At 43.2% G+C, this 874,235-nt stretch overlaps 1 protein-coding gene and 2 long non-coding RNA genes across 8 annotated transcripts; 2 read left to right on the top strand and 1 right to left on the bottom strand.

Moving 5' to 3' along the window:
• Positions 1–143,938: 143,938 nt before the first annotated feature.
• LOC115099293 lies at positions 143,939–312,740 on the top strand. The gene is made up of 3 exons (XR_003858731.1): positions 143,939–144,024; positions 291,019–291,124; positions 312,615–312,740. It is a non-coding gene; the product is annotated as an uncharacterized LOC115099293 (long non-coding RNA).
• Positions 312,741–343,788: 31,048 nt separating this feature from the next.
• Positions 343,789–849,090, bottom strand: TAFA2 (TAFA chemokine like family member 2). 5 transcript variants are annotated; one of them, XR_003858734.1, is made up of 9 exons: positions 725,854–725,980; positions 680,969–681,035; positions 585,771–585,947; positions 512,063–512,169; positions 460,886–460,915; positions 384,499–384,651; positions 378,407–378,531; positions 370,131–370,273; positions 343,789–347,571 (listed from the first exon to the last, which is right to left on the bottom strand). XR_003858734.1 is itself a non-coding variant. In XM_029616859.1 (7 exons), the coding sequence occupies exons 2-7, from the start codon at positions 681,007–681,009 to the stop codon at positions 347,560–347,562; spliced, it is 468 nt and encodes a 155-aa protein (XP_029472719.1). In that variant the 5' UTR covers positions 681,010–681,035; positions 847,743–849,088; the 3' UTR covers positions 343,789–347,559. The 5 variants fall into 5 exon arrangements, 1 of the variants encoding a protein (XP_029472719.1); XR_003858732.1 differs by lacking the exons at positions 585,771–585,947; positions 725,854–725,980 and adding an exon at positions 847,743–849,090; XR_003858733.1 differs by lacking the exon at positions 585,771–585,947.
• Positions 659,375–664,655, top strand: LOC115099295. 2 transcript variants are annotated; one of them, XR_003858736.1, is made up of 4 exons: positions 659,375–659,432; positions 662,826–662,894; positions 663,793–663,909; positions 664,536–664,655. It is a non-coding gene; the product is annotated as an uncharacterized LOC115099295 (long non-coding RNA). The 2 variants fall into 2 exon arrangements; XR_003858737.1 differs by lacking the exon at positions 663,793–663,909.
• Positions 849,091–874,235: the final 25,145 nt, after the last annotated feature.

Consider the following 874,235-nt stretch of genomic DNA (forward strand, 5'->3'; position numbering starts at 1 on the left):
GAATACAATACAAAATCCTATCTATCATTCACAACCTCATATACAAGAAATCTGATATCTGGTTATGTTCTTCCCTATGACTAAATCAGCCCTCATGTCATCTCTGCCCCAATGACAAGCGTCTCCTTGAGGTCCCCTCTGTTAAGGTAGCTGAACTGGACATCACTAGAAGGCATGCCTTTTCAGTCATTGCTCCCATTCTCTGGACTTCCATCCCTAATTCCCTCAGCTAATTAACAAATATTAACGAATTTAAGAAAAGTTTAAAAACCTACTTATGCACCATTGCATTTAAACAGTCCACAAGGATCTGAGTCCTAACATTTTCTATCCGGAGGCTTGATTTGTTTTTTGTTGCGCTGTTCTGTTTTGTTTTTATTGTTTTTAAGACTTGCTCAGTTTTACCTTATTTTGTGATTATGTTTTTTTGTGAATGTACATTTTGTAAACCGCTTCAATCTACCTCCATTGTAGAGGTGGTATATAAAAGATTTTAAACAAATAAATAAACATGAGTTTCTCTCTTCATACTTACTGAACATTCCTTTATGGCTGTCATAACAGCTCCAGGGGCTTTACACTAGTATCTCCAGCTACTCCATTAACTGTATAGAAAGCATTTCCATGGTTGAGAAATCTACATTTGATTCACTTGCAGGAATGACAGAGATAAATCTCACAAATTGGTGTGGCTCTTGACTGCTGGCCCTACAGCCTTGTGAACCATTTCATATTTCTAACAAGTAACATATGTCAGGCGGTGGCTGTTTTCTACTGCTTGGAATATATCCCAGCCCTTTACCAACAGCCTGTATTTGACTTTAGCAGGTCTGAGAGCCCCCAGCATAACATAAGACTCACTAGGGATGTGAATCGTTTTAGGACGATTAAAATTATCGTCCGATAATTTTAATATCGTCTTAAACCGTTATGGAACACAATACAATAGAGATTCTAACGATTTATCGTTATAAATCGTTAGAATCGTGAGCCGGCACACTAAAACCCCCCTAAAACCCACCCCCGACCCTTTAAATTAAATCCCCCACCCTCCCGAACCCCCCCCCCCAAATGACTTAAATAACCTGCGGGTCCAGCGGCGGTCCGGAATGGCAGCGGTCTGGAACGGGCTCCTGCTACTGAATCTTGTTGTCTTCGGCCGGCGCCATTTTCCAAAATGGCGCCGAAAAATGGCGGCGGCCATAGACGAACACGATTGGATGGCAGGAGGTCCTTCTGGACCCCCGCTGGACTTTTGGCAAGTCTTGTGGGGGTCAGGAGGCCCCCCCCAAGCTGGCCAAAAGTTCCTGGAGGTCCAGCGGGGGTCAGGGAGCGATTTCCCGCCGCAAATCGTTTTCGTACGGAAAATGGCGCCGGCAGGAGATCGACTCCAGGAGGTCGTTCAGCGAGGGTTCCGGCGCCTCGCTGAACGACCTCCTGCAGTCGATCTCCTGCCGGCGCCATTTTCCGTACGAAAACGATTCGCGGCGGGAAATCGCTCCCTGACCCCCGCTGGACCTCCAGGAACTTTTGGCCAGCTTGGGGGGGGCCTTCTGACCCCCCACAAGACTTGCCAAAAGTCCAGCGGGGGTCCGGAAGGACCTCCTGCCGTCCAATCGTGTTCGTCTATGGCCGCCGCCATTTTTCGGCGCCATTTTGGAAAATGGCGCCGGCCGAAGACAACAAGATTCAGTAGCAGGAGCCCGTTCCGGACCGCTGCCGTTCCGGACCGCCGCTGGACCCGCAGGTTATTTAAGTCATTTGGGGGGGGGGTTCGGGAGGGTGGGGGATTTAATTTAAAGGGTCGGGGGTGGGGTTTTTAGGGGTTTTTAATGTGCCGGTTTTGCGATTTTACGTTTTTTCGATTTTTTACGATTTTTCATGATTTTTCACGATATTTTACCCCCCCAAACGGCAACAATACGATTCCCTCCCCCTCCCAGCCGAAATCGATCTTTAAGACGATCGAGGACACGATTCACATCTCTAAGACTCACTATACCTAACTTATCAGATGTCAGCATAGTGTCAGTATGCAATAGAGGTACAGCACTCCCCAATGTGCAGGGTGTTTTCACTAAGTGGCAGCATAGGGCTGGTATCTCCACTGAGGAGGCTCAGAGAGATTAGAACAGAATTCTGGAGAATGCTGAAGAGTGAAGAGAAAAAGAGAGTCCAACAAGCTGGGAACTAGTATAGAGGTGCTAGAGGTAGAGCAACCTACTAGTGTCTCAGTTAGATTCCATTACAAGAATCATAAAACTGTATGGAGAAAGAACATAAACTAAGAGGTAAAGAATTTAGCTAACATCTAGTGGGGGCAGACGGACAGTTTTGAAAAGGTACATTTACTAATGATCTGACCAGTTTAGTGAGGCTGGAGATAACAAGAACGTGTAATATTGTACTTCCTTTATGGATAGAGATGCTGTGAGGACAGGACACTATACAGAAATGTTTCATGCTTGGATATTCATTTCCTAGTCATAAGTTAGTAAAACATTTTATGTTGTAAGAGAGCACAGGTATGCAGTGTGTCTTTTTGGAAATGTTGGCCAGTGAGTATGAAGAATCTCAGGGGTACATTTTATAAAAAAGCGCAAGCGCGTACTTTTGTTTGCACACCAGGCGCAAACAAAAGTACGCAGGCGCGCACAAGGGGGTGCACATTTGTGTATCTTGCGCACGCCGAGCCCTGCGCGCGCTGCCCGTTCCCTCTGAGGCCGCTCCGAAATTGGAGCGGCCTCAGAGGGAACTTTCCTTTCGCCTCCCCCCACCTTCCCCTCCCCTCCCTTCCCCTACCTAACCCACCCCCTAGCCCTATCTATACCCTCCCACCTTTATTCCCAAAGTTACGCCTGCTCGAGGCAGGTGTAACTCACGTGCGTGGGCCGGCTGCCAGCGCACCAGGTTCCGGTCCGGTGGCCGCGGCCACGCCCCCGGAACGCCTCTGGGCCAGAACCACGCTCGCAGCCGTGCCTCTGGAACGCCCCCCGGAAGATGCGCCGCTGCGACACGCCCCCGACATGCCCCCCCCCAGGAAAGCCCCGGGACTTACGCGCATTCCAGGGCTTGCGCGCGCCGCCGAGCCTATGCAAAATAGGCTCGGTGTGCGCAGGGGAGGTTTGGGGTAGGTTTTCGGGGGTTACGCACATAACGTACGCGCGTAACCCTTTGAAAATCTACCCCTCAGTGAGTAAAAATCATTAGGACTATGAAAATATTTGTTTTTATTTTTTACCACTGTGCAGGAACCTGTATATCCATGGCAATCCCTGTGTGCCCACATGCCCAGGATCTTAATTGGACAGGGGCTACTAATATAAATGTATGGAACTTTATGTGTATAGTCATTACATATAAGCACTTTATATGCCTTTCCTGTATAAATTGCTCACCTTGATGGCATTCAGAAAACAAGGTGTCCAGATCTCCCACACCTCTCACAGCTGCCTCTAAAATAGTGCTGTGGAGAAAAATACAAGATTCAGCATCAACAAAGATAAGAAATTCAATCTCCAAACCTGACTCCCCAGCCCCTTCTTTCATTGATGCCATAGAGAAACCAGCAGGATCACTAAAACCTCCTTCAGAGATTTTCTCTGGTTTTTCCCTGCCCAGATATAGTAAGTTCACATCTTTTGGCTACTAGATTAGACTTTCACCAACTGGCACATAAGGATCACTACAAACCATCTCCTGAGTTTTCTGTGCCTTAGGATCTTCATGCCATGGAGTGTGTTATTCTTGGAGGATATTTTTCAAATCACTTTGCATAGGTAAATGGCAATTTTAAACACTTAAATTGGCTTTCTGAAAATTGCAATTGTCTTAAAGTATATGTGGTGTACCATTATTATGTACTTTTAGCTCCATCTAAGGTTCTATTTACTAAAGCAATTTTAGAAAAACTCATCAAGAATTTCCATGATGCAGAAGATGCTATTTACATGATGAAATAAATCTTGGTCCCCTGACACAGAACTATGCTTCACTGCTTCTGCATCACGTAGGGCTTGCATCTACAAACAATTAATTATACAAAAATTGTAACTCAAAGACAGATGAATGTACCAGACATAGTAAAATAACAGCAGAATGGCAGCTTACTCACCATTAGCCAAGATTTATTTGTCCAAAATGAGGCAAAGGTTCAGCCTAACCTTAGGACAGCTAAGTTGAACTTCTGAACAGTGAAAGCCAATCAAAATAGGGACAGGAAACACAAAGTACAAGACAAAATAATAACACATATATAAGCATTTATTCAGGAATGAAACAGCATATCGGGGGGGGGGGCAGGAAGGGAAGGGGAAATAGAGGATTGGAGAAGAAAGAGGAGAAGAAGAGGGGAAGGAAAGGAGAGATGGAAAAAAAAAAACAAATGCAAAGAGTTTATGGCAAAGTAAGAACTAACAGCAGCCAGCTTATAAAGTAAGCTTATCACAAAATAACGTAGAAAAACAGCCCATCAATCTCATGGTTTAAGCCAGACAAATGAATAGAGTATAGAGTATATATCCAGTGCATCTTGCTGAAGTAAAAAATAAGAAAAGTCACCTCCATAGCAGAAGATTGGTAAAGTGCAATGGTTTAAAAAAATAAGAATGGAGATCTGTCTGGCTATGTGGGACAGATGTCCAATGTTTACTTCATCCTGTAAATAGCACCTTCTATATCATGGAAATAAAAGTTCTTGATGAATTTTTCTGAAATTGTTTTGGACATAACACATTTGCTACACACCTCTTCCATCTGGTTATGGTAGGCCGGTGTGCCTCTACTCACCCTAACTCCTCTAGCCCTAATTACTAAAGGATAGTTTTACTTAACATTGATATCCTGCCATGGACATAGTGAGGTAGATCTTTAAAAAGAACACGCGCGCGTACTTTTGTTTGTGCAACCGGCGCGAACAAAAGTACGCCGGATTTTATAAGATACATGCGCCGAGCCGCGCAGCCTGCCTCCATTCCCTCCGAGGCCGCTCCGAAATCGGAGCGGCCTCGGAGGGAACTTTAATTCCGCGTCCCCCCACCCCCCGGCCCTACCTAAATCCCCCCCTACCTTTGTTGGGCAAGTTACGCCTGCTTGAAGCAGGCATAACTTGTGCGCACCACCTCGCATCCCCTGGCACAGTTTGCAGTGCCGGGGAACTTGGGACCGCCCTCCCGGCCCGCCCCGAACCATTGCCACGCCCCCGGACCCTCCCCAGACCGCCCCCTGACCTTGGACATGCCCCAGACACACCCCCTCCTGCCCCTTTTACGAAGCCCCGGGACTTACGCGCATCCTGGGGCTTTGTGCGCGCCGGCGGCCTATGCAAAATAGGTGCGCGAGTGCCCTGCGCGCGTAAATCCGGAAGGATTTACACGCGCAGGCCTTTTATAATCTAGCCCAGTATTTACTAAACTATATTAAGCCCTATGGGGACCTGAGCTAGACCCCTAAGTTACATGGCCAAAGAAAAATTTGCTGAAAATAAACCCCAATACATTTAAGTGAGCAATTCTTATTAGGTCATATAGGGAGTCATTTTCTATCGATATCACACGCGAAAAGTTCCTTTTTGCGTGTGATAGTTAGATGGGGCGGGGTAGAGGGAGTCGGGACCGGAAGAGGAGCAGTCGGGGCGGCGTCGGGGCGGGCGTGGTGGTAACTTCACTGGCGGTGATAAGGTAAGACCTGTTATCGCTGCCAGTAGCGCACCCAATAGCGCCACCTTTCACGGTGGCGCTATTGGGTGCGAAAGCCGGCAGCGATAACACCGCGGTGGTGCGATCGCTGCTGGCTTTCACAGGCCCGCCCCCCGCTTCGATCCCCCCCCCCCCCCATTACCGCGAGATTCAAAGAGCTCTGCGACGTTAGAAAATCCAGGCCATAGTTTGCAGATCCACAGGTTTTTTTTTTACATCTACAGGTACTTTTATAAGCAAGGACCCACATGATAATTGACAGAAACTCCCTGGGATGCTTTCATCTGGAAAAGGTCCTAGAGAGGAAACTGGCCAACCTAACTCAGAAGCGCATCCATCATTCCCTCCAGTAGTACCCTCTTATAGTATAGGCACCATAAAGGCTAGCCCACACAGCTTGCTAGTCGCTCCGCACAGACAAAAGAGATCTGTGCTTTCATCCTAATCCAATTGGTGAGCTCATTGAAACTTTTTTTTATGATCTTGCCAGGTACTTGTGATCTGGATTGGCCACTATTAGAAACAGGATACTGGGCTTGATGGATACTTGATCTGACGCAGTACAATAATTCTTATGTTCTTAAGATAATAAACGGAAATAAAGCACTTTAAGTAAGTAAGTAAATAAATAAATAAATAGATAGATAGATAGATAGATAAATAGAGATGGTGAGCCAGCATGATTTTTGTAACACAGTTTACCATACACATCAAATCTGATAAGAGTAAATACAACTATTTGATTTTTTTCTTCCTCCAACGTTTTCTTTTTAAATGTTTTAATAGGAAGTTAAAATTAATTTCACTCAGAAAACTACCATAGGAGAAGTGATAACAATGGTACAACCACAGCTCTTCTTGGATTATATAAAAACTCCTCTAGAAGTGAAAGGATAGGAATTATGGATTTGTAATAAATGTTAAGCTTTACGCTATATCTATTAACAGATAAGAATACAATTTTTCCCCTGGGAAAGCTATCATTTAATATATGCCTGAAAGAAACAGTAGAAAGTGGTTGTAGAAAGGAGATCCATAAGGGAGGTAATAAATAAATTAAGTTACAATTCAGCATTAGTCATCAAGGTCTTAAATATGAATTTAAGCTATTCAAAGGTATATAATGCTTTCCAATTTCTGAAGCAAAGCAGCATTTATTGAAAATGGCATAGGGCCATGGTGTGGAAAGTGCTGTAGTTTTCATGCTGTCATCACTTTGCCAAATTGCAGCACTGGAAAGAATATTTCTCAGTTCACCGGTATTAAGACATATTTTTTTCACATAAAATATAGGAGGGTGTGAAAAGAAAAAGATTTATGAATCTCATGATAGGAAATACATTAACAGACCAACAGCCTTTAACTTGAAGCAGTAGAACTAGATGGAAAATATAATGTAGCCATATCTATAAACGTGAGCGAATACATGAATATTTTGAAAGATGATTGAATTGTGACTGTTTATGAAAAATGAATAAATGTTATAGCAGCTAAGGTTAAAACCGTGACATCTGATGCTACTTTTCACAATTATAAAACCACTCTCCCCTCTTTAAATCTCTCGATTCCTTTTCAAAATATAATATTGTTTTAAAATGTATCTTCAATTTTTATGTTTTTTTTCTCTATATTACTTTTCTAGGTAGTTAGGGACTACATCTGATTATCACTTTGTACCTTTTCCATACCTTCTTGCCTTCTCTCTCTTTTTTCCTTTTTTCTGCCCACTCATTATAAACTCATAAAGGAAGATACACTAAAGGTTGCTAACAGTTATTTTGCATGCTAAACTGGTTTAATGTGCATGAGAAACAGTATCCTATTCATTAAAGTCTTAATGTGCACATATAGATGTTAACTTTGAAACAGGAGTAAGAGCACATTTGTGTGCGTTTGCCAGCTTGCATCCAGAAACGCGTCCATTTTAAAACATATGCACATATATGCATGCATATTATAAAATAGCCTGGACATGCATACATGTGTGTGCAATCTGAAATAGATGCCCGCATGTATGTGCAAATGACACTTCTATTGCATAAGAGGGGAATTTTATAAGGGACGAACGCTGACACCATAGACAGTTTTCCCAGTTTGCCCAGTTAAGGAACAGTACTTCCCAACCCCTAGTTTAGTAGACTCCCTTTCCTCCTGTTAGTCCCAATCCTTAAAACCCTTCTGACTAGCCTAGATTTTTTTCATTTTCCTACACACTATCCATAGCAGTAGTAAAGTTATGAGGTAGGGGACCCTGTCGCATGTCGTGCATGAAAGTATTTACGCACACATCGCTTGGTCTTCCACTGACCTGCCCCGCCCTGACCAGGCCCCACCCATATCCCACCCATACCCTGCCCATTTTAAAAACTTTTGACTAGTGTGCATGGTGGGAGATATGCACATACACAGGCGGCTTATAAAATCCATTTGGCGCATGTCGGCCCAACTTGTACGCATTTCTCCCAACTTAGACATACACAGGGCTTTTAAATTCTGCCTTTAAGGTTCCTCACAAACATTTTAGCAAGCAAATGATAAATCATAGCATTGTAGTTCATGCTAATGAGCATAATGAATGCAAATGAAGCTAGAATAAGTGCCTATAAAGTATGACATTATTCACTGGGTCACACACTATGGTCAAAAATGTAGCGCCACATTAGGTACTGCTTCCACAAGCTATAAAAGCCACCTGATGTCTAAATCTGATTTGTGAGAGAAAATGGAGGCAGATTGGTGACAGAGATGGACAAAGGAGAGGAATAAGGAGAAGAGATAGTAAAGAAACAAAACGAATGGAGAGGGAGGTAACAGGAGAGAGTAACAAGGCAGCAATGGCTTTAGATTTTTGGAACACAGCAACCTGCTGCTAACAATATTGTCAACATCACCGATCTCCTTCTTGAATGCTATTCCTAACTATGTATCTAGCATTGGCCATTTCTAACTATTCAGGTCACTGAGGGTTGGAAGAAAAAGACAAAGGCCATACATCAAGTGGGAAGAATGGAAGCAGATACCGGATTGGGAGTATGGATATCATGGTTGGCAGGTGGCATGGGGCCTGACATACCATGACCTAACATGCAGCTGGTAACAAAATCCTAAGTAACCACAGAAAATGGGAAGAAAGAATGCAAGGTGAAGCAAAGAAGAGGCAAACTCCCCTCCTTTGCATCTCTCTGACTTTCACATCTTTCCCTTTTACCCATCCTTAGTCACTTCTGACAGTAAGAGCAGAGGCTATTTCCTAAGTCAACTTAATTAATAGCAGTAAATGGACTTCTCCAGAAAATTATCCAAATCTTGTTTAAACCCAGCCATACTAACTTCCCTAACCACATCCTCTGGCAAAAAATTCCAGAGCTGAATCGGTCATTTAGTGAAAAAGAATTTTCTCGAATTTGTTTTAAATGTGCTACTTGCTAACTTCATGGAGTGCCCCTAGTCCTTCAATTATTCAAAAGAGTAAATAGCCAATTCACATTTGCCCATTCTAGTCCTCTCATGATTTTATAGACCTCTATTATATCCCTCCTCCATGATGAACAGCCCTATCCTCTTTAGCCTTTCCGAATAGGATAGCTGTTCCATCCCCTTTATTAGTTTGGTCGGCCTTCTCTGTACCTTCTCCAGTGCAACTAAATGTTTTTTGAGATGTGACAACAGGAATTACACACTGAACTCAAGGTGCGGTCTCACCATGGAGTCATACAGAGGCATTAGGACATTTTCCATTTTATTTACCATTCCCTTCCTAATAATCCCTAACATTCTGTTTGCTTTTCTGACCACCGCAGCACACTGAGCCAATGATTTCAATGTATTATCCACTATGATGCCTAGCTCTTTTTCCTGAGTGGTAGCTTCTAATATGCAACCTAACATTGTGTAACTATAGCATGGATTATTTTACCCTATATGCATCACCTTGTATTTATCCACATAAAATTTCATCTGGCATTTGGATGCCCAATCTTTCAGTCTTGCAAGGTCCACCTACAATTTATCACAATCTGCATGTGATTTAACTACTCTGAATAATTTTGTATCATCTGAAAATTGGATCACCTCACTCATTATAGCCCTTTCTAAATCAATTATAAATATATTGAAAACACATCCAAGTACAGATCCCTGAGGCACTCCACTGTTTACCTTTTCCATTGAGAAAACTGACCATTTAATCCTACTCTCTGTTTCTTGTCTTTTAAACAGTTTGCAATAAAGAAAAGGAAATCGCCTCCTATCTAATCACAGTTTAGTTTTCTCAGAAATCTCTCATGAGGGACTTTGTAAAAGGCCTTCTGAAAATCCAAATATACTACATCTACCAGCTCTCCTTTATCCACATATTTATTAACCCCTTCAAAAAAAAGTAGCAGATTGATGAGGCAAGACTTCCCTTGGGTAAATGCATGCTGGCTGTGTTCCATTACACCATGTCTTTCCATATGTTCTGTGATTTTGATCTTAGGAAAAGTTTCCACTATTTTTTCCAGCACTGAAGTCAGGCTCACTGGTCTATAGTTTCCCAGATCTTACCTGGAGACCTTTTTAAATATTGGGGTTACACTGACCACCCTCCAGTCTTCTGATGCAATTTACAATTTTAATGATAGGCTACAAATTTTTACTAATAGAAATGAAATTTCATTTTTTATTACTTTAAAAACTCTGGGGTGAACATCATCCAGTCTATGTGATTTGCTACTCCTTAGTTTGTCAATCTGGCCTTTTATATTTTCCAAGTTCACTGTGATTTGGCCCAGGTCATCCGAATCATCACCCTTGAAAACTATCTCCAGAACTGATATCTCCCCAAAATCCTCATTATTAAACACAGAAGAAAATAATTCATTTAGCCTTTATGCAATGGCCTTATCTTCCCTAAAAGCCCCTTTGAACTCTCGAACATCAAATGGTTCAACCGACTTCCTTGCAGGTTTCCTAGTTTGGATATATTTAGAACGTTTTTATTATAAGTTTTTGCCTCAATAGCCAACTTCATTTCTTATTCTCTCTTAGCCTGCCTTATCAATGTTTTACATTTAACTTGACAATGCTTATGATTTTCCCTATTTTCTTCAAATGGATCCTTATTCCAATTTTTGAAGTTCTTTTTTTTTAGCTAAAATAGCCTCTTTCACCTCACCTTTTAACCATGCTGATAATTGTTTGGCCTTCCTTTCACCTTCCTTAATGTGTGGAATACACCTGGACTGCACTTCTAAGATGCTATTTTTAAACAATATCCACACCTGTTATATACTAACCTTTGCAGCTGTACCTTTCAGGTTTTTTTTTCTATTTTCCTCATTTTAGCAGTTACCTTTTTAAAAATGTAATGTTACAGCTATAGATTTACATGCTGTCCTCCTTTCTCGCATTAGTTCAAATTTGATCATATTTTGATCACTATTGCCAAGTGGCTCCACCACCATTACCTCTCTGACCAAATCCTGCATCCACTAAGAATTAGATCTAAAATAGCCCCTCTCTTGTCTGTAGTACTGCTTGAACTAGCCCAAGGTCCCTGCGGAAGAAAACATTTCATCTTCTTCTTTCATTGCCATGTCTGCCCTTTGATAGCAGAGTCACTATAGAATTAGCTTGGTTGTTATAGTATCACAATGTACATCTAGTAGAGTACACAGAATGCCGACCAGATATAGTCACTTTTTTTTTTTTTAGAAATAAAGCATACACTGCTATCTGCTTGCTGACTATATGTAGACTTACTCTAGTAATTAAGTGACACTTTATGCGAGAGTTTTACATATACTGTACAATACACTGACTCCTTACACAAATAGAAAAATAGAGAGATCAAAGGTTGATAGTCTGACTGTTAGAGTCATTGCTGTATACCACTGCTCACAATGAAGCACAGATATCTCTCTATTTTGTGCTACAGACACACTATATCAAAGTACCTGCAGCACTATTATTCCTTTATACTTGTAACACTCAACAGAGAGAAAAAGAGAGAAATTACATTGTGATATGACACAATAACAATGGACAATAGCCCATCTTGCTTTTTCCTAAATCTTTTTATAACTTTTTTCTTTTATGTTAACAAAGAGCTTCAGATTTTCTCTCCTCTCTATCTGAAATCCCACAGAGAAATAACTGAATAAATTGGTGAATGCTCAAAGTTTAATTTTCTTTTCCATTTCAAGTTTAAAAAAATGAAGTCATGCTGGGATAAACTGGTTGAAAAAGTGCATCACCTTGATTGATCCTGCTCCTTCCTTGTCAATTCCCATCCTGGCTCCGCTCTGTCTGCTTTGAAGAGAAAAAACATGACCATAGACTTTAATGTTTCTGAAAATGAATGACATGAAAACATTTGGATATTTTTGGATGCACTCTCCATTTGTTTTGGATGCAATGAACCAAACCAAAAATGGACTCATTGATTACATTTTACCCATTTGTTTAAAAAGAATGTATGTTACTACTGCTTTTAAGGCCAGCTTTGTGTTATGCAGTAACCTAATCATTTTTACCATCCTTTCTTATCCTGTAGATTTCAAATACTATTGAATCCTGTGTCTATACATTGATTGGTTCTTTGCACAATGTACAATATACATTTTTAACTATCCAGCTCCAAGGTATTCAAGAGCTTTTTCCTATGAACTTGGTCTTTCATTTTTTATATAATGTAGTGTAACAAAGGTCAAATTTATAGGCGGCAGTGATGACTTTACATTAATCCTATTATCCTCCTGCAACACTAATTTCATTTTATTCAGTTTAACAGTATAAGGGTTAAAGGGTAACTGCTTGCTTTTTTTCTACTACCCATGTAACCACTGTCTCCTGAGCATATCAATATGTTTAAGTACTGCAGCAATTACATTACTAATGAAAATATATTGCGCAAGTAATCATCACCTGCTTTTGCACTGTCTTTGTTCACATCAGTTAGGCCTAAGGAGATGTTTTATCACAGCAGACCTGCTCAAAACCATTGTGAGTAATCATTATTTTAACAAGGAATATATTAGGACACTTCCCATTGTGAATAATTGTAGGCTGTTAATTTTAAGAGATCATACAAAAATGAAAAGTTAAGAAAAATGGAAAGTTCCTAACAACAGTTGTCAAATTGCCAGTAGTGAACATTTCTATGTTTCTATATGTTTCTATGGATAGAACACTAGTTTTCTGAGCAACAGAAATGGAGGAAAATGAAAGGACATCTGTGAAAAATAGTGGGTGGGGGAGTCACAATTATGGATGAAGGCATGGAGACCAGGAAAGTTGCTGTATTGGGAATGGGCCTAGAGCCTATGAGAGTCATGGTACTGGTAGGCAACCCAGAGACCAGGACAGTTGCAGTACAAGGAGGTCTAGTCAGAGACTGGTAGACTTGTAGTGTGGGGAGGAAGGACCTGGAGACTTGGAATATTGTGTTGCATATGAGTGATATCCTTTCTGCAATGTTGTGCATGTCTCTGCTTGTGTCTACCAATTGCATTATTAAAAAAAAATGCATATTGTATGCCTAATAATACTAGTCTATGAAGATTTTTCCTTAGGTCTGTGTTTTCATGGCTTAAGAAAAACTCTGCCCTTTTATGCTGCATGTATACAGTGGTGCTTCTTCATGGTTTCTAACAACCGACTCCACTGCCAGGCTTCCTCAGTCCATTCCTCACTGCAGAATCATGAGGTCAGTGTATTTTATGTGTTTTTATTGAATTATGTGTATTAATTGTATGCTGCTTTGAGAGATTTGTTATTAAATCGGGAAAGTGGGTTATAAATAAAATAAATATATAAACGTAACAGTGAAACCTCTGCAAAACTCCAGTGCAGAGTTTAAGTGGCGTGACTTCCAACCCAAACTGAAGTAGTCTCTCAATTTATTCCGGTTCAGTCAGTTCTGACAGCAGTGCTTTACATAAACTTCAGAAGTGCCCTGACTTTTTTAGATCAGCCAGTTCAGACAGCAAGGCTTTAAACAAATTTCATAGTGCTATGGCTCCACAACCAACTATATCCTTTCATCCAACTATAAGTTGAACTGCTTCTACTCCAAACAAACAATTATTTGGAGTTAACTGCCACCTTCCACGTCTAGGAAAGGATTGGGTTTAAACCTCTCTATAATTCACCCAGCCTTATCGTGCAGCCACCCACTGGCAGTCTTTTTTGTTCCACATTACTCATTTAAATGTAAGGCTCTTTTATTGCCATATTACTTAGCTGTTGCTTTTATATCCCCAGTTTTCTTCCCAAGGCATCCTGTTTGCTTCCAGCTGCTCTAATTCTTCTAGTTATACCTCTTTCTTGATTACCCACCTGACATTAGGGCTTAAGAGGTTCCCACCCTCTGCTCTAGAAATCCTCCCCCCTCCAGAACCTCTTGGTTTCTGAAAGTTGAACTCTTTCGGACTCTGATGTTTCTTCTTTTGTACTGGAGAGTCTTTGATTCAGCTTAAACAAGCCTTTTTGTTTCCTTCCTTAGGAAAAAGAATAACCCTCCCCCTTTTTTGAAGTTTAACTTAATATTGTCTTCTTCCCATATGACATCTCTAGAAAGAAAATCCTTCTCTGCTCAGTGCTGTAGTATAAAACTAAAATGTTGTAATGCCATGAACCAATTGATAAATAAGCATCACAATTTTGCATTTGATGCAGCCACTTTAATGGTACATGATACGGTAGTAGAAAGACTAGGGGGCACTCCATGAAGTTAGCATGGGGCATATTTAAAACTAATCGGAGAAAGTTCTTTTTTACTCAACGCACAATTAAACTCTGGAATTTGTTGCCAGAGGATGTGGTTAGTGCAGTTAGTGTAGCTGTGTTTAAAAAAGGATTGGATAAGTTCTTGGAGAAGTCCATTACCTGCTATTAAGTTCACTTAGAGAATAGTCACTGCCATTAGCAATGGTAACATGGGATAGACTTAGTTTTTGAGTACTTGCTAGGTTCTTTTGGCCTGGATTGGCCACTGTTGGAAACAGGATGCTGAGCTTGATGGACCCTTGGGCTGACCCAGTATGGCATTTTCTTATGTTCTTATGTTCTTAAGTAATAAGAGGGAAATGCCTGCTTGACAAGTAATATTGATGGATTTCTACTGCCTACTTAGGGGTCGATTTAAAAAGAGCGTGGGTGCGTATCTGTGCAACACATGGATGCGCTGATTTTATAAATTGCGCGTGCCAGCACATGCATGTTATAAAACCCATGGGCCGCGCACACATGTGCACCGGATTTTATAATCTGCATGTGCATGTGCGGGCAACGCGCAGGGGGGCCAAATTTTGTAAGAGTATGCTCGGCAAAGCAATTGGGCCTCCCCAAGTTCCCTTCCCCCTACCTAACCTTCTTTCCCTTTAACCTTTCACCTCTCTACCCTGACCCTAACCCCTACCTATCTACTCCTAATTTTTTTTATTTTTTTACTTACTGCTCCTTGGAAGCAGAAGCAATTTACTTGCAATGGCCGGTTGCTGGCATGCACTTCCCCCGAACAGCGTACAATGGCACTGTCCTGGCTCCCCCCCACCCCGCCCCCTCCCTGCCCAGACCCCACCCACCAGACCACCCCTTTGAAGAAGCCTGGTACTTGTGCGCATACCGGGGTTTACCTGCGTAGCAGGCCTTCTTGAAAATTCACGAGGCATGCGCAAGGCCCCATCACGTGCATAAACCACATATTTTACACATGCAGGCCTTTTAAAATCCAGCTGATTCTGTTTTGTACATTTACCTGTATCTTTGAAATTTACTAAAGTTGTGATAAAAAAACGAAGAAGATTATTGTATGGAGTTGCATTTTTGAAGAACAGAGACTTTTTGGTAATAGATCACTTTAAAAAAATTTAATGGGTAACCAGTGCAACATATGCAAAATAGGGGATATATGTTCCCTGGGCCCCATTCCTATTAACAACCTCCTGCAGAATTTTTAACTAGTTGGTCTTCTTGAAGATCAGTTTGCTTTGCTGAGTTTCCCAGAATTTCCATGTGAGTGACAGCAGCACTGAAAGAACCAATAGACATAGATATAAAATGTAAAAACTGAAATATCATAGAAACAAAAGTCAATTAGTTGGTTTAATTGTCATATAAACCCATATTGTCATAAAACCCCATATTGCTCATTCCATTTCTAACATAGGGCCTTATTTTCTAAGGCTATCGCAGGCTTCCGCAAACAGCGCAAGCCTGCGATAGCTAGCGAAGGTAGCGCAAGCTTGCACTACCTAAATCGGGGCGGAGTCGGCCCCGGAAGAGGAGGAGTCGGGGAGTCACCGGGGCCGACTCTGCGAGGATGGAGCGGACAGCGAAAAAGTAAGGAGCCTTTTCGCTGCCTATTTCGCGCCCAATAACTACACCTTCTATGGTGTAGTATTGGGTGCGATGCCGGCAGCGATCGCACCATGGAGGTGCGATCGCTGCCAGCTAGCGCAGGACCGCCCCCCCCGTTTCGGCCCCCCGCCCCTCATTACCGCATTTTTCTAAAGTACCGCAGGCCTGCAATACTTTAGAAATGAGCCCCAGAGTCAATGCATCATTAACTCAAGGTAGTTGAAAACTGAAAAAAAACTGAAAACTGAAAAAAAAACCTGAAAAAAAAACTGAAAACCTGGCTGTTCTCTCAAGCCTTCCCCTGACAAATCACTCCCCAACTATTATCGAAAGGAACTGTTATGCTTGAACTACTCAGTTTAATTAGACCAAATTATTTGTCCATGCTAATCAATGGTTTACTAGTTCGCTTTACTCTTAGGAGAGCTTTGTTAAACTAATTCTTCCTCTTTCAATTGTCCTGTATTGTAATCCCTGTTCATTGTAACTTTCTTTCTTCTAGTTATCGGTTTCCCCTGGTTATACTGTAAACTGGTACGATAAGACTTTGTCTTGAGCATTGGTATATTAAAAGAATTTAAATAAATACATTTAAATAGTTTTCCAAAATCCCTCAAAAAACATCTATTTTACCAATACCCAAGAATAAAAACAAAGACCCACTAGATGTCTCAAACTACGGACCTATTGCTGCACTTCCAACAATAGCAAAAATCATTGAATCTGTGGTACTGTGTCAACTTTCGGATTACATTGAAGACAATAACATACTCCATGCTAATGAACATGGCTTTAGGAAAGGACATAGTACAGAAACTCTACTCATGTCATCATTTGATGCAGTTATCAGAGGCTTTGATTTTAACAAAGACTACATTATGGTATTCCTTGACATATCAGCAGCGTTTGACACTCTAAATCATGAGATACTATTATCTAATCTCAAACAAATAGGTATAACAGATACAGCACTAAAATGGTTTAAATAATTTATATCAGAACAACCTCAAAGAATCACGATTAGAAACCTTAAATCTGATAGGTACACCACCAAATCTGGTGTACCTCAAGGATCTGTGCTTTCAGCAATTCTTTTCAACATTTACCTTCTTCCACTATGCCATCTTTTATCTGGTCTAAATCTATCATTTAAAATCTACGCAGATGACATCCAATTCATAGTTCCCTACACTAACTCTTGGAAGCAAACTTTTTCATTACTACATCTATATCTAACTTCAATAAAAATCTGGATGTCACATAATAGATTAAAATTAAACACTTCAAAGACAGAACTAATTTTCCTATCATCTGTTCCAGACTCAATATTTCAACCTTCGAAGTACTTCATATTCGACGATCATGCAATAGAAATAAAATCCCACGCAAAAACCTTAGGTATCATCATTGACTCCAAACTATCTATGACATGCAACACATCAACACTAGTGAATAAATCATTCTTTAAGCTTCATATGCTGAAAAAACTAAAAGCATTACTGTTCCCATCTGACTTTCGATCAGTAGTTCAAGCATTAATCCTGACAAGTCTAGATTACTGCAATACATTATATTTAGGTCTACCGAATGTCACTACTCGTCCATTATAACTTATTCAAAATTCCACAGCTCGTATTTTATACAATTTATCTCACAGAGATCATATAACACAGACCTTACAACAGCTTCATTGGCTTCCCAAACCTTACCGTATTTCTTACAAAATCCTCACAATAATACATAATAGAGATGTGAATCGTGTGCCCGATCGTCTTAACGATTGGGTTCGGCTAGAGGGGGGAAAAAATTGATCGTGGGTGATGTGAATCGGAATTGGTTCCGATTCACATCGTTATTTTTTTTGTAGTGAGGCCCGACCCTTTAAAATTAACCCCTTACCTTCCCCCACCCTCCCGAACCCCCCCCCCCCAAAACTTTTTACGATTACCTGGTGGTCCAGTGGGGGCACGGGGACCAATCTCCCGCTCTCGGGCCATCGGCGCTATTTTGGCTGCCACTCAAAAATGGCGCCGATGGCCCGATAAAAAAAAACCCCACCCGACCCTTTAAAAACGACCCCTTAGCTTCCCCCACCCTCCCGAGCCCCCCAAAACATACCTGGTGGTCTAGTGGTGGTCCCGGGAGTGATCTCCCATTCTCAGGCCGTCGGCTGCCACTCATAAAGATGGCGCTGATGGCCCTTTGCCCTTACCATATGACAGGGTATCCGTGCCATTGGCCGGCTCCTGTCACATGGTAGGAGCACTGGATGGCCAGCACCATCTTTAAAGATGGTGGCGGCCATCTTTACGATGGCGACGGCCATCTTTAAATACGGCGGCGGCCATCTTTAAAGATGCGCCGGCCAGCCAGTGCTCCTTAGTTTTTGGGTACTTGCCAGGTTCTTATGGCCTGGATTGGCCACTGTTGGAGACAGGATGCTGGGCTTGAATGACCCTTGGTCTGACCCAGTATGGCATGTTCTTATGTTCTTAAACCACAACATACCTGCACAAAGGAAATCCTCTAATGCTGTGCCTGTCTGTCTAGGCCTTATGTCCCTATGTGGGCTTAACTTCTATCCTCGAATGCTGTGCCTGTCCATCCAGGTCTTATGTCACTACGTGGGCTTGACCTCTATCCTCAAATGTTGTGCCTGTCTGTCCAGGCCTTATGTCCCTACATGGGCTTGACCTCTATCCTCGAATGCTGTGCCTGTCCTTCCAGGCTTTATGTCCCTATGTGGGCTTGACTTCTATCCTCAAATGCTGTGCCTGTCCATCCAGGCCTTATTTCCCTATGTGGGCTTGACCTCGAAAGCTGTGCCTGTCCGTCCAGGCTTTATGTCCCTACATGGGCTTGACCTCTATCCTTGAGTGCTGTGCCTTTCCATCCAGGCTTTACATCTCTACAAGGGTTTGACCTCGAATGCTGTGCATGTCCGTCCAGGCCTTATGTCGCTATGTGGGCTTGACCATTATCCTCGAATGCTGTGCCTGTGCATCCAGGCCTTATGACCCTATGTGGGCTTGACCTCTATCCTCAAATGCTGTGCCTATCCGTCCAGGATTTATGTCCCTAAAAGGGTTTGACCTCTAATGCTGTGCCTGTCCATCCAGGCCTTATGTCCCTATGTGGGCTTGACCTCTATCCTCAAATGCTGTGCCTGTCCGTCCAGGACTCATGTCCCTACATGGGCTTGACCTCTATCCTTGAATGCTGTGCCTGTCTGTCCAGGCTTTATGTCCCTACGTGGGCTTGACCTCTATCCTCGATTGCTGTGCCTGTCCATCCAGGCCTTACAACCTTAAAAGGGCTTTACCGCTAACGCTGTGCCTGAGCATCCTGAGCCCTTTCCTGCTCAAAGGAAAGGGAAATTTCCCTGGGGTAGCCGGCCAGCCTATCTCTTAGTACCCATTGACCCATGTTGAACCAGACTGCTGTTCACATGGAAACCTCCTCCACGTCGACTTGCCATACTTTGAAGTCTCGTGCTCCACTCTAGGGGCAAACCCATTCTAAGTAGCCCTTTCCTGCACAAAGACAAGGGAACTCTCCCCAGGGCCAGCCTGTCTTACCTCTATCAAAACTACAGGGACCTGACTACCTCAGCTCTGCCAGCCTATCTTGCCCCTATGAAAACCACAGGGACCAGACTACCTCCGCTCTGCCAGCCTGTCTTGCCCCTATCAACTTTCTGCCACTCTGCCTTGTTGCCATACACCAGATGACTCACTCTTCTCCTTGTGGTGTTCTTACCACCTTCATGGTTCCTCAGTGTGTTGGTGCTAGTCTTTCTGCTTGCTATGTTCCCCCTTCATTGGGCTGTAGGATGTTGATGCCACTTGTCTTGCCACTTTGCCTGTCATGCTGCCTTTGAGGGTTCATGCATCTGTTATCGGTGCTCTCTTTTGAAGCTGTGGTGTGTTTTTTACACTCTCGCTGATGCTTTGTACCCCTGTTAAAGCACTCTTGCCACTCCTGGTACCCCTTTAAAGTGTCTTCGGCTATTCATACCACTTTGGTGCCACTTTGCCACAGTCTAAGTACCTTGGTGCTCTTTTCTCATTCTGATGATTGCTCCCCAGAAGTTTCATGAGAATTGATAAGAAAACTCCAATTCTGCAGCCAAAAATAGGCTGCAAATACTTCCCCCATTGACTTTAATGGGAAATCAGAAAACAAATAAAACATATCAATGAATAGGTTTTTCCCCCTATGCAACGAATGCAATGGATACAAGTCCCAGCGAAACAAATACCGAATAGCAACAGCTTTTTTCCTTCTGCACATCCCTACTAGGTAGAGAGTGCATCAAACTAGGTCAAGAGAACTATGTACAAATCTCATCTTTGTGTATCTTTCCTCACTCAAAATCACATCAAAATTTCACTGATGAGTATATTGCTGTTCATACATCTGACTGTGCATATAAAACTGTCCTCCAAACCCTAGACCACCACCAAAATCTCATCTCAAGTTACTAGTTGACCCTCCTACATTGATAAAATAGTTTACTTATTAAAGATTCTTATAAAGAGTCTCTCTCTCTCTCTCTCTCTGGTATCTAAAAAATGTTGCTAACCTTCCCCCTTTTTTATAGCAAAATGATGAATCTAGGTCTAACACGGCTATCCCTCTGAAGATAAATAGCTTCAGAGAGGTTTCTGACTTATTCCTCTTAATGATGGAAATTTGTGCATGCAAAACTTTCATTTGAGAATAATTACTTTTTTCCTTAAATAACTCAATATAATATTTTACTTTTTCTCTTTCTAGCTTCCATCAAACATCCACAGTCCTTTTCTGCTTTCAGAAATCTAATTTCTTAGGACTAATTTCAAGATAAATTTGTGGCTGTGGGCTCTGCTTTTTTCTCAACAATACAGTAAACTCAGCAAGTTCTGGGACAGCATTTCTTAGGGTTGTGAACCAGACAGTGTGTGGTCTTAATGGGTTTTGATCAAAGAATTTTTCCAGCTGGTAATTAGGGATTTGAAGAAGAAAACATAATTTATTATAGCTGCTGCCATGGTTCAATCCATCAAAGAATTAATATCCAATGAGGCCAATAATTGCAAGATCCGTAAGGGTAAAGAGTCATAATTATTAGCCTTACTGGATATTTATTCTTTGATGGATTGTACCATGGCAGCAGCTAAAAAAAATGATGCCTCTGCATCGCTCCATGGTGCAACCTCATCTTGAGTATTGAGTGCAGTTCTGGTCACCACAACTCAAAAAATATATAGCAGAATTAGAAAAGGTACAGAGAAGGGTGACCAAAATGATAAAGGGGTTGGATGATTTCCTTATGAGAAAAGGTTAAACAGATTAGGAATCTTCAGCTTGGAGAAGAGACGGCTGAAGGGAGATACGATAGAGGTTTATTAAATAATGAGTGGAATGGAATGAGTAAACGTTAATCAGTTGTTTTCACTTTCAAAAAGTTCAAAGACTAAGGGACACACAATAAAGTTACTAGATAATACATTTAAAACTAATAAGAGAAAATATTTGTTTACTCAATGCATAATTAAGCTCTGAAATTCTTTGCCAGAGGATATGGCGAAAGCTATTAGTGTAGTTATGTTTAAAATAGGTTTAGACAATTTAATGGAGGAAAAGTCCATAAACCATTATTAAGTGCAGTTGCAGATATTATCCACTGCTCATTCTTGGGCTAAGCAGTTTGAAATCTATCTACCCATTTGGGATCCTGCCAGGTACTTTTGACTTGGATTGGCCTCTGTCGGAAAAGTCTGTTGGAGACCTTTGGTCTGACCCAGTATGGCAAGTCAATCTCAAAAACTGACTGATCAAGAGACTATCTTTTAATTTCTTTGGATGAGAACTTGAATATCTTAATAATGGTTTTTCATCTGTTTCTTTTCTATGCAGTGTAGTAATCAAATGGTCCATATCTCTAGTAGTAGTAATGTCCAAGAATGATATAGAAACCTGATGAAAATGCATGACAAACTTCAAATGTGGATCCTGGCTAGTAGTAAAACCAGCAGATAAAGGTGGGGCTATCGTTTTACAAAATAGGTCTGATTACATAATGTAAATTTATCACCAAATGAATGATACTTTGTATTATTGCCCTTTAGATGAAGATCCGACGCCAATATTGAATGCATGCATTGAAATGATAATACAACAAGGGATAGATAAAGGGTGTCTTACTTCAAGAGAAGCTCGAGCCCTTAAAGTAACGGACCTTGTTACACTGGTCTTTTATACAGTGTCAAAAATTCATAAGCGTCACCATTGTCCACCAGGCTGCCCTATAGTGGCGGGCTGGGGCTTTATTTTAGAACCCTTGTCTAATTTTTTGGATTTTTTTCTGAAACCCTATGTCCAGCAATCAACATCATTTTTACTGGATACTTCCCATATGCTTTCCTTATTACAAGACTTAACTACTCTTCCTCATGACTGCTTTCTGGTTATGATAGATATTGAGGCATTATATGCAAACATCCCTCAGTCAGAGGCATTATCACTTATCGGGGACATCTTGGACAGAGTGTGCATGTGTGATTTCAATAAAGGGAGGGATGTATGTTTTTTATGAAAAAGTATAGTGTGGTAAGGTTCAAATATGTAAACAAAAAATATATTATTGAAGCAATGTAATGTGCAATTAGTGAAGAATAAAAAGGTGTTGTGTGACAATTGTTAATTGAAAACACAGACTGTTTCCTTGCAAGGGAGGTGGGGTATTTGATGTGTATTTGTAGACAGTCTGGGTAGCAGTTTGTTGTAACTTTTAAGTAGCCCAGGTACATTTTAACCCAGGTAAAATTTAGCTGGATAAACAGAGCATTCCAGGGCCTGGCTAAATATAGGCAGGTAACACAATTTTGAGCGCTAGTGTTTGGGTTAATCTAATCTCAGCAAACACTACCTAAGGTTAATCAAGTAAAGTTACCCAGCTGACTTTATCCAGGCATATTCAGCAAGACACCTACCTGGGTAAGTCTCGCTTAACATGCCATGGGTAACTTAACCCATGTAACTTCCCACTCGCTGCACCATTGAACTTTGACCTCTGTAAATATGGCCTCTTTTGATTCAAACATATTTCGTTTGAAAAGGTACAATTATTAACATTTATTAAATGCCTGAAATTAAAACAGTCAAAGAACCACAACACACAATATTGACATTGATTTTAAAGGTATGTTTTGTGCTTATTTCTCTTTTCTCACACTCTACAGGGCAATGGTAGACTAATTTCAAAAATAAAGTGTTAGCCTTTGGTCTCACTCTACTGATTTGTTGAAAGAAAGAAATTGGCCTTTGCACTCTTCCTAGGGTTTAATGAGCTGGTAACATTATAATTTGAAGAGAAAGGCATACAGAATGTACCTGGAAAGTTATATTAATGAGATATCAGCAATGTGAGAAAATTAGATGGAACACATCAATACTGAATCACTGCGGTGACACAAAGTGACAGAGCTTTTACAGACTATGAGAAGTAATTGACAAACTTAATTACTAATAAATTGCCTATTAATGTGCTATGGTATGTTTAACAAGTTTATTAGAGTGATCTGGTGAACAATATACAAAGGAACTAATGAGTATCAAAGGTATTTACATGATTGAAAATAGAGACAAGTCTGATGAAAGAGTACTTGGCTCTCAAGGCAAACCTTTTCTCCTAGCCCCCCCCCCCCCCCCCCCGCCAACCTATCTATTGGTGGCAGCTCCAGCACAGTGCTCCCTTCTTTGGCAGTATTGACTTTCCTCCTCTAGGCCTCGTGCCGGTGGGATTTTTTGCTGCCCCCCAATATTTTGGCACTAGGCGACTGCTTAGTTTGCCTAATGGAAGCACATGCCTTGCACATACAAAATATGTGTTTGTGTGCATCCACTTTGTAACCCTTCCCTCTTGAACTGTCCATTTCATATCTGTCTCCCCTTCCCACCAGTGACGGATTTAGGGTTTTGCAACTTCTAAGCACTGTTGGTGATATCTCCATCTCCACCCACCCGCAATAAGGTCAGACAAAAGGGAGAAGAATGTCCAAGGCATAGCCTCACAGTTTCCTGCAATAACTCAGGGATATATTCTGTAGAAAAAAAATGTTGAAAATTCTGAAGCACACTGGCAATCACTTTATGATATAAAAATGAAGTACTTTTCCAATCTTGTGCATGTCTGTTTTATTTATTTATTTTTTATTGGGTGAAGAAAAGAAATCTCAGGCAGCAGTAGAGTTGGGAGATCTCAGGGTTGGGGAGAGAAAGGAGGGGGGCAGGAATGGGGTGAAAAGAAGGAGAAAGGGTTGGGAAACGGAGGAAGAGAGAAAGAGAGGACTGGGGAAGGGGAGGATGAGAGTTGGAGAAGATCAAGAATCTGGGATAAGAATAGAAGGATTGCGTGAGGTTCTGGGATTGATGAAGGGGAGGAGGGAGAAGGAGTGGTTAGGGGGTGGGTTCCAGGACCTGGGGAGAAGAGAGAGGTAGAAAGGAAGGGAGGGAGATTCCAGGATTTGGGGGAAGGAATCCAAAGTCAAGGGAAAGAGGGTGTAAATTACATTGGTGGTGCTGGAGGAAGAGGTAAGTATCCCTACCATGCTTCGATATTGCTCTCCCTTGTATCCCCTCTCTAACCTCCTACCCAATCTAGCAAACACACACACACACACACACGCACACACACACACACACACACACACACACACACACACACGCAGCTAGCAGCAATCCCTTTTCTCTCATAGGAACACTGTCCCTTTCCTCATTGCCTTCACTCTCACACACACTTGGCAATAGACATATTGCCCCAGCTGATTCCTCTCTCACCCCCCAGTCTCTCTTCCTACCCCTCTCCCCACTGATCCCCACAGCCCCCTTTAACCTGCCCAAAATGATTCCCTTTTGCTCTGCTTATTCCAGGCTATCCCTCCCCTCCTTTTTCTGAATGACAGTAGGGGAAGGGCTGGATTAGAGAACAAAGTAGTTCTTCTTTGCTTGGCAATGTTTCCTCCAAGCTCAATTCCTTCCATCCTGTTCCTTGCTGGTTTCCAAGAAGGGGAGGGGGTGAATCAGGAAATAGAGGACTATTTTTTGCTGAGTGAGATTCAGCACAGCTGAAAGGCAGCAAATCTCCAGCTAGCCTGCTGCCCCCATGTTATTGGTGCAACAAGCACAGGCCGAGTGTGCCTATTGACAAATTCAGGCCTGACCTCTCCTCCCCTTCCCCTTTCCCATGTGCGTGTTTGAGTGTAGAAAGGTAGTGGTTGTAGGTGGATTTTGTTAGAGTGCATGTGTGTGTGAGAGGTGTTTGCATGTGTGTGTTCCCCTCACACTTTTCATAGGCTCCCCATCTCCCTTTCACACTTCTTACTTTGTTTCCTTCTCTCCATGTATGTGTGTGTGTGTGTGTGTGTGTGTGTGTATAGGTAGCACTGGGGTTGACAACTGGCTCCAGATTTTCAAGACAGGTTAATCCAGACATAGTTTTACTCCCTGAATGCAAGTACTTATAGTCTTGATTTTCTTGGGGAATGCAATAGGAAAATCAAACTAAATCCCAGAATGCAATGTGGTAAAACCAGGACTGGATCTACCTGTCCTGAAAATCTGACCCCAGTTGGATACCCTAATGAGTGGAGATACGCTTCCCCAATCTCCTTCCCTCTGTGTGGATGGTACCTGAGTTGTGTGAGTAGGGTAGGTGAGTAGTGATGTGAAGCAGGATGTGCATATTGTCTTTTTCCCTGAGCTTTGTATTTGCAGGTGGGGGAAGTGCTGTAGATGAGGTGTGTGTGTGTGTGTGTGGGATGAGGAACTGCATGGTGGCTGTGTATGGTTGGGGACACTTTTTCCACCTTTCACTCTCTCTTTGCCCACTCTCCTCGCCACTGTGTGTGTGTGTGTATGTGTGTGGGTTAGGGGCGAGCTGGTTCTGTAGGTGAGATATATGTGTGTGTGTGTGTCTGTGTGTGTGGCGTGTCTTGAGGGGTCTGGTAGTTTAGGTCAGTTGTGTAAGGGGGGATGTGTGTACCCTTGGTTCCATTCCACCTTTGTATTCTCCACTTTATAGGTACCTCCTCCCCTCCCCAATGTGCATGTCTGCGTGTGTAGAGATGGGAGGTAGTAATGTAGGTGTGGTAGATGTGAGATATGTGAATGTGTGTGTGTTTGCTTTGCACTCTCCTGGTCACCATCTCTCCCTCACATTCTCCACTTTATCTTCCCTCACCACCGGTGTTTGTGTGTGTGTGTGTCTGGAGGGGGGGGTACTCCTTCCCCCTCTCCTTGCCTCTTTGTGTAGGACGTGGGCAATGAATTGAGAGGTAGCTGGTGGTGGTGGTACAGTGAGGTGAGTGATAGTATGTGCACACACTCTTTCCTCCTTGAATTCTCTACTTTGTAGACCTTTTCTCCTTTCTGCACATATATGCAGGGGGTGAAGGAAGTGGTGAAAACAAGATGTATGTGTGAAGAGGCATGTAAGTATTTAGGGAGAGATTTGGCTGGTGGGGGTTCTTTCTACCTCTCACTATCCATTTTGTCCCCTCTTCTCACCCCTATTCGGGAGGGAGAGAAGGGAGCTTCTAGTATAGGTGGGATGTGTGTAGAGTGATGTGTGTGTGTGTGTGAGAGAGAGAGAGAGAGAGAAGGGAGAAATACATGTGTAAATGGGTGAGAGGAGTGTGTATGTGCCAGGGTGGGTAATATTGTAGGTGGGGGTGGTGTTGAGGGTATATGGTGGAATGCAGGGGTGCATGCACTCTTTCCCATCCTTTCCCTGTGAGTGTGTGTGTATGTGGGTGGCTTAGTGGTGTATGTGGCATTTGTTGGAGGTAGGGATGTGAATGGTGTAGGAGTGTTACATTGTATGACTGGGGGCACTCTTTGTACCTTGCACTCTCCAATGTCTTATCCTCTCCTCATCATTGGGCATGTGTTTGAAAGAGGAGGTGGGTGCAAGGGCTGCATGCACTCTTTCCCTCTCCTTTTTCTGAGTGTATGTGTGTGTGTGGGGGGGGGGGGGGGGAAGCATAGTGGTATGGATGTGATGTGTTGGGGGTAGGGATATGAATGGTACAGGAGAGGGTGCAAGTGTTTGTATGTATGGCTGGGGGCACTCTTTGTACCTTGTACTCTCCAATTTCTTCCCCTCCTCACCCAGGTGTATGTGTGTGTCAGAGATGGTGGTGGTGGTGGGTAGGGGTGTGGTAGGGGTGGGAGTGGTGATGTGTATGTGTGTAGGGGAGGGGGAGGGGAGGATGGCAGTAGAGTGTGTCAAATGTAGGTGTATGTGTGGGGAAATGTTGGTGGTAGGGGTATCGGTGTGTGTGAAGTGGGGTAGGGGTATGTGTAGCAGGGGTGGTGGTTATATGTTGGGGAAGACGGTAGTGTTGAGTGTGAGATGTGGATGTATATGTGGGAAAGTGTTGGCAGTAGTGTGTGTGTGTGTGGTGTGTATGAGGGTGGTAGTTGTGTGTGGGATGTGTTTGTATGGAGGATGGTAGAGTGTGTATGTGGAGGATGATGGCATATGTGGAATGGCTGGTGGAATGTGGAAGGAGGGTGGTGATGTTTGTTTGTGATGAATGAAGAGGAAGTGGGGGAAGGACTGTGAGGTGTGTGTGTGTGTGTGTGTGTGTGTGTGTGTGTGTGTATATGCTTGAACTTTCTACCTCTCCCTCCCCTTTGCAATCATGTCTTTTCTCTTTCCTCCTTTCTACACCCTCAGCCCTTCCTTTCCTTTCCATTTCCATCCCATTCCATCCCACCCCCACTTTGACAGTCCTTACTGTCCTCACCCCTCCCTTCCCTGGCTCACAACTCAATGCTTTTTCCTTCTCTCTCCCATTCTCTCTTCTCCCATCTTGGGCCCTTCTTTCTGCTGGTGAGGCCTGAAAAACTACACCAGCCTTTCCAAGGCTGGCCCTATGTATGATAATGTCTCCACACCTCCCCTCCCCTCAGTTTGGCTATTTCCTGCTGCTGGTGGAGGTCTGAGACACACCTCATTTTTTTCTTCCACTGGAGGGTCCTGGGAGATCCTGTAAGGAGATATCTCATGTTTACCACCGAATCACCAAATATGAATCATAATAGCCAAGAAATATACAGGCCAATTACTGACAGACCCCAAACACCGTCACAGCAAGAGAAAGACTTTTGCCCAGATGAGATTTACACTGAAGGATACTTTTTTAAGATGTAACTGTTTTTAACTGTCTATCTAAATAAAAAAAAGCAGACAGAGAGACAATATGACTTAAACTCATAAGGAGGTGTCAGGGACCAGCCAAAGCAGAGGCCATAGGTCACAAAGACCCCCTCTCTTGGAAGAGAGGGAGGGCAGTCTGGAACAGAGAAAAACACTGGCACACAGATTGGAATACAGATGTGGCAGTTCTTCCCCAAGGAAATGGGGAGGGGGAAGAAGACCTACAATATGGAAAAGACCCTCCACTCACCACATAATTATGCATGTGCTTATGCATATTTTATTTATCAGCTGGAAACTATAAGACAGGAAGGTAAAGAAGAAGGGGAATGAGACCCGGAAAGAGCGAACCCTGAGCATGGCCCTAAGAACATAAGAACATAAGAACATGCCATATACTGGGTCAGACCAAGGGTCCATCAAGCCCAGCATCCTGTCTCCAACAGTGGCCAATCCAGGCCACAAGAACCCGGCAAGTACCCAAAAACTAAATCCATTCCATGCTACCGCTGCCACTATCCAAGTCAACCTAATCAATAGCAGGTAATGGACTTCTCCTCCATGAAATTAGCTAATCCTTTTTTAAACACTGCCACACCAACTGCACCAACTTTTGGCCAGCTTGGGGGGGTCAGGAGGCCCCCCCCAAACTGGCCAAAAGTTCCGGTTGGGTCCAGGAGCGGAGGGTCCCGGAGCGGAGGCGCGGAGGAGCATGTGACGTCTGCATCACTCCGACGTGACGCCGACGTCACGTGCTCCTCCGCGCCTCCGCTCCCGGGGTCAGGAGGCCCCCCCAAGCTGGCCAAAAGTTCCGGTTGGGTCCAACGGGGGTCCCGGAGCGACCTCCTGCCACATGACCTACCTGTCACGTGGTAGGAGTACAAGATGGCGCCGGTGACCATGTGACAGGGGCTGACCAATGGCACGGCAGCCCCTGTGACACAGGCTATCGGCGCCATGAGGAAATCGCAGACGAGTGCAGGGATGGCTTCCTAACTCCCCGCTGGACCACCAGGGAGTTTTGGTAAGTCTTGGGGGGGGGGGGGGGGGTTAAGGAGGGTGAGGGGTTTAAATTCTTATTTAGGGAACCGGTGAATGTATGGACAGACCCTCAACTTATGGAATTCTCCATATGTCCATATTGAACGAAATCGACCCTCAACTTCAACTTATCAACTTATCAATGAAATCTTTTTGTCTGCACATCCTTAGCCAGTACCAAGCACAGGAAACAAGCCTCTCCCCTGCCTACATTCTCCAGACTTCCAATCAGCATCTGCTTCAGAGGTGAACAAAGGGATATCACCTGAAACTGGGATCAGGGGTAAATAAGTTAGCCATAAGTATTAATATATTAAGCAGGCTAAGATTTATTACGTGTGAAACCCCCCATGATACAGAAGTTTCTTTAGAGAAAACTGGTGCTTAGTGGCCAGGATGTTAGAGCAGGATTTGTTGCTATTTTCTAAATGCTATATCCTGCCAAATCTGATAAATAAAAGTCTGTTTCTGAGAAGAATACATATTCGGCCAGATTTTTTAAGCCCTACGCACACAAATTCCAGCCTTTACGTGCGCGCCGGGCAAATTTTAAAAGAGGCCCGGCCATGCGTGTAAAGGCCAGTATGCAAATAAGTGCAGGGCCTCTTTGAAGGTGCGGTCCGGGGGGGCATGTTCTGGGTGAGGAGGGGCAGGGCAGGGGGTAGGCCTGGACAGCCCCACTGATCACTGTCCCGAAGACTCAGCTGCCAGCATGCACAATGAAAAAACAAGAAAAAGGTAGGGTTTAGGGATGGGGAAGAGAGGAGAGGAGAGGGGAAGGGGAAGGGAGGTTAAGTAAGGGTGTAGGGAAGTTAAGGAGCGGACTGGGAGGGAACTGGGGAAGGCCGGAATGCGTGGAAATAGCACAGGTCATCCCCCCTTGCGCGTGCCACCCGCACATACACACGCGGATTATAAACGTGGACGCACATGTGCACGTTCGAAAGTCTGCCCCATTGTCTTTTCCTGACTTAGGATCATGAAGTAAGGTGGGAGGGCAATTGGAAGTGTCCTGTAGCAGACAGGTCCCTGCACCCCTAAACTTGCTTACAACCCCATCAGCCTTTTCACTGATGGCCCTATGATGCTGATCCCCATGCTCCTGTGGTCCGCATCAGTGTACCCAAAAAAAGCCATATGTGAAAAAAATTATATGTAAATAAACATAAAGGATCACATGTTATAAACCATTATATGTACTGAAATGGCCAAAAAAAGCAAAAAAATATAATAGATATGTTTAAAAAACAAAATTTAATGACCTTTGGTAGGCTCCTCATCTAACAGGGAGAGAAACCAAGAGTTGTATGGGCTAAAACTCCAATTGGTCTGTTAATTACAGATGAACTGAAAAAGATAAAATATTTAGGATATAAACTATTTTTAGTACAAAAAAAAGGAAAATGCTTTTTTCACATATGGCTTTTTTGGGTACACAGTTTCTATTAAGTAACTACAATAATGCTACATATTTTCCATATTTCCTGTTCTTTTATGACAGATCATCAGGTGTTCTTTATACCAGTGGTTCCCCCCTGAGGAAGCCGCTTTTGGCGAAACAAAGGCCTTGTCGGGGCAATTCACACCATACCCAGGAAGAACCCCATACCTATTTCTTTTCTGATTTATTACAAGCTCTTTTTAGATAATTCACTTCCTACTCATTTTTTGTACTTTCCAACATTGTCATTGTATTTATCAAGGTAAAGCATATCTCGTGTTTGAACGGTTTTCATGTTCATTATTGTTGTAACATACTTAGGTCTGCTTGAAAGCAATTGTGCCAGATGGCCAAGCGTTGACAACAAATGTATTAGCACTCACGCCATAGGAGTGCACAGTCTGCAGTTGATCCATGTTTAACTTATCAATACTTATTTGTATAAGGGTCACATGATTGTTTGCTTGTGCCGCATTTGTTAGCACTGAGGTGTTCATTTATTTTCATTTTTTTGTAAATGATTAATAAAGATTTCTGTTTTAATTAATACCATATCAACAATACTAGTGCTCTTTTGTCCATTCCTTTGGAATGATTTTCTGCTTGTTTATTGAGCACCTTATGTGATTACATATTCCCTGGTCTTTTGTCTCTGTAATCTGTATATCTATCTATTATCGATAGATAGATAGATAGATAGATAGATAGATAGATAGATAGATAGATAGTTATAAATGCAAAATAGAAAGGTGTGGGCAGCAGGAGTTAGTAGGGAAAATTTACCCAGCTGAACTTGCCTGGGATATTCCACAGGAAATGTAACTGCCCACTGAATATACCTGCTTAAAGCTACCCAGCTAAAACTTCAGCCCCAGCCTCCACCACAGAGAGATTTACCCAGCTGAACATAACTAGGTAAGAATGAGAATCAGCACTATCTGGCTAAACTTGAGCCCCATCCTGGAATGCCTCCAGGGGCCTCTTTTATATCTGGACAGGTTTTAGCCAGGTAGTGACTCACCTTGTTAAAACCTGCCCATTCAGGAGGATGAAAAATTAAATCCATGGAGGTTCTTCAGCTCAGTAGCAAACGTAACCTCTTTGTCTCTCTCAAATAATAAAAACAGTAGGACTTTCATCGTTAGCATACTCCAATATTATAGATATTTCAGAAAAATATTTGATGTTATTCTTTATTCCATTTATTGCAATATGTAAGAAAACTGTGTTGGGGAAGGGAAGTTACAAATGAAGTCAATATATGTATAGCTTTGATTGTTTAAATTCAATTTTCATGTTAATAAAAAATGCTATTCCTATTTATAATTATTCATAGTTACATACTGTGCTTTCTTTCTGAAAGAAGACAGAAATGCATACATATTTTGGTCGCATGGTGGTCACTATTTAAAGAAGTTTGTCCAGCTAAATCCTGAACAAACCTTGTGTTTTAATTTTCTCTCCTGTCAGAATGGCTATGTGTTGCAGGCAGAATGAGTGTGTTCTGGTGCAGTTTACATTTGCCCAGCTAGCGCAGAATATACGGCTAACTCAGCATGGCTAAAAAAGCAGTGCAACAGTTAGCTGGAGAACTGCCAACCCCCTTAAAATAAAATGCACAAATAAATAACACAAGTGACTGAACAGCCACCGTGGTGATCCCCTGCTGATCACCTGAAATTATGAAAAGTAGCTGGCAAACCCTCCTGCCTTACTTCCCTTCAAATCCACCCCTGCTTCTACCCTCAGCCCCCAAAAGAGAAATTGCAAGGTGGGGGAGATGGAGATTTGTTGTCGTTCCCTCCCCACCTTCTGCTGTCTTGAATAGTAAATGCTGGTACAGCTGAGGGCTGTACAGCCATTTAATATTCATTTATTCATTTCGCTTGCCTCTGATTGGTTCCTTCACTGATAGCTGTCAATGAAAGACGCAATCCTCATTCAGAACTTGGAGTTCTGGGTACAGATATAAAAATTCAAGTGTAAAATTAAAATCATGGAAAAGGGAGAGAAAGATTTATAAAAAAATCTTTTGAATCTGCAAATGTAATTGAATCAGAAACAGATGGATTAAGGTCTTAGTACAAGAATCTAGTGCTTTGAAAGATAAGCCTGGGATGACTGGCTTAATCAAATGTCATACTGACAGTGGCAGTAATGATCCTCCTGCTCAAATGCCTTATAGAGCTTCACTTGCCTGGAAAATAAAGTGAGACGATCAATGGAATAAAGTGCTAAAGAAGGAAATTATCTCTTCTTGTGGTTCGTGGGCATTTTTACTTGTAATAATAAATTTTCTCTGGTGAGTGGTTTTATATGGACTATGGGGAATGAAACAATGTCACCCCCACAAGATCAATAGACACTGCCTAGGGCTGATGACTGGCTAGATATCCTAAGTCAGACTATGAGCATTAGTACCTTAAACTTATCTTAGAGCTATCAGAAAGTGGTTCTAGACATTAAGTCCCCAAAAAAGAAATCTGGCCTTAGTATGGTACAAGTAATCCTACCATATTAAAGTCACGTCCTTCAATCTCACCGGCAAGGTTCCGGAGATTAATGACTAGTGTTATGGAAGCTTCAACAGACAGAAGCTGTGTTTTCCATTCAGATGACTGAAAATATAGTATCATTTGTTTTGAAACATCATCAGCTGCAGAGTCTGCAAGAGTTAGATGTAGTTGACAGAATGCTATATGAAGAGCAGGATTTATCCTGAAAATAAAGACATATAATATATATATTGTACCACATGATATAAACACCTTCCAAGAAAATTATAAGTACATTTCTATGATTGTTAAAACCCTTATAATAAAACTTATGATCATCTTTTTTATTCTTTATTCTGTAATTTATAGAGATTCACCATAAATCTTCTTTGAAAGGAAAACAAAAGAACATTACAGCAATGATAAGTAAATATACCAAATCAAAGCCTGGCTCACAACGTCAAGAGGGGAGAGGAGGCAATAATATCAGGAAAATAAACAAGAAATAAATATTCATCAGAATTGTCAGTCAAAGCACCTGAATCATCTATCTGATTCTACCTCAGGTGGACCTCATACTAGGAGGATAGAGGTTATTCATCTACATCTAATGTATCTTGAAGAAACTGTTCTAAATGTTAAAGCTCTAAAACAAATAAATTCCCTTTATAATTAACCACTCTCTTACAGGGAATTATAAGGAAATATGTGGCACCTAGGGTGATCACATGCTGAAACTGGAGAAGAAATACCTTCCTGTGAAGAGGCTCTGGTCACATCAGGAAACATTCTAACAGGATGACCACAAAATGTGACATTTCTAAACGTAAAAGTCTTAGCAGCCAGTTCTTATCAAATTCAAGACAAAAGGTAGCAAGAAGTTTGGCTCTTGTCACTAACTCTTTCACTGAGCTTTCCAAAAAAAAAAAAAAACCCAAACCTGATAAATCGGTGCTGTCAGGGGATGATACTATATTCATATTTCTTTTTTCAGCATTTTCCTCACATTTCCCTTTAGGCAAATGGAACATCTGGGAAATCCCCAGGAACCTTGCCTCTAGGTGTCATAAGTATCTCCTTCATATATTTCTTTAAAAGGTCCTGGGAACTGACAGCCTAGTATAAGCAATGTTCAGTAGTCTGTGATGCCTTGCTTTTATTTTATTATACAAAGCCAAATTGTCCAACATAAATGCCAGGCTAGCTTTCTGTAATCCAGTAATCTGATTCCCTGAACTAGAAACTAGAAATTGTCCCTTTTGTTATAGCCATTCTCTTGTCCTGACTATAACATTGGACAATATTTACATAAATCAGAAACAGGGTAAAAAAAAGTGATTTCAAGCCTTGTAATAACAGGCCTTATATCCTCTAAGTTGATCATCATTCACAGATCAAGAACATCTTTCTTTCCCATCCCTCCACACTGTAGGCATCAACACAACTGACAAACCCAGGGCACCCAAGGAGGGACTCTCTTGCTCCTCCATATGGCCAACAGCAGACATTCCCTGGAGGGGTGTCTACTCCTTCAGCACATTGCCATCTGAATTCTTATGTTCCAGTTCAGTGGCTAAAACAGAGTTGACATTCTGTCCCATCTATACCTCCATTTAACAAGGCACCTGAATCTTCTTTTATGCCAAGTCAAATCATCGGGAGAGAAAGTGAAAGCGCTGCAACCCCCAGAAGTAATGGTGAAGTCATGCCTCTAGAGCTCAACACCAACTCAAGCTCCCTGCTGGTTTCCTGACTAGCCATAATATCTTCTCCGGGGCACCGAGAAACCCTTGAAAAAAGAACATTGATCGACCGCCTTCACTAGCACTGGAGGCTGAACTGGGTGTGCTCTCAACTTGAATTTTCTTTTTCCAGGCATCTCTCCCATAAGTTAACTCCACTGAAGCTCAAAAAACATCATCCGGTCCAGGTGCCATATTGGCTCCTCCCCCAATAATAAGATAATCTTTAGACTTACAGTGTGTGAGGGAGAGTTATATATAGAAACGATGATATGTAACACTCGTCCTTCTGGGGATAACTTTGCACCATTACACATAGACAAACTCGGCAAATACATGCATAGGTTACACCAATATTCAGTGGATTTACACATGTAAATCCGCTTTAAAAATAATCCCATCAAATCTACCCAATCAAGTTACACCTACTAAAACATCTACACAAATATTCCATGAAAATTTATGCAGATGTTTTTACAATCCAAAATTATGCATGTAAGTCCAAACATCCCCCAACTCTGCCCCCAGGAACACCTGTACTCCATCCACATAAACTTGCATATGAACATGACATACATGATAAGTTTATTTGCATATTGGGCAGGGAATTTTGAAAAAAGCCATTTCTGCCCATAAAACATTCTTTTACCTATGAGTGTACAGTGATCCTGGAGGTTGATGAGGGTTTAGGAGAGTGCTGATTGAGGCGAGAAGTTTAGGGGTGGAGTGGAGGGCGAGGAGTGAAGAGAAGGGGGGCCAGAGATTTATTTATTTTTTTTACTAAATTAGGGGAGAGTGTAGGGAGAGGGATGGAAATTGGCCCCGTTCATTATGATCTTCTGCAAAATCTTTGTGGGCATTTGGGGAGGAGGGGGTTCAAGTCAGCAGGTCCCACATTTCTCTTACTGGAGTAGGGTTGGCTGATGCACTTGGCAACATTTTTAAAGAAGGTCACCACATTCCATGTTCTTGTTCATATCTATAACTGTTAGCTGGATAAGTTATTTGGATAACTCCACCCCAGAATGCCCCCAAACTGTCTCCCATTTATCTGGATATCTGTATATGTGGCGATGATATTCAAAACTTGTTTTTTCAATATTGATTTTTAAACTTCACTGTTTTCAAACTGGAGTTGAGATTTAAGTTTCTGGCTAAAGAAATGTGAAAACAAAAAAATACCCAAAACCCTGCTAACATTTACTAGAAGAATTTTAAAACAGTGTATCTTTTGAATAATAATTTCATTTGCTGCAACTTGAAGGGAGATTCTTGTGCAAGAAAGTCATGAGGTATTTGTCCAAAGATACAGTTCTTTGTCCAAACGTTAGCTTGCATGATTTTATTCAGTGAAATTTTTGTCACCTCCAGAAGTTGTGGGAAATTAAATCCTTGGACACAGGATGGTGTATTTCAAAATTATGCAAGAAAATTGATTTGCAAGCATTTTTACTTTATTTTTTCTATTTTATATGAAACTTCTGTTCCTTAGAGTGTAAGCTCTTTGGGCATAGGACTTTATAACAATATGAAGGATTTTTTATGGTGCTGTATAGACTTACCATGCAATAAAGAGCAAGTTTGCTCACCATAAACAGTGTTTTCTGTGGATAGCAAAATGAATTGGTTATTATATGTGGGTGACATCATCCGGCAGCACAGGATAGACCTTTCTCTTAGCTAGTGGAACTTTTGCTGTACTGACCATGTTCAGGAATTCCTGCCTGGGCATTGCCTCATCAGCAACTTCAGTCAACTCTCCAGGGAGGCAGGCATTTATTCCATGGATAATGCATCCTACTATCTACAGATAGCACCATTTACAGAGAGCATACTTGCTTTTACTGTCAATTAACAGGCTGAATTAGCCATTACATGAGAGGAGTCCCAAGCTGAGAGTGGCAGTGGTGTGACTTCTGAATGAGCAACCTGGACCCAATTATGGAGAGTAGACTCTTAGAATAACAGATTACACAATATTGCTCATCTGAAAAAATTGTCTCCCTTTGACAGATTGTGTGACAACAGTGGGATGTAAAGGTGTGAATCAATGGCCAAGTTGCAGCTTTGCAGAAACATTGAAAGGGTTCTGTTTGTAGATAAGTTTTTGATACAATTGTGTGCATCTAGTTGAGTGTTAATTATGTCTGCTATCTGTCTGGCTTCTAGTGAATAACAAAGAGCAATACGGTTGGATAATGTATCTCTGGACACTGCTATACCCATTCTGGTAGGATCATGAGAGATGAATAGTTGTGAAGACTGACAGAGTGGCTAAGACCTTTTCCTGCAGGATTCCAACAGTGCCTTACAATTGAAGGAGTTAAGGCCTGTCACACCTCCATGTGTATGGTGTCAGAAAGAAGACCGAAAATGGGATGTCTTGATTAAAATGGAAGATCAATACAACTTTAGGCAGAATCACAGCTGGGTGCATAACAGTATCCCATTGTGGGAGAATAGCAGAGAAGTTCCAAAATAGACAAAAAATTTGAAGTTTCCTGATCTTCTGACTAAAAATACTGCCACATGAAACAGTGTTTTCCAAAAGGAAAAATTTAAGAGACGCCAAATCTGGCAGATATCAGTGAATAAATTACAACTGGATTAATGTGAACTCTAATATAAACCATTATTTCATTGAACTGAATTCTTAGGGGTAGATTTTAAAAGCCCTGCGCACAGAAATCCTGCTGGATTTACGCGCGCAGGGCACTCGCGTGCTGGCGTGCCTATTTTGCTTAGGCCGCCAGCACGCGCAAAGCCCCGGGACACGCGTAAGTCTCGGGGCTTCGTAAAAGGGGCGGGAGGGGGCGTGTCCGGGTGCATGTCGGAAGTCGGGGGTGTGTCTGGGGGCGTGTCTGGGGTCAGGGGGCGGTCCGAGGTGGATCTGGGGGCGTGGCGATGGTTTGGGGGCAGGCCGGGAGGGCAGTCCCGAGACCCCCGGCACTGCGGCATGTGCCGGGGGATGGCGAGGTGGCACGCGCAAGTTACGCCTGCTTCGAGCAGGCGTAACTTGCACAACAAAGGTAGGGGGGGGGAATTTAGTTAGGGCTGGTGGGTGGATTAGATAGGGGAAGGGAGGGGAAGGTGGGGGGATGTGGAAGGAAAGTTCCCTCCAAGGCCACTCCGATTTCGGAGCGGCCTTGGAGGGAACGGAGGCAGGCTGCGTGGCTCAGCGAGTACAGGTTGCCGATTTTGCGCAGCCTTGCACGCGCCGACCCCGGATTTTATAAGATACGAAGGGCTACGCGCGTATCTTATAAAATCCGGCGTACTTTTGTTTGTGCCGGTTTCGCAAACAAAAGTACGCGCGTGCGTACCTTTTAAAGATCTACCTCTTAGTGAATAGGTGGCAAGACTTGAATCAATAGAGAGAAATAGTCCTACATATCTCTCGGTTTACATTTAAATGAACCCAAGGCAGAATGTAAACTGTATAAAGACAATTGCTTCCCATCTAAAATAGAAGGCTCTTCCAGTCAATGATTCTCTCACAGACAGCATCATGCCTATGAATTTCATGAGTGAAGATAAAAACTGCAAACTTTGAGAGGTCAATCTTTGAGGAAGAGGAGAGTCAGATAAAAAGGATGTTCCTTGCCCTGATTATAGGATGGGTCCAATTCTAGAGGAATAGGAGGACTGCAGAATAGCTGCAATCAGACATCCATAAGAAAATCATGTAGGACAAAAGGGAGCTGTTGGGACGATATAGGCCCAATTCTCAAGCAGATTATAAATTCAGTAATTTCAGCAGAATAAGGGGCGGATTTTAAAAGCCCTGCGTGCCGGCGCGCCTATTTTGCATAGGCCGCCGGTGCGCGTAAAGCCCCGGGACGCGCGTAAGTCCCGGGGCTTTCGAAAAGGGGTGGGAGGGGGCGTGTCCGGGCGCGTTCCTGAAACGACGCGGCATTTCGGGGGCGTACCCCGGCGTTTCGGGGGCGGGCCCGGGGGCGTGGCGCCAGCCCGGGGCGTGGTTGAGGCCTCCGGACCAGCCCCCGGGACCGGAGGATGGAGCGGGGCTGCCGGCCGGCGCACGCAAAGTTAGGGGGGTTTAGATAGGGCCGGGGGGGGTGGGTTAGGTAGGGGAAGGGAGGGGAAGGGAGGAGAAGGTGGGGGGAGGGCAAAGGAAAGTTCCCTCCCAGGCCGCTCCGAAATCGGAGCGGCCTGGGAGGGAACAGGCAGCGCGCGCTGGGCTCGGCGCGCGCAGGTTGCACAAATGTCCACCCCCTTGCGCGCGCCAACCCCGGATTTTATAAGATACGCGCGGCTACGCGCGTATCTTATAAAATCCAGCGTACTTTTGTTCGCGCCTGGTGCGCGAACAAAATTACGCGATCGCGTATTTTTTAAAGATCTACCTCTAAGTGAATTTGAGTATATGAGACTTGCATTTGTTTACCCAAAAAGCTGTCTGAGCTGAACAGACTTCATTGGAAAGAAAAAAGTGAAATTTCTCTAGTGTTCTGTGCTCTTCTGACAGGAAGAGGGTGATCACCAGTAGTGACAGAAAACCGAATAGTCTGTCTGCTGTTAATCATTGGAGTGACCACTTGAGAGGTCAGAAAATCCTGTTGAGAATTTTGTGAGCATGGACCCTTGGATCGAGGTAAAGTTGGTGTAACCAGCATGAGGAGTCCTGCAGGTCTCCATCATCAGCTGGCAGAGCTGGCTCTGGCAGAGGCACAACTGAAGCTTCACCGATACCAGCCCTCATTCGCCTTAGATTGAGCCCTCGGGTGCCAAGGCTGGCAGGACTTAGGTGTGGGGCTCTGTTGATGAGGTGGAGATCTGTGGAGATGGTCAAGTCATAGAGAAGGTGGAGTACCAGTCAGGGCAGGCAGCATTCAGGCTTTATCAAAGGTCAGGTGATGGTCAGAGACAGGTGGAGTTCAGTCATAGAAGAGTGTTAAGCAAGCTGATATCAGAACCAGAGATGCATTCGAGGGAAGACAGGATGGTAGGAAGACAGGGAGGTGAGGAACAGCACAGGTAAGCAGGAGAAGACACTGAAGAACTAAAAACTGACCAAAGGATGAAGACGAAGAACTCAGGAATGAAGATCAGCAGCTGCTAAGACAAAGACAAGGAATGCAGGAACAAAGACCAGGAACACAGGAAAGAAGACCAAGAGCAAAGGAACAAAGACCAAAACATGCTGAAGCAACTTGTTCTATCGAATGTAGTTGATTTATTGCCGAGGCATGGATTGCAGGAAAGAAGGCTCTTTTAAGGGCCAGAGGATGTGGGCACTGTGGGGGATTTCCTGCCATGGGCCCTTTAAATCAAGGGAAATTGGACACGTATACACCTAGAGCAGCACAGGAGAGTCAGATGCCTCCCGCCGCATGGTATTAGGCTGAGCATTGGCACCTTTCACACGATAGCCCATGGCATCCGGGACAGCATCTAGAAGTGGGAAACCTAGCTCAGGGCTGGAGGAAAGCATGGCAGTCTGTGGCCTTGTCCCACAGACCACAAAACGTAACAGAGGAGATCTGCCATCATGTTGGAGAACCCTGGAAGATATGTTGTATGCAGAATAGCTTGAGGTTTGCATTCCCCATCTGAGCTTCGTATCATTTCTTGGTAAAGAGTGAGAACACAATGGTTCTCTGCTTGCTTTTTTAAAGTGGTTAGAGCATACTTGATTGATCTTGGCTTTAGAGGGTGGACTAGAAATTGTGTCTCTATAAGAAACTGAGTTCTTTGGATCTGGAAGGGGCCTATTTGAGCCCCCTGCCCTTTCTTATTCTCTTTAGAAATGTGTGTTAGCAAGCATCAACACAGGTAACAAAAGAATTGAATTGAGGAAGAGCACTAGATGTGATTTACTTTAATTTCAGTGAAACCTTTGATACGGTCCTGCATAGGAGATTGGTAAACAAAATAAGAAGCATGGGAGTGGTCACCAAGTTATTGGCATAGATTGCAAACTGGTTGACTAAAGGGAGATAGTGTGTAATGGTAAACAGAACCTACTCTGAAGAAAGAACGGTGTTAAGCATAGTGCCACATGGACTGGTTGTGGGAATGGTTCTGTTCAATGTTTTTGTGAGTGACATTGCGAAAGAGATAGAAGGTAAAGTTTGCCTATTTGCAGATGATACTAAGATCTGCAATAGAGTGGACTCACCTGAAGGAGTAGAGAGAATGAAAAGTGATTTAAGAAAGCTTGAAGACTGGTCGAGGACTTGGCAGCTAGGATTGAATGCTATCAAGTACAGAGTCATGCATCTGGGGTGCAGTAATCCAAAAGAACTGTTTGTGATGGGGGAGGGGGGACGACTGATGTTCATGGACTGGAAGAGGGACCTTGAGGTGATAGTGTCTGCTGATCTGAAGGTGGCGAGGCAATGTGACAAGTTGATAGCTAAAGCCAGAGGAATGCTGGGCTGCATCAAGTGAGGAATAATCAGAAAGAAAAAGGAGGCAGTGATGCCCTTGTACAGGTCCTTCGTAAGGCCTCACCTGGAGTACTGTGCTCACTACTGGAGCCCATATCTTAAAAAGGATAGAGACAGGACAGAGACAGTCCAAAGAAGAGTGACCAAAATGATGTGGGATCTGTATAGGAACTGGAAGACTTATGAGGAGAGGCTGAAGAATATGAATATGTACACCCTGGAAGAGAGAGGGTACAGTGGGGATATGATACACACCATCAGATACCTAAAAGAATTTAATGAGGCACAAACCCGGAACTTTTTTTTTTTTGGAAAGGAAATAGTAGAACTAGGGGTCAGGAAATAAAAATCCAGGAGAAAAGACTCCAGAACCAACATAAGGAAATATTTATCACGGACAGGGTGGTGCATGCCTGGAATGCCCTTCCGGAAGAAGTGGTGAGGACAAAAACAGTAAACAAATTCAAAAGGCTATAGGATAAACTCTGTGCATCCTTAAAGTCTTGAGGGTGAAAATGAAGGGTGAATGGAGGTAACCTGCATAGAACAGCAGTTAGTACCCTTAACCAGAGGTCATGGGTGATTACTACCCTCAACCAATTAGCCTTGGTATTTTAGACAAAACTGCAACAACACTCTCTGGTTTGTCGGCAGGGAGGGCAAAAAAGGGCATTGGATTCTGAAGACATCCAACACTGGATCCTGACTTTTACAGTCTGGGGAACTGATAAACTGACATTAGGGATAAAGATTCTATGGCCAACTCCAAAAGGAAAGAACATTAAAGCAGCATTGTTTGAATTATCAGGAAGACTGTTCACCACGTAAAATGTTGCAGTAATTTTGTTATTGGTTTGCCAGTATATTATTCTTAACATAAGGCATGGGGTGGGGGGGGGGGGGGTAACCTGAACAGAGCAGCAATTACTGCCCTTGGCGGACACTTGAGGATAACCTGCATGGAGCAGAAGTTGCTGCCATGAGAAGCATGCTTGGCAGACTACATGGACCATTTGTTGTTTTCTGCCAACAATACTATGCTACTATAGTATGTATATACTGTAGTAGGTTATTAAAATGTAAATTGTCCTAAGAGTATTTTGTTTCAGCACACATCACTGGTTTGTCCCTGTAAGTTAGGAACATTCTGTGAATGAAAACCTGCAAAGAGCATTAGGCATGCTGCTATATGTATAAGGAATGTGCATAGAATTGTTTCCTTGCCTTTTTCTCTGACATTAATTCAGACAGTGTGAAAGATCTGGATTCGGAATGAAGATTAGATGCAAAATAATTGGTTCCACCAACCCTACAGAAATGTGACTACCCTATTATGAGTGAATTTCCCATTGGTATGATCTGAACCACATTAGATGTATAATATGCACAGCAGCAGCTACAGTGATTTAATTTCATACTATATTTCATGTACTTATAGTGGTTATGGGTCACACACACAGGAACAAAACAGCTGCAGTTATAACCTTGGATTCTTGAACAAGCATTAACTGACCAATATGAGGTTCATTGCTCTGTTAATAATCTCATTCTTTAATTCTTTTAAGACTAAATAATATTTCCTTAGTATTATTCTGATTCTTGCAGTCCTCATTGACTATGAGTTTAAATTACATTCCTTTTCAGTTCTAAGAAAATAAGAGTAAAAATGCTGCAAAATCAGGTGGAATGCATTTAAAAATCATTCTATAATGCAGAGTTTTAGTAAGAACATAAAAATTGCTGTGCTGGGTCAGACTCAGGTCCATCAAGTCTCGCACACTGGCCAATCCTGATCAAAAGTACTTGGCAGATCCCATAAACTAGATCTAATTTCTATTACTCTTAGGGATAGCAATAGTGTTATTTAATCTATCTGGCTGATAATGTGTTATTGACTTTTCTTCCAGAAACTTCTACAAACCTCTTTTAAACTCCACTATGATAATCCCCTTGATCACATCCACAACTTGATAGAACACTGAGTAAAAAGTATTTTCTACAATTTGTTTTGAATCTGATAGTTATTAGATTAATGGAGTATCCCCTTGTTTTTGGATTAATTGAAAGGGTAAATAACTGTGTTTTATTTACCCTTCCCACACCATGACTTAATACAGAGGAAATATGATATTTTCCACTGTATTCTTATTCATTTTTTCATTATTCATAATATTCTATTTAATTTTTAAACTGCACCTGCACACTGAGCCAAGGATTTCAACATATTGTCCAGAAGGATTTCAAGATACTTTTCCTGGACAATGAATGCCAACACAGAACCTAACATCATGTACCTGTAGTTGGGATAATTTTTCCCCTTTGTGCATCACGTCGCAATTTTCCACATTAAATTTCATCTGCTAGTTGCCTGACTCCTAGTCTCACAAGGTCCTTCTGAAGTTCCACACCTGCACCTAGGCATCAGGAAACTCCTGGCACTGAGTCCCAGCCTGCCTGCTTCAGTAAATAACTGATGGATCAGGTAAGTTTGTTTGGGAGGGGCCAGTGCCAGCAGCCCTTGTCACATGGTAGGAGCAAAGATCAGCCAGTGCCATTTTGTCAAATGGCAGTCACCAGCCTGGCAGTGGGAGTTCACTCCCAGGCCCTCCGCTAGACCTCCAGGAATTTTAGGTGAGTCCTAAGGGGGTCAGGAGGGTGGGCTAGGGTGAGTGGAGGGCTCTGCTGATAGGGGGGGCTCCATATCTTAATAAATGGGATGGGTTGGGGCAGGTTCCAGGGTTGCTTTTTAAATGTGCCTTTTTTTTTTTCTAAATCTCTCAAAAACAATAGGAGAAACAACATGAAATTTAATGAATTTTTCCTATTGTTTATTTTTTTAACTGAAATGCAATGAAATAGGGAGCATCATCTATTTTGTTGCATATGAATGCCCATCTCTAAAGTTTGATTAACTTTCTGTGATCTGCTAAACACTATGGTCATTTTTTACACACAGGGTTTGCCACAATAATCAGAGCAACACTGCATTGGTAGTTTTGCTTTGTTTATTGTCATCTCAGAAGTACCTGCACAAATGTATGTCTGCTCTTTGTGTGGGTACTTTTTATGCAAAACATTGCCCACACTGTTTGATTATTCCTCAGTCCAGAGGGATTGCTGACAGTGGAACCTTCATCTGCTGGTGATATGTTTGGGCTTGCTGGGAAGAAGCACTTATATTTTGAGATAAAAAATCATTTTTGGAGGGTTAAGCTATTACTGGCTGTTTATATTGTTTGCTAGTTTTAAGGTTAGTATTTGTTTTTCAGTTTTAGAATTGTCTGTGTAGTATCTTGATTCTCTGAGGCATTAAAAGATAGTATTTGTTTGCCAGAGTAGTTGTTTGTGTAGTGGGAAGATAGACTGATTCTCTGAGCTTGTAAATCATAGTAATTGGAGTGAATTTTCAAAACTTGATACATGTAAAAATATATTATTTCTTTTCATTTTTTTTTTCATTTTATTAAAATTTATTAAACACCCTACACAAACAAGGTCTGAGCGATTTACAAAAAACATACATAATATTTAAAAAAAAGCATAACAAGAATTAACTTGACAAACAACTGTCATTAACAAAAATCATTAGATTTCATAGAAACCATACCATTCATGTATGTTCAAAGAAATTCCATCAAAATGTTACAGGGATGGAAATATACCATATATCATTCCTTAGGACAGGACTCAATCTAGATGTTATAGGATTGGAACTAGGTTAATACATTAAACCTTACAATGAGCTTCTGAACTTAATAAAGTTATCGCATTTCTCAAAAAATACTGAAGGCATGATGGAGTAAAGAATCTTTCAACAGCCTTTTAAACTTTTTTTTATATTATATCTGCATATAAGTAACATCTACTAATCTATTCCATATTTTCTAAAAGTAAAAAATACACGCATATTTTCACTTTGACATGCATATATCCATGTAAAAAAGGGGTGGTCCGGGGCATTTCTAGGCAACGCCAACACACACATAGGTTGCTATTTTAAAAGACACTCATGTAAATTTGTCAACTTACTTGTGTATTTTTCCACCTGCTAAATTATCTATAATTATGTATAGCAATGACTGGATGGGGGATCTGAATAAACTAGGGGGAGTTCAGGCTGAAGAAACAGGAAGGTGTTGATGGCCTGGAGAAGGATTGGGTGAACTGCTGAACTAATTGGTAAAACAGGTAAATTCCTTGAAGTGCACATGTTTTAAAATTGATCAACTTACTTGCATAAATCTGGACTTACTTGAGTAAATCCCACTTTACTTTCATGCATAAAATATATGTACATAAATATAGATAGATAGAAAGATAGGAGAAGTAGCCTCACTCTGAGCATTGATATGCATGGTTTCAATGCATGTATTTGTGTGAATGCCTATATATGCATGTAATGTTGTGGGATAGAGATACATGTATTATATAAAACACACATATATCATTTACATGAGTTATGTAATACTTGCCAATATCTGCCCACAGCCATATACACATTTACTGTATATGCTGATATGTGCATTTATTTGAAAGTTATCCTCATTGTTTTCCAGTGTTAGAATTATTTGTGTGGTGAAAAAAATAGACTTTAATTATCTGAACTAGTTAAAGATAGTATTTGCTAGTGTTAGAATTGTGAGTTTGCGAAGGTCACTTACTTGGTCTAAGAAGGTGAGAGCACTACTTGGTGGTCAGTTACTAGATTGATTCCTACTCTCCCACCCATCCAGTCACATATTTTGATATATAAACCATCACCCTCACTGGGAGGAGTGTCTTCAAAATAAGTCAATGAATGATTTAGAATAGCATTCAATTAACCATTTGGACAAATAATTTACAAGTTATCCATCTAAATAACAAGTTTTGGTTAATTCAGCCCATTATCTGTGTAAATTATAGCTGGATTAAGTCGTTATCCAGCAATAATTTAGCTGTATATAAAAGGGACATTCTGGGGGTGTTTCAGGGCATATCACACTTATCTAGCTTACTTAGTTGAATTTCAATTATATCTGGAAAAGTTATCCAGCTTTGTGTGGTTAGATAACTTCCTAATTAACTGGATATCTTAGAACAATATCCGGTTAAATAGTACTCTGAATTTAAAAAAAATATAGGAGTAGTAAAGGGACTATGGCCTGTTTTTCATCCTTCCTACAAGATTTCCATAATGCTCTGTCAGGCCATGCACTCCCTATCCTAATCCCTTTAAATTTAGTAAAACATATGCCATGGTTCACTGGTGGTTAGTGGTTACCCCCAGCCCCCTCTCTGGATTTATCACAATTGGATGATACTGTGCTGCTGCCGGTTCCCCCCCCACCCCCAGTTTAAAGATGTGGTGTACCACACCTCCCACCCCAGACCCTCCACTCCTCTCCCCAAACCACAGAAATCCCTGCCTGAAGCGCGATATGCACTTACCTGCTCCCGCCTCACTCCAGCGCAGTTTCTGTCAAAAGCAGCACTTTCATCTAGTGCTAGAAGTGTAAGCCATGTGTAGTTTACTTGCTTTATGGAGATTCACTGGAAGAGATTTGTATCATATGTCATATTATATGTTTGATCTGCTTCATCAGCAAAATTGTATTGGAACACCAGGTTTCAGTGTAGCATAGTTAATAGCATTCATTAAAGGACATTGTGATAACCAGGGCTTACTATATCCTCCTCCTCCCTTCAGAGAATTCTCTAGATCCAGAGCTGAAGAAACTGAGGAATTTAGGAAGGATACTTATCCCTGGGTATTGAGTGTGTGCCTTTTGGACTCCAAGAACAGACCTTGGTCCAGGGATTACATTGTATTAGTACTTTTGCCTAGTGCTATCATTAGCCTTGAAGATGTATAATTCAGTTATTTGTGAACTAACTTAAGAAGGAAATATATTTCACAATATTTTGTGAGATTAGAAATTATTAGACACTGGTAGAGTGCTGGTTGCAATTATAAAGGCGAATTTTAAAAGCCTGGTGCCCGCATCAATTAGGGGATGCACCAACCATATTTTCAAAAGCACCTAGATACACGTGCAAATGCCGCTGAGCATAGATTTCAAAAGTTTCCAAAAAGGGGCGGAGCATAGGTGTAGTCTGGGCAGGGCATGGGCATTTCGAGACCTGGCCAAGAGATGTGTGAACAAATACTTATGCACACCTGTGTGTGCCAATGTCCCCTGCCAAGTAACTTTACCTCTGCTATGGATGACTTGTAAGTTATAAAGTAAAAAAATCGAGCCATTTCTGAGGTACTTAAAGGATCTGGGATAATTGGGGGGAGTGTAGGCTATAAAACCAGGGGGGTTGGAGGATCTAGTTATTAACTGGGTGTACTGGTGGGCAAACTGGTAAACTGGCAATGGCGTGGCATGCACCCTTTTTAGAAGTGGGATTTGTGCACCCACTTAAAATTAGGTGCACGCGCATGTAGCCAGGCTATTTTATAACATGCGCATATACTCGAGCAAGTTACAAAATGTCCACATCCCTGGGCACAAGCCGATGCACATGCACACATGTGCGCCTATGTACCAGTTTGAAAGTTACCGTCATAATGTGCTTGGGGCGGAAGGAGACAGTATAGGATGAAACCAAAATGTACATAATAAATTGATTTGGTTGCTTCTGCAACACATCTGGGGAGAGACAAAAGAAGGTCTATATTCAAAGCCATTAAGATGGATAACTTACAAGTTATCTATCTAAATGGCAGTTTTGCCATATTCAGCCACTTATCTGGCTAAGTTATAGCCGGATAAGTCATTATCTGGCTTTAATTTAGCTGGACAAAAAAGAGGCATTTCAGAAGTGTTTCTGGGAGGGGTTTAGTGATCTGGCTAACTTAGCCAATTTTGAACCATATCCATCAATGAATGTTAGCCAGATTAGTTTAGACCTGCAGCCATGGCTATAATTTGATAATTCTTGATGATTTCTGTAATTTGAAAGCCAGTTTTCCCATAGCAATGTGCAATAGGGATGTGAATCGTTTTTTGACGATTTAAAATATCGTCCGATATATTTTAAATCGTCAAAAATCATTAGGGCCACGATACAATACCAATTCCCCCAATTTATCGTCAAAAAATCGTAAATCGGGGGAAGGGGGAGGGCAGGAAAACCGGCACAGTAAAACACCCTAAAACCCACCCCCGACCCTTTAAATTAAATCCCCCACCATCCCGAACCCCCCCCCCCAAATGCCTTAAATTACCTGGGGGTCCAGCGGCGGTCCGTAGCTAAATCGGGGGAAGGGGGAGGGCAGGAAAACCGGCACACTAAAACACCCTAAATCCCTCCCCCGACCCTTTAAATTAAATCCCCCCCCTCCCGAACCCCCCCCCAAATGCCTTAAATTACCTGGGGGTCCAGCGGCGGTCCGAAATGGTCTCCTGCAATTGAATCATGTTGTCTTCAGCCGGCGCCATTCTGCGCCGCCATTTTGCAAAATGGTGGCGCAAAATGGCGGCGGCCATAGACCAACACGATTCGACTGCAGGAGGTCGTTCCGGACCCCTGCTGGACTTTTGGCAAGTCTTGTGGGGGTCAGGAGGCCCCCCCAAGGTGGCCAAAAGTCCCTGGGGGTCCAGCGGGGGTCCGGGAGCGATCTCCTGCCGCGAATCGTTTTCCGTACGGAAAATGGCGCCGGCAGGAGATCAACTGCAGGAGGTCGTTCAGCGGGGGTCCGGGGATTATTTTACATGGCGACTCAGATGAGGCGCCATGTTCTTATCCTTTCAGAGATGCTGAATGTGTATCCAGGATTTATAGAATATTTTGGCCTAGATGTATCTAAAATAATTCCCCTGAAGAAGACTGAGATTCAGTTGAAACATGATTCATGTTGGGAGCATCTGAAAACAGTACAGTTGGATGATTGAACAGATTTGTTGGCTAAGTATTCTTTTTATTATTTTTGATGGTTGAGAAAAAGTAGAACATATGGTTAATACAACAGTAGTAAGATACATAGAACATAATAGTACAGAGTTGATTCAATTTTAAAATTAATAAAGTAATTGTGGATAGATTCAAATGACAGTAAATGATTAAAAAGAAAATGCTCTAAAGGCTGAATACAGCCTGCGGCCCATTGCGTGGCGAGAGGCTGCAGATTAAAGCATTACAGAGCTTAAGATCTATGATATTGTCATTTGATGAGATTGTGTTAAAGTGTTTTGCGGAGTTATAGATTATAGTCTGTCTCCTCTCTCCTTGTATTTGGAAGTTTAGTATGCCATAACCTTTTCATGAATTTGAATACTAATGGATGAGTTGAGATAGGTTTGCCCTCAATTTGAACATGAAAAAACACTATGGCCCTGAGATGTACACCACTGATGAGTTACTGAGACCTGAATCAAAAGAATGATCAAATAATTCTGTAAATCATTAAGTTTGCATGCAAACATATACAAGGTATTGTGTTGACACCATGTAGAGAACCTTCTCCATTTAAAAAACAGGCTCTTCGATTGATGGCTCTCTGGCAGACACTAGAATGTCTTCAACTTCATTGGGTAAAGCAACTCAGTGATTATTGAGTATTCAACATCCAAGCTATCAATTTGAGGGAGGGAAGATTCGGATGAAATAAGCTTCCTTCTTCTCGAGTTAATAAGGATGGATCTGACAAGAAAAAATTGGAGGACAGCTGGATATCTGTACTAGATATAGGAAGCAAACTTGCCTGGGCCACTCTGGAGTTATGAAGATAAGATGGGCCAGGTCCTTGAGCACTTTTTGCACCATTCTGGCTATCAGTAGAATTGGTGGAAAAGTGAACATGAAATCTGTATTCCAACTGAGCAGAAAAGCAACCTCAGCTGATTTCAGTTTTCTGGGAAGAATGGATTTAAACTTTTAAAGTTTTCTGTTTTGCTCTGACACAAACAAGTTGATTCTGAAGACACCATTCATATGTCAAAAAACTCTACTGAGGCAATCTGCTAACATGTTGGAGATCCCTGGAAGGTAGGTGATTTGTAAGACAGCTTGATGTTTATATACCCATTCACATATTCTTTATCTGCAAAGAGTCCATGAGCCTGTGCATCCTTGTTTGTTCACAAAGAACATGGCTACTAGGCTGTCTGTTTGAATGAAAATACACTTTCCCTGTACAAAATGAGTAAATGGTGCTAGAGCATATTTGATCACTCTCAGTTCTAGGTAGTTGATTTGAAACCATCTTTCTATTAATGACTACATTCCTTGAGTTCAAAAGTGTCCTGTGTGGGCCCCCCAGCCTTTTGTGGAGGCATATGTTGCATAAGGAAGTAGACAGAATGGAGATCCCTCCTGAAGGATGTAGTGATCTAGCTAAGAGTGAAGATCCCATTTCATTTGCTGTAAAATTGTCACTCTGGGTCTGAAACCTTCTCATATGGCTTCTGCAGTGGGTCAAATGTGAAAGCAGATTATTTATTTATTTGATTTATATTCCACCTTTCAGATACTTCAAAGCAGATTATATTCAGGTACTGTAGGTATTTACTTTGCCCCAGATCAATCACAATCTTAAAGAGAGATTTACTAACTGTGATAAATTGACATAGCACATTAAACGTTTAACGTGTGATATCACTATATTGCAGTGATATCGCTCGATATCATGAATGTATTCCTCCCCCTAAGAAAATAATCCATTTTGCATGTATTTTCAATCATAAAATTGATTAATGCATGTAAATCAGCTTATAAATAGGCAATTCAATGTTGATAAAATAATGCGGCTGACTTAGAAAAAAGTATGGTGTATGGTGAAATGGGGAATCAAGGTAGGACAAAGAATAAACTGGCACTTGGAGGAAAATAGTGAGGGATATGTACAGGAAAAAAAGGCACAAGAGGGGACAAAACATTGATAGAGGTGAGACACAGGAAAAAATCCATGAGAGAACAGATTAAGAGGGAGAAGAACGTGAAGGAAGCATGAAAGTTGAGGAATGAAAGCTGATGGAAATATAAAGTCAGCACATAGATTTTCAAGAATATTTTAATATATTATCTAGAATTTTATATTTCTCATAATTCCCATTTTTTTGTTATTTGACATATCATAACAGTACAAAAGTCTGATTACTCAAGCAGCCATTTCAGAAATTCCTAAATCCTGTTCAATATTGTTACAAGCAAGCAACTTTTATTAGAAAGTAAATTATAATAGGGACTTTTTTTCAATATTTTATTTTTCTGGGAATTTTAATGTTATAACAAAAACAAAATCAAAGGAAAAAAAATACTTTTCCATTGCTTTTTCTCCTCTTTGTTATAACAAAGTCAATTTTCCACTTATTTGTTTAACAATGAAATTGAATGAAAGATTAAAATAACAACTAAAAACAAAGGTTTTTAAATTTAAAGAAAAGGGTAGGATATGATATTTGATGGTGATATATACATGAGTATATTAAGAAAACATTTCTTAATAGCAAAGATGATGTGAACAAGGAGCAGCCTCTTATTGGAGATGGTACAGGCAGAAACAGTATCAAATAGAATCTGTACTGCAATGGAGAGAGAACTAGAAGACTAGATGGACTTGTAATTTCTAACTATTTTAATAGTCTACCATTTGCTGTTTCTAGCTATAACAGATTTAACAGTTTTATTTAGAGTTGAAATTTGAATGCATCTCATGCAAACGTCTGTGAAATAGAATAATTAACAAATTCATTTAGTTTTGATTTATGTGTATTGTACCAATAAGATGAAATTGAAAGTAATTGACTGTTTTCTCACTGGATTGTAATCATATACTGCACTTATCCTATGCTTGCATAGCTCAGTGAAGTATGATCATTTAAGGGAATAAGAATCCATCTTGTCAAATTTAGAACTATTCTGAGCATTGAAATGGAACCATACCATAACAATATTATGTTCCTCTTTGAAGTGCCCTGAGTGCTCAGTATTATGCTGTGTGAAGTTATCACTTTGGAGTTTCAGCTGAGGAAATTAAATGTTTGTAATAATTTAATGGGAAACAGAAGTGTACTGAACTGAGTCTGTTCTGACATGACAGTTTAAAAACTGCCCTGGGTATCTAAAATTGATTATGTACTTTATCCAAATGCAAATAGATGAGGATTTTTCAAACATGTCTGTGTATCTATGAATTTACTGTGGACAAACTAGACAAGTTTAAGCCTATACGGTCTGGTTTTTTATATTGTATTATTTCTTGGTTGATAGGTATCAAAATTCTTGTAACTGTTGCATGATCTGGGAAACTCGTCAAGTATGCAGATGAAAGGCATTTTTTAAAGTAAGAAATACTCTGCTGTAAATTAATAGTGGAATGTTTGTGATTTGGGAAGGGGATATACAGGGCTTGTTTTGTAGTCCCTACGAACCAAATTTTATGAAAGGGTGTGGTCTGAGATCAATGGGCTGGAAATCAGAAAAACATGAGTTAAATTCAAACTTGACATTGATTCTTGCTTTGATCTTCTATAACTCCCTTTTTCTTGATCCCTTAGGCACTACTTAGATTGTGATTCATTGGTACCTGTATGAAATATGTATGGTGCCTATTTTGGAATCAGGTGGTTTATTATTTCTACATACTGTGATTTGTATAAATGGTGGTGTATACCTGTAAGAGTGATGTTTAGGTTTCGGTATTGTTATGTTAAAGTCTGGCAGTAATAGACGGTAGATTCAGAGAGAGGACATTTTTACTATCGGTTAAGGTGTTGCTCTGCAGCTAGTAGCCCGGGGTAAGTTCTGGGAACTTACCAGAAACTCTAGTTAATCAAAAGGCTCAGAGATAGAAGGAAATGCTTTTCACCTGCTTTTTGTCTACTTAGAGGTCAATATTCATCAGCAGCATGGCAAGCAAACAATTTATCTGGCTAAAGATATGCAGGATAAATTGTCATATATATTCAGTAGAGCACTGCCTATTAGGTGCTCTCCTGAATATAACCAAGTAAAGTCCTAGGTAGCCAGATACATTTATTCAGATAACCTCCAGCATAACCAGAGTTAGCCATAAAAGCTATCCAGCTAACGCTGAATATCGTAATCAGTCGGATTAGTTAGCTAACTTAATTCCACTCCAGAATGTCCACACAATGCCTCTAACTTATCTGGCTAACTTTTATCCGGCTAAACAGGAGGTAATTTTTAAACCAAAATGTAAATATAACATACTATCAAAGAAATGTTCATAAGCCCTTGAACCCGCATTAAGTACATTTAACACTGGTAAAACATATTGTCAATCGAGTGGCATATATAAAGTTGCATGCCAAAGTACATACATGGCAGTGTCTACATGTAAGAGTGAGTTCAGTAGGCTGTGTTATAAGGGCCAAGTCTCAGGGATTAGTATGATTCTAGCATGCAAAAGAAAGAGTCACACAGTTTTAAAATTAAAATAAAACCTATATCCAAACAATAACACTTTAAAACTTTATACAGTAGGAGATCCATATTCAGTCAATGTCTGGAAAGCAAAGTTAGCCAGATAAACTTATCTGGCTTAATTTGGAGGCATCAATAGTGCAGCATCACTGTTGAATATAGCCAGTAAACTTTAGCAAGCTAACTTTAGGGAAACTGTTTGGCCCAACCAGACTTAGCCAACGAAGTTATCTGGCTAACTCTGAATATCGAAGATAGCTAGATAACTTAGCCTGATAACTCACCTCCTCCCAGTTATGCCTCAGAATGCCCTGGAACACCACAGAATGCCCTTATTAGCCAGCTAGAATTTAGCTGGATAAGTACCTAAATCTTCATTTAGCTGGATAACTTCTGAGTTATTCTGCTCAATGTTTTTGAATATGGACCTCTAAAATAATATGCAGAGAAAGGGTAGGAAAACCTAGAGATAAAACAATTTAAATAACATAAAAAGGAAAAGGAACCCCTGGATGCCAGGTCCTGAATGGCCTAGTAGGCTGGGGGCTGTGGTGGTCGGCTCATGCTTACCAATTCAAGAGTGGCCGTGTGGCTTTCTGAAATTTGGACAAGATTCTCCACCACCTTCGCCAGCTCTTCAAGGACACCGCACAGGCTGCAGATATCCTCATCTTTCTCTGGACAGCTACCTCAATAGCTGCTAGATCCTAGAGGTCACAGCTAGGAGTGGGTGCTCCAGCCACAGAGCCAGCTTCTGCAATTGGAGGCCATGGGAGTTTTGCTCTGAATCTGGAGGAAGCTGCCCAGGGAGCTGTTTATATCTATTGCCCAATAAGAGCTGAGCAGCCATAAAACTCAGGATCCTGGGGTCCAATGGGAACAAGGCCCTAGTGGGAAGAGGAAAGGGATGTCTGTCTGGGCCCAGAGCATCCTGTGGTAGGGAGTAAATGCTGCTGTGCTGTTGCAAGGTCTACTTGTAGTTGTGATGTGGTGGTGGCGGCTGCTGCTTATCTGCAGTGAGCACAGCTGATGCAGCAGGAGGAGGGGCCAGTTGCTCTTCTTCCACCTCCTTCTATTTTTACTCCAAGCTAGTGGCATCTATGAACAAAGCAAAATGTATATGTCAAGCTATTAGATGGTGTGCTCCAGGCTGTGATGTAAAGCATCAAACTGTTAGAGGGCATCACCTTTCAGGGACAGGTGGAGGCAATGGGAAGATCTCCCAGTGGTAGACACCCATGCTCTATGGGGGATGGCAAGAAGGGAGACCAAAATGATAAGGGGAATAGAACGGCTCCCCTATCAGGAAAGGCTAAAGAGGTTAGGACTGTTCAGCTTGGAGAAGAGATAACTGAGGGGGGATTTGATAGAGGTCCAAAAGAATTATGAAAGGACTTAAACATAATGTATATCAGTTATTTATTCTCTCAGATAATAGAAGGACTAGGGGGCACGTCATGAAGTTAACAAGTATCTCATTAAAAAAAAAAATCAAAGACAATTCTTTTTTACTCAGTGCATATTTAAGCTCTAGAATTCATTGCCAGAGGATGTGACTTCAGCAATTAGTGTAACTGGGTTTAAAAAAGGTTTGGATATGTTTCTAGAGGAAAAATCCATAAACTGCTATTAATCAATAAGGAATAGTAGCTTGACATCTATTTAATGTGTGTGTACATGCCAGGTATTTGTGACTTGGATTGGCCACTGTTGGAAATAGGATGCTGGGCTTGCTGGACCCTTGGTCTGACCCAATATGGCATATCTTATGTTCTTATGTTCCCCAGAGATACATAGGCTTCTGTACAGCAGTCCATTACATCTTGGTGCCTATGTAGTGAAAGGGGCTCAGAGATAGCATCAGTGACTGGGTGATATATCTTAGGGTGTGCCCTAGATTCTAAGTCATCAATGGCCATCATGGAGCCCCAAATCTGTGGGTTTTTGTTGAATAGAAGACCTTGACATTCCCTGGAATAGGTTTTAGGAATAGGTTCTATTACCCTCTTTAATTCGGTATCTGGCCTGGGAGTGCATTGCAATTCACTCTTCATGACGGTGCTGCCCACGACTCAAGGAATCGACAAGGACAAAATTATTGTGCATGAGGGTTTCTTGACGCTCTAGGCAGAGAGAGGGTCATGTAAAGTGGAAGGGCAATAGTAAGACTATGTTGACATCACCCTGATGGGCATTTAATGAATTTACCATTGGCCTCCACCTGCCAAGTGAATAGCTGGTCCAGTCAATCTCCTTCTTTCTGGTGCAGCTCCTAGGCCTTCTCTTTGAGGTCCTTAATCTATACAGAAAAATAGGAATACAAAGTTCTTAGTTCAGTGTTGCTGGTTCTGTGACCTCCAGAATGGTATGTTTCCATTTTTTCAGCTGAAGCTTTGATTCTATTTCATGGCTTTTTATTCTCCCTTCCTGCAGCAATGTGTGGTATCCTGCCTCTTGATCAGAGAATACAGCAGAGCAGGGGCAATCCCTGAGCAACCAAAGTGCCCAGCTTCAAAAGTGAAATTGCAGATCAGTCTATGCTTTTGGACAACCCTAATCTGATGCATTATATACCCAGCAGCACTGATTTTAAAGGGAAGAATCTGGGGACTAAAGATACCCCACAGCTTTGAGGTTTAAGTTTACATCCAGCACTAACCCAAATTTCTACCTCTTGGAACTGGGACACTGGTCAGCTCTGCTGTAAGGGCCAGCATTAAAACCAGAAATGAAGATGTTCTTTCCATTATTTGGACCTTTACTTTACTTATGACCTCTTCCTAATTTACTTCCTTTTTTTCCTTCCCTTTTATATTACTCTTTCACCATAATACTTCAGCAGTACATAAAAATTTGTATATATATGTATACATATACCTACCCTCCCCACCTCTCAAATCTACCCAAATCCCCCAAACATACCACTTGCCTCTCCTACTCTCACCCACTATCCTCGTTCCCACATTGTACTTATCCAACAGGTCTGCCTCATCTGCCAGTTGTTCCTTCTGGCCTGATGGATTGGGAATAGGAGGCCTCATTTCTCACCACAATGACACTGGCCTAGATGCATCTTTGATGTCAAAATTTGGCAGCCTTGCCTGGAAGACTATCTTGGAATTAACATACCCTGGCAAAACAGGAAGTACATGTGTGCGCACAAAAGTAAATACTCATATACAAGTTTTTTGATACACATGAACATTTTAAAGTACATGCATATTTGTTTGGGAAAATAATATGTACACACATATTTTTGGGACCATTGATTTGCATATTTTGCTGTGCAAACGTATCTGCAGATTTTAAAATACAATATTAAATCTGCACAGACCCTTATACGCATGCATATGGAGTAGCTTGGCGTTGTTTGAAAGTTATCCTCCCTGCGTTTAGCTTTACTTTGAAAATCTATTGTAATGTTGGCCGGCTGCAGGATGGCTCTGCAACTAGGCGAACTGACCAATGCCACCATTGCATGCCCTCAATGTGGCCATCACACTGTCATGCTGCTCCTTCCTGTGTCCACCCCTAGGGGCATGCATGCACAGCGCACAAATAGATAAAAACTCCAAGGCTGGAACCTAGTCATGGCACCATCAGATGACATCAGTAGGATCAACCTAATTAAACCTGTCTCACCTCAGAATGGATGCATCAGCAACAGGTCCTCTTACCTTGTCTGCAGTGCATGTTACTTCCTGTGTGCCTCATTGTTACCTCTCCTGTTTTGCCTCATTGTTGCCTTGTCTGCCTCATCTCGTTGTTACCTTTCTTGCCTTGTTTCTCTGTTATCTTGCCTCCTTCTACTTTGCCCTGTCTACCCTACCTGTGTCCTGGTCCCCTGTGCCTTGTATTGTCTTGTCCATCCATTTTTGCCTGATTTTTGTTCCTGACTTCTGCTTGGATACTGACTTCTGTTCTAGACTGCCACCTGCCTTGACCCTAACTTGGACCAGATACTGTTTGCTCATGCCTGTTCCAACCTTGGCCTAGACCCAGATACTATTTTCTTGCTGTCAGTTATGACTTATGCCTCAGACTCAACTTTGCCTGACTGCTCCTACTGGACTCTCACTTCAGCCATGCCAGCCCCTGGAATCCAAAGGCTCAACCTAAGAAATTGCCATGCTGGGTCAGACCAAGGGTCCATCAAGCCCAGCATCCTGTTTCCAAACACTAAGAAGATCCCATGCTACTGATGCAATTAATAGCAGGGAACGTGGTTTGTATAGGTGAAGCCCTAGCTCCAGTCTAGCAGCATTGGCGTGGGCCCAGTAGGTTTGCCTTCTAGGCTGCATCAACCACACCACAGTCCAAGGGCTCACATCCATAACAGCTATCCACACATATTAGCAGATTTAAATGTATATGGTAGTTCTTTTGGGGTCATTTTCAAAGGGAAAATATGCCCATATATATAATGGCTGTGGATATAAAGTATACAAAAACCTTGTGATAGTACAGTTGGTTACAAAATTATCCTCAAAAAGTAATAAAACAAGTAAATGTGTTAGTTAAAATGGAGAAATTCACATTAAAATAAGGATTAGGATATATCATAGATGTGTACTGATGTTGAAAGACAAAATGACTCATCTTTAATTTTAAATTATTTAAAGGTTTGAACAATTCTATCAGAAACACTGAAAAAGCTGGGGATTGAAGAATGTTATGAGTTATTTAATGCCTTTTATTTGACCTTGAAGAACACAAACACATAGATGCCGCAGGCAATTCAATTCCATCCCACTGCTAGTGGGTACGATATGCAGTCAAGCACTTCAGTACACAGAAATATTTTAGTTTATGATGGACAGTGCTCTGTTATGAATAAAATACTTATGGGTCTTTATTTTCAGTTTTAATTTTATTTTTCCTGGGATTTATTCAGTGTTGATGACAATAAACATAATTTAGAGAAAATGAATACTAAAATAATGAGGCATTTGCTTCCACTGATTTTATCCCATTTATGATCCTTGTAATAAACACAAATAAATTCAAATTCCCTGGAAAAATAAAATAAAAAACTGAAAATGAAGATCACTATATATACTATATTATCTCTAAACAATGTTTTTAAATTATTATTTGTAATTGTTACAGCTTAACATCACTAAGGGGGTAATTTTCAGCTGGTATAAAATCTGTAAGTACTTTTACACTAGTTTTCAAAGCAAAAGTACACTCATACTTTCACTTTGAAAATTATCCTTACAAAGCTATGAGGGCAATTTTCAAATGATTTACATGCTTAAAACTGGGTGTTACATGTGTAAATGCACTGTATGGGGCAGATTTTAAAAGCCTACGCGCGTAAATCCAGGTAGATTTACGCGTGTAGGGGGGTTACGAGTGCCAGGCCTATTTTCTAAAGGCCCGGTAGTGCACGTAAAGCCCAGGGATGTGTGTAAGTCCCGGGGCTTGAAAAAATGGGCGGTCCGGGGGTGGGTCGTGGGTGGGGCGGGGTGGGGATGGGGGTGTGGCCGGAGGTCTCTCCACAGCCGCTGGGCCGGGGGATCACGCGCCAGCAGTTGGACGGCGCGTGCAAATTATAACTTCTGAAATAAACATACCAGGATTTTTTTTTTCAGGCTGGGGGCGGGACAGATAGGGAAAGGGAGGGGAAGGCGGGGGGGGGGGGGGGGGGGGAACGGGGAAAGCCAGCTGGTCTCTCTGAGGGTTCGGCGCGCGCAAGGTGCACTAGTGTGCACCCCTTGCGTGCGCCGACCCCTGATTTTATAACATGCGCATGGCTGCATGCGCATGTTATAAAATCGGGCATAGATTTGTGCGCGCTACCCAGCGCGCACAAATGTGCCCCTCGCGCATATGTTTTAAAATCCTGCCCTATGTGTGTAAGTGGGCTATTGAAAATTGCTACAATATATCCCATTGAATCGTAAATAGCTTTTAAACGTGTAAGTCAGGGCTTCCCAAACCTGTCCTGGGGACCCCACAGCCAGTCTGGTTTTCAGGATATCCACAATGAATATGCATGAGATACATTTGCATACCATGGTGACTCAGTATATGCAAATTTATCTCATGCATATTCATTGTGGACATCATGAAAACCCGACTGACTGTGGGGTCCCCAGGACAGGTTTGGGAAGCCTTGGTATAAGTGCACTTTAAGCATGTAAATGAGCTTTTGAAAATTGCTATGATAGTATGTTCCATTTACCACATAACGTCTTAGAAAATTACCACAATACATGCACACATTTACACCTGCAATTTGGTGTGCATAGATTTGCTGAGAGTATTTACATGCATACTTTTTAAAATCAATAAGTATGGATGTAAATCCGATCCAATGTTCCCTGTGAGCTGCACATCATGTGTGAGTATACAGGTCATGAAATAAGCACAAACCAGAAAACATAATATACACACGAAAAAGAAAATAATGATGGTTGTTGTAAGTGAGTTGCCCAACAATGATTTGATTAATCCCTGGAAATTCAAATCCAGATCACCGACAGTAGATGGACTTCCACCTAGACCAGCCACCTTCCCTTCTGATTGATCCCTCCAGTGTTGGTGGCCAGCAAGGGGGAAGCCCTGACACAGGCTAGGAATGAGAGGCCTGAAAAAGGGTAAGGAGCAGGAATGAACCAGAAATCCAGGAACTCAATAAGGAGAACAAACAGGAGTGCTGAATGTACAAGCTGAAGATAATACAGTCTTCAAGATACAGGAGTGGAGTCAGAGTATGTGGACCAGAATGTAGGACCAAGCTCTGCCAACTCACTGCTGAGACTACCTCAGTATGTGCATTAATTTTCTCTATACAGAAAACAAGATAGCCACTAGGTGAGGATGTGGGGAAGTAGCACAGATCTGGATGGTCTAGACAGATGGTTCAGGCAGCTCACAGTGCTGAAGGAGCACTCACCATTGCAATGGATCCACAAAGTACCCTGCCTTCAAGGACAGCCTCCAGATGGCCCCTTGTATTGCTTAGCAAGTAATTTCTTCAAATTCAGATTGGCCATTGACCAGAACTGGATCCGGAAGCATTCCTTGCCTGTATCATTTGCCATGATATATACTCAAAGGTGAAGTAAATAATAAGATATAAATACAAATATGGATGTAACATGACAAAAGCTAAAAAAAAAAAAAAGCTCCAAACAAAACATCCTAAATACTAAACCAAAAAACTAAAAATAATACATGCACAATAAACCTGATGGCCAGTAATGCCATCTATCATGGTTCGCTTTAACAAGGAGATGTGAAATGAAGATGATATCTTAAAGGTTTGGGAAGTGGAAGGCGCATGGTTACTGCTACAGGGCACATCCGCCAGCTGCTAGCATAGGCTTCGTAGGTTTGTCTATGAAGCTGCATCAACTATGCCACAGCACATGGGGCTCACATCCATGCCACTCTTCACAGACTGTTTCTGCAGGTGAAGTATTACTTTACCTGCAGAATTCCCTTTGAAAATGACTTTCCCTAAGTAATTAAATATAGGCATTTTATACTTTGTAGTAAGATTTGTTATTTATCTTGATGAATTTGGAATCCAGTTTATAGCCTCTGGACAGTGTTTTTAGCAGTGAGGTTTCTAGTAACTAACTCCTTCAAGTAAGTACCTGAGTGGTTTCTACTGAGGTGACCCCCCTGTGGTGCTTCTTCATCCTAGTGATTTATAAGAACACCTGTGATCTCAGATCTCTTTATTTGAGTTTAGTTCTTCTTCCTCTATTTTCTGAAATACCACTCAATTGCTATTAATAATAATATGAATGTTCACAAAAGGCTTTAGATGGCATATAAACCGAAAATAATAAATAAGAGTGCTGAACTACAGTGCAAATTTGAGAGGTAAATTTCAGAAGTGTCTCAAACTTGACACCCAGCGTAGCTACTGTTAGTTTAAGACATACCAGAACTCCAGCCTCTTTGGAGCAGGGAGATCAGAAATCTGTGCTTTCCTAGAAAACCATTAAGCTTCTGACTTATCAGTATTAACTTTTAATTTTACAGAGGAAAGCCATTCCGATACTTTATTTAAACAGGTATTGAATTTTGTAACAAATAGGAGGAACCTATGTCAAAACTACCAATAATCTGAACATCATCTACATTCAGATAACATCCAAATCCAAGGCTTTGAACTAAGGTAGCTAACAGGGACAGATAAATATTAAATATATCTTAAAGGTTTTAATAAATGCAATTTGTAAAATCCTACTTGCACAACCCTCTGAATATGGATCAAGTTAAAAACCTAAGCCCTGAACTGAGTCTGAAAAAGGACTTAATTGTAATTGTTTATTGACTGATAAGCCTGAACAAGACTCTAGTGGTGAAGAATAAGAGACGCACATTGCTTCAGAATCTTTCAACATTTAATACCATCTGATTTGCAGACAACCAATTTTTTATATGAAATAAACATCAAGTAATCAGCTGGAAGGTGGATGATATATTATCATTGATGTGGAACAATAATTGGATATCGTCTGTGTAGATTTTATAAAAAAGGAGCATGTTAACACAAGATAGCAGTGAGGGGACTCAGATATTATATAAAGTGGCTGAGAGCACAGACCATTGCAGGATACCTGCCCTCGGCCTGTGTTATGTAGAGTGTTTCTGATTACTACTAACTTGAAACTGTCTTCTAGATAGGTAAGATTCAAACCATTGATATTCTTGACCACAGGCTTTTACATGGAGATATTGTGATCATCCATACAAGCTTATCAAAATTAAATCATTTACATAAAGAATGAGAACATTTGGAGGAAAAGACCTGCTTAATACATAAGAACATGCCATACTGGTCGCCACATCTCAAAAAAGATATAATTGCGATGGAGAAGGTACAGAGAAGGGCTACCAAAATGATAAGGGGAATGGAACAACTCCCCTATGAGGAAAGACTAAAGAGGTTAGGACTTTTCAGCTTGGAGAAGAGACGACTGAGGGGGGATATGATAGAGGTGTTTAAAATCACGAGAGGTCTAGAACGGGTAGATGTGAATCGATTATTTACTCTTTCGGATAGTAGAAAGACTAGGGGGCACTCCATGAAGTTAGCATGGGGCACATTTAAAACTAATCGGAGAAAGTTCTTTTTTACTCAACGCACAATTAAACTCTGGAATTTGTTGCCAGAGGATATGGTTAGTGCAGTTAGTATAGCTGTGTTTAAAAAAGGATTGGATAAGTTCTTGGAGGAGAAGTCCATTACCTGCTATTAAGTTCACCTAGAGAATAGCCACTGCCATTAGCAATGGTTACATGGAATAGACTTAGTTTTTGGGTACTTGCCAGGTTCTTGTGGCTTGGATTGGCCACTGTTGGAAGCAGGATGCTGGGCTTGATGGATCCTTGATCTGACCCAGTATGGCATTTTCTTATGTTCTTATACTGGGTCAGACCAAGCATCCATCAAGCCTAGCATCCTATTTCCAACAGTGGCCAATCCAGACCATAAGAATCTGGCAAGTACCCAATAACTAAGTCTATTCCATGTTACTGTTGCTAGCAATAGCAGTGGCTAGTATTTTCTCAGTCAACTTAATTAATAGCAGGTAATGCACTTCTCCTCCAAGAACTTATCCAATCCTTTTTTAAACACAGCTACACTAACTGCACTAACCACATTCTCTGGCAACAAATTACAGAGTTTAATTATGCATTTAGTGAAAAAGAACTTTCCAGATTAGTTTTAAATGTGCCACATGCTAACTTCATGGAGTGTCCCTTAGTCTTTCTATTATCCAAAAGAGTAAATAACCGATTCACATTTACCTGTTCTAGACCTTTCATGATATTAAACACCTCTATCATATCCCCCCCTCAGCCATCTCTTCTTCAAGCTGAACAGCCCTAATCTCTTCAGCCTTTCCTCATAGGGGAGCTGTTCCATCCCCTTTATCATTTTGGTTGCCCTTCTCTGTACCTTCTCCATGGCAACTATGTCTTTCTTGAGATGCAGCGACCAGAATTGTACACAGTATTCAAGGTGCGGTCTCACAATGGAGCGATACAGAGGCATTATGACATTTTCCGTTTTATTCACCATTCCCTTTCTAATAATTCCCAACATTCTGTTTGCTTTTTTGACTGCCGCAGCACACTGAACCGACGATTTCAATGTGTTATCCACTATGACGCCTAAATCTCTTTCTTGGGTTGTAGCACCTAATATGGAACCCAACATTGTGTAACTATAGCATGGGTTATTTTTTCCTATATGCATCACCTTGCACTTATCCACATTAAATTTCATCTGCCATTTGGATGCCCAATTTTCCAGTCTCATAAGGTCTTCCTGCAATTTATCACAATCTGCTTGTGATTTAACTACTCTGAACAATTTTGTGTCATCTGCAAATTTGATTATCTCTCTCGTCATATTTCTTTCTAGATCATTTATAAATATATTGAAAAGTAAGGGTCCCAATACAGATCCCTGAGGCACTCCACTGTCCACTCCCTTCCACTGAGAAAATTGTCCATTTAATCCTACTCTCTGTTTCCTGTCTTTTAGCCAGTTTGTAATCCATGAAAGGACATTGCCACCTATCCCATGACTTTTTTCTTTTCCTAGAAGCCTCTCATGAGGAACTTTGTCAAACACCTTCTGAAAATCCAAGTACACTACATCTACCGGTTTACCTTTATCCACATGTTTATTAACTCCTTCAAAAAAGTGAAGCAGATTTGTGAGGCAAGACTTGCCTTGGGTAAAGCCATGCTGACTTTGTTCCATTAAACCATGTCTTTCTATATGTTCTGTGATTTTGATGTTTAGAACACTTTCCGCTATTTTTCCTGGCACTGAAGTCAGGTAAACTGGTCTGTAGTTTCCCGGATTGCCTCTGGAGCCCTTTTCAAATATTGGGGTTACATTAGCTATCCTCCAGTCTTCAGGTACAATGAATGATTTTAATGATAGGTTACAAATTGTTACTAATAGGTCTGACACTTCATTTTTTAGTTCTTTCAGAACTCTGGGGTGTATACCATCCGGTCCAGCTGATTTACTACTCTTCAGTTTGTCAATCAGGTCTACCACATCTTCTAGGTTCACCGTGATTTGGTTCAGTCCATCTGAATCATTACCCATGAAAACCTTCTCCAGTACGGGTACCTCCTCAACTTCCTCTTCAGTAAACACCGAAGCAAAGAAATCATTTAATCTTTCCACGATGGCCTTATCTTCCCTAAGTGCCCCTTTAACCCCTCGATCATCCAATGGTCCAACTGACTCCTTCACAGGCTTTCTGCTTCGGATATATTTATACATGTTTTTACTGTGAGTTTTGCCTCTACGGCCAACTTCTTTTCAAATTCTCTCTTGGCCTGTCTTATCAATGCCTTACATTTAACTTGCCAATGTTTATGCATTATCCTATTTTCTTCTGTTGGATCCTTCTTCCAATTTTTGAATGAAGATCTTTTGGCTAAAATAGCTTTTAACCATGCCGGTAATCGTTTTGCCTTCTTTCCACCTTTCTTAATGCGTGGAATACATCTGGAGTATGCTTCTAGGATGGTATTTTTTTAACAATAACCATGCCTCTTTCACATTTTTTACTTTTGTAGCTGCTCCTTTCAGTTTTTTTCTAACTATTTTCTCATTTTGTCAAAGTTTCCCTTTTGAAAGTTTAGCACAAGAGCTGTGGATTTGCTAACTATCCCCCTTCCAGTAATTAATTCAAATTTGATCGTATTATGATCACTATTGCCAAGCGGCCCCACCACTATTACCTCTCTCACCAAATCCTATGCTCCACTGAGAATTAGATCTAAAATTGCTCCCTCGCTCGTCGGTTCCTGAACCAATTGCTCCATAAAGCAATCATTTATTCCATCCAGGAACTGTATCTCTCTAGCGTGTCCCGGTGATACATTTACCCAGTCAATATTTGGGTAATTGAAGTCTCCCATTATTACCGCACTACCAATTTGGTTAGCTTCCCTAATTTCTCTTAGCATTTCACTGTCAGTCTCACTATCTTGACCAGGTGGACGGTAGTATACTCCTATCAGTATAGTCTTCCCCGACACTCAAGGAATTTCTACCCATAAAGCTTCAATTGTGCATTTAGTCTCATGCAGGATGTTTATCCTGTTGGAATCTATGCCATCCCAGACATAAAGCGCCACACTGCCTCCCGGGTGCTCCTCTCTGTCATTGCGATATCATTTGTACCCCGGTATAGCACTGTCCCATTGGTTGTCCTCCTTCCACCATGTCTCTGAGATGCCAATTAAGTCTATGTCATCATTCACTGCTATACATTCTAATTCCCCCATCTTACTTCTTACACTTCTGGCATTAGCATACAAACATTTCAAAGTTTGTTTTTTGTTTGTATTTTCATTCTGCTTTTTAATTGATAGGGATAAGTTAGAATTTTTTAGCTCAGGTGAGTTTTTAGTTACAGGAACTTGGACTACTTTTCTAATTATTGGAACCTCACTGTTGGGATGCCCTAATTCTAATGCATCATTAGTATCCTTTGAAGATACCTCTCTCCGAACCATGCGCTGCTGAGCGACTGTCAGCTTTCCGCTATGTTCTAGTTTAAAAGCTGCTTTATCTCCTTTTTTAAGGTTAGCGCTAGCAGTTTGGTTCCACCCTGATTAAGGTGGAGCCCATCCCTTCAGAAGAGACTCCCCCTTCCCTAAAAGGTTCCCCAGTTCCTAACAAAACTGAATCCCTCTTTCTTACCCCATCGTCTCATCCACGCATTGAGACTCTGGAGCTCTACATGCCTCTGGTGACCTGCACGTGGCACAGGGAGCATTTCAGAGAATGCTACCCTGGAGGTTATGGATTTAAGCTTTCTACCTAAGAGCCTAAATTTGGCTTCCAGAACATCCCTCCCACATTTTCCTATGTTGTTGGTGCCCACATGTACCATGACAACTGGCTCCTCCCCAGCACTATCTAAAATCCTATCTAGGTGACGCATGAGGTCTGCCACCTTTGCACCAGGTAGGCATGTTACCAGGTGATCCTCATGCCCACCAGCCACCCAGCTATCTACATTCCATTGAAAACCTTCTCCGGTATGGGTATCTCTCCAACATCCTCTTCAGTAAACACCGAAGCAAAGAAATCATTTAATCTTTCCACGATGGCCTTATCTTCTCTAAGTACCCTTTTAACCCCTCGATCATCTAACGGAACAACTGACTCCCTCACAGGCTTTCTGCTTTGGATACATTTTAAAAAGTTTTTACTGTGAGTTTTTGTCTCTACAGCTATCTTCTTTTCAAATTTTCTCTTAGCCTGTCTTATCAATGTCTTACATTTAACTTATGCATTATCCCATGCTTATGCATTATCCCATTTTCTTCTGTTGGATCCTTGCAATTTTTGAATGAAGATCTTTTGACTAAAATAGCTTCTTTCACCTCACCTTTTAACCATGTCGGTATTTGTTTTGCCTTCCTTCCACCTTTCTTAATTTATTTATTTATTTAACAGTTTTATATACCGACCTTCATAGTAAATAACCATATCGGATCGGTTTACATTTAACAAGGGTATAACTGGAGTAACAATTCAAGTGAACGAAGATAACAATAGGTAGGAATAAGTCAAAGTTACAATCAACGGGGGAAGAGAACTTGGAAGCTTGCAACAAGCTGGAAGGAAGATAAGGAATACATCTAGACTGTGCTTTTAGGATGGTATTTTAAACAAAATGGGCATCAAAATGGCAGATGAAATTTAATGTGGACAAATGCAAGGTGATGCATATAGGGAAAAATAACCCATGCTATAGTTACACAATGTTAAGTTCCATATTAGGTGCTACTACCCAAGAAAGAGATCTAGACGTCATAGTGGATAACACATTGAAATTGTCGGTTCAGTGTGCTGCGGCAGTCAAAAAAGCAAACAGAATGTTGGGAATTATTAGAAAGGGAATGTGAATAAAACGGAAAATGTCATAATGTCTCTGTATCGCTCCATGGTGAGACCGCACCTTGAATACTGTGTACAATTGTGGTCACCGCATTTCAAAAAAGATATAATTGTGATGGAGAAGGTACAGAGAAGGGCGACCAAAATGATAAAGGGGATGGAACAGCTCCCCTATGAGGAAAGACTAAAGAGGTTAGGACTTTTAGCTTGGAGAAGAGACGGCTGAGGGGGGATATGATAGAGGTGTTTAAAATCATGAGAGGTCTAGAACGGGTAGATGTGAATCGGTTTTTACTCTTTCGGATAATAGAAAGACTTTTCAAAGTCATAAGGGCACTCCATGAAGTTAGCATGTGGCACATTTAAAACTAATTGGAGAAAGATCTTTTTCACTCAATGCACAATTAAACTCTGGAATTTGTTGCCAGAAGATGTGGTTAGTTCAGTTAGTATAGCTGTGTTTAAAAAAGAATTGGATAAGTTCTTGGAGGAGAAGTCCATTACCTGCTATTAATTAAGTTGACTTAGATAATAACCACCACTATTACTAGCAATGATAACATGGAATAGACTTAGTTTTTGGGTACTTGCCAGGTTCTTATGGCCTGGATTGGCCACTGTTGGAAACAGAATGCTGGGCTTGATGGACCTTTGGTATGACCCAGTATGGCATGTTCTTATGTTAACACCTCTTGCGCACTTTTTACCTTTGTAGCCATTCCTTTCAGTTTTTTCCTATTTCTCTCATTTTCTCATAGTTTCCCTTATGACTTTGAAAATTGCCCCCAAATATACACTTTTTTTTGCACTAGAACCTGGTAACATAAGATTTAGTTCAAAATCAGTTTGATTTGAGTATGCATTCACTTATTTATGCTAAGTATGGAAAAGAGGATAGAGTGAAGTGCCACTGTGGTAAAGAAAACATTTCTGCAAGATTATTCTATTGTCCCAGCTTTATCAGTTCTGATTCTTTGGGTTCTTGTCATTGTCAGAGAAGGAATCAGCTTCTTGAACTTTTATCTTTTTGTTCATGGTTTTGTTACGATCCTGCTTGTGGGATAGGCCCACAACTTACCTCTCCGCTGCCTCCCCGACACTGTCTGCCTTCTTGTTTTGCGGCCAGAGTCGCTGTCTTCAGCCTTGCTGCCTGGAGGCCACCGCCAGTGTTCCCTTGCGGTCTGGAGACCGCATTCATCATCTTCAGGCATAGTGGGCTGAATCACTGTGCTCCCTTGCGGCCAGGAGGCCGCCGACGCTGCCTCTTTCATGGCCTGGAGCAGCCGTCATCATCCTTCCTTTGCGGCAGGAACCGCCAACGTCTCTCCTCCACCTCGCGGTCAGGAGGCCACAGATGCCATTCCCTTGCAACCTGGAGGTCGCTGACATTCTCCATTTCTTCCGCAGCCATGAGGCTGCCGCTAGCACCATCCCTTCTTTGGCCAGGAGGCCGTCCTGAAGCTCCTATTCTTGCAGCAGGAAGCCACAATCATTTTCAGGCTTCCTGCGGCAGGAGCCACCTCCGACGCCTCGGGCCTACTCTTGCTTCAGCTCCTCTTCACAGCATGGCTGCTGTCCCTGGTCCTGCCTCCTTAGGTGCTAGGCCACGCCTCATCTCCTCATTTAAAGGGCCAGCAGTAGGCTGTCCTCCTAGGCTCCTCCTGCTGACATCCTTAGGTGTTTCCTCTTCAGCCCTAAAAAGAGGGCCTTCCTTCACTCAGTCTTTGACTTCGCAAGGAGTTGGTCATAGAGTCGGACTGCTCCTGGATCTTCAGTTCCAGCTTTTTGTTCCAGGAGTCCTCCATGATCCTTCTTTACTTCTTCAAGGCACTCTGTTCCTCGTCGGTACTGCTTGTCTTCATCCATGGTTCCTGAAGCTTCATCTTGATCTTCGTTCCATGTCCTGGTCTCTTGTCGGATCCCGTCTCCGTGTTTCCTGATGTCCAGCTCTCCTTGTCTCCAGATGTTCAGACGTCTCCTCGTCTCTGGATATCCAGACGTCCCCTTATCTCTGGATGTCCAGACGTCTACGTTCTCTGATGTCTTCATCCGTCATGTTCCAGACATTCCTGTTGTCCTCCTCTCTAGAGGTCCCTGATGTCCAGATGTCCCAAGGTACCAGTGTTCTCTTGTATCTGATGCCTTACATTCCAGTCCTGATGTTCCAAGTCCCGAGTTCCAAGTCCTGATCTTGATGTCCTGAGTTCCAAGTTCCATGTCTCGATCCTGATGTCATTTGTCCAGTCCTGATCCTGAAGTACCGTCAGTCCCTAGCTCTGGGTTCAGCTTGGCTCACCCAAGATCTTGTCTCCAGCTGACCTTCCTGGGAGTAAATCCGTATCTTTACAGTGTCTGAGTTTGGTGGCTGGAGCCCTCTTCCGGTTGGATCTGTCTTCGAGCACTGCCCAGATTCCTCCTTCGTCCTGAGCCTCAGTCCTGCAAATGTCCCGCTCTCTGCATGGTCCACGAGCAGCCTCTTCAGGGTGTGTAAGGCACGCAGTGGGAAGGGTGGTCCGTGACCAGCCCACGTCGGCTGTATAGGGCACCCTGAGGGGCAGTGCCAGTCTAAGTCTCTGACTATCCTGAGTCCTTATCCTCATCTGAGTCATCCCAAGTTCCAAGTCCTCATCGGAGCATCCGGATCCTTGCCTGACTCTCTAGAATCCACCTTTGATCCTCATCCACATCTGAGCATCTTGCGTCTGAGCTCCAAGCCGCCTCATGTCCTTGTCTCATCTGAGTTCCAAGCTACCTTATGTCCTCATCTCATCTGAGTTCTAAGTTCTGAGTTCCAAGTTCCAAGTGTCCTCGTCTCATCCGAGTTCCAAGTTTCCTCATGTTCTCATCTCGTCTGAGCTCCAAGTTCCCTTTTGTCTTCGTCTCGGCTGAGTCCCAAGCTTCACACATCCTCATCTCGTCTGAGTCTCCAAGTACCAAGCGTCCTCGTCTCGCCTGAGTCTTCAAGTGTCCTCATCTTGTCTGAGTCCCAAGCTCCACATGTCTTCATCTCGTCTGAGCCTCCAAGCTCCCTTGTCTTGTTCAAGTCTTCATGCTTAGTCAAAGGCAGAGGTTCCATCTTGTTCAAGTTCCAGTACCATCACCTGTCCTCGACCTCTGTCCGTCCTGCCGCATCTGCCGCTCCCCAGTGGCAGGTCCGAAAGGGATATCGAGTTGCCGGAGTTGCCAGAGACCAGCATTGCATTGTTGGGTCGCTAGTATCAATTTGTGCAGGTTCGGCAGATGTTAGGGCTCGGTGGCCAGCCTGCTCCTCCCATGCTTGGACATGTCTTGCCTGCCGTGGCACTTCCACAGATCTCCTCTCTGCAGTCGTGTCGTGGTCCAAGGGCACACAACTCCCCGGAATCGGGAACGCTCCCTAGCACTCCCTCAACAGGTTTGAGGGGAAACACTTAGGAGTCAATTTTTAAAGTACTTTGTGTGCATAAAAATCTTGTTTTATGTGCATTAGACTGTTGAAAATCAACTTGCAGGTTTACGGAGGAAAATTATGTGTGAAACCTGACTTGTACTATTACTTTAATGTACTTTTATCCACAGTAAGATGAGGCATTCTGGGAGGCGGAGTTGAAGCACAGAAAGGATTTATGTGCATTCCTTCAGTTGTTGAAGTTATGAGCATAAAACCCCAGGAACAAGTAACTTTGTATACATATGTCAGTGCATATACTGGGGACATATAAGCATAATTCCACTTTTAAAATTAGAGTTAAAACCTGTGGGTAGAAACAGTACCCTCAGACTTTAGCCTGATGTGGGCTGCTATAAAATTACCCTTTGTTTGCTGAAATTTCCTTATCAATACCCAGACAAATAGGGATACTGAAGGAAATGCAATCTTTATATTAGTCTGCTAGCCTTTATTTTGGATACTCAAGTACCTTTTTTAAAGATTTATTCAAATGAAATCCAGCTGTGTTTTCCAGTGCATGACAATTTATCTTCTACTCCTTTGCATAGTACAGAATGCCTGGAGTATATTAAACACTGAATGTCATCTACTCATTTAGATTTGAATTGTTCCAATACTTAGGCCATATGGATTTCCCACTCTTTTCTACTTACATCAGGGTTGCTATTGGAAATTGCAGGTACTGCTCTTCCTTTTATAGATTCTACTCATAGTTTAGGTTTCTTTTTTTGATTCAGAACTTTCTGGTTTATTACATATTTGTAAGGTGACCAGAGCTGCTTTTTTCAAATTGCGTTTACTAAGACATCTAAATTATATTTTGTTTGTGTTGACTGTCATTCAAGCATTTTTGTTAACAATGATTGATTATAGTAATTCTTTGCTAATTGGTGTTCCTAAACCTTATCTAAAAGCAATTCAATTACCTCAGAATGCTGCTGTTCACTTAATTTTACCTGTGCAGCATGGCGCGCATATTACCATCTTTGATAAATTTGCATTGGCTACCAACATAGCAAAGAATTAAATTTAAAATACTGGTATTGGTTTAAAAGGATATCTATCCTATCTATCTGGGCTTTTGTCACGGTATAATCCATCCAGAATTTTAAGATCACAAGATGATTGCTTATTAAATATCCCTTCTGTAAAGGAATATAGGCTAGTAAGAACTCATTCATGGGCCTTTTTAATTGTTGGTGCTAGCCTGTGGAACTCTTTGCCTAAGCATTTGCATTTGGTTTCTGACATTGTAACTTTTAATAAGCAGATTTCATTTTTTAAGAAGCATTTGGTAACACTTAAGAGCAGTGGCTGAGAGTTTGCGAAATGTGTAAATTTTAGAATTTTATTTTCATTTTTATTAAATTTTATTGTTCTACATTATGTTTTAGTGTAATATGTTTTTGTTTTATTTATTTATTGGCTATTGTTTGAATAATTAGTTAATCCTATATTGAAGTCGTACAGTTATTCAACATCTAGCTCTCACGGTTAGCATTTGTTCTGTCGCTACTACATTCGTTTTCATATGTTCTTAAGTTCTTATGAGCAATGTTTAATGCTCTATTGTTTTCAGGTTTCTCCAATGTCTCCAATGTACTTTGCTCTAATTGTCTAAGGTTCTATGTAACGCTCTCCGGCGGCAGTTCTGTTTTTACTGTAAACCGGTGTGATCTGTATACTTTCTTACAGGAATGTCGGTATATAAAAATTCAAAATAAATAAATAAATAAATAAATAAATTGATAATTTATGTGCTTTTGTGAACCGCATAGTACAATGTATTTGGTATATAATTATATACCGCAAGGTATTTGCGGTATATAAGAAATTTTAAATAAATAAGAGGATTCTTGTTCTCAGTGGTGATGGAAGACATGGAAATGGAAGGGCTAGTCCTTGAACAGTCAGAACAGCGTGCCTCTTGGAAGTACATATGCCTCAATGGAAACAAAAAAACATAGTAAGTGAAAAGATTGAAGATTACTGTAAGTAAAACACATTTTAGTACACTGTACTTAAAACATCTATATTTTTATAGAAAAATTAAGATTGGTTTAAAAATAAATGTAATGTTATGATATTCATTTAAGATACATATAATACACATTGACTGTGATTCTCAGTTTAGATTACATTTAATTTTCCCTGTATCATGGGGCATTTTAGACCTCCTTTAATAAAAACTGGTTGAGAAATCTAGAAGCTAAAATATGATGAAATCAAGTCCCTTTTCTGTAAATGCTTTCCTCCTTGTCAAATAATAGTTTGCAGCTGAAATGGGAAATTGCAAAAGCACTGTAAGTAAGAGTGAATTTGTCGATTGCGTTACAGTTATGAACATATTTTTCACAGGACTTCAGTGAATTAATGTTTTGGTTCAAATTACAATATATATTGTCTATTAAATGCCATCCAGGAACTAGGAACTATGCATCAAGCAAGAGTTGTGATCGAATATGAATTCATGCTTGAATTCTTCTATAAATAAGCTTGAGTAGCTTGGGCCATTAAAGATCCCATTACTCATTCAGATATTAGAGAAATTCAATTGTAGTTTCATCTTGACCAATTGCAAAGCAAATGTTGTTGGTGGATTCATTTCCTAAGGACTGTTAGATGAATAATAAGGAACTATGAAGCTGGCCTTATTAGAAACATTACTGCAAATGATGGCTATATATTCTGAGAGTTAGGTCAGTTGCTTTAATAGATATCAGTTAATTTCTGCAATACTTTACTTAATGTTCTTTTACAAGTAATGGATGTTTGTGCATCTTACTTTTCTTGTAATATACAAATCACAGAAGTATGATATTTACTGATGATAAGTGTGCTGGGTGGCCAGTTTCTTATTATATTGGAGTGGAGGAGTAGCTTCGAGGTTAGATCAATAGGCTGCAAATCAGGGAAGCCAAGATTCAAATCCTGCTAGCACTCCTTATGACCTTGAGTAACTCATTTCACCTTCCATTGTCTCTGGTACAGATTTACCCCTAGATTTATCAAATCGCTATATTTATAGCAGAAATAGCACCTCAGATTAAAAAAAAGGGGCATCACTATGCTAATTTCCCTGCTTGCACATCACGCAGGTAATTTCCACAAGGTGCAATAATCCACCATGGAGACGTTACAGCTAAAAGGTTTTATCAAACATGCTGAGAGAGAGAAAGATAGAGACTTTGACTTTTTAAAATGCTTTCATTTCAATACAAAATCCAAAGTTATGAAATGTAACATTTAAAAATTACATATAGAAATCCAACAAAATACATATTTACAAATTCAATATCAAATCCCCATCAACAATTTTAGAGTGCATTATTAACAGCCCATCTTGCTTTAAATTTTGTAGTATTATGAACCATTTTATAATAATTGTATTCTAATTTAATTCTTGAAACAATTAAGAAAACAACAAGACATTCTCCAGTCCTGAACTGGCAAGTTTGTTTTTTCTAATTTTTTAAATAGCCAGTTTGCATTGTCCCAACAGAAAATTGGCAAGACACACAAGATCTCTTTTGATGTTTATAATTAATCCCAAATATAAAAACATTGAAGAAATCAATAGCAAACAAGGAAATAATGTTCTTCATACGATCAAATAGAGGTTTTAACCTAGGACACTGCTGGAACATGTGAAAAATTATTTCCTTATCTGAGCAAAAAGGACAAGTCTCTGACACCACAGCGTTTAGATCATGGGTGTCCAAGTCCAGTCCCTGAGGGCTGCAAACCGATCTGATTTTCAGAGTAACCATAATGAATATGCATGAGATAAATTTGCATGCACTGCCTCATTTGTGTGCAGATCTGTCTCATGTATATTCATTAGAGATATCCTAAAAACCAGACCGGTTTGTGGCCCTCGAGGACCGGAGTTGGACAACCCTGGTTTAGATGCTTCACAAACGCATTGGTAGTGATGATCCCATGTGGGACTTTCCACTGGAGATCACAGAGCGTTTTGGGATCGGAGGCTTATACAAGGTTCTCCAGGCAGGCTTCATAGACATATCTATCCTTAGTTCATCTCTCCAAATGGTATCTGAAGTACTCTTGAGCTGTTCATAGTATCTGATTTTTACAGCAAACATGCAGAGGTTCTTTTTTTCTACTATATCAAAAGAGAGCATATACATATCTTTAAAAACTATTAAATGGGCAGGTTTATTAGTAGCTGCTCTATTCCAGGTATTACTATCAGAGAAGGCACTTATGTTTGATAATGGCATCACTCGCTAGACAGACTCCAAGCATTTCAAAATATACTATATTCCAAAGTGAGAATATACATGTAAATTCACTTTCGAAATCCTAATTAATCTGCTTATCCAAAATACACAAGAGATACAAACAGCAGAGTTGACAATACTGAAGATTTTCTATTGTTTGAATCGATGAAAGGTACAAGAGAAGTTGATATGTAAAATGCACTCTCTACCTGGCTTCAAACAAGCTAGGTAGAGAGAGCAACAAGCTAGGTAGAGAGTGCATTGTACAAATCAACTCCTTTTGTACCTTTCAACGATTCACAGCAGAAACTTTTTCAGTGATATCAACTTTGCTGTTTAAAGCCCCTTCTGTATAAATAAAACCACCCCCCCCAAACCTACCCCAAACACCCCCCCCCCCAAACCCCCACACTGAGTTAAAAGTGTTCCCCTCTTACAGTGGTATAAATAGTAACTTGACATATTGGTCTCTCTCTCTCCTACAGCATGTGCAATAAAAAACTTTTTCCACAATTAACACCGCCAAAATGCACAAAAAACAGGTGTAGTTTACTATCATGTGGATAGATGGATTCAGGACCATTAGGTATACACCTCTACCAGCAGATAGAGATGGAGCAAACTGACCTCACAGTATATATAGTCCTGCAGTGACATCAGTCTGCCAGTGTTCTCTGTCTCCAGTAGATGGTGGGCATGTATCTCCCTACTGGGGATTGCTTCAGATTTTAGATGGAGAATTAAGAAAAAAAAAAAATCCCCGCTCTCCTGCAGTGATACCAAATGATCTCTCCCCCAGTTGAGAATTCCTGAGGTGATTTCTGTGGTCCCTCAGATGTGTGCCTTGGTCCAGTAGCTGGTTTATCAGCCAGTGTGGACTTAGCTGATATACAGCTTAAAGGTAGCAGATGCAGGATTCCAAGCACAACAGGGACAGCAGATGCCCTCTCCCTCCACAGCCAGAGACCATTTATGTACTCAGCCAGCAAGGGCTGAGCTCAGATAAGTTTTGAAAAAAAAAAGGTAAGATACCTTACAGAGACAGTGAATGAGAGTTGTTCATGGATTCCCCTTCCCATTCTCAGCACGCTATTTGAACACTCGTCCCACCCAGAGGGAGATTCAGGGACTGAGGCAGCTTGGCGGGCTGAGCAGCCTCTTTGGGCTAGGCCCTGATCTGAGGCTTTTCCACTGCATGCCTTGTGATAGGCCGCGACAGTGTTTTTGCGCGCTTTGGCATATGCATTTGGCTGCCCTGCGTTGCGGTGCATTTCAGTGTGCGTCCAGGTTATGTGTCCAGGTTTTGGATGCTTAGTTGAGAGTCAGCTGGGGCTTCCAGGTTAAGCAGCGTCCAGCTTGGACGCGTGCTTATCTTGTGTGCACAAATTGGGTGTACGTTTCTGTGTGCATAAGTTGAGAAACCTAGCCAAGTGGCACCTAGTTTTGAGATGCCCAGTTCTCGGATGCCTAATTTTTGAACGCTTAAATTTTGGATGTGTATAGCTAAGAAGCCTAAGTGCTTTGCCTTGTGCGCCACCTGTCATATTTGAGCATCTCAGCCTGGCATGCCCTCTAATTTGTGCCAGCGCTGTTTAGAGGTTCATGGAGAATTATCTTCCTCTGATTTTACTAAGCCTGATTCTTCCTAGCCTGAAGAGGTTATGGGTAAAGATGTGTCAAAAGAAATGCCTTCTACTGGAACTTCCTTGACTGGTTCCTCAGCAGGGGACAGCAGATCAGTGGGCATAGCACAAGTGTCTCCTGGTTTTGGCATGGATACTTCTGCTTTTTCTTGGGTAGAAATTTTTTTGGGGGATTCCAATCCTTTCTTCAGGTGCAGTCCCCAGCCCTGTCCAATCCTGTCAGGTCAGTCCCTCAGGTGGTGGCCTCTCCCTTTTCTGATACTTCATTTAAGCACCAAAATACTCAATGAGCTCAAGGTGTTCCTGAGAGGAATCTGGAAGGCACTGATGATGAGGCAGATCCTGACTCACTGGAGTTTGGGGAAATTCTTCTGGGATTAGAACCGTATAGGACTATTTTTCAGTTCTTTCATAGAGATGAAATGCCGGCCATGATTTCCTAGACACTGAAAATGCTGGGAGTTCCTGGGGCAAATTCCATGTCTTTGCATAAAGAATTGATTGATCTTGAATGAGACTCCCCGGAGGCAAATTTTAAAGGGAGCCTGACCTTGAAAGGCCTGAACTTCCTGGATCCAATGGTGAGATAGCATCTGCATTTTCAAAAAGTGGCTGCACTTGTCTGTGCTGTCTCTAAATAGATGACTATCCCTGTGGATGGAGGAGCGTCCTTGAAGGATGTGCATGATATTGTGGCCATCCTTAAGCAAGCATTTTAAGCAGTGGCAATGACTTTGCAGCTAGCTTCCTGTTGTTCCCTGGTGGCTTGCTCTTGTTTGTTTCTCTCTCAGAAGATTGATGACTCTGGAGTGTCTTTCAGAACAGTTATGGAACCCACCGCCACATTTTTAGCATATGCAGGCTGTGATTTGGTCTGCACCTTGGCCAGAGGAGTGGTTTTCATAATAGAGGCCAGACGCAGGTTATGGAAGACTGCAGGGTCAAGTGGTATGAATAATGTTGGACAACGCAACAATGGTGGCTTACATCAATTGGCAGGGAGGAGCCAAGAGCCAGCAGGTATCACAGGAGATAGACCAACTTATGGAATGGGCAGAAATGCAGGTGATTTCAGCATCACACATTTCAGGAAAGGATAATTTTTAGAGCAGACTTTCTCAGCAGGGAGAGTCTGGACCCAGGAAAATGGGTATTGTTAGACTAGGTGTTCCAGCTGTTAGTGGATCACTGTGGTCTTCTGTTTATAAACATGCTGGCAACTTCTCCCAATGTGAAAGTTCTTCAATTCTTCAGTCACAGGAGAGATCCAAAGTCCTTGGGTATCGATGATCTCGTGCAGGTCTGTCCAGAAGACAAGCTGATGTATGCCTTTTCCCCGTGGCCCATGTTTGACAGAATAGTTTGAAGGATTGAAGGCCATAGGGACATGGTGCTCCTGATGGCACCAGATTGACCCAGAAGACTATGTTATGCAGATCTGCAAAGACTCCTGGTAGAGACCCCGCTTTGTCTTCTACTGCACAGAAATCTGATGCAGCAGAGGCCTATCCTTCATGAAGCTCCGACTCAGTTTTGTCTTACGGTATGGCCCATGAGAGGGCTCGCTTGTTGAAGCATGGATATTCTTATGCAGTGATTGCCACCTTGCTATGAACGTGAACATTCTCCACTTCCTTAGCATATGTGTGGGTTTGGCAAGTGTTTGAAACTTGATGTGAGGATGAATATATTTTTTCTCATTCATTTAAGATCCTGCTCATTTTGGAATTTTTGTAGGATGGGTTAAGTAAAGAGTTGGCCCTTAATTCCTTGAAGGTACAGGTAGCTGCTCTTGCCTGTTTCAAAAGCCAGGTAAATGGTGAATCCTTATCATCACATCCTGATGTGGCCCGTTTCTTGAAGGGAGTGAAACATCTTCATCCTTACTTGTGGTTATCAGTTCATTTGTGGAGTCTTAACCGGGTGATGGATTTCTTGGTGGGCCCTATGTTCCGATCACTGCGTAGCCTTTCCTTGCAGTTACTGACCTTAAAAACAGTGTTTTATGGTGATGATTTGTTCTGTACATCAAATTTATGAGCTGTAGGCCTTGTCTTGCCAGGTGCCGTTCCTTCGGGTGACTCCAGGAATAATACAGCTGCATACTGTTCCTTCATTCTTGCCTAAAGTGGTCTCAGATTTTCACTTGAATCCATCTATTTCGTTGTCGTCCTTGGATAAGGAAAAAGATACAGAAGAATATCATCTGTTGCATCCCTTGGATGTCAAGAGACATGTCATGAGGAATCTGGAGGTTTCTAAACCTTTCCAAAAGACAGATGGCCTGTTTGTCCTTCATGGTGGAGGAAAACAGGGTGAACTAGCTTCACGGGCTACAAAAGCTTGCTGTACTAAGGAGGTGGTCATGGCTGCATATGTGGATGCTGAAAAGCCTTTGCTTACTCAGGTTAGGACTCATTATACTAGGGCTCAGGCAGTGTCATGGGTGGAGGTTAAATTGTCGTCTGTCGACATTTGCCGAGCTGCAACGTGGTCCTCCTTACACACTTTTTCCAGGTATTATCATTTGGATGTGGGAGGCCAGGGTGGACACAGCCTTTGCACGTGCGGGCAGCCTCCCACCCTATTTGGAAGTAGCTTGGGTATATCACACTGGTCCTGAATCCATCTATCCACATGCTAGGAAATGAGAAATTTCTAATTACCTTCCATTCGACTCTGAGGTCTTGCAAAATGCAGTGGAAAAAGAAAAGAGACCATATCACCCATATCCTGATAGAATTACACTGGTTAGCCATTGATTCATGGGTTAAATTCAAAACACTTTGCATTTTGCACAAACTCATTCATGGAGAGCAAGTAGACTGGTTAAATACAGCAATTAGACTGCACGTTCCTGAAAGAAACCTGTGCTCCTCAAACAAGGGTTTACTATCCTTTCCCTCTGTTCATTCTGCACATCTGAATCAAGTTAGGGAGCGAGCGTTGTCACTAGCAGGACCCAAACTATGGAACATGCTACCAACATTTCTGAAGCTCGAGAGTGATTTTAAAAAGTTTAAGTGAGAATTTAAAACCTGGTTTCTCAGCAAAGCATATACAGAGTGATTTAGAGAACTTTTATCTTTTATTTTTATGCCTTTTTAGTTTTTCTACTTTAGTATGAATGCATTTTTTTAGTGATTAATTCATTAATTATTTTATTATTTATTTGAATTATTATTGTATATTTTAGGGCTTAGCTTTTGTTTTATTGACATTTTAGTTATTTATAACTGTTGCTATTTTATATATAGGAGTTTTATAACTGCATTTGTTATTGTATCTGTGTGCTTTAATTTGTGAACCATTACGATGGCTTGTCTTAATGACAGTATATAAAACTGAATAAAGAAATAAAATTAATAAAGAAATAAATTACCTGATAATTTCCTTTTCCTTAACGTGGATAGATGGATTCAGCTTCCTGCCCTGGGCTGCCGAATGATTATGTGATGGTCCTCCTGTATGGCTACATGTTCCAGGGGATTACTGGTAAGGGTTCATCCAGTCCCTAGACTAGTATGATTATGTTCTTGCCTGAATTCAGAGTTTCTTGTTGATTAAGTACAGAAATGGTTGTCTGTTTTTAATCAAGTTTTTGCTAGTCTGCCACAGTTGCTTTTGAAGAGAATACTGGCAGGCTGATATCACTGAAGGAAAAAATATACAGTGACATCAGTTTGCTCTGTCTCCATCTGCTGGTAAAAGTGCATAACCCACTGGTCCTGAATTCATCTATCTACCTTAAGGAAATGGAAATTATCAGGTAAGTAGTAATTTCTCATTCTTTTTTAAACCCACGTTACTCTATTGCATTTGATGTTAAGAGCCATTCATTACCATTAACTCTGCCCAAACTCATCCCACTTGCATAGCAAATGTCACATTTGCATATTAGTGTGTGTTAAGGTGTTAAGGCCCTAATGCAAAATGATAAATGACCCAGTTAGGTTGAAAGCCCTCTGGTGATAGGGAAATACCTAAAGCATATGGGGACAGACTTAAAGATCCAAATATGTATACACTAGAAGATAGGGGAGATATTAGGGATGTACCATTATTTGAAACAAATGGGCTTTCCAAAACAAATGGGATCCTATCTATTTCGTTTGTGAATCCTCAAAATGAATGGAAGGATCCCACAAATAAAACAAATATTTTCCCATTTGTTTTCATTTCCCATTCATTTCTCTGTCCCATAGAAATGAATGGGGAACAGATGTAAATAATTATAACAACTAGCCCTTCCCTTTGACAACAATAACATACTCTTCCCATCACAACATGGCTTCAGAAAACACTATAGTACCGAAACGTTACTTATCTCTCTAACAGATACCGTACTTCGCAGATTTGACAGCGGAAAACACTATATCATGATACTGCTAGATCTGTCTGCAGCATTTGACACAGTAAACCATGACATACTATTGAAAAGACAGGAAGAAATTGGATTACAAAACAAAACAATTAAATGGTTCACATCCTACCTTAACAATAGATCTTATCAGGTACAGATAAAAAACTCAATATCAGACAAAATCACACTAGAGACAGGAGTCCCCCAGGGTTCGGCACTCTCGGCAACCCTATTTAACATTTACATGCTCCCCCTCTGCCACTTACACTACATAAATGCTAATGACATTCAATTAATTCTACCAGTTGAAGAATCAATTGAAAAAACACTAAACTTTGCAATGTTATACCTAGACATAATTAAACAACTATTAAACCAAATGGAACTAGTAATCAACATTGAAAAAAACAGAATTTATACATCTTGAACGAAAAAACTTCGAAAGAATTCAAAATCCCATTCAACTTAAAAATGACAAATCAGTAGAATTAACTGATAAAGCTAGAAACCTAGGAGTAATTATAGACACTGAACTGAGCCTTAAGCAACACATATCAATAAAAGCAAGAGAAGGCTACGCCAAACTAATGGTCCTTAGAAGACTAAAACCCTTATTAAATCAGGAACACTTTCGTACAGTACTACAAGCATTAATATTTGCCAGCACGGACTACTGTAACACACTTTTCCTAGGATTACCATACACCACTATCAGACCACTGCAGATACTACATAACTCGGCTGCCAGAATACTTACTGGTAAAGGCAGAAGAGATCATATCACCCAAACACTTGCAGATCTACACTGGCTCCCAATAGAACAGAGAGTTCAATTTAAAACACTATGCACAGTTCATAAGCTAATTAATGACGAAAATTCTGACTGGCTAAACACCGCATTACGATTACATGTCCCTCAAAGAAATCTCAGATCAGCCAATAAAGCTCTGCTAACCATACCCTCAGTCAAAACAGCAAAGTTGACCCAAGTTAGAGAGAGAGCACTATCTTTGGCAGGACCATTATTATGGAACACATTACCCCTGGAATTAAGACTAATGAAGGACTTAAAACTCTTTAAAAAATGCCTAAAAACATGGCTCTTCAAAAAAGCATTTCACAGTGAGGTAGCGGAATAACAACACATACACAAAGCAGGAAGTCAACAAGAGAAAAAAGCAGAATTGCTTATTTTTATTATTTTCTCACAATTAAGTATTAAATTAGAAAGACAGCTAATCATAAATGGTAACCACACCCATTCCCCATATAAAGTATATGATTGAACTATGTAACCGTATAATAATGGCACACTCTGGATAATTGAGAAACCACATATTTGTGCTTGACTGTAAACCGTTGTGATGGTGCTCTACTATACGACGGTATAGAAAAGTTTTAAATAAAAAATAAAAATAATAATAAATAAAACCTCACTGCCTTGACAGAGCCTAGGCAGGATATGTTGGCAAGGAGATTTCTGACATGACAAATTTCAGTGAAGCTTTTTCTAAATTAGCCTATCACTGCTCTCTGGATCTGGTGACTCTGATCCTGAAGTCTGAGCATGTGCTAGAAGAACTGCATTTCTTCTCCAGGCTTGATCTGAGTAGGCCATAGTATTTTGGTGCTCTCAAAGAGTTTAAAAAATAATCTTTGGCTGCTTATAACTCTATGCTGCACTGGTCTCTTTCTCATTGTGCCAGTCAGCACAAAAAGGTAGGCAATGGCACTTAAATTGCTGCTGATTTTTCTTTTCACTGAGAGAGGTACTGGGAGAATATGTGGAGAGTTGCAGTGATGCTACTAATATTTTTGTCTCTGTCTAATGGGCACCAGTGAGGTGAAGTGCACAGAGACTGAAGCATATGAGTCTATCACAAGTCTGTTTTGTGTGTGGAAGCTGTCAGCAGTCAGTGTGTGTGTGTATGACAGTTCTCCACACATATACATTAGAGTAGTATTATCAGAGAGGGTACAGTTATGGTGCTACTAATAAAAAAAATATTTTAATATCTAAACCCTCACTAGATAGTAACACATTTCATCATGTCAGGGAAAGGCAGAGGAGGGAAAAGGTACATTGGCAAGGTTGACAGCAATAAGAAAAGTACTAGTACTGCACCTTAGCTTGAAGCGAAACCTCTTCAAGGCCAAAATGGGATAAAGCAGCTCTACCCAGGAGAAATTGAAATATGTAGAGCATGTTCCTCCATCACCCTTCTTATTTGGAGGAGATGGAAAAGATAAGAGAGATGGAAAAGATAAGAGAGTAAACCAAGGCAAACAATAGCAGAGCAGCAAGGATAGGAGAATAGCACTGCTCATAACCAGTGGCACATTTGTCTGTACTTAGTACCACTGAGACTATGAAGGCAGTATTTTCAGCAAATGATTTGGAAGAAGAATCGTCTTGCATGGGATTTCCTGACTCATAAGATATTGAACTATGAGAAGAAGAGATTTGAGAGGATTAGGGAATAGCAGCATCCAGATCATTGATGGGGAAGTTAGAGAAAACTGAGGAAGGTGAGGAAGAGCAGGCAGCACAGGTGGAGAGCATGACAGACTTTCCTATAATTGTCCACTTTCTTCCTCAACTCCAGTGCCAGCATCTGCCCCAGGGATGTAGAGAATAGATTGTAGAAGAAATCCCTTATCCAGAGACACTTAAAATTGAGGAAGGATCCACGTTTCACTCAGTGTATTTACTACACAAATGATATAAGTCAAGGGAAGCAAATGGACCATCTTACAAACACTGGTATGCAGTATCACCTGAAGAAGCAGCATGCACTATCATTGGCATCACAGAAGGGTGCCAGTACAGGTTTGGTGTCCCCCTTCTGCCACTCCAGGTAAAAACCACAGAAAAGGGGTTGAAAAAGAGGAATACTTTTACCAAAGCTGTTCTCAAATCTTCTTCCACCAGCATCAGGTGGCAAACCAACAACCTCTGCCATATATCTGAAGTGGCAACCCACAATGGAAGAAATGGGGTGATGTTTGGTAGCACTGTTCCAGGGCAAGAGGCAAGCAGTATCAAAAGATGTAACGAAAAGTATCAGAGAAATGATTGCACTTGATGAGCAGCACCTGCAGACAGTAGGGAATGTGGGTTTTAAGTGACTGCTGCAGGTGTTGGCCCGGAATTACTATATTTATTAGGAAGGTCATCCCCAGCCTGTATAACCAGTAGGGATGTGCATTCGTTTGCAACGAAATAGGAAATAGAGATGATATTTCCTATTTTGTCATGTTTCGGGGGGGGGGGGGGGGGCGACGAAACGATAAGAAAACCCACAAAATTCTGTGCGATTTTCTTATCTTTTTTTGGGGGGGGGAGAAAGGGCACATTAAAAAAAAAAAATCCCTAATCCCACCCCAACCCTTCAAATTTAATTAATTGCAACCCCCCTCAACCCCCCCAAAACTTGCCGAAATTCCCTGATGGTCCAGCGGGGGTCCTGGGAGCGATCTCCCCCTCTCGGGCTGTCTGCTGCCACTAATCAAAATGACGCCGATGACCCTTTGCCCTTACCGTGTAACAGGGCTATCGGTGCCATTGGTCAGCCCCCTGTCACATGGTATGAGCAATGGATGGCGCATACCATTCTGATTAATGGCACCAATAGCCCCTATCATATGGTAAGGGCAAAGGGCCATCAGCGCCATTTTGAGTACTGGCAGCTGACGGCCTGAGAGCTGGAGATTGCTCCCGGGACCCCCGCTGGACCACTAGGGAATTTCAGCAAGTTTGGGGGGGGGGGGGTTGCAATTAATTAAATTTGAAGGGTTGGAGTGGGTTTGGCTTTTTTTTTTACTACCCCCTGTAGTAATTCAATTTGAAGGGTTGGGGGTGGGTTTTGGGGGGCAGCGGAAATAAAATCAGCCCGAACAGCGGGAAAATGACATTTCCCATGGCGGGCCAATAACGAAGGCACTCTTACTTCTCCCTGATGGCACACTGGTGAGACCTAGCTGAAGCAGGAGTAGGCAGCAGATCTAGCAGGGAGGGATCATCAGGGTGCTGTTTGGTTTGCTGCATGCTTAGTTGATGTATGACCCCCATACCTTGGTCAATATTCTATCAGATATATGAGAGATGCTGGAGGGTTGGCAGCTAGACTGGAGAGCCTGGAGTCTAAACCCAGGTTTCTTTGTCAGAGACAATGCTACAAATATGGTAAAGGCTATAGAAAGTGAGTCTTCCAGGGCATCCATTGTTTTACACATTTTTTGAACCTGGCAGTGAAGAATGCCCTTGCACTGGGATCCAGAGACCATGGAATTGATCCTTAAACCATCATGGGGGACTTGCTGCCACATGCCTATCTGCTGTGCCCCATATATTCCCATATGGGATTTGCTGCTACATGCCTACCTGCAATGCTCCTTATACCACCAAAGGGGACTTGTTGCCAAATGCCTACCTGCCATGTACCTTATAATGCTAAAAGGGTCTTGCTGCTATAGATTTGCCTACATGCCTTATCCCTTATATAAACATGGGGGTGTTGCTGTGACATGCCTACAATGGGGCTGCATAAGGAGAGGAATGATCAGCAGAAAAAGGGAGGTGATATTGTCCCTGTATAGGTCCCTGGTGAGACCTCACTTGGAATACTGTTTACAGTTCTGGAGACTGTACCTACAAAAGGATATAAACAGGATGGAGTTGGTCCAGAACATGGCTAATAAAATGGTCAGTGGTCTTCATTCTAAAGCATACGGGGATAGACTTAAAGTTGTAAACATGTATACCCTAGAGGAAAGGTGAACTAGGGGACATATGATAGAAGCATTCAATATTTCAAAGGATTCCATGCACAGGATGTGAACCTTTTTCAGTGGAAAGGAGGATCTAGAACGAGGAGTCATGCAATGAGGTTGAAAGGGGGTAGACTCAGGAGTAATCTTAGGAAATATTTATTTACAGAGAGGGTGGTGGATTCATGGAACACCCTCCCAGTGGAAGTGATGGAGACAACAGCAGTATCTGAATTCAAGAAAGCATGGGATAAATACAAGGGATCTCTTATACCAGATGCTTACCTGCCATACACTTCTACCATAATAGGGATCTTGTTTCTACTGTTCTACCTTTCTGCTTATCTCTTATGCCACCAGAGGGCTCCTGCTGCCACATGCCTATGCCATACTGTTTATATATTTATTTGATTTATATTACACATTTCCACACTTATACCAGCATAGAGGACTTGCTACTATTGATCTGCCTATCTGTCATATGTCTTATTCACCACAGTTTTACGGTGAGTGCTTTATCACTGTAAAATAGATAAACACAGTAACAAAGTGTTTGATAAGAAGAAACAGCAGAGCTAAAGCCCACTTCACTTTTCACCTTTTCTAGTCCCATTCTTTTCTCAATCTTTTGTCCTTTCTCAATTTTTCATCAACTCTAAGAGCTCAAAACCCAACTTCTCTCTTCTCTCACCCAAAGACAAATGAGCTCAAATGATGTTTGGCTCTTTCAATTTTTGATTAAAAAAAAAAAAAAAAAGAAAGTAACTGTCAATCAATGCAGATGCAAGCTAGGACAGAATGTTTAAAAAATGATTCACTTTGATTAGCCCTACTTCCTGGTTCCTTTCACCAGTTACCCCTTCTCCCCCACACACACTAGTCTGTCTCTCTCTCTCTCTCTCACCATTCACTACTTCAACATCTCTCTCTCTCTCTCTCTCTCACCAGTCAGCCCATATGGTCTCCCCAGTCACTTACCTTCTTACAAGTCACCCACACCAGGCTGTTTCTCTGTCATCAGCCACCATCCCAACCAGTCTCTCCCTCATCTGTCACCCTATACATTTACCCTAGTCACTTACCTTCTCACCAGTCACTACCCCCCCACCCCCCACCCCCCACACACATTCATCAGGCTGTCTTTCTTCTCACCAGTCACTGCCCCACTAGTCTCTCTCTATTATATATCACTCCATTCAGTCACACCAGTCACTCTCTAACCAGCCACCTCACTATCCCACATAAGGTTTTTTTCTCTTTCACCATGGCCAGTCACCACCCCAACCAGTATCTTCCTCACCTGTCACCCCATACTGTCATACCAAACTCTCTCACCAATCACACACCCCCATGCCACACACACACACACACACACACACACACAGCTGTTTCTCTCTCACCAGTCAATACCCCAACCAGTCTCTTCCTCATCTGCCACCCTATACTGTCACTCTAGTTACTCACCCTCTCACCTGTCACCACTACACATACACACCAGGCTGTCTCTCTCTCACCAGTCACCACCCCAACCAGCTTCTCTCTCACCAGTCTCAAATAACTTTCTTCTGATTATGGTTTGTTTTTTTTTATTTACAGTAATGTCATAAAAAAAGGAGGTGCCCTCATCTACATTCAGCTCATCAGCAAAGGGTCAGTCCAGGAAGCCCTGCTTCACTAAGGAGGATGTGGACCTCCTGGCTCGCCTATTCCTCTAGAAAGAGGAACTACTCTTCACCCCCCAGGGCTCCTGCCATGATTTAAATCAATATAATGTGAACCGGGGTTCCCCTCCTGGAGGAATTTAATAGGCATGCCTCCTCCCTTCAAGATCTTGAAAATCTAAGGAAAAAGGCAAGAGACATGTGCCTTCTTGAGAGGGAGTGGTTAGAGGAGGTCCTGAGTACTTTACATCCTCTCTTACCAGGTAGGCTAGTTTTTCTAACTACTCAAAGCTTGTGATAGTCAAAAGATTAAGAGAATGTCACTTGAAATTGAAAATGATTTAATCAATGTAGTATGTTGTTTATGAAATGCATGTGGATTCTCCTAATCTTATTTCCTCCCCTGTGCATTAGAAGTGACTAAAATAAATGTTATGTTATGTGTTTGAAACGTGTGACATGACCTATATGTTTGTTCATACAGCATGCTACTGGAGTCAGCAGTTGCATGCTTTATAACTAGCTATAAATAATAAATATGGATTGAATTGAATTTAAATATAATGTTCATCATTTTGTTACTTGCTGTTATCTCAGCATACAGTGATCTGATGTCTCTTACTTTTTATAGCAAGAATCACTAGTGGTAAGGTGGGGGCTTCTGGGGCCAAGCTCCAAATGTAGAACCAGCTGCAGAGGTTAGTTAAAATAGTAGCACTGTCATCATATGTCTCTGTCCAACCAAACCTGCCTTGTCCACTGTGTCTGGTCATTGTGGATAAGTATATGTGTGTATATGCTATATGTACTGTCATTGCTAGAAGTAGAATTTATTGCATTGGCCTGTAAGGGGTATGTATGTGGTCTTATGTAGAGGATGTTACTGGCATAGGGAAATAATTTTTATGTTAGAATTTAGTAGTGATTACATTATGACATGACTCGTTAAAAGCGGTTAGAGATAAATAAATATATTATTTTTAATTTGTGCTGCTGCTCTTGTTACATCAATCCATTTCCATTCCCGTATCATATCTGATCTGCTGTCTTGGTGTTAGCTGGTCTAGGGTCAATTATGAAATTACTGTTTGCTAACTGCCATCAGGAGAAAAAAAAACTGTAGTTTTACTTGTCTCATAAACTTTAATGGGAAAGAAAAAGAAATGCAAACACAAATTTTCATTGATTTTTTGGGCCATTCATTATCATATTTAATGAACTGAAATTAATGTACCTGTTTTGTTTGGATTCCTTATTCAGTTTAAGAAATGCTCATCCCTACTCTACATTACTTTGATCCCTAAATGGAATTGTGGTATATTTATTAATAAATCTAAACTATCCCACTTCTTGCCTCTCTATCTCTAGTTGGCTTTTCCTTTTAAAAACATCTCTTTTTATCTTGGGTGGTCAACTCCTGATCATTTCACTGCTAGTTGTGTTACTCATGCTTGTCCTATGTCCCTGTATAGGAACAGTCTTTTCTCCTCTTAGTCATTCTTGACTTTTCTTCCTTTTCATGCCACTGATAATGGATGTGATTTCAAAAAATATGGCACTGGAAGGGGTTTTAAGTGTTCCAGTACTCCCAGTAGTGTGGACACACACATATCAGTCATTTTTTTTAATGAAACAAAGCACATACTGCTGTGCTGTCATTGCTATGTGCTTGCTGACTTAGATTAAGTGACATACAAAAATGATGAAAGAGGAAAAGTTGCTGACTTTATATATCTTCCTGTCAGAATCACAGTGAACACAATACTCTCCTATGTGCTGCAGATTGTAGAACACGTTACACAAGCTGTCTCTGTCTGCACTGAATCCCTGTTTGCACTACACTATTACCCTTGTTGATTCAATGTTATACCAAAATAAACAAACAACCTCTATATTATCCCCCCTTCTTTCAAACAACCAAACCAATATCAGGGAATCTTGTATTTATTAGATGAACTCTGATGTCTGGTAGCTCTTTGCAGGGTGACAATAAAATGTAGGGGTTAAAGGGGCTCTTAGGGAAGATAAAGCCATTGTAGAAAGACTAAATGAATTCTTTGCTTCTGTGTTTACTAATGAGGATGTTGGGGAGAAACCAGTTCAGACGAACTGAACCAAATCACTGTGAACCGGAAAGATGTAGTAGGCCAGATTGACAAACTAAAGAGTAACAAATCATCTGGACTGGATGGTATGCATCCCAGGTACTGAAGGAACTAAAAAATGAAATTTCTGATCTACTAGTTAAAATTTGTAACCTATCATTAAAATCATCCATTATACCTGAAGACTGGAAGGTGGCCAATGTAACCCCAATATTTAAAAAGGGCTCCAGGGGTGATCCAGGTAACTATAGACCAGTGAGCCTGACTTCAGTGCCGGGAAAAATAGTGGAAACTATTCTAAAGATCAAATCGTAGAGCATATAGAAAGACATGGTTTAACGGAACACAGCCAACATGGATATACCCAAGGGAAATCTTGCCTAACAAATCTGCTTCATTTTTTTGAAGGGATTAATAAACATGTGGATAAAGGTGAACTGGTAGATGTAGTGTATTTGGATTTTCAGAAGGCATTTGACAAAGTCCCTCATGAGAGGCTTCTAAGAAAACTAAAAAGTCATAGGATAGGAGGCGATATTATTTCGTGGATTACAAACTGGTTAAAAGACAGGAAACAGAGAGTAGGATTAAAAGGTCAATTTTCTCAGTGGAAAACGGTAAACAGAGGAGTGCTTCAGGGATCTGTACTTGGACCGATGCTTTTTAATATATATATATATAGATGATCTAGAAAGGAATACGATGAGTGAGGTTATCAAATTTGCAGATGATACAAAATCATTCAGAGTAGTTTAATCACAAGCGGATTGTGATACATTACAGGAGGACCTTGCAAGACTGGAAGATTGGGCATCCAAATGGCAGATAAAATTTAATGTGGACAAGTGCAAGGTAATGCATATAGGGAAAATAACCCATGCTGTAGTTTCACGATGTTAGGTTCTATATTAGGAGCTACCACCCAGGAAAAAGATCTAGGCATCATAGTGGATAATACTTTAAAATTGTCGGCTCAGTATGCTGCAGCAGTCAAAAAAGCAAACAGAATGTTAGGAATTATTAGGAAGGGAAAGGTTAATCAAACGGAAAATGTCATAATGCCTCTGTATCGCTCCATGGTGAGACCGCACCTTGAATACTGTGTACAATTCTGGTCGCCGCATCTCAAAAAAGATATAGTTGCGATGGAGAAGGTACAGAGAAGGGCAACCAAAATGATAAAGGGGATGGAACAGTTCCCCTATGAAGAAAGGCTGAAGAGGTTAGGGCTGTTCAGCTTGGAGAAGTGACGGCTGAGGGGGGATATGATAGAGGTCTTTAAGATCATGAGAGGTCTTGCATGAGTAGATATGAATCAGTTATTTACACTTTCGGATAATAGAAGGACTAGGGGGCATTCCATGAAGTTAGCAAGTGGCACATTTAAGACTAATCGGCGAAAATTATTTTTCACTCAACGCACAATTAAGCTCTGGAATTTGTTGCCAAAGGATGAAGTTAGTGCAGTTAGTGTAGCTGGGTTCAAAAAGATTTGGATACGTTCTTGAAGGAGAAGTCCATTAACTGCTATCAATCAAGTTTACTTAGAGAATAGCCACTGCTATTAATTGCATCAGTAGCATGGGCTCTTCTTGGTGTTTGGGTAATTGCCAGGTTCTTGTGGCCTGGTTTGGCCTCAGTTGGAAACAGAATGCTGGGCTTGATGGACCCTTGGTCTGACCCAGCATGGCAATTTAGTATGTTCTTATGTTGTACCTCAACAGGAATGGATAGCATTTTTACTCTTAAACATGTGTACGTGCTATCATGTTACAATAGTGTACAGTCTCTATCTTTTAAGTAATAAACAAAATTAACAAAACAAACTGGTCACTGTTCCAAAGCTCTCCTCACACTGTTATAATCAGAGAGATTTTTGTAGTGCCTCTTATGACACATTCAGAAGAGGCAAGAGTTGCCAATAGCCCATCTTGATTTCTGATATCTCAGTATTTTTAGAAACGCTTTTCCTCTAATAATGAGCTTCAGAATCTCTCTCCTCTCTCTGCAATTCAACAGAGAAATGGCTCTGAACAAAATGGTGACTTTTCAAATTTCAGTTTTTCTTTCAGTTTCAGTTTATAAAAAATGAGAAAGCCATGCTGGGATAGGGCTGTTGAAAATGTGCTTCAGCTTGATTATTTTTGATCCTTCATTGTCCCTTCCCATACCATTTTCAGTCTATCTGGCTTGAGTATGAAAAAACTACAGTTTGTTGCCTCATAGACTTTAAGGAATCAAAAAATTAATGGAAATGAAAATGTTGTTATTTTTTTTATCATGTCTCTATGTTTTCCATTTACATTGAAACAAACTAAAAATTTGCATTTTCAGTTTGGATATCCATGCAAAGAAATGTATAACTATATTATCCCACCAAAGGCATGCTGTAAAATGTATTTTGGACACATCTCTAGTTCCCAGTGATAGAGATGATATGCATGCATGGGTTACAGAATGCAGATATGATAAAAGCACTGCTTTTTGTGAGCAGGGGTGGCTTGTGGGAAAATATCGGCCCAGGAGATTTTTATACTGGCCCATGGATATACAATTGCGCACCCCAAAAATTTATACAGTATGGGGTATATTTTAAAAAACTATGCCCGCGCGAACTCTTGTTCGCGCGACTGGCGCAAACAAAAGTACGCCGGATTTTAATAGATACGCGCGTAGCCGCGCGTATCTTTTAAAATCGGGGGTCAGCGCGAGCAAGGCTGCCCAAAATCGGCAGCCTGCGCATGCCGAGCTGCACAGCCTGCCAAAATCGGAGCGGCCTCGGAGGAAACTTTCCTTCCACCCAGCCCTATCTAAACCCCCCACACACACACACACACCTTTGTTCAAAAGGTTACGCCTGCTGGCCCGGGAGCAATTTCGGAGGCCTCGGTCACACCCCTGAAACACCCCCGGGCTGAAACCATGCCCGCGGCCCCGCCCCCGGATGACGCGCCGGCGTGACACGCCCCTCCGACATGCCCCTGACACGCCCCCCCCAGGAAAGCCCCGGGACTTACGTGCGTCCTGGGGCTTGTGCGCGCCGCCGAGCCTATTCAACATAGGCTCGGCGCGTGTAGGGGGAGCTTGGGGCAGGTTTTCGGGGGGTACATGCGTATCATATGCCCGTACCCCTTTGAAAACCTGCCCTTATATTTGTGTGTATATATATATATATATATTTTTATATACACACACACTTCTACACTTCTTGACCACTTAAGTATAACTAAATTATAGAATAAAAGACAAAAATATAGAAAGTTCCAACATTGTAATATAGTGCAATTTTTAAATACTTAATATATTATATAAAAAAAAATATAAAATATTTTAGTAAGCACTTTCTATCAATAAGAAACCTTCTGATTTGAAGAGCAGGTGGCAATACAACAATGCATCCACAGCTTGAGTTGACAGAGTTAGAAAAACTGCTGAACTAGGACATTTCCCCTTACCACTCACCATCAAAAATAAATATTTAAATGCTGATGTCACCTCATTAACAACAACAATTCCCTCCACTACTAGAAACATGGTATAATCCAAAATCCTGCAAAAAAGTTCTCCTGCCATACAATAACAGACTAACTGCCAGACTAACTGCCATACAATAACATACTAACATACTACCGTAACATCAGACCCCAAAGCACATACCTCCTTCTGCTATAAATCCATACACATGCAGAATTAAAAACAGTCAACCATACTAATAAAAAAAATAAATATTTCAATATAGCTGACATTTAGAATATCCAATAATATAAAAACTCATTAAAATGTTTAGAAATTTACCAAAAATAACAAAATATTTCAAAACTGCAGATTTCAAATACTACCCAATAATTAAAATTAATAGGGATGAAAAAAAATCCTCTGCCATCCATACCTGGGAACGTTTTGATTTCTAGTCACCCTGAAATTGTCATGGGTAAGAAGGGGAGGAGGAGGGAAAACATACTATCTTCTCACTCACATACAAACATGTTCATCCTCTCAAACACTCTCAATCGCTCTCATACGCACACACACAGGCTCTCTCCTTCTCATACAAAGACACACTAACTGTCACTGGCTCTCTCACTCCCTCATACACAGACACACTAACACTCACTGTCACTCTCTCTCTCATATACAGACACACTAACGCTCACTGGCTCTTTCTCTCCCTCATATAGAAACACACTAACGCTCACTGGCTCTTCCCCCCCTCATACACAGACATATTAACACTCACTGGCTATCTCACCTTCATACATAGACACACTAACACTCACTGGTTCTCTCTCTCCCTCATACACAGATGCACTAATACTCACTGGCTCTCTCTCTCTCCCTCATATACACACACACTAACACTCACTGGCTCTCTCCCCCATACACAGACACAGACACACACACACTCACTGGTTCTTTTCTTCTCATATAAATACACACTCTCACTTGCTCTCCCCCCTCATACATAAACTCTTCACTGGCTCTCACAATCCAGGCCTCCTCTTGTGCTGAAGGTGCTAGAGCAGGGGTGGGCAATTCCGGTCCTCGAGGGCTGCAAACCGGTTGGGTTTTCAGGATATCCCTAATGAATATGCATGAAAAAGATTTACATATGACTGAGGCAGAGTGCATGCAAATCTCTCTCGTGCATATTCATTAGGGATATCCTGAAAACCCGACCGGTTTGCGGCCCTCGAGGACTGGAATTGCCCATCCCTGTGCTAGAGGATCTGGGGGTCTTTGTATTAAGCTATGGCTGGGAGAGGTATGCTGGCTCTGACAGGCCTCTTCATTAACTGTGGGCAGGGGCAACAGTGTTGGAGGCAGGTCCTTTGGAGTTAAAATTCCTGTGGGAGGAATGTGCTGGCCCCATCTCACTAAGCTTCCTCTTCACCCAAGCTGGTTCCTTCTTTCTTCTGCCATGGGTGGGAAGGCTATTGCCAGCGGCCTTGTTGGTTTTTTTCATTGGTCGCTGGCATGAGAGTTAGTGTCGGTAGCCCCTCTGGGCCTTTTTCTCAGCTGTGGGTGGGAGGGTTGGTTCTGATCCTTTCTAGGCCTCGTCTATTACTTGTTTGCAGGCTGCAGGAGCTGGGGACACTTTCTGCCAGTGCTGCCTTGCAATTTTGCACCATGCCTGGCCCACGGTTCTTCAATTAGGCAGGGGTCAGGCATGGTGCAAAACTGTAAGGCAGCACTGGCAGAAAGTGTTGCCGGCACATGCAGTCCGCAAACAACACTGTGGTGCCTGCAGTCCAGCGGTTGTAAAAGTAGGCCAGGCAGGAGCTGTGGGAGACCAAGGGACCCGGCAGACCAGCCCTAATCCCCCTGTAGGCCAATCCACCCCTGTTTGTGAGGGCCCTAGTCTCTCATCGAAATTAATTCTATGCACATCATGTGTTGCATTTGGATTCTCTAGAGGGTTTGCACAGTGGAATGAAAACCTCACGAAACCAAAAGAGGGGCATAAAGCACCAATAGTGAGGGGCATGGCAGCAAGCACAGTAGTAAGAAGAGTGCAAGCTATAGAGAGAGAGATAAAGCAGAGAGAAGAGAGATACCAACATCGCAAGATATAGAGCTATGTGTATGACAGCAAGCACAGTCACATCAACACCTCAAGACAAAAAGGGGCAGATTTTCAAAGTCCTACGCACGTAAATCAATAGCACGTGTAAGTCCCGGGCCTTGAAAAAAAGGGGCAGGGCATGGGCGGGGAATGGGCAGGGCAGTCCAGGGGCAGGTCAGGGAAGGGGCCGGAGCCTCCAGGCACAGCACCCATTTGCTGATGTGCCCAGGATCGAGGGCCGGCCGTTGGCTGGCGTGCACAACCTACGCCTGCCCAGAGGCAGGCGCAACTTATAAAATAAAGGTATGGGGGGGTTAGGTAGGGCTGGGGGGCGGGTTAGGTAAGGGAAGGGAGGGGAAGCTTGGGGGTGGAAGGAAAGTTCCATCCGAGGGCGCTCCAATTTCAGAGCGGCTTTGGAGGGAACAGGGAAAGCCAGCAGGGCTCTCCAAGGACTCGGCACGTGCAAGATGCACTATTGTGTACCCCCTTGCGTGCGCCAACCCTGTATTTTATAATATGTGTGCGGCTGCGCGTGAATGTTATAAAATCGGGCATACAATTGTGCATGCTGGGTTGCATGCACAAATGTACGCCCACGTGTAGGTAGTAAAATCCGGCCCAAAGTGAGTTATAAGGCAGCAAGAAATGTAATAGAGATGTGATTCTGCCGAACCTTTTGGTTTGTCCTTCGTTATCGGCCCGCTACAGGAAATTTCGTTTTCCCACGATTCGGGCCGATTTTTTTCGGCCGCCTGAACCAGGACGAATTAGGCAATTTCATTGAAATTGCCCAATTCATTCTGGACGAATGCACATCCCTATATGGTAATAATACAGCAGGGCACTGAAGCAAGAGAACAGCGAGGCAGCAAAGTAGGTCTTGCAAGAGCAGTAAGAGTGGTAACAAGATCTTGAGGCATCCAGAGGAGGAGAAGGGCAGAGGAGGAAAGTGTTTTTTCTTTATTTTCAAGTTTCAATTTTTTATTCTTTATTTTTGTTTTGTTTTGGAGGCCAAAACACCCCAGTGGAACAAGTGAGAAGAATGGTAGTGGTTGCTGGCTGGCAACAGCAGTAGCAGCAGCAGCGGCAAGAATGGCAAGTGAACAGCAGGGCACCAAACCAGAAGAGAGGCAGGGCAACAGAAGCAGGTCAGGCAGCAGCAGCAAAAGTGGCAAGAGGCATCAATACAATAAGGTGCTGAGCTGAAAGTCAGAGCATGAGGAGCAAGCTAGGCTGAAGCAGAATAAGTGCCAAATGGCAACAACACAGCAAAATGCTGAAGCCAAAAAGTGTGGGCATTGCTTCAGTTTAGCTGTGCACTTAATCCTCCTGCCACTCAGATAGAAATTCAGGGAAATGCAGCAGTAGAGACGTGCATTCATCTTTTCTTCATTTCATTTCAATGAGTGCATTGTTTTTAGTATATACTAAATTAAAATAGTATACACTTAATTAGTGTGCTCTAAAAAATTAGAGTGTACTAATAACAAACAAAATGGAAAAATATTAATGGAAATGGAAAAAAATAAAAATGAAATGAAAAGTAAATGAAAAATATTTTGGTTGCATAGCCCTATCCAGAGGAAAGTTGATCTTAAGGAAGATCAACTTTTTCACAACTTTGGTGCCAGCTGTGAATGATGCAGACCCATGCTATCCATTTCCACTGAGAACACCCATTTACTAGGCACACTGGTTAGTGGGCAGAAAAGGAAATGCTGCATGATGTTGGCAAGGGCCAGCCAAACTGTGACCTTGTGTTCCCAGCATACCAATAGGTCTCTATCCATGACCTTGATTGGATCTCTAACATATCATATCATTGCAATTTGTATAGAGGGTCTCTTTTACTTTGAGAAGAAGCTACTGTTCTTTATTTCCAACCACTGAAGCTATAGCCTGTGGCAGGAGAACCCATTGTATGTTGGCCACAGAGGGGGCATAAAGGTGGAGGAGAAAATGATAGATTTCAGGATGCTGTTGATGCTGAGGTGCCCCTGCTTTCCTGCATTTAATTCCCACTGTCCCTCTGCCTCTGACACTCCAATTCGTGCACTCTAGCCACCAGCTTCTCCTTCCAGTAAGTCAGAGTTCTGGCCTGAAGGGTGATACTAATTTCACTCATGTGTCAAACAGTGTGACTTGTATGCAAGGATTAATCTAGTTGAGGGGTCTGAGCCTATTTTCTATTGGTTGCAGAAAGAAGCCCATGAGTACCAACACCTCTTGCACCAGTTCCTGCTCCTGTCAGAAATCCTGTAATTCTTCAGGATATTGATTATGAAGTGGCTGTCATTGAACTCAGATCTTTTGTGCCATCCTTGAAGGGATTCAGAACTCATGTCTCCTGCATCAGGTGTCACCAATCATGATGCCAGATCTCTTGAAAGGGAGACAGTTCATAAAGGGGTGTCTGTTGCTTCTCTACGACTGCACCATTAAATATGTGGAATTCCACTTGGTGCTTACTTTCTGATTAAGCTGGTGCACAGGTGTCCTGACTATTGCCTACTTCTTACAGAGCTGTTGTCTGCCCTTTGTGATCCAGTTTAAAAGCTCAGCTATTTTATTTATTTATTTATTTATTTATTTATTTATTTATTTAAAATCTTTTCTATACCGTCGTTTAGTAATGTACCATCACAACGGTTTACATAGAGGCACGTATATTTAGTTTGGTTAAAAAATGTATCTATGAAAGTGCCATTACAGTGTCGGTACATGCTTATATAATATGTTATAAGATAGTTGACATGGATCTAGTCCATTTATATGATTAATAGGGAAATCATACAAGAATGTGCTTAAACTGAAGTTCTCTAGCATTATCATTTAAGTATAAAAAAATAAAAATAAAAGAATGTGAAACCACTCATCTCAGTAACTTGTTCTGTGTTTCTTATTCTCCGTTCTCATTGTAAAATGCTTTTCTGAATTGCCATGTTTTTAAGCTTTTTTTGAAGAGTTTTGGATCACTCTGTAATCTTGTTTCTAGTGGCAATGTGTTCCATAATGTTGGACCAGCCAAGGATAGTGCTCGCTCTCTAACTTGTGTTAGTTTTGCTGTCTTTAAGGAGGGGATGGTTAGTAGAACTTTACTTTCTTGTACTTTTCTAGCAGGCCCTGCAGGATAGAACTGCCACTTAGCTTACACCTGAGCCCCAGTGCTTCCCCTTACTGCCAGGTTCAGCAAGTGTTCAAAACATTGGAATATCTGGAGCCCTCATTTCTTACTGCCACTTTGTTGCCACCGTAACAAAAAGAAATAGGAATAGCAATGTGTTTCTGGCCTAAGCCATCAGCCTCCATTATCCATCTTTTCACCAGTAAGATATGGGAAAAGTTTATGGCTCTTATCTATCATCTAGATGTGCAGCACAGCCCACCTCTACCCTGTTCACGCACCCCTGTTGTTTGCCCCTGCGAGAGCTGCTGTCTGCTCCTGCTTCATCAATCTGCCACCTATGTGCTTTCAGAGAGACATGGTCAGATGTAATATTCTAGATATCACTCAAAAATGGGTGCTGCTCCCCTTTGCCCTGAACAAATGTGCATGATACCAGGCATGGTACTGAATGTACAGGGTAAGGATGATCCTTCTATTAACTGTTGCCTAGACAGAACTTTGTAATCTGAGGCTAAGATGTGCAGCAGCCAGCTAAATCCCATGTTCTCTACAACCCGTAGGGTCTGGTCATCCCAGGCACTCATTTCCCTCATGGTCTATGTCACCACCTTCAATGTTGCATGCATCTAGCCCCAGACAAGGATAGGGAAAATTACTCCATCTGCTCCATAGTGGCTTGCCATTGACACAGTGGAGAGGCTGATAGCCTGCTGCCTGACTGGAGAAAGGGTTAGATGGTAAGCTTGGGAGGCAGTCTTTCCCTTTGCTATGGCTTTCTGCTGCTCCTTCTGCTGCTTTGCATGAAGGACAGGGTCTTTAGACAAGTACCAACCACTCCTGAAACTAATAAGTGTTGTTTTTGCAAATGATGGAACATACCACTGTTTAAAAAATGGTCCAGTGTCAGGAAGGACCCAAGATGGCCGACGAGCGAGGAACACTGTTAGAGGGCTCTCAACTCGATTAGCTTTTCCTTGATTTCCTTGCTTAAAATGCCTCATACCAACAGAACGGCTGGACTGAGAGAGATTATATTGAGCTCTCCCTCTCTGGAAACATCTCAGCCTCGGTTTGAGGGCTTTTTCACAGCAACTCCGACAGCAACGCTGGGAGTTTTGGTCACTACAGGGCTGGTGGGGGAATGAACACCATCCCCTTTCACCACCAACATCTCACTGAGTCCCGGCACTCTGAACATGCCTTCCCCACCCTACAATGTACTTTCTGGCAATCCGGTCCCTGCAATGTTCTCCTCTGAGATATGCTGAGGATATGCGGGAGCAGAGCAATGATAAGAGGTTTTCATGGGGGCTTATGTGATTCCAGCTGCGGAAGGTACTATACATGGGAGTCGAGATGGCAACGCGAGCCAAGGATTCCTTGGAGCAGTGGGCCCCTCGGATGTTGTTTTTCCATCTGTAAGAGGTATGGAGAATGGAGATTGGCTCAGGCACAATTTCGGGTGCAGGTGGTGCTTTTATAAATGCTCTGGATTTTGGAAATACTCTACAGTGTCCCTCTGAAATTATGCTTGATGGAAAATGGACTGCTTTAAAGTATCTAGATTCTTCAATTGCTACACTATCCCAAGTTACTTTGGCTACTAAGCATCAGATAATGGCTAATACTAATTTGATTACCTCCTTTAGCCTTAAAGTGGATGGCATTGAGACACAACTTTCAGCTGCTGAGAAAATACAACAAAACTTGGTCCAATCTGAGTTGATAAAGAACAAAAATCTGGAAAACATAGAATATTCACTGAGATCCCATAATTTAAGAATACCAAATTTTCCAGTGATAAATTTAATCTCCCCTCTGGATCTCTTTAAAACATATGGGTCGAAATTTAAGTCGTACGCGCGGGCGTACATTTGTGCACGTAACAGTTTGGTTATTTTTTTCAGTACTCCTGGTTCAATTGATAGACATTGGGGTTATTGCTTCCTATCTCTCTGGAAATTGTTTTCTCCTTGCTACTATTTTGGGTCTTGCTGAACATTTGGCAGCTAGAGTAGAGCTATTGTATTTGGTAGTGATTGACTGAACCAGGCACCCAGAAGATAGCCTCCCCCCTATCCAGACTTGAACCTGGACCCGTACCACCCCTGATTGATGCTTATAGCCCAAAAAGGGAATTAGCTACACTGGTTTCTGTGTATGCACTTAATCAGTACCTCAATGGAATTTTTACTACTTTGGTTTCATAAATTGTATTCCTGGGAGACTATCCAGTGATTTTAGGAGAGGATTTGAACTGAATAGTAGATCCTGACCTTGACAGGTGCCTCAAGGGAAGCAATGGTCCTTCACAGTTGCACAGAGGGATTCCTTTTCTATGTGAAAGTTTATCTCTGGTTGACATGTGGAGGGGGTTACATCCTACTATTAAAACTATATCCACTATGATAGAGCACACAACACTCAGACTCGCACTAATTCTTGATTTTTGAAAAGTTGTTTGGTTTAGTAGATACAGCCATTATTGAGGTTCTAGTGAGCTCAGATCACAGCCCAGTATTGTGTTATTTACATATTGTTGCGCCCCTGCCTGTGCTTCACGTGGACAGGGCCTTACCTCCGCGGCCTGTCCTGCTCCTGACGTTACTCCTTGTGATCCAGGGGCCGCAGCTGAAGCCAGGGCCTTGCCTGAGGCGGCCGATGCCGGGTGCTTCCGCAGCCCGGCCGCCATCTTGCCAGCATGGCCGGAACTGTGCCGGGTCCTTGCCTGGCCCGGAGGCTGACTCCCCCATCGGGGTCTGCCTGCAGCACAGTCCTCTTCTGTCCGATGCGACGGGACACCGCCGACATCATCAGGGCCTGCCCGGAGGCCCAGCTCCCTCCGCTGTCCAGGGTTCTGAACTTCCTGTTCCTGTTACTCCTAGGGGGCAGGCCCACGGCTCTTTTCCCTTCTTGTAGGGACAGAAAGGTGGGGTCCTCTTAGCAGCTCCTCCCAGGGAGTTGCTCTCTCAGCCCTATAAGAGGGCCCTGCTTCATTCCAGCTTTGTCTTCACATCAGTTCAGATGCCCCGGAAGAATTCTCTTCATCTGATGCCTGTTCCTGAGTCCGGATCCTGATGTCCGATTCCCGAGTGCAGATCTTGATGCCCGATTCCTGAGTTTGGATTGTGATGTCCTGTTCCTGAGTTTGGATCCTGATGTCTGTTCCAACTCTGGATGTCTGTGAGTCCAGCTCCCGTGGTCTCCTTGCCGGATGTCTGTGAGTCCAGCTCCTGATGTCTGCTCCAAGTTTGGGCTTCTGTGAGTCCAGATCCTGTGGTCCGATCCTGATCTGGATGTATGTTCCAAGAAGTTCCATGTTCCAAGTCCTGAAGTTCATTCCAAGTCCTGCAGTCCATTCCCAGAAGTTCCATGTTCCAAGTCCTGTAGTCCATTTCAAGTCCTGCAGTCCGTTCCAAGAAGCTTCCATGTTCCTAGGTTCTGTTTCAAGTCTTGTAGTCCGTTCCAAGAAGTTTCCATCTTCCAAGGTTCTGTTTCAAGTCCTACAGTCCATTTCAAGTCCTGAAATCCATTCCAAGAAGTTCCATGTTCCAAGATTCCATTCCAAGTCTGCAGTCCATTCAAGTCCTGCAGTCTGTTCCAAGATGTTCCTTGCTTGATGTCCTGATGTTCCTTGCTTGATGTCCTGATGTTCCTTGATGTCCCAAGTTTTGTCTTGTTCCCGGTCCTAATGCACCAGGATGTGGGACCCGTGCCTCAGGAGATTTCCTGATTTTACTCCGAGTTTCCATAAGAACATAAGAACATAAGAAAATGCCATACTGGGTCAGACCAAGGGTCCATCAAGCCCAGCATCCTGTTTCCAACAGTGGCCAATCCAGGCCATAAGAACATGGCAAGTACCCAAAAACTAAGTCTATTCCATGTAACCGTTGCTAATGGCAGTGGCTATTCTCTAAGTGAACTTAATAGCAGGTAATGGACTTCTCCTCTAAGAACTTATCCAATCCTTTTTTAAACACAGCTATACTAACTGCACGAACCACATTCTCTGGCAACAAATTCCAGAGTTTAATTGTGCGTTGAGTAAAAAAGAACTTTCTCCGATTAGTTTTAAATGTGCCCCATGCTAACTTCATGGAGTGTCCCCTAGTCTTTCTACTATCCGAAAGAGTAAATAACCAATTCACATCTACCCGTTCTAGACCTCTCATGATTTTAAACACCTCTATCATATCCCCCCTCAGTCGTCTCTTCTCCAAGCTGAAAAGTCCTAACCTCTTTAGTCTTTCCTCATAGGGGAGTTGTTCCATTCCCCTTATCATTTTGGTAGCCCTTCTCTGTACCTTCTCCATCGCAATTATATCTTTTTTGAGATGCGGCGACCAGAATTGTACACAGTATTCAAGGTGCGGTCTCACCATGGAGCGATACAGAGGCATTATGACATTTTCCATTTTATTCATCATTCCTTTTCTAATAATTCCCAAGCTCCCAATACTCCAAGCTTTTATCTGGTTCCCTAGTTCCGACTCCAGCAGATCCGAGGGGTTTCCACTAATCTGCACTATGAGACTGCCTGAGCTCACCCCAATCTCCTCATGGTCCACGACCAACCATCCAGCTGTGTAGGGCGTGAAGGGGACAGTGTGGTCCGTGACCAACTCTACGGGCTGTGTAGGATGCCTCAGCATCTTGCTCATCCCCACCTGTGTCCTGTTCCTCACCTGAGACTTCAGTGTGGTCCGCGACCAGCCCCATGTGCTGTGTAGGGCGCCTGAGGGACTCGCTTTTTTACCCAAGCTTTGTCCCAAGTCTCCAGCTCGACGTTCCACATTCCAAATCTTCAGCTCCACATTCCAAGTTTCCAGCTCCACGTTTGTCACGTTCCAAGTTTCCAGATCCATGACATACTCTTCATGAGTCCCAAGATCCATGTCACCCTCTGCGAGAATCCTAAATTTAAAGTTCATCTCTGACTCTTTGGGCTCTTGCTTTCCTTGAACTCTCCGATGTTCCAAGTTTCAAGTCCTAGCCAGAGACCTACATTGTAGCCTGTGTTCCTAGCTCCATCCAGCTCTGCTCCTGTGACGCCCATTCCCACACACACACCTCACCACAGGTGTGACTCATGTCCCGACCTGATCCGCCTGTGGCCCAAGGGTTTTGCTTTCCCAAGAGCCAAATGATGCGCACAGAGCCCATACCATCAGCCCCTGAAGGCTGTGCTTGCAACAGGATGCGAAGACAAGAACTCGGTGTGGTGTGCTGGGCTCAGTGTTGGACATTCGTCTTGATTCTGAAGTCTGGCTTAAAAAATGTTTTCTAACTTCCCTGGATGTTTCCGAGTTCCTGGTTTTGTCCCTAGTTCCTGGTCTTACTATGAACTGTTTTGTTAGCAATACTCCGTTTGCTACAAACAAATATTTTCTCGCTTGCCTTCTTCCACGTACCTGATTCCAACTCACAAGAGTTTTCAAATTATTCCAGTTCCTGTTTTCTTCCAGATCGGCAGTAGGGGTTCGGATGTCCCAACGACCTGCAGGAAGCGCCTGCAATCTGATCCTCTACCAGCCAGCTCATGTTCCAGAGCCTCCTACGACCTGTAGGAGGTGCCTGCTATCTGACTCTTCCTTCATCAGTCCCACAGTTTCCTTGATCTTCAGGAGGTACCTGCAAGCTGTTCCTATCAGTACAAGTCCTGAGGTTTGTCCAGCCAATGGAGGGAGTCTCTATGAATCTGAGACCTTCCCCACTCATCCGTAGAGAAGTGGTATTACCCCTGTGTTCCAACAACCTGTAGGAGGCGCCTGTACCCAGGTTCTTCTCTGATCCCTATTTGATTCAATGTTCTCCAGTCAAGAATTGAACCTTGAGTTCCTTACAGCACCCTAGGTCCTGGGTCTATTGACCAGCAGGAAGCGCCTGCATCCCAGGCCTGGCTTTCTTCCATCAGTGTTTCTCCAGCAAGAACCTACTCCTAGTAGGAGCCTTACATCAAGGGGTTTCATGCTTCTTCAGATTCTTGTTCCAAGATTCTTCTGCTCCAGTTCTGTTCCTATTTGCCTGTCCATCTCCCCAGGTAGTACCTCTGGACTGTTCATTGGTACTGACCTCGGCCTGATCCTTGACTATTCTGACCACCTTGGCATGTGGCACTTCCAAGAATTGATTCCAAGTTTGTGGGTCCCAGCCCACACATTCCTGAATCCAAGAACACTTGATTCCAAGTGTGTGGGTCTTAGCCCACACATCTATGATTCCACGAACATTGATGCTAGTTTGTGGGTCCCAGCTCCCACTTCAAGAATTCCAAGAACATTCCTGTACCATTCTATCTGGGTTTTTCTCCTCTTACATTGTATCTATGATAAGTCTAGCTCTAAATACCTCAAAAACAGAACTACTCATCATCTCCAATCAACCAGAACGCTTCACTCTCCCCATGCGACAGAACACTCCTCAAAAGACAACCACAACCCTCCCTCAGGCCCAGTTTGTAAGAGACCTGGGCGTCTTTATAGATCAGCACCTAAGTTTTAAACCCCACATCAAAACCCTTCTTAAGGGGGGTTTCTATAAACTTAACATCCTAAAAAAACTCAAAACCCTCCTCCACACCCATGATTTCCGCACAGTCGTACAGACCACCATGCTCGCGAAATTAGACTATTGTAACTCCCTGCTACTAGGACTCCCCAACACCACCATCAAACCCCTCCAGATTCTACAAAACTCCATGGCTAGAATCATAACCGGTACGCGTAAAAGGGACCACATCACCCCCATACTAAAAGACCTACATTGGTTGCCCATCTCCTTCCGCTCACAATACAAAACCCTCACCATCCTTCACAACACCCTACATAAACACAACCACAACTGGCTCGATGAAATGCCTCGCTACCCGCTCCTCCAACCGCCCCACAAGAACAACCCACACAGGCACTCTCCACATCCCATCCCTCAAAACAGCACACTCAACCCACACCAGAGGGAGAGCCTTCTCCGTCGCTGGCCCCACCCTCTGGAACTCCCTCCCCACCTTCCTACGCCAAGAGACATCCTTTCACAACTTTAAGAAAGGAGTCAAAACATGGCTATTCCGACAGGCCTACCCTGACACAAACCAAACTTAATATCTCCGCACCTTAGCCCCCCCTCTGCACGACCTGACCTCCTGCGCCCCCCCCCCCCCAGGTCCCCCCCGCCCGGCCTTTCACCCTCTCTCTCAGCCCGCCTGATCCCCTCCCCTCCTCCCCTGGCCACCTCCCTTTATCCTCGACACCCAGCCACCTCCCTACCCCCCCCTTTTTTCCCCTTTTCCCCTGCCCTCCACACCCCCTACCTACCCTTGAAGAAACCCTTCCCAGTAATTCCCTCCTGTTTCAATTGTTCCTTATTCCTATTTAATCAAATGTTTCCTGTACATTAGGCATCTGTACATAGCATTCCTCTTTTCCGCTTTATTCCCTCCCTTTTACCTCTTTTATCTATACCTCTCCCCCTTCCCCCCTTATCCCCCTTTCCCACCCACCCCCTACCCCTTCCCTTTCTCCCCCCCCCTACCCCCCTCAAATCTCTATTCCTTGGTTCCATTTATTGATTATTTTGTTGTATTTGGTTTTGGGTTTGTTTTTGCTCTTGCGTTAGTTTTTTCATACTGTTTTATTGTCATTTTGTTATACTGTATCTCCCACCTGAGTTCATTGTAAACCGGCATGATGTGCTTCACGAATGTCGGTAGATAAAAGTTAATAAATAAATAAATAAATAAAATAAGTCTATGACAAGCTATTCTTCTCATTTCAGCTCTTCAGCCTAGGAAGTGTGTCGAACCTCCAAGTTTCACAACACTCTCTACTTGCCTTCCTCCCAGAGTCAGTCAGAAGAGGCTTGGAGGGGGCCTTTGAAGAGGGGCTACTGTTGTGCCCCTGCCCACGCTTCACGCGGACAGGGCCTTACATCTGTGGCTGGTCCTGCTCCTGATGTTGCTCCTCATTGCCCGGAGGCCGCAGCTGAAGCCAGGGCCTTGCCTGAGGCGGCTAACGCCAGGTGCTTCCACAGCCCAGCCGCCATCTTGCTGGCACGGCAAGGTCCTTGCCTTGCCCGGAGGCCGACTCCCCTGTCGGAGCCTGCCTGCAGTCCAGTCCTCTTCTCTCCGATGCGGCGGGATGCCACCGACGTCATCGGGGCCTGCCGGAGGCACAGCTGTCTCCACTCCATCTCCTCCCTGCACAGCAGCGGAGATGCCGCTGTCCAGGATTCTGAACTTCCTGTTCCTGCTCCTCCTAGGGGGCAGGCCCGCGGCTCTCTTCCCTTCTTGTAGGGCTAGAGAGGTGGGGTCCTCTTAGCAGCTCCTCCCAGGGAGTTGCTCTCTCAGCCCTATAAGAGGGCCCTGCTTCATTCCAGCTTTGTCTTCGCATCAGCTCAGATGCCCCTGAAGTCACCTCTTCATCTGATGCCTGTTCCTGAGTCCGGATCATGATGTCCGATTCCTGAGTTCGGATCTTGATGTCCTGTTCCTGAGTTCGGATCCCGATGTCCTGTTCCAACTCTGGATGTCCGTGAGTCCAGCTCCTGTGGTCTGCTCCTCGCTGGATGTCCATGAGTCCAGCTACCGATGTCTGCTCCAAGTCCGGATGTCTGTGAGTCCAGATCCTGAGGTCTGTTCCTGATCCAGATGTCTGTTCCAAGAAGTTCCATGTTCCAAGTCCTGCAGTTCATTCCAAGTCCTGCAGTCTGTTCCCAGAAGTTCCATGTTCCAAGTCCTGTAGTCCATTTCAAGTCCTGCAGTCCATTCAAAGAAACTTACATGTTCCAAGGTTCTGTTTCAAGTCCTGAAGTCAATTTCAAGTCCTGCAGCCCTTTCCAAGAATCTTCCATGTTCCAAGGTCCCATTCCAAGTCCTGCAGTCCATTCCAGTCCTGCAGTCTGTTCCAAGATGTTCCTTGCTTGATGTCCTGATGTTCCTTGATGTCCTGATGACCCAAGTTCCATCTTGTTCCCGGTCCTAATGCACCAGGATGTGGGACCTGTGCCTCTGGAAATTTCCTGCTTTTACTCCGAGTTTCCATACTCCAAGATTTTATCTGGTTCCCTAGTTCTGACTCCAAAGGATCCGAGGGGTTTCCACTAACCTCCGCTATGAGATTGCCTGAGCTTGCCCCAATCTCCTCATGGTCCGCGACCAGCCATCCAGCTGTGTAGGGTGCAAAGGGGACAGTGTGGTCTGCGACCAGCCCCACGTGCTGTGTAGGGCGCATGAGGGTCTTGCTCATCCCCGCCTGTGTCCTGTTCCTCGCCTGAGTCTTCAGTGTGGTCCGTAACCAGCCCCATGTGCTATGTAGGGCACCTGAGGGACTCACTTTCCTTACTCAAGTCTTCATCCCAAGTCTTCAGCTCTACTTCCCAAGTCCCAAGTCTCCAGCTCTATATTCCCCATTCCAAGTTTCCAGCTCTACATTCCACCTTCCAAGTCTCCAGCTCTACGTTCCACCTTCCGAGTCTTCAGCTCTACATTGCACTTTCCAAGTCTCCAGCTCTACGTTCCACGTTCCAAGTCTTCAGCTCCATGAGCCACATTCCAAGTTTCCAGCTCAATGTTCCACATTCCAAGTTTCCAGCTCCACGACATACTCTTTGTGAGTCCCAAGCTCCATGTCGCCCTCTGCGAGAATCCTAGGTTCCAAGTTCTTCTCTGACTCTTTGTGTTCTCGCTTTCCTTGAACTCTCTGATGTTCCAAGTTCCTTGCCAGAGACTTACATTGTAGCTTGTGTTCCTAGCTCCGTCCAGCTCTGCTCCTGTGACGCCCATTCCCGCACACACACCTCACCATGGGTGAGACTCATGTCCCAACCTGAGCTGCCCTGTGGCCCAAGGGTTCCGCTCTCCCAAGAGCCAAGTGATGCTCACCGAGTCCATACCATCGGCCCCTGAAGGCTGAGATCGCAACACATATAGGGGATATGACTTATAAGCAATTAGTCTGGCATATGTTACCAAGTCTGATTCAGGATAAGAAGTTCCCAGATTTTTTAAATGCATGCTGGGTAGAATATGAGGTAGAAAAAAAGGCCCATAAAATTAATCCAGTTTTGTATGTGGAAGCAGCAAAGGCAGTCCTCTAGGGCCGAATCATAAGTTAGATAATTACCAAAAAGAAGAAACTTATTGCTGATATTATACAATTGGATACATGCTTGAAGATGTGTGACACTTTTTAGACACCCTTACACTGTAGCTTAAGCTAGAGTATTTGAAATTACAGCACTCTTTGAATGCTTTATTGCAGCAACAAGCAAGCCATTTACTTCAGTCTTTGAAACATAGATTTAATCTCTATAGTAATAAATCTAATAAGATGCTGGCGAATTTGACTAGAGTATAGGCTGCCTCTAAATTTATCCCTGCTGTATGTGATAGCAAGGGATGCCAATGTACTTTTGCAGAGGATATCTGTGAGGTGTTTAATAAATTCATGCAAATATGTATTTGGCGGATCCAGATCACACTCAAATTATTTTTTGGCAGATTTAACTTTTCCCTATGTACCACTCAATGAATTAGAAAAAAGGCAATTTTCTTGTGTTGAAATATAGCAAGTAGTAGCTTCCCTGCATAATTTTACCAGGAACTGAAAGGCTAGATGCTCATTTTTATAAAATCTTGCAAGATCAGGTTCCTGATGCTTTGAAAACTTTTTTTGATGCATTGTCTGAACTAGGCAGTATGCCAGATATGATGAGAAATGTGCATATTATATTCTTGTTTAAGTAAGGCCAAAATGCACTGAATCCATGTTCTTAAAGGCCCATCTCACTTCTAAATCAAGACATAAAAATGTATGTAAAATTCTTGTGAAAAGAATTTGTTATGTGACGCCGAAACTAATTCTGCCACATCAAGTTGGGCGGCAATCTAGTGTAAATGTTTGTAAGCTGCTGATTGCTCTGGAATGTTGTCATTTTGAATTGGTGCCAGACCTGCTATTTGTAGGATTTGATGCAGAAAAAGCATTTGACAGTCTGTCATGGGCATTTATGAAACATAAATTATCTCTGTATGACTTTCAATTTACTTTACTCTAACCCCCTTGCACAAACTTATGCAAATGATAACTTTTCAGACTTTATATTGCTTTCAAGGGGGACTAGACAAGGGTGCCCACTCTCCCCTTGGAGCCACTGGTACAATCGTTGGAAGAGTCTGCCAATGTCAATTGAGAGCAACTGTGGGGCAAAGATGTGTCAAAGCTCTGTTATTTGTGATGTCATTCTGATGCTGCTTTCCAATGCCAGGCAGTTCCCTCCTTCCAGATTAAATATATTTGCCTGTTATGACAGTTTTTCAGGGCTTAAATTAAATCTAACTAAATATGAAGCCCTGGATGTTTTGAACAATTTGGATCAAACATGGGAGAATTTTCCTCTAAAATGGGCTGGAAATTCTATTAAATATTTAGGGCTCTGCATGCAGAGAATGCAGAAACTTTATGTTGCACTGGAGGTCGATTCTTGGGCTGAGGTGGGATTGATGCTACCTGAGAGCAGGGGCCCACGGGTCCCCACCATCAGCAGGTGGAGTGCGCTGAAGCTAGAGGCCACTGGAGCTTCACCTATACCAGCCCACATTCCCCTCGGGTTGAGCCTTTGGGTGCCGGGGCCGGCAGGACTTAGATGGGCCTCGGGTTTGTATGACAATGGAGGATGGTTCAGCCCAGAGACAGCAGCCACAGATGGAGTGTGTGGCGTGCCTAATGTAACCCCAGTATTTAAAAAGGGCTCCAGGAGCGATCCTGGAATCTACAGACCAGTTAGCCTGACTTCAGGGCCAGGAAAAATAGTGGAAAGTGTTCTAAATATCAAAATCACAGAACATATGAAAAGACATGGTTTAATGGAACAAAGTCAGCATGACTTTACCCAAGGCAAATCTTGCCTCACAAATCTGCTTCACTTTTTTGAAGGAGTTAGAACTTAAGAACATAAGAAATTGTCATGCTGAGTCAGACCAAGGGTCCATCAAGCCCAGCATCCTGTTTCCAACAGAAGCCAAACCAGGCCACAAGAACCTGGCAATTACTAAAACACTAAGAAGATCCCATGCTACTGATTTGATTAATAGCAGTGGTTATTCCCTAACTAAACTTGATTAATAGCCGTTAATGGACTTCTCCTCCAAGGACTTATCCAAAACTTTTTTGAACCCAGCTAAACTAACTGCACTAACCACATCCTCTGGCAACAAATTCCAGAGCTTTATTGTGCATTGAGTGAATAAACATGTGGATAAAGGTGAACTGGTAGATGTGGGATATTTGGATTTTCAGAAGGCGTTTGACAAAGTTCCTCATGAGAGGTTTCTAGGAAAACTAAAGAGTCATGGAATAGGTGGCGATGACCTTTCGTGAATTACAAACTGGCTAAAAGACAGGAAACAGAGAGTAGGATTAAATGGACAATTTTCTCAGTGGAAGGGAGTGGGCAGTGGAGTGCCTCAGGGATCTGTATTGGGACCCATACTTTTCAATATATTTATAAATGATCTGGAAAGAAATACGACAAGTGAGGTAATCAAATTTGCAGATGATACAAAATTGTTCAGAGTAGTTAAATCACAAGCAGATTGTGATGAATTGCAGGAAGACCTTCTGAGATTGGAAAATTGGGCATCCAAATGGCAGATGAAATTTAATGTGGATAAGTGCAAGGTGATGCATATAGGGAAAAATAACCCATGCTATAGTTACACAATGTTGGGTTCCATATTAGGAGTTACCAACCAAGAAAGAGATCCGGGCGTCATAGTGGATAACACATTGAAATTGTCAGTTGAGTGTGCTGCGGCAGTCAAAAAAGCAAACAGAATGTTGGGAATTATTAGAAATTATTATTATTATTAGAAAGGGAATGGTGAACAAAACGGAAAATGTCATAATGCCTCTGTATCGCTCCATGATGAGACCGTACCTTGAATACTGTGTACAATTCTGGTCGCCGCATCTAAAAAAAGATATAGTTGTGATGGAGAAGGTACAGAGAAGAGCAACCAAAATAATAAAGGGAATGGAACAGCTCCCCTATGAGGAAAGACTAAAGAGGTTAGGACTTTTCAGCTTGGAGAAGAGACAGCTGAGGGAGGATATGATAGAGGTGTTTAAAATCATGAGAGGTCTAGAAAGGGTAGATGTGAATCAGTTATTTACTCTTTTGCATAATAGAAAGACTAGGGGGCACTACATGAAGTTAGCATGTGGCACATTTAAAACTAAACTCTGGAATTTGTTGCTAGAGGATGTGGTTAGTGCAGTTAGTGTAGCTGTGTTTAAAAAAGGATTGGATAAGTTCTTGGAGGAGAAGTCCATTACCTGTTATTAATTAAATTGACTTAGAAAATAGCCACTGCTATTACTAGCAACAGTAGCATAGAATAGACTTAATTTTTTGGGTACTTCCCAGGTTCTTATGGCCTGGATTTGCCACTGTTGGAAACAGGATGCTGGGCTTGATGGACCCTTGGTCTGACCCAATATGGCAAGTTCTTATGTTCTTATGTTACCCCGGACGGGTTATGGAACAGAAACTCAAGCACCAAGGAACAAGTGGTAGCTGGAGAAGCCTGAGCAGGGTTTGGATAAGTTCTTGGAGGAGAAGTCCATTAACGGCTATTAATCAAGTTTACTTAGGGAATAGCCACTGCTATTAATTGCATCAGTAGCAAGGGATCTTCTTAATGTTTGGGTAATTGCCAGGATCTTGTGGCCTGGTTTGGCCTCTGTTGGAAACAGGATGCTGGGCTTGATGGACCTTTGGTCTGACCCAGCAAGGCAATTTCTTATGTTCTTATGTTCTTATGTTCTTATGGCCGAAGCCTCAAGAGTCCATGTCTAGAGGATAGAGACAGGGGTGTCACTGTTGAGCTAGGATCGAAGCTGGCAGCCAGTGGAAGGTGTAGCAAGCAACGTAGGACTCTGGACAAAAGAGAGTCTATAACAATGTCATCCGTAGTAAGGGTCAGGGACAAAGAAAGCAGGCGAGGTCAGGCATAGCAATGGTCAAGGCTCAGAGAAGGCAGGCATGGTCAGGCGTAGCAATGGTCATGCCTCGGAAAAGGCAGGCATGGTCAGATGTAGCAATGGTCAAAGTTCAGAGAAGGCAGGCATGGTCAAGCGTAGTGGAGGTCAGGCTTGGAGAAGGCAGGCGAAGTCAAATGTAGCAGAGGTCGGGCTTGGAGAAGGCAGGTGAAGTCAAACATACCAGAGGTCAGGCTTGGAGAAGGCAGGCGGAGTCAAACGTAACAGAGGTCAGGCTTGGAGAAGGCAGGCAGAGTCAAACATAGCTGAGGTCAATACCAGGAAGTCAATCAATGCAAGAAGATGAGACGAACACAGGAACCAGGAACCAAAGACACAGGAACAGGATCAGGAAACACAAAGAGGCAACGAGCACTTAGAAACCAGGAACAGGCAAACCAAGGAGACCTGTTGGAAAGGCAAAGCTTCTGTGGAAAACCAGGTAATTTATATGATACAGGACATGACATCATTATCCGGGGTCTGCGGCCAGGTTCCCACTGTGGGCCCTTTAAAGGTCTCAGGGTGTCACACGCGCGCACCTAGTGGGAGACATGGCGCCACTGGAGCCATCTTTCCCTTGACCATGTGGAGAGACTCAGCAGACGGAGGTGTCCCGGCTGGAGGGCCAGGGAGGAAATGCAAGGCCGGAGGCACTGGTGGACACCCGACGTTGGAGCTGGCAGCCCACCGCTGCCAGGGAAGAGGAGTTGGGTCGCAAGATACGAGGGCTGCACCGCGGGGTTGCAGCTGGCAGCGAGCATAACACTTTGGTATACTTGTAATATTGGCCCTATAATTACTCGTTTTTGTACTAAATTAGACAGTTGGAATTTTTTCTCAGTATCTCTGAGGGGTAGAATCACGTTGATAAAATGATTTTAATCTCTAAATTGCTGTACATCCTGCAGATACCTGTGATTCGGCAGCAGAAAGACATCCGACAGTTAAATAGGCTATGTACTGCTTTTATTTGGAAGGGTAAGAGGGCATAGATGACATTAAAGAATTTAATGCTCCAATGGTAGAGGTAGGTTTAAACTTCCCTAGTTTTAAACTCTACAATTTGGCATGCATGCTTAGACCCTTGGGAGACTGTCTTTTGGACACATGTAATTATACAGATTTAACATTAGAATGACAGTTTCTCCTTTGAGCCTTTAATTTGTGTTAAATGCTCATCCAGACATATCAGAAAAGATCTTTGTCTGTAATGATATGATCTATGAGAGATTGGCGATTACTTCAGAAGTTCTTAAAGCTTTCTGTGTAATTTTCTCATTTTTTGTGACTTTCAAGGAATCCATATTTCACTCCGGAATATATGTACCCACAATACTTTGCACTGGCTCAAAAAAGAGGCAACCATTATGTCATCCTTTTTGCTTGGCAACCTATAACAACTTCAGATATTCACATATTGTAAAGCACACTTGGATTTAGTAATAAGGATTTTTGTCTTCATTTGCAGATAAGACATATCCATTTATTGAGCATATCAAGTACTCTAGGGTTTACATCCTTGGCTTTTCAAGAAAAACAAAAGGCATGAACTGCTTTATAGAAGTTTCTGCAATCGCATTCTTCATATTATCTGTTGACTATATTAGCTGAAATCTGGAGTAAAGTTCTGGGGACATCCCTGGAGAAGGATGTTTTGAGCTCTTGTATTTTATTAATTAACAAAGGCACTAAAAATATGACCCTCAGAGAGTTACGGTTTCATATACTTCACAGGAAAATTGTATCACCTGTGAAGGCTTTTAAGATAGGCTGTGCTAAATCTAGTAACCGAAATGTCTTCAGTTGGAAGCAACATTATTCCATTGCCTATAGGATTGCTCACTCATTCAAAAATGTTGGCAGGCAGGCAAAAAAGTAAGAACTGTCTCTCAAATCAGCTTTTTGCATGTTGTGGTATAGATAAAAAAAATTTCTGATATATATAATTTTGTTGAGCTTTGTTAGTGATTTTTCAATCAAGGTATATAGCTCCACATATTTTTATAAATACATCTCATAAGTTATTTTAAATAAAAGGTTGCCTCATGGCAAAACACTATGGGGTAGATTTTCAAACCAGCATGTGGGCGTACATGTGCGTGCGCTACCTGGCATGCGCATATGTACGCCCGATTTTATAACTTGAGCACGCAGGCACGCGCAAGTTAGAAAATCGGGGTCAGCGCACGCAAGGGGATGCACACTAGTGCACCTTGCACGCACCGAGGCCCGCAGGCGTCACCTGTTCCCTCCCAGGCCACTCCGAAATCGCAGTGGCCTGGAAGGGTACTTCCCTTCCCCCTAACCTCTTTCCCACCACTTCCCCTAACCTTTCCCCCCCCCCCAGCTCTACTCTAACCCCCCCAAAATTGTTGTCAAACCTTTTGCGCCTGCCTTGAGGCAGGCACAGGTTGCACACACTGGCAGCCTGCCCGCACGTGATCCTCCAACACAGCAGCAAATGGCCTCTGTGTTAGAGGTCTCTGGCCCCTCCCCCGCCCCACCCCCAGACCACCCCTTTTTTCAAGCCCCGGGACTTACACGCATCCTGGGACTTTATGCGCATCACTGGGCCTTTTGTAAATAGACCCGGCACACGTAATCCTTTGAAAATCTGCACCTATATTTTGATCAAATAGTTGGATAAGCATTCCCCTGGGGTAAATATGTGGAAAGATAAATTGTTTGAAATGGCGCAGTTGGAATTTCACACAGTCCTCCTCACTACACAAAAAGCAAGGGCATTGTTCTCTAGTACTTGGGCTCCATTTTGATCCACAATAAGCAGGGCAAAAACTGCGACTACTGGAGGAATCATGTATGTAAGGATACATGGATGTTTGGGGAGGCAACGGCTCTTGTTTTGAAGGGATAGGTTATTCTGTTGGTGGAGGTTCTAGGCCTTATGTTTTGTACTATGAGTGACTTATGCATCTCATGGTTTATGTTTTTGGAAATTCTGCAGTCTGCAATGTCTTCTTAGTATTTGTATACTATGGGGAGGGATGGGGGTTGGATGTTTAGAGGGGACTTAAGGGGAATGAAAGTAAGACATTGCAGACTGAAGAATTTCCAAAAACATGAATAATAAGATACATAAGTCAATCATAGTACAAAACTGTAGAGTTTAAAATTGTATTTATATTGTTATATTTCTTAATCTGTGGTTGGCAATAAAGAGATTTACACACAAAAAATGAGCCACTACCTTCCCTCTACTGATGACATTTTTACAGTTAATTCATTCTGCAAAATGCTGATCCTCCAAAATGGTAAAGTGCCTTCACATCTCAGTCTTACAGGATCCCTTCTCTAGATCCTTGAGTGCTCTTCTGAGGCTTTCATTGAAGATGGACGAGAAGGTAAAAGACCAGGGATGTATCTCATGCTCTGGATTGTCTGCTATTGCTGAGTAATCTTGGCATCAACATGATTGCTTATTACCTCTGTGGTAATGTTATCCCTCTACTGCTGCTCACACTAGTAATTAGGTAATGCAAACTCTACTCAGCTACTAGCTTTTCAATCTTTGACATCAGTAGCTTCTGCTAAGATCTGCCACAGATATTGGTCAAAACTGAACAGGAAATACTGTACTAGTTTCCGATGATACCCACTTTGTCTCCCCCCTGCTGCTGCTACCCTGCAATGATTCTGCCTTTTTCTTCCTCTACACAAGATTAAAATTAGAGATGGGAGCAGATGATGGTTGTTCCAGCTTCTCAACATATAATGATATGATCCTCCCAACCTCAATAAATATATAATGTCACCATCATAATAGACGTCATCAGTGAAATGCTTTCACATAATCTGTTCTCCACCTTATAATTAATCATAGGTCAGTACATTTTATTATTGAAAATATTTTTAGAAATAATTGTTGATGCAACTAAAATATGACCATTCAATGTATTTTAATATCATGATATCTTGATATATCACAAACATAACATCTTCGTATTTTAAATTTTAGTGAACGCCGCTGCTATCCCATAACCGGTAAACTCCTAAAATGCCAGTTCTAGCCCAACATGAGATTTTGTTTTAGACAACTCTGTCCTTTTTCAAGATACAGCCACCAATTGGCAGATCAGTTGAATTACCAAAGATTGGATGTTGATCCTACCTCAAGGTTACAAGAAAGAATAGCAGTGAAAGTTGAGCATGGCCACAGTGTAGGTTTTCTTATGCAGAAGGAGACAACTTTCCTTATGATTGATTTAACATCCTTGAATTCTTGTATTATATATGGTGCCTAAGATTCGCAATAACCTGGAGAAACCTCCAGGAAGACCAATAGTTGCAGATATTGGTTCGGTATGGAAATTATTATCCATTTTTGTGGACAAATTCTCATATCTATGGTTCCCCTGGAATGCTCTTATCTTAGGGACAGTAAGAATATGCTAAGGATTTTACAGTCCATAAGGAACCTCCAAGACATGTACTTAGTAACCCTGGATATAAAGCACTCTATACCAGTATCCCTCAAGATAAGGCACTGTGTGATCTTTGATGCTCTGGACACAAGATTGCAGCCACATAGAGTTCCCTCAGAATTCCTCTGTAACATGGCAGAAATAGCTTTCTGTGAGAATTATTTTTTGTTTCATAAGATTTTTTACAAATAGATACATGGCATAGCCATGGATGCCATTATGGCTCCAAACCTGGGCAATTTGTACATGGCAGCTTTTGAAGAACGATCTTTATATACAACATGAACATTTGCACATATACATCTATGGGTCCTGTATATAGATGATATATTTTTTTTATTGCGGAAATCCAATGAAGTATCCTTACAAATGGTTGAATAGGGAAGACAGAAATTTATCTTTCACTATGACTTACTATTTTTACACCATCATCTACTTGGATATTACCATCATTAAAGAAGGCACTGGATTACATACAGCCATATTTAGAAAAGCCAGGGAAATAAATACCTTGCTTCATTTTAGTAGTTTTCACCAGTACAGATTAAAATGCAATCTACTGGTAGATCAATTTCTGAGACTCCAGAGAATATGTTCAGATACAGGTGGAGGACTTATTTAGGAGATTGTTGGTTCAGGGTTACCCATTCAGTATTATAAAATGTGCCTTTTTAAAAGAGCAAAAAAATGTGGAGAGACAGTAGCTCTTCATTGACAACAGGGTAGTAGAAGAGGATGCAAGATCAGTGAGTTTATTGAAATACACCAATAAGTTAACTGCAGTGTCCTCTCTTATTTTAAAACATTGCACTTTTACAGTACTCTATTTTTTGCATATACCATTGATAGCTTATATCAGGGGGAGGAGTATATAAAGTATATAAATATATATAAATATATATAAAGTATATATATATATATATATATATATATATATATATATAAGTATATATAAGTATATAAAGTATATAAAGTATATCAGGGGGAGGAGTATATAAAGAAATTCAAGCAGAAACTTAAGACCTGGCTATTTAGACAGGCATATACTGACACTGGCTAAATACCTCCCTGATCCCCTCTCTAGCTCTCACCCCCCCCCCCCCTCCATCTCCTTCTCCCCCCCCCCCGGACCCCCCCTTGTTCAACCTGATCTTTGCTTCATCTACCTACCCCTCAGAAATCGCTCTTTGTATAAATCCTCTGTAAATACTGTAATTCAAGCTCACGTTAATCGCTTTAATTTAAGTTTCTGTGTTCGTATTTATTCTTTTGCAAGTTACATGTTTATATGACTAGTTCCCTGTAAAGCGCTACTATGCCAAGTTCATGTTTTATGTAAACCGATGTGATACTCAGAGTATATGTCGGTATATAAAAATCTTTAAATAAATAAATAAGTAAATATGCAATTGTGTGGTATGGTACGCTCTTTTCTGTCAATTCAACATCTCTGGTGGAAGAAGGTCCAAGGGGCTTTGGAAATGTGGAAGGTATTATTTATGTGCACAAGTGCTTATAGGCCCATCCTAGAGTGATGTGGATACTGGGAAGACATACGAAGTGAAATCTTACTTGGATTGTCAGACATTTGGTATTGTATAAATGATCATATCCCTATGTTTGAAGAAGTACATTGGCAGAACTCAGCATCAAGCATGTAAGTGCCTTTTTGAACATCAAAGAGGCATCCAAACAAAAATGTTGCAAGCTCCAGTAGCACAACACTGCATTCAACATTCACATCAATTAAATGATCTGAAATGGAGGGTAGTAGAGCGGATTAAAAGAATCTTTGTGGGGGGTACCCTATAAAATATCTAAATTACAGAGAGCAATACTGTATCTTTCATTTCAATACAGTCCACCTGAACAGACTGAATATTGAAATAGATTGGCATATGCTTCATTTAAATATAAAAGAGAAAGGGAGACGTTATCAGATGACATCATTTCCTGTGATATGCCATGATGGAGGACTGAAATAATGCTAAAATAATGTTTGCATTTTCCTGAGGGCTAACAATAAGTAGAACAACAAATAATAGGCTTTAACAATTACATGATTAACTTTATTTCCTGATATACGTTGGTGGCTGTACCCTGATGAATGACAAAGTTGTCCGAAACACGGTCCCATGTTGGGCTAGAACCAGTGTTTCAGTTTATCAGCTATGGGATAGTGGCAGGGTTCACTAAAATTTAAAAAAATGGAGATAAGTTATGCTTTTGATATATCAAGATATCGTGAAACCAAATGGCATTGAATTGTCATATTTTACTTACAACCAAAAACTATTTCAAAAAAATATTTTCAATAATAAAATATACCAACCCTTGATTAATTAAAAAGCAGAGAACAGATTTTGTGAAAACATTTCACCGATGATACCTGTTATGACAGTCATATTATATATTTATTTAAACTTGAGGTAGGGAGGAGCATATTATTATATGTTGAAAGTATATCCACCTATCTCCACAGGAAGTTCCAGCTTCTCAGACAGTCCTGCATCTCTAGTTGGTATTCTGTTCTTTAAAAAATTGTTATGGAAGTGCTAGGAGAGCAGTTTCCAATTTCCAGGGGATTGTGTGTCCTTGGGCCACAGCTCGACCCCAAAGGAACTCCGAAAAGGTGCCGAGGCAGGCGAAGCCTGCTCGAGCATGGGCTCGAGAGGAGCAAGGCTGGAGTGAAGACAGGCGATGGAATCCGGAGCTGGAACAAGGCTGTAGCAAAGATAAGCATGACTGAAGGAACTGACCCTCCACCGGACCTGTATGCTTCAGGAAGACCAACCACACAATGGTGGTCTTATGAACAGTCCTCCGACCGTTCCACGCCCTTTCAGACCTGCCGCTGGGTAACGGCAAGAAGCGGCAAGCCGGACAGAGGCCAGGGGCAAACGAAGACCGGAACATGAAGATTCAGACGAAGACTCAGGCAAAGATGTAGGTACTTGGACGAAGACTCAGGAGTGAGGTTCTGTAGACAAGGTATCAGGAGCGAGGTTCAAGAGCTGGGTTGAGACTGCGATGCAGCATGCCCTACACAGCCCACCCGCGGGGCTGGTTGCGGACCACGCTGGCGCAGACGTAGACTCTAGACGAGATAGTGGAGTAACTGAGAAAGGCATGTTGCAGAAACTGTAGAGGCCTGCACCGGGGCACGCCCTACACAGCTGCCAGTGGCTGGTCACGGAACACGCTGGATGGCGCAGGTTCTGGCAGAGTCTTTAGCATGAGCGGAGCAGGTGCAAGGAACTCCGTAGACCAGGGACAAGGATACAAGCAGATGTCTCACAGAGGCTTGAGCTGCGTTAATGAGGAAGGCACGGTGCCAGGAGGTGGCCTACTCAGCCCGCCCATGGGGCTGGTCGCGGACCATGACATGGCACACCAGGAAAGGTGTCAATGAGGAACCAGGGGTTCAGGACAACTGGACTGGATAACGGACATCAGGATCAGAGAGACGGACATCAGAACTGGATCACAGACATCAGGAACGGAGGACGGACAACAGGACTGGATAACGGACATCAGGAAATGGAAGACAGACATCAAGACTTACCGTGGACATCGGGAGCAGAAGATGGACATATAGACTGGATCAAGGACATCAGGACAAAACAAGGAGCTCCAATGAAGAACAGGAAACACAGGACCTTGAAGAAGCGATGGAACAGCGAGACTCCTGCAGCGAAGGACAGAAACATCCAGGAACAAGTAACTCCTTGAGAAGGCAAAGCTGGAATGAACACTGGGCCCTTTTGTAAGGCTGAAGAGGACTATGCCCAGGGAGGAACTAGCAGAGGGCCACACCTGATGGCCCTTGAAATACAGAAGAGAGGCGCGGGCCTGTGCCTAAGGAAATCTAGGAAGGGCAGGATTGTTGGTGGCTTCCTCCCAGCCACGTGGAAGGCCTGAAGAACAAGGCAGACAGCGGGAGCAGCCCTACCATGAAGATGGATGAAGGGCTGGCTGCAGGAATGGTTCCATGTCGCGAAGACTGAAGCAGAAGAAAGAGAAGGAAGGCTGCAGGCACTGGCAGGGACGGCTTCCCTGCCGGGAAAGGACCCCAGCATTGGCGAGGACAGCTCCCCGACATCTGAGTACCCCAGGAGCAGCTCCAGCTGCGTCGGAGCACACAGGAGCAGCAACAGCTGTCCCAGCCACGAGATAGGACTCCCAGTGGCTCAGCCCTGCCACGCAGGGCAGAAGAGGAACGTGGCCTCTGCACCGCAGAGGAACGTGGCCTCTGCACCGCAGAGGAACCAGCGACAGCGGCCCGATTGGCCGCGATCAGCTGAGCGGGGATGAACGGAGTCAGCGGCCCGACTGGCCGCGAAGGAAGGGGACCTGCCCATGCTCCTCGCGGGCAGGTTCACAACAAAAATGCCTTTTGAGCTTGGTAGGAGGTTCTAATCCTATACCTCACATCATTGCCACTGCTACTTGTGTTTGTCCCAAATCTCTCTGGAGGAAGAATATTATTCCTCCTTTCCCACTGCCACATTGGCTTCTTGATGCCAGTAACATGAAAGAATTTATTTAAATAAATAATTAGAAGGGCATGGCTTTTAATATTACAACCAATGTATACCCTAGTATACATTGGTTGTAAACACAGAAAACATTGGTTGGACAAACACAGAAAACCAGACAGTCACTTATGTTACAAATAAGCGTGAAATGTGATTCCTGCTCACTGATTGTACGTGCGATGGTCTGTGGGCCACCCCCAATTCCTGCCACCCTTACCCTTTCACCAGGCCCGGCTGCATTGTTTCACATTGCCACGCTCTTCCTGCCTGTGGTGGACCTGGAGTGGCTGTCTCTCCAGTGCACAGCGGTAGACTGAGCCATGCTCCTTGTTCGTTGCAGGGCGCCATCAGGGCTGCTGCATGGTTCGATGCTAGGCTGCCTCCTAGGTGCACACACAATTGATTCCCCCACATTTAAAGGGCCAGTGGTGGGAACGGTCAGTGGCGCCTCCTCTCTGATGTCAGAGAAGCCGGCCTATTTAAGGCCAGCTCTTTCCAGCACCTTGGCAACCAGGTTCCTTTCGTGGTTGCTAGGATCTTGCTTTGCTGGTCCCCTGGGATTTTGCTTTGCTGGGTTCCTGCCTCTGCTTCCTGCATCCTGCTTCCGATGTTCTGTGGCTTGATCCTCTGGCTGATCCATTGCCTAGTTCTTTGACTTCATCTGATCGCCGCCCATCCTGACCTTCTGCTTGGTTCCTTGATTTTGTCTGATCGCTGCCTGTCCTGACCTTCAGCCTGGTTCTTCAACTTTGTCTGATTGTCGCCTGTCCTGTCCTTTTGCTTGGTTTTTGAAACCATTGGATTGCTCCCTGTCCTGGCCTCAGCTGCACCTGTCACTGCGCTTCTTACTCCTGGTCTGCCCTCTTGAGCCACATAGGATTCATCCTCCCCGGGGGCCTGCACCTAAATCCAGCCGGCCCTGGCACCCGAGAGCTCAACCTAAGGGGAACGTGGGCTGCTAATGGTGAAGGTCCAGCTTTGCCTCTGCTCAGACTGACTTCACCTGCCAATGGTGGGACCTGGGAGCTCCTCCCTGCAGTTTGCGCCAACTCCCCCTCAGTCCAAGGGCCCACTTCGCAACACTGATTGTGTGCAAGAATCACACATAAAAGTATTAGCACAATGTCACATTGACACTGACTCTTTTACATAGAGAAAGCAAGCTGGCTCCTATCACTGGTCACTTTGAACATGCTTCAAGAGAAAATCTCTCTTACTCTCTCTTTGTAAATTTCTTAAAACAATTACATATGCCACCTGCCTTGCCCTGCCAATTTACAATTACACTGTAACCCTCTCTCAGAGATATTACACTTTTTCCTGCTGCTAGAAACATAGCTAAAACACAGTGATAGTGACAGTAATAGCATACCTTAATCCAACACAGAATGATTGAGAACAATATGGTCAATGGCTATTACTACTACTTAGCATTTCTATTGTGCTACTTGATGTATGCAGCCCAGTACAACGAACAACTCACAAGAGACATTCTCAATAGAGCTTGCAGTCCAATCAAGGAAAAACATACAGGCCAACAGACAATTGTTAAAATTAGTTAATGAGGCTGAAGGAAAACCAACAGGCTTAAGATTTAAAAGCAGCCTCAAAATGGAGGGTTTTTAGATGGGATTTAAACAAGGCAAGAGAGGGTGCATGACGCATCAGCTCAGGAAGTCTATTCCAAGCACATGGTAAAGTCAGGTGGAAAGCACAGAGTCAGGAATTGGCGGTAGGTGAAAAAGGCATAGATTGGAGTGATTTGTCTAAAAAGCAGAGTACACAAGGAGGGATGTAGAGAAAGATAAGAGAGGAGAGATAACGAGGAGCTGCAGAATGAAGGCACTTGTAGGTGATCAGGAGGAGCTTGAATTGTATGTGGGAACAGATAGGGAGCCAACACAGTGACTTCAGAAGAAGTATTACATGGGTGTAGCAACTTTGGCAAAAGATAAGTTGCGCAGCTCAAATTACAATGGATTATAGTAGAGAAAGATGCCTCACGGAGATCTGTGAAGAGCAGTTTACAGTAGTCTAAGCAGGAGGAGATAAGAGAGTGGATAAGAGTCTTGGTAGTATGCTCTCTTTATTTATTTTATTTATTTATTTATTTAGGGCTTTTTTATACCGACACTCATGATACCAATCATATCGTATCGGTTTACAATAAACATCTGTGCAGTAACATTAACATCAACATGAACAATAGGTGAAGAGAGAAAAAGTGAATGAAAGTTACAATAAAACAGGGGCACTTGAACTGGGAGGATAGGAATGCAGAATGTGTGATGAGAGAATGGACATTGGCGATAGCAATGTTGGACATTGGAGAAACATAAAACTCAATAGTACAATGGCAATTATTATGTAAGCAAAAAATGCCCTCTGCTAGGTTTACATCCCTTGGTAATTTTTGGAGTACAATGTTACAAGCTAATATTTAAATTCCTACCCTACGGAGGTGTCTAGTAATGCACACTGGTCTCACAGATGTGAAACTCTGAGAGACAGCATACCAGCTTCTGCAACACTCATTTATTGATGATGTTAAATAGTATCAATATGCAGCTGATTGATACTCCAATTCGCGGCAGATGTCAATAAGAACATGGGACCCTCCTGCCAAACTGCTTCATTGCTGCTTAGTACAGCCTTTTTGGGTGGAGGTGTCCTGGTGTTGCAGAAATGCACTGGAAAACACCTACTGCTGAATGGAGACTGTGACATTATGAAGTTTTGTCCACTCATCAGATGAACTGGATGGCACAGACAAATGTCATTGTCTTGTGCTGGTGGTGGCATGTAAATACCATATGACTTGAAGTACTGAACTTCTTGGTCCTGATATAACAATGTAGAAAAATATGATGACAGAATATATGCAACTGGACTGGATGGATGCTAGAATTAACAAGAGAAAATGGCCTACTTCATATTCACAGGCTTGGTGTTTTTTTCTTTGATATGTTGCCAGCAGAACGGCAGAAAAGTCTATTGGAAATGGGATATTCTACAGATTGGGGAGCTCTAAGACAACTGACTTGTACAAGAACTAAAATCATCTCATATGTTACTGAGTTGAACTGAAAAATAAAACACAGGACTTTCTATTTTCTTTTCTTTTACATTCATTTCCATACCATACTTATTTCATTTCAGTTTTCTTTTTTACTCTTACTTTTTGTATTGTTTGCCTTTTATAAAGGCACACACATTATTTTCAGCTTATTGCACTTCTTATATAAAGATGTTAAGAATGTTGGATATCTTGCCCAAATGTTAGAAATGGAAATAAGGATGTGGTTATTGGCCACCAATGGAAGATGATGGATCTATTGCATGATAGTAGGGGGGGAAGGAGGGAAATACTATCTAGGTTGGAAATGGAGAAGTAGAATGTATGCGGTGGGATATAAGGACAGAATGTGGGAAAAACACATGAAAATTATAGAATGATCTGCAATATGTCATCTTTGACAGCTGTTTGCCAACTCTCTGCTTATGTTTTCTCAATGGATATATGATGTTTGGGAGATTGGATAATGACACTGTTCCTGTATCATGGTTCATCTTACGCAATAAAGAAAGAGTTCTAGAAGTGGGTTCAGAAAGAAAGGGACATATCTTGGCAATATTATAGAGAAAGAAATGGCACATTTTTGCAGGATTTTGGATATTTGTAGAGAAGGTGAGGAAGGAGTTGAAGACTCCTAAGTTATGGGCTGAGGGGATGCGGTAGATGACAGTGTTATCCACAATAATAGAGAATGGAGGAAAAGGGGAGGTAGATTTAGGGGGAAAGATAAGAAACTCAATGTTAGCCATGCTGATTTTAAGGTGATGCTGGGACATCCAGGCAGCAATATCACAGACAAGTAGTCTGAGATCTGGGACTGGATTTCTGATGAAATGTCTGGTGTAGAGAGGTAGAGCTGAGAGTCATTAGTATGCTTTCATTCACGCAATAAAAATTGTATTTAAAAAAAAAAAATGAATTGAAAGCTATGAGAAATTTTGAGTTTCAAGAGAATTAGTATATAGGGAGAAGAGAAGGTGGCCCAGGAAAGAACCCTGAGACATGCTAGTTGAACGTGCGATGGCAGTAGAGGTGGATCTACCAGAGGAAACTCTTAATAGTACAATGGGAGAGTTAAGAAGAGAACCAAGACAGGACAAAGTCCCAAAATCCAAGTGAGGACAGAATATAAAGGAGTAGGTGGTGATCAACAATGTCAAAATCCAAAGACAGGTAAAGGATTATAAGGACCGAGCAAAAGCCTTTGACTTTACCCATAAAAAGGTAATTTGATACTTTGGCAAGGGCTGTTTCAGTTTAATGTAGAGTACAAAACCCAGACTGGAGTAGATCAAGCATGGCTTGAGATACAAGAAAATCAAGAGAGAGGGGATGAACACATTCAAGTAGTTTGGAGGCAAAGGAAGGAGGGAGATAGGATGATAGCAGAACAGGTAGGATCCAGTGAGGGTTATGGTCACAGCATGTTTGAAAGCAGCAGGAACAGTAGCAGTAGAGAGTATTAGATTGAGGATGTGACAAATGGAAGGGATGACTGCAGTGTGGAAAAAGATGAGAAACTGGGAGGGAATAGAGTCAGAGGAACAAGTATTGAGTTTGGAGGAAGAGAGAAGATTGGCAGTTTCCTCTACTGTGATTTCAGGAAAGGAGAATACAGTGGTGGAGGCTAAGGGAAGGATAGAGAAGAGAAGAGGGGGAAAGGGAGAAAAAGTGACCTGGTTGAGAACTCAAACTAATTTTGTGAAACTTGTTTTGGAAATAGTCAGCCATAGTCTGGGAAGAGAGTGAACGGGGGGAGGGAGGCAAGAGAAGTTTGAGGAGGGAATGAGTGTGCCAAAGAGACTATTCAAAGTGCTCTTGGGTTCAATTTCACCTAAAAAAATGTATGAAATTAATCCATGCACTGTCAGCTGGGGTAGGCTGGTTGAAAAAGTGCTAACACCAGAATAGTCCTTCCTTGTCTCATCCCCAAATGGCTCTGCTCTGTCTGGTTTTTCTTTCCCCATAGATCTTACTGGGACCAAACCAAATTAGGCGAAAAGGGTTCAAATATTTTTGGGCCCAAACCATTCAGTTTGGAATTGCTGAATTGAACCAAAAAGTAACTGATTTGTCATATTTTTCCATTCTGATTAATCTGAATGCTCACCTTCATAGCTAATGACTTTTTAAAAAAATATTTTTACTTACTGGCACTATCTATAAATGACCTGAGAGCTAAGTTGTAAAAATACCAACACTCTTTAAATATCCCAGATATTCTATTAGAATCACAACAAAAAAGGATGTAAAATGTGTACTCAAAACACTGTGTTTTGTTAAAAGGATATTGTAGATGTCATATTATAAGCTTTACATTTGTAGATTATTCAAAATGCAAGATTTAAACTAAATGAAAATACATTCTAATGAAACACACAAAGTTCTTGCTGTAACCTGATAATGAACAGCATTAAATTCCAACACAATTAAAATTCTGAATGCTGAAACAAGCATTTTAATATAGAGTCCATATTAAAGTTCTCATCTTTTTTATGAAAGACAGTTTAAATGCTTTTGCAGTTTGTAGTTTTCAAATTAAATTTTCCCTTCGTTTAGTATTCACTATTTTTTTTATTGATTTTTAATGTTAATATGATATCCCATTTATCTGTCTAAGACTTTTTAGATAGGGCAGTGAGCTTTTTAAATAACAAATAATAATTGAATCTATATCAGATGACATGTGAGAAGAAACTGTTTTTAAACTGGTATTATATGCTCCTTCTTCCTCCTAATGCTATTTTTCTGTTTTTATTTATATATTTTCTGAAATGAGCTTTTGGGTACAACTGCAAGCTCAGTTTAATTTTTTGCTGCTCAAAGCTCTGTATTCAGTTGATTCATCTTATTTTTCTAATATAATATGCCATTTCATATGAAAGGTAGTGTGCAAAATGTTTTCAATTATTTTTTTGTTTTATTTTTCCATTAACTTATGTACATCAACCACAGTTTACACATTTTATCATTGTAATGATATTGCATGAAAATCAACAGAGGAAACATTACCATATTGACCCAAATATAAGGCAGCCTCAACAATGAGATGATTCCTTGTTCCTGTAGAAGGCAAATCAGAATAACATGAATATTGGTTTAACATCATCATAGAGCAAAGGTGGTAAATGGTTCTTCTCACTGTTGCTTCTCTTTTTTTTTTTTTATTCTAGTGTTCTTTTGTGCTCACTCATCTGTACTAGTAGACCTGCTATACTGTTGAGGATCTATCGTGGGTTGTTTGTCCCACTAAGCATTGTTGAGTCCCATGCAAACCACTAGATCTACCTAGAGGTGATTGGTTATGCATAAACCTCTGGATCTTTTTTCTTTTCTGCAGCTTGGTCTTTCTTAAAGCCATAGTTTCTATTCTTTTTGGCCTAGATATATTGTTTTCATTTGCTATTCTTATCTTTGCCCTGCAAAGGCTTTTGCAATGAGGATTTTTTTCTCCACTTGACCCTTGTGAGGGAGTTTATAGGAAACTCCCTCAAACTACCTTAAGGGACTGGGCACAGCTGTCTTGCCCACTTTTCCTTAAGATCCAGACCCAAAAGAAATCCTGGGTGAAGGGAGGAGCCCCCTCACCAGAGTATAAGAACTCAGGGCCTAGAAGCCTGTGGAGCAGGTAGAGACCCACTATACGCCAAGACCTGTTATGGTTAAGGACTGTGTGTTATCTGAAGTTATGGTGAGTTGCACTGATTGTAAATAAACTTCACCTAAGGAACAGCTAGAATCTGCCTCCTTATTTCTCTGGCTGTTTCCAAATTGCTACCACCCAAGTTACCACATATGGTACTAGCAATGGGATCTTTTGCCTAAGCAGGAAGAACAGGCAAGAGCACATAGCCAAAGCAGCAGCTGCAGAAGCAAAAAAAACCAAAAACCCTGCAGTTTTTTCCTGGAGCCTCCCAGTTCCATTCACCCAGCCTTCACACCTACGTAGTCAGGTGTCAAGCAATGACTGAGGGCCAGATAGGCTAGCAAGTGGGTTTTGTCCCCCCCTCCCCCATCCTTTCCCTGGAAAGGTACGTAGTTTGGAGGCAGCTCAGAAAGCAGGGATGCTTGAGCAGGCAATAAAGGTCCTTTCTACAGGGCAGCAGCAATTACAGAACCTGTGCAAACACAAATTGATCAGCAGCAGTCACTGTGAGAGCAGGTGAAGCAACAGCATGTGTGCTAAGGCAGATAGCACAATCTGTACAAACCACTGTATATCGAACCACCAGAGGTGGCAGTAGTGAGCTGGAAGTGCCCAGCTGGACTGTAGTCCCTCAGATACTGGAACAGCGATCCTGGATAACTGAGCTGTAGAGAAACTGAATATAGTGAGTAGGCAGGGTATTCAGAGTTCAGGAACAGAACCTTGATGGTAACACTCACACAATAGTCTCTTAGAAGCAACTCAGGAGCTGGAATGAAGTAGGCCCTCGAGGAATGAGTACCTGGTTCCAGGGAACGATCTGAGAGAGAGATGGAAACTCACTGGTGTTGTAGGCAGCGATGACTTCCTGGCAGAAGTGGTATTCAGTAGCAAGTCCGGGAACGTGGGCCCTTGAGGAGCGAGTACCAATTCCAGACTGTGATCTGAAAAGCAAAAGAGAAAGCAAGGCCCCCAAGGAGCGGGTACCCCTGGTAAGTCCGAGGAGGTAGAGTAGCAAGGTATGCGGAGAGCGAATCCCATCCACCTATACCTGGAGGAAAGGCATTGCTAACTCGATTCATTAGCAATTACAGAGACCTTAAATATCCGGTGAGGATGACGTCACCTCAGGGGGACGCCCCTGAGGTTCGCGCCACTGCCGGTACTTAAGTCAGGCCACGCGCGCATGCGCCCTTAGGCTGCTTGGAAACATGGTGGAGTGCAGCGTCTAGCCAGTTCGGGGATGCCGGAGGAGAATGGCAAGATGACACCGTGGCAGCCAAACGTCCAACAGGCAAAGAGGGAGTCACCAAAGAGGTAAGGTGGGCGTAGTGGAGACATCGGGCAGCAACGGTCGCAACAGTACCCCCCTTCAAAGGGCGATTTTCTCTTCGGGTACCAGGCTTGGGTTCTGAAGGATGTGCGAGGTGGAACTGACGAAGCATCTCTTTGTCCAGAATATTGGTCTGAGGCTCCCAAGAGTTTTCTTCAGGGCCGAAACCTTCCCACTTTAGAAGGTATTCAAAAGTATTGCCTCTTTTACAAACATTCAGGACCTCTTCGACTTTGAACTCTAAGTCGTCTTCTGCATTGATGACAGGTGGATCTTGAGGTTTGGAAGAAAATTCGCTGAGTATGAGTGGTTTCAGAAGTGAAACGTGGAAAGCGTTATGAATGTTGAGCCCAGGCGGTAGCTTCAGACCATAGGTGACATTGCCAATACGTTGAAGGACTGGGAATGGTCCCACATAGCGAGGAGCAAACCGAGATGAAGGTAGTTTAAGTCTGAGGTGCTTTGTTGACAACCAGACCTTGCCTCCTGGTTTGAAGACTGGGGCTTGCGAATGGTGCACATTGTAGTATTTCTTAGCACGGTCACTCACTTTGATCAGCATGTCCTTTGTCTGAACCCACAGATTATGGATATCATCCGCAGTGGATTGAGCTGCTGGGGACATCATTGAGAGTTTCAGTGGAAGTGGCGGTGTTGGGGAACATCCATAAACCACTTCAAATGGTGACAATCCAGTAGATTTTGCTGGATGAGAGTTGATGGCGAATTCAGCCCATGGAAGCAATTCGGCCCATTTGTTCTGTTGTGACGTGACATAGGCTCGAATGAACTGCTTCATAGTAAAATTCATCCATTCCGTTTGGCCATTCGACTGTGGATGGTAGGCTGAAGTATAGTCTAGAGTGATGTCGAACAACTTGCACAAGGCCTTCCAGAATTGTGCCGTGAATTGGGACCCACAGTCAGATATGATGTGAGAAGGTAGTCTGTGGAGGCGGAATTTGTGCTTTATGAAGAGCTTTGCGAGCTCCAAGGCTGAAGGTATGCCAGGGAGCGCCACGAAATGTGCCATCTTGCTAAATTGATCCACTGTCACCCAGATGGTATTCATTCCTCCGGAAGTAGGTAAATTGACTACAAAGTCAGTAGCGATGTGCGACTAGGGCTGATCAGGAACTGGCAGTGGTTGCATCTGACCCTATGGTTGTCCAGAAGCAGGTTTGTTCTTAGCACAATTGGTTCAGGATGCCACATAGGAATAGGTATCCTTTTTGATAGTAGGCCACCAATATAGCTCCTGTATCTTGAGCAGGGTATGGCTTTGGCCAGGATGGCCAGCCAGCTTGGAATCGTGCACCCAAAAGTGCACTTTCTTCCTAAGTTTTTTCGGAACGATAGTTTTACCAGCAGGCACAGACTGGGTAGATGCCAAGAGGATTTTCTTTGTGTCAGTTATGTGCTGTGGCTCATCAGGCACATCCTCCGAGTGAAAAGAGCATGACAGAGCGTCTGCTCTGGTGTTTCTATCTCCAGGGAGAAACTTGAGCACAAAGTCGAACCTATTAAAAAATAGGGACCATCTGGCCTGTCTGTAATTCAGGTGTAGTGCATGACGGAGATACTCTAGATTTTTATGATCCATGAATACGGTCATTTGATGTTGAGCGCCTTTGAGCCAAGGCCGCCATTCTTCGAATGCAAGCTTTATTGCCAAGAGCTTTTTATCGCCATTCCCATAGTTTTTCTTGGCAGGAGAAAATCTTTGTGAGAAGAACGAACAGGGACGTAAGGCTTTCGAGTCTCCTGTTTGGCTTAACACAGCCCCTACACCCACATCTGAAGCATCAACTTCGACGATAAAGAGCTTGTTGGGGTCTGTATGCTGCAAGCACAGTTCTGTGGAGAAGGCAGTCTTCAATTTCTCGAACGCGGAAATGGCCTCTGCTGACCATTTTGAAGCGTTGGCACCCTTGCGTGTCATCGCAGTTAAGGGTACGGTTAAAGAAGAGTAGTTCTTTATGAAGCTTCGATAATAGTTGGTGAACCTCAGGAATCTCCTTAACGCCTTCAGGCTAGTAGGTTAGGACCAATTCTTGATACTTTCAAGTTTGTGAAGGTCCATTTGGAAGCCTTCTTTTGACACGATGAAGCCTAGAAAGGCACTGAGTCTTTGTGAAATTCACACTTAGGCGTACAGCTGGTGTTCACGAACACGGTGGAGTACTTGCTTGACGTCTGCAATGTGGGTGTGCAAATCCTGGGAGAAGATTAATATATCATCCAGGTAGACCACAACATTCTTATATAGCAGATCTCTCTCCTTTTTTAACATCCAATCAATAGGGAACAAAATTCCAGTTTTAATTGACCATTTAGAAGAATGTAGTCCTGATCTGTGTGCAATATCAGAAACATGGCTGAAGCCCTCTGATGTTGTAACTGTTAATCAGCTACCTCACACCAACTATGATATTTTTTCTATACCACGTATAGATAAAAGAGGTGGGGGCCTCTTGCTATTAGCTAAAAAAAAATTTCAGCTGATTCAACAAAACGTGAAATTCCCAACTAGATATGAAGTGGCATTCTTTAAGTCTCAAGTGATCCAGATAGTTCTGGTATATACACCTCCTGGTCTTTTAGATCATAATTGTTCTCCTATTTTGGGGTCCCAGCATAGTTCCGCTGCAAGAGTTTTGAACTTGATGGCAAATTCAGCCAATGATCTGCTGCCTTGCTTCAATTCCACCAAAGCAGAACCGGCTACAGCAGTTCGAGCAGGGTCATTGAAAATGGATTTAAACAAGTCTATAAATCCTTCTATGTCCTGCAAAATGGGGTCCTTGTGCTCCCACAATGTAAATGCCCAAGACAAGGCCCTACCATCCAGGTATGAAAGGATGTAGGTAGTCTTGGAAAGAGTCGTAGGAAATAATGATGGCTGTAAGGCAAAATGCATGCAGCACTGGTTTAAGAAGCCCCGGGCCTTCTGGATTTCACCGGAAAAGCGGATTGGAGCTGCCAGTGGTACAGCAGTTTTTAAAGTTACCTCCTGTAACTGACCTTCATGGTTGGAAGCTGTGCCTTGAACCTTCTGTGTGTATAGCTGATGAAACGCTGGTAAGTTTCTCCAAGGCGTCTTGCTGCTCCACAATGCGCTGGGCCAGGTCCGGTATGGCCTGCAAGGCATTGAATTGTGCCGGATCCATGTAGTTAGCAATCTGTTAGTGTTCGTGGTAGTTGTGGGTGGATCCTTGGGTGGGTTGCAGATGACCATGTCCCCGGGGGAAGATCCCGAGAGGGACCACCGGTCAGGCTCAGAGTATGGAGACAGACACACACTAGTTCTTTTATTAACCAGTATATCGAACCACCAGAGGTGGCAGTAGTGAGCTGGAAGTGCCCGGCTGGGCTGTAGTCCCTCAGATACTGAAACAGCGGTCCTGGATAACTGAGCTGTAGAGAAACTGAATATAGTGAGTAGGCAGGATATGCAGAGTTCAGGAACAGAACTTTGATGGTAACACTCACACAATAGTCTCTTAGAAGCAACCCAGGAGCTGGAATGAAGTACGCCCTCAAGGAGCGAGTACCTGGTTCCAGGGAACGCTCTGAGAGAGAGATGGTAACTCACTGATGTTGTAGGCAGCGATGACTTCCTGGCAGAAGTGGTATTCAGTAGCAAGTCCGGGAACGTGGGCCCTCGAGGAGCAAGTACTGGTTCTAGACTGCGACCTGAAAGGCAAAAGAGAAAGCGAGGCCCCCGAGGAGCGGGTACCCCTGGTGAAATCCGAGGAGGCAGAGTAGCAAGCTATGCAGAGAGCGAATCCCATCTACAGCGATTCCTGGAGAAAGCCCTTGCTAACTCAATTAGTTAGCGATTTCAGAGACCTTTAAATATCCGTGATGATGAGTCATCTCAGGGGGACGCCCCTAAAGTTCACGCCACTGCTGGTACTTGAGTCAGGGCCATGCCGCATGTGCGCCCTTAGGCTTCTGGGAAACATGGCGGAGTGCAGCGTCTAGCCAGTCCGGGGATACCGGAGGGGGTTGGCAAGATGACGCCGTGGCAGCCAAACATCCAGCAAGCAAAGAGGGAGTCGCCAAAGAGGTAAGGTGGGCGGAGTGGAGACGTCGGGCAGCGACGGTCGCAATACCACCTCTGAAGCTGCAAGAAGGACCTTGGCTGGATTGAGGATATATCGAGATGGATAAGGGTTATCCTCCATTTCAGTCATGTGAGAGAGGGCGTCAGCTCTAATATTTTTGGAGGCTGGCCTGTACCGGAGGAGGAAATTGAACTGGCTAAAGAAAAGCGAGCATCGGGCTTGTCGAGAATTGAGGCGTTGGGCTCGGCACAAGGATTCTAGGTTCTTGTGGTCCATGTAGATGATCACGGGGTTTGGGGCCCCCTCCAGCCACTGATGCCACTACTCCAGTGCGAGCTTGATGGCCAGGAGCTCCTTATCACCGATACTGTAATTTCTCTCCGCTGGAGAGAATTTTCGAGAAAAATAGGAACATGGTAGGGGTTTGCCCTTAGTGGATAACTGGCTCAGGACAGCCTCTACTGCAAGATCAGATGCGTCTACCTCTACGATAAACTGATGCTGTGGATCTGGATAGTGGAGACAGATATCAAGAAGAAAGGCTTCCTTCAGCCTCTGGAAGGCACTTATTACCGTTGGGGACCAGTTCTGTTACGCTTGGGCTGAGTTCAGGGGTAGTGAACACCACCCAAAAGGGTGGCTCCAGGTGGAGAGAGACAGGGATGGATGGAAACCGTGTCTGGGGCCCGGCTGGGTCAGGGCAGACAGCAAGTAGCAGGGTCTGGGTCCAGGCTGGGTCAGGGCAGGAGGCAGAGCAGTGTCTAGGTTCAGGCTGGGTCAGGGCAGGCGGCAGATAGCAGTGTCTAGGTTCAGGCTGGGTCAGGGCAGGAGGCAGAGCAAGGCAGGTCAGAAGGCCCGTAGGCCACACACACACAGAAGGCCCGTAGGCCAGACACCGTAAGCGGGGCAAGGCAGGTCAGAAGGCCCGTAGGCCACACACCGTAAGCGGGGCAAGGCAGGTCAGAAGGCCCGTAGGCCACACACACACAGAAGGCCCGTAGGCCACACACCGTAAGCGGGGCAAGGCAGGTCAGAAAGCCCGTAGGCCACACACACACAGAAGGCCCGTAGGCCACACACAGTAAGCAGGGCAGAGCCCGTAGGCCAAACACACACAGACAGTAGAGCAGAGGGCCCGTAGGACCGCACGCACAGTAAGCAAGGCAGGGCAGGGCAGAAGGTCCGAAGACCATACACAGCACAAGGTAGAAGGCCCGAAGGCCGCGCAAGGCAAGGCAAGACAAGACAAGGTAGAAGGCCCGAAGGCCGCGCAAGGCAAGACAGAAGGCCCGAAGGCCACGCAAGGCAAGGCAAGACAGAAGGCCCGAAGGCCACGCAAGGCAGGGCAAGGCAAGACAAGGTAGAAGGCCCGAAGGCCACGCAAGGCAAGGCAAGGCAAGACAAGGTAGAAGGCCCGAAGGCCACGCAAGGCAAGACAAGGTAGAAGGCCCGAAGGCCGCGCAAGGCAAGGCAAGGCAAGACAGAAGGCTCGAAGGCCACACAAGGCAAGGCAAGTCAAGACAGAAGGACCGAAGGCCACGCAAGGCAAGGCAAGGCAAGACAGAAGGCCCGAAGGCCACGCAAGGCAAGGCAAGGCAAGACAGAAGGCCCGAAGGCCACGCAAGGCAAGGCAAGGCAAGACAGAAGGCCCGAAGGCCACGCAAGGCAAGACAGAAGGCCCAAAGGCCGCGCAAGGCAAGGCAAGACAGAAGGCCCAAAGGCAAGGCTAGGCAAAGCAAGGTCAAAGGACCACACGCACAGCAAGCAAGGAAGGCTAGAGCAGGGAGCCCAGGCGAGCTCGATGTCAAAGCCCTGTGGGGACTGTCAGGCAGGGTTATAAGGGAAAGCCCAGAACATAGAGAGGAGAAGGGAGATAGACTGGGCCTGTCAGGAGAGCCAGCTCTAGAGGGACCCCTGGTGGTGAGGCGGTTGCACAGCACCCATAGCCGTAACAGTACCCCCCCCTCAAGGCCTCCCGCTCCTCCTGGATCCCATTTTTGCAGGAGGTACTCAATAATAACGTGAGACCACTCCGGGGGCGATGCTGCAGGTTCAACTCCCTCCCGAGGCAGCAAGGCAGTCCATAACCCTTCCTGGAGTAATAAGGCAGACGCAACCCCAACCTGGGGCAGCAACATAGTCCATAACCCCTCCTGGGACAAGGCGGCAGAGTTAGACCCCTCCTGGGGTAGCAGAGGCGGTGCAGATTTCCATAACCCCTCCTGGGGCGACAAGGGAAACATAAACCCCACCTGGGGCAGAGAAATAGTCCGTAATCCCTCCCGAGACGACAGCAGGACTGGTCCGGACCCCTTCAGGATCGGCATCAGGGCCGGCACAGACTCCTCCAGGGTCGGCGACCGTAGGACCAGTACGGGCCCCTCCCGAGTCGGCAGCTGGATCGGTACAGCAGGCTCAGATGGTTGAGCAACAAAGTCTGTTGGCAGGCCCGGTTTGGACCCCTCCGGGGACTGCAGCAGGGCCGGCTCAGCAGGCTCGGATGGCTGAGTCAGAAAGTCTGTCAGTAGGACCGGTTCGGACCCCTCCGGGGACGGCAGCAGGACCGGTTCAGCAGGCTCGGATGGCTGAGTCAGAAAGTCTGTCAGTAGGACCGGTTCGGACCCCTCCGGGGACGGCAGCAGGACCGGTTCAGTAGACTCAGATGGCTGAGTCAGAAAGTCTGTCAGTAGGACCGGTTCGGACCCCTCCGGGGACGGCAGCAGGGCCGGTTTGAGCCCCTCTGGGAGTGGCAGCAGGACCGGTTCGAGCCCCTCCGGGGGCGGCAGCAGGACTGGTTCAGTAGACTCAGATGGCTGAGTCAGAAAGTCTGTCAGTAGGACCGGTTCGGACCCCTCCGGGAACGACAGCAGGACCGGTTCGGACTCCTCCGAGGACGGCAGCAAGGCCGGTTCGAGCCCCTCCGGGTACGGCAGCAAGACCGGTTCGGCAGTTTCAGACGGCTGAGAGACACAGTCTGTCAGTAGGACCAGTTCAGATCCTTCCGGGGCCAGCAGCAGGACCGGTTCGAGCCCCTCCGGGGGTGAAGCAGTGGGCTCGGACCCCTCACGGGGTGATGCAACAGGTTCGGACCCCTCACGGGGTGATGCAACAGGTTCAGGCCCCTCTCGGTGTGATGAAACAGGCTTGGACCCCTCTCGGGGTGATGAAACAGGCTTGGACCCTTCTCGGGGTGATGCCACAGGTTCAGACCCCTCGCGGGGTGATGCCACAGACTTGGACCCCTTGCGGGGAGTTGCAGCAGACTTGGACCCCTCTTGGGGTAGTGCAGCAGGCTCAGGCCCCTCTTGGGGTAATGCAGCAGTCTTGGAACCCGCTCGGGATGATGCAACAGGTTCAGGCCCCTCATGGGGTAATGCAGCATGCTTGGATGGCAGAGCAACAAGGTTAGAATTAAGGCGCAGGGAGGACAAAGATTGTACTGCCGTGGGCTTGATGCCTTGAGTCAGAAGCTCCTGCTTTTGTTTCTGGAGGAGCTGCTTAGAGAGGGCACAGGCAGTTCTAGGACGTCTAGGGAAGGTGCTCGTTAGTGTCTTAACTGCAGCTGTGGGAAGCAGAGCTCTGCTAGAGTTAATTACTTCTCTCTGCTTTCGTTTCTGAGGCTCTAGCGTGGAAGTTATAGAAGGCTTCTTAACCCGGTGAGTTCTAAGATTTTCAGAATTAATACTTGTTTCCTGGTAGCAAGTTTTTTCCAAAGTGTCCAGAGATGAAGTGCTAGAATGCTTAATCCATAGACTGTTACATGAAATAATGTTGCTAACTGAGCCAGAAGCTGAACGCCCGGTAGTAGAACTAGCTGAGCTTTTGGGAGAAACAGATGGCCCGTTAGCTTTGCAGCGGGGGCAGGGTTCGCCTGGAGGCAAAAGGCACGGAAGACATGAACATTTCCACCATCCTGGCTGTGGAGTAGAACAGTTTAAACACTCTTGATAGACAGAGACATTTCTCTTATTGCAGGTACTGCATGACCAGTGTTCCTGACCAGCAAGTTGACAGGCTAGACAGTTCTGATAGCTTAGGTAATTCAAGGTCTGACAGGAATTGCAGGTATAAAACTTTGAAGGAGGCATCTTGTAATAGGGAAAAAAAAGTTGACTCACCGGATTAACACACAAACCTATCTCTTCCCCTGGAAATTTGATGGCTTCGGCATACTGTTACGCTTGGGCTGAGTTCAGGGGTAGTGAACACCACCCAAAAGGGTGGCTCCAGGTGGAGAGAGACAGGGATGGATGGAAACCGTGTCTGGGGCCCGGCTGGGTCAGGGCAGACAGCAAGTAGCAGGGTCTGGGTCCAGGCTGGGTCAGGGCAGGAGGCAGCGCAGTGTCTAGGTTCAGGCTGGGTCAGGGCAGGCGGCAGATAGCAGTGTCTAGGTTCAGGCTGGATCAGGGCAGGCGGCAGATAGCAGTGTCTAGGTTCAGGCTGGGTCAGGGCAGGAGGCAGAGCAAGGCAGGTCAGAAGGCCCGTAGGCCACACACACACAGAAGGCCCGTAGGCCAGACAACGTAAGCGGGGCAAGGCAGGTCAGAAGGCCCGTAGGCCACACACCGTAAGCGGGGCAAGGCAGGTCAGAAGGCCCGTAGGCCACACACACACAGAAGGCCCGTAGACCACACACCGTAAGCGGGGCAAGGCAGGTCAGAAGGCCCGTAGGCCACACACACACAGAAGGCCCGTAGGCCACACACCGTAAGCGGGGCAAGGCAGGTCAGGAAGCCCGTAGGCCACACACACACAGAAGGCCCGTAGGCCACACACAGTAAGCAGGGCAGAGCCCGTAGGCCAAACACACACAGACAGTAGAGTAGAGGGCCCGTAGGACCGCACGCACAGTAAGCAAGGCAGGGCAGGGCAGAAGGTCCGAAGACCATACACAGCACAAGGTAGAAGGCCCGAAGGCCGCGCAAGGCAAGGCAAGACAAGACAAGGTAGAAGGCCCGAAGGCCGCGCAAGGCAAGACAGAAGGCCCGAAGGCCACGCAAGGCAAGGCAAGGCAAGACAAGGTAGAAGGCCCGAAGGCCACGCAAGGCAAGGCAAGGCAAGACAAGGTAGAAGGCCCGAAGGCCGCGCAAGGCAAGGCAAGGCAAGACAGAAGGCCCGAAGGCCACGCAAGGCAAGGCAAGGCAAGACAGAAGGCCCGAAGGCCACGCAAGGCAAGACAGAAGGCCCAAAGGCCACGCAAGGCAAGACAGAAGGCCCAAAGGCCGCGCAAGGCAAGGCAAGACAGAAGGCCCGAAGGCCACGCAAGGCAAGGCAAGGCAAGACAGAAGGCCCGAAGGCAAGGCTAGGCAAAGCAAGGTCAAAGGACCACACACACAGCAAGCAAGGAAGGTTAGAGCAGGGAGCCCAGGCGAGCTCGATGCCGAAGCCCTGAGGGGACTGTCAGGCAGGGTTATAAGGGAAAGCCCAGAACATAGAGAGGAGAAGGGAGATAGACTGGGCCTGTCAGGAGAGCCAGCTCTAGAGGGACCCCTGGTGGTGAGGCGGTTGCACAGCAGCCATAGCCGTAACAAGTTCTTAGCATCGGCACCCTTCCTAGTAAGGGCCGTAAGCGGTGCCACCATCTGGGAGTAATGGGGCATAAACTGGCGATAGAAATTAGCGAAACCCAGGAAGCGTTGTAGGGCCTTGACCCCTACCGGCTGTGGCCAATCCTGAATGGCCGTCACCTTATCAGGGTCCATGTGAAAACCCGTGGACAAGACTATGTATCTGAGGAAAGGCAAGGATTCCTGCTCGAACTGGCACTTTTCTAACTTGGCAAAGAGATGATTGTCCCGAAGTTTCTGTAACACTTGCCGCACTTGTACGCAGTGCGTGGACAAGTCTTTCGAACACACCAATACATCGTCGAAGTACACTATGACAGAGGTATGCAACATATCCCTCAAGACCTCATTCATAAGGTTTTGAAAGACTACAGGGGCATTGCATAAGCCAAAGGGCATGACCAAATATTCGTAGTGCCCGTCTCTAGCATTGAATGCGGTCTTCTATTCGTTGCCGGGTCGTATCCGTACCAAATTATACGCACCCAGGAGGTCCAGCTTGGCAAAGACCTTAGCTCCTTGAAGCCGGTCTAGTAACTCAGGAACCAGAGGCAAATGGTACCTGTCCTGCCGTGTGATGGCATTGAGGTCGCGGTAGTCAATGCAGGGTCGGAGTACCCATCCTTCTTGGCCACAAAGAAGAACCCGGCTCTGGTGGGAGAATTAGAGGGCTGAATGAAGCCTCTCTCCAAATTCTCCTGAATGTATGAAGACATTGCTCGAGTTTCTGGGAGTGACAAGGGGTAAACCTGTCCCCTGGGAGGCGTAGTGCCAGGGTTCAGGTTTATGGCACAGTCAAAGGGCCGGTGTTCCGGGAGGAGTTCAGCTTTCTCCTTAGAGAAGACATCTTCATAATATTGATACTGTGGCAGGAGTGCCATGGGCATGGTCAGGAGAGGCACACTGGGATGAGGAATACCTGTCAGGCAGGATACAAAACAAGACGGACCCCAAGATGCGATCTGAAGAGTATCCCAGTGTATAACTGGGGAATGTTTCTGCAGCCAGGACAAGCCCAAAATGATAGGGTGAATTGACCTCTCCAGTATAAGGAAAGAGATTTCTTCCACATGTAGGAGACCAGTGCGAAGAATCAAGGGCTTGATGCAGGTAGAAATACTCCCCGGGAAGAGAGTACCATGAACAGAAGATACCCGGAATGGAGGAATTTGGGGTTGGACCCCAATATGCAACTGGTCTGCGAGGATGAAATTCCTAGGGATGTGCAGAGGGACGCCATACGTTGCATTCGGAATTTGGATTTGTCGGGGGGCGGGAGGGCGGATACGTTGCATTCGGCCGTATGGCACCCTGATCCATTAATACATCCATTTCGATTTGTTCCCCTGCTAAAATTAAATTAACTACAACCCCCCAACCTTCTGACCCCCCCAAGACTTACCAAAACTCCCTGGTGGTCCAGCGGGGGGTCCGGAAGCCATCCCCTGCACTCACACCCTCGGTGCTAGTTTCAAAATGTCGCCGATAGCCTTTGACCTACTATGTCACAGGGGCTACCGGTGCCATTGGTCAGCCCCTGTCACATGGCCATCAGCGCCATCTTGTGCTCCTACCATGTGACAGGGGCTGACCAATGGCATCGGTAGCCCCTGTGACATAGTATGGGCAAAGGCTATCGGTGCCATTTTGATTACTGGCAGCCGACAGTCCGAGTGCAGGAGGTCGCTCCCGGACCCCCGCTGGACCACCAGGGACTTTTGGCAATTCTTGGGGGACCCTTCTGACCCCCACAAGACTTGCCAAAATTCCAGCGGGGGTCCGGGAGCGACCTCCTGCACTCCGGCCGTCAGATGCCAATACTCAAAATGGCGCCGATCACCTTTGCCCTCACTATGTCACGGGGCCATTGCTAGTGTAAACTAGCAACAATGTTAGTTTACACTTCCAGAGCTGCTCTCAGAGCAACACTGGAAAAGCCAGGAATGAGAAAGAAAATACTTCACTCCCTGCTGGGGTTTTCGAGATCTGAGAGGAGAAGTCGAGGGGAGTGTGCCAAAGAAATTGCAGGTGAATAGGGGATGAGGTGCACAGGAGGGAGCCTGATTAAGAAAAAAATTGGGAAGGGGACTGACCTGTGGACCCTGCAATTTTTTTTAAGTACTTCAGAGAGGTTTGGAGGGTGGGGGCCATTTGTGAAATTCTGGGGAAAGAGGCAATCAGGCTGTAGACATGCACAGCACTTTTTTTTTTATCCAAACAGTTGCACTCAACTGTCTTAACTCTTGAATATATCCAATTAAGTCATAAGTTATCCAGCCACAACTGGTTATATTCAGACATAGCCGGTTAGATTTTAAAGCTATCCAGCTACATATTGCTGGCTAATTTTATGTGAGTATTTGAGAAGTTGCCAAGCCCAATCTTGGCTGCCTTAACATGGAGCTGAGCTGGCCCATACCTCCGGGCATATTTATAATGGGAAGTTTGGAAGAGAGGAGTGTGTCTCTGAGAAGGGGTGGTGGTTGAGAGTGGGAGATGATGCTGATTGGCAATAAGTTTTGAAAGATGAGGTTAGAGTTTCAAATTTTATTATATAAGTGTGGGATAGAAGTTGGGGAAGTCTCTTGCCAGGTCAACAGGCACAAGACAACCCACCCTCCATCCCTTTTTAGTTGGCTGGCACTGTATCTGCTGTATCTTCCCTTAGTTATGTTGTCATGGCGTGAGAGTGGGTGACCCAAACCAATTTGCTGGTTGGTACAGAGGGCATTTGCAGTGGAAGTTAATCTATAGATGTTGAGTTGGGGATAGCCACTGGCTTGCGGTGGGCTGCACATTGGTTATATGGCCAGGGGATGGCCTCGGACAGCTAGTTCCCATGGGGGCTCCTCGGATGCTAGGTCATGGCACAGGAGGGTCTCTATTAGTGACAGTGGTATGCCAGAAAAAATATCAGGTGGGTCATAGATTGTCCTCTGCTGGGACCTGGCATAAAAGACACCCAGGCTGCTAGGTCGGTGGAAAATCGTGTTTCTTGTTATGGATCGGGTCATGTATTACACAATAAAGCTGCAACCTTATTTATCCAAAATGCCATCTTGCTGTGTTATTAGATTGTAAGGGAAGTGAAGAGAGTGTGGATGGGCCAAGAGTCTCAGATACCCATGTTAATTCAGCAGGACGTTTATCCTGCTGAATATCTGAGACAATTTATCAGGCTAAATTTAGCCAGATTTGCCCACTTGCTAGCTTACTGAATATTGTCTTTCACACTCTTATGGTAAAATTGATTGATTTAGGTTGCTCACTGGTGTACAGTGGAGGAGGAGTGACCTCTTGAATCTTTAATTGAGGAATGGAATTCTAATTTGAGCAAGACATTGTTAGCTGCTGCTGCCCCCTGAAAAAAATTAGATCTCACCCTGAGAAAGAAGGTCGGTTTTCTAAGGAGTTGTGCTCTTCAAATTTCTATGTCTATTTATTTATTTTGAAAGTTTTATAGCCTGCTTATAACGAACCTGCCGAGCTTAACAGGTTACAACATATATCAAAATTACATAAGCGTCATTATGTACACTGTCTGGCAAGGCATTGATATTTATGCAATCAGTTCAGAATTAAGATAAGGGGAGCCACCACCAACTGCTACTCAATTGAATTATTAAAAACTAAAATATGTATAATTATGATGAACAGATTCAAGCAGCTAGTAATGATACTCATAAACGCTTTACAGTAGTTAAACAATTAGCTGGTATAGATGTCATGCCAAAAGTTTCTCATCTGGAGATGATGACTTTTGTTTTATTTTTTTGAAACTGAAATACCAGACCTCAAAACTAAATTGAGAGGAGATGATTCTATTATCAGATTGGGCTGGAAGCCTTCCAGTGATTCTATATCAACATTTGAAGGTAGATGATCAGACATAATCAGTTTTTGATAAAGTTTCTCTGCTTGAATGTAAATATTGCCTGGCTATAATGAAAGCTAAAACCTACTTAACTGATACATGTCTCTCCTTATTGATTATAAAATAAAACAAACCTTCCAGATAAACATTTTCTCCACATTTTGGAAATCATAAATATGCGTTTGGCTAAAGGTTTTGTGCCTTGGTTTTTGAAGCAGACTATTATCACTCCAATCCTAAAAAAAATCTCATTCAGAAAAAAACAAATTGCAGAAATTTTCATCCTATTGCCAACTTGCCCTTTTTTATCTAAGATTATCCAGAAACTGGTTAATCATCATATATCCAAACCAAAAATAAATGGCTAGGACAAATACACCATTCAATATAATAAGGAGCATCTTTTCTAATATCCTTAAATATATTGAGGTAAGTAAGCATATTCAGAACAGTAGCACAGATTTCATAGGTTCAAGTGAAATGTGTGCTTATGCCCAATACAGTGTAATCGGAGCTAACAAGTGTGATGAGGCACACTGTTTACCCAGAGAAGAAAACCTGGACTGGATTATCCCAGGAAGAGCCAGAGGCAGATCCAGGCAGCAAGGGCCTCAGAGAGACAACAGGGAACCTAGATTTCCCAGGCTTTTAGAGCCACGGACTGACCAATGAAAGAGAGAGAAAGTGCTGGTCATACACTAGGAGGCATGCACCTGGGGGGAAGCGACGCATGGTTAGGGAGGAGGAAGTTCAGGAGGAGGCTGGGAGTTTAAATCAGGGGCCAGCTCCACGACTGAGGAGGAGGAGGACATGGAAGTGGATTACCTATAGTCAGAAACAGAAACAGAGACAGAAATGGAAATAGAGTGAGTCTGGTTACTCTGATTATTTTTCTTTGTTTTGAGGATTGTGAGGTTGTTGCCTGGAGAATGAAATGTGGGGAGAAGGGGCGTGTTGTGCGAGAGCCTAGGAGGCCTACGAAAAGAGTCCTAGAGCAAAGTTTACTTTTGTTTGTTTTCTCCCTATGAACTGGGTGAACTTATAATTAGGTTTTGTTGGTGATAGGACTGGAAAAGGCAGCATGTGACCAGAACAGGACAGTAGAGAGACCTGCCATCCGGCAGTCCTGGGAGCTTTCCCTGAGGGGCCCTGCTGTCTAGTCATGGTTCCTTTGCAAGGGATGTCAAGAGGGAACAATCATTAATCTAGTACTTTGCTATTGTTGTGTTTGGTGACGTTCTATTCCTTGGAACTGAGCTCACGTGGAACTGTTACATGTAGCACTCTAGAAAACTGGACTATTTATGAAGCCACATGCTTACCTGCTGTGCCTTCAACAGGAAGACCAGGTCATGACAGAGTCCTGCAGAGTGGAACTACCTTCGAAAGTGCAGTCTTCCTCTAACCAAGCCTTAGAATCTACTCCGTCTGATACGTCTGGACACAAGCTTGTTAGTTACTGACTCTTTTTCTAATAAAACTGCTTTCAAAAGTTCAGGGACATCAACAGGAGAGCTGGTTAGAGAATTACATAATATTTAAAACTCACAGAGGGTATACCTGTCTTTAGAATTAAACATTGTCACTGCTTTATAAGATTTGTGCAACTGGTGGAGAGAGAATAAACAAATACTTGTAAACTCCATTTCAAACATGAGGATACATGCTAAATTTATTTACAAAGCTTTAATTAACCTCTGCAGTGGCTCAATTAAAATGAGCAGAAACTGTATTTCAAAAATTACTCAACACAAAGCTAAAATTACCTTAAATTGCACAGCAGTTCAAGCTATTAGTTTTATCACTGGCTTGATAATATAAATGAGAATGGTCAACTGCAAGAAGAAATTACACCCTTTATTGCAGGAACAGTTTAGAAAGAGATGAAAAATGCTAAGTAATAGAAGTCTTATTGCTAACAAGTAAGAGAATAATTCTGTTGGGACATGAGATGGTCCACTTACCAAACAGAGAGATATACAATATTGGAAATGTAGGCAGTTGTGCACTACTTTATTCTTAATCTTCTGGTGTTTTGTTTCTTGGTACTGAATTACTTGCAAATTATTCCTCTTTCTTCCAGTATATGGTGTGCTCTCTTTGTATACCCTCCTGATTTAAAAATAGGGCATATGGCTTAGAAAAAAGCAATGCATTATCTCATTTTTATCTTCGCAGTTTTTTAATTAAACTCTGTGAGCACGCAACTGCTCCAGCAGGGTCTATGAACAAGGTCACCATGGCCCATAGAGGTACCAGAATAATTTTATCTGAAGGGTCTGTACCGTCGTTACCACCATCATTAGTAGCCCTAGTGCTGAAGCTAAGAGTGAGCACCTCTTAATCCTGAGCATCTTGCAGCCAGTATGAATTTTTCTTTTTCTTTCCTGTCACACTTTACTGAGATTTACTTCAGATATTATAAGAGGTCACCATGTGAAGGTATTCCACAAGATTTGGTGAGAGAAATGTACTCCGAGTTTTCTCTCCCCTCAGGCTTGTATTTTCAGTAGAAGGTGGTGTTCAATGGATGTTTCCAAAATCATTTCCATTCATTTAATTTCAATATATGTACCATATTTTTCACTCCATAAAACGCACTTTTTTCCCCCCAAAAGTGGGGGGAAAATGTCTGTGTGTCTTATGGGGCGAATGTAGCGTCTCTCCCTCTCGCGCGCTGTCCCCTTCCTCCTCCTCCTAACTCAGCCCAGTCAGTATGGTGGCACAGGTCAAATGCATGCAACATTTCATCATAATATATATAGTATATTACCCTCATTATTTTCTAATATATCTAAACAAATGAGAAGGAAATGGCCTGTACTAAACAAACTTTGATGCCATGTATCATCTTCTGCCAGCAGAGTGTGAGCTCCCTGCTGGTCTGCTGTTCCTGGGGTGCATCTTACTGCGAAGCTCAATGTGGTGCAGGTCAAATATAAGCTGTTTGAACCATGTGCACTATGGAGGCCCCTCCAGTTCAAACAGCTCCCTGCTGGTCTGCTGTTCTCGGGGTGCCGCCGACCTTCACAATAAGATGCACCCTGCAACACCCCAGGAACAGCAGACTGACAGGGAGCTGTTTGAACTGGAGGGGCCTCTGTAGCACACGCAGTTCAAACAGCTGATGTTTGACCTGCACCACCCCGAGCTTCACAGTAAGATGCACCCCGGGAACAGCAGACCAGCAGGGAGCTCAAGCTCTGCCAGCAGAAGACGATACATGGCATCAAAGATGTTTAGTACAGGCCATTTCCTTCTCATTTGATAGATATATTAGAAAATCATGAGGGTAATATACTTCCTGGGTCAGAGGACACATGATACAAACCTTTACTTTTTTAGTTCATGGTATAGTTCAGTGACTTATGATAAAATGTTTCTTGCATATAAAGCAATGTGGATTTTCCGAAAAGATTAGCAGTTTTTGACAGCTGAAATTAATGAAAAGCAAATAGAATTACTGCCTGTGCTGATTAAGTGGCTACCTGTTGAAATATTAGGAGCAAATTGCTCTCCTAATCAATGTAATATAGCCCGGACTATTTATTACTGAACTTTGGAGCAGTCATGAAAGTTTAAAATAACTGGTGTGAGAGAGCTGTGTGTATGAGGGAGAGAGTCTGAGTGTGTGATTGTCTGTGGGTATGTGTATATGTGAGGGAGAGAAAACCAGTGAGTGTGAGTACCTGTGTTGATGTTCTCTGCCTTACTATAAAAAACAAAACCAAAAAAATATCCCAAAGACGGCCACCAGGAGGGAGCTCCATACAGAGCCTGTCATGGGGACAGAATTTTTTTTTATTATTATTTTCTAGGGATGTGAATCGTTTTTTGACGATTTAAAATATCGTCCGATATATTTTAAATCGTCAAAAAATCGTTAGGGCCACGATACAATACCAATTCCCCCGATTTATCGTAAAAAAATCGTAAATCGGGGGAAGGGGGAAGGGGGAGGGCAGGAAAACCGGCACACTAAAACCCCCTAAAACCCACCCCCGACCCTTTAAATTAAATCCCCCACCCTCCCGAACCCCCCCCCCAATGCTTTAAATTACCTGGAGATCCGGCGGTGGTCCAGAACGGCGGCGGTCCGGAACGGCCCCCTCAATAGAATCGTGTTGTCTTCAGCCGGCGGCATTTTTCAAAATGGCCGCCGCAAAATGGCGGCGGCCATAGACAAAAACGATTCGACGGAGGAGGTCGTTCCGGACCCCCGCTGGACTTTTGGCAAGTCTTGTGGGGGTCAGGAGGCCCCCCCAAGCTGGCCAAAAGTTTCCTGGGAGTCCAGCAGGGTTCCGGGAGCAATTTCTTGCCGCGAATCGTTTTCGTACGGAAAATGGCGCCGGCAGGAGATGAATGACCTCCTGCAGTCGATCTCCTGCCGGCGCCATTTTCCGTATGAAAACGATTCGCGGCAAGAAATCGCTCCCGGAACCCTGCTGGACTCCCAGGAAACTTTTGGCCAGCTTGGGGGGGCCTCCTGACCCCCACAAGACTTGCCAAAAGTCCAGCGGGGGTCCGGAACGACCTCCTCCGTCGAATCGTTTTTGTCTATGGCCACCGCCATTTTGTGGCGGCCATTTTGAAAAATGGCGCCGGCTGAAGACAACACGATTCTATTGAGGGGGCCGTTCCGGACCGCCGCCGTTCTGGACCACCGCCGGATCCCCAGGTAATTTAAAGCATTTGGGGGGGGTTCGGGAGGGTGGGGGATTTAATTTAAAGGGTCAGGGTGGGTTTTAGGGGGGTTTAGTGTGCCGGCTCACGATTTTAACGATTTTTCACGATAGTTTACACACCCAAACGGCAACAATACGATTCCCTCCCCCTCCCAGCCGAAATCGATCGTTAAGACGATCGAGGACACGATTCACATCTCTATTATTTTCCTCCTCTAAATCCTAGGTGCGTCTTATAGTGCGAAACATACAGTATTTAATGAGCAGAAAATAGATTTGATTCAAATGGATCTTGTCACCATTTAGCCCTTTAACTTGAATGGGAACTTTTTTTTGACATTCGTGTTTTCTTTATCTTTAACACGAGCCATCTTTCTTCCTGTAACACTCACTGACTGTTCTCTTTTTTTGTCATGAATGGTTGAAATGGATTTTAAGACCCATTTGATATTTCAAACTTTCCCTCTTCATCATGATTTTAAGTGCAAGTGCATGTGCAACTTTCAAATTATCTTTTAAGAACATTCTTAGGAACTTTTGGCCAGCTTGGGGGGGCCTCCTGACCCCCACAAGACTTGCCAAAAGTCCAGCGGAGGTCCGGGAGCGACCTCCTGCATGCCGGCCGTCCAATGCCAGGACTCAAAATGGCGCCAATCGCCTTTGCCCTCACTATGTCACAGGTACCGATGGTCGGCCCCTGTGACATAGTGAGGGCAAAGGCGATTGGCACCATTTTGAATACTGGCAGCAGATCGCCTTTGCCCTCACTATGTCACAGGGGCTGACTGTCGGTACCTGTGACATAGTGAGGGCAAAGGCGATCTGCGCCATTTTGAGTCCTGGCATCGGACGACCGGCATGCAGGAAGTCGCTCCTGGACCCCTGCTGGACTTTTGGCAAGTCTTGTGGGGGTCAGGAGGCCCTCCCAAGCTGGCCAAAAGTCCCTGGGGGTCCAACGGGGGTCCCGGAGCGACCTCCTTCACTCCGGCCGTCCGATGCCAGGACTCAAAATGGCGCCGATAGCCTTTGCCCATACTATGTCACAGGGGCTACTGGTGCCATCGGTCAGCCCCTGTCACATGGTAGGAGCACAAGATGGTGCCGGTGACCATGCAACAAGGGCTGACCAATGGCACCGGTAGCCCCTGTGACACAGGCTATCGGCACCATGATGAAACCAGCACAGAGGGTGTGAGAGAGCAGGGGATGGCTTCTGGACTCCCCGCTGGACCACCAGGGAGTTTTGGTAAGTCTTGGGGGGGTCAGGAGGGTAGGGGGTTGTAGTTAATTTTAATTTTAGCTGGGACACGAATATAAATAGCCATATTAACGCATTGGGGCGCCATACGGCCGAATGCAACTCATTTGCTCCCCGACAAATCCGAATCACGAATGCAATGTACGGCGTCCCTCTGCACATCCCTACTATTCACTATAGGACAACACTTTCCACTGAAAACTCTTCTCTGTATAGCAGGGTCTTAAGCCCCTTTTAAAAAAAATTTGTATCACTCTGTGTTCTTAGGCATTCTAGTAAGGTATTCCAGAGGACTAGACCAGCTATTGAAAAAGCTCTTTCTCTCTCCTCACCAATGTGTGCCATTTGAACTGTTGGGACTTCCAACATACCCTTGTTTTGAGATCTCAAAGCTCAACATGGGGTATAAATATAGAGTTTAGAACATACCCCTGGAGTATTTGTAGTATTTATCAATTTATGGATTAATATAAGTGTCTTATATTGAATTCTAGCTCTAATTGGGAGCCAGTATAAGTCAGCAAAAACAGATGTGATACGATCATATCTCTTTTTACCCGAAAGCAATCTTGCAGTGGAATCCTGTAGCAACTGGAGAAAATGCAAGGTTGAGGAAGGAGTGCTCAATAGCAATGAGTCACAATAATCTATTCCTGAGAAAATCAATGATTATAAAACTGTTCTAAAGTCTTCTATATGTAAGAGTGGTTTTAAATGATTCAACAACTGAAGTTTCATATAAGTGCATATTATGGTATTAATATTGTTATGCTCAGGCTTGTGAACCCTTGGACCGATGGGAGGATGGTATACCTGACGAGGTGGATCCATAGGTCTCTCATCAGGTGGCGAGGCAGAGCAGAAGATGCGACCAGCTGACCCTCGGCACTGGAGACTGAGGCTATGGAGGCAGCGAAGAGTCGTGACGTCGAGGAGCGGAACTGTGTCTTCGCCACTGGAAGTCCGCGGTCCCCCCAGGAGGAGCCCGTAGGGTCCTGGACTGCTGGGACTTAGTGAACCTTTGAGAGGTCAAGGAGTCGAGAGTTTGGTGCAAGGGCTAACTGGAGCTTCACCCCTGGAAGCCCGCGGTCCCCCCGGGAGGAGCCCATAGGGATCCGGGCCATTGGGACTTAGGTGGGCCCTTTGAGACGATGGTCCAGAAGAAGTCCGAGGTCAAGTGCCAGAGGGTCGTCGCTTACCAGTCCGAGGTCACACACCAAGGGATCGCCACTTGCCAGTCTGAAGTCACACACCAGGAATCACCGCTTGCCAGTCCGAAGTCACACACCAGGAATCACTGCTTGTCAATCCGAAGTTAGGAACCAGGAATCACTAAGATGAGACAGGAACCAAGGAGCAAGGATCCAAAGCACAAGAACTCACCGAAGTAAGCAGACCTGACCAATGGAGGACATTGCCAAGTCAAGGAATGAGCAGAGGAAGTTTCCTTATATACTTCCTCTGCTCTGGATCATTGAGAACCGCTGAACGTAGTTAAAGGGACGAGGTCCCTTTAAATCAAGCAAGGAGGCGCAGCCTCGTGCCTAAGATGGCGGCGGCCATCTTGGATCTCCTCCGCGGAGGAAAGGCTGCCTGATGCCGCGAGGGAGGAGCAGGGACGGCTCCCCACCTGGCGGCCATCCCGGGGTCCCACGCCGGAGCAACGGGCACGGACTCAGCAGCTTCCCTTGAAGCTGCCGCCGCAAGTTGCCACCGCGGGTGAGGTAGGAGGCCTCGGCCATGGGTGGCCACGGCCACAGAACACAACAAATATGGGTTTCCATGGAACGATTAGTTTCAAGAACAACCCCCAAATCATAAACTGGGGGTTTTTTTATGGGTATGGAATATTTCCTAAATTCAAATCTAATGTTGACTGGTATATATTTTTGTCTGGGACAACATAATAATTTCTGTCTTTTGAATATTTAATGACAGACAGTTATAAACATTCATTGCTCAATAACATTTAAATATATCTTCAGATAGTTCAGTGTGTCAATTATAGAATCTTTTAGCTATTATAGCCACTCTCACTTCACCCTTTAACCATGCTGGAAGTCATTTACCCTTCCTTCCAATTTTTCTAATGTGCACAATACATCTCATCTCGACTTCCAAAATGGTATTTTTAAACAACGTCCATGTCTGATCTAAACTCTTAAACTTTGTAGTTGCTCCTTTCATTTCTTTCCTAACCATTCTCCTCATTTTATCAGTCACTTTTTTGAAAGTTAAATCTGCCACCACCAGTTATTAAGTCAAATTTGATCATTTTCTGAGCACTATTGCCAAGTGACTCCAACACTGCTAATTTTCACACCAAATCCTGTGTTCCACTAAGGTCTAGGTAGAAAATAGTTTCCCCTCTTGTTGGTTCTTGTACCAGTTACTCCATGAAGAAGTCATTTATTTAATCTAGAAACTTTACCTCTCATGAATGTCCTGATGTAACATTCACCCAGTCAGTACTGGGGTAATTGGAATCAGCTTGTATTACTGTGCTGCTGATTTTGTTAGCTTCCTTAATTTCTTTTAGCAATTCATTGTCTATTTATTTATTATGGGTAAGTTGACGGTAATACACCCCCACTGTCATTTTATTCCCCTTTCTCCTGGAATTTCTATCCATAAAGATTCAACATTGATTTTTGTTTTCTGCAGAAATGTTATCTTGTTTGACTCAATACCCTCTTCCACATATAGTGCCACCCCCTCCACCAATTTGATCCATCCTATCATTTCAATATAATTCATACCCTGGCATCATACCCTGGTATCATGGTTTACCATTGGGTTATCCTCCTTCCACCAGTCTCTGAGATGCCAATTATATCTGCCTCTTCATCCAATGCTATACACTCTAACTCTCCCATCTTATTTTTTAGACATTCTAGCATTTGTATACAGACCTTTCAAATATGCTTTTTTTCTTTGTATTAACAACTTGCTCATTAGTTGACAAAGGTAATTTAGAATTTTTCTGCTCTTTACTTAGACACCTGGTTCACTTTGGCATTTATTGCAACCAGTGGCGTATCTAAAGTATTTGGCACCTGAAGTGGATACTTCCTTTGGCACCCCCCCCCCCCCAGATTTGCTTCTTTGTCCCCCCGCCCAGTGATCTCTGGTTCCCCTCTCCCTCACACAGGCTTTCTCTCTCTCTTTTGCACACACTTTCACACACCCCTTCACTCAGCTCCCTTCCTCACACACACAAGCATCCACCCTCACTCCCATACACCACACAGACATTCCCTAACAAACACACTCTCTCGCACTTCCTGTCCTGCTCCCCATCAAAGGCACAGCAGCAGTTTCCTCCTTCAGGCCCCATGACAGACGGAGACTCTTCATTTTTCTTGAGGCAGCATGGGGGTTAGTGTGGCTCTGCTTCCTGCATCTGCGGTGGGGAGGATGGAGGAAGCGCTGTTGCTCTTCCTCCTGCTTCGGGCACAACTGCATGATCTTCCTTCTTCCTGCCCACACAGACCCACCACATCCTCTTCTGGGCCACGGGGGGGAAGGAAGAAGAAAAGGCTATGCAGTTGCCGGCTCGAGAACTGTGGTGCTCTAGGCGGCTGCCCAGTGCTCCCACCGCTTGCGGAATGGAGGTCTCCCTCTTTTTTAGTGCGAGCGGGATGGGCTACACTCACGGCTGCTGACCTCCTGGCTGCCACCCGGGGCAGATCGCATCCACTGACACCCCCCCCCCCCCCCAGTATGCCACTGATTGCAGCATCTCTGCTGGGATGCCAGACTTTCCCTGTTCTCTTAGTATCCTTCAAAGATGCATCATTTCAAACCATGTGTTTCTGAGCAAATGTTGGCTTTCCCATATCATCCAGTTTAAAAGTTAAGTGACAGCAGCCTGTCCTCTCTATATTTAAGGTGAAGCCCATCCTTTCAGAAAAGGCCTTCTCTTCCCCAAAATGTTGCCCAGTTCCCAATAAACCTAAAACCCTATTGTCTCATCCATGCATTGAGACTTTGGAGCTCTGCCTGCCTCTGGGTCCTACACGTGGAATGAGGAGTACTTCTGAGAATACTATACTGGAGGATTTGGATTGCAACTTTCTACTTAAAAACCTAAATTTGGCTTCCAGAACCACCCTCCTACATTTTTCTATGTCATTGGTACCCACCTGTACCAAGAAAGCTGGCTCTTCCCCAGCACCATTTAAAATCCTATCTATGTGATGTGTGAGGTCCACCACCAATGTGATGTGTGAGGTCTCCCACCTTTGTACCAGGCAGACTAGTTACCAATCAATCTTCACATACATCAGCCATCCAGCTATCACCTTTCTTCTTAATAGTTGAATCACTAACTACAATGGCCATCCTAACCCTTCCCTCCTAGGCATTTGCCCCTGTGTGAGAGGATACTGCATTACCTTTAGGGCAGGTCCTAGCTACAGGATTGCTTCCTGCCTCATCAAGGTGATGCTTTCCTTCCAGGTGACCTTTCTCCTTCAATCTAGCACAGGGGCTGCCAGAGTGGCGGTGGGACCTCTCTACTATTCCCATGAAGATCTCCTCTATATATCTCTCAGACCTCCTTTACTCCTCCAGGTCTGACACTCTAGCCAGAGATAGGACTCATTCTTTGAGGGCTAGGAGCTCTTTGCACCTAGAGCACATATACAACCTCTCATCAGCTGAGAGATAATCATACATGTGACACAGTGCAAAAGAATGGAAATCATCCCTCTCTCTGCTGGACTACTTTCTGCATCTTAATTTAGTTGATTTGTTATCAAATTAAAATTTCTAAGGGAGTAGGGATGTAAAGCTAACCTAAAGTACTTTTAGTCTATTGATTAAATTTATTTTATTTTTTATTTATTTAATGGTTTTATATACCGACATTCATCAATGATATCACATCGGTTCACAGCGAAACAAGAAACTAGTGCCTGTGGCGGCGCTTTACATCGAACAAGTTTAACATAATACAATTAGAACATATTGAAACATAATAATTAGAGAGTAAGGAAAGGTAGGGGAAATAAAGCATTAATCTAAAATTAAAATAACATGAATACAAGAGGGTAAAAAGAGAAAAAAGGAGGAAAAGTGACAGAAGAATGAAATTAGATTAATAAATTAGTGTAGGCAAAGATTGCAGGTATATACAAAATGTACAATTATAGGGAATAACATGAAATATCAAATGTGAAGGGAAGGGGTGAGGAGAGGGGGGGAGAAGAAGGGGTAGGGAGGGGGTAGGGTAATACAGAAGGGAGTGAGAGGAGGAATGATGTATGCTTAGGGAGAAACCAGTTCGAGGGGGACTCATCTGCATTTAGTGAAAATCTGGGTCAAGGGGGACAGAGATGGGAGGGCATAGATGAGAGAAATGAGAATTTAAGTGTATGCTTTGGTGAAGAGCCAGGTCTTAAGCTTGCGCTTGAACGTTTTTGGGCATTCTTCTTGGCGAAGTTCAACTGGCATTGTATTCCAGAGAATGGGCCCTGCGATTGATAATGCACGTGCTCTCGTGGAGGTTAATTTGTAGAGTTTAGGTGAAGTGGTGGGCATGGTGGCGAGATGAATGTGTCTAGTGGGTTTATTGGCTTGGTGAAATCGGAGGGAGTCATTGAACCAATTCATTTCGGGGTTGTACAAGGCCTTATGAACGAGTGAGAGAGCCTTATATTGTATACGGGAGGCTATGGGAAGCCAATGTAGATCTTTTAGTACCGGTGTGATGTGATTGTGTCTGTGTGTGTTGGTCAAAATCCATGCTGTAGTATTTTGTAGTATTTGTCTGTGTCTCAAAACACTTTGAGGTAGATTTTAAAAGGTGTGCGAGTGCGTCCATGGGCACGTGCTTCCCAGCACGCGCACATGGACATGTCAATTTTATAACATGCACGCACCGGCACGCGCATGTTATATAATCCGTGGGCCACACGCACATGCATGCTGGATTTTATAATCCAAGCATGCATGTGCGGGAAGTGCGCACAAGGGGGCCTAATTGTATAAAAGTACGCACGGCGATGAGATTGGGCCTCTCCCAGTTTCCTCCCAGTCCGCTCTTTAATTGGAGCAGACTGGGAGGAAACTTTCCTACCCCGCTACCTATTCTCCCTCCCTCTTTCCCTCTCCTCCCCAACCCCTAAACCCTTTTGCCTACCTTTTCTTTTTTTTTCTTTTTTTGCTTATCCCATTGGAGCAGAAGCAACTTGTGTGTGCCAGCCATCTGCCAGCACTTCTGCATGCGCAAGGCCCGGCCACGCGCTTAACCACCGTTTATTACGTGCGTGGCCGTTTAAAAATTTGGCCATATATTTGTAGTGTCTCAAAATACTATATTTAATCAAAATATTAACTACTCAGTAATTCTATTTGAATTAAATTTCATCTGTATGAAATCTATAGTAAATTATAGAAAGGATTTGATTCCAGTAGACTCTGGTGAAGTGACTTTCCTAAGGTCACATGTAGCAACAGTGGGAATTGAAATCTGGTCTCCCTGGTTTGCAGTCTACTGCTTCAGGGAGGCTACTCCTCCACTTCAGCTGTCTTTCTCTATTCTTTAGCTAAATCCTTGGCCCCCCCCCATGTCAGGTATCCCAGCCCACAATGAGACAAATGATAGTGAACAGATGCTATCAAGTTAAAAAACAAATTGCCAAAACTATTAAATAGAACAGTTGCCAAAGTTGGCTGTGAAGTATTATAGAAATCACATAATACACAGTTAGCGAGAACAAATTGTTGACTATTGCAAAATTTGGTGCATGCATCCTATACACAATTACACAGGGAAGATAGATGAGAGAAGTGAGGTGCAGCAGAGTAAGTAAATAGCACCCAGTTGGGTGGCCTCCTTTTAAGGCCTGAATCTCTATCCTTCTTTCTCTCACCCATGTAGTTTTTAAATGGCCCAATAGATCTTCGGAGCTGCAAAGGAAGCATGCCTGTTCCTCACGATATGACCTGATGACTAATAATACTAGCATCCGACATGACCAGAGCAACCCTGTTTGTCTATCATGCCACCCAGCTGGCACTAACCCATAAACCTTCCCTTTCATCATACAGCACCAGACAAGAAGCTGCCACCAGCTGGCCCTTTAAGTCTGTCTGTAGGTATGTGAGGCATCATCTTCCCTCTCCTTCCCCCATACACTCAGATCATCTCCAGTCATGATAGTTTGTTTATGTAGCAAAATGATTAAGTATATACACGTGTACAGTAGGACAGCTGAAGTCTAGACTTCCTTATTATGCACATGGAAAATTCTGTTTTTGTAATACTCTTCCAATACACCTAAATCCATGACTTGCTGGAGGATAAACACTGTGCTAATGAATATGTCAACATATGTTTCAGCTGCACTTTGCAAAATACTATTATTATCCATGAATTACACACTTTTCATTTTACAATATGGCAACACATTTTAATTACAATACAAATTATATGGTATGCCATGCAGCAGTAAACAAAGAACTCATTTGTGATCCTTCTGTGCTCATCATATGTTGACTAATTAGTTTCTCCATGATACTCCAAGTGGCTCTTCCGAAGAAAAAGCTCCAGAGGATATAAAGGTTAATATTGAAGTGATTACACATATTTTGCTAACATAATAGTTACAGTTAACACAGCAATCTTCTTGATCCCAATAAATTGTCACTGTTAATTGGCTTTAAATGAAAACTTTGGTCAATAAGCCTTAATTTTTCACCATTCAGTCACGTGGGTTGTAAAGCTGAAAATACTATTTTAAAGCAGTTGAAGCACCTGGATTTTTTTGTAATGAGACAAATAATTCAGCTATCATAAAAATGAGAATGATAAAGATCTCCTTTGTACTTTTTACTGCATTTAATTCTTAAAAAGAAATGTGTTAAAATTTTGAATGCTCACCTGTCATAGTCACTCACCTTTAGAATGCAATAATAAATAACTGGATTTTTTTTTTTTTGTGCTGATCATCATTGGACACTGGTGCTGGTCCCACTCACATCTTTAAAGTATGAATGCAGTTAAACAAGGGACATAACCTCATGAGAGAGGATTTTCAAAGCCTAGATATGACCATTATAAAAGTTCATTACCATTTATTAAAATAAAATTATATGAATACAAATCTGACAAAATAGACAACCTCAAAATAATACTGAGAGAGGGATCAATAGCGCCATGAAAAGATAAGTTTGATTTAGAGACTGAAGATACTTCCACTTTAAATCACTGAACTTTGCATATATACTAATCTTTCTTTCCCTTTTATTCTTGCCTTTTAAAACAAACTGATGGCACTTAATTGATAAAGAACATTTATTAGAAACTATTTATAGTAATGTAGTGTACAGTAACTAAACAACATTACTACTAATTCCTTTGCAATGTTATTAATATGTATAGATTTTATTAAAGTATATAGTCATTATTTGAAAGCATATTAACTTTCTTTCCGTTCATTGTTTCCTGGAAAAAGGAAGCTGTAAAAAGGCATTTTAAATTCTATAAACAAACTAGTATTATTTTTAAAATGACATTTTTCAAATTAATCCGAAATACAAATGTCAATTAATGGATTTGAAATTGTGTGTTTCCATTAAATATTTGTGTATCCTGAATACTTGAAGGAAGCTGCCACGATATACATTATTTTTGAATAAATGATGCAGGTGAAATAATTATATATTTTCTGTTCAGTCTTTGTTACATTAATGACAAACATCTTGTTGTTCATAATGTTATCTTGGAAAATACCATTAATATTTAGAACTCTGAAAGTCATTATCCAATTTCTTTTTCTTTTCCTTGACGCATGCCTGGCTATCACTTCCTTGAAAATTCCTTTGCCTTTGGGTACAATGGTGGTTTTCCTGTTAGTATAGATGTACACTGTCAATATTTTGGTTTTAGTTTGTTTCTTTCATTTTATGGCTGTTTTTTTTTTTGCCTGAAATGTATTGGGGGGGGGGGGGGGTCATTTTGGATAATAGTTTGCACTATTATCTGAAACAAAAAACAATTCTTTTGATTTTTCAGGGCCATTTTTTATTTATGTTTTAGAGCCATTTGTTTTATTCATTTTGGATTAAACAAATTTGAACATTTGTTCAGAATGCCCATTTGTTTTCAACAAATGCATATCCCTAGTAAAAAGCAAAAACAAGCATCAAACAGTTTAACAATGAAACATCCAAAAAGCCTTACATAAAATAATATATGGACACTCATAAACATTAGGACTATGTCAGGTACAACCTTCCTAAGTTTTAATCAACAGATACTAGATAAATTACAAGCTGATAATATTTTTGGTTGCAGTTAAAGGTAGCCAAGAGAAACCCAAATCACTTTCTTGTATTTCAATATATACTTCTAAATGTAGATCAATATATGTTAAGATGCTGTACATCCTGAAGCTTGAACAACTCACTCAATACCTGCCATGTTTCAAGAGGCATGTCTCTGGATAAGGGATATAATAATCCCCAAATAAAGCAGCAATTCAATCCCCAAATAAAGCAGCAATTCAAAAAATAATGTACAAACTGTTTTACTGTTATAGCACTCAGTGGGGTCTGCATTTGTTTGGAACAAATGTATACTCCAAACAAAAAAAAAAGTTTGTTTTTTTCTCTTCTAAATGAAATGAATGAACAGAGGTTCTAAAAACATGAAATGTTTTGCTTGCATTTGTTTTCAAATCCATTAAAGTCTATGGAGCAAGCAAAATAGCAGGGGGTTTCTTGTTTTTTATAGACAGCAAGTCAGATAGGACAAAGATGGAATGGGAAGAGACAAGGAAGAAGGAGGACCGATCATAGCCAAACACCTTTTCAATCAGCCTTTCCCAACTGGCAGCTGCATGGATTCATAACGACCTGCTCATTTAACCTGAAACTTTGAATACAGTCATCATTTTGAACAATGTCTTTCCTGAAGTTCAGTGAGACAGGTGCTAATTTCTGCACATTGTTTTGCAGCATGAAAGAAAATGTCTAAAACATCGATGCAAAGACAAAAGTAGGTTTAGACTGTTGTTGCTTCTTGTCAGTATGTGATAAGAGGCACTTTGACCTCTATGACTGTTAGAGCAGAGGTTCCCAAACTTGTTCTGGGGTCCCCTAGCCAGTCAGGTTTTTAGGATATCTACAATAAATATGCATGAGATAAAATCTGCATGCTTGGGAGGCAGTACATGCAAATTTATCTCATGCATATTCATTGTGGATATCCTGAAAACCTGACTGATTCGGGGTCCTCCATGACAGATTTTGGAACCACTGGTTAGAGGATCAACAGGAGTTAGAGGGCTATAGAGAGAGACACTGTTTCATTGGTTCCAGCATTTAGGAGAGATCTGTATTTTATTTTTTTTACCCAAGCGGAAATACAGAACTGTCTCTATCTTAACATCTGTGTGTGTCATTTAGTGCAAGAACAGTGCATATAGAAGACAAGCCTACATTTTGTTTCACAATAATCATGATTGCTCTGTATGTGTGTGTGTGTGTGTGTGTGTGTGTCCACACTACTAGGTATACTGTAATGCTAAAGACCCCAGCCACTATCACTAGTCATCTGTATAAATTTAACCTTGCCATTGCCTGTGACAACAAAGGCATAGTGGCAAGAATGGGGGAGGAAGAGGTCTAAAGGGAAAATCTGAACTACTGGCAGTTACACTCCATTCAAATTCCTGCCTGGAGCAGTAGGTTTCCCCACAATGTTGTTCAAGGCAGCAAACCAATCTCTTATGCTCCCTTAATTCATTAGGGAATCAAGGAACATGCTGCCTTTGAATTCCTTCCTGCCTATCTCTGATGCCATAGAGTCTATTGCTCTATGAAAAGTCTCATTCCAAGGATTAACTAATAAGTATTTTGAGACAACTGTAAAATCCTCACTACTATTTCTGTAATGGTTTCCTGGAAAAACAATATAGTGTTCACACAGTTATTCCTTAACTAGTTGTTCATTTCCTATCTTACCTGCCTTTGTCCTACTGTTCAGAGGAAGGACTTGATCGTATATTCTTACTTACGCCTGAAAAAATAAAATTAATCAGTCCATGATCTGACTAAGGTACATCCAAAAAGCCCTGCATACTACATCCTCCTTGGAATCAGTTCTACTCAGAACCGGCTGCTCAGTCCTGGATTTAGGAGGTAGATATTTGCATGCCTACCTAACTAAAAAAAAAAATGTTAATGGATCAGTTTTCCAGAAATGTATCCAAACTTTTTTTTAATCCAAATATATTAGAAACTTTGACCATATCCTCTGGCAATACTTTTCACAGCTCAATTGTGCAGTGACTAAATAAAACCTTTCCAAATTTGTTTTAAATCAGCTACCAGTTGATTTTATAGAGTGTGCCTGTGAAGGGGTATATGGGAGGAAATCCCAGAACATCTTAAAAGACCGACTCCAAAGATTTGGTCCAGTCTACCTTAAACCTAATACAGCAGGGTTTGCTGGTCCTGGGCTGAGGTCCCTAGGAAAGGAGTATAACTAGCCAGGCCAGGAAGGGATAGAGGGCCTCAGATGAGACTAGGAGAAGGTAGAAACTTTGCTAAATGATGTATGAGTTCAAACTGATGATTTTCTGTTTCTAGCACTGCTGAGGTATGCAGCCTTGTGTTTTGTTTAATTTGCTTATACTAAATATAGAATTGCATAAGGATAACCAAGAATCCCAATTGAACCTGTCCTCTGGAAAACAAAGACCGCTCGTGGTGCCACAATACCCTAGTCTTTATACTATTTGAAAGGGTAGATAACTGTTCCATATTTATCTGTTCTACCCCATTGATGATATTATAAACCACCATCATATCCCTTCTCCAAGTGAAGAATGGAATGGATGTAGAAGAATAATTGTGAATTACTTTGGTTCATTACAGGAAATTGCACTTTCCTAAAGATAGGTTTTGCTAGAGAGAAAGGAGTATCATTTTTTGACTGCTGTCTGTGATTTGTCTAATCCTTTACTATTCACCTTACTTTAGGCTTATATTTGCTGTAGTGCTTAAATATGTGAAAGTGCATTTTGGTTTGTTGTAATTTAATTAGAGGGAAGTGTATGCCCCCTGCAAGGCTGAAGTATGAAAGAGGACAAATGTCTGTACATGAGCAAGAGTAGGCAACTTCCAGCCTTCAAGGACACCAATCCATTGAGGTTTTCAAGCTATATCTATAGAACATGCATGAGATTGATTTGTATGCAACTCCATCTCATGCATATTCATTAGAGATATCCCCCATAAAATGAGCAGATTGGTTTCCACTAAGACTGGAAGTTGCAAAAGCAGTGAAAGGGCTGAGGTGGGGAAGAGATGGTCTGGTTGAAGTAGAAAAGGAGAAAGGAACACATGAGTGAGCATGTGGAGGAGTTGATATAGGGAAGATGGACTAGGAAAGTGGAGTGGGGAAAGAGGAAGCAGCAGGAAAAGGTTTCCCCGCAGCAACCTGAAAAGCATTATATAAAAGTGGCATCACAGGCAGTGAGAAATCCAAGAAAAATCGATCACAGAACCAGGAAACAGACGCAAAAAACCAAGACTGGAAGAGGGCTGCCATAATCAATTCAACTTGGTACCATGGAGGAAAAGCTGAAGGTTGCCAGTGGCTATAATAGGATGAAGATCTCTAAAGTAACTGAGCCAGAGTCACAATCACAGCTGCAAATACAACATCTGAGTGTAAGCTCTATGTGACATCCTACTTCCATCTTACCATGGGGGAGGTGGAACATAGCCATCTCAGGAGATATCAGGCACACAGGCTTTCACATTGACTACCAATTTATAACTAATAATATCAATCAAGAAATACTTTATATATTGTATATACTCATATGTAAGCTTAGAATTGTATGCTTTAAAATATGCCTGAAAAATTGAGTTAGGCTAATCTGCAGATCACAGACATATTTTAGATTTTGCTGTGATGTTGCTACACATTGAGGCTGATATGGGCATGCCATGTGTAGCTACCTATTAGTATAATAGTAAAAATATAAACTAAGAATTGTGCTAATTATTTAAAATGGTAGATTTTTAATGCAATATTTATGCATTGTGTTCTGTTTTAAATCATTTTGTGAAATGTGAATTATCATGACTTGTTTGTCTATATTTGATGAAACTTCAACATCCAATTTGTATATGTTAGGAAAAGAGCATAATAAAACCTTACTACAATAGTGCATCAAGATGTTTGCAAAGCAAGTAAGTTACATCTGAAAGTTCTTAAAAATAAGGCAAATGTATGCCTATATCAGTAGGATGTTAAAAGGCAAAGATACATACCTGGCCTACTTCTGACAGTTTGGTGCAAGCACCACTGTAGACTATCACATTTTGAATCACGGCCTATAGGCAGGTTTTGCATTTTCCTGGTTTAAGAAGTTAAAAAATGATGGTCAGCTTATATATGGAAAGGCTTATAAGTGAGTATATATGGTACTAAATTCAAGGCCAAAATGTTTGGAAAATATTTCTTAAAGTAAGTCAAACATCCTTTCCTACACATTTACAACTCAGAGTCTATACCCTATATCATCACATATAAGCAATAGACTTACAAGGTAAATTGGCTTATGGCTACTGCTCAGCCAATGGGACTCTATTTTAAATCAATTTTTCAAAATGAGTAAGTTTTCAGAGGGGAGGATAGCAGGAAGTAAGGAAGGGAGCCCTTCAACAACCTGAATTGTTGGATGTAAAGTGGTGCTACAGGCAGTGAAGAGGTCAGAGACATCCCAACCCAAATCTTAGACCGTTAACATCTGATTAAGTGTAAATGAGAATGACCTTATAGTTAAGGTCATGAGGCATTACCAAGTACTTTTTGGGAAAATAGATCATGGTGGCAAAGAACAGCTTGTGGAAGGAGATCCTCATAACCATTAGTAATTTAGATGTGTACTGGTATAGTATGAACCACTACAAGAATAAATACAGGGACTGCAAAAGACTGCTCTAGGAGAATGTACCTAATATAAGGTCGCATCAAAAGAAGACCAAAGGAGGGAGGACATGTCCCTTCTAGTCCACTGCCTTGGAGAAAAGGCAGATCATTTTGAGATGTAAATAGGTCAAAGTCCTCTAGGGCAAATGAGACACAGACTGCAGAGAAGAGATAAAAAAACACTGTATAACCTTCTTGTCAATACGTCCAAGATAAAGGAACTTCTACATTATGCCAAGGTGTTGTCAAGGTAAACCTCAGCTATCTCAGAAGCCATTAAACATATGGGTCTTCACACAGAACAAAAATACATAACTAACCCCTGGATTCATCATTCCGCTATAAATATAGTGAAATGAGCCACAGCCAGAAAAAGAGCAGGGGGGGCTGATAGTGTGTAGCTGGCCGCATCCTAGCAGTGCCTTTTCACCTGCTGTGGTAGCAGCCATGCTGCACACTATCGCCCCCATAGCACCAATGAAATAGCTGTAGCTATTTCCAGCGGTACTGTGGGCGATAATGTGTGATACATTATCGCACTACAGCCCCCTACTTTGCCTAAACCCAAACTCCTCTCTTTTTCACAATTTGAATGTTGACATCGTGATGCAGTTGTTATTGCTTGCAATAATGGCCCATCGCGATTTGATGAATGAGCCTGTTAAATCAAGGCTTTAACTAGACAGTAAGCGCCTTATCACACTTTAGTATACCTATCCTTGGTTGCAGAAAAATTAAGACAAAACCAGGGTGATTATAATGCATGGAATGTGTACTCTCAAGTTTAGAAGGTGTCCCAGGACCTAGGAGATTAGCTTAGATATTCTTAAAGTTTGTTTCTATGTTGTAAAAGTACACCATTATTTCATGATATGCTATAAGGATTTCCTTCAGATTTTTGACTGTACAATATTTTTAAATCATTGAAATATCTTTCAATAGCTATGTACAGTATGTATATATGTAAATAGGACAATTTTTCAACTGACATGGCAAAAGTCTAAAGAAAAGCTTTAAGCTAATCTGCAGTTAATCATTTGTAAGATAAATTATAATTTAATGGAATACCTATTATTAAAATAATCTCATAGCAGACAACAAAATGCTTTATTGAACCTCATTATCTGATTTGAAGATGCATGTTGCATGTAACAATAGTCCAAAACATGCATTACATATTGATATTTTGTCTTCCAATAATCTTTTGAAGCTGTTATTTTTCACCCTTAACCAACTCATATAAAAAATATCTTCTGAGTTCTGAAATAATCATAAAAGGCAATTATTTATCTGCAGTCTTTTGAGTTTATTATGTTTTGAATTTGTATTATAAGATATCATTGTTTCCCTTTGAAAGCTAAAAGTGCAGAACATATCCTTCTTTCATGAAACCTGCTAATCTTTGTCACGTAGCAGGTAAGCATAGTCCTGTTAGTGTGGTTAAATATATTGTATCTGTCAGGAGCTCTGATCAATTCTTTCATTTTTAAGTTTGCTTGATGACAGCACCTTTTGTAACTCAGGCAGTTAATAAAGTAGTGGACCTTACAGTGGCATTTTCCACTGATTACTGATCAATAGTTTTCCACTATCCATAAACGTATATCATATAGAGGAATGTTTTTTACCTAGAGAAGTTATATAAATGATTCCCATTACTTGTAAAGTATAAGTACACAGTTTAATTGTTCAAACTGTTTTAATGACCAGGAATGATGATGAACTCCAAAACTTTTCTTTTTTTTTTTACATAAAACCTTTTAGATTTAATTAACTCAGTGAAATCATTAAAATACATATTTTTTTGTCACAGGTCATTGCTCTTATCAACTATGTCCTCCATGCTCTTATTTAATTCATATTGGTTTCCTTGTATGGTTTTCTTACTAAATTACCTTGAATCAAAGGCATATAAGTTTACCTGTCAACTCATGCATTGATCAGTTAATGGGTCCAAGTGACTGTCTTTGCAATATAATGTAATTATTAGAGATTTGTACCAATAGTATGAAGCTTGAAGAGTCTTGCTCTTCTTTACAAAAAAAAAAAAAAAAAAGTCTGTTATTTATCCAGTGACCCAATACTGTCCTTGCCTTGTACAATGCACAGTCTGGGAGATCTTTATTTGTTCATTTTTCATTGCTGTCACAATAATTAGCTACAATAGGTGGCTGCTATGTTAAAGCACCAGTTTGCTTTGAAAGTTATTTGAACTATATTTTAATGAATATTGGACAAACTAATAGCCTACACAGAATTAGTCAAGTTGTAGAAATGTGCATCAGAAGAAGACAGAGACTGTGCCAGGATCTGTGACAATTCAGGTTTCCTAACATGTTTTAAGTCTTCTCCCCAAACTTTTCATGTTGTTTTTGCAGCCATTATCCTCCCTGGGAATATAATTTCCCCCTTTACCTCCAACCTTATCTCTTTTCCAGATTGTAATAGTACCTGTTAAAATTCATATTCCTTAGAAAACAAAGTTCTGCCTTTAAATTGCCTTCCCTGGCTTCTTTCTCTGCCTTTATGCCTGTTTTGAAAGCAGGTGAGAATTGAGAGGGATGTCGATGCAATATTTATTAAATCTGCTTTGTGGACACTTTTAAGAGTTCAGGAGTCTGAGGTGAGGAAGATATTGGCCACAATTTTTTAAAGATAGGGAAAGGGGTTGGGGAATTATCACTGCTTGACCCCACAACCTTTTAATATATTGAGGGTGAGAAATGAGGAGGACTCAATATTTAATAAAGAGCATCTCATTCTGCCGGTCTACTTTGTGGAAATCTTTGAGGGTTCAGTGGTGTGAGGTGAGGAAGTTATTGGCCAAAGATTTTTAAAGATAGGGAAAGTGGTAGGGGGAATTACTCCGTGCCGGAGGTTCGCACACGGGCAGCCAGCCAGCATGCGCAAGTTACACCTCCCTCAGGTAGGCGTAACTCGCCGAAACAAGGTAGGGGGGATTAAAGTAGGGCTGGGGGTGGGTTAGATAGGGGAAGGGAGGGAAATGTGGGGGGAGGCGAAAAACATTCCCTCCAAAATTAGAGCGGCCTTGGAGGGAACGGGGAAAGCCATCAGGGCTCCCCTAGGGCTTGACGCATGCAAAGTGCACAAGTGTGCACCCCGTTGCACACGCCCACCCCGGATTTTATAACATGCGTGCGGCACAAATCTACGCCCGCGCATAAGTTTTAAAATCTGGCCCTAAAAGTTTAGCGTTTGGAACAAGACTGTGATTTTATCTGCAATATTTAATAATATATAAACAATTGGAGAGACCATGATGACTGTGTTTCCCCACAGCAATGTATGCTGTTGAGTATAAAGTTTGATATCTCTCCAAATCGTATTTATTTATTTATTTTTATTTAAAAACATTTCTATACCGTCTTTCACAAGCAGATAGCTGACCAAAATGGTTTACAATAAAATGTAAAAAATAAAACAGTAATTTTAAAATAAAATAGAATAAGATAAATAAAATAAAAATAAAATAAAAACGAAAATGAAAATGAAATAAAATAAGAAATAGCATCAACTAATTAAGTAAATAAAAATAAATATACTGAAAACAGTAAAAATAAAAGTAAAAATAAAAATGAAAAAAAATGAAAAAGCTATAAAGCAAAAATAGTAAAGTAGGAAAAAAATACAATGGATTCATTAAACCCCTAATTCTAATAATTATCTTTTGAAATTTAAATTAACTATACTAAATATTTACAAAAACAGAATAAAGTCAGAAATCAACAAAAATAAAAATCAAACTAATAAGAACAAGACTAATGTCCTCTAAAAAATTATCAGCTAATGTACATTGATGTTAACAACTGAAATAAAATAAAACAGTAAATGACGCTTCAAGGCTAATTATGAAATCATTTCCCTGAATCTCCAAACGCTTCTTTAAATAAATAAGTTTTAACTGATTTTTTGAATTCGGCATGATTGACAATTTGTTTCAACGTATTAGGAAGCAAGTTCCAAAGTAAGGGACCCGCTACCGAAAAAGCTCTTTCTCTGGTTAAATTCTATCTCGTTAACCTCACTGTGGGAACATCCAATACATTTTTACTGGCCGATCTAAGACTTCTCATTGGTTTGTATATCCTGAGTGTGGAACATAACCATGTTGAATCGGAGTAATATATCAATGAGTGAATTAGTGATAAAACTTTATATTTAACATGAAATTTAATTGAAAGCCAATGTAAATCAGATAAAATGGGTGTAATATGATGCCTCATTGGCAAGCCTGTTAATAAATGGGCTGCAGTATTTTGAATCTGTTGTAATGGTTTTAGAGTAGAATCAGACAAACCCAGGAAAAGACTGTTACAGTAATCTAATCCCGAAAATCAGGGCCGCCATCAGGAATTTTGAGGCCCCATACAGCCAAAATGTCTGGGCCACAAGCATTCAGTGGATAAAGTATATGCAACAATGTTTATACCTATGTGTAAACTCCACCATAGGTGTAAAAAAATAAAAACAAGTCAACAAACTCAAATCACTTAGATAAATGCACAGTATCTGAGAAATCCAGTGGGTTCTATCCAATAAAGCAGTTCAGTGTGAGTACTGAATTGTGTCCATCTCGACTCATAGTGGAAATAACAGCAAATTCAGGTTTATGAAGCAATCAGTCTCATGCACACACGCCAGTCACCTCCCTGACCAGTCTCTGTCTCATGCACAGTCACCTCCCTGACCAGTCTCTGTTCTCACACACCCACCGCGGCTCCTCGGCCTCCAGCTAGCAAGCAGACAGCGACGGCCCGCGCGCTTTGCCGGCGCATACTGTCTGACGCGGCGGTGACGTCACAGCCGCGTCAGACAGTGAACGCTGGCAGGACAGAGCGCGCGGACGAGTCTCTGTCTGCGGTGCTCTGTAAATCAATGCTATGTGTGTCTAAAAGACACGCATAGCATTGATTCTCTCCCTTCTCTGGGGCCCGCACCCAGGGCCGGCTCCAGGTTTCAGTAGGCCCCTGGGCGACAGACTGTCGGAGAGAGCCTCAGTGGGCCTCTTTGCCATGAACTAATACATCCCCCAAGCGCACCTGCCGCCTGGCGGCTGCGGGCCCCCATATGTGGCAGTAGATCCTGGGGCCCCATACTGCAGGCCCAAGAATACTGCCCTGATGGCGGCCCTGCCGAAAATATAAGGGATTGAAGAACTGTTTGGAAGTCAGATTTAAACAAAAGAGGTTTTAACCTTTTTAATGTATTCAATTTGAAAAACGAAGTTTTTACTAGGTGAGAAACATGATTTGTTAAAGATAACTTAGAGTCCAGTTGTATACCTAGGTTACGTGCAACTTTTTAAATTTCTATAACCTCATTTCCTAGCATGATTGAGGGCTGTGGGCTGTTTACTGGGTTTTCTATTGAACTTAGTAGTAGAAGTTCAGTTTTTTTGGTATTAAGTTTAAGTCTGCTATGACTTAACCATTGCTCAATTGTATTTATATATAATTTGCTTAAAGCGATGTTATCAACCCATGAGGATTTATTTGGGACAAAAAATTGAATATTGTCTGCATAGATCTTAAATTGGATATTTAATGCTGATAGAATCTGACACAAGGGCAAAAGATGGATGTTAAATAACACTGGGGATAAAGAGGACCCTTACGGAACACCTGTAGTTTGGATATAGATTTGCGATGATTTACCTTTAAATCTTACTTGATAATGGCAATCAGTTAAATAGCTGCTGAACCAATTAAATACTGTATTTTTCAATCCGATCATTTGAAGACTAGACAAAAGAATCTTATGATCCAGCATGTCAAATGCAGCAGATATATCCAACAGTATTAGCATGAAATCTGTATTCGAATCGAATCCTCTGATTATATGTATTAAATGAGGAGAGCAACAGGGTTTCTGTTGAGTAGTCTTTTCTAAAACTGTGCTGGTTTGGATGTAATATATCATGTTCTGTTAAATATTCATTCAGCTGGTATAAAATGCATGATTCTAACGTTTTAGACAAGGAAGTCAGCGAGGCAATTGGTCTAAGATTAGAAAAATTGAGGAACGATGCTGATTTTTTCTTTTGAATTGGAGTAATGGAAGCTTGTTTCAATTGATAAGGACAGATTCTGGATTCTAAAGATTGGTTTATTATTGAGCATATTATGTTAGGACAGTGTTCTCCTAAGCCTTTAAAAACAACACCAGAGCAGGGATTCAGAGAAGAGTAAGAAGGCTTTTGCTTATTTATTATTTTTTTGTACTATGTGTGATCCTGATCAGTGGGTTGATATTTGGTGAATTTCTTAGATAGCACATTCATAGGGATGTGCAATAATTTTTCCCGAATTAGGCAATGTTAACGAAATTGCCTAATTCGTAATGGTTCAGGAGAACCGAAAAACGATTTAATTTTTTCCGAAATTTCAGAAAAATTCATTTTTTAATTAGTGCACACTAATGGGAGCTAGCGCGAGCTAATTACCATTAGTGCGTGCTGACTCTCGATAGTGCACACTAACTTGAAAATTGGGGCCCCCGAAAAAAAAAACCCCGAACCACGGGAAAAACGAAATTGCCACGGGGGGCCCTGAAACGAAACCCTACATGAAATTTTTACCGAAGCACATCTCTACATACAACCATTAGGGATGTGCATTTCTTTTTATCAAATGTGAAAATTACAGTAAATTAGGCCATTTCCAGCCTCCTATAAAACTACTCAAAATTTTCAGGTATTTTTATATTCATGGCATTTTTTAAAAAAAAAACAGGTTTCCAGGGAAAATGGCAGGGACTTTCTCGCCAAAAAAACTTCCCATCCCTGATTCCGGATCCTAGCACTGAGCTGGGCCCAATGCCAGAGCCTAGACGCAGTTCCAAGGCTGGGCCTGGTGCTGAGGCCTAGGCTTAGGCCTGGTATGTTCCTGGTGACATGGCTGGGTCCAGAGTTGAGTCCTAGGATTGGGCTGGGCCCATTTCTGAGGCCAAGTCTGGCACCAAGTCATATGACTGGGTCAGGATCGGTGGGATCTGACCAATGCCAGGCCCAGGGCCTGAGCTTCTTCCATCTGTAATGCTGCTGAGGCTAAGGCACTCCCAATATAGCCACCACTAAACTCCTTGGATCCTGCTGTAAGAAGTCAGGAGCAAGGCCTAGTCTCTCCTGCCTGGGCCCCATCAATTTAAAAATTGTGCCATCTGCCTGGAGGTATCACTTCAGCACCTCTACCAGTTCATCTGGCTCGGTTTTGATGCATAGCTGCACATCAAAATAATGCTGGTTGCACTAGAGGAAGTTGCTAAAGTGACATCACTTCAGGCAGATAGGCCATTTTAAAAGTTCCTGGACTTGGGCAGGATTACCTGGGATTCATTCCTTTCCATTTATAACAGGATCCAGGAAGGGAGTTAGTGGTGGCTGGCAGCTTTATTAAAGGAAAGGCCCAATCTATGGCCTAGGTCTCAGTGCCAGGCCTGGCAAAGGCCTAGGCCTTGATGCTGGGTCCTAGTAGTATTTAAGCCTGGGAAGGCCCAGCCAGGGTTGCCAGAGGCTTGTTCATTTTTATTAGTTTGCTTTTTTCTGTTTTTTTGTTTTCTTCTTTAATATATTTTTTCAGTCTGGCAAATGAACTAAACTGAAAAAAAAAAATAATGACCCAAATAAAATGAAAAGACAAAAAAGAAAGAATCAAACAAAACCAAAAAGTTTGGGACTGCATATCCATAACAACCATATGAGAAACAAATAGGGATGTGCATTTGTCTAGGACGAATTAAATAATTTCAACGATATGAAATTTCAACAATTTCAACCCGAAAAATGAAGGGAATTTGACATTTCATTTTTCAGGGTTAGTGCGCGCTAACTCCCCATTATGCGTGCTAACATTGAAATGTTAGCGCGCACTAACCCGAAATTCGGGGCATCCGAAAAAAAAGGCCCGAACCGCAGGAAACAAAAATTTCCCGTGGCGGGCTGATAACGAAGGACGAACCAAAAGGTTTGGCTGAAGACATCCCTAGAAACAAACAAGCAAATTCACAATAAAAAAGCAAACTAAACAGCTCCCTTTACTTTTTCAAATTGCAAGAATAACACCATCCCAAAAGGACTTAAATAAAAAATCCTCTAGCAACAACATTTGACTATACAGAAATAAAAATGCACCATTCAGAAACCGAGGAGTGAACTGATGCACCATATATTCGAGAAGAAGAAGCAGGTAAAATAAAAATAGAATAAAATCACAACAAGCATACAGGAAAACATTCCCATTCTCAAAGATCTACTGGAGAAAAACCGTGAGGAATCAAGGCAAAGAAAATTATTTACACAGTTACCTTGATGGCTGAATGGTCTAAGGCACCTAACTTAAGTATTCTTTCTTCTCTGTGCTTTGCCTTCTGGTTGCCTGATGGAGTTGTGGGTTTGAGTCCCACTTCTTGAATTTGTCCTTGAATTTCATATCTTAATTCTTCAGGTTCTTATGACCTGGATTGGCCACTGTTGGAAACAGGATGCTGGGCTTGATGGACCCTTGGTCTGACCCAGTATGGCATTTTCTTATGTTCTTATGTTCTTAAACAAAGAAAGCTGGATACTGTTATCCAATCAAGCAAATAGCAACATCTCATCACAGACCACCAGAATAACACCTGATCAAATAACCCATCTATAGAATATGGATATTTAAACATAAAACGATGCCAGGAGACCATGACAAGCAGGTAATCTCTCATTAATCACATTGATGGAAGTGTAAATCAAAAGTCAGTAATAAACCTTTCAATTATCATAGACTGAAGTCTAAGTACTGTAAGAACATAAGACCTACAATACTGGATCAAACCAATGGTCCATCAAGTTCAGTATCTTTATTTCTTTAAAATTTTTATCATCCACCTATATAAGAATTGTACTAGACGAAGTACAATTAGAAGCATAAAATAGCATCCATTTCATTAAATACAATCTACAATAAATAATATAAAAATGAAATAGAAAAACTAAATCATACTAACTGTGCTGCAAGAATCTTGCTTCCAACAATGGCCAATCAAGGTCACAAGTACTGGCAGAATCCCAAATAGTAACTAGATTCCATGGTAATTATGCCCAGGGAGAAGTAGTGGCTTCCACAGATCTATTGATTAATATTAATGGTCTTTTCCTTTAGGAACATGTCCTCATTTTTTTAAATCCAGCTGTACTAACTGCCTTTACCAAATCCTCAGGCAATGAATTTCAGAGCTTAATTTTGCTTTGGCTGAAAAAAATAGATTCTCTGATTTGTTTTAAATATGCTACTTAGTCACTTCATGGAGCATCTGCAATGAAATATGGGGTGCATTTTAAAACGTATGCGCAGGCATCCATGGGTATGCAGTTCCCAGCATGCGCACATAACCCAGCTATTTTATAACATGCATGCGTCGGTGCACACATGTTATAAAATAGGATTCCCATGTGCACATGTGCGCTGGATTTTAATATCTGTGTGCACATGTGTGGGCAGGAGGTCTCTTCCATGCACAGGGGATGTTGATTTTTTTAAATTACATGCGGTGACACAAGTAGGGCGGATTGGGTGGGTACTTCCCTGCCCCTATCCCTACCGTTCCTCCCTCTTCCCCTCTCTTTCCCGACCCATAAACTAACCTTACCTTTCCTCAATTTTTTTATTTTGATATTTACTGCTCCCCTGGAAGAGAAGTAAACTCCACGCTCCAGCAGCTGGCCGGCATGTAATGGTATTGTCCAGGCCCACCCCTTTTTAATTACCCGGCCCTTCTGCGCATACCATGGGTTATGCGCATGGCTGGGCCCTTTAAAAAATGTGCTCGGTGCGCACAGGGCCCGCCCACTTGTGTAACTCCTGCTTTTACAGTGTGCAAGGCTTTTAAAATCCGCATGTATATTTTTTAAAGACTAAACAACCTATTCAAATTTACCTGTTTCAATCCACTCATGACTTTATAGACCTCTATCATATTTCCCCTTAGACATCTCTTCTCCAGGCTAAAGAGACCTAGCCTTTTCAGCTTTTAGTCATAGAGGTGCCTTTTCATCTCTTTTATCATTTTGGTCACCCTTTTCTGTAGCTTTTCTAGTACTACTATATCTTTTTTGAGATGCAGCACCCAGAATTGTACACAGTTTCTAGGTACAGTTGCTCTATGGAGCAATACAGAGGTATTATAATAGTCTCCTTTTTATTCTCCATTCCTTTCCTAATTATTACTAATAGGGATTTAAAATGAATGGGCATTCCTAAATAGATTGGGTCTAATTTATTTCTTTTGGGGGTCCCCAAAACAAATTGAGAGTGTCTCCCACCCCCGAAATTAAACAAATCCTATTCATTTCATTTGTTTTTTACCACATTTATTTCTATGGTCATTAAAGTCTAAGGAGAATAACAGGTGCAATACAGTCAGTTAGCAAATGTTACTGTGCTGATGTGGACCCTAGATCTGGAGTGAGGGGGTGGTGACTCACCGAGGAACAGCCCCGGTGAACTCAACTCCGGAAGGTGGTATGGGCGAAAGTCCTAAGGAGAATGCGTCCCTCAGCACTGCCCGCAGGCCCTCTGAGGAGCGGATAGCCAGGAAGCGTCAGGAAGGCCCCCGAGGAGCGGGTACCACAGAGCTCCAAGGCAGGTAGCAAGTGTGGAGTCTGAGTCCAGTCAGAAGGTTCGAGGATGGTGGCAGGAAGACGATGTCGGAGTCCAGGCCAAGGTCAAGGCAGGCAGCAAGAGGCAAGGTCGGGATCCAGGCAGAGATCAAGGCGGGTGGCAAGAGGAAAGGTCGGGATCCAGGCAGAGGTCAAGGGTAGGCAGCAAGAAGCAAGGTCGGAATCCAGGCAGAGGTCGAGGCAGGCAGCAAGAGGCAAGAAGAAACCCAAACACAGTCCAGAAGCAGCAAACACCGAACCTTGTTGCAAGGCATCTGCTGAGTCCCAGGGAGAGGTTTAAATCTCCCTGGGTGCTGACGTCATCTTCCGGGGCCAGCCTGGTCTTTGCGCCGCGGCCCCTTTAAGAGGCGGGGCCTCCACGCTCTCCTTGATGCTGGTTGGAGGAACGCCGGGGGAATCATGCCGCGGCCCGCGCGCCGTCCGCTGCATCGGGAGGGGGTCCCGCTCCGGTGCAAGAAAGAAGGTAGGGGTCCTGGCCGGGAGCTGCCACGGCCAGGAATCGCATCAGTTACAGTATAGCTATTGGCAGCTAGCTCAGTGAGTCATGTATGCCTTTTCAGACCTTGGCAAAACATGTTGTCAAGGAGACAATGTATCACAGTGAAGCATTTTTCTAAACAATCTATCACATCTGTGTGAATCCAGGGAAACTGATCTTGAAGACTGAGCATGTCTGAGATGTGCTATGCAAAGTGTGCATTCTTTTTTTAGTTATTGTCATGTTCTGCTGCTTGATGTCCAGCTGCCATACTCTAGTACTACCATAGGGGACTAGTTGATGCCTACCTGCCAAACCTCTTTAAAAATAAGTGGACAAAAACACTGATGAGACCTAAGATTAAAAATTCATCATAGCAAGAGAGCATTCAAAGTGACTATTAAGTAAAGCTACAATGCTTTCATTGGTCTGCTCTGCCATGTTTTTATGAAGGTCTCCTGTCCTCACTTTATCATATTATTTGTTCATTATTTGATATAATTATTATCTCTTTTATTTGGGCTCGTTTATTCTCTTGAGTGTGCTAGGATCACCATAGGAGATATGCTGCCTCATGTCTAGCTGCCATTTCCCTAATACCACCATGGGGGACTTGCTAGTTTGTGCTCAACTGCCATGCTACTAATTCCATCATAGGAGATTTGTTGGCACATGTCTACCTGCCATGTCCCTAATTCCACCATAAGAGACTTACTGGCACATGATTAACTGCCATATCCCTAATATTACCATAGAAAACTTGTTACCTGATATCTACCTGCCATTATCCCTACCTGCCATTATCCCTACCAACTGCAAATTTCAATTCTCACTGAATGTAATACACAACAGAAATTGTTAAGAAATGACCATCATAAGCATGCCGGTGGGCTGCATTAACATCTTAAATGACTTATTATCACAATGGATCTACCGTAATCATTAGTCAAACAAAGACATATAATGTCCTTGAAAGGATACCAATATAATATTTTTTTAGAGATTTTTAGAATGGATGTAAAATTATTTATAAAAGTGCTTATGGACCCAAATTGTTAAACCATTTATCTTGCAAAGCTGCAGACTTCAATTACAGGTCTAAATGCTGACTCAATTTCTTTGTCAGCAATGACTAGAATGTAGCTAGGAATAACATCTGATGTTGCAATGTTTCGAGAGGAACACACTCTTTGCTTCAGGAATAGTGATAAGTGTTCAAGGATAGTTCTTATGTCCATAAATCAATGAGTTTCAAAATCTAAATGAAAATAGAAAAAATAGAAAAAAAATAAAATGGAATCATGATTAGACACCTCACTGAAATAGTTATGAAATACTGTGTACAATTCACAAAAAGCACACAAATAGAGTGAAATTGCACAAAACATCATCACAAATTGTATAAAGCACAAAGGAATTTTTTAAATTGAACTTACTGAAAAATGGGCACCCACTAGTATTTAACTGACATGCCGGGTCCACTGAGCTAGCCACTATGTGCAAGCTCAAATAAAGTGAGCATTTAAAACAATGACAAGGCAGCAAAGAAAATGGCATGGCACAAGCCGCTCACTCACTCACAAACTGCCCAGGATCAACAGTAATCAATCTTTCTAGCTATATGCTGACACCTCGTCAAAAACTGGTGCTTAATAACTTCTTATCATTTGTACCAATGGTGATTCAAAATCCCTTTGAGAATTGGATTCAGTTTTATCATTTTTTTTAATGCTGCAAATCAAGATGTTTATTTTCTGAAAATCAAAGTGCCAGTACAAATATTTCATTGGTTAGACCTAGGTCTCAATGAATTCCACCAGGCCCAGTTGATCCTAACATTCAGTCATTTCAGAATTTAGTTTTAAAAGGACTAGAAGAGATTGAACGGCAATATTCTAGAACTTTCTTCAATTTCTCATCTGCAGAAAATGCAGTGCTTCGGTATCTTACAAACAATCAAGCAATTACCTTAAAACCTGTGGACAAAGGAGAAGCAATTATAGTCTTGGACACACAAGCATACATTTCAGAAATGTATAGGCAACTGGAGGATATGTTTTATTATTGAAGGTTACAGTCTGATCCCACTCTGACCCTTAAGGCACAAGTGGATAATATGTTAAACAATGCGTCCATATTGGGTTTTCTAACCAACAAGGAACTGTCCTTTTTGCATGTAGAGAAACCTCACATTCTTCTCCTTTATGGGGTACCCAAAATGCACAAATCTTTAGTTAATCCTCCTTGCTGACTCATAGTATCAGCTAATGGATCTCTTCTCCAGCCTTTGGCCAGTTTTCTTGATTTATTTTTGCAATCTTTTGCTCAGAGTGCCATTTCATACATACATGATTCATTTCACTTGCTGAGAAAACTTACAGAATATACAGTACCTTCAGGAAATATTATTTTGGTGAGTCTTGACGTGGAATTCATGTACACCAATATTCCTCTGCCAGCAGCCTTACAAATAGTGGAAGATACACTTAACCTGTTACCAAGGCCTCAATGTATACCTCAACATTTTTGATGGATAGTACTGAACTCATTTTGTGTCATAATTTATTCAAATTTGATTCCTATTTCTACCATCAAACCCATTGGGTGGCCATGGGTTCTACCATTGCACCAGACATAGCTAATTTGTATGTTACTTGCTTCAAGGAACAATATGTATAAGTTCCTCTTTCTTTTAATAAGTACAGTTGTGATGTCATTATATAGAAGTCATTTTTTTCATTTGGACTGATACGCAGGAAGAGCTTTTATTATTCCATCACTAGCTCAACTCTTTGGATGACATCCTATGATTTACCATCACTTATGTTAGGAGCGCGGAGGCACGGTCCTATATCAAGGGGAGATGTGAGCCCTTGGATCATGGCGCAGCTCAGGGAGGAGCCCTAAGACACACTGCAAGAGGTGAGCAGGTACGAGCATGGGCAGAGCAGGAACAAGGCTGGCTCAGCCCTCCACTGGACCTACATGCACTAGTGAGACCCAGCGATGCAATGCTGATCTTGAGAGTAGCCCTCCGGCCACTCAATAGCCCTTCCAGACCTGACGGAGGCTGAGGACAAGAACTAGATGAGACATGGATACTTGGAACTTGGAACTTGGATGAGATGAGGATACTTGGAACTTGGACAAGTCGAGGACACTTGGAACTTGGAAGATGAGGATACTTGGAACTTGGAACTTGGACGAGACAAGGATACTTGGAACTTGGACAAGACGAGGACACTTGGAACTAGGAACTCAGAAGGCACTGCCCCTCAGGTCGCCCTACACAGCCCACCATGGGCTGGTCACGGACCACTCTGTACCACTGCAAGCCCTACACAACCTAAAAAGGCTGGTCATGGACCACACGGAGAGCGGGACATGCACAGGACTGAGGCTCAGGATGAAGGGGAAACCCGGGAAGCGCTCGGAGAAGGATCCAGCTGGAAGAGGGCTCCAATAACTGGAAACAGACACCAGATCAATACGGATTTACCCACAGGGTGGTCAATTGGAGTCAAGGTCCGGCAGGCGAGTCTAGGCTTCAACCCAGAGCTAGGAACTAGTGGTTACATCAGGATCAGGACTCGGAACTTGGAACTCAGAACTTGGAAACATCAGGATCAGGACTCGGAACTCGGAACTTGGAACTCGGATTCATGAGGATCCAGATTGGAACATAGAACATTAGGAATATCAGGGCATCTGGACATTGAACATCAGATACCTCTGGACTAGGAAAAACCAGACTTGGAACATCAGGACTTGGAACTTACAATGACTAGTACTGTATTGTATTTTACCAATAAAAGAAGGATACATTCATGTATATGACAAGATACTGGTGGTCAGTTTGTCAGAGTGGAGTACCTCAGGGATCTGTATTGGGACCGGTGCTTTTCAATATATATATAAATGATCTGGAAAGGAATACGACGAGTGAGGTTATCAAATTTGCGGATGATACAAAATTATTCAGAGTAGTTAAATCACAGGCAGACTGTGATACATTACAGGAGGACCTTGCAAGACTGGAAGATTGGGCATCCAAATGGCAGATGAAATTTAATGTGGACAAGTGCAAGGTGATGCACATAGGGAAAAATAACCCTTGCTGTAGTTACACAATGTTAGGTTCCATGTTAGGAGCTACCACCCAGGAAAAAGATCTAGGCATCATAGTGGATAATACTTTAAAATCGTCGGCTCAGTGTGCTGCAGCAGTCAAAAAAGCAATAGAATGTTAGGAATTATTAGGAAGGGAATGGTTAATAGAACGGAAAATGTCATAATGCCTCTGTATCGCTCCATGGTGAGACCGCACCTTGAATACTGTGTACAATTCTGGTCGCTGCATCTCAAAAAAGATATAGTTGCGATGGAGAAGGTACAGAGAAGGGCAACCAAAATGATAAAGGGGATGGAACAGCTCCCCTATGAGGAAAGGCTGAAGAGGTTAGGGCTGTTCAGCTTGGAGAAGAGACGGCTGAGGGGGGATATGATAGAGGTCTTTAAGATCATGAGAGGTCTTGAACGAGTAGATGTGACTCGATTATTTACACTTTCGAATAATAGAAGGACTAGGGGGCATTCCATGAAGTTAGCAAGTAACACATTTAAGACTAAACGGAGAAAATTCTTTTTCACTCAACGTACAATAAAGCTCTGGAATTTGTTGCCAGAGAAGGTAGTTAGTGCAGTTAGTGTAGCTGGGTTCAAAAAAGGTTTGGATAAGTTCTTGGAGGAGAAGTCCATTAATGGCTATTAATCAATTATACTTGGGGAATGGCCACTGCTGTTAATTGCATCGGTAGCATGGGTTCTTCTTGGTGTTTGGGTAATTGCCAGGTTCTTGTGGCCTGGTTTTTGGCCTCTGTTGGAAACAGGATGCTGGGCTTGATGGACCCTTGGTCTGACCCAGCATGGCAATTTCTTATGTTCTTATGTTCTTATGTGCTTCAGTTGATGGGGTTTGAGGGTTTATTTCTCCGGGCGATTCACCTACTATATTCCAACCCGGAAGCGTTAATTTTGGCGAATGGATCACACTCGGAAGTTTTTTCAATCACCAGAGGCACGCGACAGGGTTGTCCGTTATCCCCATTGTTGTTTGTACTTCAATTAGAGCCATTACTCTTAGCCATCCAGCTTACCAAGGAAGTGAGGGGGGTACGCTTTCAATATACGCTTTTCACGTACGCGACGTTCGCAGACCACATGTTGATTTTTTTAACGGACCCACTATCTTCACTGAGGTGGCTCTTACAACTTATTTGGATATTTGGGACATTTTCTGGGTTGCGTCTAAATAAGAGTAAATCAAAGGCCCTGGCAAGTCCGGCGACTATGCAGCGGGAGTGGGTAGGAGAATTTCCATTGCAATGGGCAGCAGACTCTTTAAAGTACCTTGGTTTTACACTGCCCCGGGATATATCTAGGTTATATGCTCTGAACATCCTCCCCCTGATGCAAAGCACCATAGACAGACTGCGAGTCTGGGCGGGTCTCCCTCTGTCTTTAGGGGGTAGAATACAGTTGTTTAAGATGGTAATTCTGCCCAAATGGCTCTACCTTTTTCAAAATATGCCTATCATTTTGCGTCAGGTGGAGCTGACACAGTTGGATAAGATACAAAGGCGGTTTTTCTGGAGGGGGGGGAAAGCTCGCATTCCACTGGCGTGGCTGCGTGGACCTTGGGGGAGGGGTGGAATGGGAGTTCCGGATCTCGCACTATATAATCTTGCGGGGAACCTTCGGTTAATAAGAGATTGGATTTTGGGATCCTCCACATATGTAACTCTGCAGGTAGATCAAGCATGGGCGCATCCTTATGCATTGACCTTTGTATTACAGGCTCCTTCAGCTAGTTTAAATACCTTTTTGACCCAGAATGTACTGGCTAAATCTCTTCGCCTAACATGGGTTAAAGTGATGCGCTTGTTAAAGTTGGACAGGGTTTGCACCTATCTGTTGCCCATTCAAGGTAATCCTGACTTTATTCCCGGTCTGCACACCATTTCCTTTCAAAGGTGGGGCAAAATGGGAATTACGCATGTGGGACATGTGGTGAGTACAGAGGGTAAGCTCTTCTCTTTAGCTGAAATGCAGGACACTTACGGGGTCTCCATCAAGGAGGTGTTCCCATATTTGCAACTTAAACATTACATCGCTTCCCTACCACACAGAGGTGACCAAGCTGTTGCTTTAGATGCCATTAAGGTATATTTATTATTAGACCAGGTAAAATCTCCGTCTTTGTCTCAACACTATCGGTTGCTTAAGCAATTAACTTTAAAAGATACTTGCTCTATTCTGGTGGAAAGATGGAACAGGGATGGGATATTCGTGTTAACTACTGCTATTATTAACGCATGCTTTCGGCGCATCTCGCAACTCTCACCCAACATGTATTATCGCGAAATGCAGTATAAATTTATACGTCGAATCTATATAGCTGCACAAGAGGCGTTTTACTCTAAAGTAGCACCCTCACCTAATTGCCTACGATGTGGTGTAGAAAGAGGCTCATTATCTCATGTATTTTGGGCCTGCCCGCAGATACAGCCCTTTTGGCGGAAGGTGGTGAAGTACCTGGAGTCCGTGCTACAGTTACCCATACTTCTCTCTTATTATTGGTTGCTTTTTGGCTGTATTTCGCCCTTGAAGGTGAGAGTTCTGGGAGCTTGTTTGTTCATCCAAAAAGCGTGTTTAGTGGCAAAGAGGACTATACTTACATATTGGATGGACTCCACAAGTCCGTCTTATTGGGCGTGGCGAAATAGTCTACATCAGATGATGCAAATGGAAGCATCTATAGCACGCCTCAACCCTCAACAGAAGAAACAATTTCTGGAGATCTGGGATCTGTATTTGCAGAGACTTCCACATCGGGTACGCAGTTTGTTAGTGAATCAGTGACTGACTTCAAGATGATTCCCACGCAAAGACTTGAACACGCAGACCACAGACTTGGACTATAGATGACAAAGAGATTCCGGGGGGGGGGGGGGGGAAGGGGGGGACAAAAGAATGGGTTGGTTGTATTAATTGACATAATTGTTTGTTATTGCGGGGAAGTACCGTTTTGGGAATCCCTGGAGTAGGTTGAAGTTATAGATGGTCAATTAATAAAAATGTTGTCATCATGCGGAATGGGGGGGAGGGGGGAAGGAAGGGGGGAGCTGGGGATAAAAATCAGAAAGTGGTGTTTGATGCGCATATGCTTGAGGAGGGGACAGAAACCATCCCTCCTCGGGATTGTTAACGTTGTTATTGTTAAAACCAATAAAAACCGTTTAAACATAAAATCGTCGGCTCTGTGTGCTGCAGCAGTCAAAAAAGCAAACAGAATGTTAGGAATTATTAGGAAGGGAATGGTTAAAAAAACGGAAAATGTCATAATGCCTCTATATCGCTCCATGGTGAGACCGCACCTTGAATACTGTGTACAATTCTGGTCGCCGCATCTCAAAAAAGATATAATTGTGATAGAGAATGTACAGAGAAGGGCAACCAAAATGATAAAGGGGATAGAACAGCTTCCCTATGAGGAAAGGCTGAAGAGGTTAGGGCTGCTCAGCTTGGAGAAGAGATGGCTGAGGGGGGATATGATAGAGGTCTTTAAGATCATGAGAGGTCTTGAACAAGTAGATGTGAATCAGTTATTTATACTTTCGAATAATAGAAGGACTAGGGGGCATTCCATGAAGTTAGCAAGTAGCACATTTAAGACTAATTAGAGAAAATTCTTTTTCACTCAACGCACAATAAAGCTCTGGAATTTGTTGCCAGGGGATGTGGTTAGTGCAGTTAGTGTACCTGGGTTCAAAAAAGATTTGGATTAGTTCTTGGAGGAGAAGTCCATTAACTGCTATTCATCAAGTTTACTTAGTAGCCACTGCTATTAATTGCATCAGTAGCATGGGATCTTCTTAGTGTTTGGGTAATTGCCAGGTTCTTGTTGCCTGGTTTGGCCTCTGTTGGAAACAGGATGCTGGGCTTGATGGGCCCTTGGTCTCACCCAGCATGGCAATTTCTTATGTTCTTATGTTCTTATATTTGTGATACAACGTATTTTTGCTAAAGTTACTTAGGTTATTGTTCTGTGGACAAATAGACGTGTTGATTATTGGTAATTGAAATCTCCCATTATTATTGTATTACCAAATTTGTTAGCTCCCCTAATTTCTGTTAGCATTTCATTGTCTATTTGTTTTGGCCAAGTGGATGGTAGATACCCCCACCACTGTACTCTTCCATATAATACATGGAATTTCTGTCCTTAAAGATTCCATGGTCCATTTGGTCTTCTGCAGGATATTTAACCTGTTTAACTCTATGCCATCTTTGACATGTAGTGCTCCCCTATTACCATCAATTTGATCCACCCTGACATTGTGATATAATTTGTACCCTGGTATTGCACTGCCCTATTTGTTGCCCTTCTTCCACCAGGTCTCTGAAATGCCAAATATGTCTACCTTTTCATTCAGTGCTACATATTCTAATTCTCCCATCTTATGTACTTCTTGCATTTGCATACAGATGTCAAGATATGGGTTTTTTTTAATTTTATTTACAACCTTTTTAGCAGTTGACAGGATAATTTGTAATCTTTTAACTTAGTCTGTTCTTTATTTAAAGACACTTGGGCTACTTCTGCCTTTATTAGAACGTCTCTATCGGAATGCTCTACCTTTCCTGTTTGTTAGGAACCTTCGAAGATACCTGCTTCTGAACCATATGCTGTTGAGCAACTGTTGGCTTTCTGCCATGTTCTAGTTTAAAAGCAGCTCTATCTCTTTTTTGAACTGGATCTATCTGGTTAAGGTGGAGACCATCCTTTTGGAATAGGCTGTCCCTTCCCCCAAAGGTTGCCCATTTCCAAGCAAATCTAAGAGACTTTAACTTTTCCCTTCAATTAAACTAAAAGAAATTCAATGATATTCAGATCTAGAATTTTTCAGGAAACACTGCCTAAAGTTCTTTACTACAAAACAGAAAACACCTTCAACACATTGGATTATAATTTATAAAAAATAAACACTTATTTCTCCCCATGAAATGGAAAAAAAAAACCTAGTGAACTAGGCAACGACATAGAGAGTTTCAGACACAAGGGGAAATCACAGCTTTCCAGCAAACAGAAGCAAATCCTGCACAATCTTACTCCACTGGAAAGAACAGACACAAAAATCCTACCAAAAACAAAAAGGCCATCAAGCCAACAGACAAAGGAGGCTCTGAGGTAATTAGGGACACACAAAAGTACATAGAAGAAAGACATAGCTCTCAAACAATACAAACTACAGGAAACTGACTGTGGTATGTATATAAGAATGCACCAAACAACTGAAAAGTTGTATCAATACATTTCCAAAGCAAGTACAGTCTCATCTGAAAAACTGGATATCAACCCATCCTTCTGTTGGCATCTTCTAAATACTACCTAAAATCCACAAAACCAGGAACTCCTGCAGTCCAGTCATATCTGCTATTGGTACACACACACAGGAAATATCTGGGATTTTACATAGGACATTCTTAGACCTTTAGTGTGCCTCACAAACAGCTTCCTACAAGACACCACAGACTTGCTGAACAAGTTAAAGGACACTGAATGGTTACCACCTGACATTCTTCTTGTCAAAGTGGATATAGAATCTCTTGCTATTCTACAGCTTCAAATGGAAAAGGTCTTTGATAAGGCTGTGTTGTCTTCTGTTCTTCTGTGTTAAAAAGCTTTGATGTGGGAGAAAATTTTATTAAATGGGTGAAAGCACTACATGGGTGGATATTAGTCTCTGTCAGGTTCCCACCCTCTGGATACTTACAGATACAGAGCAGGGCCAAGGTTTGCTCAGACTGGGTCTAGGCAGGTTGCACACAGAGACAATAGTGAGCTTGAACAGCAAGCTGCAGTGCTGGCCAAGAACTAGAATCAGGAACAGTCCACACAGAAGCAGGCTTAACTCGGAAGCTGGCTTAGCAGGTCAGAAACTGGAATCAGAAACACAGCTTCTGCTTGTTGACAGACTTAAAAACACTGGACTTATAGGCTGGAAGCTGGGGTCAGTAACAAGTTCACAATGAAGCAGGCTTGCAAAGAAGCTTGATTTACGAATAAGTTGCATGTCCAAAAGTACCGTAGTAGGTTCTGCAGCAAAAGGCAGGTCAGCTTTCGTGTTGCTACAAATGGCTTCCTGTTTCCCAGCAAATAATTTTCATTGAGGTCCAGCCAATCCCTGCTGCCCAGGGATACAGCCTCCAGGGCTCTCTGATCCAGCCTTCTCCCTTGCCACTTCTGCTCTTTTCAGGTTTTCAGCTAGTCCTGAACATTAGAGCAATTGGGGATCCACAGTGTGACACAGCAATGGGAAGCTGCTGCTTTGTACTATTTTTAATGAGAAATGTTACTTTAAAAAAATTGTTAAAGGAAAAAAGAGATGTCAGTTCTGATTGGGAAGGGAACTATATGAATCAGTGAGTTGTCCCTGGTATTGTATTCTTTTTTTTTTATTGTGTGAAAGAGTAAGAGAAAGTTTATTTGCAGACTTTTTAAACATTTAAATTAAAGAGGATGTGTCCTTGAAAATCTGAATGCACTTAAATAAAAAGTAAGGAAATGTAGTGAGAAAGTGACTAAGGAGGAAATAAAAATGTAATTAAAAATGAGTAGCATCATGGGACTTTAATAAATAATGCTGGTCTAGATAAAAAAAAAAAAAAAAAAGCTTAAGAGAGTGATAAAAATGCTAAAGCTTCCTGGGTGAACATTGAAACAGGTTAAGGTTTAAAATCCTCAACTGTCTGAAGCAATTCGTCTGTTTTTGATATTTATTGCTCCTTCCTCCCTTTGGGATTTGCCATCACCATGTATAAAAATCTGCATTATGACCATGGAGGGTTGGTACATAAGAACAGCTGCAAACATGTGTATGAATAAGAACTTCTCAGCATTCTGAGGCTTACAGTTTAGCTTCACCTCCCGCAGCTCGCTGGTTGTCTTGCTGCAGGAGACAGAGCTAAGGCATAAGCTGCAGCATGCTGGGAAGAGCTATTTCACACTTTTGCAAACACTGCAGCCACCAACCCTGCCAGCCATTCTAATTTTAAACATATCATGTCCCAAAGAGAAGAAAAAGCATTGCATTTCAAAACAGATTTGCTGATTAGGCTGCCCTGCCAGCAGCCTTGACGACGGGTTAGAATTCACCATGCTGATGCTGCTGGTGGCCACCGAGCACCCCTCTCAATGTTGCCTGAGGCAGCATATCCTCCCCTCAGCCAGAATTGAGTCCCAGCATTGGGCAGCTGAGAGAAGAACATGCTGCATCGGGCCATGCAGAGAGGAGCCCCTGTGGCCACCAGCAGCACCATCCTGAATATCCAGCACTGGGTAGTTGAAAGGAGGTCATGCTATGTCAGGCCATACTGGTCCCTATGGTCATCAGCAGCAACATCTTGAATTATTCAAAATGGTGCAGCAGCTTCCCTGTTTAAACCTGGCACATCCCTGAGAGAGGATAAAGGAGTAGGCTACTGCTTCTTGTGTCCTGGGACAGAAGAGTGAGCGAGCCTGTATGTGTGTGTGTGTGTGTGTGTGTATGTGTATACATGTATGAAAACGTGGATGTGTATATGTGTGAGCATGTATGAAAGAGCATGTGTGTATGTATGAGAGAGCGAGAGGAGAAAGTATGTGCACAATAAATTCCACATCCCTCTGCTAATTCACAACAATCTCAGAACATCTGGAAATCAAAAGTTCCCAAATATGGAGAGCAGGGAATTTCTTTTAGTATTTTATTAGTTGTAATTATTGGGTGTTACTTGATATGTCTGCTATTTTGAAAAGTTGTATTGGTGTTTGGGAAATGTTAATGTTTCATGTTCTTAATAATTGGATGCTCTATTTGACAGCTTTTTAAAACATTCTTTTAATGAGTGTGATTCTAATATTATGATTTTATATTTCTTCATTTATTTGATATTTAATGAAGAATGGTGATATTTCTGTTTTTCCATTATTGCACTGCATAGAGAATCTCGCTTCTTGAGGTTTCCTATTCAATTTTTGTCTGCACATTTCTATTTATACTTCATGTTTCCTTTATTCTGTATTTGCTGACTATCTATATTCTGCATGTGTGACTGCGATGAAGTATTCTGAAAGCATGTAGATTCTGTGTATGGATCCGTAGCACCCTGACTGTTCTGTTTTCCTATTGGTGTTTAAGGGCCATGTGTAATATCTGCAGCATACCATTTTCAAAAGTAGGATCGTTACTGTTTAAGTGCTGGCAGTGGCAGTTGGTATTGTTCTAATATGAAAGGTTTACTATATTGTAATTTGGTTTACTCATGGCTTTCTGATGACCAAGTCTACACCCAACAAGTGTTACAATAGGTCAAATACCATATGGGTTCCAAGGGACTTTTTGCTTCTTTCTTTCTTTATATATATATATATATATATATATATATGAATTGCATCCCAAATTTTACAATAAAATCACTCAAAATGATGTATATTACAATTTTTGCTCAGTTTTCTGATTTGCACTATAGCAATGCATGTAAATATAGGGCCGGATTTTAAAAGCCCTGCGCGCGTAAATCCAGCCAGATTTACGCGCGCAGGGCACTTGCGCGCCGGCGTGCCTATTTTGCATAGGCCGCCGGCGCACGCACAGCCCCGGGATGTGCGTAAGTCCCGGGGCTTCGTAAAGGGGCGGGGGAGGGCGTGTCCGGGGTCAGGGGGCGGTTCGGGGCAGGACCGGGGGCGTGGCGCCGGCCCGGGGGCGTGGTAGAGACCTCCGGACCAGCCCCCGGGTCGGGTGATGGCACGCCATCACCCGACCCGGGTAGGGGGGGTTAGATAGGGCCGGGGGGGGGGGGGGGTTAGGTAGGGGAAGGGAGGGGAAGGTGCGGGGGGGGGGTGGAAAGTTCCCTCCGAGGCCGCTCCGATTTTGGAGCGGCCTCTGAGGGAACAGGCAGCGCGCGCCGGGCTCACCGCGCGCAAGTTGCACAAATGTGCACCCCCTTGCGCGCACCAACCCCAGATTTTATAAGATACGCATAGCTACACGCGCATCTTATAAAATTCAGCGTACTTTTGTTCGTGCCTGGTGCACGAACAAAAGTACGTGTTCGCACAAATTTATAAAATCTACCCCATAATATACATATTGTTCTATGTGATATTTTTACCTCAGAAGACAGCACCTTGAATATCCTTTTTCATGTAAAATCTGTTATTATAAACAATTTTTAATTGTGTGTGAAGAGGGCAGGACTGGCTTGGGGGGGGGGGGGGCAGGTGAGCACAAGGCTGTAAGGTTTGCCTATAGTGCTTAATACTCTTGCGACGGCCCTGGATGCAGGTAAGTAAGACTATTTACCCAATCATTATGGGTTTACTAGGTTACTGCTGCCTGACGTATGTGCTAGCTGGAGTTAATGGAGATGGATGAATCCAAAGAGGTGCTGCTATGCCTGGGTCCTGCAGCGTGTGAAAGGATTGGGCCCTATCTGAGCATATATATATTTCTTTCTCTGTGTCCATGCAGAAAATAATAGTGTAAAGCGTAAGATATGTTTGTAATGGTCCCTACATAACATTTTCTGGTAGTAGCCAGATTTCTGCAGAGCATAGCCAGCAACACTGCACCTCAGACTCCTTCCTCTTAATCAAGCCCATGCAATATCGGTGCACGCTAAATGGGCACTCAAGATGGAGCACCCACTCTCTTAACATGTGCCAATCCACCTTTTCCGGGCACCTGATGTAATATTTAAATGGGCACTGAGGTAAAAAGGAGCTAGGGAAAATTTTATGTCCCTAGTGCCTTTTCAGCATTTGACACCCAGGAGAGGTGGCTGTCAGCTGGTTAGTAAAACGGATGCTCAATTTTACGTGCACAGCTTTGAGTTAGGAAAATGGATGCTCATTAATTAAGCATAAGAACATAAGAACATGCCATACTGGGTCAGACCAAGGGTCCATCAAGCCCAGCATCCTGTTTCCAACAGTGGCCAATCCAGGCCATAAGAACCTGGCAAGTACCCAAAAACTAAATCTATTTCATGATACCGTTGCTAGTAATAGCAGTGGCTATTTTCTAAGTCAGCTTAATTAATAGCAGGTAATGGACTTTTCCTCCAAGAACTTATCCAATCCTTTTTTAAACACAGTTATACTAACTGCACTAACTACATTTTCTGGCAACAAATTCCAGAGTTTAATTGTGCGATGAGTAAAAAAGAACTTTCTCCGATTAGTTTTAAATGTGCCACACGCTAACTTCATGGAGTGCCCCCTAGTCTTTCTATTATCCAAAAGAGTAAAAAAACGATTCACATCTACCCGTTCTAAACTTCTCATGATTTTAAACACCTCTATCATATCCCCCCTCAGCGTTCTCTTCTCCAAGCTGAAAAGTCCTAACCTCTTTAGTCTTTCCTCATAGGGGAGTTGTTCCATTCCCCTTATCATTTTGGTAGCCCTTCTCTGTACCTTCTCCATCACAATTATATCTTTTTTGAGATGCGGCGACCAGAATTGTACACCAGAATTGTACACAGTATTGTACGACGGTGATGCGGCGACCAGAATTGTACACAGTATTCAAAATGCGGTCTCACCATAGAGCGATACAGAGGCATTATGACATTTTCCATTTTATTCATCATTCCCTTTCTAATAATTCCCAACATTCTGTTTGCTTTCTTTACTGCCGCAGCACACTGAACCGACGATTTCAATGTGTTATCCACTATGACGCCTAGATCTCTTTCTTGTGTAGTAGCACCTAATATGGAACCTAACATTGTGTAACTATAGCATGGGTTATTTTTCCCTATATGCATCACCTTGCACTTATCCACAACACTTTTTTTTTTGTCAATTCTCCTGTTTTCAAAGAATGGCAATATTAAGTCAGAGGAAGTAAAGAAAAGCAGTATTTTCTGCTTTTCTGTTTACTTTGCATGGCTTCTCAAGAATCAATGCCTGCTCCAGGGCTGGCGATAATTTTTGAGAGTAAAAATGTATACGTCGGGTGTTGCGGTCTCCGCCGCTTCCCCTTCGCTAGGTCTGAACAGTGCCTACCTCCACTGCTGGAAACGCCGTGTTCCGCATGGCTGGGACCCCGGAGGCGCCGCCTGCTCCACGTGGCGGCCTCCATTGCTTGCCCGTCTCTCCGCTGCCTCGTGCGCGCACGAGGACGCCCACTTTGTGCGCACAGCTCCCGGAAGTCTGGCCCCGCCTGCGCTGATGACGTCACGCCCTAAGCCCGATATAACCGGCGTCCGGACTCATTCTCTTTGCCTTGCAACGAGGTTCACTACTGCCTTGTAGTTCTGAGTTGCGCTTCGTCTGTTCTTCGTTCCTGCCTTGACCTTTGGACTGCCTTTGACTCGCTTCAGCCTGTCGCCTGCCTCTGACCTTGGTTCGTTCCTGACTTCGCTTCTGTCTGCTGCCTGCCTCCGACCCCGGCTTGTTCTCGACCTTGCTTCAGTCCACAGCCTGCTACAGACTCCATTCCAGTCTACAGCCTGCTTCAGTCCACAGCCTGCTACAGACTCCGTTCCAGTCTTCAGCCTGCTTCAGTCCACAGCCTGCTACAGACTCCGTTCCAGTCTTCAGCCTGCTTCAGTTCCAGCTTTCTACAGATTCTGCTTCAGTATCCAGTTAGCTACAGTTCCCGCTGCCACCCGCTGTCCTGTCATCAGCTGGCCCTCGGCCTGTACAGCCGGTCCTCGGACTATCTAATACTTTTGGACTTCCTATACTACAGTTCCGGCCTAGGCCATTCCTGCCACTGGACTTTGAGCCTATTCCCCAAGTCCCAAGGTTCCAGGACCCTACGGGCTCCTCCTGGGGGGCTCCTGGTTCCCGGGTGAACACCGCCAGCCTGTGGCTCCGCCTCCCGGCCTACCCTGTCATCCTAGGTGGGCCGGCCCAAGGGTCCACTACCTCGCCTGCAGTATCCGACTGCAACATCGGGTGCACATTTTTTTGTTTGCATTAGGGGTAATAGCTAATAGCCTCATCAACCTTGCGCTGCTTTGGACACATGTTTCAGACACTCTAATCTCCTTATTGCATGAGGGGTTTTGGATGTGAATTCAAAACGCGCATCCAAACGCATGTAAAGCTGTGCACTCACACTATACTGCATCGGCCTGAATGTGTACTCGAAGTGTCATGGCACTATTGTACCTCCCAGGGTTCAAAGCTCACACTCCAGTACCGGGCTAAATAAGCAGAGGAAGCTGTCTGAGGTACTGAGTTGCCTGCTGTGCTCTGAGAAATTCTGGATCAGCGCAAGGGGCGGTGGAAGGGAGCAGTGGGAAAGAGGATGAATGCGGGGGAATCAGCCATGGAGTGAGTGAGCAAAGGTATTGGAGAGGATGAGGGGATGTGGCGATGTGTGTGACGTGAGGGAGGGGATTGAAGGATGTGTTTGAGATTATGGGGATAGGGGATAGGGAATGGAGGGTGTGTATAGACAATAAGTGAGAGAGAAAAGTGATTTTCAGGAGCAGGTATGTGTGCATGAATCCATCCTTCTGCCTTTCTCCTCCCTCCCTTTCTCTGTCCCCTTCTTTGTGCCATCTTTCCTTTCCTTCTCTGGCCTTTGATGTTTGAAAATTTATGAATTTGAGTGTTTGAAAGGGGGCACAAAATGAAAAGGAGGGGGGGGGGGAGGGATCGGGCCCATGAATCAGAGATCAGGGCCCTGGCTTCTTATGGTCGGGGAGTTCCCTCACTGATCTTCCTGCAGAAACATCTGCTGCAGGTTGTCTCTTGTCAGGATTCCATTAACTGAGCTCCAGCTGCAGAAGAGCACCAGAAAGAGTCAAACACCACTGGGTTCAGGGAAGGAAAGAGAGGATATTGCCAGAAAAAATAAAAATGCTGGTCCCAAGGCACCAGAATTGGTTGAAAAATGTAGTATACTATTTTGATTTTTAAAAGGATTTATTAGTACCTTTTAGTATTACTTTGGAGGTAGGAGATATTCAGAATATTTATTTTCCTACTACTTCTGCTTCTTGAATTTGAAATACATACTCTCTCCTATAATTTGCTTATTCTGATAGAACAAGCCACGTAAATCATTTGTAGTAGTTCTTATCATTGGGTTTTATTCTTCTCAGTTTGTCAACTAAAGTAACAACTGTGGATTAAGGCAGCGGATTTGGGTTTTTTCCAACTGTTACTAGAATCAAGCACATTTCTCATGTGAACTGTACAGACTTTCAGAAAGAGTGTGATTTGTGGCCATTCATTATGTCAGTTTAAGTGCTGTGTTCTGCAAAACTCTTGGAAGGCTTGCATGAAATCTCTAGTCCAATATTAAATCTAGACTGCAATTGACTCTTCAGTTTGATATCTTTTTCCCTGAAGTAAACATATCAGTTTTTTATCATCTTCCCAATACTTTCAGCTTTCTTTTCACCATGCAATAAACTACATTATTCATTGTATCTAAAATTAAACTGTAAAAAACAATTGATAAAAATTATCCTACAATATATTAATTTATATAAGTTAAAAGTACTTTTTCTGACCTCCCACTGCAAATGTTTTCTTCTTTACTCTAAAAGAAATCACACCTATGCCTCCATTCTGCAGTTCAAGAGGTTTTATGCATAGTTTGCAGAACCAAAACATTCATTACTGAAGGAAACCATATCAATCTAAAATGCTCTGTTGTTAAATGCATCATTACGTTTGGCTCAAATCTTAGGGAAGTCTTGTTAGTTGTATCAAATCCACAATCGATTTGTAGAAAATTACTTAGCACATATATCCATTTGTGACCACATTCTTTCAATCATCAGTTAAGTCCTGCTACAGCTACATTCATGGAACAAGAACTTGGTTGATCTGGTGCTAGTCAGTACATTAACAAACCTGTGGAAGTTCTGAATCATGCTGCTCCATAAACTACAATTTTCACTTTGCAATCCTTTTCCTTTGCAATCCTAATTCTTTATAAGTGAATGACTACTGTCAATTTGGGGTTTTATCTAATCCATCTCAGTCTAAGAGAAAAACAAGCTATACGTAGCCCTGGACTGTGTTTAGTCCAGTTGTTTAGTATGTACAGACTTTGGGGCAGATTTTAAAAGGTACGCGCGTGGTGTACATTTGTGCAGAAATGTATGCCCGATTTTATAACAAGCGCGCGCAGCCGCGCTTGTTATAAAATCAGGGGTCGGCGCGCGCAAGGGGGTGCACATTAGTGCACCTTGCGTGCGCTGAGCCCTCGGGGAGAGCAGCTGGCTTTCCCCATTCCCTCCAAGGCCGCTCCAAAATCGGAGCGGCCTGGAGGGAACTTCCTTTCCCCCCCCCCCCCCCCTCCCCCCCCCCCCCCCCCCCCCACCCCATCTTCCCCTCCCTTCCCCTACCTGTCCCACTCCCAGCCCGAAAAAAAACCCCACCCGTACCTTTATCTCACAGAGGCAGGCGTAACTTGCGCGCGCTGGCCGATTGCCGGAGCACGATCCCCCGGCACAGTGGCTGTGTGGAGGCCTCTGGCCCCACCCCTTTTTGCAAGCCCCAGGACTCACACGTGTCCCGGAGCTTTAGGTGCATTGCCGGGCCTTTTGAAAATAGGCCCGGTGCTCATAACCCCCCTACGTGCATATATCCACCTGGATTTACGCGCATAAGCCTTTTAAAATCTGCCCCTTTATTTTAATGTGCTATATTGCCACCTAGTGTTTATATTTAAAAACTGCATGTTATATGAGCGGAAATTTGTAATCTTAGTTTAGATTGGTTAAATCCAGGGTGTTGATTATGTACTTTGGATTTCTAACTTCAATGTGTTAGAAAACCTTCTGTTTCAGGCAGCATCTCTCAGCTGAGCTTGCAGTTTCCAGCTATTTGTCTCTCTCAGATCCAAAAGGAAGCCTTGCCTTTTCTTCTGGGTCACCTAAGTGTAACCTCTTTGTTAGGAGTAGTAACTCCCTTCAGGGCACACAACTAATTTATATCTTCTGGGGCTGCTCCGGCTAGCATGTTGCATCCCATGCTGACTCTCAATCTCTGGGGGGTAGGGGGATTCTTTTTACAGGCGGAAGCTCTTGCTTATGTCTCAGACAATTTAAAAATAGCTAATAGCCTCATCAACTTTGCGCTGGTTTGGACGCGCATTTTGGATGCGCTAATCTCCTTATTGCATGAGGGGTTTTGGATGCGGATCCAAAGCACGCATCCAAACACATGTAAAGCTGTGTGCTGGGCTGAGCGCATTCTACTGCATCGGCCTGAATGTGCACTTGAAGTGTCATGGCACTGTTGTGCCTCCCAAAGTTCAAAGCTCACACTCCAGTCCTGGGCTGAATAAGAGGAGGAAGCTGTCCGAGGTACTGAATTGCCTGCTGTGCTCTGAGGAAGTCTAGATCAGTGCAAGGGGTGGTGGAACAGAGTTGTGAGAATGGTGTGTGTGTGTGTACTGTAATGGTGCTTCCCATGAGCTGACAGGCCCAGGTCTGGGTGTTAAATAAAAGTTTGCTGTTTGGGAATAATAAATTTCCAGAAGTGTCAGTTTTACATCTGATTTATGGTACATTGGATGTTTTCCTATGTAGGTAGGTGTCCTTAATTCAGACCGCATGGCGATTTTAATTGTGCATAACTCTCCCAGCAGCTGTGTGGGATTCCTAATGGCAGTATCCCAGGATTTACTGCAGAAACGTTTAGACATCTTTTTCTCCTTGGTGACCCAACTTGTCCTGATCCTTTGGGAGGAAATCCAGATGGGATCTCCTGGTTCTTGTTCTTCCTTCCTTTAGCGTTCCTTTCATCTTTGATTATTCTCTTTTCCTGAGGATTTTCTTGGGATCAGGCAAGCTCTCTGCTCTGAGATCTCAGTGGGGAAGGGGAATCCAAAAACCTCCCCACTCTGCTAAAGTCCAATAAAATACTTTAAATCTTAAACCGGATATCTCTTCTGCCTTCACTGTCTTTCGCAGCAGGATCCATCATTGGTGCTTGCCTACATAGGGTTAGAATAGACTATGGTCCCCTGGTGAGAGCCCTTTTACCCCTAAAGCAGGGGTGGGCAATTCCGGTCCTCGAGGGCTGCAAACCGGTTGGGTTTTCAGGATATCCTTAATGAATATGCATGAAAAAGATTTACATATGACTGAGGCAGAGTGCATGCAAATCTCTCTCGTGCATATTCATTAGGGATATCCTGAAAACCCGACCGGTTTGCGGCCCTCGAGGACTGGAATTGCCCATCCCTGCCCTAAAGGATATCAGGCTTACAAATCTATCTGTCTGTAAATTATAAGGACCCTCAGGCAGGGAGTGCACTGAGAGGTATCACTTCCAAATTAACTCATTTGGTGAAGATGGAAGGCCCCACCACAATGTGGAAAGAAATACATCTTTACCCTCTGACTGCTTCCTCAAACTGAAACACCACCCCCCCCCCCCCCCAACATTAGCATGACTGGGCTAATTGTCCAGGCGGGAGGGACTGAGAGGGATGGATGGCTGCATACTACAGGCCGATGCAATACGGGCCTGCAAAAAATGGGCGCTCTTGGTTGAGCACCCACTGTCCTTATGCGCACCCATCCACCTTTCTGGAGCACGTGATGCAGTGTGCTAATGAGCTGTTGCATACAAAGGAGGCGCTAGGGGAAATTGTACACCTCCTTGGCATCAGGCACCCAGACGTGGTTGAGTGAGGGTTAGGAAAATGGACACTCAATTTTATGAGCTGTGGCAAGACTTTTTTTTCTTCACATTGCTGCTTTCTGTGATTCCTCAGAAAAGCAATCATTTAGGGGCGGATTTTCAGCGCCCTGCTCGCCTAAATCCGCCCAAAACCGGGCGGATTTAGGCGAGCAGGGCCCTGCGCGCCGGTAGGCCTATTTTACATAGGCCTACCGGCGCGCGCAGACCCCGGGACTCGCGTACGTCCCGGGGTTTTCGGAGGGGGGCGTGTCGGGGAGCGGGCCCGGTCGACGCGGCGTTTCGGGGGCGTGTCGGCCGCGTTTTGGGGGCGGGTACGGGGCGTGGCTATGGCCCGGGGCGTGGCCGCGCCCTCCGTACCCGCCCCCAGGGTCGCGGCCCGGCGCGCAGCAGGCCCGCTGGCGCGCGGGGATTTACGTCTCCCTCCGGGAGGCGTAAATCCCCCGACAACGGTAAGAGGGGGGGGTGTAGACAGGGCCGGGTGGGTGGGTTAGGTAGGGGAAGGGAGGGTAAGGTGAGGGGAGGGGCAAAGGAAAGTTCCCTCCGAGGCCGCTCCGATTTCGGAGCGCCTTGGAGGGAACGGGGGGGAGGCAGCGCGGCTCGGCGCGCGCAGGCTATACAAAATCGATAGCCTGGCGCGCGCCGATCCAGGATTTTAGTGGATACGCGCGGCTCCGCGCGTATCTACTAAAATCCAGCGTACTTTTGCTTGAGTCTGATGCGCAAGCAAAAGTAGGCTGTTCGCGCGCCTCTTAAAATCTACCCCTTAATGTGGATTTTATTTTTGGTCTGGCAGTCCGAGATATAAGGTTTCAGAGACATATTTCAAACATAGGGCCTTATTTTCTAAGGCTATCGCAGGCTTGCGCTAACAGCTCAAGCCTGCGATAGCTAGCGAAGGTATCACACGCCTACGCTACCTACATCAGGGCGGAGTCAGCCCCGGAAGAGGAGGAGTTGGGGCGTCACCGGGGCCGACTCTGCGAGGACGGAGCGGACAGCGAAAAGGTAAGGAGCCTTTTTGCTGCCTATTTCGTCCCCCCCACCCCCCCCCCCGTTTTGCCCCTCCCCTGTTTTGCCCTCCCCCCGCCCCCTGTGACCATCAGATTTTCTAAATTCTGCGAACTTAGAAAATCCAGCCCATAATGTTTACTCCATAACTCCCTGTAGCATTGTAAGATCTATGTTGTCAATATTCCCTGAATGGGGATAAAGATAACTTTCACAGACTGTATTTCATAAATTGCGTTGGGATGGACCAAGTGTATAAAGGAAAGAATTCAATAATTCAATAGGGACATACAAAGTGGCCAACCAATGTATAATAGTATAATTAAATAGATTTTATATAAATGTAAACTCAGAAGAACCTCACCTTATAGACAGCAATTGAATCAAGTACTGAGCAGCATACCACAACTACAGTTTTGGTAACTAAAGTTAAATAGCAGGAAAGTGCACCAAAGAGCAGATCATGTGATTGAGTACTGCAAAGAACATAGCGTCAGGAGCGACTTAGCAATGTTACATGTGCTTGTAAATAAATTTTTTACTTTTTGGAGTTTCAGTAAACTTTAAGTTGGTAGAACCAAATGTTCTCTTCTTCCCATCCTCCATAGTTTATTTATTCATGTAAAATGAATATTTATTTATATATTTATTTATTTGTTCATGTCGAATATTTCTTACCTGCCCCTCCAGTAAGTTCAGGGCAGGTTACAATAAAACACACAAAATTAATTTGCAATACTAAAATGAGCATTCAGTCATGTTGCTGCAGTAAAACTAAGTACAAATTTTTAAATCAATGTTACAGAGACACAAATCTCTATGCTGTCAAGGGATTATGAAATAAAAAGATCTTGAACATTTTCTCAAACGTTTTTGTGTTCTGGATCTCAAAAGATAGGGAGTTCCATATCATGGAGCCACATGGAGTGAATATCAAGTAAGAATTGATTAGAGGTGCGGAGTGTATAGGTTCTTAAAGTTGAGGAGATCCAGGGTGATGTCACATTGTGTAAAAGGTTGTGTTTAATGATGGTTATTTTGAACTTTATTCATCAAGAAATGGGTATATAGTGTAAAGATTTTAATACTGGAGTAATGTGTCCATGCATTTTAGTACCAGTTAATATTTATTTATTTATTTGTTGAGTTTTATATACCGTTATTTGGTTGAGCCATCATAATGGTTTACAAAAGTATACATTTATCTTGTAACAGAAAAGCAATATGAACGTTAAACATATTCTTAGCAGTTGAGCAACAGTAAAAACCATTTAAACAATATCAGAAATAAGCATATCAAGTCCAGAGAGCATTATTAGGTTAGATGGGGAGGGTATGCAGGTTCAGGAAGAAGAGAGTGAATTAAGAGGTATACAATTGAGAGTTCAGTTGAGAGTTGGGATGATTAGAGGTCTGAAAGTCAGAGAGGAATTTGAGGAACATTAGTGTTTTTAGGTCCTTTTTGAATGTTTTTAGGTCAGGTTGAGTTCTCAGGAATTTAGGTAGGGTGTTCCACAGCTTAGGTGAGGCAATTGAAAAGGCTCTTTCTCTTGTGGTTGCCAGATGCGCATCTTTGATAGGGGGAATGTTTAAGTAACCTGAGTTATTGGAGCGTAGGTTTATTGAAGGATTTTGAGGGATTATGTTTAGGGAGTTAAGACCTTGATGATCATTGTTTAGGATTTTGTGGATTATGGTCATTGATTTGTAGGCAATACGTGCATTAATAGGGAGCCAGTGAAGTGAGGTCAAAATTGATGTGATGTGTTCACTTCTTTTTGTTCCAGTTAGGACTCTGGCAGCAGAGTTCTGCAGTATTTGGAGTTGTTTGAGGGATGAATGAGGTAATCCAATTAGTAAGGAGTTGCAATAGTCGAACGTGGAGAAGATAAGAAGTTGTAGTACAGTTCTGAAATCGTAGGGGTTGAGAAATGGTTTTAGGTGTTTAGAGTTACGAGTCTGTGGTATCCTTCCTTGGTTTTATTTGTTATGTGGTTCCTGTAAGAAAGTTCCTTATCAATGGTAACTCCGAGGTTCCTGGTGTGGTTAGTAGGGAGTATAGTTATGATTTGTTTGTCAAGTATTGTCAGGGGTGGCGAAGTTGGATTTGGTTTTTAGCCATGAATATTATTTCAATTTTGTCAAAGTTGATTATGAGTTTAAGGGAGTTTAGTAGATGTCTGATTGAGATAAGTAGTTCTGAGGTTTTCTTGTAGGTGTCATCAATCAAATTTTGTATGGGAATGAGGAGTTGAATGTCATCAGCATAGAGGAAGTGTGTGACTCCATATTCTTTTAGTAGACAAGCTGCTGCATTTTTGAACATTTTAAAGCTTCCCTTCCATGTGTTTGAGAAAGAGAATATTTAATCCAAAATTAATATGTGGCTAAATACAAAATCTCATATCTCCTACCTTCCAACTAGTTTCAGTCCAGGACTCCTTTTCTCCTCCTCATGTATGTTAAAAAATCTACCCCATAGTGAACTCTTTTGCTATAAATACTCAGACCACCATCTTTTATTGTGGAGCTTTCAGTTTCCTTTCCTAGAGGCAACATGCTATGGGCAGTCCCCAGTTTTGACTTGGTTGAAGGGTTAAGGCCTCTCTGTAGGGTTCTCAAACTGACATCTGGAACAGAGATGGACTCAGAGAGCCTATCTTTGGCCTGGATTCACCATTCTTTCAAGGAATGGTGAATCCTGCGAAAACGGGGGGTGGGGGGTGAAGGGGGGGGCGGGTCTGCGAAAGCCCACAGCCTTCGCACCACTGTGTTGCACCAGCTGCCAGCTTTTCCACCAAATAGCAACACCATAAAAGGTGTAGTTATTCGGTGTGCTACTGCCGGCGATAATGTTAGTAACATTATCGCCGGCGGCAAAAATACTGCCGACTCCGCCCCTCCCCATCCTGACTCCTTCCCTCCCTCTAATTTGCATCATATCACATGCGAAAAGGCCCTTTTCACATGCGATATGGCCTTATTTATTTATTTATTATTTATTTATTTAGTGGCTTTTCTATACCGACGTACGTTGTGAACATCTCGTCGGTTTACAAAGAACAAAACTAGCAACAGGCTTTACATGGAACAAGTACCAATAAGAACAAGGAATGAAGGGTAAAAGGGAGACAGTGAACGAATGAACTAGGGAGGGTAGGGGTGTAGGGAAGAGGTAGGAGGGGTAGAGAGGGGAGGAGAGGGGAGGCAGGCGGTTAGGTGTAGGAGTGGGTGAAGAGCCAGGTCTTCAGGTTCTGTTTGAATATTTTGGGGCAGGTTTGTTGGCGGAGTGAGGTGGGTAGCTTGTTCCAAAGGGAGGGGCCTGCAAGGGAGAAGGCTCTTTCCTTGGTAGAGCGCAGTTTAGTAAGTTTGGGAGACGGGGTGTGAAGAATGGCAAGATACTGTTTTCTAGTGGGTCTGTTGCTGTTATGAAAGGTGAAGTCTTCTTTGAACCAATGCATGTTTTGATTGTGAAGGGATTTGTGTATTAGGGTGAGGGTTTTGTATGTGAATCGAGCTGACATGGGCAGCCAATGCAGATGTTTGAGTACCGGAGTTATATGGTCATTTCTGTGTGTGTTGGTGAGGATGCGGGCAGCAGCATTTTGTAGGAGTTGCAGTGGTTGCAAAGTGTTTTTAGGTAGTCCCAGGAGCAAGGAATTGCAGTAATCAATTTTAGATAGTATAAGGGCTTGGAGTATAGTGCGAAAGTCGTTGAGATGTAGGAGGGGTTTGAGTTTTTTGAGTGTGTGTAATTTGAAATAGCAGTCTTTGATTGTGGTGTTGATGAATTTTTTGTAGTTGAACTGATTGTCAAGTGTAACGCCAAGGCTGCGGATGTGAGGGGGAAGGAGATATTGGTGGGGGGAGTGGAGTTCATTGGTAGGGGATTGTTGACGTTGGGGGGAGAGAGGAGGATGAGTTCTGTTTTAGCCGTGTTGAGAGTGAGAAAATTGTTGGATAGCAAGGTACTGATGGAGGAGAGGGCCGTATTCCAGGTTTGCATGGCTTTGTGTATTGTGTCAGTTACAGGTATCAGTATCTGAACATCATCAGCATAGATAAAGTGCTGAAAGCCTAGTTTGGATAGTAGATAGCAGAGGGGGAGGAGGTAAATATTAAAGAGTGTAGATGATAGGGATGAGCCTTGGGGTACTCCTTGTCCAAGGGCAAGGGGTTTGGAGATGGCGTTCCCAATTTGCATGCTAAACTGTCTGTCAGTGAGGTAGGATTGGAACCATTGAAAGGCCGAGTCTGAGATGCCAATGTCAGTGAGTCGCTGCAAGAGTATGTGATGGTTGACAGTGTCGAAAGCAGCGGATATATCAAGGAGAATTAGGATGTGCGAGAGGCCTTTATCCAGGCTTTTAAGGATACAGTCGGAGAGAGATAAAAGCAAGGTCTCAGTACTGTGGTGTTTGCGAAAGCCGTATTGTGAAGAAGTGAGTATATTGTGTTCGTCCATGTAATCTGAAAGTTGTCTGTTGCCCTAACGCACACAATAAGGGTTTAGAAGATAACCCCCTTTATTTTGAAGAATCAATTTTGAGAAAACTTGCTCTTCTGAGCTGGGAGTTGTTTCCACCCTTCTATGCTTTTCTTTTCACTACAAGGATTTTGCTTTGTTTTCTTGGATTCCCATTAATTAGGGGCTCAGCCTTTTTGTTTTGAATAATCTGAGGGAGAGGTCCCTTCAATGAGAAGGAATCTGAGGATCATCTGTATCCAGAGGAGGAATGAGTTACAGCCATCCAGAGGAACAGAAGAAGAAAGTGGAGAAAGGAGTTGAGATGGACTCCTAACAGGGTCCATGAATATCTGCTGAATATCTGCTGAAGAAGCGGAGTACAAACGTGCAAATGGATGTGCGATTTTATAACATGCACGTGCCAGCACGCGCATGTTATAATTCCAGAGTGGCGCACACAACGGGGGTGGAATAGTGGCATTCTTGCACAGTGACACATCACAGCCTTCCCCAGTTCCCTACCCCTACACTAACTTCCCTTCCCCTTCCCCTCTCCTGCCCGCCCCAATCCCTATCCTAGTTACACCTATTTTTTTTTATTTTACCTTTTGTTCCTCCAAAGGAGCAGTAGCAAGTTGCGCGTGCCAGCATAGCAGCAAATAGCCACTGTACTGGCTGCCTCCAGCCCCACCCCGCCCCTTTGCTGAGGCCTGGCTCTTGTGCACATAATGGGGGTTACGCGTGCAGCCAGGCCCTTTCTAAAATGTGCATAGTGCACGCAAGGCCAGGCCATGCACGTAACTCCTGTATTTTGCATGCAAGAGTGATTTAAAATTCGCTCATATGTGCACTCTCCTACCTGGGTGAGTTATCTGCACACATTTTTATTATGTTCCTCCCACACAAATGGAATGTTCTGTATGGTTCCTGATAGAGATCTAACAAGATCTCTACATTAATTTGCCAAAAGTTTTTTCGAGTTGACCAATTGTTTGATGTGAGTGCAGAGTTCATGTCTATGAACTTAGAAGCAGAAGCATTATGTAATGTACCTTTCCAATGTCTACACTACAGGGTGGTTAGAGAGCGCAATGGTCAGATGCTGGTGCCCTTTTTAATCAAGGTGGCTGGATTCCTCCCTGGATTTCACCCTTACACCTTCTATGCTCCCTTCTGTCGCAAACCACATCTTCTAACCTAGGTTTTTGAAGATCTTTACTGACATACAAGACACAATCATGCCAGTTTTCTAATCTCTTGAAACTCTCTTCTTTGACCTCCTCACCTGGAGTATACGAGCTTTACTACTTCTTCCCTCTGCACTGACAATCAAATCTCATGTACCAGGCTTAGTTGCATATCTCCTGGAGGCCAACAGGAGGAACCAAGAGGAAATGAGAACTCAGCATGCTCAGTTAGTTGTGCTCATACTATTTGTTTGGAATGTCCTCATAAATAACTTTAGGCCAATGTATTTAGTAGACTCCACCCTAGATTTTCGGGAATTCTTGGGGCTGATAGTAGAAACAACTGTATTGCATTATTTAGAGACAATGCCCTCTTATATGTTTTGAACTCTGTCTAGAATTTGAAGGTTGTGTTAAAGGTGATCATAGAATTTAGCAGGGTTTGGGGTTATAAGATTAATAATGCCAAAACAGAGATTCTAGAAATCTGGGCCTGTCTAGGAACAAAGGAATTTTTGGAGGAATTATATTCTTTTAGGTAGAGCAAGGAATTAATCAAATATTTGGTTGAATTGTTACCATGTAATCTGAGCAAATTGAATGAAATGAATTATTTACCTCAGCTGAGGAAGTTGAAGAATGACCTAATGTTATGGGCTCCTCTCGAAATATCATACAGGCCGATACAGTAAGGACGCGGTAGAAAGAGTGCGGTAGTGCCGGGCGCACCCTCGTTTGCCGCCTGCGTTTGCCGGCGTTTGGGCACTCAAGGGTCAGGGGTGACGTCACAAGCTGCAAGATGGCGCTGGGGAGGTAGTGAGCGGTGGAACGGATGGAGGCAGGCAGGCAGGTGAGCCAGAGCTGCCCCGCATGCAGGAAAGGTAGGGGAGCCGCTGCCCTACCCCCCTTCCGCGCACACACCCACCCCCCCAGCCCTGGCTCTGCCGCTCTGGCAATCTTCCAGTTGCCTGCTGGTGCAATTTTTTTGACATGATGAGCACGCACCGCCTGTACATCCCATTTGGGCGCTCAAGCCAGCGAATGTGCCTTGAGCGCCCAAATTGGAAGTACAGGCGTGCGTTCATACATCTTCGCCGGTGGGGGCTGCTGGAAGCTGCCTCGCTGTTACGGCTATGGCTGCTGCGCAACCGCCTCACCACCAGGGGTCCCTCTAGAGCTGGATCTCCTGACAGGCCCAGTCCATCTCCTTTCTCCTCTCTATGTTCTGGGCTGTCCCTTATAACCCTGCCTGACAGTTCCCTCAGGGCTTCGGCATCGAGCTCGCCTGGGCTCCCTGCTCTAGCCTTCCTTGCTTGCTGTGCATTTGGTCCCTGGACCTTCCCTTGTCTTGCGCGGCCTTCGGGCCTTATTCCTTGCCTTGCCTTCCCTTGCGCGGCCTTCGGGCCTTATTCCTTGCCTTGCCTTGCGCGGCTTTCGGGCCTTATTCCTTGCCTTGCCTTGCCTTGCGCGGCCTTCGGGCCTTATTCCTTGCCTTGTCTTGCCTTGCCTTGTGTGGCCTACAGGCCTTCTGTGTGTGTGTGCCTACGGGCCTTCTGACCTGCCTTGCCCTGCTTACTGTGTGTGGCCTACGGGCCTTCTGTGTGTGTGTGGCCTACGGGCCTTCTGACCTGCCTTGCCCTGCTTACTGTGTGTGGCCTATGGGCCTTCTGTGTGTGTGTGGCCTACGGGCCTTCTCTGCCTTGCCTTGCTTACGGTGTGTGGCCTACGGGCCTTCTGGGTGTGTGTGTGGCCTACGGGCCTTTTGTGTGTGTGTGTGGCCTTCGGGCCTTCTCTGCCTTGCCCTGCTTACGGTGTGTGGCCTACGGGCCTTCTGTGTGTGTGTGGCCTACGGGCCTTCTCTGCCTTGCCTTGCTTACGGTGTGTGGACTACGGGCCTTCTGTGTATGTGTGTGGCCTACGGGCCTTCTCTGCCTTGCCCTGCTTATGGTGTGTGGCCTATGGGCCTTCTGTGTGTGTGTGGCCTACGGGCCTTCTGACCTGCCTGGCCCTGCTTACTGTGTGTGGCCTACGGGCCTTCTGTGTGTGTGTGGCCTACGGGTTTTCTGACCTGCCTTGCCCTGCTTACTGTGTGTGGCCTATGGGCCTTCTGTGTGTGTGTGGCCTACGGGCCTTCTGACCTGCCTTGCCCTGCTTACTGTGTGTGGCCTACGGGCCTTCTGTGTGTGTGTGGCCTACGGGCCTTCTCTGCCTTGCCTTGCTTACGGTGTGTGGCCTACGGGCCTTCTGGGTTTGTGTGTGGCCTACGGGCCTTTTGTGTGTGTGTGTGGCCTTCGGGCCTTCTCTGCCTTGCCCTGCTTACGGTGTGTGGCCTACGGGCCTTCTGTGTATGTGTGTGGCCTACGGGCCTTCTCTGCCTTGCCCTGCTTATGGTGTGTGGCCTATGGGCCTTCTGTGTGTGTGTGGCCTACGGGCCTTCTGACCTGCCTGGCCCTGCTTACTGTGTGTGGCCTACGGGCCTTCTGTGTGTGTGTGGCCTACGGGTTTTCTGACCTGCCTTGCCCTGCTTACTGTGTGTGGCCTATGGGCCTTCTGTGTGTGTGTGGCCTACGGGCCTTCTGACCTGCCTTGCCCTGACCCAGCCTGAACCCAGACACTGCTACTTGCCGCCTGTCCTGACCCAGCCTGAACCCAGACACTGCTACTTGCTGCCTGCCCTGACCCAGCCTGGAACCAGACACTGTTTCTAGCTTCCTGTCTCTCTCCACCTGGAGCCACCCTGCTGGATGGTGTTCACGACTCCTGACCGGAGCCCAAGCGTAACAGTATGCCGAAGCCACCAAATTTCCAGGGGAAGAGATAGGTCTGTGTGCTAAACTGGTGAGTCAACTTTTTCACTATTACAAGATGCCTCCTTCAAAGTTTTATACCTGCAATTCCTGTCAGACCTTGAATTACCCAAGCTATCAGAACTGCCTAGCCTGTCAACTTGCTGGTCAGGAACACTGGACATGCAGTAACTGCAATAAGAGAAATGTCTCTGTCTACCAAGAGTGTTTAAACTGTTCTACTCCAAAGCCAGGATGGTGGAAATGTTCATGTATTCCCAGCCTATTACCACCAGGCAAACCGTGCTCCTGTTGTTCAGCTACAGGACCAGCTGCTTCATTAGGGAGAACAGTCAGCTCTACTACCGTGCGTTCAGCTTCTGGCCCAGTTAACAACATTATTTCATGTAACAGTTTATGGATTAAGCATTCTAGCACTTCATCTCTGGACACTTTGGAAAAAACTTGCTCTGAAAATCTCAGAACTCACTGGGTTAAGAAGCCTTCGATAACTTCCGCGCTAGAGCACCAGAAACAGAAGCAGAGGGAAGTAATTAACTCTAGCAGGGCTCTGCTTCCCACAGCTGTCAAGTGGACACTAACGAGCACCTTCCCTAGACGTCCTAGAACTGCCTGTGCCTTCTCTAAACTGTTCCTCCAGAAACAAAATCAGGAGCATCAGACTTTGGCTCGAGGTATCAAGCCCACGGCAGTACAATCTGTGTCTTCCATGCACACTACTTCTAACCTTGCTACTCTGCCATCTGAACCTGCTGCACAACCCCAAGAAGAGTCTGGGTCTGCTGTTTCACCCCAAGAGGGGTCCGAGTCTCCTGCACTACCCCGAGAAGAGCCTGAGTCTGCTGAACCGGTCCTGCTGTCATCCCCGGAGGGGTCCGAACCGGCCCTGCTGCCGCCCCTGGAGGGGCTCGAACCGGTCCTGCTGCCGCCCCTGGAGGGGTCCGAACCGGTCCTACTGACAGACTTTCTGACTCAGCCATCTGAGCCTGCTGAACCGGCCCTGCTGCCGTCCTCGGAGGGGTCCGAACCGGCCCTGCTGCCGTACTCGGAGGGGTCCGCACCGGTCCTGCTGACAGACTTTTTGACTCAGCCATCTGAGCCTGCTGATCCGGTCCTGCTGCCGCCCCTGGAGGGGCTCGAACCGGTCCTGCTGCCGCCCCTGGAGGGGTCCGAACCGGTCCTACTGACAGACTTTCTGACTCAGCCATCTGAGCCTGCTGATCCGGTTCTGCTGCTGCCCCTGGAGGGGCTCGAACCGGTCCTGCTGCCGCCCCTGGAGGGGCTCGAACCGGTCCTGCTGCTGCCCCTGGAGGGGTCCGAACCGGTCCTACTGACAGACTTTCTGACTCAGCCATTTGAGCCTGCTGAACCGGCCCTGCTGCCGTCCTCGGAGGGGTCCGAACCGGCCCTGCTGCCGTCCTCGGAGGGGTCCGCACCAGTCCTGCTGACAGACCTTCTGACTCAGCCATCTGAGCCTGCTGATCCGGTCCTGCTGCCGCCCCTGGAGGGGCTCGAACCGGTCCTGCTGACAGACTTTCTGACTCAGCCATCTGAGCCTGCCGAGCCGGTCCTGCTGCCGTCCTCGGAGGGGTCCGAGCCGGTCCTGGTGTCGCCCCCAGAAGGGCTCGAGCCGGCCCTGCTGCCGCCCCTGGAGGGGTCCGAACCGGGCCTGCCAACAGTATTTGTTACTCAACTATCTGAGCCTGCTGTACCGGTCCAGCTGCCGCCCCGGGAGGGGTCCATACCAGTCCAGCTGCCTCCCCGAGAGGGGTCCGTACCGGTCTTGCTGCTGCCCCCGGAGGGGTCCGAACCGGGCCTGCCAACTGACTTTGTTACTCAACTATCTGAGCCTGCTGTACCGGTCCAGCTGCCACCCCTGGAGGGGTCAGTACCGGTCCAGCTGCCTCCCCGAGAGGAGTCCGTACCGGTCCTGCTGCTGCCCCTGGAGGGGTCCGTACCGGTCCTGCTGCTGCCCCCGGAGGGGTCTGAACCGGGCCTGCCAACTGACTTTGTTACTCAACTATCTGAGCCTGCTGTACTGGTCCAGCTGCCGCCCTTGGAGGGGTCTGTACCGGTCCTGATGCCGACCTTGGAAGGGTCCGGACCGGCCCTACTGTCGCCTCAAGAAGGGTTACGGACTATTTCTCTGCCCCAGGTGGGGTTTGTGTTCCCCTTGTCACCCCAGGAGGGGTTATGGAAATCTGCACCGCCTCTGCTACCCCAGGAGGGGTCTAACCCTGCCGCCTTATCACCCCAGGTGGGGGTATGGACTGCCTTACTGCCTCGGGAAGGAGTTGAACCTGCCGCATCACCCCCGGAGTGGTCTCATGTTATTATTGATTACCTCCTGCACAGATGGGATCCAGGAGGAGGGGGAGGCCTTGAGGGGGGGGTACTGTTACGGCTATGGCTGCTGCACAACCACCTCACCACCAGGGGTCCCTCTAGAGCTGGATCTCCTGACAGGCCCAGTCCATCTCCCTTCTCCTCTCTATGTTCTGGGCTGTCCCTTATAACCCTGCCTGACAGTTCCCTCAGGGCTTCGGCATCGAGCTCGCCTGGGCTCCCTGCTCTAGCCTTCCTTGCTTGCTGTGCATTTGGTCCCTGGACCTTCCCTTGCCTTGCGCGGCCTTCGGGCCTTATTCCTTGCCTTGCCTTGCCTTGCGCGGCCTTCGGGCCTTATTCCTTGCCTTGTCTTGCCTTGCCTTGTGTGGCCTACAGGCCTTCTGTGTGTGTGTGGCCTACAGGCCTTCTGACCTGCCTTGCCCTGCTTACTGTGTGTGGCCTACGGGCCTTCTGTGTGTGTGTGGCCTACGGGCCTTCTGACCTGCCTTGCCCTGCTTACTGTGTGTGGCCTTCGGGCCTTTTGTGTGTGTGTGTGGCCTTCGGGCCTTCTCTGCCTTGCCCTGCTTACGGTATGTGGCCTACGGGCCTTCTGTGTGTGTGTGGCCTACGGGCCTTCTCTGCCTTGCCTTGCTTACAGTGTGTGGCCTACGGGCCTTCTCTGCCTTGCCCTGCTTACGGTGTGTGGCCTACGGGCCTTCTGTGTGTGTGTGGCCTACGGGCCTTCTGACCTGCCTGGCCCTGCTTACTGTGTGTGGCCTACGGGCCTTCTGTGTGTGTGTGGCCTACGGGCCTTCTGACCTGCCTTGCCCTGACCCAGCCTGAACCCAGACACTGCTACTTGCCGCCTGCCCTGACCCAGCCTGAACCCAGACACTGCTACTTGCTGCCTGCCCTGACCCAGCCTGGAACCAGACACTGTTTCTAGCTTCCTGTCTCTCTTCACCTGGAGCCACCCTGCTGGGTGGTGTTCACGACTCCTGACCGGAGCCCAAGCGTAACACTCGCGGAGAGCGCCTGATCCGCCCTGGGCTGCTGAACCAGGAGAAGGAATGCCTGAAAGAGAAAATGAAGGGACAACATGAGCCAAAGCGGAAGAAGGAATGCTGGAGGAGAGAGTGAAGGGTTGTGAGCCAAAGCGGGAGAAGGCATGCTGAAAAAGAAAGTGAAGGGACATTTGTGAGTCAATGTCCCTGTCCCTGTCAGCGCGGGCCCTTATGGGAGACCGGCACCCATGGACACGGCCAGGGCAGGTGAGGGACTGGGGGAAAGTTTGCCCGTGAAATTTCACGGGCAAACTTTACCGCCTACCCTCTAACGCAGGGGTAAGGGTAGGCGCTGATTTAGCAGGTTAAAGACGCGGCTAAACTGCAGGTTAAAAAGGCAATAGTCAGGGCGCACATTACTGTATGGGAGGGAATAGCTAATCGGAGCATTTACATATCATATACATGCCGCAGGCGGAAAGGGTTACCCGTTGATTTAAAGAAGCGGTAAGGATGGGTTAAAAGGGATAGTGAATCGCGGGTTGGACTTACGCGGCCAAATTGTGGGTACAAAGTGGGTTAGAAACGGGGTAATCGCGGCCGCGCTTTACTGTATCGGCCTGATAGTTTGGTAGAATAGCTACTATTAAAATGAATGTACTTTCTTTTCTTGCTTGATATGCTACCTATTCAGGTTTCTCCCAGCTTTTGTAAGAGACTCCAAATGGAAAATGTCAAAATGCCTCTGTATCGCTCAATGGTGAGACCGCACCTTGAATACTGTGTACAATTCTGGTCACCACATCTCAAAAAAGATATAGTTGAGTTGGAGAAGGTAAAGAGAAGGGCGACCAAAATGATAAAGGGAATGGAACAGCTCCCCTATGAGGAAAGGACTTTTCAGCTTGGAGAAGAGACAGCTGAGGGGGGATATGATAGAGGTGTTTAAAATCATGAGATGTCTAGAACAGGTAGAAGTGAATAGGTTATTTACTCTTTCGGATAATAGAAAGACTAGGGGGCACTCCATGAAGTTAGCATGTGACACATTTAAAACTAATCGAATAAAGTTATTTTCACTCAACACACAATTAAACTCTGGAATTTTTTGCCAGAGGATGTGGTTAGTGCAGTTAGTGTAGCTGTATTTAAAAAAGGATTGGATAAGTTCCTGGAGGAGAAGTCCATTACCTGCTATTAATTAAGTTGACTTAGAAAATAGCCACTGCTATTACAAGCAACAGTAGCATGAAATAGATTTAGTTTTTGGGTACTTGCCAGGTTCTTATGGCCTGGATTGGCCACTGTTGGAAACAGGATGCTGGGCTTGATGGACCCTTTGTCTGACCTAGTATAGCATGTTCTTATTTTCTTATGCCCTCAAGGCTATTTAAAATGGGATGTATGAAGGATCCTCTTTGCTGGGCAGGGTATGAAGAGCAGGGACATTTTTTCCATGTATGGTGGACTTGTCCAGTTATCTCCTTATTTTGGTCTGAAGTAATTTCACGGATTTATCAAATTACAAAGGTGAAACTCCCCTCAGATCCAGCATTAATACTGTTAGGGCATAATTTTAAAACTTATACTGTTAGTGCTGTTAAACATTCTTCTTTGGTGACTCACATATTATGTATTTATTTGTAGATTTTTATATATCGTTGTTTGGTACTGGCCTTCACAACAGTTTGCAGGTATAACAACAATATATATAAAGGTTTACAGGCAAAATGATAGCAGATAATAATCTATGATCAATACAGTGTTTTATAGATACAAAACATTGGAGTTTACAAATTGTGGAAATAGCAATAAAACAAACAGTAAATAAAGAAAAAGGTAATGTAGACTATGAAATGTTATGTAATGACTAAAGTGATATGATTGGTGTGAATGCAACAGGAAGGGTGAGGTGACATAGAAATTAAGCGGAGACTAGACTAATCTGCTTTCCTGGTTAATTAAGGGAAAAGGGGATCGGATCATCAAGAAACAAAAGATCAGTAATAGCTATAGAACTTATTTACAATATACATTAAATATACAAAATACAGTGTTGACCTGGTTTGTTCGAAGGACTGGGGTTGGAGAGTGTGTTAGGTGGTAATTGTGTTCATGCAGTTTATCCTATGCCTTCTTTGTATGCCTTCTTTGTTGGAACAGCCACATTTTTTGAGGTGTTTTCTAAACTGTTTTATATTGCTTTGCAGCCTTACGTTTTTGAGTAGTGTATTCCATAGGGTAAGGCCAGCCAGTGAGAGCGCTCTCTCCCATACCATCATGAGTTTGGCTGCTGCTATTGTGGGGATTGCTAATAAGGCCTTATTTGCTGATCTCGTGTCACGTCGTGGTGCATGTAACTGGATTACATCATTTAACCATTCGACTTCCTTCCCATATATTGTTTTGTGAATGGGAAGCCAGTGAAGTGCTTTTAGGATGGAGGTGATGTGTTCCGTTTTTTTATGACCAGTAAGGATTCTAGCTGCCGCGTTCTGTAAAATTTGGAGCGGACATATAGTTGATTTGGGTAGGCTTAAGAGCAGAGAGTTACAGTAGTCAAAGCTTGCAAATATCAGGGATTGTAGTTTGGTTCTAAAGTATTTTGGTTTAGCAGTGGTTTTAATAGTTTATTTATTTATTTATTTATTTATTTAAGGTTTTTTTATACCGGCATTCAAGAACTCGTTCTCATCATGTCGGTTTACAGAAAACAGGGGTGCAGAAATATAACCAAAAACATAACTAAACGTGGAGAAGAGAAGCAGTTACAATTAACAAGGGATCATGAACTGGGATTATAAGAAATAAAAGAGATAGAGGAGGATAATTATATACAAGTGTACAATGTAAATAAGGAGTTCTCTATAAATACAAGAGAACAAAATAAACATGGAGTCCATTATATACAGCTACTTAGCATAGGAGTCATTGATGGATCTTGTTAGGTGGAGTTCGGGAAGGCTTGCCTTCCCGAACTCCACCTAACAAGTATTAAAAGCTTGTTGAAGCCTTCTTTGATTCCGTGTTTACTAATGAGGATATTGGGGAGATACCAGTTCCAGAGATGGTTTTCAGGGTTGATGAGTCAGATGAACTGAATGAAATCACTGTGAACCTGGAAGATGTAGTAGGCCAGATTGACAAACTAAAGAGTAGCAAATCACCTAGACCAGATGGTATGCATCCTTGGGTACTGAAGGAACTAAAAAATGACATTTCTGATCTATTAGTTAAAATTTGTAACCTATCATTAAAATCATCCATTGTACCTGAAGACTGGAGGATGGCCAATGTAACCCCAATATTTAAAAAAGGCTCCAGGGGCGATCCGGGTAACTATAGACCAGTGACCCTGACTTCAGTGCCGGGAAAAATAGTGGAAACTATTCTCAAGATCAAAATCGTAGAGCATATAGAAAGACATGGTTTAATGGAACACAGTCAACATGGATTTACTCAAGAGAAGTCTTGCCTAACAAATCTGCTTCATTTTTTGAAGGGGTTAATAAACATGTGGATAAAGGTGAACAGGTAGATGTAGTGTATTTGGATTTTCAGAAGGTGTTTGACAAAGTCCCTCATGAGAGGCTTCTACGAAAACTAAAAAGTCATGGGATAGGAGGCGATGTCCTTTCGTGGATTACAAACTGGTTAAAAGACAGGAAATAGAGAGTAGGATTAAATGGTCAATTTTCTCAGTGGAAAAGGGTAAACAATGGAGTCCCTCAGGGATCTGTACTTGGACTGGGGCTTTTCAATATATATATAAATGATCTGGAATGGAATAAGACGAGTGAGGTTATCAAATTTGCAGATGATACACAATTATTCAGAGTAGTTAAATCACAAACGGACTGTGATACATTTCAGGAGGACCTTGCAAGACTGGAAGATTGGGCATCCAAATGGCATATGAAATTTAATGTGGACAGGTGCAAGGTGTTGCATATAGGGAAAAATAACCCTTGCTGTAGTTACACGATGTTAGTTTCCATATTAGGAGCTACCACCCAGGAAAAAGATCTAGGCATCATAGTGGATAATACTTAAAAATCATCGGCTCAGTGTGCTGCAACAGTCAAAAAAGCAAACAGAATGTTAGGAATTATTAGGAAGGGAATGGTTAATAAAACAGAAAATGCCATAATGCCTCTATATTGCTCCATGGTGAGACCGCACCTTGAATACTGTGTACAATTCTGGTTGCCGCATCTCAAAAAAGATATAGTTGCAATGGAGAAGGTACAGAGAAGGGCAACCAAAATGATAAAGGGGATGGAACAGCTCCCCTAAGAGGAAAGGCTGAAGAGGTTAGGGCTGTTCAGCTTGGAGAAGAGATGGCCGAGGGGGGATATGATAGAGGTCTTTAAGAGTAATGGGTGAGCCAATTTTGGTGACTTTCAAACGTTTTGCAATGGAAACCCTCAAGATTGAATCAGCAAAAGTTCCTACTGTGAAAAAACTCTTCTTTCTTAGGAGTAGTTTACAGATTTCCACGGGAGGAGAAAGAGAGGATTCCAACAATTTAACACAATATTTGGAGAATTCAGAAATGGAAATCACGGAAAGGGCCACCCTTTTTGTCCAATTTTATACAGAAATAGAGAAAAATTTCCTGATGAAAGCTTTTTTCCAGAATATAAATAATAATTTCATGGGAGGGGCAGTGAGGGTTTATCCTGACCTTTCGCGTCCAACCCAACAGCGTAGGAGGTTGTTCTTAGCTATGCGCCCGGAGGTTTTGGCCAAAGGGGCTAGCTTTGCCCTTCGTTTTCCATGTAGATGTATCGTAAAATACTCTAGAAATTTAAATGTTTTCTTTATGCCAGACCAACTGAGAAAGTTTTTAGATGGAAGGGCCATAAGCTGAGTATCAGAGGTTAAAAGATGTGAAAAGAGAGTATCAAGCCTGTTTAAAGTATATATGTTTGTTTCAATTATGTACTTCTCAAGTTTTCCTTTGGCTACCCTCCCCTCCTAATTTCCTATGAAAAACAAATGAATATTTTGTTATCCATCATATATGAATATATGTATTATGGAAATGTATATTTTCTTTTCTTAACATTTTCTGTAATTTCAGCCAAGGTATATTCTTGTAATTATTTTGAAAATCCATAAATAAATAATTAAAAAAAAAGAAAATGCCATAATGCCTCTATATTGCTCCATGGTGAGACCGCACCTTGAATACTGTGTACAATTCTGGTTGCCGCATCTCAAAAAAGATATAGTTGCAATGGAGAAGGTACAGAGAAGGGCAACCAAAATGATAAAGGGGATGGAACAGCTCCCCTAAGAGGAAAGGCTGAAGAGGTTAGGGCTGTTCAGCTTGGAGAAGAGATGGCCGAGGGGTGATATGATAGAGGTCTTTAAGATCATGAGAGGTCTTGAACGAGTAGATGTGACTCGGTTATTTACACTTTCGAATAATAGAAGGACTAGGGGGCATTCCATGAAGTTAGCAAGTAGCACATTTAAGACTAATCAGAGAAAATTAATTTTCACTCAATGCACAATAAAGCTCTGGAATTTGTTGCTAGAGGATGTGGTTAGTGCAGTTAGTGTAGCTGGGTTCAAAAAAGGTTGGGATACATTCTTGGAGGAGAAGTCCATTAACGGCTATTAATCAAGTTTACTTAGGGAATAGCCACTGCTATTAATTGCGTCAGTAGCATGGGATCTTCTTAGTGTTTGGCTAATTGCCAGGTTCTTGGCCTGGTTTGGCCTCTGTTGGAAACAGGATGCTCGGCTTGATGGACCTTTGGTCTGACCCAGCATGGCAATTTCTTATGTTCTTATGTTCTTAGGAGTCGCTGTTCCAGCGCCTGAGGGATACTAGCCCAGCCGGGCTACTTCTGCTGCTCACTACTTCCACCTCTGGTGGCTTCATCACATTGTCTAATAAAAGATCAATCTCTGTGTTTGTGTGTCCTAAGCTGAGCCTGACTTGTGGCCCCTCATGGGACTTCCCCCTGTGGGCGTGGTCAGCTGCCACAGTGTCCAAGGGTCCACCCAAACCTCACTAATTATAACACTCACTCAAAGATATTTGTGCAATGTTCTCTCAGCCTAGCTTGATGTTACCCAGTTAGAGAGTCCATCAAGCTAGGTTTAGAAAACATTGAACAAATATCATCTTTGAGTGAGTTTCCTCACTCTGTGGGTCATTAAATCTTCACAAGAGAGCACTGTTCTATTCATACGTCTCACTTTGAATGTCAAAGTGGCCCCTAACCCCTACACTAATCCCTAAGCCTCACCTCAAGTTACTAGGTGGGCCTCCATTAGAAATTATAAATACCTATCTAGTGTTAGGGCATTATGGCTAGGTGCTCTCTCTCTCTCTCTCTCCCCCCCCCCCCCCCTCCTCAATAGTTAACATGATCCCCCCAGTGGTTGGGGGAAATACCAAAATTCTGGCACAAATCTCAAAATGCAAAAATGTTATCATAATTTGCAGTAACTTAGTGCTTCACGTAGGTATTAGCACAAATTACAATAAACTGCCTAGTACCATAAAACATACCCCTTTTTCTATCGCATGCAATATTTAGTGCATTTTGATAAATCCAGGCCTTAGTTTGATGATAGTACTGTCAATTTGCATGATATTGTCTGTGTTGAATGTAGAAGTTTTTCTTTGAAGGAGTATGCATTCTGTCTTGTCCATGTTGAGACAGAGTCTCATTTGGTTTAGGAGGGGTTTTTTTATGTCATTGAGATATGTGGCTGCTAGTTTGAATGCTTTCTCTAGTGTGTCTGTTACCGGTATGATTAGTTGGATGTCATCGGCATAAATAAAGTATGTAATGCCGAGACCAGAGAGGAGCTGAAATAATGGGAGGAGATAGATATTAAACAGTGTGGCTGATAAAGCTGAGCCTTGTGGGACTTCAGTTTCTAGCAGTATTGACTCTGATTTGGAATTATTAATATGTACTTGAAATGATCTGTAATGGAGAAAGGATGTGAATCAGTCTAATGTTGTCCCAGCCAGGCCTATTTCAGCTAATCTATGTATCATACATTTATGGTCAACCATGTCATAGGCCACCGATAGATCTAGCAATATGTTGGCCATTATCGAAGCCTCTTATAATTGTATCTGATAGGGCGAGGAGTAAAGTTTCTGTGCTGAAGTGTTTCTGGAAACCATGTTGCGCTGGATATAGTATGTTATTCTGTTCTAAATGCTCATTGAGTTGCTTAAGTACTACCTTTTCGGTTATTTTGGCGAGAAGGGATAGATTTGAGATGGGTCAATAGTTATTAAGATCTGTGGGGTCTAGGTTCTTTTTTTTTTTTTAAATGGGTTTGATTATAGCGATTTTTAGACTGCCTGGTAGTGCGCCTTCTTCTAAGGATTTGTTTATGATGTTTGTGATAACTGGGGTGATGGTATGTAATATTTCTTGAGGCACATCATTGCTTTACAATGGAGCTCCCCTTCTAAAGCCTCATTATCCTTGTGGTTTCAAAATCCATGGTATGTTTTTGCCATGGACTGTTTGACACAGTAAGTTAGAAATTATAACTTGAATATTTAAAAAAAATAGAAGCCTTTTTTGGACATGATGGTAAAGAAGGGAGAGGCAAGCTTATAGGTAGTTTTGCCATCTCTTGTTCTGTGATTGTCTGTTGCTATGTTTTGTCCAAATAATACTCACCTAGATTATGTATTTGATCGCCATTATTTTTGGATTATATGGTTTTGGTCCTTCTCAGCAGGTCACATATTATTCTGTTCTTCGTTTGTTCTCTTTTTGTTCTTTTTCAAATTCTTAATGTATGTTTGTTTACTGTGGGGGTTGGATTTACAGATTTTTTTTATTTTATTGTTCATGGCTGACTTGACTCATCTTTGGGTTATATTTTATTCTGTTTTTTCATTGTTATATGCTTCTGGTTTTTGCCTCATATAATGTCCCCTTTTGTTCTAAAAAAAATTAATTTAAAAAAACAAGGCTTCTCAAGGACCCCCACATTTTCTTAGATGTGGGACATCCCTGAGACCTTCCACTTCCTCCCTAACCCCTGCCAAGATGGAGGCTGAGGCTTCTCTAGGTTGAGTAAGCCCAGCTGGGCCTCCTTGGACCCTTTGGCCCCTCTATCCCCAGCAAATAAGCTGGGGCTTCCCCTGGCACAGTACCTTTTCCAAGCGTTCCTTATCCAAGAAAGGGGCAAGAGTGATCCTTAGCTGTTTCTGCCCCACCTGCTCTTTAAAAATGGCCCTGGCTGGCCTGAGACTGGTGCCATGTTTGATGTCTACAAAATGGTGTCATCTTTGGTCATACAAAGATATGGCCATATAAAAAAATGGTACCAGCTGGTCCTGAGATCAGCACCATTTTGTTGATGTCAAACCTGGCACCAATCTCAAGCCAGCCAGCACCATTTTCACAGATGACGTGGCAGGGTAAGAGCAATGGGGAAATTTCTCCTATCCCTTTATGGCTTGAAGACCCCTACAGAAGGGTAAGTGGGGCCAGAAGAGACACAGACCCTGGCTTATTTGCAGGAGACAGAGGTCCTAGAGGCCAGGGAAGGCCCAGCTGCATTTTAACAACCCAGCCTAGGAGTCCCCAACTCTGGCCTCGAGTTATTGCCAGAGGTGGGGGGAGTAAAGTCATCTAGAAAGGCCTCTGGTTTTGTGAATTTTTAAATTTTTTTTGGAATGAACTGAAAATACTATAAAATTTAGGATATTTGTGGTAAGCCTATGTTCAGTTCATTCTTTTTGGAAAGAATTGAAAATAGACTTTCCCATTCCAAAAAATGCATTAGTTAAAAATGTACATCCTTAGTACATGGTAAAAGATTTCCCTCAAAAGCGTTGTCATGATATTATCATAAACTTTAAATGAGAAATACAATAGTTAAATAGTATGAGTAAGTCAAATACAACCATTTTTTAAAGAAGAAATGTTTATCATCCTGCCTTACTGACAGTGTGTTAACCACCATATTCAATAGATTTTTTAATGTCAGCAAAAAGGCAAAACAGGGACTATCCTCCGCTCAAAGCTCATACCCTGTTTTTATGAGCTTACAGGTTTTATGAAAAGAGAGTATGCCATCCCAAGACCAAAATGTCACCGGCAGCTTTTTATTTTATTTCAGCAAGAAAATTAATCCTCCTTTACTGGCAATGCTCATTACATCATCATCTTTTTGCTAAGATACTATCGATACTATCAAGGAAATCCCTTATGTTTAATGTGATCTGTGCTGTTTTAAGCATTAAACTCCAAATAGTAGTCCATAGTATTCTAATAATTAGTATGAAGGCCTTCTTTCCAGGAAAATTTTCTAGCATTGTGGTTCCCTAACCCCAGATTAGAGAGTCAGTAAAATGAATACATTTGTGAAGTCAACTATAATGTATCCTTTGCAAGCCTGAGGTTTGTGCTGTAGTGTGATGATGCATCTTATTGTAGGTGCAAATTAGCCCACGGGGTATAGGAGCATCCCGTTAATGGCATTGTACCTCCACAGCAGGCCTCATAATACATGAAACCCTAAGAGCTGTTTCTGTATATACAGAATCCTGTGCTTTATTTCAAATAGACTGAACAGAGGAAATTTCTTACTTACTTTCCTTGAAATGCATGACATCTGAGTTACCAGATATCAGAGGGAAATCATATAGCACTCAATCAACAATGCATCAGTCTTCAAGCCACACAAATTATATTGATTGCATTCAAGTTGTCCGTATGATTCTATTAACGTGTCTAGTAACCTATGCTTAGGAGGTCATCAGTTCTGAGGCAGCAAGAAATAAAATATAATAATTTGCACATAGTCATTTAGATGTAATATGCAGCAGAACTGCCTGCAGGCAAATATTGCCTCTGGGAACTCAGATTTCTACTGGAAAATGTGCAGTCTTTATAATCAAGAGTTAGGTAGAACCCCCCTCCCCCCCCCCTATTCAATTCAATGCATTTCAAGAAAGGAATGTCATATGCAAACTAGCGTAATGTGGAAATAACTTGTATATTGCAAAACATAATGATACAATGATAATCTCAAAAGAGTAACTGTAAAATACTTACTAGTACTAGTAGAAGTAAAAGCCCTTTACAGGCCGACAAGCTATGGAACTCTTTCTCCTGGCACATTAGGTCTGCCCCAGACTTCCTCACTTTCAGGAAAACATTGAAATCCTGGCTCTTTGAGAATTTATTAAGCACTTTCCACTCATAAATCCTCAACCACATAGACCTCTAATAACCCTGAACCTTATTGAAACCCCTGAGTTACCATCTGTCTCAGAAGACCCAACAAATCACACCATCAAACCAAACTCTCTCTAAGATCAAACTATCCCACCTACTCCTGATCCCACCACAACCATAATGTAAATATGGGTCTTTAAATTGTAATGTCCTGGTAGCCCAGTGTCTGTTTTTAAACCTGTTTTGGTGATCTACATCTAATTTGCAATTAGAGATGTGCATTCATTTTAAATGAATTAGGTAAAATGCAACAAATAAGAACATTTTGTTTCACTTGGGGGCCCTCACAAACAAATGGAGGCTGCCCACAAATTTGAACAAAGATTTTTGTTTCATTCATTTATGTTTCCCATTCAAGTCTATGACTCATTGAAAAGTGGCACAGTAAGACTAGTAACTATATCAAACAAACAATGTATGAGGTTGTAGCCTAGCTAGATCCGAGACAGGAGAAGTAGACAACACAGAAGACTAATCAAAGTGAAGCATTCTTTCAACTAGCCTATAGTTGGTATCTGAAGCAAGTGACTGACATCCTTCCATTCAAAAGTCTAAGCAGGAAAACTAGTGAGATGCTGAATTCCTTCTGCTGGCCTTACAGGAGGGACTCAATTAGTAGCCAATCATCACTAGTCCTTTGATGGAAGCATCCAAGATCATCTACTAGTGCTGGGTCCATCTCTATAAAGTGCAGCTCTCAGCAGTGGTTGCATCGGGAAGAATGTGAGAGGTTGAATTCCTTCTTCTGGCCTTACTAGAGAGACTGGATTGATAGCCAATTATCACTGGTCCTTATATGGAGACATCTGAGGCAGTTTCATATTCATGGGTGAACTTGATTTCTTGTAAATTGAGCCAGAAGGCAAAAACAAAACTTAAGTATTGAATCTTAACATACTTTTTGACCTTTTATATACTTTTTTACATTTTAGCAGCCTTAGATATTTTTAAAAGTCTAATCAGAGCTGCGATGATCTTTATTTCTTCACTGTCATCAAATTAATTTAACTTCATATGAAAACCTTTTCAAAGCACCCCTACAAGATAGTAAAAAAATGCCTGAATTTTAAAAGCCCTGTGCACATAAAAAATGGCATGTGGCTGGGCCCTGCACTCGCCAAGTGCATTTTCAAAAGGGCCTGGTCAAGCGCGTATTACCCAGTATGTGCTGAAGTGCCAGGCCAACAAAAAGGGGCAGACCAGTGGCGGGGTTTCAGTGGGGTGGGGCTTGGTGGGGCAGAGGCAGGCCAGGAAAGCGGCCATTAGGTCCTGTCCCGGGGAAGTGTGTGTAACTTACTTCTGCTCCAAAGAAGCAGGCAAGTTAAAAACAAAAAATAGGGTAGATAGGTAGGGTTAGGGGTCGGGGAGGAGAGGCGAGGAGAGGAGAGGAGAGGAGAGGAGAGGGGGGAAAGGTAGGAAGGTTAGGTAGGTGTATATGGAACTGGGGAAGGCCTACCCGCGTCACTTCGCATCGCTTTTTAAAATTCCCCCCCTACATGTGAGAGCCCCGACCCGCCTGCACAGTGCACATACGCATGTAGATTTTAAAATCCGGTACGTGTGTGCATGCAGGAAAATAATTTTACAACATGCGCGTTGCCGACGTGCGAATGTTATAAAATAGCTGTGACCCTGTGTGTGTGCCGGGAACCACATGCACATGGACTCATGTGTGGACATTTTAAAATCAACCCCAAAATGTCTAAGCATGTGCAAAGAAACTCCTTTTCCTGTTAGATTTAACAGGGAAACATTTTTTTTCAGAAGCTCTCTTAGAGTAAAAGAAAAGTTAAAAAAAAAAAAAAAGTAAGCGAAGAATTTTAGCATTGGCAATGGCAAAGTCCTTTTTGTTATCTTCACTGCTGTAGTCAGTGTTCTCACTGTGAGAGAGAAACAGAGGTGCTGCTGCATTCTTTCTCTTAACTGGAGCAAGGCAAATGGCAATGGAGATAGAGAATCAGTTCCAGTGAAAAAACAACATTGATTTTTTTTTTATCACTGTTTGAGTGGCAGAAAGAAATCAGATTTTCATCTCTGATAGTAGTGTCTGACAGTTAGATCTCACTATCAGATCGATCCAGTAAAGTGGGGCCGCGTTTACCCCGCTCCTAACTCGAGTTCTACTCACTTTCCGGCCGCGTTAGCCCTTCCTGCGATACACTATCCCCTTTAGCCTACTCCTACCACGACCTAAAATCCCCGGGCAACCCCTTCCGCACGCGGCATGTATATTTCATGTAAACGATCGAAATAGCTATTCCCTACCATCCAGTAACGCGCGCCCCGACTATCACTATTTTACCCTGCCGTTTTGCCGCGCGTTTAACCTGCTAACTTACCGCCTACCCTTACCCCTGCGTTAGAGGCAGGGGTAAGGGTAGGCGGCAAACTTTCCCCCAGCCCCCGCTCTCATGCCCTGGCCGCGTCCATGGGTGCCAGTCTCCGGGGCAGCCCCAGTCCTCTCCCCTCCTCCCGAAGCAAAAAAAAAAAAAAAGCGAAAAAAAAAGTAGCAAGAGAGCGAGGGGAGAGAGGACGGGCAATCCTACGCTCGGGATTGCCAGTCCCCCCTCCCCTCCTCCCGAAGCAGGGCGCGAAAAGCAGCCTTGCTCCGGGAGGAGGGGAGGGGGGTCTGGCAATGTAAAGCGACGAAGCGACTTACTTTTTGCAGCCCCCCCTCTGGACATCGGCGAGGATGACCGCGGCTCCCCTCTCCTGCCTCCAGCTGCTCGCGAAGATGGACGCCTGCATGGGCAAAAGCGGCCCCTGTTCGTGCAATTGGGCCGCTCAAGGCGTGACGTCACGTGCCGTGATGCCAAACGTCATGACAGAGGGGAGAAGTTAGCTATCTGTAATTCTATTAGTGAACTGCTGTTAGATGCTCCTATAAGGAAAGGAAGTAGCAAGCTGTATCACTCTGCTAAGAAGTAGCAATCTGTTATGGATCAACTCTCCAAGGGAGAGGAGTTGGCAATAGGTACATAGTACTTCGCTATTGAGATAGCAATCTATCATGCCCCCCACTACGGAGTAGCAATCTGTATATATATATATATATATATATATATATATAAGCTGCTGGCAAGTCTCAGAGAAAGAGGAGAAGCTGTCTATATAATACTTCCGTGAGCGAAGTCAGTGGTCTGTAATGGTTGGCTCCTCCAAGGTGACAATAGTGAAAGGAATGACCACTTGGAGGAAATGGTGAATCCCTGGGCCGATGGCAGATGACAGCGCCCCCAGGAGGAGATCCTGAGAGGAACCACCGGCTAGGCTAGAATATGAGATAAACACAATGGGGTAGATTTTAAAAGAAGCGCGATCAGCCTACTTTTGCTTGCGCATCAGACTCAAGCAAAAGTACGCTGGATTTTAGTAGATACGCGCGGAGCCGCGCGTATCCACTAAAATCCTGGATCGGCGCGCGCAAGGCTATCGATTTTGTATAGCCTGCGCGCGCCGAGCCGCGCTGCCTCCCCCCGTTCCCTCCAAGGCCGCTCCGAAATCGGAGCGGCCTCGGAGGGAACTTTCCTTTGCCCTCCCCTCACCTTCCCCTCCCTTCCCCTACCTAACCCACCCGCCCGGCCCTGTCTACACCCCCCCCTTACCTTTGTCGGGGGATTTACGCCTCCCGGAGGGAGACGTAAATCCCCGCGCGCCAGCGGGCCTGCTGCGCGCCGGGCCGCGACCTGGGGGCGGGTACGGAGGGCGCGGCCACGCCCCCGGGCCATAGCCACGCCCCCGTACCCGCCCCAAAACGCTGCCAACACGCCCCCGGAACGCCGCGACGACCGGGCCCGCCCCCCGACACGCCCCCCTCCGAGAACCCCGGGACTTACGCGAGTCCCGGGGCTCTGCGCGCGCCGGGAGGCCTATGTAAAATAGGCTTCCCGGCGCGCAGGGCCCTGCTCGCATAAATCCGCCCGGTTTTGGGCGGATTTACGCGAGCAGGGCTCTGAAAATCCGCCCCAATAGTTCTTTATTAGACTGGAAGTTGGACCACCAGAGGTGGCAGTAGTGAGTCACTGTGTCTGGCAAGGCTGAAGTCCTTCTGATACTGGAATGTAATCTCTGGGTTGCTGAGCTGTAGAGAGAGACTAGAAGTAGTGAGTAGACAGGGTATATTGAATACAAGATGGTACACTCACAATAGTAAATGTCTGCAATGGTCTTTATGCCGCAGAGAATCTTCAGTACATTTAGGAACAGGAGCCGTAGGTGAGCATTGGGACCCACGAACTGTCTGTAATAAGAACTCACAATTGCTGTATATGAAATGGCTTCTAAAGTAGAAGAGAGTCTGTAATAGATTCTAGGAATGTGGGCCCCGTGGAGCAAGTACCGGTTCCTATCTGTAATCTTGCCAATGTAACTCTTGATCTCTGTACCTGCAATAACGTCTTGGACGGAAGGGAGTCTTCAGAGCAATAGGAATATAAGCCCTTGTGGAGCGAGTACCAATTCCTAGATAATAGAACTCACTGTGTTCACGTCCGCGATCGCTTCCAGGAAACGAGGAGTCTTCCGAGTATTCTGGCAATCTGAAATCCAGAAGAGAGAGTGGAGCCCCCATGGAGCGGGTTCTCCTGGTAAGTTTGAAAAGGCCGAGCAGTGAGGACGGATTCCCCGGCTGACTTGGATTGTTGTTGCAAGTATCGTGGACTGCTGAAGCAAGTCCCATTGGAGTTCCTTGCTAACTCGTTAGCGGTCAGCAAACAAAGACCTTTTAAAGTGTAGATGGATGACGTCACTACGGGGGGACACCCCCGAGGTTCGCGCCCTTGTTGGTACAAAGTCTGAAGCGCGTGCGCCCTTACGTCATCGGGAACATGACAGATCTGTAGCGTCAGGCCAGCCCAGGGGAACCAGGACTAAGGAGGCGGAGAGAAGCCGTGGCTGCACTGTCCGTCAGAGCCGAAGGGAGTCGCATCCCAGGTAGAGAGAGTGTAGCGAGGGGCGAGAAGAGGCACGAACGCAACATGCCGATACAGTATGGACATGCTAAAAAAGTGCTTCTGTTTCAGCGCCTGCTCTCAGAACACGTGCACAACCATCTCTCCTAGGCACGCAATACACAATGTAAATGAGGGGTCACACAAAAAGGAGGCACTAGGGATGATTATGCAATCCTAGCAACTCCTTGGCCTCAGAGAGGTGGCTGTCAGAGGGTTTGGAAAATGGACGCTCAATTTTAAGAGCACAGCCATGGGTTAGCAAAATGGATGCTCCTAAAATTGAACATCCGTTTTCCTTACTTGACCTGCAGGCACATTTTTTTAAAAATAGTTTTAAATTTTTTTTTTACCTTTTGGTTTGAGGATGTGCAGAAAAGAAGTATTTTCTACTTTCCTGTACACTTTTTCAGGCTGCTCAGAAACTGATGCCTTGGGCAGGTGCTACTTTCTGAGCATAAAATGTGTGAATAGGACGCACATTTTTTTTTTCAGTATCCTGGGCAAATGACTAATAGCCTTATCAACATGCATTTGCTCTAAAAAGTTTGATGGGGCTTGGATGCGTGTTTTTGACATGCTAAACCCCTTACTGTATAAGGGGTAGTGGACGTACATTGAAAATGTGCATCCAACAGTGAGTTAAGCAGTCCACTCAGCTGAGCATACCTTACAGTATTGGCCTGAGTGTTCAGAACATGCCATACTGGGTCAGACCAAGGGTGCATCAAGTCCAGCATCCTGGTTCCAACAGTGGCTAATCCAGGCTATAAGAACCTGGCAAGTACCCAAAACCTAAGTGTTGCACCGGAGATGGACCCTTGGGCTGAGGTGGGGTTGGCGCAACCCATAGGAAGGGTCCTACGGGTCCCCACCATCGGCAGGCGAAGTGGGCTGATGGACGGTGGTTGGCTGGCACTTCACCAATACCAGCCCTTGTTCCCCATGGGTTGAGCCAGCTGGACTTAGGTGGGCCTTCATATGTCATCGTTGATGGGAGGATCGAGGTCAGCCCAGAGACAGCAACAGAGGAATAGTACAGTCTGTACTGGATGAGGTAAAGTACCGGAGACCCGGGTGCCAAAGGAACAAAGTCAGACAGGGGGGTGCCCAAGCAAGAACAGGCCGAAGCCTGAATAGGTCAAGTCCAGGACGTAGACTAAAGAGACTTTGTAAAGCAAGCTGGCGTTAGGGCTGGTGGCAATCTGGAAGTGGTGACAAGCAAGGCTGAGGTCTGAGCGAGGAGATAGTCAAACGTAGTCAGGCAATACGGAGGTCTGGGTCTGGAGAGAGGCAACGGAGTAGTCAGGCAATGCAGGGGTCCAGGTCTGGAGAGAGGCAACGGAATAGTCAGGCGATGCAGAGGTCTGGGTCTGGAGAGAGTCAACAGCATAGTCAGGCAAAGCAGAGGTCCGGGCTTGGAGAGAGTCAACGGTGTGGTCAGGCAAAGCAAAGATCCGGGCTTGGAGAGAGTCAATGGCATGGTCAGTAAAAGCAGAGGTCCGGGCTTGGAGAGAGTCTACAGTGAGGTCAGGCAAAGCAGAGGTCAAGATCTGAGGAGGCAATCGGAAGGTACGTTGGAAAATAGCAACACAGGAACGAGGAAACCAGGAACAGGAATCAGCGAGGATCAGGAACACAGGAACGAGGAGACTCCCTCAAGAGAAAACAAGTACTCGACCAGCGAAGAGACCTGTTGCAAAGGCAAAGCTAGGAAGTGAAGCCCGGGCTTATATATCAGAGTTCAGCTGATGTCATCATCCGGGGCCGTGGCTCGGTTCATGCTGCGGGCTCTACTTACATTTCAGTGACGCGCGCTCGCCTAGGGAGGGATGCAGCGCCGAGTAGAAGCGTCTCTCTGCAGGCCACATGGAGAGGCCTGACACGGAGTACCAGGAGCTGTAGCTGAACTGGAGGTACCAGGGTCTGTAGCTGAGCCGGAGGTATCAGGGGCGGCCTGAGGACAGAGCCAGCAGCCTACAGCTGCCAGAGATAAAGGACCAGGTGCTGGATTCACTTGAGAGAGGTGAGGGGGCTGAGTCGCAGGTCTGATGCAGCCGGCATGCGTAACACTGAGTGTGAGGGATAGCACTACTCAGACAGAGAATGAGTCTGTGCCACTAGCAAACTTCTAATTCTACTTGGCCAGTTTGCACTGTGCTTGCTTGTTTGAGTACCACTTTTTATCCTCATTTATTTGTTTTGTACATTACATTTACATTTATTGAATTTTATTGTTAATGTTTTCCACATTTTATGCTATAGATAGCAAAAAATGACCTTTCAGCCCATCTAGACTGCCTTTCTGCTCAATTAATCTAGCTTTATAATTCCAGTCACTTGCTTGGATATCCCCTGTAATTATTCCATGCTTTCTTGAATTCTGATACTGTTTTTATGTCTCTACCACCTCCACTGGGAGGCTGTCCCTTGTCTCTATAAAGAAATATTTCCTAAGATTACTCCTGAGACATTTTCTGGAACTCCTAGGAATTTTATATGCCTTGTTTGTACTCTCCTGAGGTTGAGTGTAAAGGCTAGGCACTATCTGAATTGTTACCTCCCCTCTAGTCTTTGCTTGATCATCACAGTTTCATAACCTTAAATCTATTTCCTCTTCCTCTTCTTTTGGAGCAGAGAGAAAAGGTGATAAAACCATCCAACCAGATGGTAGCAGGGATGGGGCATGGACTGGGGCAGCACAATTGCAACATCCAAAATTGGCCACAAGGTCCTCTACACTGGTTACTGCTTCTGAGGCAATGGAGGCATTATTTCAACAATTGTCTCTGAGGAAGGAATCTTGTCTGGGATTCCCAGAATCAGAACTTGAAGAGCTAATATCTGAAGGATATTTGGTAGGGACTAGTCAGTGCCATCTTAGCCTCCAGTTTAGTGACAGGTGAGATAAAATGAGTAAGTTTTCTTTTTTTAAGGGGGTGGGGGATCTCTGCCAAGACCCAGGCTTCAGCCCCTTACCTCCACCAAAAACATGGTGTCACATTCAGGCCTAGGCCATGGCCCCTGCTTTGGGCCTCAGCCTATGCCCTAGGCGAGGCCCCAGCTTTGAATCTAGACCTAGGCCCGATGCATTATTTTAAAATAAAATGAACACATAATGTTTGTTCATTTGGAGGCCCCTGATTCAGTTTGGGGCCCCCTAAGTAAAACAAATTAGAATTTTACACTTTCGTTTTAAGAAAATGCACATTCCTAGATATCATTTGAGGGAAGAAAGTTGGACTTCTGAAAAACCCTGGTATGCAGCATTACCTGGAAAAGCATAGTAGTAGTGCTAGCTGGATAACTTAACTCCTCCTTAAAAGACCCCGAGAATGCCTCTTTTATATCCGGCTAGATTTTATCCAGATAATGACTTAGATGGATAACGTTAAATTATCTATCTAAATGGCTTTTGAATATTGACCACTATATAGAAAAATGTGTTCTCAGAAGCACCTAAATAGAGCAGAAGTGGGAAAAGTCAGAACCTGCCAAAGACCTTTCTGGATATTTATGATTGTACCAGTACTCAGTTTGCATATTCCCTATATTACCATTGTAAGAGCATACTTTTACTATGAGTATCAGTGTCTGTTTCTGTACCTAATGACAACATACCACAAAAGAGTTGTTCTCCATTTACAGCATATGGTAAAGGAAGAATGATTGTCTAATGTGGTCTGTGACATTTCCTCTCTACAAGAATGCTGGCACCACCTCTTTCACTGGTATAGAATACACTGTATAAAAATATGATAGTCTACTAATTTGCTGCACACACAGTATCAGTAGCAACCCACACAGTTACAGTTACAAAAAAAATTACTAATTTCTCTAACCTGTAATTCTATTTCACCACAAGATGCATCCAGATATAGTATATGTGTGTGCTATTCTAGCTTCCAGAGCATTCCCTCACCTTTATCTGTCTTCATTTGCCTGCTTTCTTTTAAAATGTTATTTTAATTCTTTACTTACTTTTCCCACTGTCAATCCTGCTCTTTTGTGCTTTCCTGCCTGCTCTCCATTTTTCTCTCTTCTTAATTCCTGCTAACACAGAAATAGCTATTCAGACTGACCTTTGCAACTGAGACCTGCTCCAAATAATAAGGAAGGCCAAGCTGAACAGAATTACAGGAAGGCTGAAATACCAGGTCATTTCCATGGTGTTCCAGCAGGATTTACTGCTTGCATTTCTACCAAATCATCCTATATTGACCATTTGTGAATAATGAATACCTGACACCCTGATTGAACAGGGAACACATTAAAAAATGTGCACATCTCTAGGTTAAGATGCATATAATGAACATGGCATAAGATATAATATTGTGAAGAATGCAGAAGTTACTTTTGACCCAAATTCTTACAAAAGACAGACCTATCTTAATCACAAATGTTTGTAATGTATGGATCCTTCTTGTCTGCTGTATATTTAATTTTAAAGAAGAATTTAAGGCTAGCTATTACTATTTCTGTAATATCAGGAAATCTCACATCTTTCAGTCTTCTAACGATCATTGCCTAGTATCTATCTTCTTTTTTTTTTTCATTACAAGCTATTGTAATATGTTGCATCTTGATTTTATTTTAAATCTAGCATGGCAAATACAGTTTTTACAGGATATGCCAGCAACATCAAAGCCTAACACATAAAGATCTCTGTGCTGACCATCTCTTTTGTTGTTCTTGTGTATGGTTGATTAACTGAAATTGCATACATTTGAGATGTGTTCTGATTTTTTGTTGGTTCAAAGAGTAAGCATATTTTGCATATGCAACACTTCCGAAGACTATCACTGGTCACTTATTTTTTCTCAACAGTTTAAGGAGGCAGTTTTCAAATATCTGCAGGTAATTGCAGAGTCTGAGGGTGCTTTTCCCCATAGATTTTGCACAGTTTTCAAAGGGAAACTGTATGTAAACATTCATCTAAAAATTGCCTAAGGAAAAAGTACCCACTAGGGTTGTGCACAGATGATGTTTTATTTGTTTTCATTTCATTATTTTCAGTTTCTTTAATTTCCTTTTGTTTATTTAGAGCAGAATAAAAAAAACAAATAAAACAAATTTAAAAAATGCTAGATCCCTGCCATCACAAAAAAATAAAACACTCCCAGGTCCTTCCCCAATTTTCCCCTGATTCCTCCCAACCCATTGAATCCCTCTTACCCTTCATGGGGCAGAAGCAATCCTTGGTCACTCCGGCTCTGCTAGTGCAGTGATTACAAATGCCATCAGACTACCAAGGCCAGTGGGATTAGCAATTTCTTCTGAATAAAATAGTGCCGGCCTGCCCAGGCTGGTACTATTTTGTGTGGAAGAGATTACCAAGGGCAATAGCCTTGATCTTCTGACGGTTGGAACTGCATCACTGGCAGGGCAGGAGGGGCCAAGGATCACTCATAGCCCATGAAGATACCCACATTAGAGTAAGAGGAGCTGGAGGGAGATCAGGGGAGCGCCTGGGAGAGTTGTATTCTTGAGGGGGCTGATGGCAGACTTACTTAATTTTTTCAAATGAAACAAATGAAATTTCATTCATATTTCTTTCATTCTTGTTTTAAAAATTAATTGAAATGAAATGGGAAACATCCATAGTACTCACAGGGATTTGCACCTGCTTTTTCTATGGATATTTTTTCCATTTATAATAATGGGTATAGTTTTGAAATATGTGCATTTTTTGAATTCCCTACACTATCCTCGCCTTAAGGAACATCTCCACTGAATGCGAGCAAAAGTACATAAATGCCCAAATTATAGAAACCTAGTGAGCATAAAATCTGTGGGATACGCGCATGTGCGTGCCAAGCGCATTTTAAAAATGGCCCAGCCATGTGCACATCTCCCAATACATGCAGAAGTGTGGGGCTTGATGAAAGGGGCGGGGCAGGGTGGGGGCCGACCGAGACAGCGGACGTTAGGCCCTATCCCGAGAAGCGCGTGCTGGCAGCCGGCCAGCACGTACAACGTATGTCTGCTCCTTAGAGCACATAAATATTAAAACAAAAAATTTAGAGGAGTTAGGGTTAGTTTAGGGGTCGGGAAGGACAGGGGAAAAGGGAGGAAGGGTAGGTAGGGGTATAGGAAAATTCCCTCCCAGTCCACTCCTTAATTGAAGCAAACTGGGAGGGAACTGGGCAAAGGCCCGATTGCATCGCCTCGCATACTTTAAAAAATTCCCCCCTCCCCACCGCGCTCGCTAGTTGCAATCTGCCCACACATGCACGCGCCGATATTAAAATCAGGTGCACATGTGCGCACAGAAATCATATTTTATAACGTGTATGGCGACGCACGCAAGTCTTGACCATCCTGGTGGTTTTGCCCACATAAAAAAGCGGACAAAACCACCAGGATGGTCAAGACATGTATGATTGAGCACTGTTCAAATATTCGCAACCAGCGGGAAAATGAACCCTTGATTGATCATTGCTCTCAGGCATCACATTCCATCTCTGATCTTTTCTTCTTTGTGGTAGAAGTGGTCACACGCCCCTTCAGGGGAGGTGACTTCACAGAACACCTGGATCGAAGAAAACAGAGATGGATCCATACACTAGGTACTGTAAATCCATCAGGACTGAATAGAGAGATTGAATGGTATTTGTTTGTGTGATCGTGATTGGTCTGAAGTTTACTGTCTGTGGGTGTGATTGGTCCGTGTGAGTCTCGCGATGGATCCCTTTTCGCGCCTTTTCAGATTTAAATGTCTGTCTCCTATGAGGATGAATGCGCTCCCTGTTGACATTTGGAAAGTATTTATAAAGGTATGTTTCTTTAATTCATAACTAAATTGGTTGGGTAGCCTTTCCTTTATAGTTCCACATTGTATGTATTCCCTTTCAGATTTCTTTGATGCCTACTGTCCCTCCCGATGCAGCCACGGCGAAACACAGGTCCGTGTTGGGGGACTTTTATAAGATGTCTGCTGTTTGAAAGTGGAGTTGCCGTACGAAATTCTGCTGAATAAATATACACTCTCTAAAGAACTCCTTGTGGAACTCTGATGTTTCCTTGCACTATTGTGTTCTCTAGGGATGTGAATCATTTTTTGACGATTTAAAATATCGTCCGATATATTTTAAATCGTCAAAAATCGTTTAGAGCCGCGATACAATAACAATTCCCCCGATTTATCGTCAAAAAATCATAAATCGGGGGAAGGGGGAGGGGAAGGGGGGAGGGCGGGAAAACCGGCACACTAAAACAACCCTAAAACCCACCCTGACCCTTTAAAATAAATCCCCCACCCTCCCGAACCCCCCCAAAATGCCTTAAATTACCTGGGGTCCAGAGGAAGGGTCCCGGTGTGATCTTTTACTCTCGGACCTCCGTGCGTTGTAGAAATGGCGCCGGCGCTACCTTTGACCTGTGACAGGTCAAAGGTAGCGCCGGCGCCATTTTGTTTTTTTGTCCCCCGACGTCAGGAGCGTAGGAGATCGCTCCCAGACCCCCGCTGGACCCCCAGGGACTTTTGGCCAGCTTGGGGGGGCCCTCCTGACCCCCACAAGACTTGCCAAAAGTCCAGTGGGGGTCCGGAACAATCTCCTACCGCGAATCGTGGCGCCGGCCGTATGGCGTATGGCCGGCGCCATTTTCCGTACAGAAAAACGATTCGACTGCAGGAGGGTCGCTCCCGGACCCCTGCTGGACTTTGGCAAGTCTTGTGGGGGTCAGGAGGCCCCCCAAGCTGGACAAAAGTCCCTGGGGGTCCAGCGGGGGGTCCGGGAGCGATCTCCTACGCTCCTGACGTCGGGGGACAAAAAAACAAAATGGCGCCGGCGCTATTTCTACAACGCACGGAGGTCCGAGAGTAAAAGATCACACCGGGACCCTTCCTTTGGACCCCAGGTAATTTAAGGCATTTTGGGGGGGTTCGGGAGGGTGGGGGATTTATTTTAAAGGGTCGGGGTGGGTTTTAGGGATGTTTTAGTGTGCCGGTTTTCGATTTACACGATTTACATGATATTTAAAAAACCCAAACTGCGACGATCCGATTCCCTCCCCCTCCCAGCCGAAATCGATCGTTAAGACGATCAATCACACAATTCACATCTCTAGTGTTCTCTGTGACAGGCTACCCCCCACACTCACCCCCCACACTCTCTCTCTAGTCACCACCCCAACCAGACTCTTTTCCACCTGTCACCCCATACATTTACCCTAGTCACTTCCCCTCTCACTGGTCACCCCTCCCCCCACCCAAACACACAGGCTCACTCCAGGGGAATACAAAGTATTCATTTCCCAAAATGCCAGGTCCCCTTTCCTAAAATACAAAAGAATTTGTGACTTCTAAATAAGCATTTGTGTTACATGCTTTTGCTGACTAGAACTTGATGCTATAAAATTACATCTCTTGATTGTTTACACTAGTTACCCCTACAAACACCACCTTACAATGGGACCGATGCAAAAAACTCACGCTAAAAGCGGGGCATTGTGTTTTCAGCGCCTGCTTTCATAACACGCCCCCAGGCACCTCTCCTGGGCGCATGATGCAATATTTAAATTAGGGCTTGCGTTGTCGAGGAGGTGCTAGGGACAATTGCATGCCCCTAGCGCCTCATTGACAGTGCAGGCCAGAAAGAGGTCCACTGTGGTGGCTGTCTGCCGGATAAGAATTTATCAGCATCCCGTTTTCCTAACCAGCGCACATGCAGGGGTTAGGAAAATGGACGCTGACTCAGCGTCCATTCTCCCAACCTGACTACCGTCACCAGAAGGAATGTATAAAATCAGTATTAAAGTGTCGGGCACTTAATATTAATTTATTCACTCCTTCACTTATTGCGGATTGGTCCCTTTACTATCATTGTCACATGTCTTGAAAGGGGATTTGTCCTTTCACTGACATGTGAAAGTGAGCGGCCAATTGCTAATTGGTCCCATTACTGTCATATGTCAGTGAAAGGACCAATCACCTTTCAGAAGGCTGTCCTGACAGGGGATTGGTTCTTTCACTGACAAATGTCAGTGAAAAGGACCAATGGGCAATTAGTGAAGGATATTAAGTAGGTGGCAGTACAGAAAAGCAGTTTTTTTTCTACTTTTCTGTACTAGTTTTAGTAGCGCTCAGCAATTAACACCTGCTCTGAGCAGGCATCAATTTCTGATCGTTTAAAATGTGTGTCCTAGATGCACATTTTTTTTTTTACATAGGGAGTGAATAGCTAATAGCCTCATTCACATGCATTTGCATGTGATGAACATGCATTTGCAAGTGATGAGCATGTGATGAGCGCTGTTAGTTTCACTCCGCGTTGGACGTGTGTTGTAGAGGCATTGTAGCGCTTCTACAACCAGCGTCCAACTGCAGTTTATACAGTGCACTGGGCTCAGCACACTGTATTGCATCAGCCCCAATAATAGCAACATAAACAAGTACCGGTAACTAAGGAGGCAGCCAATGGAATGCAGAACCATACTTGTAGCTTATGGATTCGTCCCAAAGTGACACTTTTATCTGATTGGTAACATTTTCAGTTAGTGCGGCACTAAGTCCCGTTAGTGCGCACTAACTCAGAAAGTAGGAAAACACGAAATAAATACCTCCCGAACCATTTTAAAAATGAAATCTAACAGATAACGACCCAAAACAAAAATGACATGAAACAAAAATCAGTGCACATCTGTGCTTGTGTCACTTGGCCTTTAAAACGGCTTCTGTATATTAGGGTCTCTTTGTATAGCAATATCTTTATTAGGGATGTGAATCGTTTTTTGACGATTTAAAATATCGTCCGATATATTTTAAATCGTCAAAAATCGTTAGGGCCACGATACAATACCAATTCCCCCGATTTATCGTCAAAAAATCGTAAATCGGGGGAAGGGGGAGGGCAGGAAAACCGGCACACTAAAACCCCCTAAAACCCATGCCCGACCCTTTAAATTAAATCCCCCACCCCCCCGAACCCCCCCCCCCCCAAATGCTTTAAATTACCTGGGGATCTAGCGGCGGTCCGGAACGGCGGCAGTCCGGAACGGCCCCCTCAATTGAATCGTGTTGTCTTCAGCCGGCGCCATTTTCCAAAATGGCGGCGCAAAATGGCGGCGGCCATAGACCAACATGATTCGACTGCAGGAGGTCGTTCCGGACCCCCGCTGGACTTTTGGCAAGTCTTGTGGGGGTCAGGAGGCCCCCCCCAATCTGGCCAAAAGTTCCTGAGGGTCCAGCGGTGGTCCGGGAGCGATTTCCTGCCACGAATCGTTTTCCGTACGGAAAATGGCGCCGGCAGGAGATCGACTGCAGGAGGTCGTTCAGCGGCGGTCCGGAACCCCCGCTGAACGACGTCCTGCAGTCGATCTCCTGCCGGCGCCATTTTCCGGCAGGAGATCGACTGCAGGAGGTCGTTCAGCGGCGGTCCGGAACCCCCGCTGAACGACCTCCTGCAGTCGATCTCCTGCCGGCGCCATTTTCCGTACGGAAAACGATTTGCGGCAGGAAATCACTCCCGGACCCCCGCTGGACCCCCAGGAACTTTTGGCCAGCTTGGGGGGGCCTCCTGACCCCCACAAGACTTGCCAAAAGTCCAGCGGGGGTCCGGAATGACCTCCTGCAGTCGAATCGTGTTGGTCTATGGCCGCCGCCATTTTGCGCCGCCATTTTGGAAAATGGCGCCGGCTGAAGACAACACGATTCAATTGCAGGAGGCTGTTCTGGACCGCCGCCGTTCCGGACCGTCGCTGGATCCCCAGGTAATTTAAAGCACAGATGCAGCTTTGATTTCCTTAAGAAAAGCGGGACACGGGAGTTGGATAAACCTGTCTTACACAAACAGTGCAGTTAGCCACCTTTGGGCAAACTCAGCTGGAGCTAAGCTAATGAAATATATTAGGGAAAAAATTAAGTAGAGCAAGAAATAAGACCGCCGCCGTTCCGGACCGCCGCTGGATCCCCAGGTAATTTAAAGCATTTGGGGGGGGGGGGGGTTCGGGAGGGTGGGGGATTTAATTTAAAGGGTCGGGGGGGGGTTTTAGGGGGGTTTAGTGTGCCGGCTCACGATTTTAACGATTTTCACGATACTTTACACACCCAAACGGCAACAATACGATTCCCTCCCCCTCCCAGCCGAAATCAATCGTTAAGACGATCGAGGACACGATTCACATCTCTAATCTTTATATCTACTGCAATTTGGGATTGTTTAGCAAGTCATTTATTGCTTGTGTCATGTGTGTTTGCAATTCTGGTATGAGCTCAGTAGTTGCTTCAGCTCCCATCATATTTTTCTTTTCAGGCATTCCATAATAGTACTCTGTCTTTCATTTAGCACATCTTTCATAGATCTTCTGTTTTGGCATTCAGTGTTGCACATTTAAGCTGCCCCTTTAAAAGTTTTCCTTTTCCCCTTACAAAAATGCATTTCCTATCTGGTAGGCTCATGTTCTTTTATACTTTATTGTCCTATCTAATGACAGTGTTTCCAGGCCAGATTTTTTCCTCTTCATGTACCTCCTTCTCATTGTAGTGATATCATTGCCTGTGTTGTAACCAAGGTGACTTGTGGTTGATATATTTCCTTCAGTCCCTCATTTCAGCAGACAAACTCATGCATGAATATCTCCTCCACATAGTCCAATGTTAGTTCACATTCTGGTCTAGTTTCTAGTCTAGATATGAAGGCATCATGGAAATCAGAAATACTGCGAAGTAGTATTATAAATACATTACTACATTACCATGTATCAGATTTTACCCCTTGCATTTTTTGTTCAATATCATTTTATGTTTACCTAACACGACATTCGTATCTTCCTACATTTCCTGTGACTATCAAAGCCTTACATTCTATAATTTGTGAAAATGAAAATCTTTTCAAACTTTTCCACATTTCTCTTCTAATTGTATATCCTCAATAGGTAAAGATATGATTGATTTATTTACATCAATGTCTATGATTCCACTGCTCTGCATTTTCAATAGGTCTATCCTTGCACATCACAATATATTGTGACAATATCAAAACTTCCATATCTGATAATTTTGCTTTTACTTGGTTATAGATGTTCTTCTGTATGTACTAGAGGCCATGCTATCTCACTATTCCCCAGGATTTTTCCTACAGCTATTGCTGCTGACACTATCGAATCCACCTTCACCTGTGCATTTGATACCAGAAAACAGTTCAATCACCCTCACCAGTAATGGAACGAACCACAGCTGCTATGGAGGATATTACCATAAGACCCATATTTTAGCCTAGACCTGAGCCCCATGGCAGGGTGAGGTCATTATCAGTGACCACATTAGATACCACTACCATGGAACTGCAGGGTACAGCTGATATACGCCACTCATCTTCACCATTCTTATTGCTGTGATGCTTATGTAGCCATATTCAGCCATTTTCAGCAAGTGTATGAGTGTTAATTATCCCAAATTCAGACATCCCTGCTTGTTATTTCACCAAGAGCCATCCAACACCAGTCTCAAGTTTTGAAAACTGGGACCAACTGGAATCATTTTTTTTACCTTAGATAGTAGGCTAGCCCAAGCCACCAACAAGACCCACTGTTTGCTGACTCCCACTCCTCAGATGGTGCAAGATTATCTGGATATAGCCAAGAATCAAGATATACCTCCTCTTCAGGAATCAATGAGGAGAGCTGTAGTGGAACTCAGAGCTCCCAAGGAGGGTTTTTTTCCCTTCAGGGGAAGGTATCAAATCCAGTCCTCATTTGAGGGGATCATTTGCAGAATCAAGCGGGTTTTAATTATTCCTGAAGTTGACTTCTCAACTGTACCTCTACCAGAAGTCTGGAGGACAGGTCACTGGATAAGCCAAGAAATTTTACCTACCAACCGCAAAACTCACCTGCCTGTCTCAAGCAGACTGGTTAGTAGTAGATAAAGTATGTAAACTGTTTGGAGATCATTATCCATATGACCTCTTAACTTTATGGGACTTTGAGAAAATATTGAGGGGCAACTTCTAAAAGATAAGGTATATGCAGATTATACATGGAACCACTCCATGTTCCAGAAGACAGTTGAGATGAGAGTAAAAGAGATAAGGATAGGACAGAACATCCATAAAAACTGTATGATCTACATGCTTCCAAGTGATGTTCACCAGTATGCACATGAGGATGATATTATGCCAAATGGGACCACCATAAGAAAACTTCACCCAGAGCACTATCTGGCATACTGATATCTTATCCTACCTTTTCACAGGACTGGATGTTTGTTAACCAAGTTTCAATGTTTATTTTCTGTGCATCTTGTGTGTGTTTTCCTGTTTTACTATAGGTCCCTTTGTAAATGAGACCTGGCTGATTACTTGGACCAGTTTATCATCATGGGGTCCAGTTATATGGAAAAGTGGATATGAGTATCTATGTAGGACTGATTCATCTGAACTGGATTCAGATTATCGGATGACCTGGATGTTTGTTTGTGTCAGAAAAGCTGCAGATCACAATGACACTATGTAGTAGATGAGATTTTTCTCCATACACATGGACTTCAAGGTTATATAGCAAAAATAGCTTAATCTATTTTGTTCTTTACATTTTTTGTTACTAATCATTTGAAAATCTAATCTAATTTTTGTTTGAGGTGTAGGCCCATGGACTTTAACCGGGTTTATCAACCCAGGGGTTACATTTTGTTTTGAACAGCATATAATATAGAGTTCTTTCATATGTCCAGTGGGAAAATGGAGGGGAGCTGGGATGGGGGAGGAGGTGAATTATACCTGTCATGGTTTTGAAATTTCCTGTTTTGTTTCATTTGGAAAATAAAACAAAAAGAAAAATGTAGAAAACTTAATTCAGTTTTTGTTTGAATTTGTTTTCCTCACTGAGCAGCTATCAGCCCTGGCCCAGGCCCCCTGCTACTTCTTGTCCCCACCACAAAAATTTAAAAATTTCAGGCCACTTGGGCCTGCTTTCAGATTCCCTGATGACTCTTATATAATCATTGCTCCAAATGAGGCAAAAACTATTGCCAGCCATTCCTATGCCACTAAGCTGGTATTTTAAAATCTATGTATTTATTTAGATATTTTATATAACATCATTCTATGTAAATATCACAACGGTTTACAACAGTGACATTCATAGCTATGTATACTATCAACAAATAAAGACAGGTTACAGAGGTAATATTCATCATCAAACATTGAGTGTCGACTGACCCTGTGGCTGGTGCCATTTTATTGAACAACAAAACGTTTGTACAACAAAAAGGCCCCAACCTCAGGACCAGCCTGTGATCTTTTGAAAGGCTGATGGGGCAGGGGCATTTGGGGATTACTCCTGACTCTTTTGGACTTTAAAAATCAATGATGGATTAAAAGTTGGGCAGGCCCAATCAAAATATTTATGCACTGGATATATTTTCAGTGGGGAAGGGGGTCCTGTTTCCTTTTTTTTTTTTTTTTTTAATTTTGTTTTGGTTTTCATTTGCTCTGCTTATTCTTTATTCAGTTTTCACAAATAGAATGGAAAATTAAAAAGAAAAAATAATAATCTAAGTGCACTATCCCAGTAATTTTAGCATGGATATCATTGTGGCATGTAGTTTGAGACTTCCTATGATTTAAAGCTGATTAAACAAAAAGGTCCACAGTGCTAAATATTCTAACTCGTTGGAACATACAAGAACTGCTAACAATGCTCTCTCTGTAGGCTAACAAGTTAGGATCAATGTCAGCTGCTACCTGATTAATTATGTACATAAGGCAGTTGGCCAGGGGAATTTCAACTTTCTCCCTAAGTATTTCTCGGTATTCTTGATAATTAATCATAGTTATTCTAATTATATGATTAGGTCAGCAAAAAGATTTTTGGAGGCAACTAAATAAGGCCAAAAATTGTGCTTGCTCTAAACATAATAGATACCATGTTTTAATGCCTTTTTCATGGTAAGCTTAAAAAAGGTAATAAACATAAGTAATTTGATGATTTTTCTAAAATAGCTGCATCCCAAGGGACGGTTCTTTTTCTCACTATATACTGCCATAGTTCCATGTAAAAATCTGTTAAATCACGTATGAGTTCTATTTCAGTTGTGGCTGATTGGCACCAGTCAGGGTCACATCATGCTGACTAATGAAAATATGATGAGGATTAGCAATAACTTTCAACATGATGACTCGGGGGCTGATTTTCTTTTCAATTTCAAACTTTCTATTTATTAATTTTCCTAAAGTACAAAAACTTTGCTTACAGAAACTTAAGGAAATTCACATTGATCTAAGTCACAGACTACAAAACCTAACACAGATAGCTTATATTAACAATGCAGTCACCATAACCTACGCAGAAAAAGTGTCTTTGGTTGGGGGGGAGAGACCTAAAGAAAGCAACATCTTCGGAAATGGCTTACCATGATTTTCAAGATCTGCACTAATACTGTTGTTTCAGCTCCTCAAATGGAAGCCGGCAAAAATGGCAGTGTTCTTAAATCTAGAAAGTGTTTCAGTTGCTCTGAATGAATAAGATATACATATTTAATCACACATTTGCATGGGCATCTCAGCAAAAAAAAAAAAAAAAAAAAAAGAAACACCTAATGACATGGCCTTCTGCCTCAAAGGAAAAAATCCTTTCCTCCTCTTTTGTGTGATTTTAGATAATCTGGGAAAATTCTTAAAACCTGCCATGAAATAAGGAGCTTAAATTTCAAAAATACTGTGCAATGTCATTACTTTACTAACATCCTGTTCAGTAACAAAGGAGACCATCAGAACACCTTACTCTATAAAGTTCAGTCCCTGATTTTTCCAAAAAAAAATTGACCAAATTAAAAAGTTCAGAAGAAACCTATATTGACTTATTCTGTTGCAGATTTAAATATGTAGACTAGGGGGCAGCATTTTACAGCAACTTTATTTATGTGAACTTATCAATCTGGGAGAAATGTTACACTGCCTGCATAGGCACAAAGTGTGCGGGTACTTTTTACCCATGGCCTTTATGCTAATTTCCTAAGGGAAAGTAAGTGTATACATTCCTTTGAAAATTATCTCAGAAAACTTACTTGCAGACATTTACACCTAATAATCCATGTGGTTGTTTTTTCCAAGAAATAATATGCTCATACGTTTGAAAATTCAAAACGTATGCATGTAAGTGCAAACCTCTCCCCAACCCCATCCCCAGGAACACCTTCCCTTACTGCTGGTAAAATGTATGCCCTATGCATCTACGACAGGTGATTTTCTTAAAGCTCATTTTCATGGATAAAACATTGCTTTACCTAGGAGTATGGCTTTGAAAATTACACTCTTTATCATCTAAAATAAATCCTAAGGAGTTTGTCAGTCAAGATGCAATGCAAAAATGTGCACTGTAATGAATTTGGGGTTAAAAAATCCAAAGGAGCTGTGCGCAATAGGGGGGTAAGCAGTGGTGGACTAACAGCGATCTGGGCAATAAGGGTCATTTGCACTTAACCTCCCATCTGAGGCTAGGGAATGCTGTGGACCCTCAGGCACTGCCCTATTGCAAGAATGATCAGTCTGCCCCTGGGAGTAAGACACCGATGTGCACTAACCAAGAGGGTCCTTGAGGTGATAGTGCCTGATGATCTTTAGGTAGCTAAACAGCTTGATAAAGCAGTAGCCAGAGCCAAAGGGATGTTGCAGACCATAGGGAGAGGGATAACCATTAGGAGGCATTCATTCCTCTGCACAGGACATTGGTTAGGCCTCATCTAGAGAACTGGGTTCAGATATATTTTATTTTATTTTTATTAGCTTATATACAAAATTTCAAATACATATTTGATGGCAAAAAACTATATACAATGCAGACATAAAACTAAGAAAACCAACTAAAAGAAATACATACCACGTAGAATCACAATGAGACCACAAATAAGGTGGTTAAAGAGAAAAGAAGGCACCAAAGGGATTAAAACCTACCTATTTCATAAAGTATTTAATATTTCTCCTTCAAACTAAACACAAAGTTCCCTTCCCGGTCCTCCCAGTTTTTGCCTATCTCAAATGTCATTTTCACATCCCTTATTCCCTACCCCCCCCCCCCCCCTAATACCCAATTGAGATCAAAGCGAGTTGTGGCACTTTTCTAAAACTCCTATAAAGAGCCTCACTGTTTGTTGTAGATTAGACTGCAGAAATGTGTCTATTGTATTGTCTTTTATTGAAATTATGTATGTTTTTAACTGTAATCCATTTTGACTAAATCCTTATTTGTAAAAGTGGTATACAAACACTTTTAAATAAAGAAAGAAAGAAAGAAAGAAAGAAAGAGAAGAAAAAGCAAAAAGAAAACTGTCAAATGAACAGTAAATCACTGAATATGCATTAATATCAACCCTAGGCCATTAACAAACCTTCTTGAACAATATTTCTTGGAATCCAAAACATCTCTGTTGCAAAGAATATACTTAATAGAGGGAAATACAACTACAAGCTTGTAAGGAAAATGAATCCTGCATGTTCCACCAAGAGCCTGAACCTTAGAATACCATGAGAAGAAATGTTATCCTTTGATTTTGTATTACGTTAGTCAAATCTGGAAAAATTTGAATTTTTAAACCTTTAAACAATATAACCCCTTTCCAAAAATTCATATGCACAACAAAATTGTGATCTTGCAGAAAAACCAAAGGAATTAATAAAGTAGCATGTTTAGCTGTCTCTTTTATAGATATCTGTAGAAACATTTTCCACCACTTCTAAAGCAGAGGCCAAATCCGACATCTTCTCGGTAGGTAGATAAAAAGCCCTACTAATAGATGGCAACGTTTCCTCAGGTATCTGCAGAGTCTCTTTAAGTCTTGAAAAGTTCAAAGGGTAAAATAAGCAAAATAATAAGAAAGTTCAATGATCACAGGTTCAGGCTCCTGGCAGTATTTTTAAGATTCTCTAATCTTCTATTAGCAGTCTGATCTTGAACCAACTGGGATTGCACCGATCTTACTTGTATGATAGTAATATCCAATTCAACAACCTTCTTTTCCAAGGGAATAAGTTTACATGTTGAAATTGCATTCAGGAATGGATACCTATGGTTGAAGATACTAAAGAAGAAATTGTTTGTCAAGAGAAAAGAGCACATTCTATATTCTCTCAATCACCACAATAGGGGATCTAACCAAAGGAACTCTCCCCTTCAATAAGTTAATGGCAGCACATACCTCCATGGAGCCATGAATCTCTAACACTTCCACGAGCTCCAGAGATTCAGGTGCTGCGGTTCTAGGTCCCCTTTCTGAAACTCTCTCCTTCAAACCTAAAACACTCACTCCAGCTATTGCGAGGACAGATGCGGAGGCTCCCTCAGCAGATCCAGAGCTCATAGATACCTCTGTCTCAATTGTTTTCAGGCCAGTCTGTGCTACTTCCACACAAATCAGAGGTATGGGGGTTGAATGTTGGGACTAAGAGTACTCCATCTCCTGCTAGTTGGTGTCTCTAATCCAACAATGTATACTTGCAAAACCCTTCTAATGGCGAGACAGAGATGTGGTCCATTATAGTAGACTGTCACAGCAGTGGTCTAGGAGTTTGAGGGCTTCCTTCTGACCACTCCTTTGCACTTGCTCATATTTTTGCCAGGAAGAAATAATATAAATAATATTGGAGCAGACCATGCTGCCATATTGAACCTTCTGTGTTCAGTTCTGTAGGCAATTCCTCAGAAGGATAGAGAGAGATTAGAAAGAGTCCAGAAAAAGCAGCCAAAAGAGTCTGCACCAAACCCATATGAGATGATATTGAAGGATCTAAATATACTCTAGAGGAGAAGAGAGAGTGGGGTGATATGATAGAGAGACATTTAAATGCCATAAAGATATTAATAATGCACCAGAAGGAAATTGTTTTATTTTATTTATTTATTTATTTATTTATTTATTTAATTAACAGGTTTTATTGACCATCGTTTAGTTGCCACTTTCACAACGGTTTACAAACTTTAAGAAAATAAATACATCATTTTTTATAATAACATTAAAAGGCATAAAACAAAAAATGGAAAGATACCTGTAAAACTAGGAATTATGCTATAAAAATCCAGGGCAGTAGACTAAGAAATAGTAGCAGAAAATATTTCTTTTAAATTCAAAAAAATTATTTTTTTATTTTGTCTCCACCACCTCCTCTCAAAAAGGCATGGGAAAGACATAAAGGATCCCTACTGACAAAAGGATATTAATGAAGCACTAGGGTAACCTCAACAAAATGACAATTCAGCCAAAAACAGCAGTGAATGAGCTGCATTGTTCTTCCAAGAAGGCAAGGGAGTAACATGCACAGAATGGCTTGGGGGTAACACACAGAGTTACAACCCTAAAAACCTTGGTGTTGTGTTACGGTGGGCCGCCGCGGCAGCGTTGGGGGAGGTTGTCCTACTTATGTGCTCGGTGCCCCCGTGCATCAGCACAGGCCTCCGGGCTAGTCGCCAGGTCGGGAGCCGTTCCTGCTCCTCTCTCACGGCAGCTAGCGGCTCTCCTCCACGGCCCGAGATCCAAGATGGCCACCGCTATCTTAGGCGCGAGGCCGCGCCTCCTCACCAGAATTAAAGGGACCTTGACCCTTTAATTGTCTACAGCTGATTCCAATCCACTGAGCCAGAGGAAGTATAGAAGGAGACTTCCTCTGATCATTCCTTGACTTGGCAATGTCTTCCTACGCTGTCTAAGTCTGCTTGCTTCTGTGAGTCTTCTAGTGTCTTGTCTCCTTGTTCCTGGTTCCTGTCTCGTCTTGGTGTTCCTGGCTCCTGACTTCAGATTGGCAAGCGGTGATTCTCTGGTGTGCGCCTTCGGATTGGCAAGCGGTGATTCTCTGCTGTGTGACTTTGGACTGGAAAATGGTGATCCCTCGGTGTGTGACCTCGGACCGGTAAGCGACGACCCTCTGACACTTGACCTTGGACTTCTTCTTGACCATCGTCTCCAAGGGCCCACCTAAGTCCCAGCGGCCCAGGTCCCTACGGGCTCCTCCTGGGGGGACCGCAGGCTTCCAGGGGTGAAGCTCCAGTCAGCCCTTGCATCGAAAGCTCACCTCCTCAACCCCTCAAAGGTCCAACTAAGTCCCAGTGGTCCGGGTCCCTACGGGCTCCTCCTGGGGGGATCGCAGGCTTCCAGTAGCGAATAGAGATGTGCAATCGTTTATCACGAACTAGGCAATTACAACGAAATTGCCTAGTTTGTCGTGTTTCGGGGGCCCCGAAACCTGAAAAGGATTTTCACCGAACTTCGGGGAAAATCCGTTTTTCGGGTTTGCATGGGGAGAGAGGCAAATTTTTTTTTTCAATTTAAAAACAACCCCAAACCACCCCAAACATTAAGATTACCTATAATATTTTTATTTTATTTATTTATGTTCTTTTCTATACCGAAATATAGCAGGGTGCCTTCATTCCGGTTTACAGTGTAACAAATTCATTACATTGAACAGATATAAATTATAAATTATAATACAATGCAATACAAAACAATACAAAGAGCAAAATATATATATAACATCTCAGCAAGAGCAGAGTATAACGTGTTAGAATGTTACCATATAGGTTTAATTTTGCATAAACTTTGCATAAAAAATTTTGCATAAACTTATTGCACAGAAGTATTAGGGTTCAGGATGAAGGTTGAAATTGGTAAATATAGATCATATCATTCTGTGTATGATTGTCTAAACAACATGTGCGCCATTGTCAGCCTTGCTCCTCAAAATGGTGCCGAACAGCCTCTAAACTACTATGTCACAGGGGCTACCGGCGCCATTGGTCAGCCCCTGTCACATGGTAGGAGAACCGACCAATGGCGCCGAAAGCCCCTGTGACATAATTTTGGTAAAGGCTATCGGCGCCATTTTGATTTCTGCCAGGGATTATTGGCAAGCCTTGGGGGGTCAGGGGCCCCTTCCTGACCCCCCCCCCCAAGGCTTGCCAATAATCCCTGGGGGTCCAGCGGGGGTCCGGAAGCGATTTCATTGTCGGCTGCCAGAAATCAAAATGGCGCCGATAGCCTTTGCCAATACTATGTCACAGGGGCTACCGGCGCCATTGGTCGGTTCTCCTACTATGTGGGGCTGACCAATGGCGCCGGTAGCCCCTGTGACATAGTAGTTCAGAGGCTGTTCGGCACCATTTTGAGGAGCAAGGCTGACAATGGCACACGTGCATGGAGGAACAAATGGCACCCGGGACCCCGCTGGACCACCAGGGATGTTCATAAGTCTTGGGGAGGGATCGGGATGGGGGGGGGGAGTTTGTATGTATGCAGGAAAATGCTTTTAAATGCTTGGGGTGGGGGGTTTTTTAGCTTCGTTTCCCGCTTCATTTTTTGGCCCGGTTTCGGGTTTCCTCGTTTCGTTTTTCAAAAAAACTAAACGAGAAAACCCGAATTTTACCACGAAGTATCCGAGTCAAAAAACGACCCGGTAGGAAAAAACGAAGCACATCTCTAGTAGCGAAGACACAGTTCCTTTCCTCAACGTCACGACTCTTCGTCTGCCTCCTCAGTTGCCTCAGTCTCCAGTGCCAAGGGCCAGCTGGTCACGTCTCCTGTTCCTGCCTCACCACCTGACGGGAGAACCTACGGGTCTTCCTCCTAAGGTATACCATCCTCCCGTCGGCCCAAGGGTTCACAAGCCTGAGCATAACAGATTTGTATTACATATGCGTGTATATGCACACATGAAAATAAATAGGATGAAAGCCCATAGATGTGCACCCTATTTGAAATGTACATGCCAATATGTGCATAAATCCCTCTTCCATTACATAAGTGGGGGTATGTTAAGAATGGGATAGGGGGTCACGTGGATTTGTTCTGAGCTGCAAGGGGGCGTGTGAGAGGAAAGAAGAAGGTGAAAATGACAATTGTTTTTCTGATTTGCCTTTGAAATGCATAAGAGACACTGTACTCTGAAGGACTTCCAAATCCCCCTAGTTTATTTGTCTTCCTTCCCTCCTGTTAGCCCCAACCCATAATAGCCCACTGACTAGCCTAGAATTTTTCATTTATGATTTACATGCCATCCAGAGCAGTAGTAAAGTTAAGAGGCAGGGGACCCTGGCACGCACCTGTGCACCTAAGTATATACATGGACATCTATTAGCTTCCCCCCACATGCCTATGCCCCATCTTTTTTCGATACTTTTCACATGTGCATAGCAAGAGATATGCGTGTACTTAGTCGGCTTGGAAAAACCATTCTGCGCTTTCTGTGTATCTCCCGGTTTGAACGTGTGACGCAGTAATGCGTTGCACACTGCGATAGTGTCCCATGACCCAAAAAGTTATCGCGGGATACAATTTTTTACTATGTAATGTGCAAGGTCACTTTGCATAACCATGTCCCTTTTTTATCGAGGATGCTAACATGCCATATTTCCACAATAAATATAGCAATTTGATGAATCTAGGCCTACATTTTTACCTGAGGCAACGAAGGGTAAAATGATTTTCCCAAGGTCACAAGAAGTGGCAGTGCGATTCAAATCCTGATTTCCAGGTCACTGCTCTAACCCCTAATTGTAAAGTAGTTGCTAGTGTATACAATAAAGTGAGCTTCTCTGCATCTAATTGCCTCTGAGTGTCTGTTCAGAGATTGCTCAGCAGGTAGCACAGGACCCAGGCAGCAGTTTGTTACATCCAGTGTCAGTACAGATCCCGGAGGCACTCTACTGTTTACCTTTCTCCACTGGGAAACTGAACTGAAATTTTAACATGATCAAGTTTTAACTAATGACTGGAAGGAGGACAATATGTAAATCTACAGATCTAACACTAAATTTTCAAAAGGGAAACTTTGATAAAATGAGGAAAATAGAAAAAAATGAAAGGTGCAGCTGCAAAGGTTAAAAGTGTACAACAGGCATGGACATTATTTAAAAATACAATCTTAGAAACGTAGTCCAGATGTATTCCACACATTAAGAAAGGTGGAAGGAAGTTAAAAACGATTACTTGCGTGGTTAAAAGGTGAGGTGAAAGAGGCTATTTTATTAAAAAAAAAAAAAAATCCCTAAAAAATTGGAAGGATCCATCTGAAGAAAAAAGGAGAAAAGCATAAGCATTGTCAAGTTAAGTGTAAGACATCGATAAGGCAGGCTAAGAGAGAATTTGAATTAAAGTTGGCCATAGAGGCAAAAACTCATAATAAAAACTTTTATAAATGTATCCGAAGCAAGAAACCTGTGAGGGAGACGGTTGGACCGTTAGATGACTGACAAATCCACTCATACCATTCCTCCCCCCCTCCCCCGTAGGACCGTTGACGTGTTCCATGATAGAAGCGGTGCTTTAGCAACAATGGATTTTATAATTTTATTTGGAATAAAGAAAGCATATCAAAGTTCATGTAGAGACATTTTTATCATCTAAGAAGGTTTGAGTATGTCTTAAGTTTCCCCCTGAGGAAGCCCTGATATTTGAGGGTGAAACAAAGAATCTTTGCTGGGAATGTTAGAGAAAATGAGTAGAAGAAAGGAAGAAGTATTGAAGTCTGGGAGTTATAGTTGAAGTGACATCACTCTTTGAAGAGATTTACTTGCAATTTTATGAAGAACTGGTGATTGAAGTTCCTAAGAAATTATTATTCATGTTCATCTCTCCTGTATTTTCTGCCCTATTTTATTATTTTATATCGGCAGGTATGGTATGAGTGGCTTGGTGTGTATGTTGGTAATAGTGTGGTTTTTGAATATAGGAAATTGGGGGAGGGACTTTTTCTAGCAGAGGGTTTATGTCATTTGATATTTTTGTATAATGTTTATATGATTGGCACATGTTTATATTTCATGATGGATTAAAATTGTTGAAATTTATCTTAAAAAACTTGTTTGTCAAAATGTTCTCAGTTTTTTAGGGTAATGTTATTTATGTTTATATGAGGGAAGATATATTATCCTTCATTTGTTTGTATACCATGGAAAAGTTGGCTACCCTTGTCTGACCCAATATGGCAAATCTTATGGTCTTATATACTCTTTATTCTTATGACTGTTACCTCTCTGCCATGCCCCAGATATAGCACCATAGAGAACTGACTGTTTCCTCTCTGCCTTCCTGCCATACCCAGATGAGTTATAAGAAGTGGCAAGGCTTTTGATACATAGGCTTCTATGCAGTGGCCCTTTAGAGTATGGTACCTATCTAGTGATTGAAGCTCAGAGGTAGCCTCTGTGCCTGAATTCCAAGTTGTCAAGGCTGTAATGTAGCCATAAGTCAATGCATTAATGTTGTGTGGGAGGCCTTGATATTCCCAAGTACCAGTTTTAGGAATTGGTTCTAACACCCTCTTGATTTCAATAGTTGGCCTGTGAGTGTATTCTAAGTTGTGCTTAATGACAGGGCTGCCCATAACCCAGGGTATAGCCAAGGATGAAATAAAATGTGCATGAGGTTTTCTTAAAGCTCTAGGTAGAGACAGGATCTTGTAGAGTGGCAAGGCAATAGTGGGGCCGGTGATGGAAGTGGCATGGGGATAACTCGCACAAAATAGCAGTTACTACCCTTAATGGAACGCATAGGGGAAAACTGCACAGAGTGGCAGTTACTACCTTAAGCAAATTGTTAGGCAGACTGGATGGAACAATTGGTCTTTATCTGCCATCTTCTGCTATCTTTACTATGTTATGTTAATATGTATGTTACTTTGTTAGGCCAGGTCGATATCTCCATGATAAGACCTTTAATGAACTTATCTCCAGCCTCCTCCTGCATATATTCAGCTGGTCGACCCATTCCTCTTTTTTTCTGGTGTAACTTCAGGGCCTTTTTCTTGAGGTCCTCAATCTATGCCGAGAAATGAGAATATAAAAAGTTCAATATTAATAGTTCTGTGACCTCCTCAATGTTGTTTCCATTTTTTTCAAATGAGTGTTGACTCTGTTACATGGCTATTTACTCTCCATTCCTGTATCAATATGTGGTATCCTGCCACCTGGCCACAAAATATGCCAGAGTAGGTAATAGGGACAGTTTATGAGCAGCCGAGATACCCAGTTTCAAGAGGGAGATAGCAGGCCAGTCCATGCTTTCAGGCAACCCCATTCTGATGCATTTTGGGCCCAGCAGCACCAAGTTCAAAGGCAAGAATCTGGGACTAAAAATAGCTGTGATTAGGAGCCAGCCTCAAGGTGATTAATGGACTACTGGATGGCTTATAACGCTACTGTGGGCTTCAATTTTAGCTAACCTACAACAATGTAGATCAACAAGAATTAGAGGATTGACTTGGATGAAATGTGGGGATACCATCTTACCTTCATCTAGGGTGTTCTATTCCAACCTCCCTAGACCCTCTTTATATTAGGAGAGACCTCTGCCTACATCTGTCTGGCTCAGTGCTATAGTGCCCTCATGAAGTCTTGAAAGCTGAGGATGAATTAATTTGTTACCACAGAAAAATGTAATACCAGGACTCTGGGTTTACCTCAATAGACCCCTTTGTTGTTGGATTCTGGTTAAGCTTTCAGGGATGCCAGTAGCAGCAGCAGCAGCTATTATTCTTCTACCACTGTCAGAGTAAACCAGTCTCTTAACCACTAGGCCAGTTTGCAGTTCCACAAAGTCCCCAGTGGCAAAGACATTTCATGCAATAGCTTTTATTTTCAAAGTTGCAGGTATGCAATTTTTCATTCATCATGACAGATGGATTCTTCACTCAGAAACATCTTCCTTCACAACTCACTCTCAAAGAAAAACAATTGCCCTTTTCTCCACTCCAGGCTATGATATTTGGGTTAGTTAGCCCTAATAATAAAGCTTCTTTGCTACTATTAACATTGCTCCTAACAGATTCCCCAGTTGATACATATGCAGCAGAATTCTTTACTAGTCAGTGATTCTCTTCTTTTCCAGGATTCATTCATGGGGTCAGCGCATCTCATTCTGCCTTCATACTCTCACCAGGTAAATACCTCAACCACAGCATATAAGATCACCCTCTTTGATTGGCAGAACTTCCTTTTCTCTCAGTTATATCAGTTTAGTCCTTCTTCTACAGCTACCCTCCACTGAAACAAGAAAACAAGTCCTCTTCTATGAAGCCTGAATTCTTAATTAGTGAATATGCATGGTTTTAAGACTCGGTTTGCTTAAACCACCTTGCTGGCTGGACACCCAGGATTATCTTTCCCTGAACATTCAAGATTTCATTTTGTCAGTTCGAACAACAGCTTTTCAGCTTCTAGTTATCCTGTTCTTCTCTAGAAATCATTTTCCCCTTGCAGTTTGAATTGTAGAGCCTTCTGAACCAATTAAGCTTTACTGCAGTGCACATGGAGGTTTTAAGCAGGCTGCTTGAAAATAATCCTCACTTCTGTGAAGCTTTTCCCATTGTGATTTACAGAAATGCAAGCTTCATCTCTCTGTAAGTGCTTCCTGCTTTGGTATCTGTTCCAATTCTCTTCCCGTGCAGTTACCAGATAAGACTGGGGGATAATCAGAATTCTTAGCCCAAGCTCCCCGTTCCCACTCTGGCTTGCTAATTCAGGAAAAGTTTTACTCCGCTGCAAGCTCTCAACCTGCTTTGCATTTCCAGGAAATCAGAGCCCACCTAGGTCCTCACATCAGCTGTTTTCTTCAGCTTTTTAAACTAACAAAGCACTCACTCCCTAAGTTGCAGCAGCCCTCGTCCTAATGTTCTGTATTAAACTTCTGATTTCTGAAAGTAATGTCCCCGGAAGCTCCTCTGCTTTACAAGTCCTTTTCCCAAATCACCAGCAATGTAAAGGTTGTCCCTTGTTAAGGGGCACACAGTACTAGAATAATCTACTTAGCTAAATAACTACAGAGCCAGGAATTTCTCCGGTTAAGGTCTTCCTCCTTGGTTCCCTGCTCCATAACCAGTACCTCCCCGGATCGTGCTCTGCTTTGGAAACAACCACCAGTCCTCCTCATATCTCCCCAGGATTTTTTCTTCTACAGCAGATTTTTTTGTTTCCTTTTATACACTGAGTAAGCCACTAATGCTGCGCTGCTGGCTCCAGTTTATGAATGCTTCATTGGAAGAGGAGAGAGACTAGGATCTTTTGAAAATTGCCACTGTTAAAAAAAAAGATCATTTCAATCCATTTGATTATAAAAAGTGTCAACAAATCCCCTCCTTACTTTATTTTAGCAAACAATTTTTTAAATGTTTTAATACAAATGACTGAATTTATTGAAGAGCAAGTACTTTAAGTGATTATCCATACTGATTTAGAACTGCACATAATACAGGGACATTTGCTGCTGTCTTGCCTTTAATTTTTTCACCACGATTTTGACAGCAACATTAGCTCTTTTTTTTTTTCTTGCTGGATATATCCTCAACATTTGACACAGTAAATCATAATATTTACTGCAGCGCTTAAAGCAATCAGGTTTATCTGCAACAGTGTTCAACTGGTTTTCTTCATTTTTAGATAAGAGATTTCAGAGAGTGGTGATGGATGGATTGAGCTCTGTTTTATTTGTGTTGAAGACTAGGGTACCCCAAGGCTCAGTTCTTTGTCACCTTATTTAATAGTTACATGTTTTTTGATTTGTCAACTACTCGCTAATCTGGATGTTGGATTTGGGCTTTATGCCAACGACATCCAGGTTTTTGAGTCTATTCCGTCCCCTGTGGCTGATGCACTTTCTAAGATTTCCTATAGTTTGTATGCAGTTAAAGCTTCACTGATGGAAAATAAAATGGTCTTGAATATTAAAAGAATGAGTTTTTTATAATCTTTTGAGGTTTCCTGCTCCAGATGTCACTTTTCATCTGAGGTGTTATGATATTAATTTCAAATCAAGTCCAGAATTTAGTTTTTATGGTTGATTATTCATTATGTTTTTTGTTAACAAGCAAGAAATGTGGTGAAGAAAGTGCTTTCTATAAGCTCTATATCTTGTGGAGACAAACTTTTTGTTACCGTTGATGATTTAAAAACAGTGATACAGGCTTTAGTGGTCTCATCTTTTGATTATTGTAATTCCATATATATTGATCTGCATAGTCTACAATAAAAGTGCTGCAACAGGTACAAAATGCTGCTGCAACAGGTAAAAAATGCTGGAGTCCATATTTCTGAGCATATTACACCTATACTATACAGACTAGGTAGGAGACACTTTCACATAATTAAATAAATAAATAAATTAGTCAGCCTTTTAACTTAAACAATTGGTGCAATTGGTTCAGGAACAGACAAGTGAGGGAGCAATTTTAGTTCTAATTCTCAGTGAAGACCAGGATCTGGTGAGAGAGATAACGGTGGTAGGGCCGCTTAGCAATAGTGATCATAACATGATCAAATTTGAATTAATGACAGGAAAGGGACAGTAAGTAAATCCATGGTTCTAGCACTAAACATTCAAAAGGGAAACTGACAAAATGAAGATAATAATTAAAAAAAAGAAAACTGAAAGGTGCAGTTACAAAGGTAAAGAGTGTGCAAAAAGCATGGACATTGTTTAAAAATACAATCTTAGAAGTGCAATACAGATGTATTCCATGCATTAAGAAAGGTGGAAGGAAGATCAAATGATTGCCAGTATGGTTAAAAAGTGAGGTGAGAGAGGCTATTTTAGCCAAAAGATCTTCATTCAAAAATTGGAAGAAGGATCCATCAGAGGAAAATATGATAAAGCATAAGCATTGGCAAGTTAAATATAAGATATAGATAAGACAGGCTAAGAGAGAATTTGAAAAGAAGTTGGCCGTAGAGGCAAAAACTTTTTAAAATATATCCCTACAGAAAGCTTGCAAGGGAGTCAGTTGAATGATTAGATAATTGAAGGGTTAAAGGGACACTTAGGGAAGATAAGGATATTGTGGATAGACTAAACAAATTCTTTGCTTCAGTGTTTACTGAAGAGGATGTTGGGGAAATATCCATTCCAGAAGTGTTTTCAAGGGTGATTCAGATGAACTGAAACAAATTGGTGAACCTGGAAAATGTAGTAGGCCAGACTGACAAACTAAATAGTAAATCACCTGGACCAGATGGTATATACCACAGGGTTCTAAAAATTCAAAAATGAAATTTTAGACCTATCACTAAAAATGTGTAACCTATCATTAAAATTGTGCATTGTACCTGAAGATTGGAGGGTGGCCAATATAATCCCAATATTTAAAAAGTGCTCCAGGGGAGATCCAGGAAACTATAGACTGGTGAACCTGACTTCAGTGCTGGGAAAAATCATGGAAACTGTTATAAAGCATAAAATCACAGCATATTTAGATAGACATGGTTTAATAGGATACAGACAACATGGAGTTACCTAAGGGAAGTCTTGTCTCACAAATTGCCTACATTTTTATGAGGGGGTAAATAAACATGTGAACAAAGGTGAACCAGTAGATATGGTGTATTTGGATTTTCAGAAGGTGTTCAACAAAGTCTTTCATGAGAGGCTTCTAAGAAAACTAAAAAAAAGTCATGGGATAGGAAGAGATGTCCTTTGTGGATTATAAACTGGTTAAAAGATAGGAAACAGAGAGTAGGATTAAGTGGTCTGTTTTCATAGTGGAAAAAGGTAAACTGTGGAGTGCCTCAGGGATCTGTACTAGGAGCTGTGCTTTTTAATATATTTATACATATCTGGAAAGGGGCATGATGAGTGAGGTGCTTAAATTTGCGGATGACACAAAATTATGTAGAGTAGTATAATTTAAAGCAGATTGTGATAAATCGCAGGAGGACCTTATGATACTGGAAGATTGGGCATCCAAATGGCAGATGAAATTTAATGTGTACAAGTGCAAGGTGATGCATATAGGAAAAAATAACCCTTGCTGTCATTACATGATGTTAGGTTCCACATTAGTAGTTACCATCCAGGAAAGAGATCAAGGTATCATATTGGATTATACATTGAAGTTGTCAGCTCAGTATGCTGGGCAGCCAAAAAAGGAAACAGAATGTTAGGAATTATTAGGAAGGGCATGGCAAATAAAATGTTGGATGTCCTAATGCCTCTGTATTGCTCCATAGTGAAACCACACCGTGAATGGTTCTGATCACCATATCTCTAAAAAGATATAGTTGCACTAGAAAAAGTACAGAGGTTGACCAAAATGATAAAGAGGATGGAATGGCTCCCCTTACAGGAAAGGCTATAGAGGTTAGGGCTGTTCTGCTTGGAGATGAGATGACTGAGGAGGGATATGATAGAGGTCTACAAAATCACGAAAGGACTTGAACGGGTAAATGTGAATTGGTTATTTACTCTTTCAGATAATACAAGGACTAGTGAACACTCCATGAAATTATCAAGTAGCTCATTTAAAACAAATCAGAGAAAATTATTTTTCACGCAATGCATAATTAAGTTTTAGAATTCATTGCCGTATGATGTGGTTACCGCATTTAGTAAAGCTGGGTTTAAAAAAGATTTGGATAAGTTCCTAGAGCAGAATTCCATAAACTGCTATTAATCAATAAGGATTAGTAGCTTGGGATCAATTCATTTAATATTTGGGTACCTGCCCGGTACTTATGACTTGGTTAGCCTCTATTGGATCCAGGATACTGGGCTTGATGGACCCTTGGTCTGACACAGTATGGCATATCTTATGTTCTTGTGACTACACTGATTATCTATCCAGTGGTATGCCATAGTGTAGAGCAAGATTATGGAATATACAGCAGAGGAGCATTATATCTCCTACATTTCATGGGGCATACATTAAAGCTCTACCCATTTTGTCCAAACAGAGAAATCTACTTTTGAGAACTCTGAAGCTGCATGCTATGACACAGCAGGTAAACATAAGGCCTTGTTGAACCTTCTCTCCACCAGCGTGTTGGGAATAGCAATGATGGTGAGAAACCAGTACCACATCCTGCAACCTAATGCCGAATCTCCTGGGAAAAAGACAGAATGGGAGCATTATTCACACCACAGTCACAGAGATGATAAAGATAGTAACTGCTAAATTCTAGCTTAGCATGTGCCTTAAAAGCCTATTTCCTTAAAGAAAGAGCATGCCACCTTTTTATGTGATACTATATGACCAGTAACTGAATCAAGGTCAGATCTTCCAGAATAGTAAACTGCATCTGGGGATTCCACCAAATTGTGGCAGCCCCTCAGAACCTAACTAAGGCTACTCGTTCGTAGTGGTCATCAAACCCTGAAGCAGTATATCAGAGCTGCTACAGCTGTCTTAGCAGAAAAACTCAACCTTGTGGTCTGACTCTGCAAGTCCTTGGCTGCTCTGCAGTATATCCCTCAGAGATACCAATTTGTGAGGCCTGACACAGGGAATATGCTAGGCCCCAAAATGCACAGGCTGCTGCTTCTGGTTTACCTGTGTCATGGGCAAGACAAACTGTATTTGACATCCTGGCTGACCCATGCCCTTGCCATTTGCTGCTAACACATAGCAAGAGATGGAATAGAGAAAGAAGCTTCTTTCTTACCTATGAGCCAACCATCACCATAAAGGCTATCCTCAAAAGTTTCATACAGGCCCAATTGCCTAAATATAAAAGAATCATGCGCAGTTCACGGGTACCTGGCCACCACATTGATGATGTACATTCAAGCATCACAGACCACTTGCACATTGAGGGCGTGGAAGAGCTTTCTGTTGAGGAATATCTCCTCCCTGTCATGGGGTGGGATGATGGCTTTGTGAGTGCACTCGATAGCTCCCAGAATATTGGTAAAGTTAGCTATGGCATAAAAGCCTCTCTTCAATTCCATCAAATCCTGCCTGGCCCAAAAAAATGCTATGTAGTGATTAATGTGGTCAGATACAGCTGTTATTACCTGGTCCAGAAAGTGGGAAAAAGTTGTTTGGGACATTCCCCTTATGGCCCCTTCTGTAATTTGGAAAGAGCCAGTTGCCATGAAATGCAGGGTGACCAATAGTTTGGTGAGGTCCAGCACAGCATGGGACCTTTCCAAGATAAGATACAGATCCCCTCAGATTTCTTCATATAATTCTAGGATAGCCTGAAAGATGAGGCGATACCTGACAACCACATAATTCTCTGGCATACTGTTGTGTTCATGCCTCTTCTCACCCCTCACTCCAACCTCTCTACCTGGGATGCAACTCCCTTCGGCTCTGACGGACAGTGCAGCCGTGGCTTCTCTCCGCCTCTTGGTCCCGGTTTCCCCAGGCTGGCCTGACGCTACAGATCCGCCATGTTCCCGATGACGTAAGGGCGCGCACGTGTGCTCCAGACTTTGTACCAGCAAGGGCGCGAACCTCGGGGGTGTCCCCCTGTAGTGATGTCATCCATTTGCACTTTAAAAGGTCTTTGTTTGCTAACCTCTAATGAGTTAGCAAGGAACTCCAACGGGACTTGCTTCGGCAGTCCACGATACTTGCAACAGCGATCCGAGTCAGCCGGGGAACCCGTCCCCACTGCTCGGCCTTTACAAACTTACCAGGAGTACCCACTCCACAGGGGCCCCGCTTTCTCTTCTTGATTTCAGATTGCCAGAACACTCGGAAGACTCCTCATTTCCTGGAAGCGATCGCGGATGTGAACACAATGAGTTCTATTACATAGGAATCAGTACTCGCTCCACGAGGGCCTACATTCCTATTGCTCTGAAGACTCCCTTCCATCCAAGATGTTATCGCAGGTACAGAGATCAAGAGCTACATTGGCAAGATTACAGATACGAACCGGTGCTCGCTCCATGAGAGCCCATGTTCCTAGAATCTTATACAGTCTCTCTTCTACTCTAGAAGACCATTTCATATACAGCAATTGTGAGTTCTTATTACAGACTGTTTGTGGGAACCAGTGCTCATTTACGGCTCCTGTTCCTGAATGTACTGAAGACTCTCTGTGGCATAGAGACCATTGCAGACATCTACTATTGTGAGTGCACCATCTTGTATCCAATATACCCTGTCTACTCACTACTTCTAGTCTCTCTCTACAGTTCAGTGACCCAGAGATTATATTCCAGTATCAGAAGGACTTCAGCCTTGCTGGATACAGCGACGCACTACTGCCACCTCTGGTGGAGCAGCTTCCAGTCTAATACAGAACTATTGTGTATATCTCATATTCTAGCCTAGCCAGTAGTTCCTCTCAGGATCTCCTCCTGGGGGCGCTGTCATCTGCCATTGGCCCAGGGATTCACCATTTCCTCCAAGTGGTCATTCCTTTCACTATTGTCACCTTGTGGGAGCCAACCACTACAGACCACTGACTCCGCTCACGGAAGTATTATATAGAGAGCTACTCCTCTTTCTCTGAGACCTGCCAGCAGCTTATATATATACAGATTGCTACTCCATAGCGGGGGGCATGAATGATTGCTATCTCAGTAGCGAAATACTATATACCTATTGCCAACTCCTCTTCCTTGAAGAGTTGATCCTGGCCCCGGAATTTTTCCAGGTCTGTTCGAGGCCTTGGGAGGCCCCATTTTCATTTTTGTGGCCTGTTTTTAAATTTGTTTCATATTTTTTCATACAAATGAAATGGATCAAACATTCCACGAACCAATATTCATAGGAAAAATACCTCCTGAAAATGAACCAAGAAACAAAAATGAAACGTTTTCCCTTTCACATTCCTAATTTTTAGGTCTAATTTTAATGTGATAAATGAGTAGATTTATCACACATATTTTAGACGTGAGCTGGCTTTTCACTTGTAAGTTGGTATATTTTCTAACATGTATGTAGCAATGAAATTACCATTTTTCCAATTAGTCTACTAGTTTGCCCAGTCCATCAGCAGGTTATTGAATCCCTCCTGTTGCTTCAGCTTGAAGTCTCCCCACTTCACCCAGACCCTCCATCCAATCAGTATTTCACTTTTAAGACTTTTACAGATATTGAGGAGTATATATATATGTGAGCAAGCTGCCAAATTTACATGAATAAATTGTTTATAAAATAGCAACTTACTTACCTAAATGTTGGCTCCAATTCTGGAATGCCCCTGGACCACCCTTTTTTTACATATGCAAATTTACTCACAGACCTTGATTTAAGCATGTATGCTGAGGTTTCTGAAATAGCATATACTCATATATATATATATATATATGTTATTTTTTTTGAGTAACTGCTAATTTTTATGTGTGCAACTTTTGAAAATGTACCTTTAAGCATGTAAATGGGCTTTTGAAAAATTGCTACAATATATGCTACATTTACACGTTTTAATCCTTTTCATCATTAGCCCCTTTGATTTTAGAACTTGGTAGTACGGTTAAATAACTACTGTTTAGCATCTGAACATCTGAAGGAAAGTTTTAGACTGCATGTGGAAAGTGCTGGATTGACAGCATTAGATACCCGAAGTCTTCAAGGAACAGCAGCTTATTAATATGTGTTTAGCTTCTGCAAAAAGCTGAAGTAATGCAGTGTACTGGTCACATGCCAGAGACAGAAGATGAGACAATGAAATCTTACTAGCTCTGGTTATATAAAAACAGATAGCAGGTGTTCTGTTCTAACAACATCTATTCTCTAGTGACAAAGTATTTGGATACATTCAGGAAACATATGTGAACAGAAGAAATTGTCCTGTTTTGGGCCTTATAAAACATGTAGAATTGTCAAGGGGGCATTCTGTGATAATTTTGTTGCTATGTGCATGACGGAAAGGAAGAATATATCCTTACTTACCTTAAACAGCTTTTTTTTTTAGGACCTAATTCAACTACTAATAGTCGGATCATGAAATATCAGTTCAATTATGTTCTACTAAGCTAAATTATAACCAAAGGTCCATCAAGCCCTGCAGCCTGTTTCCAACAGTGGTTAGTACAGGTTACAAGTACCTGGAAAGTACCCAAAACATTAAGTAAATCCCATAAAAATGAGCACTCCAGAGGCAGTGGGATTCAAACCCACGTCCCCAAAGAAAATGGAGACTAAACACAGCCCTTGTAACCACTTAGCTACTCTACCATGAGAGAAAAATTACCCCACTCCTTTGGATCTGCCTGGGTAGCTAACAGGGGTGGATCCCTGACCCTTTAGCGTTTTGGACTGCTGTACTTCCAAGGGAAGTTGGGAGTTTGGTGTCCCTCTGCCTTGAGCTGATACAGACAGTGGTAAGGAGCTCAACTTGCTTGCAATGTAGAATTATTCAAACAGATTTCAGAGTACTTAGCTCTGCTCTGGAAGAACAAATGTCTGAGGGCCGTGGAGGAGATTCTGCATTGCTGTGCTCCTGGTGCTTCGGAGATGGTTTTTCTCTCTCCAGCTATGCTCTTTTGACACGCACTCAACTCCCTTACCAGTTTTCCACCATGGCTATAGCTGAGCCTCCTGTCTTGCTATTCAGACTACTTATCCCCTCCTCCTCTTCCCTTCTCCAACCATTCTTCTCTGGCATGGAAAGAAAAAATAGAGGAAAAAAAAACCTAGATTCAGTTTATATTTGTTTCAGCTTTCCTCATAAACTGAAAAATCCTGACGATATTAAAAGCTTTCTGCAAATTTAGCCACATAGGTCTGGTACAGGTGGGAGGCATATATCTGGCTAACTAGCTGATCCGCTCAGTGACTGATAATTGGCCTCTTCTAGTGAACCCCAGCTGCTGAAGGGGTTAACTGTATCAGGAAGTAACAGTACAGTCTATCCTCCAATTGGACAGAAGGTTGTCTGACATGTGTGGTCACTCAGGAGTGAGGTTAACATGGATGACAGGTCACCTGGAATACTGTAAGTCCTTATTTCTTGGTCTTCCCGCATGTCTCTTAAAACCATTACAAGTACTACAAATGCCTCAGCAAGACTTTTGTTAAGAACTAGGAAATTTGATCACATTATATCCTCGCTGATTTCACTGACCAGCTGCCAGTTCAATCCCAAATCTATTTAAAGTGTTAATGTTAATATTCAAAATCATTCATTCAAGTAACACTGGTGTGATAGGTGTGATATTACAACCATACACAACATAGCAAACACTAAGATCTTAAAGGCCTACTGACTGACCCTACAATATGAAGCTCACATCCATAGCAGGTCCAAAACTTTGGAATTCCTACCTGAGATGTTACGTTTGATACCAGAGAGAAAGAGATTTAAATGTGAGCTAAAAACATGGCTATTAAAAAATGCCTACAACCTAACTTAAAAACATCAGAATTCAGAGATCTCCAAAAACAAGACGGACAAGAGATACTAATTGATGCATGAGGAACAAATGTAATGAGATATTATAAAAAGCTCAACGTACTGACTAATATGTGAAGTTTATTATTCTACTTTATTTTTCGTACTTCATGCCTTATGTCCTAGATCTTCAGTTAATTTGTATTGGAGCATTTCATTTGATCGATGTTACTGTCTGTTCATGAATACCTCCTCTGTAACCCGTTATTTGCAGATTTATATCTATGAATGTTATTTTTGTAAACTGTTGTGATCTTAACATGGAACAATGGTATATAAATTGTCTAAATAAATAAATATATTGCTCATCAGTTAAAATATTTTGTTACTTACCAACTATTTGTAACAGGATGCAAAGCCATTTCATTGTGTCAGATTCATTGTTGAACTTTTGCATTGTAACACATCATTCATACATCTGAGTTCTACACTATTAGAAAAAGTACAGAGAAGGGCAACCAAAAGGATGGAAAAATTTTCCTGTGAAGAAAGGCTAAAGAGGTTAGGACTCTTTAGCTTGGAGAAGAGATGGCTGAGGGGAGATATGATAGAGGTCTATAAAATGAGTGGAATGGAAGGAGTAGACAATAATCACTTGTTTACACTTTTGAAAAGTACAAAGACCAGGTGACACACAATAAAGTTAATAGGTAATACATTTAAAACTAATAAGAGAAAATATTCTTTACTCAACACATAATTAAGCCCTGTAATTTGTTGCCAGAGGATGTGGTAAAAGCTATGGGGCGGATTTTAAATGCCCTGCGCGCGTAAATCCGGCTGGATTTACGCGCGCAGGGCCCTCGCGCGCCGGCGTGCCTATTTTGCTTAGGCCGCCGGCGCGCGCAGAGCCCCGGGACGTGCGTAAGTCCCGGGGCTTTGTAAAAGGGGCGTGTCGGGGGCGTGCCCGGAGTGACGCGACGTTTTGGGGGCGTGTCGCACGTGACACGGTGTTTTGGGGGCGGCGACGCGGGCGTGGTTTCAGCCCGAGGGTGTTCCGAGGGCGTGGCCGCGGCCTCCGGACCAGCCCCCGGGACTGGAACACGGAGCGGGGCTGCTTTGCCGACAAAGGTAGGGGGGAGTTTAGATAGGGCCGGGGGTGTGGGTTAGGTAGGGGAAGGGAAGGGAAGGTGCGGGGGGGTGGAAGGAAAGTTCCCTCCGAGGCCGCTCCAATTTCGGAGCGGCCTCAGAGGAAACGGAGGCAGGCTGCGCGGCTCGGCGCGCGCAGGCTGCCGATTTTGGGCAGCCTTGCACGCGCCGACCCTGGATTTTAAAAGATACACGCGTATCTTATAAAATCCAGCGTACTTTTGTTCACGCCTGGTGCGCGAACAAAAGTACGCGAACGCGCAAATTCTTAAAATCTACCCCTATTAGTATAGCTGCATTGAAAAAAGATTTGTATATTTTCCTGGAGGAAAAAATCTATTAACCAATAACATTATTAAGGAAGAGTTGCAGAAATCAACTCCTTATTCTTGGGATAAGCAGCTTGGAATGTATCTGCCCCTTGGCATCCTGCCAGATACTTGTGACTTGGATTGGCCACAAAATACTGGGCTTGATGGACCTTTGGTCCTGAAATAGTATGGAAAGTCTTATGTTCTTATGTATTCATCATTGCTATTTTTTGGCTGGGCTTCAACTTACAAATTCTGACAAGCCTCATCAAGGAGGAGTCATGGCTTCCTCTTTAGCACACATCCAAAAGATGCCCATTAAAGATAACTGCCAAGCTGCATCATTATCCCTTGATCCACACCATCACATCCCATTACTGTCTCAATAATGCATCAAGAACTGACAATATGTTTGGTCAAGCAGTTTTGTGAAATTTGTTCTTGCTGTAGTCCCCTCTCCAGAATGGAATCTGAGTTGCTTACTAAGTACTTGCTCTGCTGCAACTCTCAGCTTGGCCCTCCCCACATATAATGACTAATTCAAAATGCTTATCGATGGAAAAAGCATATTTGCTTACCATAAACTGTATTTTTCATAGACAGCAAGATAAGTTAGCCATGGAATACTTACCTATCCCCCTGTAGAATTGACTACACAGGGACAGGTTTAAGATTTTGCCCCTCTAGACACTTTTGGTTCTTTCTCCCCACCATCTCCTGAAAGAGGCTGTTACAGGGTAGTAGAGTGCTGTTCTTCACTGAATGAGATTCAGCAGAACTGGAAGGCAGCAAATCTTAGCCAGTTTGCTGCTCCTAAATGTTTACTGCCATAGAAACAGAAATAACAGGTGCCTATTGACAAATCCAAGGCTGTACACAACTAGATTAGCTCTATTACTGACTGAGGAGGCTCATGAGGCAATGCATGCTTGGGAAATCCTGCACATGCTCAGTAGAGATCAAAGCTCTACTGCTTAGAGAAACAAGCCAATTTGGTGTCACCAGATAATGCCACCCCACATGGCTAATTTATCCTGCTATCTATGGAAAACACCATTTACCGTAAGCAAATATTCTTTTCAGGTCTTTTTTGTGCTGCTACTTGAAAAATACTAAGTATTAGCTCCTCTTTTTTTCACTCTGTATTTGCCTCTGAAAGGAGGAAGGGTCTGAATTAGGGAGCAAAGTAGCTTGCCTCTGTCCTATTCTGTTTGCTCCAGTCTTACTCTTCCATCCAGATCTCTGCAAGCTGCAGAATTTTTTTTTTTTTTTTTTTTAAGGAAACAGCTACAGAAAGCTAGGAAGTCACTAAGGATTTGGTATGATCCTTTTTAGTACGTAATGAGATTGTTTTATGCTCTTTTTCACAGTTATTTGCTGTTTTAATTATTTTTTGTATTTCTGTTTTATGCTTAATTTCTTTAGTTTTATGTCCTTTTTACAAAGGAAGCTGCTATGGTTTTTAGATTTAGCAGGATATAAAATTTTAAAAACATAAAGGAGCTGAACAAAACAGGAAGCAGAAGGTTGCTATCTGCAGGGCACCGACCAATAGAGTTAGTGTATGCTGTTTCACCAGGGACAATACAGAACAACACCAGATCTATTCTGTACCCTGTAATTTTAATTACTGTTATTAACACTGTTATATATTTTTTCTTTTTTCTCTTTTTTAATAGTGTATATATTGCTATGGCAACACGTGCACACATTTTGTCATGACAAAACATTTCCTGAATTTAAATCTGAGCAAAGCACCAATAGGGAGGGAGAGGGGAGAGACAGAGAGGAAAACATCAGTAGTGCTTTTCTCTCTTTTAGCCTCTTTCCCAAACTGTTGCTTTTTCCATGCCATGAGAGTGGCATAAGAAGCACCAGCAGATAAAAGCTTTGCTATGTTATGCCTCTACCAGCAGGAGGGAAGAGGATAAGGGAGCAGGAACATGTGGTGACTGAATCCTGCTGCCAGTTGAATGGAGTGGTTTCCCAAATTTCCCCTCACCCTACCCCCCCCCCCCCCCCAACATCACCCCCAACCCCACGGATGGCTCTGCATCTAAGTACCTGCACTTTTATTTTCTGAAAAAAAAGCACAGATCTAGGGTTCTAGAAGAAGTCCTAATATATGGACCTGCCTGAGGCTGTCACTATGATGAGTGGCCTAGGTGAACTGGGAGAGAAAATAAAATAGAGTAAAAAATTTCAGGTAGTTAAGAATGAAGGTTTATGGTGCTACATCCCAGCACCAGCTACAATTGAGCTGGAAGCTAAAAGGCAGAGGAGGTAACTATGCCCCCTCTGCCTACAAAAAAAAAAAAGCTTTTTCTTTTTCAAATTACTAAAATTAGCTTACTCTCAATAGTGATTGTTTTTGATCACATAATTTTCTAGAAACATTTCATAATATTACATTTCTAATATAAGATTAATGTAGAACAGCAAAGTGGTTAGAGCAGTGAGTTGTTATCGATCCTATTCCTGTTCCTTGCAGCTTAGGGCAAGTAACAACTCTCTATTGCTTTAGGTAAAAACTTAAGAGGATATCTTTCAAACAAACGTGCATGATGGCAAATACATGCATACATGGCTGCAAGCAGATCTACACTAGTATTTTGTAAGCCGTGCATATGGGAGGGGTCACGTGATGCGGTGAAGTGAGGCAGACACACGTTTGCTGAGCTCCGGGTACAGCTCCCAACAATTAACAATTCTATTTTATTATTGTGTTCCCCCGCTAATAGAGTGGTACTGATTGGGTAATTAGAATATAAAGTCACTATTGATGCTGGTGGAAGAGAACAATGTCAACTAGACTTGTGAAAAAAGATAAAGAGAAGCCCAGGCTGCAGGAAGTGAAAATGGTGGAGGCACGAGATGATACAGAGGTGAATGGCTATAGTGAGCAAATGGTATCCGCTAGGGGTGTGCATTCGGATTGACCGCATTAGTAAAACGCAACTCATATTTTTTTTTTACTTAAAAAATTGATTCGACATAAACGATCGGATTTCCCACATATCGAACATAGATATGTTCGCGGCGCGAACTTGCCGGGAATCACGTGACGTCGCGTCTGAGTGACGCGGCGCCACGTGATTCCCGGCTCATTCGCGCCGGACGGCTCGTTCGGCCCAAAAAGAACTTTTGGCCAGCTTGAGGGGGTCAGGAGGCCCCCCAAGCTGGCCAAAAGTTCTTTTTGGGCCGAACGAGCCGTCCGGCGTGAACGAGCCGGGAATCACGTGACGCCGCGTCACTCGACGTGCCACCGACGTCACATGCTTCTCGCCAAGGATTGCAGAAATAACGTCCTCACTCCTCGCTCGATCACCAGGGAGTTGTGGTAAGTCTGGGGGGGGGGATTAAGGAGGGTGAGGGGGTTTAAATTTTTTTTTTGCACATATGTACATATACCCAACTCATTGGATTTTTTTTATGTCCATATTGGCCGCAAGTGGGACCCCCTTTCGGACATAAAAAATATGAACATAAAATTTTGCTCTGCACATCCCTAGTATCCGCGCTAACAAATGCCATTCTACAGGCTCTGGACCATAAACTAGAGAAAATATTGGGCCAAATACAGAAGTTACCAGATTCTGTCAATTCTTTTAACAGCCCCATGGACACGTGGAGGCTTGGCTGTGTAATAATGAAGACGAGCTTAATGTGTTACAGGCTAAAGTTTATATGCTTGAAAAATTAGTGAGGAGTAAAGTTAGAAGAAATGGTTAACAGGTCAAGAAGGAATAATATACATTTAGTGGGGTTTCCTGAAACTTTGCCAGAGAGAGATCTCTCATCGACGAATGAGAAATGGCCACCATCGGAATTAGGCTTTCAGAGTTGCAAGGCCTGTTAGTTGTGGAGAGAGCTCACTAGTTCTGAGACAAGAAAAATTGATCGCACCTGGCAGTTGGTCTGGACTTGGTTCGCTGGGTCAGGACTCATATGAGACCTCTTCAGCGTTCTCTTCTCTCTCAGCGGTGTCCTCAATCTCAGTTATGAGGTGCATCTGCCAATGTCAGCTGCAGTGAAACAAGATCTTGTGTGACAGACAATCCCTCAGAAACTTTTGTGGAGTGTCAATTTGGGGACTCTATCCTGGGTTCTGGTCACAACAGATGTGATTCTGTCTACCTAGGGGCCTCATTGTCTGGACCAGGTATTACAGGGATTCTAGTCTCCATAGGAAGCAGCATGACCCATCAACAGGTTAAAACCAGGACCATAAAGCAGTTGGATCTGCTTCATTTTCTTCCCTTGATACAAGGGAAAGCAGTGTGGGTACTTTTACAATACTACAGCAGAGTGGTACCAGAAGTCAAGGATAATCAAAAGAGACAAATCTCCTTTTTCCCTAGGCAGAAGAAAACATGCAATTTCTGTAAACAGCTCATATTTCCAGACAAGAAAATATGTTAGTGGATTTTCTATGCAGGAATCTTATGGATCTCGGTGAATGGGAACTCAGCAAGGACCCTTTAACATCACATCTTCCTCAGGTGGGACAACTCAGAATAAAGCCAAGGTTCCATGGTTCTTTATTCACTGCAGAGAGTTGGGCTTCCGAGGCATAGAAGCTTTGGTTCAGCTGGAAGGAGAGCATCCTCCTTGGCCTTTGATCAGAAGAGGTCTCCAACAGATAGAAATGGAGGGTATTTGTGTGATTTTTAGCAGTTCCAGATTAGCCTTAGACTGTGATAAGAGTATCTGATAAGGCTTCGGGTAGACAATCCTCTATACCTTCTGATTGCCAGGTATCTTCTGATTCAAGGCCCTTCTCAATTTTATCTTATGGCTCAGCACTTGAAAGGGTGCATTTGAAAAGAAGGGGCTACACTTCTTCTGTATTTTCCATTGTGTTCAAGGCTTGGAAGTCTTCTATATCTTTAGTTTATATTTGGTTCTGACTTGTCTGAATCATTCTGCAGGATATCATTTGATGTCTCTTTGGCATTTTGATGTTCCATATATTTTGGCCTTTCTTCAGAATGCTTAGAGAAAGGTCTAGTTTATAATTCCCTGAAGGCTCAGGATGCTGTTATTTTCTGTTCCAAGGAAGAGTCATGGGGTCTCTGCTGTTCAATTGGATGTTTCCAATTTTCATTGGGGTGTTAAGAAACTTCAGCCTCCATTTTGACCTTTGGTCCTTCAATAGGATCTCAGTTTAGTCCTCAAAGTATTGGTTCATCCTCCCTTAAAAACCTACTAATGCTACTACTACTACTGCTTAACATTTCTATAGCACTACATGATATACACAACACTGTACAAACATATAAAAAGACAGTCCTTTCTCAATAGAGCGTACAATCTAATAAGACAAACATACAGGAGAAGAGACTTGGTTAAAAGAAAAGAAAGTTAAAGTTATTCAAGACTAAAAGCAGACAATCGTGCATAAGATTTAAAAGTGGTTTCAAAAAATGGGTTTTTAGATGGGATTTAAACATGGGAAGAGAAGCAGATTTCCTTGAAAGATCTTACCTTGAAAGCTGTTCCATCTTGTGGCCATTTGTTCAGGTCTGCATATTTCAGAAATCCAGTCATTGTTAGGAGTTCTGTTAGGAGTTAGCAATCTGTTAGGGAGTTAGCAAACAGATAGGGATATTTGTGGGTGGATCCTTGGGCCGGTGGCAGATGTCCATGCCCCCGGGGGAAGATCCCAAGAGGGACCACTGGTCAGGCTCAGAATTTGGAGACAGACACACACTAGATCTTTTATTAAACCATATAAGAAACCACCAGAGGTGGCAGTAGTGAGCTGGAGTGCCCGGCAGGGCCGTAGTCCCTCAGGTACTGGAACAGAGATCCCTGGATGGCTGAGCTGTTGAGAAACTGAATATAGTGAGTAGGCAGGGTATGCAGAGTTCAGGTAAGGAACCTTGATAGAACACTCACACAATGGTCTCATAGAAGCTCAGGAGCTGGAATGAATAGGCCCTCGAATAGCGAGTACCTGGTTCCAGGGAAAGCTCTGAGAGAGCAATGGTAACTCACTGATGTAGTTGGCAGTGATGACTTCCAGGCAGAAGAGAATAAAGAGCAAGTCTGGGAACAACGGCCCTCGAGGAGCGAGTACCGGTTCCAGACTGTCACCTGAAAAACAAAGGAGAGAGCGAGGCCCCCGAGGAGCGGGTACCCCTGGTAAGTCCGAGGAGGCAGAATAACTTGGAATCTGAAGCAAGTCCGTTCCATTCCATTCCTTGCTAACTCGCTGTGTTAGCAAATTCTAAGACCTTATATATCCGTCACGGGTGACGTCATCTCAGGGGGACGACCCTGAAGTTCGCGCCATCGCCGGTATTTACGTCGGGGCTGCGTTGCACGCGCGCCCCTAGGCCTCCAGGAAACATGGTGGGTTGCAGTGTCTAGCCGGTCCAGGGACGCCGGAGGACTTCAGCAGAAGGACGCCGCGGCAGCCAATCTTCCCGCAGTCGAAGAGGGAGTTGCCAAAGAGGTAAGGAGGGCGGAGAGAGGGCGTCGGGAACCGACGGACACAACAGTCATTATCTTGAAGGGACCTCTTTCTCATTATAGGGGGCTGATTCTCTCTCTTTTTATCCCCTGCCCTCTTTTCTTCCTAAAGTTATGTTGACATTGTTGTGGGTCCCGGCCGCGGCAGACCACGGCTGGCCCCCCCTACCTTCCTGCTGCGAGCCGGCACGCCTCCCAGTTGGCACGGCATCCCCCGACACGAAGCTGACCGATTGCGGCCTCCCACGTGGCTCAAACGCCGTCGCCCTGCTTCCTATGGAGCTCTCCCTAGCCGTGCAAGTGCAGGAGGCTCCGCCTCTTAAAGGGCCCAGTGCGGGAAACTCTGGTCCAGCCCCTTCTGATGACGTCTAAAGCTGAGGACTAGTTAAACCCAGCCTCAGTCTTCAGTCCTTTGCATTAGCAACAGGTTGTCTCCTCGGAGTGCTAGTTGCTGCGTTCTTTCGTCTTCTGCTTCCTGCCTGAAGTTCCTGATCCAGTTCCTGATCCTGCTCCTTACCCTGTTCTACTTCGTTCCTCATTCCGTCCTTCATACGCCAGTTCCTGTGTTCCTCTTCGGCTTCATCTCCTGGTACCGACCCTTGGCTTGCTTCTTATCTTCGCTCGTCTGCTGCCCGTCTCGACCCCTGGCCTAGTTTCCTCATCTCTGCCTGTCTGCTGCCTGCCTCGGATCCTTGGATCGGACTCTTGTTCTGCATCTCTGCTGCTAGCCCTGAACCAGACTTCTGACCTTGTCTTCGTCTCACCGCTTCTGTTCTGCCAAGGCAACCCGGACCTAAGTCCTGCCGGCTCCGGTACCCAAGGGCTCAATCTGCAGGGAACGAGGGCTGGTATAGGTGAAGCTCCAGCTGGGTTGACCACTTCGAGGGCCTCGCTCTCTCCTTTGTTTTTCAGGTGACAGTTCCATAAGGTGTCTGGATGTTCATCAAGGACTCATCAGATATCTGGAAGTATCTAATTCTTTTTGTAGGACAGACATATTTGATTTTTCTCTTTGGAGGGCCAGATAAGGGAGAAGCAGCCACTGACACTATTGCTAGATGGATTAAAGACAGTATAACTTTAGTGAATTTGCTCAAAGGTTGAAGAGTCCCTGAAAATATTCAAGGTCATTCTACTAGAGCTCAATCTACTTCTGCATTTTTATCTATTCGTTTTCTTCTATAAGTTCTTCTACAGCAGTCCAAGACCCTCCAGGAAGTAGGTCCTCTTTGGAATTGTGTATACAATTCAGGTCTTTTTCTTTTTTGCAGATATCAGTACTTCTGTGTCTTCCTATCTTTCTTCTTTAACTGTATTACTCCTGAGCAGGAAAGTGGAATTATGGGTATTTTCTCTTTTTTCATTATGAAAATTTTTGATTAATGTTATATCATGTTTTTCATTTTATTGGTATTCGCTGCTTGTCATAGATATATGGAGTATTCACTGTGCTACACCACCTATACATAGTGGGGTAGATTTTCAAAGGGTTACGCGCATAACCCCCGAAAACCTACCCCAAACCACCCCTGACCACACCGAGACTATCTTGCATAGGCTGCCGGCGTGCGCAAAGCCCCGGGACGCGCGTAAGTCCAGGGGCGTGTCGGGGGCGTATCAGGGGGCATGTCGCAGCCGCCACGTCATCAGGGCATGTCGGGGGTGTGTTTGGGGGCGTGTCATGGCTGGCGCATCATCGGGGGCGTTCCGGGGGTGCATATCAATTGAAATCCGGCGTACTTTTGTTTGTGCCTGGTGCGCGAACAAAAGTTCATGTGTGCGTAGTTTTATAAAATCTGCCCCAGTGGCATTAATGTCACTGGAGAAATAAGTGCACTCTACCTGTATCTGCCAGTAGGGGGACATAACCTGACTGGAATGGATTGATCTAACAGGACTTATGGAAAGAAAATTAATAAGTAAAAATTTCTCCTTAGATTGTAAACCCTGTGGAGACAGGGAAATGCCTATAATACTTGAATGTAAGCCACTTCAAAATGGCTGACCATTCACAAAATGTGGAATATAAATTGTAAAACAATGTGAGTGGTTAGAGTTTATTTCTTTTTCTAGATTTTTTACTAGATTGACCATAGAAGAATACTTTATTTGAGGAGTTATATATATTTGTAGTAAATAGTTAAGAAGGAAAATGAGTGTTCTAAAGCAACATACGCATGTCTTCCCCTTCACACTTTGGGACATCACCTTCCTGTTTCTCCTAGTGAAGACAAGCTGGATGCCATTGAATAATAGTGAGAGAAGAGGTTACAATTTAATTTTGTCACATACAAGTAAATGCTGTTACAATTCATTAATTTATGGATTGGCAGTACTTTTTTCTAGAAAGAAATGTCATGGTACTCAGGACATCCTATGGAGTGGAGGGATGGGAGGAAATCTCAGCAGCCACCCCACTTCCAAATACCAGTGGCAGAGTACCATCATCGCTTGATCCTTCCCTCTTTCCATTTTCCTTCCCTGTAGCAGGAGGCATGGGAGAGCAATGCTTTTACCCACTAATGTCTCCTGTTCTCCAGCATGGTTTAAATCTAGGAAATTTTATCATCATGACAAAACTACAGATGAGTTGTTAAACTGATATATAAACAGGTTAAAAAGAGAAAAAAGAAGAAAAAATAATAACAGTGCTAATAATAGTAATTAAAATTACAGCGTACAGAATGGTTAATAGTATGGACAATTACCAGATTCTGGTGCTGGCTTGTATTGTCCCTGGTCGTGGCATTCAGGACTGGTGCCCCAATTCTATCGGTTGGGGCACTGCAGAGAAAAACCCCTGCTTCATTCAGTACCTTTTCTCCAAAGCATACTGCAAAGATCAGAATGGGATCGTGAGACTGGAACAGACAAAATAGAGCAGAAACAAGCTACTCTTCTTCCTATCTCCCTAATCCAGCCTCCCCCCTCTTGTCACTTCCCAGAGGCTTATTCAAAGGGGAAAAAAAAAGTTGCCCATACTTGGTACTTTCCACACTGGACAGAAAGAGAGCCCTGCCTACAATCATGGGTCCAAAATCTAGCCGCTCCATGCCACTGTTGTACAGCACTGTTGCTGCAGAGGCAGCATCCCCATCATCCAGTGAGTCTGGGAAACCATAAACCTGACCCTAATCAAACCAAGTTTCTCTGCTTGTTAATGTGTCACCAAGCCAGACCTGAAAAATAAGCCTTACCTAATAAATCAGCATTTATTGTTACTTGTTCAATGCAGGAGACTTTATCTTGCAGTGTGTCCATTCAGAGCCACCTAAGATTGCATTCAACATATTTACAAAATATTTTTTCCCACTGTGAGGACATTTCTATCAAGCTGTGTATATTCTATTCTCTGATTCTATTCTCCTGTGGTTTGCCAATTTACCTATTGCAGAATTCTTTATTTTTTCCTGCAAAGCTAAGTGTGTCTTATTGGAGGTGAGGAGGGGCTTTCAGCTTCTTATTGGTGATTCTAAAACAAGCTGATGAAAACTAACCTGGCAGCAGGTGTTTTCTTGTTGGGTTACTGCTATCATTGTTCCATTTTAAATGTTTTTCCTGAAAGAAGATTGAAGCTTTGATTGCGGACTATTGTTCCTTAGCTACTGGAGCTTAAACTGGCAATTAACAAGTTTCACGCAATAAAAGCCATCAAATCTGCCTATCAAAATGCATTCCCCCCTAACAACATCATTTACACTGGAAGTAGCTGTGATTATTCCTTTGTGATGCCAAACAGTACTTTTCTTTAATATTTTTTTCCTTACCCCTTTTCCCTTGATATATTTCCTGACTAGGAAAGGCCCCTTATAGCATATTCCTGTATGCTCTAATTTTTTTAACTTATTATTTATTCAATGTAAAATTTACATTCAGCAAGCATATAGTTGCCAAAAGAAACATGGTAATCCCTATAAAAATCAAAGATAAGAAGGAAAAACAAAAAGTAAATGGGAGAGAAATGGAAAAAAATCCAGGGAATCAGTATAGGAATAGGCAATAGTCTATCCTGATGTATACCTCAAGATGTTCTCAAATCTTCACATTCGATGCCATTAACTTGGGGAAGATTTCATAATCTTCTTAGAATCAAGAAGAAATCTAAGTTGCTTGGGAACAAAAAACATATGTAATTTTACAATAATGTAAAATGCATTTACAAGGATAATGCAAAAAAAAAAATGTCCAAGATAAGATGTCCTCTAGTACTTATCTAGGAATACTTTTCTTCTCTCTTGCCTCATTTAGGTCATATCAGGAAATATTTACTTTCTCTCTCTTAGAAATAGCAGTTGTACTTTTCTATAATATAAATGTATAACCAGGCTCAGATCTTGCTCCAAGACCAAAGAAACATGTAGCATGGCTCTCTCCTCCTCTTCTAAGTTTGATGTCTCCAAGATATCTGTAATGTTCAGACTAGGTAATTTGACTCTCCAACTAAGCCCCTTGAGTCTTCGTAGAATGAAAATGGAAGATTTTATTCACAAAAGGGGCTGATTCAACAGATATACCTAGAATCTCAGTCAAATATTTCTTAAACAAATCCCTGGGGAAGAGCTATAAATCTAATGGAAATTCAGAAGCTTTGCAAAATTTTCAAATTGCTCCATTTATCTATGAACAATATTTGTCCTGGATCAATTTGATATTCACCCCTTTCAAATCTTTAGTCTCTTTCTCCAAAGCTTCAATTCTCCTCATGAATTCCTTAGAACTAGAATCATGCTTCTGGATTACATTTTCCACTTTTTTAAGCAAGAAAATAACCTCCAAAGAAAACTTCCAAATAGGAGAGTCCATCTATACCTGTGCCTCTCAAATAGCATCTACAGCAGATTTTTCAGTGTTCCAAAGGCCAATTCATCTTCTGCAGGACTCCACATTTCTCCCAAGGGCTTCAGGACACCCTTCACAGCCTCTCTTTCCTTCAACTCTGCATCATCTCCTGCTTCCATCACTAAGGTCCTTAATCAGAGTTACCAAATGCCCAGTTTTGAACTGCACAGTCCAGTTTTCTGTTGACCTATACAGTGTCCTGTCAGAAGTATTGACCGGACACTAAAAATCCGGCTACTGCAGCAGCCAGCTCTTTTCCCCTATGTAGGGTATCTAACTGCCTGGTTTTCGACTGTACAGCCCAATTTTGCAGCCTGTTCTACAGTGACAGTTACAAGGGTAACCAGGCACTGTAAAACCTGGTCAGGCAAGGATAGGGGCCAATCAGTGGTGGCAGCCTGGCAGCGCTCCAATTTCCTGCCTGTTTTCGGGGCTCGGTTGACTCTCCTCCTCCTCTTCTGCCTCTCCAACAGCTGTGCGGCACTTATTTCTACTTCACGCTGTCCTCCTGGGAGTCGCAGAGGAAGAGGACGAGGAGAGTCGAACTGAGCCCCAAAGACAGGCAGTAAGAATCTGCCTAGGAAAAAAATCTATGCTCGATTCAAAAGGGATAAAAGGGGAGGGCAACTGCGGCCAGCCTCCTGCTCCCACCCACCGCCCCCCACCCCCCAAGTGTCCGGTCCTGTCTAAGTAGGAATCTTCCTGATCCCAGTGAATGGAAGCTCAATAAAGACTCTTTTCAGCACATTGTTCTCAAGTGGGGGTCTACCTCACATGGATCTGCTAGGTTGAGAGAACATTGTACAAATCTCATCTTTGACTGAGTTTCCTCACTCCAAATTTTTTTTTTTTTAACAGCGACTGAACATTTAATAGGAGCAGAGTAAAGATTAAGCTGGAGGAGACAGTGAAAGAGTTATTACTTAATACTTATCGAGGACCAAATTTGTGATCTTTCTTTGGGCATTCCTTAGATCTCCATACCAACCCTGGCCTATCATAGGCTCAATGAAGCACATCTGATCCATGGTTGTAACTGTGGCTGTAATAGAAAAAGCTCTTTGGGCTGCACTTCTGGTCTTCATGAAGTGGCACACAAAGGATTGGGATGTAAGTGCAACATCAAATATACTTACTCATTTGTTCTCTTGTTTAAACCGGTGCTAGTGAGGTTCAGAGGGCAAGGATTGCTCAACTCCAGACTAGGGCCCCAGAAACTCAGCAGAATTATGGCTACTGCTCATGATGATCCCTCCGAAGGAGAGGTGGAGTCACACTTCCTAGAATCTCTGTAACTAACATTTCTATTTAGTGACCTGTACCCGGAGGAGCCAAAGATCACAGAAAGTCATCAAGCAGAAGTCTTGCTGTCATCAAAAGCATACTACACCAGTCTTCTTATTCCATTCACAACTGGACAGAATGTTCCACAACTTCTTGTAGAAAGGTTACAGCATCCCATCCTCCTCACTTGTTGATCACCCCATATCTCTGAAAGCTAAGCAATAAGACAACTTAGACCAGGAACTATTAAATTAGTATGAATAGAACTGAGGTAGAATGAGTGATGCCATTGCCTTTCATGGCTTCTTGTTAACTTTGCTTTCCTCTGGAGTATATGAGGATCCAGTGAAATCTGCATCCAGGTATTTTCAAATTATTATTTGAGATTATTATCACTGAGATATTTTAAAATATGGTTCATAGGAAAAGATCAGATTTAAAAGACTATTTCTGGACCACTGAAAAAGATTTGGATCCAGCCACATATCACTCTGACAGTGAGTAAGATGGTGCCTTCTTGGATGACAGCAATTATAGGAATACATATATAAACTCCACTCAAGAAGATATGAGAAAGTAGATGATAGAGCTAGAAATGGAGATTAATTCAGTGAGAAGTGACATTCTAAAATACCATAGCAGAAATTGGGTTCTGATATATTTGAGTTAGGTAATAGGATTTAGGACACAGAACTAAAAGTGAATGAAATGTATTAAACAAAAGTTATCTGAATCCAAGTAACTTAATGAAAATCTGCAATTGAAAGTTGATAACCTGGAAAATAGGTCAAGGAGGAATAATGACCACATTAAACATCTCCCTGAACTACCAGAATACTGAGCCTTAATGGAGATAGTCCAAAGATTTTTCAAATTCTGGAGCAGAATTTATTAGATTAAAAGGTAGCACAGAGCATTCAGGGATCCAGGGAACGAGAAGCCCAGGGACATTTTTATCTGTTTACATTGTTTTACAGATAAAGAAAACAATAATTTTAAAGTCAGAAAGCTTCAACAAATATTCTTTGAAGGAAATGGCATTCAGATATATAATAACGTCTTTACTTTTACTCTTGCTAAATCAGTGGTAACTTTCAAAATAAAAAAAAAAAAAAAAAGGAACCAGGTTGGGCCATTGGCAGCTTGCACCTTCCACTTTTTCCCAATAGGGAAAGGGAAATAAGTAAAAAAAATAGGTTCCAAATTGGTGATCTGACCAAACGTTACTGTTGTGCTAAATGGTGTGATCCCAGAAATGCTGAGTATTATAAACAAAACTGTAGAATGTCCCCGGTTTGGTGGGTTAATCTGCATGCAGGGATGCTTCTGAGGCCGAGATTCTGATGAGCTTCCTGGGCCCCTGGCACAGTTTGCAAATCCAAATCTGGGAACATGCTGAATTGTGCAGTGCAACAGATAGGGGGTGGGAAAAGGAAGCACAAAAAGACCCAAGAGAGACAAAGCACTAAAGTCCAGTAAAAATAATTGTCCATTCATCAAAGGAAAAACAGCAGGAAAAAATTCCAGAGGATAAATAAAGCAAAGAGAGTCCAATTGTTGTTCAAAATAAAAGTTTACTAAAGTTTAAAGATGAGCCAGCAAATATAAAAACCAGCAGCAACAATATTTTAAAAAGCCCCAAAATAGCATGGTCTTTCTGTCAATTTTGTTCTCCCTAGATATAGTCTTCCCCTTTCTGCATCACCATCCATACTCCAAAGTCTTTCACCAGTGTGGGTAGGATAACTGGAGTGTAGCTCCAGCATCAATTGGGAAATATGATGGATATCACAAAAGTACAAAGATAAAAAAAAACAATTCTTCAGACTCCCAACCAGCTCCAGTACAGTCTTCACTGAGTTAGCAAGAATCCTTCTCACCCTTGCTTCTCTCTTGTAGCTTGGGCAAAGAGATCTCTGACCCAGCCCTTCTCGGGATTTGACTTTCTGAGAGGTCTGTGGGCTGTAATAGCCTGCAGGCCAAGGTAATGCAGGCCCAGGCGCACTCGGGAGCTGGCCACGCCTGGGAAGGGCGTCCTGAGGAGGGAGGGGGTCCTAGAGGTGAGCGAGGTCAGGCAAGGGTGAGAGGTTCGAGAGGAGTCGGAGAGAGGGGGGGGCAGCTGGTAGAGGAGGAGAGGGGGATTGGTTGTGAGCTGGAGTCCTCTTGGTGCTGGATGGCCAGGATTGGTCGGCAGCAGCTAATGGGGGCTGGGCTAACGGCTGGGGGGTTCGAACAGTGAGGCGCGATAGGGACTGTGGCTCGCTGTTCCGTGGAGAGAGGCAGCAGTTTCCCTCCCACCCGCCCTTAATTTGGTTATTGTTGTGTGTGATGTGTTTCGTCGCAGCGGATGGCCCGAGCCAGTGCTGCTTATACACTGGTTACCTGTTGGTATGGAGTTACCTGGCTATTGGGGAATACTGGACAACGTGGAGTTGTTGGTGGCAGACTCCTTGCTGGCAGGCGGCGGGGGTCAGCCGGCAGGCCTGGCTACTTGCTGGTGGCGGCGGTGACCCACTGGGTTGGCTCCTTTGCTGGCAGGTGGTGGGAGTCTGAACTTGGTGCGGGGGCCACATTGGTCGAGCCGCGTGGCTGGAAAGGACCGTCTTGCTGGTGAAACGGCGGACGGTTAAAATGGAGGTGCAAAAAGTTATAATGTTAATTTATTGAGGCTCGGGCCTCCAGGTTGTAATAAAGCTGCGGCCCTGTTAACCCAATAGTAGTTGTCGTGTTATAATTTGAATGTGAAAGGGCGGATGAGAGTGAGTGACGTCCTGGATGCCTGTATTACTTCCAGACTGGGCAAGAAACTCTCAGCAGAAAAAATACTTTAAAAACATAAGGTTTGCCATACTGGTCAGACTAAGGATACATCAAGCCCAATATCCTGTTTCCAACCGTGGCCATTCCAGGCCACACATCCCTGGCAGGATCCCAAAAGGTAGATAGATGCCAAGCTGCTTACCCCAAGAATACACAGTGGTTGTCTGCAACTCCACTTTAATAATGGTTTTTGGACTTTTTCTACAGGAACTTGTCCAAACCATTTTTAAATGCAGCTATACTAATAACTTTTGCCACATCCTCTGGCAATTATGCTTAATTATGCATTGAGTAAAAATACATTTTCTCTTATTAGTTTTAAATGTACCTAGTAACTTTATTGTGTGTCCCCTGGTCTTTGCACTTTTTGAAAGAGTAAACAACTGATTACCTTTACTCATTCCATTCCATTCATTATTGTATAGACTTCTGTCATATCCCCCCTCAGCTGCTTCTTCTCCAAGTTGAAGAGTCCTAAACTCTTTAGCTTTTCCTCAAAGGGGAATTTTTCCATTCCCATTATTATTTTGTTCACCCTTCTCGCTACCTTTTCAAATTCTCCTATATCATTTTTGAGATGATGTGACCAGAACACAATACTCAACGGGGCCAATGTAAGGTATGGTGAAGCTGCCACAGGTTTGTGCGCACATGAAAATGTGTTTTCTTGTGCAAAGCCCCATGGGCCAGATTTTTAAAGGAGCACGTGCAGGGTACATATGTGCGTGCTACCTGGCGCGCTCAAATGTACACCCGATTTTATAACATGCGTGCACGCACCATGGTCGCACCATGGAGTGAAACACAGGCATTATGATATTCTTTGCTTTATTCTCCATTCCTTTCCTAATAATCCCTAACATTCTATTTGCTTTCTTAGCTGCTGCTGCACACTGAGCAGAAGAATTCAACATATTGTCAATGATGATGCCTAGATCCTTTTCCTGAACAGTGGCATCTAATGTGGGACCTTGCATTGTGTAGCTATAATTTAGGTTACGCTGCCCTAAGTACATCACCTTTGCATTTGTCCACATTAAGTTTCATTTTCCATTTGCATACCCAGTTGTACAGTTTTTCAAGGTCCTCTTGCAGTTTCTCACAATGCTCTTGTGATGTAACAACTTTGAATAATGTTGTTGTCATAAGCAAATCTGATCACCTCGCCTGTTGTTCCCATTTCCAGGTCATTTATAAATATACTGAAAAGCAGCGGTCCCAGAACAGATCCCTGAGGTACTTCACTATTCACCTTTCTCCATTGGGAAAATTTACCATTTATCCCTACTCTTTGTTTTCTATCTATTAACCAGTTGGCAGTCCACAATAGGACACTTCCCACATCCCATGACATTTTAATTTCCTAGAAGTCTTTCATGGGGGTCTTTGATAAATGCTTTCTGGAAATCCGGATACACCATATCAACAAGCTCACCTTTAGCTACCTGTTTATTTATGCCCTCAAAAATATGTAGCAGATTTGTGAGGCAAGACTTCCCTTCATTAAATCCATCTTGGCTTTGTCCCTTTAAACTAGGACTATCTGTATGTTCAGCAATTCTACTTTCTTCTTCTTGACCTAATCCCAAATTTCAGGATAGTTAATATCAGCACCAAAACTCTTAAACCTCTCTCTTCTTTGGTCAATCCATCAGGCATGAAGCAACGACCTTTCCGTAGAAGCTTCTACTTCAATCTCCTTCCCTCTGAATCACTGAGCATGCTCTAGGGGATTTTATATCCCACTGAAGCGCCCCACAGAAAGATGGGGACAAAGAGGAATCACAAAAGCCAAAACACCCACTCCCACTGCCAAAAGATGGAGAAATACAAGGGCAAAAGTTAATAACAGGCAAAGCGCCCTCCCATGTAAGTACAACTGGGCTTTTCTCTATAGACTGTTTCTCTCTAAATGGGATTTCTATGCAAGTCCAAAATAAAAGGAGGAGGAGGTCTGGTTATAGCAGAACAAGTTGTTAGTAATGCTACTCAACTTAAAAGATTGTCCTAAAGTGGTAGAGTGATGACTGGAGATAATACAATAAACACTTTTTTTTTCCATTGATAAGCAGACTGAATTAGCCATTATATGTAGATGACATCATCTAGCCATACCAAACAGACTTGTCTCTTCAAGCTGTAGAGATTTGAGCTCTACTGAGCATGTTCAGGAGTTCCTGTGTGGGAGTTGCCTCATGAGTCTCCACTGTCATTTTTTGTCTGAGCTGAAGCACGGACAGGTAACTTCATCTCTCCTCTATTTTTTACTTCAAACTTTCTGTTTTGATCAGAAACCTTTTTTTCTGCTTTGCCTCACTGTTTCTGCAGTACCACAACAGCACTTTTGAGTGATACTAAAAAAAAAAAAAAAAAAAAAAAGAAGAGTGAAATAATTTTTCTCACACAAAATATTGGGCCAGAAGAATAAAAGCTACTATGGTAAGTGAGTTTAAGAATTGTTCTTGAGGGAAAATGACATCTATCACTAGTGACCACAAATTTTGCTATTGCTGTCTGGGACTGGATCATGACCAGAAAAACTGTAAACATCGCAGACTGATGTCTACATACTCACAGTGCTCCAGGCACTTTGCCAGTGAAAGAACTGCATACATTTTTCAGTCATCATAGTAGATTTCCTCCTGCAGTGAAACATGGTTTGCCTCCTTGGGGAAAACATTGAGATGCAGTTGCTCAAAAACTCCCCCATCCACTCAGGTTGAAACTGTGGTGTTGAGTTCAGCTAACTGTGCAGCATCAGAGCAAAAATGGCATCTTTCCCTACAGCCAGCCCTACCTGTGTCAAAGAAACATAAACATTGGAAAAATAGTGCATTGGCACTAGCACCATCAGAGCATCCCTGTTTGCCACTACTGATGCAAACATCGGCTAATTCAAAGCATGGTCCATTGACGCACCAGGTGAACAAAGCATTAAAGTTCATAAAGCAAGGTACATTGTTGTGTCAGAAGCATGGTGCAGTGATGTCCCCAAAGTATGCTGCACCGAATCATACAATATAGAATGCATCAATGTGGCTGATGCAGAGTGCACCAAGTGTCAGTTCAAATGCTTCTGACACTTGGTGCACCGATGTACCATTCACCGATGCATCTCTGGAACTCAATACATTGATACAAGCTGTACTGATGCACTCGATGCACACTGCTGTGATGCATCTCAGTACAATGTTGCTTTCTGAACAGAATGCACTTGTGCACCCGAAGCAAGCCACAGTGCACTCAATGTATGTTTCACTCCAGGATATAACTGGACCATCCTTGAGCTTGCAAACAGAACAACATTAAAAGAAAAGTTCATAATAGCATAGAACACTCAAACATTGCACCTCTTCTTCCTGGGACCCAGCTGGGTTGTCCATCAACAATATACTAATCATCCGAGATCTGCAGGGAAGGTGTTAAATTACCCTTCTTCAATAATTAGAACATAAGAAGTTGCCATACTGGGTCAGGCTGTGGGTCCATCAAGCCCATCATCCTGTTTCCAACTGTGGTCAATCCAGGTTACAAGTACCTGGCAAGTACCCAAATATTAAATAGATCCCATGCTGCTAATGCAAGTAACAACAGTGTCTATTCCCTAAGTCAACTTGATTAATAGCAGTTTATGGGTTTCTCCTCCAGGAATGTATCCAAACATGTTTTTAAAGCCAGCTACACTAACTGCCCTAACAACATCTTCTGGCAATGAATTCGAGTTTAATTGTGTGTTAAGTGAAAAATAATTTTCTCTGATTTGTTTTAATGTGCTACTTGCTAACTTCATGGAGTTCCCCCTAGTCTTTCTATTATCTGAAAGAGTAAATAACCAATTCACATTTACCCATTCTAGCCCTCTCATGATTTTAGAGACCTCTATAATATCCCCTCTCAGATGCCTTTTCTCCAAGCTGAACAGCCCTAATACTACACCCCCTAGGTTGGTAGCGGAAGGGCTTTGCCTAGAAACAGCAAATCCCATCTGTTCAATAGTTCCACTCTCTTTCAATAAACCAACAATTACAATGCTACAACATGTACTAGTCTTCAAAGAAGATGTCCCTTCACCTACCCCAGGGCAAAGGACACAACAGTCTTATGACTAAATTGTGGGGCTTGTGAGGAATTTCTTTACCTCTCTCACAAAAGAAGCAGATGGAATACTCCAGCGTTTCTTTTCAAATCTTACTTCAGCAGTTCTGCAAAAGGAAATCACACATTTTCTTCATCATCAGAACCCCATAACAGAGACACTTCATCGGCACTTTCAATTGTGGCAGAGTCTAATCAATCAGACATAAGTGGCGAGGTTGCTACTCTGAAACCTGAACCAGAAGAGCCTCCTTTTTCTCCTTCTTTGTCATTGAAATCCTAGCTAAGTGAGCCTGTGCCCCTAAGATCAGATGAGGAATTCATTAGAATCCCATCATATTCCTTGCCAGATCTTCTGAAGTACTATTCTACTCTGAAAGATCTCATCTATTCCAAATTTATTGAAAAATTGGGGGCAGCCCTGGGGCTTCTGTTATGAATGAGCGGTGTTTGGGTGGATCCTTGGGCACTGTGGCAGATGACCACACTCATGGGGAGGATCCCCATGAGGAGCCACAATACTAGTCTAGACTCAGAATGCACAAACACAGTTCTTTATTATACAGCTTTGAGTGTACCACCGGAGGTGGCAGTAGTGAGGCAGTCTGGTAGTTGCAGTCTCAGGAACCTCGGCAGAAGGAGCCTTTCTCACCCCGTTGGTATTGAGAGGTTCCGAAGCAGGTCTCCCAGCAAGGAAGTTCTGTGGATGAGATAGACTGAGAGTTAGAATACTCACTAGGTGTTTGCTATAGATAGGCGATTCCACCAGGTTGTAGAAGTAAGTGCAGGCACCGAGGCAGGGAGAGCAGGCCCTCGAGGAGCAAGTACCTGTTCCCAGTAAGGCACCTGAAATAAAGCAGAGGGCCCCCGAGGAGCGGGTACCCAGGTTAGCAGTTACCCCAAGGGCAGAGAGAGAGCTTCAAGCGGCAGCACGGAAGCGGCAGAGTAGCGTAGACAGGAACGGAACGTATCTGGAATAAAGTCCATGCTAACTCAACGAGCTAGCAAAATAGAAGATGTTATATACTTGGATGGCGTGACGTCAGTAAGGGGGAACGCCCCCGAGGTTCGTGCCAAGGGCTGCATAAAGATGTGGGTGGTGCGCGGACCATAGTAGGTACCTGGGAGGAGCATGGCGGGAGGCAGCACCATAGCTGTTCCGGGGACGCCGGAGAGGTCGGCTTGTAGATGTGGCAGTAGCCTTCTTTCCTAGGTAAGCAGGAGGAGCCGTGAATAAGATGAGGCAAACGGGGTGAAGCTGTCTAGCACCGACGGTCGCAACAGCTTCATATATATAAGGATAAAAACCAATGTACACAACTATTTAGTCCACTCACAAGTCTGGAGACACTGGCTAAAACCACCATCTTAGCAGTTCATGACATTCTCAAAGTACTGCTTATGAAATTGTGGGAAACACTGATGCTATATTCCCCTACATCTAGGAAGTTGGATCTCAGGTTTTGAGTCCAACAGTCTCCTAGATTTGGAGTAGTTCACCTAACTGCACCAGTTGTAAACTACTGAGGATACACACATACCATCAGGCAGAGAATAAATAAGAAAGAACCCAAGTTTTATTACAGAGGTATCCTGCCAATAACAGAATATAACCATTTTCCTATGTAATTATTACTGCACAAGTAAAAAGAGCTAGTAGTGTCACTCACTGAACATAGCAGAAGCTGCACTTCCTTTCGCTCACTGAACAAAAGATACACATTATAAATATTATTTTGTGAGTTTAATAACTTGTATATCCTTCTCTTACTTTATGTGTGTAAAAACTGTTATCTCCTTCCTCAGTTGTTTATTAGAAGGGGCTCTTTATCATTAGTTTCCCAGTTGTTGTTCATTAATTTTCCCTTCTTTGCTAGACAAAAATTGAAAACATGCCATTCTAAACTTAAAATCGACTATATGTACGGAATGTAAATCACAAGATTAACTAAAACTCTTGGATTCCTATTGTTATGGTTGAGTGGTGTTTGGGTGGATCCTTGAGTACTGTGGCAGATGACCACACCCACAGGGAGGAGCCCCATGAGGAGCCACCGTACTAGGCTAGACTCAGAAAGCACGAACACAGTTAGTTCTTTATTATACAGCTTGAAGAGTACCACCAGAGGTGGCAGTAGTGAGGTAGTCTGGTAGTTACAGTCTCAGGGACCTCGGCAGAGGAAGCCCTTCTCACCCTGTTCATATCGGAAGGTTCCAAAGCAGTTTTCCCAGCAAGGAAGTACTGTGGATGAGATAGACTGAGAGTTAGAGTACTCACTAGGTGTTTGCTGTAGGTATGCGATTCCACCAGGTTGTAGAAGGAAGTGCAGGCACCGAGGCAGGGAGAGCAGGCCCTCGAGGAACCTGTTCCCTGTAAGGCACCTGAAATAAAGCAGAGGGCCCCCAAGGAGCGGATACCCAGGTTAGCAGTTACCCCGAAGGGCAGAGAGAGAGCTTCCAGCGGCAGCACGGAAGCGGTAGAGTAGCGTAGACAGGAACAGATGCAAGTCAAATCGTAGTCCTTGCTAACTCACGGGCCGATACAGTAAAAACGTGGGAGAGCAGACGAGTGCCCGCTCTCCCGGCATGCGCACAGGCCACTCTCCTGTGCGCACGACACCCTAGCGCCTCTTTTTTGACTGAAGCGGCAGCTGTCAGCGGGTTTGACAGCCGATGCTCAATTTTGCAGGCGTCGGTTCTCAAGCCCGCTGACAGCCACGGGTTCAGAAACCGGACGCCGGCAAAATTGAGCGTCCGGTTTTCGACCACCAGCCGCGGGCCCATGTTAAATTTTTTTTTTATTATTGTTTACTTTTTTAAACTTTCGGGACCTCCGACTTAATATCACCATGATATTAAGTCGGAGGGTGCACAGAGAAGCAGTTTTTACTGCTTTTCTGTGCACTTTCCCGGTGCCCGGAGAAATTAGCGCCTACCTTTGGGTAGGCGCTAATTTCTGAAAGCAAAATGTGCGGCTTGGCTGCACATTTTGCTTTCTGAATCGTGCGGGAATACCTAATAGGACCATCAGCATGCATTTGCATGTTGCGGGTGCTATTAGGTTCGGGGGGGGGGTTGGACGTGCATTTTGGACGTGCTATTACCCCTTACTGAATAAGGGATTAAGCTAGCGCGTGCAGAACGCGCGTCCAAATGCCGGCTAACAGTGTGCTCCGTCGGAGATTTTTCATTGGTTAGCCAGTTCATAGATTTCTGAATTATTGGCCTTCCAGATATCTCATGAGCCTTATAACAATCAGATGGATACTCTGCAATATCAGCAAATTTTTACCATTTGGCTATGGTTCATTTCAAATATGATTGAATGGCAAGGCTACCCTGAATTGTAATCATGGTTTGTTTAACCAAATGTCCATAGTACATTCCCGAGTTTTATATCTGGTGTTACATGTTTGGACATTTTCTAGTGCTGTGTTAAAATCTTGCACAGATCCAAGGTCTCTCTGTCTGCTTCATGCTGGCAAACTATATTCTACTATAATATAATCTTTATATCTGGAGCAGTTAAACTCAGATTCATCTTACTGAACCATTCTACCCCTCCCTTCAGTTTCCTGCCTTTGTTTCTAACTTCTGAACTAGGAGGAGATGACTCTGGGAATTTGTGTCTTTATTTCACTGGATACATCTGTAGGAGGAGCTAATTGTCTCTATGAAATGGATTCAGTTTTTGTTTAAGTTTAGAAAGACAAAATAAAATATAATAGAAATAAAAGTATATATCTTGTGAAGGATCCTTATTCATATACTTTACATAGTGGGGGACTCGGGAGTGATCTCCTGCTCTTGGGCCATTGGCTGACAGTAATCAAAATAGCACCGGCGGCCCTTTGCCCTTTGCCCAACCAACGGACTCTCATTCAATACGCAGCTATTTTTACCTTTTATTTATTTATTTATTTGATGAGTTTTATATACCGTTATTCGGTAGAGCCTTCATAACGGTTTACAAAGTGAACATTTTTCTTAACAGTATTGAAACATAATAGCAGAATAAGCATATATAGAGATAAACAAGTCAGGTCAAATAATTATTCTTAGGTTGGATGAGGAGGGAAGCAAGTTTGGTTGGAGATTAGAGTTGAGAATTCATTTGATGGTTGGTATGGTCAGCTGACAGTGTGTCAGTGAAGAATTTGCAGAAGAAAAAAGTTTTTAGGTCTTTTTTGAATGTTTTTATGTTGGCTGTGTTCTCAGGTCTTCAGGTAGTGTGTTCCAGAGTTTGGGGGAGACGATGGAGAAGGCTCTTTCTCTTGTTGTTGCCAGATGTGCATCTTTTATGGTAGGGATGTTTAAGTAACTTGAGTTATTGGAGCGTAGGTTTCTTGAGGGGTTTTGATGAGTTATGTTGAGTGTGTTTAGACCTTGATTATCGTTGTTTAAAATTTTGTGAATGATGGTCATTGCTTTGTAGGCAATACGTGCAGTAATAGGAAGCCAGTGAAGCGATGTTAATATGGGCATTATGTGGTCATTTCTTTTTGTTCCTGGTAGGACTCTGGCAGCTGAGTTCTGCAATATTTGTAGAGGTTTGAGGATTGAAAAGGGTATTCCTATTAGTAAGGAGTTGCAATAGTCGAATGTGGAGAAAATGAGTAGTTGCAGGACTACTCTGAAATTGTCAGGGTTGAGAAATGGTTTCAGATGTCTTAGGGTTAAGAGTCTGTGGTATCCTTCTTTGGTTTTATTTGATATGTGGTTCTTAAATGAGAGATCTTTATCAATGATGACTCCGAGGTTCCTGGTGTGGGTGGTAGGGATTATAGAAATAATGTGTTTGTCAAGAATTGTCAGGGGTAGTGGCGCTGGATTCTGTTTTTTGTCCATGAGAATTATTTCAGTTTTGTCAAAATTGATTATTAGTTTCAAAGAATTTAGGAGATGTTTGATTGAAACCATTAGATCTGAGGTTTTCCTGTAGGTGTCTTTGATAGAGTTTTGTATGGGAATTAGAAGCTGAATGTCATCAGCATATAGGAAATGTGTGATTTTGCGTTCTTCAAGTAGTTGGCAGATGGGGAGAAGGTATATGTTGAAAAGGGTGGCAGATAAAGCAGATCCTTGAGGGACTCCAGTGTTAAGGTTGATCATTTTTGATGGCTTGTTTTTGATTAATACTTGGTATGTACAGTCAGATAGATAGGAGGAGAACCATTGTAAGGTGGTCCCAGTTAAACCAATTTGTGCTAGTTGTTCCAACAGTAACTTGTGGTTTACTATGTCGAAGGCAGCCGAGAGGTCAAGTAGTATGAGGAGGTATTTTTGTCCCTTGTCAAAGCCTCTTATAATAATGTCATTTAGGGAGATAAGGAGAGATTCTGTGTTTAGGTTTTTTCTAAATCCATATTGGGATGGGGGAAGGATTTTGTTCGATTCAAGATAGTCGTCAAGTTGAGTGTGTACGACTTTTTCAATGGTTTTGGCAATGAACGAGAGGTTTGATATGGGGCGGTAGTTGGAGAGTATTTCAGGATCAAGGTTGCTTTTTTTAGGATTGGTTTTATGACAGCCGATTTGAGGCATATGGGGTAATTACCTTCAGTTAGGGAAAGGTTAACAATTTTGGTGATGGTTTTTGATATGGTGGTTTCTATTGATTTAAGGCTTGTTATTGGGATGCTATCTATTGGATGGCTGGTGGGGTTCATTTTATTTATAATAGATTGAATTTCAAGTGTGGATGTGGTATCAAAGTTGGACCATGATGAAGTTAATTTGGCGTTAAGTTTGGTGTTTTGGTTGTTGTCTGTTATGTTGGATTGGATTAAGTGAGATATTTTGGTGTTTAAGAAATCAGCGAAGTTGTCACTTCCATGTTGGTAGATGTGAAGTCTTGGGTGGTTTTGGTAAGTTTCTGAACTATGTGAACAACATTCTGGGGTTATGATGAAATTTGGAGATTTTTTTGGAGAAGAATTCCTTTTTTGCATTGTTGATGATGTTTTTGTATTCAGTTAGGCTGTTCCGATAATTATTTAGTGTGGTACTGTTTTTGTTTTTTCTCCATTCCCTTTCTTTTTTCCTGAGTAGGCATTTGGCGATCCTTATGTTTTCATTATACCATTGGTTCTTGTGTTTGGATTGTTGTATAGACTTAGTGATGATGGGGTTAATGGAGTCTGCTACTTTTTTTGTAATATTTATCCATGATGAAGTTGCAGTCTCAGAATTTGTTAGGTTTATGTTGTTAAGTTCTCCTTGAAGGGATTTTTGAAGGAGATCTGTGTTGAATGGTGGATGGTAGGAGATTATATTTGGAGATGTTTTGGGAGGTTTAAAGCTGGAGTTGGATGAGGTGGTGGTCAAACCAGGGTATTTCTTTGGTTTGGATAGAGTTTGAGTGCTAGAAATCAGTGTTGATGAAGATGAGGTCGATAGTGTGGCCAGCTTTATGAGTTGGTGATTGGATTATTTGGTTTAGATTTAGAGTTGAGAGGGCATCAGTGATAGTTTGGCAGGTTTTGGATTGCGAGGGTGCGTTGATGTGAATGTTGAAGTCTCCAAGGATTATGATGGGTTTGTTGAGGGAGATGTTGTTCATGATATATTCAATGAATGGTGAGCAGTTTTTTTCAAGGGTTCCAGCGGGACAGTAAGCAAGGCAGATCTGTAGTTTAGGTGAATCGAATAACGCAATTTCAAATGATGGAGATATGTTTGATGGGCGAAGTTTTAGTTGAAGGTTTTTTTTTTGAGATAAGCATTAAGCCACCTCCTTTTTTGTTTTTTCTGGGAATTGAGGTGGTGTTGTAGTCTTGGTTGGATAGTTGGTTAATTAGAATGGCATCAGTTTTTTTGAGCCAGGTTTCAGTTATTGCAATGAAATCAGGTTTGGAGTCGAAGAGTAGGTCATTGATTAGAGGAATTTTTTTTATAATTGAGCGGGTGTTGATAAGTATGAAAGAGAGTAGTAAGTAGTTTGAGAGTTGGATATTTGAGTTGCTTTTGTTTGTTGGTTGTTTTAGTTTGTTGAGGGGTTTGGTTGTATGTTTCATATGTGTTGAGTGGTTGTTTGGGAGGGGTGTGGGTTGTTTGCTTGAAGGTGGAATTTTTATAATCATCTTTATTTTTTGCTTGTAGGTGGTAATAAGTTGGGGGTGCACTGAATGGGCTGCGCGAAGGGGCGCGCAAGGGGCCTGCTCCTTTGGACGCACTCCTTCGGCGCGCGGCGCCTGGGGTGAGTGTAGATTTAAAATCACTCACCCGGCCCCTTCTGTGACATCAGGGGGCTGTCCTTGCAGTGAGTCAGCGAGTCAGGTGGTAGCGAGGAAGAAACAGAGAGGCCTTTCTGAGGCCTGTGAGTAGGTTAGAGACGTCGGGTGCAGGTGCGCTCGGGGGGGTTGCCTCGCTGGGTTCTTCAGTCGGCGAGATGGTTGTGCTGCGGGGAAAGCCCCTGCAGAGAAGAGAACAACAAGAGAAGCAACAAGAGAAGCAAGACACAAGGCCACCCAATCCCCATCTTACACCACAGTCTCCGCACCACTGGGAAATTCCCCTCGCATTCCAGTTCACGCTCAAACAGAACCCTCATCCCAATCATGATCTCCCCTCTCACCCAACTCCTAGGTCTTACACTATTCTCATTGACTCTCTTCAATGCACAATCTCTCACAAAGAAATCGCATATTCTTAATGATTATCTCCTTGACTCAAAGCCAGTCATCTGCGCCATCACGGAAACTTGGCTCAAACCCATGGATATTGCCTTGATAAATCAGCTACCCACTCATCTTTACGATTTCATCTCACTTCCTAGACAAAAAAAAGAGATGGAGGCCTTCTTTTAGCAGCCAAAAAAGAGCTGAGGCTAACCCTTCAACCTACCAAAGCCACCCCTAAGCTAGAAGTTGGCCTTTTCAAATCAAAGTTACTTCAAATCCTCCTCATATATGCTCCGCCAGGACGTCTAGAATCAGACGCCTCACCTCTAGTAGAAACCATAGCTAAATATCTAAACTTGGACTCCCCAGCTATGATCTTAGGGGATTTCAACCTTCACGTTGATTCTACCCCACTCTCTACCAACTGCAAAGCTTTCCTCACCTTCCTCACGGCCATGGGCTTTAAGCAAATTATTAACAAGCCCACTCATAAAGCTGGCCATATGCTTGACCTTATTTTCATTAACTCTGATTTCACAATTTCCACCACCCCCCCAAATGCATCCCCAAATGTGTCCCAGTTCCTTGGTCTGACCACTCACTGATCTCCACCTCCCTCACAATGAAAGAGAGTCTTATCCCTCACCCCCTCCAATCTACATTTCACTACAGGAGATCGTGCACCTCTGACATCCTCAGTGAATCCCTAGCCAAAGAACTTCCTAACCTGGATATCACAAACCCCAACTCGGCCCTACTCTCGTGGCACAGTATCACGCAAGCGGTAGCTAACAAATTATGCCCTCTGTTGACCAAAAAAATAAGCCCGGCTTTAAAAAATAAACAACCTTGGCTCTCCAATGAACTCCGAAAACTGAAGCAAGACCTTAGACAGAAAGAAAATAAATGGCGTAAGGCCCCATGCCGCAGCACTCTAGCTGCATTCAAATCCACCCTCTGCTTCAACAGAAATTCAACACAACGAACAAAAAGAGATTTTTACACTCTTAGAATTCACGATCTCGTATTTGATGCGAAGGCCCTATTCTCATACGTATCTGATCTAACAAAAACCTCCACCCCGTCCATCCCAGATGACCAAGCACAATCTAAAGCCAATGAACTTGCCTCCTTTTTCCAAAGCAAAATAACCAATCTTCTAACACGCCTACCCCCCAGCTCCACATCTCCTCCTATCTCCTTCTCCTCTCTTTCTTACAAAGGAGCATCGCTTGAATCTTTTGAACCCACATCCACCATGGAGATTGAAACTATACTAAAGAGAATGAAGCCTTCCACCCATCTGTCTGACCAAATTCCGACCAAGCTACTCCTATTGGTACTGCTCACTATCTCCAAGTACCTGGCAGATATTATAAACTGCTCTCTATCACAAGGAATCTTCCCTGACGCACTAAAACTCGCCACCCTCAAACCACTTCCTAAAAAACCAAACCTTGACCCTAGGGACCCCAACAACTTCTGCCCTATCTCCAATCTGCCTTTCATCACCAAGATCATGGAAAAATTGGTCAACACCCAACTCTCAGACTATCTTGAAGACCATAAAATACTTCACCCAACGCAATACGGATTCCGCAAATCGCTAAGCACCGAAACTCTCCTCATCTCCCTCACAGACCACCTCATCATGGGATTGGACAAAGGACACTCCTTCTTGCTAGTGCTCCTCGACATCTCGGCGGCTTTCAACACGGTGAACCACTCCATCCTCCTAAATCATCTATCCAACATTGGGATAACAGGAACGGCCTTCAGATGGTTCAAATCCTTTCTCAGTAGCAGAGGTTATAAAGTCAAAATCAATAACAAAGAGTCCCCACACATTAATTCTTCTCTAGGAGTACCCCAGGGCTCCTCCCTGTCTCCCACCCTCTTCAACATCTACCTCCTTCCCCTCTGCCAGCTAATAAACAAGCCTAAAACTAAAACACTATCTTTACGCCGATGATGTACAAATCCTTATCCCTATAACTGAATCCATTATGAAAACACTCAAGTTCTGGGACAACTGCCTCCAAGCCATCAACCTCCTACTCACAGCCTAAACCTGGTACTTAACTCCGCCAAAACGGAACTCTTTCTCATATCCCCCGAACACAGTGATACCCCCCAGCTGACCCACCCCAACATGCTGATCACACAAGCAAGAGATCTCAGAGTAATAGTTGACAACCATCTAAACTTAAAGAAGTTCATCAACCACACAACCAAGGACTGCTTCTATAAACTACAGGTGCTAAAAAGACTTAAACCCCTTCTACACCTTCACGACTTCAGATCTGTCCTCCAGGCCATCATATTCTCCAAGATAGACCATTGCAATTCCATTCTACTAGGTCTCCCTGCCTCCTCCACCAAACCTCTTCAGATGCTCCAAAACTCAGCTGCCAGAATCCTAACAAACACCAACAGAAGAGAGCACATTACGCCCATCCTTAGAGATCTACACTGGCTACCAATAAGCTTCAGAATCCTTCACAAATTCCTTACCATCATTCATAAAACCATTCACCACCAGGTACCCATCGACTTGCAACTCCCACTCAGACTACACACCTCTTTAAGACCTATCAGGGAAGCCTACAAAGGATCCCTGCACGCCCACCCTACCAAAGCCACCCATATATCAACCACTAGAGAAAAGGCCTTCTCAACGGCGGGACCAACCATATGGAACACTATCCCCCCCAATCTCAGACAGGAACCCTGCTTGTTGTCATTCAGAAAAAAATTTAAGACCTGGCTCTTTCAACAAGCCTTCCCCTAACCCAGACATACATCAGCTATGCCACTTCAGCTATGCCTCAGATCATGTACTAAGGCCTTCTATTTAATGCAAGCCATCTCAGACATTGTAACTGATTTGCTATAGTTACCTAGTTTCCTATCTACTACAGCTTCTTCATCTTCCGAGTTCCATTACCCTTGTTTTATTGTAACTTTTTGCCTCTTCGTTGTGATTAATGTTATGGTAAATGTTCCTTGTAAACTGATATGATATTATCTGTATCATGAATGTCGGTATAAAAAAGTACTAAATAAATAAATAATAAATAAATCATGTGACAGGGGCTACCGGTGCCATTGACTGGCCTCTATCACATGGTAGGAGCAATGACTTGGATATCTATGTTTCTGCCCCAGTATCTCACACTGCATGATGCTTTGTCTGCACTGCCTGTCAGATTCTGACTCCGTCACACTACTGTAACTTTCTAAAATTTAAGTTATGAGATTGCTCAAACTGCTGTGCTACTAACCCTGCCTCTGCTAATGTCTGTAGCAGCTGTGCTACAGTCCAACCTGATCTCAACTTAAGAATACCCCTTGCCTGAAGATACACTTTCTCTTCAGAACCCAGTAGATTGGAAATGCAATAAATGCATGGAAAATATGCTCTGCTTTTTTCCTGATTATTTGGAGTGTGGTTTCATTAACCCAACCTGGTGGAAGTGTAACCCTTGGTATCTTCCTCCAGATACAGCCTGTTTAATTTGCTCTACCTCCAAGCCAGCTTCCAGAAGAATCACAGAGCACCCAGACACCAGAAAATGCAGCCAGAAAAAGCCTGCTCCCAGATCCAGGTCTGTTTAAATCCCCACTTGCTAATCCAGTGCCTGCTATCCATATTCTAAAGTCTGTTCACACTGGAGTGGTCTCTCCAAAATTATCCAGTATTGTTTTCTTGAAAAATGCCATTAAGAATTTCCATATTGAGTTGAAACCTGTGTTTAAAAAAGGCCAAATAAGCTCCAAACACAGTTCCTGTTTCTACATCCTGTACTGCCTCTCTGAATAACACTTACAATTTAAACATATCTTGTCAATCCATTACAGATTTCTTACCAGCAAAGACAAGTTCAGGTCCTGATCATAGTAATCCTGCCAAGAGAAGAAGCAGAAAATGTCTGAGTGATATCCCTTATCCCAGTGAGAGTAGCTTTAAACTTAAAGTTTTAAAACTATTTCTCAAGCCAATTACAGCAGTATCTGCCTGCTTGCAGGCTGCTAAAGAACCTCCCAGTAGAGAAGTTTTGAAAATCACAGATTCCCTCAAAACTTCAGTTTGCCAAACTAAGTTAAATCCCTTACTTGGAAAGGCAGAATTTCCTCCTGAGTCCAGTTCAGATAACCACAGGCAAACAACTGCACTAAACAGTTCTACTTTATCTCTGTCTGCAGAGGTTCTAGCTCAGAGGGACTTAATTAAACCTGACAGTGGATTTCAGTTCCTGCCAGGTGCTCTGGAAAAAACAGTTAATTCCAGTCAGCCTGCAGTCATTAAGGAAATATTCCCAGTCTCATAGAAAAACGGCATGTACGTTTTCCAAGTCTGCCTGCTTTGGGTCCTTTCTGAATAACCAAGGCTCTGAGACCAACTCCAGGTCAGATTATTGTCTCCTCTTCATCCCTGATTTTGTCTCCTGTTGAACCCAGGCTCTTGACACAGTCATTATGTAAGATAAAGCCTCAGTGGTGCCTGCTGAACCACTCTTAGAGGTGCAGCCCTGCCCAGATGTCTTACTCCAGAAGGAGTTCATTCCGGCTGTTCCAGCCAGCCTGTGCCTAAAAGACTCTGGCCCAGCTACCCAGAGAGAGCCTGCAACCACTGTCTTGCTCCAGTGGGAGTTTGCCTTGCCAGTTGCACCTTTGATGGACTCCAGTCCTCTAGTGCAGTGTCCAGAGGAAGGCGCTATCCTCAACTCCCAGCATCCAGAGATAGGCACTGTCCACGGCTCCCAGCATCCAGAGGGATGCCCTGCTCCAGCCATCGTCCCATAGACCAGATGTTGTTCTTGACACCCAACCTCAAGAAAACCATGAACCGGAGGTCCAGCCTTCAAAGGATGTGGAGCCAGTGGGTTCACTGTCAGATGCCCTGAACTGGGGTCCAGCCATCCAGATGCAAGGTGATGCATATAGGGAAAAATAACCTATGCTGTAGTTACACAATGTTATGTTCCATATTAGGAGCTACCTCCCAGAAAAAAGATCTAGGTGTCATAGTGGATAATATATTGAAATTTGAAATAGTCAGCTCAGTGTGCTATGGCAGTCAAAAAAGCAAATAGAATGTTAGGAATTATTAGGAAGGGAATGGTGAATAAAATGGAAAAATTCTTGATGCCTCTGTATCGCTCCATAGTGAGACCGCACCTTGGGCACTGTATACAATTCTGGTCACCACAGCTGAAAAAATATATAGTTGCACTGGAGAAGATACAGAGAAGGGCGATCAAAATGATAAAGAGTAGAGATATGAATCGTGTCCTCGATCGTCTTAACGATCGATTTCGGCTGGGAGGGGGAGGGAATCGTATTGTTGCCGTTTGGGTGTTTAAAATATTGTGAAAATCGTTAAAATCGTGAGCCGGCACACTAAAACCCCCTAAAACCCACCCCCGACCCTTTAAATTAAATCCCCCACCCCAAATGCCTTAATACTTCATCAACTTTGGGAGGGAAGTACTTACTTGCCCAAAAACAATGGCAGGAAAACCGGCACACTAAAACCCCCTAAAACCCACCCCGACCCTTTAAATTAAATCCCCCACCCTCCCAAACCCCCCCTCAAATGCCTTAAATTACCTGGGGGTCCAGCGGCGGTCCGGAACGGGCTCCTGCAATTGAATTGTGTTGTTTTCAGCCGGCGCCATTTTGCAAAATGGCGGCCGCAAAATGGCGGCGGCCATAGACCAACATGATTCGACTGCAGGAGGTCGTTCCGGACCCCCGCTGGACTTTTGGCAAGTCTTGTGGGGGTCAGGAGGCCCCCCCCCAAGCTGGCCAAAAGTCCCTGGGGGTCCAGCGGGGGTCCGGGAGCGATCTCCTGCCGTGAATCGTTTTCCGTACGGAAAATGGCGCCGGCAGGAGATTGACTGCAGGAGGTCGTTCAGCCGGGGTCCGGAACCCCCGCTGAATGACCTCCTGCAGTCGATCTCCTGCCGGCGCCATTTTCCGTACGGAAAACGATTTGCGGCAGGAGATCGCTCCCGGTCCCCCGCTGGACCCCCAGGGACTTTTGGCCAGCTTGGGGGGGCCTCCTGACCCCCACAAGACTTGCCAAAAGTCCAGCGGGGGTCCGGAACGACCTCCTGCAGTCGAATCGTGTTGGTCTATGGCCGCCGCCATTTTGCACCGCCATTTTGCAAAATGGCGGCGCAGAATGGCGCCGGCTGAAGACAACACGATTCAATTGCAGGAGACCATTCCGAACCGCTGCTGGACCCCCAGGTAATTTAAGGCATTTGGGGGGGGGTTCGGGAGGGTGGGGGATTTAATTTAAAGGGTCGGGGGTGGGTTTTAGGGTGTTTTAGTGTGCCGGTTTTCCTGCCCTCCCCCTTCCCCCGATTTAGCTACGGACCGCTGCTGGACCCCCAGGTAATTTAAGGCATTTGGGGGGGGGGGGTTCGGGAGGGTGGGGGATTTAATTTAAAGGGTCGGGGGTGGGTTTTAGGGGGTTTTAGTGTGCCGGTTCACGATTTTAACGATTTTCACGATACTCTAAACACCCAAACGGCGACGATACGATTCCCTCCCCCTCCCAGCCGAAATCGATCGTTAAGACGATCGAGGACACGATTCACATCTCTACTCTGTAGCTGCTGTCCCCTACGGGTTTGCTGTCCAAATCAATTTCACAATTTTCACACCTGGTGGCTCAGGCCTACTGATAAATGTTTAATGTTTGCATGTCCATGCTCCAAAATAGCAATCCATATGTTGATAAAACTAAGGCAGTTCATTTACCTGTTATTTACATGGTATTTTTGTTATTTAAAAGCATGCCAATACTTGCAAATGCATACTAAAGCTATTTCAAATGTGCTCAGTTTTTAAAGGGCAATTTTCATATAGCCTGCACAGTTGAAAAGCAGACAGGAATTTTTAGTGAGGATAATTTTTCTGTTAATAAGCAGGCTGAATTAGCCATTATATGTGGGTGATGACATCCAGTAATATTGCACAGACTTGTATCTCCAAGATATTAGATCTTTGAGCTCTACTAAGCATGTGCAGAAATTTCTGCATGGGTGTTGCCTCCTGAGCTTCCTCAGTCATTTTTTGTCCAAGCTAAAGCATGGACATATACTCTGTCTTGCCTTACAATTTGTCTGAATTCTTCATTTTTTCTCAGAAAGTTTCTTCATTCTCTGCCTCAGCAGTCCCACAAAATCACTTTGTAAATGCTAACTAAAAAAAAAAAAAAAGGGGGGGGGGGGAAGGACTGTGCTTCCTCTCTTCTAAGATGTCTTCCTTCCTCGAGATGTCACAGAAAGAAACTACAATCAGTGGTGTCAAACAATGCATTTGTGCTAATGTCTAATACTGATGGCCATGAGTTCTGCTATATCTCCTTGAACGTGGATCATGACCAGCAAAATGTTTATACCAGTGGTCAGATGTCCCCATGCTTACAACGCTCCAGGATACACCGTATTGAACAGCTGTGTAAAGCTCAGGCCAAAACCTCAGGGTCAAGTTCTGGCAGTATTTCTGTGCCTGGAGTCCGCCTCAAAGAAACATAAGCATTCCAAGCACAGTGCCTCAGCACTGGTGCCATCTATGTGGCCAGCATCAGTGCAAACTGCATTGAAGTCTACAGCACACTCTGCATTGAAGCATTTGATAAAAGATGAATCAAAGCATGTGACACATGGACCTTCAAAGCAATCAAGGCCCTGCACATTACCTCACTTAACACTTGATGAATCAACAGACTTTATGCATGCTACATCAAAGAGCTTGATACATGGTGCATTGAAGCATCCAGAGCGTGAAGTATCAAAGTGATTGACATCATGGGACCAATCAATGCAGACAGGGTCGACTCATTCTGACTAAGGACACTTGATGCATGCACATCCATGAAAAAACACCACACCACACTGACACATTCTCAAGCCTCAGCTTTTCAATTGTTCGATGCACCTGAATTGATGTATTCGGGCACTGATATGGAGCTGAACGAAGCAACGATGATGCTACTGACACTTCCATAGGCATAGCAACAATGTGTTCCTACAGATTCCTTGATGTTCAACTAATATTCCTCTCATGACAAATCTAAAGTCTTTGAAGTCCTCAAAGCATTATATTCCATTCAAATTGCCAATCTTAGCAGCCACTCTACCAATGCAGTTAAACACAGCGCATCTGTAAAAGGTGGCTGACTGGTAGGTTACATGTCGCAGAATACACAACATACTTATTTACAAGAATAGAAGTTTACTTTTAAATCTGAGAAGAAGCAATAAAAACATACAAGATTAGAGTTTGCATTATATAATATACACAAAAATACTTTCCCTCACAGTTTCCAATGTGAGTCTGATATCTCTTTGGAAAGACGGAAACAGAGCACCAGGGAACCAGGAACAGTCATCAGGCACTTCATTAACCACTGTAATGTCCAAAAGTTTTTCCTATGATCTGTTCTTTCTCTGATATCAAACAGTTTGTCTCAAGTTGCTCTTTTTAATGACCTTTGCTCTAGTTTCTTCCCTGGGCTACTCACATGTGTTCTTGAGGCCCCAATTGTCTGTCCTTATCACATCAGCAAACAGTTAGGTATGGCCAAGTGGCTACTGTCCTGTTTTCCCTGATATCTGCACAGTTAGCCTCCTGAGTAACTGCTCTTTAATATATCTGTTTTCCTGACTTGTTTAATATAACAAGCAGGCTAAGAAAAATGGCATATTTATTCTCAGAACTTTTAGCCCTATATCAAATAATTACACTAGTAATATAAGTGATTCTCTGCTCCACTAATTTCTATCATGGTACAAAATTTTATGTAAACTAAATAGCTCCTTAAAATAATTGCTCACAGCATTCTAGATCTATAGGGGAGGACATAAGATTATCCCTTCCTCCTGCAATCATCAGAGCACTTTTCCAACCTCAGCTATTGGTGGAGGGATATTATCTGGAGGTGCAAGATCCTTTATGTTCTGTGCTACTACTCACATTGGACCTTCTCCTGGTATCAAAAGAAGATATAGTATCTCCTACAGTAGGCCAGAGGCTATATCAATCAGTGAATCTGCATTATCTAAGTAGTCTGGATCTTTGCTCTGCTCTTCAGAGTCTGGCTAAAGCAATTCCACTTAATGAAGTCCTGGTTTCACTTATTGAACTGCTCACATCCTTGGAACCCATTCTTTAGGCTTCTTCTTCATCCCACTCCATTGCAGAAAGGCTGGATTGCTTGGTGCCTCTTTACATAAGGGTGTCGCAAAGGACTTCAAGGGGTAGTGTACCCTGCTTTAACATAAATTTGTTCTCCGAGTGGGAGTGAAGGATTTTCTGCAGTAATACTTGAGAGTGTAACACTTGTGGTCATTGTTAAAAAATATCATTTTAGAAGCGCAGTCCATATGTATTCCACGCATTAAGAAATTTGGAAGGAAGGTCAAACAAATGCCAGCATGGCTAAAAGTGAGATGAAAGAGGCTATTTTGGCCAAAAGATATTCATTCAAAAATTGGAAGAAGGATACATCAGAAGAAAATAGGATAAAGCATAAGCATTGGCAAGTTAAATGTAAGAAATTGATAAGATTGGCTAAGAGAGAAATTGAAAAGAAGCTGGCCATAGAGGCAAAAACTCATAATAAAAATTTCAACTAGGCTGGAGCATGGACCCAGGCCCGAACTGTGGTCTGGCTCAGAGGCTTGGTCCAAAGGCTTTAACCTTGGCTGGAACCAGGCCCAGTGACTCACCTGACCTGGAGCCTGGATCCCAACACCAGAACCTCGACAAGAACCAGGCATGATGCCACAATCCGACCCAGAGGCCCAGGTCCTGATGCCAGAATCTCAGCCAGACCCAGGCCCGATGCTGTGCCCTGACGCGGCAATGCCATGGCCTCAGCCCAGACCCAGGCTCAATGCTGCGACACAACCCAGAGGCCATGTCCCAACACCGGGGCCTAGGCCCACGACCCAAGCTGGTTCTGGCTCTACCTTGGCTCTCTTTGAGGTTCTTTTCAGATTCCTTTCCTTTACAGTATTGCTTTCTATTGGTCTTGCCATGACAATATGATGCTTACACAGACCTTAACCTGTTCCCTTACCTGCTTCCAGTAAAAGTGACAAAACACACAGATCTCTCCTCTTATTTGCTGCAGATACTGAAATACTGTGTATCTCCACAGCCTGGCAATTCCTGATAATAGTGTAACCCTAACAGAAAGAGAAAGAGAGAACTATATCAATCAATGTCTCCTATTATATATTGAAAAACTACCTTCCTTTCTCCTAAGTCCTAAGTAAATCTTTTCAAAAACGTTTTCTTTCATTTTGAAATACAGGCTACAGAAATAAACTTATCTTTATCTGAAATCCAAAGAGATAAATGCTTCAAAATAAAGACTATACTCAAGGTCTAGATTCCTTAGAGTTTAAGGTTACAAAAAATGAGGAAGCCATTGTCAATCCATACAGCTGCTGGGTGACATAAATTGGTTGAAAATGTGTTTGACATTGATTGGTTCTGCTCCTTCTTTGTCACTTCCCATCCTTTAACTGCTCCTTCTTCAGTACAAAATTAGTTGCAGTTTTAATTGCCTCAAAGATTGTGATGCATCCAGAAACAAATAAATATAACGTGTTCTCATTATTTTCAATGCCCCATCCATTCTTTTCATTTCAAACTAAACCAACCAAAAATGGTCATTTTTGATTCAGATTATCCATTTCAAATGAAAGCATAGCATATCCCTTGCATTAACTGACCAAAGATAAATAGTAAAAGGGCCAGTTAGCAGAGGATTTCTTTTCACCTTCAAGTGATATCATCTACCTCTTATCCCATGTGGAAGCACACACTCTTAAGTGAAAACATTCACCCATGAAGCCCCTGACAATCTCCTCAACAGATAGTCCTGAGCTCTTAACCTCTCTACCACCCCTCTGGAATGAAGATCCAGAGGGTACCATTACTCATAGGTAGGAGGTACAACAAAACTCCCCTGTCTGTACAAATGCTAGCCATTCAATGATGCTACCAGTGATGCTTCACTCTCATGTGGTAGGAATACATTCAGACAGAGGACTATTTGTTGCATTAAGCCTAGCTTTACTGTATTTAAATAGCAATTTTCTTATGATTCAGTAGTGATTGATGGGCAAAACAACAGCCTAAGAAACTGGTAATGAGGCTTAGAAAGCTTAATGAATGCATTATCTTATACAATACATTTTCTGGGTTTGAATGTAATTTTATAGTGAATTGTATCGTGAGTTAAAATAACATAAAATAAAATTTTAAATAACTTGTGTTTACTTTAAAAAAAAAAGCCTTAGATGACCAGTTTTGGATCTGTGATCCAGCTTTCTACTCCAATGACTATTAGAGTTTCTTATATTCCCATAATTTCATTTCCTGTATGATCTTATATTTGTTATAAGTGAACAATGATGAGTTGTACTTTCTTTTGAAACAAATGGATAAAATGTGATAAATGAGGCCATTTTCATTTTATTCATGGTCACTCAAAATTAATGGAGGGCACCCACAAACATAACGACAATTTTTTAGCCCATTTGTTTTTATTTCTCAGTGTGTGTTATGGGTAACAGTAAAACTGCAGATGCCAGCACAGCATGTTTTTTTCTGTTAGAAGAGCAACCAAGCAGTGATGCCATGGTTTCCCAATCTACTTGGGCAGTAAGATACAGGGAAAAAGACTGAATGGGGGACCAATTAAGTGCAGGCAATATCTAACCAGCCTATAGCTGGCACCTATATCAAGTGACATTGACTTTATCCCACTGAAAGGTTTAAGCATGAATAAACACCATTTTAAGATCACTTCTGTATTGGATTTTACAGGGGAAGGTTGCATTTTCTGAAGCTATCTGAATGAAAGAAAAAAGTTTAAAAAGAGTTCTCTTCACCGCTGTAGTGCTCACTGTGTTTAAGAAACAGACATTGAAATTCTGTCTTTTTACTGGTGTAGAATAGGGGAGAGAAGCAGTGAATAGAGGTGATTTTCAATGTTCCTTTGTCTCATTCCAGTAGGGATGTGAATCGTTTTTTGACGATTTAAAATATCGTCCGATATATTTTAAATCATCAAAAATCGTTAGAGGCGATATTTAATAGGAATTCCCCCGATTTATCGTCAAAAATCGTAAATTGGGGGAAGGGGGAGGGCGGGAAAACCGGCACACTAAAACAACCCTAAAACCCACCCCGACCCTTTAAAATAAATCCCCCACCCTCCCGAACCCCCCCCCCAAAATGCCTTAAATTACCTGGGGTCCAGTGGGGGGAGGGTCCCGGTGTGATCTTTTACTCTCGGGCCTCCGGTGTGTTGTAGAAATGGCGCCGGCGCCATTTTGTTTTTTGTCCCCCGACGTCAGGAGCGTAGGAGATCGCTCCCGGACCCCCGCTGGACCTCCAGCCAGCCATACAGTGTATGGCCGGCGCCATTTTGTACGGCAAAACGATTCGAGTGCAGGAGGTCGCTCCTGGACCCCCGCTGGACTTTTGGCAAGTCTTGTGGGGGTCAGGAGGCCCCCCCAAGCTGGCCAAATGTCCCTGGAGGTCCAGCGGGGGTCCGGGAGCGATCTCCTATGCTCCTGATGTCGGGGGACAAAAAACAAAATGGCGCCGGAGCTACCTTTGCCCTGTCATATGACAGGGCAAAGGTAGCGCCAGCGCCATTTCTACAACACACCGGAGGCCCGAGAGTAAACGATCACACCAGGACCCCCCCCCTGGACCCCAGGTAATTTAAGGCATTTTGGGGGGGTTCGGGAGGGTGGGGGATTTATTTTAAAGGGTCGGGGTGGGTTTTAGGGATGTTTTAGTGTGCCGGTTTTCCCGCCCTCCCCCGATTTACGATTTGCACGATATTTAAAAAAACAAAACCGCGACGATCCGATTCCCTCCCCCCCCAGCCGAAATCAATCGTTAAGACGATCGATCACACGATTCACATCTCTACATTCCAGTGCTCTGCAGTCTAACTATGTAATCTGCAACTAATATTAGCTCCAGAGATTTCGGTGAACAAACGAACAGCCTGAGCCCTGAGCCTTGTATGTTTCTTATCTGAGAGGTATTGTGTATATGCAAAAGGAATAAACAGCACACATGTGTGTGTGTGTGTGTGTGGTGTGTCAGACATTTTTGCATACACTGTGATGGTTAGTGGGTCAATGTGTTGTAGGCAAAGCCAGCCAGCAAATAGTTTGTGTCACTGCCAAGCTGGTAACTCTGCTTGCTAAGCACTTCAGTTTACTTAGTCTGTCTGTTGACTTATTTGTGTGTGTGTTACAGATAGTATTGGAGAGGTACCAGTGAATATACTATAGTACATTAATAAATTACATTATGTCATCAAAAACCCCATTAGCCACTATTTATGCACATACAACGAGCGGTCTGTCTGTGGGCAGTGTTGCAGGCTCACATATATTGGGACAGGGGTGCTCTCTGAAGCCAAATCCCCAGTGGGACTCTTTTGTACTTACAAGCTTGGTGCCTGCTTGCACAAGCACATACAGTGAGCGGTCTGTCTGTGGGCAGTGTTGCAGACTCACATATACTGGGACAGGGGTGCTCTCTGAAGCTAAATCCCCAGTGGACCTCTTTTCTACTTACAAGCTTGGTGCCTGCCTGCACAAACACATAAAGTGAGCGGTCTGTCTGTGGGCAGTGTTGCATACTCACATATATTGGGACAGGGGTGCTCTCTGAAGCCAAATCCAGAGTGGGCCTTTTTTGGAAATAATTATTTTAATTGAAATACCTAGTAGGCATTGACATTAAATCCATAATGTCAGGGAAAGCTAGACATGGTCAAGTGATTGGGACTGGCAGAGAAGGCGCTTCAGAAGGCAGTGCCAGCCCCCCATTAAAGTTAAAAAAGGACCTGTTCCAATCTAAATGTTGCGTTCGTCGGACTCAGACAGCTTCATCCTACTTGCCTTACCTCTTTATTCACTTTCTCCACCAGCCTCACGAAGATAGCGACCGCCGCGTCTGCTAGCCGCACCCTCCGGCGTCCACGGAACGGCTTTAGCAAGGCATTCCGCCATGATGCTCCTGAGGGCCTCCTAGGGTGCGTGCACGCACGCTACCCTTGTCTTTATTCCAGCATTGGTGCGAACCTCGGGGGTGTCCCCCTCGATTGACGTCACGCCATCCGGATATTTAGCCTGCCCTATTTGCTGACTGACTTTGAGTTAGCAAGGATTGGATTCGTCTGATCTAAGCTGCTCTGCTGCTTCCTGCTGCCGCTGGAAGCTCTCCCTACCCTTTGGGGATTTGCTAACTTGGGTACCTGCTCCTCGGTAGCCCTATGCTTATTTCCAGGTACCTATCCAGTATCCAGGTATTCACTCCTCGAGAGCCTGTGTCATCTACCTTGGTGTCTGCTTATCATTTAATTCTATCTGTGTTGTAGTTTAACTGTTTAGTGGACCCTTGGGCCGGCCTGCCGGAGACTAGGGTAAGGTGGACTATTGTCTCCGTATGAGAGGGAGGAGGCCGGGAGGCGGACACCAGGCCAGGTGAAGGAGCTGGCCTTCACACAGGGAGCCCGAACTCCCCAGGAGGAGCCTGTGGGAGTCGAGGAATTATGGCTAGGAGAACAGAAGAGGTGTCTTCACCCTGGAAGCCGAGACTCCCCCGGGAGGAGCCTGTATGAGCCCGGCCGCTGGGACTTAGGCGAGTGAGGATGCTGTGAAGATGAACCAGGATCAAGCAGATATCTTGGCTGGAACTGAAACAAGACACAGAAGCAGGAACCAGGCTGGGACTGAAGCAGGGTACTGAGGCAAGAACCTGGCTGGAACTGATGCAAGACATAGAAGCAGAAACCAGGCTGGAACTGAAGCAAGACACAGAAACAGGAACCAGGCTGGAACTGGAGCAAGACACAGAAGCAGGAACCAGGCTGGAACGGAAGCAGGCTACAAGCGAGAAGTTAGCGAACTCCGAGGCACACAGCAACTAGGAACCGCAAGGTAACCTCGTTGCAAGGCGTCTGATAGAGGCAGGCGCCGACCTTACATACCCGCCAGCGTCTGACGTCACAGGAGCGGGTGGAGCATTGAGTGGCGGGAAAGGGCCTATATCTTCGGCCTCTTTGCGTGCGCGTGCGCCTAGGAGGAGGGCGGCTGGCTTGGGCGTCCCAATGGCGTCGCCCCCACGGGGATGCCACCGAACAGGCCCGGAACCCAGCGAAGCCCTCCAGCGAGACTGGACCCGATGCCAGGAGCCAAGAGGTAAGGCCCCGGTCGCGAGTGCCGCAACCGAGACCGCAACAATCTGCTGGGAACTCTACTATTGCAGCTACAAAGAGTTGTGAGTAATCTAATATCTATCAGTCTGTCTCATCTATAGCTCCGCATTGGAACCCGCTTCTCGAGGTCCTATGCTTATCTTCAGGTGCCTATCCAATATCCAGGTACTCGCTCCTCGAGGGCCTATGTCATCTACCTTGGTGCCTGCTAACAATTTACTTCTACCTGCTGGGAACTCCATTATTGCAGCTACAAGAATTGTGAGTAATCTAATATCTATCAGTCTGTCTTACCTACAGCTCCTCATTGGAAACCTGCATTGGAGCTCCCTACACCACCATTGTGGAATGGGTCTCCTCAACTGAGGACCCCAGACTGCTGCTGCAAGAATCTACTCACTACTGCCACCTCTGGTGACTCCTACAAGCTGCATAATAAAACTTATCTCTGTGTTTGTGCATTCTGAGTCTAGCCTGGTACTACAGTTCTTCCGGGGCTCCTCCCCATGGGAATGGCCATCACTGAGGTACCCAAGAATCCACCCAAACACCTCAAAACCATAACATTAAATTCTCTCAAAATGGTGCCGATGGCCATTTGCCCTTACCATGTGACAAGGTATCCGTGCCATTGGCCAGCCCCTGTCACATGGGGGGAGCACTGGATGGCCGGCGCCATCTTTAAAAATGGTACAGGCCATCCAATGCTCCTACCATGTGACAGGGGCTGGCCAATGGCACGGATACCCTGTCACATGGTAAGGGCAAAGGCCATTGGCGCCATTTTTATTAGTGGCAGCCAACGGCCCGAGAGCGGGAGATCGCTCCCGGGACCCCCACTGGACCACCAGGTACCTGTAAAAAGTTTTTTGGGGGGTCGGGAGGGTGGGGGAAGCTAAGGGATTAGTTTTAAAGGGTCGGGTGGGTTTTTTGTTTAACGGCTCGGGCGCAGCCGATAAAAAAAAAACCCGATCGGGCCGGACAAAAAAAAAATCACGATGTGAATCGGATTCTGGTTCCGATTCACATCTCTACCCAAAAAAACATGTAGGTCCAGCTCAGTATTTAATCCTAAAGGGTGGACAGTTAACTGTCCACCCTTTAGGATTAAATACTGAGCTGCTGTCCACCCTTTAGGATTAAATACTGAGCTGGACTTACATGTTTTTTTGGGTTGATTTCTGAACTGTTTTCTAATTCACGATCACTGACAGATGTTTTGATACCAAATCATGATTGATGGCTGACGTCATTAAAGATGGCGTATTTAAAGGGACGCTAGCCTCGGTTCGGGTTCCTCCATTTGTTTCTTTCCGATGGTTGAGACGTCTGGTCCAGTCTAACATGGTAGCTGTGGTGTCTTGAGATAAGTATTGTTTTCACCTTTTTTCATAAAATGTGCAATGCTTTCTCATTTATACTCCTTTTTAGATATGTGGCTCTGCATTGAAGTGCTTTTATACGCCCCTGAGGAAGCTAACTCAGCGAAACACCGGCCTGTGTAGGGCTCTCCTACCTACCAACTGTATATGAAAGAGTCATTTGGATAATAATAATGGAGGACATTTTTAATTAATTTTTGAAAAAAGAAAAGAAAAAATATGTTGTTGCATTAAAATTATGATGAAGGTGAATGATAGATAAGACCGGTTAGTGTCTGCTTGAAAGTGACACATAACGTCAAGGCTTGCTGACACCTTCTTAGGCTAACTCTTTGAATTACTATTTGGGTTCCACATTTTTGGTGATTTGATTATATGCTGTGGTTAACCGCTGACTCCCTTGCGTGAGTAAGGTAATTGAAATCTCCCATTATTATTGCTCAGCCAAATTTGTTTACTTCCCTGATTTCTCTTAGCATTTCATCATCTGTCTGACCATTTTGTCCAGGTGGACGGTAGTATACTCCTGTCACTATAGTCTTACCCAACACACATGGGATTTCTTTTCTATCCATATAGATTCTACTGAGCATTTAGTCTCTTGTATGATCTCTATCCTGTTGGACTCTATACCCTCCCAGACATAAAGTGCCACACCCCTGCCAAGTTGATCCTCCCTATCATTGCGATATAATTTGTACCCTGATATAGCACTGTCCCATTGGTTATCCTCCTTCCACCAAGTTTCTGTGATGCCAATTATGTCAATCTCATCATTTGCTGTTATACACTCTAACTCTCCCATCGTACTTCTTAGACTTCTGGCATTGGCATACAGATATTTCAAAGTATGTTTTTTGTTTGTTTTAGCAACCTGCTTTTCAATTGTTTGGGATAATTTGGAAATCATTAGCTTTGGTGATTTTTTACATATAAGCATATGGACTATGTTTGCTTTTAATGGAACCTCTCTGTTGGGATGCCCTAACTCTCCTGTTTCATTAGTATCCTTCAAGGATACATTTCTCCGAACCATGCACAGCTGAGTGACTGTCAGCTTTTCCCCTTGTTCTAGTTTAAAAGCTGCTCTATCTCCTTTTTGAAAGTTAGTGCCAGCAGCTTGGTTTGGATTGTATGTTAGTACATTGCATACACATAGCCAGCCAGTAGACAATGTGCGCCATTGCCAAGCATTCTAACTCTGCTTGTTAAGTAGTGCCTCTCTTCTTGCTGTATTGCATGCACCTACCATTTGTGATTGTAAATACCATTACTGCTGCTGGTCCAAGCCTCTCTTGGTATCTTTGTATGGTTCTGCCTCTGCTCTGGCTATCTTTAGAGATTCTTTCCAAATTCTTTTCCCTTATGGTACTTGCTGATTCTTGATCTTGCCATGGCAATCCAATACTTTGCACATTTGCTATACCAATCATGGACCTTTGGGCTATTCATGCTACTCTTGGCACCACTAGCCCCTATTTTAGTGCATTGAGCTTATGATGCCATTCTTCTTCCTGCCTCAGTCCTCACTGTATATATTGGGGCCTTGATATGAATTTCCTCCCATGTTGCTCTGCACCTACCATTTGTAATTGTATATACTATTGCTGCTTCTGCTCCAAGCCTCTCTTGACATCTTGAGTGGTTCACTCTCTGTTCTGGCTGGTTTCAAGGTTATTTTCAAATTCCCTTATGATACTTGCCAACTCTTGGTTTTGCTATGAAAATCCATTGCATTACCTAGTTATCTTTAATGGTTTCATGTCCTCTTGTACTTTTTTACTGTTCTTACTGAGTAACTATTGGTCTCATCTGGTATTTAGCTTTTGATATATTTTACCACAACAAAGGGGAAGACCTACTCAAAACCTGAATTCCCATCACCTTCCTCAAATGATTCCTCTCTGGATTCTCCCTGGTCAGGGTTTTCTTCCAATTGTGTTGGTGTCTTTTGTCTCTCATTTGGAGCCTTGGAATGCTATTGACACTGTAGATGGCTGCTATGTACCTCTCATGGTGTTTTGATGTGTTCATGACTCTTTTTGTGCTGCTTTGACCCTCCCTCAGTGTCTTGGCATTTTTCTGCCTTCTTTGCTGATTTGTTGCTCATTCATGGTGTCTTGGGCTGTTCATGCCACTTTTGGTGTTCATGCCACTTTTGGTGCAGCTTTGCCATTTTCTGCCTTCTTTGCTGATTTGTTGCTCATTCATGGTGTCTTGGGCTGTTCATGCCACTTTTGGTGCAGCTTTGCCTGTCCTATGCTGCTTTGGGGCATTCATGCCACTTTTATTGGTGCCTTTTACCCCTATTTTGGAGCCTTGAGGAGTTCCTGTCATTCTTGCTGCTGCTTTGCTCCTCTCACAGTGCCTTGGAGAACTCTTTCCACTGCTGATACCATTTTGTCCCTTTACAGTGACCTATGAAACAAATTAATGAATGAAATGAAAAATTTGCCCCTACACAACCCTAGAAAAAGACCATATGGCCCATCCAGTCTGCCCATCTGTCCAAGTAATTTAGCATTATAATTATCATCACTTCCTTAGAGTTCCCCTGTATTTATGCTATGCTTTCTTGAATTCAGATACTGTTTTTGTCTCTACCACTTCCACTGGGAGGCTGTTCCACACATCTACCATCTTATTTGTAAAGAATATACTCCCGAGTCTAAGAAAACAGCTGCATACGTAAAGGCATTCTACTCTTCATCATATTTTTATATATAGAATATATTTACAGGTTTGCAGTCTATTTTCTTAGCAGGGTCAGCATTCTTTAATTTTAGTCCTAACTCATTAATGTGTTTCCTTACATACTGACATGCTTATATTTCCTTTTCTATAAATTTCACCACTCATAAATAGCAATGTGACTGCTGTCCATCAATCTAATAGTTAAGTGATGCAATGCAATGTAATTGAAACAGCAAAAAAGGTCACCTTGATAAATCCAAGTCTTGAAAAAAGGTAATTTAAGGCACCAGAATTCTTTATTATAAATTACTATATATCTTGAAAAACATTTTGAAAGGGCTTTACCAAGTTCTGGTTGGAATATTATGTTCTATGTTTTTATGTAATGTAATGTAATGTAATAATGTTCCACCTCATCAAACAGACATGATTCTTTAAATATTAAATTGACCCATAATACTAGACGTCATTAGATAAAATGCTGACAATGTGTTATGGGTAGATTTTCAAAAAATATGCACGCGTGTCCAAGTGCGTGCACTACCCGGCGCACGCATGTTATAAAATTCTGAGTCGGCGCGCACAAAGGGTTATAATTTAGCAAATCCGTGTGGCAACGCATCGGGGTCTTCCCCAGTTTCCTCCCAGTCCACTCCAATTAAGGGAACTTCCCAACCCCCTACCCTAACCTCCCTTACACTTCCCCTATCCTACCTTCCCCCTATCCCTGTCCTAGCATCCCTCCCCCCCCCCCCCCCCCACCATTTTTGTAACTCACATTTGCTTCTGCAAAGGAGCATGAGCAAGTTGTGCATGCTGGCACTCTGCCGGCACGCGATCCCCTGGCACAGCAGCAAATGGCCGCTGTACCGTGCGCCTCGAGCCCCACCCCCCTGGACTGCCCCCTTTTAAGGCCCCCGGCACTTACACACCTCCCGGAGTTTACGCACGTAGCCGGGCCCGTTTGAAAATTGGCCTGGTGTGCTTAAGGCCCGGCCACGCGCATAAACCCCGGGATTTACGTGTGCCGGGGTTTTAAAATCCGCTCTTATGCTTTCTTCTGCCCTATATGTAATCATCAGTCTAACGCAGTGCACCGAATAATTTTTGCAAATAAAATATCACATGTAATAGAAAGATATAGTTGAAAGTTATAGTTCAAAACAATAGTTCAAAAACGTATCTTATAGTTTCACAACACGTAATGGAAGTAGAAATAAATGCCAAATAGCCACTGTGGAGGTATTTTTTCAAGAAACACCCATCTAGTCTCAGCTGTATGTCCATCCATACATCAAAGGCACTAGAGAAATAATCAAACAGAGTTCTGGGTAGTCTAACTTAAAATTAAATAACCAGTCCAGAATTAGAAAAAATATAAATAGATTCAAAGATATTAAAATAATGAAAAGCAATGTTTCCATATCCATTCCAGACCTTCATACTGGTCTCTTCTCTCCTGCACCATCATCCATGTTAAGCAACCCCTCCCCTTGAAGATTAGGGCAAATGGAGTTTATTTCCAGCATGCACTAATCAGAAGTTAGAAAAATATCCCCATGCTCAAAAATATGAACAATATCCAAATGGTTAAAAACTCACAAAACTGTAATCCAATTCTCAAGTCTTCTGGGTCTCTTGGGTTTTCTAGCCAAGAGCCCCAACTTCTCCTTCTCCTTAGCTCAGGCAAAAAGATCTTGGATGCTAGGGATGTGAATCGTTTTTCAACGATTAAAATTATCGTCCGATAATTTTAATATCGTCTTAAATCGTTATAGAACACAATACAATAGAAATTCTAACGATTTATCGTTAAAAATCGTTAAATCGTGTTAGTGCGCACTAACTCGAGTTAGTGCGCACTAACTGAAAATGATACAAATTGACACTTTCCAGGTCAGTAAAGGTCAGTTAGGAATGAATATGTGTTCCTATTGGCTGGCTGCCCTCTTATCTATTGATGTTAACCAGGTTCCCACTGAGGTGATGGTTGGGGGGATGGGAAATGGAAATGGAAACTCAGGAACACTAACAGAAAATGATACAAATTATTGACACTATCCAGGTCAGTAAAGGTCAGTTAGGAATGAATATGTATTCCTATTGGCTGGCTGCCCTCTTATCTATTGATGTTACCAAGGTTCCAACTGAGGTGATGGTTGGGGGATGGGAAATGAAAACTGTTGGTAGTTGACAAAAAAAGTAATGTGATCAGTCAATATGACTAGAACCTGTGCCCTATTCCTGATACCAGGGTGTTGTGATCTTCCTGCACTCAGTGCCCTATCCCTGATACCAGTCTGAGACAGCTCCCTCCCTGCATTACTAGTGAGAGGCTGGCTTCACAGACAGGGGGGAGCTGCCTGACCCTCACTCCTGAGTTCCCCCATGTCCAGCTAGTGAATGGTGTGTGGGTGAGGGGGGGGGGGGGAGGATGGTGAAGTCTGAGACAGCTCCCTCCCTGCATTACTAGTGAGAGGCTGGCTTCACAGACAGGGGGGAGCTGCGTGACCCTCACTCCTGACTTCCCCCATGTCCCAGCTAGTGAATGGTGTGTGGGTGAGGGGGGGGGGGAGGATGGTGAAGTCTGAGACAGCTCCCTCCCTGCATTACTAGTGAGAGGCTGGCTTCACAGAAAGGGGGGAGCTGCCTGACCCTCACTCCTGACTTTCCCCATATGTCCCAGCTAGTGAATGGTGTGTGGGTGAGGGGGGGGGGGGAGGATGGTGAAGTCTGAGACAGCTCCCTCCCTGCATTACTAGTGAGAGGCTGGCTTCACAGACAGGGGGGAGCTGCCTGACCCTCACTCCTGACTTCCCCCATGTCCCAGCTAGTGAATGTTGTGTGGGTGAGGGGGGGGGAGGATGGTGAAGTCTAAGACAGCTCCCTCCCTGCATTACTAGTGAGAGGCTGGCTTCACAGACAGGGGGGAGCTGCCTGACCCTCACTCCTGACATCCCCCATGTCCCAGCTAGTGAATGGTGTGTGGGTGAGGGGGGGGGGGAGGATGGTGAAGTCTGAGACAGCTTCCTCCCTGCATTACTAGTGAGAGGCTGGCTTCACAGACAGGGGGGAGCTGCCTGACCCTCACTCCTGACTTCCCCCATGTCCCAGCTAGTGAATGGTGTGTGGGTGAGGGGGGGGGGAGGATGGTGAAGTCTGAGACAGCTCCCTCCCTGCATTACTAGTGAGAGGCTGGCTTCACAGACAGGGGGGAGCTGCCTGACCCTCACTCCTGACTTCCCCCATGTCCCAGCTAGTGAATGGTGTGTGGGTGAGGGGGGGGGGAGGATGGTGAAGTCTGAGACAGCGTCCTCCCTGCAATTACTAGTGAGAGGCTGGCTTCACAGACAGGGGGGAGCTGCCTGACCCTCACTCCTGACTTCCACCATGTCCCAGCTAGTGAATGGTGTGTGGGTGAAGGGGGAGGGGGGGAGGATGGTGAAGTCTGAGACAGCTCCCTCCCTGCATTACTAGTGAGAGGCTGGCTTCATAGACAGGGGGGAGCTGCCCGACCCTCACTCCTGACTTCCCCCATGTCCCAGCTAGTGAATGGTGTGTGGGTGAGGGGGGGGGGGGGAGGATGGTGAAGTCTGAGACAGCTTCCTCCCTGCATTACTAGTGAGAGGCTGGCTTCACAGACAGGGGGGAGCTGCCTGACCCTCACTCCTGACTTCCACCATGTCCCAGAAGATCACAACACTCCTGGTATTAATAGGGATAGGGCACTGTGTGCAGGAAGATCACAACACCCCTGGTGCCAGGGTTAGGGCACTGTGTGCAGGAAGATCACAACACTCCTGGCATTAATAGGGATAGGGCACTGTGTGCAGGAAGATCGCAATACCCCTGGTATCAGGGTTAGGGCACAAGTTCTAGTCACAATTGACTGATCACATTACTTGTTTGTCAGCATACCAACTGTTTCCATTCCCATCCCCCATATACTGTCAGTGGGAAACCTTGGTAACATGAATAAATAAGAGGGCAGCCAATAGGAATACATATTCATTCCTAAACTGACCTTAACTGACCTGAAAAGAGTGTCAAATTGTATCATTTTCAGTTAGTGCGGCACTAACTCCCAGTTAGTGCGCACTCTAACTCCCTTAGTGCGCACTAACTCGAGTTAGTGCGCACTAATCGGAAAAAAACGATTTTTAACGATTTTTTAACTAAAAAATCGTGCCTAACACGATTTTCTTCCCCTGCCACACGTTTTCTATCATTAAGACGATATGGAAAACGATTCACATCCCTATTGGATGCAGCTTTTCAGGATCCTGGGGGATACCCTTCCCTCAAGACTGGATCAATCTTCTCCCAAAAATCTCTCCTCTCTCAACTCCATAAAAACTCAACTATTTATCAAGACCCCCAGGGTTAAGGAAAAGATCCAACAGTCAAGCTCCTATTCCTTCTCCTCTCCAGTCACCTTCCCACTGCTCTCCAACCCACTCCCTTGAGATCCAGGAATGATCTCTAGCGCCTTTTCTTCTTGTCAGCTCCTAACCCACTGAAAACTGAGCTCGCTCATGGGGATTTTTATAACCCACATAATCCTTCCCCAAAAATGGTGGGGCTTTGAGAGTGACTAGGTATGTGCAAATGTTTTTTTGAATGAGAAGCAGGTTATTTTGAGGGCCAGTATTAGTGTTGCATTTTTGTATATAACACAAAGGAAAATTTATATGAGCAACCATCTAAAACCTGTGAGCAATGCTCCAAAATGTATGAGCAATCGCTTATGCACTCAGCTTAGAGGGAACTATAGTTATTTCAAGGGGAGGAATCTCAAATATCAAAAACAAAAAACCTCCCACTGCCCATTGCTGGGAAAAGTAATTGACAGCAATTGCTAGTGACTGGCAAAGTCCCATTACACATGAGTTAAGTACCATAACGCTTGATACTTCATATAGATTTGAATTTCAAGTGACAAACTGTTTTCAGCATTACTGAAAAATACATCTATGGTTTAATCACCACATATTGCTAGATTAAGAGGTGGTTTTTAGAATATTAAGTCTCAGAAGTCCTTCATATTAAAAAAAAAAAGGATACAAAAAGGGGGCTATCATTATATGATAATTTGGTAAGGTACTAAGAGGAAGTTTGGTTCTACTCAATATGATTATACTGCATAATGCATATGTGATTGCCTTATGATATGGGAATAAAACATTCCAAAAGGAAAAGAGTTACAGGGGTCAGGTAATTGTTTCTCATACACTTCTGCATCTTTCTTTTAGTGTGTTCCACTGTTCTTCTATTATGTAAATTAATAGCCATGCACAAAGCATGTTAATATGCTATTTGAATGCCAATAGTGTTACCACCAGAGCCAAAATCTCTAGTGTGAAAACTGGAATTGTTGAGGGGACTGGAGCCGGAATCTCTGGTGTGGAAACTGGAGTTGTTGAGGTGCCTGCAGCTAGAATCTCTGTGTGGAAATTGTAGTTTGCAAAATATTAAACAAAGACTGACCACTCAACTTTTCTGTTAAGACCTCATGATTGAACAATCTGTAAATCCATTTTTGCTCCAGTCTCAAAAGAATGAGATCATAATTACCTCCTGATTGGATGTTGTTGGGATTATAGAAGTAAGGGGAGTCTCTGCCATTTTTTTTGACACTGTGTGCTATATAAGAGGGGTATGTTAAAGCTTATGTGAGAAGATATGTTTTATATTCTTATGTTTTATATTTTTGAAACTCTTTTTAATTTTTTTCAGATATACTTAGTGACCTCGGATGAAGACAACAAGATCATGAAAACATTGGCCATGTCAGGCATTTTTGAGTGGGATTATAAAGTTATTGTGATATTGGGAAGATAAGTATTGTTAATTCTTTTGGGCTTGAGTTATATTATAAAAAAGAACTCATAAATTATATCATTCACAGTACTACCTCCTGATTTTGTCTTACAGCACTAGCATTAAAATAGGTATTTACAGGTGAATTGTCAAAGTTGTTATACATGTAAAAGTAGCTAACATAGATATCTGAGACACTTAGCTAATCACACACACTCTTCACTTCACTTTCAGTCTAATAACAAGCCAAGTCATCATTTTGGGTAAATAAGGCCATAGCTTTATTCTGTAACATCCCATCAGTTGTTATCCACCTGGGTTTCAGACTTTTTCCAGTATACCACGGCAATCAATAGAGGTCCTCCCTTACCACAACCCAGCAAGAAAAGGGGGCTCACATGAAAATTAGTCACCCAAGGCCATCCCCCTGGCCATACTTTCAAAGTGCAGCTCCCAGCATGCCAGCGGCTACCCCCAACTCAATATCTACAGGTTAACATCGACTTTGGCAATGCCCACTGCACCAACCAACAAATTGGCTTGGGTCTTCCCCCACAGGCATGGACAACTGAAGGTAGTCCATGGCCCCCCCACCCAATAAAGCTACACAGGCCTCGGACTGGAGCAAAAGAAAATGGGAATGCTTCCCAGAAAACAACCCGCACCCCACCCCACCTAGAGTCAAAGGCCGCCAAGCAAGGCACCACATCTCAGATACCATGGCCAACCCTTCAACCCCTCCAGTCAGAACCCAGAGAATCATATCACCCATGTGCCCCATCACTGCACATAGCCCCACTTATAGACTGATCTAGGAAATAGGTCATGCTCTCTGCACACATTGATCTTCCTTACTGCCTCCTACATCAAAGCCTAAGTACTGCACTAATCAAAAAAGAGCCCTGCTCTGTTGTATACCCAGTCCCCACACTACAGAAACTTCCAACACCAAATGTCCCTATACTTGTAGAAACCCAAACTGACATTACCTGAAGTGCACATCACCAGATGTACCACACTCCAGCCCCACTGCACACAACTACCTATCCTGAAGAGACCATACTATCCCATTACCTTGTCCCAATACTAACTCACAGACCTGTTTCCCAAATGCAAGGACATGCAACTCTCCATCTCCAACCCCCCATCTCCAAAACTGCAATCCAGGCTGATATTCCCAGCTACCCAATACCCCTTCTGATCACCCCCCCCCCCCCCCATCCAATGGCCATCCACACAGCCACTCCCAGCTCCCCACATCACCAACAGCTCTAAAAATACTCCCATGCATTACACCACAAGACAAAGAAAAAAGCAAATTTGTGGCAAGAAAACTGAGCTACAAAGTGCCAAGAGTTGAAAAGCTCAAAAAGGACCATGCATTCATCAAATGACCTCTTCCTGGCCACCAGCAAAACCAAGTGCACAAGAACAAGTAAAAAAATACACACACACAAACACACCTCACCTACTATTCCCCACCACAGAAAGGACATCCACCCTTGGTAAGTGAGACTTGCCTTGTGCCTGTTGACCTGGCAAAAGGCATCCACAACTTCTATCCTGCCTTTATAGCAGGAAAATTCTAACCACTGGCCCTACCTCTCCCATGCTTATTGCCAATCAACATCCACCACCATTGTGTACAACCCTCCTCAATGAGGTATGCCTAGCTCTTCCCTCCTTTCTATCCACAAAAGTCCTACCTCAGGTTGTGAAAAGAGGGATATGGGCCCACTCGGCCCCATTTTAATTACACCAGCAATGAATGGGCTTGGCAGCCTCTTAAATACTATCATACGGGCCGATGCAGTAAAGTGCGCTCAGGCTGAGCGCACTGTTAGCCCCCGTTTGGCCGTGCGTTTTCGACACTCTATTTTTACCCCTTATACAGTAAGTGGTAATAGCACATGGAAAACGCACGGCCAACCCCCCCGAAACTAATAGCGCCCGCAACATGCAAATGTATGTTGATGGGCATATTAGTTAATTCCCGCGCGATTCAGAAAGTAAAATGTGCAGCCAAGCTGCACATTTTACTCTCAGAAATTAACGCCTGCTAAAGGCAGGCGTTAATTTCGGCCAGCACTGGGAAAGTGCACAGAAAAGCAGAAAAAAATGCTTTTCTGTACACCCTCTGACTTAATATCATAGCGATATTAAGTCGGAGGCCCCAAAATAAAAAAAATGAAAAATTAAAAAAATGAAAAATCTGCCCAAGGCCCGCGGGTTGGAAGATGGATGCTCAATTATGCCGGCGTCCGTTTTCCGAACCCGTGGCTATCAGCGGGTTCGAGAACCGGCACCGGTAAAATTGAGTGTCGGCTGTCAAACCCGCTGACAGCCACCGCTTCTGTCAAAAAGGAGGCGCTAGGGACGCGCTAGTCTCCCTAGCGCCTCCTTTTACCGCGGACCCTCATTTGATATTTTTTCTTTCTGAATCGCGCGCCCAGGAGAGTGGCCTGGGGCATTCCGGAAGAGCGAGCGCTCGCCGGCTCTCCCGTGGGTTTTTCTGTATTGGCCCAATAGTAATTTTCATAACCCATTCATCCACGTTAAAAGCACTTAATACAGGTAAAACTTACCGATAATTCAATGGCATATATTGTAGCAATTTTAAAAAGCCATTTACACGGGAAAGTGCGTTTACCATGCAAAACACAGCTTTAAGCATGTCCATGCTTTTGAAAATCAAGCCCATATTTTTTTATTTTTTTGTGCTTCATGTTTTCGATATTGTGTGCCCCCTGCCCCCTCCTATCTGGACTATGAATTTGGGTGGGAAGAGCCACATGGGAAATTAAGGGGATCATTTTCCAAGGAGTTACCGCAGGTGATAATTCCGCAAATCACGCTAACAGCCGTTAATGCGATTTGTGAATGCAAATTTTTAATTTTGTATTCAGGGGGCAGAGTTGGGACGGAGCAAATGTAGGGAGGATTTATCGTGTACCGCAAAACAGCCGCAGTGTTAGCGCGGCCAATAACTACACCTCTTTCATTTGCGTTACGTTGTGCTAGAGGCCGGTAAAGGTTTATCATGGTTCACGATGTTTCTGGACAGGCCTGTTTTGGGGGGGGGGGGGGGGGGAGAGAGAGAGAGAGAGAGAGAGAGAGAGAGAGAGAGAGAACTTTGCTATAGTGCCTCCTCCCTAGACAGGTATTTGTATCCCTATGGGAGGCCCACCTAGTAACTCGAGGTGAGGGTTAAGTATTAGTGTAGGGAGGTAGGGGCCACTTTGACATTCAACGTGAGATGTACGAACAGAACAGTGGTCTCTTGTGAAGATTTGCTGGCCTTCGGAGTGAGGAAACTCACTCCAAGATGAGATTTGGGAAAGATTCTCTCAACCTAGCTTGATGTTACCCAGGTAGAGAGTCCCTCAAGCTAGGTTGAGAGAACCTTGCCCAAATCTCATCTTGGAGTGAGTTTCCTCACTCCGAAGGCCAGCAAATCTTCACAAGAGACCACTGTTCTGTTCGTACATCTCACGTTGAATGTCAAAGTGGCCCCTATCCCCCTACACTAATACTTAACCCTCACCTCTCTCTCTCTCTCTTTCTCTCTCTCTCTCTCTCTCATATACTGGCAATGTAGCCCAAATGCAATATTGGAAAATGAGGCCCTAAATTTACTAATATGATTTATCTTCATATTTGTAGCCTGAGTGGGAGATGAGACAGGGTCCTGGTCACCACAATTCTGTGCCCTTCCCAAACAACCTCTCACTTGGGGCACCACAGACCAGATAAAATCATCACCAGAATAAAACAGTAGATAACCTTTTTTACTACTATTGTATAAGTAGACAGTAAATCCAACCAGAACATTAAATGGGAAAAGTACAGTAGTGAAGTATAATATAAACTTGCAGATTTCTTATCTTAAATGAAGCAATGCAGAAATAACACTGGGTGTGGCCTGTTAGCCATGGCAAATAACATACTCATATGGATAATAAAAAAATTATAAGGAATGCTAATAGAGGAAGGTTGGAGAAAAAAGCAGTGCAGTACATAGTTTTCAAAAATCATCTTTATTCCCGAGTACTCAAAAAGGGAGGGGGAGAATAGATTCACCCCAATATCATCAGTTTATAAAGGGTGTCCCCTGTTCCAAACACTAAATTGTGTGGGGAAAAAAAAGCAAGAAAAAGAAGTCCCTCTTGATGTTGGAGCAGGCTAGATGACAATCCAAACAGATGAGCACTGCAGTATATGAAAGGTCTCTCTCTTCTGAGAAGCTTCCCCAAATAGTTTATTTGGTATTAAACAGAAAGCGGGCCTGGTTTCAGTTTCTTACAGAAAGACCATGGTCCATCAGATTCTCATTCCCAGCCCTATCTCGTGTGTCTGTATCTGCCAGCAAGAGTTTATGCTTGACTTTGGCTGAAAGGCTGAAGCAGTTAAGATGAGATACTGAATTTGTGACAAAAGGCAAGGAAATATCCCTTCTCCTTCCTATACTAAAATACTGTCTGTACAAAGTTTAGATTTCTTAACTTAGTCTCTTAAGAGAGTGATCCAGCCATGTGCTCCTGGGCCTGGATATTAGGGATGTGAATCGGGTGCCTGATCGTTCCCACTTTCGGGTTCGTCTGGCCACAGGAAAATCTCGTTTTCCTGCAGATTGACTTTTTTTTTTTCGTGAAAATCGGTTTTCAGCTTAGTGCGCGCTACTCCTGTTAGCGCACACTAACAAAAATCCATTTATTTTTGTTATTTTTTGTTACTTTTTGCTATTTATTGTTAGTGCGCGCTAACTCCCATTAGCGCGCACTAACACAAAAAATGATTTTCACGAAAATTCGGGGGGAAAGTGTTTGTTCCTTGCTTTTAACTGATATATAACGAATTAAGAAATATCGTACAATTCACATCCCTACTGGATATCTCTGGAAAGGAGGTTCAGTTTCTCAGCTCCTGGCTCCTCTGACCCTTGTTGGTATTTTACATGTAGCTCAGCTATGAAGCAAAAATAGCTGTCTGTCTGTCTATTTCCTCAGCGCGCAGACTTCCATCTCTCCCTCTTGATGATTAGCTCTTCAGGAGAAGTACCAATTGCAGGACTGCCAGATGCTTGCTTCTCTTCCTGGCTCCAACTCCTGAATATTAAATGGGTAAAGTACAGTAGTGAAGTATAATATAAACTTGCAGTTTTCTTATTTTAAATCAAGCAATGCAGAAATAACACTGGGTATGACTGTCCTTGGCCTTTACACAGACAGAGCCAGCCAATTTGTACTTTTTTTTACCTTAAATGGTCTCCCAGCATTCCTTTGGCTTCCTCCTTTGCTGCTATGTAGTGCTGTTCTCTGGGCAGGTTAAACAGTGCAGCCCTTTTCCCAACTTAACTCTGTGAGTGCTAAACATTTGTCATTCACAGGAGAGCACACAGTGTTTTTTTTATGTATTGTTATATTCTTTCATCTTGGCTGCAGCGGCTTGCAGTCTCTGCAAGGTTGAAAACCCCTTTTTTCCAGATCCAAAATATATCACTCAGATCCAGGCACAGCTCAGTCTACAATGTAAGGCTCCAACACATGATAAGCTCAAGGGGCAGAACATGGTGTATAGTAGCTTCCCACAATTGTATTCTATAAGAGGTGTTCTGCTTATTTGTGTTAAAAATTATAACAAGTAATTAAAACATCTTACAACCAAACTCCCACCTCTTGCTAAGAAGGATAAATATTATTTCAAGAATTTGAAGGATAACATTTTTAAAATAGCATGGACAAAGAAAGACAGAGTAATGGTGTGATAAAGCACTGCAAGCAACTAATCAAGCTATCTGGTTGTTGAACTTGTTACAAGGAAAAATGGGTATAGATAATTGCAGAGTTTTTAATTTTACCAGCATCCAAAAATTTTAAAAGAAATATTGTGAAATCTTTAGAGGGATAGCAATGTTAGTCTGGTAAACCAAAATGACCAGAGGTACACTTTATAGACTAACCAATGTATTGAGGCATGAGAACTCTGCCCTCCAAAGCTCATGTATCAATAAATTGGTTAGGTGCTACCCGCCTCTTGTCATTTTTAGAGAAATGTTAGTTTCAGATGCAGTCAATAAAAATGCAGAGGTTACCCTTACAGACACTAATATAAATCACTGCAATGGTAATGTCAGTTGTTGTTTGAGGAAAAAGAAAATCAAGCATAAAATTCGTATTGCAACTGACACGTTGTCAGATATCAGTGGTATTGCTCAGTTCTTGGCAAACATCAGGTTCTTCAATAGAGATCTACATAAGAAAATGTGTTACTTTGCAAACGCTGCTATGTAAAACAACCAGAGTATTAGTGTATCTGCCACTCTGTGCAGGTTACAGATAACTCTAAGCAGTTGTCCAATAGCACGGGGCTTCCAAAAAGACAGAAGTAACCTGTATGGAGGAACAATAACTGAAACCCAAAATTCTATGAACATGGAGGAGACTGGTTTTTTTTTGTTTTTTTTTTATAGTCTCACTAACCATGGTGGCTATAAGGTTTACTACAAAACTTAGAATAAGACAAAGGAGAGGGCCTGGGTATTGCCTAAGTATGTGCATTTGTGGAGAAAAAAAACAGGAAATGTTAACTAAATATCATTTTTAAATGAAATGAAATGGAAGACAAATGAATAACATTTTGTTGATTTTAATTTGTTTCATTTTAAAAATGTTGGTTCTCCTCCACTCTACTCTACACCCAACACACACACACACACACACACGCAATTCCCTCCCAGGATCTCCTTCGATGCCCCCTCCCCCAATCTCCATGGATCATCTTACAACCAGATCTTTCTTCACAGGGCAAGAGGGATCCCCCCAGTCACTCCTGCCTCTTCTGTGTTACAATTGTAAATAGCCTTCCATACAAGAAAATGGCTCTGGCAGGGTGACGTGATATGTGTTGAACAGGAAGAGCTACACTGGAAAAACTTCCTGAGTATTACTATTTTCACAGACAGGGCTGCTTGAGTGACTGGGAAGTTGAAAGGATTTGGTAACAGGGTCATACAACCTGAAGGAGCTGAAGTAGACAGAGAGGTATATAGAAGAAACCTTCAGGGACCTTAAGAACAAATGAAGTGCCATGCTAGGTCAGACCAAAGGTCTATCGAGCCCAACATCTTGTCTCCGGCATTAGCCAGTCCCTAAAAGTGTATTCAATTTCTTGCTGCTCTCCCTGTGACAAGGTGAGGGTCTCCCTGAGTCACCTGGTTAATAACTATTTATAGACTTTTCTTCCATGAACTTGTCCAAACCGTTTTAAAAACAGCCACCCTAGTTAAACTGACCTCATCCTCCAACAATTCCACTGCTTGATTGTGCATTGAGTAAAAACAAATACTTTCTCCAATTTCTTTTAAATCTGCTGTTAGCTTAAAGGAGTGTCCCTTAGTCCTAGTTTTATTTGAAAAGGTAAAGAGCCATTTCGTATTTACCTGTTCTACTCCAATCATGACTTTGTAGATCTTAATCATAACCCTCTTTATTGTCTCGTCTTCAAGCTGAAGAGCTGTAACCTGTTTAGCCTTTCTTCATAAGGGTGCTGTTCCAATCTCTTAACCATGGCTGTTACCCTTCTGTATACCTTTTCTAACTTCACTATATTCTTTTTTGAAATGGGGCAACCACAATTGCACACAATACTCAAAAGGCAGCTGCACCATTGATCTAACTTTCTTGCCTCAGATAAGACAGATGGTAAAGAAGGGACTTTATAGACTCTAAATGCTCAGACCGTTAAAGTAATTAACAACAGTGTAGTTTAGATTGGTATTACAAGCAATATTGTTTGGGCAGCTTGACTACTGCAATAGTCTAAATTTTGGATTAGCAAAGAAGCATATTAGAGCCCTGCAATTGCTTCAAAATGCTGTGGCAGGTATATTAACAGGAATATTATCTATGGAGCATGTATCACAATACTCTGTGAGCTACATTGCTTGCCTGTTGCTTATAGGGCTTATTTTAAGTTGCTGGTGATAGCTTTTAAGTTATTATATACTGATACCTTATGTGTTTTAGGCAATATTGTGGCCTACAAGGATGCTTAGATCACAAGACCAGGGTTTATTATGTATAACATCTGTACAAAATTGTAAATTACAGACAACATGCAAGAGGTCATTTAGTTGTGTATCCCCCATACTATGGAATGCCTTGCCTGCGGATCTGCATGCCATAACAGGCATTAGGGTATTTAGAAAGCAGGAAAAGGCACACCTTTTCTTAATGTACATTGATATTTTATATTGTTTTATTAGATATTTTGTTGCAGTTCTATTGTAATTGTGGATACTATTTTGTGTGTAAATTATGAATGTGACTAATCTTATCACGGAGACAGTGCAATATAAAAGCTGCTAAATAAAAAAAATATATACAGAGACATTATGATGCTCTCTGTTTTATTCTACTTTCCTTTCTGAATAATTCCTAGTGTTCTGTTTGCTTTTTTTGGCTGCTACTGCAAGCTAACCTAAGGATTCAATGTACTGTGTCGACAATGACACCTAGATCCATTTCCTTGGTGGTTATTCCTAATGCGGAACCATCATTTATGTATCTAAAATTAGGGTATTTTTTCCCTTTGTATGTAACTCCAGACCGGTATCCCTTGTGAGGCACCAAGGACCACACTTCAAACACAGACTTAGATGTAGCTGTCCTTTCCTGAAGTTGATATACTCTGAGGGGTAGATTTTCAAAACTAGTGTGCATGCGTTCATGTGCGCACACTAACCGGCACGCACACATGGACACGTGATTTTATAACATGCGCATGCCGGTGAATATTGTGTCATTCTGTTAACCCTGCAAGTACTGGATGCTGGTTTTTGCAGAACGCTTATCCTTTACAGAAGAACACACTGGGGTTTGGAAGTATTTTTATATTTTTTCCACCCTGGCTGCAGCAACTTGCAGTCTATGTAGGGTTGAAACCCTGTTTTTGGCAAATCCAAAGCACATTAAAAATACAAACGTAGCCTGCTCTACACTGTAAGGTTCCAACACATAATAAGATCATGAGGGAAGGAACCTGAATTATATTAACCTGCCAGACAATATTGTATTCATTGCCTGCACCATGATTTTGAAGTTCATATCCTTTAGAACTTTAAGAATAACAAAAGGACAGGGATCCAGAACCGAAATAGTACACTTTAAGCTTACTAATTACTGGTTAATTCAAACCATTTACCCTTCTCAATTCACACCAGTTTTCTCTTTCAGGTGGGTCTATACAAGGTATCTGCTCTTCCATGCAAACCTTGCCAAATTGTGTCTGACATTTTTCAATTGTTTCACAAAAATAATGAGCTAGAGCTTCGCAATCTGGAAAACACAATACAGGTGAATCCTGTTTCCTCCAAAGCTTTTGTACTATAGCAAACAGCTCTAGGGGGTGATTCAGAGAGTCTGAAGATTTTTTAAACACAAAGTCCTTTTCTCTTCCTGGCAAAGCTTTCTATAAATTTGCAAGCCTGACAAATATTGGAGCCATCAGTTCCAATATTTTCTCCACCATCTCTCCAATTGTCTTAAAAGGCACTTTTGCCGCCACTGGTTCTGGGAAAACCACACTGCTTAGACAGCAAGAAGTAATTTCAGTAGCAGGAACTACTTTATCTTAAGCCTCCCACGAGGTATTATCCCACACTACACATAAATCTGCAGTAGTGTTAACAAAATATGCAGGTTATTCCCTTCATTTACAAATTTATCAGGATCAACTCTAGGTCTTATTATTTTTTTGGTATTTGAATTTCCACAACAACAATTGTCTTATTATCAACTATGAGACATCTTTTTTCACTGTGTTTTTTTTATTTTATTTAATTGATCTGATTTTATGTTCATATGATTTTTATTGTGTATATGAAATTGAACTATTCAGAAAGGTGCGGGCTATAAATAAGTTTAAATAAATAAATAGATAGATAAATAATAAACAATTCACCAAGGGGTAGATTTTTAAAGAAGCATGCGCGTGTCCATGTGCGCGCACTACCCGGCGCGCACACATGGATATGCTGATTTTATAACATGCGCGTGCCTGCGCGCATGTTATAAAATTGGCGAGCTGCGCGCACGTGCGTGCCGGATTTTGTAATCCGAGCGTGTATGTGCAGGCGGCACGGGCAAGGGGGGGTATACTTAAGCAAATTTCACACGGTGACTCATCATGGCCTTCCCCAGTTCCCTACCCCCTACTCTAACCTCTTTTCCCCTTCCCCTCTCCTCTCCTCCCCATCCCCTAAACCCTTTCTCCTACCTTTTTCTTATTTTATTTCATTGCTTTCTGCTCCATTAGAGCAATAGCAACTTGCGCACGCCGGCAGTCCCTTCCCCTGCAGCAAATGGAAGTTGTACCAGCCATCTCCAGCCCCGCCCCTCCCTGCCCCCAGACCATCCCTTTATCTGGGCCTGGCACTTCAGCATGTAACGGGGGTAACACGTATGGCCAGGCCCCTTTGAAGATGTGAGCAGTGTGCGGAAGGCCTGGCCACGCGCGTAATCCCTGTTTTTTACGCACTCAGGGGAATTAAAATTTGCCCGTTAATGATCTTTAACATGAAACTGAATGAAAAAATGATCCATCCATAATAACTCTGTAACACAGCACTGAGAACTGATATTATTCTATTTCTCAAGGTGGAAAAGAAGGTCTAGTATATCTCCTGCTCTATGTGTGGAAATATTAACCATCTGAACATATCCCGTAACAGACATTAATGTAGATAATTCTTGGGCAAGCCTAGAATTGTCATCATCCACAGGACATTAAAATCCACAAGGACATTAAAATCTCCAGTAATCAATATCATCAAGATCCAGTTGCAAGCCAGCTAATTAAAATAGTAACATAATAATAACTGCAGAAAAGGACCAAATGATCCATCCAGTCTTCCCAGCAAGCTTCTTAAGGTAGTAAATGCCACTCTTTGCAGGTTACTCCTATGTTTTTCTTAAGAGTAGTAACTGTGGCTCCATGCAGGTATCTCCAAGGCTTCTGATAACTCATAAAAATTGCAGCTTGCAACATTTTTTACTGGGTAATGAACTTTATTGAAAATTCATATAGTGCTGCTTGACATGCCTTGCTTTTGAACTTGGCCCTCTTAGTATCATACAACAAATGTCTGAATCTAAATCTCCTTTTCCCACTGCCATTGAAGCATGGAGCAATGTTACAGTTGCATTAAATACTGAGAAATATTCATACAACCCCCATATTTGTTCATACAAATACACTTATATGAGATCCCGATTTTTTTCTTTATTTTCTTCTGTGTTCAATTATATTTACCCCACCACTACGTGCATTCATTTTTTTCTAAAAACATTTTTAAAGATGGAGTCGAATGTCTCATTCAATGACTTACTTCATTAAATTTAAATATATTGAAGTTAATGTTGTCACAATCGTATGTTGTAATCATTGACATTGCACCCTACCATCCTCTTTTTTTATTCAAAAATCTAAAAATCCCATTTATTTGTTGTTACTGTTAGCTCAATCCAGCAAAAATGCTTAATTCAACTTCCTCCATTAGTTTCCCGTCATATACTTAGCTTAGTGCTGCATCATCTCTATTCAATATCCTCCCTACAAGGCCTTGTTTCGAAACATCCAAGTTTCTTCTTCAGGGGAGATGAATGATACGATGTTTCTCCTTCAAATGTTCTCTTTGCACTGCGACGGTGTTTCCATTTGTTCATTTGTTGCATTTGTTCATATTCCCACCCCTTTTATATTCCTCCTACTGCTCCAGAATGAACCAATCACATCCTACCATGTCACCACTTCACAACGATAACCAATTGAGATCTTCATTAAGCCCATAAGGAATTACTGAATTTAATCTAAAAATCCACCTTTGTTCCTGATAATTTAATCTAGCTGCCTGGTCCCCTCCCCTCACTGATTGCATCACTTGTTCAATCACAGTCCAATGAAGTTCGTCAAACTTATGTTGTATATCTAAACAATGTTGAACTATGGGTACCGATACAGTTCCTGTGTTCAAACGTGAACGATGTTCCACCAATCTCGTTCTCATCTGCCTGCTAGTTCTTCCAACGTACACCTTCGGGCATGGGCATATTATAGCATATGATATAGCATATGATAGATTGACATGTGTATTGGAACATAGCACAGCCACGGCAATGATAGCAGACTCTATACGACGACATTGGCATGTACTGACATTACATGATATATTTAAGGATACACCTTTAATTGTAACATCTCGGGGGTCGAATATTAGGGATAAAGTAGGACACACCCATATAGATAAACAAAATTCTACGTTGAAGGGTATACATCAAAAGTGCCATAGTTGTGATTTTTGTGAACAAACAATAGAGGGAGAAACATGGCAAGACCCGGTATTCAAAGTATATGTCAAAAGACGACAAACAAATTGTAGATCAATGAATGTAGTGTATGCTATAATATGCCCTGGAATAAAGTGCCAGTGCAAATTAGCAGCCCTCTAATTAGGAGATATATGACACAATTCCAAATAACCTCACCAGCCTCCTTTTTATGTTGGATCTGATGATATGACTAGCAGGTACATAATTTCCAAGGTAACAATGGCATCTTGCAGAGCAAGAACAGCAGGTAAAATGCCTGGAATAAAGTGCTAGTGTAAATTAGCAGTGATCTGACTCAGGAAGTGTAGGGCATAGACTCAAATGGCTTTACTGTCACCCTTTAGAAGATAGGTCTGATGACACCGATTAATGACATCATTAATCAGTCTGGACCTTCTGAGGCATCACAAGAGTCTTGCAGAGTAGGAACCACAGGTATCATGCCCAAAATAAAGTGCCAGTGCAAATTAGTAGCTGTCTGTATCAGGAAATGTATTAGATCTGCAATTTCATATTTTCATTCCATTAGAACTTTGGGGTGATTTGCTACTACTTGTCAGTTTCCTCTAGCACTTCTTCCAGATTCACGCTGATTTAGGAATATAGAACCATAAAAACATGACAGAAGAAAAAGACCATGTGGTCTGTCTAGTCTGCCATCCACACAAATAAATTAGCTTTACAATTCCCATCACCACCTTCAGAGATCCCCTGTATTTTTCCCATGCATTCTTGAATTCAGATACTAATTTTGTCTCTATCACATCTACTGGGAGGCCATTCTTTGCATCCACTACCCTTTCTGTAAAGAAAGATTTCCTAAGATTACTCCTGAGCCTCATGACCCTTCATTCTACAGCTTCCTTTCCATTGTCTCCTGTGCATGGAAACCTTTGAGTTATTTAAATGTCTCTATCATATTGCCCCTTACTCGCCTTTCCTCTAGGCAGCCTCCCTTGGCGTTCTCCCCGTGGCCTTGGCCAGGAAGACTCCTCCTCCTCCGGGTATGTTAAGAGCTGTGCACACGGCTGAAGATTTTATTTAAAGGGGCCATGACAGGAAGTTGTTGTGGCTCCTTCCTGAAACTCCTCCATCGACTCTAGTATTTAAGGCAAGGTCTGCTCCTCCGACCTTGCCTTGGTATTAAGGCTCCTTGTTGTTTGTATCCTGTGTCCATGCTCCTTCTTTTGTTCCTGCTCTTCATCCTGCTCCTGCTTCCCTCCTTTGTTGGACTGATTCTTGGCATCTGACTTTGGACTGGCTTCCGTTCTTCTCTTGGCTCGACCCTGGACCGGCTTCTAACCCTTCTCCTGGCTTACTCCTGGACTGGCTTCGGATCACTCTCCTGACTTGCTCCTGAACTGGCTCTTGGCCCCTCTTCTGGATTCGACCATTGGACTGGCTCCTAACCATTCTTTGGCTTTGACTCCGGGACTGACTATGAACTGCTGGAGGTACCAGCTGTCTGGAATCCACGACCTGCAGCAGGCGCCTGCATCCAGACCTATCTTCAGTCTTCAGTGAGTTTCCTAAGTCCCAGCGGCCCGGGTCCCTATGGGCTCCTCCTGGGGGGCCCACGATCTTCCAGGGCAAAGTCTTCATTCAGCTGCTGATTCACCAGGCCTTGCCCTCCGACGGTAGGGACCTTAGAGGGTTGATTCTCTCTTTGGTAGCACTAACCCTACCTCGAAACAGGGGTCCACCTTCTGATTCGTAACAGAATACCAAGGCCCTGGATCCGGCAGAGGCTTCAGCTCGCCAGGCCATTCCTGGACTAGCCCAGAAAGTCATGGAGCAGCAATGGGTATTAGAATCCATGGCGTCTTTCTTGGAGCAACTCAATGCCCATCTTGATTCTATAGCTGTGGCTCAGGCAGCTCCTCCACCATTACCACTATCATCCGTGATGCAGGGTAATACCCATTCCATGATTCCATTACCTATTCCTCCACATTACGCTGGCAAACCTCGCCTGTGTCAGGGATTCCTCAACCAATGCAGCATGCACTTCCATCTTCAAGCCTCCCTCTTTCCAAATGATCTTACAAAAACTACTTATATCTTGTCTCTGTTAGAGGGTAAGGCCCTGGCCTGGGCTTCTCCCTTCTGGCGACGGTCAGATCCAGTCCTATAAAATTTTCTTAAGTTCTTGGAATTGTTTCAAACTGTATTTGATGACCAAGGGAAACAAGTAGTTGCTGGCTCCAAGCTTCTACAACTTTGACAAGGAAGTCGTCCACTGGCTGATTACACCATTGAATTTAGAACCCTTGCATCTGAACTCCATTGGGAGGAGAGCTGTCTCCGGTCCATATTTTTGGAGGGCCTGTCATCCAGAATTAAGAATGAAATGGCAGCCTGGGAGTTACTTCAATCGCTGGACTCTATCATTGACTTGGTAACCCGGATCAACCGCCGACTACAGGAAAGTGCTTGTAAGGGATCGAGCATGAGAAGGCACATGGCTGTTACTACTCCTCCTCGCTCTTTTGCTTCTGTCTCTTGAACTGCATCTACCACAGAAGAGAATGTCGAAGAACCGATGCAATTGGGTCGTGGTCCTCTCTCTCCTGAGGAATGGCAAAGATGCCGTAAGGCAGGTCTCTGCCTATATTGTGGAGGATCAGGCCATCTCATTGCTCATTGCCCAATACGTCCAGGAAACTCCCAAGCCTAGGCTCCATCGTGGGAATAACCCTAGGCATCACTTCTCCAGCTCCCCCACTAACTCTGCATGTCACCCTGTGTTTCGGAGATCACCAGTTCTCCACCCTGTCTTTAGTAGATTCTGGAGCCAGAGGAAAGTTCATTCTGCAAGATGTGGTTGAACAACTGCACATTCCTACTCATCTGTGTCTAAAGCCGTTAATTATATCTTCCATCCACGGAGATCCCCTGTCAGGGAGAATAACTCATCACACAGTTCCGATGGAATGCCATATTGCACCTAACCACACTGAAAGTATATCCTTCTATGTCATCCAGAGAGCCATCCATCCTATAGTTCTTGGTATTCTGTGGTTGCAACATCACAATCCCCAGTTTGACTGGACATATTTAAAACTTATCAACTGGGATCCAGCATGACATAAGACCTGCACTAAAGAATCAAACTCCTCCTGTAGTTTCATCTGCACCTCCCGTCTTGAGGGACTGCTGTCACAATACAATCAGTTTGTGGACGTCTTCTCCAAGAAAGCTGCTGACACTTTGCCTCCACATCGAAAATTTGATTACAGCATTAATCTGATTCCTGGAGCTACCCCGCCTCATGGTAGGGTCTGTCTGTTATCTGCCCTGGAGACCCGGGCTATGACTGAATATATCCGAGACAATTTACAAAAGGGGTTTATTAGGCGCTCTAAATCTCCAGCCAGGGCTGGTTTCTTCTTTGTTGGAAAAAAAGACGGGACTATGGAAATCTATTGATTTCCATAGAAATGGAAATCAATAGAAATGACGGCAGAAGAAGACCAAATGGCCCATCTAGTCTGCCCAGCAAGCTACACACTTTATCCATTTTTTCCCCTTTTTTTCTCTCCCACCTGTTACTATTGGCTTCCAGTACCCTCCAGCCCCAATTCCCCTCCACCCCACCACCAATTTAGAGAGCAGCGCCATATCTGCATCCAAGTGAACGTCCAGCTCAATTAGGGGTAGCAACCGCTGTAACAAGCAGGCCACACCCTTACCCCATACTCTTACCCACCCCTGTTTTTATTTTTTTGGGGGGTTTTTTTTTGGAGATAGCAGCCCTCCATTCTTCTGCTTCGTGAAGGTGGAACAGCAACTACTGGCCACTGGCATCCCGCTCCGTGAATGCCTCTGTGGCTACTGCCGCAGAGGCATTCAGAGGCATTTCCGTGGTTTAAGCGCCATTACTATCAAAGACAGGTACCCATTGCTGCAAATAGCTGAACTCTTTGACCGTCTACAGGGAGCCAAGGTGTTCTCTAAGTTGGATCTTCGAGGAGCGTATAATCTTTGCAGGATTCGGGAGGGTGACGAATGGAAGACGGCTTTCAACACCAGAGATGGACATTATGAATATCTAGTTATGCCTTTCAGATTAACTAACGCTCCGGCAGTATTTCAACATCTCATCTAGGAGATATTCAGAGACTTGCTTTATGTCTGCGTGGTAGTCTATTTAGATGACATTTTGATTTTTTCTTCCAATTTACAGATGCATCGACAACATGTTACTCTGATTTTACAATGCCTTAGAGAAAATCATCTCTATGCTAAGATCGAAAAATGCATTTTTGAGCAAGAGTCACTACCATTTCTGGGGTATATCATCTCCAAACAAGGCTTCCAGATAGATTCCTCCAAATTGATATGTATTCAAGAATGGCCCCAACCTAACGGTTTATGTGCGCTCCAGCGCTTCCTTGGTTTTGCTAACTACTATCGAAGCTTTATTCAGAATTTCTCCAAATTGGCTGCACCTCTCATGGCTCTTACACATAAAGGGGCAAACATTAAGTCCTGGCCTGTATAGGCTGAAGAGGCATTCCGGGCGCTCAAGAATTTCTTCCTCAAAAAACCCTGTCTTCGGCATCCTGACCCCAGATGTCCATTTGTGGTAGAGGTGGATGCATCAGCTGAAGGGGTAGGAGCTGTCTTAAGCCAGAATGACCCCACAGGAGCTTCTCATGCTTGCTCATATTTTTCTAGGAAATTTTAGTCGGCTGAACGTAATTACTCCATCAGCGACAAAGACCTTCTTGCCATTAAACTGGCATTTGAGAGTGGCAGTAGTGGCTAGAGGGAGCCCAGCATCATATAACAGTCTATACCGACCATAAGAACCTGGTGTACCTCCAACAGGCCCAACGTTTGAACCCACGTCAAGCTCGGTGGCGCTCTTTTTCACACGTTTCAACTTTGAACTGAGATATTGTCCTGCTAACAAGAATATTAAGGCAAATGCCATATCCCAATCCTTCTCTGCGGAGGATATTGATGAGCCAATTTGACATATTATAGATCCGGCTTGCATCACCCTGTCTGCGACTTTTACCATTCCACCTGGTAAAATGGTGGCGCCTAAAAGACTGTGTAATAAAGGCCTGGGGGCATGACTCTCAGCTAGCCGGGCTCCCGGGAAGAGCTCAGACATAAACACTCCTACAACAATATTATTGGTGGCCTGAGATGCACAAAGATATTTGAGCATATGTGGGTTCTTGCCCAACCTGTGTGCAACACAAGATTCCTACTGTGAACACTTGGGGACTTTTACAGCCGTTACCTACCCCCAGGAGGCCTTGGACACATATTTCCACAGATTTTATTGTGGATCTTCCGCCATCAGAGGGCAACACTGTAATATGGGTAGTAGGGATGTGAATCGTGTCCTCGATCGTCTTAACGATCGATTTCGGCTGGGAGGGGGAGGGAATCGTATTGTTGCCGTTTGGGGGGGTAAAATATCGTGAAAAATCGTTAAAAATCGTTAAAAATCGAAAAATCGAAAAATTGAAAAACCGGCACATTAAAACCCCCTAAAACCCACCCCCGACCCTTTAAATTAAATCCCCCACCCTCCCGAACCCCCCCCCCAAATAACTTAAATAACCTGCGGGTCCAGCGGCGGTCCGGAACGGCAGCGGTCCGGAACGGGCTCCTGCTCTGAATCTTGTCGTCTTCAGCCGGCGCCATTTTCCAAAATGGCACCGAAAAATGGCGGCGGCCATAGACGAAAAAGATTGGACGGCAGGAGGTCCTTCCGGACCCCCGCTGGACTTTTGGCAAGTCTCGTGGGGGTCAGGAGGCCCCCCACAAGCTGGCCAAAAGTTCCTGGAGGTCCAGCGGGGGTCAGGGAGCGATTTCCCGCCGCGAATCATTTTCGTACGGAAAATGGCGCCGGCAGGAGATCGACTGCAGGAGGTCGTTCAGCGAGGCGCCGGAACCCTCGTTAGAATCTGTATTGTATTGTGTTCCATAACGGTTTAAGACGATATTAAAATTATCGGACGATAATTTTAATCGTCCTAAAACGATTCACATCCCTAATGGGTAGTAGTGGATCGATTTTAAAAAATGGCCCACTTCATCCCGCTACCCTCCCTCCCATCCGCTCCTCACTTGGCCCAACTGTTTATGCTTCATATCTTCCATCTCCATGGTTTTCCACAGCACATCGCATCTGATCACGGCCCTCAGTTCATGGCCCATTACTGGCTCAATCTCTGTAAGATGTTTTGCATTTCTCTTGACTATACCACTGCATTTCATCCCCAAACAAATGGTCAGGCAGAACGTACTAATCATACTTTAAAACAATTTCTTTGAATGTATGTTAACTCCCGACAGGATGATTGGGCAAACCTTCTCTCTTGGGCGGAGTTCTCCCACAACTCACATGCCTGTACCTCTATGGGGGCCTCTCCTTTCCAGATTGCATTTGGACAGCAACCCAGGCCGCCTTTGCCTTTGCCCTTGCTGGTGCCATCACCGACAGACCAGCTTACTGCAGTACAGTTGCGGCAGCTCTGGATTCATACCCAACACATGCTTCGTAAAGCAGCTCACACTGCCAAGACATTTGCCGACAAGCATCGGCGACCAGCTCCACGGTTCCATCCAGGAGAAAAGGTGTGGCTTAGCATCAGGCACATCCAGTTGAGAGTTACTTCCATGCGATTGGCTCCACGTTTTATTGGGCCTTTTCCGGTGCTGCAACAGCTTGGTCCTGTGACTTATCAACTTCGTTTGCCGGCCACATTGAGAATTCATAAATCCTTCCACATGTCTCTTTTAAGGCCATTGGTTCTCTCTTGGCCTACTCAGAAGGTTCCAGAAGTTCCCCAACCCAGGGCTGAGGCGGAGACTATATATCAAGTGCATGAAGTACTAGATGTCCATAAACGAGGCAACACATGAGAATACCTCCTAGCGTGGGAAGGATTCGGACCTGAGGAGAATTCTTGGGAGCCTGCTAAGAACATCCTGGATAAGACTCTTCTCAAGAACTTTCACACTGCTCACCCGGGAAAACCCAAGCCTTCTAGAGGGAGGCCTAAAGGAGGGGGTACTGTTATGGCCATCAGTTGCGGCGATCCATGACCGAGGCTGACTGTCATAGCCGCCGGCCACGGCGGTTCGAGACCAGGACCAAATAGTTACCCGCGGCGCCGGGATGTCTCGGAGGCTCTTGCTGGAGCAAGCAGCCTCCCTCGGCATTCTCCCCGCGGCCTTGGCCACCGCTGAAGACCGGCCACATGGCCCTGCTTGGCCAGGAAGACTCCTCCTCCTTCGGGTATGTTAAGAGCCGCACACGAGGCTGAAGATTTTATTTAAAGGGGCCACGACAGGAAGTTGTTGTGGCTCCTTCCTGAAATTCCTCCATTGACTCTAGTATTTAAGGCAAGGTCTGCTCCTTAGACCTTGCCTTGGTATTGAGGTTCCTTGTTGTTTGAATCCTGTGTCTGTGCTCCTGGTTCCACTCCTGGTTTTGTTCCTGCTCTTCGTCCTGCTCCTGCTCTCCTCCTTTGTTGGACTGATTCTTGGTATCTGACTTTGGACCGGCTTCCGTTCTTCTCTTGGCTCGACCCTGGACCGGCTTCTGACCCTTCTCCTGGCCTGCTCCTGGACTGGCTTCGGATCACTCTCCTGACTTGCTCCAGGACCGACTCTCGACCCCTCTCCTGGATTTGACCATTGGACCGGCTCCTGATCATTCTTCGGCTTCAACTCTGGGACTGACTATGATCTGCTGGAGGCGCCAGCTGTCTGGAATCCACGACCTGCAGGAGGTGCCTGCATCCAGACCTATCTTCAGTCTTCAGTGAGTCTCCTAAGTCCCAGTGGCTCAGGTCCCTAAGGGCTCCTCCTGGGGGGGGGGGGGGGGGGGCCACGAGCTTCCAGGGTGAAGTCTTCATTCAGCTGCTGATTCACCAGGCCTTGCCCTCCGATGGTAGGGACCTAAGAGGGTTGATTCTCTCTTTGGAAGCACTAACTCTACCTCGGAACAGGGGTCCACCTTCTGATTCGTAACAATATCTTTAAGTCACCCCCAGTTCCTATTCTTCTTTCATGCTTAGAATTTCACCTCTAATACAGTTCCTTTCCCTTGGGTTTTTATGTATTTATTTAGATTTTTATATTCTACTTTTCAGCACTTCAAAGTGCACATCAAAGCGGATTACATTCAGGTACTGTAGGTATTTCTCTACAATCTAATTTTGTACCTGAGGCAATGGAGGGTAAAGTGACTTTTGTAAGATCACAAGGAGCAGCCTAAATGCATTACTCTGCATGTTTTAGGATAACATTTTTGCTGTCAGACCCTAGATCATTCCCTGAGCTTTTCCAGATCTCTCCTCAGGTTTTCCACACATTCCAGGCTGTCTATACTATTACAGATTTTGGAATCATCGGCAAAATACAAACATTCCTGACAATTCTTCTTCTATGACTCTCATGAAAATGTTGAAAAGAACCAGTCCAAGGACTGATCCCTGAGGTACACCACTAGAATGTCCCTCTTCTCAAATTCCATTTACCACTGTCCTTTGTTATCTCCTACTCAGCCAGATTCTTAATCAGTCAGTCACTCTAGGGCTCATACTAAGGAAGTTCAATTTATTTATAAATCACCTATGTGGAACCATTTCAAAAGCCTTAATGAACTCCAGGTATACTAAGTCTAGACCTTTCCTTTGATGCAACTCTCTGGTTACCCAACCAAAGAAATTGATCTGATAAATTTGACAAGATCTACCTCTGGTAGATCTTGTCAAATCTTGGATTGCAAAATCTGCCTTAGATTTTGCAATCCATTAAATTCCATAAACTGCACTTTCATGTGTTTCAGCAGTGATTTCAATAATTTGCTCACCTCAGAGGTCAGACTAACTGGCCTTTTAATTCCCAGACTCTTCTTTACTTTCACTTGTATGAATAGGAACCACATTCGCCTATCTCTAGTCCTCCAGAGTTACTCCCAACTCTAAAGAAGCATTGAAAAAGTCAGTCAGAGGAGCCTCCAGGACTTCTCTAAGTACACACGGATGTAGCCCATCTGGCCCCATTGCCTTTTCTACTTTAAGTTTAGTTAGCTCCTCACAAACACACTCTTCTGAAAATTGAGGTTTATCTCATTTTCAGTTTTATTGAAAATGAGATAAACCTCAGTTCCTCTGAGCCATCCCCTAGAAAAACAGTTCCGGTGTGAGTATCTCTTCAACAGCTTCCTCTGGAAGACTGAAGCAAAGAATTCATCTAATTTTTCAACTTTGGCCTTATCTTCCCTTAGTACCCTTTTTATCTCTGGCCCAACTGACTCCCTTGCAAGTTTTTTGTTTATTATGTAATTGAAAAGATTGTTATCATTAGTTTTTCTCTGTTTTAAAGTCTCTTCTCAAATTCCCTCTTGTCCTGATTTATTAGCATTTTATATCTAATTTGGCAGTAATTATGTTCCTTTCTATTTTTATTAGGCCCTGTTTACCATTTTTTAAAGAATGCTTTTTTGTTTTTGATAGCCTCTTTTACAGAACCATTTAGCCATGCTGGTGGTACTTGACCTTACTTGCTTTGTCGAATGCATTATGTTTGGACTTCCAAAATAGTGTTTTTAAAATAGCTTCCATGCCTCAGTAGCTTTTAATCTCTGGTTTTTGCTCCCTTTCAGTTTTTTTCTAACTAGTTTCCTCATCTTATCATAGTCTCCTCTTTAAAGTTAAACATTACTGTGATAGTTTTATAACCCTGAATTTTCAAAGCAAACTTATGTGCATAATTTTTCCAGTACACTCACAGATTAACTTCAGAGGCATAACTTGTGCAACTAAATTTACATGCATATTTCTTGAAATCAGTTCATGTAAAAGTGCACAGATTCTTTGCATCCTTTTACACTCACAGAACTTCTGGGCTATTTCCTAAAGCCAATTATGCACATGAATATGGTTTTATGTATGGAAATGTCTTTTAAAATTCAATCCATACTTTATTATGGTTCAACGTTTTTTATTGAGCAAGAAAAAAGTAACATAATTCCTGGGGTGCATGGACACTTAAGCACTCCAGGGACATATAAATGCAACCTGCATAAACAAACTCATTTTCATTTTAACCTCTTCCGCACAGACTCAGTGGACCCTCCGCCCCAGAACACCCCCTCATCTTATCCTCCGAACGACACACGAAGCCGCTGTGTATCCAAAAACAGTCCAGGAAACTAGTTGGATGCCAAGCTGTCCTGTGGACCAACATGTCCAGGGAGTGGAAGAGCTGTCACAGTCAATCGTTTAAGATTAGACTCCTAGAATGGTGTGGCAGAGTTTGAATATATGTATTCTAGATCTTCAAGAATTTGCGGCGATGCAATAGGGAGGTTCTGGATGCCAAGCTTTCCATTTGCATCAACTTGTGAAAAGCTTTCCTCCACATCCGAAAAGACGGTACCTATTTGGTCCGCCAGTGCAACAAAATAAGCTTTTTCCCCACATAGCAGGCCTTCTGGATTAACACACGGATCTCCGGCCCCCGAATCATGGAAGAGGAAATACAGCCAAACAATAGGACCGGCGGAGAGAGAGGAACATCAAAAAGATCCGCTAAATAATTAGCAATGCAGGTCCAATAGCACCTGATTGGTGGGCATACCCGAAAGAAATGCAAAAGACTACAGGTGGTCACTGTGCATTTCTCGCACTGGTCTATAGCCCATAAATTGGCTTTAAACAGGAGATGTGGAGACAGGTATGCTCTCCAGAGAAATTTATACTCCATCTCCCGGTAGTACATATTACTTGTCACCCGTGAGATCTGCTTAAAGCAATTCCGGATCATCCCTGGGGAAACCGTGAGCACCCCATCTCTGTTCCATCTTTCCACCAGAGTCACACTAGTATCCACAAATATAGTTCTCTTTAACACCTTGTGAGCCAAAGCCAAGGTTAATTTCAATGATTTCTCCAGCTGCAACATTTGGTTCACAGCCCCAAAGACTGCCGGCCTTTTACAATCAGTTGATAAGGAACTAATGTAATGTTGCAACTGCAAGTAGGGAAAAACCTGGGTGGCTCGTAACTCATAAATGTCGCAGAGTTGAGAGAATGGAATGAGCGCCCCATCCCCATCCAGGACGTGCCCCAATTGAGTGATTCCCTGTTTTGCCCAAGCTGAAAGGTGGCCATTTGGGAGCCCAGCGTGAACTGTGTATTGCCCTGTATAGGAAGGAGATAATCACATTGGGACTGAATGTGTAAGACTCTGCTCAGCTGTTTCCAAGCCTGCCGCATTGGTTCTAATAAAATGTGTTGCCGCAGCGTCTCTGGTAGCTGAGCTGTCAGTGCCTTCAGGATAAATCTTAAATCAAGGGGCACCACCAAAGCTTGGTCAGCATGTATGTTTATGTAGGTGGAGGAACCCAAAAGCCATTCCCGTATTATGTGAAGATTACTAGCTAGATTGTGGAGTGCAAGATCTGGGACTCCCAGTCTCCCCCAGTCCCATCTCTCTCTTAGCCTTGTCAGAGAAATCTGTTAGGGATGTGAATCGTGTCCTCGATCGTCTTAACGATCGATTTCGGCTGGGAGGGGGAGGGAATCGTATTGTTGCCGTTTGGGGGGGTAAAATATCGTGAAAAACCGTGAAAAATCGTGAAAAATCGAAAAATCGAAAAATCGCAAAACCGGCACATTAAAACCCCCTAAAACCCACCCCCGACCCTTTAAATTAAATCCCCCACCCTCCCGAACCCCCCCCCAAATGACTTAAATAACCTGCGGGTCCAGCGGCGGTCCGGAACGGCAGCGGTCCGGAACGGGCTCCTGCTCCTGAATCTTGTTGTCTTCAGCCGGCGCCATTTTCCAAAATGGCGCCGAAAAATGGCGGCGGCCATAGACGAACACGATTGGACGGCAGGAGGTCCTTCCGGACCCCCGCTGGACTTTTGGCAAGTCTCGTGGGGGTCAGGAGGCCCCCCACAAGCTGGCCAAAAGTTCCTGGAGGTCCAGCGGGGGTCAGGGAGCGATTTCCCGCCGCGAATCGTTTTCGTACGGAAAATGGCGCCGGCAGGAGATCAACTGCAGGAGGTCGTTCAGCGAGGGTTCCGGGAGGGTGGGGGTGGGTTTTAGGGGGTTTTAGTGTGCCGGCTCACGATTCTAACGATTTATAACGATAAATCGTTAGAATCTCTATTGTATTGTGTTCCATAACGGTTTAAGACGATATTAAAATTATCGGACGATAATTTTAATCATCCTAAAACGATTCACATCCCTAAAATCTGTGGCTTCTTGCCTCGCCAGAGGAATCTATGAATGAGGGTGTCCAGAACATGCAGATCTCTCCTCTTAATATGGAGCAGTAGATTCTGAAGCACGTATAGCCATTTGGGGAGTATAATCATTTTAAAAATATTAATGCACCCCCCCCCCCCCGTGAGAAAATGGCAGCTCCCTCCAGACGTGGAGCCTGTCCCTTGTGTGTTGTAGGAGCAAGGATATATTGAGGGCATATAGCGAGGCAAGATCCTTAGACACCTATATCCCCAGGTATCGAATGGAATCGGGCGCCCATCTCAACGGAAAAGGTCCATCCCAGTTTTCCCTAATAGTGGGAGGATAGCTTAGGGCCTCAGATTTATCCCAACTTATCTTGAACCCAGAAAAGGTCCCAAAAGTGTTAAAGATCTGTAATAATGGGGGAAGCGACCGTTTGGGAGCGGTCAAGAACAGCAGGATGTCATCTGTGAAAGCCGCATATTTAAACACTTGCCCCTGTAGCAGTATGTCTTTTACCTCTGGGGCGGCCTGGATAGTCCTAAGCAGAAGTTCAAGGGTCAATAGGAATAACAGGGGAGACAGAGGGCACCCTTGCCGTGTTCACCGAAAAACTGAAAACTGTGGAGATTGTGAGTTATTCGCTATAATTGAGGCCGTGGGGTCGGTATATAACAAAAAAATACTATTTAGAAAGAACCCCTCAATACCCAAATGGTGTAGGAGAGAAAACATATAACTCCATTCCACCCGATCGAAAGCCTTTTCCGCATCCAGGCTGACAACAAGATAAGGGTCCTCCACCCTCCTACAGAGTGCCATAGCGGTCATCACCAAACAAATGTTGGTAAGGGCATAACGACCCCATACGAAGCCCATTTGCTCTGGTTGGATCAACTCAGGCAGAATAATGGCCAAATGCACCGCCAAAATCTTGGCCAGCAATTTCTGGTCAAAATTCAGGAGAGAAATGGGGCAATAGGATGCCGGGGACAGAGGATCTCTCCCCAGTTTGGGAATCAGCCTGATGTGGGCAGTATTGGTGAACGCCGGATAAGCCCCAGACTGCATCAAAGCATTAAATGTGGAGGTCAACAGGACCCCCAGTTCGTCGGACAGGGTTGTATAGAATTCTATCGTAAATCCATCTGGACCTGGGGTCTTTAAGCGAGGTGCTAACCTGATAGCCTGAGTGACCTCCTGTGCAGTGATGGGGCCGTTTAATCGAGCATGCTGTTCTGTGGTCAGGCTAGGGAGGTCCACGCGTGAAAAAAAAAAACGTTCCCCCCCCCCGCTGTGTTCTCCCCATCTGAGGAGTATATTTCCGAATAACACTGTTGGAAAATATTCAGAATTGTGGGGGTGTCATTAACTACTTGGCCCGCCGGGCTGCGCAATGCCACAATATGTCTCGAGTGATGGGCCATGCGAATTAAGTTGGCCATCATTTTCCCCACCTTGTTGCTATATTGGAATAACCGATATTGATAACAGAGCAGACTTTTTTTAGTCCTCTGATGGATCAGTGTGTTTAGTGCGGCTTGAACAGTCAACAACTGTTCCCGGTTGGAACGTGTATCGGAGTGTATGAAAATGTGTTTTGCTTTGTGGAATTGGGCCGTCAGTGATAGCAGGTGCTTATCCAACATTCTCCTGCGATGTGCTAGATAGGAGATAATGTTTCCACGAATCACTGCCATACCAGCATACCAGAAAAGAACTGGGTCCCCCACATGCTTCTGATTTAGTTGGGATCTTCTTAGTGTTTGGGTAATTGCCAGGTTCTTGTGGCCTGGTTTTGGCCTCTGTTGGAAACAGGATGCTGGGCTTGATGGACCCTTGGTCTGACCAAGCATGGCAATTTCTTATGTTCTTATGTTCTTAGTCTCGCCAATTAGACTGGAGAAACTCTCGAAAGTGGTTGCCCTCAGCTAGGAAATTGGGAAAATGCCACATTTTAAAAGAGGAGGGCAGAGAAGACCATGTGAGCTCAATCCAAATGGGAACATGATCGGAGACACTGATCTCCTCTATCTTAGCATCACTTACTTTAGAGAAGGCGTGAGCAGTAATGAAAAGATAGTCCAACATAGAAACATGGAAATGACGGCAGAAGAAGACCAAGTGGCCCATCCAATCTGCTCAGCAAGCTTTCATACTTATTTTTTTCATACTTATCTGTTACTCTGACCACTGAGGTCAGGGCCCTTATTGATAACTTTTTGGTTCTAATTTCCTTCCACCCCACCATTGATGTAGAGAGCAGTGCTGGAGCTGCATCAAAGTGAAGTATCAAGCCTAATTGGTTAGGGGTAGTAATCGCCGCAATAAGCAAGCTACTCCCATGCTTGTTTACCTAGACTATGCAATTCAGTCCTTGTTGGTAGTTGTCTGACTGTAAATCCTCTTATCTTCATTCCCCCCTGCCATTGAAGCAGAGAGCTACACTGGATATGCATTGAAAGTGAAGTATCAGGCTTATGTGGTTTGGAGTAGTAACCGCTGCACAAGCAAACTACTCCCATGCTTATTTGTGAATGCAAATCCTTTTTCCCACATTTCCTCTTGCCTTTGAAGCATAGAGCAATGTTGGAGTCGCATTAACCATGTGTATGTTTATTGAATAAGGGTATTAATCACCAGGTAGTAGCTGACATTCCGACAAGCCCCCCCCCCCCCCCCCCCCCTTGCCTCTTCTCTTCATTCATATCCTCAAGATTTTATGGATCCGTAGTGTTTATCCCACACCCCTTTGAAATCCTTCACAGTTGTGGTCTTCACCACTTCCTCTGGAAGGGCATTCCAGGCATCCACCACCCTCTCCATGAAGAAATACTTCCTGATATTGGTTCTGAGTCTTCCTCCCTGGAGTTTTAAATTGTGACCCCTGGTTCTGCTGATTTTTTTCCAATGGAAAAGATTTGTCATTGACTTTGGATCATTAAAACCTTTCAAATATCTGAAAGTCCGTATCATATCACCCCTGCTCCTCCTTTCCTCCAGGGTATACATATTTAGGCTCTTCAATCTCTCCTCATAAGTCATTTGATGAAAACCAACCACCTTTTTGGTCGCTCTTCTCTGGACCACCTCCATCCTGTCTCTGTGCCTTCGGAGATACAGTCCAATCACGAGGAGGAGGAGTGGGCCCGAGATAAATGGGTGAAATAAATATCCGTGGGATGAAGGGTCCTCCATGCATCCACCAAGTGTAGGGACTTTTCTAAAAATACAATGCCCTTACTGGGTTGTCCTCTTCTCATAAGAGGAATCTGAGCAAGGGTCTTTAACTGCATTGAAGTCCCCCCCCACACACACACACACACACAATTAAGGTATGAGCCAAATAGAGCAAAAGTAGGCCATAAATCTCCCGAAAAAAGGTGGGTGTGTAGCTGTTCGGTGCATATAAGTTACATAGTACCAAGGGATTCTGAAAGAGTTCTGTGATCAATATAATGTATCTCCCATGTGGGTCCTTCAGCTCTTGTTTGATGGTAATGGGTACCCTCTTGTGAATGAGAATGGCAACCCATGCTGATTTGGTAGAAGTGGGGGCATAGTGTACTACGCTCACCCAACCCTGTCTCAGCTTCATGTGTTCTTGGTCAGTGAGATGAGTCTCCTGTAGAAAAGCTATGTCAGCTAATCACCTCCTCAGGGCGATGTGAATCTTAGTTCGCTTGACCGGGGAGTGTATCCCACACACATTCCATGAAATGACACATGTCCCAAGGGACATCAATACTTGAGCCTAAAGATCATGACGTAAAACATGAAAATCCATATTAGTGGCAAGTGCGCCCTCCCAGCAGGAGCACCCCCACCCTTCACCTTGCTCAGGACTCTCCTCCCATGAGAAAATCTCCAACAGGGACAGCTTTGCATATCAGTATCAAACAAGAAGTCATAAAAGAACCCAAAGATGTCCCTCCCCACCAACCCCCTCCCCCCTTCCCCAACCCCCCCTCCCCCCTTGCCCCTCTATTCCCGTTCGGATATGCACCAATGGAGGATATCACCACCATGCATACAGGGCCCTCCCCCCCAACCCGCAACATATTGAGCCTAGTAGCTTGGAAAGGATATACAAAAGTCACCCCTCCTTGTTCTCTGTAATATGTTATCTATAAACCGACATGATGTACCCACGAATACCGGTATAGAAAATGTCTTAAACAAATAAATAAAAGTACCAGGTCCACTAAGGACCTTTTGTCCTTTTTGCTTTTGATGGCCATGACAGAAAACAAAGCAGGCTCCAGAAGCAGGGTCCGCTAGTGCTTACTGAATAACCACAATGAGACCAAGCGCTCTGGAGTATAAGGTGGCCGAAGGGCCATAGTCATCATGTTGCAAGGTTTGCCTATCTTCTGGATGATCTGTGCTAGTAATGATGGGCAGTATTGACAACGGTCTCTAGAGTAATCATAAGATGTCCCCATGGGGAGTAAAATCAATTCCTCATACCAGTGGTGGCCGCAGGGAAATGTGTTCTGGAGTAGTCACACAGGCAAATGGCCAAAATAAAGATCAGCCTATGCAGGAGTGCCAGGACATCATGCCACTACAACACGCTACTATCTAGAGCAGGTCAGGGATTGCCAGTCGTGTTGTTCCGGGTTGCTGAGGGTTTCCCTGCTGGCTGAATACTAAGACATTGCTGGATTGCAGGGGCATCTGTAAACCATCTGACCCCGTTTGCTGTCTGCACCCGGATTTTTGCAGGGTAAAGCATAACTGCCCGTAGGCCTAGATCGAACATCTGGGAGCAGTATGGAGCTAGTGCCCAGCATTGCGCCGACAGGGAGGCCAAAAAATCTTTGGAAGACCAGCATCTTTTTGCTAGCGTGCATCAGTGGTTCCCCCATACGAGTGGTGCGCAGGATTTTTGTTTTATGTGTGAAATTGAGAAGTTTCACAATTACCACTCGCGGTCTGTCTCCTGCTGATCTCTTGAGGCCAAAATTATGCGTGCGCTCCACCTGGAGCGGGCCATGTGCGCTAGACAGATTCAGCTCTTCCATAAGCCACCGTTCAAGGAAACAGGGTAAGTTATTTTCCTCCAGTGATTTGGGTAGCCCAACAAAACACAAGTTGGACCATCTGGAGAGGTTCTCCAGGTCCTCTAGCTTTTCAGCTTGTTTCACCAGTGTGGCCTTCAGGGCAGAAATGTCGGCCTGCCCGAGCGGAGGCCATCTTGATTCACTGAGATATGTGATTCCACTTCAGAAAACCTTTTTTCAAAACCGGCCATACCCGCTGAAATTGTGCTGAAATCTTTTTTAATTCCGGGGCTAGAGCGTTGACCACTGCGGCTGTCATTTTAGCCAGCGTTGCCAGCGACAGGGACGTGATGTCAGCCAGCCCAGCGTCCTCCTCGGCTGGCGGCTTTGTCACCCGGGCCTTGTCCCTGTCCTTGTCTTTTTTTGTGTTCCATGATGCCATCGGGCCACCAAAGTTTGCCAGCAAGCTGCTACTAGTCCTATTAACCGAACCCCCAACTTGAATTGTTGTTTTGGTTGGCGGGATGGGTTTGGATGAGGCGGTCAAGCCCCGAGAAAGGAGTTCACATCTACTCCCTTCAGTGCGTCACATGATCTCTCAGCCCATACTTTTTTTTTTGCTCCAGTGACTTGATTGACTTTTTTTGCTCCAGTCATTTGATTGACTTATGATCACTGTTACCAAGCAGCTCCATCACTGTTACCTTGTGCACCAGATCCCACATTCCAGTGAGAGCTAGATTTAAGGTAAAACACTCTCCTACTCACCCCTCTGCTTGCTGCTTTTAAGACCAGTTGCTCCATCAAGCAGTTATTTATGGTGTTTAGAAACTTAATCTCATTTTCATGCCCAGATGAGAAATTTACCCAATCAATGTTATGGTAATTGAAGTCTACCATTATTATTGAGTTTCCACACTTAGTAACCTGTCTAAACTCTCCTAGAATTTCATTGTCTGTTTTACCATCCTGGTCAGGTGGGCAATAGTAAACTCCAATGCTATATTCCTCCTTGTTGTGCATGGAATTTCTATCCACTTTCCTCGCTCCAAATGATGTCAGGTCTTCACTGAATTCTACTGTCCTGTTCGTACATCTCACTTTACATATAAAACTGGCCCCAAAAAACCCTACACCACCACCAAAACCTCACCTCAAGTTACTAGCTGGCCCTCCTGTAGTGATATCAATAGTTGACTACTATGAAAGCCTTATAAACAGTTTCTCTCTCTCTCTCTCTCTCTCCCTCTCTCTGTGTGAAGTACAAACATCGTGGTGTGGCAATTGTAAAATTATCATAGTCATGCCTCTTTTTGTTATCATGGGCGCTAACCATGTGAAAATTATAGCATTTTCATAAATCTCGGGAAAGACAGCTGAGATCAGCTGAGCAAAAGCTCCCTGTCATCAGTTCCTGCTTGGAGAAAGTAACTGTGTACTTTGAAACAAACACAGATTTCACATTGAAAATAAGTTTTGTTTATATAATATTATACTATTTTTTTCCAGCCTTCATAACCAGTCAGCCTCTTCAAAGCAGATTACAGTTAGGTACTATGGGTATTTCTCTGTCCCCAGAGGACTTACAATCTATCTAAGCTATTACAAAAAGCAATGGAGAAGAAATTGACTGGCTCAAGATCACAAGAAGCATCAATGGGATTCAAACCCTGGTTCTTCCAGTTTATAGTCTGCTGCTTTTACCACTATTTACTGTTCCTCACACTGTTCTGGGGCCAATAAGGTATGTAATGTGTTGGGGTAGAGGATGCATGTCTTTTTTTTTAATTATTATTTTGTAATTGTGCTGTGAGATAAAAAAAAAATCAGGGAAACACTGGCTTAACCTTAAGCTTTAGATTTCAAGAATGAGTGAATTAAATGGCAATAAAACCAAAGCAGTATCAGTATATTGCTTATTTTTATATATTGTCCAAGTAAAAACACATAAGAGATAACGATATGGGACTTATCAAAATAATATTGTTTACATCAGTTCAGCTTTTCAAGCATTACAATTAATGATATGCAAACAACTAGAAGTCAAACTCACACCAAGTGGCTTTCAGCCTCTTTCAAATTTTTTTCCAGATCTGCTTGGAAAATCTGTCAGATTTTTACTAGCAGAATTAGGGAAAATTCAAAAGAAATTTGTAAAATGAATTTCAGCTTTCCAAAAAATGTGAAGTAACTCCATCAGTTTGACAAAATTCAAAGCACATTTTTTAAAAACCAAAAGTAAGATTTTTTTAATTTGCTCTGGACTTTTTTCTAAATGGTTCTTCATATCAATTCAAAGTACAATTGAAATTTTCCAGGGTTGTAGAATTCATCAATGAACCTAATTTGAAGATATCTGCACATCTCTAATTATAATGGTGTCAGATTACACATGGAAGGTACAGAAAGCAGTCCAAAAATAGCTGCTCACTATCTCATCATTGTCGGTACATTAATTATAAAGAGGGCAATTTTGAAAGGCATTTCAGCAAGAGAAACATTACATTACTAGCAGAAATAGGGCCTTTGACAATTGTTTAGTCTATCTGCAGGTAAAAGTACACAAATAGCACCACTGCATGGGTACTTTTACCAGCAGATTGGGCAGGCATTCCTGGGGGTAGAGCCTGAAAAGATTTAGCACTTACAAGTGTATTTTTGATTTTAAAAACATCTGCCTATACATTTCTGAGGGAAAAGTACCTGCACAGTTAGCAGGTACATGTCTGTACACATACTTTTTGCCATCTCAGTTTTCAAAGGGAACATTTTCCTTTCGAAAATTGGCATAAAGTCTGCAGGTAAAAAGTACCTTCCATGCACAGTTTGAAATGTTTTGGTTGTGTGAAAACCATCATTTATGTACCCTTGCTAGTTTGAAAATAAGTATCGCAACAGTGGAGGGTACACTGGACTTAGAGCAGCAATTAATAGCAAAATTTCACTAATTCATAGAAGAAAAAAGTAAACAGACTTTTTAAGTGCATTTTCAGGAAAGTCCATTTTATATCATAATTTTATTCATTCTTATAATCACAACATTAATGTACTGGGGATAATCTAGTTATGTTTTAAAACCCATGTATTTATTTTCACATACTGTATGTATTACACTTGTATATAATACAGGTTTATGTATTCATTTTGGAAAAAATCTCCAAAGGAAATGAATGTTGAAAAGTCCAAAGCATATTCTACAGAATAACATATTTTTACATCTTTATTGTTCCAAACAAAGAAGTCATTATTTGAACAACCATATCCCTGCATAAGTATTAGCATATGTCCATACAGTAATAACCCATGTTACAATATTATGTAAGCTGGACCTACAAAACAGTTTATCCTAATTAAGATGTAATCAGGAAGAACTGCTTTCCCTAAGAACAATTTTTTTAAATTATTTTGCAGCAGACTGACAAAATATATATCTTCAAATTACTTCTAACAATCATTAATTTTTAGCTCTCTTGTGCAATAATACAGCACAGATAATGAAATAGTCTTAGATCGAGCTTGTATATTGTGACAACCCAAAGCACACTAGGGTGTTCATCCATCATAGAACCCAATTTATATCCAATTTGCTATGTCAATGAATTGAAAAAAATAATAAAAAAATCTTTTCCATAATGTATCGACATTCCAAGCAGACAGCATAGATCATTTGGGTAAGATTGTCCACATAATTATTTTCCATGGTCATGAACCTCTGTAGTCTTTATCTTAGCAAGTTAAACCAAAACATACACATTTCTATCATATACATTCTCTGCTATCAGCATGCTTATGCAGTGTCAGCACAGCACAGTACCGCAATGAGCTATCAACTTTCTTTTGACTTAATATTAGAGGTGATATAGATATATGCAGTATAAAATTAGACATTCTGTAATAACTTAGAAAAATGTTCCTAGAAGCTTAAGGCTCTTAAATATTAACAATATTTCTATGAAATAAATAGCAAATCACAGATCAAGGACTCCTACTGAGTTTGAAAAATAAAATGAAATATTGTCCAAATAAAAAAGTATGTTGAACAGATCAAGAGACTCAGACCAAATTAGTATATGCAAAGTATTCATGGTTTAAAGACTAGAAAAATGAAGCTCTTCTCTATCAACAGATTTAGCAGACATCTACATTAGCATTCATACTATACTGTTTTTGCAGAAGAGATACTTTAAGGAAAAAATGAATGAACACCACCTAGCCTTAGACTTAATTGTCACATGCATCCCTATCCATGGCTATAAAACCTTGACAGAAAGGGACTCAGGTCATTTACTGCTTTTTACTGTTGATTTATTTCAGTAAAAGGTAGGACTGAGTCCTATGAAACTCAAGTGTATATATAATATTCAGTTATTTTCTGGTGAAAAAAATGTATATTTCAACAGTATAAAATACTATGTAATGAAAATGGTAAACTTATTTTGACCACTACTTATTTAATTGTGAAAAAGCTGCAGTGCTTGGTTAACCTCAGGGAAACATGTCAAACAGACTAAACCTTCTTATATGATTGATGTATTCAGATAACTCTTACTTGTCAACAATAATTAATAACAATGGATATATAAATATATATATATGTGTGTGTGTGTGTAAATATATATATATATATTATTCCTATAACAAAAGTAACTTCAAGCTGTTGAAATTTGAAGCCTTTTGATGCTTCATGAATGGAATATAAATAAAAATGACTAAATCTGCACCAAGCCAGAGGACAGTTACTGTAAAAGAAATGTGATTAAATGTGTATGCAGTGAAGTCCCACTAGTCATTAAACAAAAGACCAGGGAACAGACCAGGGGGGAAGATTCAATACTTTTTAAAGACAATTTAAAGAATAGAAAAAAAAATGAAAATTTGCCTATTTAAAACATAAGAATATAAAGGACTTCCGCATGTTTTTCTTCTTCTACTTTGCACACTTCTTAACAATGCATCTGTAAATTGCTTGGGGAAGTGAAATCTCCCAAGAATCCACGCTTCAATCGGTTGACATCTTCTCATGAAAGAGGTCCATGTCTGGGATTATGGAACTTTTGCACTCAACCTTTTGCTTATTGCAAGCAAAGTTCTTCCAAAAGCAAGTCATCCTGAAGGGTACACTCCAGCAGAATACAATCTCATTTTGATGAGTGCCTTAGGTGTGAAATTCCTACACAGTATGTTCTAATCTTTTTAGTACAAGGATTGACTTTCAGTTTGTCTTCAGCTATCGTGTTACCTGTAAAGGAAAAGAAATGGAAATCAAATCCTGAAACTTAAAGAATGAAACTAAATAACTAGTTTTAATAAACTTAGGTAATGATACACCAGTAGAATGTGGGGTTAGGAATCTTATTCTTTTCCCTAGTTCCTGTGAGGACATTGTGTATTGGCAAATGCTTAATGTCACAAAACTGTATTTATGATTATTAAAAAGTTCTTTTATTTTAAAACATTACGAGAAAATGTAAGTTTTGATGAACAAAAAGCCTTTTCAGAACACTTGTACATTTTTAAATTACTTATTACTTGCCCAATAATTTGCCTGAATCTTCTAGATAAAGAGAGGCATCTTCAAAGGGGGTAACATATTATTCAGAAATATACATTATTTTAACCCCTTGCAGATAAAAGGTGTTTTACTATTTCATAAAGCCAGGAAAGGTCAAATAGTCCATTTTCAATGAGTGGTAACTCAGATGTTAAATTGTTAAATGTTTCTCTCATCTGTAGAACTGAATCGATTGGACCCAAATGTCACAGAGCAGGTATACCATTGATCCCCTCCTTCAGTCCTCATGAATATCAACTGTTATGGCCCACGATATTCAAAATATAAAAAATAACCTGTTTTATAGACCAAATGTATGCAAATGTGTCATGAGTATTCACTGAGGATGTCCTAGAAAATAGATGGATCGGTGGCTCATGACAATAGGTGATGGAGACAGTCATGTAGAGTCTGAGCTCTGATTCATTTGACTTTCATAAAATTAATTTTAAAGTAGCAGAGAGATGCTTTGGTGGCCCAAGGCTAAACATATTATCTATCATTAAAAATCCTTTCTTGGAATGACTATAACTCAGGAGCAACTTTCAAATTCTGCACAGAAATGTAAAGTCTGTGAGCACTTTTTACCCATAGACTTTATGTTAAATTTCAAAGGGAAAATGTTCCCTTTGTAAATTGGGTTGGAAAGTATACATCTGTAGACCTGCAACTGATATTTGTGTGGGTTCTTTTAGCAGTGAAATTACTCATGCACCCACAAATGTATAACTGCTAGCCCCTCCCTGACTCCTCCCCCAGTAATCCCTCTTCACATTTAACAGTATGTAAGTACTGGCTCTTTTTTTCCTACCCTTTCTGCATTTTTAAGTGCAGAAAAGGGTAGGACATTTTCAAAAAGTCCCTTTCTTTAGAGATGTGCATTCGTTTATCACGAATTAGGCAATTTCAATGAAATTGTCTAATTCATCGTGGTTTGAGGATTCGAACCACGAAACGGATTTTCCTCGAACTTCAAGGAAAATTCATTTTTCAGGTTTGTGCGGGGGGGGGGGAGGGGCACATTTATTAAAAAAAACAAAACCCCAGCCGAACCCTTCACATTTGCTATATTACAAACCCCCCCCCCCCCCATCCCGATCCCTCCCCAAGACTTACTAAAAACCTTGGTGGTCCAGCAGGGTCCCGCGAGCGATCTCTCCCTCCGGGCCGTCGGGCCTGCTATGAATCAAAATGGCACCAATGGCCCTTTGCCCTTACGATGTCACAGGGGATACCGGTGCCATTGGTTGGCCCCTGTCACATGGTAGGAGCAATGGATGGCCGGCGCCAACTTTTGCTCCTACCATGTGACAGGGGCCGACCAATGGCACCAGTAGCCCCTGTGACATAGTAAGGGCAAAGGCTATCGGCGCCATTTTGAATACTGGCAGCTGACGGCCCAAGTGCAGGAGATACTCCAGGACCCCCGCTGGTCCATCAGGGACTTTTTGCAAGTCTTGGGGGGGACTCCTGACCTCCTACGAAGCGCCCGAACTGAAACCCGACCCGAGCCAGAAAAACAAAGCTCATCACTACCTTTCTTTGCATTAAATACTGTTTTTCCTGTGGGAATGCCTTTGAAAATTGCCCTCCCTTTGATAAACCTATAATATACTAAGGAAAAAAATGTTGGTATGATTTCTGAGTTCTCATTTGTTGATATTGAAGCACTACAGAAGATGATGATCAATATAGGACCACCTTCACCTTCATTAGGAAAGAAATAATAGATGAAAATTTACTGTGCTTACAAATGTGAAGATCTTTATTATTATCACGTTCATCTGCTGTAAATCTTTTACAAGGATGCTTTCCACTGCTTAGCAAAAGTAAACTTTACATTCTCATGTCTCATTTTTAGAAATCTGTTATGCCAGAGACAGCAAGCTTCTAACTTTCCTAAAAGTGTTATTCAGGTTTTAAGGCACGTTATGGTATTATGACAAATTCTGGTATGGAGAAAGAGAACTGAAAAGAAAGTCATATTTCAGCAGTATTAATCTTTAACCATAAGTGAGATTAATTTTAAAATAAATAGTAAGCCCAGCTTCAGTGTATCACATTTAATAGCTAACACTGCTAGATATAATTCTTCTACATCATTAGACTTAAGGGCTAACAAGGTCATTTTTTATTCTGCGATGGGCCGTTATCGTGTGCGTTAGGGCTTTATCGTACGCAATAACGGCTGCATTGCAGCAGTGCCATACTAATTAGGAGAAGGGGCGGAGTGTGGGCGGGATTTGGGTGGGGTGATGGACCGGCAACACTGCCGGAGATAAAGGGGTAGATTTTAAAAGGAGCATGCAAGTTATAAAATCAGGGGTCGGCGCGCACAAATGTGCACCTTGCGCGCGCCGAGCCGTGCTGCCTTCCCCGTTCCCTTCCCCCTAACCTGACCTTCCCACCCCTTCCCCTAACCTTTCCCCCCTCTAGCCCTACTCTAACTCCCCCCAAAATGTTTATTTTACCTTTTGCGCCTGCCTGGAGGCAGGCGCAAGTTGCGAGCACCAGCAGCCTGCCAGCACGCGATCCTTCGACACAGCGGTAATGGCCGCTGTGTCGGAGGCCTCTGGCCCCACTCTCACCCCGCCCATGGACCGCCCTACCCTGCACCCAGACTGCCCCTTTAGTAAAGCCCCGGGACTTACAAGCGTTACGGGGCTTTACACACGTCGCTGGGCCTTTTTAAAATAGACCCGGCGCACGTAACCTTTTGAAAATCCGGCCCAATGTTTTCCACATTTTCGCCGGCAGCACCGCGGGAGATTTCAGCACCTTTTCCCTTGGCTCTATGAGAGCAATAGTGTGCGGCACGGCCACTCCACAATGGGTGAAACCGCACCGCCGCGTAGCAGCTGGCTGCCCACTATCTCCCCTTCCCCCCCTTTTTTTTTTGCAACTCATCATTCTGCTAGAATGATGACATGAATGATAATTTTCTCTTAAGCAAGAGGCAGACTTTAAAACTGAAATTGTACCATTAAACAAAACATGTTTACTTTCTTGGTGGAAGATTTTCTTGAACACGTTAACCCCCTGCATCATCTCATTATTTATAAGCAATCTGCACTGCAGTGGGCTTTTCATTGCCGATAGAGTTTAGGGTGCTACAGAGCCTTAAAAACTGCAATTTTTTATTATACTCATTTAAAATCAAATAAATAACATTGAAAATATATTCCCCTTCTACCTCTTTCTGTAGTAACAGATTGATCAGAAGAAAGGTGGTCTGGGTAAGAAGCCTTAGATTTTATGCAAAAATGTATGTGCATTCTTATAAGAAAAATGTATTATTTTATACATATACAGGGCAATTTAAAAAGCCCAGCACGTGCAAATACTGGGAGATACACGCGTGGCCAGGCCATGCACACGTTGAGCGCATTTTCAGATCAGCCCGGCCACGTGCGTATCTCCCGGTGTGTGCGGACGTGCCGGGTTTTTGAAAAGGGGTGGGCAGTGGAAGGGATGGGACGGGTTTGGGTGGACCGGGCCAGGACAGCACCATTAGATGCTTTCCCAGTGAAGCATACGCTGGCACGGAACGCACTTCAGCTCCTGAGAATAAGTAAGTTTAAAAACAAAAAAATTAGATTATGAAGTGGGGATTAGGGGTTGGGACAGAGAGCGGAAAAGGGTGGAAGGGTAGTTAGTGGGTTAAGGAAGTTCCTTCCCAGCCCGCTCCTTTACTGGAGCGCTCTGGGAGGGAACTGGGGAAGGCCCGATTGTGTCGCAGAGTGCTTTTAAAGAAAATTCCCCTTTGCGTGCAGGAGTGGGCACCCGCGAGTACATGCGCGCACCGATATAAAACCGGTCGCGCATGTGCACCCAGGGGTATCGGATTTTATAACATGCACATGATGACTTGCGTATGTTATAAAATCAGAGCATCCATGTGCGCGTACTGGGAACCGCGCACACATAGACGCCCGCACATACTTTTGAAAATTTACCCCTTAGGAAAGATAACTTTCTAAACTGCTCATGTACGCTTATATTCATGTCTATAATGATGCACAGTCATTTACTACTGTATTTTGTAACCTGTGCATATAGCCAGAAAAGGGTTTTTTTTTTTTTTAAAGAGGACTATTTATCTGGATAAGTTCAAATTTGTCCATCTTAAGTAGTGACAAAGGTGCTACTTAGCCAGTTGAGTCAGAATTTAGCTGGATAAGTGTGCACAAACGACATACCCACGTATTTATAATTTGAATTTTAAAGGGATATGTGAAAAGATTTTACTCTCATTATTTTAGACACAGTTACTCCTCTAAATGTGCTTTTACAAACTTAAATCGGGGGATTTTATAACATTGGCACAGCAATGAAATAACCAGTTTTACCAATTAGTCTACCAATTTACCCGGTCCACCTGCAGCTCGTGAAGATCCTCCTGGCTCTTCAGCCTGAAGTCCCCCCATTTCTCCCAGAACACACCCCCCCCCCCCCCCCCAGCCAGTCATTTTTTTTACTTTTGAGATGTTTGCGATCACTTACACCAGATATTGATCAGGAGTAAATATATACAAGTAAAAGACTTACGTGCGTCACTTTGGCAGGTTGTAAAATAGCAACTTACGTGCATGTAAATGTTGGTCCCTCCCCAGAATGCCCCGGTCTGCCCAGTTTGTACATATGGGGACTTTACTATTGGTCCCCAAAGTTTGTTGCAGTTTTTAAAAATACCATAGACATGTATAGGCCATTTTGCACTTGCACCTACTAATGTACACACAAATCTTTTGAAAATTCACCTTTATGTGTGACACAAATGACTTGTTCTGTTGTAATGACATCAGAAATCAGCAGCACGCACTGTGAGGTACATTTTAAGAGCCATGTGCGGGCGCACATGTGAGCGCATTTGCTGGCATGCGCACATGGATGCGGCAATTTTAAAACATACGTGCATATATATACACACTTGTGTTTTAAAATTGGCTATTTGTGCGTGCATGCACGCACAATTTCATACTGACATGCGCTTGTGTGCGTAAATGCCACCATGCTCAGGTAAGTGGGGGAATTTTACTAGACACGCGTGCCAACGCTAAAGCTCAATTTTCCAGTTGTTTCCCAGTTCGCCCAATTAACCAATCTGCCTTCCTAACCCCCCTGTTACTTTGCCTACCTTTTACCCTGTTAGGCCAGACCCCCTAAACCTCGCTAAGTAGTCTATTATTTTTATTTTATGACTTACATGCCATCCATACCAGAAATAAAGATACGCAGTAGGGGACCCTGGAGTGTGCTTGTTCACGGAAATAGGTACACATGGAAGTCATGCCTCAGCCCTGGCCCGCCCATGCCCTGCCCATGCCCTGCCAAGACCGCGCCCCCACCCTGCCCCGTTTGCTGAAAATTATTTTTGTGCATCTACTGGGAGCCACACACATATCTGCGCGGGTTTTAAAATTTGCATGGGTGTGCCCCACCAAGCCACACGCATATATCCCACTTTGGCACACATTGGGCTTTTAAAATCAACCAGTGTGGCAGCTTCCACTCCATAATTCAGCATGGTCATTATAAATTAATTCAACAAATCTGCTACCGAGGTGAGAATATTTAAATAAGCATGTATGCATTGTTCATCAGAAAGTTCTAGACAGGCAGATTTCAGCACAGTTTGAGTTTGCCAGAAAAAAAAAGAGAGATACCCATGAGGTCTACTGGGAAAATGCAATCACTAAAATCTGAAGCAGATTTGCAGATTCAAGGAAATTTGCAACAGATCTGCTGCAGATTGGTCATGAATCTGTGTGTATTTGTGGCTAATCAAGCTTTTAGGGTTATGAGTTTAGGATGAAAAAACACAAGGGAATGGTGTAAGGGATGAAATTCTATTATGCACAAAACAAGAGTGTGACCTGGGGGTGATCGTATCTGAAAATATTGGAGATGTGAATCGGAACCGGAATCGGTTCTGATTCCGGTTCCGATTCACATCGTGGGTTTTTTTTCCGTCCGACCTGATCACGGTTTTGTTTATCGGCTGCGCCCGAGTCGATAAACAAAAAACCCACCCCGACCCTTTAAAACTAATCCCTTAGCTTCCCCCACCCTCACGACCCCCCCAAAAACTTTTTATAGGTACCTGGTGGTCCAGTGGGGGTCCCGGGAGCGATCTCCCGCTCCCGGGCCATCGGCTGCCACTAATAAAAATGGCGCCGATGGCCTTTGCCCTTACCATGTGACAGGGTATCCGTGCCATTGGCCGGCCCCTGTCACATGGTAGGAGCACTGGATGGCCCACGCCATTTTTAAAGATGGCGCTGGCCATCCAGTGCTCCCTCCCTCCAGCTGGATTTACGCGCGCAGGGAGGTTACGAGCACTGAGCCTATTTTGCATAGGCCCGGCAATGCGTACAAGCCCCGGGACGCGCGTATGTCCCGGGGATTGAAAAAAGGGTGGGGTGTGGGCGGTCTGGGGTTGGGGCGTGGCCAAGGCCTTCGTAGGGCTGCTAGGCCGGGGGATCGCACGCGCATGTTATAAAATTGGGCGTAGATTTGTGTGCACCGGGTTGCTCGCACAAATCTACACCCGCGCATATGTACTAAAATCTGGCCCTCAGCCAGGTTATGTTTTCAGTGCATGAAAAAAATGGTTTATCATGCATTAAATGCTTAATGTGAGAATAAAGCGACCTATTTCAAATATTTCATGTTATTCCAGGCTTCACAATGCATGTTTTTAATTGAGCTCATTAAAATGTTAATGCATACTAATGAGCTTATTGCTACCCTAATCAATGCTAATCCAATAACACAGTTTGACAAAAATTTCATAAGTTGCATTATATGAGTAGAAATTAGCTACAACTCTGGAGCTGGAGCTAATTTCCTGTGGGTGTCTCAGGACATTAATGCATGTCCAGAGGCACATGCAGCTTAGCCTTGAAGAGGATGCTTGGCTCTGATAAACACCCCCCTCCTCATGTGATTTATAAAAAAAAAAAAAACCAAGGATCTGCTTAGACCCCCCCACCTGTCCCATCCCTCCCACTGCCAGTGCAGGTGGCTCCATAGTTCAGTAAAGGTTAAAAAATGCATTTTTAATGGGTGGCAGAAGCCACATCCAACCCCCCCTCCCAAACCTAGGCCTTCACAACCAACCCCTGCCCAACCTCTACCCCCAGACTCCCTCCCTGGTATTCAAGTAGTCCCAGACCCCAATCCACGGATCTCCCTTACTTGAAAAGAGGTCATCAGTGGTGCAGAGGCATCTGGAATGCTCCCTAATCTCCTGGCCCAGGCGGCAGCCATTTTCTACAAAGGACCTTTTCCCCATCATGTGAAGAGAATTAATCTATGCCCTGAGATATGCAAGATGAGTCTTTGAATGACCAAAATGACAAACAAGTCTTACACTGCAGGACTAAGGGGGGCAACATGTCCCTTTACTTGTGTCAGTACATCCAACAGTCAAGCAAGACAAGAAGGTGAGACAAAATTGCCATCAATTTCCAGTTTTGAAAAAACCTGTGGTGAATTGTCAGGGTAGTGATTATAATCTCACATTAATATAAGAACATAAGAACATAAGAAAATGCCATACTGGGTCAGACCAAGGGTCCATCAAGCCCAGCATCCTGTTTCCAACAGTGGCCAATCCAGGCCATAAGAACCTGGCAAGTACCCAAAAACTAAGTCTATTCCATGTAACCATTGCCAATGGCAGTGGCTATTCTCTAAGTGAACTTAATAGCAGGTAATGGACTTCTCCTCCAAGAACTTATCCAATCCTTTTTTAAACACAGCTATACTAACTGCACGAACCACATTCTCTGGCAACAAATTCCAGAGTTTAATTGTGCGTTGAGTAAAAAAGAACTTTCTCCGATTAGTTTTAAATGTGCCCCATGCTAACTTCATGGAGTGTCCCCTAGTCTTTCTACTATCCGAAAGAGTAAATAACCGATTCACATCTACCCGTTCTAGACCTCTCATGATTTTAAACACCTCTATCATATCCCCCCTCAGTCGTCTCTTCTCCAAGCTAAAAAGTCCTAACCTCTTTAGTCTTTCCTCATAGGGGAGTTGTTCCATTCCCCTTATCATTTTGGTAGCCCTTCTCTGTACCTTCTCCATCGCAATTATATCTTTTTTGAGATGCGGCGACCAGAATTGTACACAGTATTCAAGGTGCGGTCTCACCATGGAGCGATACAGAGGCATTATGACATTTTCCGTTTTATTCATCATTCCTTTTCTAATAATTCCCAACATTCTGTTTGCTTTTTTGACTGCCGCAGCACACTGAACCGACGATTTCAATGTGTTATCCACTATGACACCTAGATCTCTTTCTTGGGTTGGAACCCAACATCGTGTAATTATAGCATGGGTTATTTTTCCCTATATGCATCACCTTGCACTTATCCACATTAAATTTCATCTGCCATTTGGATGCCCAATTTTCCAGTCTCACAAGGTCTTCCTGCAATTTATCACAATCTGCTTGTGATTTAACTACTCTGAACAATTTTGTGTCATCTGCAAATTTGATTATCTCACTCGTCGTATTTCTTTCCAGATCATTTATAAATATGGTGCGAATAGACATGGATGTAAGCTCCAAATACAATTATGCCTACAGGTCTAAAAAAGAAAATTGAAGGGATCGTGTCTGATTATATCAGTTCAGACATATTTGAGCATTGCTAATGGCTGTACTGAAAAATCTTGGGCATTTCTCTGTTGGCTCAGTTCTAACGGAAGAGTTCTTTTAAACAGTGACTGAAATGGTCCGCCATTTTATTCTAAACTGATGAGATCGGTGTCTCATTTTGTGGTGTCAATTTTACAATATTATAAAGATATTTTAAGATTTGTATGTGTTTCTTCAGGTTAAAACCAGCCCCTGAAGAAGGCACTATTGTCAAAATATCCACGGTGTCAGGGACTGGTTACCGGTAGTCCTAAGGATAAAGTTTAAAATGTTGATGTTTGTGTTTAATGCCTTACAAGAAGGGGCACCACTATATGTGAGGGAACTGTGGAAGAACATTTTCCACTCATCATTCTCAGTTACAAGAGGAACAGATGCTCAGGGTTCCTTCGCTTGTTTTTTTATTTAAAATGTTTTCTTACGCATGCTTTTCATAATTCAAAGTGGGGTACATTATAAAAGCATTAGTAAAATATAAATATCTCACAGCAAGGATAACAAAAAGCATACATACAACATGCCTACTATGATGACATTTTTTCATTTTATTTTTATGTTATTGTAAGTAGGTTTAGTTCCCGTTTTAATAGTTTATTCACAAAATTAATATTTCATTTTTTTCTTTAAAAGTCCTGCTAGGGGGAATGAAATAAATTTGAACAAGAGTATTTATAGCTGTTTCCAAAAAGTGGTCACAAAAGTTATATTGGGGTAGATTTTAAAAGGTTGTGTGTGGGCGTACATGTGCAAGTTATAAAATCTGGGGTCAGCACGCGCAAGGGGGTGCACAATTGTGCACCTTGCGCGCGCCGAGCCACGCTGCCTTCCCCCGTTCCCTCCCCCTAACCTGACCTTCCCACCCCTTCGCCTAACCTTTCCTCCCCCTAGCCCTACTCTAACACCCCCCAAAATATTTTACCCTTTGCGCCTGCCTAAGTTGCACATGCCGGCAGCCGACACAGTGGCAATGGCTGCTCTGTTGGAGGTCTCTGGCCCCGCCCCCACCCCACCCCTTTATTTATTTATTTAACACTTTTCTATACCGACCTTCATGGTTGAGGACCATATCAGATCGGTTTACATCGAAAGGGGAAACTGAAACAGGAACCAAAGGTAAAAATAGGAAGAACAAAGTTACATTCAACAGGGGTAGTAAACTTGGAAGCAAGACTGCTAGAAAGCAAAAAATGGTCTAAGGAATGTAGTGATTAAGATATTAACAACCTTTTTTAAAACCCCGGGACTTACATGCATCCCGGGCTTTACACACGTCATCGGGCCTTTTTAAAATAGGCCTGGCATGCGTAACCTTTTTAAAATTTGGCCCATTATGCATAAATTCAAACAAGGATTTTCAATAGAGAGGGCCAGCGACTAATAGCACTTCATTTCCGCTGATAAGACTTGATTTGGGGTCCTGGTTAAGTGTGCTAATCAGACAGGAGGGTCTTCAAGATTTATTTATTTTTATTTATTTATTTAGGTTTTTATATACTGTCAATCCAAGTGAGAATCAGCAGATCACAACGGTGTATAATGTATAACAAATGGATAAGAAATAAAGTTTAAAGAAAGCCATATAAACTGGATAACAATACGGGATGTATCGGAGGATTAAGGGGAGCTTTAATTAAAGAGAAATAGAGAAGGCATTGTTGAAAAGCCAGGTTTTCAGATCTTGCTTGAATTTCTTGGCATCTGTAGATGTTCTTAGGTTTTCTGGTAGGGAGTTCCAGAGAGTGGGGCCAGCAATTGATCTAGCACTGTCTCTTGTATGTTTTAGGTGGTAGCTTTTTATAGTTGGGATTTTGAGTAATCTTTTGTTGAGAGATTGAAGAGAACATGCAGGAGTATGAGGATTAAAATTTATTCCTAGTAGTTCATCGCTAGAATCCAAATTGTTATGAATTATTGTTAGGACTTTGTAAATTATTCTGGATTGGGCGGGTAGCCAATGTAATGCAGAGTTGGGATCCTCCAGAGTCAGGACTTGGAAAGATGAAGATAAAACTTGGAACTTGGAAGCTCGGATCGAGCTGACCTTAGTGCTTGAGATGGATTGTAGATCTGCAGTGTAGCACAGATCTATGGTGAGGTGTTATTGCCCAACAAATTAAGATGAATTTTAAAAGCCTGACACAAATATGTGCTAATATGTTGAGCTCGCACATACCAAGCTGATTTTAAAAGCTGCCCGGATATGTGTATAAATGCCGCTGCACGCACATCTCAGAACTTCTCAAAAAAGGGTGGGGTGTGGGAGGGGTATGGGTGGGGCATGGGCAGTACATGGGTGTTTCAGGACTATAAACTGAAATTTGTATGGAAATACTTACCCAAACTGGTGTGCACCAAGGCCCCCTGATGCATAATTCTCCTTCTGCTATGCATGGCATTTAAGTATAAAATGATAAAAGAGCCAGTTTGGAGAGCTTTAAAGGTTCTAGGATAAGTGGAGGGGTGTACAATCTATCAAATCAGGGGGGGGGTGTTGCACTGACGTTGGAATGGAGCACAACTGGGAGCTCTCCAGCATGTGACGAGGAGAGTCTGTGTCCTTGCGATGTGTACGGTCCAAGTCTGAGAGTCAGGAGCCTCGAATCCTCCACCAACCTGCACGCCCTTGAGACCACCAATGCAATGGTGGACTCTGAGTGGTCCTCCGACTACTCCATGCCCTTTTGGACCTGCCACAGGGTGCAGCAGAGGTGGCAGGTCAGACAGAGGTCTCAGTGGAAGAAGGCCAAAGGCACTGGAGATTGGAATAAAGACTCAGATGTGGCTTGAGATAACAGGAAACAGAGAGAGATGAACAAGACCCTCAGGCGCCCTACACAGCACTTGGGGCTGGTTGCGGACCGCACTATCCCCTACACACCGGGCAGCTGGTCTCGGACCATGAGGGGAGCGGGACAGGCTCAGGAAGTCTCATAGCGCAGGATTGCAGCAACCCCTTGGATCCTCCAGAGTCGGGACTTGGAAAGATGAAGATAAAACTTGGAACTTGGAAGCTCGGATTAAAAGCAAGGAATCTCCAGAGGCACGGGTCCTACAAGACCTGTAGAATTAGGACCAGATACATAAGACTGGGGAGCACATGGAACTTGAAACATCAGGAACATCATTGGAACATCACGAAACATCAAGACATCAGAAAAGAGACCAGGTACAAACATGAAGATCCATGGATGAAGATCAGAGTTGCCTGAGTATGAGATGGAGACGAGGAGTCCATGGGAGGACTTAGCCCCTTGGATGAAGATCAGAGGTGCCAGGCACGGGCTGAAGAGTCCTTGGAAGGATCAAGCCCCTTGCTGAAGCAAGGACTGAATGGCAGAGAAGCTCTTTTATAGGGATGGAAGAAGGCAACTACCTGGGAGGAGTTCAGGAGAAGCCAGAGGGACTACTCCCTGCTGGCCCTTTAAGATAGAGAGGAGACATGGCCGCACCCCCTAGGCAGAGGGGGCAGGACCCTGGACAGCAGCCATGCTTGCCGCTGAGGAGATGGAGCAGGGTTGGGCCGAAGAAACAGGCCCCAATGTGTGAAGGCAGTGTCCTGCCGCAAAGACGAGATCAGCAGGTGACTCCATGCTGCACGAAAGCCCGGGGATGTGGCCTCCGGGCTGTGAGGCAAGATGGCAATGACAGCGGCTTCCGAGCCGCAAAGATGGCCAGGTCGGCGACGTCCCACCGCAAGAGAGCACAGCGGCAAGGCCCGCCATGCAGAAAGAACAATGGAAAGTCTCCTGACCACTTGGTGAGGAACAGCGGCGTTGGAGGGCTCAGGCCGGCACGTGGAGAAGGTAAGAGACCTCCCATGGCTCCGGCTGTGGGAGGGATCGCAGCAGGGGGGAAGTTGGAGGACCTATCTGTTAACTGGGTGAATTAGTAACGAACTGGTAAAACTGACTAATGGGTCAGCATGCATTCTTTTTAAAATCCCCCCACTTACGTGGTAGAAGTGAGATTTGTGCGCACAGATGTGCACCCACTTAAAATTAGCTTTACTCGTGTGTGCGGGTAGGCTATTTTATAAAATGTGTGCATATACGTGCGTAGTTATAAAATAGTTGTGTCCCTGGGTGTGGGCCGATGAACACATGCACATGTGTGCCCAAGCCCATGCGCTGGTTTAAAAGTTATCATCCCTATGAATAAGCAATGCTGTTTTAAATTTAATTCTCCAGAAAATTGGTAACCATGCAGAGAATATAGTACTGAGGTAGTATGATCTGTCAACTTAGTATTCGTTGAATTTTTGGCTGCAGAATTTGTACTATTTGTAAAACTCATACGATGTTATTCAGTATGCCATGTTTCAAGGAGTTACAATAATCTAAAGTTGAAAGTACTAGTGCTTGAAGCACTGTTTGAAAGTCCCCGGTATCAAGTAGTGGATTTAGTTTATTTAATATTTGTAGTTTAAAGAATGCTGCCTTTTCTACTGCTTTTGCAGGTGTTCTTTACTTTACTTGTGAGTGAATGGTGATGTTATGATCTTTTAGGACACATAAGTAGTAATCTCTGGAATGGTCTTCCATAGAAACATAGAAACATAGAAATGACGGCAGAAGAAGACCAAACCACCCATCCAGTCTGCCCAGCAAGCTTTGCACTTTTTTTTTCTCATACTTATCTGTTACTCTTGGCTCTTAGTAACCTTTTGGTTCTATTTCCCTTCCACCCCCACCATTAGGGGCGGATTTTCAGAGCCCTGCTCGCGTAAATCCGCCCAAAACTGGGCAGATTTACGTGCGCCGGGAAGCCTATTTTACATAGGCCTCCCGGCGCGCGCAGAGCCCCGGGACTCGCGTAAGTCCCGGGGTTCTCCGAGGGGGGCGTGTCGGGGGCGGGCCCGGTCGTCGCGGCGTTTCGGGGGCGTGTCGGCAGCGTTTTGGGGGCGGGTACGGAGGCGTGGCTACGGCCCGATTTTGGAGCGGCCTTGGAGGGAACGGGGTAGGCAGCGCGGCTCGGCGCGCGCCGGCTATACAAAATCCATAGCCTTGCGCGCGCCGATCCAGGGATTTTAGTGGATACGCGCGGCTCCGCGCGTATCTACTAAAATCAGGCGTACTTTTGCTTGAGTCTGATGCGCAAGAAAAAGTAGGCCTATTCGCGCTTTTTGAAAATCTACCCCTTAATGTAGAGAGCAGTGTTGGAGCTGCATCTAAGTGAAATGTCTAGCTTAATTAGTTAGGGGTAGTAACCGCCACAATAAGCAAGCTACACCCATGCTTATTTGTTTACCCAGACTATGTAATTCAGTACTTGTTGGTTGTTGTCTGTATATAGATTCTCTTTTCTTCATCCCCCCCTGCCGTTGAAGCAGAGAGTTATGCTGGATATGCATTGAAAGTGAAGTATCCGACTTTCTCCCTGCCATTGAAGCAGAGAGCAATGCTGAATGTGCACTGAAAGTGAAGTATCGGACTTTCTCCCCTGCCGTTGAAGCAGAGAGCTATGCTGGATATTTATTTATTTATTTATTTATTTGTTGATTTTTATATACCGACATTCGTCGGAACATCATGCCGGTTATGCAGGAAGTATCAGACTTTCTCCCCTGCCGTTGAAGCAGGGGAGAATTAAGATGAAATCTGATGAAAGAAAAATTAAGGAATCATCCCCACAAAACTAAAGACATTAGAAGATGAGGCAAAAAATTGGAAAAAGTGAGGATTTTTAGTTTTTATATGTAGACTTGATTTTATGATGTTCTGTTTGTCTAAATACTGTTGAATTTTTGTGAGCATTTAAAGTTGTTAGCTGCCTAGAAAACCAGATGTACAGGCAGGGTATATATTGTTTTAAATAAATTAAGATTATAAATGCAGTGAAGAGCACACATTTTATGTGTTATGTTCAAAAATGTGATATTAAATTCCATAGTGGAAAAGCTTTCACAAAATACCTAGTTTTCACCAGTTTGATGTATCTTAATCTTTTGGCAGGTGTTTTGTTAGCACTCTTGAATACTGCAAAAACAATGTATTCCCTGGGAACAAAAGGCTTGTCTCCAGAGAAAGAGCAGAAAAAGCTAGAGGATAACAAGACAGATAGGAATAACAAGTGAAAAAAAAAATTAGACTGAAGTTCAGACCTGGGAAGAAATCTCAAGAAGAGGAGAGAAAATATCTTAATGGAATAAAAAGTGAAACCATTAAATTAGTGGTACTATTTTGAAGAACAGCCATGGTAGAATCTAAAAGAATAATGCTTTCTTTCTTTAAAAAAGAGGTACTAGTTATTTTTGCATAGGAATGAATGACCCTTAACAAAATGCGGACATTTTATAATTTTAGGTACTATAAAATGCATATTTCACATCAATTAGGCAATGATTCATTATAAATAACTTTCTAACATTTGTTGTATCTCAGCTTTATTTTCTGGCTGTGCTTTTTTGATATCCTTTTATACCTTTTAGGTTTAAATTTCTGCTCGCTCTTCCTGTATTCATCTCTTATTTGACTCCCTAACTTCTCATTCACTTTTATCTGTCCCATGTTACCTTTGTCTTTTCTCCTGGAAGTTTATGGTTATATATGATAGTTAGTGGTTACTGAACCCACAAATTGTGCTGTGTTAAAGTAACCTTCCTATTGTAATGGCTGTACCAATACTTGGGTGATGCACTGTGATTTTCATTCACTTGGCATTTTGTATAAAAATGAACCCTTGTACTCTCATTGTCAGAGAGGATTAGTACAACAATCTTTCTTGGCCTGCCACATTTCAAAAGCACTAATTCAGTGGTTTTTTCAGATAGGTAAGAACACAAATTGAGCACATCATTTCAGTTCATGGCATTTTTTTGTCCTTGCCAAAAAAAAAAAAAATAGTTTGCACTTTTAAAATCCAACAGGCAAATTTTAAAAGGAGCGCATGTGTGCTCATAAATAGAGATGTGCATCGTTTTTTGTGTTCGTGTCGTTCTTCGTTTTTCGGCCGCCATGGAAAATGTCGTTATTTTTCGGTTCGGGACTTTTTTTTCGCGAAAAATCAATTTTTAGTTAGTGCGCGCTAACTCCCCGTTAGTGCGCGCTAACTCCTGTTAGCGCGCGCTAACAAAAACCGTTAGATTTTGTTAGTTTTTGTTACTTTTTGTTAGTTTTTGTTAGCGCGCACTAACAGGACTTAGCGCGCACTAACGGGGAGTTAGCGCGCACTAACTCCTGTTAGCGCGCACTAACAAAAACCGTTAGATTTTGTTAGTTTTTGTTACTTTTTGTTAGTTTTTGTTAGTGCGCACTAACAGGACTTAGCGCGCACTAACGGGGAGTTAGCGCGCACTAACTCCCGTTAGTGCGCACTAACCGGAAAAACGAATTTTTGCGAAAAAACAGGAAAATCCTGATTTTTTTCGGGCTCCCTGAAACATGCCGAATTGGACAATTTCGTTGCAATTTTCCAATTCGGCAAAAACGAATGCACATCTCTACTCATAAACGCACATAACGGGCACGCAAGCAAAAATATGCTTAATTTTATATCGTGTATGCAAGTACGTGTGTATCATTTAAAATATCTTGACCACACATATGTGTGGAGCCTTTACACATGTACTCACAAGTGACCATGGGGGGGGGGGGGGGAGAGAGATAGAATCTGACACTATCTCCCACTATAAGAGGGGCACTTTCAACTCAGGGTGGGGTATTTTTTTTGGGGGGAGGACAATGTTACAAGGCAGACCAGATTATCATTCTCTCTCTCTCTCTCTCTCCTGTTAAGTTGCGCCTCATCAGGAGCAGTAGTAAAGTCATGCAGGTAACATGGCGTGCGTTGCCATGTTCAGCCTTGCAAAATGTGGGGGCTATGCTCATAAGCCCCGCCCCAGAATGCCCATGCCCTGAACATTTTCGGCCTCCTTATTCTTGATACGTGCATACTTCCTGACTTCTTAAAATTCATTCGCGTGTATGGGGTCGTTTTTGCACAATTAACGCTTTTAAAATCTACCTGCAAGGTGGTATTCTAATACATGTTTAGCTAAGGTGGCCTCTGGAACAGGAAACCTCCCCAGAAATAGTTCCATTCATGCTATTTATTTAGGTTAAGCTTTCTAAGTATTGTGCTATTTATGCTATGCTGCTTTAAGTATTTTTATGCTTTTTAATATTCTCCACCTTGGGCTTAATTTGTAAAGGTGGATAATCATGTTTAAATAATGTATTTAATATTTATCTCATTAGGAAATTGAAATGAAGAAATTACATGTCTTTGAAGAAGAAAAATATAGCAGGAAGAAGAAGAGATGAGGAAATAGGTGAGATGGAAGGGAAAACAGCCTGTAAGAAATAGAAAGGTGGCAAGAAGGACTGTGAAGATAAGGACAGCTAGAGGACTTAGAAGAATGTGAAAGATAAAGAGGCAGGCAGCAGAAATAAAAACCCCATCAGACAGGAGACTTAAACCAATATCTCAATGCTATTCTAAGCTATGGGGGCTAGTCCCTGCTGATTTTGCTTTCTGTGCTACTAAATCTTGTGTTTGCCTCTTAGAAACAAGTCCGCCTCCATGGCTTAGCTCCCAATGTGACTCACCTAGTAAATTAGCTGGCTTTCCCACCTCTACTTATATCCAAGAAATGTTTCTGATTTTGAGGCTTGCAATCTCAGGATTTTTTAATCCTAGCTCATATGGGGCCTCCAAAGCAAGTGAAAAATTTCATTTTTATGGTATGTATTGATTTCCTTTTCTGGATATAATGTATTTAATATTCTAATCTATTTATGTCATTATTGAATTATGAAAATTAAACAAATTATATAAAAGGAATGCCTGGGGTATCACAATCCTCCCTGGAGTTTAACACACTCAAGGAGGAAATAGGAACATGTAATTTAACGTCTAATTTTTTTTTTTATGGCAAAAATTCAACCTGTACACATGATTTCCTTCATCCTGCCTCTTCTTTAAATGATAGAGGGGGCTTTGAAAAGGAAATGGCTGCTGAAAGTCATTTATTACTGTACATACCTGCAAAGTCTTGGAATTCATAACTTCAAAAGGTTTTATTTGTCATGAAGGCATTCATACTATGAATAATGGCATGCTTTATGGAACTCAAAATTTTAGCCATATGCGTTTGTGGTAGGGTTTCTTCTAATGTGATACAGAATAATGTTTCTTTAGCGCTGTGCAGTACAGTTTGTTCATTTTAAACTGCAATACATCTTTACAAAAGAAAAGACTTGACATTTATTTTCATTTTCAGTTTGCTAATTTTAGTGGGATATAAAAGATTTAAGGCTAGATTTTAAAAGGCCCACAAATGTAAAAACCAGGGTTTACGCGTGTGGCCGGGCCTTGCACGCACCACATACATTTTGAAACAGGCCTGGCCACGCGCGTAAACCCCGGTACGCACACAAGTGCGGGACTCTCCGAAGGGGCGGACCAGGGGGCAGGGTCTGGGCAGGGAAGGGTGGGGTGGGGGCAGGCAGCGCCATTCTATGTTGTCCCGGGGAAACGTGCGCCAGCAGCTGGCCGGTGTGTGCAGATTATTTCTGCTCCAGAGGAGCAGAAAGTAATAAAACAAACAAAAAAAAATGAGTAGAGAGAAAGGGTTTAGGGGGTGGAGAGGAGAGGGCAAGAGGGAGAAAGTTTAGATAGGGAGGTTCCCTCCCATTCCACTCCTTAATTGAAGTGGACTGGGGGAGCCCCAGTTGCGTCGCTGAACATATTAATGGAAAATTCGGCCCCCTGCGTGCACCACTTTCACATGCATGCACAGATTTTACAATCCGGTGCGCATGTGTGAACGGCCATCTGATTTTATAACATGCGAGTGCCGGCGCGCAGATGTTATAAAATAGGTGGGTCCATATGCACGCACCAGGAACCGCAAGCACATGGATGCACGCGTGCTCCTTTTAAAATCTACCCCTTAGTTTAAGAAATTTTGGACAACTAGGAATTTCATTATATATATGTACTTTTATTTTTTTTTTAATTAAAATTAATTATTTTTTACCCAAATCTTATTGATTTACATACCAAAACCCAGGGCCAAATTTAACACTGGGGCACCCATAGGCAAAGAGGGAGGTTCCCCGACTCCCCTCCCTGCCCTCAAAGTTATCAGAAACAGAGACCCAGAACACTCTCCACCTGGTCAGATCCTTCCCTCAACCAATGTCCCATCCTGACAAAAAAGTTGCAGGCTACAACCATTGCTGATCACATAGCAGCAACACCAAGAGAATTCAGTGCTGGGCCAGTAAGCTGCTCTCAGACAGGCCCTGCAGTGGCCCCACCCCTGGCATGGGTTTCCATGGTAGTTGGAAATCCATGTGAAGAAAGGGTACGGCTAACTCAGGATCTTTCAGTACAGGAGGATTTGCAGGTCCAGTGCTAAATTTTACTGGCATAGCTGCTGCTGTGCAGTCCAGGCAGGGAAGGTGATAGCCGCAGATGATGGCATGATAGCATTGGCTCTCTGGCACCTATAAAACTTTGACACTGGAAGCAGTCAACTATGTATAAATACAGATCTGGCAAAAGCACAGAGTTGTGTCTCATTTCAGAAGCAGCTCCTAAGAGGGATGGGGGAGGGAGGTAGGAATGAGAGAGATGCTAGAAGGGTTAAATGGAGGAGGAGAGTGGAGAGATGTTAGGGTAGGAGAAAGCAATGAAAAGAGAGACAAAGAAAGCTAGAAAGAAAGGAGATAAAGACTAGAATGGAAAGTGGATGAGTTAGGACAGCAATAATAGGGATGTGTATTCATTTTATATTGTTTTCAAAATGAATGATAGAAAAAAAATCACATTTTGTGTTTTTCCTTCTATCATTTTTAGTGCACACTATTTGGAAATAGTGCAGTATATCTGAAAACTAAAAATAATAATAATAATAATAATAATTTAGGGAAAAACTAAATGACAAGAAAATGTGTTGCCTAAACAACATGAAACAACATGAAAGGAAGACTAAACAACTTCCAACATGGTTGAAAGTTAAGGTAAGAAAAGCTATAATATCTAAATGAACATCTTTCAAGAAATAGAAAAGGGATATGAATAAAGAAAACTGGAAACAGCATAAGCACTGGCAAGTTAGATGCAAAGCATTCATAAGGAAGCCAAAGAGAGAATTTGAAAAGAAGCTTTCTGTTGAAGCAACAACTCATAATAAAATCCTTTTCAGATATATTAAAAAAAAAAAAACCTGCAGGGGGGTCAGCTGGACTATTAGATAGTAAAGGGATAAAAGGACCACAGTGGAGAGATTAAATGAATTCTTTGCTTCAGTTTTCTTTGAAAAAGATGTAAGAGAGATACCTATGCTAGAAATAATATTTAAAGGTGATGATTCAGAAGAACTGAAACAAATCTCAGTGTAACTGGAAGATGTAATAGGTCAAATTAACAAACTAAAGTGTAGCAAAGCACCTGGTCCAGACGGTGTACATCTCAGAGTGCTGAAAGAACTGAAAAATGACATTCTGGACCTGCTATTAGTAATTTCAAAAGCTATCTTTAAAATTGTCTATGGTAGCTAAAGTCTAGAGATTGCCAATGTAATGCCAATTTTTAACAAGAGATCCAGGGGTGATCCAAGAAACTACAGACCAGATAAGTCTGACATCTATGCCAGGGAAAAAGGTAAAAACTATCATAAAGAACAAAATTACTGAACAGATAGGCATAGTTTAATGGCACAAAGCCAACATGGATTTAACCAAGCAAATTCTTGCCTCTCCAATCTGCTATATTTTTTGAGGGTGTAAATAAAAATGTGAAGTGAGCCAGTTGATATAGTGCATCTGGATTTACAGAAAGCATTTTACAAAGTCCCTCATGAGAGACTTGTTAGGAAATTTAAATGTCATGGGATAGGGAACAGTGTCCTTTTGTGGATTGGAACAGGTTAAAAGACAGAAAACAGAGAATAGTGCTAAATAGTATATTTTATCAATGGAGAGAGGTGAATAGTGGAGTGCCCCAGGGATCTGTTTTAGGACCCTGGTTTTTTTTTAACATAGTTATAAACAGCTTGGAAATGGGAACAACTGTAGTGTTCAAATTTGCTAATGACATAATTATTCATAGTTGTTAAATCATAAGGGCATTGTGAAAAAATTACAAGAGATCCTTGCAAAACTGGGAGACAAGACATGAAAATGGCAAATTAAATTTAATAAGGACATGTGCAAAGTGATGCTTTTATGGAAGCGTAATCCAAATTATAGCTACACCATGCAAGGTTCCACATTAGGAGTCAGCATTCAGGAAAAAATCTAAACATCATCATTGATAATATGTTTAAATCATTTGCTAAATGTGCAGCAGCAACAGCCAAGAAAGCAAATAGAATGCTAGGAATTATTAGGATAATAAAACATGTATTATCATAATGACTCTGTATCACTCCATGGTGAGATCTCACTTTGAGTATTGTGTGCAGCTGTGGTCACCTCATCTCAAAAAAGATAAAGCAGAATTAGAAAAAAGTTACAAAGATGGGTGATCAAAATGATAAAAGGGATGGAACAATTTCCCTATGAGGAAAGTCTAAAGAGGTTAGGACTCTTCAGCTTGGAGAGAGACGGCTGAAGGGAGATATGATAGAAGTCTAAAAAATGAGTGGAATTGAATGAGTTAACATAAATCAGTTGTTTATTCTTTTGAAAAATAAAAAGACTAGGGAACATGCAATGAAGTTACTAAATTGTATATTTAAAACAAATAGAAATTTTTTTTTACTCAATGCATAATTAATATCTGGAATTCATTGCTAGAGGATGTGGTGAAAGCTGTTAGTGCAGTTGTATTTTAAAAACCTGTTTGGACAAGTTCCTGGAGGAAAAATCCATAAACCATTATTAAGGTGGAGCTTCAAAAATACACTGCTTATCCTTGGGATAAGCCTCATGGCATACATATACATATACGTTGGTTCCATTACCTCTCCTTAATACATACAAACATGCTGCCTCCATTCCCTCTAATTCACACACACACACACACACACTCACTCCACTCCCTTTCCTCCCTCTCCTCCACACAAACATACATGGGCAGGCTCTAGCTCCAGCTCCACCTTTGCCGCCAGACAGTATGGGCTCCCCCGGCAGCCGTAGACCTCCTCCTGCCACTAGGCATGATGGATGCTCCCAGTGGCCATAGGCCTCATCTTCTTCTGCTTTCAGGCAGGATAGGTGCCCCCGGCAGCCGTGGGCCTCCTCCACTTCTCCCACAAGGTGAAATAGGTGCCCCTGGCAACCATGGGACTCTTTCTCTTCTGCTGCCGGGCAGGATGGACTCCCCTGGTGGCCATAGGCCTCCTACTCTTTTGCTGCTGGGCGAAATAGGCACTCCCAGTGGCTGTGGGCCTCCTCCTCTTCTGCTGTCGGACGGGATAGGCGCCCCCAGTGGCCGTAGTCTTTTCTTCTTTGGGCAGGATGAGATCCCCTACTCCCTTGGCACCCCACACAGCATGGTGCCTGGGGTCTTGGCATTCCTGGCCCCCCTCACTGATTTTAGGGGCATTTTAGGGTGAGTCCAACATTTACACACGTAAGTTACTATTTTATAATACTTTCACATCCATTTGATAACTTACATGGGTAATTGTATCTGCTAATTATCCTGATATCAAACTTGTTAATGGTGTACTAATGGCTGGGTGGGAGGTCTGGGTGAAATGGGGGGAGTTCAGGCTGAAGAACCAGGAGGATCTCGATGACCTGAGAAGAACTGGGTGAACTGGTGAAGGAATAAGAAAATTGGTTATTTCAATTACATACACATGTTTTAAAATATACCGACTACTGTCTATAAATCAGGTTTATGGGGAGCAAGTCCTACTGTTTTTCCTCACCTAAAATATATGCATGTATATTTTTTAAATTGTTAGGAAAAGTATGCATGCTCAATACAATGAAGTACTTGTTTTCAATGCACTGCATGTATTCATGCGTAAACATACATATGTGCATATGTTCGGGGGCAGACAAATGCATATGTGATAGGTTTGGGTTATAAAACACTATCATAGATCTCTGCATGCCCATATATGTGTGTATATACAGCCATGCAGCATGATTTGAAAGTTATCTTCTCTCTGTCTATGATGCCATTTGCAATAAGGGATTATTAGTGGTATACGTATCCTCATTGTTCTGTATTGAAAAAAAGAGAGTTATCCTGCATAAATCAGATTTATGTAGGTAAGTGGATTTTCAGCCTGCTAAAACTATGCCCATACTTCCATAATGCACACAAACTTGTCTATACCTGTATATAAAAAAACGTCATTCCAGGGGACATTCTGGGGCATTTTTTAGATAAATGCACCTACATTTCCAAAAAGGTGCATATGCCTCAAACACACCTAACATTTTATACCCCCCATTTGATTCTCCTAAACATTTACCTGCATAGCAATCTGACTTAGAATTTCAGTGTATGTGGGTAACTTGTTTTGAAAACTGTCTTGCTCTCTAGGAGCTTTCAAAGCTCCACAAATATTTGCAGTTAGGCACCTTATCGGAAAATGTATCCCATAGTTTATATATTTTAATTATAAATAGGTTAGAAAATGTCTTGTGGGAAAAGTGAAAAAGCTGTCTAGTGATCTATGCATGGTGTTTATGGCATTTGGGGATCATTGAGAATGCACCATATAAATCATTGCCTATTCTTTGCTCAAGTGGGATGTTATATATCCATTAACCATGGAAACTGAGCTTGGTAAACAATTAAGCTCAGAAACATTAACGTTAGCAGCTGCCACTCACTCCTTCGTCCGTCGTCCAGTCTACTTCAGCAGATCCGTACCCTAATGCTGTCTGAGCCTTATCCCCTATAATAGTAATCACACTGAGACTGTCTTTGGTAGGAAAATGGCCGCAGCTTTTATTTTAAAACATAACATGTTAACTTTCTATGATACCCAAGCCGGCGGCTTTTTATATCGCTGCCCGCCGCCTGATCCAAGCAAGGCAGCCCGACTCTGTAGGCCCCCCGCCTTGTTCCCAAGCAAGGGGGCCATCGCCTTTTACGCCTCCTGGCACCATCGGCTACTGCACCATTATGTGATGACACCAGCACCACTCATAATCCTGCCCAACCCGCCACCTATCAGCTGCGACGAAAAGCCAAACAATGAAATACATTTTTTTTTTTTTGTATACGCTATCTAACATAAGTAACCTGACTGCTAGTAAGCTGTAAAAAACATATGCTTATAATTTTAACTATTCTTATTGCACAGCGCTCAGGGTGGGCGGGTGGGTCTTGTTTGCTCGTGTGATCCGAAAAGGATCGCTTGCCGCATGTCCCGTTCTTTTAAATGGTTATGTGCGTCATCAGAGGGCGCCGACGGCGCCCCCCTTTAACGTCATGACCCCAGGGCGGAGCCATGAGGATGTGGCGTCTTTGTCCGGCGACAAGGGGGGCCGCGTGAGGTTAGTGATAAAATGGAGGGGGGGTTTTGAGCCAATTGACCTTCGCTGTTCTTCCCCCCTACCCCGTCCTCCAGCCTCCGTCCTTGGGCTCCCTGCTGTCAAGGGTGGGCTCTGGTTATTCGGCACCGGGCCCACCTATTTCTTTAAAAGAAAAGTGATTTGTGAACAAGTGCTTAGCCATGGAGAAAGTCCCTTTCTAAATTTTCCTTTCCTCCAATGTGAGTAAGAGGGATGGAACGGTAGCCATCTGGCAAGGTATGCACATGGAGTTTAGTTTTCGCTTCCCGTGCATACTTCCTGGTGGGGAGTTTGCACTTGCAAACTCTACAGGTACTTATGCACCCTGAATCCACACCGGTCAAGACATTTCAAAAGGAAACTCCCTGTAGAGTTTCCCTTTCAAAACATGCCTGCGGGCACATGGGTATGTAATACCTATAGACTACAAGTTTCTCAGAGGGAGTGAGGGGACTGATTATTTCTCTCTATATTTTCAGTCACTGGAATATTTAGATTTGTCAATGACATCTTCAGAACTGTATGTTCTATTTAGTAGAAAGTGGCTAAAAAACATATTTTCTATATCTTGTACAATATTGTTAAAGTATATAATAAGTTATATATATATATATATATCAATTCAAAATGATACTAATGAGTCATTCTATTTTTAGTTCCATAGGAAGTTCTAAAATTTTCCTAATTGGGTGATTTTCAATCTGGTCCTACCTCCTAGAATCCTCTGGCAAGTCTGGCTTTCAGGATGATCCACATGAGTATATTTACACACAGTGCATCCATTAAATGTAAATGTATCTCATGCATTGTAGATATCTTGAAAACTAGACTGGCCAGAGTGTCATCATACATACGGCATCAATCAGTTCTATCTTGTTCCAGAAGGGGATTTGTGATCCTGCTCTTAATGTGACTGCTCCCAAGAATTTCATGGAAATGCAAGGAAGCCACTTAAAAACATCTCAAAAGACATGACTTAGCAGTTCAATTTATTAATGGGGAGGGCAATTTTTAATAGCCATTTACCCAGGTAAAAGGCAATTTTTGTGGATAAAAAGGCTTTTTGAAAATGGCCCACACAGTTCTGCCACAATGCACATACTTTGACCTGGGCTGTAGTGGATGTAGTCTCTGTCAGGTCGATCCAGTATCGTCCGCTCGAGGATTGCCCGTCTGTAACGTGCTCGTAGCGCACAATTCGGGCGCGCAAGGCAATTCAGCGATACAGTCTCCAGTTTCACGCGTCCGTATCGCTTCTGAAAACAGACGCATAACCCTTTCCGCACCCGGCATGTAAATGAACGAAAAAGCTGTATAATGAAGGAATTAGCTATTCCCCTGCGATACTGTAACGGGCGCTGATATTATCTCCTCCGTAACCCGCTGTTCTGCCGCGGCCTTAACCTGCTAGTTTACCGCCTCCCCCTAGTAGGAGTTAGTGTAGTGTAGTGTAGGGTAAAAACATTGCTTACCCGCCCTGGTCCCGTCCGGTCTCCTGCAGCCCCGTCCGGACCGGACGGGGCTGCAGGAGACCGGACGGGACCATAGCAAAAAAAAAACAAACGAAAAAGTAGCAAGGCTCGGGCCTGCTATGGTAAGTTTAAAAAGTGTAAAAAACAAAAAACCTGTGTGTTATATAAAAAAAAAAACAATTTTAAATACCTGTCGGAGGGCCGTGGGTCCCGGTGGGCGGCGGGCAGCCATCAGCGGCATCCGGTAGTCCCTTCTCCCTTCCTCCCTCCCTCCCCTGCCTGGATGAGCGCCAAAATCGCACGGGCGGGTCGGCGGCGGGGGGGGGGGGCGGCAGCAGGATCCGGGAGCGGCGGGTAGGCGGCAGCGGGGTCCTGGGGTGGCAGCGAGATCCGGGGAGCCAGCAGCGGCAGCATGTTCGATCGGGTAGGCAGCTAGGTGGCAAAGTAAAGATGGCCGCCTGCACGGGAAAATCGTGCAATTGGCCGCTGAAGACGTGACGTCACGACGTTTGGCGTCACGGGGTGTGACGTCACGTCTTCAGCGGCCAATTGCACGATTTTCCCGTGCAGGCGGCCATCTTTACTTTGCCACCTAGCTGCCTGCCCGATCGAACATGCTGCCGCTGCTGGCTCCCCGGATCTCGCTGCCACCCCCGGACCCCGCTGCCGCTGCCCCCCCGGACCCCGCTGCCGCCTACCCGCCGCTCCCGGATCCTGCTGCCGCCCCCCCCCCCCGCTGCCGCCCCCCCCGCTGCCGACCCGCCCGTGCGATTTTGGCGCTCATCCAGGCAGGGGAGGGAGGGAGGAAGGGAGAAGGGACTACCGGATGCCGCTGATGGCTGCCCGCCGCCCACCGGGACCCACGGCCCTCCGACAGGTATTTAAAATTGTTTTATTTTTTTATATAACACACAGGTTTTTTGTTTTTTACACTTTTTAAACTTTTTTACACTTCCTGGTGCCTGTCATTTCAAATGTCATTTGAAATGACAGGTACCAGCGCACCCAGGTTACTGTATAGGCGCTGTTACAGCGCCTATACAGTAAAATGGGTTGCGCGGGCATAACCCTTCCCTAACGCTTCACAGCCGCGGCATGCATTTGCATGCGATTAGAGGAGAGTATCGGGGAGTTAGTGAAGAGAACTGTGCGTGCGGGGAGGAAGGGTGCGCCTGACACTACCTCACTGTTTTTACCGCGGCCTTACTGGATCGACCTGTGTGTGTGGTTTGGCCAGGAGAAAAAACAGTGCAGATAGGTTTACATTTTCAAAACTATGCCTGTTGTTTCCACAAAAAAAGATGATGCGAATATACTTTCTCTTTGAAAACTGGTACAAAATCCATGGTAAAAATACCCATAGACTTTTTACCTGCCTTCCTGGTTTTGAATATCCCCTCCAAGTATGACAATTTGCTGTATGTACTTTAGAAATATTGTACTTTTCAGTGGCAATATACTTTAATAATAAATGTAAATACATAGGATGTTACCAAAAAATAGATTGAGACACAGGACACATCTTTGTCTCTATCTTATTTTATTCCTGTCTCTACTTCTATTTACTGAACTCAGCATGTGAAATGGCAGTTGCCCGGCTTTGTGGCTTTGTATACAATCAAATAAATGTGATATCCTTAAAAATTGTTGGAAGGGAATAAATGAATATCAAGATGTTTTATAAGAACAACACCTGTCTATGGCCTGGATTTATCAAAATGCTATAAGTATTGCATGCAATAGCAAAAGGAGTGTGTTTTATGCTAATAGACAGTTTATTGCAATTATACCTATGTGAAGAGCTAAGTTAGCACAAATTTCCTGTATACAACCACTGGGGGATCATTTTTAATGGGGAGAGAGAGAGAACCTAGCCATAATACTCTCTCCCTAGATAGGTATTTATATCCCTATGGGAGGCCCACCTAGTAACTCGAGGAGAGGTTTAGGTATTAGTGTAGGGAGTTAGGGGCCACTTTGACATTCAATGTGAGGCATACGAACAGAACAGTGCTCTCTTGTAAAGATTTGATGACCTTCGGAGAGAGGAAACTCACCCAAAGATGAGATTGGTGCAATGTTCTCTCCACCTAGCTTGATGTTACCCAGATAGAGAGTCCATCTGCACTGAACTTCAGTGGAATAGTGGAAATCTATTGTTCCTGCAGATTTATATGTGGTTAGTTGTACTCTGTATACTATAAGCAGCATTAAAATTAACTCTTTTGGATAGTCTAGGACAGCGATTCTCAACCGGTGTGTTGCGACACACTAGTGTGTCGCCAAGCACCAGCTGGTGTGTCGCGTGCTCCCGGTCTCTCCCGCTGCTCTTTCTTCCCTGCTGCCATTGCCGCTGAGCTACCAACACGTTCAAGCCCAGTGGGAACGGAAGCAGTGCTAAAAGAAGCTGTGGCACTTGTGGCTGGCCTTTTATTCTTCCCGCGCCTGCCTCCCCCCCTGTGACCCGGAACAGGAAGTGATACGCGGTGCGCGGGAAGGAGAAAGAGCAGTGCCGCGTGATAAAGTAGCAGTGGCGGCTGCAGCATCGGCCCCCGAGCAATTGAAGCAGACGGTAATCGGGAAAGGAGTCAGCAGCATGAGCCTCCCGCGGCCGATGGGATTCTACTTTTTCTTGGCTTGCGGGGGCTGGAGGAGGAGGCTGCTGCAGCTACCATTTGTGCTCGGGGAGGGACGGGGAAGAGGAAGTGAGTGAGAGAAAGAAGCAGCCAGCCTGCGTGTGATTGAGAGCATGTGTGTGAGTGAGAGAAACTGGTCAGAGAGCTGATGTATGTGTATATGTGAGAGACAATGAAAGTGACTGCTCAAGGAGATGACTGATGTGTATGTGAGAGTGTGAGACATTAGTCAGGGAGGTGACTGATGTGTGTGTGTGAGAGAGAGAAAAAGCATTGAAGTGAGAAATCTGGGTATGTGAGAAAGCATGGGCGTAAGAAGCCTGCTGTTGAGTGGGGGGGGGGGCGTGGATGTGTGTGAAAGAAAGCATGGGAATAAGAAGCCTGATTATGTGAGAGAGAGAGAGCATGGGAGTGGGAAGCCTGTGTGTGTGTGCATGCATGAGAGTGAGAGACTGGTTGGTAAGGTGACAGTGTGTATGAGAGAAAGAGACTGGTGTGTGTGAATATGAGAGAAAGAATGTGATTCAGGGAATGAGAAGCCTGTGCAGTGGAGAGCCAGCATGGAAATGAGAGAGAGACTGGTGTGTGTGTGTATGTATGTGTGTGTAACAGAGAGAAAGTGATTATGGGAATGAGAAGCCTGTGCATGTGAAGAGTGAGCATGGGAGTGAGAAACCTGGGTGTGTGTGAAACACAGCATGGGAGTGAGAAGCCTGTATATCTGAAAGAACATGGGAGTGGGAAGCCTGTGTGTGTGTATGCATGAGAGAGATCAGGTGACTGGTGTGTGTTTGTGTGTGTGTGTGTGAGAGAAAGAAAGTGATTATGGGAATGAGAAGCCTGTGCATGTGGAGAGAACAAGCATGGGAGTGAGAGACTGGTGAGTGTGTGTGAGACAGAGAAAGTGATTATGAGAGTGAGAAGCCCGTATATGTAAGTAGAACACGGGAGTGGGAAGCCTGTGTGTGTGTATGGAATGAGAGAAACTGTTCAGGAAGGTGACTGGTGTGTGTGTCAGACTGTTTAGGAGATGATTGTTGTGTGAGAGACAGAAACTGGTCATGGGGGCATGACTGGTATGGTGTGTGTGTGTGTGAGAGACATGGGCATTAAGGAAGAGGACCATGAGTATAGAGCTTAGCCTCTACTGCTGCTTCTGCTGTGTGCTATGGCCTGCATGGAAGAGGAGTAGGAGACCTGCTGGAGGGGGTAAGTAAAGGTGGCTTTTTAAGTTTATTTTTCTTGATTGACTGCCATTTTAATTATTTAATATTATGTGATGTGTCTGCTTTTTTTGAAATATTTTATTGGTGTTTGGAGAATGTTTAATAGTTTTTATGAGTTTTTAATTGTTGGATGTTATTCTGTTCATAGCTGTTTAGAAACATTTATTCTGCTTATTAGTATAGTTTTACAATTATTTCTCTGTGGGGATGTATAGCTGCTTGCTAGTTCTGTTTTCCTAATAAGAGGTGTATTGGTTTTTAGGACCTGATTTAATATTTGTAATGTTGCCTTTTCATAGATAGGGTTGCTCCTGTTTGTGTGTATTCTATAATACAGGTGTAACTGTGTGAGGATTAGTTTATGTGCATTACTACAGATCCTGGGAGTATGTTAGGTCGGTTCTGTGTCTGTTACCGAGATGAGATATTTTACTAGTATGTAAGCGTTTGTATCAGTCTTATTTGTTGTGTTTTCTCAAGAGGACATGCATTGGTGGTAAACTGCTGTCTTTTCATAAGTAGGGCTATTGAGCCTGGAAGTAGAAAGAGTTTGAGTTGCTGTTACTGAGATGACACCAGAACCAGAATATCTTTTTTGTAGGGTGAGTTGTATGGGGAATGTCATAATTCTGCTTTACATCCATTATTGTGGGTCAGGGGGTTCCCTGGATTCAAACTGTACTTTTACATCTAGCCCCGTGATGATTATGGGTCAGTGTGTCACGCATGTGAGAACCATCTGTCAGGTGTGTCCCGACAGAAAAAAGGTTGAGAACCACTGATCTAGGAGATAACAGTATACAGTCACAGAGGGAGAAAGAGTACATGTAATATAAAATGTGAATGGTTGTCCTTAACAGCTGAAAGTTTCTTCTTTCTATCCTCCTTGCAGTCCAGACTACAGAAGACAGGAATAACAGACATTGTTATCAACAAAATGTGAATTATTCTGAACTATGAATGTAAAAGTCAAGTAGCACAATCTCATTAGAAACAAGATTTTTTTTTTCTGGCTATGGTTGCTTTTCTTTCTTTTACTGTCACCTACAGTCAGTTCTGCTGCTATATCACTACCTACCCTGGTTGTCTTCACTTTATTGCCAGTGGAACAGCTCCACCCTTTCTGATCTGGAAGAACTTTGCATTCCTCTCCGTCAAGACACGGATGCATCTGACACCACCATTTCTGTTCCACTATTGCAGCTACAAAAAAAAAAAAAAAAAGAGAGAGAGATAAATGAATAAATGCAGAATTACAGTGACATTAAATGGCCTTGATCATACGCTACTATTTTTGTTCAAATGCCATCCTTCTCATATTACTGAAATATGACTTGCACTCAGACTTCAGTTTTGTGAAAGGCAAGAGATCAGTGAGTCTTTTTTTGCAAACATTAAACATTCTGAAAATTACAAGCACCCAATTGCACACCAGAATTTTATATTCATTTTTCACAAAGACGTGCAAAGTAAAAAAAAAAAAGATTTTGTTAATAATGGGCAGCTCTGAAAGTACTTATTCAGATGTATGCTAATGAAATGTATCTCTTAATACTGACCTACTTATAACTAAGAACAAATGAACAATAAAGAGCATAATGATTCAGTTTTAGGACCAGGATTCAAACTATATATGGGTGTGATAATGTGAAAAATAAGAGACTACATGCCCAGAGGTCAAGTATAACTTGGAGGCATGCCTGCTTCAACCCCCCCTATCCCACTTTCTTCCCCTAGCCCAGATCACTCAGGCAACAGTGAGAAACTTCCACTACTGATTACTGGGCCAGGAGGCATCATGAGTAAGTGGGGGCAGAACAGACTGCCTTCAAAAGGGGTCAAAGTGGCAGCTTGCCACCTCTTTTCCTTAGATCTGCTCACAAGTTGACCTCCTCACTGACAAGACTCGCAAATCACCACTGATATTTCATGCCACTGTGTTTGCCATCTTGCTGCTCCAGTGCCATGCTGACGTCACACACACCCAGATGACTCCTCATTGGCAGCAGATCACATCATTACTTGTGGCACTCACTCCTGGTCTTGACTTCAGCACTTTGCAATGCTAGTGCAAAGGAATAGCAGGTATGTCCATAGCATGCCAGGCATGCTTCCACAGTACTCTTCCAACATAAGGGTCTCCTGGCACAGGAGGCCCTGAGCAAACCTGGCGAGGCAGGCCAGCAATGTATAAAGGGAAAGAGAGAGGTTGAAGCCGCGTCTCCTGCACACAAGTTGCAAAAAGACAGGTATGGATTTGCAGAGTCCCAGCCTTAGAATGCTAGCAGAGTTCTGCAGCCCATTTCTGGGCATGCTGTCCTAAGTGGTCTGCACTGCATAGTATCCTCAGCACCAGGGCAGGAGAATGGGGATGATTTCATTTTGTCCTTTTGGGTGCTTTTTTAATTCTATGTTTCAATGTGTTTAATGTTTAATTGATTTGGTTTGTTTGGTGAGCCAAAATAAACTTTAAAGAAAAAAACAGAAAAAAAATACCTACCCCTCTACCACCCTGGCACCAAACAGAAAAATGTACACCCCAGTTGCTCCTATACTGCTGGGACCCAGTTTGAAAATGGCACCAGCAGGCCCTGAAGCTAGCATCATTTTGTCATACAGCCATCCCTGTGCCTAAGGCGGAAAACATTTAGGAGCAGCAGGCTGACTAAGATTTGCTGCCTTTCAGCTCTGCAAAGCTCATTCAGTAGAGAACAGCCATCTGCTACCCTGTAACAAACCCTTTCAGAAGATTCGGGGGGTGAATGCACCAGAAGTTCCTATGGGAAGGCCCAGCTCCCTATCTTGGAGGTTTGTTGGAGAGGTTCCCCATTTTCTGTACCATGCCAGGGCACTGTTATTGGTTGTCTCTCCAAGCCCCTTATGCCAGAAGGCTTTAACTGTGCTTGGTGGAAGGTTTCCACTACTCCTAGGGCTCTCTCCAGGGTAAGTCCGGTGTGTCAGCAGACCCAGTTCCATATGGGACGGTGAAAAGCATCTAAGAACTGCTCCAGGAGTTTTTGATGAGCCACTTTCAGTCCCAAACTTGCCACCGACAGGAGCTGCTTCCAACCGGCATCTTTCAATTTATGAAAAAGGTTTCTGGGGCTCTCCCCTGGCTGTAGGGAAGCTCGTCGGAACTGCTGCTGATAGTATTCTGGACAATACCCCACTCTCTGTAGTATAGCTACCTTGATGCCCTCATAGGAAGCCCTCCATCTGGATTAACAGCCTGGAGCACCACTTGACTTTTGCTGGTGAGCAAATTAGAAAAGTCATTTGTCCAGCTGGTCTCCAGCCAGGCCGAGAAGCAGGCGGTCCATTCAAAGTTCTTCATCTTAAACAGGATATGTGAAGGTGAAGATGCCTGAGATATTTTGGACATAGCCGACTGCAGGGCCTCAGTTAGCTGAGTTAAGATTGTATCTTGTTGCATTAATTGGTCTTGTAGCCACTGATATTTACCTATTTGTGTTTGTAAATCTTTTTGCAGCTGTTGCTGTCCTGTAGCCAAGACCTGTATTACCTGCTCCATTTTAACTCCCTTTGGGGTCTGTTCCCAAATGGATAACTCATACAGGGTAGAAAAACAAAAAACACCTGCTGTCCTGTCCAGCTCTAACTTACTACTTGACCCATGACTGCTGAGGCATGAATAACCCCCTTGACCTGCTGTGGTAGAAATTGAAGTCAGAAGACTCAAGAAAAAAAATTTTGCAAGCAGTTTTTTTTCTTCCTCTTGGAGGCTGTAGGTTTTTACTTGTGCTTCCCATTTAAGAAAAAAAACGAAACAAAATGACACCACGTATAGCATATTCAGGTCTGTTGTGGCTGCAGTTATAGTTTAGGAATACAATAAGACTAGACCATCTTAGCTATGGTGCAGGCATTTATTTACAGTGCTTCAAAGATACAAGAATCAAAATAGTAGTTCACCTTGCACCAGGCACAACTAACAAGTCTGAGTGTATCGTGAGGTCCTACAAGCTCCCTAGGGCTTCCTGAAGATCTCTATTTCTGGGCTCTTATGGCAGGGTGAAGGGAACCTGCCTTTACCCAGAATCCTAGCGACCTTCTGCCTTAAGGAGACCTGGGTTAAAAGCCTGAAGTGGGCTCCTTAAGGTAGAATGAAGGAGTTGTCTCTACACTCCATCACACTGCCATTAGGATATTCAGTCTTCCAGTCTGACAAGGTCCTCCTGCAATTTATCATAATCCATTTGCGATTTAACTACTCTTAATAATTTTGTTTCATCTGCAAATTTGATCACCTCACTCACTGTATCCCTTTCCAGATCATTTATAAATATATTGAAAAGCACCAGACCAACTACTGATCCCTGAGGCACTCCATTGTTTACCATTTTCCACTGAGAAAACTGACCATGTAATCCTAATCTCTGTTTCCTGTCTTTTAGCCAGTTTGTAATCCGCAAAAGGACATCGCCTCCTAATCCATGACTTTTTTAGTTTGCTTTGAAGCCTCACACAAGGGGCTTTGTCAAATACCTTCAGAAAATCCAAATACACTACATCTACTAGTTCACCTTTACCAACATGTTTATGAGCCCCTTCAAAAAAATGAAGCAGGTTTCTGAGGTAAGACTTCTCTTAGGTAAATCTATGCTGGTTGTGTTCCATTAAACCATGTCTTTCTATATGTTCTGTGATTTTGTCCTTTAGAATAGTTTCCACTATTTTTCCCGGCACTGAAGTCAAGCTCACCAGTCTATAGTTTCCCAGATCACCCCTGGAGCCCTGTTTAAATATCAGGGTTACATTGGACACCCTCCAGTTTTCAGATACAATTTTAATGATAGAATTACAAATATGTAAAGCTCTTAGTTCAATGTTGCAGCTTCTATTGCCTCTAGAATGATATGTTTCTTTTTCTTCAAATGACGCCTTGAGTTTGTGTCACGATTCTTTACTCTCCTTTCATGCAGCTATATGTAGAGTCCCATCACCTGGCCAGAAATTAGACCAAAATAGGGATAATCCCAGAACAGCCAAGGTACCCAGTTTCAAAAGGAAGCTGGCAGGCCAGTCCAGGCTTTCAGATAACCCCATTCTGATGCATTATGGCCCCAGGAGCATTGATTTCAAAGAGAAGGATCAGGAACTACAGCTAGCCCAAAGCTTTGGGGAATAAGTTTACAAGCAGACTGGCCCAATTATCTCCCTGCTGAAATAGTGGTTAGTGATAAAACAGAAACATGTCCCTGAAAATGTTCTTTCTCTTACCTGGACCTTTATTTTACTTATGACCTTTTTCTAAATTAATCTCTTTTTTTATTTTCCTTTTATTTAACCCTTTAGTAACGCATGTATATTGATCATGCCATTAGTTTAATATGAATCAGTTTCTGTAATGATATATCCTATTGCCGCTTGTCTTACTACAAGCCCACAATGGTCCCCCCCCCCTTGTCCCCTTCCTTCTGAACCCTCCCCCACCCCAAAAGCCCCTATTGCCTACTTTCACCCCTAAATCCAATCCCAAACCCCCATATCCATCCCTCCTATCCCCACCTCACCCCCACATGCCTTCCTAAACCTATCCCTAACATCCTTTACTACAGATGCCCTCCACATGCCCCCAAACCTACCCCTAAAACCCCAATCCCCCATCACTACCCATGCCCTCTACATGCCCCCTAATACTTTCTACTCTTACCCCAACCCCATGCCCTACCCCCACCCGGCTTCCCAGTCCCCACAATGTACTTATCCCATGGGTATAGGAAGGCTCCTCAATTAAATTTGGCCCGCAGGCCACTCCAGGCTTGCTTCTGCTGCCTCTTGTTTCTTCACACCCCCAGATTAGGAACAAGAGGTCTCATTCCTAAAAACAGGGACTGCAGGCTACACCTGTCCCTGGTGTTGAAATTTGATTGCCTTGCTGGGTGGAGGCGCCATCCTGGAATAAGTTCACACTAGCAATACAGGAAATGCATGTGCATGCACATAAAAATATACAAGAACATACATTTACAGGAATGCATGAACATTTCACCATATGTGTGTATTTGTGGGTGAATATAAAAAGTATGCATGTGCATTTTGAGCCACAAATATGTGTAGTTCAGAAGTTGTGCAGATGTAGCTGTGCAGATTCTATAATGCTATGGTAAATCTGTGCGGACCCATATTTATTTATTTATTTATTTTTAATTTTTATAGACCGAAGTTCTTGTAGGAACTACAAATCAATCCGGTTTACATACAACTTTTAAATGCCCAAAAAGAGTAGTGGGCTTTACATAGAACAGTTGAACAATAAAACAGGTAATAATAGAACTAACAATAATTATGGAACAAATAGAATAGATAACCAATTAAACATAGTAATATAGTAATAAATATTATATAGAAAAAAAATATAAAAGAGATAGAGTAAATGGAGTGTGAGTACAGTATAATATGAAAATATATGAAAGTTACATATATGAAAGTTACCCTTTATGCAAGGTAGCATTGTAGTCTGTAAGAATGACTGTATACTTAGGAGCTTATGTGCTGTTTATCTTTGTTCTGAAACCACTGACTGTGTGTTGTAGTGCACCAGAGGGCACTCAAGCAAATATCTAATGTGAATGACTGGCATATGTCTTACCTGGATTTAATGTGCCCTGTGCAATGCTGACCCTCAAAGAAACAGAGTTCAGACCATTCCACTGAATATGGAAAAGGAAATGTTATCCTTCCTATCCATTTTAAATTATAGAAAACAACTTTTGAAATGCATAAACATCTATAAATTTGAAATGTATAGTCCATTAATAGGTATTGCCTGATTTCTCTTGTTTTTTAATATGTTACCTCATGAATCTTTGGCAGGTTATTCATCTCATTGTGATTTTGTCTAAACTTGAACAGTTTAACACGACTATACTTCTCCCTCTCTCTCTCTCTTTCAAGCAGGGGGAAAGGGGGAGCAGCAATAAATTGTAATAAATACAATAGAAAGAGAAGTACCCAATCAAAACCTAGTCACTAAAACAGGGTATGTCTAATGGGAAATATATAGCATTAATCACTTTTATATCAGTCTTACTCTTTGGCCTTTAGTAGTGTACATAGTTTCAAAGAAAATTTCAAAATATAGAATTCAAATATTAAAAATAAAATCTGCAAAAATATGTTGTAATAGAAAATTATAAGAAGACTCACTATCAACACAAGAAGGAGCTGCACGAGTAGTCCCAGCCACCTGTCCAGGAAAGCAAGAACATTTCACTGTCTGTGACCTTTCTTCTATCTTGTTCTTATTACAACATCTGTGAAGAGCCACAACCTCACAGGTTCCAGTTCTAACATTGTGAGCTGTATAAACAGGAAGCAAAACAAATAGGTAACTTGTACTGAACATTTTGCACTATATATATATATATATATATATCTTTTTACATTTTAAAATAATGAGCTACTGAGGAGCTCTCTCATTAGCAGACGGCACTTCCTATTTAAGAATACAAATCATTATAAGTATACAGTGCATATCTTGCTTAGATTAACCATTATCGAGCACATCAATACATCTAAGTATGATAAACACTCAGTAAAAGTAGTGAACAATAAAACATTTTACCATAGAATTTTCAATTGTCATGAGCAATCAAACTCTAATTAGAATGAGAAGCTCATTCAATAAGCTGCATTAGGCCATTTATTGTGTAAAATCACAGTTTTTTGAGCGGAAATGGCCTAACACAGGAATAATGCAAGATATTTGAAACATCTCACGTTATTCCAGCCCTGGCACCACACACATTTAAATGAGCTGATAAGCATGCAAATGCATGCTAACCAGCTCATTAATATCCTAAACGATACAAATCAAATAATGCAGCTTGCTGAAGAATCCTCAAGCTGCCTTATTTCATTTGAAGCTAGTTACAACTTAAGATCTGTAGCTAACTTTCCCAAGGAGCGTCTGGACATTAAGCCATGTCTAAGGCTACTGGGGCCCTGTCTTAAAGAAGCCACTCAGCTCTGAGAATGCCCCCCAACAAGATATGAAAACCCCCAAGGGTCTGCATTTATTCCATTCTTGCCTTTGCGAGCAGCTTTTGTTGAAATGTGAAAAAAAAAATACTTTGTCCCCTTGGCACAAGCTTTACCCTCTATCTCTACCCCAACCCCTCCCCTCCTCTCCAAAGTATCCAGACCCCACCCGAGCCTACTCTCCTAGACTCCCCTTAAAGACAAAATTATCCCTGGTGATCCAGTGGATTCCCCACCTCCCCAGACTCATCCCTTACACATTAAAAGATCCCTGGTGGTCTAATGCACACCCCACCCTGACTCCCCTGTATTCACCAAGAAGTCCCTGGTAGTGTAGTGAGGGCCCAGAGTGCCCTCTAGTCTCCAGGCCTGATGACAGCCTTTTCCCAAAAGGCAGCTGGCCATTACCTCTATAGGCAAAGGCCAGTGGCACCTGGGCCCCACTAGTCAACAAGGAACATCTCAATGAGTAAGGGAGGTCAAGAGGAGTCTCACCTTTTTATGTGTAAGGGAGGAGTCCAGGGAGTGTGGGGGTCCACTGAACCAGCAGAGATAATTGTATTTATGAGGAGTTTCTGAGGGGGTGAGGGAGGGGGTCCTGGCTATCTCTGGGGGCTGGATTTTTTTGAGACAAGGAATGGGTTGGGGCTTGCACCAAACAGAAAAAGTATATATATATATATTATTTATTTTTTTTTTATTTCAACAGGCTGCCTACAAGTGAGGTGGAGGGATGGGACAGGGAGTCTATGTAGATCCCCAGGGTTTGGCACTACTTTTGAGGAAGGTGTACTTGGGGCTGAGTGGCTCCTTTAAGCAATGGTGGCTCCACAGTCCCAGGGCTACCATCACATGTTGTTTGGGGAGCTTTCACTGCCTCAGTATTTTTCCCCATGGTAAAATACCACAAGTCGTGGTATTTTCCTGCAGGGAAAAATATCGTGGGAATCACAAAACTGCAGGATCATTTACTGTGGCTTTGAGACCCAACATTATTTTTCTCTCAGAGAAAAATACTATGGTTTAATGAATTAGCCCCTTAGATTTTAAATACTTTGGGACAGGGAAATACCTATTGAACATGAATTTATAACTCAGTTTGGGTTTGGAAAAGGTAAGTACCTAAATCCAATTTTCAATCAAGTCTAAGAAAAAAAAATGTCTAAGTATGAAACTAATATGAAACTTGTTTCTTTTAACATATGATCATGGAAAAATATCATCTTTTAAAAATTTATAAAATTATGACAAGACCAAAAAATGTCAATGCTAAAATCAAAGGGCCTAATTGAGAAGTGCTTACAAATGGGGATGTGCATTTATTTTAAAAAAATGGGTAAAATGTAACAAATGACACCATGAATGTTTAATTCATAGCTCCGTCAAAATGAATGCTGGGTGCTCAGGAATATAAACAAACATTTTCATTTCATTTGTTTATATTTCCCATTCAAGGCTATGGCCCTTGTACAAGTGCTATAGGAAGGCTGGTAACTATAGCAACCAAGCAAAGCCAGGGAGGTAGTAGCCACACAGGAGCCAAGGTGGGAGGAGTAAGCAAGTAGGCAGGGTGGAGGACCAATCAAGGTGAAGCATTTTTTTAAATTTACCTATAGCTCACACCTGGATCAATTGATGCTGTCATCCTACCAGTGAAAAGTCTAAGCATGTGCAAAAAAACTGTTTTCTCTGTTGGCTTTCACAGAGAAAAGTTGTTTTTGGTTTGTTTTTTTTTTGGGGGGGGGAACTCTGTTAGAGTGAAGAAAAGGTTTAAAAAATGAAGACAAGAGAAGAATTTTACAGTTGACAAACGGCTTTTTATTATCTTCGATGCTGCAGTCACAATGCTTTCACTGTGAAACAGCGAGACAGCAGAAATATTGCATTCTCTCTGTTCGATGGAGTAGGGCACTGGAGATTAGGGATGTGAATCATTTTTTAACGATTTAAATTATCATCCGATAATTTTAAAATCGTCATTAATCGGTAAGGGACTCGATACAATAGGAATTCCACCGATTTATCGTGAAAAATCGGGTTTTTTGGTTAGTGCGCACTAACGGGAGTTAGTACGCACTAACAGAAAATGATACAATTTGACACTTTTCAGGTCAAGTTAAGGTCAGTTAAGTCAGTTAGGAATGAATATGTATTCCTATTGGCTGGCTACCCTCTTATTTATTGATGTTACCAAGGTTCTCACTGAGGTGATGGTTTAATATATGGGGGATGGGTGGAAACGGTTGGTAGCTTGACAAAAAAAGTAATGTGATCACTGATCAGTCAATGTGACTAGAACTTGTGCCCTATCCCTGATACAGGGAGTGTTGTGATCTTCCTGCACACAGTGCCCTATCCTGGTTACCGGGGGTGTTGTGATCTTCCTGCACGCAGTGCCCTATCCCTGATACCGGGAGTGTCGTGATCTTCCTGCACGCAGTGCCCTATTCTTGATACCAGGGGTGTTGTGATCTTCCTGCACGCAGTGCCCTATCCCTGATACCAGGAGTGTTGTGATCTTCCTGCACACAGTGCCCTATCCCTGATACCGGGACTGTTGTGATCTTCCTGCACGCAGTGCCCTATCCCAGTTACTGGGGGTTTTGTGATCTTCCTGCATGCAGTGCCCTATACCTGATACCAGGAGTGTTGTAATCTTCCTGCACGCAGTGCCCTATCCCTGATACCGTGAGTGTTGTGATCTTCCTGCACGCAGTGCCCTATCCCTGATACTGGGAGTGTTGGTTCCTGTCACCCGACGTCATGAGTGCAGGAGATCGCTCCTGGACCCCCGCTGGACCCCAGGGACTTTTGGCCAGCTTAGGGGGGCCTCCTGACCCCCACAAGACTTGCCAAAAGTCCAGCGGGGGTCCGGGAGCGACCTCCTGCACGCGGGCCGTATTGCCAATATTCAAAATGGCGCCGGCGCTACGTTTGCCCTCACTATGTCGACATAGTGAGGGCAAAAGTAGCGCCGGCCGTATTGCCAATATTCAAAATGGCGCCAGCGCTACTTTTTAAGGCCTACTGCTATGCACACAGACTGGATAGAAGTGCAGTCCTAAAGCAATGCAAACATGAAGTTTTGCACTGTGATGATTTTTGGCAACTTTATATAAGACTGTTATTCACTCAGAGGAGAAAAGACTGTGTTTGTTTCTTCATATCAGAGAGTTTCCATTGCCTTATAATATGAAAGGAGATCCTTGGCCCAGAACCGAGAACATGCCCTTGTTAAAACTTTGTATCCAGTCTGAGACCAGCTATAAAATAGATATTGTTCTAACACCTGTTTTGATGATGGAATCTAATGAGGATATGAAAATATTCCTAAGCATTGGGACCCAGATGACATCATTTGCATCCCATCAATCTTGAGTCTCTAGCAGGTAGCAATATCCAATCCAGATCAAAGTTTTAATCTTATGGAATTGATTATTCAAGAGGAACTCTTAGTTACCCAGATGGACTTTTGGCCCAGACGTTGGACATTATCCCGGGGACACTATCTGAAAGAACATTTACTAAGGGCTTTTCCCTGTGGCTTTCCTCATGAACTATCCGAAAGCTTGGTTTTGAAAGCTTTGCTGCCAGAACTGACTGTGACTTATAAGCTAAGACTGAGTTCTTACTCAGCACAGTTGCTCAGTAATGTGATTGCAACTGCTTGCCAATTATTTCCTGAAGGACTTTTGACCAATTAGTGAATCTTATCCTTTTTCTGCTGTAATATCTCATGGAGATGTCTATGAGAACTTTTGGGGTTTTATCTATCATCCACCAAAAGGGGATTCACTGGATTAACCCTTGGTGTTGAAGCAGACTTTATAAGGATCAGAATGGTAAAAAAAAGGAAGGCAGCCCAACACAGAAGAAATTGAAACTTGGACAGCATATACCACTACTGCCTTGTTCTCTCCCTCTTGATTTGGAGCAGAAGAAAAAGGTAGGAGACTCATCCAAGACTGTCATTAATGGGACAGAGAAGGGCAGCAACCAAAACCAGCAGCTTGCTTCCCTTTGGTTCCTGCTTTTGAGGCAGTGAAGGCAGTATTTGCACATATTTGCTTGTTGAGATTTCAGTAGATGATACTTTGTACCTTACAGGCTTCCAAAAACATTAATGATAATATTTTCCCTGTAATAAACACTTTTCTCCTTTGAGTATGAGTGTTGGAGGTTTTTTTCCATTGAAACCTGTGGTACCAATTCTAAATAAATAGCATGGAAATGAGACTATATGGGTTTTGAAGTGTGTGTAGGCAATTTTAATTTCTAGTTCAATGGTGGCCAATTCTGGTCTCACAAGCCAGAAGCAGGTCTGGTTTTCAAGATATCCATAACGAATATACAAGAGATAGATTTGCATATATTGGAAGTGGTGCATGCAAATGTATCTCAGGCATATTCATTGTGGATACTCTAAAAATCAAGCCTGTTTATAGCTCTTGAGAATCAGAGTTTGCCACCCCTGCTCTAGTTCTTAATTTCCACAAATGTCACAGTCCATGCATGTTCTGATTAGATGTCCTTTTTGCATAGGACATCTAATCATCTGAATAACTTTACTCATATCACAAGGATAATTAGGGTCATATGGCTTCTGATGCTTTCCACATTTTGGACTTCGAACAACCCAAAATTCTTCATTATATGTTCTTTATCACTCAATTCACTGCTATTCTTCTCCCATGCAGTTTTTGCTTTAGTTTTGAATAGCCATCCTAAATAGCCATTCATCACAGTCTCATTTATAGCGTCAAATTAGGTAACTGAAGTCTCCTGTCTTTAGAAAATATTATTACAAAATATGGGCATGTGAAAAATGAATTGCTCATAGCGTTTAATAGGTTACAGTATAGAAAAAGAAATCAGAGGAAATGGCATGGGACAAGAAAGAAGAAGATACAAGTGAAGTTGCCAATCTGGGTGAAGGCACTTGAGGGACAATAATATAAAGGAAATGTAGCAGTGGAAATACCTGGGTTACATAGGAACTGAACTAGGAGAAAAAAATTTTAAAAAGTGAAGGAACACAAAAGTTAAAATAGAAGTCGTAGAAAATAAAGACATGGGGCAGAGAAACCTAAGAAAGCTGATATGAGGAAGAGAAAGATAAAAGAGAAGCAAGAAGAAACATAAGAAAGGACATAAATTACATAAAGTGGAAAGAAAAGAGAGAGAAAATCAATAGATAAAGCAATTGAGGGATAATACATAGGAGTTATATGGGAAAGGAGAGGAGACGAGACAAGGAGGCAAAAGAAATGGGATTTATAAAAAGCTGATCCCATAGATTTGAATGCAGCTGCATGCCTATTGCCAGAAGACTTGTTGATTTACTTCCTGCCTTATGTTAATACAAATTTGGAGAATCTCCAAAATTGCTTATTGGGGGCCAAGATGGGGAAATGCTCAGTATCTGATCTGACCATTTTTGAACAACAGCAAATTAATATATGAAAAATCAAGTTAAATACTTTTTGATTCGGCTGAAGAAAAATCTCTCAAAATGTGTCCACATTCCGTGGAATGAAGGCCAAAGAGACAGTGAGAAAAGAAGGAGAAAGAGAGAGAGAGAGAAATAGCTAACAGAATTTAATGTGCCTGCTACAAAAAAAATGCAAAAAAATAGATGGTATTTTTAAACCATTTAATTCTCATTTCTGATCTGGCATTGCATTTTATGGTGTAAGATTCATTACTCATTGAATTACAGATAGTATGACAGATCATATTGCATTACAAATGACATAACAACAACACATTGCCATTGACCTAACCAGAAATAATCCATGAAAATGTGATACACTAGATCAAATGCCATGCAGTAGAGGAATTAGAGGAATCGTAGGCATAGTTGGAAAATAGAAACAAAGCTACCGTAAATATTAAGGAAGTAATTTTCAAAAGGATTTACATGTGTACAACTGGCATAAAAAGGCTTTTAAATTTTCATAAGGTTTTACATTCATAAATGAGCTTTTTGAAAATTGCTATGATATATGCTACTTTTATGTGCATAACTCCTTTGAAAATGTACTCCTATGGTATTAAGGAGGCAACAAGTAAGTAGAAAAGGGTAAGAATAAAGATTACTACTATACAATATACTAGGATATGATAAGAAAAAAATTGAATATATTATCTAAGTTGTACAGGTGATACCACAGTAAAAGTCAATCCAGTACGGAAGAGCTTGAACACACCAGAGGGAAATTATAAAAATGTTCTTCTCTAAATGAAAGTTTACTGTACTTAACATACAATTCAATATTGTTTGTTGTGAGTCTTCGAGCACATTTTTCTCATTGTCCTTACTCTCCCACTGCAGATTTATTTATAATCTTACTTCCTACTCTGGTGCATTAATCTAGTACATAATAATCAGATACATTGCTAGTTATCATTTCCATAGCATTGTAGAGAACTTCCAGATGCTCTCCATCTGGCCACAGGGCTGAGAGAGGGATGATTTCCATTCATCAAGATCCTGCCAGTGAGCATTACTCCTCCTCGCTGTCCTCTTATGTTTCACTCAACTGCTGCAGCCTCCTGCAATGACCTGCAAATGAGATCACCATGGGGCTGGAAGAACAAAAAAAAAAGCCGCTAGCTGCAGCAGGTGAGTCACCACAAATGGGGCAGGCCAAAAGGCATTGATCCTTTTTATTCCCCTTCATGGTGGTCTTGGAACCTTTTTTGCAACTCTTTTGTAGAATCTAAATCAAAGAAATATATAAATAAATATTGGGATTTGTGACTTTTTGAGTGGGAGGAGTATTTCCTTCTCCCATTATGGCCTGTAATCCAGTTCAAGTTAATAATGTTATCACTACTCTGGGGGTTCATATTGACCCAGTTCTTGCTTTCTTTTTCAGAGCATATTTCACTTCTGTTACAGAGTTTGTATTTCTTTATGTTTTATTCATTGCCTGAAACTTTTCCTTGATTCTTCTGATCTTAAGACTTTAACTGTTACGTACGGGGGTTTTGTGTGCCCTTGGGCCTCAGCCCGGGCCCAGACCTTCAGGGCCGAGCCGAGGGTTGACGGTGGCTCCGCATGGCTGACGGTCTGACCCTCTGCCAGGCCTGCAAGCTCCCAAGGCCAACATCCAAGGATGTTGGTAGGGGAACGGTCCTCCAACTGTTCCGAGCCCTTTCAGACCTGCCGCTTGATCGGCATTGGAGCAGCAGGCCTGGCCTGAGGTTGAGGGCAGACGGAGGCCTTGACACGAAAACAGGACTATGGACGATGTGGCGGCATCGCAGACAAGACACTTAACAACAGCTGGGATGATGCAACGGCATCACGGACGAGGAACTTGACAACAGCAGGGTTGATGCATCGGCATCACGGACGAGGAACTTGACAACAGCAGCATTGATGCATCGGCATCACGGACGAGGAACTTGACAACAGCAGGGTTGATGCATCGGCATCACAGACGAGGAACTTGACATCCAAACAAGCACACATAAGGCATGGACATTGGCACTGTCTCTCAGGGCGCCCTACTCAGGCCACCCGCGGGACTGAGTCGCGGACCACCCTGTCCCACTGCGTGCCCTACACAGCCCTTGCAGGCTGGTCACGGACCACGAGTAGAGTGGAACAGCACAGGGAATATCCAGGCAAGGAGGAACTCCAATGACGGAGCCGGTGTCATCCGAAGCTTCCCCCAAAGCTGGCAGGAACGGAGGCTCAGGAGCACAGGGACACTTCCCACCTGTAAGCCACCTCATTCTCATGCATACACCATCCGAGAGCACCGGCTTACAGAAACAGAAGGCTCGAGAGCACCAGACGAAGACGCAGGGAAGAACATACTGGCAGGCGGACACATCAGGATAAGGAAGATCATGGCGGAACATCGGGACATGGTCAGGGACCTCAGGCAAGACATCAAGACACGAAGACATAGAATAAAAGCAGATGAGACGAGGAGCTCCACAAAGAACAAAAGACCTTACAAAGTTCTGGCAGGCAGGAGCCTCCAGAGGGAAGTCATGATGATGCAAGGCCAAGACTGACTGAAGTTGAAGTCCTTTTATAGGGCTGCAGACCAGCGACTCCCTGGGAGGAGTTTGGCAGGCCCAGGCTTAGCTGGCCCTATAACTACGGAGAAGTGCTGCGGGCCGGCCCCTAGGGAAGGGCGTGGCTCAAACCAGGAAGTCCATGCAAACACAAGCAGCCTCAGGCAGGCCCCACGGACATTGAGGCCTCCCAGGCCCTGGAGCAAATCCTGGACAGTTCACAGGCGAGACCCTGGCTTGGAGCAGCCTCCAGGAAGAGGTAAGGAGCCTCCCGTAGCCCGCTACAGGAGGGTTCATAAATTTAACACACCATTTTATATTGTTAATACTTGATTATTGCAACACCCTGTTTCATGGCTTAATATCTGTTCAGACAAGGAGATTGCAAACTGTTCAAAATACTGCTGCTAAATTAATTTTTGGCCAAAGAATTTTGACCGTCACCTCTCTATTGTATGAGCTGCATTAGCTTCGAATGGGGCCGATGTAATAAGCAGCACTAAAGCTGCTGCAGGTTTTTGCATGTTCTTGTGTGGGTTTCACCGTGGGTTTTTCCCGCGCTAGTCTCATATGGGTATGCAATAACGTATTGAACATGGGAAAAACCACGCACATAAACCCGTTTAAAAACCTGCGTGACTGCATACTAATTCCATGCAAAAGAAGCGATTATCTAATCATGGGAAATACAGGGAGCCATGCAATCAGGGAGATTGGGTTAGCATGACTTTTTTAATGTGGGTTTTTAGCACCTGGGTCCGAGTAGAAGATAAGTGAAAGTACTGGTGTGGACCGGAGACCTTTTGCCTGATGCTTTTGGGGGTCAGCCAAGCGGCTAATGGAACTGGTAGAGAGAAGCCAGCTTCACGATGAGGCAGAATCGCTGATCTGCATTTCACACTCTCGCCAGCAGTCGGAGTCTTATCATAAAGGGGTTAGATATTGCTCTACCCACCTTCACATCAACTTCCAAACCACTGATTTATTCATTTTTTTTAAAAAGAAAGGCTTTTACCCTGAGAATCAATTGCAGGTGTTCACAAGTCAATGGGTATCCATGCGGGTTTACTACATAGGATCACGAGCGTGAGTTACGGTGCACATGATGGCGCATGGATTTGATGTGCATAGATTTTTTGGGTGTATCTAATTAGCATATGTGGCCATTATTACAGCCTGTGCTGCTACTGGTTTTTCCACGTTTATCAAAATATCCATGCAGAAAAATGAATGCGGATTTCAGCAAGGGCCTTATTACATCAGCCCCAATATCTCTTAGAATTAATTTTAAAATAGAATGTTTGACCTTCAAGGCCTTGTTCTGGAGAATTTCTTCATATCTTTCCAGCTTAATTGTTCCCCATCAACCTGATCGGCTATTGCGCTCTTCACAACAAGAATTGTTCATTTTACCTTCTCCTAGAGATATTAGATTTGAGAGAATTAGTGAAATCAGTTTCATACCTTGCTCTGAGGCTTTGAAATTCCTTTCATTCAGATATGAATTTAGAAATCGATTATTTTAAATTTAGATACATTTTGAAGACTTTTCTTTTTTTTGCAAGCCTTTCTATCTAGCTAATTGGGTTTTTGGGGGGATTTTTTTGTTTTTGCTTTTGTTAAGATCAACCTTGCCCTTTTTTTTTGTTTTCCCTTGTATTTTATACTTGTTTACACATACTGGTTAATTTTAAAAGTGACGCGCATGTGCCCATAAACATGCATATCGGTGCACGAGCGGAAATATGTTGCAATTTTATATCATGTGCGCAAGTACACGCGTATCATTTAAAATACCTCTCCCATGTGTAAAGGGCACATAATATTAAAAGGCAGATCCAGTAAATGTCCCACCCATATTTTCACAAGAGTTTTAATGGCTTTTAAGCATGTATGCAGGCAGATTTTAAAACATGCTCGCATGAGGGAAAAAACAGTTTTTCTGATTAGCTCACCAGTTTGTCCAGTTGAAATTGAGGTCTTCAAAACCCCTCTAATTCTTCATCCTGAAAGCCACCAACTTGACCCTGAACCCTCACACTGTGCTGAAAGCCCTAAAACTAGCGATCTCCAGACTTGCTCTTCATCAGAACCAGCAGTAAAGTTTTGCAGATAACACACCAACACGCGCCATGTCAGCTTTTTAAAAATATGGAACTATGCGCGTAAGTCTTGGCTCAATCCTGGAACATCCATACCCCACCCACTTTCTACCCCTTTTTCTCAATGTGCGAATGGGTATGAACACACGTACTTTGTGGCTTCTTAAAATGTGCATTGCTCATACATGGCCCGCATATGAGCAGATGTGGCCATTTTTGTGCAAGCAACACTTTTTTTTTTTTTTTAAATCTTTCTTTATTAAGAGTTTTCAAATAAACAGCAACATACTATTGATGGAATAATATCAACCGACACTTACATTCCCCCCCCCATCCCATCCCCTCCCCTCCCATCCCCGTACACACACACACAATTAACGAATGAGTCTCTTCTCCTCTAATTTGTCGACGGCTTATCTCCAGAGTATGTATACTTGTAGCCTGTAGTGGTTAGTATAAGATCCCGTTTGGAGTCTGTGAGTGACCACCAGAACTTGTTCCACACTGATGAACAGATAGACTGTTTTGCCTGCGACTGTGATTGCGCTGTCCAGAGCTCATGTTGCAACAAAGATACCAGGCGTGAGTGCCATCGTCCACCTGTTGGCCATTCCTTTGTAATCCACTGGGACATAATTGTCTGAGCGGCAATGAGCATGAATTTTTCCAAAAACCTCAAAACACAGTCTGGTAAGTGTTTTAATTCCCTCGTGGGGAGGCGCAATAAACAAATCTTTAAATCCTTAGGAACCTGGATTCGTAAAATCTTCTCCAGGCTCGCCAGTACTTCCGTCCAGAAAAGATCCAGCTGGGTACACTCCCATAATCCATGTATATATGTCCCCTTGCCACTCTGACATATGATACATTCCCCGGAGTCACATAGTTTCGCTGCATATCTTTGATCTTGGGAGATATACATACAATGCAAAATTTTAAACCCTAACTCCTGGAGTATAACATTTTCAGACACTTTGACACAGGTTTCCAAAATTTCATCAACATCAAAAAAGGCTAAGTAGATGTCAGCAGTTCGTACCCATTTATTCTGAATAGCCAGTTTTGCCGAGTGATCCGGTATTTCTCTTAAAGCATGGGAAAGAGTGGAGCACGAGTGGCCCTTCCTTGAGCACGGCATAAAAAAGGCACGCAAGGGCTCCCTCATGGTTCCCAAACTGTAAGCTCCAATGAGGGTGTATACATAATGCCTCGCCTGCAGGTATGCAAAGAAGTCTTGTTTCCGTATCCCATATACATTTTGGATTTCTTGGAAAGACCATAGAATCCCTGTCCCTGGAGCGAATAGCTGAAATACACTCTTCAGTCCTCGGGTCTACCATTGTTGGAAAATGGAACCCACCAGACCACTAGGGAACTTGGGGTTACCACAAAGTGTTATATATGGCATCGTATAGCATCCCAAATGTAATTTTTGTATACACAGAAATCTCCAGGCCTTCCTCCCAGACATTAATATGTCTGGGAGGGAATATGTGGCATCTATAAGTGACAAAAAAATCAGCAGAACCAGAGATCACGATTTAAAACTCCAGGGAGGAAGACTCAGAACCAATGTCAGGAAGTATTTCCTTATGGAGAGGGTGGTAAATGCCTGGAATGCCCTTCTGGAGGAAGTGGTGAAGACTAAAACTGTGAAGGATTTCAAAGGGGCGTGGGATAAACACTGTGGATCCATAAAGACTCGAGGATGTGAATGAAGAGAAGAGGCATGGGGGTGGCTTGTGGGAATGATGGCTACTTCCTGGTGATTAATACCCTTATTCAATAAACATGCACATGGTTAATGCAACTCCAACATTGCTCTATGCTTCAACAGCAAGAGGAAATGTGGGACAAAGGATTTGAATGCACAAATAAGCGTGGGAGTAGCTTGCTTGTTGCAGTGGTTACTACCCCTAACCATTTAAACCTGATACTTCACTTTGAAAACATATACAGCACAGCTCACTGCTTCAACGGCAGGGGGGGATTGAAGATAAGAGGATTTACAGTCAGACAACTACCAACTAGGATGGAATTGCATAGTCTGGGTAAACAAATAAGCGTGGGAGTAGCTTGCTTGTTGCAGCGGTAACTACCCCGCACCAATTAAGCCTGACTCTTCACTTTGAATACATATACAGCGCAGCTCACTGCTTCATCGGCAGGGGGGATGAAGATAAGAGGATTTGCATTCAGACAACTACCAACTAGGATTGAATTGCATAGTCTGGGAAAACAAATAAGTGTGAGAGTAGCTTGCTTGTTGTGGTGGTTACTACCCCGAACCAATACTTTACTTTGAATACATATAGGGGTAGATTTTAAAAGAAGCGCGATCAGCCTACTTTTGCTTGCGCATCAGACTCAAGCAAAAGTACGCTGGATTTTAGTAGATACGCGCGGAGCCGCGCGTATCCACTAAAATCCTGGATCGGCGCGCGCAAGGCTATCGATTTTGTATAGCCTGCGCGCGCCGAGCCGCGCTGCCTCCCCCCGTTCCCTCCAAGGCCGCTCCGAAATCGGAGCGGCCTCGGAGGGAACTTTCCTTTGCCCTCCCCTCACCTTACCCTCCCTTCCCCTACCTAACCCACCCACCCGGCCCTGTCTACACCCCCCCTTACCTTTGTCGGGGGATTTACGCCTCCCGGAGGGAGACGTAAATCCCCGCGCGCCAGCGGGCCTGCTGCGCGCCGGGCCGCGACCTGGGGGCGGGTACGGAGGGCGCGGCCACGCCCCCGGGCCGTAGCCACGCCCCCGTACCCGCCCCCAAAACGCTGCCGACACGCCCCCGGAACGCCGCGACGACCGGGCCCGCCCCCCGACACGCCCCCCTCCGAGAACCCCGGGACTTACGCGAGTCCCGGGGCTCTGCGCGCGCCGGGAGGCCTATGTAAAATAGGCTTCCCGGCGCGCAGGGCCCTGCTCGCGTAAATCCGCCCGGTTTTGGGCGGATTTACGCGAGCAGGGCTCTGAAAATCCGCCCCATACAGCACAGCTCACTGCTTCAACTGCAGGGGGGAATGAAGAAAAGAGGATTTATATTAAGACAACCAACAAGGACTAAATTGCACAGGCTGGGTAAACAAATAAGCGTGGGCGTAGCTTGCTTATTGCGGCGGTTACTACCCCTAACCAAGTAGACTTGATAATTCACTTTTATGCAGCTCCAGCACTGCTCTCTACATCAATGGCAGGGGTGGAAGGAAAATTAGAACCAAAATGTTACCAATAAAGGCCCTGATCTCAGTGGTCAGGATAACAGATAAGTATGAGAAAAATAACTGTGAAAGCTTACTGGGTAGACTGGATGGGCCGTATGGTCTTCTTCTGCCATCACATCTATGTTTCTATGTTTCTATGTAAATCGAAGAAGAAATCGAAATGCTGCAGCGTCAGATGACATAAGAGATAGCACTTCCACTTGGCCAATTCCTGTGAACTTAAAGAGTTCTTTTACAACTCTTGTTAGTTCTTTTTCTAGAGATTCAAGATAAGTTCCTTTGGATGTATTATATTTACCTCACTTCTTGTATAAACATTTTTTACTTGCAACAAAAAATATTATAAAATATATAGACCCGGGAGTTTTGGATATTTGTATTTATCCTGGGCCAATGATTATAAAATACACTGTCACTCGTTTTAGTCATAAGACGTAGGACACCACATTCAATGTGCAGTCTAAGTGCCCACTATATGAGGTATGTTAGTGTAAAGTATTTTACATACAGAAAACATTTGTACAGCATTCCCTTTCGCTGGTGAAATATTGAGATTGTGCTTCAGTGTTTTTTCACTCTTTGGGTTTTTATTTTTTGTATTGTTACCAACAGAATGATTAGCATTTCCCATGCCACTCTGTTATGCCCCTCATCCTACACCTTCAGATCCTTATGCCGCTTGGCCTTGCTGCCATGTGCAGATTTTACACCTTGGGATTCTTCACTTCTTTCCGTCACTGTACCTTTCTGACATATTCCAGCTCTTATACGTTGAGATCTTCTTACTAATCAGAGGTGCTACTGTGCACCTCTCCTATGCTTTTGAAATCTTGATACCACTCTTTCTGATTCTTGGTCCCTTTATCTGTACCTTGGGATTTTTCCTGCCATGTTTTCTACTTCATTCTCCCTTCAAGGTGTCTTAGGGGGCTGATGCCACTTTTGGTGCCATTTGGCCTCTCGTGATGCCATCAAGTGTTCATGACACTATTGCTGGGCTGCCATCCTCTTTTTAAACCTTGAGGTGTTCTTCCACCTCTTCCTGCTTCTTTGCTTTATTCACATTGCATTGGAGAAATCCTGCCAATCCTGTAAGCCTGGTATCCCTTTGCAGAGTCTTAGGCTACTATTTATGCCACTTTTGATGCCACTTTGCCTCACTCTAAATATCTTGCAATTCTTTTCCCCTTCTGATGATTTCTTCTCACAATTTCATTAGAAATTATTTTTAAAAAATCACTATTCTGGAGCCCATAATAGACTATAATACTTCCCCCATAGGTTTTAATGGAAAATGAATGAAATTAATGAAACAAATTAAAAATGTTTTCATATGTAATGTAGAACGTGGAAACGCCATGTTAAACAACTGAAGAACACATCTACAACACTGTTATTGAGCCCTTGAGAAAGAACTGCTTTTTTCGAAGCATGGACCCATGTCGGGCTTGTTTAGAATATGAGGCTTTAGAGTCAACTCAGATAAAAACAGCATTCATACTTAAGTTAAGTTGGAATTGCACATAGCATATACTAAAAAGAAAAAAATATATGTTCACTTTAAACTGACCAATGATTACAAATAAGGCTGAGTCATAAAGTGACACTGCTCCCACGATGAAGCCTATTTTGAATAGTCAAGCGCATAAGTAAGCGTCTGTCACTAATCTAATGCTGGCATTTTTGGCAATCTGTTTGATACATTGAAAATAAATAACACATTTCTCAAACTTTTCTTGAATGTGCCTGGCAAAATTCTTCTTTTGCATTGTTTTGTTTTTATTATTTTGCTTTCATTTATACATTTCAGCATTTCCATGCTTGGTCTGTTGTTTCTTTCTTTTCATTGTGTTTTTTCTCTCTTCTTCTATCATTTCTGTCCAATTTTCTTTCACATACATTCCCAGTCCCTACACTCTTCTGAAGAATAGTGCATTTCCAGCATCTTTTGCACTCCATTTTCTGATTTTTTTTCTCTTCCATCTTCTCCCACCCTAACCATCTAACTGTAATGCAAACTGTCTGTATCACAATCATACATCTCCATTCCCCGTCCTTTCCATCATCTCTCTCTCCATTCCTCCTTCAGCTTCTATATATACCTTCCTCTTTCTTTTCAACCTTGGTACCACAGCAACATTAATCAGTATAAGCTATTTATGTCCACTACTAGCATTTAAAGGTATGCACCTAAAAAGGATCACACCTTGAACTGAACTAAGCTTAACAATTTACCCTGCCCCTTTCATTCTTTTGGTTTGTACATTACCAAAATTATATTTTAGAAATAGGAAACTCCAATCGTGGAATGCCACAAACAGGTCTGTTTTTCAGGATATCCATAATGAATATGAATGTATGCACTGCCTCCATTATATTCAAATATACTTCATGCATATTCATTGCAAATGTCCTGAAAACTAGACCCGTTTGTGGCACCCCAGGACCGGAGTTGCATACTCTTGCTATATCTGTACCATGGCTGACTTTCTCCATGCTGCTATAAAGAATATGGCTGCACACTTGTAAGTGGATTCATATTGATAAAATGTTAATTTGAGTTTGTCTATACAAGCAAATGTGATCATTTGGCCAAAGGTTACAGGGAAATCAGAATATGTGCCATCACGTGACAAAAAAAAGTCAAGGTGATACTGCCTATAACCTTGCAAATGTTAACATTGGAGAAAATGTAAATTGTTTTTTATGAGTCTTGGTATTTTTCAACTGACAAAATTAATGCTACTGTAAGCTTCAATGGTTGCTGGTTTCTGTATTAGAGTTTTTGGTGGGCACAATGATCTTTGTTTCTATAGTTTGAATTTTTTTTTACTCCTGTAATGCTCATAAAAATTAGAAGATTGATGAAATATATGATCCTTTGTTTCCCTTGTTTATGAGACCAATGGAGACAAATCAAATGAAACTGCCAGAAAACGCATCTCTCATTGATGCAAAAATTCTCAGTCACCAATTTATTTCTTTAAAAATGATTCAGTAATAAAAGCAATGCATGGCATACTGATCAGAGCATATACCTGACAGAACAGAAAATTCATTCAGCTTGTAGTTTCTAATTCCAATTATGAATTCTGATGACTCAATGTTCTCCACTTCTTGAATTTTTTTCCAATAGTGTGGTTATTAGAAGAGTTATTATGAGTTAATACTCTTCTTTACAATGCATTTATCTTGAGTACTTTAATTGCAAAGCTCTCTTCCAATCAAAAGAGGAGAGAGACAATAGGAATTCTTTTGCTTGGCTGCCATTATTGGTGAGTGGTAAGGCAGAACTGGAGGAACTGAGCCTTCCTTAAAAATGTGTGGGCAGCACTCAAGAGGTTTCCAGGATTTTGCAGCCCCCACAAACTTTGGTGCTGTAAGTGACCACTATTTAATTTAATGGAAAAGCTGGCTTTGTCTGCACCAGGTATGTGCCAATATAATACACCTCCACTTTTTTCCAGCCTATGCAGGCTGATGCAAGCACATCTCTGTCTTCATTTGTCCCCTATGGGCACATGCAACATAATAAACTTGCATGCACTGCCTCCACTGCATGCAAATAAATCTCATGCATATTCATCCTTGTACCCCTCCTTATCCTCCAATTAAACTTTAAATACCTCAGCCCTCCTCCAGCTCCTGAGATTTTGATAATTAAACTCAACAAACATTATGACCCCACTACCAACTCTCCCAGAACAATCCTATAAAAACACAGAGTTGTGAATTTATTTTTAAACAAAATGAAAAATTAGAAAAAAACATTTGCTTTTTTGTTTCATTTAAAATGAAGCAACATCCCAGCCCAACAATTTGTTATTTTTGGTTGAATTTCATTTGAGAAATTCAATGGAAAAAATAAAATTCACTCCCTCCCTCCCTCCAGACTATGCTTAATCCTTCTGCAAGGGTCTCTGATGTAGAAAGGAGTGGGAGCAAGCCCTAGTCATTCCTGCCCTGTCAACTCCTGGTTAAAAAATGGTGCTGCCCAGGCCAGAGGCCAATGCCAATGTAATTTTCTTGTATGGCTGTATGCTGTACAGCTAGTTGAACAACAAAAAGACACTGATCTCAGGGCTGGCTGGCTCTATTTTCAAACCAAGAGCCGGTGGGCTATGAAAGACTAAGGACAAATCCTACCTTTTTCTACATCAGTAGCCCTTGCAGAAAGGGTAAGCCTTATCTGGGGAGAATGATAAGAGTGACCACTTCTTTTTTATTTTTTCTTTTGTGTTGTTTTTAATTGAATGTTTATTTCAGTTCAGCAAATTAAAAAAGTCAAAATAAACAGAAAATGAACCGAAAACCAAATGAAACCTCATCCCCTGAAATATTTTTTTTCCCTTGCACATCCCTACACATAATTGAACATTATAGGGTGAATTTTAAAAACCCAACATGCACCAAAATCAGGAGATACATGCAGTAGTTGGGCCGGCGCATGCCAAGCAAATTTTAAAGGCTACCCAGATATGTGTGTACTTTCCACTGCATGCACAAATAAAATATATATAAAAAAAATGGGCAGGGTATGGGTGTGGTCTGGATGGGGCATGGGCGATCCTGGATTTTAACTTGTGCACAGGTCTATGCTGGAGTCCCCAGCCATGCATAATTTTAGTTCTACATAACATGTTTTTGGTTCTAGGCATATCAGCAGGGTTTTTTAAGAAGGAGAGAAGGGCAGCAATTAAACGAGGGAGTTTGGAAGTCTTATCCTTTAACTAGGCTAACTGAGAACAAACAGGGAAAATGGTCAATGGAGTGGGCATGCATGTCTTTTAAATTTCCCCCACTTACGCAATGAAAGCAACATTTGTGCCCACAGGCATGCACCCACTTAAAATTGCACACACATGGTCAGGCTATTTTATAACATGCACGCATATACATGTGTATGCTATAAAATGACCGCAATACTGGGCGCAGGCCAATGAACATGCACACATGTGTGCCCATGCACCGGTTTAAAGGTTACTGTCCCAAATTTTACATTTTAAACTTTGTTTTGTATATGTATATTCATAACGGGCCAGATTTTAAAATCTACGTGCGGGCATAGATTTGTTCGCGCAACCCGGAGCGAACAAATCTACGGCCAATTTTATAACATGTGCGCGATGCCGCAAGCATTTTATAAAATCCGGGCTCGGCGCATGCAAGGGGGTACACACGTGCACCTTGCACGCGCTGAGCCTGAGGGGAGCCCCGATGGCTTTCCCCGTTCCCTCCAAGGCCGCTCCAAAATCGGAGAGGCCTTGGAGGGAACTTTTTTACGGCCCCCCCCCCCCACCTTCCCCTCCCTTCCCCTATCTAACCCACCCCCATCCCTAACTAAATTCCCCCCTAACTTTGCTGCAAACGTTACACCTGCCCGAGGCAGGTGAAACATGCGCTCGCCGGCCGGCTGCCGGCATGCCATGCCCTGGCACAGGCCACTGTGCTGGAGCACTCGACCCCACCCCCGGACTGCCCCCGGACTGCCACCATGCCCCCGAACTTCCCCAGACCATCGCCACGCCCCCGAACTGCCGCCACACCCCGGCCTTGCACCCAGACCACCCCTTTTTGCAAGTCCCGGGACATATGCTCGTCCCGGGGCTTGCACGTGCTGCCGAGCCTATGCAAAATAGGCTCGGTGCACGCAGGGGCAGATTTTCTCAGGTTACGCGTGTAACCTTTGAAAATCTGCCCCAATATAAATACATTTCAGAAGTCATCACAATGTCTAATAAATGTATCATCTGTGATTTTCGGAGGTAGACTGAAAAAAATCAAGAAATACATAAATGTATAAATTTTAAAAAATCCATATTGCATTGGTTGATGGTAATATCGGAACTGACATAGAGCAAATGAAAGGACTAAAGAGTTACAAATTACCGGGACTAGATAGTGTACATGCCAGAGTTCAGAAAGAACTCGATATGAAATTGCTGATTTGAGGGAGGAGAGGAAAAGACCTGAGTGGCTTGAGGAACTCGAAAAGCCCTGCTGCCTCCAAGCTTTGAGAGAGAGAGAGACTTTGCCAGTTTTCGAGGGAGAGAGAGAGGCCTAGTACCGGAGACAGCCCACTAGTGATGTCATCAGCAGGAGCCCAGAACACCTTAAAAGTCAGGGCCCTGCGGCGCTCAGGTTGGGGAGGAGAGGAAAAGACCTGAGTGGCTGGACCAACTCGAAAAGCCCCGCTGCCTCCAAGCTTTAAGAGAGAGAGAGACCTTGCCGGTTTTCGAGGGAGTGAGAGAGGCTAGTACTGGAGACGGCCCACTAGTGATGTCATCAGCAGGAGCCCAGAACACCTTAAAAGTCAGAGCCTTGCAGCGCTCATGTCAGGAAGGAGAAGAAAATACCTGAGTGGCTGGAGGAACTCGAAAAGCCTCGCTGCCTCCGAGCTTTGAGAGAGAGAGAGAGAGACCTTGCCGGTTTTTGAGGGAGAGAAAGAGGCCTGGTACCAGAGACGGTCTCCTAGTGATGTCATCAGTAGGAGTTCAGAGCACCTTAAAAGTCAGAGCCCTGTGGCATGCAGCCGCCGGCGTGCAACCAAAGCTGCATGCCAAAGGGGTGCACTCCTGGGTACGAAATGAGAAAGAAGAGAAAATCAAAGACCTGGACCTCCTCTCCGGTTTCCTCCTCATCAATGAGGCAAGGACCAATGGATGCTCACATTATACGTGTGGATTAGTCATTTTCAAGGGACTGTATGAAGGGAAATTCTCCCTCTTGGGTATCTTTTAGTCCCAGGTCCACTCAACCACCCACTCAACCTGCTATAGAGCAACTATCTAGTGAGTTTATCATAGCTAGTACTGCTATAATTTCTCCAGCTCTAGCATTCCTAACTCCCTCTCGAGATGGGAGTGTTGAAGTTGGGAACAACCAGTTGAGACAAACTCCCTTGGGAATGCAGGAAATAGAGAGTGTTTCTGTATTGGCTCCTTGCCCCTCGATAATTCCTATATTAAATGATGTAGTGGTGGGAAGTACTGTAGAACCAGAGAATGTCACTTTGCTAGATATTTGGAGATTAATTGCTAAAGTAGATAAGTTGACTAGTTCATTGTCTCAAATACATACTTTTTCAGTAGAAACAAGAGCAAAGTTTGAAGATCAAGATAATAGGTTTGAAAATGCAGAACATTGAATTTCTATGTTAAATTTGCAATTAAATTTGTTACAGGTGTTGGAAAATGAAATGAGATCATTTAATTTACATCTGTTGAATTTTCCTATTTCTAGATTGTTTTCACCTAACGAACTATTTAAGAAATATGCTAGTGAAGTATTATCCTTTGAAGTAGACAAAATTCCTGTTATATCTAAGATGTATTATCTCCTAAATAAGAGAACGATCCCTGCTCAGGAAGGTGATATAGACATTTTGGAGAGTCTTGGAGTATCCACCTTTTTGGAGGACTCCATAGATAATATCCCAACTAGAGCAACTTTGCTGGTTTCCTTTTCTCTTAAGTAGGATAAAGATCTGGTTTTTTTTAAATATTTTCAAAGTAAAGAATTGATATTTTGTGGACAAAAGATACAAGTCTTTCCAGATGTTTCCCAAGCAACTCAAACTTATAGGAAACATTTTCTTTCTTTTAAACAAACAGCTCTAGATTTGGGTGCTAGTTTTTTCCTTAAAATCCCGTGCAAATGTTTAATTACGTTTCAGAACAATAAATTTGTTTTTCTGGATCCTTTGCAGTTGAATCGTTTCCTAAGGGATAAGTCTCAGAATTAAGGTGTTACTTTAATATGCATGGAATAGGGTAGATTGGTTGTAAAAGAATGCTATTGACACTCATCAAGTCTTGTTTCTTTATTCCCCCTTGACATGGGCTAAATAATGATAAATATGTATTTATATTTGAATTATGGATATGTTTGCCTATATTCCTGGATTATGTCATTTGTAATAAATGTTATAACTCAATAAACAATAAATGAAAAAAAAAAAGAAATTGCAGATTAATTTCAAGTAATATCTAACTTCTCATTCAAATCAGCTATAGTACCTGATGATTGGAAGGTGTCCTGACATTACTGATTGGTAAAATAGTAGAAGCTAGTCTAAAAACAAAATTACTGGCTATTTGACTATTCACAGACTAATGGGACAGAGCCAACATGGACTGAGCAAAAGGAAATCTTGCCTTACAAATCTGTTAGAGGCCAATATTTAGTACCTCTTTGCCCAATAAGTAGGGAAACATCCAGTTAAGTGGCAGCATTTAAATATTCAGTGGCCATCATTTAACAGGATAAGTTCTTATCCGGCTAAGTATTTATATAGCTAAAGGGTGAGTGGGATGAGGAAGTAACAGGGAAGAACTACTTAACTAGCTAACTTAACCGAAAAAATTAATTCAGCTAACTTTCTTATCTGGATAAGAACTGAATAGCGAGCCCTTAGAGTTTTTTGAAGGGCTTAATATATATGTTGACAAAGGTTTTAGTTGATATAGTGTATCTGGATTTTCAGAAGGCATTTGGCAAAGTCACTCATGAAAGACTTATCAGGAAATTAAAAATTCATGGGTTAGGAGGCAATGTCCTACTGTAGACCAGTAAATAGCTAAAGGATTTTAAAATAGCGAGTAGGACTGAATGGCATGCCCCAAGGATCTGTACTGAGACTGGTGTTTTTAAATATGTTTATAAATTATCTGGAAAAGGAAGTTATGAGTGAGATGATAAAATTTAAAGATGACACAAATTATTCAAAGTTCTTAGATCATAAGCCAATTGTAAGAAATTGCAAGAGAACTTGCAAGACTGTGGCATTTGGCTCCATACTGCCAGATGAAATTTAATGTGGATGAGTGCAAAGTGAAGCTAATAAGCAAAAACAATCTAAAGTATAAGATCACGATGCTGGGTTCCATATTAGACATCACCATCCAGGAAAAGAATCTTAGAGTCATTGTGAACATGGATAATAACTTGAAATCCTTGGCCTAGTGTATGGTGGCGGTCAAATGTTAGGTATTATTAGGAAAGTAATGAAAAGAAGATATCATAATGCCTCTGTCGATCCATCTTGAGTATTGAGTGCAGTTCTGGTTGCCCTATCTCTAAAATAATATAGCAGAACTTGAAAAGATACAGAGAAGGGTAACCAAAATGATAAATGGAATTGAATGTCTCATCTATGAAGAAAGGCTAACCAGGTTAAAGCTATTCAGCCTGGAGAAGAGACAGTTGACAGGAGATATGATAGAGGTCTATAAATTCTTGAGTGTGGTGAATGGATAAATAGGAAATGGTAATATACCCTTTCAAATAGTACCAGGAATAGGAAATACACCATGTTGCTAATAGGTAGCATATTTTAAAAAATTATTGAAAGTATTTATTAACTCAATACACAATTAAACTATGGTATGTGTTGCCGGAAGATGTGGTAAAAACAGTTACAGGTGAATTTTCAAAGGAGTTACTCGAATAAATATAGGGGTAGATTTTCAAACCGCGCGAATTGGCGTACTTTTGCTGGCGCATCAGGCGCCAGCAAAAGTACGCGGGATTTTAGTAGATACGCGCGTAGCCGCTAAAATCCTGGATCGGCGCGCGCACGGCTATCGATTCTGTATAGCCGGCGCGCGCCGAGCCGCACAGCCTACCCCCGTTCCCTCCAAGGCCGCTCCGAAATCGGAGCGGCCTCGGAGGGAACTTTCTTTTGCCCTCCCCTCACCTTCCCCTCCCTTCCCCTACCTAACCCACCGGCCCGGCCCTGCCTAAACCCCCCCCTTACCTTTGTCGGGGGATTTACGCCTCCCGGAGGGAAACGTAAATCCCCGCGTGCCAGCGGGCCACTAGCATGCCGGGACGCGACCTGGGGGCGGGTACGGAAGGCGCGGCCACGCCCCCGGACCGCCCCGGGCCGTAACCACGCCCCCGGGCCCGCCCCCAAAATGCTGCCGACACGCCCCCGACACGCCCCCCTCGCGAAACCCCGGGACTTACGCGAGTCCCGGGGTCTGCGCGCGCCGGTAGGCCTATTGAACATAGGCGCACCGGCGAGCAGGGCTCTGAAAATCCGCCCCATAATGTACTATCATAATAATTTTCAAAAGCCATTTATGCATGTGAAATTAACTTACATAGTAAATCCTATGGACAATTTAATTGCATATATTGTAGAAATTTTCAGAAACCTACTTATTCGAGTAAAGTGCATTTATACACATAAAGCACAGTTGTATGTGTCTAAATGCTTTAGAAAATCAGGCCTTTAGTGTAGCTGGGTTTTAAAAGGGTCTGGACAAGTTCCTGGAGAAAAACCCTTAGCAGCCATGTAGACTTGGGAAAGCTAATGCTTTTCTCTGGCTATGAACAACAAGGATTGGATCTATTCTTTGGGATCCTGCCAGGTAGGTACTGGTGACCTGGATTAGCCACTGTCAGAGACAGGATATCTCTTTCACACACACAGACACACAAACATATATAGACAGTGTTTGTGTGTGTACTACTGACTGAGTCCTTTTGCACATATAAAAAAAATGTCTGAAAGAGAATAAACAGACAAGGCTGGCAAGACTGAGTTTCTCTTCACTACAATCTATCTGCAAAAAAAACAGTGCAGTGCACTGTGCAGAGAGAAAAACAAAAGAATTATTCCCAAATTTTCAAAGGCCCACACACGTAAAATACAGGGTTTACGCGTGTGGCCGGGCCTTGCTCTCTCCGGGAGCATTTTAAAATGGGCCTGGCCGCGTACATAAACCCTGCTACATGCACAAGTGCCGGGTCTCTCCAGAGTCCTGGCTGGGGACAGGGTGTGGGTGGGGAGGGGCGGGGATGGTCCGGGACAGTGCCATTGTACCGGGCGCGTAACTTGCTTCTGCTCTAGAGGAGCAGTAAGTAGAAAAATAAAAAAAACTGGGGTAGCTATGTAGGTGTTAGGGATCAGGGTAGAGAGGGGAAGGGGAAGGAAGGTTAGGCAGGGGCTTACAGAGGTTCCCTCCCATTCCACTTCTTAATTGGAACAGACTGGGAGGGAACTGGGGGAGGCCCGATTGCGTTGCTGCATGTACTTAGGTAAAATTTGCCCCCTGCATGCGCCGCCTGCACATGAGCACGTGGATTTTAAAATCTGGCGCTCATGTGCATGCGGCCATCAGATTTTATAACATGTGCACGCTGGCGCATGCATCTTATAAAATCTGCGCATCCATGTGCGTGCGCAGAGAACCATGTGCACATGGTTCTAAGAACATGCCATACTGGGTCAGACCAAGGGTCCATCAAGCCCAGCATCCTGTTTCCAACAATGGCCAATCCAGGCCATAAGAACCTGGCAAGTACCCAAAATCTAAGTCTATCCCATGCTACTCATGCTAGTATAGCAGTGGCTATTTTCTAAGTCAACTTAATTAATAGCAGGTAATGGATGCACTCTTTTTAAAATCGACCCCTTAGTGTTTCCTAGAGATGTGCATTCGTTTTTGCCGAATTAGACAATTTCAACGAAATTGTCTAATTCGGCATGGTCCAGGGGCTATGAAACCCAAAAAGAATTTTTCTGAAATTTCGGAAAAATTCATATTTCGGGTTAGCATATACTAACGGGGGCCCAAGAAAAAAAAAAACCCCTAAACCGCGGTAAAAAACGAAGTTTCCCACGGGGGCCCAAAAACGAAGCCTGAAACGAAAATAAAAAACAATGCACATCTCTAGTGTTTACTGCTTCTGTATCTCCAGTCCTCTACCTTTCCCCAGTGAACAGACAGAAAGCAGTGCCTCTGTTTCTTTCTCACGGTGAGAGCACTGTGACTGCAATGAAGATAAAGAAAAGCTCTTTACAAATGACAAATTTCTTCTCATTTTATAAAGCTTGTCTTTTTCTCTAAGAGACTTTCTGAAAAAACAATTTTTCCCTCTGAAAGCCAACAGAGAAAATGGAGATTCTTTGCACATGCTCAGACCTTTAGTGAGAGATATAGGTTAGTTAAAAATATGTTTCAGCTTGATTGTCCTCCATCCTGTCTACTTGCCTATGTCGCCCGCTTTGGGTTTAGCCTGGCTGCTATCTCATACAGACATTGGCTGTGTGCTAAAGTTACCAGTCTCACTGCAGCACTTTTCAATGAGCCATAGACTTGAATGGAAAACATAAATGAATAAAATGATGATTTTCATTTAAATTTCTAGACACTCTCAATTCATTTTGGGGGTTCATGAATAAAACAAAAAAGGTCTTATCTGTTATATTTTACCCATTTATTTCAAACAAATATACATCCCTAGCATGTACACAGTGGATTTAAATTAGCTTTTCCTCTACCTTTGTAAGAAGAGAAGAACATGTTTGTGGCTAGGTTTTAAAATGTATTCTATCTGCATAAATCAGAAACCCTGTAGACATTATCAAACTAGGAATGGAAATCTCTGGGTTATTGAGTCCGTACGTGCATGTACGGGTAAGGGAGTTAAACAAAAAGCAGAAAGGAATAGTACTAGGAGATGCTATGTAATCAGTAGAAAAGTACTGAAGAAATAAAAATCTCACTTAACCATTTAGTAGGGGAAGCATTTCTATATCCCTAATACTGTAAGTAACTGATTTAATAAACAGTATCTTTCTTCTGATTTATCATTATTCAGAACTGAGTGTGAATATAATGCTTTTATCCAAACAAGTTTATATAAGTACTGGATGGGTGGGGGGCCCTCACTGTGCATGATCCAGGAGTTTTTGATTTAATTTGAGGAGTCAAGGCCCCAGGTTGAGCCAGGGTCTGTTCAACTTTTCTTTTTGCAGTGGCAATTTTTTATTTTGGCAGTGGCCCTTTAAGGCGATGGCAGTAACCTTGAGGTTGGGGCTTCCATCAACCTAAAGGGGTACTAGCCACTTCTTTTGTCCTGTGGTGTTTGGCCATGAGACAAAAGTATACACCATAGAGATGAAAAGATTTTTGGGGGGAGGGGTCTCACTATCGTGTTTACAAAGCCCCCCTCCTCATGATAGTGAGATTCCACCTATGAAAAAATATTGTTTATTGGCTCTAGGCCTAAGTTAGTAGGATAGTCAGTCGTGCTATTCAGCTGGCCTAAAGTTAGCTCGATAAACTTAGCCAGCTAAATATTAGATCGCTGAAAGTATTCAGCAGTGTAGTTGTGCCGCTAAATATCTTAGGCAAATTATCTGGATGAGTTATTTAGCTAACTTGCTCAGCCAGATAGCTGCTGAATATAGAGTCCTTTCACTATTTTAATTAATTGGTGTCTACCCAATAAAAAGTTTGTTGGTGACATCCAATCATTTTGTTTTAAAATCTATTTCTAAATCTTGTGACATGTATTTTATTTTGGTGGTCATTTTGTCCTATTTTCAACTGGAACAGAATTGTAATTATGTTAAATGTTTATAGTTATTGTAATCTGCCCAGGGACATATTGATGTAATGGAGTGGAATATTAAATAGCACCCAATAAATAATTTGTAAGATGGGAGAGATTAAAGCAATAAAATGACTCTTTCCCTTTTATAATGTGATTATTTCTCATCTAGTAGATTGTTTGAGACTGCTGATCAATTTCAGTGCAGTTTAGGTGTTAGAGTATTATTTATTTATTTATTTATTTAAGTTTTTTATATACCAACATTCAAGACAAAAGTCCCATCATGCTGGTTCACATGAAACAGGAGTGCAAAATAAACTTAAACTTGAACAATAGTGCGGAAAAGCAGTTACATGTAACAAGGAAAAATAGAACTTGGAGTGAGAAGGAAAAAGGAAAGGAATTACATTGTAAGAGGTAGCTAATAGTGATATTGATGGTGATGTGTGTTGATTGTTAGGAGTTAAATAATATTGGCGTTAGGAAAAGCCTGCATGAACAGCCAGGTCTTGAGTCTTTTCTTGAACCCTTTAAGAAGGACTTTAAGAAGGCCCATCCACTTCAATGATTGCTTTTCAAATAGAGACTCTTAAAAGTTCTCATTTCTTGAAGCTTTTTTTCATTTAAAATGTTTCTTTCTTCAATTAATCCTAACCTTAACCCACCTGGTTTAATTCTTCCCAATAATGTCCTAATTTTTTAATTCAAAAAGTCATATTTTTATTTTGTCTATATAGACAAGATTGCAAGCTCCAAGGAGCAGAGACTGTCTCGTGTGTCTCTCTACAGCTCTACATACACCTGATAGCATTAAACAAATGACAATAATAAGAATTGGCTGGATGACATTGATAGGGAATGCAGTGATATAGGGGGAGTAAAAGGTGTGAAATAAGGTAAAACCTGTTCACTCCTTAAACGTTCAGTGAAGAAAATTACAACCTTCGAAGTCCAAGCTGAGTGATTTAATTGCAATGAAAATTCAAGTCAATACAGTCCCCAACACGGCTGCGTTTCGCCAGTGGGGCTGCTTCGTGAGGGACCCACAACAGTATCTAGAAACAAAATGTAAATAAGTAAAATCCATGAACAGGAACAGAAGTTGTATGGCTAGAAGATGGTAGTTAAACCAAAGAATTGCTCTACAGTGACAGTACTAAATACACAAAATACTTACTAAAAGAGCCCTAATACATGAAACATATATAAAAATGAACCAATAAACATATATAAACAAAGTAACAATTATAACAAATTAACAACTGAGAAGTTCACAAGAGTAAGAAATGTAATAGAGCAAAGATTTAACACAGATAATCCTTAATTAAGTATAGTCATATCGGTGGTGTATATGGATTAGGATAATATAATGTAAATATATACCGTACATAAAAACTGCAGGAGGGCCTAGAACAAGGCTTAACAAAGCACATATAGGGTTAAATTAGGGAAAAGCTTAACAGCAGATTTAACAGCTTCTGGAGAGACAACCACCACAGGATAAACATCATAGTACTATACACCAAACAAATATTGACAAATTACTAATAGTATGATCTAGATTCAAGGGCTTACAAACTACCAAAGTGAAAAACCTAAGGTCGTGTACAGTGTGTGAGAATTCCTGCCAATGAAAAACACTGTACACGGCCCTAGGTTTTTCACCTTGGAAGTTTGTATTTGAGCTGCAATCTCTCTCTCCTTTTGGCCTTAGCAAAGACATTGAATGACATCATTTTTTCTGATGTCTTCATAGTTCCTTTTTATTTAGGTTATTCCTACTCATTATTGTACATTTAAAAACTCCCTTGCTAGTACTCTACACCATTGATTATTTTTGATCACGTAACCCCCTATTTGTTTGGTCAGTATTTTGGTGCCTTTTTCAGCACATATTTCTCCTGTACTAATCGTTACACTGCCAGATGGTGCACGCATGTTACAGTACAAACTACCTTTCACTACAGTAAGTGACTCCCGGATCTGCTTCTCTTTCTTTGTTGCCGACTTATTTATTGCATTCTAACTTTTCCATTCTCTTGTAGATGATTTATGCGGCATAAATGTTTTTTTCTGCCTGAAACAGGCTACCTTCCTTAAGCTTAATAATACCTTAAGCTTAATAATAGGTATGTCCTTATTTCTGATTCAACATTTAGTTTACACTCATTTTTATTTGGCATTTATTTTTACCTTCAATTGCACTTTTTTCATTCCTTAGCCGCTTTTCCTGCCGTGCTACACTGCGCTAGGCAACCTCTGGCATTTTGCCTCTCTAAAACCTCTTCAGTCGTCAGCTGAGGTATGTATAGGTTTCTGTGCCTCTTGAACATCTTTTTCAGTATTGTGCTCCCTCTATGTAAGCTTAAACATGGCTCTCTTTCTTTAACATTTTAAGTTTTGTCTCAAATCTCTTCCTCATTCACTCCCTCCACTGTTTCCACATGCTGATGAACCTGAGGCACTTGCCCTTCTAATTAAATTTTAGTTGAAACTTTCCTTAATACTGCCCTCGTTTATACACTGTTCAGTCTCGTTCAGAGTCCTTTGTAGTCTTTGAATCTAGGTCATGCTCATTGACAATATTTGTTTGATGTATGGTACTATGCTGTTTATCCTGTGGTGGTTGTCTCTCCAGAAGGCAGCTGTTACATTTACTGTTAAGCTTTTCCCTAATTTAACCCTATCTGTGCTTTGTTAAGTCTTGTTCTAGGGCCTCCTGCAGGTTTTATATATATATTTACATTATATTATCCTAATCCATATAAAAATGACCAATATCATAGTACTTAATGGGCAACCATCTCGCCCATAATAATTATAATTAATGATTATCTGCGTTAAACCTTTGCTCGACTACATTTCTAGCTCATGTGAACTTCTTAATTGTTAATTGTTGCTATTGTTACTTTGTTTATATATGTTTATTTGTTTATTTTTATATATGTTTCATGTATTAGGGCTCTTTTAGTAAGTATTTATTTAGTGCTGTCACTGTACAGCAATTCTTTGGTTTAACTACCAACTTCTAGCCGTACAATTTCTGTTCCTGTTCCTAGATTTTAATTATTTACATTTTGTTTCTAGATACTGTTGTGGGTCCCTCCCAATGCAACCCCCACCGGCAAAACATGGCCGTGTCGAGGGACTCTATTGAATTGAATTTTCATTATAATTAAATTACTCAGCTTGGACTTTGAGGGTTGTATGTCTCCTCATTGAACATTTAAGGAGTGAACAGGTTTTACCATATTTCACACATTCATTCCCATATATTGATAGGGAATTAACATATGCTTTGAAAAGGATTAATTCTTGTCATGAGACTGATGAATTTGCCTATTGGTAACTGCCTAGAAAATCCTGGAAAGGAATTCAGACGAGTTTGTAGTGTGAACTGTGACTTTGTGTGTGCCTATTTACGCGCCAGGGCTTAGCTTCTGTAGTGTTCATACACATGGATTTTGAAATCACTAAACGGATGCTAATACCTCTGAAGATGATCCCTTATTTCTGTTTAATTAAACTTAGATGAACTGTGTTTTCTCCATTGTATCATTATAACCAAACTGCTCTACTGATTTTAAAGGGAACAGTGTACTTCATATTTCATAACAAAAGAAATGATCCCATAAGGAAACCATGGTTATACATCTATGATCCAGTCTGTCTATTACTCAACCACAGTTAAATTGGATATGGATGAAAGAATTACTTTTAAATTCAAACCCCTTTTCAGTGTGGCAGTGGAGGTTGATGCAGCACAAAATAATGTCATGCTCATACACAACAGAGAAATATGAGCAAATTCTAATAGACCTCTGATTTCAGTTTAGATTCAACTCAGCAGGCTGAAATCACAGAAGCTTGTAAGTCACTCTTACTTTCAAATTTAGTGCTAAAGAATTGCTGAAAATTATCAAAGGGTCCAATGTTATAAAACAGGAGTAAAACGTATGCACTGTATTTTATGGTGGGCGTATTGCCATGCATGATCTGGAACCATATTTTTTTATTTAAGGAGTCAGGGCCACCTCAAGTGGCAGCCCCAGATTAAGCTGGAGGGTCAGCCTTAACCCCCATTCAGTTTTTTATTTTGTCGTAGCAATTTTTTATTTTTGGCAGTAGCTCTTTAAGGCAATGCCAGTTCCTTGAGATTGGTACTGGCATTGCACCTAAAGAGCCACTAGTTATGTTCTTTTGTCCTGTAGTGTTTGGCTATTAGATAAAAGAACATGCCATAGAGTCGTGATGATTTTTGGGGGGAGGGGCCCCACTATTGCAGTGGCATCCCTCCCCCCTTGTGATAGTGGGATCCCTTCTGCAAAAAACATTGTGGCTAATAGACCTCTTTTTTTTCACTCAGCAGGTTGGAATCACAGGATTTTGTAAGTCAGACTCTTACTTTCAAATTTTGTGCCAAAGAATTGCTGAAAACTATCACAGGGTCCAATTTAATAAGACAAAGTAAAAAATATGCGCTGTATTTTAACACGCAATTTCTTAACATGCAAACATGTGCTTGAAAACAATGACTAGTGAACATAAATCATGTTTAATGCACACAAACCATGGTTTATCTTAGGAAACATGATTTATGTGCACAAACCAAGATTTAGGGGCATACATGGTTTCTGCACATTGCATATTTTGCAATCATTAATCATGGTTAATGTGCATAAAATGTTATTTGGTTTGTGTGCATTGTGCAAAACCATAGTTCTTCCCTAAAAGTTGTACACAAAACATGAGCTAGATGGTATGTGTAGAATACCCACATAAATCATATTTTATGTGCCAAATCCTGAATACAGGACTTCTGCAACACAAAGAGTGGGTTCGTCTCTTTAGAACTAACGCTAGCCCAAGAAACTTTGGTGGTTATATTCCAAGCTGCATTATGGGCTTTTCACATGCGAAAAGCACCATAATGCATGGTGCGATGCTAATTTAGAAAAGGGATGGAGTTTGGGACAGGATTTCTGGCCATGTGGGCTGGCTTTGTAAATTGCACAGTTTTAACGCAGCAAACAACTACACCCAGGTAGAGAGTCTATCAAGCTAGGTTGAGAGAACATTGTACAAATCTCATCTTTGGTTGAGTTTTCTCTCTCCGAAGGACATCAAATCTTCACAAGAGAGCACTGTTCTGTTCGTACATCTCACTCTGAACGTCAAAGTGGCCCCTATCTCCTACACTAATACCTAAACTTCACCTCGAATAACTAGGTGGGAGGTATAAGTATTAGAGATGTGAATCGTGTGATCGATCGTCTTAACGATCGATTTCGGCTGGGAGGGGGACGGAATCGGATTGTCGCAGTTTGGGTTTTTTAAATATCGTGTAAATCGTGTAAATCGAAAACCGGCACACTAAAACATCCCTAAAACCCACCCCGGCCCTTTAAAATAAATCCCCCCACCCTCCCGAACCCCCCCAAAATGCCTTAAATTACCTGGGGTCCAGTGGGGGGGGAGGGCAGGAAAACCGGCACACTAAAACAACCCTAAAACCCACCCCGACCCTTTAAAATAAATCCCCCACCCTCCCGAACCCCCCCAAAATGCCTTAAATTACCTGGGGTTCAGAGGAAGGGTCCCGGTGTGATCTTTTACTCTCGGACCTCGGACCTCCGTGCGTTGTAGAATCAAAATGGCGCCGGCGCTACCTTTGACCTGTCATATGACAGGCCGGCGCCATTTTGTTTTTTTGTCCCCCGACATCAGGAGCATAGGAGATCGCTCCCGGACCCCCGCTGGACCCCCAGGGACTTTTGGCCAGCTTGGGGGGGCCTCCTGACCCCCACAAGACTTGCCAAAAGTCCAGCGGGGGTCTGGAACGACCTCCTGCAGTCGAATCGTTTTTCCGTACGGAAAAACGATTCGCGGTAGGAGATCGCTCCCGGACGCCCGCTGGACCCCCAGGGACTTTTGGCCAGCTTGGGGGGGCCTCCTGACCCCCACAAGACTTGCCAAAAGTCCAGCGGGGGTCCGGAACGACCTCCTGCAGTCGAATCGTGTTGCTGAATGGCCGGCGCCATTTTGCACAAAATGGCGCCGGCCGTACGGCAACACGAATCGACTGCAGGAGGTCGTTCCGGACCCCCGCTGGACTTTTGTCAAGTCTATTGGGGGTCAGGAGGCCCCCCCAAGCTGGCCAAAAGTCCCTGGGGGTCCAGCGGGGGTCCGGGAGCGATCTCCTACGCTCCTGACGTCGGGGGACAAAAAAACAAAATGGCGCCGGCCTGTCATATGACAGGTCAAAGGTAGCGCCGGCACCATTTTGTTTCTACAACGCACGGAGGTCCGAGGTCCGAGAGTAAAAGATCACACCGGGACCCTTCCTCTGGACCCCAGGTAATTTAAGGCATTTTTGGGGAGGTTCAGGAGGGTGGGGGATTTATTTTAAAGGGTCGGGGTGGGTTTTAGGGTTGTTTTAGTGTGCCGTTTTTCCCGCCCTCCCCCTTCCCCTCCCCCTTCCCCCGATTTACGATTTTTTGACGATAAATCAGGGGAATTGTTATTGTATCGCGGCTCTAACGATTTTTGACGATTTAAAATATATCGGACGATATTTTAAATCGTCAAAAAACGATTCACATCCCTAATAAATCTCTCTCTCTCTCTCACTCTCTCTCTCTCATATTGTGGCACTTACTGCAAAGTGTGAAAAGTTATTGTAGTCTGTGGTAATACCTGTGCTAAGATAGCACAATTTGCCATAATTTTTTTTTATTACCATAAAACACACCCCTCTTCCTATTGCATGTGATAGTTTGATGAATCTAGCCCTTTATTTTTTCACTGACCAGAACACTGGGGAAATTAACATGGAGGAGTGCTATGTTATGCATACATTTTTTGTGTACAAAACTACTCACAACATCAAGAATAAAGTTCTAAGTACAAAAAAATTCACAAAACCACATACTGACATGTGCACACAACAAAGTTTATCTTATTACATTAGGGTGAAAGTAAGGTAGAAACCTTATGTAAAGGTTTTACTCCTCTATCATTCTCGAGGTTAAGGGGAAGAAATGTCTAGGAAGATACTACATATATAGTATTAATAATGAGAGAGCACAAATGAGAATACAGTCCAACCTATATACTCAAGGGACTCAGGCTTATCTGACTTAGGGGATCATTTTCCAAGGAGTTACCGTGGGAGATAATTCCGCAAATCGCGCTAACAGCCGTTAACGTGATTTGCGAATGCAAATTTTTAATTTAGGGGGTGGATAAATGTAAAGTAGGGAGGATTTATCGTGTGCTAACATGGCCAATAACTATACCTCTTTCATTTGCATTACAGGTGAGAGAGAGAGAGAGAGAGAGAGAGAGAGAGAGAGAGAGAAGCACCTTGCTATAGTGCCTCCTCCCTAGACAGGTATTTGTATCCCTATGGGAGGCCCACCTAGTAACTCGAGGTGGGGATTAGGTATTAGTGTAGGGGGTTGGGGGCCACTTTCACATTCAACATGAGACGTACGAACAGAACAGTGGTCTCTTGTGAAGATCTGATGGCCTTCGGAGTGAGGAAACTCATTCCAAGATGAAATTTGGACATTGTTCTCTCCACCTAGCTTGTTGTTGCCCAGGTAGAGTGTCCATCAAGCTAGGTGGAGAGAACATTGTCCAAATCTCATCTTGGAGTGAGTTTCCTCACTCCGAAGGCCATCAAATCTTCACAAGAGATCACTGTTCTGTTCGTACGTCTCATGTTGAATGTGAAAGTGGCCCCCAACCCCCTACACTAATACCTAATCCCCACCTCGAGTTACTAGGTGGGTCTCCCATAGGGATACAAATACCTGTCTAGGGAGGAGGCACTATAGCAAGGCACTTCTCTCTCTCTCTCTCTCTCACTTCCACTGAAGAATTCTCAGGCCATGCTGCTCCTCTTCTGCATGCAGCTGAAGCTCCTCCTCCTTGCAGCACACAGCTACAGCAACATTTTTCTTCCGGGGCAGGAAGTAGGAGGAGCACCTGCAGTGGCTGATGCTCATCCTTCCTGCCCGCGCGGCTCCGGCAAAATAGCTCAGCTGCGACGCACTAATCGGCTTTTTGGGTCATGGGTTTGGAGGAGGCGGGTCTCCAACCTCGCCCCACCTCTCCGCAGCAATGGCAGCCAATGAACGGCAGCCGGGAAGAACGGTGCTGCGGACCGGCAAAAAACCCCAACGCCCAGTACTGGTCCGCAGACCGGTGGTTGGGGACCCCTGCATTAGATGACCGAGGGGTTAAAGGGGCTCTTAGGGAAGATAAGGCCATTGCAGAAAGACTAAATTAATTCTTTGCTTCCATGTTTACTAATGAGGATATTCGGGAGATACCAGTTCTGGAGATGGTTTTCAAGGTGATGACTCAGATGAACTGAACCAAATCACTGTGAACCTGGAAGATGTAGTAGGCCAAATTGAAAAACTAAAGAGTAGAAAATCACCTGGACCAGATGGTATGCATCCTAGGGCTGAAGGAACTCAAAAATGAAATTTTTGATCTATTAGTTAAAAATTGTAACCTATCACTAAAATCATCCTTTGTACATGAAGACTGGAGGGTGGCCAATGTAACCCCAATATTTAAAAAGGACTCCAGGGGAAATCTGGGAAACTCCAGACCAGTGAGGCTGACTTCAGTGCTGAGAAAAATAGTGGAAACTATTCTCAAGATCAAAATTGTAGAGCATATAGAAAGACATGGTTTAATGGAACACAGTCAACAAGGATTTACCCAAGGGAAGTCTTGCCTAACAAATCTGCTTCATTTATTTGAAGGGGTTAATAAACATGTACATAAAGGAGAACCGGTAGATGTAGTGTATTTGGATTTCAGAAGGCATTTGACAAAGTCCCTCATGAGTAGCTTCTAAGAAAACTAAAAAGTCATGGGATAGGAGGCGATTACAAACTGGTTAAAAGACAGGAAACAGAGAGTAGGTTTAACTGGTCAATTTTCACAGTGGAAAAGGGTAAACAGTGGAGTGCCTCAGGGATCTGTACTTGGACCGGTAATTTCAATATATTTATAAATGATCTGGAAAGGAATACGACGAGTGAGGTAATCACATTTTCAGATGATACAAAATTACTCAGAGTAGTTAAATCACAAGCGGATTGTGATACTTTACAGGAGGACCTTGCAAGACTGGAAGATTGGGCATCCAAATGGCAGATGAAATTTAATGTGGACAAGTACAAGGTGTTGCATATAGGGAAAACTAACCCTTGCTGTAGTTACACGATGTTAGGTTCCATATTAGGAGCTACCACCCAGGAAAAAGATCTAGGCATCATAATGAATAATACTTTGAAATCGTCAGCTCAGTGTGCTGCAGCAGTCAAAAAAGCAAACAGAATGTTAGGAATTATTAGGAAGGGAATGGTTAATAAAACGGAAAATGTCACAATGCTTCTATATCACTCCATGGTGAGGCCGCACCTTGCATACTGTGTACAATTCTGGTCGCTGCATCTCAAAAAAGATATAGTTGCGATGGAGAAGGTACAGGGAAGGACAACTAAAATGATAAAGGTGATGGAACAGCTCGCCTACGAGGAAAGGCTGAATAGGTTAGGGCTATTCAGCTTGGAGAAGAGACGGCTGAGGGGGAATATGATAGAGATCTTTAAGACAATGAGAGGTCGAACAAGTAGATTTGAATCGGTTATTTACACTTTCGGAAAATAGAAGGACTAGGAGGGCATTCCATGAATTTAGCAAGTAGCACATTTAAGACTAATCGGAAAAAATTATTTTTCACTCAACACACAATTAAGCTCTGGAATTTGTTGCCAGAGGATGTGGTTCCTGCAGTTAGTGTAGGTGGGTTCAAAAAAGGTTTGGATAAGTTATTGGAGAAGTCCATTAACTGCTATTAATCATGCTGACATAAGGAATAGCCACTGCTATTAATTGCATCAGTAACATGGGATCTTCTTGGTGTTTGGGTACTTGCCAGGTTCTTGGTTTCCAAAACAGGATGCTGGGCTTGATGGTCCCTTGGTCTGATCCAGCATGGCAATTTCTTATGTTCTTATATTAGTCATCTATTTATACCACTATAGGAGGGTCATCTAGTAGCTCGAGGTGAGGTTTTAGTGGTGGTCTAGGGTTTGAGGGGCAGTCAGACATACAAACAGCACAGTACACATCATAAGAACATAAGATATGCCATACTGGGTCAGAACAAGGAACCATCAAGCCAAGAATCCTGTTTCTAAAAATGGCCAATCCAAGTCACAAGTATGTCACATGTACCCAAACATTAGATAAATCACAAGCTACAATTGCTTATTAATTCCCGTAATAGCCGGATTGATCCTCTAGGAACTTATCCAAATCTTTTTTAAATCCAGTTACACTAACTGCTGTAACTACATCCTCTGTCAATGAATTCCAAAGCTTAACTATGCACGGAGCGAAAAAGAATTGTCTTTGTTTTGTTTTAAATGAGCTACTTGCTAACTTCATGGAGTGCCCCCTGGTCCTTCTATTATCTGACAGAGTAAATAACTGATTTACATTAACTTGTTCAAGTACTTTCATGATTTTGTAGACCTCTATCATATCCCTCCTCAGTCGTCTCTTCTCCAAACTGAACAGCCCTAACTTCTTTAGCCTTTCCACATATGGCAGTCATTCCATGCCCTTATCATTTTTGTACCCCCTTCTCTGCATGTTCTTCAATGCAGCTATATCCTTTTTGAGATGCGGAGACCAGAATTGCATACAGTATTCAAGGTGTGGTCTAACCATGGAGCAATACAGAGTCATGTGCCATTCCCTCTCTAATAATTCCTAACATTCTGTTTGCTTTTTTGATCACCCCAGCACAGTCTCTACCTGGGTACTATAAAGCTAGGCTGAGAGTACATTGTAGAAATCTCATCTTTGTGTACCTTTCTTCATTCCAAATCACATCAAATCTTCACTGATGTGTACTGTGCTGCTCGTACTTCTGATTGTGCATGTGAAACTGCCCCCCAAACTCTAGACCACCATCAAAACCTCACCTTGAGTTACTAGATGACTTTCCTGTAGCGGTATAAATAGATTGCTAATATGTGTGCAACCTTAAAGGTATGCTCTCTCTCTGTCTCTCTTTCTCACTTCACCCAAAATGGGATTTACAATAAATATCATGAATCCCATTTCACAGCATTATGTTATCATACAAAACATTCATAAACCCCACCCAAACTCCTCCCCTTTGACTGAATTTGCATACATATCACACAACATGAAAAATAATGCAGGTGTTAACACCCTAATGCATTCTGATGAATGACCCTGTTAGCTCATTACCTATGTTTGCAGAGTTAAATAACATGAATTTCAACACCAAGCTATTATTAAGAGAAACTTTAACAAACTTCAGAAAGGTAAAGATAAAGATTTTTAGTGATAAATTAGCACGATAATATGCACAATTTAACTCACAATTATTAGTTAAAACTAATTTGAATGCAAATAACATGGGCTGCAGTTTAGTGTATCAGTCTCTGATTAGCTGCAAAAAGACTATTCTTTCCGCTAAACAATTGATTGTCTTTAACGATATATTGTAATTGAACCTTTTGTGGCACCTGTTAGAATGTACTATAGTACGCATTCACCTACATTAATTTATGTGCCTACATGTAAACGGTTGCAATGGTATATAAGTTAGCGACGGTATAGAAAAGATTTTAAATAAATTCTGTTTGCTTTTTTGACTGCTGCAGAACACAGAGCCGATGATTTCAATGTATTATCCACTATGACACCTAGATTTTTTTTTCCTGGGTGGCAGCTCCTAACCTGTATGCATCAGCTAGCACTTGTTTACATTACATTTCATCTGCCATTTGCATGGCCAATCTTCCAGTCTTGCAAGGTCCTTCTGCAATTTATCACAATTTGCTTGTGATTTAACTACTCTGAATAATTTTGTATCATCTGCAAATTTGATTACCTCACTCGTCATATTCCTTTCCAGATCATTTATAAATATATTGAAAAGCACCAGTCCAAGTACAGATCCCTGAGTCACTCCATTGTTTACCCTTTTCCACTGAGAAAATTGACCATTTAATCCTACTCTCTGTTTCCTGTCTTTTAACCAGTTTGTAACTGAATTAGCACTGGGACCTGTGTTGTTAACATATTCATAAATGATCTGGAAAATAGAACAACAAATAAAGTGATCATATTTGGAAATGAAACAAATGTAACCCCTGGGTGGGACGGATCCTTAACTTGGCACCCAGGAGCACATTAAAAAAAATAAAGGATGGAACCTTTCTGCTTAAAACACTTCCACAGTCTCTATTTGCCTGTGCCTTGCTCCACAGATAGCTTTAGTCTCTGAGGCCAGGCTCCCGCTTGTGGGGATGAACAATATCAGTATACCCTGCTTCTTTGCAATAACACTCTGTCTCCGTCCTTCAGTCCACAACATTTCCAATTAATACTGACTTTGCATCCATTAAACACACAGGAGAAGAATGGTGGTTTCCAACTTCTTTACTGACAGTTGGATCAGATGAATGAATAATATTTACACTTCTTATATTCAATTCATTAGCAGCAATAAATAATAAGACAGCAGATAGATAGCATAAACTTGTGACTTCACATCTTCTAGCAAAGTCTCTTAATCACTTTGGAAGCATTCCTTATTTGCATTTAAATGTCTTCTCCCACTTTCTCAATTTAAGTTAGCTTAATCCTCATCTGTCTCCTAATTTTGTTCTTAAATCTTCCCACAGAAAGTGGCTAGAAACTATATAGTCCCAATATTTAATCAGAACTGAGTCCCAGATTGTATATCTTCCAAGAAATCCTTAGGACATCCTTTAACTTCTCAGACAGCAGCAGAAGGGTACTTGTCTCTCTTTCATGATTTTGATAACTCCTAAGCAGTACCAGGTGGGCACTTCTCACTTCTTATGTAAGATTTCTCTCAATAGCAACAAAGTTCTTGTTACCTTTATGTTGTATCTTCTTTCTTTCTCTTGGTAGTTCACTTTACTGGGATCTCTTGCTTTAGATGGAATTTGTAAGGCTTTCCTCTTCCAAAGGTTTGGAATGCTGACTCCCATGGGTTTTCAGATCCAAGTGGAAAAAATATTATAATGAACACCAAAAGGGGAAAATTCAAACAAGCAGGAAGGGTGTAATAAAAGATTCCGTGCCTCCAAACAGAGGAGATAGTTCAAAAAGACAATTAATGCAAACATATCTCCTCTGGATCAAGTCACCAGATAGCTTAAATCCTCTGGAGGAGAAACAAAAGACTGCCAGAATCTTCCCTGACACATAATCTAACCTTACACAGCAAACGCCCCAATGCATGGCGAAGGGGTACTTAAGATCTCATAGAGAATGCTCAAATATTGGCTTAAGAGAGTCCAAAAACAAGCTTAAAAGCTGGATAGATGAGTCAGTGGAGTCTGGCTCCTAAATGACACAATCTTCCTTACTCCATTCCCATAAATTAGGAAAAATTAAAGCAGGAGACAGAGAACAATCTATTAACTGAAATTCCAAACCAAAAATCCACAAGAACAGAAGGTGTGTTGGGATGATAAACAGCTAGGACCCACGTGGAGGCGTAAAACCCAAACCTCATTCAATTATTTCCTATGGAACCTCTCCAGATTAATGGTACATGCCATTAGTAAGGGGAAACCAAAAGTCCCTTACATGTCTTTCCCCTCCACCCCCATTTACTTGTACATATTGTAATGAATAGATACAAGGAGAGCATAATAATAATCCATTTCTATCGTTACTCTGAGCTCACAAGTTACAACAGGCTCTACACCTGGTATAGGCATTCTTCTGTATCTAATATATTCAGATTCTTCTCCAAAGAATAATCATAACCCTTTAGTTATAATAATACATATTGAATAACTTTCTACTTTCTCCCTGTGTCAATGAACCCCAAAATTTAATAAAAGGTCCAAGCATGTGTGGTGAATTTATCCCAGTTAGATTATGCTAACTGCCATCAAAAGATCTGAGACTGCACTTCTTAGGCCTGACTAATAACAGCTTAAGGCAGAAGCAATAAGAATGACATAGCTACTACATGCTAGGATTTATCTTTTTTTCTTTTACACAAATCCACAAGAATCCTCTCATACAGATACAAGGAGCATATCATGTAAAGAAAAGTATAAGAAGTAACACTCAAAACGTATAATAATTTACATGTACTCCATTTACAGGAAATGAAGGCTGAGACAAGTGTTACAGGTGGTAACAATGTAAATAATAAGAAGCAATCTCAGGAATACTTCACCACATAATTATAGCACCTAATCCAAAAGGAGTTAATCAGGAATATGATTTGAGAAATGTATGTAATTGTGTAGGTTCAAAAAATACATAATTAGAGCCAGAAAAAACCCCCAAACATTTACATGGCTATCTCAAGAAAAATTTAGCTACACATGACAAAATATCCATCCTCATTTCAAGAAATTGTTTCCTGTGTAATAGAGTGACCCTTGCAAGATCTGGGTAGATCCATACTTTCTGACCATGAAACATTGAGGCATGATTACGAAGAAAAAAATCTTAATATGGCATTTTTATCAGATACAAAAGTAAATGAAACCAATAAAATAGCTCTCTGATTCAATACAGTATCCAAAGTTCTAAGATAGAAAATTTAAGGAAGACTCCACTTGCTGGGCTTCAGATTATCCCTGGTCACGACAGAGCGCACTGTTAACCTGCCACTGGACGCACGTTTTCCCTTACCCCTTATTCAGTAATGGGCGGAAAATGCGCGTCCAACCCGCCGAACCTAATAGCGCCCTCAACATGCAAATGCATGTTGATGGCCCTATTGGGTATTCGCGCGCGATTCAGAAAATAAAATGTGCAGCCAAGCCGCACATTTTACTTTCAGAAATTAGCGCCTACCCAAAGGTAGGCGCTAATTTCTTTGGGCACCAGGAAAGTGCACAGAAAAGCAGTAAAAACTGGTGATATTAAGTCGGAGGTCTCGAAGAGTAAAAAAATATCGCCAGCAAAAACTGGCGATATTAAGTCGGAGGTCCCGAAGAGTAAAAAAAGTAAAAAGAAAAAAAAATTTGAAGTCAGCCCGCGGCTGTCGGGTCGAAAACCAGACACTCAATTTTGCCGGCGTCCAGTTTCCGAGCCCATGGCTGTCAGCGGGCTCGAGAACCAACGCCGGCAAAATTGAGCATCGGCTGTCAAACCCACTGACAGCCGCCGCTCCTGTCAAAAAGGAGGCGCTAGGGATGCACTAGTGTCCCTAGCGCCTCCTTTTGCCCGTTTCTACCGCCGGGCCTCATTTAAATACTGTATCTCACGCACAGGCGAGTGGCCTGTGCGCGCACCAGGAGAGCGGGCGTTTGCCCGCTCTCCCGCGGACTTTACTGAATCGGCCCGAAAGGTAGGTAATACATTCTTGAAATCACAGGTAAAGAATCTGAAGAAAATCCCAAAATTTGGGTTAAGTATGACTTAAACATTTCAAGAGGTATCTGTTTAACATATAGGAAATTAAGAAACCGAAGATTTAAGGTTTTCAGAGCATTTTCCATATTTTCAAGCTTTTTTGCATGGACTAGTTCTGAATGTACCAGACCATGCTATATATTCTCTACAGCGGTTAAACAGCTATTCATCTGTTCCACTCTCTCGCCAAAGGTCTTTACTGAATTACTGGTGGATAAAATTTGTTGATTAGTGTCCAGAGTTATGTTTGTTAATGTAGTTTTTGCCAACTCCAAGGATACTAATGCAGGCCACAAAGAGTCCATTGTAATCATGGATGGTTTTGTCAGAGGAAATCTAGAAGTTAAACGTACCTTTGAATCAGAATCTCCTGCTCCTAAGGAAGCAACAGCAGCTTTCCCAATTCCACAGGCATCAGCCATGACAGTTAAACCCTGTGGTCTGGCCAGGACTCTCAACATGCACGGCCGGAGATACCGCCCCTGCTCTTTCTGGGGCCTCCAGCCTAAGATCTTCCGCCAACATTTTCCTGCAGGCCTGGTCCAGATGTAAAAGGTAAGAAGTCTGACTTGATGACAAATTGGCAAACGGAGGGGAAGGTGTTGTAGGTGCCCTGGGACTCAAAGCTGTTCCTTTGGCCAGTGACGCCAACTCCCACTCCCACTCCCACCCTGCCGGCACGCGATCCTCCGACACAGCGGCAAATGGCCAATGAGTCAGAGGCCTCTGGCCCTGCCCCTGGACCGCCCCTTTAGTAAAGCCCCGGGACTTAGATGCGTCCCGGGACGTCCTGGGGCTTTCTGCGTGTCGCCGGGCCTTTATAAAATAGGCCCGGTGCGCGTAAGGCACTCTACGCATGTAAATCCACTGGATTTTCGCGTGTAGAGCTTTTCAAATCTGGCCCATAATCTTTAGTAGCAAAAGCCTAAACATATATAGGAGTAGTTAGAGTTGTTTACTCCAAAAAGCAACAGTTATTTTTTAGGAAAAACATTAGCTTATGCATAGGTATTAATTACACAGAAAAGGGCGTAAGATTCTTAGAATCTAATGCATATTGATGAAAAGTCATCAATATTTATTTTATTTATTTATTTAAAAATTCGTATATACCGTTTATATGTTTCTTGGGGTGTCTTACGTGTGCCTAGTGTTTGTAGTGTGCAAAAGAGGAGAGGAAGAGCTGGATGGGGAGGAAGGGGTATACCTTTGCCACTTGGTGATACAGGAGACTTTTATTTATTTATTTATTTATTTATTTATTTACTTTAAATTTATATACCGCAAATCAAAAATTTCTAAGCGGTTTACAAAAAACATACATTAAATCAAATTTAACACAAACAAAAATCTAAATAAATATTAACAGAATAAAACAATAACAATAAAAGCAATTTAGAAATCTACTTGTAAAGTCATACCTTGAAGAATTCACATGCTGGCTTGATATCATGCACCATCAAATGCCTGAGTAAACAAATAAGCTTTCAACAATTTCCTGAATTTTAGCACAGAAACCTCTTCCTTTAAAGTTAGTCGAAGGGCATTCCAGAGAAGAGGGCCCTGAACATAAAATAATCTTTCACGCAAATCGTCTAAATGGATGATTTTTGGAGAAGGTACAGAAAGTAAGACCTGGCTCGAGGACCTTAAACAATGTAAAGGACAGTAAAGCTTCAGAGCTGCATTCACTCTAGGCAGAGTGGTTCATTTAAAACTTTAAAAATTAACATAATTATTTTGTAATGAATTCGCCATTTTATTGATAGTAAATGCTAATTAACCAAAATAGGTGAAATATGCTCATGTAGAGATAATCCTGATATGACCCTAGTTGCCGAGTTCTGCACCAGTTGTAAACTGCGTAATGTTTTTTGAGGAAGTCCTAAACAAAGAGCATTACAATAATCCAATGGTGATAACACCAAAGAATGAATAGTGGATCTCAAGTCCAAATCACATAAGAACAGACGAAGTCTGTGCATTAAGTGTTATGGAATCTCAATTTAGTGGACCCTTGGGCCGACCTGCAAGAGACTGGGAAAGGTATTCAATGTCTCTGGTACACCGCAGGCCGGGAGGCAGATGTTCAGGCAGGACGTAGAGGTGCTCTTCACCCTGGAAGCTGGTGCTCCCCCGGGAGGAGCCCGTAGGATCCCAGCCGCTGGGACTTAGGTGAGGCTTCACCCTTGGAAGCCAAAGCCCCCCTGGAATGAGCCCGTAGGAGCCCGGCTGCTGGGACTTAGGCGGGTTGATGATCTTGGGACTGGAGCAGGCAGGCTGATGAGCAGGACTGAGAACTGGAACCAGACTAGAACAGTAGACAGGAACTGTAGCAAGACTCGGATACTGGAACCAGGCAAGAACTGTAGCAAGACTCGGATACTGGAACCAGGCAGGAACTGTAGCAGGACTCGGGTACTGGAACCAGGCAGGAACTGTAGCAAGACTCGGGAACTGGAACCAGGCAGGAACTGAAGCAGGACTTGGGTACTGGAACCAGGCAGGAACTGTAGCAAGACTCGGGAACTGGAACCAGGCAGGAGCTGTAGCAAGACTCGGATACTGGAACCAAGCAGGTACCTTAGCTGGCAAGCAGGAACCAAGCAGGTACTGTAGCAGGCAAGCAGGAGCCAAGCAGGTACTGTAGCTGGCAAGAAGGAACCAAGCAGGTAATGTAGCTGGCAAGCAGGATCCAAGCAGGTACTGTAGCAGGCAAGCAGGAGCCAAGCAGGTACTGTAGCAGGCAAGCAAGATCAGAGCGAGTTCCAGAGGCAGCTCACTCCGGGGCACGGAGCAACTGGGAACCGGTTGGTAGGCCCGTTGCAAGGCAAAGACTGAGTGTCCGCAGCCGGCTTATCAAGGACGCGGCATCTGACGTCAGGAACTGGGCGGAGTCACCACTGGCGGGAAACGGCCTAGAAAAGCGCCCAAGTGGCGTGCGTGCGCGCGCGCCTAGAGGCAGGGCGTCCATGGGAGGCTTCCCGGGGGCGCGGCCCTCGCGGGGACGCCACCGAACAGGCCGCGAACTAGGCCAACAGAAGCGGGAACAGGTCCAGGAACACGGAGGTAAAGGTCTGGTCGCGGCGCTCGCAGCCAGAACCGTAACAGTACCTCCTCCTCAAAGCCCCCCTCTTCAACGTCCAGTCAACAATTCCGAGGAGAGGGGTAACAGTCCATAGCGAATGGAGGTATTCGAGGGTCCAAAAAGTGGAAGCTGGTAAAACTGGGGACAGCATGAATAGAGAAAACCAGCAGGAAACCACAAAAAAACATGAAGACACGACGAGAGACAAAGAGCACGAGACCGAGAGCAGAGGAGACCAAGGGAACACAGGACCAAGTGAGCAGAGACCGCGCGAGTAGCGACCGAGCGAACGGTAACCGCGCGACTGACAACACAAAAAACACAAAAGAGGGAGCAAGGGAATGGAGAGAGAGGGAGCGGGGAGCAAGGGAGCAGAGAGCAAGGGAGCAGAGAGCAAGGGAACTCAAGGAGCGAAAGAGCAAAGAGCGAGAGAGCGGAAAGCGAAAGAGCGAAGGGCGAAAAAGCAACAGCACGAGAGCTGGGAAACGAGAGAACCGAACACGGGAACAAGGAGCACACAAACAGGAAACAAAGACAGGCAAGGAACAAGCAAGAAACAAAACAAGAACAGGACCAACGAGCAACAAGCGAGAAACAACAAGAAACATCAAGAAGCCCGGGAGGCAAAGAAAAACCAACAAACCAGTAGGGGTGCAGGCGCCTCCTGCAGGTCGTAAAACCCCAACCTGGTAACAGGATAGCAAAAAAAAGGGTCTGGATACAAGTGCCTCCTGTAGGTCATTTCAAAAAGGAAATCCAGACAGCTGGTGCCTCCAGCAGGTCGTAAACAGGCAAGAACAGTCCAGAAAAAAATGTTGTCGGTCCCATCACCATCCAGGAACACAGGCAAGAGTAAGAATAAGGCAAATCCATCGCTGGAAGTATCGTCGAGCAGGGACAGGATATAAGCTACTTTCACCTCATCCAAGGGGAACTGCCAAGGCAACAGGGAGAACCGTATGAAACATTGGTTCAGAAAGCCAGGGCTGGTCCTTGGGGACAGGCGCATCCGCTGAGTCCATGGCCTTGCAATCTGTTATGGAATCTCGAATTAGTGGACCCTTGGGCCGACCTGCAAGAGACTGGGAAAGGTATTCAATGTCTCTGGTACACCGCAGGCCGGGAGGCAGATGTTCAGGCAGGACTTAGAGTTGCTCTTCACCCTGGAAGCTGGTACTCCCCCGGGAGGAGCCCGTAGGAGCCCAGCCACTGGGACTTAGGCAGGTTGATGATCTTGGGACTGGAGCGGGCAGGCTAATGAGCAGGGCTGAGAACTGGAACCAGACTAGAACAGTAGACAGGAACTGTAGCAAGACTCAGGTACTGGATCCAGGCAGGAACTGTAGCAAGACTCGGGAACTGGAACCAGGCAAGAACTCAGGAACTGTAGCAAGACTCGGGAACTGGAACCAGGCAGGAGCTGTAGCAAGACTCGGGTACTGGAACCAAGCAGGTACCGTAGCTGGCAAGCAGGAACCAAGCAGGTACTGTAGCAGGCAAGCAGGAGCCAAGCAGGTACTTTAGCTGGCAAGAAGGAACCAAGCAGGTACTGTAGCAGGCAAGCAGGAGCCAAAAGCAGGTACTGTAGCTGGCAAGCAGGATCCAAGCAGGTACTGTAGCAGGCAAGCAGGATCGGAGCGAGTTCCAAAGGCAGCTCACTCCGGGGCACGGAGCAACTGGGAACCAGTTGGTAGCCCATTGCAAGGCAAAGACTGAGTGTCCGCGGCCGGCTTATCAAGGCCGCGGCATCTGACGTCAGGAACTGGGCGGAGTCACCACTGGCGGGAAATGACCTAGAAAAGCGCCCAAGTGGCTCGCGCGCGCGCGCCTAGAGGCAGGGCGTCCATGGGAGGCTTCCCGGTGGCACGGCCCTCGTGGGGAGGCCGCCAAACAGGCCGCGAACTAGGCCAACAGAAGCAGGAACAGGTCCAGGAACACGGAGGTAAGGGTCTGGTCGTGGCGCTCGCGGACAGAACCGTAACATTAAGTGAAGTTTATAGAAAGCACTTTTAGTGATTTTGGATATCTGTGGTTTTAACAATAAGGTAGTATCCATTATGAAACCTAAATTTCTGACTTCATTTACTATGGGAATTTGAGAGCCATCAATTGAAAGAGATTTAGGAACTTTAGAGTCTGGAAACCTAGCCAAATACAATATTTCAGTTTTAGCCATGTTCAAGATTCATCTATTTTCAAAAAGCCATTTCTTAAGGACAATTAAACAAGACAAAATCTTGTTTAAGGCACAATCTATTGAATCCGTAATAGGAGTAAAAAACTGAATTATTGTCAGCATAAAGTCTATATCTGACATCCAACTGTGCTAGAACTCGGCAGATAGGGACAATATAAACATTGAAAAGAATGGTGGAAAGAGCCGACTCCTGTGGAACACCTGTATTAAGTTTGAAGTCTTCAGAATATTGACCAGCAAAATACACAGATTGTGTTCTTTCAGTCAAAAAGGAAGAGAACCATTTTAAGACAGTATTTCCAATTCTAATATTCGGCAAGCAATTAAGTAATATGGTATGATCATCAATGGTGTCAAAGGCTGTACTTAAATCCATTATCAAAACCTTGTCTGAAAATATGAATAGTGACATTAATAAAGTAAAGTTTCAGTGTTATAATTTGGGTGAAAACCATATTGGGTGTGAGTGGGAGAGTGACTGAGATACACTTGAGGGGTGCCTCATGATTTAGATTTTTATTTTTGTTAATGGGCATGGTGTTTCCATGCTGGTGGCCGAACCACCTGCTGGGACCCCAGCCAATTGGATGTGGCATAATTATGAGCCCACTGATGTGTCTTATTTAAAGAAATGGCATTCTTATACTAATGATGATGTGCAGTTACAATTTCCTCTTGAGAGATCCTTTGATAAGGATAAGCTCATGTATTTGGAGAAGGCTTTAACAGAAAGAGGAAAACTTAGTTCAGGTGAATGATTATCCTTTCAGCACTGGTGGCACAAAATATCCCGTAGGAGAGAGAAATCTATCAAGGCAAGTTTAAAAGACTCTTTAGGGAAATCTCAAAAAGCTTTATTGGAAGGTAAGGAAGAACTATGGTACTGGTACAGTGGAAATTTAAAAGAGGAAGTTACACACTGTTAGCTTCAAGCTGCAGGCACTGAAGCAAAAACAGGTTGTGTCCCAGCTTCTGGTGGTTGCAGCTCCAGACAGAGGGGAGGAGAGAAGGGGTTTGTCCTTGACCCAGGTTACGATCCTCCAGCCCCTCCCCAATTCTCTCCTGTCCCTTTATATCCTGTCATTGTTCCCTCCTGTCCGGATCCCCCTTTGGAGTATATCCTGTCAGGATGGAAGGGGAAGTACCTGCTTGCCTGCTACAGTACTTGCCATTACTCTGGGATGTGCTCTTAGGGGCAAAGTCTTTCCCTGATTTGTCTAGACCTGCTCCCACTCATTACCACACCTTCCATCTGACATTTAGTATGCCACCGTGACCCAAAAATGTCCTCGGTACTGTCCCTAGAGGAGGCAGCTCAGAGGTCTCCAGCCATGCAGTGCCTCAATGCCTTACAAGCTTCAGAAAGCAAAGAGATCAGAAATTACAGGTAGGGCTGGACATTTTGACTGCTTTGATTGCAAAGCGCAATAAAGTACTACAAAAAGCTCATCAGAAATTGAATGACCTCCAGGAGCAATTCTCACCTGTCGTAAGTTATTCAAGTCGAGGAGTGAGGTCAGTGAGGATGATCCTGATTCATTCCCACTTGCCTTATCACTGGTGTATGTTGACAATCATCCCAGTTATAAGCTACACAAGCTGAACACTTACTGGCATTCCAGAATGACCACCTGGAGTTGGGGGGAGGAGGAAGAGGAAGAGGGGCATATCAAGGGAGGAAAAGTGGAGGGGGAAGAGTGTGAGGGAGATTATATTTGTTGCCTCCCCTACCCAGCTCCCAACAGCCCTGTCCTATCACATTGTAATCAGCTTGGTCATTGGAAACTAGAGTGTCCTTTTGACACAGAGGTCTCTCCTCATCATGCTTGGAGTGCTTCTTCTATGCAAACGTCTTATTTTCCCCCTAGGGTATCACCCTACACTGCTCCCATCTCCTGCTCCTATTCCCTAAAAGTCAGGGAGCTGCCAGACTTTTACCTCACCCTGCACCAGACCCCTCTTCCTATGCTGGCTAGGAATTTGTGGAGGCCAGCAGAGTTTTCTCTGTGCTCACGGCAAGGGGCCATTTTCCCCCGGAGTCTTACGTAACCCTGCAGGTCGTTGGAAACCCTATCGTGGAGTCTGTTCCCCAACTCTCTCTTTCTTCCCAGAGTCTTCAAATTGTGGACTTTCACTGACATACCCGGTCCCTGTACAACTGGAGCCCCTTGAGACCTCCCATTCTTTCCTGCTCTCTTCCTCTTCTCCACTGAATCTAATGGGATGAGAGCAACTTTGTAAGCTCGGCCACACCATTTTTATACTCTGGATGGGGTTTTCTTACAGTTGCCCGAGGGAAACATCCTAGCTGTGCTGGCCTGTTTAGATTCTTTTTCATGATTCTCTAATTTATTCCCTTTAGATGAATTTCAGTGCCCCCAGACCAGGATTTGTCTCAGGTGCCTGCAACATTGTGGGCACAGCATAACAGTGATGTAGGCCATTTGCAGGCCCCCCAATGGTGAAACATGTGGACCCTCACTGCTGGTATTTTCTTAAACCTCAGTCACAGTTCCCCTTGAAGCCTGCAGCAGTAGAAGGGACCGACCTGTCGTTCATGATCTTTTGGCCCAGGGGTTCTTGTAGAAGTTTCACCAGAAGTCCCTGTCATTTGTAACTCTCCAATTCTTCCTGTGCCCAAGCCCAGAACAGATTTCTGCTGATTTGTTCAAGACCTTTGGTCCATTACTTCCATTGTAATTCCCAGTGTTCCAGTGGTCCCAGATCCTTCCACACTTCTTTCTAGAATCCCACTGGAGGCCTGTGTTTTCTCAATCATTGACTTGTGTTCTGCCTTCTTTTCCATTTCAGTTTCCAGCCATTCCCAGTACTTATTCATGTTCTCCTTTGAGGGCTGAAAATATATTTGGACCCAACTTCCCCAGGGGTTTATTCATTCTTCCTCCATTTTTTTCACAGGTCCTTCATATGGTTTTAGTCACTTATCACCTCCCTTGGGCCTTCTTGTTACTTCTGTATGTTGATCTTTATGCTCAGCTTCTCTACCTAGGCACCAATATCATGATTAATAGGGATGTGCATCGTTTTTTTGACAAATTGAAATATCGTATGATATTTCCTAATTCATCATGTATCGGAGGTCCCCAAAAAGGATAGGAAAACCCCATAAAATTTTGTGTGGTTTTCTTATCATTTTTAAGATGGTGCCGGCCATCCATTGCTCCTACTATGTAACAGGGGCCAGCCAATGGCCCGAGAACGGGACCCCCACTGGACCACCAGGGACCCCACTGGACCACCAGGGACTTTAGGCAAGTTTTGGGGGGGTCGGGAGGGTGGGGGATTGTAAATAATTAAATATGAAGGATCGGGGTGGGGGGGTTCGGATTGGGACAGCCGAAAAAAAAACGGTCAGAACCGCTGGAAACAAAATTTCCCGCGGTTCTCCGAAAACGAAACCAGAAACGATTGCCTGTACGATACACATCTCTAATGATTAATCATCTATGCATGCTAGTGGAAATAATTTAAGAAGAGTTGAATGTATTTTGTTCTTATTTGTTTAGTAGGTCTCAATCATTCATTTGGTTTGTTTCATATGAAAAATAAAGTGCTTGTTTGTTTTATTCGTTCATTTGTTTCCCATTAAAGTCAATGGGGGAAGCAATGCAGACTATTTTAGGCTTCCAAATGTATGTTTTCTATTCATTTCTAATGAAAATTATGGAAAGACATGATAAGAAAGGTAAGGGGCACTCCAACGCATCAAGGCAATGACAACATGGTTCTAAAATTGGATCATGGTGAAGCTGGTGTATTAATACAGCTAGATGTGTTGTCAGCTTTCGAAACAATTAATCATAAACTATTGCTCCACCGCTTCAAAGATATGGGTATAGGTGGAAATGTTTTATTATGGTTTTACTCATTTTTAACAGATAGTAAGAGGTGATAATTGGTGATGATAGTTTCAAATGAAGAGAAGTTACATGTGGAGTACCGCAGCATTCTGTGCTTTCATCTCTATTATTATATTTTGCATCCCTTGGGGAATCTTTTTAAGTCATTGAACTTGTTATATTTCATGTAAGCTGATGAGCTACAATTTTATATTCCCTGTCAACAAAAAGGCTACTTCCCAATTTCTGCCTTTTATATATGTTGGAAAATTAAGTACTTGATTAAAGATTGAAAATTGCTAATATTGCTACTGTGAGTAGGTAAACAGCAACTGTACATTGATCATTTTATTCCTACTTTTGAAAATGTACAGTTATCTATAACTACTGAGGCTCAAAATTAAAGCATCATTATTGACTCAATGTACATTTAAACTACATTTGAAGGAAGTTGTAAATCTGCATTTTAGAAATTAAAATTAGTAATACCATTTAGATATATTTTCCTAATTAACTAAAAGGAGTGTACCAATTGATTGGGGAGGTACTGTGTAGGAATTAGTGAAAGAGGTTTGGGTTTTGCTCTTCCTATGTGGAAACAGCATATGGTGTGACTTAGCTGTTTATCATCCCAAAGCACCATCTATCCTCATGGATTTTTAGTTACAGTTCCAAGCTGACAGGAGCTATCTGTCTTCTGCTTGCTAATTTTTCCTGAGTTATGGGAAAGGAGTAAGGAAGTTTTCCAATTTTAGGGGTCAGCCTCCATTGACTCATCTATCCAGCCTTTAAGTTTCTTTTTTGCTCTTTTAAGCCAATTTTTGAGAATTCTCTGTGATAACCAATTCCCCTTGTTGCAATGGATTGGGGCACCCCTCTGTTCAAGTCTAGATTTGGGGTAAAGAAGACCTGCAGTATGCTATCTCGCCCTTAGAGAACAGACCTGACAGTGACCTGATGCAGACTTTTTGCACTATCTTGCTCTGTTTGAAGGCAAGGAAGTTTTATTCCATCCTTGATTTTGACTCATTTTGGTCTTAAAGACTATTTTTCTTCCACTTGGAGCTATTGGCCCTTGATACCTGGGACTCAGTACTCAAACAATTGAGAGAGTGAAGTCTTTCATTCTGAAAGAAACAGAGGTGTGGAGGAATTCATCTGGAGGACAGGATCCCATCAAAGGACACTAAAGGAAAGAAACTAAATGATATATAGTAAAGGTAACAACAACTTTGATGCTGCCATATGGATTATTAACTAAACGGAGAGTAAGGTGCCCCCTAGGCACTTCCTAAGAAGTTAATTCCAGAGGATTTAGGAATAGAGAAATCTGGGACTAAGTTCTGATAGTGTATTGTGGAGTCACAAATTTATTAAATCTTTCTGCTGTCTTATTACTTATTGACTTGAACCAAAAAAATTAATTGAAACTGTAAATATTCAGTCATCTAATCAATTATCAGTAAAGAAGTTGGAAACCACCATTCTTCTCATGTGTGTTTATTGGATGCAGAGACAGTGTTAATTAGTGTATTATTAATTATCAGGACAGAGAAGTGTTGCAGAAGTGGACCCTTGCACCGAGGATGAGTTGGCGCAACCCACAGGGAGGAGCCCTGTAGGTCTCCACCTTTGGCAGGCAGAGCTGCTGAAGCAGAGGTCCACACGAGCTTCACTAATATCAGCCCTCATTCCCCTTAAGTTGAGACCTCAGGTGCCGGGGTCAGCTGGACTTATGTGAGGGCCTCTGTGGAGATGTAGATCCATCATGTAGGGTATTACAGGCCAACACTTAGAGAAGCGGAGTCAGTACGAACAGTGGTCAGAGCAGGCGGCAGGCAGCAGAGACTGGTACAGGCTGTGGTTAGAGGCAGGTGGAGTTTGTGCAGTAAGTATCGTGGTCCGGGCAGAGTTTAAGCAAGTCAATGAGCAGGCAGTGGTCAAAAGGCAGGCGGAGGTCAAGCAGCATCAAAGTGCAATCCAAAGTCAAAGTCAGGAGTCCAATCTGAAGGGTGAGGAGAAGAGGAACAACAGGACATGCAAGACACTCAAGACAGATGAAGGAAGGCAGATTATGAAGACAAGAACTCAGGAGAAGACCAGACTTGTGAGAGGACCAGGAACACAACACAGGAGTTCAAGACGACACATAGCAGAAACAGGAATCAGGATATAAGGATCAGGATCAGGATCAGAAATCAGGAACACAGAGGCAAACCTTTACTCCAAAAGAGTCGACCCATTGCCGAGGCGACTGTGGAGAGTTGGAGAAAGAGATCCTGATGACATCAGAGGGTACCATTGGGGAATTTCACATCATGGGTCCTTTAAATGGCAGCAAGTACAATACGTGCATGCCTAGGAATGCCCAGGGCAGCTGTCAGCGACATTCCTCAGGCCAGTGCATTGGACCTATTCAGGCATGACAGACATTTCCATCCGAAGGGTCTTCTCCAATGTGGGAGGATCCCACCTGCAGCTCGGGGCTGGATATAAGAGTGGCTGGTCGTGGGTCTTGCAAAGAGTAGGGTATAAGTCTATTGTTCATCCCCACCTTGGAATCCTGGGACTCAGAAATCAAAACTATCTGATGGGGTGAAGGAGAGACTGGAAGACAGTGAAAGAGTGTTGTGCAGAGAAAGGCTGTCTCTTTTCTATGTGCCCCTGGTGCATGTAGAATGATCCATCATACCTATTTGTTTCATGATCTTTGTTATTTGGTCAAATCGATTTTTGCAATAGTTTGATTGTAGGTCCGCTGAATACTTATATAAGAGCACGTCAGCTGATACAAAACTCAGCTGCCAGATTAGTGATGGGGTAAAGTTACATCATCATATTACACCACCTTTAACAGAACTGCACTGGTTGCCGACAAAGAGGTATGCTCATTTTTATTTATTAGCCATCATTCATAAACTTTTACATGCTGATTGAACATGCATTTTAAAACAAAATTAAAATTGTATCAACCTAAATGAGCATTGCATTCAGCCAATATATGGTTACTTACTGTCCCTTCTATATACAATTTTAAACATCATGAAATACAAGCCCACACATTTTCATGCATTGGGCCTGATTGTGGAATGCGCTTCCTTTAGAATTGTTTGAAGAGTGAGTCAAAGATATTTAGAAAGAAAGCGATCTTTTCTGTTTACACAAGCTTTTAACCAGTATGGTGGTGGTACCAGGAATGTGCTAAATGACAAAAATGACAGCAATGACATTTTGTAGGTTATTTTGTTGTTTCAGATGAAAATGAATGAACAAATGCTGTCTACATTTTAGTTAATGTAATTTTAAATGATAGGAAATTTCTAGCAAGAAGTAGATGGTTTATTTCTTTTGTATATTCAGAAATAGGTCCTATGTGTTTGCTGCCTTATGCACTACATCTCCAGGGGTCTCTGATGCAGCTTCATCTTTCCATATTTTGATGCTCTAAAATGATAATTTAAGAGTTTTTGATCCCAGATATTAACCTAACGGCCTCATTTACTAGCCTTTTTTTTCCATAGATACAGAATGGGAGAAAAGCCTTAGTATATCAGGCCCTAAGCTTGAAGTGTTGCCTCTGCTGTACAATTTAGTGCAGTCAGATCAAAGTAGCGTGAGTTCATGCAACAAAGTGCTGACAATGTCCTTGGCAGATATAATGGACGATTTGCCATAATCCAATACCAAGTGCCCTCTTTCAGTGTACCAAGGCCAGATTTCATTTATCACAACCTCTGACATTCCGCAGCAATATAACCATCTGTATGAAAAGACGTTTGCCCCTTTAAGGGTGGAAAAAAGAAAATTAAGAGCAATAATTTTCATGGGACCATAGAAAAGCATTATCTCACCTCATTGACAAGAAGAAATGTCAAAATAATACAATACCTGCCCCATCTGGACACAAAAATGTTTACAAAACATAACCATATGGAGTACTCTCTGTGGAAAATCTAAGTGCTGAATATTATTCAGTATGCCACTTCCTCTTTTTATAGAACGTGTATTTTATTTAATTTGTATACTGTAAAAACTGAGCTAATTTAGAAAAATATGTATATAAAAGTAAGAATATAAAATATCAGATTGGCAAATCAAGACCAGTAGTCTGTAAGTACCATAAGGAAATTTTAAAAGAATTTTGAAGACAGAAGGAGAAGAGGTAGAAACGCTCAAGGTACTAAGAGAAGCTTGGGGTAGCAGGAGTATTGGTGTTTAAACCTGCAAAGCATAGGTGCAGACAATGAATCAAGAAGAGTGGCTTCAATGACACAAGGTTCTATGAAGGGGGCTGATGTGGGTGCTCTTAGGTCCTTAGCCACAATGAAATATTTTTTTGATATGTCACAGAAAAAGTTGTTATTCCTATTCTTCTAAATTTTTTATTTTTCATAAGCAGCCTTTATAATTTCTGAAAAGTCTAGCACTGTAACATGACATTTGTGTTGCAATGTTATAGTTGTTTATATAGACAGACACTATAAGTTATATAAAGATGCTAAACTGCAAGGTTGTAGAACATTTTGAATGCAAATGAGGTTACTTTACATTCCATTTAAGATCATAGTATCAAGAACAAAAACAAGGATGAGGCCAATTGACATTCCATCTAAGATTATAGAAAATATTCTTAGAACAAACAAAGGTTGCTAATGCTGGCAAATTCCAAGAAAACATTTACATGCGAGATGAGAATTAAATTACCATATGACCATTCAAATTATTTGTTTATAATAGAAAGCCAATCATAGAAATGTTAACAATTATGTAACCCAGTTTAGGGGTTGGAAATATACAACTGAAATTCTATATAATGCTGGGTTATCAGTAAAATCATTTGAGAGGGAGTTTATGCTAGTGTCTTGCATGGTACTCTGCCTCTCCATAAAATATCTTATTACTTAATGTCTAAGATTATATTATTTTATAGCATATTTCCTCTACAGCTAGTGACTTTAAGCATTCTTATTTTCAGAGAACCACAAGAATTGGTAACCTAGTCCAAATAGAGGCATGAACACCCCCAAGGTACATTGAGGTGAGTAAAACAGCAGTAGCAGGGACCACCCCAAGGCAAAATGAGAGGGGTAAAGCAGCAGCAGCAGAGGCATGAACAAAGGCACCTACAGAATAATAAAGGCCACAACAATAGAGGCTTGAACATCACAAGGCATCTAAAGAGCAACAAAGCAGCAGCAACATCAGAGGCATAAACACTCTAAGGCTTAGAGTGTGGGGTATGTCAAACAGCAAGATAGCATCAAAATCTCCAAAAAGTAGAGTGCAAGATATAGCAAACAGTAGGCTGTCATCAAAACCCCAAGGCATTGTAAAAGCAGCAAAACAGCACCAAGAGTGGCCAGCTGAGAATGATGTGGACTCATGATATCCCATGCCATTGAGAATACCCATTCACTAAACATGCTGGTTGGTTGTTAAGATAGGAAATGCAAGTCTACACTTGCAAGGCATGGCCAGATTATAGCCTTGTATGCCCAATATGCTAATGGATCTTTGGTCTCATCCTCTAGGGGCTCTACCCGACAGTGTGTGACTGATATTTGTGCTGGCAGCTCCTCTACTGGGGAAAGATAATATCCTCTACTCCCAACTGCTATAACTATGGCCTGTTTTAAGAAAGAATGTTCTGATGTGGCCACAGAGGGCAGTAGGAAGTGATGGATATATGTTTGTGTGAGTGTGTGTGGGGAGACCTCCCATGGAGCGCGCATGTTATAAAATCCAGGCTGGGCGCACGCAACGGGGTGCACACCAGCCCCAGCCCTACCTAAATCCCCCCTGCCTTATTTCTTCGAGTTACGCCTGCCTCTGGCAGGTGTAACTTGCGCACGCCGGCCAGTTGCTGGCGCGCCAACCCCCGGCACAGGCCGCTGTGATAGAGGACTCGGGACCACCCCTGGACTGCCGCCATGCCCCGGCCATGCCCCCAGACCACCCCTGAACTGCCTTCCCACTCCCGGCCACACCCCGGACCACCCATTTTTGAAAGCCCCAGGACATACGCGCGTCCCAGGGCTTGTGCGTGCCGCCGAGCCTATGCAAAATAGGTTTGGCGTGCGCAGGGGTAGGTTTTTGGGGGTTACGCACATATCTTACATGCGTAACCCTTTGAAAATCTATCCCTTAGAGTTTACGCTGTTGACATTCAGCTGTATTTTCCAGTAAAAAATGGTTTTTATCGCACATGCCTCTTACAGTGCTATAAATAGTAAAGTGATATATTGTTTTCTCTCTCTCACTCTCTCTCTTCTGCCTGAATGGCATGTGCGATGAAAACCTTTTCCCAGTAATGCACAGCTACCGCAGGCACATTGCACAGAAAAAAGGTATAGTTATTTCTGGCGTTAAAACTCACATTGCTGTGTATTACTCTATTGCATTTGATGTTAGAACTACTCATTACTATTAACTCCACCCAAACTCCTCCCACTTGTATAGCAAATGTGATATTTGCACAGTAATGTGCGTTGCGCTATTTAACGCGTGCACTATGGTATTATCACATTCATTAGGGCCTTAACACAGAGAGAGAGAGAGAGAGAGAGAGAGAACAATATATTACTCTACTATTTATAGCACTGTAAGAGGGGGCACTTTTAACTCGGAGTGGGCTTTGGGAGGGTTAGATTTGGGGAGGTGGTTTTACATACACAGTAGGAGGTACGAACAGAAAAGTACACATCACTGAAAACGTTCTGTCATTTCAATTGATGAAAGGTACAAGAGGAGTTGATTTGTACAATGTACTCTCTACCTAGCTTGAAAAGGTTTTTATTGCACTTCTAATGTGAGTGTATGAGAGAGAGAGAGAGAGAGAGAGAAATCCTATGAATCTCTCTCTCTCTCTCTCTATATATATATATATATATATACAGTGGCATGTGCGATAAAAAACCTTTTCCTGGTAATGCAATTGTGGTGTTTTAATCAGCGCATGAAGTGAAAAATAGATAATAAATAATAAATACCGTAGTCATGTCCACTCAGTTTTCTGGCCCTTTGCTCCTCTGAAAAGATCCTGTTCAATGTTGTTTTTTTTGTCTTCAATTACATTTTATTTATAACTATTGTTACGTGTGTTTTTTATGTAACCTGCCCCACACTTTTGAGGGTGTGGGCTATAAATGATATTAAGTAAATAAATAAATCTTTACTACAATGAATGCAGTCTGCAAAACATGGGTCCTCTTTGTTCAGACCTGCATCCACATCTCAGATTTCCTCCAAGATTTCCTCTTCCTCTCTGCAGGCTTGAATTCTGTTGCTGAGGCCGGGGTTGAGGGAAGACCAAGAGGCTAAAAGCCAGGAGCATCTCTCAAACCCTCCATTACCTCCTCTTCTTGGGGAGGGGGGGGGGGTGCTCTTTGTCTGGCAATATTGCTTTTTGCCTCTTCTACCTGTTCAATAGAGGATAAACTTTCTTCACAGCTACTTGCTGTTCTATCTGCTCTGTTCTAAGGCTCACTCACATGATTTCTCTGAATCGGTAGTTTCTTCCAGGACCTGCAGCAGACACTGCTCACAAATCATCAAAGAGGGGCCCTGTGTTGTTTTGTTTGCTCTGCTCTTAAAACTACCCCTGTCCTTACATCTCCTTTGCCAGTGCCAATGACACCCTCCACTGACTCAGCCTTCTTATGTCCCAGTACCATAGGAAAAGAGCTAATAGTGGCAGCAGGCAACATATATTTTTCCAACCTCATCTTCATCTTGCTTGATACTGCTTGTGTTTGTGATTTCTCCCTAAGAAAAACATTTTCTCTTTAGTTTGGGCAGAAGAGGGCTGGTAGTATTACTGCCAGGGCTACCAGAAGACGGGGATTTGCATTTATAGGTGCCTTTCCAGGAGGAGGCAAAGCTTTTTCTCTCCCTCTCCCATTATTAACACAGCACCTGTCTCTTCCTTCCATTCTCTGAGGCATGATGGATATTTAACCCAGTCACTAACTGAAGTGCTCGCTGCCTACTGCCTATAGAAAAGGTTTTATCTTTTTATGAATAGTGTTAGTGTGTGCACTCTTCTTGCTCACCATTCACTAGAGATGTGAATCGTGTCCTCGATCGTCTTAACGATCGATTTTGGCTGGGAGGGGGAGGGAATCGTATTGTTGCCGTTTGTGTGTGTAAAGTATCGTCATAATCGTTAAAATCGTGAGCCAGCACACTAAAACCCCCCTAAAACCCACCCCCGACCCTTTAAATTAAATCCCCCCCAAATGCCTTAAATTACCTGGTGGTCCAGCGGCACACTAAAACCCCCTAAAACCCACCCCGACCCTTTAAATTAAATCCCGAACCCCCCCCCAAATGCATTAAATTACCTGGGAGTCCTCCGTAGCGGCGGTCCGTGGCTAAATCGGGGGAAGGGGGAGAGCACGAAAACCGGCACACTAGATCGTGAGGTCTTCAGCTGGCGCCATTTTTCAAAATGGCCGCCGCAAAATGGCGGTGGCCATAGACGAAAACGATTCGACGCAAGAGGTCATTCCGGACCCCCGCTGGACTTTTGGCAAGTCTTGTGGGGGTCAGGAGGCCCCCCCAAGCTGGCCAAAAGTTCCTGGGGGTCCAGCGGGGGTCAAGGAGCGATTTCCTGCCGCGAATCGTTTTCCGTACGGAAAATGGCGCCGGCAGGAGATCGACTGCAGGAGGTCGTTCAGCGAGGTCCGGAAATCTCGCGAGGGTTCCGGACCTCGCTGAACGACCTCCTGCAGTCGATCTCCTGCCGGCGCCATTTTCCGTACGGAAAACGATTCGCGGAAGGAAATCGCTCCTTGACCCCCGCTGGACCCCCAGGAACTTTTGGCCAGCTTGGGGGGGCCTCCTGACCCCCACAAGACTTGCCAAAAGTCCAGCGGGGGTCCGGAACGACCTCTTGCGTCAAATCGTTTTCGTCTATGGCCGCCGCCATTTTGCGGCGGCCATTTTGAAAAATGGCGCCGGCTGAAGACCTCATGATCTAGTGTGCCGGTTTTCGTGCTCTCCCCCTTCCCCCGATTTAGCCACGGACCGCCGCTACAGAGGACTCCCAGGTAATTTAATGCATTTGGGGGGGGGGGTTCGGGAGGGTGGGGGATTTAATTTAAAGGGTCGGGGTGGGTTTTAGGGGGTTTTAGTGTGCCGGTTTTCCTGCCCTCCCCCTTCCCCCGATTTACGATTTTTTGATGATAAATCGGGGGAATTGGTATTGTATCGTGGCCCTAACGATTTTTGACGATTTAAAATATATCGGACGATATTTTAAATCGTCAAAAAACAATTCACATCCCTACCATTCACACACACACCATTGTGGAGACTTATCATACACACAGGCAGAAAGTGCAGTGTACACAAGCAGGCAAACTCTTTTGTTTAAATGTGAGTCACTCATCTGCATTACCAGTGCCACTGCCTGCCTGCCTAGTGAATGTCTACCTATAAATGGACTTGTAGTGGTACTGTTTGTTTTTTCCAGAGATGAAACAGTTCATGGAAAAACAGCATGCCACATGCAATTTATGTAAACTATTTTAATTTATCAATTTATTTATTTCAAAACAATTTTTATTCCACCTATAGCAGAATCCTGTGTTGGGTGGATTACAGCAAATAGCATACGTAAGTTAAGACTCAGAAGCAAAAATCATGTCTGTCTGGCTCTCTTGTCATATTTTCTAGTCAGTAACTGCACCTGATACAGCAGGAGTTGCCAACTCTACTCCTGAGGAGCTACAAACAGGCCTGGTTTTCAGGATATCCATAGGGGTACATTTTAAAACACAGCGCGCGAGCATACTTTTGTTCGTGCACCAGGCGCGAACAAAAGTACGCCGGATTTTATAAGATACGCGCGTAGCCACGCGTATCTTATAAAATCCAGGGTCGGCGCGCGCAAGCTGCCCGTTCCCTCCGCCTCCCCCCACCTTCCTTTCCCTTACCTAACCCACCCTACCTCCGTCGCGAAAGTTACGCCTGCTCGAGGCAGGCGTAACTTTGTGCGCGCCGGGCCGGCTGCCGCGTGCCATGTTCCGGTCCGGAGGCCACGGCCATGCCCCTGGAACGCCCCCGGGCCGAAACCACGCCCATGGTGCCGCCCCTGGATGACGCACCGGCTGCGTCATGCCCCGACGCACCCCCGAAGACGTGAGGATTGCGACACACCCCTGACATGCCCCACCCCCAGGAAAGCCCCGGGACTTACCCGCGTCCCAGGGCTTTGCGCACGCCGGAAGCCTATGCAAAATAGGTTTGGCGCGTGCAGGGGCTTTTTAAAAGGGTTACGCGCGTACCTTATGGGGCGGATTTTAAGAGCCCTGCCCGCCTAAATCCGCCCAAATCCGGGCAGATTTAGGTGAGCAGGGCCCTGTGCGCCGGTGAGCCTATTTTACATAGGCTCACCGGCGCGCACAGACCCCGGGACTCGCGTAAGTCCCGGGGTTCTCCGAGGGGAGCGTGTCGGGGGTGTGTCGGGGGGCGGGCCCGGTCGGCGCGGTGTTTAGGGGGCATGTCGGCAGCGTTTTGGGGGCGGGTCCGGGGACGTGGTTACGGCCCGGGGCGGTCCGGGGGCGTGGCCGCGCCCTCCGTACCCACCCCCAGGTCGCGTCCCGGCACGCGGGGATTTACGCCTCCCAGAGGGAGGCGTAAATCCCCCGACAAAGATAAGGATGGGGTTTAGACAGGGCCGGGCGGGTGGGTTAGGTAGGGGAAGGGAGGGGAAGGGGAGGGGAGGGCAAAAGAAAGTTCCCTCCGAGGCCGCACCGATTTCGGAGCGGCCTCGGAGGGAATCCATAGCCTTGCGCACGCCGATCCCGGATTTTAGCGGATACGCGCGGCTCCGCGCGTATCTACTAAAATCCAGCGTACTTTTGCTTGCGCCTGATGCGCCACCCAAAGTAGGCCAAATCGCGCGGTTTGAAAATCTACCCCTATGCGCGTAACCCTTTTAAAATCCGGCCCATAATGAATATGCATGAGAGAAATTTGCAAACAATGGTGGCAGTGAATGAATATATATGTCATGCATATTCCTTGTGAATATTCTGAAACCCAAATCTGTTTATGGCTCTTGAGAACTGGAGTTGGCCATCCCTGCACAATAGAGATCTGAATGGCTTTTCCCTTGTTTTTTTTTTTTCTTTTTAGTATTATAGTTATGCTGTGTGGTAACACAGTGTCTTGCTGTATTGCTGTAAAACAGAAAAAAGATTTTTGGCACACAGTAACACAGTTTGTGAAAACATCAAAGTTAGACCCCTCCTCACTTTTATCTTCTCAGTCCCTCAGTCTTTCCTCAGTTATTTCTCACCCTATTTGCATATTTTCTTCACCTCTCAAAACTACACAATCATCTAAAACCACAGCCCACAGGCAAGTGAAGTGAAATGGCCAGGTTCTTTCTTTCATTTGCAGCTTGAAAAAAAAAAAAAAAGGAAGTCATTGTTAATGCATTCAGATACCAGTGAGGAGACATTGGTTAAAAAAAATGCTTAGGCTTGATTGGCCCTGCTTCCTGTCAATTGTGAGAAATTGCAAGAGGACTTTATGAAACTGGGGGATTTGGCATCTAAATGGCAGATGAAATTTAATGTGGACAAGTTCAAAATGATGGATATAGAAAAGAATAATCCAAATTATAGGTACGTGGTACAGGGTTCCATATTAGGCATGACCATACTGGAAAAGGATCTTGGAGTCACTATAGACAATACTTTGAAATCTTTGGCCCAGTACATAGCAGCAGTCAAGAAAGCAAATAGAATGCTAGGAATTTTTAGGATAGGAATGGAAAAAAACAGAGAATATCATAATGTCTCTGCATAGATCCATGGAGCAATCACATGTTGAGTACTATGTGCAGTTCTGATCTACCCATCTTAAAAAAGATATAGTGGAACTGGAAAAGGTAAATGAAAGGATGAAAAATTATAGAATGAACTTCTTCCCTATGAGGGAATGCTAAATAGGTTAGAATTTTTCAGCCTGGAGATGAGATAGCTGAGAAGAGATATGACAAAGGTCTATAAAATCTTCAGTGGGGTGGAACAAGTTAACAGGGAATGCAATTTATAATTGGCACAAAATAAAATGGGAGATTATTTTAACACATAAGCTTGTTTCTTTCTCCAAAAGATGATGAAGTTAGTCTCAGGAAACAGAGTGTACATTGGGCACAATCCAAACAAGGGTCCCTAAAATTTTCAAGAGAAAGGCCATGTGGGATATTTGAAATCACTGAGTAAACATAGAAACATAGAAATGACGGCAGAAGAAGACCAAACAGCCCATCCAGTCTGCCCAGCAAGCTTTAACACCTATTTGTTTTCATACTTATCTGTTACTCTGACCGCTGAGGTCAGGGACCTTATTGGTAACTTTTTGGTTCCAATTCCCTTCCATCTCCACCATCGATGCAGACAGCAGTGCTGGAGCTGCATCTAAGTGAAGTATCTAGCTAATTGGTTTGGGGTAGTAACCACCGTAATAAGCAAGCTACACCCATGCTTATTTGTTTACCCAGACTATGTGATTCATTCCTTGTTGGTTGATGCTGAATATAAATCATCTTTTCTTCATTCTCTCTGCCGTTGAAGCAGAGAGCTATGCTGGATGTGCATTGAAAGTGAAGTATCAGGCTTATTTGGTTTGGGGTAGTAACCTCCGTAACTAGCATTCCAAGTGAAGTATCAGGCTTAATTGATTCGGGGTAGTAACCGTCGTAACAACCAAGCTACACCCATGCTTATTTGTTTACCCAGACTATGTAATTCATTCCTTGTTGGTTGATGCTGAATATAAATCATCTTTTCTTCATTCTCTCTGCCGTTGAAGCAGAGAGCTATGCTGGATGTGCATTGAAAGTGAAGTATCAGGCTTATTTGGTTTGGGGTAGTAACCACCGTAACAAGCATTCCAAGTGAAGAATCAGGCTTAATTGATTCAGGGTAGTAACCGTCGTAACAAGCAAGCTACGCCCATGCTTATTTGTTTACCCAGACTATGTAATTCATTCCTTGTTGGTTGATGCTGAATATAAATCATCTTTTCTTCATTTTCCCTGCCGTTGAAGCAGAGAGCTAGGCTGGATGTGCATTGAAAGTGAAGTATCAGGCTTATTTGGTTTGGGGTAGTAACCGCCGTAACAAGCAAGCTACTCCCCTGCTTTTTTGTGGATGCAAATCCTTTTTTCCACATTTCCTCTTGCCGTTGAATCATAGAGCAATGTTGAAATCATATTAACTGTGTGTATGTTTATTGAATAAGGATATTAATCTCCAGGTAGTAGCTGTCATTCCCGCAAGCAAGCCACCCCCTTGCCTCTCCTCTTCATTCACATCCTCTAGACTTTATGGATCCACAGTGTTTATCCCACGCCCCTTTGAAGTCCTTCATAGTTTTGGTCTTCACCACTTCCTCCGGAAGGGCATTCCAGGCATCCACCACCCTCTCCGTGAAGAAATACTTCCTGACATTGGTTGTGAGTCTTCCTCCCTGGAGTTTTAAATCATGACCCCTGGTTCTGCTGATTTTTTTGCAACGGAAAAGGTTTGTCGTTGTCTTTGGATCATTAAAACCTTTCAAGTATCTGAAAGTTTGAATCATATAACCCCTGCTCCTCCTTTCCTCCAGGGTGTACATATTTCGATTCTTCAATCTCTCCTCATAAGTCATTCGATGTAGGCTGCATGGTGATGAAGGATCATCTATGAGTTTAAAAAAAATTTTGAACGAAATTTCAAAGATCCTAGCTTAACAAAAAAACAAAAACCCAAACCACTCATTTTACTTTTAAACTACAATTGGTTCAAAAGCAGGCCATACTGGTGCAAGGGTCTGAAGCCACCCTAGGCAATGCATAATCAAACTTTAAATCATTCTGAGATATATACATGTAGTGATTCCCCCATCTGGCAACTAGGCTTCATCCAGGGGTGCTATGGATCCAGGGTTCAAGTACAGATAGGGTGGAGATCTACTTCCTGGACCCCTGGCATGGTCAGTAGTCCCACAGTTCAAATAGTCCACATTTCTGCTGGATGATCATCCATTATCTCAGAATGATTTAAAGTTTGATTATGCATTGCCTAGGGTGGCTTCAGACCCTTGCACCAGTATGGCCTGCTTTTGAACCAATTGTAGTTTAAAAGTAAAATGAGTGGTTTGGGTTTGGGATACTTCACTTTCAATGCACATCCAGCCTAGCTCTCTGCTTCAACGGACGAAAGGACCAAGCAGGAAGAGAGCAACACAAGGGTCTGAAAATTTGCTCACTCATCGTTCATCTACACTACAACTACAGTCCAGTTGATGTTCAAAATAAAGATAGCTTATTTACAGTTTAGAAATAAGAATCTAAGCCAGTATGGTGAAAATTAAGAACAGCAAAAGTCTAAGAGTCGGAAAAATCTACTTGCTGGTCATTCATCAGCCACTATCCATTCTCAAACACCCTTACCCATGGAGTGGATGCCCTTCTTTCGAGACTGGTCGAAATCCCCAATAGGAAAAATGCTCCTCTCTTCTTAAGCAATCCCACTCTAGGATGGTCGAGATCAACAGCAAAAACTCCTTCTCTTCCTTTTGATCACCAACCTCCAGGGAAGAGGCTATGACTCTATGCCACTAGCTCCTTCCGTCTTCTTTCTCTCTCACTTTCCTTCTGAAGACTGAGCATACTCATAAAACCATTTACAGCCAACAGAAGCCTCCCACAAAAAAGATGGGTTTAAATCTAGGGGACAATACCAACATTTCAAAACCCACTTCCACTACCTATGCTGGAAAAATCAAAGACAACTCAGGAGAATATTGGTGACAGCAAAGCCAGGTCACATACATAATAAGTTATTCTTACAAAAACATATATTCCTTCAATTGGCTTCCCCATCTTGCCACATCAGCATCTTGCCTTCAATCCCCCTTTCCCTCAGCAGCATCTTTCCTCCTGGTCTCTCTCCCACTTGCCTAAACAGCATCTCCCCTCTGGCTCTCCATTCCATCCTCTTGCCTCGGCAGTTTTTCCCATCCAGTTCCCTTCCTCCTTGTCTATTTCATCTGGTTCCCTGCCCCCTTCCTCAACAGCATTTCTCCTCTGCTCCCCCCCCCCCCCCTCCCAACTTGCCTCAGCAGCATCTCCCTGGTTGCCCCTCCATTTTCCTCAGCAAAGTCTCCCCTCCAGCATCCCCTCTTTGGCTCCCTACATCTTGCCTCAGTAGCTCTTTTTTTCTGTTTGTAATAGTTCTTACTGCCAGTTCTTATGGTCCCAAAACAGATCTGGCTTCCAGGATATGCACAATGGTAATCATTTCATTTGTTTATAATCGTACTTTTATATTAAGAGAGTTCAAATCATGTTATAGCAAGTTAGGAAAGCAGAGGATACATTACTTTATAGGGGTCCATATTCAGTAGCATTTAGCCAGATAATTTCTGAGTTATCCGGCTAACATTTAGCTGGATAACTCATTATCATCTAAAATTTAGACAGATAACTTAGAGGCATTCTGGGGCTTTCCAGGGTGGAGTTAAGTTGGCCAGATAAGTTAGCTGGATAACTCCAATATTCAGAGTTAGCCATATAACTTATCTAACTATGGCCTGGATTTTCTAATATCGCAGAGCTCTTTGAACCCCGCGGTAATGGGGGGCGGGGAGGTGAAGCAGGGGGTGGGCCTGCGAAAGCTGGCAGCGATCGCACCACCACTGTGTTATCGCTGCCGGCTTTCACATCCAATAGCGCCACCGTGAAAGATGATGCTATTGGGCGCACTACTGGTGGCGATAAGGGGTCTTACTTTTTCGCCGCCAGCAAAGTTTCTGCCGTGTCCGCCCCAACGCAACTCCGACTCCTCCTCTTCTGGTGCTGACTCAGCCCCAACTCCACCCTTATCTAGCTATTGCATGCGTGCGATAAAAATAGAAAATGACCCCCCTATGTCTATATCATAGAGAAGTCCTAAAGTTAGCTAGATAAATGTATCCAGCTAACTTTAATATAGTTGAGTAGACTTGTGTGTTAAGTTGATTTTACATAGTTATGATTTAACCACTTGGATGCTTCAGTAACATACTATTACTACTTAACATTTCTATAGTGCTTCACGACATATGCAGCGCTGTACAAACATACAAAAAGAGAGTCCCTGCTCAAAAGAGCTTACAATCTAATAAGACAAACATACAGGACAAAAGACAGGGTATTTCATAAAGCAAGACAATGGTTAAAAGGAAAGAAAAGAAAGTTAGTTAACAAGACTAAAAGCAAACAAGCAGGAATAAGATTTAAAGGTGGTTTCAGAAAGGTGGGTCTTTAGATGGTATTTAAACATGGCAAGCAAGGGTGCATGATGCACCTGTTCAGGAAGCTATTCCAAGCACACGGCACAGCTAGGTGGAAAGAATGGAGTCGGGAATTGGTAGTAGAGGAGAAGGGCACAGATAGGAGTGACTTAACTGGCCAGCGAAGTGCATGAGGAGTGGTGTAGAGAGAGATAAGAGAGGAGAGGTAGTGAGGTGATGCAGAGTGAAAACATTTGTAGATGAGAAGACAGAGCTTGAATTGTATATGGGTGCAGATAGGGAGCCAATGCAGTGACTTTGGTGAAAGATAAGTCATGCAGCTGAATTTAGGATAGATTGTAGTGGAGAGAGCTGGCTTGTCAGGAGACTGTGAGGAGCAGGTTGCAATAGTCTAAGCAGGAGGAAATGAGAGAGTAGATAAGGGTCCTGATAGTATAGCGACTTTGGCAAAAGATAAGCAACATGCGGTATATCAAATAAATAATAATTGTATTCAATGGTGTAAATGTACCAATGAATATCCATCAATGTTTAGCCAAATAAGTTTATCCAACTAACTTTACAAGCTGGCCAGTTGCTAAATATTACCTTCATAATATATATTATAATAAATCAATTACAGAATATAGATAATTTACATCAATGCTATAGGCACAGTAAATCAAATATAGAGATAATGAATATGCATAAAATATATTTGCACACATTTGATCTAAGAACCAAGTTATTTTGTACATATAGGTTAACCAGACCTGTTTGGAGACAACACAAATGGGAGTCAAGAACCACTATTCTGCTAAATGATACTTTTCCCCTTTTATACAACACATTAGTCATTCATCCTATGTAAACTTCCAACTGTCACTCAAACTGAAAGATTATAGTGTATATTCTATTATTGAATCTGCCTATTTTTTTGTAAGTATTTATCAACATACCTATATCTGTGGAGAGCCTACTATTTGTAAGATTATTTAATGCAATTTATCCCATGTTCTCTTATCCCGTTATTCCCTTGTTAACATGTTTTATCTGTTCCATGTAAAGCGCCATGCATGGCGTATATTTGCGTTACACTGTGAACCGATGTGATATCCTGGATGAATGTCGGTATATAAAAAAAAAAAAAATAATAATTTTAAATAAATAAATAAATAAATAAAATAAGATTAATCTTATAAAACCTTGTTTCCTAAGCTTTTTTCCCATAAACACAGAATGGAAGAAAGCTTTTAGTAAATCAAGCCCATAATGTGATACTACAGCAGTCATCTCCCTTTTCTAATTGCTTGGATCTTTTTTTGGTAAGAGTTGCAACAAAGAAATTACATCTTTTCCAGCTCTAGCAAGAATGTCTCCTATGCTTAGAAGAATCAGATTCTCTGTGACTTTTTTCTGTTTATTTGATAAAAGGTCTCAAATTTAGTTTCTAGTTCCTTCCTGTCTATAATGCCCCAAGCAAAAATCTTTGAAATGTAGTCACAGAAGTATCCTAAGTCATTAAGAAAAATGGCCAAGGCATCTGGATATTCCTGGCATGCTCTGTTTTTACAGTATTATCCATTATTCTTTATCTACACACTATGAATTCTTTATACTACAGAGATTTTATATATAGTAGACCCTATCAATAAATTGTTTTCAAAGTGCTGCAACAGAATAGTAAGGTAATCTGTTTATTTTACAATAACATAAGCAAAAATAACATTTTGTTAAATAAAAGGAAAGCTTAAAATGTTGGCCTTTTGGAAAGGTGCCCCTGTGAAAGACTTATATAAAAATGCATACAAACCAGACTTGGAAACAAGTCAACAAACTGACAACATATATTCCCAATCAAGTTAAAGCATGTAACTTCACAATGACATCTCTCTTGACTCAGTGGGAGGGAGGTGAGGTGTAAGAATATTTCAGCATTTCATATTACTGTTTTCTCACAAATTCACCAAAGAAAGAAATCAACCATGTGTAATTGATTTCTTAACACTTTATAATAATCTCCTTGAGCGTGACAATGTATATATACATTTTTAAATAGGGATGTGTATTTAAAGTCTTGTTTGAAGAATAACAACATCCACCTTGCCTCTACCCAGAAAGCAATAAAGAAAATTTCTCTTCTTGACAGGTAGTATTTAAAGAGCACAAACAAAAACTATTTCAAGAAGTTTTAATAGAAGCTAATCTATTATCTTGAATTTCAAGAGGGCTTCATAACTTCCTGGAAAAAAATACAGTTCATAAAATGTCAATAAAACAATGTATATAGTATTTAAGTTTTTCAACCAAAAATTAATTTGAAAATGTTTGGTGGTACCATGCATTCCTGCACCTGTGATAGATAGGTTGAAATCAACAAGCTACAACTCCCAGAAATCAATCAGGTCAGCACAGGCAGCTTGGTGTTGGCCAGGAACCCTCCTCAAAGCCACAGGGATATCCTTCAAGAGGTCAAGCTTCTATAGCTAGAAACTGGGAAATCCTAAGCAATGTGGACCAAATAAACAGGGTAGATTATTCACCAGATATATAGAAATTACAGATTGATTTCAAAATTGAATTTCTGAGATGTAATTCAAATTTGGAGATATAAGCCAACCTTCTATAGGAAATTAGGTAACTAAGGAGATCATTTTCTAAACCTATCGCACGTGAAAAACCATACTTGCCGGGGCGGAGTCAGGGCGGAATTGGGGTGGGGAGGGGAGGAGTCAGGGCGGCGAGTAGGTGGACGCAGTGGTATCTTCACTGGCGGCAATAAGGTAAGTTACGTTATCGTCGCCAGTAGCGCACCCAATAGCACCACCTTTCACGGTGGCGCTATTGGGTGCGAAAACCGGCAGTGATAACACCGCGGTGGTGAGATCGCTGCCGGCTTTCGCAGGCCCGCCCCCCGTTACCACTGAATTCACCATTCTCTGCGAGAAAGGAAAATCCAGGCCTAAGTTATCTTTATGTTGCCACTTTCATTTTACAAAAATCCAAGGCAGCAACAGACTATGAACTATACAAGTTGCTCTATACATATAAACCATACACTAACCAATCCAATTTACTAATTCTGAGAGAGTGTGTGTATCAACCTAAGCAGCCTAATATTTACTGCAAGACTAGAATCCAAGGGAAGAAGTTAAATGTTCTGTATTGTTTATGTGGAGTTCTAATTTGATGAATTCTATTTCTTGTTTGTATAGTTATTTCACCAACAGATGGACATACATTGTTCCCTTTTATGTAATTCAAACATGTTGGAAAACATAAAATGGAGAGGATCCAATGCCCAGTCAGTTTTCATCCTGACTAAACAGGACTGAAAAACAAATTACAATTACACTCTGAAGCTCTTGGTCATATCCATTTTATGCTGTTGCATGCTATGAAAAATAAAAGAACTGGATTTATCACCATTTAACCAGAAAGAGCAGATGAGAAGACAATACTGATCTTACTTATAAAAATAAAGTAGAAGACCTTAACTTCACAATTTAGTTGTGAAGACATTTAAAATGACAGTAAATAACACTCCGAGCATAAATGTTTCCCAAGTCAACTTGCTTTAGCTCTTCAGCAACACCTTATCAATTCTAGAAGACTCAGTCTCAATATTTATTTTTATTTTGTTGAAAACAAACTTGAAATGAAAGTAGAGCATGATGACACTAGAGTCATATCAACTATTAAGGATATGCATTCATTTTTTTTTGTTTCATTACTTTATATGTGTAAATATTTATCCACTTGACATTATACTTGTGGTCATAAAATTGAATCCATGTGCATAAGTATGACTTTGCATATGGAAAAATGCATTTGTGTGCAAAGTAACAAAATGAAGCAAAAAAGTGATTAAAATAAAGAGAAAAAAACAAAATGACCCAAATAAAATTGTTCATAAGAACATAAGAAAATCAGTAATGTAGAGGGAAATGCCATGCACACCCCATCAGTTATTTTTGTTATGATGATTATGCTATATTTATACTCAGGAAAGGATTGCCTCCAAGGTGGAAATGGTTTACATATACATTTTATTAATATAATCAAAGAGTGGTCCATTCCAGTCCTCAAAAATCACAAACAGGTTTGGGTTTCAGAATATCCATAAATAATATGCATAAGATATATTTGCATTAAATGAAGGTCAAACCTTTTGTGAATCATGAGGACCATAGCTGGAAGCAATCTACAGTGGTTCCCAAACCTGTTCTCAGGCGCACCTATCTTGTTGAGTTTTCAGGATATCCGTATGAATATTTATATTTGCATACAGTCAATATATGTGTAGCCCCCATCTCACTTCTTAGGCCTGATACAAGTGTTCCCACAGCTCCCAGGATCAGCTTGCTTCGTGGGAGAAGATTGAATGAGAGATCCAGGATGATGATGGTTGATCCTGGGAACTGTGGGAACACTTGTATCAGGCCTAAGAAGTGAGATGGGGGCTACACATATATTGACTGTATGCAAATATAAATATTCATATGGATATCCTGAAAACTCAACAAGATAGGTGCGCCTGAGAACAGGTTTTGGAACCACTGTAGATTGCTCCCCTCAAAACTCTTTTACCAACGTGTAGACATTTGGGCTTACTAGGACTCCTCTCTCCAAAAATACTGTTGCAGCCAAGGAGGCTCCAACTTCTTCAGCTTCTCCTATCCCTCTCCCACCGAGCATGTTCAGCCAGGTTATAAATATGGTAGCATTAAGTCCAGCCCTGAAAAAGACCGAGAAAAACCCCAGAGAGGGATCTAAAATGTAAAAACCTCCCAAAATCAGTAATGTAGAGGGAAATGCCTAGTAAAATGTGAATCCTTTTTTACATATACAAATATACATCATATGTATCATGGTAGACCTCCTGAACATTCAACCAACTGGGGGTACCTAAGGACAGGTTTCTGGATGATTACATTATTTATTTATTTATACCATCATTCCTAGTAAAGATCACAATGGTTCACAAGAGACATTCATAGATCATGGTTATTTGATAGTTTGATGAGTCATTCATAATATGGGTCTATACATTCATAGGGTCAGATCAATACATTCATGACTCAGGTCGATACTTGAAAGAGGAATAGTAGATGACATGGTGAGTAAAAGGCATAGTTCATGATGAATGAGAGGAATAAGGATTAAACATTTGTACAAAATGGAAAAGAAACTTCAGCTCTTCTGAAAGTCAAATGTTCAGACAATTCAAAATGTTATTTCATACAGTACATTACTCTTGGCAAATGTAATAATGGAAAGAAATTTAATTTGTAGAGTACATTTTATAACTTTCTTGTAATTTCCATTTTGCATGTCTGAAGTTTTCAGATCAGTTTTTATACAAGGGAATATTCAAACCCTACTTAGATTACAAACTCAAAGCATATGAGGTTGATATTCAAAATAATTTGTGTTTATATTTATTTGTACTTGATATATTGCCTATATAAAAAGATCTAAGTAGTTTACAAAATAAAATATATACATAATTTCATAGATAAATGTATAAAAGACCTATAAAATATATATACTAAGACATAAAGATACATGCTACTAGTCCAACACAAGGATCAGCTTTTCCATATTTCTGACCTGGATAATTATAAAATTGTGTCTCTACCCATTATTCTTTTAAGTTATCCAGACAAACCATGAAACTTGAACTTCCTGCCCCTTTCACTGGTAAAATCTTACCCCGATAAGCCATCAGCAGGCTAAAATTTATCCAGATTAAAAGTGGTAGAGAATGAGGTATATTCAGTACCAGCCAGATAAACGTAGCCAAGTAAGTCTGATCAGAAAAATCATTGTACTAAAATTACCTGGATAAAGATAACTTTGCTGGGTATACTCAGTGGCAGAAATACTTTATCTTGATAAGTGCTGCTGAATATTTGGATAAAAGATACCCAGGTAACATTCCCACTTTCCAACCCACTGAATATCAGTCTCTAAATTACTTATATTTCTTCAATTTAAGTATTTTCCTTCTGAATACTAGAACTACCTCCTAGAGATGGTGAAAAATTGTAATGATCACTGACCATAGTTATAACCCCTATCTGTCACCCATGTACTGACCCATGGGCAGAGTTTGTTGCATCATGATCATCAGCTACAACAATAACAGCTTAATAAATTGGGAGAAAAATGGCAGTCTCTAAAATAAGAGATTTTGAAGTCAATTCATCCATTTTGCAGCCAGAAAAAGTAGGATAAAGTAAATATATAGGCAGCTGAATAAAAATATTGATATTCAAAGCTGAAGCAGAACCTACATGGGAAGCTGAATAAGGGCAAAAAAAGGAAAAAAAATTACCCTGCTTCTAGCCAATAACTGATTTATTTACTATTGTCCTATTTTCCCTTTCCCACTTTTCAAAGTTACTCTTGTGATTTTGGTCCTCTATAGAAAAAAGTGGAAAAACATTATACTGAGAATGCCCAGAATGTAAAGTAACATCTCTTAATAACATGTGTAGTGAATATTACTGATGCAGTCCAACAGGAATTCACGGTATTGATCACTGAGGCAAATCATAAGAAATCATATGCTATAAACCTTATGACCTCATATGGTTATAGACACCAACTGTTCTCCTTTGTCAGAGTGACAAAAGTCATGTTTGATTGTGTCAAGATTTATAATCATAGGTCATGGCTATACGATATTATATTTTTTTATTTTTTTATCTTGCAGATAAAATCATTTATTTTTCAGCTGAGAGCGATGGTGACTCTTCAACAGCAGACTGGATGGACCATTTGGATCTTTATCTATGTTACACACAAAGTTTAAAATACTATTATAGAAAGGACTGTGTATATAATTTAATGGCTTTATTATGTTTTACTCAAGAAATTTATTTGTGATATGAGAGTGATGGAGTTTTGCAAAGCAAGACAATAAGGGCAATATTCAAAGTCATTTCTGTAGGTAAAACATCATTTTACCCACAGAAATGGGAAATTTGATGAGTCCCCTCCTGTTGTGAGTAAAAGTACCTGTGGCAAAAAAAGGGGTGATGTTAGGTTGGGAGAGAGAAAGTACACATAGGGATTGCATTTTCAAATCTCTGTGTCTACTTTCCATGAGTGCATTTCACCTGCTTCAAAGCAGATGAAAAACACATATATCAATGTGTGAAGGAATGGCCCTAGATCCCCTCTTTAACCTGTATGGGACCAGGCATATAGCTGGGTCCACCTTAAATCCCATAGAGAGAGTACTGTGGGCAGGACACCGCTGGACAGGAAGAGCTCTGTGGGAGAGACCCCCATCTGGTGCAGGATATGAGGCTGAGTTCAGCTGGGATCAGGAGGCCCCAGCCTCTTTAGGAGAAGGAAGCTCCTAAATACATTTCTGTCCTAACCAAAACTGTGAGTGTTGCTGCTAGAAGGTAGCTAATCATCTATTGGTTGTATGCTGAAAGTGTTTAATAAAGCAAATATGCATGAAGAAAGTCTGGTTCCTGCTCCAGCCTAAGAAAGTTACTCAGTCATCCCACACAATGATATAGGAGCCCCTGTTCCCTGCTGGCCCACATTTTCAAAGGGAAACTCCACAGGGAGTTCCCCTTTGAAAATGTGCTTGCAGATTTGTGGGCTGTTTGACTATTGTCCCCTGTATGTTCAGCTGAATATTAATGCACATCTGCTGTTAAGATAGAGGAGAACACATGCATTTTTTTCTGATTATTCCCCAGTATACTGCTGATAATTGAATTATTTTGATTAGATGCTAAGGGGGTTGAATTTTGGCTAATCATATTTCTTATTATCATAAGATTAACATGATCAAGTCCTAGTTTATATCAGTCCATTCTACATGACAGTAAGTAATAGACTTCATTGGGATGACACAGAAATCAGGACTGAACTCACATTTCTTAACCCTGGGAAATACTTACAGTACCAGAATGAAATCTGCTTTGAAGTGCCTGAAAAGCAGAATGTAAATCAAATAAATAAATACAATAACATGGAATCTGACATTGATAGTGACATATTGAACAATATCACAGTAAACACACATTTCTTAACTTTCACACTATTTTCTTTCTTAGCCTTTCTTTATGCAGCTTTCAGATTTATTATAATAATCAGTATACAAACAACAGTAGACTGCCTACATTCCAGAAGTGTACTCCCACTTTTATCTTCCACCAAAGAGGGTTCAGAAGCTAGTTTCTCCTGGAGACACAAGGCCTCCTGTTCCAAGCTGGGTTCTGCCTGCCCATAGAGCATTCTCTCTCTCTGCGGGTTATAAGGTGGACCAGGCATCTAGCCTGGTCCCGCATAGGTTAAGGAGAGGTGGTAGGGCCACTTATTTACAAGGCCTTATTAAAGTTTTCAGTATTTAATTTTCTATATTTTTAAATTTTTATTTGTGCCTTGTCTGTGTTCCACAGGACCGGAACTGCAATTTTTTTTTTTACTTCAGGTTCACAGCATTCTGGCCTTCAACGTTTACTTCACCCAGGGGCTTTTTCAGATCCCACAGCACTCAAACTCGCTCCCTTCTTGTAATGGCAGTGTCCCCAATGACTAATAACAGTCCTAAATTATGCTGCTACCGCAACATTAGCTCCTCCCCTTTCTTTCCATGCGGCTGCAGGACAGCAGCGAGGAGTCCCACAGTAACCCGGGATCAGCTTTTTTCCTTCTTCATCATTCCCGTGGGAGGGCCTATGCACTCTTCCATGGTCCTGTCCAGCCTTCTGCAGTGTCCCATCAACACAACCCTGCCTGCCACCAAATGCCAGCCCACAGCCACAACCCATCTTTCCTTCTCAGGACACATAACCCCTATCCTTCCTGTCACTGTGTTTCCTCAAAAGAAAACGAACAGCTGTGGCTGTCAACTTGCCTTGCCTCACTTAGCCTACAGGTAATTTTAATTTAATTTATTTTTTTATCAGGGCTTTCTTTCTTTCAGTTTGCTACATAATATTTCTCAAACATCAATAAAATATTTCAAAACATCGGATGAATAAAAAAATAATTAAAAAATATTTCTCCAAAAATATTTCAAAACAGCAGAAACATCAAATTATACCCAATAATTAGAACTAATAAGGATTAAAAAAAATCTCCTGGTCTCCATACCTGGGATCTTTTGATTTCCAGTTACCCTGAGATTTTCGTAGATGGAGGAAGTAGGGCCGCACAAACTTTTATCTTCTCTTTCTCTCACATGATACACACAATAAACATTCATTCTCTCACACACTCTCTTTTTGATATGCTTGCTGTTATGACCATTGGCCGTGGGCGGCCGCGGTCGATCCAACTCATGTCATGTCTTGCCCTGCTCTCCACTCCTGGTAAGCTCGCGGCTGTGGCTTGCAGCCACCATCGCATTCCTCGTGGCATTCGTGACTCCACGTGGTGGCTGGGACGCTGCCAATCTACTCTCCGACTCTGGTCCTCCATAGGCGCACTCCTCCTGGCCTCCCTTTAAAGGCCCTATGGCGGGAACTCCAGGGGTGTCCCCTGCTGATGACATCACAAGTCTGAGTTATCTAAGCACCTCCTTTGGCCTACGCTAACCAACTTGGCAACGAGTTCCCTGAGCTCCTGTGATGCTTGTACCAGTCTCCGGACCTGAGTTTCCTGCCTTGGATCCCTACTCTGCAATCTTGGACTCTGGTTCTGGGTACCCGCTCCTCAGGGGCCTGCTCTGCGCTTCCCTTCGGGACTTGGTCTTGCGCTGCCCCGTTCCTCAGGGTAGCCTCAGCGCAACTTCGCCAGAGATCCTGTCTGTACACTTCCCCGCTCCATGGAGTAGCCTCAGCGTTACCACACCGGAGTTCATGTCTCTACACTTCCCCGCTCCTCGGGGTAGCCTCAGAGTTACCACACTGGAGTTCCTGTCTCTATGCTCCCCGCTCCTCGGGGTAGCCTCAGTGTTACCACACAGGACATTCAGTCTCTATGCCTCCCGGCTTCTCGGGGTGGTCCCAGCACTACTACTACTCCAGAGATCCTTTCTATACTTCCCCGCTCCTCGATGTAATCTTAGCGCTACTACTCCAGACATTCTGTCTCCACACTGTTGCGATCCCGGGTCGGCCCCGGGACCGCCGCCGCCTACCTTCGACCCGGCTCCGGTCCCCTTCAGCCCCAGTCGGGCCGTGCAGGCCTCGGACGCGGCGCTGCCATGCCGACATGGTTGCCGGCGTCCTCCCGCGGCTGGCCCCGCCCCCTAGCCGCGCGCGCGCGGCTGAGCCCTGAATTTAAAGGGGCCAGCGCGGGAGAACCCTGCTCCTCCTCTGCTGACATCAGACGCTGCAGGGCTATTTAAGCCCTGCAGTTACAAGCCTTCCCTGCCTTGCAACGAGGTTCACAGGTCTCCTGTTGCTAGTTGCTGCGTCCTGCTTCTTTGGATCCACGTTTTGACCCGGTTTGCCTTCTAACTACTCTTCGTCTTCTCCCTACGTCTGGTTCCATCTTCTGACCTCCGGTTTGACCCTGCTTCCGTCCCCGACTTCGCTCTTGGATTTCCTCTTGGCGCTGATACGATCTCTGACCTCCGGCTTGACCCTGCTTCCGTCCCCGACCTTGCTTTTGGACTGTCCTCTTGGCTTTGGCACGACTTCTGACCTTTGGCTCGACCCGGCTCTGACCTCGACTCTGACTTGGTTCTTCTACTGGATCACTTCCTGGACTCCGTCTTGGATTTTCACCGTCCCGTGGTTTCTGCGCCCGCTGGCCCAGAAGATTCTCCTAAGTCCCAGCGGCTGGGTCCCTACAGGCTCCTCCTGGGGGGGCTCCGGCTTCCAGGGTGAATCTCCAAAAGTCCCAGCGGCCGGGCTCCTACGAGCTCCTCTCGGGGGAGCGCCGGTCTCCAGGGTGAAGAGTCTTCCACCTACAGGGCCCAACGACCGTCCAGCCTGCGTGCCTTCGTCGAGTCCCTGGTCGCATGGGACTCCATCTTGTTCCGGCGTCCAAGTATATCCAGCTCTGTCAAGCCGCCTCCCGGTTGGGATCTGTTGCTAGGGTTCTCCACAGCCTCCCTTTACTCATCCCGACTGGCCCAAGGGTCCATGAGTTACAACACACGCTTCCCCATTTCTCGGGCCTGCTCTGTGCATCTCTGCCTTGGAGATCCATCCTCTGGTCTATTCTGTCTCCTGGCCTGCCCGACATTGCAATACTTTGGACCACTCTCTCAGACCCCACTCCTCCGGGCACCCTGCAGTATTGCCTCAGTGTAGGTGTCTGCGATCACGTGGCTGTGATGCAGACAACTCGTCTACGCCTCCTTGCTCCTGGGCCACAACCATGGTCCAGTTGCCTGTGTTTCCATTCCACCTCGCCTCCCGATGGTGGGGCCCTGTGGGGCTCAACCCCTCAGGGAGAGTCAACTCCCACCTCGGGCCAAGGATCCACAAAACCTACAAAACCTAATACATGCCTGTGCTCTCACACACATGCCTTCTATATCACATACACTGGCTCTCTCTCTCCCTCACAGATACATTATGTGCACATGTGTGGGGTTGTGTGTGAGTGTGTGTGTGTGTGTGTGTCTGTATGTGTGTTTATGTATGTGTATGCTTGTGAGAGTCCATATATGATACACAAGCTGTCACAGGCACATACACACACACATACACATGTACATGCACACAAACACTCACAGGAACATAGGCTCTCACACAGAAACACAGATATACACACAGGTTCAAACAAAGACACACTCACACACACATGCACACAGGCTCTTACACAGGCACTCACACAGGTTCTTATACAATAACATACAGGCTCTCACACAGAGACGCACACATGCACTCAAGCTTTCACACAGACACACATGCACACAGACTCTCAGACACACACATGCACACATGCTCTCATACACAGAAACACACAAGCTCTCACACAGATACACATGCACACAGGCTCTCACACACACATGGCCTTCGCTTCTCTTCAGGCCACAGTGGGATGAGATCCACTGAAGCTTCCACTAGCTTCCGCTTTACTTTGGGCTATGATGGGATGAGCTCCACCATGGCCCCTGCTGGCATCCTGTCCTCTTTTGTCCATGGTGGGATGAGCTCCACCTCATCCCACCAACCTTCTTGCATGCCTGTGAAAAAAGTTATGTGTGGGCACACACCTTAGAGCAGGGGTGGGCAATTCCAGTCCTCGAGGGCCGCAAACCAGTCGGATTTTCAGGATATCCTTAATGAATATGCATGAGAGAGACCTGCATACACACTGCCTCAGTTGTATGCAAATCTATTTCATGCATATTCATTAGGGGTATCCTGAAAACCCGACTGGTTTGCAGCCCTCGAGGACCGGACTTGCCCACCCCTGCCTTAGAGGGTGTTGTGTTCATGCCTGTTCTTGCCCTCACTCCACCCTCTCTACCTTTGTGGTGACTCCCTTCGGCTCTGACAGACAGATGCTGCCACGGCTTCTCCTCGCCGTTTCTCCACGGAATCCCCGGGCTGGCCTGACGCTGTGGATCCGCCATGTTCCTGATGACGTAAGAGTGCACGCGCGCTCCAGAGTTTGTATCGGCAAGGGCGCAAACCTCGGGGGCGTCCCCCCATAGTGACGTCATTCGCTTCCAACTTAAAAGGTCTTCGTTTGCTACTAGAATCGAACTAGCAAGGAGGAAACTTCTCTGCTCTCTGCCTCCACAAACTTACCAAGGGGTACCCGCTCCTTGGGGGCCCCGCTCTCTCTTCTTGATTTCAGACTGCTAAGACAGGATCTGGTACTCTCTCCTCGAGGGCCTATGTCCCTGAATGCTCAGAAGACTCCTTACTGCCTGGAAGCAATCGCAGATGTGAACACTGTGAGTTCTATTACTGATAGGAATCAGTACTCGCTCCACGAGGGCCTATGTTCCTAATTTTTGAAGACTCCCTTCTGTCTAAGACGTTATCGCAGGTACGGAGATCGTGAGTTATTATTGCAGATTGCAGATAGGAACTGGTACTCGCTCCACGAGGGCCTATGTTCCTAAAACTCTCCAAAGACTTTCTTCTATTCCAGTAGCCATCTCATACACAGATATTGTGAGTTCTTATTCCAGACTGCATATAGGAACCAGTACTCGCCTACGGCTCCTGTTCCTGAATACACTGAAGAATCTCTGTTGCATAGAAGCCAATACAGATATCTACAATTGTGAGTGTATCATCTACTACTGGTTATGTATCCAGCATACCCTGTCTACTCACTACCTATAGTCTCTCCCTACAGCTCAGCAACCCAGAGATTGCAGTTCCAGTATCTGAGGGACTTCAGCCCTGCCGGGCATATCAACTCACTACTGCCACCTCTGGTGGTTCTACTTCCTGTCTAAAAAAGAACTATCTGTGTTTGTCTCCATACTCCAGCCTAGCCGGTGGTCTCTCTCAGGATATCCTCCTGGGGGCGCTGTCATCTGCCACTGGCCCAAGGATTCACCAATTTCCACTAAGTGTTTATTCCTTACACTACTAGATCGGTATCATACAGACTGCCACATGGTGGGAGCCAACCCACAACAGATCATTGACCCCGCCTAAGGAGTATTACAGATTGCTAGCTCCTCCTCTTGAGGGAGCAGCATTGATCAGATTACTCACTCCTCCCCTCTGGAGGAGTAGATCCATAACAACTTGCTATCTCCTCCCCTCTGGAGGAGGTGATCCATAACAGATTGCTAACTGCCCCCCTGGCGGCGTGATCGATAACAGATTTCTAATTCCTTAGCAGATATACAACAGAGGGAACACTGCACTGTGGCCTTTTCATATTTTTGCCCATCGGTGGGGGTTGAGCTCTATCGGTAGCCTATGGCCTCCCTTCTTCTTTAGAGCGCGGCTCTCCTCGTTTTTGTCTGCCAGAATGTTGGGCTCCACCAGCAGCCCCACAGCCTCTCCTGTTGCTGCCACCCTCTCAGGTCTGCTGCCCTGTGCAAATGCATGTAAGTAAACCTGGTCACACTGGGCTTGTTCCCAGCTGCCTTGGTTGTCGACTTTGGAAGTCACCACACCTCACCTCAGGCCTGAACTGCTCCCACCCTATGCTGACTGAGCAGCTGGACAAATACTGAGGAGGTTGCAGCCCATCTTCATAGTGAATGATGGCAGATAACAAACAAAATGGCCCATCCAATCTGAAGTCCAAAAATCTCATTTTATGAACTCAATGAACCACAGTTAGTTTGACCCTCATAATAGGCTTCATTGTATAGTCTTGAAAACATTTTAAATTAAAACAATCAATGTTTACATCAAATTCAAAATTTACAACATATTCAATATTAATAGCATAGTTACATGCTGAGTTAGTTGTATAATTGCGTCCACAGAACAATTTGTCACTCAGTTCTCAATCAAGTCGGTGTAAAGTAAAAAACAGCACATTTACCCAGTTTTTTCGAACAAAGAGGTTTCAATCACGTTGGCGTTTGATTGATAGTTCAATCCCTTTAAAAAAGTTTTAAGTTCATAGTATCTTTCCGCTGATACCGGAAATGGAACACCACCGTGCCATGTTTGAACATTGACTACCGAAATAGTAAGTGCCCAAAAAAATCATCAGATTGTTGAAATATAATGTATATGCCAGCATCTTGAGGCTAAAGAGAGAAAATGATATAAGAGATTTTTCACAGTTTTTAAATTGAGCCTTTTCATTTTTAGTGATTCAAGCTCTTGACAAAGGATCATAGTTACATAGTAATGACAGCAGAAAAAGACAAAATGGTCCATCTAGTCTGCCAAGTGATTTGCTTATCATTATAACTGCCACTCCTTCCAGATTACCCTCATGCTTTCTGTTAAGGGTAGTAACTGCCGCACCATGCAGGTTAGCCCTTGCTTTCTGTTAAGGGTAGTATCTGCTGTTCTGTGCAGGTTATCCCCATGCAGAAGTGTTATACCATCCCTTTAGTCTTTAGGGATCCACAGTGTTTGTCTCATGCTCTTTTGAATTCATTAACTGTTCTTGTCTTCACCACCTCTTGTGGGAGGGCATTCAAGGCATCCACCACACTTTCTGTGAAGAAATATTTCCTGATATTTTTTCTTAGTTGTCCTCCTTGGAGTTTCATATCATGACCCCTAGTTCTACTCTTTCCTTTCCAGAGGAAAAAGTTTGAAGTTTGTGCATCGTTGATACCTGTCAGGTATCTGAAGGTCTGTTTACATTTCCCCTGCCCCTCTCTCCTCTGGGATATACATATTTAGATCCTTCAGCCTCTCCTCATAGGTTTTCTGAAACAGACCCCCATACCATTTTGGTCGCCTTCCTCTGGACAGTTTCCATCCTGTCTCTATCCTTTTGAGATATGATCTCCAGAACTGATCACAGTACTCCAGGTGAGGCCTCACCAAGGATCTGTACAAGGGCATTATCACATCCGTTTTCCTACTAGTTATACCTCTCCCTATGCAGCCCAGCATCTTTCTGGCTTAGCTACCACCTTGTAACATTGCTTTGCAACCTTCAGATCGCCAGACACAATCACCCGAAGGTCCCTCTCCTGGACCATGTGTGTTAGTCTTTCACCCCCCATCACATACAGTTCTTTTGGATTTCCTCACCCCAGATGCACAAATCTCAGCTGCCAAATCTTTGACCACTCCAATTTTTCTTAAATCACTTTTTATTCTCTCTTCTCCTTCAATCATATCCACTCTGTTGAAGATCTCTGCAGTGTTGCTCACAAAGATATTGAACAGAACTGGTCCCAAAATGATCCTTGACGCACACCATGTAAGACCACTCTCTCATCAGAGCAGGTTACATTTACCATTACACATTGTTTCCTGTCAGTCAACCAGTTAGTAATCCACTCCATCACCTTGGCACCCACACGAGCCTCCTATGCTGGGCCATATCAAAAGCTTTGCTGAAATCCAAGTAAACCACATTGAGCGATCTTCCTTGATCAAGTTCTCTCATCACCCAATCAAAAATGTCAATCAAATTTGTCTGGCAGGACTTTCCCCTGGTGAATCCATGTTGCTTGGATGAGAGAGTGGTGTTACATGCAGTGTGTCAAGGATCAGTTTTGGGACCAGTTCTGTTCAATATCTTTGTGAGCAACAATGGACTCCAACAACCCACCAGATTTTAAATAGTTCACTATCCTTTCCTTCATCAGAGTCTCTATTAATTTTCCCACCACCAAGATGAGGCTAACCAGCCTATAGTTTCCAGTCTCCTCTCTGCTCCCTCTCCTGTGAAACTGTACCACCACCACTCTTCTCCAATCACGCGGCACAACTCCTGTTTCCAGGGATCTTTTCAATGGGTCTTTCATCGGACCTGCCAGCACATCTCTGAGCTCTCTCAGTATTCCGGGATGTACCTCATCTGGCCCCATAGCCTTGTCCACTTCTAAGTTTCCTAGCTATTTCATACATTCTTTTCTGTAAAGAGAGTTGCATCTATTCCACGCGCATCCATGGTTTTGTCAAACAGCAATGGTCCTTCTCCAGGATCTTCTTTAGTGACCACCGAACTGAAGCATTAGTTTAATATTTCTGCCATTTCTTCATCATTCTCCACACATTGCTCCTCGTCATCTTTCAATTTCACTATATTACTTTGGGCCTTCCTTCTTTCTCTGATATATCTGAAAATGTTTGTCACCTCACTTTATCTCTTTGGCAATCCTTTCTTCCACTTGACCTTTTGCTTTCCTGATTTCTTGTTTTGTCTGCATCAGTTTTGCCGGGTATTCTTCCCTGTGTTCCTCTTTTTGGGATCCTTTATACTTCCTAAGTGCTGTTCTTTTTGCCTTTATTTTTCAGCCACCTCCTTTAAGATCAGAAAAGTTCCTTTCTCCTTTTACTTTTGTTTACTTTTCTAACATATAGATTTGTTGCCTTTGTAATACCTTCTTTTAATTTGGCCCACTGTTGTTGCACTTCACCCATTGTCTCCCAGTCTTCCACCAAGAATTGCCCCCATTTCAACAAAGTCTGTGTTTCTGAAATTCAATATCAAACCATACCATGAGTTATCAAATGTAAGCCAATAACTATTCCCTCTCTCCACATCTAACTAACTTCCACATCCTTTTCCTATCAATCCACATCATGCACAACAGTAATGACCTCAAAAAGATGCTAATAGGCCCCTTCAATGTTTCAAGTTTATTTTCTAGAAACCAGTAGATTACAAGATATGAAGTAGCATAGTTTTACTAGATGTAGATCTTGTCATTTGAATCTAATCAAGTACTTTGACTAGGTGACCAGAGAGTTAGAGCAGGGGAGAGCACTAGATATAATGCTCTTGGATTTCAGCAAGGCCTTTGAAATGTTTCACATAGATGACTTGTAAACAAACTGAGAACCCTAAGCATAGGCCCTATGTTGAATGTTTGGGTTATAAACTGGTTGGGTGGGGGGGGTCAACAAAAGGCAGTGATAAACAAAATTCATTCTGAGGAAATGGAGGTTACCAGTGGTGTGCCACAGGAATCACTCATCAGTCTGATTCTGTTTAACATTTTTGTAAACGATATTTTGGAAAGACTATAAGGAAATGTTTGCCTTTTTGTGGATATCATAATTACAATAGGGTAGATATCCTGTAAGCTGTGGAAAACATGAAATGGGAATTAGTGAAGCTTGAGGATGGTCTAGAGTTTTTCATCTCGATTTATGATAAAAATGCAGGGTAATATATTTGGATTACAAAAACCCAAGGGAGCAGTACAATATAGGGGGATGTTTAAAAAACATGAGCAGAATCTGGGGGAGAATATAGCTGATGATCTTATAGTGGCCACCAGAAGATGACAGAAAAGCCAAAAGGTCTCTGGTGAGACCTCATTTGGAGTACTGGGTACAATTCTAAAGAAAGCACCTTAAAAAGGAGATAAACTGAAAACTAAAATGAACATAAGAACATAAGAAATTGCCATGCTGGGTCAGACCAAGGGTCCATCAAGCCCAGCATCATGTTTCCAACAGAGGTCAAACCAGGCCACAAGAACCTGGCAATTACCCAAACACTAAGAAGATCCCATGCTACTGAGGCAATTATAGCAGTGGCTATTCCCTAACTAAACTTGATTAATAGCCGTTAATGGACTTCTCCTCCAAGAACTTATCCAAACCTTTTTTGAGCCCAGCTACACTAACTGCACTAACCATATCCTCTGGCAACAAATTCTAGAACTTTATTGTGCATTGAGTAATCTCTATTATAAAGCACATGAGGACATACTTATAGATCTAAAACATGTATAACACCCTTGAGGAAAGGAAACACAGGGGAGATATGATAAAGCCATTTAAATAAGAACATAAAAACATAAGAAATTGCCATACTGGGTCAGACCAAGGGTCCATCAAGCCCAGCATCCTGTTTCCAACAGTGGCCAAACCAGGCTGCAAGAACTTGGCAAGTACCCAAATACTAGGAAGATCTCAGGCTACTGATGCCAGCAGCAGAGGCCATTCCCTAAGTCAACTTGATTAATAGTAGTTAATGGACTTCTCCTCCAAGAACTAACCACATCCTCTGGCAACAAATTCCAGAGCTCAATTGTGCATTGAGTGAAAAAGAATTTTCTCTAATTAGTTTTAAATGTGCTATTTACTAACTTCATGGAGTGCCCCCTAGTCCTTCTATTATCTGAAAGTGTAAATAACTGATTTACATCTACCTGTTCTAGACCTCTCATGATTTTAAAGACCTCTATCATATCCCCCCTCAGCCATCTCTTCTCCAAGCAGAAAAGTCCTAATCTCTTTAGCTTTTCCTCATAGGGGAGCTGTTCCATCCCTTTATCATTTTGGTTGCCCTTTGCTGTACCTTTTCCAGTGCAACTATATCCTTTTTGAGACGCGGCAACCAGAACTTTACACAGTACTTAAACTGTGGAAACAGGATGCTGGGCTTGATGGACCCTTGGTCTGACCCAGCATGGCAATTTCTTATGTTCTTATGTTCTTATGTCTCATCTTGAAGCGATACAGAGGCATTATGACATTTTCTGTTTTATTCACCATTCCCTTCTTAATAATTCCTAAAATTCTGATTGCTTTTTTGACTGCTGCAGCACACTGAGCTCATGATTTCAATGTATTATCCACTATGATGCCTAGAATTTTTCCTGGATGGTAGCTCCTAATATGGAACCTAACATCTTGTAACTTCTGCTTCGGTTATTTTTCCCTATATGCAACACCTTGCAATTGTCCACATTAAATTTCATCTTCTGTTTAGGAGAATCATTACCCATGAAAACCTTCTCCAGTAGGGTACCTCCCCAACATCCTCTTCAGTAAACACCGAAGAAAAGAAATCATTTAATCTTTCCGCGATGGCCTTATCTTCTCTAAGTGCCCCTTTAACCCCTCAATTATCTAATGATCCAACTGACTCTCTCATAGGCTTTCTGCTTCTTAGGGAGCCTACACAAGGATGCACATCTGGCACTGTGAAGGCAGGATTGGGAATCAGATGTGTCCTACCTTCACTTGTATTTTCCAATGACATCAGAGATGTCACCATCACAGTATGGTTTCTAAGCACTCTTATAGCAACCACATCTCTCCTGAACAAAGGTTGACATCATAGAAGGCAACCGTAAGGTGTGTTTGAACCTCCTGACTTCAACTCCGCCATCACATGTAGCCTTACTCAGATATGGAGATGTCAGGGTGCTGCAAGGCCCTTGGCCATTATGGCTCAATGGTAGGCATGTGGTGCACCTGAATGGACGTATGTTTGTGCCCAGAAATATGCAGAGTATTTTGCTTTTAGCTATAGCTAGGGGGGGGGGGGGGGGGGTTTAGATAGGGGAAGGGAGGGGAAGGTGGGGTGGGGTAGAGGGAACAGGGAAAGCCATCGGGGCTCCCCTAGGGCTTGGCGCATGCAAGGTGCACAAGTGTGCAACCCCTTGCACGCACCGACCCTGGATTTTATAATATACGCGCGGCTGCGCGCGCATGTTACAAAATCGGGCATAAGATACGCGCATACCCCCAGAAAACCTACCCCAAACCCCCCCTGCGCGTGCCGAGCCTATTTTGCATAGGCTCGGCGGCGCGCGCAAGCCCCGGGATGCGCGTAAGTCCCGGGGATAGAGGTAGGGGGGAGGTAGGGGGGAGGTAGAGGAGGTAGGGTTGCGCGTAAGTCCCGGGGATAGAGGTAGGGAGGAGGTAGGGGGGAGGTAGGGGGAGGTTTAGATAGGGCCGTGGGGGGTGGGTTAGGTAGGGGAAGGGAGAGGAAGGTAAGGGGAGGGCAAAGGAAAGTTCCCTCTGAGGCCGCTCCGATTTCGGAGCGGGCTCGGAGGAAATGGAGGCAGGCTGCGCGGCTTGGCGCGCGCAGGCTGCCGATTTTGGGCAGCCTTGCACGCGCTGACCCTGGATTTTAATGGCTATGCGCGTATCTATTGAAATCACGTGTACTCTTGTTCGCGCTTGGTGCGCGAACAAAAGTATGCGTGTGCGCAGATTTATAAAATCTGCCCCTCTATGTGTTAGCGTTCATGGTAGTTGTGGGTAGATCCTTGGGCCGGTGGCAGATGTCCACGCCCCCGGGAGAGATCCCAAGAGGGACCACCGGTCAGGCTCAGAGTATAGAGACAGACACACACTAGTTCTTTATTAACAGTGGGCCGGATTTTAAAAGCCCTGCGCGCGTAAATCCGGCCGGATTTACGCATGCAGGGCACTCGCACGCCGGTGCGCCTATTTTGCATAGGCCACCGGCGCGCGCACAGCCCCGGGACACGCGTAAGTCCCAGGGCGGGGAGGGGGCGTGTCCAGGGTCAGGGGCGGTTTGGGGGCGGGACTGGGGGCATGGCACTGGCCCGGGGGCATGGTCGAGGCCTCCAGACCAGCCCCCGGGTCGGGTGATGGCGTGCCAACAGCCCACTTTCAGCAGGCATAAATCTGCCAACAAAGGTAGGGGGGGTTTAGATAGGGTCGGGGGGGTGGGTTAGGTAGGGGAAGGGAGGGGAAGCTGCGGGGGGGTGGAAAGAAAGTTCCCTTCGAGGCCGCTCTGATTTCGGAATGGCCTCGGAGGGAACAGGCAGTGTGCGCCAGGCTCAGCGTGCGCAAGTTGCACAAATGTGCACCCCCTTGCGCTCGCCAACCCCAGATTTTATAAGATACGCGTGGCTATGCGCGTATCTTATAAAATCCAGCGTACTTTTGTTCGCGCCTGGTGTGCGAACAAAAGTACGCGCTTGCGTAAATTTATAAAATCTACCCCAGTATATGGAACCACTAGAGGTGGCAGTAGTGAGCTGGAAGCGCCCAGCTGGGCCGTAGTCCCTCAGATACTGGAACAACGATCCTGGAAAACTGAGCTGTAGAGAAACTGAATATATAAAGAGTAGGTAGAGTATGCAGACTTCAGGAACAGATCCTTGATGGTAACACTCACACAATAGTCTCTTAGAAGCAGCCCAGGAGCTGGAATTAAGTAGGCCCTCGAGGAGCGAGTACCTGGTTGCAGGGAATGCTCTGAGAGAATAATGATAACTCACTGGTGTTGTAGGCAGCGATGACTTCCTGGCAGAAGTGATATTCAGTAGCAAGTCCGGGAACGAGGGCACTCAAGGAGTGAGTACCGATTCCAGGCTGCAATCTGAAAAGCAAAGAGAAAGCGAGGACTCCGAGGAGTGGGTACCCCTGGTAAGTCTGAGGAGGCAGAGTAGCAAGGTATGCGGAGAGCGAATCCCATCCGCCGATACCTGGAGGAAAGCCCTCGCTAACTCGATTCGTTAGCGATTTCATAGACCTTAAATATCCGGTGAGGATGACATCACCTCAGGGGGACACCCCTGAGGTTTGTGCCACTGTTGGTACTTGAGTTGGGGCCACGCCGTGCACGCGCCCTTAGGCTGCTGGGAAACATGGCGGTGTGCAGCGTCCAGCTGGAAGAGGGATGCCGGAGGGGAATGGCAAGATGATGCCGCAACAGCCAAACTTCCAACAGGCAAAGAGGGAGTCGCCAAAGAGGTAAGGTGGGTGTAGTGGAGACGTCGGGCAGCGACGGTCGCAACAATATGCTATTGAATTGTCAATAGGTCTAACCTGTTTTCTGTGCACTTAACACAGGAAAATGACTTTTGAAAATAGTTACAATAGTATATTACATTTATACATGTAAGTCCTTTGAAAATACACCTGTAAGTGTTATGGTTTTAGGCTGTAGCCTGGTGTGGTGAACACCACCTGCAGGTGTGACACAGGACAGGATGAAGGGAGCAATTTCATGCAATCTGCTGAGGCTGGGTAGAGTCTCCGGAACCGAGTGCAGGATGATAAGAATCCCTGGAGCTGGGTAACGGCTGAGAAGACCCTCTGGAACTAGGTGCTGGCTGAGAAGAGTCTCTGGAGCTGGGTGCAGGCTGAGAAGAGTCTCTAGAGCTGGGTGCAGGTTGAGAGGGGTCTCTGGAGCTGGGTTCAGGCTGAGAAGGGTCTCGGGGTTGGGTGTGTGTTGGTAAGGGTGAACTTCAGGAAACACTGGAACAGAATGTGGCTATGCGTGGAAGAGAATGCAGGTGTGAGCTGTTACACTGGAACTGCGTGCAGGTATGGGTGAAATCAGAATAAGCTTAAGACTGGATGCAGGTAAGCATGAACTGGAGGAGGGGAACCAGAGCAAGGAAGACTGACAATGACAGGACTGGACAAACCAGGTCAAGAACTACACTGAACATGAAACACAAAATGCTCAAAGTTAGCAAGGCAAAGAAGTCCAAGGGAAGTAGGGGCAAGCAAGAACTAGAATACCTGTAGACCACAGAGCAAGATCAGCAAAGAACTAGGAGGCCCATAGGAAACAGGATGATGGGCTTGATGGACCCTTGGACTGACCCAGCATGGCAATTTCTTATGTTCTTATGTTTCTTATGTTCAAGACAGGAAAGCAGGATGCCTAAAGGCGCGCAAGGCAAAGTAAGGAGCAGATGGCTAAAGCAGGGAGCTCAAAAGAACTCGATGCTGAAGCACTGAGGCATGGGCTAGGTAGGGTTACATAGAGAGTTCTGGATATGGGGCAGGTAGGCAAGGAAGACTGGGTCAGCCACAGGAGCGTGCTCATGGGGGGCCTCTGGTGGTGAGGAGGCTGCACAGCAGCCAGAATCATAACAGTAACCCCCATTTAAGGCATCCTCCTCCTCCTCCTGGATCCCATCTCTGCAGGGGGTCCTGACTGAAGGAGGATGCTATGGGCTGGCATGGATGGATTTCTTTCATTAAATAAACATGTTTGAAGCACATGCCTCTTGCAGGGTAAAATTGTCTAGACTTCCTCTGGGATGGTATGATTGGCTTAAGCCCCTGCTGGAACTGCTGGGGCCGCTGAGAGTCCGGGTTGAGCCCCTCCTGGAACTTCTGGAGCTGCTGAGAGACAAGCTCAGACCCATCCCGGGGTAGCGCAGAAAGATCAGACCCCTCCTGGGGTGGTAATGCAAGCTCAGACCCCTCCCGGGGTGGCATGACAGACTCAGTACACTCCTGGGGTGGCACGGCAGGCTCAGACCCTTCCTGGGTTAGTATGGCAGGCTCAGACCCCTCCTGGGGTGGCAAGGCAGGCTCAGATCCCCTCATGGGGTGGCAATGTAAGCTCAGACCCTCCTAGGATGGCATGGCAAGCTCAGACCCCTCCTGGGGTGGCACAGCAGGCTCAAACTCCTCCTGGGGTGGCAGTGCAAGCTCAGAACTCTCCTGGGGTAGCATGGCAGGCTCAGAGCCCTCCTGGGGTGGCAAGGCAGGCTCAGACCCCTCCTGGGGTGGCGTGGCAGGCTGAGACTTCTGGGGTGGCAAGGCAGGCTCAGACCTCTCCTGGGGTTGTGTGGCAGGCTCCAACACCTCCTGGGGTGGCAATGCAAGCTCAGACCACTCCTGGGGTGGCATGGTAGACTCAGTCCACTCCTGGGGTGGTGCAGCAGGCTCAGACCCTTCCTGTGGTGGCAATGCAAGCTCAGACCCCTCCTGGGGTGGCGTGGTAGGCTTAGAACCCTCCCGGGGTTGCAAGGCAAGCTCATACCCCTCCTGTGGTGGCAATGCAAGCACAGACCCTTCCTGGGGTGGCGCAGCAAGCTCAGACCCTTCCTGGGGTGGCGCAGCAGGCTCAATTCCCTCCTGGGGTGGTATGGCAGGCTCAAACCTCTCCTGGATTTTCCATGACTGAACTGGCCACATTTGACTGAGACAAGTGTATAGGCCTGGCAATAGAACAATTGGTGGGTAGAGACAAGTTGCCGATCCTCTGATCATGGGTCCCTGGTTCTGATGTGTGGGGTTGCACATTAGCAATTAGGGATGTGAATCGTTTTAGGACGATTAAAATTATCGTCCGATAATTTTAATATCGTCTTAAACCGTTATGGAACACAATACAATACAGATTCTAACGATTTATCGTTATAAATCGTTAGAATCGTGAGCCGGCACACTAAAACCCCCTAAAACCCACCCCCGACCCTTTAAATTAAATCCCCCACCCTCCCGAACCCCCCCCCCCAATAACTTAAATAACCTGCGGGTCCAGCGGCGGTCCGGAACGGCAGCGGTCCGGAACGGGCTCCTGCTCCTGAATCTTGTCGTCTTCAGCCGGCGCCATTTTCCAAAATGGCGCCGAAAAATGGCGGCGGCCATAGACGAAAAAGATTGGACGGCAGGAGGTCCTTCCGGACCCCCGCTGGACTTTTGGCAAGTCTCGTGGGGGTCAGGAGGCCCCCCACAAGCTGGCCAAAAGTTCCTGGAGGTCCAGCGGGGGTCAGGGAGCGATTTCCCGCCGCGAATCGTTTTCGTACGGAAAATGGCGCCGGCAGGAGATCGACTGCAGGAGGTCGTTCAACGAGGGTTCCGGCGCCTCGCTGAACAACCTCCTGCAGTCGATCTCCTGCCGGCGCCATTTTCCGTACGAAAACGATTCGCGGCGGGAAATCGCTCCCTGACCCCCGCTGGACCTCCAGGAACTTTTGGCCAGCTTGTGGGGGGCCTCCTGACCCCCACGAGACTTGCCAAAAGTCCAGCGGGGGTCTGGAAGGACCTCCTGCCGTCCAATCTTTTTCGTCTATGGCCGCCGCCATTTTTCGGCGCCATTTTGGAAAATGGCGCCGGCTGAAGACGACAAGATTCAGGAGCAGGAGCCCGTTCCGGACCGCCGCTGGACCCGCAGGTTATTTAAGTTATTTGGGTGGGGGATTTAATTTAAAGGGTCGGGGCTGGGTTTTAGGGGGTTTTAATGTGCCGGTTTTTCGATTTTTCGATTTTTCGATTTTTAACGATTTTTCACGATATTTTACCCCCCCAAACGGCAACAATACGATTCCCTCCCCCTCCCAGCCGAAATCGATCGTTAAGACGATCGAGGACACGATTCACATCCCTATTAGCAATAGCACACGCTATGCTGGAACATCTTGGGAAGCAGCTTGTCTGCTGTGACTGACCTGCAGCTGTGAAAGGCAGAGCTCTGCTTGGCTTAATTAGTGTTCTCTACTTTAGAGAACCTTGCTTCTGACGACAGGGCAAGGATGTCATAGGAACATTACTGACCAGCTGAGTGCCAGACTTTTCTGGTAGAGATTTTAATTTTTTCGGAGTTTTCTCTAATGTTCCATGCGAAGGTGTGCTGAGATTTTTTACCAAGGCAGTGCCAGTTGTAATTATAAACAGGCTGATGTTTCTTGTAGAACAGCTGGTCTGGTAGCTGTGCAATGGGGGCAAGCTTTGTCTGGGGATTGTAAGCTAGGGATACAGGGACATTTCCACCATCCTGGCTTAGGATTGTTACAGTTCAAGCATTCTTGGTATACTGAAAAATTTTTCTTCACACCTACTCCATGCCCAGGATTCCTGATCTGAAAATTGACAGGCTACATAGTATTCGGTAATGTGGATATAATTCAAAGTTTGACAACGAGAATAGGTAAAATACCACCGAGTATCAGAAACATTGTGCAGAGCAGAATAAAAAGTTGACTCACCGAACTGATGCAGACTCCTGTCCCTACATCTGGAGGTAGATAGCTTTGGCATGCTGTTACAGTTTTGGGCTATAGCCTGGTGTGGTGAACACCACCTGCAGGAGTAACACAGGACAGGAGGACGGGAGCATTTGCAGGTGATCTGGTGAAGCTGGGTAGAGTCTCCGGAGCCGAGTGGATAATGATAAGAATCCCTGGAGCTGGGTGCAGGATGAGAAGGCCCTCTGGAACTGGGTGCTGGCTGAGCTGGGTGCAGGCTGAGAGGAGTCTCTGGGGCTGGGTGCAGGCTGAGACGAGTCTCTGGAGCTGAGTGCAGGCTGAGAAGAGTCTCTGGAGCTGGGTGCACGCTGAGAAAGGTCTCAGGGCTGGGTGTGTGGCGGTAAGGGTGAACTTCAGGAAACACTGGAACAGAATGTGGGTATGCGTGGATGTGAATGCAGGTAAGCGTGAACTGTTACACTAAAACCAAGTGCAGGTATGGGTGAAATCAGAATAGCATGCAGGTAAGCGTGAGACTGGATGCAGGTAAGCATGAACTGGAGGAGGGGAATCAGAGCAAGGAAGAAAGACAATGACAGAACTGGACAAACCAGGACAAGGACTACACTGAACATGAAACACAAAATGTCCAAAGGCAGCAAGGCAAAGAAGTCCAAGGGAAGCAGGGGTAAGAAGAAAAGTAAAAGTACCACTACAAAGGGATTCAGGGAGAATGGGGACAAGAAGGGAAACAAGAACTAGAATGCCTACAGACCACAGAGCAAGATCAGCAAAGAACCAGGAGGCCCATAGGCCACAGAGCAAAGCAAGGCAGGAAAGCAGGATGCCCAAAGGAACAGATGGCTAAAGCAGGGAGCCCAAAGGAACTTGATGCCGAAGCACCGAAGCATGGGCTAGGCGGGGTTAAACAGAGAGTTCTGGATAGGGGCAGGTAGGCAAAGAAGGCTGGGCCAGCCAGGGGAATGTGCTCATGGGTGGCCTCTGGTGGTAAGGAGGCTGCACAGCAGCCAGAATCTTAACAGTAGGTTTTGAACATTAGGCTCACTACTTCAAGAAAGAATGATCCAAGGCAATCTTCTCCACCAACCTTGCTAGGAAGGAGAGCTGGTAGTAGAAGCATTTGATTATGTCCATGCAAAAAGCTTGAAACAATCAGTAGCCTGATATGCTCTATAGCCAAATGAAAGATCTAAAAGAGGACATCTTAACACCTATGATATGCTGCAGAGGCTTTCTTTACAGTAACCATAAAACATAAGTATTATACCTATCTGCTGTATAGTTTTTTGTATGTTTTTAAAATTATATAATCTTAAAGATCAACCCTTCCCACTGACCAGTGTGAATGACAATGTTTAGTGTACAATCACATTAGGGAAAAGAAAGCTGTTTCTGTCTGCAGATTGCTATTTTAAGGGGGTACTTTTAAATAGCCCTCCTCAATTAGGTGGCAAAAATGCCCATTAGTTACATCAATTTTCAAAGTGGATTTACGCACAAGTTTGCTTTGAAAAGTAATCCATCAAATTTACCTATACATAATTACACTCACTATTATGGACGTGGAACATTTTTGGAAAACTATATGTGCATTCCTTTGAAAATGCAAAAGTATGAATGTAAAGTCCAACTCCCTCCATAACTATGCTTCTGTGAAGGCCTCCACTGAGTGCAAAGAACGCTCATATGTGAACAGGCAGTACACGTATACGTTTACCCATATATTGGGCAAGCAGTTGTATAAAAGGACATTTCTGCAGTTAAAATACTGTTTTATCTGCAGAAGTGCTTTTGAAAATTGTCCTTCCTATGCTATGCCTTCTCTGTGGCTTCTGTGCCCCTTCTCCTTATTACAGCCAGATACAAAGAGGGGATGCAGAAATCTGTAATAGAAGTATAACATAAAGCTATCAATAGCAAGCTTTTAAAATCTATTTTATATTTAAGTAAAACAGAGTGCACTGAGCTGTCAGCAATATGAGACCAGGAAAGTAAAATATCCGCTGTCAAACAGGGAGATAATTCTTGCCTACTTCCCTGTAAGTGAGGGTGAGTACCAACTGTAGGTCAAGGACTATTTGAGTTTCAATTTCAATAGCTACTCAACTCCGGGCTTTGAGCAAGGTCACTGCAGCAGGGCTTTTTCTTCTTCTTCAATGGCTCCTCTTCAAGTGCCAGAAATGGCCCCCTTTGAATTACACAGTACATGCCATTCCCTGTTGGTGACATTTCTAAAGCAAATAAAACTCTTCTTTGTTACCTCAGAAATGTCTTTCTCACATCACACAAGACTGCTGATGAAGATTTCACTCATATTCCAATTTCAAGAAATACAGTAATTTGTACCAGATTTCATGTAGAAATGCACTGACAATTAATTATATTATAGAGGAACTAAATAGAAGAACATTGTCTACTCTTTCTGCAAATGCTGCAAGAATATATATTGTGCAGGTAACTTCTGCTTTTATTGTAATCTTTGCCTAGCATTTACTTAATAAATATTTTAATTTAACTACTGAAATAAATGTACTTCATTAAGGAAAATATTATAGAAATAACAATAACAAATATCTCTTGGAGGTAAGTTTTAAAGCCATTTATGCATTTAGAGCAGCCAACAGGTCAGGTTTTCAGGATATCCCTAAGGAATATGCATGAGATAAATTTGCAAACAATAGTGTGCATACACATCTATCTCATGCATATTCATTAGGCATAACCAGAAAACCTGACCTGTTGGTGATCCTCAAGGGCCGGGAATAAATTCTACTGGCAGGACAGGCCCTTTTGAACAGCCACGTGGGCATACATATACACACATATGCTGGCTTGAGTGAATAGATGCAACCATTTTATAACATACGCACATACCACATATATGCACGTATGTTATAAAATTGGCAGTACACGCACACCGAAGCAAAAACCCATTTTCCCAGTTCATTCCGAGCTTGCTCCAGTAAAGGATAGGACTTCCTATCTTCCCTAGCTAGCCTCCCTTTTACATTATTAGCCCCGACCCTTCAAACCCCGCTGACTGGCCCAGATCTTTTTAATTTAAAACTTACAAGTCATCCATAGCAGAAGTAAAGTTACACAGTAGAGGACCATAGCATGCGCCTGTGCATGTAAATGGATGCACATTTCAAGTGACATTCCAGGTATTCCATGTCATGCCCATGCTCTGCCTGGGCTACACCCACACCCCGCCCCTTTTTAACTTTATGATTTGTGCACATACTGGGAGATACGAGCATACTTGGGTGCTTCTTATAATTTGAGTGGCATGTGCTGGCCCGAGACATGCACATATTTCCTGGCTTTGCCCTGTGTAGGGCTTTTAAAATCCTCCTTTAAAGGGTAATGTTCAACAGTGTGGTTGAACTGTGGATTACAATATCCTCACAAAAATAAAGTGACATTTGATTAATTTAGTGATGAATCAGGAGATGATACAGTACAGACTGATTGGCTCAATGTGTTTTTTTAGAGGACAGCAAAGAGACTTGGGATCATCAAGATTGGACAGTATTTTCAAAGACTTGTTAGCTTCCAAAGGCACATGGCTTTCAGAAAATTTCACTTAGGGGTATACTTTCTTATAAATCATGAAACCAGCCAAACACCAAATTGCAAACTGCCAGGATTCTATAGCAATCATCCTTTCTGGTAAAACTAGATGTGCTAATCTTCAAAGTTAGGGAGTAACTAGTATCAAGTAGATGAAAAGAATGACTAGTATACAGCAACCATTGATTATTCATATTCATCTCCACCATGTATGAATACAATTTTATGCTGAATACTTAAAATCTTTGTATTTTTATTTTTATTAATCTCAAAAAAATTAACAAAATAATTTTTTGAAAGAGGAGACCTCAGAAATGGTAAAGAATCTGATTTTGTAGAATCTAGACGACCAGTTGTTATAATCACAGGTCTTACCACCTCTTTTATTTTTTAACTTATTTTTTCTTAAAATTTCTTCACTCCCAATTAATATTCGTTAATCATTGTTGCTATCACAGAAACATGGTTCACAGAATCTCATGAATGGGATACAACAATACCAGGCTACAACTTGTTAAGGAAGGACAGAGAGGATAGAAAAGGGGGAGGTGTGGCTCTTTATGTCAGAAACAACATCCAAGCAACTGAGCTACAAGGAAGTTGGGGTATTGAAGAAGCTCTATGGGTCGACCTAAAAAACGATGACGGAGCATCCATTTATATTGGAGTGGTTTACAGGCCTCCAAACCAAAAGGAAGAGCTGGACAGAGATCTGGTTAAAGACATCCATAAGATAGGTAAGAAGGGAGAAGTGGTGATCGTGGGTGACTTTAATATGCCAGATGTAGACTGGAAAATCCCATCTGCAGAAACTAAAAATAGTAGAGCGATAGTGGATGCCATGCAAGTATCTTTGTTCAAACAAATGGTGTTGGAACCCACGAGAGAAGGAGCTATACTCGACTTAGTGCTCACTAATGCAGATAATGTCTCAGATGTCCAGGTGGGCGCCCACCTCAGCAGCAGTGATCATCAAACGGTATGGTTTAATATCACTAAAATAATAGGGAAAAGAACCACAAAGACCCGAGTTTTACAGTTCAAAAACACAGACTTTGAGGAAATGCGGAACTACCTGGAGGAAGAACTTAAAGGATGGGAGAACGAGAGAGATGTGGATCAGCAGTGGACCAATCTAAAAGGAGCAATCACCAAGGCAACTGCTCTATATGTTAGAAATGTAAAGAAAAGCAAAAGAAAACTGAAACCTATCTGGTTCTCAATGGAGGTGGCTGACAAAATTAAAGCTAAAAGAACAGCATTCAAGAAATATAAAGGATCCCAAAGGGAGGAGCACAAAGAAGAATATTTGTATCAACTGAGGGAGACAAAGAAATTAATCAAGTTGGCAAAGAGTCAAGCGGAAGAGAGGATTGCCAAGGAGATAAAAAATGGTGACAAAACATTTTTCAGATACATCAGCGAAAAGAGAAAGGTCCAAAGTGGTATAGTGAAATTGAAAGGTGGTAATGATCAATGTGTAGAGAGAGACGAAGAAATGGCAGAAATATTAAACGAATACTTCAGCTCTGTGTTCACTAAAGAAGACCCTGGAGAAGGACCATCTCTAAACAACAAGAAACTGGAGGGAAGGGGAATAGATGAAAATCCTTTTACAGTAGAAAATGTGTGGGAAGAACTAAAGAACCTGAAAGTGGACAAAGCCATGGGGCCTGATGGGATTCATCCAAGGATATTGAGGGAGCTCAGAGATGTTCTGGCGGGTCCGCTGTGTGACCTGTTCAATAGATCCCTAGAAACGGAGAGTGGTGCCGAGTGATTGGAGAAGAGCGGTGGGTGGTCCCGCTTCACAAGAGGGGGGAACAGGGAAGAGGCAGGCAACTACAGACCGGTTAGCCTCACTTCGGTGGTGGGAAAAGTAATGGAGTCACTGCTGAAAGAGAGAATAGTCAACTATCTACAGTCTGGAGAATTGATGGACCAGAGGCAGCATGGATTCACCAGGGGAAGATCCTGTCAGACAAATTTGATTGACTTTTTTGACTGGGTAACCAAGGAATTGGATCAAGGAAGAGCACTAGATGTCATCTACTTGGATTTCAGCAAAGCTTTTGATACGGTTCCGCACAGGAGACTGGTGAATAAAACGAGAAGCTTGGGAGTGAGTGCCGATGTGGTGACCTGGATTGCAAATTGGTTGACGGACAGAAAACAATGTGTGATGGTAAATGGAGCCTTCTCTGAAGAGAGAGCGGTTTTAAGTGGTGTGCCGCAAGGATCGGTGTTGGGACCTGTCCTGTTCAATATCTTTGTGAGCGACATTGCAGACGGGATAGAAGGTAAGGTTTGTCTTTTTGCGGATGACACTAAGATCTGCAACAGAGTGGACACGCCGGAAGGAGTGGAGAGAATGAGACGGGATCTAAGGAAACTGGAAGAGTGGTCGAAGATATGGCAGCTGAGATTCAATGCCAAGAAGTGCAAAGTCATGCATATGGGGAGTGGAAATCCGAATGAACTGTACTCGATGGGGGGGGAAAGGCTTGATGAGCACGGAGCAGGAGAGGGACCTTGGGGTGATAGTGTCTAATGATGTGAAGACAGCGAAACAATGCGACAAGGCGATAGCAAAAGCCAGAAGAATGCTGGGCTGCATAGAGAGAGGAATATCGAGTAAGAAAAGGGAAGTGATTATTCCCTTGTACAGGTCCTTGGTGAGGCCTCACCTGGAGTACTGTGTTCAGTTCTGGAGACCGTATCTACAAAAGACAAAGACAAGATGGAAGCGGTACAGAGAAGGGCGACCAGGAAGGTGGAGGATCTTCATAGGATGACGTACGAGGAGAGATTGAAGAATCTAAATATGTACACCCTGGAGGAGAGGAGGAGCAGAGGTGATATGATACAGACTTTCAGATACTTGAAAGGTTTTAATGATCCAAAAACAACGACAAACCTCTTCCGTAGGAAAATAATCAGCAGAACCAGGGGTCACGATTTGAGGCTCCAGGGAGGAAGATTCAGAACCAATGTCAGGAAGTATTTCTTCACGGAGAGGGTGGTGGATGCCTGGAATGCCCTTCCGGAGGAAGTGGTGAAGACCAGAACTGTGAAAGACTTCAAAGGGGCGTGGGATAAACACTGTGGATCCATAAAGTCAAGAGGCCACCAATGAAGAGTGGGTGACTCGCCAGAATGATGGCTATTGACACAATACCCTTACTAAATAAACATACACATGCTTACTGTGACTCCTACATCGCTCTAAGCTTCAACAGCAAGAGGTAATGGAAAAAAGGATTTGCACTCATAAAGAGGGGAGTAGCTGGCTTGTTACGGCGGTTACTACCCCAAACCAAATATGCCTGATACTTCACATTCAATGCATATACAGCATAGCTCTCTGCTTCAATGACAGGGGAGAAGAATAACTGATACTTCACACATCCAGCAGAGCTCTCTGCTACAACGGCAAAGGAGAAGAAAAAGGGTTCGCACTCAAAACGCGGGGAGTAGCTGGCTTGTTACGGCGGTTACTACCCCAAACCAAATGTGCCTGATACTTCACTTTCCATGCATATCCAGCATGGTTCTCTCCTGCATCGGCATGGGAGAAAGACTGATACATCACGCATTTCCAGCATAGCTCTCTGCTTCAAGGGCAGGGGGAAAAAAAAAAAACAAAAACAAAAAACCTGATGCTTCACGCATATCCTGCATAGCTTCAACGACAGGGGTGAAGAAAAAAAAGGATTCGCAATCACAAAGCGAGGAGTAGCTGGCTTGTTACGGCGGTTACTACCCCAACCAAATGTGCCTGATACTTCACTTTCAATGCATATCCAGCATGGCTCTCTGCTTCTACAGCAGGGGAGAAGAAAAAAAAAAAAAAAAAACCAACAAGAGCTGTACAACATAGTCTAGGTAAAACAAATAAGCATGGGTGTAGCTTGCTTATCGCGGCGGTTACTGCCCCTACTACCCCTAACTAATCAAGCTAGATATTTCACTTGCATGCAGCTCCATCACTGCTCTCTACATTAATGGTGGGGGTGGAAGGGGAATAGAACAAGGAGCTAAGAGTAACAGATAAGAATGAGAGAAAAAATGTGTGAGGCTTGCTGGGCAGACTGGATGGGCCATTCGGTCTTCTTCTGCCGTCATTTCTATGTTTCTATGTTTCTATGTTTCTGTATATTTCACTCAATTGATCCTACCACTCTCTGTATACCTTTTTTTTTTAAATTTTGATTTTTCTTATGTAAATCTCAATCGAGTGGCACCAATCTCAACAAAATTACAACTTCGCATGGGATTCAAAAACTTTTTTTAAAACAACCGGAGACTTGAATGTCTTGACAGCGACCATAGTTCAGCTGTAGTACCTGACATATAATTATTTATAAGCAGAGACATCCGTGTCTTCATTGCATTCTGAATATATATATATTAGACCTGACATATGAGTAAATTATGCACTATGGGCCGGATTTTAAGAGGTACGCGCGGGCGTAGATTTGTGCGCGCAACCCAGCGCAACCCGGCATGCATGTTATAAAATCCAGGGTCGGCACGCGCAAGGGGTTGCACACTTATGCACCTTGCTCACGCCTAGCCCTAGGGGAGCCCCAATGGCTTTCCATGTCCCCTCTGAGGCCGTTCCGAAATCGGAGCGGCCTCAGAGGGAACTTTCCTTCCACCCCCCACCTTCTCCCCTCCCCTACCTAACCCGACCCTAGCCCTACCTAACCCCCCCCCCCCCCCCCCCGACCTTTGTTTTTAAAGTTGCGCCTGCCTCCGGGCGATCCCCCGGCCTAGAGGCCCTACGGAGAACTTTGGCTATGCCTCCGCCCTGGACCGCCCATGCCCCGCCCCTTTTTTCAAGCCCCGGGACATATGCGTGTCCCGGGGCTTGTGCGCGTCACCGGGCCTATGCAAAATAGGCTTGGCACGCGTAACCCCCCTGCGCACGTAAATCCAGCTGGATTTACGCACGCGCAGGGCTTTTAAAATCCGCCCCTTATCTTTCAACTTGATCCTTAAAACATTCAAATCTCCGGTTGCTTTAAGTTATCTGGTTATATGTATCCAGATAACTTAAATCTTGTATATTCTCCCACTGAATATTCGGGACAAGTTATCCGGCTAATATTAGATGGATAACTTGTCCACTGCACATCCTACTAAAAATGGACCTCCCTGTTTTTTGATTAGTGCCTTGGCTTATTTAAACTTCCATTTTCTGGTTACCGCCATCTTGCCTAATTTATTTCTTGCATTGGTTTGGTATGCGTCTACTCTAAATTGGAAAGTGTTTTTGAATATGCTTGAAAACACGTTTTTTTTAACATTTTCTAATTTTGCTATCTTTTTGATTATAGAAGAAGTATTTCATTGTCCCAAGTGAAGGCAGTTTGGTTGAAACACTCATTGTCAGGCATCATATGCTCTCACTAGCACCACCTTCCTGCTAATATCTGTGTAGGTCCTATGAGAGTCTTTTGAACTGTGTGACTTGCCTGTTTGCAATGTGAACTGCAAGAGTGCTGTGAGACTTGATACGCATTACGTAGATTACTAAAGCATTTTTTGGATAAAGAATCTTCAGATTTCAATTTGACCGCCATTGCCCAGATAAGACATACTATAATATTTTATAATTTAAATTATGAACTTTCACTCATTTTTTGGTGTTTCGGATTTACATATTTTGAAGTGGTATGTGATTATACCTTTGGTCCAAAACAGGATATCAAAAGGTGTGAAGGTGAGGAGGTCATCAATAGGCACGAAGAGCGTAATAGATTAAAGGCAGTCTTGTATTAATTCAAATATTGTAGTTGTCAGGCAGACATATATTATTTGCACATCAATGAAACAGAATTTTGAAAAAATATTTTAATTAATACAAGATTGCCTTTAATCTATTACGGTCTTCGTGCCTATTGATGACCTACTCGCCTTGACACACCTTTTCATATCCTGTTTTGGACTTCCCATTGGCGTGTTTTGTTCTCTTCTTATTTTGTGGGTTATACCTTTGGTGCCATTGAGGTGAAGCAGTAAGTTTATGGCTCCAAATATGATTACAGTTGAGAACATTCTTGCCCCCATATGCAACATATTTATATGATTCCACTGTACTCTATTTCAACTGTATATATTTTTTTGAATTGAATTAACAATAATGTTTTGATTGTTATGACTCATCCTTTTGTTTTGTATGTTATTTGAGAGATTTTGTATATTATGTGAGAGGTTTTGTGGCTTCTATTTTCATTTTTTAAGATGTCATATTTATAACAACACTACCTTTTTTCTACCTTATGTTTCCTGTTTTGCTCACAACTTACAAGTAAAGAATTATCTACTGTTTCCTGTGCATTGTGATTGTATATTTTCTGTGGTGGTAGGGAATATGAGTGTGACACAGTTTATAACTTATCTATAACGTTGGCATGCTACTGTCAACATCGTCGGCAGTAGCATGCAGAATAGCACCACCATTCACAGTGGCGCTATTCAGTGCGAAAGCCAGCAGCCGGCACACTGTGGTGGTGCGAAGGTTGTGGGCTTTCACAGACCCGCCCCCCTTTGCCCCCCCCACCCCCTGTTTTTGCTGGATTCATCATTCAGCGATGAATGATGAATCCAGGCCTTTGTTAGACAATATGGGGCAGATTTTCAAAGCCTTACGCACGTAAATCCATAGGGGAGGTTTGCGTGCCGGGCCTATTTTATAAAGGCCCAGCAACGAGCGTAAAGCCCCGGGACACATCTAAGTCCCGAGGCTTCGAAAAAGAGGCAGGGTGGGGAGGGGCCGTCCAGGAGCAGGGCGGGGCCAGAGAATCGTGTGCCAGCAAGCTGCTGGCGCAGGCGCAAGAGGAAAGTTAACGAATTGGAGGGGTTAGAATAGAGCTAGGGGTAGGAAGGATAGAGTAGGGGGAAGGGAAGTTCCCTCACAAGCCACTCCTAAATTGGAGTGGCCTGGGAGGGAATGGGTGAAGGCCGCGGGCGTCAGCACGCAAGATGCACTAGTGTGCATCCCCTTGCGTGCGCGACACCCGATTTTATAACATGCGTGCACCTGTGTGCGCATGTTATAAAATCCGGCATCCATGTGTGCACGCTGGGTAGCGCATGCACATGGACCCCCACGTGTATCTTTTAAAATGTACAGCAAATTTTAAAAGGCCTGCACTCGTGAATCCTGGGTTTACATGGCATGGCCGGGCCTTGCGCACACCACATGAATTTTCAAAGGGGTCCAGCCATGCGTGTAAACCCCCAGAACACTCACAAGTGCTGGGCGTCTTCAAAGGGGCAGGAGGGGTGGGACAGAGGTTGGCTGGGACTAAGACGTGCGTAAATTACTTCTGCTCCCAAGGAGCAGCAAGTAATAAAATAAATAAATTCAGACAAGGTTAGTTTTAGGGGGTGAGGAGGATAGAGGAAGGGGAAGGGGAAGGAAGCTTAGGCAGGGGGTTAGGGAACTGGGGAAGCCCAGATTGCATCGCGAGCGGAAATTGCAAAAGTTCACTCCCCCTTGCTCGCTCCACACGCACATGTGCATGGATTATAAAATCCAGCGCACATGTGCTCACAGCCACCCAATTTTAAAACATGCTTGGCTGGATATTCTCAGACATATGTGACTGGATGTTCCCATACTGTGCCTATACATGTATTAGTACAAAATCACAATTGCTGCAGGCTGAATGTAAAAACTGATGAGAAGATTCTGAAGCTGTGAAATCCGGTAATGTTGTGTGCATCACTCTATCTCGAATATTAAAGCTGTGAGAATATGCTATCACTGGTGTTTCTTTAATAAGTCCATGTAGAAACAGAATGTGTCAATGGTGTCAAATCAAGGATGCAATGAATGCTGACTTGTCAGTGTATTTTTAAGATTCACATGGTCGCTGGTAGATCAGTGTGAGATTTATATTCTAAAAGGCTATGCCTGTCTGAGTAAAGGGCTCTTTAATAAGTCTGACGGATCACAGACTGAGGATAGCTTCATTCCAAAAAATACAGCATAAGCTCCTGTGCTTGTTTATGCTATTCCTCAATATCTGAATAACTATGACAAATTCTAAAAAATTGACTGGGGGGGGAGGGGGGACCCAGTTTCAAAGAATGTGAATGATGACTTTGAAGTTGGAGAATATTTTTTCATCAACTGGCTTTCTAACGAAAGTGGTAGAAAATCTTCCTCTTGTATAATTAATTTGAATATCCAAACATGAAATCTGCTGTGTATGACAGACCATTGAAAATCTCAAATTAGGGTCTAAAATATTAATCCAGCTGACAAATTTCTCCAAATTAGACTCAGAAGGATTCCACACCAAAAAAAATATCATGTGTGTAGTAACGTAGCCAACAAATGATCTTATTCCACCACTGAGAGGTATAAATAACCTGCTCCTCAAAAGGGGCAACATATAGATCAGTGTCCCCTGATGAAAAAAGTTGTTTGAAACGTGGCCCACATCAGGCAGCAAGGGCTGTAAAAATAGGCTACAACATTGTTCAATTGGATATAGTCTCTGTATTAATGCAGAACAGATAATTTTTCTTTGCAATTTGAAAAAAATATTGCAGGCTAATTCAAGGGTGGAATATAATGATTATTAAAGGAGATCTGAAGATTTTTCAGTCATATGTGTGTCACAAATGAGTGATTTTACCCTATTCATTTCATTTTAAATCTTACATTTTATTGATATAGTCATGTGTGATCTCAGTGTGGGTTATATATTATATATTATATATTATTTCACATTGGTTGGTGGTTCAGTTCACATGGTATTGTTATAAAATGGCCCAGGTTAGTGCACATAAAAGTATGCACAAAATCCAATTTTGAATATATTTTTATATGCACAAAAAAGAGGTGTCTGGGGGCAAAGTTGGGATTTATGGGACTGTATTTATGTACATATTTTTTATTCTTTCAACTGAGTAACATTTTCCCCGATTACTGAGCATATCATTCAGTTATTCACTTAATCCAGTATTTTCCCTAGAAACCACTAATTATTGCTTTTGTATTGTAGTTCTTATGCCCTTGGTCTACTTGTTGCAATCTTATATTTTTGCAACCTTATTTTGAAAATTTCCTCAAGTGCCGCTTTCTCTCTCTATTTCCCTATAGCTTTTCCTCATTATTGAATTTTCTTCTATTCTGAATCATAGTTTCTTTTATGGTCACCAACTAAAGACATTATTATTTTGTTTCAGAGTCAGAGCAGATACAGTATATGACTGACATTTCTAACCTTATTTTCCACAGTATGCTTTCTCTATCTTTTCTTTTCTGATTTGCAATCAGCAGTTGAAGTAGTTTCACTTTTTGTTCCTTTTTTTTCTGTTTTTGGACTTATTTTTATCCATCAGGAGAAAAAAAGCATTTCTATAGAGAGAATCATAATGATATTTTACAGCATTGTGGTTATTCAGGCTCTGGCACTTAAAGAACGATTCTGCCCAACTTAGAGGTGATGTACAGCTGCATAGTTTTTTAATGGAAAAAATCACTAGAATTTATCAGGTTTAATATTCATCTTGTAGTTTATTACAAGTTATCTTTTCAATAATATCTTGTCTCATTATAAAGGGGCCCATGTACTAAAGTGTTTATTATGAATGTGAATGGTTAATCTTAATAAGATGCAAATGAGGTACGCATTACTGCAACCTAGTAAGCAGCAGATGTATTTAAGTTTTTTGCAATAATGCATCTTATTAGCATACATTTAGCATTAGCACTATCATAAGCTAGTTAGCACTTGTTAACTGCTTGTGATTGATAACACAGATGTTTAGCATGAATTAAGGCCTGTGATATCATTTTTCTTTTATTTATTTATATTTTATGTACAACTCACTCGCTCAGAGTGGTGTAAAAAAAATACAACATACAATTATAGTCAGTAGACAATACAATAACAAACCATTTCATAAATATAATAACAACAGGCTAATCTCAACTAATACAAAGCACAGGACAAGCCAGCACTCCAGAAAATAAGTCAAAGTGGCCCTAACTCCATGGTAAGTGGAAGACCCAACTCTTAACCGTTATTCTAAAAATAACACAACTGTGACAGGTGCAACTCGCCTCCTCCCCCAACCTATTTATTGCCCTACCTCTGCTACACCCCAGGCCCTATTTTTCAATTGGACTTGTGAAAGAACTTTATCACATCACTATTCAAGAAAGAAGATTTTTATTGGATATGTATGGCTATGGCTACATCCTAGGTCAATCACTGAATATAAACAGACATGATAACTAACTTCTCAAATATTCATAAGGTCTGATTTTCAAAGGCATTTACATGTGTAAACTGGGTTTTATGCATGCAAATGCACTTTACCTGTGTAAGTGGCTTTTGAAAATTGCTATAAAATATGCCATTGAATTGTCCGTAGGATTTACTCACACAAATGCACTTTACACATGTAAATGGATTTTGAAAATTGCTGATAGGGTGACCATGCCCTCACCTGCTGACTTTCAATTCACAAACACTCAAAAAGCATCATAATGTCACTGGGTTGACCGTAGTAACCAACCCCTTTTACATGCTTTGCTATCCAGGACACAGGGTCGTCAAAGCATTGTCTCTAAAATAATAATGAAATTTGATCCATGATTACCAGGTAAAATGTTCTCTGCAGTGCAATGACATCCTGGTTCATAAAAGAGTAGGAGTCATATATGAATATGCAACATAATGTTTTGGGTGGTGAGCAGGTCAAAGCCAAAGACTTTAAAGGCAACTTGTCTCAGCTCTCTCCCACCCATACAATGTAGGGACAGAAAGACTAGTTACTTTGTATTCTCTGCCCCACCAGTTTTAAACACAATACAAGCTGTGTGCCCTTGGACACAGTCAACCCCACCACAGCCCACGGCAGTGTAACCTCTGTTGCTGAGGGCTCTCCACTTATCTAATTGCAGCCATATCTTAAACTCAGTAATGCTGCAAATTCTTGTAGCATACTGCATATTGCAGTTTTTAGCTGTAAACATATCATACCCTTATTTCAAACTCAATAATTCAGAGTGATTATTGCTATAAAAACATTACAGCCCACATCTGGACCAAGTACCTCCCAGGCAATCTTTCTAGAGTGTTCTGATTTGAAGTTGCACACTTAAGTGGAGGGAGAGGAAAAAAACTCCATGTTAGACACCAATACATGACTATCATGCTGGAAGTGCTGCATGTACCTGGTCCGAAGAGGGGTCTGCTCTCTGTAAAGATTACCTGACAGACAGGTGGACGGTTCCATGCATCTTCACAAGAATACCAGAAAAATAAACGTACCAGACCAGCCAGGGGGGGGGGGGGGGGGTGGGGTTCATCATGTTCCCTTGAAAGAATTCAAGAAATTAAAGTAAAAGCATCTGACTAGCAAGGGGTTTACTATGCCCCTTCAGAAGAAAAATGAACACTAGGGTATGGAGATACCAGGGTTGTACCCCATGCCAGGATTGCCTACACACATGTTCAGGGTCTCCAATGACCAGATGTAACAACTGACTTGCTAGAAGTGAGAGATGACAATGTGAGCCGCTTTTGCTCTATTCAAAAATTCTGTACCCCACTGTAGCCAGAAGAAATGATCACCTTATTGATTCTTGTGATTTTGTAGGTGAAAATAGTTTTTAAAGACAAAAAAAATAGGCTCTGTCCTCACTTGTGCTAAATGTGTAATGAACCTGTGGGATCAGACTTGTTAAGGTAACTCACTGTGGAAATTTGAAATGATGTCTAAAGAGGCATGGTGAAGTATTCTGCATGGGATAATGATATACCCAGGGCAAGGGGCTTCAATTCATTCCATCTTTTAAGATATGGATAGCAAATATCTTGGGTTTATCTGGATTTTTCTGAATGGAAACTGTCATAATAGGGGATATTCTAAAGTAATTTGGAGTTCTGAGAAAAATTTGCCCCCTTAAGAGATACTGATAGCAAGGAAATACATATTTAAACAAATAGACAGAAGTTAACCATCCAAATTTAAGCCATTTTACCTTATGGTTGAGTACTCATGATGCCAGAAACATATGTGACAAGCAAAGGGTTCCCTTTTCAGGAATATATGAAATCCAAGCAGCTTTGTGCCCCCCATACAGGGACTATGTACACATCAGGCACACAGATGACAAGATGCAAGGATGAATTGTTGAACAAAGAGATTACAGGATACATTTTGAACTGTACATGTGACACATTTGGGGCTTAGTACATTAATCAGTTTTTGTTTTGTTCTAACTATAATGTCAATTAGCACATCAGCTCCTTTGTTAGTAAACAAAGCTGTGGACAGCAGAAGAAAATATTACCTTATTTCCTATTGATGATTTTGTAGATGCAATTTGTACCTTAAAGGGCATTCTATGCTCTGTACACTAATCGCATACAATGAATGGCAAAACACACTAGCTAGTGTATGATGTCCTTAAAGGCAAGCCACAGGAGTTTCTATAATGCTCGCTGAGGTAGATTTTAAAAACATACGCGTAGCGGCGCATATCTTATAAAATCCGGAGTCGGCCAGCGTGCAGGGGGTGCACATTTTTTCAACTTTCTTACAGAAGTCATTTGGCAAATCAGCATATTTTAGACATTGTCTGTAGTATGAAGAATAAGTAGATGTAGGATCCACTGTTGGGAAGCGCTAGGCAGCAGTTCCATTTCTGGGGAGAGAGTATGCCCTAGGCCACGGCACAACCCCAGAGGAACTCTGAAGAAGCGCTGGGGCAGGCAAGATGTGTCCGAGCACGGGCAGACAGGCTGAAAACCAGGGACCCCTGACCTCTGCTGAACCCGAACGCACCAGAAGAGACCCAACAATGCAATGCTGGTCTTTGGGGTAGCCCTCCAGCCACTCGATAGCCCTTTAGGACCTGCTATATGAGAACGGCAGGCACGACAGGATGGACAGAGGTCGAGGACAGGCAATGGTACTGGACAAGAACAATACATGGATACTTGAAGACTAGGAAGAGCACTCAGGATACTCAGCCGAGGACAATACTCAGACGAGGATGAGGATTCAGGATATAGGTAGTAGTCCGGGTTGAGTACTGCACCACAGCGCGCCCTATACAGCCACCCATGGCTGATCGCAGACCATGCCGAAAGCAAAGCAGACTCTAGCGAGAAAGTGAAGACTTGGATCCAGAGACATGTCAGAGATTCAGGAGAAGCCTGCACCGAGGCATGCCCTATTCAACCATTCATGGCTGGTTGCAGACCATGCTGAAGCGGAGCAGATTCTGGCTTGAGTCTAGGGCATGGACAGAAGCAGGGGCAAGGTACTCCGAAGATTCAAGACTTGAAACTAAGATTCATCAATGGACTATGGAATTAAAACAGAAGCCTTCCGGAGTCTTGTGCTGCAGGCGTGAAGGTAGGCCTAGTGCCACAAAGCGCCCTACACAGCCCCCCAAGGGCTGGTCATGGACCACGATGGAGGCACACCAGGAAGGATGAGCAAGAGGAATCTGGATGGCCTGGAGGGCACGTGGCTCCACCGAGTCCATGGCCTTTGCAACCTGTTGCTTCAGAGGTGGACCCATGGGCCGAGGTGGGGTTGACGCAACCCGTAGGTGAGGACCTACGGGTCCCCACTGTCGGCAGTTGGAGTGGGCTGATAGGCAGAGGCCACTGGAGCTTCACCTATACCAGCCCTCGTTCCCTGCAGGTTGAGCCTTTGGGTGCCGGGGCTGGCAGGAATTAGGTGGGCCTCGAGATAGAAAGGTTGGTTCAGCCCAGAGACAGCAAGTGAGGGATGGTGAAGTCCTACTCTGGACTGGGTATGGTTCTGGAACTCAGGCGCCAATGGAACAAAAGCTGACTGAGGGCACTCGAGCCCTCAGGTAGGCCGAAGCCTAATAAGTCCACATCCAGGGAGTAGGCTGAAGAGGTGTCCAAAGGTAGGCGAGAGTCAGGGCCGGCGGCAGTCTAGGGGCTGTGGCAAGCGATGCTGAAGTCTGAACATGGTGAAGTCAATAGCATAGTCAATCAAAGCTGAGGTCTGATCACGGAGAAGTCAATAGCGTAGTCAGACAAAGCGAAGGTCAGGGTCTGGAGATAGGCTGTAGGGTAGTCAGGCAAAGCAGAGGTCGAGTCCTTGTAATCAATCTGAAGCATAGAGCGTAGTCAGGTGAAGTGAAGTCAAAGTCCATGTAATCAATCCAAAGCATAGACAGGACAGGAACGAGGAAACAGGAACCAGGAACAACGAAGATCAGGAACGTAGAGTAGAGTTGAATCTCTTAGCAGCAACAAGTACTCGACCAGCGAGGAGACCTGTTGCAAAGGCAACACTATAGAGCGGGGCCTGAGCTTAAATACAGTGAAGAGGTTGATGTCATCATCCGGGGCCGTGGCCAGGCTCCCACCGCAGTCCCTTCAATAGGATCAGCGATGCGCGCGCGCCTAGGGAGAGGCACGGCGCGGGTAGTGGCATCTCTCCTTGGGCCATGCAGAGAGCCCGACGAGCAGTAGTATCTTGACTTGGAATGCTGGGGACTGTGACAGAGCCGGAGGCACTGGAGGCGGCCCGAGATCAGAGCTGGCAGCCGACCGCCGCTAGCGAGGAGGAACCAGAGGCTGGAATTCTTGTAAAAAGGTGAGAGGGCTGTGCCGCGGGTCTGCCATGGACGGCATGCGTAACACATATAATGCTTGTTCTAAAGCATTTGTATTAGCCTCCAGTGACAAAACGAGTACATTTCAAGATAGCATCATTGGTTTATAAAGCTCTCCAAAATATGGATCTTTCCTATTTAGCTGACTGGCTTACTAAATATATACCACCAAATTCATTTCATTCAAAGGACAAATTCTTGCTTAAAGTTCCTTCATTTAAGGAGGTACATTTATAGTTCACTCACTCTACAGCATTTTCCATCATGGGGCCTATTACCTGGAACACTCTTCCATAGGATCTTTGCAGTATTACTTATTATAAAGCTTTTGCAAGCAACCCAAAGCCTATTTCTTTCATTTGGCTTTTTGTTGTTTTTTTTATATTCTGCAGGTATATTTGGATGCGGTTGTTATTTTTTACTTTGGTTTATAATGTTTACTTTTAGCATGTTTTGCTTATATTTATTATATATGTTTTATTGTAAACTGCACAGAATGGTTGTTCCACTATAGACAGTATATAAGAAATGTAAAATAAAATAAGTATAGTACTTGAGCTTTCATACCACATAGGTCTATTCACTAGGTCTGTGCATTTGTAGGTCGATTCATTTCAGCGGTAGGTGCATATCTCGCAAATGGACAGTAGGCATGCAAAATTGATGGTATGTGTGTATGTGGGTAGCTGCGTACATACACACTTACCAACAGTTTGCACGCCTACTCTCCATTCGCAAAATTTGTGAGTACAGCCAAAATGAATGAAATGAATTGACCAACGTATGCATATCCCAAACATTCACATCTGAAGAAAGGACCTGTGTAGCCTTATAAGCTCATCTACCATACCTCTGAATTATTCTTATGTTGGTCTAATGAAACATATCACCACTTACAAAGAATCCAGTATTTTTTCCTATTTAGATTATAATTTGCTATGTGACCAATTGATTTTGACAAACACATATTTATGAGCAGTAAAGCTCTCTGTAAGTGTTCCCTTTTGTCCAGGGAGCTAAAATTTAATACCAGGTTTATTACTTGTATTGAAAGTCATTAAGCAGGAACCTCAAATTGACAAGTTATTTTGCTGCACTATCATAACATGCTTCATAAAGCATGTTCCTATTTCATAAATATTCCCAGAGTAAATGCTGTATTTTATCACAATAATAATTACATGGTATAGTGCTTAAAAAGAGGGGTATCATTAATCCTTATAACTAAATCCTAAGGCATTCTATTCAGAGAACTGAAGAAAGGCTAGAAGGCTTACTTTAAGAGACTCCAATTACAGTTTTTACTAGATAATACTTAAGTTTCCTAAGCAGAAATCTCCTAATTCCACTGAGACTAGTCAGTTGGAACAATGTCAGAAATTATACTAACCATACTGATGGGTTAATGTTATATTTAAAAAGGGTAAAGTTATAACAGTCCACATAAAAAAGTTTGTGAAAAAGTACATAAGTTACTCAGTTTTCATAGCGAACTTACAAGCATGTGTTCACTTTGACAATTATCCCATCAAAGCTAACTGCACGTAATTACACCTTCTAAAATATATACCAATATTTTTCTGGAAATTTTACGCACATACAGCCTGATTTTAAATGGCCCACGAGCGTAAAAAACAGGGGTTACGCGTGCAGCCGGGCCTTGTGCGTGCCGCGCGCATTTTAAAAGGAGGCTCGGCCGCGCACGTAACCCTCGTTATGCGCACAAGAGCTGGGCCAAAGAAAAGGGGCAGTCCAGAGGGTAGGGAGGGGTGATGCGAGGGGCGGAGAGGGGAGGAGCTGGAGCCGCCGGTACAGTGCCTATTTGTTGCTGTGCCGGGGAAGCATGCGCCGGCACTCAACTGGCACGCACAAGTTGCTTCTGCTCCAGAGGAGCAGCAACTTAAAAAACAAAAAAAAAACACCTGAAGGTAGGAAACAGTTACGGGGTGGGGAGGAGAGGGGAAGGGAGGTTAGGGTAGGCAGTAGGGAAGGCCGCGATGCATCGCCGCATGAAACTTGCCAAATTCTACCCTCCCTTGCTCACGCCACCCCCGATTTTATAACGTGCACGCATTGGTGCGTGCACGTTATAAAATCGCTCGTTCATGTGTGCACGCCGGGTAGTGTGCGCACATGGGCGCGCACTAAGGTATTTTTTAAAAATCTGCCCCATACTTTGGAAAATCCAATCATATGTTCATAAGCCCAAACAGCTCCCTCCTGGGAATGCCTCCACTCAGTCCGGGTAAACTTACACACAAGTTTATCAGGATGTTGGTGGGCTAATTTTGCAAGAAGGAGAAACAGTAGAAAAACTGATCCTTTGGATGGTGGTCTGAGGTCTTCTGCTAGATGAAATTATATCAAAAAAAGACATCCTAAATAATATATGCTCCTTAGCTCTCAAAGGATGACATTTTCAGAGCACATTGCTTTTAAATTACTTGTATGTACCCCTCATGCAGGCAGAATGCCGAAATACAATCATCTCAGTTTTAGGTTCTGATTTATTTCTATATACTGTAATTTTTATATGTTGATAAATTAGAATTGCTTTGTACTTTCCTCTTGTATATCTATGTATTAACTCCTTTTTTATTAAATGTTTTCATTATGCCTTTAATGATTCATAACTTTTGTCGTATTTATTTTATGTAATATAATATTTTTGTGCCTTTTCTTGTTCATGGCCTTTGTTCTATTTATCTCATTTAAATGTGTACCACTTTTTTGTTCTTTTTTTACTATGGTAGCCAGCTTCTCTCTTCACATTTCTAATCTTTCAACAAACTATTTCCATAGGGAAAGCACTGTTTTACCCCCTGGAAATACTTTAGAAAATTACTCTCAAAATGTAATTTGTAATATGACAAGTCAAAAAGGACCAATCAGATCTTGTACTTGTGAGGTAATTTGTGAGATTGTTCCTACACATAGTTGATCCTAGAGATTCAGAGACATTTCAAAGTAGGTGTTTAATGATTTATAGTTACAACATTTTATGTTTAAATGTTACTCAAAACAAAAGTGACAAACTTTAGAGAGGGAAATCGTATTTTAACTATTGCCACAAAAACATTTAGAACAGACTAGAGACAATATCATCGGCATATGCTCAAGACCAGGTTTAATCTGCTGTCTCTCGCCCTCAATGGGCCGCAGGCAGTAGTCAGCCTATGAGCAAAAATTGTTTAATCATTTATTGTCTCACGTCTTCCAAAAAATATATTCTTTTATAATTTTTTGAATATTGTAATTATAGATTTCTCAAATTCAAACCAATTCAAATATAAAGCATCTATTGAGAAAAATTTCTAAACCGGCTTATTACCCAAATTTTAGTAACAGAGAATACTTAGCCAATAGAAGGTCATTCATTATCCAACCCGACATGGGCCATGTTTCGACTCAAAAGAGTCTTTTTCAAGGGGAATGGATGTATCAACTCTCTTTACTACCGGTAAAATATTCAGAACTCCGGGACGTCAAACTCACATCTCTCCAGTTCTCAACATGGCATTTAACGCCTTTGCCACGCCTTTGCCAACGCCTTTTGAGTGATTATTTGAGAGGAGTTTGCTTCTGTTTTGTGATGTTTAAATGTTAAACAGATAAAGGATGTGTATTGCTACTCTCCTGCATTACTGAAAAATTACATAAGATACGCGCATAACCCCCAAAAAGCTGCCCCTGTGCACGCCGAGCCTATCTTGCATAGGCTCTGTGGCACGCGCAAGCCCCGGGACGCACATATGTCCCGGGGCTTGCAAAAGGGGCGGGATGTGGGTGGTCTGGGGTGGGGCGGGGCCTGAGCCTCCAGGCACAGTGGCAATTGCCGCTGTGCCAGGGATCGTGGGCCGGCTGTCGGCCGGTGCACGTAACCTCTTCCACAAAGGTAAGGGGGGGGTCTAGGTAGGGCTGGGGGGGCGGGTTAGGTAGGGGAAGGGAAGGTGTGGGGGAGCGGAAGGAAAGTTCCCTCCGAGGCTGCTTCGATTTTGGAGCAGCCTCGAGGGAACAGAGGCAGGCTGGGCGGCTCAGTGCGTGCAAGTTGCACAATTGTGCACCCCCTTGCGCGCGCCGACCCTGGATTTTATAACATGCGTCGGCTGCGCACACTTTTCACAACAAAAAATTTTTTTAGAGAGGAAAGTGATGTTTCATAAAATTCATTCAAGGAACCATCAAGGTTTTCCTCGTTATTTTTTAATCATGAACACCACCGTCCACCCTATATGGAATTTATTATTTTTTATACCAAAACAATTTTTTTGAAGATATTTATGTTTTATAAAAATACTGTGAAAATTTCATCCTCAAAACAAATAGGAACAGTCTACCAACTTGTTGCTTAGAAATTCAATAACTTAATTAACAATACTTAGCTTTAGCAAAGGCACTGAGACATCAATTCAGCAAAAGCGTTTTTGCCCCAACCGCCAGGCATTTTGAAAATAGACCCGGCGCGTGTAACCCTTTGAAAATAGGCCCATAGCATTTCCATATTGTTAAGCAGACATATATAACATTTAAATAAAATGTTACCAGCATAAACAGGAGGAGAAATAGTACAACATAATAACATACAAATAATCACAACCACGCATACTTTAAGTACTAAATTCCCTAATCAAGTCTGAAACTACTAAAAATGACAATATCAAGTTAATCTAGTCTTTCAGGTGTACAACTGATGACAATTGTGCTAAGGTTTAGTAGCAAGTTGTTATGAATCAGTCAGAAATAGATATGATCAATTTGTTGGCTATAGTAAAACAATGTTTCCAGAATGTAATATTGGCATCTTCATACATCATGAAATATCTTACTGACAAAGCAAATGTTGCTTACCTGTAACAGGTGTTCTCACAGGACAGCAGGATGTTAGCCCTCACATATGGGTGACATCACAGGATGGAGCCCAATCACGGAACACTTTTGTCAAAGTTTCTAGAACTTTGACTGGCCCCTACTGGGCATGCCCAGCATGGCACTAACCCTGCAGCCAGGAGGGGTCCCCCTTCAGTCTTGTTTAAAAAGCTACAGGAAGTGCCAAAAAATAAAATGGGAAATGTAATGAACCCAACACCGTGGGGCGGTGGGCGGGTTTCGTGAGGACTAACATCCTGCTGTCCTGTGAGAATAACTGTTACAGGTAAGCAACATTTGCTTTCTCACAGGACAAGCATGATGGTAGTCCTCACATATGGGTGAGTACCGAGCTGAGGATGTCCGAGTGTGCACCAAATGTACCCAGATGTGCAAGGCACTAGGACTGGGGTGAAATTTGGCTGAGGGCATCCTGAACCCTACCGGGCAGGCGGAAGGGTGTTGGTACGTCAAGTTGTGAATAGGTTGCGCAGGACAGATTGACCGAAGATGGAATCTTGTCTTCCGGCTTTGTCCAAGCAATAGTGGGCTGTAAAGGCATGGAGAGAACTCCAGGTGGCAGCCCTGCAAATGTCAGGAAGTGGCACCGAGCATAGGTGAGCTACTGAAGTCGCCATGGCCCTCAGAGTGTGCTTTGCTTGCTGATAGCAAAAAGATATGCAGTCCACTAGCCAGGAGGAGAGAGTCTGCTTACCCACAGGCTGCCCCAATTTCATGGAATGGAAAGAGACAAACAATTGAATGCTTTTCCTTGGGCAGCTGTACGGTCTAGGTAGAACGCTAGAGCCCGTTTACAGTCAAGGGTATGCAGAACCTGCTCTCCTGGATTGGAATGGGGCCTGGGAAAAAAGGTAGGTAGTATTATGGATTGATTGATAGAGATGTGAATCGTGTGCCAGATCGTCTTAACGATCAGATTCGGCTTGGGGGGGGGGGGGGAATCTGATCGTTAAGATATGTGAATTGGAATCGTTTCCGATTCCAATTCACATCGCTAATTTTTTTTTTAGGGAGGCCCACGCCGCTAAAAAAAAAAAACCCACCCGACCCTTTAAATTGACCCCCCCAAAACCTTTTAAAATTACCTGGTGGTCCAGGGGGGCCTCGGGGGGCCTCGGGGAGAGATCCAGGGGGGTCTCGGGGTGAGAGGAGAGATCCAGGGGGGCCTCGGGGAAAGATTTCCCATTCCCAGGCATCAGCTGCTCTAAAAAAAAAAATGGTGCCGATGCCCCTTTGCCCTTACCATGTGACAGGGTATCCGTGCCATTGGCCGGCCCCTGTCACATGGTAGGAGCACTGGATGGCCGGCGCCAAGATGTCACATGGCCGGCGCCATCTTGGCGCCGGCCATCCAGTGCTCCTACCATGTGACAGGGGCCGGCCAATGGCACGGATACCCTGTCACATGGTAAGGGCAAAGGGGCATCGGCGCCATTTTTTTTTTAGAACAGCTGATGCCTGGGAACGGGAAATCTTTCCCCGAGCCCCCCCTGGATCTCTCCTCTCACCCCGAGGACCCCCTGGATCTCTCCCCGAGGACCCCTGGACCACCAGGTAATTTTAAAAGGTTTTGGGGGGGTCGATTTAAAGGGTCGGGTGGGTTTTTTTTTTTTTTAGCGGCGCGGGCTCCCTAAAAAAAAAGGGTCGGAAGGGTGGGGGAGGCTAAGGGGGGTCGATTTAAAGGGTCGGGTGTTTTTTTTTTTTATCGGGCCATCGGCGCCATTTTAATTAGTGGCAACCAAAATGGCACCGATGGCTCGAGAGCAGGAGATCGCGCCGGGACCCCAGTGGGGGGGGGGCCCCACTGGACCACCAGGTAACTTAACATTTTGGGGGGGTTCGGGAGGGTGGGGGAGGGTAAGGAATTGGTTTTAAAGGGTCGGGGTGGGTTTAGGGGTTGTTTTGGTGTGCCGGTTTTCCCGCCCTCCCCCAAATAATTCCCGTGCCCTATTTAACGATACAATACAAATGCCCATGACGATAAATCAGGGGCATTTGTATTGTATCGTGCACTCTAACGATTTAGAACGATTTTAAAATTATCTGACGATAATTTTAATCGTTCAAAAACGATTCACATCCCTATTGATTGAGATGAAACTCTGATACTACCTTAGTCAAGAACTTAGGGTGAGTGCGGAGTACTGCCCGGTCCTGCAGAAGTTTAGTGTAAGGCGGATAGATAACTAGGGCCTGTAACTCACTAACTCTGCGAGCCGAAGTGATTGCCAAAAGGAAAATCACTTTCCATGTGAGATAGCGAAGTTCACAGGATTGGAGAGGCTCGAATGTTAGTTTCATGAGCCGACCCAAAACTAGGTTTAGGTCCCAAGAAGGGGCCAGAGGTTGCAGTGGAGGCTTGAGGTGAAGCAAACCCTTCAGAAATCATGTTACAAAGGGTTGTACTGATATGGGAACACCCCCAACACCTTTATGGAAGGTGGCCACCGCACTGACATGCATTCTAATGGAGGAAGTTTTTAGACCTGATTCTGACCAGTGCCAGAGATAGTCTACAAACTTTGAAATTGGACAAGTAAAGGGGTCAAGAGATTGAGAAGAACACCATGACTGAAACCTGTTCCATTTATAAGAATAAGATTTTCTCGTGGAAGGCTTCCGTGAAGCAATCAGGACATGGAAAACTGATTCAGAAAGGTTAAGTGGCTGGAGGATTAACCTCTCAACATCCATGCCACCAGGGACAAGGCTTGAAGGTTGGGGTGGCGCAGGAACCCGTCGTTTTGCATAATCAGAAGCAAGTCCTTTCCCAAGGGAATGTGCCTGCGAATGGAGAGATCCTGAAGTATTGGAAACCACACTTGGCTTGGCCAGTGAGTGCTATCAGGATCATGCTTCCCTTGTCCTGATGTAACTTCACGAGAGTCTTCGAGAGAAGTGGAAGTGAAGGGAATGCATATAGGAGACCGGTCACCCATGAGAGGGAGAACGCATCTCTTGGTTGTGAGTGTTGGCTGCGAGTGAGAGAGCAAAAGTTCTCTACTTTGAAGTTTTGACATGTCGTGAAGAGATCTATATGAGGGTAACCCCATTGTTGGAAGATCGAGTCCGCCACTGAGGGGTTGAGAGACCACTCGTGTGGTTGAAAGGCGTGACTTAGCTTGCCTGCCAACAGATTGTCCGCTCCCGGCAAGTAGGTGGCCCTGAGGTACATCGAGTGGGAGAGGGCCTCCGCCCATATCTGCACAGCTTCCTGAAACAGTAGGTAGGAGCCCTTCCCCCCCTGTTTGTTGATGTACCACATGGCCACCTGGTTGTCCATCTGAATCAGGATGACTTGATTGGAGAGGCGATCCTGAAATACCCTGAGAGTATATCTGATTGCTCAAAGCTCCAGGAAATTTATTTGGTGTTTGGCTTCCTCTGGAGACCAAGATCCTTGTGTCTGCAGATTGGCCACATGGGATCCCCAGCCGAGGTTGGAAGCATCGGTGGTGAGAGTTATTTGAAGGTCTAGAGCCTGGAAGGGCAAGCTTTGGAGGAGAGTGATCTGATTTTTCCACCAGGCTAGAGACTGACGGAGTGAGTCGGTGACGTGGACAATGGTCGACAGGGGCTGAATGCATTGAATCCATTGTGATTTTAGAGTCCACTGCATGACTCTCATGGCTAGGCGGGCCAGTGGGTGACCTGAACTGAGGACGCCATGTGTCCCAGTAGGATGAGAAAGTGGCGTGCAGTCGCATAGCGCTGAGACTGCACGCCACTTTGCAGCTGGTGTGCGAAAGAGACGAGAGTGGGAGCTCGTTGTCGAGGTAGAAAAGCTTTTGCCTGCAAGGTGTCCAAGTCTGCCCCTATGAATGATAAGGTCTGAGATGGGACTAAGTAGGATTTGTCGTAGTTGACGAGAAATCCTAGCGAAATCAGAGTGTGTAAGGTAAGATGTAGGGACGACTGAGCAGTTTGCTGAGTGGGAGCCCTGATCAACCAATCATCTAGATAGGGGTAGACGTGAACACCTTGAGTCCTGAGGAAAGCTGCAACTACTATGAGACATTTTGTGAACACTCGTGGTGCAGACGCGAGGCCGAATGGAAGCATTCGGTACTGTTAGTGCTTGGGGCCTACCAGAAATCTCAGGTATTTGCGATGAGATGGAGTTATCGCAATATGAGTGTATGCGTCCTGGAGATCAAGAGAGCAGAGCCAGTCTCCTCTTTGCAAAAGAGGGAACCCAAGGTTACCATCTTGAACTTTCCTCGTTGGAGGTACTTGTTGAGGGCACGTAGGTCCAGAATTGGACGAACGCCGCCTGATGTTTTGGGGATTAGAAAGTACCAGGAATAGAATCCTAGGCCTTGTTGGGAGTAGGGCACTGGTTCTATTGCTCTGGACTGGAGGAGGAGGGAAACCTCCTGTTCCAGGAGTGGTGAGTGGTCAGATGTTCCCCATGTCAGCCGAGGTGGGGAATCCGGTAGGATGGAGAGAAAGATCAGGTGATAACCCTGAGAGATTATGGCAAGGACCCACTGGTCTCAGATGATTGTGCACCATTTGTGGAGGAAATGGCACAATCGACCTCCCACTGGTATCTGAGGCAGTGGAAGCTGGCTGCTGCTCTCTATGCAGGAGTCAAAAAACCGGAAGCAGGGCCCGGCTGAGGAGCTGCTTGCGGCTTCTGTTTTCGTATCTGACGAGAGTGGGCCTTTTGGAAGGGTCTCGTGGAAAAGTTCTAGACGGTGGTGGATAGGACTTCTTTGGACGGAAGAATGACTTTTAGTATCCTTCCTGAATGGCTGTTTAGAGGCATACTCAAAAGGCATCAGAGAGAGCTGTCTCAGGGTCTCATGATGGTCTTTGAGTTCCGCCACCGTTCATTGAATCTGTTCACCGAATAGATTGTCCCCTACACAGGGTAGGTCGGATAATCTGTCCTGTACATACGGGCGAAGGTCCGAAGACTTGAGCCAAGCCTATCTTCTTGCCAAGATAGCAGCTGCAGATACCCTGGTTGCAGTGTCAAATATATCATAAGATGATCTGATCTCATGCTTGCCTGCCTCAAAACCCGTGTTTACTAGGATTTGGAGCTGATCTTGAAATTGTTGAGGCAGGGAGTCTGTTAAGTCTTGTATCTGCTTTAATAAGACCCTGTTGTATTGGGTCATATAGCGCTGATAAGAGGTGATTCGAGAGATGAGCATTGGGCCCTGGAAGACCCAGCGACCAATGCCATCTAGAAAATTTTGCTCCTTGCTTGGGGGAAAAGAATTGTGAGGTTTTGATCTCTTTGCCCTCTTTTGTGCAGATTACCACAACAACAGAGTGGTGATCCAATTGAGATTTTTGAAAAACTGGGGCTGACTGTATCAAATAATTGGTGTCAGCCTTCCTGTTGACTGGAGCAACAGAGCCAGGGTGTTCCCAGTTCTTTTGTGAGGAGATCCAGAAGAACTTGATGAATAAGGATGGAGGTTATTTCCTTGGGAGCATCCAGGAATTGCAACAGCTCCATCATTTGATGCCTGTCATCGTGTTCAGTCTGTAACTGGAAAGGAACCAATTCAGACATCTCCTTCACAAAGTTTATGAAGGAAAGGTCCTCTGGAGGAGAATGCTTTCTGCTTTCGGTAGGAGAAGGTGGTGAAGGCAGGTCATCGGTGTCTGGTGAAGAATCATCTGTCCAGGTATCGTAGGGATCGGCATCTGCCCCTCTAGGAGCCCTAGGGGATTGGGACTGAAGGTCCTAGTCTAGGCTCCGAAGGAACTGAAGGAATAATTGGAGGCACCGATGAAGGCATCAAAGGCACCGGTGCAGGCCTCGAGGGCATCGATGAATGGATCGGTGGCGCCGATGGACATATCGGCATCGGTAGGACTCCCGATGGAGGGATGCAGAATGGTGTTTCTCCTCCCAATGACAAGGTAAGCAGAGAGGGCACCGGAGCCACCGGTGATCCAGGATCCATTAGTGGAAAAGCAGCGATAAGCGCTTCCATCCTTGAGAGCAGCTTGCCAACCCTGCCGGAATCGGATTGGTGGGCGGTTCCATGATCAGTACCGGTGTCAGTGCCAGAGTAACTTGGAGTCAATGCATCGCCTTGTCGATGGCCTCCTGAACCAGTCGGTCCAGTTCTTCTCGGAGACCTGGAACAAGCAGCCCTGGCTCGGGAACAGAAGAAGGAGGCAGAGGCATAGCCGGAGGGACCACCGTTAAAGGCGGAGTCGCAGCTCCCAATCCCCTTTCGGGTGAGGGTTGCCTCTGTGACCCGGTCACTGAAAAGGTCAATGCCTTTTTTGGACGGGGTTTCTTCGACAGCGGCTAGGACGACGGTGAGGTCAATGATTTCGCTCCCTCGATGGTCCGAGACTTCTGATGTCGGTGGCGATGTTTTTCTCTACGATCCGCTCAATCCTGAGGGGAGTAGAGGTAGTTGAAGGCCGAGATGTCGTCGATGCCGGACGGTCACCGGCTGGTGGTCAATACTAGCGTGAAGTTGAAGGTGCCGGTTCTGACTACGTCGATGCAATTGACGGCATTGGGGTTTGAGCACAGAAGAGAAGTTCCATCTTCTCCATTTTGGTCTTGCAACCTTTTGGTGTCATTAGGGCACATTTGGTGCAGGTCAGGACATCTTGCTCACATCCAAGACACATTACACAGACCTTATAAGGTCTGTTATGGACATAGTGCAATTGGAGTCCGGGTACCGACGGAACCCCGACGCCATGGCCATGATAAAATTCGAGCCGCGGTACCACGGAGTCAATTCGAAGGAGAGACCCTTATGGGGTATGAAATTTTTTAGTAATTCCATGAGGAAAATTCCTGTCAGGAATCTCTGTGGAGCTCCTTAACTGCGTGGCCACTGCTGCGCGGAAAAAAGAAGACTGAAGGGGGACCCCTCCTGGCTGCAGGGTTAGTGCCATGCTGGGCATGCCCAGTAGGGGCCAGTCAAAGTTCTAGAAACTTTGACAAAAGTGTTCCGTGATTAGGCTCCATCCTGTGATGACATCCATATGTGAGGACTACCATCCTGCTTCTCCTGTAAGAATGCCATTTATAAATATATTGAAGAATAATCATCTTAATATTGCCTGATATATAAACTAGTTTTAGACTAAGCATCTTCCTATTCCTCGGTATGCCATGTAGATAATCAGAGAATTTTAAACTCCTGTTAAAAAACACTACAGTTTAATCAAATATTGGGGTAGATTTTCTAAATTTGCGCGATCGCGTATTTTTGTTTGCGCACGAACAAAAGTACGCTGGATTTTATAAGATACACGCGTAGCCGCGCGTATCTTATAAAATCCGGGGTCAGCGCGCGCAAGGGGTGCACATTTGTGCAACCTGCGCGTGCCGAGCCCAGCGCGCGCTGCCTGTTCCCTCCGAGGCCGCTCCGAAATCGGAGCGGCCTCGGAGGGAACTTTCCTTCACCCTCCCCCCACCTTCCCCTCCCTTCCCCTACCTAACCAACCCCCCCTCGGCCCTATCTAAACCCCCCTTACCTATGTTCCACGATTTACGCCTGCTAAAAGCAGATGTAAATTTACGTGCGCCAGCGGCCTGCTGGCGCGCGATCACCCGACCCGGGGACTGGTCCGGAGGCCTCGACCATGCCCCCGGGCCGACGCCACACCCCCGGCCCCGCCCCCGCAACACCGCGTCACGCCCCCGAAACGCCGCGTCATTTTAGACGTGCCCCCAACACGCCCCCGACACTCCCCTTTTAGAAAACCCCGGGACTTACGCGCGTCCCGGGGCTCTGCGCGCGCTGGTGGCCTATGCAAAATAGGTGCGCCAGCGAGCGAGGGCCCTGCGCGTGTAAATCCGGCCAGATTTACGCGCGCAGGGCATTTAAAATCCGCCCAATTATATTTAGTGGGTAAAATCCTATATAGTACAGTGCATTTATAACATGCATATTCTCTGAATAACCTAAGCACTCACTATTATTGGAACCTTTGCTGTTCGTACCTCTGAGTGTGTATGTAAAACTGACCCCCAAAACCTACCCCACTGTCAAAACCTCACCTCAGGGTAATATTGTCCCCTCTTACAATGGTATAAATAGAGTGACATATTGGTCCCTGGTTCCTATGGAGTCTCTCTCACTCTCTCTCCCTTTCTTTCTCTCTCTCTCTCTCCGGGCCTTATTTTCTAAGGCTATTGCATGCTTGCGTTACCAGCTAGAAATCATAGCGTATGCCTGCGAAGGGGACATCGGGGCGGAGTTGGCCCTGGAAGATGAGGAGTTGGGGCATCACCGGGGCCGACTCCGCAAAGACAGCGCAAGCAGCGAAAAGGTAAGGAGCCTTTTCGCTGCCTATTTCGCGCCGAATAACTACACCTCCTAAAGTATCGCAGGCCTGCGATACTTTAGAAAATGAGGCCCTATGTTAGAAAGGTTAGTAGATTACTTAATAAACATTAAGGGCCAGATTTTATAACATGCGTGCGGGCATAGATTTGTTCGCGCAACCTGGCGCAAACAAATCTACACCTGATTTTATGACATGCGCCCGCTGCCGCGCACATGTTATAAAATCCAGGGTCAGCGTGTGCAGGGGGTTGCACAATTGTGCAACCTGCGCGCGCCAAACCGAGCAGCCTGCCTCCATTCCCTCCGCCCCCCGCACCTTCCCCAATCTAACCCGCCCCCCAGCCCTAACTAAAACCCCCCCTGACATTTATTGAAGAAGTTACGCCTGCCTCTGGGCAGGCGTAACTTGCGCGCATCTGCTCTCCATCCCCCAGCCCGGTGGCTGTTCCAAAGGCCTCAGTCCTGCTCCCGGAACGCCCCTGGGCTGACGCCCCGCCCACAGCCCCGCCTCCGGAATGCCCATTTTTTCAAGCCCCGGGACTTACGCGCGTCCCGAGGCGTGCGCAGTGGGAGGCAGGGGTAGATTTTCAAAGCGTTGTGTGGATAAGATATGCGCGCAATCCCCGAAAACCTACCCCTAAATCATAAAAAAAAAAAGGTTAGTTGATTTGACAAAAATGCATATGTAACTCCTAAATGTGGTATTTGGTAAACACATTGTTCAAAATGACATATATAAAATTCTTGCAATGAAATGATCTCATAGTAAAAAGCATGAATTTCTAGAAAATATTTCTAAATGGACTGCTATATATGACCTGGCACCATTATGAGTGCCTGAATGTCTGCTACAACCTAATGTCTTGAAGAGATTATGTTTATTTCAGATTAGTCATTAATGTTGATTTATATCAAGTTTATCTTTACCTGACTAGAACTGATAAGCTGCTAAGAGTCCCTGATTGTTCTGGTATTCTAACACTGGTGAATTTATTATTCAAAAAGGCAAGCAATACGTTTAAAAAATACTGATTATATAAGTAATATAGTGGAAATATCTACATTTTACCCTTTCAAACAAAATAAAGAAGGGTGGAAGAATTTCCTGGATTGGTCAACCATAGTAAAATAAAAACAGAATTATTTACAAACTATTATGTATTACTGAGCCCAGAACATGCATTCATCATGGATTAATACCAGTATTTATGTCAGTGCTGCCAAGGATATCATTATAGTGTACCAATGCAAAAGTGCCAATGCATGCAGTATGATGCTGAGTTAAGTGAAGAAATGTCTTTGACGCTTGCTTATATTAAATAAATAAACAATAATATGTCTTGTTCTCTCTCCAGGAGGTTATTACTGACAACCAAAGCAATTTGCATGCAACTGAATGATACCGGTTATACAAAAATTGCATGTTATGAGGTTTGTTTCTGCTGGAAGTAATCTAGAATATTTGATAAGAACTTTTCCTTTTTTTAATAAGAGGTAAAGCATATTGCATACTTACTCATCGTTGCTAAAGATTATTTTCTAGCATTCATACAAATAAAACAGAATGATATTCAACAATCAAAGAGGAATTAAAATAATCTATTGATATGTATCTGCTCATGTTTTGATTTGGAAACTATATGGTAACATAGAAACTTGTACAGGAAGTAAAATATCTGTATATTATAGAAATATTATAGAAATTAAAATCAGATTTGTAGGGCTCATTAATATATATGGAATAGCTCATTACCTTTATGGTGATTCGCCCCAGATGCTAATTTTCCCCACAGAGTTACAACAAATACTATTATTAGCAGTTTTCCTTTTGTTGCTTTCTGCAAGTACCTCCTATTCATCCTGAAAATAAATATAAAGTACATTTCAGTGTACCAGTCTAATGATTTTCATGTAAAACATATTTTAGACATTCATTTTATATAAAATTCCTCTTAGGAAGAACACATAACAAATAAAACAAGCAAAAATATCTTTGTTAGAACACAAGAAATGTTTTCTCAATTTTTTTGTGATTTGGCTGATGTGCAACTTAATTGAGAGAAACCAGAAGCCTTTCTCAGGTTTGTCAACAAAGCCTACATGCCACGCGTGGAAGATAAGCCTATCTCTCTGAAGCTCTTTGGAAAGAAGTCCACGGTACTTATGTGTCTTTTGATGATTTACCCTAAGCAGGGTATCTGTCAAAGAGTGATCATATGGCTATCTCATTTGATTTAAGCACAGTTCTCACACATATTACAAAATAAGAAAAAGAAAGCAATATATTTCAGTTGACAGACTACATTCTTTATGCTACCAGAATCTCACTTTATTTTTGTTTTCCTGTGAAGCAAATTTTAGGCACCAGATGATTTCTTGGAAAATTAACTACAATGAACCAAAAACATCCTTTTAAAAGTTGAACAATTTAATTTACCCAAGTAATAATCCATGTACACATTTCTATATTATAAATCAAATATTTCAAACATTTGTAAAGTATAAGAACAAATGAAAAATGTTATGAGCTTTGGCAATGTTTGCTACAATATTTATATTTTCCCCATCATTACCCAGAACCTAGAGAAGAAAAAAGATTGGTTCGCACATGATGTTTGAACCAATGTGCCTGCATGAAAGATTCCAGCTGGTTTCCTTTTCCAAGACAGATGGGAAATTGATTACAGACAAAACATTACAATTCCTACAATTCTTTGGTAGTAATCTACCCTCTTCTTCCCTTAATAGTATAGAAAAAAGACTTCCCTACAATAAGGGGCCTATGCACATTTTAAAAGGGCTACGTGCATACATTTTGGGGTTTATGTCGTGGTCGGGTCTTGCGTGCACCGCACGCATTTTACAACGGGCCCAGCCACACATGTAAACCCCGATACGCACAGAAGTGCCAGCTGAAGGAAAAGGGGCGTCCCAGGGGGGGTGTTGTCTGGGTGGGGAGGGGCGGGAGCAGGCCAGAACAGTGCCATTAGCCGCTGTCCCAGGGAAACACATGCCGGCAGCCGGCCAGTACGCGCAGATTACTTCTGCTCCAGAGGAGCAGTAAGTAACAAAATAGAAAAATTAGGGATAGTTAGGGTTAGGTTAGGGGTCGGGGAGGAGATGGGAAGAGGTAGGAAGGTGAAGGTTAGGGTTAGGGATAGGGATAGAAAGTTCCATCCCAGTCCACTCCTTAATTTGAACAGACTGGGAGGGAACTGGGGAAGAGCCGATTGCTTCGCCACGCGTAGGTTATAAAATCTCCCCCTGCGCAAGTGTGACACGGGCCACCCGCACATGAGCATGCAGATTTTAAAATCCAGTGCACATGTATATGTGGCCATCGGATTTTGTAACATGTGCGCGCCGGCTCGTGCATATTAATAAAATTGGTGCATTCATGTGCATGCGCCGGGAACCGCATGCACATGGACAGGTGCGCACTGCTTTTAAAATTGACCCCTAAGGCCCTTGCTTGCACGTTTAAATAGAGAACTACGCAGGATGGTTGTAACATGTACATTCAAGGAGTCTGGAAAAACATAGTATCCTGTACCCAGCACAACACGGATTTAGAAATTATTTTAGCACAGAGACCCTTTTAACTTCACTACAAGATATCATCCTAAGAGGAACCGATAACAGCCAATCTTACTTCCTAATCTTACTGGACATCTCGGCAGCCTTTGATACAGTTAACCATAATAGTGATGTGAATCGTTTTTTGACGATTTAAAACAATCGTCAGATATATTTTAAATCGTCAAAAATCGTTAGAGCCACGATACAATAACAATTCCCCCGATTTATCATCAAAAAATCGTAAATCGGGGGAGGGCGGGAAAACCGGCACCCTAAAACCCACCCCAACCCTTTAAAATAAATCCCCCACCCTCCCGAAGCCCCCCCAAATGTTTTAAATTACCTGGGGTCCAGCTCGATCTCCCGCTCTCGGGCCACAGCTGCGTTAAAAGAAATGGCGCCGGTGGCCCTTTGCCCTTACCATATGACAGGGCAAAGGTAGCACCAGCGCCATTTTGGTTCCTGTCACCCAACGTCACGAGTGCAGGAGATCGCTCCCTGGACCCCCACTGGACCCCCAGGGACTTTTGGCCAGCTTGTGGGGGCCTCCTGACCCCCACAAGACTTGACAAAACTACAGCGGGGGTCATGTATGCGTGAAGGGATGCGGTCCGTCCCTCTTGACCCCCAGCCTTCTTCCCCAACCCTTAAACATTTTTCATGTCAGAAATCCTTTGGTCTGGTCCCCCCCAACCCTGTGCTCCTATGAAAATGCCAGGCTTTCCAGTTGTTTCCCACTAAGCCCCTGGACTGTCCAGCATCCTTGGCCCATGATATATATGCCACAATCAATTCTTCTGCCACCGGACCTTCTTTCAAACCATGTTATCTTAGGAAGGCGTGCACTCTCCCATATCCCCTGCAATAAGCATCCCACATGGTGGGAGCCACAGCTCTCCATAACAGATCTGCTGTGGTTGGGGTCCAATTGACCATATATGCTCCGGTACTGGGGTCGCCCTCTCGTTGGCATTGGGTACCTGTTGCAGAACAAAGACCATTTAGCGCGAGATAGCGAGTCTGCCATGCCATTGTAAGAACCTGGAACGTGGCATGGCTTCACCGTGGTATTAATGCGCAGACTACTTAGCACTATCTGCCGAAACAGGTCCGCCACCCATGGACTTTTTGCTGACTACCTGTTGAAAACCGAAACCACGGCTTGATTGTCACACCAAAAGACAATGTTTGTCCCGTAACCACTCTCCCCTTATTACCAGCGCAACCCAAATGGGGAAAAGCTCTTGGAATGTTATGTTGGTTGTAATACATTCATTCACACATAACGTTGGCCATTGCGTGGCAGACCATGTGCCCTGCCAGTAAATGCCAAATCCCAACCCCCTGAAGCCTGAGTAAATATCCAAGTCCCGACTTGACTCTGGGGGCTTCTGCTACACTGATATGCCTTTATAGCTGCTGAGGAATGATGTCCATATCGTAAGATCCTTGTATGGCCATTTTGCAATACGATTCGAGTGCAAGAGGTCGCTTCCGGACCCCCGCTGGACTTTTGGCAAGTCTTGTGGGGGTCAGGAGGCCCCCCCAAGCTGGCCAAAAGTCCCTGGGGGTCCAGCGGGGGTCCGGGAGCGATCTCCTGCGCTCGTGACGTCGGGGGACAGGAACCAAAATGGCACCGGCGCTACCTTTGCCCTGACAGGGCAAAGGTAGCGCCGGTGCCATTTTGGCCCGAGAGTGGAAGATCACACCGGGACCCCCCCCACTGGACCCCAGGTAATTTAAGACATTTTGGGGGGTTCGGGAGGGTGGGGGATTTATTTTAAAGGGTCGGGGTGGGTTTTAGGGTTGTTTTAGTGTGCCGGTTTTCCCGCCCTCCCCCTTCCCCTTCCCCCGATTTACAATTTTTGACGATAAATCGGGGGAATTCCTATTGTATATCGCCTCTAACGATTTTTGACGATTTAAAATATATTGGACGATATTTTAAATCGTCAAAAAACGATTCACATCCCTAGTGTCTAATTCTGCTTAGAATATGCAGCAAAATTGCTGGCTAGCACAAGTGAGGCTAAATGTAACAGATTCTGTTACCCAAAAGATGTGAAGCTGTGTTCATATAAAAAAAAGTAGTCAAACTGACATCATCTGTGATATGGCATAGCTTGTAAAAGCTTACTAAGATTCCGGTCATGGTGAGTTCCTCATTAAAGACCATGAATATCAATTACGAGCACTGATGATGACCACAGTATTACCAGTGATAATGAGTCATTTGTGACAATTATAAGCCATTCCATTCTTTCTTTGGCATTTACAATAGAAAGTTTCATCAGAACTAATGGAGCCTACTTTGTGGCAGTGCTTGTCAACCCAGTCCTCAGGGCACACCTAATCAGTCAGGTTTTCAAGATATCCACAATGAATATGCATGAGATAGATTTGCATGCATTGCTTCCATTGTATGCAAATCTATCTCATGCATATTCATTGTGGACATCCTGAAAATCTGACTGGATAGGTGTGTCCGGAGGACTGGGTTGAGAAGCACTACATGCATGTGTTCCGTAGAGCATAAATCCAAAATTCTCCAGCTCTGTCACACTCCTCATGTCCCTCTCTGACAAGTCCTGAAAATTTGTTGTAGTTTGGATACTAAACAAAAGTTATTAGGAAAACACAAAAAGAGATTTCATAAGCTTTGTTCAGTTTCTATTTCTCTCTCTTCATTATCCTCATAACACATCGATAAAACCATATTAACATCATTCCCCTGAGATCATCTTTAATCCTTGCTCTGTTAATGCAAAAATGAAGTAGTCACAGGCAGTCATAATAATCTCTCTCAAAAGCCAGGCAATGTAAGCAATGGGCTGCAAAATGTCTGTTATCTTTCTGCTTCATAAGCAATCTCAAAACTTGATTCTCTGCACATTTCTGCCAGACTAAGATCCTAAAACTCAAACATTCTATAATGATTAGATTTAAAAATATGTAACTTGACAGCAGAGTCAAGGATTCAGAGGTGTCCTTCTACAAAAACAATGACACAGACAAATTTAGTTCCATTATGTGCAAAACATTTTTGAAACCAAGAGCTCCATCCAGTTTTGAATAAATTTAAAGACTTATAATATTAACATGAGTAAAAGTTGTTAAACTGTATTTGAAAAGTATAGAAAGCAATTATAGAAAACAAATTGTGTTTGCCTCAGTATGAAAATTGCATTCAGCAATACATGAAAAGAATAAAAGTAGGAAGTGATAAAAATTAAGAACTGATGGATTGCAACAGTTGATTGCAATTCAATAATTATTTTCTGAATGCTTTGTATCAAATTATGCATCTGTACCAAAATGATTAATATCAAACCAAATTTCACTTCCTATATAGAGCAGAATATGATTTTATAATGAATGGAGAAGGCTAGGTATTTCATCTCCCATTCTCTTCGGAGTAATGGAGTCATATTTTCCATTTTTCTAATACTACAGCAGTTAAATGTTAGTTTTTGGATGCATTAGTCACTTACTCACCATGAGCACTGAGACAGTTATTCAAATGCGGGCATTAGAGAAATGCAAAACAGGATTCTAGGTGCAGAAACTTCTGCAAAATCTATGTATAAAAGAAAGAAAAATCATCTGTTTCTCACTTTCAATTTGTTCGACCTTGGATCACACATCCAAAAATATTTCTACTCCCACCATCATGAATGTAACTAAATCAGGGAACTGCTGTGCTGATTGTTACTAGAGACATGTTTTGGTATCACACTGATATATCTAGGGCCTGATTTTCAAAAGAGTTATGCCAGAGGCACAGTGTGGGAGAAATCTTTTTGAAAAGGGCTGCTGAAGATTAAATACAATTGTAAACAACTGAAAAGTAACTTGGAAAAAGAAATTTAAGTCAAGAAGGATTGCCATGGAAAGGATGAATAGTATTTGAAAAATTCAAATAAGTGGAGGGATCACATGATAAGGTGAGCAAGGCAGACATGTATACTGACTGTTCCAGGACATACCCCTCCAAAATGGAGTTGCTTTAATAATTACTACATTCTCTTTTGGTTTATATATATTTTTTGTGCATTCGTGACTTGAGTTTTGATAGTGAAACAAACTAATGAATACTGCGATATCAAAATGGGACAAAGAAAAGGCAAAGGTAGGCAAAGCTAAGATGGCAGAGAATAATGAACAGAAGGTCGGCCTAGAAACAGCAGCGTTTATTTAAAAAAATACACAAGTGTAGATTACTGAAAAGGAGTTGAAAAATGAAAGAAGGTTGGAATGCTTTGACACTACATTTGTTGTGATAGGCTTCAAATTCTTTGAATTCACATGGAAATGTACAGACTTATAAATGCGTCAGGTGACTGCTGATTAATGTTCTTGAACAGGCTGCAAAAGGCACAGCAGACAAATTAGAGGATTTGGAGACGAGGTAAGCCATTAGAATAACATTAGAGACCTGGACATCTCAGAAAATATTCAAGAAGCCCAGCTGAAAAATGTGTTTGATTCCTGGATAATGGCCAGATTAAAGTTAGATAAGACCGATTGCTACATCAAATTCAAAATAGTACATCATATGGTGACCACATGGAGGGCCAGGAGCACACCCGAGGACTATAATGTAACAAACATTGAACTTTGCTGACAAAATGAACATTCTTCAAGCCTACTGAGGGCTTCCAGAGATAAAGAATAAAGAAAATAAAATACTTGTTTTTAATGATTTCATAGCAAAAATCTCAGCAAAACAGAAGGAGTTGGCATCCCCAATATGTGGCACTGATACAGAAAAAAGTACACTTCATGTTAATGTAGCTGTATAAACTTAAAGAACTGATTGATAGCCAAAATCGCATCTTTGTACCAGCCTCTGAAGCTAACGGCCAGATTTTAAAAGGCCTGTATGCATAAAATTCTAGGTTTACGCGCGTGGCCGGGACTTGCGCGCACTGCACACATTTTCAAAGAGGCCCGGCCACACGCATAAACCCCGGTAAGTGCACAAGTGCCGGGCCTCTTCAAAGGGGCGGGGTCTGGGTGGGGAGGGGCCGGGCCAGTGCCATTGAACTGCTTCAGCTCGGGATCTGAAGTAAGTTCTAAAACAAAAACAAAAAAAGAAAGATAGGTAGGGTTTGGGGTGGGTAGGAGAGGGGAAGAGGGAGGGAGTTTAGGTAGGGGAATAGGGAAGTTTCCTCCCAGTCCGCTCATTAATTGGAGCAGACTGGGAGGAAACTGGGGGAAACCCAAATGCATCACCGCACAGAGTTTGCATAAATTCTCCCCCCTCCCCTTGCGCGGGCCACCCGCACATACACATGCGGATTATAAAATCTGGCGCACATGTGCATGCGGCCATCAGATTTTATAACATGCGTGTGCCGGCATGTGCGCATATTATAAAATCGGCACATCCATGTGGGTGACCCCCATGTGCTAATATCTGCTTCAAAATGTGAAATGAGGGGAAGGAAGAATAGCGGTGGTTTGACTGGAAGGTGCTGAGGTTTGGAGAGGTGAGCTCTGAATACAGATTGAAGGTAGCTTGGAAGCGGGAATAAGATTTGGAAGATGATAGCTAGGTTGGACAGATATGGTTAAGAGAAGTTGGGGTATTTGGGGAAGGGGAGGAAAAAGGGAGAGGGGTGGGTTAGGGAGGAGAATACTTGGTCATTGGTGGGTATGATTTTTTCATATTGGTACAGAGGCTAGATACATTTTGTTAGGTTGGCGCTAGGGAGGATAAATTTCAAAGCTGCTCACAAGTGCCCATGTATGTATATATATGCGTGCGCAAAGTTCCTATAGCATTTTATAACCTGCACACAAATAATATAAAATAGGAGTAAATATGCACACAAGCATGCTTACATATGTAAAAACCATGAGCCACGCAAGTTTGGACTTATCTGAACATAAGAACATAAGAAATTGCCATGCTGGGTCAGACCAAGGGTCCATCAAGTCCAACATCCTGTTTCCAACAGTGGCCAATCCAGGCCACAAGAACCTGGCAAGTACCCAAGAAGCTGGCAATTACCCAGAACCTGGATAAATAGCAACACTTATCTGGATAAGTTGCAATTTATCAAGTAAAGTAGCCACAAAGTGTTATCTGATTCAGCCGGATATGTAGAGCTTTTTAGATTTATCCAGCTATCTGACTTATCCAACTAAGTAGCACGTTTTTTTAGAATTAACCGGCCATCTTACATAGTTGTATAAGACCAAAAAGTGTTACTTAGATGGACAAGTAGTGCTTTTCAGAACAGTGGTCTATTTTGTTTATTTTATGCATTGAACCCCTAACAAGAAACTTTTTACAAACCCCTGAAGTGGAGGGAATTCCTATCATAAGGGTAGAAATTAAGCTAGCTTTCAGGCCAATACAGTACCTGCGATTGGACATGTGTTTTCGAAGCACTAGCGTTACCCCTTATTCAGTAAGGGGTCGAAAATGCGCATCCAACCCCCCCCCGAACCTAATAGCACCCGCAACATGCAAATACATGTTGATGGCCCTGTTAGTTATTCCCGCGCGGTTCAGAAAGGAAAATGTGCAGCCAAGCCACACATTTGACTTTCAGAAATTAGCGCTTACCCAAAGCCGGAGGGTGCACTGCTTTTCTGTGCACCCTCCGACTTAATATCATGGCGATATTAAGTCAGAGGTCCTGAAAGTTACAAAACGTTAAAAAAAAAAAATTTTAAGTCGGCCCGCAGCTCGCGGGTTGAAAACTGAATGCTCAGTTTTGTCGACGTCCGGTTTCCGAACCCGTGGCTGTCAGCGTGTTTGAGAACCGATGCCGGCAAAATTGAGCGTCGGCTGTCAAACCCACTGACAGCCCCGCGCCTGTCCAAAAAGAGGCGCTAGGGACGCGCTAGTGTCCCTAGCGCCTCTTTTTACCTCTTTTTACCGCCGACCCTAATTTGAATACTGAATCGCGTGCGCAGGAGAGTGGCCTGTGCGCGCGCCAGGAGAGCGGGTCGTATGACATAGTGAGGGCAAAGGAAGCGCCGGCGCCATTTTGGAATATTGGCATTATGGCCCGACTGCAGGAGGTCGCTCCCTGACCCCCGCTGGACTTTTGGCAAGTCTTGTGGGGATCAGGAGGCCCCCCCAAGCTGGCCAAAAGTCCCTGGGGGTCCAGCGGGGGTCCGGGAGCGATCTCCTGCACTCGTGACGTCGGGTGACAGGAACCAAAATGGCGCCGGCGCTACCTTTGCCCTGTCATATGGTAAGGGCAAAGGGCCACTGGCGCCATTTCTATTAACGCACCCGTGGCCCGAGAGCGGAAGATCGCGCCGGGACCCCCCCACTGGACCCCAGGTAATTTAAAACATTTTGGGGGGGTTCGGGAGGGTGGGGGATTTGTTTTAAAGGGTCGGGGTGGGTTTTAGGATTGTTTTGGTGTGCCGGTTTTCCCGCCCTCCCCCGATTTACAATTTTTTAACAAAAAAAACCATGACGATCAGATTTCCCTCCTCCCCCAGCCAAAATCGATCGTTAAGACGATCGATCACATGATTCACATCCCTAATTGCTACACCTCTGAAGAGACTCCTGCCATACCCTGCTCTGCGGGCCACTACCGGATCTTCACATCGGAGGTATAACCCTGGATATACCCCTCTGCTCTGAACTGTACTTTAAATACATCTCCCGCTCTGCAGGCTCTGCTTTTCCTTCCTGTGCATGTGGAGAGAACAAGTATGGGAGTGAGAGACTGGTGAGTGTTTGTGTGTGTGTGTGTGTGTGTGTGTGTGTGTGTGAGAGAGAGAGAGAGAGACAGAGAAAGTGATTATGAGAGTGAGAAGCCCATATATGTAAGTAGAACATGGGAGTGGGAAGCCTGTGTGTGTGTGTGTATGGCATGAGAGAAACTGTTCAGGAAGGTGATTGGTGTGTGTGTGTCAAAGACTGTTTGGGAGATGATTGGTGTGTGAGAGACAGAAACTGGTCATGGGGGCATGACTGGTATGGTGTGTGTGTGAGAGACATGGGCCCTAAGGAAGAGGACCATGAGTATAGAGCTTAGCTTCTACTGCTGCTTCTGGTGTGTGCCACAGCCTGCATGGAAGGAGAGCTGCTGGAGGGGGTAAGTAAAGGTGGCTTTTTAAGTTTATTTTTCTTGATTGACTGCCATTTTAATTATTTAATATTATGTGATGTCTGCTTTTTTGAAATATTTTATTGGTGTTTGGAGAATAGTTTTTATGAGTTTTTAATCGTTGGTTGTTATTCTGTTCATAGCTGTTTTGAAACATTTATTCTGCTTATTAGTATAGTTTTACAATTATTTCTGTGTGGGGATCTATAGCTGCTTGCTAGTTCTGTTTTCCTAATAAGAGTTGTATTGGTTTTAAGGGCCTGATTTAATATTTGTAGTGTTGCCTTTTCATAGATAGGGTTGCTCCTGTTTGTATGTATTCTATAATTGTTGCGGCCTGGGAGCCACGGTTCGAGAGTGGACCCTTGAGCCGAACCACCCTGGGTAGAGTAGCTCGGGAGGCGGAGCCTCAAGCACAGGTCTTCGCCCGGGAACCAGGAACCCCCCAGGAGGAGCCCGTAGGGTCCTGGAGCCTTGGGACTTAGGAGACACGCAGGGGTCTTCACCCGGGAACTGGGAACCCCCCAGGAGGAGCCCGTAGGGTCCCAGAACCTTGGGACTTGGGAGTGCAGCTAAGCTCTTCACCCGGGAACCAGGACCCCCCAGGAGGAGCCCGTAGGGTCCCAGTCCCTTGGGACTTCTGCACAGTGATAGTCTCTCTAGGAAGGCCCGGGCAAGGGTGAGCACTGAGTCCAGTAGCAAGAGCCAATAGGCCAGGGAGCACAGAGCAAGCGGAAGCAGGATCAGAGTCAGTAATGTCTTGACTGGAGCTTGCTGGGTGCAAGCTGGAAGCCAGCAGCGAGTAGGCCAGAGCCTGGCGGGAAGTAGAAGGTCTCGGGACCCAAGACAGTCTGGTAGAGGTTCCAGCCCAGACCTGCAGGGGCACTGTCCGGAGGACAGGAGCGTAGCAGCTGCGGCAGAGAAGCTGAGGACTGAGGCAGGCGACAGGCAGCGGTCGAGTCAGGAACGAGCAGAGGTCGGTGGCTGGCGGCAGGCAGAAGCAGAGTCAGGAACGAGCTGAGGTCGATGGCTGGCGGCAGGCAGAAGCAGAGTCAGGAACGAGCAGAGGTCGGTAGCTGAAGCAGAACAACGGAAGTGCAACTAAGAACTACACTCGGTAGCGACCCTCGTTGCAAGGCAATGAGAGGACTGCGGGACGCTGGTTATATCGGGCTTGGGGCGTGGCGTGGTTAGCTCAGGCGGGGTCAGGCTTCCGGCGAGCGTACGTCCATAACGCGCGTCCCCGCGCGCGCACGGGGCGGCAGCGAGATGGCCCAGCAATGGTGGACGCCCAGCAAGCTCAGCAGAGCCGCGGAGGCGGCGTTCCCGGCCTCGGAGGTGAGCCCTGAACACAGCTAGCAAGGGGGAAGTGGTGGAGACCGCAACAATAATACAGGTGTAACTGTGTGTGGATTAGTTTATGTGCATTTCTACAGATCCTGGGAGTATGTTAGGTCGGTTCTGTGTCTGTTACTGAGATGAGATATTTTACTAGCATGTAAGCATTTGTATCAGTCTTATTTGTTGTGTTTTCTCAAGAGGACATGCAATGGTGGTAAACTGCTGTCTTTTCATAAGTAGGGCTATTGAGCCTGGTAGTTGGAGTTTGTGTTGCTATTACTGAGATGTCACCAGAACCAGAATATCTTTTTTGTAGGGTGAGTTGTATGGGGAATGTCATAATTCTACTTTACATCCATTATTGTGGGTCAGGGGGGTTCCGTGGGTGCAAACTGTACTTTTACTTCTAGCCCCGTGACGATCATGGGTCAGTGTGTCATGCATGTGAGAACCATCTGTCAGGTGTTTCCCGACAGAAAAAAGGTTGACAACCACTGTGTGAGAGAGAAAAAAACCGGTTTGTATGCACTCCCTACCCTTGATTAATCTATAACAATCTCAGGGCATTTGAAATCAAAAGTTCCCAAGTGTAGAGAACAAAACATTTTTAAAATCCTTATTAGTTTAAATTATTGGGAGTTATTTGATGAATCTGCTGTTTTAAAATATTTTATCGGTGTTAGGGAAATTTAAAAAAAATGTAGGGTTTTAAATTATTGAATGCTCTGATTGTCAGCTGTTTTGAAATATTTCTTTTTATTAGCATGACTTTACTATTATCATTGAAGTTTTATATTTCTTGGTTTTATTGTTTGATGTTTTATGAGGAACGGTGATGATTCCCTTTTTCCATTTTTTCCATTGTTGCACCACATACAGACTATCTTGTTGCAGTTCCCAGTTCAGTTTTTTCTGCACATTTATATTTGTACTTTATGGTCTGTTTATTCTATTTTGATGAGGGTCTATGCTGCTACCATGCAGCGTGACTTATTTTGTTTTCCTAATAGGAGGTGTATTTTAGGGCCTGGTTTAATATTTGCAGTGTTACCTTTTCATGGGTACAGTTGCTACTGTTTGAGTGTTGGCTGTTGATGCCATTTTGGTTTGGGAGGTTTACTATACTATAATAGCAATTCATGCCCTTACCATGTGACACGGTAACCGTGCCATTGGCCAGCCCCTGTCACATAGTAGGAGCACTGGACGGCCGGCACCATCTTTAAAAATGGCGCCGGCCAGGTAATTTTAAAACGTTTTTGGGGGGTCGGGAGGGTGGTGGAGGTTAAGGGAGCGGTTTTAAAGGGTCGGGGTGGGTTTTTAGGTTGTGTCCTAACTCCCGTTAGTGTGCACTAACCCGATTAACAATGTTTTCACAATAAATTGGTGGAATTTCTATTGTATTGCACTCTTTAACGATTAATGACGATTTAAAAAATATCGGACGATATTTTAAATCGTCAAAAAACGATTCACATCCCTAATGGGCTCCTCCTGGGGGGGCCGCGGGCTTCCAGTGGCGAAGACACAGTCCCTTTCCTCGACGTCACAACTCTTCGTCTGCCTCCACAGTCACCTCTGTCTCCAGTGCCGAGGGTCAGCTGGTCACATCTTCTGTTCCTACCTCGCCACCCGACGGGAGAACCTACGGATCTTCCTCCTAAGGTATTCCATCCTCCCGTCGGCCCAAGGGTTCACAAGCCTGAGCATAACACACTACATGTAGTATACTTGGATCTTAGCATCATTTTTTACACTGTCCCATACTACAGCCTCATAAATAAACTGATGATCCTAGCTGTGGATCACATGGAAGTAGATGGATTAAATATTGATAGTGTAATATAATCATCTGGTATAAAAAAAAAAATCAATAAAATTGTAATCACATTTTTGCAAGTTAATTGTGTGTTGATGTGAGATACTATGGGTCTGACATATGTGTTGTGGTTGTGGATCCTTGGGCCGGGATGAGTGATGGTGTGACCACTGAGGGATTGCCCCCAGTAGTTCTCATCTCCGGTAGGTGGAGCTGGCGAGGACAACCTGGCAGGACCTTCACCTATACCAGCCCTCATTTCCCGTAAGTTGAGCCCTTGGGTGCCGGGGCCGGCAGGACTTAGGTGCGGGTGCCTAGAAGAAGATGACGAAGCTGAAGACAAATACAGGGTCAGAGCCCTGGGTCAGGGCTGGGAGCAAAGGTGCGGAACGGAGTCCTATCTGAAGGTCCAGGGCAAGCAGCAGTCAAGCAAGAATGGAGTACCAGGCAGCAGACAAGTAGAGACGAGAGGACAAGCCGAGGTCAAACCAGCAGATCAAGCCGAGGACTGGGACAGAGGAATTGAGGATCAAGGAGGAGGCCGGAGGCAGGGACGAAGGCACGGTCAAGAAGGCAGCAACTGGAACACAGGACAGGACACAGGATCACGAGAACTGGAACAGAAGCAGGAACAAAACCAGGAACAGGATCAAAGCAGGAACAGGAAGAAGAGGCATCTGGAACAGCAACTAGCTCTCCAAGGAGACAACCTGTTGCAAAGGCAAGGAGCTGGAGACTGCTATGGGGTTTAAATACCCCGGTAGTGTGACGTCATCTCCTGGGGCTGGGCTGAGGTTTCCTGCCGTGGCACCTTTAAAGGGTGGAGCCTTCCGTGCACGCATGCCTAGGAGAAGTCCTGCTGGTCAGAGGAAGGCGCGTTGGCGGCCGCGTGGAGGGCCTCGATTGGCCTGCCGTGGAGCGGGCTGTGCCGGGCTGCGGTGGTGATGGGTGGCGAAGGAGGTAGGAGGGACTGGCCAAGGCCTACCACGGCCAGGCACCGCAACAATATGAAGATGCTAGTTTTTGGCTGCCCATGCTAAAGGCACATTCAGAAAATCAATTTTCACTGAGTTTTATACATCATTCCATAGCGCTTCAAAATCTGGAAATAGTGAAAAAATGTAAATTTTTTCCAATATACACTAATCTGTATTGTTAAAAAGGGAAAAAAATCGCTCTTACTGTTACAATTAAAAAAACAATTTAGATGTTCCAGAAGAAAAGTGCAAAAATGGCATTTGTTTTGGGTTTCCTTGTAAAAGGGATGCTTTAACAGTTGAAAGAATATGCAAATATGAATAGTTCAATGCTGTAGTGTACTGCAATTTGGATATATTAATCTTCCATTTGTGAAGGTTACAAATGATCTCCTTGCCTTCAGCAGACAGACTGGAATGTGACCTTGAAAGATAGAATAAATGTCTCTGTCCCAGTTGAAATACAATGGGATACTGCACAACATGTTCAGTCACTCAAACAGTAGAAGCTTGTTTGTATAAAGACATTATGAATATTTTAGCATCCAGGCTCCTAAAAAGGAGAACTTTATTTTTTACCTCAGTGAACCAGCAGTTTCCTCCATATTACTTAATGAGAAAGCAAAAGAAAATATGAAATTTTTAGTATATAAGATGCAGCCTAGAATTAGAATTAAGCCAAGGAACTGGAATTGAAAGAGTTCTGTAGCTCTCATGGCTAGGAACAGGTGGGTTTATGCACCCCAGAAAGCAAACCAGACAGATATCACCTACAAAAACAGTATTTTCTTTAAAAAAAAAAAAAAATTACAGATAAATCCAGGGTTCATGAAATTTTAGAGATCTGCATTTGTTACAAACAACACAACAAATGATAACATATTTGTTTCATTTTTGGGCCCCCAAAATGAATGCAGGGGTCCAATGAATGAAATGAAAAATATTTGTTTCATTCATTAATGTATCCCATTCAAGTCTAAAGCACATTCAAATCTATGGCTGTGTACTACTGAGCAAAATAATTTAAAAAAAAAACCAAAAATTGGTAACAGTGGCAAACAATTTGACTGTGTGACCTCACTGCCTTGTCAGAGCTAAGTCAGGACAAGTTGGTAAGGAAACTACAGAGGGGATAAATCATAGAGCACCATCTTTTTAAAGAGCCTATAGCTGCTATTGGATCAAGTGATGCTGACTACTCCCACTGTAAAGTCTGAGTATGTGCAAGAAGCAGTCTGTATTTCCTCTCTAGCTTTTGGCAGAAAAAGAGGTGTTTGTAGAAAGACTCATTGAGTTTAAAAAACGGTTAGAAACTTTTATTTATTTATTTATTTATTTATTTAGTGATTCTTATATGCCACGGCACGTAAAATATACATCACCTCGGTTTACAGTAAACAATAAATTAGCAACAGGCAAATTAGCAACAGGTAAAGGGATGCTTCTGATATTTTCTGTACGGGCAGTGGTCTCACTCACTGTGCCTGGAAAATAGAGGTAATGGCACTGTTACTGTTTTTGATTTTTTTCTTCACTGCAGGAGGGTCAGGGTAGGAGATAGTATAGAGATTGTAGCAGTGCTAATGATTTTGTTTTATCTGTGAACAGTGAGGTGAATCATCCCCCTCTCCACATCTCAGGAGAGGGGTTGGAAAGGGATCATCCTCCACTACTCAGGGCCTACAGGTACTGGCAATGTAAATCCAACCCTGAGGTGAGCACAGCACACTGACAGACTGATGAGAAGAAGAGTCTTACTAGGCTCCTAGTGTTTTTAGTTCAGTTTACTGTTTAACTGTGTGGAGTCAGCTAGCAGTACATACAGCACAGCACATATACGCTATGGGGCAGATTTTTAAAAAATACGCGAGCGCGTACTTTTGTTCGCGCACCAGGTGCAAACAAAAGTACGCTGGATTTTATAAGATATGCGCGTAGCCGCGCGTATCTTATAAAATCCGGGGTCGGCGCGCGCAAGGGGGTGCACATTTGTGCAACCTGCGTGCACCGAGCCCAGCGCGAGCTGCCTGTTCCCTCCAAGGCCGCTCCGATTTCGGAGCGGCCTTGGAGGGAACTTTCCTTCTCCCTCCCCCCATCTTCCCCTCCCCTCCCCTCCCTTCCACTACCTAACCCACCCCCCCGGCCCTATCTAAACCCCCCCCCTTACCTTTGTCAGCAAAGTTACGCCTGCTGAAAGCAGGCGTAACTTTGCGCGCGTTGGCTGGCAGCCCCGCTCTGTCCTCCGGTCCCGGGGGCTGGTCCGGAGGCCTCGACCACGCCCCCAGGCCAGCGCCACACCCCCGGGCCCGCCCCCAAAACGCCGGGGCCCGCCCCCGAAACGCCGCGTCATTTCAGGAACGCCCCGGACACGCCCCCTCCCGAACTTTTTCGAAAGCCCTGGGACTTACGCGCGTCCCGGGGCTTTATGCGCACCGGCGGCCTATGCAAAATAGGCGCGCCGGCACGCGGGCCTTTTAAAATCCGTGAGTAGCACTGTGAGTGGGGTACAGTTATATCAATAAATTCATTTGTAATATCAGAATCCCCAGTAGGCAGTGCACGTCAACAAATTCCATCATGTCAGGAAAAGGGAGAGGAGGGAATGACAGGCTTGGCAGTTTTGGCAGGGGCAGAGAAGTGGTGCAGATGCAGATACAATCTAGTCTAGTAGCAGTGATTAGCACTGCCCCCAAATTGAAGACAGACTTTTTTAGTTGTAGAATGGCAGGCATGGAAAGCACTGGCAGCTCAAGATAGAAGCAATTGAAATTTGGAGACCATGTGCCACTGCCATCTGTTGTTCCCTCTTTTGTTCTGGAGGAGAGGGAAAAGGTAGGAGAACCATCAAAGGCAAAGAGTAGCAGGGCAAGAGCATGGGCAGAAGCAGCAGAAGTGCAACAGCCAAAACCAGCTGTATCCTCCTCGACATTGGTTACAGTTTCTGAGGCAATGGAAACAGAATTTTTAATAACAGATTCTGAGGAAGAATCATTTTGGGGATTGCTTGAAACAGAACTAAAGAGATTAGTGGAGCAGAAGATACCCCTTCATGATCTGTCTCTGGAAATAGAGATAGGTGTGGATCACCCCTGTGGCATCATGATCAGGTAGAGATGAACCAGATGATGGAAATCCTAAAGCCCTTCAAGGATGCCATGGATGATCTGAATTCCAGAAACTCCACCCTGGGTGGGATCATCCCTATAATAAATATTCTGAAGGAAAAGATAAAGGGCTTCCATGTGCAAGAGGAAATAGAAGTGGAGGTAATACAATTTGTGGATTTCTTGCAGCAGAAGATGCAAGAGAGCCTGAAACCTCTGAAAGATAACAATAAATACATGGTTGCTACACTTTGTGATCCATGGGTAAAAAGAGTCTCTCCCTCCAGTGCCAACTTCTTACATTCCTAAAGGTGAAAGATAGTGGGTGCCTTCCGCACCCACTATCTCTCACCTCCTTTTCCTTTATTCGCCCCAACACCCACTAACCTTCCCTTCAATATCCTGTAAGTATCATGTAATCTCCCTCCTGGAAGGCCTCTGTAATCTCCCTCCCATACTCAGTGATTCTCTCTTCTACAAGCCCGCTTAGCCCCCTCCTCCTATTACATCAAGTTTCCTTATTCCTTCAGCCTCCTTTAATTTTTCTCCCTACTACGCTCTACTGCCTTCAGCCCCTATTAATCAACTACTTTTAATCCCCTACCCAACAATCATGATATCTTTATTCACACAATTTTAATCATGCTTGTAATTACGTATCCTACAACTATAATGATCTTGCTATTTATGTTTCTCCTCAGCCCCTATTAACTATTATTGTAGCTTCATTGATTAAATACTGTTCTAAAATCGTTCTCTGTAAAGCTCCTTTAGATTCTATATATCCATATTGTTTAAAAATTGTTCTAAAACCATACCCTGTAAAGCTACTTTAGCTGCATATCTAGTTCATTGGAAACCGATGTGATGTTTCCGAATGAATGTCGTATATAAAAACATCAAATAAATAAATAAATAAATAAATAAATAAATAGGTAGGGTATATGAACAGGAGTGCCAGATGCAGAGACACAGTGGGGATGTAGCACAGGAGAGAGTGCCCACCTGAGAGAGTAGTGCAATCAGAAGCAGCACCCGATCAGCTACCACATCCTAATCCACCTCAATATGCCAAAGCCACATTAAAAACAATGGTAGAAAAGCTTCTCTTTTTGAAAATCAATCTGCCTTTGCTTGGCTTTCCAAAATTTTCATGCAAGTAGCAAGACAACTGAAAGTATTTGAAGGTCTTGCTGCTGCTCTGCCTACCTGCCATACTCCAGATATTAGGGGTGTGAATCATGTGATCGATCGTCTTAACGATCGATTTTGGCTGGGGGGGGAGGGAAATCTGATCATCGTGTTTTGTTTTGTTTTTTTAAATCGTTAAAAATCATAAATCGGGGAGGGCGGGAAAACCGGCACACCAAAAAAACCCTAAAACCCACCCCGAACCTTTAAAACAAATCCCCCACCCTCCCGAACCCCCCCAAAATGTTTTAAATTACCTGGGGTCCAGTGGGGGGTCCCAGCGCGATCTCCCTCTCTCTGGCCATGGCTGAGTTAAGAGAAATGGCGCCGGTGGCCCTTTGCCCTTATCATGTGACAGGGCAAAGGTTACGCCGGCGCCATTTTGGTTCCTGGCTCCCGACATCACGCGTGCAGGAGATCGCCCCCGGACCCCCGCTGGACCCCCAGGGACTTTTGGCCAGCTTGGGGGGGCCTCCTGACCCCCACAAGACTTGCCAAAAGTCCAGCGGGGGTCCGGGAGCAACCTCCTGCACTCAGGCCGTATTGCCAATCTTCAAAATGGCGCCGGCGCTACCTTTGCCCTCACTATGTCATACGGGCGACCGTCGCTCTATGATTCCTATGGCAGGTGAAACCCTCAGAGGAGCTAAAGTAGTCATTCAAGGCTTTACATAGGGAATCTTTCCAATCTAGAAAGCAGCATCAGAGATAATATTAGAGATGTGAATCGGAACTGGAATCAGTTCCGGTTCCGATTCACATGTGGGGTTTTTTCAATCGGGCCCGATCGCGGTTTTGTTTATCGGCTGCGCCCCAGCCGATAAACAAAAAACCCACCCCGACCCTTTAAAAGTAACCCCTCAGCTTCCCCCACCCTCCCCACCCCTCCAAAAACTTTTTACAGGTACCTGGTGGTCCAGTGGGGGTCCCGGGAGCGATCTCCCACTCTGGGCCATCCTCCCACTCCCGGGCCGTCGGCTGCCACTAATCAAAATGGTGCCGATGGCCCTTTCAATATCGTGGGGTTTTCCTATCGTTTTGGGGGAGCCCCCGATTTCTGATGATTTTGAAAATATTGACGATATTTTCAATCATCCGAAGCCCGATTCACATCCCTAGATAATATAGTTAATATTTTTTTAAGATCTGGAAGCCAAATGTCCTGTAACTTATCAGCTTGTATGTGTGGCTGTTTGTAAACTGTGAATATAGCAGGGAGTAGACAGACAACTTGCCTCTGTGAGCCTAACTTGCAAAGAGATTAGAAAATATTGACATAGCAGAAAGCCTAAATAAATTTTTTGCTACAGTGTTTACTAATGAGGATGTTGGGGAAATACCTGGGCCAGAAATGGTATTTAATGGTGATGATTTGGAAGAACTGAAACCAATCACAGTGAACCTGGCAGATGTAATAGGGCAGACTGGCAAATTGAAGAACAGCAAATTGCCTAGATCAGATGGTTTACACCCCAGATTTCTGAAAGAACTCAAAAATGAAATTGCAGATTTATTACTAGTAATTTGTAACTTATCATTAAAATCGTCTATTGTACCTGAAGATTGGAAGATTGCCAATGTAAAGTCGATCTTTAAAAGAGTTCTAGGGATGATCTGGGAAACTATAGACTGGTGAATTTGACTTCAGTGTTGGGAAAATCGTAGAAACTATGCTGAATAGTAAAATCACAGAACATAGAAAGACATGGTTTAATGGGACACAGACAGCATGGATTTTCACAAGGGAAGTCTTGCCTCACTCATTGCTATACTTTTTTGAAGGGGGTTAATAAACATGTGGATAATTTTAAGCCAGTGCATGTAGTGTTTTTGGATTTTCAGAAGAAAGTTAAAATGTCACAGGATGGGAGGCAATGTTTGATTGTGGATTGCAAACTGGTTAAGTGATAGGTAACAGAGATTAGGACTAAATGATCAGTTTTCTTACTGGAGAAATGTAAACAGTAGAGTGCCTCCGGGATATATACTAGGACCATGCTCTTTAATATATTTATAAATGACCTGAAAAAGGGAACAATGAGCAAGGTGATCAAATTTGAAGATGACACAAAATTTTTCCAAGTTGAGAAATTGTGAGAAATTGCAAGAGGATCTTGCGAGACTCTGAGACTGGGCATTCAAATGAAGATGAAATTTAATATGGACGGGTGCAAAGTGATTGTACATAGGGAAAAGTAACTCGCACTGTAGTTACACAATATTAGGTTCCATATTAGGAATTTCCACTCAGTAAAAGGATCTGGGCATTGTTCACAATACTTTGAAATCTTCAGCTCAGTGTGCGGTGGTGGTCAAAAATGCAAACAGAATGTTAGAAAATATTAGGAAAAGAATAAAGAATACAGAGAATTTCATAATACTTCTGTATTGCTCCATGGTGAGACCACACTTAAGAGTGCTGTGTGCAATTCTGGTTGCCACATCTAAAAAAAAAGGTATAGTTGAATTGAAAAAACTACAGAAAGGGGTGAGCAACATGATAAAGCGGATGGAACAGCTTTCCATTGAGGAAATTCTAAAGAGGTTAGGTCTGTTCAGCTTGAAGAGATGGTGAGGAGGAATATAACAGAGGTTTGTAAACTCACGAGTGGAATAGAGTGGGTAAATGTGAATCGGTTATTTGCTCTTTTAAAACATACAAAGACTAGGAGACATTCCATCAAGTTAGTAAGTAGCATATTTGAAACAAACTGGCAAAAAGTCTTTTTCACTCAATGCACACTTAAGCTCTCAAATTCATTTCCAGAGGATGTGGCATAGGCATTTAGTATAGTTGGGTTTAAAAAAGGTTAGGACATGTCCATAAACTGCTATTAAAATAACCACTACCAGGTAGATTTGGGGAAAAGCCTGGGTGTTAGCAGCATGGAATTTATCTACTGTTTAGGGTTTTGACATGTACTTGTGACCTGGATTGGCCATTATTGGAAACAAAATACTGGGCTTGATGGGCTTTTGATCTGACCCAATATAGCAATTCTTGTGTTTTATGTAATCAGAATGCTGGGACTTCATGTCTGATTCTTGTAATCATACCCACGAAGACTCTGGCCTAAAATCATGCTCACCTGAACTCTGGCATAAAAACTCACCCAAATGGGTTCCTGTGTTTACTATGCTTGACTGGACTTCTGCCTGAAACAATGTTTACTTGGCCACTCCAATCCACCCTGCTTCCTAAGAAAACCCACTGACACCACAGCTCCATTACTTCCAGAACTGCATATTCTGAACATTAGGAGGTACTGGTGCTTTTTTTTACCTTATTATTCATCCTCACATGAAATCAGTGAACCAAATGTACTATATATACTCCTAATTGGAAAAGACTCAAGGTAATCCATTCGTGAATTCTCACAGAAGGAAGCTGATGTATGTAATAGATGTGTATGTGTAACCTGTGTTGAAGCAAAGATGTAATGCTAAAAAATACAGTCATGAATGTGGGCTGCAAAAACCCAACACTACAGCATAGGGGTGAAATTCTGCTAAGCATGAAATAAGAGCAGAATCTGGGGGTGATATCTGAAGATTTTAAGGTGGAGAAACAAGTGCCTAAGGTGACAGGAAAAGCCAGAAAGATGCGTAGGTACACACGGAGAGAAATGGTGAGCAGAAAAAAGGAGGTGATATTGCCCCATTTGGAATACCATGTACAATTCTAGAGACTACGCCTTAAAAGGATATAAAGCAGTTAGGGTAGCTACTAAAATAGTCAATGGTCTTCATTATAAAGCATATGGGGACAGACTTAAATATCTAAACATGTGTAGGGTCTCACTAGGTCCCTACTAAGTTATATTCTTTTCAAAGATCAGGTAGGCAATGTAAAGGTCAGAGGATCATGCCACCTGTTTCTCAGCTCCTGTTATAGGAGCTGCTGCCTATCTCTATAAAAGACAGAGACCCTTAGTGAGAATGTGGATTCTTAGTTTGGATTTGGAGGATGTAGGACTGTATATTTACAGTTCCTGTTTGTTTTCCTTTTGAGTTATTTTAAGGAAAGAAGAATAATTCCTAGACTGTATACAATGGTGTCCAGATCATGGAAAAAAAGTTAAGAGCTGTGTAGTTTGCTTCCTTTTGAGGAAGAATTTATTTTCATCCCAGTCTTCCTTCTACTTTGGACTTTGGTTGTCCTGTCTTGTACAATTGGACTATTCTCCATCTGAGACACTCAGTTCATTCAGCAAAGGTTTGTAACTCTATCCAATTTCCAGGAGGAGAAAAGGGAGAAAGGAAAAGATTGGCACCCCACCAGTGTAAATCCACTACAGATATCCATCTGATATTTTGTGAAGGAAATCTGATCAAAGGAATTGTGATTTAGGAATTGAAGTTAATCCATTATTCTATCAGTATAGAAAATCCCCTAGGAGAAAAATCTAAAACTGCCCATAAGCAGGGAGAAAACGGTTGGGAAATTCCTTGTTGAGAGAAACTGGAGTCGCAGATTTGCCAGGAATTAGTTTGTATAATGGACTGTACTGAGAAAGGACTTGTGTAAACAGCCTTATTTGCAGTCTATCCAGAATTCATAAGAACATAAGAAAATAAGTTATGCCATATTGGGTCAGACCAAGGATCCATCAAGCCCAGCATCCTGTCTCCAATAGTAGCCAATCCAAGTCACAAGTACCAGGCAAGTACCCAAACATAATATGGGCAGCCAGGACTGCGCTTCTGCCCAAGCCCACCCTTTTACAACCACATAATACACAAACACAGACTTGGGAGTCAACAGGCCGGAGCTTTATTAAACACCCCGGAGCCCGAGCCATTCACATATAACCTTGAATTTCCCCCATTACACCCATCCGCCGCACGCTAGCAAGATGGGCAACCCAGGCTAACCCAGCCTGCAAATTGTATAAACTCAGGCTATCCCAGCCTGCCGGATGGGCGCTCTCCAGGCTAACCCAGCCTGTATGAAGCGCCCACCTTTATCACGTCCCCATGACTCCCGCCGCCATCAAGCAAGGAGCCGAATAAATTGAACCCCGCCACCGTCCAGCAAGGAGCCGTACCAGCCACAACTGCACCCAGTTGTTTGGCTAGGGACCATTGACCTGCCCCCTGCCAGGTCAGCCACCAGTTACCACAGCACAACCCCCCACCAATCGGCTCGGGCTACCCGTCACCCCCACCCCCCACCAAGGAAGCTGCGACAACGATAAAACCCCAACAACAAACAATAACAACAAGGGCGGGTGGGTGGGATGCAGCGCCAGATGCCAGGCCGGGAAGAGAGACAGACCTGAAGAATCAGGTAGTCTCTCTTCCAACTCCTCCTCCCCCCTCCCAACCAGACACCACAGGAGCCAATCGGCTTCCACCACTGTGTGGTTCAAAAGAACCACCAATCCCAGAGCAGCAGGAAGCACGAGGAGCCCGGGAGCCGGCCGGCCACCTCGAGGCTCCCCTCCACCCCTGCATGACGCCAGCCAGGCTTGCATTAGCAGGCCTGGCGCCATATTATCTTGGTCGGGCAGGCATGAAGCCTACCCGACCTCTCATTAAATAGATCTCAAGCTGCTATTGCCTATTAATAGCAGTTTACAGATTTTTCCTCTAGGAACTTATTCAGCCCGTTATTCAGCAGCCTGTTTAATGCCTGGAACCCCTTTACATGCTCATATCACCCCTGTCTTAGCCCAATTAAATTGGTTGCCTATCACCTGGAATATAAAATTCAAAATTTTAATTTCAAGCACATAAATGATCTTGTGCCTTCACAAGCCAGATATTTATCGCCCCTCTCGACTTTTTGGTTCAGCATCAAAGGGTTTGTTAGTTGCTCCCAATTTTTAACAGATATACTTAGCCCAATCCCATGAGTGAATATATGGCATTGCAGACTTCTCCCTATAGAATGATCTATCAGCTTTCCTCAAAACAGATAAGGACCTAATGCATTTTAGAAAATTATTGAAAACTTTTCTTTTTTTCCTCCACTTTTTCCACTGATTCTTTCTAGAGTGGTCAGTGTAGTAGCCTTGAAGGATGTGTTTCTACCCAGTTTGGAATGGTGAGAAGAATTTGATTTTGTGTGTCTTCTTTTAATGTCATTCGTACTTCATTTGTGTTTTTTTTTATATTTGTATGCTTGTAACCCGCTGAGGTCCATGGATCAGTGAACTATAAATGTGTTAAATAAATACATTTATTTGTTGCACATATATTCCACTACATCAAACAAGTCTATCTGAGCAGACTATAAGTAAATATATACAATAATAAAACATATATAATAATAAAACAAGCACTAACACCTATATATATACTCATTAAAAAAAAAGTATTTATAGACTCCATATTAAAATCACCTATCAGTGAAGTTATGTTGGAACTTCATCTGGAGCCCAGCATGATTATTACTAACTGTTATAATGATTGTGAAAGAATACCCAAGGCCTAGAAGGTTATTCTCCCTCTCTCTACCCCCTTCCCTGGGATTCCATGGAAATCTTGGGATTAGTGTACTGTATGAGAAGGGAAGATAGCTTAAACCCCACTGTCGCACTGAAATGAGTGGTCAAGGCTTTTTCCTCTTTGTGCACTTTATTTACAGCACAAATACACAGTATTCCACGTTCATAATTCCAACTCAGTAATATAGGTCAACTATCTTGAAGGGGCTGCCTTTCCCTTTTTTACCTGCAATCAATCCACAAGCTGTTCACTCCTAGAGTCCGAAGCCTCTCTTTGCTCTCCTCTCGGCCTACATTATATCCCCAGACCAGAAGAGACAGCCTGTACCAAGAATTCCCTGTCTTAGGTAGATTGGATCCTGAGAGCTAAGCCCTGTACTTAAAGTGATCCGGGGTCCCTGAGTATATACTCTGTCACACCCACAATTAACTGTGTGCCCAGGGACTCCTAAAGAGGACCTCAGTCCTGGAGTTATACTTGTATACCCTGAGAGAAAGAATGGAATAGGAAAGATATGATAGAGACATTGAAATAACTCCAAGGTATCAATGCACCAGGAGTGGGCCTCTTTTAACAGAAAGTAGACTCTGGAATGAGGAGTCATAGGATGAAGGTGAAAAGGAGTAGGTTCATGAGTAATCTATGGAAGTACTTCTTCTCATTCATAACTTCCATCCCTGCCCACATATATTCTATCCCTGCCCTCACCTCTTCTTCCTTCCTCCTTCCCTCACTCTTTCTCCAGACTGTCCCACTGACAGAACTGCCTCACTGGGGGCCTGGTACTTCTAAATGCTGCTTCCTGCCACTAATGTCTTTCTCCCTATCTTTTCTGCTTGGTTCAAACAAGAGAGAGAAGCGACTGTGGCATGAAATAGCATTTAGAAGTGCCGAGCCCCAGCTCAGCATTCCTGTTGTTTGGGATGGTATCAGCTGCAGAACCACTTCAACCCTGTAGGCCATGGGGAAGGGGGCAACACTCAGCAGCAACTCCTCTTCACTTTTCAAGTATTGGAGAGAAGGGGCAGTGAGAGGCAAAGGCAACCCTTCATTGGCCCCAACAGCCATATTGGACACCAGCTCTTCTTTGACCCAGCAGCTACATCAGGAGGGGACATTGGTGCCCTCTAATGCTTGATGCCAGGTGGGACCACACAGGTCACACACCCAAAAAACTTGTCTTGAGTGGAGATGGTGGCGAAAAGTACATTAACTGATTTGAAGTTAGCATGGAACAAGCACAGGGGAGAGTTCTGAGGGAGGGGTAAGGATTGTAGAGATGAGCAGTTGGTATGGCTGCACAGACAATATAGGCTATAGTGTCTTTTTCTGCTGTCAAGCTTCCATATTTCTATTTTGTTTCAGAGATGGTACCTGTATCCTATGCAGTCCAATACCTCTGCTAAGTACTAAGCCTGTTTGAGAAGAATCATCAACCCACATCAGAAATGCAAATTTTATGTTTTCTTTGAGTTATGCCATTATAGATGGAACAAGTTATAGGTGACCAACATTACTGAAAACTGAATTCTATTGCTATTCCAGTCAGTTCATGTGTCAAGGAGATCAGACTAAATAATTAGCGATTAAATCTAAAACTATGCTGAGATTTACACATGTCTCCTATTAGAGAACACAAATAAAGGCACTTGTGATAGCCAATGTTTATGCTGCTAACTTTGAATTATTAATGTCTCATCATCTCATTGTGACATACCAGTATAGAAGACATTTTTTGCCAATATTTTCACCTCTGTGAATATACAGATAATTTGTTGGAACCATCAATCCTGTTGCCAGCCTGATGTAATTTCTATAAGAATGGATCCATCACAAGGACACGTAATACTGGGTTCCTTGCAGCTATGCCACATGTGTCCATAATTCAGAGGATGCCATCTACGAGGGATCTGGCCAACCTTCTCCAGTATAGATTTTTACAGAAATGGTCCACTATATCATCTGTTCAAACAAGATTGTAATCCAGGCAGAGGCTGGAACTTGCCTACCAAACAAGAGTTACACATTGTTTATATTTATTTAATAACCAATCCATAGTAGGTAGATTAATCTATTTCACTGAATAGTCAGTGTTCTGATTGCAGATGGTGGTTCAGAATTTTTCCTCTCACTAGATCTTTATTACTTTCTTTATTCCCAGACCCAGATAATGCTGGCTATTTGAAAAAGTACCGATTGTTGGAATCGTGGACCCTTGGGTCGGTCGGAACCAGAGGAGAAGTTGCTGTAGGTGGTGGCAGCAGTGGCCCCGACTGGGAGGCGGCAAAGACGGGCTCGGAACTGGCCGAAGGATGAACTCTGGAAGCCCTATGCGACCAAGGGCTTTGGCGAGGAGAGTGGAGACGACGGAGCTGGTCCAATGGTGGGAAGATCTTCGCCCTGGAAGCCGATCCTCCCCCGAGAGGAGCTCGTAGGAGTTCGGCCGCTGGGACTTAGGAGATTCACCCTGGAAGCCGGAGTCCCCCCAGGAGGAGCCCGTAGGGACCCGGCCGCTGGGACTTAGGAGGACCCGCGAGGGCCGAGGCTGTTGAAGTCCTAGTGCCGAAGAGTTGTCGCTCGCCAGTCCAGAGTCAGGAACCAAAGGATCACCGAAAGCCAGTCCGATGTCAAAAGCCGAAGAGTCAACGTAAGCCGGTCCGGGGTCAGAAGCCAGAGAGTCAACGTAAGCCGGTCCGGGGTCAGAAGCCAGAGAGTCGTCGTAAGCCAGTCCAGAGTCGAGAGCCAGGGAACGTCGTAAGCCAAACCGGGATCAGGAAGCACGAAGAACAAGAGGATGAGAGAACGCAGCAACTGGAAGCAGGAAATACCTGGGAACCTCGTTGCAAGGCGACGTTCAGGTCCAGCTGCAGGGCATAAGTACCCTGGAGGCGTCTGACGTCATCAGGGGGCGTCCCCAAGGTTTCCCGCGCTGGCCCCTTTAAATTATAGAGAGAGATGCGCGCGTGCGTCTAGGGGGCGGGGCTTAGCACCGCGAGGCGCCGGCTGCTCCGGCGAGGCAGGGAAGCGGCAGTAGAAGTGGCTGTAGGCCCGGGCGAGCTGGGGAGACGCCGGGCCAGCGGCCGCCGGCGTCCCTGGGGCCCTGGGGAGCGCGGAACCTGTGCCAACCCGCGAGCCGGTGAGTGGCGATTCCGGGGGCGACCCGGAATCGCAACACCGATATTCTTGTAGGTATACTTTTTTATCTAGTTTTTCCATATTGACCACTTATAGACTGTTTTTAGTTTCGTTTACCTTTGCATACCTTCACTCCTGGTTTATGGCACATCTTTCAAAAAGAAGCCAAATTCCCTTTTTGAAAAAAATGTTTTACATTCTATATACACTTTCTAATACCTTCTGTCTGTGGGGTCACCGTTTGGGGCACGTGTCTTTCTCTACACCCTTAGGTCTTGGTTCACTCACATTTTTTCTGAAGCGGCTCACATTGCCTATTTTGTAAAGTTTTGTATTAATTATTACCCACTTTGTGCCATATCTCTGTGTGAACTGTGTGTTCTGTTTCTGCACTTAGTTGTTTAAAAGCACGCTAAGCGGCTTACAAGCATGCATGTTTTTTTACCTTTTTGCAATCACTTCAGGTGTTTCATCATTGGTTAGCTTATGGGTTCCTGCCTATTGTTTCCATTTATATTTTCATTGTATTTTACAGACTTAATGCTGCATCATTGTTGAAAATCTTATTAATTTCTTGCGCTGTCCCTCCCGATACAGCCGGTGTGAAACACAGCCCGTGTCAGGGGACCTATAGTACTGTGATTATAAATTGGCTATCAACATTTTAACTTTTGCAAGACCAGCCTGCTGACAATTATATTGATATAATAAACTTTCATCATATTTGTTAAGACAGTTTCTATATGCGTAGATGCTCTTCATTTTGCCAAACACACCCTCTGCCTAGTGATCTTATTTCCAAATTCCTAGTGTGTTTTCTGTCCTCCACTTGGTTGATGATTGCAGATGTGACATATTTATACATTTTATTATTCTGTATCTATTCCCATTGTTGTTCTCTTTGTGAAGAATTGAAAATATTAAATACATACTCAAGGGCTGCTGTAATTATTCCACCTTACAAAACGTTTCAAGATTTCCTGCTTAAAGAAAGGTGACCTTTCTTAAAGAAAATGTTCTGGATTATAATAGGTGCTATTCATATGTGTTTTCTTCTTTCCAAAATAGGAACTTCACCAATTCATTTTCTTTCACCTACAAACTCTTGTGCATTATAGGAGGCATTCACATTGGTGATTTATTTCTATGTTCTACCTTATTGAACTAGAATGAAAGTAGACTATAGCTATAAACTATTGAAACTGGAAAGTAAACTTCATAGCTTGGAGGCACAAAATCTTAATATACCTTATTAATAGTAGTGCACCTATATAAATATACCAGAGTTCACAAATATGACTGCCTATTAAAAAGAAATTTGATTTATTGAACAGAAAATCAACAAAGAACTATCCAGGTATTATTTCTGACTGACAAAAGAAGTAGATTAATGGCATGATTTACTAGCAAGTAAACAGAAGGAAAATCTGTCTTGTAAATTGAAATGACTTATGGGCTATGCCTCTACTAATGCCAGGAAAAACAAATGGAAATTTAGCACCCACTCTGTGCCCCAAGCCTTGGATTTTACATGGAGGTGGGTAAGTCCATTCATACAGACGTCAAGAAGAATGTCAGATTTGACCTTTGATTGGGGTGGCTGTTCTTTACTTACACAGATAATTCAGGTCAGTGTCCTTGACTTGAACATGGTTGGTTTATTTAATTCATACAATATTGGCATTAATATGCGCTTTCTTATTTCAAGATCCCCATTCAAATGACTCTCACTGAAACTATTATCATCATCATCATTGTTTATTTGTGTCATGCTTTTCCAGTATAAGACTTCACAGTGTGCAACATCAAAATTATAAGGAACTGGGACATCAGTTCATCAGCAAATTACAGTTTGAACTCTATGGCAGTATTCGGCTGCCAGTAATTAAAATGGCGCCAATAGCCTTTGCCCTTACTATGTCACAGGGGCTACCGGTGCCATTGGTCAGCCCCTGTCACATGGTAGGAGCACAAGATGGTGCCAATGCCATGTGACAGGGGCTGATCAATGGCACCGGTAGCCCCTGTGACATAGTAGGTCAAAGGCTATCGGCGCCATTTTGAAACCGGCAGCCAAGGGTGTGAGTGCAGGGGATGGCTCCCAGACTCCCCGCTGGACCACCAGGGAGTTTTGGTAAGTCTTGGGGGGGGTCAGGAGGGTGGAGAGTTTGTTTAAATTGACTCCTTTAGGCGGCCAAATAATTCGGCGAAGATTTGTTGTATTCGTGGGGAACCGTTTCGCTTCCCCACAAATACAACGAATAGGGCCCTATACGTTGCGGATTCCCAATTCGTAGGGAACGAATGCACACCCTTAGTGAACGCACCCTGGAGCAGGATAGGCTGGAGCTTCACCTATACCAGCCGCCTCACCGGCAGATTGAGCCCATGGGTTCTGGAAGTCGGTAGGACTTAGGTAGGTCCCGAGAGTAACTGGTAAACAAGAGTCCAGGAACAGGCCAAGGCTAGGGCGGGCAGCAGTTAGGAGATAACAGGAGCAGGTCAAGGATCTATGATATGTCGCAGAACATCCAAGGCATCCTGTTTGTCAAAGGATTATGAGAAGTTATCGGCCTGTTGATCTTTCTCTGCAGGGCGGTATCGCAATTCAAAATCAAACTAGTTGAAGAACAACGTCCAATGGGCCTGCCACAGATTCAGTCACTGAGCTTGTGATCCATGTAAATTGTAACTTGATACCGACTCCATCTAAGAGATGCTGCCATTCTTCCAGTGCTAGCTTCACAACCAGCAATTTGTGATCCTTCATGGTATAGTTCCTCTTGGCAGGAATCAATTGTTTGGAGAAAAAGGAGCAAGTCACAAGGTCCTGATGGTAGAGGCATCTACTTCCAGTATGAATAGCTTGGAAGGTTCTGGATGATGAAGACCAGAATCTAGAGTGAACTCCTGTTTGAGACACTTGAAGACCTTAATGGCACTGTCAGTCCAATTCTTCTTGACGTCAGCATCCTGCTTGGTAAGGGTATGAGTAGAATGGCCAGAGAAGAGTAGCAATGTATGAACTGTCTGTAATAGTTCACAAACCCAAAGAAGTGCTGCAAAGCCTTGAGCCCTATGGGCCGGGTCCAGTCCAAAAAGGCTTTTAATTTCTTTGGGTCCATTTGGAGACCATTGTAGTTCCTCTTGCTCAAAGGTACATTTTTACATAGAGATGATATTTCCATGTTTCTATGTATCACAGATCACCCCTGGAACCCTTTTTAAAGATTGGGGTTACATTGGTCACTCTCCAGTCTTCAGACATGGTGGACAATCCCAATGATAGGTTACAAATTACCAGTAACAGATCTGCAATTTCATTTTTTTAGTTCTTTCAGAACACTGGGTTTTATACAATCTGGCCCAGGTGATTTGTTATTCTTTAATTTGTCAACCTGCCTTATTACATCTTCCAGCTTCACAGTGATTTGTATCAGTTCTTCTGACTTATCATCTTTGAAAATGGTTTCTGGTACAGGTATTTCCCCACTTCAAAAAATAGGTTTCACTGGTCCAATTAATTGTAGTTATAAATATAACCACTTATGTATTATCACATATATTTGTTTGTAGGACTTACAACTCAATGAGTTTGGCTTGCAAGGAAATGAAGCTTAACCTCTGAAGAGTCGTTCCCCTGAAGCAGGACCCGTTGTGGTCCGAAACACGATCGTGTTGGGACTCTTTTTGTAAGGGATCTTTGGTCTCAATTACACAGATGAGTATTGCCTTTTAATAATTGGTTACGGGACTTTTTCCTTCAATATTTGTTTATGAGACTCTTTTTCAAATTTGACAGAGGATTATTTTTCGTTCAAACATCTGCTCATGAGTTTGTTTATACATACTTTTAAAAAAACTCTTTGAAGTTATAAGTTGAAAAAATCTAAAAATTGAGTGATTATTAAATAAAGTAAATGGACCTTTCATCTGTGATTTGAGTTTGAACGCTAGCCAAACTCATTGAGTTGTAGGTCCTACAAACAAATATATGTGATAATGCATAAGTGGTTATATTTATAACTACAATTAATTGGACCAGTGAAAACTATTTTTTGAAGTGTGTTTACAGTTCTGAGGGTTTCTGCAATACGCTGAGTTGTAGGGCTTGTTTTGGTGACAGATACAGGTATTTCCCCAACATCCTCTTCGGTAAACACCAAAGAAAATAATTCATTCAATTTTTCCACAATGGCCTTGTCTTCCCTTACCCCATTAACCCTTTGATCTAATAGTCCAACAGACTCCCTCAGAGGCTTCATGCTTTGGATATATTTTTTAAAGTTTTTGTTATATGTTTTTGCTTTTAAGGCCAGCTTCTTTTTAAACTCTTTTGGTCCACCTTATCAATGTTTTACATTTAATTTGCTAATGCTTATGCTTTTTCTTATTTCCCTCAGATGGATCCTTTTTCCAATTTTTGAAAAATGTTCTTTTGATTAAAATAGCCTCTTTCACCTCATCTTTTAACCATGTTGGCAGTCTTTTGCCCTTCCTTCCATTTACATTTGGACTGAGATTTTAAGATGTTATTTTTAAACAATGCACAGCAGAAATGCGTAGTAAACAGCACACACATATAAATAATGCAGAGAAAAGATTTTCAGATAACAATTCACCTCTTGAACAGGGTTACCTGTTGCCCATAATTAAATAAAACTGGTGGTTTCATGTATTGAACAGTGCCTTTCAATTTTGTGTGCCACACATTCTTCTTCCTGCATTTTTAAACAATGACCATGCCTGATGTAAATTCTTAACCTTTGTAATTGTACCTTTCAGTTTTTCTGTTTTCCTCATTTTATTAACAACTCACTTTTGAAAGTTTAATGTTACAGTTGTATATTAACTTAATGTCCTCCAAGTCATTAAGTCAAATTTGATTGCACTATGATTACTGTTGCCAAGTGGCCCCACCACCGTTAACTCTTACACCAAATCCTGTGTTCCACTAAGAATTAGGTCTAAAATGGATCCCTCCTTTAGTCTGTTCCCAGACCAACTGTTCCATGTAGCAGTCATTTATTTCATCTAGAAACTTTACTTCCCTAGCATGTCCTGATGTTATATTTACCCAGTCAATATTGGGGTAATTGAAATCTCCCATTATTACTATACTACCAAGGGTTTTTTAACTTCCCTAATATCTGTTACTATTTTATCATCCATCTCTTCATTTTAGGCAGGTGGTTTGGTGGTATACCCTAACCACTACACTCTTCCCCATTACACATGGAATTTCCAGCCACAAGGATTCCACTGTGCATTTAGTTTCCAGCAGGATCTTTAGCAAGTTGGACTCTATGCCATCCCTAACATAAAACACCCCCCAACCCCTCATCAGGCTGATCCATGTCTACAGGATCCATGTCATCAGGGACTGGCTAAACCAGTCCAGGATTTATCCCTATTGCTTTCAATGAGGGATAACACCTGGATTGGCTCTGCCTGTTCCTGATGACATGGACCCTGCATGTAACCTTGTGCATAAACTATATATTAGCTATAAGGAAAGCAAGGCATGTGTGGATGATGAACTCATCATCTGAAGGCTGTACTGAGAAGGGGAAAGGAATGAGTGGCTTTCTGGGCATGGAGCCTCACATGGGGGGAGGAGTGGTTGCTGTGCAGCTGTAGGGTCCACTGATAGTTGTTGTGGTAATGGTGGTGGTTGCTGCTCCCCTGCAATGGGCACAGCCGCAGCAGCAGCAAGAAGGGCCAGGTGCTCTTCCTCCTCTGAGCTGATAGTGTTTATGAACAGAGCAAAATGTGTGGGTCAAGCCATCAGCTGGTATGCTCTAGGGTGTGATGTGCAGCATCATAGAAACATAGAAATGACGGCAGAAGACCAAATGGCCCATCCAGTCTGCCCAGCAAGCTTTCACTCTTATTTTTCGGGAGTAGCTTGCTTGTTGCGACGGCTGTTACTACCCCAAAGCAAATAAGCCTAATACTTCACTTTCAATGCATATTCAGCATAGCTCTCTGCTTCAACGGAGGGGGGAATGAAGATAAGAGGATTTACATTGACAACAACCAACAAGGACTGAATTGCATTATCTGGGTAAACAAATAGGAGTGGGAGTAGCTTGCTTGTTGCGGCGGTTACTACCCCGAATCAATTAAGCCTGATACTTCACTTGGAATACATATCCAATGCAGCTCACTGCTTCAACGGCAGGGGGGAATGAAGAAAAGAGGAATTATATTCAGACAACAACCAACAAGGACTGAATTGCACAGGCTAAGTAAACAAATAGGAGTGGGAGTAGCTTGCTTATTGCGGCGGTTACTACCCCTAACCAATTAAGCTGGATACTTTACTTTGATGCAGCTCCAGCACTGCTCGCTGCATCAATGGCAGGGGGGAAGGAAATTAGAACCAAAAGGTTACCAATAACAGCCAAGAGTAACAGATAAGTATGAGAAAAATAAGAGTGAAAGCTTGCTGGGCAAACTGTTAAAGGGTATTGCATTTCTGAGAGAGGTGGAGGGAATGGGAAGTGCTCCTAGCAGTGGGACACCTATGTGCTATAAAGAGTAGGTTTTTCAGAGATGCATAGACTTCTGTACAGCAGTCCTTTACAGTATTGTGCCTTGCTAGTGATAGGGTCTCACAGACAGCTTCAATGTTGGGGTATATCCTAGATTCCAAGCCATCAATGGCCATGATGCAGTCACAAATCTATGAGTCTTTGTTTAATGGATGGCCTTGACATTCCCTGGTAAGAGTTTTAGGAGAAGGTTCTAACATCCTCTTAAGTTCAACAATTGGCCTGTGAGTACATTACAAGTTATGCTTCCTGGCAGTACTGGCCATGAACCAGGAAATTATCAAGGACAAACGTATTGTGTCTGAGGGTTTCTTGAAGCTCTAGGCAGAGACCTGATCTTGTAGAGTGGGAGGGCAATAGTGGGTGCCTGTGCTAGAAGCAGGAAACAGACAGACCACATTGACATCTCCCTGATGGACATTTAATGAACTTATCTTCAGCCTCCTCCTTCCAGGTAAGAGGATGGTCTAGCCACTCTCCTTCTTTCCAGCATAACTCCCAGGCCTTCTTCTTGAGGTCCTCAATCTATACAGAGAAACAGGAATACAAAACTGGGAGATTGTAGCTCAGGCCAGGCTTTTGGACAACCTCATTCTGATACAGTATAGGCCCAGCAGCACTGATTTCAAAGGGAAACATCTGAGACTACAGATATTATGGAGCTTTGGTGTGTAAGTTTACTACCATGATTAGCCCAAATTTCTCCCTCCTGGAACTGGGACACTTGTCAGCTCTACAACAGGTCAGGAACCAAAACCAGGAACACATCCCTGAACATGTTCTTTCCTTTACTTGGACCTTTATTATACTTATCATTGTTTCCTACTTTACTCCCTTTTTTCCCTGCTCTTTTATATTAATCTTTCAGCATAGTATTTTACCAATACATTTATATTTGTCATACCAATAAAGTTATGATTCTGTTTCTCAATCCATTTTTGCCTGTTGGCTCTTGCTCTACCACAAGCTCACAATGCTACCCCCTTGTCAACCCAATCCAAACTATTCAAAGGTCTCCCTAACCTCCCCCACCCCTGAAATCCACCCAAAGCCCACCAAACACATCCCTAACCTCCCTACCCCACCAATCTTCCTTGTTCCCACAACATACTTAATTTGCAAGAGTATGAATTTCCATAATTGAATTTAGCCTGCAGACCCTTTCAGACCTACTGGATCTGTCTGTTGTTCTTCTTGATCCCAGGAATTGAGAAAAGTAGGACCCCATTCCTCACTAGCAGGGTTGCTAGCAAAGCGTAGATATACCCCTGGTGATGAAATTTTGCTGTCTTGCTGGTAGGGCATCTTGGAATGAACTCACCTTGGGAAAACAGGAAGTACACATGTATGCACATAAAAATATATGCATGTACAAGTTTCTGGGTATGCATGAACATTTTAAAGCACACACATATTTTTGGGGCAATTGATATGTATATTTTAGAAGCTGCACAGACCCATATATGCAGGTATATGAGGCCACATGTTGTTTAAAAGTTATCCTCCCTGTTAGTACTTAAGGCAATGGAGGGTAAAGTGACTTACCCAAGGTCACAAGGAGCAGCAGTGGAATTTGAACCCTGGCTTCCCTGGTTTTCAACCCATTGCTCTAACCACTAGGTTGCTACATAGACTGCAAACTTTACACTCAGAGGTTGATATTCAAAGGGCCGGAGATGAGAAAATTACCTCTTTATTTAAAAATTATTTCTATACTATACGCTCCCATGATCATGTCGGCTTACAAAATTTCAATATACATAAATAAAATTCATAAACAATACTTATACATAACATAAAAACATATAAACATAAAAATGTATTAATTTTACTCAGATATTCAGTGGAATATACCATGTTAAGTGATCTACTGAATATACTTAGTTAAAGATAGCTGTATAAAGTTACCAGATAAAAAATAATGAAGTGTCCTGAGATATCTGTCATTTTTTCAATAATAGAATATTTAGGATAAAAAAGTTTATTTTGAAGAGGTTTTGCTCTACAATATGTGGCAAGGATCATCATTTTTTAGTTAACTGCATTATGATGTAAATTTTCTCCATTTTAAATGTAATTTAATAACATTTTCTTCTCTGGATGCTACATCTACTTTACTGACAATAAACCATTAAACCTGCATGTTTCTAGAAATGATTATTTAAAGTATTTTGTACTTCTTTCTACATAATATGAAATTACAGGAGTACTCAACATGCCTCCTCCACTGGTGAATAGAACTACCATTTATTAGGATTTTTTACAAGAGATTTACTCAAACTATTCAAGTAAAAAATAAAGAGATATACAAATCAATAAACATATCATGTTGGACCATAATATATATTTAAAGCAGCCTCTTCTCATTTTAAAAACAAATGTTTTCGCTATAGCCATTGGCAACAATTTAGACAGATTATTTAAATTAGATTAGCAATGATTACAAACAGCATTTTTTTAATTTTTGCACTTTGAAAAAGGCTAAACCAAATTAATATAGCTTTGTCTAGAGACTACATCCTATAAAAAGTGAAATGTCATTCTCCTAGCTCTATAGTTTTGGGTTTCTTTTAGATATATGGTCAATAAAATGAATACAGCTAAAACCAACTTTACTACAATGCAACTACCATCATACAAGCCCTCTACTGATCATCAACAGACTTAAGAGTCTGATTCAGTTTTTTGCCAATAGACACAGAATAGGAGTAAAATAATTAGAGAATAACTCTAAAACAATTGTGCGCATGCCCATATTCATGTGCATATGGGCTAATGCACTCTTGCACATATATTTTATATCATATGAGTGTATTTGCATGCACAATATAAACTATGCAGATTTAATATACAAATTGTACATGTATGTGTCATATTTGCAGGAAAATATGCGCACAAACCGCCTTTGTACACTTCTGCGACAAGCAACTTCCAGACCTTCCAGGGTGAGATTATTCCTCGATGCCAGTGCCAGCTCAACAACCCAACTTCACTACAAGGACATCGCCTGCATGGTATCCCTGGTGGTGAAGTATGAGAGAAACCTGTTCCCCATCCCTGGGATATAGTGGAACCTGAACTGGAATAAGGAGGCCTAGAGCCTAGGGCCTCCTTAGATGGTTATTCAACTGCAAACCATCACACTTATATGGATAATTAGAATGAGGGTATTGGGGAAGTCGGTTGAACTGTTAGATAATCGAGGGGTTAAAGGGGCACTTAGGGAAGATAAGACCATTGTGGAAAGACTAAACAAATTCTTTGCTTTGGTGTTTACTGAAAAGGATGTTGGGGAGATACCTGTTCCAGAGACGGTTTTCAAGGGTGATGATTCAGATGAAATGAACCAAATTATGGTGAACCTAGAAGATGTAGTAGGCCAGATTGACAAACTAAAGAGTAGTAAATCACATGGACTAGATGGTATACTCAAAAATGAAATTTCAGACCTATTTGTAAAAATGTGTAATCTATCATTAAAATCATCCATTGTCCCTGAAGACTGGAGGGTGGCCAATGTAACCCCGATATTTAAAATGAGCTCTAGGGGAGATCCATGAAACTATAGACTGACTTAAGTGCCAGGAAAAATCATGGAAACTGTTATAAAGAATACAATTACAGAACATTTAGATAGATATGGTTTAATGGGACACAGCCAGCATGGATTTACCTAAGGGAAGTGTTGCCTCACAAATCTCCTACATTTTATGAAGGAGTAAATAAACATTTGAACAAAGGTGAACCAGTGAATGTGGTGCATTTGGATTTTCAGAAGGAGTTCAACATGAGAGGCTTTTATGAAAGCTAAAATGTCATAGGAGGCATTATCCTTTTGTGGATTGCAAACTGGTTAAAAGACTGGAAACAGAGAATAGGATTAAATGCTCTGTTTTCACAGTGGAAAAAGGTAAACAGTGGAGTGCTTCAGGGATCTATACCAGGAATGGTGCTTTTTAAATATATTTATAAATGATCTGGAAAGGGACATGACGAGTGAGGTACTTAAATTTGCGGATGACACAAAATTATGCAGAGTAGTTAAATCTCAAGCAGATTGTGAGACTAGAAGATTGGGCATCCAAATGGCAGATGAAATTTAATGTGGACAAGTGGAAGGTGATGCATATAGGGAAAAATAACCCTTGCTGTGGTTACACGATGTTAGATTCCACATTAGGAATTACTACCCAGGAAAGATATCTAAGCGTCACAGTGGATAACACATTGAAATTGTCAGCTCAGTGTGCTGTGGCGGTCAAAAAAGCAAACAGAATGTTAGTAATAATTATTAGAAAGAGAATGGAAAATAAAATGGTGAATGCCTTAATGCCTCTGTATCGCTCCAGGGTAAGACTGCACCTTAAATACTGTATGCAGTTCTGGTCACTGCACCTCAAAAAAGATATAGTTGCGCTGGAGAAAGTACAGAGAAGGGTGACCAAAATGCTGAAGTGGATGGAATGGCTCCACCATGAGGAAAGGCTAAAGAGATTAGCTTGGAGAAGAGACAGCTGAGGGAGGATATGATGGAGGTCTACAAAATCATGAAAGGACTTAAACAGGTAAATGTGAATTGGATATTTAGTCTTTTGGATAATACAAGGATTAAGGGGCAATCCATGAAGTTAGCAAGTAGCTCATTTAAAACAAATTGGAAAAAATTCTTTTTCATTCAATGCATAATTAAGCTCTGGAATTCATTGCCAAAGAATGTGGTTATGGAAGTTAGTGTAGCTTGGTTGAAAAAAGGTTTGGATAAGTTCATAGAGCAGTGGTCCATAAACTGCTATTAATCAATAAGGATTAGTAGCTTGGGATCTATTCATTTAATATTTGGATACTTGCCAGCTATTTGGGACACTTGGTTGGCCACTGTTGAACACAGCATACTGGGTTTGATGGACCCTTGGTCTCACCCAGTATGGCATATCTTATGTTCTTATGGGTGGTGGCAGCAGATTACTATGTACATGGCAGGTAACAAGAGGGGCCGCTAGGGGTGTGGGTTTGGGGTGATGGCATGTTTGGATATGCATGAGGGGTCACCAATATGGCTTACAAGTAGATCAAGTGTGAATAGGTATGTCTGGATACTGTAACAGATGTAATACTGTATCATCTGGATACTGTAACAGATGTAATACTGTATCATTCTATTAACAGCATGATGTATGTACATGTGTTGCCAATGTAAGATAATGCAAGAGTGAAATTGTTGGCAAGTTTGAGAAGGAATGACAAGGCAATAGTCACAAATAGAGTAAAAATGCAGTTATGAGCTAGATGTTCCTATGGACATGTCATAGATTTAATGGTGGCCCCAATAGGAAAGGAAACCTAAGGCCTCCTTTTACATAAAAACATAGAAACATAGAAATGACGGCAGAAGAAGACCAAACGGCCCATCCAGTCTGCCCAGCAAGTTTCGCACTTTTTTTTTTTTCATACTTATCTGTTTCTCTTGGCTCTTAGTAACCTTTTGGTTCTATTTCCCTTCCACCACCACCATTAATGTAGAGAGCAGTGTTGGAGCTGCATCTAAGTGAAATATCTAGCTTAATTAGTTAGGGGTTGTAACCGCCGCAATAAGCAAGCTACATCCATGCTTATTTGTTTACCCAGACTATGTAATTCAATCCTTGAGGGTTGTCTGTATATAGATCCACTTTTCTTCATTCCCCCTGCCGTTGAAGCAGAGAGTTATGCAGGATATGTGTGAAGTATCAGACTTTCTCCCCTGCCGTTGAAGCAGAGAGCTATGCTGGATATTTGTGAAGTATCAGACTTTCTCCCCTGCCTTTGAAGCAGAGAGCTATGCTGGATATGGTTGAAGTGTCAGACTTTCTCCCCTGCCGATGAAGCAGAGAGCTATGCTGGATATGTGTGAAGTGTCAGACTGTCTCCCCTGCCATTGAAGCAGAGAGCTAGAAAGGAAAGATTTGGCCTTTGTGCATGGTTTCTGTAACTGCGCATAGCTTTGTGCTCTATGGAAAGTGATATTCCCACAGGTTGGATTGCCCAGCATGCTCCTTATGAAAAGGATTACAATGGAAATTCATGGAGCGGTCCCTATTCTGGGGTACTTTTGCACCTGATGGTGGCACACCATTTCTAGGTACATAATGAAGTACAAAGACACATGCTACTTACTTCAGACGGCAGTAGAATACATTGTTATATAGCAGTATGGAGGTTACAGTTACAGCTACAGTGCACACTTAATTTTGTAATCCTATTTTTCTGGATAATTTGAGAATTTGAAGAAAAATGACCAGGAGCTGCACCAGAACTGATGGAGGTGGCTGAACCAGCTGAGAGCCAGACAGGATGGAACCAGAGATCAGTTCATGATATAGCCATCAGGGAGATTATCATAAGGTATCTATGTCTGGTTTCCATCACCAGCCACAATATAGGTTCAGCATGACTCTGTCTCTTCCTTGAGCTTAAATAAAACCTCATTCAAACATACTTACACCTTGGCAATTTTCTGGGTCATGGGCAGCACAGTCATGAAGTGTTACTTGAAAGTCACCCACAGGTTTAGTTGGAAACTCTTCAGAGTATTTACACCTACTCCTAAATTTATTCTGACTGAAAGTATATGCCCCCTATCCTATGCAACAATCTACTGCCTCATGGCCCTAGATGTCTTGTTATGTAGACCAAAACCCAATGTTTAAAACCCTGACACTAACTCTGACCCAAATCACAAACGAGGTACCATCTAGTAAAGTACCACTGAAATAAAACTTCTGTATGCCAAGGAATCATTCTATGGTCTTGCCAACAGCAATATGCATGGGTGTCTTATAACATGTCGCCCAGAAAAGGATTGTCCTCTAACAGCCTCTATGATCATGCACATCACACCCTGGAGCATGTGAGTACATGAAATGGCACACATTTGTTGTTTTCTTCATAGGTGAGAACTCATCTCTGTCAGAGGAAGAAAAGGAGAAAGACAGTGTTGAGATCCCAGCTTCTCCTGTAGCCATTGCTAATGCCATCACTGGGGAGGAGCAGGCTACTTGTCCCCTACCTCTTTCTCCATCAAAACCAGTGGGGCCCAGGTCCACAGAACAGTTTGTCCCTCTCCTTGTAGGGCCTCCTCCCTGTTTTGTCCCAGGATATAGAGAAACCAAGACTCATACTGACCAGTCCTTGTTGGCTGAGGGAGACCCGATTCCCCTCTACCTCTCCCACCATCATCTACTGCCCTGCCAGGGGTTCCTGAGCCAGACTGACTGTCTGCAGCACCCCCTTCAGACAATAAGCCAATATCTCAGTGAACTTTGGGAAGAATATGCAGATGATGGAGGAGACGATGAGAGGGATTCAATCAGATCTCAGGAGTCTGGATGGTATGGTAGACTACCTCATGATTTACAAAAGCGTCTCACTGTGATTGTGCAGCTTATGGCCATGAGGTTCCTACCACACTGACCGGACTCCTAAGACTGTGGAACCTGGCCTCCCTAGGCCTTTTCTCTAGGGCCTCTCAACCACTGTGCCTAGAGTTCCCCGCTGTGCCGGTATCTCGCCTCCTGACAGTGAGGACCTGTGGGGCTCCTCTCCACAGGCTGTAACAACTCGCACCTCAAGCCAAGGGTCCACATACCCACAAACCTTAACACACTAACTGCACTAACCCCATCCTCTGGCAACAAATTCCAGAGCTTAATTGTGAGTTGAGTGAAAAAGAATTTTCTCTTATTAGTCTTAAATGTGCTACTTGCTAAGTTCATGAAATGCCCCCTAGTCCTTCTATTATCCGAAAGTGTAAATAACTGATTCACATCTACTCATTCAAGACCTCTCATGATCTTAAAGACCTCTATCATATCCCCCCTCAGACGTCTGTTCTCCAAGCTGAACAGCCCTAACCTCTTCAGCCTTTCCTCATAGGGGAGCTGTTTCATCCCCTTTATCATTTTGGTTGCCCTTCTCTGTACCTTCTCCATTGCAACTATATCTTTTTTGAGATGCAGTGACTAGAATTGTACACAGTATTCAAGGTGCGGTCTCACCATGGAGCGATACAGAGGCATTATGACATTTCCGTTTTATTAACCATTCCCTTCCTAATAATTCCTAACATTCTGTTTGCTTTTTTGACTGATGCAGCACACTGAGCCAACAATTTTAAAGTATTATCCACTATGATGCCTAGATCTTTTTCCTTGGTGGTAGCTCCTAATATGGAACCTAACATCGTGTAACTACAAAAGGGTTATTTTTCCCTATGTGTAACACCTTGCACTTGTCCAATTAAACATCTATGGAAGAAGATCCACCACCATCTCTATGTGGCCTATTACAACAACTGTAGTATGAAAGAGCTGAGCCACAAGTGGCTGGACTTCTGACAGCTGGTGAAGAAGAAGGAGACCAGGCTGACAGCTGAGAGGTCTTACATCCATGTCCACTTCACAGCAGTGGAACAGTTGGTGCTGAGCATTATTTTGGATTCAGCTGTAGGAAGAGTTGATCGACTAGACACCTCCCAACCACAATACAAGCAGGGTGAACATTTTATATAGGAAAATCAGATAAAAGGGTAGATTTTAAAAGGTTGCGTGCAGGCATACATGTGCGCACGCTACCGGGCACGTACACATGTATGCCCGATTTTATAACATGCACACACAGGTGAGCACATGTTATAAAATCCAGGGTTGGCACGCACAAGGGGGTGCCTCTGGCCCCACCCCGCCCCGCCCCCAGACCGCCCCACCCCTTTAGTAAACCCCTGGGACTTACACTCGTCCCGGGGCTTTACATGCGTCGCCAGGCCTTTTTAAAATAGGCTTCTGGATTTACGCACGTAACCTTTTTAAAATCCGGCCCATAGTGTGTATATGGAATAATTTCTTATATGTATTGCATCATATTTTGATATGGCAATCTTATCCAGTGAAAGTCCTGGCCACTTGGACACACTAAGAGGTCCAACTAGCACCCTCCTGATGTCCTTGGGTTTTTGGGACAGGGTGAAAAGCTGAGAATTGTATTAGCCTTAATGCTGTTTGTATCCGCTGAGAATTTTCCAGCAAATTTGTCAAACTCTCTAATAAAACACTCTGTGAATCTTTAGTATGGAAGAAGAAATATAAATTTATGGCTTTGAAAGGCTCTTTTCCTTTACTTTGAAAAGGAACCTTTTCTGTATCTTTTAATCATAGACTATGTATACACATAAAAATGGAACCGTCATATCCACATCCACAGAAAAGTCTTTGGGACAAAATACCACTTCCACCCTGTTCCCCTTCAGTAGAATAAAGTAGGCTCTTAAGTTCTCTACACCTAGAGCCAGTAAGCAACCCTTTTCAAGCTGCTTGACAAATGTTTCCAGGGTATATCTCTGTCAAACAGCAATACTTTCTATACAGTTAATGGTGTAGAAGGAAGCACTATATAAGGATTATAGAGCAGTTCTCTTAGGCATAAAGGAGTGTGAAGAGAAATACCAATTTTGCATTTATATTTAAAGTACATACTCTTTTTAATGGTTCAGGGGATCAGCCTGGCAATGGGTCAGATGGACAGGCACCAAGCAGCTACCAAAAGGAAAAGTAGGGCTTATGGCAGAGCTTCCCAAACTGTCGGGCTGATACAGTAAAGTGCGCTCCGGTGGAGCACACTGTTAGCCGAGGTTTGGACGCGCGTTTTCGACGCGCTACCTTTACCCCTTATACAGTAAGGGATAATAGCACATTGAAAACGCATGGCCAACTCCACCCTCCCCCCCCCCCCCCCCCAAAACTAATAGTGCCCGCAACATGCAAATGCATGTTGATGGGCCTATTAGACATTCCTGCGCGATACAGAAAGCAAAATGTGCAGCAAAGCCCACATTTTACTTTAAAAAATTAACGCCTGCCCAAAGGCAGGTGCTAATTTCGGCCGGCACCGGGGAAGTGTACAGAAAAGCAGAAAAAACTGCTTTTCTGTACACCCTCCGACTTAATATCATAGTGATATTAAGTCGGAGGCCCCAAAAATAAAAAAATATTTTAAATTTAAAAAAAAAAAATGTTTAAATGCCTGCGGCCCGCAGGTCGGAAGACGGATGCTCAATTATGCCGGCATCCGTTTTCCGAACCCATGGCTGTCAGCGGGTTCGAGAACCGACGCCGGAAAAATTGAGCGTCGGCTGTCAAACCTGCTGACAGCCGCGACTACTATAAAAAAGGAGGTGCTAGGGACGCGCTAGTGTCCCTAGCAACTCCTTTTACCGCGGACCCTCATTTGAATATTTTTGTTTTACTAAATCGTGTGCCCAGAATAGTGGCCTGTGCACACGTCGGGAGAGCGGGCACTCGCCCGCTCTCCCTCGCTTCTTTCTGTATTGGCCTGTGTGTGTCGTGACACGTTAGTGTGTTGCCTGCAGTATGCAGGTGTGTCGCGCAAGCCCGGTAAACATAGCCGCTCCCCTTCAACGATTCACTTTTTTTTTTTTCAGTTCATGGGTTGCTTATTATTGGGCGATTTTTGCTGTCAATAGTGGTTTTTTTGGGCTTGGTGGGTGGGACTTGAGCCCAGCTCTCCCTGTCATTGGCTGCTGCTGCCAATGAGGCTTGGCCACAAGGAGTACTGACTGCAAGCAACAGTGTCTGGTGATCATGGATTGTGTTATGCACCACGGAAGGCTTGAGCCCTGAAGGGAGTGAAGTGTTGCGATTCTGCCCTGTTTGGGCAGCTTCTCCACCTTGGCAGCTTCTCCACCTTTTTCCCCTTTGAGCGTTTCCTTCGCGGCCCGGAGTCGCCAACGCACTTCTCACGCGGCAGGAGCTGCTCTACTGCAGCCCCTGCAGCCCCTGCAGCCCGGAGGCTGTCCCTGCTCTCGAACTTGTGGCAGGAGCCACATTGCCACTCCCTAAGTGGCCCAGAGGCCGCCAGCACTCCCTTCATGCAGCTGGAACCACGCTGTCGCACCCGGCTTGGTCCAGAGGCAGTCCCTGCCATCACCTCGCGGCAAGAGCCACGTTGCTAACTCCCTTGCAGCTGGGAAGCCGCCGATTGGCATCCTCGACTGGCCCGGAGGCACTACCTTACCTTGGGTCCTCTGGGGAAAGAGGGCCTGCATCCCCAGTCTCTCCTGTGGCATGGAGCTGCCAGCAGTCCATCTTTCAGCAGCAGGGAACTGTTCCTGACTCCGGGGTCTGTTGAGGCCTGGTTCCAGCTTCACTCCTTTCCTGCTGTCTTCAGCATCACAGCAGAGCTGCTGTCCAGAGTCCTGTACTGCTTCTTGCTTCCTGCTAGGCGGCGAGGCCGGCTCTTCCTTCCATATTTAAAGGAACAGTGAGGGAGGAGGTCCACCAGTGATGTCATCGAGGAAGTCACCTCTTCTGCTTATAAAAAGGTCTTGTCTTCATTCCTTCCTTGCCTTCGCAAGGAGCCAGTCCTCCTTAGGACTTCCCGTCATCTGCTTCTCAAGGCACTTCATTATATGTAGGATCCTGTGTCTTCGTGATGTCCTCTCGCTATGTCTTCGTCTTCATCGTCTCAAGGTCTCCAGATGTCCCATCTTGATGTCTTCCTTCTCTGGTTGATCTTCGTCCTGGCAGAGCAAGTCTCCAAAAGGTTCCAGTTTCTTATTTTAACCTTCGTTGTAGAGGCATCCCCTCGAATCTTCAACCTTGCCTGGATCCTTGGAGTCTGCACCCTGCCTCCACTTCACGAACGAACTCTATTATCCGATCCGTTCTGGTGTGGCCCTGCCTGGCCTTTATCAGCTGTGCAGGGTGCATTTTGGAACAAGCTTCATCAGAGTCTTCACTTCATCTTCTATCTTCCCTGTGTGGGGAACCACCAGCGTGGTCTGTGACCTGTCTTCATTGGCTGAGTGTATGGGCGCGTGATGTGCAGTACCGACTCAACTCTGCCTACTTGTGTGGGGAACCTCTAGCATGGTCAGCGACCGGCCTACCCCGGCTGTGTAGGGCGTGCTGCCTATGTGGTCCGAGACCAGTCCAGCTATGTTGTGTAGGGCACGTGATTTCCAGTACCGACCAAGTCCTCTTCAAGCAACTCATGGCCTTCCAGAGTTTCTTCATATACGTGATCACAGTTCCTCTTCACTCCACGTATCCAGATTGCATTTCTTTATGTCAAAGTCTCATCTTACTTCACGTATCTGGAGTGATGTCCCACTTCTTGTATTCTGAATCTTGTCTCACTTCAAGTCTTTGTCTTCGATGTCTGCTCCGAGCGGCAGGTCCGAAAGGGCTTGGAGTAGTCAGAGGACCACTAATGAGACCAACATTGCGTTGTTTGGGTCTCTTTCTGCTGTGTACAGGTGTGCCCGTGGTTAAGGTCATAATTTCCTTCTTCAGCCCATGCTGGGCACCTCTCACCTGCCTCGGTGCTTCCGGAGCTTCTCTGCGGCTGTAATGGGGCCCCAGGGGCACACGAAAACACAAGAGATGGAATCGCTACCCGCGTTTCCACAACATGAAGCACTTAACTGGCAACAATCAAAAAGAAGAAGTACATGAGTGTGGGGGCCAGACAAGTGCCTGGGGAGGGGGAGATATGAGTGTGTTTGGGGGCCAGACAAGTGCCTGGGGAGGGGGAGATATGAGTGTGTTTGGGGGCCAGACATGTGGTTGGGGGGGGAGAGAGATGCGTGTGGGGGACAGACATGTGCTTGGGCTTGTTTTTTTGGAAATTAGCACTTGCTTTTTTTATGAAACACTGGCAACAATCAAAAAGAAGAGGTACATGAGTGTGGGAGACAGACATGTGTTTGGGGGAGAGAGAGATGAGTGTGTGGGGATACAGACATGTGCTTGGGGGGGAGAGTGATGAGTGTGGGGGACAGACAATTTGTTTTATTATTGTTACTCATAAATTATAACAATAACATTAATCTTGGAATATTATATATTTTTAATATAAATGAAAGGTTTTCATGAGATAGGTTGTGTCGTGAAACATTTTATTTATGTATATATTTAAGGAAACATACATAAAATACATTTCATTCGTTTAACCTTTAACATCTGGTTTGCTAGGAGACTGAATTACTGTGTCGTGAAATTATGTTTGTCTAAAAAGTGTGTCACCAACATGAAAAGTTTGGAAAGCTCTGGCTTATGGGTATTGCCTGCTATATATGAGGAGTACACAGATGAAGAAGACAGAGCAGCAGAGTACAAGTGACAGCCTGAGGAGGAGAAGAAGAAGATCCAGTGGGCCACTCCTCTTTCAAAGTCACCTGATCAAGGGGATCTTGCAGATGACCAGCAGGAGGGCAGCTCGGTGAGGAGAAGTTCATCTCTTCTTCAGAAAAAGAGGTGCAGACTACTCCTGCTGAGAGGCAGTTGATGAACATCAATGCCAAAGTGGTGGAGGAGATAATGGGATGCCATATAGAGATATATGACCACCAGGATGCTGCAAGGGTGATAATTCAGGGCTTCATGGATGTTGTGCATGAGGAGATGCAGGAGATTCATAAGGCAATAGACGTCCAGACAGCTATGTGAAGAGTGATACTGAAAAGGATGCCCCCCCCCCACCCCACCAGCTGCAGCCCCTACTGGTTCCATACATTTTTATTTCTCCCTGGATATAGCCGCCCATCAACCTTTCCAGCACCAGGCATTTGCATTTTTGATTGTTGCAGCATACTGAGCTGATGATTTCAATGTATTGTCCACTATGAAGAACAGGTCTTTTTCCTGTCTGGTAACTCTTAATATTGAACCTACAATCATGCAACTACGATGGTGGGTTACTTTTCCCTATGTGCTTCACTTTGCACTTGTCCACATTCAATTTCATCTGTCATTTGGATTCCAGTCTCACAAGATCCTCCTATAATTGATCACAATACATTTGTGATTTTATCTCCTCTAAATAATTTAGTGTTATCTGCAAATCTGAACATCTAACTCATCATTTCCCTTTCCAGATCATTTCTAAATATATTAAAAAGCACTGGTCCAAGTACAGAGCCCTGAGGCATGCCACTGTTTAACTTTCTCCATTGAGAAAACAGACCATTTAATCATACTTTATGTTTCTGATCTTTTAGCCAGTTTGCAATCCACAAAAGGACATTGCCTCTTAGCCCGTGATTTTTTAAAATTTTCTTAGAAGTCTTTCATAAGGAACTTTGTCAAATGCCTTTTGAATATCCAAATACACTTCATCTACCAGCTCACATTTATCTACATGTTTATTAACCCCTTCAAAAAAATGTAGCAGATTTGTAAGGCAAGATTTCCCTTGGGTAAATCCATGCTGTCTGTACCCCATTAAACCATGTCTATCGACAGTATATGTTCTGTGATTTTGTTCTTTAAAATCTCTGATTTTTCCCAGCACTGAGATCAGGCTCACTGGTCTATAGTTTCTTGGATTACCCCTGGAGCCCTTTTTAACTGTCAGGGATACATTGACCAATCTCTAGTCTTCAGGCACAATGGATGATTTTAATAGGTTACAAATTACTAGTAATAGATCTGAAATTTCATTTTTGAGTTCTTTCAAAACCCTGTAGTGTATAACATCTGGTCCAGGTGATTTGCTACTCTTCAGTTTGTCAATCCGGCCTACTACATTTTCCAGGTTCACCATGATTTGGTTCTATTCATCTGAATTATCACCTTTGAAGACTGTTTCCAGAATGGGTATCTCCCCAACAACCGAATTAGTAAACACCAAAGCAAAGAATTTGTTTAGTCTTTCTGTGATAGCCTTATCTAACCTAAGTGCCCCTTTAACCACATCAACATCATCATCTAACTATCCAATTGACTCCCTCATAGGCTTCCTGCTTTGGTTATATTTTTCAAAGTTTTTATTATGAGTTTTGCCTCCACAGACCATTTCTTTTCAAATTCTGTCTTAGCCTGTCTTATCAATGTTTTACATTTAACTTGCAAATGGTTATGGGGCGGATTTTAAAACGAGCGCGAATAGCCTACTTTTGTTTGCGCTCCAGGCGCAAACAAAAGTACGCTGGATTTTAGTAGATACGCTCGGAGCCGCGCGTATCCGCTAAAATCCTGGATCGGCGCGCGCAAGGCTATCGATTTCGTATAGCCGGCGCGCGCCGAGCCGCACAGCCTACCCCCGTTCCCTCCAAGGCCGCTCCGAAATCAGAGCGGCCTCGGAGGGAACTTTCCTTTGCCCTCCCCTCACCTTCCCCTCCCTTCCCCTACCTAACCCACCCGCCCGGCCCTGTCTAAACCCCCCCCTTACCTTTGTCGGGGGATTTACGCCTCCCAGAGGGAGGCGTAAATCCCCGCGCGTCAGCGGGCCTCCTGCGCGCTGGGACGCGACCTGGGGGTGGGTCCGGAGGGCGCGGCCACGCCCCCGGGCCGCCCCGGGCCGTAGCCACGCCCCCGGAACGCTCCCGACACGCCCCGAAAACGCCGCGCGGTTCGGGCCCGCCCCCCGACACGCCCCCTCCGAAAACCCCGGGACTTACGCGAGTCCCGGGGCTCTGCGCGCGCCGGTAGGCCTATGTAAAATAGGCTTACCGGCGCGCAGGGCCCTGCTCGCGTAAATCCGCCCGGTTTTGGGTGGATTTACGCGAGCAGGGCTCTGAAAATCCGCCCCTATGTTTTTATCCTTTTTTCTTCAGATGGATCCTTCTTCCAATTTTTGAAAGAGGTTATTTTGGCTAAAATATCCTCTTTCACTTCACCTTGTAACCATGCCGACAGTCATTTTGCCTTCCTTCCACCTATTTTAATGTGATGAATTCATCTGAACAGCGCTTCTAAAATGGTATGTTTAAACAATGTCCATGCCTGTTGTATACTCTCAAGCTTTGTAATTGCACCTTTCAATTTTTTCAATTTTCCTTATTTTATCAGTCTTCCATTTGAAAGTTTAGTGCTAAAACTGTAGATTTACTTATTGTCCCCTTTCCAGTTATTAAGTCATCACATAGAGCACAGCACGTAAATAAATTATGTTCACCTTCCAAAATGTCATTGCATCAGAGTGTTGCTTTCCAGTATATTCTGCCTTTGACTCGTGTGATGTATAGCATTATATCTTGATTCCGTTCAAATCTGCATTATTGCACATCAAGCTATTATTTAGGTAAAACTGAGATCATCATTCTCACTAATATGAGAAATTTGTCTGTTGATATGCATCATTCCATATCTCCAGTCTGAGAGTTCCAGTCAAGCACACTTAAGAAATCTTGGTGTAATCATTGATACCAATTTCTCTAAAAATAAAGATATTGATTCTATGGTTAAAAATGCTTTCTGTAGACTACGTCTTCTCAGATATTTAAAACCACTCCTTAACCCCCAAGATTTTCACTGTTATTGCAGGCATTGATTTTGACCGGCCTTAATTATTGTAATGCTCTTTACTTTGGTCTTCCTGTTAGGATTATGCATTCTTTGCAGATCGTTCAATACTCTGCTGCACACCTATTGACCAGTGAAAGGATGAGCAACCATATGACACTAGTTCTGGCATCCTTGTACTGGCTCCTTTTAAACTGCAAAGTACAATACAAGATTCTCACCTTAATACATAAATTATTTCATAATGATTCAATTCCATGGTTTAACGCCATATTATGGATTTATAAACTGGTTTGCACACTAAGGAGATGGCCTTTTCAATTGCAGGCCCAAATCTTCCAGATTCTCTTCACCATTATATATGATAGATCATTTTTAAAAGGCATTAAAGGCATATCTTTTTTCACAGGTATTTTGTAAAAAAGAATCCCACGGAGCTGGCATACTAAGATCCATTTTTAATTGGCATGGCTGCTAATATTTTATTGACTAGATGTTTGACTTCTACTATCTTTGGGCATTAGTTTTATCTGCATGTTTTATGTATGTTGAAATGAAATGAATTATGAGAAGTGAATGAGTGAGCATGTATGTGAGAGGGGTGGGCATGTTGTTGCGCTTCCCGGCCGTGCTGGTGCCGTGACCAGGTCTACTCACCTGGCGTGCCCATCTGCCAGCTCCTCTCTCAACCCCAGCACCACTCGTCCGCGGCATCCATGAGCGCCCCCAGGACCATCAGGACCTTCTACCTTGCAGCGCTCATGACTTTAAAGGGCCAAGCATGGGAAACTCACGGGCGGCGCCCGATTCTGAAGTCACCTGAGCCCTGTATATATAGCAGGGCTCAGCCACTAGCTCATTGCCTTGGCAATCGGGTCGTACACTCCAGTGTCTCTAGTTTGCCTGTTCCAGCGTCTCCTGTTTCTTCATCTCTCCATTCCTGGTAGTACCCTTCAGACTGATCTCACAGTACTGACCTTTGCTTGCTCCTGACCTCGTCTGACTGCTGTCTGGATCCAACCTCTGCCTGTTCACTGACCACGTCTGACTGTTGCCTGGAACCGACCTCTGCCTGTCCACTGACCATGTCTGACCACTGCCTAGAACTTGACCTTTGCCTGACCTGACTACTCCTGGACTGATTACAGGTACTGACCCCTGCTTTGGCTGGGGTCAGTATCTGTAATCAAGGCCTGATACTCTGGCCTCGATCCTCACTATCCACTCAGACACTCTATTCTGGACATCCTTGCTTGGACATCGACTGCGCACCCTTGTTCGTGGCGGGCACTCCCCTGTGCTTCCTCTCTAGGAGACCCTGTGAGGCCCACCTAAGACCAAATGCCCCGGGTACCCAAGGGCTCAACCTGCGGAAACCCTGGGTTGCTTTTGACGAAGCTCCAGCTAGCCTCTGTCTCCTCCTGTGCTCCGCCTCCTGGCAGCAGGCGCTCTCTGGGCCCGACCAGAGGGCTGTACCAATCCTGCACCAGGCCAAGGGTCCACCTCCAGCGCAACACATGTGAGAAAATGAGAGGAGTAAAGCTGTGAGCATGTGAGAATGTGTCAGAGAATGAGGAATGAGAATTAGTATATTGTAAGCCCTCTGGGGATAGGGAAATACCTACAATACCTGAATGTATTAAGTCTTTGAAGAGCTGAAAAAAGTGCAAAAAGCGGAATATAAATCTAAATAAATAAATGCGAAAAGCAGAATATAAATCTAAATAAATAAATAAAATGTAAGAATGAGCGTGTGTGTGGAATGTGATTGTGAACATGTGAGTGTTAATGTGTGTGTGTATGAGAGTAAGTTTGTGCACATCCTGTCCCTCCCCCCTGCTCCCTCCCCCCTGCATTCACGGTAACTCAGGGTGACTAGAAATCAAAAGTTCCCAGATATGGCAATGGGACCAGGCCTTGAGCCAGGCCCAGCCACTGAGACTAGATCTAGGCCCAGGCCCAAGCCTCAGTGACAAGACTTGGGTTTCAGCATCAGGCCTGGGACCTGCACTCAAGCTGAGCCCTAATTCAGTCCTGGACCAAGACCTGGGCCTTGGCAAAGGGACCCATCCTCAGGCTAGAACCCGGGTCTTGGTGATGCAACCCAGTATTGGATCTGGGACTTAGGCTAGGCCTAGACCTAAGCCTCAACAACCAGAGTTGACCTTGAGCCAGGCCCCAGCTTTAGGTCTGGGCCTAGATATGGGCATCAACATGGGTCTCAGCAATGGGACCCAGCCTTGAGCGTGGCCCCAGCATTTGACTTGGACCTAGGCCTTGGTTTGGTGATGGGACTCGGCATTAGTGATGGGACTCAGCCTCCGGCAGGTCCTTGCCGTCATGCCCAGGTCCATGCCTCAGCATTAGAACCTGGCCTTGGTCCAGGTCTCTGCAATGGGATCCTGCCTTCTGCCTAGGCCATAAGCCTGATCTTGATGGAGGCCCCCCCCCTTTTTTTTTTTTTTAAACTTAGCTGCATATGAAAATAAATAAAAATGTTGTGGTATTTTCATCAGAGGCTATTTTTAGTTCATTTTGTTTAAAATGAAACAAAAATGGCCTTATTTGATGTGTCTTACTTTTTTATTTAAAATAAAGGCACATTCTTATTGGGCACTGTTGGTGCTAAGGTGGCCATACCTGGGGTATAGGAGGCAATGGCCCTAATCTTGGACTCCTTCAAAGGGTAGTGTCCAACAAAAGTCATTTCAAACATGTGGCTTCTAATCAGGCAGAGTCTCTCTAAGGTACTTGGTTTTCCTAAACCTGCACCTAGCAGTGGAGTTTAATCCTCACTGATTTATTTGTACCTGTATCTAGACTGTGCGCGCCTATATTTGCATATGATCCTACCCTGTGTACCTAGATGTCTGTCAGTCCTACTATCTGAAGTGATTTGGCTTGGAATCTGACAGATATACAAGAATTTAAAAGCAGTTTAAAAATGCATTCTTATTTTTGTAATTCTTTCTGTTAAAGCCATTCATGTATACTTAGCTAGCAAGGCCTGAAGTTTCCTGCTTAAACAACTTGAAATAACAAGAATTCAAAGTAGAGAACACAGGCAGAATAGAATGAAATGTGAAACTAGAAAGGCACCCAAGGGTCTCACTTGCCACAGTTTTGTGAACTAATCACCAGGCTACACTGTCAGCTTTGATTAATGAGATCATTGACAACTGAAATACAATTATAATTAAATCAAGACAGATCATAAAATGTCACTTAAATCACACACTTCTCTCATTACATTGAAGTCCTCTATTTTCCCATTCCTTTCTTATCCTGTTTTCATATCTCTGTAATACGGTGCACACAAGTTTTAATTGTACAAAACAAGCAGTGAACAAATTGTGTTTACTAAGAACCACAGCATCTAACTGAATAAACTATGACAATCCTATATAGAAAGGCAATTTATTTTTCCTAAAGTTAAAATTCTAAACTGTTTTGTCTGATTCCTAATTACAAATACAAGGGTACGCAGACGTCCTTTACCAGGTTTGCATATGTTTCCAGAAGAAAAAAAGAGAGGCAAGTGGCCACAGTAAAAAGCAAAGTAACTACAGTGATACATGTATAAATGTAAATAGAAATTAAAGGGCACACTGAAACATAAATAATAAAAGCTACAAGATAAAAATATTTAAAATTACAGTCAAAATATTTATTATTATAAAAAACAATAAAGAATTAAAACAAACCAAATCATATATACATATTCAATAAAATACCATAACCTGACATGATTATGTTCAGGTGTAATGCCTTTCTAGAGGTATATACAATCAATTCAATGAATTCACAAGGATGCTGATTCACTTTGAGAGTTACTATAAAACATAGAGAGGTGAAAACCATCAAAAAATATCTTGATGTACTTCATTCATTATCCAAGATCAACTATAAACACCCATAGAATAAACCAAACAAAAAAAACAGGATGTGACAGCATAACTTCCTATGTGATATATCATCTAAACTAAAGGACATACATCAGAACACCCAGAAAAAATGCACAGGAAAAAAAGAGACCTAACAAATTTCAAGTGAATCATATCTTACATAGGTGAAGAGGAGAACTATCTTATCTTTATGAAAATGGAATAATGTGGTATTGTGCCATAACAAATAAAAATATGAATAATAAGCACTTAAAAAATATGAGGCTCATATCAGTAGGCTTGGTAGTGAACAAGTTATCCAGATAACTTGTCCCATATATTCAGTGGGGTAAATGTCCCACTGACTATACTAGTCGAAAGTTATCCAGTTACATGTAGCTGGATAACTTATAAACCTAACCAGCTATATTTGAATATACCCAGTTAGGTATTTAAGTTATTTGGCCTTATGTGGCTGGATAACTTGCTACTTAACCAGATATCTTTAAAAGACATCCGGCTAAGTAGCACTGTCAAATCCTTAAAACAAAAAAATGAAATAAAAACCCCAGCAGCTCGATCCCTTCCTTCTTTCCAAAAGTCACACATGGCCCAGTCTGGCCTTGCTTCCTGCACCCCAGCAAACCTGTCATAAATCTATAAAAGTGCCTGGGTTTGTTGCCGGACTCCCTGCTCTGTTTTTTTACGAGGAAAATTGACCTGCCCTCCTTCATCCCCACACACCCACAATGATGCAATGGTGTAGCAGCCTCCCCATTCCTCCCTGACCCTCCCAATCCCTCCTGATACCTTCAAATTCCCTGCTAAGAGTTAGGGACTCACTTTTCCGCTCCAGGCACCTCCAGTGCTGCTCTAATAGCTACTGGGAGTGAGGAAGTGGGTCTCTCACTCTGGGTGGGAAATTGAAGGTATCAGGGTTGGGGGAGGGTTGGGGGAATGGGGCGGCTGCCACAACATTTCAGCACTGCAGGTGGGTGGGGGCAGGCCAGTTTTCCTCATTGTAAAAAACTGGGGCGGTAGGGTCCAGACTACAAACACGGGCACTTTTACAGATTTATGACAAGGCCCGACAGGACCATGTGTGACTTTTTGGGGGAGGGAGGAGATTGGACTGCTGGCTCTTGTATTTCATTTTTGTTTTAAGGTTTTGACAGCACTACTTAGCCGGATATATTTTCAGCAATTTTCAAAGTGAAACTGCTGTGTAATTTCACTTTGAAAATTAGTGTAAAGTTCATGGGTTAGATACTTTGCACCAATGCAGGCAGTAAAAATATGCCCTTAAATATTTTAAACATCTTTCAACAGATACGGTGCAATATGTAATTATTAATATGTAAATCTAATAAGGAGAAATGCCTGTTCCTTATTTAATTAGACATATCCTAAATGAATTCAAGGAAATCAGATTGTATAACATAAATCAGAAGTTAGCAAGAACAAGAATTTTGCAACTCAGTGAACGGGGCAACCAAGAATAATCTCATTTGAGTGCTCAGCATCCAACATTCCATTAACATCGTGTGCCTGTGAGAGATAAACATTGGAAGTGAAGAAGCTGACTGCTTGCTATTATATCAAAGGAGTTAACCTGTTGAGCTCCTTTCCCCATTTAATTTAAAATTGTAAGCCTCTAGATCAGTTCAAGAATCCTTCACAGTGGTTATCCCTACCAATGTAGTGTACACGATACACATATACCGTATATAGAAATCTATACTGAGTAAGCCAGAGAGCGAGAAAGTTACCTAATTATGTTTACATGAGTAACTTTACCCAGAAATTCCGCTAAATATACCTGGGTAACTTTAGGACAGTAATTTTTCCAACTAGATTTAATCAGCTAAGTTTATCTGGCTGGCACTGAATATTAGTGCTAGATGAATAGAATTTTGCCATGCCTCCCACCCTGCCTCTTTTTATCCCAATAAATTATAGGTGGGTAATGACTTACTGGAGTAAACCTTTGCCAATGAGGCAGCGAGAAATTCAAACTTTGGGATTTGTCTAGGTTAAATTTATCCAGGCAAACCTTTTAAATTGTTTTTACTAAGAACCACAGCATCTAACTGAAAAAACTATGACAATTCTATTTATTGCATGCGATGGCTTCTGTTCTGCTCCCTCCATTCACAGAATGTTTGGTGAGGATTACAAGTCTATAAAATATAATAATAATACAATAAAATAAATGAAATACATATACTAAACATAAAAATAAACTATCTTTCAAAATCTTCACTAATCAGAATTGATTTTAGCTGTCTTTGAAAGTCTTTTACATCCATTAAAGACCTTAGTTAATCAGAAGAGAATTCCAAAATACAGTAGCCACAAAAAAGAAAGCCCTAGTTCTTGTTCTCTGTAATCGAGCCGTATTATTTGCTGGCATCTTTAACAATGCTCTGCTTGCTGACCACAAATTATGATTCGATTTATACCATTCCAATTTATCTTTTAAAATACTCCTATAATCTGATACCATAAGTTTATGTACCACAGTGACCAACTTGAATTTGGATCTCTGCTTCACTGGCAGCCAATGCAGGTCCCTTAATGTGAGCTAAATGTGATCACTCCAACGCAATCCCTTTAAAACACGTGTCACAGCATGCTGGATCAACTGTAGCACATGCAATAGCTTGTTGGGCAAGCCCACATAAAGGGAACTGCAGTAATCTAGCTGACCTAAAACTAATGCTTGTAAAGCAGTCCTAAACATTTCCTTGGGTAATATCTTTTTTAATGGTTTTTGAAAGAAAGACACAGGAAACCCATAAACTCTGTAACAGGGTATATAGAACTGCATGTCATCTGCATAGATGAAATATATGAGCCCCAACTCCTTTAACAACTTCCCCAAAGGGGCAAGATAAAGATTGAAAAGAGGGGATGACAAGCCAGAGCCTTGTGATAACCCCTGCTCAACATCATACCAACTAGAGCTAACCTCACCCATTTGTACTCTTTGGGGCAGATCTTAAAACTTGTGCATGGGCGTAGATTTGTTCGCGCAACCCGGCGCAAACAAATCAACACCCGATTTTATAACATGCGCGCACAGCCGCACGCATATTATAAAATCCAGGGTCGGTGCGTGCAAGGGGGTGAACAATTCTGCAACTTGTGCGTGCCGAGCCGCGCAGCTTTCCTCCGTTCCCTCCGCCTCCCCCCACCTTCCCCTCGCTTCCCCTCCCTTCCCCTACCTAACCCGCCCCCCAGCCCTACCTAAACCCCCTCTTACCTTTGTCGGAGAAGTTGCACCTGCCTTATGGCAGGCGTAGCTTTCGCGCACCGGCCAATGGCCAGCCCGCGATCCTGGGCACAGTGGCAAATTGCCACTGTGCCTGGAGGCTCCGGCCACACCCCCACCCCGCCCCTGCCCCACACCACCCATTTTTGCAAGCCCAGGGACATACGTGCGTCCTGGGGCTTGCACCCGCCACCAAGCCTATGCAAGATAGGCTCGGAGTGCGCAGGGGCAGGTTTTTGGGGTTACACACATATGTTACGCGTGTAACCCTTTGAAAATCTGCCCCTTTGCTTTCTCCCAAGCAAAAAGGAACTAAATCATAGCAAAACACTACCTGAGGTCCTGTATGACTCTAAAATAGACAATACAATGGTATGATTTACTGCACCAAAGGCAGCTGACACATAAAGTTGTGCCAGAATACCTGCCCTGCCTTGATCCAAATGACATAACAATATAGAAAGGCAATATATTTTTCCTACTGTTAAAATTCTAAACTGTTTTATCTGTATCCTAATTACAAATGTAGGGGTACGCACATGTCCTTTACCAGGTTAACATATGTTTCCAGAAGAAAAAATAGAGGCAAATGGCCACAGTAAAAAGCAAAGTACTACAGTGATACATGTATAAATGCAATATAGAATTCACAGGGCACATTGAAACATAAATAATAAAAACTACATGATAAAAATCTTTAAAACTACAGTCAAAATATTTATTCAGTATTATTAAAAAAATAAATAATTAAAGCAAACCAAATCACATATACATATTCAATAAAATACTGCACCCTGCAATAATGTGTGTGTGAGAGAGAGTGTGAGAGAGAGAGAAAACCTCTGGGAAAGGCCTCCCAGTGTGCAACGATTTATATCCCTATAGGTGGGCCATCGAGGTGAGGTGTTGGTGATGGTTTAGGGTTTAGGGGCCATTTTCGCATTTAGAGTGAGATGTATGAACAGTACAGTCACCTTGATGAAGATTTGACATCATTTGGAGTGAGGAAAGTCTCACAAAGATGAAATTTCTACTATGTTCTCTCAGCCTAGCTTGATGGACTGGGTCCATCAACACCTCACCTCGACCTATTAGATGGCCCTCCTATAGAGATATAAATAGTTGCACACTGTGAGGCCTTCCCCAGAGGTTCTCTCTCTCTCTCTCTCTCTCTCTCTCTCTCTCTCAATGGCCAAAAATGAAGTTCAAAAAATGTATCAAAAATTGCATTTTGACCATTTCGGGCATATCGCACAGCCCAACGCCAGGAAAAATGGTGTTGTTATATCCGGCATTAAAACCATATGATATTGCTCATCATAATACTAAATCCCAAACCCCTTCCTGATCCCGCCCATCCAAAAATTTGCATTGGCGCTGTGCTTTATTGTTCTTAACGCTTGAATTATGGCATTAACGCATGCTTTATTGTAGGATTCGTGGACCCTTGGGCCGATCGGAACCGAAGGATGAATTGCTGAAGGTGGTTGCAGCAGTGGCCCCGACCGGGAGGCGGCAAGGACAGTCTCGTGGATGGCCGAAGGAGGGACTCTGGAAGCCCTATGCGACCAAGAGCCTTGGCGAGGAAGAAGGAGACGATGGAGCTGGCGCAGCGGTGGGAAGATCTTCGCCCTGGAAGCCGATCCTCCCCCGAGAGGAGATCGTAGGAGTTCGGCCGCTGGGACTTAGGAGATTCACCCTGGAAGCCGGAGTTCCCCCAGGAGGAGCCCGTAGGAACCCGGCCGCTGGGACTTAGGAGGGCCCGCGGGGGCCGAGTCAGATGGAGTCCAAGGTTGAGTGCCGGAGGGACGTCGCTCGCCAGTCCAGAGTCAAGAACCAAAGGATCACCGTCAGCCAGTCCGAGGTCAGGAGCCAAAGAGTCAACGTAAGCCGGTCCGGGATCAGAAGCCAGAGAATCACCGTAAGCCAGTCCGGGGTCAGGAGCCAAAGAGTCAACGTAAGCCAGTCCGGGGTCAGAAGCCAAGCAGAGCCAAACGACACAGGAACGCAGCAACTGGAGACAGGAAAACCTGGGAACCTCATTGCAAGGCAGAGAAGAGGGGCAACTGCAGGGCTTAAGTAGCCCTGCAGCGTCTGACGTCATAGGAGGCAGTCCCCGACTTTTCCCGCGCTGGCCCCTTTAAATCTGAGGCAGAGGCGCGCGCGTGCGTCTAGGGGGCGGGGCCAGCCACCGCGGGACGCCGGCTGCTCCGGCGAGGTGGAAACGCGGCGGTAGGGAAGCCTGCAGGCCCGGGTGAGGTCGGCCGACGTCGGGGCTGCGGTGGCGGAGGTCCCTGGAGGCCCGAGGAACGCGGGCTGGTGCTGGGGCCGCGAGCGGGTAGGCGCCGATCCCGGGGCCGACCCGGGATCGCAACATTTATGGCATTAATGCACGCGTTAACACACCATAACACATTTTGATGAATAACCTGAAAGAGAGGTGCAAACTATCAAAAAACATATTGATGTACTTCATTCATTAACCTGGACCGACTACAAAACACCCATAGAATAACCAAATAAAAAACAGGAAGTGAGAGCATAACTACCTATGATATTTATCATCTAACACGAGGAAATATTTATTCACAGAAATATTTGGTTAATGCATGGAATAGCCTCCCAAGTGAGAAGGCTATTCTGTTACTGTTACAGTAATGGAATTCAGGAAACCATAGGCACAGAGAGACTCTAGATATGAAGAAGTGAAGGGAAAGCCAGAAAAACTGGGGTCTGTGGCTTTGCACCTGGAATGAAATAGAGCAGATTGGGTGGTCTCAATGGTCCCCATCTGCTGTCACAGTCTATTTCTCTGTTAAGCAACTCAGTGCCCTCAAACACTATATTATATCACTGGTTCATAAGTTAAAGGGAAGAATGAAATCTGTCTCATCCAAATACCGATCAAGTCCATAATTATTTAGCATTTGAGATCTCATGATAAGATCCCAAGGAAAATGACATGTAGTAATAAATAATAACCAAAGTATTATTGTACCATGACATCAATGAGATGTTGTTATCATTTGCAGATATAGGTGCATAAGAATTTACTTAAAATCAGGATTATATAAGTCATATCAGGTTACAAATCAGTATTTTAACATAGGCTACAATAATATATCAGGATAATAAAATGAAATGAAAAGAATAATCACTACCCAAACTGTTGTTTACCTTATTATACCATAGTCATGGTTATTTTAGACAATATAGTATCTCGATGTGCCTGTGAAACAGAAAGGAAAAGAGAAAACAAAATACAAGAAAGAAAAAGAAACCACATATATACCGGTATATACTATATATATAATATATATATATAGAGAGAGTATATAATATATATACATATATATATATATATATATACATATATATATATATATACCAATTAAGGAGTGGACTGGGAGGGAACTTCCCTACCCCCCTACCTAAACTTCCTCCCTCTTCCCCTCTCCTCCCTACCCCTAAACCTAACCTACCTTTCGCAAATTTTTTATTTTATTACTTACTGCTCCTTTGGAGAAGCAGCAATGGCCGCCATCCCAGCTGGCCTCCATGCCCCCCGGCCTGCCCCTTTTTCAGGGCTCGGCACTTGTGCACGTATCAGTGGCAATAGCAGGTCTAAATTTAGACAGATACAATTTACTTGGCTAAGTAGAAACTTTTACGCAGCTATTCAGCGGGCATTGTCATGCCGCTGAATATGCTCGAAACTTAGCCGGATAAGTGTTATCCAGCTAAGTTACTTAGCCATATAGGCTATGAATATCTACCCCAAGAACATTTTACAAGTTCATAAGTCTATCAATGAGCATGTCGAGAACTGCAGTCTGAAGATTAAAGTTACTATCTTGCCAGAAATGTTAGTTTTAATGCAAAGAAATCAAGATAACTAAACTTAAAGTAACACATTTGCATTAAAAATATTGCTGTGTCAGAAAGTTAAAATATGAACATCTACAGAGGCAGAAACATCACTGTGTGTCTATAAATTCCCTATAATAAAGGTAGAAAAGACTGCAGAATGCCAGAATAGCAGCCAGAAATGTTTGTTGTTAGAATCCATCTCTATTTTATGGTAAGAAATGTGCTCTTTTATCATCAGCTTTGTTAAGTTTGGCTCAAAATATAATATTCCCTTTGTAGACAGCTAACTAGTCCCTCACACAGTCATTGACTGGTGAAATGCTGACTACATCTTGGTTTCTATATATTGCTAAGATAAGTTTTTGAAACATTTTGGGCACTTTATAAAAGGAAGTTTTCAGACTAATGATTATTGCCAGCAGCTATTGAGAGTTGCTACTCCTTGTTGGCATTCTGAAATCTTTTCCTCCTTCTTTATAGAAGATTTATAGATAATGAAATATCTGCCTCCGACACTGTTCATTGTTTCAGTTCACTGGTTCCTTATAGTGGACACATATGTCATGTTACAAACAAAAGTCAAGAACTTCTGAGTTAATGCTGAAAACAAAGCCATAATCTACGCTATTTAGACCAAATATTCAAGATGTCATATATGAATCTTTATAGCACATAGAAAAATGCTGGAACATTACAAGAAAGAAAGTGAATTTTAAGTAGCAATGCACAATGAAAAATTCCCAGAAATTAACAGCAATCAACTATTAGCATATACCAACAAAGGGTATCCTAATTTAGGGAATCTGGAAACAAGCAAATTTTACTTTCTATAATCAAATAGGAAACAGTGTTTTTTATATTCTTTGGAGGGATAAATAATCAAAACTACACACCTAATAGGCAAAATTTCAAATTTTGCCTATTAGGCAAATACTGGGAGATACAAGAGTGGTTGGGCCCTGCCCACGCCAAGTGCATTTTAGAAACGGCCTGGCCACACACGTTTCTCCCAGTACCCGCAGAAGTGCCGGACCATTCAAAAGGGGTGGGCCAGGGTGTGGTGGGGCCAGACCTCCTTAGAGCAGGTAAGTTGTAAAACAAAAAAATTTAAAGGAGTTCGGGTGGGTTTAAGAGTTGGGGAGGAGAGGTGAAAAGGTAGGAAGGGTAGATAGGTGGATAGGGAACTGAGAAAGGCCTACTCGCGTCGCCGCACATTGTTTTTTAAAATCCCTCCCTTGCGCATGCGAGAGGCCACCCGCCTGCACATGCGCGTGCGGATATTAAAATCCAGCACGCATGTGTGCATGGGAATCATATTTTAATAACATGCATGTGGCGTTGCGCTCATGTTATAAAATCATCACATCCATGTCCGCTCACCAGGAACCACGCGCACAAGGATGTGTGTGCGGGCCTTTGAAAATCTAGCTTAATGTGTAAACCATACAGGTATATTTTACCCACAGGAATTGCACCATAATCACAACAAAAGTGCACAGGTATGTTTATGTTGATTATTGACCACTAAAAAATGACCCACACAGATTTTTGCCTGCTTTCTCTGGAGGTAAGTTTTAGCACAAAACAGTGCATAAAGGTTTGAGCAATCAAATCTAGGCACCTTGTTTCTCTCCACCCCAGGAAATACCTACAGAGTATGTTGCTAAAAGTATACATGTTGTTGAACAATGCACATACTTTTACCAGCAAACAGGTTGGGCAATATTCAAAGCCAGAGCAAGAAAAAACAAGGGAATACGCCCAAGTAAGATTTTACTAAATAATTCAATACAACAGAAAATTTACACCATACACAGCCAACTGAAAAAGGATTTAAAAAAAGAGTGAAAAGAAAGTGAAAATGGCATGTTCATACAATTAATAATATGGGGCCGATTTTAAATCCTACGCGCGTGGGGCACATTTGTGCGCGCTACCCGGCGCGCACAAATGTACACCCGATTTTATAACATGCGCAGGCTGCTGTACGCATGTTATAAAATCCAGGGTCGGCCCGCGCAAGGGTTGCGCGCGCTGAGCCCAAGGGGAGTTCCCTTGGAGGGAACTTTTTTTCGCTCCCCCCACCTTTCCCTCCCTTCCCCTATCTAACCCACTCCCAGCCCTACCTAAATCCCCCCTACCTTATTCCACGGAGCTACGCCTACCTCTGGCTGCCGGCACGCGAACCTCCAGCACGGCCGCTGTGCCGGAGGACTCAGGACCGCTCCCGGCCCACCGGCCCGCCCCTTTTGCAAAGCCCCGGGACATACGCACGTCCCGGGGCTTGCGCACACCGCCGAGGCTATGCAAAATAGGCTCGGCATGCACAGGGGGGGTTTTTAAAGGGTTACATGTGTAACCCTTTGAAAATCTACCCCTATATATCTTGTACTTAGCATGTAAGAGAAAATGTGATCATGACATGTGATAAAAAAAACACTCTAGTTATTTTATCTGACAATTTTTTTAAATTAATATTGCTAACTCCCATAGTAATTAATAAGAAAAGCCATACTGGGTCAGACCAAGGTTTCATCAAGCCCAACATCATGTCTCCAGCAGTGGCCAATGCAGGTCACAAGTATCCAGCAAAATCCCAAATAGATCCAACCTTTCTAGCTCATAACCAGGGATAAGCTGTGGCTTTCTCAAGTCTACATACCTAAATGTTTATGGACTTTTCCTCCAGGAACTTTTCCAAACCCTTTTTGAACCTTGTTATGCTAACTGCTTTCACCACATCCTCAGACAACAAATTCCACAGTTTAATTGTGTGCTGAGTGAAAAAATTAATTCTCCAATTTATTTTAAATATGCTGTTAGCTTCCCTAGTCCTAGTACTATCTGAAAAGGCAAATAACCATTCCCTGTTTGTCGATTCCACCCTACTCATGATTTTAGAAACCTCTCTCATATCTCCTCCAAGCAAAAGAGCCCTATCTTGTTTATCCTAAACTCATAAGGGAGCTATTGTATCTCTTTTATAATTCCAGTTGCCTTTCTCTGTACCTTTTCTAGCTATGCTATATCTTTTTTGAGATGGGTGACCAGAATTGCACACAATACTCAAGATGTAGTCGCACCATGGGTTGATACAAAGACATTATGATGCCATCTGTTTTATTTTTCCTAATAAAACCTAACATTATGTCTGCTTTATTTTACCTCTGTTGTGCACTGGGCCAAGGATTTCAAAAGATTGTCCACAATGATTCCAAGATGGTGATGCCTGAAACAGAACCCAGCATTGTGCAACTACAGTTTAGATTATCCTTCTATGTATATATGAATTTTCACTTGTCCACATTAAATTTTATTTTCCTAGCATGCACACATGGATGCGGCTGTTTTATAACAAGCGTGCAATGGCCGCTGTACCAGCCACCTCCAGCCCCACCCCTCCCCTTCCCCCAGAACACCCCTCCCCACCCCAGACCACCCCTTTAACTGGGCCCGGCACTTCGGCACATAACGGGGGTTACGCATGTGCTGGGCCCCTTTGAAGATGCACGCAGCACGTGCAAGGCCCGACCACATGTGTGAACCCCATTTTTTGAGCGCGGGGGGCGGGGGTGTTTAAAATTTGGATGATATTGAAAAGCACTGGTCCCAATACAGATCCCTGGAGCCCTCCACTATTTACCTTTAACCATTCAGAGAAATGACCATTCAGCCCTATTCTCTGTTTCCTATCCTTTAGCCAGTTATAAATCCACAACTGAATATTGCCTTCTATCCCATGACTCTTTATTTTCTTGATTAGTCTCACATGATGGTCTTTGTCAAATGCCTTCTGAAAATCCAGGTACACTATGTTAACTGGCTCACCCTTGTCCACGTCTGTTAATTCATTCAAAAAAAATCTAACAGGTTTGTAAGACAAGACTTCCCATTGCTAAATCCATGTTGGCTCTGTCCCATTATTGTGCATCTATCTAATCAGTAATTTTGTTTTTCAGGATAGCTTCTGTCATTTTACCCAGTGCCAGTATAAAGCTCACTAGTCTGTAGTATCCCAGCTCACACCTGGAACCCATTTATAAATAGGCATTATGTTGGCACCATAGCTGATTTGAATGAGTTGTTAGAAATTATTAATAAGTCTGTGATTTCATTTTTTTGTTTTTTCCAGAGCTCTGGGATGTGTACCATTTGGTCCCTGTGATTTGTTACTCTTTAATTTGTTGATTTGCTGTATTACTTCTTCCTGGTTCACTGTGATTTGATTCAGTTCTTCTGAATCATCACCCTCAAATAATGTTACCAGCATAGGTATCTCCCCAACTCCAAGCAGGAAAAATGTATTATATAAATACAAATCTGTAGACACTTCCCCATGTGTATTATGAATAAAACAACAGGCCCAATAGAAGCTAAGGATCCTATTTGAACAAAAGTTCTATTTCACCAAGGAATAACTTCCTCAAGATGGGTACTTGATAGTAAACTGGAACTTATATGTAGTCAACAGACACAGCTATATTAAGCAAGCATAATGATAGCATCAACATGCCAAACTGCCATTTATTTAGAAAGAGTGTTTGGCTGAAACATCAATTTCCATATATGGAGGAATTTGATATACTTTACATCACTTCAACTTCAAAGTCTCTGGAACTCCAAATATAATGCGCTCACTCTAAATCTTTGGACTCTGTGAATGAAAACATGCTTGAGATAACTTTTTATTTCACTATTAGGATATAAAATTACCTCCAAACTATTTGTCATATGGCTTTTTTCTGCCGTCATATTTCTATGTATGTTAATATATAGCATAACTTGTTTTCCCAATGCAATTTCTCCTTATAGGACTGCCAGGACCTGTTTGACAAAATTTGTAAATGTAGTTCAGCGTAGGTTGAATGTAAAATTCATTCACACTTGTTCTGCTTTCCTTGTTAACATTCATTTTAACAATACAATTACCCAGAAAAAACGGAGTTTAGTGGGCAAGTTTGCTGCCTTCTATATTATTTGGACAATATTTGTGGAGCAGCTTAGGATATTCTACCTTCCAGGTAGCCACCTTACAGCAGATGAGCAGCTTATGACTCACTAGTTCTTCAAACAGTATATGCCCAGTAAGCCTGACAAAAGTGGATTGAAGAGCGGTGGTGCTGTGATGCAATAATATTATCTCCTGAATAAGAAAACTACCAGGCTAGCAACCTCGAGTACTTTAACAACAGCTCCTATATATTCAGGTTGTAGAGTGACTTGTCCACCCAAAGAAGAAATCAGGATGGAATATAGTGGGTAGAGATGTGAATCGTGTGCCCGATCGTTTTAACGATCAGGTTCAGATGGTGGGAGAAAAAAATCGGATCGTTAGAGATGTGAATTGGAATCGGTTCCGATTCCAATTCACATTGTTAATTTTTTAGTGAGGCCTGAGCAGATAAAAAAAACCCCACCCCGACCCTTTACAAATGACCCCTTTGCTCTCCCACCCTCCCGAACCCCCCCCCCAAAAAATGTTAAATTACCTGGTGGTCCAGTGAGGGGGGGGGGGTCCTGGCGCAATCTCCCGCTCTCGGGCCATCGGCGCCATTTTGGCTACCACTGATAAAAATGGCGCCGATGGCCCGATAAAAAAAAAACCACCCCGACCCTTTACAAATTACCCCTTTGCTTCTCCCACCCTCCCAACCCCCCCAAAAACCTTTTACATGTACCTGCCCTGGTGGTCTAGCGGGGGGTCCGGGAGCCGTCCCTTCAATCATACCCTCGGTGCCGGTGCCGGTGCTGGAGTTTTCAAAATGGCGCCGATCGCCTTTGCCCTCACAATGTCACAGGGAGCGACGGTGAGGGCAAAGGTGATCGGCGCCAACTGGCAGACGATCGCCTTTGCCCTCACTTTGTCACAGGGAGCGACGGTCGCTCCCTGTGACATAGTGAGGGCAAAGGCGATCGGCGCCATTTTGAAACCTCCAGCATCGGCACCGGCACCGAGGGTATGATTGAAGGGATGGCTCCCGGACCCCTCGCTAGACCACCAGGTACATGTAAAAGGTTTTTGGGGGGGTCGGGAGGGTGGGAGAAGCAAAGGGGTAATTTGTAAAGGGTCGGGGTGGGGTTTTTTTTTATCGGGCCATCGGCGCCATTTTTATCAGTGGTAGCCAAAATGGCACCGATGGCCCGAGAGTGGGAGATCGCGCCGGGATACCCCCCCCCCCCCCCCACTGGACCACCAGGTAACTTAACATTTTGGGGGGGTTCGGGGGGGTGGGGAGGGTAAGGAATTGGTTTTAAAGGGTCGGGGTGGGTTTAGGGGTTGTTTTGGTGTGCCGGTTTTCCCGCCCTCCCCCAAATAATTCCCATGCCCTATTTAATGATACAATACAAATGTCCCTGACGATAAATCGGGGGCATTTGTATTGTATCGTGCACTCTAACGATTTAGAACGATTTTAAAATTATCTGATGATAATTTTAATCATTCATAAACAATTCACATCCCTAATAGTGGGTGTCAACTTATTGGAAACACAAACCAGAAAAAATAACTGCTAATGAAAGGCTTAATCTAGGTGGGTATTATCCAGAAAAGCAATATAGACATTCCTTAAGAAATGCAAGCATATTCCAGAGGAGAGCAAATTTCTTCAGCACAATATCCATGGCAGTGAGGAAGAAATAGATCAACTATTGGAAATCTGCTGGTTACTTGTGACCTGGACTGGCCGCTGTCACAGACAGGATGCTGGGCTTGATAGACCTTAGTCTGACCCAGTATGGCATTTCTTATGTTCTTATGTTGGTTTTGATGGGCATCTCATCTTGGTTTCCTAGGTTCCAAAGAGTTCCAGGACAATACTGTTGCTGTTCAACTTTGGTCAAACTGAGGTAGATGAAGAAACAGCATACAGATCCATCAGATTTTACATCCTTTTTATTTCTTGTAACACCTGTAGCGCCCTTTGCTGTAACTACTTTAGATCATGCCCCGTTTAGGACAGTCCATGCGTTCTGCTTTCTCCTTTCTTGCTGATGACATTTCAGTAATCAGAGATACATTCATTCTCATTTAGAATTGAAGCTTTCGTCCAACACATTTGCCCATCTCTGGTTTGTATATGGGTCTTCTGCATGCAAAACATTGTAACTGTACCAGAGTGGGTTCCTGAAGTAGATGGTAGTGGGACTATTCATCAATCTATCCAATACTATCCAGGTACTCCAAAACCAAGGTCAGTACAAGCACAGGGTGAATCTACTGTGTCATTGCATTGCACTCCAGCAAGAAAAATTTCCTGAACAGCAAAAAGAAAAAATGATCTGTGTGAGTTAAGCCATTACTCATTTTCCTCTGGCAAATCCAAGATGTTCAAGTGCACTTCTGCATGCTCCAAAATGGCAAGCATTTGGTTGGTCTGTGTATTGATGCAGTAACAATGGGTGCTGACATTTTGTCTTCTAGAAAGTTCTTACTTCTGTGCAAACCCTTCTTTCTGATCTTCAGTTTTCTTCATTAGTCTTCTCTGGTGAAAACTGTGGCATCTTAAAATCATTCATGCTGTACTGCATCATGATCTTGTTCACATAAATATACTCCTCAGAACCTACCTGGGATGTCATGTTGTAGCTGGGTTGCTACAATTCATAGACCATCTTCAGTCATGACAGACATTTCACCACTGTCCTTTCAGTGACAAACACTCCACAGGGTGTCACATAATGGGTCCTGAAGCTGCTGTCCTCTCTTTTGGTATAAATCAATAAAGCAATGTCCAAACCAATTAGTTTCTTTAAAACCAACTTGATTTATTTATTTATTTTAAATATCCTTATTCATTTTATATAAGGATACATCATAAACATATACATTTCTGTTACAATCTTTATAAATCAACAGAGAAAATTAACAATGGAACAATGAAAAAAATTGAAAAATCCCTTCTTTCCATACCCCCCGTCTCTCTTCCCCCTTGTTCCCAAGCAGGAGCCGCTCCACCAAGACTGAATATATTAATTAAGAACAAAAGAGCAGAACTTCATGCTTGTACATATCCATCCCTGATATCAAGCCTTTTAATAGCAACTGTTACAGAGGAAGGCAACGTTTCTATAAAAGTACCCCAAATCTTATAGAACACTAGATTTTTCTTCCCCCGGGGCCTAATACATCAATTTTTTAAGTCCATCATTAAGAGCTCTGGCATTTCTGAATGCCAGAAATTCAAAGAGGGAGCCTCCTGAGCAACCCACCTTGCCAATATACATCTCCTGGCGATACAGAATCCCTTTGTCAGAAAAGTAGCTTCCCAGTTGTTGCAATCTATTTCATCAGAAAACACTCCTAGAACACATACTATTGCCTATGCTGGAATCCAGACCTTCATTTTCTCAAACATAAATTTCTTTATCTCCTCCCAGAACCCCTGAATTGGTGGACAGTCCCACAAACTATGGCACAAGGTAGCTCTATTTGCAGAGCAGACATCCCAGATTATCTATTAACTTCATCTGATGTGCCCTTTGCGAAGAAATTATTAACTTGTGTATTACTCTCAGATGCTGTCCCCTTAATAATATTGAAGAGATACTTCTATTGAACGTAGCCAAGCTATCAGACAGATCATTATCCTCTAACTCTGAGCCTAGATCAGTATTCCACACTGCAGCTAAAGTTGATAGTGATTTATATGTAGTAACTGAGTTTAGATATTGGTTTAAACTAGCGAACAATTGTTTCCTCCCCTTATACACATTAAGCAATCTCAGAAATGGATCCAAAGAATGTGACATCATCTTAATATTAAGCTGTTTAGAGATAAAACCGGCAAGTTGAGGGTATTGCAAAAAATATTTTACCTGAAACTGAAAGTGTTCTTGAGAGTATTGAAAGGAGAACATCCTGTTGTTCTGATAGTCAATAAGATCATTAAATGTTTCTTGGCCAGTTTGAGATAATTGTGTGAAGAGCTTACTTGTCTTACCCGGCTGAAACCATAGATTTCCACAAATAAGCAGCCAAGGCGAAACTTTCCAAGAAAGCTTTAGTAGTTTTCTCACAAATTTCCAGCAAGGTAATCTGGTAAATCCTTGGCAGTGACATGGAGCAGAAAATGCAACTCAAATGGGTGAGCAAAACATTTCTCTGCCCCCACATCCGCAAAGCCATTGCTTCCTAATAACCAGCAACCCAGCGCTCGAAAAGAACTAGTTACACCCACCCTCCGAGGAAGGAAGCAAAAATTTTGCTAGACACTCTAGCCCTATGTTCCCACCATACTTGCTTAATTCTTACAGCAAAGCATGGCTTCCATAGTCATTGGTCTGCAGTGTAACAATTGTGTTTAGTATTTGCATATCATCCTCCAGAAATCTGATTTCTCTTGTGACAGAGTGTAGTCCATCGCAAACTATGGGGGTCATTTGCTAAACCATGATAAGCGATTAACATGCGAAAAACTGCATTTATTGTGTGATATTGGTGATATTGCGTAATATTTAGGCCAAAAACAGCGCTCTTTAACTGCTTTGCATGGATTTGAATGCATTAAATTTTCAAACGCATACCAGTCAACTAATGCATTGGTAATGCTATGTAAACGAAATAATGTGGCTGGTTGAAGTCACATTAATTCCCAAAAAATAGCTGCAACTCATGATTTGTAACTGACGTTCCATGGGGGAGTCAAGATATTAATGCATGTCCCGATGCTCTCAGCCTCTCAGAAAAAAATAACCTCTCCCAATGTGCAAAACTTCCTCCAGGGGTCTGGATAAACCCTTGTCCACTTCAACCCACGCTGCCTCTAGAAGCAGCCCAACAGGGCCAAAAGTGTATAAAATAGAAAGAATATTTGTGTGGCGATTAACCACCCCCTTCCCAAGGCTCTCCTTTTTTGTGCTAATTTGCTCTACCCAACCAACCCCCAATGATAACCCTTCCACCTCCTGTAGCTTCCCCCTCAGCTTTTGATCCACTCTTACAATCAACATATTCTGTGGTAGCTTAATGGTCTCCAAACTCCCTTAAATAGAATAAACACCTTGGTAGTCTAATGGCCTCTACACCCCACCCTCAGGCCACTCTCCCATCTCCCCTACTTCCCTTACCTAGAGAAATTCTCCCTGGTAATCTAGTAGTGGCTTGGAGTGCCCGTAGGCCCCAGGCCTGTCGATGCCTTGTTCTAGAATGGCATGGGCTGGCCTTTGCTCCATCATGTGATGGTACAACTACACTGGCAAATCAATATATCACAAAAATCCAAACCCAAAAAAACATATAGTGACATATATAATATATCATAATCTTTATTTATTGCACACAGAAAATATTTTTTCTTTTTTTTTAATTTCAAGACACGAACCAAGGTATACCCTCCTAAAACTCCCCACCTATACTCACACTCCATTCATTCTTCCTTTCACACACATTCTCTAAAAAACCTTATTAACCCAACATCTTTTCTTATATATTCAAATTTTTTAAACATCTTTTCTCATTCCAAAACAAATTTTTCAAAGAGCAGAAAAAAATTCTCATTTCAATAAATTTTCATAACTGCCAGAACAATCACATTCTTCACTTGATATCAACGGATATATTCTTCTTATATTCTCTTTCTCCTTCCGATCCTTCTACATCCTCTTCATCCTAAAGGATGTAGAAGGATCGGGAGGAGAAAGAGAATATAAGAAGAATATATCCGTTGATATCAAGTGAAGAATGTGATTGTTCTGGCAGTTATGAAAATTTATTGAAATGAGAATTTTTTTCTGCTCTTTGAAAAATTCGTTTCGGAATGAGAAAAGATGTTTAAAAAATGTTAGTATATAAGAAAAGATGTTGGGTTAATAAGGTTTTTTAGAGAATAATGTGTGTGAAAGGAAGAATGAATGGAGTGTGAGTATAGGTGGGGATTTTTAGGAGGGTATTCCTTGGGTTCGTGTCTTGAAATTTTAAAAAAAGAAAAAATATTTTCTGTGTGCAATAAATAAAGATTATGATATATTATATATGTCACTATATGGTTTTTTTGGGCCATCACGTGATGGGGCAAAAGCGGTCTGGCGCCAGTTTGGAAAATGGTGTCAACTGGCCTGGAACCTATGGGGTGCTCTGGGCTGCCACTGGACTACCATGATGTTTTCTTTTAGGTAAGGGGAGCCCACTAGACTATCAGGGAGTCTGCAGTATGAAAGGATGGGTGGGGCATTCACTGGACAATTAGGGAATGTTGTGTTTAAGGGTAGACTCGGTGGGAGGGCTGCTATTGGGGGTATGGGAAAAGTCTTTGGAGCAGAGGGTAGACTTTTCTGAAAAAGGGAGGTGTTTTGGTAAGGGGATGGGTGTCACAACTCGCATTTTGTTACATTTTTTAACTTTTTTTCATTTCAGCTGCCTTGACAGGCAGTGGGGGTCTACCCAGTCCCATGTGGGAGGATTTTTACCATTGAGATTGGGGTTTCTGGGCCCTGTGACTCTTTTAGAAGATGGTGGCCCTGGGTAAAAGGGCACAACAGCGTGCATTTTTTCAGCCTTTCCCCGCAATATTTTTTTTTCGTGGATTTTTTATGCAAGAAAAAATATTGTTGGGAAACCGCCACAATATTTTCCAAGGGAAAGGAAAATTATCATGGGAATCCCTCTCAACCACCCACAATCCCCATCAAGTTAGTTCTCCCCTCTTGCAGTAAGTCATTGAGACCCTATGCTGGCATAGTTTCTCTGGTCTTGCATTATTTCATCTGCCACACTTCTAGGTGATGGAACATTAGGCTCAGGTTTTTGTGTTAGTGGCCTTTCCTGGCTTTTGTGGGGCAGGTCCGCTCCTTCTCTTGTGGATGTTGTTGCAGCGTTGTCTGTGTACCCTGTAGAGTGCTTCAGCAAGGTTACTGTGATGGCTCTAGCAGCAGTGGGGACACATTCTAAGTCCATACCTCCACCTCAGCTGGCTCATCAAATATAAGACTGCGAATCTCAAAATCTTCCTTCTCCTCTCGTTTCCTCTAGCGCGCTCAGGATCTCCTCTGTATTCAATTCTCCAGGTGGCGATACTTGCTGGGTTAGGTCTATGGGTACATATTTAGGAGGTGTGGGCTGTGCAGTGCTGTTATCTGTGAAATAGAATAACCACACATCTAAATAACAGTTGAGACAAAAGAGATTCTTCCCCCTCCTCCAGCACTTTCTAAAATGGCCTCCACCTATTCCTTACCCTCCTCCAGCCATTTTGAAATCAGCATGGTATATTGTCATGCATGCATGACCCTCATAAAAATATTCCTTAACATACTTTCTGTATCCAATAAGACACTACCTGTGCAAAGTGTAACTTTCTCCTAGTATTCATACTTAATTTACAGTATGTTATTGCTGCACAATTTAATTTAGTTGCTGAAAGTGTTTGAAGATACAGAATGCTATTGTTTGTATCTAGAGGTTTCTTGAACGTAGTTGATTAGAAACAGACACAGAAAAACACAAAGGCAGAAAAACACCATGAGCTCTATATTCAGAAAAAAAGTTAGCCAGATAAGTTGGACTTATCCAGCTAACTGGCACTGCTGAATATCTGGCTATGGTCAGCAGGTGCCACTTAGCTAGATAAACTATCTGGCTAACTCTGGTCGAGCCACAGGGTTGTCCTAAAGTTATCAGGATACACTTATCCAGCTAACTTTAAGACAGCCAGTGCTGCACCACTGAATATCCTGGCTAAATTAGCCGGATAAGTGTATCCAGCTAACTTGCTGAGCTACACAGCAGTTCAATATGAAGCCCCCCATGGTCTATCGAATCTCCTCATCTGCCCAACTAATTTCAGTTTTAAAATTCCTATCACTACCTCAGAGATCCCCATACTTTATTGAATTCATACACTGTTTTTATTACCACAACCTCCACTGGGATGCTGTTCCACTAGCCTCCATCACCTCCACTGGGATGCTGTGTCACTACCCTTTCTGTTAATAAATATTTACAAAGATTATTCCTGAGTCTACCCACTTTCACTTTTGTCTCATGACCCCCTCATTCTACTGCCTCCTTTCCATTGAAAGAGGCTTGCCTCCTGTGCATGGAAACCTTGGAGGTATTTAAATGTCTCTATCATATCTCCCCTATCTCGTCTTTCCTCTAGGTTATAGATATTTAGATTTTTAAGTCTGCTCCCATATGCTTTAGAAGAAAGTCTGATGACCATTTTAGTGGCCACCCTCTGGACTGACTCCCATCAGATTGTATCCTTTTGAAGGTACAGTCTCCAGAATTGTACACAGTATTCCAAATGAGGTCTTACTATGGACTTATACAGAGGCAACATCACCTCCCTTATTCTGCTGACCATTTCTCTCCCTCTACAGTGAAGTATTTTTCTAGCTTTTGCCATCACTTTAGCCACCTATTTGACCACCTTAAGATCATCATATAAAATCACCCCCAGATCCTACTCTTATTTCATGCAAGAAAGAATTTCACCCCCTGTACTTCTTCTTTGGGTATTTGCAAACTAAATGCATAATTCTGCATTTTTTAGTATTAAATCTTTCCTAAAGCTTTGCCAAAACTCTCCTATTTTCCATATCTTCCTGGCTGTTTACCCAGTTGCAGATTTTGGTATCATCGTCAAAAAGACAAACCTTTCCCGACAATCCTGCCACAATGTCGTTCATGAAAAGAACCAGTTCAAGCACCAGTTCCTGAGATACACTGCTAGTAATGCCCCCCTTGTCAGAGTGAATTTCATTTACCACTGCACTTTGTCACCTCCCCTGCAACCTCTAACCCAGTCAGTCACTCTAAAGTCCATATTACGGGCATTCAATTTATTTATGTCACCTATGTGATTATATGTGTTGTGATAAAAATAAAAAAATTAGCCTGAGGACAATTGTGACAACATTAAATAGACAATGAGTTTGGAAAAAATGAAAGAAAAGTACATTATTGGTATGAGACTATTAGAGTGTATGTACTTGCTTTTACCTGCCTTGGGGATTGCTGTGCCCAGGTTTTCACGCAGCCCTTCAAACACCTCTGGGCCGATGGCATCACACAGCCTGTCCTCCAGATTGGTGAGATGGATTTGAGAAGGTGTCCCTCCACCTGTCTTGTAGCTTGACAAGCTATCTCTGCAATTTTGGCCTTGGGCTATTGCTTGAAGTCCCAGTATTGATGTTGACATTGATCCCTTTGGGAGGAGACCCCCAAATTTTTGTACTTTTTCACTTCTAGTTATACAAGATATTTTGGGTGAGGGAGACCCCAGGATTCTCATTGTTTAAAGTTTATCTAAAATGTTTCAGCTGTTTGAGTGTACAATACCCCTAAAAGACCACAGGATGGTATTTATGGTGAATAAGAGCTAGATGATATTCTATTGTTGGGAGTGTGGGGGTGATGTGGGGGTCCCCTTAAGAGTGTAGGTTTATGTGATTGGTGGAAAATGTGTCCCAAGGAGAAATAAATTCTGGGGCATTTGGTGGGAGTTTATCTTTTCTAGGATGGAACTGGTAGAGAGAGGGATCTCCAGGATATAGAGAGCCTGGAGTAGCCAGTCCGTGGGTTAGTTGGGCCGGGGACCCCTCCAATATGGTGAGGGCTCTTATGGGGATTTTCCTCTCAAGCAAAAAGCCCCAAGGCCGTGGTGAAGGAAAAATGTCCTCCTTCTGAGGAATCTGGAAAAGGAAAAATGGAGAACTGTGGTGTTCCTCAACCTGAAGGAGAAACTGGTGTGGTAAAGAGAAGGGGTTGATCCAAGATGAGGAGGAACCTAGTGAGTTCCAGACAGTGAATGTAACCAGGAAGCCCTGCAAGCTACTGGAAGGATGGAGAGGGGAGGACCAACGAGAAGGTTGAGAGGTCAAAGGAGATGTGAGGAATAGTATGGCATGTGGAATGAGAGGTCCCTGGGGTAAGGGATGTAATCCTAATGTCTCACATGGAAGTTGATGTTAAGAGGATCTGGAAATAATGTCTCTATTCTGTGTGTTTATGGTTGGTTGGGATGAGATGGGAAATGTATCTAACGTGCAGAGATTTTAAGGAACGAAATGGAAAGGGATGTAAGCCATACATTCCAGCACAGTATTGAAGTAGAGAACTGGAATATCTAATTGCTATTCAAGTAACAGCTGAGCAAATGGCACATTTATTCTTGGGGTACCAGAGAGTGTACTGTGGTAGATTTTACTCTGACTGTTGTTACCCATGAATTTTGAGTATTCACAGTTTTTATATGGCTACCCAGTCCTATTCTGGTACATAGAGACTAGCTGTAAAACCAGAAATAAAGTTGAGAGTTTTGGATTATCTGAGTGTGATTTGGCTCTATTTGACATTTTATGATGCCAGCACTAAGGAGATAGTATTTTGGGGCCAGGATTCATGGAGAAGAGGTGATGGTTGTTAACCCTGCCCAGTCTAGAGAATGTGAACTACCCCTGCTGTTTCTATCCAAGTCCACTTCACCATCTGCATGACCCCCTAATAATTGACCCAATAAATACATTTGAGAGTCTGACCTCTTTTACCTAATGTCAGTATCTCTCATCATTTTATAAGCCCTGGTATGCATTAGAGTAACACCAATAATATTCAAAAAACTGTCCTCTTGTCAATGAGAGCAAATATATATTTCAAAACAAATTTTAACTAATTAAAGTTCAGAGATGAAAAGAGTGAGTCCGTATTCAATAATTTCCTTCTTTTGGAATTTTTATGAAATGTTTTAAATTTTAGTAAAATAGAGGTACTTCCCCTTTATTAGAGTCCAGAGTCTGACATGATACCATGTTTCGCCTCCTGCTGCCTCAGGGACCCTCCAAGGATTTTGTTATCCAGAGAGAAATGTATTATTATCCAAGAAAGTCAAACCTATTCTTTTAGACTTTCCTCTGAAAAGCAAAAAGACTTAGAATAAAAGTTCAATCATGCACATTGGGAACAACATCGCAACAGACAAGAATCACTTACTACATGCTGCGACCATTTTGGCATTCATGATTCTTAGAGACAGAGCGTCTTTTTGTTTTTCAGAGGAAAGTCTAAAAGAATAAGTTTGACTTTCTTGGATAATAATACATTTCTCTCTGGATAACGAATTCCTTGGAGGGTCCCTGAGGCAGCAGGACACGAAACATGGTATCATGTCGGGCTCTGGACTAAAATTTTAAAAATTTCATAAAAATTCCAAAAGAAAGAAATTATTGAATACGGACCAATACATTAGAGCAACTCTAAGGTTGCAAACATCTGTAGTAATGCTTGGCAGCCTTGTCCTTCTGAGTTACTTCCTACCATACAGGTGTAACCCATCTTCAGGTCTTGATTTGGGAAGGCAGGCACCATCCAGGGTCCAAGGATTGTGTCTACTCAAAATTCCACAGCCCTGGAGTTGGAGTCTTCCAATGGGAGGTGGGGGGAAGGAGGATATACCTCCAAGTCCCCAAGGTGATGAGAATGTCCCTCTCTCCCTTCTGTAGGTGTTCTAATCCATGTAAATTATGGTGGATATGACTGCCAAATAAATAGGCAGGACACTCTGGTTGGGTGTTTCAAAACAAATTTTACTGCTGCAGATTTTCAGTAATCAATATTTGGCAACATACACACTTTTTCTTGAGACAACCAGTTATTATCTCAGTTCTCCAGACTTCTCTTTATCTATGAAAGATATTTGGACTCCAGAAATATCTTATCCTCCAGGGCATGGAAAAGCAAGAATCCCGGATGGGCAGGGATATCCTAGTAGTGAGTTACAGTTCTCAAGACAATTCAAATCTCCTAACTTCTATTTTCCCAGTGTGAAGACTCTGGTGGGGGTCTCCAGATGAACTTAAAATTCTTACTCATATTTCTCCTTTCCAGATGATAAACTCATTCTCTACTCAGTGGAGAAGACTCTTTTCTTCTTCATATCTGGGCAGGAAGAGTGGCAGAAAAACTTCTCCCCAAAAACAAAACACCAAATCTTCAAAAAGGCATAAAAACAGAACTCCCCTGAGGTAAGTGACCACTGGTCCAGCCATGAGTTGTACAGCACAGTCTTCTCTATTCCTGGCTTTTCCAGGACAAAGGATATCCTGAAATCCCCTACCCCAAGCCAAGAACCAGAGATTTCACAGGGAAACTTCCAAAAAGAACTCCAAAAATCCCTTACTGTAAACCTGGGACACCTTTATTAGACAAGTTGTATACCTCAAGGTAACTTTCCCCTTCCTATTCAGTGCAAAATGAAAGCCATGAAGCCTAGCACATCAAAAATAGGGGGAAATCCAACTCAAGCAAAACAGCTCCTTCTCTCTTGACTTAACTCAAAATGCCACATATGTATGATACAACCTGCCCTTGAGCAAGCTGGAGCCTACCACTCCAGCCAACACACTGAGATGCTATACCAAGTGGTTTGCACATCTCTCAGGTCTTTGATTAGGGCAATCTAGTGGAGATCTCAAAGAATCTCAACATAAGACACTGTAGTGTTATATGACCATTTCCAGGATGAAGTTACTCTCCTCCTGGGGTAAAGCAAAAGTCCCTGATATACTGCCTCAGTGGTAGAGATTGGCTGCTGGGAGCTGCCTGTTAAAAAGCGACCAGCTGTGGAGGTTCCCTCCATATCTATGTGCTCCTCCCTGTATCCGCTCTCCTCCCTGCCTACCTCCTACTCCTCCTGTCTTTCATGTTCCTCTTCCTGCTTTTGGGCCTTGCTGCATATTGTGGGGGCTCTATCCACTTCCCTTTGTGGCATATGCACATTCCTCCCCAGCTACTCCAGCTCCCTGTCCTCCCTCTACTCCAGCCCTGATTTGCTGCCCCTACTGACCAGATATCCTCCTCAATAGTCTCACACTGTACACACTCCTACCATGCCTACTCAGCCCCTGTTTAGCACTCTATTTTTATATACCAATCATGCTAGAATCTCCTCTCTTGCACAATGTAATGCAACAAAAAGGGATAAGCAGAAACTGATAGAAACAAGTTACAAACACTAGCACCCTAGCTTTCACACGAACAGAAAGATCTGATTCAAAAAGAAAAGTAAAAACAGGAAAGTCAAGGCACAGCAGTCAGAACTCACTCCTTACACTCTCCTCTCTCTTCTTTTTACTTTTGTCTCCCACCAGAGTCCAGAGCTCACCCACCGTCTTACAGCATTGACAAGAAGTGTCAGTGGGACAGGTTTTACATTACAGCTAAACTGGGCCATTCTAAGTGTAATCCCTTTTTTGGAGGATTGAATCTCCTAAGCACACACAACTAATTTATATTTTCACAGGCTGCTCTGTCTAACCATTCCATCCCACGCTGATTCTCATCCCTGGGGGGGGGGGGGGGGACTCTTTTTATGGGGGAAGTTCTCACTTATGGCCCAGATGATGAGAAAAGCTCTCAGTGTGTCTAAGAGCTATAGGTACATCTCAGGGGGTGAGACTGAGAGGGTGAAATGATTCAGACAAGACCAGGTATGAGTGTTAAATAAAAATATTTTACTGATTAATACTCATAAAATAAAGTCCATTATCCAGAAGTGTGAGTTTATATCTGACTGATGGTACATTACTATTACTCCTCTGTAGGTAGGTATCCTTAATCCAGACCTCTGGGTACAGCCCATGGAGATTTTAAATGTGCTAAACTCTCCCAGTGACTTTGTGGGAATCCTATTAGAGGTGTCCCCAACTTTACTGAAAAATCCTACCTTTATACAGCTTACTTACTCAGGCATCCAGTCTGTCCTAGTTCCTTGGGTGGAAATCCAGATGGGATCTCCTAATCTTGTTCTTCCTTCCTTTAGTTTAGTTGTTCTTTCATCCTTTAATCTCTGATGTTTCTGGGGGACCCCTCTTAAGGAAAAATCAGTGGGATCAGGCTCTTAACCCTGCGCTGAAATCTCAGTGGGGAGAGGAGATCTAAAAACATACTTCTTAAGTCAAAATTGGAAACACTTCTAGCCTTCACTATCTCTCTCAGCAGGATCTGTCACTCTAGGGTTTAGAGTGGACTTTCAGGTCTTCAATCCCCTGAATGAGAGCCTCTCGCACCAAGAGGGTATCTGTCAAAAATCAATCTCTACTTTAAATTAGAAGGACCCTCAGGCAGGGAGTGCACTGGGAGGTGTCACTTCTAAAAGAAATTCCCTTGGGTGAAGCTGGGAAGCCCCCACCAGAGTGTGAAAAAAATACATCTTTACTGCTTGACTCTTCTTCAAACTGAACCCATGGTGCATTAAAATGGCTGGGCTAAATAGTCTTCAAGCATCTGATCCAGTTGGGAGGAACTGAGGAGTATGGATGGCTTCTTACAAAGTGTGTTCTAATGACAGAGACAGTGATATCTGGTGGCCAGACCAGGAGGGTCTTATTTATCCAATCGATCACAACAAATTCACATTCTTAATCAATGCTCAGAAGAATACACACTTTCTACTGGCGCACCCCAGGGCTCTTCATTATCTCCCACTCTTTTCAATATCTATTTACTCCCGTTATGAAACATTCTTGCTGCTCTTAATATTCAATTCAGAATTTATCCAGATGATATCCAACTACTAGTTCCCTATAATTTCTCTTTGTCAGATACTCTGTCTACAATAACCTTATATTTAAACACAATTAATACTTGGCTTTCGCACAATCGGCTAAAATTGAATCTGGCAAAAACAGAGTTAACATATTTAACCTCTATTTCTAGTTCCACTATAGGTCCTCCCTCTCATCTTCATTTAAATGGTATTTCATCCCCATCGGCAATCACGCTACCAGCTTAGGTGTTACAATAAATTCTGATTTATCCATGGCCCAGCATATCTCGACCATTACTAAAAAATCATTCTATAAGCTACAGTTCTTAAAAAGACTTTGGCCTCTGCTGTTCTTCTGAGATTTCTGTACGGTCCTGCAAACTCTAGTATTTTCGGGACTAGATTACTCTAATTCACTTTACATGGGTTTACCTGATTCCACAATTCACCCTTTACAACTAATTCAAAACTTGGCTGCCTGTATTCTTTCAGGAACATCTCGTAGAAATCATATCACTCCAGTTTTATCTTCACTCCACTGGCTTCCTATTAAATTCAGAGTCCAATACAAGATTTTGTCAATTATTCATGCTCTTATTCATAATGCTTCCTCAATATGGCTCTGTTCCTCACTCCGTATATACAAACCAGCAAGACAGTTATGATCTTTTTCAAAAAACCTCTTAGACACACCATCTGTCAGATTCGCCAGATTAGACATAACGCGTAAAAGAGCCTTCTCCGTAGCAGGCCCTATTTTGTGGAATTCACTGCCAGATTTCCTCCATCTTATACCATCCAAACAACCATTCAAAAAATCATTAAAAACCCATCTATTTCAGAAAGCATTCAGCTCCCTCCCCAGTACTTGTTTATAATTATTCCTTGTTTTTTCCTTATCCTTTCCCTCCTACCTCCTCACCCTCAAGGCACTTTTTTGTACAAATTTTTGTTGCAAAGTTTTATTTTGTGATAAGTGTTTAGTCTTGCATATCTATGGTTTTTATTGGTTTTTATTCAGATTATGTAAGTTTTAAAATTATTAACCATTTTGATTAATTTCCAATTGTAAAAGCGGTATACAAACACTTATAAATAAATAAGTTAATTAATTAATTAACATATGTAAACATAATACGGCTGTGGTAACATAACGTGGCCCAAAGTAAACACTGTAGACTGCATTAACACAATTATGCATATTAATGAATTGCCATTAAGAACATAAGAACATAAGAAATTGCCATGCTGGGTCAGACCAAGGGTCCATCAAGCCCAGCATCCTGTTTCCAACAGAGGCCAAACCAGGCCACAAGAACCTGGCAATTACCCATTTTGCATTTTAATAATGTTATTTATTGTTCATGGTAAATAGCATTACTATTGTAGATTTGTGAATAGGCCCCTCAGCATATGTATAAAACAATTCATGTTTTATACATATGCCCTGATGATGAATGAATAAGGTGGTATGGTGGATAATGATGAGAATAATGATGCATTTTTATCATGAAATAGTGGTCAGTTTTCAGTCTAATGGTGGAAACTATGTAGAAGATTTACCAAGCTGTGATCTTTTAATCACAGGAGGAGCCAAATAGCAGGGGGGACATCTCTCAATATTGAGCTCCTCAATGACAATATAGTATGGCCATATTTTGGTGTGATTTTTTATCGCTGCACAATCGCACAACAAAACTTGCACTACAGTATGGGGCCTACATGTGTCATGATGACCCACCTCAGCCAGGGCCACCATTGCGGTAAAGAGCCAAATGGTCCAAATCTCCCACCAGCCTCACAATTTCCCCCCAGGGGTCTTTGGAGACTCTGACCAACCCCACCTCTCTGCCCCCCAAAAAATAATAAATAGTCTTTTTCAAACCATGCTGCAATAGTTCACCCCTTCCCAAACACTTCCCTCTTTATCAAAAAAAGTAGCCCCCATGCCTTCATACCCCCCTTCCAACTCCACCCTGGCTACCCCCACCACCTCCCCCTTCCTCCCACAGGTCCAAATAAGAGAAAATCCCTGGGGTCGAGTGGAAACATTGGGGAAGATTTTCAAAGAGTTACGCGCATAACATATGCGGGTAACCTCCGAAAAGTTGCCCCAAGCTGCCCCTGCACGCACTGAGCCTATCTTGCATAGGCTCGGCGGCGTGCGCAAGCCCCGGGATGTGCGTATGTCCCGGGGCTTTGAAAAAGGGTCAGGAAGGGGGCGGGTCTGGGGGCGTGGAGGCGGTCCGGGGGCATGGCAGCAGTCCGGGGCGGTCCCGAGTCCTCCAGCACAGCGGCCTGTACCGGGGATGGCACCCCGGCGCATGCAAGTTACACCTGCCTCGGACAAGCGTAACTTCTGAAATAAAGGTATGGGGGGGATCTACTTAGGGCTGTGGGGTGGGTTAGATAAGGGGAAGGGAGGGGAAGGTGGGGGAGCAGTAGAAAAGTTCCCTCCGAGGCTGCTCCAATTTCGGAGTGGCCTCGAAGGGAACGAAGGCAGCCTGTGTGGCTTGGCGCGCACAAGTTGCACAATTGTGCACCCCCTTGCGCGCACCGACCCTGGATTATATAACATGTGCGCGGTAGCACATGTTATAAAATCGGGCGTAGATTTGTTTGTGCCGGGTTGTGCGAACAAATCTGCACTCGCGCGCAGGTTTTAAAATCTGCCCCATTATTGGTATATAGTGGGGGCGCGGAACACCCCCTATCTCTGGACCTGGTCGATGCCATTTTTCAAAATGGCAAAGACCAGACTTTGCCCCTATCACATGACAGCGTCAAAGTCTGGGGACCAGCCTTAGGTGACATGGAAGAAGAACATCACCTTGATATGGTAGGACATGATCCTGTAGCTAGGACCTACCTCCCAGGTGATGCAATATCCTCTCACACCAAGGATGTTTATACAGGAACATGTGCTTTGGAAGGAAGGTTTAGGACATTGTAGTTGTTGATTCAATCATCAAGTATATAGATAGCTGGGTGGCTTTTGGGCGTGAGGATTGCTTGGTTAATTTGCCTACCTGATGTGAAGGTGACAGACCTAACACATCACTTAGATATGTTTTTAAACAGTTTCTGGGGAGGAGCTGGCTGTCCTGGGTCACGTGGGTACCAACAGCACAGGAAGGTGTGGGAAGAGCTTCAGGAAGCCACATTTAGGCTTATATTGCTAAGTAGAAAGTTGAAATCCAGAAACTCCAGAGTAGCAATGTCAGAAATACTCCCCACGCCACATGCAGGATACCACGTCATGACCAGTTTAACCAGTTTGTCCACCAGTTCGCCCAGTCCAGAGCTAGGTCCACCAAGCCCCCTTGGTTCTTTAGCCTGCACTCCCCCCAGTTATCCCAGATTCCTTAAACCCCTCAGGGATGCCTGTATTATTACTTTTTTTTATTTAAATCTCCACGATAACAGAAGTAAACTTATGTAGCACTGGCCCTGGGCACATGTCCAGTTGTGAAGGTACTTGCAAGCACATCTCCTGGCCCTACCCCAGAATGCCCAAGCTCTACCCACACTTCACTCCTTTTTTATTCGAAGTGAAATATTCACGCATAGGGAGATGTGCGTGCATATAGGCGGCTTTTAAAATCAGGTGGACACACGTATTTTAAAATTCACCTCACAGTTTATAAAATGCTAGCATAAATCTCCATGCCTCCATTTATACCTACTTGCCAAGACTACCATAATCACTGCAGTACTTGTCTTTTGAAAAATAACTTTGAAGCTCTGACCTATTTGATAAGCATCTCAACACACCTCACATGCACCCTCCTTTCAATTCCACCATTCCCCTCCTCCCCCCCACCAAACATTCATATCTCCTCTCCACATTCACTGTTATACACTACCAGGACTTGTCCTACATTCATGAGGATTTTTTTATTCATCAACTTTCTGAAAATCTATTATCCATGGTCTCCTTTCTGGCCTTAAATTGAGAGACTTGAAGTCATTTTTATTCAATTTTTTTATTTGTGCTACGGTATGAATAATTTTGCACATCTGGTAAGTAGTTCATGGACTCACATTGTCTACAGGTTATTAAATCCTGAAAATTCAGAATAATTAAAGGGCAGTGATTGAGTTTTCCATAATGTTACAAACACCCTAAGCAGCTGTGCCAGCAAAAAGGAAAATCAGCCTGATTGAACACTAACATGGTAGAAAGTCAATTCTCAGTGCTAATAGTGTCTCACAAAGGCCTCTTAGGCCAAATCCTCTTCTGAATAGAAGAGCAAAAAGATAGCCGCAACCACTAAGACTGTATGTGTGCGCAAGTGCACACATGCAAGAAATTTTAATTTGTCCAGGCAAGTGCGCACATACTATTTAAAATATACTTAGCACACGTATGTGTACTCCTAATTTTAAGTGGTCACACAAGCAAAATTTATTTACATATCTTCCTTTGGAATTTGTCAGCTTTATCGTGCACAGCTAAGCATATTTTAAAACATGAGCTTGTGAAGGAAATAGCCAGTTTGACCAATTAGTCCACCAGTTTACCCAGTCTATTTCTAGGTCATCCAGACCCCCCTCTGGTTTTTCAGCCTGCAACCCTCCCCCAGTTTACCCAGACTCCTCACCCAGTCATTTTAGGCCTAAAATGAGTTTACTTCATGCTTACACCTCATCATGAGCAGAAGTAAATAAACACAGGTAACAGCCCAAAGTACTCTGCAGACATGGGATTAAAAATCCGTATTTACGCACGTAAATGTTGGCCCCGCCCTGGAACACCACTGACATGCCCTAACCCTGCCCCTTTTTTCCACATGTTGGGCAGTTTTAAGATATGAGTTGCTTGTGCTCGGCCCATATATGGGCCTTTAATGTGAGCAATTTTTTAAAAATTCATTCTTAATTGAATAATCACCATTACTCTTAAAGGGACCAAAAAAGACATTATATTACTTTTCCTGTCATTGCTAAAGGAAAGAACTATGGTGGTGCTGAAACCTTACATCTTTCAACAATCATTAACCTTATGAATGTATCATCTTCATCCAATTATTTTGCTAGTTATCTTTTAATTAATATTACTTTTCCTTAGACAATGTGAACTTATAGAAAATATTTAATATCAGCTAGTGAATATTATATTTTTATTATTTCAGAAGAAAACAATAAAATATGTTCTCAATATGTGTTTCTGCATGGAAAAGATATAGAAATAAAGATTGACCTTACATATCTAACTAAACTAATACAGCGGCCAGATTACTCTAGATATATATGTATATGATAAATTATTGTGAAAAGCACAGAAAATAAATTAAGACCATCGATAAATCAAGCCCTTAGACTAGAGTGCTTCTGCATACCCCACTTGGTAAGTTAGGTATCTATAAGGGCAAAATGGCCATTTAATAAGCATTAAACAAGGGTCTACTCTGTCGAAGGCTGGTGCCCTGCTAGTAAGTCTACAGAATGACTTAAACCGAGGACATTTCAGATCTGCGTTATCCCAGAATGTAGCCACATCACTGAGGATCTGGACTGGTCCTCAAGGGGTTCAAATGGGGTTGCTGGGAGTTCAGGCAACCTGATAGTTAAGGTCTGCACAGTGCAACTGGAAAGTGAAGCTCTTTTGCTGAAGAATAGGCCTGGACAGCCCTGGATTTATCAGTAGGCACCCATTATGTTTATGCCTAGAGTGGCACATATTTAGGATCACAGGCTTGCTAAAATTTGCTGCCTTCCAGCTCTGTGTCATGGGTAGTGAGCCCTTGGGCTGTGGCATGGTTGATGCAGCCTGATAGGCGAACCTACTAGGCCCACGTCGACAGATGGCAGTCTACAGGGACTAAGCTGGGCTTCACCTTTATCAACCCCTTTCCCCATGGATTGAGTCTTTGGGTTCTGGGAGCCGACAGGACTTAGGAAAGAGTTCTTAATGGGTGGTTAGCAAGAGTCCAGTAATAGGTGGAGGTCAGGGTTGGCAGCAAAGAGGCAAGGTCCAGGTGCAGACAAGGGCTGGGGCAGGCAGCAAGTATAGTGGTCAGATTTGTAGCAGAGGTCAGGACCAGGCGGCAGGTAGAAGAGTAGAGCATATAGAAAGACATGATTTAATGGGACACAGTCAACATGGATTTACCCAAGGGAAGTCTTGCCTAACAAACCTGCTTCATTTTTTTGAAGGGGTTAATAAACATGTGGATAAAGGTGAACCGGTAGATGTAGTGTATTTGGATTTTCAGAAGGCGTTTGACAAAGTCCCTCATGAGAGGCTTCTACGAAAACTAAAAAGTCATGGGATAGGAGGCGATGTCCTTTCGTGGATTACAAACTGGTTAAAAGACAGGAAACAGAGAGTAGGACTAAATGGTCAATTTTCTCAGTGGAAAAGGGTAAACAGTGGAGTGCCTCAGGGATCTGTACTTGGACCGGTGCTTTTCAATATATATATCAATGATCTGGAAAGGAATACAATGAGTGACGTTATCAAATTTGCAGATGATACAAAATTATTCAGAGTAGTTAAATCACAAGCAGACTGTGATACATTACAGGAGGACCTTGCAAGACTGGAAGATTGGGCATCCAAATGGCAGATGAAATTTAATGTGGACAAGTGCAAGGTGTTGCATATAGGGAAAAATAACCCTAGCTGTAGTTACACGATGTTAGGTTCCATATTAGGAACTACCACCCAAGAAAGAGATCTAGGCGTCATAGTAGATAATACATTGAAATCGTCAGCTCAGTGTGCTGCAGCAGTCAAAAAAGCAAATAAAATGTTAGGAATTATTAGGAAGGGAATGGTTAATAAAACGGAAAATGTCATAATGCCTCTATATCGCTCCATGGTGAGACCACACCTTGAATACTGTGTACAATTCTGGTCGCCGTATCTCAAAAAAGATATAGTTGCAATGGAGAAGGTACAGAGAAGGGCAACCAAAATGATAAAGGGGATGGAACAGCTCCCCTATGAGGAAAGGCTGAAGAGGTTAGGGCTGTTCAGCTTGGAGAAGAGACGGCTGAGGGGGGATATCATAGAGGTCTTTAAGATCATGAGAGGTCTTGAACGAGTAGATGTGACTCGGTTATTTACACTTTCGAATAATAGAAGGACTAGGGGGCATTCCATGAAGTTAGCAAGTAGCACATTTAAGACTAATCGGAGAAAATTCTTTTTCACTCAACGCACAATAAATCTCTGGAATTTGTTGCCAGAGGATGTGGTTAGTGCAGTTAGTGTAGCTGGGTTCAAAAAAGGTTTGGATAAGTTCTTGGAAGAGAAGTCCATTAACTGCTATTAATCAAGTTTACTTAGGGAATAGTCACTGCTATTAATTGCATCAGTAGCATGGGATCTTCTAGGTGTTTGGGTAATTGCCAGGTTCTTGTGGCCTGGTTTGGCCTCTGTTGGAAACAGGATGCTGGGCTTGATGGACCCTTGGTTTGACCCAGCATGGCAATTTCTTATGTTCTTATGTTCTTACCAGAGGTCAAGGCAGGTAGCAACCCAAAGAGTAGTCAATGTGAATAGCAAGGGTCAGAACCAAGAGGTAGTATGAGATTGTCAAAGATGGATGGAAGGCACAAAGAATCAGGATACAGCAGGAACACACAGGGAATTGCAGACAAGGCACGAGGAACAAGGCAAGAAGACAAAAGACAAAGACAGGGAGAGCAGGGAAATAGGATTGCTACATGCACTGCAGGCTAGGCAGGAGAACCTAATGCTAAGGCAAGGGCTTGGAGCATGGCAGGAGTTTAAATTCCCAGCCTCACCAACATCATCAGAATGCACCTCCAGAGACTTTCCCACTGTGGATCCTTGATAGCTCGGGGAAGTGCATGCATGCATACCTGGGAGAAGGCATAGTGTGAATGTGAAGGCCTCTGATGGCAGTGTCCCAGCCACAAGGGAGTCCCAGCAGCATCTTTGGCAATGCAGTGGTTAGGTGTGGCTGGTTGCAGCCCTTCCCATGACTGGCCAAAACATTACACTCTACTGAATCTCATTCAGCAGAGAACAACCCTCAGTTACCCTATAAGAGAATCTTACAGGAGGTGGAGTGGTGAAAGCACAAAAGTGTCTAGAAGCGGCAAAATCCTAAATCCGTCCTTGGGCCTGGACTCTGAATTTGGAATATCAGCGAAGTAACCTGGTATGACCAGATCTAGACAAAACATCTGCTGATTTGCGTTTAGTGTTGCTGTAAGAAAAAACTGTGTCCTTAATTAAAACCCTGGTATCGGAATATAAAGGAGAACTATATGCTCAGGAGGGGCCCTAACCAGACAATATTTATTTATTTATTTGTTTGTTTATTTATTTATTTATTTATTTATGCTTTTTATATACCATCATTCCAACATAAGATCACAATGGTTCACATAAATTGCATTTGATTACATTGTATAATATTGTATTAACAGGTTATTTAAAGTAATTGTATCTATTTTAATACTATTGAATAATCAAAACATTCAAAGTTAACAATCTAATACTGATATTTACTGTTTCAGTTTTGAATATATTTTAATCAAATATTATTTGCTGTGCTGAGAAGAAGTAATATTTCTGGAAAAATAATGTTCATTAAGTGGCTTGTTTGATATTTCTTTACATTAGTTAGTAGGCTTTTCTGAAGAGCCAGGTTTTAAGTTCTTATTTGAATTTCTTTTATTCCATTAACAGTCTTATTAATCCGGGTAGATCGTTCCATAGTTTGGGTCCTGCTATTGTGAACTTTTGTTCTCTTATTTGGGTTAGATGAGTGTTCAATATCTGACAATAATATGTTGTAAAGGTGCTAAGAATATGGCAATTTATGCCAATTCTGTTTTTAGAGATGGTCTCATCTTGTTCAGGGGTACAGTACTATTAGTTTTGTTGATGCTGTTAGAATATGGTTTCCAAATAAAGAATGCACTCAACCAGGAGTTAGATGTGTTGTACTCTTTGTACATATTTAGTGGGATTTATACAATATGCACACACTGTCTAGGCCAGCAATTTAATTCTGCTCTAAATCTCTATGCAATTTTAATAGCATTCTATATTTCTGGCTCATTGTATCTGTCACTACAAACTTCCCACACACTGCTAATTGCAATAAATGCTACCTATTTTTCTAATTAAAAGAGTGCAGATACTGAACCCCTATCTGTCTGAACATTGCAAGGATCCAAAATTATTTCTCAGTGTATTTAAAATTACTTCTGATGTAATTTGTTTTTATTTGTTTTAATTGCTGACACATTTTCTAACCAGTACAACAAGGCACTATTCTCAGTTATAACTTTAAATGTTACAATCTGAATGCAGTAGATAAAGTCAGCATTCTACCAGATTTAAAACAACAATACCATTTACCAGTCTCAATGAAAATGAATAGTTTTCTTCTTTTGACCAGGTAGCTCTTCCTTTCTTCTTTTAACTCAGTAAGAACCATTGTTGAAATCTTGGTGCTATGTGCCATCATTTACAACTGACCATTTTGATAGACTGTCTACCCTCTCCCACTGTTATGTTTATTTTCAACTTTTTTTTTGGCACTTCAAAGCAGATTACATTCAGGTACTGGATGTATTTCCCTATCCCCAGAGGGCTTACAATCTAATTTGTACCTGTTCCTAGTCTGATTATTGCATAAATGGTCCTTCACTGGTGCTTCTTACAAAAAACCCTGTACCAGGGCTCTAAATCTGACAATCCGGTGTCTCCCTCCCAGACTTTGCAGCATCCCCAGCCTATCAGGAGTGCAGAAGACCTGGTGCAGAAATTGAAGCAGCGACCCTACGTACAGCAGCAAACAGCACTACCCCTGAGCTGGGGAATATTTTTAAGTTTGAGCAAATACATTTTCAAATTAAGTCCACCATGCAAATTATGCACCAGCATATGTAGCTGATTTCAACTGTGAAAACCTGAAAAATAGTCAGCTACCTCCATTTTGTTCAAACCTACAGTTGGAGAAGTGCTGCCTTATTACAATAGTTCTCACACCAAACATCTCAATCTATCACTGCATTTAACTAAACCTTTTCAATATAATAAAGATTCCTTTTGCAAAATGGATTTATGAATGTAATTGAAATGAAGAAAATAGGCAAGAGCATAGGTACCGGCCAGTTAGATATAATACAGTGGTAAAACAGGCTAAGAGAGAATTTGAGAAGAAACTAGAGATGTGAATCGGAACCGGAATCGGTTCGGATTCCGGTTCAGATTCACATATGGGTTTTTTTCCATCGGGCCCGATCGTGGTTTTGTTTATCGGCTGTGCCTGAGCCAATAAACAAAAAACCCACCCCGACCCTTTAAAACTAACCCCTTAGCTTCCCCCACCCTCCCAACCCCCCCCAAAAGCTTTTTACAGGTACCTGGTGGTCCAGTGGAGGTCCTGGGAGCGATCTCCCGCTATGGGCTGTTCTCCCACTCCTGGGCCGTCGGCTGCCACTAATCAAAATGGCGCCGAAGGCCCTTTGCCCTTACCATGTGACAGGGTATCCATGCCATTGGCCGGACCCTGTCACATGGTAGGAGCACTGGATGGCCGGTGCCATCTTGTGCTCCTACCATGTGACAGGGGCTGACCAATGGCACCGGTAGCCCCTGTAACATAGTAAGGGCAAAGGCTATCGGCGCCATTTTGAATACTGGCAGCCGACGGTCCGAGTGCAGGAGGTCGCTCCCGGACCCCCACTGGACTTTTGGCAAGTCTTGTGGGGGTCAGGAGGGTCCCCCAAGACTTGCCAAAAGCCCCTGGTGGTCCAGCGGGGGTCCGGGAGCGATCTCCTGCACTCGGTCCATTGGCTGCCAGTAATCAAAATGGCGCCGATAGCCTTTGCCCTTAGTATGTCACAGGGGCTACCGGTGCCATTGGTCAGCCCCTGTCACATGGTAGGAGCACAAGATGGCGCCGGCCATCCAGTGCTCCTACCATGTAACAGGGTCCGGCCAATGGCACGGATACCCTGTCAAATGGTAAGGGCAAAGGGCCATCGGCGCCATTTTGATTAGTGGCAGCCGACGGCCGGGAGCAGGAGATCACTCCTGGGACCCCAACTGGACCATCAGGTACCTGTAAAACGTTTTTGGGGGTGTCGGGAGGGTAGGGGAAGCTAAGGGGTTAGTTTTAAAGGGTCGGGGTGGGTTTAGGGGTTATTTTTGTGTGCCGTTTTTCCCGCCCTCCCCCAAAATGATAAGGCAACCCCCACGATCAATACCGTGGGGTTTTCCTATCATTTTGGGGGAGCCCCCGATTTCTGACGATTTTGAAAATATCGACGATATTTTCAATCATCCGAAGCCCGATTCACATCCCTAGAAAAAAACGTGTCACAGAAGCAAAAATTAATAATACAAACTTTTCAAAGTACATTTGAAACCAAAAGACTGTGAGGAAATCAGCTGGGCTGCTAGATGACTGAGGGAGCAAAAGTGCTGCTCAAGGAGAACAAAAACATAGGAGAAAAACTGACTGAATGATTTGCCTCAGTCTTTATTGAGGAGGATGCTGGGAACATACCCTCACTGGAAACATTCTTTGATGGTGATGATTCTAAGTAAATAAAACAAATCTCTGGGAAAATGGAGAACATAATAGATCAAATTGGTAAGCTATAGAGTAACAAATTACCAGTACCAGATGAATCTACACCAGAGTCCTGAAAGAACTCAAACATGAAATTGCAAGCTTATTACTAGATATATGCAACTTATCATATAAAACAGCAACAATACCTAAAGACTAGAGGATGGCTGATGTAATGTCAGTTTCTAGAAACGGCTCTGGGGTAATTCAGAAAACAATAGACCAGTGAGCCTGAACTTGGTGTGGCAACATTCCAAAAAGCAAATAGAATGTTAGGAATAATCTGAAAAAGAATAGAGAATAAAACAGAAAATATCATATTGCCTCTGTATCAATCAATTTTGTGACTGCGCCTTGCATATTGTGTGCAATTCTAGTTGCCCATCTCAGAAAAAGATACAGGTGAATTAGAAATGGTACAGAGAAAAGCAAAAAAAAAATGATAAAAGGGAATAATGGCTCTCCTATGAAGAGGTGCTACACAGGATAGGACTCCAGCTTGGAAAAGAGAGGGCGGAAAGGGGGCATGATAGAAGTTTATAAAAACATGAGTGGGTTGTAATGGGTAAATAAAGGATGGTTATTTACCCTTTCAAATAATACTAAAACAAGGGGATAGTCCATGACACTAACAACCATCAGATTTGAAAAAAATCATAAAATTACTTTTTAATCAATATTAAATCAAGCTGTGAAATCTGTGGGCAGAGAACGTAGTCAAGGCAACTAGCACAGCTGAAATTAAATTGGACAAGTTTCTGGAGGAAAAGCTCATAAATCATTATTAGCCAGGTAGACTAGGGAAAGTCACTGGTGAACAACAAGAAATAGATCTACTTTTGGGGATCTACCAAATGATGAATACCTGTGACCTGGACATGTGTATGTCCTGGGGCTTCGAAAAAGGGGCGGGAAGGAGGCAGGTCCGGGGGCGTGGCAGCGGTCCGGGGGTGGGTCTGGGGGCGGTCCGGGGGCGGTCTGGGGGGCGTGGCGGCGGTCCAGGGGCGGTCCTGAGGCCTCCTTCGTTGCGGCTATGCTGGAGGTTCGCACGCCAGCAGCTGGCCAGTGCGGGCAGGCATAAGAAATAAAATAAGGTGGAGGGGGGATTTAGGTAGGGCTGGGGGGTGGGTTAGATAGGGGAAGGGAGGGGAAGGGAGGGGAAGGTGGGGGGGGACCGAAAAAAAAGTTCCCTCAGAGGCCCCCTCCGATTTCGGAGCAGCATCAGAGGGAACAGGGAAAGCCATCGGGGCTCCCCTAGGGGTCAGTGCACGCAAGGTGCACAAGTGTGCACCCGCTTGCACGCGCCAACCCCGGATTTTACAACATGCGCGCTGCACATGTTATAAAATTGGGCGTAGATTTGTGCACGCCGGGTTGCGTGCACAAATCTACGCCCGCGCATAAGTTTTAAAATCTGGCCCTTTATGAATTTAGTTTATCAAGTGAATTATCTAAAACTCACTAGAAATGGTTTTTGAGAAACGCACATTTCTATTCAAATCAGACATCTGTTTTAATAATAGACCTAGATGTTTTCAAGTATGATTAAACTCAATGGTAATTTTCTAAGGAGTTACGCTTAGCAATTTTTAAAAGCCATTTACTCATTAAATTGAACTTATGCATGTAAAACCTATGGGCAATTTAATGAAATATATTGTAGCAATTTTCAGAAGCCCACTTACATGTGTAAAGTACATTTATATGTGTAAAACCCAGTTTTAAGTGTGTAAACCCTTTTGAAAATTACTCCCTAAATATGGTACAGTTTTCCATAACCTTACAGGATCAGCAGGAATTACCTGACACTAAGCTACCCCTTAGGATGGGCTTAATTAGAAAAACATTTAAAACAAAAGCCAACCAGTATGATAAGAAAAACAGTATTGAAAGATTTATATATGTGTGTATATTTATTAGAATTTCTTTGGTAGTTATGTGCTGGAGATGGCACATGGGAGTCTCTTGTTAAATAATTTTATGAAAACAGTGTATCTTTGAGTGGCTCAGAACTGCTGATAGACCCCTTAATAAAAATTGGTAGAACATCACTGTCTTTTAGGTCCTACTTAAAGGCAGATGCTTTGAAAAAGAAGGGGAAAGGAGTGTGAAGTTTTGTTTGTTTGTTTTTGATAAGCTGAGTAGTTTTAAATTCCAGAAGGAAAGATTTGAATCTCTAATTCATTTTTTGACCTTTCTGTGAGATTTTGATGGCCTTTGAACTGAAGGGCTTGTGAAGTTTATGAATTAATAGATATCTTTGATGTGTTTTTTTAAGGATAGCATTTATATCCTGCATTGTTGGATCATGTTTCTCATCTCTTCTGTCTGATAACAGGATTGTGATTTTTGTATTTAAAGGTGTTTAACAGTCTTGCAGATGGTTGTAATGTCTTGTGAAAGGGTTTTTCAGAATCTGTTATATTCTTGCTGTTAAGGATGGATGCCATTTTTGTCATTTTTTCTTGTCCTCTAATTGGGGCTTCACATTTACTGTAGGTGGGGGGATATTTATTGTGGTATAACTTTTTATGCCTGTCCTTTCATTGCAATGGTTGATGTCCCATCCCTTGTATTTTGTGATTTTATATTATTGTATTTTTAGGTTTGGGATTATAATGCTTTCATTAGTCTTTATTATAAATTTTTATTACTTTGGCCTGGATTCATCATTCTACACAGAATGATGAATCCTGCAAAAATGGGGGGCAGGGGGACGAAGGGGGGGGGGCAGGCTTGCGAAAGCCCGCAGCCTTCGCACCACGGTGGTGCGATTTCGCCAGCCGCAGTGTGCCGGCTGCCGGTTTTCGCACCGAATAGCGCCACCGTGAAAGGTGGTGCTATTTGGCGCGAGGCTGCCGACCATAATGTTAGTAACATTATCACTGGCAGCGAAGCCACCGCCGACTCCGCCACTTCCCGCCCTGACTCCTCCCCTCCCCCTAATTTGCATTATATCGCATGTGAAAAGGCCCTTTTCGCATGCGATATGGCCTTCTCGTGTGCATTAGGGCCCTAACGCACGCGATAAAGCTTTAGAAAATAACCCCATTTATGAGTCCATATTCAGTAACTGTCCAGATAGCAAAGTTAGCCGGATAAACATATCCGGCTGACTTTGGAAGTATATTCAGTAGTGTAACCGAACTATTGCATATAGCCAGTTATCTTAAAGTTATCTAGTTAACATTATCCAACTAACTTTAGTGCAGCTTCTTGGCCCGACCAGACTTAAGGCCTAGATTTTCTAAGCTACCGCGGCTTCCTGAATCGCACGGTAATGGGGGGCGGGGGGGCAAAGTGGGGGCGGGCCTGCAAAAGCCGCCAGCGATTGCACCTCTGCAGTGCTATCACTGCCGGCTTTCGTACCCAATAGCGCCATCATAAAAGGTGGTGCTATTGGGCGCGCTAGTGACAGCGAAAAGGGCCCTTACCTTTTCACTGTCAGCGAAGTTGTCACGGAGTCTGCCCCGACTACTCCCCTTCTGGTGCGGACTCCACCCCGACTCCGCCCTGATTTAGTGATCGCACGCGAAAAGTCCCTTTTTGTGTGCAATCGCTTTGGAAAATGACCCCCTTAGCCAGATAAATTATCCAGTTAACTGAACTCATCCTAGTTACACCCCTGGAACACCCTTAACTTATCCGGATAAATTCTAGCCAGATAAGTTCACAAATCTTGATTTAGCCAGATAACGTCTGAGTTATCCGGCTTAATGCTTTGGAATATGGACCTCTATATTGTGTTTTCATTTATGTCATGCATTTTATTACTTTATTACAGTATTTCTTTACATGTTGTACAGCACTTTGTTGGTTTTTGAAAAGTGATCTATAAATGTACAAATAAATAAATAAGTCATTATACCAAAAGTAATCATCTGCCCTTTTATAATTTTCTAGTCTCTAGAATTCTTGGTTGCTTTGCCTTCAATTTGATAGCAAAGGTATGATATTTAGGTTAGAATATTACGGTGCAATTTTATCCAATCAGCAAATTGTAAACAAATTCACTAACAGCAAGATTAAAAACTTTCAAAAAATAAAAATGGAGACGTTTAAAGCATTTATGAACATAACTTTTTTTCAGAGGAAAAATAGGTCCCCTGATATCAGTTATATATTTCAGATTCCTGGAATGTAACTTGCAAACTGATTTTCTATTGCAAGGCAATATGAAGATATAAAAGATATCAAACCAAAATGAAAGATATGTCATAACAGTTTCCATTAATTTCAAATCCCCTTAAAAATTAACAGGTGATGACATGATGCTACACAGAATTAAATAATTAAATTTGCATATCAAGCAAAGGAGACAGTAAGCATTGGAGAGCACAGAAGATACAAGCTGTTTTACTGCACAAATACAGAAAATGTTGAAATCTCAAAAGTAGATGGTTGTGGTAACTTGGGAAATAGTGGCTTGGAAATAACCAGAAAGAATAAAGAGGCAGACTCTGGCTGTTTCCTTTCTGTTCAATTTATTTACAGTGAAAAAATAAAGAGCACAGCAAAATAAACACATGATGCAGCTCACCTTAACTTCAGGTAAAAGAGTCCTCAAACACAGCAGATTTTCTCATACAGTGGGCACTAGAGATGTGAATCGGAACCGGTATCGGTTCGGATTCTGGTTCCGATTCATATGTGGGGTTTTTTCCATCGGGCCCGATCGTGTTTTGTTTATCAGCTGCGCCCCAGCCGATAAACAAAAAAACCCACCCCGACCCTTTAAAAGTAACCCCTTAGCTTCCCCCACCCTCCCGACCCCCCCAAAACATTTTTTACAGGTACCTGGTGGTCCAGTGGGGGTCCCGGGAGCGATCTCCCGCTCCGGGCCGTCCTCCTGCTCCCGGGCCGTCGGCTGCCACTAATCAAAATGGCGCTGATGGCCCTTTGCCCTTACCATGTGACAGGGAATCCGTGACATTGGCCGGATCCTGTCACATGGTAGGAGCACTGGATGGCCGGCGCTATCTTGTGCTCCTACCATGTGACACAGGCTGACCAATGGCACCAGTAGCCCCTGTGACATAGTAAGGGCAAAGGGCCATCGGCACCATTTTGATTAGTGGCAGTCGACGGCCCGGGAGCCAGAGGACGGCCCGGAGCGGGAGATCGCTCCCGGGACCCCCACTGGACCACCAGGTACCTGTAAAAAGGTTTTGGGGGGGTCGGGAGGGTGGGGGAAGCTAAGGGGTTACTTTTAAAGGGTCGGGGTGGGTTTAGGGATTATTTTTGTGTGCCGTTTTTCCCACCCTCCCCCAAAATGATAAGGGAACCCCCACGATCAATATCGTGGGGTTTTCCTATCGTTTTGGGGGAGCCCACGATTTCTGACGATTTTGAAAATATCAATGATATTTTCAATCGTCTGAAGCCCGATTCACATCCCTAGTGGGCACCTGCCTGCTGCTCGGGGCCTCTCTAAGCCTTCGAGGCCCTGAATTCTTGTATAGTGGTGAAGGGCTCTTCCAGGGTTGCCAGGATTTCATGAAAGAACAAGCGCTATTTTAAAAAAAACAAAAAAAATCCTCAAAACACATGAGATTGAAACTACTTTTACTAGAAGGTATTTATAGAAAGAAAACACTTACATTATTTTGTGAGTGTAATGGAGGAAATACAGTGGCTTGCAATAGTATTTAACCCCTAAAATGTCCATCAGATTTTTGTGGATTACATGACATTACACAGATTGTTCCAGACAGTATGTGCTAAAAGTAAATTTTTAAACTCACAATTCATTATTCAGTAATGGCTTCTATCTAGCCAACCTTTCATGCAGACCGGTTGTTTGGTTGACTGGTGCACCACCATTCCAATCTCAGCCACTGAACTCTGAAGCTCCTTCAAAGTGAAAAAAATAAACCCCACAACGGCCCCTCACACCCATTTCCCCCCCCCCCCAGCACATGTCTAGCCCCCAGACATCCCCCCCAGCACAAGTCTGGCCCTCACACACTCATTCTCCCCCACAAACACACAATTGACCGAAAAAAACACCCAATATTAAGCAACCCGTGAATTGAAAAAAAAAAGCGAATCATTAGAAAAAAAAAACCCAAACCCGAGGGAAATAAGTGAGGTTGACAATACTGGGATGTTCCTTTCACCTAGGATTCCTTGCCGGTCTGGATCTTAAGAAGACCAGGTAAGATAGCTGTGCCCAGTCCCTTAAGGTGGTCTCAGGGAGTTTCCTATAGACTCCCTCACATACCCTACCCCTCAGCTCACTTTTATTAGGGTGAGCACCTGTCTGTACCAAAGACACTTCTCTGGTCAGGAAATCTGCATTATTTTTTTTTCCTTTCCTGCCCTATGTTGTATTTTGTAGTTGAAGGGCTGTAGGGCCAGGAACCATCTCATCACCCTTGCATTGGACTCATTATTTCTATTTATCCAAAGGAGTGGTTGGTAATCTGCTATGAGTATGAACTGCAAATCCCAGTAGGTACTAGCACAAGGACTCTAAGACCCACTTGACTGCCAAGGCCTCCTTCATGACTGTTGAATAATGCCTTTCCCGTGGCATCAGATTCTGGCTAATGTATGCCTCAGGATGTTCTTAGCCATCCTTATCTTGGACTAAGACTGTTCCCTAGACTACTTCTGAGTCATCGGCTTGTACCGTGAAGGGTTCGGTGAAGTCTGCACTTATCTTATCAGGATTGGTTCAGAGCATATCACCTCTTTCAAAGTCTGGAAGGCCTTCTCTGCTTCACCTGACCACTGGATCTTCTCCAGTGCTTTCTTCACCAACAGCCTTGCGAGAAGCTCTGCCTTCTCTGAATAATTGGGGATAAATGTTCTATAATACCCGTGATTCCTAAGAATGCTCTCATTTTCGCTTTTGTTTGTGGGACTGGCACCAGGTGATCGCCTTGATCTTCCAAGTCTGCAGATGAACCTTGTTCTTCCCCAGGGTGCAGCCAAGATATTGGACTTCTTGCCCTCCTTGAAAACAGTTCTTAGGATTGGCCGACAGTCCTGCTTTCCTGAAACTGGTTAGCACATCCTGGAGTTAGCTTAGGTGTGTCCTCCAATATGAGCTGTACACCACAATGTCATCCAAAGAGGTGGCTGTGTAACCTTGATGTGGGCAGAGCAGGCAGTCAAACAAGCACTGAAACATTGTGGAGGCACCATGGAGTCCAAAAGGGAGGATGGTGAACTGGAAAAATCCCCCGGGCATCGAAAGCGCAGAATTCTCCTTCACCGCTGGTGTGAGAGGCACCTGACAATAGCATTTTGTAAGGTCCAGTCAGGGTAGAGATGAACTGGGCTGATGCCTGACACTCAATCAGCTCATCAAGGCCATCAGGTATGCATCAAGGTTTGAGACTTTGTTGACCTTTTAAAAGTCAAAACATGCTGCAATCTGGCGTCAGCAGCAACACTATGGGCAAGAACCAATTGCTATTAGACTCTCTATAACTCTGAGCTGGAGCATGTCCTTCACTTTGGTCGCAATGATGTGGCATCTGGCCTCGGGAATCCGATAGGATCATTGCAGCACAACAACTCCTGGTGTCATAATAATATCATGCTGCACCATATGTGCATAACTCGGTAAGTTCAAGAAGATCTCCTTCTTTTGCTTCATCAGCTGCTTTAATTCAGCTATCTGTGCAGTGGACTGCTGCTATCTGAAAGGAATCTTGGTTTGGTCCACTTCAGACTGATCTCTGGCCCAAACTCTTCTTATTTTACCATTCTACATAGCTTTCAGCTGGATCCCACTTCTTCAGAAGCTTTACGTGGAGGTCTTGAGTTTTCTTTTGTTAATAAGGCTGGGCTATTTTACAAGCCACAAGCCCTGTTTTCTCCAAAACTTCATAAGGTCCTTGCCAAGGGATTAATAGTTCACTTTCTGAAGAGGGTAGGAGAACAAGGACATGGTCCCCTGGCTGGAATACTCTTTGGATAATGGGGCAATTATAAGCTTGGGCTTTGGTAGCATGAGTCTTTTATAGTCACAGGTGGGCCACCTCTTTAGCTTAGTCCACAAGGTTCTGCCCATCTTCCCAAGTTTCCCAAACTATGTCCAAAATTCCACTCGGCCTTCTCCCATACAGTAGTTCAAAAGGAGAAAATCTAGCAAACTCCGGGGCACTTCACGGATTGTGAACAGTGTGTAGGGTAGCAAGGAGTTCCAGTTCTTGCCGTCTTTATCCACAAATTTCTTCAGCATTTGCTTGAGCTTCTGATTGATGGACTCTATAACAGGGTACTATCAAGCTAGGGTGAGAGAACATAATAGAAATCTCATCTTTATGAGACTTTCCTCACTCCAAATTCATCAAATCTTCACCGAGGTGTACTGTGCTGTTTGTACGTCTCACTCTGCATGTCAAACTGGCCCCTAAACTCTAAACCACCACCAACATGTCACCTCAAGCTATTAGCTGGCCCTCCTATAGAGATATATTTATTTATTTATTTATTTATTTTTAGTTTTTATATACCGATGTTCCTGTATAATATACATATCACACCGGTTTACAAGGAACTCAAACTGACGCCTCAGTGGGCAGTTTACATTGAAACACGATAACAAGATAACAGATAATATGGGGGGGGGCAGCGGAACTTGGCAAAGGATACAGAGATTAAGCATAAATAGCTAAATAGAGGTAACTAAGTATACAATATACTAGAGATGTGAATCGTGTCCTCGATCGTCTTAACGATCGATTTCGGCTGGGAGGGGGAGGGAATCGTATTGTTGCCGTTTGGGGGGGTAAAATATCGTGAAAAATCGTGAAAAATCATGAAAAATCGAAAAAACGTAAAATCGCAAAACCGGCACATTAAAACCCCCTAAAACCCACCCCCGACCCTTTAAATTAAATCCCCCCCCAAATGACTTAAATAACCTTCGGGTCCAGTGGCGGTCCGGAACGGCAGCGGTCCGGAACGGGCTCCTGCTACTGAATCTTGTTGTCTTCAGCCGGCGCCATTTTCCAAAATGGCGCCGAAAAATGGCGGCGGCCATAGACGAACACGATTGGACGGCAGGAGGTCCTTCCGGACCCCCGCTGGACTTTTGGCAAGTCTTGTGGGGGTCAGGAGGCCCCCCCCAAGCTGGCCAAAAGTTCCTGGAGGTCCAGCGGGGGTCAGGGAGCGATTTCCCGCCGCGAATCGTTTTCGTACGGAAAATGGCGCCGGCAGGAGATCGACTGCAGGAGGTCGTTCAGCGAGGGTTCCGGCGCCTCGCTGAACGACCTCTGCAGTCGATCTCCTGCCGGCGCCATTTTCCGTACGAAAACGATTCGCGGCGGGAAATCGCTCCCTGACCCCCGCTGGACCTCCAGGAACTTTTGGTCAGCTTGGGGGGGCCTCCTGACCCCCACAAGACTTGCCAAAAGTCCAGCGGGGGTCCGGAAGGACCTCCTGCCGTCCAATCGTGTTCGTCTATGGCCGCCGCCATTTCCAAAATGGCGCCGGCTGAAGACAACAAGATTCAGTAGCAGGAGCCCGTTCCGGACCGCTGCCGTTCCGGACCGCCGCTGGACCCGCAGGTTATTTAAGTCATTTGGGGGGGGGGGGGTTCGGGGGGGGGGGGGATTTAATTTAAAGGGTCGGGGGGGGGTTTTAGGGGGTTTTAGTGTGCCGGCTCACGATTCTAACGATTTATAACGATAAATCGTTAGAATCTCTATTGTATTGTGTTCCATAACGGTTTAAGACGATATTAAAATTATCGGACGATAATTTTAATCGTCCTAAAACGATTCACATCCCTACAATATACAGTAAACAATGTGCATAAGGTGAGATGGGTCAGAGACCCATCTCACCTTATGCATATAGCCTTATGCATATAGCCTTCTAACATTCAATCTCCCCCTATGACAATCTCTCCTGCTTCCAAACTACAGATGTCTCTTTTTATGTTTTGAACTCAGATATTTCAGTATACCTATCCTTTGGTATATCTTGTTTTGTTTATACTAATATTATATGCCAGTTCTCAGGTTGTTAAAATTTAAATTTTTAATTTTTAATGTAACAGGTTGTTATAAATGTAAACCGGAGTGAAGGCAACTCTGCTATACCTCGGTATATAAAAAATGCTAAATAAATAAATATAAATAGTTGAATACTGTGAAGGCCTCCCCAGAGTGTCTCTCTCTCTTTTTTTATCTCTTCCCCCCCCCTTCCCTCCTTCCCATCAAGCCCATAAATATGCAAATTGCAATATGGCCGTTTTGGGGATATTGCACTGCTTAACTCCAGGAAAAAAGGTGTAGCTATTTCTGGCGTTAAAAACATGAAGTATTGTCTCTCATTTTCATTAATCCCACTTAAACCCCTCCCCAATCCCATCCCTTCAAAAAATTTGCTTTCACACCATGTGATAACATAAATATCACATACGTTATGCCGGTTATTGTGTGCGTTATCACCATAATGCATTTTAATGAATGACTCTATAAATTAGCTATGGAGGGTGCTACAGAAAATCCCATAAAATTGCCATGATTCTAAATAAAAAATTCACCTTTAAATTTGAAAAAAAAAAAATTTGCAGAATGATGAATCCTGCGAAAATGGGGGCAAGGGGGGGGGTGGGCCTGCAAAAGCCCGTAGCCTTCACACCACAGCGGTACGATTTCACTGGCCATGGTGCGCCAGCTGCTGGCTTTCTCACCGAATAGCACCACCATGAAAGGTGGTGCTATTCGGTGAGAAATTTAAAGGTGAATTTTTTATTCAGAACTCCGCCCCTCGCCACCTGACTCCTCCACTCCCCTCCCCATGCGAAAAGGCCCTTTTCGCATGCGATAAGGTTTTAGAAAATAATTCCATAAATTGGCAATACTGAAAAGAAAATTTGAAGGAATCCGATGTTCTTTCTGTGATTCTAATAATAAGGTCTCAATGGCTTGAAAAGCAGTATCATGTGATACATTAGTATAAAGAGAAATTATGTCCATAGTTACAAGAATAGTATGTGTTGTAATTGTTGATACCAATTGTAATTCAACATTTGAGTCGTATCTTGAATGTATGATTTCATTTTCCTAATATGTGGTTGCAAAAATTTGTCTAAAAAAATAGCTAAAGGTTCCAATAATGAACCATTGTTCAAAATAACTGGATATGCTGGTGAATTTTCCAACAACTTATGTAACAATGGAACACCATATAGTAATGGTGTTCTTGGACTCTGTATACATAAAAATTATCATTCTCTAGATGTGAGGAAAGGAGCATTCTCAGTTGTGAGCAAATAATTAATAAGTATTTTTAAATCAAAAGTTGGATCTTTCTCATCTTGTTGATAGTACTTTACATCTAAAATTGGCTGGGATAATTCAAACACATATGCTGACCGGTTTTGTACTACTATATTACCTACCTTGTCTGCAGGTTTAATTATTATCCTATCATCAAGTACTAAACTCTTAAGTGCTTGAGTTGAGACAATTCTTATGACAAATTGAAATAAGTTTTAGTTGAACAATTTTCAATTGCTTCAATATCTTTTAATACTAGATCTGTTGCGCTCCACTGGCTGGGAGCGCTAGGGATGAGATGTGTGTCCCTTGTGGAAAGACGGACCTTGTCTAGGGTTGGAGGTGACCAGGCCCCTGCTGACCTGCATGCCTGAATGAGGCCAACCACACAAGGTTGGTCTCTGAGTGGTCCTCCGACTACTCCCAGCCCTTTCAGACCTGCTGCACGGAGCAGCACAGGTGGCAGGCCGGACAAGAGACGAGGGCGGACAAGGGCTGAAGCTTGAAGGCTGAGACGAAGGCTTCAGGACTCAGGAGAAGAACACAAGGCATCAACAACAGGAACGAAAGACCTCGGAAGGGCGAGCAGATGGAAGCTCTCCCATGGAAGGCATCTGGAACTAGAGTAGATGGAGTCTCAAGGTAACAGAACTGTCCGAGGCAAGGATGTCTCTTATGGACCTTGGGAAATCCAGACAAGACGGAAGGAACTGGGAAGACTTGGACGAAGACAGGTGGGCACTGTCCCTCAGGACGCCCTACACAGCCCACCAACACGGGCAGACCCAATGGGCTGGTCACGGACCACCCTGTCCCACTGCGCACCCTACACAACCTGGTGGCTGGTCACGGACCATGCGGGAGCGGGGCAGGCTCAGGAAAGGAATCCAACTGACCGAGGCTCCAATGTCCAAGAACAGGAACCAGAAAAAATGGATTTAACCTCGGGATGGACATCTGGAGGACTCGAGCTGGAACATCACAGGAACAGACATCAGGAAGATCAGGAACGTAAGGACCTCTAGCCATCGAGGACATCAGGCCTTCCGGAACATCAGGCGGGCAGAGACGGAGGACGTCAGGACCATCAGGAAGGCAGAGACGGAGGGCATCAGGCTCAGGAAAGGAATCCAACTGGCAGAGGCTCCAGTGACTGGAAACAGGAACCGACAGAATGGATTTACCCTCGGGGTGGCCATCTGGAGGACTCAAAGAGCTGGAACATTGCAGGAACAGACATCAGGAAGATCAGGTACATAAGGACCTCTAGCCATCGAGGATGTCAGACCTTCAGGAACATCAGGACATCAGAGACCGGGATCAGGAACAGCAGAGACGAAACGAAGAGGGATCCCTTGGAATACTGGAACACTAAGCAAGAGCAGGAACGTGGAGTCTGAGAGGAAGGAAAAGCTCCTCAGATGACTGGCTCATTGTGAAGGCAAAGCTGACTGGAAGTTGAAGTACTTTTATAGGGCTGAAGACAGGCAATTCCCTGGGAGGAGTTTGGATGGGCCACACCTAGCTGGCCCTATAACTGAGGAGAAGTGCTGCGGGCCGGCCCCTAGGGAGAAGGGCATTGTCCCAAACCAGGAAGTCCATGCAGACCCAAGCAAGCCTCAGGCAGACCCCAAGGTCATCGAAGGCCTCCCAGGCCCTGGAGAAAATCTTGGATAGTTTGTAGGCGAGACCCCGGCTTCGGAGCAGCCTCCAGGAAAGAGGTGAGAAGCCTCCCGTAGCACAGCTACAGGAGGATTCATAACAAGATCCTTAAATATGATTATATGTATTATGAACTGAAGTAGTTGTGAGCCCCTGGCCGAGGTGAGAGCTGACTCCGCCCCCAGGGAGGAGCCCTGTGGGCCTCACCGTAGGCAGGCTCAGTCTGATCACACAACACACCCTAGTGAAGAGACTTTATTATGGAGAAAAGGCAGAGCCCTCAGAGCTGGAAATAGAAAGACACAGTTCTGTGCAGTGAGGGAATACCCCAATGATGCTGTAGTAGATAGTATCCTAGTTGTTGCCACAGAGCGGGTATGCCAGGTGTTCCCATAGGCGATGGAAAGACCTCAGGGTGCAGCTCCAGTAGTGGCCCATGGAGCGGGGTACACCAAGGAGTCTGCACTGGTAGAAGACTGAGGTAGCAGCCCAAGGAAGCTGTAGTGAGATGAGGCAGGACCAGCTGCGCAGAGTGAAGAGACGGCTTGGCTGTAGAGGTGCGGTAGTGGCCCAAGGAATGGGGTATGTCGCAGAGGAATCCAGCAAGCATAGAAGTGGAAAGCGATGAAGTACTCACAGAGGAATCCAGGAAGCTCTGAGGTGATGGGTAGCTGGAGACGTGGACAGGAAGGCCCTCCGAAGAGCGGATAGCCTGATGTGCCGGTGAGCCCCCAAGAAGCGGGTACTCAGCGTCTAGACCCATGGAGAACAGGAAGTCCAAGTAGGGCAGAATTAGGCAGTAGGAAGTCCTTGCTAACTCGTCTTAGCCAAGGGCCTGTCGGGTTAAGTACTAAAGGTATCTGACGTCATCGGGAGGGGATGCCCCCGAGGTTCCCGCCATGACGTGTACTTAGGAGGCCCTTGCGCGCGCACGTCTAGGTAATCCCTGATTCAAGATGGTGGTCGATCGTGCCCACACTGCTCAGGAGATGCTGCGGAGGTCGGCGTTCACTAGCAGAGGCTGCCACTTGTCCCAACGAGATAGACCCAGGGAGAAAAGAGGTGAGCATCAAAGGTTGCAGCAGTCTGCGATCGACGGGCACAAAAATTTGGTCTGGATATCTTGTGGCATGGTACAGAATGATGAGGATATTCTTATTTCCTTGAGTAGATCTCTCTAGTGGCTCCATAAGATACATGCCTAACCTTTCAAAAGGGGTCTGGATTATGGGCATTGGTATGAGAGGCGCTGCCTGAACGTGACAGGCTTTCTGAGTTGGCAAGTAGGGCAGGACTGGCAATACAACTGAACCAGTTTTTGTAGATCCAAACAATAGAATTGTGCCAATATTTTCTCCTGGATCTTTTCCTCCTCTAAGTGACCTCTTAGAAGATAGCTGTGTTCTAGTTCCATGACCTTCTGATGATAAAGTTTGGGAACTAGGAGTTGTTCTATCAATTCCCTCTCTAAACTTCCCTGTCTGACTCGATAAAGCAGCTCTCCTTTCATCACAAAATAAGGAGGAATAGGATCTGCAAGCTGTGTTCCAGGGATTACTTTTCCATCCAACTTCTGTATATGATCTTGCGCCCACTTAAAGGATTCATCCTCCCTCTGGGCCCACCTGAAGCTCCCCGGTCACCCCCTTTTTCCCACTCAAAGGGGCCAGATAAGACATTCTGGGTGGTGTCTGTTCTTCCCCCGACTCTAATCCGTGGGCCACTACCAGACCTCCATCATCAGCGGCATCGTGGGGTATTTCCCCACTGCCTCTAAATTAGCAGCATAAGTGTTGTGATCTTCCTGCACTGAGCAGGGATACGACACTGCATGCAGGAAGATCACAACACTCCCGGTATCAGGGTTAGGGCACTGAGAGCAGGAAGATCACAATACTCCCGGTATCAGGGTTAGGGCACTGCGTGCAGGAAGATCACGACACTCCCGGTATCAGGGTTAGGGCACTGCGTGCAGGAAGATCACAACACTCCCAGTATCAGGGATATGGCACTTAGTGCAGGAAGATCACAACATTCCCAGTATCAGGGATAGGGCACTGTGTGCAGGAAGATCACAGCACTCCCGGTATCAGGAATATGGCACTGAGTGCAGGAAGATCACAACACTCCCTGTATCAGGGATAGGGCACTGTGTGCAGGAAGATCACAACACTCCTGGTATCAGGGATAGGACACTGTGTGCAGGAAGATCACAACACTCCCGGTATCAGGGATAGGACACTGTGTGCAGGAAGATCACAACACTCCTGGTATTAGGGATAGGGCACTGCATGCAGGAAGATCACAACACTCCCGGTATCAGGGTTAGGGCACTGCGTGCAGGAAGATCACAACACTCCCGGTATCAGGGTTAGGGCACTGTGTACAGGAAGATCACAACAGTCCCAGTATCAGGGATAGGGCACTGCATGCAGGAAGATCACAACACCCCTGGTATCAGGGATAGGGCACTGCGTGCAGGAAGATCACAACACTCCCAGTATCAGGGATACGGCACTGCATGCAGGAAGATCACAACACTCCCAGTATCAGGGCTAGGGCACAAGTTCTAGTCACATTGACTGATCGCATTACTTTTTTTGTCAAGCTACCAACTGTTTCCATTTCCCATCCCCCATATATTGTCAGTGGGAACCTTGGTAACATCAATAAATAAGAGGCCAGCCAATAGGAATACATATTCATTCCTAAACTGACCTTAACTGACCTGAAAAGTGTCAAATTGTATCATTTTCTGTTAGTGCGCACTAACTTCCAGTTAGTGCGCACTAATCAGAAAAACAGATTTTTTAACTAAAAAATCGTGCCAAACACGATTTTCTTCTCCTGCCAGACGATTTTGATCATTAAGACGATTGGGCACACGATTCACATCCCTAGTATTCATACACATTGAGAGTGAAGTTCCCAACAACTCCCTAAAGAGGTGGGTCAGGGAGCTGTGAGCATATATTCTTGGTCTCTGTGTGCTTCCTTGTTTTGCTCAGTTATTTTGATTGAGAGGTGACCCATACTGGGTCAGAAAAAAGATGATTTTTCTAGGTTGTGGAGCTACAACTAACTGTCCAGAAGCCTGAAAAAAAACTTACCACACTGATTCTAGAAAGAAGAAACCATATATAAAACTAGTGGAGCTATAAAACCAGCCCTGGAAAATGCTTTTTTGCTTAGAGACAACTGTAGCACAATGGCAGAGGTTGGTGTAGAAGTAGTGCATAACCATGTAGAAAATGAAAGTCACGTGTGAGGGAAACCCCCCTCCCTACCTAATGTGATGTTGTGTCTTTGGTCTCAACTAACATGCCAAGATTCACTTCTCAGGACATACGAATCAGGGATCTCTATTTGTGCGGTATCAGGTACTAGAGATGTGTTTCATTTAAAGGTTTTGGGTCAGGCTTTCCGCGGAAAATTTTGTTTTCCTATGGCTCTATTGGGTTTTTTTCCGCCCATTTTTGACAAAGTGTGTTAGTGCGCACTAACGGGCCTTACTGCGCACTAACAACCAGTTTGTGCGCAGTGTCTCAGCATTAGTGTGCAGTACACCGAACGAGACAGTGCACACTAGCTAGATGGTAATGCACATTAAGGCTCGTTAGTGCATACTTACAGGTTAGTTAGTGCGCCCTAATAGAATGTACAGCGCACTAAGGGGTAGATTTTCAAATAGCGCGAATTGGCCTACTTTTGCTGGCGCATCAGGCGCAAGCAAAAGTAAGCTGGATTTTAGTAGATACGCGCGGAGCCGCGCGTATCTGCTAAAAACCTGGATCGGCGCGCGCAAGGCTATTGATTTTGTATAGCCGGCGCGCGCCGAGCCGCGCAGCCTACCCCCGTTCCCTCCGAGGCCGCTCCGAAATCGGAGCGGCCTCGGCGGGAACTTCCTTTTGCCCTCCCCTCAGCTTCCCCTCCCCTCCCCTACCTAACCCACCCACCCGGCCCTGTCTAAGCCCCCCTTACCTTTGTCGGGGGATTTACGCCTCCCTCTGGGAGGCGTAAATCCCCGCGCGCCAGCGGGCCTCTGGGGCGCCGGGACGCGACCTGGGGGCGGGTATGGAGGGCGCGGCCACGCCCCCGGACCGCCCCGGGCCGTAGCCACGCCCCATACCCGCCCCCAAAACGCTGCCGACACTCCCCCTAAATGCCGCGACGACCGGGCCCGCCCCCGACACGCCCCCCTCGGAGAACCCCGGGACTTACGCGAGTCCCGGGGCTCTGCGCGCGCCGGTAGGCCTATGTAAAATAGGCTCACCGGTGCGCAGGGCCCTGCTCGCCTAAATCCGCCCGGATTTGGGCGGATTTAGGCGAGCAGGGTTCTGAAAATCCGCCCCATAGTAAGTAATTGTGCGCTGTAACTGTTAGTGCGCACTAAAAAAATTGCGACTTTAAAATTAAAAAGTATCAATTCAGAGGAGTCCGTTAGCTAGAAAGACAGTGTGCACTAAGTGGTATTGCTGCGCACTAAGAGATATGCAGTGCGCATTAAGTCCATTAGTGCGCACTAACACGAAATATGAATTTTGCCGAATTTTCGGCAAAATACGCTTCGTTTTTCAAGGCTACCAAACAATGATGAATTAGACAATATCGTTGACATTGTCTATTTCATGAAAAATGAATGCATATCCCTACTGCTGAGTAGAGTTACAGCGAATTTTCCTTCTATCGCGGCCTTCACAGCAGCAGTCATTTCTGTAATCATTGGGCCTGAAGTCTCTGACTCATGTTGGAATAAATCGTGTCAGCCATTTTAAAATCGCTGCTCTTCATTTTGTCCTTGTCCTTCCGAGTCGATTTAGCGCCCATTATCAGTGTTGTGCACCAATGAAATTTCCAAATGTCAAGACAAGAAGAAATCTTCTAATGTAATTTTGTCCAAAATGTAAGCAAAATTCCACTTTGAAATGAAAGAATCAAGGATATGGCCCTCAGAGAGATCAGGTGTTATGTCTGCTCTCCCTCACAGCATCACATGGTCCCCCTATACTTTGCGTCTATAATCTTTGCAAATGGAAGGCACGACAAAGGCATTTTCCATATCTTCAATTGCAATTCCTGCAAAGCTCCTGGAATAGGCACAGCTTTAACCTGTATAAATTGTAATTCACTAGGCAATTCCTCAGTAACTGAGTTATGTACTTCCAATTTAAATGGAACATTACTTGCAACCCTCTGTAATAAATTTAGAATAAGATGCATCCTCACTTGGATTTATAATCTTTTAGGGTGAATGAGGCATGTAACCAACACCTGCCTCTTTACCCCTGTCACCCTCAAATGTTTCATTGTCTGAATCTGACAAGCTATAAGCCAAATAAACAAAAGGAAAATTTCTAAATAATGCTGAGGTGACTGAAATTTATGCCCTTTGGGCCTGCTTTTTAAAAGCATTCACATGCTTATAGGTGAATTCTCAAAGGAGTTACTCACATAAATGTAACATACTATCATTGCAATTTTCAAAAGTCATTTATGCATGCAAAATGGACTTACATGAATAAATCCTATGGACAAGTCAATGGCATATATATCAGCAATGTTCAAAAGCCCACTTATTCAAGTAAAGTGCATTTACACACGTAAAACCCAGATTTATGCATGTAAATGTTTTTGAAACTTAAGCCCTAATAGTTGGATTTTACGTGTGTAAATGTACTTTATAGGTGGACTTTTGAACATTGCTACAATAATCACCATTGAATTGTCTATTAGATATTCATGTGTAAGTGCACTTTACACGCATAAATGGCTTTATAAAATTGCTACAATAGTATGTTACATTTACATATGTAACTCCTTTTAAAATTACCTCCATAGATGGTAACTTTCAAACAAGTGCACCTGCACCCACATATACATGTATATGAGCAGCGGCCACATACACTGAAATCTTATATCCTGAGCACAAGTACGCTCGCATGTTAAAAAAGAGAATTAGCATGTGTAAGTGTGCACATAATTTTAAGCATTTACACAAACAACAGGGATTTGCTGGCATTTACACACACAAGTGAGAACGTTTTAAAACGTGCATTATGGAAATGAGCAGTTTGTTCAGTCAATCCCTAAATCATCAAGACCCCTCTGTTTCTTCAGCTGCACTCTCCCAAGTTTGCCCAGACCCCTCCAGCATGTCATATGTGGCTATAAATACTTTTACATCAGCCAAGGGAGCAGCAGTGCTCCTTTTTGTTCTTTTGGATTATAAATACTTTTATTCAGACTTACATCTTATCAATAGCCAAAGTAAATTTGCACTGAAATAAACCAGAAGCACGCCAATTTCGCTTTGCTACAGATGCACATATCTCTTGGCCCCGACCTGAAACACCCATGACCCGCTCATTCCACCACTTTTTTTCTCAATGCGAAATACTCATGCATAAGTACTTGTGCATGTATATGGCAGGTTTATAAAGTTGGCCGGCTGCAAATAAGCAATACGAGTGTGTGCTTCTCCCGTTTTTGGCTTTTAAAATTCACCTTTTTCTGACACAGCTGAGAGCATATAAGGAAGACTCATATGAGACTTTAGAAGTCGAAGGATGAACCATATGTTTCTTAACAAATTCTTCCCACATTGTCTTCATGAAAGCATAGGGAATACAGGCACAGCTGGAAAAAGTTTCCCAGCTGATGCCTCTTCCGATATCAGAATTGGAGGGACATAATTTTGTTTTGACCTCACACCTGACTCTTGAAACTCCTTACAATCCCTCCTTATAATCCCTCCTTGTCAACATTAGGCTTTAAGAAAATAGCATTCCTTGATATTCAACCAGAAGCAGAAAGCTGCATCAGTAAGACAGGTCTCTGCTTTGAAAGCGTGACAAGTGAGCACTGCACTGCCTTTGGTGCTGAAGAGCAAACATTCAGCACAGAGGCACTGGCTGCTCTGCTCGGTGCCAACATAATTCCAAATGACAGTTGTTCCTTTTTAAAAGGCACTTGTGTTGATGCCGAAGAAACATTCACTTGGTTGAATGGCAGTTCTGACATTGTTTACCTCTTATTTTTCTTTTTCAATTTAGAATATTTGGATGCTGCTTTCCTTTTTTTTTTTTTTTAGAAGGCTCTGCATCCTGCCGTTACTCATGGTTTTCATCTGAACAATAATTATCAGGAATACTTGACTCACTCTACTGTGAATTGCTATCCTCTAAATTAGCCAACTGAAGTTTAATCATCATCCATGTTATTTTTTGGGATGGATGTGAACCCTGGGCCAAGATGAGAGATGTCTCCGCCCACAGGGAGGAGCCTCGTGGGTCTCATCATCAGTAGGCTTGGTCTAGTGCACAGGAAACACCTGGAGAGAAGCTTTATTATGGAGAAAAGAAGGCAAGCCTGCAGAGCGGGAGGAGAGAATAACACAGTTCTGAGCAATGGGGATGTCCCCAAGAAATGCTGCTGAAGGTGTAGATCTGGTAGTGGCCCACAGAGCGGGGTATGCCAGGAAATCCCTCAGACAGTAGGAATACCTCAGGTTACAGATCCGGTAGTGGTCCGCAGCGCGGGGTACGCCGAGGAGTCTGTGCAGATGTAGATAACTGAGGCTTAGGCAGCCGAGGGAATCTGTAGGTGCAGCGGTGGTCTTACAGCTCAAGATGTTCAGGAGAGCTTGCTGTAGAGAAGCGATAGTGGCCTGTGGCATGGGGTATGCTGCCGATGAAGCCAGCAAGCAGCGAGGTTGAAGGCAGAGTAGTAATCACGAATGGAAGTGCTAGAGTAGCTCCGAGGTAGTGGGTCGGCAGAGTCACCAACAGGAAGGCCCTCCGAGGAGCGGATAGCCAGGAACGAGTAGAGCCCCCGAGGAGCGGATACTCAGAGTGCTGTATACCCAAGAAGGAGCAGGAACAGGAAGTCCACGTATCGAGCGTATTCGTAACAAGGAAACTCCTTGCTAACTCGTCTTAGCACAGGGCCGGGTGGCTTAAGTACGGAGATGTGCTGACGTCATCAGGAGGGGACGCCCCCGAGGTTCCCGCCATGACGTGTACTTAGGAGGCCCTTGCGTGCACGCGCCTAAGTAATCCCGGATACAAGATGGTGGTCGGGAGCGCCCACACTGTCCCAGGGATGCTGGGAAGGTTGGCGCTGGCTGGCAGATGTCGCCACTTGTCCCAGAATTGACGGTGTAGGGAGGAAAGAGGTGAGCATGAGAGGTCGCAGCCATCTGCGACCGACGGGCGTAACAATCCATTTATGATTAAGTGCTTTAAGTGACATTTCTATTTATTTATTTATTTGTTTAAAAATTTTGTATACCATCATTCGCAAGAAACATCACAACGGTTCACATCATAGAATCATAAAATCATAAAAGCAATAATAAATTCTGGTAGTTAAAATACAATAAGATATTTAAACAAAATAAAATTATTAATAAAAGGACGGGTAAAAAAAACAACTTAAGAATAATCGTTTATTCGTTCTAACTACTTCTTTCCTCTAAATGGTCTGCGTAGGCCTGCTCGAAGAACCAAGTCTTCAGTGCTTTCTTAAACGCCTTAAACTCAGTTTCCAGACGTAGTTCAAGGGGCACTGAATTCCAAATACAGGGACCAGCAATAGAGATGGATCTGTCCAATACTAGTATGAGATGGGCTGAATTTACTGACGGGATTTGCAATAGTCCCTTATTGGCTGATCTTAATGATCTTTGTTGGGTGTGAAGCCGAATTAAAAAATTCATCCAATCTGTTTTTTGACCATGTATCGCTTTGTGTACAATGCAGCATGCCTTATACTGTATTCTCTGTAAGATCGGTAACCAGTATAAATTAATCAGAACAGGAGTAATATGATCTCGTTTTTTACAGTTTGTTAGCACTCTCGCAGCTGAGTTTTGAAGGACCTGTAAAGGGCACAATGTGGTTTGTGGAAGACCCAGAAGAAGCGAGTTACAATAGTCCAGTGATGAAAAAATTAGGGCCTGTAACACTAAACGAAAATCATTAACATCCAGCAATGGCTTCAATTTTCTCAGGACCAACAACTTATAATAACCTTCCCTTAATTTCACAGAAATATGTTTTTTGAAATTCAGTTGACAATCAATGGTTATTCCAAGGTCTTTAACTAAGTCCGAGAGTATTAATTTAATGATATTTGGTAAGGTAAGGGTATTATTGGTATTAATCATATTATTTTTAGGTTTTCGGTCAAGAAGAATAATTTCTTTTTTTTCCATATTTAAAGCTAATTTCATGTGACATAATAATTGATTAATGGCAGCAAGGTAGGCAGTTATTAATTTGAAAGTTTGTTCAAATGTATCAGATACAGGGATCAAGAGCTGGATATCATCAGCAAAAATATAAAAATTCAGGCCTAAGCCTGCTAGAAGGTGACAAACTGGCAGTAAATAAACATTAAACAGCGTTGCCAACAAGGCCGAACCCTGTGGAACCCCAGTTTGGAGCTCAATTTTGTCCGAGAGGGTATTACCTATTTTAACTTGAAAGGATCGTTGCTTTAAAAATGAAGAAATCCATCCAAGAGTCTTATTTATAAGACCAATCTCTTCCAATCTTGTAATCAAGACATCATGATCTATCGTGTCAAACGCTGCCGACAAATCAAGTAAGACAAGAATATATTTTTGACCCGAATCAAAACCTTTTAGTACTGTGTCAGTCAATGACAGTAATAATGTTTCAGTGTTTAAATGTTGGCAGAAGCCAAATTGATTTGGATACAAGATATTATTTGATTCAAAGTGTTCTACTAATTGTGGACAATTTTTTCAATTATTTTTGATAGGCAGGAAAGGTTCGATATCGGCCTATAATTACTCAGCATATCTGGGTTCAGAGTAGATTTTTTTTAAATAGGTTTAATAATAGCAGATTTCAAGTCTTCTGGGAGATAACCTTCATATGAGGAAAGATTAACAATTTTTGCAAAAATTGGAGCTATCATATGTGCAATTGGTTTCAAAGCAACTGATGTAATCAGATCTAGAGGGTGATTAGTTGGATTTAATTTTTTAATTACAGTTTCAAGTTCCAAAGAGGAAACCTCTTCAAATAATGGCCAATCAGGAATTTCTTTTTTTATCATTTTTATTTCTTGGACTTTTACGCTGGGAATTGATTTAATAAGGTTATCAACCTTATTCTTAAAGAAATATGCTATTTCATTACATCTAGCTTTTGACAATGGATTAGTTTCAGCATTAGTTGAGTTTGTTAAATTTTTGACTAAGGTAAAATAGGGTTCAGGCATTATAGCTAAAACAGTGAATTTTATGCTTAAAATAGTTCTTTTTAGTACTGTTAATAAGATTTTTGTATTTATTTAATTGAGATCTATATAGGCCTAAAGATTGTGGATTTTTGTTTTTCCTCCAATATTTTTCAAACTTCCTCAGTTGTGCTTTTGCCATTTTAATATCATTATTATTTATTTATTATTTTTATATACCGACATTCGATCTCAATCGAGATATCACACCGGTTTACATTCAGGTACTGTAGGTATTTCTCTATCCCCAGAGGGCTTACAAGCTAAGTTTGTACCTGAGGCAATGGGGGGTAAAGTGACTTGCCCAAGGTCACAAGGAGCGACAGCAGGACTCGAACCCTGGTCTCCTGGTTCATAGTCCACTGCTCTAACCATTAGGCTATCCCACCAAGGTTGGGATAATTTGTTATGTTTTAAAACTCTTGTTTTTATTGGTTTAATGGGGGGGGGGGGGTAATTTTCAAAAGGAGTTATAGGCCTGATTTTAAAAAGCATTTACACAGGTAAAACTTGGATTTACATGTGTAAATGTACTTTTCTCGTGTAAGTGGGCTTTTGAAAATTGCTACAATAATATGCTACATTTAAGTGCATAACTGCTTTGAAAATTACCTCCTATGCATGTAAATATAACTACTATTGTAGCAATTTTCAAAAGCCATTTTATAAAGCCCACTTACTTGAGTAAAGTGTGTGCATTCAAGTAAGTGGGCCTGATTTTAAAAAGCATTCACTCAAGTAGAGCTAGGTTTTACTTAAGTACATGCACTTTACTCAAGTAAGTGGACTTTTTGCTACAAAAGTAGTTACATTTACCTGCATAATTCCTTTTGAAAATTACCCCCTATGTGTTTTATGATCTCTGTCTCAGTAGCATAAGCTGTGATAGATGGCTTGGGTGAGAGCCCTTGTTGATGTAGCATAGTTGACACAGCCTTGTAGGCAAACCTTAGAGGCCTATGTCAACAGCTGGTGAACATACTCTGAAGCCGGATAGGGTGGAGCTTCACCTGTACCAGCCACCTCCCCTGTAGGTTAAGCCTGACAGGCAGCGGTTCCTTAGGGTGGTCAGATAAGCAAGAATCTGAGGGCACACTGGGGTCAGGGCAAGTAGCAGACTTGAGCAGTTAAAAGCAAGCCAAGGTCAGAGAAGGCTGTGAACAGACATGGTCAAGTACAAACAAGAGGTCAGGTCCAGGCAGTAGGCAATTGTGATCAAGTCCAAACTAGAGGTCAGATCCAGGCAGCAGGCAATTGTGGTCAGCTCCATGCAAGAAGTCAGAATCCAGAAGTCAGTCCAAGGGTGGATGAAAACACACAGAAGACAGTGTTCGAGATGGACAGGACTAGGCAAGGCTGGAAGAAGCAAGGTTAGATGAGACAAGATGGGATACAGCACAACAGAAACCAGAACAAGACAGGAAACAGGAACCAAGATGCAGGAGCAATACGCACTGCAGATGCAGGAGACCCATTGCCGCGGCAAGATAATGCAGCAAGTCTCTTGCTTAAATAGGCCAGTCGACCTGACATCATCGGAGGGCAGTGCTCAGCGTTTCCCACCACGGGGCCTACAGTATATAATATGCGCATATGCATGCCTAAGGGAAGGCAGTGGCCTGGAGCATGCAATGATGGCAGTGTTCAGCTATGATGTTCCTGGTCATTCAGCAGTGTTGGGGTGAGTGTAGCCGGTTGCGGCAGACTGCCACAAGTAGCAAATGTAACATAAGCATTACAGACATTCATCAAGACCATCCTGTGAGGACATTTTTTGATTGCAGATGATATATTTTTTTAAAAAGCATTCTACCTATGCTTTGAAGATCTGTCTGGCATTTGCTTCTACTCAACATAGTCTTGTCTGAAAGGAGGTTAAATACTAATAAAGAAAAAGCTGTCAGCAAATATATCATATAAATACAAATAAAAACGAAAGTGAAAATAATGACTTTCATGACTATGCTATTAATCAGATGGTATAAACTGGAAGGAGGTTGTGTAATAGTACAGAAGTGGTAGGGGACACATGCACTTAGAAGGTTCCTTTAGAATTTTCTGAACTAGGAAGAGCTATGCTTTGTCTATGACAGTACCATGGGATGATGTCTCCCAGTCATGTGGTTGTTCCATATGGCTTGTCCATGGACAAAGTAAAGTTTCTTACCTGTAAAGAAGGATCTCCATGGACAGCAATACGAACAGCCACACAATCAGTTGTGTGGCTGTTCCGTAAGGTTTATCTACGAAGAAAGTAAAGTTGCTTATCCAAAACATAGATTCTCTGTGCACAGCAGTACAAGCAGCCACATAATCCCACCCACCTCCTAGAAGTTGAAGTTCAGCCAAGGAAGGACCGAAAGGAGGTTGTGTGGTAGTAGAGAATTGGTAGGGACCGTGGATTCTCAGAAGGTTCCTTTAGAATTTTCTGAGCTACGAAGAGCTATGGTTTATCTAAAATTTGTTGACCTCATTTGTTGCTCCAAATGGCCCTGATTTTAAAAAACATTTACATACTTAAAATTGGGCTTTTCACATGTATATGCACTTTACTCAAGTAAGTGAGTTTTGAAAATTGCTACAATATATGGCATTGAATTTTCCATAAGATTTACTAGCATAAGTGCACTTTACTCATGTAATGACTTTTGAAAATTGCTACAATAGCATGTTACATTAATCCACATAACTCCTTTAAAATGACCTCCTTACTGAAGAATCATGAAGGACTTTGTTAAATGCCTTCTGAAAATCCAGATACATTATACTATATTGACCAGCTCATCTTATCCACGTTTATTAACACCTTCAGAAAAATCTAGTAGATTGGTAAGACAAGATTTCCTTTTTGCCAAATCCATGTTTGCTCATCCCGATTAGGCCATTTCAACCCACATGACAAATTATTTTATTTTAAAGAATTTCTTTTACCATTTTGCCCACAACCTACCCAGTCTATAGTTTCCCAATTCTTCCCAGAATCCTTTTTAAAAATTGATGTTGCATAGGCCACCCTCCAGTTTTCAGGTATTGCAGTTGATTTCAAAGATAGTTTACAGATAGTTAGCAACAAGTCTACAATTTCATATTAGAGGTCTTTCAGAAATCTGGGTTGAATTCCATCTAATCCTGGTGATTTTTTTTATTCTTTAGGTTGTCAATTTGCTCTATTACATCTTCTATTTTTTTAGTGACTTGCTTCATGTACTCGGAATCATACATTTTTGGTATGAATTATGAATTTTGCCCCAATATCCTCATCAGTAAAGACTAAAGCAAATAATTAATTTAGTTTTCCTGCTATGGCCTTATAATCCCTCTTACCCTTTTAGTCACTGAGTGGTTCAGCTGAGTCCCTTACAGACTTGTTGCCTCATATATACTTGAAAAAGATTTTCAACTGAATTTTCAAAGGAGTTACTCATGTAAATATAAAAATCCTATGGATAATTCAATTGCATATGTTGTAGCAATTTTCAAAAGCCCACTTACATGGGCAAAGTGCATTTACACTTGTAAAACCCATTTTTAAGTGTGTAAATGTTTTTGAAAATCAGGCTCTTTATTATTAGTTTTTGCCTCTTTGGCGAGTTTCTTTTCAAATTCTCTCTTGGCCTGCTTTATTAATGTTTTATATCTAACTTGCCAGTGCCAGTGCAGGTTCCCATCAATAAAAAAAAACCCCAATTAAAACAAAAAATAAAAACCTGCTCACCCCTAGCAATTAATGCAAATAAAATTCCTTTTACCCATATAAAATGCTTTGAAAATTGTCATCTATATTTTCATGAGAGATATTTTAAATAGATATCCTTATTTACAGGTACATGTTATATATATTTTTATTATAAATGGTTAATTTATTTAATCTAATTTGTAAATCATCTCATTCCCATGTTTAAAATAACTTGCTTATTAAAATTAAAGCTATTGCTTTAAGTTACTGTAAGTTACAGTATATTACATTCAGAATTGTATTCAAACTACAGTTTAAGGGATTTTTACATAGAATAAAAATAACAATATAACAGCAGTCAGCCTCATCAAACTAAGGCCTAGATTTTCTAAGCTACTGCGGTAACGAGGGGCAGAGGGGCGGAGCGGGGGGCGGGCCTTACCTTTTCGCCGTCAGCAAAGTCATTGCGGAGTCCACCCCGACTCCTCCCCTCCCGGTTCGGACTCTGCCCCGACTCCGCCCCGATTTAGTAATCGCACGCGATCGCTTTGGAAAATGACCCCCTTATTTACAAATGATGTAGTTTACCTGTAATGGTGGATCAGTTGTCCATTTTCCCATAAGGTTATAATGCAGTGTGAATTTTCTATAGATGTTATGCATGATAACAGGATTCACACATGGAAAATAAAATAATTATAACTATTTCTTGCTGCATGACAGAAAAGTAAAATTTATCATTTACTTTCTGTTAAAATTATGTTTTTCACTGTCATTTTCAAATTAGTCAAGTCAAAAAAAAAGTGAAGAAATTAAACCTCTTGTTTTTGGCATGTTGTACAGTTACTTCTCAGGTCCTACAAATGAAGCGCATATTAACAGAATTGAAACCTTAAAACCTGTGAGGTACTTTTTAAAAAGACTTATGAGCGGGTGCACAGTTGCACGAGTTTGTGGCATGCGCACATGGAAGCGGTGATTTTATAAAATACATGTGTGTATGCACAAATATGCGCATGTATTATAAAATCAGCTGTTCGCGCATATATATGCGCACAATTTTATAATGACATGCGCATATGTGTGCAAATGTCACCTCGTGCATGTAAGTGGGAGGAATTTTAGTAGCCACATGCACTGACACAATAGCCCTTTTCCCCAGTTCGCTCCCAGTTTGCCCCAGTAAAGGAGAGGACTTCCTAACCCACCTAGCTAACCTGCCTCCCTTAAACCCTATTTTCCTAAACCTTTAAAACCTCAGCAACTAGAGTATTTTTTGTTATTATTGTTTCATGACTTACATGTCATCCATAGCAGAAGTAAAATTATGCAGAAGGGGGCCCTGGCATGCACGTCCGAGTTTAAATACTTACACACTGGATTCATGTTACTGTCCCGGTTCACCCATGTCCCGCCCATGCACTGCCCAGACCATGCCCATTCCCTGCACCTTTTTGGCAAAAAGATTTTTATGCATGTAACAGGAGATACGTGAGCAGCCGTGGGCCTTTTAAAATCCATGCGGCACGTGCAGGTCCGAGACACGCGTGGATCTCTTGGATTTGGCACGTGCAAAGCTTTTAAAATCAACCAGTGGGGTTAGAATAAATACTCTTTAGTTATTGCAGTAAAAGGTCAATCTTTCATATCAATGAAGTATTTAATAGCTTATTCCTTGGTTTCAGATTGTGTATTGATAGAATTTCTTCCTTGCTTATTCTTAAGGAGAAAACTATGGAGCCCCAAAAGCTAATATACACTAACATTATATGAATTTTTTTTTATGTCCTTATCAATGATATGTAATGGAGAAAAAGAAAAAAAAAAGTCACAGTAATCAACACTAATACAAAATAGTGGCAGGAGAAAACCTATTTAATTTTCAATTCTTTTTATGCTGCCTCAGTTTTTTTTTAAATGCAATAAGAATTGTCTTTAAAGGTTCATTTCTCAAAGCACTAAGATTTATATCATAGTATTGAGATAATCTTAATATCATCATAGGCACATTTCCCAACACACTGTGCTGCTGAATATACATTTTTTCTTCTTATACACTTGCATGAGTATAAAATGAAGATATTATTGAAAATATTAAGATAAAAAAACACAAAAATATTATTTCTCAGATAACACAAAAAAATTAATCAAAAAAATACAACTCCTCAAATATGGGGAAAGATCCTGAATGTGAATAATTCCTTACTCAGTAAAGAGCTGCTGAACATAATTAACCATGTACCCAGTGTTTGTATTTATAATTCATTTGACATATTATTTAAAAAGATTTATTTTGCATTTGCTGTAAGAACTAATTTAAAATTAAAGAAGATCACAAAAATGTCAGAATAAAAGTTAAATCAGAAATTCTCTAAATATCTCTGCATAGAAATATTGATTTTGAAAAATGTATTTCACACGGTTCAGAAAAAGGAAAAAATGTTATTCATCCATAAGTAAACAAGTTCAATTCAGCTTAGGAAAAAAATAACAAAATATAATTCATCCAAAACAGTTCCAATATGAACTGCATTTCAGCAAATATGCCTGTGACAAAGGGAAAATTATAAATCAAAGACAGAAATCTAAAAATCATCCTTGTAATTTTTTTCCTGATCCAGCCAAGGCAAATAGAAGGTAAAGAAATGTTTGTTTCACTCTGTAGACCAGTCTGATGATAGCATCATTACTTTGGACCTGCAATCTGAAAACATAAAGAGGTTGATATTCAGTGCCACTTAGGGCTGGATTTTCTAAGATCACACCGGTTTGTGAATCGTGCGGTAATGGGGGGCGGGGGGGGGGGGGCGAAGCGGGGGGGCGGGCCTACAAAAGCCAGCAGCGATCGCTCCACGGTGGTGTTAACGCTGCCGACTTTCGCACCCAATAGTGTCACCGTGAAAGGTGGTACTATTGGGCGCGCTACTGGCGGCTATAGGGGTCTTACCTTTTCGCCACCAGTGAAATTTCCACGGCATCTGCCCCGATGCCACCCTGACTCCTCCTCTTCCAGTCCCAACGCCGCCCCGACTCCATCCCTATCTAGCTATCGCACGCAAAAAGGGACTTTTCGCATGCGAAAAGTCCCTTTTCATGTGAGATAGGGATAGAAAATGATCCCCTTAATTGGATAAGTAAGGACTTATCTAGCTAAGAGGTAGTATCTGAATATCTGGCAGCATTTATGTAGTGGCTGCCACTTATCTGGAAAAGTACTTAGCTGGATAAGTACTTTTTCTGCTAATTGGTGGGCAGGAAATTTGTGTTTAGGGGAGGAGCAACTTATCTGGTTAACATAGCTGGATAGATATTGATATTTAAACTTATCTACTTATCCTAAGTGGATAAGATAGGCCTGTTCAATAGCATGTCTAAAGTTAGCCAGATAAGACTTATCTGGATAACAAATGACTTATTTTGGGGGGGGGGGGGGGGAGCAGAAAGGTGTTGCTGAATATCCTTTGTAAGTTAGCCAGATAAATCTTATCTGGCTAACTTTCTTAAACGTTTACCTTTGAATATCTAAACCAACATATAATTATCATTTGATTAATAGTTTTCCTTGAACTTGGATTCCTAAATTTTGCTCTTTGCTGCACTCTCAAGGTTAGTTTACGTGGGATAATTTTCAAAGCAGATTAATGCGTGTAAGTCTGCCTTGAAAATTAGTGTAACTTATGCACATTTTTACTGCCTAATTTAGACAGGCTCTTCAAATATTACCCCAATGGATAATTTTCTAATAGCCTACATAAGAAAGATGGCAAATATAATTATAAGTTACATGAATTTTCAAAACAAACGTGTGCATATGCTGTTTACTTCGAAAATTATTCTACCAAAACTACTGACACATTATTACAATTGCTAATTTGTGCACAGGAAATTTTTTAGGAAAATTATACATAAAAAGGCCTGATTCACAAAAGCTTTAAACTCTGGAATTTGTTGCCAGAGAATGTGGTTAGTGCAGTTAGTATAGCTGTGTTTAAAAAAGGATTGGATAAGTTCTTGGAGGAGAAGTCCATTACCTGCTATTAAGTTCACTTAGAGAATAGCCACTGCCATTAGCAATGGTTACATGGAATAGACTTAGTTTTTGGGTACTTGCCAGGTTCTTATGGCCTGGATTGGCCACTGTTGGAAACAGGATGCTGGGCTTGATGGACCCTTGGTCTGACCCAGTATGGCATGTTCTTATGTTCTGTGTCTATAGGAAAAAAGCTTAAAGGTGAATTTTAAAAGAGATGTGCATGCCATAAAGTGCAGAAGTGCCCACATCTAGCACATGCATGTCTCCAATCGATTTTATAAACTTGCCACAAATGCACACAGGTACCAATATGTGAATATCTCACACTGAGAAAAAAGAGAGGTGGGATGGGGAAGGTCATAAGCATTCCAAGGCAGAGCCAAGAGATAGATACTTAAGTAGTGTGGCGAATGTGGCACGCGCTTCCAGTTCAATTCTGTGCAAATGTACTTCTGCTATTGATCAAGTGTAAGTCTGTGTATTTTTAGTCACCTATGAAGTTCTTGCGTGGTTTGGATAAATTGGGGGTGTGCAGGCTAAAGAATCAGGGTGCCTTGATGACCTAGATAGAGCCTGAGCAAACTGGTGGATGAACTGGTCATTTCCTTCATACAAGCATATTTTAAAATTTACTCACTTATATGTGTAAATGCTGACTATACCCAGCTGGGCGCTTCCATGCTTAAAATTAGCAGCACACATATACGTGCAAAGACTGTTTTATAGCATGTGCATGTGCTTGCGCATAGGATATAAGATTTCAGCAAATGTTGCCATGCACCCATATATATGTGGGTGTCCACATCTCATTTAAGGGTTGATTTTAAGACCCGCACGCATGCGCCCATATGCCTGCAGTTCCCAGTGTGTGCACATGGACACACATGCGCGTTGGTGCACGCATGTTATAAAATATGATATCCGCGCGCAGAGACATGGTGGATTTTATCATCCATACATGCACATGCAGGCGGATGGACTCATCTGTGCGCAGGGGGGAAATTTTAAAAAGCCATGTACAGCAACGAGAGTAGGGCTTCCCCAGTTCCCTATACCCCTACCTAACCTTCCTACCCTTTCCCCTCTCCTATCCTCTCCTCTCCTTCCTGACCCCAAACCCTTCCTAGCTACTTACTTTTTTTGTTAGATTACTCAGGAGCAATAAGTAATCTCCGGGTGTCAGCAGCTGGCTGGTGGCCCACCCCTTTTGAGAGTCCCGGCACTTCAGCACGTAACGGGGGTTATGCACGTGGCCAGGCCCTTCCAAATATGCGTGCAGGCTTCTGAAAATTAGCCCGTTAATGTTACCCTATTAAACAGTAACTTTGAAACAGCCATGCGGGCGTACATGTAAGTGTGCATGCCAGCTTGCGCCAATAGATGCGGCCATTTTATAACATATGCACATATATTTATTTTATTTATTTATTTATTTATTTATTTATTTTGTATACCGACATTCGATCGAGATATCACATCGGTTTCCAGAAAACAGGTTGAATAGAGCCGGAACTGCCCTATTTTACATTGTAACAAGAGAACAGTTGATTAAACAATAAATATAAGGAACATTGTAACATATGAATAAAATTAAAATTAAATATTAGATGTGGGTATATAGAAATGGCATATAGCCTATATACAATATGTACAATATGACTTGGTTATGAGTAGGGTGGGGGACAGGGAAAAGGGAGGTTACGAGAAGGGTGGGGGACAGGGAAAAGGGAGGATAGAGAAGGGGGGAGGGGTTATGCGTTCATGCAGAGTAGAAGTTATGTGGTAAGGCTTTCAAGAGCGTTTATTATAGGATGTTGGGGTTCAGGAGGGAATGCTTTCAAGAACAGCCATGTTTTGAGCTGTTTTTTAAAGACTTGCGGTGAGGGTTCGTTTCTGAGCTGTGGGGGGAGGGAGTTCCAGAGGGTAGGGCCAGCTATTGTAATGGCTCGTTTGCGTGTTGTATTGAGGTGAGCATTTTTAAGAGTTGGGATGGAGAGGAGACCTGAGTTGGTGGATCTGAGATTTCTTTGTGTGAAATATGGTTGGATGTTGTTGTTTAGCCAGACCATTCTGTTGTTGTTTATTTTTTTGTGAAGAAGGGTGAGGGTTTTATACTGGATTCTTTGTGTGATGTGCAGCCAGTGGAGGTCTTTGAGAGTGGGTGTGATGTGGGAGGATTTTCTGTGATTGGTGATAATTCTGGCGGCGGCGTTTTGTAGAACTTGGAGGGGCTTGATGTGGATTTCAGGAAGTCCAAGGAGGAGGGAGTTGCAGTAGTCGAGTTTTGAGAAAATAATTGATTGTAGTACTGTTCGGAAATCATGCGGTTGGAGGAGAGGTTTGAGTTTTTTAAGTGTTTGAAGTTTGAAAAATCCATCTTTGATTATATTGGAGATGTGTCGTTTAAAGTTGAGTTGGCTGTCGATGGTTACTCCTAGGTTTTTTGTGGATGGTGTGAGTGAGGTTCTTGATAAGTTTGGCATCCCAGTGTTGTTTGCGCTTCCTGTGTTGTTTGAGGGGGTGCTCTCGAGGGGGGAAGCGGGACGGTCGTCCTGGATGTGAATGATTTCTGTTTTGGCTTGGTTGAGGCAGAGAGATAGTTGTGATAGCAGTTGAGATAAATTTGAACTGAGTTTGTTCCATCTTTCCATGGTGAGTTCAATGGATTTGGTGATGGGGAGGAGAATTTGAATGTCGTCTGCATAAACGAAGTAGGTGAGGTTGGCATCAGAGAGGTATTTGCATAGTGGGAGGTTGGCATCAGAGAGGTATTTGCATAGTGGGAGGAGGTAGATGTTGAAGAGGGTCGAGGATAGTGAAGAACCTTGAGGGACGCCATGGGTGAGGGGCACTTGGGAGGATTCAGAAGAGTTTGTCTTGACAATGAAGGATCTGTTAGAGAGGTATGATTTGAACCAGTTGAGTGTAGTGTCTTGCAGACCGATCTCTTTAAGTCTGGTGAGGAGAGTTCTGTGGTTGATGGTGTCAAATGCGGCTGATATATCGAGGAGGATCAGTAGAAATGTCTTGCCACTGTCTCGGCCTCTGAGGATGGTGTCGGTGAGGGAGAGGAGGAGAGTTTCTGTGCTGTAGAGTTTTCTGAAGCCGTGCTGTGTTGGATGGAGAAGATTGTGGGCGTCGAGGTGGTCTGTGAGTTGATTGTTGACAGTTTTCTCGATGATTTTTGCTAGGAATGGGAGGTTGGAGACTGGTCTGTAGTTTGCAGGATCAGATTTGTCGAGTTGCGGTTTTTTTATGATTGGTTTGATGATGGTGTTTTTGAGTTTGTCTGGGAAGATTCCTTGTTCGAGGGATAGGTTGATGATTTGGGTTATAGGTTTGGCAATAATCTCTCTGATGAGTTTTAGGGTTTTGATGGGGATGGAGTCTACGGGGTGGGATGCTGGTTTGGTTTTTTTGATGAAGGGTTCAATTTCTGTAGATGCAACAGGAGTGAATTGGGTCCAAATGTGGATGGGAGGAGGGATATTTGTTGAGTCGTTGTGGGAATGGGGAATCTTGGCAATGATGTTGTCGACTTTGTCCTTGAAGAATTGAGCTAGTTTGTCACTGGAGATGTTGTTGGAGTTTGGCATTGTGTCATTCTGGATTGGGTTGGTGAGTTCTTTGACGTATGAGAAGAGGGTCCTCGGGTTGAATTGGTATTCATGAATTCTGGATGTGTAGAAATTGCGCTTTGCTGTGTTGAGGTCAGCTGTATATTTGTGTAGAAGTGTTCTATATTTGTCTTTCAGGTTTGGTGTAGGTGTTCGTCTCCATTGTTTTTCGGTTTGTCTGAGCGTTCGTTTGGATGTTTTCAGTTCGGGGGTGTACCAAGGAGCATTTTGTTTAGTAGATGATCTGATTTCCTTTTTTATTGTGGGGCATAATGTGTTGGCTATGTCAGCGTTGATGGAGATCCAGGAGTCTGTAGCTGAGTTGGCATCATGTAGGTTGATTGTTTATATATATGCGTGCATATATATATATATGCGTGCATGCTATAAAATAGGCTGTGCGCACACACATGTGCTCACAAGTTTATGTAGATGTGCACATGTGTGCACAAATGCAACCTCTACCGCGCAAGTGGGGGATTTTAGTAGACATGTGCGCCAACCTAATTACCAGTTTCCCCAGTTAGTTCCTAGTTTGCCCAGGTAAAGGATAGGACTTCCTAACTCCCTTAGTTAACTAGCCTTCCTTTTATCCTGTTATCCCCAACCCTTAAAACCCCACTGATTTCTTTAGTTTCTTTTGTTTCTGGACTTCACATGTCATTTATAGCAGAAATAAAGTTACGTGGTAGGAGACCCCTGCATGCGCTTGTGAGCATAAATACACGTAGATTTCATTGAGAAATTTAGGAATCCCATTCCCCGCCCCTTTTTTGCAAAAAAATCTTTTGTGCACATACTGGAAAATATGTGCATACTCGCACGCTTTTTAAAATCCAAGCAGAGTGTGCCAGCCCAATTTCAGCGTGTATCTCCCAGCTTTGGTGCCTGTAGCACTTTTAAAATTCACCTTTAAGTCAATCAGGTCCATATTTTGAAAAACAAAAGTATAAAGCATGTCTAAATGCTTGCCCTGATCCTCCCTCGGTAACACCTCCACTCAGTCCCAGTAAACTTATATTGCACAGCATACATACACACATAAGTTTTCTCACATAGCAGATGGGAAATTTTATTACAAGCCATTTCCTCAGGTAAAGCACTGTTTATAAGGATTTGAATTTGTTTCGTTTTCATTACTTTACATATACACAAAAAGATTTTTAAATCTAAAAAAAACACCACAAAAAAATTGAAAAAAAATTTTAAAAAAATGTTATCTGCAGAAATGCCTTTGAAAATTACCCTCTAAATGTTCCTCCTCTTCCCTTTTTTTGTGTCAGTAAAGCAAGCAGGCCAAACTCTGAGGCATCAATCTCTATACAGAAGGGTTTGTCAAAGTCAGGGCTGACTACTACAGTTTCAGAGAGTGCAGAGTGATTTCTGCCTCTTTAGCCCATGTGATTTTATAAAGACATTTCATTTTAAGCACCTTTCAGGAGTTCTGCTCTTGTTGCAAAGTCTGGGCTAAAGCTACAACAAAAGTCAATCAGTCCAAGAAATACTTTCATCTATTTCTTAGGTCAGGTTGGTGACAGTTATGTATCATATCTATGTCTTCCTGACTGAGGCTCCACTTTTATCCATCTTAACATACACCTATGGCTTCTGTTTTTAGTTTATTAATGATTTATAATTTTTTTTTCTTTTATTTTCCAGCTAATTAAGGGTTTTTTGAGACTATAAAATATCAGTGATTGGCAGTGTTTTCATGATGCAGCTATTAGTGTTGGGTACATTTTCCATTGTATTCAGATACTCAACTTGTAAAGTTATAACATGCAATATTCCCTATAATTTAATTAACTCTAACATAAAATATTTATGCATTGTTCGGTCCCTAAAAGATTAAAAATAAAAATAAAAAAATAGGCATACAGCAGCTTTGATTTGTGCAATTAAGCACAAACCTCCAACCATAGCCAGCAAGGGACCAGGTTGAGAAAGTATAGGGGGAGGTAGTATTTTTCCAGTATTTATCCAATATTGACTGATTTCATTATTTTCATAGGTATGTTTTATTGGTATTTATTGTTAAAAACCTAAAAACAGAAGCCCTAGGTATTCCCCAGGTATTGGATCTCCATATTACTCAAGGCATGTTTATTAAGATTTGCAATCTACTTTGTTTAATTATATGAAGGGTGATATGAGGATGTTTGATTAGGTGGTCAAATTTGGCTACATATGATGACACCAATTATAGAGAGTGCATTTATTTTGCATGAGAGTGTAAAAGCTAATTCATTATCATTTGTAAATTAGCTGGAGTCTCATGTAAGCAAAAAAAGAAGAGACAGTGTGTTATGGTTCTACCCGTGGTGAGCCACTGGCAGCCCCTCCACTCACTTGCTTTTCTTCACGGCAGTCTGCCACTGCTGCTGTCCCCCACGGCTCGGAGGCAGTTTCCTTTGTGACCAGAGCCATGGCTGGGATCCCCTTCCTCGCAGAGGGGAGGCCATGCACCTCAGTCCTCTTTCAAGGCCTAGTGCCACCACCGACCTGTCCCTCATGGCATAGAGCCGCCCTGGATCCTGCCTCGTGGCGGGGAGGGCCGCACACCTCACTCCTCTTCAAGGCCTAGTGCCGTCGCCGACCTGTCCCTCGTGGCATGGAGCCCCCCCCCGGATCCTCTTCGTGCGACAGGGAAACCACCTCCTCCCGTCGGGGCCTGCACAGAGGTCTGCTTCTTTGTTTTCTTCCTTTGTGGCAGGTTGCCACTGTCCACAGTGCTGCTTCTTCTCCAGGTCCTCCCTTAGGTGCCGACGCACGTCTCTTCTACATATTTAAAGGGCCAGTGACAGGAAGTGCTTGCGGCCCTGCCAGAAGCCAGCTCTACCCAGTTTCCTGTGTCAGCCCCATAAAAGGGTTCCTCTTCAGTCACTCCTGGCCTTCGAATTGGGTTCCACAATTGTCTGTGTCCTTCTCTTCGGTCCAGGTCCTCTGTGGTCTTCTCCTGCTTTGACGGCTTCATCTTCAAGTTCCTGCTGTCCTTCGTTCATGCCTCCAGATGTCATCTTGTTCCTGATGTCCTTCGTCTGTATCTCCAGATGCCTTCATGTTCCTGATGTCCTTTGTTCGTACCTCCTGATATCCGATGTCCAATGTCCTTCCTGACGCCTTTGCCTTCGCCTCTGCCTCCATGCCTTGGTTCCTTGATGTCCACTTTCCCGGCGTGCCGTTGTCATGATCGCGACCAGCCCATGGGCGGGCTGTGTAGGGTGCTTCACGGTACAAGGCCCTCTTCTCCTGCGCAGTGCAAGCCTCTGGAAGACTTCTGCTTGTCTCCTGAAGTTTTGAATCACGAGATGTCTGAAGAATCATGTATTTTGAATCCTGTGCTTGAATCTTGTCCCGGCCATTGGAGCCCCTTGTATTGGCATGCATCCATGCCAAAGACCCTGCTCGAACCTTCTCCATTCCAGCGTGGTCTGCGACCAGTCCTGTGGGTGGACTGTGTAGGGTGCGCCCCAGTGCAGGCCTCTTCAGTATCTTCGCCATGTTCTAGTATCAGCTTCCATTATCGCTCCTAGAGTCTGCTTCAAGCCCAGCGTGGTCTGCGACCAATCCCATGGGTGGACTGGGTAGGGCGCGCTGCGTCACAGTCTAGACCCAGCACTTTGATCCAATGCCTTGATCTTGCTTCTGTATATTCTTACTGCCATACCTTGCTTCTGAGTCTTCGTCTACAGTGTCCTCACCTGAGTCCTTGCCCATGTCTATGTCCAAGAGTCTTCCATGTTTCAAGGTCTCCATCTGCCCTCATCCTCTGTCTGGCCTGCCGCCCATGCCCTTACCCAGCGGAAGGTCCGAAAGGGCTTGGAACGGTCGAAGGACTGTTCATTGATCATCATTGGGTTGATGGTCATCCTGGGGCGTGCAGTTCCGGTAGAGGGTCAGACCTTCTGTCTCCTTGTCTTCATGCCAGCCTTGTCCTGCTCCTTGTTACCCATGCTCGCACCAGCTCACCTCCCACAGTGTGTCTTGGGGCTCCTCCCTGATTCATGCCATGGTCCAAGGGCTCATATCACCTGTTCCGGAAACGACCGCACCTCCGCGCTCGTATCAGTATCCGAAGGCCATGAGCTCGGTGAGCTATGCGTGTGACGGGCTCCAGTTTTTTGGACTTGCTTTTGCCCAGAAAATTTCTTCACCTTAGTTCCTGGGCATTCAATACCATGCCTTGACTAATTTTTTTGCTTTTGCTCCATGTCTTCCCTCTACAGCTGTCTGGTTCCCAAGACCTGCAGGAGATGCCTGCATCCAGATCATCTCAGAGCTCTATTCGTCCTGGAACTTCCATGACCAGCAGTAGGCGCCTGCCACTGTTCCAGAGTTCATCTCTGCTCTTCCCACTCTGATGTGGTCCAGCTCCCTGGGTTCCATATGACCTGCAGGAGGTGCCTGCACCCAGCTTCCACATCTAGTATCTAGTATCTTCAATGACCAGAGTTCTCAAACATCAAAGTACGTTTCAATAAAGCGTACTTCACATTACCCTCCAGATCTTTGGTTCTTATGACCAGCAGGAGGCACCTGCACCCTAGCCCTGTCTTCGTCTCCTTGCTTCTGACTTCGCTCCTGCTTGCATTGTCCGAGTGCTTGCCATGCAGCCATATTCAACCAGAGTTTCTCTCCACGTCCGCAAGTGATGAGTCCAGTCTTTCGCAGATGTTGCCTTCCTGCGTTTCATCATTTTTTACTTCATCTTAGCAAATCACCTTGAATCCATGATTTGGTCCAGCTTCATTCCATGCAAATGGATCTCACCAAGGAAGCCTTTTGTACAGCTCAATGAGGCCACTGAGCCTTTGCTAACTCCTGTGTCTTCTACTAGTGACTCACTTCTGCCAGGATGCTCTCCATTGGCCGCACTTGACCATCTATCAGGCCGATACAGTAAGGAGTGGTAGAAAGAGATGCGTTAGTGCCGGGCACACCCGCGTTTGCCGTACACACAGTCTGCATCACCTACCGCTCGATACTGTATTTAAATTGCATTCAAATGCAAGCCGCGTCCAATGCGCGTCCAACGCGCATCCATGAAGCGTAATCCATTTTACTGTATAGGCGCTATACAGTGCCTATACAGTATCCTGGGTGCGCTGGTACCTGTCATTTCAAATGACATTTGAAATGACAGGTACCAGGAAGTGGATGCCCGGCGGCGAAAGCGGCCCCGTCGGCGAAGATGGATGCCCGGCGGCAAAAGCAGCAAAAGCGGCCCCGCCGGCAAAGATGGATGCCCGGCGGCGAAAGCTGCGAAAGCGGCCCCCGCCGGCGAAGATGGATGCCCGTAGTGCACAGGCCCCCAAGCCAGCGAAAGCATATGAACGTACACCGTGACATCACGTACGCCCGTTCATATGCTTTCGCTGACTTGGGGGCCCATCAATTTGGACGCTCAAGCCAGCGAAGCGCATGATGTCACGGCGTATGTTCATATGCTTCGCTGGCTTGAGCTCCGAAACTGACGGGCCCCCAAGTCAGCGAAAGCATATGAACGGGCGTGCGTGACGTCACGCACACCCATTCATGTGCTTTCGCTGGCTTGAGCACCCGTGCACTACAGGTGAGCGTTCGTAAATCTTCGCCGGCGGGGGCCGCTGAAAGCCGCTTTCACCGCCGGCTGCCCCCGGGAGGCAGGGGGGCAGAGAGGGCAGAGAGGGCTGAAAGAAAGAAAAAGTAAGTTTACTTTGCTTACACTTATTCACAATACTTTATGTGTCGACTCACTTTTCGCCTGCCTTGCTTCGGGAGGAGAGGATTTTAGGTTTTTAGGTTTTCTTTTAGTTAAAGTTGCTTCGGGAGGAGGGGAGAGAGGACTGGAGCTGCCCTGGCCAGGGCAGGTGAGCGGGGGCTGGGGGAAAGTTTGTCGCCTACCCTTACCCCTGCCTCTAATGCAGGGGTAAGGGTAGGCGGTAAATTAGCAGGTTAAAAGCGCGGCAAAACTGCAGGTTTAAAAAGCGATAATCGGGGTGCGTTACTGTATGGGAGGGAATAGCTAATCCGATCGTTTACATCTCATATACATACTGCGGGCGGAAAGGGTTACCGGTTGATTTAAAGAAGCGGTAAGGATGAATTAAAAGGGATAGTGAATCGTGGGTTGGACTTACGCGGCCAAATTGTGAGTTAGAAGCGGGTTAGAAGCAGGGTAACCGCGGCCGTGCTTTACTGTATCGGCCTGTATGTTTGGAGATTCTCTGCGTATCCATGAAATTCTCTGCTGTCTTCGAGCCGGTCTCTTGAAGTTCCATCCATCATGAGTGGCTTCTTAACCAAGTTCTAAGGGAACTTCACCTTCATAGTCATCGAAGCAATCCTCTTCAGCAAACAATCTCTTGCATAGTGCCACGGCGACACCTACTGACCATCAAGTCTGAGAACAATTTCACCACTTTGTGAGTGCCTGAAGTGTTCATGGATTTCCCAAGATGCAACACCCTCGTACCAAACTATAAAGACTTTTCTCATCTAGCTATGCAAGCCTGGAAGCAACAATCCCGAGCTTCTTCAGTCTCTGCTGCCTGCCTAGCTTCTGACTTCCACATTTCACAGACCCCACCTAAGTCTAAGCGGCTCGGATCCTCAAGAGTTCCTCCCGGGGGGATCTCGGGCTTCCAATGGTGAAGATCCTGTGAGTTTCCCAGCTACGACCTTTGCTGAGGGCCTTCTCTCGGTATTGAATTCACCATCTTCTTTAGACAAAAGTTGCCTCCAGAATTAACTCTCCATTTTCTGAGCTATGTGCATCGGATTTTCATTCGAGTCCTCCTGACACCACTGCTATCCAAAAACAGCTGGCACTAGTAAGTTGTCTATTTACTCTCCTGGAGTTCCATCATCACAGCTATAAAGTCCAGCTTGAAGGCTGATTTGTTCTTTCTTGCTGCCATTATGAAGATGACACTTGTTTACTTGCCACACTTGCTCTGACTACCAAGAACTGGTCCTTGATCTATTGAACGAGATGCAAGCCTGCTGTCCAGCAATCCTGTCATTGCTCGTTTCATGTCGTCAGTGTCTCATCTATGTTTTGCCAGGATCTTTGACATTCTTCACCATGTCTTCAGCTACAGTATTACCATCACTACAGTTCCTTGCCAGGGATCTTCCAACTTCTATCCTTGGACACTTGATCACCCCCCTGTCGGTATGGATCAATACCTTCATCCCCGATTTCGGAGCGGCCTTGGAGGGAACGGAGGCAGGCTGCGCGGCTTGGCGGGCGCCGGCTGCACAAAATCGGCAGCCTTGCGTGCGCCGATCCTGGATTTTAGCGGCTACGCGCGTATCTACTAAAATCCAGCGTACTTTGTTTGCGACTGGTGCGCATTTTTTGTAAATCTACCCCACAGTGTTTTTAGTCAGAGAGAGAGAGATAAAGAACCTAGCTATAAGGCCCCTACACTAATACATACACCTCACCTCGAATAACTAGAAGGGCCACCTATAGAGGTATAGATATCTAAAATATCTAACTACTATGAGGGCCTTATAGCTAGGTTCTCTCTCTCTCTCCCTCTCTTTCCCTCTCTCTCTCTCAGAAACAAATATTTCAAGTCAGCCCAAATATTATTTTTGCAACATGAGAAAATATTGTGCAGCCTATTGACTATTTATATGTCTCAGAAAGTTTGGCAGAACAGAATGAGCATGATCAATTTAGTAGAAATTGTGATGAGTGCAAGTGCTAATAACTAGGGATGTGAATCGTTTTAGGACGATTAAAATTATCGTCCGATAATTTTAATATCGTCTTAAACCGTTATGGAACACAATACAATACAGATTCTAACGATTTATCGTTATAAATCGTTAGAATCGTGAGCCGGCACACTAAAACCCCCTAAAACCCACCCCCGACCCTTTAAATTAAATCCCCCACCCTCCCGAACCCCACCCCCAATAACTTAAATAACCTGCGGGTCCAGCGGCGGTCCGGAACGGCAGCGGTCCGGAACGGGCTCCTGCTCCTGAATCTTGTCGTCTTCAGCCGGCGCCATTTTCCAAAATGGCGCCGAAAAATGGCGGCAGCCATAGACGAAAAAGATTGGACGGCAGGAGGTCCTTCCGGACCCCCGCTGGACTTTTGGCAAGTCTCGTGGGGGTCAGGAGGCCCCCCACAAGCTGGCCAAAAGTTCCTGGAGGTCCAGCGGGGGTCAGGGAGCGATTTCCCGCCGCGAATCGTTTTCGTACGGAAAATGGCGCCGGCAGGAGATCGACTGCAGGAGGTCATTCAGCGAGGGTTCCGGCGCCTCGCTGAACGACCTCCTGCAGTCGATCTCCTGCCGGCGCCATTTTCCGTACGAAAACGATTCGCGGCGGGAAATCGCTCCCTGACCCCCGCTGGACCTCCAGGAACTTTTGGCCAGCTTGTGGGGGGCCTCCTGACCCCCACGAGACTTGCCAAAAGTCCAGCGGGGGTCCGGAAGGACCTCCTGCCGTCCAATCTTTTTCGTCTATGGCCGCCGCCATTTTTCGGCGCCATTTTGGAAAATGGCGCCGGCTGAAGACGACAAGATTCAGGAGCAGGAGCCCGTTCCGGACCGCTGCCGTTCCGGACCGCCGCTGGACCCGCAGGTTATTTAAGTTATTGGGGGGGGGGGTTCGGGAGGGTGGGGGATTTAATTTAAAGGGTCGGGGGTGGGTTTTAGGGGGTTTTAATGTGCCGGTTTTTCGATTTTTCGATTTTTCGATTTTTAACGATTTTTCACGATATTTTACCCCCCCAAACGGCAACAATACGATTCCCTCCCCCTCCCAGCCGAAATCGATCGTTAAGACGATCGAGGACACGATTCACATCCCTACTAATAACAGCTGTGTAGGCTAATGTACATTAAGGCTGTAGAACTGAGTTAGTGGTGTAGTGAAAACCAGACCAATACATTTGTGATCTACTGATTGAGAGTGGTCAATGGAAAAGACAGAATAAGATATGAAGTGATTCATCTGGGTCTTAATGTGGAGTAAAATTTATATAATAAAATGTGACATCACAAATACAATTTATGGGTGCATAATTTCAGATAGCAATTTCTGCGAGGCCAGTATTTTTTAAAAGTAGAAGAGAGAAATTATCCATCTAAATTTTGCTGGATAAGTTATGCTTGATTTTCAGTGGGATAAACGTCCTGCTGAATATCTCTGATTAAAGTTATCTAGTTATCTGTGTAACTGGATAATGTTAAACCTAACCAGCTATCTTTTGAATATTAATCTTGTGTGACCAGATAACTTTAAACTAACTGGCTAAATCCAAAGGAAGATAGCTGAATAAGTAACACATGTTGAAAAATAAAAACTATCACCACAGCCAAGGGCCCCCCCTCCTCCGCCCCGCCCTTTCTCCTCCAAGTGGCTAGAAGGCCCAAGGAAGCGGGCCAGCGCCCTCTCCCCCATGACTATATAATAGGATGGAAGAAGGTCCTACTCCCACCCCCATCTTACCTCCCATTCCACCTCCAGGAGTAGCTGTTATCCCAGTCACTCTGTACTTGCACAGGCCACCAGGCCATGGTACTTGTTTACAGCTCCTGGAGGCATCAACACTTGCATGAATAGCTAAACCAGTGTTATAAACTACTGGCATTGTTGTAGATGCTTTTGCTACCAACGTTGCTTCTTCTATAAGAAAACCAGTAGCTTATGCTACCAGCATAATTGTCCAGGCAACTGCTGATGCTGCTGGGAGAGGTTGACATGAACAACAGCCCAATGGCCTATGCAAGTTCAGGGTGACCAGGATATCAGGTACTCCTGGGGGCAGTTTGGTGGGAGAGGGGGGAATCCCTTCCACCCTATGATATTGTCATCGCCGGGGGGGGGGGGGGGGGTGAGATCTTGCCCGCCTCCTTGGGGGCTTGTGCCAGATACACAGCTCATTTAAATTTCTTTCCTTTATGCTAGGAAATGTCATTAAAAGGTAACACAAACACAATAAAACATTTTTAATATACATTTCCACACTTTTGTAAATAGGTCCCTAATAGTCTATTGCACTGGTGCATCTGAAAATGTTTGAAAATCTCTTTTAGTCAGTGCTGGCTTTGACTGACTGAATGCATGATGTGAATAAAATGTGCATCCTGTTTCAAATGTTGGAGAAAGGATGGTCTCATTAAAATGATTTGCCGATATGACTTACAATTTATTTAATCTTTACCTTTTTTATGTAAATATCCTTCAACTAAGGACTTAAAAAGTATAATTTAAAATAGATTTTGTAAAGTATAATTAGATGCTCTGTCAAAACGGGAAGACAAATTAAAAGTGCAATTCACACCGTAATAGCAGCATTGCCACCAAGGAGCTAGTAATCTTTGCACAATCCTCACAGCAGAATGTACTTCAGTCTCTGTGGGGCACATGATTATAGACTTACAGTGAAACCAAGATTTAAATTATTCATAAATGCAGGTTTCCTTCACTGGAAAAATTTGTGTACACTCAAACAGGAAAACTGTTAATTCTTGGCTTTTTTTCAATAAGTGCCTGGTAATAGCATAAGATACTGCTAATGTATTAGTTTTGCTAAACAGGAAGCAATACACTGTTCAGACTGGCTGCTTAAGGTTGAACCATGAGGTGACCTTGCAGATGAACGTTTTTACTTTAAATCCATGATGTGGTATGCCTTAAAATTGTAAATCACTGTGCATAAATCAGATGGGAATTGATGGACACAATTTTGACTTTATGTAAAAAATGCTAATTCCTTTTATCATTCATGTGCAAAAATCATAAAAATAATCATTATGTCACTGAAGTGATATGATGAGAAAAGATAATGGGAAAAAAGTGGGAATCTTGTATGTTCTTATACTTAAGAAGGTGGAGTACAAAGGAGGAAAACAACAAATACTGTCCTCCTGGATGAAGTGAGATTTTGCAGGCCGTCATATTCTAAGGCTGGCAACTAGAATATATTCTTTGTAGTGTGGAGAGAATTACTGGACAGACCAGATGGGCCAGTTGATTCTTTTCAGCCATCAACTACTATATTACCATGTCCTGCCAACATCAAATACTATATCAAAATCTTCCAAATCTAGATATCTTATCAAGACATACATACAGTATCTTATATGGGTATTAGAGTAATGGCTTTTATTCTCCATCTCACAAAACATTACATATTAGTGAACTTTAAACTGGCATGACAAAGAAAGGCTACAAATGTAAGTGGAGTGGAGGAGTAGCTTTATGATTAGAGCAGTGGACTGGAATCAGGGAAAAGAGGGTTCAAATCCTTCTGCGGCTCTTTGTGACCTTGAGTAAGTCACTTTACGCTCCATTGCCTCAGGTACAAACTTAAGTTTAGATGCATTAAGCTGCAATCTTTTTTCACAGGAGGGGGCCCCATTATCATAGGGGGTGTACCCAGGATAATGGGTTCCATCTCCTGAAAAAATATTGCACCTGAATCACTGAATTGCTTTGTCTCACCCTGGGCCCTTTTGCTGGCAGATTTTCGAGATTTTTAGGTAATGGGAGTGGAAGCAGGTCGGGGAGGTGCCCCACTAGACCCCCAACGATTGTTTTATGAACTTGTGGGGTCCGGGAAGGGAGAGAGTGCCACTATACTCAACCATTTTTTCATAATTTGGGTGTTGGAGGGGAGAAGGGGTAAGGCAGCCCTGGGGTGAGAAGGAGGGTCATGTTTGATCCCTGGATACCGTGTACTACTTTTGGCCACTTTATGTTTTGGTTTTTTTTTAGAGGTCGGCCCTTTAAATCTAATGCGAGAGTATCAGGACCCACATTAGGATCTCAGTGCTCCTGCATTAGATTACATTTTTCCAAAAGGTGTAGCTAAAATAAGATGGCTTTCAAATTTCTAAGTCAGCCGCATTATTTTACTTATATCTGATTACCTATGCATGAGCTGCTTTGCATGGATTTGCAAAATTCATGCATGCAAATTCCATGCAAAGCAGCTCATTTGAATAGGGGAGGGAATCTTGCCAAATTTATGCAAAATATTGTAAATATCTTTTAATATTATTGTGATATACTTAATTTAACACGCATTATAGCCCTACCAGAGCTTGTTGAATCTTCCAGTAAGATTGTAAGCCCTCTGGGGATAGGAAAATACCTAGAGAATCTGAATGTAATCTGCTTTGAAGTATTGAAAGGTGGAATATAAATCTAAATAATGCATTATTCCTTATATGATATTTATTTATTTATTTTATTTATTTATTATTTTTATTATACCGAGTTTCATGATAAGAATCACATCAACCCGGTTTACAATTAACATGTGTGTGGAGGCAGGGAGTAACATAGTGATAAACATTTCCCAATTCAACATTAAATATAGTGTGAAACTTAAAAAATATTAAAACAATAATTAGGACGTGAGAAAGTTACAAAAAACAGGGAATAATAACTAGGACCAGAAAGGGGGAGGGAATTAAAAAAGAGAATATTTACATATTTCTTTTTATCATTCATGTCTCAGTACTAATATCATGGGCATAGGGTCTCCCTCTGTTGCAGCCAAGTTCCAAAAGCTACTAGATAACTTTTCATCCATCAGAAGAGTTATAAAAAGAAGGAAGAACCAAAAGTTATGGAAGTGGAGCTAGAACCATTTCAGTGGGAAATGGAGGTGCTGGAGCAGGTGAAAGAGGTTCCTGAAAAACCTGCACTGCTGATCTATTTATTTATTTATAATTGTGTAGATACCGCTTTTTCAATAAAAAAAATATTGGTCAAAATGGTTTACATTAAAAATACATACATAAAATAAGTAGGATTTTAACAAATAAAATTAACTTAAAAGACTTGATTAACAAGCAACTTAGAAACATGACCATAAGAACTAACATCATACAGCTAGGCTTCTCCAAATCATCCCATCCTTTTTTTTTTTTTTTTTAAGTACACTACCAGTAGCTCCATAATCAGAATCAGCCCCATCAAGGTTCTTCCGGGAAAATAATGTTACAATGGGCCAGTTTCAGCTCTAAGAACCTATGACTTTCAGTTTTCATAGGGAAAGTAATTTTCAAAACAATTTCCATGAGTGGAAGAAATCTTTACCTGCAGAAATAGCCTGTAATAAAATTATCCATCTGATATGTGAGTGAACTTACTCGCCTTTAGCATGTATTTACCCATAGCGAACAGATGCCTTCTCTGGGACTGAATTGGTGAGAGAAGACCATTTATGGGCATAGTTTTCCATTTCCAGAACTTTGCACCTAAATTTTCTCAAAAACATCTTGTGCATAAATTAGCAGGTGAAATTGTGTGTGGGTAGCTTTTTGTAGGTCGATTTTCAAAGGGAAAGTGTGTGCATACATTCCCTTTGAAAATTGATGTAACTTATGCACATATTTGATTGAAAATTTAGACAGGCTGTTACAAAATTAATCCTCACAATGTCGAAATGGGTGAAATACCTTTGTAGGAACATTCACAAATTAAACTAAATTCAGATATAAAAAAAAAAACCCCAGACCATTAAACTGCAAAACTGCTAACTCCATATGAGATTCTGACAACATAGTGAAACAGGAAATCAAAGCAGTTAAACCACTGACTGATCCCCCCCACCTCCTTGCCAAATACATTTAGACATAAGCAACACCACTGAGCAGCTAAAGACCCTAGGGTACCAGAACCAGGGATGAGTAAATTCATTAACATGCCTTTGGCAGAAGAAGGCTCTATCCTTGACAAGTAGGGTGCATTCTTTTTCTCTCTGTATTAGTTGGCCAGAAATATTTTTTGAGTGCTCTCTGCAACCGAGGAATAAGTCCACATGTTGACATTTCCATCCATATTTCATTATGTGCCTTTATTTCTATATGAACTGATCCCTTTAAAACATCAGTTTATTTATTTAATATAGTTTTTTTTCAGATTGCAGCCTGACTTTCCATAAAATTCCCAAAGTGGGTTGCAACAACTGAAAAAATAAATACCTCTTAATCTGAAAAATATAAAATCTAAAAGCGGTATAACAATCAGTATTTTAAACCATTCCTAAAAGCAATATAAAAATAACAAATATTATAAAACTTATAAAACCAAGAAACTTCCTTAACCATCATAAGCCTATTTAAAAAGCAGGAAGGATAACTTTAAAAGACTTGCACACACACTCATATATGCATGTATGTGTCTGTATGCAGATCTACCCCATCCATAATATATCGGGCTTGGTAGCCTGTCCGTCAGTGCTTACGCATGTTCCCCAGCCCACAGATAGATGGTGCAGGTGGCTCCCTGGCCGCCTTGGAGGCTCAAACCCGCCTTACAGCGGCCATGTGACAACACCAACTACAACAGGTACGAAGGACAGCGGCCATCGCAGGACAGGCAGAATATAGCAGCGGAGACCCCGGCATGCCGCAAATGGAGCGCGTCCCGCAGCACACGCTCCGTTTGCAGTGAGGATGAAGGATCGGTGCACCATTCACGGCAAAAAGGGAAGGCCCCCGTGTGCCACGATCGGCAGGCCTGGGGCTTCATCTTCACTGCGAACGGAGCCTGTGCTGTGGGATGTGCTCTGTTCACGGCATGCCGGGGTCTCCGCTGCTATTTTCTGCTCAAGGCAAAAATGGAAGGCCCCCATGTGCCGTGAACGGCGCGCCAGGCCTTCATCTTCACCGCAAACGGCGCGCCAGGCCTTCATCTTCACTGCAAACGGCGCGCCAGGCCTTCATCTTCGCCGCGAACGGCATGGGTCCTGCGGCATACCGGTGAGAGAGAATGTGTGTCAGGGAGGGGAGGGTGAGAGAGAGCATGAGGGGGGGGGGGGATGCCGGTGAGAGAGAATGTGTGTCAGGGAGGGGAGGGTGAGAGAGAGCAGGAGGGTGTGAGAGAGAGCATGGGGGGGGGGGGGATGCCGGTGAGAGAGAATGTGTGTGTCAGAGAGGGGATTGATAGAGAGCATGGTTGGTGAGAGGGGGGTGGGGAGGGTGTGAGAGAGAGCATGGGAGGTAACAGAGGGTGGATGGGGGGATACTTGAGTGTGGGTTTCAGAGAGAGCGAGCCTATATGAGGAGAGGGGGATGCCGGTGAATGTGTGGGGGAGAGAGGAGAGGGGGTGTGGGGGAGTGCGAGAGACAGTTTGGTTGGTAAGAGGGGGAGTGTGCGGGATGCTTGAGTGTGAGTTTCATAGAGGGAGCCTATATGAGGGGATGTGTGTGTGTGCAAGAGAGTGAGGGAGCCTGTACTAGGGTGTGTGTATGTGAAAGGGACACTCTTACAGTGAATTTCTAGGGAAATTCTGCTCAAAACAAGAGCAGATATGCCAATAAAAAGGCTCACCGCCCGGGTGGCAGAAATTTTTTTTTAATGTAGCCAAATAAAGAGTTTGAGCGAGGGTCAGTGCTGACCCCCGTTTCAACTCAGGGCCACCTTGACCAGTGGCCCTGACTCCCCTAAAATAGAAAAATATGTTTAAATTATGTGCATAGTGGTGGCAGCAACCCCCTGAAGTCAAAGCCCCCCGAAGGGACTCAGTACCAACCCCCCAGGCCCCAGCTCCCCAACATCACACACACTACCAACCCCCACCTTCCTGCCCCCCCCCCCAAAGTGTCTCAGTACCACCTCAAACCCCATCCCCCCATCACTCACTAACACCCCTGGCCCCCCAGAAGCTACTTAATACCACTTCCACAGCCCCCCTGACATCATACACTACCACTCCATCCTCCAGTCCCCAAAGTGATTCAATTCAAATCCCCATCTCCCATGCCCCCCAAAGTGACTCACTATCACCCCCTATTCCCCCAGTCCCCTGACATCACTCACTACTAAGCCCCCCAAAAACAAATGTAAAAAATGTTCAGCACCCCACCACCACCCTCCTGCACCCTCCCCCAACTTCTGTCCCCTCCAGAACTGCCCTACCTTAAAATGGATCTCACATCAGGGCCAGATGCACCCTTGCACCCGACCCCGTCAGCATCATTTTCAAAAATAGCGCTGACCTGATTGTGCCCTAGCCATTTATTTATTTATTTATTTATTTATTTATTTATTTAGCGCTTTTCTATACCAACATTCAAGATAAACATCTCATCATGCTGGTTTACATTTAACAGGGGGGTGAAAAAAATAAATAAATTAATTAACAAACTGTAGCAAGTGAAAAGAAAAAAACTCTGAAGTTACAATAAAACAGGGGAGATTCGAAACTGGGAGGAGGAAAGTCTAAAGGAATTTAACATAGAGAGCAATTATTTACAATGTTCTAGGGGAGATATCCTCATGTGAGACAGATGGTGGCATCGCTGGTAATCTCAATGTAAGGGGACCCCCAAAGCTTTAGCAGAATGGCCGCACTGTGAGTCAGAGGTCTCCATCCAGACCCTGCCTTTATGTGTGAGCTCAGTGGACCGTAGGTGTGTAAGCGCAGTGCACCACTCCCCATTGGGAGGTATCTGTGTGTTAACAAAACTCCCGTGCCCTTGTGACACAGGGATCGTTGAGAATCAGCCTTAGCACAGAGCTGAGGGAGCAGGGGGTCTCTTCTCGTGAAGGACGCTTGGCGGGTCTGTCCCTCCATGTGTCTGGGGTAAGGTTAGGGATCAGACTCAGGGAGCTGAATCTTTTTTTATGTTGTTTTTGGGGGGGTTGGGGTGTTGGTAGTGAGAGATTGGATGGTAGAGGGGGTGGGGGTTGGTAGTGTGTGATGTCAGGGGGGCCAAGGGGGTAAGTCAGAATTTAAGCAGTGAGTTGGCACTGAACTGCTATACATGTATTATTTTATTTTTTATTTTATAAATATATGCATGGAGATTTTACACAAAAAATTTAAGTAGCACTTACCCTGGGTAAGTCACTTTTTATGTGTGTATGTCCACAAAATTTTCTAACATATGTGTGAGTGAAATCACCAGTTTTACCAATTAGTCCATCAGTTTTACCAGTTCTTCTTTAGGTCATCGAGACCCTCCTGGTTATTTAGCCTGAACTCCCACATTCACTCAGACCTCCCACCCAATCAGTACTTCACAATAAAGACATTTAATATCACTTACACCAGATGCATAGGTGAAAATATATGCAAGTAAGTTGACAAATCTATGGAGGTAGTTAGAAAAAAACTGAAAGGAGCAGCTACAAAGGTAAAAAGTGTGCAAGAGGCGTGGACATTGTTAAAAAATACCATCCTAGAAGCAGAGCCAGATGTATTCCACACATTAAGAAAGGTGGAAGAAAGGCAAAATGATTACCGGCATGATTAAAAGGTGAGGTAAAAGAAACTATTTTAGCCAAAAGATCTTCATTTAAAAATTGGAAGAAGGATCCAACAGAAGAAAATAGGATAATGCATAAGCGTTGGCAAGTTAAATATAAGACATTGATAAGACACACTAAGAGAGAATTTGAAAAGAAGTTGGCCGTAGAGGCAAACACTCACAGTAAAAACATTTTTAAATATATCTGAAGCAGAAAGCCTGTGAGGGAGTCAGTTGGACCGTTAGATGATCGAGGGGTTAAAGGGGCACTTAGAGAAGATAAGACCATCGTGGAAAGATTAAACGATGTCTTTGCTTCGGTGTTTACTGAAGAGGTTGTTGGGGAGATACCCGTCCCAGAGAAGATTTTCATGGTTAATGATTCAGATGGACTGAACCAAATCACGGTGAACCTAGATGAGGTAGGCCTGATTGACAAACTGAAGAGTAGTAAATCACCTGGACCGGATGGTATGCACCCCAGGGTTCTGAAGGATCTAAAAAATATAATTTCAGATCTATTAGTACAAATTTGTAACCTATCATTAAAATCATCCATTGTACCTGAAGACTGGAGGGTGGCTAATATAACCACAATATTTAAAAAGGGCTCCAGGAGCGATCCAGGAAACTAACTACAGACCAGTTAGCCTGACTTCAGTGCCAGGAAATATAGTGGAAAGTGTTCTAAATAGCAAAATCACAGAACATATAGAAAGACATGATTTAATGGAACAAAATCAGCATGGCTTTACCCAAGGCAAGTCTTGCCTCACAAATCTGCTTCACTTTTTTGAAGGAGTTAATAAACATGTAGATAAAGGTGAACCAGTAGATGTAGTGTATTTGGATTTTCAGAAGGTGTTTGACAAAGTTCCTCATGAGAGGCTTCTAGGTAAAGTAAAAAGTCATGGGATAGGTGGCAATGTCCTTTCATGGATTACAAACTGGCTAAAAGAAAGGAAACAGAGAGTAAGATTAAATGGTCAATTTTCTCAGTGGAGGGGAGTGGGCAGTGGAATGCCTCACGGATCTGTATTGGGACCCGTGCTTTCAATATATTTATAAATGATCTGGAAAGGAATACAAGTGAGGTAATCAAATTTGCAGATGATACAAAATTATTCAGAGTAGTTAAATCACAAGCGGATTTTGATAAATTGCAGGAAGACCTTGTGAGACTGGAAAATTGGGCATCCAAATGGCAGATGAAATTTAATGTGGATAAGTGCAAGGTGATGCATAGAGGGAAAAATAACCCATGCTATAGTTACACAATGTTAGGTTTCATATTAGAAGCTACCACCCAAGAAAGAGACCTAGACGTCATAGTGGATAACACATTGAAATCGTCGGTTCAGTGTGCTGTGGCAGTCAAAAAAGCAAACAGAATGCTGGGAATTATTAGAAAGGGAATGGTGAATAAAACGGAAAATGTCATAATGCCTCTGTATCGCTCCATGGTGAGACAGCACCTTGATTCTGTGTTCAATTCTGGTCACCGCATCTCAAAAAAGATATAGTTGCGATGGAGAAGGTACAAAGAAGGGTGACCAAAATAATAAAGGGGATGGAACAGCTCCCCTATGAGGAAAGACTAAAGAGGTTAGGATTGTTCAGCTTGGAGAAGAGACGGCTGAGGGGGGATATGATAGATGTGTTTAAAATTATGAGAGGTCTAGAAAGGGTAAATGTGAATTGGTTATTTACTCTTTTGGATAATAAAAGGACTAGGGGGCACTCCATGAAGTTAGCATGTGGCACCTTTAAAACTAATCGGGGAAAGTTCTTTTTCACTCAACACACATTTAAACTCTGGAATTTGTTGCCAGAGGATGTGGTTAGTGCAGTTAGTGTAGCTGGGTTTAAAAAAGGATTGGATAAGTTCTTGGAGAAGAAGTCCATTACCTGCTATTAATTAAGTTGACTTAGAAAATAGCCACTGCTATTACTAGCAACAGTAACTTGTGATAGACTAAGTTTTTGGGTAATTGCCAGGTTCTTATGACCTTGATTGGTTACTGTTGGAGACAGGATGCAGGGCTTGATGGACCCTTGGTCTGACCCAGTATGGCATGTTCTTATGTTCAAAGGAGTTACGTGCATAAATGAAGCATATTATCATAGCAATTTCAAAAGCCCATTTTTTTGAGTAAAGTGCATTTACACCTGTAAAACCCAATTTTAAGTGTAAATGCTTTTTAAAAGCAGGCCCTACACATGTAAGTCTCTTATAAAATAGCAATTTACATGCATAAATGTTGACCCTGCCCTGGAACACTCCTAGACTGCCCCCTTTTAAATGCATATATTTACACAAGAACCCTTAATTACACATGAATGTTTGAGGTTTATAAAATAGCATATACATGAGTACATGCTATTTATGTACTTACATACTAAAATTTGTATGTATCATTTAAAATTCACCTTTAGATCTGTGGGAGCACTATTTTTTTTATACCCTATCCTAAACTATGGAAGGGCAGGTAACACATTTTTTTAATAAATAGTATGCCAGATTGAAAATGGGTACTTAATCTGCTGTTCCTCCCTTCTTCCCTCCCTCACACATATATATTTTTTAAAAGGCTTGTTTTCAGAATTGTTTACTGCACTTAAATTTAGCAGAGTTGTAAAGAAATGTGGGCAATTGTGACACAATTGGAATTGTGATTGCAGCATTAATCGCATTGTCAGACTTGCACTCAGGAAAGGGCTTGTAACCAGTCTAACCTGCTTTCATACTTGATATGCATGGACCATGGCAAAGGGGTAAGAAAGCAGAACAAACCATCCTTGTTCATAGCCCTTCTATTTCCTGCTTAAGCAAAATATGTTATATGCAAGACTGTGATTTAAATTGATTTGCTTAAGTTTTCATTGGAGTGATTTTACCTGCAACAGTAGATATAGCAAAGGTCATGCTGATCTTGGAGAACCTGTGAGAGTGCATAAAGTATAACATGTGCAGCGTGGAAAGCCTTGATATGTTTAGATCTGATGGCAAGTTGGTACACTGAATTAAAGTTAGGAGCCGGCAGGGTTCTGATTTAGGAGGTATCTCACAACTTACCTGTGAACCACAAAGACTGTGCATTGAGATTAATAAGTACCAATTAATAGTGTGTAGTTAGGCTGAGGAGGAGAGCTTTGAGGTAAAACATTGATCAATTCTTGTAATTGTGCTGAGAGTCTCAGTGTACTATAAACTGCAGTAGAGAGAGGATGCCTTAACAAACTGCAGCCAGCAATTACTTGCAAAGTTAAATGGTGACAAAGTTAAATTATGTTGCAGTTCTTTCTAAGTTTAAATATCAACCAAAAGAACTTGTGAAAGATGAAGGTATGAAGCCTGTCTCCCTAGAGAATCCCCAGCGTATTGCAGATGCAACTATAATGGATATCCCAGTGACTAAATCAGACCTGGCTGCACTAATTAAAGAACTTCAATTGCTCAGATTGTGGGCCTGCAGAAAGGACCCTGAAAATCTAAAAGACAGAGTTGAGCTAAATGAGCTACACATAGGGAAGCAAATGGACAGTTTAGCTCATTTTTACCAAGAAATCATAGTTTTGGAATAGAAACTGCAGGTCTTTAAAGATAAACATGAGGATTTAAAAAAACAAGCAATGGAGATCACGTGCGAGAATCCTGGGAGCTCTAGAAAAGGGAGATGGGGAACATGTATTTGTGATTGTCACAGATATTTACCTGCTGGTAGTAAGCAATGAGTCAGGCTGTATTCTCAAACTGGACAGAGCTCATCATGCATTTGGAGGGCAGTCACACAAAGATTATCGATTAAGGCCCATTACGTCTGCTTTCATCATTTTCAGGATAAACTGGTTTTACTTAGCAAAGGATAAGAGAGTCATTTTTGTACAGAGGTAACATTTTTCCAGATCTGGGTCATTCCATCTTGCAAAAGAGAAGAAGTGTATCTCCTCTGATTACTTGGCTGAGATCCAAGAAGGTTAAATATAGCTGTAGATTTCCTTTTGCTCTGACTTTCAATTTGGGAAATAAAGAATACTGTCTGACCACTGTGATTGACTATTTGAATACATTCGATAAGCTATCAGGAGATAAAAAAGATGAGATGGATCTAGAGCTGGGTATGACTTGGAAGGAGTTAGAGCCAAGAGACAGAGACTTTCAACTAGAGAAGATATGACAAAAGAGAAGATCTGAGCATGGAATTCCTATTGGGGAATGAACCAGCCTAAAGGAACTCATTCTAGAAACTAATATATTAGCTTTATAACATGGTAAATAATGGCAGATAAAGACCAAAACGGTCCATCTATTCTGCATGGCAAGGTTTTTTTTAGGATAGTAGCTAGTTACATAGCATACTGAATAGAGATCAGTGCTACTTAATAGTTAGCCTTGGAGTGGGGGGAGGGGATTGCTATCTTAAATTACACTAAGTAAAAATGGTGTAAATGTGGAAGGAAATGTTTTACATAGTAAAAAGAGAAGGTCAGGAAACAACTTAGAGAATAGCCACTGCCATTAGCAATGGTAACATGGAATAGACTTAGTTTTTGGGTACTTGCCAGGTTCTTATGGCCTGGATTGGCCACTGTTGGAAACAGGATGCTGGGCTTGATGGACCCTTGGTCTGACCCAGTATGGCATTTTCTTATGTTCTTATGTTCTTAACTATGATAAGTATATGATCAATTTATTCAATATAAATAAAAAATTAAAAATTAAAAAAAATTATAGATAGAAGATGATACCTTTATTATTGGACTAAGTAATTTCTTGACTAGTTTTATTTATTTATTTATCGAGTTTTATATACCGTCGTTCGGTATCGCCATCACAATGGTTTACGAAGGATCGCTTTCCACAAAACATAAAGACATGCAGCAGAGTAATTTGACAATTTTATGCTAGTAAATATTCTTTCTAAGAGTCATTCGGGTATAATTATGTATAATTTGTAATAGTCATTTAAGGGTAGTGTCATTCGGAGTTTCGATAGGCTTTAGTGAACAACCATGTTTTTAGTTCTTTTTTGAAGGTTTTTAGGTTTTGTTGAGTTCTCAGTTCTGTTGGGAGGGAGTTCCAAAGTTCAGGGCTTCCTAGGGATATGGCTCTTTTCCAAGTAAAGATGAGTTTGTGACATGATGAAGGGACTTTTTGTAGGCCTTTGTTCGCTGATCGGAGATTTCTTTTTGGTGCGTGGAGTTTTATAGATGCACTGAGCCAGTTTGTTTGTTTTTCGTATATTATTTTGTGAATTATGGATAGAATCTTATAGTCAATCCTATATTTTATTGGAAGCCAGTGTAGTGAGATGAGGGTTGGAGTAATGTGATCGAATTTTCTTGTTCCTGTGAGTATTCTGGCAGCTGTATTTTGTAGGATTTGGAGAGGTCGGATGGTGGTGAGCGGTAAGTTGAAGAGCAGAGAGTTGGAGTAATCTAGGTTGGAGAAGATGAGTAGTTGGAGTACTGTTCTGAAATCATTGTATGATAGGAATGGTTTTAGGTGACGTAATGTTAGGAGTTTGTGATATCCGTCTTTGATTTTTAAAGTGATGTGGTTCTTGAATGAAAGTTCCTTGTCAATTATAACTCCAAGGTTGCATGCGTGTGTGACAGGGGAGATTGTTGAATTGTAATTCATTATGTTGAGAGGTGGCGTGTGTATGGGATTGTTTTTTTTGTCCAGTATGATTATTTCAGTTTTATCAATGTTTAGTATGAGTCTCATGTTATTTAGCAGTTGCTTTATTTTTGTGAGGTAGTTGGCTGTTTTTTTGTAGGTGTCTTCTAGTGAATTTTGTATTGGGATGAGTATTTGGATGTCGTCAGCGTATATGAAGTGATTGAGTTTCATCTTAGCGTGGAGGTGGCAGATCGGAAGAAGATAAATGTTGAAAAGCGTGGCAGTTTTAAGAGATAATACTCTCTTCTTCAAGTCAGAAATGTTTTTGTTTACTAGGGGTTCTATGGATGTTAAGTCATTAGTTGGTGGGTAAATAAAATGTATATAGTAACAAGAAAGGGAAGAATTTGAATTTGCTGAATAATATTGATTTTTAATGCCTATAATATCTGGACAGGGGAGGAAGGAAGGTGGTAGTGAGATAGTCTCTGGTAAGGTGGGAGTTGTGTTATCGGTTAATTTCTTGGATTATATTGTCACAGGTCACTGCTGAGACCCTGCATAATCATCTGACAGTTCTCAGCAATACACTGCAGGTACAACTTAAACAGGTAATACTCACACTTTGGGTAAACTTAATTCCAGTCAATATATCCATTCCATGTCAGTTGACAAGAGTTCCTCTCGGTCTCATGGCCATTTATAAGCTGGGAACACCTTCCAGGTATTCCAGAATTCCTTTGGAACCACTGAGGACCAATAAATCCCTAGGGTTGGGGTTCAGATCTGGGCTGAACTATACATTCAAAGCTTCTCAGCCTGCTTAGCTCTAAAACAACAACCTTTTCTGAGGCTCTTGAGCAGAGCACACATACTCCTGGCAGAGCAGACCTTCGTTCAAGTCCAGCCACAACATTTATTGCCCTAACAGATACATTGGTAATTCCCTGTAGGCCAGCAAAATTTCCCAGGACTGTGCAGAACCTACTTCCCAACCATACTCTTGCAAGTTAAAAAAAAAATCCCTAACCAATGGCTATGGGCATCTCTGTATCAGGATAATTTGGAAGTTTCCAGTAGGTCAGCCCAATTCCCTCGGGCAGTATAAAAACCATTTCCTAGCTGTACTTTTGCAAACTCAAAATCCCTAACAGATGGCTGCAGGCATCTTTGCTTCTGGGTCTCGGTGCATTCTCCCCTGACTCCCTACCTAGTTCTACTATAAGGCAGTGTTTTTTCCTTTAAAAGACACAATTGTTGTTTGTTCTGGAAAACCCAATAAAATTGTTTAAACATAAAAGACACACTGACTCCAAGCAACAGTTTTATAATTAGCTTCAGGTGTGTGTCCCAATTATTAACACACCTTTCTGTGGCTATTATCATCACCCTATTTGGTTCTCTGCCAAAGATTTCCAAACTATATTTCCCAGCAACCTATGCTTCCTGTTTGTTCTGAATTTATCATCCCTTAGTCAATTCTTGTTCACTTTTTCTTTCTGAATTAAGGCAATGTTCTCTTTGGGATGCCCTTTAGAACTTACTCTATCTTCTGAAGAACGTAACTGCCATGTATCTTCAAGCAGCTTCTGTCTGTATGAAACCCGTGTTTCATCACAATATATTGTAAGTTGCAAAGCTTTGGGGGAATGAAATGGGTTGATGGTTAAATGGTAAGTGGCGTTATTGGGTAAGGAGGTGATCCTTCTTGGGCTTGCCTATATTTATTAGGGGGATATTTGGGGTGGGGGGGGGTTGTTAAGGATTTACATGATTTTAGATACAATGTTGGCAGTATACCTCTGGAAATCAAAATTCTTTAGGAAGTGGACAGATCTTGGGTAACACAGAAACAGAAGCATGGCAGCAGAAAATGACCATATGGCCCATCCAGCCTGTCCATCTGTCCAATTAATTTAGCATTATAATTCTCATCACTTCCTTAGAGATCCCCTGTTTTTATCCCATGCTTTCTTGAATTGAGATCTCAGAAAAGAGATATAATTTGGTCTGATCATTCACCAGTGAAAATTGTAAACTGCTTCAATTTCAGTCTCTGAAGTAAAAAATGCTGGTCCCTAGACCTGTTTATCTGAAATAATCCAAACTGCAATGAAGCTGTCAGACAGGATATAATTGATTATTTTTTTTTATCAGAGCAAGTATCCAAGTATGACAAAGCATATAATTTGGAATGCAGCAAAAGCTGTGATTAATGAAAACTTAATTTTGCTTAAAACCTTGCTTTCCAGATCCAGTAAAAAGGAGGAATTACAGCTGAGAGATCTAAGGGCTCTGGAGAGCCTGAATGTGGTTCCCTTCTAGTAAAGTGAGAGGGAGACTTGTACAAGTGCAAGAGAAGCCACATCATATTCTGGGTAGGATAGTTGAGTATAACCTCAAAGAATTAAAACAAAGACTCTATTTGCAGGGTAATAAGGCTGATAAGTTCTTAGCTCATCAGCTGAAAAAAGAATTGGCAGAGAGGATAGTCAAGCAACATCTAAGTGAAAATGGCTCAATAGGGATGTGCATTCATTTTTAATGAATGCCACAAAAGTAACAAATGAGGCCATTTTTGATTTGTTCCAAATGGAATGAACTGAAAATAGCCTCCTATGAAAATACCTGAAAATGTGGGGGTATTTATGTATTGGTGGCATATTAAAAACAACAAATGGGCTTCTTTAGCTATGGTTTGGCCTTCTTGCCCAAAAGGTTACAGGGCATGACATCAGGGCTTAGCATCAAGACCTGACAGTGAAGCCTGGGCCACGCATGAACATATTACACCTGTGCTGGAATATCTGCATTGGCTCTCCATATCTTACCAAATTCAATATAAGTTAGCTACAATTTACATTTTGTTATCCATAATATTTACTCCCCTTGGATCACATCCATTCTTAAAATTCATACTCCTATTAGACCATTAAGATCCTATTCTCAATCACTTCTTCTAAAGCTATCTATTTAGAAGAAACCCAAGAATGTACATTTTTCATCTGCAGGTCCACTTCTATGGAATTCTCTCTCCAACGAGTTAAGAAACTTCAATGAAAAATATATTTTTCAAGAAAGCTTTAAAAACGTATTTGTTTAAGAAAGTCTTCCCGAATCAGGCAGACATAACATAATCACCACAAACCTTCTTTAACTATACATGCGGACAGGTTTTTGTTTCTTTACTATTTTTTACAATGTTATTTCATTTTAGATTTTATTTCATTTTATTTTATTATTATCTTAAATTCTTGGCAAGTCTTTTTCATGTTTTATTTATGTATTACCAATTATGTATTTATTGTACTCCTCCCTGAATGTAGAAAGAGCAGATAATAAATGTTTTAAATAAATAAATAAATAGGCTATGATGCCAGGGTCTAGGCCCAGTACTATGGCCAAGTTATAATGCCAGGGCTTGAACAGGCCTGGTACCAAGACCTAGACCTAGGCACCAGAGCCTGGCATGAAGGCCTGGACATGGCACAGAGGCCTAGGCATAAAGTGGGCCTGGCCTGGCACCATGGCCCTACACTGAGGCCGAGTCCCAACACCAAGTTCTAGGCCCAGTCCAGGTCCAGTACCAAGGCATAGGCCCAGCCTGGTCCCAGCACCATGGCTTAGGCCAGGCCCAGCACTAGGATCAGGAGCAAAGGCCCAGTCCTGGCACAGATGCTTAGGCCCAGTCCAGGTCTGGCCTTGAGCACTGGTCCCAGTGCCAGAGCCTAGTGCCAAGGTCTAAGCCCTGGCACCAGGGTCTGGAGTTGAAGTCTAGCCTAGTGCAGGGCCCCAACCTAGCATTGAGGTCTGGGCCTGGCTGAGGCCAGTCCTGATGCAGAAGCCTAAGTCCAGTCCAAGCCCAGTGCCTGGGCCCTGCATAGAGGCTTTGTCCCATTGCCAAGGCTTAGGGTCTGTCCAAACCTAGCACCAAAGCTTAGGATAGGCTCAGCACCAAGGCCTAGACTAGGTCCACTACGCTGGGCCCAGCATCAAGTCCTACTGTTGTGTCCATCGGTCGCAGATGGCTGAGACCGCTCTGCTTTACCTCTTTTCTTCCTTTTTCTCCCTCTTTGGGCAAGATGGCTTCCTCTGGTGCCGAGTGCTGAGGGCCTCAGCGTCTCCAATCTAGCATGGGCGTTCTATTCTCCCATGCTCATTCCCGTGGCCTCCTAGGGCGCGCGCGCGCCCATCTCCTACGCTCAAATACATGTCGTGGCAGGAACCTTGGGGACGTTCCTACCGCATGACATCAATACCTCCGGGTATATCAAGCCTACGCTTCGCTACCACCTTTGAGTTAGCAAGGACTTCGGTTTAGCTACTCTGACCACTCTAAGCTGCACGCTTAGACGCAGCTTTCACTCCAAGGGCCTCGCTCCTCTAGAACAGTGGTCCCCAACCCTGTCCTGGGGGCCTACCAGCCAGTCGGGTTTTCAGGATAACCACAATGAGTATGCATGAGAGAAAATTTGCATGTTATGGAGGCAGTGCATGCAAATTTTCTCTCATGCATATTCATTGTTGGTATCCTGAAAACCCGACTGGCTGGTGGGCCCCCAGGACAGGGTTGGGGACCACTGCTCTAGAAGCTCTAGAAACCCGCTCCTCTGGGGTCTCTCACTTCCATCTCCCTTCGGGGCCTCTACTAATTAGACAACCGCTCCTCGGGGGTCTTCTCTCTCTTCTCCATTTCAGGATCTCATACTATCAGGTACTCGCTCCTCAAGGGCTTACCGGTCTATGTATCCTGCACCACAGACCTTCAGTCCCACCATCTCATCATCAGGAAGACGCCTACACTCCTGTGAGTACCTCTGCGATCCGGTGCTCCAACTCTACCCATCAGCCGCGGCGTTACTCGCACTGTGGGCTCCTGCCTATCATGAACATCTGGGTGAGATTCTACGTCCAAGCCTGTTGAACGTATTGGCACCTCGTGGATCTCAGTGCCTTACCTTCCTGCTCTACACCATCTATCTACAGCAGTACAATAAAGCCTTCCATCCAGTTCTGTGTTTGCTATCTGAGTTCAGCCTATCGCTGTGGGTCCCCACGGGGCCCCTCCCCGTGGGCAGTGTCATCTCCACAGCAACCAAGGGTCCACAATGCCACAAACACAACACCTACGACAGACCCAGCACTGAGCCATGTTCCTGGAGCAAAGGCCTAGGCCTAGTAAGAGTCTGTCCTGGCAGAAAGGTTCTCCACTAAGGCCTCTTTCCAGCTTTGATGGGCCAGGTCTATGTCTGTGCCAGGTCTATGTCTGTGCCCATTGCCAAGACATAGACCTGGCCAGCACTAGGCCCTAGTAATGAAGACTAGTCTCAGTGTAAAGGCCTAGGCCCAGGCTAGAAAGGTACCTTGCTACAGGCTCAGCACCAAGGCCTGGGCCCAGCACAGAGACTTTGTCCCTGTACCAGGACCCAGTGCAAAGGCATTGACTCTGGTACTGAAGTCTGACATTGAGGTCTAGTCCTGGTGCCAGCACTGAGGCCACAGCCCAGTCCAGTCCTAGTACTGAGGCCTGAGCCTGGTCTGGGCCTGGTGCTAAACCAAGGCCCAATCCAGACAAGGTCACAAAGCCTGGCGCTGAGGCCTGATCCTGGTGCTGAATCCTTCACCAGAACTTGGGCCTGGTACAGAGGCCTGTACCCAGCACCATGGCCAAGGCCTAGGCCTGCTCTGCCCCAATGCCTATGCTTGGGCCAGGCTGGGCCCCAATAAATTGGCCTTGGCTGGGCCCAGCATCAAAATCTATGGACTAGGGACCACCATTTAAGCCTAGCCTCAGCATCGATATCTCAGCTCAGGAAGGCCTAGGCTGGGGTGTCCAATGCTCCTACCCATGTCATGATGCCTGAAAAATGATGCTGTCTGCCTGGAGAATGGTGTCAGAGTGACAACACTTCATTGCTTTCTCTGGAGCAGACCTCTCTTTTATTGTTTTGGCCATAGAAATGTATACTACAAAATGGCACTGGCTGCATTGGAGAAAGTCACCAAATTGACACTTTGCATCTTCCCCAGGCAGATGGTGCCATATTTCAAGTGCTGGAATGTGGGTGGGAGTGACTGGTCATCACTCTTGCCCTGAACACTAGAGCTGGAAAGGGAGCAAGAGGGTGAAAGGGTGGGAATTCCCTAGGCCCTATCCTTTTCAAGGCCCTATCCTGACTCATTCTGAACAGAATCCAAGGCTAGGCCCTTGCCCAGGCCTCAGTGCAGAGGCTAAACCATGGAACTGGAACTAGGCCTTAACTCAGGCTTAGATTAGTGCTATGCCTCAGCATTGGGTTTGGCCCAGGGCTAGGCCTTGGCACCAGGCCTGGCTAAGAGCTAGATCTTGGCAACAGAACTAGGCTTAAGTGTCGGGCCCTGTATGGGGCAGTTGTTTGCCCCAGGAAGGCCAACCAGGGCCCCTGGAGACCTGTTTTTTTTTTGGGGGGGGTGGGGGGGAGGGGAGGGTAAGCAGTTGGGCTTTTTTTGGTTTTTTGGGGGTGGGAGTGTTTAATGTTTTTTTTTTTCAGTTTAGCAAATGAACTGAACCAAAAAAACATTTAATAAACCAAATTTAAATGAAAAAAAAGCCAAAACTAGAAAACAAAACAAACCCAAAATTTTAGGGCTACATATCCATATGGCTCCGTACTTTTGAAGAATAAGGATATTTGTGAGGCTTTTGCTTCATATTATAAAAGCCTGTACACCTCAAATATATTTTAACAGAGACAGGCAATTTAAGTTTTCCTAGAAGATATGCTTCTTATAAAGCTAAATAGGTATGACGCGGAGTCCCTACTTCCTAGAGGAAAGGATTTCTTCTCTGAAGGTGAAGTGGGCAATATAGACTTCATGTAAGGAGAAAAGTCTGGATAAAGATGGGTTTGGTCATGCTCCAATATCATATTGCCAAAATTGGCACAAGTTTTTATTGAAGTATTGTTGGGGGTCCAACTTCTTAGCTCAAGTTAATAGTAAATGTCATATTTACTTCTAAGGAGAATATGGACTCAAGATTATAGTGAGCAATGATGGAAAAATTTTCGCTAAAATCTTAGCTAAGAGGATAAAATATATCATCCTCCAATTGATTCATTAGGATCAGACATATTTTGAAGTAGAGAGACAGGGTGAAGACAATGTGAGAAGAACCATCTTATTCACATGGCCAAGCAGGACAAATTGGATACACTCTTATTAACACCAGATGCTGAAAAAGCTTTGGGCCATGTAGAAAGGGGCCATGTAAAAAAGCTGGGGCTTGAGATAAATTTTCTGAAATGGGTTAAAGGTATGTACCAAGAACCAAAAGCACAGGTAAAGGTAAATGGTTGCTCCTCTACATCTTTTACCTTAGAGGAACTCGGCAGAGATGCCTGCTTTCCCTGTTGCCTTTTGCTATGATATTGGAGCCTTTAGCTGCCAATATTAGGACTGACAATAATATTGAGGGTATCACTTTTCATGAAGGGACTGAGCATAAGATCGGTCTGTTTGCAGATGATAATCTGCTTTATGTTAGGAATCCAGTAAGTTTGTGGCATGTCATCATGTGGACAAGAGGTGTATGGCAACTAAGGCTACAGAAGCAATGTTTCTAAAACAGAAGTACTAGAGATAAAGATAGGGACTGAAGATAAATTTGAAATATTGAAAAGTTTTCCCATTAAATGGGCTGGTACAGCCAGAAGATATCTAGGAGTCTACATTTCTTGTTACCCAAACAACCTATATTCCTTAGATTGCATATCTCTTCTGCAAAGGATTTGGTAGTCTGGGCTCCTTATTCAATCTCATGGATGGGAAGAATAGCTACAATAAAGATGAATATTATGTCAAGAATCCTGTATCTTTTCAATAAGTTATCATTTAAAATCCCGGAATCTTTTTTTTGCCAATATTGAAATTCGCACTCTCCAAGTTTATATAGACCAGCAAAAGGCATGGCATAATTTTTAATATTTTAACCTACCAGAGAGTTCTAGGAGGACTGTACCTGTCTAATTTTCAGGTCTGTAGAAAAGCAGTACTTTTAAAAAACATTATTACTGGTATGGAAGTCCAGAAGATAAAGAGTAAATCTTGAAAAGGAATGTGCTAAGGAAAATGGATTGTGCTTGTCTCTTTGGGTGTCAACAAAAGCTCATATTAGGATCTGTAATCAGGGATCAGATATTCAGCACCACTTAGCTGGATAAGTTTTGATTGAAGGGTCAGAGGCTAGCTCCTTTGTAATCTGAGACCTGCAAATTCAGATCTATTGTTCTTCTGAGAGAATACTAGTGGGGAGAGATGCCTTGATAAAGGAAATTTAGAGAGAAAAGAACTTTGCAAGGCAGCATCCTTTTCTGACTACAGAGATAACCAGTTATTTTTTGCTACCTCTGGGTTCCACAGGAGTTTCAAACCCCCCCCCCCCCCCCCCCCCCCCCCGCTTTAGGTTTATGCTGTGCACAATTAAAGGACAAAAATATATACCGTATTTGCCGGCGTATAGAACGCAGTGGCGTATAAGACACACCCTCTTTTTTATACACATTTTTAGGTAAAAAAATAATTTTCTATATTTTTTGAATTTCCATAATAATTTACTGAACTGAGGATTATAGCAAGGCTAGTGCTCAATATTTAGAGGGAAGAAATATTGATAGACTGTCTGAGAGTTATAGAAATACTGGACATCGATATGTAGATCAGAGAAATTTGACTCAAGACACCTGGGATAGTGAGACCAACGATCAATACATAAACCTTAGGGATTCTGATCATTTTCGGGTGGATTGTAGAAAAGTCAGGAGTCTTTGGGATAACAACAATGAAGTTTACACAAAGGCAGAAAAAGACTGTGATCAAGATTATGAGGATTACAAAAAAGTTAGGAGTCAATATATGGACTGTAGAGACTGGTACAGAGATTAAGAGAACTGTAAGAAAGCAGTAGATCAATGCTCAGACCAGTGTTCTAGGGACTGTAGGAAAGAAGAGATCTCTAGGAAAAACAGCGATTTGGAAAAAGACCAGGAGGATTATAGGACTATCAGGAGTCAGGATTATGGTCTCTGGATTTTAGATCGAGGTTATCAAAACCGTAGGGAAACTGAAAATCAATATATTAATGGCAGGAATGTAGATCAAGATTATGAAGATTGTATGAAAGTCAGAAGCCAGTTTATCTAGTGCAGGAATACAGATCACAATTATGAAGATTATAGGAAATTTGACAGTCAGCATGTGGACTACAAATACAAGGACCAAGAAGAGAGAAAATCAGAAGGGCAAGGCTTGACTACATCTAATTTTAAATACCGAATGATGTTCCTGAAACAACAGACGGAGACTTTCAGAAGTTGGATTTTCATTGGGGGGAGTGACGCAGTGGCGTTGGGATGTGCGAGGGCGCACCGGCCAATGGGGGAGTGAGGATGCAGGGAATCAAAATTTATAGCGTCCAGTAGGGGGGGAGTGACGCGGTGGCATCGGGGAGCGAGGGCACACCGGCCAATCGGGTGGTGCGCCCTCGCTCCCCGACACCACCGCGTCACTCCCCCCCCCCCCCCCACCCACACTGGATGCTGTAAATTTTGATTACCAACGCATAGGACACACTCCTTATTTTTCACCTTTCAGTGGGAAAATGTGCGTCCTATAAGCCAGCAAATACGGTAAATAAAAAATGCAGGGTTTTTTCCCAGGGCGCTCAGTATCTAAGTACAAGTTCAGAATTTATATCTTGAGATTTTTTCTTGTTGCAAGTTTATTTAATGCTTAACTATCTGCAATTACACTGTTCATTGTTATATTTATTGATGGGTTAGCTTCAGTGTTGATTACACTGCTGTTTATTTCTGTTAACCTGCACTCTAACGACCCAATTTTAAAAGGGCCATGTGCATAACCAACGTTACGCGCCGACATGCCGGGCCCTGCAAAAGGGGCAGTCCGAGGGCGTGGTCTGGGTGGGGAGAGGCATGGCGGGGGTGGGCCAGGACAGAGCAATTTGTTGCTGTCCATGGGAAGTGCATGCCAGCAGCCGGCCGGCAAACGGATATTACTTCTGCTCCCAGGGAGCAGTAAGTATTAAAATTAAAAATTTAGGGATAGGTAGGGTTAGGTTAGGGGCCAGGGAGGAGAGGGCAAGAGGTAGGAAGGGTAGGGTTAGGGATAGGAAAGTTTCCTTCCAGTCTGCTTCTTATTTGGAGTGGACTGAGAAGGAACTGGGGGAGGCCCGAGTGCATCGCCATACATATTTTTCTAATATAGGAAAAGCAGGCGCACTCAGACATGAAAATCTGAGGGGACACTACATTCAAGCCAGAACTTATGGCCTTGACAACTGCTTCAATTACTTCTGGATCCAAATAGCCCTTTCGCAACCTCATGTCCATCCATAAGACCACTGCAAATATTACAAAACTCTGCGGCTAGAGTTCTCACAGGCAAAACGAAAAGGGATCACATTACAGATACACTAGCGGAACTACATTGGCTACCAAACGAGCAAAGAGTTCAATTCAAAGCACTGTGCACCATACACAAACTGATCCATGACGAAAAAGCAGAATGGCTGAACACAGCACTACGAGTACATGTACCACATAGAAATTTAAGATCGGCAAACAAAGATCTCTTAACTATTCCGTCAGTAAAAACGGCAAGACTAACCCAGGTAAGGGAGCGAGCACTATCACTGGCTGGTCCCATGTTATGGAACACTATGCCTTTAGAACTAAGACTACAGAGAAATTTCAAACTGTTTAAAATAAATCTGAAAACCTGGCTTTTCAAACAAGCCTTTTACAAAGAGAACGGTGAAAATAAGTAAGATATAGCTGGCAGCATGCACCCAACACATAATCTCCAGGTGCCTACCTGGAAATTATTCTTATCACACTGATAATCGTAAAACAATTGAAAAGTTTAGAATGAATCATATGTGCTTCACCCATGAGACATGTACCAATAGGTAATATATATCATTAATCAATTAGTCTTTAAACAATTTTATGTTACCGGACATTACTGGCACCTTTTTTGTAAAGTACTAACCATTTACTATTATATGTCCCTCTTTGTAAACTGTTATGATAGGGAGGAGGACTAGCCTAGTAGTTCGAGCTGTGGACTACAAATCAAGAGACCAGGGTTTGAGTCCCGCTGTTGCTCCTTGTGACCTTGGGCAAGTCACTTTACCCTCCATTATCTCTGGTACAAACTTAGATTATAAGTCTTCTGGGGTTAGGGAAATATCTACAGTAGCTGAACATAAACTGATGTGATATGTCAGTATATAATAAATAACTTGATGATGGTATAGAAAAAATTTTAAATAAATAAATCTGATGCATCTAGTTGGTATATGACAATTTGTCTTTCTTTCTTCTTTCTCCTATTTACCCAGAAATCTTAGTCTTTCCTAATGGTCATTTCTGGTACCTTGCAATAATGTGATGTTGTGACCACTGACTTTTGTTCACATCTGGCCTAGATCACACTGGTTGATACTATTTATTTTACTAAGCAGTTTCATTTCTTCCTATAGTACTCTTTAGATTCCTGAAAAAAGCTTTTGCATTGAAAGGTAGTGACTGAACTTTAGCATTAAAAGGTTCCGACTGACTTTTTCTATCAGTCAGTCTTTTCCACTTTCAGCCTGGGCCTCCTCGGGGCCCTCATTCCCCAGGGCTATGATAAACTGGCTCATCATCTGGAGAAATAGACATGTACCTTTTTCTTTCTCCTCCATCTCACCTATCTCATCCAGCTCATTGTTTAATAATCCAATGAGGAAATAATGGGTTTTTGCTTTGCCAAATTCCTCTTCTGAGATTTTTGCAAATCTACATATTTTAGAAAGAGCTTCTTTGTTGCACTGAGTTAAGCACTTACTAAATTCATCTTGCAAACTTTCAATAACCATTTTTACTTTTTTTTTCAAGTACAAACTATACTTTGACTGGAAAAGCCCCTTTGAACTAATCAGTCTATCATGCATTTATTCCTGTAAGTTGCTACCACCAGTCAGTTTTTCTCCAAGTTTCTCTTGTGGGCCTGCACTGTTCTTCCATATCAGCTTGCATGCAGCCCTTCCTGTTGCCATGGATCACTGACCCTCCTGGAAGGGGGTTTATGAAACTGAGTTTGTTTAACAAGTGACCTTCCTTGGCTCTCACATTAATTACTTATTGGGTATGATTCTGGAATTTTTTCTTAGATCTTTATATAAGCATATAGACAATATTTTGGCTTCCTTTTTATGGAAGAATAAGCCTTCTAAAATTGCACTAGTCAGATTGAAAATGGTTAAGGAATGGGGTGGTGTGAACTTTCCACATGTTTATAATTATCATTGGGCTTTTTGTTTTGCAGCAGGTTCTGTATTGGTTCTCTGACCAGTTGTATATTAATTTCTCTCTTTCCTGGTTAGCTCTAGAAAAGGCGCTAATCAGTCCTTTCCCTTTTCTATTATTGCCAAAAGATTCTTTATTGTGTCTAGGTAAGTCCTCTCCCATCATTGTTTCTGCTGCACACATTTTGAATACTTTAGATGGTTTTCTTCCTACTGACCTCCTTGAGTGGTCAGGATCCAACCTTACTTCTTTGTGGTTCAATCCACACATACTTGTGGATAAACATCCTCTTAATTGGAAGATCTAGCAGTCCTGTGGGATTTGGTTTGTATCTCAAGTAATACAAGATGTTAAGTTCCTATCATTTAAAGATTTGAGTTCTGTGTTCTTACTTCCTCCCACACAAAGATTTTGGTGAGTTCAATTGTATAATGTTCTGTGTTCTAATGGTTTTATCTCCCCTGATATGACTGCTCTTTCCAGAGTTATTACTTGTTATCGCACCATGGCTGTTAATGGCCATTTAGTCTCTGCCATTTATAAATGGCTTGAAAATAATTTTTTCCCTCAATGCATTGGCACTGAGACACATTTGGGAATCTGATCTGCAAATTGCCCCATTAGCATCTCAATGGGAAATATATTGACGTTCAATGGTCAGAATGTCTCTAACATCTGCCATTACTCAATCTATGTATTTTGTATCTCATAAGACTCCATGGAAATTGTTCAAAGCGTGTCCCTTAAATTCTAATCACTGTTGGTCCTGTGCAGCAGATGATGCAGCTCTTTCTCATATGATATTTGACTGTCCTTTGGTTAAGAAGTATTGGGAAGCAGTTTGGGAGAGAATCTCTGACTCTCTTCCTATATCAATCCCTGTTTCATATAAATTAATAATTTAAAAGTCATCTGCTCTGGGTAATTTCCCTCCCTCTTTTTCATAAGAAATTGCTTGATTTCCTTCTTACTACAATGCTGCAACAGATCTTATCAAATTGGAAAAACTAGTCATTATTGAATATTCATTTTTGATGGAATACAGTCTGTTTATACTATTAATATGAGAAGGTACCCACTCTCAAATATTGTAGACTTGCTTCTTGGTTACATATATAGGGCCCTATTGAATGATTTTTATGTATTTCATAGTCACCTCTTACTTTTTCGGTTTTAATTGTGTTATCTGCAAATCAGCTCTGTGGCTTATGTGTATAATTGATTTTCTATAGTTCATCATACTGCTTTTGTTTGTTTCAAATGGCTCCCTTTATATAAGTTTTGGAAGTTGTATGGCTTCTCTTTCTTGTCCTCACGGTGATGTCATTTTGTTCTGGTTATGTTTAACATGTTCTTTCCTTAATAAGAAAATTAATACATATATTAAACTCAAAAACCAAGTGACCTTCCTCAGTATGCAAGTTCTAATCTACTCCATCCTCATTGCCAATTTTTGTTGTATTCCCAAAGGAATTACCCTCAGTGTGTCACAGGTTGTGAAAACACAATCGTTATTTTCTGTAACAAAAGTCACTAGGAAGACACTACCAGTACAGTGACAATTTCTGAGCCTTGTGGCATGTGCAAGCATATATTTACTTCACGGAGCTATGTAATAATAAACTACAAATCGATTCAATATACATTCCTTTAAGTGATCCTTTTTTACCTAATCACGTCCTTAACTGTGAAAACACAACTAGTTACCTGTAACAAAATACAAGAGGCAGGCATAACTCTTGCAGTTACAAGTTCTGGGCCCGGTGGTCTTTGCTGGCATCACATCTATTTTGCCCCACCAGAAACAAGGATTCTTCCAGTTGCTTCCCCCTGAGTTTAACCGGGTAGCCAGTAGTGGTATTTTGCTTTTTATTGCTGTACCAATTTGACCCAGATACTGTCCCTGGCTGCTGTCTGTTTGATTTTATTTTTATTTGTTATATTGGGTGGCAAACTCTCTTTCCAATTCCCCACACAATAGTTCATCTTACACACAATAGGTGGTTTTAGCTAAGACCTATGTAAACCTCGGACTAGTAAGACCAATAAAGACCAGCTTTAAGAGTCAAAACAGTGAGAAGTTTATTATGGAGAAAGGCGTGGGTTTCTCCAGGAGCAGCAAGCAATACAAAGCAAGTGATGCAAGGCTCAAATCTACTCAGTGATCTATCGGGCGTGCATAGCATTATAAAGGGTTACCTTCAGCCATTCAACAGGTGTCTGCATTTACCTGCCTCTTATCCCTTGTCCAATTAATAAATTTGTGCATGTGGGTACGTGCTGGTTACTGAGGGCAGATGCCCTTGCAGTTGTTTCCAAGATATGAGTCCAGTTAAGTATCGTTTTCTCAGGTCTGACATCACTTGAGCTGGCTATCAGTCCACTAGGTTTTGTTTTGTGCTGGCTATTCATACACCTAACAATTGTGCCACATATACACCAAACATTTTCACTGTCAGGATAATACCAGGGTGATGTATAGGAATGTGTGTATGTGTAGGCCTATTGCTGCATCACTCAGCATCCTGGGTATAAGAACATAAGATTTGCCATAATAGGTCAGACCAAAGGTCCATCAAGCCCAGTATTCTGTTTCCAGCAAGTACCTGGAAGGATTCCTGAAGGTCAATAAATTACATGCTGCTTATCCCAGGGATAAGCAGTGGATTTCCCCAAGTCCAGTTTAATAATGGTTTACGGATTTTTCTTCTAAATCTTTTTTAAACCCATCTTTTACCATATCCTCTGGCAATGAATTCCAGAGTTTAATTATGCATTGAGTAAAACAATATTTTCTCCTACTTGTCTTAAATGTATCACCTAGTATCTTCATTGAATGTCCCCTGGTCTTTGTACTTTTTGAAAGGGTAAACAACCAATTTGCACTAACCCGTTCCACTCTACTCATAATTTTATAGACTTCTACCATATCTCCCCTCAACTGTCTCTTCTCCAAGCTAAAGAGCTCCAGCCTCTTTAGCCTTTTCTCATAGGAACTTGTTCCATCCCCTTTATCATTTTGGTCACCATTCTCTGTACATTTTCTAACTCTGCTATATATTTTTTGAGATGCAATGACCAAAACTTCACACAATACTCAAGATGCAGTCATATTATAAAGAGATATAGAGAGGCATTATGATATTCTCTGTTTTATTCTCCATTCCTTTCCTAATAATTATTAGCATTCTATTTACTTTCTTAGCCACCACCACCACCACACACCGAGCAGAGGATTTGAACATATCTGCAATGATGCCTAGATCCTATTCCTAGGTGGTGACTCCCAATGTAGAACCTTGCATTGTGTAACTATAATTTTGGGTTGCTCTTCCCTACATACATCACTTTGCACTTGTCCACATTAAATGTCATCTGCCATTTATATGCCTAATCTCCCAGTCTCACAAGGTTCTCTTGCAATTTCTCACAATCCTCTTGTGACTTAACAATTTTGAATGATTTTAAATCATCAGTAAATTTGATCACCTCACTCATCATTCCCATCTCTAGGTCATTTATAAATATGTTAAATAGCAGTGATCCTAATACATATTCCTTCATTATTCACTTTTCTCCATTGAGAAAACTGACCATTTAGCCCTAATCTCTGTTTTATATCTTTTAACTAGTTCTCAATCCACAACAGATCACTGCTTTCTAATAACTTTATTATTTCCTCGTCTCTCATGAGAAACTTTGTCAAACTCTTTCTGAAAATCCAGATTCACTATATCAATTGGCTCAGCTTTCCCCACATGTTTATTCACACCTTCAAAAAAATGTAGCAAATTGGTGAGGTAAGACTCTTCTTCGCTAAATCCATGTTGGCTCTGTCACATTAAACTATGTCTATCTATATGTTCAGTAATTTTGTTCTTTAGAATAGTTTCAACCATTTTTCCCAGCATTGACATCAGGCTAACCAGTCTGTGGTTTCCAGGATCATCTCTGGAACCCTTTTTAAAAACCAGTATTACATTTGCCACCCTCCAATCTTCAGATACTGAAGCTGATTTTAAGGATAGTTTACAGATTACTGACAGTAGGTCTGCAATTTCTTTTTTCAGTTATTTCAGCACTCTGGGATGTATTCCATCTGGTTCGGGTGATTTGCTACTCTTTAATTTGTCAATTTGCCCTAGTATATCTTCTAGGTTCATTGAGATTGGAGGTTGGACCAGCTATGAGGCAAGGGTCAGCCATGGGGAGCAGCTCTCCCTCAGATGACATAGCCAGCCTGACAGGGATATTCCTCTGATGATGTGATTGCAGTCAAATGACTGTGTAAGAGATCAGGACAACTCCTGCCATTACACTAGAAGCATGGAATGCTGGCTTTCCATCCCCAATAAGGTGCATTGGTACCCCATAGGCCTAGCTGACCATTTCACATATAACTTCTGATAGCCTGTCTAGGTGTATCTGCTAAGCTCATTAATACTATAATAAACCAAAAATTTGAAGGCATGCAGTCTTAGTATTGACTTAGATTGTAAGCCCTCTGGGGATAGGGAAATACCTACAATACCTGAATGTAATCCGCTTTGATATGCTGAAAAAAAGTTCAAAAAGCGAAATATAGAAAAATCTAAATAAATAGTAGTAACTACAAACATGTATGATGCTACTGAATCCCTGTCACATGGCAAAGAAGCTTTATGGATACATAATATAATGATAGAAATGAAGTATACTCACCCACAGCCAGCTTTTTTCATATGTCCTCCTGAAATTGTTGAAAGAGGGTGGATTGTAGCAAAATAAAAGAATCATGGCAGCAGCCAAGGTTCCTGACTCCATATTCAGAATGTTTATGTGCACATCACAGACTATTTGAAAGTTTAGGGAATGAAACTGCTGTTGATTTTAAAACCCCATTTCTCTTTCACAAGGTAATGCCAACTTAACATGTGTGGAATCAATAGCATGTATTACATTCAGGGTTGGTTTTAGGCATAGGTAACAAAGGCATGTGCCTAAGGCACCAAGTTCTGCAGGCACCCCATAGTATGCTTTAATTTCTATAGGCAAAAGTCCCCAAACCCGTTCCTTTGCCTGTGGGCGCCATAATTTTAAATTCATCCCTGATCACATTAGATAGATCAGCTATGACATAAAAGTCGCTTTTAAAGTCCTGCCATGCTTTTTCTCATTAGCAAGAAATATATAATACCAAGTGTGACTTTGCAGAGTTGAAGTATTTGACTGAAATATCTCTAAAGGGTTGACCATTCCATTCCACCTACTAAAACAAAGTAAAAAAAGCCAGAGGCTAGAAAATGAAGCAAATTCAAAAGTATGACCTGGGCAGGTATGGCATAATACATGTCTGTCAGAGGATTCAGGTTTTGACTGATGATCTCGTATAAAGCCATGATAGCACTGGAGCTCAACCTATATCTGTAAATTACTCACTCCTCATGAAGTCCAAGCAGAATAGCCTTCAGGCTAAAAAGCTTTAGCCTACACTATCTGGGTCTCTTACTCTGTGAAGGTGGAACCTCTCCTCTTCTCTGTCTTGCTGTTCCTGCCCTCTCTCTCCCTCTCTCCTGCTGAAGCCAGAGCACAATAACCGGCTGTATGTTAGCCAAAATTGTGTGGCTCTTAGGTTTGCTCTTTTATAGCTAATGCAATTTGCCATGTTCACCTCCAAGTGTCAATAACGTTTCCAGATTGAATATTCACATTATTTATTAAATACTTTATTGTGCTTTAGGATGTACTGTCAGAATACTTAATTTCATGATAATTTTCATTTATATAAAATTTAACAAAAGGTTTACCATTTGCTGGCAGACATCATATCATACTGTACACACCACTTTACCACTTGCAAAGTGGCACTATAAGAGCATAGTAGATAACATGATCAACATATTACATTATAAGTCATTTTACTACATGATAATATTATTGCCTTATGTAGATGCCTTAGTAATTTATTTGCCCTTATAGGACAATGTGTGAAAATAAATTACTGAGTAATACTATAGGGCTCTTTGAGCTGCCTAGGACCTTGGATAATATGGCATACACATTTTTTTTAAATAAATAAATGGCTACTTCAAAGATTAAAGTAATCCCAAGTTCCTTAAGGTCCACTATATAAAATCTCTAAAAGGAGATTCACAACTTTTCTAGATATATTTTTTTCCAATCTTAGGTCATTTTTATTCATCTGGTTCACATCTAATCATTATTAGCAGTTTCTTTAAACATCATAGGCAAAGACAAACATGAGAAGCACAAGATTTAAGCCCTATATCAAAAAAAGATGTCTCCCTGCTTTTCAGTACATATTGCTACCTAGTAGACACTGTATGAGGTCTTACCTGGGGTGCGAACAGAGGATCTGTTCGATGAGGACCAGCATTCATTTTGGATCACTTGTGGCACACCCTGAGAAGAATTGCAGAGTTTTACTATATGAGTTATTATTTTCTTTTAACTCTGCAGTATTGAAAACACAATGTTTTTCTTTCAATTCCTCCTGCTTATATTGGTTATACAGAGAATGTAAGGATCCTCTTAATAATTATTAATATTATTCATAAATTGAGTTTATATAGTGAACTTTATCCAAACATGATTCCAATACACTTCAGAATTCAATACGTATGCAGTCATCTCTGGGCTGAATGAGCTAGCACCATATTTCTGCAGTCCAAAATGCACAAAACTTGCCATAGGAGTGACAGAAGAAGCAAAATGTTTTATACTATTACAGTTGGACATGCTGATACATAGGGCCTTATACAGTACAGATTTCTTACAAATTTTTGAATAAAAATTCCTAAAGAGAAATTCTCTTTCTTACCAAACTGCTGTAATTATTAAGCCGATCTCTCTCTTCATGTGCAGGCTTTTGATAATGTCTACATTAATATGTTACATTTATGCACGTGAGTTACGCACCTAAATGTAATATATTAATGTAGCAATTTTCAAAAGTCACTTACGCGAGTAAATCCTATGGACCATTCAATGTCATATATTGTAGCAATTTTCAAAGGCCCACTTACATGAGCAAAGTGTATTTACACATATAAAACAGCTTTATGCATGTAAATGCTTTTTCAAATCAGGTCCTAACTTATTATACATAAAAATGTTTCTATTTCAAATTTAACAGCGTTCATGTTATGCTTTTTTTATACCATGTGTGTAATCATCAGGGAAAAGTGCCAAATAGATACTAATAACAAGTTAGGTAGAATAGAAGCATATGGCCTCTTCTTTGAACAAGCTAAAAAAGCCTTAGCTTTATCTCTACCTTCTCCTTTCATCTATTTCTAACTCCAAGTTAAACTAAAGATTCAGAACAGTTTTTCTTTGACCTGTTTTTCTTGATAAATCATTCATGCCTCTAAATATGATTCAAATATGATTCGAGTTATGTCTATAGTAATAAGATGATAATAGTTTAAATTTAATACTATCTTTCATCCAAATAAGAGCTCAACATACTTTGTAATTATAGTTTTCAGAAATGTGTTTTATTTATATGCAAAGAGGCATGTAATATTGCCTGCAGCAACTTTATATAACAAATTATTTTGCACTAAAATCACAAAATTACTAACAGTGCCAACTGTATTGCATATTATTAACTCTTCAGTAATTCAAATTACTGTAATCAGTAACACAGCCACTACTATTTACTGTGCCTATTGGTTCTAATTATAGTTAAAAGTGAAATGAATAAAATATACCAATATATATATACCAATCTCCTATTTTCCACTCATTTTTAAGCTTTCTGACATATGGAATGTTGGAAAAAAACTGAATAAAAGTGATCAGTGTCTATCCATCCATCTGTCTATCTATATATATATGGGGACAAAAAAACTTCCAAAGAAGGACAGAACATCATCATATTTGATTCACTGGAAGAAAATGGGAATACCTTGGATGAGCTTAAAAACCAGAAACATCAGGTCAGAATTTTCAGAGAATGAATCCTGCCATAAATTCACCATTGTGTAAAATGTCAAGCAATTAGAGGCTGTGAAATGTTGACAGATTGGGGGGGGGGGGGGGACTCAAAGCTGCTGACAAAGCATCTTTGAAGCCATCTCACTGTCCTCCCTCCCATACACTTCCCAAGCTTACATACCCCCACACACTTACACACATCTCCCTACAGCTTTCCCCAAACAAGAGCCCCCAAACTTCCATATTGAAACTGCTCCCCACATACTTCCTGCACAAAACACACTAGATGCATCACACCTACATGCACATACACCCATATACAGTTCACAAAAGACAAACACACACCAACATATCCCTCCACACTCCCCCTGCTCACACTGCACATACACTCATACCTTTCATTCCACAAGACAACCCCACAAAAAAACACATACACACATACCACCTGCATCCTCTACTACCACACATAAAAACTATCCCATATACAAACACACTCCCACACACGTACACACACTCCCTTCTACCCATCCCTACACATACAAAACCTCCATACACACAAACACCCATATTTCTCCTACATGCACACCCACACACACATATATTACCACACAAAGATACATCTGAGATTTATCACTGTTCATGTGTATTTGTATGATGTATGTGTATATGTTTGTTTGTATTTGCAATCCTCATGTGTTCATGTGTATTTGTATGATGTATGTGTAAATGTTTTAGAGATATGAATCGTGTGATCAATCGTCTTAACGATCGATTTTGGCTGGGGGGGAGGGAATCGGATTGTCGCGGTTTTGTTTTTTGTTTTTTTTTAAATCGTGTAAATCGTAAATCGGGGAGGGCGGGAAAACCGGCACACTAAAACAACCCTAAAACCCACCCCGACCCTTTAAAATAAATCCCCCATCCTCCCGAACCCCCCCAAAATGTCTTAAATTACCTGGGGTCCAGTGGGGGGGTCCCGGTGTGATCTTCCACTCTCGGGCCATGGGTGCGTTAATAGAAATGGTGCCGGCACCATTTTGGTTCCTGTCCCCCGACGTCATGAGCGCAGGAGATCGCTCCCGGACCTGCGCTGCACCCCCAGGGACTTTTGGCCAGCTTGGGGGGCCTCCTGACCCCCACAAGACTTGCCAAAAGTCCAGCAGGGGTCCGGAAGCGACCTCCTGCACTCGAATCGTATTGCCGTATTGCAAAATGGCGCCGGCCGTATGGCCATTTTGCAATACGGCAATACGATTCGAGTGCAGGAGGTTGCTTCCGGACCCCCGCTGGACTTTTGGCAAGTCTTGTGGGGGTCAGGAGGCCCCCCCAAGCTGGCCAAAAGTCCCTGGGGGTGCAGCGCAGGTCCGGGAGCGATCTCCTGCGCTCATGACGTCGGGGGACAGGAACCAAAATGGCGCCGGCGCTACCTTTGCCCTGTCAGGGCAAAGGTAGCGCCGGCGCCATTTCTATTAACGCACCCGTGGCCCGAGAGTGGAAGATCACACCGGGACCCCCCCACTGGACCCCAGGTAATTTAAGACATTTTGGGGGGGTTCGGGAGGGTGGGGGATTTATTTTAAAGAGTCGGGGTGGGTTTTAGGGTTGTTTTAGTGTGCCGGTTTTCCCGCCCTCCCCCTTCCCCTCCCCCTTCCCCCGATTTACGATTTTTGACGATAAATTGGGGGAATTCCTATTGTATATCGCCTCTAATGATTTTTGACGATTTAAAATATATCGGACGATATTTTAAATCGTCAAAAAACGATTCACATCCCTAATATGTTTGTTTGTATTTACAATCCTCAAAGACCTACACTGGCTGCCGATTCATTATAGAATACTATATAAGTCCATCACCACAATATACAAAGCTATCCAACAAATAGCTCCGCTCAACCTACAAATCCCTTTCAAAAAACATACTTCCTCCAGACCCATAAGAGAGCACTATAAAGATTCTCTTCAGGTACCTCATTCCAAAACCTCCCTTCACATAACTCTCAGAGACAGGGCATTCTCCACAGCAGGACCTCCTCTTTGGAACTCCATCCCAACGGAGCTAAGGCAGGAACCCTGCCTCCCAACATTCAGGAAAAGACTCAAAACGTGGCTATTCAAAAAAGCCTTCCCAAACTCGGATTAAACTCATTACCCACCTACAACCAACTTCCAAGCACTACCTGTATGCAGAAAACCGTTACTTCTGATCTCTACCAGTATGCAGAAAACCATTACTTCTGATCACTACCCATAGGCAGAAAACCACTACTCCAAGCACTACCCATATGCAGAAAACCATTACTTCTGATCACTACCCATAGGCAGAAAACCACTACTCCAAGCACTACCCGTATGCAGAAAACCATTACTTCTGATCACTACCCTTATGTAAAAAACTGCAATTTGTTCAAATGAACAAGTCATTGTAAATCACATAATTCTTTGTAATGTACCCCATCATACTTCGGTTAATATACTATGTTAAAGTTCCTATCATTTTTCTTCTTGCTCCTAGTTGTACTTATCCTTGTTTTATTGTAACTGTAACTATTTTATGTTAGCACCTGTTATTTATTTTGTTTAGTGTTCCTGTTATCACCCCACTGTTTATTGTAAACCGGCATGATGTGATACTCTCACGAATGCCGGTATAGAAAAAACTAAACTAAAATAAATAAAATAAAATGAGGTTCACTCTTCCTCACTTGCTTTTTAAAATATGAATTTACATCTGAATATTTTATGTTAATAAAGTAAATTGGAATAATTCTTCAATTTTACTTTGGCACAAGCTGCTGGGGGAAAGGTGCTTTAGGATGGATCATTTGCCAACATTCTGCAGCTTCTAACTGCCTCCCATAGAGCATCACAATATTACTCAGCGTCCCTAGCATTAAGGGATTGTGCAGTCATGGGAGAAACCACATAATTAACTTATTGCCACATATTTTACAATGTGCCACATAATCAGCATTCCTGAAAGCTTCCACACCACTTAATTCAATCTTTTGATGGAAACTGCATGGTGCCTGCTTTCAGCTCTATCTCTGCTCCTACTGCAGCCCATCCCCTTACAAGCAGCCTGCAGGGAGTCCTCAACTACTGTTGTTACCCCCAGCCCCCTTCCTCCTGTCCTGAAGTGAAGGGTAGGGGAGGTAAAGTTAGCTAGGGCAGAGAAGGCAGTCAGAAAGTTTGATCCCTCAAAGATCTCTTAAATCCTTATTAAACCAAAAATAATTTTGACATGATCCCTGGATGGAGTGATGTCCCTATAGGAGAATTTCATCTTTATACAAAAGTTCTTGCACCTGCATATGTGGCCAATCATAGATCATTTACAAAGACCAGGATGTGTTTTGGAAGTCTACAACTACTGGTGTCCCACAGCTGGCAGAGAGCAAATTAATTTCAGTTGATAGAAACCTTAGGGGCGGATTTTAAAAGGAGCGCGAATAGCCTACTTTTGTTTGCGCTCCAGGCGCAAACAAAAGTACGCTGGATTTTAGTAGATACGCGCGGAGCCGCGCGTATCTGCTAAAAACCTGGATCGGCGCGCGCAAGGCTATGGATTTTGTATAGCCGGCGCGCGCTGAGCCGCGCAGCCTACCCCCGTTCCCTCCAAGGCCGCTCCGAAATCGGAGCGGCCTCGGAGGGAATCCTCTAATGCCCTCCCCTCACCTTCCCCTCCCTTCCTCTACCTAACCCACCCGCCCGGCCCTGTCTACACCCCCCCTTACCTTTGTTGGGGGATTTACGCCTCCCTCCGGGAGGCGTAAATCCCCGCGCACCAGCGGGCCTCCTGCGCGCCGGGACGCGACCTGGGGGCGGGTACGGAGGGCGCGGCCATGGCCCCGGACCGCCCTGGGCCGTAGCCACGCCCCCATACCCGCCCCCAAAACGCTGCCGACACACCCCGAAAACGCCGCGACAACCGGGACCGCCCCCGACACGCCCCCCTCGGAGAACCCCGGGACTTACGCGAGTCCCGGGGCTCTGCGCGCGCCGGTAGGCCTATGTAAAATAGGCTTCCCGGCGCGCAGGGCCCTGCTCGCCTAAATCCGCCCGGTTTTGGGCGGATTTAGGCGAGCAGGGCTCTTAAAATCCGCCCCTTAATGAATGACACTACTGATGAATATTTTCTGCTTGTTCTAATTCAACCTCTTTTTGTATCTGTTACTGTGTGTCCAATATGTGTGCATATATCATTCTGTGCAACTAACAGCATGACTCCCTGCTGATGCTGAGGGCATTTTTAGCACACAGAAGCTCATATACTTTGAAATATGACAAAGACTTACTCAAGAAAATATAAAAAGGATAGATGCACTATTTCAATTCAAAACAAAAGTGACATTTCACAATTATATTTGTAACACACTGTATGTCTTGATAAAATGTTAATTTTTGATCTTGATATATTTTTTATTTGTATATATAAATATTTTTAAAACAAACAATATTAATTGTTTTCAATTCAAACTGACTTTTTGCATAAGCAGAGGTATGAAACTTTATGCAATATTATGCAAATTTGTCACATAATTGCTGCAAAACTTTGGAAGATCTGTTAAAGAATTTGCTAACTTTTGCCACAGCATCTTGAAAAATCTGCTGCAGGAAACCAGGAGCTCTGATTTTACCTATGACCTCACATACACACCCAAGCATACATACACACATACCCAAAAGCAACTTCCAAGCTGCTCTCTCCCACCCTTACCCTCTTTCTTCGTTAGTGCAATATATGGAACATACTGCAAAAAGTGGAAAATCCATACTGAAGCACAGCATGTGCTCAATATGTAATATAAGAACCTTAGAATCTTGTCACCCTCTTCTACAAATCAATGTGAGAAAGTATTCCTGAAGCCATGCCTCTACATGCTTTCCCCACTTGTTGTCCAAGTCATTCTACTGTTTGTGAAATGTGCTGAATTCATAACACTGTAAACTGAAATGCTCAGTTTATCCATGGAACAGGTACAATCTAGACAGTGGCAAGTTGATTCATGCTGCCATGAAAATGTCCTTTCTGCAGGAATCACCTTTAAGGATATAATAGCAAGCCAGTCTTATTCCTCAGCTTGCCAGAGATGGCAATTGTAATAACAGTTTTAAGTGATATGTTAGATCTGTTTTTTTAAAACTGGACTAATCCCACAATCTCATTACACATAGGCCACCTAAAGCTTTTTAGGGAATAATAACGTTTAGGTACTACCAACCTTTGCTGGATTTAAGACTGAAATCTTGAGTTGAAAGATTATGTTTCCATGAGTTAATCCACTGAATTAGTATCCCCTCTCAATTCATTTTAATTGTAACACCTGTTTAGGGGCATAAAATATAATCAGCTGTAGATAAAGGGAGTGAGGAAACTCACCCAAAGATGAGATTTGTGCAATGTTCTCTCAACCTAGCTTGATGGACTCTCTACCTGGGTAACAACAAGCTAGGTGGAGATAACATTGCACAAATCTCATCTTGGAGTGAGTTTCCTCACTCCGTAGGTCATCAAATCTTCACAAGAGACCACTGTTCTGTTCGTACGTCTCACGTTGAATGTGAAAGTGGCCCCTAACCCCCTACACTAACACTTAAACCTCGCCTCGAGTTACTAGGTGGGCCTCCCATAGGGTAAAGAAGACACTATGGCTAGTCACTCACTCTCTCTCTCTCTCTCTCGATGATAGTATGATAGCAGGAGGCGAGCAGATCGCTCTCTCTATCTTGTCTATCTATCTCTCTCCTCTTCTACTCTCTTCTCTCCTCTCTCTCTCTCTCTCTCTCTCTCTCTCTCTCTCTCTCTCTCTCTCTCTCACATCCTCAAACAGGCCTGTCAGGAGACATTGTGAACCATGATAAACCTTTACCAGCCTGTAACGCAAATCCTCCCTACTTTACATTTGCTTCACCCCCTGAATACAAAATTTGCATTAGCAAATCGCGTTAACTGCTGTTAGCGCGGTTTGCGGAATTATCACACGTGGTAACTCCTTGGAAAATGAGGCCCTTAATGATGATTTTTAAACACAATAAATTTTTAACCAATGTCCCAACTTGGAGTGATTAAACCACGAACAAGAAATATTCAAGACTCGACAGCGGCTGGTGTTTCACTATAGGGCATAGCTTCCTCAGGGGTATTTGAAGAATTTAGATATCTCTCTTGAAGATGGACACAAGGGCTCGCAAAAGATATCCAAACCACCTTGTTCATGGTTTAAGCACTCCAAGTTGGGACATTGGTTAAAAATGTATTGTGTTTAAAAATCATCATTAAGCGCTTCAGCGTTCTATAATTTGGTATGTGCCACAAATGATTAGTAGACCGGATGGTTCTTCAGTGTATAGAACACGTCACCTGGCTTTCTGATGCAGCACATACCCATATTTAAATATTTTTCTAATATATCGCTCACTCCTTGATGGGACATTAATCATTAATAGCAGTGCCTTTTTCAACATTGGTCACTGAAATACAGGACCGCAAGAGTTCTCTTTGTTGTTTGTGCTATAGAATTATGAGACATGTTTGTGCAAAATGTGCTCATTTGAAGCTATTTTCATATAATAATTTGATTTAGAAAGGCTATGAGTATTTAATTTATTATCAGAAAAGGATATATTGCTTTTCCTTGTTTCAGAATTCCTAGGGGAGTTAATTACTGAGGAATTTAAAAATAATAATAATAATAATCTTGATTTAGCAAGAATGTTTAGTTTCATTTACAGTGAATAAAAATCTGTATATTATCAGTACAGAGAATACAGAATTGGATGAGCTCTTCCTTTTTGGAAAGAGTTTTGTTTGAAAAGAGTAATACTACTGTAAGTTTTTTTGAAGGTGAGCGTAAGTGAATCTAATGGAGTACATTATGACATGGTAATGTTAATTATAAAAAATGACTACTAAGAGAATTGAGGCTTTTTTGAAAGTCAGGTCCCTGGGACATTGAAAAAGTTACGAGCATTCCTTGGCATGGTATCACTGGTGGGGGTTGGTCTCAGCAGTCAGGGTTCTGGTTATTACCAAGCATCCAAAGATTTGGTCATCACACCAGCACACCTAAAGCACCCCCTATGCCCTTTCTTGCAAACCCAAATTGATTTTATCAAATTGACTTTATGTCAAAATTACAAGTACGCACTAAAAATGATTTGCTGTTTCTCAGGGTGGAGGAGGCTTTCCCAGTAGTAAAGGCAGATATATCTGTAGCTAAGATTCTGCTGAAAGAATTTATTCCAAGGTTAAAAACTAAAACTGGTATTATTCTACACCACAACTCGTTGTAGTGTCTCCTAGAGGCATAACAATAGAAACAAGAAAGTAGCTTCATGACTGCTATTTGCTGAATTAACTTGTTGTATGTTATGAGATTGTGTTTGTTTTACTATGTAAACCACCTAGATGGATAGACTACTACCCCATGGCGCGGTATATAAAAACTTTTAATAAATTAAATAAATAAATAAATAAATAAATAAATATCAGAATGTTTAGTTTCAATGGAACTATAATTTCACTGTAACCATTACCTTAATTTTGTTGTATGCTAGGCTTATATTTTTCTGTCAGACTGTGTTCCTATTGGCATCTGGGTCTCCGGGACTCTGCCTCATCCAGTACAGACTGATCACTACATTAGTTGCTACCTCTGGGCTGACCTCGATCCATCCAATGATGACCACTGGCGGAGGCCACCTAAGTTCAGCCAGCCCCAGCACCCAAAGGCTCAACCCGTGGGGAACGAGGGCTGGTATTGGTGAAGCACCAGCCAGCCTCCGTCCATCAGTCCTCTCTGCCTGCCGACAGTGGGGACCCATAGGATCCCTCCTATGGGTAGCGTGAACCCCACCTCGGCCCAAGGGTCCACCTCCGGCACAACACAGGGTCATTCATTAAAATGCAAAGGGCCATTATCACATGCATTAGGGCAATAATGCCCTAATACACATGATAACTACTGTCTTGTGATGGTAAGATTTAAATTAGAGAAAGGGGCAGGTAAGGGAGCGGTTAGGGTGGGGTTACAAAAATTTTGATTCCAGTACCTCTGCGGACAATAATGTTTTAGACATTATCATCAGCGCTAACATTGGAAATAACTTCACCTTTCCCATTGGCGGTACGGGGGCGATGGTGTGCGCAGCAACCACAACTGTGGTGGGTGAAAATGCACTGCCACGATGCGGCCGGGTGCACACTATCTCGACTCATCATTTCGCTATAATTATAGTGGAATGATGAATCCCGGGGTAAGTTGGATAAAGAGCAACCAAAATGATAAAGGGGATGGAACAGCTCCCCTATGAGGAAAGGCTGAAGAGCTTAGGGCTGTTCAACTTGGAGAAGAGACGACTGAGGGGGGATATGATAGAAGTCTTTAAGATCATGAGAGGTCTTGTACGAGTAGATGTGAATCGGTTATTTATACTTTCGAATAATAGAAGGACTAGGGGGCATTCCATGAAGTTATCATGTAGCATATTTAAGACTAATTGGAGAAAATTCGTTTTCACTCAACGCACAATAGAGCTCTGGAATTTGTTGCCAGAGGATGTGGTTAGTGCAGTTGGTGTAGCTGGGTTCGGGGAGGGTTTGGATAAGTTCTTGGAGGAGAAGTCCATTAACAGCTATTAATCAAGTTTACTTAGGGAATAGCCACTGCTATTAATTGCATCAGTAGCATGGGATCTTCTTGGTGTTTGGGTACTTGCCAGGTTCTTGTGGCCTGGTTTGGCCGCTGTTGGAAACAGGATGCTGGGCTTGATGGACCCTTGGTCTGACCCAGCATGACAATTTCTTATGTTAGCCAGATAGATCAGAACTTGTAAAGGTAAGTGCCAATTTCCAGATTTAGCCCAATAAATCTGAATTTATTCTCATAAAAAGCATGGATTTTGGCTTCTAATTTTAAAAGTATACGCATTGAGATTTTATCTGCATAATTTACATGCATTTGCCTCCTGTAAGTCAGTTTTTTTGCATGTAAATTAGAAGATTTTCTAACATGTGTGCAGCAATGAAATTACCAGTTTTACCAATGCTACTTGTTTTCTCAGTTCATCTGCAGGTCATTAACACCTTCCTGGCTCTTCAGCCTGATCTTCTCCCATTTCACCCAGATCCCCCACACAATCAATATTATATTTTCAAGACTTTTTTGAGCACTTACTCCGGATATAAAGCAGGAATAAATATACAAATAAGCTGCCACATTTGCATGTGTAAATTGCTTATGAAATAGCAACTTACTTGTATAAATGATGGCTCTTCCTTGGAACATCCCTGGCCTATCCCTTTTTACATGTGCAAATTTACTCACGAATCCTTACTTATATATGTATTTTGAGGTTCATAAAAATAAATATGCGAGTATATGCTGTTTACTGTCAGAATTTCTTTTACACAACATGCAAATATACTTGACATTTGTGAATGTATTATGCTTTTAGTCACAACCAGTATTGCATCAATTACTAGATTTAAAAATCTAAATTTTTGCTAGAATTTAAGCAATATATAATTTTTCTTTTACGCTCAAAATCTCAAAGTAGTAGGAAATAAATACTAGAATAGACAATTCAAATCTGCATGTTTGTTTCTGATATACCCAAACAATATAGCTTTATATGACAGTGATGCTTCACAGGATCAGACAATATGCGAAGAAGGTACTGCTCATCTCATCACTGATTAAATACTGTTCTACTGCATGCAATTATTCCACCAGTATTGTAGATTTAGCTTCTTTTTATGCCGTTGATTTTGTGATAGGTGGTCACAAAGAAATACCATTTTCCTCAGACTACTACACTGAAATGTGCTCAACTAATCCTCATCCTACTGCTGTTATCATTATAAAGGGTGGGGGTGGGGGTGGGGGTTGTATTGAAGAGCCCCCAATCTATAGAGAAGTCGATGAATCTTGCAACTATAAACTATGCAACTACATATACCATTAAATGTCAGGTTACTACCACTTTCAATAAACCAGAGCTTAAAAATGGATTTTAGAAATTCTATGGTATCATCTATGTAATTTTTCCAAAGATTAAATCAAACTACCCACATTATCTTTAAATTCTTAAGTGATCAGATGACAGGTAATTTTTGGTATGTGAAATCTATTAGGAATGTTTACATTAGTCTCAAAATGGGTGGTTTTCCAAAATACTAGAAGCCTTGGAAAGATTATTATTAGCATCATGTACAATTTAGGAAGCTCTTGAAAACCAAAGGATGCTATTTGATATGTATTTTACAAGATAAAGACAACAGTTGGTAAGATAACTTTGCATTTTTAACATCTGTGAATAGAAAGTTCAAATCACACACATTCTTTCAGCCACTAGAGGGCAAATAAAGGGATAAAACTCACATAAAATATTGAAAAAAAACAGATATTAAGGAGATGTTTGACAAAAAAATGTTTTGTCCCAGACTAAAAAGATATTCAGAGTACACAGGAGCAACCACAGATTCTCTGAAAATGCCCTTCTATCTGCACACAAACAATGATTCATATAAACGTACAATATATCTGCCTTTAATTCACCTCTGGAATCCAAATATATTTTACGATTATTTTCAAAAGAAAGTGATTATAACACATTTGGGGGTAATTCTGTAACTGACTGACCACATTGGTATAAAGTCTGCAGGTACTTCTTATACTCTTTGTACCAATTTTCAAAGAGAAAGTGCGCACATAACTTCTCTTTGAAAATTATCCTGCCAAAACTTTCCTCATACACTTATACCTGCTAATGGACGTGCATAGTTTTTCCTACCCCTGGAATGCCTCTGCTCAATGAAGGTAAATGTATGCAAAATAGAGGTTGTACTCATGCAAGCATACCCCCATATCAGGTAGGAAATTTTGTAAAAGGGCATTTCTGCAGGTAAAGTCCAGTTTTACACACAGAAATAGCTTTGAAAATTACCTTTTTAAAGCTTTACTATGTCTAGGAATAAATAGTAAATCTATCTAGAGTAAAACTTCTTTGATTATCAGATAGCATCCAATAATGGTACTAGCTTTTCTCTATTCTTAAAGATGGGCTAAAGTTTTCTATTTAAACACTGCTTTTACATGCTTAATGCTGCTTTTCTCTTAAGGATGACATCTCTCACCTTTTAAAAGCTGCTTTGGCATAACATCTTGCATATAATTACCCTCCACAATATGCACACCATTTCTCTTTTTTTAATCCCAGTCTGTTCATCCTGCATTCACAACTTTACATCCTCTCATTCTCTCTTCCACACTCACTTGTACTCTACATATATTCTACATGCTTGCACGTTCTCACATTTACACTTTTCATCTTCTCCATTACATACTACACAAACATCCACATTATAACAGAAGGCACTTTGTGAAGTAACACAAAGCCCTGCAGGAAAGAACTGAAATAGAAACCCCAAGAAGTCAAACTCTGCATGAAGTGCACTACGGGAGAAATAGGAACAAAAAGTCCTTTTCTCCCGTACTGAGCAAAATACAAAGATATAAGTGATGATGCATAATTCCTCAGTGCTGACAGAAAAACAAAAGACATCCCACATAAAAGGAGCAGAAAAAATGTCTATAATGCTCAGGGAAACAAGAGAAATAGCAGGTAAAGCAGCAACAATGTGTTGAATCAATGGGGCAATTTTTAAACTACCTACCTAGGTGCAAAGTCCACAGGTACAAAATATTTCTGGACTTTGTGCCACATTTTCAAAGAGAAAGTCCACTTATACCTTTATAACCAGGGTCAGTGCTTCCATTAGACAAACTAGGCAGTCACCTAGAGCACCAAAATTCTGGGGAGGTGGCAAAATACCGGCAGTTTGTGGTCCAGAGTGGTGCTGTACTAGAGCCAATACTGACAAAGGAGGAAGTGCAGTCCTGGAGCCACTGCTGAGGGTAAGAGGGAGTACTGGGATGGAATTGCCACCAATGGTTAAGTTGTGGGGAGGGGTGTGAATAACCAAATGTTTGCCTAGGGTGTCAAATAGGCTTACATTAGCCCTGTTGATAACTCTCAGACTGCTTTAGAAATTATAATTAGCTGTAATAGTATTAGTAATATCCAGAATTTAAAATGTATGGCACAGTTTATTTGAAGTCAAGAGGAATTGAAGAACAACAGCATACAAATCTGCATTTCTCCATGCCCTTATTCAAACAATTAGGATTTTTTGTCTTTTTCTGAAACCTGATTGATTCTGTGAGAGCTGCCAACCTCACTTGCTTCTTCAGAGCATGACTTTTTACCCACTTCTCTGACCATGGGAAAAGCTTTAGTCTTTGCAATGCTTGGCTCTACAATTTTCTCAAATTCTTACATATGAATTCTCTAATTTAAAAAAATGTTTTTTAAATCAAACTCAAATTTGTTTATTTACAGTATTTAGACACCCTACATGAAGCACCTTAGAAATGCACAAATATATAATATAGACAGCCATTTTCAAAAGACTTTTACCCAGGAAAATGACTCACTTAAATATATGTGCATGGTTGCACTCTTATCCACAACGAGTCAGGGCATTCCCAGGGGCAGGAAAAGGATCAATGGACACAGTTTTGCATTTTCAAAACTCCATGCATTGTTTTGAAAGGAAAAAACAGATGCAAATTTCTGCATATAGTTTTTCCCTAGGCTGCAGGAAAAAGAGGATAGCAATGACTGCAATTGGAGTCATGTCCCCCTCTTCTGCTTCCCAGACCCAACTGCAGCTTTCAATCGCACTGAACACTCAGCCACATAGTTGAAAGCTGCATTTAGATCCATGTGGCAGAAAAGGTGGATGCAGCCAATCAATGCTGGAGTAAGGAGGAATACTAAGGAAGGGTATCTGGGAGGTTAAATAGAAAGGCTAGGGGTTGAATAGAGTAAGTAATTGGTTGAGGGTGAGGGAAAAAAATGAAGGGTGGGTTTGGGAAAGCAAGAGAGTGAGGGGTTGGGGCAGGGCTCATTCCCCCTATTCTACATTCCTCGTGTGTCTCTATCCTCCCTCCTCCCTCCTCCCTCCACCCTTTATCCTTCTACTCCTCTTCTCTGAGATCCCCTCTTTCTCCCCATCCTTGATTCCCCTTTTCTCTATCTTCCTGCTCCCTGTTGCGTTTTCGGCCGCTGTGTGGCTTCTCCTCCACCAGAGGACTCCAGCAAGCCTGGTTCCAAATTGTACTCTCCTACATGTCCCTTGTTTCTTGCCTTAGCCAGTCCTATAGCCTCTGCACCACCAGGGGACCTCCATGAGCTCATTCCTCTGGCTAGCCAAGCTTTTCTTGCCTGCCCCTGTCCTATTTAATACTGTCCAACCTCTGCCTCAATGCTATGGCATCAAGTGCTATTCTGTTCCTTGCTCTAGCCACATCTGCCTTGCAGCCATTCCAGACCTTTCCTTGTGGCCTCTGGGCCTTCTGATTCCCTTCTTTGTCTTGTGGCCTCCTGGCCTACAGCTCTGACTGGTCTAGCCCTGAGGCCTCCCTAGGTCTGTTCCTGATATTAGGCCTTCTTTGACCCCTGACTTCTGGCCTAGCCATGAGGCCTTCCTAGATCTCTTTCTGCCTTGCTCCTCAGGGTTTTCCTATTCTATGTTCTGTGGTGTCCTTGTCCTGTTCTGTCTTGTGCTGTCTTAGTCTGTCCATGCCCTAGCCTTTGTTCCAGGTCCATGCTTACCCGCAATCTGTTCCTGTGTTCCAGTTTACTCTTACCTCCATGCAACTCTAGTCTCTTCCTGCGTTCCAGTTTCACTCTTACCTCCACGCAGCTCTTGTGTTCCAGTACACGCTTATCTCCAAGCAGTTCTAGTCTATTCCTGAGTTTCACTCCAGACTGCACTCCATTTCTGAGTTCTAGTCCAGTCTGTTCACTGTTCCTGAATTTCATTCCAGCCTATATTCCGTTCCTGAGTTCCAATCCAGCCTGCACTCCATTCCTGATTTTCAGCCTATTCTGCACTACCTGTCGCTTCAGCCTCACCAAACCACCCAAGTATAGCCCTAGTCACGTTATCCATCCTGCGCTACTCTGGAGGTGGTGTCCACCATGCTCTTGTAGCAACAATGACACAACACTTCCTACCCAGTACTGTCACTAAGATCCCTTTACTCCCCCCCAAAAAAAAAAATATAAAATAAGTTAACTAGACATAGAGATGTAATAAAAAGTACATAAAAGTACAATAAAAATTGCATCAGTATGTAAATATGTGCAAAATACTAAAAAATATACACATTTGCCACATTATCAGCATTGACTTTTGACAAATCAACCACAGAATTTGCTAACTCTTCCACAGAATCTTGAACTATTTACTGCTGGAAACTGGGGGCACTGGTTATACATATTTAGATCAAAACTCATTTCATATGCCTTTTAGTAGAGACCCTACACCATTTTGATAAGCTTTCCCATGCCTATATCCATTCCCACAGCATCACCCTTCTATAAGGTTAAGTCGAGTTTTGAACAAAAAGAAGACCCACTAAGGTTTGAGACGTTAGTCCTTATTTAGAGTTTTGAAAAAAATGTTTTCAAGAGATTCTTTATGCCAATTTATCACATGCAGATTCATTATGGATATCCTGAAATTCCAACTGGCTGAGGGTCCTCCAGGGCAGGTTTGGGAACCACTGCTCTATGGAAATATTATTCTATTCTGTGTTACATTTTAGTAACCAAAATTTATTTGATCATACTGATTTCTTGATGTGTTCTTTATTTGCATCATTTATTTGCATGTGGTGTATATATAAATTGCATACATTTTCATTTGTTTACTCATTAAATATTTTCATTTATGTAGGGATTGCCTAGGTCCCCATTTTATGTTGTCATTAGGTTAGGCTTTAAGTTAGAATTTAGGAGAGGTGAGTTGGCAGACCATCCCTGACAAACACCTTCAAAAAGGTTGTTTGGATTAGTCAGCCACCCTGCATAATACAAACAGATCAGGGAAGAGGTGTGACCATTCTGTTTTGGATTTTGAAGTAGAAGGAGTGTGTTGGAGAAGCTCTCGAACTCAGGTCTTACAGCTTAATACTAGAGAGAGCAAGGTACCAAGGCAGATTCCTGGCCCAGCACCCAACCAGTCTGGCAGGATTTGTCTTGGTGGAGGAGCAGGCTGTGAGATTGTTTTCTACTTTTATGGTGTTGTGGAGGCACACCATTTCTTCTTCAGGAGGACTCTATCTCTCTGACCTGGAGGAAAACAGGGGAAAGAGAACCCTAAGGAAGTAGAGGGGTGTACAATTCATGGACCCTTGTGCTGAGGTGAGGTTGGCTCAACTTACAGAGAAGGCCCCATGGGTCCTCACAGACAGCTGGCGGATCTACACTGGGAAGAGATGGATCAGGATTTTCACCTATACCAACCCCTCTCCCCTCAGGTTGAGCCCTTGGGTTCTGGGGGTCTGTAGGTCTTAGGCAAGAGTCTATATGGAGAAGGTGTAAGCATAGGTTCAGTATCAGGCTAGGGTCAAAGGCAAGTGGCAAACTAGGAGAGTCAGTGTCCAGGCTAGGGTCAGTGATGGACAGCAATCAAGAATTGTCAATATCTGGACAAGAGTCAGAGGCAGGCTACAGGAAAGAGTGGTCATGTCTAGGCTAAGGTCAGATCCAGAAGTCAGTTCAAGAGTGGAGAGGACAAGGAGAAAGACTGACACAGAAGGGCAGGAAGAAGGCAAGGCTGGATAAAGACAAGACAGACTGGGCTAGGGAGACAAGGCAGGCTGGGCTGGAGAGATGAGGCAAGCAGAGGATTAGGAACACAGGAAGAAGCAGCAACTCACACACTACACTCAGGTGTAGCCAATCCATTGCTGAGGCATCTGCTCGTTGCACTACCCGTAGTGTACACTTCCAGTGCTAGAAGACAGAAGCAGCGCTGGACTGCTGGGAGCAGGTAAGTTGACACCTCATTCATGAGAGGATTTTTTTTCTATGAGGATGAGATGGGGGGCTGAAGAGATGGGTGGCTGTTTGCTGGACTACTCATACTGCAGGTGGGGAGGGATTGGGGGAAGGGAAGGACACCACTATCTGATGTATGTTACCAGGAATATGGTGGTAGGGGGTGCCCAGCGACCTGTATAAAGAGAGGTTTTGGATTAGGTGGTTTGTTTAATTTTAGTTTCTTTGCTGACAGCGCTACTTACCCATATTATCTTTTAAAGATATCCAGGTAAGTAGGGAGTTACCCGAACACACAAGGTGGATAATTTTAAAGCCTAACTGGCTATATTCAAACAAAGCCAGTTAGTTTTTAAAGTTAGCTGGATATCTTTAAACAAGTATATTCAGTCGGACATTTATCTGTTTGAATATATGGGACAAGTTATCCAGCTAATGTTAGCCGGATAACTTGTTCACTAAGTGGCCTACTAAATATTGGCTTCATAATGTGCATGTTGTAAGTAATCTTTTTGCCTCAGAAGATTGTATTTTTGAATGTTCCTTTTCATGTAAAATCTTTTAAAAATGTATAATTTAATAGTGTGTGTCTATAAAGGGTGGGGGGCTATATGTGCAAGACTGTAAGGTTTGCCTAGGAAATACTCTTCCCTTACCCATGATTTCTGTGGTGAGGAGGGCAGGTGTCAGTTTTTAAAAATATAGATTGCTGGAGGGAGCTGGACTTATTTTAACAGGCCCGGCACAGACATTGAATAAATCTGGGGGGGGGGGGGGGGAGCAGCACAGCAATTGTTTTCACAGAGCAACAAAAAAGATTTCACCAGCCCTGGCTGCCTTTTGCTGTGGAAAGCTATCTTTCTTGCCTGGGAAGGGTGGGCTGCAAGGCCCAGATACTCTTTATTTAGATTTTTTCTTTTTTTCCTTTTACCACAGCCTGAAAACAAGGGGGTCCCATGGCAACACATTGAGCATGCAGAGAAGACATGAGGCATGGAGCTGGTAGTGAGGTAGCTGCGGGAAGCCTCCTGACCACCTCCCATGGGGAGATGCAGCACTGGGGAAGAGAGGCGGCTGGATTATTACCTGCGCAGCTGAAGAGTAGAGGATCTAAGAACACCAAGAATAGGAATAGGGAAAAGCCACAGGTAAAAATCAATGAGTGATAAGCTCCGGCTAGGCAAGAATAACTGCTGGGGATCTGGTGTTGGCTGCAGCAACACCACAGGCATGGAGCTGCTGCAAACAACACCAAGCATGCAATTGGGTGGACTGGCCCATCAGAGCATGCTCAAAATTCTGATAGGCCAATCCACCCCTGACTGTATCTCTTTTCTTCTTTGGCTGCCAGCAGGTTAGTTGGACCTCTTCTGCCTTCAGCCCTGCAGGCACTTCATTTTGCCACATCACCACGGGGCTCTTCTTTTAGCCTGCAGGGGTTGGGAACTCCGCAGGCACGTCATTTTTCTGTGCCGCTGTGGGGTTCTTCTTATGGCCCATGGAGGACTGGAACCGAACGGGCACATCATTTCATTGCACCATCACAGGTATGTCATTAAATATGTGGTTGTGGGAAAGTACGGCGGCTGCTGGAGAAGCATTTTGGCGGCAGTTTTTGCCTCACCCTACCTCATTATAGAACCACCCTGATTGTGAACTCCTTCATTCCAAGCACCCACTGAAAAGGGTACCTATTTAATTTTTTTCTTTATATTTTTATCTTTGTTCACTAGGGGATAGAGACAGAGCCTGTGTGAAGGGGTGCCTGAGAGAGAGACATAGGTAGCCTGTGTGAGGATGTATGTGTGACAGAGAAAGGGAGCTTGTGTGGGTGATTATGCAAGAGAGAGGGCCCTGTATGAGGGGATATGTGTGTGTGTGTGACAGAGTGAGGGAGCCTGTATGAGGGTTTGTGTATGTGTACTAGAGAGAGGGAGCATGTGTGTGAGAGAGGGAGAAACAGAGGGAGTCTGTGTGAGGGGCATTACTGAGAACGGTGTCAAACTCTGGGACTGGCGATAGAGTGGAAGGGGTTGAGCCTAGAGGTGGAGGGGAGAGATACTGGCAGGTGGAGGAGTTGGGGCCTGAGAGGACAAAGTGGCCAGGGGAGTAGGGAGAGCGAGTGGAAGGGACACTCTTACAGTGAATTTCTAGGGAAATTCTGCTCAAAATATTTAAAATTCTGCATCTCTAAGGAATAACATTTTCTGTATTAATTTAAAATGTAATTACTTAAAGACTGTCATGTAAATTGTGTTATTTTGACCAATATAAAGTTTACAGAATTTTGCAGAAGTTTAAGTTTTTGCGCAGAATTCCCCCAGGAGTAATCTGGCCCCATCTCTCCAATTCGGTACTTTGGGTCCAAACAGCTCCAGTTTTCAGGTTATCCACAATTAATATTCATAAGATATATTTGCATGCGTCTGTAAAGGTCTGGTTTACCCTGAAAACCAGAACTATACAGAAGGCCCTTGAGGACTAGATTTAGGAGCCCCTGAATAAGTTGAAAGAATACATATATTTAAGAACATAAGAACATCAAAATCAATGTCACTCCTCAATGTCTACAATATCCATCCACGGACAGTAAAAAACTTAATTTTAGGCATGTTGCTCAGCTTTTTTTGTTTAAATAAAGAAGTAGATTTAAAACTGAATGCATTTCTGTTCACCAAAAGAAGGCAAATGGTCTGCAATGCTATTTATGGATTCTTTCAGCAACCATGACCTACTCCTGATTTATACAATGTCAAACATAGTTAACTGAAAGCAAACAGAGGCTGAAAGATAAAGGGAGTGCTAAAGTTACATTCTGTTATGCTTGCCTGATTATTCAAACCTTATCTTTCAGACAGTATCTGTATTAGAAAATTTCTCTTCTATTAATGCTGGAGCAGTATTAGAATGCAAATTGTTAACAAAATGTACTATGTCTGCACAAACTTTCCATATTTGTCTTTGCATTTCTATACCTTCATTTAAACAGAAAAGATGTAATTAGATTCATCTGATTTTAGATGCATCTGAAGAACAAAACTGTCTAGTTGCACAGCAACTTTCAAACCCATGTGAAGAGGAAAACAGCATTATTCTAACATAAGCCTCTACTTTGGTGTTTAAGGCCGAATTAGTTGCAGAGGCACACTCAGTCCCAGGGCTAAGTCCCAGTTCACAGGCACCAGTCCTTTTACCCTACAATGTGTATTCTTTGAGAGGTGGGGGGGGGGGGGAGGCTAAAACTCTATGGCACAAGGCATACAGGGGGAAATTTCTCTCACTTTCTTTCTCATACGAGTGTACTCTCTGTTAGATGACGTTGCTGTAATGATCACCTCCAGCCCCCAAATTATACTGGACTCTTGAATGATGTTTTCCAAACTCTAACTTTACTAAAATAAAATCTTCAAACTCATTCGGTTGGTATTCTACAGTTAATCTTCCAAACAATCCAGCTGCACTTTAGGTCTCAGTCCTGCTCATCTGAGTCCTTCAAAGTGGCAGGCACTAGGGAAACAAACCAGCTCTCCAGGTTGTGGAAGTTGAGCTCCTAGTGTGAATACTGGGGTTTCTTGTTCTCCCATAGTCATTGGATCTTTTGGTTAGAAAGCCCACATTATAGCAAAAATAAAATTCTTTCTCTTTCTCCCAGGCAGGAATGGTAATAAAATCTCCTCTCAATTAAAAAGGAACCATAATCATTTGGTGAAGAACCTATGCTGTCCTAACCACCACCCCCCACCCCGTTATGAAGAATAGTAGCACAGATCCTCATTTTCTGCCCTTCTTCAAGAAGAGGGAAAATTCCTCTCCAAAAGCAGGAAAAGGAATCCACAAAAACATTTTAAAATAAAAGTCTCAAAATGTCTCCAAACCCAGGACAGACCCACCAGCACTGGATGGGTACTGGAAAAGGGATTTATCACTGCATGTCTTCCTAGTATCAGGCTCTGGAGCCTGAAGTGAACATAAGAATTGCTATACTAGGTCAGATCGAGGGCCCATCAAGCCCAGTACCTTTGTTTCCAACAGTGGCCATGAGGCTTTTAATAATGAGATCTCAGATCATGTGAAGAAGTACCCACTCGCAAGCTCAAGTACTAATTATTACATCATTCTTACACTATAGGACAGGCATTACATCATATGTATCAGGGATGAGCATTTGTTTGAAATGAATGGGTAAAAATCAACAAATTAATCCATTTTGTTTTGTTCATGGACTCCCGAAACAAATGGAGGATGCTTATGAATTTAACCAAAACTTTTCTTCTAATACATTTATATTTCCCATTCAAGTGTATAGCCCATTCAAGTCTATGCCTGTGCTGAACAAACAAACCACAGGTGTAAGTTCTAACTTGTAACTATAGCAATCAACTCTTGTCTGTGTAACATCTTCTGAGAGCACAGGCAGGACAATTTGGCAAGGAGACGATGAAAGACAAATCATAATGAAACATCTTTTTTACTAGTGTAGAGATCCCAATATGTTTGTGGGAGGAAACATAATAATGTGAGTAGTTGACTTCCCCATGAGGGAGAAAGCAAATGGTGTTGTGATTCTGCCTGTTATACAACCTCCCAACCACCAGAGGTCGTCGGAAAGCTGATCCTACCCTCTTTCCAGTTATAGTTTCTGTGACCTCATAATTCAGCAGGACCCAGCCTATTTAACCCTGCCTCTGGTTATGCTCAGGGCCTTGTCATTGAGTCTCCTCAGCTCCCTGCTTGGCACCATGTCTCTGAATGCTTTGTGGCTTTCCTAAGCCTTCTACTCTAGTTTTGCTCTGTAGATTTCCCAGGCCTTCTGCTCTAGTTTTGCTCTGTGGCTTTCCTAAGCCTTCACACCAGTTTTGCTCTGTGGCTTTCCTAAGCCTTTTACTATAGTTTGGCTCTGTGGGTTTCCTAAGCCCTCTGTTGTAGTTTGGCTCTGTGGCTTCTCAAGCCTTCTGCTCTAGCCCTGTCCTGTGGCCTCTGTGTCTTTAGCCTAGCTCTGTGGCCTTCTCAGGCCTTTTGCTTAAGTAACCTTCAGGTCTTTTGTGTATGGCCTGTAGGCCTTTACTATTATCTGTTTGGCCTAGTCTCTGCCTTGTCTGTGTCTTGTCCTGTCTGGTCCTGTGCCTAGCCATTGTCTTAACTTCAGTCTTGTTGCAGCTTCCAGTCCTGCAGCCTGCATCTCCAGTCCTGTCCACCCTCAGTCTCCAGCTCTGTCTGGCCTCAGCTTCCAGTCCTGCAGCTTGCATCTCTGGTCCTGTTCAGCTTCACTGGCACCAGTTCCAGTCCAGTCTGGGTTTCAGTCCAGCACTGCCCTCAATAGCAACCCCTGTTTAAGTCATGCCAGCTGCCAGAACCAAGGGGTTCAACCTGTGGGGAAGGTGGCTGGTATAGGTTGAAAATTCCCTAGTTCAGTTGGGTCTTGCCCTTTAGCCCTGGACTGTTTCTGTGAGGATAGCCCAGCCTGGCTGGGTCCTCAACTACAACAAATGATGATTTCCTCTGATATAAAAACTCTGACCACCATTTTATGTTGTGGAAGGTTTTAATTTCCCTCTCAGGGGCAACATGCTCTTGGCCCCTGTTTTGGATTATGCTGAAGGGGAAAGGCCTTTGGGTTCTCAAAATGAGACCTGAGATTGATATGGAGTCAGAGAGCTTTTCTTTATTTTTGAAAGACCATTAAAGACCCTTTTATGTTGCTGATCTGGAAGTTGTTCCACCCTCCTGGACTCATGGCTTTTTCTGGGTTTTGTAAAGAGATTTTTATTCTATTTCCTTTTATTAGGGGCTCAGTTTTTATTTTGACAATTTCAGGGAGAGGTCTCTTCATTGTGAAGGAACCTGGGGGATCATCAGTATCCAAAGGAGGGATAACTTTCAGCCATCCAAAGGAGAAGAAAAGAAGGAGAGGAGATAGTTACCATGAGCCCCTTCAAGGGCTCATTATTTATCTTTTGGAGATTATAGGAGAGGAGAAGTAACAACAGTATCAATCTGATAGTTGGAGGAGAGCTTGGTTCCATAAAGAAAACTACCAGAGAGGTAGATGAGACTTTGTATTTAAATGGGACTAAACATTCTAATCGTCATCTTCATGGGAGGGAAGCTAACCACTGACCCTTATCAAGGAAGGGCAAGGAAATCTATACTTATTCATTTGGACAATAGGCTTTTATATTTGATAATGATAGCTATGGCTATTTAAGCCAAATTATTGTCAATGCAGAATTGTCTTTTTTTGGATATATGTCTATTTTATTATAATTTTTTTTCTATAAACCACATCAGGCAAATGTTTGTAGACTGCAGTATATAAAATTTCAAAATAAATAAATACATCTATTAATAAATTGAAATACTAAAGAAGTCACACATTTATTCCAACACCTTGATTATAAGATCTCTAAAGAAATGTATCAGTATAAATAACATTTCATCATTACTCATTAATTCAGTAAAAGTATTCTTGGAAACCAATTCAGTTTATAGTGTGCCATAGACAATAACTTCTAACTGGGATTTAAGTAACAGTAATGCACAGTTATCCAATTAGGTTTTCAGGATTTGAATATGCATAAGATAGATTGGCAAACTCAGGCTCTCGAATGTATGCAAATTTCTCTCATGCATATTCATTATAGATATCCTGAAAACCCAACTGTTAGGTGAGCTTCCAAGAGTGGTTTGGGAAACACTGCACTAGATTAGTACTGTGAGTGGTGATACAGTATCAATAATTTATTTTGTGATGTCAAACCCACTAATAAGCACTTCAGATTCCATCATGCCACTGTGAAGAAAGGGCAGAGGAGGAAATGGCAGAGGAAGAGGATTGGGTGTTGCTGCAGAGTCAGTCCATCCTGTCATAAGTACAAGAACCATTACTAGTAGCAATGAGAAAAAAGTCACTTCTGTCCCTAAGCTTAAAAAATTTTTTAAGCCGCAAAATGCCAGCAGTAGAAGCCAGCTCAAACCAGAAGAAACTGAAATTTGGAGAATGTGATACCACTGCTTGTTCTGCTCCTTTTGCTAGGCTTTCCAGAATTTCCATGTGAGTGGCAAGATGACTGAAAGCTCCTTGGGGGTCTTGCTACTGCTCTGCCTAGCTGCTGTTATGATGCTGCTTGCGAGCTAGGCCCACAAGCAGCCTCTCACCTTGCAGCGGAGCCTGGAGGCCACCACTGCCGCCGCTGCTGCCATCATCTCCTCGCGGCCTGGAGGCCATTGATATCACTGCTGCTGCTGCTGCCGTTTGCAGTGGGCCTGCCATTGCTGACACCATTGCCTCCACGTGGCACGAGCTGCTGCCGACTAGGGCTTCATGCGGCCTGGAGACCGCCCATGCCTTCCCCTACATGGCGGGCTGTGCTGCTCTGCTCCCATGCGGCCTGGTGGCCGCCGATGCCGACCATCTTCTCCATGTGGGTGGTGTGGGCTGCCACAGTTGTTCTCTATGTGGCCTGGAGGTCGCCTTTGACCCGGTGATCCTGCAGCCGGATGCCGCTGCTTCCAGCTTCCCTCCTGCTGCTGAGACCATTGCCGATGCTGGAGCCTGGCTTTGCAGCCTGTGCCGCTCCTGATTCTTCTTCGTGGCATGAAGCCGCTCTCCATGGTCCTGCCCCTAGGCACGCGGCCGCACCTCTCCTGCCTTCTTAAAGGGCCCATGGTGGCCAGTGCTCTTTGGCTCCTCCTGATGACGTTCCTGAGGCATCTCCTCTTCAGCCCTATAAAGAGGACCTTCCTTCAGTCTTTCTTTGCTTCGCAAGAAGCTGCCTGCTACTGGATCCTCTGCTGTACCAGCTCTTCGTCCAGGAAGCTCCGACGTCCATTCTCGCTTCTTCAAGGCACTCTGTTTCTTCATTGGAATCCCCTTGTCTTCATCTGTGGTTCCTGATCCTTCATCTTCATCTTCATTCCATGTCCTGGTCTCTCGATGGATCCTGCGTCCTCGTCTATCTTGTTCTCCCGATGTTCCTGTCTTCAGATGTTTAGTCTCCGGGTGTTCCTAGTCCTGTTGTCCCCAGTCAAGAAGTACCTGATGTTCCATGCTTTATGTTCCAGATGTTCCTGATGTCCTCATCTCCCGAGGTCCCTGATGTCCAGATGTCCTAGTGTCCAGGTACAAGTGCCCTGTTGTATCCAATACTCTTTCCTTGTCTTGTCCAAGTCCCAAGTTCCAAGAGTCCTCGTCTCGTCCAAGTTCCAAGTTCCAAGAGTCCTCGTCTCATCCAAGTTCCAAGTGTCCTCGTCTCGTCCGAGTTCCAGGTATCCTCATATTGTTCAAGTCTTCAAGCCTTGTCCAAGTCTCCAAGTTCCTGTCTTGTTCCAAGTTCCAGTACCATATCCTGTCCTAGACCACATTCTGTCCTGTTGCATCTGCTGTTCCCAAGCGGCAGGTCCAAAAGGGCTATCGAGTGGCCGGAGAGCTACTCCAAAGACCAGCATTGCATTAATGGGTCTCTCCCGATGCGTGCAGGTTTGGCAGAGGTCAGGGCTCCGGTGGTCAGCCTGTCCGCCCATGCTTGGACATGTCTTACCTGCCTCGGTGCTTCTACGGAGCTCTCTGCAGTCGCGCCATGGTCCAAGGGCACACCAATCTCCCCGGAATCGGGGCCACTCCCTAGCGGTCTCGCAGCAGCTGCTATGCCTCTGATGCCTCCCCTTGGGGATTTTGATGCCTTCTTTTATTTGCTGCTTGGATCACACCCTAGCTCACTTGCCCTTCTTCTTTCATAGTTATACTGGGTTGTTTTGTCTCTAAAATAAAATGGAAAAAATGGAAAATACAAGTTCCTATTCCCACACTAACTCTTTTCTGGTTCTCCACCCTATTCTTTTGTTGTATACCTCTTGGATCCCTGCTTCTTTCTCCCACCTTGGTTCTTTCATGTTTATACTGGGGTATTTTGTCCACAGTAAATTATGGCAAAAAAAGACCCAAAGCAAACAGAATTTTGGGAATTATTAGAAAGGGAATGGTGAATAAAATGGAAAATATCATAATGCCTCTGTATCGCTCCATGGTGAGACTGTACCTTGAATACTGTGTACAATTCTGGTCGCCACACCTCAAAAATGATATAATTGCAATGGAGAAGGTACATAAAAGGGCTACCAAAATGATAAGGGGAATGGAACAGCTCCTCTATGAGGAAAGACTAAAGAGGTTAGGACTTTTCAGCTTGGAGAAGAGATAGCTGAGGGGGGGGATATGATAGAGGTGTTTAAAATCATGAGAGGTCTAGAACGGGTAGATGTGAATCGGTTATTTACTCTTTCAGATAATAGAAAATTAACGTGTGGCACATTTAAAACTAATCAGAGAAAGTTCTTTTTCACTCAATGCACAATTAAACTCTGGAATTTGTTGCCAGAGGATGTGATTAGTGCAATTAGTATAGCTGTGTTTAAAAAAGAATTGGATAAGTTCTTAGAGGAGAAGTCCATTACCTGCTATTAATTGAGTTGACTTAGAAAATAGCCATTGCTATTACTAGCAACGGTAATATGGATGGAATAGACTTAGTTTTTGGGTACTTGCCAGGTTCTTATGGCCTGGATTGGCCACTGTTGGAAACAGGATGCTGGGCTTGATGGACCCTTGGTCTGACCCAGTATGGCATGTTCTTATGTTCTTAGTCTGCATAGCAAGTTTATTTTATTGCATTTTTATAGCATTTTCTTCTTTAGGGTAGTAATTGCCACACTACGAAGGTTACCCCAATTTATATGAATTACCCCTTTCTTTCATGTTCATCATTTTAGCCACTAGTGAGCCCCCCTCCCCTCCATGCCTATCTCATGCCACTCTCCAATCTTCAGAAAAAGATGATCCCAGAAACAGTAATACAGGGACACCTCACTGGGAGCTCAGTGAGAATCTGGAATGTTTTTTCATTTATGTGAATATTTTGTGTTTTTATTATGTATGTTATTCTCGTTTGAGCCTTTTATGTGTGTGTTGATTGTACCCTACTCTAAACTTTCGGAGGGTGTGGGTTATAAATATTTTAAAATATATAAATGTTACCAAAAAGACATGGAGAGGATACTTCTTCCTGTTCTGAATGAGGAAAAAAGTGCAGGATTTTATGTATCTAAGAAAAGCAGCAAAAAAAAAAAATACAGCTGAGAATTCTTCTGTATATGAGCAAAGTGGCAATAATATCACACCCACAGGGAAAGAGCAAATAAATCATACAAGAAAAGAAAGATGTATATCTGATATATGAGTTTTATTCCTCAAGGATCCTGTAACTTTGAAATCACAGCAGAAATCTGATACTGAAAACAGACAATATACATATACAGACTATAGCAAAATGCAGGCACAGCAGAAAACATGCACAGGAGAGACCTTTCACATGTTCTGAATGTGGGAAAGATTTCAATAGGAAGAGAGAACTAATGCTTCACCAGAAAATCAACAAAGGGAAGAGACTATGTTCAGCTATAGAATATAGAAAAAGCTTTTTCAAAAAAAGCAAAAACTCATAAATTACCAGGAAAGCCACACTGATGAAGAACCATTGTCATATTCTGATTGTGATAAAAACTTCAATTGGAAAGCAAATTTAACAAGAAACCCAAAATTCCAACCAGCAACAAGATCAATTTCAAGTAAGGAATGTAATAAAAGCTTATGCCACATAAATTATATTGATGATAAATCATTCTCTTGTGCGAAGTCTGACAAGTGCCTCAACATAAAGACAATTAAGGTACATACAACATAAGTGCAACACCTCTGAACATATCCCAACTATAATAATAAATAAATCAGAGGAAATAATACAATGTATAACATATCTATACATATTGCATAATGTCACATTATCTTTTTATTATATTTACTATAAAATACATTCAAAATTGTTTTCTTTAGTTATACAAAATTCACAAACAAATTGTGTTCACAAATATAATTTCACAAATATTTACCATGAACAGTGCACCAAGAAAACAATAATTATAGAACATGACAAAATCCCATTGCCTATGGACTCATATTCAAACATATTTTGGATCCATGTACATTACAACCCAAAACACTTAGGGGCCGATGCAATACAGTGCACTCAGCCAAGCGCATTGTATAACCCGCAGTTGGAAGCGGGTGGTATAGGTGCTAATTAATCCCCTTAGCACCTCTAGATCACACCTCCAATGCAGAGTGAATCTAATAGTGCTAATCACATGCAAATGCATGTGACTGAGGCTATTAGCATTCACTCCAGATGCAAAACAAAAATATATATGTGTGTCTAGGAGCAGGCGTTAATTGCTGAGCACTCCTTAAATCAGTACAGAAAAGCAGAAAAAACTGCCTTTCTGTACTGCCTCCTACTTAATATTATTGCGATATTAAGTAGGAGGAAAAAGTAAACAAATTTAACCCCCCCAAAAAAAGTTTAAAAAATCACCGGCAGTCGGATGCAGGAAACTGACGCTCAAGTGAGAAGCGCCCGTTTCCTGAACCCCCTGGCTGTGCGGTGTTTAGGAAACTGACGCCAATAATCTCGGCTTCAGTTCTCCTAACCGGCAGAGGGCTGACTCACTCGGGCTCTCCTTGCTAACATGACCCCCTAATTTAAATATTGCATGGCGCCCCCATAGGGGGTGCCTGGGAGCATGTTAAGAAAGCCGGGCAAACTGTTCAGCGCCCATTTTCTCCACCAAAATATTGCATCGGCCCCTTAGTTCTAAAACCTAAGGTTAAACCCTCCTCATGCTACTAAAATCACTCACCACACCCACACCTTACTTACCATTCATACCACCACACCCATTTATACATTACGATGCTTTACCCTTAAAACTTGTATATGTGTTAACCAAATATCAAATATCATCCACTATTACTATAATCTCAAAGGTTCAATACACTGCGGGCCAGATTTTAAAACTTACATGCGGGCGTAGATTTGTGCGCGCAACCCGCTGCGCACAAATCTACGCCTGATTTTATAACATGCGCGGGCAGCCGGCCATGTTATAAAATCCGGGGTCGGCGCACACAAGGGGGTGCACCTTGCACGCGCCGAGCCCTAGGGGAGCCCCGATGGCTTTCCCTCTGAAAGCGACCTCAGAGGGAACTTTCCTTTTGCCCCCCCCCCACCTTCCCCTCCCTTCCCCTACCTAACCTGCCCCCCAGCCCTTCCTAACCCCCCCAACCTTTGTTTTGTAAGTTGTGCCAGCCCACGATCCTGGGCACAGAGGCAAATGGCACGTAACCCTTTGAAAATCCGCCCCTGCATTTCTACTATACTTCCAATGTTCAATGTACTCTGTTGCTACTATACTCCTGATGAGGACCCTCGTTTCACCCAAAAAGGGCTTCTTCAGGGGATACAACACCAAGACCAAACTTCACTCAAATGCGTTGTTATCTATGCTGAACGGGAGCATCGGAGGAGGCCAAGTTGGAATGTTCGAATGAATGGGTGTGGTGAGTGATGTTTAGTAGTATGAGGAGAGATTAATATTAGGTTTTAGAACTTTGGGCCAAATTTTAAAAGGTGCATGAGGGCGTAGATTTGTTCGCACAACCCGGCATGAACAAATCTATGCCCGATTTTATAACATGCGAACGCTGCCGCACGCATGTTATAAAATCCAGGGTCCGCACGCGCAAGGGGGTGCACAATTGTGCAACTTGTGCGCGCCGAGCCACGCAGCCTTCCTCTATTCCCTCCAAGGCCACTCCGAAATCTGAGCAGCCTCGGAGGGAACTTTCCTTCTGCCTCCCCCCACATTCCCCTACCTAACCTGCCCCCCAGCCCTATCTAAAAAAAAAAACCCATACCTTTGTTGAAGAAGTTATGCATGCCTGCCAACGGCCGGCCCGCGATCCTGGGCACAGAGGCTCCGACCACACCCCCTCCCCGCCCCCAGACAGCCCACGCCCCACCCCTTTTTGCAAGCCCCGGGAAATACTTTGATGTCTTGCTATCATTCTGCCTTGCTGAAATACCCCATACCCTTGAGATGTTTTTGTCAATGTGGGGGGCTTCTGTGCACCTCTCATGGTGCCTTGGTGTGTTGATGCCACTTTTTGAGCTGCTTTGTCCCTTTATCAATGCCTTGAGGGTTTTCCTGCCACCTTTTCTGCTTCATTTCACCTTCTTGATACCTTAGGATGTTGATACCACTCTTGGTGCCACTTTACCTCATGTTCTACTTTTGAGGGTTCATGTCACTATTGTTGGTGCCCTCTTTTGAAGCCTTGGAGTGTTATTCCCACTCTCCCTACTTCTTTGCTCCTCTGATGGTTCCTTGGAGAACTCCTGCCACTACTGGTACCCCTTTAACCCTTTATGGCGCCTTAGGCTATTCATGCCTCTTTTGGTGCCACTTTACTACAAACAAGCTGCCTGGGAGTTATTTCTCCTTCTGATAATGTCTTCTCATAAGAGAAACCCCCAATTTTGGAGCCCAAAATAGTCTGCAGTGCTTCCTCCATTAACTTTAATAGTAAACAAATGAACAAAAATAGCAAATATTTAAATGAAAATTTTGTTAAATAAATAGAGGTGATCTATGAAATGAATTAACAAACCAAAATGAAAGTTTGGCCTTTTTACATGCCTAGTATAAACAAATTTTTGTAATATAATTCTGGGATAAAACTTTTTCCTATAAACACTAAATTGATTCAGGTAGGTGGCTGGGTTTAGAAGTTCAAGTTGTCTCAAGGGGAATATCAAGATGCACAAGAGATATACTGAGGAAACAATGGCAAAGTATACTAGTATAGTAGGATTTTGTGCAAAAGTGAAATGAATAGTTGGGGAACTTACAGTTCTACAACCTGATGCAACATTCTCACAGCTGGGCAAAAGAACAATGCAGAATTTTTGAACAGGTTGTTATACCACAAACCACAATCATGTATCATGCCCATATAATACGTATGCAGCACTCTATTTTAAAACTGTATACTCAGCAATAAATCCTGCAGGGATCTCTCACCAGATTGGATTCTACAGCTAGAATTACTTTTCATAGAAGGCTTTCCTCTCTGCATGATTTTGACAGATAAGCTTGAGCAGCTTTTCCCAATTGTCTCATGTCTGAATAAAAGATGAAAGAATTAGGTTAAAAAAAAGACATCATTGAAAACTATTTTTATGGATTATAGAAAGAAAGTAGATGTTCAGTCTAAAGAGATGTGAGCAAAAAAGGTGAAGGACATTCACATCCATTGTTACTGTACATACTCCTGCACCTTCACAGGTAAGTGTTTCAGGGCTGTATTTATTTCAATTTCTTATAAAAAAAGGTAAAGAAAGGTCACTTTTTAAATGCAAATTAAAATATTTGAAAGGACATTGTATAGACAAGGGCTATGATTATTAAAAGTGATATCTGATGAATAGAGCAGTTGAAAAAGATCTTGAAACAAATCACCAATATAAATGCTTTTGTCAAAATATTACAGACACTATGACGTTAATGTTCAAAGTGGCGTGTAGGCATACACGTGTGCGCATTGCTTGGCCTGCACCGAGGGATGCGGCCATTTTATAATATACACACATATATACATACATGTTATGAAATAGCCTGGCCATGTACACATGTGCACTCAAGTTTAAGTGGGCGCATGACTGTGCACACAAATGCTGCATCTACCGCGTAAGTGGGGGGGATTTTAAAAGGGACACATGCTGACGCCATTGTTATTTTAGCAATTCGTTCCTAGTTTGCCCAGGTTAAGGGATAGGACTTCCAAACCCCCTTAGTTAAACAGCCTTCCTTACCCCGTTAGCCACAACCTTTAAAACCCCCGTAATCTTCCTAAATGTTTTGTTTTATAACTTATAAGTTATTCATAGCAGAAGTAAACCTAAGCGGCCGGGGATCCTGGCACGCACCAGTGCGCATAAGTATTTACGGGCAAAATTCAGGTTAAAATCCTAAAACAACTCAGGTCCATGCCCTGACCCTTTCTGAAAACTTTTCATTTCTGCATTCAGTAGGGATGTGAATCGTTTTTTGACGATTTAAAATATCGTCCGATATATTTTAAATCGTCAAAAACCGTTAGGGCCACGATACAATACCAATTCCCCCGATTTATCGTCAAAAAATCGTAAATCGGGGGAAGGGGGAGGGCAGGAAAACCGGCACACTAAAACCCCCTAAAACCCACCCCCGACCCTTTAAATTAAATCCCCCACCCTCCCGAACCCCCCCCCCCAAATGCATTAAATTACCTGGGAGTCCTCCGTAGCGGCGGTCCATGGCTAAATCGGGGGAAGGGGGAGAGCACGAAAACCGGCACACTAGATCGTGAGGTCTTCAGCCGGCGCCATTTTTCAAAATGGCCGCCGCAAAATGGCGGCGGCCATAGACGAAAATGATTCGACGCAAGAGGTTGTTCCGGACCCCCGCTGGACTTTTGGCAAGTCTTGTGGGGGTCAGGAGGCCCCCCCAAGCTGGCCAAAAGTTCCTGGGGGTCCAGCGGGGGTCAAGGAGCGATTTCCTGCCGCGAATCATTTTACGTACGGAAAATGGCGCCGGCAGGAGATCGACTGCAGGAGGTCGTTCAGCGAGGTCCGGAAATCTCGCGAGGGTTCCGGACCTCGCTGAACGACCTCCTGCAGTCGATCTCCTGCCGGCGCCATTTTCCGTACGGAAAACGATTCGCGGCAGGAAATCGCTCCTTGACCCCCGCTGGACCCCCAGGAACTTTTGGCCAGCTTGGGGGGGCCTCCTGACCCCCACAAGACTTGCCAAAAGTCCAGCGGGGGTCCGGAACGACCTCTTGCGTCGAATCATTTTCGTCTATGGCCGCCGCCATTTTGCGGTGGCCATTTTGAAAAATGGCGCCGGCTGAAGACCTCACGATCTAGTGTGCCGGTTTTCGTGCTCTCCCCCTTCCCCCGATTTAGCCCCGGACCGCCGCTACGGAGGACTCCCAGGTAATTTAATGCATTCGGGAGGGTGGGGGATTTAATTTAAAGGGTCGGGGGTGGGTTTTAGGAGGTTTTAGTGTGCCGCTGGACCACCAGGTAATTTAAGGAATTTGGGGGGGGGTTCGGGAGGGGGGGGATTTAATTTAAAGGGTCGGGGTGGGTTTTAGGGGGTTTTAGTGTGCCGGCTCACGATTTTAACGATTATGACGATACTTTACACACACAAACGGCAACAATACGATTCCCTCCCCCTCCCAGCCGAAATCGATCGTTAAGACGATCGAGGACACGATTCACATCTCTAGCATTCAGTGACATTTATGCACGTATCTTGGCAGATTAAAAAATTTGCTTGGTGCTCCGCCGGCCAAACATATTCACACATCTCCTAATAGATGTGCGTATCAAGCTTTTAAAACTCACCTTTAAATGTGCACAAAATCTTTATTTTGAGATTGTTGGAATTCATGGTATCTATAATAGTATGAAAATAGCCCAACATTTATCTTAAATTATCATATGATTCTGTTCTTAACACTGAGTAATTATATTAACAGAGGAAGGCATTCAAAAAATGCTGAGCCCCTAAATATAGATACCTAAGGACTACATTCATCAAAATGTTGCATTCAATAGGGGTGTATTTTATGGTAATGGCCTATTTATTGTTTTGCATAGATATTACCTTTTCACACTTTGTGGTAATATCACAATTATTACATTTCCTACATGTATCCACTGAGAAAGAGAGAGAGAGAAAGAGAGAGGGAGAGAGTGCATTTTTAATATATTAGGTAAGGATATAGGAATTGGGTTGCAAACCTGTATTTCACTTTATTTAACACTGCACTACTTACTTAACTGGCTATTTTCTTTTCAATATAACTGTTTAAATCTAAAACTATTTGATTGCCTTTAGCCAAATTAATATAAATTTACAAGGAAACTTTAAAAAGAACAATGCTCCCAGTTGGAAAACCCTGGGTCTCATCAACAAAAACTGCTTACACTTCTTCTGAGTTTGGTTACATCTGGGAAAATCTTAGCCTTAAGATGGAGAAAAGTTTCCCTATGATGTCTAAAAAAAAGTTTTAGAAGCCAGTCCTATCTCTAATGCCAAAGTCACTATTAAAGTTGAAGATTTAACCATAACATTATCTGAAGTCTCCAACACTGTTGTAATATCTAAACTATTTTCAGAAATAGGAGATAATTCCTGTTGACTGCCCACAGTTTCTTCTTTTCTTTTAATACTAGTAGAATCAATCGCTCAGGCACTGCTTCTATTGTATGCAAATAGATTCTCATGCATATTCATTGTGGAAATCTTGAAAACCCAACTGGGTTCCGGCCCCCAAGTACCAAGTTTCTGCACCACTGAGTAAACCAAACATCACTTACTAAAGCCCAGATACACTTACATCTGAGATCTCCAAACCATACCATGAAAACAAAAATCTTGTCAAATTTTCAGGATTTTCACAATGAATGTGCATTCAATCTAGTTGCATACAATAGAGGCAGTGCATGCATACAGATATCATGCAAATTCATTATGGAAATCCTGACTGGGTTATGGCCCTCAAGAATCAAGTTTGAGGACCTCTGACTTAGATGTTCACAGTTCCCTCTGAATGTGAGTAGATCTAGTCTGTTGCATACACATTACACATTTAAGAGGTAACAACCACTCACTTGTGACCCAAGAAAAATCTAGTACTATATTATTTCCCATGCTTGCAGATTAAATATTATCTTTAGCAAAAATAAACATATTGACAGATGTTTATTTTCAATGTATCATAATCCCAGGTCACATTACAAAATTAAAAGAAATAGATGCTGGGTACTTCATACCATTACATCTTAACTTTTCAAATATGCGTTTTTCCCTCTACTCTCCTGTTTGCTTAATTGTTTCTTCTTTTGAACTCTCTTTCATATAGATGTAATCAATTACTCAGGAAACAGCCTGCATGATCTTAGGGTTCTCAGATAGGTAGGTCTATCAGATGTTATAGTAGACCTTGGATAAAAAAAACTTAAAGTAAAGGAAATATTGTTCTTGTGCCTACCAATACATATCTTGTTAGGAAGTTCCAAAGAACTGCAGATAAGCTTCACAGGAAAGGTTCCAAACTCATCAGACTATTTAGAAGCCAATGGATAAACAGGTTGTGTTCCACATAAAATTATGATATTATAATGAAGAAGACTCCTTTTGTAGTTCTCTTCCTACAGTAGTAGAACCATCAATTCTAAAAGGGATTTGCTTTTGTAAGAAAAGCAAAAGAAAATTTCAAACAAAATTTCCTGTTTTGTTTAATGTAAAATAAAATGGAAGAAAAACAATCTTTTTAAATTTATTTCATTTAAAAATAACAATGTTCTCCCCACAAAAACAAAAGCAAAAATGTCCCAGCATTCTCCTGAGCCCCAAAACCTCCCCTACCCCAGCCTTTTACCCCTTCATGGGGCAAAATCAATCCCCAGTAGCTCATGCCCCACCAATATAGGAGTAGACAATGCCACTGGTCAACCCAAGGTCAGTGTCAATTTGAAAATCCATTGTACAAGAAAGTGGTGCTGGCCTCAAGTCAGCTGGCACCATTGTCAACTCCTACACTGGCAGGGCATGAGGTAATTGGGGGTAGCACCTACTCTCTGAAGACCAAAGAATTGGAGTAACGGGTCTGGGGATTGGAAGAATGAGGGACACTTTGTTTTTACACATTGGGACTAGGCAAAACTAAACTCAACAAATAACAAATTATTTAAATGATTGTTTTTTGTTTCAAATAAAATTAAATAAAACAAACAACAAATGAAACAAAATGAAAAATAACAAAAATAAATTAAACCTCTCTCCCAGGAGGGGAAGAAAGAGCATGCTACAATTGAAAAGAACGACAATAGTGAAAAAGGCAATGGAGCAATGTAATATTAGCCACCAGCTTGGAATTCAGAGAAAGACGGAAAAGATTAACAGACCCCCTACTATGAAGATAGTTAAATAACTATTGAAGAGATGAGTCAGAGTTTTAGATTAGGAGATTTGCATGTGACATTATCTTGACTACTGCTACTGACTTACAGTGAAATACCACTTCACAAAAGTAAGATGGCAATGTCCTAAATTGTAGGATTTTGACTGGAAAATGTTCTAAATTGCAGAACTCTGCCTGAAAGAGGTATTTATGTGGAAAATGTACTAAAAAAAAATCAGTCCTATCATACAGAGACTACTTTCTCTCAGCCACTAGGCCAAGATCCAGGCAAGTTTATTGAAAGAGAATAATTTAGCTCTTCTATCCTGCCTGATAATTTTTTTTCTTTCTGCTCTGAGAACCATGTGCCTAAGGGTTGTGACCCTCATTATCAGAATACTGTGTACAATTCTGGTCGCCGCATCTCAAAAAAGATATAGTTGCTATAGAGAAGGTGCAAAGAAAGGTGACCAGACTCTCTAGGTAGAGTAAAAGTGAATAACTGCTTATGGGCTTAGCTGAGCTAGAATCCACATGAGATCCATAATCACTAAATAATAAGTAAGCAGGAGATTAGTTGAGCTATAAACCCAAGTAAAGGAAACCCTTCCCACTGAGGAAGAAAAACCTAAGGATATTGGCTAATCAGAGGTGATGTTAAATCCCCCAAGAGGACAGGGACCCCAACAGCAGATCAGAAGGCAACATCAGGGCCCCCAGTAGGACATGAACCCCAGCACAGATCAGGAGGTAGAACTGGGTTCCACAGGAGGGCACTGACCTATAAGAGTGGAGTGGAAGTCGAGCAAAGGAGGTGGCAGCATCAGTTGGGACTCAATTGATCCCCTCCCCCCAACCATGACCAGCAGTACCCAGTGCCCGGTTGCATTTGTTCACATCGGTGAGACTTGGAATAAAGGGGGAGGATAATAGTACTTGATCAAATAGGAATGCAATAGCTTCCTCCTATTCTATATGGTAGTATTCTGTGGCGGCAAACACTTCCAAATAGATAATGTGCTTGCTATCTTGTAGATATGTGTATAGCTGTGTATTCTGAGACTAATGTCCACAAGTAGATAAATGTGCTGTTGCTATCATGTAGCAATGTACACATTTTATTTATTTAAGAACATAAGAACATGCCATACTGGGTCAGACCAAGGGTCCATCAAGCCCAGCATCCTGTCTCCAAAAGTGGCCAATCCAGGCCATAAGAACCTGGCAAGTACCAAAAACCTGTCTATCCCATGTTACTGTTGCTAGTAATAGCAGTGACTATTTTCTAAGTCAACTTAATTAATAGCAGATAATGGACTTCTCCAAGAACTTATCCAATCCTTTTTTAAACCCAGCTACACTAACTGCACTAACCACATCCCCTGGCAACAATTCCAGAGTTTAATTGTGCATTGAGTGAAAAAGAACTTTCTCTGATTAGTTTTCAATGTACCACATGCTAACTTCATGGAGTGCCCCCTAGTCCTTCTATTATCCAAAAGCATAAATAACCAATTCACATTTACCTGTTCTAGACATCTCATGATTTTAAATACCTCTATCAAATCCCCCCTCAGCCGTCTCTTCTTCAAGCTGAACAGTCCTAACCTCTTTAGTCTTTCCTCATAGGGGAGCCGTTCCATCCCCTTTATCATTTTGGTCACCTTTCTTTGCACCTTCTCTATAGCAACTATATCTTTTTTGAGATGCAGCGACCAGAATTGTACACAGTATTCTGTTACGCCCATTGGTCGCAGACAGCTGCGACCACTTCTGCTCACCTCTCTCTTCTCTTCAGTGACTCCATTGGGGAAAGTGGCAACCTCCGCCAGCTACCACCAACCCACCTGGCATTCCCGGGACAGTGTGGGAGCTGCCGACCGCCATGTTGACTCCAGGATCATATAGGTGCGCGCATGCGCACACAGGTCAGGTTAAGCACAGTTTGGCGGGAACTTCAGGGGCGTCCCTGCTGATGATGACTTCACTCCCGGATACTTAAGCCACCCAAACCTGACCACTGAGACTTGGCAACGATTTCCCTCATTGCTGATTCTGCACCTCATGCTACGGACTTCCGTTCCAGCTCCTACTGTGGTGAGACACCCTCTGGGTACCCGCTCCTCGGGGGCCCTTCCTTGTCTCTGGCTATCCGCTCCTCAGAGGGCCTTCTGCCATGGGTTATTGCTTGACCCTGCATCCCAGGACTACTGCTGGAATGCACCTTTCTGTGAGTACTCTGACTCTTTGGATTACTTCCTATCTCCGGTGTACCCCGCGCTGTGGGCCACTACCGCATTCACCTGCATAGGACCCTCCTATGAGCACCTTATCCTGTGGATCTCCACATACCATCATCTGTGGGAATCCTCTGCATACCCCGCGCTGCTGGCCACTACCATTCCTGATCTACGTGAGGAACCCCGCTGGTGTACCCTGCGCTACAGGCTACTAGCAAGTCATCTCTACGAGAGAACCTTATCGGTGTATCCCGCTCTGCGGACCATTACCGGATTGCTACTAGGAGGTATTCCCTCTGGGTATACCCCATCTCACGACCATTGTGTTTGTCTCTGCACTGCCCGCTTCTCAGGCAGTGTCTCTCTCTCTCTCTCTCTCTCTAATAAAGACTCTAATCCACAGCTGTGCCTGAAGCCTGCCAAGACCTCGCCTCCCGACAGTGAGACTCACAGGGCTCCTTCCTGGCATCGCTCCTGTTGGCCCAGGGGCCCACAAACATACAAAACCCTAATATATTCAAGGTGCGGTCTCACCATGGAATGATACAGAAGCATTATGATATTTTCCGTTTTGTTCAACATTCCCTTTCTAATAATTACTAACATTCTGTTAGCCTCACTTCAGTGCCAGGAAAAATAGTGGAAAGTATTCTAAACATCAAAATCACAGAACATATAGAAAGACATGGTTTAATGGAACAAAATCAACATGGCTTTACCCAGGGCAAGTCTTGCCTCACAAATCTGCTTCACTTTTTTGAAGGAGTTAATAAACATGTGGATAAAGGCGAACCGGTAGATATAGTATACTTGGATTTTCAGAAGGCGTTTGACAAAGTTCCTCATGAGAGGCTTCTAGGAAAAGTAAAAAGTCATGGGATAGGTGGCGATGTCCTTTCGTGGCTTACAAACTGGCTAAAAGACAGGAAACAGAGAGTAGGATTAAATGGACAATTTTCTCAGTGGAAGGGAGTGGACAGTGGAGTGCCTCAGGGATCTGTATTGGGACCCTTACTTTTCAATATATTTATAAATGATCTGGAAAGAAATACGAGTGAGATAATCAAATTTGCAGATGACACAAAATTGTTCAGAGTAGTTAAATCACAAGCAGATTGTGATAAATTGCAGGAAGACCTTGTGAGACTGGAAAATTGGGAATCCAAATGGCAGATGAAATTTAATGTGGATAAGTGCAAGGTGATGCATGTAGGGAAAATAACCCATGCTATAATTACACAATGTTGGGTTCCATAATAGGTGCTACAACCCAAGAAAGAGATCTAGGCATCATAGTGGATAACACATTGAAATCGTCGGTCCAGTGTGCTGCGGCAGTCAAAAAAGCAAACAGAATGTTGGGAATTATTAGGAAGGGAATGGTGAATAAAACAGAAAATGTCATAATGCCTCTGTATTGCTCCATGGTGAGACCGCACCTTGAATACTGTGTACAATTCTGGTTGCCGCATCTCAAAAAAGATATAATTGCGATGGAGAAGGTACAGAGAAGGGCTACCAAAATGATAAGGGGAATGGAACAACTCCCCTATGAGGAAAGACTAAAGAGGTTAGGACTTTTCAGCTTGGAGAAGAGATGACTGAGGGGGGATATGATAGAGGTATTTAAAATCATGAGATGTCTAGAACGGGTAGATGTGAATCAGTTATTTACTCTTTCGGATAGTAGAAAGACTAGGGGGCACTCCATGAACTTAGCATGGGACACATTTAAAACTAATCGGAGAAAGTTCTTTTTTACTCAACGCACAATTAAACTCTGGAATTTGTTGCCAGAGGACGTGGTTAGTGCAGTTAGTATAGCTGTGTTTAAAAAAGGATTGGATAAGTTCTTGGAGGAGAAGTTGGATTAAGTTCTTGGAGGAGAAATCCGCCCCTAAGTTCACTTAGGGGCGGATTTTAAAACCCCTACGCGCGTAAATCCTTCCGGATTGCTGTTCCGGAGGCCGCGGCCTCCGGAACAGCCCCCGGGACTGGACCACGGAGCGGGGCTGCTGGCCGACGCTCGCAAAGTTACGCCTGCTAAAAGCAGGCGTAACTTTGCCGACAAAGGTAAGGTGGGGGGTTTAGATAGGGCCGGGGGGGTGGGTTAGGTAGGGGAAGGGAGGGGAAGGTGGAGGGAGGGCGAAGGAAAGTTCCCTCCGAGGCCGCTCCGAAATCGGAGCGGCCTCGGAGGGAACAGGCAGCGCACGCTGGGCTCAGCGCGCGCAGGTTGCACAAATGTGCACCCCCTTGCACGCGCCGACCCCGGATTTTATAGGCTACGCGCGTATCTTATAAAATCCAGCGTACTTTTGTTCGCGCCTGCTGCGCGAACAAAAGTACGAGCTCGCATATTCTTTGAAGATCTACCTCTTAGAGAATAGCCACTGCCATTAGCAATGGTAACATGGAATAGACTTAGTTTTTGGGTACTTGCGAGGTTCTTATGGCCTGGATTGGCCACTGTTGGAAGCAGGATGCTGGGCTTGATGGATCCTTGGTCTGACCCAGTATGGCATTTTCTTATGTTCTTATGTTCTTAAGCAGTTAACTCACCCACTAGAATTCTCATTATACTGGATAGAGTGTCCTAATGAAATACTGTCTTTTAGAACTTCAATCTTTGAAATTGTCAGAGTTCAACCACACTACATGCAATCTTGGGGTGAAAATTTCTATGTTTACAAAAAGGTTTCATGTCTCATATCCAGTGGTTGCAGGCAGATGGGAGGATAGAATGGAGTTTTGAAGTCACCAGCAGGCCAGAAGTACTGGCAGTGGAGTCAGTGATCAGAAGGAAAATCCAGGGGCCTGGAACCAAATGAAGCAATCCAGAGGTCAGAAACCAGGTAAGAAAATTCCAAAAAGTCAGGCAATCCAGCAGTCAGGAATCAGGTAATTGAGCCTTTGCTCCATAAAAAACACGTCTGTTGCTTTTCACCTCTTATCCTGTTCCTCATTAGGATTTCACCCTCTCTTGCTTCAAATGATACAAAGTCTACTGTAAATGCCCTTTGAGATGTGGGTGTAGGGCAAGTTTCAAACTGTCTGCTCTTTACTGATTAACCTTTCATCAAGTTTCTAGTGCAAACACTTTCCGTTTGAAACTTGCAGTGGGTATCAAATACCTGTCAACTTGTGCATCTGCTTTTTGTGTGGACAGACTTTGCAAGGAAAATAGTGCTCATATACTTAAATATAATCTCTGTCAAAATTGGAAGTGCCGATTCAGCACCCTACCCCCTGACCCAAGGCATCCCACAAGGTTCCTCCCTCTCCTCCACCTTATTCAACATCTATCTTACCCCCCTCTGTCACCTACTCACAGACCTCGGCCTCAAATTCTATCTCTATGCTGATGATGTGCAAATCCATCCCCATTCAGAATTCTCTATCTAATACCCTGGCGTACTGGAATACTTGTCTCTCCACCATAAATGATTTCCTCACACATATCCACCTCGCCCTCAATACATCAAAAACTGAACTACTCCTCATATCCCCGCACCAACCCCCCAACCCCTAATCTCTAATGACCCAGCCTTCAAAGTCATGTCATCTCAGCCATATGTAAGATACCTTGGAGTTATCTTGGCCCAGCAATTAAACCTAAAAAAATATATTAACTCCATCCTCAAAGAGGGATTTTTCAAGCTAAACATTCTAAAAAAAACTTAAACCCCTCCTCCACCACCAAGATTTCCGGACTGTCATTCAGGCCACACTCTCCTCAAAACTCGACTATTGTAATGCCCTCCTCCTCGGACTCCCCTCCTCCACCATCAAGCCTCTACAACTCCATAGCTAGGGTTATCACAAACACCAGGAAATCCGGACATATTACTCCCATACTCAAGGACCTTCATTGGCTCCCCATCACATCCTGCATCCTCTTCAAAACCCTATCCATTATCCACAAATCCCTTTACTGCCATAACTGACTGGCTTGATGAACCTTTCCTCCTCACTCGCTCCGATTGGCCTACCAGAACCGTCAATAAGGGGACCCTCACCGTACCCTCCCTTAAAAAAGCCCACCTCTCTTCCACAAGGGATAGAGCAATCTCTATCGCAGGCCCCAAGCATTGGAACTCCCTACCAACCCCCCTTAGACTCGAATCATGTTACACTAAGTTTAGAAAGAAACTAAAGACCTGGCTCTCCCGAATAGCCTACCCCGATTAGACCTTCTTTCTCTGCAGTTCCTACACCACTTGACACAAACTTGCACCCATGCCCCTAACTCCATGATGCACACGATTTGATCTTTGGCCCTTGTATATAAGTGTATATAATTTACTCCATATTGTAAAAAAGTTCACTGCCGTTACTTTTTCTGCACCCTCTGCATTATCTCCTTCTTCAGCTTTATGCTTTGTCCCCTCCCCATACCCCTGTTCATTGTACTTTCCTTCCTTTTTAGTTACAATGTAAACCGGTATGATGTTTGCACACTAATGTCGGTATATAAAAGCCTTAAATAAATAAATCCCTTAGGATGTATCTGAGATTTCTTCCAGTCAAGCCATGTAACCCCTGGGCTGAGGTCCTCATTGAGAAGTCCATAGGCACACTTCAATTTGAAACTCTTAAGATGTCCAAATTTCCTATATCTTCCATAAGCAGCCCACTACTTTCAAGGATTCACTGTCTTTTGGGGGGGGGGGAGATAAATCTCCAAGGCCATGAGCTTTGTTTTAACAGTTTTTAAGGCTTACAGTAATAATCATACTGGATGATCAATGTGGTTCCATCATAATTTTACTGAAAGTTGATTTTAAAGTGTAATGAAGGACAATATGTCACGGTTTCATCTGTCAAGCAGCCTTACTGTGCCCTGATTCTGCCTACTATACTTCCCTACAAGTAGAGGCCTCTAGGGAGCTCTGCTCCTAGTTACTCGAGTCATCTCTTCACTGGCCACCTAATTCAGCTTGTTTTATAGCCTCTGCTCCACTAGAGAACCTCAGTGAGCTTAACATCTAGCCTTGCCAAGCTTATCCTCACAGCTCGCACCACACCACTACTCACAACCTTGGCCCAGGCCTTGGACCTAGGCCTCGTCTGCAGATCCTCCCTAAATCAGGTAAGTGGGGGCCAGGGAGGATCCTGGCCCCATCATTTTTCTGGGTGGGAAGAAAGGATGGGGGGCACATGAGGCCCCATTTTTTCTATTTTTTTTGTTTTTGTTTTCCAATATTTATTCCATTTTTTTAAAAATAAAGAAACCAAATAAACATTACACAATATGAAATTCATGGAGGAAAAGCCCCTGAAAAATGAAATGAAACACAAACAAAATTTTCCCCCTTCCCATCCTTACTTGTCAGTACCTTGTCTTGCCTCAGCTAGTATCCAGTTCCAGTATCCTGCCTTGCCTGTTTCTCTCCCAGTCTGTGCTCAGTACCTTGGCTTGTCTCTGTCTGTATTCAGCCCCAGTCTTTGTTCTGTGTCCAGCTCCAGTACCCAGTCCAACCCTTCTCTATCCACAGTGCCAGCTTTGCCGTATCTAGTCTGTCCATGCCCTGCCTGATCCAACCTGTTCAAGCCTTGCCTCATCAAGCCATCCCAAGCTTGCCTCATCAAGCCATCCCAAGCTTGCCTCACTCATCACGATGTACTGCCACTGCAGCCAAGACCTACTGGCCCAAGAACCCAAGGGCTTAACCTTGGGGGAGAGGGCTGGCTAGGTGAAAGATTGGCCTACATCTTGCCTTGCAGTCCAGTACTACTCCTGAGGTGCTGTCCTCTTTGTCTAGCCCAGCAACCCATGAAAGAATAAAGAGGCCAACTATTGCCCACAGGAGTAGGCACAGGACCCTCGACCCAGCTGGTGAGTCTCATGGAAAGTTTTTTAGATATGACTTTTTTCCAGCTACAGCAAGCTCAATCCAGAGATCCAACTCCATTAAGTGAGTCTTCAATCAGGCAAACATCTTGTATTACTGGGAATGTCCAATATTCCACCATATGACCCCCACCTTTAGGACTAGTATGTAGAACCTGTTTACTCCTGAATCCAGAAACTCCCTTCTGGAGATGCAGTCAGTGCTACATAGAAAACAACTGTTCTGTAGAGTCCTGTTTCTTTCTGTGTAGTCCTTAAAACAGCTGCTAAGCAATTATCTCAAGTTCCTGATGATATGACTCCTGGCTCTCTGAAACCAATCCTAGACACAGTCAGAAAATAAACTGCTTCTGAGAAACTCACCTTAGCTTCAGTGAAATCATCAGCATCCTCCACCCTACTGACACCAGGCACTGTTATGGAGACAGGTAAAACATTTCAGGACGGTAACCTTCAGACTACAGAACCTCACGGTAATGGAGTTTAAAAAAAAAAACTTCTCAAGCCACGCTCACCAGAACCTGCCACCACCCAAGCTGCTAGTATTAATTTATTTATTTACTAATACTTATATCCTGCTTAATGCAAAGCAATTGTGCTAAGCACAACCAAGATTTTCTAAAATCCAGCACTACTTCCATGAATACCACAGATTATCAAGCAAATTTAAACTGCTCAACCTCACCAAATGAGTTACGTTCCTTACATAGAAAGGCAGAATCTCCTAATGAATCCAGACAAGAAAACTTGGAGCAAGTAAAAGCATTACATAATATAGCTCTGTCCCCAATGGTAGAAATCTTGACTTAGGGGAAGCTAATTAATTCTGCCTCCAGAGCTCTGAGTACTACAGTTGTTTGTAGCAAGCCAATAATGAAATCAGCTCTGACTGCAAGGGGGGGTAGCCTGCACCTTTCCTTTGTCTGCCATTTCAAAACCCTCTCTGAAAGAACCCAGCTAAACAGAATTTTTGCCAGATTGCTACTCCTGCTACAGTTATGTCTCAAGAAAAGTTCAGTGACTCTTTTTGCTAGTGATAGCTTTAAAAACAACATTAGTATCTTCTGCAGATCCTGCCTTGTCTCCCAAGCCTGAGGAAACTGCAAGCCCATTTGAAGCCCTCTCACTTCCAGAGGTACCACAACTCCAGGAGGAGTCCATGCCAGCTTTCCTAGCCAACCAGTGCCTGAGAGACTTGAGCACTGCAGTTCCTGATGCCCAGTGCCCAGAGGGAGGTGCTGCAGTTTCAGATATCCAGTGGCAATAGGGAGGCACTGCTGTTCTTGATGCCCAGCCTCAAGGAAATCCTGAGCTAGTCATTCTATGAAAAAGTGACACAATCTAGCATCAGGGAGATGCACACCCAGCTACCCAGCCCTCGAGTAATTTTGAGCCACCAATTTATCCCCTGAGACTCCTTGAACCTGAGGATCTGCCACTGAGAAACCCTAAGCCAGAGGTCCAACCATTCAGAGATCCTGAGCCAGTGGTCTCACCTCTGGGTTGCCCCAAATTAGAGGACCAGCTTTTCAGATGCCCTGAACCAGTGGTCTAGTTACTCAAACACACCGAGCACCCACACAGAGGCACTGTTCCAGAAGCCAAGTGCCAGGAGGGAGGCACCATTCCAGACACCCAACGTCCACAAAGGTGCTTTTATAGATGACCAGTATCTACAAGCATGCACCCTTCCAGAAGCATCTGGAATAGCACCAGGAGGGAGGTGCCATTCCAGGTGCCCTGAGCCAGGTGCCCTGAGCCAGATGCCCTGGAATGGTGCCCGGAGCAAGGCACCATTCCAGATGCCCTGAGCCAGAGGCCCAGTTCCAGCCAGATGCCCTGCACAAGGGGCTCAGTTCCAGCCAGACACCCTGTGCCCAGGGTGTTGCGTCCATCGGTGCTAGACAGCTTCGCCCCATTTGCACCAGGAGGGAGGTGCCATTCCAGTCATTCAGTGCCCAGAGCAAGGCACCATTCCAGATGCCCTGAGCCAGAGGCCCAGTTCCAGCCAGATGCCCTGCACAAGGGGCTCAGTTCCAGCCAGACACCCTGTGCCCAGGGTGTTGCGTCCATCGGTGCTAGACAGCTTCGCCCCGTTTGCCTCACCTTATTCACGGCTCCTCCCGCTTACCTAGGAAATAAGGCTACCGCCGCATCTACAAGCCGACCTCTCCAGCGTCCCCGGAACGGCTATGGTGCAGCCTCCCGCCAAGCTCCTCCCAGGTACCTACTAGGGTGTGTGCGCCACCCATGTCTTTATTCCAATCTTGGTGCGAACCTCGGGGGCGTTCCCCCTTGCTGACGTCACGCCATCCGGGTATATAATCTATTCTAATTTGCTAGCTCGTTGAGTTAGCAAGGACTCAAATCCGTTCCTGTCTACTCTACTCTGCCGCTTCCGTGCTGCCGCTGGAAGCTCTCTCTGCCCTTCGGGGTAACTACTAACCTGGGTACCCACTTCTCGGGGGCCCTCTGCTTTATTTCAGGTGCCTTACAGGGAAGGTACAGGCACCAAGGCAGTGCCTCCCTGCCTTGGTGCCTGTACCTTCTTCTACAACCTGGTGGAATTGCATACCTATAGCAAACACCTAGTGAGTACTTTAAATCTCAGTCTGTCTCAGCCACAGTACTTGCTGGGAGACCTGCTTCGGAACCTTCCAATACCAATGAGGTGAGAAGGGCTCCCTCTGCTGAGGTCCCTGAGACTGCAACTACCAGACTGCCTCATTACTGCCACCTCTGGTGGTACTCTTCAAACTGTATAATAAAGATCTAACTGTGTTTGTGCATCCTGAGTCTAGCCAAGTACAGGGGCTCCTCACAGGGCTCCTCCCTGTGGGTATGGTCATCTGCCACAGTACCCAAGGATCCACCCAAACACCGCTCAACCATAACACAGGGTTCAATTCTAGTGTGACATCCTGTGCCAGAGGTACAGACCCAGCAAGATTTCAAATCCTCAGACCAGCTTGGGAGAGGCTCCAAATCTGTCATCCAGCCTCATAGGAATCCTGGACCCACTATCCAGTCTCCTCATGACATAATCATGGCTTCACCATGGCTATCCAATGCCAAACAAAAAATGGCCTAACCCTTCAGTCATCCTGAACCTTTAAATCCCAGCACCAGCACCAGCATGAAGAAGGTCCTAGCCTATGCTTCTAGGCTCAAAAAACCTTGACTCAGCAACTTTGTGCCTCAAGAAATCTGGTTCCACACCTTCAGGCAACCAAGTACCTGCTAACTATAGCCCCCATGGAAAATGGGACCCAGGAGGAGGGGGTCTTAAAGGGGGACGGATTGTCATGGTTTCATCTGCCATGCAGCTCACCATGACCTGATTTTCCCTACTACACCTCACCACCAGCAGAGACCTCCAGTGAGCTCTGCTACTAGTTACCCAAGCCATCTCTTCACTGGCCACCTGATCCAGCCTGTTGTACAGTCTCTACTCTACTAGGGATCCTCAGTGAGCTTAAACTCGAGCCTTACCTTCTTTTCACTGCTCACACCATACCCAAGCTCCACATCCATTTAACCCTGCCTTGCCAAACCTAAGATGCCTCTTCATGGAGTCACCCCTTGGTTCTCTGACCTGGACACTCTACCTTTATATCTTGCCTTGTGGCCTATGTGCTTTCTGTTTTCTTGCTTATTGTCCTGTGGCCATCTAGGCCTTGCCTTGTCTTGTGGCTTCTGGGCCTTCTTGTTCCTTGCTCCTTGCCTTGTGGCCTACTCTAGGCCTTATCTTGTCTTGTGGCCTCTGGGCCTGCTCTCCTCTTGCATCCTGTCTTTTGGCCTATCTGGCCTCTCTATTTCTGGGGCCTTTGGGCCTATAGCCTAGTGGCCTACAGGCCTACAGCCTTGCTGCCTTCGGGCTTCCATGTTCTTTGTTCTGTGCTGTCTTGCCTAGTCATTGTCCGTTCCTGTCCTAGACTGTCTTGTCCAGTCCTGTCTCTATTTTGTCTTGCAGTGCCCAGCCAAGTCCTGTTCCTGGTATTCACTTCCTGTCTTGTCAGTACCTTTATCTTGCCTCAGCCAGTATCTAGTTTCAGTTGATGTCCACTATCCTGCCTTTTCTGTACCTTGCCTTGTCTCTGTCTTATCCATCCCCAGTTCTTGTTCTGTGTTCAGCTCCAGTATCCAGTCCAACCCTGCCCCAACCTGTCCAAGCCTTTCCTCGCCCAGCCTGCCCAAGCCTTGCCTCACCCAGCCTGTCCAAGCCTTGCCTCACCCAGCCTGTCCAAGCCTTGCCTCATCCAGCCTGTCCAAGCCTTGCCTCATCCAGCCTATCTAAACCTTGCCTTGTCCAGCATGTCCAAGCCTTGCCTCACTTACCATGATGTACTGCAACTGCAACCAAGACCTACTGGTATTGCGTCAGCCGGCCGCAGAACTTGCGACCGGCCTTCCTTACCCTGCTCGCCACCCTGCCAGGGGCAGGCCCCGGCTCTCTCGCCACATAGAGGGAGCGCTTCCAGCGCTGCTCTTCTCTTCCAGCCCTGCTTGCCTCCGACGGGCCTGAGACGTGGCTAAGACGCAGTCAGAGTCTTCTCCTCTCTCTTGGTTCCCCCAGGCACGCGCGCTTCTCTGATTTATTTAAAGGGCTCGAGGCACGCTAAGGCTGCCGGCCCTTCCCGATGACATCATCTACAAGGGCCTATATTTATTTAACAGTTTTTTTATACCAGTATTCATGGGTACATCATATCGGTTTACATGTAACTGAGAGAAAGTACAAAAAACAGGGACAGGGAGAGGGAGAGGGGAGCAGAGAGAAGGGTAGAGAGCAGATATACAAAGGAGGGGCAGAAAAAGGATAGGCAATTAACTATAAGGAACAATAACTTGCAAGATAATCAAATCTAACATTGAACAAAGTATTGCATTTATACAAGATCATGGAAGAATAGCATATTTACAGGTTGGGTGAGTACAAAAGAGAGTCTATTCAATGAATTCTTTTAGCGAGGTACCTGTACAGAAGAGTAAGATAAGTGGTACAAGTCATGGGGTTAAATAAGAGACTGAGAGGACTTTAATAGGAGAGAGGGGAGGTTAGAGGGAGAATATTTATAAAGGTGAGGGCGGAATAAGGGAAATCAAGGAATCATACATTCAGAAGTAACGGGAGCTTAGCGGAGCCCTGACAATCAGGGCTCCCACCTTGGCAACAGGTTTCCACGATTGTTCATTGCTTGTTCCTGGTTCCTGTTCCTGTCATCGTTCCTGTCGTTGTTCCTGTTCCTGTTTACCTTCGCCTGCTCCTCATTCCCTTGGTCTGATTCTCTGGTATTGACCTCTGCTTCGCCTGGACTACACTTGGACTAATTCTCTGGTTCTGACCCATGCTTCGCCTGGACTACGCTTGGACTGATTCTCTGGTTCTAACCCCTGCTTCACCTGGACTACGCTTGGACTGATTCTCTGGTTCTGACCCCTGCTTTGCCTGGACTACGCTTGATCTGATCTCCTGGTTCTGACATCCACCCTGCTCCTGGTACCTTGCATCCCTGCTGCCTGCCCAGACTCCAGCTTGCCTTGGACTCCTCTCCAGTATCCTATGGACCTGGCCTCTCAGGCTTCAGTCTGTCTTTATCTGGATGCCCCTACTCTTCTCTGTTCCTGATTAGCTTCCGAATCTCTGGAACCCGGCCTCATCCAGACCATCCTCGGCCTTCAGATACCTCCACTGGTTCCTGGCATACCCTAGTCTACATCAGCTGGGAGTTGTCACATGGAGGCCTGCCTAATTTCAGTCGGCCCTGGCACCCAAGGGCTCAACCTGCGGGGAATGTGGGCTGATATTGGCGAAGCTCCATTTGGCCTTTGTCTCCTAGCCTGCTCCACCTCCCGACAGTAAGGACCTGTAGGGCTTGCCCTGCGGGTAGCATCAACTCCACTTCGGGCCAAGGGTCCACCTCCACCGCAACAACTGGCTCCAGAACCCAAAGGCTCAGCCTGCAGGAGAGGGGGCTGGCTAGGTGGAAGGCTGGCCCATGTCTTGCCTTCTAGTCCAATACTATTCCTGGATGGTGTATCCCAAGTTCATCCCAGCAGCCCGTGATACAATATATAATACAAGTCCTTATTCAATATAGTCCATTACATACTTCAGTTCCAATAAATCTGTGACTCTTTACTGATGGAATTATCTGTTCTTTTTTTGTTTCCTCATCCCATACCAACTGCAGGGACAGTTTTAGAGCTCCTTCCTTAACTGGTTAATTTGGACATTTAAAACTAAATTTAGATGGCATAAGTTAAAGACCCATTTGTCATATCTTGATTCAAATTACATAACTATACTATGTACTATTTATCCAACTTCCTCCAGAATATCCTCATGAAATTTCAGTGGTTTACACTATATAGGTGCCATGATTCTCCTTTTTTTTTACATTTTTCTCTTCCTCTCAGGAACAAATGTGAATACTTTCCTTTGAAGGGTCCTTGGATTTTTCTGAATGAGAAACTCTTGAAACTTCTTTCCAACTGATAGTGCCTAAATTCCTTTGGCCCTGGGGAATTTAGTTGGTTGACCAAAGAGATAAAACCTAGGCTTTAGTAAACAACAAAAGTGAAGGAATGATGGATGAAACTTCCTTCAACATAAAGTCCAAAGGAAAGAAAAATAGGTTTTCCGAAAAGAAAAAGAAGTTACTCTTTCTTCCTTCTAGCCCAGACTTTAATCCTTAAGATCCAAAGGTACTCCTCTCCAAAATAAAAAGAAACAAGAGCAGGAAAAAACTCCATCTTGCCTCCTCAAAGGTAAACTAAAAAAGCCACACTACAAAATGGTATCTCTGGTTTTTATAAAGCCACAACATTCTCATTATAGCAAGCCACATGGGGAGCTGTTACAGAACTAGGGATACTTCTCTTCTACCTACACAGTTGAGATCCAGTAGAGATTTCTTTCTCTCTGTTGCTCTCTCTCTCTCTCTCTAGATAAATGTATTGGGGCTTCGGCTTCATTTGTGGTCCTGTGGCTCTATTCCTCATTCTCCTGCCTCCAAAATTAATGCTTTCTGGTTCAACGTTACTTCATTTTCCCATTCAATCAACAATAATAAGCAATGATATTTGCAATATCAGTCATCTATCTAGTTTAAAAACTAGAACTTCTTCTTTTTTCATGGCTCTACCTGAGGTCCCTCTATCCAATTTGATGAAATATGCACTTCAGGGTATAGTTTCTCTTCCTTGGTTGACTGAGGCTGCCTGAAGAAAGGTCTATATAATTCCAAAAAATGCCAAATATGTAGAATGCATCAGTTCATTAGCTGGGAAGTTAGACTTTTACCAGCAAAGAAACAAAAGTTTACAGCAAAGTTCTTTACATTTATGCCTCAGAATGTAGCACATAAATTCTATTCTCATCAACTTTAAAATGCATCGATAGAAGCAGAAAGCATCTTTATGTTCCCTTAATTCTTCAGGTACTATACTCTGTGTGTCTCCTGAATACCATTACAAGCCCAAACGATTAATATCGCAGCAGCACTGCTTGTATTCCTGTTGGAAGCCTGCTGGTGAGCACTTTGAAAATGGTGATATTCCTGTGAGAATACTATCTTAGCAGTTGTCATTATTTTCAGAGTTGTTAACACTTGTTTTATCATGTCAGCTCTGTCAGTGTGTTAATGCTTTTCAGAAAGAATTTTTGCAAGTACTGTAGGACACATCTCTTTAGGAGCCCTTCTCTTTCCCTCTTATCCAACTGTTACCAGAAGATTAGCAAATTGAGAAGCCTAGTTCTATCTCCAGGGAACTTGGCTATACATATGGTGAAAGCATAAATCAAGGATAGCAGACATCTCTTGTTCTTTTAATGAGAAATAAAGCACACTTTCTTGAAATTACAGTCACTTTTCAATTCTATTTTACCAGGTAAGTGTTAATCCATTTGAACATACTTCACACACAATAAAAACCTGAGCACAAAAACAATACAAAGCATTATTCAATCAAGTAACAATAATGGCAGAAACTACTGAGCAAGAGACATAGCCATAAAGTTCAATGTATTGTCAATTACAGGGCATTTATTACTCTAACAGGCGTAATCTTTGTATTTTCAGTTTCTTGAAGTTAAAGTGATTACTGTGCCTTTATTAAAAATAAAGTCGATTTGCCTGGTGACTGGACATCCAATTATAATATTTAATGAGGTGAAAGAATAGTAAAGAAATTTCAATTAGTTGTTGTGGGAGTCTCAGTTTAGTGGACCCTTGGGCCGACCTGCTGGAGACTAGGAAGAGATGGACAATGTCTCTGATGAACAGCAGGCCAGGAGGCAGATGTTCAGGTGGGACGTAGATGCTCTTCACCCTGGAAGCTGGTGCTCCCCTGGGAGGAGCCCGCAGGGGACCGGCCGCTGGGACTTAGGCGGGTTGTGGATCAGGACAGGTAACTGGAACCAGACTAGGACAGTAGTGATACTGTAACTGGGTTCGGGTTCTGGAACCAGGCAGGAACTGTAGCAAGACTCGGGTACAGGAACCAGGCAGGAACTGTAGCAGAACTCGGGTACAGGATCCAGGCAGGAACTGTAGCAAGACTCGGGTACTGGAACCAGGCAGGAACTAAGCAGGAACTGTAGCAGGCAGGCAGGAACCAAGCAGGTACTGTAGCAGGAACAGAGCGACGTAGCCATGCGGGTCACTCCGGGGCGCAACGCAACAGGAAACCAGAATGCTAACCCGATGCCTGGCAAAGGCTGGATGGCCGCGACCGGCTTATCAAGGCCGCGGCGTCTGATGTCAGAAATTGGGCGGAGTCGGCACTGGTGGGAAACAGGCTACAAAGGTGCCCAAGTGGCGCGTGTGCGCGCCTAGGAGCGGGGCGTCCACTGGCACCTTCACGGCGGCACTGCCCCAGCGGGGATGCCGCCAAACAGGCCGCAAGCCAGGACTCCGGAGGCAGGAGTAAGTCCGGGAATCAAGAGGTAAGGGCCTGGCCACGGTACTCGCGGCCAGGACCGCAACAATAGTATTAATTCACAAATATCTAACAAATCTCTCAAGTCACCATGTAACATTACTAGTCTACCATCAAGATTTATCTATTTCTTTAAAACAGTGGTATTCACTCTCAGCCCTCGAGGGCCACCAACAAGTCAGGTTTTCAGGATATACCTAACGAATATGCAAGAGAATATATGTATAAAAGGTCTTTTCCTGGGTGGTGACTCCTAACTTGAAACTCAGCATTGTGTACCTGTAGTTGGCATTATTTTTCCTTATATGTATTAATTTGCACTTGTCTACTTTAAATTGCATCTCTTGTTTAGATGCCCAGTCTCTTAGTCTCACAAGGTCCGTCTATAGTTCTTCACAATCTGCTGCTATTTTAATGACTCAAAACACTTTTGTGTCATCCGCAAACCTGGTCAGCTCACTTGTTTTCCCTTTCTCAGATTATTTATGAATATGCTAATCAGCACTGGTCCCAGTACAGACTTACAGTGCACTGTAACAAAAAATGTTCTCCATTTGGAAAACTGACCATTAAGTCCTGGCCACTGTTGGAAACAGGATGCTGGGCTTGATGGACCCTTGGTCTGAGCCAGTATGGCATGTTCTTATGTTCTTACCCTTTGTTTCCTGTCTAAAATTCAGTTATCAATCCAAAATAGGACACTGCCTCTGATCTCATGACTTCCCTATTTCCTGCGGTATCTCTCATGAAGGACTTTGTCACATGCCTTCTGAAAATCCAAATATACTTTATCAACCAGCTTACCTTTATCCATGTTTATTTACAATTTCAAAACAATCTAGTAAATTGGTAAGGTAAAACTTCTCTTTGCAAAAATGATGTTATGTTTCCACCATTAAACCATGTCTATCTATGTGGTCAGTAATTTTGTTTTTAAGAATAGTTTCTATCATTTTGCCCAGCACACACATTAGGCTCACTGGTCCTTAATTTCCCATATTACGCCTGGAGCACTTTTCACAAATTGGCATCAAATTGGCTACCCTCCAAACTTATTGTGACTGGACATCCAATTATAATATTCATTGACGTAAAAGAATAGTAAAGAAGGAGTTGACTCAACTAAGAAAGGATTTGTGTTTTAAAAATAACCTCCACTACAGAAAAAAACAGATACTTCTTGATCCGCAAAGAACATCGGTATAAAAAACAGGATCAAAAATATATGTAATGAACTGGTATCATAAAATAGTGTGAACAGCCTATGTATCTAGAGGCAGTGTCACCCAAGATTTAATCATATACCAGGCTGTATCTCACGTTCACTATATTTTTCTTTTTTTCTTTTGCTTTTTTATGCAATTAAAATATTAGTGTAATTCAGATCTTGTTTAAGAATTTCAAAAAGCGTCCCACAGTACTGCTGAGGCAATAAATGCCCGTAAAAGACTTTCTTAACAAACCTTGTTTCCCATATATGAAATTGCCAACTCCGCTGCATTATGCATTTCAGAGAACGTTAAGAAAGACCTTAATCAGAAAGAACTTAGTTTTCAAAACTTTGAGACTCAAACTCAGTCCAAGCCACTGACATCGTTGTATGAGCAGAGTAAAATACCGCCAATCCTGCAGTGTTTCAACAATGCACAATTGTTTGCCTCAGGGATCAATCAAAATTGCTCTAAATAAAAGAGAAAACTATTCGTTTTTTTCTGTTGGCTGAACTCTTGTGACAATAATCTGCAATTTACCTACTCTTGGGATACTCAGGCTGTCTCTTTTTTGGATATTGCCATCACCATATATGATGAAGGTTTCTCATTTTCTATTTACCTTAAACCAACTGATAAGAGCTTCTTGTTTCATTTTCTGAGTTGTCATCTACGGTCTAATTTACCAACTGGCCAGTTTTTGAGATTGAAACATCTGTGTTCTAATGGAGATGATTTCAATAAGCAAGCCTTAGATATGAGGATCAGATTTCTAGAACGGGGATATCCATCCAGGGTATATCCATCCATCATGCCAATAAAAGGGCATAGTGGGCTGAACATAGCTGGTTGCTAACACCATCCACCAAAACAGAAAAATCTAAAATTACATGCATTTTACCATACACTCCTCAGACTGGGCTAATCCAATGCATCATCAAGAAACATTGGCCAATACTGCGATTACATTCACAGTTTAAAGATTTTCCAATCTTTGCATTTAAGACAGTACACAATCTACGAGATTGTTTGGTCTATTTGGCTTTTTATTCACATGAAAAGGAACTGCCTCAAGATGATGTGTGCCACTTTCCCTGCAATACTTGCAATGTTTGTCCATTTTCTTTTCAGGGAGACACTTTACTTTTCCAGAATCATAAGCATTTTTTCCTTAAACATCACTCCACACGCAAATCAAAGGGAGTGATTTACATCATTTGGTGTCCTTGCCCTCTACTTTATATAGGAAAAATCATCCATTCGTTAAGTACTCAGATTCAAGAACACCTTAGTTGCATTTGACGAGAATGCCATTGGCTGTCCACTTCCCATATGCTAGAAGATTTGCAGATGGCAGTTCGATTTCAGCCTTCACCTAATCACAGAGGAGGAGATTTCAATAGAGCTCTATTACAATTAGAATGTTATATTTACAATTGGAATATAGTGCATCCTGCAGGACTCAAGATTTTGAAAGCTAAATTCTTTCTGATTAAGGTCTTTCTTAAAGTTTTCTGAAATGCATAACGCAGCAAAGTTGGCAATTTCATATATGGGAAACATGGTTTGTTGAGATAGTCTGTTACAGGCATTTATTGCCTCAGCGGTACTGTGGTATGCTTTTAGAAATTTTTAAACAAGATTTGAATTACAATAATAATTTAATTGCATTAAAAAAAAGCAAAAGAAAACCAAAACGAAAGTGAAATACAGCCTGGTATATGATTAAATCTCGGGTGACACTGCCTCTAGATACAAAAGCTGTTCACACCAGTTCATTACACATATTTTTGATCCTGAAGTGTTGTTATACCATTAAAAATAGCCTCTCCAACTGTGCAGCATCCAGATTATATATCGCCACTTCCACAGAGGATTTGGAAACCCATGAAAAAATAGTTTACAGTGGACTCTGGAAGGGTAAGACCTATTACAAAGAGACACCCACCTTCCCAAATGATACCCAACCAAAACACCTTTTCTACTCTGGAAAATAGAAATGCAAACTGAAGTGATATCTGAAAAGAGAGACATTCAAGACACACTGAAACCACATACCATAATTTCATCAAGTATTGAAATAGAATGCCCCCTCTGCCAGGAGAAAATATCAGTAACTACAAAATACTATCAGAAAGCTCCTCCTACTAGGAGACTTCCTTTCACGGAAAAGGAAGAGAAAGGTTAGGTCATATAGACAACTCTATTCATGACTCAAAACCTGTTGTAAAGAAGAATTTTGATACATTGGGGGTTAGGGCAGGGTATAGAATAATACGTCTGTCTGGCAGGAAAAAGGATCCTAAGTGAGAAACTCTCAACATATATCCTCGGGCATTTCAATTAAAGCATGAGAGTGGCAGAAAGAAGTTTAGGAAATTGAAATGTCACCCGCAAAACATACAAATATAGGAACAAATATACAAATATAGGAACAAAATTTTAGGTGAAAACTCCAAAAAGGTGTCTGGGAAGAGCAGCAAGTCAAGGGGGAAAAAGTTGGAAAGCTATGTGCACAAATACTTGCAGACTGAGCAACAAAGTTTGAGATTTGCAGGCCCTAATAGTGGAGGCAGACTTGGATATTGTAGTTTCACAGAGACATGGTTCAGTAAGTCTCATGAATGAGATAAGACCATCTTGAGCTATAACTTGTTGAGGAGAGATAGAGAGGGCCAAACAGAAGGAGGAGCTCTTTATGTCAAAAACAATATCTTAGTACTGAAATGCAGGGGATATGGGGAAAGGAAGAAGCACTGTGGGCTGATTAAAAAAAAAAATAGCACTTCCATTTACTCTGCTGTAGTCTACAGGCCTCCAAATCAGACAGAAGTGCTAGTCAGAAATTTGGCTGAGGACACGCAAAAGGTGGGAAAGAAGGGAGAAATGTTTCTTGTTGGAGACTTTAATCTGCCAGATGTGAATTGGAGTATCCCTGCTTTGAAATCTGTAAGGAATAGGGAGATTGTGGATGCCTTTCAAGAGGCTATGCTTAGACAAATGGTGATGAAACCTACAAGGGGAGGAGTGTTACTGAACCTGGTACTCACAAATGGAGAAAGTATCTCTAATGTCTGGATAGGTGACCATCTGAGCAGGAATGATTTGATATAGCAGCTAAGCCAGAGAGAAGTCAAACAAAGAGCAAAGTAATGGATTTCAGAAATAACAGATTTTGTTAAAATGGGGAAGTACCTTGAGAGGAGCTAGAAAGCTGGGAGAAGATATAAGTACAACATCAGTGAGCTCCATTAAAAAGAGATATAATAATGGCAGCAAATCTTTCTGTAAAAAAAAGTGAATAAAAGTAAGAGGAAAAGGAAACTGATATGGTTCTCTAAAGAGGTGGCTGGAAAAATAAAAGCAAAAAGATACATATTTCAAAATACAAAGGAATACAAGAAGAGTTTCACAGAGAAGAATATCTGGTGAAGCTGAAAGAGATGAAAAAAGAAATCAGGTTGGCAAAAGCCTGAGTGGAAGAAATGAATGCAAAGAGGTAAAGCAAGGAGACAATACTTTTTCAGATGTATCAGAGAAAGAACAAAGGCCAGAGGTGATGATATAAGACTGAAAGGCAGCAAGGGTCATGGTGTGGAGAAAGATGAGGAAAAAGCAGAAAAATTAAACAAATACTTCATTTTGGTGTTCCCCAAAGAAGAGCTTGGGAAAGGACTGATGCTGGTTAGTAAGAGCACAGATCAGAGTGGGGTCCATACCATTCCATTTATGGAAGAGAAAATGTGGAAGGTATTAGCGAAACTGGAAGTAGATAAGACCACAGGGCTAGGTGAGATACATAACAGGATCTTGAAGGAGCTCAGAGAAGTGCTGGTAAGACCTGAAAGATCTGTTTACTAGATCCTTAAAAATAGAAGTGGTACTGCCAGATTGGAGAAGGGCAGTGGTGGTTCCGCTTCACAAAAATGATAGTGGGGAGGAGCCTGGAATCTACAGTCCATTTAGCCTTACCTTAGTGGTGAGAAAACTAATGGAGACATAATGAAGGAAAGGATAGTGTACTATCTGCATTACAGTGGGTTGCATGATCTGAGGCAATATGGTTTTTACCAGAGGAAGATCATGTCAAATAAATCTGATTGACTTTTTTCTTTGGGTAACTAGAGAATTAGATCAAGAAAGAGCACTTGATGTGAATTATCTGGATTTCAGAAAAGCTTTTAATATAGTCCCACTTTGGAGGCTCATGAACAAATTGAAAAGCCTGGGAATGGATCCCAACATGGTGGACTGGATCAGAAATTGGTTGATTGAGAGATGACAGCGAGTAGTCGTAAATAGAACCTACTCTGAGGCAGGAAGAGTGATAAGTGGAGTGCCTTAGAGATTGGTTCTGTGACCGTTTCTGTTCAATATCTTTGTAAGTGATATTGTGAAAGAGTTAGAAGGAAAAGGTTGTCTTCTTGCAGAAGACACTAAGATCTGCAACAGAGCAGACACACCTGAAGGAGTAGAGATAATGAAAAACAATCTAAGAAAACTTGAAGAGTGGTCAAAAGTTTGGCAGTTGGGATTCCATGCCAAGAAGTGCAGAGTCATGCATTTGGAATGCAGATGTTCAAAGGAACTGTACGTGATGGGAGGCAGACTGAGAGAGAGACCTCTAGGTGATAGTGTCTGATGATTTGAAGGCAGCAAAACAGTGTGACAAGGCAATGGTTGAGGCTAGAGAGATGCTGAGCTGCATAGAGAGGGGCATACCCAGCAGGAAAAAAGATGTAATAATGCCCATCCAGAGTACCATGTTCAGTTCTGGAGACAGTATCTCAAAATGATAGAGACAGGATAGAAATGGTCCAGAAAAAAGCAACCAAAATGGTATGGGGTCTGCACCAAAAGAATTATAAGATTGAAGGACCTAAATATGTATACACAGGAGGAGAGGAAAGATAGGGGTGATATGATATAGACTTTTAAATACCCAAAATATATTAATAATGTACAGGAATCAAACCTTTTTCAATGGAAAGAAAATTGTAGAACAAGGGATCATGATATGAAGCTTCAAGGAGGTTGACTCAGGATCAATAGCAGGAAGTATTTCTTCAAGAAAAAGATGGTGGTTGCATGGAATGCTATCCCAGAGGAAGAAGTGAGGGCAAAGACAGTAATGGAATTCAAAAGATTATAACTCCTAGATGGGTGTTGTGCTGGAGGTGAATCCTTGGGCTGAGGTGGGGTTGACGCAACCCGTGGCAAGGGCCCACGGGTCCCCACCATCAGCAGGTGGAGTGCGCTGAAACTAGAGGCCACTGGAGCTTCACCTATACCAGCCCACATTCCCCTCGGGTTGAGCCTTTGGGTGCCGGGGCCGGCAGGACTTAGGCGGGCCTCGAGATAGGAAGATGAAGATAGCTGGTTCAGCCCAGAAACAGCAGGTGGCGTAAGTCTATCCCAGACGGGTTGCGGAACTGGAACCCAAGCACCAAGGAATAGGGAGTGGCTGAAGGTGCTTGAGCAAAGAAAGGCCAAACCTTGAAAGTCCACGTCCAGAGGATAGAGGCAGAGGCGTCTCTGTCACACTCAGATGGAGGCTGGAGGCTAGTGGAAGCTGTGGTGAGTAATGTAGAACTCTGGATAAGAAAGAGTCTATAGCAAGGTTATCCATAGCAATGGTCAGGGCACGGAGAAGGCAGGCGTGGTCAGGTGACGCAATGGTCAGGGCACGGAGAAGGCAGGCGTGGTCAGGCAAAGCAGAGGTCAGGCTTAGAGAAGGCAGGCGAGGTCGGACGTAGCAGAGGTCAGGCTTGGAGAAGGCAGGTAAGGTCAGATGTAACAGAGGTCAGGCTTGGAGAAGGCAGGCGAGGTCGGACGTAGCAGAGGTCAGGCTTGGAGAAAGTCACAAAGCAGAGTCAGGCAAAGCAAAGTCCAAATCCATCAAGTCAGTCTGAAGCAGGAAATGAGGAAGACGAATACACAGGAAACAGGAACAACGAGGAATCAGGAACACAAGACAGAGACGAATCTCTAGAAGCAATGAGCACTCAATCAACACGGTACCGAGGAGACCTGTCGCAAAGACAATGCTTAGGAGTGCTGCCCGAGCTTAAGTACGCTGAGAGTGATGATGTCAGCATCCGGGTCCGTGGCCAGGTTCCCTCCGAGTGCCCCTTAAAAGACTCAGAGTTGAGCGCACATGCACCTAGGAGGGGGTGTGGCACCGTCGGCGGCGTCTTTCCACGGAGCGAGCGGAGAGGCCTGCTTGGAGGAAGAATTGGCTGGAGGTCCCGGGCCGCATGGCAGGACCAGGGACACTGGCAGGGGCCCGAGGTCAGAGCCGGCGGCAGACTGACGCCAACGACGGAGAGTTAAGCGCTGAGGTCCGTCTCGGAAGGTGAGAAGGCCGTGCGGTGGGCCTCTCGCGGGCTGCAATCGTAACAGTGGGATGAATCCTTTAACTGGCATTCAGGAGCACATAGGATAAGAAAAGATTTTTTTAGATTTTTTTAATGCACCCTTCCTACCCACAGTTCTCTCAGTTATCCATGGATAGCAATTGTATCTAAATTCTAGGACTCCCTATGAGGAGGAACAATAGTTCCAAGGTCCTCTTGCAGTACTCCCAGTACAAGCCCCTTTCCATCTTGTCAACACCACTAATAATAATTACAGTCTTTTATATCCAAAAAGCACACTGAAATGCAATGTGGTTTCCAACTTCTTTTACTGATAAGTTGATTGGATGACTGAAGAATATTTACAGCTTCATTTCAAATTTCAAATAAAGTCAATAAAAAATAGGACAGCAGAAAGAACAATACACTTGTGACCTTACTCTTCTAGAAAAGTCTCTCAATTCCTTGGAAGCTCACTTTTTAACACTTGATCTCTTTCTCTTCCCAGTTATTCAGATTATTCAGATTGAAAATAGTTCAGTCCTCTTTTTAACTCCCCATTTGATATCTTTGCTCATTCCTCATTGTGGAGTGGTTAGAATAAATTACAGGAAAATTAGTTCTTACCTGTTAATTTTCGTTCCTGTAGTACCATGGATCAGTCCAGTGGGTTGAGCCTCCTTTCCAGCAGGTGGAGACAGACTAAAACTTGAAGGATGCCCTATATCAGGACAGAGCCTATCCTCTACCCCTTCAGTATAACGTATGTCAAAGCATAAAACAACAAACCCAAGAATAGGATCAAGCAAGTAACTGTAAAGCTCAACGGAGCAAATATAGAATAATATAGAAAACATGGTATACCTATACGCTCTTGCATCAACTTGGTATAAGAAAACAACCAAGGCTTCCGGTGTAATTGCTCAGTAATCTTGCACAAAGAAATATATGGAAATCTGCAGACCTGCAAGAAAACAAGCTTCGAGTGGACAGAAGACAGACAGGGAAGGGCGTCTGGACTGATCCGTGGTACTACAGGAACGAAAATTAACAGGTAAGAACTAATTTTCCTTTCCTGTACGTACCCGGATCAGTCCAGACAGTGGGATGTACCAAAGCTTCCCTAAACTGGGTGGGACCGAGACAGTCCCGCCCGAAGCACTTGCCGCCCAAAGGAACCGAACACCGGAGCGTGTACATCCAGACGGTAGTGCCGAGCAAAAGTGTGCAGAGACGTCCAAGTGGCGGCCCTGCAAATCTCCTGCGGGGAGACAGATTGACTCTCCGCCCACGAAGTAGCCTGAGAACGCAGAGAATGGGCCTTCAGACCCTCAGGAAGCAGACGACCTTGACAAAGATATGCCGAGGAAATGGCTTCCTTCAACCACCGCGCAATCGTGGTCTTAGAAGCCTGTTTACCGCAGTTGGGACCACTCCAAAGGACGAAGAGATGGTCCAATACTCGGAAGTCATTGGTGACCTGGAGATAGCAAAGCAAGACTCGTTTTACATCTAGCCAACGAAGGTCGCCACCCGCCGTACCCGCAATCTCTTCCGGAGAGAACGCTGAGAGTTCGACCGACTGGTTGACATGAAAAGCGGAGACAACCTTAAGCAAGAAGGAAGGAACCATCCTGAGAGAAACCCCGGAATCCGAGAAATGCAAGAAGGGCTCCCGACAGGACAGCGCCTGAAGCTTGGAAATACGGCGAGCAGAGGAAATAGAGACCAGAAAGACAGTCTTCAGAGTAAGATCCTTGAGCGTAGCGTGGCGAAGAGGCTCGAAGGAAGCCGCACAGAGGGCACGAAGGACTAGGTTGAGACTCCACGATGGACACGTGGCCCGAGAGGGGGGGCGGAGGTGTCTAACGCCCCTCAGGAAACGAATCACGTCAGGGTGAGCTGCTAAGGCATGACCGTCCACCCGACCCAGGAGAGAGCCGAGCGCAGAGACTTGAACGTGTAGAGAACTGAAAGAGAGGCCCTTAGTGAGACCCTTCTGAAGAAAAGAAAGAATCAAAGGAATCGAGGCAGAGCGCGCAGGGACACCGGCCTCCGTACACGCGGACTCAAGAACTTTCCAGATGCGCACATAGGCCAGAGAAGTCGACTGCTTCCGGGCTCGCAGCAGGGTGGAGATGACCTCCTCCCTATAACCTTTGCGCCTCAGGCGACGCCGTTCAAAAGCCAGGCCGCAAGACAGAAGCGATCGGCCTGGTCGAAAAATACAGGCCCCTGCCGGAGGAGACGAGGGAGATGACCGAGGCGCAGGAGCCCGTCCACCGCTAGATTGATGAGATCCGCGAACCATGGCCTTCGCGGCCACTCGGGAGCAACGAGAATCACCGGACCCCAGTGGAGCTCGATTCTCCTGAGAACTTTCCCCACCAGTGGCCACGGGGGAAACACGTACAGAAGGACGTCCGCTGGCCAAGGTAGAGCCAGAGCATCCATGCCCTCTGCGCCATGCTCCCTCCAGCAGCTGAAGAACCGATTGGCCTTGGCATAGCGCAGAGTCGCCATGAGGTCGAGGTGAGGAGGACCCCTCCTGTCCACTATCAGAGCCATGGCCGCGTCCGAGAGCTCCCACTCTCCCGGATCAAGCGACTGCCGGCTGAGGAAGTCGGCTTGAACATTGTCTTTTCCGGCGATGTGAGAAGCCGCAAGGCACTGTAGGTGACGCTCCGCCCAAGCGAGGAGACGGCTGGCTTCTAAGGCTACCAGGGGACTGCGAGTGCCCCCTTGGCGATTGATGTAGGCCACTGTGGTGGAGTTGTCGGACAGGACTTGTACCGCCTTGCGCGGATCAGGGTAAGGAACTCCTGAAGCGCCAGGCGGACCGCCAACGTTTCCAGTCGATTGATGTGCCAGCACGACTGAGTCTGCGACCATGTTCCCTGGGTGGACTGAGAAAGGCAGACCGCACCCCAGCCCAACAGGCTGGCATCCGTGGTCACTATCGTCCACTGTGGAGCTTGAAGAGGCATCCCTTGCAGAAGATGAGGAAGAGACAGCCACCACTGTAATTCGTTGGCAGTAGAATCCAAGAACGGAAGGACTACGTGGAACTGCTCCGACACTGCCAATGGGACAGCAAAGCTTTCTGTAACGGACGCATATGAGCAAAAGCCCAGGGGACAAGGTCGATGGTAGAAGCCATGAATCCCAGGACTTGGAGATAATCCCAGGCTGTCGGGGAGGGTAGGACAATCAAAGTCTGGACCTGATCGATCAGCTTGAGGGCTCGCACCCGAGGTAAGAAAACCTTGCCTACTCAGGTGTCGAAGTGGGCTCCCAGAAATTCCAACTCCTGGGAGGGCTGAAGCTTGCTCTTGGAAAAGTTCACTATCCACCCGAGAGAGGCAAGGAGCTCCAAGACGTGATCCACCGCCCGCCGGCAAGAGGTCTCCGACTTGGCCCTGATGAGCCAATCGTCCAGATAGGGATGGACGAGAATCCCCTCCCGGCGCAAGGCCGCCGCTACTACGACCATGATCTTCGTGAAGGTGTGAGGAGCGGTCGCGAGGCCGAAGGGGAGAGCTCGAAACTGGAAGTCCTGGTTGAGAATGTGGAATCGGAGATACTTCTGATAGTCGCGGTGAATGGGAATATGAAAATAAGCTTCTGCGAGATCGAGGGAAGCAAGGAACTCTCAGGGGCGGACCGCTGCAATGACCGCCCACAGGGTTTCCATGCGGGGGATCTTGAGAGCCCGATTGACCCTCTTGAGGTCCAATATTGGGCGGAAGGACCCATCCTTTTTGGGCACGGTGAAATAAATAGAATACTGGCCGGCGCCAATTTCCCTTTCTGGGACTGGGACCACCGCTCTCAGATCCAGAAGCTTGGAGAGAGTCTGGACCACCGCGTCCCTCTTGGCCCGGCCGCAAGGTGAGAAATGAAAGAGATCTGGAAGTTCCCTGATGAGGTCGAAAGCGTACCCGTCTCTGATAATGTCGAGGACCCACTGATCCGACGTGATCTTGACCCATTCCTCGAAGAACAGGGAGAGGTGTCTGCCGAGGTAAGGAACCAAGGAATGGGTGGGCTGAACTTCATTGCGTGGCAGGTTTAGCGGCGGCACGCATGGGCTGGCCCTCGCGAAAGGGCTGTCTGCCATGAAAGGACTGCGACCAGGACTGCGCACGAGAAGACCCCCTCACAGAACCGCCCCGCTCCCGAGAAGCGAAGCGACGCTGGCCCCTGAAGCGAGAGGCCGCGAAGGATCGGGAAGACTTAGGGCAGTCCTCTGGGAGCTTATGGACCTTGTTGTCAGCCAAGGAGTCCATAAGCTTCTCAAGATCCTCGCCAAAGAGCATCTTACCTTTGAGGGGCAGCGTGCCCAGCCGAGTCTTCGAGGACTGATCAGCCGACCAGTGGCGTAGCCAAAGGAGCCTCCGGGCTGCCACTGCCAAAACCATCGCCTTAACCTGGACACGGACCAGATCATGGAGGGCGTCCGATACGTAAGCAGTGACTGCCTCCAGACGTTCGGCTTGTTCTGCCTCACCTGGCGGAAGCTCCCGGGCGCAGAGTAACTGTTGGACCCACTGGAGGCCCGCTCGCATCATGAGACTGCTACAGCAAGACGCCCGGACCCCAAGGGCCAGAACGTCGAAGATGCGCTTCAGGTGAGCCTCCAGCTTACGATCTTGTGAATCCTTCAAGGCCGTGGAACCTTCCACCGGAATCGTGGTGTGCTTGGCCACTGCAGAAACATAAGAATCCACCGATGGATATCGCAACAGCTCCAAGCCCTCCTCCGGGAGGGGATAGAGCTTATCCATCGCACACCCCACCCGAAGTGCACCCTCAGGAGCCTCCCATTCCCGCAGGATAAGGAGCATAAGCATGGGGTGGAAGGGAAAGGCCGAGGCCGGAGCCCGGAGCCCTCCCAGAACCGGGTTCATATCCTTAGGGAGTGAGGCCATGAGCTTATCCACGGAGGGACTCTCCAGACCCAGCTCCTGCAAAACAAAAGGGAGGAGGGGCTCTAATTCCTCCATACGAAAAAGACGGAGGGCTCTAGGGTCATCCCCCTCTAGGGGGGGGGGCATCCGCCGAATCCGAGGAAGCAGCGGGGTCCGAGGACATGGGAGACACCGGGGGGGAGGGGGGGCACCCCCGGGACCATCCGCACCCGAACTGGTCCCTGGGGCTCCACGGCCAGTCCAGTGGTCAACGGCACTGAGCGAGGGATTTTTGGTGGGGGGGGGGCAAGGGGGGGGCTTTCGTCCAGCTCATGCAGGCTAGCTAGATAAGATTTGTGCATGAGGAGGACGAAATCCGCTGAAAAAAGGACCCTGGATTTGGCGGGGGGTGGGGGGGCGAGGGAAGGTCAGGACCCCCCTCCTGTGCACCCGTGGGAGCCAAATCGGGGGTTAAATCAAAAAACTCTGGCCCCCCAGCCCCAGGGAGCACTGAAATCGGCCACGATGAAAAATCTAAGATGGCAGTCGTTCCCGGGCTCTGCCGACCCGGGAAAGGCCTAGCCATGCCGGGAGGAGTGAAGCCCGGGCTAAATTTGCTTGTCCTGCCGAGGAGAGACCTTCCCCACCCGGCAGGCAAGCAGTGCAGAGACCCTGCCGCAAAAAACGCAAAGAGGGCATCCCACAAGAAAGGCAGGCTGCCAGCCGGGACAAAGCTAAGCCGCGGATGAAGGAAAAAAAGCTTGATTGACAGCCTGCACAGAAGGAGAGAGCAGGCGGGAAACTTGCTGCCTTCTGCTTCTCTGGCTGCCGGTTCTAGCCCTACGCTGATCAGAAAAAAATAAAAAAGCTGGTCAACTGCTGCAAATAAGTTAGAGGTAGGTGAGTACCTGCAACTTATTGAAAGTTTAACACCTTTTAACTCCTTTTTTTTTTTTTTTTTTACTGAGCGCAGCAGCGGGTTCAAAACCCTCTCGGCAGCCAGAGGGGGAATGAGGCCCAGAGAGTGTCGGTCCCCACACCTGGAAGCATCCACGGACTCAGGACTATGCAGGGAACCCCCTCCTGCAAAAGGGGCAAAGCCCCCCTGAGCCAGGCAAGAGCTGGGAGACGGACGTCTCCCACACAAAACAGTAAAAGCACTAAAAGAAGGCAAAATTTCCTTCATAGATTTTTTTTCCTTTGTTTCTAAAACAAGCGGGAATCAAAGAACTTCTTGCTTGAGCCGAAAAAGAAAGAAGAAGAGGCTGACTAGCCTACAGCAGAGAACCGAAGGGGAGATGCTGCACCTGCTGGAGACAGATGAATACTGAAGGGGTAGAGGATAGGCTCTGTCCTGATATAGGGCATCCTTCAAGTTTTAGTCTGTCTCCACCTGCTGGAAAGGAGGCTCAACCCACTGTCTGGACTGATCCGGGTACGTACAGGAACAATAATTTATCAGAACATAAATCCCAGATTCTCATATCTTTCCTGAAGTCTTCTTACATACTTGACATCTCCTTATGAAGTCCAGAAGGGCACTTATTTTCTCAAGCAAGACCCCACTTGAGTCATAGCAACCATGTTTCAAAAAAAACCCTCAGAACTTTCCTTCAACTGTGAAAGACAAAGATTCAATCCTCCCTGATACTTCTCCAATCTTCAGTTTTCTTTAGTGTGAAAGACCCCTCTTTTCCAGTAGAATGGATCTGGTACCAAAGACTCTTAGTTCCAGATGGGAACAAACTTAGGGCCTCATTTTCTAAAGTATCGCAGGCCTGTGATACTTTAGGTAATGAGGGGCGGGGGGGCCAAAACGGGGGGTGGTCCTGCGCTAGCCGGCAGCGATCGCACCGCGGCGGTGAGATCGCTGCCGGTTTTGCACCCAATAGCACCATCGTAGAAGGTGTAGCTATTGGGCACGAAATAGGACGGCCCCGGTGACGCCCCGACTCCTCCTCTTCCGGGGCCCCCATCTTGGTATCGCACGCGATAAGGGACTTTTCGCTTGCGAAACATCCCTTATCGCATGCGATCCGTCTGGTAAATGACCCCCTTAACTTGTTACTCAAAAAGGGGCAAAACGAAAAGGAAACAGGAAGGGCGTAAAAACTTCCTTGCCTCAACTGAGGAGATAGTTTCTTATTTATTTAAACTAATTTTAGTCCACCAATCCGGGAATCATAACAAGGATGCTGGGCTTGATGGACCCTTGGTCTGACCCAGTATGGCATGTTCTTATGTTCTTAAGATAATAAATGTAACAGAAATTCATAAAATATACAATCAGCAATTTAAAACAATAAAGCAAATAAACATTACCAAAAATATGAGGTCATAGAGCAAGATTAAACAAATGTGTTTTAAGGAGTTTTCTAAAATGGAGAAGATCCTTCTAGGCTCTAATATCTATAGAGAGGTTGTTCCAGACTTCAACTTACATATTGACTCTTTCCTATTGGCTAGGGATGTGAATCGTTTTTTGACGATTTAAAATATCGTCCGATATATTTTAAATCGTCAAAAATCGTTAGGGCCACGATACAATACCAATTCCCCCGATTTATCGTTAAAAAATCGTAAATCGGGGGAAGGGGGAGGGCAGGAAAACCGGCACACTAAAACCTCCTAAAACCCACCCCCGACCCTTTAAATTAAATCCCCCACCCTCCCGAACCCCCCCCCCAAATGCTTTAAATGACCTGGGGATCCAGCGGTGGTCCAGAACGGCGGCGGTCCGGAACGGCCCCCTCAATTGAATCCTTTTGTCTTCAGCCGGCGCCATTTTGCAAAATGGCCGCCGCAAAATGGTGGCGGCCATAGACAAAAACGATTCGACGCAGGAGGTCGTTCCGGACCCCCGCTGGACTTTTGGCAAGTCTTGTGGGGGTCAGGAGGCCCCCCCAAGCTGGCCAAAAGTTTCTGGGAGTCCAGCGGGGTTCAGGAAGCGATTTCTTGCCGCGAATCGTTTTCCGTACGGAAAATGGCGCCGGCAGGAGATCGACTGCAGGAGGTCGTTCAGCGGGGGTTCTGGACCGCCGCTGAACGACCTCCTGGACTCCCAGAAACTTTTGGCCAGCTTGGGGGGGCCTCCTGACCCCCACAAGACTTGCCAAAAGTCCAGCGGGGGTCCGGAACGACCTCCTGCGTCGAATCGTTTTTGTCTATGGCCGCCGCCATTTTGCGGCGGCCATTTTGCAAAATGGCGCCGGCTGAAGACAAAAGGATTCAATTGAGGGGGCCGTTCCGGACCGCCGCCGTTCTGGACCACCGCTGGATCCCCAGGTCATTTAAAGCATTGGGGGGGGGGGTTCGGGAGGGTGGAGGATTTAATTTAAAGGGTCGGGGGTGGGTTTTAGGGGGTTGGCTCACGATTTTAACGATTTTTCACGATATTTTTAAAACCCAAACGGCAACAATACGATTCCCTCCCCCTCCCAGCCGAAATCGATCGTTAAGACGATCGAGGACACGATTCACATCTCTACTATTGGCTACTAGTTGCAAGTGTTTACTCGATTGTATGTCTGCTTTAGATTAGCACATAAATCTGGTCAAACATTTGGTCACACATATGGTATTTATTAATTCATCTATTCTATTCAGTCATTCTTTTAGTGCCAATGTTAAATCGGTGCCTTGGTCTGATTATATTTTAAGTAGTTTTCTGGTTCCTGTTGAAAATATATCAAATGAGTTATCTTTCCATAAACCCCACATGTCATGTCATGTCGATACTGAACAGCTTTGAGTAGCTTTATCTCAAGAGTTTGAAGGTTTTTCTCCATACAGTGCTGATTGTGCTGTCTCCTTGTGGCACTCTGCTTCCCCCTGTCTCCTTGTGGCACTCTGCTTCCCCCTGTGGAAATTTTCCACAATGTTGTTCAAGGTCCTTATAGTTTTCTCCTTCACTGCACTGAATCACCAGACAGATAGAGGTCTGCCAGAATGTTCCCTAACACTTGATCTAAGCTTATACAGGGACGCCCCAATCCTTTGTGAAGGGGTACTAAGGCTCGCCCAGGGAACAGTCTCCAAAAATAGATTTACCAAAGCAAAATAACACCAAACTGGGTCAAACTGACAGGCAGACCCTCCAGGGAAAACCAGACTCTTCTCCCTTCAATAATTAGGAAAAAATAAATAAAGGGCAGGAGACAGAGAGCTTCCATCCTCTGGAAAGGCTAAATAAAAACCTACAATTCATCTAAACAAAAGGCAAACTAAAATCCACAAGGATTGATGGTACTTGCAGGTGATAAACAGCAAGACCACACCATCTACAGTTCTCACATGGTGGAATAAATCCAAAGCCTCCCTTATTTTCTGAAGAACTCTGAACCTCCTCATGCTTGTTAGTACTTGCCTTTAGTAAAGGAAACCAGAGGTTCCCTACAAGAGCACAGGATAAACACAGAGAATTCCTAGCAGCTAAATGATGGAAACGAAGAAAAGGAAAACCTGTATTGACTGGGGTAATCTGCACAGAGCAACAATTACCCTAAGAATAAGATAAAATAAAATTTAAAATAAAAAAAGTTTGCTAGACTACTGGATTGATCACTTGGGTCTTTTTTCTGCCGATATTTATTATGCTACTATATTCTGGTACCATGGCTGTTTTAAATAATAGGTTGCAAATCACCAGAACTCTGGGGTGAAAACCATCTGGATCTGGTAATTTGTTATTCTTCATATTGCCAATATGATTTATTATATCCTCCAGTTTCATAGTGATTTAATTTAGTCATTCAGAATCATCACCATCAAAAAATGTTTCCAGTGTGGGTATGACCTACAATCTCCTTAGTAAAAAACCGAGGCAAAGAATTAATTTAGTTTTTCTGCTATTTCCTTGTCCTCCCTGATCACCCCTTTTACCCCTCGGTCTCTAGCAGCCAGCTGTCTCCCTCAAAGACTTTTTGCTTCAAATGTACTTGAAAACATTTTTATTACTTGGTGTTAGGCACCCGGGCCCTCGGGGAGTCAAGACGGGTCTCCTCATCTGCACGGGCAGGAAGCCCGCTCCAGCATCCCTCCACTGCTGCAGCATCCCGGCATAGTTCGCCGCCATTTCGGCCTGCTCGTGGTGCCCTGACGCTGCCGCATCCCCGGACTCCCTAGGCATGCACACGCACAGACTCAATTTAAAGGGCCAATGGCAGGAAAGTTCCCCACGGCCCGAGATGATGACATCAGGCAAGGCAGGTATAAATACCCTGCCTTGCCACTTCCTCCTTGCCTCGGCAACAGGTCCAGCTCCTGGTGAGTGCGTGTTGTCTGCATCCTGACCCCGCATTCCTGTGATTCTTCTGATTCTTGCTTTGGATCCTGCTCCTGCTCTTGCCCTAGTCCTGTTCCAACTCCTCATCATTCCTGCTCCCTCAGATTGATCTACTGGCTCTGACCTTGCTCGTCTCATTGTTCCTGCTTGTCCGCTGCCTGTCCTTATCTTCAGCCTGGTCCACCTTTTCTGCTTGTCCGCTGCTTGCCCTGATCTTCAGCCTGGTCCACCGTTCCTGCTTGTCCACTGCCTGCCCTGATCTTCAACATGGCCCATCGTTCCTGCTCATCTGCTGCCTGACCAGACCTCGGCCTGGCCTCTATCTCCGGTAGTCTGCTGTATGTCTTAACCCTTGGCACGTCTGACCTGTCTTCCGCCTGCCGTCTAAGAGACCCGCACCTAAGTCCTGCTGGCCCCAGCACCCAAGGGCTCAACCCTCGGGGAACGTGGGCTGGTATAGGTGAAGGTCCTGTTGGGTTCTCTCCCCGGAACCACCTCTCAATGATGAGGACCACCGAGGGCCTCTCCTTGGTGGTGGCAACAACCTCGACTTGGCTCAAGGGTCCACCTTCCTTACACTTGGTTTTATCTCTCTGGCACTTTAATCACCTCTAACAACTCACTATTAAACCACACAGGCAGTGTTTGGTTTTACTTTGACCTTTTTAAATGCATGGAAGAAAGAAGTCATGTTGTTTCCTGCCACAAGGCCAGCTTAAACATTAGATAGAGAAGACAACTGCCTAGGGTGCAGGATTCTGGGGAAGCCAAAGAGCAGCTACAGTGACAGAAAAGGAAAGCTCCTCACAGATATGCAAACTCAAAGAGCCATCAGAATTTTAAATCATGTTGCCTTCACATCTTTCATGGGCACAGAAAAAGAGCCATACCAAGTTATACCAAGCCAAACCATGTCTTTTTTTATTTTGGTGTGTTTGATCTTATGTTTTTTTAACTGGTTTGATTCACTTTGTGTCTACAGCTCTGACAGGACATGAGCTTTCAGTTCTCTTTCTGTGGTTTAGCTTGTGGTGCAGGGAATTGGAGGGGAAGAGAAAGGTGAAGCTGGAGTAAAGAGAGTAGAAAAGAATCACTCTGTCTCCTAAACCAGTCCCTTCTCTGGTATTGTTTCCCCCCTCTCCTACCCTCCCAGCCCATGCATCTGCAGGGAACAGGAGAGGAGGGGTATGGAAAAGAAAAGTACAGTTTTAGTCTGCAAACTTGTACTTCTCATTTGTTGACCATTACTTTGTATTTGGTGAGAGTCTGTATGTGTTCTGCACTTGTGACCAAGATGAGGTATTCTGCTAATGTGTAGTTTTCTGTATAGAACTCTATAGCAGTATGGCATGTTCTGTTTGCAAAGTGTATTGCATAAGTAAATGAGTGTGCTTCTTTGCAGGGCTTTGCGTTATTTTCTAAATTTCTAGTAATGAGATAAGATTGTCAGTTTTCAATTAAACTATACCTATTAACACAACTATGAGACTATAAATGTTTTTCCTCATTCTCCCCAGATGTTTATCTTGCTTGTCTTGACTGGATTGTAAGCTTCTTACAACTGTCTCTTATGTGTATCTGTACAACATTGCATTCACCTTGTAGTGCTATATAAATGTTTACCAGTAGTAGTAGTAGTAGTAGTACTGGTGTTCTAGGGCAGGCGACTCTGGCCCTGGAGTACCACAAACAGATCTAGTTTTCAGGATATCCAAAATGAATATGCACGATAAATAAATAAATAAATAAATAAATAAATGAATGAATAAATATATATGCATACAAAAAGGCAATGCATACAAATATACCTTGTATATATCCATTGTGAATATCCTGAAAATCAGATATGTTTATGGAACTCAGGACTTGAATTGCCTACCTCTTTTGTAGCGCATAATATTTATAGTGATGCTTTTTCATAGGTAGGATTGTTGCTGTTTCGATTCTGGGAATAAGTGGTACTTTAATCTGAAAGGTTTGCTGTACAAGTTTTGAGTGAGTTTCTTGCTGTGTTTTATACTTCACAAAGTGTCTGGTAATGGAAGTAATTTCTGTCATTGTTACTGAGGTGACAACAGAATTAGAATTTTTTCTTTTGTATAGCGAGAAGTAAGGGCATCTGAGTTTAGCCCAACCAGCCATTTTGGAGATTACCTTCAGCCAATGAAGTATGGATTTCTTTAAAGTCATACATTTTAAGTATTTCCTTTTTTTATTTTTATAGTTTCAGATATATAACAATATATCACAATACACAAGTAACAGAGATTATCAGTAAAATATCACTTATTGCAACCCGACTGCACCAAGTTGCATCGGTTCATCTCCACTGGCAGCAGGAATTACTGGAACCATCCGAGGTGCAGGTTTAGCACTAGCCTCCTTCTGACCTGGTCCTCGATTAGGCCGGAGTTCTTTCACCTTACCACGAAGCCAGTGATCGATCCTAGTAGCAAGAGCCACTAGTTCATCCAGCGAGTCAGGTGTTTCACGAGTGGCCAGCTCATCTTTCAAGCGAGTATCCAGGCCTCTGAGGAAGAGAGTTTTCAGGCATCTGGGGTCCCAGCAGAGTTCTGTAGCAAGAGTCTTAAATGCTATCTCAAAATCAGCCAGTGGTCAGTTGCCTTGCTTCAGGTCCACCAGAGCAGAACCGGCAACGGTCACTCGAGCAGGATCATTGAAAACGGATTTGAATAGGTCCAAAAATCCATCTATATCCTGCAAAATAGGATCCTTGCATTCCCACAGTGTAGAGACCCAAGACTAGGCCCTTCCATCAAGATAAGATAAAATGTAGGTAGTCTTGGCAAAAGCTGTGGGGAAGTGAGAAGGCTGTAATGCAAAATGCATGCAGCACTGGTTTAAAAAGCCCCTGGTCTTCTGAATCTCACCCAAGAAACGAACTGGAGCAGCCAGCGGTACAGCAGTCTTTAAAGTTACATCAGGTAACTGACCTTCATTACTGGAAGTAGCGCCTTGGGTCTTCTGTGCATGTAGCTGATGAAACGCTGAAGTGAGTTTCTCTAATGCGTCTTGCTGTTCGGAAATGCGCAAGGCCAGGCCCGGAATGGCCTGCAGGGCATTGAGCTGTGCCGGATCCATGGAGTTAGCAATCTATTATTGTTTGTAAGGTTTTGGGTGGACCCTTGGACACTGTGGCAGATGACCACGCCCCGTGAGGGGCCACAGGTCAGGCTCAGCTTAGGACACACAAAACAGAATTGTCTTTATTAAATTTTTATTTATTTATTTTATTTATTTGTTGATTTTTATATACCGACATTTGTCGGAACATCATGCCGGTTTTCATTGTAACAAAATAACAAGAGAGAGAAATACAATAAACAGGGAGGGGAAGGGGGGGAGCAGTAATGAAAGAGGAGAGATGACAGCAGTAGGAAGGATAGGGAAAGAGAGAAATTTGATAGGAACATTTGAAGAAAATAAAATTAACAATAGATACTATGTATAGGTGGGATGGTAGGTACCAGACCAGTGATGGCAGGGACAGGGAGAGGTGGGGGGGGGGGGGGGAGGGAATGGTAGGGTAGGCTTAAAGGAGGGTGAGGGAAAACTAATAACATAATTTAGGCGTCATTGCTTAGGGGGGAGAAACACTATATTTTGGAGTCTTTGCTTAAGGTGAAGAAAGGGGGAGAAAAGGAGAGGGGAAAGGGTGGGCTGCGGAGTTAGAGTGCAAGCTAAGTTTGGTCAACGTCTGGGTATGCTAATGTAAAGAGCCAGGTTTTGAGCCCTTTTTTAAATTTAGACAGGTTAGGTTCTAGACGGAGGGCCGTGGGCAGGGTGTTCCATAGGGAAGGACCGGCAATAGAGAAAGCCCTTTCTCTGGTTGAGGTGTGGTGAGCAGTTTTTAGGGAGGGGGTGTATAGGGTACCAGCAAGGTTGGATCTGGAGGGGCGGGTAGATGATCGGAAAAGAGGTGCATTCTTGAGCCAAGTGTGATTTTGATTCTACAATAAATTGTGGAGGATGGTGAGTGTTTTGTATTTTATGCGTGAGGCTATGGGTAACCAGTGGAGGTCTTTTAGGATAGGGGTAATGTGATCCGATTTATGTGCGTTTGTTAGGATTCTGGCCATGGCATTCTGTAAAAGTTGGAGGGGTTTGATAGTGGAGAGAGGGAGGCCCAGCAGTAAAGAATTGCAATAGTCCAGTTTAGTTAAAATAGTTGCCTGTAGGACTGTGCGGAGGTCTTGAGTATATAGCAGGGGTTTAAGTTTCTTTAGGATGTGCAATTTGAAGAAGCCTGTTTTTATGGTATTGTGGATGTGAGATTTGAGATTTGAAATTTAAATGTTGGTCAAGATAGACGCCGAGATCCCTCCATTGCAGGTGAATGTATCAGGTGGAGGGTTGGTGTTGCTTAAGGCAGGGACCGAGCGAGTTGGGGGATTGGTGATTGTGAGGAGCTCCGTTTTTGTTACATTTAAAGCGAGATGTAGGTTTGAGAGGAGGGTGTTAATTGAAGTAAGGCAGGAATCCCAAAACTGTAATGTTTGGGAGGGATTCTTGAAGCGGGATGAGGATTTGAATGTCGTCAGCATACATGAAGAACTTTAGGCCAAGATCAGAGAGGAGATAGCAGAGGGGGAGGAGATAGATATTGAAGAGCGTGGAAGAGAGGGAGGAGCCCTGCGGGACGCCCTGAGAGAGGGGAATGTGGGATGATTCGCAATTGGCTATTTTTATGGTGTAATTTCTGTTGTCGAGATAAGAAGAGAACCATTGCAGCGCAAAACCTGTGACACCGATTTCTGCTAGGCGGGTAAGGAGAATGGTATGATTGACAGTGTCAAAGGCAGCAGATATATCAAGTAGGACCAGTATGTATGATTGACCATGGTCCAATCCCTTGAGTATAGTGTCAGAAAGGGTAAGAAGGAGGCTTTCAGTGTTACGGGCTTTACGAAAGCCAGATTGAGCCGGGTGAAGGGTGTTGTGCTCTTCAAGGAATTCGGTAAGCTGGGTATTGACTATTTTCTCCATTATTTTTGCTATGAAAGGCAAGTTAGAAAGAGGGCTTTCTTCTTACAGCTGGTCTCCCCTGAGCTTCCTTGCATGCCTGAGAAGGTTATTGAGGCACTGACTGATTCTATGTCAATTGTTTTGTCTGCACTGATATTTGATTGTACTGAATGAATTTTTTATAAATGTTTTATTTTGTGAACTGCTCAGAGCTGTAGTTATCTGGCAGTATATAAATATTATAAAGAAATAAAAGAAATTTTGAATAAAATAAAGAAATTAATTTTAGTACATATATTTTTGCTAAAACATGCAAAAATATATGTGTAGTATGAAAGTTATATAGTCCCATGTAATTTATCTTTGTCTACTATATCCACCCATTATATCTGTATAGCACATATCTCATGATATACCTATCTAATTCTTTGCTTAAGGTTCTGATTATGATGCTTTGGCTAAATACCAGCATAAGATAATTAGATATATGCTGTATTTTATTTAGGAAGTTGTGTTTCATATAGAATACTGCTTGTCTTCTATTTAACTAGGATAGTAGTAATTTAAATTACTAATGGAAACATTTTTGGATGCATAAAATTAATAAAAACAAAATACAAAAAAACAAAGCAGCCTATAAACCAACCCTGCTTATCTATCACTTATGCTTATCTCATGAACCAGTGATCTTCATTTAATAAGATTCAATTCTCAGAAGAGAGATTATAACTTTAGGAAGTCAAGTGTGGCAGCTTATTAAATTATATTTACATGCTAAATATTTCCTTTAATAAACATCACCAGGAAACAAAAAGGTTTCTTGCGTTCTGTATAATGAATGTGCTTTGGGAATTAAATATATTTCATAAAATTCATTAAGCCTCGGTACTAGTTTGGGTATAAACAATTGAAATAATAAGTAGCGCCTACAGTCCTTTGAATACAGAATCTGAGCTATAACATCAAGTTAAAAAAATGCAAACAAACTAAAACAAAGCAGTTCAGAGAAATATATCATTAATGAAAACCTACAGAAAGCAATATAGCAAACTTGATTTTATAGAGCATTTACTATATAACAGTTTCCCTGAACACATTACTGTCAAAATGGCGAAGACAGAAAGATATTACAAAAAAATGCAAGGAGAGGGGAAAAGCACTAAAGGATACGCAGAGGTTTAAATGCCATACAAATAATATGAATCTGAATAGTAGAGGGTTTAGCTGCCCAATAGGAACTAACAAACTGCAATAATTAAAACTGTAATAGAAAGTTCCTCTTTTAGCAAAATTATTTCAGATGACACTAAACAAATCAAAGAGGCATATTTGATTGGAAACAATAGAGAATGGGAACATTTTATCAGGCCGATACAGTACTATGCATTGCAGCCAGCGCACAGGTCAACACGCGGTCGGATGCACATCCATAACCCCCGATGCAAAATGGGGATTAGTGCATCCAAAACGTGCATCCATTTGAGCTCATAGCTAATAGCACTCATCACATGTAAAATACATGTAGATGAGGTTATTAGCTAATCCCTGCAATGCGAAAAATTTCCTGTGCAGCCAATGCGCCTTTGTAATGCGGCAAATTTTACGCCAGCCCAGAGCTGGAATAAATGTTTGTCGCGTTCAAGGGCTCATTGTAAAAACCAGGGCTGGTGCAAGGGTATTAAGCACTCTAGGCAAACCTTTTGCCTTGTGCCTGCCCCCTCTTCCACCCCCGCTCCCCCGGTCCAAGCCCTGGCTCTGGCCCCAACCTCATTCACTCAGACTGGCCCCCCTCTCTTTCACACACTTAGGGTCATTTTCTCATTTACACATGCACCCTACCACAGGCTCACTCCCTCCTTCCGTCTCTCTCACTAACACCATTGCTCTCTAATACACACACAATCCCTCTCACTCACACACACACACCCACAGAGGCGCTGTTTTTGACCCACTGAGACTCTGCTTCTCTCAGCTGTGAGTGGGATGGGCTCCGTTCATGGCCCCACATGGCTGCTCTTTACTGCCCCCCCTAGTGGCTGGGGCCCTAGGTGATCGCCTAGTTCGCCTATTGGTCGCAACAGTCCTGCTCCCTCTTACGGGCCGATTCAGAAAAACCCATGGGAGAGCTGGCGAGCACCCGCTCTCCTAGCGCATGCCCTGGCCACTCTCCTGGGCGCGCGATTCAGAAAAAAAATATGTAAATGAAGGCCCGCGGTAAAAGGAGGTGCTAGGGACACTAGCATGTCCCTAGCGCCTCCTTTTGACAGAAGCGGCGGCTGTCAGCGGGTTTGACAGCCAACGCTCAATTTTACCGGCGTCAGTTCTCGAACCCGCTGACAGCCACGGGTTCGGAAAACAGACGCCGGCAAAATTGAGCGGCCGTCTTCCAACCCGCAGGTCGCTGGCAGATTTTTTTATTTTTATTTATTTAATCATTGTTGTAAAACATATGGGAACAGACTTAAAGATCTAAAAATGTATACCCTTGAAGAAAGGTGAGAGAAGAGAGATATGATAGAATGCATAGAATGTGGGTTCTTTCAATGGAAAGGAGAATCTGGAACAAGGGGTCATGTGATAAGGGTGAAAGAGGGTAGAATTAGAAATAATCTAAGAAGTATTTCTTTACACTGCTAAAGCTGTTTTAAAGGATAAATTTCATGTTTCTATCAGGGGACCACAGTGCTTGCCTGTAAAAGGCACTTCAATCTACCATAAAACCTGCATTATCTTGCACAACATTCATAGCATTTCTCATTACTGTTTAAGGCTTTTTCCTTTTAGTCTCAAGTCTATATTCTTTCTCTCACTCTTACAGTCATATGCTAATACCTTACTTGCCACTAGGGACTTTATAACAGGGTACCATAAAGCTAGGGTGAGATAACATAGTACAAAATGTCATCTTTGTGAGACTTTCCTTACTCCATATGACGCCAAATCTTCACCAATGTGTACTGTGCTGTGCGTACGTCTCACTCTACATGAGAAACTGGCCCCTAAATCCTAAACCAGGGGTCGGGAACCCATGGCTCGCGAGCCAGATATGGCTCTTTTGAGGGCTGCATCTGGCTCGCAGACAAGTGTCGCCACACTTTCCCGCTGACCCAGCTGCTCCCCGGTCCTCCTCCGCCCGGGCGGAACGCGGCAGGACAGCTGGAGTCAGCGGCACCGGCGTGCTCTCTTCTTCCCGCCCCCCCCCCCCCCGCGGCCCGGAAGAGGAAGTGGAGAGTATCGGGTGCCTGCGCGGCAAGAAGAGGCCACGCTGGTGCACTCGGCATCGGCCCGAAGAAAAGAAGACTGTGCAGCGCGACTCGGAGGAAAATGAAGAGGTTCAACCGCGGCCGATGGGACTCCGCCTCCGCGAGGGCTGAAAATGAAGAGGTTAGTGTTGGGAGGAGGCTGCTGCTGCCGCGAGTTCCCGGGGTGGGGGTGGGGGAGAGAGAGAGTGAATGAGCGAGCAAACACACATGCTTGCTCGCTCATTCACTCTCTCTCTCTCCCCCACCCCGGGAACTCGCGGCAGCAGCAGCAGCCTCCTCCCAACACTAACCTCTTCATTTTCAGCCCTCGCGGAGGCGGAGTCCCATCGGCTGCGGTTGAACCTCTTCATTTTCCTCCGAGTCGCGCTGCACAGTCTTCTTTTCTTCGGGCCGATGCCGAGCGCACCAGCGTGGCCTCTTCTTGCCGCGCAGGCACCCGATACTCTCCACTTCCTCTTCCGGGCCGCGGGGTGGGTGTGAGAGATTGCATGTATGTGAATGATTGAGAGCCTGTACATGTGAAAGAGAGTGTCTGTGATTGAGAGCCTGCCTGTGAGAGAGAGAGCATGAATGTAAGTTTACAATTGAGAACCTGTATGTGTAAGTTTGTGATTGAAAACCTGTTTGTGTGAAAGAGTATGTGTGTATGATTGAGACCCTTTGTGTGTGAGAGAAATCATGTGTATGTATGATTAAGAGCCTGTGTGTATAAGTAAGAGAGAGATCATGTGTGTCTGTGTGTGATTGAGAGCTGATTTAGGTGAGGGAGCATGTGAGTATGTGATTGAGAGCCTGTGTATAAATGAGAGAAAGAGAGGACATGTTTGTAAGCATGTGAATGAGAGTCTGTGTGTGAGAGAAAAAGACAGCATGTATGTGTGTGATTGAAAGCCTGTGTGTGTGTGTGTAAGCGTGAAAAGATAGACAGCATGTGTGTAAATGTGTCATTAAGAGCCTATATAAGTGAGAGAAAAAACGTGTATATGTGAGTACTGAGAGCATGTGTGTATAGGTGTGTCTTTGAGAGCCAGTGTGAGAGAGAGCGCTGGTATGTGACTGAGAGAGGAGAAAGTTCCAAGCAAACCACCCCGCCTCCTGCTAATTGAGAACAATCTCAGGACACCTGGATATCAAACGTTCCCAGGTATGCAGAGCAAAAAAAATTTTGTATCCTTATTTTTCATTACTGGGTCTTTGTGTCTGCTATTTTGAAATATTTTGTTGGTATCTGGAAATGTTTTATATGAGTTTTTAATTATTGGATATTCCACTCATCAGCTGTTTCGAAATATGTTCTTTTTGTTAGTACAGTTTTACTGCTGATGATTTTATATTTCTTGATTTGTTTTATAAGCATGGGTGATGTTTCTTTTTTCCTTTGTTACACTGCATACAGAGACTCTGGCTTGTTGCAGTTTCCAATTCATTTTTTTCTGCATGCTTCTTGTTATGTGTTTTGGTCTCTTTATTCTATGTTAGGTGAGGGACAGCACGTGATTCAGGTGAGGTTTTCTGCTGGCGTGTAGTTTCTGTGTAGGACTCTATAGCAGCCTGACCTGGTCCGTTTTCCTAATAGGAGATGTATTGGTGTCTTAAGGCCTGGTGTAATATTTTCAGAGACTTATTGTACTTTAAAAGTGTGATCTTACATAAAATGCACACATTTACTTGTATTTAGTTTTAAACATATTGTATGGCTCTCATGGAATTACATTTTAAAATATGTGGCGTTTATGGCTCTCTCAGCCAAAAAGGTTCCTGACCCCTGTCCTAAACCATCACCAACACCTCACCTCAACCTATTAGATGGTCCTCCTATAGAGATATACATAGGTGGACACAGTGAGGCCCTACTCAGAGGCTCTCTCTCTCTTCTTCACTCCACTCCCTCTCCTTTCTCCCCTCTCCCCCAAGCCCAGAAATGGCCAAAATGCAATTCAAAAAATGTATCACAAATTGCATTATAGCCATTTCAGGCATATTGCACAGCCTAACGCCAGAAAAAAAAAAGTATAGTTATTTCCAGCTTTAAATATTGCCCATCATTTAACTAAATTCCTCCCAACTCCTCCCTGATCCCACCCCTCCAAAAAACATTCCATTCGCACCATGTATTATGAACAATAACGCATTTTGATAAATGACCCAGTTAGTCGACACTTGCATAACACACACATTCAAGAAGCATGTAAACACTTTCATATTCAAAAGATTTCTTTTTAAATTGTGTAACTCTACTAAGGTAAAAAAAAAAAACCCAAACCTAACCTTCAGTCCATTTAAGAAAAAATGTTATTCCAAATAAATGATTTTCCTGTCCAGTCTCTAATAGGATCTAGGATGAACACAGTGGGCCAGATTTTCAAAGGGGTATGCGCGTAAGATACGCATGTACCCCCGAAAACCTGCCCGAAGTTCCCCCTGCGTGCGCCGAGCCTGTGTTGAGTAGACTCGGCGGCGCGCACAAGCCCCGGGACGCGCGTTAGTCCCGGGGCTTTCCTGGGGGGGGGGGGGTCGCGGCAGCGCGTCATTTAGGGGCAGGGCAGGGGGCATGGTTCCGGCCTGGGGGCATTTAGGGGGCATGGCCGAGGCCTCCGAAATGGCTCCCGGGCCTGGGAATCACGCGCCGGCAGCCGGCCCGGCGTAACTTGTGCAACAAAGGTAGGGGGGGTTTAGGTAGGGCGGGGGGTGGGTTAGGTAGGGGAAGGGAGGGGAAGGTGCGGGGGGGGTAAAAGGAAAGTTCCCTCCGAGGCCGCTCCAATTTCAGAGAATCCTCTGAGGAAACGGAGGCAGGCTGCCGATATTGCACAGCCTTGCGTGCGCCAATCCTGGATTTTAACAGATACACGCGACTACGCGCGTATCTATTAAAATCCCGCGTACTCTTATTTGCGCCTGGTGCGCGAACAAAAGTACGTGTGTGCGCAAATTTGTAAAATCTACCCCAGTAAGAAATGTAGAAGTTAGTAGTTATTTCTTCCTGAGATGTCTCCAAGGTGCTTGACAGTTCTAGACTAACTGTAGAAACCAGACTTTCATCAAGGCTGAGACAAACCTCTAGAAGCAATGAGCACTCGATCAACAGGGAACCGAGGAGACCTGTTGCAAAGGCAACGCTTAGGAGCACTGCCCGAGCTTAAGCACACTGATGATGTCAACATCCGGGTCCGCAGCCAGGTTCCCGCCGTGGGCCCTTTAAAAGACTTATGATTGCGCACACATGTGTCTAGGAGAGTGTTATTGACCTTGCTAGGGAGTTAGCAATATGTTACGCTCTCCTTCTCCAAAGGGGAGGAGCTAGCAATCTGCTGTCGCTCACTCTGCCAGGAGGGCAGAGTTGGCAAGCTGTTCTGCTGTGCTCCTGAAAGGGGAAGGAGTAGCGATATGACATGACCTGCTCCTCCAGAGGGGAGGAGTTAGCTATCTGTAATTCTGTTAGCGAACTGCTGTTAGATGCTCCTATAAGGAAAGGAAGTAGCAAGCTGTATCAATCTGCTAAGGAGTAGCAATCTGTTATGGATCAACTCTCCAAGGAAGAGGAGTTGGCAATAGGTATATAGTACTTCGCTATAGAGATAGCAATCTATCATGTCCCCCCCTACGGTGTAGCAATCTGTATATATATATATATAAGCTGCTGGCAAGTCTTAGAGAGGAGTAGCTGTCTATATAATACTTCCGTGTGCGGAGTCAGTGGTCGGTAGTGGTTGGCTTCCACAGGGTGACAATAGTGAATGTAATGACCACTAGGAGTATATGGTGAATCCCTGGGCCGATGGCAGATGACAGCGCCCCAGGAGGAGATCCTGAGAGGAACCACCGGCTAGGCTAGAATATGAGATAAACACATTAGATCTTTATTAGACTGGAAGCTGGACCACTAGAGGTGGCAGTAGTGAGTCACTGTGTCCGGCAAGGCTGAAGTCCTTCTGATACTGGAATATAATCTCTGGGTCGCTGAGCTGTAGAGAGAAACTAGAAGTAATTTAATTTAATTTAATTTAATTTAAAAACTCTTCTATACCGTCGTTAAGTTAGATAACCATCACAGTGTTACGATCCCCCCTGTTGCTGCGCTACAGGAGGTATCTCACCTTTCCACTGGAGGCCACTTTGAAGCCAGGGCCTCGCCTGTGTGCCATCCAGGATTTGCTCCAGGGCCTGGGAGGCCTAGCTGTTCCTGAGGCCTAGCTGTTCCTGAGGCCTGCCTGTGGCTTGCTGGCTGGACTATTGTGGGTGGGGAGGAGGCGGGGCAGGGCTTGCTGGCTGGGTTTGGACTTCCTGGTTCGGCCACACCCTTCTCCCTAGGGGCTGGCCCGCAGCTCTCCACCTCAGTTATAGGGCCCGCAAGGGGCGGTCCAAGTGAACTCCTCCCAGGGAGTTGCCCACATCAGCTGTATAAAAGGACTTTCATTCCACTTCCTGCGGCCTTCGGATTAGCCTTGCACATTGCTGTGTTCTGTCTGCTGATCCAGGTCCTCCGTGGTCGTCTTTGCTTTGATGGCTCCCTGTCCTGTCCATGAAGTTGCCTTGATGTCTGTTCCTGATGTTGCCTGATGTCTGTTCCTGATCCAGTGCCTGATCCAGTTCCCGATGTTCCTTCCTGCTTTAGGCTGCCAGGAGTGCAGTAACCCTCCGCTTCCTCTTCCCTGCACTTGTCCGCTCCCGCGTTTGTAGGACAGGGTGGTCCGTGACCAGTCCAGCCGTGCTGGCTGTGTAGGGCGCCCTGAGAGACAGTGCCTGTGTCTTGCTTCAGCCCTTGCCTTTGATGTCTTGCTTCAGCCCTTGCCTTTGATGTCTTGCTTCAGCCCCGTCTTGGATGTCTTGCTTCAGCCCCTGTCTGATGTCTTCAGTGTGCTAAGGACTCTGTCTGCCCTCGCCTCTGTCCGGCCTGCCGCCCTATGCCGTACCCAGCGGCAGGTCCGAAAGGGCTTGGAACAGTCGGAGGACCGTTCATCAATCAACATAGCGTTGTTGGTTGCCATGGGCGTGCAGGTCCGGCTGAGGGTCAGACTCCGTTCCTTACTCCTGCTTCCGTATCTGCCGGGCTCAACATGCCTGCATTGGCTCACCTCCCACGGTGTGGCTTGGGGCTCCTCCCTGAGTCTTGCCGTGGCCCAAGGGCTCACCACCTGCTTTAGAGGTGACCGCGCTCCGCGCGCTCGTAACAACACACAGCGGTTTACAGAAAGGCACGATAAAGAAAAATATGAGTGGTATAGATTACAAATTAAACATGTGCCATCATAGTACGGTAACATTTTAGTACTATGGGTATACTGGATACAAGATGGTACACTCACAATAGTAGATGTCTGCAATGATCTCTATGCCACAGAGAGTCTTCAGTACATTCAGGAACAGGAGCCGTAGGCGAGCACTGGTTCCCACAAACAGTTTGTAATAAGAATTCACAATTGCTGTATATGAAATGGCTTCTAGAGTAGAAAAGAGTCTGTACAAGATTCTAGGAACATGGGCCCTCGTGGAGCGCGTACCGGTTCCTATCTGTAATCTTGCCAATGTAACTCTTGATCTCTGTACCTGCGATAATGTCTTGGACGGAAGGGAGTCTTCAGAGCAAAAGGAATGTAGGCCCTCGTGGAGCGAGTACCGATTCCTATGTAATAGAACTCACTGTGTTCACATCCGCGATTGCTTCCAGGAATGAGGAGTCTTCCGAGTGTTCTGGCAACCTGAAATCAAGAAGAGAGAGCGGAGCCCCCGTGGAGCGGGTACTCCTGGAAAGTTTGAAAAGGCCGAGCAGTGGGGACGGGCTCCCCGGATGACTCAGATCATTGTTGCAAGTATCGTGGATTGCCGAAGCAAGTCCCGTTGGAGTAGCTTGCTAACTGGTTAGAGGTTAGCAAACAAAGACCTTTTAAAGTGCAAATGGATGATGTCACTACGGGGGAACGCACCAGCAAGGGCGAGGTTTGCTCCCTTGCTGGTACAAAGTATGGTGCGCGCGTGCACGCCCTTACGTCATCAGGAACATGGCGGATCCGTAGCGTCAGGCCAGCCCGTGGGAACCAGGACTATGGAGGCGTAGAGAAGCCGTGGCTGCACTCTCCATCAGAGATGAAGGGAGTCACATCCCAGGTAGAGAGGGTGGGGCGAGGGGCGAAAAGAGGCACGAACGCAACAGAGGGGGAGTGGCGCCATCGGCGGTGTCTCTCCATGGAGCGAGCAGAGAGGCCTGCTTGGAGAAGGAATCCTGGCTGGAGGTCCTGGGCAGCATGGCAAGACCAGGGGCACTGTCAGGGGCCCGAGGTCGGAGCTGGCAGCCGAGTGCCGCCAACGATGGAGAGTTGAGCGCTGTGATCCATCTGGGAAGGTGAGAAGGCCGCACCCCGGGCCTCCCGCAGGCGGCAATCATAACAGAAAGTCACATGTGTTGTTGCGAGCGGAGAGGTGGACCCTTAGGCTGGCCTGACGGAGTGAAGCGGTGGAAGAGGAAGTGCACTCCGGGGAGAACAGCAAGCCGGGAGGCGGGAGGCAGATACAGACAGGCTTTGAGCAGGAGTCTCCACCCTGGAAGCCCAGATCCCCCCGGGAGGAGCCCGTGAGGACCCGAGCCGCTGGGACTTAGGTGACTGAAGCAAAGAGAAGACTTCACCCTCCTCCTCCTTCACCCGGAGGAGCCCGTGAGGACCCAGGCCGCTGGGACTTAGGTGAGAAGAGGAAGCAATCCGAAGTCGAGGCAGGCAGCAAACCAGGAGGACCGGGAACAGGCAGGAGTCAGGAACCAGAGAATCAATACCGAGAACTGAAGCATATACGGAACTGGAACTGAAGTGGGAGCGGGTACAGAAGAAGATCCAGAACTGGGACTGAAGCAGAAACTGGAACAGAAGAAGATCCAGAACTGGAAATGAAGCAGGAACTGGAACAGAAGGAGATCCGGAACTGGAACTGAAGCAGGAACTGAAAGAAGCACAAGCAGGCCCAGGAACCAACAGGCAAAAGACAGCCAAGCACAGCAACTAACTTTCAGCAAGGAACCTCGTTGCAAGGCGTCTGACTGAAGCAGACGCCGGCTTTAAATACTTGCCGGCGTCTGATGTCACACTGAGGGGCGGTTCGTGGTCAGGCAGGAAAAGCCCTTTAAATTGGGCTTCTTCGCACGAGCACACGCATGCCTAGGAAGGGAGGGGCTGGATTCGGAGGGCTGGCGGCGTCTCCCTCGTAGGGACGCCGCCACCGCGAAACAGGCAGAACAGGCCCAAACGCCCGCAGGCCGTCTCCCCGGCCTGCCGACCCGGAGCGCGGCAGTCTGAGCCGCGGACCCCGCCAAAGAAGCCCCGTGGAAAGAGGTAAGGACCCGGTCGCAGAACCTGCGACCGGGACCGCAACAGTAACCCCCTCTTGCGTCCCCTCCTAGAAGGACCAGGTTTACCAGGGTGACTGAGATGAAACTGCTGGAGCAAAGACTTTTCCAATATGTTATGGGCAGGCATCCATGTGTTCTCTTCCGGGCCACACCCCTCCCAGGCCAGCAGAAACTCCCATTGCCCGCCACTGGTTGAAACGGACATCAAGCGCCTCCCGGACTTGATAGATAGGGTCATCTTGAACGGACGTGTCCGTGGGGTCTGGGGCTTGGTGATGGTACCTGGAGAGAATGAGAGGTTTCAATAAAGAGGCATGAAACACATTGTGAATGCGCATGGAAGAAGGCAAGCGTAAACGGTAAGACACCAATATTTTGGAGCTAATCTTCTGGACGGGATCCGAAGATGAATATTTTTGGTGCTGAGCCAGACTCGGTCGCCGGGGAGAAAGACAGGTGCCGGTTGGCGGTGATGATCTGCCCATCTTTTGGTAGCACAGGCTGCCTTAGAAAGTTTCCCTTGAATGGAGAGCCACAGAGCTTGCAACTGCAGAATGGAGTATTCAGCCGCAGGAGTGGCACTGGTCATAGGCAGGGGCGGGCGCAGCTGTTTGCCAAATACTGAAAGGAAAGGGGATACCCCGGTGACTGAATGAGTATGGTTATTGTAGGCGAATTCGGCCCACGGCAGGAGTCTTGTCCAGTTATCTTGTCTCTCATTGGCGAAGGTGCGGAGGAACATTTTCAATGAATGATTGGTACACTCTGTTTGCCGATTACTTTGTGGATGGAAGGTGGTAGAAAAGCTAAGTTGCACATTAAATTTTTTGCACAGTGCTTTCCAGTAGTGAGCAGTGAACTGAGGTCCACGATCTGATACAATATCTTGCGGAAGGCCGTGGATCCGAAAGATATGTAGAGCAAACAGCTGGGCCAGTTCAGGTCAGGTGCAGAGGGTAATTTGGGCAGTGGAACAAAATGGGCCATCTTGGAGAATCGGTCTATGGTAACCCAGATGACTGTATTTCCTTCGGAAGCAGGAAGGTCTACCATGAAATCTGTGACGATGTGTGTCCATGGCTCTACCAGTTATAGGCAGTGATTGCAGCAGCCCCCATGGTTTTCCAATTCGTGGCTTTTGTATAGCGCATGTGGGGCAAGAACTAACGTACGTGCGGATGTCCTGCCTAATGGTAGGCCACCAGTAAAATCGATTCAACAAGTCAAGTGTTCTTTCGCGACCAGCATGACCTCCAGTAAAGGAGTCATGAGCCCACTCCAAGACTCTCTTCCGAGAGCGCCGTGGGACCACTGTCCTCCCTTGAGAATGTACTATAGTACTGGACAAATTAATCTTTGCAGGATCCAAGATATACTGAGGCAGCTCCTCTTCCTCCTCCAAGTCTGTAGTACGAGACAGAGCATCCGCCCACACATTCTTAGACACCAGGCGATAGCGAAGTACAAAGTTGAAGCGGTTGAAGAAAAGTGACCAACGAGCCTGTCTGGGATTCAAGCGTTGAGTGTGGCATAAGAACTCCAAGTTCTTATGGTCGGTGTAGACTGTGATAACATGTGTGGCACCCTCCAGCCATTGTCTCCACTCTTCAAAGGCCAGCTTGATGGCCAAGAGTTCTTTATCTCCAATGCTGTAATTACACTCGGCCGCGGAGAATCTCTTGGAGAAGTACGAGCATGGTAGCAGCATCCCAGAATCAGTACTTTGGCTAAGCACAGCCCCTACTGCGATGTTAGAGACATCTACCTCCACTATAAATGGACGGAGCAGGTCGGGGTGACGTAGGCAGATATCTTGTAAAAAGGTCTTCTTGAGATCTTCAAAAGCCACACAAGCCGCCTCTGGCCATTCCACGGCGTCAACCCCCTTCCTAGTGAGAGCCGTGAGTGGCGCCACCTTGAGCGAATAGTGAGGGATGAAATGCCTGTAAAAGTTTGCAAACCCCAGGAAGCGCTGCAAAGCCTTTAATCCTCTCGGCTATGGCCAATCTTTAATGACGGCCACCTTCTCGGGGTCCATCTGGAATCCCATTGCTGACACAATATATCCCAAGAAGGGAAGGCTCTCCTTCTCAAACATGCATTTTTCTAGTTTGGTGTACAGGCAGTTCTCTCTGAGGATATGCAGAACTTGTTTTACATGTTGTCGATGTGATTCCAAATCACGGGAGTAAATTAGCATGTCGTCCAAGTATACAATGACTGACGTATTTAGTAAGTCTCGGAGTACTTCGTTCATCAGGTGCTGGAAGACTGCGGGGGCATTGCACAATCCAAATGGCATGACGAGGTACTCATAATGCCCATCCCTGGTGTTAAAGGCAGTCTTCCACTCGTCACCAGGCCAAATCCAGACCAAGTTGTAGGCACCCCGCAAGTCCAACTTTGTGAAAATCCTGGCCCCCTGTAATCTGTCCAGGAGTTCAGGGATCAGTGGTAGGGGATAACGGTTGCGTTTGGTGATAGTGTTAAGTCCGCGATAGTCAATGCATGGTCTTAGAGATCCATCTTTCTTACCCACAAAGAAAAACCCCGCCCCTGCAGGTGACTTAGAAGGTCGGATGAATCCTCTAGCAAGGTTCTCAGCTATGTACTCAGACATAGCTCGGGTCTCTGCCAAGGACAAGGGATACACTTTTCCCCGTGGCGGAGTAGTCCCGGGTAAAAGATCAATGGCGCAGTCGAATGGGCAGTGCTGGGGTAGAATCTCCGCCTTTTGCTTGGAGAATACATCAGCAAACTCCGCATAGGGCGCAGGTGGTGCAAGGGCAATCTGCAAGAGTGGTAAATATGGTGCCCTTGGAACTCTGAGGCAATTAGTGAAGCAGAAAGTACTCCATTTCGCAATCTGTAAGGTGTCCCAATGGATGACGGGCAAGTGTAACTGTAACCAGGGTAATCCTAGTACCACAGGGTGGATGACTTTCTCCAGGATCAGGAAGGAAATTTCTTCGGAATGCATCAATCCAGTACGTAAGTTGATAGGGACCGTGGAGGCTGAAATGCTTCCTGGAAGAAGTGTTCCACGGATGGAGGTAATCCGTAAAGGATGCTCCCGGGTCCGAGTGGGGATATGCAGTTGGCGAACCAGGTCTGCCAAGATAAAGTTGCCCCCGGCCTCCGAGTCTATAAAGGCGAGAGTCTCAAAAGACCCCCCGGGATACTCCAAAGTCACTGGTACCATACATTGAGGAGCAGTGTTAACACAACCTAGGAGCAGCTCCTCACAATCTCCTAGGTTCGGGAGTTGTCCAATTGCTCCTTACCTTGGGCCAAGAAATGGCCTTTGTTGCCACAGTAGAGACAGAGTCCCAAGGAGCGACGTCATCGCCTCTCCTCTGTAGAGAATGGAGAGCGGCCCAGCTGCATGGGCTCCTCCGTGGAACCCTCGGTGCGTGCGGCTCCTGGACTGGATGCTGAGGTCATAGGTCTGGAAAATGCAGGGGCTAGTGGCATGGAGCATGCAGGTTCATCAAAGACATATGCTACCTTTACGGAGTCCGGAGGGAACTGAGTGGGTAGTAGCGAGAATCGGATGTAGCATTGATTCAGGAACCCACGACAAGTCTCGGGGTCTCCGGAGTAGCAAGAGGGTGTTGGCAGCTGCGTGGGCGTACCGACGCTCACCACAGGAGTGGGCAGAGGAACCTGAGCAGGTTCTGGTGGCGTGGCATATAGTCGACCTGCCAACGTTCCACTGTGGCTGCAAGCACGTCAAGACAATGCTGTAAATGCTGAGCCATCCCGGGAATGGCCTGGAGGCCAGACAGATCCGCCGGGTCCATGGCCTTGCAAACTGTTACGAGTGGAGAGGTGGACCCTTAGGCGCGTGCCTAGGAAGGGAGGGGCTGGATTCGGAGGCCTGGCGGCATCTTCCTCGTGGGGACGCCGCCGCGAAACAGGCGGAACAGGCCCAAACGCCCGCAGGCCATCTCCCCGGCCTGCCATCCCAGAGCGCAGCGGTCCGAGCCACGGACCCCGCCAAAGAAGCCCCGTGGAGAGAGGTAAGGACCCGGTCGCAGAACCTGCGACTGGGACCACAACATGTGTTGGGCATAGCATGTCCAATACCAGTAACCAGGCCCTGACGTGGACCAATGGTAAGCCCAAATCCAAGGACGACTGACTAGGAAAGACTAAGCACATACTGTACATAAAGTTGCACCAATGAGTAAAGCAACATCCTGGACTGGTGCCTAAAAATTGATAGAAGAAACTTTGGGGCAAAAAGTAAATTTTCTGACTAATGCATAGACCAGAGGGACCTGCATTTGTGAGAGATGACAATTCCAGTCCCCAGACCAGAGAGGAATTCCTGGAAGAATTCACTTGTCGCCATAGTGTAAGAACACCAGCTAAAGGATGGAGACACAGTCAGTGGGTATGGTTAACATACTGGCAATAGTGCATTGTGATAAAACAGGGGCTTCATATACTCTGAAGCAGCCTGGAGAGACAGGATAGTTAGAGGCTCCAGAAGGCAGAGGGATCATTAAAGGGAGGTCCAGGGTGAACATTGCTTCAAAGAGCAAAGAAAAAGTAAACCAGAGTTGGCTAGGGCAGTGGTTCTCAACCAATGTGTCACCAAGCACACGCAGGTGTGTCGCCACACTTCCCGGTCCACTGCTGACCCAGCTGCTTCCCCTATCTGAGCAAGATAGGTCCTCCACCCGGGCTTAAAATTCTGAAAGCCCGGGCAGAACGCAACAGGAGAGCTGGAGTCAGCGGCACCGGCATGCTCTCTTCTTCCCTCCCCCCCCCCCCCCCCCCACCACGGCCCGGAAGAGAAAGTGGTGAGCAGCGGGTGCGTGCGCGGGAAGAAGAGACCCTGCTAGTACAGCCAACGTCGGCCTGAAGAAAAGCGAGGGCAGCCTGAGAAATGAGCAGTGCGGCTCGGAGAAAAACGAAGAACGTCGATAACCCCCGCGGTCGATGGGACTCTGTTCCGCGAGGGCTGAAAATGAAGTAGGTTGCTGCTGCCTTTAGGGTTAGAAGTGGAGGAGGTTGCTGCTGCTGCTAGTTCAGGGGAGGGGGGAGAGTGAGTGAATGAGCAAGCATGTGTTTTTGAGATCCTGTGTGTGTGTGTGTGTGAGTGAGATAGCATGTATGTAAATGATTGAGAGCCTGTACATGTGAAAGAGAGTATGTGTGTGATTGAGAGCTGGTTTAGGTGAGGGAGCATGTGAGTATGTGATTGAGAGCCTGTCTGTAAATGAGAGAAAGAGAGAGAGCATGTGTGTCTGTGTGTGATTGAAAGCTGGTTTAGGTGAGGGAGTATGTGATTGAGAGCATGTGTGAAAGTGAGAGAAAGACACCTTGTGTGTCTGTGTGTGATTGAGAGCTGGTTTAGGTGAGGGAGCATGTGAGTATGTGATTGAGAGCCTGTGTGTAAATGAGAGAAAGAGAGAGAACATGTTTGTAAGCATGTGAATGAAAGTCTGTGTGTGAGAGAAAAGGACAGCATGTATGTGTGGGATTGAAAGCCTGTGTGTGTAAGCCTGAAAAGATAGACAGCATGTGTGTAAATGTGTAACTAAGAGCCTATATAAGTGAGAGAGAAAAAGCATGTGTATATGTGAGCGATTGTGAGGCAGAGAGAGAGAGAGGAGAAAGTTCCAAGCAAACCACCCCTCCTGCTAATTCAAAACAATCTCAGGCAGTGGCGTAGCCACGGGTGGGCCTGGGTGGGCAGGTGCCCACCCAACTTAGACCCAGGCCCACCCAACTAGCACCGGAACTGCAAGGCTGTCGCGGGATCCCATCCCCGCGGCAGCGAACAAGAGAACCCACGCCTCGCGCGCCATCATGGCACACATGGGGAAGCGCTGCTGCGGCCGTATGGCCACCGGTCTTCCTGTTCGGGGGGGGGGAGCGGAAGCGCCGCACGCAGCTTCCACTTCCTCCCCCCAATGCAGGAAGATCAACTGCCTCTCCTGCTGCCACCCGTTCTCCTGCTATCTTTGGACCAAACGGCCCGCCGATCTTCCTACTTGGGGGGGGGGGGGGGAGGGAGGAAGCGGACGTTGTGCGCTGCGCTTCCGCTCCCCCCCCCCCCCGACAGGAAGTTCGGCGGGCAGTACGGCCCGACGCCCGAAGATAGCAGGAGGCCGGTGGCAGCAGGAGAGGCAGCTGATCTTCCTGCTCTGGGGGAGAAAGCGGAAGCTGTGCACATGCTTGAATGTGTATGTGTGGATGAGAATGGGAGTGTGTGTGGGTGAAAACTGGAGCCTGGGTGTGTATGTGGATGAGAATGGAAGCTTGAATATGTGGGTGAATGGGAGCTCGAATGTGTGTATATATGGGTGAGAATGAGAGCCTGGGTTTGTGTGGGTGGGTGAGAATGGAAGCTTGAATATGTGGATAGGAATGGGTGCTTGAATGTGTGTATGTGTGGGTAAGAATAGTACCTTAAATGTGTATATGTATGGATGAGAATGGGAGCTTGAATATGTGTGGGTGAGACTGGGAGCATGGGTTTGTGGATGAGAATGGGAGTCTGGGTTTATGTGTGTGGGTGAGAATGAGTGCCTGGATGTGCGTCTGTGTGTGCATAAGAATATAAGCCTGGGGAGGGGTGAGAAAGTGAGAACTTGAATGTGAGCTTGTGGGGTGGGGTGGGAGGGGGAGAGCATATGAGAGTGACAGCTTGAGTGTGTGAGAGGGAGTCTGTGAGAAAAAGCGGGTATGTGTGTGTGTGTGTGTGTGTGTGTGTGTGTGTGTGGAAGGGAAGAAGACAGTAATAGAAGAAAGACACTGAAAAGGAATTAGGAAATGAGCTATAAGGGAAAAAGAGACCAGGACCAACTGATTAGAAAAATACAAAGATCAGACAACAAAGGTAAAAATATATATCTATATTTTGAGATGTTAGCAATTTAAATATAAGCAACACAACCGCTCTCTCAAAATTTATGGACAGGTAGGAGCCGTGTATAAAATCGTAATAATAAGAAGGCTAAAGTACCACAAATCACCGTGAATTATGTTTGTATCATTAAGTAAACCTCATACTTAGGCGTAGATGTGAATGCTATGCTGCATAATTTGGCATTATTTATCAGTAAAAAAACAACTAGTAGACCTGCATGCCTACAGCCCACCCATGTTAACCTTGTGCCCACCCAAAAAATCAATTCTGGCTACGCCACTGATCTCAGGACACCTGGATATCAAGCATTCCCAGGTATGCAGAGCAAAACATTTTTTGTATCCTTATTATTTTTCATTACTGGGTCTTTGTGTCTGCTATTTTGAAATATTTTATTAGTATCTAGAAATTTTTTATATGAGTTTTTAATTATTGGATATTCCATTCATCCACTGTTTTGAAATACTGTTCTTTTTGTTAGTATGGTTTTACTGCTACTGATTTTATATTTCTTGATTTGTTTTATAAGAGTGGGTGATGTTTCTTTTTTTCCATTGTTGCACTACATACAGAGACTCTGGCTTGTTGCGGTTTCCAATTCAGTTTTTGTCTGCATGCATCTAGTTATGCATTTTGGTCTCTTTATTCTTTGTTAGGTGAGGGTCAGCACATGTGATTCAGGTGAGGTTTTCTGCTGGCATGTAGTTTCTGTGTAGGGCTCTATAGTAGCCTGACTTGGTCCGTTTTCCTAATAGGAGATGTATTGGTATCTTAAGGCCTGGTGTAATATTTTCAGTGTTGCCTTTTCTTAGGTGAGGTGGTTACTGTTAAGTGCTGGAAATTGGTGCTGTTTTGGTGTGAGATGTTTACCGTTTATGCAATTTCTGTTCAGACAGAATATGTATCTTTTCCTTGTGTCATTCTTAACAATAAAAATAACACTGGACCTTTATTTTTTATTTCTGCTGTAAATTGTAATGAGCAGTGTGTCACACATGTGAACGTGGTCTATCAGGTGTGTCACGATGGGAAAAAGGTTGAGAACCACTGGGCTAGGGGATTGTAAAGTCATAAAGAACAAGAAGCACAGAACTGCTAGGAAATGTAGATTTATTTATTTATTTATTTATTTTTAATTTTTATATACCGGAATTCCTGTATACAATACAAATCAGTCCGGTTTACAATAAACGAAAAGATTGCCCCAGTCTGGGAGGTCAGACCGGGGTTGTTTACATCGAACAATGAACATCGAACAATGAACATTGAAAAATAACATTGAAAAATAACAATTAACAATTAAACATTGAATGTTTAATTGTTTAAATGTAGATAGGAGACTCCTGGCAGAGAATGTTTAAATGTTTAAATGTTTAAATGTAGATAGGAGACTCCTGGCAGAGAACCAGTTAGGCTGAAGGCAACAGCCACAGAAAGGTGTGCTAATAATTGGGACATAGTTGAAGCAAATTATAAAGCTGCTAGCTTCAGTCAGAGTGGATTTAAAGAAGAGATGGGGAGAACCAGGTGAGGAGTCAGGAAAGAAAGCTAAACTGGCCCCAAAGCAGATAATGCCTGCAGCCTTTGGGTAAAGATTTGAATCTGCAATAGGTACAGATGAGAAATAGGTTAGATATTGTCCTGGGGAACTGGGCTAGTTTACGGCTAATTGCCATGCACCTTACTAGGGTGTTCCTGGTGCCTCAGGAAAGAAACTGAAAGTTACAACTATGGAATGAACACTGATGTCTGGAATAAAGTTGTTTTTCCTGCAAGTGACAGGCTCTCAGCTGTGTGTGTTCCTGAAATTGTCAGTGGGTTCTGCAATGCTTGGGCAGTGATTTGTGATAGCATATATATATATGTTGTATTCATTTGGTCATTACACAAACAATGAATTTTTGTGTGAATATTATTATGTGAGCTGAAGCAGTTATATGATTCACATGCAGACCCAGATTTAGGCATAGGCAAAGCAAGCAATTGCCTAGGGCAACACATTTTAAGGCGCCAAATACCCAGGCCAAAGAGGAGTGCAGCTGTGCCAAGGAGTAGACATGTCCAGTCATCCATTTCAAAGTGGCACTGCTATGGAACTCTGGGACTCAGGAAGGGGATGGAGGTAGATGACCGTCACCCATGATCTGCACTCCTGGGCCATTGCTGTGTATATCACCTGTGATTCTCCTGATGCATGCATTGGAGGCAGCTGCTGGGTACAGGTAGGCTTCAAACAGCATGAGAAAATAAGAGGCTGGTTTGCAGCAGGCCATGCAGCATGCTCTTGTGATGTTAGAGGACTTGAGACTATTTCCTCTCCAGGTGCTGTAGCTGTCTTGGCTTTGGAGGTCACAGATTTAATAATGGAGGGGGGGGGGGGGGCAAAGAGTTTGTTCTACCCCTCAGAGGTATTTACAGCTATTTCCAGACTTACTATCTAAAAGGGCTCCTTTGATGAAACCTTCTATAGTTTCTTTGGATTCTAGATGGCAAGGGTGGCCAATTCCGGTTCTCGAGAGCCACAAACAGGTCAAGTTTTCAGGATATCCACAATGTATATGAATGAGATAGATCTGCATGTACTACTTCCATTGTATGCAAATCTATCTCATGCATATTCACTGTGGATATCCTGAAAACCTGGCCTATTTTGGCTCTCCAGGACTGGAGATGGCCACCCCTGCTATATGTAATGTGCTGACTTCTATGTCAATCTATGGCCTCATTAGCAGTTATTAGTTTGGATATTCACTCTAGATTGCAGCCTCAGGAGAAGAATTTAGCATCTTTAATGGGAAGGCTGGAGAAGTATGAACAGTCGAGAAAGTAACATGAGTACATGGGATAAGAATATAATACATTGGAGATTAGAAATTTTAGTTAAATTTTTAAATCTTAGAATCTTGAATTTTCAAGTCTGCTATACTGTCTTTAATGGAATTTGTTAAATATATGAAAGAGATTTTGCAGATTCCTGAAGATAAGTTACCACCAGTATTTTTTTTTTACCATCAAAAAAGAAATCTAGTACTGAAGAAGAAGTCGGTGCTAATGAGAGTGTTCCTGTAAATCTTTCCCTTCATAGTTTAAATTTGACAACATTTCTTGAGAAGTCCAAGGAGGAAAAATTGAATAGATCTACACTTGTAGTGATACTTGTTTTCTCCCAGGACCGTGATTCAATACTGAGACACAGAAGCGAAAGAATACAATTCTGGATATCCATCAGGAGGTTGTTTGTTTAGGTGCCACGTGCATCAATACATTTCCTTGTAAATGGTGCTAGATATTTTCTTTTAGCCCACACAACTAAAGTTTTTCCTAGATAATAAGAAGCTGGACTGTCCTGCTAAATCTGTACTTGTTTCATCTTAAGCAGCCCTGAGACTATTGGCAGTTCATTATAGTTTGGGGAATTTCTCTGTATTGATAGTTTCCCTGCTTTGTAGAGATGTGAATCAGAACCGGAATCTGATCGGTTCCAGTTCCGATTCAAAATCTTAAAATTTTTATCGTCCGGCTCGATTTTTTTTTTGTTATCAGCTGCGCCCGATCTGATAACAAAAAAACCCTCCCCCACCCTCCCGAACCCCCAAAAACCATTTTAAAATTACCTGGTGGACCAGTGGGGGCGTGGGAAGCGATCTCCCGCTCTCGGACCATCGGCTGCGTTAATAAAAATGGCGCCGATGGCCCTTTGCCCTTACCATGTGACAGGGAATCCGTGCCATTGGCCGGCCCCTGTCACATGGTAGGAGCACTGGATGGCCGGCGCCATCTTTACCATGTGACAGGGGCTGGCCAATGGCACGGATACCCTGTCACATGGTAAGGGAAAAGGGCCATCGGCGCCATTTTTATTAGTGGCAGCCGATGGCCCGAGAGTGGGAGATCGCTCCCCACGCCCCCACTGGACCACCAGATAATTTTAAAAAGTTTTGGGGGGGGGGTCGGGAGGGTGGGGGCTAAGGGGGTCAATTTAAAGGGTCGGGTGGGGGGTTTTTTATCTGGCCATTGGCGCCATTTTTTTAGTGGCAGCCAAAATGGCGCCAATGGCCCGAGAGCAGGAGATCACGCCGGGACCCCCCCACTGGACCACCAGGTAATTTAAAACATTTTGGGGGGTTCAGGATGATGGGGGATTCGTTTTAAAGGGTCAGGGTGGGTTTAGGGGTTGTTTTGGTGTGCCGGTTTTCCTGCCCTCCCCCCTCCCCCGATTTACGATTTTTCACGATAAATCGAGGGAATTTCTATTGTATCGCGACTCTAACGATTTTTGACGATTTAAAAAATATCTGACGATTTTTTTAAATCGTCAAAAAACAATTCACATCCCTACTGTTTTGTTTTCTTCAGTATATAGTATCTGTGTTAGGAGTGCGGAGGCACGGTTCTATTTCAAGGGAAGATGTGAGCCCTTGGATCACTGCACAGCTCAGGGAGGAGCCCCAAGACACACCACGAGAGGTGAGCAGGTACGAGCACGGGTGGAGCAGAAGCAAGGCTGGACTGAAGACAAGGCGAGGAATATCTGGAACAGGAACAAGACAGGCTCAGCCCTCCACTGGACCTACACGCACCAGTGAGACCCAACAACTCAATGCTGGTCTCAAGAGTAGCCCTCCGGCCACTCAATAGCCCTTCCAGACCCGCTGCTTGGGAACGACAAGTGTGTGAGGCCAGACAGAGGCTGAGGGCAGGAACAAGATGATTCAGACAACTCAGGATACTCGAAGGACTCACATAAGGACTCAGGATACTCGGAAGACTCAGACAAGGATTCAGGTTACTAGGAGGTCTCAGGCAAGGATTCAGGAGAAAGTAATGGGTGAGTGCTGCATCACAGTGTGCCCTACACAGCCGCCCATGGCTAGTCATGGACCATGTTGAAAGCGAAGCAGACTCCAGATGAGGTAATGGGACTTGAAGCCAGGACATGACGAAGATTCAGGAGAGGCCTGCACCGGGACGCGCCCTACACAGCCGCCTATGGCTGGTCACGGACCACGCTGAAGCGGAGCAGGTTCTGGCAGAGTCTTAGGCATAGACGGAAGCAGGCACAAGGAACTCCGAAGACCGGGACAGGGTTCAAGACTCAGGATTCAAGACTCAGGATTCTCAGAAGCAAGGCATTAAAAACAGGAGTCTTCTGGAGGCTTGCACTGCAGACGAGAAGAAGGCTATGTGCCACGAGGCACCCTACACAGTCCCCCATGGGCTAGTCCTGGACCACGATGATGTCAAACCAGGAAGGGTGAACAGACGAGGGACCTGTGAACTGGACGAAGAGCAGAAGATGAGATGGACGGAGTCAGGACAGGAACATCAGACATCAGGAATGTGGAACATGGTACCTCAGGACACGGAACATCAGGACATCTGGACATCAGGACATCAGGAAAACTGGACATCAGGAAAACTGGACATCTGGAACATCGGAACATGAAACAAGCGACAAGGGAGCTCTGACGAGGGATGAAACCAGGAACATCAAGGTGAAGAACTTAAGGAACACGAAGAATAAGGAACGAAGATCCATGAAGGCACAGGAAGACCACGGAGGACCTGGATCAGGAAGAAGACCACAGATGCTGTGAAGACCGAATCTGAAGGCTCTGAGGAACTGAGGCTGGGCTCTTTTGTAGGGCTGGTCCGGCAAAGACTGATGACATCACTGCTGAGGACTGTGAGGCTATTCCCGCCGCTGGCCCTTTAAATGTTGAGAAGAGGCGCGGCTGCGCAACTAGAGGGCCTGGGAGCAGGACAGAGGACAGCAGCATCCAGGCCACATGGAAGGCCCGACGAATCCCTGCCGTGAAGAAGATGGACAGGCAGCAGCTGAGGTGGCTTCCCTGCCACAGGGAAACAGGCAGCGGTTTAGGCAGCTTCCCTGCTGCTGGAAGAAAGGACCCCAGGTGACGGCTCCAGCCACAACGGAGCAGAAGCAGCAGCAGCGGCAAAGCTAGGCCGTGAAGGAAGGGATCCTACGATGTCAAGCCGGCGTCTAGGTGAGTGAGGAACCTGTCCATGGATGGGGTCCGCAGCAGGATCCTAACAGACTGTTCCATAGTTTTCTCTTGCTTCTTTCCATCCTTTTTGTGGATCTCTATGAGAAGTTAGAATTCTTGGTATTATTACTTATTAGCTAGTTAATTATTTATGTAAGCTTCTTTTTTTCTTTTTCAAGTTGTACTTGGCATAATTTTGAAATGTAAACTTAAAAAAGAGTCAATTTACATGGCGCTTTATTAAAGGAAAAGGGATCTTAATGCCTGGCACTGGAGGAGAAGCAGCAGGGATCTGGAGATGGGGAGTAATGGGACAAAAGGAATCTCAGAAGAGGGAAATGAAGAAGGGATCTCAGGCAAGAGAGCTGGAAGGATATGGAATGGAGGAGAAAAGACACCGATAGAGGAGAAGATGGAGGAATCAGGAAGGAGAGAGAAAAAAAATAGGAGGGGAAGGAAGGAAGGGTGAAGGAGAAAGAAAGGATCTGGGAAGTGGGATTTACGATCAGGAAAGAAAGGAACAAGTCACTCATACTACTCTCTCAAACATCGATCCTTTCTCTCACTCACACTCCTTCAGTCCCCTCACTTGCATTTCACTCTGCCTCCATTACTCTCATTCACTGTCTCCCCAAACATACCGCTCCTTTAATTCCCCCATTTATAGCACCTCCAATCCCCTCACACATTAATCCCCCTGCATCCCCTCAGATCGCCTCACTCCTCTTGCATCCCTCACTCTTGCTACCACTCTCTACAACCCCTCAAATCATCTCATTCACTCTTCCTTCATTCTCACCCACACCCCTCACCCACTCTTGCCCCAATACCTCTCACTCACTGTCTCCCCACAGTCCCTCAGATACCCTCCTTCACTCTTGCCTTCCTGCCACCTCACTCATGCCTCTACAATCTACCCAAATTCTTCACTCATGCTCCCTCTCCCCACAACCCTTCAGATTCTCTTACTCTCTTACTCTACTTCCATCTACATCCCTCGCTCACACTTCCTCCACACCAACCTGTACTCCTCACTCACTTTTGCCCTTTCTGTACCTCTTACTCTCTCTGTCTCAGCAATCCCATAGATACCCTCAATCAATACTTCTTCCACCCTCCCTCCACCCCTCACTCACTCTTGCCCCCATGCTCTCTACCTCAAAAAGCAGCAGTGAAATGCCACGGGCCATGTCCTTCTCTTCTACCCAGGACCACTGTTGCATTTCAACTGTGCAGGACAACATAGTACTGTGCAGTTTAAAGTGCAGCACTAGAATTTGGCAATAAAGGAAGATGCCACAGCCTGAAACGTTGAACTCCTTCTCCTCCTACAAGCTGAGATTAGGGTTACCAGCTGTCCAGATTTCTTCCACACTGTACGGATTTTTGCTTTCATGTCCAGAAGCCAAAAGGAAGGCTAAAATGTCCAAAAATCACCCAGATATTAGTCCTCTGATATTTATAAATTTTGTTATCTTCTATGGGTTTTTCCCCCAGTTGATGGAAGAGGTGGTAAAGGTGCTGTCTGGTCTTTCCCAGCTGTAGATGGAATTTCACATCAGGACTGGTGGGGGAGCAGGTGGCAGGGTAGTCCAGACCCACATTCTCTCTGCTTTCTGTGCCTGGGGTTTCTTTTTGCTGATGCAGGAATGTTCTGGCTAGTGGTGCATTCAACTTCCCACCATCAGCCAAATTAAAAGGAGAGGATCCCTCAGTGCTATCATAGTGAAGGGAAAAAAAAGAGGCTAGTATTGACAAGGCCATTGGCCCGAAGAAAAGAAGAAGTCCTACAGGTCCATCGGCGGACCCCATCCTGCCGGCGGCCCAAAGAAGAAAAGAGTCCTGCTGTCAGGCAGAAGAAAGAGAAAAGCTCCACAGAGTTGTTCGTGGACCCCAATCTTGCCAACAACCTGAAGAAAAGGAGAGGTTCCACAAGCCTGTCAGCCTGAAACAAAGGACAACCCCATTGGGTTGCCACAAAGAAGAGGCCTGCAGGTCTTTCTGCAGTTTCCATCCTGCCAGTGCCCTAAGAAGCAAAGCTGTCAGCCAGAAGAAAGAGAAAGGCCTTTCAGAGCCATTGGTGGACCCCCATCCTGCCAATGACCCAAAGAAGAGGAGGGGCCTGGACTGAGTTTGTCTAGGTGAGAGAGAGAGAGAGTTCATGGGTTTGTGTGTGAGAGAGAGAAAGAGGACATGGTTGGGCTTGTGTGTATGTGTTATGTTTTGAGGTGTGGGTCCTTGTTCACTGCAAGAGATGGCACCTCCCACAGGGCAGAACCCTGCAGGAACTTGCAGTAATAGGCTAGCTCCAAGCAGAGATGGACACAGAGAAAGGTAGTCTTTATTATACTGCAACGTAGATGGTAACCAGAGGAACGGGCAATGATCCCAGCCAGAAAAGGAGATCTCTGATGGCAATGTTCCGTCTGAAAGCTGCAGAGTGGCAAGGCAGTCACACAGTCTCACCGGGTCTCGAGAGGGAGATGGATCCGGTAGTGGTCCGTGAAGCGGGGTAAGCCGAGAACCCAGGCCTAGATGGAAGGCCAATGAGAGTAGATCCAGTAGTGGTCCACGGTGTGGGTAGGCCAAGGATCTAGGTAGAGAGAGATGAGGCAATGCAGAGACAGAACTGGAGCGGTAGTACTCACTCTGATGCTGGCAGTTGTAGTAGGAGAGAACCCCCGAGGAGCAGAGGTCCAGGATGAAATAAGACCCCCGAGGAGCGGGTACCTTAGGCATCCTTGAAGGTGGTAGGCAACCCCAGAGGGTAGACAGGAGTAAGGAAAGGCCCCCGAGGAGCGAGTACCTAGGCAACCTTGTTGGTAGCAGGTAACCCCAGAGGGTGTAGAGGAGTGAGGCAAGGCCCCCGAGGAGCGGGTACCTAAGTCGTCCTGGAGCGGGATTACACAGAGCGGCAGCATCTAGCAACATAAAGAGATCAGCATGGAGGATTCCTTGCTAACTCGTAATAGGAATCGTGAATGAAGTTTAAATACCAGAGCTCGTGACATCAAGCGGTGGGGACACCCCCGAGGTTCCCGCCATGACGCACGTAAAGGACGGGGCTGCGCGCGCATGCCCTAGGTGACTCCGGGAGAAAGATGGTGAACGCAATTGCCCATGCCAGACTGGGGATGCCGGAGGGGTCAGCATGGAGAAGCGGAGGCAGCCATCTTCCCAAAAGGAACCGAGTCAGACAGAAAAAAGGTGAGCAATAGAGGGCACAGCCGTCTGCGACTGACGGGCACAACAGTATGTGAGAAAGAGAGTGAGTGCATGGGTGGGTTTGTGAGTGTATGTGTATGTGTGTGCGCAAAACAGAGTAAGTGCATGAGTGAGTGTGTGTGTGTGTGTGAGAGAGTGAGTACATGACGTGTGTGAGAAAGAGAAAGTGTGTAGGTGTGAGACAGTGAGTGCATGGGTGGGTGGGTGCATGTGAGAAAGAGTGAGTACATGGGTGGGAGGGTAGGTGTGTATGAGAAAAAGAGTGAGGGCATGGGTGGGTTGGTGTATGTGAGAAAGAGAGTGAGCACATGGGTGGGTGGCCATATATGAGAAAGAGAGTGAGTGCATGGCTTGTGGATGGGTGTGTGTGAGAAAGAGATGAGTACATGGGTTGGTGTGAGAACAGAGTGAGTACGTGGGTGGGTGTGAGAAAGAAAATGAGTCATGGGTGTGTGTATGTAAGAGAGTGGGTGCATGGGTGGCTGAGTGAGTTTGAGAAAGAGTGAGTACATGGGTGCTTGTGTGTGTGAGAATGACCATGTGCTTATATGATAAAGAAGAAAGTTTGTGTGCTCTTTCCTCTCCTCACTAATCTATGACAATCTCAGGGTCAGTGGAAATCAAAAGCTAACAGATATGGAGAGTGGAGGAGTTTTAAAATTCTTATTAGTTTTAATTATTGGGTGCTGTTTAATGTGTCTGCTGGTTGGAAATATTTTATTGGTGTTTGGTTAATTTAAAAAAAAATGTATATGAGTTCTTAATTATTGGATGTTATTCTATTTGTCAGCTGTTTTGAAATATTCATTCTTTTGATTTATATGGTTCTATGATTGATGTTTTATATTTCTTTATTTTATTGATTGATGTTTTAGGAGGAAAGGTGATGTTTGTTTACTCTGCATACTGGGTTTGGCTTTTGGTTTCCAGTTCTGTTTTTGTCTGCACATTTCTACTTATGTTTTATAGTCTCTTTATTCTATATTTGATGAGGGTCTGACTGTATTCTGCTAGTATGTAGTTTCTATGTAGAAATCTATAGCAGCATGGTTTGTTCTGTTTTCCTGATACGAGATATATTAGTGTTTTAAGGACTGCTATCAGATGTGCAGTGTTGCCTTTTCATAGGTAAAGCTTGAGTTTGAGTACTGGCAGTTAATGCTGTTTTGTAATGGGAGGTTTATTATATTGTAATTGAAATTGTTTACTCATGGCTTTCAGGGCCAAGTTCATACCCAACACACATTACAAGAGACTTAAAACCATATGGGTTCCAACTAGTGTCTTTATTTATTTATTTTATTTTTTTAATTACAGGGTTTTCTGGTTGGCACCACAGCTGTATGCCCTTCCCCATAGAACAGGTAAGAATTAAAGGAAAGAACACAGAGGTCAATTAGCAGTTTCTCTCCTCAAGCTGCCATCTTTTACTTTGATCTGGCCCTGGGGTTAATGATTTTCTATTAATAAGGTAAAAGAAGTTATATATATTTAAATTGAAAATATATGCAAAATTATGCAAATTTCATACATAATTGCCAACCGAATTTTGAAAAATCTGCCACATAATTTGCTAACACTTGCAGTTGAATCTTGAAAAATCTGCCGTAGGAAACATGGAGCCCTGGTATAAGTGAGGGAATGTGTCAAATTTCCTGAAGTGGACTGCAGGCTGACTTTCCAGCTGGGAAGCAGCAACATTTTCTGTGTGGGATGAGGCTGAAAGTACACAGCCTATGGGCCCGTGTCCTGGATCTTTTAGTTATCTAGCAGTGCTTCTTCCCATGCCGCCTGGGGTTTTCCCTAAACGAGGGAAGGAATGAGTCAGTTTTTTAAGGCCCTTAGGGTTTTTCTCACCACCTATGAAGCTGCACACCTGTCAGTCAGAAAAAAAAATCACACTTCACATCATACATGTTATTCATAAATAAAGTTCTTTGCTGGTAATTTATAACAGGAAACAAATTCTACAAATGATACACCAAGGCTTAATGTTCCAAACAATACAGGAGAATACAATTCAGAAGAAAAAAGAAAAGATTTATGGTATTTTTTCAAATAATAAAATCATTTTAATCTAACACTAAATTTAAAGTAAGAACTGTGTGATAAAAATAACAAACATGTATTTATCATTTTATGACCTGGAGAACATAAAATAGATCAATGCTGAGATTTTAAGCCTGCTAGAGGGTTAGATATAATCATATTGGAGGTTCTTAAAAGTCTTAGTTTTTGGTCACATGTCAGTTTCAAATTTTCTGGTGCACCACCAACTTCAGTAATCACCCTATGCCTCTGGGTACAACATAATGATTATAAAAAATTAAAAACAATGAGAGAGTGAAGCTTATTCCTCCTTAAAACTTCATCTCAGTGAATCCAGGCACTTAAGGACAAACAGAAACTTGTTGACTCAAAAGAAAAGATTTTTTTTTATTCCTGGTTGAAAAAAAAAAGCACAGTAAGAAAGAAAACAAGTAGTGAGGTGAGAACTCAATGGAATTGCCAGGCTGGCACTTCAGAGAGGTGACTATTAAGCCTGTGAATTTAAAGCCAGCACCTGGGACAGGGTGGTGCCTTGCTACCCTATGTAAGGACTTTAGAATTAAAATATGGATTACCTCTTACAAAACTGACCGGTATTGAAACCTATGGGCCAGATTTTCAAAGGATTTACGTGCGTGGGGGGGGGGTTACGCACGCCGGGCCTATTTTAAAAAGGCTCGGCGACGCACATAAAGCCCTGGGATGCGTGTAAGTCCAGGGGCTTGCAAAAAGGGGCAGTCCAGGGCGGGGCAGGGGTGGGGGTGGGGCCAGAGGCCCCCGACATAGCGGCCATTTGCTGCTGTGTCAGAGGATCGCATGCCGGCAGGCTGCCGGCGCACGCAACTTCCCAGAGGCAGGCACAAAAGGTAAGACAAAGGTCAGGGGGGGTTATAGTAGAGCTGGGGGGGAAAGGTTAGGGGAGGGGGGGAGGGAACGAGGGAAGGCAGCATGGCTCGGCACGCGCAAGGTACACAATTGCATACCCCCTTGCACGCACCGACCCCCGATTTTATAACATGCGCACGTCTGCGTGCGCATGTTATAAAATCGGGTATAATTGAGTGTGCGCTGGGTAGCGTGCGCACCTTTTAAAATTTACCCCTATGTATTTATAGAGTTTCCCTTTGAAAATCCCAGTAGTACATATTGGGGCGGATTTTAAGAGCCCTGCTCGCCTAAATCCGCCCAAATCCGGGCGGATTTAGGCGAGCAGGGCCCTGCGCTCCGGTGAGCCTATTTTACATAGGCCTACCAGCGCGCGCAGAGCCCCGGGACTCGCGTAAGTCCCGGGGTTTTCTGAGGGGGGCGTGTCGGGGGCGGGCCTGAACCGCGCAGCGTTTTCGGGGCGTGTCGGGAGCGTTCCGAGGGCGGGCCCGGGGGTGTGGCTACGGCCCGGGGCGGTCCGGAGGCGTGGCCGTGCCCTCCGGACCCGCCCCCAGGTTGCGTCCCGGCGCGCTAGCGGCCCGCTGGCGCGCGGGGATTTACGTCTCCCTCCGGGAGGCGTAAATCCCCCGACAAAGGTAAGGGGGGGGTTTAGACAGGGCCGGGCGGGTGGGTTAGGTAGGGGAAGGGAGGGGAAGGTGAGGGGAGGGCAAAAGAAAGTTCCCTCCGAGGCCGCTCCGATTTCGGAGCGGCCTCAGAGGGAACGGGGGTAGGCTGGGCGGCTCGGTGCGCGCCAGCTATACGGAATTGATAGCCTTGCGCGCGCCGATCCAGGATTTTAGCGGATACGTGCGTATCCGCTAAAATCCCGCGTACTTTTGCTGGCGCCTGATGTGCCAGCAAAAGTACGCCAAATCGCGCAGTTTGAAAATCTACCCCATAATACGAGTATAAAGTTTCCATGCATTTTGTGTTTGTATCAAAGCATTGGAAAGTAAGCACAGAGATTAAAAAATGCAATCTCTGTGCACACTTCCCACTTTTTCGTGCTGGTAAAAGTATGCATGCTGTGGGTAGCACACATACATTTAGCCACATGGAGGAGAGGCAATAATCAAAATGCTATCTTATGCAGGTAAATTGCCCCCATATATAATATTAGGGGTATTAGTTCATTTCTTAATACATTGGATCATCCCACTTAGTGCTGAAGGAAAAAAAAATAAGTTGGAATCTATAATTACACAGAAGGAAATTCAGGAAACCATTAAATCTTTAATTCCTCATAAGTCACTAGGACTGGATAGATTTATGGGGTAATTTTATCAAGCCTTTAATAGCAAGGTGACTCCCCATCTTAAACAACTATCAATATTTCATTTCCCAGAGTACAGTTGAGGGTCTTTGCTGAGGCCATAAGAATAGTATTAGGGAAACCAGACAGGGACTTGCTGCTTACTCAGAATTACAGGACTTGCGCATTAATTAATGTGGATTATAAAATTTACCCTAACATATAAGGCGTAAGAGTAAGCAATGTCATAGGGGGATTAAGGCACATAGATCAGTAAAGTTTTTATGCCACAGATCATTCAAGCCTATTTTGTAAAAAAAAAAAAAAAAAAAAAAGCCTTCAGTCAAGTGGAGAGGCAGTATTTATTTCAGGTTTTAATTGAATTTGCTTTTGAAAAATCCTTTGTGCAAGGGACCTTTATGCTATCTGGAGCCCCTAGAATAAGGTTATTGGTGAACATTATTCTTTCACATTTCTTTGCCCTAGGAAGAGGTAATAGCAGGGATGTCCCTTATTCTCTTTCCCTTCCTACACATTTTTCTTAAACTTACCACTAGAACCTTTAGCAAATGCTGTCAGGCAAACTAAATAAATTAATAGGTTTGGTGTTAATTACATGGAATGTAAATTATCCAACAATGCGGATGATTGATTAATCTATTTAACTAGTTGGATGTTTCCATTCCAAAGCTCTTAGACACCAATGCCCTGTTTTTTATCAATTAGTTTACAAAATCAATTGGTCCAAATCAAAAAAGCTCCCCTTTAATATTTATTGCACAAAAGCTATTTTTGATCTTTTCTAAAAGAATAAAGTACTTGGGAGTGATATACTATAAAGTTTTAGAAAAAAAATATACTGTATTGATTAATATGGGAGATATGGAAGCTGTATTTCAAGAGATTATTTTAAAATACCCAATGTCATAATTATCATGGTGGAGTAGACCTGAGACGTTTAAAATATCTATTCTGCTGCATGTAAATGATATAATAATTATGTTGCTCATACTTTTTTTTTTATGACAGTGAACTGCATGCTTTTATATTTCATCTGAAAAAAGTAATATCTAGTATATTCCACAGGAATTTGAAAAGAGAAAGACAAGGTCCACTTCCCAAATTTTCCACTGTTATCACCACGCATATATCTTGCAACAGAGTTTTGTGGCTACATAATTTGAAGGGAAGAGAATAAATTCTCAGTGGATGGAGACAGAAAGAAAATTAAAGTCTTCTTCCCCTCTATTATATTCCTGAAAAATTGTTAAGGAAAATAGTAGTAGTAGTAGTATTAATGTCCAAGTGTAAAGCTTTTCAAAAACCGGAAGATTCATTGAAAATTAAATGGAAGGACACTAGCTAAATGATCCTATTGTATAAGCTAATGTTTAAAATTAACATATTGGCTCACATATAAGATGGTTTCAAGTATAAAATGACCTTATATTTGAGTCAATATAGTAGAAACACCTTGGTGCAGTCAAAAGCAGCCATCTACCCTGCAAATCCAATTAATAAATATACACATCCTCTTTACCTTCCCAATCCTTGAACTTCCCCTCCCAAAAATTCAATCCCCGAGTCCCAGCTCTCCCATAATACTTTACTGCCCCCTACCCCCATGGCCCAGCTAACCAAAAAACAGAGCTGGTAGCCACACAATTTTGTAACTTGCTTTTCCTACTGTTGGCACTTCTTTCTCCCATGCAGTTCACATAGCAGCTGTTTGAACCATATGGTCTCCATACATTTCTACAGACTCAAACAGCTGATCTGTAAACTGCACTTGAGGAAAAGGTGCCAATATGTAGAGGAGCAATTTAAAGCAATGGTTCCTAAACCTATCCTAATGGCAGAATCAATAATCAGACCCATGAAAAAAATGCCCCTTGTGGATATAGTTTTCCTCTGAATCACAGAGGCAAGATCTGGTGTTCCTATAATAGAAACAAAGTTAGTTAGTTGAAGAATCATGTGATGGAGTTCCCCATACAGGCATAGGTTTGCCCAACATTTTAGAAACAGGATCCAAGGCCCTAGGAATAGGATCTGATCATTAATCTGTTGCGTCCATCGGTGCTAGACGGCTTCGCCCTGTTTACCTCACCTTATTCACGGCTCCTCTCGCTTACTTAGGAAAGATGGCTACCGCAGAATCTACAAGCCGACCTCTCCGGCGTCCCCGGAATGGCTATGGTGCAGCCTCCCGCCATTGCTCCTCCCAGGTACCTACTAGGGTGCACGCACGCGTACAACCCACGTCTTTACACCACCCTTGGCGTGAACCTCGAGGGCTTTCCCTCATGCTGACGTCACGCCATCCGGGTATATTACCTTCACTAGTTTGCTAGCTCATTGAGTTAGCAAGGACTCAAATTTGTTCTTGTCTACGCTACTCTGCCGCTTCTGTGCTGCCGCTGGAAGCTCTCTCTCTGCCCTTCAGGGTAACTGCTAACCTGGGTACCCGCTCCTCGGGGGCCCTCTGCTTTATTTCAGGTGCCTTACAGGGAAAAGGTACTCACTCCTCGAGGGCCTGCTTTCCCTGCCTCGGTGCCTGTACCTTCTTCAACATACCTGGTGGAATCGCATACCAACAGCAAACACCTAGTGAGTACTCTAACTCTCCGTCTATCTCATCCACAGTATCTCCTAGCTGGGAAACCTGCTGCGGAACCTCCTATCATCATCAAGGTGAGAAGGGCTCCCTCTTCCGAGGTCCCTGAGACTGCTACTACCAGACTGCCTCACTACTGCCACCTCTGTTGGATCTCTTCAAGCTGTTTAATAAAGAACTAACTGTGTTTTGTGCATTACGAGTCTAGCCCAGTGCTGTGGCTCCTCACGGGGCTCCTCCCCGTGGGCGTGGTCATCTCCCACAGCACCCAAGGATCCACCAAAACACACTTAACCATAACAGAATCACTAAAGCAAAGGCACATTCTTTGCAGGGGTAGACAACAGTTAAAAGTATTGAAATCTTGCTATTGCTATGAGAGCATAAACCAAACCTTATTGTTGAATTCTAGAGTGACCATCATATAGCACTTCAGGCGTATTTTAAATGAACCCTGTTAGAGTGCTAGGGCTTCATAATCATCAGTCACTCTATAGTGTGTATGGATTCTTAGTATTAAAGCTATCCATTATTTATCTTTGGATAAAGTCCACTGTATAATAGAGCCGCTTGTTGTCCTTGTAATCCTGTCCTCCAACACTGCAATATTTCGGAGAATATTATCCTTCTTCAGGGATGTATAGATCTTTAAAGATTAAACTTCAGAATCCTTATATGTGGACTTGTGCAATTTATTTGGTCAGAAGTAGTACTACTGGTCAGTAGCGGCCATGACAAGTTACAACAGCGCATAGCTCACAGCATCGCGTTCCAACACATCGAAGATGTTCAAGACAGAGTAGTTAGCTTTTTTGAACTACTTCTAACCAAATAAATTGCACAAGGCTAGCCAGCAATGGGTTTGATCATTCAATTCCTGGAGAGGCCTCTGGGTATCATCAAACAACTCTGGATACTTTGACCAAGCACACAGTGAGGTTAAGCAAAGCATGCTTCTTTATTTTAAATTCTGCAGCTTTATTGTCAGGCCATAGTTAAGCCAGCTGACTGGTGCTATGTCTGGGGCACAGCTAATTGGTTCTTGAGATGCCCAGCCCTCCCCCTCAATAGCACAGGCCTAGCTTGACTGGGCTTTACTAGAGTCCGGTTACCGTTGTAACAGGACACTATACAGCAAACTTTAAAACTGGGCTATCTGGTTCAAAACCAGTCAGTTGGCCACCCTAGACTCATATAAGGTTTCAAATTTGGTCCACAAGAGTAGTCTCAAGAGCAAGATACAGACCATAATACAAAAGCAAGATACAGACCAGGACAATGACCAATATTTGGATCCCAAGCTCTGGCAATATACTGAACATGAGGCTAAAATATAAGTTGAATCCAGTCAGAACAAAATGGCCACTGCAGGACATGCAAGCCTTAGAGTTGGAGGCTTAACAGACTGTCTTTGAAGTGGATTGAAGGCTAGAAGCAATTTCACTTCTTCCTTGTCAACTTCTACATATTCCTCTCTTTCATCACTGAGTATCAGAATGCCATTTTTGTTCTTCCTTCCATCACTAACATATCTAAAAAAATGTCTTGTCCCCTTGTTCTACATGTTACCCCAATTCAGTATATTAGCTGAATTTGGATGGGGGGGGTCATAAAAAAACAAAATATAATACAATCCCTGGCTAACTCCAAATTGTTCACTGTCACCAGTCCTTGTTGCACTGAGGGAGGGTTTTTTCTAGTCGTGGGGAGGATATCCTTCAGGACCCAGGCATATAAGTAGAATCCCTTTCCCTTATGTGTTACTAAACCTCTTGCTGTGATGGTGATGCAGTGACAAGAAACACACAGATTTAGATGCTCCAAAATCAAAGTTTACTGAGAGTTCTTCAAATTAAATAAAGTTCCAGTAGTTTGAATAAAGCTGTTACAAATTGCATCTGTGTGAAAACTGGTTTCTTTACATTCTGTATTCCCTTTCTTTCTTTCTGTGTATGTGTTCTCAGTTCAGGCTCTTGGGACAGAGCTTACCTTTCTCGGATCAGGTAGGCTGGGATGGGATTTCCCCCACCAGGACTAGAACCAAACGTGGGAGCAGAGCCAAACTGGGTCTTCTGCCTATACCAGCCACTCCCCTGCAACTTGAAGCCTTGGTTTCTGGTGGCTGGCAGGACTTAGCTGGAATTGGATAGGCCAAGTCCAGGAGCATGGCTAGACTAGGAACATATCACACGCTGGGAGCTGAGACACAGCACTGGCTGGAATCTGGAACAAGGTATAGCCTGGGACTGAGGGTAATCATGAATGTATTCAGGCAGAGCTGAAGACCCGGACTGGAATCAAGGGCATGCTGGGACCAGGGGATAAGGGCAAAGCCTGAGACAAAGGAAAAGGGCAAGGCCTAGGAAACAGACAAAGTACTGAAGTGAACTGGGCAGGGCAGGACAAGGACTGGATTGGACTGGTAGGTCCAGACAGGATAAGAAAAGACAAGGACTAGACTAGAACAGGCAGCAATAAACAAGAAGGCAGAAATAGAGTTCAAGACTGGCTAGGTGAACCTAGAAGGTCCAAAGGTCGCAAGGCAGGACAGGGAGGTCCAAGAGGCCACTGAGCAAGGCAGAGAGTCCCAAGAGGCCACAGAACAAGGCAAGAAGGCCTGGAAGTCCACAAAGCAAGGCAGGAGGCTAATATAGGCCACAAGGAAAAGCAGGAAAGCATGGTAAGGATGGCTAGGTCAAGGCGCTGAGATGACTCGATGAAAAGGCAAGAAGGGAATGGACAGGCTGGGTTAAGTAGGGCTGGAACTTCCACATCATGTGATCACCAAGGAGGTGACTAGAGCAGTTGTAAGCGAAGCTCATTGATGATTTCTGCTGGCAGGGAGGCTGTGTAGCAGGCAGAATCATGTCATTACCCCTCTTGAAATGAATGGTTAAAGGTCCCAGTTGGGCAGGGAAATCGTAGGTGTGAGGGGGATCCCCTTAGTTCCAAAAAAGCATACCTGAGGTCCATGAGAGTCCAACCTGTGTCCTATGTCCCAAAAGAGGGAGATCCCCAGTGAGTAGTCTCCAAAGATCTTGGCTCTTCTCTCTTCTTCACACTCTGAACTCCTCCTGAGGACCTCTCATGGGGAAAGGTCTGATGCTGAAAGAAGCAGGGCTGTTACAACCCAGCTTAAGTGTGAAGAAGGGTAGTGGTAATATTTCCTCACAATCCAAAAAGGAGGAAAACACTTCTAAAGTCCATAAAACATCCCCTGAGATGATAATTCTCCACTGATCTTTCCCTGATAGTGAAAGGGAATACAGAGATATTCCTATCCCTGGCCACCGGATCTGGGAAAGTCTTTACTCCAGTACAGTCAGGTTCTCACCTCAGGTAAAAATCCCAGAAAACAAACCCCAACTTCTAACAAAAGTCTCCAAAAACTGGAGGCAGATCCTAATAGGGCAAGTGATCCTTTTCCTTAAACACCAAGCCCTAACTCAAATCAGAGGTAACAGAAACAGCTCAGCACCTTCTGGGAGGTGCTATTGAGAATGGTATGCCCCTTTATATTTCTCTAACTCAAGGGCTGGGAGCTAGGTCCATCTCGTGGAGACCTATGGGGTTTCTACATACATTATTTGCTATTTTTTCTTCAATTTGCATCATTGTGTTCCTGACTACTTTCCCAGCTTCTCTTACCTTTTCCAGATATTGTCACCTGTCTTCCTCTTTCTGTGATCTCTTGTAGTTTATGAACGCTAACTTTTTTCTCCTTACCTTTCAGCCACTTCTTTAGAAAACCATAGTGGCCTCTATTTTTTCTTTTCTTTATTTATTTTCCTATCAAAAAATATAGTTGCCCTTATAATACTGTAAACACTTGGGCTGGGAAAACTATCTGCTTGCACGGTCATGCTAGTAACCAAGGGCTTCAGGTTTTAGGGGTTTCCACTTTAAGTTGTTAGAATGAAAATAGTTTGCTAGATGTTGTACCTCAGGTATATTCATTGTTTAAAATAAATTTTAAAAAAAAAGGACATCCTAGTAGAATAAACAAGTTTTTTGAAGACCTAAACTGGCAATCCAGCAAGTATTTTTCTTTTTCTTATTATTCATTGCAAACAACTATATTAATAGCACACATTTAAATTACTTCACAATGTAATAAGGCAAATGCTGCAAACAATGCAAGATAGTTATTCAAAATGTTCAGATTATACTTTATATCAATAATCCAAAGGGTTTTTTTTATTTAATCTTTATTGAGGTTTTTTACATCATTCAAGAGAAACTTAAGAAATCAAAAGAAACAGACATATCAATATATGCAACAAAGGACGAAAAATTCCAATACTCATTCAAACCACATTATAGGGCGAGATATAATATTGATTAAGTCAACAAAGAAAGCCTAGCACCATTTCTAAATACAGCACGACCTGGATTTATTTTACAGTATTAATATCAGGAGGAGGATACTTATTTTGTAAGAAATTCTCTAATTGAATGGGATAAAAAATGTATAGCTGATTCTTTGAAGTTTAATAAGGTATTTGCAAGGGAATTTTAATAAAAATGAGGCACCCAGAGCTAAAGCTCTGGATTTTTTAACCAAAATAATCTTCTATAAACTTGCAACTCTTTAATCACATCCAGGAATACAACAATCTTGTGCAAATGGAATCTTAAAATAAAAAAAGTTTCAAAGTCCACTGTTTATCATATTCATGAACAAAAACTACCAACAAAGTAGTTTTATCTTTAATATCCAAATTAGATTCCTACAGAAACTGTGTTAAATCAAGGGAATCCTTTTTAGACTTATACAACAAAAACATGAGGTTGTTGGGGATATCAGCTTTACTTTCCAGAAGATAAGCTTTCTTTATTTCAGGAATAACCTTTAGAGATTTTTAGAAAATACAAATAAAATCTTCTAATCATCTCAACAGGAGAGTCAATACACACCAAAGAAAATTTAAAAATCTCAAATTAAATTCCTTTAAATAATTGCTCCTGCTTTCAACTTTCCTGTGTAAAAGCTGATTATCCTTAATCAGGGAAACAATAGCATCACGCATGCAAGAACATGTTTCCTTAACAGTAAACATCTGTCCCTCTAAATCTGAGATCTTCAGAGACTGATCATTTACTTGGACAGTTAGATTCCCTAATGATCCCAAAATTGAATCAATCCTTGCTGAAAGAGCCAGTTCCAACTTGGTAACTACTGTCCAGAGTGAATCCAATGTTAACAAAGCATCAGGGCAAAGAATAGGAGTACTACCAGGAGTACCGATGTCGCTGATGGAATGGAACCAGAGATCCCAATGGCTTCAATTTCATTGTGTCTCAAATCTTGCCTAGTAAAATTAGAGGATTCTAAAGTTGTCAGATTTTGTTGAGGGGTAGAATGAGACACATATGGGAATGATCTCAGATTACCTTTTTTCTTTTTACCTATGAGCTGAAGAATCCAACAAATAGCAAGAGGACATTTCCTCCAAAATGAGCCAACGCTGCATGCTGATGTCACCTGGGCATCTTATCCTGTTGCCCAGGTGACTTCAGCCAGCAGTGTCTGAGGCAGGTAGGTTCTCAGATGTGAAAGGACAAGACAGTCAGGAGGAACTCACTCACATTCTCCCACAGGTTTTCTGCAGGCCATGATCTTATCCTGGACCCGGGTGATGTCAGCCAGCAGTGTATGAGGCAGGCAAGTTTCCTGATTTTAGAGGGCAAGCCATTCAGGAGGGATTGTAGTCATGTTCTCCCCAATACAAATATTTTATCTTTCAGAGCTATTAATCTGGAACAGACTCCCTCAAGAAACTCCAGAATAACTTCACATAAGTAAAATTCTCTTTATCCCTTTTTTTTCTTTTCTTTTAACTATTGTCATGACGAATAAGGCTAATTTGATTCATTCGGGGGCCCTACCAAATGAAACAAACCTTATTCGTTTGTTTTGTTCTAAACAAATGCATAGGGCCTAGGTCTAGGCCTGAAGCCAGGGCTTCGCCTATGGCAAAGGCTGAGACCTAGGCCCTAGGCATGGCACTGGCTTAAGGCCTAGGCCAATGCGCCAGCATCATGCTCAGGCATAGGCCGAGGCCCAAAGCAAGGACCATGGCCTAGGCCTGAGCACAATGCTGGGGCCTCAGCTGAGACCCCCAAAAATTTAAAAACAAAACCTTAATTGATCCATCAAGTATCCATCGAAGGCTGAGTCCCAACGCCAGGGCCTCAGCCTGGACCCAGGCCTGATGCTGCGACCCAATCCAGAGGCTGGGTCCCAACGCTGGGACCTTGGCCCGGGCCCAGGCTGAAGCCACGAATGGACCCGGAGATCAGGTCCCAATGATGGGGCTTCAGCCTCGTCCCAGTGTCAGGCCTAGGCCTCGGAGCCCAGGCCTGGATGCTCCTCCCAGCAGACACAGTCATTTTCCTTCGGAAAGAGGAAAGAAGAAGATGCAAGGAGCTTCCAAGGCCTGGACTCTGAGGCCTGTGCCTGATCCTGGGATGAGGCCCAGGCATTGGGATCTGGCCGAGGCCCCGGCATTGGTCCTGGGTCCAAGCCTAGGCCCTAGCATTGGAACCCAACCTCTGGGTCAGGTTGCTGCATTAGGCATGGGCCCAGGCTGAGGTCCTGGCATCAGGACCCGGCCTCTGGGTCAGTTCACAGTGTTGGGCTGGGTCCAGCCAAGATTCTGGTGTTGGGACTCAGCCTTTGGGCCAGGCCACAGCATTGGTCCTGGGTCTGGCTGAAGTTCCAGAATTCGGGCCTGCCAGCATCAGGTCTGGATCTGGGCTCCAGCTGAGTCCCAGGTGTCAGGCCTAGGACTAGGCCAATGTCTCAGCTAAGCGTAAACTAGGGCCGTGATAATCTGATGCAGCTTTGGCCTATGCAAGTCCGAGGCTTCGGCCTGGTCCGAGCCAGCAGATCTCCATTGTACCGGGTAAGTGAGGGCTGCAGGGGATCCTAGCCCCAGCATTTTTCTGAGAGGGTAGGAGGGAGAGCTTGTTTTCATTTTTGGCCATTTTGGGGGTTTTTTTAAGTGCTTGATTCATTTTTTTTCAAACGAATGAAACAAATCAAGCAATCCACAAACCAAAATTCATGGGGAAAAAAACCTTCTGAAAACGAACCGAAAAACAAAAACAAAAATTTTTTTCTCTGCACATCCTTATCATTATATTCTTTTTTAATTTTTAAGAACTGATTCTTTGTGTATCTTATATTTCATATATTTAATGAAACTTTCAAGATACTCAAGATCTCAGAAGGTAAGTATTTTATGTACTTTACTACAATTATTGTGTGCATTTCTATTGTAGGTGAATATTCTCATTTCCCTATTCTATCTCTGTGTCTTTTCTAATAAACTGTACCTCTTTTTGCAGGTCATTGAATGTTTCTGCTGTTTGTGTGCACACATCTTAGATTCCCATACAGTAGTAGCTTATGAACAGAGTTTCTGAGTACTGCTGTAGAGTGACAAGCTTGTTACACAGGAGATGATAAGAAGCTGGTGAATTGAGAATGAAGCTAGCAAACACTGCTTCTTTAGCGTAGACAGGAGCTTTTTAACTCTTGATCATATTTTCCATCCAGATTCCTGGCAGGCTCTCTACCTACTACATGACTTTTAACCAAATTAAAAATGGAATCTATCTTCCTCCAACCAAAAGTCTTCTGCTATCTAAGTGTAACCCTCAGTGGAGGTCTCACAAGCTTATTGTACTGAGACATTAGCTAATTAAAATGAAAGGATAACTATAATTACCCTAGCTAATAGCATAGTGGAAAGGGGTTCAGAAGTATGAATTGAGACTTGAAACAATGAGATTGTAACTGTGGCTGTGAGATGTGACACAAGGGAGTGATATTAAACAAGGGATAATTGTGAACTTTAACGATGAAACTTGAGAGAATTGTCAGTCTGAGGTCCATATTCCAAAGCATTTAGAGGGTTATTTATCAAATTGCTTTATGGTGTTTTCGCATGCGTTAAGGTGTTTTTTGCATACAAAAAGCTGAATAATTGAACACAGGTCGAATCTGACACATACCCGTGAAAATGCTCCTCTGGTTGAACACTGGACTCAATCTTCTCACACAATATCAGATCTTTTCTTTTTTGTTTTGGAAGTAGTCTCTTTCCTGAGTAGAGGAGGTAATCATTCAGAGTATCTTATTCGCAAAGAACAAAAATGGATTTACACCCTGAATACTGTTGCCCCATTTGGTCTCAACAAAGAGATCGAATGGTTTTACTTCACCTAATTCTGATAGGGACTTGAGAACCAATTTCTGATTGGTTAGTTCTCCTGTTTAGCTGATTGGTCCGCAATTTTGGCACCTTTTTTGATACCTTTAAATATGTTTCAGTGTAACTGATGTACACGCTCCCTGCCATATCCTGTGTAAACTTCTGAAAGGTATGTTAAAACTATTATGTATATTATCTGTATTTTCGGCTTTGGGGTCTTAATCTAATATAGTCCTTTTGATGTTCTTTTGTAGAAACTGTGATCTTTAACTGCTTGTCCCTCCCGACGCAGCCTCGGCGAAACATGGGTCCGTGTCGGGGGACCCTATAAATGTTACTATGACTACAGTTACAGTGGAGTTGCCACGCAAAAAAACAATAAAGAAATTGTTTTGAAATTTATAACGGACTATATACGTTTTTTCTGCACTCCTTGGATTTCCACCACCACCATGACATCTCCACTACTCTTATCTTCAATCCACGGGGAGCCCTTACCGGGCAAGGTACCCAGCTCACCAAACCAGTGAGTTTACAGACCAGTGCTCTCCATTCAGAGACTATCTCCTTCTTTGTACTAGAAAAGGCCATGCACCCTGTAGTACTGGGGCTACCGTGACTGCAGCAACATATGCCTCAATTCAATTGGGCCACTCTGGAGCTTTCACGTTGGGGTCCAGATTGCCATGGTAAATGTCTGATGGAGGTCTCTCCTATACCCTGAATGCCAACTACCCCATTGATGCCTGGGTTGCCGCCTCAGTATGCATCTTTTCAAGATGTATTTTCCAAAGAAGCCGCAGACATACTACCTCCACACAGATCCTACGACTGCGCCATCAATTTGAAGCCTAACACTGAACCACCCAAAAGGAAGGGTTTACCCTCTCTTCGTGGTAGAAAATAAAGCTATGTCTGAATACATACAGGAGAACCTTCAGAAAGGCTTCATAAGACCCTCCACGTCTCCTGCCGGTATAGGCTTCTTCTTTGTGGGGAAGAAGGACGGAACATTGCATCCATGCATTGACTATAGAGGTCTAAACGAGATCACTGTGAAAGACTGCTATCCCTTACCACTCATCTTAGAGCTATTTGATAGACTACAGGGAGCCAAGATATTCTCCAAGCTTGATCTCAAGGGAGCCTATAACCTAGTTTGCATCCACTCTGGCGATGAATGGAAGACAGCCTTCAATACCCGGGATGGGCACTTTGAATATCTAGTGATGCCCTTCAGCCTGTGCAACGCCCCAGCTGTCTTCCAAAACATGATGAACGACATTCTGCATGATCTACTCTACAAATGTGTCATTGTGTACTTGGATGACATCTTGATATTTTCCCAGGACATGAACACTCATCTGGAAGATGTCAAAAGGGTGCTGCAAAGACTCCGCAAGTACTGCCTATACGCCAAGTTGTCAAAATGCAAGTTCCACAAGGAATCAGTGCCTTTCTTAGAGTACATTGTTTCCAACCAATGTTTCCAGATGGACCCACAGAAGCTGGAGAGCATTCAGAAATGGACACAACCCACAGGTCTAAAGGCTCTTAGACAATTTCTGGGATTTACCAACTACTACAGAACATTCATCAAGAACTACTCCTCACTAACTGTTCTGCTTACAACAGTGACTAGGAAAGGTGCCAACGTTGCCAATTGGTCTACGGAGGCAGTAACAGCATTCCAGAAACTGAAAGATGCCTTCTCGATCAAGCCATGCCTCCGATATCCGGATCCAACCCGGCCCTTCATCGTAGAGGTCGATGCCTCAGACGTAGGCGTGGGGGCCGTGCTAAGGCAGTCCGGTGACTCTAAGACCTTACACCCATGTTCTTTTTTTTCCTCAACGCTTCTCGCCAGCGGAGAAGAACTACGGCATAGGGGATAAAGAACTACTGGCAATAAAGATAGCATTTGAGGAGTGGCACCCCTGGCTTGAAGGTGCACAAAATCAGATCACAGTTTTCATGGATCACAAAAATCTAGAGTACCTCCGTCATGCTCAGCGCCTAAACCATAGGCAGGCGAGATGGTCCCTGTTTTTCAACAGATTTGACTTTGTGCTGAAATACCACCCTGGAGATAAGAACGTCAGAGCAGATGCCCTATCTCGCTCATTTCTCTCTGAGGACATACCTGATGAACCCCAACATATCATAGACCTGAAAAGAGTTATCTTATCAGCTACTCACCCAGTACCCGCGGGTAAGACCGTTGTACCCAAGAACCTAAGGAAAAAGCTGTTAGCATGGGCTCACAATTCTAAACTGGCTAGATACCCTGGTCAACGCAGAACTCTGGCTAAACTACAGAAGTACTACTGGTGGCCCACCATGAAGGAAGACACATTCTCCTATGTCGCTTCTTGTTCCAACAGTGCCAGACAGAAACCACCGCCAGACGTCCTTGGGGCCTTCTCCAACCATTGCCAATGCCAGATGAGCCCTGGACTCACATTGCTACAGACTTTGTGGTAAGCTTACCACTCTCGGGAGGTAACAACACCATCTGGGTTACAGTGGATTATTTCTCAAAGATGGCTCACTTCGTCACTCTCCCTGGCTTACCCTCAGCCATGGAACTTGCAAAGCTTTTCATCACTCACATCTTTCGCCTACATGGCATGCCAAAGCACATCATCTCTGACAGAGGAACCCAATTTACAGCTAAGTTCTGGAAAGCATTGTACAAGAAGTTTGATATCTCTCTCGCTTCACCTCTGCATACCATCCTCAGTCGAACGGGCAAACAGAGAGAATGAAAAGGACACTCAAGCAGTTTATTCGTGCCTACGTTGGTACACGTCAAAATGATTGGGCTGAACTGTTGGCTGAATTTGCCATCAACTCTCATCCAGCAACATCAACTGGATCAAAACCATTTGAAGTAGTCTACGGATGACTACCATTACCACCCTTGCCACTTCCACTTTCAGTGTCATCCCTGGCAGCTCAATCTACTGCCAAAGATATCCAACAACTATGGACTAAAACTAAAGAGATGCTTCGTAAAGCAGGACAAAGAGCAAAGAAAGGCTATGATGCTCACCACTGCAAGGCTCCAGAATTCCAGCCTGGTGACAAAGTCTGGCTATCTACAAAACTTCTAAGACTCAAATTACCATCAGCTCGTTTTGCTCCATGCTTCGTCAGACCCTTTCCCCTTTTCCGATACTAGGTACTCTTAAGTACAGTCTGCAACTTCCACCAGCAATGAAGATTCATACACAACTGTATTCCCTGCTATCGTTGCCTCCCATCTCCTTCCTGTCTGTTTATTTTGTTAATCCCTAAGTTATATGTAAAGCCTGTTGCTGAATCTAATGTTCTACTGTAAACCAATCGGATGTTCCAAACGATGATCGGTATATAAAAACTACAAATAAATAAATAAATAAATAATGTGTTCCATGTCTCACTACTGAAACCGAGTCCTTAGCGAGTTCTCCACCAAGACACCTGAACCTACACCTATAGATGCTGAAGAAGACATCAAATACAAGGTAGACGCTATCCTTGATGTGAGAAAGAGAGGCAGAGTATGGGAATACCTCCTGTCATGGGAGGGTTATGGACCTGAAGAAAACTCTTGGAAACCTTTGGCAAATATCATGGATAAAGAGATGTTTCAGCAATACCACAGAGCGCATCCTCAGAAACCAAGACCAGGTAGGAGGACTGGAGGGGTTCCTTTGAAGGGGGGTACTGTTGCGTCCGTCAGTCTCAGACGGTTTCAACCCTTGTACCTCACCTTTTTCTCTGCTCTCCCCACTAGCCTTGGAAAGATGGCTACCACCGCGCCTGCAAGCCGCATTCTCCGGCATCCCCAGAACGGCTATGGCAAAGCCTCACACCATGTTTCCCCTAAGGGTCTCCTAGGGTGCGTGCGCGCACACCACCCACGTCTCTATCCACGTCATGGCGGGAACCTCAGGGGCATCCCCCTCGAGTGACGTCACGCCATCTGGGTATTTAGCCTACGCTTGTTTGCTAGCTCATTGAGTTAGCAAGGATTGGATTTGTCCGTCGCTTCCATGCTGCCGCTGGAAGCTCTCTCTGCCCTTCGGGGTATTCTCTAACCTGTGTACCCGCTCCTTGGGGTCCCTTTGCTATATTTCAGGTGCCTTATTGGGATCAGGTACTCGCTCCTCGAGGGCCTGCTCTCCCTGCCTCGGTGCCAATAACCATCTACTTCTGCCTGGTGGAATCGTCAACCTTACAGCTACCATCTAGTGAGTAATCTAATTCTCAGTCTGTCTCATCTTCAGCTCTATACATACAGTAACCCAGAGCTTTTCACACGATGTCAATCTTTTACGACGCTGCACCACCAAAAATATTTAGGCAATGACCTTCATAATAGGCTTCCTCGTTAGGGCTTTCGCCTATTCAACTCGGCCTTATGCATAATCATAGGTCATGATGTTAAAGATATTTTTTTGAGAAAGTTTTCTTTTGCAAATTAAAATGAATAAAGTCAATGACTATTTCAAACTCTGACTGGCATTATTCCATGTGTATAGTCCATCATTTAAATGGTTAGACTTATCTGAATTGTAGCGCTTTTTCAGTCAAAAACCATGACAATGTTCACAGTGCTGACCCGACACGGAGCCGTGTTTCGGACTGCTTTCACCATCTCCCAGCCTGTATGTATACTGTATGTATATTGTTTGTTCCCAACACTTTTCTATAATAATATCAAGTCCCACTCTAGTTATCTTTAAGTCATCTTCAGCTCTGCCATGCTGGGAAACCTACACCTGGATCTCCCTATACCATCCTGGTGAGACGGGTTCCCTCTGCCGAGGGTCCCTGGACTGCTACCTCTGGATCACCTCACTACTGCCATCTCTGGTGGTAAACATCAGCTGTACAATAAAAGTCAAAACTGTGTTTGTGCGTCCTGAGTCTAGCCCAGTACTATGGCTCCCCACGGGGCTCCTCCCCGTGGGTGTGGTCATCTTCCACAGTACTCAAGAATCCACTCAAACACTTCAAAACCATAACATTGTGTGCTGCAACTGGTGCAGAATGAGCCCATTAAAGTAATTATGGGGGCTGGTTACTGTGAAAGGATGATGCCCCAAATCCCTCCCCTGGATGGAAGAGCTACTATTGAGCAAAAAATTACATTTAAGATTCTCACATTAGTTCATCAGGTTGGTTTTCGCAAAATGACACATTGTCTCTCTAGTTTAGTAGAATCATATTTGACAATCTGCTCCTCAGGGCAGAATTTGCTCTCCATCCTTCTGTTTAATAATTACAGATTGCAAAGAGACTAGGGCTAGATTGTTTTCATTTGTTGGTCCTTCATTGTGGAATGAATATGAGAGGCGAGATGGACTATTTGCAGTTTAGAAAAAAAGTGAAAGCAATGTTTTTTAATCAGGTTTATGGGTAATATCTAAGTTATTTTATTAATTTATGTATATTTTTATTTTAACATGCTTATCTTAATTTTATGATTGTTATAGTGTTGTCCATAATGATCAGGTTTTTGTTTTTTGGAATACTATAAAACATAAGAGTATGCAAAATAAGCTGAACCAAAAATGTTTTGCCGCCACATGCCTAGCAATTATGCATCATTTAATGAGCACCAAAATTAGAAGTGACCAAATAATTGTTCTATAAAGAAAATTTTAAATGGCATTTTCCCAGGTAAATAAGTATTTGCCCAAGTAAATAGGCTTGACTGAAAAATGCTCTTCTCCATTGTGGCTGGAACAACAGGTAGGTACCATTGCACATGTAACCCTATCCCTGATGCCTGGCTGCTTGCTGATGGGGCCATAAAAGTCTGGAACCTCTCGGGCTAGCTTTTTTACTGTCTCTTTTCCCCAGGGACAGAGTACTTTGTTGGTGGGGAGTGAGAGGGGAGTGAGAGGGGAAGAATTTCTCTTCATGGGCCCAGAGTGACAGGGAACTTATTCGCATAGTTTTATACCTGCTAATTATCTTGTGCAATTGATATCAATCTCATCTATTGTCTCCTATTGGTTAGGTGGGTGAACTGCGGGGAGTTCATAATCAAGAACCAGGAGGGTTTCCATGACCTGGAGAAGCCCGAGTGAACTGGTGGAGGTTTGGTAAACTGGTGATTTCAATTACATGCACGTATGTTAGGGGGTAAACATATACACATTTTATAATCTGTACTTACCTGATATGCTCAGGTTATAAAATACTGTAGTAGATCTCCACGCAGCCATATATGCACATATATGGAGCCGTGTGGAGTTGTTTGACAGTTATCTTCTCTGCATTTTCTAAATTTCAATGACAAACAACATAGGCAGTTTCTCTTTAAAATGTTGCCTATTATATGTGTATGAAAACATCCAGCATATACTGTAACTAAGCAGGCTATATGAAAATTTCCCCCTTTATGACATAAGTACATTCTGCTTTATTGAGCAGAGTATTGTCCTAAAAGTGTTATTTAATGTAATTTCAACTTTTTGCATGTAATCAAAACAAATGTTATATATGGTCACCCATACTTTTACTAGCATTACTGCTTATGTGCATGAAACAATTTAAGCAGAATATTCTTGAATTAAATATACCAAAGACCTCATGGATATATACTTATATAAATCTATCAGAAAGGAAAAAAAAGTCCTTTAAAAGAGTAAAAAAAAAATCAAGCAAATTTCCTTGAGATCCAGTTAATACTTTTAATTAGTAATTCTAATTAATACTGATAATGAGATTCACAGAAAATACAATGAAAAGACTGGATGTGTGGTGGTGGTTTGATAGAGTATACTCAGATTCTTCTTGACTAATTTCCCATCTGAGATGTTAACCATTTTTCACTGTCACAATTGTGCTCACCTTTAGTTTTCTTGGTATGTCAACACTGCCATCCAATGGACAAACTTATGAAATTTAAGGAACTTTCCATGATACTGAGCTGTAATATTCTTTCAAAAAGCTGGAATTCTTTACCAGTTCTGATACCCTTAATTAAGTTTTCAGAGAAATACCCACAAATGAAGATGTAAATTACATTTTCAGGGGGTCAAATCTGAATGAGGGATTTATATAGTCTTGAAAGCTCATCTACAAATCATCTATGGAAAATTCTTATATCAATCCAGTAAAAGGTATCTCAACCCTCAAAGAATCTTGGGAATGTTCCAAAAAATGTATTTTCATTTTTCTATTAGACTGAATTTTTCTTAGTATGAAAAATCAATCAATTAAAAGCACATGACTGACATCTCTTACCAATTCTCTGCTGAGTCTACATATATAACAAAATGAAATGTGTATATTTATTTATTTATTTTATTTATTTAAAAACTCTTCTATACCATCGTTGAGTTAGATAATTATCACAACGGTTTACAAAAAGGCACGTTAACGAAAAATATGAGTGGTATAGATTACAAATTAACCATGTGCCATCATAGAACGGTCACAATTTAGTGTCAAAAACTATATATTTCATCTATATGGTTCAGGATGGATTTCAACCTCCTTTAGGATGGTGTGAAAATCTCATAGCCACTCTAGCCTTTAGAGCTGGAGAATATTGCTTAATAATCTTCTGCAGTGTTTCTGTAAACTGGTGAATGCTACATCTGTTACCTTGGCATCAGAAGATTCATTCAGAAAGATTTCTCTAAGAGATGTGCAAATGGTAAGTTATTTATTATTCATACTGAATAATAAATTAGTCTGTACCAATATTCCATTCATACATTTATTACAGCAGGATATGAAGCAACTAATCTACATGTAGCAACAGCATTGGTTTAGTACAGTGAAAAGCCAGAGAAAAGTAAGCCTTCCAATCACTGTGATAGCACATCCTTCAGTCTCAAACACACAAATCAATCATAGAAACATAGAAATGATGGCAGAAAAGAACCAAATGATCCATCCAATCTGCCCAGTAAGCTCAAGGAGGTTTGTGCTGTGCCGTGTAGGATACTCCATGCTTATCTGTTTCCCAGACATTAAAAGTCAGGGCCCTTTTTGGTTGCTGTTTGAATCCAATTCATCATTACCCTGTGCTTCCCTGTTACCCCTGTGCTAATCAGTTTCCCACACTAGCCCTCACTGATTGCTGTTTAATCTATTTCCCTGTTATGCCTTGCCATTGAAGCACAGAGCAATGTTTGAGTTGCATCAAAGTATCAGTCTTTTTGGTTAAGAGTAATAACTGCCGCATCAGCAAGTTACCCCCATATTTGCTTCCCCAGACCGGGGCCCTCGGTTGCTGAATGAATCCAATTCCCCCTTTGCCCCTGCTGTTGAAGCAGAGAGCAATGATGGATTTGCATCAACAGTATCAAGGCTTATTGGTTAAGGGTAATAACTGCCGCACCATCAAGTTCTTCCATGCATTCTTTTCTTCATTTCCATCCTTTAGCCTTTAGGGTTCCACAGTATTTATCACATGCCCTTTTGAATTCTCCCACTGTTCCGGTTTTCACTACCTCCTCTGGCAGGGTGTTCCAGGCATCCACTACCCTCTCCCTGAAGAAATATTTTCTGACATTGGTTCTGAGGCGTCCTCCTTGGAGTTTCATTTCATGACCCCTAGTTCTACTGATTTCTTTCCAACGGAAAAGGTTTGACATTTGCACATCATTAAAACCTTTTAGTTATCTGAAAGTCTGTATCTGAGCTGAAACCTGGCCCCAAGAGCTCTAGTTTCCTGCCTTAATACCAGGAAACCCTTCCTACATTCTTACGTAGCTTTGGCCAGGTCCGGAAAGATCTGGACAAATTGCCCCATAAAATGGATGAAGTTTAGTCCAGGCACTGAGTTGTATCAATTGCAGAGAAGGTCTCACCAGAAGCTGGAAGTGAAGGGTCCGGTAGTGGTCTGCGGAGCGAGTAGGCCGAGAACCCAGTCACAGATAATGTACTCAGCGATGGTAGATCTGGTAGTGGTCCGCGGAGAGGAATATGCCGAGAATCTATTCTGTGGTGAGACAAGGCAGAGAGACTGAAGAGAGAAGGTACTCATGAAGGCTGGTAGCTGTAGGAGAGATGGCCTCCACAGATCAGAGGTAGAGATGATGCAAGGCCCGGAGCGCCGGAGCCAAGATATCCTCTGTAGATGCAAGTTAATCCAGGAGGAAGGCAGGCAAGTGCAAGGCCCCAGGGAGTGGGTACTTAGGATCCTGATGAGCTGAGAAACCTGAAAAGTAGATAGGAGCGAATAAGGCCCTCGAGGAGCGGGTACCTAGAATGCCCTGGTGTAGCCAGCGTAACCCCGGAGGGTTTGTAGGAGCGAGAACTCAGAGCAGGTGTCTCTGAAGGAAGTCAAAATTAGCTGGAGCGGAATCCTTGCTAACTCGTAGCTGGATTGGGGATCGGAGGCTAAGTACCCAGAGGTAGTGACGTCATGTGGTGGGGACGCCCCCGAGGTTCCCACCATGACATATTCAAAAGAGAGGGTGGCACGCACACATTCCCTAAGTGCCCTCAATGTAAGAATGGTGAATGCAATCGCCCATGCCGGTCCGGGGACGCCGGAGAGGTCGGCGAAGAGAGACGGAGGCAGCCATCTTGCCCAGAGGAGAGGAAAGAGAAAGAAAAGAGGTGAGACAGAGAGGGCACAGCCGTCTGCGACCGACTGGCGCAACAGTACCCCCCTTCATAGGGCCCCCTCCAGGCCCCCTTCCAGGGGGTTTGGGTTTCTGAGGTTGCATCTGGTGGAACTGACGAATCATGTCTTTGTCAATGATGTTGACAAATGGTTCCCATGACTTCTCCTCAGGACCGTATCCCCCCCAGGAGATAAGATACTCCCAAGTCTTGCCTCTCTTACGAACATTTAAGATGTCATTAACCTTGTATTCAATGTCCTCCTCAGCATCCGGAGTTGCAGGTTCAGGAGGCTTGTTGGAGAACTCAAGAGAACAAACTGTTTTAGCAGAGCCACATGAAAGGCGTTGTGTATCTTCATGGATGGAGGTAGTTTTAGGTTTTACGTCAAATTTCCCAGTCGACGGAGGATGGCAAAGGGTCTGATGTAGCATGGTGCAAAGTGTGCCGAAGGTAGCTTAAGGCAAAGAAATCTTGTATTCAGCCAGACCTTGTCTCCTGGTTGAAACTGAGGTGCCTTTCTATGATGGGCATCGTAAGTTCTCTTGGCTCTTTGGCCTGCCTTGAGTAGCAGTTCCTTAGTTTGTCTCCAGAGCTGTTGTAATTCTGCTGCCATGGATTGAACTGCAGGTGAAGCCACAGTCAGTGGTAATGGTAGAGGAGGTAGAGGTTGCCAACCATATATGACTTAAAAAGGAGAGGACCCTATAGCAGTGGCCAGATGTGAGTTTAAGGCAAACTCTGCCCAAGGTAGTAATTCTGCCCAGTCGCTTTGTCTTGTGTTCTCATAAGATCACAAAACTGTTTAAGTTCCTGTTCATCCTTTCAGTCTGCCCATTGGACTGAAGATGGTAGGCAGACATTAGGTCCAGTGAAATGTCAAACGTTTTGCAAAGCGCTCTCCAGAATTTAGCGGTAAATTGTACACCCCTGTCAGATAAGATGTGTTTGGGCATCCCATGGAGGCGAAAAATGTGTTTAACAAATAGCTTTGCTAGTTCAGCAGCAGATGGTAAACATGGCAGTGCCACAAAATGTGCCATTTTTGAAAAGCGATCAACAGTCACCCAAATTGTATTGTTTCCTCTGGAGGATAGTAGATCCACTACGAAGTCGGTTGTAATGTGTGTCCAGGGCTCCTCAGGAACCGGCAGAGGTTGTAGGAGATCCCAGGGGTGTCCGGCAGGGGATTTCTGTCTTGTACAGGAAGATATGTAGGCTTGTACATCTTCCTTCATTGTAGGCCACCAATAGAAGCGTTGGAACATGGCTAGTGTACAGCTTTGCTCAGGATGGCCAGCCAGATGGGAATCATGTGCCCATTTTAACAGCTTTTTCCTCATACTCCGAGCCACAACTGTTTTACCAACAGGAATTGTGTGCGTAGTTGCCAAAGCCAGTTTCTCGGGGCTGATAATGTGGCGAGGTTCATCAGGTACGTCACCTGGGGAAAAAAATGAGCATGAAAGGGAATCTGCCTGGACATTTTTTTCTGCTGGACGATATTTGAGAAGGAAATCAAATCTGTTGAAGAACAGTGGCCCCCGGGCCTGTCGGTGGTTAAGTCGTTGTGCATGTCGAAGATACTCCAAGTTTTTATGATCAGGATATACTACAATTTGATGCTGAGCACCCTCTAGCCATGGGTGCCACTCTTCAAAGGCCAATTTAATAGCGAGTAATTCTTTGTCTCCAATTCCATAGTTTTTTTTCAGCAGGTAAAAAGCGTCTTGAGAAGAATGAGCAAGGATGGAGAATATTGGAGTCGCTGTATTGGCTTAATACCACCCCTACGCCTACGTCCAAGATGTCATCCTCAATGATGAACAGACGATAGGGGTCAGAATGGCCAAGGCAAGGAATTTTTTTGGAAGACTTCTTTGAGGGTTTGAAAATCCGCCATGGCCTCAGGAGATCATTTGGAAGGATTAGCCCCCTTTTTAGTCATGGGCATGAGTGGCACCATCAAGGTGGAGTAATTCTTGATAAATGAACAGTAGTAGTTCATGAAGCCAAGGAAGCGGCGTAATGCCTTCAACCCCGTGGGTTGAAGGCATTACGCCGCTTTTCATCTTTTGGGGATCCATTTGAAAGCCCTTCTTAGAGACGATGTAGCCCAGGAAGGGTACGGATTCTTGAGTTCTCAAGCTTAGCATTCAAATGGTTCTCTTGCAACCTCCACAGTACTTTCTTCACGTCCTCCTGGTGTGTCTGCAGATCCTGTGAGAAGATCAGGATGTCATCTAAATACACCACAACAACTAACTGAGACAACTTACATAAGTTATCTTATGCTCTGGATCTCTGTTAAAAAAATATACTTTATTATGAATAATTTTTCAAAAATATTTTTTTAAATTAAGAGACAAAGACCTCAGAACTGGCAAAAAGGAGGTCTAATTGACCACGAATTTTGTGACCAGTAAGTTCAATCATAGGTCTTAATTTCATCTCTTTTTCTTTTTTTATAAAAACATTGTTGATTCTTATTGTAAGTGAGCAGCTATTCAATTCTTGTTGTGTAGGAACAACTGATATCACTTTTTTTATTGCGACAAACTCTGTCAATATCACAGCAAACTTAATAGCGCTGTCTATTGGCTAATGTCACGGCAAACTTGAAAAATTGTCTGCTGACCAATTCAAACGATATGTATGTTGTCGCCATTTGCTGCCACAATAACTTATGTTTGCTATAAGCCCATCAATTTGATGTCTCTTTCCTCTAAGATGGAGTTAAAATTTTTCAAGTTTCAATTATTCATGAAATTTGCCCGACATCATAGTAAAACTTGTTATAATTTTCCTTCATGTTGAACAAGTTTGTGCTACACATCGCCACCAACATTAATGTTTCGCCTAACACTTCCTCAGGGCGGGTTGTAACTCTCTTAGTCTTTCAGCATTCGGGCTCCATAATCATTAAATATCACACATGCCATGATGTGGTTTTGATCTTCAAGAGATGTTGTGTACTGTTCGGGTGAGCTATTTCTGTGATTCAATTGTGTGATATTTAATGAGGTATTTTTGTGAGTCTCATTAGATAAAGTTAGATTATAGAAGTATATTTAGTGAACAGCTGATATGAGCAGTGAAACCAGTGGTTTTTTTGGGTTCTGAGTTTGTGTGTGAGGTGATTCATTGTAATCTTTTGGTTTTAGGACAAGAGAATATTTTGCCAGCGGTGTAGAATAAAAATACTTTCCCCTGAAGAAGGCTATTTAGCCGAAACATGGCCCATGTCGAGTGAAATTATGAAATTTTTCAAGTCAGAATTTTGAGTGGTGAACGTCCGATTTGGCTAAGTATTCCATTTTAACAAAAGTCTTTTGGATTAAAAAGTAGATGCCTAATAAGATGGTGAAAAACTACAAGTAAAAAAAATGGTTTTGAATACATTTTGAGAAGATGGTTTTCTAGCAAGAGACAATAAATGATTATAAGAAAAGTGCTTATAAGGCTGAGACTGCCTGGGGCCCATTGCGGGCGAGAGACAGTAGATTAAAATCTTTAAGCATGTGCTTATGATATTGTCTCTTGGTTTAATTATAATGTGGTAATAAAATTTAATTCTGTTCCCTTCATTTGGTGTTCTTTGTGTGAGTGTTAGTATTTAGAGGAGGTTGCTTCTGTTTTTGTGATTCATATATTCTGACCAGGTCAAAGGATATTTGCCTTTGCCCTTCAAATATGATCTCCTAGTCATCATTATTTTTTTTTTGTTTTGCACACCCTGAATTTTCTTGAGTCAAGGTCCAAACAGAAGCAGCTTCTAGATTTACCACTATTATAAAAGAGGCACTTTTATCAAAACCATCAAGTTAAAGGAAGGAAAAATTAGAATTTTTCCTTTCCATGTCAAGCCCCTCCAAATAAATTCCAAAATTGTTTTAAAAATAAGAGTTTCTCTCTAATTAGACTAGAGTTCAGTTTATTCCTAGCTCCTAATCATACAATTGTAATGCAATATAACACTGTATACAAAATTCATGGAAGTCCATACAGTGAAATTATGTGCTGTGATAAGGAATCCTATTTCTGTGGGATGGTTGTATTCAGTGCAATGTGAAATGAAAAAGCAGACACTAATTAGTTCCCTCCTGTTTTATAGCTGGTGGAGTCAACTGTTCTCATTTGAACTCATGGATGGCATTCAATTTATGTGCATATCCTTATATATTTCATCACAATAATGGGAGTTTTGCACTACACGGTCTCTTAAACTTAAGTGTTTGGCTCTGTATGGCTGAATAAATACTCTTATGCAGGATAATAATACAGGCATCAGCTAAAATGTCTTCTCTCACTTGTCACCATGACTGAATTACTCATAATGTTTCAACAAAAGCTAAACTGCTATTTTATTTCTGAGAGAAATAAAATCAGGTCAGCTGTTCCAGTTATAAATTAAAATCACACTGCAATATCATCTACAAATATATACAGTACAAGCTTTGAATATGTGTATTTTGCACTTCTCATTTGTTATGTTTACGTGTAGATGCAGTACTGTTATTATTCAGTATATTGAGCATTTCAAATACTTATTCTACCTTTGTAAATAATCTGCTCTGACTAATGTATTCAGCATACCCAGAACTCCTGGTTTCCTGCAGCAGGAATGTCAATATTCTGTGGCAAAAACTGGAAAAGTCTGTAGCAGATTTTTCAAACTTCTGCAACAATAATGATGTAAATTTGCATGATTTTGCATATATTTGGAATTTAAATATATTTTTATCTTTATAGAAATAGTTGTTTTCTGACATGTGTGTGTCCAGTTAATTAATTTAGGACTTTATTAGAGGAAAAAAGGATTTTAGTGATTGGGGCTGGGAAAGAAGGAGGGGAAGAAATCTGCAAATGGGAAGAGAGTTAGTTATAGGCATTTATATTCCTCCTTTTATCAAAAGTTTGATTCAATTGGATTACAATCAGTTTAAATCAGCAATTGAAATTGAAATAAACTTACAGAGGTGACATTATAGAGGAGGGATATGAAGAAGGAATCTTAGGTCGCAGAGGTAGAGAGATAAGGGATGGAGGAGGACACAGGGAAAGAGAGGAGAAGATGGGAATTCAGAGAGGATAAGGAAAGTGAATAGAAGAGAGGAGGGAGAAGAGAGGTCAGAAGTGGGATGGAGGAGGATCAGGGATAGAAAGGTGGGAACCAAGAGTGTATTGGGAATGGGAATAGCCATCCGAGAGAAGGGTGGAAGATTGGGATGAAGAAGAGGAGGAGGAAAGTAGGAGGGCTAGGGATGGGGGTGGAGGAAAAAGGAAGTCACAGCCCTCCACCACACCTCCATCCCCTCTTTCCCTTAATCCCCCTTACAGAGCCCTTTTGATCCCTCACTCTATTTCATTTCTTACCCACACCCATTTCCATCACAAACCCTCGTTTACTCCTCTCCCCATAAACCCCTCACAAATCCTGATTAAGTCCATCCCCCCCCCACACACACACACACACACACACACACACATACACACACAAAATCTCGTTTACTCCCTTCTCTGTCCTTGTTCCCTGTTCAATCTGTCTCTCCCTTCCTCACATCCCAATATCTGAATTGTTCATTCTCTCCTCAGTTCATTCTGTCCCTCCCTCCCTTTGCACTGCCCATGTCACACCCTCCCTCCCTACCCTGCTCCCATCCCTAGTTCACTCTGTCCCTCCCTCCCTCCCTCCCTTTCCCCATCCCCAATTCATTCTGTTCCTCCTTCCTTCCAGCTGCTGGGTCTGTAGAACAGCAGGTACTGGAGAGAAAGCAGAGAGAGAGCGACACTGTCCGCTGAGCAGGGAGTATATCATGAAAGTCACACAGACACAGAGGTGTCACAGGGTCTATGGAGTGGGGTATACCCCAAAGAGGATTCCTCTTGTAGAGATGATACAGCAATGGTCCGCAGAGTGGGGTACACTGGTGAGGGTTCCTCAGTAGAGATGGTACAGTAATGGTCCGCAAGCAGAGTACTCACTGAAGAAGTAGCAATGGTTCCAAAGGAAGCCCCGGGGAACAGGGCAGGCAGCGGTCCTAGGCACAAGGCCCTCCAAGGACCGGATAGCCAGAGACAAGGAAAGGGCCTCTGAGGAGTGGGTACCCGGAACGTCTCACGCTGAGGAAGCAGGAGCTGGAACGGGAAGTCCGTAGTGATCGAAGCGGATTCAGCAATGAGGGAACTCGTTGCCAAGTCGTAGGCAGACAGGGCCAGCCGATTTAAGGGTCCATGTTGAATGACATCATCCGGGGGGACGCCCCTGAGGTTCCCGCCACGACGTGCATAAGACTGGCCCAAGAGCGTGCGTGCCTAAAGAACTCCGAGGGCAAGATGGCGGTCGACAGCGACCACACCATCCAAGAAAGCCCGGGAACAGGGGCAGGCAGGCTGGCGATAGCGGGCCGAGGCCACAAGTCTACCCGACGAAGTCAGTGCAGTGAGGTAAGCAACAGTGGTCGCAGCCATCTGCGACCGACGGACGTAACAATTTGGTGACAGGTTGGGTCTCATTTGGGGAACCTGGATATTAAACTTTTGCCTATTACTCCATTACATGCCAATGCTCATTTATCTCCTGTCACATTTTCTTGGGATATGGAGATATGGAATGAGGCAGGTCTTCGATTTTTGGGGAAGATCTGGAAGGGTGAGACATATTATTTATTTGATGAACTAAGAGATCAGTATAACCTGCCAGCACATATGCTCCACTTATATTTGCAAATTAAAGGGATAGCTATTGAGCGAGAAGAGCCCGTTATCTCTCTTCATAAGAGAAATCTTTAAGAAAGGTTGCTCAATCAGCTGCATTCAGCCTGAAAGGGCTTCACTCAGATTTATCATTTTCTGAGTTTTGGTAATACAGAATTTGAAACATGCCCCCAGTTAATCAAGCAATGAAATCAGGACCTTCAATTACACTTAGATGAGGATGACTAGTCACAAATATGGAAATCAATAGCAACAATTTCTATATGTAGTAAAAGTTGAGAACTTATTTATTTATTTATTTAAAAGTTTTTACTATACCGACATTCATTAGATACATCACATCGGTTTACATTAAAACATACCAATAGCAAGATATGCTTTACAGAGAAAACAAAGGAAATAAACAGTGAGTTGTAGCTATAGGGGGAGGAACAAGGGGTGAAACTATATACTTGACACATAAATAATAACAAAAGTTTACCAAATATTAGAAGCTTGCAGGTTTTGGATTGGCTATATATGTAACAGGAGTTGGGGTAAGCTATATACAAAAAAACATTTTAAAAAAATTGATAATTACATTGTATACGGATATTGGCAACTGGTTGGGGGGGGAGTTGGGGGGTTTAAAGAGCGGGTTAAGTGCTTGTAAGAAAAGCCAGGTTTTTAGTTTTTATTTGAATTTTTGTGGGCTTGTTTCTTGTTGAAGGTCAGGGGGTAGAGTATTCCATAGGGTGGGGCCTGCAATGGAGAAGGTTTGCTCTTTGGTGGAGTTATAGTGGGTAAGTTTGGGTGAGGGTGTGTTTAAGGTTGCTGAGTATTGGGGATGGGTTGGTCTATTGGTGTTGCGGAAGACTAAGGAGTTATTTAGCCATTTCATATTTTGGTTATGTAGAGTTTTGTGTATGATGTTGAGGGTTTTGTATGGGATGCGTTGTTGTATGGGTAGCCAGTGTAGATGTTTGAGGATCGGGGTGATGTGCTCATTCCTTCTAGTGTTGGTGAGAATACGAGCGACTGTGTTCTGGAGCATTTGGAGGGGGGCAATGTGGATTTTGGTGAGGCCAAGTAGGAGTGAGTTGCAGTAGTCGAGTTTTGAAAATATGGTTGCTTGGAGCTCTGTTCTGAAATCATTGAAGTGGAGGAGGGGCTTTAGTTTTTTCAGGGTTTGCAGCTTAAAGTAACAGTCTTTCATGGTAGTGGTGATGAATTTTTTAAGGCTGATTTGGTCATCAATGATGACGCCAGGATTTCTTACGTGATGTGTGATTGGGATTATTGGGGGGAAAAAGTGGATTTGGGTGGGGGAGTTGTGATTGTGTTGGGGTGAGATTATCATGAATTCCGTTTTTGAGGAGTTGAGTACAAGATTGAGGCTGGTGAGGAGGTTGTTTATAGCGGTGAGTGCAGTTTCCCAGGTTTTGATTGCATTGGGTATGGAGTCTGTTATAGGGATGATGATTTGTACATCATCTGCAAAGAAGAAGTGGGTGAGGCCAAGTTCAGAAAGGAGATGGTAGAGGGGCAGGAGGTATATAATTAAACAGAGTCGAGGAAAGTGAAGAGTCTTGGGGGACTCCTTGGGCAAGTTTAATTGCGTTGGAGTCATGATTCCCTATTCTGACTTTGTATTGGTGGCCTTTTAGGTATGAAGTGAACCATTGAAGTAGGGTACCTGATATGCCAATTTCAGAGAGGCGGTCCAGTAGGATTTTGACTTATGGTATCAAATGCCGCGGATATGTCTAGTAATGCAAGGATGTATGATTAGCCTTTGTCTAGTCCTTTGAGTAGGTGGTTGGTGAGGGAGAGGAGGAGGGTTTCTGTGTTGAAATATTTGTGGAAGCCAAATTGTGATTGTTGGAGGATGTTATTATTTTCTAAGTAGTCAGTAAGTTGTATGTTGACAACTTTTTCCAGGACTTTTGATATGAAGGGCATGTTGGAGAAAGGACAGTAGTTGGTCAGTTCAGTGGGGTTGAGCTTTGGTTTCTTTAAGATGGGTTTAACTATTGCTTGTTTTAGTGAGAAGAGGACATGTCCCAGGGTGATGGATCAGTTTATGATGTGTATAATGGTTGGGCTATAGCGTTGGGAACACAGAGTAGGCATTTTGTGGGGATGGTGTCAGATGGGTGAGATGACGCTTTCATTTTTTTTAGGATGGATTCTATTTCGGAGGGAGCTGTATTTTCGAATGAGGTTAAAGAGTCTTGAGGGGGTATCTTGAGTGCCTTGGGTTGGGATGAGGTGTTGGGGAAGCGAGTCATGATACTTTTTATTATATCATGGAAGAATAACTCCTGGCATTTCGTTGCTGCTTCTTCATCTGGCATGGGAGGAGGGGAAATTTTTGTAAGGTCCGAGACGTAGTTGCATAGGGCTTTGGGGTTGAAGTGAAAGTTATGTATGCGTTGAGCATGGAAATCTCATTTGGTTTTGAGGGTGTTCACTCGGTATAAGTGTAGGAGATGTTTGTATTTAGCGAGTTGGGTGGGAGAGGGGTCTTTGTGCCAAGTCCTTTCTTGTTTTCTGAGGCTGTGTTTTAGAGTTTTCAACTCTGGGGTGTACCAGGGTTTTTTGGTGTTAGTAGTGGGATTGAAATTTTTATGTTGCAGTGGGCAGAGGTTATTGGCAATATTGTTAGTGAGTTGCTTTCAGGATGAGAGTGCAGAGTCTGCATCAGTTAAGTCTAGTTTGTCGCTGTCATTGGTGAGGGCCGTGATGAGGTCGTCTCTAGAGCAGGGCTTTCGAAATGTGATTGTGTTGTGATTGTTTTTTGTAGTAGGGCTTGCAGTTTTGTTTATGTTGAAACTTGCTTTGATGAGAGAGTGGTCAGACCAGGGTACTGGGGTGCAAGAGTGCGAGTCTGGGAGTATGATATCATATAGATATCTGGTTTTATTCTCTAAATTTAGTGCCTCCAGTCCATTGTGGTAGCAGAGTTGTCTAGGAACCTATCGACATAGTATGTGGTAGGATTGTGTGGATGTGACATCCTTTTGGCAGGGGGTTGCTGAGAAACGTAAAGACATTATTTTTATTTATTTATTTAGCCATTTTATATACCGTTGTTCCAAATGAAGATCACAACGGTTTACAGCATAACATACATTTCTCTGTTCTCATGATGCAGACCATGAAGCATTTTCACAAAGATCTTTCCATATTAAGGAAAAACTGCCTTACCATTTTTAAACCCTACACCTTCTGGTCATGGTCCAAACATCTAACTTCTCTCTTCTTTTGCTATCTCTCCAACATAAGTGCATTCTTTAATCATTTCCTATCACTCTACATTTTCTCAAGCCCTCCTCCACATCACTAGCTGTTTAGATCTAGAATTAAAGTCACTTTTAGAGTCTAAGTGTTTTCTAACCTAGAACACCTAGCAACTAGCTACACACAAATTCCTTGGTCTGACCACCTCCTCATTCAATCTAACATTAAAATCCTCCATCCTCAGACCATACCATATCAGAATCCCATAGAATTTAAATATCGCCCACCCTACAATTATGATGAACTAAAGGACAAACGAAGAACTAACTGACATAACACTTGCAGACTGTTGCCTAGCTACAGAACGGTGGTTAGACTCAACAAAAAAAATAGCTAATGAGATAAACCCCATTAAAACAGTACATATCAAAGAAACAAAACAAAATAACCACTGGCATAACATAAAAATAAAAGATGCAAAAAGAAAACTCAGAAAATTCGAAAAAACCTGGAGAAAACATAAAACAATTGAAAATCTAACTAAATTCAGGAAACACCTGGCTCACTACAAACAACTAATCCTAAATACTAAAAAAGAATACTATAGTAACAAAACAGAAAAGTTTGCCAATAACCCAAGAACCCTATTCTCTATAGTAACAAATCTCACAACTGACAAGCAAGAATCACCTCAAAGCATACCTGAAACAAAATGTAATGAAATATCCCAATTTTTTAGAGACAAAATATTAAACTTAAGAAACAAACTCCCAAAAAACACCAAACAAGCAATCGTAATGCAAAAAAGAGATGTTAACCCATGGTCTGCATTTACAGAAATATCAGAACTAGAAGTAGAGTCAATGATAAAAAATGCAAACCCCGCCCCCCACATAATCAATACTATACCTACATCAGAGATAAAAAAGACCACCAAAGTAGTAGCCCCAACATTAATTAATATTATAAATCTATCCCCAACAGAAGGAATAATGCCAGATATTCTGAAAGGGGCAATCATAAAACCAATAATCAAAAAGAAAAACAGTGACCCTCTAATTCTCAATAACTACTGCCCAGTCTCAAACCTCCCATTAATAGCCAAATTAATAGAGAAAACAGTACAGAAACAGTTGGCCGAACACCTAGACAATAATAACATACTGTACCCTTCACAACATGGCTTCCGTAAACACTACAGCACTGAGACATTACTTCTCTCACTAACTGACAACATCTTAAGAGGTTTTGATAATAGCAAACACTACATCCTTATAATGCTAAACTTATCCGCAGCCTTTGATACGGTAAACCACCAAACATTACTAGAAAGACTGAAAGAAATTGGATTATGTGACACAACGATAAACTGGTTCAGATCATACCTCAGCAATAGATTCTTCCAAGTCCAGATAAAAAACACCATCAGAAAAACTTAAACTTGAAACCGGAGTACCTCAGGGTTCAGCTTTGTCTGCCACCCTCTTTAACATATATATGCTGCCTCTATGCCATCTGCTGGCAGGCCTAGGTATAATACACTACATCTACGCAGACGACATTCAGTTAATTCTACCAATAGACGACACAATTGAAAAAACACTAGGACTAGCAAACATGTACCTAGACATAATAAAACAACTACTTACCCAAATGGAACTGGTTATTAACATTGACAAAACTGAATTCCTACACCTTGAAAGAAAACATACTGAAATTATTAAAACCCCAATAACTCTAAGAAATAACCAGAAAATAGAACTTGCCGAAAAAGTAAGAAATCTGGGAGTAATAATGGATCCAGAAATTAATCTAAAGCAACACATATCATTAAAAGTAAGGGAAGGCTACGCGAAACTTATGATCCTAAAAAGATTGAAACCATTACTCACACATGCCCACTTCAGAACAGTTTTACAAACACTTGTTTTTTCCAGCACTGACTACTGTAATGCACTATTATTAGGACTCCCCAGCACAAAAATAAGACCACTCCAAATACTTCAAAATACTGCAGCCAGAATACTGACGGGAAAAAAAAGGAGGGACCATATAACTGAAACTTTAGCAGACTTACACTGGTTGCCAATCAAATACAGGATAAAATACAAGGCCTTATGCACCATACACAAACTAATATATGATAAAGAAGCAGACTGGCTAAACACAGCCCTACGAGTCCATGTCCCACAAAGAAACCTTCGCTCAGCTAACAAAGCACTACTAACAGTCCCTTCAGTAAAATCAGCAAAACTAACCCAAGTAAGAGAAAGGGCCCTATCACTGGCAGGGCCCAATCTATGGAACACTGCCCACTGAAATCAGATTGCAGACTGATATCAAATTTTTTAAGAAAACCTTAAAGACATGGCTCTTTAAACAAACCTTTCCTAAAGAAGCGGGAGGGTAGAGAGGAGGAGAAAAAACAAGTCAGAGAAGTGCAATTGAGAATGAAGAATTTAACAGTTTTTAAAAATGCATGTTAACATAACTATGAAGAGTAACTCAAAGTACACCTGGAATTGACCATCACTACTCAAACATTGATTTTATTAATGAGTTTGTAACCGTACTTAATTAGCACCTGCTAGAATGTAGGATAACCTACCTATACATACATTATTTTGTGCCTGTTTGTAAACCGTTGCGATGGTACCTAACTTAGTGACGGTTTAGAAAAGTTTTTAAATAAATTAAATAAACAATTGTCTTTTACCATCTACTTTTTTGACCTACAAACCCAAATCTCTTCTCTATTGTTAAATGGGAATGTGGGGAGATGTTTATTTAGGAAAATCCACTCAGTAGTTGGTATGGCAATATCTTTATGCTGCAAGAATCACTATAGCCTATTTTTGGAAATTCTCTCCACAAATATTGCATTGGCACACTATACTTGCTGAAATTGCACTTATGGAGAATCTTACTTATATGCTTAAGGATAAAACCAAGCTGTATGAAGGGATTTGGGGTACATTCTGGAACTAGAGGTAGTGTGACCCTTGACTATTTATGAATCTTAAACATTTATTTAATAGCCAGAAATGGTTATTCTATTTATAGTTTGTGATTTATACATTTTCTGACAGTTGTATTAAACATCTGATGAAGGGCTACTTGAGCTATGTATTATTTTGATGTTTGGATTTTATTTCTGCCCTCCAAGCTTATTGCATTGTAAGCTTAAAGGTGTGTTTTCTTAAACAGTTAAAGGCAAATAAAATATTAGGAATTATTTGAAAAGAAATAGAGAATAAAACAGAATATCATAATATCTTTGTATAGATCCATAGTGCCACCATACCTTCAGTATTGTGTGCAATTCTGGTCACCCCATCTCAAAAAAGACATAGTAAACATAGAAAAGGTACAGTGAAGGGAAACAAAGATGTTAAAGGGGGATGAAAAAGCTCCCTTATGGAGAAAGGCTAACCAGATTAGGGCTTTTTAGCTTGGAGAAGAATCGACTGAGAGGGGATATGATTGAGATTTATAAAATCTTGAGTGGGGTGGAATGGGTAAATAAGGAATGTTTATTTATCCATTCAAACACTAGGACTAGGGGGCACTGCATGAAACTAGAAAATGGCAGATTTAAAAGAAATCATAGGAGGTATTTTTTCACTCAGTGCACAATCAAGTTATGGAACCTATTGCTAGAAGATGTGGTTAAGGCACCAAACACAGTGGAGTTCAAAAGAGGGTTGGACAAGTTCCTGAAGGAGAAGTTCATAAACAGTTATTAGTCAGGTAGACTTGGAAAAACCAGCACTTATTCTTGGGAGTGAAATATAAGGACTGGATCAACTATTTTGGATGTGATGGATACTTGTGATCCAGACTGGTCACTGTCAGATACAGGATGCTGGGCTCGATAGAACTTGGTCTGACCCAGAATGGCACTTCTTATGCAACCTGCGTAAAAAAGGGAAATGGACAGAACTGTCATTAAAATAACTTCAAAGCTGAACCACTGGTGCAGAAAAGGTGGTTTTAGATATAATGGAACTAGGGATTCATCTGGAAGGATAAGGACCTGGGTTGCATCTATCCAAGGAAAGGTACTGCAGCCCTTAGTTATCAACCAACATTTAAACTAAACATAGGGGAGAAACAAACTGCTTTTCTATCCAAGCAAAAATATTTGAGCTCATAGGTAAGCCATTAAATGATAAAAGACCAAAATCATCCATGCAATAATAACTGAGAGATAGATAATCAAATGTGGAAGAGTTGCTCAGACTGATTCCATTTGGAAGGAATGTGGCAGCAGCAGAAGCAGAAACAGAAGCAGAAGAAACAAGCTTCTCTTGCTCAAGGATTGAAGCCCAGACAAGCTTATAGTCCCACCATGGCTGTCCTCTAGCTCTGCTGCTTGGGTTCCTATTAAAGGGAAAATATCAAATAAAAGCAGCAGTGCTTCAAATGATTCAAAAAAATATATATTTATGTACATTCCTGTGAGCCCAGTTTAAATTATATATTTTTTTTCTTCTCACTATTATAGAGGATATTGGCCCCAAAAATGTAAAACATTTGCCCATTAGCCGCTATCCCGGGGAAGAACACGTTGGCAGCCGGCCAGCGCACAGAGATTTCTTCAACTGGAAAGTTGAAGTAAGTAGAAAAACAAAAAAAATTAATAGGTAGGGGGTATAACATGCCAGCGCATGCATGTTATAAAATCAGTGTATCCATGTGTGTGCCCCGGAAACCATATGCACATTTATATGCGCGCACGCCTTTTAACATCAACCCCTATGTGTATGTCCTTAAAATCGATCAGGAGAAGTGCTATCCTCTTGAGACAAAAAGCAAATGCATTTCACTGACTATAGCTCAGTGGCATGCTGACTACATCACTTCATTAGATGACCTATTACACAATATTCAGCTTTTTATGTCAATGAGAGGCACATTCTCAGTTGTTAATATTTGTTTCTGCAGAGCAAGGCCCCTAGCTCCTGCAGCCTGCCCGCTAGCTCCCTGCCTGTAGGTGTTTGCAGAGACAGGACAAGGGAGGAGAGGAGGGCCTGATTAGTGAACAGAAGAGAATTTCATGAAGAGACACAGAGAAACCTAAGAAGCCAAGAGAGAAAGCTCATAAAACTGAATGTATTCAGGAAAGTGACTGCATTGTTAGTTTATTGTGTATTTAGAGACACTTAGGAGCTGTCAGTATTAGTTAGAGACAGGAGAGCCTGTTTAAATACCTTGTTTTTTCTTGTTATATTGTTATTTACATAAGTTTTAATTTGTTATTTACATAAGTTTTAATTTTTCAATGTCTAACGCCCTGGTGTATGTTCTTGTTCTATGTACACCGACGCGATATCTTTGATGAGCGGTGGTATATAAAAACAAACAAATAAATAAATAAATGAAATAAGGTTGGCTGGAACTCTCTAGAGGAGAGGTCTCTATACCTGGATAGGGAAACCTGTGCTTGGGGCCGGGTAGAGACATCCTGGTGAAGAGGCTGGGAGGCCCAGACAGTAACAGGACCAGGAGGGTAGCTACACCCAGATAGTGCCCCTGCCTGAGCATTGCTAGAAGTCAACCAGTATGCTGTGGAGCAGTCACCAATATCTGGACTGGGCAGACTGGATGGACTAATTTATATAATATAGGGAGACAAGAGATTATATATGATTACAACTTTCAATGCATCATATGACTACAGTTTGAAGCCCATTGAGGGCAAGAGACTGCAGATTCCAGTTCGCATTGACATACTGATACTATCTCTTGTATAATTGTTTAAGTATGCCTGAGGCTTAAAGAGAATGCTGTGAATAAATTGAATTCAGGAATATATGTATGAATTTGTTTTTACCCATTATCTAATGATTTTAGAGAATGAGATATAATCATTAAATCATTAAAAAGGGCTCCAGGGGCGATTCGGGAAACTACAGACCGGTTAGCCTGACTTCAGTGCCAGGAAAAATAGTGGAAAGTGTTCTAAACATCAAAATCACAGAACATATAGAAAGACATGGTTTAATGGAACAAAGACAGCATGGCTTTACCCAGGGTAAGTCTTGCCTCCCAAATCTACTTCACTTTTTTGAAGGAGTTAATAAACATGTGGATAAAGCTGAACCAACCCAAGAAAGAGATCTAGGCGTCATAGTGGATAACACATTGAAATCGTCGGTTCAGTGTGCTGCGGCAGTCAAAAAAGCAAACAGAATGTTGGCAATTATTAGAATTATTAGAAAGGGAATGGTAAATAAAATGGAAAATGTCATAATGCCTTGGATTTTCAGAAGGCGTTTGACAAAGTTCCTCATCAGAGGCTTCTAGGAAAAGTAAAAAGTCATGGGATAGGTGGTGATGTCCTTTCGTGGATTGCTCAGCTAACACACCCTCAACCCACTGTACTCTGTACAAAGTTCTTAGGCATATATGTTATACAATTTGTTAAATTTCCATCGGCTCTCAACTTGTTCCCATGAGTAGCTGCACCTTCATGTACTTTTTTCTCACCTTTAATCTTGTAGTTCCTATCATTCCCCACCCCTTACCCTGTTCTATGTATTTTCTATTCTATGCGTTGTTGATGTAAATCGATATGATATCCCCACTAATACTGGTATAAAAAAAGTTAATAAATAAATAAATACATGGATAAATGAATAAATAAATAAATAAATAAATAAAAGACAGGATACAGAGAGTAGGATTAAATGGACAATTTTATCAGTGGAAGGGAGTGGGCAGTGGAGTGCCTCAGGGATCTGTATTGGGACCCTTACTTTTCAATATATTTATAAATGATCTGGAAAGAAATACGATGAGTGAGATAATCAAATTTGCAGATGATACAAAATTGTTCAGAGTAGTTAAATCACAAGCAGATTGTGATAAATTGAAGGAAGACCTTGTAAGACTGGAAAATTGGGCATCAAAATGGCAGATGAAATTTAATGTGGATAAGTGCAAGGTGATGCATATAGGGAAAAATAACTCATGCTATAGTTACACAATGTTAGGTTCCATATTAGGTGCTACAACCCAAGAAAGAGATCTAGGCGTCATAGTGGATAACACATTGAAATCGTCGGTTCAGTGTGCTGCGGCAGTCAAAAAAGCAAACAGAATGTTGGGAATTATTAGAAAGGGAATGGTAAATAAAACAGAAAATGTCATAATGCCTCTGTATCGCTCCATGGTGAGACCGTACCTCAAAAAAGATATAATTGCGATGGAGAAGGTACAGAGAAGGGCTACCAAAATGATAAAGGGAATGGAACAGCTCCCCTATGAGGAAAGGCTAAAGAGGTTAGGACTTTTCAGCTTGGAGAAGAGACGACTGAGGGGGGATATGATAGAGGTGTTTAAAATCATGAGAGGTCTAGAATGGGTAGATGTGAATCAGTTATTTACTCTTTCGGATAAAAGAAAGACTAGGGGGCACTCCATGAAGTTAGCATGAGGCACATTTAAAACTAATCGGAGAAAGTTCTTTTTTACTCATCGCACAATTAAACTCTGGAATTTGTTGCCAGAGGATGTGGTTAGTGCAGTTAGTATAGCTGTGTTTAAAAAAGGATTGGATAAGTTCTTGGAGGAGAAGTCCATTACCTGCTATTAATTAAGTTGACTTAGAAAATAGCCACTGCTATTACTAGCAACGGTAACATGGAATAGATTTAGTTTTTGGGTACTTGCCAGGTTCTTATGGCCTGGATTGACCACTATTGGAAACAGGATGCTGGGCCTGATGGACCCTTGGTCTTACCCAGTATGGCATGTTCTTATGTTCTTATTACAAAATCAAATTACATACAGTATAAATAAAAACAGTATACAGATACTTCATTTAGTGCTCATACTACAAAAAAATCAGAAAGACACACAATGATAAACAAATAATGAGGAACAGGACCTTTAGTGGAGTAGTCCAAGATGAAATTCAAAGAAGTATAATTAATCTTATATAAGTCAAATAAAAGGGCTATAGAATCTCTTAGAATTAATAGCTATGGACTGCCTGAAAACAAATAAGGGCAAATTAGCCCATACAGTCTGCCCAGTCCAGATAGTAGTAGCTGCTCCACAGCACACTCATTGACTTCAATCAATGCTCAGACAGATACCTACAGTACCTGAATGTAAACCGATGTGATATTTCAGATCAAATGTCTGTATAAAAAATAATATTCAATAAATAAATATATTCAGCAGCACTGCCATGCTGCTGAATATCCCAACTAAGTTAGCTATATAAGTTTATCCAGTTAATGCACCATACCACACAGCAGCTGAATATTGCCCTCTATGTTACAGCATCACTAACAGATCCCTGCTGCCACTACCTGAAAGATCTGACCTTTATTTAAAAAATAAAGAGGAAATAATACATATATTAGATTAACAATAGGCACCTGACATATAGGGAAGACTATAGTATGCATACAATTCTTATGCCTAACAGATTCAGTTAACATAGCTGCCTGATAAAAAAAAAAACAAAACCTTGTGAAACATAGGGACTGCCTGAAGTCAAAAAAAAGGAAACTAAACAACTTCTTTGTTTTCTCTCTAGAACAATGGTTGGCAACTATCCTGTTCACCTAACCTGTCAGATTTTCTGGGTATCTTTAACAATGAATATCCATGAGATATGTTTGCATGTATTAGAGACCCATTATATGCAAAACTCTCTCATGCATAGTCAGTGTAGCTAACTTGAAAATCATACTGGTTAAGTCTGCTTACAGGATGGTGTTGAGAATCACTGATTTAAAATATCAGTTACCAGTGTCTAAGGCTTACTGCAAGGTACAGCAGCTTATACAAGTCTGAACTATTCCAGCCCATACAATGTACAGCCCATACAATGTACAGTTTAAGGAGTAAGATTATCATTGTTACTGTATGAAAGCAGTGGGGCCTGGAGTACATACAGTATATGGTAATATCAAATGTGATGGCAGGTAAAGACTGAAAGACCTATCTTGTCTACCCAATTTACTTTTTGTTGTAATACAGTAGTGCCCCACTTGATCTCAAACTTTCATTTCTTTCTGTGCTTATCCCATGCTTTCTGGAATTCTGAAAATGTTTTAGCCTCCACTACATCTCCTGAGAGACTGTTTCATGTGTCCACCACCAGTGAAGAAATATATTCTCAGCAAAAAAAGAAAAAAAAAGTGTAACAGGTAGGACCTAGTAATATAAAGAAATGTCCCAAAAAGGTTGATCAATGCTACTGTTCTCCATAAAAAAAAGCAATTTCTCAAGTCTCCTGTAACAGAGTGAGCCTGTTTACCCCCTTTCTGTGGGTGCTGGACCAGGCTAGCTGCCTGGACCACCTTAACTCCCACAGAGGGAGAGGAGAGTCCAGAAGGCGGGACCAGATAGGGAGCATAAGAGGGTAAGCCCAGCTGTGTTCAGGAGGCCCCGAGTCTCCAAAAGGCAGCTCCTGTTAAACTATCCTGTCCAAGCCACAAGGGAGTAAGCTGAATTCTGCAAAGGTAGCATTGTGTTTGTTTGAATGTGAATAAAGTGAACATTACTTCAGAAAGGTTGGAGTTACTGTATTTTCTGACTCCAGGAGAGTGAAGCCGCTCGAGCACCCTCACACATCCCAGGTCAAAAATAAAATTCCACAAAAACAAGGTTTCACAAAACAGGAAAAATAATCCAAATCAATAATTTCTAAGAATTTATCTCCTAAAAAATATTTTCCTAACGTTACCCCTGAGTATACTCTCTTGGACCTAATGGCTTGACCTCTTATCTAGAACTTCCTTTCCACTGCTTGCTTCTTGTACATTAACGGTGTCATTTTCAAAAGCATTTACACTTGTAAATGTAGCTCCTGTTGTAGCAATTTTCAAAAGCTATTTACCCATGTAACGTGCACTTACCCAGGTAAATCCTATGGACAATTCAATGGCATATATTGTAGCAATTTTCAAAAGCCCACTTACATGGGTAAAGTGCATTTACATGTGTAAAACCCAATTTTAAGCGTGTAAATGCTTTTTAAAATTGGACCCTAATGCCTTTCAGGTACTGTATTTCAATACATCTTATTTCCCTTTTCTCTCTTCTAGGATGTACATGTATAGGTCATTAAGTCTCATTTCATTTCATAGGTCTGCATCATTTTGGTAGTCCTTGGCTGGAGTGTTTCTATTCTTTCTATATCTTGTAGCGGTAATAGCCTCCAAATTTGGACAATATGCAACCTTGAGATCATAAGATTTTATCACACAGAGATTTCTGTCTGGTTTGGTGCACATTGTTATCATATTCAGCACCCTTATTGGATTTCTTCACCCTAAATTCATGACTATATGCTTTGCATTGAATCTTAACTACTAATCTTGACTACTAAGGGGTGAAATTCTTCTAAGCATTAAAGTAGATTGGGATCTGGGAGTGATTTTAAGGTGGTCAAGATAAAGTGACAACAAAAGCCAGAAAGATGCTTGTCTGCATAGGGAGAGAAATGGTCAACAATAAAAAAGGAGGTGATATTACACCTGTATTAGTCTAAGACCCCATTTGGATTACTGTATACAATTCTGGAGAACACACCTTCAAAAGGATATAAACCAGTTGAAGTCAGCCCAAAGGGAGGTTAGTAAAATGGTCAGTTGTCTTAATTCTAAAGCATATGAGGATAGACTTAAAGATCTGTACATGTACATCCTAAAGGAAGGTGAGCTGGGAAGTTATGATAGATACATTTAAATATCGCAAAGGTTTTTATGTATAGGAGGAAAGTCTCTTTCAACAGAAAGGAGACTTTAGAGCAAGAGATCATGGGATGAGGGTGAAAGCGGTTAGGCTCAGGAGTAATCTTAGGAAATATTTCTTTACAGAGAGAGTAATGGATACATGGAGTGGCCTCCCAGTGCAGATGGTAGAGACAAAAATAGTATCTGAATTGAAGACAGCATGGGATAAATACAGGGGGATCTCTGAGGGAGTGAAGGGAATTGTAAAATTAAATTAGTTTTCCAGATGGGCAGACTACATAGGTTATACATTCTTTTTCTGCTGTCATGTTTCTATTTTTCTAGCTACTCCTCAAGCTTTTTTAGATTAGTCCTAATCTAGTCTATTCCACTCTGCTGCAAATTGTGCATCATCATATGGGGCTGATGCAATACAGTGCACTCACAGGAGTGCACTGTTTAACCCGCTGTCTGACGCAATAGGGGGATTAGCGCCTATTTTTAAACGAGTTATTGAACACTGACGCCGGTAAATTCGGCATCAGTTTTCATAATCAGCCATCTGCCAGTGATGAAAACAACCGCTGATAAACTCGGCATCTGTTTTTATTACTGGCAAATGGCCGGTTATGAAAACCGAAGCAGAGTTTACCGGCGTCGGTCTTCATAACCAGCAGCCACTGCGGGGTCGTGTTAGCAAGGAGGCACTAAGGTCACGCAAGCGACCCTAGCACCTCCTTGCTAGCGTGACCCCCTAATTTGCCTATTGCATGGTGCCCCCCTTGTGGGCGCCATGCGTGCATTAAGAAAGCGGGCACTGAAAAGTCAGCGCCCGCTTTCTGCGAAAATCATTGCATCGGCCCCTATGTATGAAAATATTGCACAAATTACCCCAGACTTGAACTCTTTCTTGAGGCATTCCATTGATGGCCTTGCGTTCCCTGGAATAAACTACTTTAGTCATTGGTTGATGGTATCCCAATGTAGGATGTACAAAGGAAAGGATTCCCTTTTGATGTTATTAGATCTGCATGCTGCATTTGGCACCATCAACCATGGTGGCTGAAGGATATAGGTTTAGATGGAGTTGTTTTGCAGTGATTGACTTCATTCTTTTCAACAGAGTACTAGGAGATCAATATACAAAAGCCATTTATATGGATAGCTCACAAGTTATCCATCTAAATGGCAAGTTTCCTATATTCAGCCACTTACCCAGCTAAATTATAGCTGGATAAGTCATTATATGGCTATAAGTTAGCTGGATAAAAAGGATACGTTTCTGGAGGGATTTAGTTATCTGGTTAACTTAGCCAATTTTTATCTGTATCTGGCTAAAGTATCAGCCTTGTGTCGCTGGATAATTTGTTACTTCTCCGGATCTCTTCAAAAGATATCTGAGTAAGAAGCGCTATTTAAAAAAAAACAACAGATGTAAAAGGGGCTGTGGCCCAATCCCCTCCTTTCTCCATCAAATTTCACATCTGGCCCCATTGGGCTGTGCATCCCTCATCCCCCAACCCTCCCGTAAATGATCAAATATCATCCTTGGCCTCAAAGCTCACCCCCCCCCCCCTTCCCCTCATCATCTTAAAATTCAAAATCAAGTCCCACATGGATCAAGCAGCCATCTACATTTACATCTGGGTTTTTTTTAAACAGCACTATTTATTTATTTATTTATTTATTTATTTAAAAACTTTTCTATACCGTCACTAAGTTAGGTACCATCATAACGGTTTACAATAAGGCACAAATATTAATACTTACTGGGAAACGTTAGTAGGATAACATATGCAATAGCCAGCCTATTGAATATGACCTCTTTGGTGTTCTATGGAATGATACAAGGTCCACCCCAGATCCTCTGGAATTTGGAGTACCACCAAGGGTCAATGCTTCAGTATTACCTTTTACCTTATACCATCTAAATGGCCCCTGTGGTATGGGTGATCCAGTGGTTTGGGATGGGCTGTCAGCTATCCTCTGATGGCATCCAGTTATTAGCTATTGTAAATAACTATCAAACAACAAAAAAGTTCAACCTTAATGCTTGCCTTCAAGCAGTGGCAGTTTAGTTAGAGCAGCACAAACTAAAACTTAATCCTGCAAAGACAGACCTGCTAAGGATTAGCAGGTGTAAAAGGGAACTTGAATTCTCTCCCACAAATTGTAGGGTTTAAATTAAAGCACAAAGAAATGGCTGTAAATCTAGAGCTATGCCTGTTAGCAATGAATGCACAATTGTCTCATGTGGTTAGGGCTCATTTGTGTCCTTTAGGTATTAATGACAAAAAACAAATGGAAGCGACCAAAAATGGGGGGGGGGGGGGGGGTGTCCAAGATGGTGGCTGAGTGAGAAGTGGGAGAAGGTTGCTCCTCTTGAAAATATATTCCTCAGTTAAATAAGTAAGAAATAATTACAAATGCCACATACCAAAAGGAAGGCACGGTTTCGTGAGAGGCTTGCCACAACCGAGACACCCAAACCGCGACAAAGCATCATTACAACCTTCTCTTCAACGCCAAATCAGCCAGGAGCGAGTGCCGCGTTGGAGGGAGAAGCGGAACAAGCGTCCCTCTCTATGGCAGAGGAAATCTCGCTTAGTCCCGGAGCACCTGAGACGCCGTCCCCACCCCAGCGAGATGGTAAGAAGCGGGAGATAAAATTAAAAAGTTCGCCAATAAGCCACAAGCTGGAGGGAGGCTTGAAAATGGCTGAAGCGGGAGGAACGGCTCAGCTGGGAGGCTTCTTACCCCCAATGCTGAGAGACAATGACCCCGATACACCAACGCTGGAAATTGAAAGGGACACTGTGACTGGTGCCGCAGAAAGGGGTGAGTCAGTACAAGCATTAAATCCCTTTCTTGTTAAGCCTGCGGTGATTACGATGGAAGCTTTGTGGGAAGCTATGGCTGCCATTGAAGCAGCCGTTGTGAATTTATCAAAAGTGTGTATTGCAGCAAACTCGCAAAGTATAGAGAATCAGAAAAGATTGGATGATCAGGATCAAACATTTCGTGAGATGGGAGAGAAAATTAAAGATGTTGAAAGAGAATATCATCATGTTATTCAACAAGAGACAGTGCTAAATAAAAAAGTTGAAAATATCGAGGACAATCTCCGCAGTTTAAATATAAGGGTTCTCAACTTCCCGGTCACTCCCCAAATGCCCGCGATTGATTTATTCAAGAAATATCTAATATATATATTAAATATGCTTTCTGAAGCTTTGCCTTTAATTCTAAAGGCTTATTACCTTCCTCAAAAGAAACGGGAAGAAGGCCAGGAGGAGGTGGAACCCCAAGCACAGATGAACATCACAGATTTGCTAGAATTATCAACTGAGGATACAGTCTCAACAAGGGAAACTCTATTCGTGTCCTTTGCTTTTATTACAGAGAAGAACACTGTGATGAGACTGTTTTTTCGTAAGAGAACTGAAAAATACTATGGTCACACTCTCAGGATGTTTCCTGACATCACCCGGTCGACACAGGAAAGGAGGAAAAGGTTTATTGAAATGAGGATGGAAACATTAGCTATTTGCTCTAAATTTGTACTTCGGTATCCTTGTAAATGTGTAGTAAGATATCTTGATTCTGTTTATGTTTTTTTGAACCGACTCAACTTTGCTTTTTTATTGATTCACACTCAAATGCGGCAATAACAGTACAGTAGGCTTAAAGTAGGCTTCACTCAGCCGCCGTTGTTTTCTTTTTCCCAATATTGCTGCTGCGCGTAAGTGCATATGTTTTCCCCCCCTTGTGCGCGCCGACCTAACATTTTATAATATGTGTGCACCAGCACGTGCATGTTTTAAAATCGCACGTCCGTGTGTGCGCGCCGGGTAGCACTCGCACATGGACGCGCGCGCACGTTTTAAAAACTACCCCTTAATGCGTAGATGAGACGACAGTGCAAAGCAGAGGATTTTAGATTTGTTAGAAACTGTGGAACATTCTGGGGAAGGGGGAGCCTATTCTGGTGGGATGAGCATCGTCATCACCAGGGTGGAACCAGGCTGCTGGCACTAACCATTAAAAAGGAGATAGAGCAGCTTTTAAACTAGAACATGGGGGAAAACTGGCAGTCGCTCAGCATGGTTCAGAAGAATGTATCTTCAAAGGATACTAGCATACCAAGAAAGTTAGAATGTTCCAATAGAGAGGAGCTTGTAAAAGCTGAAGAAAAAAGCAGATGTATTTAAATATAGAACACGGAGATAAAAATGACTAAACTGCCTATATCATCGCATAATAAGCATGTGGTGGGTACATATAAAAATAGAAATACAAATAAAACTACTTTAAATGTCTGCATGCAAATGCTAGAAGTCTGAACAATGTGGGGTAGATTTTCAAAAAACGCGAATAGGCGTACTTTTGCTGGCGCATCAGGCGCCAGCAAAAGTACGCTGGATTTTAGTAGATACGCGCGGAGCCGCGCGTATCCACTAAAATCCTGGATTGGCGCGCGCAAGGCTATGAATTCTGTATAGCCGGCGCGCGCCGAGCCGCGCAGCCTACCCCCGTTCCCTCCGAGGCCGCTCCGAAATCGGAGCGGCCTCGGAGGGAACTTCCTTTTGCCCTCCCCTCACCTTCCCCTCCCTTCCCCTACCTAACCCACCCACCCGGCCCTGTCTAAGCCCCCCCCTTACCTTTGTCGGGGGATTTACGCCTCCCAGAGGGAGGCGTAAATCCCCGCGCGCCAGCGGGCCGCTAGTGCGCCGGGACGCGACCTGGGGGCGGGTCCGGAGGGCGCGGCCACGCCCCCGGGCCCGCCCCCGGACCGCTCCCGACACGCCCCGAAAACGCCGCACGGTTCGGGCCCACCCCCCTCCGAAAACCCCGGGACTTACGCGAGTCCCGGGGCTCTGCGCGCGCCGGTAGGCCTATGTAAAATAGGATCACCGGCGAGCAGGGCTCTTAAAATCCGCCCCTAAGGCTGGAGATTTAGAATGTATGGCACTAAAGGAAGATTATAAACATAAAAAGCATCTCAGAGACTAGTGGAAGGAGGATAACCAATAGGACACTGTGCTATCGGGGTAAAATTTATATCAACAATTTTAGGGCAGATAAAATTGGTGGAGGGAGGCACCAAACTTTTATCCTGCATAGAATCAAGCAGGATAAAAGTTTTGCAGGAAACAAACTGCACTCTAGAATTCTTATGGATAGAAACTGCAAGGGGGAAAAGGGAAGACTATAGTAGTAGTGGAGGTATATTACTGCACTCCTGGACAGGATGAGGAAACAGACTGCAAAATGCTAACAGAGATTAGACTAGCTAGTAAAATGGGCAACACAATAATAATGAGAGACTTCAATTACCTGAGAGGTGATTGGGTAAATGTCAAATCAGGACATACAAAGAAAGTAAACTTCTAGATGTCCTCAATGACTACTTCATGCAGCAGTTGATCATGGAACCAATGAAGGGGAGAACTATATCTAGTTCTCAGTGGAACACAGAACCTGGTGCAAGAGATAAAGGTGATGGATCCTCTTGGCAACAGTGATCATAATATAATAAAATTTGACATAATCTCTGGAGGACGAATACTAAGGAACATTATTACAGTAGCATTTAATTATAAAAAGGGAGACTATGCTGAAATGAGGAAATTTGTTAGAAAAAACTGAAAGGAGCAAAATAAAAAACTTGCAGGAGGTATGGACACTACTTAAAATTACCATCCTTGAGGCCCAGACAAAATATATTCTGTGCACTAAAAAAGGTCAAAGGAGAACCAAATGATTGCCGGCATGGTTTAATAGTGATGTAAAAGAGGCAATTAAACCTAAAAAGGCATCATTCAATAAATGAAAAGCAGGTCCAAATGAGGAAAATAGGGAAGTGCATAATCTCTGGCAAGTTACATGTAAAAAATTAATTAAGCAGGCAAAGAGAGAATTTGAAAATAAGCTTGTCATAGAGGTAAGAACAAGTATAAAAACTTTTTAAAGTACATTTGAAGCAAAAGGCCTGTAAGAGAGTCATTTGTGCCACTCAGTGACCAATGGGTAAAAGGAGTGTCAGGGAGGACAAGGAAATAGCAGAAAATCTAAATTAATTATTGGACTCTATCTTTACTGAAGATGGTGTCTAGGTCATACCCACACCAGAAATATTTTTTGATGGTGATGACTCTGAGCAACTAAATGGCATCACTGTGAAACTTGAGACGTGATAACTCAGACAAACTAAAAAACAAATCACCAGGACTGGATAGTAATCACCCCAGAGTTCTAAAAAAAACTCAAAAATGAAATTGCTCACCTGTTTTTTGGTGATTTGTATTCTAGCATTTAAAACAACCATGGTATCAGAAGACTGGAGGATGGCCAATGTGATGCCAATTTTTAGAAAAGGCTCCAGGGTGTTAAGCATGCCGTCCACGGCAGATCCGTGGCACGGCGCCCTAACCTTCTTACACAGACTCTAGCTTCTGGTTCCTCGCTACTGCCTATCTCCAGACCCAGACCTCCGCTACGCCTGACTAAGCTATTGCCTATCTCCTCGCTAGTGGCGGTGGGCCACCAGCCCCGACCTCGTACCGCCCCCGGTGCCTCCGGCTCCAACACAGTCCCCAGTGTTTCAGGTCAAGATGCCATAGTTCATCGGGCCTCTCCGTGTGGTCCGCGGAGAGATGCCACTACCCGCGCCGCATCTCTGATCCTAATGAAGGGCCCGCAGCAGGAACTTGGCCGCGGCCCCGGATGATGACGTCAAACTCTTTAGTGTATTTAAGCTCAGGCCTCGCTCCATAGTGTTGCCTTTGCAACAGGTCTCCTCACTATTCGAGTACTCGTTGTTGCTCGAGATTCGTCTCTACTCTTCAGTCCTGACCCTTGTTGTTCCAGGTTCCTGTTCTCTTCGTTTCTGCCCTGCCTATGCTTGGATTGACTACATGGATTCAACTTCGCTTTGCCCGACTACACTTCTGCCTATCTCCAGACCCAGACCTCCGCTACGCCTGACTACACTTCTGCCTATCTCCAGACCCAGACCTCCACTACAATTGACCAACGCTATTGAATTCTCCGTGATCAGAACTCAGCATTGCTTGCCATGACTTCCTCTTTGCCGCTGGCCCTGATCCAAGTCTGTTATTGATGCTTCTCCTAGCCAACTCCCTGGACCTGGACTTATTAAGCTTCGGCCTACCTTTGCTCAAGCGCCCTTATCAGTCTCTGTTCCATTGGCACCCAAGTTCCAGTACCTTACCCAGTCCAGAGTAGGACTACCCCACCTATCGTCTGCTGTCTCTGGGCTGAACCAACCTTCTCTGATATCCAACCTCGAGGCCCACCTAAGTCCTGCCGGCCCAGGCACCCAAAGGCTCAACCCGCTGGGAACAAGGGCTGGTATAAGTGAAACTCCAGCAGCCTCTGCCTATCAGCCCACTCCACCTGCCGACAGTGGGGACCCATAGGTCCTTGCCTACGGGTTGCGTCAACCCCACCTCGGCCCAGGGGTCCACCTCCGACACAACAGGTTGCAAAGGCCATGGACTCAGTTGAGCCATGTGCCCTCCAGGCCATCCCAGGCCTGGCATCCAAGGTACAAGAACAGCAGCAATTTCTCAAGGCATTGGCCTCCTCCATGGATTGTCTCCAAGGCTGGCTTGATACCCTCACTAATAATCCAGTTTCTATTCCGGATCCTCCTCATCCACAGCCATCTCCATCAATGCCGCGAGCCTTGTTGGCCCTCCCAGCGCCCCCGTGCTTCAACAGTGACTCCAGACTCTGCAGAGGGTTCATTAAGCAATGTTATATGCAATTTGCTCTGCAGCCCTCCGTTTTCCAGGACGAATTGACTAAGGTCACCTTCATCTTATCCCACCTCGAGGGGAAGGTGCTGGCTTGGGCTTCCCCCCTGTGGGAACGCTCAGATTGTTGATGAAACTGACTCAGTTTGTGGCAGTGTTTTGATGGACTTTTGATGATCCTGGTTGACATGCCATGGCAAGCACTAACTTACTACATCTCCGTCAAGGTCAAAGAAGTCTCTTCGACTATACCATTGAGTTTTGGACTTTGGCTACTGAGCTCGCTTGGCAGGAAGACTGCCTCCAAGCTATTTACCTAGATGGACTCTCCCCACAGCTGAAGGATGAGTTGGATGCACAGGAGCTCCCTTCCTCTTCTGAAATGCTGTCACAGCCTCTGTAGACCAAGTGGCAATGTTTGCTTCCTTCTTAGTCTTCGCTGATAATGGAACAGTCAATGAAGAGTAATTTTTGATGAAGGTCCTGTAGTAGTTGGCAAATCCCAAAAATCGTCTTAGAGCTTTTAGGCCAGTGGGTTGAGTCCATTTTTGAATACTCTCAAGCTTCTGAGGATCCATTTGGAAACCTTTGTTTGAGACAATGTACCCTAAGAAGGGCACGGAGTCCTTGTGGAATTTGCATTTAGTCAACTTGGCATATAAGTGGTTCTCGTGAAGTCTCTGCAGAACTCTTTTGACATCTTCCTGATGGGTCTGCAGGTCCTGGTAGAGTAGATCATGCAGAATATAGTTCATCATGTTTTGGAAGACAGCCAGGGCGTTGCACAAGCTGAAGGGAATCACCAGGTATTCAAAGTGTCCATCCCGGGTATTAAAAGCTGTCTTCCATTCATCGCCAGAGTGGATGCGAACTAAATTATACGCTCCCTTGAGGTCAAGCTTGGAGAATATCTTGGCTCCCTGTAACCTTTCGAATAGCTCCGAGATGAGTGGTAAGGGATAGCGGTCCTTTATAGTGATCTCATTCAGACCTCTGTAGTCAATCATGGACGTAATGTTCCGTCCTTCTTCCCCACAAAGAAAAAGCCTGCACCGGCAGGAGACTTGGATGGTCTTATGAAGCCTTTCTGGAGATTCTCTCTGGATATACTCTGACATCGCTTTATTGGGTACTGCGGTGATGGACACACCCACAGGGAGGAGCCTCATGAGGAGCCGAAGTACTAGGCTAGACTCTATACATGCAAACACAGAAAATTTGTATTTATTATACAGCTCGGTGGTACTGCCCAGCAGGGGCAGCAGTGAAGTAACTTAGTAGAAGCAGTCCAGGGGTCCTCTGCAGAGGAGACTAGTCCCACACTCAAGTAGATGGTAGGCAGCGCAGGGTAGTAGAGGAAAGTCCCGGATGCAGACTCTGAGCGCTGAAGCTGGAGGTGAGACAGACTGATAAGTTTAGTTACTCACTGAAGTAGATAGCTGTATTGATGAAGATCTTGGCAGGCAGAAGTAGATCAGTAAGGCACCAGAGTAGGAAGAGCAGGCCCTCGAGGAACGAGTACCTGATATCCCAGATTGGTACCTGTAAGAGAGCATAAGGACCCCCGAGGAGCGGGTACCCAGGTTAGCAATGAATTACCCCGAAGGGCAGAGAGAAGGCTTCCTATGGCAGCTAGGAAGCGGCAGAGCAGCTTAGACCAGAGGCATTCCAATCCTTGCTAACTCAGTTTGTTAGCGAACGAAGAGCAGGCTAAATACCCAGATGTCGTGATGTCACTCAGAGGTGATGCCCCCGAGGTTCTCGCCATGACGTGGATAAAGATGTGGGTGGCGGGGGCGAGCGCACCCTAGGAGGCCCTCGGGAAATCCATGGCAAATACCGTTGCCGTTGCCATTCTGGGGATGCCGGAGACAGCGGCATGAAGATGCGGCAGCAGCCATCTTCCCAAGGCTTGAGGAGAGAGAAGGAAGAAAGGTGAGGCACAGAGGTCGAAGCCGTCTGAGACCGACGGACGCAATATCTACAGATTTCATCGTGGATTTGCCGCCTTCCAAGGGTCACACTGTAATATGGGTAACCATAGACCGATTTTCAAAAATGGCCCATTTCATCCCTCTACCGGGTCTACCATCTGCTCCAGAGTTAGCACGTTTATTCTTCCATCATATCTTTAGATTGCATGGCCTACCCAAGGACATTGTTTCAGACAGAGGTCCCCAGTTTGTTGCAAGATATTGGCGTGCTCTTTGCTGAAAATTCAGTATCAATATCAGTTTAACAACTGCCTATCATCCCCAAGCTAATGGACAAGCTGAGAAAATGAATCGCTCCTCGAAGGCCTTCCTGCGCGCTTACATCAATGACCGCCAAGACAATTGGTCCGAACGTCTATCCTGGGCAGCATTTTCTTATAACTCCCATATCACTACTGCTACTGGAACATCACCATTCTCTATTGTCTATGAGAAACAACCACGACCACCATTGCCCATACTTCTCAGTGCCATCCCCTGCAGCACAGGCTACTGCGGATGCCCTTAAGATGTTATGGGAGCAGACAAATCTCCGCTTACGTCAGGCCGCTTCCCGAGCCAAGAGAACTGCTGACAGTCGACATCGCTCAGCTCCTGAATTCCTCCTTGGCCAGAAAGTCTGGTTAAGTACTCGATATATCCGACTTTGAATACCATCCCAGGGATTTGCTCCTCGATATATTGGTCTTTTCTCAGTTACCCAAAGCATTGGACCTGTTACATACCAGCTTCAGCTGCCTCCTACACTGGGAATGCATAATACATGAAATGTATCGCTTTTAAAACCTGTGGTTCTAACCTGGCCTGCCCGGAAGGCACCTAGCCACCTCCATTGGTGGAAGAAACTGATACGACGTCAAGGTACATGAAGTCCTCTACGTCCGCCGTAGGGGCTGCCAGTGAGAATACCTCCTTTCCTGAGAGGGTTATGGACCCGAAGAAAATTCGTGGAAACCAGCTCAAAACATCCTGGACAAGACTCTCCTCCTGAATTACCATTGTGCCCATCCAGGCAAACCCTGACCTCCAAGAGAGAGGCTTAAAGGGAGGGTACTGTTATGCATGCTGTCCACAGCAGACCCGCGGAGCCATCCCCTCACCTTCTTACACAGACTCCAGCTTCTGGTTCCTCACTACTGCCTATCTCCAGACCCACACCTCTGCTACGATTGACCAATGCTATTGACTTCTCCGTGATCAGACCATTGCTTCGATTGACCAACGCTATTGACTTCTCCGTGATCAGATCTCAGCATTGCTTGCCATGACTTCCTCTTTGCCGCCGGCCCTGATCCAAGCCTGTTATTGATGCCTCTCCTAGCCTACTCCCTGGATGTGGACATTATGCTTCGGCCTACCTTTGCTCAGGCGCCCTCAGTCAGCCTCTGTTCCATTGGCACCCAAGTTCCAGTACCTTACCCAGTCCAGAGTAGGACTACGCCACCTATCATCTGCTGTCTCTGGGCTGAACCAACCTTCTCTGATATCCAACCTCAAAGCCCACCTAAGTCCTGCGGCCAAAGGCTCAATCCACGGGACCGAGGGCTGGTATAAGTGAAGCTCCAGCGGCCTCTGCCTATCAGCCCACTCCACCTGCCAATGGCAGGCAAGGACCTACGGGTTATGTCAACCCCACCTCAGCCCAGGGGTCCACCTCTGATGCAACACAGGGGTGATCCAGGAAACTATGGACTAGTACGCCTGACATCTGTGCCAGACAAAATGGTTGAAGCTATTCTTAAAAACAAAATTATTGACTACATGAATATACATGGTTTAATGGGGTATAGTCAACATGGTGTTTGCAAAGGGAAATCTTGCCTTACTAATTTACTAGATTTTTTCTGAGGGTGTAAATAAGCATGTGGACAATAGTGAGCTGACTGATATAATATATCTGGATTTTGAGAAAGCATTTAACAAAGTCCTTCATGACAGTCTCCTCAGGAAATTAGGAGGTCATTGGATTTGAGACAGTGGCCTATTGTGGATTGGTAACTAGATAAAAGACAGGAAGCAGAGGATAGGACTAAATGGTCAGTCTGCCAAATGGAGAAAGGTTGTTAGGGGTCTGTATTGGGACTTGTGCTATTTAGTATATTCGTAAATGATCTGGAGAAATAAACAAGAGAGGTGACCAGATTTGCAGATGTTACAAAATTGTTTTGTGTTGTTAAAATAGCAGAAGATTGTGAAAAACTGCAGAAGGACTTCATGAAACTAGGAGACTGGGTTTCTAAATGACAAAAGCAATTTCATGTGGACAAGCGCAAAGTAAAGCACATAGGTAAAAATAATCCCAATTACAAGTAAATGATGCTGGGTTCCGTGTTAGGAATCACCACCCAGGAAAAAGAACTCAGATCCCTGTGGTCAATACCTTAAAACTTTTGGCTCAGTGTGTGGTAGTGATAAAAAATGCAAATAGTATGTAAGGAATTATTTGGAAAAAAAATAGAGTATAAAACTGAGAATATCATAATGTCCTTGTATAGATTCATGATATGACCATACCTTGAGTATTGTGTGCAGTTCTGGTCATCTCATCTCAAAAAAGATATAGTATATAGTAAAGGTACAGAGAAGGGCAACGAAAATAACTGATGGAAAAGCTCCATTATGGAGAAAGGCTAAACAGGTTAGGGCTTTTTTGCTTGGAAAACAGACAATTGAGAGGGGATATGATTGAAGTTTATAAAATCATGAGTGGTTTGAAACAGGTAAATGGGGAATGGTTATTTACCCTTTCAAACAATACTAGGAGTAGGGGATACTCCATGAAACTAGCAACTGTTTTAAAACAAATTGTAGGACATATTGTTTCACTCAGCATACAAGCAAGCTATGGAACTTGTTGCTGGAAGATGCTGTTAAAGCAACTAACATAGAGGGGTTAAAAAGAGAATTGGACAAGTTTGTTAAGGAAAAGTCTATAAAGAGTTATTAGCCAGGTAATCTTGGGAAAGCCAGTGCTTATCCCAGGGAATGAGATGCAAGAAATAAATCAACTATTGGGGATTTGATGGGTACTTGTGACCCGGACTGTCCACTGTCAGAAACAGAATGCAGAGCTCGATGGACCTTAGTCTGACCCAGCATGTCACTTCTTGTGTTCTTAAACACTTCCTGATGTCTAATTTCCTTCTTTGGTAGCTATATTTGTCCATAATTATCTATGACAAAATTTGTGAATTTCTATCTAATAAGTATATCAATACACATTAGAGACAATTTTTCCATATAAGTAAGAAATGGAATTAGTTGACAACCTCACGAACTAACCAATGACAAGGGAGCTTCAAAAATGCTCAGTGGCATCACAATCTCCTTCAGATTTTATCTGAAATGGCTTGTTTCCCCTATAGGAAATAGAATGAAAATGATATTCTAAGTGTCAGGGGCATTAAAATCACATAAACAGTGAGACAGGGAATCACTAAGTACTCTACTGTCTGTGGCACAAAGCTGAATAAACCTAAATGAATGGTTCAAAGTTTGCTAGGAGGGAAGGTACATATACATAAAATGATCATACAAGGTCAGTTTCTCAATAGAAAATGGTTCATCAAGCATAGAACTCTATCTCTGACCATGGCCAATCCAAGTCACATGAAAATACCATGCTGATCCTAATAGAGAGATCTATTCTATGTTGCTCATGTCCAGATTAAAAGGTAGCAATCCCTATGACTACTGAGCTAATAATTGTTAAAGGACCTGTCCTCCAGAAACTTGTCCAAACTTTATTAAATTCCAGTTATATTACTAGACTCTATTGCATTCTTCACCATCCAAATCCAAGTGTATTTAAATTTTTCTCTGGTGTATTTTTAGATATGTTTAGTGGTGTGTAGCTTGATTGGTAGCTATGAGTAGAGCAGTATTGTTGCAAATAGACAATGTGTGTAAAGGTAATGTATGTATGTAAGAAAATGCAAAGATGAAGTATGAATGAAAGAGAGGAACTTGTAGTTAGTGAGAGTGATACAATGGTTGTCTAGTAGTTAGGTTCTGCCAAAATGCTTCAAAAAATCGAATGCCACAATATATCCAGCAGAGATAGAGTATTGTTTATTTAAAAGCAGTTGAAACTGTACCATTGAGATCTGTGCCCTGACACTTCAGTGACATTCCATGTAAATGGTACATAAAAGGCAGTATGGCCCAGCTCACATTCGTTTCTTTTTTTCCCATGAAAATTACTTCAACATATTTTCTCCAGTAGTCCATAAAATGGGAGCTGAAAAGTAAAAGAGAAATCCAGCAAGACTTATTTCTGCTTAATATATATTGAGTAGAGGGCTTTGACAGGCGAATAAACCCCATGTAAGTACATGGGTGAATAAACTCTTTTGGGCCATCTGAAGGACTGAATTGGGATGAAAATTAAATATCTACACTAACTCCCCAGGACAGAATGTCCAGTCTATTGGATACAAAGTTCAGATGGCTGACGTTTTAAAAGAAGAATGGGTATCCTTAAGTCATCCTTACTCTAAACACTGGACTCAGCAGGGGGGTAGCTAGAGCATTATGCATGAGTTTTCTTTATAGAGTGCTACATCTGGGTCAGTAGATTTTTGTAAAAAAAAAAAAAAAAAAAAAAAGTCATGTTAAGCTTCTCAATAATATCATTCTGTCCTTTCAGATGAGGCAGAACATGTTTCATGCCTACAGCAGTGTTAAGCATGGTGCTCTTAAGAAGCAACTCATCACCAAAGGTTAATGTTAAGAGGCCTGTTACTGCCTGGAGAAAGAAGACTAAAATGTTTATCATTAATAAGGTTAAAAGTAAAATATTACAGTAAGACAATCCATATGTGTTTGTAAAGTGAGAAAAGATTGTAAATTTTTTTCTCACATCTACTCTTTCATTAATCAAATAGCTAACTCTAGAAATCTATGCCAGAGAAGCACACCAAAAAGTATAGAAAAGAAAACAAAAACTATAGCTGAATGTACACAAAAATGGCATACACCAATATGAAATAATGATTTTGAATAGTATATAATGGAAAATCATTTATTCTCATTACTCATTTAAAAATGTAATTGCTTTGCATATACCTTTGAATCCTTACTTGCATTATTGTTGGGGGGGGGGGGGGGGGTTCAAATTGCAATTCTGAATGTCAATGTGTTTGACTTTGCTAGATCTTAATCAACATATTATCTATAGCTTTACCGAGACTTAACGTTTCCTTTTTTTCCACCAGTGGACCAGTAGCAGTGCCACATGCTGTCATACTGATCTGGGTTTGATTCCTAAGCCTGGTTTCTGCTCCTCAGACCAGGACTTGGGGTGCCAAGGAGGCAGTGCTCACAGTTTCTGAGAACTAGGAGTCCCAATCATTGCTAAACAGTGATACCTACTAGTCAGGTAGCATACACGTGTATTAAGTTCCAAAAAGATCCACAGTTTGTGGTCTCTGGTCAAGGATGATTTCTGCAGTGACTTGGCTACATGGTAAATGGTAGGAGGCTGCTTTAAAAATAAGCAAACTTCCAGATGGTTGCTCATGAAAGCTACTTCAGATTCAGCAAGAAGTCCAAAATAGCAGGAGGAAGTAGCAAGGCCAAAAATGGTTCCTTTTATAGATAATACTGTACTAATGCATATACTGATGCAATGGACTTTGTAAATGCTCTGTACTGATAATGGGTCAAAAATGTGGTGATTTCTTTTAAAATGACATAATGAAAAGTACAATCTAACTTACTGTATTTATCCAAAGTGACAGTGCTTCAGGGTTCAATAAGCTCTCTTTTGACTTTTATTCTTTTAATGAATAAACATCTGCACAGTATTATGATGCAATGAGAACTTACTAATAAAGCACCAAAGCAAAAACAATGAACTAGAACTATGCTTGCATTGACTTGTCTTCCTGTTCAAAACAAATGTGCAGTCAGATGTAATTTTTTTCACTAAATGGCAAATGGCATGATCTTCAGTAGCATCCACTGCATTGCCATCATTAATCATATTTCAGTATTTGTGGTGGGTAAAACATGTCACATAATTAGTGAAATGAATTATTTTACTCCCCTTTCATGTACCTTGCATATTCATTAATAGTGACAAGAATATAATTCAGACAAAAAAGATAAATACAAGTAGATTCACTCATGCTCAAAAATGGCCAGGGATTGGCTCTGCTTACTATAAAACAGTTTCCCAGTTTTGAAGAAAACAGTCTAGCAACTCAAATCTCTAATGGTTTTTAACATACAATAAATAACAAGAACAACAAGGAAAAGTACCCATCCCTGAAAACAGAACTATTATCCTAATAGCTGGGGCAATTAAATAAACCTTGGTGGTTATAAAGCCCAGTTACATAATCCCAAAGCAATAAACTGTGTTTACTTTAGCATAAACCTAAATGCAGTTTCCTGAGTTTTCACTGGTCCACTTGCCATATTGCAAACATACAGTACACATTGCTAATTCTCACCTCAGTTATATCATCAGCTTGAAAACACTTACATCCCCCTTTAGCTACACTGAAAACATTATACATTGCTGTAATGTTGGGATCACTCAGTTCTCATCAAGAGCCATATGGGACCAACATGTTATATTCTACATTAAAATATGTACTGATTTGTTTCACAAATTATTACTTTAAATGCAAACAATTCATCCCAAACTTTCAAATATTAGCTGAGCAATATATCTAAGTTACACTCCATTCTTCTGAATCAACCACACTGTGGAATTCTAATACATAGGATATGAGCTACATACTAAAACAGTCCAGGATAAAACCTAATTAAACAATTTATTCATATACCACATAATCCCATTTTCTTGGTGAGTGCACTTACATTCATCCACTGATTTACACAAAGTTATCCTAATACTATTTCCATTTTCTTCTAGCTGAACTCCTAACTTGCATAATCACTAAAAACATATTTCTGCTGGTTGTGTCTATAGTTTATGGTTAAACAATGATAAACATTAACATAACAACACTCAGTGTCATGAACGGTCTTTGGAAATCAGGTCAATGTTAAGCTGAAAAGTTGAAAAAAAATCAGGTAAAAGTAATTACCACCAATGCAACATCCAGTTTGTAAAATATTATATCAGCTCCTGACAATACTTTGCACAATACCAGTCACCATATAGTGAAAACAATGCATAAGGTTTCTATATATGAAGGAAAAAAATTGCAGACATTCTCAATTTTTATCTTTTGTGTACAATGGGAGCAGTGTATAATTCAAGATACTTAAGGTTCTCAGGTGCTTACATCATGGTCTCTCACAGTTCATGATAAATTTATTTAAGCACTACATATAAAAAATGTTGATTTATTGTCAATCAAACTTTACAAGTGCTGCTGAAAGGAGCATTTTAAAGAGTTAAAACTAATCAATCTAAATGTTAATGTCTAAAACAATCTAGTTGGCAAGAGAGGATCCAGATAACAATTACCATTTAGTCAATAATAATTTCAGTTCGTCTTGTGCTGTGAGGAAAGTCCATCAGCCTAGCTATTTTAAGGGACTTTCAGTGCAAAGGTTGATCTTGTTTTTTAAAATAATGGTTTTGCAAGAGTAAAAAAACAAAACCAAGATTCCTTAATTACACAGCCAGTATTTGCTGTTGGTTTTGGTTTGCATTCAACAGATTAATTTTTCAAATCATAAGGGCAAGAAACGACAACTGTAACTACACATTGCACAGTGTTGAAGAAAGAAGTCAACATGAGCATTATGTCAGGAATCAGGAAAGTATAAATGCAAAGCTTTTCCCATTTTTAAATGGTGTGTACGTGTTCCATGTAGTATCGCCCTCACTGTAATTCAAATATCGTTTGGAGCAAAATCAAACTTCCATTTGCAAAGGTGCACTGTCATAACAACAGAATCCCACCATACAATTTTGAAGTATTAAAATGCATTTAAATGTAGAAGCTTAATCTCATTTGTAACATTGAAAGAAAGCCTTACACAGGTAACAGCCACAAATTCTTCCATAATATAGACAAAAAGCAGCTAAGAGAGAGAAGTGATTGGGACCCATTGTTTAACCACTCTTAAATCATTTTTCATTTTAAAAAAATAGGTATCCCGTCTCCTTTCAAATGAAATGATCTCTCTCCGAACAAAATAAATCCTGGCGGCTTTATGAAAAGAGGCAGATAAATCAATAACAGCCACCCTCGTGTAGAAATGCAAGGGGGGGATTAAAGAACCAGCAATAGACAGAATGTGTGGTCTTAAAAGAAGAAACCTGACACATTGCATTGATCCGCTGTACTACTTATCAGAATTTCAATAGGGTTACACACCAGATTGACCTAGCAGGCTGATGAAATTAAAACACTCAAGTTCTTTGTAATCAACTTTCTCTCTTTAACCCTAGTGGAACTGAGAGGACCGAGGCTGACTCACAAATTTCCTCAATTTGTCCTTTCCCTCCAGTCCCACACATCCAAGAAATCCTATGCCTTCTCTTAAGGCTTCTGCTCCTACTCCAGCTGTTCTCACACCTGCTGCAGAAACACAGGCACTGCACCTGCAGACATTACCAATAACTCTATAAATTGTACACTAGCCCATTTACCAAAAAGGAATTTCTTCTTTATCCCACCACCTTCTAAACTAGGAACAGCACAACTATCCCTCAGACTTTATATTGAGCTATGACTTTATAGTAGTAACACTAGAAGAAAAAAATGAAAAGGGAGGAGACGATGAGAAAACAGGACTGCCGAAGCCCAATGCCATGTTATCAGCTTTCATTGTGAACTGTAGAGAATGACCTACCTGTAGCCCTGCTTCTTTTTGGAAACACCTGGCAGCCTCCTTAGGGTCCGGGCTGAGCACGCCACCAAGTCTTATCTCAGTTGCATTCTGAAAAGCTGAAATTTGTTAAGATCCACTTTCATGGAGTGGTTTGCTTTCTCTTCTCAGATTTCCATTACCCAGGAGAAAAACAGAAGCGCTAAGATCCCAAAATTGGAAAATATAAGGCAGTTTTGTTTTATATATATATGTGTGTAAGATAATAGAAGAACCTTGAGCAAAGAAAACAAAAAAAAAAAAAATTTAAAAAAGTCTGGCATAAGCTCTTTGTCCGGTTCCAACCCTTCCTCGGATGAGTGCACTTTAGGAAATTCTCCCAGAACTAAAGCACCTCGTACAGCAATTAACAATCTTATTCCATAGGTGAATTGTTTGATTTTAATACATTTCAGACTTTCCTTTGCCTCATCCTTTCTCTTGGGAAACGTAATTGGCCGGAGAGCCTCACCTTCAGAAAATGAGCCTCCAGTGCTGTAATTCGAGCTCTCTGGGCTGCCTGCTTGGCTGAGGGATCTCACTCCCTCTCTCCTTATTAGCGGAGGTGTGGGAAGCTGCTGCTGCCGCTGCCGCTGCTGCTGGGTTTTAAGAAAAATTCACAGCAACCACGCAGAGTGATGAGGGAAATAGTCCTTTCCTCCCCAATATTTTACTTCACATTGATGTCCTCAGTGATCCCGCTCATAAATGTATATGGTTGATCCTAGATTCTGACAATCCGATTCTGGAGTATAAAACTCTGGTCCCAATTAATAGATCCGACTGTACACTGTTGTAGTGATCTTTAGCCCTTTTCAGGATTCCTACTGTCAGAGTTTCATAAAGACTAACAACTAGCTTCCATGAACAACCGTGGGCTGAATTGTAAATCTGCGAGATAGCTATGAAGCAGTAAACAGCTTCAGCAGTCAAAACAGAAAAAAGGGGTGCTGGTGCAAACAGAAAAACATGTCATCGGCTTTGTGCTTCATTTGACAAGTGGCAGAGTGAGAATGGTATAAATTAACTCGACTGAATATTATCTAAATACAGTATGCATTTTCTTTAAAAACGAAATGCCCTACATGATATGCAAGTACTGAAGTGGTTCTCTCTCTCTCTTCCTCTTTTTTTCCCTACTTTTCTCCTTTCTTGATTCCCAGCGGTGAATGAATGAAATCCCTCCAGAATGCACAGGGAGGCCTGAGAAAGCCCACGCAGCTGGAATACAGCAGGACTCAGCTCTTGTTCTTGCGCTACTCTGGAGTCAGGAATCGTCCTCAAAGCTCAGACTAAATCCAGCTGTGTTCCAACCTCCCTGGAAGCTGAAGCTGCAGCTGCGAGGAAGAAACAGAAAAGGCAGCATAAAGAATTTAAAATTAAAATGAAATATACTTCAAACCAAAAGGTGTACTATGTCTCCCTCAAGAGGAAATACAGAGATAAAACATCTTATAAAAGCATTAGCAAATACTGTACTGGTTTCTTTCAGAGAAGTCCTTAGATGCCCTGGAAAAAAAATATCCACATGCCTTTCACATTCTTGTTTTGATGTTCCACCTTTTTAGAATCCCTTTACTATACAACAGCTACCAGTTGTATATGGAGTCCAGTTTGCAATGGAGTCCAGATTGGTATCATAGCCAGTGTAAGAAGTGTAGACATTGTGTAAGATTGAGTAAATGACATCTACTATAATTAACAAAATTAAAATTCACTGTGATAATAAGGAAATGCAGTCACATAGCTGATAATGTCACCATTTGGTTGTTTTCATAATACAGACAAACAAGGGTGTAGTGAGCTATGACACAATGCAATCCCTCTGGAAGAACTGGTGCTGTATATTTATTTATCAATTTTGTATTTTACTTCCTGAGGATGGATGTGTCTTGAAACTGACAGCGGATGAGATGGCTGTTTAACAGCTGTTAAACGATGCTAATTGAATGCCTCAGACCACAGTGCAGCACATTATGAACATGCAAGCAAAATACCTGTTCTTAAACTCTATAGAACTACCGCATACAGAGCAATGCAGAAATATGAAATGGGCATTTCAAAATGTTTACCTCATAGTGGAACAATAATGGTATTCATTATTCATAAAGCCCTATTAGAGTACACTGGACTGAACAGGATAGGGAGAACGATGGAAATGTACACACAAAAATAATGTGCAAATGTAGAGCAGACCAGAGGCAAAAAGGTATTTTTTTTTTCATCTCTGCTGGTTTGATAACATCGAACGCATTTTGTCCATAAAGAGAAATATTTTCAAGAAGTTAATGTTCATAAATCTAGAAGGAGAATGAGTAAGTGGATTCATACAATTCTTATTGGTGTTGCTCAATTATTTTTACTAAATTACTCTTTTTCATTGTTTACTATGTATTAAGAATAACTTATTTATTGATTGATTTATTGTAACCTTTGTCTCAATGTTTATTTATTATGTATGTTTTATTGCTGTACATTGCTTGGATAAATTCTTTTTAAAGGTGGTATATTAAATCTAAAATAAATTTATTTTGGATTTAGCTTACACCTTTTCATTGTTAGCTCAAGGTGAGTTACATTCAGGTATAGTAGGTATTTCCCTTTAAAAGAATTTACAATCTAAGGGACTTATTCACTAAGCTGTGGTATTTTTTCCCAAGGAAGTCACAAAGCCGCAGTAAATGACCCTGCCATTTTGTGACTCCTGCAGTATTTTTCCCAATGGGAAAATACCATGGTCCACAGGAAAATACCACAGGCCACCATATTTTCCCATGGATAAACAAACTGTGGCAACTAAACTTGCCAAACAATGCACAATGGCAGCCCTGGGACTTTGGGGTTATCATCACGTAAAGGGGATAACAGTCCTGAGAAAGCCCCCCCCCCCCAATAAAAATGTATTGCCAAACCCAGGGGTCAAAATTCCAAAGGCTGGGTGATGTCATTTTGGAAGATGACTGCCACTGGACCCACAGCCCAGAGGGTAGGTATGCTGGGTCCCCACTGGACTGCCAGGGATAGTTTCTAAAATAGGTCCGGGATCCAGGGATGGGGACTGGAGGGTCCACCTGGACCATCAGGGTTCTGTTGTCTGTAAGGAAGTGGTCTGTGGAGGGTGGTCTAGAGTAGGTGGGGGTTCTGGCCTCTGGGGACCAGTTTTTGGAGTGAGGGAGAAGAGGTGGGGGATGGGGAATGGGCTTCCATGAGCATTAGGCTTTTAGGTAGAAAACTGAAATCCAGAACCTCTAGGGTAGCATTCTCAGTAATGCTTCTCATTCCTCGTGCACACCCTTCTAAGATTTAATTTCTGGACATTGTTGTTTCCTATGACTCATGTGGTTTTTTGACTTCCATCTTTCGAAAGGCTACCGATCACAATACTCTTTTAGTTTTCAATAGTCATCATCCTTATAAGTTAATAATATTCCTGTAGGCCAGTTCCTATGGCTTAGACGCTTATGCTCTTCAAAAACTGACTTTGTTTCTCAAGCTAAGCAGATGCTGCTCCAGTTTAAAGAAAGAGGGTACTCACAAGGTGTCCTCAAAAGAGCGTTCAAATGAGCTCTTTACGTCAAGTGGGACCTCCTTTTTTTTTTTTTTTTTTTACCACAATCTCATTCATCAGATGATTGTGTGAATTGCATCTTACCTTTTTCCACCCATGCTCGTGATTTGATCATCATTATACACCATCACTGGCATGTTCTTTCCCTACATAAGATTTTTGATCATCCCCTGTGTTTTACATTTCATTGCGGCAAGAATCTTAGAGATTTTCTCATCCACTCTGAGTTAAATCTACCTTCTTCGTTTCCCTCAACACTTGTTGGCCACAACCCTTGTGGACATTGCTCTGTTTGCTCTTTTTCTTTATCTTTGTCGATTTTTGAACATCCGGTTTCTCATAAACAATATTGTTTGAATTTTTCCCCTACGTGCCAAACTGCTGGAGTAGTGTATGTTATACTATGTCCCTGTCAAAAGTTGTATGTTGGGAAAACCACACATCCAGTCAAAACTCGCATTATTGAACATCGGTCTAGCATTAGTAATGACTGGGACAGTGCTCCTCTGGTTCCCCATTAGAGTTTGCTGTCTCACTCTCTGGAAGATCTTAGATTCTTTGTGATGGACGTTTTACCTCCACCCTCCAGAGGAGGAAACATTTCTGAAATGCTTATACGTAAAGAGCAAAAGTGGATTTATGTTTTGAACAGTTTGTCCCCCCAGGGCTTGAACAATGAAACTGAGTGGGGCTATTTTACCTAAAGTTCTTTTGTGATGCTGATGTTATATTCACAATGTTTGCTTTTATTGGTCCGTTTTTTATGAGGAGTTGCCATCTGATTGACCCTCTGTCTGTACTCTTTGCTCTCCCTGTATACTTCTATCAACGACGTCTGAGGTATGTTTATTTTATTTTATGCAGTAAAATGTTATACCCCTTTTCTGTCCTTGGTTCTGAAACTTTTTTGTTTTTGTTTTAGATTGTAAAGTGTTGTTCTCCGTCCCTCCCGACGCAGCCTTTCAGCGAAACACGGGGTCCATGTCGGGGGGCCTTTTTCAAAGTGTTATCTTTGTTATATCACAGTGGAGTTGCCGTTCTCAATAAAGGATTATATGACATATTGAAATGCAAGGACATAACTTTGATCTACATCTTTTTTGATTGATGTGTTGATTTTAAACTTGAACATGGGAAAAAGCCAACAGTCGCTCAGCAGCACATGTTTCGGAGGGAGGTATCTTTGAAGAATACTAACAAAATAGAGAAGTTAGGCATTCGAATAAAGAGGATTATAATAATAGCAAAAGCAAACCAGGTGTTATGGTAGCCGGCCGTGGCAAGCTGCGACCGGGGCCAACTGTCATGGCCGTCAGCTGCGGCGGTCCGCGGCTGGGACCAAATACTCACCCGCAGTGTCGGGTTGGTCCGGAGGCTCCTGCAGGAGCAGGGGGCCTCCTCCAGCATTCTCCCCATGGCCGTGGCCACTGCTAGGCCGGCCGCAGAGCCCAACAGGGCTGAGATGACTCCTCCCCCTTCCTGGCTGCCTTAGAGCCGCGCGCGCGGCTGAAGATAAGATTTAAAGGGGCCACCACAGGAAGTTGTCATGGCTCCCTCCTGAGACTCCTCCCTCATTTTAGATAAGAACATAAGAAAATGCCATACTGGGTCAGACCAAGGGTCCATCAAGCCCAGCATCCTGTTTCCAACAGTGGCCAATCCAGGCCATAAGAACCTGGCAAGTACTCAAAAACTAAGTCTATTCCATGTTACCATTACTAATGTCAGTGGCTATTCTCTAAGTGAACTTAACAGCAGGTAATGGACTTCTCCTCCAAGAACTTATCCAATCCTTTTTTAAACACAGCTATACTAACTGCACTGACCACATCCTCTGGTAACAAATTCCAGAGTTTAATTGTACGTTGAGTAAAAAAGAACTTTCTCCGATTAGTTTTAAATGTGCCCCATGCTAACTTCATGGAGTGCCCCCTAGTCTTTCTACTATCCGAAAGAGTAAATAACCGATTCACATCTACCCATTCTAGACCTCTCATGATTTTAAACACCTCTATCATATCCCCCCTCAGCCGTCTCTTCTCCAAGCTGAAAAGTCCCAACCTCCCTAGTCTTTCCTCGTAGGGAAGTTGTTCCATTCCCCTTATCATTTTGGTAGCCCTTCTCTGTACCTTCTCCATCGCAATTATATCTTTTTTGAGATGCGGCGACCAGAATTGTACACAGTATTCAAGGTGCGGTCTCACCATGGAGCGATACAGAGGCATTATGACATTTTCCGTTTTATTCACCATTCCCTTTCTAATAATTCCCAACATTCTGTTTGCTTTTTTGACTGCCGCAGCACCCTGAACTGATGATTTCAATGTTATTTAAGGCAATGTCTGCTCCTCAGACCTTGCCTTGGTATTGAGGCTTCTTGCTTGGTTTCCGGTGCCTGTTGTTCCTGGACTGCTTGGTTCTTCGTCCCGCTTCTGCTCCTCCTCTTCGTTGGATTGACTCTGTGGCTCCTGACCTTCAGACTGGCTGTGGTGAGTTCCTGGCATTGACTTCGGACTGGCTTTGGACCCTTCTCCTGTGTTGCTCCTGGACTGGCTTCAGACCTCTCTCCCATCTGTTCCTGGACTGGCTTTGGACCGCTCTCTGGACTTCAACCCTTGGACCGGCTTTGGACTATCCTTCGACTTCTCCTCCCTTGGACCGGCTTTGGACTATCCTTCGACTTCGCCTCCAGCTGTCTGGAATCCCAGAGCTGCAGGCACCTCCTGCAGCTCTGGGATTCCAGACAGCTGGAGGCGCCAGCTGTCTGGAATCCCAGAGCTGCAGGAGGTGCCTGCATCCAGACCTTCATTCATCTTCAGGGAGTTCCTTAAGTCCCAGCGGCCGGATCCCTACAGGCTCCTCCTGGGGGGATCACGAGCTTCCAGGGTGAAGTCTTCTATCAACACTCATCTCATCGAGCCTTGCCATCCGATGGTAGGGACCTAACAGGTTCTCTTTCCGTTTGGGTAGCACCAACTCTACCTCGGAACAGGGGTCCACCTCCGGAATTTGCAACACCAGGTGCCTTTAAGTAAAGAGCAGACTGAGTTTAAAAATTCTAAATCAACTGCTAATGCAAATGCAAACAAAAAACATACTTTGAAATATTTATATATAAAAGCCAGAAATCTAAAAAAATAAGATGGGAGAGTTAGAATATATAACACTGAATGAAGAGGTGGACATAACTGGCAACTCTGAGACAAAGTGGAAGGAGGATAACCAATGGGACAGTGTGATACCGGGATACAAATTATATCATAATGATAGGGTAGATCAAATTGGTGGAGGGGTGATATTATATGTTACGGATGGTATAGACTCAAACAGAATAAAGTTCCTGCAGGAGACTAAATGTACTATGGAATCTTTATGGATAGAAATTCCATGATGAAGGGAAAGAGTATAGCTGTTAGGGAATACTATCATTCACCTGGCCAGAATGAACAGACCGATGATGAAATGCTAACAAATCTGGCAACACAGTGATAATGGAAGATTTCAATTATCCCAATATTGACTGACTAAATGTCACATCAGGACATGCTAGGGAGGTAACATTTTTAAAAGAAATAAATAACTGCTTCAAGAAGCAGCTGGCCAAGTAACCAATGAGAGGGAGAGTTTTTTTAGAATGTATCCATAGTGGAATGGTAGCGGGGCCATTTGGCAATAGTGATCATAATGCGATCAAATTTGACTTAGTAACTGAAGGGAAGATATTAACAAAATCTATTGTTTTAGCATTTAACTCTCAAAAGGGAGACTATGATAAAATGAGGAAAATACTAAAGTAAGAAGTGCAGTTACAAAAGTGAAGAGTTAAGAAAAGGTGGAAGAAAGGCTAAATGACTACTGGCATGGTTAAAAGGTGAGGTGAGAGAGGCTATAATAGTTAAAATGATAACAGTCATGATCATATCTTGAAATGATGGTATAAAAATGCCTGTACATAAATAAATAAGGTTTTCAAGAAATGGAAAAGGGATCCAAATGAAGAAAACAAGAAACAGCATAAGAATTGACAAGTTAGATGCAAAGCATTGATAAGGCAGGCAAAAAGAGAATTTGAAAAGAAGCTTGATGTAGAAGCAAAAACTCAAAAACTTTTTCAGGTATATTTGAAGTAAAAAGCCTGCAAGGGAGTCAGTTGGACCACTAGATGATCAAAAGGGGCACTTAGGGTTGACAACGCCATAGTAGAGAGAATAAATGAATTATTTTCTTCGGTCTTTACTGAGGAAGATGTAAGAGAGACACCCATGTTATAAATTATATTCAAAGGTGATGATTCAAAGGAACTGAACAAATCTCAGTGTACTTGGAAGATGTAATATGGGAAATTGATAAACTAAAGAGTAGCAAATCACCTGGCCCAGATGGTACACATCCCAGAGTGTTGAAAAACTGAAAAATGAAATTGCAGACCTGCTATTAGTAATCTGTAAACTATCATTAAAATCATCTATGGTACCTGAAGACTGGAAAATTGCCAATGTAACACAAATTTTTAAAAAGGGATCAAGGGATGATCCAGGAAACTACAGGCCAGTGAGTCTGACATCTGTACCATGCAAAATGGTAGAAACTATCATAAAGAATAAAACTGCTGGACATTAAGATAGGCATAGTTTAATGGGACAAATTCAATGTGGATTTAGCCAAGTGAAGTTAACAATCTACTACATTGTTTTGAGGGTATAAATAAACATGTGGATATAGTGTATCTGGATTTCAGAAAGCATTTGACAAAGGTCCTCATGAGAGACATCTTAGGAAACTAAAAAGTCATGGAATAGGTCCTATTGTGGATTAAGAACTGGTTAAAAGATAGAAAACAGAGAGCAGAGCTAATGATAAATTTTCCAAAATGAGAAAGATGAATAGTGGAGTTCCCCAGGGATATGTTATGGGGCCACTGCTTTTTGATATATTTATAAATGACTCGGAAATGGGAACAATGAGTGAGATGATCAAATTTGCTGATGACACAAAATTATTTGTTAAATCATGAGAGGATTATGAGAAATTGCAAGAGCACCTTACAAAACTGGGAGACTGGGCCTGCAAATGATAAATAAAATTTAATGTGGACAAGTGTAACGTGATGCAGTAAGGAAAGAGTAACCCAAATTATAGCTACACAATGCAAGGCTGTGCATTAGGAGTCACCATTCAGGAAAAGGATCTAGAGATCATCGTTGATAATACATTGAAATCTGCTCAGTGTGCAGCAGCAGCCAAGAAAACAAGTAGAATGCTAGGAATTATTAGGAGGGAATGGAGACTATTATAAAGCTTCTGAATTCCACAGAGCAACCTCATTTTGAGTATTGTGTGCAGTTCTGGTCACCACATCTCAAAAAATATATAGCTGAATTAGAAAAGGTACAGAAAAAGGCAATAAAATGATAAAAGGGACGGAATTATTCCCATATGAGGAAAGGCTAAAGAGTTTAGGGCTCTTTAATCTGGAGTTGAGACAGCTGAGGGGAGATATGATAGAGGTCTAAAAAAGTAGAGTGGAACTGGTAAATACAAATCAGTTGTTTACTCAGTGACTAGGGGAAACACAATGAAGTTACAAGGCGATACATTTAAAACTAATAAGAGAAAACATTTTTTACTCAATGCATAATTAAGCACTAGAATTCATTGCCAGAGGACGTGATGAAAGCTATTAGTATAGCTGCATTTAAAAAAGTTAGGACAAGTTCCTTGAGGAAAAGTCCATAAAACATTATTAAGATGGAGTTGCAGAAATCCAGCTCTTATCCCTGGGATAAGCAGCATGGAATCTAACACTTGGATCCTGTCAGGTGCTTGTGACATGTATTGGCCACTGTTTGAAACAGGATACTGAGCTTGATGGACCTTTGGTCTGATCCAATATGGCAAATCTTCTGTACTTATGTACTAGGCATGGACATTTTTAAAAAATACCATCTTAGAAGCAAGACCAGATGTATTCCACACATTACAAAAGGCAGAAGGAAAGCCAACCAACTGCCAACTTGGTTAAAATGTGAAGTGAAAGAGGCTATTATAGCCAAAAGAACTTCTTTTGAAAAAAGGATACAAATGAAGACAACAGGAAAAAGTATAAATACTGCAAGCTGGATTAAAAAAAAACATTGATAAGGCAGGCAAAAAGATAATTTCAAAATAAGCTTGCCACTGGAACAAAACCTCATAAGAAAATGTTTTCAAATACATTCAAGTCAGGAAGCCTGAGATGGAGTTTGTTCAACTGTTAGAAAATCAAGAAATAAAAGAGGCATTTAGCAAAGATAAGGCCATAGCGAAAATACTAAATGAATTATTTGCTTCAGTTATTACTTAGGGGGATGCTGGGGAGATACCTATGCTGGAAATTATATTTAGTGGTGATGATTCAGAGCAACTGAAACAAATCATGGTGCACCTTGAAAATGTAGTAGGGCAAATTGACAAACTAAAGAGTAGCAAATCATTGGACCAGATGGTTTACACTCTAGAGTTCTGAAAGAAATAAAAAATGAAACTGCATCTCTATTACTACTCATTTGTAACCTATTTTTAATATCATCTATTGTAGCTGAAAATTGGAGGGTGGCCAAGGAAAAAACAATCTTTTAAAAGGGCTCCAGAGGTGATCCAGGAAACTATAGACCGGTGAGCCTGTCATGAGGACTGAGAAAAACTATAGAAACTATTCTAAAAAATAAAATTATAGAACATTTAGATAAACATGTTTCAAAGGGAAACAGTCAACATAGATTTACCCAAAGATAGTTTTGCCATACCTAACTGCTACATTTTTTTGAAGGGGTCAATAAATATATGGCTACTGGAGAAATGGTGGATATAGTCTGGATTTTCTGAAGGTATTTGACAAAGTCACTTATAAGAGACTCCTCAGGAAATTAAAAAGTCATGGGATAGAAGGCAATGTCCTATTGTGGATTCAGGGCCGGTGCTAGCTTTTTCACTGCCTTGTGCGAAAAATTACTGTGTCCCTGCTGCTCCCCCAGATTCATTCAGTGCCTGTCCTGGACCTATCAAATAAAGCCCAGCTCTGCCTGCAATCTATATTTTTAAAAACTTACAAGACCCCACGCCCAGAACCCATGGATAAGGAAGTATATTAAATATTCTGGGCAAATTTTACAGCTTTGCCCACACAACACTCCTCAACAGACACTCTCCTGCACTCTTTACAGACACAACAATTAAATTGTGCATTTAACAAATTTTACTTGGAAAAGAACATTCAAAAGTATAGTCTTCTGAGGCAAAAATATCACTTATAACTTACATATTATGGGCTGGATTTATGCGCGTAACCAATCATATGCATGCCGGGCCTATTTTCAAAAAGCACGGTGACGCGTAAAGCTCCAGGACTTGTGTTAAGTCCCGGGGCTTGCAAAAAGGGATAGTCCGGAGGCGGGGAGGGGCGGGGCCAGAGGCCTCCGCACGGCTGCTGTGCTGGGGATCGTGCGCCGGCAGGTGGCCAGCTGAAGTAAGTTTGGAAATAAAAAAAAAAAAAAAGGTAAGGGGGAAAGGGCGGGGAAGGTAGGGGAAGGGAAAGTGGGGTGGGGGGGGGGGGGGGGTAGGAAAGTTCCCTCCGAGGCCGCTCCTCACAGAGTGACCCTGGTCAAATACAGAATAAAGAGATCAGAAAGTATAAACATAAATGTGCTGAGAATAACTGAACTGGAATCCACAAACAGCCAGCCTCTATATGCAGAGCAACAAAGGAAAAACAGAAACATTACCATTCTTCATAAAACATTGAATAATAAAATAAAAAATATATAAAACAATCAAAATAGTAGTCATATTCATAAAAAGAATATTTCAAACCGGTTAATGAATAGAATACTGAAAATTTCCCAAACACCAATAAAATATTTCAAAAGTCTGATGAATAAAAAATCCAATTAAAAAAATCCTATCCCCCCCCCCCCCAAAAAAAAATATTTCAAAAGAGCAGAATCATCAAATTACACCTAATAATTAAAACTAATAAGAATTTAAAAATCTGTTCTCCATACCTGGGATCTGATTTCCAATCATCTTAAGACTGTTGTGGATTGAGGGAGGTAGGGCCGCACAAATTTTATCCTGACAAGGACTATACAAGTGAGAATAAGTATGACAGTGACAAGGCAGCCCAGGGTAGGACAGTGGACTGGCGTGCCTGTCCTAGAGGATAGGAAATCATCAAGTAAGTAGTAATTTCACCTTCCTCTTCATTCAAGCAGGCCAGTCCACACTAGTGGGATGTACCAAAGATACTCCCCTGCAAGGTGAGAGGCTGTCTCTGCTGCCAGTAGCACCATCCTAGCAAAAGACACATCCTTCCCCTCACAACATTCAGTCAATGCCTGGAGAACGTATGCAAGGAAGACCACGTTGTAACTCTACAAATCTCTGCTGGAGAAAGTAACAGCAACTCTACTCAGGACACCGCTTACACCTGGTTAGAATGTGCCTTAACCTGCTTCGACAAAGGATACTCCACATCCACATAAGCTGCTTTCACTACCTCTTTATTCCAACAACTCACTATAGCGCAAGAAGCCACTTCCCCTTCTTTATGCCTCCATGAAGAAGAGAGAATCTGTTTTGCGAAATTCATTAGTAACTTTAAGATACTGCAACAGATGCTGCTGCATATTAGTTTCTGGAATTCCTGCTTATCCAAATCCCTATCCAAGGATAGCAACAAAATAGACTGATTCAAGTAAAAATCCGAAAATACCTTCAGCAAAAAGAAGTCATAGTCCTAATCTGTACCCTCTCTAGAGTGATGACCAAGAAGGGCTCGCTACAAGACAGAGCTTTTGATCCAAAATCCACCTCTTAAGAATATAAGAGCATAAGAACATAGGAAATTGCCATACTGGGTCAGGCCAAGGGTCCATCAAGCCCAGCATCTTGTTTCCAACAGTGGCCAATCCAGGCTATAAGTACCTGGCAAGTACCCAAAAACTAAGTCTATTCCATGTTATTGATGCCAGTAATAGCAATGGCTATTCCCTAAGCCAACTTGATTGATAGCAGTTAATGGACTTCTCCTCCAAGAACTTATCCAAACCCTTTTTAAAGCCAGCTACACTAACTGCACTAACCACATGCTCTGGCAACAAATTCCAGATCTAATTATGCATTGAGTGAAAAAGAATTTTCTCTGATTAGCTTTAAATATGTTACTTGCTAACTTCATGGAGTGCCTCCTAATTCTTCTATTATCCGAAAGAGTAAATAACCGATTCACATTTGCCCATTCTAGACCTCTCATGATTTTAAAAACCTCCATCATATCCCCCCTCAGCAGTCTTTTCTCCAAGCTGAACAACCCTAAGCTCAAAGCCTTTCCTCATAGGGGAGCTGTTCCATCCCCTTCATCATTTTGGTCACTCTTCCCTTTACCTTTTTTAGTGCAACTATATCTTTTTTGAGATGCGGCAACCAGAATTGTATACAGTACTCAAGGTGCAGTCTCACCATGGAGCGATACAGAGGCATTATGACATTTTCCGTTTTATTCACCATTCCCTTCCTTATAATTCCTAAAATTCTGTTTGCTTTTTTGACTGCCACAGCACACTGAGCTGACAATTTCAATGCATTATCCATTATGATGCCTAGATCTTTTTCCTGAGTGGTAGCTCCTAATATGGAACCTAACATCGTGTAACTACAGCATGGGGTTTTTTTTCCCTATATGTAACACCTTGCACTTGTGAACATTAAAATAAATCCGCCATTTACATGCCCAATCTTCCAATCTTGCAAGATCCTCCTGCAATTTAGCACAAGCCTACTGTGATTTAACTACTCTGAATAATTTTATATCATCTGCAAATTTGATTACCTCACTCATCGTATTCCTTTCCGATTATTTATATATTAAAAAGTACCAGTCCAAGTACAGATCCCCCTAAGGCATACCATTGTTTACCCTTTTCCACTGAGAAAATTTACTATTTAATCCTACTCTCTCTTTCCTGTCTTTTAAGCAGTTTGTAATCCACAAAAGGACCTCGCCTCCTATTCCATCACTTTTTAGTTTTCTTAGAAGCATCTCATGAGTGTTGTGACCAGAGTGGTGAACCCTTGGGCCGGCCATGCGGAGAAGAGATGGAAGGTCAAGAGGACTCCGCTGTGAAGAGAGGGCCAAGAGGCAGCTCGGAGCCAGGAGACTAGCAGAAACTTCACCCTGGAAGCCCGAGGTCCCCCCGGGAGGAGCCTCTGAGGACCCGGACCGCTGGGATTTAGGTGGACTCACTCGGGAAGATGGTCAACAGCGTGAAGATGATCCAAGTACTGGGCAGGCGGCAAGCAAGGAGCACAAGAAGACGAACTGGAGTCAAGAACCAGGAAGACAGTCTGAAGATGAAGCAAGGCTGGAACCTGGAGCAGTGAACTGAAGCAGGAGCGGAAGCTGGAGCAGAAGTGGAACTGGAATCGGAGTGGAAACAGGGTCAGGAGCGGAACTGGAATCGGAGTGGAAGAAGGATCAGGAGCGGCAGCTGGAGCAGGAACAACAGCCAGGTCAGGAATAGGAGCTGGAGCAGAAGCATGAACGGAGGCAGGGTCCAGAAGAAGCAGGAACAGCAACTATCTACTCTCAAGGAGTGGACCTCGTTGCAAGGCAAAGATCTTCAGTCAGACGCTGGGTTTAAATCCCTGCCGGCATCTGATGTCATCTCCGGGGGCTGGCCGTGGTTTCGCGCCTATGGGAGGCGGAGCCAAGAATCGGAGCTCGGCGGCGTCTCCCTCGTGGAGATACCGCCACAGAGAGGCCCAAGTAGGCCCGACGGATACCGGAGCCTGTTGCCGGCTCCCCAGGGGAAGAGAAGGTAATGACTCGGTCGCGAACTTCACGATCGGGACCTCAAGAATGAGGGACTTTGTCAAATGCCTTCTGGAAATCCAAATATACTACATCTACCAGTTCACCTTTATCCTCATGTTTATTAACCCCTTCAAAACAATGAAGCAGATTTGTGAGGCAAGACTTTCCTTGGGTAAATCCATGCTGTGTTCCATTAAACCATGTCTTTCTATATGCTCTGGGATTTTGATCTTTAGAATAGTTTCCACTATTTTTCCCAGCAGTGAAGCCAGGCTCACTGGTGTACAGTTTCCTGAATTGCCCCTGTAACCCTTTTTAAATATTGGGGTTACATTGCCTCCCCCCCCCCCTCCAGTTTTCAGGTACAATGGATGATTTTAATGATAGATCTGAAATTTCATTTCTTAGTTCCTTCAGAACCCTGGGATACATACCATCCAGTCCAGGTGATTTCTTACTCTAAGTTTGTCAATCTGGCCTACTAGATATTCCAGGTTCACAGTGATTTGGTTCAGTTCTTCTGACTCATCACCCTTGAAAACCATCTCCATAACCAGTATCTCCCCAACATCCCCATTAGTAAACACAGAAGCAAAGAATTAATTTAGTCTTTCTGCAATTGTCTTATCTTCCATAATAGCCCCTTTAATCCCTCAGTCATCTAACAGTTCAACCGACTCCCTCAGAGGTTTCTTGCTTTGAATATATTTTTTAAAGTTTTTATTATGCGTTTATGCCTCAATGGCCAATTTCATTTCAATTTCTTACTTAGCCTGCTGTTATGATCACTATTGCCAAGTGGCCTCACCAAATCCTGTGTTCCACTAAGAATTAAATCTAAAATAGCTCCCTCTCTCGTTGGTTCCTGAACCATTTACTCCATCCAGGAAATTTATGTCTCTAGCATGTCCTGATGTTACATTTACCTAGTCAATATTGGGGTAATTGAAATTTCCCATTATTACTGCACTGCCAAATTGGTTAGCTTCCTTGATCTCTCTTAGCATTTCATCATCTGTCTGATCATTTTGGCCAGATAGATGATAGTATACTCCTATCACTATACTCTTATCCAACACACATGGGATTTCTACCCATCTAAATTCTACTGAGCATTTAGTCTCTTCTATGAACTTTCTCCTGTTGGACTCTGTACCCTCCCAGACATAAAGTGCTACACCCACACCAAGTTGATCCTCCATATCATTGAGGTATAATTTGTACCCTGATATAGCACTGTCCCATTGGTTATTCTCCTTCTTCCAGGTCTCTGAGATGCCAGTTATGTCTATCTCATCATCACTGCTATACATTCTAACTCTCCCATCTTCCTTCTGGGTAGGTGTTCACCTGGGCACCGATGATCATCAGATGGTATGGTTTGATATAACATTCAAGAGGGAGGAAAGTCACATGAAGATCAATGTCCTGGATTTCAAAACACTACCCTTGCTAAAATATTAATATACCTCGAACAACAATAGGCCAAATTAAAAGGAGCTATAACAAAGGCAACAAACCTTTATATTTAAAAAAGTAAATAAAAGTGAGAGAAAAAGAAATGCAATATGATTCTTCAAGGTGGTGGCTGAGAAAATAAAGGCAAAAAGATCAGCATTCACAAAGTACAAAAGAACTGAAAAAAAGAAACACAGGAAAGAAAATCTGGTGCTGAAGGAAACATGGAAAGAAATCAGGATTGTGAAAGCTCAAGTGAAAGAAAATATTGCCAAAGAGGTAAAACATGATGACAGAACATTTTTCAGATATATCAGGTAAAGGAGGAAAACCAGAGGTACCACTGTAAGACCTGAAAGGAGCAAAGGTGCAGAGAAAGATGAAGAAATAGCATTTCATCATCTGTCTGACCATTTTGGACAGGTAGACTGTAGTATACTCCTAGCACTATAATCTTACCCAACATACATGGGATTTCTACCCATATAGATTCTACTGAGCATTTAGTCTCTTGTATGATCATTATCCTGTTGGACTCTATACCCTCCCAGACATAAAGTGCCACACCCCCACCTCATCAAACAAACAGCAACTAGGAACATGCTGAACAAACTTAACAAAGGGTGTCAAAGTTGGTGAAAGGTAGGACCCACCAAAAAGGAAAGGACTAGATTCAAATTTCAAAAGGGCACCGGTATACGTAATAGAGGTCTAATGTGCTACACACTTGTCAAAAACCTAGACACATTTAGATGTGAAGACAGATGTGAAGACAGAGGTCTCCCCTGCACACTGCTCCTATAACACTTCAATGCTACCACTTGCACTTTCAGTGTATTCAGGGCCAATTCCTTACCCAGATCTTCCTGCAGAAATTCTAAGATTTTGAGGAAAGACAGGAACAATCCTGGCACTACTTCTCAAAATTTCACTAGACTCAAATGTAGGCCAGTGAAGTAGAAAACTTATGCGCTTGCAACAGCATACACTCTATTGCCAAGTTATAGCCGTGCTTCAAAAGTTGAGCCCTCTCAAAGGCTGAACCGTATGACAAACTGATCCGGATTGTCTTGGAGGATTGGACCCTGCTGCAGTAGATCCCTATGAGTTGGCACCTTCAATGATCCGTCCACCAGAAGACGCTGAATATCCATGTACCATGGCCTTCACGGCCAATCCAAGGTCACCAGCAGCATCAAGCCTGCATGCCATGCTATCTTCTGGAGCAACCTGCTGATCAAGGGTCATGAAGCAAACACTCATTCCTTGGCCAAGACTGAACCAGCACGTCTACCCCAAGTGCTCGAGGATCTCTTTTTCAACTATAAAAATGCTCCAACTTCGTATTCTTGTGATTCACCGTCAGATCCAGGAAAGGCCATCCCCACTGAGAAAAGATGAGGATAAAGGTCTCAGGTGCCAAACCTCATTTTCCTGGGTCCAACGTGTGGGCACTGAGATAATCCGCCTGAACCTTGTTGACCTGTACAATATGGAAGGCTGACAATGCCTGAAGATGCTGCTCTACCTATGGCAGGAGGATATCCATTTCCAGAGAGACTTATTGACTCTGAGTCCCCTCTTGATAATTTATGTAGGCTACTGCCATGGCATTATCTGACATCACTTGTACAGCTTTTCCAATTAGCTGGACCACAAACTACAAGAATGCCAGATGAATCGCCTGGGCTTCTAGACGGTTGATGGACCAAGACATCTCCTCAGAATACCACTGCCCCTGCACCACTAGCTCCTGGCAATGAGCTCCTCAGCCTTGGAAGTTCACATTTGTCATGACCAATATCTTGTCAGGAACTTTCAAGTCCATCCCCCTGCTATGATGATGCCTCTGTAGCCACCAAAGTAACTACCGTCTCACCTATGGCAGCAAAGCCAGCCATACCTCACACTCTGGGGACTGAGAATTCCACCTGACCAGCAATGACCTTTGAAGGGGCGCATGTGCACCCTCAGCCACGGAACTACCTCTAGCATTGCTGCCATCAAGCCCAGCATTTGTAGGTATGCCCCTACCATTGGACGGTCTGCTGCCCACAAGACCTGGACATGCTGCTCTGGAAGAAACACCTTGCACTGAGCTGTATCAAACCGCATGTGCAAATACTCCAGAATCTGGGATGGATGTAGTCTGCTCTTGGCTAAATTCACCGCCCATCCTAGGTGCTGCAGAAGCTGGACCACCCTTCTCGTCAAATGTGACTTTCTGCCTCTGACTTGGCCCTGATTAACCAATCATCCAAGTATAGATAGACTAAGATGCCTTCCCAGAAAAGCACAGTGGCCACCACCGCCATTACTTTGGAAAATATTCTGGGTGTTGTAGCCAAGTTGAAAAATAAGTCCTGACACTGATAATGGCGACCTAGTACTGCAAAACTCAAGATGCACTGATGCTGCTTGTGGATTGGAATATGTAAATAGACCTCTATGAGATTGTGAAGTGAGAAACCCCCTTCTGAACTGCCATGATCACCAACTGTAAGGTCTCCATCCTGAAGTGGGTCATCCGAAGAGACTGATTGACCCCTTTCAGATCCAGAATGGGGCAAAAGGATCCCTCATTTTTTGGGAGCCACAAAGTAAATGTAATAACAACCTGTAACTTCTTGATCCCTTGGAAATGGAACAATGGCTTTCAACTCAATCAACTGCTGCAAGGTGGATTGCATTGCCATTCTTTTATCTACCATAAAACTATAAAAGTGTCTGTAAATGGACGGAATCACCTCCAGAATCCATTGGAGGAAGTGATGTGGGTCCATTGGCAATAAAATTGAGACAGGTGGCTGCCTATCTCTGGCACTGGAGGATGGACCTCCAAAACTTCATTGGGAGGAACGAGAAGCTCCAGAACCAGACCTTCCTTCCTTATCAGGCTTCTTTGATCGAAAGGACCCTCCTGACAGATTGGGATCTTTGATTTCCTGAAACTCTGGACAGACAAAAACACAGAGAGTCGCAAAACTTCCCTCTCTAGTAGGAGAAATGGGGAGCCAACTTCTTGTCCTCTGGCAACCGCAGAATCTTGGAATTTCCCCACCGATTTGCCATTTTTTCCAATTCGTCCACAAACAATAGACGACTCTTGAAGGGTAACATTTGTGAGATTCGATTTTGAACCAAAGCAGGCATCTAAGAACATAAGAACATGCCATACTGGGTCAGACCAAGGGTCCATCAAGCCCAGCATCCTGTTTCCAACAGTGGCCAATCCAGGCCATAAGAACCTGGCAAGTACCCAAAAACTAAGACTATTCCATGTTACTGTTGCTAGTAATAGCAGTGGCTATTTTCTAAGTCAACTTAATTAATAGCAGGTAATGCACTTCTCCTCCAAGAACTTATCCAATCCTTTTTTAAACACAGCTACACTAACTGCACTAACCACATCCTCTGACAACAAATTCCAGAGTTTAATTGTGGTTGATTGAAAAAGAACTTTCTCCAATTAGTTTTAAATGTGCCACATGCTAACTTCATGAAGTGCTCCCTAGTCTTTTTATTATCCGAAAGAGTAAATAACCAATTCACATCTACCTGTCCTAGACCTCTCATGATTTTAAACACCTCTATCATATCCCCCCTCAGCCGCCTCTTCTCCAAGCTAAAAGTCCTAACCTCTTTAGTATTTCCACATAGGGGAGCTGTTCCATTCCCCTTATCATTTTGTTCTAGCCACAGTCACTGAAGCCACCCCATGAACTGCTGAATGCACTAAATCATAGCCTGGTTCCAAATAAGGGCCACTGTCTCCCAGTGCTTCCTGAGCCTCCTGGGACAAATGAAAACTGGCCTGAGCCACCATACAACAGCAAGCAGAGATCTGCAGATTCATGCCACTGTCTCATAGGCCTGTTTCAAAATCACTTCAGTCTTCCAATCCTGGGCATCCTTCAGGTCCACTCCACCTTCCATCGAGATGGTGGTCCTTTTTGTCACTGAACAGACTAGGGCATCCACCTTCGTGAAACAGAATTGCTCCCTAGCTTTAGGATCCATAGGGTAAAAAGCTGCCAAGTATCAACCTCCGTTAAAATTAGCCTCTGAGGCACTTCTTTCCAAATCAATCAGTTCTAGCATTACTTTGTGGAGAGGGAAAAAACAGGATGTCTTTTGCAAGCTGACCATAATAGGATCCTTCTTCTGATCCCAAGTTATAGCTGGAATTGCCTCCTCATCCCAATGGCCTTCAGGTTCAGAGATATTAGACCAGACACTCGTCCCTATGAAAGAGCCACAGCATAGTTCTTCGTAGTTCCACATCGGGGGGAATCTCACCATCCCTCAATAATTCCTCTTCGGCATTCCCCACAGAGGAACCAGACTTTTCCCAGGATTCTTCTGAAAACCCCTGCCCTCTTCTTCCTCTGCTCAATCCTCCCTCTGCCCCTTCGCTGCTTCGCTCATATGTGTGGGGAAGAGGGAGGAGCCAAGCATTTCCGGATCCCCAAGAAGGGAGACTTTAGGCAAAGGCATCCCCGAGAATCTGACCTTGACCTCTCTTGCCCTTGTCAAAAGGACTGAAACTCCACCTACAAGATAGCCAAAACGTCCATGTCTTGGGCGGGCAACATGACCTGAGCCCAATCCAGTAGGCACCGAAGGAATAGGAAGTAGCAGAAGTGGCGTGAGCTCCTCTCCTATCCTGGGAGAAGCAGCTGAATCCTCCCCCTGCCAGGGGATAGCCCCTACCAGTATCTTCATTAATTCACCAGAGCCCTCCACAGGAGAAAATTCCCCTGGCGGCACCTCACCCTGTGCCTCCAAACATCTCTGACACAGGCTGAGAGACCTTCTGGGGCTGATTACAAATTTGGAATCTCTTCCCATGCTTACCTCCCAATGCCATGTTAGGCTGTTCAGCGCAGTCAGTCTCACCAGAAAATGGCGCCTGCCTCATGTCCTGCCAAACGGTTAATTGTACCGTGCAGTGCCTGCAGCCTAAAATGGCACCTGCGTCATGTCTCCCCATTTGGCTCTGCAGAAATGCTGCTCACCTGACCGACTCTAATTTTCCAGTGCCTCACTCCTTGCTGCAAATCACTGCCTAACATTGACTTCCCAATAGCCCAATGGCCCACACTGCCACTGTTCACCACCCGACTGCAGTTGTTCTTTTTTTTTTTTTTTTAAACAACACTTTCTCATCAGTCACGGTGCAGCAGTGCTTTCCTGCCTTTGACTCAAGGGCATTCCGGGGAGAGAAGAAGACAGATGGTGCACTGGGGGGGGGGGGGGGGGGGGGGAGCAGCACACAGACAGTGAAGGAGGCAAGAAAGAAAAGAGGCTGAGCCCAAAACTTACTTACTCTACTGGGACTACCATCACTATAAGAGGAAAGAGACGGCTACCAGCCTTCACCTCACTACTGTCCTCAAACTACTTTCCTCACAGGATGCTTAGCTGAGGGAGGGAACCCTTGCATTCACCTGAGAAGGTCCATCCATCCACCTGCCCTATGTGGCCTTCATCTACAGGTAAGTATGCATGACCACCATCTGCTGGAGATGGAGAATACTAGAAGGCTGATGATGTCTGTGCAGGTCTATATGAGAGTGACATCAGCAAGTCAGTGATCTCTATCTTCATCTACTGGTTGGAGTGCATAACCCACTAGTGTGGACTGACTTGCCTGAATGAAGAGAAAATGCCAGATGAAATTTAATGTGGACAAGTGCAAAGTGATGCACATAGGGAAAAATAATTCATACTGTAGTTACATGATATTAGGCCCTATATTAGAAGTCCCCATCTTGGAAACGGATCTAGTACAATCATGGACAATACATTGAAATTCTCAGCTCAATGTGCAGTGACGGACAAAAAAGCAAACATTGTTAAGAATTATTAGGAAAAGAATAGAGAATAAAACAGAAAATTTCATAATACCCCTATTCCACTCCAAGATACGACCACATCTATAACACTTTGTACAATTCTGATCACCTCATCTCAAAAAAAGTTTAGCAGAGCCAGAAAAGGTACAGAGAAGGATGACCAAAATGATAAAAAGGATGGAAAGGCTCCCCTTTGAAGAAAGGGTAAAGAGGTTAGAGCTCTTCAGGTAGAGAACAGATAGCTGAAGGGAGATATGAAAGAGGTCTATAAAATCATGAGTAAAGTGTAATGGGTAAATCAAATTGGCTGTTTATTCTTTCAAAAAATAAAAGTCTAGGAGATGCTACATTAACGGGCAGATTTTAAATGCCCTGCTCGCGTAAATCCGGCCGGATTTACGCGAGCAGGGCCCTCGCTCGCCGGCGCACCTATTTTGCATAGGCCGCCGGCGCGCGCAAGTCCCGGGGCTTTTTTAAGGGGGCGTGTCGGGGGCGTTGCCAAATGACGCGGCGTTTGGGGGCGGGCATGGGGGTGTGGTTTCAGCACGGGGGCGTTCCGGGGGCGTTGCCGCGCCCTCCGGAACAGCCCCCGGGTCGGGTCTTGGCGTGCGCGGATTTACGTCTGCCTCCGACAGGTGTAAATCCATGGATAAAGGTAGGGGGGGGTTTAGATAGGGCCGGGGGGTGGGTTAGGTAGGGGAAGGTGAGGGGAGGGTGAAAGAAAGTTCCCTCCGAGGCCGCTCCGATTTCGGAGCGGCCTCGGAGGGAACGGAGGCAGGCTGTGCGGCTCAGCGCGCGCAGGCTGCCCAAAATCGGCAGCCTTGCGCGCACCGATCCCGGATTTTATAAGATGCGTGTGGCTACGCGCGTATCTTATAAAATCCAGCGTACTTTTGTTTGCGCCTGGTGCACGAACAAAAGTACGCGATCGCGCTATTTTTTAAAATCTACCCCTAAGTTACTAAGTAGAACATTTAAAACAAATCAGGGAAATATTTTTCACACATTGCACAATTAAGTTCTGGAATTCATTGCTGGGTGATGCGCTAAAGGCAGTTAGTGTAGCTGGGTTTAAAAAAGATTTGGATATGTTTCTGGAAGAAAAGACCATAAACTGTTATTAACAAGAAGACTTGGGGAAAGCCATTGTTTATCCCTGGGCATAAGCTATGTGGAATCTGCCTACTATTCGAGATCCTGCCAAGTACTTGTGACCTGGATTGGTCAGTTTTGGAAACAGGACACTTGGTCTGACCCATTTCTTATGTAGGGATTCAGTGCTCTTCATAATCAAAAATACAAAGTAGACATAATTAGCCAGTTTTAGAAGAAGAGCTTTGAATCCATGGCTCCCAATGTTATAATTGTTTAGTCATGGATTTTAAAACTTATTGTCTGCATGACTGGTTGCAAGCTGGGTTTATTTACTTATACACATATTTCTACTGTGAAAGAAAGATTTAATATGGTTGTTTATTCTTACCTCTCTGAACCTGAACCAAGTGCTGCAGGGAAAGAAGAACCAGAAAGATGGCCTGCCAATAGGATAGTGAGCACCATTGCTCTTTTCCAGTTCTTGTAATATATGCTGCCTGTTTCTTCACCAGCATCACAGCACCAGGTGCAGTACTGCTAGGGAGCACCCAACACTGGATCCAGGAGATGGAAAGATGGCCAGACAACACAGGAGACTCCCATTCTTACATTGCTAAGTTCCACTGAATACCTGAATAAAGTTACCAAGATAAATTTCCTGCTTACCAGCTCACTAAATATGGACCTCCTGGACCCTAACAAATCATTCTTCATGTTTGAAAGAGGTATTCAGACAATACTTTACTTAAAACTCAACTTCTTCAATGGTTATAGTCTAACACAAACTGCATTTACATGGAGATGAATCTACTTCTTCCATTTATACATGCATAAGACACATTCACAGGCTCACCTTACTTTTTTTCTATTTCAGGATTTCCTAATTAACAGGGTCGGGAATCTTCTATACCTTCTAAGAAACCCCTTACTAGCTGAAATCCATTAGCTGCATTGCTCTTTAGAAGGAAAATTGCCTCTTCTCACTTCTCCTCAGGTTGGGTACCAGAAGGGTAGAAACTCCTTTCTCTGGGAGCAGTGTAGTAACATGTTTAGTTTCTATTCATACTCAGTGGACAAATCAGCTTGAAAAACTCCTTCATCCTGAATTATTAAAAGCAGGCAGCTATGTGATTTCCAGATCCCTCTCTGGCACACCAAAAATAAAACTCTCTTGAGCTCAAAGATAGGACTCTTTTCTCTCCTGACAAAAAAAAGATCCTAAGCGCAAGAGCTTATTTCCACCTTTGGGAAACTCTTACTTCTTTTTCTTCATTTGCAATAAAACAAAAATCTTCTGGCTGCTATTTAGGTTCCAATTAATGCTGTATTCATGGGACTTTCAAATACTGAATTCTAACAAAAACACATAGTAACATAGCAGATGGCATCATATAAAGATCAAACTAGTACATCCAATCTGATCAATAATTTGTTTAGGATTGTAACTGCTGCTCCATATAGGTTACCTGCATGAAGAAATTTTGCAGGTATAGTGCTCCATAATCTAGATGTCAACTACTCTTTTTGTCTTGCCAATATATAAAAGTTCCATGGACATAAAATATGAACCAGAAATATAGAAATACAAACATACTACAGCATCCACACTTATGATGCCCAAAGGAATCACAATAACTTTCTTTTGTAATGGCCCAACTGGGAAGAAACCAAGTGATGTCTAAGATTTTGAGCTCTTTGAAAGGCAAAGTAAGGGGTTCATGAAAAGCCTTATGGTACTTTAAAATTGCCAATGATGCTGCTAACTTGTCTCACTTGTACAGAAAAAGGAAGAACATAAGTATTCAGTTTCTTCTTTTCTTTTTGTCAAGAGGCAGCAGTTTTTGATTAGCATATATTGTTCCTTAAAAAATATGTTTAACTGATTTACTAAGATAATCTCTTTTCCATAAATGACTATCCATCTCTTCTGACTGTCCCTTAAATTCAAATATTGTATTACATAGTCTCCTACCCTTGGGTGACAACTAACTAAGAAAATTACTATGGTAAATCAGTTTCCTGAGAATAGAGGTGAAAAGCGTACTTGCATTGTAACTAATATAAACATCCAAAAAAGATATCTGAAAGACATCAATCTGATATACAAAATGCTAATATGAATCACATAAATTTAAGTACTTAAAAAATAAATACAAATCCTCTTATGCTCCTTTCCACACAATCAGAATATCATCAATATAGTGTTTCCATAAAACTACCAATGGCCAAAAAGATGATGTATAGACCCACTTGCATTTAAATTAAGCCACATAGAGACAAGCAATATTAGGAGGAATGGATACAATAATCGCTGTCCCCCTAATCTGCTGAAAAAACGCATTATCTAAAATGAAATTATTACAGGTCACTGCCAAAATGGCCGACTCCAAGACAAACTCAGGAAATTGCAGAATTTAGAAAATGGGCTCAGACATCTGGTAAGAAACATAACATTTTAATAAGCATTGCCTCTTTATGGTAAGGGACTTGGATGTATTGTTATCTTTAATAAGTCGTTCAAAGTCTGGTGCAAGGAAGCATGTTTTAGATAATAATGGGTCCATATATGGAATAATAAAAGACTTTACTGTCATAATGGCCTGCATATTTCTGATAAAGGAAAAAAGATCCTAAGTGAAAAGTAAGTATAATATGTCAATGGTTGTTTAGAGAATGGGGTGGAGAGGAAAGATGATGGATTTGGGCTTTAATCCCCAACAAACAAATGAAGATTGTGGAGAAAATCTCAAATGTGAGATACTTATTACTTAGTCTACTCTACAGCAATAGGTAAGGTAAGGGGGGAAGGTATGAGGCACTGCAGAGTATAGACAAGCAAAACAGAAATAAATGGAAGGCCATAAACACAAATGCTCATAGTCCAAGCAATAAATTCCTGATCTGCAAGCCCTCAAGGTGGAGGAAGATGTGGATATTGTTGCTACCTTGAAAGCATGAGTTAATGAGTCCATGAATGGGATATAGTCACACTGGGCTATAACCTGTCTAGGAAGGATATGGTTGACAGAAGAGGGGGTGGAGTAGCACTTTATGTAAAAAAATATCAAACCAAATGAAATACAGGGAGCTCAGGAAAAAGGGAAGGCACGATGATCTCTACTGGAAAGAGGCGATGGCTCTTCCATTTATACTGGAGTGGTCTACAGACCAACTCTAGTTGAAAAACTGGACAGAGATCTGTCTGAAGACATCCAAAAGTGGAAAAAAATGGGGAGATGGTGTTGATAGGAAATTTTAATTTGCCAGATGTGAACTGGAATGTCCTTTTTGTCAGATTTGGTTAGAAATAGAGAGATCCTGGACTCCCTTCAAGGTGCTCTCTTCTGGCAAATGGTGATGAAACCTATAAGGGAAGAAGCAATACTAGACATGGTACTTATGAATGGAAACAATGTTTCTAATTTCCAGATTGGTGTCCACTTTAGCAACAGTGACCATACGCATATGGTTTGATATAATAGCCAAGGCATTCAGGAGTCATACAAATCTAAAAGTCCTGAATTTCAAAAATGTCAGCTTTAGTACAATAGGGAAGTACCATAATGAGGATACTCCAAGGAGGAGTAAGTGGGTGAAGTGGAAGAACAGTGGGCTAAACTAAAAGTTAGGGATGTGCATTTATTTGGAAT

The sequence above is a fragment of the Rhinatrema bivittatum genome, chromosome 9, assembly GCF_901001135.1.
Source record: "Rhinatrema bivittatum chromosome 9, aRhiBiv1.1, whole genome shotgun sequence".
In the NCBI taxonomy this organism is placed as follows: Eukaryota; Metazoa; Chordata; class Amphibia; order Gymnophiona; family Rhinatrematidae; genus Rhinatrema; species Rhinatrema bivittatum.

What these genes read in the sequence shown, in the direction of transcription:
- TAFA2 (XM_029616859.1), bottom strand. Translation starts at nt 681,009, where the DNA reads ATGCTGGTCCTCATCGAACAGATCCTCTGTTCGCACCCCAG. An exon ending in GCAGATTTCATTCTGGTACT is followed by an intron (nt 384,652 to 460,885) that starts GTAAGTATTTCC and finishes CTGTTTATACAG; the next exon opens with CTCACAATGTTAGAACTGGA. An exon ending in AGCTCCTTCTTGTGTTGATA is followed by an intron (nt 378,532 to 384,498) that starts GTGAGTCTTCTT and finishes TTTTTTTTGTAG; the next exon opens with CTGCAATAGTGGAACAGAAA.